The 1,153,433-nt window shown below is 36.1% G+C and overlaps 3 protein-coding genes across 36 annotated transcripts; 2 read left to right on the top strand and 1 right to left on the bottom strand.

Moving 5' to 3' along the window:
- Positions 1–278,487: 278,487 nt before the first annotated feature.
- LOC145674949 (uncharacterized) lies at positions 278,488–1,047,435 on the bottom strand. 31 transcript variants are annotated; one of them, XM_081745245.1, is made up of 6 exons: positions 1,033,824–1,033,846; positions 1,030,905–1,031,090; positions 992,465–993,227; positions 878,138–878,224; positions 283,893–284,188; positions 278,488–278,619 (listed from the first exon to the last, which is right to left on the bottom strand). In XM_081745245.1, the coding sequence occupies exons 2-5, from the start codon at positions 1,031,076–1,031,078 to the stop codon at positions 283,896–283,898; spliced, it is 1,317 nt and encodes a 438-aa protein (XP_081601371.1). In that variant the 5' UTR covers positions 1,031,079–1,031,090; positions 1,033,824–1,033,846; the 3' UTR covers positions 278,488–278,619; positions 283,893–283,895. The 31 variants fall into 31 exon arrangements, with proteins under 31 accessions (XP_081601371.1, XP_081601346.1, XP_081601358.1 ...); XM_081745220.1 differs by lacking the exons at positions 278,488–278,619; positions 283,893–284,188 and adding exons at positions 355,523–356,975; positions 367,143–367,283 and having other exon boundaries at positions 1,033,824–1,033,847; XM_081745228.1 differs by lacking the exons at positions 278,488–278,619; positions 283,893–284,188 and adding exons at positions 422,037–422,148; positions 486,383–486,740.
- On the top strand, positions 1,035,472–1,037,367 carry LOC145675193 (uncharacterized). Its single transcript, XM_081745564.1, has one exon. The coding sequence runs from the start codon at positions 1,035,472–1,035,474 to the stop codon at positions 1,037,365–1,037,367; it is 1,896 nt and encodes a 631-aa protein (XP_081601690.1).
- Positions 1,047,436–1,047,453: 18 nt separating the features above from the next.
- On the top strand, positions 1,047,454–1,147,115 carry LOC145674948 (uncharacterized). 4 transcript variants are annotated; one of them, XM_081745212.1, is made up of 7 exons: positions 1,047,454–1,047,745; positions 1,058,576–1,058,729; positions 1,067,876–1,068,593; positions 1,084,481–1,084,576; positions 1,113,075–1,113,190; positions 1,124,666–1,124,738; positions 1,129,225–1,147,115. In XM_081745212.1, exons 2-7 carry the CDS (start codon positions 1,058,592–1,058,594, stop codon positions 1,129,917–1,129,919), a joined length of 1,836 nt encoding a protein of 611 aa, XP_081601338.1. In that variant the 5' UTR covers positions 1,047,454–1,047,745; positions 1,058,576–1,058,591; the 3' UTR covers positions 1,129,920–1,147,115. The 4 variants fall into 4 exon arrangements, with proteins under 4 accessions (XP_081601338.1, XP_081601342.1, XP_081601339.1 ...); XM_081745213.1 differs by lacking the exon at positions 1,047,454–1,047,745 and adding an exon at positions 1,047,767–1,047,910; XM_081745215.1 differs by lacking the exon at positions 1,047,454–1,047,745 and adding an exon at positions 1,048,595–1,048,617.
- Positions 1,147,116–1,153,433: the final 6,318 nt, after the last annotated feature.

The following is a 1,153,433-nucleotide window of genomic DNA, read 5'->3' as shown; positions in this document are numbered from 1 at the left end:
TGGGTGTTTCACCTCCAAAATACCATTGTCCAGGCGGTAGTTCTCCTTCCAATACTTCCACCTCCTATCATCTTTTGCTACTCGCGGATCCTTGAGGGCTAGGATAATCGGAATTAGGTCTTCACCTTGTTGTTGTTGAAGACTTAATAATACTGGTGTTAATGCTGAATTTCCTCACAGAGAGCCTCTGCGGTATTCACTAGGGTGGGTCGTTTTGCCACTTTTTTTCGGAACGAAATGTAATACCTGGCAAAAGTGGCCCACCCACATGGACATTACAGGTATAGATTTTTTTTGAATCGGATAATATCTTCTGTGAGAACTATTGCCTCAAAGTTTCAAAATTTCACTGAAAATTACAAAAAATACCAAAGTTCTTCATGAATTTTAGTTATGTTAAATTAAACATTTTTTGGTTTAATACATGTCAGTTACTTAGAAAACTGACATTCAAGTATAAAAATACCAGTTGTGTGCCCTTGGGGGGATAGGGATGCCTCCTCTGGGGCCGGCAAAGGGAGCAAATTCAGTACAATTAAGCGTTTCTACAGCTATTTTCGTCCTTGCCTTTTCCTTCTACTGGTGGTTCATAGTGGTAGCAGAGCATTGTTATTTTTCACCATGACACTCCCACCCCTCCACCTCACAATACTACAACGCCCTTCTGTCTCGATCTGCGTAACTCAGCGTCAGTATTAGGAACGAGCCGGATACGCTTCAAATTGGGCGCCATTTCTCAAGCGCTATATTTGGTTACTGTTGCCTTCATCTTATATGAATTGGCCGTTACAGATAATAGTTTGCTAAACACTATTTTCACAGAAAATTCTGTATTTCTTTTTTTTTAAAAAAAAGTCAATATTATTTATTATATCACAAAAATGACTTCAGTGACAATGAAGCAGAGGAAAGTTCTTCTGAGGAAGGGACCAAACCCAGAGACAGAACATCTAAACCGAAGCTAGATTTGACTGAAACTGCTATGATTGCTCAGAGATACAATGTAAGCGAAAGGGCTGCGGTACATATAACGTCAATTGTGCTTCAGGCAGCTTTAAAGGCTAGAATTATAACTTCTCGTCTAGCAACATAACTCTGCTTTAATTGTGGACAGGAGCAAAATAAGGGGTGCGAAACTTAAAGTTGCTCGGAATTTAAAAGAAAGTTCTAGAAATGATGATCCCATTAAAAGCCTATACTTTGATGGTCAAAGGGGAGACACTAAAACACACGCAGGCATCGTTAGAGAAGAGTACTTATCACTTGTGGCTGAAAATAACTCTCAATACATTGGTGACGAGACACCATTCTCTGGCTTTGGCCATGACGAGACCACGGCTATTTTCGAGTACATGAATCAAATCGAAGATGGATTTGATTAAGTTGAGGTTCTTGGATGTGATGGAACAAACACTAACACTGGTTAGAAGGGAGGTATTCGTCGAAAATTAAAGGAACTAACAGGCTATTTGTCTCTTGCATTTTAATAAACTGCCTTTCCGAGCTCTCTTCACGAATATTGGAGCTAATTCAAGCCCCTATTCTTACACAGGTCCCATAGGTTCAAAACTATCTGACTGTGAAAAGCTTCCAGTGGTGTCATTCAAACCAATAAAATGTGACTTACCTCATCATAGTCAGAACTCGGAAAACTCAGTAAAGACCTGAGATACTTATCTCAAGTCACCCATTGCTAATGGTCCTCGTCACGTCTTTGAGAACATTCACAGGTCTAGATACTTACCAAATGAATACCAGACTGTAATCCGTTCATCCATTTAGACAAATGCATTTCTCGCACTCCCAGAGAGTGTTCTTTTCGCCATGATGACTGATGGTCAACTTGCTGTCCGACAAGATGCATTACATAAGATTCTTAGTGCTCGAAAACACGAAACAGAGAATCTTCATAACACTATTAGATATAACATCATTCCCACACTGAATTTTGAGGCTAAGATTACACTGAAATGATGTTTTGGGAAAGCACTGATGTATTAATAACTGTACCACCAGTTCTAAGGACGGTATCAAACAAATAGCTCATGAACAAATTTTCACTTTCTAACAACACTGAGCCAGAATAGTCCTCCACCGTCTATGCATGCCACACGATGGCAGTAGTACTCACAGTGATATTAGTCACTGAAGCAGCCTCTCGATTATGTGGCAGTGATGCTAGAGACGGGATTATCAGGTCAACCTTAAATTCTAGGTAAGCTGTGTCTAAATCGCAGTCAAAGTCCCAATTTGTAACAATTTTTCCTGACAGTGACGAATTGGATTAGTTCATCCGTCCCTATATATGGTTAGTTGGTTTGGTAGGGTTGGCGCAGGAGCCTTAGGTGCAGCCACCTCCACGTAGTATACTCTGGAACGCTTGGACAGGCTATATGACCAGGTGAGCGAGGACCTGCGCAACTGCTTAAATGTACTGAATTTGCTCCCTTTTCTGGCCCCAGAGGAGGCATCCCTATCCCCCCAAGGGCACATAACTGGTATTTTTATACTTGAATGTCAGTTTTCTAAGTAACTGACATGTATTTAAGCAAAAAATGTTTAATTTAACATAACTAAAATTCATGAAGAACTTCGGTATTTTTTGTAATTTTCAGTGAAATTTTGAAACTTTGAGGCAATAGTTCTCACAGAAGATATTATCCGATTCGAAAAAAAATCTATACCTGTAATGTCCATGTAAGTAGGCCAATTTTGCCAGGTATTACATTTCGTTCCGAAAAAAAAGTGGTAAAACGCTGCACCCTAGTATTCACTGGTAAGTTTCCTCATCGATGGCTACCCGTGACAATGCGTCCATGGCTATGTTAGTTTTTCCTGGTACGTACACTACTTCGTACTCATACTGCTGCAACTCGATGGACCACCTAGTTAGTCTGCTGCTCCAGTTCCGTGCATTCTTCAACCACTTCAACGCTTGGTTGTCGCATAATACCTTGAATTTATGTCCTACGAGCCATTTAGACCATTTCCGCACGGCGAACATAACGGCTAAGCATTCCAGTTCGCTGGAGCTATAATTCCTCTCTTGTGGCTTCAACGTCCTGCTAGCATACTGGAGGACTCGTGCTTGACCATTATGCTCTTGTCTTAGACAAGCAGCTAACGAAACATGTGAGGCGTCACTCTGGATAATGAATTCTTTGTTCCAGTCAGGATGTGCCAGAAGTACATCTTTTTGCACTTGCTCTTTGAGTTTTGTAAATGCTTATTCACAATCTTCTGTCCAGGACCACTTGCTGCTTCCTTTCAAAAGGTTAAAAAGAGGTTGCGCAGTCTCCGCAAACTTCTCTAAAAAACGATGTTGATACTGGATCAACCCTAGCCAACGCTGCAACGCCTTCTTCGTCATTGGACGTGGGAAATTGATCATCGGTCTTACTGCATCCATATCCTTTGTCACGCCTTCTGTTGTTATCACATATCCCAAGAACTTTCGATTTCTTCTGCAGAAGACGCTTTTGTCCTGGTTGAGATGGAGATTAGCGAGACGAAAGGCCTGCAGCAAGTTCCTCAAATGGTCCAGATGCTCTTCAAATGTATCGTCTAGGATTTGGATATCATCCATGTACTTGATTAACGAGTCACAAAATTTTTCTGATGGGATCACTCGTTGCAGAGCAGCATTAAGCGCACTACTACCGTTTATGTAGCCGTAAGGCACGACACGGAATTCCCACTGCTGTCCTTCGAAAGAGAACGCTGTGTATTTTCTGGACTCTGGGTGCAGTAAGAGGGAATTGTATCCCTGCACTATGTCCACCGACGATTGGTACTTCTTCTTTTGAAGATTTCCCAGAACATCTTCCAGGGGTTCCGTTCTTACTTGCTTCAACTTTACGAAAGAGTTTAGTCCTCTGAGATTGACACAGTTGCGAATCTTGTTTCCATCCTTCTTAGGAACCACTAAGATTTGGTTATTGTGGATGGACTGACTGGGCTGGATTATCCCGCTCTTTGAGAGTTTCCTTATTTCCTCTCTCACTTGGTTCCGGTACTTCAGTGGTACAGGATAGGGTTTCCTCACTATGGGCTGATCCGTTTCTACCTCTATCTTGTATATAAAGTCACGGCAAAACCCCGGTGTCTCGCTGAACACATCTTGGTATTCCATCAGTAGTTCGTGGAGTTGATTTTGCTCCAACCCATTGAGAACATCCGCGCTCCTGATCGCATCATGGATTCGTGCACTTATGTTTTCGTCACCATACCCTTCCAAGGCACACACCCTACTCAGGTAGTTTATAGATGATCCTTCCTGTTCTTCGCACACCTCCATCTCTGGTGGGAGCGGCAGCATGCGGAGAATTCTCCTTACCTTACCATCGCCCCAACTCAACGTACGTGATTGGAAATCTATCAGGGCTCCCAATTCATTTAACACGTCTATGCCTAATATCAACTCTTCTGACAAGTGCTCTACTATGTACACTTTAACAGAGCACTCAACACCGCACATCGTTAACGGAATCACAGCACTGCCTCTAACTCCGAATTTCTTCCGTCCAGTAAAGTCAACTAGCACCACACCGTCTGCCTTTTCAATTCTAGGCCGGTACACATCGTGCGTGGCTTTCCTCCATGTGTCATAACTCAGGAGGGACGCTTCACTTCCAGTGTCGAGCAGAGCCATTACTATTACGTCGTTGATGTGTATTTTAATTCTAGCGTGCGAATGCGTCAGTTTGCCCTCTTCATTTCCCGTTTGATTGCCATTTGTTGAATGGGAGGAAGTGCTAGAAATCCCACACACTAAATATTCTTGAACAGGCCCCCAGTTTGCTTCACTGGTCCAAGCTGGGGGGTCTTGGCCAGCACATGTTAGTTTTCCGGCCAAGGTGTTGACGTATATACGCCATAACCGTCGCGAGATGAGCATTGGTTTTCTCTTTGGTTCGGGTTCCCTTTCTCCTCTACTGCTTGTGTTGTTCTGGACCCACTATCCGTCTCTCGTCTTTTGCGGCAGTCACACCTTTCGTTCTCTGGCGAGCTGCTAGTCACACTTCCTTTTGCTTGCCTCCGTGTTCGCTTATCGCGGTCCCTCTTCCACTGACGTCTCCTTCTACTTTGATTATTCTGCACTTCGTTTTCACTTGTTCGCTGAGCAGTCTTTTCTGCCTTCACCTTGTTCACTGGTACACTTCGAGCATTAGTTTGTTGCTTTTTCTCACCACTATTCTTGTATTTTCCTTCTGTACGATACAGCGTTTCCAGTCTGTCAACCATAGACAAAAGTTCAATGAGGTTATTGGGTGAATGGAGTATAAGTAGTTCTCGCACCCTTCGTGGCACTCGCGATATTAAATCCGCGATAATTACTTTTTCCGGTACAGTCGGTAAGAGTTCCTTCAGTCTGGAATTGTGTTAACACAAACTCACGCATACTACTGTGCACTCGAGGGTCGAACACTGTATTCTTACAAGTTACCAGTCGGTTCGCGGTTCGTTATCCGACTCGAAAGTAGAAAGTAATGCAGTCTCAAATTCTGCAAAAGTTTTAAAAGGCTGCGCTTGTAACTTTAGCCAACTATAAGCCGAGTGAGTTAACAGTATAGGTAACATTGGTAATAAATAGTCAGTGGTAACACCAAATGCGCTAGCTTCGTCTTTCAGATGTTGTAAAAATGTTGAAGCACTAATGCTACTAGACTCACCTGAATACTTTGTAAATAATTGTATGTCCTTAGGGTTAAGACTTACTGCATCACGACTTGTCTTGCACCTTGAAGAATTTCCTAACCCACGTATCCTACAGCATGGTTTCCTTCCCCGATGTGGGATACAGTCTTCTTCACTCCGTCCGTATCCTGGAGAAGCTAACGTCTTTGGTTCGGTGTGTTCCTGAGGACTTTTGTTATACTCATCACCTACACACCTACTCCCTGAACCAGTACATTTATATTTCCCGCAGGGCTGGCGTCTTCCTCTACTTTTACCTCCGTTCTCCTTAGTGGTTAGTTCACCTCTTGCCCTAAGCAAGCTGTCTTCTGACCAGTCCTCCTCCATGCTGGATGACTGCGACACCAAATCATATGCTAACTCAGTTTCTGATGCGTGCGATTCTTTGCATCTTTGGTTTGAATTACTAGTTCCATACCTGCTTGCCTGCATCGTGCCGTCGCGTGTTTTCACCTCTGTAGCCTGTCCCCTTGTCTGCAAGTCCACAAGGCTCTTAACTTCTTTCCAGTCCTTCTCCATCATAGAGAACTTTTGCTCGATGGTATCTTGCTTTGCCTCTATATGTCCAATTTGGCTTTCACAGCTCTTCCGTAGCTTATCTAGCTCCTGCCACATACCATTCGTTGCTGCTTCTGTTTCCTGCCTTACATCTTTCACTTCCTTGTTGATGTGCAAAATGTCTGCCCGCACTTCTTCTCTAAGTTGTTTCACTTCCTCTGTGACCCGGTTAATATTGTTCTTTACTGTTTGTATTCCCCATACATTTCCGTGAAATGTATGGACATGTTTCCTATACTTTCTGTAAGCTTTTCCATTCGGGCATCTGCTTTGTTTTGCTGCGTCCTCATGGTTTCTTTGAGTTCCTTCACACTTTTCAATAGTTCTAACATCATGTCTTGTTTGTCCATCGGTTCTACTGTGTATGACGCTGACTCACTGTCACTCATCTTGATGGTTCACTTAAAATATATCTGCACGGAACTGTATTGCAATGTTTTTTTTTGTTTGTTTGCTCTTGTCTGCACCTTGTAACTGTACGCACTTACAACTTATTTTCCAAGTCTCATAATCTTGTATGTGACGATAATTATTTCACCTAGTAGAGGTGAATCGTTTAACAGTATACGTGGTGTATGAGGATTAGTAATCGTACACAACAGAAACCTGGTAAACGAGCTCTGGTAGCGATAACGCGCATATAAGCGTAATCATGCACACAGATTATAGGTGCTAATAAAAGAACATAGGATATACACTGGAACGTATTTAAATATATTTAGATTATGCAATATAACGTGGGAACAATTAGAGTACAGGATGACTTGTATCTTGGCCTATAACAATAGAACCTTTCGCCAATCACACATACTGTAAGCCATCCGCTTGTACTATTGCAATTCCAAGTAATATATAAGATCACTTGTATAATATAAACTCTTAGGCCCAATATATTCACATTTGCGTCTTGGATTATCACTTATTACACCCGATGATAGCAGATAAATACAGCGCTACACTGAGAACCAACTCACGGCACTATATGTTTTTGTGAATACATCAAGAATTAAAACTGCTAATGTATAGTAATATGGTAAAAATATATATATTAATAACCTTTGTCACTGAAAGAATACTATATCACGCTTGTATAAGCACTGGCTAAGACGGATTGGTACAGATAACCAATTATTTCATCTTCGCACATAGAGTTTCTGCAAGCAGCACCTTAGTTTCTCTTTCCACTATGCACAGACTATCCACTGTTTACAGTGTTGCTAACTCGGTGATCTCTTTGCGGGATGTTTCACGAATACAAATACAAAACAATACGAAACAATTCACGAATACAAAATGGTCATTCTTAAGGTCTAGTATGAGTCATAAATTTGTCTGAAACGACAGTGTAGAATTGTTTCTAAGTTCTTCCACTCTTACTAAAAGTAATAATAATATTTCCGTTCGTCATTTTCAACATGTTCCATATATTCGTTCAACCAAAATTGGTAAAAACGAACTATTCTTTTTTGTATGTATATATATTGTTAAAATATCAATATAACGCAAATATATTCCAATGTATTTTACCCAAAGAAAGAGCGTTACTATGTATCGTGATGAAGACAAATCCTACTTAGATTCTGTTTAGGCATTTGAAGGTTCGATTTTTAAATTGTCCTGTAGCTGATACCTTCTTTTTTCCCTCTTTTCTTTCCAAAATATCTCTTATAAAGCAATTCATCCTTATAGAGGGTCCAGTTTCTTTTCATTTTTCTTAACTTCAGTATGCTTATTTGCATTGGAATAGGACGTAATATTGAGGTCTCAAATATCCAGTAATAATAATAATAATAATAATAATAATAATAATAATAATAATAATAATAATAATAATAATAATAATAATAATAATAATAATAATAATAATAATAATAATGTAGAAGACAAATTCCGTATGAGGACAGATATATATTAAAATCTATAAAATCCCCATAGCGTTAGGCAAAAGTTACAAAATAGTCGGGACTGGAGACAATTTTAAGGACCATCAGGACATACCCTCTGCATACGTCCCTACAACAAGCTACGTGTTAAACGGAAAGTTTCCAGGCCAATTTCATGTAGAAAGTATTAATACTGAACTCTCAAGAACCATACAAAAATTTGTTTTTAAGTAATGGTTATGTCGGCTAAGCTACAGAAGAAGTCGATGATGAGAATCAAAGAAATATTGAAATAAAGAAACTGGCAGAAAACGGAATCCGGAGAAAACTATAGACACTGTGTTTATTCAGCACAATGCCCACTAGGCGGGAGCTAGATGGAACAGGGTGAAAAATTAAATTAACAACATTTTAGTAATAATAATAATATTAATATTAATAATAATAATAATAATAAGAAGAAGAAGAAGAAGAAGAAGAATGGTATTAAAAGTTTTAAAGTTGCCCTAAAATTTGGAAAAACTTACTTAAACGTAGGCATTTCGGACAAGGGATTCCGTACCTGATGATACACCTCTGCAACTACCCACATTTTAAACAAAAGCTTTCCACTAACATTTCATGCAGAAAGTGTTTTACTGTATGTTTTAAGAAAAATAACTGTAATAGAAATAATTGAATATCACTCAACAGTAAGGCATATAATAAACTAATTTTTAGGATATGTAGAGGTAAGTATAAAAGCTTTGAAAAAAAAATACCTACACAGACCATAATTCAATGAGCTGTAAAATACAAAGTAACAAAAAGCTTATAAGATTCAGTCTACAGAGCAATTGTTAGATAAAGAATGGACATACACTATTTCGAGAATCGTAACAAGACGAGAAATGTTTACGATACTTTTCGTCTCGTCTCGATTCTCATCTCCAAAGCGACATGATAATTCTGAGTTACCCTTGTCCCGTCTCGACTGTAAAATGTTAATTCTCATGTTATTGTGTTTGTTTTAGATAGAAGATGAGAAAGTTCTCTTCTCGTGGCAACATTAGAAATATTCTTGCCAAATGTCACGTTTCTGCTTGTAACGGTATGACCGGAGCGATAATTAGCTACTAGCTTTTAATCTACGAGATAATAAGTATTATTATTACTATTATTATCCCTGAAGATTTGATAGTTCAAGTATTAAAACATCCGAGTATTCAAATATCTGAATATAATAAAACATGTGTCATCGTCGATCAATCACCATCAAAAATCCTAAAGTAAAAAAAATGCCAGACGCGGATTCGAACCACGAACCTCCTGTAACTGGTGCAGAGCCTTGACCACTCAACCACTACCACTACTCCGTAAATGATTCGTCTTTAGTCTTGTTACGTTAGGTTTCTTTGCCTCCGCTTGCAAAGTTGTATGTTATATTTCTTCGTTCCAGAACTTCTTTCGTATTTCTTTTATACAAGTGAATAGTCTTCGGCAAAGTTTATATTAATAACTTGAGTTGTTCTTAAACCTTTGGTTCACAAGTTTGTTTCTTCTCCACACGAAACTACAGGTATGACAAGTTTAATTCTCATACTTTGCACTCGCTTTCAAAGCAGTCACCATTAACTGGTAAAGCAATTTCTTCCGTCACGATTCATGAATTTTGTAACAAAACACGTCAAGAAATGAGTTAAATGAAGGATGGAAGAGTTGATATTAAAGTTGAGTACTGTAAGCTAATGAAAAGCATGTAATATCGTCTCATATTTGAAAATAATGTCAGCTACTTTTAATTCACTAACTGGTATTAGATTTGGTTCAATCTTGAAGATCTGGATTGCACAAACTCAGTGTAGCTGAAAGAAAAACACAAGAACGGACGAGATTCGAAGGTAAGACCACCAGCAGAAAATATGTTCATTAATCCCTTATCTATCAAGGAAACACCTTTTATAAGTTATAAATTTGCATGCAAATGAAACTATTATACGTTTGTGCAATCAATGTTTTGCTCTTTTTCTCTTCAAAAACGTAACATGTATACGACGATTCGTTTCGTTTTCCATTAGAGCTTTGAAAGACATGATTTGTGTTTGAGTAGAGGATCTTCCGTCTCCTTTGAAAAAACAGTTCTAGCAAATACAACTCAATTCACACAGCAGTAAAAAAAACAAAAAAAAACTCGTACTGCCGTAGAAAATATTCCTAAAAGAGCGAAACTGTATCATGCACCCGGCGTAACTAACGGGAGTGTAGTTAGGGAGGCCTACGGCAAAAAAAAAAAAAAAGGCCCACTGAGGATTCGTAATTCCATATTGGAGGTTTTTATATCATTTCACACTTTTTCCAAAATGTCTAAAATGAAACTACTTTAGCCTTAGATGAAACAGAAGTTGTGAAGGAGCTATAGAGTCTGAAGTCTACTGAAAAGATTTATCACGTCCTTGCAGCAAAAACTTTAAGTTTTCGAACAGTAATGAAGAAGAAGATTGATTGAAATTTTAACTTAGAATGAAATAACTAAAGATCTAATCTTATATAACTCTCATTGATAGTAGTGTTCTGTATTTGTTTAGACTCCTATTCTTTTATAACTTTACCTATGGTGCATGGAGTTGTTGGTTATATCCTAGCTCGCGCTGAATGAACTTTATTATGGACAAACACCGTGTGCATGAGTTTTCTCGGGTTTCTCCAGTTTCCTCCCACTTTCTTCATTAAACGATTTCATTCGTTTCTCACCATCACTGTCTCCATTAGCGTAATTGGTATAACGTGGGACGTAAAACTTAAATATTTCATTTCATTTCTCTTTTATAACTGTATTTCACTTTTCCTGTGAGGAGAGCAAAATCTAAGCGAGCATTCAGTGAAATAAACCACTAAAACGTATATTCATAGCACAATTGTGCAGATGAAGTTGAGCCCTTTGGCAATTTTCAGCATGGAAAGCAAAACAAGGCAATACATTGATATCGAAAAAATATTTAACGAATTCCTCTACGAAAAAGATCACCTGTACATTTATTTTTCAAATGGTAATTTATAATTATACTTACGTTGGTTGAAATTTCTCCATAGTTATGGGGGCGAAACAATGAAACCACCCCTACCAAGAGGTGAAGATGACATGTAAAAGAAGTCAAATACAAACGATATTAGTGTCGAATTCATGTGCAAAGATGAATAGTGGCACTGTGATGATGCATAAGTCCAAATTAAGCCTTGGTTAGCATGGAGTTGACAATGGGAGAATGACAGGCAAAAAGAATCGAAAATAACCTATCTTTGTGTCGAATGGATAGTTTTCGGGATCACTGACATAAAAAGTGATATTTCAGATGTGGATATGTCCAAGGTTGGCCCTATTGGCATGAAGTTATAGGAGGAACTAGTGAAGACTTCAGAACAGTTCCTTTTTAGTGCATTTCAATACACTGCGGGTGAAAAGTGATAATGCAGAAATATTGATATCACATTCGGAATTATCGGAGATACTACTTCTGGGGAAGTGTCGTTGCTCCAGTGAGGCATTACTAACTGATCACTCTCCAAAATCGTCACTGCTTTGCAGGGACGTAGACAAGGCTCTTTCAGGGCATGTTTTACTAAAATGTCTATCATAATCTCTAAAATTAGATACAATTTACAGAAAAGTAGCGATTTCGTGGGGCAGGAGCTCTGGATTGTCAAGGCCTGTCCCTGCTGCTTTAATTCTCATAAGCTCCTCTTTAAATGTAACACATAAAATGTAAATAAGAAACGTATAACATAGAATACACTCTAAATAGAAAATATGTTGTTATAAATAAGAAATACAGTAGATAATAATTATAAAACATACCCTTGAAGGACAAGATTTTTTAAAACAATCATACTTGAATGTAAAATATACTTTTAAAACAATTTTCCATTTATGCAAGGCTACAAACAAGTGAGGAGTGGCATCTGGTAGCCACTAGCCATCTCTTCGAACCAGAAAACTATGAATTTGACACCAATATTTTTCGTATTCTATTACTTTTTTTTACTTGTAACTCGTTTCCCTCTCTAGAATGGTTTCAGCGTCTTAGCCCCATAGTAAATTGTTGTGATGGTAATTTATACGTATAGTAAATTCATTTGAAATTCCACCAAGAGTCAATTTTGCACTGTACGTTTTTTCCTGAGTCAAACTTTATATATATATATATATATATATATATATATATATATATATATATATATATATATATATATATATATATATAGATAGATAGATAGATAGATAGATAGATAGATAGATAGATATAGATATATAGATATATAAGAACTGAATTTTGTATTAACAATAGACTGCCGTCGTTGAGCAAACATTCATGATGATATGCCGTAGCGAAATGAGTTAAATTAAGGTTGTAAGATTTAAACAGTTTGAAACATCACAAGTTAAAGAAACGCATGTAATAACAAATATCATATTTGAAAATAATTCCGAATTAAACAAGGAGAAGTTCTGAACAAGGAGAAGTTCTGAACAAGGAGAAGTTAATTATGCACATTGTAACTAAGTTAAAAGAGGTTTATATCCTATCAGAATGGCGCATCCACCAAGTCAGCGTATGTGAATGAGTACAGAGTTCTCCGTAGCAGAATGGATAAGATCATGGTTCGAAAACTACAAGGTCCGTGGTTCGACACCCGTCTCGCAAGCTTCAGATTTTTTAAATTCTTGATTCCTCAGTTCTCAAGATCTTTCTATCCATTCGTAATCATCTGATGCTCTAAAAAGTGTTCTCCACTTTAATTCGACAATACCTAATGTGATCCTCGCAGTTCGAAACCTTCCCTTCTTGTGTTTCACAAAATCACAATTTTCGTCATAATACGAATGCTGTCCAATCATTTTTCCCCAGTTCTAAATCTGTGTATATAAATAATTCCTCTCTGTCTCCATACTTCAATGTCTCTCTCTCACGCTCTCTCTCTCTCTCAATGTCGCCCAGGAATTCATATGGCTTGAGATCAAACCTTCGACTCTTGAAACCAAATGTAAGCTCTCTAGCAATTTGCTATCGTAACTATAGGTTTGTTGCTAAAAGCAGTGTCATTTTAGATTTTATTCGTCAGGGGGGGGGGGGAGATTCTCTGCTGACGGAAGGTTTTCACTTTTTTATTAGTGTATTACTATACATTTGATCAAACAATATGTATCTATGAAGCTCAAGGGAGGAGAAACTACAGCCTCCTGTCCTGCCCAAATGACGCTCTTGAAACATTTGGTTGCAATTACTGAAAAGAAATGAAATGAATCATTGAATGAATCACTTATTACTGTCAGTAGATATTCTCGAGCTCTGTGCATGCATTACAGACTTTAGGAAGCACAAACCTTACTGCCGTTATTGGCAATTTCCGTAGATTTCTTAGGGAGCATCTTACTAGCTTGCAGTCTTTAAAGAAGGGAAAGAATGTAACTGAAAATATTAATGAAGCTATGGAAAGATTGTGTGACTTTTTTAAAATTTAGGCTCTTAAAAGATATTTAAGAACAAACAAATGAAAAAGACTGTTTTAGAGCTATAACATTGTAAATTTGATTCCTGTTTTTTTTCGTCGGAATGGAAAGAGTGTACTAAGTCACACACATTGCTTTAGACAAGGAGAGGTGGAGGAGGGGAGGAGTTGGAGTTGGATCGTACTAATCGATTGAAACATATATTTCTGGATGCATAAGAAAACGGGGCAAGAGTTTGTTAGTAATTTGGACTTAGAATTTTTGTAATAATTTCTATGCCGCGAACTATACTATGATATTTCTTGTTTCTACCGATATCTTTGCCATCAAGTTCTGATAGTTCTTTTCCAATTTTCTATCTACCTAACTTTCCTTTTAATACCATATCATGTAGTCTTTGCTCAATAGTCGCATTTGTACGGCAATTTCTTGATGATATGTTAGTGTTTATACTTTCCATTTTTCAGAAACCGAGCAAATGTAGATCTAATTAGACTATATCTTCAGAATTCATCAACCGTAATGCCGAACTCGTATTTAGCCGTAATTGTGCTTCAAATTGCTGATTAAATAACGTCATGTATGGTGACAACAAAATCTGTAGAGAAATCGGAAATCTCTCAGCTGCTGCACTTAAAGATAGGAGAATTATACTTAAGTCATCAAGGAAAGAAAATAGATTATCTCATATCCAGCCTATATGAAACATGTTACTATGTCTTGTCACCAAATTTACTACTTTTCAGGGAATCAGGTTTCCACTAACAGTTTTGTGGTAGGGATTAGATAATGCAAACATTGTTCAGTTCAAGTGGCATACAGATCCTCATTGCAATAAAGGTATCAACTATCGAAATCAGATTCATCTTAATGTTGGACCCCTTTTGTTCACTTTTCTTACTATTAAACCGACAAACTTTGACCTTTCCGAGAACTCACTCTGCCTTTACATACTTTATCTAGAACTTTATCTGTTTCAATTTAAATCATGGGTGCACAAACCAAGGCATTACATTTCTTTTAGGTATATTGATGGAACACGGTGCAATCCGCAAGTTGATTTGCTGAGACCAAAATGGAAATATCTTGTTTCGAGTAACTATTAGTCTCCACAATTATTATTGTTGGAGGATAATAGCTTGGAAAAGGTCCCTAGTACAGTATGGTTTAAAATTCATAGAGCAAATCAGTATATCATAAGGAGCATTGTCATGTTTATTTGAGATTAATAAGTGAAGTACTTACCAAGATATTCGGTACTTTGTAAAAGTTGAGAATTTTGTGCTGTACAAGATGGTAACGCTGTTTCAAAATTCCCTTTTTTCCCTCAGTATTCGAGAAATCGTGAAGAAATGATTAAAACGAAATAAATCATTAATGAATGGGCATACAATGAACTGAATCCCATTTGAGTTCTTGAAGGCACTAACTAAACGTAATGTTGTGGATATAAATGGTTCTCAAGTTAGTAATACGAATTCACATTTCAACAAGATGATACGAATACGCTTACGATAGTTACCTAATAGCTACTTTTATGCGACGAATATACTTAATTCTCGTGCAACTTTAGGGGAGTAATATCGAAACAATTTAATATTATCTGTAAATAGTACCAACTTGTTACCATTTCTTTTTTAAACACGGATGAATGAAATAAGTAAAGTTTGTCGCAATTGAAGCAATACAAAGGATGGTTTGAAAGCACAATTTCTTTGGCTGCGTCCAAGCTGGTGGATGTAACCAAGAAAATTACTCACTTCCTTCGCTTGCTAACATACGTCTAAGGGAATGATTCGAAAGCATTGTTAAAAAAATTCTACATACAAGAAATGCAAGAAGTCATATTATAACTGCTATGCTGATGATCGCTAACAAAATGGTAAATATTGCTTCGAGTTGACGCAATCCATATTGGAATGGTCCCCCAATTTTCTCGCATTACCCATTAGGTCACGAAAAAAATTTCTTTGTGTGGTTTATTTACTACAGGTGAACAGTCACTTAAGAACTTAAAATTTTAAAGTCATTGACCCTAACTGAGTATTTTTTTATTTAGTATTATTGTGCTACCATATTGAAATCTCTGCAAAGGTTAGGTGTATGAGTTGTAGTCTATATTCGCCAATGAAATAGGCGTTATTCTGGAAATACATTTTGAGTTATTGACATATAACACAACAGGCACAGGCCTAATTACAGTAATACGTAGTATATCGTTATATAGATTATATAGGTTAATAAAGCTATTGGTAATAGTTACATTTGTCTTACAAAATTAATAGACTTCTTAAAACTACTTACATCTATTGCTAGTACATCCAGGTTGAAATTTTCTTTAACTAACCTGTTGTAGGTTGCACTAACTCTCCATATAGGAGATCTGCTTAAAACGTTTGTTTTCGCTGTCATACAAAAAAAAAAAAAAAAAAAATGTATTTTTCGAAGCAGTGCGCAATTTAATGGATGGTACTTGGATACATATTTTTTCGTTAAGATCAGGACAGTCTATTTTGCCATGAAAGAGTTTGTGTAAAAACAATAACTCATTATTTCTTCTCCTGAGTTCTAATGTTTCAAAATTAAAATTTTTAACAAGGTTAATGTAGCTTTCAAATAATGGATAGAATTTTGTTTTCTTAAGGGTAAGAAGCCTTAAAAACTTATTTTGAGTACGCTCAATCAAGAATGAGTATTTCTGTATATTAGGATTCCATATATTACTACAATATTCTAATTTCGACCTGACGTATACATAATACAGCACAATTAAAGTTTGATCATTTTGAAAATCTTTACTGACTCGATAAATATATCCAAGATTTTTGTAGGCTTCTTTGCAAATAGTTTCAATATGTTGAATAAAGGTTAATTTTGAGTCAAAAATAACTCCCAAATCCCTTATAAAATCAAGCTTTTTTAGTTTTCCCCTTTATATTAAATAATTATATTGAATATATTTTTCTTTTCTAGTGAATGTTAAATAATTGCATTTACGAACATTTAACTTAAATTTATTGTTTTTACACCAAATTTCAAGATTTTGTAAGTCACTCTGAAGTTCTAAACAGTCCTGAATTGTTTCAATTCTGTTGAATATTTTAAGGTCATCAGCAAAGAGTAGATTTTTAGAAAATTGAAAGCACTCAGGAAGATCATTTACCGCCAAAATGAAAAGTAGATGTCCCAGATTCGAGCCTTGAGGGACTCCAGATGTTGCATGAAAGATTTGAGATTTATGATTACGATACAATACAGTTTGTTTACGATTTTGAAGGTAGGAAGCAAAATATTGCAGAGTTGATTTCGAGAAGTTAAAGGATGCCAGTTTGTTTAAGAGAATTATATTTACAATAAATTTCGTCTATTTTTTTACATTTCTACTTTGCTATCAAACTTCACATTATCTTCTGTATTTGTCAGCTCTTTTATTGAATGTGTAGTTACAATCCATCGAATAAGTTTGAAACGCGCTACTGCCTTTCATGTGAAGCTCGACATAGTGTTTTAAGCACATATTTAGAAATATTTCTTGTGCAGGTGTACTTTTGCCGCACCACTCGAAATAGTTGTTCAGAAATTACAATTCTTTCACAAATCTCCTTCTTATTATGTTGCTAAATGATTTGCGCTGGGCAACATGGAAGTATCTCATATGGCATAATTAAATTTCAAGAGAACCATCAAAATCAATTGTTGAAAAATTAAAATTATTCTAGAATTTGCGTGTAAATACGGCGTCCGAATGTATGCATAAAAACTGCACTGTAAAAAACACGAAGCAACCTGTGCTAGGAGGTCACTAAAAAGCACGAATGCTATCTAACCGAGTCACAGGAGGCCGAAGCTGGAGAGCCCGAGCTATAGCGAGGGGGTGCGTCCGAAGGGAGCAGGTGCGTCAGCGAAGGTTGGTATATGCAAAAATGATTATAGTGAAAACGAGCGAATTTTGGCAATCATATGAGCTTCAATAGTACTTGTCATGGTTTCATACTTGTAGTGTTCCACTTGAAAACATAAAATACAACTTCTGCATACTGTGCACAAATACAGCACCGGTGCAGAATAGTTTCTAATACAACCATCTTTCATATGCACTCACTTATTTTATCCGTAGTTAAGTACTTGTTAGGATTTTACACTAGTAACCCTTCACTTGTAAACATAAAAACAAATGTATTATTTTGTATTTAAGCCTATCTCTTGTAGAAGTTTGTTCTTTATAAATATGTCTTTTCATGCGAAGTATTGAATTTTAACTGTAAATCTTCCAAAATCTGGTGCGCCAAAATAAACCAGCACCATATTTCTTATGCTGGTTGTAGACGATCCAAGAAAACTTGAACAAGACCATTCAATACTTCAAATTTACACGTTCAAAGGAGTGATGTTCAAGACACTTGAACGAGAGTCTCGAATGGTCTTGAAACAACTTTTACACGATCATAGAAGTATTGAATCATGTTTTATATACTTGTTGATAGGTGGCAGTCCAAAACAAATGACTGAAACTATGAAAATAAATGAAGTTTGATGTCACAGTTAGCAACACTGGGAACAATAAAAGTGCAACGATTTGATGATGTTTGTGGTTCACATTCATTCACGTTTTTTTTTTTTTTTTTCATTATTTTGATCAAGAAGGCTCTCTGAAATAGTAAAATGAGCCTCCTCCTACTCCTCCGTTTTCTTAAACGCACAAATTTCAAGTTCACTTACTCAAAATGGTCTTCGGAAACAAAATTTCACTGATTTTTTATTTTTTTATTTTTTACATGGACCAATCATTTGCTTGGTTGGTGTCTTCTTCGCTAATAGCATGTAACCGTGTAGGTGCTCCAAGTGTTGGCTCACAAACAACTCGTCCAGGAGTGGATCTAGGGGGAAGAAACATTTTTATTTTATATATAAATAAAACCGATCTCGGAGTTTAGAGCTCTTAAAAGTAGCTCTAAGTAGCAGTATTACCTCCCCTTCTCCAGAAGTCCGTCCTGAATTCGCCCCTGCGTAGCACATTGTAGATTGTCACAAATGCTGAAGGTCCATGTGGAAGCATAAACAGCACTTCAACTTCACGTAATTCATGATTTATTCATAATATTTCTGCTACGCACCCTTGGTTATCATACATACATACATGTATGTAACAAAAGTTCCTTTTTGCAGATTTCTTAAATCTACACTTTGAATTGCAGAAGTTCGATTTTGGGGGAAGCATGAAGTTAGTTCATGGTGACCCGTTACTGCCATTTTCCGAAAGCCAAAGATGACTTCGTTGAGTACCAGTTACCGGTCGCATATTTTCCCATTTTTTTCTTCCGGAAGTCCTCGAATTCAGTTCCAGGCAACAAAACGAGAGTAATACCCGGAGTTTGTACTTGCACTGTACTCATGAATTCTTCTGCGGTTTTAGTGGGGGCGCGGTGGCTCAGTGGTAGAGCGTTCACCCCCGGTGCTTGGGGTCCCTGTTTCGATCCCAGACCGCGCCGTGTGGGCTTTGTGGTGGACAAACACAAACGGGTTTATTGTGGGATAACCCCGTGCTCGTGGGTTTTCTCGGGGTTATCCCGTTTCCTCCCACTTTCTGCATTCCACCATTTCATTCATTTCTCATAATCACCGTCTCCTTTAGCCTAACCGGCATGAGCGTGGGACGTAAAACTTAAAGATTTCATTTCATTTTTTTTCTTCTGCGGTTTTAATGCTGTGTATCTGTATTTGCCTAAGGTTATGCCGCGTTGCCACATTCCTTACACCTCCCCCCCTCAATACCTTCGCAGAGACCCTTGCATGGCCGGTTTCACTGCAAAACCACTGCTTTATCAGACCTGCCTGCATGTTCTGAAAGTGATTTCTAAAGTGGGATGCAGCACCATCAGAAATCACTGACACGGTTTGGGAAATTGTAGACACTTATTTTCTCGTGTTCAAACCCTTTTCTATGAAATATATTTTCGCTTTTCTTCGAGTATTTTTAGAATCTTGTCTATGGCTATGAGACATGAGCCGAATCGTGTGCTTTATCGTCGTTTATTACAACAAAACTGTCAGTTGTTTCATATTCCGGTGAAAACTCTGAATTTCACTTTGCAGAATAACAGTCCAGTTTTCAGCGAAGTCCACATGAAGTAAAATAGAATTTGTATCTTGAAATTTACGATGCTTTTCGGTAGCAATTAATTCTCTTTGGATTTTCTTTATGTAGTCATGAATTACAATTCTTACAGTTAAACCAGCAATGTACGATACGAAAACAGAAAGTGGCACAGTTTCTTAACGAGATTATTGTTTTCCCATATGGCATACGTAACACTCATTTTCATCAGGATCAATAATTAAAGACTTATTCCTTCCACTCCAAGACATTCACCACATTCTTGAAGAAAACAGTTGTCATTTTCTACGGATCATACTACTAAAGGAAATAGGTCACTCATGACAGCTTCAATACAGGCTCACTTTTGAATTGTAGCAACGCAGTAGCAGCTAACTTAAAATTTGCACAATACACACACACGCACATACACACTTCCCTCGCAGGTTGCGGACTGACCCACTTTAGTCGAATACTGTAAAATTTCTTTGGAACGCGTAAGAAAACTTTTCGATTTTTTAAACTTTTTGTCCTCTTTCGATCACTGTAATGACATCGCACTTAACTGACACTTTGTCTGGAGCATTCCAAATTATCACTGAGGTAATAGTTCATCAGTTTTGTAGATCATCAGAATTTATTGGATTTCAAGTAAACTTAAAATTTTTGTGTTTCGTAATCGTAATTTCCACCTCAGATTATTTCAGTTTAACAAAACAGAGGAGTAGGAGGAGGCTCATTTTACTATTTCAGAGAGCCTTCTTGATCAAAATAATGAAAAAAAAAAAAACAGTGACATCAAAGTTAACGAAACTTTGCTAACTTTAAAAGGCTGCAGTTAATTCATGAAGCATTGGTCGAGAATGGTATTTGGTGTGTTTATTAGTCATGTAAAGTTGAACCATCTGACAAAATTTCAGAATTTTAAAAGATGGTGTTTTCGAGGAAATGGCGCCCAAAAATGGCGATTTTTGAAAATTTTACAATTTCTCGAATTTTTTGCGACAAAACGGTTGCACACAGAAGATCTCTTAAAATCATGTCTAGTTGCTATAAAAAAAAGTTTCAACAATATCTGAGATGGTGATGGTACATGCTCTGCCTGAATTGGAATGGAAGGCACCTTAGAGAAAATGCTGAAAACGTACAAAAACCAAACGGAACAATGATAACATATTTTTTTCAACCACTGGACTTACTGCCTATATCTGCATCATACTTTTTTCACAAACCTATCCCATATTTGGTAGTGGTTAAGAATAACCTGTCAAACAAATAGTAATTTTACTGCTAAAATGTGTGAGTGCGTATGAAAGAGGACTGTTTAGGATAATAATTTCCACTGTCGGAACATGCCTGTATAATTTAGGAAACAAGTATTTCATGTTTAGAAGTTTAATGTTACCAGTATCAAATCATTACAAGGACTATAATAGTTAAGTTCAAATGAATGAATACGATGTGAAGGATTTACTATTCTTATTCTTATTGCTTCTTGCAGTATAACCTTCGTCGATGACGCGCCTGCTCCCTGAGGTCGTACTCTCGCGTGGGCCCTGGTTCTATTAAATAGCATTCTCGATTTTAGTGTTATTTTTTTCACTTTCGTATATGTGCATTGATCTGGATGCGCATTTGTACCTTACGGGAAAGTCCTCGTAAAATTAACCTGCACGCATGAAAGCAAATCCTATCTTATGAAATAACTTCTGAAACTCTACGTGTGAATTCCGTAATAAAATAATTTTAACCTTATAATAGAATAACATGTAGCCATTTCCACGGTACTTAAGTTTGCATGCATATAATCAATCTGTACGCAATTATTTTGTTAATTATTCCAGGTTAATAACAGTACAAAACGTCTGATTAAGGCAAGAAAAGTCAGATGTATGTTTTTTTATTTGATGAACTCTTCCTTCTTAATCTACACCCAATATTCTTGTATATTTAAATTCTCGAATTAATACTTATATCTTTGCCATAAAATTTAACAATTGCTATGGGTATGCAAGCACTGTGACTACATAAATCGTGTACATTACCAACAAAAATACTAACAATATTTTCCAGCTTAGATATTAGACTTCGTTTATTATTATAATCACACTTCGAACATCAGATAATTATGGAAGAGAGTAACGAAAAGACATTTATTCAACAATTGCCGTTCTGTCACGACGCCATCATAGTTCTTTCGTATTTTCCTGCACTCAACTCTAGCGCTGATTAGCTATTGAACGTTCTTGAATTGGATTGTTTACAAAAGGACAGAAACGAAATTTCTTGAACGAAACTATTGAATTCAAGACAAAAATGACGTCAGTGTTGACATCTTTTTCATCAAATTGTCTTGAATGGTCTTGAACAAGACTCTGGTTCAAGCTTTTTTGGATCGTCTACAAGAACTATTATAAAGTCAAAGTCATAGGTATTAATTGAACAAAATGCAAGTAGTAGCAAATAGTAAGACTGACGTAATGTACTATACACAGGCTCACGCATAACAATGTGAGACATTTTTAACTTATGTAATATAGTGCTGATGGAGTTCAGTAAAATTTTACCTTCCTTTCTTTCTTTTTGTTGTTGAACATAAAATATGAGCTACGATAAGTAGGTTGGTTTTGGTTAGCTTAGCAAAGTATACATTTGTATACTCCTATGATTTAGTGCTCTCAACAGGTCGGGTCGGGTCGGGTTGAAGACCGACCCGAACTGTGATCCGACCTCATTGACCTGACCCGACAACCCGACCCGATTGACCCGACGCGAATAACCCGACTGACCCGACCCGATCTGAGTCGGGTCGGGTCGCGTCGGGTCAACCCGATACGTTTGAGAGCACTATGGTCACGACACTGGGTGAACGCCAAAATGCACTCCCATTGGGAATTAAACCCGGATCACGTGTACCGAAGTCGTACACGTTAACCACTAGCTAGATCAAGCGGTGGATTTGTATATGCATCTTAATGAATATTTGGCACTTTTGAGGTTTGGTTATTTCTTTTTATAACTGATACCAGTGTCCGACGTAGGAGAAATTTATTTTTATCTTGCTTTAGTTCTATGTGACGAAATTTTAATTCAAGGTCAGTGTTCTCACCTGCTTGGACGGCAGGGGGTCTTCTCGCAAGGCAATAGCAAGAGTCTCTTGGCGGAGACAAAAGGAAATCGTTTAACTACAATGATAAGGGTTGAGGAAACAGGAGAACACCTGTGATTTTTTCCATGCCTTCAACTTTCATTCCAAAATAGGTTCTTATGATTCCGGGACCCATGCCACTTTGATTTTTCTTTCTTGGTAATTAAATATATTTTACAGTATATATAGTTGCACGTAAGAAGATACATAATATGAATTTTGTAATTTAAAATTTAAAAATACAGTATGATATTTAATTATAAAGTACTAATTTTATTTCATCACTTTCAGCCCAACAAATGAAATTCAAACAATTCGCTCCCCGGATCTTAGTCATCAATACTGCGTCTTATTCTTTGTCTTGCAGTCAAGTCTTGGTCCTGCATTTCGTAGTTTTGGTGGTCTTTCATGCTATACAAGAGCCAAGAATGCTCGCCTCATCGATACAAATGAAGACGAAGTGTGATTTTGATTATGGTCTTTCATACTATGCGGAAAGCACGAAAATATGCTCATCGCTACTTTGTGATCACCAAAACAAGGCCAAGAGGAAGATTACTATGCAATTCGTCTTGCATATCCAATCTTTATCTTGTTCTTGTATCGATGTCCTTGGGCTTAGTGAAATAAAATGAAATATTCAGTTTAAGGTCCCTCGATTTTGTACCGAAGCTAAGGGATACGGTGACCATGAGAAATAAATGAAATGGTAAAATGAAGAAAGTGGGAGGAAACAGAACCCCGAGAAAACCCACTACACGGTGTTTCTCTACCACAAAGCCTACTTAGCACAAGCTGGGGTCGAACCATGGACACCATGCACCAGAGATGAATTCTCTACCACTGAGCCACCGCAGCCCTGCTTGGGCTTGGTCGTCCATATCCAATCTTTTTTTTAGCGTTGCTTAACACGTTAGCTGCCATGTGGGTCTGATCGGACCTACTGGAGTGATCTAAGAAAATGTTCTTGTAGGTCCGATCGGACCCACAATTTCTAATTCGTCGAATTGACGTTAAAGTACTTGTATTGTTAAATCCTGTCTCTACTGTTATTGAACTGTAGTGTTTTTACTACACATGTAGGTTTTGGTCTTTGATATTGATTATTAACGCCGCTAGGGGCGCTAAATACCAAGTAACAAGCATTTGTTGCTTTTGTAGACCCGATAGGACCTATGTTTTGCTTTTTCAGTGATATGTTAAAAAGTTTAACAATGGATTCATCAATTTATTCTAATTTATTTTCACAAGATGTCAGTGTCCCTGTCATTTGCTGAATTTTCAGAAAAGTCTAGATCACTACACTGCTATTACCAATGAGATCGAGTTCTGCGCATATTTCTTCGTTTTTCATTGCACAAAGATATTACTTAATAGCACTAAAAGCAAGATGAATATATCCACAATTCTCACTTCTGCACATGTAGTAATAAACAAATAACTTTCTAACAGAGTTGCCAGTTCAACTGTAATTTATCCCCTTGCCCATAAACAAAATATACACATGTAGGTCCGATCGGACCCCCAACTTTTATGCACGCGGATTCACTACCATGCCTTAGATTATGTTTCAATATTAATATTATGTTTTAAAAATATGAACAAAACAAGAATAATGTAAGTAAGTACGCTTGGCACTCTACCGGTGAACAACAAAATTCACCCTTGGCAGCAACGTGTTAAACAACTTCTAGTTTTGTTCTAAATCCAGACTCCATATTGGCGTATATATTAATATTACAGTCGATTGGTAAAATCAATCTTCCACATTTACAAATTAAAGTACACACAAGTACAAAAATAAGCATTTACCATAAAAACACTAGCTGCAAGTGTTCAAAATAGATTTATGGCTTTTATAAAATCAATTGAAAATTGCTATTTTTAATTAGGCAGCTAGTGAAAAACAGCAGTTTTCGACTCCAGCCGAGTTTAAGCTCAACCTAAACTCAGTTGACCAAAGTGAGATGACCCGACCCGACAACCCGACCCGAGCTGACCCGACAACCCGACCCGTTTGAGAGCACTACCTATGATACTTCACTAAACGTTAAAATATGTGAATTATACATTAATATCTCAAAAATCATAGGTTCAAGTTTCCTTTTACATACGCAGCAGCCAAGGGCGCCGATTTCTCTGTAAATTTGGGGGGTCCATTCAGATCCAGAAGGCATATATAAGGATTTTAAGGCAAATTGCATTCAAATTTTACCAAATATTGTATAGTTATAAATACAAAACGGGGGCCCACATGATCTTTGGGGAGACGTGCCCCCTCGGCTTCCCCAGGATCGACACCCTTGGCAGCAGCTAGGTCATAATTAATGAATGTCTTAAAGTGGTTTATACCGCTTCATTCTACAGTGGATTGTGTTAACGAAATGTAGAGTTTGGCTTCCTTGTTTGCGATACTTGCTAAGCAATTGTATTTATTTCATTGTTTGCGTTCGTTTTTGATCCGCAAATTTTGCGAACATTATTACGAAATTAGGCTCATATATTGTTATTTAGCGTTGCTGTTATTGTTAATGATACACACGGAAAAGAAAGTATTTGGCAGTTGATAAATTTTCCTTTGCGAATAATTCGGGAACAAATGAATTAATTTGGATCTTATTGTTGTTATGCTTAGAATAGTTACAATTTGATAACTTGCCAAAATCGGTACTCTAATAGGTTAATTTATTGTGAGTTATTAGGAAGATAAATTTTGTCAATTGAAGAATACTTTCTTCCGTGACTGTACGAATAGTTTCTAATGTTTGTATTTAGTGTTTACATGTACCCTTACGTACAATGTTATGTCCTAGCAACTGTTCGGAATATTTTTTGCAATATATTGTACGACAGTCATTTCAAAAGTTGTGCACACTGAAAGATATTATGGAAGTAGATAATTTATTGTACTAAATACCTTTAAAGGCCTTCAATATAATCTCCATACTTGTTTATGACAGTGTCCCAACGTTTTGTTGAGGTGTCTGATCACTCGGGTCACGTCACTGAAAGTTTCGTCATTTGAATCAAAGCGTTTTCCACAGAGTGGTTCCTTCAATTTGGGAAACAAATCAAAGTCTGATAGTCTCAAATCAGAGCTATATTGGGTAGGGAAGTATTTCCCATCCATACTTGTCAACTGTATCTCTTGTAGAGAAGTATGCGGTCCTGCATTATCGTTCAAAATGAGGACACCAGCTGCAAGCATGTTATGCCTTCTTTCACGAATTTTCGGACGCAAAACACTTTGCAGAAACAGCTTGTAGTATACACCTGGTACAGACGTGCTCTGTAGCACTCTATTGTACCATCTCTCCATTCACATCATATGAGAAAATCATTGTGAGTTTAACCTTTGATTCTTGGCTGCGGAATTTCTTCGGGCGTGGAGAGTTTGAAGTGTTTCATTGTGATAACTGAGACTTCAGTTATGGTTCAAAATCTCCTATCCAGGTTTCATCAATTACAAAAGTCCTTTGTAGAAACTGATCTCCTTCTGTTTGGTAATGTTGAAGCAATTTTTCTGCGATTCTTTTGCGACATGCTTTTTCCTCTTCACTCAGATCATGAAGAACCCATCTCATCCTCATCTACAGTATCTCAATAATGATTCTGTAAACTGAAGTGACAGACATTCTGGCCTCATATGCAATTTTCTTCCATGATTTCGTCGATCCTTTCTCAAAATGTCATTCACAATCACCTCAGAGGTGTAGTCTGTTGCACTTGATGGTCTATTACTTCTTGGGTTGTCCACAGTGTTTACACGATCACAGAAACGAGGTGAGCACTGTAATATAGTGCTATGATCCGCTAAACTATTTCCACAAAATTCTCGCAAAGCATAGTAAATTTCCTTTGGATTCTTTCCACATAGAGTTTCGATTTTGACATACGAACGCTTGTCATCATGAGAAACCCAACCTCAGTCAGGATCACCACATTTCTCACAACACAGCTACGCAAACCAGCAAACACAGAAACTATAATCAAGCCCAAACTCTGACCCACAACTAACCTAAAAGTGAACTTGATCAAACCACTCAAAGAGTCGTGCATGGGCTGTACAAGACTTTTGAAATGACCCTCGTACTTATACCTGGACCCTCTCAGTTTGTAACAATTTGCATCAACGCAAAGCAAAAATAAGCATTTCGGTTTTACTTTTACCTACATACCTGTTTCCCTTCTACAGATACAGTCCCACGTTTGCTTATCCTGAACTCCAAGATTATGTTACATCATAATGACCACGTAGCACAGGTTGGTGCTCGTTTCTCGCCCCTGTCTTCCTTTACCCGCATACACACTGTTGCTGACGTGCCTCCTCCATACGGACACAACCCCGTGTGAGTTTTCAATTCGTTCTGTTCAAATGGATGATATGTTTGTAGAGACCATATGTTTGTACGTATATTTCTGAGAATAATCGCTTTTGCGACATATCAGTTTGCAGCTTATCATAAATCTGTATTCAATTACTGTGAAGCATTGTAGAAAAAGCAAATATGTAACAAAAATGGTGGTTTTGATTGTCATAATCGGAAAATTGTGTGGTAATGCTTTCTTAAAGTTAAGCTGCAAGGGCACGGTGGCTGAGTGGTAGAGCGCCTCTATTTCGTGCATGGGGTCCCTGGTATGATTTCCGGTCCAGTAAGTTTGTGGTAGATAACATAGTATCCATGGGTTTTGTTTACACTATTTTGTTTACAAGCATACCCACCTTTGGTAACGTGCCTGGTCCATATTGACATCTCGACTTTCAACTATTTTTCTCTGCTCTGACTTGGTTAAATGTTTCATTGCTTTTGTGGCCATCCAACACAGGTTTGATCGTGTTTTTTTACACTGTACTCGTTTACTCGCCAGCTCACTACGGATGCACCCGTTCATGGACCCACCAGGTTCTTTCTTTCTTGACCGATCAGATACATTTCTTGCTTTAAATGGCCACCTAACACAGGTTGCTTAGTGTTTGTTCCATTATAGCTTTTATGGCATACATCTACGTGCTGTATTTTTACCCATAACGTTTGAGTCCTCATAAGGGAATAGACACCTATGAATCCATAAATGCAACTCGCTTCTTAAAAAACAATTCGTAAATTATTTGGAGTTACTTTCGTGGTGAATGAAATACAAAATAAGTTATCTATGTTCCCCTAAAATAGAACAGTACGTATAAATATTGGATGATGTCAAAAATTTGTTACCATTTAACAGAGCTTAGCCTATGTATTTGCAATTAAAATTTGGCAATTATTAATATTTAAGTGTTATTGTCTTTTCGAACTTATATTCAGGAGCAAGACATTAAATTAAAGAATTATAGTTTATGATGATCAAGAAACAATTATTCATAGGATACATTACAACATTCATGAAACAAAAAAAAATGTTGTGTTTCCTTATTTTAAATGGTTTGCTTTAGTTCGATATGTCACAGAATATAACTACTGTCGCAGATTACTACTTAACATTTTTCCAATTCAGAGGGAAAACAGGGAAATTTGAAACAGTGTTACCATCTTGTGCAGCACAAAATCCTCAGCTTTTACAAAGTACCGAATATCTCAGTAAGTGTTTGACTTATCAATCTCAAATAAACGTGACAATGTTCCTTATGACATTTGCTCTATAAATTTTAAACCATACTGTACTAGGGACCTTTTCCAAGTTACTACACTATTTCCGAACTCAAATTTTCTCTCTTCTGTTGTGGAAACACTATTTAACTGATCTTTCTAAACTTGAAGTCATCTTAACGAGTTCTTACCAGTATTTAATTTAGTGTGCACAAATAATTACTACTTCATTTCTTGTGTACATTAAAGGCGTTTAAATTGGACACATGTTTAACATTATTCTCAAAAAGTATGCAACACTGATCTGTGAGTCATGTCTTTCGTTTTTGTTTCTATTGCTGATTCAAATTATGAAATTGGGGCCGCGGTGACTCAGTGGTAGAGCGTTCACCTCTGGTGCTTGGGGTCCCGGGTTCGATCTCATCCCCCGCCAAGTGAACTTTGTGGTGGACGAACACCGTGTGCGTGGGTTTCCTCGGGGTTCTCCCGTTTCCTCTCACTTTCTTCATTCCACCATTTCATTCATTACTCATCATCACCGTATCCTTTAGCCTAACCGGCATAACCGTCGGACGTAAAACTCAAAGATTTCATTTCATTTTTTCAAATTATAAAATTAAATTTCATTCATTCCATTTAAAAAAAAAACATAACTTTATACTGGGTTGGCAACACTGTTTATCTGGTGATATTACCCAATATATGGATAGATGTCTCCCTTCCTATAGTTGCTTTCTGCAAAGTTTGGCTTCTCTCCCTCTCTTTGTTCCTCTATTATAGAGGTGGGACTTTATAAATGGTGCACTCCGTATATCAGGAAAGACTGTAGTGGTAAGGTAAACGAAATAATTGTTATAATCAGTGATGAGAATAGTTTTTGTTTTCAACACAGTGACGGTCTTGTGCAAGTATGTAAAGTGGCAGGTGAACGGAAAATCCACCGTGTATCCATTTGCATATAAAAAAAAACCACACTAAACTTTCTGATAATTAGTAAGAGAGGGGCGATAAATAAGCTACATAACCGCCTTTCTTAAGGCCGTGTCTAACGTTTTGAGCTGAGAAAATCAATCCCTATATAATAACATGGTGAACTTCTTTACAAAATATTATGAAAACTATTTGTCGTATGTAGTTCAAACCTACCCCAATACTACATGTTCACTTTTTTATTTTTAATCTAGCTCTTATAGTTCGTTAATATTACATTTTAAAATAAATGTGACAACGCTGGAAATAATATAAAAATAAACACAAATTCAGGTGTTGGAGAATCACCAGGGTTTCTTTTCCTGATCGTGGAGTTGCCGATACAATATCTCCTGATTCATTCACACCATTGTTCCTCACTGATCTTCAAAAAGTTGGTAGGGGAGGATAACAAGTTATGAAAGGAGAAAAGATTGTTCATCTAATAATGTGGAGAGTGGATATCTTCGAAATTATGTTAGTTGACAATCTGATCATATGATTCGGAAGAAGAAAGGGTTGCGGAAGGCAAGACTGGCTGCTGTCAGAAATGAGACAACCTTATCTGCCTACACATATTTTTATTTGTATTTTGTAAGAACCCTTGTCAAACAGGATGCACTTTCTCTATTTTCGTTTTTCGACCATTTTTAGCCTAAGTCTTGATTTTTGCGCGGTGAAGAAGATGAGACACAACAGAGGAAACGCAAAACTAAAAGCATTATTATCAATATTTTTTCTTCCAAAATAAGGAATGTAACTTTAAAAAATAAAACTTATAACTTTAAAAGAAATATTTGGGAAGATGAAAGAACAAATCATGGAATTTCAGGCGTGTGCCTAACAGTAATATACAAAATAAATAAATATTACAATATTTCTGAGGATCTAGATCATTTGGACCCAACATTGGCATTCCAAAGATAAGCAAGTGAATTTTTTTTTTACTTGATTTTGACTGAAAACCTGATTTACAGAATTGATTGAAAAGTTCGGGGGGAAACAATGATAACTCTAATTTTAAATCCCCGTGAGTTGGTTACAGGGTTACAAGAAACAACAATAACACTCATGTGAGCTGAATTGCGGAAACAATTCAAGATTTTTTTTTAAAAAAAAAGAAAGAAAAAAGCATCCTAAATATGTTGTTGTTTTAAACTTGAACTCTTTCGATAATTAAGCTCACATGAGTGTTATCATTGTTTTCCCGCAAACTAATTCAATAAGAACGTACCAGGCCTATATCGCAGCTAATACTGCACGTAGAGCCGTCAAACAAAAAATTGCATTACCAAATCGTATGTGTAGAATGCAATAAAAATAGTAGCGAGACCAGTGGCGTATCGTGAATACCTCCAACGGGGGCAACTTGAAAATATGAAATGGAAAGTGGTATAACTGTTGGAATCGTTCGATAGGACATTAACCCACAGAGCACATCACAGCCAGTGGACGTACATATTAGATCCAGAACGTCCAGTTTTAGTACATTGACTTATGCGTAACATCCATTGGTTGTCCATATTACGTTCGGCAATTTTGATTAACCTAAACGTATTCTTAAAAAAAAAAACATGACCATAGTAGTCTCTCATTGTTTCTTTGCACATAGAACTTTATAGTGTAAATATTGACGTGTGTACTTATTGACTGATGGTAAGAATTGATGGAATAAGGTTTATTTAGATGCCACTTTGATATGGTAAAAGTGTAACGTCTGTTAGAAATAGATTGGTTCTAGATAGTATGGCTTCCATAGCGGGCTTCGAGTGAAATAGTTCTTCTGTGGCAGTCCTTTAGAACATTCAGTGGAAGTCCATCATTGGTCCGTGTAGGGACCAAAAATAGTCACAATTTGTACGTTCAGGTTCCAATGATATCCACATATGGACATCCTCCACGTGAATTTGAAGTCCATAATTGGTCCTTTTTAGCTCAGAAAATGGACATATGTACGTCATGGACGTTCAGTGGATGCATAGCAATTGTCCAAAAGTGACGTCCTGTGTATATCCAGTGGACGTTTTATGGAGCAAAACCCCACGTCCTCTGAACGTCAATTGGACGTCCGCACGCCCATAATTAGTCCGTTTTGGTGCCAGAAATGTACCTAATATGTACGTTCTGGACGTCCAGTGGACACATGGCAACTGTGCCACCTGTACTCTCCCGTGTACATCCATTAGATGTTGTATGGACCAAAACCACACGTCCACTGGACATCCCGTAAATCCTTGTCCGAACGTAAAATGGATGTACATTGGACGTCAGAGTGCTGTGTGGGAAATGTCATGCAACTTTTAGAGGACAAACTTTGTCATATCCTTTCCCAGATAGCCCATAAAATATTCACTATACACTTGAAAAACAATAATATTTATAATAAATAAATGACAAGGCAGAACATAACAAGTGATTTTATTAATTTTTGAAAGAGGAAAGGAAAAAATATTTAAGCAGTTAGTTCCCGGCTTATTAATATAACACTTGCGTTGAAGAGAGATCTTCACAGTTCGCTCATCATATAATTTAATTAGATAAAAGTGCAGAACAAGAATGGAGTGCCATTTTTTTTTTTAAAAAAATTACTTGTAAAATCTGTTAATTCAGAAACGAAGAATTTATTTATGTAGGCGAATAACGTGTAACTCATGTAACTGAGAAGGGAACCTTCCGAAAATGATAGTTGCAGGGAAAGATGTGGCCTATGCCAATTGAAAGAGCTGTAACAGAGATTTTCATTCCCAAAAAATTAGCTGCCCATAGCAATAGGTTCAAGAAATATAAGGGGTGGAAGTTCGGGAAACAGCAAGGTTGGACAAAGGAGGAAAAGTGCAAATTCCGCAAAAAAGGGGGGCACGGCAAAATACAATGCTGACAAGTGATATATAGAAAGAGACTTGTCACAATAGGTAACAAAACAAATGAAGGCCACCAGTAGGGTTAACAGTGTTGGCAACTGCAATGAAAAGTACATGTTTTGCAAAGAGCACTATATGAAGTGAGTGCAATATTCAGTGTCAACCTGTAATGTAGAACATAAGATATGACGTGTATAATCAGTGGTACAATCTAACAAAAGAAAATAGAAAAAACAGAAGTACGAAAAATACGGAAAAGATGGAGTTGGCCATAATGCGCCACATTTGATCACGAGCTGTGCGTATTAGAATGAACAAAACAAGAAGCACCAACTATGCAGGAAACCGACGTACCTAGTGTCGAAAAGAAAAACGAGTTCCAAAGTTCGCAACACTGGCCATGAACATCCAGGCAAGTCTAATATAGTTAGGCCAGTCGCTTCACAAAAAGAAAATTCCGGCAACAGGCATCACTCGGAATGCATCAATGCTAGAGTGATTGAGGCAATGTCAAGTCGGGGAACATGAAATGGTTGGGTTGAGCCAACAACCGATAATAGAAGTAGTGAACATTATGTCATGGCTGGGTCGTATGTAGAAATATACAGGGTGTCCCACCAAACTTTGGGATCTAAAAAATTTGCAAAATGAACAAAAATGTGACGGATTCAGTTGTGCAGGAATGTACCAATGTCAGGGGGTGATAAAAGTCTGTGAGAAGCAAGTGCCCCCAGGAGCCAACATCAAACTTTCAAATATCAACAGAGACCGAGTGGTACCTCTTTTGAGAGATCATGGACTGTGCAACAACACCTATAGGAAACATTTGCTATATGAAGCATGATTTTCAAAATGACCTCCACAAATATATGTTGGTCTTAACATGACATTGAACATTGCGATCTCAAATTGCTGCGAAGCGAAAAGAGATCTTGCAAATCCAATTGCACAGGAATGTACTCATGTCGAGGACCAAGAAAACTTTGTAAGAAGCAAGTCCCCCAGGGCCCCCATCATAAGGCTCGAGGGGTCAACCGCAACATTTCAAATGGGAACAGGAAGCGGATGATATTTCTTTGGATAGATGCAATACCGCCTATAAGAAACATTTGCTATATGAAGAACGGGTTTCAAAATGGCCGCCAAAAATGCACGTTGTTCTTATCACCGAGCAGACATTTTTGGCGGCCATTTTGAAATCCCATATAGTAAATATTTCTGATGTGCGTTGTTGCATATTCCAAGATTTATCGAAAGAAATATAACTCGACCGATGGTGCTATTTGAAATTTTGAAGTTGGCCCCCTGGGACCCTATGATGGGGCACTTGGGGGCACTTGCGTCTCACAGAAGTTTGTCGCTCGCTGACATGGGTATATTCCTGCGCAACTGGATGTGGCACATTTTTTCGCTTTGAAACTATTTCAGTCGCAGAGTTAGGTGGAACACTCAGGATAGGCGGTGATAGTACTCCAGACAGCAGCACAGAGCAGATCAAGCCTTTGATTATGTTTGCTTTCTACAGGTGTGGATATGTGATAGAAAGAACACCAAAGGTTCCGACACCTCTAGAGTACTGTTTCGAGACATTCACAGGCGATCATTGTACCATGTGTGACGGATTGGGAGTATTCCGCTGTGGACACTGCAAATGTATATTCTGTTTGGACCATTGTCTCATCGAACAATTGCACGCTACAATGTTGACGAGCATGTACAAATGATGCGAAGGCTAATGCCTGTAGCCGGAATTGGCCTTTGTGAAGCGAGTGGCCTAACTATATTAGAATTGTCTGGATTTTCATGGCCAGTGTTGCCAACTTTGGAACTCGTTTTTCTTTTCGACTCTAGGTACGTCGGTTTATTGCATAGTTGGTGCTTTCTTGTTTTGTTCATTCTAATATGCACAGCTCGTGACCAATGTGGCGCATTATGGCTAACTTCGTCTTTTCCGTATTTTTCGTATTTCTGTTTTTTTTTATTTTCTTTTGTTAGATTGTACCACTGATTATACACGTCATATCTTATGTTCTACATTACAGGTTGACACTGAATATTGCATTCACTTCATATAGTGCTCTTTGCAAAACATGTACTTTTCATTGCAGTTGGCAACACTGTTAACCCTACTGGTGGCCTTCATTTGTTTTGTTACCTATTGTGACAAGTCTCTTTCTATATATCACTTGTCAGCATTGTATTTTGCCGTGCCCCCCTTTTTTTGCGGAATTTGCACTTTTCCCCCTTTGTCCAAACTTGCTGTTTCCCGAACTTCCACCCCTTATATTTCTTGAACCTATTGCTATGGGCAGCTAATTTTTTGGAAATGAACATCTCTGTTACAGCTCTTTCAATTGGCATAGGTCCCATCTTTCCCTGCAACTATCATTTTCGGAAGGTTCCCTTGTGAGATACAGCGCTAAAAAAGTTTGCCCCATCACCATGATATTGTTCTATGTGAACAATGCAATGAACATAAGTATTTAGTAATATTATGAAGGTTAATTTACATTTATGCACTAACAATTATAACAAATATATTCTGATCAGTGGCATATTTAGGGGGGCTATCGAACTCGAAGCCCCCCGAAATAATTTCACTATTATTTTTCGCATTATACGCACAACACAAATGCATCTTACTGATTCTCAGGCCTCCCCCCTCGAAACAAGATCCTAAATTTGCCACCGGTTTTGATAATATTTGAATTGGTATTATAAGTAGTAATACTATAAGGAAGTTCAAACCTGAATTATCACAGGAATAAGAACACGTAAGATCTTAATAACTGTAGTCGTGTTGTGGAACGAAGTTTCAAAGGGTTGACCTCTTGAATGAAAATGTCATAGATACTTATTAATTTGCATTTGAAACTAACATCCCTACAAGTGCATTGGCAGTTTACACTGGAAAATATTTCACTGTGGCGCAAGAAAACAAAAACTGGATATTGTATCTTTTTACCTTTTTAAGTTCGAGACCAGGCAAGAAACACAACAATTATCGTCTCGTTTTCAAGACGAGAAATTCCTCGAGTCCTGTCGGTAACACTAATTCACCCAAGTCTTAGATCTCAAACATTATTTTAGTGTCACATGATTCATATGTAAAAAACTACAAATTGGTAAAATGATGGTACGAAAACAATGAAAAGCATTTATCTACGTTTAAAATATACAAGTCATTACACAATTTACTCCAATAATAAGTATGGTTTAAATGTTGTTATATCACACTATTCGTGGACCAATCGTGACGCAGAACGGTTGTGATAACTTCCAGTTGAAATTAAGAAAAACAATTAGATCATGATTTTTTTTAAACATAAATTAACAAAACGGAAGAATAAAATTTCGAGACAAGAACGAAAGAAGTCTTCGAGGATCGAGACAAGACAAGACCTATAAAATTTAGTAGACGAGACAAGAAAACTTATTTCTCGTCTCGTTTCATAGAGAACACTATTTGAACGAAATATATATCACTCTTTCTTGTAGCGACTACCTGGCAGATGTTGGTACATTTCTTTGCATTAATAATCAATGTTATGGCATATCAATCTGCAAGTATATAATCAATCTTTACCCTATTATTGGGAAATAGAGCACTGTAGAATGCATTAGGTTATTATTTAGAAATGAAATGAAATCTTTGAGTTTTACGTCCCACAGTTATGTCGCCTAGGCTAAAGGACACAGTAATGAAATGGTGAAATGAAGAAAGTTTGAGCAAACAGAAAATTCCCGAGAAAATCCATACACATGGTATTTGTCCACCAAAATTGTGGTGTTTGTCAAAATTGTTGCAGAAGTACCAAAGGATTTTAATACTTGGATATTTCATAGGGCACATACTAGTTCCTAAGTCAGGTCTTGACCAAACTACGGTAAGTCCCATAGATTTGGAGCTATTGGACTTTAAAGTTCATTTTTTCATGTATTCGATAGCCTATAAATCCGAAAGGAAGCATTTGTGCACCCTATTTGGTCTCTACCTTTTGTCTTAGCATGGTGTCAGGAATCACCTCCCAAACGTTGTCGGTGTTGTTTTGAAACACCCTGTATAGAAGACAAATTCCGTGTGAGGATATATTGTATTACAATCTGTAAAATCTCCCCAGACATTAGGTAATTGTTAAAAAATAGTATGGATCGGACAGAAGTGTTCTGACGACTAGGACATATCCCCTGCGCACGTCCTTACAACTAGCTAGATGTCAACATGTTCGCTGCGGTAGTGTAAAACTGAGTTTGGATCTCAGTGTTATACGTGTCACCGTTTCTCTCGTTGAAGCGCACAGAAACGATGTATCGCACGAGCCACCGGTGACTCGTAACGCAGCGAACATATTTTAAAGGAAAATTTTCCAGTCAAATTTCATGTAGAAAGTAGGCCTACTAAAGTCACAAGAGCCCTAAGAAAAATTACGTTTTAAGTTTTACGTTCCATGGTTGTGCCGACTAAGCTACAGGAGACGTCGAAGATGAGAGAGAAAGAAATAGTAGACTGAAGAAAGTGGAAGGAAATAGAACCACGAGAAAACCTACACACACGGCTTTCTATAGCACAATTATCACAGGGCACAGGGCGGAAGCTGGGATAGATGCAGGGACACTCCAGAGATGAGCGGGCTACGACCAAAACAACCATAAAGAAGCACTTAACATTTTTGGAACAGGGCAAACCATGCAATTCACAAAACTTCAGTAATAATAATAATAATAATAATAATAATAATAATAATAATAATAATAATAATAATAATAATAATAATAATGGTATTAAAATTTTTAAAGTTGCCTTAAAACTAGGCAAAACTTACAGAAAAATCAGGATTTTGTTGAGGGGTCTGGACCTCCAGAACACATCTCTGCAACTAGCAAAATCTTAAATGAAAGCTTTCCACTAAAATTTCATGTAGAAAGTATTCTACTGTACGTTTTAAGGAAAATAACTGTAATAAAAATAACTGAATATCACTGAAAAGTAAGCTATATAATAAACTTACTTTTAGGATAAGTAATTATAAAAGCTTTGCTACAAAAACACGTACACAGAGCATAATTTGATAAGCTCAAAAAAACAGAGTATCAAAATAGTGTTTAAGAGTCAGTTTACAGAGCAATCGTTACTTAAACAATGGGCATACACTTCTTCGAGAATCAAGATAAGACGAGAAATGTTTACGATACTTTTCGTCTCGTCTCGATTCTTATCTCTAAAGCAAGACGATAATTTGAGTTAGTCTTATCCCATCTCGAACGTAAAATATTCTTTCTCGTCTCGATTTTGTTTACTTGTGAAGCGAGATGAGAAATTCCTCTTCTCGTGCAAAACACTAGACAAAACCGAAATGTTCGTGCCAAATGTCACGTTTCTGCTTGCAATGATATGACCTGAGCGACAAGCTCCTAACTTTTAATCTTCTACGAGACAATAATAATAATAATAATAATAATAATAATAATAATAATAATAATAATAATAATAACAAAACTGAAGATTTGGTAGTTCAAGTATTGAAACATCCGAGCATTCAAAATCTGAAAATAAAAATTTGTGTAATCTCTGATCAATCGCCAACAAAGATTCTAAAAAAAAAAAAAAAAAAAAAAAAAAAAAAAAAAAAAAAAAAAAAAAGAAAGAAACGCCCTCCGTGGATCCGATCCGACGACCTTTTGATTGCTGGCCGAGCGCCTTGACCACTAAACCAGGATCACTACATAATTATGTTATTTTTTTGTTTCGAAAGGTCTTTCGTATTTATTTTATGATGATGTAAGTCAATAATCTTCGGATAATTTCTATTAATAACTTGAGTTGTTCTCAAACCTTTGGTTCTCAATTTTGTTTCCTACCCACACCTAACTACAAATGTGAAAGATTTAATTCTCATACTCTGCATTTGGTATCAAAGCAGTCCCCATTACCTGGTCAAGGACTTATATCCGCCAGTAAACAAACGTTTGTTCGACGTAGTGTCCTACCCCACTGCCCGTAATGCCGGTCACGCAAGCGCTGGTTCCGATGTCCAGGTCTGCAGCCCCGAAAACATCCTCACCGTTGACAGACGTGACATTACATCAGACTGGAGGTGGCAGTTGTTGCGCAACGGTGATTTTCTGTTCGACGCCCTCTGTCTACAATTGTTAAAACTAGGAACATCAAACACGGCCCATAGATCGCCACCGGATTGTTCTCCGGAAAGAAGTTTATCTCTAGTCCGTCGGATAGTGAACGACCGAGATATTGGTTTTAGAAGTCATGTACGACTCATCAGAATTGACAATACAGCTTGTCAGTAAACAAAATGTAACAAAAGTTTTATCAAAGGCGTGTATTAACGAATAAGAATGGATTACGAAATTATTGCTGAAATAAAACGTATTAGCAGACATTATAAAGAAATATGACACGAAATCATATTTGACACATGTATTACATAGAATAATTTGACACATAAATACAAGACAAGCCATCATAGTAAATTATATCAGAAAGTACAAGATAAATATTATATATATATGTATCTAATGTAATTACAGATAAACATACTGGTACAGTCCCAGATAAGCAAGTTCAGTTGGTAATCTATTAGGCAAAAGTTTAATAGTCAGTGGAACTAAAATTATCATAACCAAAGACGCTGTCTTAGCTTATAATATGGACATTGTCTCATCAAATTATTTAATCGCTATTTATTTATTTATTAATAAATGCGTAGTTACTTTTTATTTATTTATTTATTTATTTATTCATCTTATGTATATATATATATCTCCTTCATATATTTCTTGGATTGAGTATAGCCCGCTCCCCCCAGTGATTTTTAACGAATCATAGTGATTCTAACGATTCATACTAGTTCATAATGAATCGGAATCGCATGTTATAAAGATTTAAGATGTAAATCTTGTGGTAAGGAAGTTTTAGTATAAGTAGTAGTAGTAGTAGTAGTAGTAGTAGTAGTAGTAGTAGTAGCAGTAGCAGTAGTAGTAGTAGTTAGTAGCAATAGTAATAGTAGTAGTGGTAGTTAGTAGCAATAGAAGTAGTAGTAGTAGGAACGGGTTAGAAGCCCCGCAGGGGTTGGTTGGGTTCTGTTCTCGATATAAGTAGTAGTAGTGACTCTTCCAGTTCCGGTGACAAAGAACTGGGGGGAGCGGGCTATACACAAGCCCTTTATTTATTATTCATTTCGTAGTATTTTTATTTTATCTTTTAGATAGTAATTAATTATGCATGTTGTAGATGATGAGACTCCATATGGTTATTTACTGTTGTTTCTCTTATTTTAAAATACGGCAATTATATTTAGTTCCATCACTTTGAAAATACATTAGTAATATCATATTAGTAATGAATTATGTATATCTATCTAAATTGCTGTATCATCCTGGGATACTGAATATGATATTGAATGAAAACATGTTTTGTCGAAAGAACTGTTGATTTAGTTGTTAGGCCTAAAACTGAGAATTCCAGTTAGTCTTATTATTTCATTAAATTTAGTACAGATTCATTTTGGGGAAAGATTATGTATTCAGAAGGGTTCACCTCCTGGACAAGATGAAACTGCTTAGCTAAACATCATTTTGTAATGTTCCCCTTTAAATAGCTTTAAATATAATATGAATAAAAATACAAGTTACCGGTGGTTTTGCTTCGTAGCTATAATTCCATTTTTGGTACTCACAAACACAGATCACATAGCCTAACGGCAAGATTGGTAACTACATGGAAAAACAAGCGTATCATGTTCGTCGCGCTTGTAGCGACATCTACTCTCGCTGGCAGGATAATGTAACTACTCACCAGCAGTGTAACTATCCACCTAAAGAATTCACCAATATAAGCAGTAGATCCATAGGCATAGACTAGTTACCAACATTAGCAGTGTATCCATACAGCACCTTGACGTAGTTTATAAATAATATTTGCCATTAAATTCAAAATGCAAATACGATGCCCTTATAGTAGTCCTAATTTCCTATCTTTATTCATCCGACTATTTTGAGTTGAGTTGACTTTGAGTTTTACGTCCCGTTCAGCAGCGAGGCTATATGAGACGTGGACCTACTGATTAACGTGGAATCCGAACCACATGAGCTCCCGCCGGGAATCGAACCCAGGTCTCCCACGCCAATCCGACTATTTTAATCGAAGGTCATATTAATAAGAGTTGAAGTGTGGTTATTGTGTATCATATTCGTATAATTTAGAAATTGGAGACACTCTTTTTTTCACTCTATGCTTTAAGTACGAATTCAATAAAATTCTAAGAGAAAAAATGCTAGACTTGTCTGGCAATCGAATCTTTCTCTACTCTTATAATGCCGGTGAGCTATCATACAATTCCAGTTCCTCCCCCATTGGCTCTGCGCTGTCCTGAACATTGAATTAGGGTTAGTCTGGACAGTATACCGATACAGTAAGCTATAGACCGGAATACGACCTCTTGTACTCTCACATTTTCATTGTTCTAAATTTATTGATTTCGTACCTACAAAAGATACAGTGAAAGAAAAATCAAACATTTTCCCCCATTTCTTAATAAATAAAGTTATATATATACGCAATAACACAATTAAAATATAATACTAACACGCTTTTGATCGGAATCAAATAGTAAAGCTAAACATTTCCAAATTAAGGCTGCTAGAAGGTAATTATAGCTATTTTTTAATTAATGTTAGGTAACTATTAATACTATAGTTCTAAATATGTACATTTATTAAAATTTCATTTAAAATTCTCTTATGTCTTGTTTGAGTGCATTGAATTGCTCTTCTTGCGCATAATACAGGTGTTTTTACCAGCGGCGCAAATCTGTCTTCAATATTGGATGGGTGGGGCGGGAAAGACCGTTCCCATATTTTTTTCTAAGCGATGTTCAAAATATTTATGAAGTTGAAAAACAATGCTGTGGAGGATCAGGGGAGCAGAGTTGTCTTCAACATTGGGAGGCCGGCAGATTTGAGGCTTGTTCTGGGGGGACATCAATTTCATTGCACTTTCCTTTGTGGCAATCGGACACAAATCAACACATTTCTCACCGAAAAACACATTTCAAATCAGATTATTGGGGGACAGTTCCCCTCAGTTTTAAGGTTGGAGCGGACATGTTCCCCTCATTCTCCCGGGATTTGCGCCAGTGGTCTTTACATTCCCAGCTCGCAGGACTGTTTATTTACTTTAAATTTCTCTGTTTTCTTAAAAAGTAATCGTTGTAGATTGTTTCTTATCCTCTCTCCCTAAGTAAGAAATCAATAAATTTCCTAACAAAGCTTGGTTCAACATGTTAATTGTGTTGAAAACCTTACCGGAAAGCGCGATGGTAAAGCGTTCACGTCTAGTGCATGGCTCTCTGGTTCGATTCCAGTTCTCGGCGAGTTAACTTTGTAGTGGACAAACACCGCGTGCATAAATGTTCTCAGGGTTCTTCCGTTTCCTCACCATTATCACCCATCTCATCATGATTGCATGCCTTGGCGAGAATTAAAAAAAAAAAAAAAAACTTACCTGAATTTCAGTCTCACCTAAAACAGTCACTCCTTCCTTGCTGTTCGAAAACTAAAAGGTTGACATTTCTGCCAGAATAATTTAAGATAACATTCAACTTGGGAAAATCTACATAGATGTAATAATTACTTTTGCGTTGCTTTGGAATCCGCAAATTCTGTGAACATTATTATGCAATGAAGCTCCTGAGCCCATAGTGATGGAGCTCTAGTATTTGTAACGGGAGTAAATCATGATTAGGAGAAATTGATGATTGTAAATAAGAATCATAATTACTGCAGTTCCTTTTATTTAACATTAGTACTATGCACTTATTACACAATAACAATACAACTTAAAAGAGCTGTCTTCATTTTACTATTTCCGCCTTATTCTTTCTTTTATTTTTCATTTTTCAATTTACAGATACAAAAACTTTATAAAATTGTCCACGTTTTCCACGACATCCATTTAAGCACTGATAATTTCAAAGTGGAAATAAGATTGCAATACAAATACAAATCCCATTAAATAGGATACAAATCTGTACATTCCACAAACAAATGTGTATACTCAAATATTTGTAAGATGTATAGCGTACAAAATACTACACACTTTTTAACTCAGTAAAGGATAGAAAATCATGGAAATAAACACGAAAGAAAGCAAACCATCAATTTCCATTAGAGGCTACGGTAACAAAAATGTATAAACCAATAATTACTTTTTGTTCTCAATTTTTTGATAAGGATGAGTCATAAGTCTAGCAATATTCTGGTACACAGTCAGATTAACACTCAAAGTAGACCTATAGCTCCTCGAGTTAATTATCTGGAGCTACCTTCTTGCTAGTTACTGGTTTCCACGTCGATAGCCCGGAATAGCTAAATAAGAATATCATTCATATGGGGTAAAGCTCATTACGCTTAGTTTTGTAAGCAGTGACAAACAGAATACATGCACCTATCTACAAACTTGTATAATGGTAGAAATAGGCATGCAATCTAACGATAAATGATTAATACTAGTTACAGATTTCATACATAAAATAAAAAATATTATTTTTTTTTGTCAATAATGACTGCTTCTGTCGTACAGACTGTACAGATACTCGAGTCTTCTATTCATGATTAAGGGACTGTGAAGTAGGTGGAGACAACCGATTTCCTTCTATTTCACACATAGCGTAGTTGAATCGGAAACACTGGTTCAAATCCTGAAGAGTGTTGTGACTGCGAGCATTAATACTGACATTCACATTGTTGTCACTATGTGATACAAGGACGTGAAGACTTAAAAGCTTCTAGGAGTAACAACAGAACAGTTATGGTTTTTGTTTCCTCCACGTGAGGGAGAACCAAAAACTATGGTATTTGTGACTCATCGCATTCTCTCAAATGCAGAAATAAGAGCTATGACGTTTATTCCACCCAATTAATGTTCAGGTTTCTGTATAAGCTTAATGCTTCTGTTCACTTCTGATACCTGTCAAAATAAAGAGCTAATAAAAATAAATGAGATAACAAAGAGATAAAAAAGAGAATGAGATATATGTATTTAAATTACTTCGTGGGATTCGATTATGGTAACCTGTCTTATTTCTAAAATCATTATAATCTTAAAATATAAGATTAGCCAATATTCGCTATTTTTTATTTTAACACATCACACAAAGTAACTCTATTCGAGATTATGAGGGTGTTTAACCACTTTTGACTCATTCTATTGAACTTGGTATTGACAGAAAGTAATTAAGGACATTCATATCTACTTATGTATGCTATGAGGCGCGTCTCTTAATTATCCATATAGCCCAAACACATCTGTTATAGACTTTAATAACTAGTTCAAAGTGAACATACATCTGGTGTTGGAAGGTTCAAGTATCAGTAATTCTCTCATTATGTCATTCAAATCATCGGACCGATTAACCAGCCGTCGACATATAGTAGCCAAAACGTTGTAAGATATTAGAGTACGTTTGTTTTATCTTTTCACACTTCCCGCCAGTGCACTTGGTTTTCCTTTAAAGTATTTTCTTCTAGCACTCAAGTGAACGTTTTAATCCAATAGACGTCTTATTGCTTTTGTCGTGTACGTGACGTTAGTTGTCAGTCAGCCACCGCCTCCTCGATTCACTTACCTGCCTGTTCATTCTTTTCAAAAACCATTGCCTCCCGCGTGAACGCTTGTTTTCTAATTTCGACGCTAGAGTGCAGCACGTACTGCCCATTTTTGTGAGTAAATCTTTATGGTTTGCATAGGAATGACCACGCTTTTCCAATAGTTTAGAAAAGAAAATGGTCTTATATTGTTGAGTATCATTCTGCAAAGCAAGAAAAGGCAAGTTGGAATACAATGGAGTGCTATTTCATGAAATACCATCCGATAATGAATTACGTAAGAACATTAATAGGGGTATAAATGAGGGATACTAGATTTTCCGTTTTTTCCTCAAGCCTTTGGCAGTTCCATATACGAAACTCTCTAAGTCAATAAACTAACTGTATACTACACATTTGACGAGTTCAACAATGGGGTATATTAACAAGGAGTTACAAAATGAAAAAGATCTTCAGTATTAGACTTCCAAACTATACTATGTATAAGTGTTGGCAGTCTTATAGAACGGCTATATCCTTCCGTTGACAGGTATCAGAGCAAAAACGGCAAGAGCTATCGATATGCAGTTTTCGGGAATCGATTCAGTGCCCCAGGAATATTTCCCATCTTCTTGGACTACCTTCTACTTAAGCCGGAATGGTTGAATTCGACCACTTCCGGTTTCAACAGTAAAGCGTATAACTCAAAACGGTGATAGATAGCCACACACTTTTCGGAAATTGACTCATGGTCTCAGGAAAATAGCCCATCTGCACCCCTATATTTTAGTAAAACTGGAAGTTGAAGAAATTTAGTACTACGTCCAGTTTCAATGAAATACTATGAATAATATTTAAATATTATTCAGTTCAGGAATTTGCAAATGATGACAATGTATGAATATGATGTAATGATATAACAAATTTAACATGTCATGTCTGTTATAATTTTGTACTTCAAATGGTGTAATAAGTTGTAATTACAATTTGCATTTATATACGGTACTTGACAACTGTAGAACTTATAGGAGATACTCTCCATATTGTAAGTCAAAACAGGCTAAATAAATAAATAAATAAATATAGCAAAAACGATAAGAGATTTTGCGAAACGTTTCTCAGTAATGGATTCAGTCCCAAGAATATACTCCGTGTCTTCAATATAGTATTGAATCTGCATAGCTTGGAACTCTACTGTAGTTTCACAGTCTGAAACGATACTCTCTTGTATATATTGGATATTGTTGCTCTCGAGACAAGATTTAAGCTACTTCATCTCAAGAAGCTGTTGCTATATTGTGAGACAGCTTTGTCATCTCGTTTCTCATAGACAGACTGTCTCGTATCGTGGGCAATACTAATTTTAATATTAAAACAATGTACAATTTGGCTTAGAGTAAAAACAGTTTATATAACATGTTGTGTGGTTTGCGATAGCCCAAAGTTTATTAGAAAAGGTACAATTCTTTGTGTTTCACGTTTGTATTAGTAATGACTAGTGTTGGGGTTTAAACTTCCTTATGATATATAAGAGGGTGGCCCAAAAGTAGGTATACAGTAACTTACTGATCAACCCATTGCTTTTTATATCATTTCTTATTGCTATCCATAAGGTAGACTTAGTTTCATTATTTATTCTTAATGTCTTTGTACTTATAGGCCCTATCTTAAGCTCGGAACAGCCGAAACAAATGAACCTATAAGCTAGAATGTTAGAGGGTATATCTGATCAATGCAGGGGTGTAGGCGTATACCTACTTTTGAACCACCCTGTGTAATTACTCTTATAGTTAATGGCGTCGACTTCTCAGTAAATTTGGGAGGGGGGCATTCAGATGCAGAAGACATATATCAGGATTTTAAGACAAATTGCATTCAAATTATACCGAATATAGCATATTCATAAGTACAATGCGGGGGGCCGGGGCCCCTGCCCCCCATGATCGGCACCCTTGCTTATAGCATCAGAGTTCCTTCACACGAAAGCATAAAATTATATATAGACCTATTCTATTTAGGCCAATGTATGATTGAGCGTATTCTTTCATTTTTGTGCCTCAGCCGTCACATCAACAAATGCGTTTCTATTTGAACAAATATTTTTTTGTTCTTCTTCAATGACTACCGCATATTATATCTTTTACGCAAACCATTTAGATTTCTTTACATTCTTTCTATTAGCATGTATTGTGTACGTATAGATGTCAAACTGCAACGCAACAGCATTGACTGTCAAACGCTAGGATGCCATGGTAGGACCTGCCACCTAGTGGCGAATTCGTGATGAAAGGTACACGCATTTTTTTGGCTGATTGAGCAGGCAGTTAGAGGGAGCGGACGGATGTAGAAGGCAGTGCAGTCAGCTCATCAAATGAGGTCGTTGCTGTTTGGCGGGTATTTGAAGTGCTCAGTTGCCACAGGCGAATAGGTGTGTTACTGTGATTTGTAAGTGGTGTCGCGTTTTGCGGTGTTTCCTAGCGTATTGTAACCGTCAACTTAACCGTGGCGTGGCAACAATGCGTTTGCAAACAGATCCATCCTATAGACGGGAAGCGTCCCAAGATGAAACAAACGCACTCTAAAGCAATTTCATAGATGGCCACACCAGTCATACAGACTTAACTTGTCTTCGCCTAACTTCTACATATTTGATCCAATGAAGGAAATCGTATTAAACAGAAGAGCCCTCTACCAACAGGAATAACGGGTAAAAGTCTCGGCTCATCTCGATAATAAGCGTATTTCATTACAATTCTTCGGAAGAGTTTAACTTGAAGATCTAGAATTATAACGAAATTTCAGGGACTGGTAAAGAAAAATCATGTGCTTCCAGAATACAGAAGCTTATAGTCAGGTGTCAAATATCTGCTGCCGTAGCAGAAGACTAAATAGAAAATAGAACATTAAACTTCAGTTCATACTCTACAGTTATCAAAATTCAATCAGTCACATCAGAACTGAAATAGTGATATATGGGTGTATGGTAATTATATTCTGTACTTACAACCAGTAGTGTGTAGTTTGGTATATGTTGGAATTATTTATCCTCTTCAGCACCGAAGCTATATGAGGCGTAGACCTACAGTGGAAGGTGAAAACCGAACCAAAATAATGTGTTCAAGTTTCAAATCTTTTCCATGGGAATAGAACACAGTACTCATCACGTTATCGAATAGGCCAACAGGCAAGCCAATTTCAACTCTAGATTTCAATAGTTGTTGAAAGAAATTACTTGCGAGTAAGTGAACGAAATCTAGCGACGAAGATAACAGCGTTTATCGAAATCGTTTTAATTACTAACATTTAATTCCAGACGCAATAAAAAGGGTAATTGGTAACTTCCCATTGCAAATAATCCAGCTTTCAATATTTAGTTTTGGTGGATAATTATGTGCCAACAAAATAAAACAAAAGAAACATATGGGACCACAATAAGAATTGAAAATAGTATCCATCTTATCGTGCCGGTGTGATAACTAATTCACTACTCAACTAGTCCTGGATCATAAACATATAAACTTTTAAATATCACTTTTACCGTAACAGTAAACCGCAGACCTTAGCCCGAGTCTCAACTCCGTTCTCCTACTTTCGAAATTCCATTGAATTCGCAACAAATGAGGATAATGTAACGAAAATTCTATTCCCCCCTCCTTTCTGATAAATCACAGTACATACCGTTGGATAATGAACCAAAGACTTCAATGTATTTCACTTAAAACTGATTTTAAGAACGAGATTAAAAAGCATAATATGTTTGTAACCTCATCGTCAAAAGTGCCTTTACATCGCCGTGACGGGTATGTGACCGCGCAGTACTCTAAGGAAGGGATGCTTGCATCAGGGGCGGATCCAGGACCGATTTCTGGGGGGCGGTGGGTTGTAATGCTGCTACTTTTAAGTGCTTCAAACTTTGGGATGGGTTTTATTTATATATATAAAATAAGAAAGTTTCCTCTTCTGGGGGGAACGGTCGCTACCCTGGATTTGCCCCTGCACAGAACGCACACAGCTCGCTGTATAGCTGCAAGAGACCCATGGGTAATTGTAGTTGCCCTCTTGTTACAACGCGTTCAGTCAAGGCGCACCTATCAAGGTCAGTTCCGGCAGTAGAACACGCAGTTAACTGTTATAAAACAAGTGCAGCATGCAACTAGTACCTCCTGTTTACTTTTCACAAATATTTTTCATTTTCATGCGCACAGGTCACGTATTACGTAATTTAATTGACATGCTGTGTCAAGTATATATGCCCTAAAAAGATATGAGTACTCAAAAGGCAAAAACATGTAACTATATTTCTTTTCCTTTTTCTATTAGCCAGAGGAAGTTTGTATGGTTGTTTCAACATCCTTCTTGTAGTTTGCTTAGGATTCACTTCCTCTTTTTAGTTGAGCTTTTGGTTATGAATACCACCGCGACAAGTCGTGATTATTATGATAGTGGCGTATTTTCGCCTGGATTAGGAATGCGTTCGAGTCGAGTCGAGACAGAATTTTCCTGACAAAATTCGAGTCGAGACACAGCTCTTCCAATAGAAAAATATATATTTTTTGAGTCGAGACATCACTTTTACAGCACATTTTCGAGACGAGACAATCTCAAATCTTGTCTCGTGCGCATCCCTAGCCTGGATAAATTACGGAAATGATAAATAATGTAGACTCCAATGCTTTTGAAACGGACGATAAATGTAGTTTGTAGGAAGATTATAGCATCAATTTATGTGACACACATACCTCTTTCTATTTAAAAATATTGTTTGTTATACAATATGCGGCATTCAAGATGGCTGCCATGATGTACACTAAATCATTTAACGCAGTTTCTACACCAATGCCAAATTGTAACATTTGATTTTCCTCCATCTGTGCGTCTCTTTGTTACTGCCCTATCATGATACATTTTTCTATTAGATACATATGTTAAACATAGCACACTCTGTCTCAAACAGATGATGTGTCAAAAATGATTCACATTCTCATTTGTGGGAATATTCAAGCCTAAGCTGAAGAGTAAAATCATAACCTTTTACATTTAAAACAATATTGTGTGATATATAATATGGTGGAATTCGAGATGCCTTCCATAATGATCACACTCCAAATTAATGCAGGTTTTGCAATAATACCAATTGTAACATTTATTTTTAATCCGTCCACGCATGTCCTTTATATTGTTCTGTCCCAATACTTTTCACTAACCCTGTATATAGATCCACATGTCTTCTCACAGTAAAATTAATCTAATCTTTTTCACAGAATATTTTTATACTATACTTTGATCCAGGGGTAAAAATGGAATTTTAGAACTAAGAGGAAAGTCAACAATAGATAAAGTGTGATTGGGCTATGTCACGAGAAAACCAACTCCGAAATACGAGAGTGCAAGCAAACTTTCATGGAGAACGACTTAAGCGATAGCGATTGTTGCAGAACAATCAAGAAGCAAACAAAACTAATATCACCATTCAAATTTCCTATTTGTTACTAATAACTACAGATATTTTTCCTTCTTTTCACAAACACTTCAACTTACTAAGGAGACACTATCCCCTTTTGCATGCCTCATCTCCACTCTTGCTTTGATCTCAAGCTTTTTACCCGTGGAACCTATTTACCGGGCCATTTCTGACTTGTGCCTTTTTGATGCGGGGCCCTTTTGACTCTAGTGTTTTTGTCGTGGGGCCCTTTCAACCAGGGCCATTGACGCATGGTCGTTCTTATTCGTGCCCTTCGGCAGCAGGGCCCCTTTTGACCCAGGCCCGTTTCATGCAGTTCCCCTTCGACACGTGACCTTTTGTAGCGGAACACTTTAGACCTGGGCCCTTTTGACGCAGCGCCCTTATGACTCTGGCCCTTTCTTCGCGGACACATTTTACCTGGGCTCTTTCGACGCAGGGCTGGTTTGACTCGTGCCCTTTTGTAGCAGGTCCCTTTTTGACACGGGCCCTTTTGTCGTGGAACTCTTTGGACCCGGGTCCTTTTGATGAGGGGCGTTTTGATTTGGCCACTTTTGACTCGGCCCTTTTGTTGCGGAGACCTTTTGATAAGGTCACTTTTGACGAGGGGCCGTTTGACTCGGGCCTTTTTAAGTTGGGCCCCTCTTGACCGGGGCCCGTTTGACGCAGTTCCCTTTTGACTAGGGCCCATTTGTCGCAGAACAATTTTGACCCGGGCCCTTTTGATGAGTCGAGCGGTGTAAAGTAAAACATTTTTAAAAAAATTGATATCACTGCAATCGACAACTGGTACTTCAGTACAAAGAGAGCGTTACACAAACGTGCAGTCTTAAGATACTTTTTAACATGTATATAATTGTCCAATTCAAAATTTATTATCCTGAATTTATTATCTCTTTCTCAAACCAAAGGCCTAGGGGGGGGGGGGGCTCTCATAATTTGTAAATGAGAGATACTGGCGACCATCATTTTTCGATTGTCGAGTGCGTCTGATTTTGAAATTTTTCACCCTGGGTTAGTACAAGTTTTTATATTTGATGAATAATATTTACTATGTTATTTCGTTGGTTGGATCAGGGCATAACGTCCCTTTCAACATCTATTTAATATGAGACATGCACCTCTGCTTAACATGGAATTAGAACCACATGAGCTCACCGGGAATTGAACCCGGGTCTCCCGTCTTGAAGTTGTGTACGCGCTTGACGACAAAGGAATACTGATATACAGATACATATCAATTCAATGGAACACCTGAAAAAATGTAACTTACTAGATTACTATAGGGCTGCACTACTTTTCGCCCTTAGAACAGCTCTGATGTGACTTAATGGAGTCATAGATGAGGTGATTAGCAAGAGTGGAATACTGCATCATTCTGCGTGTAGTTCTCTCTACGTCGGACGGTATTAGTCCATTATTCGGCGGGCCAGGGGTATTGTTCAATTTCATCTACATGTTCCTCAGATCACGACACAACAGCTTCAGCTGTATGAATGGGCGCAGTATCATCCTGGAATATGGCATAATTGACCGGAAACACCATCCCGCGCATAGGATACAAACGGTCCCCCAAAATCGGATCATAATCACAGCAAGGGCGAGACCGGTAAGCGTCAACATAGAACCCGATGAAAGCCAAGATATTGCCTCCCACATGGTCACAAAGTGTCCACCATGTTTCATGGTTGGGCGGAGACACTGCATATCACACGCTTCTCTGGTGTCTGACCATATAAACACGGTCGTGATTTGAAATATAATGAACGAAGACTCATCCAACCATATCACACGTTTCCAGACATCAGCAGTCAATGCTGCATATTCGCGTCAACATAGGTGTCGTGATAAAGCTTTATGGTCCCTTATCAACAGTTTCAGCTGTACAACAAACATTATGTCCCTATCATACAATTCGGGGTGGAATGATTTCGACATAGGCTGTGAGAACTGGTGTTCACAGCCTTGGGTCACTTTCATCACAGTCGCACGACAGTTCTAAGTGACAATAAGCTTTAATGTTCGGCAGTGTCTGTAACAGGGGGCTTCATTCCAACTTCTGTTCTTTTTCGCTAACGTGTTTTGCCGTGAGTTTTGTTGGCAGTAATAATCTTAGGCACTGATCCTCACAATACACTCAACACATATAGCACTTTCGTTACACCAACAATTTGGCCTCATTGGAAATAAGAGGCTAACTATTTTACACTATCACTGTTTGTTCAGATCGCTGCACACTGCTATTCTATTGCTCTTCATATAAGTTTCCCCTAACACATCACCAGCATCTTGAAGCCTCTACTATCACTAAACAGAAAACAATCTTGCATTTATTTGTTGAAATTTCAGTTCTTTTTCTAGCGCTAAAATTATATCAGACGTGAACTGATAGTTCTTGAATCCGAACAACCAGGAATCTGACCAAGAACTCCTAGCGGTGCAACAAAAGTGCATTCGCTAGCTACTACTCCAGCTCGTGAGCTGAAGATCTTTTTCAGTTTAATGTTGCATAATTATCCATCAAGGCTAAAAGAGACGGTAGATGATAGTGGAATGACAAAACGGGAGATCACCGAGAAAAGCCATAAGCATGATGTTTATCCACTGCAAAGTCCATTTGGGTCTACTGTATCGAGCCAAATACCCAATGCGCCACAGGTGAGAGATCTATTACTGAACCACCCATGCCCCGAAACAAGTTATTGTATATGATATTACAGAATCACATTTTAACATTATCGTCGCAAAGAAACTTTCACAAAATCAATTTAAACCAAAAATACCCACAAGGACTCATGTGGATTTTGTTTTTCAAAGCCTGATGAATACTGTGCTTTTTAAAAACAAAATTCGTTTTAAATTAATTAAGTAGTAGTTATATTTCTTCATTAAGTTGCTTGAACGAGTGGATTGTTTCCGTGAACTAGCTGGAAACATGCAAAGCCCGATCCCTAAAAATAACACGAAGACTTAGGACTCCTAAGTCAGAGAGCATGCGTTATTTACACTAAATTTTGTTTAAAATACTTAAGTTTATCTAACCTAATTTGTAAGCATTAGTTCTATATGTACTTGTTTTTGCACACTTTTTTTTAAATCAACTTTTTGCATTTCATGTAACGTCCATTAGTACCAAGCTAAAGCAACAATTCTCTCACTTCTTGACGGTACTGTCATATAACCATTATTATGTTCCATGTTCTCTTTCAGTACTAGGTCATACTTGAAGATAAATAACGCTCAGAGAGAAACAGAACGTCTTCTGTCGTAGGGAAGACTTTTGATTGCTGAAATTCTTCGGTTCCCCTTACCTTACAGATGTGACATATGCGTAAATTATATATAAGGAGTGTTAAAAAAGAAATGAGCTGAAGGATGTAATGTTCACACCGGTGATAGAATGATAATATTGTTGCGTGTGTAACAAATAGTTGTTCCGACAAGAGAGCGGAAGTTCACAACGGCTAGAATCACGTGTGCAAGCCTCGCAGCGACGGAAATACGCTAGTTGTCGCCTTAGATCCTCCCTGACCAATCAAACCAAACCACTGTCTCAAATATTTGCCCAATTTTGCGACTTCCCAATCCGGCGCCCGGGGCATATAAATAGTATATTACCTCTAATTTCCAAATGCTAATTTGCACCACTCCAGCAGTACGATTGCTTCTAGAAAATGAGTCATTTTGCCCAGAAAATGCAATTGCAGCAATAATAATTGAGCTCCTAATTCAAACTTGCCGTTATAAAATGCAACTTCTCAAGGTACTAACAATACAGTTTAATCAAACGCAGGGTATATATGTAATTACTTTTTATATGCCTTCCTCACTGGTCAAATGGCTCACATGCACACCTTTAGTGCACATGTTCCTCGGTTCGACTTGCGATAGAAGTACATTCAATGAGTTGAGTTGATTTTCTGCTTAACTCCCGTGCAGCAGCGAGGCTACATGAAACATTGACATATTTTGATTAACGTGGAATCCAAACCACGCCTGAAATCGAATCCTAGTTTTCCAGGAAGTAAATTGAAATATAAACGCATTACGATGGTTCAAATTCCACCTTAAATTGAAGGTCTGAATCTCATGTAGTTTCAGTACTGAAAGGGACAGTAAAGTATAATTCAACTAAACGAAGATTTTAGATTGGTTCACCTATTCTTAATCTGTACATGAAGGTGTAATAGGACTCATTTTGTAGTTCCACAGCTTTTTTTGGTTAAATTTACACTTATCTTTCACTCTGCTCTTATACAAACATATTAAGTATTGCTAAATTTATGTATAAATAACGAAAAAAGTTCAGTCAGCAATATATAGGCCTACGTGTATCTTTGCAACTCAATTACTTCGTTAAACACACAGAACCTAAATCCAGCAAAATTTTAATTTTAGATAAAAGTTAGTAAAACTATTATTTGTGAATATTGATATTCGAACACTGAAACTTCTAACTATTTACCCTATAATGTTATAATGTAACAAACCTATTTTCTGGAAAATACTAAATCATGTAGCAGCACTTCTTTCCAATCGGTAATGACACAGCCGCAATAAAGTCATCCATACTGCTTTAAAGAATGCCATACACATAATACACCAAGCAACATATTATAAAATAAGCGGATATTTAATTATAAATATGAAATCAATTGTAAACACATTGAAACAAGACGGCTCAAGATATACAAATATAAATTCTCACCAAAAGTTGTATCTTGGAATCGGTTCTTATCAGAAAAAGATGGACACATTCTTAAACAAGTGAGTATTAGCATGCGAGACGGAGCGACACTATCGACATCTGTCTCTCGCAGTGAAAGTTATGAACTAAAACAGTGTACTTCCGGATTCCCTTTGACTGTCACAGGCCTGCTCACAAAGTCCATCAAATTTCCATCTAACTTGAATTTAATAAATTTTTTGGAATTATATTTCTCCTTCCAATAACAAAACCACAGAATGTACGAAGTTACTTAAAAATTGACGTTTCACTAAGAAGACTCAAACTTTATACATTACAAACAAAAATTTTATACGTATATTATTTAAATTTTAACTTGCTTTTCTCTTTTAAGTATTCAGGTGCAGAATTTATACATATATCACCTAATTTATTCAAACAATTTAATTACATTATTTCTATGATACAACCATAAGTAATTACATAAGAATTGTAAAATAACAATGATTATTAAAAAAACTGTTATAATGAAAATTTCAAATGAAACAGTAAATATCTATTCTTCGGTATTTTGTTCCCATGATGTTCGGCAGGTACTACTAAATCTTCTGCTTTCAAAGGCTCCAACCTGTCATGTTATGTCACTGTCTTGACGTACGGTACAGCATTCATGCTGTTTTTTTTATATATATATAAACTTATGGACTGTGAGCTGTCTCTTCATACTCCTTGCTCGGTTGCTACATAAATTGATGCACCAATGATGTTTGTTTTTTCTCCTAACCTCCCTTCTCCGCAATTACAGAAGAAAGACTTCTTCTAGCTCTTTACTAGTGGGTAACGTTCCCATTATAGCCGACACGTTCCCACGTTGAATGGCTATGCTTATGCGTTGAATGAGGAAACTTTTTGCTCGATTATCTCCTGATTTAATTGATAGACGGTGGCCGATTTCTTTTATAAATTTGAGGCCTCCTTCTTCCCAAGAACCGCTAGACTCAATTGCTATTGCGACAAAGCAATAGTTATCGAGTAGATTGCTATATTTATTCCTTTTTTCTTTCGCTCTTCGAGCAGCTACGAGTCCAGCTTGTACTGAGGCATATTGTAGGTTGGAGGGGGCATAGGTGTCTGAACATGTGAAGTCCCAAATCAATGCCTTTCCTTTCTTCCAAGGTACTAATGTCATACCATCGGGTCTTTTTCCGTCAGATCGGCTGCATCCAATCGGTTCCCTCACTGCTGGGATCCCTGCTGATATTAATGCTCTTAATATTATATCATTTACACTTGAATGACGTGGGTGTCTGCCTGCGCTGCTTTTGCACGACAAACCGTGTAATCCTTTTTTATCTACAAAGGTGTTACAAATGGGGCAGTGGTGTGGTTCACATATATCTGCTCCCAACCGTAGTGCAACTGATACTCGGAAGCTCTCATTGGATAGGTGTAGGCCCAGAGATGGTGATGGTAGAGCTTGAAGCCATGCTCCGTTTTCTGGGGACATGACCGCTAAAAGTCTGGCTTTATCTTCGATGTTATTTGTAGTCTGCAATAAAGAAGCTGCATGGCAATTAACGATGGGCTCGTCCCAAGCCGACTGATTGTTACGTTTTTCGAGAGCCGGAGGGTCTAACCCAACTAAATTTGTCCATTTAGCTATGCAGTCCATCACATCTGGATTGGTGATTTCGTCGTTATCCCATTGAAGAAGTGAACTAACTATTTGACTTGCACCGTAGAAAGACGCTAAAAAAGACGGAATAGCCATATCTGTGGCGCGACGGATTCCAAGGCCTCCATTTTTGACTGGTAAAGAAGCTTGTATCCACGAGTTGTTATTAAGAGAACAATTGACCTAATGTTTGAAAACACTATTATAACTAGAAAACAAATTAGAAGTTCATTCCTATAAACTGGATTAATATTACAACAAAACTTGAAACAACTAAAACATGAAAGTAAATAAATAAAATAAACTGAAATATCAACATAAATATGAAATCGTACTGACATAACAAGTGTGCAGATTTATAATGATGATGACAACTGTACAGGTTCACTTTAGTGGAGCAGTACAGTAGTATTGAAGCACAAGGATCACGTGGTCAGCTCCAAATTCAAATGATCGAATTGTTGCCTTCTATTTGTGGTTCTTTTTTAACAAACATAAAAAAAGAATCATAAGATAGTTGCGGCGGAGGTTCGAACTCAAGATACCTAATGATTTTCTCACTCTTCTTTCTTCCTATGACCATTATTTTATAACAGAATTCAAGTTGGGAGACTTCGGCAGTAGTGAAAGAATAGTCGAGGTGTTATAGGTGTCGTGGGTTAGAAATCCGGCGGTCGTGGGTTCAAACCTACTCAAAGTCAACTTAATATTTTTAAATTTAATTTGTTTTTGCAGGGTGTATGATGACTTCTCTTTGCTCAAAGTTCTCCATCTAGAGATGAGATACAAGAATTATGCACATGTTAACCGAGAGAAAGAGAGATTGGAAATATCTGAAATTGAAATATGATCCGAAACATTCATCGATATGCATATTTGATTACGTTTTAGTTCATTTTTATTTATTCTTTATATAATTACAGTTCTCGATTACTTAGAATATAGCAATAGATAGTGAATTATATATTACGGCGTATTAAAAGAGAGAACTCGTATTCTTTTGATATCGCATATACCTGGTACTTCAAATAAATACGTGCTTGTATCATTAATTGGAGATTAAATTAGGCAAACTCATGTTATGTACATACAAAATATGACTATTTGTCATATTTAAAACATATGACATGTTTTCTACTGATGGAATGGTTTTCGCAAATTGAACTGACACGCTGCACATCTTGTTTTTACTTTCTTAGGTTGTCTTTCTTTTTCCTTTGTATTTATTTTTCTTTTCTGTTTCATTTTCTGAACACATTGGAAACCAGTAATGCAACACAAAAAATATCTTTTAGCTTTAATGTGTAAATGAAAAATAATAATAGTAAATTTTTAAAATATAAGAGCTAGGATGGATTTGCTGTTAAAAAATATTCTCATAAAACAAAGATGGATATTTTTCGTAAAGTTTTAGTAGAGGTAACGTTGAAACGAATAATGTAAAACATTCGAAGATTTTACAAAAAGCTGTAACCTGTGAAATGAAATGAATGTTTGACCAATATTCATTTTCCCTTGGTATATCTAAGGTTAAATAAAATTTCTCTGCAACTCTCTCATGATATAAATCGCACTGTAAATATTAAACTTTGTATTCTAAGCGATTTTTTATTCGTCGCAGAGGTGTGGATATTTTTCTTTTTTTTTCCTTTCTTTTCTTTTTTTTTACTTTTGCAACACTCTCATGTTTCGAACAAACTAGTGCACTTGTAGAACACCTTATGTAGTTCTCAACCAGCAAACCTTAACAGTATTGTTGATTGTCTAGCGTTGCAGCATATGAAAATTGGAGGTGTGAATGCACTTTTGCTCATGTGTATACATTGTATGTAAGTTTTCTTCCGAAAAAAAAAAAATTCTCTCACAGATACCCAACCATGATATCACAGTTCAAAATATTACTTTTAGTGTTGCCATCACATATTACGTTCAAATATACTTTTTTTGCATAAAATGATCACCCTCATTTAATGCAGAAGGATATCTCTCGCCTATTCTATGAGTACATTCTAATATAGAACAAATAAATTTTTACTTCAACACGACTTTATTTATGAAATTATGGTTGAAAATAAAGTAATACAGATACTTTAATGTTTCATGCAAGCAATCCACAATAATCTCTAACTACCTGTCTCCTCTCCCGCTATCCATATATGCAGGTGGAAAATGTGTTCGATGATGATCTCTTAAGTGATGACGATGTTTGAATTTCTTTTGGCACCACATACATTCAAAGCGAGGTCCAACTCCACATTCCAGTCGCAAATGTCTCATGAGGTTACATTTATGGTTATATAGTCTTCCACATCGAGTGCATGGAAATGGAGGTCCTAGGACTCTCATTTTGGTCAAATTTTCGTGGAAACCTGGTAAACTGTGTTCCTTTATAATGGATCTTACCATAGAATCTGAAAATAAAAGATTAACCAAGTAATAAGTATACAATCGCATAAAATATAAAGAGGAACAAACAACTCTAGCCACGGGATACAGTACCGGTACAATACACTCATTGTGGAAATGGTTATTGAATATGTGGCCAGGAATAACAATCTTCTAATATAAACGTGCATTTCACTAATGTTAATATATTCAATATCTTAATAGATTAGATTCGTATTTCCGTATCTCTCCCACGACGACTGAGAGGTAACGAATAAGAAGGCATTGCTCTCAAATCTTAAAAAATAAGAATTATATTCCACAGATGAAAAATGTGTTCATATGCATGATGATCCTTCTCTCGATATCAATGTTTGTTCATATTTTTTTACAATCTTAGAGAGGAATTGAATTGCTTTTTATTGGTAACAATAAATGAAAAAAATTAAAAGTATAGAAGAGACATATATGAAGCGCTTGGCGCGATATAGTCCTATGCTACACTTTGGACGAAAGTGAACTAAGGGTGCCTTGTGGGTCGTCATATGTAGTGCTTTCAACTGGCAGTAAAAATTTTAATTTTAATAAGAAATGTTAATAGATCTCAGAACAAGTGGTACAATTCCTTTTTGCTTCACACGTGTGGCACTTAATTGTTTCAGCAAGAACAGCCTATGCCAAGTATCGAGGCAATATGACTGAACGGGGCGAAAGTAACTCCAGAACACGTACGAGAAAAAGATAGTCATACGTGAATGTTGAAAATCACATTGATGAATTACTACGCAGTAGTGACGAAGAAGGTTCCTTGGATTCCAGTGACAAGGATTTCTTTCAACAAAGCGAACCGGGTGTAAGTATAGAATTTTTAAAATAAAATGTGGCTTTGGACTATTTTGTGAAATTCTACGTGTATTACCGCTTGAAGCGGTCGTATGTTTGAAATAGTAATAATATTAATTGTTTATTGAAATGAGAAAGTAAATTTCTGATTGGGCGATACCTTCCAAGGTTATGAAAGCTATTTGCACCATTGAACAATGGAAAGTTAATTACTATAGGCGCCATATGTTGGCTTAGAACTATGTTGCTGAAATGTTTATTTAAAACTGCATCTGTATTAGTGTTTTTCTGCTTCGAATCCATGAATGGGATACATAATAGTGGCATACACTTTTCTTCGTTTCGTAGGAAAATCGTTTGTTGCACACAAAAGGTGCGGGACGAGGAGTCTTATGTATATTAACGTCTCTATCAATAATATATTTCAAAGGCAAAGTACTAAAGTGTTAATGATTTATTATTATAAAACGTTCTTTAACATGCTTCTCGAAATTATTATTATTATGTGGCATAGGATTATTTTACACATAATCCATTTTTTAAGAAGAAAGTCTAGCAGCAATATAACGCTATGCCACAATTTTCAACACTAACTTTACTTTTTTTAACATTTATCGTGTTACTAATGCTTAAATTGATGCAAATTAAGAGCTCTGTTGGCAGAAGAAATGTTGAGCCTTCTTTTATAATGTAATTTACTAACCAAAAAAAAAAAAAACTATGACTTACGGAATTTTTTGGAAACTTAATTCTCATTTGTCAGAAAATCATCCAACTGTGGCATAGGACTATATCGCACCAAGCGCTTCATATATTTAACATTTCTATCAGAAAATAAAGTAATTACTAGGGTTAGAACTTTTAGGCACTCATCTTTTTCTGTTAGAATAAAACTGGGCATTCAGAAGGACCATATGTATCAAATATTGCTTCAGATGGGAATAAACTTGATTTTTCAGCATCATTTTCTACTTTTTTGAGATATTAATCCCTTTATTCCCTTCTACAGCCTCTAATTCCAATTTTTCTTCTTTTCCTTTCTTTTCATTGTCGCTTTCTAAAATTGTTCAACTTATTTTAAACAAAAGTAATGTTATTTTAATTAATTACCCTCTATTATAGAAAATGTCCAAAAATATGACACACTGAGGCAGGGGCGGATCCAGGACGGACTTCTGGGGGGAGGCGGTGGGTTTTAATACTGCTACTTAGAGCTACTTTTAAGAGCGTAAAAAATAAACTATATATTTTATCTATATATAAAATAAAAAAGTTTCCTCTTCTGGGGGGCGATTGCCCCGATCGTCCCCCTGGATTCGCCTCTGCACTGAGGTGTACCTTATTTTATGGGTGCGTGTAAAGCCACATGCATAGTTTTCCAGAAAATTAAGATTAAGGAAAAAAATAAATAAATAAAATTCATGCTGTATGCTAACAACGCCGCCTATTAAGATGAAACTGATTCTGTGGCAAACACAGATAACGAATCAAGCTTTCCCTCGTTACACTAGCAAGATAGTAGTGTAGAGTATGCTTGATGTGATACATCCGACAATTGTGATAAACTCTCAAACATTCTTTTTCCAAAGTATACTATTGTCCAAAGGGAAGACATGTATGAATCTTTACCCAACAAATATTAAGTTGGAGTAAGTTGTCACATGTTCTCGTTTAGATAAAAACGATTTCTTATGTCTTTAAAGCGGCCCATACACGTACACACTTGCATGACCAACATGCATGAAAGATTTGTTTCATCCTACATGTTGGAAGAATTTTTTGCCCACACAGGTACCAACATGCTGCCCGACTTACTAGTAGTTAGAGAAATGTGGAGGACCACGAAGAGTCGAACGGCAAGTGGTAACCATCGAGGTCTGTTAATTCTACATTTCAGTACACAGGAATAAGTGTGAAAACGTAGTTGGAATAATGATTTTCTCTCTCTCTCTCTCTCTCTCTCGCTCGCTCGCTTATAGGTTGCTTCTGTGTTTCTTCCTGATCCGACAAAAATGAAAGTTCATCGCAGTACCACAGGGGTGTAGCCACGGGGAACCCATCAGGGCTAGTCCCCCCAAAAAATGATTCAGTAAATGACCAGCTTTTAAAACATCGCAAGACTATCTCGCTTCAGACATTTAAAACTAAGTTTACAATAATTAATAATTTACGGTAAATTTTTTACCTATCGAATGTGCTCTCGTACCTCTTCTGTGTAAGGAATAACCAAATGTACTCCCATGCGCAAAAAAAATTGCGCGTATACTGTAACTGAAGATTTTTCGTATTTATTCCATTTTCCTTACGTTTATAGGTAAAATTCAGTTATTAGTATGTGGAGATAATAGAAAGCAATCCATCTAAGGAGATATTTCCAAAAAATATAATAAAATAATAAAAATATAAGCAAAAAACAAAATTATGCTCGGTTTTGTGTATACTGGCAACGATGATTTCTAGGGATTTTTTCAGTAGCAGAGCATGATTGCGGAGGGAATTCAGTAGGGGAGTCGAGGAGTTGGATCAAGGATCAAGGATAGTGGACTAAAATGTTGCATTTATTGGTTAAAACCTAGTGTGTAGATTGCCTGCGAAGTATAAATTAGCTTCTGTAACTAAGATGTCGTACGAAAATATAGAATTAAACACAAAAACTCTTATCTAAAGGTTCGAAGCGATACGGACCATGGTTATGAAGATTATGTCTTTTAAAAAAAAAAGAGACAACACCACGTAACCTCAGTGGTTAGGTGGATAGAGTGGCGGACTTGTAGTTATTTCATTATTTTGACACCACATCGAATCCCATCCCATCCCACTTTTTTTTTTTTTTTTTTTACAAAACATTATAATTTTCATGTTAATAAGAACCGAAGCAATATAATAAGGACAACTTACTGATATTTTGCTGTAATGACGTATTTATCAAGGATTAGAGAACTATTGTTAATAGCTATTGTTTTCTGTTCATGCTATTGTATAGCTTCTCTCATCCTGTTTTCTTGGGGAAAGAACAATTTTGTCTCCAACAAAGTGTGAAGGATATATACGGACAGAAAAAGACATCTTAGTACCAAAAGTGATTTATCGTGATGAAATAAACTAGTTTGCCATTATTATTAAAAAAAAAATATTGAAGTTGGCTTTTCTTTAGGTTTTACCTAAAAAAATATTTTTTCTTTATAAGACTATACTTTATGAGGCAAAGTGTGTGATCATACCCACAAATTTAGCTAGGGAGTGAAAGATAATTGTTTATACAAACGTTTTACAGGTTTAGGTGCGTGAAACACCAATACATCATGGTCTCGCTTATCCGACCATCCTTTGTTCCACATACCGTATGATCCGATATTTCATTGCAAATAGCACCAATCGGCAAGAAGAACTGCAAGTTGTGGTCTTAATCTATTTTTCATGCTCTGGAGTCTATTGCCTAGCGCGCCCTCTACACCTTGACTCATACGTCTATCATTCAGTGCAGACACTTATCCAGGTTTTCTATTTGGAGTGGGCCCAACACGTATGATTCTAATTACGTAGAATTACGTCCTCGTAAGCACGTAATTCTATTGTTTTAAAAATATCAATAATAATAATAATAATAATAATAATAATAATAATAATAATAATAATAATAATAATAATAATAATAATAATAATAATAATAATAATAATAATAATAATGCAACAGTTCTGTACTCCTCTTAAACTTTTTCCTACTTTTCATTTATAAACCGCATTTACTTTACATTTACTTTGTAAACTGCATTATAGCACAAACAAAATGAAACATATTTTCGAGAAAAATGTAACTAAAGAAAACTGTCTGCTACGTATATCGCATAACAAAAATAGCAAGAAGACATTGAGTGTATTGTTCTAATATATTAAAGTTAAAAACAGAACGGAAAAGAAATGTTAATCCTATTTAAAACTATTCTTTAATTCCACCTGGTATAATGGCATTATGGTATGTTCTTAGAATTATAACAAGACAACAGCACATTGCCCAAAGTTTGGACACTGACTACTAGTAAACTGATATAAAAGAACCTAAAAAGGGTAAAAAAAAAGTTTATTAAAAAGTGCTTGAGTTTCGGAGAGTGACAGCCCTCAGGCTCTCACGCTGGATACGTCCCTGATTCAGTGCAGTGCAGTTATTTGTTATAAAACATTATTATTAGATGCGTAATATGTAAAATTATATCATAAGTTTTACTTTTAATAGGTCTTTTCTTAACACATCCATATTATCCAGCGTTCTGACTGCCTGTTTATGTCGGATAAGCGAAACTCTACTGTATTTCCAAAGCTAGCATATACATGAACTAGAATTGTATCATCCTAGAACAGACAATACTGTGAAATGCTTATATTAAAAGGCTGGAATAAAAAAAAAAAAAGCGTAAGTACTGTTTTGGTAGCGTCAGAACAAATTAAAAACAATTGAATATATTTCCTAGGTATCAGATTATCATCTTATTGTGTCGATGTGTATTCTTTTTTAAACATTGTTTTAAGTCATACCATTCGCAATATTCCTAAGGAAATCGAAAGAAAAACTCCTATGTGCCTCTATGGCAAAGCGGCTTAAGTGCATGGTCCGAAACCGATTCCCACGTTAAGGTATAGATAAAGTTCCCGTACTTCAAAAATGCAAATCCGGAACGCTACTAAATTACGAGAATCTTTGAAATACTTAAAATTGAAAGAAGTGTTGAATACTAATTTACTTTCCTCCATTAGATAGAGTTATTCAAGTATTACATTATCACATTTTTATTCATTTCACTAGACCTTCCAAGGACGCCAATTTCTCTGTAAATTTGGGGGGGGGGCATTCAAATGCAGAAGATATATATATATATATATATATAAGGATTTTAAGACAAATTACACTCAAATTATGCCAAATATTGTATATTCATAAATACAAAGGTGGCCTACATGAGCTTTGGGCGGGCCCGGCTCCCCAGGATCGGCGCCCTTGCCTTCTTCCTGGTTAAGAAAACGTATGCAGATGATTTACTCCCTCCCCCTGGTAAGCAAAATTGTTTTTTTTTTTTCCCTCAAGATCTGTTGTGTTTCGTGAAATAACAGCAGGAATTTCCTGATTACTTAACCATCTAAATGAATGTTTTCACTTAGAGCCATCCCGTCGATTCGCGTTGCCTAGGACTAAAATAAATTAAGGGTCAATAATGAAGATGAGACTTCCATATCAAACATGAAGAGACATGTGGATCGAAGATCTTTCTTTGTTCCAACTTTGATTTTTTTCAAATCCATGATGGGAAATTATATTATGAGTACAATTTTCGAAATTAATAGTATGCAATCGTAAAAATATCTTACAAAACGATGGTTTATTGTAAAATACTTTGACTCAAAGAATGAATTACAAGTAATAAACTTGTTACTTTTCCTGAAGAGTCTAAGTCTTGAATGAGACGGAAGCTCTCGAGCGTAGTGCTTGGAACGATTGCCTCACTTGTTCTACCTTCCCGTGGCGCAGCCTTGATTCGACATGATCCTAAACGTATTATTCAGAAGTCGAAGTCGGAAGATGTTTCCCATTTTTCCAAAACACTCTTGGTCGATTACAATCTGCCTCACTCGTGAGGGGAAAATCCCATGCCGTAAGCGTCGGTGGACCACCGATAGGCAACTAGTGACATGTCCCCAAAAATTGGCGGTCCCGCAGCCAAAAATTGGTAACACTTCCGTTTTGAAAATTATAGCACCACCGGCAGAGAAGCGACGGGACGCCAACGAACCACAAAATTATTCCCCTAAAATACGTTAAATCGCCTATATGCGTAATTTCTTTGCATCAAGGTGTCTAAAAACATTTTTTAAAAAATAAAACAAAAGTGCCGTGAGCTGGGCGTGAACCATCAACCTTAGGTTTACTAGTTGCGTAATCTTCCGAACTCGCCACGGAAGCGACTATGAAGACACAGCTTGTAGAGCAAGCGTCTATTTACTTTTTTCATAGTTCTCCCATATTCACTTGCTAGTGATCGGCGACAGTTGCCAACTAAATTCATACAATTATACGCACCCATCTCAAGATTTTTCACTTCATGATGTAAAGGCAGGAGTTACTCTTGACCCCTGGAGTTCAAGTATTCTCCTTATAATAACAATTCGTCAGCGAAAAATAATATATAATAACAACCGCATGCACATGACTGGTGATAGTTCATGTTGGCCCCTTTACGATTCTCCGTGACAAATGAAACGAGCGCGGACCAAAATGAAGTCCTCGTTCTTACATGGTGGTAACTTCAATACCCTCGATTTTTTATTATTTTTTTTATTTTTATTTTATTTTATTTATTTATTTATTTATTTATTTTTGTAATGCTCAGATCTGCCTCTTCAGTTTCGGCATCTGAAGACTTTAACCGAAACGGGCTATCATCATCGCATTTTGTTTTTCTTAGCCTTTTTCAACATCCTTTATTTGCAATAATTGGAAAGAAGACAGGGAACAAGGAAAATGGTGGGAAGGACGAGACCACAACACTCAACATCCAACAACAATGAACAACAAATAAAACAAAACAAAATTTTAAAAACAAAAAGAAAAACGAAAAGAAAAACAAAAGGACTTAAGCTATCTAATCAATATTAACTAACTAAACAAGAATTAAATTACTATCTAATCCCTACCTAATTTTATTATCGTATTACGTAACAAATTTGATTGCTATCTAGCTACTACCTAAATTGTCATATATAGTAAGTTGACAATTGTTTAATATTTCCAAAACATACATTTTCTATTTTCGTCTTATTGATTTTAAGAGTTTATTAAATAACACGAAAAATTCCTGTTATCACACTCTGATAACTTCGGTGTCTGCTTACTGCTGACTGCTGATACTCTTCCTAATCTTGGTTTCTCACCTAAATGATTTTCACCTGTATGTGCGTTCCTCTCCTGTGTCACGGTTTCCCCTGTGTGGTTAATAATCACTAAATACACATCACTTCACTAAACACTACACTACACATCACTTCACTAACACACCACTTTTCTATAATGCATTTAAGTGTCATATCGATAAAGTTGGTTCACTGATTTTTTTAAAATTTTGATTACGGCTGTATTTGTTGATGTAGCTGTATTATTCATTGATCTCGGTTCATCCTACACATCAGAAACGGACCGTGAGTATCGACATGAGGCCCAGGACACACTCGGAGCACTTAGTGCGGGCCCTGGTCAGTTGTATCCCGCCGCCGCGTACCCACGGACCGAAAGTCGCATGCTATCGTAACCAAATCGCGAAGCGGCTTCGAGATGATGCTCTATTTCCGAGTCTTCATGTCAAAATTGGGATATTTTTATATGATTGTTTCTATTACATATTAGTGTATATTTATTCCCACGGCTCTAGATTTAACACTCATTCCGTCACCATCGCATCACACATACGCTCCCAGAGCATCCGGAGTTCCTTACCAGTCAAAGACCGAGAATGCTCTAGGCACTCACACACCATCACTCAACCTCCTTCCTGGGGGCGCGGAGATCCAGCGCTTCCAGAAGTTTCCTTCGGTCCAGGAGGGAGGAATCCTCACTCATTCGGTTTTCCATATTTTATGTTCATTTAGTTTGTGTTTTCTCTGTAAAATGTTTTCTGCATAGTTCTGAGTATTCCTCTGCTACATGTGCCAGGATTCTATAATCCTCTTCATCTTCCAAGATAGCTTTTATATCTTTCTGTCTAATTTGGTCACGAATTCGCAAGTACTCCTCCAGGAACGGGCACCACAGAACACTGTGTTCAGGTGTCCCTTGTTCTCCACATTCACAGCTATCATGTTCTTTTTTGTTGATTCTATAAAGATGGGTTGGAAAGGGACCATGTCCTGTTAGGAAATGAATTAGTCCTTTGTTGGGATTGAAGTAATCGCATTTGAGTCGCGTTCCAACGTCTGGAATAAACGTGAATAATCTTCTTGATGTTTTGTCTACTTGCCAGTCCTGTATCCATTTTTGTTGAATTTGTCTTTCTATTTCATCGAGTTTTTGTGCTTTGGTCCCTAAAAGTTCTTTCGTCTTATTTACATTTCCTTTTTTATACCAATATGTTGCCGCTCTTTGGATTACTGTTAAATACATTGGTTTGAAACCCATCAAAATACACAAAGCGCTGTGCGGTGTCGTGCTGAAGGCACCAATGAGCCGAATTAAAAGGTTTCTTTGTGGGCGATTTATTTTTGCTTTTAAGGAGTTATTCTCTAATAATCAATGTGCCCATACGCTGGAAGCATAGTTCATCGAGGCGCTTAGGATTACCTCCTGATAAGTCTTAATTAATTTTCTCGGTAGCCTATAATTTGTTTGAGCCAATGAAATGAGTTTATTAGTTACTTTATGACCCTTTTGAGTAACATAATTAATATGCTCTCCAAAATTCAGTTTATCGTCTATCATAATCCCTAAATATTTAAATACTGATACCCTCTCGATCTTACTGTTGCCTATTTTAATTATTGGTCCTCTTAATAATTTACTTCCAAAAATCATGTATTTCGTTTTCCTCTCAGAGATTTTTAGCTTAGACTTTCCACACCAATCAAGTAATTCGTTTATAATTCGTGCTGATTTTCTTTCCAATTCTATTCTAGAGTTTGCTGAGATTATTACAGCCAAATCATCAGCAAAAGCAATTACTCTTTCAGTTTTCTCTAATTGGTTTAGTCTTTCTAAACACGGCTGGTATTCCAAATCCCACATCAATGGTCCTAAGATCGATCCTTGCGGACATCCCTTTTGTGCAGTAACTTTGATATTTCCCAGGTTTTCATGGATGATGATCTGTCTATTCAAGAAGTAATCCCTAACTATATTTACTAAATATTGTGATAAATTTAGCTCTTTTAACCTTTCAATGAGAGATGGTGTCCATAAGTTATCAAACGCTCCCTCTATATCAGAAAACAGGGCCAGTGCATATTTTCTTTCCATGCTACTTTCCTTAACTTGATACACAAATGCATTTAAGGCATCTTCCGTAGATTTGCCCTTTCTGAAACCATATTGTAAACTATCATCTTTGATATTTCTATGCTTTAGACGAATTCTATTTGCTATTATCCTTTCTAATAATTTTGAGATGTTTCTCAAAAGGCAGATTGGAATGTAAGAACTCACTTCTGTTAAATCTTTGTCCTGACTTTTTAACAAACTTAGCAATTTCGATTCTTTCCACAACGAGGGAAATGTCTGCTTTTTAAGTAGGGTGTTGAACAATTTTGTTAGATATGGAGTCCAAATATCCTTTTTATTTTTGTAGATCTCATTTACTATACCATCCAATCCTGGAGCTTTTTTAGTTTTTAGTTTCTTAATTATTGTTTGAACTTCCTCGTTGTCCGTTAGTTCGATATCTTCCTCTGCTGTCAATGCGATGGGTTGCAAATATTTTCTTCCCGATACCCCCGATTCTAGATATCTGCTTTGACTCGACGAAACCCTGCCACTAGTGGCACACTAGCGGCAATCCTTCGACGCGTCGCTATATCGACGATCGCCATTTACCGGCAAGTGGGCCACTAGGAGTTGGCGACGTTTACGGCATGGGGAAGCAAATAAACAAACAAAAAAATAAATCGCCTTATAAAAAAAAGTTTTCCGAAAATTTACATCTAGCAAAATCAGTTGTTGGTATTTCAGAACTGTGAATTCACCTTTATTCATAATTTATTTCTATCGTAGTTTTGATATGAGAATGATATGTCTGAAACTGTAACACAGGTCATTAATACTTTTTTTTTTTTTGCTTTACTCAGATTTAACAGTTTTACTTAACAGTCAGTCAACTTGGATATGTGATATCAGAGTTTTAGAGATTTCCTTAAATTTTTCATTTCTAAAACAGTTTGCAACTAACACCATTAACGTATCTCTTTCGATATTTCCATATGTAATGGCTTGATCACTCCCAGTATATTTCAAACAATAAACTATTTACGGTGTCTTACTCCATTAATCCGAACTACATTTTATATCCAACAACTCTGTGCATTTTCCCTTAAATCTGCAAACTTTCTATTAGGTTAAAACTCAGTATTTTCTATTTTCTTCCTTTCTTGCTGAAACGAAAGTGTTCTTTAGGCAACCTGAAATGATGACTCTATACTACATTATGTTGCATAGGGCATTTTATGTAGCATATCATTTGAAAGTTGGACACTTTCTTCGTATATTGAAAGCAACAGGGATTAAGTCCTTCTACACTTACATGAGAAGTAAACACATTCTTTTTAATTCGTGGAATTGTGCCAATGCACTAGGTCCAGAGAGTTTTTATTTAAGCTAATTAAAAATAATAATAATAATAATAATAATAATAATAATAATAATAATAATAATAATAATAATAATAATAATAGTTATTATTATTATTATTATTTTATTGACAGGTTTTTCTGAATATTAAGCAATATTTCTCAAAAAGCTGGTATTTTTAAACAAATGTGTTCGATATCAAGTTTTCATAAAGTAGTCATTCTCTAATATAAATAACTAGCAGCGTTCACCCCGCTTCGCTGCGGTCACCCCGGAACGCAATAAACTTTGTTACTTAGATAATTTTTACTTTTTCGCTTTCAAATTGCAGTAAATGTTAACATTATAGCGCCTGTCATTTATGTTAACCCGCCGAGTGACACGGTCATGCGGGTTGCATATAAATACGTTTATTTTTATACCTATGATGAACTAACAAAGGATTTGTACGTTATGGACACTTGAATGGTCAATTATCTCAAGACACTGGTAATTAAAAATTAAAGTGATATGATAAAAACCATCTATGGTCCAAATCCTAATAACCCCCCAAAAATGAAAGAAATTGGTTCAGCCGTATTAGCGTGATGAGCTAACAAAGGATTTGTGCGTTCTCTTTTATATAATAGATTTCAGAGGGGCCGCGGTAGCTCAGTAATAAAGCGTTCATCTTTGGTGCATGGGATCCTTGGTTCGACCCCATCTCGCACCAAGTGAATTTTGTGGTGGAGAAACACCATGTGCATGGGTTTTCTCGGGGTTCTTCCGTTTTCTCCCACTTTTTTCATTCCACCATTGCATTCATTTCTCATCACCGTGTCCTTTAGCCTAGCCGGTATAACCGTGGGTCGTAAAACTTAAAGATTTGACTTCAAATAATTCCAACCCAAACAGTTGCAGGAAGTATGTCATTTCGAATAAAACAAACTACTCTATAAAATTTTGAGTATTATTATTTTTTATATATACAATTCTAGCGGACCTTATTTCTAAATCGAAGGGTAAGAAGATTAAATTCACTCTCTTATTATTATAAATTCATTTCAATTGAAGCAGTTAAAATAGTTGGGAAAAATTAGAAAGCCATACCCTATATTCCAGTGTGCCACAACCGGATAACGGGGCACACTGGCGTGCCCAGCAAAATGAACAGTGTGACGCAAAGCTTTAACCTATTATTTACAAGAATATTTGTCGAGTTTATTTTATTTATTATTATGAACGATTCTTCCACGGATCAGCTGTCTGTATACAGTTAAACAAACAAGTGTCACATTGAGGGAATGAATGTAATTATTTACTTTAATAGTAATAGAAATGTATATTCTCTTGTATTTTCTACCGGGAATAACTGCATCCGGTCTAGAAAGCTGCGACTAACAACAAAGGAACCCGATGTGCCAAACACACACCACCTACGCACTTCAATACACCAACAAAAGGTGCAGACTATTCATGAGTTAAAGTCTCTCACCCAATGTATTCTCCTAACATGTCTCCCAGCGATTACAACATTTTTTGGTATCTCAATAACTTCCTAGCAGGATAGCTTTACCTAGAGACCACTGATTAACCTGGTATTGGATGTTTCACTTTTTTACCTTTGGAGTTGACAGTCATCGTTTGGATATCTCACACGCAAATATCTAATATTAACAACGTTTCTTCTATAATTTCGTAATATTGTATTATTTCTTTGTATTATTCATTAGCTTGGTTAAGCTTGTTTAAACACTTTTCTCTTTGCACCTACTTATTACCTATACCTTAACGTTGTATAAAAATACACTAACTCTCACCGGGAATCAAATCCAGAACCAATGCACTTGAACCATTTGGCCACAACAAGGCACATTTAAATAGAAGTTTCGATTTTGTTAGGAAAATTGTGATTAGGTGTAACATTTAAAAATATATTTAAGAATGAAAATGAAATGAAATCTTTGAGTTTTACGTCCCACGATTATGCCGATTAGGCTAAAGGAGACGTTGATAATGAGAGATGCGTGAAATGGTGGAATGAAGAAAGTGGGAGAACCCCGAGAAAACCCACGAGCACGGTGTTTGTCCACCACAAAGTTCGCTTGGCGGGGGCTGGGATCGAACCCGGGACCCCAAGCACCAGAGGTGAACACTCTACCACTTTTTTTTAAACTTCGTGACTATTTTTTTCTATTTTAACCACTTCTCAGGACTACTGGACACGACAGGGACACGAACACAGAAACATCGAGGACAGTTAAAATTCCACCCTTGCTCTTCAGAGGGACTCGAACCCCCAATGGGCTTCACCTTACGATCATCAGCCTAACGCCTCAGACCGTTCGGCTACACCCACCGGCTACCACTGAGCCACCGCGCCCCCCATATTTAAGAATGGGTACGGATGAAACGCACTGATTTTTCTCGCTCGAATTTCTTAAACTGACTCGTGTTAGGCTGCAGCTATTACTGAAACATTTATTTGGGAAATGCGAATAAAATAATGTGTTTTGGAAAACTTTGTTCAAAGCAACTTATGTCCAAAAGTAAAGTACCCATTGGTCATATTTCTGTTAGAAATAACATATGCCATATATTAGAATTATTAAGGAAATAATTGTATGTGAACTATGAGCAAAAGCGTCTGAGTACTTTCTGCGAAATCGTCAAAAAAGTCATCCCGAAGAATAAAATATCCCTTGTGTATCTTTTCAGGACAAACGAGTTATGCTATTTATGAAATACGAACAAAATTGCCAGAGTTATTCTCGACAAAATCGTAGGGTAATAGTAGGGTAATTACTTGCTCCGAAAAGTAATATACCACTTCTAGCTTTTTAGGATGATGGAATTATACCATATCGTTAGGTTATTTATGTAACATTTATTTATGAAATATGAACAAAATTGCGTCAGGCGTTAATGGGAAAATCGTCGGAGAAGAGTAAACTACTCCTTCTGAATGTTTACAGGACGAACGAGTTGTGTCATATTGTTAGGTTATTAATGATACAATTATTTATGAAATGTGATTGAGAAAATTGTTCGAAAAAACGCATCCCATACAGTAAATTACACCTTATGTATTTTTTTTCAGAGCAATGATTCATACTATACTTGTAAAAAAATAAGCAAAATCTTTACAGCTGTTTTTGAAACAATTTAATTATTTTAAATTTTCATTCATCAGTAAACTACCCTTATTTTTAGATGTCGGAGGATATAGAATTCGAAACGATAAAGTGTTATAAAAAATTCGTCTAGAATTTGGTCCAGATACGTCGAACAGTATGGCCTCTATTTGAATGCATGTAAAAGCGTGACGAACCGACAAACGAACAGATGGACAGACATCAAAGTAACTTTTTCGATATGTGGGGACGTGAAACTGGAAGTCATTGAAATCTCGAATTCGATTTTTATCACTGTTACTACAATTTCTTCTTTCGTCGCTTGAACGTGAAAAAGAATAGGAATACAACGACACGTAAGGTGATAATTTGTAATTCCCAAAATTTAATGAGTTACGTTTAATGTGTTGCCATGCTAGAAAAAAAGCTTATGCCTGTTTGTTATATCATTTTAATATCAGTTTTTCACGCTACTATATAATGTAGAAATATGTTATGATTATCGTTCATATTCATGCTATCTTTTGGAAATATTCGTGTTCCGCATACATAGATCTGTATAATTTAGTTACGTTCAACGAAAGCATTCTTGCACTTGTGGATATGAAAAAAAAAAGAGATAGAGAAAGTCAATACTCTAAAAAACAAAAAACACAAGCACACATAAACGATAATTTAACATCAGGTCGATGTAACAAGGGGTAAGAGTGGATAGGCTGTCAAGGTCGCGTATGTTCTTTTTCCTGTTCCAGACACACAAACCCGAAGTGAGTTGTCTGCTGTTCAAGAACGGGAAGTAACATACAAGACTATAAACTGAAAACAATAACTGTTTCCAATAGTACACGTATTCTAATACAGAATAAATACGTCGATTAAAGGATACTATCAATAAATTATTTCCTTATTATATTGTTTCGGTTCTTATTAACATCAAAATTATACACTTCCTATAATGTTTTGTAAAAAAAAAAAAAAGGGATGGGATGGGATGGGATTCGATGTGGTGTCAAAATAATGAAATAACTACAAGTCCGCCACTCTATCCACCTAACCACTGAGGTTACGTGGTGTTGGCTCTTTTTTTTAAAAGACATAATCTTCATAACCATGGTCCGTATCGCTTCGAACCTTAAGATAAGAGTTTTTCTGTTTAATTCTATATTTTCGTACGACATCTTAGTTACAGAAGCTAATTTATATTTCGCAGGCAATCTACACACTAGGTTTGAACCAATAAATGCAACATTTTAGTCCACTATCCTTGATCCTTGATCCAACTCCTCGACTCCCCTACTGAATTCCCTCCGCAATCATGCTCTGCTACTGAAAAAATCCCTAGAAATCATCGTTGCCAGTATACACAAAACCGAGCATAATTTTGTTTTTTGCTTATATTTTTATTATTTTATTATATTTTTTGGAAATATCTCCTTAGATGGATTGCTTTCTATTATCTCCACATACTAATAACTGAATTTTACCTATAAACGTAAGGAAAATGGAATAAATACGAAAAATCTTCAGTTACAGTATACGCGCAATTTTTTTTGCGCATGGGAGTACAACCTTGCTACCACGTATGCTACAACTGATTGATCTAGTGCTCCTGTGCGGATCATGTCCAAATTGAATTGAAAAGGTTTCGATAATGGAACCATATTATTAAACACCATTTATAATATTTTGTGTGTGTGATTCTTCTTTAGATTTGTGTCAATATAAACTACATAAACAAATGGACTTCGATTTTTTTTTAACAGCAAATTACACAATCTACTGTGATTTATATTTGTCAGTTTGATGACAAACATTTTAACAAGGTACTATAAATACTGCTACAAAACAATGGCACTAAACTGATTTGTAAGTACATTATATTTTTATATGCTGTCGTGTGTTTTAAAAAACACATTTTTTATCAGGTGGGAAAATATGGTGAAAAAATTTTTTATTCAGTTTTTTAGTTTGGATTTCATTTGCTTTTTTTTCCCACTTGATGTGAAACAGGAAGTGAGATATAGCAGTTAATAAAATAATTATGGTGTTTTTAATCACCAATAATAAATAAATATTTTTTGTCAGGAAATCTTAAAGAAATTGAGTTATTTTTTTTTTGATTTTTTTATTAATCACCAGATACAGTTCAGAGGCCATTTTATGCTGGATATCTAACAACAACAATAACAATGGAAATAATTTGGGAAGGTATCGGTTAGGGCCTGTTTAGTAGGTAACATCCCGGCATTTGCCTGGTGGGACTGAGGAAAACCCTGGAAAACCCGTCAGGGTACTTGGCAGCGGGAATCGAATCCATGACCTCCCAAATGCGAAGACAACACTCTACCACTTGAGCTGGAAAATCAGTCTTATGTAGATAGGTTCTGTGTACAAGGGATTAAATTGAAATAGTTTTGCACAAAGGTATAACGTTTGGTCCGGATCAGTAGTTCTTGGTTAAGCATAATAAAAACTACCTGGTACATAATGTTAATGGAGAAAAAAGCTTTTAAAAAACAGCGTTTTTAGTTTTTCGGACGGAAACGAAAATTTTCCGTTTTTTTCAGGCCTCAAAATTTCTAGCTGTAACACTGTTTTTGAGCTTTGTACATTATAGCTCCCCCCTCAGAAACGACACCCCTCTAGATAAACCTGCTGGCTACACCCCTGTAGTACCACAACTTCGGCATGTAAATTTCATCAGCGGCAGAACCACCTAATTTGCTTTTTCTTACCTTGTTGTGCTCTCTTCTGTACTTGGAGCACAATGTGTTTATCCTGCGTTTAACACCATCAAGTGTGGGGTTAAGTTGAAACTCTCTCAGCTTTTCTAGTTTTTCGTATGAAGAATTCTTTACGTCCTTGCCCACACAATAGTCTTTTTTTGATTTTACTTTCCACAAACATGGTAGTTGTATACCGGTACCTGAATAAATTCACGCACAGAATCCCTTGTTATATAATGTAGATAATCCATCTTCAACGACCTTGTCAACGCAGACCATTCATCTTCAACGACCTAGGCATGCGACGGAGGAGAGAGTCACGTGATTTCTTCCGCTGTCGTGATTGGTGGACCAAAATATAAAACCACCACCTTGCATGAACGAGCCCATACACGGTAAACATGCATGCAGAACGGCAAAAACATCAAGCATGTTTTCAGAAGATTTCGAAAACTTTCAACATGAATGAACGAGGCCATACACGATCAACTTGCCTGTGGTTTTATCATTTTTCATGCAAGTCGGGCTGTTTCTTCAGGCATGTGTTTACATGTATGGGCCGCATAAAAGTGCGGGCGCTAGCCATGTGTATTATATGTGCCCTCATTTTGACTGCAGGGCGTTACTACCTAGTTAAAAGAGAGTTAATTTCTTTTGGTCACGTGATCTAGTTCATGATCATTTAGTCGCGATATTCGATTCAAGATGGCGGATTATGACATTCTTTAAACGTTCATAGCTCGTCCATTTATGGACCGATTTGGATCACCTTTTCTCCTTAGGAAAGAGAAAAATACACTCTACAATTTTGCATCCCTGCACTTTACGCGAACTCTGCCCCGTTTTCCCGATAAATTGGAAAGAGTAGAATTGAAGATAAAATTTTATTCTATTTTCGTATTTTTCTTGAAAATGGCTAATAATTCATCATTTTAATAAGACACAAAAAGGTATACAACATGCTAGATTTAGTTTAAAACTAGGCAATATATTAAAGGAAAACTAATAGTATGTATGAATTTAATTGCCGTTAGAAAAATAGCTTTTCCGCCGGTTTTAGCTTATAGCAATATATCTGTATTGCAGGCGCTAGCCCATTTCATGTGCGAAGTTTTATGTCCCCTAAGTCTTGTTTTGGAGTTTGTTAAACACCTATACGATTATAAAAACGGTCACATGATCCAGATCATAGTCGTTTGGTTACTATGTTAAAAAACTGACGCCAAATTACTAGATTTTTGTCTAACTATATCTCCGTACGCAGTGGTCCGAATTTACAGCTTAGTTGCTCATTTCACTACTTTGTAAACTAAATCTGATAGTTCTAAACTATAGTGTAATTCGAAAAAAATGGAACAATGATGTATTTTATGATACAAGTTTTAAAAACAGTGAACTCAAAAACCAAAAAATATTTTTACAAATAGAAGCATGTACTTGTAAACAAATACGTCGTAATGGATATACTGAAAAAAATAATAACAGTGCCAAAAATGTAAATGAATATTAAAAATCTTTCAGAGTCGAAATAAAGATGTAAACAATAATATTTATGAGGGTTCCTGCATTTTTCCAAAATAGTACTTTTACATTTACAGAATTCACAGTAATATTTAATATTTTCTGTAGGGATATACAGTTTCTCTGAAACACATCTGGCAATTACATTGCTTAGCATATATTCAGCCTCCGATGGGTCATCTGTCACCTTCGGAATCAAAATTTCATCTTCCTTTATGTAGCCATAGTCCAAAGGATTGAGTTTCTAAGACTGTTCCAAAGCACGAATCCATTTGTAGCATTGGAAGTAGCTTCTTTCTATGTGAAGACTGATAAATCTTGCAGTACGGGAAAATCTTGGAACTTTCGTAATTTTAAAATTAATTTCTACATGTTTATTTTTCACGAGAAATGGATTTCTGAAGCTCGGAAAAATCACAGCTGGTTCATGAACTAGAAAAAGCTATAAATACCGCCAATTCCGAAATTCCTTAATCATCTGGTAAAGCAACAATTATAGACCTTATGGCAGTTGCAAGGAAGGTTCCAACTAATTAAACTTGAAGACATGTGAAGAATGTAAGAAGCATTTGGAAAGCTATCCTGACAAGCTTCTCAGACAAGCGAGTGCATCAACATTGCTTTCGACGTTTATAAGAAGAAAATTGTAAAAGCGCTTGAAAGATGCACGCGACCAAGGAAAAAACCTGTAGAATATGGAGCCTCAAATGACAGCACACCGCTTCCTGTAGATACTGACGCTTACTAGGCCTCATCTACGTAGAAACAAAGAATTGTTTCAGTCATACTTTGTTGATTGGATATCCCGGGAAAAAAGATTATCTTACTTCATCTGTTTCGATTTATCTTGGTGGTGTAGTAAAACATGGTGTAGAATATGGAGCCTCAAATGACAGCACACCGCTTTCTGTAGATACTGACGCTTACTAGGCCTCATCTACGTAGAAACAAAGAATTGTTTTAGTCATACTTTGTTGATTGGATATCCCGGGAAAAAAGATTATCTTACTTCATCTGTTTCGATTTATCTTGGTGGTGTAGTAAAACATGGTCAGCGAGATGTGTTTCTATAAAGAATGGGATGGATGAGAATGAACTTAGTTTGGAATTTGATCATGAAGAAGCAGATGATAGGATTCTAGCCCATATATCTCACATGACACTGACTTCAAAAGTAAGCAACGTGGTTTGTTTATTCTACTGATACAGATGTTTCTTCCTGATGCCCTCTATCACAACCTACAGAAGTGGAAAAGTTTAGTACTGCAAGAACTTTGGATTTCCTTTGGAGTAGGAGAATCATCGCGATGCATTACAGTTTACACATTTGAAAGCAGAGTACCGCTTGTTGTTTTAACAGCTTTACCAGCTATTCATACTTTAACCGGCTGCGACACTACAAACGGCAGGTTTGAAAGCAGTAGAGTCATGTGCTGAAGACTTCTTATTACATTTTGGCAAATTGCTACTAAATGAGAACATGAAAAAAAAAAAGCAGAAGTTTACGTTCTTGCACTTTCCTTAAGCTTAGGTACAATGGCTAATTACGTTTCCATCAGTTCCATCAAAAAAAAATTTTTTTCGAAAATTCCAAGATTTGGTCCCTACTTCAAGATCTATCAGTCTTGACATAGAAGGAAGCTACTTCCAATACTACAAATGGATTCATGCTTTGGAACTGTCTGAGAAACTCAATCCGTTGGACTATGGTTCCGTAACGAGAGACGGTATTTTAATTCCACGGATGACAGATGAGCCATCGCAGCTTGAAGACTTTCCTAAGCAATGTAATTGCCAGATGTGCTTCAGAGAAACTGTATGTCCCTATAGAAAATTTTAAATATTGCTATGACTTTTGTAAATGTAAAAGTATTGTAGTTTGGACCAATGTGGAAACCCATATAAATAATACTGTTTAAGTCTTTATCTCGACTCCGAAGGATTTGCAATATTCATTTTAACTTTTGGCAATGTGTTACTAATTTCTATCACTACGACGTATTTGTTTAAAAGTACATATTTATTCTATTTGTTAAAATATTTTTTTGCTCTTTGAATCCACTATTTAAAAAAAAATTAGAAAGTAGTAAATCAACTGTAGACTCAATGCTATAGCAATACTATTTTAGAATTACTGCAAAAGTGTTACAACTTTTAATTCAATGCCAAAAATATTATAATTTTATTACAACATCGTGAGAAACTAAATTTTTCCTAAAAATGTTGGCGACCACATCCCCCTTAGAATACAGATTTTAATCAAAGTAACGAGTTCCCCCGTGGCTAAGCGGTTAGCGAACGCGCGTTTGGCGTGGGAGATCCGGCATTCGATTCCTGGTGGGAGCTCATGTGGTTCGGGTTCCACGTTTCCAGTAGGTCCACTCTCATATACCCCGCTGCTGAAATAAAATGAAATAGTTTAATGGCAAACGATTAAGCCCTGTAGGCTAAGGGAGATGATGATTAAAGCAACTGAATGATTATGGAAGAATTGGTGGAATGAGAAAGTGGGAGGAAACTGAGTACTTGAGAAAACCGACGGACATGATGTCGACCACGAACTTACTTGGCCGGGAAGTGAACCATCACTACTTTGCCCATCACTACTTTATGGATAAGAGAAAAGATCTCAGAAGTATTTTTTTTATAACAAGAGAAAGAATTACAGTAAAATACGTTCAGATAGAAAATATGTAATACAAGTTTTGCACACTACAAACTGCTTAAAGTAACCTTGAAATTAGACAGTATATAGAATTTGTGACATAGGATACTGCTTACAAAGGATTTGATGGTAATTTGACTAGGAAGGGGAAGAATGGGGATGCTAATTATTATAAGCTGCCATACTTCCCGTAAATAACTGGACAGTCCCGTTTTTGGACTCGTATTTCCCGCGTTTCCGTCAATTTAGTCGGGACAGGCAAATGTTCCGTATTTTAATCCCGTCTCATTTCTGTTTTCAATATCAGCTTGTCGGTATAGCCGAATGTCACCCGACCTTACCCCTGCGACTTCTGGCTTTGGGGTCATGTGAAAACGGAAGTTTATGCAAAGAAGCCAAGTGGTTTGGAGAACTTAAAGGACAAAATCAGGGCGTCTGTGGCTGGCATTTCGGATCAAACACGGTGGAACGCTGTGAGTGGATTCCAGCGCCGCCTACGCGAATGTGTGGACGTAAATGGCGCCCAGTTGGAGGTGTGGCGGTGAATGAACTGAGCTGGTGCAGATAACAGGTACAAATTTAATCCTTCCGCTACCATTTGCACTTTATTTGATTTCAATATGAGCTTTTTTATGTAAATTATAAGCGAATTAAATCCGTTCATATTTTATGAAAACCCTGTATATGAGTAAAATTGCGTATGCTAATTTTTTGAGGGTGAAACACTCTTATTATTATTATTATTATTATTATTATTATTATTATTATTATTATTATTATTATTATTATTATTATTATTATTTCTAAGAACAATACTTAACTTTCCTGAATCATTTTAGAATACGCACTAGTGTGTCTATGTAGGAATTTGTAGGTTCATGGATTTCCTTCGTCTGCAAGATTCTTGAATAATAAGATATTCGTTTGGTAGCATTTTCAGACAAAAAAGAAAAGAAAAAGAAAAAATGTCATGTAAATGCAAAACACTCATAAGACTTCTTTGGAAGCAGAAAATTTCCTCAGAACAGATTGTACTATAGATTGTTCGTTACTTCTTTGTATCCACTTCAAATAATGTAATGAAAATGTTTTTTTTTAAAGTATTGTAAAGTTGTTTTCCTTCGCGGGGGGGGGGGGGGGTTATCGATGGTGTCCCGTATTCTCATGACAAAAATATGGCAGACTTAAATTATTATAACAACATGTTCATATCACGGAATCCCTTACAGTTATATATATATATATATATATATGTAACCGGAAAAATGTGTATTTAGACTTTCGTTTAAATTGTGACTGATCGTTTATCACTGTTCCACAACGTTGTGCTGTCTTCTGCTGCATGCGGTACCGATTTTCACAGTTTGTCTATTGCTCCCTCCCCTTATACTCAGATCTTAAATATCTCGGCAACCACACATCAGCAAGTGATGAGACGAACTTTAAAACACTCCTTAGGCTCCACTGAATCGACTGACACTTTAATTGTTCCTCTCAGACAATTTCCGACAAAATCCGCCCTTACAGTTTAATATTAAATATATCGGCAACTACTGATCAGCAAGTGATGAGACCAACTTTAAAACACTTCTTAGACCCTACTGAATAGATTGACACCGTAATTGCCTTCTCAGACAATTTCCGACAAAACCTGACATCTACCTACATTCCAGCATTATATGTATTCTCGGTCAACATTTCTCAGCGGCATGGTCAATTGTAAAAGTCTTCGCGCATCGACTTCCTTTCAGTAGTTTCTAAGAGAGTGACCAGGACTCCGGTTAATAGCACTTCAACAGTGTTTTCTTCAAAGAAAGACCAGCTATTTTACGAGAATGTCAGTGAATATAAAAAAGGGAACTTAAAAGATAATTGATTCGGGTTTCTGTTAAATATTAAAATATATTATAAAGACTAAATCGGAAGAAGCTTAAATGAATGAAAACTCGTTATTAAAAAAAAGAAGAAAAAACTAGAAACTTCTTCCTTAGTGGTACGAATAACGACGTAACAGCCCGTATATCTAGGCGGAGTGTTAAATTCTGTCAGTACCCTTTCCTTTGATTCTGTTAGTCTGGTCACCTTAATCTTTATTTTTAAACACGAACACTGTGTAATTTAAACGTTCACGGCACATACATAAGAAAAGTAACTCTTGCCAACTTAGAACAATTTTTGACTACAAAGAAACAAATACGATTTTTTTTTGTGGTTGTTTTAAAAGACAAATAATAGTTTTCTATTAACCGTGCATTATATTCTGTAATGAGGATCATATCATTCATTGGTTTCAATGATCTTTGCGTCACCATACACCGTTTCAAAATATCTGTTTTAGTATAATTTAAAACATGCTAAGGATTGCTCAAAAAACGTAAAAAGAATTTCAGACAAGAAACACATTATTGGTCCACAGAAGGTTTTATTTACTTGCTTTGCTCAGTTATTAGCTATATTTAAAACAATGCTGTTAGTATTCAACATATACATGTTAAATTACATTAAATATGGAGATTTGATAAGGATATGTTTGACACAATTTATTACGAATAATGATAACCTTTACTTGTTCATGAAGTTCGCAACGGACGAAACAAGTAGACTAGAGATGGTTTTGAGTACTTCAAAAGTATCTTGATTGACAAAGCGAGATATAGTACCTGAATAGGCTCTCACTTACTACAAGTTAAAGATGAAAAGAAAAAGTAGCTTGCTCATCTCAATACAAATGAGGGAACAGTACAAATCAATTTTGTAAACATACGAAAACATTTTTACCATCAAGGAATACCACTCCAGTTAATGGGTGTCAGTGCTTTATTTATTATTTTCTTCGTTTATCAAGGTAACAGAAACGAAATATTTTCATACACAATCCAGCATATTGTCAGTTATTCATTATTTTAAAAACGTCATTGAAGTATTTAGCAAATGTTGTGAATATTGGCATTTTCAACTTGACATAGCCACGATTATTCTTTATTTCCTTTCTTCTTATAACAGAACCTAAAAGGATTTAAACGATACAAACCAAGGCAAACTTAACTCAAGTGTTTTAAAATTATTTCAAATAATTTTGAATATCTTATTACAAGTAGTATTAAGTTGTATGCGCTGCTGTGAGGAGTATGCATGTTATTGAAAGAAGTAGGCCCTATGTTTTACTGTTAGTACTATGTGTGAATCCACGTTAGTAGCATGTGTGTTACTATTACTGAAACTAAAAGGTCTTCTAATCATTGTATACTTTTCATATAAATATGACAGATAATCTATTCTAAATCAATAAAGAGAACTATCTCTGTATCAGCCTGGCAAGGAACGACGTATAGTGTAGGCTAGCGTTTCCCAACCGGTGTGCCGCGAGGAAATCGAAACAAATTATTAATTCTATAGAAACCAAATTGCAAGACATAGGGGAAAATGTATATTTGTACTTCATATTACCATGAACCTCTACTATAAATCTATAATTTTAAGTTTCACACTGTGTTACTTTTCTGTACATTTCTAATGTTGAAAAACGTATTTATCATTGCCATGACAATTATTGCTTCTTTATTGTAGCAGACTATTTCGTAACTTGAAATTTTAACATATCATTCAATAAAATCAACAAAGCAAACATGCATACAAATTATCTACATTTGTGTATTAAAGGTGCAGGAGATTTGTTTATTTGTTCGCTATTTAGTGATCTTCCTTTTTAGTGAAAGGTTAGATACAGTTTTCGAAAGAGAAAGTGGATTTTTAAAAACCCGAGTCCTGTATTTCATTGCAATTGTTTTCTATTTTAAAATTAGAATGAAAAATAAGCATAATGATTTACCAGAGGAGAAAACCAATGATCGAGCTTTCTTAGAGAGAAGATCAGTAGTCACAGAAAAATACCACGGTATTTTATATTTACAAATAAGATATATATATATATATATGGGTGTCCCGCGAGAATTCAAGTTACACATGTAGTGTGCCGCAAGTTAAAAAAGGTTGGGAAACGCTGGTCTACGCGCTAGCCTTCGTCACGTGTGCAGTTATGTGCGCCCTCAATTTGACTGCTGGGTGTTATTACCTACTTAAAAGAGAGTTAATTTCTTTTGGTCACGTGATCCAGTTCATGGTCGTTTAGTCGCCATTTTGGATTCAAAATGGCGGATCATGACCCACTTTAAGCGTTCACAACTCGGCCATTTATAGACCGATTTGGATCATCTTTTCTCCTTTGGAAAGATAAAATTATCCTCTACAATTTTGTATTGCTACACTTTTCGTGAAATCTACGCCATTTTGCCGAAAAATTGGAAAGAGTACAATTGAAGATAAAATTTTATTCTATTTTCTTAATTTTCTTGAAAATGGCTAATAATTCAACATTTTAATAAGACACAAAAAAGAAGGAGAATTTAATCAGCTTTAAAACGGTATACAACACGTTGGATTTAGTTTAAAACTAGGCTATATATTAAATGAAAACTAATAGTGGGTGTGAATTTAATTGTTACAAAAATAGCCTAACCACTGTTTTTAGCTTATAGCAATATATCTATCTGTACTGCAGGCGCTAACCCATCTCACGTGCAAAGTTTTATGTCCCCTAAGTCTTGTTGTGAGGTTTGTTAAACACTTATACGAGTATAAAAGCGGTCACATGATCCAGATCACAGGCGGATCCAAGACGGCCTTCTGGGGGGGGCGGTGGGTTGTAATAGGCATACTGCTACTTTAAAGAGCTCCAAACTCTTGGATGAGTTTCATTTATGTATAAAATAAGATAGTTCCCTCTTCTGGGGGGGAGGCGACTGTCCCCTGGGTCCGCCTCTGATCCAGATCATAGTCGTTTGGTTGCCATGTTTAAAAATTGATGCCAAATTACTAGATTTTTTGTCTAAGTATATCTCCGTGCCCAGTGATCCGAATTTACAGCCTGGTGGCTCATTGATTTACTACTTTCTAAAGCAAATCTTATAGTTCTAAATTATAGTGTAATTTGAAAAAAAGTGGAATAATGACGTATTTTCAGGTACAATTTTTTTTTTAAATAGTGGATTCAAAGAGCAAAAAAATATTTTAACAAATAGAATAAATATGTACTTTTAAACAAATACGTCGTAGTGATAGAAATTAGTAACACATTGCCAAAAGTTAAAATGAATATTGCAAATCCTTCGGAGTCGAGATAAAGACTTAAACAGTATTATTTATATGGGTTTCCACATTGGTTCAAACTACAATACTTTTACATTTACAAAAGTCACAGCAATATTTAAAATTTTCTATAGGGACATACAGTTTCTCTGAAGCACATCTGGCAATTGCATTGCTTAGGAAAGTCTTCAAGCTGCGATGGCTTATCTGTCATCCGTGGAATTAAAATACCGTCTCTCGTTACGAAACCATAGTAAAACGGATTGAGTTTCTCAGACAGTTCCAAAGCATGAATCCATTTGTAGTATTGGAAGTAGCTTCTTTTTATGTCAAGACTGATAGATCTTGAAGTAGGGACCAAATCTTGGAAGTTTCGAAAAAAAAAATTTTTTTTTGATGGAACTGATGGAAACGTAATTTATCCATTGTACCTAAGCTTAAGGAAAGTGCAAGAACGTAAACTTCTGCTTTTTTTTTTCATGTTCTCATTTAGTAGCCTTTTGCCAAAATGTAATAAGAAGTCTTCAGCACATGACTCTACTGCTTTCAAACCTGCCGTTTGTAGTGTCACAGCCGGTTAAAGTATGAATAGCTGGTAAAGCTGTTAAAACAACAAGCGGTACTCTGCTTCCCAATTTGTAAACTGTAGTGCATCGCGATGATTCTCCTACTCCAAAGGAAATCCAAAGTTCTTGCAGTACTAAACTTTTCCACTTCTGTAGGTTGTGATAGAGGGCATCAGGAAGAAACATCTGTATCAGTAGAATAAACAAACCTTGTTGCTTACTTTTGAAGTCAGTGTCATGTGAGATATATGGGCTAGAATCCTATAATCTGCTTCTTCATGATCAAATTCCAAACTAAGTTCATTCTCATCCATCCCATTCTTTATAGAAACACATCTCGCTGACCATGTTTTACTACACCACCAAGATAAATCGAAACAGATGAAGTAAGATAATCTTTTTTCCCGGGATATCCAATCAACAAAGTATGACTAAAACAATTTTTTGTTTCTACGTAGATGAGGCCTAGTAAGCGTCAGTATCTACAGAAAGCGGTGTGCTGTCATTTGAGGCTCCATATTCTACAGGTTTTTTCCTTGGTCGCTTGTATCTTTCAAGCGCTTTTACAATTTTCTTCTTATAAACGTCGAAAGCAATGTTGATGCACTCGCTTGTCTGAGAAGCTTGTCAGGATAGCTTTCCAAATGCTTCTTACATTCTTCACATGTCTTCAAGTTTAATTAGTTGGAACCTTCCTTGCAACTGCTATAAGGTCTATAACTGTTGCTTTACCAGATGATTAAGGAATTTCGGAATTTGGCGGTATTTATAGTTTTTTCTAGTTCATGAACCAGCTGTGATTTTTCCGGTTTTGTCAGAAATCCATTTCTCGTGAAAAATAAACATGTAGAAATTAATTTTAAAATTACGAAAGTTCCAAGATTTTCCCGTACTGCAAGATTTATCAGTCTTCACATAGAAAGAAGATACTTCCAATGCTACAAATGGATTCGTGCTTTGGAACAGTCTTAGAAACTCAATCCTTTGGACTATGGCTACATAAAGGAAGATGAAATTTTGATTCCGAAGGTGACAGATGACCCATCGGAGGCTGAATATATGCTAAGCAATGTAATTGCCAGATGTGTTTCAGAGAAACTGTATATCCCTACAGAAAATTTTAAATATTACTGTGAATTCTGTAAATGTAAAAGTACTATTTTGAAAAAATGCAGGAACCCTCATAAATATTATTGTTTAAATCTTTATTTTGACTCTGAAAGATTTTTAATATTCATTTAAAATTTTGGCACTGTTATTAATTTCTTTCAGTATTATCCATTACGACGTATTTGTTTACAAATACATGCTTCTATTTGTAAAAATATTTTTTTGATTTTTGAGTTCATTGTTTTTAAAACTTGTATCTGAATATTCGTCATTGTTCCATTTTTTTTTCGATTTACTTTACAAAGTAGTGAAATGAGCAACTAAGCTGTAAATTCGGACCACTGCGTACGGAGGTATACTTAGACAAAAATCTAGTAATTTGGCGTCAGTTTTTTAACATGGTAACCAAACGACTATGATCTGGATCATGTGACCGTTTTTATAATCGTATAGGTGTTTAACAAACTCCAAAACAAGACTTAGGGGACATAAAACTTCGCACGTGAAATGGGCTAGCGCCTGCAATACAGATATATTGCTATAAGCTAAAACCGGCGGAAAAGCTATTTTTCTAACGGCAATTAAATTCATACATACTATTAGTATTCCTTTAATATATAGCCTAGTTTTAAACTAAATCTAACATGTTGTATACCGTTGTAAAGCTGATTAAATTCTGCTTCTTTTTTTGTGTCTTTTTAAAATGATGAATTATTAGCCATGTTCAAGAAAATTACGAAAATAGAATAAAATTTTATCTTCAATTCTACTCTTCCCAATTTATCGGGAAAACGGCGCAGACTTCGCGTAAAGTGCAGGGATGCAAAATTGTAGAGTGTATTTTTCTCTTTGGTCTTATGTCGGCAAGTCTTTTGCCACCCACTTAAATCATACTACTATAGAGAACAAGGACTTTTTCTTCCTGAACTCCTCCCGGCCACAACATTTTAAAACCATCGTTTACAAAGCGAGCAATCATGGAATGATTCGTGCGTTCCAGCAATTTGCTCGCAATAAAAAGGATTTAGATGGAGCATCTTCACTTAACTTTCCAATTACTAAATTTGCTACATAACGTCCCAAAACGTCTGTTGTTTCGTCCACAGAAATCCAAATATATGAACTACCTATTTGTGCCCTAATGGTATATATACCTTCCCTATAACAAACTTCGAGATAACACTTTCGAAGAGTGGATTCGTCAGGAATTCTACACCCGCAGTACTTCCCCAGAAAAGCACGGTATTTTGGCACTTGAACTTCGTTCCAAGGAATGTTTTTTGCTACCATTACTTGGCGCAAGTCTTTGAAAAACTCACTCACTGAACCATCTTGATGCATTTGTAAAATAAAAGCAATAAAATAAAGAAGAATTTAGCCTTTATGGCTAAAGAATAGATGTCAAAAGTATTTTTTATAACAATAGAAAGAATTACAGTAAAATACGTTCAGATAGAAAATATATGTAATGACTTTTGCACAGGCTTGTATGGAGGTGGAGTCTAGGGGGCCTCTCCCCCTTGATTTTTACTGACCCCCTAAAATGTTCACGGTAGTCTTGCAAATGGACTATATAATTGGATCGACTCCCATAACTTCTACCCTACATTTTTGGGCTGGCAACGGGCCTGGTTTTGCACACTACAAAGTGCTTAAATTAGATACGCGTAATTAGATAATACTGCTTAAATTAGATAGTACAACCAACCACAAACGTATCTCCTCTCTAAGTACTCTAATTCCATTACTTGGGGTCCAGGTAATTTGCAGTTGTCAGAACGTCTAGATAGATGCAACCCGACTTACACGTAACTTTTCTCGGCACTGACAGCAGTTTGTAGCCCTGATCCAGGTAAAATTGTAAAGTAGGTGAGTAACGAAACAGTTCTCCATTCTAAGATGCATCTCTATGGTTCGGATCGTGTTTTCCAAAGAACACCATATATTTATCTTAATATTGCTGTGTATGTAATTATTATTTCTTTATATATTGTATGTCTAGAGAAATAAAAATACTGACCACGTATGAATCAGAAAATGCTTGAAAGTAGCTTAAAATATCAAATCTAGAACAACTGCTGAAAATAAGTTAGTAAATGATTGCCTTCATTGAGAGAACTTCTCCAATTCTTCTAATTCCAACATCCTTTTCTTTCTGGAAGAGAGATCTTGCTTGTCACACTGAGTATGTATTGAAATTGAAATGGAAACATTTGAAAAAGTTAGAACCTGACCGGGATTTGAACCCGGGTCCGCCGAATAGAAGTTCAATGCGATAAGCACTCACCTACCACGTTACTTCATCTTCCATCTAAATTATTAGCTAGTTAAAAGCATTGCATCTAAGACTATACACAAAATACTCGTACTAATACTCGTATAAGGAGACGTTCCTTATGAGTGTCACAATCACTTACTCAAGGTTTCCTTCTTTAACTCAAAATCAAGTGATATAGACCTTCGTCAATGAGGAAAATATAACGAAACGTTCTGCAAGATTAGGCTACCTCATCGTTTTAACTGGTTCCGATTTACATTACTGCAATTCTTCCTCACCCTAACTTCTAATTTCTAAAGAAAAGCCGGCAGACATTATTTTCGCATTCTTTGAATTGCATCGACACGTGTAGAAGTAGTGTGTGCTACGATTATCTAACATAGCTACTAGTTTATTTTCTTATCTTTGTATGAGGAATTGATGGCAAAGTTTGAAAGCAGAGAACTACCATTTCAGTGACCCGGATTCGAATCCCGGCGTGACATTTTTTTATTGATAAGTATTGGTTAGGTAATTGATATTATTATTATTATTATTATTATTATTATTATTATTATTATTATTATTATTATTATTATTATTATTCGTATAACTGTATGAATTCCGATGGCAACTGTCGCCGAATATTAGAAAGTGAATATAGGAGAATTATGAAATAAAGTAAATAGATGAGCGTAAATTTATTATAAAATTATATGGCGAACGCATTTTATCTTATTCCGAACAGATATCGTCGAATATACACGGTTAAAGGAGCACTCTGTTGGTCAAATTAAAAGGATTCAACGATTTATCCCTCTCTAAAGAGACGTTGCTTACGTGAGTGTCACAATAACTTACTCGAGATTTCTTCCTTTAAACCAAAGAAAAACTTATGTAGACGTTCCTCAATGAGGAACATATCACGAAACGTTCTTCAAGTTAAGGCTACGTCATAGTTTTCAGCGATGGCCCAGATTTACATTACAATTCTTTAGGTATGGGTACGAGTCGAGCTAAAACTCGACTCGACTCGAAACTCGAAGCGAATTGGAGTCGAGTTTCGAGTGGAGTCAAAGCTAATTTTCTCGAGTCGAGTTCCAAGTCGAGTCACTGTTCTGAGGTCAAGTTTCAGTCGAGTCGAGATTGATAAGTGGATTGCTCGTTTAGCTCGTTTTAACTCTTTTGGAAATCATTACCTGATTAGACTGGAAAGCGAAAGCTATAAGAAATGTAAGCACTGATATGGAATAGTTTTACTGTTGCTCAGGACTAATGTCCGGATTTGTATGTAATTACGTACTTTTTCCTTCATATGTAGGTTTCTCAGATCCTTAAATGTTTGTAACTTACACCTGTAGGGTGCTTCAACTCAAGTTTCATATTACATATTTTTACATACTGTGACCAATATTACATATTTCTATGATTTCTACCTATTTTTTTTACATAAAACTGTTTTAAAGTGTTGCGTTTATTGAAATTTTAATTTAAAATTAAAAAAACTCCCGAACTCTGCAAGGCTTGCATCTAGATTCAATTTTGTCATATCTATCTTTTCGTTTCTTTACCGAAAGAGAAATCTCTTTTTTTTTATTTGTAAAACCATGTTTCGCAGAATTTTCGCCGATAACAAAAGAAATATAGGAAGAAACAAGTAAATATCCTCCCTCCGGGGTACATTAGCAGCGCCCTTTATTCTCAACTCTGGAGGAAGACAGATGATGTGCCTGACAGGCGACTGGCCAGGAAATTCCTAAAATAAAGTCTGTTTGATTGTTATCGGAGGTCGGACGGGAAAAACGATGAAAGGAAATCCTGTAATTCAAGTTAAAACTGTATCCTAGTGTGCTTCCAGGAATTTCCTGCAAGAGTTCGTTCCAAGAATCAGGCGACAATGGCAATATCATAGCAGATAACCTAAGCTTTCAAACAACTTCGCTTGTTCAATTGAATGACAGGAGAACAGTACTCTAGTATTGCAGCTGCAAAACGCACATGTTCTGTATTAACCGTTGAAGTTAGAAATGGCTCCGGTTGCCTCAACTTTATCTGCGAAATTGCGGTTGTGGATAACTATCGATAACTACGGATGGTAAAGTGGTGTTGTGCCAAGTGTGTGATAAAAAAATTGGATGTTCAATGAAATCTCAGAACATGTACGAATTGCACTCCATGCAAGAAATAACAATTTGCGAACTGTAAAAAAACAAGTACTCTTGACACAAATGCATCAAGATGGTTCAGTGAGTGAGTTTTTCAAAGACTTGCGCCAAGTAATGGTGGTAGCAAACATTCCTTGGAACAAAGTTCAGGTGCCAAAATACCGTGGTTTTCTGGAGAAGTACAGAGGTGTATAATTCCTGACGAATCCACTCTTCGAAAGTGTTATCTCGAAGTTTGTTATAGGGAAGGTATAGATACCATTAGGGCACAAATAGGTAGTTCATATATTTGGATTTCTGTGGACGAAACAACAGACGTTTTGGGACGTTATGTAGCAAATTTAGTGATTGGAAAGTTAAGTGAAGATGCTCCATCTAAATTCTTTTTATTGTGAGCAAATTGCTGGAACGCATGAATCATTCCATGATTGCTCGCTTTGTAAACGATGGTCTTAAAATGTTGTGGCCGGGAGGAGTTCAGGAAGAAAAAGTCCTTGTTCTCTATAGTAGTATGATTTAAGTGGGTGGCTAAAGACTTGCCGACATAACTGTAAATTATGTATTTCTAATGGATTTTGAGAAGTTTGACAATGTTTCGAAAGTATGTAACGTTAAGTGATACATGTGGAAAGTAGGTCCGAGTGTTTTCCTGGAAAGTGGGTTTATATTTTGTGAGTATTTATTGACCTTTGGTGTGGCCTCGCAGGAACATGGCCCCTGGTTTTTATGTAGGACCCCTCTAGGACTCTTCCAATGGTTCCAGAACCCTTTTGGATCCCCTGGCACCTTGTATAGTCCCTCTCTCCTCAAAAGATGGTTGTTCCCTACTTTTCAGGTTTGATACTAGGTAGAGTATAAAAATTACTTGTTAAAATATGGACCTGTGTAGGGACCATGGCCCCCGGGACCCCACGGATTTCCTATAGTTCCTGTATTGTTTAGAACCCTTGGATTGTATGCCAAAGCATACCTATTGTTAAATTTGTGTGTGTACTAAATGGAATCGAACCCGGGACTCCCACGTCAAAGGCGTGCACCCTAATATTTTAACTAGCTCATAATTATTCAAATAATTTGTATCTTTTTTACATTTCGTTTTGTATGGAAAGTGGGATTAGAAACGAAGTTTCGTAGGAATAAAATAAAAGGGATTGTAATCGAGCCCGGGACCCCTATGTGAAAGCCTTGAATTACTCGCTGTTAATTTATTTTTCTTTCGCGTATTATTTACAATAATACTTCTTGTTAAAATGGAAAGTCGGGTTAGAAGGAGGAGGAGGAGCATTTCTTTATTCATTTGTAATATTTATTTTATTGGATCATTTACTTTGTAAATTCAGAACACTACGTATGAATATGTGAAGAGCTCGTTTGTAAAAATCTGAAAGACGTCGCGAACTTGTGGAGGAGGAGCCAAAGTGGATTGGTAGGGAAGAAATATTGAAGATTCCCCATCTGAAAGACGTCGAGATTTTGTGAGGTGTAAAATCTTTATTTATTCATTTATTTATTTGAACATTCATTGAGTGTGAAAGTACTAAAATGTGTGAACGTATTAAGAACTTGAAGCACAATGTAGACCGTGGTCTTTGCACATCCTTCTCTCACGGCTTTACAACAGTAACTAGAATGTACCAGTAAACTTGGTGTTTTTGGAAGCATTTGTGTGTTGGCTTTGACGTTGCAGCTTTACGTTGACTATTCTCGGAGGTCACAGAGGCATTGAACTCTGATACCCTTTACAAGGAAACCTTCCCTTCTTGATGGTTACGGTGGATGCATGTGAATGACCTACGAGAATGATGCGAGCAGAGAGTGAGGGTGACCTACGAAGATGAAGCAACTCTGTGTTGTATGAGTGGGGACATAGTATTGGTTGCAATAGTTTGCAGTTAATCTTACCCGTTTTCTCGTGTTGGACATTGTATGTTGTAGACAGCTTTACTCAATGTTTCGTTATGGACAAGTTTTCATTGACCTTAGCGCTACATAGTATTGCTTCCCTGTTGGAATCAACTTTGACTTGGTACAGAGCGATAATTGTTATTGATTACTTGAAAATGGTTGATGAAAACCATTAATTTGACAAAACAATTTAATGGCTATACATGAAGTGCAGACGCAATCACAACCTGTGTTCGAAATATTTCAGAAACTATGTAGATTTCATTTAAAAAATTGCTTAGAAAAATTGTAAAATACAATTTCCCAATTCCTGTTAAAAATTGATGTCTTATGCAGACGAAATATTAAGTAATGTCAGGTGAATGCCCTCCCAATGTCCGTAATCAAACTTTATAAAAACCTATTGATCCCTGTCTTTTTCGTTATATTTAAATATTATTCTGTGTTATACGGTGTGTTTGAAGATTTCAGCGAGTCATTGTTTTTTTAACTGTTTTTCATCTTAGAAGATTTATGTAAGTTGTTCTCCCTTGTTATGATTTTTATTTTATGTTCTTTTTGTATGAAAAGGGATTAAGAGCTAGTTTAAACTATTGAGAAAAGAAATGTTGGGATGGGAATGGTGGGAGTAAATGGGAGAATTCCGGGAAAATCCACAGGGACAAACACATTATATGGTATAAACATTCTTTGTTCAGAAGTAACTCAACACATACTGTATGTGCCGAGTAATAATGAACTATCTTTAAAAATAGTAGATTGGGAATGTGGGAAAAATTGAAGAACTCCGGGAAAATCCACAGGACAACACATTGTATATAATAAACATTGTTTTTAAGGAGTAACGTAACTCATACAGTATGTGCGCAGTAATAATGTACTATTTTTGAAAAATAGTAGAATGGAAATGTCGGGAAAATGCGAGAACACCTGGGAAAATACAGAGGGACAAGACATTGTGTGATACAACGGTAAATTGTTGAGTTGAGTTTTATGAAACGCTTTTGAGGTATTGTACAGTCATTGAAAAATGAATGAAATCATAAAGAGAAGCGGGAGAAAATGGGACAACCCCGGGAAAACCCATGGACATAGTTAAGAAAAACTTGTTTCGATGTAATAAATAATGTTTTTTGTGAAAAAGCTGTTGAGGTATTATACAGCGTTTAAGAAATGGGTAACTGAAGAAAGCGGGATGAAACGAAAGAAGTCTGGGAAAACCCACAGGAAGGAACATTGTGTGGTAGAACTTAGCTTCTTGATCTAATATTTTTATGAAAAAGCGTTAAGAGGAAAAAATAATGGGTAGAATTCATAAACTAAGACCTAATTTATTGTTTAACACCACGGCTGTATGAGACGTGGACCTACACTTTTTGTGCAAGTTAATTTTTTAGGTGTTACATTGTTAAGAAACTTATATCCTTAGAACATTTTCTTTGTAGCGATTTCACCAACAATCCGAACCACATAATTTTTGTGAGTAAGATTTGAACTTGGGTCATTTCACAACAAAGATGTGTACTGTACGTTTTAAAAAATAACCGGGCTACTACGCGCTGGCTTGCTTACGATACTATACCAGGCCTAATTCGGGTTTTGAACTTGAACCTTTAAGGTAAAAACGCGTATATTAACCAGTTACGTTGTTATGCTAAAAGGCGGAAACAATACGTGTTATTGCTAGCGTTAGTGGCAACCCACCCCGTAATTGTTTGTACAAGCTCTGAACAAATTTATTTGTGAGCCGATAAAAAAAGTGTGAGCAAACTAAAATTTTTGATGGGAGGGGTCCTGAACCGGTGGTATGGCACACAAACCCTATTGATTATTAAATCTGCATAATTGATTTAAAATGTTCATTAGCCACATTTTAATTAAGCAGTTTAAAATGCATATTTATTTATAATAATAATATATTTACATATCACAAAATGAGTGTACATACCTAAGCAGAGAGAAAGTACACTTGAATATCCGGCGTGAATGACACTTCACAGTAAACTGACTAGTAGTTCCAAAATTTGACACCAGGTATCGGTGACAGGAGTGCTGTCGGCTTACATGATAGAACGTGTCGGCATACATGATACGAAATGATATAATAGCTCTTTATCCGGTTTCAATATTTCCTCTTACGCCGTCACACGTAAAAGATCAAATAGGAGTTTTTTCGTCTAGCTGTTAAGCTCTTTTAAGCAGTTGTTTTTAAATAAAAAAATATTGCTCCAGAATTTTAAAGGAGATAAGGTTATTTATTGAGATGAATCATTATTATATTACAGTAAGCTAATCCTTGATGATCCATTACTGGAACCTGTAGTAGGAGAAAAGAATGTGCTGAGGCTACCATTTTTGCTGTTTATTGGACGGCAAGACTACCAAAGTCATCACATCATTTTGCTGTGTTAGAGATTAACCAGAGATTAAGAGGTGTGTATTATATATTTCTTATAATTATTCAATTGTTAAAAAGGAAATCATACAATTTGCACTTTTTCTTGGCTTGTTTTTAACCGGTATTAAGGAAGGGAGAGAGAGACTTTTTTAAATTGTACTCAATTTCCTGCATACATAAAGTAGTGTGATTGCTGCTTTTTGCATTTACTTATATTATTATTATATAACTGAAGCTTAAAAATAACTAATTAATCGTTCTTTTATACAATATTTAACTGTTGTTTGAAAAAATTACATTGGTTAAAAATAACTAATTAATCTTTCTTTTATACAATATTTAACTGTTGTTTGGAAATATTTCATTGGTTTCGTTCTTACACTCAATATTTAAATGCAGCCTTAAAATAAGTTATATTTTTTAACATAATTAGAAACTGAGCTTGATAACTCAAAGTTGCTGTTTCTCTATTTTTCATTTCAGATGGATTTCTTCTGCCCAAGTGAAAAACTCAATATGATTGATGATATTTTCCTACAAGAAGTGTTACGCGGTTTCAACAAGTACCCAAGGCTTTTAAGCGTTTGGAAGGTTATAATGGAGCTACAACGATTGGGTCATCGGTGCTCGGAGAGATGCGATGCACCACTACGCGCTCTTCGTGTATCTGAAAGTAATGACATATTACTCTTGCAGCACTGTGTATCCAGTGCTGATATATTGGACTTGTCTGTTTACGGATTTTTCCGTACATGTGAAACTTATGATTGCGCTCAGCAGAGGCTTATGTATTTAATATCTTGTGGGGAAGATCGAGTAGACAGAATAAAGGATTCGAAGCTGTCGAACATTTTCAATTTTGGGACGCGGTTTGTTTCGAATCAATGTTTAATTCCATCTGAATTCTCGAGAGTCGTCAAGAAAATTGTAACTTCAGTAATAATATAAATCAATTAAGTAATATGACAGCATTTTTAGATGGGATTAACGATCTAAATTTCGTTGAAGAAGAAATGGGGAGATTGGTTGAACATATGGACGAAACTGGGTTAGATAGACCCACGCAAGAGTTCCAGGCACAAAATCCTGTATACATACCTCCTCCTCCTGAACATTGTGTACAGGATAATCATGGCAATGGGGACCAATCTCCTCAGCCTGGCCTGTCATACGCCACTGATCCAGCAATAGAGAAATAATAGTAATGGTACAAGTGGTACTAGTAGTAGTATTAGTGGTAGTAATACAAGTGGTAATAATAATAATGACGGGGAAAATTAGACAATAGTAACTTTGAACTTGTTAGAGAAAGCAGAAAATGGTTTCGTAAGTTTCATCTTATGGACCATGAAATCGCTGTTAGACCTGTGGATAAGAAAGAAACATTAATAATCCAGCGGCCTATATTGAAAGTTTATTTGATTTTGTGTTAAAATATGTGATCTCCAACGCGCGCCCAACAGATTATATCGGGCTATACATAGACAGCAGTAAGAGTAGAAATAACAAGTCTGTGTACGTGCCATGGAGAACAAAGCGCGATTTCTCTGCTAGAGCTGCCCTTACCTTAATTGAACGAGTATTAAATTCAAATGAGGACTTTCTTTTAAGACACGATATACAGTTTCGGTTTCACATTGCCGACATCATGCATGAAAGGGGAAGAAATGCATCGAGTGCCGTTGAAAAATATTCAAAGCACCAAGATTATTTGGAAAAGCGTTTAATACGCACAGAATATAAGAATATTTATTTCCTTCCCCTAGCAATTGTTTGGTTGCAGGTAAAGCTGCACGGCACAAAATAAGATCTATATAACTTAAAAAGAAAAAACAGTTACATGACTTGTTAAAGCAGAAGTTCTCTGCCAAAAAGTAGGAGTTAACGTTGAAACGAAGGGGGCAGTGACTTTAGAGATGTTGATGCTTTCCAATCATATTTGCAAGGCGAGTGTCAAATTGTAATTTATGAGAAGCATGAAAAGAATGATCGGGAATATATAGTTCCTTACCTAGGAGAGCCAGCAGAAAATAAGATTTTTATCTATTATCAGAGAGGTGACACTGTTGGCCATTTCGAACCTATTCTTAACATTAAACAATTTCTAAGTAAAGAGAAGTATTGTTATTATTGTTTGGAAGGATATAATGTTCATTCATATAAACACCAGTGTGAAACTCAGTGTTCTCTTTGAGAACATACTCACGAACGCGATTATACTTGTAACAAAATTAAGGGTGATGCGTGCAATAGAGAGTTTGCCAAGGGTATGTGCTTTGAGAATCATGTGAAGCGGAATAAATCGGGTACATCTGTTTGTGATAGTCTTCATTAATTATGGTGTCATGTTTGATAACGCGTCGAAAATCCGATCATGTACGTGGTGAACATTTTTGTTCAACATGTCGTACGTATGTTGATACAAAGCACACATGTTTTCTCCGAAGACATAAGCCTGTACATACTAACAGGTTTATGTATGATCTGTCAGGAAAGTAAATGTACACCTATTTTTCGAGTCTGGCATTCCTGTGCTCCATCCGTGGAGAATATGAGAATTAAATCAATCAAATGTTTACTGAGGGACAAAAAGAAAAGCTTAATTTGAATAAGACATTGCAGAGGGGCACAATCTGTGAATACGAATAGTGCATAGTGTAAATAAAGGACGACACCGAAAGAGAAAGCCAGAAACAGCTGTTAAACTTACAAAAAAAGAGTAAAAATTGTCGAAGTGGGAACATAAAACACAAATACAACAAATACGCCGACAACTAAACGATCACCATGCCATGATCTTGGTGTAGTTGTTAAGGTGCTGGCTTACAAATACAAAGGACGTAAGTTCGAATCCTTGCCAAGGACATTTTTAAAATTTTTTGTTAATAATACATACAACTCATGAGAGATGGTAAAAGAGGTCGTATTTAGTTTTTCGTAGCAATTATTATTGGTAATGTTTAGTACTGATAATACTTTTTGTCTTTGCGTATTGCTTTTGTTCTTGTTTTCATTTCGAAAGAGAAGAATATCCGAACAAATGCCACCAAAATTCTTCATATTTTGAATGTAAACGCCATTTGCAATTAGTAAAGAATAAAAATTGAACGTTCCGAAGTAGCTGCAAAAAGTAAAAGGAAAAACATGGAAGTCGACCATACTCATGGTTACTAAAAATACAATTTCTACATGCCTTATACCTCCCGACCACGTTTATACGTTAGCAAGTAAGAGGTTTGTGTTTAGGTTAGGCTCGTCAATACGTTTTGCAAAGGGGCCCGGTTTAGCTCTGACGCACCACAGGTGAGAGAAGGGAGAAAAACACTTTTTCTCTCTCCCTCTGTGTGTCTATTTATCTATCTATTTGTATATATATAACGCTATTTGTGAATGCCATAACCACCCTAATTTTCAGCGGATTGAGACGAAACTTGGCACAAACATTAATTGTTGAAATATCTTGATGAGTTCGTTAACCAGAATAATCAGATGAAAATGTTCAAAATGGTGGCCCTTCAAACTCTTAAAAAGTTCCAAGGGAACCAAATTTCGCCCATAAATAGGTATTCAGAAAGTTTGAATAGATTTTCCTCTTTTACTGAAATATTTGTGTGCAGAAACTTATTGAAATATTGGACCCGATTAATCGCCTAAAGAAGGTTCACGCCCTTTCGCTATGGTCAGTTTTTTTTTTTTTTTTTTTTGCAGGAGGGGGTTATTTTTCTATCGGAACAAGATGATTGTTAGTGATGATATGAAATTACACATTGAAAGTGAAGTAACTTGTGTAACGTGTTATTTGAAAGAATAATATAATAAATGTGCATTCCTCTAACACAGAGAACTGTAAATCATGTATTTGGAGTTCGGGAGCGTAATGGCGAGGAGTGTTATTTGATTTGCTTTTTAGTAACACATTGCATTGCAAATAAAGGTAGGCAACATTAGTGGTAAGTAAAACAACAACAACAACAACAATAATAATAATAATAATAATAATAATAATAATAATAATAATAATAATAATAATAATAATAATAATAATAATAATAATAATAATAATAATAATAGGTGTTGTTTGTGGCAAGGTAATATCTTAATCAATTCTTCTTCAAACGTAATGATTGTAACGCCATATCTCCCTTACAAACAAAATATTAGCAATTTATATCGAGAGAACGGGAAACTGTAGAGCGATGGGAGCAACGTTGGACAGTATGCACTCATAGTACTCGGAAAAGTAAGCGATTTCAATGCAAAAGGAACGAAGAGTCATTGTCATGGGTACTCATGGGGCCACGGCAGAGCCCTCTTTAGGCAAAGTGTAAATAACTTATATCGAGAGGTGATACTGGGATGGGACCAACTTTGGACACCGTGGACCCATAAAGCGCATCGAAAAAAATAGGGGGGTGGCGCCAGCCAGCCTTACTTATTTCCACATAATAATATAAAATTATGTTGTCGAAATACACACACGAGTTAGCTACTAATATTTCATATTATTATTATTATTATTATCGACAGCGTCTTTTCATTACGTGTGCGTGTTTGACATGAAGCCAAAAAGAAGATCCATCATTCGTAGAAAGAATAATAGTCAGTTACTTTAACTGTGAACGACAGCGAAAAATACAAAAAAGTGGACTACCTGTAGCGTAAAGAAGCAATATTTTCTCTCAAATGGATAAAAAATCAAGCCTAGATTGATTCGAACTCGCATGGACGGCGCGAAAAGCCAGTGCTTTGTCCACTATTTTTTTTTTAACTGACTCACCGAACGCGTTTCAGTAACTTACTTATTGCTAATTTTACTTGCTCCACTCGTTTAACTTGCTTTTTCTAATAACTTATAACGACAGGGACACGAACACAGAAACATCGAGAACAGTTAAAAATCATAGATGCTCTCCCGCCGGGAATCGAACCCGGAACTCCATACACCAAAGGCGCACGTGCTTCCCTCTAGACCAGCGGCGATGGCAACGCTCACTCCCTGTGTCGTTAGGGATTACGACCACTGTCTTGCCAGCTATCACTTCTGTGGATTGTATACTATGATCACATGTTTCTTCTCTGCTGGAAGAGTAAAACCTACATTATATGTAATACATGAGGTATTTAGACCTTTATGCTCTTCATATAATGTAATAAAAGGGTCATGCTGGGAATAAGAAAAAGAACATTCCTTGGACAAAACGGAAACTATTGGCATCAGAAATATTTATCTACGAGGCATGCGCAGTAGTATATTTCAGAATAGTTACTGTTTTGTTCAGTAAACGAAGAAAGGGGTATAAAAAAGCAAAGATGTCGCGTCAACGAGATCGACCAGATTTGACAGGGGCGGAAGCAGATGTATAGTAATACAACAACTTCGCTCAGTTGATACGAGCCGAGCCGGTTGATATCACTACCCGAGTTGGTCTTCTGCTTGGGCTCAAGAATTCGACCGTGCAGGTCTCAGCCTTAATTTTAAGAACTACAGTATATACTTATATTGGTGATTACGACATTTGAGGCTGTCTCGTAATAATAATAATAATAATAAACTCTTGTCTTCTCGTTATCTAGACGAGACGAGATACACTAAAATTGCCCCACGAGATGCACCAAAATTACGAGAGGAGACGCACCCTTGCCGTGAGCAACACTAAAAGTATCCCGCATTACTGCCTACATTTCTCATGGCTTTCGGTTTCCAGTCTAATCAGGCCATTATTTCAAAACGAGTTAAAACGAGCTGAACGAGCGAGAGAGCCATTATAAAACTCGACTCAACTCGAAACTCGACCTCGAAAACAGCGCCTTGGCTTGGAACTCAACTCAAGAAAAATACCTTTGACTCGACTCGGATTGAACTCGAGTCGGGTCGAATTTTGGCTCGACTCCTGCTCATCCCTATTCGTATTTGTATTTTGTTTCCACTTCAACAATTTCTACTCTTTTTTTTCTTCGTTTACCTATTGTTTCTGGATTTCTCTGTCGGTGTCGTCCTTTATTAACACCATGCACTATTCTTATTCCCAGCTTGTGACTCGCTTCAATGTCTTATTCAGTTTAGGCTTTTCTCCTTACATTGACTTGACATGTGATTGATTTAATTCTCACTTTCCGCGCACGACCGATGAAAATGTTTTATTATTATTATTATTATTATTATTATTATTATTATTATTATACTATTGAACTTGCACGGCGAAATTACTGTATAATACGATATCATTTCAGTAATTTTATTCCATTGTATGTTTTTTAATTTATTAATGGGCACTAAATTGTCTCCAGATCAACGAATAAATTAACTACGGCATGCACTTTGGTGGAAATATCATTACATGAACATGTTTGGAACGAACCAATAATCTTATTGTAATGATATTTCCACCAAAGTGCATGCCGTAGTTAATTTATTCGTTAATCTGGAGACAATTTAGTGCCCATTAATAAACTAAATAACATACAATGGAGTAAAATTACAGAAATGATATCGTATTATACAGTAATTTCGCCGTGCAAGTTCAATAGTATAATAATAATAATAATAATAATAATAATAATAATAATAATAATAATAATAATAATAATAATAATAATAATAATAATAATAATAATAATAAAACATTTTCATCGGTCGTGCGCGGAAAGTGAGAATTAAATCAATCACATGTGAAGTCAATGTAAGGAGAAAAGCCTAAACTGAATAAGACATTGAAGCGGGTCACAAGCTGGGAATAAGAATAGTGCACGGTGTAAATAAAGGACGACGCCGAAAGAGAAATCCAGAAACAGCAGGTAAAAGGAGAAAAAAGAGTAGACATTGTTGAAGTGGAAACATAAAATACAAACACGAATAGGGATGAGCACAAGTCGAGCCAAAATTCAATTCGACTCGAGTACAATTTGAGTCGAGTCAAAGGTAATTTTCTTGAATTGAGTTCCGAGCCAAGTCGCTGTTTTCGAGGTCGAGTTTCGAGTTGAGTTCAGTTTTATAATGGCTCGCTCGCTCGTTCAGCTCGTTTTAACTCGTTTTGAAATATTGGCCTGATCAGACTGGAAAGCAAAAGCCATGAGAAATGTAAGCAGTAATGTGGAATACTTTTAGTGTTGCTCACGACAGAGGTGCGTCTCATCTCGTAATTTTAGTGCATCTCGTGGGGCAATTTTAGTGTATCTCGTCTCGTCTAGATAACGAGAAGACAAGAGTTTATTATTATTATTATTATTACGAGACAGCCTCAAATGTCGTAAACACCAATATAAGTATATACTGTAGTTCTTAAAATCAAGGCTGAGATCTGCACGGTCGAATTCTTGAGCCCAAGCAGAAGACCAACTCGGGTAGTGATATCAACCGGCTCGGCTCGTATCAACTGAGCGAACAGCTCGAGTCGGCTCGGTTGGGATGAGCCGATGACCCGAGCCGGCTTAGTTGGAACAAGCCATCGACTCAGCTCAATTGAGCCGATGGCTCGAGCTTTCTCGGTTGGGATGGGTCTCCTACTCGGCTCATGTGAACCGGTTCGAGCCAGCTAAGTTGAAACTAGTTCATCAGCACGTTTCGACTCAGCTCAACTAAGCCGATGGCTCAAATTCGGTTCGATATTGAATGAGCTGTAAGCCGAGCCGCTCGAGCCGTTGAGAAGCCCAAACCCGGTCCCAGCTGTTTTGAATATGTTTGGATGAAGCCTATAACTTTTAACAATTTTTTGCTCGAGCCCGAATACTTGCCCCTTCGGAACTCAAACCCAGAATGTGACCGATGTCCTTGCCTCCTGAAGACTTCCAGACAACCGAGATCGACAGTCAATTAGCTTTTACTATTCAGATACAAACCGTATATCTTTTAAAGATTATACATGGAGTTGATATAATAATAATAATAATAATAATAATAATAATAATAATAATAATAATAATAATAATAATAATAATAATAATAATAATAATAATAGTTTTAAACTTGCCCTGAAATTTGGCAAAACTTACTTAAAAGTAGAGATTTCGGGGAAAGGGCTCCGTACCTTCAAGACACACCTCTGCAACTATCAACATTTTAAACTAGAACCTTTCATTGAAGTGTCATGTAGAAAGTATGTTTTGAGGAAAATAACTGTAATAAATATAACTGAATATCACGCGACAGTAAGGCATATAATAAACTAATTTTTAGAATATGCAGAGGTAAATATTTAATATAAAAGCTTTGCTACAAAAATACCTACACAGAGCATAATTCAATGAGCTCTGAAATACAATGTAACGAAATAGCCTATGAGATTCAGTCTACAGAGCAATTGTTACTTAAAGAATGGACATACACTATTTCGAGAATCGAGACAAGAGGGAAATGTTTACGATACTTTTCGTCTCGTCTCGATTCTCATCTCCAAAGAGAGACGAAAATTTTGATTTAGCCCTGAGGATGTAAAATGTTAATTCTCATGTTATTTTATTTGTTTTAGAAACGAGATGAGAAACTCCTCTTCTCGTGAGCAACATTAAACCAAACCGAAATATTCTTTCCAAATGTCACGTTTCTGCTTGTAATGGTATGACCTGAGCGATAATTTAGCTTCTAGCTTTTAATCTTCTACGAGATAATATTAATTATTATTATTACTATTATTATTCCTGAAGATTTGATAGTTCAAGTATTGAAACATCCGAGTATTCAAATATCTGAATATAATAAAACGTATGTTATCGCTGATCAATCGCCATCAAAAATTCTAAAGTAAGAAAAAAAAATTGCAACGTGCATTCGCAGAAGCACCTTGACCACTGAACCGCGATCGCTACGCAGTAAACGATCCGTCTTTAGTCTGGTTACGTTAGGTTTCTTTGTCTCCGCTTGCAAACTTGTATGTTATATTTTTCGATTCAAAATGTCTTTCGTATTTCTTTTATGAAGTCGGCAAAGTTTACATTAATAACTTGAGTTTTTCTTAAACCACTGGTTCACAAGTTCGTTCTTTCTCCACACGAAACTACAAATATGACAGATTGAATTCTCATACTCCCCATTTCTTTCAAAGCAGTCGCCTCTGGTCAAAGACTTATTTCCGCCACGATTCATATTAACCAAAATAAATTCATTTTTCGGAAGCGGAACTTTCACTTTCCGGATTTCGCAAAATTATGGAATTCAGTTATACTCCGGAATTCAGAAGAATTTCGGAACTCGGAAAGAATCCGGAATTTAGAAAATTCCGGAATTGAGAAAAACTCCGACTTTCGAAAAAATCCGGATTTTCCGAATTCCGGAATGTTAACGAAATCAGAAATTTCTAAATTCCGGATTTTTCCGAATTCCGAAATTATTACAAAATTGGAATTTTCCGAATTCCGGAATTTGTCCGGCTTTACTTTCGGGAGTCCGAAAACTAATAATTCCGGAACGGACTATCCCTAGTTTATACACAACCTTTCAGAACACTAAGCTAGTAGCTGTCTACAAACAAACAAGTAATGCAAAGCATGTTGTATCCTGCAATACGTCATGTATTAAAATCCGACACCATGACCCTTTTATTACATTATATGAAGAGCATGTAGATCTAAATACCTCATGTATTACATATAATGTAGGTTTTACTCTTCCAGCAAAGAAGAAACATGTGATCATAGTATACAACCCACAGAAGTGATAGCTGGCAAGACAGTGGTCGTAATCCCTAACGACACAGGAAGTGAGCGTTGCCATCGCCGCTGGTCTAGAGGCTAGCACGTGAGCCTTGGGTGTATGGAGTCTCGGGTTCGATTCTCGGCGGGAGAGCATCTATCATTTTTAACTGTTCTCGATGTTTCTGTGTTCGTGTCCCTGTCGTTATAAGTTATTAGAAAAAGCAAGTTAAACGAGTGAAGCAAGTAAAATTAGCAATAAGTAAGTTACTGAAACGCGTTCGGTGAGTCAGTTAAAAAAATAGTGGACAAAGCACTGGCTTTTCGCGCCGTCCATGCGAGTTCGAATCAATCTCGGCTTGATATTTTATCCATTTGAGAGAAAGTATTGTTTCTTTTCGCTACAGGATGGATTTTCTCTTTGGTTTCATGTCAAACATGCTCAGGTAATGAAAAGACGCTGTAGATAATAATAATAATAATAATAATAATAATAATAATAATAATAATAATAATAATAATAATAATAATAATAATAATAATAATAATATGAAATATTAGTAGCTAACTCCTGTGTGTATTTCGACAATATAATTTTATATTATTATGTGGAAATAAGTAAGGCTGGCTGGCGCCCGCCTCCCTAATTTTTTCGATGCGCCTTATGGGTCCACGGTGTCCAACGTTGGTCCCATCCCACTATCACCTCCTGTTTTCTCGATATAAGCTATCGACATTTTTCCTAAAGAGGGCTCTGCCGTGGCCCCATGAGTACCCATGACAATGACTCTTCGTTCATTTTGCATTGAAATCGCTTACTTTTCTGAGTACTATGAGTGCATACTGTCCAACGTTGCTCCCATCGCTCTACAGTTTCCCGTTCTCTCGATATAAATTGCTAATATTTTGTTTGTAAGGGAGATATGGCGTTACAATCATTACGTTTGAAGAAGAACTGAGGAAGATATTGCCTTGCCACAAACCCACAAACAACACCTATTATTATTATTATTATTATTATTATTATTATTATTATTATTATTATTATTATTATTATTATTATTATTATTATTATTGTTTTACTTACCACTAATGTTGCCTACCTTTATTTGCAATGCAATGTGTTACTAAAAAGCAAATCAAATAACATTCCTCGCCATTCAGGCTCCCGAACTCCAAATACATGATTTACAGTTCTCTGTGTTAGAGGAATGCACATTTATTATATTATTCTTTCAAATAACACGTTACACAAGTTACTTCACTTTCAATGTGTAATTTCAGATCATCACTAACAATCATCTTGTTCCGATAGGAAAATAACCCCCTCCTGCAAAAAAAAAAAAAAAAAAAAAAAACTGACCGTAGCGAAAGGGCGTGAACCTTCTTTAGGCGATTAATCGGGTCCAATATTTCAATAAGTTTCTGCACACAAATATTTCAGTAAAAGAGGAAAATCTATTCAAACTTTCTGAATACCTATTTATGGGCGAAATTTGGTTCCCTTGGAAATTTTTAAGTTTGAAGGGGCACCATTTTGAACATTTTCATCTGATTATTCTGGTTAACGAACTCATCAAGATATTTCAACAATTAATGTTTGTGCCAAGTTTCGTCTCAATCCGCTGAAAATTAGGGTGGTTATGGCATTCACAAATAGCTTTATATACATACAAATAGATAGATAAATAGACACACAGAGGGAGAGAGAAAAAGTGTTTTTCTCCCTTCTCTCACCTGTGGTGCGTCAGAGCTAAACCGGGCCCCTTTGCAAAACGTATTGACGAGCCTAACCTAAACACAAGCCTCTTACTTGCTAACGTAGAAACGTGGTCGGGAGGTGTAAGGCATGTAGAAATTGTATTTTTAGTAGCCATGAGTATGGTCGACTTCCATGTTTTTCCTTTTACTTTTTGCAGCTACTTCGGAACGTTCAATTTTTATTCTTTACTAATTGCAAATGGCGTTTACATTCAAAATATGAGGAATTTTGGTGGCATTTGTTCGGATATTCTTCTCTTTTGAAATGAAGACAAGAACAAAAGCAATACGCAAAGACAAAAAGTACTATCAGTACTAAACATTACCAATAATAATTGCTACGAAAAACTAAATACGACCTCTTTTACCATCTCTCATGAGTTGTATGTATTATTAACAAAAAAATCTAAAAATGTTCTTGTCGAGGATTCGAACTTGCGTCCTTTGCATTTGTAAGCCAGCACCTTAACAACTACACCAAGATCAAGGCATGGTGATCGTTTAGTTGTCGGCGTATTTGTTTTATGTTCCCACTTCGACAATTTTTACTCTTTTTTTGTAAGTTTAACAGCTGTTTCTGGCTTTCTCTTTCGGTGTCGTCCTTTATTTACACTATGCACTATTCACAGCTTGTGCCCCTCTGCAATGTCTTATTCAGATTAAGCTTTTCTTTTTGCCCCTCAGTAAACATTTGATTGATTTAATTCTCATACTCTCCACGGATGGAGCACAGGAATGCCAGACTCGAAAAATAGGTGTACATTTACTTTCCTGACAGATCATACATATTGCCTATGACGTAGAAACGATGTTGAAGACACCGAATGCGCGCGGTGAAAGGGAACACGAAGTAGTGTTGGTGTGTTGTAAGCATATTTGTCACGCCTGTATTAGTAAAGGTATCGATGAGCCCTGTAGTTCTTGTGGTGATAACGTAGGAAATGGTTCGTTTTCTTCTAAAACGATGACTGCTTTTATTAACCATGTGTTAGTAGAGCGTCCTGTCTTTAGCCATATAGTATCCATCGCGCATAATATTAGTCGGTACAATGGTCTCTTCTGTATTAGAAATCAAATAGAAGAGTAGCATATTATTCCTAATGTCCTTATTCAGGGTCGGAATTTTTTAATATTAACATTGGAAATCGCATTTTTTCAGAGATACTTATTTGTTCCTCTGTTGCAAATTATCCAAGCTTCCCAAGACTTTTCGGCCTTAATCAACATTTAAAGAAGGGAGATTTTCCATATTTGTTCAATACAAAAGAAAATCAAAATCACGTTGGTCCCTATCCCGCGCTGGAATTTTATGACCCTGAGGGGCGAACCAAAGACAAAAAACGAGAATTAGAAACCTTGCTCAAAGAACGTGCGCTAAGTGGCGAGGATTTTAACCTTGAAAAGGAAATGCTCTCTTATTATGAGAATTGTTAGAATTCTAGCAGAAGCGATCATCAAATTTATTATTGAGGAGAAAACGAATGGTTTGCAATGTTTTATTACTTCATCCACCATTGCAAATCATGCGGTGCGGACATATCGTACTTTGCACTTACCTGAAAATACTACTCGTGTAATTCCCGCCTTGGGTTTACATCATAAGACCAAGTATAGTACTAAAGCTATGCAATGGCTTATGTATATGGAAGAACAATTGGGGATAGAAATTCAGCATGCTAGGCGAGATGGGGAAAGTGTATTGGTAGGTACAAGGGCGACGGATGGCACGAAGGACTCAGCGCTGCCTTCGACTTCATGTGTTTGTACTGGCATTCGTGTAAGCGCTGTTACCCCTTTAACCGATACACCGTTCTGCATGACGCTCAAAACTCGTACAATACGATGGAAAAGATATACGAACAATGTTCCGCCGTATGTACCTGAAAAGTATAAGTATAAGCCAGTATGAAATCTGGGAATTTTCTTGGAATGAGAAAGTAAAAATGGATAAGGACAGACAAAGCTATGTTAAAGAACGTTGCACTAATCTACCTGATTTCCCTATTCCGAGGAATTGTTACAACAGCGGCCGCACTTTAATGTTTTGATATTATGTCAACTGTACGGGTGATGACGTCATCAGAAATTTAGATATCACATCGTTGTATCCATGGGCCATGTCACGTTAACCTATGCCGGTTGTTTCACCTAAGAAGCCGGATTTTCCAGATATGGAAAGTATTCATGGTGTAGTGAAATGCACTATATTGTCTCCTATTTTCCAATCTTGCCATATGTTGCGGCATGCCGATTTCTTTCCGGTCTCTGTCGTACATGTATGGAGGAGGAAAACACTAATGATTGTACTCATAGTGACAGTGAGTGCGCTCTCACAGGGACATTTTGTAGTCCAGAGTTACACCTTGCTCTTCAAAAAGGTTACAAAATACTCGATATACACGAAATATAGGAATTCGAACTCATGGGTCCTGAAGAGAGGAATTCAGGTTTTTTATTCGGAACTTATGTAAATTCCTTCCTTCAGCAGAAGCAGGAAGCCTCTGGTTTTCTGCTTATTGTAAAACTAAAGAAGACAAACAAAAATACATCGAGGAATATTATGCCCAGGAAGGCAAAGGGCTGAAATATGACAACATTAGGACGAACCCGGGATTGAGGCAATGTGCAAAACTTTACCTCAACTCATTATATGGCAAATAGGAACAACGCACTGGTATGTAACATAGTGTAATCGTTAGTATGAAGTCAAGTTCCTCCGGTATTTAACAACGACACGGTGTGAAATTCAAAGTGTGGTCCCAATTAATGATGATCATTTAATTATCATTTACAGAGACATTGAAACTGAAAACGCGCCTCTATAGTTTTCCAATGTAATATTAGCTGTATTCGTTACTTCATGACCTAGATTTAAACTGTACAAACTACTGAAAACTATAGAACCAGAGAGAGCAAGTGTGACACCGACATACATGTTCATACAGATAAAAGTATGAGCAACCGTTGCTACCGCTTGGAAACTATTTGGGTGATCTAACAGACGAAATTCCAGAAGGCTGGAAGTTCACAACATTTATAGGTTTAGGCACCAAAAATTATGCTTATAGCCTCATTAAATCCCAAGGGAATGTTCGGCATATACTCAAAATTAGAGGGATTGCACTAAATGATAAGACCTCTCACAATATTAACTTTTAGAGTTTTTGTAAATTAGTGTCTGGACAATTAGAGTGCACAGTAATTGAAAATCCAAATAGTATCGTGCGTAGACCAGGGTTCCGTGTCTTTAGCTGTACAGAGACTAAGACACACCGTGAGGTCAACAAAAAACGTAAACGTATTGGCGAACATGGCGTGAGTGACGATGAACCAATACAAAAACATACAAGTGTACCTTACGGATATAGGCCCACGAACGAGTGAATGTGTTATATGAATGTGTCCTTTCCTTTTTAGCAAGTTCGTTTTAGATAGAATCTCCGGACAACCTTTGATTGTGAAAATAATAAAATTTAATTAATTATTTATTTATTTTTCTTACTTATTCCTTATTTATTCCTTTTTTATTGTATCGTATGCATAGAATGCTCATCTTATTTACTGGATCGTTTGCTGTGCAATTTTTGTTTGATCGTTTGCTGTGGAAACAAAACAATCGTAGATTGTGAAAATATTAAAATTCATATTTAAGCTTACCTTATTTATTGGATCCTATGCATAGCATACTCATTTATTGGATCGCTTGCTATGGAAGATAGGACCTTTAATATTTTTATATTCCCAGTGATTTTTAAGTCGAAAGCTTTAATATACTTATATGCTAGTGATTTTTCTTTCTGTGCGGATGTGTGTATATAAAACAAAAGCTCTATTTATGTATTCATTTGAATACAAGATGTAAAAGTTTCAACATCCCTCTACTATTTTAATCGTCCGTCCGTCAAAAGCAAAGAAGACATGTTTTGTCGAAAACATGTTAAATCGATTACTTAATAAACGTGATCAAATGTTAAGTATAAAATTTAATGATATAATATGGTGTTATGGAGCAGTAATACCAAAATTAAATGTGCATGCAAAAATGCGTTTTGTGGAGGGAATATCCGACATGAGTAATTTTGAAGTTAAAGGAAATTCATTATTAACACTTAATGATTTAATGTCTGAAACCAATGGTGATGTTGCTAATTTAATTACAAAGTATCCACGTTTTCAAAAAAAATTGACTAATATTTACTATTCAAAATTTATTTCCAGAAGGAAAACATGGACGTCGTATTAGTTTAAATACGTATTATACTATAATATTTAAAAATCCTCGTGATAAATTAAAAGTGCAATATCTAGTTAGGCAAAAAATTCCTCGATAATTTAAGGAAATCGTGAATGTGTTCGAGGAAGTAACACATGAACCTCACACTTATTTATTATTAGATTTAACACAGAAAAGAAACGATGCATTGCGAATACGTACAAATATTTTTCCTAATGAAATCATGCATCTGTACGCTAACGTAAAAGACATGCATATAGAAATTTTTCTTTAGTCTAAGTCAAGATGTTGAAGGTGAAACAACACTACAATACGCTCCGTCTCTGTACAAATGCAAGAGTACAGATCAAAACAACATCACATCAGTCACGTTTAGATGAAGAAATGAATAATATTTTAAAACGTCATTATCTCAGTGTACAACAAAAGTGCAAATTATATCAACATGCTTTGCATCGTTATTTACGGTATACTTTAACTTCACATAAACCTATTACATTACTTGTTACTCAGGAAGTGGAAGAAGAAAAAGCGAAATCAACATCATCAACTCTCCAACATGATAACAATACTTCTATTTTACCATTTATATCACACGTCTTACTATCAGTACCGAAAACACTATCTAAGGAAAAACAATACCCGGTTCAAATATTATGGTCTTAGAAAATAATGTTGTTCGTACAAGAAAATAGTCAAGAAATCCTATAGGTATTCATGAATTTAAAAATTTATTAGATCTTAATGGAGCTCCTCCGTGGTTAAGCGGTTAGCGTTCGCGCCTTTGGCGTGGGAGACGCGGGTTCGATTCCCGGCGAAAGCTCATGTGGTTCGGATTCCACGTTAATCAGTAGGTCCACGTCTCATATAGCCTCGCTGCTGAAAGGGATACTAAACTAAAATCAACTCCACTCAAGATCTTAATGTTCCTAAAGAGTTGAGTTGATTTTGAGTTTATCGTCCCGTTCAGCAGCGAGGCTATATGAGACGTGGACCTACTGATTAACGTGGAATCCGAACCACATGAGCTCCCGCCGGGAATCGAACCCAGGTCTCCCGCGCGAAAGGCGCGTACGCTAACCGCTTAGCCACGAAGGAGCTCATGTTCCTAAAGAATTTATTGGTACACCATTACCACACCAGCATCAAAACTGAATATTAGTAGTAGTAGAAGACAACGTAGTCGTAAAGTAAGAAAATCATCTAGTCCTACAAGAGTAACTAATGTATTTAAACATTGAAGAGAATATAGTATGTAAATGACAAAATTAAAAATATATTATCATTATTCAAATCCTGATTCTTTATCAAGTATACAAAGAATACATCGTAAAACAAAGTTTTCTTAAAAGAAAATTAAAAAATGGTTAGCTTCTCAACATGCTTATACATTACATGTCGAGCTAGTATATTTTTGAACGTAAAAAGTATTATGTTAGTGCACCAAATGAAACATTACAAATGGATTTAGTAGATATGCAAAATATTGCAAAGTGTAATATAAATTATAAATATATATTATGTTGTATTGATATTTCTTCAAAATATGCGAATTGTGTTCCCTTAAAAACAAAGAAAGGCCTGAAATGGCCAAAGCAATAACAAAAATTAAAAAATTAAATTACACGTGTTAGGCGGTTACATTTAGATTTAGGCCTTGAATTTTATAATCGTCATGTAAAACAATTGTTTAAAGAATATGAAACTAATCATTATACTGGTCATCCCGAAATAAAATGTGCTTTAGCGGAACAATTTATACGAACATTAAAAGAAAAATTGTATCGTTACTTTACTGGAAAGGATGCTTATCGATATATAAATGTCTTGGATCAAATTGTAAATAATTATAATCATTCATATCAATGAAGTATTAAAATGGCGCCTGCAGAAGTAAATGATTACAATGTGGATCAAGTGAAATAAACATTATACGGAATCACAGTAAATAAAAAGAATATGACTTGTAAACTTAGTTCTTGTGATTATGTCCGTGTTAGTAAGTATAAACATATATTAGAAAAAGATATTTACCTAAATGGTCACAAGAAATATTTATTGTAGATAAATGTATTAATCAAATCCTGTAACTTATAAATTAAAAGATTGGAATGACAAAGAAATTAAAGGGATATTTTATGGACAAGAATTACAAAAAGTAATTATAAATTCAAAAAAACATATCTAATTGAAAAAGTATTAAAGGGTAAAAGCGGTTGAATGTTTGTAGAATGGTTGGGATATCCGTCAAGTATGAATTCGTGGATTAGACAGGATTCTATTCAGTCTGCAGGATGAATTCAAACTTTGCATACGATCTTACATTACTCTTTCTTCAAATGCATACATTACTTTTCGATAATAATACTACAGCTTCAGTTCGAGTTAAATTAGCACAACCTATTGATTTATGTGATGGGGAATGGAGTGTTGCATTAACACAAATTAATATACCGTGGAGTTTCTATAATGTTGGTGAAAATGAAATTAAAATTACTACTGTTATTGATGATAAAATTGAACGTCATCGTGTTGCAATAACACCAGGATATTATTCATCTTTTGAATGTATTCTTCAGTAGATTCCTGAGAATGTTCGTATTTTACAATAATTACAAAATAAAAATGAAATTGTTATTAAACTTTCTTTAAAATTAGACGATCAATGTATGATTGGCATTGCACCGGGATTACAGCATATTTTTATTTATTAGTGAAAATACAGTTGATAATAAAAATGTTGTATACACAAAAGTTCGAAATGTTGATTTGATATTAGCACGTGGAAAATTTTCTTGTAATTTAGATAATAATATTTCCAATACAATTAATGTATGCGTTGATATTGTAAAACAACAACAAAATATAGGGCCGGTAGTTCGAATACTTAGTGTATGTAATGTACAATACGGTCATGTAAAATCTTTTGTTTCACACACTGCACTATGTTAAAATTGAAAAGAAATATTTTGATACGATAGAAGTAAACTTAAAAGATGAACACGGATTAAAATTACTATTTCGTTTCGGGACTTCAAACTTCACACTTAACTTTAAATGAAAATGATTTCTCAAACTATTGATGACAGTTTTTAAATTACATTCGTTTCAAACGCTAGTAGAAATCCTACAAATAACCCAACACATTTTATTAATCAGTTAAAAAATAATATACGATTATAAGAATCCGATTGGCACATGAGGTTAAGTGAAGTACATATTCCATTAACGTGCTATAATGTTACCAAAGGTGAAAATGTTATACCGTATATTTAAAAATGCAAAGCCTATGAAAAGTAAAGTCATTGTTTGATATTATCCAACCATTCATAATTTAATAGATGAATTAAACACAGTATCAAGATTTATAAGATTTAGTTTTTCAAATATTGTATTATCTGTCAGGAAAGCAAATGTACACCTATTTTTCGAGTCTGGCATTCCTGCACTCCATCCGTGGAGAGCATGAGAATTAAATCAATCAAATGTTTACTGAGGGGCAAAAAGAAAAGTTTAATCTCAATAAGACATTGCAGAGGGGCACAAGCTGTGAATATGAATAGTGCATAGTGTAAATAAAGGACGACACCGAAAGAGAAAGGAAGAATCAGCTCTTAAACTTAGAAAAAAGAGTAAAAATTGTCGAAGTGGGAACATAAAACACAAATACAACAAATACGCCGACAACTAAACATTCACCATGCCATGATCTTGGGGTAGTGGTTAAGATGCTGGCTTAAAAATGCAGAGGTCGCCAGTTCGAATCCCGTCAAGGACATTTTTAAAAATTTTTGTTAATAATACACACAGCTCATGAGAGGGTAAAAGTGGTCGTATTTAGTTTTTCGTAGGAATTATTATTGGTAATGTTTAGTACTGATAATATTTTTGTCTTTGCATATTGCTTTTATTCTTTTCTTCATTTCGAAAGAGAAGAATATCCGAACAAATGCCACCAAAATTTCTCTTATTTTGAATGTAAACGCCATTTGCAATTAGTGAAGAATAAAAATTGAACGTTCCGAAGTAGCTACAAAAAGTAAAAAGAAAAACATGGAAGTGGGCCATACTTATGGTTACTAAAAATACAATTTCTACATGCCTTACACTTCCCGACCACGTTTTTACGTTAGCAAGTAAGAGGCTTCTGTTGAGGTTAGGCTGGTCATTACGTTTTGCAAAGGGGCCCGGTTTAGCTCTGACGCACCACAAATGCGAGAAGGGAGGAAAATAATTTTTCTCTCTCCCTCTGTGTGGCTATTTATTTATTTATCTATCTATCTATCTATCTATCTATATATATATATATATATATATATATATATATATATATATATATATATATATATATATATATATATAACGCTATTTGTGAATGCCATAACCACCCTAATGTTCAGCGGATTGAGAGACGAAACTTGGCACAAACATTAATTTTTGAAATATCTTGAGGAGTTCGTTAACCAGAATAATCAGATGAAAATGTTCAAAATGGCGGCCCTTCAAACTCTTAAAAAGTTCCAAGGGAACCAAACTTCGCCCATAAACAGGTATTCAGAAAGTCTGAATAAGTTCTTTTACTGAAATATTTGTGTGCAGGGACTTATTGTAATATTGGACCCCATTAATCGCCTAAAGAAGGTTCACTCCCTTTCGCTACGGTCAAGCCTTTTTCAGCAGGAGACGGTTGTTTCGTATCGAAACAAGATGATTATTAGTGATGATATGGAATTACACATTGAAAGTGAAGTAACTTGTGAAACATGTTATTTGAAAGAATAATATAATAAATGTGCTTTCCCCTAACACAGAGAACTGTAAATCATGTATTTCGAGTTCGGGAGCGTGAATGGCGAGGAGTGTTATTTGATTTGCTTTTTAGTAACACATTGCATTGCAAATAAAGGTAGGCAACATTACTGGAAAGTAAAATAATAATAATAATAATAATAATAATAATAATAATAATAATAATAATAATAATAATAATAATAATAGGTGTTGCTTCTAGCAAGGCAATATCTTCCTCAATTCTTCTTCAAACGTAATGATTGTAACGCCATATCACCTTTACAAACAAAATAGTAGCAATTTATATCGAGAGAATGGGAAATTGTAGTGATGGGAGCAACGTTGAACAGTATGCACTCATAGTACTCAGAGAAATAAGCGATTTCAATGCAAAATGAACGAAGAGTCATTGTCATGGGTAGTGATGAGGCCACGGCAGAGCCCTCTTTATGCAAAAAGTCGATAACATATAGCGAGAGAACAGGAGGTGATAGTGGGATGGGACCAACGTTGGACACCGTGGACCGATAAGGCGCATCGAAAAAATTAGGGGGCGGGCGCCTGCCAGCCTTTCTTATTTCATCATAATAATATAAAATTATATTGTCGAAATACACGCACGAGTTAGCAACTAATATTTAATATTATTATTATTATTATTATTATTATTATTATTATTATCGACATAATCTTTTCATTACGTGTGCATGTTTGACATGAAGCCAAACAGAAGATCCGTCATTCGTAGAAAGAATAAGAATAGTCAGTTACTTTAACTATGAGCGACAGCGAAAAATACGAAAAGAGTGACTACCTGTAGCGAAAAGAAACAATACTTTATCTCAAATGGATAAAAATTTTTTCCGAGATAGATTCGAACTCGCACGGACGGCGCAAAAAGCCAGTGCTTTGTGCACTTTTCTTTTAACTGACTCACCGAACGTGTTTCAGTAACTTACTTATTGCTAATTTTACTTGTTCCACTCGTTTAACTTGCTTTTTCTAATAACTTAACACGAGAGGGACACGAACACAGAAACATCAAGGACAGTTAAAAATCATAGATGCTCTCCCGCCGGGAATCGAACCCGGTACACCATACACCAAAGGCGCACGAGCTATCACTAGACCAGCGGGGGGGGCACAGCTCACTCTCTGTGTCGTTCGGGATTACGACCAGTGTATGCCAGCTATCACTTCTGTGGGTTGTATACTATGATCACATATTTCATCTTTGCTGGAAGAATTAAACCTACAGATAGTGATCAGAAAAATGGAAACACCTGAACGAAATTGCAACTTACCAGATTAATATGGGGTCGGACCACCTTTCGCCCTCAGAACAGCCTTGATGCGACGTGGGATGGAGGCATAAAGGTCGTGAATGATAGCAAGTAGAATTTTACACCATTCCTCGTGCAAGGCATCGATCAGTTCTGTGAGAGAGGATGAAGGTGAAAATCGTCGCCGGAGTCGTGTTTCCAAGACGGACGACAGATGTTCAATTATGTTGAGATCTGGGAATTGGGCGGGCCAGGGGAGGTGTTAAACTTCATCCCGATGTTCCTCAAACCACGCTGCAACAACGCCAGCTGTGTGAATGGGTGCATTATCATCCTGGAAAATGGCGTCATTGTCCGGGAACAACATCCGGACCATAGGATGCAAGTGGTCTAATAAAATTGCGACATAATCGTTGGCAGTGATTCGTCCGCTAAGTGTGACCACCGTCTTCCGTCCTGATTGAGTTCCTCCGTCACTTGCTCCGCAGTGGCGCGACGGTTTTGCGTGACAATGCGCTTTAATACCCGGCGTGACCTGTCATTCATGATTTTCTTCCGCCCAATGTTCCGCTTCCCCTATATGGTTTTCCTGTGTGTTGTGTAGGCCGTCATCACCTTCGACACTGTCCCATGCGACAGACCTAACACAGTAGCCACTGCCGTCACATTCACTCCACATAACCGCGCACCAACAATTTGCCCTTTTTGAAAATCTGAGAGGTCTCCCATTTTACACTACCACCGTCTGCTGCCGCCACTGAACACTGCTGTTCCACTGCGCCTGACGTAGTATCGAGACCGGCTTAACACACCACTACTAGCGGTTGGTCGCTGCGGGCGCCACGACACCACTGCCAACCCATACATCTGACGTGTTGCCAACTACAGGTGTTTCCATTTTCCTGATCACCACCTGTATATTCTATGTAATACATGAGATATTTAGACCTACATGCTCTTCATATAATGTAATAAAAGGGTCATGCTGGGAATAAGAAAAAGAACATTCCTTGGACAAAACGGAAACTATTGGCATCAGAAATATTTATCTACGAGACATGTGCAGTAGTAAATTTCAGAATAGTTACTGTTTAGTTCAGTAAACGAAGAAAGGGGTATAAAAAAGCAAATATGTCGCGTCAACGAGATTGACCAGAGTTGACAGGGGCGGAAGGAGATGTGTAGTAATACAACAACTTGCTTAAATTGATAATTGGTTCTTTATTCTGTAGTAGATCGCATCAGAACTTTACGGGAGAGCAGAAGAAGACTTACTAACGCTATCATATAGTAAGCTTTAGTAACACGATCATATAGTAACAAATGGATATAACTGTGAGTACTACAACTTGGATTTAACAAAAGCCGTTTAGATATTCAGTGGTATGCAGGGTTGTATAAGACACGAAAAGATAAGACACAATACAATTCTTCATACCTCGGCTTCCAGTAGCTAGATACATGCAATTTCTGGTTAGATGCTGAAACTGCTGTCCGATTTTAATACATGACGTATTGCAGGATAGAAAATGCTTTGCATTACTTGTTTGTTTGTAGACAGCTACTAGCTTAGTGTTCTGAAAGGTTGTGTATAAACTAGGGATAGCCAATTTCGGAATTATTACTTTTCGGACTCCCGAAAGTAAAACCGGACAAATTCCGGAATTCGGAAAATTCCGATTTTGTAATAATTCCGGAATTCGGAAAAATCTGGAATTTTGAAATTTCTAATATCGTTAACATTCCGGAATTCGAAAAAATCCGGAATTTTTCTCAATTCCGGAAGTTTCTAAATTCCGGATTCTTTCCGAGTTCCGAAATTCTTCTGAATTAGGGAGTTTAACTGAATTACATAATTTTCCGAAATCCGGAAAGTGAAAGTTCCGCTTCCGAAAATTGAATTTATTTTGGTTAATATGAATCGTGGCGGAAATAAGGCTTTGACCAGGTAATGGCGACTACTTTGAAAGACACAGAGAGTATGAGAATTCAATCTGTCATATTTGTAGTTTCGTGTGGAGAAAAAAACAAACTTGTGAACCAGCGGTTTAAGAACAACTCAAGTTATTAATGTAAACTTTGCCGACTTCATAAAAGAAATACGAAAGACATTTTGAATCGAAGAAATATAACACACAAGTTTGCAAGCGGAGACAAAGAAACCTAACGTAACCAGACTAAAAACGAATCGTTTACCGCGTAGCGATCGCAGTTCAGTGGTCAAGGTGCTTTTGCGGATGCACGTTGTATTTTTTATTTAGGATTCTTGATGGCGATTGATCGGCGATAACATACGTTTTATTATATTCAGATATTTGAATACTTGGATGTTTCAATTCTTGAACTATTAATTCTTTAGGAATAATAATAGTAATAATAATAAACTAAAAATAATTACTATTATCTCGGAGAAGATTAAAAGCTAGGAGCTAATTATTGCTCAGATCATACCATTACAAGCAGGAACGTGACCTTTGGAAAGAATATTTCGGTTTGGTTTAATGTTGCTCACGAGAAGAGGAGTTTCTCATCTCGTTTCTAAAACAAATAAAATGACATGAGAATTAACATTTTACCTTCGAGTCGGGTCGGGGTCAAGGCTAACTCTCTCTTCAGAGCAAGCAGGTAAACGGAGAAAAAAGAGTAGAAATTGTTGAAGTGGAAACATAAAATACCAATACGAATAGGGATGAGTACGAGTAGAGCAAAATTCGACTCGACTCGAGTTCGAGTCGAGTCGAGTCAAAGGTAATTTTCTTGAGTTGAGTTCCGAGCCAAGTCTCTGTTTTCGAGGTCGAGTTTCGAGTTGAGTCGAATTTGATAATGACTCGCTCGCTCGTTCAGCTCGTTTAACTCGTTTTGAAATAATGGCCTGATTAGACTGTAAATCAAAAGCCATGAGAAATGTAAGCAGTCATGTGGAATACTTTTAGTGTTGCTCACGACAGGGGTGCGTCTCGTCTCGCAATTTTAGTGCATCTCGTGGGGCAATATTAGTATATCTCGTCTCGTCTAGATAACGAGAAGACAAGAGTTTTTTTATTATTATTACGAGACAGCCTCAAATGTCGTAAGCAGCAATATAAGTATATACTGTAGTTATTAAAATCAAGGCTCAACATTAAACTAAACCGAAATATTCTTCCCAAATGTCACGTTTCTGCTTGTATGACCTGAGCATAATTAGCTCCTAGCTTTAAATCTTCTACGAGATAATAATTACTAATATTACTTTATTATTATTCCTGAAGACTTGATAGTTCAAGTGTTGAAACATCCAAGTATTCAAATATCTGAATATAATAAGACGTATGTTATCGCTGATCAATCGCCATCAAAAATCCTAAAGTAAAAAAATAATAATTGCAACCTGCATTCGCACAAGCACCTTGATCACTGAACCGCGATCGCTACGCGGTAAACGAATCGTCTTTAGTCTGGCCGCGTTAGGTTTCTTTGTCTCCGCTTGCAAACTTGTATGTTATATTTCTTCGATTCAAAATGTCTTTCGTATTTCTTTTATGATGTCGGCAAAGTTTACATTAATAACTTGAGTTGTTCTTAAACCGTTGGTTCACAAGTTTGTTTTTTCTTCACACGAAACTACAAATATGACGGATTAAATTCTCATACTCTCTATGTCTTTCAAAGCAGTCGCCATTACCTGGTCAAAGCCTTATTTCCGCCACGATTGATATTAACCAAAATAAATTCATTTTTCGGAAGCGGAACTTTCACTTTCCGGATTTCGGAAAATTATGTAATTCAGTTAAACTCCCTAATTCAGAAGAATTTCGGAACTCGGGAAGAACCCGGAATTTTGAAAATTCCGGAATTGAGAAAAACTCCGGATTTCGAAAAAATCCGGATTTTTCCGAATTCCGGAATGATAACGAAATTAGAAATTTCTCAATTCCAGATTTTTCCGAATTCCGGAATTATTACAAAATCGAAATTTTCCGAATTCCGGAATTTGTCCGGTTTTACTTTCGGGAGTCCGAAAAGTAATAATTCCGAAATTGTATATCCCTAGTTTATACACAAAGCTTTCAGAACACTAAGCTAGTAGCTGTCTACAAACAAACAAGTAATGCAAAGCATTTTGTATCCTGCGATACGTCATGTATCAAAATCCGACAGCAGTTTCACTAACTAACCAGAAATTGCATGTAACTAGCTACTGGAAGCTGAGGTACGAAGAATTGTATTGTGTCTTATCTTTTCGTGTCTTATACAACCCTGCATACCACTGAATATCTAAACGGCTTTCGTTAAATCCAAGTTGTAGTATTCACAGTTACATCCATTTGTGTCTATATGATCGTATTACTAAAGCTTACTATATGATAGCGTTAGTAAGTCTTCCTCTGCTCTCCCGTAAAGTTGTGAAACGATCTACTAGAGAATAAAGAACCAATTATCAATTTAACCAAGTTATTGTATTACTACACATCTGATTCCGCCTCTGTCAACTCTGGTCGATCTCCTTGACGCGACATACTTGCTTTTTTATACCCCCTTCTTCGTTTACTGAACTAAACAGTAACTATTCTGAAATTTACTACTGCGCATGTCTCGTAGATAAATATTTCTGATGCAAATAGTTTCCGTTTTGTCCAAGGAATGTTCTTTTTCTTATTCCCAGCATGACCTTTTTATTACATTATATGAAGAGCATGTAGGTCTAAATACCTCATGTATTACATAGAATGTAGGTTTAACTCTTCCAGCAAAGATGAAACATGTGATCATAGTATACAACCCACAGAAGTGATAGTTGGCAATACACTGGTCCTAATCCCGAACGACACAGAGAGTGAGCTGTGCCCTCCCCGCTGGTCTAGTGGCTAGCACGTGCGCCTTTGGTGTATGGTGTACCGGGTTCGATTCCCGGCGGGGGAGCATCTATGATTTTTAACTGTCCTCGATGTTTCTGTGTTCGTGTCCCTCTCGTTATAAGTTATTAGAAAAAGCAAGTTAAACGAGTGAAACAATTAAAATTAGCAATAAGTAAGTTACTGAAACACGTTCGGTGAGTCAGTTAAAAGAAAAGTGCACAAAGCACTGGCTTTTTGCGCCGTCCGTGCGAGTTCGAATCTACCTCGGCTTGATTTTTTATCCATTTGAGAGAAAATATTGTTACTTTTCGCTACAGGTAGTCACTCTTCGTATTTTTCGCCGTCGTTCACAGTTAAATTAACTGACTATATTTACTCTTTCTACGAATGATGGATCTTAATAATAATAATAATAATATGAAATATTAGAAGCTAACTCGTTTGTGTATTTTGACAATATAATTTTATATTATTATGTGGAAATAAGTAAGACTGGCCGGCGCCCGCCCCCTAATTTTTTCGATGCGCCTTATGGGTCCACGGTGTCCAACGTTGGTCCCATCCCACTATCACCTCCTGTCCTCTCGATGTAAGTTATCGACATTTTGCCTAAAGAGGGCTCTGCCGTGGCCCCATGTCTACCCATGACAATGACTCTTCGTTCATTTTGCATTAAAATCGCTTATTTTTCTGAGTACTATGAGTGCATACTGTTCAACGTTGCTCCCATCACTCTACAGTTTCCCGTTCTCTCGATATAAATTGGCAATATTTTGTTTGTAAGGGAAATATGGGTTACAATCATTACGTTTGAAGAAGAATTGAGGAAGATATTGCCTTGCCACAAACAACACCTATTATTATTATTATTATTATTATTATTATTATTATTATTATTATTATTATTATTATTATTATTATTATTATTATTATTATTATTTTACTTACCACTAATGTTGCCTACCTTTATTTGCATTGCAATGTGTTACTAAAAAGCAAATCAAATAACACTCCTCGCCATTCACGCTCCCTAATTCGAAATACATGATTTACAATTCTCTGTGTTACAGGAAAGCACATTTATTATATTATTTTTCAAATAACATGTTTTACAAGTTACTTCACTTTCAATGTGTATTTTCATATCATCACTAATAATCATCTTGTTCCGATACGAAAATAGCCCCCTCCTGCAAAAAAAAAAGCCTGACCATAGCGAAAGGGGCGTGAACCTTCTTTAGGCGATTAATCGGGTCCAATATTTCAATAAGTCTCTGCACACAAATATTTCAGTAAAAGAAGAAAAGTTATTCAAACTTTCTGAATATCTATTTATGGGCAAAATTTGGTTCCATTGGAACTTTTTAAGAGTTTGAAGGGCCGCCATTTTGAACATTTTCATCTGATTATTCTGGTTAACGAACTCATCAAGATATTTCAAAAATTAATGTTTGTGTCAAGTTTCGTCTCTATCCGCTGAAAATTAGGGTGGTTATGGCATTCACAAATAGCGTTATATATATACATATAGATAGATAAATAGACACACAGAGGGAGAGAGGAAAAGTGTTTTGCTCCCTTCTCGCAACTGTGGTGCGTCAGAGCTAAACCGGGCCCCTTTGCAAAACGTATTGACCAGCCTAACGTAAACACAAGCCTCTTACTTGCTAACGTAGAAACGTGTACGGGAGGTGTAAGGTATGTAGAAATTGTATTTTTAGTAACCATGAGTATGATCCACTTCCATGGTTTTCTTTTTACTTTTTGCAGCTACTTCGGAACGTTCAATTTTTATTCTTCACTAATTGCAAATGGCGTTTACATTCAAAATAAGAGAAATTTTGGTGGCATATGTTCGGATATTCTTCTCTTTCGAAATGTAGAAAAGAATAAAAGCAATACGCAAAGACAAAAAGTATTATCAGTACTAATCATTACCAATAATAATTGCTACGAAAAACTAAATACGACCTCTTTTGCCCTCTCATGAGCTGTATGTATTATTAACAAAAATTTTTAAAAATGTCCTTCTTGACGGGATTCGAACTGGCGACCTTTGCATTTTTAAGCCAGCATCTTAACTACTACACCAAGATCATGGCATGGTGAATGTTTAGTTGTCGGCGTATTTGTTGTATTTGTGTTTTATATTCCCACTTCGACAATTTTTACTCTTTTTTCTAAATTTAACAGTTGTTTCTGGCTTTCTCTTTCGGTGTCGCCCTTTATTTACACTATGCACTATTCGTAATCACAGCTTGTGCCCCTCTGCAATGTCTTATTGAGATTAAACTTTTCTTTTTGCCCCTCAGTAAACATTTGATTGATTTAATTCTCATGCTCTCCACGGATGGAGCGCAGGAATGCCAGACTCGAAAAATAGGTGTACATTTATTTTCCTGACAGGTAATACATGTTGAATGTGATGAACATGTAGAATCAGTTACATTGTCACCTACATTAGCTTTACAGTTAGGTTATTCTAAAAAGTCTGACCTTATGAAAAAACGTCGGGCATTCAAAGAACCATACGTAGATATTGGATATCAACGTCAAATTTTTATTTATACATATATTATACAATATGAATTATTAGGTGATACAAAAGCACCTTTATTACGTATAGCAAAGGTCTATGATATTAAATACCGGAAAGTTCAAACAAATATCTTTGAAGATATTCATTATATGCCACTTGCAAAATTTTCTTTTAACACAATCGAAATACTATTAAAAGGTCACGTAGGGCGAAATTTGAAATTTCAATAAGAGACACTGACCGTATCGCTACATTTTAAACGCTCTCCTGCATCTGCTAAGTAAGATAAATATGAGATGAGATCAAGAAGTGTTTCTTATCATCGTGGCCGTGGAATACCATATTTTTTAGGACCTGTATATCGAAGGGGACATGTTATAGGTAGTTTCTTTAAAGGATTATTTCGTTTTACTTTACCATTTATTAAATAAGGTGGAAAAACTGTAGGGCGTCAGGTATAACAAACGGGTATACAAGTTGTGAGTGATGAATTGAAAATCGTCCATTTAAAGAATCTGTTCGCGCACGAATCAAATAAGCTGGTGAGAATTTAAAGACAAAAGCCATTAATAAAGTTGCGCAGTTGATAACTGGTAGCGGTAATAGAGGGTCACGAAAAACGAAGGCTACTGCAATTGTAAAGTTTGGACGACCAACAAAACGTAAACATATAACGATATCTTTTCATAATGTCGCTCCTAAATTCAGATAGTTCTGATTATTGTACCAATGAATTTGGTTTCTTTTCTATACCTATGAGACCAACAGCTATTGAACCAACTACAAATGCTGAATATCGTAATATTTCTGCATTAACCTCGGAAGGACCTATTAAATTTATTATTCCTGAATAAATAGGGGAATTTATTCATCCTGCTTATCTATATCTTTATGTACGTTGCAAAATTACAAAAGCTGGTGGTACAAATTTAACAGAAGATGATACAGTTGCACCACTAAATAATTTCTTATAATACATTCATTATTTAGTCAAATTGATATTTCGTTAAATGATAAATTGATTAGTTCTTCATCAGGATCTTATCCTTATCGTGTATACATTGAAACATTATTAAATTATTCTTTTGATGCTTGTCAAACACATTTATCAGTTGGCATGTATCATAATAATACTGCAAAACATTTTAATAAATTACATAATTGCATGACCTGACCCGTCAACCCGACCCGACAACCCGACCCGAGCTGACCCGAGTAGCCTGACCCGACAACCCGACACGAGCGGACCCGACTGACCCGACTCGAAAAACCGACCCGAGTTGACCCGACCCGATCCGTTTGAGAGCAGTATGGTCACGACACTGATTGAACGTCAAAATACACTCCCATTGGGAATTAAACCCGAACCACGTGTACCGAAGTCTTACACGTTAACCACTAGCTAGAACAAGCAGGGGATTTGTATTTGGCACTTTTGAGGTTTGCTTATTTCTTTTTATAACTGATACCAGTGTCCCACGTGGGAGAAATTTATTTTTATCTTGCTTTAGTTCTATGTGACAAAATTTTTATTCAAGGTCAGTGTTCTAATCTGCTCGGACGGCAGGGGGTCTTCTCGGAAGGCAGTAGCAAGAGTCTCTTGGCGGAGTCAAAAGGAAATCGGAAACAATGATAAGGGTTGAGGAAACGGTAAAACACCTGTGATTTTTTCCAACCCTTCAACTTTCATTCCAAAATAGGTTCTTATGATTCCGGGACCCGCACCAATTTGATTTTTCTTTCTCGGTAATTAAAACGTATTTTACAGTATATATAGTTGCAAATAAGAAGATATATAATATGAATTTTGTAATTTAAAATTTAAAAATACAGTATGATAATTAATTATAAAGTACTAATTTTATTTCATCACTTTCAGCCCATCAAATGAAATTCAAACAATTCGCACCCTGGGTCTTTGTCATCAATACTGCGTCTTATTCTTTGTCTTGCACAGTCAAGTCTTGGTCCTGCATTTCGTAGTCTTGGTGGTCTTTCATGTTATACAAGAGCCAAGAATGCTAGCCTCATCGGTACAAATAAAGGCCAAGTGTGATCTTGATTATGGTCTTTCATACTATATGGAAAGCACGAAAATATGCTCATCGCTACTTGGTGATCATCGAAACAAGGCCAAGAGCAAGATTACTATCCACTTCGTCCTGCATATCCAATCTTTATCTTGTACTTGTATCGATGTCGTTGAGCTTGGTGAAATAAAATGAAATATTCAGTTTAAGGTCCCTCGATTCTGCACCGAGGCTAAGGGATATGGTGACCATGAAAAACGAATGCAATGATGGAATGAAGAAAGTGGGAGGAAACAGGTGAACCTCGAGAAAACCCACTACACGGCGTTTCTCCACCACAATGCCCACTTAGCACAAGCTGGGATCGAACGATGGACACCATGCACCAGAGATGAATTCTCTACCACTGAGCTACCGTGGCCCTGCTTGGGCTTGGTCATCCACATCCAATCTTCCTTTTGGCCTTGCTTAAACAACTTCTACTTTTGTTCTAAATCCAGACTCCATATTGGCGTAGATATTAATATTACAGTCGATTGGTAAAATCAATCTTCCACATTTAAAAATTAAAGTACACACAAGTACAAAAATAAGCATTTACCATGAAAACGCTAGCTGTAAGTATTCAAAATAGATTTATGGCTTCTATAAAATCAATTGAAAATTGCTATTTTTAATTAGGCAGCTAGTGAAAAACAGCAGCTTTCGACTCCAGCCGAGTTTAAGCTCAACCTTAACTCAGTTGACCAAAGTGAGCTGACCCGACTGACCCGACCCGATAACCCGACCCGACAACCCGACCCGAGCGGACCCGATTGACCCGACCCGACAACCCGACCCGAGCTGACCCGACTGACCCGACCCGGCAACCCGACCCGAGTAGCCTGACTCGACAACCGGAACCAAGCTGACGCGACTGACCCGACCCGACAACCCGACTCGAGCTGACCCCGGGTTACGCGTCGGGTCGGGTCAACCCGACCTGTTTGAGAGCACTATGAATGGTTTCGGAAACGGCCAAGTTACCTCTCACAACAGTAGAAGCAAGACCTTATATTATTCGTGCACAACTAGTCTTACAACATTGATAATCTCTTCCTGGGTAATGTTTCTAAAGTCCTGGTTATTGGTTTGTCTTCAACACCGCCTTCAATGGGAAATCACATCTTTATCCCTATGAGCTTCGTAACTTAACGTTAACAAATTGCGATTACAAGTCGGCTCAATATCATTTCCTCCCAACCCCCACACACCTGATTTTAATAATGATTTATACCTTCTAAGTTACTATACTCTGATATCAGGTACTGGTATATATTATCAAAATTATTCACGTACAGTTACTCTTGATGAATATCCAAATGAATATGCTCTGTATGATTTTAACCCCTTAAGACCATAAGGTTTCTAGGCTTTAAAAAATGTATTTTTTGAGTAATATAGACTAAATGTAAGATATTAGATTCAAAAATCTACACCTCAGGTTCATCGCAACTTGGTTATTTCGTTATGGCCTGGGACAAATATGTCCCTATGAACGATAAAGGATTGCTTTTAAAATAATGAAGCATAAGTCGCTCTTCTTTTTTTTATAAATATTTTAAGAGTATTATTATTATTATTATTATTATTATTATTATTATTATTATTATTATTATTATTATGCAGAATGTTAGTGATACAAATTTTGCTTATACAAATAACAGTGTTGCTCTTATAAAATAAATAAGTAGCGGATAGATTGTATAAATAAATGGCTGGTTAGCAATGTTATTAGATAGGAACATATGGATTTGCAGTATTCTTTTAACTGGTGACGTACCGCGCTATATCTATAACAAGAACCTAAACTAATCTTGCCGGTATTCTTGCAACTGTTAAGATTAGATTTGGTTTCTGTTAAAGATATAACCCGGAAGGTTACCAGTCAGACGAATACTGAGAATCCACACCTTGCTACCAGTTAGAAGAATACCAGATTTTCTTATTAGAAATGAATAAAATATGATTGTTAAAATAAATAGAAATAACAGGACTTACGCGAAAGGCGCACAAGCTTTCGATCCATTTGAATCACTCTTAACCAACGGAGAGAGAATGTGTATAGATCAATCATATAGATCGAAATATAGAAATATATATATTACTCATATCCATAGGGAATATTTGATGCACTAAATGTGTTCTAAATTTGTACACTTTCGTCTTTAAGAATGATAAGCATCGAAACAATTCCGCAATGATGTGTAGCATAAATGAACAGCACACATGTCACACATATTGTGAGTTTATTTTTAATCTTGTCCTTTACACATTGGGGCACACCTCTTTCTTTTTGAAGCTTTTACCATCCTATGATCTGGACTTAGGCCTGGTAATATATTCCTATTGCTTCGTACTGGACCTGTTGGAAGACTTCGATTTCTGTTTGTGTAATTCTCAATGAGAAATTTTGCTATTATCTGTCTGTATTTTAGCGGAGAAATTTCCTTGTGCGAAGGATCAATGTCCCGTTTTAGTAGCGTGTAAATACAGTGAGCGTTGTTCACTGATATATGAAGCAAATAAAAAAAGATTCTGAAGTAGTACTTCACCTTGGATTGTCTCTCGTAGGTACATTATTCTGATCCATGAGATCAACACGACCCATATAGTTGTTATACTCAAAGACTATTTCAGGGCAAGAGAGTTGTATTTTTGCTGCACTTGTTCTTTGTTTTCTGATTGCTGTTGTTACCTCATTGGAATCCAAAAACGTTGGAAAGCAGAACCACAGATTTGTTATCTATCCATATAATATATGTTATTCCATTTGATGACAAGATTTGACTTTCCCATCATTCCATGTCTTTGTCTTTCTTTAGAGATTTTGGTATGTACTTTCTGTCAGTCCACACCGTTCGCAAAAATATATCTGTTTCATTTGTGCATTCACATGAAGCAAAGGAGAATTGAAACAATGTCTATGTAGATCTCACAGTATAAGTTCTCAATACGTTTCGATAGCACCATGACTACACTCTCTCCTAGTTCACAGTCCGTGTCAGTTTTCTTCCCTAAGTACAAGTCACATTGATATAAGTAACTAGTGTTTGAGTCACATCTGCATCACATCTTGAAACCTCATTTTATGGGTTTGCTCTTTATGTACAGATTCATTATATTGTGCCCTTTGAACTTGATGTGTTCATACATGGATCGTTGCTTGCTTGGGTTTCTTGCGTTCTGAAAGCAGTGATTGAAATGATTGATCACAGGTTGTATCTTAAATGCTTTGTCTTAATCAGGGTCCGTTCTAGAAAACGTCTCCTCATTATTTGCAAAATGAACGCACTTCTGATTAATTCGAAACATCTTCGAGGCATCATATTTGCTATGTATGGCACTTGAAGGTGAGGATCCGTAGAATCTTTAACGACGAAACAACGGTAGCTCATTACCAAATTCATTCTGAAGAACGCACGCATATCTTCCAATTATTTTGGTAAGGAATGCCCTTTTGCTTCATATATAACTCACTCTGTTCTACAGTAAGTGGAAAAACATTAAAATCATATGTTTTTTCGAACACGTCTACAGGATCAGGCTCCACATTACAATCAACATTTATATTTACCTTTCCCTAATCATAATCAATAGAATCCTTCTGAAACACTGCTCTGCCAGGTTTCCAGTTGAATACGCTTTTTTCCTTCTGGGTTCTCGCATTGGTACATTTTGTTTTAGACTTTCTTTACAAATTCTTGATTTGTGGCGATGTTGATGAGAAAGAAACTGGTGACAAGGCCGAGTTCTCTGTAGCTTCTGAAGTTGAGGGAACAAACTACCACACGTGTGACTTGTGAAATGGGTTTTTGAATTACAACGTTCTCGCCTATACGGTCGACATCATCCTCAAGAAAGTCCAAGTCCTCATCACCAAGTCGAAGGTTACCTTTATCACCACTATCGTGATGAGGTGGGGTTTTGGAAACTCTTAGTAGTGGTGATTCTATTGCGTCAGTATCATATTCTTCATCTGAAGATGATTCGTATATTTCTGATTCAGCATCAGATGATGATGATGGTTCAATATTGTAATGATCCTCTTTCTCATAGGACTGCATGAATTACCTTTATATATTTTTTGTCTTGTAACCTGAACTTAAAGTATTTTCATACCCACAAGGTAATCACGTGTTCACTTTACGCGGCGCCAAATATCTATTGTATTAGTTGTTGGCATTCTCTGATGTCTACTTACCGTGGCACCAAATTTGTTTTGCTAATGCATTGCCGGTATTCTGTGATGTTACGTAGCAATGAGGTCAATACCCTGCGTCAGCAACTTCCATTTCCGTCCATACATCCGGGTTTCAAAAGCTCGCGAAAAGCGAAGTGACTCTCCTGACTTCAGCCAATAAGGATGTGTGAAGACCGAGGTTTGTATATGTACCGGCATCAAGCATTTTAGTACATTCACACACAGTGTTGGAGTAAAAAAATACGATATCTCAAAATAAATCCCACATGAAAAGTTTCTTTCCCCTTTTATAACAATGAGCTTTTAGTATGATCACACAGAGTGTTCAAGTAAATTACGAGAGAATAAAAGATACGAAAGAACAAATAATATTGGATCACAATCAAAGATTGTTCAACAAACCTTTAGTATAATCACATCATAGCTGTTCTCATGAGCTTCATATCAAAGCGAAAGAATAAAAGATGCGAACCAATTAAAATAAAATAATTAATATGATCACAGCATCGCTGTTTTACATTATGTGGATCCTTCGTATCACAATAAAACAAATAAATTCACAATGAATATTCAATCACATTCAAAGATTGTTCATCGAGTAAATTACGAGAGAATAAATTAATTAATATAATAATATAATCACAATCAATTTTTTAACAACGGGCTTTTATTATGATCCAATTAAAAACAATTAATATGATCACAGTATCGCTGTTTTACGCGTTTTTAATTTTCGGAATATTTTTACAACGTGTATGTTTCAGCATACGATCCAACACATATGCTGAGTTTTCTTTAATGAAAACGAAATAATAAAAAGTTACGGTCGAATTAAAATAATACGATCCAATTAAAAATAATACGATAAAATAAAAGGCTGTGTTCGAAATTTATTTTGTTTTAAGTATAGCTGTCTAATGTGCTTCCTACGGAATTTTTAACACGATCACAGCATAGATGTTCTATTTAAATAAATTATTACATCATAATCAAATTTAACAATGAGTATTATTATAAACAGTACGAAAGAACAAATAACTAATTTGGTCACAGCATAGCTGTTCTATTTGAATAAAACTTATTACGTAAGCAGAGTATACTATGCATACGATCACGTGATACAGGTCATTAACCTTACAGTAAAACCCTCAACTACTTTCCCATGTACCACTTAACGTTACACACTTTCTCTAGCTTGTAAAACATGATGAAACACATTAAAAGTACCATTAGGGCGGTCCCTTTTACCACCCAGCTAAATCAGACTACTCTCTATAGAGACAGTGTAGCGTACAGTTAAAAGCGGCTAGAGCACTTACAGTTTTTCCCTTCACTTAATTAATTTCTCCTGTATGGCCCATGCTCTTCAGCGTGTTGCTGAAGAGGTGAGAGACAAATTTTACGAAGTAAATCAACTAGTTTCTTCCAAAAAAAGTTTGTTAAGGCGCCACAACGTGTTCTAGTTTGCAGAGATCAACTGCTAGTCGTGCCTCTTACTCCGGAGCCTGTGCTAACGCGATGGGGCACTTCAATACAGGCAGTACATTTCTACAATGGACATTTTCAAAAAATTAATCCTGCTGTTCATTCATTTCCATGGGAGTCTGCTGTGTCAATTGGCATTGCTCACAAACTGTTTAATGACTCAAAAGTAGCGTGTGATATCACATACATAGACAGCAATTTTGGTTGACTAACTACAAACATTAAAAAGCTAGAAACTGTTGGTCAGCCTCTTCCGGAATCCATGGAAATCATAGACATATCAAAGAGACTGCTGCAAGGTGTATGTGGAGATGTAGGAGAAAAAGTTCAAAAGAAACTAAATGCAGTGCTGGAACAAACCCGGGTTACGACAGCCTATTTGCAGCGTGTGAGATTCTTAGTGGTGAAACAAGAACCCCCTGAAGATATTTCCCCCAACTACATCCCACTGTTGAAATACGCTCCTGTTACCTCATGTGATGTGGAGAGATCATTCTCTGCATACAAGAATATTTTATCCGATCGCCGACAAAATTGTACTTCTGATCATTTTGAAATGTACCTTGTAACCCATTGTGCAACAACATACAGTTGAACTGCAGGCACGTCTTTATAAGTACTTTTTTCAAATTAAAAATTAGTAGAAATATTCTTCAATCTTAGTTTAGCTGGAATTGTTTAAAAGATATAAGACTGCTTTTCCCTGCATGAAATAAATATACATAAAACAATACATTTCGTCTTAAGTTGCTTTTAGTATTTAAATTTGTATATTGCGTATAATTCATTTCAAGATTGGGCCGTGGTGACGGGTGCACATTTAGTGTAAAAGATTTTAGATTTGAAACGGGACCACACCACTCCACACGAGATTTCTCACGTACAAATGCCGTATGCATTACTTTTCTCAGGACTTTCCTGTTTTTCTCTAGCCGATTCACACCTTCATTCGTGTCTGATTTTTATTATCCTTTATTTTTATTTTTATAATTCGTTTAAATACTGCATACTCATACGCGTGATAATATTACGTTTTCATAAATATGTAACACATATAATATCACATATTCTTATGTAATATTACATGTTTCTTACATTTTTAAGCGATTTTTGTTACATATTTATGTACATATTTAGGAGGTTGATATTACATAAAAATCTGGACTCTACTGATGAGATGGGACATTGCTTACATCTCCTCTCACCTCGATTAATAAGACGACAATGGATTTTTATAACGAGACAGCTTCAAATGTCGTAAGCACTAACATAAGTGTATACTCTATTTCTTACCACCAAGGCTAAGACCTGCACGGTCGAAGATATGACCCGAAGCAGCCCAACCCGGGTAGTGATGTTAACCGACTCAGCTCGGTTCAACTGATCGAACAGCTCGAGGCGACCCGGTTGAGATGAGGTACCTACTTGGCTCAGGTGAGCCAACGGCTCGAGTCAGTTTGGTTAGTGTAAGCCATCAGCTCGGTTTGGTTCGGCTCGAGCTGGCTTGGGTGGATGAGCTACTGGTTCAGCTCGATAGGGAATGAGCTGTGAGCCGATCAGTTCGAGCCGTTGAGAACTCTAAACCCGGGTCAAGCAGTTTTGAGCAAGTTTGACCGGCCCCCTCTAATTTGTAACGATTTTTGGTTTGAGCCTGGATGCTTGCTTCACCGGAACTCAAATCCAGAACCTCGGGAACGATGTCCTTGGCTCCTAGATTTCACGACTACCGAGGTCAGCAGTCAACTAGTGTTTAGTATTCAGATATACCTATCTTTCATATTTATAAATGGTGTTCTTTTAATAGTAATAATAATAATAATAATAATAATAATAATAATAATAATAATAATAATAATAATAATAATAATAATAATAATAATAAGTTAGAAGTAGTAGTAGCATCATTGATAATAATTATGTTGTTTATGTAGGATATTTAAAGAAAGTACTTGGAACTACACACGGCATTAGGCTCGATTTTCCTCGTTCTGACTCGCCTCGAATCGAAACTCGAGTCAAATTCGAGTCGAGTTGGAGGAATTTTATTTAGTCGACTTCTCGAGTTGAGCTCAAAGATGTCTATTTTGAGTCGAGTCGAGTCAAGTTTGAGTAAAAACTCGCTCGAACTCGCTCGTGCTCATCCCTACAATTCTTCTTTACCTTGTAGTTTCCAAAGAAGAAAACACCATAGAAATTATTTTCATATTCTTTGAATTATATCAACACGTGTAGAAATAGTGTGTGCTATGGTTATCTAACATAACTACTAGTTACTTTCTTATCTTTGTCTGAGGAATTGATGGCAAAGTGTGAGAGCAGGGAACTGCCATTTCAGTGACCCGGGTTTGAATCTCGGCATGGCATTTATTATTTTTTCTTTATTGGAAGGTATTGTTTACGTAGTTGATATTGTTATTATTATTATTATTATTATTATTATTATTATTATTATTATTATTATTATTATTATTATTATTATTATTATTATAGCAAAGTCGAGACTTGGCTACATATTTTATATTTTATGAATTTTCTGATTTAGTTTCATGTCTTTTTGTTGAATAAACAACACACTATATTGAAGGGGACTTGGCGGAGGGAAATATCATCCTGTCGCTTTTTATTTGTTTACTTGCATGCTACACCAGGCCTGGATACTACATTTCACCTTTCTATATCTACGGAAAGTACCCTAAAGGTTTTGATGATCATAAGAGAGTAAGTGAATAAGTGATGAGATCAATGAACTTTGCGTATTAACAACATTTAAACTATAAGGTTGTCGGAAAAGTCATGACGTATTTCGGTAAAATATGACAAATGATGATTTGTGGATATATTGGAGTTATTCGGATCATGCAATAGTTATGTCATGAATAGTTAAGATGTTGAGCGTTTTGTGTATTAATATTGATCTTTGTTTGGTTTGGTTTTACAGATTTGACAACACATAGAAGATGACCAAAAATTGCATGTTCTCCATATTCTATTGTTTTTCTTCAGGCAAGGGAAGAATGCGCGACTAGTGTTTTTGCTTTTTACTGTCCTCAATGTTTCTGTGTTTTTTTCCCTGTTCTTAAAGAGTTACTGGAAAAACTGGAAAAGTGAGTAAAGGGACATTCCATGTCAAATCAACAAGTCATCAGACTTCACCATCTCAGATTTTTGTAAAAAAAAAAAAAAAAAAAAAAAAAAAAAAAAATGGCACAGAGCTTTATACAGTGGGAGATGAAAAAATCCCAAATATTACCTCTCTTTCCTTGAAAGTGTCCCCATAGAGGGTGTTCAAAAATGTCAAAAAAAAAACGCCATTTTTCAGTTAAAGGGATTGTTAAAAATTGTCATAAAATGGTTAATATGTGCCCTAGAGACGTCGAACACCGTTAGAAAGCTTAAAGATTGCTCTACAAGTTGTATTATATTGAAAAACATGTAAAATAAAAAGTAGCAATTGGAAAATTCAAATTAAAATGTGAATTTTGAATTCCACATAGAAACCCCATGCCGTAAACGTCGCCAACACCTAGTGGTCCACTTGCCGGTGAATATCGATCGTCGCTATACCGACGCGTCGAAGGACGCATGGCAGCAGGGTTTCGTCGAGTCGAAAGAGATATCTAGAATCGGGGTATTGAAGTTACCAACGCATAGCAGCGAGTAATTCATTTTGGTCCGCGCTTCTTCGATTTGTCGCGGAGAATCAAGAAGGGACCAACACGAACTATCGCCAGTCATGTGCATGCGGTTATTATTATATATTATTTTTTGCTGACGAATTGTTCCTAAAGTGAGCTACGGGGTGAGCTAAAGAGTAACCCCTGGCCCTACATCATGTAGTGAAAAATCTTGAGATGAGTGCGTTTAATTATATGAATTTAGATTACAACTCTACCCGATCATTTGAAAATGAATATGGGAGAATCACGAAATAAAGTAAATAGACGCGCATCATTTTGTTATAAAATTACATGCCGAATGGATTTTATCTGATCTGAAACGGTTATCGTCGAATATACATGGTTACAGGAGCACTCTTATTAGCCAAATTAAAAATACCTCAAGGATTTATGCCTTTACAAGCGACTTTTTCGTCATCGCCTCCGTGGCCAATTTGGAAGAGCACGCGCCTAGTAATCCAAAGGTTGGCGGTTCGCGCCCACCCCAGGGCACTTTTTTAAACTTTATTTAGTGTTTCTCAGACTCTCCTTAGTGTAAACAAATTACGCATATAGGCGATTTAACATATGTTGGGAGAGTAATATTGTGGTTCATTGGCGTTTTGTCGCGTCTCTGCCAGTGGTGGGCCGCTGGTGATATAATTTTTAAAACTGAAGAGGGGCCACTGCGGATCGTCGCTGCGAGGAGGAAAATTTTTGGCGAGATGTCGCTAGTTGCCCATCGGTGGTACACCGACGCTTATGGCATGAAGTACGGATTAACGTGAATCCGAATCACATGAGCTCACTTCGGAAATCGTCAACTTGTTTCGCAACTAATATTAATCGTTTTCGATAATTTTTACAAACTAGCTTACCATCTATTTACCATATGTAGAAAATGCACCCCTCCCCATAAAGGAGAATGTTGAAAATGCTAGGAGACCTTCTGTTCATTTTCAATAAAGAGTTAATATACTGAATTTCAGCTCCGTAAGTTTAACGGCTTGTGAGAAACTCAATTTTTTTCGCAAATATTCCGATCCCCACTATCTCTTAGGATATTTTTACAATGAATGCTGTATGATAACATCACAGTTTGGATTAAGGCCTAACTATATACCTAAAGCCAATTTATTTGTCTGCAATTTAGCCGTGATGATTTTGAACACATATTTACATTTATTTTTATATAATAATTTATATATTACAGTGATTCAAAAATGTATTGTTTCCAGTAGTTAGCTCCCCTAAAGCTCACAGGCTGTGTCTCGAAAGCCAAGTAGTAGCATACGTCCTATTGCTATTATTACAATTACAAATATCAATATGCAAAAATCCAGTTCTTTTTTCACTTAGAGATAGTCAACTCAGGTAAATAAAGAGAAACAAATGAAAAAGGGAAATGCAGGCCTTAAAAGTAAAATGTAGACAAATTCACCAGTGTTCAGAAGCATATTTTTAAATCACGCTCGACCCTACTCATAGAAGCTAAATATGCGGTTCTGGTAAGTTGGAATTATCTGTTTCCCGTCACTACCAGAAATATAGCAAAACTGAAGTGTCTGTTACTGGCGGTCTTCGTGGCCGAAAGCATTAGTGAATCATCTCCATCTCGATTATTTATATCAATTACTGTCGTCTTATGGTATCGGATCTCATTTTATTTCTATGATAAGAGCGCTTTCTTCCGATCGCTTACTTCAAATACATTGTAATGGTATTTTATCTAAGCATTTGGTTGTGAACAGAGGTCTCCCGCAGGGATCCCCCTTAAGTTCCATTTTATACAGTTTAGCTATTGCACCCTTAGTATACAAAATTAATAATCTTTTGCCTGGTGTCCGTATTGAAACAAGGGCCATTTGCATTCAAGCATATATTGATGATGTCCATGTCATACTTAATTCCCCTGCAGATTTACAGGTGGTTCAGACGGAGCTTAATAAATTTGCTAGTATTTCGGGTGCTGTTGTTAATTACCACAAAAGTAAACTTTTTTGTTTTCACTCTGAGGCTGAGCAATTTTATCACTCTCCTTTTACTCTTGTTGATGGTTTTAAACTTTTAGGAGTTCACTGGCGACGCACAATAAAAGAAACCATAGATTATAATTATTCGCAAGTCACGGCTAAAATAATTTCTACTTTATATGCTAATAAGTTGCGAGACCTTACATTATATGGTCGTGCTTATTTTCTTAATGTATTTGCATTTTCTCAACTCTGGTTTCTTGCTCAAATTTTCCCATTACCGGTCAAATATGAAAGTAAAATCACTAGCCACGCATTATACTTTCTGTGGCATAAACAAATCTTCAGAGTTGCTCGTCCAACTATCTATGAGCCTCTTGCTCATTGGGGTTTACGTATTTTAAATATTCGCCAACAATGCCGCAGCTTATTATTACACCGTACATGTGTTTTACTTTGTGTGTATGATTCTTCAATCACAGCTGTGTTACTAAAACAATGTCTTTTTTATGTATCTTTAGATTCGCCAGTCAGTGTTCTACCTTGGTCTCATATGTACCCACACCTTACAAATGCTATTCTTGATATAAGTTATGCTCTAATCAGTCATGAGAATATTGAAACGTATACTGTTAAACAATTATATTGTTATTATCATAGTAATATTCGATATGTTCCTAAAATACAGCAGGATTTCCGACTGTTCAATGGTCGCAAATTTGGACCAATATTACGGCGAAATTTCTTTCTTTTAGTCTTAAATCGCTTTGGTTTCTTCTTGTACACAATTTAATTGTTACAAATGTACGTAAATATAACATTGGACTAAGTAATACTATGTATTGTGCTCGTTACCCTACTGAGCATACAATTGAACATCGTCTTTCAGGGTGTCATGAAAGCAAAGTGATCTGGTCCAAATATTGTTGTATTGTAAGCCGCATTCTCCGTTTGCACCCAAAATATGTCACTGTTAGGAACATATTGCTGCTTCCTGAATATAAACATTTTCCGTAACCAAAGCACAATCTTATTATCTGGTTAACGATAACTACTGCAACTTTAATACTTGAGGACGATATCAAAGGAAATACTGATCTGTATCTAAAACTTTTAATTTCTCGTCTGTCATTTTTTACATCTCAACAAGAACGAAAATATTTTGCTAATTATGTAAACGCCCTTTATTAACGTTCAAAATTTGTTTTCTGTTTCCTTTTAGCTTAAGTCTGTGCTTCAGTATGTAATCGCAATTTTCTTGAATAAAGAAATAAGATAAAAAAGTGCAATGGGCTAGTAATTATAATTGCTTTTGGTGCGGGTTCAAAGCCGGACCAAGGAAATTTTTATTTTTATATTTTATTTTTAAAAATTTTCAAGACAGTTTTTTTTTATTAAAATAAGATGAAAATAATACTCAAAAAATGATTACGTTACGTGTGCAGTTTTGCTATACAAATCTACGGTATAAGTAGTAGTAGCAGGAGGAGGAAGAGGAGGAGCAGGAGTGGGTTAGAAGCAGGGCTCGTTTTATCCACCTTGACTGCCACGATGTAAATTTAACCTCAACTGCTTCTTCAATTTTCTTCTTCTTCAATTCCAACAAAGTGGCAATGTTTTTTTCTTACTACTATAATACACAATACATACACCAAAAGGTTTGAACAATCGCAAGCTGCAACGAATCAGAAACGTGTTTTTAGTTTCTATTGCTAGGGTCGAGGATGAACAAAATATGTTGTTCAAAAGTTGCTGTCTACAATGCAGTGAGCAGAGTGGGTCACGGTGGGTGATGGGTTGCAGTGCGTCACGCTGGATGTTGGATCGCAGTAGGTCACATGCTGTTGACCCACGACCCACTGACCAACTCAGAAAACTTGATCCATTTGACCCACTGACCCACTCCAACTCCGGATTTGACACCACATAGAAAATAGAAGACCAAAAATTGCATCTTCACCATATTTTATTGTTTTACTTCAGGCAAGGAAAGAACGCGCGAAACAGTGTTTGTGATTTTTACAATCCTCCATGTTTCTGTGTTTTTGTCCCTGTTCTTAACGAGTAAGTGGAAAAACTGTAAAAGTGAGTAAAATGCTTCAAAATAGGAAACAACGTAGTGGGGAAAGTTCGTTAAATTAGTTAATTAATTAAATTAATTAACTAATTTAATTTAATCTAGTTAATTAAATTAATTACAATTTTAAAAAAATAATCCAGTGCCCTGAAACACCAGATTCTAATCAATATCAATATTTGACCAAAGCCGTGCCGTGAAAAATCATCGCCCGAGCCGAGAGCATACGGCTGCGCCTCTGTATACATGAGTTGTCAATTTAAAGTTGACTTCTCTGGTCTATTCTTTCTGCAGAATGCTTTACTATTTTATCATGACTGAAATCAGAAAGTTTCGGCATTATTACACTGGAATCGTAAAAGTGTGTAATTACTGAAATCACTACAGCTCCATTTTTTCCTTCTCCCAGAAAAGTGATGTCTTAGAGTAGTAGCTTAAGCGTTAGATTCATAATGATAAGGACGCGAGTTCTATTCCGGGTGTGGCTATTCAGGAAATTTTTATAATATACAAAACCGATACTTCTGAGTATACTAACATGAAAAATATTCAATTTCTCTGGGTCTGTTGGTTGAGAGTTTCCTTTGTTTTACAGGTGAAATGCTAACAACACAAATTACACCATCCGTATCAACATTCGTTCGTAACTGTCTGGCAAGTAAAGTGTTTGGACAAGAATTGATGAACACATACGGGCAAAACACGTCCTTACTGCTTTAGTATGGGCCAAATATGAGTTCCAAGGAATTGTTCCTACCTGTGATCAAATTGCAAATATTGATCGAACTTACAATAAGGATCGCTAGTCACGAGAACGATCCTATTTAAGATGTCACCTCCCCTTTCTACTTAGAAAGGCGAAACAAAATGCATTACTGTTATCAGCTACCAAATATTAATATTCCATTTCTTGTCGTCATAAAATGATAATTCTATCTGTAAATCCATAAACGTAATAATATTATTGCGTTCATCTGTAAACCTAAGAAACATCTGACATACTGTATATCTTTCTGTTCCTATGAATACCTTTGACTGTTAATTTTTCTTTCCATTGTGGTAATAATAATAATAATAATAATAATAATAATAGTAATAATAATAATAATAATAATAATAATAATAATAATAATAATAATAATAATAATAATAATAATAATAATAATAATAATAATAATAATAATAAAGGAATAACATAATTACAATATCAATTACATAAACATTATCTTCCCCTTCTAACTAACTAACTCTATGGCCTATGGAACCCGGAGGTTCAATGTCGCGTTCACAAAAGCTCTTCACTGACTTCTATCCTTAACTAACTACATCCAGTTTCTACTTTGTATTCCTATCTCTACGAGATCCATCTTAATATTGTCCTCCCATCTGCGCCTAGGTCTTCTTAATGGTCGTTTTCCGATTGGTCTTCCAGTCAAGTCTTTGAAAGCGTTTCTACTTTCTTCCATTCTAGTTACATGACCCGCCCACCTAAGCCTTCTAGAACCCTAACAATAATGGGTAAACCATATAACTTATGTAGTTCCTCTTTATGAAGCTTCCGCCATTCCCCATTCCCGTTCCTCTTGGGTCCGAATCAGGATCTTGTTCTCAAATACTTTCACTCAATGTTCTTCCCTCAGAGTAAGTGACAATGTTTCGCAGCCATACAGAACAACAGGCATGGTTATCGTTTTGTATATTTTAAGCTTCAAATTCCTCGACAGAATTCGCGACAAGAGATTTCGAACCGAATAGTAACACGAATTCCCTGCTTTAAGTCAACATTTAATTTCTTCGTGAATATGATTTTCGTCTGTTAATATTGATCCTAGATATTTGAAACTATCCACTTTATCAAAAGTATTATTTAATATTTTAACGTATCCATAATTTGCTGTATTACGGTCCCGAAGTACTTCCATGTATTTAGTTTTCTCTGCATTTACTTCTAAACCCATGGCCCTGCAAGCGTTTAATAAGATCTCTGCATGTCTTTCTATTGTTCTCCTATCATTCCCTATTAAATTTACATCATCAGCATATGCCATAACCTGGTGAATACCGTTCAACTCTTGGCTCTGGCTGCTATCTTTGATTTTCCTTATAGCGTATTCAAGAACAAAGTTAAATAATAATGGCGACAACGCATCACTTTGTTTCAGGCCATATTCGAAGTTAAAGCTCGTGGACAAAAATTTTTCTACCCGGACTTTACTTTGGGATTCATTTAAACATATCTTAGTTAATCTAACTAGCTTTCTCGGTATTCCAAGTTCTGTGAGAACGTTGTACAGTGAAACCTCTCTAAAGCGGACAGCCGTGGGGAATGAAAAATTGTCCGCTATAGAGAGGTGTCCGTCTTAAAGAGGTTTCAATATTTTCTTACGTAAATTAATAAACAAGGTAATATGCAATTAGAAAAAATATTTTGGCATGAATCACGTATTTATGAAATGTTACTGTACCTGCATTATCTTGCGCCATGCAATTTGAGGAACAACATGGGAATAAGATGTTATAGTTCTCTGTAATTTACTCTTGTCGCTACTTACACGTTTTCGGTGTCGCTTTAGTTTATGAGTTGATTGCAGTCCAGCAATGACTTTTGTTTTTTTAAAAAAAAGACAACATGCGTACCTGTGGTCAAAAATACCAAACTTGTCTTCTTTTTGGCTAGAGATTCCAGCGGGACAGTAGAATGATGTGTTATTCCTAACAGTGGGCAACTATCAATCACTTTTGTTTCTGAAACAGGTTGGGTGGGAGTGGAATGCAAGCGAGGATATAAGGGTGTTGTGAAACAGAGACCCCTACTCTGAGTTGCTGAATAGACAATTGAGGAGGCAAAATGTCCACACCCACATGTTCTTCCTTTGAACATACGTATGAATTACTAAAAGTGTATTTTTACTGCACTTTCCAACTTGTTTCTAGAGAAAGTGTCCGTAATACGGAGGTAAATAATACCTATAAAAGACAAGAAAGACTGTCCGTGTCCGTGCTAGAGAGTGTCCGCTTTAGAGAGGTTTGCCAATATGTTTTTTCCTATTACATTGTTTGGGGATTACAAAATATGTTCGTTATGGGAGGTGTCCGCTTTATAGAGGTGTCCGTTAGTAGAGGTTTCACTGTATAATGTTTGTTCCCTAACCGAGTCGTACGCCTTTCTAAAATCAATAAATAGTTGATGTACCGGGGTATTGTATTCCCACTTTTCTTCGAGTATTTGGCGAATGGTAAATATTTGGTCGATAGTTGATCGATTTCGTCTAAATCCGCACTGACAATCTCCAATAATTTCATGTGCGTATGGGGTCAATCTTGCTAATAGTATATTTGAAAGGATTTTATAGGATGTTGACAGAAGAGAAATGCTTCGATAATTATTACAGTCAGTTTTGTCGGCTTTCTTGTGAATTGGAACAATGTGAATTGGAACAATTGATACTTTCCACTCTTGTGGCAATTCTTCGTTGTTCCAGATAAGAGAATGAGTTTGTGTATCTTGTTCCACAATTTTGCGCCTCCAGCTAAAATTAACTCAGCCGGAATTTCATCTACACCCGGAGATATGTGTTTCTCTAATTTCTTTATAGCGGTTTCTACTTCTATTCGGTTTGGTTCTGGAATATACGGTTCTGCGGTGTGTATCTCCTTTTCTCCACGCACACTAGTTTTTGGTTGCGTGTTAAGCAAATCGTCAAAGAAATCTTTCCATCTATTTAAGATGTTATCCATATCAGTGAGAACTGTACCGTCAGATTTCTTTAATATATAAGCACGAGGTTGATAGCCTTTCTTAAATTCGCTGATCCCCTTATACACGTCCAACATGTTTTTATTTTTACTATTATCTTCAAGTTTCTTAATTTTAGCTTTCAGAACATCGCGTATCTTTGTTCTAAAAGTTTTGGAAGTTTTCCGCCTGATATCTGCGAAATTTTGTGTAGTTATTTCATTCGGATTTTGTAGCCAGCGTAATTTTGCCTGTTTTCTCTTCTCTGCTAGTTTAATGCATTCCTGGTCGAACCATGGTTTGTTCCTACGTATTTCCGCGTGTTCCAATTTTTATTTTGCTGAACTTTTAATGCTATCTCTAATTTCAATCCAGGTATCCTCAGCACTAGTGCACTGCGAATCTTCTAAAGCCGAGAATCTACTCGAAACTTCAATCTAGTATTTCTCTCTTACCTGGCTCTCTTCTAATTTCTTTAAATTGAATCTCTCCGTTTTCGGACAATGAATATTACCTTTATTCAACGATAATCTCTCTCGTATTATCGCTGCTACCAGGTAGTGATCAGTGTCACAATAAGCCCCTCTCAGAAAAATTAATAATGGCCACGACGGGCTTGGAACCCAAGTAGCTGCAATCGTAGTTCCCTGCTTTCACAATTTTTAAAAACAAATCACCCCAACCGGAGTATTGTTCGCCACTGGCACCTCATGTCTTTTCGACGCATTCCAAGCGCTACAGGAACACGAACACAGAAATATTGAGGACAGTTAAAATTCCGAACTTGCTCTTCAGAGGAATTCGAACCCATAGTGGATTGCGCCTCATGATCAGAAGGCGAACGCCCGAGATCACTCGGCTAGTGCCGCCGGCTCAATTTTCCACAAATTCCTCATATGAATATAAGAAAATAAACTAGTCATTATGGAACATAAACATAGAAATGTCTATTTATACACGTGTTGATACAATTAAAAAAGACAAACACCGTGTGCGTGGGTTTTCTCGGGGTTCTCCCGTTTCCTCCCACTTTCCTCATTCCACCATTTCATTCATTATTCATCATCACCGTCTCCTTTAGCCTAACCGGCATAACCGTGGGACGTAAAACTTAAAAATTGCATTTCATTTTTACAATCCAAAAATGCGGAAATAATTTCTGTCCTCTTTTCTTCTTTAGAAATTAGAATATGTTGTGTTGTGTTGTGTTAAAAATTAGAAGACGAAATGTAATGTAAATCGGGACCATCCCTGTAACCGATGACAAGCGCTGTAACTTAGATTTCTTTTTGGAGGGGCAAGCATTAACAATTTTATTTGGGCCTCTAGAAAAAGTTTTTTCTAATTCTTGGGTCCCATCTTTCCAACTTTCTCAATCTTTATGGCCCCCCGCAGCCTGTTGGCCCTCTCGCACGGCAAGGTCTGCGGTTCCATTAGTTACTCTCTGGGCTCATTCCATACATGACAACATTATTAAGGGTATTGATAAATCTCAAACCCATACGAATAAATATTATTTCTAGAGCCCCTAATAGTAGACATTTTTTACTAAAATGAGTCGGCGACTCAGTTTTGTTTTATTTACCTTTCTTGTGCTGTTTTGTTTAAGTAATGTAGCTACTCTATTTGATGCTTCATTTCTAATTTTATGTTCGTATCGTATATGAAGTAAGAAAATTTTGTCTCAAAATGGGCTCACGAAGGGCGGGGAGCTTCTCTGGGGGGCAATTGCCTCCACACAAGTTACGGCTCTGCCGATGACGTAGACTCAATTTGAAGAACTTTTTGTGATATTTTCCCATTGAGGAATGTCTACGTAACTTGTTCTTGAGTTAAAGAAGGAAATCTCGAGTAAGTCATTAAGACATTCACGCAGTTTGCTTATATTTTCTTATTTATATTTTGTTTATATTTGTTTTTGTTATATTTGAGTTTGGGTGGAAGGCTAAGTGGCGTGGTAGGTGAGTGGTTAGCGCATTGAACTTCTATCGGTAGACCCGGGTTCAAATCCCGGCCAGGCTGTAACTTTTTCAAGTGTTCCTGTTTCAATTTCAATTTCAAAGCATACTCAGTGTAACAAGCAAGATCTTCCTTTCCCTAGAAAGAAAAGGATGTTGGAATAAGGAGAATTGGAAAAGGTCTGTCAATGGAGACAGTGATTTACAAACTTATTTCCAGCAGTTGTTCTAGATTTGATATTTTCGTCTACTTTCAAGCATTTTCTGATTCATGTGTGATCAGTGTTTTTATTTCTTTGAATTACAGTATATAATGAAATAATACATTACATACACAGCAATATTGAGATTAACATATGATGTTCATTGGACAACACGCTCTGAACCAGAATGGAGAAATGTTTCGTGCGTCATCTATTCACAAGTTTACTTGCATACAGACTTGACTCATTGCTACCAACTGCTGTAAGTGCCGAGAAAAGTTACGTGTAGGGGACGCGGTGGCTCAGTAGTAGAGCATTCACCTCCGGTGCTTGGGGTCCCTGGTTCGATCCCAGCTCGCGCCGTGTGGACTTTGTGGTGGACAAACACCGTGCTCGTGGATTTTCTCGGGGTTCTCCTGTTTCCTCCCACTTTCTTCATTCCACCATTTCATTCATTTCTCATCATCACCGTCTCCTTTAGCCTAACCGGCATAACCGTGGGACGTAAAACTAAAGATTTCATTTGATTTTTTTTCAGAAGTTACGTGTAAGTTGGGTTGCATCTGTCTAGGCGTTCTCACAACTGCAAATTTCCTGGACCCCAAGTAATGGAATTAGAACACTTATGGGGGGAGATACTTATGTGGTTGGGTGTACATAGAATTTGTGACATAAGATAGCGCTTAGGAAGGATTTTATGGTTATTTTACTTGGAAGTGAAAGAATGGGGATGGTAACTATTATAACAAGATGTTCATATCACGGAGTTCCTTACAGTTACGTAAAAAATGAAAGAAAGAAAAAAAGGAAAAAAAAATATTTAGACTTTTCGTTGAAACTCTGACTGACCGTTTCTCACTGTTTCAGAACGTTGTGCTGTCTTCTGCTGCATGCGGTATGCTTTAGAACCGATTTTCACAATTTGTATATGGCTCCCTCTTCTTATACTTTGATCTTGAATATCTCGATAACCACACGTCAACAAGTGATGAGACCAAATTTAAAACACTCCTTAGGTCCTGCTAAACCGATTGACAACTTAATTGCCCCTCTCAGACATTTCCGAGAAAACCCGTCTGCTACCGGAATGTGTAAATCCTTGACGTCATATCTTTCAGTTAAGCATTTCACCATGAAAAAAGTGCTATTTGCATCAATCTCCTAAACGTCCTAAGTTCTTAAAATATGGACGAAAATCCTAGTCTTACTTAGTTTAGAATTTCGTAAGAATTCTGCAGTTAAATGATTTTAAGACTTGTACCGCTTAGTAATTGTAGTAGTTTCAACCTTAAATCTCGCCAGCCCTGAAGGGCTAATTTCGACCCTAAAATCCAATAGGGTCTTATTTGAGACATGCTGGTCTTATTACCAGGGTTGTTTTGTTTAAAACAAAATGTTTAAAACAAATGATTAAAACTTTGTAGGTCGGCCAGCCCGGAATTTTTTGACGCTGACTGATTGTCGGTGCAGTATTGTTGAGGAATTGCTTTACCTGTTTGAAAGTTGATACTACATGATCTGTGATAGACACAATCTCCTGCATGAAAATCAGATGAGAAGTACTCAATTCGACCTTGGACAGTTTGGGACCCGGTATCGTTTCGTTCATTGCAACACTTTAAAATGCTCTGTGGCAATGCTTGTGTTTTCACTCGCACATTTTCTGATTTCAACACGTGACGGTCATCAAATAAGACAGGCGTTCCGCAAAACAGGCAGTCGCTGTTGCTGTTGAAGGACCCATCCGACGAGCGAGTAACTCGTTTTTGAATCGGCGATGACGTTTTTTCTTTCTAGGGCAATCGCAATATTTTTTATCAATGTAACGTTTGCGACAAGAGACATGAAGCACCATACTTGTAGCGGCGAGAATGTTACTACCGCGAGCCTTACTGCCATTGTTCACTCCTTCAGCTCCCTTTTCTTGAAGTGTGATGAGGTTATCGTCAGGATCTAGGCTTGTGCAGATGATACACAAACATGTAAGGGAATCAGCCATGGTTCTTCAGTGCCTAGGTTCATGCAAGACTATATGTAGAAAAGCTTATGGAACCCCATTTCCAACGACGTATCGTTTGTGCTCCCTATACCCAACGATTACCAGGGTTGCCAGAGCCCAAGAAAGGTAAAAGTACAGATTTTCCCAATTTCTTCAAGGTTTCTTCTTCTTCTTTTTCTACAGGTTGGGCACAGGGGCCACAAGCGATACGTCGTTGGCAAGGGGGCTTTATAAGCTTTCCAACGCGGTATGCTTCATGTCTCTGTGACAGTTAGGGAGGATACTAGATCTAAGAAACAGAAGTTAGACCACAGTAAAAAATATACAGAGTGACCCTCCTTTGTCCATGGTTCCGAATTTTTATCTCCCTTACTGTTGAACCTACGTCCTTCATTTTTTAATATTATTGTTACCAAGGTCTGGTCTACGCGTAGGAATTTTTCTGCCGGAGTATGAGGACTACAGTGTTGCCAGGATCCAAGAAATATTAGTTAAAAAACTAAAATCCACTTTCTTCTTCTTCTTCTTCTACGGGTTGGATATGATGGGTACAAAAGTCACTTCGTTGCAATTTGTGGTCTATGAGCGTTCCAACGAGGTATCATTAATGTCTCTGTGTCAATTAAGAGGGCTACTAGAACCTCCAAAGTAAAGGTCTACGATTGTTTCGAAAAACTATGGTCCGCCATTTTGAAACCGTTTTTGGGGGTGTTCCCGTGGTGCGATTTTGTCGGATTTTGAATATGTTATTCAGTAGTAATTTCTGAATCGAAAACTGTTTAAAAAGCTTGTGATGCAATTTTGCCCAGGTTGAGGGTAAAATTGCTCTAGATTTCCTGGACTACTTGTTTTAAACAGTTGATTTTGTTTAAAATATATTTTGTATAGCCTACATTTTAAACATTTTGTTTTAAACACGTGTATTTTTAAAGACTTCTCTTAAACATACGAGGTGTGGCAATTAAATAACGAGACTGCCCAACTCCTGTCGCGCAGGATCATGGGGGGAGGAGGTAGCTAATGATGTTTTGTTGATCTTGAAACTTCGTGAGCACCCATTGTTTGTTTCATGATTCTGAAAGCTTTTCTTTTCTTTGCAGCCTTGCATGAAAAGGACAGTGTTCCGTAGTAGTGCCGGAACCATGGTGAACAGTAAAGTTGAGCAGCGTATTAATATCAAATTTCTGGAGATATTAAGAAAAAACACCCACAGAATGTTGTGCAACGTTAAAAGAGGTGTATGGTGATAATGCTATGTCATGCGCGCGAGTTTTCGAATGGCACAAACGATTTTCGGAAGGTAGGGAGAAGGTTGAAGATGATGAATCACCCGGCAGCCCTTTGAATTCAAGAACGGACAAAAATGTTCAAAAAGTTAATGGACTTGTGCGGAAAGACAGACGTCTGAGCATTCGGATGATCGCAGACATGGACGAACATTAACAAAGAGACAGTAAGACAAATTTTGTATGACAATTTAAACATGACAAAAGTTTGTGCACAAATTGTCCCGAAAAACCTCTTAGGAATAAAAAGACATTCGAAAGACCATTTGCTGTGACGTCATGGAACGACTCAAAGCAGAACCAGACTTGCTAACACGTGTCATCACATGTGAAGAAACAAGGATTTTCCAACATGACCCCGAGACTAAGCGTCAATCCATGCACTGGAAAACTCCAACATCGCCAAGAATGAATAAAGCACGAATGAGCAAGTCGAAAGTAAAGGCAATGCCCATTTTTTTTTTCGATATCAGGGGTATCATCATGACTGAATGGGTGCCTCAGGGTCAAACGGTTAATCAAACCTACTACAAAGAAGTCTAATCAAGCTGAGGGAAAGAATAAGCAAGAAGAGACCGGATTTGTGGAAGAACAGTGTATGGGTCCTCCACCAAGACAATGCGCCTGCCAATAATGCCCTTCCTGTAAATCAGTGTTTAGCAGTCAAGCGCATTCCTGTGCTCGGCCATCCTCCATATTCCCCAGAGCTGGCTCCCTGTGACTTTTATCTATTCCCAAAAGTGAAAAGTGCATTGAAGGGAGCACATTTTCAGTCTGTGGAAGAGGTGAAACGAAAAACGACAGAGTTATTGAACAAGGTGACATCTGATGACCTACAGCATTGCTTTGAACAATGGAAGGCACGTATGCATCAATGTATAGATAGGGGAGGGGAGTATATTGAAGGGGATAACAGTCAATTGTAACTTTCTTTGCAATACATCACATTTATGACACCAATCTCGTTATTTAAATGCCTCACCTTGTATTTTTATTTTATTTATTCATTTTTGTAAAAAAAAATCTGCCAGAGAAAGAAAATTGTCAAAAAGTGCTCCCCATTCAGAAAACTATTTTCTTTCCATGTGAATGTTTTGATTTCTCGTGACTACAGCAAGTCAATGTGGTGATCTACAATTTATTTTGTCCCTTTTTTCTCCTTATTTTTAACATATATTGTATTGTTTAAATGCTTCTCAGTTAACTTGCGAGAAAGTGTCGTAGTCGAAGGTTGGACTACTTGTAGAACCGATATTAAAAAATAAATAAAATAATTATCATGGAAACAAATTTTTGTGTTGTATTCAGAAAACAAACAAAATATTATTTGCTAAATGTTGGTTCTCAGCCTCCGTACAATTTGCAATCGTTGAACATGAGTTTTACGGGAAGAAAAAAGGACATTATTTGGAGCAAATTTATTCAAGTAACTCAAACTCCATCAGATAAGAAAACGACCATACGAGCTCGTTGCAAAACGTGTAACAAAGAAATAGTTGGTTTAGTTCAAAGGATGAAGAATCGTTATGAAAATGCAATGCTGTGAAAAAAAATGGAAACTTCCCCCCTTCCCAAAAAAAAATGGTAAAAGTGTTGAACCGAAAATTGCTTCTCGTGATTCTAACGTCTGTGACGAGGTTGAGATGCAACTTCAGATAAGGATTAATTTTGTATCAACAATATATTTTCATTATATTATGAACATTTTATTTCGTCCCTCTTCACCACCTCAGTTCTAAATTTTCTTAGAAACTTTACACTTTGGCATAGCTTGTATAAAGTGTGAAGTAACTGTGAAGTGACTATGAGATAATTGTGTGAAGTCTTGATTTAATTTGCTAAATTCAATTTTATTATTTTATTAGTTTACGTTTATCTACAACAGAATCAAGAACTCTTAAATTTCAAGAAACAAAACTTTTATTTATGATGTACATTTGTAGACGGCTTGGATAAGCATAGTAGTAAGGGGGATACCTGAAGACACTTTTGGCCCCTTAGTCCCTGCCTCAGGACCTTTGGTCCCTGGCCCGGGGTCAATGACCTAGGCGTACATAGGACCACCCCCTCTAAACTTTGGCAGGGGTGCCTTTTGGAAATTGCCCAATTTAAACATTTTGTATTATAGTATATGACCCTAAATAGATCACTATAAATTTGGGTAGTCCACCTCGTTCCCTTTTAGGGGTACAAAATTGCCAACCTATTTTATTTTTTTAATACGGCTTTATTATTGAATGAGTACAGGATTTATTACTTTTTCATAAGACAGCTGTATTCATGTACCAATCTTAAATTTTGGGAGGGGTACATTTCTTATTCTTAAATTAATAATTGTTCTTAGAATTGGGTGGTATCTCATTCTTTGGGTAAATCATTGTCAAATATGAGTATGGTCACGTGACCTGTTATTGACCTATGATGAGATTAGAAGTCCAGGATATTGGTACATTTAAACTTTGTAGGATAATTTTGAGAATTGTCAAAATGAAATTACGTCATTCGTTTTGATTATTCCCGCCAATGGGCCAAATATAAACGTAAGCAACACGATGTACCATGTGATTGAATAGTGTACAGGGATTCATTTCCTTTTCAAAATTCGTGGAAGTTATCAAATAATACGTTTCTAGACAACAGTTGGTTCTGCTAAGATAAACAATTGACATCATTGAGACCTAACTACAACATGTAATTATATGATTAATTCTAAGACTTAGATATATCGAGAGGACCATTCTTTAAATTTGGGAATTGTGCTAAACAAAATTTTAGTATGAGGCGCAAAATTTGAAACAATACTTTGAACTTTAGTTAAGCTTATATTCTAAGATTATTGGTGGTGGTTGAATTAACGTTGAGTTTTCAGAAATCTGATATTGAATCTTATGACTTATAGACGAAAGGCAATACATGATACAACACTTTGAAATTTAATCACAAGGTTATGTAATCTGACACTGGCAAAGTTACTGTTGATGCAATTTGAATGTCTGATCAATATCTTTCATGCAATCTGATTGATCACTATCTTTCGTGCAATATGATTGGCCGATGATTTTCAAATTTTTGCTGCATTCAGTTGTAAGTTTTGTTTAACATTTAAAATCTTGGTTTGAACACTTTTGTTCAACATTGTGTACTCACTGATAAATATGATCAAACCGTTTATTTGTTAATCGAATAGTTAAAAACCGGATAATGTTTGACGGTTAATCGGGGAACGTGAAATTATTTTAGTTGAAATTTTTAGTTTGAAAATTTTTTTCGTTTGAAACTTTCTGGTTCAAATTTTTGTTTGATTTTTTTAAAATTTTGTTTGAAATTTTTTTAAATTTTTGTTTGAAATTTTTGTTTCAAAATTGTTTGAAATTTTTTTCGTTTGATATTTTTTGTTTGACATTTTTTGTTTTAAAAAATTATTTGTTTGAAATTTTAGTTTAAAAAAATTGTTCGAATTTTTTGTTTAAAAATTTTAGTTTGAACATTTTTGTTCGAAATTTTCGTTTGGAAAATTTTGGTTTTAAATTTTTAAGTTTGTGTACTCATTAGTAAAGAACCGGAACTGTTTAGAACAAAAACCTCTGGCAACATTGTTTATCATGATGCAATAGTACACGTCAGAACATGGGGTTGTACTTGAAATGAAAAACACAAATCATTCAAATGAATCATTTTATTACACTGCACTGGTTAATCACATACATCCATACCAGATACAGGATCTGGATATTGTCCATACAATGTATTTTGAACTTCTTGGACTAGTTTGTCTTTAGCATATATTTTCAATTCCAATTGAAGTCTTTTAAGGTCTATTGCAATATCAATTGGTGGAAGCTCAATGTCCATTTGATCACAAATAAACTCTTTATCAATACAGGTATGCACCCACGAACGATGTTGACAACCATCACAACACCTAGATACATGTTATACAATATGCATGACACATTTCTCAAAATAGTACTTTTTCAGGAATATACTTGTTTTGTTGCACACTTCCACTGCATGTTTAACACACTGGAATACGTTGATGAATTTGTTCCATTCCGTTTGCTTTAGATACACCATGTTGCGAGGGACATGCAATGTACTCTTTTTACGTAACAGCACTATCTTCTTCTCGAGTACTGTACGTAGCACCGCCTCATGATTTGAGCCTAATGATTTGACTATAGTCACATTTAGCTCATCATGAAAATAATCATACATTTGGTCGATTCGTGAACATAATATTTTCCATTCTTCACAGATCAGTTGTACACCAAATTGTTCTGCTTTGCCCAATCGAATCACAGGTTCAAATGTTGTAGCACTGATACCAATCATCGCATGTTTTGTTTGAAATATATTTATTGGATAATAGCTTGCGAAGAGGAACTCTTCATCGTTAGAAGTACACATCTTTCCTCCTGAAACGCACTTGCTCGAATGATTTCGAGGGCTGACATGGTATTTGCTGACGTTTGCATTGATGATTTCATAAAGCTATTGCCGACGTCATTGGAAAGGAATGTACTGACGTTTGATTTTATGATTTCATCACGATTGCTGACGAAACCAATTTCACAGATGAGGCTGTGTACTAAATTCAAATTGATGATTTCGACCCAAAAATCCATTGTAACATAAAGATACAGATCCAGTATTTAAGAAACGTAACAGTTCTTCTTGTTTTGATGCTTCAATGGGTAAATATCTTGCTGGTAAAATTATATTCTTATCATTTTCAAGCTTCACAATGATTCTTAGTCCAAACACTGTAGGGATCATTTGGCTAGCTAAAATTCCATAAGGTACATTTTGTTGTTAATCAGTAATCTTGGTAAATGATTTCATCACATCAAGTGTGTATAGAAACCGTAGACAAGTAGCCATGATGACGTTATCATGAATACTATCTCATATGATGATGCAAAACTGATGACATTCCATTACCATGTTCTGACGTGTACTATTGCATCATGAAAAAAATTATTGCAAGATGTTTTTGTTCTAAACAGTTCCGGTTCTTTACTAATGAGTGCACAATCTTAAAAAAATTTAAACCAAAATTTTCCAAAGAAAAATTTCAGACAAAAAAATTTCAAACAAAAAAATTTACCAAGAAATTTCAAATGAAAAGAATTTCAAACAAAATTTTGAAACGAAAAAAAATCAAACAAAAATTTCAAACAAAAATTTTTCAAACAAAATTCTGAAACAAAAATCAAAATTTTGAAAAAAAATTTACAAAAGAAATTTTAAAATATATTTTTGAACAAAATTTTTAAACAAAATTTGGAAACGAAAAAATTTCCAAACAAAAAGGTTTCAAACAAAATTTTGAAACGAAAAAATTTAACAAACAATTTCAAACAAAAAATTTTGAAACGAAAAAATTTTCATAAAAAATTTCAAACAAAAAAATTTCAAACTAAAAATTTTCAAGCAAATAATTTTACGTTTCACGGTTAACCGTCAAACTTTATCCGGTTTTTAACTATTCGATTAAAAAATAAACGGTTTTGATCATATTTATCAGAGTGCAAAATGTTGAACGAAACCAAGACTTTTAAACAGTAATCGATAAAATGTTAAACAAAACTTAAAACTGAAAGCAGCAAAGATTTGAAAATCATCAACGAATCAGATTGCGTGAAAGATAGTGATCAACCAATCAGATTGCACGAAAGATAGTGATCAGCCAATCAAATTGTATCAACAATAACTTTGCCAGTGTCAGATTACATCACCTTGTGATTAAATTTCAAAGTGTTGTATTATGTATTGTCTTTAGTCACAATATCCAATAAGGTTTGCTATCAGACTTCTAAAGCTCAAGGGCAAATCAACCACCTTCAATGATCTTAGAGTATGAGCTCTGACTTAAGTTCAAAGTATTGTTTTAAATTTCGCACCTTATGTTAAAATTCTGTTTATCAGAATTCCCGAATCTAAAAATACCTCTCTTGATATACCTGTCTTAAAATTAACCATATCATTATATGTTCAATAAGGTCAATAATGTCCGTCAATTGTTTACTTTAGCAGAACGAACTGTTTTCTAGAAGTGTGTACTCAAACCTAAGAAGTACCATAACAAGGGAAAAGAATCCCTGTACACTACCTCATCAAGGTCAATCACGTGGTACATCATATTGCTTCCGTTTATATTTGGTCCATAGGCGGGAATAATCAAAACTAATGACGTAATTTCATTTTGACAATTCTCAAAATTATCCTACAAAGTTTCAATGTACCAATGTCCTGGACTCCTAATCCCATCACAGGTCAATAACTGACCACGTGATCATACTCATATATTGACAATGATTTACCCAAAGAATGAGATACCACCCAATTCTAAGAACATCTACGAATTATTGCTTTAACAATAAGAAATGTACCCCTCCCAAAATTTAAGATTGGTACATGAATACAGCTCTGTCTTATGAAAAAGTAAGAGATCCTGTACTCATTCAATTATATATCCGTATCAAAAAATAAAATAGGTCAATAACCTTTAAAATTTGAATAGTTGGTCATAAGAGGGACACCAACATTTACAATGGATCCTAGAAAACGTTTACCGAATTTTGTTATTTGATAATTCCCAAATTTAAAAGGGAATATAAGCATATAAAGGTAATAAATCTCTGTACATATCCATATAACGTGCTAAATCCTTATCAAAGGGGTCAACGAAGTCTTTAATGTGTCATAGTTGTATCTTCTAGGCTAATGGTAACGAGTGATAAATGAACGGCTTCCTGTCCAAGTTGCGAGTGTGCGAAACTGGAAAAAATAACTTTGATCCAGATTAGCTTTATAACGACTGTGCATAAGACACCCAGGTATCGAAGTTCACGTATGATGAATGAGGATACAAGGGATTCTTCACATGACAACAGTGATACCCATAAATTCAATTGTGTTAACACAATTTGGGTGAAAGTATACTACATTAAGGGGTTTCCTCTTCGAAATACGTAATTGCGTGAAAGATAATAACTCCGAGCACAGAAGTAATGAAACTTGACGAAACAGAAGCTGTTGCGCGTGTTGGACAATCATACAAAAAAAAATGCAGTTTTAAACTATCCATTTATTCTGTTTCGTACAAAGTAGGAAAACTGTGAAATACCCAAAGGTATATTGTACAGTATTTGTGAAATGCAGTAGGGTACACGAAACAGCTGTGAGGAAATAACAGTTCATAGTCTGATATTGTCGACTGTTGATCGTATTGCAAAGATGATATTTCCGAAGTAAATTTTTCCGAGGCGGTCAAAAACACCTCAAATTTCGGAGATGACTGCCGCAGCTATATTAACCCGAGCAACAAAATCTTCTGCTATCGTGGCTGGTGTTGCATACAAAAGGCGTTTCATATCCTCCAAAAAAGAAATCAAGGAGCGTGAGGTAGGGTGAACGAGGTGGTCATAACACAGGTCCTTATTTTCCCAATCCAACGATCTGGGAATGTTTCGTTAGGTAGGTTTGCATATTCCAGTAAAAATGTGCAGGTGCACTGTCATGTTAGAATCACATCTGGTGTCTTATGTTGAAGAGCACATGTTTTTAACAATTTTGGGAGAACATTACGTAAAAATAAGATAGTACTCCCACACAGGCGGGCCGGTAATAAATAAGGACCTATCTCAAAATATCAATGGAAGGATAGAAGACTCATAAGAAACTTATACATGAACCAACAAGTAAGTGTTAGGATAGGGGAAGAACTGACGGAAGAGAGTGCAATTGGAAGGGGAGTTCACAAGGATGCTGCCTCTCGCCAACATTATTTAATGTCTATCTAGAAGAAATAGTGAAAAAGAGCCTACATGATGATGATGGCATTTCGGTAGGAAGTAGAATGATTAGATGCATAAGATTTGCAGACGATATGGCGCTTGTTGCAGAATCTGAAAAGAAAATCAATAAAATGTTAGAAAAAATGAGAAAGGACTTTGAAGAATATGGGATGAAAATAAATGTTAGAAAGACAAAAGCCATGGTGATTGGAACGAAGGGGTATGTGTCAAATATAAAAGTAGGAGGGGAGAAAATAGAACAAGTAAATAGTTTTCGATACCTGGATAGTATTCTTAGTAATGACATGAAATGCGAACGTGAAATAAAAGCAAGGATAGGAATGGCGAAGGAAGCCTTTAGGAGGAAGAAAAGTCTGTTTTGTGGGACCTTGAATAAAGATTTGAGAAAAAGACTCATAAAATGCTTCGTGTGGAGTGTTGTACTGTATGGGGCGGAAACGTGGACATTACGTAAAAGTGACGAAAATCGACTGGAAGCCTTCGAAATGTGGGTGTGGAGAAGAATGGAAAGAATTAGTTGGGTCGAGCGGAAAACGAATGAGAGAGTGTTAGAAATGGTGGGTGAGAAAAGAACACTTTTAGGTATTATTAGAAAGAGGAAGAGAAACTGGTTAGGACATTGCCTAAGAAGAGATTGTATCATGAGGGACGTCCTAGAGGGTATGGTGGCGGAAAAGAGAGGGAGGGGGCGAAGGAGACTACAATGAATGGATGATATTAAAACAGAAAGATCATACGCGAAGACGAAAAGGTTAGCGGAGGACCGTGGAGCATGGAAGCTTCTCAGCTGCGGCAAGTGACCTGCCAATAAAGGCAGAATACCTATGATGATGATGATATCTCAAAATTATCCACCATACCTCACCGCAGCTTACACTAAACCTTTGCTGCTGATCGTTCACTAGATTGGCATGTGGATTTTTACGCCCTAAACATGGCTACTGCTAGTTTCAGGACGGTCTCTGATCATTCCCAATACGCTGTCTTTAAATTCAACTGTCGACATGAGGACACTCTATTGAAGAAACCGTGTGTCTCGAAGGCAAATATGGAGGCGTGGTAAAAATACAGAGTTACTCTTCTTTGAGGACGACAGTAACGATATGAACGCCTCGCTTCTGGGCAATTTGCCATTGTCTCTCCATAAATGAGGTGCATATCTGCCAGACACAATGCTCTACCGTTGAACGCAACACTTCCCATCCTGTTATTCATTAATTCTACACGTAACATCAGAGCATCGGACTATGTATATCACTCACAAGTTGCATAGATGCCTACTACAAGACAGCCACGCTAATTGATGCCATTTCACAACAAAACAGCGAGACAGCTTCTGTGAGCTACTCGCAATAAACACACAAGGGACGATATTTCTGTAGTGTGCGACTAAAGCATCATGCTTTTAGTGAAAGTACTATGAGCTATATGTACGTGTTGCTATATGTACGCGAAAAGCTCACATTCTCTTTCCTCGTAGGTATTCCAGCCAGCTCTATGGCACATTACCGGTAGAACGTCGAAAAAAAGTTTCTCTCCCATTTGTTGGATTTAATTTCAACGAGCTTTCTTCTAGAAAATTTCTCCAACAGTGACAAATTTAAAATGTAAGTGGACTACACTAGGACGCCAGAAATGGAGTGGGTCAATTTTCTGAGTGGGTCAGTGGGTCGTGGGTCAACCGCATATGACCTACCATCCACCATGACCCACTGAGACCCACCGACTTACTGTGACCTACCGATCCACTCTGCTCACTGCATTATAGACAGTATTTTCTGAAGACTAGTGAATTTGTCTGCGTTTTACTTCCATTTCCCTTCCTTTTCCATTTGTTTCTGTCTACTTACCTGAGGTAGGATATTAGTGCGGTTTTTGGCGGGTGGCGCTGCTGTTGTGTTTACATCAGTTTCAAAGTAAGCGCGTTGGAACAGGGGAGCGGAGAGCGGTACGCAGTGTATCCAACGCTTTTTAAAAGTTGCAGTTTACATGTTGTAAGTAGCCTAATCTCTTTGCGCTTAATAAAGAACGCCATAAATTATATAGTTATTATTGAATACAGGAATTGTTCACCATTCCTGCAGTAATACAGATGTATTGTGGATAATAACATATGCATAGAAATTAACAATTTAGGAACAACACAGCACGTAAGTGAGTTTCTACCGTGTGTTAAGCAGATTGTATAGAATTGATTACTTTTATTCGATTCCATTATAAAACAGAAGCAACCTGTTAAACGCACGAATGAGATGTCAATAGCTAAAGTATTAATTTAGGGTTGATAGCTTAGATACTTCACAATACCTTGTAACTGTAAGTGTAAATCAAGTTAAGGCTCACGATGCTTGTGTTTGTTTTAAGTGTATGTATATCGGTTGACAAATAAATTATTTTCTCGAGTTTTAGCCAAGGAAGAATTTCGATACTTTTCCACTCGAGAACTGTGGAAGTTATCTCTATTGGCCTATTGGCTAGCGCATCTGCCTTTGCTGTACGTGGTTCTGGGTTGAAATCGCAGTGAGAGCCCAAAAATTAATTTTACAATCCTTCATTTTCATTAATCTGTCTCCTCTAGCATAACGAGCATAATCATGGGTCGTTAAGCTAATCAAATTTCACTTCATTTTCTCGATGCGTATGAATCCATTGGGGGAAAGGAAGGTGAAGAAGAATTTTTCCTTCATTTTCTTTAAAGGCCTATGGAATTGCATACCTTGCCTTTCGGGATTGATTTGTAAAATCTGATTACAGTGCATCTTTCTTTTAGGATTATTATCGAAATCCAGACTTTTGGAATAAAAGTATTGATAAAACATCAGCGTATGGGTTATGTAAGCGTAAGTGTCATTGCTTCAACACACAATAAATTCACAGCTTTTATTTATGAGTAGAGAAATTCACCTTGAACTCCCTCTGAATTTCTTTCAGATTCTAGAACTCAGGTGACAAAGAATTAATTCTACTAACTGTTTTCACACACAATATAATTTTGAAACTTGGGAGTCTAGTGTTATCTTTGTGTCTGTAATACATAATCATTTGTCGATTTACTTCAGACGACTGAGTTTAGCCCTTACGCACAAATTACCTATGGTTCAAACATATATGTACGGTCTTGTTTAATAAACCCTGCACCTCACCTCCTCTTTCTGAAAAGCCCTGCATTGTTATCCACATGAATTTCAAAGACAAAGGCAATCGTCTTTAACCCTGGAAAGCTAACATGTTCAAAAAGTTACGTTAAAGCTAACGTATCGTAAAATTTACGACTGGTTACAAAAACTTAACTGCATACATATCTTTTTACAAACTGGGACTTTAATGATTACAGTTGGTAAGAATACACATTAGTGAACATTTTTGCAGCAAGTTTGGTTGTTCAAACTTTTTCCGCGCAGTACACACACCATTTCCCACGATGTTCTCCGCAGATCGGCCTCTTGCAGCGGCAGCAATACATTGACGTCATTCTCCTCTCGGCTGATGGACAAATCCTACAAATTGTGCGAATCTGTTTTTTGGACTGGACAACATTCTTCTCTGGCACCGGTATTTTCAGGATATCAGCAATGGACTGCCGGAGTTTCCGGGGCAAATTTGAGTATTGAATCCGTTCTTGAAGCCATGGCTCAATAAGACTGTCGTGAATTTTCATGGCGAATTTTCTTCTAGAAAGAGGCTTTTGACCCTTTTTCACAAAGTTGTGAACATAAATGAAGTAGGCATTAACCAGGGTTATGTTTATCATGCCAAAGAAGACACACAAGGTCCATCATTTGGTGTTACGGCTGCACGACACATTTACTCCAGTGCATCAAAGCCTCCTTTCATTGCATTATAAGTCTCGATAAGGTCACTGTTACCAATACCCGTTCGATTTATTTTTTAACTTTCCTTGAATTAATACTATAAAATAAAACCAACATTTTCACTAAAATGTATCTGTAAGTTGATTCTAGAAGTAGAAAATAATAGTAAACAATGTTAAAAAATCCAAGCGTTATTCCTAATGTATCGTAAATCTTACGACCGGCTAACGAGTTCATATAGAAATACAGCCGGAAACTAAGGAAAGTAAATACTGCCCAACAATGCAGGGTTAGTAGAAAACGGAATTCAGCGGACTAGTCCATTTTCGCCGGGCGAGGGGGAAGGAACATCAAAATAATACAACTCGCTCGTAAAATTTACGACACGTTAGCTTTCTCGGGTTAAGCAGCTGTATTTTCGTTTCAAGTTTAACTATTAAAATGTGCTACGTATGGTTGCAAGAGTTTTTTATTTATTTTATTTTTTAATACTGAACTTAGGTACCTAAAATTGGCACTACTCATTTTCTTCTTCATGAATTGACGTAAGAAGCGGCTACATGATTTTCTGCCAATTGTTTCATTACGGGTATCATTGAACAATGAGATAACAGTGGTAGACAAACTTCGTTCTTCTCAAACTTCATAGTTTGAAAAACTTATGCAAGTGGTTTTGTTATTCTAATACATATATCAGATTCAGAAGTAGCATTTATTTTATAATAACATAATGCCTGTAACTTAGCCTGAAAATGTGTTTTGTATGCTTTCTTTTTTAATACGTAATTCATTTTTATTCTGAATTTCACTGGAGTTATAAGTAACCTTCAATTGTCAGGCGCCCCACTTTAAACCTTATTCGCTTCCTTACCGCCCTCAATGTAACATTGAGTATATTTCTTTCAAATAAAGTTTTCAAAATATGGCAGAAATACTGGATTTTTTAAATTTCAAAATCATGCTAACTAATGACAGGTTAGACATAAGAGAAAGTTATCTTTATCTACCATCTCAATCAGGGACGGATCCAAGTCTCCTTCGGACGTGGTTAGGATTTTGGCGGTCAAAGGTTATCAGTTTCTCTCTGACCGAACTTTTGCAGCACATCCGAAAATAATCTCAATGCAAAAGAATTTTGTTACTCAAGGCAGTGTTCAGACAATCGATCGAAGATCGCATTGTCCAACTTGGTCGCAATTTCTAATACGTCTTATATCAAAACTACACAATAGAACTTGCTTTAACCGGTAAACTTACCAATTATTTCCAAAGGAGCGTTTTAATTTTTACCTATTTTTTATTGCTAAATTCTAACATTCAATTAGGAACAAAACGAATGGCAACAGTGTGAGTATTTTTACTGAAGGCAACAATGATTTACGTAAGCCTAAAATGTGCTTTCAATAAAACCTCGAATATACTCGAGCTTCTAATCTTTGTACCGTTTAACAGTGATAAAAAAAAAGTAATAATGCCGTATGATGCCCGAATATACTCGAGGTTTTAAAATATTTGTAAAATTAAAATCTGGAATATACTCGAGCTTTTCAGTTAACCGGTTAAACAATGAAAGCGCAGTTGCCAAAGTATTACTTTGATTCACGATTGATACTAGTTGGGAAAAAACGATCGATACTACTTGGGAAAAAATTCAGAAACAAAAAATACAGTGCTTCGCTTCATATATCCATTGCTTGCTACTATAATAAATGCCGAAGCTTATCTTTATTATATGGGGCGTTTACAGCACAGGGCAATCAACCCATAAAATTGTGAGAAAAATAGACATAAAATTTAGACTGTAAGCTTAATTACACGGAAATTTTAAGTTTGGACTGTACGCATAATTATTTGGAAAATCGTACACTTTTTCCCCCTTTATGTTGGTCTACTTATCTTGATTTGGGACTTTCAAATTTCATCTTTTTTTCCACTGAAAAGTATCGAAAATTCAACGAGGAAATAATTATACTATGATAATTTAATTGAAGTTCACCGTAATTTGGCCCATGACAAACAGCAGTGTGGTAATTTAAGGGGAAGAAGAGGGGTAATTAACAGGCACCTCTGAACACTTCCTCGGAACCTTGTTCCCTTTTGCTTTCTAGGGAAGGGGGGGACTTGATAATGACATCAAACCTTCATGTGAAATTATAAAAATTAAATTTATAAACAAACTAGCAGCGTTCACCCCGCTTCGCTGCGGTCACCCCGGAACGCAATAAACTTTGTTACTTAGATATTATACCTATGATGAACTAACAAAGTGATTTGTACGTTATGGACACTTGAATGGTCAATTATCTCAAGACACTGGTAATTAAAAATTAAAGTGATATGATAAAAACCATCTAGGGTCCAAATCCTAATAACCCCCCAAAAATGAAAGAAATTGGTTCAGCCGTATTAGCGTGATGAGCTAACAAAGGATTTGTGCGTTCTCTTTTATATAATAGATAATAAATCATCAAGCTTTAATTGACCATTTATGCCCATGATTCCCTATTGAAGGTGTGGTAGATGAAGTTTCTGTTCTCGATGAGTCGACGTTGCCAACTGACATGGTCGATATGGAAAAGATGTTGTATGGTGATAAAGAGGTGATACTTCTTGCTGAGTATTTCCAAACTGACCGAGAAAAATCATTATCAGACTTAAGTCTAACAATCAGATTGTCGATGAGGGGCTGCAGGAATTTCTACGTCGAGTAGAAGTATTATCAATTTCCACGACAGACTGCGAACGGGGATTTCCCCTTATGAATTTACAGATGACTGATATTAGAAATAGACTAAGTGCTCAAACATTGTCTAACTTGTTGATCATCAATGCTAATGGCCCTTCGCTAGACAACCTCAAAGCAAACGAACTAGTTATTTCTTGGCTGAAGGATGGACATCATTCCGCTGCGGATGATTTACCACGAAAAAGTTCTGGAGACGAACAGGAAAGAAACCCGATTTCAGATTTGTTTTAAGGTGCAAAATTACGAGTTACGGAAAATGTATACTTATATTACTAGTGGCTTATTTGTGTTATTCAACTTACAAGGGACATCACCCAATTGTCCGGCTCCGATTTCAATGAAATTTTTGTTGCTGATAGATTGCTGGATGCTTATCCCAACACTATTCGTAAACTGACAAATCGCAACTCTTAAAAAAATGTAATAAATTTAGAAATCATGAGCCATGGAAACAATTGCAAAGTGCCAGTTAGAATCTTAAAACATGCGATGAAAATTAGGAGTGTTGCCAATTTGAAAGATCGAATAATGGACGTTTCGTGCACATTAAAAGAGTCATAAATTCATATTGCTTAACTATAGAACAAAAATAAGCATACCATTGGCTTTTGGGGAAAATTTACTATTAAAACTTGGTGCCACATGCTATGGTTTTCAGTTTTCAAAACTTCACTTTAATTCAAAATGGGGGATTTCAAGGTGGCTGCCGTTAATGATACCTTTATCGTATCACTTCCCTCTAGGCATAATATGTATTACCGAAACCTTTATCTACTTATTATAATTAATGCGCGGGTTAGAAGCGCAGGTAAGGGACTTACGCACATAATAAGTATAAACAATTAATATGCCTGTAACTTTTCACCAAATGGGCGCATCTTAAAACTAACTTCACTATTGTCTTACTGATTAAATTCTAGCCCGAAATTATGTATCATATTACCCTATTCCTATTTAAAAAAAAATTGACCTTAATTCAAAATGGCGGATTTCAAGATGGCTGCCGTCAAAGTCATACGTACCATACGACTTCCCGCTAGGCCCTATACGTATCTACATGGTTGTTCTTTCATTAATACTCCGTTTACAAAGGGTAGTAAGGAACTTCTGCAATAATCTCTATTAACCACATCACAACCTTTAAAACTTATTAAAAAATAGAAAACATGCACCATGGCAAAAATTTCTGTAATCACAAGTAATGAATACATGTCCTCTATCAGCAACAAAAAGTTCATTGAAATCGGAGCCGGACAATTGGGTGATGTCCCTTGTTAGTACCTAATTTTTAAGAAGTCTCTTCTTTGCTTTTCATAAACTAGAAGGTAAACTACTTTGATTAAATATTGATAATAATTGCAATTATCCATTTTTGTAACTTAAATTTAACGTTTTGTTTTAGTAATTACACAAATTACAATTATGAGCATACTTTGTAGAGATACTTTCACAGAGGGTACCCAAGCACCTTAATACGCTATGAAAAACTGATTTTTCAAGTCTTTTGTGAGAAAAATACTGTGAACTAAGAAATCACAACCTTTTCCATATTGTATAGGGTTATTTTCCTGCGAATAGAAGTTTCTTTTGGAATGTGTTGAGAAATTAACACTTGCAAGAATACTCTACTAGTGCAAGTATATTTTAGGCACACACTAATCACGCCCCCCACCTCGAAGTGCTTCAATTTCCACACTGACAAACACTTTACCATTTTATACCGTAAAGGTCAGAGCCACCGTTATTATAATAGAGTCGTGCTTGATCGATTGACCGTAGAAATTCACACTCCGATTAGTAACAATTTCACAGCCTTGTTTTATTACGAGTGTAAACTCTTTAGTCAGTAGAGAAGAGACTGTGGATCATGTGCCAGAGTTAATGACGATGGATATTGGTGAGTCAGGGTAGGTCACAGTTGATGAGAGTGGTTCAGGGTGGGTGGTGGGTCAGAGTGGGTCACGGTGGGTGGTGGGTCAGTGTGGATCACAGTGGGTGGTGGGTCATGGTGAGTCAGAGTGGGTCACAGTGGGTCATGGTGGGTGGTGGGTCGTGGGTCAGAGTGGGTCACGGTGGGTGGTGAGTCAGTGGATCGTGGGTAAGGTTTTAGTTGACCTACGCCAACTGTGTAGGACGCTATTTGGTATATTCACAATAGCAATGTAGTATTTCGTAGCTCAGGGGTAAGGGGCGGTTTGCCAAATTCAAGGGAGGGGAAAGCACCTCGAAAATATCCCTGGAGGAAGACTCACCTAACGGATAAATCAAGTATACTGTCCCGGCGCATTTCCTTGTATCGTTATGCAACGTATACAACATCTCGTCCATTTTTGTTGCTTCTTTGCATAGAAGTATCATATTTGACAGAACCACATATTACGAGGAGTAAACCCTTTAATGCAGCTTACTTTTCCCTAATATGTCTTCCCGCAATATTTCGGAATCATTGTGTCATGTGCAGAATCACTTGTGCACTCGATAATCCCATATGATCTCTGCATTTTTGGATACATGTTATGTTTCCTTACATGCCGCCTGACTGTCCGATACACAGTCGTTTGAAACCTAATCTGGATCAAAGTTATTTTTTCCATTTTCACACACTAGTAACTTGGACAGGAAGCCGTTCATTCATAATCTGTTACCATTAGCTTAGAAGATATAACTGTGATTCGTTGAAGACTTCGTTTCATTTAAATTCTTCCGAGAATTTATTCTGTACTAAGACAAAATAGATCAATCACTGATATGTATCTCTTTCTTTCGAATTCTAAGTGTTCTTCTAACTTGAACGATGTACTATTATTTTTGAATCTTGTACTTGATTGTTGTTAATTTCCCTCATTCAATGTTTGATAAAATACTCAAATTCTCCAGTTTATTTGGGAATTACCCTTGCTCAGCCACTGCACTACATTCAATTGTACACTAATGGAATCTACGGCTAAAAGCAATGGAGATTCTCTTTTACCCGACTTCGATAAGACGTTCTGTTGCTGAGTTATGGCTGTTTTTACATTTTTTCGACAAATTATCGGGTGATCAAGGCCCCGAAAGGAGCCATTTTTACACCCAGGTTGGTGTATACTTTTCGTTTTATTTCCGTGTCAGGAATCACCTCCCGATGATTGTTATATTAATTAAGTTACACCCTGTTTATTTGGGCGCCATTTTATGTATTAAAACCATCAGATTTGTTTAGTAACGTAAATAGCTAAAATGTGAAAATGTCTCTACTAGAGAAACACTATTTAGTTCTTGTAATATTTTTTGTCAAACAAAATGAAACTAAATACGCTCGCATATAGGACCAATAAATCAATATAACTGTGTTTTAGAAATACAATTGGCACTGATTATTCGAATACTGCTCTAAAACACAGGAGCTTTAAAAACTTGAGTTGTTTTAACTGCGCTATATCAATTGCGCTTAGTTTCTGAAAGTTTTTCTGGCAATAAATGAGTAGCAGTAAGAAAAATTTCCATATTATCTTACCGAATAGACCTACATGTTAATTACTTTACTGGCTTCATGCATATTTTTTGAAAAGTGATTGTACTCTTTACCTATTCTCCGCCAATAGCAACTGTATAATTGTATACTCGACGCCAAAAGTGCCTTTACATCGCCGTAACAGGTATGTGACCGCGCAGTACTCCAAGGAAGGGATGGTTGCATAAGAAATTGTGATTAATTTTTAAGAGTTTTTATTTTGACTAGGGAAATAACGTATGTATAGGGAGTAAAGGCATAGATTTGAAGCATCAGTACACTGTCATCTCTGAAAAGATTCGTATTCTCAGTTTTCCAATTTATTATCCTCTATGTTAAGTTAATAACTGCTAACAATTGCTACTAGCGCATTTCACTCTTCAGGAATTTACTACGACATGTTCGCAGGACACTTTTCTAGGTCCTAAATGTATGTGTCAATAATTTCATTCGAATCACTATCCTTATTTGATAATGGAAACTGATTACGCTAAACGTGAATATGTTTCGCTGTCGTAAAGCAAGGTCCGTAATAAATGTAAATAACGTTCTTCTGATTAAATAAAACACAGATTTATTTATTGTGTGTATAGCACAATATAATACAGTAATTAACCAACATGATAATCACTAACGCCCGCAGGATTTTTTCGAACGGGGGGGGGGGGGCAAAAAACCGATATAGAGTTTTTCAATTTATTGCCCTATATATATTAAAAGTCATAACATTTATCATTGATAGCGTATATACCCATACTTTTTAAAATCGCCACTGTAGCCTATTAGTCAGAACATACATCTCCAGATATAATGTAGAGGGAAGAGAAGGAAGGAGATATGAAAAGTGGCGTAACTAATTTTACTGCGCCCTGGATAATCGATTACTCATACCCGCACCCTGTCTACGCATTTCAGCTGCTGCGTTATATATATATGTTCCATGTCAGAAGGGCCCAACAAAAGGGCGAGGATGGAAAGGCCCGAGTCAAAACGGGGCTCGGTTTTAAAAGGCCCCGCGTCAAAAGAGCAAGATCAAAAGTGGCCCCGCGACAAAAATGCCTGAGTCGAAAGTGCACCGCGTCAAAATGTTCCCCTCGTCAAGAGGACCTGGGACAAAAGATCATTGCGGGAAGAGAGTCCGAGTCAAAAGGGCCCTATGTCAAAAAAACCCCGGTCAAAGGGGACCCCGCCTCAAAAGGGTACGGGTCAAAAGATCCTCGCGAGTAAAGAGGCCGAGTCAAAAGGGCCTTATGTCAAAAAACCGGGTCAAAAAGGACCCTGCTTCAAAAGAGCACAGGTCAAAACGGTCTCGCTTCAAAATGACCCGCGTCAAAGGGCTCGGCAAATACAATTCCAAGCCTAAAAAGCCTGAGATCAAAAGTAGAAATCAGGAGAAAGATATATATGACCAGTGGCGTAACTAATTTTATTGTGCCCTGAGCGTTGATCATCTATTTATTCATACCTTCCCCCTGCCCTGTCCCACGCATTTCAGCTGGTTGTTGTATATATATATATATATATTTCTGTCAGAAGGGCACGGACAAAAGGACGAGAACGGAAATACCCGAATCAAAAAGACCCCTGTCGAAAGGGCCCTGAGACAAAAGGATTCGAATCAAAACAGCCCCGCTGTCAAAAGGGCCAGAATAAAAAGGACGTCGCTAGAAAAAGGTCCTATCAAAAATGTTCGGGTCAAAAGGGATCTCACCTCAAAAAGGACACGGGTCAAAACGGTCCCGCGTCAAAAGGGTTACAGTCGAAAAGGGGACGAGTCAAAGGGGACGAGTCAACAGACCCCTGCGTCAAAAAGGTCCGACTCAAGAAGCTCCGCGTCAAAAGGGCCCAGCAAATATAATTTCACGGCGAAAAATCCTGAGTTCAGGAGTGGAAATCAGGAGAAAGAAATAGATATGACCAGTGGTGTAACTAATTTTTTGCGCCCTGATCATTGATCATCTATTTAATCATACCTGCCCCCTGCCCTGTTCCACGCATTTCAGCTGGTTGTTGTATATATATAGTTCTGTGAGAAGGGCACAGACAAAAAGGCGAAGACAAATGCCCAAGTAAAAAGGACCCGGTGAAAAGGGACGGGCAACAAAAAGGGTCCGAATCAAAAGGGCCCCGCTGTCAAAAGTGCCCAAGTCATGTAACTATACGGTTTAGCTGATCGATTATTAATGAAGAAAATTTTAATTTTTTAAGTTAACCTCGTATAAAAAGCGCTCTCAAGAATTTTTCTCTCAGCCAACAAACGAATATGCATATGTGGGTGTGCGTCGCGCCTGCGACGGAGATCTTGGTGATCCTCTCGTCTCCCCAAATAAGGTGCTAAAATTCAGCTCAGGAAGCAAACGTCGTCTCTAAAAATTCCTGCCTATGGAATGTCATAGCTATTTTTAACTTTGACATCACCAGACTGCATCGCGAGCTGTTCCACTGCGTAGCAACGTGAGGAAACGGGGAGAAAAACTAGTTAGTCTGACTGGTGCAACGAATATGACAACAGCTAATAGTTGCGATGGAGGCTGTTCCAGACAAGTAAATACGGAATACTGCATATAGTATTATACATCTTGTACGTTGTAAGTGCAATACCAAGGTACATTTTAAAGGTGCTCCGATAAAATTAAAAATGTTGTTGTAGGAAGAAAACTCGAAGTCTCAAATCACTTATACATGATTGTTAAATTCAAAATCGTCTTGATAATGAGAAGCAACAAAGCAGTGAAAATTTTTTGGTCTATCAACAAAAGACGGAATGGATGGAGAGAATGCAACCCGCAACCTTCAGGACATCCCCCTGGAATAACCAAAAATGATCTCCCTTCAGCGCCAAAGCGAGTGAACAGTGACAGTGAAATTGTGGATACCAACAATGTATCCAAACTCAACCGGTAATCCGCGACAACCGCGTCTTTCGCATTTACAACAATAATTAATGGGCCGAGTATTAAATCTAATTATCATATTCAGTTATCCAATCAAAGTGCCAAAATGTAAAGTAATATGTTTTTGTGCTGGTTTAGTGTTGTTAGTTAAAGTGAAAGGTGAAATCCTGCGTATCCTTTATCCAAATAATTATCATGGTATAAATTTATATTTGCTAGTTATAAGAAATAACCTAATATACTTTCATTTCAGCAAAAATAACCAGTGCCTATCCAACGTAATAATTTCCACATTATTAAATTGCATCAGCACTGAGAATACAATTAGAATCTGTTTTTATGTCGATTTCCCAGAACGTTCTGGCCCGAACTCTGAACCGTGTTGTGCAGTGGCTATATGGTCGGCTTTGGTGGACGATCCAATCTAGGGATGGCCTTTTTCGAAAAATCTGTTTTTCGATTTTCGGAAATTTCATTTTTCGTTTTTTCGCTTTTCGCTTTTTCGAAAAATTTTTCGTTTTTCCGAAAAAATTTTCGTTTTTCGTTTATCGAAATAATTTTCGTTTTTCGAAAAAATTTTCGTTTTTCGTTTTTCGAGTAAAATTTCGTTTTTCGTTTTCGAAAAAGTATTTTTCGAAAAAATGTGGCCATCCCTAATCCCAAGATTAAAGAGATTCGCAGTCACGTCCGGATGTGTGCAACACTGGCACTAGTACCCGTAGAGTATATTTCTGATGGTTTGTTGATCAACATGGAGGCTGTTCGATTAGACGAAGAGTCGAAGTCTTCAATGATTACGGAGCAATGGCTGGAAAATCCAAATTTTTCTCCGGAAAGTTGGAATTGTAGCAGTCACAGGAATCGAACAAATAAAGCAGTAGAAGACTGACACAAAAGCTTAAACAAAATATTATCCAGAACCCCTGCACATTTCCAGTCTTGTGAAGACTATTGAGGGAAGATTTTATATGTAATCATGTTTTCAGAAGAATGGATATGCTGAGCATTACTCAAAAGAACGGAAAAGCCATGTATATGAAAGTTGACGATAGGATACAGTCAATACTTCATAATTTGAGAGAACATGTTGACCTGAGAAAATGTCTCAGTCGCTTGAGCGTTGTATGTACATAACCTTGAACAATTTCCTATGGGGGCGCGGTGGCTCAGTAGTAGAGCGTTCAACTTCGGTGCTTGGGGTCCCTGGTTCGATCCCAGCTCGCACCGTGTGGACTTTGTGGTGGACAAACACCGTGCTCGTGGGTATTCTCGGTGTTCTCCCGTTTCCTCATTTCGTAGCGTTGCACCATTTCATCCATTATTTTGCTCATTAGCATCTCCCTTAGTTACGCAGCCCCATTCGAGGTCCCTCGTGACTATATGTTTAGCGTATGAGTTTTCGGCTCGGGAGACCGGGTTCGATTCCAGCCTGGAGCTCAAGTGGTTTGTATCTCATGTTACGCTGAGTTCACGTCTCTATAGCTGAGTAGGACGCTAAACTAAAACCAATATCCTCATCATCATCGGAACACATTTGCAAGGTGTTAAGCTTAAAATAAAAACTAGATTGCGAATCTTCTATTTATATGTTTTCTTTTTACTTGAAAAATATTTTGAGTCTCTTTAAAAGAAGGAAACACAACAATCATTTGAGATTTTACATTTAAAGAAAGAAAAAAATGATTAATTAGGCTTATAGTATATGGAACTTCTCCACTTTATAGTATAATAATTTGAGATGCACCATTTATCTTGATACGCCCATGTAATTTTGAAACTAATTGATAAAAATGGCTGGAATTTTGTAAGATGCAAATAACGACAAGGGAACTCTGTCTAATAAACTCTGCAGTACCAACAAATTAATAGTGTTGCCAACATAAAATAAAGTTATATTTTTAACGCCATTATGCCATGTTATTACATATCTCAAATCTAAATATTAAACGAAACCTTACAACACAAATTTGTTATTCAGTGTTGCAAATCAAGGATGCTGCAATATGACAAGCATCTAAACTTCAGAAACCTGATAATAGTATTAATAAAAGCAGAGGCGAATTCAGGACGAACTGAACGGTGAGGAAAGAAGGTAGTGAAAGATTTTGTTTTCTCTCTCACCGACTTTTGCAGCACTGGTGATTGTAAAACTTAGGGAGGTGAATAACCTTTCCCCCCCTGGATCTGTCTATGAATAGAAGTGAGACGGACAGGGAAATGCAAACCCGAAATACCTTAGTGTCGAATACTATGACCATGGCTTATTTCGAATGAATACAAGAAATTGAAAATTAGACTTTTTTTCGAAAAATTTCTTACATAAACAGAACGTCTAATCACGTAGGTGATTCTCAAAAGACGTAAACTTCTCGGAGCCGTTACAGCAATTTGATATCTCAAATCGTTGAGGAGATATGAAAAACGTGAATACTGATAGTGATACTCCTAAAAATGACGTATTTGGAGATTGTTCGTAATGTATCTTGATTCTCTTTGCTTTTATAACATTACAGAAACAGATGTAGGTACTTGTAATTACAATAAATTCTTGCAATTACATCATTTTAACCAGTGTTGCAAACTTTACCCATGTGTATCACATCTCCAGATCAGTTTGAGATATCAAATTGCTGTAAACTGCATTATGATCTTTACGTCCGTTGAAAACCTTCTATGTTGTTGAATATGATACTCATCCAAGCAGTTATCGAAATAAAATCTTTCTGGAAAAAAAGTCAAATTTTCAATCCCTTACGTGAAGACTAAGGAGCATGGAAGCTTCTCAGTTGCGGCAAGTGACTTGCCAATAATAGCAGAATACCTATGATGACAACTTTGTACCTATTTATTTGAAATAAATCATATCATGATCATAGTATGTAACACTAATGTACTGTGGATGTGCATGCCCCGTCCAAGTTATTATTTATTACTATTATAGAAGCCTAAAACATTTGGATCTTTGAAGGCCCGTGCTGGCCCACCGGGACACCGGGACATGACCCGGTGCGCCCTCCGAAACATCTCATTATAAATAAAGGTACAACTTTTATATATATATAGATCTAATAAATTCTTACATTTGTTATTGCTAAAGAGCTGGTGGTGAATACAGCGCTTTCTTTACGTAAGGCGCCCTCGCGAACTACATCAAAAATAAACAGTTTTATTTATTCTTCTGTATGGCACAATTTTGTACAATGAATACATACTGTTACTGTTGGTAAAAAACCCATGAAGGTTACAGTGCGCCCTCTATATAAGGCGCCCTTGCGAAACCTCACCAAAGATAAACGGTTTTATTTATTGTTCTGTATGGCATAGTTCTGTACAATGAATGCATACTATTACTGTTGGTAAAGAACCAGTGAAAGGTACAATGCGTCCTTTATGTAAGGCGCCCTTGTGAAACAAAATCAAAGATAAACGGTTTAATTTATTCTTCGGTATGACACAGTTCTATACGGGGGTGCCCATCCCCCCCAAAGATGATGGCGCACTCCCCCCCAAAGATGATGGCGCACTCCCCCCCAAAACTAATAATCTCTTCCCTCCTCAAAACTCAAGTCCTCTAAAAACAATTGCCCAGATAGCAGTAGTTTTTATAGTACTAGTAATTGTTATTTTTGTTGTTTTTATTTCCTGTAGTAGTATTATAGAATGGTTGTAGTAGTAGTAGGGACAGTAGTAATTATAAAAATGACATTACTTTTATTAGTAGTCTTGGTAGTATACAACACAAAATATGTTCTATAAGGATATTGAAGGGTATAAAAACTTCTACACACTGTGTATGGCACAGGTATTCTTTTTTTACATTTAGTAGTATTATTTTTTTCTTTACAAAATATTATTATAATTTCCTTGTACATGAAAAGTAAGACGCAAGTTACAAGTTATTGAGTTTGATACCAAAAGAAAATGTTATCCTCGAAATTAGCCTATAAAAAGAAGTGATATCCAACAAAAAACATTCCTGTAAAAGAGCCAAGTACGAGTGGCCTTAAAAAGAATTGAAATCACAAAAATAGGCGCCAAGTTCTGGTGGACAACAGTTAGAAACACTCACTGGCTCACTTCAAATTTAGATTTGAAACTTGGCTGTTGTCTGTATGGTTACCACTAGCTCACAATTATGTCAAACTATTTTATGATTTTCAACAGACAACATAGGCAAGTTTCAAATCTAAATTTGAAAGTGATTCCTTGAGTGTTTGTAACTGTTGTTCACCAGAACTTGGCGCCATCCTTTCATATAGCAACTTGCGCGGTACTTCATTCATAGAGTTTCTAAGCAAGGGGTAGGGGGATTCATTCTCGAGATTAAAAAAAAAAAATCCCATCGTGTTCCAATGTTATTCTGACGACAGCAAACTTACTTATTCGACATTAGAGTAAAATTCTTCCCCAATTTTGTTATTCCCCCCAATTTTTTTTCTCGATGGCACAACTTGCGCCATTCATCCCTCCTGTGGGCGGCCCTTCTATCTAAAAACAAACAAACCTTTCCTTTCATACGGCTACTTGCGCGGTACTTCATTCATCGAGTATCGAAGCAGGGGGTATGGGGGGTTCACCCCGGAAAATTTTTGAAAATTTGCTTCTCAAAATCGTGTTTTAATGCTATTCCAACAGTAAAATTGCTAGTTCGAAAGTAGAGTAAAATCCCCCCAAATTTTTTCTCAGTGGCGCAACTTGCGCCATACATCCCCCCTGTGGGCGGCCCTGGTTCTATACAATAAATACTTACTGTTACTGTGGGTAAAGAAACCATGAAGAGTACAGTGCGTCCTTTATGTAAGGCGCCCTTGTGAAACCAAATCAAAGATAAACGGTTTAATTTATTCTTCGGTATGACATAGTTCTATACAATAAATACTTACTGTTACTGTGGGTAAAGAAACCGTGAAGAGTACAATGCGCCTTTTACGTAAGGCACCCTTGCAAAACATCAAAGATAAAAGTTTAATTTATTCTTCTGTATATTGGTGGATCTACGACCACGTGGGGGTTGGAGGGGACGACCGCTCCCCCAAAGGTCTTTTACTTCCAGTTTACTTTCGGAAATAAAAATATTGTCTTTTCAATCTGGCCGATCCAATCTGTGTGACAAGCCTAGCAGAGTCTAATCAAAATGTATGGTACTTAATACAGACATATTGGAATTGTGAATACTTCTGTCTCTAGTTCCTTGAGACTGTCACCATAAGCCGAAAAACGAGCGAGAATGATTTATTCGTTGAGCGAACAGCTGTAGGAAGAAGGAAAGATGGATCACTCTTTGAACTAAAAATGTATATTTTAAAACTATATCCTAGAAAAAAAATGATGTGTGATTCAAAACCCGAAACTTCAATTACGTTTACCTTGAATAAAGAGAAATATAGAATATTCAGCGCTCCTTACCGAAAAGCTCTCTGAATCTAAGAGGAGACTTTTCGGTAGGTTGATTGATTGATATGTATCAAAAGCGATGCTTTACAGAACGAGAACTAGAGTTTAAAGTTGGATCTGAACCACTGCAGTGCGTTCTATGTTCACTTACCTTGTATCAAACCACAGAACCTCATGCATCAGATATCAAAGGTACGTCCGCTAGCTACTACATCAACAAAGAACTGTGACTTTTGGGGTGCAACACAGAAACATTCATTGTGACTTTTAATGGCATTTCATCTTTTCTTAGGAAATAATACAAGCTGTTATCTATATATATAAAAGAGAACGTACAAAATTTTGTCCGCTCATCACGCTAATACGGCTGAACCAATTTCTTTCATTTTTGGGGGGTTATTAGGATTTGGACCCTAGATGGTTTTTATCATATCACTTTAATTTTTAATTACCAGTGTCTTGAGATAATTGACCATTCAAGTGTCCATAACGTACAAATCCTTTGTTATTAGTTCATCATAGGTAAAAATAAACGTATTTATATGCAACCCGCATGACCGTGTCACTCGGCGGGTTAACATAAATGACAGGCGATATACAGCGGAAAATAGCTTGAATCTTCTGTTTAAAATTTTTTAATTGATTTGCTTATTTTTACAGACACTTTTACAATATGCCAGCACCGGGATGACCGCAGCGAAGCGGGGCGGGTTAACATAAATGACAGGCGATATAATGTTAAGATTTACTGCAATCTTCTATGTTTTTTATCATATCACTTGAAAGCGAAAAAGTAAAAATTATCTAAGTAACAAAGTTTATTGCGTTCCGGGGTGACCGCAGCGAAGCGGGGTGAACGCTGCTAGTTGTAATCATATATAAAGAAGTCGTCCTGATCTTCGCACAGGCCAAACCGCTTAAGCTAGAAACTTGAAATTCGGACAGTAGATAAGATTTTCGATCTAAGGAAGGATTTTTGGGAAATTCAAAGAAAGGAAGGGGGAATGGGGTGGGAATTATTTTAATAAGATGATCATCTCTCCGAATCCCTTAAGGTTAGAAAACAGAAATTTGAATTTTGATTTCTCATTTAAAATAAGGCGTTTCAACATTTTTTGATACTTCAGTAAAGTGGGGAAAAGAGGTGTAAAGAAAAGGGGGCGGGGATTGCAATTATCATAATAAGATATCAATATCTAAGAATCTTTGAAGGTTAGAAACATGGAATTAGGTATATGGACTTCTCACTTAAAACAATTCAATATATATTTCAGCGTTTTGTATTATTATTATTATTATTATTATTATTATTATTATTATTATTATTATTATTATTATTATTATTATTATTATTATTATTATTATTATAAGATGCCTATATTTCGGGATTCCTTACGGCTAGAGACATGAAAGTTGCTAATTTGATTATTCATTTAAAATAATGAAACATGTATTTGAGCATTTTTTGCCACTTAACGTACAGTAGAAAGGCAAAAAAATAGGTGAGGGTTGACTAAAATGCCTTGTGAGGTGTTTGTAGGGATGCATTCGAGTCGAGTCGAGTCGAGATTTAAGCCTGTCTCGACTCGTCTCGAGAAAATGTTGACTCGACTCGTGTCTCGACTCGAAAATATGTTTCTGTCTCGACTCGACAGCCTCTGTCTCGACTCGACTCGAATTCGAGTCGAGACGTCTCGAAATTCGAGTCGAGACAAAATATACGAGTTAAAACATACGCACACATCAGCCAGAATATTATGACTACCTACCTTATTGTCAGTGTGTCCAACTTTGGCACGGATAACAATGGACGCAATGATCCTTGAAAGGTCACTGGAGAGAGTTGATTGGTACACATAGGCAAGGGCGCCGATTTTTCTGTAAATGTGGGGGGGCATTCAGATGCAGAAGGCATATGAGGATTTTAAGACAAATTGTATTCAAATTATGCCAAATATTGTATATTCATAAATAGAATGCGGGAGCTCACATGAGCTTTGGGGGTGCCCGGGCCCCCTCGGCCCCCCAGGATCGGCGCCCTTGCACACAGGTCATCTAATTCCCGTAAATTCCGGGAAGAGGGGCGATGCGCTCTGAAGTCATGTTCAATCACATCCCATTTGTGTTCGATTAGGTTCAGATCAGGCGAGTTGGGCGGCCAGCACATCACTTGGAACTTGTCCCTGTGTTCCTCGAACCACTCCATCACAATCCTGGCCTTGTGATATGGTGCATTATCTTTTCGAAAAATGCCACTACCGTTGGGAAACATGGTCGTCGTCTGCAAGCAGTGTGTGATACGCCTTGGCCGTCATGGTGCCTTGCTCGAGCTTCACTAGACACATAGATGCTCACGTGAATGTTTTCCGGAGCATAATTAAGCCACCGCCAGCTTGTCTCCGTCCCGCAGTACAGGTGTCAAATAGTGTTGCCACGAGACGAGACATTTCTCGTGTCCCGTCTCGTCTCGTCTCGTAAACGAGACGAGACACGAGACGAGACAGAACCCTTTTAGACGAGACACGAGACGAGACAGACTACTTGTCCCGTCTCGAAAATGAAAACGCTGGCGGGAATGGCCAAGATTGAAATTGTCAGTGGTCATATAGATTGCAAAAGGAAAATCCCCTTTGTGAGAAAACATGTTGAAAAGCCTTCATAGAAAAGTGTCCTCTGTCTATTGAATGAAACAATCGTGATACATGAGCTTCCAGAAATATCATCCTTAATGTCTTGTCCCTAATTCCCCTTGCTGTAAACTGAGGAATTCTCATTTTTTTTTTATTTCTGGCTGGAATAATGAGAAACAAAATCAAAGACAGGGAAGATTTTTACAAGGTCAAGAAACCGAACTACCACCACCATCTATTCAATTTGAAAACTTTATAAGGCTGTAGTTATTACAGGCTGTAGTTGAAAGTTCTGGTTGAGATGGCGGATTCTCTGGTGGCGGTATTCTTTTTGCTATATGAACCGAGATTAACCGAAAACGGCAATTGAAGTATGTCATCTTGCAAATAATTTTTGTCTTCTCTCTCGTTCTCTCTCTCTCTCTCTCACACACACACATACACATAAAAGTACACTTTTACCATTTTACCAATAGCTCGCTTATTATACAGCAGTCATGTAAAATTCACCTCTTTGTTTGGAAGGCGGGCGCAGGACAAAAAAAGCAGATATTATCGACGAACACTTCAAATTGTTTGCTTTCAGCAAATTTATGATACTAACAATAACACTTTAAATGAAGAGGTTTTACAGGGGGACCTTCGTTTTGTTACGCGGAAATGTTTGATCTGACCAGTGTGCGAAATTGCCCTCTGCTTCCAAGGTTCGTCGACCCTACTGTTCCTTTCCTCTTTTAAGGTCGCGTCATAACTACCCTTCTTTGAAAACCGAAGATGCAGTAAAATTGTGACGTCACGGCGGGAGCAGAAACAGCTTTCGCCCAAGGTCCTTGTCATTCACCCTTGTTTGTTTCTTTGATTTTTGCAGGAAAGTGAGTGATTCTTGCTTTCCTGTATTAAGAAAACATTAATTACTGTAGTGCTCGTGTTAGCCTATAAGCATGTCGAATTCTACACTAAGTATTTGTCACAATTATAGTAGAAATACTACGGGTTCCAAAGTTATTTATCATATATTTCCCTCGGTTCCTTTGCGGAAAGTTTGGCGAAAGAAATGCTGTCGGAAAGATATCTTTAAAGTTGAAAACGCCAGCGTCTATTCCGATCATTTTATTCCCGAAGCTTATGGACATAATTTAAAATGTGAACTTCTAAATATTCTACCCAAGAAAAAGTTTAAACAAGACGTGCCTTCACTAAACTTACATTTACTATACGGAACCGTGTTGATGTAAATAATGAAAGAATTAAATGTACGTAAGTTAGGTGTTTAAAGAAAAAAACAAATCAGACATTGGGGTGCAGCCAGATGAAATAACTATTGTGACTGAAATAAAAAAATAACTCTTTGTTTATGTTATTTTTCATTTGTTTTGTGAAGATTGAGGGGTATAAACCAAAAGAAGAGCTCTCCTTTTTGCATAAAGAGAACGAAAAACTGAAGTCTAACAGTATGTATATACAAAGCCAAAATAATATGTTTACAAACAAAGTTAAAAGAATTGGAAAGCAAATATAATAAAGAATTAATTTCAAAGGCCAGTTCTAAATTATAATATTGTGATCGTTTCAATAAAGTGGTTAATAACCGGTGGTGGATATATTACGAAAAAGTTTTATACAGGACCAAGTAAATATGCTAATGAATGGCAAGAAAAAACTAAGATGGATTGATTAAGATATCATTCGTGCATTAACACAACACGCCTCATTGATAAATTATACAATCATCTGCGGTTACAAGTTCGAATCCCCGTACCCAATGTGTCAACATTTCGACGTTGTATGCAAAAATTACCGTTTTTTCCTGGTATTCCTACCCCAATTTTGAAAATTTTGACTTAGCAAGGGCGCTACTTAAAGAGTGTGGAAAAATTTCAGTGCCTATATTTGATGAATTCAATGTTAATAGGCGTGTATGCTATGACCAAAACGTTTATTTATTTTTAGGACCACACAGAAATGTACAGGTGCCAATGATTCGAGGCTTAATTGATGTGTGGAAACAGCCAGTGTATTATGATTTCGATAAGACTATGAAAAGTAAAAATTACTCTTCGAAATCATATCGAAAGTTGAAGTCTCAGGATTCAAGATAGTTGCAATACTTCCCTTTCCTAGTGAATAATATTCATTAGGACCTAAATTATCTTCAGAAATGGTTTCTTACAGAGTGTAAAGAACATTTGGTATAATATTCATGAAACTCCATTGAAAGCAGAACATATCATGAGAATGATCAAAATTTGAACATTGAAGAACATAATTAACAGAAAAGAAATAGGATACCCAAACCATAATTTTAAACCTGCTATAAAATGTATATCCTATATTTTTACTAATTCCTTACTCCCATGAAAGTATCCTGCGGAGGATATTCTCTCAAATTTTTTCAGACTGAAATCCTTTTATCCCTTACGATTTCGCCCCTGACACAATACGAAAACACAAATGCTGTTAAAATCCATACACATGACCCTTCCGGGACTCAACCCGGGGCCTTCAAGCCGATGGTCTATCGCCGCAGACCGCTCAGCTTGGTATGAAGATGTACGTTGCATGATTGCGAATAGATCACGACAATATAAGAAACTTTAATCCAAAATGGCCACCCAAAAATCAACTTTTTTTAGACCACTAGCTAATCTGGGTGTACTGTCATGAGTTTGTTATACAAACGGGGCAACCACCATATAGTGGCACACACCCCGCGGTTATGGGAACAGATTTGTACCATGGAGGTGAAGACTGGTCCCAAGCATTCTTTGGTCCGATGTGTCGTTCAGCTCCATTACTATGGCACTTTAAGTAGAGCTTACTGTGCAGTAACATATAAAATTTCAATCAAATACTTTCCATTACTCAATAAAATTATTTGGTTCCGAGCTTTTTTTAAAAAAAAATAAAAATAATTGCAACAAATCTAAACATGTTAAAATGGAAAGTAGTTTTTGGATTGGCATGGAAACCTAAAGGCTGGAATATATGAAATCAAAGTGTACACACATATCTATCTCTCTATTTATCTATATATCTTTCCATCTCTCTGTCTGTCTGTCTCTCTCTCTCTCTCTCTCTCTCTGTATATATATATATATATATATATATATATATATATATATATATATATATATATATATATATATATATGCAGACACTAAAACCAAGTGGGCTGATAGTATACGATAGTGTCGTGGATGGAGACACCTTTACATCGAACTTTGCTTGTCGTGTAAACATTATTTGACATTAGTGTCTTCATCTTCGACGTATCTATGAGCAATTTACTGTATATTCGTGTATTGAAACTGGTGAAACAAATTTCAATGTTTAAGAATGTAAAAAAAAAAAAAAAAAAAAGCCAGGGTTGAGAAGCCTCAGACAACTAACAGCAGAGATATATTATCTTGTAAACTATTTGTCTTTGCCTTGTGAGTTTATTTGAATTTATTTTTAAGACCTTTAGGCAATTTTGTTCGAATGGATGATGATGGGAAAATTAGTGGAATGAAGAAAGTGGTAGGATACTAGACAACTTCGAGAAAACACATTTGAAAGATGAAATGAAATGAAATGAAATCTTTGAATTTTACGTCCCACGGTTATGCCAGTTAGGCTAAAGGAGAGAGTGATGATGAGTAATGAATGAAATGGTGGAATGAAGGAAGTGGGAGGAAGCAGAAGAACCTCGAGAAAACCCACGCACACGGTGTTTGTCCACCACAAACTTCACTTGGCGAAGCTGGGATCGAACCCGAAACCCGAAGCACCAGAGGTGAACGCTCTACCACTGAGCTACCGCGGCCCCCACACACATTCGATGTTTGTCCACCACAAAGCTCACATGGCACTAACCGAGATCGAACCGACTACCACATACACCAGAGGTGAAGGCTTCACGGTGTAGCTACCGTGACATTTCTTGTCTTTGTGTTCTGGTTAATACTTGTAACTTAGTTGTATCTTGATTAGCATAATGCAGCCTGCTACATTTAACTTTCGTTCCCATGGTATGCTGCTATATTTTTTACGAGACAAGACGAGACAAAACGAGACAAACGAGACGAGACGAGACGAGACGGGACAGAACCTCTCGAGACGAGACACGAGACGGGACGAGCACATTTTTTCGAGACGAGACATGCTTTGCACGAGACGAGACGAGACAGCCTGAAGTCTCGTCTCGTCTCGTCTCGTGGCAACACTAGTGTCAAAGAACTGTTCTCTTGAAACACGACGAATTCGCACCCTCCCATCGTCATGATGAAGAAGGTATCGGGATTCATCAGACAATGCAACGCTCTGCCACTGTGCCAAGGTTTAATGACGATGGTCATGTGTTCATTTCAGTCGTAGTTGCCGATGTCGTGGTGTTAACATTTGCACATAGATGGGACATGGGCTTCGGAGGCCCATCGTTAGGGGTGTTCGGTGCACTGTGTGTTCAAACGCACTTGTACTTTGCCCGGTAATAAAGTATGATGTTAGTTCTGCCACAGTTCGCTGCCTGTCTTGTTTTACCAGTCTGCCCAGCCTATGACGTCCGACATCTGTAATGAGGTGGGGGCGCCCAACCCCTCGACGTTTGGACGTCGTTTTCTTTTGGTTTCACGACTTGTTGAAGACACTCACCACAGCACTCCTCGAACATCCGACAAGTCCTGCAGTTTCCGAAATTCTCCTGCCGAGTATGCGGGTCATTACAACCTGCCCTTGGTCAAACTCAGATCGCGGGCCTTCCCCATTCTACACACGACCAGCACTCTCACTGATACTACATGCACCGTACGCGTGACTGACTAGCAGGCATTCGTCGGCAGGTGACACAGATATCGCCTGGACGAAAATTATATCGATAGTAGGTTGGTAGTCATAATGTTCTGACTGATCAGTACATACTAAATAAATTTAAAATGTAGGAAATTTTCAACATTCTGATTAACTTGCAGGAAATTTCACAATGAAAAGAAGCAACTGACTTGGACAAGACAACGGTTAGTTGATGGGGCAATCTTTTTTTCTGGTCTTTGAGGTGTGAGCTTTGACCATGCCTTGTGAAATTTTGATGTTTGGTGCTCATCAGTCGCGCTTCCATTTTTTTCTAATTGTTCCAGTTCATGATAATTAACAATACATTGCGCAGTTCGAATACATGTTCACGTTTTCATTCAATCCAACTCAAGCCGCTTCAGATACTATAGAGTTGTATTTGTTTACGAAGTATTAATTGCGTATTAGAAATACACCCCAACAAAACATCCTGCGTGCTCATCTGCTCAGTATTCAAGGTTTTAATTACAACCTGAATTGTTAAAATCCGAACGTAAGTTGCATTAGATATCTAAGCAGTTCCTAGTCTATGGATAATTCAAGCAATGCTAATTAAGGTCTTTCTAGCAAGCACTTCTGCTGTTCATAAACCTTACGCATTGGAGTAGGGAAAAAAAGAAAAGAAAAGAAAGAAAGAAAGAAAGAAGTAAAATTGGTAATTTTGCAACCGTGACTCACTCGGGCTCATGCTCTCTATCCTCAATGGAGCTCGCGTTCGCTAATCTCAATGAGGATCACACTAGTCAAGTTTCTCACTAATTCGAGCTTGAGCTTGATATTTACTGTGAAATTCTCTTCAGCTCGATCGCGTAATGCCACACGTCCTTTCTTGTTTTTACATTTGTCTCACCATTTTCGATTTATACGGGTGGCCGTGGACTTTTCAATTAAGTTTTTGTTTTCATTTTGACCCGCCGCCATTTTGCACAGGGTTGTCGTAGAGAGTCGAGACTTGCTCCATTTTCCTTCATTTTACAACAGATTTCAAACGATGTGCTACTTAACCCCCCTTGCCATTTGAAACTTTTTAGTTGGATCCCGTCTGGGGCCCTGCGGGGAACCCTGAGGCAAACTTTTTACCCCAAAAAAGTGTGGCCTTGAAAATGATGGGATACATGTTCACCGAGTTTTTCATTTACCCAATCGTTTCCGAACAAATGACTCGGTTCAAACTATTCTAGCAGGTAATTTCCTAGCTATGCCTTTTTTAAATATCTAGAAATTGGCCATGTTTTTGGCCAATATCACGGGAACGGTAAGCCATAGAGATATGATATTGGTGGTAATCAATCCCTAATAGAATGCTAAACATTTTTGTCCTGATATTAATTGGTGGCCACTGGCCAACTGGCCAGTTGGACAGTGACTACCGATTACTATTTGGTACCAAAATGTTTACCATCCTTTTAGATATTGATCAACACCAATATGATCTCTCTATGACTTACGGTTCCCGAGATATGGCTGCTTAAATTTCTGTAAATCGGTCATTTTTTGGCCACTATCTTGCGAACGGTTAGATTGACGCGAAAAATTTAATCATTTTGTCTAATAGTTTTTGATGCTCTATCTAATGCAGTGTACAAAATTGAAAAAAATTGCAAATAACAGACAGACGGACAGATAGACACACAGAATAGAGAATTCAGTAACGAACTTTTTTAAGTTCGTTGAATATGTTGTAACTCACGATATCCCGCCCGGTGACACGTATAACTTCGGGATTCGTCTAGTTATAACTACACTTCGGATTTTTGCATATTTGCATGTTTTTTTCCTGATGTGATATTGATATACTCTTTAAACAGAAATCCGTTTCAGGTGTTTTGGGGTAAAATAGCAGAGTTTTATAGTGCATATATTTGCATATTTCGCAGGTTAGTGCATGTTTATGTCGTTACTGCATATAAATGCATATCTAAAGGAACGATTAAATTGATAATTTTTAACTTCCAACAACTTTCATCATAAATGAAATTTCAAGTTTCTAATATAAATTAGACTTAAGATCTTAAAAATGGTTGATTGTTGTAGGTTTAGAATATCTTCCAAGGTCATGTGAAAGGAGAATAACAAAGTTTGAGTGATTCATCCTCCCGGCAATGATGCGTGACTGTCACCTTTTTGGAAGAAGATATAAATAACAGTGTCAAATCACCTACAACAAAATTTCCACGTTATCCATCTCAGAAGTTAAAGTTGCTACTGTTGTGTGTATGTGGATTTGAAATTGTGGTCTTGTGGCAGTATAAGAATGACAAAAGAAAAATCTGGGTCCATTTAGTTGTAGTGTGACATCTTCAAATTCCAATTTTAACTAGCTCAGAATTTTGTCCAATTTTTGTCTACCGAAGAAAGAAATTTGTACCATTCAAATAAACGAGGGAGGGCCATTCGAAAATTTGTCCTCATCGATCACCTGTAGTGTGGCATCTTAAAACTTGAATGTTAACTACCTCAGAATTTTGTCCTTTTTTGTCCACCCAAGAAAAAATGTACCATTCAAATAAAAGAGGGAGGACCATTTCAAAATTTCGGCCAGTTCAATCACCTGGAGTGCGACATCTCAAAATTCGAAATTTAATTAACTCAGAATTGAGTCTAATTTTAAAACATTTTTGTACCACCAAGAATAAATTCTGTACCATTGAAATAAACCAGAGCCGGTCATTTAAAATTTGGCCACTGAAATTACCTGTAGTGAGACATTTTCAAATTCGAATTTCAGCTGTCTTGATGGTACAAAAATCTACAAAAAAAGGGAAAGTTCTAAACTAGGTAGAATTCAAATTTAAAGATGTCACACTACTGGTGATTGAAGTGGCCAAAGTTTTGAAATGATCCTCTTTTGTTAATTTGAATGGTACAATTTTTTATTGTACAAAAATGTAAGGAAACTGAGCAAAATTCTGAGTTTACTAAAATTCAAATTTGAAAATGTCGCACTACGGGTGATCGAAGTGGCTGAAATTTTGAAATGGCCCTCCCTCGTTTGTTTGAATAGTACCATTTTTTTTCTTGGGTGGACAAACATGGAAAAAATTGTGAGCTAGTTAAAATTCAAATTTGAGGATGTCGCACTACAGGTGATCGAAGTGGCCGAAAATTTAAATGAACCTCCCTCGTTTATTTGAATGGTACAATGTTTTTCTTGGGTGGACAAAAATGGACAACATTCTGAGCTAGTTATTTGAAAATGTCGCACTAGGTGTGATCGATGTATACAGGTATAACAATACACACTTCTCCCTCTGTCTAATCAATACAAAACTTGGTATACACATTTATTATCCCCTATACTATTTTTTGAGCTACATTTAGATTGTCTACTTTTACCGGGCCACTCCAGAGGGGTCCAAAGTTGATGGGAGTGATTTCTGGAGGGATTTTTTCTAACATTCTTTCACCTGTTCAAATGCATTATGGGCCCCAATACATAACACCTCTGGAAAGCTTGTTTCATGCTGAAGAGAATGAACTATAAACCATGGTTTTCTAATGAACAGTTTTGATGCAATAGCTATTTCACTGCGATTTTCTTTATACCGACAGGGTTAATGGGCCACAAGAACTTACTCCGTTGTCCGAACATATCTCACTACAGGTGATCGAAGTGGACGAAACTTTTAAATTGCCTTCCTTTATTAATTTAAATGGTACAATTGTTTTCTTGGGTAGACAAAATTTCTGAGCTAGTTAAAATTCAAATTTGATGATATCGCAGTACAAGTGATCGAAGTGGTCGAAATTTGTAAATGGTCCTCCTTTAATAATTTGAATGGTATATTTTTTTCTTGGATGGACAAAAATTGACAAGAATTGGATAAAGGTGTCGCACTACAGATAAATGGGCCCGAAAAATCTTCTGAAGTAATGGATTGAAGTTGAGAGACGTTAACAATTCAAGATGAAAATATATTTTGCAAAGTGTATGCTAAACAAATTCAGAAAAGGACATTTCTATTTTATTCGACAGCAAAAGCTCAAACTTCAGCAACGCTTTTTTCCCCTTCGTATAACAGTTTCAAGTCTGGCAAGAAGTTTATGCAACTATGAAACAGCCTACATGTAGCTTTCTTTTTGCATACTTGACAGAGTTCATCCCAAAGAAACCGTTGAAAATGTATTTCGGAAAGAAATGAACAACCTTTTTAAAAATATGAACAACCTTTTGAGCTCCAAATATGAGAATATTTAAATATAAATTTGTGTTGCTTTCATACACACCTCTGTCTCTCGAAACGTAAATTCCCTACTAAATCTTGTTATGTTTTCGATAACTTTAACTTCTTCCCATTCATTCCTTGCTCAAATCACTTTATTAAATTCAAAGTATCAATATTATACATTGTAAATTATTGCTGTTTGAGACGGACAATGTTACGGTAGAAGAAAATTGGATACAAAAAGTAATTTCAAGTGGATTTATTTTCTTTTAAACAAGAACATAAGGGTTTTTAATATAGGTTTAATACAGTAAAAATTGCCTTCAACAGGCCGCTTATTAAACGGAAATTTATTTTAAACGAAAATATTTCACGATTCCATGAATTTAAAGGTAAAATAAAATGTGTTAAATTCTAGGCGGAACCTGTGTTGCGAACAACGGATGTTAAAATACACTTTTTAACGGAAATTTTCAAGTTCCGTAATGCAGTGTTTAAAACTGTTTTAGACATTCTGTGAGAGGTTAGGTATATGAACTACGTTGTCTATAAAGGTCTTCGTTTTCTTGTTACCCTACACATTTACTCTTTAGTCCACCACCATGTAAGGTCCTAGATACCGTGCGAGTTTTTGAACGAACTGCAATTTACATAATTATCTCCAAATACCAATAATGCATTCTGTAGCTGCTCTAGAGACAGGAACAAGGAGCATAATATACACAATAGATCAAAATGGAGCCAAAAGTAGAGGGAGAAGCGCTGAAAAGTGCATAGCATCTACTTTTTGTCTTGGCCTTTGAAACCGTATGTAGTTTTTTTGTTTGTTTGTTTGTTTAATGTAAGTTTTATGTGTATTAATTCGTAGCATAAATAAATAATATAACTGAATACGTTAGGCCTATATACAACATTTCATTTTATCTCACTATGTTCATTAGCCTATATGTATGTACCTTATTTATTTTGCTAAGCATAGAGCTATCTTGGTTAACTTTGAAACCTTTAACGGAAATATTTGCGAGTCCTGTTTAATTTCGCTAGGGAGGTTTTATTATGTGCTTATGCCAGAAGTGTTTATTTACTTCTCTTAGTATATTTATTCCTTATTCACAGATACTTGGCGCATTATTTGTAAAACAATGGCGGGTCCAGGATATAATCAAGGGAGGGGCTAAAACATAGTTTGCACCTTTATGCAGTGTAAAACAGGATTGAAATACATTTTATCCAATTTATAGCTGCCTGCTTGTGTATATAAGTAGATGCATTTTAATTTTACATATCGACTGTGAGCTGTTTGAACCCGAAGAAACCAAATTTATTTAAGAAGCCTTGGACGCTTGCAGAGCTGAAAACATTAAAAGCGACCTTGCGTTTATCAATATTCATTTCAGTTCATAACGAGATCAGAAGAGCGATGATTAGAACTTTGCAGTACATTTGAGCTGTTTGATTCATTAACGAAGCAGATGCTCCCAAGACCAATCGGACAAGCATTTCTTCGAAAGGCACATTCAATAGACGCGAAAAATTCTGGCATAAGATTCTTGTCTAATGTGAATAAAGTGTTCCTGGGAACAACGACGCACGAACTTCAGATTTAACAGCAAGTAACATTGTTTCTTTAAAATACTGTCCCTTAACGACCTGTGACACGGAAGGAATATTTTTGATGTATAGTAATGTTTTAACTGATAAATGCAAGCTTTCACCAGAAAACACCGAAAACTACATAGTTGTATATTGTATCATGAATGCATCATAGTTATAAACAACTATAAGTAATTCAAATAATACAACTTTTTTCTCTAAGGATAAAATTCCTCATTTAACTTTAGCTTTTGATTGCTGCATATTTACAATTTTTAGTGCATATTTGCATATTTTCAGTGCATATTTTCGTGATTTTTAGCGCATATTTGCATGCATATTTTGCCGTTTTTTAGTGCATATCGATCCGAAGTCTAGTTATAACATATCCAATGCGAACACAATTGTCTCGTTCGGATCTCACAAGGGAACCTTCCGAAGTGGCCTATGCCAATTGAAAGAGCTGTAACAGAGATGAGCATTCCCAAAAAATTAGCTGCCCATAGCAATAGGCTCAGGAAATATAAGGGGTGGAAGTTCGGGAAACAGCAAGGCTGGACAAGGGGGAAAAGTGCAAATTCCACAAAAAGAAGGAGGGGGGCACGGTAAAATACAATGCTGACAAGTGATGTATAGAAAGAGACTTGCCACAATAGGGAACAAATGAAGGCCACCAGTGGGGTTAACAGTGTTGCCAACTGCAATGAAAAGTACATGTTTTGCAAAGAGCACTATATGAAGTGAGTGCAATATTCAGTGTCAACCTGTCATGTAGAACATAAGATATGGCGTGTCTAATCAGTGGTACAATCTAACAAAAGAAAATAGAAAAAACAGAAGTACGAAAAATACGGAAAAAACGGAGTTGGCCATAATGCGCCACATTTGATCAGGGGCTGTACATATTAGAATGAACAAAACAAGAAGCACCGAAAATGCAGGAAACCGACGTACCTAGAGTCGAAAAGAAAAACGAGTTCCAAAGTTGGCAAGACTGGCCATGGACATCCAGACAAGTCTAATATAGTTAGGCCACTCGCTTCAGAAAAAGAAAATTCCGGCAACAGGCATCACTCGGAATGCATCAATGTTAGAGTGATTGAGGCAATGTCAAGTCGGGGAACATGAAATGGTTGGGTTGAGCCAATAACCGATAATAGAAGTAGTGAACATTATGTCATGGTTGGGTCATATGTGGGAATATGCAGGGTGTCCCATCAAACTTTGTGACCTGAAAGATTTGCGAAACGAACAAAAATGTGACGGATCCAGTTGTCCAGGAATGTACCAATGTCAGGGGGTGATAAAAGTCTGTGAGAAGCAAGTGCCCCCAGGATCCCCAACATAGGACCCCAGGAGCCAACTTCAAATTTTCAAATGGAAACAGGGACCGAGTGTTACCTCTCTCGATTGATCATGGAATGTGCAACAACATATATAGGAAACATTTGCTATATGAAGCATGTTTTTCAAAATGGCCGCCACAAATATGTGCTGTCTTAACATGGCATCGAACAATGTGATCTCAAATTGCTGCGAAGCGAAAAGAGATGTTGCAAATCGAATTGCACAGGAATGTACTCATGTCGAGGGCCAAGAGAACATTGTAAGAAGCAAGTCCCCCAGGGCCCCCATCATAAGGCTCAAGGGGGTCAACTGCAACATTTCAAAGCCGAACAGGGGCGGATGATATTTCTCTAAATAGATACAACACCGTCTATTAAAAAAAAAAGAAAAAAATTGCTATATGAATATGAAACAGATGTCAGGCAAGGACAACTAGCGGTGTTTCCCATATGATCAGACGATGACTTATTTATGGCACGAGCCATAGTAGAAGGCGGCTTAGTTGAAGAAACTACACCCTCTCAGTAACCTAAATTGCACGAAAATTTCCAAAGCAGGTTCATTGACCTGACTACCGCATGTTGCCCACTTTGTCCAAGAGCGGGATGGTTTGTTTCTAACTTTTCTACCGAAAAGCATTTGTCTGGAATGGTGTTTCGGAGACAATAAAATAAAGAAAATATACTAGGCAGAGAGAGAGCAGGGAGGAGGGAGTATACCAATTATTCTTTCCTCTAAACCAGCGTTTCCCAACCTTTTTCAACTTGCAGCACACTATGGGTGTAACATGGATTCTCGCGGCACATTATAGATATTATTATTTGTAAATATAAAACACACTGGTATTTTTTTTCTTTGATTACTGATCTCCTTCGCACAGAAAAGAAAGCTCGATCACTGGGTTTTCCTCGTGGTAAATCACTATGCTTATTTTTCATTCTAATTTAAAAGGAGAAAACAACTGCAATGAAATGTTGGACTCAGGTTATTAAAAATACGCTTACTCTTTCGAAAACTGTATCCAACCTTTTACTAAGAATGAAGATCATTAAATAACGAACGAACAAATAAATCTATTTTACTTTTAAAACACAAATGTAAATAATTTATCGAAAGGATTGAATGATATTTTAAATTTTCAAGTTACGAAATAGTCTGTAACGATAAAGAAGCAATAATGGTCATAACAATAACAAATACTTTTTTCAACATTAGAAATGTACAGAAAAGTAACACGGCATGAAACTTAAAATTGTAGATTCATAGTAGAGGTTCATAGTAATGTGCAATACAAATATACATTTTCCCCTACGTTTTGCAATTTGATTGCTATAGAATTAATAATTTTGTTTTGATATCCTCGCGGTACATCAGTGGCCCATTCACGACACACAAATGTCGCGGTATTTTCACTGCTAGCTTCTCATTTTAGACAGGTATATTTACAACAAAGGGGGGTAGCGTGCACCTTTGCACCCCCTTAAATCTGGCCCTGTCCAGAAGTTATGTAGCCCTATATCGTTCATGGAAATAAAAACACAATAATTATAACTATGCTAAATTACTATAGACTGCCAATTGCTCATTCAGAGAATTTATGATGTTCACTTTATTGCAATGTTCTTATACAGACTAGATATAGGCTACGGATAATAGTTTTATACAAACTAGATAATCAATTATTATTATTATTATTATTATTATTATTATTATTATTATTATTATTATTATTATTATTATTATTATTATTATTATTATTATATTTAAAGTACAATCAAATATCACGACATTAATTACTAGTTTTAATTAACTGAATTGAGCTGAAAATTAGATCTTGATCTCGGAAGATTAACTATTAAATTTATACGTTCTGTACCTTTCTAAAGTAATAAATGCTGGAATTGGTTTCAAGGCTGTTCCTGAGTGAATAATTTCTTCATAATAATGTTAAAAGTTTTAGAAAAAATTTCGAGACATTCGAGTCGAGTCGAGATTTTTATGAGCTGTCTCGACTCGACTCGTGTCTCGACTCGAAAATTCGAGTCGAGAAACACGTTTGTCTCGACTCGTCTCGAATTTTACAAAGTGTGTCTCGACTCGTGCGCATCCCTAGGTGTTTGAATTTCGTGACAGCGTTTTAGCTCGATTCAATTATATGTATATGAAAGACACAAAAGGGAGAAAGCGAAATATTGTGCCACAGTACACGTAGAAGCATTTTCTACATTGTACAGGGCCGTATTCCGAACAAATTGGGGGTCTGGGAGCGAAATCCCACCTAGGTAAAGGCTACTATAATATAATTTTATTGTTGTTGTAGAGGTACATGTTTCTAAATGCTGCTTTTAAGAAATTAATTAATAGAGCCAATTTCCAACACCCTCTTCCTCGTCTGGTCTAATGCTTTATTTTATTTATTTTTTTTACATACTCAATTATACCACTGCAAAAGCAGAGTATTCGGACAAAATACCCTATACAGTGTTTATAGTCCCCAATTTGATTCTCGGTGAGGGTACATTTCAACGAAAAATGTGGTTCAGATTCCATTACAATCAATAAGTGCACGTCTCCTTTAGCCGTCATGTCACTACCATGGAACGTTAAGCTCAAGCAACAAATCAAACTACCCTATGTATAGAGGTCTACACTTTTGTAATAGTGTCCTATATTTGTCTTCTTGCTCTCTCCTGCTTAAGTTAAAAATTCCTGAATGTACCAGAAATTGAATTCCTTACACATTCATCTTTAAATGCATCAATTGAGTACAGTTGGGAGCTATTCTTGAGAAATGAACTATTCCATGCACACATAACGTCAAGGCTTATCAATGACTCCCCAACTCCTCGTGAATTCTGGGTTCTATACCAATCATAGAAATGTTTTCTTCACCTTTGATACATCAGAAGATTTTGGTACGACTTATGTAGCCACAATCTTAACGCGCACTTAAGAAAATGTCAATAACGTTGATAAACTGAAATTATGGTGAAATATTGAGTTTAGCAAAACGAAACGTAACGGAAATCCAACATCTTGCCCTCAGGAAATGTTCTTTCCATAGCGCCATAGATCAAAGATCAGATCAGAGAGACAGTGAAAAAAAAAATGTCATAGATAGGGGTCGACGAACGTCAAGGCATTCTATTGGATAATGAAATTGATAGTTACGTCAAACTTCATGTTTCCTTGTGATCACTTTAGTGAAACAAAGGGAAGCTATATTTATATACACAGAGGAGATATGGGAGAGGCTTCGTGGCAGATAACAGATGGCATATAAATGCCATCGTCAATATAGTACTTTGTGTAAGTACTGTGCAAGACAGTGCATCTGATATATTGTGGTGACTAAGTGTAAAGTGAATTATGATACCGCCACGCCTCCGAAACGGAAGTTCGTATTTAATTTAACTCTAGAGAAAGAATATACTTTCAACAACAACAAAGAAAAAAAATCGAGTCACAAAATATAATCTGAGAATCAGGTTTACGCCCCCCCCCCCCTCTCCAGCCCCGGATTCATATGTGTCCCATTTTTGCAAATTAAAATTCTGGTCACTTTTAGGCTACCTCATCTTCCAGAAAGCGAACCGCACCTCCAAACGATACCTAGTGCTTCTGTATGGCACAGTTCTATACAGTATACATACTGTTATCGTAGGAAAAGAACCCGTCAAGGCACCCTTGCAAAACAACATCAAAGATTAACGGTTTTTATTTTTCTGTATGGCTTACAGTTAGTTCTATAAAATGAATACATGGTGTTACTGTGGGTGAAAAACCCGTGAAGGGTACAGTGCGCCCGCGCATAGAGCACCCTGCGAAACACCACGTTAGAGGGAAGTGGTTTTAATTGTCCTTCTGTATATCAGTTCTATATAGTAAACTAGCAGCGTTCACCCCGCTTCGCTGCGGTCACCCCGGAACGCAATAAACTTTGTTACTTAGATAATTTTTACTTTTTCGCTTTCAAGTGATATGATAAAAACCATAGAAGATTGCAGTAAATGTTAACATTATATCGCCTGTCATTTATGTTAACCCGCCCCGCTTCGCTGCGGTCACCCCCGAACGCAATAAACTTTGTTACTTAGATAATTTTTACTTTTTCGCTTTCAAGTGATATGATAAAAACCATTATAACGCCTGTCATTTATGTTAACCCGCCGAGTGACACGGTCATGCGGGTTGCATATACATACGTTTATTTTTATACCTATGATGAACTAACAAAGGATTTGTACGTAATGGACACCTGAATGGTCAATTATCTCAAGACACTGGTAATTGAAAATTAAAGTGATATGATAAAAACCATCTAGGGTCCAAATCCTAAAACCTCCCAAAAATAAAAGAAATTGGTTCAGCCGTATTAGCGTGATGAGCGGACAAAGGATTTGTACGTTCTCTTTTATATATATAGATTCATATAGTCATTGGCGCAAATCCCGAGAGGATGAGGGGGACATGTACCCAACCTTGGAACTGCGGGGGACTGTCCCCTCAATAATTCGATTTGAAATGTGTTTTGGGGGGAGAAATATGATGATTTGTGTCCGACTGCCACAAAGGAAAGTGAGATGAAATTGATGTCTCTTGGCTTGTTTCATTTTAAAAAAAGAATCGTATTCTTTCATATTTGAAACTGACCTTCGTATCCTGGCGTATTTACGTCACATCAATCTGTATTAATTCAGCTTCCGTTACTTGGACACAAATTGCAATAAGTGTCATAAAAGGATATGTGCCTCTCCTCATGCTGGAAAATTGTCTCAGCTGTAGATAGGGCACAAATCCCAAGGAAATGGGGGGCCTGCCCCCCAATTTCAATACATTAAATTCGTTTTTAATTATTGTTAGTCTATTTATTTAATTCCTGTAACGATTCCTATAATGCTATTGAGATCATCATCATTTTTCTCAAATAATAGTATTCTTGCGTCATACATACTTGATTTTCTTTCTTCATAGTTTTGGGAAAGTCATTATTTAAGTTATTATAAAATAAGTGTCCTAAAATTTAATGCGGTCTAAGTAGAAGCATACCAATTACAAATATGCATGTATTCAGATTTCAGAATAAGTTCATGACACTGATTTGTAATACTGATATGTACCACTATTTCATCTACATCGCCTGATATATAATATACAACATGTTCACCTCAGAAAGCAGATTCGTCTGAGTCTCATCTGCCCCTTCGCCACCAAAAAAAAAAAAAAAAAAAAAAAAAAGCCTTAAATCTGCCCGTCTCCCAATATTGAAGACAACTGTGCTCCCCCAGTTTCTTTGGGAGCCACCCTTGCTCCGCCACTGCACTTTATCCGATTGTACACTAATGGAATCTATGACTAAAAATAATGGACATTCACTTTTGCCTAATTTCAATCCGACATTTTGTTCTGGAGTATGCCTGTTTTTGCATTTTTCCGAAAAATTTCCGGTGGTCATCGCTCCGAGGCATTTCTACACCCAGGTTGGTCTATACTTTTCTTTTTTTTTTTGGAGACAGGAATTAAATCTTCCAAAAGACAAACAGACACACACACATATATATATATATATATATATATATATATATATATATATATATATATATCACGTTTGTATGACCGCCCTCATTAGTAAGCCAGCACGGGCCTGGATCTTTGTGGATGTTTGTGATACTGTAGCATCCTTAGTTTGTAACAAAATTTCAGCCTTTTTTATATTATTCTAAAAGTTACAAGAGTGTAAAGATAAATAGTCCACTAAGTGTGTTCGTGTCACGTTATTTTTTTATTTTTACTCTAAGAGTGTCAAACACGAGTGTCCTCTAAATAAATTTTATCTACCCCACTCGGGGAGGGGGCTAGAAGGTTCAAATGACACCAATGTACAATCACTTACCTCTGTTTCTTTTGTGGCTCCATCTCTGGATCACCCTCGGCCTCAATAATCTCTTCCAGTGACTGCTATCTTGATGTTTCGTGTATAACACCAACGTGTCGTGATCTTAAATGGTACCACAAGCCAGTCGTTGAATTTCGATTGTGGATAATACTTCGACAGTAATTGCATTTTGAAGAAACACCATCATTTTCACGAGTGAAATGTTCCCATATATTCGACTTTCCCATTGTAAATACTTCCCGAAAATATCTCTTCTTGCAGTTCTCTTATATAGTTCGAAACAAGCTCTGCTTTGGTAACTGATATAATGAACTCGGTTGGGTATTCCTCATAACGAACTAATGCTTCTCCCACTAGGCCAATAAACACATCAGAAGTGTTGATATCGTAGGACACGTGTCCTTTCTCTAAACAACAATAATTTATTGTTACCAAAATATTCAGTCACAGCGAATACGAAACCACGTACCGTATCAGCAAAGGCGAGTACGAGATAGCTAGCTAAAAGCAGTCTCAAATAGCTATTACGATTAGAACACGCCGCATCAGCGAAATAAGATACTATTCAATTTCAGTCAGGGAGTAAAGCTTATCTGTATGTAATGATGCGTTTCTTTTCTTTTGTTTATAACTTCAATCAAACCAGGCAGGGAAGGAAATGTTGCTCTTTCGCAACTTCAAATTTCTCTTCAGTTTCCTTTCGTCCCTTCGTGTTCCATCTCCAAACTTTGTCCTTCTGTTTCGATTTTTTTCGTTTTTCGAAAAATTTTTCGTTTTCCGAAAAAAATTTTCGTTTTTCGTTTCTCAAAAAATTTTTCCTCTTCCGTTTTCCGAAAAAATTTTCGTTTTTCGTTTTTCGTTTTTCGAAAAATTTTTCCTTCGTTTTTCGAAAAATTTTGCGTTTTCGAAAAAGCCATTTTTCGAAAAAGTATTTTTCGAGAAAATGTGGCCATCCCTAATCCAATCTGTTGTTAAAATCTAAAGGAGACGTATAAATCGTAGAGGATCCAATCCCGGACCATTGTAAATGACCTAACCCTCCTAGGGAACCATAGGACACGAACCACTTACTGTAATATATGTCTTCCCGAACAGGGACGTACCAGGATCGAACACTGATACTGTAATAGACAAAAGGTCGTCGAGACAAAAGGGCCCTATCTAAAAATGTCCGGGTCAAAAAGAACATTGCCTCAAAAGGGCACGAGTCAAGACGGTCCCGTGTCAAAAGTTCCCGAGTCGAAAGGGCCCCCTACAAAATGCCCAGAGTCAAAAGAGGCTCCGCGTTAAAAGAGGCCGTGTCAAAGAAGCCCCGCGTCAAAAAGACCCGTGTCAAAAAGGCCTTGCGATAGAAGGCCCGGTCAATACAATTCCACGGCTAAAAAGCCTGAGATCAGGAGTAGAAATCAGGAGAAAGATATATATATATATATATATATATATATATATATATATATATATATATATATATATATATATGACCAGTTGCGTAAGTAATTTTACTGCGCCCTGGATCGTTGATCATTTATTTAATCATAACTTTCCCCTGCCCAACGCATTTCAGCTGGTGAATATATATTCTATTCAGAAGGGCGAGGATCGAAATGCCCGAGTCAAAAGGGCCCCGGTCGAAAGGGCCCCATGACAAAACTACCCTAGTCAAAAACGGCCCTGCGTCTAAAGGGCTTCGTGCCAAAAGGGCTCGGCGACCAAAGGGCCCGAGTCAAAAGGGTCCAAGACAAAACCCGCCCGAGTATAAAGAGCCCGGGTAAGAAGGAGTCGGCGACAAATGAGTCGCGTCAAAAGGGCGCTGTTTCAAAAGGGCCCTGGTCAAAAGGGCCAGAGCCAAACAGCCCCGCGCCAATAGGGTTCGAGTCGAAAGTGCCACGCGTAAAATACTCCCGAGTGAAAAAGCCCCGCGTCAAAAGGACCGGGTTCCCCGCCTAAAAAGTCTGAGATCAAAGCACGACTTGAAATCAGGCATGCTCAAGTGTATATTGTCCCTTTGGTAAGTTGAAGTGTTTGGGCAAAAGAAGGAAAAGTATCTGTAGTTATTAGTAACAAATAGGAAATTTGAATGGTAATATATATTTTGTTTCGTTGTTGATTGTTCTGCAACAAATGCTATTGCTTAAGTCATTCTCCATTAAAGTTCGGTTGCACTCCCGTCTTTCGGAGTTTGTATTCTCGTTACATAGCCTAATCAAACTTTATATATTATTGACCTTCCCCTTAGTTTTAAAATTCGATTTCTAGCCCTGGATCAAAGTATAGTATGAAAAATATTCTGTGAAAAAGATTAGTTTAATTTTGCAGTGAGAAGACACATGTGGAGCTGTATACACGGTTAGTCAAAAGGATTGAGACAGAACAATAATAACGACGTGCGTGGACGGAGGTACAATATGTTACAATTGGCATTATTCCATTGATTTAGAGTGGGGTCACCTTCGAACCCATCTTGAATTCCGCCATATTGCATATCACACAATATTATTAAATGTAAAAGGTTATGATTTTAGAATTTAACTTAGACCTGAACATTCCTACAAATGAGAATGTGAACTAGTTTATGACACATAATCTGTTTGAGACAGAGTGTGCTCTGTTTTACAGGGTGTTCTATGTTTGAAAATAAATAACAGACATTCAGTAAAGCAACTTCAGCATCATCCCTATTTATCGTAGGATCATGCTTTATACATCATTTTATCACAATAAAGCAGCCTTTCAAATAGTACACTCCGCATCAAAAAATGCGACAGCTAACGCTGTGCAGTTAGGCCACCAAATATACACACATAATCGTATCCCATAATCGTGTCAGGTAAAGAAACCCCTATTTCTGATCTTTCCTTCACTCCCATACTAAAATTTCCTAACAGCATGAGCGCAATTCTTATTTCAAACTACACGTGTATTAGTTAGGATAAAATGAAATAACAAAATCGAGACGAAACAAGATTCATTGGTTGATGTAGGGAGAAACAAACACCCACAATGAAAAATTGAAACCAATGAATGTCTATTACACAGAGATTCATAAATGAGGCAGAGAGAGAGAGAGAGAGATAAGAGGAGAGGAGAGGAGAGGAGAAGAAGAAAAAGTAACGGGAGAACAGATAAAACTGTGGAATTCAAACGTAGTAAGAAAAGAACCTAACATTATAAAGTTCCGTTTCCAGAAATCCAACAGTAATATAGAAATAACGTTTGTTTTTACATAGTTTTTCAGAACCACTCCAATATACGATGCTTTAAACATTTATTGTTACTTTCATAATGGATAGCATACTGAATTTTAAGTAGAATTATAGATCTTCGAGACACATCTAGGATAATGTCAAAAGTTCAACACAAATGGTTTGGTTCCGCCTGGTTTGATTGCAAATTCGGTAGTGTTCGTTGGACGTACAGATCGAAAATAAATTCTAATATACCCAGTAGATAGCGTTGGTCATATCCTCCATTTCAGACTACTAATGCAAACTGAACGAAAAAAACGAAAAGAAAAGAAAAGAGAAAGAAAGAAAAAGAGAAAATTGAAGAGTGCTATTTTATTGCTAAATTTCTATCAGACATACCCTATATTATAAGTCCAAACTGTATCGTATTGAAAGATTACAAATGTTTATGTTTCTCATAAATGTAGCATCTTTCAAATTTCAACGTGAATAAAACACATTCAATTATAGGATAGGAACAAATATTGTGTCGAACTAGTATAAATAAAACTTTGTTTTAAAATAACCAAAGGGGTACCATTTTCTTGTCTTTTCCGAACAGTTATCTGTTCCGAACATCCAGCATTGATTTCATTTCTTCCGAATATAACGTAAATTGCACAGATAGAATGAACTCGCTAAGAGCTCAAACGCATTATCGTGTCAGTCGTATGATGTTGGTTAGATTATAGACCACCACTGGATCGAGGAATTTAAATCCGTAGTGACCCGGCAATTGGACTGAGACTCGGTAACCCAGAGGATAAAAAAGAGATTTTACTTATTCCCTTGCGTTTAAACAGTATTTCTGTCAGGGATGACTAGGACCGTTGATGTTATCCCCAGAGTACGAAAGACATGACGCCGAAGTTAACAGTTAATTAGATTCTACGCACCAGGGATATCAGGCTTCTGCTCCGTTTTAACTTTGAAATATGAAGTGCATCTATGTGTGAGAGAGAGAGAGGAAGAGAAGTGAAAGATGCAAAGACAGGATACAGAAACGTCAAGAAAGAAAGAGAGGGACGGGACGAATATAAATATGAAGCATACTTACTGTTGGACTGTATGATATAGAACCCACACACTATTTACGCGAACTATCACCAGTTCTCCATCAGAAGATCAATCTCTGTTTGCAGTCATTTTTTATGTGAAAATATCATACTACCTGATGGCGAATCGAACCGAGATTTATTATTTGTAAGTCTGACACGTTACCACTACACCACCGATTGCTTTAGCGAAACTTTGTGTAACAAATGGTGTAGTGTTTCTGAGAACGATAACACGAAAAGTGCATACTGTCTTGAGAATGATGAGAATGATCAATGATGTCTTGAGAATGTCCTGGTAATTCCTTTGCTCTTTCCCAACCAATATTCGTAAATCGTCTCTATCATGATACAGGTGTTTGCTTTCACATTCTTTCGTATTGCTTGTGCAGTATGATAATTCGATTCTTCACAATCACTTTGTAAAGAATAACTTTGACGTGAACAGGATTTAAACCAATGTGAGACACTATATTATTTATAAGACCATTTCGTTACCCCTACACTATCATGCCACCTAAAATTACAAGCCGAATATTACTTTCTTTAGCTCTGAAATTTGGAACGAATCAGCTGTAACATAATTTGCAACAAAGTGCACAACGAAATTGATTTGTTCGACAGCGTAGAGAGAAATAAGTGCCAACTGATAAAAAAAACTTACAATCGAGTAAAGAATGTGGAGATAAAACATATTTTGCAGTGATTTCTCCGTACAAGTTCAAAGGTACGCATATAATAATAATAATAATAATAATAATAATAATAATAATAATAATAATAATAATAATAATAATAATAATAATAATAATAATAATAATAACCTATATAATAAAATTGAAAGTAACTATGTTTGTGGCTCCTAATCTCTTGAACCACCCGACCGATCTCGATCAAATTTTCAACATTGATAAGTTTCGGGCCTGGGAAGCTTTTTTATAATTTCATTTTAACGGTAAATCTTAGTGGACACGTAATAATAGCTCTTGAATCCCCAGACCGACATCTATCAAGCTTTAAACATAGATAATGTTCGGATCTGGGACGACTTCAGTCATTTCAGTTTGACGGTGCAACGTAGGGAGATACATGGTGAGGGAGATACATGTAAAAAAAAAAGCTGAAAATGAAAGTGGCTATCTTTGTGACTTCATCAGTCTTGAACCACTCGACCGAGCTCGATTAAATTTTCAACACAGATCAGGTTCGGGCCTAAGATGGTATTTATCTATTTACTTTGACGATATAGCTTAGGTTGGAGGAGAGGGAGAAGTTAAAAAGTATAAATAAAAGTTGATAACTCGCGAAACAAATGATCCATCACGATCAAATTTGTAACATAGGTGAGGTTCGGGCCTGAGATGATTTTTTCATTTCACTTTCTCGGGAGAAGTTGGAGAGGGGAGTGGGAGTGGGAGATATATATATAAATAAATAAATAAAATAAATACATAAATTAAATTAATAAAACTTAATGACTCTTGAAGCACTAAACCAATCTCGATCAAATTTTCAACCTAGATGAAGTTCGAACCTGAGATGGTTTCTGTCATATCACTTGGACGGTGGAACTTAAGAGATGGAGAGAGGGAGCTATATTTAAGAAAGAACAAAAAATTACTGGTATAAGTGGCGAATCTGTAATTTTTGGATTTGCTGAGATTAACAGTGACACATCTGATGCTGTTTAAATCCAAATTCAGTTCCTCTACTTGAAGGAGGGGGAGACATATAAAAATAATCGAAATAACCAACATCAGTGTCGAATTCATAGTTTTCCGGCTCGCTGACATCAACAATGACACTGCAGATGCCGTGCCCCACAACATAGGGTGGGGAGGGGATATATAAAACTCGTCGAAAATGACCGATATCAAAAAGGGCTTTAGTAATACTAAACAGTGACTGAGTAACGGACCATATTACTATTTTTTCTCAATTTAAACCAACGAAGTGGGTAATTGATGCTAATAATAATAATAATAATAATAATAATAATAATAATAATAATAATAATAATAATAATTATATAGACTACTATACTGTGAATGTATACATTTATTATTATTATTATTATTATTATTATTATTATTATTATTATTATTATTATTATTATTATTATTATTCAGGTACTTTTGAACTTGCACGACGAAATTACTGAAAAATGTGTTTAATTTCTGTATTTTTTCCTGGACTGTATGCATTTCCTTTATTAGTGGGCACTAATTTCTCTCTAGGCCATCGAATAAATCAATTTAATTGTGCATTTTGTTTCGTTTCAAAGATCAGAGCTAAAGTAAGTAATATTTGGCTTCTAATTTCAGGTGGCATGATAGTGTTGGGGTAACGCAGTGGACTTATGAATAATACAGCTACCGAACATAGATTCAAATCTTATTCACATCAAAGTTAATATTTTTTACAATGTGATTGTGAAGAATCGACTTATCATACTGGACAAGCATTACGTAAGAATAAGAAAGCAAACACCTGTATCATGATAGAAACGATTTACGAATGTTGGTTTGGAAAGGGCAAGAGAATTACCAGGACATTCCAAAGACATAATTGATCTGCAGTATGCATTTTTCGTGTTATCGTTCTCAGAAAGAAGCACTACACCATTTGTTAAACAAATTTTGATTAAAGCAATCGGTGGTGTAGTGGTAACATATCGGACTTCCAAATGGAAAATCTTGGTTCGATTCCCCATCAGGTAGTATGATTTTTTAGCATAAAATAATGGCTGCAAACAGAGATTCATCTTCTGATTGAGAACTTACAAGGCATCACTGACGATAGTTCGAGTAAACAGTGTGTGCGTTCTACATCACACACTACAATGATAAGTATGCTTCATATTTATATTCGTCCCGTCCCTCTCTCTCTTTCTTGACGTTTCTCTATCCTGTCTTTGCATCTTTCACTTCTCTTCCTCTCTCCCTCTCACACATACATGCACTTCATATTTCAAAGTTAAAACGGAGCAGAAGCCCGATATACCTAGTCCCAGGAATCTAATTAACTGTTAACTTCGGCGTCGCGTTTTTCGTGCTCTGGGGACAACATCAACGGTCCTAGTCATCCCTGACAGAAATACTGTTTAAACGCAAGGGAATAAGTAAAATCTCTTTTTTATCCTCTGGGTTACCGAGACTCAGTCGAATTACCGGGTCACTACGGATTTAAATTCCTCGATCCAGTGGTGGTCTATAATCTAACCAACATCATACGACTGATACGATGATCGGTTTGAGCTCTTAGCGTGTTCTTTCTATCTGTGCAAATTACGTTATATTTGGAAGAGATGAAATCAATGTTGGATGTTCGGAACAGATAACTCTTCAGAAAAGACTAGAAAATGGTACCCCTTTGGTTATTTTAAAACAAAATTTTATTTATACTAGTTCGACACAATATTTGTTAATATCCTATAATTGAATGTGTTTTATTCACGTTGAAATTTGAAATATGCTACATCTATGAGAAACAAACTTTTCCTTTCCAACATTTGCAGCTTTCCATTACGATACAGTTTGGACTTTTAATACAGGTTATATCTGATAGATATTCAGCAATAAAATAGCACTCTTCAATTTTCTCTTTCTTTCTTTCTTTCTCTATTCTTTTCGTTTCGTTTTTTTCGTTCAGTTTGCGTTAGTAGTCTGAAATGGAGGATATGACCAACGCTATCTACTGGGTATATTAGAATGTATTTTGGATCATTACGTCCAACGAACACTGCCAAATTTGCAATCGATCCACGCGGAAACAAAGCATGTGTGTTAAACGTTTGACATTATCCTAGATGTGTCTCGGAGATCTACAGTTCTACTTTAAATTGAGTATGCTATCCATTATGAAAGTAACATAATAAACATTTAAAGAATCGTCTATGTATTCGAATAGTTCTGAAAAATATGTAAAAATAAACGTTATTTCTATATTACTGTTGGATTTCTGGAAACGGAACTTTATAATGTTAGGTTCTTTTCTTACTACGTTTGAATTCCACTGTTTTATCTGTTCTCCCGTTACTTTTTCTTCTTCTCCTCCCGTCTTCTCTTCTTTCTCTCTTTCTCTTTCTCTGCCTCATTTATGAATCTCTGTGTAATAGACATTCATTGGTTTCAATTTTTCATTATGGGTGTTTCAATTTCTCCCTACATCAACCTATGAATCTTGTTTCGTCACAGTTTTGTTATTTCATTTTATCTATACTAAAACATGTATAGTTTGAAATAAGAATTGCGCTCATGTTGTTAGCCAATTTTAGTGTGGGAGAGAAGAAAGGAGGTGAGAGAGGGGTCTCTTAACCTGACACGATTATGGGATAAGAATGTGAATACTTGGTGACCTAACTGCACGGCGTTAGCTGTCGCAATTTTTTTGAATCGGAGTGTACCATTTACATTTCAATATTGTTTTCCTGAACTGAGAAATTATTAGAGAAATCAGAATTTTTCTCTGATTTTTTAAAAAATATTTAGTTCCTTTGGACCCCGTGTAAACGGAGGCATCTTGAAATCAACTTAAAAACACTATATATGTGTACAAAATTTCAAGTTTCTATCTTGAATAGTAAGGGCAGAAAAAGTATTCAATTTATCAATAATCTCCACAGTGCCCCAGACTACCGCAAAAGACCCTGATGGCAGGTAAAAAATTTCCTGAGACATCCGTGTTTATTCTAGGATCATGGTTCGCCATCATTCTCTTGAGAATAGAAATACCTTTTAAACGGTACCATTCACATGTCTCTATCATGTATCTAAGGCGAGAAAATCGCGAAGAAAGAGATTTTTCGTTAAAATATCCTTTTAAAATTTTTGCCCCGCTGGACCCCCCTGTTTTAACGCAGAGATATGAAAGAAATCTGATAAATACTATTCGGTGGAGTGAATATTTGTCTAAATTTCAATCTTCTAGGTGCAAAACTAACCCTGCCAAAAAATAATATACCCATAATACCCCAGATTCCCGTATAAAACAGGATCTTGTATAGAAATTTCCTTGAGGGATCCCTATTTATCCTAGGATCATGGGTGGTACATAATTCTCTTCAGAATAGAACTGCCTTTCAAACGATAACATTCACATGTCTCCATCGTGTACCTAAGGCGTGAAAATCGCGAAAAAATATTTTTTGGTTAAAAATATTTTTTTTTTTACCTTTTTGCCCCTATGGACCCCCAGTGTTAATACAGAAATCTGAAAAAATCTGGAAAACTGTTCGGTGGACTAAATGTGTGTGCAAAATTTCAATCTTTTAGGTGCAAAAGTAAGTCCACCGAAAAAAAATAAATTTCGGCCTAACAACAAAATAATTTTTAAGGTTTTGACGTCATAACCTCTATGTAGACGCAGACCCTATGTCTCGACGCAGAAAGGCGTGAAACCACATATAACGTGTTCTACAATGCCTCTAGGCTTGGAGAAACAGAAAACCCAGGGTAAAAAGCTTTAATTTTTCTTTTTAAATCTAATAATGAAGACACTACTTTAGTAGCTAAAAAATAGCTCCAAAGAGTTAACAATCCACAAGAACTGTCACATGTTGAAACCCTCATATGGAATTATGAATGTATTTCAGGTGCTGTACTCAACAAACAAAAGTCAAGCCTGATGTGTATAACCCAGCTGACCAACTCATAGCAGACACGTAGACCACAACTTTCGTGGCACAACATGTACTTTGGAAGTGGTTGTCCTTATTCATCAAAGTAAAGCCCGGCATGTAAGTCTTGCAGGCCGAGTATACCTTTTAAATGTTTTTATATTCAGTCGTCTTTGGTTCCTTACAAAACTATTTTCCTGCCAAAGAAATATCTCAGTATCATACGGAAACACACAATGCAACTGCTGTGGCATACTCACTCCCTTAGGCCCGTTACACAGTCAAGCGGAGCTTTGCGCTCCGTTTTCCGCCCTCCGCACTACGCGTGTGTGCTTACACAGTCATCCGTAGCTACGCGTCACGTGATTATATACAGGACTCTTCTCAGTCAGTGTTGCGAGTCAACATGAAAAGTTCGAAACGACAATAGTGGCATTATAATATTTCTGTAAGAAGAGAAAACGAAGAACACAGAAAAATAAATGTCTCAAGATTAATCCCTTAGTTTCTCAAAGACGTCTGAAGGGAGCTTTATGTCTGTGTAAATAGATTTGCAAGATGACGAGAAGAAGTATTTCAATAATTTCCGTACGTCAATTCAGTCGTTCGATGACCTAATTGAAAAAATTCCATCGAAACTATAAAAACGTAGTTTAAATAGAATCCATATGTACACTCTTAAAATACAGCACTTTTCTTTAAAGAAAAGAAACTATTTAAAAAAAACAGTGTTAAAAAACTTAACAGATACTGTTTTTTAACAAATGAAAATAACGAATGTTTGTACATTTGCTTAGAACTTAACATCCAATCAGTTTTCATCCAATCAACTATTTAATAATAGAGAGAAATTATTTGCCTCAATTTATATTTTTTCATTGTCCATGCCTTGATTAAAAAAAATCTTCTACATATCTCGCTCCATGCCTGTCCACGAATGTCACGCTTTTTGTCTTCCTCACAGAGGGATCCCATTAACATGGTGTTAATTTAAACCCCGTGATAATTGAAACTGAAACTGAAATTTGAAATTTGTTGAAAAAAAGTCGAAAAATTACAATAGCCACGTACTGTTAACAGTGGTACATTAGAGGCACCACATCTACAGTTCCAATTAAGCAAAGACATTAATTGGAAGTTCCAATTAAACGAAGATATTATAACTAAATTAAAAATAACACTAAAAAATATGAAAATAGTATTATAGAACAGTATATATTAAAATAGTATAAAATATTATTTATCAACTCACTATCAAAAATAGGAAAAGAAATCGGGAACAATTTTCATTTTGCTTTTGCTACCATGCACGTTTCGTTTTAGATTTTAAAGAGAAACGGCTGCTCCGCGCGCGGAGTTCCGCTTGACTATGTAAGCATCCATTTGCCCATTTGCCATGGAGGCCTTCGCGTGACTATGTATGCACCCATAAGAACCAATAGAACAATCTTGCCACGTGGGACTCCGCGCGCGGAGCTCCGCGTGACTGTGTAACGGACCTAAGGGTGAGTCACGCGACAGTGTACTTATCAAAATGTGTCGGTGGCCTTGGCCTTGAAAACATTCAACTTCAGAGCTGCTCACTGTTCTTACATAGCGTGTGCCAAACCAGGGCGCTTTATCTCACTGTTGCCAGATCTACTGATTTTGCAGGAGATCCCCTTCTTTTTCTACGTTCTACTGATTACTGCGAAAGAAAATGAAAAGTAAACAATCTCCTGCTTTTTTCTTACTTCGAGGAGTTGAAGAAATATATTATTATTAATATTGAATTTTCAATGTTTCCTCACACAAAAAGATGAAATTTCTCTGTTATAGTATACAAAGCTCTGTGGATCGTACAGTTATAGAGCTTTACTGTATATAATATGAATCCAAAGAATACAACTGTACGTCATCTTCTATAAGATTCGTCTACGTTCTGCCTTTCTGTAAAATTTACAAGTAAGTGTTGTTTAGATTAGGACTTGGGTTGGAAAAGTGGCTTAGATCGTTTCTCCACGATCGTCAGCAAGAAACCGTCTTATGCCATGATCACGTGTGACTGTACCATATAATTACGTTATCGCTACGTGCATGAAAAGGCATTTTCCCACTTCACTTTGCTCTTCACTACGTTTTACTTCACACACGTGTGTATCAAATAATATTAATATGAATCGGGACTTTCCCTTTCATTTGCCCTTTCATTTAATTAATAGGAAATGAATTCTGGACTGCTTGTTTTGACTACTGCCCCTTAATAATGGCAAATTTTATTCCCCCCCCCCCCCGATTTACACTCAAACTCCACCACTGTAAGTGTCTACTGCTTTTTCCTGTTTTTTTTTTATTTTCGAATCTCCTGCTTTTCGAACTGATTGATCTGGCTACACTGCTTTATCTTATTAATTTAAAGCGCCCTGGCCAAACACTGCTCATAGTTGGAGTCCCTTTCCAGCAGAGTAAAAGAGCGCAAGGGCGAAAAAAATTTAAATGAAAAAAGAAAGAAAGAATACGGAAAACTGTTCCTTATGCAAAGAGCGTTTGAAAACATTTCAAAAGGTACGTTATGACTTTTATCAGTTAATTGGCAACAACCGATATCGCGGACAGATCCAGGAATTTTTGAGGGGGGGGAGCAGGTCTGAAAAATAAATTCGAGAGATTTCTTGATATGTGGTTAGCAAACCAAAAATGTGAACTGGGGTGCTTCATAATACGTATTTATTGCCCTTCTGGAGGCAGCATTGAGGAAAGCAATGTTGTTCAACACAAGAGAATCCAGGATTACCATAAAAAAACTTTTTATTACCATCTTTTTATTATTGCATTATTTTATTTTATTATTATCGTTATTTTTCTTAGATTATGTACAGTAAACTATTTTTAATTTAATTTCCTATTAACGTAATTCATATTAACACTTTACTAATATCGTTATTTTTATACTGCATAAGTACTATCGTGGGGTCAGATTTAACCCCATTATTTGTTTTGAAATTAAAATGTTAATACGTATTACCATTGGCAGTTGATTGTGGACCGTTTACTAGTGCTATACTTTAATGGATTTAACTAGTTTTGGGGACAAAAGATATTTTCAAAATATTTTTTGACTAATGGTCTTTCGGTAATAGAGTATTACAAAGCGAAACAACATACTTAAAAGCATTCAATTATTAGTGCTGAGAAAATGTAACTTGTCATTAAAGAAAAACTGACAATTGATGCTTTTGTGTTTGATTAGTTACTTGGCTACAGGCCCGTATTCACAAGGGAACTATGGAACCGGCCCCCCTAAAGTTTTACTGTTCCCCCTAATAGGGACGTCAGCAGGAATTTATTTCGGGAGGGGCCTAAATACAATTTGGAGGGGTTCAAATACAATTTGAGGCTAAATTATATGAAAATTTCTAAAATTGCCCCTAAAAGTAGACTATGTTTTAAAAAAGTCGGGATTTCGGGGGGGCGGACCCCCATGACCCACCCCTGTTTACGCCCCTGCCACCTAAAATATTCACGGTAGGCATGCAAATGAACTACTATAATATACTGATGAACTATAATATGGTTGGATCGGCCCCCTAACTTCTACCGCCTCCTCATATTTTTGGGCTGGTTACGGCTACCTGCTTGGCTACCTATCAATACACACAATAATTAGTCTTAAGGGGCCGTCCGCATATTACGTAACGCTATTTTTGACCAATTTTTATCCTCTCCCTCACCCTTGTCACACTTCGTAATGCAGGGCTGAACCCCTCCCCCGTTCGTTACGTAACACTTTTGGATTTTTGTTTTTTCACCAATTTTGCATATTTTGGGAGTTACTATAATAAAAACTATTTTTAATAGCAGAACTTTTATTACAAAATGCTTTTATTCTGAATATATTTGTAGTGTTTTTCGCCAATAAATCAAAGTACCGGTACGTATTAGAAAATGGTAGGATGGTAATAATATTTTAACCCCATAAGATTGCTTACCCACAAACGCCCCTTGTGCCACCAGTGACCCACTTTATTTTTCACTACGTTACACGGGCTATATCATTCATTTAGCCAAACCACCGTTGTTCCACTTCAGGCACACTACCCGTTCTCTTGTTGTACGAATTTCGATCAATTTTCTTCTCAGGTTTTCGATGTAACACGTTATTGTTCAAGGCAGTTGCTAACGAACAAAACTGGTCTTGGGCATTTGTGGGTTAACAGTCCTAATTCTTCAAAACTGCATACTGTCGTTTCCCAAGGAGATCACATCTATTCTTTTCGGTCAGATGATGACAATGAGGAAATACTGACAAGGAAGGTGAAGGGGGAACTGGATCTAAAGAACTAACATCGGTCTCTTTTTCAGGGATCCAGGATGCTTCGTGCATTTGAAGTTCGCCAGTTTTGACGATGCAAAGTTTCCTTCCTCATCGACCTCAGATTCAAAGTGGCTGCTCATGTGAAGAAGCAGGGACATCTCGTTTGTGAACAATCTTTGAAGCATCTTTTTTGGACCTCGGACTTCAGTTTACCTCTTTAGGGATGCGCTCGAGTCGAGACATGTCTCGAATCTCGACTCGACTCGACTCGAATTCGAGTCGAGATTCGAGTCGAGACACACTTTGTAAAATTCGAGACGAGTCGAGACAAACGTATTTCTCGACTCGAATTTTCGAGTCGAGACGGCTCTTAAAAATCTCGACTCGACTCGAATGTCTCGAAAATCTTTCTATAATTTTTAATATTATTTTGAAGAAAGTATTCACTCAGAAACAGCCTTGAAACCAATTCCAGCTTTTATTCCTTCAGAAAGGTACAGAACGCATAAAATTAATAGTTAATCTTTAAAGATTAAGATTTAATTTTCAGCTCAATTCAGTTAATTAGAACTAATAGTTAATGTCGTTGTATTTGGTTGTACTGCAAATATAATGATAATAATAATAATAATAATAATAATTGATTATCTAGTTTGTATAAAACTATTATCCGTAGTCTAAATCTAGTTTGTATAAAACTATTGCGATAAAGTGAACTTCATAAATTCTCTGAATGAGCAGTTGGTAGTCTATAGTAATTTAGCATAGTTATAATTATTGTGTTTTCGTTCCCATGAATGCAATAGGGTTACGTAACTTCTGGATTATTCGCTTGCCCAACTATTCTGAGGCTTGAATATGTTGCAGCATATAACGAGCTACGGATAATATATAATGTAACATTTGTTGTAAATCGCATATTATGATACGAGACTATTTTACATAGTATATCTTATCTAATATAAATAAAATAAAGAGTTTGTTTGTGTGTTTGTCTGTCTGTCTGTGTGCGACCTGGGGACCAGACGAGTGGACCGAGAGATCCCAAAATTTGGTCACGGGTACCTTAGTCCAGGTCCCAGATCAAGACGAAGCGTTTTTTTTTAAATTTCGAACCAGGGGGGTCTCGGGGGGACGTTCACTGGGACCGACCTGGGGACCAGACAAATTGATCGAGAGTTACCAAATTTTGGTCACGGATACCTTGGTCCAGGTCCCAGTCTAAGGCGAAGCGTTTTTGTCAAAATTGGAACCAGGGGGTCTCAGGGGGGCGTTTAGCGAGACATGTAAAAATAATCCAAATTGATCGACATTAGTGTCAAATCCATAGTTTTCACGGTCGCTGAGATCAATGGTGACACTTCCATTAGCGATGACTTGCAAATTCAGCTACTACTGTATGCGGGCCGGGTGTCAGCGGGTGAGGAATACCGAGACATGTATAAATAGCCCATATTGATTAATACTAGTGTCAAATCCATAGTTTTCGCGGTCACTGAAATGAATGGTGATACTTCCACAGGTGTTGACTTCCAAATACAGCCCCCATGCGAAGAATGGGTATATTAAGCTAGTATTACAATAAATGGACTGCTTGGATGCCAAGAACTAGTACAGATAAGTATCATTCACTTCTATGAATAGGTATTTTTTAAAAGGATTTTTGTAAACACTAAGTTATAAGACAATGAACTACATACAGTAGTTATGGTTTTGGTTCCCAACATAAAAGAAATATGGATTGTTCATGAGATATTGAACTTCAACTTTCACTCCTGGAAAATTTCAATTTTGGAGTTAGGCCACTTGGCATCAAAGCAGTTCACTGTAAGATAAATACATTCCGCACATTAGTAACATAGTTGTTCAGGGGCCTTCGATTTCCATCCTCTCAAATGAAAGCTGAACGATTGCTTGATACATGCTAACTATATAGGAGAAATAGTGTATTAAGTTTCGAGCTTTGGTGCGTATCCGTATTTACACTCTGATATAACTTTAAGTTCACACTCAAATCGAGCTAATTGTTTAATGCATTTCGAAAGCTTTTGTTTTTGTGCAGCTCATTAAGGAAAATCTATTTCATAATCATAACATTTATGTACTAAGAAACTATGAACGTAAAGTGGACTCGACCTAGCCCCGTGGCCGCTGTGACTCAGTGGCACAGCTCTCACCCTTGGTGTGTGAGGACTCTGATTCTGTGTGTGTGAGTGAACTCCGCGGCTAGTGTACGCGTCTTTGCCGTGGAAGACTCGGGCTCAATTCCCGTCGCGAGCTCATGTAGTTCGGATTCCACGTTAATCAGTAGGTCTACATTTCATATTTCCTCGCTGCTGAAAGAGACGGTAAAGTCAAAATCAACTCAACAATATTTATATGTGTGTGTGCTTATGTGAATTTCCTCGTGGCTGTATGGTTAACACATACGCCTTGATCGCGGGAGACTCTGGTTCGATTTACGGTGGAAGCTCATGAAGTTGTTACCGGTATCCCACTTTAAACTGTAGATCCATGCCTCATATAACCATAGATATAATATGGCACAGAGTAAAACAGGCATAGAAATTTAAGCTTTTTAGGCTAACTTAATCTTACATATAATGCAACTAGCTTGGCCAAGTTATAATGGAGGAAATGCTATCATTGCAACACTCTGAAAATAGAAAATGTTCGTCAGGTATTACTATCCCCCCTTCTCCTGCAGAATGAAAACCTTGACTAAAACTCAATATATATATATATATAAAACTATTTTGTGTAATGTAACAAACAGTGGCGGATAGTATTCATGTTTCCTTGCAGAGGTCCTTACGAGGGTTCGCTTCCATCTTCATCTCCCCAAGAACTAAAATAAATTTAAAAATTGCTATTACTTGTTAATCTTGTACAAAGGACGCAATTAAAGTCCCAGTGTAACACCCCTTCACATTTAGATTTTTCCCCTGGAAGAAAACCAGTTATTATTGTTTCTTGATTTCTCAGTCTCACCTACATAAACATACGAATAGAATTACAGGATAGGACATGTTTAGAGTGCTTGCACGTGACATCTAACTATATTTCTCATCAAATGTGTCACAGATGAAAATTTCCGTTTGTACTGCGTCTATTTTCTGGTACATATGTTTCATTTATGTTATGTTGCTAAAATTCGTTAGGAAACAAGTACAGACTGCGCCTGTGTGCCTGACAAAACGTAAATGTACTGGATAATTATTTCTTCAGTTTCTTCCAGAAAAAAAAGTAACCCATCTCATGTCGGCTAACAAAAGGAGGTAGCGGACCAAAGATAGCCGTTGTTTACCTAAGGTCGTTACACAGCAGGGGTTTCATTCAGTCAGAGGGAAAAGAAAAAATAATTTAAGGTTTCTACATTTGTTTTGAACTGCAATATACTTCTTCCTTTTATTTTAAGAACCATTTCCTTCTCATTTGTCTGCATCAGAAAAAAATGCAAAAAAATTCACTAGAATATGCCTATTTACCCAAAGTACGTACTAGATCACTAGTTCAATAGTAAAATCACTAAATCTAGTATGAAATCATAAATGTGGCATCCCTGGGTTGGAGCGAAAGTAATGGTTGGAGAAAAACTAGTCCGTATTTCTACTGCGTTCTGTTGTTGAATTCACAGAAATGTTCAAAAAGAAATTCAAGAAGTAAAACACGATCCTACAAAAGACTGTTTACTTGCTCACTGGTTTTCGTATTGTGAACTGAAACTCAAGTGCGCAGTCATGTTGAATACTTCTGTCCCTTTCTACTTTACAACTTGAGGTGGGATGAGGGTCAGAATAGATCTAGTGATATACCGCTAAAGGAAGTGCTTCAGTACAGAGTCGGAAGCGGTATGTATTGTTTATACTACTTACAACGTTACCCCCCACATAAAATATAAATTCACCCTTTCTCCCTTCCCTTTTTCGAATACAATGAACCGACTCTTTTGCTGAAGAAAGATGCTAAAAGAAAATTGAAACATCTGTGTCTAAACTTTCTTTGAAGCGCAGTCTTTTGTATTTGTAAGGTTTTGCGAGTGTTTTCGAGATAGCCAAATCTTTTACCATGGACTCCTGCTGCGAACTGACCGTAAGTAAACACCCGATCTCGCTGTGCTCAATTTCTCTCGCACACGTGAAATGGGTTTGTTGTTTCCAAAACAAATAGGAAGTTACCTTGTGCTTTTGCATTTCTGCACGCACACAGGTACCATTGTTGTTTTAATGATCAGAAGAAATATCAAAACCATCCGATATATATGATACGAAACAGCTAACAGAGGGAGGCAAAGATAAAAGTAGGCCTATACCAAGTTTTCCGCCTGGTACCATTATGGAGAATAAATATTTGATAAAGTCACGTAGATGCGCTTAAACCTATTCCATCTGTCCTTATAACTTTTCTGGTCTCATCAATTTCTCAGGAGAATACCTACAACATATGTCCAAATTCCATATATACTCTTTCTAAACTAATGAGTAAACTCATTAAGAACACCAACTGATATCAATAAACAGTAAAGAAAACAATACTTTATACTTCTATCATTTGGTACACATCTCTATGAAGCATAGCTTGTTTCTTTTCGAAATAGCTCCTTCATGTCACAGCTGTGGTTAGTTTTGTTTTGTGTTAGGATGAAAGAGAGAAATGCAATATTTGCTTCGCGGTGAAGTTATATATATTATTAAGATGAGCGGTGATAAGCGAGGTTTAACAAAGAGTGCCTTTCGGATGCACAATTTAACGGGTAGTTGCAGTCCGTGTTGAGAATCGAACCAAAGCTATGTAAGACATGTTATGATAAATCCAAAGGGTGTGTTATCTCGGTGCAGTACCAGTTTTTCACGTTTTTCAAAATGTTCCAAAACCCAAAGAATAATCTTTAATTTCTGATATTTTAGTCGTCACAAATTACAATTTTATAATGTAGTCAATGTTTATAATTACTGGGCAGTTGGGCGTTTAAACTAATGACATCATAATAAAGTCAAAACCATAATTTTGAGTTGAATTGATTCTGAGTTTAACGTCCCGTTCAGCAGCGAGGCTATGTGAGACGTGGACCTACTGATTAACGTGGAATCCGAACCACATGAACTCCCACCGGGAATCAAGCCCAGGTTTCCCACACCAAAGGCAAGTATGCTAACCGTTAGCCACGAAGGAGCTCCACCATAATTTTAGTGGGCGATAAGAAATATCTCGCCAGTGCTTTTACAATAAATAAAATTTTATAAGTATTCAAGAATAGTGGTAAGAGATTTTATAATAGCTCTTTTATTTATGAGATATGAGTATTTTGAAAAAAAACAACTAAAAAATAGGATGGCGGAAATACAAAGGACTCGTAAAATAAACTTTCTTATAAATACATACGCACCTTACTCACCTTTTATAATTGCCATGCTTACGTTCTCCATAAAAACAGAAATTCTCTTTTAGTGATACTTTACACAAGATCATGAAGTGGGTTCAAATTTAATTAAAGGCAAAATACAATACAATAATTCACAAATATTGCCTCAAGTGAGTTTAAAGATTTCTAAACACTAGTGCGAAACCGGGCTCTGCCGTTGCGATCGATTTACAGGTCTTGAGACGTAAGTAAGAAGGGACTTACGCACACAGTAAGTAAAAACAATTAATATGCCTGTAACTTTCCCCCAAATGGGTGTATCTTAAAACTAACCTCACCATTATTTTCCTAATTAAATTCTAGCCCGTATGTATGAAATTATGTATCATATTACCCTATTCCCATTTTGAAAACTTGACCTTAATTCAAAATGGCGGATTTCAAGATGGCTGCCATCAAGGTCATATCTACCATACGACTTCCCCCCAGGACTTATATGTATCCACATGGTTTTTCTTCACTTTTCTTCATTAACGCTCCGTTTACAAAGGGTAGTAAGGAACTTCTGTAGTAATCTCTAATAACCACATCACAATTCTTAAAAGTTATTAAAAAAATAGAAAACATGCACCATGGCAAAAATTTGTCATCACAAGTAATGATGCATACATGCCTTCTATCAGCAAAAAAAGTTTCATTGAAATTGGAGCCGGACATTTGAGTGATGTCCCTTGTGGGATGTGATTGAACATGACGTCAGAACACATCGCCCCCCTTCCCGGAATTTACGGGAATTAGGTGACCTGAGTGAGCACATGTGGTGCCAGGTGCCAGCTCTCTCCAGCGACCTATCAAGGATCATTGCGTGTATGCCAAGACGTGTCGCCGTTTTTATCCATGCCAAAAGTCGACATACTGACAATTAGGTAGGTAGTCATGATGGTCTGGCTTATGTGTGCGTATATTTAAACTCGTATATTTTGTCTCGACTCGAATTTCGAGACGTCTCGTCTCGAATTCGAGTCGAGTCGAGACAGAGACTGTCGAGTCGAGACACGAGTCGAGAGAGAAACATATTTTCGAGTCGAGACACGAGTCGAGACAACATTTTCTCGAGACGAGTCGAGACAGGCTTAAATCTCGACTCGACTCGACTCGAATGCATCCCTATACCTCTTTTTATATTCTTCTTGTCCTAAATCAGTGCGAGAATGCGAATAAACTCAATTTCTTCAGAAATATTCAAATTTAAAAATCAAAAAAATTAGTACGAGATTATATCCGACGAATTAGGTTTTTTAATATCTTATTTTGATCTACAAATCCTGGATCGTTCCATCGCGGAAAATATAATTTCACGAAAAAGAATTTCTTCTGTTTCCCATGCAAAACCCCTTAGAAGAATAGAGTGAGTAATGATTCAAATCAAAGGTTTCAGATAACATTCTCAGAAATAGCAATACGAGTGGGAACATGAGGGCATTTTCAGGCGGTGGTTACGATCACTAACAACTAACTCCGGAAAAGCGTGTTCCCTAAATCCAATGCTGCGATAGCGGCAAAACGAAGTTTTATTGTATTGTAATACATGCAGGATTCGCCACCATTTACGCTGGTGTCTAGTGCGTCTTCGAAGCTCTTCTGTATGATTCAATTTATATAGGCTATAGTTCGTAATTTTCCAAACCAATAGAAATATTTATTTCTCTATATCTATCTATCTATCTATCTATCTATATATATATATATATATATATATATATATATATATATATATATATATATATATATATATATATATATATATATATATATAAATGAAAGTGACTATGTTTGTAACTTAATAACTCTTAACCACCCGACCGATCTCGTTCAAATTTTCAAAATAGAGGAAGTTCTGACCTGGGATGTTTTTTAATATTTCACTTTGAAGGTGCAACTTGGGAGGAGGGGGATATATAAAAATGATTGAAAATGAACGATGTTAGTGTCAAATGCATAGTTTTCGGGGTCGCTGAGAAAAACAGTGACACTTTCGATGCAGCTTAAATCCAAATTCACCCCACAACTTGGGTAAAGGGGAGGATGGAATATACAAAATGTTCGAAAATGACTTATATTAGAGTTGAGACCATTTTGTTTGGGGTCGCTGAGATGAACAATAACACTTTCGATGCCGTTTAAATTAAAATTTGGCCATGCAACTTGGGGAAGGGGAGATATATAAAAATGATCGAATATGACCGATATTTGTGTCGAATCCATAGTTTTTGGAGTCCTAAGTTGATGATGACAGTTTTGGTGCCCTTTATATCCAAAATGAAACGTATTCTCCCCGCATGAAAAACGGGTATTCTAGCTAATTTATAAAAAAGAAAAAACAATAAAATTGTTTGTTTAAAAAATGCATATAAATCTGAGAATAAAAATAAAAAATACAGCAGAAAAAAGTGTTACGTAACGAAGACCTAAAGCTCCACCTCCCCCCTTGTCACGCTTCGTAACGCAAGGCCGAACCCCCTTTCCTCCTTGCCGCCTGACGTAATATTTGGACGACCCCTAAATGTGTCTTAATCACATATCCATTAGACACAGAACAAATATAGACACTTTAGTTGTTTTACTGACAGTCAGTACATATAGTGATTTTTCTTGATTGACCCTATTTCGGTTGCACATAGAACAGATCCAAAAACGTTTTTTGTCATCAATTCGAGGACAAATAGCACATCTCCTCCTTTTAGCTGGAGAATCTGTTTGCGGACGGTCATCATTGATGTTCCCATCAGTTAGTCGTAACAATGACGGCCGAAGCCTACGAGAAAGTGTCCCGCATTCGCCCCTTACTTTTAGGTGATCTTGAATGAGAGTCATCGCAATACTCCTCATGAAGTCTCTTCTCTGAAGTCTTCTTGGTTCTTTGGAAAGATGGTAAAAAAAAAAAAAAAACAAGGCTATTTAAGCATGCAACGTCTAATATTCTGTAGAAAATTGCAAGAAACCACCTTCTGCAAAATCTGCCAGTACCGAGTTCTGCACACATCTGTGTAACACTCCCCAAGAAAACCCACAGAAAAAATGTAATGCAGGAAACGTATAGCGCAAGTACTCTCCTGGGGAAAAGTTCGACCTCAGAGGTCCGAAACCATAGAAACAACAAAGCTCATGGACACGAACAACAAGTCGCTACGAGATCTCAAGATCAACTGAAGAAATGCAACCGTTAAGTTATACGACCCACGATAATGCCGGCTAGGCTAAAGGAGGCGGCGATAATGAGAAATGAATGAAATGGTGGAATGAAGAAGTGGGACGAAACTGGAGAACCCCGAGAAAACCCACGCACACGGTGTTTATCCAGCACAAGGTTCACTTTGAGCGGGCTGGGATCAACCGCAGGACCCCATGCACCAGTAGTAGAGAGGTGAATACTCTACTACTGAGCCATCGCGGCCCCCTAGCAAGGTCAACTGAGAATAAAATATACATATATCTCTCTCTCTCTCTCTCTCTATATATATATATATATATATATATATATATTGTCCACAGCTAGAAATGTGTTTGCTGAGGTCAAATTTGATCCCACGATAGTAGTTACGAGTTGAGTATGTAGTGATAACTTAGGAAAAAGATAAGTAAAAACTTAGATTTCTTAATAAAAATAACTTTGTATACTGTTAGTATATATATATATATATATATATATATATATATATATATATATATATATATATATATATATATAGGTCTATATATATATATATATATATATATATATATATATATATATATATATATATATATATATAACGCAGCAGCTGAAATGCGTGGGGCAGGGGGAAATCGATCACCAATGGAATGAATCGGTCCAGGGCACAGTAGAACTAGTTAGGCCACTGGGCATATCTCCTTCCTTCTCTTCTCTCTACATTATATCTGGAGATTATGTTCTGACTAATAGGCTACAGTAGCGATTTTAAAAAGTAAGAGGATATACGCTATCAATGATAAATTATGACTTTTAATATATATAGGGCAATAAATCGAAACACTCTATATAGGCTTCCCCCTCCCCTCCTCCCGTTCGAAAAAATCCTGCGGGCGTTAGTGATTACCATGTTGGTTAATTACTGTATTATATTGTGTTATACGCGGAATAGATACTTCGGTGTTTTATTTAATAATAAGAACCTTATTTACATTTATTACGACCCTTGCTTGATGACAGCGAAACATATTCACTTTCAGCATATTCAGTTTCCATTCTGAAATAAGGACAGTGAGACGAATGAAATAATTAACGCATACATTTAGGACTTTGAAAAGTGTCCTGCGAACATGTCGTGTTAAATTCCTGAAGAGTGAAAAGCGCTAGTAGCAGTTGTTAGCAGTTATTAACTTAACATATAAGGCAATACAATTTAAAAAACTGAGAATACGAATCTTTTCAGAGATGACAGTGCATTGATGCTTCAAATCTGTGCTTTTACTCTCTATATCTACGTTATTTCCCTAGTCAAAATAAAAACTCTTCAAAATTACTCACAAATTCTTATGCAACTATCAGATATTAATACCTATGTGAGGATATGTATTTGAACACCTTTCATATTAGCATATTTCACACTACGATTTAGCAGGCGTTTCCAGGTCATTTCTTAAATACCTACGCAGTCAACAATAGTGAAGTAAATTGCATCGATTGCTTTACTGAGTCAGTAACTATTTCTTAACCTAGAAAACATTCAGTGAAAAGTATTTTAAATTCGGATACATTGACACAGAAACTAACTGAAGCATTCTTAACAGTGACGATGGCAGTTTTAATTAAATAGGTGGGAGTAAGCGGAAGAACAGAAAAAATCGAGAGACAGAAAAATTTTGTATACGAAAAAGGTAATTTTATATTACTTACAGAATACAATTTGTCTGCAGGGGCAGGCGTCTTCGCATGGGACGGACGCAGGTCCTCCTATTCCCCTCTGGTGTTCTTAACTTTCACATAATTCGAGGTATCACAAACATATTAGGGCATGAAGAGTGGAAGGGCATCGCGAACGAAACGTGTGTATGCAACTTCTACTAGGAGAACTAATAAGAGTAAGACGGAAAAGAAGGACAGGTAACATACTGTATATAATAAAATTAGTAGTTCATATGATAGAAAGTTCAATAGTGAAATACGAAGTGTGAGTTTTGAACATATATCCTAACATAATACATATTTATTTTTCCATAATATCTTACAAGAAGTTAAACACGAAAATTCTCTTGCATACTCCACAGTGTAAAGACAAAAAAGTGTGATTATAATGTGACAACTTTGTATATATAATTCCACGTTATGTAATAATTACGAACATTCATATATGTGGATTCTGTCAAAGTATTCCAATGCGAAGGTTTTTTTCTTTCTTTACAGTTCTACACTCAATTCGATTATGAAGATTTGGCACTGTTCTTGCTAATTGTTATGAATGTTGGTTACATCATGTAATTTTTATTGACTTAAGCCACAATCTTACTAAAGTTCGCAATAATCACTGATCTATCTATCTATCTATTTATCTATCTATCTCTATCTATCTATCTATCTATCTATCTATCTATCTATATATATATATATATATATATATATATATATATATATATATATATATATGCAGATGGTGATCAGAAAAATGGAAACACCTGAACGAAATTGCGACTTACCAGATTAATATGGTGTCGGGCCACCTTTCGCCTTCAGAACAGCCTTGATGCGGCGTGGGATGGAAGCATAGAGGTAGTAAATGGTAGCAAGTGGAATTTTACACCATTCTTCACGCAGGGTATCGGCCAGTTCTGTGAGAGAGGATGGAGGTGGAAATCGTCGCCGGAGTCGTGTTTCCAAGACGGACCACAGATGTTCAATTATGTTGAGATCTGGGGGTTGAGCGGGCCAGGGGAGCTGTTGAACTTCATCCCGATTTTCCTCAAACCACGCTGCAACAACGCCAGCTGTGTGAATGGGTGCATTATCATCCTGGAAGATGGCGTCATTGTCCGGGAACAACATCCGGACCATAGGATGCAAGTGGTCTCCTAAAATTGCGACATAATAGTTGTCAGTGATTCGTCCGCTAAGTGTGACCACAGGACCCAATGAAAACCATGATATGGCGGCCCACAGCATCACCGAGCCGCCGCCATGTTTCACAGTTGGGAGGAGACACTGCAGATCATAAGATTCTTTTAGCGTTCTTCACACATAAACACAGCCCGTGGCTGGGAATAGGGTGAAGGATGACTCATCCTACCATATTACATGTTTCCAGTCCTCAACGGTCCAAGTTGCATGGTCGCGGCACCATTTGCGGCGTGTGAAAGCGTTATGGTCTCTGATGAGCGGTTTGGCCCGTGCAACACGACCCCGTAAGTTCATGTCATGTAATTCGCGGCGGATTGTGATTGTCGAAACAGAGTGGGGGAGGTGCTGATTGAGTTCCTCCGTCACTTGCTCAGCAGTGCCACGACGGCTCTGCGTGACAATGCGCTTTAATACCCGGCGTGACCTCTCACTCATGATTTTCTTCCACCCACTGTTTCGCTTCCCCTATGTGGTTTTCCCGTGTGTTGTGTAGGCCGTCAACATCTTCGACACTGTCCCACGCGACACACCCAACACAGTAGCCACTGCAGTCACACTCACTCCACATAACCGCGCACCAACAGTTTGCCCTCTTTGAAACTCTGGGAGGTCTTCTATTTTACACTACCTCCGTCTGCTGCAGCCACTGTACACTGCTGTTCCACTGCGCCTGACGTAGTATGGAGACCGACCTAACACACCACCACCAGCGGTCCGGCGCTGCGGGCGCCACGATAGCACTGCCAACCCATGCATCTGACGTGTTGCCAACTACAGGTGTTTCCATTTTTCTAATCACCATCTATGTATGTTATTACTTTAGCCCTAACTGTTGGTCTAATGAGAGCTCGCATTCGAATTCCACTTTAAACTGTAGATCTAGCATCCACGTCTCATATAATCTCGGTTCTCATGAAGAAAACTAAAATTCACGTTTTGTTTGATTTAGCTTCTTTTCTCTCCCAATTACCTAGGGCTGATCTCAAAACAGATTTGTAGTACTCTCTTCAATTACCATCAAGCAACATAAAAGTTAGCAGATTATTTCTTCTGAATCGAGACCAGAAACTACTTTACGAGACAAGAGAAGACGGGAAAAACTTTTAAGATAATCGAGACAAAAGAGAAATAATTCTTCGAAAACCGAGACGAGACAAGAATTCTATAAAAATTGACGAGACGAGAAAATCTTATTTCGAAAACACTACTATATTTGGGATTGAATTATGGTCCTCAAATCAAATGTACTACTGAGCCATCAATCTTCTACCTCGTTAGTGACACGGAAGACTTGATTTAATTAGCGGTACGTTTGCGTAGTTACAGAACGTTTGCGTACCGTACGCTTGTACACGAGACGAAACGAGAAATAAAGTTTTCTCCTGTCGTCTCTTAAATTATGTGTTGGATTCTTGTCTCGTTTTGATTCGAGTCACGAGAGGTCCACTAAGAGTGTAATATATCAACATTTAAATCATATTTATTATTGAAGTATATTATATAATAACTTACGTATGTTAAATTTTTATAAATACTCTTCATTGTCCGTGCTCGTGGATTTCTCGGGGTTTTCCCGTTTTCCCCTTTCTTCATTCCATCATTTCATTCATTACTCATCATCACCGTCTCCTCTAGTCTAACCGACATAAATGTGGGACGTAAAACTAAAATATTTCATTTTACTCTTCATTGTGTTCATACAACCACTGCAATAATTTATGAACTTTTACTATGAATTATGTAATAATAAAACACTGGTATCAAAGACTTCAGTGAATTTTTGCCCATAAGACTTGATAAATATCTTGTGTCGAAAATGAGACAAGAATTGTGGTTTCTCGTCTCGTCTCTAACTTGGACATACACCTCTTGTCTTAACTCTTATTAGAACATACACTTCTCTTCTCGTTTACGAGACGAAACGAGACATTTCCGTATTCTGCACATTACTTTTTTGCTTCTCCAAATACTAAATTTCTCAGTCACCTTTCATACAATTTGTTTTCATTTGCTTGATTCATCAAGTATTTAAAAGTTAAACTGAGTTTAAATATTTCTCTTTGAAGTATAATTTCTTCCTAATCAGATGTTTTTTTAAACGAAAAATTCTCTATCCGATCTAGCATGATGCAATAATTTTTGAAGAATTAGTAGCTTTCAATCCTACTAACCTATTATTCTCTTAAAATTTGTGCCAGAAATATAATTTCTAAGATTTTTTTATATGATACGTATGTTTCTTATTACCATTATTCTCCGAACAATAAGTTTTAATATGATAGGATTTGTTTTATCTCTTTCTCTGTCTTCTTAGCACTCAGTGCGTATCATTTAAAATCATTATACAGGGTGTTTCAAAATAGCACCAGCAACGTTTGGGAGCTGGTTCCTAACACCAAGATAAGCCAAAAAGTATAGACCAACCTGTGTGCACAAATGCTTCCTTTGAGTTATAGGTTGCCGAAAAGGCGAAAAAAAAATGAACTTTAAAAGTCCACAGCTCCAAAACTATGGGACTTACCGTAGTCGAGTCAAGACTTAACTTAGGATCTAATATGCGCACTATCCAAATATTCATGTTTCAGAATCCTGCGGTACTTTCGAGACAATTTTTATAGAGGTAGTTGGTAAGTGTTTCAAATTATATGCCCGTAGCCAAATTCCTTGTATGAAATTCGTTGCGGAAGAACCGCAGGATTCTGAAACATGCATTTTTGCATAGAATACACACTACTTCGTAAGTGAAGCCTTGACCCGACTACTGTAGATCCCATAGGTTTGGGGCTATGGACCTTTAAATTTCAACTTTCATGTTTTCGGCAGGCTAAAACTCCAAAGGGAAGCATTTGTGCATCTAGGTTAGTCTGTACTTTTTGTCTTATCTTCGTTTCAGGAATCACTTTCCAAATCTTGTTGATGTTGTTTTGAAACACCCTGTATATATATATATATATATATATATATATATATATATATATATATATATATATATATATATATATATATATATCTTGAGTCACAAAAAATTCTGTAAAACGGCTTGTTTTTTTTAAAAAAAACTATTGTGTTGAGCTGGCTAACTCTGTCCAGTACATTCTACGCCTGCCAGTCACTACTTTGTGTGACGTCACTCGCTACGACGAAGGGCTTCTCTTGAGACTGTCGTGCCTTACCCCGATGAAAAGCAAACAATATTTTTGTAAACACAGCCACAGCTAGGGGCAGAGAAGGAGTGACACAGAAGGCATGCAGCTCGCTTTATAGCTGCAAATACTTAGAACTATGAGACATCAGACCCATGGACAACTATAGTTCCTCTCTTGTTAGAAGGCTTTCAGTCAGGGAGACAACTTTAGTTGTCGCGCAACTATCAAGCTCAGTTCCTGCGACGGACGAAAACAACAGCAACATAAAACTACTCCCTTGTGTTTACTTTTCACGAATATTTATCACTTTCATGCGTACAGGTCAGTTACTGCTTAGATTTAAGTGACATGGTATGTCAAGTATTATATATTCCCTATAAAGATATATGTACTGAAAAGAAAAAACATGTAACTATTTTTGTACTCTTTTTTCTATTAGCTAGTAGAAGTGTGCATGGCTGTTTCAACATCCTTCTTGTAGTTTGCATAGGATTGACCATCCTCTTTTTAGTTGAGCTTTTGGCTATGAATAACACCGGGACAACTCATGGTTCTTATGATAGTGGCGTATTTTTGCCTGGAGGATTACAGAAATAATAAGTAATATAGACTCCGATGCTCTTGAAATGGACTATGAAGGTAGTTTGTATGAAGATTCTAGAATCAATTTATGTGACACGCATCTACCTCTATCTATTTCAAAATATTGTGTAGTACACAATATACAGAATTCAAGATGCCTGCCATGATGTACAGTAAATCATTTAACGCTGTTTCTACACCCATGCCAAATTGTAACATTTTCTTTTTCTCCGTCTATGCGTCTCTTTTTTACTGCCCTGTCACAGTAATTTTTTTTCTATTAGTTACGTATGTCAAACATATCACTCCCTGTCCCAAACAGATGATGTGTCAGAAATGAGTTACACTTCCATTTGTGGGAATATTCAAAACTATGTTGAAGTGTAAAATCATTAACTTTTACATTTAAAACAATATTGTGTGATATGCAATATGGCGGAATTCACGTACTGCGTAGATTTGAATGACACCCTGTGTCAAGTGTATATTCCCTATAAGAATATGAGTCTTCAGAAGAAAAAAATCCACTCCAAAGCAATGCCTCCACGCATTTCGTTATTATTGTTCTGTCCCAACAGTGGTGGCGTAAGGCAAACTGGGGCCCGAGGCTAGTGACGTAGGTTGGGGCCCCTTTGCAAACAATCGTGATTTATACACTTCTATTTTCGACATTCGTTTACATAATCATTCTTTCTGTTTGAACCTCCCCCTTTCCCGTTGGTGTGTGTGTTTAGATCATTATAATCCGGGATATATTAAACAAATATGGCTGACATTCAGCATCCCTGTCTATATTTTAAATGCTTAGAACCGCCTTCAGGTTGGTATCTACAAATAAAACTGGACCACGATTATCATTGCATATTTTTTTCTTTTTTTATTCATTTTTAAACAAAGGACACGATAGAAAAAGGATTAGGGATACAAGTGTAAAAGAAAGTACAACCCACAACAGAAACGTAACAATCAAGAATCCAGAATTTATCCTACACCTATCCTATCGTAGTATCAACGCGTGCTGTAATTAGATGGAATAGTGGAAGTAATGCTCCTAATAATACAGTACAAAACAAACAATACAGTACAGACAAATATAAGTACAAAACGTAACAATGAGCTGATATTGCAAAAATTGCAAATAATAATATAACCGTTGCGATTTTTAAATGTAAGCTCTATGTTTTCTAGAATATTTTTGTTCAGTTCTCGCTTTTGGTGTTTCTCCTGCGCAATTTCTCATATGGTTAAGTTTATTCATAGTTTCTCACCTGTCTCAATTTACGTTAGATGGATTTTATTTGATTAGATTTTTCTTCCTACAATTAGCCCCATTCACTTTAACATTCGGTTTCTATAGTGATAATGTACGATCTATTTAGTCCCGCTGCTTTTGCCGAAATATGAATCAATAGTTAAGTACTAGAATATTTCTCTCCTGCTTGTCTTTTATATCATTGTTTCCAGATTTCGCGCTTGTTTTATGATTATATTATTTTGTATTTAATAATTCAGTCATGTTTATATTCTGTCAGTTATGACTATTTCCATTACCATTTACTAACGTACTTAGTATTAGAATATATTATTGCAAAAAATCCTGAATATATTGAATAATTGGGGATATTATAGATTAAATATGTGAGCACAGAATTCTACTACGGGTTATATCATCCTATTTTTTATTACCACCTATCACCAGTCAATTGACAAATCTAGACAGTTTTTTATTAGTCTTTTCATACTTTTGGGGGCGCGGTGGCTCAGTGCTAGAGAGTTCACCTCCGATGCTTGGGGTTCCTGGTTCGATCCCAGCTCGTGCCGTGTGGACTTTGTGGTGGACAAACACCGTGTTCGTTGGTTTTCTCGGGTTCTCCCATTTCCCACCATTTTCTTCATTCCACCTTTTCATTTATTTCTCATGATCCCTGTCCCCTTTTAGCCTAACCGGCATAACCGTGGGATGTAAAACAAAGATTTCATTTTCTTTTGGTATTTTTGTATTTCTATTGCAAAATTATTTTGTATTGTATTCTGTATTTACTTGAAACATGAAACTACTTTGATGCGGGTTCGTTTTGCCTTGAGCTCTTATGTCGCGGGCCCTTTTGATCGTTGCTGTTTTGACTCTGAGCTTTCTGTCCTCGCTCTTTCGTCTGGCCCTTCTGACATAGAACCATATATATAACGCAGCAGCTGAAATGCGTGGGGCAGGCGGTGGGTATGAGTAAATCGATTATTAATCGATCCCTGGCGCAGTAAAATTAGTTACGCTATTGATCATATCTCTTTCTCTTCTGTCTACATCATGTCTGGAGATGAATGTTCTGACTAATAGGCTACAGCTGCGATTTTAAAAAGTAAGACGATATATGGTATCAATTATAAATGTTATGAATTTTAATATAATATGAATAGCGCAATAAATCGAAAAACTCTATATCGGCCATTTGCTCCCCCCTCCTGTTGGAAAAAATCTTGCTGGTGTTAAGGATTATCATGTTGCTTAGTTACTGTATTATTACGGACCTTGCTTTACGACAGCGAAACATATTCACGTTCAGCGTAATCAGTTTCCATTATCAAATAAGGACAGTGAGACGAATGAAATAATTGGCGCATACATTTAGGACCTAGAAAAGTGTCCTGCGAACATGTCGTAGTATATTCCTGAAGAGTGAAATGCGCTAGTAGCAATTGTTAGCAGTTATTAACTTAACATAGGCGATAATAAACTGAAAACTGAGAATACGAATATTTTCAGACACGACACTGTGCTGATGCTTCAAATCTATGCCTTTACTCCCTATACATACGTTATTTCCCTAGTCAAAATAAAAACTCTTAAAAATTAATCACAATTTCTTATGCAACAATCCCTTCCTTGGAGTACTGCGCGGTCACATACCCGTCACGGCGATGTAAAGGCACTTTTGGCGACGAGGATACAATACAAAACTGGTATACAGAAAATTTTAAAAAATATTTATAATGTGAAACTTCGCAGGTGCCTTCTATAAGGGCGCCCTGTAACTTTCACAGGTTCTTTACCAATACCCCCTATATCAATTTACTATACAGAACTAGTATACAGAAAAAAACTAAAACCACTTATAATGTCATGATTCACAGGGCACACTGTACCTTTCACGGGTTCTTTATCAACCGTAACGATATGTATTTATTGTACATAACCGTGTTATACAGAAGAATAAATGAAACCATTTATCTTTGATGTGGTTTCACAAGGCCGCCTTACGTAAAGGGCGCACTGTATCCTTCACGGTTCTTTACCAACAGTAACAGTATGTATTCGATGTACACTACTGTGCCATACAGAATAATAAATAAAACCGATTATCTTTGATGTGGTTTCACAGGGACGCCTTATGTGAAGAGCGCACTGTACTTATCACAGGTTCTTTATCAGTAACAAGTGTAAGAATTTATTTTTTAAAAAACTTGTACCTTTATTTGGCTGGTTCCAGTGAATAACCGACTAAGTCGACATCTTTTGTAAATTGAGATTTTACTTACAGGTATAAGCTTCTTTTGGTGAGTTCTACATTGTGTAGAAGCGGCTAGGGCGAATTCATAAAATTGAGGAAGTTACAGCATCTTCTTATGTCAAAGTTAGCATGGTAAATGTTGTAAAATTTAACTTTAAACTGCTCTCCTGTAAAATTTATTTTTCTCGACTTAGCCGGTTATTAACTGGAACCACCCATTTATAATGCGATGTTTCGGAGGGCGCACCGGGACGTGTTCCGGTAGGCCATCCCGGGTCTGCAGTTAGTTAATCGTTTTATATAAGACTATACACAAGATATCTAATGCCCATATCCAGAAGTAGGGATTGACGAGATTATATACAACATTGGAACCGCAGGGGGTCTAATTTAACTGATAGTCTGACGAATTTCTTGTCTGTGGGCCAGGTGTGGCCGGACAGGTTATTAGGAGGGGAACGATTTATTGCTAGACCGTCAGGTGATCAGACGGGTTCCTGAAAAGATTGACCGTTAGGGGGGATGGTGTAGTTTCTAGAAAACTTTACAAAATATGCATAACATACTCTTGGAAAAATCAAAATCATATAATTATTATTTAATTCAATAATATTATTTTATTTCATTCGTTCGTATGCATGGCATACTCTTTAAATTTTCCATAGCATACTTATTGCTAAATCTGATTGTGATCAAATTATTTTTCACAAATCGTATGTTATACATACTCAACAGAAATTTTGTTTCGAAGTACTAAGAGATGGGAGGGAACAAACTTTATTCATGCGGGACTTTTTAATTTGATCGCTTGCTTAGCAAATTCAGAACTCTTTGAGTGTGAACATACAAAAATTTGATTTGCATGATACGTTATGCTAGTATATATACAGCGCATGGTTCTTGTATGTCTTTCACTGGTAAAGTCAAGAGACCAACTGAAATTTTTGCGCGCGTTATGGAAACCGGTTAGGTGAGAGTGAAAGATGGCGTTGTTGGGTAATGACCTTACAGTTACATGCTAAAACATTAAGACAAATACAAAAGAAAACCGACGCCGCATCCGGTACACATCACAGAATGCCGACAGAGTAAAAAAAAACAAGTTTGGTGCCGCGGTAGGTGAACACAAGACATTGTCGGCGGAAAATACAAAGAAAATTAAGGTTACGGTAGGCGAACATGTTGAAACATGCCCCTATGGTAATTGGAAATACAAAAGTTTGGCGCCAGGAATGGTGAATACGTGATTACCTTTCGGGTATGAAAATACTTCAAATACGGACTATAGTAGGAAATATATATATAGACATCATGCATCTCTTTAAGAAAGAGGAACCCTGTGAAGTTAACACTGAAGGAATATCTGATGCTGAAACAGAAATATACGAATCATTATCAGATGAAGAATATGATTTTCATGCAATAGAATCACCAGTGCTAGCAGTCTCACCAACCCCACCGCCATCTCCAGTTGTATTATCAAAAACATCGCGACTTTGGGGTTTAGATTGTTGTTCTAATAATCAAAAAGTGGACCGCGAATGTATAAAGAAGGCCATTGAAAACTGGGATTTCAACTATACGTTAATATGCGACACATGTAGAGAAGGATCCTATCATTATTTTGCTCATCATTGTATGAATAAGCACCCAAAGTCATTGGAAACCCGTGCTTGGAGTGTTACATCAAGTTCTAGTGTTCAAGAAGATGTGTTTTACCTGTATGCAAACATGCATATTATTGGAATATTAACAAGAGAAAAATTTATGAAACGTATGCGGATTTATTAAGTGATACAGACTATCTCCCGGAATTACTGGACATTTTCATAAGAAAGGACAGACGGAAATCGGACATTCAATATCGAAAAACTGTATTCGAATAGTGCTAATGTTTCATGTGTGTTATGTAGTGGTGAAAACATTAATGTGAATCGTGTACTAAAAACTATATAAGTATACATACGTAACAATAAGCCAATTGAAAGCATGGAATGCAAGTTAAATCTTCCTCATGATATTCATCTTCATAATACTGGAACATTTGCAGCGAAGTACTTATCTCTTGATAAAACTCTTAGTCAACTCTTTGAAGTGTTTGAACAAGAACATAGTGAAATTTCATTTAAATGGTTTATGCGTAAAACTTGTGATCTTTTAAAAAATACAGAATTTGTTGGACAGATTATTTCGTTTTTTATACATCACACAAATAAATTTGCACCATGCGAAATCACTATAATATAGATTTTCAACATTTTAAAATGTCTGATAGGGAATTAATTATTCGTGAGTTTTGTTTCACTGTATGCAATAATACAGTAAATTCCCGCTGCTTGGTAAAATCACCAATACATTATAATTTATTATCACTACCTTGTAAAAAAATTGATTGGTTAACGTTAAATTTACACGGTTTGAAATGGAATAGCAAAACTGGATATGCTGTGGCATGCATAGAAAACCTTGTACATCAATTATGTGCAAAGAATTCAATGCTTTATTGTAAAGGTTTAGAGAAACCTCTTTCGATCAAGAGAATATTTGCAATAGATGATGTCATTCATTTAGAAACAAAACGTCCTTCATCGAGTCAATTATGTGAAAACACATTTAATGAATATTGTACTTTTCATACAAATATTGTAAAGAAATCAGGATGTGCATATCGTAATGCACAAGAGTTGAAATATTGGTGAAAGTATGAAAGATTTACAGCATTAACTAATGCATTATCAAGATTGTAATGTTTTTTCTTAGTAATTATAAATAAAATGCAGGAATGTAAGTTTTTTAAAAAATATTGTAAAACTAAAAAACGTATATGATAAAAACAATAAAAAAATGCACATATGATAAAAAATAAAAAAAAATATTTGTGTTCCCTTCTTTAAAAAAATTGTTTACATGTTTACAAACGATATCATCATTCCTTTTCAAGTTTTTCTTAAACATTTTTAAACACTTTTGAAATGAATGAGTGCGAATAATATAATGCAAAAAGAATAAAACAAAATATCCGCACAACACAGTATTATCATGTTAATATTGACGATTATTTGTTAAATATATTTTAGTATTGTTGATAAAAAGTTTTTCTCTGGGAATGTCCATAGCAAGACTATCAAAGTAATAGCCATGTTTTTCTCATCGATGTACACTGCAACCCAATGCGATCCAGTCGAATCAGATGTATCGAGATTACTCACAAGTGGAGCAGGAGCTTCAACCGTTACAGGAAGTCTGTCAATAGGGTAAATTCCAGTAACACTTGCACCAGTCACTTTATCAGTTAGTAACACTTTTAACAATTCTTCACTATACATAATGAAGATCATTACTTTTAATCGTGGTAAGTATATAACGCTCACTGTTATTCACATGTAACACATAGTCATACACTTTCACATATTTACTATACAGTAATGCTTCATGAACACCGCACCTATATTGTACGAAACGATGTTTTTATGTGTACAACTATGAATGTGAAAACACGCAGCAGTATAATTTGGACAGTTAATTTCTTCTAAATTTGGAACATTTCTTTGAAGAATTTCTTGAAGAAACCACTTTCTAGTTATTCCGCATGTGTATACGGTTGTAGTATTTGAACAATATGTTTGAAGTATTGACTTAAGATGTGAATAGTCTACATCTTCTTCATGCCTCGTAATGCCATACATATTTTCAACCAGACACGTGTTCGTAATTATGATTAGCTTAGCTAACTTATTTAAGGAAATGGTAGTTTAAAAATCCAGTTTTAAAGAAAGGGAACATTACGATTTACGACGGCTAGCTCCTTTACAATAAACTCATCGTCATTATCGTGATAGGCGGAGAAGTGTACAAGAACCCTCATCCTACGCAACTAAATAAATTACAAGGTGTTATCAGTATAAATATTTCTATCTTTGTCTACTTGTGCTAACGAATCAAATTATGCATACACAATGCATGTAACAGGTTCGGTTAAAGTTTCTGAAAATGATACTTTTAAATTTATAGCGGAATCGGATACTACATCCCATGTGTTGTCATCTAAAGTTCCTGTTAGAGATAGAATAAAAGCATACAAAGCATATTCGTTTGGGTATTCATCAAGAGTAAGAGTATGTGAATAATTTAGATAATATACACCTGTGCCTGAAATCAAAGTACAGTAACTTAGAACGAATAAATCGTTCTTAAAATCAGGGTTGTGAGTGTTGGAAGAAATGATATTCAGCCAACTTGTAATTACAGTTTTTTAACACTAAAGTTTCGAAATTCATAGGGATTAAGATATGATTTCCTACTGAAGGCTGTGTTGGAGATGAAACCAATTACCCGGACTTCAGGAACATTACCCATGTGCAGGTATAGTTTAAGATCTTGTTTCCACTTTTGTCAGAGGTAACTTGGCCGTTACCGAGACCATTCACGTATTCAATTGCATAGCTAAATCTGCAGCTACATCAATACGTCGTACCTGAAAAATAACTTCCTCAAGTGCAACTTTATAGTTTGTATTTTCGGAAGACATTAAGCAAAAATTATCTTTACTACGGTGTAATTTTGTACGTAAACTTACTTTGTTGGGAAGCTTACGATCTAAACTTAAATATCAGTATGAAGACATCCATTTATTTCAAAAGATTTACTATTTTTCACCTTATTAGCACGTTTTTGGAAACCAGCATTTGTATTGTATGATTTATTAAAATGTTTTGCAGTATCTTCATGCCACATGGCACATGTTAAATGCGTTTCAGAAGTAACATAAGAATAATTTAATAATATTTCAATGTGTGCACGATAACAATAAGATCTTTTTGTAATTGTACAACGTACATTAAGATATAGATATGTAGGATGAATAAATTCCCTTGTTTCTATAGGAATAACAAATTTAATAGGTACTTCTGAGGTTAATGTAGAAATAGGACGATATTCAGCATTTGTAGTTGCTTCAATAGCTGTTTGTATCATTGGTATAGAAAAGAAATGAAATTTATTGGTACAACATTCACAGATATTTGAATTTAAGAGCGCCATTATGAAAATAAATCTTTTATATGTTTACGTTTTGTTGGTGGTCCAAACTTTACAATTGTAGTAGCCTTCGTCTTGTGTGACCGTCTCTTACCGCTACCAGTTAGCAACTGCCCGACTTTATTAATGGCTTTTGTCTTTAAACTATCACTAGCTTCTTTTACACGCGCACAAACAGATTCTTTAAATGGACGATTTTCTAATACATCACCTCCAACTTGTATACCCGTTTTTAATATCTGACGACCTACAGTTTTTGCACTTTGTTTAAGAAATGGTAAAGCAAAACGAAACAACCCTTTAAAGAAACTACCTATCCTATGCCCCTTTTGATATACGTGTCCTGAAAAATATGGTATTCCACGTCTACCATGATAAGTAACACGTGCTGCTCTCATCTTTAGTATTATTATTTAAAAGATGCAGGAGAGCGTTTAAAAAGTAGTGTTACGGTCAGTGTCCCAGAACGAAATGGCAAATTTCGCTCTGCATGTTCTTTTCATAGTATTTCCATTGTGTTAAAGATTGCGTTATAGAGATTGTTGCTATAAGTAATAATGGTGCTTTTGTATCACCTAAAAATTGATATTCTATAATAACTGTATAAATAAAAATTTGATGTGAATATTCTATATCTACATACGGTTATTTGAATCTGCAAGATTCTTTAACAGGATCTGATTTTTCAGAAAACCTAATTGTAAAGCTAATGCAGGCGACAATGTAACTGATTCTACATGTTCATCAAATTCAACATGTACAACATTTGAAAAACTAAATCTTATAAAACTTGATATTGCGTACAATTCTTCCAGTAAATTATGAATGGATGGATATTATCCAACAATTATTTTACTTTTCATAGGAACTGCATTTCTAAATTTGTACAATATAACATTTTCAGCTTCGGTAACATTTTAACATGTTAATGGAATATGTACTTCACTTAATCCTACACGCCAATAGGATTCTGATTAACGAATATTTTTAATTGATTAATAGAATATGCTGGGCTATTTGTTTGATATACATCTACACGAGCATTTGAAACTAATGTAATGTAAACACTATCATCAATACTTTTAGAAAACATTTTCGGTTAAAGTGAAGTGTTAGGTTTGAATTTCAGAAACGAAATCGTAATTTTACTCTTGTCCATCTTTCAAGTTTACTTCTATCGTACCAAAATATTTCTTTTCAACTTTTAACATAATGCGGTGTGTGAAATACAAAAGATTTTACATGACCGTGTTGTACATTTTATACACTGTCTTCGAAGTAATGATCCTTTAATTTGTTGTTTTACAATATCAACGCACACATTCATTGTATTCGGAATATTATAATCTAAATCACATGGAAATTTTCCACGTGTCAATATTAAATCAACATTTCTAATTTTTGTGCATACAACATTTTTAATATCAACAGTATTTTCATTATTAAATCCAAAAATATGTTGTAATCACAGTGTAATTCCAATCATATATTGATCTCATTTTAAAGAACGTTTAATAACAATTTGATTTTTATTTTGTAAATAACGTAACATACGAGCATTTTCAGGAATCAGCTGCAGAACAGATTCAATCGTTGAATAATATCCCGGTATTATTTGAACATGATGAAGTTCAACTTTATCATCGATAACAGTAGTAATTATAATTTCTTCATTTCCACCAACATTATAAAAATCCACGGAATATTAATTTGCATTAATGCAACACCCCATTCCCCATCACTTAAATCAATAGGTTGTGCTAATTTTTAGTCAAAATGATGATGTATTATTACCAAAAAGATTGCTACTTGCATTTGAATAAAGAGTAACGTAAAAGTCGTGTCGGAACTCATTTTGCAGACTGAATATAATTGATCAAATCCGCGAATGAAGTCTTGATGGATATCCTAACCATTTTGCACAATCCATCCATTTTTACGGTTCAATACTTTTTCAATTAGGTAAGTTTTCTTTGAATTTACAATTTTTTGTAATTCTTGTGCATAAAATATTCCTCTCATTTCTTCGACATTCCAACCTTTTAATTTATAAGTGGCAGGATCTGATTTAATACATTTATCAATAACAAATATTTGTTGTGACCATTTAGATAAATATCCTTTTCGCGGACGTAATCACCCGGGCTAAATTTACAAGTTATATTCATTTTATTCATTTTATTTCAGTTAATGTTTCCCACCGTTGATTCACATTCGAATCATTTACTTGTGCAGGCAACAATTTAATACTTGAGTGGTATGAATGATTATAATTATTTAGTATTTGATCTAATACATTAATATAACGACAAGTATTCTTTGCAGTAAAATAACTATACAATCTTCATTTAATATGCTTACAAAACATTGTGCTAACTCGCATTTAATTTCGAAATAAACAATATAATGATTAATTTCATATTCTTTAAACAACTCTTTTACATGACGATCATAATATTCACCACCTAAATCTGTTTGTACGTTAAACACGAGCAACTTGGATTTTTTTTAAACATTTGTTATTGTTTTGACAATTTCAGGACCTTTCTTAATTTTTAACGGAACAATATGCATAACGTGAAAAAATATCAATACAGTGTATATTTATAATTATTATTATACTTCGCAATATTTTGCATATCTGCTAAATCCATTTGTAATGTTTCATTTGGCACACTAAAATAATAATTTACATTCAAAAACTTTAAGAGCTGGTGCATGTAATGTATCAACATTTTGAGAAGCGAACCATTTCTTAATTTTCTTTTTAGATAACTTTGTTTTGCGATGTAATATTTGTATACTTGATGACGAATCGGATATGAATAATCATGATAATTTTGTCATTTTGATAATTTTGTCATTTCTACATACTACATTCTTTCCATTGTTGAAATAAATTAGCTACTACTGCAGGCCTAGGTGATTTTCTTACTTTACGAGTACGCTGTCTACTACTACTTCTAGTATTCACTTTTGATGCTGTGTGCTAATAGGTGTACCAATAAAATTTTTAGGAACATTAAGTTCTTCTAATAAATTTTTAAATTCATGAATACCTATAAGATTTCTTGAATATTCTCTTTTACGGACAACATCATTTACTAAATCTATAATATTTGAACCTGGTATTGTTTTTCCATGAATACGTACTTACCAGACTTATACCAAAATTTTATGAGAAATTGTCAACGGGATTAATAATGGATCTGTTTTCCTACGAAGTGTTTTCGGTACTGATTGTAAAATGTCTGATACAAATGGTAAAATAGAAGTATTATTATCATATTTGAAAGTTGTTTTCTTCTTTTTCTGCTTGAATGACAGGTAAAGTAACTGAAAATGAAGTGTACTGTAAATAACAATACAAAGCTTGTTGATATAATTTCCACTTTTGTTGTACATTAAGATCACGATGTTTTAAAAAATTATTCATTTCTTCATCTAAATCTGACTGATGCGAATCTATGGATTTAAGATTCGATTGATTTTCATGTACAGCATTTTCAGTAACTAAAATCAATTTACGTAATTCTGACATACTTATCGACTAAAATACTACTTTTAGTGCTACAAGAAGTGGTCCCAAAATGAACGGAAGAAGCGCACCACCTATTTGTAGTAACAACTTTTTTTCTTCGATGAAGTACGCTGCTGAGATAGAGCACGTAAGGTCTTTTTATGTCTACGTAAACGTTGCTTCTGACGAGAATGTAAAAGGATATTACCTTTGTTTTTTTTTTAGCTACATGAGAAATTGTTCTTATTAAATCCCCTGAAACACTTTGTAAAATTTGTTTTCGTTTTGTATTCTTGCATTTCCACAGAGCACAGAGCGTGTTGTAGTGTTGTTTCACCTTCACCATCTTGATGCAGTCTAAACAAAAATTTATGTATGTATGTCTTTTACGTTAGCGTACACATACGTTATTTCATTGGGAAAAATATTTTACCTATTCTCAATGCATCGTTTGTTTTTCTGTGAAGTTAAATAATAAATAAGTGTGAGGCTCTTAATTTTAGGAGAGGTCGTATCATTTAGTGTTATCTCCCAAATTTTGCATATATATCGAACATGCCCTTGGGCATTTGTTAGCCTCATAGCGTCATTTTGGCGCCTAAATCGATAAAGGTTGTAAACTCCGAACCTTCTGGAATTTCATTTGTCAGATCACTCAAATAGTTTCCGAACGAGTAGCAAAGGTTCGTTATCTTTTTTTCTGTAGGTACCCACATGCACAAAAAAATGCACGTATACTGTAACTCACGATTTTTCGCATTTATTCCATTTTCCTTACGTTTATGATTAAAATTATGTTGTTAGTATGTGGAGATAATAGAAAGCTATCCATCTAAGGAGAGAATTTCAAAAAAATATATAATAAAATAATACAAGTACAGAAGGCTGTTTCAGCCTTATAGTAGTGAAGTACAGACCCAGGCCCTAGGGCGTTAAACTCCGTTTCCACCAGCGATCATGTTCGATGTGGGAGCCCCGTTCGTGAACGATTGCACGACATCGTAGTTTCCACTGAAGGAGACCTCTATTGAGCACTGCCTGATCCAATTTCGCCCACTCCTCCTTGCACACTTTCTAAAGGACATCAAGTGTGGTCGGACGATGCTTATTGATGTTCCGTTTGAGGAGGCCGAAAGCATAGAAGTTGATAGGTAATGCATCTGGTGACTTGACGGAGATGTCTCGAAATGGGATAGCCTTTACACCTGTCTCCTCTTCTATACGTGTCATGTAGGCCACCGTTCGTTTGGCAGTATGGTTGCTGGCCTTGTCCTGCTGTCAGTGTCATTGCCATACCGTTCGTTGGCGATAGATGGGTTTCAGTACATGCTCGATATAATACGCTGCATTCACCTTGACATTTGATGACACCTGCTGTATCGGAAGCTTTCCTTTTGTACAGAAACCGGTCACTACCATAAATCCCTTTGGAAAACTCTCCTTGCAGGAGCGAACCCACTTTGCATGATCGGTTCCATCACTGCGGCGGTAGTAAATTGCACGCATCTGCTGGGATCCTGTCAAATAGACTCATGCTTCAGCTAAGGTAATCACATAACGCCATTTGTCACCTGCCAGTAACCTTCATACAGCCTTTTGCATGCCACCCGGCGTTCTGCGATGTGCGTTGGCTTCAGAACATGGACCCGCCGCTTGTATGCACTTCTGAGTCCCAAATTGTCACGTATGATTTGGTGTACAGTTGAAGTTGACCGTCCAACTCGCCTCGTTATGTCACGTTGGGTGGGTGGATTCTCCTGAGTCACAAACCGGAGGACCTTGGCAATGACGTCTTCACTGCGTTGTGGAGCCGGTTGCTTCTTTTACCCCTTTTGACGACGCATGGCAATGATTTGCATTGTGATGGATGGCTGCATTAATTCCCTTATCAGACACTGCGAAACCTTTCTTCTTGCAGTGTTTTCTTATTCGGCTATAGCTGTAGCCTATATCAGAAAGTGCTACGATGTAGCCCTACCAAAAAGGGTCGATTTTTGGCGGCATTCTACTCACATACGTGTCTCCTCTGCACGGCTTGTACAGAAGTGTCTGGCTAATCCGTAGTGCGTGCGTCACCTTGCTAACGCGAAACTAGCGCCTCTGGTGGCGACTGCAAATTGTTATCATAAGGATGAACAGCCTTCTGTATAAGCAAAAGAAAAACAAAATAATGCTCGGTTTTGTGTATACTGGCAATCATGCTTTCGAGGGACTATTCAGTAGCAGTGCACTATTGCGAAGAGAAATTGACAATAGGCAGTGAACGAGCTGGCGGAAGGAACTGAAAAGTGGAGTAAAATGTTGAATTTATTGGTTTAACCCGGGAACGGTCGAGTGTTGCTTTGTGACGCGAGCGATCGACAGGTGAGCGCGGCGCTCACTTACAATAAAATCGTTTCTATAGCTGTTTAAGATTTTGTACGGGATTTATTTTGAACACATTTCTAAACGTTGACATTTTGTGATTTATTATTATTATTATTATTATTATTAAAATGAAATCGCAAATAAAATTATGATGCTTTTATATGAAATCATTTCTTATTAACATTTATTCTTAAAGTTATATCTATTTTTATTATTAATTATATTTATATTTATAATATAATAAATAATAATTGTATTTATTATATTTATTTTTTATGAAATCAATTTCTGTTATCGCATAAACAATACAATTAGTTGATTATCATTGTCCCATAAACTTATATTTTTAATATCATTATCACATATATCACATAAGTAAAATGTTGAATTTATTGGTTTAACCCGGGAACGGTCGAGTGTTGATTTGTGACGCGAGAGATCGACAGGTGAGCGCGGCGCTCACTTACAATAGAATCGTTTCTATAGCTGTTTAAGATTTTATACGGAATTTATTTTGAACACATTTCTAAATGTTGACATTTTGTGATTTATTATTATTATTATTATTATTATTAAAATGAAATCGCAAATAAAATTATGATGCTTTTATATGAAATCATTTCTTATTAACATTTATTCTTAAAGTTATATCTATTTTTATTATTAATTATATTTATATTTATAATATAATAAATAATAATTGTATTTATTATATTTATTTTTTATGAAATCAATTTCTGTTATAGCATAAACAATACAATTAGTTGATTATCATTGTCCCATAAACTTATATTTTTAATATCATTATCACATATATCACATAAGTAAAATGTTGAATTTATTGGTTTAACCCGGGAACGGTCGAGTGTTGATTTGTGACGCGAGAGATCGACAGGTGAGCGCGGCGCTCACTTTCAATAGAATCGTTTCTATAGCTGTTTAAGATTTTATACGGAATTTATTTTGAACACATTTCTAAATGTTGACATTTTGTGATTTATTATTATTTTTATTATTATTATTATTATTATTATTATTATTATTATTATTATTATTAAAATGAAATCGCAAATAAAATTATGATGCTTTTATATGAAATCATTTCTTATTAACATTTATTCTTAAAGTTATATCTATTTTTATTATTAAAGGTTTTTTATTAAGTCAATTTCTGTTATCACATAAACAATACAATTAGTTGATTACCATTGTCCCATAAACTTATGCTTTTATTATCATTATCACATATATCACATAAGGATTACATTTTCTTAAAAAATATTTACATAATTAGAGCGAGTTTTCAGTACATGCTCTTCATATGTTCATACTATTCGTATTTGGAGTTGGAAATTCTTAAAGAAATTAAAGATATAAATATCTTAGTGTAAACACTGTACTTATGTCTCTTGATACATAGAATAGGTATTTCAATAAGACGTTGTTCTACTGCATGTATCATCACTGTACTGATGTTATCCATTATACTTCCAGAAGATGCGGACGGTGTGTTTTCCACAGATTAGCACTTGACAGGCAGCATATCGTACCGTTTTCTTCTGTTTTTCGCAAGCCGTAGCTGAATCTGCTCCTTGTTTTTGTCCATGATCTCAGAAAAATCACTCTCGCCGTCGGTCGACAGGTGAGCGTGGCGCTCACAAATTACGCATAGTCACATTTATAAATCCAGTACTACTCCAACAGAAGAGAATTAAAAGGTTACACTTGACTCTCAGACAAAAGACACATCAAGTGACAACTAGACGGGGCCTCAAGTCTGTGACCCCACTAGGGCGGCTTTGAAACGAAAACATAAACCAGGGTGAGCGCTGCGCTCACCTGTCGACCATTCCCGGGTTGAACCTTGTGTCTAGATGGTTTGTCAAATATAAATTAGCTTCTGTAACTAAGGTGTCGTACGAAAATATAGAATTAAACAGAAAAACTCTTACCTTAAGGTTCGAAGCGATACGCACCATGGTTATGAGCATTATTTGTTAAGAAAGAGAGAGCAAACAAAACGTAGTCTCCGTGGTTTGGTGGATAGAGTGGCGGACTAGCAATTATTTTATTATTTTGACACGAAATCGAATCCCACCCCATCTCATATTTTGTTACAAAACATTATAGGAAGTGTATAATTTTGATATTAATAAGAACCGTAACAATATAATAAGGAAATAACTCATTGATAATATCCTTTAATCGGCGTATTTATTCAATATTAGAATACGTGTAGGCCTACTATTGAAAACAACGATTGCTTTCAGTTTATGGTCTTGTATGTTACACCTCTTCTGCCCATTCTTGAACAGCAGACAACTTACTTCGAATTTGTGTGTCAGGAACAGGAGAAAGGAAAAACGCGACCTTGACAGTCTTTCCAGTCTTATTCCTTGTTACATTGACATGACGTTACATTGAATGAATAGCTTGTCATGAAAAAAAGGAAGAAAGGAAAAAGCTGACAGGCATAAGCTTTTTTTCTAGCATGGCAACAAATTAAACGTAAATCATTAAATTTTGGGGATTACAAATTATCACCTTACGTGTCGTTGTATTCCTATTCGTTTCCACGTTCGAGCGACGAAAGAAGAAATTGAAGTGATAGTGATAAAAATCAAATTCGAGATTTCAATGAATTCAAGTATCACGCCCCCACATATCCAAAAAGTGATTTTGATGCCTGTCTATCTGTTCGTTTGTCTGTTCGTCACGTTTTTACATGCATCCAAATAGAGGCCATACTGTTGGACGTATCTGGACAGAATTCTAGATATGAAGTGTTTATAACACTTTATCGTTTCGAATTCTATATCCTCCGACACCTAAAAATAGGGGTAGTTTACTGAAGGATAAAAATTTAAAATAAGTAAAGTGTCTCAAAAATAGCTGTAAATATTTTGTTTATTTTTACAAATATATATTTTATTAATAACTCTTCACCGTACTATGAATCATTGCTCTGAAGAAATACATAAGGTGTAATTTACTGTGTGGGATGCGTTTTTTCGAACAATTTTCTCAATCACATTTCATAAATAAATGTATCATTAACAACCTAACAATATGACACAGCTCGTTCGTCCTGTAAACATTCAGAAGGGGTAGTTTACTCTTAGTTTACTCTTCTCCGACGATTTTTTCATTAATGCCTGACGCAATTTTGTTAATATTTCATAAATAAATGTTACATAAATAACCTAACGATATGGTATGATCCCATCATCCTAAAAAGCTAGAAGTGGTATATTACTTTTCGGAGTAAGTTTTACCCTACGATTTTGTTCAGAACGACTCAGGCATTTTGTTCGTATTTCGTAAATACATAACTCGTTTGTCCTGAAAAGATATAGAAGGGATATTTTATTCTTGGGGATGACTTTTTTTGACGATTTTCTCAGAAAGTACTCAGACGCTTTTGCTCATAGTTCACATACAATTATTTCCTTAATAATTCTAATATATGGCATAAGTTATTTCTAACAGAAATATGACGAATGGGTACTTTACTTTTGGACGTAAGTTGCTTCGAACAAAGTTTTTCAAAACACATTATTTTATTCGCATTTCCCAAATAAATGTTTCAGTAATAGCTACAGCCTAACAGGAGTCAGTTTAAGAAATTCGAGCGAGAAAATTCAGTGCGTTTCATCCGTACTCATTCTTAAATATATTTTTAAACGTTACACCTAATCACAATTTTCCTAACAAAATCGAAACTTCTTTTTAAATGTGCCTTGTTGTGGCCAAATGGTTCAAGTACATTGGTTCTAGATTTGATTCCCGGTGAGACCTAGTGTATTTTATCCAACGTTAAGGTATAGGTGCAAAGAGAAAAGTGTTTAAACAAGCCTAACCAAGCTAATGAATAATACAAAGAAATAATCCAATACCAGGTTAAACAGTGGTCTCTAGGTAAAGCTATCCTCCTAGGAAGTGATTGAGATACAAAAAAATGTTGTAATCACTGGGAGACATGTTAGGAGAATACAGTGGGTGAGAGAGCTTAATACTGCAACTCATGAATAGCCTGCACCTTCGCTGAGTATTGAAGTTCGTAAGCCTATATAGGTTTGCACTGAAATGAGCAATAATACACAATATCTGTTGAATATTACGGGGGATTTGTGGACAGGTTTGCAGTGTATTTCACAGGGTTCGATATTGTAACGATCCTACCAAACTCCTGAGCCTTCCCCACTGTACACTATTAGTTAAATTCGTGCTTAATTAAAACTGTTTAAATTTAACACTCTTAACTGTTATCACCTGTGCACTACGAGCAACAATCCGCCAGTAATTCTTTATTTTTGTTCTTTGTTTTATATCTTTGTTTATAAATTTCTTTGTCTATGGTTTTGCATATACTTAGCGTCGACATTAAATTTTGACTTCTACGCCATCTGCATCTAATTACAAACACACCTATAGAACGAACACAACAAACTTAGAATATATCGTTTGTGTATGGAAATCATACACGAGGCGCTGCAGGGGAGAGCCGTGTGCATACATATGGCAGTCAACTTCCTAAGAAATTTATAATAATAATAATAATAATAAACAGAAAACGAAACAGTTATTTACATAATTTATATATTTAAGCATGTAAATGCAATGGACTTAAGTTATTTCTCTCTCTCTCTCTTTCTCTCTCTCTTTGAAGGCAACAACCCTTAGGGTGCCAAGACGTAGAAAAGGACTTGTGGCACTCACGACTATAGGGTGGTGTGTGGTTGGCACATCGGGTTCCTTTGTTTTAATTCCAGCTTTGTAGACCGAATGCAGTTATTCCCGGTAGAAAGTACAAAAAAATGTACCTTTCTATTACTATTAAAGTAAATAATTTCACTCATTCCCTCAATGTGACACTTGTTTGTTTAACTATATACAGTCAGTTGATCCGTGGGAGAATCGTTGATAATAATAAATAAAATAAACTTGACAAAAATTCTTGTAAATAATAGGTAAAATTTTGCGTCACACTGTTCATTTTGCTGGGCACGCCAGTGTGCGGTGTTATCCGGTCGTGGCACAGTGGAATATAGGGTATGGCTTTCTAATTTTTCCAACTATTTTAACTGCTTCAATTGAAATGAATCTTTAATAATAAGAGAGTCTTCTTGCCCTTCGATTTAGAAATAAGGTCCGCTAGAATTGTATATATAAAAAAATAATAACACTCAGAAATTTATAGAGTAGTTTGTTTTATTCAAAATGACATACTTCCTGCAACTGTTTGGGTTGGAGTTATTTGAAATCAAATCTTTAACCTCGTCCGTCCCTGCGTCGCCTCCAGGCGACATGAAATTTAGTAGTCCTTCAGCCCCAGGAATAAAAAAATATTGAAAGCCTTTAGTCCCAGCGTCTCCTCACGGCGACATAAAACACTACATTTTCCAACAATTAGTTTATAAATTTGTAACGAAACTTATTGTTGTTGACTGTTTCTATTTTTATTATGTTTGAAATTATATAGAGAAGAAGAATTGGCAACGTCGCATTTGTTTTTACCTCAGAAAACATAGTGAGAAGTTCACTCTTGGTGAGGAAAGCAGTTTTTCCTCGAGCAGACATGGGTAAGCTATTATTTCCAGATTTAATTAATTCTGCAATTGGATGATTTTCTCACGACATTGTAGTTAAATGCTCATAGTATATTTACAACTTCGAAAATATTACTGAAAGTATCAAGAATCGTGTTGCAAGTTTCCGTGTGTTCTATAGGCGACATTGGGACCCAAGCTTGAAATACCTGAACGAAGAGGACATTATACCTTCAATTTTTGCACTTGCATTTATGGGTGGCCGAAACGGAAATCGAACCAGAGTCCTCCCATTATTCGCTATTTAGGGCCCAATCTGTAAAGACAATTTGTGATCACTCTCTATAATTCTCTGTAATTATTATTGTTTTGTTTTGAAATTTGATAAACCGCCTTTACATCTCTAGATGGTATTTATTATTTTTCGAATTTATTTCCAGAATCTAAGAAATACATTGACTGGGTAATGGATGAGCTTGATGGTGATGTTTCAGACTATGATCTTACTAATCATGAATATCCCTTAAGAGATCCGGGGTTTTTGGGCTATTTTTTAGACTTTCAGTCAAGCAGCTCCTGTATCGTCACTATTTATCCTAGGATCATGGTTCATACCTCATTCTCTTCAGAATGGAGCTGGCTTTCAAATGATACCACTTGCATGCTCATACCATATACCAGGAGCGGGACAAATGATGTCAAAGGAAAAATTTTGGAGGGAAATTTTTTCTCGCACTTTGGGCCCCCCTGGAGCGACCCTGTGTAAACGTAACCATCTAAAAAAAATCTGATAAATAGTACTTGGTATACTGAATGTGTGTGCCAAATTTCAAGTTTCTATCTTGAATACCAAGGGCGGGAGAAATTTTATCAGGAATTCCCGCCATGCCCCAAATTACCGTAAAACACCATGATCTCAGGAAAAAAATTTCCTGAGACATCCCTAATTACCCTAGGGTCACGTTTCGCCCATCATTCTCTTCAGAATAGAACTGCCTTTCAGGCGGTATGACTCACGTGTCTCCATCATGTATCTAAGGCGGGAAAATGAGGAAAAATGGGATTTTTTGGGTCTAAATATCCTTTTTCCAAATTTTAGCCCCCCTGGACCCCCCTGTTTCAACGCAGAAATTTGAAAAAAAGTCTGGTAAATACTACTTAGTAGGCTGAATGTTTATGCACAATTCCAATTTTCCAGGTGCAAAAGTAAGCCCGCCAAAAAAAAAATATACCGACAATGTCCCATATTCCCGTATACAGAGGGAAATTTTTAAACATTCCCTGAGACATCCCTAATTACCCTAGGGTCATGTTTCGCCCATCATTCTCTTTAGAATAGAACTGCCTTTCAGGCGGTACCATTCATTTGTCGCCATTATGTATCTAAGGCGGGAAAATGAAAAACGGGATTTTTGGGTAAAATATAAAAATATCCCTTTTTTCAACTTTTTGACCCTCTGGATCCCCCCTATTTTAAAGCAGAAATCTGAAGAAAAAATCTGGTAAATACTACTCGGTGGACTGCATGTTTGTGCAAAATTTCAATCTTCTACGTGCAAAAATAAGCCCGCCAAAAATACTTTACATAACCCCCCCCAAAAAAAAAGTATTACACGAAAATATAAATTTTAGACTTATGACGTCATCACCTCCTATGTCTCGACACAGGAAGGTGTGAAACCATCCGCAATGTCTTCTGCAATGCCTCTGGACTTGAAAAAGAAAAAAAAAACGGACGAAAAAGCTCAAATAGGAGAGTTCGCAATGTATCATGAAACACCCCGTATGGTACAAATTGTACCATGAGATCCCCAAAGGGATATAATGATCCAACTTATGTCGAACCACATAGTGGAATATAGAATAGAAGTGCTTCTGAAGAAGAAGGCGGTGAAGATGAAGATGAAAGTGAAAGTGATACATATTTCAGTGTTCCTGATTCAAAAAGGATAAATTTTTGGGAGAGAACTGAGGAATTCAATCCACTGCCTCCAGCACCCGAGCATATTGAAGATCAACAAAACCCGGCAAATCTTTCTCCTTATGAGTATTTCAGTAAGTACTGACCTGAGCAAATTGTTATTGATATGTGTACCTACACTAACCAGCGATATTTGAGTGATACAGGTAAGGAACTAAAATGCACGGTTGAAGAAATGGAAACCGTTATTGGCGTAACCATTATAATGTCTTATCTAGAGCATTCCAGAACAAAAATTTATTGGTCTGCAAAAACTAGAGTAGAAGCTGTAGCTAGGAAAATTATAAAAAAACCGATATTTTCAGTTGAGGCGTAATATGAAAATCAGAGAAAACAGGAGGAAAAATACAGGAGGAAAAATATGTTAATAAGTTTTGGAAGGTTCAACCTATAATTCAACCAGTGCAAAGAGGCTGCAGGTTAAATCCAATTTCAAGAGACATATCCATAGATAAACAAATTATACATTTTGACGGCATGTATCTACCCGCCAATTTGTAAAAGTTAAACCAAATCCATGTGGTATAAAAAATTTGTTGCAACAGCACCAGATGACCTTCATTTGGACTTTTTCTTATACCAGGGCAAAGGTGACAAAATTCTTGATGATGACAAATTCATTTACTTAGATATCGTTGGAAAATCGGTAATCAAGCTCTATGAAACTCTACCTAAAGATGTCACCATTTACATGGACCGTTATTTTTCTTCAGTTTCACTGTTGACGTGTTGCGCTTTCATGCGGAATGCCAAAGTCAGGCGCCATTGAGAAAGGAAGAATACCGTCCAATTTTTCTTTGAAACCGGATCAAGTTATGAGGAAAAATAGAGGGTCGATCGATCAAGTTGTGAGAAATGATGGTCATATTGCTGTCGTAAAATGGTACGATAATGGACCAGTGACTCTCGTATCATCAAAAGAGGCTTCAAATCCAATGGACGTGTGTAAACTATGGTCAAAGAAAGAAAAACTATATGAAGAAATTCAGCGACCCGCAGATATTAAATCGTATAACAGAAGAATAGGAGGTGTGGATCTCCTCGATAGAATAACTGGCATGTACAGAATATCCGCAAGTACTAAAAAAGGAGGTTCGAGTATTCATGCATTTTTTGATTTCTCCAACGCAGCTTCCTGGATTGAATATCGGCGAGACCAAATAGCACTACAGACTCCGATGAAAGATATTTTAGATTACCTAGATTTCAGGCAGAAGATAGAAGAATGGCTTATTTAAGATGATGGAGAGAAAGAAACTACTGATCCCGAATACGTTCCTCCTCATTCAGAATCAAGACATCCACGAGCCCTCGTACATCATCCACCTGACGAGTTACGAAGGAAAAGTGTTCTCAATCTTCCTGAATTTCCGCCTTTAGTTAAAAAGAACCTATGTCGCTTACCAGGTTGCTCTACCAACTTAGCTAGAATTAGATGCTCTACGTGTTAAGTATTTCTTTGTTTGCAGGAATCAAGAAACTGTTTCCAACTGTATCTTCACCTCTAAACAAGGGTAAAAAAAATTGGGTTTACTTAGGGTACTAAACACAGACTTCAAAATTTTAGCAAAAATGGTGCATAACATATACTGTAAAATGTTTATACTGCAAGCAAATTGTTTTTAACACCAATCAAATGTTATAGAAAGAAACAGCATTAATTCTATGTGAAAAATCGAAAAATACTTTAGTATTGCTTTTAAGTGTACTTTCGTATTTTAGAGTCTCAATCTCTCCTCCAGTATACATATCGTTCTCCGCTAACCACGTGACCTAAAAAATAAAAAGATCCTTTTTTCCTACGACAAATGTAGTTATGTAAATTTTAATGGAGGAAATAGGTTTTTCAAAACTTTATTTTCCTTGGGACTGAACGACTACAAAATTTCATGTCGCTATGTCGAATGCGTTCATATTTTTTTTAATTCCTGGAACCGAAGAGGTTAAGTTTTACGGCCCACGGTTATACCGGCTAGGCTAAAGAAGACGGTGATGATGAGAAATGAATGAAATGGTAGAATAAATAAAGTGGGAGAAAACGGGAGAGCCCCGAGAAAACCCATGCACATGCTGCTTGTCCACCACAAAATTCACTTGATGCGAGCTGGGATCGAACCAAGGATCTCATGCACCAAAGGTGAACACCTTATCACTGAGCCACCGCGGCCCCTCTGAAATTATTTATAAGAGAGAGTGACTACTTCATGAAAACTTGATATCGAACACATTTGTTTAAAAATACCAGCTTTTTGAAAAATATTGCTTAATATTCAGGAAAACAAGTCAATAAAATAATAATAATAATAATAATAATCTTAAATTTAAAACTCTCTGGACCTATGCATTGGCACAATTCCACGAAATAAAAAGAACTTGTTTACTTCTCATGTACTGTTGTAGAAGAACTGTTGCTTTCAATATGCGCGGGAAGAAAGGGTCCAACTGTCAAATGATATGCTACATAAAATGCCCTATGCAACATAATGTAGTATAGAGTCATCATTTCTAGGTTGTCTAAAGAACACTTTTGTTTTAGCAAGTAAAAAAGAAAATAGAAAATGCTGAGTTTTAACCTAGTAGAAAGTTTGCAGACTTAAGGGAAATGCACAGAGTTGTTGGTTATTAAATGTAGTTCGGATTAATGGACTAAGACACCGTAAATAGTTTATTGTTTGAAATATATTGAGAGTAACCAAGCCATTATCTAAGGAAATATCGAAAGAGATACGTTAATGGTGTTAGTTGCGAACTGTTGTAGAAATGAAAAATTTAAGGAAATCTCTAAAACTGAAATCACAGATCCAAATTGATTGACTCTTAAGTAAAACTGCTAAATCTAACTAACGCAGAAAAAGGTATTAATGACCTGTGTTACAATTTCAGACATATCATTCTCATATCAAAAATAGAATAGAAGTAAATTATGAATAAAGCTAAATTTACAGTCCTGGAATACCAACAAATGATTTTGTTAGATGTAAATTTTGGGAAAACTTTTTTATAAGGCTTTAGACTTATTTATTGGTTTGTTTGCTTTTTAGCTTCCCCATGCCGTAATCGTCGCCAACACCTAGTGGCCCACTTGCCGGTAAATGGCGATCGTCGATATAGAGACGCGTCGAAGGAATGTCGCTAGTGTGCCACTAGTGGCAGGGATTCGTCGAGTCGAAGCAGATATCTAGAATCGGAGGTATTGAAGTTACCACCGCCTAACAGCGAGGACTCCTTTGATTTGTTACGGAGAATCGCAAAGGGACCAACACGAAGTATCGCCAATCATTTTATATTTCCCTGACGAATTTTTATTATAAGGACAATACTTGAGCTCCGGGGGTAAAGACTGACTCATGCCTTTACATCATGAAGTGAAAAATCTTGAGATGGGTACGTATAATTGTATGAAGTTAGACGGCAACTGTCGCCGATCACTAGCAAGTGAATATGGGAAAACTATGAAAAAAGTAAATAGACGCTTGCCATTTTGATATAAAATTACATGGCGAGTGCATTTGATCTGATTGCAAGCAGTTATCGTCAAATATACACGGTTAAAGGAGCACTCTGATTAGAAATATTAAAAAGACATCAACGATTTATCACTTTGCAAGCTGTCTTCATAATCGCCTCCGTGGCGAATTCGGAAGTACACGCAACTAGTAACCCTAAGGTTGGTAGTTCGCGCCCAGCTCAAGGCACTTTTTTACTTTTTAAAAAATGTTTTAGACTCACCTTAATGTAAACAAAATGCGCATATAGGCGATTTAACGTATTTTATGGGAATAATTTTGTGGTTCGTTGGCGTTCCGTCGCTTCTCTGGTGGTATAATTTTCAAAACGGAAGTGGGACCACCGCCGATCATCGCTGCGGGACCGCCAATTTCGTGGACATGTCGCAAGTGGCCTATCGGTAGTCCACCGACGCTTACGGCATGGGGTTGTCCCATCACAAGTGAGGCAGATTGTAATCGGAAAACAATGTTTTGGAACAATGGGGAACATCTTCCGACTTCCACTTATGAATAATTCGTTTAGGATCAAGTCGAATCAAGGCTGCCCCCACGGGAAGGTAGAACAAATGAAGCAATCGCTGCAAGCAAAAAAAGGTGGGATGGGATTCGACCTAGTGTCAAAATAGTGTAAGAACTACTAATCCACCACGCTACCCACCTAACCACGGAAACTACTTTTTGCTTCTTCTCTTTTTCTTAACAAATAAAAGCTAATATCCATAGAGCATGTCACTTCCAACCTCAAGACGGGAGATTTCCTCTTTGTGTCTATATTTCCATACGACAGCTTGGTTACAGAATCTAATTTACATTTGACAGACAATCAACACATCTTGGTTACAGAAGCGAATTTATATTTAGCAGGCAATCTACACACTAGCTCTTAACCAATAAATGCAACATTTTACTCCACTATCCACTATTCAGTTCCTTGATCCAACTCCTCGCGTCCCCTAGTGAATTCCCTCTGCAATCGTGCTCTGCTACTGAAAAAATCCCTAAAAATCATGATTGGCAGTGTACACAGAACCGAGCATAATTTTGTTTTTTGCTTATATTTTTATTATTTTGTTATATTTTTTGGAGATATCTCCTTAGATGGATTGCTTTCTATCATCTCTACATACTAATAACTGAATTTTACCCATAAACGTAAGGAAAATGGAATAAATGCGAAAAATCGTGAGTTACAATATACGCGCAATTTTTATTGCGCATGGGAGTACATGATGCTGTTAGTGTCACAGTAGATTCCTCTCACGTTCTACAGTCGTCAGTAGCTCGTACAGTCTGTCTAGCCCACGAAGTAATAAATGCGGATAGTATTACATTCGAAATCTCTAACGGTACGTTTTCAGTTTCAATGTCTCTGTACGTGACAATGAGATGGTCATCATCGATTGAGACCACACTTTGAATTTAAATACCTAAAAAAACGTTACCTCATCACTAACGATTACACTCTGTGACATGTCTGTGCGTTGCCCCCACTTTCCATACAATGAATTTAGGTATAGCTTCGCACATTGCCTAAATCCCCCGTTCATCCTAATGTTATAATTTAATCATGCTGCCTTCATGGGCACAATTTTCTTTGATATATCTTTCTTTGTCTTATTCAGTTTTACAATAAGCAGGAAAACCAGAGGCTTCCTGCTTCATCTGAAATAAGGAATTCACATAAGTCACCAACAGACCACCGGATTTCACTTGTTCAGGATCTAAAATTTTAAATTCCCATATTTCATGTATATCGATTATTTTTGAAGAGCAACGTGTAACTCTGGACTACAAAATGTTCCTGTGAGAGCACACTCAGCATCACTATGAGTACAATCGTTAGTGTTTCCTTCTTCCGTGTATGTGCGGCAAAGACCAAAGAGTAATCGACCTCCTGCAGCGTATGGTAAGATCGGAAAAATAGAGGTCTTTTCGAGGCAATATGGTGCATTTCACCAAAACGTGAATAGTTCCCACATCTGGAAAGCCCGGCCCAGTACGAATCTTAGGTGATTTAACCGTCATAGGTTTACGTGACATCACCCATGGGTATAGACTTGTTACATCGGCATAAGCGATTCGTTCATCACTCACACAATTGACAGAGAAACGAAAATCTCCGTGCAGCCACCATTGTAACAATTCTTATCAATAAGAAAATAAGGCAAATTGGTGCAACGTATTTCCTTATCCGTCTTTACCTTATTGTCCCAAGAACATTCCCATATTTCGTAAAGGCTTACAACATACTTTTCAAGTACCTACGACGCAGCATGGTTTGCTCCTATCGTTTCTCCATCGTATTGTACGAGTCTTGAGCATCATGCAGAATGGCGTCACGGTTAAAAGGGAAACAAAACTTACTGGCATGGAAACACCCGTAAAAGTCGAAGGCAGCGTTGAGTCCTTCGTGCCATCCATCGACCTTGTACCTACCAATATACTTTTCCACACTTCTGCTAGCATGCTGGATTTCTATCCCTAATTTGTCTTCCATCTGCATAAGCGATTGCATAGCTTTAGTACTATACTTGATCTTATGATGAAAACCGAACGCGGGAATTACAGGACTAGTATTGTCCAGTAAGTGCAAGGTACGATATGTCCGCACAGCAAGACTTGCAATGGTATATGAAGTAATGAAACATTGCAAACCCTGCGTTTTCTCTTCGATTATATCGTTAAACTTGATGACCACTTCTGTTAGAATTCTAAAATCATTTTCAGAATATGCAAGCATTTCCTTCTCAGATTAAACTCCTCGGCACTTACCGCACGTTCTTGGTGCCAGACTCTCAGTGGTTTTCTTTCTTCCGTGCTTCGCACCTCAGGGTCATGCTACTCAAGCGGAGGATAAGGACCGAGATAATTTTGATTCTCTTCTGTATTAAACAAATATGGGAAATCTCCCTTCTTTAAATTTTGACTAAAGTCTAAAGTTTTCGGTAATTTGGATAATTTAACGACAAGGAAAAGGAATCACGGATGAAGATACGATTACCTATGCTGATATTAAAAATCTTCTGATTCTGGATAAGAACACTAGAAACAATATGCTGGTCTTCTATTAGAGTTCCAAGGCAGAAGAGGCCATCGTAGCGACTACTATTATCGGCGATCGCTATTATCTTCTGAAAGACAGGACATTCTACTAACACATGGTTGATAACGGCCGCCACTGTCTTAAAAGAAAACGAACGATTTCCAACATTATCACCGCACGTTTTACAAGGCTCATCGAAACCTTTCCTGATACAGGCGTGACAAACATGGTGACAAGAGACCAGTACAACTTCGTGTTCCCTTTCACCGCGCTCATTCGTTGCCTTCGACATAGTCTCTACATCATAGGTGATGTACATAAACCTTTTCGTATGAACAGGTTGCTGTCTCCGAACAAAACATATATGGTTTATATCAACATGTGCATGACACGTCGAACAGAAATATTCACCACACATGTGTGCGGATTTTCGATACCTCTTATCAATCATCATATCACAATCGATGCAGACCTTTACATTATCACATACCTAGCCGCTTTATTACGCTTCACACGGTTCTCAAAACATACACCACTCTCAAAACTCTCTATTGCATCCTTTGCATTTAATTTTGTTGGCAGTATAATCGCGTTCGTGCTTGTGTTCGCAAAAACAACATCGAGTTTCACACTTGTGTTTACGAACACTCTTATTTGACTTGTATTTTTAACAGATTCGCTTGCCGTAGGAAGCTCTGAACAAAATTTATTTATGATCGTATGAAGAAGTCACTGTTAACTTATTTGTTCTCTCTCGTATTATTTACAAAAATACTCCGTGTTAGAAAATGGAAAGTCGAATAGCAAACATGTTGAAATTGTTCTGAAAATATTTAAAAATGTGTGAACAGGAATAAAATATACCCCAATATGAGATTCCAGGATGCTGTCAGGAAAGGGAAGAAGGATGTGTGGAAGAACATATTTATTTATTTATTATCGTTTTCACTGCGATACAGTCATGCAGTATTGGAGAAACTGTGATGCTGCCCTCTTACTTCTACCAACGGTCTTTTTCCGCTGAGAGAGTACTTTTAGCAACATTCAACCAACAGCACACACTTCTGCACAGTCTAGCGTTGGGAAACCTTCTTATCCATCCCTCCAGCAGACGATAGACAGAACCTTTAATTTAGGAACTTGTCAATCATTTCCTCTTGTAAACAGGTCAATACCCTACTCTCTCCTTTCCCCGCTAATTGACAAACTACATTACTCATTGAAGGCTCTGGATGGCTACAGTTCCCCTCTCTACCTCACTCTTTTTTACCTTTCTGTCTGGGGAGACAACTTTCTTTCCTGTAATAATCCGGGTAGCTGGTTAGGGACACCTTTCGACTCCCTCTCGTCTGCCCCGAACAGAGCTGACTTGGATTCCCACTTCACTTCTTCCTTGTGAGTTGTTTGGCGACAAGTCTGTCTGACTTGCAGTTTTTGTGTTCCAGCCCCTTTCTCTACAACCACTTGCCAGTCATTGAACAAAGAGACCGGTTCATTCTTTGTGGGCGAATTTCACCTGGATCCTGCCTTATAGCTCCAATATCTATTGAGACAAAAATGGTTGTTCCTTTCTTTCGGCAGTAATACATGGTTCATTGCTGTGGGAATTTATTAATTGAGATACAAACCGAATGAGAGTAATAAATTTAAATTAGTACGACACCGACTAGAGCTTCCATTTCTTTCATATTCCTTCATTGAAATGTACGGTTTATTAAAATTTAATAGCAATAAAAGCTCCGACGGGTAGCGGAACATTGGAGTAAAGAAAATTATATTTTCCGCGCCGCCTCACGTTTTTCTTTTAAGAATACAAGTTGTAAATGAATTCTCTAGAAGAGATATTTCGCTACTTTTTTGCAGATTTGTTTTGGATGTTTTCTGGTCTGCCTCAGCTCATTAAGAGCGTCAGAATGTTTTGTTTGGATAGCGTAGCTCACCATGATTTCAGAGTCTTCAATTAACATGTGGTGACAGGAGTTTTACTCACAGTATGAAATTGTCTGATAAGGGGTACTATGTTGAGGAAAATTTACACTTAATGGCCATCTACTTGCATAAGAATTCTGCCAAAGTGTCTATAAAATTATCGGAAAGAATTGATAAATTATTTGATTATTGGGTGTTCATGTTGGTTCTCTTTGGATGTATTTTGTTATACTATTGAAAGAAGAAAATAAATTGCGAATTGAAGACAATAGAAACGAGACTGTGCCCGCATTTTTGTGTGCAAGCGGAATATCCCTTCCTTTCTCTCTTTGTACATTGCTAGAATTGCAACCTAAGCGGCATTACAAACAAAAATTCATGTACCCTATATTCGTCCTATCATATAAATAAATAAATCTATATAAATCGATTGTACTCGGATTTCGTAAAACTTACTTTACTGTCGTTGTGTGGGTAACTGGTCGTTGTTTCTCGTAGTGTAAGAACTTGTGCTTTTTGTGCATATTTTTTCTGTGTTCTTCAAGAAGATATCAAAATCCATCGTAAGTTTCTTACATTATAATAATAATAATAACAATTATTATTATTATTATTATAACAGGTATTTTGATATATTTTTAATAATAAAGTTTGAGAAATTGTTGTAATGAGAGGACATGTTTTGTCATGAAAATTGAGGGGGAGCTAGGATCGAACTATGAACCAGCAAGCACCAGAGATATGTATCCTACAATTGAGCCTCCGTTTTTCTGAAATCATAGATTACCATTGAACCAACGTGCTCTACGAACCAATGATATGTACTTTTTGAAAACATTAGTTGAGGGAAATAGCGACCGCACCACCCTGAATTAAAATAATATGCCAGCGTTTCCCAAACTTTTTCAACTTGCGTCACACTACGGGTGTCACTTGGATTCTCGCGTTACACTTATAATTATTATTATTTATAAATATAAAACACAGTGGTATTTTTCTGTGATTATTGGTCATCTCACAGAGAAGAAATCGCTATCACTAACAGACGAAGATAGTGTCTTTGCCAATGATATCGTGTACCATTGCTAATGCATGAGCACGTATTTGTTAAAATACACTAGGGATACCAACAACCAGGAAAAAGATGTCATGTTGTTTGAGAAGCATTTAGGAAACTTCTTGAGACGATTTCGTTTCCCGCCAAAGGATATGAACTTTCTCAGCTGTGCTCCTTTTTGAATGAAGAATGCAAATCTACCGAATATGTGACAAACAAGATGCTTAAGAAGCTATTGATAAATCATTTTGGTGAAGAAATAATGTTTGCTTATCCTAAAGAAAAAACAAATCGCAGTTAGTTTACTCATCACAAGTACGTATTCCAGATGTTGTTGATAAAGTGAGGAATGTAGAAATTCTTTACTAGTTTTACAGTAGGAAAGTTGAAAAGAGCGTTCAAAGATTATGATTTTCAAGTTGAAAATTCCGACTAGCGACAGGAAAGGTAATTGGGAACTGCATGTTTTCGCTTTCCGCAGAGCGCTGCCATTAGTTTTTTGCTTTGAAAAGATAAATTACATTAGGTGGGGAAGTACTCACTTTGAAGACTGTCTTAAACTAGCTGAAGAGCATCCAAATTTGTATGAAGACTTTTTAGGAAGGCATTTCGTTGTGCAGCAAAGACATTTCAGTAGTGTTGCTATGGATCAGGCATTAGAACAGGTGTACAACAAGCCTGCAAAAGGCCCCAGTGGAATCATTGCAATAACCCGCAGAAAAGAATTTGTAGCGCTAAGAAATCTCGTTCAACATGAAAAGACTGCAATGAAACATCTTTTTCGTACTTTATGTCGGATGCAATTCTATGATGAATGCGTGACGCACCATGAGTTTTCAAAAACACAAACAGGTCATGATGAATAACTAGTGACAAGACCTCTGAATTTCATCGCTGAAAGGGGCAACCCATTTGCCTTATCCAATTATGGAATTCAGAACATCATTCCAGGTCGTCGTTTCACTGAAGAAGAAAAGAAATTTAAGCTAGAATGAGTTGATATAGCAGAGAAGCAATACCAGGAATTTAGGAAATATGTTTTTGTTGAGAAAACAAAGATACTGCTTTCACCCTTACACCGGATGAAGAACAATGTGTTTCATTCAGATCTAAAGAAGTCAGTTGATGTTCAGAAGGAAACCATTGACGCCTTGCAGCTTGTACATATAGCACGTGAAAGAGGCTATTCAATCGATCGTCTGCTATGTTGGGAACTCACATCTAGATCATTTTACTTGATGAGAAATGGATTCCTCCGTAAATCTCAAAAGTCAGAAATGGTTTGTGAGCTTGAGAAAGATTTACCTGATGGAACGGTACTGAAGCAACTTCCCGAGTCTACTCTTTCAAGCGCCACCATGATTGACTTCATGCTTCATGTAGCAGCCACCGGTGGAAAGTCATTGCAGACCTTTGGAGATCTAGTAAAGAGCGTGTTTCAAAGAATACTTCATTTATCAAAAGGATCTGTAAGGGTAGATATTGTTATGGATGTTTGCTTGGAAGGAAGCATTAAGTCGTCAGAGAGAAAAAGAAGAATGGCTTTTGATCCTATTGAAATTACTATATCTAACATGGAAATATCTCTACCAAAGGACATGAATTCGTTTTGGGCGCCTACACACAAGTACAATTTTCAACAGTTCTTTGCTCAATACATTATGGAACATGGTTCCCGGCACAATATATCCATCTACATAGGCGGTCTTGAAATCAACGAGGAAAAGAGTGTACGCATTTCGAATGGCGAGTCTACTGAAATAGAGGATTTAACATCACATCTTGAAGAGGCAGATGAAGGACTTGTTTTACATGTGAATCATGTCATCAGGACATCAGAAATGACACGCGTTGTACTTGCTTCATCCGATGCTGATTCATTTGTACGTGCAATGTACTTTTTTGCATTGGAATTTAAGAAAATTTTCGACAAAACACGCTGCTGTTAAACGTGCGAAGGAGTCACCCCAACTTTTGGAACATTTTTGGAAGAATGAGTTAAACAATGTAATGGTTCAACAAGCTGAGTCATTTCTTGCAAGTACAATAAAAGCAAACTATACAACATTGGATGAACTCAGAGTTACGGAATATCACAGAATGAAATGTATTGATTTCACAAAGTTCCCACCAACATCATCATCAACACACTTACACATAAAAAGAGCGTATCTTCAAAGTCATCGTTGGTACAATATACTTCAGAATTACATACCACTTAATCCAGCGGACTATGGCTTCGTAGAAGACGGTGATTGATTACCATCTGTAGTAGAAAAAAAACTTCCACCGGATTTACATGTACCGTGCACATGCAAGAAATGCGCCAGAAGCACTGTCTCCAAGTGTCGTTTAGCAGTGATTTCGTGCTCGAAATTCTGTGAATGCGATCTAAATGGTTGTAATAATCCATACAACTAGCATGCAAGCTGTAGTACCAAATAACAAAGTTCATATAATAACATTGTGTTGTGTCATTCTATTGTAACATCCAAAATAATTGTTGACTATGTTACTATGATATCATCATTTGTACTATGTACACTACGTATTACTTCTGAGACTATAACAATTGTTACTACACACTTAATTAAAAAAATATAAGTATTGAGAGAAATGATTGTCATTAAAAGATTGAACTTATCAAATTCTTCTAACTCCTAAGATTGTAACTCTTAGTTTTAAATATTTACCAACATCTTGGAAAAATCTGTTCATATCAAATCTTTTGATCAAACTGGAAATAATCCCATGCAGCAGTAACGAGAATGGTGCTCTATAAATGTGTATTCCAATATACGTAATGACGTCATCAACCCCTCCTCTGTGGGCGCAAAAACCTAAGGAGCCTATTTATTCTTTAATACAAACGTGCACTATCCCGACCATGTGGTCAACCCATAATTAGTCCATCAACACCACATAAATTATCCGAAAAGAAAAATGCCGTATACGCAACTTTCTCCAACAGATCCTATGTATGCTCCCAACTAATTCATTGTATCTTCTTTGTTTCTTAACCGATCTTAATGAGTTATGTGTCAAATGAAAGATATTTTAATACCCTTTTAAGTTAAAAAATGTGTTTTTCGATCATTCCAGTTGTTTACTTGTCATGTTTAAAAATGAGTTACACCCATCATAAAAAATGCAAATTTTAATATACAATTATTTTTTAGGTGTTTATTTCAATGATTAGTCAAACACTTTAGATAATTTTTATAGTCTGTTGCCTTCTGCGTCATTTAGTTTTTAAATCATGAAGATTGGATTATTAGATTAAAAGATAGGTGCTTTTTTCACAAACATTGTACTTTGGCTGGACGGCCATATTGGCGGCCATATTGGGAGAAATTGCGCATTATCCTGATCACGTGACCAACCCATAGATAGTCCACTATTATCATACAAACTGTTCCAAAAGAGAAATGCCGTATACGCAAGTTTTCCAACAGACATGGTCTGGCCCCAAGACTATATGCTTATTTTTCATTCTAATTTAAAAATAGAAAACAATTGCAATGAAATTAGGACTCAGGTTTTTAAAAATACGCTTTTTTTAAAAAAACTGTATCCAACGTTTTACTAAGAAGGAAGATCACTAAATAACGAACGAACAAACAAATTTCTCTTACTTTTAAAACCAGGATTGAATGATATTTTAAATTTTCAAGTTACGAAATAGTCTGCAACAATAAAGAAGCAATAATGGTTATAACAATGATAACCATTTTTTTAACATTAGAAATGTACAAAACAGTAATCCGATATCAAACTTACAATTGTAGATTCACAGTAGAGGTTCATAATAATGTGAAATACAAATATGGATTTTCCCCTAGGTTTTGCAATTGGATTGCTATAAAATTAATAATTTTGTTTCGATTCCTCGCGGCACACCAGCGGCCTTTTCACGGCACACCAGTGCGCCGCGGCACACCCGTTGGGAAACGCTGTAATATACCAGCATACAATATAGCTTTAGGTATGGTTTATCAGTAAAGAGAAAAAGGAATTGAGAATTGTTTCATGGGCAACCAAACTCTATATTGTTTGAAGAGTGTCTGTCTCATCTCGTGGGCAACTTGACCAACAAAGAACTATACCATGAGATAGATTATATTATTATTATTATTATTAGGTGAACACATTTGTATGGGTGAAGCAAACTTATTTTACGATAGGATCTGAAACATTGGGGAAGAGTGATCTGTGGCATTGTAAATAAGGATGCAAACCACATACGATACTTTCTTCAATAAGTTACCGTCTTATTTACACGGAAATATCTGACTAGCTACGAAAAAGTCTGTTTTTTTAGAAACGCATAGTGATTTTCCTCAGAGCCCCACTGAAGGAAAAAATGATTTAGTGGAGTTCATAATTCATAGTTTATAGCTTGGTGCTGAAACCAACTACAGAATCTGTTGTGATCTTTATAACCACATGGGAACCTGAAAGATGTTTATTTAAACCTACAAGCAGGATTAAACAATAGGATAGTGACCTACATTTTTGATTGTCTGTAGATGGTACATATTTATTTTTATGTAGATACTATGTTTATTAAATATAATGTAGACATGTGAATACATTGTCTAAACTATTTGCTGAGAACCTGTGACCATATTAGATACTGTTCCCAGAAAATAAACACTTTACACATATGAAGAACAGTTTAGTCCGCATACCCGATATATTTTCTCCGCGATATCTCTAGTAAATCAAGTTTCATTTAGTGTAGTGTAAAATAAAAAAGTTCAATACAGAGCAACTTTTATCTTGCTTTGCATAACAAGAATGAATAGAAAGAACAATTATAGTAGACATTTATTACATAGTATTTGAAAAGTCAATCAGTATTAAATGTTTAAAAGTGCTTTAAATGTATTCCAAAAGGTGTTCCTATTCTGAAAGATGTAGGTATAAAGAGACAAGCACATAGAAATGCAAAGATAAGAGGGAAGAAAGACAAATATAGAAAGACGTTTCCGCTTGCAGTGACAGCTCTGAGTTAGATTTGAACCTCTAAGAAATTGCGTTTGCTTATAATTTTTACGTGAAGTGCAGTGGTTCCTGTAAATTTGCCGGACGTTTCAGACTTAGAACCCAAAGAAACACGCTCCTTATTTTGAACACGGAAGCGCGAGGATCCTTTTGGAAAAATCTCATTGCAATGCCATTGGAACTTTTGCGATACGAATGACGGGATCTGTTAAAAGGCGTAACAAATATTGGTCTATATTTCGGTGAGAAAAATGATGTTATGTGGCATTTATGCCCGTGAGTTTTGCTATTAAACTTTCCCAAATAAACACTTTTTATTTTACTGTGAGAGGGGCGTTCATGCTCCCCTTTGACAGCAAATTCCTCCTAGAGTTTTTTGCCTCAGCGAGCGCTATTCATTTTGTTTTTGCTAACAGGTTTCCCAAACGGAGCACTTCTTACCTCAGAGAGAAAGAGGGGGTTCATGCCCGCCTGTTGGTAGTAAATGTCCCCTTGACTTTCTGCGTCACCGTCAGTGTCTTTTTTGGTAATATATTTAATAATTGAACATTTATTGCATTACTGAGAGAGGGGCATTCATGCTCCTGCTTGTTGCTAGTAGATACTCCAACTGAATTCTTATTGCAATATGTATGCCCGTATTCACCCCAAAAGTTCAACTCAAGGTTAAGTTTACCCATACTTGTGTTGTTCCCAAATAGTTCAACTTAATGTTAAGTTCAGCAGAGCATACATGGACTTTTATGGGGGTATTGAAAATGCCCCAATCTTCAAGGTGAGAGAAAAGTTGTTTTGCTTCTGTTAGTAGTATCTAGTGATGAAGAAGAGAAATGTGTCTCTCATTAAGATTGCAATAGCGAATATGTGCTAACGCCTTATCATACAATGGAAACATGTGTAATGTCGAGATACTATTTATTGAAATAAACCGTAATATATTCACCTGAAAATATAGAAGTATACGGTACATTGTGTTACATACGTCTGGACTGAAGAACATACCTACACAACCAACACGTAGTTCAGAATTCTGCTGCTAGGTGTCACTAGTACTGGCGGTGAAGTGCATACATGATAGGACATTATATATTGAGCATTTGGCATGTGTGGGCGACATTTCCTTTCACGCATGACGATACATACATAGAAGATTAAAGACGAGTTATATTGGCTACTAAACGTATTTTAATTAAACTATATAATTTTAATATTACAAATTAGGAATGGCCAGACGGATCGGGGTCTTGGATATCCGGATCCTATAAGATCCAGATCCGTATTCTATGAGATCCCGATCTTGGATCCGGATTCGGAATTTCGCATCTTGGATCCGAATCCAGTTTCGGATCTTGGATTCAAATATCCGGTTCCTGGATCCAGATCCGAAATTTCGAAGTTCAGACTCGGACTCCTGTTTTTAATATTTTGGGCCTTAAATTCAGACCCAGACTCAAATATCCATATGTATATAATATATATAAAATTTAGTAGGTGAATTTTATCTAACTCAGTGGGAAGACAATTAAATTTAAATGACAAGAAATTACATCAAAATCTCATTTTCTCATCATTCGGGGTTAGACAACTGTTTTGCACAACCCATTATTTAGTCTTTAGTATATCTTTAAACGTACTACAAGTATGCCACTTTTATCTCAAGTCAGTAGTTGTATAGATATGCGTTTTGTTATATATTAATCGAGTTAGGATTAAAATTCGATTGTTTGTGAGACCTATTACATATTTCCAGATTGAGTTATAACGTTGAAAAACTGCATAGTAATGCTGCATATTTTCTTTGTCCTACATTGGAAATTAATGTAGTCTATCTTATACAGTCGACTCTTATGATTAATCCAATGATCTGAACTCCTGCAGCATTACGCTAAAATCATGAATGTCTTTGAATTTTCATCATCATTTCTATTTTTTTATTATGAGCAAAATTAATATCAAGTGGTATTTTACATAATACATATAGACGCAGATCAGTCAGTTGATTTGCTTAAAGTTTATAGCAAAGCTATTACATCTCTAAGACACTGGCGGTCTTAGAACACAATCCGTGGGTTTCCCATAAAATCTTAAATCTCTGTATAAAAAATGGGCAAAGTCCTGAGTGACTGAGTGAGTGACATATCACAGTACAGGCCAAACCGCTTAAGCTAGAAACTTGAAATTTGGACAGTATATAGGTTTAGTGACGTAGGATACCACTAAGGAAGGACTTTGGGAAATTCGACGAGGAAGGGGGGAATGGGGTGGAAAATATTTCAATAAAATGGCCACATCTCCGAGATTCTTGACGTTAGATACTTCAAATTTGGTATTTGGTTTTCTCATTGAAAATAATTTGATACCTGTTTAACTGTTTTTTATATTGAAATTAGAACGAGCAGGGAAGATGTAGAAAGTAAAAAAGGGGTGGAAATTGCAATTATTGCAATTAGTATAATATAACTATATCTCGGAAACTTAAAGGGTTAGAAACATGGAATTTGGTATTTGGACTCCTCACTTAAAATAATTAAATACGTATTTCAATGTTCTTGATATGTGGCCCAGAAGGAAAGAAAAAGGACGGGAAGAACATTAAGTGGAGATTACAATTATTGTATTAATATGTTCAATCCTTTAAGGTTAGAGACTTGAAATTTGGTATTTGCATTTCTAATTGAAGATAATTTGACATGTGTTTCAGTGTTTTTTGTTGTTTTAATACAAAGGAAAAGAAAAGAGATGGAAAGGAAAGAGGGTGGAAATTGTAATTATTATAATAACATGTCGATATCTGGGAACCTCTGAAGGTTAGGAGCATAGAATTTAGTTTTTGAACTTTTCATTTGAAATAATGAGATATGTACTTAAGCGTTGTTTGATGTATGTCTTAAAAGGAAAGAAAAGGGGGCGGGAAGAAAAGATTTTTATATCTCGGAATCCTGGTATGTTAGAGAAATGAAACTTGTTATTTGAACAAAAATTCGTTATGTTTGCAGGCGTAGGATGTGCGACGCAGTAGACCGAGCAAATGTGTGGGCAGCCCCCACGTACTCGCACTGAAATTCGCTATCTCGGGATACCGGAATGTTGCTACACACAACTTGATATTTGAACTGAGATTCGGTATGGCTGTAGGTTTACGAGGTGCGAGGCCGTAGGCCGATCAAATGAGATATCAGAGGGTCTAAGAGCGAATCCCCAGATATTTCTTTTTACATTGATTATGATTAGAGGCTTTTGTGGTGCGAGGCCGTAGTAATGTGGGTCTAGTGGCGAAGCCCCAACTAGCCGCAGTCTAGTAAGTATATAAATGTATCCCTGTAGACAAAATTGCATAAGTAGCCACGAGAAACGACAATCTTTTAAAATAAAAATTTTAAAAAGCCAACAAAATGTACTCTTGAATGAGTTGTACATTATGTTTGCGCAGCGGCGAATTCAGAACGGACTCCTGGAGGGGTGGATGGATTCTTAGAGGGCGGTTGGGGATGCTAGCAGTGAAAAATTACTTAGATGATCTGAAATTGCTACAAATTACTAATAAAGTACACTGTTAATGATGCCGTTGGGTAAGGGCGAACGACTTTTCGCCCTTCCGCAGGATCCGCCTATGTGTTTGCCTGAATGATATAGCTCCTTATACAACTTATGCAGACTTAATAGTAGTGGATTACTAATTATAAAGATACGTGTTACTGCTCGAGGCTGCATATGGTATTTTGTATACACATACAGCTACATTAATACATTAATTTTGATACATTAATTGACATTTAGAAATTTATCTCTACTACAATTCTTAATACTAACTGGGGTGGTACGGTTACTGAGAAACGTATTATTAAACAAAGATAAAATCTCATCAAGAGCAAGTAAAGGAAGTTGCTCCTTAATACGATTTTATCTATATTTTATGGGCTGTTCTATTAGCTATGTCCTAGCCCATCACGACTAGGAAATGGCCTTATTCAGTGGCGACAATAACTCAGAAAGAATTAGAAAAGTAAGCAGAGTGAGCCTAATGTAGAAGCTTGGGCTTGAGACCGTTTCATCCCAGTATTTGACTAGTGTTACAGAAAACAAAGGAGAAATTTCTATCAGGACGTCTGCTTTAAAAAAGATTTACTACATTCTCGATCGAGTATTTCCACTAGAATCGAATCTGACAGTGAGGTTGTTCTCACCAAAGTCGACAGTTTTCGTCAATCAAATTTGGTGTAATTGTGACATATTAAGGCACAAAAACCAAATATCAACAGAATGAAGAGACGCAAAGCTGTCACACGATCACATACTACAAGTGTCTTAAAATCCAATTTTAAACATAGGATTGAAAATCACTTTGTCAATAATTACCAAAATTTTGCTGATTCGGAACACCCGAATTTTCTGACACGGAGTTTCGGATCCGGATCCAAGATCCGGTTTTCGGATCCGGATCCAAGATCCGAAATTTCGGATCCGGATTCAAGATCCGGTTTTACAGATCGGGATCCAAGATCCGAAATTACGGATCCGGATCCAAGATACGAAATTTCGGATCCGGATTCAAGATCCGGTTTTTCGGATCCGGATCCAGTGTCTGGATATCCGGATACCGGATATCCGGATCCAAAATTATCCGGATCTGACCATCTCTAGTACCAATAAAGTATATAGGATTTCAGTAAGATTTTATTAAAGCACATTATATTACAAACAACGAAGCCTTGCTGAACCGTGAGCGTTAGCAACAGCGTTAAGATAAGTAAGCCATCTTGGTTTTGAACTGCGAAAGTATCGACGTAGAGACATCATTTTCTTCTTCTATTGAGGCATTGTTAAAGATCAACTAAGGCTTCAGAGGTCTGTATTTTGTATGTTTATTCTTACTGATTTTTTGTAAGAAATCATGATCAAATAAGGCTTCAGAGGTGTGTATTTTATATTTTCATAATTACAGATTTTTTAAAACAAATCATACATATTTTAATTGTCCTTGACTTGTTTTTAACCATTATTAATGAACAGAGAGATACTAGGATTTAGGATTTAGGATTTGGATTTCTGGGCTTTCGGCATCTAAGGCCATGTAGCCCTTCACGATTTGAGGGATGACGTCCCTCGGCGAGCACACAATCCGGGGAAAGGGAAGGAAGAAAGGATTGGGAAAGGAAGGAAGCGGCCTGGGACCTGTAAGTTAGGTACCACCCCGGCATTTGCCTGGTGTGAATGAGGAAAACCCAGGAAAACCTCATTCAGGGTGGCTGGCCTGAAAAAGCTGTTACACTTTTTCGACCGAGTGACCCCACCGGGAATCGAACCCGGGACCGCTCGCACCGAAGGCGAGAGCGTTAGCGACTACGCTACAGAGAGATACTATTTTCATACCTACTTCTTTCAAAAAAGTTTTCAAATTGATGTAAAGTGATATAACGTGATCTTGCCATACGTTCCGGGATTATACGTGCTGATTACTATTCGGTCTTTGCCGCACATGTATGGAAGAAGAAAACACTAACGATTTTACTCATAGTGATGCTGAGTGTGCCACTACAGGAACATTTTGTAGTCCAGATTTACACCTTGCTCTTGAAAAAGGTTACAAAATATTCGATATACATGAAATATGGAAATTTGAACTCTTGAAGATCTCGATCTTGAAGAGGGGAATTCACGTGGTCTGTTCGGGACATAGGTAAATTCCTTCCCTCAGATGAAGCAGGAAGCCTCTGGTTTCCCGCTTATAAAACGGAAGAGGAAACACAAATATATCTAAGAATATTGTGCCCATGAAGGCATAAGGTTAACTATGATAACATTAGGATGAACCAGGGATTGAGGCAATGTGCGAAACTATACCTAAATTCATTGTATGGTGAATGGGAGCAACGTACAGACATGTCACAGAGGGTAATCGCTAGGGATGAGGTAACGTTTCTTAGGAATTTAACCACGGCCAGACATAAAATTCAAAGTGTGGTCCCAATTTATGATGACCTCTGATTATCACTTACAGAGACATTGAAACTGAAAACATACCGTTAGTGTTTTCCAATATAATACTATCCGCATTTATAACTTCGTGGGCTAGACTTAAACTATACGAACTACTGATGACCAGAGGGCCTGACAGAGGAATCTACTGTTACACTGACACCATTATGTACCTATAGAAAAATGAGGAGTCTTTGTTAGGTGATCTGACAAATGAAATACCCGAGGGTTGCGAGTTTAAAACCTTTATCGGTTTAGGGGCTAAAAATTACGCTATGAGGCTAACAAATGCCCAAGGGGATATTTGGCATATATTCAAAATTTGGGGGATAACATTAAATGATACGACCTCTCCGAAAATTAACGTTGATAGTTTCTATAAATTAGTATCTGGACAATTAAAGTCCACAGTAATAGAAAACTCAAATAGTATCGTGGGTGCACCAGGGTTCTGTATCTTAAGCTGTAGAAAGACAGACACACCGTGAGGTCAACAAAAACCGTAAACCTATTGACGAACATGACGTGACTGACGATGAACCCATATGAAAACGTGCAAGTGTACGTTACGGTTATAGGCCCACGAACGAGTGAACGTGACTTGTATGAATGCCTTTTTTCTTTGGACGGATCGCTTCTTATAGAAACTCAAAAGAGCAAGCGTAGATTGTGAAAATCCAAGAATTTATTTATTTTTGATATGTTCTTAATTTATATTTAATTTATTTCTTTTATTTTGTTCGATCGTTCCCTATGGAAGCTCATCTTATTTACTAGATAGTTTTCTATGGAAGCTCAGTGTTGAAACTAGTCATTTGAAGCTTTAATATTTTTATAACCGAGTAATTGTTTAGCCGTTTAATTTTCCTAGAATTTCTGTTGGATCGCTTCCTATGGAAGCTCGGTGTTGTGTGCGTGCTTCTAAAGCAAATGCTCTATTGTGTGCATTCAATTGAGTACAAGATGTGAAAGTTTCAACATCCCTCTACTACTTTAATCGATGGTTCTTCAAGGGCTGGTAAACTTGTTATTAAAATGTTTACTTAATGAACGTGATCAAATGTTTAAAAATATAAATAATATAAAATATCAATATCAATAATATAAATAATATCAATTAATATAAAATTTAATGACCTTGTTTGGTGTTATGGGGCAGTAATACCAAAATATGATGCAAATGCAAAAATACGCTTTGTAGAGGGAATGCCTGATATGAATAATTTTGAAATTAAAGAAAATTCATTAATACTTCATGATTTAGTGTCAGAAACCAATGGTGATTTGCTAATTTGTTTACAAAATATCCACATCTTTAAAAGTTAACTGTAATATTTATTATTCAAAATTTGTGTCGAAAACGAAAATATGCACGTGATATTAGTTTAATTGCACGTTATATTATAATATTTAAAATTCACGTGATAAATTACAAATACGATATTTAGCTAGGCAAATTATACATCGTAAACAAATCGTGAATGTGTTCGAAGAGGTAACACGTGATCCTCACATTTATTTATTATTTGACCTGACAAAGAAAACAAACGATGCATTGCGAATACGTACAAGCATTTTCCCCAGTGATATCATGTATGTATACGCTAACGTAAAAGACATGCATTCAGAAATTTTTGTTTAGTTTGCATCAAGATATCGAAGGTGAAAGAACACTACAACACGCTCCGTGCTCTGTGCAAATGCAAGAGTACAAAAGAAAAGCAAATTTTACATAATGCTTCAGAGGATTTAATAAGAACAATTTCTCAAGTACCTAGAAAACAATAAAAGGAAACATCCCTTTAAATTCTCTTCAGAAGCAACGTTTAGGTAGACAAAAAATCTTACGTGCTCGCAGTGTACTGCATTGAAGAAAAGTAAGTTGTTAATACAAAAAGGTGGCGAGCTTCTACCGTTGATCTTGGGAACATTTCTTGTAGCAGTAGAAAGTAGTATTTTAGTCGATAAGTATGTAAGAATTACATAAAACGTGTTGATCTTAGTGTACTACAAAACATATCAACAAGGTTTGCATCGTTATTTACAGTACACTTCGTCTTCACATAAACCTATTACTTTACCTGTCATTCAAGAAGAAGAACCAGAAAAATCCTCATCATCAACTTTCAAACATCATAACAATACTTCTATTTTACCATTTGTATCAGACATTTTACAGCCAGTACCGAAAACACTTCGTTGAAACAATCGATTATTAAAACAATTGACAAGTTCTGATAACATTCAATGAGATAAGGCTGGTATACTACGTATCGAAGGGAAAACAATACCAGGTTCAAATATTATACATTTAGTAAACGATACAACAAAGTAATCAAGAAATCCTATAGGTATTCATGAATTTAAAAAATTAGTAGATCTTAATGTTCCTGAAGAATTTATTGGCACACCTATTAGCACACCAGTATCAAAAGTGAATTGTAGTAGTAGACAACGTACTCGTAAAGTAAGAAAATCCCGTAGTCCTGCTAATTTAATTAAACATTGGAAAGAATAGATTGTAAAAATGACAGAATTATCAAAAAATTTCATGATTATTCCAATCCCGAGTCTTTCCCAAGTAAACAAACATTACAACTTACGAAGTTATGTAAAAAGATAATTAAGAAATGTTTATCTTGTCAAGATGCTTATACACTGCATGCAGAAAATCTTGAAGGTTCTCAACGTAAAATGTACTATGTTATTGCACCAAATGATACATTACAAATGCATATAGCAGATATGCAAAATATTGAAAAGTATAATAATAATTATAAATATATAGGCCTATTATGTTGTACTGATATTTTTCACGTTATGCATATTGTGTTCCGTTAAAAACAAAGAAAGGTCTTGAAATGGTAAAAGCAATAACACATTTTTTTAAAAATTCATGTTGCCCGTGTTTGACGTACAAACAGATTTTATAATCGTCATCTAGAATAATTGTTTAAAGAACATGAAACTAATCATTATAGTGTTCATTCCGAAATGAAATGTGATTTAGCAGAACGTTTTATACGAACATTAAAAGAAAGATTGTATCGTTATCTTACTGCACAAGATACTTATCGATACATTAATGTATTAGATCAAATTACAAATAATTATAATCATTTATATCATTCAAGTATTAAAATGGCACCTGAACAAGTAAATGATTCCAATGTGAATCAAGTGTGGGAAACATTATACGGGAATAGAATGAATAAAAAGAATATAACTCGTCAATTTAGTCCGGATGATTATGTTCGTATTAGTAAGTATAAACATATATTACAAAAAGGATGTTAATATAATGTTCACAAGAAATATTTATTGTTGGTAAATGTATTAAATCAGATCCTGTCACTTGTAAATTAAAAGATTGGAATGATGTAGAAATTAAAGGAATATTTTATGCACAAGAATTACAAAAATAATTATAAATTCAAAGAAAACTTATCTAGTTGAAAAAGTATTGAAACGTAAAAGTATGTGGATAGTTGTAAAATCGTTGGGATATCCATCAAGTTTGAATGCTTGGATTCGATCGGATTCTACCCAGTCTGCAAAATGAATTTGTACTTTACACACCACTTTTACGTTACTCTTCCTTCAAATGCATGTAGCAATTTTTTTATAATAATACTACATTATCATCTCGACTTAAATTAGCACTACCTATTGATTTAAGTGATGGAGAATGGAGTGCTGCATTAACACAACTTTATATTCCGTGGATTTTTATAATGTTGGTGAAAATGAAAAAATATAATTAGTACCATTATCGATGAGAAAGTTAAAAGTCATCATGTTCAAATAACACAGGGATATTATTCATCGACTGAATCAATTCTACAGTTGATTCCTGAAAATGTTTGCATGTTACATTATTTAAAAAATAAAAATTAAATTATTAAACGTTCTTTAAAATTAGAAGATCAATGTATGATTGGTATTACACCTGGATAACAATATATTTTTGTATTTATTAATGAAAATATAGTTGACATTAAAAATGTTGTATACACAAAAGTTCGAAATGTTGATTTGATATTAACACGTGGAAAATTTCCATATGATTCAGATTATAATATTCCCAATACAATGAATGTGTGCGTTGATATTGTAAAACAATAACAAAATATATTACTATTGCTTCGAAAACAGTGTATATAATGTACAACACGCTCGTGTAAAATATTTTTTCACACAACACATTAGGTTAAAGTTGAAAAGAAATATTTTGGTACGATAGAAGTAAACTTGAAAGATGAACAAGAGTTAAAATTGAGATTTCGTTTGGGAAATTCAAACCTAACACTTCACTTTAACCGAAAATGTTTTCTGAAAGTATTGATGATAGTGTATACATTACATTAGTTTCAAATGCTAGTGCAGATGTGTATCCTACAAATAGTCCAGCACATTTTATTAATCAATTAAAAAATATTTGTTAATCAGAATCCTATTGGCGTGTAGGATTAAGTGAAGTACATATTCCATTAACATGTTATAACGTTACCGAAGCTGAAAATGTTATATTGTACAAATTTAGAAATGCAGTTCCTAGGAAAAGTAAAATAATTGTTGGATAATATCCATCCATTCATAATTTACTTGAAGAATTAAACGCAATATCAAGTTTTATAAGATTTAGTTTTTCAAATGTTGTACATGTTGAATGTGATGAACATGTAAAATCAGTTACATTGTCGCCTGCATTAGCTTTACAATTAGGTTTTTCTGAAAAATCAGATCCTGTTAAAGAATCTTGCAGATTCAAACAACCATACATAGATATCGGATACCCACATCAAATTTTTATTTATACAGATATTATAGAATATCAATTTTTAGGTGATTCAAAAGCACCATTATTACTTATAGCAACAATCTCTATAACACAATCTTGAACACAACGGAAATACTATGTAAAGATCATGGAGAGCGAAATTCGCCATTTCGTTCTGGGACACTGACCGTAACACTACTTTTTAAACGCTCTCCTGCACAACTAAATAATAATACTAAAGATGAGAGCAACACGTGTTATCATGGTAGACGTGGAATACCATATTTTCCAGGGCACGTATATCAAAGGGAGCATAGAATAGGTAGTTTCTTTAAAGGGTTGTTTCGTTTTGCTTTACCATTTCTTAAACAAAGTGCAAAAACTGTAGGTCGTCAGATATTACAAACGGGTATACAAGTTGGAGGTGATGTGTTAGAAAATCGTCCATTTAAAGAATCTGTTCGTGCGCGTGTAAAAGAAGCTAGTGATAGTTTAAAGACAAAAGCCATTAAGAAAGTCGGGCAGTTGCTAACTGGTAGCGGTAAGAGACGGTCACACAAGACGAAGGCTACTACAATTGTAAAGTTTGGACCACCAACAAAACGTAAACATATGCACGATATATTTTCATGGTGGCGCTCCTAAATTCAAATATCTCTCAATGTTGTACCAATAAATTTGATTTCTTTTCTATACCAATGATACAAACAGCTATTGAAGCAACTACAAATACTGAATATCGTCCTATTTCTACATTAACCTCAGAAGTACCTATTAAATTTGTTATTCCTGGAGAAACGGGAATTTATTCATCCTACATATCTACATCTTAATGTACGTTGTACAATTACAAAAAGATCTTATTGTTATCGTGCATACATTGAAATATTATTAAATTATTCTTATGTTACTTCTGAAACGCATTTAGCATGTACCATGTGGCATGAAGATACTGCAACATTTTAATAAATCATATAATACAAATGCTGGTTTTCAAAAACGTGCTGATAAGGTGAAAAATAGTAAATCTTCTGAAATAAATGGACGTCTCCATACTGATATTTAAGTTTAGATCGTATGCTTCCCAACAAAGTAAGTTTACGTACAAAATTACACCGTAGTAAAGATAATTTTTGCTTAATGTCTTCCGAAAATACAAACTATAAAGTTGCACTTGAGGAAGTTATTTTTCAGGTACGACGTATTGATGTAGATGCAGATTTAGCTATGCAATTGAATACGTGAATGGTCTCGGTAACGACCAAGTTACCTCTGACAAGAGTGGAAACAAGATCTTAAACTATACCTGCACATGTTCCTGAAGTCCTGGTTATTGGTTTCATCTGTAACAGCCTTCAGTGGGAAATCATATCTTAATCCCTATGAGTTTCGAAACTTTAACGTTAACAAACTGTAATTACAAGTCGGCTGAAAATCATTTCCTCCCAACACCCACAACCCTGTTTTTAAGAACGATTTATACCTTCTAAGTTACTATACTTTGATTTCAGGTACTGGTGTATATTATCTAAATTATTCACATACTCTTACTCTTGATGAATACCCAAACGGATATGCTTTGTATGCTTTTATTCTATTTCCAACAGGAACTTTAGATGACATGACGAATTTTTGAAAACTTTCAATATCAATCATTATTCAAGTTTGTCACTTATTTTATTATGGTTGTCATGTAGAGTTGATAGATATTGAAGATAATGATTAAGATGGTTTTATTGTATGTATTGTTTTAATTAATATTATCAATTCAAATTCATAACAATGGGTGTTGATCTTTTGTATACCTTCACATGAAAGCGCCAAGTTAAAACAATAAAGACAAAATCTTCCTACGGATCTATATTCTTCACATCTTTCAAATTTGGGTTATTATGATACTTTCTAGTATACTTACCATTTATTACTAGTTATAAAATTTAATATATCTCTCCAATCTAAATAATGTATGTATACTCCATGGAAAAATCTTGATATTGCGACACGTGATAATAAAAAATCCACCTTTTAATTCTGAATGAAATTATCCTGGGAAGCGTTGAAACATTCAAATTGTGACCTAATCTACTTTATCATCACAATCTATTATAAAGCCCTCTGATAATTTTTGATGTGATGATAAGTGGACTAATAGAGCTTATCAGTAGCAAACGTTCCACTGAAGGTTTGCTATTACAAGATAGTTCTCAATTCTTATTTATAAATTCATTAATAGATTCATTATTAACTAAATTTATAAATTCATTAATAAAAATCCTTAGGAAAGTTTTGGTTTAAAGACACATCATCCGAATCAATCTTATCTGCGAGTTGTTTTATGAAACTTTCTGATAATTTTGTACATTCGCAAATGATTTTCCAACTAACCTTACTATAAATTATCTATTTAAATCTTCTAATTGCTTCAATGACATGATTTTTCAATTGGACTTGTGCTAATATTTACGTATGAAATTTAAACATACTCAAATTCATATTCATCATCATATTATTTATAATGTATTTCATACCATTGCTATTCAGGGAGTAATTCTAATACGTCATGTGGAAAATACGTAGCATGCACACTAGCTTTTTTGAGCAAATGATCTTATAGCTTTGGTACTTCTAAAACATTCACACCCACATATATAAACTTGTAAAATGCTCATTCTTCTTTTTTCATATACATTGCACACGAATCTTCAGCAAATATGTTCTATAATCAAAATTTGATTTCGCCATCAATTTATGTACTTTCTTCGGTTCACATTCTAAGCTAATATATGATCCCTCTCTAATATTGATCATTGCCTCCCCAAATATACTATTGCTCATTAATTTATAGAAATCTTTCTCGAAATCATTCTTAACTTTTGTTCTCGTATCCGAATATCCGAATTTTAATCAATATATTTCTTTAACCAATGTGATTGTTTAAACTAAAATTTTATGTATTTCCATAAACTTATTCAAGTGACTATACACTTTTAAGTTCCTTTAGTGAATAACATACCTTTCTTTTTATGGAAAGTTGTTAATAGCTTCTACTCTTTCGATCGTGGTGATTTTGTACTTTCTGGAGCTAATGGTTAATAAGAGAGTTTGATATGTAAATAGTTTGAATACTCTAATTTAACTTCTAATATGAAATCAGTTTTAGCACCATCCGGAATATTCATTATATCTAGGTAAAGGCCACTTAAAATCTTTAAAACGTATTTTGTTTCATAGCCTAACCATACAAGATATTCGCGTGTAGATGTGTCAAATATGTAGAATACTCACCATTATTGAAATTCTGTACTATTTGTTGTTTGTTTTATATATCTCTTACCACATTAAGAGATTCCACCTCCTATACCCTTTTCGATCATCAATATCTTATCGTAATCAGTTAACCTTTCTAGCTTCATTTTAGTCGTTTTTGACATCAAAATTCATGAAAAGTTAGGTACCGTATAACACCAAGTAGGATCTAATCCCTCTAAAATTCTCAAACACATTCGATAGAATTAGTACGTCAGTTTTGTTAAAAGTTCAGTGTTTCTGAAAGATTTTTAATATTGAACGATTCCTGTATAAAGAACTTCGTAGTCTTTGCTACTTATATGATTTGTGGTAAGTTTATTAAAGAACTTTTCTTTTGAAAATAGTTTGGCTTCTTTTCATTTTTAATTGAATATATAATCATATGAGTACACGTCTTTCTTAATCATTGAATTTAAGTATTTGGAAAGTACATTGATCTTTTTCTATATTGTTCTTTTGTAAAATTAGATGCTGATTCTGCCAAACTTTTCGATGGAAATTTAAATGAGTCTAAAAATCTTAATTGGATTCCATTCCTTTTTACAAATCAACATATTTCGAGTATATTATATATTTTTCTTCGTAATTTGCTAATAGTTTTATCTCGTTTGTATCATAAACAAGTTCTTTAATCATAACCACTCAAATTGTGAACTAATGCCTGAACAAATTTCGGATTTCTATAGTTTAAATTATCATAGCTATGAGGTGCACCTCTAAACATCCCAGTTAAATGATCGTGATCTTCTACGTACGGTTTATTCATATTTACCATACACAAACATTTTATCAATTCATGGTTATATTGTTACCATATCAACCCATATTATCCTTATCAATAATAGGTGATGGATCATTCAAACTTCACGCACATATATGGGAAGTATTTGTCCTGTTATAAATCTTTATTTCTTTGGCAAGCGGAATTATTTCAACTCCATCTTATACTTTTTCTAATTCTATTACTTCATCATGCAACATTTTCAAAAACCTTTCGCAGCATTTAGTCCATCATAACTTTTTTGGACTTTTATAATCTCCATTTGAATAGTTACCACAATATAAGATTTATTGAAAGTTGTTTTTTATATTTTGTAGTTTTAGAACAATTATGATATTTCATTATTTATAACAAGAATCAGAATTAACAAAACCTCTATTGAAATGGTTACTTATTGAAGTAGTCCGTCAAACGGACAAATTTCTCTTGTACTTCTCCATTAATGTAATATGACATAGCATGACAAGATAAGAACCAAGTATTATACGTTAAACTAATTCCACAGAAACTAATAACCAAAACAGGAAGCATAATGCATCTGGTGTATTGGTATTTATTTATTGTTCTAGGCAGAACTAAATATTGAAAATTACATACGATATAATAAAGTAATGTTCTGAACTCAAATAACAAATCGAGTAGCACCCAAAAAGAAAAGAAAAACAATTGAATGAGTTACTGATAATATTTTCTAGTACGTTCCTAGTAATCAGAAAATAAACTTTTATCAATACTTAAAATTAAACAAAAAAGACTAACTAACTCTATGGACTATGGAAATCGAAAAATCAATGAAGAAAAGCTCTCCACTAACTTTCATCCTTAGCCAACTAGATCCATTTTCTATTTTGCAATTCTATTTCTTCGAGATCCATCTAAATACTGTCCTCCAATCTGTACCTAGGTCTTCCTAATGGTCGTTTTTCGATTGGTCTTCCAGTTAAGACTTTGAAAGCGTTTCTACTTTCTTCCATCCTGGCTACATGACCTGCCCACCTGAGCCTCTTAAATTTGATGACCCTAACAATGTTTGGTAAACTGTATATAAGTGATGTAGTTCCTCGTTATGGAACAAAAAGGATTTATTGTTTCAATTACAAGATACTAAACAATTCATTGTGAAAGAGCTAAAGTCATAACTTACTTTTTGGTGACGATAACTGCCAAATATTAATCACGTGAACTTTTAACGTTTAATATTGTTCTTAATTAAACATTGAAGACTCTCATTTTACTCATTTACAGTTATCGCTGAAACATGCAACCATTATTAAAACCTTGAACAGCTAACAAAATTAATATAAAATTAATATTCGTAGTGACAGTATTATTACTTCAAATTGATACCTCAAGAACTATGTTCAGTATCCCACACGGATTCTTCTCAAATCCACGTCCAAAGATTGTTCTTTTCATGATTCACTGAAATTCAGAAGCCTGAAATGTAATCATAAACAACAAAATATAAATACTGTAAACTAACCTCTTCTCATTTTAGAATTCCGGAAATATTTTACTTCTTTCACTCACTGACTCCCTCAGATGACGTTCGAATAGGGAATTGAATGTGGCATAACAGGAGGGAAGTGGTTTAAAAATTAAAGTACAAGGCCTCTTATATATATATTGTAGCTTTCTAAACACCCACCTTTTGTTATATATACAAGATAGAGCGAATTTTCGGAAAATTTTAGTTAATAGTTCGAACAGTTAATAGAACATTCTTTGTACTAATTTAATTTCAACACAGTTTTGGGAAAATTTCTCTTGTTCAGTAGCAAATTTCTAGTATCTGAGATCTCCAGAGAAGTTAGGAATGCCTCCTTTTACATTAGAAATCCATCTCTAATTAAAATAAAACTCAAAATTCAACCTTTCAACAAACTGGTGAGAGGTCTATTGTGCCTGTTTACCTTGTGGTAGTGATTTACTGAACACTCACTGAAATAATGAATAACAACTTCCACTCTGTTAAAAAAAAAAGGTAGGAAACGATAACAACTAAACAATACCTCTAGAATTACGTAAAAATGATAATTAGCTGTAAAATTAATAAATCAAATTTAATTGACACTTATATTAGTGAATGAATATTGTAAAGTCTAGTTACAATTACACAGCTGGTCGGTAATGACTTAACTACAAAATTGAAATTCCGAGAAGTGAAATTTGAAACCTAATATCGGATGAACAATTTATGTTTCTGTTATATAGGCAACCAACACTACAACCATGTAGCTTATGGTTTTTATAATTTACTGTTTACAAAAATCTCTATAAAAAGGTATACAACTATAGAGCTGATGAATCATTAGTCCGTTTTTTCATTGTTTGGAGTTAGGCCACTTTGCATCCAAGCGTTCCAATTCATATATTATTTCCATAGAGTACATGTCGTCTAACATCACTGTTTCTTATGCCAAATTAGATGACTCTTCAAATTAAAATTATGAGTAAATCTTTTGGAGCAAAGACTACACTTGAATCTTGGTTCCACACCACATTCGTATCTCCGGTGACGTAGAAGTGTGCTTTTAGATGAATAGAGTTTGTTGCATTCATTACACGTAAGGTCGGACTGAACGATTGCAATCTGAGTAATGTTTGATGATAATTCCATTGGAGGATAACTTGGTTCCTCTTTGGAAGCATCAGGTAACCGATAATAGACCATCTGAGACATGAGCTTCAAGTGAAGCAGCCCTGCAAAATAATGGCAAGAGAAAACTTTTAAAAGAATAATGATCATTGATACAAATAATTTGAGAAATGAAATTGATTATTGTTCCTTTGTAATGTATGTAACGCGGCAGTTATTAACACGCAAATAAAGGAACTACAGAAAAAATTCCAAAGGAAAAATCTCTTTCCATTTCACAACGACCACTATTGAAGTTAGACGTATTATTTAAATAAAATTGTTAATGAATTAAATCAGAAATCCTATCAGTTTACTTAAATATAATGAAAAAATATTAACTTTTTACTATTTACAAAAGAAGTTACGAAGGATATTCGGCTTCAAGCCTAAGTTTATCACTTGGTTCAACTTAGAAGAATTTACGTTGCGAAATGAAACATTGTCCATTTAATAGAACATGTGAAGAAAGGGGTATTGGCAAAGTTATAGTGACTGAGCACCATTTGGGGAGCAGAAAGAGAAGTTCAAACATAGCATAGGGGAGCAAGATTGTGCTAATGCAATGCTAAAAACAAACAGAGGAATACTTTGTTGATAATCTCTTTGGCTCAGTGTCACAGAGCTCTGAAGGAGAATAAAAGAGAATGAGTTGACGTATCCCCGTACCATCTTTAAATATGCCATTACAAATTTAGTGTGAAATTTAAAATATGACTAGGACTGTAATATATAAACCTGGGTTATAATATACCAGAAAAGACAAGAAGAAGATCTGTTAAACGGCAGCATTATTCATTCGGAAGCTAGAATGTATTCAACGTGGCAACTGCCCAAGAATTACGAGCACACTTATATACAATACAGTTGCGTAGTAATGGGAACATCCTAAACCTTTTTAAGTGATTACGCTTGTTAAGATTCTTATAAACGTAGGTGTGAATAAAATGTCTACGGAAATAGCTATTTCCAAAGGTCAAAAAATAAAAAAACTACAGTATCTATTTAACCAAACTAGTTACCGCCTGCAATTACATGCCTTTGCATCTCTCAGCCAACGACTGGATTCCGTGGAAAAATAACTCTGGAGTTTGCGTTATCAAGAAGTCCTCAATCACATGTTACATCACACAATCATCGTAGAAGATCTTCTCCTCAGGAAGTGACCGAGATGCCGAAATTGGTGGTGGTTAATGAAATACATATCGGTGGGGGCGAGGAAGGATTTCATATTGTAACTCACGGAAAGCCTATTCCTCTGCGCGACACCATTCTTGTGCAACATAAGAATAACGTCAGCCATTGTTGAATGCTTGCAGATATGTATACGACGTATTACAAGGAGAACACCCCATAACAATATGCATTGGTGGTTTTCCCTCGCCTGAAAAACACATGATAGAGCACTCCCACTATGGCATATCATGCCACCAATACTTTTCATGGGTGGAGAGGTAGTTTAGAAAATCGTCCTGGATGTTGTTAAGATCCAATTATTGTCCTGACCTTTTACGATTGTCATAGCAAATCCATTTTTCATACGAAGTTATACTCCAATGCAGGGAACTTTCCCGATTGTTCATTAAAATCAGAGAATTACACTCAGCCAAACAGTGATTTGTTGGTCGTTGTCATCTCATGTAGTACCCATGAGTTTAAAGTTTTCACCTTGCGTATTATATACAGAGCCACCGAACGACAGGTTGTATGGTTTGTGTCTAACTCGTCTGCAAATGCATGACAGTGACTTTTCCGAGGTTGTGCTTCCATGTGTTCGTGAGGCCGCGGGGATAATTTTGTAATGTATTACCGAAATGAAAGTTGAAAAACCAATAGCGAATGGTGTGTTTATTCGCCAATCCTAGGTCAAATGCGTAGCTTGATGTGCATAGCATTTCGATTTAAAATTGTAAAAAGAAAATCACTTACAATTGTGTGTTCTCCATTCTGCACCTACCTATGACTCTGTTCAAGAATACACTGCCTCTAGACTGTCTGGATACCACTGCTTGTTTCTTGGGCCTGTACTGAGTTTGCGACGTTAGACATGTCACATCAGTACATCCCTCTGCTATATTGATGAGGTGAGTTTTTCACCAGAAGCCAAAATGGACATTTCATTCACACCAACCAAATACGTAAAATATCTTTCAGGCCGGGCGCTGGTGATATCACTTGTTTTTCCTAGTGATCTGACTTTACACTACGAAAATATTGATGAACAGTGTGTGCAGCTATTACATGTGATCTGGATATGATGAGTAGGCGTACGAACGGCAACAACGTGTAGTACAAAGGAAAATTATGTCAGTGAAGTGCTTTGTGTCAATTGTAGTGACATGAGCAATACATTCGACTGTCGTGTAAAACAGTTGGTACGCGTGTTCGGGATATGTAATGATGATCTTTTGTTGAAGGAGAGCAGTATGTACTGGAGTATTGTATTTCTATTTTTCCCGAGAATTTGACAAATGGTGAATATCTAGTCCATAGATGTTCGATTTCGCCTAAATCCGCACTGACAATCTCCAATAATTTCATCGGCATATGGAGTCAACCTGTTAACAGTATGTTTGTGATAATTTTATGGGACATTGACAAAAGAGATGGCCTGGTAATTATTAAGATCAGTTTTGTCACCTCTCCTGTAAAATGGGACAATGGTTGATTCTTTCCTCTCTTGTAGCAATTCCTCGATGTTCCAGGTGAGAATAAGTTTGTGTATTTCGTTCCGCAGCTTTTCCCCTTCAGCTAAAATTAACACAGCAGGTATTTTTCTCCACTCGGAGATTTGTGTTTCTTTAATTTCTTTATAGTAATTTCTATTTCTGTTCGGTTGGGCTCTGGGATAAACAGTTGTGGTATTTGACCTTTTTACGTACACATTGTTGGCTCTGTTGAGCAAACTAACAAAGAAATTTTACAATCTATTCAAAATATTATCCTTGAGAATTGTCCCGTCCGATTGCCTTAATATATATGCGTGACACTGTTAACTTTTCTTAAACTCATTCATGCCTTTTTGCATGTCTTGATTACATTGTTTTCACAATTAACTTAAGTTCACAATTTTGGCTTTCAAAGCTTATGGTTCGTTGTTCTAGAAGTTTCCGAAGTCTCCTGCGCGTGATATCAACGAACTTTTGTGCAGTTCTATCATTCGACTTTTGTAGCCACAGTTTTGGCTGTTTTTTCTTCTCTGCTAACTTAGTGCACTCTAGTCGAATCACTTTCTTCGCACACATTTCCACGCGCCCTAATGTTTCCGATGAAATGTTAATGCTATCACTAGTTTTAACCCAAATAACCTCAACACGCATTCTGAATCTTTTAAAATGGACAATTTATTCGACACTTCAGTCTGGTATTCTTTTCTCGCCTGATTTACCTATAATTTCTTTAAATTAAACTTCTCTGCTTTGAGACCATTATTTCCATTTTCAATGATCATCTCTCTCTTGAAATCGCTGCTATCAGGTAGTGGTCAGTATTACAGTCAGCTCCCTTAAACGACCGAATGTAAATTATACTAGACTGTCTTCTTCTATGTACTAAAACATGATCAATTTGATTATGTTTTTCCATCTGGTGAAGTCTAAGCATATTTATGAATGGTACGATGTGGTATTTTTGTACTCTTCACGATAAGATTTCTAGACATTGCAAAGTTCACGAGTCTAACGTCGTTGTCATTCTTTTCCTTATGCAGAGATTCGTTCCTTATAATTGGTTTGAAAATATCCTCTCCTCCTACCTACATTGAAATCCCGTGATAAAATGTTCATATAGTATCAGGGAAGTTTGTTAAATACCCATTCTACTTCCTAGTAAAAGCTTCCCTTTACATTATCATTTTTAACTACTGTTCGGGTATGTACATTTAGAATATCGTACCATAGACCATGAAGAGTAATAAAAGAAAGTCTAGAGTTAATTAATTCTACACGTTTGATTAATGATATTATTCGTTTGTGAACGACTTGCCAAGTCCCTGATTTTCATTTCCTTCCCATAAAAAACAAAAATTTCTGTCTGTATCGCTCCCTTTCCTTCCCACCTAATTTTATGAACTGCCAGGTCCATGCTAGATTTTTATAAGCCGCCTGTTACGGATTTTCATGCGCCTGCCCCATAGAAACTTCTTATATTCCATGTTCTAAATCTCATGTCTATTTTACTCTGCTGAGATTATATCAAATTATCAATCATCTTCCGAGTCTATTGTGAACGTTTCTGAACGGGTGCCTATTTACAGGATGATGTTAACCCACACTAAAACATAGCTGGAAGATCACACCTTATCATCTGTCCGGGACTGCTTATTCAATATATTCGCAACTAATCCCTATATCTAGAGGCCTTCTCCACGATTCGCAGGCTGAGGAAGCGTGATGCAGTGGTATAGGAACTGAAATCTTCTTAGGTAATGCAGCAAACAATATAGAGAGCGAACAAATCTGATGATGCTCTCTATAGTGAGCTCTGAATAAGAAACTGACAGTTGGCTAGCCGTCGAATTTGCTCCATATCCACTATCTTTATTTAAAAATTATTTTACAATAAAATATAGTAACTGGAGTGTTGTCGCTTTGCTGAAACAAAGCGTACTTCCAAGAGAGACCGTAATTTTCTTATCACATTACTGTGGTTGTTGGATTTGAGTTGATTTTGAGACGCTTTCAGCAGCGAGGCTATATAAGACGGGACCTACTGATAAACGTGGAATCCGAACCACATGAACTCCCGCCGGAAATCTAACCCGAGTGGTTGTTGGATGATACCTCCTACGCATGACCTGGAGATGTGACAAACTGTGATTTGTATTGTCTATACTTACTAATACTACTCAAAGTGATTGCGGTGTGTGATGAATATATGAATATTATAAATCCCTAAACACGAAGGCCGAAGAATACAACCGAATTGTGTGTGTTTCATCTACAGATATTATGTTTGAGGAAAGTATAGCACTAATTACACCAGTACTTTGAAGTTTTGTTCCTTCTGAGTTAACACAAAACTTAAAATCCTTTATTTAGTAATTCTATAAACCAATCACTTTGATGGCTATCTGTGTACTATATATGTATATTGACATATATCTGTATTGTGTATGATTATATATCTCACATTCTTAATGCCATGATGACGTTTTATATTGGCAAGATTGAGTCTGTGAAGTTCTGTTCGTATACCACAATATACATAATACATTTACCATGTTCGAAATATTGTATTATAGAATAGTAAAGAATAAGCTCAAAAAATATTAAAATGCGTGAATACTTCTCATGAACAGGAAAATCGACATGCACTCCATGATCAATAAATCACTTACGAGTTAATTTAAATCACTTTGATTTGCCATGTCAGCTGCCCTTAATTCAGCTTCTTGTTTGCTGAGTCCGTGCAATCCAGTTAAATGACCAGTGAGTGTATAGCGACGACGAAATTTCATATTACATAAAATACAGGTAAATTTTGGTTCAATACCACAATCATAGCGCCGATGGCGACTTAGCGTTCTCTTCCGCAGATAATACTTCCCACAAAGATCACATCGAAAACCAGGATCTTCAAATTGTAGTGCAGTCTGAGTCTTAAGCCATACACAATTCTCATAAACATCTGCTCCTGTAACGTAAAAAGTAAAGTTTTCTATGTACTTCGAAATATGTTACATAAAGTTCATTATTGCTAATATACTGTGTAATGAAAATTTGTGTAAAATTAAGTTTTATTTCAGATTTTTCACATAGACCGCATCCTATATTAAAATGGCTTTGTAATTTACGTAAGTTAGTAGAAAGAAAAATAAAAATTAACATAAATGGAATACTTACAATCATAGGATTACAGATGAGTAACTTTACAGGAATATATACACCTTGCCTTATAAAGGTTGGCCGCACTCTTTATTGCCATTTTGAGGCAAAAATTTTCTAAGTCCAACTTCGGGTATCTTCGGAAAAAAGTAAACCAGGTTCGAACCTCCAAGCCAACGTTTGCGATCGGGAAAAAATTTGCAGATGTGTTTTTCTTCTTTTAAATATAATAAGACTTCTTACCAAGTGTAGAAAAAAGTAACATTGATTGAAATACTTAATGATACAATATTTCGAAACCTTTTATTAATGTCAGCACATACTTGTTTGTCATTTAGATATCCATACATAATGGAACATTTAGATACTGTACGTAAAGGAATTTTTCCTATGTAAAAGAATGTTCAAAGTTAAGACATAGAACATAATTCTCGTTTGAGTACTAAAATAAAAGTCAAAGTAGAACAAAAACAGCGTTTGCAGTGGATATGAATGTCATAATTATCTTGAGAGCCGCTATACATCGCTAGAAGCATGTTCCGAAGGGTCCTTGTGTTAGCTCCGTGGTAGGTAGTTGCTCGACAGACGCCGTGCTGTTCACACCGCTGTCTCGGTAGGTGTGCGAGTTGCAGTGTTGAGTGTTTTTTTCAACTCGCCCCGCATCGTCAAGTGGAGTATTTTCTGCTATCCAGTACTTAGTGTTTGCTATTTCCTACTTTCTTCATATAGTCTAGTGTGAAGTACTGTTTTATGTTCTAGGTGAACCATGTCAGTTATTCGAGTGAATACTTTACGTTTGTCAGTTTTTATGGAATCTGCGAAGCGCCGTATCCCTCCAGCTGTATCGGATTCCCTCACCGGTGCTCCAACATCCAGATCACCGCCCATGCCCGGTTCTTTGAACAAAGTGGATATTTTACCGGATGTTCATTCATTTACCAGCTTTCCCGTATTAAATGAGAAACGTCCTCCGACTTTAAGGAAAACCTTCCATCTCCAACTGTGACTTCTGGTCCTGCTCTTCCCTGTGCACACACTATAAATGAACCTAATAGTCAACTCGATGTTACCACTAGTTCTACAGTTGCACCTATCACCAGTTCTCCCACTACTGTCTCCCAGAGGAATCTTGCATCTAATACATCTCCAAGTGACACATCAATCTCCAGTACCATTGTGGCGACTGCTTCGGATCATCCACAACAGAGTCCTCCTGCTCCAGTATTTCCAGAATCGGAGGCGGATCCGTTACCTGAAACCGACGTAAGTACTCGATTGTTAGCGATCACGAAAGACTCCCACCAGGAAATGAGTGTTTTATCCGATATGGATTCTCTAACTATAGAAGCATCCCAGTTCCCTCTCTAGCAGAGAAGAGGCGTCAAAAACGCCGATCTCAGTCCTCCTCTCGTCATAAATACAATCGAGCCAATAAACTTCAGAAAACTAAAAGTGCGCTTCCTGTGAACAATAATTGTGTGTACTAACGCAAACGATGTTGCTGCCCCGCCAGACAAGTGATCATATCACCTTCCAATGTGAATATGTGCGAGAGTTGTTTCCCGTCTTTGTTGTGTCAAGTGTATTATGCAGAGATGGGCACCCTCACTCATTTTTGCCCTCAAGAGGGCCGCCCTCACCCTCACTCACCCTCATTTCGGTAGATGAGGGTGAGGGTGTCTGAGGGTGAGTGTGACAGATTCCATTGAGGGTGAGGGTGTCTGAGGGTGAGGGTGATGGGGTCGACTGAGGGTGAGGGTGTCTGAGGGTGAGGGTGGGAGAGTCGGTTGAGGGTGAGGGTGTCTGAGGGTGAGGGTGAGGGAGTCAACTGAGGGTGAGGGGAGGGAGTCGATTGAGGGTGAGGGTGGTTGAGGGTGAGGGTGAAGGCGTCGATTGAGGGTGAGGGTGGTTGAGGGTGAGGGTGTAGGGGTCGACTGAGGGTGAGGGTGAAGGATTCAACTGAGGGTGAGGGTGGCTGAGGGCGAGTATGAGGAAATCAACTGAGGGTGAGGGTGGCTGAGGGTGAGGGTGGCTGAGGGTGAGGGAGTCAACTGAGGGTGCCTGAGGGTGAGGGTGAGGAAGTCGATTGAGGTTGAAGGTGAATGAGGGTAATGTTGAGGGAATTGATTGAGGGTGAGGGTGAGTGAGGCTAAGCGAAAATGCCCATCACCAGAATGAATTCCTGAAGGATGTTTGCTTGAAAGTTATTTATTTGGGAAATGATTGAAGAAATAGCAGTTTCCTGCGAACTTCAAATAGAGTAGGGCCACGCTGGCTCAGTGGTAGAGCGTTCACTTCTGGTGCTTGGGGTCCCGGGTTCGATCCCAGCCCCCGCCAAGTTAACTTTGTGGTGGACAATCACCGTGTGCGTGGGTTTCCTCGGGGTTCTCTCGTTTCCTCCCACTTTCTTCATTCCACCATTTCATTCATTTCTCATCATCAACGTCTCCTTTAGGCTAACCGGCATAATCGTGGGACGTAAAACTAAAAGATTTCATTTCATTTTTCAAATAGAGTAGCAACCTGTTTGGCACAGAGTCACGTAATTAGGCCACAAAACATCAGTTGGTGCAGTGTACGAATTAATGGGGATGGTGAAAGGGATATTCCGTGTGACAAAAATTTAATTCCCTCCCAGAAGAACATTTTAATTTTTTCCCCTCTCTAGTATTTTTTTCGAGTGGTCATATAGCTAGAATTTTATATAATGGTCATATAGAATATTATAGAATGGTCATATTTTATGTAACCAAACAAAAACATAGCATTTATGTCTGACTTAAAAGAGGTTATTAACATTTTTGCAGTCGTTAGAATCACATACTTTGTTTCTTGGAATAGTTACTTACTCATCCGGAAAACACATTCTTTTTGTCAGAAGCAAACTATAAAGGCTCGAGAGGGGTGTAAAGGTCACGAAAATTCTGTAATTGTTGGAAAAGCATTCCTTGTAAGACGTGTCATAGTCACAGGTTCTCATAACATTCGTTGTAACGGATGATCTATAATTTAATAGAATGACGTATTAGCTTCTACATGCCTGCTTAGCAGTATATATATATATATATATATATATATATATATATATATATATATATATATATATATATATATATATATATATATATATATATCGTTTTCACCACTGAACTTAAAGTATTTTAAAATTAATTGATAAAGTTTGAGATTTGGTTGCCTGCTTAAATGTACAGTACACATCATGTTTTGCCACTCCCATACAGAAACATAATTAGTGGTTAGTTCAACTTTAAATAATACAAATTTATACTTATTTTCTAACTTTCCTCATCACAAGTCTAGTGGTTAGCGTGTGCGCCAGTGATGCACAGGGTCGCGGGTTCAATTCTCGGTGAGCGAACACAAGGACTTAATTTTACCTTTATTCATTTGCATTAGTCACCCGTCTTCTTTAGAATAAAGGGCATAGCCGTGGAACCTTAAACTACTCATTCTAATTTCGTATTTAAGGAGCTTGGCTTACCAACACTTCTTGAGGGTAAAGGATGGTGCATGAGCGTGGCTGAGGGTGAGGGAGTCGATTGAGTCGGGAGTCGGCCGAGAGAGTAGATGTACTATTTGTAATGTGTTATAATTATCCACTTGAAGAGTGTGACACATTTGAGGCTGGTTTTGGAAATGGAAATGTTTTTTCCATAGATTTTCATGAGAGATGTTTGAGGCTGGCATTTGTATTTGTTGTCTAAGTAACAAATTCCATTGCATCTTTTTTCTTTTTTTTTTAAAAAAAACATAAACATCATAGAGTAAGGAAACCTCTTGAATTTACAAGGTAGGAAATTTATATAAAGTCTTTTTTCGAAAGCTACTCTGAAACAGAGGTATGTCGTTTCCCACAACTCGATTTTGGTGTAGTTTGTCACAATATTTTTATTCAGGATATAACAGTTCCTATTCCAGTACAGATTAGCACATATCTGACGAAACAGCTAAATGTTGCCGGGAACTTATATTCGTATTGATCCCTTGCAAAAAAGTGGTGAGTGTTCTTGCCTTCGGGACGAGATAAGTCTCATACAATCTGGCTGCTGAAAAAATATTTAGCTCCAAATAAACACGAAACATCCTAAATTTCACGATAACTTCTCTTTTAACGGAGTCATTTATATTAACTCATTTTATATAGTGTACTTTTATATACTTAAAGTAATGTATAGATGAATCGAAAAGTAGAACCACATTATGCTTATCATTCTCAAATGTATTACACATAACTTCTAGACTCAATGTGGTGTTATGACGTAAATTTCATAGTCACAAACATCTTACTTGAGCTTTCATTAACTTTAATATTTGTTCTTTTAGCAAAATACAGGCTATAAAATTGTAAATCAACTGTTGTAAAAGATCCTATAATTGGGGATGATCGTCCCTGTTGGAGTTAGATTGTTAAATAAATAAAATAAAATAAAATAAAAATATAATCAACTCGTCCTTTCAAATTTTCTATTCTTATATTCGGATTTAATAAAGAATTGTTTATATTTAACGTATTCTAGCAGGACAATGTGTTCTCAAGCACATAATTAAAAATAAAGGCTGCTCTTGAGGGAAGTCACACTGGTAAAAAAAATAGTTTTCTTGCCTCAAAGTACGAGAAAGAAGATAATCTGATCCAGTTAGAAAGTGCAGGGCACAATTCGGAACAATATTGCGGTGTCTCAGGTTCCCAAATATATATAAGGAAGGCTTGGTGCAATATAGTGCGAAAACCTTTATTGTTCTCAGAAGAAAATAAAAATTCCAACTGTACTACCATACTAATTAATGAAGGCAATAACAGCACTTATGGTATTTATTGGCATCTAGTCTCCTTTTTTAAAAACTTGTCAACAGCAACGGGTCATATGATATCCAAGAATATTTTTTTTTTTTTTTTTTTTTTTTACAAATTTGGCTTAGCACATAGATGACCAAACTTTCGAGCAAGCCACTCGCACTCAACTGGGCTCGGGTTCAATAATTAAGAGCGAGCCCGAATCCTAATAAAATAAGTCAGAGCAAGTCGAAATGAGTGCGAGCACAACTGACCGAAGTGAGTCCGAGCGAGCGCAATATAAAATGACTATCTATTTAATATATATATATATATATATATATATATATATATATATATATATATATATATGTATGTAATATAAATAATAATATACCGAAGATATAATGTATTCCTATCTATATTATAATATATAAATTTCAATCACTTGAATGAGAATCATATTTAACCTTACTTATTGTTTATTAAATACATGAAGGTAACTGTATGAGGGAGACGATTGACAGTGAGAGTGGCTGAGGGTGAGGGTGTTCGATTGAAGGTCAGGGTGAGGGTGGGTGACGGAGTCGATTGAGTCGGGAGTCGGGCGAGAGAGTCGATGTACTATTTGTAATGTGTGATATTTATTCACTTGAAGAGTGTGAGACATTTGAGGCTGGTTTTGGAAATAGAAATGTCTTTTTCATAGATTTTCATGAGTAGTGTTTGAGGCTGGCATTTGTATTTGTTGTTTTAGTAACAAATTCCATTGCTTTTTTTTTTTTTTTTTTTTTTTACATAAACATCATACAGTACGGAAACCGGTTGAGTTTCCAAGGTAGGAAATTTATATACTAACAACTAATGAACCCGTGCGTTCATAGAAATATCTAGCGAAATAGGTATTATTTTAATTGTAGGTTTTATAAATCCCAACAAACAAGAGTAGCACTTAAGTGTGTTGAATGTCGACAGCATCATGGTTTCTCAGCCCATTAACTTGTATGATTAAACATTCTATTTATTCTTTGAAATAAACGAAAATTTTAGCAAGTTAATTTTACTGATTTCTTCTTGACATCTTTAAATGTATACTACGCAAAATGTTACTACTGTATGATGTAATTTTAATATTTATGAACAGGAACGTACGCAGGAATTTATTTCGGGATGGTTTAAGAGCTTCTCGGGGAGGGTCCAAACATAATTTCAGGCTAAATTATATTAAAAATTGTAAAATTGCCCCTAAAATAAGACTAAATTTACAAAAAAGTCAGATTTCGGGGGCTCCGGACCCCCAGGACCCACCCCCTGCGTAAGTCCCTGTTTATAAATAAAAATTAAAGCAACATAACATTATATATAAGAATACTTTTAAAGCAAGGGACACCAAAATAGGCCAGAAGGAGAAATTAAAAATCAAAAAATTTAAATCACGAACATTAAAAAAGAATACTTTCCCTAATAAAACAATGGGCTAGAATAAAAAAGAAAGTGGCAAGTTGACATCCTAGAAAACAAACACACACACCTTTCTTTTATTAAAGTCTTTTTTCGAAAGTTACTCTGAATCAACGCTGTGTCGTTTGCCACAACTCGAGTTTGGTGTTGTTTACCACAATACTTTTATTGAGGATATATCAGTTCCTTTTCCAGTAAAGACTATCACATACCTGAAGAAACAGCTAAGTGTTCCCAGGCACATATATTCGTATTGATTCCTTGCGAATAAGTGGTGAGTGTTTACGCCTTCAGGACGAGAGAAGTCCCATACAATCTCGCTGCTGAAAAAAATGTTTAGCTCAAAATGAACACAAAACATCCTAAGTTACACGATAGCTTCGTAAATTGAAAATTGCATTTCTCTTTTAACGGAGTCCTTTATATTAACTCATTTTATATAGTGTACTATTTTTCCGTTATATTATGCTACTTAAGAACCGGTTTTTATATACTTAAAGAAATGTATAGATGAATCGAAAACTAGAACCACACTATGCTTATCATTCTCAAATGTATTACACATAACTTCTAGACTCAATGTGGTGTTATGACGTAAATTTCATAGTCACAAACATCTTACTTGAGCTTTCATTCACTTTAATTGGTGTTGTTTTAGCAAAATACAGGCTATAATCAACTCGCCCTTTTAAATTTTCTATTATTAAATTTGGATTTAATAAAGAAATGTTTGTATTGAATGTGTTCTAGCAGGACAATATGTTCCCAAGCACAAAATTAAAAGTAGAGGCTACTCTTGAGGGAAGTCACACTGTTAAAAATATTAGTTTTCTTGCTTCAAAGTAAGGAAAAGAAGGTAATCTGATCCAGTTAGAAAGTGTGGGGCACGATTGGTAACACTATTGCGGAGTCTTAGATTCCCGGTGCAATATAGTGCGAAGCCACTTATTGTTCCCAGAAAAAAAAAATTCAACTCCACTACCATAACATTTTTTTAAAGGGGAGAAAAGCAGTTATGATAATTATTGGCATAAAAAAGAGAGAGAGAGAGAGAGAAATATTCAAAGGTGCACACACATTTGATGCAAAATTTTAATCTTGCTATCTTGAAAACTAAGGGTTTTTTTTATTTACCTCACCCCTCCGCCCCCACTTGGCACCGGCAAGTTTACCATCCGGTTCCGAAACGCATCTGGGGTGCTCTTTGGTCCATGCTTGACTTGACTAATTAAAAAAACGGGTTCAATACGTGTTATATGAGCTTAATAAGCGTTTAAACACAGCACTATTCCATGGTACCGATTCGTACCATAAATTAACAAAGGGTTAAACACTACTAAGCAACGTACCTGTATTTTCGAAGTGACGGCTGTATCGAAATGAGAGCTCCTCCGTGGCTAAGCGGTTAGCGTACTTGCCTTTGGCGTGGAAGACCCGGGTTCGATTCCCGGCGGGAGCTCATGTGGTTCGGATTCCACGTTAATCAGTAGGTCCACGTCTCATATAGCCTCGCTGCTGAAAGGGACGCTAAAACTAAAATCAACTCAACTCAACTGTATCGAAATGATTAAAGATTGGTGTGACATGCTCATACGCTACAAGTCTTTCCTGGCTTTTGTTTTCTACCTCTTCCTGTTAACAAATTTTCTTCAATTTTCTTTTTTATCTGAAAGAAAATGAAATAACGAAGAAATATGTTTACTTTTACCCCGTCCCTTTTTTTTCTTCAGTAGGTTGAGGAAAAACTACTACTAGTACTAGCTGCTGAGTATTTATCGAAATCAATCGCTCCTTTCTTTCATGTCAACTGCGGCTACAAATGAACAGTACTAATCCGAGGTTCGCTGTTGTATTCGGTGGTATTCGGAACGACGGTGAATGCTTCAAACTAGACCAACGATAGGTCAGATGTTTTGTTATTTTTGTGGAGGCCAACGATTTCTTGGCGCAAATACATTCATTTAATTTTCTCTTAACTCTCAAAGGAAAGGCCACATTTTTTTCGGAACCTCCTTCCGCGGTAAGAAAGGAACTTTTTCTATTCCATATTGCCTTGCTTAAATTGTATCCAATCGACAGACTTTGAATTGAGTTTGGAATTTGGAAGGTAGGAACAACGCATGTAACATCTTGAGGAAAAATCACTGCATGTTCAGAGCGCTGCTTTCCATTATAGAAGAGATTCTGAGAAAATGTGATTCCCACACCCCGAAAACGCAAATATTTTAAAAGAATTTAGACATCATTCGCGGTAACAGCCTGACGACCAGCTGTTTAGTGAGATATTTTTGTTTTGAAAATTTCGTGAAAAGCAGTTGTTGTTTGTTCCAATGAAGTGAGTATACTATTGATCGAATGTAGCGTATACCGGCGTACTTCCTAAATTTTAGGTGGCTATGCGATAGTTTCCAAAAATTAGAGGTGGGTATACGCCGTATACCGCGTATACCCTCCATTACATCCTTGAAACTAACACGCTCATTTATCCTCGAAGTTGAGTTTTTAATAAATCCTACGGTCTACTACAACGAATCTTTCTTGACATACCCCACACCGAGTTTTCCGTACACCGAAGTTTCCTGCTCCCGAAGGTTTGGTGCAATATAATGCGAAGCCACGTATTGTTTCCAGAAAAAAAAAGGAAAAAAATTCAACTGCACTACCATACTAATTAATGAAGGCAAGAACAGCACTTATGGTATTTATTGGCATCTTGTCTCCTGTTTTTAAAACTTGTCAACAGCAACGGGTCATATGATATCCAAAAATCCTAAAAATAGTAAAATCTGTTTTTCTTTTTTTTTTACTTTACTTGAATGAGAATGATATTTACCCTTACTTATTGTTTAGTAAGTACATGTAGATAACTGTGAGTGTAAGGGAGTCGATTGATGGTGAAGGTGGCTGAGGGTGACCAGAGTGACTGACGGTGGTTGAGGGTGAGTGTGAGGGAGTTGATTGAGGGTAAGGGTGAGTGAGGGTTAGCAAAAATGCCCATCTCTGGTATGGACCATGATCCTGCGATAAAGTCTCGACGAAATAACTGCTTGACTGAAAGTCTAAAATTTACCTTAAAAAGCGTAAGTCTCAAAAGGTTTAATAGAAAATATGTATTATGCAGTACTTCGACAAAGCTGCTGCAATTGAGTATTTTAATATATTTAATGGCAATAATGTATTTTGAACTGCGTACAATACAAAATAATGTATACCCATATTGTGGAGTGTGTACTCTCTATCATTTTATTGTAAATTAATAATATTTAAAAAACACTAGTGCCTTTGTTTGGCATGCTGTTTTCTATGACATGCTGAGATTTGCCACCACGATAGATTTTTCAGAGGGTTTAGAGGTTCAGACTCTCTGTAGCAACGGCGCTGATTATTATTAGGTTATTACAAACATAATTTTTATCATTGTTATAACATAGTTTGTTGTAGCATAATTGTGTTATTTACTGTGAGTTTATGTCCGGTTAGCTTTTGTCCGCTTCTGCATCAATATAGGTGAGCTTATGTCTACGATCCGCCACTACACGCAATAACCACGTCAGGATGGAAAACTTTCTAACTTAATTTCAAAACTGTATATGTTAATGTTAAAAGATTCACTTTGGAAAAACTGGAAAAGAACGGATCCCTATCAACTCTCCCTTCCAAATGTTGGTATGCAAGGAACAAGTTTAAATAATTCGCCTGGGGCGAATTCCAAGAAGCAGGAGTCTCTTTAGGAAAAAGCGAACTTTTCTGAATGCGCAGCTGGTGACAAAAACACAGCCTCATAGCTGCCCTCCCGAAGTCTCCTAATCTTCCTCGTGGTGTTGATAGAACAACAGCGAAAGGCTAGAATTGATCCCTCCCCCTGCACTCAACCATGTGTCAGTCTGCAAGAAATCTTTGGTAACAAATTTCCAAGAAAAAGTGATGTACCGTACTTGCCAAAAGGAAACATCCCAGCGGAAACAAATAAATACGGTGGTCTCGGTATTGACGACAATACAAAGATTGGAAGCGGAAAAACTGGTAGGTTGTCTTCAACTGATGCAAGTGATTTATTCAAAACAACTGGGCATTCACAAAAGTGCATTTGCACACGATACCAGGGAGTAATCTACCCCCCCCCCCAATACCCCCTAACACCCCTCCAAATTTCTTTACACACACCCCTGGACGGAAAAGGAATACTCCTCCAAATCACTGGCGGATCCACGGGGAGGGCGGAGGGGGCGGTCGCCCCCTCCAAAGGGTTTTTTGAACTTTGAGCATTTATCATTGGGAAATACTAATATGGTCTTTTCCCCGACCGATCAATCTGTGTGACTAGCATAGCAGAGTCTAATAAAAATGTATGGTACTTAATAGTACTTAATACAGACACATTTGAATTGTGAATACTTCTCTTCCTAGTTCCTTGGGGCAGTCACCATAACCCCCAAAGTAGCGAGAATATGATTCATTCGTTAGACGAACAACTGTAATAGGAAGGGTAAGACGGCTCACTCTTTGTACTAAAAATATGTTATTGTGTCCTAGAAAAAGGATATGAAATGAATTTCGGAATTCCGGATTATAACCTCAATTACCTTTACCTTTAATAAAGAGAAATATAGAATCTTCAGCGCTCCTTACCGAAAAGCTCTCTAAATCTAAGAGGAGACTTTTCGGTTGGTTGATTGATTGATATGTATTTACGTTGTTTGTCAAATGCGATGCTTTACAGAATGAGAACTAGAATTTAAAGTTGGATCTGACCCAGTGTAGTGCGTTCGATGCTCACTTACCGGGAATTAAACCACAGAACCTCATGCATCAAAGAGCATAGGTACGTTCGCTATATACTAGATCAACAAAGAGAGCCATGACTTTTTGGGTTCAACACGGAAACATTAGGAAGGGACCAGGGATTTATTGTGACTTCAAATGGCATTCCATCTTTTCTTGAGAAATAACACAAGCTTCTTATTGTAATTCACACATAAAACACGAAATCCCGAGTGAGTAACTTCGCGCAGGCCAAACCAATTAAGCTAGAAACTTGAAATAAGGACAGTATGTAAGATTTGTTACGTAAGGTACCACTAAGGAAGATTTTTTTTAATTCGAAAAAAGGAAGGGAGAATGGGATGGAAATTACTTTAATAAGATGTTCATCTCTTCGAACCAGTTAACACTAGAGACTTGAAATTTGGAATTTGGATTTCTCATTTAAAATAATTTGACAGGTGTTTCAACTTGTTTATATTATAGTAAAACGGAGAAAAAAAGATGGAAAGAAAAAGTGGCGGCGATTGCAAATATTATAATAAGATATCAATATCTAAGAATGTTTGAAGATTAGAAACATGAAATTTCGTATATAGACTTTCCACTTAAAATAATTCAATACGTATAGCAGCATTTTTGATATTTTACCTAGAAGGGAAGAAAAGGGGTGGGATTACTACTACTACTACTACTATTATTATTATTATTATTATTATTATTATTATTATTATTATTATTATTATTATTATTATTATTATTATTATTATTATTATTATTATAAGATGCCATATCTCGGGATCCCTTGCGGTTAGAAACATGAAAATTGGTAGTTTGATTTTTTATTTAAAATAATTCAACATGTATTTGAACGTTTTTTTCACTTAACGTAGAAGAGAAGGGAAAAAAAAGGTGGGGTGGTTCATTAAAATGCCTTACGAGGTGTTGGAATTTCGTGACACAGTTTTAGCTCAAACCAATTCTATATGAAAGACAGAAGGAAGAACGCGAAATATTGTGCCACAGTACCACGTACGAGCTGTGCAAGGCCGTATGTCGAGCAGATTGGGGATCTGGGGGCGAGCCCCACCTAGACGAAGGCTAGTATAATATACCTAGGTAATTTTATTGTTGTTGTAAGCATAACTATAATTATATTATGTTTCGTGGACCCCACACAAATATAGAGATAGATTAATTTTGTATTAATTTTTGAAACTGCTGTCCCGCAATTGGTACTCAAAATATAAATGATTAGAGCAAATTGTACACTCTTTCGTTAAAATGAATGATATCGTCAATACAGTATTTTCTTTTGTACAAGTATTGTGCCAGACAGTGCATCTCATATGTTGCGGTGACGGTGTGTGAAGTGAATCATGACACCGTCACGCCTCCGAAACGGAAGTATGTATTTAATTTAAATCTACAGAGAAAATACTCCCATTACAAAAAAAAAAAAAAAAAAAAAAAAAAACTTACAAGTTCGGGTCCCAAAGTGGAATCTGGGAATCATTTTTACAACCCCCCTCCAGCCCCGTATTTATATGAGTCCCATTCTTGTAAATTAAAATTCTGGTCACCTTGAAGCTACGCTCATCTTCGAGAAAGCAACCGCCCCTCCCAAACGATCCTTCTGGATCCGCTAGTGCTCCAAATCCAATTGTATTAATCAGTATCATATAGGTTCTTTATTGCATCAAGTTAAAAAACATTCTTATTTATTTATTTCACTTCAAAATACGAAGCGACCACGTTCTCATGTACGGCTTCGAGAACCACATGCCCTCATTATTTCGGGCGGTGTTTCGATCAAAAGAATTGACAAAACAGACCTACTCATACCTACCCTCCTCGACTCCGCAGTCGTTTCCTAGAAAAGAGATTGATGGACAGATACAGATGACTGAAATTGGCAACGTCTTGAGCGGTCATTCACCTACCTCCTCCTCAATAAGGAAAAAATGTGACAATATAGCAGGGGCGAATCCAGGGGGGGCGATCGGGGCGATCGCCCCTCCAGAAGAGGAAACTTTTTAAATTTATATATAAATAAAATATATAGTTTATTTTTTGACGCTCTTAAAAGTAGATCTAAGTAGCAGTATTACAACTATAACAAAATACTTTGGTTTGTGTAATATTTACCTGTACCTTGGGCAGAAAGTACTCATACATGTGCACTATGCTTAGTAGAATGTTCATTTTATATTAACAAAAGAAGAATGTTTTTAATATATGTAAGTGATTATTATGGGATAGTTGTTGATATGGACCTGTTTTATGGTTACCTAGTCAGTGAATTTGTGTACTTAGCAGTTTAAAGAAAAAGATATTTGAGTTATATCAAATAATAAACCAGTTTAACACCATTTATAGACGTTGTCATATTTATTAAAAGGTGAGATTAATGGTATTTAAAGATTCGAAGTTAGTATTTTTAATGTCAAAGAATTACTACCACTTCGGATTTTTATCTCAGCAAACGAACCAGGTTTACGACTATCTTTTTGATAAGTCGTTATAAAAATTTGGTTTACCTCACCCGGGACTTTGTAAATTCAGTTCCCGAAGAAGAAGAGTAAGGTTGAATTTACTTTTATACTACAGTTAATGAATAAGAACTTAACCATATTGCGAAGTGGTAAAGTAATCATAAGAAAAATGGACAACGAAGCAATGCAGCAGGAATCAAATACTAGTGACCAAGGTGAAACTAGTGTAACACCAGGTTTGTCATCAGAGGATCGACTCTTGTTAGATTTACAGCGACAATTCAGGCAGATGTCTACCGAGATAAACAAGCAAAATGAAGAATTAAGTAGACGAATGGAACAGAAGATAGAACTGAAGTTTGACGAAGCTAACAAGCAAAATGAAGAATTAAGCAGACGAATGGAACAGAAGTTTGACGAAATGGAACAGAAGTTTGACCAAGCTAACAAGCAAAATGAAGAATTAAGTAGACGAATGGACCAAAAGTTCGACGAATCTAATAAGCAATATGAAGAATTAAGTAGACGGATAGAACAGAAATCAGATGAAACGAAACAGACAATTGTCCAGGTGGTGAACGACATATCCTCACAGTTCGAGGAAAAGTTAAAAAAGATATCCGATGATTGTCAGGAAAAGCATGATCACCAAAATCAAGAAATCTGTGCTGTAAAAAAAGATTTAGAAGTAATAGAATCTTCCATTAAACAGCAAAAGATCCAGGTCAGCAACAACTCTAATAACATACGTGTAAATACACAGTTGTTAGCTACTATTCAGGAAGAGATTAGAACGTTACAGGCTAAAGACAACATTTACCGTAATAACTTGGGTAGTGATCGCTTTGAGTTGCCCCACTCACCAGAGATGAACTCGCCTTCGCCGGGGTCTGATGAAGATATTATACTAGAAGAAAGTTGTCCGAAAAGCACTGATGAGCGCAACATAGATGGTGTCACGACACAGCACGTCACGGATAGAAACTATCACTCAACAAGAACAAGGAATGAGAAAAGGAAGGTAAAATTAAGTGTTAAGATGAGTGAAATCCGAGCTATGAGCAAATTCAGTGGTAAGTGTAATGAGAATGCTACTTCTTTCTTAGAGAAATTCCAAGACGAATGCAATATAATGTGTATCGAACGATCACAATATATGAAATTAATACCCCATGTATTACTCCCACCTTGTTCCTTATGGTTTAAGGCAATACGTGATCACATTAGTACATATGAGGAATTCAAAGCGGCATTGATCGCAAATTATGAAAATGACTTTTTGCTGGCAAATAGAGATGCCACCCTTAGAAATCAACACTTCAATCCTCGATTGCACAAATCTCTTGTAGAATTTGTTGTAAATGTCTACAACGAATTAAAGGTCGTTAATCCTTTGCAATCGGAATCGAGAATAATAGCATCGATTCGAAATTTGCTTCCATTTAAATTGCAACATATCTTATTTTCCACACAGTGTATGAGTTTCAGCCATTTATTGATGCTTGTCCAATGCTACGAAACTCAATACCATGCCATGAATCCACAATCAGGAATAGGTAAAAATAAGAATAATTCAGATCATTTGGTGCCTGTTCGGAATTTAAATATTCGGAGTGTGAATAATACAGAACCTAACCTAAGCCGAGTATACTCTAGCAATCAAAATGAGCAAAATAGACAAGGTTATGTAGAGAATCCGCCTAACCTAATTAGTCGTAGCAATTCATATGTTAGACCATATAGTCAAAATAGATTTAAAAATCGACGTAATGTATGGCGAAATTCCAGAAATACAGCGAACTACGTGGATAGACGTAATTGGAGATCAAGAGATGGGACTTCATACCAAAATCAAAATCACGATGAAAGACGTGTACGACATGATGTAGAACCTAATCATGATAGCGCAGTACAGTGTACGTTATTAGAACCGTATGCAAGTTCGAATGTAACCTGATTACCGTCAATGAAATTAGCTTAAATTCATGTTACTTATAGATTCTTGTAAATTTCATTTTAAAATTTATGTGTTAATATCAATAATGAAAACGATTCTTAAAAATACTTGAAATGCTTAAATAGAGTTTTAGGTAGACTGGAAAATTAATTTTCAAATGATTTTTATTCTTTCTTGTTAATATGAGGAATTATAATTCGATTTATAATTAATTAAAAGCAAAGATTATTTATATTAGATTGATTTGTGTTGAAAACTTAATTGTCAAAGATTACGTTAAAAAGAAGCTCTATTCTATAAAACTAATTATTCAACGACTAACTTGAACGAGATTCTTCTTTATTATAACATCTTAGTGCTACTATGTATATCTTTAAATGCAACATCTGACTTATTTGTTATTTAATGCGCCCGAAAAGATTAATCTTATTTGTAACCCACGTTTGTCCTTTACATTTTTTGAAATCGCACTCTCCGACGATTAATTAAATAAGCGACGATATTTTAATAAGAAAATATATTAATAATATAATGAATAATAATGAAATAAATATAATTAATGTAATTAAAGATAAATATTGATGAAATGAAAGAATTGTTATGAATGTATTTATATATATATATGTATATGTGAAATATAATGAATAGATATACAAGGTGCGATCAAAATATGATGGACATATGTGATGTAAACAACACTAATGTAAACGGACCAGTGGTTCTTGAAGATAAAAGCCAAGCCTACTCATGACTTTTATATTCAGTCCCTTTGTCGAGCGACATTTTATATAACAAAATACTTTGGTTTGTGTAATATTTACCTGTACCTTGGGCAGAAAGTACTCATACATGTGCACTATGCTTAGTAGAATGTTCATTTTATATTAACAAAAGAAGAATGTTTTTAATATATGTAAGTGATTATTATGGGATAGTTGTTGATATGGACCTGTTTTATGGTTACCTAGTCAGTGAATTTGTGTACTTAGCAGTTTAAAGAAAAAGATATTTGAGTTATATCAAATAATAAACCAGTTTAACACCATTTATAGACGTTGTCATATTTATTAAAAGGTGAGATTAATGGTATTTAAAGATTCGAAGTTAGTATTTTTAATGTCAAAGAATTACTACCACTTCGGATTTTTATCTCAGCAAACGAACCAGGTTTACGACTATCTTTTTGATAAGTCGTTATACAACCCACCGCCCCCCCAGAAGTCCGTCCTGGATCCGCCCCTGCAATATAGTAATAAGTCTATTTCAGAATAAGTTCGTAAGTGCTACTCTGCAACAGGCTCGCAATCAGAGGGGGGCTAGAGAGGGCCTGGCCTTCCCTAAATTTTTCATGTTTTCTCTAGACCTCAATACAAAATGCACAATTTAAATATTTGTAAGAGAATTTTTAATGACTTGGTCCCTTCTAACATATTCATGGCAGCCCAAAGCTCTGTGGCTGGTTTCGAGCCTCTTCTGCAAATGGTGTATCAACGGACGGACGTTAGAAGGGTGTAGTCAAAACGTTTTTAGAAACGAAGAGATCGATCGAAGAAAGAATTATATATATTTAAACTGAGTCTAATGTTATGCAGGAACGCATTTGACGCTAGCTTATTTTTTTGTAAAGTATATTTTTATTCACGTAAATTCATTGAGCAGAACAGGGTTCATATCGAGTCACTTTTTTAAACTAAAATTTACTTTTCTTCAAGTTGATCACTAAAGGTTACTTTTTTTCAAATTTGTCACTAAAAGTTACTTTTTTGAGAGGTAAAGTGACTTTTTCGTGTGATTTGTGTTTTGCATTGTCAGTTTTCTAAGAAAAATATATAAACAGATGGAAAAAGGCAGAAACTTGTTACTCATTACTCTTCTGAAAGTTTCAGTACTTGCTGCCACATGTGAAACAGCCAGCTTTATTCTCACTTCAGCTTTTATTCTTTCTAAAGCACAGTGGACGGTTGGTGGATGCATAAGCTCTTAAGGTGGGGTAGAGAACCCTTCAGTGTCTATTCTTTCTTCTATCGTAATAATCTCTTAGTTTTCTCTCGTAATAGTTAACGCTCCGTTCAACGTTGTGTTGTGTGTTTGTGTGGTTCATCATGTTCGTCTTGTGTTATGCTTCTTGTATGTTCTTCTTAAGAGTAGGTGATGAATTTGATTATTTCACGTTTTTGAGAACTCTTAATGCGAAATTAAATATAATGTCTGGGATGAAGAAATTCGGAAATAGGCCAGAACTGGTTTCACTTACTCAGAAGCTTTTTACATCTGCCAAATCTGCTTACCCTAACTACAAAGCATACTTTGAAAACCTAAGAAAGGAGGAAGCTTAAAAAGAAAAAGAAGAAACAGAACAACAAACAAAGAGAGAGGTGATGGAGAAATTGACAAAGGAAAAAAAAGGGGCATGATGGAATTTTGTTAACTTTTTCGTATGCTTTCGGACATTTTTTGTCACTTTTCAACTATTTACAAGAGACCAGACCACTATGAGCCCTGGGATTATTAAAATTAGGATATATTAAAGAAGACAAAACAGAAAGATACAAAATATTTGTAAATTGAAAAACTGGATTTCTGGAAAACAACTAAATCAATGAATAATTTTCTTATGAAAGATGTTCAGAGCGAATAACGTAGCCAGGAAGGGGCAGGAACGGAGATTAAGAGATCAAATAATATTACAACAATTAACGTTAACAACAGGGTTAGAATATTAAAATAATGAAATTGGAACTACGCACAGTATTAACTACTAAACGAATGTGATTTCAGCACCGGACGAGGATTTTTTTCCCAATTAATATTTTGAAAAAAAAAATCACCCACTAAAACTTGCTGGGGGTGAATAAATTGAAATAATAGCAGAATTTTGCAAAATAATTACAATAATACGTATGTAATTAATTCACATGTAATTACTGGGTATAATAGTGGAGGTTAATTCCCAATACAGTGAAACCTCTCTTAACGGGCATCTCTCAATAGTGGACATCTTCATAAGAGGACAAACTTTCTTATTCTTCCATGCCATAAATATGTGTGGTGTGGTGTTATGAAATAGAACCCTTCGTTTTAGGAACACCTCTCACTTACGGACAAATAATCGGTTCCACCGATGTCCGTTTTGAAGCATTTCACTGTATTACTTACTTTAAAAATAATAATAAATTCTCAAATGTGTGAACTTATTTTATTGAACCTACCTCTGCAAAGAGCTGATATTATTATTATTATTATTATTATTATTATTATTATTATTATTATTATTATTATTATTATTATTATTATTATTATTATTAAATAGTTACGTATTTTAGATATCATATTTGAGATAAGAGATAATATTTTAGTGACGAAATTACCGTGACGAACTTTCCGGTGACGAAGTTTCCAGTAACAAAATTACCGCCGCCCGTCGGACATAAGCTCACCGGTAGTCTTATATTACAGGGGCGGAAAAAACCTCACCGATAGCAAACATTAGCTCCCTTCAGGGACATTTAATAAAATTCACCGAATATTGAAATTTAGGCGTTAGCTACTTCCTAAGCTGAAAATGGAGCTACTATCTTATATCATTTATCAGGTGTAAAAAAAAAAAAAAAAAAAACGTTTGGGAGTTGCGTTGTATTAAACGTGGACAGACCTTGAGGAACTTGTAACAAAATACCCTGGATATTAAAATCTAGACATTGACTACAATTACCAATAGGCCTAATAATTCAGTAGAAAGCAGAGCTACTAATGTTGTATAGCAGTTATCAGATATCCGAACAAAATAGGAATGTTGCAAGTTTAATGTGTGAAGCATCGGCGACAGAAGGCGTAATTTTTGCCCTGGAAATTTTGGGACCAAATTTTTCTTATAGGCAGGCCCGTAGCCAGGGGGGCGGTCCGAGGGATCCGGAACCCCCCCTTCGGGATCAGAAATGGAAAAAAAATAGGGAAGGATGAAAGAAAATGAAATGAGGCAAAGAATGATCAGCGTTAAAAATAAACTACAGGAAGCTGTTGGTTACTCTTTCTTATGAGGAAATTTGTATTACTTGCAATACATGGTTGCGAGGTGAGCGATATATCCTGTATGAGTCAAGGAATTCGAAATTTCTAGAAAAGTTGCGGAATTCTCAGAACTTCTGCTACTAGTCAGGGAGATTTCAAGCTTCCGAAAGCATAGTGCTGTTGTGTAACAGCGTGGACATTTTTTATCATAATTTTTCGTCATCGCACCCTTGCAATATCGAATATGTTATTTCAAAAACAATTTTCTACTGCTCATTTAACCTGTCATTTGAAACAGACAGTAGTTGAATAATAAAAACATAAATATATGTGGAAAAAAAGTTCGGTTAACATTTGATTCAACAGAAAAAGGAACGCAGATATTGCAAAATATTTTACAAGACATTATTGAGTATGTACTTTTTATAATAGTGAATATGTACTTTTTATAATAGTTGAGGTCATAATGAAAGGAAAATTGTTATATTTGAATAAACAGACGAAGGATGTACATATTGTATAATCTTTTTCAATACTTTTTTTACTCGAGATTTCTTCATAGTTTATTAAAATACTTACCAATATATCCTCACAAATCAATATATGTTGATAGTAAAGTAGTTTAGATTGATCGAGCTCCTGGGTCTTCAGAATTTCATGTCCCCTCCCACCCCCCACCCCCCGTTATGAAATCCTGGCTAAACAAATCAATATATGTTCCAGTAAAATTGTTCAGAATGATCGAGCCCCTGGTGTGATGACCACAGCATTTCATGTCACGGACCCCCCCTTCACGAAATCCTGGCTACGTGCCTGTTATAGGTCGGACAATTCATCAATGCATTAAAATATTTTGATGATTAGGCATGCATACTTACATAATAGAATTTGGTTACCTAACGGGATTCGTGATCCTGGTTTGTGACTTCTTTTTTTTTTTTTTTTTTTTTTTTTTTTTTTTTTTTTACGAATTTATCATACTCGAATTTATCATACATGAAGATGTAATTAGGGCCTGCTTCTTAGTGCTGTCGTCGTGTTTGCAGCCTAACACTCAAAGAAATCTCTTTCTAATTTACTAACACAAAGGTTTTTCTTTTGGTTAATAAGTTCTTGTTTTGTTCTTAATAAATAAAATAAGAAAGAGATTCATTTGATGAGCCTTGGTCTGCAAGTATAATAATAGACTTAAGACTTGAACTCTGCAGTATTCTTAATATTTTATTCTGATGTCTAATAACTCCTATATGACGTTAGTAATATAGCCTACTTTCTATTGAGAAGGTAGGCCTACTAGTAGTCAAAGCCCAGATTTAAATATCTGGAGCATTTTATTACAAGTTCCTCAAAGTCAACCCACGTTTAACACATTAAACCCTGCAACATCCTTATTATTTTATTCTGATGTCTGACAATTGATATATATCATTAATAGCTCTATTTTCTACTGAATTAGGTCTACTACTAGTCAAAGTCTAGATTTTAATACATCTTCATACCCATCATACGTTTTTCTAAAAGATCAGTGGTAGAGCTTTCACCTCTGGTGCTTGGATCCCGGGTTACATCTCAGTCCCCGCCAAGTAAACCTTGTGGTGGACAACTACCTTGTGCGTGGGTATCCTCGGGGTTCTCCCACTTTCGTCATTCCACCATTTCATTCGTTATTCATCCGTCTTCTTTAGCCTAACCGGCATAATCGTGGGAAGTAAAACTTAAAAGATTTCATTTCATTTCTTTCTAAAGGAAAATGAAATATTTCTGAGTTGATTTCAGCCATAGTAAAAAAAAAAAAAAAAGAGAGAGAGAGAGAGAGAGCCTTTCACCAAAATTTCGTTTACCAATATTTCTGTGCTACAAAATTTCCTGCACCGAAAGTTTCAGCATAGGGGAGGGGGGTTGGATTACTTTCTTCAGTAAAAGGAAATAGTACTCTTTTGTTTGTCCAAATTAGTTTTCAATTTATATTTTAATATTCAAAATCTACTTCATGTTAACATTCAAAATCTGGTTTTCATGTTTGGCATATTTTCTGTTTGCCATTTTTCAGGTGCTTTGTAAAATTTTATTCAGGTTCATTTTCCTTTGCAATTAAATTAGTTAACCTATAAATGTATTTAATTATCATTATTGTATTCTTTATTGCATTAATTATCTTACTATAATGTAATTATATTATTAGTGGTGAGCTTATGTCCGGAGAGCTTTTGTCCGCTTTTGCTTTAACAAAGGTGAGCTTATGTCTGCGACCCTTTGATATTCTTTCTTGTGTTGGTGAACTCGAGCACGAGCGATCCCAGTGCAAAATGGCCATTTATTATATATATATACAAGTATATGAAATATAAATAATATTATACCGTAGATATAACGTGTATCTACGTAATATAAATTTCAATCACTTGAATGAGAGTCATATTAACCCTTACTTATTGTTTATTTAGTACATGAAAGAAACTGTGAGTGTGAGGGAGTTGATAGAGGGTGGCTGAGGGTGAGGGAGTCGATTGAGGGTGAGGGTGGCTGAGGGTGAGGAACTCGATTGAGGGTGAGGGGGGCTGAGGGCGTGTCTGAGGGAGTCGATTGAGGGTGAGGGGGGCTGAGGGTGAGGGTAAGGGGGTCGATTGAGGGCGAGGGTGTCTGAGGGTGAGGGTAAGGGAGTCGATTGAGGGCGAGGGTGTCTGAGGGTGAGGGTGAAGAAATCGATTGAGGGTGAGGGTGGCTGAGGGTGAGGGGAAGGGAGTCGACTGAGGGTGAGGGTGGCTGAGGGTGACTGTGAGGGAGCCAACTGAGGGTGAGGGTGAGGGAGACAATTGAGGGTGAGGGTGGCTGAGGGTGAGGGTGAAGGAGTCGACTGAGGGTGAGAGTGGCTGAGGGTGAGGGTGACGGTGGCGATTGAGGGTGAGGGTGGCTGAGGGTGACTGTGAGGGAGCCAACTGAGGGTGAGGGTGGCTGAGGGTGAGGGTGAGGGAGTCAATTGAGGGTGAGGGTGAGTGAGGGTTAGCAAAAATGCCCACCTCTGGTATTATGCCATTTCCTGGCGCAGCGTTTATTTTGTCTTTTTATTTTTATGTGGCCATTAACTATGTTTGCATCGCGTATAGTCACCATTAATATCAACGGTCTTTCTAGTCTTACTAAGCATTAGCCGATTACATCAACAAATCAGATCTGGATATAATTTTCCTTCAAGAATGCAATATTAATAATTTCTCCTATTTCTTTAGTCACCTGTGGGAAATCAATCCTTCCGAAACTGGTTCTGGCACAGCTATCTTATATCGTAAAGATATTTTTAACCGACTTTTCTAAATATCCGCCAGGTCACATTATTACAGCCAATTATGACAACATACATTTCTGTAACTTATATTCACCCTGAGGCAATAATAATCGTTCCCAGCGCAAGTCTTTCTATCTCACTGACGTTCCAAAGGAGTTACATTCTGGCACACGAGATTTGTTTTGTGTAGAAGACTAAAACGTAGTGTTAGATCCTATAGACTCAAGTTTCGGTTAGAATACTTCTCCTACATTGCGTAAATTGGTTCAAGACTAAGTTGGTTGACGTATGGCGTCATTATAAAGGTAACACCCCAGGGCACACTTTCTTTCGACGAAATGAATCCTCACGTTTGGATAGGATCTATGTCAGTACCACCTTAATTAAATTTGTGCCTCAATAAACGTTCAAACTGTATGCATTTCTGATCACTGTGCTGTGGTTTGCACCATTGATTTACCCATAAAGTAACTACTTAAAGTTATCCTTTGTTTGATCACTCAATAACAGCATTTTAACTGACGAGGATCTTCAGTTGCTCATTACCGGAGCTATTTAATGCAATTTAAATCTCACAAGGGAAGTTTTTCATGGTGTTTACAACACCTTAAACCGTCTTTTCGGTCTATCTTTAAACAGCACAGCAAAGACAGATCTTCTCTTCTTAAAGAGCAATATAATTATTACTATAACTTATTATGTGACTACTATAAAGAACTTGCTCATGGAGTAGACGTACTCCCTCGTATTAAGGAAATTAAGGCACTCCTACTCACTTTGCATTGTAAAAAAAATCAAGTTCTTTTTTACGAGAGGCAAAACAACGATGCTTCAGCATGAAATTCCCTCTCTACATACAGTTATCCGTGAAAGGCGAAAACGTAAACAAAAGCTTATTTCCAAGGTCACTTTTCCTAACGGTGAAGTTCGCGAGCATGAGCGCGTACTCTCAGCTTTGTACGATGCATACCAGAACCTATATTTCCCCGCTCCAACCCAATTCTCTACCCCTTGCTTTGAGTATTCGACCTGTTCTTTCACTCCGGAGGCTCGCAACATCCTCAACGAGCCCGTTACAGAATGAGAAGTCTACCAAGCTGTTTTTGCGGTGAAGTTAAACAAGTCTCCGGGACGTGATGGCCTTACACCAGAATTTTACAGCCAATTTCACGTAATTCTCACGCCTTTTCTCACAGAAATGTATAACGAACTCCGACTTAAAACCACGTGGAGCTCTTCATTTACCACTGGTATTATGGCCCTTGTACCTAAACATGCAGGCTCGCATGATTTAGATAATTTTAGACCTATTACGTTCCTTAACGTTGACCAGAAAATTTTGTCGCGTTGTCTTGCCTCTCGTTTAGAACACTTTTTAAATCAGATCTTACATAATGATCAGTATGGCTTAAAGCATACCAAACCTATGTTCTTGGCATTAAGTAATACACGAGGTGTTCATTGGAGTCAGATAACTAGTTCTCCGCATGTCACTCTATTAGCTCTTGATTTCCATAAGGCATTCGACAGATTGTCACATGATTATGTTTCCTTTTCGGAGACGGTTTTCTTAATTTCCTTAAATTTCTTTACACTCAACGATATGTTAAATTAAAAGTTAATGGTGCACTTACAAATCCTATCAATGTACGTCGAGGTATTGCACAAGGTTGCCCAATGTCTTCCATTCTGTATAGCTTGATTCTCGTTCCCTCTCTTTTAACACTTGAACAACATATTCAAGGTATTCAGATTGGTGAAACAACCTGAAAATTACAAGCAATTGTTGATGATATACATTGTTTCCTTAGCAGTCCACAAGAACTGTCACGTGTTGAAATCCTCATCGAATCATGAGTGCATTTCCGGTGCTGTGCTGTTCTCAATAAACGAAAGGCATGCCTGATGTGTATAAAGCCGGCTGACCAACACGTGTATTTGTCTGCGATTCCTTTTACTGATCGCAACAAAATCTTGGGCGTGACTTGGCAACGTCGTATAGCAGACACTATAGACTTGAACTTTGACACCATAACATGCACCTTGGTTGGGCTCATTCATCAAAGTAAAGCCCCGCACGTAAGTCTTGCAGGCCGAGTTTACCTTTTAAATGTTTTCATTTTTAGTCGACTTTCGTTCCCCACACAATTATTTTCCTTGCCAAAGAAATATCTTAGTATCATACGAAAACACACAGGGCAACTACTGTGGCATAACCACTGCCTAAGGTTAAGTCACGAGACTGTGTGTTTATCAAAAGGTGCTGGTGGCCTTGGTCTTAAAAATATTCAACTTCAGAGCTATTCGCTGTTGCTGCATCGCGTATGTCAAACACTGTGTTCACATTCCTACTCTCTATCCAGCAAGGCTTTGTGTGTAACATTACGTCATATTGAGTTACAAGCTCCCCTGTATATACAACCTTGAACTAGCATTGTGCCATACCTCAAGGACGTGTATTTATTGAGATTAGCTACTCGCTTATCGCACGGAGTCACCTTGACGACCTTTCCGTGAAGCAATTATATAATAAATTTCACTCCATGAAAGAACATAACCCAATGAAGAACTGGACGAAAATCTGGGCGAACATACATGCACCGGTATTGTTCCCTGCCCTACAATTTCTCTGGAACAGTGTTGTTCATAATATATACCCTACTAAAGGGAGACTATGAATTGGGTATTATCAGCCTCTCTTTATGTGGTGCCTGTCATGTTCTAGATACTCTACAACACCGGCCCGATAATTGTTTACAGAACATAACAATTTAGTCTCACTATCAAAAAATTATTGCCCGGATCTCCAGAACAACTCATTCTACTATCAATTGTACATCACTAATGTTATTTCCTGATTATCAATTTTATCCCTATACTAAATATAATGCAATTCTTTGGATTACGTTCCACATTATAGACATTCTTTTATTTAATGATTTTAATAGTAATGCGACTTTGTACATCCATCAACTTTTGTCACGCATGCACAATATTGCACTTCCAATTCGTAAACAAAGGTTTGCTAATTTTCTTGCAGCAATTTATTAATGTGTCTAATATATTAATGTATGCTTGTTTGCTTATTCTTTCTGATGTAATTCGCTACTAACAGTACAACTTCTGTTTGTTTATTGTTTCTGATGTAATTGAACAATCCGAGTACAATAAAGTATTTTTTTAAAAGTGATAAGCCCTTGGATTTCAAATGGTAAGGTTGTGAGTTCGATTCCCATCTGGGTCAATTCTTTTTTTATGAAATTCTATTTTCCGCAATGCATGAAAAATTATATAAAATAATTACATTAAAATACATCAGTTTTATATATACAACATATAATCATTGCAAAACATAGTAATTATTATGTTTAAAATATAGCATCCAAGATAGGTGTTCACAGTACATCGGTATTATATATGAAAATGTTAAAAACAAATTAAGAAAATCGTTTAATACAACGCGCTCTTGTTTTACAGGCTAGCGCACGATTATAATACATTGTCAACAGGATGTAACATTTTTACCCCTTAGAGAAATTTTAGAACTCAGTTGACAAGAACTTTGTATATTGAGAGTTGAATCTTTTTTGTGTTTTATTCTTTTATGTTTTTGTTGTTTTATTTTTGCCTTTATGTTGTAAAGTTTGAGCTAATTGGTCTAGTGCTGTATGAAACTTTGTGAATAAATAAATAATAGCAATAAGTAAATTATATACTGTATTTATATGCAGCTATTTGTCATATAGAGTTTACTTCTCAACATTCATATTAAAGCAAGGCATTTATGTTCTTGAAAAGTTATCCGAGGCATAAAGAGAGGGTATAAACAGAGAATTCAAAGTCGGAACGCTCGCAAGAAATTCATGAACCCCAAAGGTCACGTGAGCATACTGGAATTGTTCTTATGAAGAATGCCACAGGAGAAAATCTTTACATAGATTTTCAGTTCAATACCTGATATATGCTTTTGCAATGTGGAAGTGGTGAGGCCTTGGGTCGCTCTCTCGCTCACTCTGTATTTATATATATAAAAGTGGATGTATGCTTGTGTTTCAACATAATTGTGATATGTCTGGAGCAATTTTACCCATATTTCTTACAGTCTGGAAAAGAGTACTGTCGAGATACACATAAAAAATGCTAGAAAAGGATCGATATTAGTATCGAATCCATAGTTTCGTGGTCGCTTAGGTAAATAGTTCTACTTTCAATTCAAGTCCAATTAAGCTCCCATTAGCACCCAGGGTGTTACGTAGCGTAAAAATATCGAAATCAACCATATTAGGATCGAATCGTAAGTTTTCAGCGCCGCTAAGAGTGCCGCATTTCCCACTAGTCCAACTAGGCCCTTGCGCTTATTGAGATGGATAGTGATGCTCCCAATTGGAGTTTACAATCCAAATTTATCCCCATATTCACAGGATGATGGCCTGGTAGAGCTAAAAATAAAACCTCAAAAATTACTGAAATATTTGTCGAATTCATAGTTTTGAGGATGAAAAAGCTTTTCTAATAACTTTGGAAAGTAGTTTGTATCCACTTCAAGATGGGCTTTTTAATCATATCAGTTTCTCACCGTAAGAAGAAATGATCATTTCAAGTCTTATAGCAAGCCAACCTTCGCAATCGAGGAAAAAATGTGTGGATGTATGTTTCGTCTTTTAAATGAAATAAGACATGTTAAAATCAAAGATAGAGTGGGTCAATGGGTCGGATGGTAAGTGGGTGGAATGGGTCAAGATTTGTGAGTGGGTAAGTGGATCGTGGGTGAAAAGGACATGACCTACTGCGAAACACCACTCACCGTGACACACTGACACACCGACCCATTCTGTTCAGTACCTTGTATTTACAGCATCTTCTGAACACTAGTGAGCTTGTCTACGTTTTACTTTCAAGATCTTCATTTTTCTTTTCTCATTTGTTTCTAATGAAAAAAGTTCAGTCACTTTTGGATTTTGATATTTGCAATAGCAAGAGTGGCAATACCAATAGGAGTTTGATTTTGACATACTTTTAGAGAAGCTAACTGCTGGAAAAACATTTTTGAATCGCCTGTAGTATATGAATTATTATTTAAAAAAATGAAAGTAACTATGTCTGCGTGATCATCACGGTCAAATTGCAAAGTCAAATGAAATGACGTTTGGTATATAATCAGGCCCCAATCCCAAGTGGGAAGTTATCATACGCTTATCACTTTCATCATAATACATATCCTTAGGGGGAGTAGGAGTCCGAATGTTGCGAAAAATTCCGGAAAAAGAATCTCGCAAGCCGTTCAACTTAGAGAGCTGAAACTCAGATTATAACTCTTTATTAAAAATATACAGAACATGTCCTGGCATTTATTCAAATTTTGTTTTATTAGGGGAAGGCATTTTCTATATATTGGAAATTGGTAGTGGCTTCATTTGTAAAAAATAATCGAAAACAATTCATATTAGTTGAGAAACAAACTGAGAAATGAAATCTACAGTTCTTTGCATTTTATACAAACTGATTTCTATTATAATAATTGATGAAGCTGGTGTTTAATATATGGAGCGTCAGAGCATAAGGCAATCAAGCCATAAAGTTGTGAGAAAAATGGTTACAAAATTTGTATTCCAAGCTTAATTACGTGGGCATTTTAAATTAATACGGCATGCTTAATTATATGGAAAACTAGTTTTCTTTACGTTGGTCTACTTTATCTTGATTTTACACTTTTAAATTTCATCTTATTTTGTACCGAAATGTATCTGTAAGCTAATAAAGAAATAATTATATATGATAAATTTAAATTCATCTTAATTTGGAATACGAGAAACACTTTACCATTGTATATCGTAAAGGTCAGATCCACCGGTATTGTAACAGAGCGGTGCGTGAGTGATTGACGGTAGAAATTCGAACTCCGGTTAGTGATAATTTCAGTCTTGTTTTATTACAAGTTTAACCTCTTTAGTGAATGGAGAGGAGAACGTCGATCATGGATCACAGATGATGACGATGGCTTTTCGTGGTTCGGAGTTGGTCAAAATGGTTTAGAGTGGTACATGTTTGGTGGTGGGTCAGAGTGGATCACAGTGGGTGGTGGATCAGAGTGGGTCAATGGGTCATTTGGGTGGTGGGTGATAGTCGGTCATGGTGGATCGTGGATAAAATTTTCATTGATCCACACCATCTCTGGTTAAAATTGTAATAAAGAGTGGAGGCACAGAAGATGCACGTCGGTGAATATGCTAAAATTTTGCATATAGATAGTACCCCATCAGAAAGTAATGAATCTGAAATGGTTCACGGTACCATCTCCTAGAACTCGAGATATAGGGGTTTGTCTGATTGGCTAAATTAAGAACTCAATGATTTATCCTTCAACAAGCAAGCTTTTGTCATCGTTTCCGTGGGGAAGTCAGAAGAACTCGTGCTTAGTAATCGTAACGTTGATAGTTCGCGCTAACCCCTGGGAATTTGTTTAAGTTTTTTTTTTGACTCACGTAAATATAAACAAATCACGCATATAGGCGATTTAACGTATTTTGGTCATGTATATGTGTGGTTTGCTGGCGGTCTGTCGTGTCTCTGCCGCTGGTGTTAACATTTTCAAAACTGAAGTGAAGCAATCGCAAATCGTCGCTGCGGGGCCGTCAATTTTTGACGAGAGGTCGTTAGTTGCCCATCGGTGGTCCACCGACGCTTACGGCATAGTATCTGTGAAGTCCGTTGGCTCCCCTAAAAGTCTGAAACGGTGAAACAGATGTCCAAACCGGAAAACACGGTTTAATATTTTGAAAGGTACCCCGTTTCGAGGTAAAAAACGTTTGCCCAAGGGCACCCCGGAGGGTCCCAGGGGGGCCCAACTTAAAATTTGAACATGGCAATGGGAATTAAATAGTATATCATTTGAAAGTATTGCTAGAAGAAGGAAGATTTTAAAAGTCTCTAGTCTCTATGCTAAACTTGTGATAAATAGCGAGTGTTCAAGATGATAATAAATCCTTCTTTGAAAACTTCGTGGCCACCTCTAGAAATGTGAAACTGTGAAACCGATATCAGAAGATGTAAACACTTGTCTTATCAGTGCAAAGTATAATGCACCAACGTAGAACAAAAACTACCCCATTGTAGTTTTATTATATCACTAATGTTAAATTCTACGTTCCACGGTTGTGTTCTTTAGGCTAAAGGACAGGTGATTATGAATTATGAAATTAATGCTAGAATATAAAAATTTAAAGAATGCTGGGCAAGATGAGTTTTATTTGCTAGTAGAGTTGACAGTTCGTCAAAAACTCTGACAATATCCACAGTTTGTTTTTGTTTGTTTTGCTTTTACCTTTTTCAAGCACTTGGCTACGTAAGAGCTATCCCAGAATTCCTTCCATTTCATAATTCACAATCACATTTCTTTAGCCTAAAGACACAAACGTGGAGTGTAGAATTTAATATTAGTGACGTAATAAACCTACAATGAGGCACTTCTTGTTTTACCTTAGTGCACTATACTATTGCAATGGTAAGGCAAGTGTTTACCTCTTCTATTATCAGTTTCACAGTTTGACATATCTAGAGGTGGTCACGCAGTTTTCAATGAAGGATTTATTATAATCTTGAACGCTCACTATTTTGCACAAGTTTAGCATAAAGACTCGAGATTTTTACCATCTTTTTTTTAATTTTAGCAATAATTTTAAATGATATACTACTTGATTCACCTTGCGATTTTCAATTTTGAATTGCACCCCTGCTGAGACCTTAAAGGGAACCTTGGGGCAAATCTTTTACCTCGATACAGGGTACCTCCGAAATTATAAAATACGTGTTTTCCGGTTTTGACATCTGTTTTATCGTTTCAGACTTTTAGGAGTGCCAACGGGCTTAATGGATACCATGCTTCTTTATTCTCTTAGTTCTCATATAGAAGCTCCCATGCCGTAAGCGTCAGTGGACCACCGATGGACAACTGACGACCTCTCGCCAAAAGTTGTAGATCCCGCAGCTACGATCCGTGGTGGCCCCACCTCCGTTTTGAAATTATACCACCACCAGCAGAGACTCGACGAAACGCCAAGAAACCACAAAATTACTCCCCCAAAATATGTTAAATCGCCTATATGCCTGATTTGTTTATATTCAGGTGAATGTAAAATAAATACTAGAAAAAAGCAAGTTCCCAAGATGGGCGCGAACCTTCAACCTTAAATTTTCTAGCCACTTATTCTTCCGACTTCGCCACGGAATCGATGAAGAAAATCTCGCTTGTAGAAGGGTAAATTGTGTAGGTCTTAATTTAGCTAATCAAAGAAATCCCTCTATCTCGAGTTCTGTGAGATGGTACCGTTTCGAGATTTATTGCTTTCTGGTAGGGTACTACTTATGTGTAAAATTTGAGAAAATAGCCGACGAGCACCTTCGAAGCCTGTCCTTTTTAGTACAATGTTAACCAGAGATGGCGTGGACCAATGAAACCTTGATCCACAACACACTGACCCACCACACATCGTGACCCATGACTCGCAGTGACCCACAATGACTCATCACCCAATGTGAACCATTTACCCACCATGACCCACTCTGACCCACCACCAACTATAAATAACTCTGAACCATTGTGACCAACTCCGACCTATTAAGGTACATCGTCATTAACTGTGATCCATGATCCTTCCTACTGACTAAAGAGGTTATATTTGTAATAAACATTTTTTTCAAGTAGTTAGCTCCTCTAAAAATTCACAGCCTGTATCTTAAAATCCAAGTAGTAAGTCCTATAAATCCAAAAGAACCTGAAATTCTTTTTTCATTAGATCCAAATGAAACAAAAGAAGAAAAATGGAGGTCTTGAAAGTAAAACGTAGACAAACTCACCAGTGTTTAGAAAATGCTGTTTATAAGGTACTGAACACAATGGGTCGGTGGGTAAGTGTGACTCACGGTGAGTTGTATTTCGCAGTGTGTCTTGTTGACCCACGATCCAGAGACTCACTCACAAATCTTGACCCATTTGGCCCACCGACCCACTCAATCTCTGATTTTAACCTGTAGTCTATCGATTAAAAGACGAAATATACATCTACACATTTTTTCTCGATTGCCGATTCTTGGTACATATACTAATTGAAAGGGATGAAATAGTGTCGTCAGAAAGAAGTAAAATTTTACGTTCCCAGGGAGCATCGCTTTCAGTTTTTACGAAATTTACAAAAATAGATGGCAGTGTTGTCGAACACAATTTGGAAGATTGAGTTAGAAGTTTACCTCCCCTTCTTTATTTTTTTTCCTCGCGAAGGATGGGCAGCGGGTGTGGGATGTCGTTTGTCTGCGACCTTCGTAGGAATTTTCTTTTTCGATACTTCCATCCCTCTAAGTAACCTGACACCACTGACCACTGTCTAGTCATCTGCAGCTTGTACGGAAGAGGAGTTTGAAGCTAATCGTTCCAATAGTTATTATCAAATACAATAGTTATCAAATATTTGGAATTAATGAAAGAAGTGGCTAAATTGTTAGTCCATGTTAGAATGGCATCTTATTTACGAAATATCAATATATAAATTATAGCAAATCACTTCGTAAATAAATATTTCATTAGATTCCCCACAATATTACATGTTATTTTCCATGGAAAGGAGTAGTATACACTTTGGGGTGAGTTTTCTTCTGACGTATTAATAGTTTTCCGAAAACGTTTATTATGATTTTGTTCATATTTTGTACGTAATATTCCAGTATTAAATGCAGCATGTCCTGATTTAATTTTAAAATCGGTTTGGGTTTGAAGTTTTGTGTTTTTCGTTCTTATGCAACAATGCAACTTAGAAATTATAAAGGACGGAACCAACTATTAATTCCGAACCACAAGCGGGGCTTGAGTGCTGCGTAATTGGCTAGTGCAGTAGTTCTCAAAGTGGGGTCCACGGACCCCTGGGGGTCAGTGGGATGTAGCCAGGGGTCCGCGACGCCTAAAAATTGAAATGAATTGTAATAAAATGGAACTCACAACTGTTGGGCAAGAAGTATTTTTTTCAGTTACAAAACAGATGTGAAAGCAATTAGAAATTGTACCTACGTGTGTAAATTTAAATGTTTTCCTACTTTACTAAATTTCTGCCCTGAGGCTGGTCAACGGTTATATAGGACTACTTCAAGTGAGAGAAATTTCTTCTTTGTTAGGACACTTTTTCAAGAGCAGTTGTACATTGACTGTACGATGCCTCGGAATTTCATGGATTTCATCTTCAAGTGACGGAAAGCTCGCAGCACTACCACCAATTCCAGATTTTTTTTTAAGTAAATGTTAGTCATTTCTATGCTTATAAACATCAATCCTCCCCCAATTCAGGTATTTAAAAAAACTATGAGAAACCTCTCCCAAAATATGTTGATACATCCGCCACTGCGAGTAACTTTTGACTCAAATTGGTTTCCGTGTGCGCTGTCAGTATGAAGAGTTGTCTGAAAAGGCATTGCAACATTTGATGCCTTTCCCTAGCACTTACTTATGCAAGCAGACCTTTTAACTTATTTGCAGTATTAAAACTTTAAAGCGAAATCGTCTTAATGTGGAATCGGACCTAAGATTGGTGGTGACAAAAATCATTCCACATAGTAATGTGAGGTGGAAAATTTTCTGCAATATTTTTCCGGAAAATTTTCCGTTCGAAAAAAAAAATATCAGTACCAAGTAACAATTCCTCAGCAATCATAAAATTGGTTGAATTCATGTATAGAAACGTTAAAAAGTGAAAGATCCTTTAAAGAATTTGAAAATTTTCATGGTTCAGACAATTTTCAGTACTATGTAGGAACAAGTGAAACAATTTTTCATGAATCGAAATATTTTCTGTCTTATATTGAAAAATTGAAGAACTTTTTATGTCGGAAAATTTTCATAATTTTGAACCAAAAAGTAAAACAACTTTTTGTCAATCGGAAAGTTTTATTGCTCTGTAGAAACAAGTGAAAGGAATTTTCATAGATTGGAAAATTTTCATCACGATATAGAAACAAGTGGAAAAAACTTTTCTTATGCCAGACAATTTTGGATATTATGTATAGTGATGTTAGGTGGAAAATTTTCCACTATATTTAACTGCACATAGAGCTACAAAATTGAATTTCTGTAGAGGAAAGGTAGTCAGCAACAAATTATAATTTTAAAATTAGCTTTTGGGAACCGGAAAATTTGCTAATATTTCGAGTTGGGAAGTAAAATTTTACACACTGTTTCTCTCTCTCTCTTCCTCTGCGAGCTAATTCGTTTAGCATACACGGCTTTGGCATGGAAGACCTGGCTTCGATTCCCAGCGGGAGCTCATGTAGTTTGGATTCTACGTTAAGCAGTTGGTCTCGTCTTATATAGTCTCCCTGCTGAAAGGGACGTTAAACTCAAAATCAACTCAATTCAACTCCTCTCTCTCTCTCTCTCTTTGTGTGAGTGTGTGTGTGTGCAAAGTGCAGAGAACATACATAGAGTTCGTAGAGTACAAATATCCCATTTTATTATTTAAAATTCCAATATATTAAAAGTCGTGAATATTTTCCAATTCATAAAAACATACTGCACTTATTCCTACTGCGTTGTTTAGCCGTAAAATTTATTAGTAATAAATATTGTCTTAAAAAGTTTCATGAAGTGAAAATCTAACGATTTTTCATTTCAGGAATGTTTCAAAAACTTCAATGCGTTCTTCCCTCAGAATCCACCTTTGATCTTACAATATTAGATTTAGTCAGTTTAATACCCATAAGACGGTTTTCTCATAGCTTTACTACTTTTATAGATCTACATACTGCAACATTTATAAATAAGTAGAAATAATATAAAGTGCCTATTGTAAATTTTTGACTACCCAAAATTCGAGTATAAGTAACTCATGAAAGCAAATACTGACCATTTTCTGGAAATAAACATTTATTTATTCATATATTCATTCAGAAGAGAAAGTGAAATATAACTAATAAGGAAGCTGATTTGTGTAGATGTTCTTCCAATAAAATAAAAAAAGAAACATGAAAAGCTGCACTATTAGTGCTGCGTTCTAAAAGCGATATAGTGGAAAATTGTCCACCAAACATCACTATACATAATATCCAAAATTGTCCCGATTATGAAAAGTTTTTTCACCTGTTTCTACAGAACAATAAAACTTTACGATTATATATATATATATATATATATATATATATATATATATATATATATATATATATATATATGTGTGTGTGTGTGTGTGTGTGTGTGTGTGTGTGTGTGTGTTAGAGACCTGCATGGGCCGAAGTTTTCGGCCCGAGCCCAATCCAGCCCGAATGTACCTAGGCCCGGCCCAGCCCGGGCCCGAAAAGTTTTGAAGATTTTCGGCCCGAGCCCGGCCCGGCCCGATAAGTTTTTCAAAATTCTCGGCCCAAGCCCGGCCCGGGCCCGATGAATTTGAAAATTTTTGGCCCGACCCCGGCCCGATATTTTTTTTAAAAAATTAGCTCGAGCCCGAATCTTTCTCAAAATTTAGTACTAAATTTGACCTAACCCTCAGAAACATTTTCTAAACTCTGGTTCACAACCTGACGCTTGCCTCCCGAATGGTGCCATTGCCTCCTAGAACTTTGCCTGTCATCGAGAGAACAAAAACTCCATTCCCTGTAACAAAAATCTAACTTAATTGATTTTTAGCATAAAGTGAAGATGATAATGTTGTTTAGCGACAGGCAAAACATTCCCACCTTTTTTTTATATATATATTTTGAGTTCAGTGAAGGGCAAGGTCAGAGCTCAATTTACCGCATAATGCCTGCATTCCTCTATAGTGAAAGTGGAGGCGCTAAGCAACACAAACTGTAAATAGCTATTGCATTCTTTGTAACATTTTTCACGGACACACTTCTTCAACGTTTGGCTTTATTCCAATTATCGTTTAACGAAAGTCAATAATTATTAAAGAATTGCAATTGATCGGCCCCAGCCCGGCCCGACCTGAAGAGAAATCAGTCAAGCCCGGCCCGGCCCAAGAAATAACAGTGTCGGCCCGCCCAAGCCCGGACCGGCCCAAAGAAATAACAGAGTCGGCCCGCCCAAGCCCGGACCGCGGGCCGGGCCCGGCCCGTGCAGGTGTCTAGTGTGTGTGCACGCACTTGTTCTATCGAATCGTCATTGTTTCTAATACATTTTTATACATAGAAATGGTAGTTTTGCAATACAAATATCTGCTCTAAGATGTTGATTATACAAAATTCCAATATTGAAATTATGATTTACGAGTGTTAAACACAATAAAATCATTTTTTCTTATTTTCTGTTACAAAAATAACCTTCACAAGGAACTTTTAAGTAGTTATTTCATTACATACGCAGGCCTTTACTTGAAGAAATAGTGGAAATTTCTGTTTCTGAAATTCATAAATTCACAAAGGTTTCTTTTCAATTTCTTGTTACATTTTAAATATTGGAATGCGATATTTGTTCTCTACGAATGTGATGTATGTTTCCTGCACTTTACACACACACACATACATACATACATACATACATACATACATACATACATACACAGAGAGAGAGAGAGAGAGAGAGAAACACTGTATATTTTTACTTCCCAACTTGGAAAATTTTCTGGTTTCCGAAAGCTAATTGGAAAATTATAATTTGTTGCTGTCTAACTTTCCTCTACAGGAATTGAATTTTATAGCTGAATGTGCAGTTAAATATAGTGGAAAATTTTCCACCAAATATCACTATACATAATATCCAAAATTGTCCGGATTATGAAAAGTTTTTTCACTTGTTTCTACATCGTGATGAAAATTTTCCGATTCATGAAAATTCCTTTCACTTGTTTCTACAGAGCAATAAAACTTTCCGATTGACAAAAAGTTGTTTTACTTTTTGCTTCAAAATGATGAAAATTTTTCGACTCATAAAAAGTTCTTCAATTTTTCAATACAAGACAGAAAATATTTCGATTCATGAAAAATTGTTTCACTTGTTCCTACATAATGCTGAAAATTGTCTGAGCCATAAAAATTTTCAGATTTTTTAAACGATCTTTCACTTTTTAACATTTCTATACATGAATTCAATGAATACTGAGGAATCGTAACTTGATCACTGATATTTGTTAAGAACGGAAAATTTTCCGGAAAAATATAGAAGAAAAAATTCCACCTCACATCACGGATAAACAACGATGTAGGAACAAGTGGAGTATCTTTTGATGAATCGGAAAATTTTCATCACTGATTCCACATTTCAATGCAATTATGGAAAAAAAACAAAGAATTTCATTTCTCACATTAGTGATCCCAAAGATTTGAGAACGTTGTTTATCAAGTGAATTCCCTTTTTTAAAAAATGATTTTTATTCTTGAAACTTACTGTATTTTCAATTGAAATTTCCTTCACTAGGAAACAATCATGTATCTTTAGAATAAATTACTTATTGCATTATTTTTCTTGATCTTTTTCTTGTCAGTAATAATTCTAATTAGTATATTTTTAATAGCATGTGAAATTTCAAAATAGCATTACAATAGGGTCCGCAGATCACTTCCCGAATGAACAGGGGGTCCGCGTTATCGGAAAGTTTGAGATTCTGGGCTAGTGCATAGATCAACATGAAAGATCGATCCTCCTCACAGTGTATTCCATTACCCAACATAATCTCACGTCCAGGAAATATAAGGGAAACGAGACCCGTACTTTTTATTTTATTTTTTTTCGGATGAAGAAAACAAGTATAGTGAGATTTCTTGCTAAGTTTATTGTTATATATAAAAACTGTACTCTTACATGTTAGAGAGTATATTTATATATATGAACTCCCTTCCTATGCATTATGAGATGCAGAAAAACATGAAAGGTGTAAATTCGATTTTTTTGTTTGTTTATTAAGAAAGCATGTAACGTAAATACATGCAATGAAGCAATAGCGGTGAGCGTCAGTGTTGTTTTTATGGAGAAAAGAGCTGTTACAGTGTATCCAATTTTTTTTTCAAAGTAGTAATTTAGATATATTCTACTATATGTCTAAGCTATGTAAACACAAAATAGTCTATAAGCTATTGCTTATATGCTTAGCATAAGCGTCTTCGGCGCAGGAGACTCGAATTTGATTCCCGGTGGGAGCTCATATGGTTTGGATTCCACTTAAGCCGTAGATTAACGCCCCCTTAAAAAAAAACTACGAGAAACCTGTCCCAAAATATGTACCTACATCCACCACTGCGAGTAACTTTTGACTCAAGCATCGGTATACATCATATGATTCACCTAGTTGCGTAAAATGGAGTAATTTTTCATTTTACTTGCAATTTTGAATATATGTATGCACAGAATGATAATGCTGTTGCACGACTGTATAAAAATAAATGCATCAAAAACAATATATCGGTATTTTGATATGTGTATGGAGCCTCTCCATTTTTAAATTTCGATTCAAAACCAAAACCAATCCTTTGTTATTGATAGCTTAAAAAAATAGTTAGTTTCGAAACAATTCAATATATATTTACAAAATTAATTTGGCCAACTTCACACTGATCCCTCTTTTAGACTTCCAAACTATCCTGTGCATAAGGGGCGCTGTCGGTCTCTTGACAAGTATCAGAGCAAAAACAGCAAGAGATATCGTGATGTGAATTTTTGCAATCGATTCAAAATACTAAGGATAGTTGCCATCTCCTCCGTTAACTCTCTATTCAAACCGGAAGTGGTTAAAATTAGACACTTTCCGTTTCAACGTTTATCGCCATAGAACGAAAACGGTAACATATCGGTATATAGAAAAGCGGTATTTTGAAAACTATTTATCGTTTCAAGAGTAAGTTCCACTTGCTTCGTTAACTCTCTTTTAGTACTGGAAGTGATTCAAATTAACTATTTCCGGTTTAGGTTTCAACTTTTTCACCACAGAACGAAAATGCTAACAGATAGCAAGAAACAGTTTTTACAAACAATTCAGCGTCTCAAGACAACATAATATGACTGTCCACAACATTACCAAAACAAGAAGTGGTTCAAATTTGCTATTATTTCCGGTTTCATTGTTTATGACCATTAACTTATGTCGGTAATAGATAGCCAAAAGCTTTTTTTTTTTTTTTTTGGTAAACGATTGAGCGTCTCAAGACGACATGTTATGACTATCCACAAACTCTACCGAAACCGAAATTAACTAAAATATACTATTACTTCCGGTTTCAGTACTGATTTCCGTAAAGCGAAAACTGTAAATGCTATCAAGATGTGGTTTTTAGCAATTGATTCAGTGTCCCAAAAAATAAGTTTGATTTTCTTCCTTAGGCCTCTATTCAATCCGAAAGTGGTTGAAATAAACGATTTTTAGTTTCAACCTTTATCGGCATAGAATAAAAACGATAAGTGACAGCGACTAATGGCTTATTGATATGAATTCAGCGTCCGAGTAACAGGTTCTATCTTTGATCTTATTACTCTATTGCAACAAGTACTTACAGATGCACTACTTCATGTTTCAATACTCAATTCACATAGTTTGGAAGTCTTAATTCCACACTATGAAACGATATTCACTTATTTTCAATATTTCGATTCAAGGCGCAAGCATATCTTTATATATATATATATATATATAATGAGTGTGTGTCTGTATAAAGTATCTATATACATATGTATTATGTAAAAATTTATTTTTATATTTTTCAAACAAATGATGGCTTTAGATTTTGAATTCGCCGAGTCGAGACGGCATTTTCTTCATACGAGTAGAGACAGACTTAAATTTCGACTTGTCTTGTGCGCGTTCCTAGTTTTGAATCAAATTTTGAAAATTGAGAATAGGGTGAATATGAGCTTTATTTTTTAAATATTTCGTTTTTGTTGGTGAAATAAATTATTTCTTCAAAAGAATCAATTACAAATAGAATACAAATGATTGATTTTGGCTTTGAATCGAAATTTACTAGGGGACAATTTCACACATGTGCATCTGACGTATTTCTAATTGTTTTGAGTGCTTTAACATATTTTAATGTGTTATAAAATTTGCTAGGGATGCGCACGAGACAAGATTTCTGGCTGTCTCGTCTCGAAAATGCGCTGTAAAAGTGATGTCTCGACTCGAAAAATGTATATTTGTCTATTGGAAGAGCCGTGTCTCGACTCGAATTTTGTCAGGAAAATCCTGTCTCGACTCGTCTCGTGCGCATCCCTAAAATTTGCACTGCCTATTGATTTTTGCCAGTCATCAACCGTTGCCAAACTACTTCTGTTAACTACCGAAAGTTAGTTTCGACAATGCTGTATAACAGCGTTTCCCAACCTTTTTCAACTTGCGGCACACTACGGGTCTAACTTGAATTCTCACGGCACACTCATAGGTATTATTATTATTATTATTATTATTATTATTATTATTATTATTATTATTATTATTATTATTATTATTATTATTATTATTATTATTATTTGTAAATAGAAAATACCGTCGTATTTGTTTTCTTTGATTACTGACCTCCTTCTCACAAAGAATAAAGCTCGATCACTGGTTTTCCTCCATCGTAAATCATTATACTTACTTTTCATTCGAATTAAAAAATAGAAAACAATTCCAATGAAATATAGAACTCAGTCTTTTAAAAAATACACTTTCTTTTTCGAAGAATGTATCCAACCTTTCACAAGGAAGATCACTAAATTACGAACGAACAAACAAATCTCTTGTACTTTTAAAACAGAATTGCGGTAATTTGTATGAGTGTTTGCTTTGTCGAAAGGATATAATGAGATTTTAAAATTTCAAGTTACGAAATAATCTGTAACAATAAAGAAACAAAAATGGTCATAACAGTGATAATTAATACTTTTTCAACATTAGAAATGAACAGAGAAGTAACACAGTGTGAAACTTATAATTTATTAACATGGTTAATATACGTCACAATTTTAAATATTAATAAAATTCTGTTTTCGAAATACAATCTATGTAGTAATAATGTATGTAAAACAATATATTACAATTACAGTATTTTTTCATTGTAGAGGTTCATAGTAATGTGAAATTTAAATACACATATTTCCTGTCTTGCAATTAAGTTCCTATATAATTAATAATTTTGTTTTCATTTCCTCGCGTCACACCAGCGGCCCATTCGCGGCACACCGGTTGGGAAACGCTGCTGTATAATATGGCCAGTTTCTACAATGCTGTTGTATAATCGTTATTCCAAAATGATGAATCAACTTACTTGAAGCAGCATATGATATGAAGAAGTGTCATAATTTTAGTAAGGTCGGGAACATATAACGCACTCTAATTTTTCAGAATTGAAATGGTAACAAAATGTTCGGCTTATATTACGGCCAATACAAGCCGTAATATCATAATGCGAGCTTGAGTTGTATATGATGAAAAAGCAAAGATCAGGTAGAGAACGTCACTTGTTTTCTATTTTTAATAACAAAGGTAATTATTGACAGCACACAAATTTGATTATCGCGAGTTCAGAAACCACAATAATTCTGTAGTAGAAATTCTACTTTGAAGACCAAGCCAAATAACGAGTTTGATACTAGACAATGTATTTAAACCTCGTTTGTTTGGAGAATGCGAGAACGAGTCTATATGAGACGTGTGGCTACATGCTTATCTGCATCCTAACTAGTGCTGTGCGATATTTCGATATATTGATCCATCCATAAGATATTTTCGAACATCTAAACATCAATACCGAAATATTTACGAATAGATGTTTTCGGTATTTGATATTTTCAATATTCAATTTTTTTGTTTGTTTTTTTAATATTTCAATATCTTTCCATATAGATAGTCTACCACTGATGGAATAGGTCACGAATTTCGTGTAACATGACTCGGAAGAGACACTGCAATCAGACCCAGAAAGACCCATGACTGAGAAACCACGACCAATCATCCGGAGTGACCCGATGATTCGATAGAACCCAGAGATGGAACGTCGTCATATACATGAGAAGTGTGTGTGAGGCTACTAATGCAGTTCTAACAAACATGATTCTCTCCTCTCTCATCGCCTTTTCACTAAATAAAATTTTATTTTTCGCTTGCTTGCTTCCTTGTGTCAAGTGTTGCACTGAAAGATAACTACAACGCTTATAAGGGTACCAACATTCAAAATCGCAAAGAAAAGATAAGTCACATGTTTCTCTTATGAGAGATCGTTAATGTTTAATCGACCTGTAAAGCTTCTTGTTTAGAACATAAAAAATACCGCTGAGGTTAATAAGTTTTTGTTAATTCTTTTTTGTATAGGCTATAATCAAAAATCGTATGCTTGAAGACGAATAAACATGAAATTATATTTGAAGTATTCAAAACATGGTATCTTGATTAAGAAATGTCACATCAAGAATCGGGCAAATTAATGCTCTAGCTCAAGCAGTGAACGTCATTAATCAAGTATAAAATAAAATTTTGCAGTAATTCTGAAGAGCTATTTCGGTTGCTTCTCAGTCATCAGGTGTATCTGAGTTTCCGGATATGATTTGGTGTCCGGGTTCGTTCAGTCACCGAATCAGATCGAGTCTGAGAAGCGAACCCGGATCCGGATGACTCAGACAAAAGTCGAGACCTAAGTGGCCCATGTCCCATTCCATCACTGCTATATGCATAATCGAATAGTCTGATTTCCCAGTAATGCTTTAATTCAACAACACTTTTCGTTGCTTTCTGGATAATTTTTACTTTCCAGTAACGATAAGAGAAGAAAACATGGTGACTGTAATGGAAGTGAATAATCATGATAGAATTGGCGGAATGACAATGTTTTTGGAAATGGAAAAGCCCCGAGAAAACTGCGGCTACAGTGTTTTCCCCCATAAATTTGCGTTGGGGGGATCAAACCAGGGATGCCTGACACTAGAGGTGAGCGCTCTACCAGTGACCCATCGTATCGTCCTTCAAGCGACAAAGTTTGATTGAAATTGGAAGTGATTACTTATCTTATTAAAATCTTATGATCTCAGTCTCTAAGCGTCTATACAGTTGGGAAAGTGAACAGATTCTTATACGAACAATACTCGAACAAAAAAAGGGCTTGGAAATTCAAAAGTGGAGAAGAGTAAAATATTTATTTTAGTTTGTCTTTTGATAGTAAATGCAAAAATTTGACATGTGTCCTCAAACGAGCACATACAGCGCACAAAGGGACTACGATAAAAAGAGACGATTAAAAAAAAAGTTGATGAGGCTAAGTACACTTCGAGAAATAAATGCATTTCATTCACTGTCAATTGCGAGTAATCTTGGGAAGATTAATAAATTAACTGATGATGCATTTGAATACAAATAATCGTGTTTGAGGAAATTTCAGAAATATAATTAATAACTTTTTTTAATTAAAGATAACAAGCAAGTGTAAACAATCCTTGGTTTAATTTTATTTATTTATTTAGTTAAATATTTTTACATAATTTCATAAAATCAGTATAGCGGTGTAAAGACAAAATAACTCGAAGGTTTTTTGCTATCAACGGTGAGCGGTTTATCCAATCTAATCCAGTCCATTTACATGAGTTTTATGGATGCAGTAATAAGACATTGAAACAATATTGTTTCCCCTCAACAACACGCGGTGAGTTGCCATAGCATGTAGCTGCATTTGCTTGCTTGAAAACCGTATTGATTGTATTTATCAAATTTGAAACCAAAATTTTCTAATCGCAGTTTCAGTTACATAATTATTCTAAATTGTTCATAAATGTTCCTGAGAAACCTTTGAGTGGTTGGTATTTGTTTCCACATATAATGTGTAACAGAAAGGTGCGTGTGAATGTATAGTTATATTGTGTGTGTGTGTTTGGTGTTTAGAGAGAAACTCACAAGACGGTCGTGTCCAGTGTCTTCAGAAGGATGTTGTCCCTCCCCTCAAGGACAGTGAAACGAATTGGAGGGAGAAACGAAATTGGACACTTGAAAAGAAAACAGATGTGAAAGAAAGTGGGAGGAAACTGTGGGTTCGGTTAAACTAAATATGTCCATTATTATAATACCCAGAATAACCAAAACATTTTGCATAAATTAAGTTGGTTCACAACAATGGTTGGTTTACAAACTTACAACAATGGGAAGAATAAATTGTAGTAAAATTTTTCATATAAAAACTCATAGATCACTTGGTCCTGTACTAAATGACAGAATTTCAGAGACCTAGAACAAGCGATGACGCGAGAGGTATCTAATTCCTCTACAACAATTAAAAGCTTACAACAATGGAAAGAACAAAATATCGAAAAATGATTACCTTATGAATCATACACTACATTACGGTATACCAAATGCCGAAATTTCAGAATCTTAGAATAAATGATAACGGGAAAAGCATTGGATTCCTTCAACAATCAAAAACTTACAACAATGGAAAGAACAAAATTCTGTAAAATTTTCGCCTTGAGGTTCATATATTACTTCATTTTGTACTCACAGTGACAATTTCATCGTCCTTGTGCAAACGATAACTGGAAAGGGATTAGATTTCTCCACAACAATTAAAAGATTACAACAATGGGAACGAAAATACATAATAAAATTTTTGCCTTCATATTCATACATTACTACATTCTTTGCTAAATGCTAGAATTTCAAAGTCTTAGAACAAGCAGTAACGCGAGAAGCATTGGATTACTCTCCAACAATTAAAAGCTTACAACAATGGAAAGAACAAAATTACGAAAATATTTCAACTTGTGATTCATACATTAGATCACGCTATACTAAATGCCAGAATTTCAGTGTCCTAGAACAAATGATAATGGGAGAAGTATAGGATTTCTCTGCAACAATTACAAGCTTGCAACAATGGAAAGAACAAAATTTCGAAAAATTGTCACCTTGGAACCTATAGACTACATCATGCTGTACTAAATACCAAAATTCCAGAGTTCTAGAACAAATGGTAAGGGGAGAGGCATTGAATTCCTCTGCAACAATTAGTTAAACTCAACAATGAACAAATCAACAATTCGAAAATCTGCACGAAACAATTGCTGCGTATAGTCATTATCTTCAAACAGACTGACAGTGAAGAACATAGTTCAGTATTTGTAAAAGTTATTAGTCATTTTTGTGAATATTAATTAACATTGAAAAGATAGGCCGATAGCAACGCCATCTCTTATCACAGAAACAAAATTTTGTGGCTTTAGACCATCCTTAAAGTGAGAAATTGATACGATTAAAAAGCCCATCTTGAAGTGGGTACAAACTACATTCCATAGTTATTTGAAGCACTTTCGCGACCCCAGAAAACTATCATTTCGACAAATATTTAAGTAAGTTTTTACATTTTATTGGTCATATCTCCGAGACCTATGAAGATAGGAATGAATTTGGATATAACATCATTGAGTGCCTTATTATTCCCCAGAAAACAATGGATAACACTAGGATCAGTCGTTTTACAGTATTTTTACATGTCACTCCTTCCAACTTCCATCCCTTGGGGTATGTGACTTCCACAATATTTTTTTCTTAGATTGAAAGTAATATGTCTCCCACGTTTGGTAAAAGTTACTCCAGACATTCCGGAGTTTCGCTGGAATATGCACTTGTACATACATTAAAATACGAAGGAGGGTCAAATGAAAACCTTAAAAGTGCAATAAATGTTAGAATGTAACAATGAAAAGGAAATCTTACCTCTTATTTTTCAACGTATTCCCCTTGACGTTCAATGCAAGTATTCCACCGTTTCGGAAGTGCATGGATACCTCGGTGGAAGAATTCTTTGATCGAGATTGTAGCCACTCGTGCACCGCAATTTTTACCTCTTCATCACTATTGAAATGTTTCACGCCCATCGCTTCTTTGAGTGCTCCAAAGAAATGAAAGTCGCTTGGGTCAAGGTCTGGTGAATAGGGTGGATTAATGAGATACTCAAATTTGATGTCATCGATAGTCTCAACGGTCAAACGGGCAGTATGCGGTCGCGCGTTTTCATGCTGTAGGAGTACTCCTGAGGACAAAAGTCCTCGCCGTTTACGTCTGATTGCATACTGCCGTTTTCAGTTTTTTTTTTTTTTTTGAATACGAGGCACTGTTTACTGTCACTCCTTTTTACACGTACTGTTCCAAAATTATTCCATTAGAATCCCAGAAGAGAGTGAGGATGACCTTTCCTGCTGATTGTTGAGTGCGGAATTTCTTTTGGTTTCGGCGAAGAGCTATGCCGCCATTCCTTGCTCGCATTCTTGGTTTCTGGATGATGATAGTAAACCCAGGTCTCATCGGCTGTAACTATCCTGTCCAGAAATGTATCACCGGTATTGAAACGACGCAAAAGTTCTTCAGAGACTTTGACGCGACGACCTTTCAATTCAGCAGTTAACTGACTTGGGACCCATCTTGCTGATACCTTATTGAAATGCAGAACATTATGCACAATGTGTTGAGCTGAACCAAAGCTAATCTTCATTATTGTTGCTATTTCTTTCAGGGTAATACGCCTGTTGTCCTTTACAAGCTGTTCCACTAGCGCAATGTTGTCGTCGGTCACTACACGGTCCCGGTCCCTGTCCCGGTCGAGGAGCATCTTCCACATATGTTACGCCACTTTTAAACTTCGTACACCACTCGTATACTTGCTGCAGGTACTAACACTAATCGACATACTTTGCTGCCATCCTGCGATGAATTTCAATTGGTTTCACACCTTCACTGCTCAAAAACCGAATCATCGAACGCTGTTCTAATGTGGTGCATATGGACAGTGGGGCGGTGATCTTCGAACTGCTCCTGTGCTGGCGCTTGTTTGACTAGACTTTTCTGCCACCTACTGAAGAAAGAGAATACTGTTAGAAACAATATTCCCAACTTTCAAAGCAATAGCACCACATTTGAAATTTATAATAATCTTTTAAGGTTTTCATCTGATCCTTCCTCGTATTTGAAGCTGTATGAGCAACGCTTTCGACGTTGCTCCTGTAAACATCCAAATCCAGGTGACATAGTCGGTCATGCCAAAACGTGGCATTAAATGCCATTGCGATTGTAATAGCTTGACGAACCCAAACTATGGATTTGACATTAATCTGTCACATGAAATATTTTATTTTTCATCCTTTATTGCCCATGACTTTGCGGTTTGAATCGATTGAGTTGATTTTGAGTTTAATGTCCCGTTCAGCAGTGAAGCTATATGAGATATAGACCTACTAATTAATGTGGAATCTGAACTACATGAGCTCCCGCTGGGGACCGAACCTGGAACTCCCACGCCGAAAGCGTGTACGCTATACGCTTAGCTACAAAGAAGATTTACGGTGCGAGTCGAATTTGGACTTTAACGCTATCGGAGTTGTAATTATTATCTGCAACAATGAGAACTATGAATTCGACACTGATATCGATCGCTTTTACTTAATATATATATCCCCCTCCAACACCCAATAGTTTACCGCGACAGTACTCTTTTTTTATACTGTAAGTACTATATGCAGGAAGTTTCTTTACATGATGTAACGTAAACACACACACACATACGTACAACATATAGATAGATAGATAGATAGATAAGAGGAGAAGAGAAAGAGACCATATCCATATACAAAAGCATTGCAGATTACTGTACCCAAATCCTTTGGAAAGAAATTCTATTCTGCCTTCTTTATAAAGTATAAATAAATCTCTTAGACATGCCTTCGTGTTCGTAGATTTCCTGTTTACATGGTTCTGGGGTTCGTGAGTGTTGTGTCTCTAACCAAGATTCGAGTTTGTGTAATAATTTCTGTTTAACCCGCATAATCTCCTTATCTTTCAAGAGCGTAATTCATTTGCTGTAATGAGAATATTGAGAAGTAACCTCCGTATGACAAATAGCTGCAAATAAATACACTATATAACCTATTTATTGCCTCGATATTATTTTCTTAGTTTCTATTTAACATTCACGTATAGAATACCAACATACTGTCAACACCTATCTCAGATGTTATATTTTAAACAATAATTACTATGTTCTGCAATGATTACATGTTATAAATATACACAACTGATGTATTTTAATGTAATTATTTTATATAAATTTTCATGCATTATGGAAATTAGAATTTTATAAAAAGAAGCATTGACCCAGATGGGAATGGAACTCACAACCTTACCATTTGAAATCTAACGGCTTACCTCTGAGCTAACACAAGCACTCTTCGGAACATGCTTCTAGCGATGTATAGCGGCTCTCAAGATAATTATGACATTCATATCCACTGCAAACTCTGTTTTTGTTCTACTTTGACTTTTATTTTAGTACTCAGGCGAAAATTATGTTCTATGTCTTTGAGCATTCTTTTACATGTGGAAAGATTCCTTTACGTATCTAAATGTTTCATTACGTATGGGGAGCTAAATGACAAACATGCATGTGCTGATATTAATACAAGGTTTCGAAATATTGTATCATTAAGTATTTCAATGTTGCTTTTTTTCTACACTTGCTAACATTCTTATCATATTTAAAAGAAGAAAAACACATCTGCAAAATTTTTACCGATTGCAAACGTTGGCTTGGAGGTTCGAACCTGGTTTACTTTTTTCCGAAAATACCCGAAGTTGGACTTAGAAAATTTTTCCCTCAAAATGGAAATAAATAGTGCGGCCAACCTTTATGAGACAAGGTGTACAACACGAGGATAAAAGAATGTCAGAATAAATTATCAACACATCAAAAAACTCGAACTTTTAACCTAAGAATGAAAGAATTGGTTTAAAGTGATATTTTATGTATTCAAAAGCAGATACAGTAATGTGCTACTATTCGTCAAGTAGATAGGGATAGTAGTAGGCTGGTTTGCACAATCTATACCAGTTTTTACACTTTGTTTACTTTCAAAGTAATTACACTTCATGTAACGTACTGAGAATGTATTTGCACTTGTAGTAATAATTAGTTATTCTATTGCGCATGATCGTGTATATTAATTTATTGATTAGTAAGTATTATTCCGCGTAATTTTCTGTTTACACATCAAGAAATCAGATTTTGGTAGTTAACACATACATGCAGTTTATTGTCTGCCTACGCTGAGGCCGTGTATGATTGTAATTTAAGTTATGTATGACCGTAATGAGTAGTTGCGTTGGGAAAAAGTGTATTTGTACATTTAAGTATGTAATGACTATTAAATTGGTGTATGACTATACAATTGGAAGAATTGAAGTACCTCAGAACGGTATTTACGAATTTTACTTGGACTTTCACTACCGTAATTCCGAATCTTATTTGCACTATGTAAACTTATCGGACAAACATTATAATATCTTTAACGTTTCATATTACTTAATTAATTAATTCTTCAAAATTAATTAAGCTATTTCGGAGAATATACACGTATACTATATAACTGAATTAAATTACTTACGAAGTATTTTTACGAAGTGGAACATGATGACAGCGTGACGTCAGAATAGCAGCGGCACTGCCTTAGTGTTTTGTTCCCCCAATGCTTTCTGCGACGGAGTAAAACTTAGCGACGCTAAATTAAGCTTGTGTCAGTTATATTTTTACCTAGTGCGTATTTATCATCTCTGGGGTTTTATTTTTATTTATTGTTTTGATAATTTTATATCCAAAAGTAATGAAATTGTTTTCTTCTGGATTTTAATGTATATTTACTAAGGATATTAGATATATTAAACTGTAGAATTGTTTACGCAAGATATTTGACGGAAATTGATAAAGGTAGTTGAGTTACCATCTTGTTTTCACAAAAGGAAAGATTTGACCCTCAAATGGTTTCTGTTCAGAAAAATGGAACAGATGTTTCGACCTTCTTGCGTTAAGGATAATTTATCTTTAAAGAAAAGAAGGAAAACGATAACGTAGATTGTAAGAATTTGCTTCACCTGCAATCTACCTAGTACTTTCCGAACTATATTGTTACTCTGGTTTGCCTTGCTTTTTAGCAACGATAGATGAATGCTAATTCTAATGACGCACAAAGAAAATTTACTTAGATTAAGGGAGAAAGTACGATCTGGAAAAATATATTGTATGGATATAACATTTATTGACTAATACAAAAGACGAGCGCATGTGAATAATTATAAAAGCAGCTTATATTTGAATGATGGGAACACACACACATTGTTCAGTGAATTATTGAATAAATTACCTATACATCTGTCCGTTACTTCACATGAAAGGAAATGAATTTCAGTTCTTTACTTGTAACAGATTGATGGAATGATTATTTTGAGATGTATTGTAACTATCTTTAATATCTTTGCAATATAATATGAACTTATGAACGTCTGCCTTTTACTCCACGGGTTAACCTTTGAGTTTTAGATAATTATAGTGATGACATTTCTAGCAGTTGTCCGGGAAATTATATTAGTGACGACTATGTTTAGCTTATGCATCGAATATTTGTGGGGTAATATATGAAATTCCCTAATTTATTATTTAAATTTGCACGATCAAATTAAATAACATGAATGAATATACTTGTTAGAAGTGTAATAGACACATGTCTTAAACAGTTTGATCTTTTATGTTTGACTAAGTATAATTTAGTTTATTAATTTTCTAGTACATTTTTGTCATAATTATTCGTTTTACGGATTATTGCTGAAAGCATTATTTATACCTATTTTGGACGCATATTTTTATTACGTATCTGAGAAATAATACAATCTTTACTGAGATCAGGGAGGTGTGGAAGAAAGGAAGCAGGTTGTAGACTGATTGTTAGGTACCATCCAGGCACTTGCTCGACATGAATGAGGAAAAACGTTGCTTACAGTGGAAAGCGTTTTAGATTTTGTCGTCAGTGTTCCCACAGAAGGTTTAAACCCAGTGGACTGCATGCACAAATGACAAAAACGCTAACGATTATGGTGTGTAGCCTAAACGCAAAATACTTTTAATCATAAATAGAACGGAGTAGAAAACATAAGACTAAAGCTGGTGATATGTTTAACGAATAACATATGTAATAGATAAAAAGAATAGTAATAAACTGAATGAAAGATGTAGCGTTCTCATTTTAAAAGAAAATCAACTTTCAATAACATGATACCTAAGTATTTCCTCTGAAACTAAATGTACAAGAGTTATTTAATAATTGATGAATTATTGAACAGTTATTTATTAAATATGGGCATATATCATGGGTTATAATATAAGGAAAGCGCAGAAAAAATACTTGAGATATGATGTGTAAGGGTTTTGTGTGATGGATTCTCGGTCAACGGCAGTGATCTTGATGGTAGTAGCGCATCTAGCCCACGCCCTGGGGGTGAGCTCTCCAGTTTTTTTGATTGACAAAAATAATTTACCCTATTATTTATATAGTTTTGGAAGTTTATAGCAAACTCGATATATACCTACCATAGTCTGGATTGTGGCTGGCTCCCCCATTTCTCACCTTCTACATCCGCCTCTGCTTGATACCCAAATATACATTACTTTCGCTGTTTTTGAGCTGGCTCTTTTCTCTTATTACCTTATTTGCAAAGTAAATAAATTTCCTTTGAAAAGTTCCATGCTGTATTTTTTGAAAATCGGATAGTTTTTTGAACGGGGTTCTAATATTATTTCTAAAATGAGTTACAGTAATAAAGTACAAGTATATGAAATCAGTTGTATGAATATGGTTGATTATGGCTTTGCAGGCTACCTCTAGGCCTCTCATCTTCAATTTCAGAGTGAAACTCTGATTCCATTAGATTATTATGTGACATGTTTTCATAAAATTCCTTACTAGCTCCACATTCACACATTTCAGTGCACAACAATCTATGTGAAGAGCATCTACGTGGTGGAGCGAATTTGTTTCTTGAGCAAAAATATTTCACCAAATGAAGAATGTAATCTATACCGCATGCCATTTAACATGTAACTGGAATTGTTATTTTCTGCAGTCCATCCATGTCCAATTGCAGATGGAATCGTTGGTTGGGAATTATAGTCATGATTCCGAATCGTAAGTTGATAATTGACTCTCCTCATGGTAGGTATAAATGAATACTTTGTTGGCGCAACTTCTCACAGCTTGTCTATTTCTTCGAGAACACATTACCATCACAAATCCTGAAGATTGTAAATATTTGATTTTGGTTGGTAGAGTTGGCAGATGAATTTTTCTTGAGCTATCATCATTTCATCAGAAATAAAATCGTGATTCCCTAGTGAACAAAGGGCTTATAGCGGATCGTTTGATGCAGAACAGAAAACTTTCCAATATGAAATCTTCCATTTCCCTGACAAAATGCCTGTGCTATCACATCCAGAAAGCTAGTGTAACGCTGGATGTGCAGAAGCTTTTAATGCACATAGAGCATTTAAATGCTCTAATTAAAATTCTCTTTTGATTGGACACAAAACATGACAACACTGGAAGTTAAGAATATCTTCGTATGTTGAAAACCAAAATATCTATATCTTGTGCAAAAGTAAAAAAAATGTCTATCTTCTTTTTCCGCGTCGACAGAATGGAGAATTATTCTAATTATATGCCTCTTCTTGAGTTCTAGATGCTCAAATGAGCAATGTGTAGAAGATACTTCTGAATACCATGAAATCACATTTTTTTTCTTCTCCTTTGCACAGTAAAGCATTATCTGGGCAAGTATTCTGTTAGTTCATCTTTTTGTACCAAAGTGCGAAAGCCGTTTCTGCATCGTGACATTTACTATATTTTTGCTGTCAGTAATTTCGTATTGAGGAGGTATAGTTGTGTTTTTTAGAATTTAATTTCTGGGGTTCGACATCTATGGCCGTATGAGGGATGACGTCCCTCGGGGAGCACACTATCCGGGAAAGGGAAGGAAGGAAGCGGCCTGGGACCAATAAGTTAGGTACCACTTCGGCATTTGACTGGTGTGAATGAGGAAAACCCACGAAAACCTCACTAAGGATGGCTGGCTTGAAAAAGCTTTTTGCACTTTTTTGATCGAGTATCCTTACCGGGATACTGTTGAATTGTTGTTGGATCCTTTGCCATCTTTGAATTGAACTAATCTTCTCCTTATGTAAGTCACGTTCTTGCAGTGCTGTCAATGGTTGACCAATAAGAAAATGACCAGGAGTTGATGCTACTGGATGATTAGGATCATTGGATAATGCTACAAGAGGTCTCGAATTTAAGCAAGCTTCTATTTGTGTGATTAATGTTGTTAATTCTTCAAACGTGAGATATGACATTCCCATGACTCTTCTTAAGTGGTATTTAAAGGACTTACCTGCAGCCTCCCAAAGACCACCGAAGTTGGGTGAATAAAGCGGAATAAAATGCCATTGGATTCCTTCAGTTAGTTGCAAAATTCTTAATCCTTTCTTGATGGTCAGCTGTATGCAACAACCTTGCAATTTCTTGAAGTTCCTTGTTGGCACCAATAAACGTAGCTCCATTGTCGCTATAGATATGCTTGCATCTACCTCGACGAGATACGAATCTTCTCAAAGCAGCTAAAAATGCCTGACTAGTACTATCACTCACAACTTCGAGATGGATAGCTTTTGTTGCTAAACACACAAACACTTCAATGTAGTACTTCACCTTTGTTTTTGACTTTCTGGTACTAGTTTTGATGTAAATAGGACTGGGAAAGTCAATTCCAGAATTTGTGGAAGGTCTTGTTAATTCTACTCTATGTTTTGGTAGCTGTCCCATTAGTTGTTCTGGTTCAGACGCCTTTAATCTTTGACATGTAATACACCTTCTAATAACTTGCTTGATAGCATTTTTACCATTAGGTATCCAATACCTTTGCCTTAGTGATTCTAGCATTAACTAACATCCTGAAAATAGTAATCGCCTGTGTTCATATTCTATAATTAATCTTGTTAGGTGATATCTGGGGGTAGAATAATTTGTTTAGCATCAAATTTAAGTTCAGACATCTTTATTCTTCCACCAACTCTTAGTAATTGTTGATCACATATGAAAGGATTGAGAGACAAGAGTTCGCTCTTATTGTTAACTCTTCCACTTTCTTTAAGATCAGCCATTTCCTTAGGATAAACTGAGTTTTGAACTTCTCGTATTAGTCTGAGTAAAATTTCTTCAATTTCTTCCAAAGTAAGAGCGTCTACATTTCTTCTTGATGCTTCTACTTTGACATTAGTGGAGAATCGCAGGCAATAAGCCAAGACTCTCTGAAGTTTGTTCAAAGTAGAGAATCTTTCGATCATACTATTATCTTGAGTTGTCACTAAGTAACTTGATTTTAATTTCTTCTGTTCAGGAATCTCTCTGAGTGGGGCAGGCTCCATCTTAGGCCAATCAAGTGAAGAACACTGTAACCATTGGGGACCGTTCCACCACAAATTACTATGTATTAACTTGTCAGGACTTGTTCCTCTTGATATAATATCTGCAGAATTTTCACTTGAAGCGTCGTGTCTCCATTCTCCTCCCACTTCTTGTACCTCAGCAACTCGATTGCCAACAAATATTTTCCATCTATTTGGACTTGCTCTTAACCATACTAAGACCACCATAGAATCTGTCCACATGTATACCTGGGATATTCGTTGTTTTAATGCCTTAATTACCTTCTTGACAAGTTTTGATGATAACACTGCTGCACATAACTCTAAGCGAGGCAGGGAAATCTTTGCCACTTTGGACTTAGTACATAATAGCTTCCAAGTAACTTGAGCATCCTTGTTGATGGATCTTAAATACACACATGTCCCATAAGCCTTTTCTGAAGCGTCTGAGAAAGCGTGAACTTGAATGTCTATCAAGGTACCCGACTGAAGGAACATTCTGTCTACACTGATATCTGATAATGAAGGAATGAATTGAAGTACTGTGTTGCATCTTTGCTGTAATTCTTTAGGAAGTGTTTCATCCCACTCCAATCCTGCTAGCCACAGATCTTGAAGAATTATCTTACATACGATCGTTATCGGACTAACAATTCCCAACGGATCAAAAATTGAAGCAACAGTACCTAACATCTTGTGTTTTGTTAAATTATTATTCGACCTTTCATTCAGAGTGAATCCATTCATCACTTGAAATTGATCAGTTGCTGGATGCCAAAGTAATCCTAATGTTTTGATTTGACCCTTATCGTCTAAGCGTAATGGAAGTTGTGTTTCTCTCAATTCTTCAGAGATGGATTCAAATAACTCAGTACTGTTGGAACACAACTTTCTTAACAAAAAAAACCTCCCTTGAATACCATTTGTATTAATTCGTCTGCTATCTTTAAAGCTCCCTCCAAACTTTCAGCCCCTGAAATACAATCGTCAATATAGAAGTCATTCTTGAGAGCTTGTGCTGCCTTCGGATATTGACAAGTTTCTTCTGCACTTAATTGCTGGAGACAGCGAGTAGCAAGGAAAGGCGCTGAGGCTGTTCCGTATGTGACAGTCTTTAATTCATATACCTTAATGGGTTCTTCTTCTTATCTTCTCCACAAGATCTTCCGGAATTTACAGTCACGCTCATCAATCAAAATCTGTCGATACATCTTCTCTATATCTGCAGTAAAAGCTATAGGGTAGCTGCGAAAATCTTAATATAATTGACTGCAAATCGTCTTGAACAGTTGGACCGACTTTGAGAACATCGTTCAGTGAAATGCGTGCGGATGCATCAAATACTACTCTAGTTTTCGTAGTAGTACTAGCTTCCTTAACTGGATGATAAGGCAAGTAATATCCTTGAGTAATATTAGAGTTGCCTTCCACTTCCTTCATGTGTTCCAAAGCTTCATACTCTTCAAGGAATGCCACATAATCTGTGCGTAACTTGGGGCATCTATTTAATCTTTCTTCTAGTTGTTGTAAACGCTGAACAGCTGTCTGATAAGAATCACCTAACTGGATCACTTCTTGTTTGAATGGCAATCTCACTATAAAGCGTCCTGTTGAATGTCTTCTAGTGTTTGCGATAAAATGTTCTTCGCACTCCCTTTCTTCTTTGGAAAGAGGAGTTTCTTGAATATCTTTTATTTTCCAAAACTTCTGCAGCTCATGGCTTAAATCATACTTGTCGTGCAAAAAGAATGCTCGATGTTCTGGCGCGAAGTTGTTCCGCTTGGACATCTGGTATTTTCCTGAAACTATCTATCCTAACTTCGTATTTTGGAGAACTGGAAATGCTCTTGGACGCACCTGTTGTCCTGCGTTGAGTAGACTAAAGAAAATTCCAGCACCTAACAACAAATCAATCTTACCAGACTTGTTGAAATTAGGATTCGCTAACTGTAAATTCGGAGGAAAGTTCCATTCTTTAATGTCAATATCATCATCAGGTAAATTTCCCGCTATTTTGGGCAATACAAAACACTCAACATCTACACTAAGATCACTTACAGCAGATACTACTTGTAACTTACTTCCGTATTTAACGTTGCAACTTACATTATTAATGTCTTGTACAGGAACATTGATAGGAAATTTCTTTAATTTTAACCTTTGAATGAGAGATTCTGTTGCAAAATGAAATTGGGAACAACTATCAAGTAAAGCTCTAACCATTTGTAATTTACCATTGCAATCTTTACCTTGAACAACTGCAGTTGAAAGTAAAACACGCACATTACTTTTAGGCTTCACAGAGCAATAAGTACTAGTATTAACAACTTCCTGTCCTTGAGGCATTGACTTTTCCTTTACACGTTCTGTAACAAAATCATTTTCAACAATTGCAGCATGATTAGGCTGTGATTTCTTAAAATCACTATGCAATAACGTGTGATGATTGAGATTACATATTTTGTTTGCATGCACTTAGCGAACAATTTTTCGCTACATGGTTGACAATTTTCAAACAATTAAAACAAAGTTTGTTCTGTTTCGCAAAACTTAATATTTTGGATACACTTAATTTCTGAAACTCATTACACTTGTGTAACGCATGACTTTGTTGACAAAACGAACACAAAACATTAATACTCACATAAGATTGTCTAGCATTTTTTACTTCCTTGACAATATTAGATTTACTGAGATGCGACTTTGATTGTGTAGACTTTACCAATTCTAAGGCATTTATTTTCTAAAAAGACTTGAAGTTCTTCTAAACTAGCAAACACTTCCCTGTTTGTTTCATTTTCAAACTCTTTACGTGTTTGTTCATCTAGCTTTTCCAAAACTAGCTGCGATAACAATATATCCTCCGAAGGAGTATCTAACTGTAACGCCTTAAGTGCATTTACGTTACTTATAGTTTGATTTAATAAGTAACGCCTTAAGTCCGCCATTGAATCTTTACTGACAGTCGGTAATGAAAACAATGCCTTTACATGAGCAGTTGCTATTAGCTTTGGATTATTATACCTTTTGCATATCATTCCCCAAGCAACTTTGAAATTTTCACCTGTCACTGGTATATTCTCAACTAATTTGCTTGCTTCACCTGATAATAAGGACAACAAATAATGAAATATTTGAATATCATCTAAACTCTGATTGTTTACAACCAAACTACTGAAAGTATCATGAAAATGTCTGAATTCTATAACTTGACCTTTAAATGTTGGTAGCTTTATGAGTGGGAATTTTAGACACCCTGTATTCGCGGTTGAATCACCTGACGAACTTCTATTGCTACTACTAGCCTTCTTAGCTGTTTCAACAATTGACGTCATTTTTGCAAGAGTATCGTAGTAAGTAGCTTCAAACAACTCTCTATCCTGTGTGTATTCATTGTTTTCGTCCTTTAATTCAAACTGTTTTTGTACTTCATCATATTCTTTGAATATATTGGGTAAACATGCACAACCAACTTGGGTAAACATGCATCATATTCTTTGAATATATTGGGTAAACATGCACATGCATTACATCACCGTCTGCTCCAAATTATTCAACAAATGTTTTCATTCTTGTAAGAGAAGCTTTAGCTAGGCCTCTTGCCTTTATAAGAGAATTTGTATTTGAATCCATTGCTTGTGATATTTCTACCTTTACACAAGTAAAAAGAAACAAAAATTGTACTTAGCTACGTGACTGATATATGTCCCCTTTGTTTTTCTTCAGATTGCAATGCACAGCTGAATGTATAGGCGCTTACTTGATAAGTACACTAGGTCAATTTTGCTTCTGTTTCTTAACACTGTCTTTACACACACATAGTCAATATGAATGTTTGAATGGTTCACTTATTCTTTTTCTTGGCACAACACTTCCTCCATTCGGCACTGAAGGACCAAAAAACTGTTTATGCTTATGTTCTTAAGTGTTCGCGATTAACTTAACTGGTTATGGAGTGTCTTCTAACAATGGAAACTTCCAATACTTGTTTTTAGTTTTTATTGTACCTTACCAATTGCTGCTTTTCAACTAACACTTCAAATAAACAACAAAGTACATATAAGAACTGCACTAGTGTTCATTACACTTAAATAACAAACTTAACTTTAAAATTCTGGATGAAATGTTCGTGCTTCGTGCCTTATGCACTGTCTCTCTTCAACACTTTCCATCTTGAATAACAAATGAAATATAAATTTCGTAGAAACAGTGTTTCCAGTTCTTAAAAAATATTACTACATAATATAAGACTTAACACCTACTAAACCACCTGTAACCTTCAAAGCTCAAGTTTCTTGTTCAAATGCTTCATCAGTACCAAGAGCACACAATGGAATGTTAGTTTTCTTTACTACCCAATTTCCGTTTTTAAGCTCTGCCCATATTTCCGGATATGATTGTTTCAATGCATGCATTTCTGTAAAATAATAAGCTAACATAGTGGAGTAGTAATGCAAATCCAAGGCAAAAAAGTAATCTGCTTCTACAGTTCTAAGGTGCTCCCCCCAGTCACCAATTCTTATTGATCTTATTAGTCCTAATAAATGTTCAACCCTGCTCATGTATTCTCATATCAATTTAAGTGTTTTGTTATTGTATGCAATCGAATTTCTTCATTTTTTCCACATAAACCGAGATATTGACCGAGATTTTACCATACAGAAGCATTACACATCGTATCTCAGGTATTTTTTCTGCGATTTCCTTTTATTATAACCCATAACATACTTTACAAAAATAATTGTTCATTAATTCATAAAATTAATCAATAATTACTGTACGTTTAGTTTTAGCGAAAATACCTACATAATACACTATTGAGAATTTCCTTTAAAACGAGCCATGAAAAAAGAAAATCGTTCCATAAAGAACGGAGATAATGTCTATTTCTTGAATCGAATTGTCCGCCATTTTCATGACGTCATCATGTTACACAAAATGCACCACTGAGTGACACCATCGAAATTATTCACCACAAGACTTCTGTAAATAAGAAAAAAAAACACCATCTTATCTTCACGAAAGCTGCCAGGGGATGACATATTTAGAAGTAAAATTTTATTCATGACCGCCAGTTTGATGATATAATTAACGTATTATATGTCATATCTCCGTTATTTATGGATCGATTTTCTTAGTTAATAGCTCATTTTGAAGATAATTAAATTTCTCATTTAAACTGTTATTGAGTATTTTCTCAATAATTAACGGTTCGGAGTTATTTTTGTTTATTTCATAAGTAAATGCTCATGAAGTTATCAAATTATTAAATAACTTCTATACGTTTAATTTTAGAGGAAATACTTACATAACAGTTTTTATGAGAAATTTAATTTCCTTTAAAATGAGGTATGAAGAAATAAAATCGGTCCATAAACAACGAAGATAATGCTTGTTCCTTGAATCGAGTTGTCCGCCATTTTGATGACGTCATCATGTCCACAAGCCACGCACCAGTGAGTGACACCATCGAAATTATTCATCAAAAGGCTTCTCTAAATTAGAAAACCACCCTCTCATCTTATCTTCACAACAGCTACCACGGGACATGTTTTTCGTACATATGCTCCCCTACTATCAAGGATTATGCGCGTTGGCACAAAAGAAATATTAATTCTGAACAAAAATGTCACATTATCTCCATTTACAAAAAGTGGAGTTGAGTTACTCCGTTCTAGCATGTTACCCTCCAATTATGAACACAATCTTTAAAATTCCACCCAGGTTCCGGTTAGTTAAGAAGACAATGTTTCATATAAAATATTACTTTCTATTGTACGAACATTTTTTATTTGTAGCAGGTATGGGAGTCACAATGAATCGATCTTGATGATCCAGGAAATTGGCCAGAACATATTACAGACAAAGTACGTCAAATTCTTCTTATGTGATGTCGAGTTCAAGTTTGCAAACGAGAGTTCCCAGTTAACAGCGAGGGACGACGATTTACTACAAGTAACTATAAAAAGACGTTTGCGCAATGGAGATGAAGTTACTCATAGTTGGCTTATTTATTCATTTAGTAAGGATGAATATTTTGTTTTTGTTGCCGCCTTTTTAGTGCTACTCTTCTTGTGTAGGTTTTTCAGATTGAAAACATATCCAAACTGTTCTCAGAACATGATAAATTTTTGACTCATATGAAGGTTTTCCAATCGTGGTTTTAACTTTCGAACCGACTACAGTCAGCTGAAATAAGACGCTGAAAACCAATTACTCAATTCGCAATGAAACTGAACGTTGGAATGAAGTTCTTAAACGAGTGTTGTGTATAATTCAGCTTCTTGCATCACAAAATTTAGCATTTCCTGGACAAAACGACACTATTTACTCACGAAACAATGGATATTTCCTGAAACTCATCGAGTGTATTGCAGAGTTCGATGTTCCTATGGCTACCATTTGCAACAAATAACATGTAAAGAGACACACGTACATTATTTAAGCAAAGAGATTCAAAAAGAAATAATTGAACTCATTGGGTCAAAAATAAAGGAAAAAATTCTGAATAAACTAATGAGGGCAACATATTATTCCATAATCTTAGATTGTACACCAGGTGTAAGTCATACAGAACAAATGACTCTAATTGTTCGTTTCGTAAAGATAGAACCAGGCCAGAAAACATTCATTCAGGAACATGTTTGGGGATTTTTGTGCATAAAAGATTCTTCTGGAGAAGGACTAAATAATACTCTTGTGGAAGAATTAGAAAAACTGAAAATTTATCTCTCAATTATGAGTGGCCAAGGGTATGATAATGGTGCTAATATGAAAGGAAAGTACTCAGGTGTTCAAAAAAGAATACTAGACACAAATAGTCCAGCATTCTTCGTCCCTTGTAGCGCCCATTCATTAAATTTGCTTGTGAATGATTCTGCAATGTGTTGTAGTGAAGCTGTGAAATTCTTTGCCACATTGCAAGAAGTGTACAATTATTTTTCTAGCTTCTCATATTGCTGGTCTCTTCTGCAGAAACACATATCTAATTTTACGGTAAAACCCCTTAGTAACACCAGGTGGGAGAGTTGTATTGATGTCGTCAAACCATTTCGCTACCAGTTAGGGGAAATATATGATGCTCTTTTAGAAGCCTCAAATTACTCAAAGATATATGTTCTGGGCAGAAACAAGGTTATTCCTTGACAAGTAAGCTCTAGAATTTTAAGTTCGTCTGTTTTATGGTGTTTTGGTATGGAATTCTTTCTTGTGGGTAACCACGTTTTCCAACAAGAGTCAGTGGACATTCAGCAGGCAGTTGAACAACTTGAGAAGGTCAGTTGTTATCTAGAGAAAATGCGAAGTGATGAAGGGTTCCACAATATTTTATTTGATGCCAAAGTAATTGCGAATGATCTGGACATTCAACCGCAATTCGAAAATGAACCAAATCTCCGACCCAGAAAAGTCACGTTACAATTTCTATACGAGTCAATTAGTGATCCACATTTTGTGTTTAAATATAACTTCTTTACGGTACATTAGACACGATTATTTGCTCCCTGGATGAAAGATTTTAACAACTGAAGCAGCACAGCGAAATATTCGTGTTTTTGTACGACATCCATCCCATAACAGAGTATTTATTAAAGTGTTGTGAAGACTTACAACTATCCTTAACAGACAAAGATCAGTGCTACATTGATTGTCCTCAACTATATTAGTGTCATATAATAAGTGAATTATCACTTACTAGTGCATAAAGTTTTTTTTTTATTAATATAGAACAAAATGGACAATTAAAATAATATTTTTCAGTGCAAATAGTTAAAGCATCCAAAAATAAGAATAACCTGAGGCCAAGGTTGTGTGAACTGGAAAATAAACTTTCCCATAACAAGCTATAGCGTAACACCTAGCTGACCTCGATAGGTGCATCGGTGATCTCACAATTGTTTGCAGGAAAAGTTAAAAACACAATATCTGGTGATGTTCTGGTGGACAAATACACGAATTTTTCAAAACTGAACGGAAAAACAAAAATAATCTTTATATTTGTATACATAACAATAATATTTATTAGGAAACTATTTTTTGACTGGTCTAAGATTCAAAAATATAGTGCCAACTAGTTGTGACAAACAAAAACATTTACGAGTATAAAAAAACAAATTTTATAAACCAAATAAACATTCTTTTGAGATCATTTCTACGATCATTCATTCGGCTTCCACTATTTCGGATTCACTTCGTTCCATTCAGAGCTTCAACATGAAGTCTCTGAGTAGCTGTCGTCAGGACATTAAGTATAAACTCAGAAAAAAAGTATAACTAAAGTATGGTATAGTATGACAAGTCAAAAATTATTTATTAGCAATTTACATGTTTTGTAGTTATTGTATGCTTCTTTCTTTTAGTACCGTAATATATTTGTGCATTTGACTTATGTGTAATTGTTTCTTTTATTCTGAATATTAATTAATTACATTATGCATTCTTCTTATATATTTTATTCAATCTCTTTTATTTTACTATCTGTCACATCTAAATAAAATGTCATGGATCATTTGGGTAATAGTCTCCATGTGACAAGCAATACACTATAACTATAATGCCACTATACTACCCGTTCCAATGCGGACGTTATCAGTAGCCGCTCATTAATTCCCAGAGGGGGATTGTCATATAATAAGTGAATTATCACTTACTAGTGCATAAAGTTTTTTTTATTAATATAGAACAAAATGGACAATTAAAATAATATTTTTCAGTGCAAATAGTCAAAGCATCCAAAAATAAGAATAACCTGAGGCCAAGGTTGTGTGAACTGGAAAATAAACTTTCCCATAACAAGCTATAGCGTAACACCTAGCTGACCTCGATAGGTGCATCGGTGATCTCACAATTGTTTGCAGGAAAAGTTAAAAACACAATATCTGGTGATGTTCTGGTGGACAAATACACGAATTTTCCAAAACTGAACGGAAAAACAAAAATAACCTTTATATATGTATACATAACAATAATATTTATTAGGAAACTATTTTTTGACTGGTCTAAGATTCAAAAATATAGTGCCAACTAGTTGTGACAAACAAAAACATTTACGAGTATAAAAAAACAAATTTTATAAACCAAATAAACATTCTTTTGAGATCATTTCTACGATCATTCATTCGGCTTCCACTATTTTGGATTCACTTCGTTCCATTCAGAGCTTCAACATGAAGTCTCTGAGTAGCTGTCGTCAGGACATTAAGTATAAACTCAGAAAAAAAAAGTATAACTAAAGTATGGTATAGTATGACAAGTCAAAAATTATTTATTAGCAATTTACATGTTTTGTAGTTATTGTATGCTTCTTTATTTTAGTACCGTAATATATTTGTGCATTTGACTTATGTGTAATTGTTTCTTTTATTCTGAATATTAATTAATTACATTATGCATTCTTCCTATATATTTTATTCAATCTCTTTTATTTTACTATCTGTCACATCTAAATAAAATGTCATGGATCATTTGGGTAATAGTCTCCATGTGACAAGCAATACACTATAACTATAATCCCACTATACCCGTTCCATTATTGTGGTATACTAATACACTTTACACTTTACAAGAATCAATTTCGTTTATTTTTTTATATATGTTATTAGAAACTTACTTTTACCTTCATTTCTCGGTTCTGAAAATGGTAGCAAACCGTTGCAAGTACTTACATATGTTTGCAAGAACTCGCTTATCGGGCTATTTCCAAATACAACTATTGTTTTAAGAATTTTGCTAACTATACCTATAAGTGTAGCTTGAGCAGAAAGAAATTTCTCACAGCAGAAAGCAGTTCTTCTTTCAGCAGAGAGAAGTTGAAACTTATAAAGAACTACTAAATACCTACGATCAACAAAGACGCAGGAGCGTTTTATAGGTCTTTCTATGATGTCTATTGAAAGTGATGTTCTACGTGAGGTTGATACTGATACTTCGATTAAAGACTTTGCATACAAAAAGGCACGAAAAATTAATTTTACTTGAAATTGTAAAAACACAGGACAATTTGTTTTAAAGCTGTATAAAGTTATAAAATTATGTTACTGGTTGCATTATTTGCGTATACTTTTGTTATTATAGTCATTTGTTCTTTCCTGGAGTTAACAAGGTTGTTTAGCTATATAGATATTTGTGAAAAAATGTTGTGTACAATGATCCATCTTGTAAGTGTACATAATAAAGTAATATAATTTATTATTTGTTAAACCGTTCTGTTCTGTAAGTTTGCAATAAGTAATGCAGAATATTCTGCATGTTCATGTGCATATAATTATGTTTCATATATCGTTAACCAAAAATTTCTCTAAGTATTAACTGCAAAAATCAAGTTCTTACTTAGTTTCGTAAGTGATTATCTGGCTTGAATTTATGGAATTCAAGAAGTTACCTTTCCAAAACAGATTTCTGTAAGGTAGTATAGCAAATGGAAACTCAGTAATACTAACGAGGTTATAGGGGACGCCATATTGTCCAACGGGTGATATTCCTTGCCCGGGTGATATTTCCCCTTGCGCCGGCCCTGCTTAGTGCAATAATAATTTGTGTTATATTAGTGATGTTACGGTTTTATTATTATTCCACAAAGGAATTGGAACTCTCTGGTGATTATAGGGTTAAGTACACGCCTTCGATTGGGGGACCTGGATAGAATTTCGGTGTGGTTCCAAATGAATATTTTAGTTTAACTTCCCACGATTGTGTCCTTTAGGCTAAAGGAAATGGATATATAATGAAAGTGACTTACTGTGAAACTAAACTGTTTGTCCTCTCCCACCGGGATAGAACACAGGACCACGTGTACCAAAGACACACACGTTAGGCACTAGATCAGCATAGTGGGCTCTCACGTTAAGTTGTAAGTGTACGTGTCATACATCAGTAATGAACGGAATTCTGACCTCCAAATCAACCCTTGCTTTCATGACCCACCAAGTGGCAATTCACTATCAAATCACCGTGCTTATTTTTTACAAAATGTGAATAAAAATTTCGCTTCAGAAGATCGGCTTGGGCACCAATCTTAAAAACGTTGATAATTTTAATTCAGAGTGAAAACAATTACTCATTTGCGTAAAGATACTAAATAAAATTATGCAACTGCCTTCATATAATTATATGTGCTATATGTGATACAAATTTTAAAGTAGTTGGTATGTACGTAGGCACTGATTATGGTGTACTGCCAAGGAAAGTAGTATTAGTTAGATATAGGCCGCCGTATGCAGAGTCGTTTCGACGTATGATTAGCATCATACTAAAACACTGACTACTGCAGGAGACTTATGTTAGTCGAACTCTTTAGTATGGCACTAATCGCGCTTCAAAACGACTCTGCATAAGGCCCAGGTGGTTTAGTAAATTTAATACATTGACTTCATTACTGAGTAATATTTCAGTAATATAGCCTATATTAGACAGGTTTGCTTTGCTGTATAATCCTGCAATATTTGTTAGTGCTATGAACTTGTACATATATATATAAACCATTGGTAACAAGTAAATAGAAAAACAGTTTACTTTTTAGGAAGTTTTAGGTCATGTTTCTTTTTATTATTCGCTTTATCAGCAAAGTCGCACACACTTGAAATTCATGAATAATAACTTTCTTTAAGCTGTTTTCCTATCAAGTAACAAAGACAGTTCTTCCTGTACCAAGATAAGCCTTGCTGTCCAAACCGATCGCTTACAAACGAGGTGGACAATGCTTCAAACGCATGAGAAACTTACTAGACTTTAATTACAAATTGCGACTACTTAGAATCAACGTATAAGCGAAATGAAGCGTTTCGTGTAATCAACTTGCTCTTTAGTATGTCATAACAAAGTACAGTGGAAATGATTTTTTAAAATATAACATCCCACGAATATCTCCTTTAGGCGAAAGGAGACGGATAATTAATGGAAGTGAATAATTGTGAGATTAAATTTTTGTGCTCTCACACCGGGAATAGTACCCAAGATCACATATAACAAATGAACACGCGGCTAGCCACTTGATTAGCTAACAGAGTTCATTAGCTAGAAATCAGTAAAAATTTCCATTGTTGGGGCATAGTTATATGAAAATCGCGATCCATTACATAATCTTCCCTGACTTCTCTCCTCCAGACTTCAATATTGTTGAATAGCTGTGGTCAGTACATATCCTTCTCTATCCTCAGTAACGGAACTGAGCGCTGCAGTGCATGAAGAACTGTATTATATTTCTCTGGAAACTATTCGTGACTAGTATGTCTCCATTTCATGACGAATCAGAGATGATTTTGCTGCCTAACGATGGTCCACGCCGTATTAATAGTTTAGTTTCAATATTCTTCAGATGTTTCCATTATTTAGATGATCAACTGTATTAGGGAAATGTGTTTCCATATAATGCTCGTTTTATGTTAGCCTATGTTTCCGATATTCGTATAGTTAATCTATGTAGTAATAAACAAGACTGATAAACAAAGGATAACAGTTTCTTTTATTACTTTGATTGATGGAATACTATGTACGGGTACGAGCAAAATAATTGACGCGTCTCTTTAATCTGACGTTGTTTGCAAATAACTTCGTTTTCTTTATATGTTCGAAATTTTGGAAGGTTTCTACAGTAGAAAAGGTTAATGACTAACATATTTTTAATGTTTATGTCCAATATTATTTTAAAATAAAGAAATTAGCAAAAAACCTTAATTTCGCCCAAAATTACGAAAATTACCAACTGTTGGGAAGGGTATTTTTCTAGGTCGGGGAGGGGGGAATTATGTAGTTCAACACAATAATATAGAATATTTCTAACATATTTATATCTGCAGACCCCATATAAATAAAGCAAAAAGTGGAAATTATCTATCAAAAGGGACGAAATGGAACATGGTCATTAAGAAAAAATCATGTTTTGTAGTAGAATAGATGTATAGCATGTAAGAAATCGTTAGCGTGATTAGTTAGCGCAAGCACGTAAAATCATTCAGTAAATGTGATTGAAGGTGGTTCGAGTCCCATACACGGAATATTTTTACTATTACATTTTTATTTATTTTTTGTATGTGAGAAAAAATTAAACTACTACATGTATAAAACTCATCATGATATCAAAGTATGAAAAAATGCCATGCTTCCACCTCTTTTCTTTTGTTTGTATGTTTGTTTGTTTGTTTGCAAAGGTTTCGTAATTACTTTCTGTATGTTCTTTTATGTATAAAGAAAGCTTTAAAGTAAATTACATTTCTTAAAGATAGCAATGTAGGGAATTTTATATTCAATTTTAACATTACGTATCGTCTCGAAAATTATATGATTGTCTCGTCTCGTGGCATCACTATTTAATTAATGCATTATAATACTTTCCCCTCTATCTACTTGTTTTATAACAAACTCCCCTATTAAATGTTTCATTTTCTTTGTAAACATTTATTGAGATGAAAATTCTATGATCCATTTAATTAAGTAACGATACTTCGAGACGAGACAATCTTATAATTTTCGTGACGAGACATTTTCACAAGAGGAGAAGAGCCAAGATTTTAAACTGCCTCGTCTTGTCTCGCCAGTCTTGAACCAAACGAGACCTTCAAAACAACACTTTCCATTGCTTAATGTGAACATCACTAATACATTCGACTCAAGCAGAGTGTGGAAGATTACTGTTATTGTTTTAAAAATAATTTCTTTTCTTTATACTCTTAGAAACTTCAGTTTGTAGATTGGAAACATATTTGTTAATTTCTTCATATAAACTATATACTAAATGTAATATATTTCGCTACTGGCGCTCATGGAATTTTTTCTCACTTTGATATTGTGATGATTTTTAAACATATGTAGTATTTTTTTCTCAGATATAAAAAAACAAAAATAAACAAATACAATAGCAAAAGAATTCCGTGTACGAGACACGAACCACCTTCATCCACATTTACTGATGATTTTAGGTTGTAGCGCTAACCAACTATGCTACCGATTTCTTACATGCTACACATCTACTCTACTACAAAACATGATTTCTTTTATGATCGTGTTCCAATTCGTCCCTTTTGATAAATAATTTCCACTTTTATTTACATGGAATCTACAGATATAAGAAATGTTAAAAATATTCGATTAAATATTTTGTTTGTGAATATGAATCCATATTGTTCTAACTGTCACTGCATGGAGGTCTCAATATTATGGTGAACTACATAATTCCCTCCCGGCCTAAAAAGATACCTTTTTCAACAGTGTTAGAAATTTTCATAATTTCGGCCAAAATAAGGTTTCCTGCTTCTAATTTCTTCCCTTTAAAACAATACTGAATACAAACATTAACAGTGTGTTTGTCACTTGCCTTTTCTGTGGAAATCTTCCAAAATTTCGAACATAAAGGAAAGAAAGGTATTTTCGAAAACGTCGGATTAAAGAGATGCGTCAATTATTTTGCTCGTACCAGTACTTTCAAATCGCTTTTGCTATAATTTTTTAATTCCAATCCATTACTTTCTCTAATTTTAATTTTTAAACTGTCAAACTTTATAGTTCCAATTACAGCAATACACTATTTTGCGCAAGCGTGTAGAAAAATGTGCTCATCTTTTACAAGTTAATAATAACTATTATACACACAATGTTAACTTATGAAAATTTGCTCATTTAGGGAACTTTTAGCCCACTTAAGGAACATGAAGCCCATTTCTACATTATCCTTTAGCATTGTACAGTAGTGAAGAATTCTTGAGAAGCTGGTATACAGTTCACTGAACTAGTGACGAGCACCCTACGCTTGCGCGACTGTACAGACGCACTCTTGTCAGCAGTAGTACGAACTCAAAGATTACCACACCACATTATATGTGGACGAAGGTTAAAGTAGTAGTGAGAAAATACTGTAGTCTAACACATGTTGAGCATGGTTGGAAGACTTACAACAAGGAAACGTTTGTAGCTTTTGGGAGGATAGAATTCCTCCCCGTGCGAAACCTTGAAATCATCACTAGTTCTCACAACTCCGTATAAAATATGAATCTAAGTATATGAACTATAGTATAAAATATGAATCTAAGATTGCAACAAAACATGCAGTATTGCTAACTTTTTTCAAAGTTTGTGTGCTTCACAGGTGATTGAACTACGGATTACGTGTATTGGAAGTGCGTGTTAAGTGTTCTCCTATTAAAAAAGAAAATGTTTAAGTAAAGCTATAGCAGGTTTTAAACCATGTTGTATGAAGCGAGAGAACCTCTTGCATTTCAACTTATAGGGTTATACATTCTGTCTTGAAAAGTGCTATATCATCGTCCATTATTATTAACATTAAATTCCTTCTGCTTTCGCATAATACTGTGCTCAATCGGATATCTTACTCTTACTAAACATGAAATGTGCTCACATCTATTTTCATTTGCAAAACGAAACAACTGAATAGAGGAAACAATGTGGCATACTAGGATACCCAATTGGCAAGCTGATAGAAGACTTTAATGTATTAAAACTAACCTGACATTTGGAGTCGGCCTATTTTAGAAACAAAAAGAAAAAAAATATGAACAATGATTGAGAGAAAGATTTTCTCGTTTAAAACGAGCCGGTCTTTTCAACACCCGCAACTGAATTATAAGGTACAAAACATAAGCCGTTTTCAAATTTTTAAAAAATCACTTTTTTACTGTAAAGTCAGGCTTACTAAAATAATATCTAGCATTCGATAGTTTTGATATGATAATCCCATACTAACGGGAACTTGTGCTTGTCGATTACACCTTGCAATGACAAGCACTTCGTTCAGAACACTGGTGCAAATCTCGGGGCGATGAGGGGGACAGGTCCCCTTTAATCTTGGAACTGGGGGACTGCCCCCCAATAATCCGATTTGAAATGCGCTTTTGGGGGAGAAGTTTGATTATTTATGTCCGATTGCCACAAATGCCACAAAAGGAAAGCGAGATGAAATTGATGTTCCCCAGAATAAGCCTCAAATCTGCCCGCCTCCCAATGTTGAAGACAACTCTGCTCTCCTGACCCTCCACAGCATTGTTTTTCAATGTCATAAATATTTTGAACATCGCTTAAAAAAGAAAAAGATTATGTGAACGGTCTTACCCGTCCCCCTCAATATGGAAAACAGATTTGCGCCGCTGGTTCAGAATACTGTTCCGAAAGTTGCAAGTCTTCATGTGACCTTTGTCATTGGTTAAGGAACAAATTGGTCACATTAATTTTTCGTTAATTGTTCGTCAAATGCTGAGACTGTTGGACTTGAAGCACACACATACAAAATGAAAGAAAAAATAAACAGTTTTAATTGAATTCCTGAAACTCCCTCTATCACAACTGATAACAATGAGTGATGTTGAAGAGAATTTTTCTCTTTCAGGAAAAGGCACGTAGGAAACATTATTTCACATGCATCAGTGATCCGTGCGCCCCGTTTAATTAACCTTTATTCATGTATATGCAGTGGCGGATCTAGCCCGGGGTCGGGGCGGTGTATCCCCCCAGTTTTCTGAGAGACAAAAAAAAATCAAGCAATTATTAATATACTTTTAAAGTTTATAATAAACTCACGATATACCTATCATAGTCCGGGTTCTGGCTGTCCCCCCAGTTTTTACCTTCTAGATCCGCCACTGTGTTTATGTCTCCAAAGTTTACTAGTGTGTAAAATTCTAGAGCGTAATACCAATGATTTCACGTTGAACGAGAGATGTGCTTCGGATGTATAATAATTTATATGAGTGATAGTTATTGCTAAAATTGAGACAATAGATGTAGGTATTGGAAGAGGTCTATCACGCAAGTACAGTTGTATTTTTAACGTATGTGTTAGTAACACTACTTGCAACCAGGTAGGAAGAAGATGATGCTTGCTGACCAGGTTCACAAAAGATCTCAATTGTACTTACCTATATTTTACATTCTTGATAGAATACAGATTTCTGTAGCTCTCTATTGAAGTTAGATGCTGGCCACTAGTTAATAAGTTAGTTATGTTGTTCTGAGAGAATAATTATTTTAAAACAACTTCCAAAAATTTAATCTGCATTTCTTCGAGGAGAGACAGCCAGTACTTTCATTTTGAAGGCAATTGTAATTAAAGGATTCATCTTAAGGAGAGTTTTACTTACATAGTAGAATTTATTGAATGCATTTGTTGTCTCAAATTTTATTGCACAGAAATTTCTGCAAAATTATAAAGAGTAGTTCAAACTTATTAAATATGTTTTAACATAAAATTTTGCGTTATTTTAAAGCGTTTCGTCAAGTGGCCTACTAATGAGAATAAACGCTATATAATAATGAGTATTACCATAATAATCAAAATATGGCACTATAGCGAAACTGAAATTTAGCACTGGCTTCTTACCAAGGAGATACAACTGCACATATAAACGTGAAGCAATGTAAAGAAGCTCCAATCTGAAAACGAGGGTTCCTGGAAGCCCAAAACTATACATTTAAACCACTAGCGCAGTTTAATTTAGGAAAGAACAATTAAATGGTTACAGAAACCGCATAAAAAACTTGTCGTCGGTCGTAAGTTAATTACAGTAGCACATTCATTCTGGTTTAGATATCAAAGGATAGGAACATACATAGAGGTATGGACTTGTTAATGACCATTCTTATCTTCAATAAACAAAAGTACTGACTTGACTATCGCACATGGCACATATATATTTAGATGCATCATTACATTTTCACCAATTATGCTCCTCCTTTATAATACATATTCAATTGTATCATGCCCATAGTAACCGTTTTTCTTTACAATGACCATCTTCATCTAAGTATCTGCGGAAATAAAGCACTTGGTGAAGTCAATTATACATTTTCTAAAACAGAATTTCTAACACTTTTACAAATTACAACATTCAAAAGCAATTTATTGCTATATTAACATTTGCTGAATATTTCTACAAATCAATATTATTTTTCTTATACCTTTATAACTGTTTTATTTTAGCAGTCTCATAAAAAGAACAAATATGATTATATATAAATTCAAAAAATAATTTACTATAGCACTATCTAAGAGAAACTTCCACGAGTCATGCCACTCCTTATTGCGAGCATGCTTTCATGAAAACATATCTAAAATGCAGTCTTCTAGCTTGATAAAATTATGAATGAGTGTAATATTACTAATGACTATTGATATGCTTTACATATATGAAAGAAGTTGTTATAACAATTTTTACTTTGGAAAATTTGGTTATGTTTGTCCCAATAAGCAAAGTTGCTTACTTTGTTAACCCAGTGTTTTCCTTACGGTAACAAGTAACCTGAATGACTGCACAAACGATAGGCTCTTAGCAAATCAGAATCAGTCCTAATAATATTACTTTTGATGTGTACGCATATGAAGTAAAAGATTGTGTTTATGCTTAGATTTCTTGCGACAGATTGGACATTCAAACTGAGGTTCCACACCACATTCAAAGCGTAGATGACGATTCAAACTATGAGGACGAGCGTAAGTGTTGCCACAACGGGAGCAACTAAATGCTCCCTTCTCACCACCACCCCAGCTGCTTCTCGAAGCCCTTGCCCTCGACAAGACATTTTCAGCAGCAGGACTCTGGGTACCAGCTAGAAGCTTCGTATACATGCTAGTAGTCAGAAAAGAACTTGCGCTAAGCCTAGCTCGCGCTTCCGACACCCCTTGATTCAGGTCAGAGTCTGAAAAATAGAATGAAGAAGGGTGTGTTATCGCGTTGTTCAAGCAATTTTCCTTTTGTTTTATACAATTTAAAAAGCAAGCGCAACACAGATAAATATCACAAATTAATTATATAACAACGAAGCAAAATTGTCCAATTGATATTTATTATTTTATACAGCATATCTTTAGCAATGGAAGCCTCTTAATTTATGACAGGCAATAATACCACCCCTAATATAACTAATAAACTACTAGATAATTTGTACGTAAGTTCAGAACAGTATTTCTCATAAATCTCAAGTTATGGTAATGTCCATAAGCCTATTCTTTAGATACGCTGAATGTCAACCGTAAATTTGAATAATGCACTGAATAAGTATAAAGAATATGAAATATAGCCTACGAGAAATAAGATTCTAAAAAAGAAAATGAATAATAAATTTTCTTACCTTATCCTTTAATATGCTATAGAGTTAGAGATTTTCATGTAAATTAATGATGTAACAATGTAATTAATAATTATTAACTGTTAAATAAGTACGAAAATTAGATCTATTCAAAAATTTCATATGCAGCTCTCTTGGGAAATGGGTATTGTCAATGTGTCTTTTAAAACAACACAGATTCTGCATCTGTGGTTTAACAGAATGTGTTCAGTCTTAACAAATTTATCAGATATCTTCATAATCATATTTTTCATATCATCAATTTTGAATAATCATGCTCTATTTTTCTTTGATCACCATGGGCAAGGGCGCCCATCAGGGGAGTAAGGTGGGGCGCTCGCCCCCTTAGAGGAAATTGTACTTCGGAAGATCGAAAACCCAATACATTTTTAGAATAGTTACCGCAAAATTTGAGACTACATTTGAAATGTCGCTTATACTTGCCCCCCCTTGGAAACCACAACATGGGCGCCCTTGACCATGGGATACATTGGAGGTTGAAACTGTAGCTCACATCAACGCTCATACCTGATATGTCTACCGAACGAATGATTTTTTGTATACATTTTTCCACGTTCTGTATGGATACGCATTTCTGATTTCACTATTGCCTCTTCTTTAGTTCAGGAATTATAGGCACACGTTGTCAACTTCGCAACAGCTAAATCAATTAAGCAACTGCTTCTAAAATGAACCCCAACACGAACATTTCGTGCGATAGTCTTAATATCAGTGATGATTTCAGACGAAGGGAATTTCAATACACAGGGGACGAACGTAATACTGTGAAAATGAAGGTTACCGTTGCTGATCACCATCGAATATTTGCCCCAGGGGGAAGCTTTCCCCGGGCCACCCCCTGAATTCATCACTTCTCATAATTACTTCTTGGATTGTTGTTTTAAGAACTTTTTATTATTAGTGAGCTGTAGGGCTACGTTTAGTTCACTCAATGTGCTATCCTGTTGGTATCCATATGCCAATGAGTAAAGAAGCATCATTTTACTGAAAGACGAATATATTCGCTAGCTAGACGACCATTACTAAATTTTTCATCCGTTCGGCGTATTTTTTTTCTTTATATGAAATAAGTTCTTTCGTAAAATCATTCAGTTTAAATTACAATGTAAATATGTTCGCAATAGGCACAGGCTATACGTGAATATTCTATAAGACAATTAAAAAATGATGCTTCAGTAGTTTCCTACTTATAGTTTCAATAAAGGTACCTTACGGATTTTTCTCTGTATGTGTTACGATCATATCGATTGCAATGAATTACAAGTAAAAATTCTAATGAAACATAAAATCATAATCGTTTACCTTGTTCGGCACATACAGCATAATGAAATACACATAATGATAATTTATTGGTTCAGAATGTACATGATAAATTATTAATACATGACACATATTATATTGATAAATTCTTCCTACTCGAGCACTAGGATAGGCAATGACAAACGTATTGTCTCATAATGATGTCACCGTCGGTTTGAATACATATATTTGGAACCGCAACCAGGCAATGAATTACGTCTTTGAACGCGATATACTGTGTGAAACAAGCCGTACTCTTTAAAACTAATTGTTTATTCTTCCGCTGCACTTGTAGGCTACGTATAATCAACGTGCTTAATTGATAAAAGGGGTTTCATTAAATGTTGCACTAATACCGTATCAAAATTTTGTAGGACATTATTTTACTACTATTTTAGGAAAAGAATTGAAAGTACATGAAGAAATTCGCACAATTTGAAAATTTATATGCTAAAAACTGCATATAAAATCAGACACTATATATTGATGATACTTAATAATAGGAACATAACGAGATATTCGAAGTTCTATATGTGGAGAAGTAGTGATAATAAGGTGTAAATGATGCACCCATAACTCTCGATGTACTTGATACCTTGTTAATATTTGTAAAATTGAATTTAGTTGCCAAAAATATTCATAGAAGAATATGTTTAAAAAAAACTTCAAATCATCATCCTTACGCCCTATAGTCAATTCTACAGGACATTACCATATTGCTAATTCAAAACCAACAACAAAAACCTCTTAACCTTGTGGCCTATGTTATACATGTAGACTCATGTCCAAAATTATTGTCGCATGTCTATAAATATGTTGTTGTAGGAATATAATTTGATAACGAATTCGCCCGGTATTTCTTATAATGTTAGTTTGTGTATAATCGGCAAAGACGTGTATGTAGCAAATTTCATGTGAAAACATCAGTAAATAAGAACAAAAAAAAAAAACGAAAATAAAACTCTCTTGTCCATTTAGCAACATTTTCTTTTACTCATTCTAATTTTCGTATTTATAATTCTTTTCCTATGAAATTTATCACAAATATACATTTCTCGACTATACACATAGTATCAGTATTAAAAGTACCCTGCAAAATCATTATCAAATTGTATTCTTACAAGAAGACAGTTATAGATATGCAACTATCATTTTGGACCTGAGTGTAACTGTGCAGGTTATTATCACAGATTACGAGCTCCGTTAAGACTAAATCCTTAGCATTCAGACGTTAGTTGCAAGAAACTTGGGTTTAACTCTTGGAAACCCATGTGTCTACACATAATAAAGCATCGATCTGAAAAGGGACGAACATTTCACATGTAATACTGCAGTGACACATAGGGCCAATACCAGAAATCATGGTGCGGCCATTCACTTCTAGTGTTCATAATGGAACATTAAACAGTGTAGCGCCCATGCAGGTCATTCAAGCCGTTTGTTGCTACTCCTTCACAATCAGAAGAATATTTTTTTATCAAGAAAGTAAGCCCGCCCACATACCACTCATGTTATCAACGCACTCTCTAACCGTGATCCATCTTTCCCGAGTTTTGCAATCCCAGATCTGCTCCACATTAATCACGCGTGGAACTCGATCGAATGGGGCTTGGTCTAGTCTGCAGACTCGGTGACAAACATCGACCAACTGCATTACCAGATATGAGAGGCATAGAACGCCATTTCAATAAGATGCATAGAACCCCATTTCAATGTAAGAAGCATGGAATGTCATTTCAAAGGATGATACTTGCCACTCAACGACCTGCTACTGTGTAAGAATTCAGGCCTGCATTGAAACTAGAGGAAGGTATACAACACTTGTATTCTACTTAGATACACGTTGCACATTCTATTCATAGCTGTAAGATCCTCCATGCATAGGCCACTTGAAGCCCACTTAACAGTGTAATTTACTTCCAATACGGAAACGTACAGTACTCAGACCCTAGGTGTAATATAGTATGAAATAAAATTTCTAGTTTCAGTTTACACTATATTGCTCTTCGGGTCTGTCGCTCTACTCGTACCAAGCTTCTTTGGGCACATAGCTATATATTTTTTTAAAAAATGGTAAAAGGACCAGACGGGATAGAATTATTTTTTAAAAAATCTGAACCTCTCTAAAAAAAATGAAAATAAAAATTACATATATTGAGAATATGACTTCTTTTCACTCTTCCCCCTTCTCTCGTTTACATCTATTGCAGACGGTTGGCAAAACTGCCGATTTACATATACAAATTACCTCATCTGTTTGTTCGGTTTGTTTCTCGCCAAAGATTTAAGACTTTAGAATATAGGTATATTCTCCGCACAAATTCTTACAATCTCAGCATAAATATTTACGTAACAATAGTAAACCTACCAGAATGAAAGGCATGCTTAGCAGTCGAACCCAGAATTACCAGATCAGTTTTGATTTACCCTATGCAAGATGACAAGTTATATCTTGATTAGGTATTATATATTAGGTTGCATAAGACGAGTCGACACTGATCTTAAAATTCTGGCATAAGAAAGTTATGTAATTTCGACTGCTGGCCAAGCTACGTAGTTATTTTCACATAAAGCATATAATGGGATTGTACACCCATATATTCCAAAATCTTAAATCTTTGGCAAGAAACAAAAATCGAACAAACAAACGCATGTAGAAATCAACAGTTTTGTTAATCCGTCTTCAACCTACGTAAATGACAGAAGGGGAAAAGAGGAAAAGTAGAAAAGATTGTCCTCTTTCTAAATACGTATTTGTGAAGTTTTCAATATTTACAAAAAACAATCTACATATTCAATCACAATATACATTGAAACCTAAATCTAAGTAGTTGATTGTAGGAAGATGCGTCCCTACATTCAAAGAAATCGCTTAGATTGGTTTTCACACTCCCTGATGAGATATGTTCCTTCTACAGAGATAAGCTATAGCCGGGATAAATGTTATCCACTCATTATCGTTAAATGGGGCTTTTCTTGTACCACGAAACTTAAAATGTTTGGTTAATTATTTTTAAGTTTGCATGAGTGTGATAGTAAACTTATGGCAAGGAAACGCTCATTGAACATATCTTCATGAGCAACGAAGCCAATTTTAGGGAAAAGATTCAATTTGTATCATGTCGGAATCAGGGGCATCATTTAGGAGGGGCAATTGCTTCCCCTGAATTTGAGATTTATATAATTTCATCAATAAATAGTAGTAAATCAGTGTAAAATGCGAAATTTTACTTATATAAAGGGGTCTTCCCCCCAAGCAAAAGCTGAAATGACGCTCCTGGTTGGAATTATGAAAGGTGGAAAAACACTTTGAAGTTTTTATATTGTGTCATCTGTTTTTTTTTTTTTTTTTTTTGCGTTGATCAACTTTGATTTTAAAAAAGAAAACACGATACACAGGCATAGTTAAAATACACCAAAGGCAAACAGAACAATATTCAACTTCTAGACTTCGTATGGTAGATCTGACATGAAAAAATTAATGGAAAATTTAACGAATTAAAATGAAAAAGAGGGCTATGACAAAATAATTCATTAAACTAAAAATCAATATCAGAAAAAGTAATGATTATATTATTATTAGCTTCAAAATTAAAATTAAAAATGGCAATTCTCACTACGTGAATTGCTGTGATTGGTGACGAGTTAATGTATAATTTAATTATTGAAAATTAAAGGCGTTGGGAAAATTAATCGATTATAATGAAAAGTTACTATTTTCAGAGAAAACAGATAATTAATAAAAATAAAATTAAACTTACATGACCCTAAAAAACAAGTTTATCAATTAAAAGTATGCATTTTTACCTTTCGTGTATCTGTTAGATGATGATATAAAGGACAGTTTTTTTTTCCTTTTTGTAAAAAAGTAGAACATGTACTCGACCAATTCCTGCGATACCATATGACAATTTTATTAGATTTCAATCTGAAGGTAGGACTAGAGGATATACTCAAACCGATTATACGGAACGAAAGTCTGCATAACGAAAGTAATAACAATAGCATCAGACTCGTGAGCTTTGTAATGTATTTGTCCATGCGCTGTTTTTGTTCACGTTGTATTTTCCTACGCTGTTTTCGCTCATCGCTGTTATTGTTTGCGCAGTTTTGTCCTAGAACCATAAAAACCTTATCGTGAAGAGTGCCAAATTCCCACATCACGACATTTATAAATATACTTGGACTTTGTAAAATGGAAAAAAAACATAATCAAATTCATGACGGTTAAGTAAATAGAAAAAGACAGTCTAGCATAATTGATGTTCGGGTCATTTAGAAGAGCTCACTGGTAGCAGAAATCATAAGACAGAGACGATTATTGAAAATAGAAAATCTCCAGCATCTGAAAACGGAAAACTTTAATTTAAAGAAATTAGAGGAGGGTTAGTCGAGGAGTAAATATCAGATTAGAATGTTGAATAGATTCTCGGTTTTACGTAGAAAGTTGGGAATGCACTAGCGCCGAGGATACTTGGTTAAAAATTGAGCATTAAAATTTCAGTAAAAGAAAATTAGGGCGCGTGTTGTTCCCCCACTTTTAAAATTTACTCAGAAAGAAATGTCAAAGTTTTGTATTAGTTTTGTACTGTTTTGTACCACCCATAAAAAGTTTTGTACCATGTCTGTGGTATTTGTTGCGGATTTATATTTCGATGTATCTTAATGGCTCATGATTTATTCAAAATACAAGACAACATCTTCTTTGTGTCCATGATCATTAGTATCTGCAATGCTACTACCCTACAGATCTTATTGATTTACACGTGCGTATAGTATGAAAATGTTAGTTTATTGGTACAGCAAAAAAGTAATATACTAAATTGGCGGCCATTGACTGGAAAATTACAAATTGAAAGAACCTGCTAACAAATAATATCTCTGGAATTTCTTACAGTTTTCAGTTTAATGTATTTAATTGCTCAAAATTTAGCCAAAAAATAGGATAACAATTACCTGTTCTCAGGACTATCATTATGTTCATTGATACTACTCAATAGGTTTACTGATTTGGAAGTGCGTATAATGTGAAAATGTCAATATATGTAGGAAAATAAAGATAATATAGTGAACGGGCAGTAGTTGACTCTAAAAATACAATTTAAAGTATCCTTCTAGTAAATACTGCTATGAAATGTATATACATCTGACATTTGTTACTGCCTCACGTTTAATGCATTTTAATGGCTAAATAATTATTTAAAGGTTAAGACAACAATTTGATGTGATCATGACGCTTCTGTTATAATGATCTGGATGTGTATTGTGTGTCTAGTTGCTAATAGATGGGTGAAAACAAAGGAAATACAGATAAATACAGGCGATTGATTCTAAAAATATAAGTTTAGAGAGTCTGATAATAAATATGTATATTTGTAACTACTTGTTCAAATTTTATTTATCATTATACCCAAAAATCTACATACAAGTATAAGAATAAATCGCAGTGTCCATAAATATAGGTGATTGTACAGAATTGTAAAAAGTACAAAATTTTGGCATTCGATTCCGATTAAATTTCCTTCACTTAAATTCAAAAAGCTATCGAGATTCAAACTTAAACTTCCACAACTGTGTAACGGACGTGGTACGACATAATTATTGGTGTTACAAAATGATACACACTACTAAAAACTTTGATATTATTTCCAAAAAAATCATTATGGTATATTTAAAGAAATGCTCCGCTTTGTATTATCCATTACAAACCGACAATTCTTTAGATGGTAGAAACCGAAGCAAATAGTGATTCCAGACATTCAATCGTCCATTAATGGCTAATGATGCAGTAGAACATTTTTGTTAATAGTACCATATAGAACAAAACTTTGACAAAATTCGTTAAGGTGGGGGAACAAGTTAACGCTGGGTCCAGACATTAAATCGTCCATTACTGGCTAATGGACGTGGTATAAAACTTTTTATTGGTGGTACAAAACGGTACAAAACTAGTACAAAACTTTGACACTATTTTTGGGAAAATTCGTTATGGTGGGGAAACAAGTTAACGCTAGGTCCAGACTTTAAATCGTCCATTACTGGCTAATGGATGTGGTACAAACCTTTTTATTGGTGGTACAAAACGGTACAAAACTAGTTCAAAACTTTGACACTATTTTCAGGAAAATTCGTTATGGTGGGGGAACAAGTTAACGCTGGGCCCAGACATTAAATCGTAAATTACTGGATAACTTTTTATTGGTGGTACAAAACTTGTACAAACCTTTGACACTATTTTCGGGAAAATTCGTTATGGTGGGGGAACAGGTGTTAACTTGTTCCCCCACTTTGAATCGTCCATTACTGGTTAATGGACGTGGTACAAAACCTTTTATTAGTGGTACAAAACGGTACAAAACTAATACAAAACTTTGACATTCTTTTCTGAGTAAATTTTAAAAGTGGGTGAACAAGTTAACGTTGCTGGAACAAACCATGGTTCTACCAGGAATACATTAAATTAGCAGAAAAACAGGCAAAATTGCGTTTGCTATAAAATCCGAACGATAGAAATGCATATAATTTCATTGATATCATTCGGGAAACTTAGAAAATTTTGGAACAAAGGAACGTGATTTTTTTAAAAGTTAAAATTGTGGAAACAGGCAAGGATAGATATTGTAAAACAATGATATGATGCACAGAGATAAGTGCAACGTTACCAAGGCAATACTCTAAATTTACAAGTTCCTTGAAAAATATGCTATAGCTTATTTATGCAACATATGTAAAGCACCAAATGGCTACAAATTCAATTTACAAATCTTCGCTCTGTAAAGATATCTAGCAAGCGATTTTGACTGTTTAAAAAGTTGTAATTGTTCTACTGGTTTCTCCTTCTTCTTCTTGTTATTATTATTATTATTATTATTATTATTATTATTATTATTATTATTATTATTATTATTATTTCATGTAAAGAATCAATTAACACTTTCATATATTATTTCTAGAATAATTCTGTAACCTCACACTAGAACACAAGAATTGAATAAAATTAATGAAGTCTGTTTGGTGTGCCAAGATTTCAAAATAGTTTAAATTTCATACATGTATTACTCTGAATTCGACTTCATCAGTTCTATTCAGAAACAACATACACATCGGTTATATGTCAGTTCAAAGAAGTAAAGATATGACTGATGAGTTACTTTATATTTCAAACCAGTTTTATACAATTCAAGTTCAGATATCGAATCTCGAAAATCTCCGATTCATCAGATATGGTTACAGTCAAAGGTACAACTAAAGAGTAAATTGACAACTACTTAATTTCAATATAAAAGGGCTTAGTTCATCAATTGACGTTCTGCTGAACTACCTTCTTAACCTCGGATGAGTGGAACGTAGTTTGTCGACCTATAGCTGAGCTCAATCTTGGACACGATTTAAGGAATTTAATGTCTTCAAACCTACAATATATTTATCTATGGTAATCATGTCAAACGATCACACATTCACTCACTTACATGAAAATCAAAACTAGTAATCATCACTAAAACTCATATTTACACTCTTATAAATTGAAGCTTCGTATTGTCTTACTGAGATCCAATTTCCGATCTAACCATATTTATGGTTATCATTACTAAATTTGTTTGGTAATGGACTGTCGTGTCTGCAATACGACCTCTTGTATTAATTTGTACGATACATACAAAACAATGCTGCGGACCTGATTTTAAGTGCAAATGCTTATTTTCTTTAATTATCTCATGATCTATGATAACAGTCAAGTATATGCATATAAGATCTGTATCATGACCTATCGATGAAATAATAGACAGTTAGTTTCGTCAGTAGTATTAAAGGCAAATGATTTCAGGACAATTTAAACCGTTTCTTGCTTTATATAGTTTATTTGGACGCTTAATTATTGTTTAATATTATAAAAAATTTACAGACTATAGAATTCCATACATTGCAAGTATCACTTCATTATTTGTCATTAAACACGAAAAGAAATATAGTACATATTATCGTTTCTTTAGATTTCTACCTAAGTAATATAAGCACAGGCAGTACACAACTGCATCAGAAATAAAGCAAAACCTACATAAAACAAAATAAACTTTCTGACTTATCAGGATGAAAGTAGCCTATGATTTGTGAAAATAACAAGATCCAAGACTGCTTTATTTTATTTTATTTTTATCTTCCCTTAGCTTTGCTTCTCTTTCTTCCTTTTTTACACATTAAGGTTTACATGTGTTTTCATGTGTAACTGCAGTGAATATTTCAACGCCACTCTCTTCTGACATATAGGGCACACGAATTGAGGTTCCTTGCCACAGCCATAACGGATATGTCTATTAAGATTATCTTTTCTCGTATATGCTTTGCCACACTTTGCGCATGCATAACTATATCTAATGAATCGCCTCTGCTCTCCTCCACTTGTCACTGTTAAGATATTACCAATATCATTCTTAGTCCTTGTCTGACTTTCCCTTGTAGATACCGGATCTTCGGTAAAGGTGGACGAATCGTCAATATTTTGTTCCACTATTGCCAAATCTGCTGGCTGAATAAGGCCTTCCAAGCCAAAGATTTCAACATCTGTAATAAACAAAAACAAGATGTTCTGTTACATACATGTATTGTTTCTTGAAAAAGTAACAAACTCTTGTCTGAAGTTAATCTGCAAATATCACTCTAAACCGGTCATTGATATTTTGTAATTATTATGATTCAGAAAATTTGTCATTAGGTTGATTGCTTCAAAATCTGGTTTGTTCTTCTACAACTTTGTTTAGTATAACCCTCGGTAGAAATACCCACTGCTATGTATCATTATGTCATTATATGAGGTACAATACAATGAAATAATGTTTAATATATGAGTTCAAAATACAGATTTTGTTTATATATATCACTGGATACCGAATTAAACATTTGGTACTTAGACGATGGAACAATTGGTGGTGAACCCGAGATAGTTCTTTCATCGTTAATAGAAATAAATAAGACGGCATCATTTCTTGGCTTGCGTCTTAACTTTTCTAAATGGGAGATTGGTTGTCTTGGAACAGATGAAACTGCATTCGACGAAATCTTTAGAAGATTTAATGAGGCCGCACCAGGCATACGCCCTCTAACAATTCAGAATGCTTGTCTTCTGGGTGCTGCTCTCACGTCGGAAGCACTCACTAACGTGCTATTGAATAAAATATCTACTTTAGAATTGTTCTTGTCTCGACTTCCTTCAATGTCAGCCCATTCAGCACTTTTCCTTTTACGAGCATCTTTGTCAATCCCTCGCTTAACCTATTTTTTACGATGCTTTCCATCTTGGCATGAAAGTTCTTTGCTGAAAAAATATGATACTGTCCTGAAAACTGGCCTTGAATCAATTCTGAACTGCTCCTTAAATGACGACTCTTGGACACAAGCATGTTTACCTGTTGGTTTGGGCGGTCTTGGTATTCGACGAGCTGTGGATATGGCGATTCCTACATTCTTAGCGTCATACCACGGATCTCTGCGTTTAATCGAAGCTCTCCTTCCACAGGGTTATTGTTTGAACCCAGATGGTTCAGTTCAAGGAGGCTCTAATAAGTGGGCAAACTTAGCAAATACAAGCCTTCCAGAAATTAGCAAAAAGTGTTATCAGTCATCTTGGTATACACCAATTGCATGTCAATTACATAATCATTTGTTACAATATGTTGTTGTTCCGGAAGATAAAGCCAGGCTTCTTGCTGCCTCGTCTCCCGAAGCGGGTGCATGGTTGATGGCGATATCTTCTCCGCCTTTAGGCCTTCATTTGTCAAATGAAAGCTTTCGAATTGCTGCAGCCTTACGTTTAGGCTTAGCAGTTTGTGAGCCTCATCGCTGTCCAGCTTGTGGGGATGAGGTTAACCAACGTGGCCTGCATGGCCTTTCATGCATGAAGAGCGCTGGTAGATTCGCCCGACATTCCTCTGTAAATGATATAATACTACGAGCCCTCAACACACCTGGATTTCCTTCAATACGGGAACCTTCTGGTTGCTGTTGTTCGGATGGAAAGCGACCAGATGGGATGACACTAGTTCCATGGATGAGAGGAAAATGTTTATTGTGGGACTTCACATGCGCTGATACATACGCTCATTCAAGTCTCCCTCTGCCAGTAATGAACGCTGGAGCTGTTGCTAATCGCAGAGAAGCTGAAAAGCAAAGAAAATACAACAACCTTCTCGAAAAGTTTGTTTTCACTCCAATCGCTATTGAAACCAGTGGTGCTTGGGGTGCAAGAAGTCTTGAATTTATTAGGGAGGTAGGAAGACGCATTTCTTGTGTTTCCGGCGAAGTTCGCTCCACAACTTATCTTATACAAGGCATATCCATTTCTATCCAACGTGGTAACGTCTCGTCGGTCCTTGGCACTTTACCACCTGGCAAGGAACTGGACGAGGTGTTTCTACTCTGAGAAGAATTGTTTTATATATAATAGGTCTTGAAGAATAGTTTTTCTTTTGATTAAAATTGTATATCAATAATATTTTAATATTATGAACATATATATATATATATATATATATATATATATATATATATATATATATATATATATATATATATATATATATATATATATATATATATATATACGTGTGAATGTGTATGTTGTCTTCAGAACAATGGCATACACAGACAGAATTATAAGTTCGTCTTCACTACATTGAATCTTTTCCATTTCGGCAGCATGACGAATTCCAAAATAATTTATCAAGTTGAGTTTATTATTGCATTTCTTCTGACATATAAACATGAATATTGTTCATTCCCACAATGTGTTTTTCTGTGCCTTCTAAAGAGTTCTCCCAACGATACCACTTTCCATGTTGTTCTTTGGCATCTTCAGCTGTTGAGTTGGACCTGGAGTGGGTTTCACTAATGATGGTTCAATACCAACTTGCGCTTCTCTTGAAGACTTCCATTGTTACAGATCACCAAGCTAACGTGATGCGTTTCTAATAGCAGAACTTTCAATTACTCTTCAACCATGTGTTTGACAAATTAACGACTTCCTATTAATTCCAATCTCTTTAATAAACGGACTTAACAGAATGTTTACACTGTAAACAGGAGAAACATATAAATTTAAGGATTTTGTTACAGCGTTTGACATGATTATATATTGTACAAATTACATGTTGGTAAATTCGTTTTTTAGTGCTATCTACAATTTATATTAAATTTTAATGTATTGAACAAGGTATTTAATATTTTTTATTAGTGAAACAGAACATTGAAAATTGTTGACCATTTTTATTCTCCTCCTCTTATTATTTTTTTCATATATATCTCTTATTCATAAATATATTTAAGCAAAACACAATTTAACTGACGTATAGCTTATGATATTTGTAACAGTGCACACAATTAGTGCTTACTGATTGAAATGATAAATTCACGTTTGTACTCAAGACTACATGGTGTTAACCTGAAAAAGTTTTTGAAATGTCTGAATACAATCCAACATCTTTTTTTTTTTTTTTAGATTTTGTATGAATACTCATATTGACAAATTAAATAACTTAGAAATATACCTGATAATTTTAACTTTGCAAGTACCCAAATTGTTTCTGGTGTTCAGTACAATATTTTTCACAAAGAAATACAATTCAATTATGAAAAACAAAAAAAAAATGAAATAAACACGTCTTTAGTTTGTATCAAGTGAAAGAAAAATTTATAAAAATTTATACCAGGAGGAAAGCTGAAGTCTTTTATTTCAATGCATACTAGTTATAGCTTAATTAAACGAACGAATGAACCCGGATTTTATATTTTACAACAAAAATATCTGGATGATGTAGTGAAACTTTTGCTGTACAAATCTGTAAATTACTTGATCCGTACTCATTACTCTGATCACAGAATTTTTGCGGTGCTCATTGGAAAATATATTTTTCTACTCTCGCAATTACGCACGGAAGTTGCAAGCAGTAGCGAACTGGGACATAAAGGGTCCAGGCGGTGATTAATCATGGGGGATGTGTCTCTCCACACACACACACGATCATATATATATATATAGGGCCGGATTTAGGGAAGTGCACGTGCACCCCTTCGTTGTAGATATACACTACCTAAAATGAGAAGCTGAGAGCAACACTTTCCAAAAATTTCTGCCGTCATGTGATTCTGAAAAATAAACACACTGCTGAACAAGACTGCACTTATTTAATATAAAAACACATTTACACGTGACGTTTCGATCTTCTAGCCAAGATCCTCATCACGAGTGTACGTCTGATGAGGATCTTGTCTAGAAGATCGAAACGTCACGTGTAAATGTGTTTTTATATTAAATAAGTGCAGTCTTGTTCAGCAGTGTGTTTATTTTTCTGATTTTATTCGCAAGACGTTGACTATGATTGTGTGTCAATGTGATTCTGATGATTCTTTTGTATGACACAAGTGTCCATGATTAGAGATATTCCTAATCTAAAGAGTCAAATTAATTATATAATGCAAATTATACCGATACAGAGCGGCAGTAGCTCAGACTGCAATATCAGCGGTAGTTGGTAAAGCGTTGACTCCGATTTGGGAGAGTCGTGGGTTTAGTTCCGGAGACCGGACACAAGAGTTTTTCCAGGGCGTTTCCTCTTTCACGCCTAAAAGCAGTAAAAACAGTCAAATTTAATTCAAATGTACTGGTGCATCCCCGTCAGAAAATCCTGGATCCGAACCTGTATATAGTTATTCAGGGGAAGACCGACAGTTGGACACTTCTAAGCTTACAACACTGTGATCCTGGAAGTGAAGATGTTGGCGTAATCAATACTAAGTGAAACTGTGGGGTGTATGAAATGTATATCTGTAAAAGTTTAAAAATAAGTGGAATAATTTGACGAGAAAGGTCTAAATTTATGAGGTAAGGTGTGAAAGATGTGTGAGGAGTTAAGGATCATTGTAAAATGTGTTTCGTTAAGCTCGTCCTTGGAAGTAAAAGTTATATGGTGGACAGCACACAGCTGAATGTTGTGCAATCACAGGTAGTGGGCTCATCAGTGTGCAGTGTTTCTAACTTCCATAAAATATAGTTAAGTACAACATATGCATTTGGGGTACTTCCGACACTCACATTTGGGGCACTTTCGACAGATGCTTTTTTCTCTTTCGTTGCGATTTTTAATAATTATATATCAAAAACACCACATTAGTGTTAACATATAGGTAATAGAATGTCTGCATTCCTTTTCCATTGCATGAGATGCTCCTAGAATTTGATTAAACTGTCAGTAGCCGGAGGCCGTAAAGAATGCAATGTTACTTACTACTGCTTCAAGAGCTTTTGAAGTCCCTCGGATACGTTACGTGACAGGTTATTCAAAATTAACCGCAAGAAACGTTTTGATAGACATACACTTGCTGAAGAAGACGAATACGCACTAAAAGAAAAGTTAATTATATTAAACGGGTATGGGTTCACCCAAGAACATAAGATGTGGTAATGTAAAGCGAAGGACAATAGTGCCAAACTTCTAACATCTGCACAGAAAAATAGTAAAATAGAAAAATGAAAAGGTAGTGACACACAAAAGAATGAACAGATACATAAAAATGTTGCAAAACACAGTAACAAAAATGAGAGAACTCAAAGAAAATTATTGTGCTATCTGCCGAGATTGGTTTTACGGCGAAAACAATTCCGCTGATTGGGTTCAATGTACAAAATATTTTCAGTAGTTTAACGAAGACTGTTCTTCATCCAGACGATCACTTCTTTGTGTGTCAACAAAGTAAAATCTCAGACAATTATGAGTATAATGTTTGCTCTTCCCTGTATATGAAGCTAACAGTAATATTTTAATCTATAGCCATACTTTTGATAACATATGATTAACATAAATTAATAAATACTTTTTCATGAAGTACAGAAATTTTGTGGTCTCTGGACTAGCTCACATTTAGCATACTATTTTTTAAAATAAAATCTTGTTTCATATATTTCTTGTAACTGAACAAATTTTGTTATTATTTTTCTTTCCCTTATTTGTAACTCAGTGACATATTAAAAAATTTTTGTAGCTATAAATAGATTCCCGTGTTTGTTTAAAGCACATGAACTACTTTATGAACAGTAATGTGCCTTGTGGAATTATTAGTGACATTATCATAGTACGTAAGGTTTTAATGTTGATGTCGATATTAACCCCAACAACCTGTCGGTAGGGATGTGCACGAGTCGAGTCGAGTCGAAATTCAAGCCTGTCTCGACTCGTCTCGAGAAAATGTTGTCTCGACTCGAAAATGTGTTTCTGTCTCGACTCGTGTCTCGACTCGACTCGAATTCGAGTCGAGACAAAATATACGAATCAAAATATACGCACACACCAGCCAGACCATTATGACTACCTACCTGTCAGTATGTCGATCTTTGGCACGGATAACAACGGCGACAAGTCTTGGCATGGACGCAATGATCCTTGGTAGGTCGCTGGAGAGAGTTGACACCATATATGTATTGCACACACAAGTCACCTAATTCCCGTAAATTCCGGGGAGGGGGGCAATGCGTCCTGACATCACGTTCAATCACATCCCAGATGTGTTCTATTGGGTTCAGATCCGGCGAGTTAGGGGGCCAGCACATCCCTTGGAACTCGCTCCTGCGCTCCTCGAACCACTCCATCACACTCCTGCTTTGTGACATGGTGCATTATCTTGTCGATTGCTATTACCGTTGGGAAACATGGTCGTCATGACGGGGTGTGCGTAGTCTGCAAGCAGTGTGCGATACACCTCGGCCGTCATGATGCCTTGTTCGAGCTCCACTAGACACAGGATGCTCACGTAAATGTTCAACAGATAATAATTAAGCCGCAGCCAGCTTGTCTCCGCCTCGCAGTACAGGTGTCAAGGAGCTGTTCCCTTGGAATACGACGGATTCGCACCTTCCCATCGTCATGATGAAGAAGTTATCGGGATTCATCAGACATTGCAACGCTCTGCCACTATGCCAAGGTTCAGTAGCGATGGTCTCGTGTTCATTTCCGTCGTAGTTGACGATATCGTGGTGTCAACATTCGCACATGAATGGGTCGTCGGATGCGGATGCCCATTGTTAGGATTGTTTGGCGTACTGAGTGTTCAGACTAGTGTTGTGAAAGCCTGGGAAAAAACGGAAATTTTGGGTTAAAAAAAACAGTTTTTTACGTTTTTCCCGAACTTGAAAAAAAACTGAAAATTTAGGTAAAATTTAAATTTTCGAAAATTTTATTACATTATGCTTTCAAAATTAAATCTATTATGTATTTACTAGTTTAGAGTTAAGATAATTTAGTACTTATGTTTTTTGTATTATAGTAGGGAAATTTTGTGCACAACTCATCCAAGCACTTCAAAGTTAGCACCGTGATAGAATGGAGTTATGGCTAAAAAAGAAACTAAAATATAATCCTAGTTAGCTTAATTAGTATAGACACATTAAAATTATCTTTGAGCAATCTTATGAAGTTCCCCTTTGGTGGCAGGGAAGTGTTAAAATAACAGGGCCAGAATCATTTTAGTTAATATGTTAAATCAAACATGTATTTTATAGAGATGTCTTCCTTGTTCTATGTAAAATTTCCGGAAATTTTGAATCCATTAGAAAAAATCATTTGTCCGGAAATATTGGCAAAAACAGGAAAATATAATTTAAAAACTATTTCTTGGCCTGATGCTAGTCATCTTACTTGCTGTAACATGTCTGCAGCATATACAGTAGGCAGGGCCGGCCTTAGGTGTTACGGGGCCCGATTGGGAACATTTTGCGGGGCCCCAGATTTACAACTTGCACAAAGGTCTGTAGAACCTATATATATAGGGCTTGAAAAATCTTGCTTGCAAGTACTAGCCAGCCTAAAAATCTACTACCCAGACCATTTTGCAGTCACAGTGTTTATGTCGGATTTTACACGCCAAATGTAAAAAAAGTACTCGCCACTGGCGAGTAGATTTTTCAAGCCCTGCATGGCGCTCTCTCTGCTGGTCTAGTGGTTAGTGCGTGCTCCTGTGATGTACATAGTCTCGACCCCGATTCCCGGTGGGAAAGCACACAAAATTTAATTGTATAATCCACTCCCTTTCATTAATCATCCACTTCCTAAGAACAAATCTTGGGACGTCATATAAAAATATTTTTCATTTCATTTCAAAAGTTTAACAGAGATTTTACAGTCAGAATGGATGGCAATCAAAATGTGCGCTTAAATGGTGCGTGAAAATTAATAGACTAAACATATATAAGCAGTAGCGTATTTACGATTTTGTTTCGGAGGGCTTCGCTAACTTTAGTCATGGAAATTGAAAATTCTGCAAGATATTTCATTTACTTTATTATAGTAAATAAAATTTCTGGGGGGTTAAGCCTGAAAGCCCTCCTTCTTAAATACGCCAGTGTATATAAGATACACTACAATATAAAATTATATACAGACGTTCAAATTATTAGACTCACGCTCAAAAAATGCAAAATTGATGTAGGAGTCCTAATTTCAGAGTTTTAAAACATTTAATTTAATGGTTAAACCACAAAATACGATCCTTCAATTGTTTACTGCACAGTTGAAGTGGTGATATCACCGTTGAACAGCAGATTGTATTAGTGAGGGGGGGGGGGATCTCTGAAAGTGTTGTTTCAGTTGTAGATAGCTATTGTGATTCCTATCAACAAGTTAGTCTGAAGTGTTGTGGTTGCTGTCGTAAGAAATTAACGACATTCAAAGCGTTCCACAGTTCGAATGGGCCAGTTTAAAATGATCGTGACGTGTTTCGTGTATCAATCTTTTATTCTGTATAGTTCTGTAATCGCAGCATAATGAGAAAAGCAAAATACCTTTCTTCGCGTAAAATGAAAGTTAACAAAATACTTCTGGTGGAAATAAGATATACACGGCAATACATTGCTAGTATAGTTGGGATAGAAAACAAAACTCTGTGAGTAGAGTCTCTGTTGAAATGAACAAGAGCCAAAATAGGGTTGGGAAGTGTGGACGAAAACCAAAGCTAACGCTAAGAGGTATCAGAAAACTAAAAAGATTGGCTCTGGGAAACAGAAGTGCAACTTCTAATAGACTTAAGCAAAAAAATGGCTGAGTATGGCGCAGACATTTGACCTGAAAGTGTTTGAAGGATTCTTTGTGCCGAGGGAATAAAAGCACACGATCAAGAATGAAAACAAAAATTAGAGTATACTCCAATCATGGCAAAGAAGCGCCTCGAATGGGCACGCGGCCTAGAATATTGGACTACTGACGATTGGATAATAGTGTGTTTCAGTGATGAATCATGTATCTTTGTGTCTGATGAATGTTGACAATATGTGCGACGTTGACCTGGGAGAAATTCAAGTTGGAATGTCTTTAATAAATCGTGAAGCATCCTACTTCTGTCATGGTCTGGGGTCTGATCTGTCTTCGGGCCGGGAAGACTGTATATCGTAGAGAGGACAATGAAGCACGGCTAATACCTACAAGTTCTTCAAGATGAACTGCTTTCCCAGACTGTACTCTGGTTTGGTGACGTACAATTCCTTTTTATGTATGATGGAGCCTCATGCTACCGGGCCAAAGCTGTGACAAAATTTTTCGGGGACAACGAAATTAGTGTTCTTCCGTGGCCAGGCACTTGTCCTGATATGAACCCGATTGAAAACTTCTGGAGCTTCATGAAAGAAAAGCTAGAGAAGAAGTACATTAGAACCAAACTTCAATTGATCAAGATCAACAATTTGTGGTATCACGGTGCTGAATTGAAGGCAAAATATGCTAAAACTCGTACATAGGATGCCACAAAGGATAAAAGACTTAATAAAGAACAAGGGATTTCATAAGAAATATTAATATTTGTGTGATAATTTTCTTGTAAGAGTATTCCATTTCTTTTTTTTTTTTTTTTTTTTTTTTTTTTTTGTTTCCAATTTGGATATACACACTTTATAGTAATTATATTTGAATGTTACGTGCGCATTTGTTTTATTGATATTGAAAAGCATAAGCCACATCCACTAGAAAGTAGGACAGTTACAAAGTAGTAATTTATACTAAGGTCGAACGTATTTTCTCACGTAATATTGTAAGAACAGTAAAATATTCAGAAATTGAACGTTGAGTCTAATAATTTGAATACGTCTTTATATATATGTAGATCTACAACCAGCAATATTGATATATCATATCTGAAAAGAACATAGTTATAATACTACTTGTTTTATTGAACCCTCGAAAATTTTAAAGTTGTTAAATGAAACCCTAAAATTGCGTTTTAGTTTCTCCATTGCTGAAAACTTTCTGGGGAAGTACCCCCTCACCCACCCCGAAATCAAATCCTGACTACGCCATTGTGTAGTAGCATTAAATATAGTAAATATCTATAGTACTATAGAATTTTGTACTAATCCATTAAATACACCAGTGTGTCATCGAGCCAATCTAACAAGTTTTGACATGTATTTCGAAGAAATTGAACACTTTTCGAAAATATAGTTTATATAACTGGCCCCTTGCCTCATCCTGCGGGCGGCCATGTATACAACAATAATTAGACTTTAAGACATGTTTTAAAAATTTAGCAAAAGTGACCAACATTCCTTATATTGTGGAAAATAAAACAGAATGACGCCTTAAATGTGTCATAATAACTATAAACCATAATTTCTTCCTCAATTTGGCCTTTTGCAATTTAAGGTTAAAATAATAGGCCCTACTTGCACTGTGTGTTAATATGACTGAACGAAACATAACATCTGCATATAATTTCTTCTGAAAAGTCGCCCATTACTAAAGGCATACTTGAAAATGAATGAATGAATGAGAAAATGAATTCATCATAGGGGAAAATGTTAGGGGTGTTGGGGGTGTGCAGAATACTTTCTGGATATAATATCTTATTTTACAGTAGAAGTTGTAACAAGAATTTTAGGAATGATCAAAAAAATTAATCAAAAGCTTGCGATCTTGGCCAATAATTTTAGGAATGATCCAAAACAATGCATCAAGAAATTGCGATCTGAGCCAATTATTAGTTTTTGGATCAGGAGGAACAGCGCCTAAATCGAGTTTTCCCATTTTTTACGGAATAAGCACATCATACTCAGTTAAATGATAGTTCGGGTTTGGCTACACTATATGAAGTTATCCACATATAAGGCGTATAAGAAAATTTATGATTGAATGAAACCTATTGGGGTTTTTTGGATCAAGGGGCCACCAAAGTTTTTGAACTTCCCCAAAATCAAGTTTTCATTTTTTTTTTTTTTTTTTTTTTTACAGAATAAGTACATCATACTGAGTTAAGTGATAGTTTGGGTTTGGCTACATTATATGTAGTTATCCAGATATGGGGGCATATAAGAAAATGTTTGATTGAATGAAATATATTGGATTTTTTAGATTAGGGGCCACAAAATTTTTGAACGTCCCCTAAATCAAGCTTTCGTATTTTTTACGGAATAAGAATGTCACACTAAGTAAAGTTATAGTTTTGATTTGACTACATTATATGTAGTTCTCCATATATGGGGCGGACAAAAAATTTTGATTGAGTGAAATATATTGGATTTTTTTTTGGATCAGGGGCCACAAAATTTTTGAACGGCACCTAAATCAAGTTTTCGTTTTTTAAAATTTTTTTACGGCATAAGCACATCATCGGCACTAAGTTGAGTGAAAGTTTGGGTTTGACTACACTGTATTTTTAGTTCTCCATAAAAGGGAAGTACAAGAAAATGTTTCATTGAATGTTTTTTTGGATCAGGGGCCACAACATTTTTGAACGGCCCCTAAATCGAGTTTTCATATTCTTTTAACGGAATAAGCACATCATGCTGAGTTAAGTGAAAGTTCGGGTTTGGGTACACTATATGTGGTTCTCCATATATGGAGCGTACAAGAAAATGTTTGATTGAATGAAATATATTTCATTTTTTGGATCAGGAGCCACAAAACTTCTGGATGGCTCGTAAATCGAGTTTTCGTGTTTTTTTGCGGAATATGTACATCATACTGAGTTAAGTGATAGTAAAAAGGCCTACAAGAATTTTTTTTTTTTTACCTGAGTTTATGTAGGGCCTATTGGATTTTTTGATTCCCCCTTCCCCCCCCAAAAAAAAAAAGACAGAAAGAAAGAAACTACAGCATTAAATTAAGAAAATACTTGATTATCCCCGGAAACTTAATACAAACTATTCATTTACTGGTTAGGGAGAGGCCATACCCTCCCTTGTAAAATCCATTGATGTACCTGTTTGCAGTGTGTTGTTGTGTGTACTTGACAACCGAGAGTAGCAGAGCCGAGAGTACGGTACTATAACACTTGACCTGGGACCCCCGCGAGCGGAATGGCATGTATTAATTACATGTATTAGGTGCAAAATTTAGTCATAGGGACAACAAAACGCTTGTTTGCTCTAGGACCTAATAGGCTGTTAAAACAGCACTGGAGGGTAGAGTAGACGGCACAATAGCGCGGGGCCCCCTGAGGCGCGGGGCCCGATTGGAAGCAATCGGTCCAATCGGCTTAAGGCCGGCCCTGACAGTAGGAAGTCGAAAATCCGAACTAATTGGGACCACAGGTAGTTCGGATTTTCGAAAATGACCAAGAAAATGCCATTTAGGCTTACATATACTGTACCGTATGTTCTATCGATACAGTGGTTATTCAGTACATACAGTAATTACAATACCATACGAAAGTCTACTAACATTTAATCTTTCTTGAGAACTCGCTCGTACATTAAATTACATTGATCTTGTAAGTCACACTTAAAACTTATAGGCCTAAGAGAAAATTAAAAAAAAAAAATAAAAAATATGTATGACAAACAATTACGTATGAATGAACTCTTGTAAAAACACTGACTTCACACAACGTCGACGGACACACTGTTGTTTGTTTATCGCTAGCGTTATATTAAGACAAAATGTAAAAAGCTTCCAGGGACCGCGTTCGGATTTTTGATGTTCGGATTATCGACGTCCTACTGTATATACAATGTATTTCGCTAACGAAAAAATACTTAAAGCAACAAGATTTAATTCTACTTTTTAGTTTTCTGATTTCTGGTAAAATTCCTCTTTATTCTTTGTATATTTTTCGAATAACTCAAAAAGAGAGAGGATCTTATTTACACATACACACATATACCGCACAAGTGAGTAAATTTGAGCAGCGAGAAATATATTAAAGGGTTGAATATTTGAAACTTCCTTTCGTTATAATTACAGACTAGCCGAAGAGCTTGCACGGGGAGAATAAGTTTAATTTGGACATAAAGGCCACCAAAACTGTCACCAATGAACTTATCGAGCCCCAAAACTATGCATTCAACACTAATGTCGGTAATTTTCAATTACCTTTACCTGTTCCCGTCTCCTCTTAGAAGTACTAATGGAAGTGAATATGTGGATTTAAACGGCATCTTCTGTTCATCTCAGGGACCCTGAAAAGTATCCATACGACCGCCATTTTCGATCATGTATATATCTATATCTATCTTTCTTTCTTTCTCTCTCTCTCTCTCTCTCTCTCTGTATATATATATATATATATATATATATATATATATATATATATATATATATATATATATATATATATATATATATATATATATATAGTGTTTTTTTAATAATAAAAATGCCGGTACGCTGGACCTCACGTTCACAATGCTAATACGATTGGAAAGTTGGTTGCATACCTTTCAGGGTAATAATAATAATAATAATAATAATAATAATAATAATAATAATAATAATAATAATAATAATAATAATAATAATAATAATAATAATAATAATAAGGACAATATATAGCACAATTACCTCCCAATGTTCAGACTTCAAACCCTACACTTTTGAGTAGAACACCATTTTCATAAAAGATAACTGAAATATAAGCACGTAAGCAGCAATTTTTTCGGAAGAAAAATGAAATGAAATCTTTCAGTTTTACGTCCCACGATAATGCTGGTTAGGCTAAAGGAGATGGTAATAATGAGAAATGAATGAAATGGTGGAATGAAGAAAGTGGAAGGAAAAGGGAGAATCCCGAGAAAACCCATGAGCGCGGTATTTGTCCACCACAAAGTCCACACGGTGCTAGCTGGGATCGAACCAGGGACCCCAAGCACCGGAGGTGAAGACTCTACCACTAAGACACCGCGCCCCCTATTTAATTCGAAAGGGTCGAAGGTATTCGAGGGGGTTCATGTTCAATTTGAGGATAAATTATAATTTGTAAACTTACCTCTAGAATTAGACTAAATTTGCACAAAAATTAGGATTTCGGGGGGTCCGAACCCCCCAAATTCCATCCCCTGCGTTCGTCCCTGTTGAAATATATACGTTTTATAGCCTATTCCAGACAGCAACGTAAATTACGAAAAGACAGCATAATATTTTAAAATATGGATCATAGGATAAGAAATGCACTCACATGGTCCTTGGCAATTTTAAAAAAAGCGACTATATTTTTTGTCATATCTGGAGATAACTATTCGACGTTGCTGTACACACTACGCACTTGTGTGTACGTTTAAGATTCAATTAAAATTGTCATAATTCGAATATATTTACAGCTTTTTTGTCTGCCACACCACGCAACAAATCACACGACGAACTAAATGAAAGATACTTCCTTGCTGAAAATTCATTACACGACGTTTTATTGTCCCCGAATCCGAAGCCGCTTGCAAAATGTTCAGATTCACAGGATCTCTTGAGCCGCTGTGGTCGGAACTTCAATCTTTTCCACCTGTAATTGAGCACAAACTCGCGACGAGTTGAAGTTGCTTCTCAATGCGAAAAAAAAAACTAAGATTTTAGACAGAAAGCTTGGTTTACTAAATTGCTTTTCTCAACGTGTCCGCAAGTAACAAAACTGAGCGGGCTTCGATATCCAAAGAAGTTTGTGCCAAATCATACAAAGAAACAATAGCACAATAGTTTCGATAACATCTGTGTGGTCTTTCGGTAGGCTACACATCCCGTAAGAAGCATCGTAAATTGTAAAATTGGTAGGAGAGAAAGGGTAGTTTGGACTGCACCCGTGGAAAAAACAAGACTCGTAGCCGGCTTGTATAGATAATTGAATGCTGCATCTTGAATGCACACATTTCCATTTACTGAATGCCCATTTGTGAAAGACAGGGAGAGTCTGACTTTTGCTCACCGTCCACTTTTCCCTTATTGCTCTATTTATCTCAGGAATTCAACCCTCAACTTTCCATCTCTAATGGCCATTGAATTAGCGAGAAACAAATTTGTTAGGAGACATCAGTCTTTTCAGAAAAAAATCTGGTCGGTTCAGAGCCTTCATGATTTATATTACCGTGCGAAAAAGGAATGAACAAAGGGTAGCGCGAGGGCGTACCAGCGAGGGAAAGATCCCTGAATATTATTAACTGGTTTCAAGAAGAAACAAAGATTCGCAGCTCTTTCTCCTGAAAGAAAAAAGGAAAACGAAAAAAACAAACAAAAAAAACTCTGATTTTTCAATAAACCTATACATTTACTATTTGGTATATTTTTAAGTTTCTTGTAAACCCATTTTTAAAACAGAAAAGAAAATATTCCGCTACCATTAAAAGGTGCCAGTATGCCGTACCGTTTCGTACCGATAGAAAAATCGATATATATATATATATATATATATATATATATATATATATATATATATATATATATATATATATATATTCTCGCTTCCGCCAAGTTGCGGGGCTGAATTTGGATTTAAACGACCGGAAGTGTCACTGTTCATCTTAGCGATCTCGAAAACTATCGATTCGACACTAGTATCGGTCATTTTCAATAATTTTATATATTTCCTCCCTCTTCCAAGTTGTGGGGCTGAATTTTGATTTTAATGGCATCGGAAGTGTCATTGTTCATTTCAGCGACCCCGAAAATTGGGGATTCGACACTAATATGTCATTTTCCCATCTCCCCTTCCCTCAAGTTGCACCTTCAAAGTAAAACGGTAAAATCCATCCCGAACCTCATCTATGTTGAAAACTTTATTGAGGTCGATCTGATGATTCAAGAATTATTAAGTTAGGAACATAGTCACTTTCATTTTGATTGTAATAGATAATCTGTCGCACTAGAAAACATGTATTTGTTTACATACAGGATTTTGTACAGGATTACATACAGGATAAGTATCTATATTAAAATATTAAATAATAGTAATTATATGTTTTAGTGCATGAGTATTAGTGAAATTTGTCTACTGCTCTTTCTCTTAAGAAGTAATTTGGTTAAAATTTACGAAACTTCACCAGACCATAGAGCATATTGAGAACTGTTTTATTCAAGAGACCTATTTGTTGCAACAGAACACTTCATGTTGGTAGGCGTTTATGTAACTGTAATTAATGCATGTAACTGTAACTGTAATTTCTGTAATTAATGCACATCCACGAATAAACGACATAACAGAAATAAGTGCAGACTACTAATTTTCAACTAGCTGAACCTGCGCTCTCTGCTCAGCAGACCATTCACATATCAGCATGAATCTCCTTGTCATTCCTCATATCTGTACATGTCCCTTTACAGATACAAGTGGCGAACGCCTTCATAAAAATCGGCAAGGGATATCATAAAGGGGAAACTTTTTCGACTATTCTTTTTCAATATCTCGCACCGATTGCAAGATTTGAGCCGACATGTGGTTGGAATTTCTAATTCATATATGACCAGTGTTTTCTTGCATGCATTATATAATAAGTAAATAAATTACACACAAAATTAATTATGTCAGTTATATACGACCAAAAAAACTCTCCAAACAATGAAGATTCATCTTAGACTGGAGAAATGGTTATCCATCGTTTTCTTATCATTTGGCCATGAAACAAACACCTGAGAGATATACAACTATGTGATATTGGAATATATAACTCGTAGGGTATAAAGCTTTACTTTTAAAATAATTCAGTACTTGCAGTGTACCCCTAAAAATTTAATAAAGAATTAATGGCCATGTTTTTTTTTTTTTTTTAAAAATATTCATTAGAACTGGACAATTTACACAGAATTTGGAATCGACCTATGAAAACGGCACGTTTCTAGCACTTGTGGGTTGGTTCAATATCTCATTGTCGAAAGGACTGGAGACAAACATATAAACTTTTCTGTGGGGAAAAACATATAAGCGTAAATCTAATATTTTAATACAGATAATAATTGGAATAGTTTTATTTTCGAGTGCTATATTTTAATATTCGCAATATTGAAATTTTTGAACTTATATTTTTCACGCGTTTGTAAAAGGAGATATCATTACTAGTAAAATTAACCTAATACAAGCCAAATGTCCTTAGGGTTTTGGTATTGCCCCAAATGACCGTATTAGGGCTTGGGGTGTTTGCGTCTGAGATTCAAAGGGATTAAAATACGCAATAAGCAACACTATTTTGTAGCAATTAAATATAGTATATACTAAATGTCGTATACACCCTAAATATCGTAAATGCCCTATAGTATACACTACACTACATATTAACTTTCACAATTATTGCAATTACTACATACAATATAAGATGATAAGTATTTAACTCACATGAAATCGTTGCTAGTACACACGGATGGAAATCAAAATTCTTTGATTTCTCTTGACTTGTAAGTTTAATATCTGGTTTAACGTATCGGGGTTGATATGAATAACGATACAAAAAAGAATTTAAAATAATCAACTACCTTATAACATTGTTTGATTACTGCATTAAATTCAAATATTTTGACTGATATTGAAATAATTTACAAAACCTAGAAATTCTACATATATAATAGTAGAAAGCTAATATACTTCTTACTTAAAGTAACACATAGCTACCAAACATTTTCATCTACTTACGAAAGAAATATTTTTTTCATATTTGTTAAAGTTGCCTCTCGTCGAATAACAGAATCATAGTACAATCGGTGGCTTCTTAGTTCTATATTCAGAATAAACAAAGTGTGGCGGGCCGGCGGTATGCGTTTGCGTAGACCGGCACCCACACAAGAGAGTTTAGTAATTAATTAAAATATTTTTTATTGGTTAATAAAGTTTTTGTAAATTATTAATTATAACTTGAGTGGCAAAGTTATATTGGAATAGGAATTTAGTTAATAATTAATTTGAAGATTTTAGCTTTTATAAGGTAGTGATAGCTTTGGCTAAGATTTAATTTTTAATTAGAGAATGGTGGAGTTGTCATTTTGATGAAAATTTGATAGTTATTAATTTTTTGGGATATTATTTAAAGCAAAATTTAGAAATAAAGTTTTTTGTAGTAAGTTTGTAGTTTATTGTTTTTAATGTTATTATAAGTTTATGAGTTTCGGGCGTTAAGTGTAATTATATGTGTGGTAAATAGTTTAATTTATGTGATGGGTTTTAATTGATAATTAATTGTATAGAGAAGTATAAAATAAAATTTTATTAGATTGGGAGGGTATGAGTTAGTTTTAGTAGAAGGTTAGGTGTAAAGGTGTAACTATTTCATTTAAAACATCAAATAACAAATCAAGGTCTAAAACCAAACCCCCGTTTAATTAAAAAAGTGTTGCATTTTCCTCAACCCAAAAATGTCAAACAATTACGTAAATTTTTAAAATTAAGTTCTTACTATCGTAAATTTATCAAAAGTTATAGCAACATAACCAAACCTCTCACCTTTTTACTCAAAAAAACGTTCCATTTAATTTAAAAATCAAGCAAAAACTAGCTTTTCAAACTTTAAAAAAATTAACATCACCGTCTCTCCTTCAATATCCTAACATGAGTCGTCCCTTCATTATTACCTGTGACGCCTCAAAAGTCGCAATTAAAGCTATCTTATCTCAAGGCCAAATTGGCCAAAACAAACCAATCGCCTATGCTAGCCATACCCTCAATACTGCTAAACAAAATTACTCCACAACCAAGCATAAATTACTTGCGATAGTTTGGACAGTCAAACTGTTCCCTCCTTACATATTTAAAAAACAACCATTGTAACTAATCATAAACCTTTGCTTTAGGTATTTAATATAAAAAACCCTAGTAACCAACTTTTAAAATAAAAAATTAAATTTAAAAAATACAATTACAAAATTATTTACGAAGCCGGTGTCCGCAACACCAATGCCAATGCATTGAGTCGTATTGCTTATTTAAATCCAAAAACAACCTTCTCCCCTTAATAAAAAACACAATAAAATTCTTAGAAAAATTCACAACCTTCCTACCGGTAAACACCAAGGTACACATCAAACTATAGCCAAAATTAAATCATACTTAAAATTAAATAATATCAATCCAAAATCATAAAAAAATAAACAACGTTAAAAATATATCAAAAAATGTAAATCATATCAAAAAAACAAACTCACCCAACCTAATATCAAACTTCCAATAATTATCACAAACACTCCAAACAGTTTTTTTAAAAATGCGCTTTAAATATAATAAAACCGTTCCCTAAAAATTCTCACAAAAATAAATACATATTAACCTGGCAAAACAAACTATCCAAATATTTAATAACCATTGCCCTACAGCAACAAAATACCAAAATCATAGCTATAACCTTTACCATATTACCATATTCGTTTATATTTTCAATATACCCCAAACCATCCTAATACCAATTTTATAATCAAAATACCAATTTTATAAACAATACCTTCAAAAAAAATGTGTCGCATGCTCCAAATAAAAAAATTACATTCTAATGCATTCCACCCTCAAACCATCTTTATTAAAAAACTTCATAAATCTCTTACTAAATATCTAAAGCATTATATGTCTAAAAACCAACTAAACTAAAACATCTAATTACCATACACTACTTTTACTTACAATACAACTCCGCATTCAATAACTAATTATACACCACACAAGTTAATATTTGGCCGGATGGCTAACATCCCTAATATATTACAAAAACAAACAACCAACATAAATTACACATAATAATTATCTCAAAACTCTAAAACAAAAGCTTCAAAACAATTACAAATTAACTAAATCAAAACTCAAACAAGCTAAAGTTAAAAACAGAAAACAATATAATAAAACCGCTTCTCATAAAACACAAATAAAAAATCAAATTTTGCTTAAAAATAAATCTGATAAAAAAACAATCCAAAAAATAAAAATTCAATAAATCAATCCATACAAAATAATTAAAATTAAAAGTTAATTATACCATAAAAAATTTCTTGTAATTCATACTAATAAATTAAAATTATATTATTAATAAATAATATTTCCATTTTTATTCACAACCATCATAAAACATCCTCTCTCCTTATCTGCTTGTTTAATTATCTTTAAAAAACTTTTAGTTATATATTACGTGCCATCACACAAAAACTCCACAAGCTTAAACAAATTCAAAAAACAGTAAAAAATCAAAAAAATATTTAATAATGTTAATTAAATTCATAAATTTAATTCGGTGGTTAAAATCTCAAAATTCTCATTTTGGTATTTCAAGTGTTAATTATCAAAAATTATTATGTAAAATTAATATTCAAAATTATCATTTACAATAATTAAATCAAATATCATTTCAAATGTTAATTATTATCAAATACTCTTTTAAAAACTATTAATAACACTATATTATCTATTAAACGTAATCAATACTCATAATCAAATATTTTTAAATTTCCATATTATACATTAATAAAAATATCTAAATCAATTATTTTTATTAATCATAAAATTCTTCGTTATGTAATTAATTTACCATTAACTAATAAATTAAAGTTTAACATATAAATTAATACCATTTCCTACTATACTTAAAAATAACAAATATTTTTTCATACAACCTCAAAATCCTTATTTAATTAAAATATCTAAACAATATTACAATTAAATTAATAAAAATATGTTTAATACTTATAAAAAATTAACAACTTTTTCAAAAGTGTATAAACAAACATTTCCGTTAAAACCTACACATAGTAATAAAATTGTAAAATAAAACTAATTAATTTTGTTAAATCAATTCCTGCAAATTGCAATCAACATATTGTAAAATTACAAAATATTTTATAAATTTCTTTAAATAATAATGAATGGCTATTTGCTTTGCCATTCCCTAAAAAACTTAACAATAGTATGTGGTAATATTGTCAGAAACTGTTTTAATTCATAAAACTACTAAATTAATATTAAACAAAAACTATAAAGATTATAATCCAAATTGTTTAATTACTTCTCAAAAAATTTATGTCACTAACAATACAAATAAAAATCTGCTTCCACTACTAAATAATAACATTAATTGTTATATATTTTCAAACTCAAAACTTAATATTAAAAATATATAATTTACTTTGCCTTTAAATCATATTATACACAAGGTTACAAATTTACAATATACCAACCATCACGTTCAAATATTAAAAGGTTAATCAATAAGCAAAAATAGCAAATAAAACAAAATAATCATGTATTTTCATATTCTATTTTAACTCATAAAATCATATTTAACATTGTAATATTTCTTTATGTATATTATAGTTTTAAGTTTAATTATTATAAACATAAAAACAAATGGTGTAATTCTAATTACATTAAAACTATATGTTTCAAACCAACAATCATTGCAAATGAACAATCAAATACTCCAACCCTTAATACTACTTATGATACTGCTTCTGGTAAAATAACATTTAATAAAATATCAAAAAAATAATTCACCTAATCTTAATCAAAAAATTACTGTCTACAAAAACCCGTTAAAATTTATTTTTAATTTAAAAATTTCTTTTTAACTAATTAGTACGAAAAATTTTTGCCTTACAGTTAAAATTTCTCTTTCCCTAGGAGAAAGGACTGTAGTGTACGCAGATTCGCAAATTATTTTTTGCTTTACTTTTTTCTTTTTTTGCATTTTTTAAATTGCAACAGAATTCGTATTCCATTTACTTCTTTTCAAATACAAATTCGTGTTGAGTGTTGTTCTTTTCTCTTAGAACGAAAGACTTTTTCGTTCTTCCCGTCTGAGCATCCGAGTTCCCCCTTCTTAACCTCCGTGGTCAACCATCTGGTAAATTACAACATCCCCTCTCAACAGTAAAATTGTCTGGCTCTGTGTCTAACATATATATAGTCTTATATTAATTATATTATTATTATTATTATTAGTGGTAAAAAACTTTTAACAAAGTCCATATAAGCTATATGTTTAAAAATCTTTTCATTTTTGCTTCTAAAAAGATACTTTTGAGGGGGAGGGAGGGTAGATGGATAGGTAGATAAATAGATATAACTCTCTTAGGAAACAAGCCGTACAAGGTAGACAAAAGCAATTTTTTTACTGGATACCACAAGCGACAAGAAGTGACCTACATAGCATTCTAATACAAGGTGATATGACGAAATTAGGTACTACTGCAAATAACCCAACATAGATGGTTGTCAGAATGTATTGGAAAGACCTTAATATAGCAATGAATCAGCAAGTGTTGATAATATGTATGCGTTTCAAATATACGTAAATCACCCTCATCACTACACTCATGTTATGCCAGTTTCCATTCTTGATATCTGAGCATTTGAGATTAAAAAATAAACCGCCTTTACTTTCTTCTACGGAATCATTTTTTTTAAATCCTTCAGCTGTGAGAATTTTTAAAAACAAAGATAGTTAAACTAAAATTTACTGTTCCTGTGGGTATAGTTGGGTAAAATTTACTATTATGTCTGGTTATAACAAACGTTCTGCGAACTCGAAATATTTAATTGACCGCCTGAATAGCACCACTGTTTGCAACCGATTTTTTTCATTTATTTTATCCTTGTTAAGACTACACTTGTGTTGGGTACAGAATATTTTATTACAGGGTTGTTTTGTTTAAAACAAAATGTTTAGAACAAATGATTAAAACTTCTTTTAAACAATTGATTTTGTTTTAAACAAATTTTATATACATTTTAAACATTTTGTTTTAAACATGTGTATTTTTTTAAGACTTGTTTTAAACATGTTTATTTTTATTTTATTTCATTTTTGTAAAAAAAGATGCCAGAAAAAGAAAATGATCAAATAATGCTTCTCATTCAAAAGACTTCTTCCCATGTGAATGTTTTGATTTCCCGTGACTACAGCAGGTCAGTGTGCTGATCTACAGTTTCTTTTGTCATTTTTTCCTCCTTGTTTTTAACGTTTATTGCACTGTTTAAATGCTTCTCAGTTAACTTGCCAGAAAGTGTCGTACTCGAAAGTTGCACTTTTTATACATAGAACTGATAAAAAAATAAAGGAAACAAATTTTTGTGTTGTATTCAGAAAACAAATAGTTCTTTAGTAAATTGTGCTTCTGAAATATCGCAGGCATTCATTGATACAGTACATATTGGTTCTCAGTCTTCGTACATACATACTTTAGAGCAGCGTTCCCAACCGGTGCGCCGCGACACACTGGTGGGCCATAAATGAGCCGCTGGTGTGCCGCGAGGAAATCGAAACAAAATTATTAATTCTATACCAATCAAATTGCAAGACATAGCGAAAATGTATATTTGCATTTCACATTACTATGAACCTCTACTATGAATCTACAATTTTAAGTTTCATACCGTGTTACTTTTCTGTACATTTGTAATGATGAAAAAGTATTTGTTTTCACTGTTATGACCATTATTGTTTTTTTATTGTTACAGACTATTTCCTAACTTGAAATTTTAAATTTACACTGAATCTTTTCAACAAAGCAAACATGCATACAAATTACCTACATTTGTGTTTTAAAAGTAAAAGAGATTTGTTTGTTCGTTCGTTATTAGTGATCTTTCTTAGTGCAAGATTGGATGCAGTTTTCGAAAAAGAAAACGTATTTTTAAAAACCTGAGTCCAACATTTCATTGCAATTGTTTTCTATTTTTAAATTAGAATAAAAAAATAAACATAATGATTTACCACGGAGGAAAACCAGAGATCGAGCTTCCTTCTCCGTGAAAAGATCAGTAATCACAATATATATATATCACGGTATTTTATATTTACAAATAATAATGATATTTATGAGTGTGCCGCGGTAATTCAAGTTACACTTGTAGTGTGCCGTAAGTTGAAAAAGGTTGGGAAACGCTGCTTTAGAGAAAGAAAAAATCCGAAATGAAAGAAAGAAAAACTCATGACAAGGTGTAATCTAGAGTTTTATATGATTGCTGCTAGATAGGGGCGTCCGTTTAGAGGTCATCCGCCCCCTAGCCTCAATTTCAGATGTTGGGAGCAGTAATGCAGATCTAGAAACCCTTTGCTCAGGAAAGTCCACAGAAAAAAATTGAAGTCCTTATACCGAACAAATACGGACCTCGATCACCATTTATATTGATCGTAAGGAACTATTGGCCTAAATTGCTCTCTTGTTTATTTTTTTGGTCTAGGATTTCAAAGGTGGATCTACTTTCGAGTTTCGGGTCTGCTTAAAATTCTGGAAATTGGGCCTAAGCAACGTTGCAATTTTGATTATCTATATTTCCTCCGTATTTATTCGGTGTAAGGACCTCAAACTTGTTCTGTTGGACTATGCTTATCAAAACATTTCTAAAACTGCCTTATTGTCCCCAAAATCTGAGATTCAGGGTGGAGTTGGGGCGGCTGCCCTCCTAGCCGCACTCTTGACTGCGAAGATATTACGTTTTAAAATACGAGGGCTATCCAGAAAGTAGATTACGTTTTGGAATAAAAAATCAACAAAGTATAGGAAACAAATTTTATTATATACAGATGAAAGCCACACACAAATACTACTTTTCGACATAGTCACCATTCAAATTAAGGCATTTATCGTAGCGATGTACGAGCTTGGAAATTCCTTCGTCGAAAAATTCGGCCGCCTGCGACTTCAACCACTTCGTTACCTCTTCTTGCAGCTGTTCGTCGTCATCAAAACGCTGCATAGCCAGCCACTTCTTCATTGCTGGGAATAGGTGGAAGTCGCTCGGTGCCAGGTCGGGACTGTACGGCGGATGAGGAAACAACTCCCACTGAAAAGATTCAAGAACTTCACGCGTGACATTTGCCGTGTGGGGCCGGGCGTTGTCGTGAATCAACAAGATCTTAGAGCTCAACATTCCTCTGCGCTTGTTTTGAATTGCTCTTCTGAGGTTTTGCAGAGTTTGGCAATACCTTTGAGCGTTTATTGTAGTGCCTCTTTCCAGGAAGTCCACCAAAATCACACCTTTTCTGTCCCAAAAAACAGTCGCCATCATCTTCCTTGCCGACATTGTTTGCATGCATTTCTTGGGTTTTTGGGGAGAACCTGTGTGCCCCCACTGCATTGATTGCAATTTCCTTTCACAGTTCACGTGTTTCACCCATGTTTCGTCACCAGTAACGATGCGATCGAGTAAAGAGTCACCATCCTTATTGTAGGCGTCCAAAAAGTGCAACGCTGCAGCCATTCGCTGATTTTTGTGGTCCTCTGTCAAGATTTTTTGAATCCATCTTGCACAAAACTTGTGGTAACCAAGCTTTTCGCTGATGATTTCGTGCAACAAACTTCGCGAAATTTGTGGAAAACTCAAAGAAAGTTCCGTTATTGTGAACTTTCGATTTTCACGGACTTTAACATCGACTTTTTCGACAAGTTCGGCAGTCACTTTGCTGGGTCTCCCACTTCAATCTTCGTCGTGAACATTGGTTCGGCCATTTTTAAATCTTATGACCCACTGTCGCACTCCACCTTCAGTGATAATGTTGTCCCCATACACTTCACACAGCTGCCGATAGATTTCTATCGGTTTACAGTTTTTTGCTGTCAGAAACCTTATTACTGCACGCACCTCGCAGCTCGCGGGATTTTCAATTAACGCAGACATTTCAAACCGTCACAGTATCTTAACGGAGCACAGCACGAACCTCTCACTAGCACGGCTAGATGCCGACTGAGCTGCGCAACGCTCTGACCCCAAGATGGCCGCGCTAGCCCCGCCCCTAGCGGACACAGACGAAAACGTAATCTACTTTCTGGATAGCCCTCGTAGAATCCATTTCCTGAGTAAAACTGAACCTTATTGAAAACGGACTTGGATCCATTGTGCTCGGAACACCCCAAACATTACTTTTCTTCAAGAAATTATTGGCTTGAAAAAAGCAACCAATTGCATAGGGTTGCAGAAAAAATTTTAAAGTTAACACAACGCGAAGTGTGCTTCAAATATTACTTTTCAAAAATTTATTATTTTAAAATAATTTTATTAGCATCAGTGTTCTGAAATAGTAATCAAAGTTTGCAACTAAAATCTCACCCGCCTCCACGAAACGTGAGTTTAGCCACTAAGGACATAATTAGAAAACTTTCAGAAACAGTAATTCTGAAATGATTTGTCTTAGGGCTAAAATAACCGCACAAGAGTATTTCTGGTAAAAATTATAACCTTAAAACATGTAAAATGACTCCCTTTGCAATTGAAATTTCGAATTGCAATCAATGATGGCAGCCATGATGCTTGATAGCACCATTTGATGTGTCAGACCACTTTCAAGTTTCATCATTTTCCCTCAACCCGTTCTCAACACACAAGGGTGGTGAGTACTTTTATTTCACCATGTATATTGATAGATTGTGTGAAATCCCCATAGTAGGTAGATTTTAAAATCTACCTGAAAAGCTTATTACAACCAAGAAAGTACTTATGGGAGTTACTTGCAAGAGGATTAGTAAAAGGGGGTCGTGATATGAAAAAAGCTGTGAATCTATACTGAAATATTCTGTACGCAGTACATTGTAGTCTTAACAGGGATAAAATAAATGAAAAGGTCGGTTACAAGCAGTGGTGCTATTCAGCCAGTTCTGACCGGTTCGCTAGAACCGGTTGTTAAATATTTCGAGCTCGCAGAACCGTTTGTTATAACCAGACATAACAGTGAAATTTACCCAGTTATATCCAGGAACAGTAAATTTCAGTTTAGCTATCTTTGTTTTTAGAAATTCTCAGAGCTAAAGCGTTAAACATATGATTCCGAGAAACAATGTATAAGCGATTTATTTCTTAATCACAAATGCTCAGATATCAAGAATGAAAACTGGGATCATATGAGTGTACTGTGTGTTTCTGATGTAAAACATCACGGGCAGTGGCCAATGGTGCACGATATTCAGCGCGGTGTTGCCGGATTTCGGACTTCCCTTTTCCTTCTCGCTCGTAATCCAGTTGAGATTATGACACATACATTGGCAACATTATTCACAATGTAAATGTACTATTCCAGCAAACTCAAGAATTTTGACTGTGCATGCTAAAAGTATATATAGTAACTAAATTACTTACCTATTAACTTTTCCAGTGATATGCTAAACACTCGTCTTCAACATTACTTTCACTATCGTCTATGTCAGTTAATATTTCGTCATTGTCTGAATCTGAGTCTTGTAAATTTATCGTTATGGGTTCCAAAAACTGTAAACACAAAAAATAATTCTTCGAGCTTAACTTCGTAGCACTTGAAAGAAAAAGAAAAAAACGAAGAAAGAAAATAAAACTTCGGCTGTACTCGGTTTGCTTAAAGACATTGTCAACTATAATTTTGGAGAACAAACGAATTACCACGAAAGAAAGCAAACGAGACACTGATGAATTCTCATTATGCTAAAAGAGAAGTTACGTTCCTACACAACTAACTCCTTTCTTTCCTTATCCGTTTTCATAACAAGTAATACGCGTGGGCTTGGTGTAAGTGCCACGAAACCAATCCATCTGATTCCTAAGCAACTCGATATGCTCGAGTTTATTTTGGGTTACGATAATTTATGACACCATTCAGACGCCTGATGCTTTTGGTTCCCTTATAGAGGAGAAAAGAGGGTGTTAAAAGTCGCACATAATAAGACAATGGAACGTGGAAGAAAAAAAGGAACAGAATACATACTGCGTTTCTTCTGTCGAATAAGAAAGAGCCTATCTTGAAGTAAATTTCAAAACAAATTACAAACTTCCTATGAATCAGATTGCAAAGGTATGTATGTAGCCACGGGGGAAAAGGGGGCCCTGTCTTTCCAAACTATTTCCAACTCCAAAACGAGGTTCGTCTGGTATATTTAATAAACTTATTTAACAGTTAATGCAAATGAGGGACGTTTATAATGAAATATGAAAATTTAAAAAAAGCAAACATCATCAATACGGTTTCTATACCTAATTGAAACAACTAAAATTAAGCATATGCTTTATATTCTCATTTCCCTAACTGAGGCCCTGTGAACTCGCTACTATATTATTGCATAATAATATCTAAGTTGATATTTTTTCGAGTTTTTTTCCCTTTAGTATTTTAACCTACATGAACACAAAGTCAGATAAACAGACTGCTATAAACATTTGTTTTCTTATGAATAGCTTATTCATTTGTCATACAATCCGGTTTTCAACTTCAGTACTGTCAAGATCCGTCTTCTGGTAAGGTAGGATCGTGAAAACATAATATGTGTATAGTATACATGGTGAGTTAAAATGCATTCATATTCTGAAAGCGGTCATTTGTTCTCTTTTTAATGTGTGAAAAGCTTTCCTCCCCCTGAAATTAATGTTCCCCTAGAACAACCTGCTGATTACACCCTGATTCTCCTGTAATAAAAGTTGAGTTCCAGTTCCAAATCGAAGAAAAATCCACTGGAAATTAGACGTGGGACGCAACGCTCGTTTTACTAATTGTTTTATATAGAAACCTTTAAAAGTGTATATCATGACAACCAGTTGTCATAAAAAGATGTAGTTTTCACGTATGTGTTCCTAATTCTTTTCTCTACTTGGTAAAGTGAGCAGTTAATGTGCTAGTACAATATTTCTAATAATCGCCTCTGGTATTGTCAAGATTCGCAGTACCGCGAGAAGTCAGCGTGCAGAACTACTTGTAGCGAATTGTCAACACTACTCAAAGCCAATTGGACGCCGCGTGAAGCCAACTCAAGGTCATGCCGCTTATCATTTGAAGCACACAATAGTGATGAGGGTTATTTAGGTCTACGTATATTTGAAACGCATACATATTATCAACGCTTGCTGATCCATAGCTGGATTAAGATCTTTCCAATACTTTTTGACAACAATATATGTTGGGTAATTTGTCTCCTAGATATTTGCAGTAGTACCTAATTTCGTCACAACACCTTGTATTAGAATGCTGTGTAGGTCACTTCTTGTCACTTGTGTGTGTCCAGAAAAAAAAATTTGCTTTTGTCTACCTTGTACGGTTAACGGTTTGTTTCCTAAGAGAGTTATATCTATTTATCTATCTATCCATCTTCTCTCTCTCTCTCTCTCTCTCTCTCTCTCTCTCTCTCTCTCTATATATATATATATATATATATATATATATATATATATATATATATATATATATATATATAGCGATATGTATGTATATATACAGAACCAGTTGTTGAAGAATTAGAATAATATCACTGGTTGCTAGTAAAGAGCAAGAAATCTTAATAAATAAGTTATTACCCGATTTTGAAATATACGTTTAAAATCATGTTTTAAACTGTTCAAAATGTTTAAAACATCTTTTTTTTTCGGGTAATAATAACATCATTAACAGTTTATTCACTCTCTTAAACAGTTTAAAGAGTTTATTCACTCTATTTTGCACACAAAGGAAATTATTATTATTATTATTATTATTATTATTATTATTATTAACAGACTATTCTAAAACATCATTAATAATAATAATAATAATAATAATAATAATAATAATAATAATAATAATAATAATAATAATTTCCTTTGTGTGCAAAATAGAGTGAATGTCGCTCCTGTTATTATTATGCTTCTGTGGTAACCGCTATTTTCACTTTAAAATAAATTAACTAAATAAAATTAGAGATTGCAAAATCAACCAACTTTCTAAGAAAATTTTCTCCATGAGTAAAAGACCCGTTTTTGTTATTTCAAACATATTAGTCAATAATTACATGTATTCGTAAAATCATTATTTGAGGAAAAAAGAGGAAATATAAATTGAATAAAAAGTTGCGGTTCGTGTATTAATTAAATCTTCATATTTTAAAGAGAAAACAAAGAAAATTATACATATCTTCCACTCCAAGCTCTTTACTTACATCTGCCCATAATTTGTTCACGACGTGTCGTTTGTGGTAATCTGGATGAGCTTGGATCCACAATGGAACTTTATCAAAAACACAATTTATTAAAACATCAACATCTATTTCCATTTTTATTTTCATTTTTATCTCCGCACCACGCAACGTCGTCTACTTTCACGCAAAACGAACTTTCTTCTCTCACATAGCGCTCAATTTCTCTGCAGACGACTCTCCATTCGCACGAATTCGGACGAACAATCCCAGCATGTTGGGATCGTTTGCATTCGCAATCGCATTCGGATGCGATGGAGGCGCGGCCTTACGCTCCCAACATCTTAAATTCAGGGTAGGGGGCGGATGACCTCTAAACGGACGCCCCTCTCCAGCAGCAATCATATAAAACTCTGGATTGCACCTTGTCACGTAGTTTTTCTTTCTTTCATTTCGGATTCTTTCTTTCTCTAAAGTATGTATGTATGGAAACTGGGAACCAAGTCAACGAATGCCTGCGATATTTCAGAAGCACAATTTAGCAAAGAACTCTTTGTTTTCTGAATACAACACAAAAACTTGTTTCCATGATAATTCTTTTATTTATTTTTTAATATCAGTTCTATAAGTAATCTAACCTTCAACTACGACACTTTCTCGCAAGTTAACTCATAAACATTTAAACAATACAAGAAACGTTAAAAACAAGGGTAATTGTAGATCACCATATTGACCTGCTGTAGCCACAAGAAATCGAAACATTCACATGGGAAGAAAATAGTCTTTTGAATGAGAAGTACTCAGGCCCGCAAATTATTAATTTCTCGTAAGCCTTTACTGCAGCTTTTTGTTTGTATTAACTCCTAAGAATGATGAGATAAAAATACTGAGACCAAAGCACTTGCATTTATTAATAGAAAAAATCAAAAAAGAATATTATTATATATGTATAATCGAACGTAATTTTTTTGTTTCATTTTTGTGTGCTTAATGCGAGCTCTTTGCGAGGTACTTTGTTTCATATTAATGAAAATTGAAGTATTTATTTTTTAAACATTAGAACAAAATTATATTACAGCAACTTTAGATTATATCAATACAAAATAGAAGTATATGTTTTATTGAACGTTTGTACTCAATTTTCTACCTTCCAAAATAAGAGAGACATTACAGTTTATTTTATTCACAACTAACGTTGTGGACTATGATACTATTGTTTGGAAGTGCACCTGGTATTATTGGATGTTTGTCATGGTTGCAATAACACGGCGTGGTTACAAATTCTTGAAATGGGTAAAGGCAGTTGAAGATGTTTGGTGCATCTAGCAAAGAAACATATAATTTTACACATTAATAGATAGAATTCGCAAAGTTGAATTTAATTTGGTAATTATAATAGCAAGAATTTCACTGGTTTTGTGTCAGTTTGAAAATTCTCTTCAGCGTGCTTTTAAGAAGGGTTAATTTAGAGGGTGCTGTGCCCCCTCTAGCCCCACCCTGGCTATGGGCCTGGAAGGACTTTTTGACTATTTTCTTTCTCTGACAGATTTTTTTTACAAAAATAAAATAAAATAAAAATAATTATATGTTTAAAACAAGTCTTAAAAAATACACGTGTTTAAAACAAAATGTTTAAAATGTATATAAAATTTGTTTTAAACAAAATCAACTGTTTAAAACAAGTTTTAATCATTTGTTTTAAACATTTTGTTTTAAACAAAACAACCCTGCCAAGTGCACAAATCTCCTGGAATCCTTTAGGATCTAAGACAGCACAATCCTTGATTAGAGGTTCGTTTGCTTCAAAATGCTCTCGTAGACATTCTATCATCCTATCTAGCCACAATATAATAAATTTCCATTCTGCAAACTAGGTAGACATTGAAATTCAGTTTCATTTTCCTCATCAGGAAACAACCTTATCTTTCGTCCCCTTTTTGCCCAAGGTATTTCGTTCTGAATGTGAATAGAATCTGAAAGGTAACGTTTAGGTTTCTTCGTCACACTGCTCAACAAATTTCTTACATTTTTCCAAAATGTCTTCAAACATTGTATCAGTCCTCTCTCACCTAAGTTTCTGTTGCAGAACTTTTACTTGCTCCCATGCAGCCAGGTGATCTAGAGACAAAGCCATGTTTGATGACAATGAAAATATATCCATGAAAAGAAAACTCGTCAAAATAATTTCGAATTTGGCCCAATTACCTAAGAGTGTTCGAGCAGAAAATCTAGTCTTTAAGTCAAAATCGGATCCAGATCCTATATCATGCAACATTTTAATAAAATAACGAATTGCTCAGGATTAGGTTTAGACGAATTGCAAGATACCCCGCAGAGAACTGGCCATTAAACTTCGCCTGCCACGTTGAAGTCCTATTGTTATTGGTGCACTTCTTTTTAGAAGAGTGTAGCCAGGCACTCGATAAATTATAAAGGCCCATGTATCAATGGGCATCAACAATGAAGGGAGCCCTCTTGGGCTCGATCAAGGGAGCCCTAACATATTTATCAGTTAGCATAGAATATGTTCTACTTCAGTGCAGTATGTGAAAATTATTATTATTATTATTGTTATTATTATTATTGGCTCAAGGGGGCCAGGCGGGAATCCCCGCCTTCCCAGCCGGGCCAATCCGCCCCTACTGTTTGGTATAATGCAGTCACGGGTTTGATTCCCGATACAAGAGCATTAAACGCATTATTGTAGTTCGGATTTAACCTTAAACAGGATATCCACGTCTCATATAGCCTCGATGCTGAAAAGGAACGCTAAATTTTATTGAACAAACAAGCAAAGAGGTATGCTTTGGTAGAGGCCAAGGAAAGAGTGAAGTTGGCAATTCTATTTTTCTTAAATTCATTTACCTGAATGTTTTGAGATATACCACATCCAGCAATATTGGAAAGCCCATATATTCAGTGTTATGTATGTTAAATTTGACAACAGAAATCTCATAATGTATTTTATATATAGCTACCTCTTTTTATGTAACTGTGCTCTGGTACCCCTTCTTGGGGTTTAAGTTATTAGTGAGCAGCAGTGGTGGCACTTAAATATGGTAAATGGGTTAATCAAATTTTCAAGTGGAACTCTGAAGACAGTGCAATGTTAGATAGAATACGTGGTAAAAATCTCAAACTCCAACACTAGAAGCACACACATAAAATGCTCCAACGCCAAACAGCTCTTAAGAAAGGAACCTTATTAAAATCAAGACGATCAGAGTTGAGCTCGTGCCATATAGTAGGAGGTAAAAAAAGACATGCAAGAAGTTCCTATATTTTCAACGTGGCATTTGACATTCTGCAGTTTCATGATACAATATTTCCGAAGTGTCAATCGCACGCTACAAATCTAAAGAGAGCTGGAATAATTATGACAAAGGCTTATCAAGTTTGAGAAGTTTAATACAGACGACTTTAAACTGTTCACTCACATGTTATTGTTGGAATAACCAACAAGTGTATACTCACATGTTATTGTTGGAACAACCAACAAGTGTATTTTTTAAAAATTGTTAATTTGAGTTGAAACCGGCACCTTGTATGATTTTGCGCGATATATTTAATACGTACTTATATTGTGACTGTGACAAATTTCTTCATAGAAATGAGCTTTTCTAACATAATTTGTATTAAATTTTAACTGTTTCCTTTTTTATTTTCATTCACATAACACTCATACAAGTATCAAATTACTGATTTCTTGTGTGCTCTCTGTATATTGCGTAACTGACTAAAGAGTGAGAATTAAAGTAACACAATCATCAGATTATGAAGTTAGTTTATTTGTCATTAAATCTAATAGCAACAATCATACATCAATCATTACTTAAATATAAAAGAAACAGTAAAGCCATTTATTTATTTTAAATCTTTCTTTCTAAATCAGTATTTGTTCGTTGATATGGATACATACATTTCCATATTTATATTTGCCATAATGCATTATGCATAAGAAATAAAAAATCGACAATATCATTTTCAGAATTATTGAAACGACAATATCATTTTCAGAATTATTGAAATCAGGTACTTTGCTGTACTCTTATTGATATATTCTAGTTGTCCTTTTAAAAAGAGCCATTAAAGTTGTGGATTGTTTTGATGTTGCTGAACTGGTATTGGGAAGTCTACTGTCAAATTTGCTATCATATCTTTGTGTGTGCTTTGGATGTGTCGTTGAAGATTCGCTTTATGTTTGCTACGCGATGGACAGAAAGGACACTGAAATCGACCTATCTGGCCACATTCATATTCCATATGACGTTTTAAGTTGTGTTTCCACCTGTAAGCTCTTCTACATTGCGGACATTTGAATCCCATGTCATGAGAAGGTATTCCGCCTCTGTTGCTATTATCATAATTACTATCTTCTTCAACACTACATACACCACTTGGATCAACATCCATCCGATGCTGTAGCATCTCAAGTTGCATCAATGAGATATTACTCTCTGGTTCTTGGAAATCTGCAAAAATTTTCACCTCTGTAATGACAAAAAAAAAAAAAAAAAAGAATTATGTTATTCTTTTACAGGATAATGTACGCGATTTTTTTCTGTATGATTAGAACAGTGACGACTAATATCGCAGGATTTTTTGTTTTGCCTCATAAACGCAAGTTACATGAAAAATAATGAGCAAGGAAATATAATTCCAAACCCTTAGGGATCTCGATAATAGCTGCCCTCATAAACAAAATAGCTGTCAGATTTCTTGTCTGTTAATAAATATTATGAAAATTCAGTCGAACAAGTCAGGCAACATTGGTCACAAGAGACAAATGCTGAAACGTACGCTTTGTAAAGACAATGATACAAAGAACATTTAATAAATTCTGAAGAGATAAGACAGTGTAGTCACTCATTTTATTAAGACAGTTTTTTTTTCAATCTGCGATGAGAAACTAAGGACATACAAGGCACATGTAGAAAAATAGCCGTTTGGTTACTGCAAAGAAGAATATAGAAAAAGATGATATTGTTGATTTTATACAAGTACATATCTTGGCTACTTTTGTATATAGTAACAATGAATTTTCAAGCATTATTGTAGAGTGCCACAAGCTTTCGTAGACTCTCTGTAGGAATCTGCTGCCAGAGATTTGTCAGTTGAGAACTGATATATTGAGAACTTCATTGTCATTGAAAGTTCGAAGAAGGAAAAAACTAATTATTAGGGACCAAGTCAGGACTGTATGAGAAAGATTAAAAGTTCCATTGGAAGTTTTGAATTGTCTCAACAGTACTTGTCAAGAATCATAAGAATTCCAGACTATAACATTCCTTTCGGTGGTTTTGAATGGCACGTCCCACACAAGACAGTGTTTGGTATAGTGTTCTCTTGCGCTGAGAAACCGGATCACAAACCACACCATTCATTTGGCGAGATTTTCCATGATGCAGTCACTTGAACTCGCAGGTTCGCAGCTCATCACTGATAATTATACCTCGGTCCCAAGCACAGAATTCTATAGCGTTTTTTTCAAATGATAAGTTACATAGGCCCGTAGTCTAGGCGCTAGCCTATGTCCCCTCATTTTGACTGCTGGGTTCACTACTCACTTAAAAGAGAGTAAATTTCTTTTGGTCACGTGATATGGTTCAAAGTCGTTTAGTCGCCACATTGGATTTAAGATGGGGGATCATGACCTTTAAACGCTTATAACTCGGCCATTTAGGGACACATTTTTTTTCTTTTTTTTTTTCCTTGCAAAGAAAATCATACTCTACGATTTTGTACACTTGTACTTTTCGCGAAATCTGCGCCGTTTTCCCGGAAAATCGGAAAGAATAGAATTGAAGATAAAATTTTATTCTATTTTCGTAATTTTCTCGAAAATGGCTAATAATTCAGAATTTTAATAAGACATAAAAGAAGCAGAATTTAATAAACTTTAAAATGGTATATAACAAGCTGGATTCAGTTTTAAATCAGGTTATATATTAAAAGAAAACTAAATGTGTGTATGATTTTAATTATTGTGACGAAAATAGCTTTATTTAGACAATACTCATTGTCTTTTCATTGCAGTTGGAATACGAACTAATGCAGTATTTTTTCTTCTTTGTAGTAGGTAGCAAGGTTGTTTTGTTTAAAACAAAATGTTTAAAACAAATGAGGGTTGTTTTGTTTAAAACAAAATGTTCAAAACAAAATGTTTAAAACAAATTATTAAAACTTGTTTTAAACAGTGATTTTGTTTAAAACAAATTTTGTATACGTTTTAAACATTTTGTTTTAAACCAGGGTGGGAAAAAAATCATGATTAAAAAAAATCATTTTTGTTGATTTTTTTTTATTTAATCGATTTTTTTATTATTTAAATCAAATCTTTCTTCTCGCGTAATACAAATCACGAACTGAAGATACAACATTAGGAATTAATATTAAATGTTAATTATGCAATTTAAGTAAAAGCATTGGGCTTGAATTTTTGAATTGATTGCCAGTCGTTAACTTATTTCAATCCCAAATAGAAATGCAAGGGTTCGAAAAAAAACGTCTTTTTTGGGGGGAGAGGGGGGGAAACTCGTTTTCTTTTCTGCTTCTTTTTTTGCTTAGGAATTTTTTTTCAAATTCTGCTTTAAATTGATAAAGCAGGTTTTGTTTCGCTTTCTACAATACAAAAACTCATTTAAGTAGTAGTGGATGCAGATAATAATACAAAACCTCGAAAATAAACACGAATTTCGAAAACATACTTCAAACAATTTTAATTTTTATTATGAATCCCAAAAATTAATCCATGTATATAATAAGTTGCAGTTAAGTTTTAACTTTCATATACATTATAAGCAATATTTTTTATTGTGAATTAAAAATACAAAAAGAAGGAAAAACTGTTACATGACATACAGATTTTATTGTACTATGTATGTGAGTTCAAACAAATAACACATCGGGAAGATAATATATTTACTGAACAAACGCACGAAACAATTCGACGCCGTAGTTTTCTCAAAAATAACATGTTTTCTCTTTGTTCATTACGTATATCGAGTGGCTCAAGTGGCACAACGTTGGCTTCGCATTCGGGAGGTCATGGGTTCGATTCCCGCTGCCGACCATCCTGACGGGTTTTCCAGTGTTTCCCCCAGTCCTACCAGGCACATGCCGGGATGGTACCTATTAAAACAGACCCTGGCCGATACCTTCCCAAATCCTTTCCATGTTGTTGTTAGATATCCAGTATAAAATAGCCTCTGAGCTGCATCTGGTGATTGTTAAATAAATAAATATCATGCCCTCGTCAATCTGTTATAGCCTATAAGTTTAATATGTCTGACTTCCGAGACTTTCATAAACATTCGTACTAGAGTAACAATGTAAAATAATCATTGTCTTATTACAATTCAACGTATTACCGTACTTTAAAAGATTGAAAAAAAATGCAATCTTTGTATGGGAAGCTCAAAAATCACCTAATTTGTTAATGCACCTCTTGCTTCCGCCTTTGCTACCCCTACAGAAACTTCTTTGAAATGGAACAGAAATGTTGAAAATTGATTTTCTATTTATTTAGTACATACGTAATTATCTGTTATCACCTATCAGGTGCTTCGGACCTGCAAAATCGGTAAAGTCTCAAATTCTGTAATGCACTGACTATTCCTTAAGCTTGTTTAGAGTCAGTAAAGTACTGAATTTTCTGTTCATGGATCTCATACGTAATACTGTTCATCTGAGCGTTCGGTTTCCAAGGCTTTGGAATATATAACCACCATTACGGTTTACCCAGTCCTGAAGGTTTCTGAATTTTTATCAAGAATTCAACATGTCATTACGGAAATTTCCCTTAAAAAAAAAAAAAGAAAAAAGAGAAGAAAAACTACGAAATACATTTAAGTCAAGCACAACAAACATGAGTGAGTGGTTAGCTTTTCCGCTTCCATTGGGAAATCTGGGATCCAGTCCCGCATTCTATCATTCCGACAAAAGTTTTTAATTCCATCTATGAATGTAGAGATAGTGCGTGTACTGTGATTCCTGGCTGATTTCATTTCTTATGTTTTAAATTGTTGTTATTACTAATTACCAGCAATGACGGATTTGCGAAAGGGGTCAGAGTGCGGTTGTCTTTCGGACTGAAGCCTGTTCACCGAAATTACGGAATTTCTAAAACAAACGAAATTTTAGTTATGTCTTTACTCATAAACTTCAAGCTCCCCTCAAATAAAAATCAGGCATTTTTAGAAAAAAAAACTAACCATTAATTTTTAAAAAAACCTCCGAAAACATGATACTTTTTCACAAAAGTTACTCATATTTGGCAGAGGCATACCTAAAAAAAAAAAAAAAAAAAAAAAAAAAAAAAAAAAAAAAAAAAAAAATTGGAACTAGCTTGCGGCACGAAATACATATAAAATATGCAAATTTCACTTAAAGTTATAAAATCTAAAATAGATTTATGTTTTGGAGAGGGAATCGGACCCCTTTATAAATACGCCTCTATTATCTGGGAACAAACAAACAGACGTACACACAAAAGAATTTTCGTCTTAAATGTCCATGGTGATTTTCTCGTTGGAATAGTTAACGATTTAAAAACCTTATCCTACGAAGATAAGAAAGCAGAATTCCTCCGTTACCCGTTCAAAACGGGATTTTCCCTAATCATCCTCTACATGAAACACTCGTTACTTATTTTCACTTTAAATTAATTTATTTCGGAATTTGATTTAAATCAACGATTAAAAAGCAAGTGATTTAAATCTCGATTTAAATCAGACTGATTTAAATCAATCTACCCTGTTTTAAACACATGTATTTTTTAAGACTTGTATTAAACATGGGCCTATTTTTATTTTGTTTCATTTTTGTAAAAAAAAAAAAAAAATCTGCCAGTGAAAGAAAATTGTCAAAAAGTGCTCCCTATTCAGAAGACTATTTTCTTCCCATGTGAATATTTTGATTTCTCGTGACGACAGCAGGTCAATGTGGTGATCTGTAATTTATTTTGGCTCTTTTTTTCACCTTATTTTTAACATATATTGTATTGTTTAAATGCTTCTCAGTAAACTTGCGAGAAAGTGTCGTATTCGAAGGTTGGACTACTTGTAGAACTGGTACTAAATATAAATAAAATAATTATCATGAAAACAAATTTTTGTGTTGTATTCAGAAAACAAACAGGTTATTTGCTAAATTGCGGTTCTGAAATTAAAATATCGAAGGCACTTGTTGATACAGTGCATTTTGGTTCTCAATTTCTGTAAACTTGGAATCGTTTAACATGAGTTTTACGGGAAGAAAAAAGGACATTATTTGGAGCAAATTTATTCAAGTAACTCAAACTCCATCAGATAAGAAAACGACCATAAGAGCTCGTTGCGAAATGCATAAGAAAGAAATGTTGGTTTAGTTTAAAGAATGAAGAATCATTATTAAAAAATGCAAGCTGTGAAAAATTAGAAACCCAAACAAATGGTAAAAAAAAAAAAAAAAAAAAAGTGTGAATCAGAAAACTGCTTCTAATGATTCTAACGCCAGTGATGTGGTTGACATGCAACTGGGATCTTCAGATACAGATTAATTTTGTATCAACAATATCTTTTTCATTATATTGTGAAAATTTTATTTCGGCTCTCTTCCCCACCTCAGTTCTATTTTTTTTTTCAAAACTTTACACCTTGGCATAGCTTGTATGAAGGGAAAGCGCAAGGTATGGCAGTCCGCCGCGTAATTAACTATTAAAGCGTGATACTTATTATAACATCAGTGCCGAACGTCAGTGTCTGGGACAATTTGATCTTTATTTGTTCGTCTGTCTGTATGTATGCGACAAGCTAGAGGGCGCAATTTTCGGTCTTTTAACGTTAAATTTTGAGTCTAGAGGGACAACATGTCGGAATTTGCTGTATAGATTTTGACTGCGATCCGACGTAAAATTTCAAAATTATTGGTTCGGATCGTTGCCATTAGATGCAGTTTTCACTTTCTTGGAATACATCAAAACTCAACAATCTTAGAATTATTCCACACTCCAATTATACAAAATAATCCTAGAATCTAGAATTCTGTTGAATTCACTAAATTTAGTTGTATATACACTCGTACACCCCTAAACACATCACTTCACTAGTATATTACACTGCAAAACATTATAAAAGATAGAAGTTGTTTCTTGTGATTCTCTTTTTAATCAATATTCCTTACTATTAGAAAGAAGAAAAGACATTTCAGGAACTGTCAATTTTTGTGCAATTAAAGAATAACTTGTGAAAAACTTTTCCTTTTTTTCTTTTTTTTTTTTCGAAATGACATCTCAATTAGTTTCAAAGCGACTAACTAACATATCGAGCCCTTGTAAGAAGAAATGAAAGTATTCTGGAATTGTGGAGCTAAAATAGGTTAATTTTGGGCCATTTTCCGTGGCAATTAAAACGTAATTTGTGCAGCTTTCATAACTCCACGGGAAGACAACCAATACGTACTCAGGTAACGGCAAATATCATATGACATCATTTTTTCTATGAACCAATAATACATACAATAACTTTATATTTCCAAATGATATACATTAATGGGTCACTTCAAAAAAGTGAGGGGGCAACTGCCCTCCTTTGCCCCCCCTAATCGCCGCCCATGTTCACTGTCCAGAATCGAAGATAGCGAGATTCCAACTTAGAGCAACTCTTCTGTCAGAGAATGATATTTATGTGTACGATTAGCAAATGTACAAAACCTACATCGTGACGGAGAAGATACCACACCCAGAGCCGTAGCTACGGGAGGGGGAGGAAGCTGGTAGCAAGAGGGCGCCGAACAAGCAATAACAAAAAAGAAGTGTTGAAAATGAGTAAACGATGTGGTGTCCCGTAAAAGTATTGGCGCCCTATTAAATCAATATTGTTGTCGGTTTGCAAAGAAATAGATTTGTTAAAAAATTTCTTGTTCGCTACGCTCGCAATCCAAACATTTCAGTAAAACTCACAAGAAGATTTTACTTATTATTTACAGAAAATAATTATATAATGATTTGTTAACGATGTGATATACAAGGTGCCGAGTATTGACTTACATTGTACGTAGGGATGCGCTCGAGTCGAGACATGTCTCGAATCTCGACTCGACTCGACTCGAATTCGAGTCGAGAATCGAGTCGAGACACACATTGTAAAATTCGAGAGAAGTCGAGACAAACGTATTTCTCGACTCGATTTTTCGAGTCGAGACACGAGTCGAGTCGAGACTGCTCGCGAAAATCTCGACTCGACTCGAATGTCTCGAAAATCTTTCTATAATTTTTAATATTATTTTCAAGAAAGTATTCACTCAGAAACAGCCTTGAAACCAATTGCAGCATTTATTACTTTAGAAAATTATAGAACGCATAAACTTAATAGTTAATCTTTCGAGATCAAGATTTAATTTTCAGCTCAATTAAGTTAATTAAAACTAATGTCGTGATATTGATTGTACTTCAAATATAATAATAATAATCCATTATCTACTTTGTATAAAATTATTATCCGTAGCCTATATGTAGTTTGTATAAAACTATTGCGATAAAGTGAACTTCATAAATTCTCTGAATGAACAATTGGCAGTCTATAGTAATTTAGCATAGTTATAATTATTGTTTTCGTTCCCATGAACGCAATAGGACTACATAACTTCTGGATTATTCGCTTTCCTAACCTAGTTATGAATAATATTATATTATTATTATTATTATTATTATTATTATTATTATTATTATTATTATTATTATTATTATTATTATTATTATTATTATTATTATTATTAGGTATTCTGGTTTTCGGCAGGTCCTGGGACTAATGAGGATATTTTTTTTACTCAATTTTAGATTTTGGCCTGGAAATGTTTCTTCCACTTTTCTCGATTTTCAGCTTATTCTTTTAACTCCCAATATTTTCTCCTACCTTTCAAATCTTGGATCAGCTGTGTTCTTCTTCCTATTCCTCGCTTCCTTTCCATCTTTCCTTCTATGACGGTGTTAAGAAGACAATTTCTTCGCAAGATGTGTCCAATCCAATTGGCCTTTCTACGAAGAATGGTGGCTAGAAATGTCCTCTTCTCTCCTATCCGTTTTAAAACATCTCCGTTTGTTGCTCTCTCTGTCCATTTTATCTTCTCCATCTTCCCCCAACACCACACTTCGAAGCTCTCCAAATATTTCTTCTCTAACTTCCGTAATGTCCATAATATATAATGTAACATTTGTTGTACATCACATACGAGACTATTTTACACGGTATATTACAATAAATGGACTGCTTGGATGCCAAGAACTAGTAGAGATAGGTACCTTTCACTTCTATAGATAGGTATTTTTTCAAAGGATTTTGTACACACTAAATCATAAAACAATAAACTACGTACAGTAGTTACGGTTTTGGTTCTCAACATAAAAGAAACGGATTGTCCATGAGATATTGAACTTGAACTTTCACTCCTGGAAAATTTCAATTTTGGAGTTAGGCCACTTGGCATCAAAGCAGTTCACTGTAAGATAAATACACTCCTTACTTTACTCTAGTAACATAATTGTTCAGGAACCTGGGATTTCCATCCTCTCAAATGACAGCTGAACGATTGCTTGATACATAGGAGTAATAGTGTATTAAGTTTTCGAGCTTTGGTGCGTCTCCGTATTTACACACTGATATAACTTTTAATATGAATTTATTTAGCTTTCTTTTGTTATTGACTTAACACCGACTTCTCTCTGTTATCATGGAGGTGTTCATTCGCTAGACATTGATTCTGCGCACTGCTGAAGGAGAAATGGGTTTAGTAATTTTTATTTTCCGAAATTCACGTCCGAAATGTATTTCACTTACTTACTAATCTTTTTACAACGCTATTGGCTTTTTCTTTCTTTCTTTTCATGACAATTCAAATAGTTTTGATTGGTGCTGGGAGTATATTTCATATTCACCTAATAAAGTTACGGGTTCATTTTGTAATCAGTTTTAAATTTACAGAAACTATTTTGTTCACAATCAAATCGCGCAAATTGTTTAATGCATTTCGAAGGCTTTTGTTTTTATGCAGCTCATTAAGGAAAATCTATTTCATAATCGTAACATTCATTACTTTAAATACTAAGAAACTATAAAGGTAAAGGCTACTCGACCAAGCCCCGGGGCCGCTGGACTCAGTGGCACAGCTTTCACCCTTGGTGTGTGAAGACTCTGATTCGATCCCAGCTGGTACCAAGTGGGCTTTGTGGCATAGAAACACCGTGTGTGTGGACTTCCTTGTGGTTCTTTAGTTCCCTTCCACTTACTTCATTCCACCATTTCATTCATTCTCAACATCACCGTTTCCTTTAGCTTACAAAAGACTGTTTACTTGCCCAATAGTTTTATTATTGTGAACTGAAACTCAAGTGCGCAGTTATCTTGGATATTTCTGTCCCTTTTTACTTTACAACTTGAGGTGGGATGAGGGCCAGGATAGATCTAGTGATATACCGCTGAAAGAAATGCTTCAGTACAGTGTCGGAAGCGGTATGTATTGATTATGTTACTTACAATGTTACTTCCCTATAAATTCACCCTTTCAACCCTTCCCTTTTTCGAATACAGAAACCGACTCTTTTGCTGAAGAAAGATGCTAAGAGAAAACTGAACTATCTGTGTCTTAAAATTTTCTTTGAAGTGTAGTCTTTTAGTGAGCCACCTTTTCGGCATATGTAAGTATATTTGGCTATGGATTGTTCTATGACGAAATTCGACCACTTATCTTTGTAGTCGTAGTGTTCTAGCTTATTCCTCTGGCGCCGCTTTTTTCTCTCTCTCCCCCTTCAGCTATCTCTCTATTCTCTTCTTCAGGATTTTTTAAATTTTAACCCCCCCCCAAGTATTGAACATTACAAATATTGATCATTCAGTATATAGCTTTTGAACCTAATTTAATAACTGAGACGTCGTGGGACAAGATTCGTGGAGATATTCATCGACGTGAATATCAAGGAACGAAAGAGGGAACAAATAATGTTAGTAAAATTTTGAATCTCCCACGAATGAGAAATTGACAGTTTAAGCTTAGTAGTGTGTGCGTCTAATGAAGGATATAGTGGTTTAGAGTTGTTTTACAAAATAACTATTGACTGACTAACCGATATAAAATAGCCTCCATGATTGCAAGGGTAAAACTTTGTTTCTTACATCCTAAATAGGGAAAAGTGTCCCAAATGCTCTTACGAAGGAAATCGGTATTGTTTGTAATGATCTACATCAATATATATATATATATATATATATATATATATATATATATATATATATATATATATATATATATATATATATATATATATATATATATATATATATGATTATAAAAATATGATAGCAAAATGAATGAAACAGTAAAAGTGCCAAACGGTCTGTGTGATATTGACACTCATCGCTTGTTACGAGATAGGACTCGTAAACTAACAAAAAAGAAAAAAGAATGAACGAATGAAACGTAAATTTTATATATGCGAAGGGACTCAGCTAATTCTTTACATAGTTTTTTATAATATTACAAAATATAAGAATATATTCGTTTACGTAAATAAGTTTTGTGTACCATAAATATTTTCCTATTAATCTCCTTGTTAATATATGTGGATATAAATAAATATACATGTATATTTTCATATGTCATTCATACGTTGCTGTTCAATCTAGCACGTATATTGCCAAGATTTTTTCAATATATTTCAAATATGTCATTAATGGCTAATATTTTTTTAAATGTAATAAATTGTATAGAACAATGTAGTTAGATGTTTTCTTTTAGAACATTTTATCCTTGTTTACACGCTGTCCCGTGTGAATGTGGGTGTGACTGAGTGATAATTTTTAGCTGTAAGTCGTAACATTAACGTTGGTTTACTGTAATGGTTTTATAATGCATGACTAAGGTTATAAAGGATAAAGTATCAAACAAGTTATAATCGGCTCTGTGAGAAAAGCCAAAATAACAGGATACGCCTGAATAAACGACGATCTTTCAGAAATATCAAATTTCTCATTTGTGACAAAAGTATGCATTACTCGATTTTTTTTCCTGGCTGATTCAAATATGTGATTGATCTCTGAATTCTGGAGTTCCGAGACCGGCTTCTAGGTAACCTTCGCTCTAGAATAACGGACAAACAATAGAACTAAATTTTCTCGTCACCTAGGCTGGGTCGGGGCAAATCCCACTGGCGTAGTTGCCTGGATCAAGGTCGAGGTTGTATGAGTAAACATGTGTCTCTCCCGGATCCCTACAATATCAATCCTTGAGCAATAACATTCTGAATACAGACTACCTTTTAGAAATTATTCAAGATTCTTCACCATATTCCCATAATTATCCAGTAATTCGTTCTCCTCAGATTTCCTATTTTCTTCTTCCTTTCATTCTTCTCCTTCCCTCTTTCTTCCTACCTTCTTTTTCTCTTTCTTTCTCTATTTCTACTAAAACCTGAAAAGAGGGGTCGTAACTGGGAGTTGTCGCTACTCACACGGTCATTAAAATAGTTTTGATATTTCTTCGGAAGTCCGATATGAAATAATCAACCCAACAACAAGCATTTGAAGTTAGAATCATAAAATCCATTTATTTTATTCATATTTAATTAGATTATATTCCATTCAAAAATTTTACGACAGTTTTGAATTCAGAAAGAAAGACAGCGACACCACTGTCCTTTCAATTTCCCACTCACGATTCCTTTGTGTGGTGCGCCTCTTTTCACTGTAACACCACCCTTTTTGTTGCAGGTAAACAACAAATCCTATGTTAACCCAGGAAACGAAGAGACATGCAGTCATCGTCTCCTTAGCTGCAGGACACGCCGATTCCAAGATCGCTGCCTTCTTGAACTTCGCGCAGTCATTCGTCTCCCAAGTTCGGAGAGAACTGGAGACCGCCATTGGTAATGTGGAAACCGTTTCCCACAGGAAACGACATTGTCAGCGTTCGGACAGGATCAGGATGCCCGAATTCATCGCTCTAGTCCAAGCTGTTATCGAAGCGGACCCAGGGAAGTCCATGAGGCACTCGCAAGAGAGAAGCAGATTGACGAGGCCACCATTCGACGTGTGGTGTATGAAGACCTCCGTTACAAGTCGTACGTGATGCAGAGAGGCCAATTCATGCCCGCGAGAACCAGGTAGAATACAGTGACCCGCACCAGGCGTTTTTTGAACAAGCTGAAACATCCCGAGCAGCCAGAAATGCTCTGGTTCTTCTCGAATAAGAAAATCTTCGTCCAGAAGGCGAACCGCAGAAATGATCGGTGGCTGTGCAAAATACCCGACGAGGTTTCGACCGTCATGCGCACTAAGTTCCCCGCCTCTGTGATAGTTCTGGGGGTCATGAGCAGTGAGGGCGACGTGATGCCCGCACATTTCTTTGGTCAGGGTGCCAGAGTCAACGCCGTTGTGTTGAAGATGGTTGTGCAGCCCTGGATTACTGCTATAGCACGTGGCAGGCCATATGTTTTTCAGCAGGACTCCGCTCTCGTCCATACGGTCCATTCAACCCAAGAATGTTTGGCAACGAATTTTCTCGACTTCGTCACTCCAAACATATGGCCTCCCAGCTCCCCTGATATCAACCCTTTGGACTTTTACGTCTGGGGCATGATTGAGAGGGCCTTTAATATGCATCCACACAACACCGCTGCGACTCTCAGGCAGCCATTATGGGAGCCATGACAAACATTCCCAGGACCCACGGGCAGATGGCGGTTTCATAGAATGATATCCTGTATTGGGTCTGTCTTCACGTCTACATACTGTTCAATGGCCATTAAATGCTCTATCTCCTTTTTCCGCGGATGTTAATCTGTTCTCAAATAGCTGCCGCACCCTGTATATCAATAAAACCAAAAATGGTAACAGAATTCCAAGTACGAAAGATATATTCTAACCTTTTCCCAGCTTAATATAACTAATTGAAGGAATAGTAAAATAACTTATTATGCGGACGAGCAGCACACTAAGCCCCTTGTGGATATTAACGTCCCATAAGACAGACAACAGATACAGCTTAGCATTTCCTTATTTTTTTATTGCAAGCTTTGTAGTCTTCACAAATGTCTTTAAAATAAAAGCTACTTAAAGGATCCTTGCCTGTTGGACCGACATTCATTCGCAAAATATTACGAGTTTCAAAGACGTTACAGAAAATGCTTTGATGATTTTTTTTTACAGACAAACCGAGTTACCAGACAACTCTCCCACAACAAGAAACAACAACTTGAAAACACTATATATTTTATTTACAGAATTTATGATGACTAAGAACCACCAGAGTACTACAAATATTCACTCTCTGATTTGGCAATATTTTGAAACACGAGACAGTAAAAGATTAAATTACAAAGGCGTATGTGTACAAACACTTTACGACTAGCAAGTCACAACTTAATACAACATTAAACAAAAATACAGGATATTCGGAACACACAATACTAATAAATAAAGATCACTAGTATGTAACATATTAATCACGACGGAACTACCAAAAATTACTGTAGTGTTCAAGTTTTAAATTATAGGCTTTTCGTACTGCCTATAGTAAGATTCGAAAGTGAATTTGATATAATAATAGGTATAATTCAAATGCATTTGTCACATATTATCATTATAACATTTAGCTGGATATTATTATTACAATTAATGATTCTAGTATACTAACAACGCATGGATGGACTGTCACATTACATTGCAGGTGATAGTTTTTCTCAACTCCCATTCTGTTAACTAGTGATTTCGTTTCACAGTGTGAAACTACGGTAGACTTCCAAACTATGGGAATTCAATACTCGAACTTCCAGGAGTACACCTGTAACTACTGTTTGCAACAGATTAAGATAAAACCTGTTCCTCTGACGCTGAATCCATATCAGAATGCCATTACTTCTTATGCCTTACTGTTTTACTTCCATTGCGATAGATTGAAACCAGAAATCGTTAATATGAACCACTCCTGGTTTGAATAGATGGTTAAAGAAAGAGATTGAATGTGCTCTTAAGAAGCTGAATCGATTGCAAAAAAAAAAAAAAAAAAAAAAACTGCATCTCCATATCTCTTGCCGTTTTTGCTCTACGGAAATTAGTGTTGAAACCAGAAGTATTAATAAATTACAACCACTCCGTTTTTAGTAGTATTGCAGTTTGTGATGGACTGTTCTCTTGACACTGTCAATCATTTGCAGAAAAGCGCTTGTCGCTAACCATTGTGTTCTATGGCGATAAATGTTGAAATCGGAAATGGTTAAAATAAAAATTTTCCGGTTAGAATAGAGGGTTAATGGAGGAGATAAAACCTATTCCTGAGACGCTGAATCAATTGAAAAACACATATCTCGACATTTCTTACCGCTCTATGAAAATCAGTATTGAAACCGCGAGTAGTAATAAATTTAAAGACAGTTTTGGTGGAGTGTTCGGCACTGTCATGCTACCTTGCTTTGAGCCACTGAATCGTTTGAAAAAAAAAAAACTGCATCTCGCTATATATTACCGTTTTCGTTTTGTGGCGATAAACGTTGAAATCGGAAATGGTTGATTTCAACCATTTCTGGTTTGAATAGAAGGTTAATGGAAAAGACACAACCTATTCTTGGAACCCTGAATAGACTGCAAAAAACCGCATCTCAATATATCTGACCGGTTTTGCTCTGTGAAAATTTGTGTCTACACTGAGAAAAATCCGTTCTCCGGAAAGCGGTATACTGTACAAACATACGGAATTCCCTTACTTACTACTGAAATCAGTATGGAGCATACGTTATCCATATGCTCCATATGCTTAGATGTTACATCATGATGTTGCAGGATGTCTGATATCTAACAGTCTTCCTTATATTACATACATATATGTATACATATATGTTACAACTATATGTTATATACGTCCATTTGTATGTGAGATCCTGACCGCCTATATTGTTTCATACGGAAAGTAAGTACAGATGGAACACTTATACAGAAAGTATTATAAAACATGCGTTTTCAGTTATACGATCGTTGTACGTTAAGTCCAATAACTACATGATTTACAAATGTAACATACGATTTTACGTACACCACATACATTTTTTTTCTCAGTGTACTTGTACTCGTCAAATTCATTCACTGACACAGCCGTGAAATTTGGAATGACTTTCCATAAGATATTCGAGTCATCCTCGATAGCCATGTTTAAAAGTCAACTTAAAAATTCCTTCTTCTTACAGACTTACCCAAACAACTAAATAAATCAATATTTAATTCGATGTGTATTCTATCTAACACACATTCGTTACTCATACTAGTATTCCTTGTTTTGTATTAATAAATGTTTTGTTTTAAATGTGTTCTTTTTTCAATGTTATTACCATACTCTGTATTTATTTTTCTATTTGACTTTTATTTGTTACTGTTGACTGGAAGATACGGCACAAGCCTTAACTCACAAGGGAACATCTTATAGTAACATTGCCAAATCAAACAATGCACAATCGATAGAGGAATGAAGAAAAGTGAGAAATCCAACGTTTTACAGACCGACACCCAAAAACACAGGAGATACAGAGGAAAGAAGAATCTAGAATCATGTGATGATAGCAATGCAAAAGACACACCAACGCAGAAAGAACTTCCAAATGATTAGAGTAATCAAAATGACATTTACACAACAGTATAGTAAGCAAACATTGTAACCACAGACATACTCAATAACATCATACGTATGCAGTGTTGCCAACTGAGCACAAAATGAAGTTTTGTTAGATGCTAGAACCATACCTGTGAAGTCATGATACACAGTTTTGCCAACGTTTGAAAATAGGCCTATATGAATTCCTATATGAATCTCGGATGTAGAAGAGAACATACAGTACACGATTCAGACTAGTTAAAACCAAAATATGAGACTACAAACAAAAATATAATCACTGAAGTACGAAAATAAGGGACGAAGAACAATGTCGAAGCAGGTTTGCCCAAGTGGAAAATCAGAATAGTATCAAACACAACACACAAAACTGAAATGATGCATGCTCTTGGATTGACAATTGATTAGCAGGCTTACTTTTCTGATGCATCTAATTTTGTATCACCTCACACATTATTGGTAGTCAATTTTTCAGAGTTGCTGTTGATAAAGCGCTCCGCAGTGTGTTGATACTATATGTACTCTTCTACATTCGAGATTCATGTAGGAATTCATATATGCCTATCTTCAAATGTTAGCAACACTATGCATCATGACTTAACAGGTATGATTCTACTCATAATTAGATTTCCTACATGTTATAATTTGTGTTCCATGCCATTTAACAAAACTCATTTTGTGCTCAGTTGGTAACACTGCATTACATATGATGTTATTGAGCATGTCTGTGGGTACAATGTTTGCTTACTATACTGTTGTGTAAATGTCATTTTGATTGCTTTAATCATTTGGAAGTTCTTTCTGTGTCAGTGTATCTTTTGCATTGCTATCTTCACGTGATTCTATATCCTTCTTTCCTCTGTATCTCCTGTGTTTTCGGGTGTCGGCCCGTAAAGCTTTGCATTTCTCACTTTTCTTCACTCCTCTATCGATTGCACATTGTTTGATTGGACAATGCTACTATTAATATAAGATGTTCCCTTGTCAGTATTTAATAAATTGAATTGAAATTGAAATTCAAAATACATACTGAAAGTGGAATATTAAAGTTCAACCACTTTCGGCTCTGATGGAGAGTTCGAAATAGCGATGGCACGTTATTTAAGGCGATAAATTGTTTGCAAATACAGCTTCTCGCTATTTGTTACCGTTTTCGTTTTATGGTGATAAACGTTGAAACTGGAAATTACTAATTTGAACAATATCTGGTTTGAAAACAGAGTTAGAGAAGGAGATAGGACATATTGGTACGCTGAAGTGATTGTAAAAAAACTTCATCTCTTACTGATTTTGCTGTACACAGATGGACGGACGGACAAAGCCGTTCTATAGGACTTCCGATACTTATGCATAGCACAGTTTGGAAGTCTAAACAACTATCAGAACTAACTAACCTCACACAAAAGTTAACAGGAAATCCCATTACACGAAATTTACTTTTGACAACTACCGTTTCAGATACTTACCTTGCGGTACAAGATTCAGAAGACACACAATGCAGTTGTGCAAATATATTGCAAAGTAAGTCTTATATAGTGTTTATATACCTTGCATTCCTAGTTTGGAAATTAGGAATGAAATAAATTAGAAAAGTTTTTACCCAACTGCAAATATTAAAACAAATAACTCTAAGTTATTAAATAAACAATTTTAGCAGTGTAAAATTACACATAAAAATATGTTTTGTTGTTAAGAATTAACATATTTTTTTATGTTTCTTTCTTAATTCTCAAATATTCAAGTAGGTGGTATCTGCTTTACTTCTACATTACCTTTTTCATTGAAGGTTCTTGACTGACATTAATCAGACAAAATCTCTAGTAGAGGAAAAAACATTACAGCGTCCTATAATGGGCTAGGGGTAAAATATGTATGAAATATATAGTCAGTGAAATTTCCTTTTATGTATTGCTGTTTCCTCTTATCCCACATTCCTCTGCCCCAATAACATTTCTCTTTACCACATTTGTTTTAAAATTCAATACTAAATTTAAAATTTTTACCTTGTAAATGATAATCATTTAGCAGATGCTGTTTTCACATGTGATGCCCCTAACTTTATACTAACGAAAAATAATGTTTCATTCTGATTTTTTTATTTTCTTGTACAGTAGTCTTCAAACTGCAAAACTTCCTCACAACTTTTGCGCTTTTGTAAGAATCAACATCTTTCAATTTTGACAGGTTGCATTCTAATTTTACTATATATTCAAAGAAAAGGGGTCAATTATACATGTCTTTCCCATATTTTACAGATTAGCGTATTAGGAAAGGAGTTGTTTTGCATGTTCTCATCTTCCCCCTCGTTTCTAATTACTCCTACTTTCCCTATTTATCACTATTTATTACTTGTACTATACTATAACTCAAGTATGTGTACCAATGTGTATTAAATATGAACAGTATTGCTGTGAATTCACAAATGTTTTTCTTTGATTTGCGTATGTTAGGAACTCAAAGTAAGATAGTTACAAACCATTAGACATACCAAAAAGCAAATTTAATAGTTCTCTCACTGGTATGAGTTTCTGGTTTGCGGAGAAAAGATCGTCCGTTATTGATTTTAGCAATTTTTTATTATGAGTACACATTTAATTTATTTATCGTTTAATAAGAAGTTTGTTCCATGTACAGAAGGTTGTCACTTTATATCTGACCACTTTTCAAAGTAACCGGTTTATCCTATGAAAAGCGTGCCACCGCCATCCGTTGTTTCTATCGCATCATAAGTATTGTAGACTATAATCTGGCATCGTAGTTCCACTCAAATAACTACGTTTGAGCACAAGCATAAACGTGCAAATGCGCTTAAATAAATTGAACTGTCGTAACACGGACTCACCTTTCCTCGTTCATGCCATGATAAAATACGAAGGGATAGGTGGATGTGAAACTGTGGTGGAGGTGGTTCTCGTTAGTTCCGTACAAACGACAGATGTCTTTGCAATAGATTGAAGTCATTATGAATTGGCGAGAGTAGGCAATTCACCTTCACGTTATGCATTTTCAACTTCCCTTGTAAATGTATCCGGTGACAATCACGATTTCCTGCTAGAAACTATTTCTACATCGGCGGTAACACTCTATACGTCCCTTACAAGAGGCGTCATGGTAAGTAATTGTTTGAAATATTACTATTATGCGTAAGATAAACATAAGCATCATCTAATGTGACAACCGTCTTATATTTTGTACCAATTCCTCCAAATGTCTTTCCTACAGTTGCGGCTGCAGTTTGTTTTATGTTCAGCATTTATGTGATTGCTCCAGATTCAATCTCTGTTATGTCACGTTCAAATAGAAGATTCTTCTAACTAACCAGTGAACAGATTCTATGAAGTACCTTTCAGGTGGCATTTTAGCTGATAACCTCAAATAGGAACGTTTTGTTGCCAAATCTTTCTGTCTGGGGTCCATTTCTGTTTGTCTGGCCACAACATCTTTAGCTATGGTCAGTCAGATTGTTAAATGTTTCCCCGACATTGTATTACTATTCGGTTATACGTGCGCGGAAAACAGTCATGATATTCTCTTTCCAATTCATAAGGCAGTGAAGCACCTGCAAGCTGACACAATGTATCGATAAAGATTGGTTTCATGTTCCTAGCCCAACTACACAATGAGAGCAGTGTTACCAAATAGGTTAGATATAAACCCAACAATCTTCTATGTATCCGAAAACCATACTACTATTGGGTTGGTGCAATTGAAATGACCACAGTTACGTCTAGTAGGATACACTTTCTCTAAAACAATAAATGGATGGAAAGAGGCCTCACGTACGTCACAAACTTGTACATGTTCAGAAAAGAGGCTTTGTGCGCAGTTAGTCACGAAACAATGTGTTACTGAACAGGGTCGTCTGAAAGTAGATGACAGAGAACACACAAGTGCTAATGATTTTCCATTACGAGTTTAACATAGAACATTCTGCATATTTAGCAGCTAAAACAGCAGGGGTGGTGAGTGAACGTACTATATGCCAATGGTTTGTGAAATTTCGAGCGGCGACACAACATACAAAAATGAGATCCACGGCCACCAACCAAAAGCATGTTTTGATGAGCTCGTCAGCAATAGTGTGGCACTGGAAGCGGTGCATTTGCAGACTACTTAGCCATACACTATACCTCAGTCTACTGTGTATGTCATTCGGTGGCTGCGTACAATTAGTAAGGTGAAAAAGAATGTCACGAGTTGACACCGGAAAACAAGGATTCTGTCTGAAGGTACAACTTATGAGGGTGATTTACAAATCGTTAGGATGTTGGCCATGATCCAATCACTGTTCTGACACTTTACGATTGTCGTAGCTGATACATTTTCATCAAAAGTGACAACTGGAGCAAGGAACGTAGCCATTCCGTATACTCAAGATCTCAAAGATGTTACTGGTATGATGGAGGTGATTACCCATACTTTTCTATGTCGATGTGAAAAAAAAAGTCTCGTTACATTGCTGAACTCTCCGTAAATATCTAGGAATTTTCAATGTGATATTCTAATGCTGTACTACAATGCACACCCAGAATCACTCAAAAGGCGGTGCAGACTCTCCATGAGTTTCATTATGAAACCATTCATCGCCCATTGTATTCTTCTGATGTCTCTCTCTTCGACTACCACCTTCTCAAGCGCCTCGATCACTTGTTGGCAGGGAAATTTTCTCTGATGACCGGACGGTGCAACGTGTGGGTGAAGATTTCTTCGCATCGCGCACTACAGAATTCGATCTTCATGGAATCCAATAGTTTTGCAGGGCAATGGCACAAGTATGTAACTGCAGCCGGGGACTGCTCTAATTAGATGATGTTTTTTATTATTATTATTATTATTCTGGTCTTCATCGGATATCTTCATCAAATATCTCGCATATTTGAATCGCACCAACCCAATAAACAAGAGCTAGTGATTCTTTTTATTTTCCAAACATTAACTAAGTTCAAATCCAAATTTTGATGACTAATAACTCAGTAACATAGAGTATGCACACAAAATTGTAACACGTACACACTAAGCAAGTCAAGGCCTACCCCCATCCTAAGTTTGGTCAAGATCGGATGCATTCTGAAGATTGCGTACAATATACGTATATTATTTTTGTGACTTGCTTTTTGTTTTTAGAAAAAATAAACGAAGGACGAAAGTACCAGATATAATTGGTGTAGTAAATAGTTTTACATTGAAAGACTTATTGTTTTAATTCTTAAATTCAGACAAGTGTGGCCAGGTACGTATCAGTACATTACATTCATCTTCAATATGAAAACAATCTGATTAATACACGTTTAAGCTTAAAGGTAAAGAAAAAACGGCAAAGGCTCATATTGAATTTAGTTTGATTTTTCAAATGCGAGTTTTCAATCTATACGTGATTCCCAGCAAATTCTAAATACTTCATAAATCACTTGTATATTTATATTTAGTGAACTTATTTTATGGTAGTTTCTCTCTATGAATATTTACAATATGACGAATCATGCTAGACTTATGTTTGCACTTCAAGGAGCAGAAGGGACACTGCATCTGGGCTTCTTTACCACATTCATACTTCAAATGTCTTTTGAGAGTTGTTGCCCATTGGTAAGGTCGTCCACATTTAGGACAATTTAAAAATTTCTTTTTCTTTCCTCTGGAACCTAGCGTTGACTGAATGCGACTTCGTTCAGAGTTCGTTTTTATTGCTGCATCAAATCTAAGTTGCAATGATTCAGGATCCACTTCCGTTGCATCCAATATGGTCCAATCGTTCCACAAATTGATGTCAGCATTGTGTTCAGTAGCTGCAATAACAGAGAAAGAATTACTTGCTCCATACCATAGCTATTGTATATGTACAAAGTAACTTGCTTTTCCATTTACAGAAACAATTGTGTATCAAAAATGACTGATTCCGTTGTTGATTGTCCTTGTTCTTAAAAATAAGAATATGCCACTTTTCCATCTCATGTAGCCAGCAAAAATTTTAAATATTGTAACGAATAATTTAAATTGAACATAATTGCCATAATTTCTCGAGTGCACTACAAATGTATTACTAGGAATTTATTAACGCAGACCCCTCTCGAAAGCTAAAGATCAAATATGATACTAACTAACTGAAAAATATAAGTTTAAAGCAGGAAAAGACTATAAAATAACTGTATATTACAAAATGGTGTAAAAAAAAGTTTAAAATTTTGTCACATACTTGCATACTAGAGCCTTTGATCTAACAAGGAAAGGACATGAACGTGTCAACAGGACTTCCTAAACCTAGTCCATTCGATAAACATAACAAAGATATGTTCATGCACAAAAAAAAAAAAAAAAAAACAAAAAGGTGCCATGGACAACGGAGTAAATCCCTGAGGCCCATTGACCCTGTTAATATAAAGCAAATCGTAGACTTGCAGTGAAATAATTATTGCATCAACATTGTTCATTGGAAAGTCATAGTTTATAAGTTCATTCTCTTCAGCATGAAACAAGCTTTCCAGAGGCGCAACGTATTGGGGCTGATAACGTAAATAAATAGAGAAAATTGGGAGAATGTCGAAGAAATTCCCTCCAGAAATCCCTGCCATCAACTGGACCCCTCTGGAGTAACCCCGGGTAAAACTACACAATCCAAATGTATCTCGAAAAATACTATAGGGAATAAGAAATGTGTGTACCAAGTTTTTGTATTGCTAGACAGAATAAGTATGAGGGGAAATCGTGTATTGGTATACAAGCTTTTCTCTCATATCTATTCCGTATCTATCCATCTATCATAGGGATTTCTGGAGGGAATTTTCCCGACATTCTTCCAGTTTTGCATGTTCAAGTACGTTAGGGGCCCCAATACATAGCACCTCTGGAAAGCTTGTTTCATGCTGAAGAGAATGAACTATAAACATGACTTTCCAATGAGCAGTGTTGATGCAATAGCTGCGAGTCTACGATTTTCTTATACTAACAGGGTCAATGGGCCCCAGGGACTTACTCCGTTGTCCATTTCACCAATTTTTTGTGCATGAACATATCTTTGTTATGTTTATCGAATGGACTAGGTTTGATTAGGAAGTCCCACTGACAGGTTTATGTCCTTTCCTTGTAACTATTCTGTGCAGTGGCGGCGGTTGGACGTTAAAAGTGGGGGGCAAGACATGATCTGCAGAATATTTGCATATAAATTAGTTTTCCTGCTTGTTTCTAATATTTTGTTTGACAAAAGGTTGTATAGCTAATAGGATACTATCTTTTTCAGTTAAAATACCGTATATAGTATTTCATATTTTATTAAGTAAATTGACAAGAGTAAGAGCAACGCCAGTAGGTAGTAGCTCTTTGTACTATTAAACAACAAAAGTGCAAGAAGAGATTTGATTCCTTGCTCATGAACATCTTAAAATTCTGTCTGGAAAACTGTGTGATCACATTATTGAATAACAAATTTGCAAAACAAATAAATAGAAAGGATAATATTAATCATAGTAATAAATAATGATGCTTGTTTTGCAAAAGTCATATTGAAACAGGGATTAATGAACAACTTAATTTTTAATTCCACACATGCTATTAAATGTATGTTATTACTCTTAGAAAATGAAAGACAGTAAATACTACAAGCATATGCTACGACATTGAAGAAATATTTGCTTTTGCAACTTTCCGAAATATGTTCGTTGCCATTAGGTGCAGTTTTCACTTTCAGGGAGCACATCAAAACACAACAATACTTAAAATCACTCCATACTCCAGTTATACAAAATAACACTAAAACCTAAAATTATGTTGAATTCACTAAATTTAATTGTATATACACTCGTACATCCCTAACACACAACTTCACTCATATATTGCACTACAAAACAATGGAAAAGATAGAAGTTGTTTCTTATTACGCTTTTTGCCCTTACTTTAGAAAGAAGAAAAGACATTTTAGGAATTGCCAATTTTTGTGCAATTAAAAAATAACTTGTGAAAGACTTTTTTTTTTCTTTCGCGAAATGCTCCCTGAATTAGTTTCAAAGCGGCTGACTAATATATCGAGCCCTTGTAAGAAGTGAGAGTATACTGAAATTGTTGTGCTCCAATAGGTTAATTTTGGAGTTATAATCTGTGGCGATTAAAACACAATTCCTGTAGTTTTCTTTACTCCACAGGAAGACAACCAATACATACTCACTGAACGGCAAATATATGGCACCATTTTTTTCTATGAACCAGTAAAAACATACAAAAACTTTACTTTTCTAAATGAAACTATATACATTCATGGGTTACTTCCAAAAAGTGCGGGGGCAACTGCCCCTCTTTGCCCCCCTAATCGCCGCCCATGATTCTGTGTATTGTAAATTGTATATATATATATATATATATATATATATATATATATATATATATATATATATATATATATATATATATATATATATATATATATATGGACCATTCGTTTTGATACGCTTTTGTAACTTTTAAACTAATATACAAGAAACGCTAAAATTTCGTACCATGCAAACATCAGCAGGGGGATTCTGTTTGGCCTACTCTATGATACCACAAAGCTAACAGCGCTGCCAACCTAACATAAAGTAACATTAAAAAAAATAACACTAAGTCTGGTTATTACACAAATCGAATTTACATATAAAACAAAAACTTACAATATCATACTTATCTGTAGTGTTGCAAACGAAGGACCCTACAGTATCACAAACATCCAAATGTTGGAGGGTTCTACAGCAGTTATAACGCAAGTGAGATAAATGGGGCAATGCATAATACACCAAAATTACTTTAGTTTCTAACAGAGTTGGCGTGGGTCAATGAAAACTTTACCCACGACCCACTGACCCACCACTCACCGTGACCCACGACCCACCGTGACCCACCACCCACCGTGACCCACTCTGACCCATCACCCACCATGACCCACCATGAACCACTCTCATCCACTTTGACCTACTCTGACTCACCAAAATCCATCGTCATCAACTTTGAACACGATCCACGGCCTCTTCTGAACTGACTAAAGAGTTTACACTTGTAATAAAACAAGACTGTGAAATTGTCACTAATCGGAGTTTGAATTTCTAGTCAATCGCTCAAGCACCACTCTGATACAATAACGGTGGATCTGACCTTTACGATATAAAATGGAAGTGTTTGTCAGTAAGGAAATTGAAACAGTTCGAGGTGGGGGGAAATTAGTGTGTGCCTAAAATATACTTGTACTGCAGTGGCGGCGGTTGGACGTTAAAAGTGGGGGGGCAAGACATGATCTTAACAATTGTATATCAATGTTAGATTTCCTGGTTGTTTCTAACAATTGTTGATGAGAGGTTGCATAACTAACAGGATACTATTTTTTTCACTTAAAATGCCGTATATCGTATTTCTGTTTTATTAAGTAAATTCGTAAGAGCAATACAGGTAGGTACCTAGCCCTTTATACTCTTAAACAACGAAAGCACAAGAAGAGATTTAATTCCTTGCTCATGAATATCTTACAATTCTGTCTTGAAAATTGTGTGATCAGATTATTTAATAACAAATTTGCAAAACAAATAAATAGAAAGGATAATATTAATCATAGTAATGAATAATGATGCTTGTTTTGCAGAAGTTATATTAAAACTGGGAATTAATGAACAACAATTCCACACATACTCACGCAACGGCAAATATTATATGGCACTTTTTTTTTTTTTTTTTTGCATGAACCAGTAACACATACAAAACCTTTACTAGGGTGTCCACATTCTTGTAAATAAGTGAAAGTCAATGAAAGGTCAGGGAAGTAAAATGTGTCAGGTGAAGTCAGGGAAATGGCAAATTGGTCAGGGAAAGTCAGGGAAAAATCGATTTAGGTCCGATGTTCAATTACTGAATTTATGAAATAAGGTTGACTTTTTTACTGTTACTGGATGCAAAATGTAGTGTTCTCTGATATAGTTGTTGAAACTAATTTTCTGCGAAAAACACATATCTAACTGCATCCTGGCATATTTGCTCAAAAGAGTAGACTCTGTTCTAGTAGAATTGCATGGTGCCAAGAGGATATCTGAACAAGTAGCTGAGAACGCGAAGAAATGTTATGTCCAGCTCACAGTAAAAGCTCAGACTGAAGAATTTAAAGAACACTCGAATGAACTCATAGCCAATGATAGAGATTGTATTGGAATGAGTTTTTAACTTACTGTTAGGAAATGGAAAGAACTTCGTTGACTTATGGTCAGTTATGAAATTGTGTTTTATCTTCTTTCACGGAGACGCATTTTTTGAAAGTGGTTTCACAATAAATAAAATTCTCATTGTTGACAACTTACAAGAAGAATCTCTGGTGGCTCAACGAATCATATATGATTCTGTGATGAGAATAGGTGGATCATCAGGATTAATAATTACAAGAGGTATGATAAATTCAGTGAGAAGTTCAATGAGACAATACCATGTGTATTTGGAAAAGAAAAGATAAATAAATGCTGGAGACGAGAAGAGGGGAGAGAAACGGAAGATTCAGCAACAACTAAAGGAGCTGGGGGAAGAAGAAAAGAAAATTAAACTGCGGAGACAACAAGAAGGATATTCATATCAATGAGAAGAAAGCTATGAGAGAAAGGATGAAAACAAATTTCTAAATGTGTTGCATTTAACAACTTCCCCAAGCAAAAGTATGTGGGTCTGTGTGTATTTTTTTAATAATCAGTAAAATCATGTGTGAACTGTTTATTACTATAGGCAATAATATAATGCTGTGTAATTGGTATTATAATGTGTAAGGATATAATGTGTATTTTTTTCATATCTTAAGTACTCTGTATACTGCACACTTCCGTTTGTAACTTTACATTTGGTGTAACATGTAGGCCTAATCAATATCTGCCTAATGCATATGTTTGTAAATTTACATTCCTTTGGAAAGAAATTGAAAAAAAGAAAGAAACAGAAGCGGAAGAGAACAAGGCCAACTATGGGGAGTGTGGAGGCTGGAGTTTCTGTCTTTTTTTCTATATTTTTAGGTTATTCAGGGGTCAGGGAAATCTGGAACTTTCGTCATGGAAAGTCAGGGAAAAGTCAGAGATCTTTTCTCCAAATTGTGTGGACACCCTGTTTACATTTCCAAATGAAATTATATAAATTAGGGCGTCTCTTCAAAAAAGTGGGGAGGCAACTGCCCCCTCTTGCCCCCCTAATCGCCGCCCATGACTAAGAGAGTATTCTTGCAAGTGTTAATTTCTGAACGCATTCCACAAGAAACTTCTATTCGCAGGAAAATATCCCTGTACAATATGGAAAAGGTTATGGTTTCTCAGTTCACAGTATTTTTCTCACCAAAAACTTGAAAAATCAGTTTTTCATAGTGTATAAAGGTGCTCTGGTACCCTATGTGAGAGCATTTCCATAAAGCATGCTCATAATTGTAATTTGTGTAATCACTAAAACACCATATTAAAGTTAAGTTACAAATATGCATAATTTCAATTATTATGAATATTTATTCAAAGTAGTTTACCTAAAGCAAAGAAGAGACTTACTAAAAATTAGGTACAAAGTTGAATAACATAAATAAGCCATTAGTAATACAAGTATACATTTTCCGTAACTCGTAATTTTCCACCTTAAAACAAATCTGAAATCGGATTTATTTTCTGTTGGTAACTTTTTCGTGGTAAATCGTCCGCAGCGGAATGATGTCCATCTTTCAACCAAGAAATAACTAGCTCGTCTATTTCGAGCATGTCTAGCGGTGGGCCATTAACATTGATGAACAACAAGTTAGACAATGTTTGAGCACTTAGTGTATTTCTAATATCAGTCATCTGTATATTCATAAGGGGAAATCCCTGTTCGCACTCTGTCGTGGAAATTGATAATACTTCTACCCGATTTCTGCAACTTCTCATTGACAATCTACTTGTTAGACTTAAGTCTGATAACGATTTTTCTTGGTCAGGTTTGAAATACTCAGCAAGAAGTATCATCTCTCCATCACCATACAACATCTTTTCCATATCGACCATGTCAGTTGGCAATGTCGACCCATGTAGAACAGAAACTTCATCTACCACGCCTTTGATAGGGAATCTTGTGAATAAATTATCAATTAAAGCCTGATAAACTGATGATTTCTTATTTGTTTATAAATTTAATTTTTGTAGTTACACATGAAGGTTTGATACCATTACCAAGTTTCCTCCCCCGTCTAGAAAGCGAAAGGGAACGAGGTTCCTGGAAAGTGTTCAGAGGTGAATGGGAATTTCCTTCCTTCCCCTTCAATTACCACACTGCTGTTTGCCATGTGTCAAATTACGATGAATTTCAATTAAATTATCATAATATAATTATTTCCTTGTTGAATTATCAATACTTTTCAATGGAAAAAAGGATGAAATTTCAAAGTTCCAAATCAAAGTAAGTAGACCAACGTAAAGAAAAAAAAGTGTAAAATTTTCCATACAATTATGCGTACAATCCAAACTTAAAAGTTCCGTGTAATTAAGCTTACAGTACAAATTTTATACCTATTTTTCTCACAACTTTATGGGTTGATTGCCCTGTGCTGTAAGCGCTCCATATAATACCGTAAACATAAGCTTAAGCAATTATTATAACAGAAAGCAATGGATATATGAAGCCAAGCACTGTATTTTTTTGTTTCTGATTTTTTTTCTTAAATAACATCGATTGTTTTCGATCATTTTTACTAGAGATGGGCACGAGTCGAGCTGAAACTCGACTCGACTCGAAACTCGATTCGAATTCGAGTCGAGTTTCGAGCCGTGTCAAAGGTTGTTTTCTCGAGTCAAGTTTCGAGCCGAGTTACTGTTTTTGAGATCGAGTTTCCAGTCGAGTCGAGTCGAGTTTGGTACATGGCTCGCTCGTTTAGCTCGTTTTAGCTCGATTTGAAATCATGGCCTGATTAAACTGTAAAGCGAAAGCCATGAGAAATGTAAGCCGTACTGTGGAATACTTTTAGTGTTGCTCACGAGAGGGAACAGTGCTTGCATCTCATCTCGTCTCGATAACGAGACCAAAATAGATTTTTTTTTAAATAAAAGGACAGCCTCAAATGTCGTGAGCACCAATATATGTATATACTGTAGTTTTTACCATCAAGGATGAGACCTGCACGGTCGTATTTCTGAACCTAAGCAGAAGCCCAACCCGGGTACTGATGTCAACGGGCTCGGCTCGGTTCAACTGAGCAAACAGCTCGAGCCGGCTCGGTTGGGATGAGCCATCGGCTCGGCTCAATTGAGCCGATAGCCTGAGCCGACTCGTTCGGGATGAGCCACCGAATCGGTTCGGTTCGGCTCAGGTGAGCCATCGGTTTTTGCCGTCTCGGTTAGGTGAGGTGTTGACTCGGTTCATTTCTTGGTTCGGCTCGATAGTAGATGAGCTGTGAGCCGAGCCACTCGATCCGTTGACAACCCTAAACCCGGGCGGAGCACCGCGGTGATTCAGATAACTTCTAACTCCAGAACAGAAAAATAACAGGGTTGCCGGGGTATTCTAAGATGGATATAGGCCTATACATGATGTGTCTCATGTAACCCCTCTTTAATCAAATTGATGTGGGCATCAATTTATCTTTTGGTATACACCTTAATGCTATAGCCATGTTGAAGCAGTTCTCACGTTATGAATACTCGTAATTAATTAATTAATACGTAAAATTTACCATATTTTCCAATATTTTACATCTCCTTGTCTTTATATATGCGACTGTGTATAGCTGTGTTGAAATGGATCCCATTATGAATGATTAATAAAAGGGATAATTCAAAATTGATCACTTTTCTGAATATCTTATCATAGGCTATATGGAGAAATTACTAATTTTTCAGTATTAACATATTGCTTTATTAGTCTGTTTTTCTGTTAGTTTCAATCATTATAAAGAATTCTAGTGACAAAAGAAATCATACGTAACTTTAAATTATCTTCATAATACTCTTTAGTAATATTCCTATATTGTCTTTAGCTTTATAATTTTCCTATGGTATTTTTAAATTCCTCATATTTAGAATTTCTTGCGAGAAGAATAATCGTCATCTAGTTTCTACATATTATTATTATTATTATTATTATTATTATTATTATTATTATTATTATTATTATTATTATTATTACCAATATTATAAAAAGCCTATTAAGGATAACAATGTTGTTATTTGTATAATATGGGCAGCTCGTGGAAACATAATTGTATGCCACATTTTCTGACTTTCGAGTAAGTATGAAAAAAAAATTAATCATTCCTATGCAATTCGATACAATGACACATACCAAACAAGTTTCCCTTGTGGTTTAATACCAATCCAGTCCACCTAATAACTTAATTTTACCAGAAGTGACAATTATCATGATGTTCGCTAAATCCTCTCCTATCATGGTAAAAACGAATTGAAATCTTTAAGTTTTATGTCCCGCGGTTTTGCAGGATAGGCTAAAGGAGACGGTGATGATGAGAGATGAATGAAATGGTGGAATTAAGAAAGTGTGAGGAAACGGGAGAATCCCGAGAAAACCCACGAGCACGGTGTTTGTCCACCACAAAATCCACACGGCGCGAGCTGGATCGAACCAGGGACCCCAAGCACCGGAGGTGAACCCTTTACTACTGAGCTACCGCCCCCCCCCCACATATCATGGTAAATAAAGTGATGACTTCGCTTCTTCATATTTTGTATGGCCGGAAATTCTCTTTTATCTTATTCATTGGAGGCAAACGTTCTTAGCCAATCTACACCATAAAAGATCTTGTACAAGATCTTGTAGCTGTCATAAAAAAATCTTGAAACCCAATCTTTCTATTTACTGTCTAAACATATCAACTTCTTGAAAGCAAGAAAGACATTTCCACCCATGCAGCACTGCGCTCTAGTGGACAAATAGTGAACCTTCTCATTACAGGGTTCTGCCTGGATGACAAATGGGTTTACCTGAATCACCTGAATGAAGTCTATATATTGTATTTTTCTTCACATTTATGTGGCTTTCAGATATTCACTATTTTTAATTAAGAGTTCAAATACAGAATTACACACCTACTATTTAAAAAATCCTTACATTTGACCTTTTTCTAAACAAAGAATCGCAAAATTTGAAATATTAAAGAAATTGGCCTTTATTCCCTCTTCAACATCGAAATTTTTGACAACGCTGCAGCATGTGTTCAGTTATTTATAACAAGGAGTTGATATGCCGAATTTCACGTCCCTTACTTAAGGGATTTCTAAAATACTCTCGGTAAAACATTTGAACACCCATTACCGCTTCCCCATTTGAGTTCGTATTTTAATTTAAAATCCTTTCTGATTCCTTGCTATCATATTAAAATGATTTTTCTTCCAAATATCACATTTTTTAGAATATTAGTATGACCTGGGTCAGTGGTGTAACTACAATGGAGCGAGTGGAACAGTTGCTCCAGGGCGCACAGTAAAAGGGTGCATGTGCGAACGGACTTTATGCAAAGAACGTTTGAAATCATTTCAAAAGGTACGCTATGACTATTAGCAATTAATTGGCAACAGCCGATACCGGAGGCGGATCCAGGAATTTTTGAGGGGGCGGGCAGGTTTGAAAAATAAACTTGAAACATTTTTCGATATTTGGTTCGCTAACTAAAAGCGTGGACTGCAGTGCTTCATAATTCGTATTTATCTCCACCCTTCTAGAGGCGGCACTGAGGAGTGGCGAACGCACCCAGAATCTTCCTTTTGAAAGACGTTTTATATATATTTTTTTCCTAAAACCTTTAAACAAGCGCTCCGTTAGGGACTAATTTATATATTTTACTCCTCATGGAATATGGATTTCTCTCAGGATTAGAAACCTGCTTGTGTTTGATTATTTTTGAAAGTATATTTTAACATCAAAAGATGATATTATATTACGAACGTTTCTATTCTATCCATTAATTAAATCATATCTAAAAGTGAGACAAGTGTAATATCAGAGAAGGGGGATGGGATAACGAGTCAGTTGTTACGCCATGCCAGCTCTGTTGGCCCGTGTTTCACGATGCGAGCAGGTGTTTTCACGATTCATCTTACAAATATCTCCCAAACCGTTACTCCCTGTTAAAAATCTTAGTGAACCTTCTTTGTAGAAGTAGTCTTAGAAATAAAATGAAAAACGAACAAACAAGCCAGACTGTACGATAACGAAGATATGAGTGATACCGTAAACGCTTCCAGAGGGAGAGGGTCTCGATTTTTACAAATATCCCCTAACCAGTTACTTCGAGCTATAAATTGTACTGAATCGTATTTGTACTACGTAATCTTAGGGGGAAAAAAAGAGTGAACGCGCTAGGGTATATAGTAACGAAGATATGAGTGATGCCATAAACGCTTCACAGGGGGGTTTAGGGGAATAGCGGGATAAGCATCGGGGAGAATTTAGGAGAATTTTGAGAAATTATACCTTTACATGTGTGCTAACGATTGGTAGATAATTCATCTTGCTACAAATTTGTTCTGACATTTTCCCTTCATTGACCGGGCTAGTGGGCAATATATATATATATATAACCGGGTCACGGATAATTCGCAACAGAAAATGAAAAGGGGTCAATTCCCACCAGGAAAGCAAAAGGAGATAGATTATTCATTAGCTTTCAATTCGGTTCCAATTAGCTTTTACTGTTTGCACTTGAAAGTAAAATACAAACCCATTAGAGGGGAATTTTAACTTGCTTTGAATATATAATGAAACTGCCAATAGTATCTTTACCGGTGTCTGTACTGTCAGAATGGACGGACAGATTTGAGTTCAATATTCAGCAACTTAAAGCAGATATAGTTTTCGGCAAATTTCAGAAAACTACTCAAATCAATCCATCAATTCCAAAGTTACAAGCAAAATAAATTTTACAGAAGAGAAAGAAATTTTGTCGCTGATTGTACATTCGTCACTGGTTTGATTCGTCGTGTTGGAACAATTCTAGTTCATAACATGTAAATTTAAATAAAAATTTCCGTTTGCTTCGTTTCTTGGTGCCAAAATCACCGGTGCCAAAACTACCGTGTCAAAACTACTGGTGCCAAAATTTCCGCCTTTCGTTAATCAGTAGGTCCCGTCTCATATAGCCTCGCTGCTGAAAGGTACATTAAACTCAAAATCAACTCAACTCAATAATAATAATAATAACATAAACCAGAAATGCTTTAGGGGTGGCTGCAAATCGGATGATTAATATATATCCTTCATATACATAAAACAAAACCTAATAGACGACTAATTAGCTTCCATGGGCACGTTTTACGTTACAGAAAGATCAGTATTATAAACGTAATTTGGAAGATTGTATAAATATAAAGAAGCAGGCAACAATGTAATCCTGGTATCTTATGCGTTCATCACAGGGATGATACCGTATTGTAGTAATATACATAGAATATAGAAATAGTCTATAGTTGTTTTAAGACATTGGATAACTCCAGTATGTGACGTAAAATAAAGTACATTTTCAGCGAAAAACAATTCCGCATTTTTCGCCCGTGATCAGTACACCAAGATTTAAAAAAAAAAAAAAAAAAAAAAAAAAAAACTTGGACGAATATTATTTTTTCCCCTCTGTGAATTTACAAACCCGAAATTCGGAAACAGTGTGTCCCAAATCCTCCCGATACGTTTCAAAAGTGCAACTATTTAATTTCACCAGTGCAGTGATTAAATCTCCATGGATTGGAAATTAAGATGTGTTTTGTGCTCCTGAAATTGACCTAAATTGCGTAATATTTCTCAATTAGTATAGGGGACCAAGGAGTGGTCCAAGGACCTATTATATCAGAATAACTTATAATGAAAGATATTTCTCCCTATGGTTGGGGATGAGAAGTCGAACCTAGAAATTTAAATGGAATTAATGTTTATGTAATTGAAATAAAAATATGGACTGAAAGTTTATTTGATGTGCATCGAGTGATGTACCCTAGAACGAATATGACATGTCTTCGACGTGAATATATATATATATATATATGTTTAGGTAGAGACCACGGAAAATAAAAATATATATATATGGACACTTTGACTAGTGCAAGTGATTCTCGCTAAATAAATTGATGTTAGTAATATGAGACAGGACTCAAAAGTTGAATAATTTGGCTTAAAATGAAACAAAACTCATCGAAGATCTATCTATTATATAAAAGAGAACGCACAAATCCTTTGTTAGCTCATCACGCTAATACGGCTGAACCAATTTCTTTCATTTTTGGGGGGTTATTAGGATTTGGACCCTAGATGGTTTTTATCATATCACTTTAATTTTTAATTACCAGTGTCTTGAGATAATTGACCATTCAAGTGTCCATAACGTACAAATCCTTTGTTATTAGTTCATCATAGGTAAAAATAAACGTATTTATATGCAACCCGCATGACCGTGTCACTCGGCGGGTTAACATAAATGACAGGCGCTATAATGTTAACATTTACTGCAATTTGAAAGCGAAAAAGTAAAAATTATCTAAGTAACAAAGTTTATTGCGTTCCGGGGTGACCGCAGCGAAGCGGGGTGAACGCTGCTAGTCTATATATATAAAAGAGAACGTACAAATCCTTTGTTAGCTCATCACGCTAATACGGCTGAACCAATTTCTTTCATTTTTGGGGGGTTATTAAGATTTGGACCCTAGATGGTTTTTATCATATCACTTGAATTTTCAATTACCAGTGTCTTGAGATAATTGACCATTCAAGTGTCCATAACGTAGAAATCCTTTGTTAGCTCATCATAGCTAAATCTAACCGTATTTATATGCAACCCACATGACCGTGTCACTCGGCGGGTTAACATAAATGACAGGCGATATAATGTTAACATTTACTGCAATCTTCTATGGTTTTTATCATATCACTTGAAAGCGAAAAAGTAAAAATTATCTAAATAACAAAGTTTATTGCGTTCCGGGGTGACCCCAGCGAAGCGGGGTGAACGCTGCTAGTTTTCTCTAAAACATTTTTTTTAAAATTACACGTTGTAGAATGGTCAACGAAAGATTTTTTTTTATTTTTTCATTTATTTCACGAAAATTTAAGTATGTTGACATCCTATTGTCAATACTTGAAGTATCATTATGTTTTTTTTATTCATTCTTCTTTTACTTTCAATGTATTTAAATTCGTTAATATCTATACATATAATGTAGTAATTCCATACTGTTGTATCTATGTATCTATTGATGACAAACATTTTTTTTTAACTTATGCAATTGTAACTTATCTGTATTCTGCTAAACTAATATTTTTTTTTAAATAGATGTAATAAACTGTTTTGTAAATTGTAGTTAGGTTAGTTTAATTTAAATATACAAATCCTATACGCTGTCCTGTATGAGTGTGTGTGTGGCTGGACATTAGATTTAGTTTGAATTGAAATATTTGTGTTTACCTATATGTAGACTTGCTCATTAATGGTAATCAGTGGCTGCAGTTTACTACTAATAAATACTAATGAAAACCGCTGATTCTATCTGAAATGGCTCTATGAGAGGAGCTAAGAGAACAAAAGAAGCCGGAACTAACTATTGTTTATTAATATTTTGGAATATTGAATCTCCAGAGACCAATTAAATATTTTTTTTTCCTGCGACCAGTTTAACAGTACAATCGATCTCAGAATTTAAACCTCAAGTGTTGAATTAACATCGAACAGTTTTGAAATGATAATATAAACTTTCTCATTGATTTTCGGCGCTAGCCTGGGGTGATCCCCGAAAATGTGGTCATCCTGGTGCTAGGTCCGGTGTGTGTGAGTCGACATGTGGCTATCTCGACCATCGAATACCAAATCATTACCGAATAATCATTGAAATCAATTTCAATTCGACAACTTTTCAACTCCTTTTACCATATCCCCTAAATTAACCAATAACAGATTTTCTCTTTCCTCCATCTTCTTACTCTCCCTCTTTTACCTTCTTCCATTTTCCTTTTCTTCTTCTTCTTCTTTTCCTTTCTCTCCTTCTTCCTCCTTTTAAAAATAAAAACTGAAAAAGGGGGTCGTGACTGGGAACTCAAGTTGAAATAAACACGGTCATACATTTATTACATTTTTATTTTCTCTTCGGAAGTCCGATAATAAGAATTCTTTTATTTTGATGAAATCTAGAATACTCTAAGTTAATAAGATAATTATATATCATCCCCACGAAGGATGAAAGGTTCCCACTCACGACTTGACTTGACTTGGGTTTACACTCTATTTCCAAATACACTATGCAGTACCAGTACCATACAAAGTTTTTTTTCTTTTTCAACCAAACTATAAAAAATCTCACTTTTATTCTGTGGGTTCGAGAAGCCTCCCTTGTTGGACCTACTTGAGACCAAAAAAAAAAAAAAAAAAAGCTTGGACTTCCAGGGTTAATCAAACTTGGAAAACAATTCAGTTGGTATTCGACTCTGGAAAATCGAAGTCCCGGATACTCGACGCAAGAACAAACAGCAAAGAAAACCATAATGTCAGGTTCAGCAAATGTTAAAAGCACAGGAAAAATGGGCCGCTAATGGATTTACATATCACTATTTACAAATAGTAGGTTTTGCCAATATCAAAAGTTCAGAACAGAAAATAGCAAACAAAATATAACTATTTATAATGCAATAAGTGTTTTACATGTCCACTTTCTATTATTCATATCATTATAAGAAACAACAAGCAAAAATTTTTCAAACATATAGTTCCAGTGTTATACGTTATGCACAAAGACTGGAGTCGTTTCTGCAAAATCTGAAACACTCTTCCAATTTTCTCTTTTGGTGGTTGACCTACAGCATCTTGATGAAGCGCAGTTGAAACCGTTTCTTCAACTTGTTGAATTCCATGAATAAACTTCCAAATAGTTGGGTGGGACATTCCTACCAAATGATGAAACTTCTAGTTCCACGATTCACAAATATTATTTGTCCTAGTTGCTGTTCAAAGTGGCTTGGTGAACATTCCAAGTGTCTGGGGAATATAGAAGGGGCACATTACGTAAGCGAATATTCCCAGACCAAGCTTTAACACGGCAATACGCGCCGGACACGTAGTACTATCAAAATAGTCCAGAAGTTCCAGCTCTTCCTCTGAATTCTCTTGTATCAATTGATGCACATCTGCTATGAGAAGAAATGCCAATCCATTCGTTTTCTCGCAAAATAGACGAATATTTTCATTGCTCTTGTACCGTTCTGTGAGTCCAAGCTCTTGGACCTTCCTTCATGTTGACTGAGTCAGATGAAAAACCCAACGGTGTATACGACTTGAATTTCCAAAAGTTGCTTTTACAGCCGCATTTCCTCTATCTTGAAATCAATAACCACAGTTACAGGGTCTGGATATTCACTAAATTTATTGCACTGATGCACCACCACACGAAACAGTTTTTCATATGAAGTTTGTGTGTTGCAGTGCATTAAGGCGTAGGCCTACACCTAGTAAAGGAAGTCTTACCTCAAATAACATATACGTGATTTTTTTTTAAGGAACCATTGAAAAAATGTCGTCCACCATCCATGTTTCACTTCTCAATAGCTCCATAAGGCTATATTTAAAGACGCTTATGCTTTGCCTCTATTTAGTTCAACAAAGGTGAAAAATAACCGTGAAAAAATTTCCTACATGATAATATTTCTGTGAAAGAATTACTGGAAATTTAATCTCTTGCCTCAAATACGATATCTAAAATAGGGCTATGTAACTCATTATTTAATAATAGAGAAAGCAACTACAGTTTTAGAGGAAGCAACTACAGTTGCCCTGTACAAAAGCTCCAATTTAAGCAATACTTTACATGCAGTACCATAACTAGGTGGTTGCGTGTTAAAAGGACATTAGAAGAACTTAAAACACCAAAACGGCGTAATCGAATTTTCCGAAGAAATAAAATTAATTTCGATGATTTTTTCCAAACCAAACTTTGACTTTCCGCTAAATAAAGTCGAAGTCACTACTCCAAAAATGAAATGAAATGAAATCTCTAAGTTTTACATCCCACGGTTATGCTGGCTAGGCTAAAAGAGGCAGTGATGAAGAGAAATGAATGAAATGGTGAAATGAAGAAAGTGTGAGGAAACGAGAGAATCCCGAGAAAAAACATGCACAGGATATTTGTCCTCCAGAAAGCTCACGTGGCGCGAGTTGGGATCGAACGAAGAACCCCATGCACCAGAGGTAAATGTTCTACCACTGAGCCATCGCGGCCTCTATTAATAAAATTGCAAACCTTTATTCATGTTATAAGTCTACAGCATACAGTATATATATATACATTGTATTATTTATACCTTTTATAAACTATGAGATGTAAATAATGCCACGGACCTTCTAACGTCGTAAATATATTTCATGTGAATTACTTTTCTATATTGAAAGTATTTATGGCCAAAACCTATCAACACGATATTTTCAGATTTCGAACATCCAAAACTGGAACGTTACGCGCTTAAAAGTAGGTCAGATAAGCTAGTGAATCTGCATGCATAGTAAAATTAAGTGAAGTTGACTGATAGTAACTCCCCCTCCATCACATTTGGTGCCTCAACTCTCTGTGCTATTCGCCTATCTTCACAAAATTGATTCCCTCCCTTCACAGTGTTTCACGAAAAGCACTTGGACCCAATAGAGCGCTCAACTCTTATGTGTTTGGTCCATAGGTCAATTTCAGCCACTGTCAAGTGAGCTTTTGGTGGACAAACACTGTGTGCTTGGGATTCTCCTGTTGCATCCAACTTTATTCAACCATTATCACCTATATCATCATCAACCATAAGTCACGTTAACATGTTACTAATATATTAAACTTGAAGCGAGTTATACTAAAGTAATCGGTAATTAAAGGAATATTTAATTGATGTTATAATAACTGTTGTACTTACTCAGGCCTTTGTTTCCTTCCTTTGTTCTTTTTAGTTGTAAACAAACCTCGTTCAGTAAATGACTCATCATCATCATCATCATATTATTATTATTATTATTATTATTATTATTATTATTATTATTATTCACCAATTTAATGCCCGAGGCTACAAATATCGTTCGGTAGTTAGTAAATATATGAAGCTTATAATAAACTAATAAGAGCGTGTTGCGTAGTAAAGTATTAACAGCACGAAGTAGAAGATATAGAATGAGGGGTGTTACGACCTCCCATGGCATGATACGGTATGCATAAATCGACTCGCAAGAAAACGACAGTTGTTCTTTGTTCAATGACGTCACTCATGATGAAAGAAACAACTGTCCATAGGCGGTCAGAATCTCACATACAGATAGATGTATGAAATATATAGCTGACGTATATAATATACGTATACATGTGTAGTATACGGAAGTTTGTTAGATGGCAGACACCCTGCAGCGACATGATATAATGTCTAAATGAGAAAAAGGCAGTAACTATGTAGTATATGGATAACGTACGCTCCGTACAGATTTCCGTATTAATCGTAAGGATTCCATATATTTGTACAACATACCGCTGTCCGAATAACGAATTTTTCTCAGTGTACACATAATTCTATACTATATGCAATAATATCATATATACTTTGATTTTCATATTTATATTGTCAATGTAAATAGCAGCAATACAAAATATCAATATCAAAATCAAAATACTTGTATGTTTTTTTGTAGTTTCAATCAAATCATAGGGTCAGATAATGGGGAATCAGGGCCGTCTTACGCATCCTTTTGCATTGTTTGCTTAATATATGGCTAAACATGTCTTGAGGCTGTGAACTGTGGAACCTTTTATGTACTGCGAGCAGTGGCGGTTTTAGCGGGTAGACACGGGGCTACCTAAAAATATATAAAACTGAAAATATATAAACACTAAAAGATATAATAAAAAGTAAATATATTTTCACTTTTTCTATTAATGGTAAATAATTATTTAATAAACAGCATCAACAACTACTGTACAGGTAATTTCCTATTGTCATTAATCAATCGAATGTGCATATGTATCCATACGCGAGGAGCGGACCTACTCAAAATTAAAATCCTAAAGCCGCCCCTGACTGCGAGCTTTAGCATGTTGGAGGTGAACTTCTGGAAAACAATACAATTGAAATGACTTGATACTAGACCGAAGTAAGTTTGTTTTATCTTTGTTTCAGCTATAATGTTAAACGGTTTACTTGCAACTGAGTCAGTCAATTTTCAATTTCTATGCAGTTAGCTTTCTTTCTTTTTTTTCTTTTTCTTTAATCACATTCATTTTTACTGATATAGATGTGAATAACGCTGCTAATAAGAGAATAGTATCTAGGTATTTTTCCAAGAAGAACAAGTAGAATAACATCTAAAATTTATGATAAAACTAAAAGAAAGCGTTATTCTTCTTACAGAATTATTGCGAAAAAATGAAATGAAATCTTTAAGTTTTACGTCCCACGGTTATGCCGGTTAGGCTAAAGGAGACGGTGATGAGATATGAATGAAATGGTGGAATGAAAAAAGTGGGAGGAAACGGGAGAACCCCGAGAAAACCCAGGAGCATGGTGTTTGTCCACCACAAAGTCCACACGGCGCGAGCTGGGATCGAACCAGCTTCTATCTACAATCAAAATATAGGCATAATTAGAATAATTGCAAAACCTAAAGATTTCTGCTCAAGTACAACCCTGAAAACTATGTACATCGGTTCAAATTTCCATTTAATCCATCATATATATATATATATATATATATATATATATATATATATATATATATATATATATATATATATATATATATATATATATATATATATATTAATATATATAATATTTGGTGACAATCAGTTTATCGGAAAAAACATTATTATTATTATTATTATTATTATTATTATTATTATTATTATTATTATTATTATTATTATTATTATTATGAAAATTAGTAATTGTGAAAGATAATAACTTCGATTAAAGCTGCTATGATTACAGAATTTAGCTTGCAGTACCATCCTGAATTCAGTATGCTATTTTCATATCTGTGAGGAAGCTAAATTATTTCGATGCCTTCATTCATGGAACCGAGCTGTTAACAAAAGAAGAGACACTTGTTTTCCCTGGCAGTCGTAAAAATGTGTATTTTGGCTCTTCCCCCTCCAGCCCAAAAGAAACCGTTGTTTCGGAAGCGGCGCAACTGGATTTTCTTTTATGTCAGCGGGAGGGCGATAGCAGGTAGCAAGCAAGACGGCCCAAAAAGTTGGACACTGTTGAACTTCTTGCAAGATGGAAAAAATGTTTTATGACCCTATCAAGACTATGTGTACACGGGGAAATATGGTAGGGTTTCAAGATTTTTTTTATGACAGCTACAAGATCTTGTACAAGATCTTTTATGGTGTAGATTGGCCTTACTCCTCAAATAACAGGAAGAATCCCACAGCTATTTACAAAGGCAATCGGAAAAACAAGTTCATTTCTCTGCTTTCACGAAATATTTACATGTGTGACACTTTGCGTGCTGAAATTATTATTATTATTAATAATAATAATAGTGAATATCTACAATATATTATCATTATTCATACTTTATCTTATTTCTGACAGCAGTGTTACATATATAATTTTGTCTTCTTCAATCACAAGCCACTGTTGTGCTTATCCGATCCCAATCTCTCCATATCGTTCTGCTTATTTACTTAGAAAAGTACTACTAGACTAATATTCACTCAAAACAATTCTTTGATCCAATACTTGATCCAATTTTTTGTTGTATATACCCACTTCATGTCCAGTTCCATCTAAAGAAACTAGTGTAAAAAATATTTGTTCCCGAGCGTTATAGTAGTGTATGATTGAATTCCGGATATATGAAGGCCCATAAATATGCAAATGACATATGGGCCGTTAAAATTAGTGCAATATGCATTGGGCAGCGGAGAACTTTACATTTGAATCAATTTTACACGAATACCGAGAGAACACTTCGCGAATGTAGCATAGATTGTGTCTTAAAGTTACTCATATACAGACCACGACAATAGTCTAGGAGACAAAGTTTGTGTCTGTCTCGCATCGAAAAAGTATCGTAAAAGTGGTGGTCTCTTAGGAATTGTATATGTACCTGGAAACGTATGACTTCATGCCCACCATCAGTCATCTTTTGCAGAATTAAGTGAACGATATATATATATATATATATATATATATATATATATATATATATATATATATATATATATATATATATATATTACTAAGCTACCAGATACAATCTCAGAGGCCATTTTACACTGGAGCACTCAAATCAACAATAATAACAACATTGGGAAATGAAGTGGAAGAATGGCGGCCAGGGTCTGTATTTTAAGGTACCATCTCAACATTGACCTGGTGTAACTGAGGAAAACCCTGGAAAACCTCAGTCAGGATACTGAACTCTGGATTCGAGCATGGGACCTTCCGATTGCGAAGCAAAAACGCTGTAATAATAATAAATCTTTGAGTTTTACGTTCCAGCCTTATGTCGGCTAGGCTAAAGGAGATGGTGATGATGAGAAATGAGTGAAATGGTGGAATGAAGAAAGTGGGAGGAAATGGGCGGGCCCCGAGAAAACCCATGCAGACGGTGTTCGTCCACCACAAGGTTCACTTGGCGGGAGCAGAGATGGAACCCGGGACCCCATTCACCAGAGGTGAACGCTCTACCAATGAGCCACGGTGGTCCTTATAATAATAATAATAATAATAATAATAATAATAATAATAATAATAATAATAATAATAATAATAAGAAGAAGAAGAAGAAGAAGAAGAAGAAGAAGTGTCATTGATAATAATTGTATTGTGTATGTATAATACTTGAAGAGAGTACTTGAACTACACACACGATTAGGCTCGATTTGGCTCGACTTGAAACTCGAACCAAATTCGAGTCGAGTTGGAGGAAATTTTTCGAGCCGAGTTCTCGAGTCCAGTTCAAACATGTCTGTTTCGAGTCGAGTCGAGTTTCAAAGAAAAATCGCTCGAACTCGCTCGTGCCCATCCCTAATTTTTACAAACCAACTCACTACTAATTTTCCATATATAGAAAAGTGCCCCTCCCCCACATATAGGAGAATTTTAAAATTGCTAGGACACATTCTGTTTATTTTCAATAAAGAGTTAATACACTGAATTTCAGCTCCGTAAGTTTAATGGCTTGCGAGATACTCATTTTTTTTCGCAAAAATTTGGATCCTCACTATCTCCTTAGGATATTATGCATTATAATAAAAGCAATATAACATCCCAATTTGGATTAAGGCCGAACTATATACCAAAAGTAATTTCATTTGACTTTGCAATTTGACCGTGATGATCAGGCACACATAGTTATATGCAATTTTTTTTATATATTACAGTGATTCAAAAATGTATTTTTTCCAGTAGTTAGCTCTAAAAATTCACAGGTCTCGAAAGCCAAGTTGTAGTGTATTATTACAATTAAAAATATCAATATCCAAAAGTGCCTGAAGTTCGTTTTTCACTTGGTTAGATATACTCACCTCAGGTAAGTGGACAGAAACAAGTGGAAAAGGAAGGGAAGTGAAGGTCTTGAAAGTAAAACGGAGACAAATTCACCAGTCTTCAGAAGATAATGTCTACAATGCAGTGAGCAGAGAGGGTCGGTATATCATACTGAGTCGGTGGGTCGCAGTGGGTCACGGTGGGTGGTGGATCGCAGTGGGTCATGGTGGGTGGTGGGTCACAGTGGGTAACGGTGGGTGGTGGGTCTCAGTGGGTCTTGGTGGGTGGTGGGTCGCAGTGGGTTATGGTGGGTGGTGGGTCACAGTGGGTCACATGCTGTTGACCCACGACCCACTTGACCCACTGACCCACCGACACACTGACTCACTCCATCTCTGGTTTCTAATACTAAAGGATCAGGACATAACGGATTTCGAATGAATACAAAGTTAAAAGAGATTAAAATTTGACTTTTTCAAAAGTCTGTATTTCTAAAACTTATTATGTAAGTACATAATCTAATTGCATAAATAATTTTCAATGGATGTCAATGGAAAATTATGTAATTCTGGAAACTTGTAACTACACCTGATAAAAGGTATCGTTGTAGTGTTTTAGAAGCAAAGTACACTGATCACCAGTTGAATTAGAAACACCTACCTAATACCGTGTAGCACGAACTTTCGCTCTGATAACGGCGGCTACCGTCGCGGCATGGATTTCACGAGGCGCCTGGAGTGCTGTTCAGGCATCTCATTCCATATTTGCTGCAAAGTCTCCCACAGAGCCCGCAGTGACGGTTCACAGCCCGAAGGCATTTTTATTTGGGGGGGGGGGGGGGCACTGCCTCCCCGGAGCTCTGAGAGTGCTCCCCGGAGGGGACCAAAAAATACGTCTATAAGATAATAATAAATAGAATAGTACCAGCAGTGTCCCCCCGAATACTAAGTGTGCCCCCCGGAACATTTTTTCTGAAAGATTGACTGCTGGTGACCGTGATGGCCAGAGCAATGTTGACAGTTCAGAGAAGTGGTCATCACACCAGTCTACTGCCATCATAGAGCGGTGGGTCGGCGCATTGTCCTGCTGAAAGATGAGTTCACCATCCGGATGTTGCAGCCGAGCAAATGACAGAACATAGCCATCCAGAAGATCGCGGTAGCGTTCACCTGTGAGGGATCGTGTCACACATATTAGGGGACCCATTTGAATCCACGTAAACTTGCCCCAGATAAGAATACTACCACCACAAGCCTGCACAGTTCCCTGCTGGAACGATGAATCCATTGCCTCGTGCGGTTCGCAACGCACATGTACCCGTCCATCGGCATGTACACTCATGTCCAAAATGATTGTCGCATATCTATAACTGTCTTCTTGTAAGAATATAATTTGATAATGATTTTGTAGGGTACTTTTAATACTGAAACTATGTGTATAATTGGGAAATGTATATTTGTGGTAAATTTCATAAGAAAAGAATTATAAATACGAAAATTAGAATGAGTAAAACAAAATGTTGCTAAATGGACAAGAAAGTTTTATTTTCGTTTTATTGTTCTTATTTACTGCTCTTGTGACATGAAATTTGCCACATGTCTTTGCCGATTATACACAAACTAACATTATAAGAAATACCGTGCGAATTCGTTATCAAATTATATTCCTAAACAACATATTTATAGACATGCGACAATAATTTTGGACATGAGTATACCAATGTGAAACGTGACTCACCTGTCCAGGAAACCTTTTTTCACATTTCCACGGTCCAGTGGCGGTGTTCCTTTGCCCATGCTAGACGTTGTTTGCTGTGTTGTGCGGTAAGAAGAGGTACGTACTCGCGTGGGCCGGTGACTTCTGAACCCATGGCGAGTAAGTGGTTGTGGATTGTGTGGCTGCTAACACGGTTGTTGTCCTGCATTGAACCTCTCTCCGATTTGACGCACTGTGGCCTATCTATCCAAGAATGTTATAAATAGAGGATCTGCCCATATGTATCTTCATCCTATTAAATCGATGAAGCCAAAAAACAACCGAGTATCGGCACGTTTGATTAGCTATTTTCGTTTCTGCCATCGTCTGATTGGCTACTTTCGTTTCCGCCATGATTGTTGGCTCAAAAAATTGCGATCCTATTGGGCGGAGTGGGCAGAGTAGGGCTGGCGAAACTGTGACGTATGGCTTTAAGATTTTGTTGTAAGGGCAGATCCTCTATTTTATAAGATCCTTGTATCTATCGGTTGTTACGATTCAGGCCAATCGCCACCTACCCCTGTCGTCGACATGCCCCTGATCGCGGCAGTTTGTCCGTGAGGGTGTGGTTTTACCGGAAGCTAGATACTCACGATACACTCTTGACACAGTCGCCTTTGAAAATTCGAGTGCCGCAGCTACTTCCGAAATCGGGCCATCCAGTCATCTGGCCCCTACTATTTGATCACAGTTAAATGCATTCAGGTCCATCGTCTTGCCCAATACACACTGTACTTACACGGATACCGAGAGAGAAAGTGCACGGCAGCAGTACACGTGCGATGCGTTTTCTTCTCATGAACTGATGGAGCCTCTGCAGGGCGGTTTCTGCAACTATCTCTAATTCAACTAGCGATCAGTGTAAATTAAAAATTGTTCTAAAACGTTACCACAAATATGACATTTTAGGCCATATATATATCAAATTTTACCGTTTTATATCTTCCGAATGGTTATACATACCAAATTGCTATAAATGGCATTACGACAAAGGTCTATTGGAAACCATGCACGTAACTGTATGTGATACTTTTTAGAAATAAAGTCCTTTCACAAAGTAAACTTTTGAATTTCTCGTAACTTTGTTTCTATTTGTTCGAAATACGTCATATGATAACAATAGTATTCGACATTAAAATACTTCCGGTGTGGATTACCCTGTCTCTGTCACTTGCTGTTTTTCAATGTTTTCATACTTCACCGTCCTTAGTTTCAACACTGCATGACAGGTGTAGGATTGCATGTTTTAAATGTAGATTTGAAACATTAACAATCTGACGTACTGTCATTCGAAAACATACATATTTATGTTTAGTTAGAAACAGTATTAACCTTCTGGTATTACAGAGTATGTCAAACAATGTCCCCCTGCCGATATTTACATGGTGGGCCAATCCATGCAAAGTGATCGAGGAAACACAAAAATTGCCGCTCGATCTTTTCAAAAAACTTTTTTTTTATGAATGTTTATCCTATATTAGGGTACTTCAAAACCACAATTAATTATTTTTTTTACAACATCCCATGGCGACGCAGCGGCTGCCGTCACTTTGCGTTTTTTTTTTGTTTTTTTTTTTTCGATTTTAGGCGTTTACGTTGTTTTGATTATCTCAGCACGTATTTGTCCTACCAAATTGAAAACTGCTGGACGTCTTCAACTGTTCCAGAGCTAAAACTTTGATCTTTTAACATTTTTGCCTAAAACCACTTGAAGGGGTGGAAATTAGGGCCTACAGTAGCAACATTTTTGGACATTGAAGACATGTTTGGGAAGAGGAAACAACTGACGTAGAGGTCTGAATTTGTGTGTGCATGTAGTCCGGGGTCATAAGTTAATACACAAAAATTTATAGACCTGTAGCTGCTCTCAAAGGCTTGAAAAAATCGTAAAGTTGGGGAATTTTGCCAATTTGGCATGTTTCACTGTCCTATATCTCCAATGGGTTTGAATAAAAATCTGAAATTTTGGGAATAGTTAGTCCTTAAGTACACCATATTACACAACAAAGCGCATTTTGTGTTTTTGAGCAGAAGGGGGTCAAAGTATTAAGGAATGACGTCACACTTTAGGAGGTGTTTTTTTTTTCACAAATTCAACTGGAAATTCGATGTTGTGAAGTAAAATAAGGTAGGATGAATGGTTAGTCCACTCACGCCTTTCAAGCTCGTTTCTTTCCTCTAGTTATCTGTCTTATCACACCCACAGCAGCACTGGAGAAGAATGCCGCTATCAGCAAAAGGAGAGGAAAATCAAAATGCACACTTGACAAAATGTTCGTAAGTACTCCTTGCTGTTGCTGCTTGCTATATCAATGATATTCAATTATATTTATTCTTGTTTTAACTGTCAACTCATGCAGGAGACTGTTGTCCTTTCGTTTGACCTACGTTCCCAAGTTAGTGAACACTTATTCGCTGTAAACACTGACTGCAGAATATAGATCAAACGAAAGGACAAGTCTCCTGCATGAGTTGACAGTTAAAACAAAAATAAATATTTAGTTTGCTTTTATGGTTGAACCACGTCTTCCTGATCATAATTGCGTAATTTTCAAAGTATTTTTGTACTTTGGTTACATAATACAGGATGTTTCTTTTAAACCAACATTGCCATAAAATAGGTCTTATGTGTAGCTACTGAAGAGCATTGCCCTATTATGGTCAAAAATCAGAAGAATACTCTCAGTAATTTGCAACAGTTTCGTTGAAATATTTTCCTACAAAACAATAAACCACAAATTAAAAAAAATAAGAAAAGAACTTTCGCGGAACGTAGGAGATAAAGCTTCTACAATACTAAATTTGACTGTCCCCTGCTGACGAAGGTTAGAAGTACCTAAAGAAGCGACCCGTCAAACATGTAAATGAATATTGTATGAAAACAGAAATGCCAATTAAATTATCACTGAGTCATAATTCGTGCAGATAACGCAATAGAATGCGATGTTGCTTAAGAGCAACAGTGCCAAATAAAGGGTTAAAAGTTACAAGAAGGTGTCAAGAGATGTTGTGTATATATATAAGCAAAATGTTGATATTACTCGGAATAATACTTCATGTTTAATGCCTATTAATAATCAAGTAAATATATAGTTTTAAAAAATTCTGCGTAGTATAGATCGTGTATGTGCAGATAACTGGAATCTAGCAAATATTTATAAAATTGTTTAAATGAAATGTTATAATACAGTCCAATATACAACGGAACCTGGAATTTGGGATAGTAGAACTTTTGAACCGAAAGCGATACACAAATAATGGTTATTCCAAAATGAAACTTTGTTAATACATATATTTTTAAACTAAGAAGTAACGATTGAAGTGCATTAGGAACCACACAGTGTTGCCAGATGTAACCGAAGGTTTAACCTTTTTTTTTTTTTTGCAAAACATGTAAATTGACTCATAACTCATACGTATGGATGTTCTGTCGTTAATTTTCAGTTTGTTTAGTTGGATAGCATAGAAGCTATGTAGCAGAAAAAAGGATTTTTGATTTTCACCGATAATTAATCAGTTGAGGCCTCTGTAAGGGAGAACTAAGGAAATCGTAATATTCTTAAATTTCCACTCTGAATTGGCAACATTGCTGATGTTTCAGTGCATCAAAAGGTGTGTTAAGGATCTGTTTACATTATGCAATTCCTGGAAAGAATGAAAAAGAAACTTTGAAATTATCATGATAAAACTTTTACTTACATGCACCCGGCAACACTGGTATTACCACGAAATGCGTTATCAGCTGTACAGCTGATGCTGGAAGTGCCCCCTGTTTTGATTCAAATACTGGTTCACACGTTTCATCATATTAGCAGCTACTTTACGAAGAATACAAGTGGTAATGTTCTCAATGGCACTGCAAATGTTCGTTCCCAGGTCTTGCATAGTTCGAGGATTGCTCTTGTATACCTCTTGCTTTAAGTATCTCCACAGAAATGAATAGCAGTGTTACCAGGTGCATGTAAGTAAAAGTTTTATCATGATAATTTCAAAGTTTCTTTTTCGTTGTTTTCAGCAATTGCATAATGTTCACAAATACTTAACACACCTTTTGGTACACTGAAACATCAGCAATGTTGCCAATTCAGTGTTAACTTATGAAAACTACGATTTCCCTAGTTCCCCTTACAGAGGCCTCATCAGATTAATTATCGGTGGAAATCAAAAATTCTTTTTTCTGCTCCATAGCTTCCAAGCTACTCCAACTAAGAAAACTGAAAATTAACGATAAAACATCCATACGTATGAGTTATGAGTCAATTTATATGTTTTGCAAACAAATTGATTTACACCTTCGGTTACAACTGGCAACACTGTGTGGTTCCTAGTACATTTCAATCATTACTTCTTAGTTTAAAAAAATATGCATAAACAAAGCTTCATTTTAGTATAACCGTTATTTGTGTATCGCTTCAGGTTCAAAAGTTCTACTATCCCAAATTCCGGGTCGCATTGTATATTGGACACCCTGTACATTGCTTATTACTCTACACTAGGATAACTATACATCATTATTTGATGGGCACATCCCCGAATTTATAAATCTGCCCCCAAACAAAATTCGTCCCGAAATTCATATTTATAATGTACATTTATTAGCCAACTATAAATTACTCTTAAATTGCGTTCCTTTCTTATTCAATTCTCGAGTTTCATTCCTTTATGTCTTCGAATAGCAGGGAGTGAAAGTTATGTAATTGATTCAACAATGTGATTGGCTAGCTGCGACTACATGATTATTCTCTCGAAATGTGATTGACTCCCTTCCAATGTGCACTTGCCACGTCCCACTTGTGTTTTCCTTTCTCCTTTGCATTTTCCAGTCCTGAATAGTTGTTCTGTGCAGTATCGATATTGGTTTAACACATTCACATGTAGTTTTGTGACTAACAGTTGTGATCAGAGTCGGATATAGGTTTGGTGGGGTCCTAAGCTACTGGTAATGCGGTCCTTTAAGTATCAAAATGAACGTAGGCACCCTATATCCAGAAATGAAGAAACTAATGATATTTTAGAAAACAGGCTAGCACACGGGGCCCCATTACCAGCGCCGTACCTTAGATTTTTTAGGGGGGCGCAAGCACTTAAACGCGTATTTAGGGCCCCTAGAAAGGTTGTTTTTCTAATTCTTGGGCCCCCTTTTTCCATCTTTCTCTTACTCTTTATGAGCTCCCCGGAGCATGTGGGCCCTCCCGCACGGCAAAGTCTACGGGGCCGTTAGTTACGTCCCTTGGTACGTTCCATACATGACAAATTAAATAAGGGGACAATATTGATAAATTTCAAAGCCATACAAATAAATATTATTTCTAGGGCCGCTAATAGTAGACTGTTTTTTACTAAAATGGGCCTACGATCATTTTTGTTTTATTGACTACTAGCAGCGTTCACCCCGCTTCGCTGGGTTCACCCCGGAACGCAATAAACCTTGTTAATTAGATAATTTTTACTTTTTCGCTTTCAAGTGATATGATAAAAACCATAGTAGATTGCAGTAAATGTTAACATTATATCGCCTGTCATTTATGTTAACCCGCCGAGTGACACGGTCATGCGGGTTGCATATAAATACGTTTATTTTTACCTATGATGAACTAACAAAGGATTTGTACGTTATGGACACTTGAATGGTCAATTATCTCAAGACACTGGTAATTGAAAATTAAAGTGATATGATAAAAACCATCTAGGGTCCAAATCCTAATAACCCCCCAAAAATGAAAGAAATTGGTTCAGCCGTATTAGCGTGATGAGGGAACAAAGGATTTGTGCGTTCTCTTTTATATATAAGATTTGTGTGCTGTTTAGTTTATGTAACGTAGTGAATCTGTTTGATACTTCATTTATAATTTCATGTTCGTATCGTATATGGAGTAAGAAAATTTTCGCTTAAAATGGGCTCCCCTCAAACGGCAGGGACCTTCCCTGGGAGGAAGCTGTCCCCTGCCCCCCACAAGTTACGGCCGTGCCCATTACTTACGTCACAGGAGTCTACGCAACACGAAGCACTGTTGCTATATGTACATTTTACTTTATTTATTATTTTTCTTAAATTTTGAAAATGAACATCCAGTTGTTTTTCCTTTAATTTTTGGGACCCCCAAAAGAGTGGGGCCCTAAGCTATAGCTTGTTTAGCTTATATGTAAATCCGGCACTGGTTGTGATTATTAGCTTTTGCAGTTGATTTGTAGTTTGTAGTTCGCTAACCAGTGCGAAATCCGAGGAGGAATGAGGCAGGCTATCAAAGCCATGTTAACTGTATAACTTCAGATGATACACTATAATCATAATAAAACAAATAAACGTGGGACTAATAATTAGAACATAAACGTAGGACGTTAAACTACAAACTTCACTTCGAAATTTCTCAGTAAACTATCATAATATATACAGTGCCGTGCTATGGAAAATCAGCGCCCAGGGCGAGAATATACGACGACGCCCCATCCATATATTCCAAGTAAGTTTTCCTCTTTTTCCTTTTTTTCTCCCGAATTTTTCACCCCCTTATTTCGGCGCCCGGGGCCGTTGCTCCGCTCGCTCCCCTCATAGCACGGTACTGAATATATAGAAAATTATATGCGTACGATAAAAAGATAATGTGCAGTTGGTAAATGAAGTGCAAAGAGAAAGATTGACTGAAGCACAAGGATAAATGCAATGTATAGATACAGACTAATTACGCTATATACAGCCTAATTAAACCTCAATTAAAAATTGTCAGAAATCTGGTAGCGTTTCATATGCAATGCTACATAAAATTGAAAAATGCTCCAAAAATAAGTAAATTTAAATCATTTAGGAGAAACATCTTCGTATATATACACACACACTACTGAATAATAACACTGTGAAATAGTCATATTTCTCTCAAAGACTACTACGCTAGCCTCGCAATATCAAGCAAAAGCAAAAGTGTATTTTTGAGGGAGCTGAATACCTACGCGCGTACATCACTGTTGCGGAAGGGGTTAATCAATGTACACCCGACGAAATAGATATTTTCCATCTCAAAATACGTTTGGCAACATTGCATGCACCAAAGGGTAAGACCTACAGAAAGTCGGTATTTGCCTTCCAAGAGAGGTGACGTATTGCTTGTAGCTATCTGTATTTGCTTTCCACTCACCAAGAATCGAGCTTGTTTTCTAGGTTGGCGATGTAAACTGCAAATAAATGCATTTACTAGCAAAATGTTTGAACAACATTTCTATACTCAAACCTAAGACAACTTGACAAATACATGCTTATCTAAACATCGGAAATAAAGGAACACTTGAATAAGTCTACTATTCTGTATCAAATGAAAAATGTAGGGGAGAGAACTGGATAATACATTTTTCCATTTTTATCTATAATAATTTACTGGGATTCCTGAAGCCTATAAACCAGTACATGTCAAAAGGGAGCAACCTGATTGCTTCTTAGATAATAGAAGAAAAAAATCCATATAACAGAATTAACATGATATATGCTGGCGTTCTCTCCTGTAAAATTTGCAAAATTAGCGAGTATCAAATTCTTCTTCTGAACTTTCAAATACAATTCTGTATTTTTGAAGCAGACCCTAATTAACAAACTTTTACACTTTTAATATTAGATTGTGACATTGTTTATTCGGCTGCACAAGCAGAATTTTACAATAAGTCCTACGTTTGCTCCTGTAGTGTGGAATTTTGTAAAAGTAATACATCTTAAAGTAATTAAAAATAATTAAAAGTAATTGTAAAAGTAATTAGTGGTTCCTAGTCTTGGGGCCTCAAGAGCTCATAAGAGGCACAGGCTAGTGACAGAAATATTTATAATTGCTACAGCAAAGAGGTGCTGATTTAAGTATCATACAAGTAAAATAGAGTAACAACAAAGCTGCTAAATAATAATAATAATAATACTGCACTAAAATGGTATGCAGAATTTTCGCTGGAAATAAACATAAATTGGTGAGATTATTATTATTATTATTATTATTATTATTATTATTATTATTATTTTGATTTGAAAATTCACTGAATTCAACGCTGCATCTGAAATCGGAAAAGGGATAAGATCGACGAACAGCAGAGAGAACGTGCAAGGGGGAGGGCTTGAAGTATGCACGGTTTACGAAGAGAACGTCAGATAAACAAGGCTGTGAACCATTGACCTAGATTAACTATATTCTATACTAATATGCTATTCATTAAAATTCTAAGATTAAATAGATAACGTTTGGTGAAAATGGAGATAAACTGTGCATGCGTAGCAGCTGAGATTACACATTGCCCGAAATAGCACACACACAATCATATCTACCACTTGCAGTTAAGACGCTAGGCAATGTACACTGACAGATCGTGTTCATTACAGTAGCATGTAACGTGAATGGGGTGTCTATTTTTCTCAGGTTGAGGTCCGGATACATTACCATCTACTACTCAGCACATATGATGTTTACACGCCCATTGATCCATGACATGTTTGCGGTTCCGGATCAATGGAAGGACTGCATCAGATTCATGCGTTCAGGAAACACTATTGACACAGAGAAGTCCATGCCCATTACAATTTTCCAGAGTCGTGCCAACATTGTAGACGACGCTCCATAGTGCGCTACGACTGTGCGCACAAGATGTTTATCATCTCGTGGTGTGATCACATCGTATGGGTTGCTGAAGATGGTCGTTGCGTATGGGTCCTTTTGTTTTCTGTTTCTACACATGTATCTTCTTGGCATATCCTCTATATGCGACAATATAGCAGTACGAGAATATGTTTATCTGTAAGAAATTTAGACCTCTATGCACTTCATTCGAACGCTGTCATCTGTTTATATAGCGGTTTCTGACGTCAAAAGTGCATAGTGATGTTAGTCTACACCATCCCTATTCTATTGCTTTCGTAGTACTATCCGTAAACTGTCATCTCGCGCTACTATTTTCTACATCAAACGACAGTATTGCTGAACCTAGGTATGCTAATCGTGCAATCCATGAGAAATTGGTGTTGAAAGTGTCTGCAAGACTATCGAGCATCCGTTAGCACCACGGCATATTGTGAAAAGAAAGAACAAGTGTAGAACACTGTGCGAGCGCCGCCTATCTGTGACCGTTGGAAATTTGTTGTCAAATGGGCGAATCAACTACCTAAGTGGTTTTGGAAAAGATAATACCATCATATATATGGTTATTCATGAAAAATACCTATGGATTTTTCAGCGTCAATGCAATAATTAATTATAATAATAATAATAATTTCGAGATTTTTAGTTGCTACTACTTTACTACAGAGAGAAACTTAAGATTAATGAGGTCGACAAAATTGTCAAAATCAATGCTGCTTATACCAAGAACATGCCATATGCCTAGTTTACAAAGATGAAATATAAAGAAAAAACGTTCAAGTTATATTTTGGTTAACAGTGAAGTACCAAGTGGCGAAATTCTCGTGTTATATATCTTTTCTCTTCTTTGTAATGATGTGGTAAGTTCTAAAGTCAAATTTACGTCACATACTCTTTCAGAGTAACCAACCAGTCGCTATTTTGTTACGTCATCACTAATATGCATTACTGAATCAATGTATCCACAACTCACTGATATCGCACGTTAACCCTTCCTTTGTTCGCAGGGATTGCGACGATCGTTTTCTTGATCTTATTTTTTGTAGTAACATGCTTTAATAAGATACAATATCTTCTATACCACCATGTAATATATTCATAGTTGAAAAGAATATAATAATTTAGAATATCTTTTAGTCACTAAAAACCCACAAAGAGAAAAAGTATATAGAACAAAGTTTGAAATGACACATATCGTACAATAAAAATTAAATTTATCATTGAAAGCTTAATTTTAATGTAAAATTATGGAAAGAAAACCTATCGGTATAACATATCCACATTATTATTTCATACTATGGCTTGTTATGTACGGTATGTATATGGCGCATTAAGCTAGATTTATGTTTGCACCGCATAGGACAAAACGGGCACATCATTCGAGCTTCTTTGCCACATTCAAATTTCATGTGTCGAAGTAAGTTTCCTTTCCAACGATATCCTCTTCCACAATGAGGGCAAACACTGATCTTATCTCTTGCCTGAAGTACGAACAAATTATTTTCATCAACAATTGCTTTTCTACTGTCGACAGGACGTGACTCATCACCAATAGTTGCCTCTACTATGGACCTAATTTTGAAGTCCACAGAACTGATGACGTCTGCAACAACAGAAAAATCCTATTATACATTCTCCACTGGTATTTCAGATGCATTGTATCATTTCTTCATTATTTAATCGCTTACAAAAGCATTATACAAGTCTTTTATCCAAAGAAAATCCCTCCCTTCAGGCTGTAGAATTCCCCCTAATTTTAAACATGTGTAGGTAGGTGTAGCATGTAGGTATATATTTTTCTGTATCAGATTAACTTTTCATGTACAATTTATGTTTTTCCGTCCTTCTAGTCTTTTGTTAGTGTAGTGACCTTTTTCATTTTCATTTCTTCATTGACATGTTTTCATCCATTATGTCGATTATATATTTTCCATTTTCCCTCGTGCTGCTATCAGAATGACTGCAAAAATTTGCTAAAAACATTCGATATTATCTTAGGCTGAAGCGTACGAGTTCGTAGCAGCACGATGGAGAGATAGAAAGTAATAGTGTATTGATGTGGTGTGTTTGTGATTTGCAAGGTGTAATTGCTTGGGGTGATTGTACTTTTACAATAGTTTCTTGAAGTAAGCGAAGTTTAATCGAGAAAGCTATTGACATTATGCTGACGTTTAAAGCAGTGATGTGCCATAGACTATAATTTTGTCTAAGCGTGATTCAACTGTAATCTACATGTACAGACGTGTTCAAATTATTAGACTCAACATTCAGTTTCTGAATATTTTACTGTTCTTACAATATTACGTGAGAAAATACGTTCGAACTTAGTCGAAATTACTACTATGTAACTCTGTCTTAATTCTAGTGGATGTGGTATATGCTTTTCAATATCAATAAAACAAATGCGTATGTAACATTCAAATATAATTACTATAAAGTGTGTATATCCAAATTGGAAACAAAAAATGAAATGGAATACTTACAAGAAAATTATCTCTCACACAAAGATTAATATTTCTTATGAAATCCCTTATTTTTTATTAAGTCTTTTATCCTTTGTGGCATCCTATGTACGAGTTTAGCACATTTTGCCTTCAATTCAGCATCGTGATACCACAAATCTCTTTATACCAAATCGTGATACCACATTGTGATACCAATGTTGATCTCCTTGATCAAATGAAGTTTGGTTCTAACGTGCTTCTTCTCTAGCTTTTCTTTCATGAAGCTCCAAAAGTTTTCAATCGGGTTCATATCAGGACTAGTGCCTGGCCACGGAAGAATACTAATTTCTATGTCCTCGAAGAATTTTATCACAGCTTTGGCCCGGTGGCATGGGACTTCATCATGCATAAAGATGAATTGTACGTAATCAAAACAGAGTGCAGTCTGGGAAACCGTTCTTCTTGAAGAACTTGTAGGTATTAGTCGTGCTTCATTGTCCTCTCTACTATACACAGTCTTCCAGGCCCGAAGACAGAGATTACACCCAGACCATGACTGGAGTAGGATGCTTCACGATTTATTAAAGACATTCCAACTTGAATTCCTCCCAGGACAACGTCGCACATATTGTGAACATCCATCACACACACAGATACATGATTCATCACCGAAACACACTATTCTCCAATCGTCAGCAGTCCAATATTCTAGGCCTCGTGCCCATTCGAGGCGATTCTTTGCCATGATTGGAGTAGACTCTAATTTTTGTTTTTTTTTCTCGACTGTGGGCTTTTATTCCCTCGGTACAAAAAACCTTTCGAACACTTTCGGCCAATGTCTGCGCCATACACAGCCATTTTTATGTTTAAGTCTATTAGAAGTTGCACTTCTCTTTCCCAGAGCCAATCCTTTTAGTTTTCTGATACCTCTTAGCTATAGCTTTGGTTTTCACCCACACTTCCCAACCCTATTTTGGCTCTTGTTCATTTCAACAGAGATTCTACTCACAGTTTTTTGTTCTATCCCAACTCTACTAGCAATGTATTGCCGTGTATATCTTATTTCCACCAGAAGTATTTTGTTAACTAACATTTTACGCGGAGAAAGGTCTTTTGTTTTTCCCATTATGCTGCAATTACATGACTACACAGAATAAAAGATTGATACATGAAACATGTCACGATCATTTTAAACTGGCCCATTCGAATTGTTGAACGCTTTGAATGTCGTTAACTTTTTACAACAACCACACCACTTCAGACTGTGATTGAAACACCACTTTCAGAATCCCCCCCCCCCCTCACTAATACCATCTGCTGTTCAACGGTAATATCACCAGTTCAACTGTACAGTAAACAAATGAAGTATCCTATATTGGTGGTTTAACCTTTAAATTAAATGTTCTAGAACTCTGAAATTAGGACTCCTACATCAATTTTGCATTTTTCGAGCGTGAGTCTAATAATTTGATCACGTCTGTAGTCTACGCCACACTTTTTCCCGTATAGACTATGTAGACAACGTAGACTGTAATTAATGTTATTTTCTTATACACCAAATAACTACAAAATTATACAAATAGATAATATGTGTGGACAAGGTTTGAAACTTTTAGGCTGAAGTATAATATTTGACAAAGGAAATGGAATTGAAGGAACTAATTTCATTATTGTATTACGAGGAACTAAAGTAATGTCAAGCATCTGGTTGTATAACTGCACCTGCTATGCAATCCATTATAAGGCAACAAGTGCACAGATCATATCTACAAAATATACTCGATGATCTTACCAAATGTTCTGTAACAAGGAATTCTAACCCATTAAAGTGTTCATCTGCCTTCTCTACCTCAGGATTAAACTCAACCGGGGTTATTACGAAAGCTACTGTGTTCTCCAAACTTGCCTGGCAAAATGTAAAGCTGCCAGTTTATTAAGACACCTAAACATTAAGATTCCTAGTTTAAGTTTCTCCCAAAGAAATGACATTATATGCTGGTCATTACATAATGAATCAATGTTCTTAACTTGCACGGATGTCGAAAGATAACTCGAATTCGAATTAACAATGAAACAAATAACGTTAATCAAAAGTACTCTATTATATAACCGAAACACTTGTAGTTCTTGCGGAAGATGTAATGTAAAGAAAATGTGGTTACTGTATTCAGGGGCGGTTCGAGAACGGACTCCTAAAGGTTGATCGGTGAAAGTTTTCTCTACCACCGGGCCTTTGCAACACTTTGACTGTGCCGCTAATGGAGGTTAACAATCTCCGTCTCTAAATTCAATTATGTTTATATTGGCTTTTTAAAAGTAACGAAGCGTAGTCGCTAACGCTCCTGCCTTCGGTGTGAGCGGTCCCGGGTTCGATTCCCGATGCGGTCACTCGGCGGAAAAGCGTAGAAAGCTTTTTCAAGTTAGCCATCCTGAATGAGGTTTTCCTGAGTTTTCCTCATTCATACCAGACAAATGCCTGGATGGTACCTACATTATAGGTCCCAGGCCGCTTCCTTCCTTCCCTTTCCCCGAATAGGTGCTCGCCGAGGGATGTCATCTCTTAAAGGTGACGGGTTAAATGGCCATAGACGCTGAAAGCCCAGAAATCTAAATTCTACATCCTACAAGTAATGAAAGATATTCGGTTACAACTAAGAACAAGCATTAACAATAACACTACCTACAAGTATCAATAATCACATGACAGTTTGCTACAGACTGATATTTGTTTCCAATACTTATGTTGGAAAATAAAAAGTAATGCTCTTTTGTACAGTACCATATTGCTGGGCACAGACACCTTTGCGCTATAAACAATATTACATTATTGTCACCTTACGCCTATTTAATTGGAGTTAAGTACATATTAACACGATACATCGAACCTTTTTCACCTCAGTTTTAGAAAGAACTTCCAAACTCTATTCTACCAGTAAATCTTATATTTTCTAACTATAATTTATACATTATTGAAAACATTGAATTATCAGATTAATTACGAATTATCTACATAGATTGCATAGTCTGCGATGTTCGTACTGTCTACGTGTTACGTTAAACGTAGACTATCCACTTTTACGCGTAGATGTACATTACTGGTTTAAAGACGGTGATAAACATACGTAGCTTCTGCCAGTAGACCAGTGGATATGTAAAGGGAGGTTTCCGCATTTTAAACCCTTTAACAAGATATGAAACAATACACACTTCCTTACTATATGTACACAAAAATCCTGGAACGATATGAACTAGGGAGCTTGAACCCACTCTCGATTAAATTCTGTGTACACCACTGCACTAAACAATGGTAATGATCTTTATTCACTATGTAGTACATATTATAAAGATACACTTCTTCCAAAAGTTCAGTTGATACATTCATATCGAAAGATTTCACAAGAAAAATACATATAAAATTCCAAACTATAATATACTTTTAAAATAAAAAAAAAAGACCCTCCCAGAAGAAGTGTTAACAGAAGCAAGAATAATGAAGGTGTAAAATACTTCTGTATATTCGATATTCAGCACACAATCCGAAAAGGAGAAAGAAGAAATTTTCAAATTTGCAGTGATTTCGTAAGACTAGCGTGTTTCATATTCAAAAATGAAATTCCCTATAAACGAAATGTGCATGCACAGTCATCAAGTTTTGGAAAGCAGTGAGACAGTGGTTGTCAAATAAATAGAATATATAAGAGCAAGTTCCGTTCTAAATGTAATAGCCGACGAACCTACTGTACATATCTGCCTATTTGATCGGAACTTTCACTTTGTGGTATAGGAAGATTTGTCTAAAAGTATCTAGAATTTCTCTTTTTTGATTTGAGGAACATCTGGAGCTAACGTTACCAAAAACTTTGCGCTTGACTGTTTGAATTACCCACGTAGTAAACTGTATCTTTACATATTGAAGATATATTTTTTGACTACAAATGTCCAAATATTGTACAGCGCTGGATAGAAGCGCATAAGATGTGGAATGCATAAAGTACATTGCTACTGTTTACGATTTCTTTTTCTTTCAATTTTTCTGTTTACTGACTGCTTTATCTCATAACTGCAGAAATTAAAAAGAAAAGATGAACATAGTTTTCCCCCAGAGGTTTTGGACCGCCCCAGAAAATCAAGGAGACTGGATAAAACAATGATTGCATTAACTTAGAAAGAACGTTTGAGGTCCAAATATATGTAGAACAAAAATTTCATAAAAATCTAATCATTAATATGCATGTTGTGTGCCAGTAAAAGTGAGTATCCGCCCAGATAATTTCCTTTGTTAATAGCGAAATGGAGACAACTATTTTAGTAAATACGAGAAGCTTATGGAAGACGCGCATCTGAACTCAAATCGGCCATTTAATATGAAATGTTTTACAAAAGAAGTAATATAGGTGGATAACCAATTTTACTGGAGATTTTACTTAACCACCATAATCATTCATAGCAATTTAATTATTAATTCAAATAATATTGAATATAAATGCCTTCATATATTTTTAAAGAGATTCGTTCACTTTTCCACGCCATTGGAATAAATTTAAATTATTTTATCAAATCTGTTACCACTTTCGAATTTAGTGGAGTAGATAGCAGAAGTTTTCTATCTTTTGATATTTATTAACCAATGACTTTGTAAGAAAATGAAAAAAAAAAGTGATTAGAGTTCTGAGTAATGTAAAAGATGATGCCTGCCTCAAGAAAACTATATGAAAATCGATTCATTTTCAAACCTACGTGCAGGCACGTAGCCAGGATTTCGTTATGGGGGGGTCCGAGTCCGTGACATGAAATACTGTGGTCATCACACCAGGAACTCAATCATTGTAAACTATTTTACTGGCAACATATGTTGGTTCGTTTAGCCAGGATTTCGTAATGGGGGGGGGGACATGACATGAAATACTGTAGTTATCACCAGGAGCTCGATCAATCTAAACTATTCTACTGGCAACATATATTGGTTTGTTAGGACAACAAACTGGAGGTATATTAGTAAGCAGCGGCACCGACTTTCCAAAACTTATGTGGGTACATACCAATGGTGAGACGTGTTGTATGTTTTCAGGAGAGTGTTGATATTTTTTGATTGATTTCTTTTCAGTTAAAATCTTTTATGAACACTGTCATAAAGGGCTGTGTTCGATTATATTCACAATATAGTTTTATTTTATTATTATTATTATTATTGTGTGGGCTGCCTCTGACTAGGCCAGAGACAGGCAGTTGCAAGATGTTGCTTGGCTGCCTTTTCATAGACATATTTAAAACAAAAAATTGTGTTTTAGAGGTTAGAAATTTTAACTTCCATCCCAATGTTTTAATTGCTTATTATTTTTTTGATAATGGTAAGTGAGAAATATTTATTTTATATTGTTTCTATCAAACTAAAAATGTTTTGGGTGCACCACACCCACAAGATTATTTGTGTGGGTGCTGGAGCCCCGGTGCACTCAAAGAGTCGGCGTCCATGTTAGTAAGTATTTTAATAACAAACTATAAAGAAATCTCGAGCAAAAAAATATAAAAAGTACTGAAAAAGATTTTAAAACATCTACGGGTCTTCCTCTGTTCATACAAATATAACAATTTTCATTTCATTATGATCTCAACTATTATAAAAAGGAAATATCCACTATTATAAAAAGTGTATATCAATAATGTCTTGTAAAATATTTTACAATATCTGCGTTCCTCTTTGTGTTGAATCAAATGATAACATAATTTCTTTCCATAAAACGTTTTTGTTTTCATTATTCCGTCAAACTGTACTGTCTGTTCTAAATGACAGGTTAAAGGAGCAGTAGAAAACTGTTTTTGAAGTAACATGTTTGATTCTGCAGAGAAGCGAGGACGAAAATTGTGATATAAGATGCCCACACTGTTACAAAACGACATTATGCTTTCGAAAGCTTGAAATTTCCTGACTAATAACAGAAATTCTGAGAGCTTTTCTAGAAATTTCAAATTTCCTCATAAGAAAGAGTAACCAAAAGCTTGCTGTAACTTTTTATTTTTAACACTGATTCTTCTTTTTCTCGTTTCTTTTTGTTTCATCGTTTCTTATATTTTTTCATTTCTGGTTTCGAAGGGGTGGGTCCGGACCCCCTGGACCCCTTCCCTTTGGCTACGTGCCTGCTAGGTGTACATAACACAAAGGAGGAACTTAGGAACTTTGCTGGTGACTATGTAAATTACAAGGAAGAAATGTATGCTTAATAAAAGATTTAAATAACATCAAAATAGCACCAGATGCTGATCAACGTTTGTAGGCAACATGATTTGGTGATGAGAAATACATGGTTTAAGAAGAGAAAAATAAAAACTGCACCTGTGGAAAAGTCCAGGAGATAAAAGACGATACCAAAGCGATTATATTCTCATCAAGCAACGTTTCAGGAATAGTGTATGGGACATTAAAATACCACCAGGAGCAGACATTGATTCGGATCATAATCTCCTAGTGGCGGATGTGCAAACATGGCTAAAGTCACTCAAGAAAATGGAAGGAGAAACCGGAAATGGAATTTAGAAGGACTAAGAAGTATGGAAAGTAATGTGAGAAAAGAGATAGAAGAGATATTCTGTGCAATAAACGATAGGGTAGACAGCTTGGAGGAAAATTAGGGAGAAGATAAGCAGATTCTGTTAGATAAAGTCAAGAACGGCATTAGAAAGACGGAAAGAGCACCGAGAAAACCAATAGCAACTGAAGAGACGTTTAAGACGATGGAGAAAACGCAGAAGAGTGAAAATCATGGACATCAAAGAATACAGAAGGCTTAATAATGAATTGATAAGAGAAACTGGCAGAGCCAGAGAGAAGTACATGGAAGTAATACATGAAGAAATAATAGAACTTCAACGCCATGACAGATATTATCTGATGTATCAGAAAGCACAGGAATCGGTGGAAAAACTAGCAAAAGTATACGCGCTTTTGGAATCGAAGTCAATAAGGTCACGTAGCCGCGGACCATCAAAGAATCCTTAGGACCTTGGAGGGTTACATAAATGATCTATATGACAAGCAGAACCGCCTAAGAGATATCGTAATTGAAGCAGCAGAAGAAGGGGACCAAGTATACTGAAAAGTATAGTAAGCCATCAAAGACATGCGAAGGAGGAAGGCCCATGGAGATGTTGATATACCGATGGATTTGCTGAAGAGATTGGGAGGCAATACAACGAAAGTACTAACTACACTTATTAACAAGATCTACCTGAGTGGAGAATTGGTGAAGGATTTTCTCCATGTTCTAATGGTTGTGCTATCTAAAAAAAGAAAAAGAAAAAAGAAAAACCTGCGATAATCACAGAATCATTAATTATATTTCCCACACTAGAAAAATTATTGCGTGCATATTGAATAGGCGGTTGGAAAGTAAGACAGAAAACTTACCGGAAGTAGGTGATCAATTTGGGTTCCAGAGATGCTATTGGGTTATTGAGAATTATATCAGAACGAGTTCTCGACGCAAAGGAAGAGTTGTGTTTGTGCTTCATCGACTGGCAAAAAACTTTCGACTGGGTCATATGGACCAAACTTCTGGAAATACTGGAGAGAACGTCGACTCATTCGCAATCTGTACACAGAACAAAGAGTGAAGTTGCGCCTGGATCAAGGAAAAACCAACGATGTGGAGGTTGGGAGAGGAGTTAGACAAGGATATAGTATGTTACACCAGTCATTCAAAGTTTACAGTGAGTGGTTAATGAAGGAAGTATTAATTGAAGTGGGAGATTTGAAAGTAGGAAGACAGATCATCAACAAAGTGAGGCATGTGGACGGCACGGTTATTATAGCCAGAATCAAGGAAGAATTGTAGGATATAATGAAAAGAATAGTCGACACTGAAAAACAATATGGAATGGAAATCAACATCTAAAAGTCAAAAGTCATTTGAACATCCCGTGGAAACACGCATTTAAGAATCAGAGTAGAACAAAGACAGCTTGAAGAGGTCAACTGTTCCAAATATCTAGGGACTCTTTTCACAAGAGATACTTACTACACCAAAGATTTCTATTGCAGTGCACCAAAGATTCCTATTTTGTATTTACTGCAATGTATAAACGTATTTTTATAAAAGTCATATTTTCTTTTACGTCACAATAACTCATGTAAAACAGGTTGAATATGTGAAATGATGAGAATTGCAATGGTCGTTAACAATAAAATAAAGCAATAATTGAAATGCAATAACAATTTTAAACAATAAAATTTGATAAAGAGAATTAAGTAAATTAATGATCATAGGGCCTTAATGGTTCATTTAGACCTACATGACAGGATTTTAACTAGTTAATATTTTTTGTGAAACTCAAGGGACTGACTACCGTAAGAGACTGGTTAATGCATTGGATTTGCAGGCAGATAATCCAATATCAAATCCTGGCAGATGTGAATATTTTAACATGCTTCAATTTTAATTCCAATCCATACTCAGTATGATAAGCAAGATTGTCTCCTGTGGAGAAAGAAAGAGATGCTGGAATAACGGGAAATTGGAGCAAGACTACGAATGGAGTTAAGATTTACAAACTTATTTTCATCAATTATTCAAGATTTGATATTTTTTAGATTACTTAAACCATTTTCTAACACATGGTATGATCAGTGTTTTTTCTTTCATCTCATACGAAGCGTGTAGTAAAATAATGCATTACACACAAAACGAGTTATACCTAGGTAATGTCTCTGGTATATGGCACTCACTGGATCCCAATCAATAGAGATAAATATTAAAGTTTTTTTTTCGTGCATCAATTCCACAGCAAAAAACTGTTTCAGTGCTCCACAGGCTTGGTAACTGCTCGAAAAGGGAACCGGTCAAAACCCGCACAGCCAAAAACCCCCACACTCAAGAAATGTCAAAACGCCCACACAAACGGTCATAACCCCCACGCAAATGGACAAATCTCCCAAACGCACGAACGGTCAAAACCCCCACAGCCAAAACCCCCACACTCAAGAAATGTCAAAACGCCCACACGATCGGTCATAACCCCCACACAAATGGACAAATCTCCCAAATACACGAACGGTCATAACCCCCACAGCCAAAACCCCCACACTGGTAGTCGGTCATAACCTCCAACGGTCATAACGCCCACACAAATGGACAAAACAGCCACACATAGCAACGGTCACAATCCCCACATAAATGGACAAAACCCCCACACAAATGGACAAAACTCCCACATGCAGAAATAGTGACAACTGCCACACAAATGGACAAAACCCCCACACAATCGGACAAATCTCCCACACTCTGAAATGATCCTGTTTGCATGTATTGCCCTTGTACTTTTTAATAACATTTTTTTATTCCAATTAAACTGATGTTGCAACTATTCTTCTTGGGCGTCATAAAGAGCCGCAACAAAGACGTGGAATGACGATCATTTCAGAGTGTGGGGGATTTGTCCGATTTTGTGGGGGTTTTGTCCATTTGTGTGGCAGTTGTGACAATTTCTGCATGTGGGAGTTTTGACCATTTGTGTGGGAGTTTTGCCCATTTATGTGGGGATAATGACCGTTGCTATGTGTGGCTGTTTTGTCCATTTGTGTGGGGGTTATGACCGATTGTGTGGGCGTTTTGACATTTCTTGAGTGTGGGGGTTTTGGCTGTGGGGGTTTTGACCGTTCGTGCGTTTGGAAGATTTGTCCATTTGTGTGGGGGTTATGACCGATCGTGTGGGCGTTTTGACATTTCTTGAGTGTGGGGGTTTTGGCTGTGGGGGTTTTGACCGTTCGTGCGTTTGGGAGATTTGTCCATTTGTGTGGGGATTATGACCGTTTGTGTGGGTGTTTGACATTTCTTGAGTGTGGGAGTTTTGGCTGTGGGGGTTTTGACCTAGACCCCTCGAAAAGCTACATGTAAGTGGTGTTGCATCTGTCCAGGCGTTTGTGAAACCAGCAAAATTACTGGACCCGACCAAGCACTCACATGTTTAAGTACTTTTATCGCTTTTATTTGTAAGGGCTATTCGTTCAATTTCGATTTTTTTTAAAAATCCAAAAGTATTCCTTGTAGCTCAGAAACTCTACGGCAGGTACATGTGGCACTATCTCATTATGACGTCACAGCGTTATCGTTCATTCAGTTCAGTGAGGCATGATGGTGTGTGAGTGATATGTTGTGTAATCTGAGCCGGATTCTGAAATGGGTTATCGAGAGTAACAGTGAATCTGTGTTTAATTTTATTTTAAGCTTGAAAAACGGTTACAGAAATGTACGAAGTGTTGCAAGTAGCATTTAGTGAGGCATCAATGAATCACGCAATGACTTTTGAGCGATATTCACTTTTCCAAGCTGGAAGGATGGTTGCGGATGATCCCTCTCTTTAGGAGAGAAAATTGCCCACATCAGTGCACTTCTGAGATCCGACACTTGATTGACTATCAGTGAAATTGGGAGAAATATTTCGATCGGTTTATGTCACCAAATCTTACACGAAGGTTTAGGGATGAGACATGTATAGGTGAAATTCATACCGAGGGTTCTCACACAGGATCAAGACACTCGTGTCATCATCAGCAGGAAACTGGAGGAAATACCAACTAATGGTTCGACATTCCTAGGCAGTATCATTATTACGAAGGATGAATCATGGGTTTACGGCTATGATCCCAAATCCAAAGTAACATCATTTCAATGGAAGTTACCTGAAGGGCAGGTCTCAGGAATTTGCCATCCCTTTCCTAAAATTTAAAAAAGAAAAACACACATTCTAGATACCACGATTTTAAGTACGTATCCCTATCACAATTATAATAGTAAGTGAAAATATAAGATTCGCCAAATAATAATAATAATAATAATAATAACAATAATAATATATTAAAAGAGGAGTTATAGGTCGATGAGAACGTACAAAGTTACAGTGTGTCTGTCAGCGAAGAAACTTTAAACAATACATTTTTCATATATTTACTTTATGCCAGTTTTTGCCGCCATGTGTACTTTTATCGCTGCTTACGCATACGATAATGCTGACGCTGGTTATGAGAATCAATGAAACTCAAATAGGAACGACAAGTCCAATTAGAGGTAAAAATGCTTCTAATTTTGAGTGTGTGTTTGTGTTTCTACATGTTTGTGATTCTACATCACAAATTTGTTCCACGTGGCAAAACTATTAAAAGGAAATGTAACAACGATTACGCGACTCCCCGTTCGTCATTAATGACCGAAATTGGTATCTGGACAGCTCCCCACTATGACACAATTACAAAGCTCTAAGTTACGCTTCGATTTCTTGTCCGAAAAAGAACATCCCTGTCGTTCACCAATCCTTCAAGTTTCATGTAACTTTTTCCTATTTCCTTCACTGAAATTAACTTTAAAAGGAAAACGATTTTGGACTACTGAATCTCTTGGTTCCCCTATAGCAGCGTATACGTTAAACCTCTTCTTTCCAGCTCCCGCCAAATGGGCTTTATGGTAGAAAAACACTGTGAACTTGGATTTTCTTGGGTTCTCCCGTTTCCTTCTACCTTCGTGATTTCATCATTATCATCCATCTAATTATCACCGTCTTCCTTAGTCTTGCTGCATAACCGTGAGATGTTAAATAAAACGGAGATTCAGTAGTAGAGCGCTCACCTTTGCTACAGTGGGCCATGGTTCCATTATAAGTCGAGTGAGTTCGTGGAGCACAAAGCTATGTTTATAATTTTTCTCGAGGTTCAATGACAACGCAAAGGTTTAGTTTAAAGGGCATAATCATGGTACGTAAAGCTAAATATTTAGCTTATTTCACTTAATTACTCACTCGAAGTTACTTAAAGAGGGTTCAAACTCCGGTATTTTTTAAATATCAGAATGTATATTTATCTATCTAGGTCACTGCCAAAATACTATGACCACCTACTTAATATCTGGTATGTCCACCTTTGACTCGCAGGATAGGTATAGAGCAACACATCTGCATACACAAATCACTTAATTTTCTGTAAATTCCGTAGAGGGGGTTGATGATCTCGGATCTGTCATTCAATGGCATTCCAAAGATGTTCGATTGTGTAAAAATCGAGTGAGATGGGGCCATTGAAGCAATTGCATTTCATGACTGTAGTCCTCAAACCACTGCAGCACAACATTGGCTTTGTGACAGGGGGCACTGTCCTGCTGAAAGATGCAAGTGCCAGCTGGAAACATGACTGGCGTGAATGAATGTACATGATCTGCAATGACATATCAAGAGCTAGAAGACGTCACGGGACCCTCCACAACAATCCTGGATCTATGGATTACCATTTGAGTGTTTTCCTCATTATAATGGAGCCACCACCGGCTCGTTGTCATTCTACCGCGCACGTCTCAAGAAGCTGTTTCCCTGCAAGACGACCATTCTGGCCAGGTCACCAGTATGCTGAAGGCAGTATCGTAATTCATCGGACCATGCAACGCTATACCATTGCTTTGCGGCCCAATTATGATGGGCACGTGTCCATTCTAGTCGTAATCGACCATGCCATACGGTCAACATTGGTACACATGTGAGATATGGGCTACGGAAGCCCATACCTAAAAGTATGCGGTGAACTATTAATTCGTGCTACGTTCACTGTTAAAGTATGATGTTTATTGTTTCACACTTTCGGCTTTAGTCTGTTTTACAAACCTCGACAGTCTACGATGTCCGACATATTTAATGAGATGTGACTGCCTCACGCCTTATCATTCTGTGCTGTTTTCACCATCCTTTTCCTACCTTTGGAAGACATTAAAGCAGCACCTCGCGAACACCCGACAAGTCGTGCCGTTTCCGAGATGCTCGTTCCCTGCCGTCTGACCATCACAATCTGGCCCTTATCAAACTCTGATATACCATCGATCTTTCCCATTCTATGCACAAACATCACACTGATTGATAGAGTGAGAGCCCCGCCACAGTCTGGAGAACGGTTCTGCTGTGCCCTGTAACTATTGTCAGTAAAATGACTTCGTTCAGAAAGTAGTAGATTGTCATAATGTTTGGGCTGGTCACTGTATAATGACCCGTGAAACATAGCTCTGTTACGATAGCCAGGAGTGTATATGTTCATAACAATAGGCACATAACTCTTTTATGTTTGCATTGGTGGCTGATGCAAACATTTGTTAGATAACGTAATCCCGATTTCGGTAAAACATAGATTTTCTAAGCATCAAATAATATTCATTAACTCGTTTCAATACATTGATTTTGCATACTTCTTAAAAAGACGCATTTGTGGGATGCTTATAGAACGATTACTTTCCTTTGTTTCTATAACATTACAATAGCTTCTGGTAATTGTAATTACAGGTTCTCCCAGTTACATAAATTTATGCAATGTTGCAACTTGACCGATGTTTGTCATATCAGGAACGGCTCGATATCAAATTACTGTAAACGGCACTCGAATCTTTACGTCTATTTAAAACTATCTGCATGGTTGAAGGCGATACTTATTTGAGTTGTTTTTCGAAAGAAAGCCAACTCATTGTAATCTTGTTTCTTTTTATTCGAAACATCCCATATCGCGGTCATATTATCGATATTAAGTTACTTTTGACTGTGCACTGCCTTGTCCGTTTCACCTGCGTTATTACTGTTGTAGAGACATTCAAAATTAAAACGGTCGTAATACTGTAACATCATCAGTCTGCAGCACTGAATAACAAATGTGATATTGTAAGTTTTCATTTCATACGTAGATCTGAAACTTGTAACACCCTGGCGCAGCGCAATTTGGAAAATTAAAACTTTATGTTGGGATGCCAACAATGTTAATTTTGTAGTATTGCGGAGTATGTCAAACAATGTCCCATTTACGATACTTGAATGTTACGAAATTTCATTCAGTTTTATCTGTCAGCTTGTAAGTTACAAGAATGTTTCAAGACACATGTCCTCTCTCGCTCTCTCTCTCTTTCTATATGTTCTAATAGTGGGACAAATTATAAGCCAACTAGGTAACTGAAACATATATTTAGAAACAAACTTTTATTTTTCTAAATCAAACTGCATATATATATTATTCGGCGTAAGCTCTAAACTGCGATAAACAAAACCACGTGAAACTAAATCTCGCTGATTTGCTGTTGTCCTACCGACGCTTGTACTCCTCCGCAAAATAGTTCATGTGATTGCATTATTACTTTTACTATGAAGCTTCATATAAAACTGCTATATTATTATAAATGACAAAAATATAATACGGATTATCTAATAATACTGCAATTGAGTGTGGCTAATGAAACAACAGAAATAAACACTAAGCATGCGCAGTAATTCTGGCTCCAACTCAACTGTGGACGCGTGTTCTGAAAGATGACTGGCATGAATCTCGGTTCCGCGAGTGTTGTGGTGAAACACCAACAAGGCAAACCTTTACTCACAAAGCAACAATTATTTACGAGCGAAATTCAAATACTTCTTTTTTTTTTTTTTTAATCTTTCGAGTTTCTTTTCTTTCTTTTCTGCTGCTGCTGTAAGTATCTGGATAACACGAGATAGTATTGTCAAAATGCACGTGTATAATTTGCTCCTCCCCGTGGGGAGTGGGAGTGATACATCACTAGCCAATCGTATTTGTGACAAGCGGAAGGATACAAATATTTTGTTTATCGGAGTTTAGAGCTTACTACAGCTGAGTTTAGAGTTTATTGATAATATACAGAGTGGCCCAAAAGTAGGTATACAGACCTGCATCTTTCAAGTATGATATTTTAAATGAATAAGATAATGAATTAATTTGCTTCGGTTTGTTCCGAGCTTAAGGTGTAAGTGAAAATAAATTAAGAACAGATATGGAAGAAACTAAGTCAATACCTGTATGGATGACAATAAGTAAATGATGTAAAACGTCATGACCGATCGGTACGGGACTGTATACCTACTTTTGGGCCACTCTGTATTGTACGTTAGTACGCCTAACAGACCCTTTGTCTACAATTACGACTGCAAATCTTTTCGATATACTTTGAATCAATGATTCGCACAATTTGAGAATAGTGGACTCTCTCTAAATCATAAGGATGTATTCTATCAATTAGGGAATGTTGTAGGCCATTAGCTTTGATTCTGATGTCACGACGTATCACAACGAGCCTAGGGTTCAGTCTTGACTATCTCCTGGCCACTGATGTTTACATCTGGGATATTGTTCTGTTGTTGAATACAGAAATTGCCCTCTAAACAAGTACTTCACTGAGAGTTGTTCATCTCTGACAAGATGCGCCGTCTTGCATAATTATTTCATCAAATTGAAAACACTCATTCATTATTGACGCCACACATTTCCTGGTGATCTTTTCATATTTTTCATTGATCTTTTTCTTCTAAAACATAATTTTTGCCTGGTCCATACGCCAAAAGAAGCACCGAAGATCTTCGCTTTAGTAGGATATTTATGTGCTCTAGGATGTATTCATTTTCAAAGCTTCTGGTGTAATTTAGCTTGCATATTACGATCTTTTTTCTCTGCATAAATGAAAAGTCTATTACTGAATCAATTAAGGAAAGAAACGTGATATATGTTTTACGTACTTGTGTTTTACATATTATTCGCACGCGGCCATATGGTAAACTGTGATTCAAAGCCACTTTCTACGCATGCGTATTCTCTTTTATTGCATTAATTCAATTTAGTTTTTAGATACAGTGTTGTTTCTGTCATTTAATTGTAAAGAAATTACATTTCTGGTAATGAGCCTTATAAGCAACAAAAACATTGAAAAACAGCTTACTTGACAATGGACTATTTTCTTCTGCCGCATGGATGTTCCAAGGCTGTTTAACCAATAAAATGAACACCACATGTATTTGTTTACATGAGGTACTGAACGTTCCTTGAATAAAGTACAGATATACATGCGAATATATTGAATAAGCAGTCGGGAACAGACGACAAGGAGTGGTCCTCCAGTTTGAGGGTTTAATGTGAGGCTAGCAATCTCATACTGTGAGAAAGACACTCGTTCGAAACATTTACAGAACCCTTGGGCCAAGACCAGTGGCGTATTTAGGGGGGTGGCTTCCGGGCTTAAGCCCCCCCCGAAATCTTGCTTAGTATAGTAAAGTAAATGAAGTATCTTGCAGAATTTTCACATTTCGAGGCAAAGCCCCCCCCGAAAGTTAGCAAAGCCCCTCCCGAAACAAAATCGTAAATACGCCACTGGCCAAGACTGATAACTTGGTAAGACACCGGTAAAGTAAAATGGACACGAGATTTTGGATTATGAAATATAAGAAGTCTCTATAGAGCAGGCACATTAAAATCTGTAACAAGTGAGTGGACCTGGTAGGAGTTTAGGACATTAGCTGAGAAGAAAAGGGAACGGTGCAGACAGGAAATTTTACATTTTTTTTATGGGGAAGGAAATAAAAATAGCCAACTACAGAGGTTGTTCAGTCTACGTTTGGCCGATTTCGTTCCTTCCTCCTCCCGGGCAGAATGGACTCACTCGACCTGGCTCGTGGCATCCTTTAGTGTTGTGCAGTGGCTTCCTGGGAACGGAGTTGTTTTTCCGCGCGGACGACAATAACGCACAACACAGGACCATTGTTGTGAGTGTTGTGTTAAATTTGTTTCCAAGTGTGTGGGTTTCCGCTCTGTGACCAAAATGCCGCCCAAACTAAGCCGGTTTTGGGAAGGCTATGTTGCGGCTTTTTATGACGCCCACTTTAGTGTTTCTGTCATTAGAAAACAGTGCAAGAAGAATGGTTACAACATCAGTTTAAGTGGAATAAAAAATGTTATTAAAAAGTACAAGGGCAACGAAGCTCCACCATTTGGATCACCAACGAAGTTGCCTAGGAAGAGGGAATGCACCAAGGCCACCTCCACCATACAGAGGAAACTTCACAAAATGGCAATGCATGAAAATCCGCCAACACAAAGGTGTATAGCTAATCGTCTTGACGTGTCTTTGGGGACTGTGAGCCGGACCTTACACCATCAACTCAAGCTGGAAAAAGTCATGAAACTTCGCGGCAATCTTCTCACGGATGCCCACCAAAAAGAACGAAGGTGTAACGCCCGGAAGCTGTCCGAACGGTATCTGACAAAACAACGGTGGATGTACGTCCTAACGCTCGATGAAGCATGGATTTACCTTTCCGACTGCGGCAAACCGAGAGCCATCATGTACCGAGAGAAAGGCGCCAAGAACTTCAGAAGGTGGGTCTGTGTCTGTAAAGAATCTTTCCCAAAAGGGTTCATGGTCATTACTGGCTACTGTTACCGAGGTAAACTGAAGATTCGTAGGGTGGCGAAGAACTGCAAAATAAATTCGCAGTATTTTCAGGAGCAGATCATGCGGCCGATCTACGACCATGAGATTCCAACAATGTACGGAAATGACGCCAATCCGGTGCGCATTCACATGGACAAGGCCTCATCACATACCTCACGATCGTCCCTCGCATTCTACAGGGAGATAGAGGAGGCAAGTGGTATACAGGTGATACATTTGAATGAAGTACCTGTTAAATCTCCAGATGCAAGTCCTATGGACTATTGTGGATTTGGATTGCTGAAGCGGGCTTTGGGAAAACGGCGTGTGACAACTGTGAAAGGACTTTGGAAAGCTGTGCAGAGTGTATGGGACAAGATTCCCCTCCCTGTTCTTCAGAGAAGTTTATTATAGTGGAAATTACGCTGTCGGGCTATTGTTAGGAACCAAGGGAAACACATCGAGCACTTACGGACCTGGTGCCATGGATTCTTCTAAATTTTAGGTAAGTCGAAATTGGACAAACGTAGACTGAACAACCTATGTAGGAACAGGGTTTTCGTTCACAAACGAATAACATCAGAAGTTAAACGTGTTTAATTTGTTAATGATAGACATTATTTTTATAATTCTTCAGGGTCAGTGGTTTGATATTATTGTTCTGAATTACATGCTCCAACAGAAGATAACGATGACGATATAAACGACAGTCTTTACGAAGAAGTAAAACGTGTATTTGTCCGACTCCCACTATACCATATGAAAATTCTGCTAGGGGATTTCAATGTGTAGGTAGAGCAAGAGGATATTTTCTAACCGATGACAGGAAACGAAAGTCTGCATAAGGAAAGTAATGAAAACGGCGTTAGATTCGTAAACTCTGCAACAACAAAACACCTTATCGTGTAGAGTGCAAAATTCCCATATTGCAACATTCATAAATATATCTAACCCTCACCAGATGCAAAAACACATAATGAAATTGATTACGTTTTAGTAGATAGAAGACAGGCTAGTATAACTGATGTTCGGTCATTTGGAGGAACTGACTGTGACCCTGGTGACTTCCCGGTAGCAGCGATTATAATAGACATTATCGTTGGAAAAAGGAAACCTTCGGCTCTGAAAACGGAAAAGGTTAATTTAAAGAAATTAGAGGAAAATTAAGTGACAATGGAATACCGGATTAACGTGTCGAATGGATTCTCGGTTTTAAGAAGTTCGGAAGTAAGTAGTATTGAGGATACTACTTGGATTAAAATTAGGCATACTTGCATTACAATTTCAGCAAAGAAAAATTAAGGCGCGCGAAAAAACTGGAAATGCACTAAACTACGAGTAGTAGAGAAGACAACACAAACGAAACTATGTTCAATACAAAACACGAACGACAGAACTGCACATAATTTCATTGTTATCGTGCGGGAAATTTCAGAATGTACAATACTTCTCTTGAAACCTATAATTATTAAACTTGATAATAGTAAAATAAAAAACACAGTATATACGTTGTATTAAAGAAAGCGGACGGCACCTCTCATGGATATGGATAGTATTTTAAACAGAATGGAAAGGTTTCTTTGACAATTTACTCGATACTCAGTCAAACATTAAAGTAAGTGAAGAAAGGTAAATGATACAACAGAACAGTATATTTCAGAGGATAATCAAACTAAAATATAAATTACTATAAAGAAGTTGAAAACGAAACACACACACACACACACACATCTCTGGGTGTAGATGAAATTCATAAAATTAATTTTAGTTGGATGAGAAACGTTGTGGAGCTCGAAACAAAACATTCCTCTCATCTGGAACAAGGAGGAATTGCCACGAGAATGGAAAGAATCAATCATTGTTCCGATTGACATAAAAGACGACAAACCTGATTGTAATATCTATAGATGCATCTCTCTTCTGTCGACATCCTACAAAATCCTCTCAAGCATTCTGTTAGCAAGATTGACCCTATACGCAGATGAAATTATTTGAAATTAACGGTGCAGATTTACACGAAATCGATTAACTATCGTTCAGATATCTACCATTCGTCAAATACTCGAAACGAAATGAGAATACAAAACTCTGTACATCAATTACTTATTTGTTTTAGAAAGGCCTACGACTCTGGAAGGCTTAGGAAGGAGACATTGTACAATATTTTTACAGAATTTGGAATTCTGGAAAAGCTAGTTAGATTAATTAAGACATGTTTAAATTAATCCCAAAAGAAAGTTCGATTAGGACAATACTTGTCCAAGAGCTTTGGCGTCGTGAATTCCCTGAAAGAAGCAAATGCGTTGTCTCTGTTATTATTCAATTTTGTTCTGTAATACTACATCAGAAAAATCAAAGACAACAATCAGCATATAGAGGTGAAGGCACTCAGCAGATATGGCTTATGCTGATGATATGTCTGATAAGGGGTGATATAAGGACAATAGGAAGAAGTGCAGAGGTTTTATTAAACGCCTGTATGGACGTGTATTTAGAGATAAATGTAGTGAAAACTACATACCTGGAAGTCCGCCACGACCATCAGGAAATTACGGACACATCAAAATATCAAATAATACTTTCGACAAAGTGGACGTTTTCAAATATCTACGATCAACATTAACAGACAAAAACCGTATCTAGGAAGAAATTAAATGTCGACTCAAGGAGGGAATTTGTGTTATTATTCAGTTCAAAATCTTTTGTCTTCGCAGTCTGTCGAAGAATTTGAAACGTGAAAAAAGTATATAAAACGATAATTATGCCTATTGTACTGTTCGGTTGAAAAAGATTGTTGCTTGAGGAAACGTAGTGAAAGTATTTGAAAATAAAATCCTAAGACAAACATTGGGATCCAAAAGCACGGGAATGAGGAATAGTGGGAACTTCATCACGACGAAATGAATGATTTATAGTATTTACCTAACATTATTAGGGTGATTAAGTGTAGGAGGCTCAGGTGGTAGGTCATGGAGCCAGAATGCAAGAAATATGAACGCCAATTGAAAAAAGGCTTTACAAAGACCTAGGTGCAGATGGGAGAAAATATCACAGAAATGGGAATGGAAAGTAAAAATTGAATCCAGTTGGCTAAGGACAAAGGTCCATGGAAAGTTTTTGTGAATGCGGCACTGAACCCTCGGATTCCATACGGCATAGAATTAGTTAGTATGTTAAATTTGAAATTAATGTACCGGTACTGTTTTGTTTATCTTTCGCCTTTGTAGAATGGTCTAATCTTTGTATAACTTAGACCAGTAAAGACGTTTCTTCATCATGGTTGCGATTTTATCCCTCACAAAATTTTCGCGTCATGCTCATTCACAATACATTTTTGCTGTGTTGAGATTAATTCCTGGTTCTGAGTTGCTTTGCTTAACAAAAGTCGTTCCGAAACTCTGTTGTATCTGGCTCTAGATCACATTTTCTCTTCCGCAGAGGTTTTCTCTTTGGTTCTTTCAGTTCCATCCCAACACAATTAACGTTTGACACTGTACCTCTAACATTTTGCTTATTTGAGGTAATTGTGTGAAGGATGTTCTATGGCTAAGAAATGACAGCACGTATCCGCTTTCTTTCCTATGTATTTTGTAGGGTGGCAACGGAAATGGACTAGTAAAGAGAATCAAGGATAAGGATGCTGGACTACTATCTTATCAGCGCATCCAGGCAGCCGTTTGTGGAAAACTTCGTGCCACTCTGAAAGAAGTAATGGACAGCTTGATCAAACTGATTAATTTTATCATGTTTCGTTCTGCTCTTCAGCACAGGCAGTTCAAAGAGTTTTTTATCTCAGTGTGATTCGGCGCATTCTGACTTATTGCAATACAAGTAGGCTAAATAGGTCAAGTGATTATTTTTTTTGAATAACCAATGTCCCTCAAGATTAACGGCCGCCCACCTTGAAGTCACTCTTCGCATAATCTTCTCCCCGCGCGAACCTAACTTTAAAAAACTGGCTCAAAACTGTAAATGTAATTTCTCCCATTGATTTTTGAATACAATTATGCCTAGTGGCGGATCCAGGATATGATCAAGGAAGGGGCTAGACCATAATTTGCCGTTTTATCCAGTGTAAAGCTGAATTGAAGCCCATTTTATCCAGTGTAAACCTGAGCGTCAAGGGGGGGGCTATAGCCCCTTAGCCTCCCCTTAGATCCCCCCTTGATTATGCCTATTATATTTCATATTATTTTGTGAGCGAAAATTGAACCAAAAATTAGAAAGGAATAAGTTTTTATTTATTTATTGCTTTTTTTTTTTGGACTGCGATAAAATCTTATTTCTCTTCTTTCTCGTGGGGAACACTACTGCTACTTGGGATTGAACTCGGAGACCTCGCATCGAAAGTGAAGGTTATACTACTAAGTAGAGATGCAAGGGCTCGGAAAAAAACCGGCTTTTTTGAAAAAAAACTCGGTTTTTTCTGCTTCGCTTTTTTGCTTGGGAAATTTTTGGCGTTTTATTTCCAAATTAAAGGTTGTGTTGTGATATGCCACCCAGTTCTTCACTAGTGCCCATATTTTTTCTATTCAATTCAGGGTAATATGGTGGAAGTCTTAATACACAATGTCCGTATTCATTTAGCAAGGAGTCAACTTTGTAGGTTACTTGTTTAGGTTTATATAATTTGATTAATTCGTACATTCAGGTCGTGTCATGTCAGGCGTGAAAGGTAACCCCTTTTCTTGAAACCATCTCTGCATATCTTTTTTAAAGAATCTTGAGTGGGGGCAGGATTTAATTGTGCGTTGTGATACGAGGCATTGTCTAAAACAATAACAGATCTGGGTGAAAGATTAGGAATTAGTTTTTCTCGAAGCCATTTCATGAAATTATCGCTGTTCATGTCATCGTGGTAGTCCCCTGTTCGAATTAGATTTAAACGTTAGTAAAGTATTAGGAACAAACCCATCCTTACCTCCGGCGTGAACTATCACAAGACGTCGTTCCTTGGACATAGACACCCGAAAACATTTGCCAGAATCGTATGATCAACCATATTCTGGAGTATGGAAAGTATGTAAAATATGTTTCATCTACATACAGATGGTGATCAGAAAAATGGAAACACCTGAACGAAATTGCAACTTACCAGATTAATATGGTGTCGGGCCACCTTTCGCTTTCAGAACAGCCTTGATGCGACGTGGGATGAAGGCATAAAGGTCGGGAATGGTAGCAAGTGGAATTTTACACCATTCCTCGTGCAGGGCATCGGCCAGTTCTGTGAGAGAAGATGGAGGTGGAAATCGTCGCCGGAGTCGTGTTTCCAAGACGGACGACAGATGTTCAATTATGTTGTTATCTGGGGATTGGGCGGGCTAGGGGAGGTATTGAACTTCGTCCCGATTTTCCTCAAACCACGCTGCAACAACGCCAGCTGTGTGAATGGGTCCATTATCATCCTGGAAGATGGTATCATTGTCCGGGAACAACATCCGGACCATAGGATGCAAGTGGTCTCCTAAAATTGCGACATAATCGTTGGCAGTGATTCGTCCGCTAAGTGTGACCACAGGACCCAATGAAAACCATGATATGGCGGCCCACAGCATCACCGAGCCGCCGCCATGTTTCACAGTTGGGAGGAGACATTGCAGAGCATAAGCTTCTTTGGTCGTTCTTCACACATAAATACGGCCCGTGGTTGGGAATAGGGTGAAGGATGACTCATCCGCCCATATCACACGTTTCCAGTCCTCAACGGTCCAAGTTGCATGGTCGCGGCACCATTTGCGGCGTGCGAAAGCGTTATGGTCCCTGATAAGTGGTTTGGCCCGTGCAACACGACCCCGTAAGTTCATCTCATGTAATTCGCAGCGGACTGTGATTGTCGAAACAAGGTGGGGGAGGTGCTGATTGAGTTCCTCCGTCACTTGCTCCGCAGTGGCACGACGGTTCTGCGTGACAATGCGCTTTAATACCTGTCACTCATGATTTTCTTCCGCCCACTGTTCCGCTTCCCCGATGTGGTTTTCCCGTGTGTTGTGTAGGCCGTCATCACCTTCGACACTGTCCCACGCGACACACCTAACACAGTAGCCACTGCCTCACACTCACTCCACATAACCGCGCGCCAAGAATTTGCCCTCTTTGAAAATCTGAGAGGTCTCCCTTTTTACACTACCTCCGTCTGCTGCAGCCACTGGACACTGCTGTTCCACTGCGCCTGACGCAGTATGGAGACCGACCTAACACACCACCATCAGCGGTCCGGCGCTGCGGGCGCCACGACACCACTGCCAACCCATACATTTGACGTGTTGCTAACTACAGGTGTTTCCATTTTTCTGATCACCATCTGTATATGATTGGTCGTCCTTCCCGCCTAAAATGCCTTATTTGTCTCAAGAACCGCGTTCTTTGAGCACGAATCTCTTGCTTTTCGGTTAAAATGGTTCCATTATTTGGTGTCTTCCTCCACTTAAAACCCAGCTTATGCAGTAAGCGTCTCAAACTCTCTTTACTAGCCGCAAAATTTAATTCTTCTTGTAATGTCATGTGCAATTTGCTAAGTGTTGGCACTTGCTTTTCCTGCACAGCATAGTCATACACACAGCTACGGATGACACATTCATCGAAATTGTCCACTGAAGATTTAGGTGCTGGTTTTGGTCTTCTCTTCCCAGGAGTAGAGAATGATGTGGAGGGCCCTTCTGACGACTCAAGAACTTCTCTTTCCTTCACAATTGCTCGAATTGTTCGTTCCGGGACCCCGGTTGCAGCTGGCGCTCTTTTACCAAAATGTTTAATTGGAATATTAAGACCTTCACTAGCTTCCATCTTCAGAACTGAATGAACATTACTCACAATTTCTCTCGCTTGGTTATGCAAAGTCTTTGTTTTCAATTTAGACAACACTGGAGGCATTGTGCAAATAAACGCTTTTACAAGCGTAAAACTTAAAAACTAGGAATAGGCTATCTACAAAACTTTCAACACTAATAAAAAACACTCCAAGCTTTTTTTTTCTTTTTAAAAAAATAAAGCCTGTCTTCACCACAGTTCGAAAAACGCGCGCACTTAGAAAAAGGCACTTCAACACCACTGATCTCTATTGTCGTATGTTAATGTCTTTTTTTTTTTTAACAATGATTTTTCTAGAAAGAAATCTTGCAGAATACTCCTACTTCTGAAAGGTATATTTTTGCTGCTTTTGTCTGCCATTGGCAACACTACACTTTATTCAGCGAATTATAGGTCAGCATGGAAAGAACAATATGCGTCATAATGAAAGGTGTCATGCGCAGTTGCCAAACTTACTTCAGCGAAAATGAGAACGATATGGAACATACGTAAATTCGCATAGGACTTTTAAATTATCTATCCTCCTCGGTGTCAAGAATTTAACTGCCTATTGTGCCAACATATCAGGTGCTAGAAAGAAGGGGGCGAAGAAATGCATGTAAGAAGGGCGGGGTATCGCGGCAGAGTGGCCAATACATTGCGCCTGCCTGTCATTACTTTGTGTGACGTCACTTGCTGCGACAGCCGTGGCCGTACTCGACTTCTACCCACTGGCGCAAATCCCGGGGGGACATGTCCCCCAATCTTGGACCTGGGGGGACTGTCCCCCCCAATCATCTGACTTAAAAAGTGCGTTTTGGGATAAGTGTGATGATTTGTCCGACTGCCACAAAGGAATGTAAGATGAAATTGATTTCTCTTGGCTTTTCCATTTTTTAAAAAGAATCGTATTCTGTAGTATTTCACACTGAACTTCGTGCTGTAGTGCATTTAGTAGTCTCATCAATATGTATTATTTCCACTTTCGCTACTTGGGCACAAATTGCAATACATGCTAGATGAGGATATGCCCCTCTCCTCATGCTGGAAAGTTCTCACCTGTAGGTACGGACACAAATTTCGGGGAAATGGGAAGACATGTCTCCCCTCCCCCCAACATTGGAACTGGAGGCTCTCCCAATAATCCGATTTGAAAAGTGCTTTGTGCATATAAGTGTGATGATTTGTGTCCGACTGCCACAAAGGAAAGTGAGATGAAATTTGTTTCTCTTGGCTTTTCCAATTTTAATGAAAATGAAGGCGTGCGACTGTGCGTGACGTAACCTGATATGAAATCTTATATCCTCCTCTTCCCTAGGCCCTAGCGCACGAAGTGTATATAGACTATCCGATGTCAGTAGAACCCATCTTTTCAGTAAATGCGCATTTAATCTATTCGTAGTATCAGCCTAGGCATCTACTCATGCTTCGTAAGCTAACTAACTCTATAGCCTATGGAACCCGGAGGTTCAATGCCGCGTTTAGGAAAGCTCTCCACTGACTTCTCCAACTGGATCCAATTTCTACTTTGTATTCCTATTTTTGCGACATCCATCTTAATATTGTCTTCCTATCTGCGGCTATGTCCTCCTAATGGTCGTTTTCCGATTGGTCCTACTTTCTTCCATCCTGGCTATATGTCCTGCCCACCTAAGCCTCCTAGACTTGATGACCCTAACGATATTTGTTAAGCTGAATAATTTATGTAGTTCCTCGTTATGAAGTTTCCGCTATTCTCAATTCCCGTTCCTCTTGGGTCCGAATATTCTTCTCAGGATCTTGTTCTCAAATACTTTCAGTCTATGTTCCTCCCTCAGAGTAAGCGACCATGTTTCGAAACCATACAGAACAACAGGTATGATTATCATTTTATATATTTTAAGCTTCAAATTCCTCGACAGAATTCGCGACGACAAGAGATTTTGAATTGAATAATAACACGAATTCCGTGTTTTTAGTCGACATTTAATTTCTTCGTGAATATGATTTTCGTCTGTTAATATTGATCCTAGATATTTGAAAGTATCCACTTTATCAAAAGTATTATTTAATATTTTAACGCATCCATAATTTGCGGTATTACGGTCCCGATGCACTTCCATGTATTTAGTTTTCTCTGCATTTACTTCTAAACCCTTGTCCCTGCAAGCGTTTAATAAGACCTCTGCATTTCTTTCTATTGTGCTCCTATCATCCCCTATTAAATTTACATCATCGGTGTACGCATAACCTCGTGAACACCGTTTATCTCTAGACCCTAGTTGCTATCTTTGATCTTCCTTATAGCGTATTCCAGGACAAAGTTGAACAGTAATGGCGACAACGCAGCTCCTTGTTTCAGGCCATTCTCAACGTGAAAGCTCGTGGACAAAAATTTTCCTACCCGGACTTCACTTTGGGATTCATTTAAACATGCCTTAATTGATGTAATTAGCATTTTCGATATTCCAAATTCTGTAAGAATTTCTCACCTAACCGAGTCGTACGCCTTTCTAAAATCACCGGGCTACTGTATTCCCACTTCTTTTCGAGTATTTGGCGAATGGTAAATATTTGGTCGATAGTTGATCGATTTCGTCTAAATCCACACTGATAATCTCCAATAATTTCATCTGCGTATGAGGTTAATCTTGCTAATAGAATGTTTGAAAGGATTTTATAGGATGTTGACAAAAGAGAAATGCCTCGATAATTATTACAGTCAGTGTTGTTGCCTTTGTTGTGAATTGGAACAATGATTGATTCTTTCCACTCTTGTGGCAATTCTTCCTTGTTGTAGATAAGGAGAATGAGTTTGTGTATCTTGTTCCACAATTTTTCGCCTTCTAGCTAAAATTAACTCAGCCGGAATTTCGTTTACACCTGGATATTTGTGTTTCTTTAATTTCTTTATAGCGATTTCCACTTCTATTCGGTTGGGTTCTGGAATATACGGTTCTGCAGTGTGTATCTCCCTTTCTCCAGGCACTTTAGTTTTTGGCTGCGTGTTAAGCAAATCGTCAAAGAAATCTTTCCATCTATTTAAAATGCTATCCTTATCAGTGAGAACTGTTCCATCAGCTTTCTTTGATATAAGCACGAGGTTGATAGCCTTTCTTAAATTCGTTGATCCCTTTATACATGTAACGAATATTTTTATTTTTACTATTATCTTCAAGTTCCTAAATTTTAGCTTTCAAAAAATCGCGTTTCTTTGTTTTAAAAGTTTTGGAAGTTTCCCGCCTGATGCCTACGTAATTTTGTGTAGTTATTTCATTCGGATTTTTTAGCCAACGTAATTTTGCTTGTTTTCTTTTCTCTGCTAGTTCGAACCATGGTTTGTTCCTACGTACTTCCGCGTGTCCCAATTTTTCTTTTGAGAGAGGATACTTCGTAAGCAAAGAAAAGAATTCAACTGCTGGAATATTTTTCTCCATAATCTTAAGGTTACATCTGTTAACTAAAGAGTATATGACATGCGTCAGATTTCTGTAACGATTCCTGTAATGCTGTTGAGATTATCATCATTTTGCGCAAAGAGTATTGTTGCATCATACATAATTGATATTCTTTCTTCATGGTTTTGAGGAAGTCACATATTATTATAAAATAATTTTAACGTGGATCTTTGAGGATGCCCAATTAGAAACATACGAATTATAAATATGCATGTATTCAGATTTCAGAATGTATTCACAGCAGTGATTTGTAATACTGATATGTACTACTACTTCATCACCTAATATATAATTTACTCTATAACAGTTGATCAGATTTATCTACCATAATATGAATTTCATCTCCCTTCCCTAGAATAAGCATCAAATCTGCCCAGCTCCAATGTTGAAGACGACCAATGGCGTATTTAGGATGTGAGAGTTTAAGAATTAAAAATATTTTAATTTATGCATAAATTGAAGTTATAATGGCAAGAATTGCAGACCGATAAATCCTATATAATATGATACAAAAATTTAGGAGTGAATCTAACCCTTTATTCTATTCATACAAGAAAAAGGACGCATCCTCTTGGCCTTCCTAATTTCTCGGGCTAATTATTCCCACGTTTTGATTTTCCTTAATTCAAACATTTCCTTCTTTTAAAAATAACTAAACGATATAAATTTTCCTTTGTTATAATAACTACTAAAGTCCTGTCATGTTGATATCCGCGCAAGTTGGTGAGGAACACAGTTTCGCTTATCAACTCCTCTTAGTTTTGGTGTTACTGATGACGGCCGACTTGAATCACAACTGACAATGGTGAATAAAGTATGATAGGCGAAATGAAAGAAAGTAACGCCAAGAAAAAGAAACAGAAAAGTAGAAAGGACGAAAGAAAGAACAAAAGGACGCAGTTCTTACATGGAATGAAATTTGACAAATACAGTATTATTTCTGAACAAAGAGCATACGAAACTGGAAAGTCAATGACATTCTTAGAAATGGTGAGAAGGATTATTGTTGTACATGGAATGCGAAAAAGTAACAAATTTATTTCGGGGAGAGCTTGAGCCGATAGCCTCCTAAAAACGCCACTGAAGACAATTCTGCTTCCCTGATCCTTCACAGCATTGCTTTTCAACTTCATAGATATTTTGAACATCGCTATATATATATATATATATATATATATATATATATATATATATATATATATATATATATATATATATATATATATATATATAATATGGGAACGGTCTTATCCGTCCTCCCCCAATGTTGAAGACAATTTGCGCCGATGCTTCTACCAGAATATAATCCACTTTATCTGTGATTGTCCTTCCACTGATAGAAAATCTTCGACATCGAAATTTCCAGAGCGAAAGCGACTGAACCAACTTTGGGCTGTTGCTTTTGATAACGTATCTTGCTCATAAATGGCACAACTTTCTTCAAGGGCCCGTGCAGCATTTGCGCCTTTATCGAAATAAAATTTTAAAATGTAGCCACATGGTCTGATTGTAAAAATCCCAACACTTCTTGCATATCTACTACCTTAAACTGTCAGCTTTCAAATGGCATTAGGTCTGACCCGCTGTGGATCATATACCTTGAGGTTGGGGACTCCAACGTCATCTCGTGTGCAAGAGGTTCAATAATTTTTAGATTACTTGATATATTGGGAGTGCAGAGTGATTTGCTAAAAGCAGATAAAGGACCAGTTCTTCTCCGCAATAGAGAAACTCCACTTACGAGTTTATAAATATATTATATATATCGTGTAATGAAACATTCGCTATTTAAATATTTTTGTTTTGTGAAAGCTGTAAGATTTTCTCTAAATTAGATGCGTGAAATAAATGATTGTGTTGCTGAGAAAGTAACACAGGTTATTTAATAATTTCCTATCAATAACAATTTCCAACTAATAATCAAGTAAATAATGAGCATTAAGAACTATTATTAATAGGGTTAACATATTAAATGTTACTTAATTCTCGATGTTAATTTCTTGCTTTAAATTGCCCTATTTTCTTCATTACCTGTTGAATAGACTAAAATTTGATACAATTTCATATATTCATTCCTATTGCACGTTTTTTTCGCAAGCTCTTGAAAACTCTTTTCTATTCTAATAAAACGAACAATCTTATAATCCAACATTAGTAAACACATTAATTGATATTAAAAATATGGAGGAGTTTCAACGCAATTAGATTAACATTCATACTATTCTACCAGTGAAGCAAAAAGAAACAAGTTAAATTTCGATATGCTCAGTCCTCAAATTATATATGAATTTGAAAGCAAACTAACCATCTTTGAAGTTATGTACAAATTAAAACTCCAACACTTCCATGCTTATTTTACCTTAAAACTGTTTACATAACGTTCCTATGCATGGTCCGCATGTGATTCAATAAACAAAAATTATATTTTGCCTTGACAGGACAGTAAGGACACTGAAATTGGGCTTCTTTACCACATTCGTATCTCTCATGCCTCACTAAGTTTTTCTTCATCGTGTACGCTTTTCCACAAGCAAGGCAGATAAAGCGATCTTTCTTTTTCTGATTACCCATTGTCATTACAACCATGCTGAGATAATCTGGGTCCTGATAATTTATAGGGAACACGTCTCCACTTTCCAAAACCTCTTCAGTCTTCTGGAGATCATTATGTGAATCGGATGGAGAACTTGAGAGAACATCGCCACTTGTCCATGGGGCTGTAATACAGAGAGCCCTTGTTATTCATCCTCGAAATATCACCAAAACCGCGGTTTAATGTTTATGCATTACCTCAATTACGATTAATTTTGATAATGCAGACAGATAGCACACTTTTACTAGTCCCGTAATAAATATCATGATTCGTAATAACAACACTAAAAAAACGCACCTAAGAAACTTAAAATCTCCTAAATGCTCAAGATTTTTGAGCTGCGCACGATAAAAACTCGAAGAGTTTAAGCTCTCTTCAGCATATGGCATTATTATTAAAGTAAATACTCGCTGGTAAATTAACACCACTGAGAACACTAAAAACAAAGAAACCAAAAATTAACCATTTGTGAATATAATGCAAAACTGATGAAACCAAAAGTTTTATTATGTTACTGTTTCTAGAAATGTTGCTTAATAATAACAAGCATAAATACATAGTACAGACTTTCTGGTATTGTTTAACAATTTCCCCATCTCTTTCATCCGTTTATGATATACATAAAGATTCTAATATATAAGCTACATAATATAGGAACTATTCTTAAGCAAAATGTTCTTAATCAAAAGCAAAATATCACTGAGAAAACTACTAAGGTTACTGAATTGACGTGCTTCTATTTAATGAGTACATATTTACAGTCAAGGCAGTGCTCAGTTAATATATCGCTTAATATTTTAAAGTGCGCTATACATGACTACAATATTTATATTTAATACCACCACTTATAAAGCACAATTGTTGGCATAATTTGAAGCAGAGTTCAGATAATCATAACAGTTTGAAAAATACTGTTTCTATAAATATTTGCTGTATGTAGGTAAAGTGAATATTTATTTTATTAACATTTTTGATGTTTTATTTTTTTTATGTCTTAAATCACTAACTCTAAAACAATAAAAATTTATAAACAACCAATATATATGATTTACAACTACACAAAATTCACCAGTCTCGAATTTTATTTATTTTTTTTTCTTAAACTAATTCTGGCTGTACACGAATAAAGAAACAATAGAAGTTTAAACTATTGACAAGTACATGCATTTAGCAGACACAGTACATGTAGATATTTGATCTAAATAATGGAATTGCCTGCTGTCGAAACCGATTTCTAGAAAATCTGAAAATTGATTTCTGCGGAACTTAAAATTTCAAAAATCTATTTTCGGTTTCGGTTTTCAAAAACCGATTTTCAGTTTGTGTTTAAAATCAAATCTCGGATTTCAAGAGCGATTACCAGTTTTCAATTTTCAAAATTATTTTCGATTTTCGATTTTGAAAACCAAAATTCGGTTTTCTCTTTTTCAGGTTTAAATTCGTTTCCGATCTGAACTGACACTAATATACGAATAGGTTCCGTAGGAAAGGAGGAAACGAAAGTTCTGGTTCATACTGAAAGAAAAACAACGTTATGAAATGGAACACTCTTTAATGCTAAACGATAACCAGCTAAAATAGTAGAAACATAAACGAAACCACACATTCTACACTTTCTATTTTGACTAAAATGTGTGGTTCTGCATAGCGCAGTCCTTTGGTGCGAGTGGTCCCGGGTTCGATTCCCAGTGGGTACACTCAGTCGAAAAGCTGCAAAAGAATTTTCTGGCCAGCTATCCTGATTCAGGCTTTTCCTCATTCACACTAAGTTGATGCCTAGATGGTACCTAACATACAGGTCCCGGGCCGTAGCTATATGGCGGCTTTGCGTTACCTGGATTTTGAACCCTTAAAAACCTTTAAAATTCAACGCTTAAGATCTTAAATCCCGTACTATATACAGTACTTCTCACCATTTAGATTCCCTAAACTGCAGTTTTGACAGTTTTTGATGGTATGATTAAATAGTAGTGATTAAGTATGACTAAGGATTCGCTCTGTACGTGGTGGCATTTTTTCCCCGACCCATAGCTGGGTTTCTCTCCAACTTAGAAGTGAAGGCTGGGGCCACAGCCCAATCTTATCTAAAAAAGTGTAATGAGGATCCACATATATGTTTATTTAACATGAAGCCCATTTTAGCTAAACGACCGACCACATTTGTGGCCAGACAGCCAGTAAAAACTTAGTATCGAGACTAAAAATCAAATAAAGAATTTCCCGAGTTAGTTTCCCACACGATCAATACGATAAATAGTATGACTGTAACAGCAGTCATATTTTATGTGTGTATAGTATGAGCATAAGGATTCTATATAGCTTTTTTTTTTCGTACTTCGTACTACTTCCGTTTTTCCCGTTATTCGCACTTTCCATCTTCTTTAATGTTAAATTTAGTAAAATCATGTATTTTAGGCCTATTTCTTATATTTAAAATTACTTGCACTTCTACCCGCCGACTTTCTGGTACTTCGTAATATTTTTCTACTTCTGTTTCTCACACTTCAAACTTGATTCGATGACCTCAAAATAGGACTAAAATGCATGATTAAGTCTTTTTTGGGTTCATATGTTTACGGAATAGTGGCACTACTCTTCCTTCAAGGAGGTTAAAATTTTTCCGTTATACACTTTTTTATGTTACATATATAAGAAGTAGAAGCAATAAGTACTACATTGCATATGGTATCATCAGAAACTGTTCAAGTGAAATCTAAAACGACTTGTGCAGGTCTCCAATCATTAACAGCCACTTGCTTTCACTTGCTTTCAGCCGAAACTCAATAGGCATGTTTGGCTTTTTGAGGATATTCGCCTTGATTTCTATGACATGCTTTTTTCATACACTATAATCGGCAACCTTAGCTTCATGCTCTTAACATTAAGCTTCCCTGCATGTGCTAGCATGCTATCGAACGTTCAATCAACAAAGTCGTAGCTACGGGGGAGCGAGCGGGGCGCACTGTACTGGCAGGCAATTAAATCAATACTGTTATCAGTTTGAAAAGAAGTAGATTTGGTAAAAATTTTCCTGCTCGCTCCGCTCGCAACCCACACGTTTCAATAAGACTCACAGCAAGGTTTACTTATTACTTTAAAAAAAAAATCTATTTTATTAATGACGATGTGATATACAAGGTGCTGAGTAATGATTTATAATGTACACAGGGGAGCTTTCAGACTCAAAACCAGTGTGGTAATTGAAACACTTCGAGGTGGGGGGAGTTAGTTTGTGCTTATAATATACTTGTAGAGAGTACTCTTGCAGCAGTGGCGTATACTGATTTGATTGCTTGGGCTATTACTAACCTTTGTAACACCTGCACATTATTATTATTATTATTATTATTATTAGTATTATTATTATTATAGTTTCCACGTTATTACACGGTCTTCAAAACAAGGAAGAAATTTACACCATCCTTTTACCAAGGAGATAAATATTTTCTCTTCACTAGCAAGGCTTATATTACCTTATTAGTACTACAGAGTAACGATCGTACATTTCTACCTTTATTTGTTGCATGAAGTATCGCTACATTTCGCATTGCATAGGTGGTAACCTTACTCACCAGAGTAAATGGAAGCTGACGAGTAATAATGAACGCTGAAATAGGCAGTTAGCAAAAAAGGAGCCTCAGTCTATACGAGCTTCGCAAACTGCTGTAAAACAAAAATTGTCGTTGCGTTAACGCAAACCGCTATGAAACGAGGATCATGATGTTAAAAACAATTTCCAGAGACCCCCAAAATGCACTGTCATTACTCGTATAATTTCTCTTGGCTTTTCGCTCACGCCGAAGAAACCGATTTCTCTAGGGGTAACTGCTGTTACCTGGCAGCCCGTTCGTACGTTGTGGGCGGAGGTGCAGCAAAGGAGGATGCTCTGATACGATTCTTGTTGTAGTAGCTAGAGAGTGGTTTCTAATGTGGTGTCATATTGAAGACCTCTTAAGTTCGTGAGACAGGCTGCATGTAAAGAAGTGGATCTTTCTAAATACATACAGTTCTTAGAAACTTGTATCATTGAAAGAAGATACTAAAGTATACAATTATTAATATAATTTAGCTTATATTATAACTTTACTTTGTAATATTCTAGGGCTACCGCCGGTAGTCCACAAAATACGCCACTGTCTTGCAGATTAAGTGTTAATTTCTCAGCGCATTCCAAAAGGAACTTTTACTCGCAGAAAAATACTCCTGTACAATATGGAAAAGGTTATGATTTCATCAGTTCACAGCATTTTCCTCACAAAAGACTTGAAAAATCATTTTACTAATATACATAGCATAGGCCTATAAAGGTGTTTGGATACCCTCTGTGAGAGCGTCTCCATAAAGTGTGATCATAATTGTAATTTGTGTAATCACTACAATACCACGTTAAATTTAAGTTACAAATATACATAACTGCAATTATGATGATTATTTATTCAAAGTAGTTAACCGACTAGTTTAACTACTAGAAGGTTAAATCTTATATCCATTGTTCACAGTAAAATAGTTTTTAACGAAACGAAGAACTAATCCTGAAAGACTGAAAAACACCTAATCCTGTTCACTGCTCAGATGTTACTTCTCAGCGTTTCCGATAACTCACTGTACTAAAACTTTGTACTCTGTCTTCTTGGAGAAAAATCAATTTCGATACAGATTCCTTAGTAGTAAGTTGAAAACTGATGGTTTGATTTCTTATTTGCTTATAAATTTAATTTTCGAAATAGATAAAGGTTTAATGTCATTACCAAGTTCCCCCCTTAGAAAGCACAAAGGGAACGAGGTTCCGAGGAAGTGTTCAGAGGTGCCTGGTAATTTCCCCTCTCCCCCCTTCAATTACCACACTGCTCGAAACTGTGAAAGTCTGAAATGCATGTTTGGCGTTTGATGGTGATGAGTTTGATAAGTTAATCCCGCTTTTCTATCCAATCGGATTAATTACGACGGGACAATAAAGATATGAAAATGAGAGAGCTGAGAAGACACACGCAAGCTGCTGTTTGCGCGGGAATGTTAAAAATGAAGGTAAACAAGGGGAATAATAACACTTTCGAACTTGAGGCAGTTGTAGAATAGGGGTTTAAGGGGTCAGAATTTAACCTAATGGATCTCATCTTTATGAAAGACGAACCATGACCAGAGATTTTTTTTAATCCATTGACATATAAAATGCTTCGAATCTGAAGGAATTTACTGGGATCATTTCTCGATCAACTACTTGTATCGAGAAATGATCACAGTAAATTCCTTCAGATTCGAATCATTTTATATGTATGTTAGGTACCATCCAGACATCTACTTGGTGTGAATGAAGAAAATCCAGGAAAATCTTGAATCAGGATAGCTGGCCTGAAAATTCTGTTGCACCTATTCGACCGAGTATCCGCACTGAGAATTGAAACCGGGACCATTCGTACCAAAGGACTATGTGAAGCCATATACATAAATATATATATATATATATATATATATATATATATATATATATATATATATATATATATATATATATATATATATATATATATATATATATATATATGTGTGTGTGTGTGTGTGTGTGTGTGTGTATGCATGTTAGTGTATTTTTAGAATGTTAATTAATAATACGTAATCTTAAATTCAGAACATTCATTCATTAAGAAATAAAGTAATTACTGTAATTTCAAGGATAGGTAGTAACGAAACTGTATTTTGGATTTTAAATACAAACATGAAACACGTTTTTTAACCTCCATCGGCCAATATTAAGAAATTTGTAAGTAAGGCTCCTTCTGAATTTCCATTAAAAAATATTTTTACCGTAAAAGAATGAAATTAAAATGCTATTTGTATGATCAAACTGAAAATTAATGCTGTCACCCATTTCGAACATTTCAAATGCACATAGTTTCTAATGGAGAACAGTTATGGAATTTTACAACTATTTACAACGTTTCATACTATTGATAAGAAATGAAATTTCAATACAAGTGGATTTGTATACCAACCAAAGGTACTGTTGTCAAGTTTGACAAAAAGCAAAAATAAGTCTCTTGAAAACAGCTCTTATTTGTAAAAGAATATATAATGATCGCATTTAGTTGTTGCAATGGTCTATCCAAGAAGCTTCATAAAAATTCAGTGTACCATAAGAAAAACTGCTTCTCTTATATGTAAAAAGAAGAAAAGAAGGAGGAGGAGGAGGAGGAGGAAAATAAACCTTGGTGAGTTGAGTGTAGGGGCGCCGTTGAGTGTAGGTTTGGATAACTTCAACGTATCCACGATTCTGGGCATAGTTCCTGGATAGTTAATGCGATGAAACTGTGCCATATTTCCTAACCTCCTAACGATAACCATCTATGATAGATTAGTTAGGGGATATGTCTATGGTTAGAAACCCTTACGACTTACTCCAACATGACGAGCATAATTATTTAAACTTCTACAACAACATGTTACCAATTGCATACGTATCCATTATCGGGTAGAGGTTAGGAAAGATTATACACTTGTTGATCATACTGATTTCTCAGAAATGATTACCACAATCATTGCTACATTAAAATTTTCCAAACATATGGCAGCAAGGGTAAAAGTGGGTTTGAAAAAGTAAGGAAACGCATAACGTCACGCCGTCTCCCATGCCTATCTTTGCCCATTTTATTTTTTAAAAAAGTAGGGGACGCATGGATATTTTCTGGAAACGCGGGGCGACGTCCCCCTGCCTTCCTCCACATTTTACCCCTGTATGGCAGAATATTACAAGGCTGGAGTTCTAATCACTGCATCTAATCTCCCTTGGAAAGAAATATGATAAATTTCTGTGATATAAAGTTGGTCTAAAGTACATAATTTACTCAATTTGACTCATTAAGCAAGGTAAAATTGCAAAAAGGAGGAAAAACAGAAATAATATGAAGTACTAAAAAGTGGTCTGGTAGAAATATAAGTAACTTCAGACGTATGGAAAGGGTCTATAATACATGATTTAACTCATTAAAGGAGGTGGAAAGTGGGAAAGATGAGGAACACAGAAGTAATATGATGTGAAGTGACATCTGTGATAGGATTTCTGAACGTCAAAGGAGAGGATGAAGCTGACATCTATCGGGAACTGTGTCGACAGTAACGAGTGAAGGGAAAGTCAGGAAATGGTGCAAAGAGTCTCAGAAAGGGCGTTCAAATGTCTATGACGATGAGCGGAGCGGAAGGCCTAGTGTTCAGATGGACGATCTGGTGGAACACGTTAACGAGAAGCGACCCAATCGTCGGTTCACAACTGAACTCGCTAAAGTTCCTGTGGAAACAGTGCATCAAATTGTGACTAACAAGCTGGGTTGTCACAATATATATGAGAGGTAGGTGCCAAAAATTCTGACACACACTTTAAAGAGCAAAGAATGACAGCTGGACGTGATTTTTTGGTCCAGTGGGGGCAGAACGGGGGATGGACTCTTCTCACATAGTGACGAGGGATGAAACCTGGATATCATACGTCACTGGGAAGTCAGTGCAATGACGGCATTCTGGCTCCCTTCAAGCGAAGAAATTCCAAGGAACACAACAGGTTACAAAATCATGACAACCGTGTTTTGAGACCAAAAGGGAGTGATTCTTGTGGAGTTCTTGGAACCAGAACGAACAATTACAGGATATATGTATTGCCAAACACCGAATAATCTGTGACGCGTTACCAAAAATCAGCAGAGGCAAACGCTACACTGAAATTCTTGTGATTCATGACAATATATATACACCGCTGGTGGTACTTTTGAGACAATTCAAAGATTTCTATGGGAACTATTAAATCATTCCCCTCCCCGACTTTCCCCCAGGAATGTCATTCTTTCTCTTCAGCTGAAAAAATGGGGTCTTCATCTAAGCGTTTCAACGACAGTGAGGTGCTCAAGACATCAGTTTTGAACTATATGTTAGAACAAGGTATGAATCCTCATACTCCGCTGGTCCTTCCTTAGCAGACGATGCGCTGCTTTTTTCCTTGACGCAGACGATGCACTGCTTTTCCTCACCAGTTGACTTGATTACGTACAATATAACTATTAATACCGCTTATTCCTATGGGCTTTTGTCTGCATAAAATAAAATTTATGCATTATCTTCATTTTATTCAAATAAAAGGTGTTACTGGAATCAAGGCGTTTTAAATATCCAGATGTTTCAAAGAGTCATGTATGTTAATGCTTCAGAAGTTTGGATAATGAACTTGGTGTTACATATGCGTACTACTTTCATTAGCTGCGCGTAACTGAAATTTTTAAATTCAGAACCTTCCTAATTTTAATTTACTCTTTCATTCTGAGTTCGAAAACAGAATAATAGGGATGTAAAGCAAAAAGTATTGTTACTGTAAGAGAGCCATCATGAGCAGCAGTACTATCAGGTTAAGAGCTCGAGACCTTCTGACCCTAACAAATATTTAAAAATTCGTATTTATTAATCAATATTTTGGTAGGTTACAAAGGAAATTTTCTTGTCAACTGTTTATCCTCCGAACATAGCTCTTAATTCTAGACAGTTTATTTCTGTTTTTTTTTTTTTTTTTAAATAATTTTTATCACTGGATGAGACCCGATTTTTCAATATTATTTCCTTAAGTAGAAGATCAGACTGTATGAATGTGGACAAATCAGACTGTATGAATGTGGACAAATCAGACTGTATGAATGTGGCATTCATCTGTTGATTTCATTTTGAGAGCTTTGAAAAAGTAAACAATGCTAAGCAATAGCAAAACAAGTAAGGATTTATTTTCACGAATTAGTGAATATTAATTTAAACATTTGTCTTTATTTAACATATGCCTGTTTCACTTTTTAGAAAATACTTGTAAAATATCAGATGAATTTCGAAATTATAAATAAAACCAACTTTGTCCTTGGAAAAAATATTTGCAAGACAATAATGTCTTAAATGAAATAAAATTGTTCTGAAGACGTATGCCTCAATTTGACAGAATTTTATATTATCTTCCTTTACTTAAATGACGCCAATATTAAGACGAACCTAATAGTAGCTATCTGTCTTTCAGTTTATAATGAATCTGTACCTTATGTTCGTTAATGAACACCGGAAATGCTTGAAAGATATTTTCAGACCCGATTAAGAGTCTTATTCTGTATTGATGAAAGAGTAGGCTCATTCATTTCATACTTTATACGTTAAGTGACTTTTGTGCTTTAAAGTTGTTGAGGCTCAAGCCCTGCTGAAGCATTTACTCCCGATCTAATCTGATTTGGATCGGCAAGGTCAGTCTTTTAAAACTTTTTTTTTTAAATCGAAAACTGAATCTGATTGACAGCTAATAATATATAAATGGGGTATTCGCCAGAGTGTGTGCGGAAAATATAAAATTTAAGTACAGAAGAGTAATCAAAATTCCATAATGTATTTAAACATGTTATTTCAATATTTATTTGGCAGAGTTGACAAAAAAAATATGGGAACATTCATTCATATATTGGACATAAGATTCGAACTTGGAACCTCTCTGCTAAGAAGTATGTCTCTTACTGGTTACGTCGTTACATTCGGTGCTAACATTTATTACAGTGTTTTATTACGAGACTAATGAAGAAATAATCCCAAATTCCAGTAAGCAACTGAAAAATACTGGTAACTGTATATGTGTGTGAAACTGACGTTAGAGGACATAATTAATTATTCTGATCTTATCAACCAAATTTTAGTCCTTACAACTCCTTACTCATAAACTCAGCAAGAACTTGCTTAGATCTTTAACACCGACATTAATAATAATAATAATAATAATAATAATAATAATAATAATAATAATAATAATAATAATAATAATAATAATAATAATTTCTTTTATATAATAATTGATACTATGTGTCAGGTTTAAGCGTCTTTTAGAGTATGTTTCCATACTAGATCTAGAATAAAAACTTTTCTAAACACAACTTAAATCTTGCCATAAGGCAGTGGGAAAATTAATTATTAGCTTTGCCCTGCTTGAAGCTAAACCGGAAAAAGTTTCAATCTTATTATAATATTTATTTATTTAACAATCACCAGATACAGCACGACCCGTTCGGGACAGTAATACTTCCACAAGTGCGTTTTTCTGCGCGCCATTCTAGCCAGCTGTTTTACGCGCTATCCTAGCCAGTTGTTTTAAGTTGGTAACAAAATTTATATCATAAAGTACAAAGGGAACAAAACGAGCCCTATATCATGGAGTACAAGGGTATAAGTACTACAACTACTTATCTGCACAAAAGTAAATAAATCACCTTTTTAAGTATTATTTTCGTATTATTTTAATTTAATAAGTGTTATAAAAACGTTAAAAAATGTAAAAAAAAACTTTCCTCGGGCCGGGTTTGAACTCACGCCAAAAGAGAATTTTATTAGTAGCATAAAGCACTAGCCCAATCGGGCATGAAGGCCGACAGCAGCAAGCGTTTGATTTCTGCTATTTTAATGCAACGTGGCAAGAAGTGGATAACGCCAACCAATCAGAACTGTTTTTCTCGTTTCTACTTCCGGGAGCATTACTCTCCCGAGTTAGTCTTGATACAGCTCAGAGGCCATTTTACACTGGATATCCAACAATAACAATGAAAAGGATTTGGGAAGGTATCGGTCAGGGCCTGTTTATTAGGTACCATCCCGGCATTTGCCTGCTGGGATTGAGGGAAACTCTGAAAAACCTCAGTCAGGATGGTTGGCAGCAGCATTCGAACCCACGACCTCTCGAATGCGAAGCCAACGCTCTGTCGGAAACACTTCTGTGGAGCTCACCTTTTTATCAGCAGGGGATCCCCATGTTGCCAACTTTCCACTATAATGAAAGACAATACAGCTGGACAGCATTCGTAAATACAGCATTCGATTGATTGGAGATTGTCTTTGCGGTCACTGTTGATCGTTGTGTTTGTGAATTTATTGTTTTTCTTTCGAATTGAGTGTGTGAATCCTTTATATGTGATCGTGTGTATATATTCACTTACAAGTGATGATGTGAATTATATCTTCAGTGTATAGGCCCTATATGTATATAATTTCAGATAATTTCAGAGTGATTTCAGTGTTTTTGTAAATAATTATCAGTAGCTGTAAATATTTTGTATATTGCTTCGTATATCTGCATACTGTATCGTGTTAACGCCACGGCGAGTGCTTCATCAAGCGCGTTTTCACCCGAGTGCTATAGAGCTACGAATAAAAAGCGCATATTACGTAGTGGGGAACGACAAATTGTTTTAAATGTATATTCATATTTTCTATCTTGCAATGGACTAAAATTAACTTCGGTTTGTGAAGCACTAATGCAACATTTATTGACGTTTCAACTATACGACAAATAAAAAAGCAGCATATCAAATCCGGCGGAAAAATTAGAAGCCCCCCAAAAAACAAGACCTGATCACAAACGTGTGACAAGGATGGACGTTTATGACGAATTTTTCCGCGCCACAATTCGAAGACATGCCCATGCGTTCTTCAAGAGGAATGAACTTCCAACTATCGACAAAATCTTACGCGTTCTGACGGATGACGACGAAGTGCCTCAGTGTTGAAAGTGGACTTTGTGCTGTATTATAAAAGAAATGCGGTTTGCCTATATGAGACGCCAAAGAAGTTCTCTACTTATTGACAGAGAGGAAATCATTGCAAGTTGGCATAAATATTGGCATAAATACTTGCGTCTTATCAGGAAAGCTAGAGAACAAGGCAGATCAATCGTGTATACTGATGAAACCTGGGTCAACAAAGGACACAAAATCTAAGGTATAAGCTGACACTCGCATAAAATCAGCTGATCAGGCTAAACGAGAAGGACTTTCTACAGGGGTGAAAGCTCCAATAGGGAAAGGAGAACGACTGATTTTAGTACATGCCGGTTCTGAAAACGGTTTCGTTCCCAATGCTCAACTGATTTTTCACGGAAAAAAGGATAAAAGAAATACAGATTATCACGGTGAAATGGATAGTAGAGTTTACGAAAAGTATTTCACTGAGAAAATGCTTCTCAACATCTCGCTACATTCATTGATTGTTTTCGATAATGCGAGCTACCACAGTGAAAGAAGTGAAAAACTGCCCACGAAGAGCAGCAGCAAGAAAGAAATCGGTTGACATCGAAGGGAATTTCGTGGGATAAGGACATGTTAAAGTTCGAATTTCATGAAATTGTGTAACAGCATCGAACAAACTATGAAAATATTTATAAATTAGATGAACTAGCTAAATCTGCCGGTCATGAAGTGTTGTGATTGCCTCCATAGCATTGTGAATTAAACCCAATCGAATTGATTTGGAGTAAAGTAAAAAAATCACATTGCGAGTGAAAATAAAACTTTTAATCTGAAAGATGTGCGTGTGCTAATGGAGGAAGGTATCAGGAAGACTGGAAGAATTGTGTAAGTCCGTGCAGAAACTAGAGAATACTATGTGGGGCGTTGATGGTTTAATGGTTTAAATGCATAGTCATTAATTATTAATCTTAATAGTGACTCTGGCAGTGAGGAAAATGAAGAATACGATGAATTAGGAGTGGAACGATTGGAATTATTTTAAGGTAAGTGCAGGTTTAGAATATATAATTAAATCTCCCTTTTCACTTGTTATATAATCACCATTTTTCCAATATAGATTGAAAGAATTGGTGGATGGAAGGAAGTGGATGGAAATGAGAGAATCTCGAGGAAAGCCACGATTTCTATCAGTAGCAGTGCTCCTTTTAAGTATACTTTCAGGGGAGCTCTGCCCCCTCACTTCCACCCCTGGAGCTGACCAACCTCCCACACAGGGCTAAGAAAAATTAAATTGCAATTGCCAATATATCAAAGTGTTCAAGTACACTACATTCAGGAAGAAAGTCCGATCAATATCTTAGTGGTAAGCATGTTTGAGAAGGGAGCTTGAAAAGAAAACCACCCTTAAATCTACTAAAATTTAGTTTAGTAACCACAAAATCTTTCCTTTTATTTCTATTCTTTTTTTAAACTATTCTATCAGGCCTTGTTTCCATTTTGTACTAATACTCAATAACACACTGAGCAAGGCTATGTGATAATATGTAAAAAAAAAAACCTATCACGTAACAGTTTTAACACAATAACTGTGTCTTCATCAGACTTCCACTCATTCTGGCTGCTTGGGAGTTGGTCATCACTTATATAGTCTCCGGAGATCAACTTTTAATTAGGCTCCGCCCCTTCATTAAAAAGTAACACTTATGTGGCTTTTTTTCTGTGTGCGAAATTATAGAAGAACCATTCCTTTCAAACACAAAAAGAAACTTCGGGACTAATGTAGCTGAATGTCATTTCATATCTTTTCTTCCTTAATACGTAATGGTACGAATTAAATTTTTGGCTGCACTCTCAGGTGGCATATTTTTATACACTTCCTTCCTTAATCCCTTCCCACGATAATGTGGTCGCCGGAGACGTAATGCCAGTAATGCCCAAAAATAAGTATAAATAAATAGATTGGCTAAAATTTACTCGTCTAAGCCCAAAAGATCAGCAGCTTCACGAAGTATTTTATTTAGTTCTTGAAATATTGTTACAAGAAAATGAAGCTGCTTAGGTTCTGATACGGTATGACAATACTTCTATACAAGAATCTGAACAAAAGATATGAGGAAGACAAATTCAGGTTTATCGATCTCTTAAAATTCAGTTGAACTTCTCATGTTTAAAAATTAATCAATATTATAAAAATGTTAGCTATTTATGCAATTTTTAGGTACTACAATTAGACACAATGCACTGTAATTCTGCTTTCAAAGTAGCTTCAAGATTTATTACTAGAGAAAGGCAAAATATGAAATTTCATATATTAAAGCATGCCTTGCAGGGCAATGAGAAGAAGGATCTTAATGTTTCATGTTATCAAGTAATGTCAAAATAATGTTTTTTTTTTAATTTTCACATTTCATAATATTTTGATTTTTTTAAAAATATATTTAATATATGTTTAATATTGAACTAAACATCTGGTATTTGGATGATGGTACTATTGCTGACAAACCTGAAGCAGTCCTTTTAACGTTAACACATATAAATGAGAAAGCATCAGCTCTTGGCTTACATTTGAATTTCTCAAAATGTGAAGTTGGTTTTCTTGGATCAGATGAAGTCACATCCGAACAATTATTTAGAAGATTTGGAGAAGTTGCCCCAGGAATACGTCTCCTAAGCAAACAGGGTGATTGTTTTCTAGGTTCTGCTCTCACAAAGGAAGCATTTACAACTGTGCTATCAAACAGAATATACAAATTATAATATTGTCTGTCTCGTCTTGACTCGATTTCAGCACACGGAGCTTTTTTCCTTCTACGTGCTTCATTGTCAATCCCTCGCCTAAACTACTTTCTACAGTGCCTTTTATCTTGGAATGAGTCTCCACTGCTGAAGAAATATGATCATATCCTCAAAATGGGTCTGGAGTCAATTTTGAACTGCTCCTTGAGTGACGAATCTTGGATGCAAGCATCCTTACCTGTTGGATTACGAGGCCTTGGTATTCGACGAACCGTTGATATGGCGATTCCTACCTTTTTAGCGTCCTACCACGGATCCCTTTGTTTAATCGAAGCTCTCCTTCCTCAAGGCTACCACCTGGACCAAGATGGGATAGTTGAAGAAGACTCTACCAAATGGATAAATATAACAGATACGGACCTTCCAGAAATCAGCAAAAGAAGTTCTCAGGCATCTTGGTACACACTAATAGCAGTACATTTCCATAAACTTCTTTTACAATCCGTTGCTGTTCCAGAGGATAAAGCTAGACTTCTTGCTGCGTCATCTCCCCATACTGGTGCATGGTTAAATGCGTTACCTTCTCTCCAATTAGGTCTTCACATGTCTAATGATACCTTTCGAATCGCAGTAGCCCTAAGACTAGGTTCAGCTGTTTGTGAGCCACATTGCTGTCCAGCTTGCGGGGACCAAGTTACCCAACGCGGCCTGCATGGCCTCTCATGCATGAAGAGCATAGGCAGAAATACTAGACATTCATCTGTTAATGACATCATTTTGCGAGCCCTCACGACGGCAGGAATTCCTTCGATTTGTGAACCGTCAAGCTGTTGTTCCGATGGTAAACGACCTGATGGCATGACATTAATACCTTGGATGACAGGCAAATCTCTAGTATGGGATTTTACATTCGCCCATTCAAGCCTCCCATTGACCGTTGTGAATGCTGGAGAAGTTGCTAGACGTAGAGAGGTAGAAAAGGAAAGGAAATGGAATAATCTCCTCGATAAATTTATATTTGCTCCAATAGCTATCGAGACCAGTGGAGCATGGGGTTCTAGAAGCCTTGATTTTATCAGAGAGGTAGGCAGACGAATATCTATAGTTTCTGGAGATGTTCGTTCAGCATCCTTCTTATTTCAACTTATATCCATTGCGGTCCAACGTGGCAACTTTTCGTCAGTTCTTGGTACGTTGCCGCCTGGAAGGGAACTGGAGGAGGTGTTTCTTCTCTAGTACAACAGAAACAAGCGAACAATAGAATACTAAATATAATATATCAACGTTCAGAGAAATTTAACAGTATTTTAGGTTTAAATGTTGATCCATCCACCTGTAACATAATATTTATTCAAATTGCGTTTGCTCCTTAAAAATCATGTTTAAATTTCATTGCTGTCATTGTTATAAAATATTAATATAAAATGAAGCATTAAAATGCAATTGTAAAGATCATCATATGTATTTTGACATTATTGTTTCCTGTATTTCCTGTTATTGTTTCGTTTTTCGGCTTTCACATGCTTTTCTGTTATTGTTTCGTGTATTTTCTGTGTATATAGGAGAATACCCTGTATATTTTCAAATTCACTATCCTAAGCAGTATACTAAATATCTAATATTTAATATAAATCTTCATATTTTGAACGTTCTTTTAGGCCTACACTGAATTTATAACTTGTTTGAACATAATTACCTTTCAACAGCTTCAAACAACCAAACAAACCAACTAATTATCTGAAAAATAAACTTCAACAATAGCGTCCTGAGCCACCATTTGTTTATCATTACTATTGGTATTTTCTTTATCATTATTTTTATTATTACTGTTGTAACTCGGTTTGAACCAGTTTCAGTTTAATAATCTGACGGCCATCTCTGTCAAATGCAGATTATTTAAACAGTTCTTTTTTTCCAAAGAACTTCCTGAATATGACAAGTGCCTAGTATTACTTATTTCTGTAGGTTCTTACAATATGCTTTGCGTTTATCTGTTCCAGTTGCGTCACAGTACCTTTAGGGTCAATAGCTGTTTCTGAGATAATGGTTGGTATCGCTGTAACTTTCTGACATTTCCATATTTTTTTATTTCGTCTGTTAGGTCTTTATATTATTATTGTTGACTTATTATCAAGGTCAGTGGTACCTCAAACCATTAAAATAATAAACGGCACAACGAGGACGCATCTGTCCACGTGATCGTATTGCATAATAGTTTGTTCGAGCATCTTCGGTTTGTTCGTTTCGGTTCGGTTCACAGTCTTTGTTTAAAGTGTGATAATACGTCAAAAATTACATCAATTCTTCCGACATTAAGGTATAAAAATGAATGAGTAAAGCAATCGAAATTTTGTCATACGCTGCTGGAAGATTTTGTGGTAGTGAGTGAAGAGAGACTATGCTTTCGATAATTGCGACATTTGTTGTGCTGCGAGTTGCAAGTTCAGCTTTATTATCGATCTGCCTATATGTGCCATTGATGATGGGGTTGGACTGAGAAAATTTAAGGATTTGAACACCATTCAATTATTCTATTGGTACGCTTCACTTCTTCAATAATCTCATGCGTTTTGGTACATTTCACCTTTATTCCATCAGATGAAAAGTTGACACTTAATTCGCTTTATCGACTTTCTGACTAGTACTGTCTACCCGGTACTCCTTTATAAATTGTTGCCTGAATTGCTCACCATGACTCCTAATATTCAGTAAGCAATTTTCTAGATATTGCGCTACTGAAGTGGAAAATAAATCGTAATCACAACCTCACAAAGGAATCACCTAAATTATGATAATTTTGGAACTTCCTATTTCTTTGACTAATTCATAGTTTTTCATCATTGCAGAAATACACAATACGACAGCGTTGATTTGGTAAATATATCTTGTGACGTAATTTTTTCTCAGATATCAAATATATTTCCAATTATTTTATGTTACTCGTTACGATAATGATCAGCATCAACTTCTGTATTCAATACCATACACCAAGCAGTAGCCAAGGGGTGGGTCCGGGGGATCCGGACCCCACCCCTTCGAAACCAGAAATAAAAACAAATTAAGGAAGGATGAAACAAAAAGAAACGAGAAAAAGAATAATCATCGTTAAAAATAAAAAAAACACAGCAATCGTTTTGTTACTCTTTCTTATAAGGAGCTTTCTGTGGAGGAAACAGGGGGGGGGGGTCAAGTTAAAAATGGATATCATTGTAACGGAGCACTCCGAATTCCATCTAGCGCCATGCTAATCCTATGGACTACAGATGACGATCGATAAATGGGTTCGATCAGAGAGACTCTCAGGTAGAACTTAAGAAATTCCCCCAATCACCAATAATATGAGCCTGGCAACATAGATTCCAGCTACACTTGTTAAAGAAGTTTTCAATTTTGTGGCAACACTAATCCATTTTATAGGATGTCTTTACTGCCAAAACAGATCTCGTTACTATCCTTGACGGCGTTAAACGAAGATAAGAAAAAGAAGAAAGAAGACAAAGAGAATCGAATTCGAGTGACTTCGGAAGACTTTTTCAATACTTTTTAAAATATTATTTTACTCGAGAATTCTTCATTTTTTGTTATTAAAATACTGACTAACATATCTTTATTTTATTGTTCTAACAAATCAATATCGGTATGATACCAGTAAAATGGTTTGCATTGATCGAGCCCATGGTGTGTAACCACAGTATTTAATTTCACCCCCCCCCCATTACGAAATCCTGGCTAAACGAACAAATATAAGTTGTCAGTAAAATAGTTTAGAATGATCGAGCCCCTGGTGTGATAACCACAGTATTTCGTCCCGGACCCCCCTATTATGAAATCCTGGCTACGTGCCTGCATCATATCCAAATGTCCACTTAGGCAGCTTTGATCCTTGTCTTATTTCAGAATACTTTTTTTTTCTTACTGATAGTATTTCATCACTATAGATACAATGCAACATTTCAGTATTTGTTTGATTCATATATATTGTGACGTAAATTTGGGTCAAATTGGGGGAGAGGGACGTCTCTTATTCAGACATGCTTCTGATTATTTCGTCTTACTCGTTACGGTAGTGATCAGTAAGAATTTCCGCATTCAATGCCACAATCTTCCTCATATATCTTTTGACGTAAATTTTTGGCGAATTGGGGATCAAAGGTCACATAACCCCTCGGGGACAAAGCTTCCTGTCTAAGCAGTAATACAAAGTCATTTTTTTATTAGTTTCATTTATATGTTTACTGCTGAATAGGTGAAAAATTTTATAATTACGGTGTGAGAAGTTTCATGCTAGCTCCCAGTTTATAAACCTTTACTTTACGGCTGTCACTACACTGCCAGAATAGTAAATCCGTTCTTTACCGCGTGCCACTGTACTGACACAGGCGAAAGGTTTACTTTGACCCGCGAGCACATATATTTATTTTAAAAATGATGTGCCTTATTGTATGAAGAGATAGTCCATAGTGAAAGGAACCAGAAACGTTGGTTCTCAACCGGTGTGCTCACGGGTCAAAGTAGACCTTTCGCCTCTGTCAGTACAGTGACACGCGGGAAAGAACGGATTTACTATTCTGGCAGTGTACTGACAAGCCGTAAAATAAAGGTAAATTATCAAGGAATAACCTATTGTAAAGCTGAATTGCCTATGTTGTATGCAACCCAAACTCTACAAGAATGGTGTGGGTTGCATAACTGGCAGGTATACCTGGCAGGAACTCGAAGAAATTTAACAGGTTGACTGCCATGAGCATCATATGTGGTGCTCACCTTATTTTTCTCTGGGACCATGAGCACCATATATGATGTTCATGCTCGATATCACAAATTACTAACTTACCCAGGTTCTTGAGCATCATATATGATGCTCATTGCCACAAATTGCTGTGAGACAATGAGAATCACATAAGGAGCTCGGCTCCCATTGGTACATTTTTGGGTGAAACAAAATATCGCGACAAAAATGTGATATAACAATCCATAATCGAGCCAAAGGTAAGATGAAATTTATGGCCTCCTGGGACCAGTACCCTCAAATCACCTTGGCAGTCAACGTAACAACACTGTCCTCAAACCATGTCTATTCTCCCTAACTTCTTTTTCTTTCATAACAGTCTAGTACAACACAAAGAGAAAAAAGAAATTAATGGTTCAGAAGAGATACTGTCAACACATACTACACGAAATTAGAGGTTATTTCACTAAGCAAACAGAAACCCAAATACGTTAAACGAAGTTGATAAAACAGAAAGCTTATCGTTATTCAGCCTACCTGATGTGATAACGGTATAGCTTACAGCTAGACACTTAGGGCAGTATTCAGAGTCATTTTCGCATGTGAATAGCATCATACTAAAGGCCTGACTACTGCATGAAACATATGTTAGTCGAACTCTTTTTGTGGCGCCAGTCCGCGTCAGAACCATTCTGAATACGACCGTTAGTATTTAACTTCGTTAACGAAACGTAGTTTTAGCTGCATGAAAAGGAATGCACATCGAATATCTATATCTATATCTATATATCTATATATATATATATATATATATATATATACAGCACAACCCCTCAAATCCGAACCCCGGAAATCCGAAAACTCGGCAAATCCGAACACGTTCTCAGGGGAAAAAATAACTACAGCTGGAAAATGAAAATATAATAGGTTTAATCACACAAATTTAGTTTTTTTTTTTAAGGTTTTAACATATTTAGACTTAACGCTTATTCAAAACGTTATAAAATACAGTTAAGTTTACATAAAATAGGAAATAGTTTACGTTTACTTACGTATTTCAAAAAAATCCAAAACAACGAAATCATTTTAGGTTAACTGGATTACGATTCACACGAAAAATAACAACACAAGATTAAACAAACACTCATTTTTCACTTAAAGTCAGTTATCTTTAGCTGTCGAAGATTAGAAAATCTTCTCGCGGAGGCAATTCCGAGCCAGCGTCGCATGAACATCACATCGTTTGGAGTGGCTGGGGGGTGTTGTTCTAATCATTCTGGACATGAGTGTAAACCCGCCAGTCAAGGTCACTGCCCTTTCGACCACTGGGCCACCCTGTCTAACCTCAGTCGTTGTTTTACCGCCAATTCAGCGACGAAATAAGTACGTAATATCATTTCCCTGGTAATCCGAACTCCCCGAAATCCGAACAGGCTTCAGCCCCAATTAGTTCGGATTTGAGGGGTTGAACTGTATATATATATATATATATATATATATATATATATATATATATATATATATATATATATATATATATATATATATATATATAGATAGATAGATAGATAGATATGGCCCAAAAGTAGGTATATATTTCTGCATTGATCAAGTGTAACATTCTAGCTTATCGGTTTATTTGCTTCGGCTGTTCCGAGCTTAAGATATACAAATGGTGATCAGAAAAATGGAAACACCTGTAGTTGGCAACACGTCAGACATATAGGTTGGCAGTGGTGTCGTGGCACCCGCAGCGCCGGACCGCTGGTGGTGGTGTGTTAGGTCGGTCTCCATACTACGTCAGGCCCAGTGGAACAGCAGTGTCCAGTGGCTGCAGCAGACGAAGGTAGTGTAAAATGGGAGACACTTCAGATTTTCAAAGAGGGCAAATTGTTGGGGCGCGGTTATGTGGAGTGAGTGTGACGGCAGTGGCTACTGTGTTAGGTGTGTCGCGTGGGACAGTGTCGAAGGTGATGACGGCCTACACAACACACGGGAAAACCACATCGGGGAGGCGGAACAGTGGGCGGAAGAAAATCATGAGTGACAGGTCACGCCAGGTATTAAAGCGCATTGTCACGCAGAACCATCGTGCCACTGCGGAGCAAATGACGGAGGAACTCAATCAGCACCTCCCCCACCCTGTTTGGACAATCACAGTCCGCCGCGAATTACAGGACATGAACTTACGGGGTCGTGTTGCACGGGCCAAACCGCTCATCAGGGACCATAACGCTTTCGCACGCCGCAAATGGTGCCACGACCATGCAACTTGGACAGTTGAGGACTGGAAACGTGTGATATGGGCGGATGAGTCATCCTTCACCCTATTTCCAACCACGGGCCGTGTTTATGTGTGGAGAACGACCAAAGAAGCTTATGATCTGCAATGTCTCCGCCCAACTGTGAAACATGGCGGCGGCTCGGTGATGCTGTGGGCCGCCATATCATGGTTTTCATTGGGTCCTGTGGTCACACTTAGCAAACGAATCACTGCCAACGATTATGTCGCAATTTTAGGAGACCACTTGCATCCTATGGTCCGGATGTTGTTCCCGGACAATGATGCCATCTTCCAGGATGATAATGGACCCATTCACACAGCTGGCGTTGTTGCAGCGTGGTTTGAGGAACATCGGGATGAAGTTCAACACCTCCCCTGGCCCGCCCAATCCCCAGATCTCAACATAATTGAACATCTGTCGTCCGTCTTGGAAACACGACTCCGGCGACGATTTCCACCTCCATCCTCTCAAACAGTACTGGCCGATGCCCTGCACGAAGAATGGTGTAAAATTCCACTTGCTACCATTTACGACCTCTATGCCTCCATCCCACGTCGCATCAAGGCTGCTCTGAAGGCGAAAGTGGCCCGATACCATATTAATCTGGTAAGTTGCAATTTCGTTCAGGTGTTTCCACTTTTCTGATCACCATTTGTATAGTGGGTTTTCTAACTACCAAAATTCTTAGTTTGTGTGCAATTTGATGATTAAGTATTGTGAGTGGTCTCCTTATGCTTTGTAGAATAAGAAAAGCGATGGTGGATATCTGGGACCCGCGACTGGCAAATATGGAGGCCATAGATTTCAAGATGGCGGACGAATGACATTTTTATTTGTCTCTATCTCGGTTATTTTTCATCCGATTTCGATAATCTCTTTTTTTAACGAAAAGTCTTTAGTAGCTCTATACTTTTATTTATTACGAAATTTCTGCTATCTACTTTAGTTTTTACCCAAAATGCAAAATTCATGTTTTTGGCCATTTTTTGTATGTTGCAAGAGAAGTTTGGGATGATATTGAACTTACTGCGAAGATGGAGAAATCAGTTTTATTGGATACTTAAGATGTACGAGATGTCACGGTGAAGGTCTTGGACTCTCCACTGGCAAACATGGTGGCCATGTCAAGATGACGAAATTTAAACCCATATCTGTCTCGTTTATTTTTCATCCATTTTGTATTATGTTATTTTAAAACCAAAGCTCTTTTCTAGGACTTTAATACTTGACCACAAAAATGTACACGGAATGTAGGTGCCAAACCCACTAGGGGTCTAACAGTTAAAGTTTGGAATTGTTTTTAAAAAACTTCAAATGACTTTATTGAACCAGAATTGGATGAAAATTGCAGGAGACCTACATGCAGGGTGTCCGAGAAGTCCTTCCCTGATTACAGAAATTGATAACTCAGGCTAGAAATAAGATAGAAATATGAAACTGGTGTTGAATTGTTTACAAACTATAAAAGTTTTTGTCTGTGTTAGGTTTGTTCTGTTTTACCAAGTCTCAATTTTTTTTGTTTTAGGTTTGTAGTACGTAAGTAAGAAGCCCAAGAAGCCATGCCAACCAACCAGGAGAAGGCACAGTGTGTCCTGTGGTACCAAATTTCACATAAGTAAATCCCCACGCTAAGCGGGTTTGCATATCCAGGCTCCTAACTATGAAAATATTTACGATCACTCCAACCCCAATCATTTCACAGATTCAACCTGTTGTATATAAGTTATTAGGACGTAAAATTGAATGTAATTTATACGAAAAACCCTTTTATGCATTGCAAGACCTGTAACGTCCAAATATTCACCAGAAACTTAAAGTTGTATCGACATAAACAAACAAAAAAAAAAGTGTGGAGCACGAAACCACTTTACACAAAAGTCAAAAGAGGTCTTTGAAGACATAGCACCTGGTCGAGCGGTTTGTGTCACTAGTCTATCAATCAGAAGTTTCTGTGTTCAAACCCTGTAGAAAATATTCGTTTTTTTTTTTTTCTGAAAAGTGTGTTTCATCAGAGAACTGAGAACATTTCTTTGAATAAATCTTTGGAAACTACTTTTCTCTCAAATTCTGTTAGAAGCGAACATTATATGAATTGCTAATCTAAAATCCACAGCTGAGAACAAAATATTAAGTATGTTCAATATGTCATTATTATCATTTGATTTGTAATTAAAAACTAATTATAAGCATTGACAATTTCAGAAGATTCTCCCCGGTAATGGTCAAGATATGAATGAGAAAAAAACTGATAAAACATTATTAGTCTACTTTGAGCATGATCGAAAATAACTTATGGCCACGAAGGGGAAATTTATGTCGACAGGGTCTCAAATTCTCCGACGGGTCATGACCTGAAATTATCATTGTTTGAAAGGTTTCCTTAACAAATAGAATATTATATTTATTTCTCGTTCTACGTTTTGAAATGGAAAAATCATAATTTTAAATAGAATTATAATACGATAAGCATAAAGATTTATACAACTAATGAAGTAAATATCCTTGTGTAAGTTATCGATTTCTATTCGGATTAAAACTCGAATACTCGTTTGCATCACACTTTAAAGTAATTCCTCTCTCTATATATATTTCCTACTGGAAAGCATGTTTAACTCCAATTACTTAATCAATATTTATAATTGATTTATAATTGATTTATTATATATTTTTATTGTAATACTCTTACTATTCAATGTTGTATGCACTTAATTTCTCAAAGCAAAACCTCACAAATGTATAATTGACTAGTAAATATTATCAAATAAATTATCATTTAGTTTACGTAAATATTGCATCGCCTGATTTGAAACTTCGTATTTTAAATAATAATAATAATAATAATAATAATAATAATAATAATAATAATAATAATAATAATAATAATAATAATAATAATAATAGTAGTAGTAGTAGTAATAAAATCATAGCCATATCTTTATCAGAATTTCAGGCTTAGTCAATAAATGAATTCAACATAGTGTCTATTCGAAGCTCTATTTAATCGAATCAGATAGAAATACGAAGAGGAACTTCGAGAACAGGTAAAAAAAAATGTAACTTTGGTGGGTTTGGAAGTAACTTTTAAGTTTTTTTTTTTTTTTTTTTTTACAGACAAATGCCTTGGACACTTTTTTCTTTTCTTTAAGTTAACTGATTCACTGAACGTATCTGACATATGAGTAACTTTTCTCTATTTTCTACTCGGTTATACACGTTTTTCCATTAACCTTGAACGACAAGAATACGAACACAAAAACATCCACATAGGTATGACAGTTAAAATTCCTAACTTCCCCCACGGGGAATCGAACCCGGGACCACATTCACCTCAGGCACACGTGCTAGCCACTAGACCAGCGGGAAGAGGAAATGAAATGTATTTTGTAGTGTCTGAAGTTTATAGCTATTTCACCCTGTTGTAGTATGTCTATTGATTTTTTAATGTTTACCGTATTCGTTACTTTGAGGAATGATATATATTATTGATATAGGCTTTATTACATATTCGGCTATAAATATTATATAAATTATCAGAATTATTCATGATCTTCCATGGAAATTCACTGGTGCATGCACAGTAGACAGACAGTGTAATTGGAAGATGAGTTCAACAGAGATTATATATTCCGCCGATTATATTTTATTTAATAACTATTTAGAAGAGATAACGAAAACGAGTCTACATAATGAAGATGGAATTTCCGTAGAAGATAGAATGGTGAGGTGTATACGGTTTGGGGTTGATATGGTTGTTGTTGCAGAATCTAAAAAGAAAATTAATAAGATGTAGAAAACTTGAGAAAGGCTTGTGAAGAATATGGGATGAAAATAAATGTTAGAAAGACAAAATCCATGGTGATTGAAACGAAGCGATCGGTGTGAAATATAGAAGTAGGAGCGGGAAGAAACAACAAGTGATTAGTTTTCGATATCTGAGTACTATTACTAGTGATGATATGACATGCGAACGTGAAATAAAAGCAAGGATAGAAATGGCGAAAAGAGCCTTTAGGATGGAGGAAATAGTATTTTGAGGGGACCACGAATAGAGTTGTAAAGAAAAAGACTCATAAAAGGCTTCGTTTACTGTATTTTACTGTATTTATAGGACATAAACATGGACGAAACTGTAGAAACTGTTAAGAAGGAACTGTATCATGACGGATGTGCTAGAGGGTATGGTGGCAGGGAAGAGAGGGAGAGGACGAATTAGACTATATAGAAACAGAATTAGGCTATTGGCGATATCAAAACAGAAAAATCGTATGTGAAGATGGAGAGGTTAACAGAGGATCGTGGAGCATGGCAGCTTCTCAGCTGCCGTAAGTGACCCGCTGGTAATGGCGGAATACTTCTGATATAATGATACTGATTATGCACAGTAGGAACAGAAATATCCACTTTACTGTCATTGCTAATACGAATCACAATGCAAATTTCTACAGGTTGTCAAAATACCTCGCTCTAAAAGCTGTAGAAAACTATATGTTACTATGCGAGGGAAAATCATAGGTCGAGCAACAATTAGACAAATTGCCATTCAGATAGCTAGGGGTATGAGCTGTGACGAGAAAACAGTGAAGAAATTGATTTAGCGGTATGAAGAAGGTAGTGAATATTTCACATCTTGGCCAAGAAGTAGGGACCAATAATAATAATAATAATAATAATAATAATAATAATAATAATAATAATAATAATAATAATAATAATAATAATAATAATAATCCCAGGAATTTATATTTATTTCCAGCAAGACTTTTGCATACCCTCCTAGTGCAATATGTTTTTGTAAAACGGCAATTATAAAATTGTCAAGCTGAATTTGAAAGTCATAATAAGTAGTGCTTTATTTATTTATTGCACAATTCTTTTATGCCAGTAGCAATCGCCACCTTACTCGCTCTTCATGCTTACTCAGGAGGAAGCTGCGGGTCCCTAGGTTGGGAACTACTGCTTTCCACCAAGGAATTCAGACATCCTGTTAGAAATTTGTGTTCTGACCAACATCAGAAAGTTGTGTTCTTCTGTTTCTACTGCGCATACACCAGTGAATTTCCATGGAAGATCATGAATAATTCTGATAATTTATATATTTATGGCCAAATATGTAATAAAACCTATATCAATAATATATATCATTCCTCAAAGTAACGAATACGGTAAACATTAAAAAATCAATAGACATACTACAACAGGGTGAAATAGCTATAAACTTCAGACACTACAAAATACATTTCATTTGCTCTTCCCGCTGGTCCAGTGGCTAGCACGTGTGCCTGAGGTGTATGTGGTCCCGGGTTCGATTCCCCGTGGGGGAAGTTAGGAATTTTAACTGTCATACCTATGTGGATGTTTTTGTGTTCGTGTTCTTGTCGTTCAAGGTTAATGGAAAAGAGTGTATAACCGAGTAGAAAATAGAGACAAGTTACTCATATGTCAGATACGTTCGGTGAATCAGTTAACTTAAAGAAAAGAAAAAAGTGTTCAAGGCATTTGTCTGTAATTTGTAAAAAAAAAAAACTCTTAAAAGTTACTTCCAAACCCACCAAAGTGACATTTTTTTTTTTACCTGTTCTCGAAGTTCCTCTTCGTATTTCTATCTGATTCGATTAAATAGAGCTTCGAATAGAGACTATGTTGAATTCATTTATTGACTAAGCCTGAAATTCTGATAAAGATATGGCTATGATTTTATTACTACTATTATTATTATTATTATTATTATTATTATTATTATTATTATTATTATTATTATTATTATTATTATTATTATTATTATTATTTAAAATACGAAGTTTCAAATCAGGCGATGCAATATTTACGTAAACTAAATGATAATTTATTTGATAATATTTACTAGTCAATTATACATTTGTGAGGTTTTGCTTTGAGAAATTAAGTGCATACAACATTGAATAGTAAGAGTATTACAATAAAAATATATTATTAAAAATATTGATTAAGTAATTGGAGTTAAACATGCTTTCCAGTAGGAAATATATATAGAGAGAGGAATTACTTTAAAATGTGATGCAAACGAGTATTCGAGTTTTAATCCGAATAGAAATCGATAACTTACACAAGGATATTTACTTCATTAGTTGTATAAATCTTTATGCTTATCGTATTATAATTCTATTTAAAATTATGATTTTTCCATTTCAAAACGTAGAACGAGAAATAAATATAATATTCTATTTGTTAAGGAAATCTTTCAAACAATGATAATTTCAGGTCATGACCCGTCGGAGAATTTGAGACCCTGTCGACATAAATTTCCCCTTCATGGCCATAAGTTATCTTCGATCATGCTCAAATGGACTAATAATGTTTTATCAGTTTTTTCTCATTCATATATTGACCATTACCGGGGGAGAATCTTCTGAAATTGTCAATGCTTATAATTAGTTTTTCACTACAAATCAAAGGATAATAATGACATATTGAACATACTTAATATTTTGTTCTCAGCTGTGGATGTTAGATTTTCAATTCATATAATGTTCGCTTCTAACCGAATTTGAGAGAAAAGTAGTTTCCAAAGATTTATTCAAAGAAATGTTCTCAGTTCTCTGATGAAAATAGGAACACACTTTTCAGAAAAAAAACGAATATTTTCTACAGGGTTTGAACACAGAAACTTCTGATTGATAGACTAATGACACAAACCGCTCGACCAGTTGTTATGTCTTCAATGACCTCTTTTGACTTTTGTGTAAAGTGGTTTCGTGCTCCACACTTTTTTTTTGTTTGTTTGTTTATGTCGATACAACTATAAGTTTGTGGTGAATATTTGGACGTTACAGGTCTTGCAATGCATAAAAGGGTTTTTCGTATAAATTACATTCAATTTTACGTCCTAATAACTTATATACAACAGGTTGAATCTGTGAAATGATTGGGGTTGGAGTGATCGTAAATGTTTTCATAGTTAGGAGCCTGGATATGCAAACCCGCTTAGCGTGGGGATTTACTTATGTGAAATTTGGTACCATGAGACACGGTCACCAACCACGGTGCAGAGACAGTTCCAGACAACATTTGGGAGGACTCCACCTGATGTCAAGAGCATTAAAGCCTGGTATGAGAAGTTCAAGAACACAGGGTCGGTTGCTGACCTTCCGAGGTCTGTTCGACCAAGAACCTCAGCAGACACGGTGGAGGCTGTGCGGCTACGTGCTACCAAGGGTGCTCATGTGGAAGTGTACTGATGTGACCAAAACTTTTATAGTTTGTAAACAATTCAACACCAGTTTCATATTTCTATCTTATTTCTAGCCTGAGTTATCAATTTCTGTAATCAGGGAAGGACTTCTCGGACACCCTGTATAATAATGGCCGCATTGAGAGCTCTAGGAAATTACATCGAGTTGACTGTCATTCCCGAGCTGTGGATCCAAAGCGATATCTTTAGTGATACAACTGTCAGTCATTTATTAGACGAAAAGCCAGTTCGTGGGCCATGTAAAATTTACATAACTACATTGCATGTGCTGTTTACGTTACTCTCTGAAGAGTTTCTTAAAGAACACAAATACTTAGAAGATAAATGCAAGAATATACAAAAATGATTTGGGATGCATGGCAGAAAAAAGATTCAGTGTTCGTACAACTAGCCAACCAAGTTGCAACCGAGGAAATGGAAAACATGCAACTATATAAAGAACTTGGAGACTTTTGCACAAAAAAGTGAGATTACCATGTTTAAAATGGTTCTAAATTATATGAATATTGCTTTCACTATGATGTCATTTCTGCGAGCAGTGCGGAGTGCAAACTGGAAGTTAAGATTTATCTTCATTAGAAGATTTTACAAAGTATTTCCTTGCATTGAACTTGCCCAATTACAGTGCATTCTGTGCCTTGTATATTGCAGAAATGAATGCACTAGCCGAAAATGATATAGAAGTATGGTCACAACTTGAAGAAGGAAAGTGGGCTCGTAACAAATCTGGTTCACCATTTTGTCATCTTGGAGCGGAAGAAGCACTGGAGCAAGAAAATCGGCGATTGAAAATTAGAGGTGGGATTGTCGGAATAACTCAAAATAAGGAAACGTTAATGAACTTTTTCTAACAAGTCCAGAGCTAACAAAGATATGTGCTCTAGGCATGAAACCAAGTGAACCGAGAAAGCCTGAAGACCATCATGAAACAGACTGTGCTTCATCATCTCGTTATAAGAAAAACGTCATTGCTATGATAGAATGTTTGAAAACCCATGTAAATCCTTTCAGCTATGATGGGGAAGAACTGCTGAATACGTATTGTCACAATGACTATTGCACCACCTGATGTGAAATATGATGTGTCCAGCATGCCAGACATTGGTTTACAAGAATACAATAAATAAATAAATAAATAAATGTTAGTGAACGAATTATTAGAACAAAGAATTTCTGGGATCCATCTTCACACAGAAAACTAAAATTGTGGAAAACAATGGTAAAAAAAGTGAAGGTCCCAGTAAAGAAGGTAATCTATAAATAAAGGATGACAAAAAGCTGTTTAATCGTCTTGTCGTTCTTTGTCGTTCGCGTCCTGATGTAAATTTCAAAGAAATTATCGGAAAGTATGAGATAACAGCAGTCCCAAGATTCATGTTTGCAAGTGATGGAACAATGTACACAACTCAAGCCAAATGTAAGCTGATGCACCATTTGGAAGAACTTTGCACAAAAGAAGTAACAACAGATAGGCTATTCCCAATCCTTCTTCAGTAACCAGCACAGGTGCAAACCAAATGCAATTATAGATGGTATAGCAGAATTGCATACATTGATACCTTCAAGTAGTGGCGTAGGGAAGGGGGGCAGGGGGCCGGGCTCCCCCAAAGAGGTCCGACAATGTACTTTGGTACTGTGATGTTTGTAATTTTTTAAATATATTTTTATGTTTATATATTTTTTGTTTGTAATTTTTCTATATGTACCTATAACAGCACTTGCCCCCCCCCCCAAACACACATCCTGGCTACGCTACTGCCTTCAAGGATATGCAAACTGTTGCTGATTTGGCAGATCAGTTCAGCAATAAAATTTTAGGCAGGTACAATGAATACACAGAAATTCATATCATATTCGATACTTACTATGAGAATTCCCTAAAAAATGCTACCAGAGAAAAAGGCAGCATGGTAACCCACCTGTTATATACAAGGTTGAAGAAAAATGAATATGAAACATGTCACCATGAAAAAACTTTTATCTCATTATAAAAATAAAGACTTACCTACTATAATATTGTCAGAATTTGCTCAAAAAGTCTAGTGATTTAGAAAAAAAACCTGTTATTCTCTCTTTCTGTGGCAAAGTCAAGTCAAACAAATCACAAGAAGAAGTTGATACAAAGTTAATTCTCCACGCAATTCTTGCAACCCAAAGAGGAGCTAAAAAAATTAACATTTTTTTCACCAGGTACTAGTGTTCTTGTACTGGCGATCACTAAATATCCAGAATTGACAAGTGATACCACATTTATTTTAACTGGTTCTCAGAAGCGCACGATTTGTATAGATTAAATATATCAAGCCTAAAGTGAGAAAAGAGTTGAAGTTTTACTGGGAATGCATTCTCTTTCTGGATATGACACTACTGGTTCCTTCAGTTATAAATCAAAAACCACTTTTTGGAAGAGCTTCATAAATGCTAGCCACAATTCTCAAAGCTCCTGCCTCATTAGGTCAACAGATATTATCGAGGATGAAACATACACTGCACTTGAAAAATACATATGTTCAGTGTACATTAGGGCGGGGCGAACTTCAAGAAATGTAAACAGAAGCTTTTGTCTCTAGTTCTAAAAGTTGATACAGGTAAAGATAATTTCGTATGTAAAATTTCAAATTTTTATCTTTTGATTTAAGGGTCCCAACTCTGAGTTAACAATGAAGCTATTATTGGCATATGATAAAAAGTAGTTTTTTTTTCCTGTTCAGTAGGTTTATTGTTCTAAAACATGCATTAATGTTTTAAAAGAAGTATTATTTAATTATCTGCTTTCAGAAACGCATGCGTAGTATCCAAATTTCCTTCTTGATTCCTCGGATGAAGCAATCATTCCATGTCTGGCTTTATGACCAAAAACTTTTGTGGAAACCCTGGAAACTTCTTTTACGACTCGTTCAACTGCTTGTGAATGACATTGAATTCCTGTAAATTCCAGTGGTCCTATTTCAATCTTTGCCAGCAATTCTTCATCTGACATTGAGTTTACAAGTGGAGGTGGCGTTGTGACGGAAGTATCCCAATCAATCATCTTGTAGTAGTTTTCTGCTTCGAGATGAATCATAATATTTGATTTACAAAATTTTCTCACTCCAGCTTGATTGGTCGTTCTTGCAACAACAATTTTGTTTACTGCATCTTTTCTTACTTCAATGTTTGGATCTGCAAGAGCTGCAAGAAGAATATTTTCACTGTGGGCAAAATAACAATTTAACTTTAGAGATCTTATTGCAGCTTCCTTCATCTCACTATCGGGTAAATTTCTAACTTTCTCCAAAATAAAATAGAAGTTACGTGATCCATCAGTGCAGTTGGAACGGGTTTTTATCTCGAACCAACTTGGAGCATACACTCTAACGACGTAGGTTACAGCTGCAATAGGTTTTTGGATGGATTTCTTGTGCGCATGAACAAACGAAGGGTTCGATTGGCGAGCGTCAACCACCTGGCGTGATTAAGGGCACCTGGAGAAGCAGTTTGTAAAAATTTTATAACAGCAGCATCAGCGTTGCCCTTTCCCTTTTGTACTGCGATGCAAGCCTTCAGCAAATACTTTTGATCAGCGCTAAAATCTTTTGTGATATTCACACAAAATTCCTTGACATTTCCAGTGACGGGCTGGAAAGCAACTATTGGAACATCCCGTGGATCAAAACTTAGCATCTTTCCGATATGCCCTGAAACTCCCTTTGGACCAGTTGTTTTGCCATCAATATTTTTAAAAAATTCTCTTAGTCGAAGCTCATTCAGATGCAATATAGAAATGGGCCACTGTAAAGATCGATTTAAAGCTGTTTCCAGTCGACGTATAATTCCAGAATGTTCGCCGGTGTTTGTATTTGTTCCATCACACACCACAGCACTCAAAGTAGCTGTCGAATCCGTGTCACGTATAACAGAGAGTATTTCATTTGAAATATCTTCTGCTTTGCCACTTTGTGGAGCAATATGATCCACGTATTGCTCACTAGGATATGCAATAATAACGTAGTGATCCTCCTTCTTTGTTAGTTGTCCTCCATCTGGTCCAAATAGTCTGGTTTCATCTATGCGCCCATCAAAACCAACACAAATCAGCCTGCGCAAGTCAAACGAACGAGATTCTGCTCCCTTGTCTCTCCAATAAATTCGCTGTCTCCGCAACTTTGTTGGTTCTAGTATGTTTTCCGGTTTATTCAGTTTCAGGTCTTTCAGGCATGCATTAATTAATTTGCAAGCATCTCGGTTCTTTCCATCATTTGGCTTAAAGTTTGCGTACTGATGCCTATTTTGTGCTGGCCGTTTTTCGGAATCTGTGTCTTCCGAGTCGGATGTGTTTGCTTCATAAGGTGATTCATCTTCCAAGGCCACACCACTAGCTTCATTTTCTTCCATAAAGTTCAACTGACAGGCAGTAGTTTTAGGAAGGACCAGGAAGAGCGGTTTAGGAAAAAGCATTTGCAAAGCCTAACTACGACTCTCTGTTTTTTCTGAAGTGAACTCGAAACAATCATGTCAATCGAACCGATTACCATTTTCCGACCCGAAGTCTGATTTACCCAGAAATTCCACTCAATTTGTGGTACTTTTATGGCGCACTTACACAACTGTTTGTCCATTATTTTGTTTCTAACACACTAGCAAGTACAGATATCAAATACTTGTTTGAAATTACTGAAGTCCGCTTTGAATGTAAGTGATGTGCGCTTTGCTGGTGGATATTTTTGGAGCTGTTGGGTAAGTCGTATAAGCTTTGAAAGTTTGCCCAAAACGCTGGAATATCCAATGACTGGAATGCTAGCTTTGTTCCAGATAATGACAAGATCATTCGCCACATATTTTAAAATATCTCTCGTAGAAGGTGTTTCTTTTCCCTCTTCAGGTAGCATTTTTCTGTAGAACAGGTAGCATTTAACTACTTTTTCCTTCGTCGGGAGTTGTCTTCCAGAAAATACTTCAGGCTGACAAAATAAAGAATGGTGAGACTGATCGAGTCAGTGGTCCTCTCGAAGATGAAGCCATACTCACTGTTAGTTTGCTATACTGAAATACATACAATTTCACAAAATCGTTGTACTCGGTATGGAAAATTTAAAACTAAATATGAATGTAATAGATTAAGAGATATACTTCACACCCACTAGGGATAAGAAGTCCTTTTTTTTCTGAGGTGGTTCACCCTCTTAGATATTTGATGATAGCGTGCTGTATTCCCACTCACAGTGAGAACCCGTTTTTTAATGAGGCGGGTGTCCTCAAATCGAAAGTATAGATGATTATTAAATTGTTGTGCTCCCACTAAAAGTGAGAACCCGTTTATTAATGAGGCGGGTGTCCTCAAATCGAAACTGTAGACGATTATTAAATTGGTCTGCTCCCACAAAAAGTGAGAACCCGTTTATTAATGAGGCGGGTGTCCTCAAATCGAAAGTATAGATGATTATTAAATTGTTTTGCTCCCACTAAAAGTTAGAACCCGTTTATTAATGAGGCTCGAATGTATAAAGCTAGCTGTAACTCCCCTGTGCTCTCAATAAGATGTCGATCTTACGATCCTTCACAGTGTAAGCTCCTTCAAAAATATAGATTTTTTTGTGGCTCCCCTGTGGTCTCAGACGAGAAACACGGTGATGTCCACCAGAGACTGATCCTCCACAAAGTGAAATTTTCATCTCATAAAAAATAACGGCGTAAAGATATAAATGCAAGATTTGGTAAAAACTTGTTGCAAGTTTTAGGATAACAAGAGAAAAATGAAAATATGTATAAACTATAAATAAAATATGTGGTAAGGAAATTCTGCAACTACACGCAAAACCTTTTGTTTTACAAAAATACACTGACATTTGTGGTGCTATCTAGCGAGAAATTGGAAAATTACAAAATAATAAAATTACTTAATCAAATTCCAGTTGCGACCAGTAGAAGTGTGATTTTTTTAGAAATCATACTGAAAGTGTGCTTAGCACATGCAAGAGCAGCGATCTTCATTAAATTTGCATCAATTAATTTTTTTGCCCCGCCCTATTATACATGGTCTTGTTACAATAATAACAATAATAATAAGTAGTAGTAGTAGTAGCAATAGTAGTACTACTAGTAGTAGTATCATTGATAATTATATTGTCTATGTAAGATACTTGAAGAGTGTATTTGAAATTACACACAGGATTTAGCTTGATTTGGCTCGACTCGACTCGAAACTCGACCCGAATTCGAGTCGAGTTGTATGATATTTTTGGAGCCGAGCTCTCGAGTCGAGTTCAAAGATGTCTGTTTCGAGTTGAGTTCGAGTTTGAAAGAAAACTCGCTCGTGTCCACCCCTAAACCTGAATAGTACTTATGTTTCCAATTGTGATTTTCATACAGCAAAAATGGTCGGAGACATTTGGAAGCGTCCTAAGGATGGATTTCGTCTCCTCTATTAATGTCAGGGGCACGGTGGCTCAGTGGTAGAACGCTTACCTCTGGTGCGTGGGGTCCCTGGTTCATACTTACTTCCCGTTAAGGAAGTTTGTGGTGGACATCGTGTCCGTAGGTTTTCTCGTGACACACCTGTTTCCTTCCACATTCTTGTTAAAATAATTCTTCCATCATCGTCTCCCTTAGCCTAAAGGGTATAATTGTGGAACGTTAAAATGAAAATTTTCATTTTTTCTTTCATTCATCTAATATCAGCCTGAGGTGGTAGAATTCATCTATTTCTGGTATCAAAGTTTATCGTCATACAACAAAAGCGGAAATACATAACATTAAGTGTTTTTTAACTGATTCAGAATCTAAGAAAAAGATACGCTGATCTAGAAACGTAGGTCTACATTCATTGCTCTACTGAAATCGAAATTGGTACAAATCTGCATGTAGTTTTGTGTAATATTGATTTACACTGGGCAAAAACGGTAAAAGAAAAAGTATCGAAAAGCAGTTTTCTCATTAGATTAGAGTCCAAAGAATAGGATACACCCCGACCCTCGGCACTCTATCCAAACTGAAATTTGAGAAGCATTCATTTCCGGTTTCAAGCTTTATTATATTAGAACAAGAACGGCAACACATTACGACAAACGGTATTTTGCATTTAGGAATGCGCATGAGTCGAGTTTCGAGTCGAGACACATTTTGTAAAACTTCAAAGCGAGTCCAGACATTTTGTAACATTCGAGACAAAGTGAGACACATTTTCAAAATTTTGAGACGAGTCAGGACATGTCCTTCTCGACACAAAATTTCGAATCAAGACGAGTGTGCTCGTAAAAGTCTCGATTCGTCTCGAATGTCTCGAAAATCTTTGCATATTTATTTAATATTACTAATTAATATTAAAAAACTAATCACTCAGATCTGTCTTGAAACCAATATCAGCACTTATTACTTTTAAAAAGTACAGAATGTGCAAACTTAATAATCTGGGTTTCAGAGCACTGTTTATTTATAAGTACGACGTACAAAGATGAAAGACAATGACAATATAGATATATTCACCAAGTTTCTGGTACATTTTACAAATGTACGTGTGTGCCCTTACTCTCTAGGTCGTCTAATAAATGAATGTCGTTATACACTTTGGTTCAAATAACCTTACAGGAAGAAGCCGGTTCCTTCCAGAGATCAAGGCTAAAATAAGTAATATTTGGCTCGTAGTTTAAGGTGTCATGTTAGTGTAGGGGTAACGTAATGGCCTTATAAATAATACAGTTATCTAACATAGGTTCAAATCGTGTTCGCGCGTATTTTTTTACAAAGTGATTGTTATGAATCCACTTATAATACTGGAATAGCAATACTTAAGAATGTGGAAGCACACACCTGTATCATGATAGAGGCGATTTAAGAAAGTCGGTTGCGAAAGGGCGAGGGAATTACCAGACATTCGAAACACATCATTGATCTGCAGTATATACTTTACGTGTTATCGTTCAAATAAAGAAACACTACACCATTTGTTAAACAGTTTGGGTAAAACAAACGGTGGTGTAGTGGTAAAGTGCTAGGCTTCCAAACGGAAAACCTTGGTTCGATTTCCCATCAGGTAGTATGACTTTTTTGCATAAAATAATGGCTGCGAACAGAGATTCATCTTCTATTGGAGAACTTACAAAGCATCACTGGCGATAATTCAAGTAAACAGTGTGTGTGTTCTATATCATACACTGTAATGATAAGTATGTTTCATATTTATATTCGTCCCTTCTCTCTCTCTTTCTTGACGTTTCCCTATCCTGTCTTTGCATCTTTCACTTTTCCCCTCCTCTCTCTCCCACAAACACGCACTTCATGTGCGTGTGCGTGTTCCAAAGTTAAAACGAAGTAAGAGCCCGATATACCTGGTCTGGAAAATCTAATTAACTGGGAATTTCGGCGTCGTGTTTTTCGTGCTCTGGCTATAACATCTCTAGTCCTGGTCATCTCTGATAGAAATACTGTTTAAACGCAAGGGAATAAGTGAAATCTCTTTTTTATCCACTAGGTTGCTGAGTCTCACGAGGAAACCTATCCAAATGTAACTCTGACTTCGAGTCAAGACTATGGCCGTTGGATACCTTGTCCCAAAAGAACATAACACGAAAAGGGATACATCCTCGATCGCAACCGTTGCGAAGATACACGCGTGAAAAGTTAGAAATTGTGCTTCATAGTATACATTACAAAGTCGGATTCCGGGTCAAATTTTACGGAAACGGTCCGGTAAGGAAACTCAGCGAGTACATATCAAATTTTTGTGGGGAGCCCAGCACCTTTTGAATGAGAAATTTGTATCCCCAGGGCACTCGCAGGGTTCCAGACGGTTCCAAAATTTGCAAATGGAACCGGGGGTCAAGTAGCATACTGTATGAAAGCTATTGTTAAACAAAAGAAGATAGAACAAATCTCAACTCTCTACGATAATCCTGTGCAACTGGGCAACTGGTCAAAATGTCAATACATAAAATGAAATGAAATCTTTGAGTTTTACGTCCCACGGTTATGCCGGTTAGGATAAAGAAGACGGTGATGATGATTAATGATTGAAATGATGGAATGAAGAAAGTGGGAGGAAACGGGAGAACCCGAGGAAACCCACACACACGATGTTTGCTCAACACATAGTTCACTTGGCGGCGACTGCACTGTAAAAAATTTCGCCTTAAATATACTGACCGATTGCCGTCAACTCTCGCTATCCTAAATTTTACGGACCACCGTTTTTTCATAAAAACGGCAGACCGTATATTTTACGGAAATTTACCGTAATATTTAGGGGTCGATTTGTTTTTTAAAAAAGCACAGGTGTGTTATTACCGTAGAAGATTTACAGTAATTATCACACCGATTCCCTATCTAGAGGTCCAGCATGCCCTCTCGCTAGATCCAGTAAAAATTCTTGCTGGGCAATATATATTGACCCAATTTTCATCGAATTGCTGGAAACTGGATCATTACACACACTGGCTAGCAATGTTTTTTCCTGGATGGATGCTACTGGAGTGCACACTGGTCCACTGGTGTTAAAGACTACTTAACTAAAGAAAACACAAAAGTGAACGAAAGAAGCGTTGCACCTACGACGTGCATAATATCCATAAGAATAAAAGTTGAAATTAATTCTTAGTTTGTAATATCGAACCCTTGTTCTGATATCATCTTGTACATACATTGCTTTTTCTTTTCAAAATTACCAATTTTGACATGTATTGAACAAAACACCAGAAGAGGATTCGATATTACATACAAAAAAAAAGAAAAAAAACTACTTGAATTTTATAGCTGAGTTTTCGCACGCTTTGAAAATGTAGTTGGAACAAACATCCATGTCCTTTTAAGATATTCATAAATCGATATACTGTTGCAGTATTAAGACTAGCTTTATTGCATGTATTTTCGCTGAGTACCAGCAGACTAATAGACCTCAAATATTCTAATCAGCTATTCATTCGATTAGTCGTATTATTACGGTTTCAGATAACCAAGCAGGCACCCGACAATATAGCTTGGAATGACCAGAACTACGACTAAACAAGTGTAAAACCATATGACTTATCACAACACTGCCTATAGTATCCAGTATCCGCTACCCCAAATATGTGTTTGCATAATTATGTAACAGTAGCATCAATGCTAAAAAAAAAAGTCACCAAACTTCTAAAGTATCGAACTTTTGCATATTTATTAAACGCTCAAATGTATTAACAAGACACCAGAACAGATTATAGGTACTCAGAGCAAAATTAAAGATAAAAACATTTACAGAAATATTTTTCAAACCTAACAATTCATTTATCCAGGAAAAATAATGACAGCATGGGCGCCCGATGAAAATTTTTAAGGGGACTCATCTTCCTGGTTACTATATACCCTATTACATTTGATATTTTTTATTTGTATTAAGAAATTTAATACGTTTTCATTAGGTAGGGGAGCGATCCCCTGCCCCTCCTTTGGGCACACATGAGTGACAGTATACTTTTATTTCTGTAACATGAAAAATTCCAGTTGATGCAACACAATTTATGTAATGCTGTACTAAGTACGGTAAACTACGAAGCACTTTTCCTAAAAGTTTTTTTTCCTTTTTTTTAAAAAAAAGTATTTCAACATTGTGATTCTAATTCTAGCTTCACAAACCACTCGTAGTTGGCTATATTATCATAAGACTTTAGTTTATACATCTAGCAGCTTCTTGGTTTCGAATCGTTGCACTTTGGAGGGACATGGTTGCCACGATAGCCAACTAAGGTTTTGTTTGTCACCGAACAAAGTTCAAATATTAACATGGTGCTTTCCCATACATTACCTTGCTTAATGTTGAATTTCCAGGATATCTTCAACAGTAGTAGGCCTACTGTATATATCACACCAGAAAACCACACACTAAACAAACAAACAAACAAAAGAAAGGAACAAAACAAAATACAACACATCCGAACCTACGCGCCATCAATCCTCGCTTCGAACATGTGCTTTTCCTCTCCAATGCGCATGCCCGACACAAGCATCTCACAGGAAAACGGTCTCCTACCATTATTTTAGAAAAACGGTAAATCGTATATTTTTCATGGTAGGAGGTACTTATTTTCGCGGTTATTGGTTACAGGGTGGGATCGAACCAAGGACCCCAAGCACAGGAGGTGAACATTCTACCACTGAGCCACCGCGGCCCCCAAAATGTCAATCAGAAAATCTATAGCCACGCTTCTAAATCCGTTAAGTTGCGACAATAACAAAACAGGAAAACACGTTTAAAAGTGAAAGGCATTGAAGTAAAGAAAATCGCTGCAGAGTTTCTCTCTCAAAAGCACCCTCCGATATATTTTATTTCTGCGCCATTATTCCAGTTTTCTCCAACCGCACTCCTCTCCAAGTTGCCTCAGAGTTTCAAGGTCACTCCTCTTTGTCTTTACCATCATGTTTCTCGTTCAGCAAGTCCCCTGATAGAAATTTCACTGTATAATTTGTGAATTTGGGGTCCCGATGCGCGAACCATATATCGTTCCCTTTTGACCTTCTCATCCTCCACGACGGTTGCGATTGACAATGTATCCTTTCTCTTCTAGGATACGAAATCCAATTATCATGGTTATTCTATGGTCCTAGGGTCATTCGAAGTCACACTTATACTTCGATAAAGTCTGTTGTGCGACTCTGTGAGAGATTCTGCAGCAATTTGCTTTACTTGAATACCTTGCACTTTTAAACTTTTTCTGTTTTGTTGCGGGCTATAGATTTTCTGATGTAGGTTGTACTGACATTTTGACCAGTTGCCCGTTTGCACAGGGTTATCGTAGAGAGTTGAGATTTATTCTATCTTCTTTTATTTAACAATAGCTTTCATACAGTATACTACTTGACCCCTGGTTCCATGTGCAAATTTTGAGTTGGACCCCGTCTAGGACCCTGCGAGTGCCCGGGGACACAAAATTTTCATTCAAAAGATGCTGGGCTCCCCACACAAATTTGATATGTATTCGCTGAGTTTCCTTACCGGACCGTTTCCGAAAACTCTGTCCCGGAATCTGACTTTGTAATATAGTATGGAGCTCAATTTGGAAATTTTCATGCTTATATCTCCGCAATGGTTACGATCGAGGATGTATCCCTTTTCGTGTTATGTTTTTTTTGGGACACGGTATCCAACGGCCATAGTCTCGACTCGAATAATAATAATAATAATAATAGCGGTAGTAATGGTAGGACGGAAAATTGAAGTAATTTTTTCACATATTTAAAGTTTCGGACCTAAAAGTAACGCGTTACTTTCGAAGTAAAGTAACAGTTACTTTTTTGGGGCAAGTAACGGGTTACATTTTAAGAGAAAGTAAAGTAACTTGTAACGCGTTACATTTTGCAAGTAACTTACCCAACACTGACCTAACCAACATCATCCGACTGACACGATGAACCGTTTGAGCTCTAGCCTGTCCATTTTTTCTGTGTTATATCCGCAAGAGAGGAAATCGATGCTGGATATTCAGAAGAGATAAATCTTCGGAAAAGACTAGAAAATGGTGACCTCATTGGTTATTTGAAAACAAAATTTTATTTATACTAGTTCGACAAAAAATTTGTTTCCATCCTATAATTTAATGTGTTTTATTCCCGTTGAAATTTGAAACATGCTACATGTATGAGAAACACAAACATTTCCTTTCAAATATTTGTAACTTATCACTACGATACAGTTCGGACATTTAATATAGGGTATTTCTTATAGAAACTTAGTAGTAAAATAGCACTCATTCAATTTTCTCTTTCTTCCTTTCTTTTTCTTTTCTTTTCGTTTTTATTTGTCTGTTCCGTTTGCATTAGTAGTTTGAAATGGAGGATATGACCAGCGCTACTTACTGGGTTTATTAGAATGTATTTTGGATCAGTACGTCCAATGAACACTACCGAATTCGCAATCGAACCACTCGGAAACGAACCATATGTGTTAAACTTTTGACATTATCCTAGATGTGTCTGGGAGATCTACAGTTCTACTGGAAATTGAGTATGCTATCCTTTATGAACGTGACTTAATGAATGTTTAAAGCATCTCCTATATATTCGAATAGTTCTAAAAAAATATGTAAAAACAAACGTTATTTCTATATTACTGTTGGATTTCTGGAAACGGAACTTTATAATGTTAGGTTCTTTTCTTACTACGTTTGAATTCCACATTTTTATCTGTTCTCCCTTTTCGTTTCCTCCTCTCCTCTTCTCTCAATTTCTCTCTCTCTCTCTCTCTCTCTCTCTCTCTCTCTCTCTCTCTCTCTCTCTCTCTCTCTCTCTCTCTCTTACCGCTTGGATGCAGGCAACAATGCTTACTTCACTGTATGGTAAGTTGTCCAACTTCACTAATTGTACGGTGCAAATGGACCACCAGGTATATATACAAACTTAAAACATGGGGTCGGTTATACTCCCTTTTACTACTTTCTTCTTGATTGATTGCAACTTCAAACAACACGACTTTTGGGAGGTTAGAGGAAAGTATGTACACAGTTTCATTATAATAGGTAAGTCTTACAGGTGTGTTATCACAGATCAGACAGGAACACAAATGTCCATATAGTCGAATAGTAGAAGCTCGTTACGGTAGTTTCAAAATCTATTAGATGACCATATATGAAATTCTATTATCTAATCTAAACACACACATGGGTATCAAACTAATGGAAATTACTTCTTGTAACAATAAGAAAATGCATCGTAGATTAACTATATGAGTTTCGGAAACATAGTTCAATATAAAACTAACACTGTACGCAAACATACTTCATTTATACTGTTGGTTACTAGAGCAATGGAAATATATGAAGTAAATGCAACTTACCTTATCAATACCGGTACAATGTTAGACCATCATTAGCCAGAAAAAAACACTTCTATATCTTCGTGTATCATTCCAAATGCAGTGCAGCACTCATTTTCATCAGCCAGAAAGGAGGAGAAACCTTCTGCTTCGGAATCTGAGCTCCAGAACTGGAGGATTGGGCAAGCCAAGGGAGGTGGCCAAGGTTCAACCCTATGTTCATGACACCAAGTATCAGCAGCTCGAACAGTATGAATAGCGCACGGTCGTTTTGGAAGTTCTATCACTGGTCGGAAAACATCTAGATCATATACGATGTACGTGGTTACCAAAATGTACACATAACCAATGTACTGTGTTCTCGGGGAGAATTCACAGGACTAACCTAATATCAGGAGATTCCGTCCCATAGCATCACAAGGTTCTGCCATGTTTCATGACAGGGACGAGACAATTCGGAACATAAGCTCCTTTCGGTGTCCGCCACAAATAGATCACGACCTGTTGTTGGAAATAAGGTGAAAGAGGACTCATGGAACGATACGACTAGTTTCCAACTGTTGGCGGCCCACTTTGCATGTTCTCACCACCATTTACTTCGCGCTTAAGTGGTTTACAAATTGCATCCTGATCCGCATGCTCGTGTAATGAACTCGCGCCGGGCTGTAATTGTTGGAATACACAATCCAGGTGCTGTGTGAGTTCCGGAGTCTTCATCATTGCATTTTTTTTAAGCTCTTTTGTCAAAATATTCTTCAATGCTAAGCAATTTCTAACAGCGAGGCTTCTCTTCTCTCCACTATTACTCTTCCATGATGTTGTTTTGACATGAGTTCCATAGGTCGTTATCACCTCGGACACTGCTTCTCATGACACACCTAACATACTGGATACTTTAGACATATTTTCGGCAGCCAACAGTAAATCCACAATTTGGTCTTGAAACTTAGGGATTCCTCCCGTTTTGTATCACAGGCGTCTGTCGCTTCAACACTAGCTGCATTCTGTCTCCTTGACGTACTAGACTATCACCTAACATACTACTAACCACGACCATGTACTATGTAAGCATACTTACTAGGGATGATTCCATACCGGGACCAAGTACCTGGATAAAAGCTATATATCGTCTGAAAGCTCTTGCCATGAGAAGTACAAAACCGTTTTCAAATCACGGGCAAACCCATAACCTGACGCTACGAGGAGCCAGTTTTTTGGTGTTCGTGATCCTATGTATGGTATATTCGACAGAATTAAAAATGAATATTCCGACGCATCACGCGTAAGCGGCTGAGCCTATTAGGTCCCTTTTTGGATCATAGGTAGAATGTGACTCGAGCAAGGCTTCGATGATATCACTTTGCATCCAGACGTACCCATTTGGTCAGTGTTGCCAACGAATTGTGAATATAATGTTGCAGATGGTTTCTCTACCACTGGGTGTATATTCATGTAATGTGGCATAAACATCATTCATCACTAGAGAAAATATACTGTGGACGTATTCTTCTCTTAAGGACCCGAGTTTGTCAGTTTTGCCAACTAACTGTAAAAATGAAAAAAGTGTAAAACATCTTCCATACGATATGACGTTTATTCATCAAGCTTGGCAGAAATATCACACGACACTATAGCAAAAAGACGTTGAGTGTGACCGTCTCCCACCATTCTAGGTTGTCAGTGTTGCCAACCAAATATAAACATCAGAATGTTGCAAATGGCATGCTTGCCACTGAACGAATATATAACAATTATGACATAAGGAGCATTAGACAATGGAAAACATAGTATGGGCACAGTGTAATTATGTCCGCCAATGCTGTAGACTTCATGCAAAAATCTTGGATGTTCACATTGGTTGGCAACACTGCTAAACTTGGGTGCTTGTGAGACGGGGACACTCATACTATGTTTTCCATTATATAATGCTGCTTATCTCACATTTATTATATATATTTGTCAGTGGCACGCATGCCGTTTGCAACATTCTGATGTTTACACTTGGCTGGCAACACTGACAACTTAGAATGGTTGGGAGACGGTCACACTCAAAATCTTTTTGCTAGAGTGTCGTGTGATGTTTCTGCCAAGCTTGGTGTATAAACGTCTTATCGTATGGAAGCTGATTTACACCTTTTCATTTTTACAATTGGTTGGGAACACTGACAAACTCGGGTCCTTGAGAGAGGAATACGTCCACAGTATATTTTCTCTAGTGATGAATGATGTTTATGTCACGTTATATGGATATACATCCAGTGGTAGAGAAACCATCTGCCACATTGCATTTACAATTCATTGGCAACACTGAACAAATGGGTATGCCTGGGTGCAAAGTGATATTACCAAAGCCTTGCCCGAGTCACGTTGTAGCAATGATCGAAAAATGGACCTCATAGGCTCAGCCGCTTACACGTAATACATCGAAACATTCATTTTTACTTCTGTCGTATATGCCATACATAGGGCCAAAAACACCAACAAACTGGCCCCTTATAGTAAGGTTGTGGGTGTGCCCGTGATTTGAAAACGGTTTTGTACTTTTCATGGCAAGAGCTTTCAGACGATATATAGGTTTTACCCAGGTCCTTGGTCCCGGTATGGAAACATCCCTAGTTAGTGTTATTTCTTCACACATCTTACTGTTGCGAACAATAGGCGTTTCAATTATTTTGATAACTGTGTGTATATTCAATATGCGTATATAAGATAAATCAGAATGTTGTAAATGGAAAGCTGACCTACAGCGAATTCGCACAATACTGTAATTAGGCTTCTGCACGTTCTTCCAAAACCCGTAACGGTTCAGCTGAAAGAGGTGTGCAATTAGTTAAGTGCTTCTTACGAAAAAAAAAAAAAAAAATGATAGTGGCTGCATGATTGAATGGCATATATACACCTTACACCATACCCAAACGAAGACGACATGGAGCTGTCGGACCGAAAGATTGTTAAAATATAACCCTAGAATCTTGTTGATTTGAATCCATTTGATTTTCAGTTTAGCATTCCTTTAAGTAGCAAGGCTGTATGAGATGTGGATTTACAGCTTAAAGTGAAATCCGAGCCACATGAGTTGCCGCCGGGAATAAAACCCGAGTCTCTCACGCCAAAGGCGCCCTCCTATAAACTTGTATAACATACTCTCCCGTGAGATGTTAGTACTGATATAAGGAAAATGACCTTTTCTAACAAAATCGGAAATGTGGCTCATCATATCACAAGGATTGAAAACTATGGAGAAGGTACTCCTAAATTTGTAAGAGATGTAGTAAATGGAAAATGAGACAAGAATATATTTGAAGTTACGATTAATAAGACCAATATATTGTACCAATAACATCATATTCATTCTGCACGTGGTGACTTGAAAATTAAAAAAAAAAAAAAAAAAAAAACACTAATATTACATTGGAGATATTTGCAGGACAGGATAATCAAGTAATGGAGTAAGCTGTAGTTACCGACCTCTTACCCAGACAATAATCAATTTTTAAAAAATGGGGGGAGGAGAGAAACACATTTCACAACTGAAACTGTATATGAAGGAGAAATAACGTCTATAAGTGATAAAAATGGTATACGAAACGCAGTGAGAAAGTCTAACAGGATTAACAAACCACCGGATACGCTGTTTTATTTCTTTTTTTGTCGACGAAAGCTTTATACTATATTTATGTTTTAATGCCTAGCGTCTAGGATAAGCTTTACAAATACTGGACTGGACTAGATTGTAATATATAATGGGTTCCAAATTTAAGAATTTTAGTTTGGAAAACTTGTCAGCATCTGAAGACCTTGTCAATGATTGAAAAATTAAAATACGGAAAATTATTCATTATGGTTACATAAAAATACATATAGATGGTGATCAGAAAAATGGAAACACCTGAACGAAATTGCAACTTACCAGATTAATATGGTGTCGGGCCATCTTTCGCCTTCAGAACAGCCTTGATGCGACGTGGGATGGAGGCATAGAGGTCGTGAATGGTAGCAAGTGGAATTTTACACCATTCCTTGTGCAGGGCATCGGCCAGTTCTGTGAGAGAGGATGGAGGTGGAAATCGTCGCCGGAGTCGAGTTTCCAAGAAGGATCACAGATGTTCAATTATGTTGAGATCTGGGGATTGGGCGGGCCAGGGGAGGTGTTGAATTTCATCCCGATGTTCCTCAAACCACGCTGCAACAACGCCAGCTGTGTGAATGGGTGCGTTATCATCCTGGAAGATGGCGTCATTGTCTGGGAACAACATCCGGACCATAGGATGCAAGTGGTCTCCTAAAATTGCGACATAATCGTTGGCAGTGATTCGTTCGCTAAGTGTGACCACAGGACCCAATGAAAACCATGATATGGCGGCCCACAGCATCACCGAGCCGCCGCCATGTTTCACAGTTGGGCGGAGATACTGCAGATCATGAGCTTCTTGGGGCGTTCTCCACACATAAACACGGCCCGTGGTTGGAAATAGGGTGAAGGATGACTCATCCGACCATATCACACGTTTCCAGTCCTCAACGGTCCAAGTTGCATGGTCGTGGCACCATTTGCGGCGTGCGAAAGCGTTATGGTCCCTGATGAGCGGTTTGGCCCGTGCAACACGACCCCGTAAGTTCATGTCCTGTAATTCGCGGCTGACTGTGATTGTCCAAACAGGGTGGGGGAGGTGCTGATTGAGTTCCTCCGTCACTTGCTCCGCAGTGGCACGACGGTTCTGGGTGACAATGCGCTTTAATACCTGGCGTGACCTGTCACTCATGATTTTCTTCCGCCCACTATTCCGCTTCCCCGATGTGGTTTTCCCGTGTGTTGTGTAGGCCGTCATCACCTTCGACACTGTCCCACGCGACACACCTAACACAGTAGCCACTGCCGTCACACTCGCTTCACATAACCGCGCACCAACAATTTGCTCTCTTTGAAAATCTGAGAGGTCTCCCATTTTACACTACCTCCGTCTGCTGCAGCCACTGGACACTGCTGTTCCACTGCGCCTGACGTAGTATGGAGACCGACCTAACACACCACCACCAGCGGTTTGGCGTTGCGGACGCCACGACACCACTGCCAACCCATATATCTGACGTGTTGCCAACTACAGGTGTTTCCATTTTTCTGATCACCATCTGTATCATAGAAGTGTTAGAAAGAGTTTGTAATTGATTGTATTGGAATTTATATAAACAGTACAGAGATATTACCATGTGTGACAAACGAACGTCACAACAAATGTAAGCGAATTTTAATAATTCCTATAGCCCTCTATCCCATTGGCTCCAAGGGAAATGGGTACGGACTTAAGTCTTACACCACATAATACTTGGTTATGTAACTACAAAATAGTCCACGATATCCACAATGCTGTTATTAACTTTATTTAAAATATTACAATATACGAAATAAATCTAAGAAAATATGCACGATTCTTTTATTGCCTTCAGCAAAATGCTCATGCAGAAATTAAAATGGATATGCTTCATCATACTACGTTCCTTTGCTTTCGTTGCACTTACTGTTAGACAATCAAAAGGAAAAAGGTTAATGAGGTTAAATTTAAATTTTTGTGAGAAATAATCAATTTTTACAACTTAAAAATGTTTTAATAAATATAACCTTTACGTATTTTCAACTGTATATTTATCTCTTGTATCACAGTCTATTAAAAATTTATTTCAACTTACAAGCTTAAAAACTGTTAAAAATTAAACATGAAAATTCTAGTACTAATATTTGATTACTATACCTAAAAATGGTACTTTTATCTAGAAGAGTAATATCCATGAATCTCGCTAGTATCTCTGTCACTGTTGCCAATCCCAGAAGTATCTATTTATCTCTGAGTAGTTTCGATTGTTTCTGCAATCCAACCTGTACACAGGAAAATCGAACATCGTTCCCTTCAGCTTCAATATAAAACTGTTTAATGTCATTATATTAAATTGAGCAATTCGGAAATAAAGGGAGAACAAATAGACTGTCGATCCGATTACATTAGTTACTTGTGTTTTTGAATCTACTGCTATCGCATCGATTTGTGTAAAAATCTAAAGAGCCTGAATACTTTTACCGCATAAAAATTGTAGGAAGCATTTTTTTTTTTTTAACTGAATTTCAGCAGAAAAATACAAAACTGAACCACGTGGAACATTCATCTGCGACAAAGGAACTAATTTTAAGTTCTTGGTTCATGTGCATTTCGGATGTGCTTCAGCAAGTTAGACTTCAATTTAGACCACTTAGGACAAAATGGGCATTTGAACTGAGCTGCTTTGCCACACTCGTACTTCAAGTGTCGTTTTAGAGAATCTCTCCATTTGTACATACGGGAGCACTGCAAGCACTTGAAGCCGCTTTCGTGTTGTTGTGTGACTATCTTTGAATCCAGAATACCAACAGCGTCATCAACATCGCTGATAGTACCCATTTGCTGAGAATATTTAACGTGTATCACTGATGAGTCTTCATCCGCCCATTTTCTCCAAAATTCACCAACATGGATTGCAGGGTCTGCAACAACAGAGAGAGAGAGAGAGACCCTCCATTATTTGTCTGTTCTTAATTTATCTGCATGTCAATACTTTAAGATGTAAGTCTTTCTGAAACCAGTACAAAAATCGAATTACATAAAAAAAATGATGCAAATGTCTTTTACAAACAAACTTTTATAGTAAACTTATTTCATTTACACGATTAGCCACTTTACAATTTCATAAACACATACATACAGAAATGAAATATTTTTATAAAGCGTTAAACTCAATTTACATTATTCTGGAATTAGTCATTCTAATCTCTTCTGTATTTGTTAATACCAAGGGAAGAAACGAAACGGGTTTATACGGATATGATTTATCTACTATATATTTCTTCCAATGCAACGTCGGTGTTGGAAATGTTTTAGAAATAGAAACGCGATCCAACAACTAACATAATGTAGTTGTTGCCAAACAAGATTAAGTTTTACTTGGATATGCGAGTGTGTAAAATAGATCACTTTTATATTGCAGGAGCAACAGGAGAATAGAGAGGAATTCAAAATGCATTGGCGCTCGTTTAATTAATGCATCTCTTCACCCTTTCTAGCTTCTCCAAATGGTCGAATGATCAACGCAGAGTTCCTCTGTAATCTCACGTGTCATTTTCCGTGAATCTGCTTCGGTAATCACCTTCAATTCGTACAATTCGTAATCACCAAGAACAGAACGAGACCCATGACCTCCCTAATCTTCCAAACATGGAATTCCACTAAAGAATTTTCGGAACGACATTGCACTGTATATTCGCTCATGTTGTTTTAATTTACACCAAGCATTCATTAATATTTCGGATTGTTTGGGTTCCTCTGCGACCGAGTTTAAATATTTTGGAATAGTTTTGCGAAAATCGTGTTTTGACACCCTATTGTCTCAGGCCTGAAAATGGAAGATTGCACAGAAATATTTCCTATAATGTACTACAATATGCAGTACATAAATATTCAAATGATACTAACAAGGTGCATAGACAATATGTTTTGTGGCCACAGTTATGTATCAAAGTGAAAAAGCCAGAATTCCTTCATCAGATTTGTTTAAACCAATTTAGTAGGATACAACAATATCCTATAGTTACGCAGTCTATGAAAAAATTAAATCTTTGGAACACTAGAGAAAAATTATTACTTTATTGTGCGCTGTGCGAGTCAGTTCGATTTAGTCACGAGTCGCCACTGCTTTTAATACAGTTAGTACGTAAATTAAGAACTCTTACACAGATATAACTTGTCTTGCGAAGAAAATGATCACACACGAATTTTGCAACACTCCCATATAAAAACATTCCCTCAAGGATTATTATTATTTTTTTTTACAGAAGGGGATTTCCCCTCATTCCCTCAGTATATCGAGCATTTCACTATATTTTGATATTAAACTATATATTTTCATTTAGGTCTTTAACTAATATACCGTATACCACAAACAATTACAACATGAGCTCTGAGTAATGTAAATTTGTATAACCTCTCTGTTACGGACACCTCTCATTTACGAACAAATAGGGAATAACCATGTCCCATCGATATCCGTTATTCAGAGGTTTCACTGTATTATTTCCAAATGCATCGAATATACTCTAAAATACTTTTGTCTATATTTAGAAATGTGAAGGCACACTTATTAATAATCTAACATTTCATTCTAATGTCTATCTAACTGTTTTACAATGACTAACTCTTTGAGAACACTTTACTTACTGATTATGTGCTAACTTAAAATACACTTTCGCCGAGACTCATAGTTGCTCCCAACAAAATTAGTTTCATTTCACATTGTAAAACAATGGTAGGCTTCTAAAGTATGCTATTTCCTTTTAGTTTAACGTCTAACTTCTAACATCTAACGTTTAACTTCTGATTACAATAAAGGGAGAAAGTCAGACGGATTTTTTTTCTTTAGACGCCGGATCCATACCAAAAAAAGAGTTCCTTGTAATTCCTTATAAATATGAAACGAAATAAATTTCTAATTTAATGCCCCACGATTATGTCTGAGGGTAAGGGAAACGGTGATAATAATAATAAATTAAATAGCGTAATGAAGATCGTGGAAGGAAACGGGAGAACCCGAGGAAATCTACACAGACGATGTTCGTGCACCACAAAGTTCACTTGACAAGAGACGGGATCGAACCAGGGATCCCATGCACCAAAGTTAAGAACTCTACCACTGAACCACTGCGGTTCCTATGTCTTAGAAACTTAATATATGGAACCACTATTAAAACCACATATTGCACTAATTCTTACTACTTCTTGTTGCAGTACAAGAATAATAGCTGAAATGAAATCAATTCTTGGGATCCTAAATTCATATATTATATATATATATATAAGAAGATTGTCGCTTCCTATTACTGTTTTCGCTTTGTAGATATAATGAAACCAGAAGTGACAATTCATTAGTATCATTTCCGAAAACTGCTTCTCACTAGCCAATAGTTTTTTTTTTTTTTTTTCTATTGCGATCAGTGTTGAGACCGAAAATCGTAGACTTCCTTGCACCACTTTAGTTTTGAATAGAAAGGCAAAGATTAAAGCGAAACCTATGCTTGCGACATTGAATCTATATAAAATGTATATTTCTCGCTCACTTAGTTTTTGCTCTACGATCAATACAGAGTGACCCAAAAGTAGGTATACAGTCCCGTACCAATCGGTCATGACATTTTACTACCATTCACTTATTGTTATCCATACAGGTATTGACTTAGTTTCTTCCTTATCTGTTCTTAATTTACTTTCACTTATACCTTAAGCTCGGAACAAACAAAAACAAATAAATTCATTATCTTAATAAATTAAAATGTCATACTTGATCAATGCTGGTCTGTACACCTACTTTTGGGTATTAAAATCTGAAAGGATAGTAATTTCTATCACTTCAGGGATTGATAGAAGTATAATGTCGGAGATGAAAACTATGCACGTAGTACACCGAATCTATAGAAAAGAACTTCCTGCTATCTTTTCATAACCCTTTCCGCTGATCTAGTTGCTAATCTGAAATTTTTGATGCACAAGGTCCCGAGTTCGATCCCCGCAGGGAAACACGAACACATTACAAAGGTTCGGATTTAACTTTAAACGTAGGTTCACGTCTCGTAAAGCATTGATGCTGAAAAGGGACGCTAAAGTCCAACTAACCAAGCAAAAGCTAACTACGTATTCCTGTTTCTTTTTATATCTTATAGCGATTGGTGTTGAAACCGGAAGTCATTGGTTTTCACCATTCGTGGTTTGAATAGAGAAATAAAGATCAAGGTGTAACATTCTTGGGACACTGAATCCATATTCTATAACTCATAACTTATTTTTGTAGTATGGAGATTACTAATGAAACCGGAAATGCTGGTAGATTTCTACCACTTACGGAAGGTACTGAGGCCGAGATCAAATTCATCATCATAGGTATTCTGCCTTTATTGGCAGGTCACTTGCTGCAGCTGAGAAGCTTCCATGCTCCACGGTCCTCCGCTAACCTTTTCGTCTTCGCGTATGATCTTTCTGTTTTAATATCATCCATTAATTGTAGTCTCTTTCGGCCCCTCCCTCTCTTTCCCGCCACCATACCCTCTAGGACGTCCCTCATAATACAATCTCTTCTTAGGCAATGTCCCAACCAGTTTCTCTTCCTCTTCCTAATAATATCTAAAAGTGTTCTTTTCTCACCCACCATTTCTAACACTCTCTCATTCGTTTTCCGCTCGACCCAACTAATTCTTTCCATTCTTCTCCACACCCACATTTCGAAGGCTTCCAGTCGATTTTCGTCACCTTTACGTAATGTCCACGTTTCCGCCCCATACAGTACAACACTCCACACGAAGCATTTTATGAGTCTTTTTCTCAACTCTTTGTCCAAGGTCCCACAAAACAAACTTTTCTTTCTTTTAAAGGCTTCTTTCGCCATTCCTATCCTTGCTTTTATTTCACGTTCGCATTTCATGTCATTATTAAGAACACTACCCAGGTATCGAAAACTATTCACTTGTTCTATTTTCTCCCCTCCTACTTTTATATTTGACACAGACCCCTTCGTTCCAATCACCATGGCTTTTGTCTTTCTAACATTTATTTTCATCCCATATTAATCAAAGCCCTTTCTCATTTTTTCTAACATTTTATTGATTTTCTTTTCAGATTCTGCAACAAGCGCCATATCGTCTGCAAATCTTATACATCTAATCATTCTACCTCCTACCGAAATGCCATCATCATCATGTAGGCTCTTTTTCACTATTTCTTCTAGATAGACATTAAATAGTGTTGGCGAGAGGCAGCATCCTTGTCGAACTCCCCTTCCAATTGCACTCTCTTCCGTCAGTTCTTCCCCTATCCTAACACTTACTTGTTGGTTCATGTATAAGTTTCTTATGAGTCTTCTATCTTTCCATTCCAACCCTATCTTTGTTAGAACTCCCAACAACAATTCCCAATTCACGCGGTCAAAAGCCTTTTCTAGATCAATAAATACAACGTACACCTCTTTCCCTTTTTCTATAAACCTTTCACCGATCACCCCTAATAATCCAATAGCATCTCTTGTGCCCTTGCCTCTTCTGAACCCGAACTACTCTTCCTCAACATTTTTATTTGTTCTTCCATATAACCTTCTGTTCAGTATTCGGAGCAGAATTTTAGCTGCATGAGATATGAGACTAATAGTTCTATAATCCTCACATCTCTTTGGGTTCGATTTCTTAGCCATCGGTATCATGATCGTTTTCAGAAAATCTTTTGGCCATTCTCCTGTTTCATATATTTCACTGCATAGTCGCCACAATTCTTTCTTTCCCTTGTCTCCTATATTTTTAATGAATTCAATTGGAATGTTATCTATTCCTGTTGCCTTTCCATTCCTAATCTCGGATATAGCCTTTTCAAACTCATCCCGAAGAATACTAAATCCTTTATCATCCTCGCCTACTTCATTTTCCACTTCAACATTTAGGCTACACGGTCTATCCCTACTCTCATATAAGTCTTCAACGTATTCTTTCCACCTTCCTATGACCTCATTTCTCTCGCTGACTACCTTCCCATTCTTATTTTCTACTGCCATCATAATACTCCCTTGTTTCCTCCGAAATTCCATAGATTGAGATCAAATTAGACACCTGTAATACGAGCTCAGACCAAAACGAGAAAAAGGCCCAATCTTGAAAGGTATGTTTCCGAATCGAATATTGACAAAAATACTGAATTTATCTTTACTCAAAATTCGTTGTGTTGTTAAGTTATATGTAAGTAATGGAATCACTACCGTCGGATGACTGGTCATCAGTGTGTGCACAAGAGAAAGGGGGGCAAATACCTCCTAGAATCATTTTGGTACATCAAAAATGTTTCAAAACAGCACATAATTTTGAGTTGGGTTTATGTTATGATACATAAACTGTATATTATATTATTTCGTTTATTTATTTCTCAATGACCTCGCCGGATTTTCTGCGGGTTGGCATTCACTACTCCTTGTCACAATGGAAGGTATGAAAGAATTAGTGCATACAATATAAGTTCACTTCGTCACTTAATTGACCTTATTAAAACTTTCAAAACAATAAGTCTTGGTAAATAACAATATATCTGGCTTGATACAGACTACGCAATATATAAGTAAAGGCAAGGAAAACAGCAAAACTGTTACATATTAATAATTCCATACAACAGAAATATAAAAAGTACTACAACGTTAAAACTTTAGGCTGGATTGGATTAGGTGGATATGTGGGCTAGTGATTATCATTCTTACTTCCTAATCCGTCGTTGTGTGTTCTAGTCTTCACTAAGGTTAGATATTAAAGGTTATATAATTTGTTTTTCGTTGAATGAATAACAGGAAAAAATAGTATAACGGTTTTAGCTCTTTTTTCTAAGATAATATGATGAGGAAACAATTATAATTTAACCAAAAGGAAAGTAATTTTAGATTTTTCTTCCATTAATAAAATGTAGAAGCGATCTTGCAACTGAAACTACAATTAATTTAGCAAGTATTTTCATGTGACTCGAAATGGCATGTGCGTGCGTCTGCATACCCATCTGCCTGTCTATCCCCCAACTCTCGTGACATTTTAATTTTAAGGAAACTATTATATGCCTTCTTCCAACATTCGGAAATAACCCTATTGTTTAAGATTGTGCATGCAATCTATTAAGAATATGAGAGTAATGAGGAAATAAAACCTATATTACCCACCTATTAAAAATATAGGAATAATGGGGAAAATATACACACAAAACAAGTTTCTGACATAAATACGTAATTTATTCGATTACGATGTACAGTATAAAGTTCCTCAGCTATGCCCTTTAGGCTAAAAGGAGGCGGAAGATCAATGGAAGTAAATGATTGTGAAAATATTTTGGGCTCTCATCAGAGATCGAATTCGGAACTACGTGCACCAAAGGCGCACATGGACTAGCCACTAGACTTGCGTGAAGATCTGATTTCGATAAATAATAACGTAGCTATACTTTCTTTGGCATATCCCAATCCTCCGCATTTATTGGGGTTGAAATTGGTCAAAGATAAGTTGGTAAAAGGAGGAGTAAAAGTTCTCCTGAATTTCGAAGTTTCCTTAAATAAATATATATATATATATATATATATATATATATATATATATATATATATATATATATATATATATATATATATATATATATATTTGTTTAACTTTCACAAAAATGACTCGATATTGATGTAATTTGGCGTATACTTTTCCTCCCAATGACATCTCTGCGTAAGATAAATGTCTCTCAATAATAAAAGGGCTAGTCACTCAAAATTAAAATATAGACTGTATGATTTTGTAGCAATGAGGCGTGCATTTTAGTTTAAGCTTCTCAATGGTTCTCGCTGGATGCAGGTACTCCCATGCGCAATAAAAATTGCGCGTATACTGTAACTTACGATTTTTCGCACTTATTCCATTTCTTTACGTTTATGGGTAAAATTCAGTTACTAGTATGTAGAGATAATAGAAAGCAATCCATCTAAGCAAATATTTCCAAAAAATATAATAAAATAATAAAAATATAAGCAAAAAACAAAATTATGCTCGGTTTTGTGTATACTGGCAATCATGATTTCTAGGGATTTTTTTCAGTAGCAGAGCACAATTGCGGAGGGAATTCAGTAGGGAAGTCGAGGAGTTGGATCAAGGAACTGGATAGTGGAGTAAAATGTTGCATTTATTGGTTAAAACCTAGTGTGTAGATTGTCTGCCAAATATAAATCAGCTTCTGTAACCAAGATGTCGTACGGAAATATAGAAACAAAGAGGAAATCTCCTGTCTGGAGGTTGGAAGTGACATGCGCTATGGATATTAGCATTTATTTGTTAAGAAAAAGAGACCAAACAAAAAGTAGTTTCCGTGGTTAGGTGGGTAGCGTAATGGATTAGTAATTCTTCCACTATTTTGACACTAGATCGAATCCTATCCCATCCCATCCCATCTTTTTTATTATTATTTTTTTTACAAATTATAATTTTCATGTTAATAAGAACCGAAGCAATATAGTAAGGACATAACTTGTTGATATTTTGCTGTAATGACGTATTTATCCAGTATTTGAGTACTATGGTAATAGATATTGTTTTCAGTTTATGCTGTTGTATAGCTTCTCTCATCCTGTTTCCTTGGGAAAGGAACAATTTTGTCTCCAACAAAGTGTGAAGGATATATACGGACAGAAAAAGACATCTTAGTACCAAACGTGATTTATCGTGATGAAATGGACTAGTTTGCCATTATTATTAAAAAAAAAAAAACACCTAAGTAAATAATTGAAGTTGGCTTCTCTTTAGCTTTTAGCTAAAAAAAAATATTTTTTTAGCTAAAAGGCTATACTATATAAGGCAAGGTGTGTGATCATACCCACAAATTTAGCTAGGGATTGAAAGATAATTGTTTATACAAACATTTTAGAGATTTAAGTGCGTGAAACACCAATACACCATGGTCTCGCTTATCTGACCTTCCTTTGTTCCACATTACCGTATGATCCGACATATCATTGCAGATAGCACCAATCGGCAAGAAGAACTGCAAGTTGTGGTCTTAATCTATTTTTCATGCTCTGGAGTCTATGGCCTAGCCCTTGATTCTACACCTTGACTCATATGTCTATTATTCAGTACAGACACGTATCCAGGTTTACTATTCAGAGGGGGCCCAACACGAACCCTCGTAAGAACATAATTCTAATGTTTTAAAAAATATCAATAATAATAATAATAATAATAATAATAATAATAATAATAATAATAATAATAATAATAATAATAATAATAATAATAATGCAACAGTTCTGTATTTCTCTTAAACTTTTTCCTACTTCTCATTTATAAACCGGTTTACTTTGGAAACTGCATTATAGCACAAACAAAATGAAACATATCTTCGAGAGAAATGTAACTAAAGAAAACTGTCTGCTACGCATAACACATATATCACATAACAAAAATAGCAAGAAGACATTGAGTGTATCGTTCTAATATATTAAAGTTAAAAACAGAACGAAAACTTACACTGTTACGATAGTATTTGAAAGTTACAGAACATATTAATGTCGATTCATGGTCGGAAACAAGAAATATTAAATCAGAAATAATTATGTAATTGTAACGTCAAAAGAAAAACTATTGTCCAGTAACTATTATATATAAAACAATTCTTCTCAGAGTATAAACACCTCATCCAGTTCCTTGCCAGGTGGTAAAGTGCCAAGGACCGACGAGACGTTACCACGTTGAATAGAAACGGATATACGCTGTATTAGATAAGATGTGGAGCGAACTTCGCCGGAAACACAAGAAATGCGTCTTCCTACCTCCCTAATGAATTCAAGACTTCTTGCACCCCAAGCACCACTTGTTTCAATAGCGATTGGAGTGAAAACAAACTTTTCGAGAAGGTTGTTGTATTTTCTTTGCTTTTCAGCTTCTCTGCGATTAGCAACAGCTCTAGCGTTCATTACTGACAGAGGGAGACGTGAATGAGCGTATGTATCAGCGTATCTGAAGTCCCACAATAAACATTTACCTCTCATCCATGGAACCAGTGTCATCCCATCCGGTCGCTTTCCATCCGAACGACAGCAACCAGAAGGTTCCCGTATTGAAGGAAATCCAGCTGTGTTGAGGGCTCGTAGTATTATATCATTTACAGAGAAATGTCGAGCGAATCTACCAGCGCTCTTCATGCATGAAAGGCCATGCAGGTCACGTTGGTTAACCTCATCCCCACAAGCTGGACAGCGATGAGGCTCACAAACTGCGAAGCCTAAACGTAAGGCTGCAGCAATTCGAAAGCTTTCATTTGACAAATGAAGGCCTAAAGGCGGAGAAGATATCGCCATCAACCATGCACCCGCTTCGGGAGACGAGGCAGCAAGAAGCCTGGCTTTATCTTCCGGAACAACAACAGATTGTAACAAATGATTATGTAATTGACATGCAATTGGTGTATACCAAGATGACTGATAACACTTTTTGTTAATCTCCGGAAGGCTTGTATCTGCTAAGTTTGCCCACTTATTAGAGCCTTCTTGAACTGAACCATCTGGATCCAAACAATAACCCTGTGGAAGGAGAGCTTCGATTAAACGCAGAGATCCGTGGTATGACGCTAAGAATGTAGGAATCGCCATATCCACAGCTCGTCGAATACCAAGACCGCCCAAACCAACAGGTAAACATGCTTGTGTCCAAGAGTTGTCATTTAAGGAGCAGTTCAGAATTGATTCAAGGCCAGTTTTCAGGACAGTATCATACTTTTCCAGCAATGCCAAGATGGAAAGCATCGTAAAAAATAGGTTAAGCGAGGGATTGATAAAGATGCTCGTAATCGTAAGAAAGATCGAAAACTTGTTAATACTATTTAAAACTGTTTTTTAATTCCACCTGGTATAATGGCATTATGGTATGTTCTTAGAATTATAAGAAGACAACAGCACATTGCCCAAAGTTTGGACACTGACTCCAAGTAAACCGATATAAAAGAACCTCAAAAGGGTAAAAGCAAATTTATTAAAAAGTGCTTGTGTTTCGGAGGGGGACAGCCCTCAGGCCCTTACGCTGGATACGTCCCTGATTCAGTGCAGTGCATTTATTTGTTATAAAACATGATTACTAGATGCGTAATATGTAAAATTATATCATAAGTTTCTCTTTTAATAGCTGTTTTCTTAACACATTCATATTATCCGGCGTTCTGCCTGCCTGTTTATGTCGGATAAGCGAAATTCTACTGTTTTTCTAAAGCTAGCATATACATGATCTAGAATTGTATCGTCCTAGAACAGACAGTAGTGTGAAATGCTTATATTAAAAGGATGGACTAAAAAAAACATAAGTACTGTTTTGGTAGCGTGAGAACAAATTAAAAACAATTCAATATACTTCCTAGGTATCATATTATCATCTTATTGTGTCGATGTGTATTCTTTTTTAAACATAGTTTTAAAAGTCATGCCATTCGCATTATTTCTAAGAAAATCGAAAGAGATACTCTCCTATGTGCCTCTTGTGGCAAAGTGGCGTAAGTGCATGGTCCGAAACCGATTCCCACGTTATGGTATAGATGAAGTTCTCATATTTTAAAAATGCAAATCCGGGATGCTACTGAATTACGAGAATCTTTGAAATGCTTAAAATTGAAAGAAGTGTTGAATACTAATTTACTTTCCTCCATTAGATAGAATTGTTCAAGTATTACGATATCACACTTTTATTCATTTCACTAGACCTTCTTCCAAGGGCACCGATTTCTCTGTAAATTTGGGGGGGGAGCATTCAAATGCAGAATATATATATATATGAGTATTTTAAGACAAATTGCACTCAAATTATGCCAAATATTGTATATTCATAAACACAAAGGAGGCCCACATGAGCTTTGGGGGCCCTGCCCCCAAGGATCGGCGCCCTTGCCTTCTTCCTAGTTAAGCAAACGTAAGCAGATGATTTACTTTCTCCCCCTGGTAAGCAAAATTCTTTTTTTTTTCCTCAAGATCTGTTGTGTTTCGTGAAATAACAGCAGCAATTTCCTGATTACTTAACCATCTAAATGATGTTTTCACTTAGAGCCATCCCGTCAATTCGCTTTGCCTAGGACTGAAATAAATTAAGGGTCAATAATGAAGATGAGGCTTCCATATTAAACATGAAGAGACATGTGGATCGGAGATCTTTCTTTGTTCGTACTTTGATTTTTTTCAAATCCATGATGGGAAATTACATTATGAGTACAATTTTCGAAAGTAATAGTATACGATCGTAAAAATATCTTATAAACGATGGTTCATTGCAAAATACTTTGACTCAAAGAATAAATTACAAGTAATAAACTTGTTACTTTTCCTGAAGAGTAAACTATAAACTATGGTGTCTTACTCCATTAATCCGAACTACATTTAATATCCAACAACTCTGTGCATTTTCCCTTAACTTTCTACTAGGTTAAAGCTGAGCAGTTTCTATTTTCTTCCTTTCTTGCTAAAACAAAAGAGTTCTTTAGACAACCTAGAAATGATGAGTCTACACTACACTATGTTGCATAGGGCATTTTATGTAGCATATCATTTGACAGTTGGACACTTTCTTCGTATATTGAAAGCAACAGGGATTAAGTCCTTCTACATTTACATGAGAAGTAAACAAATTCTTTTTAATTCGTGGAATTGTGGCAATGCACTAGGTCCAGAGAGTTTTAAATTATTATTATTATTATTATTATTATTATTATTATTATTATTGTTATTATTATTATATTGACTTAAGTTTTCCTGAATATTAAGCAATATTTCACAAAAAGCTGGTATTTTTAAACAAATGTTTTCGATATCAAGTTTTCATAAAGTAGTCACTCTATCCTATAAATAATTTCAGAGGGGCCGCGGTGGCTCAGTGATAAAGTGTTCAGCTTTGGTGCATGGGATCCTTGGTTCGATCCCAGCTCGCACCGAGTGAATTTTGTGATGGACAAACACCATGTGCATGGGTTTTTTCGTGGTTCTCCCGTGTTCTCCCACTTTCTTCATTCAATGATTTCATTCATTTCTCATCATCACCGTCTCCTTTAGCCTGGCCGGTATAACCGTGGGTCGTAAAACTTAAAGATTTGATTTCAAATAATTCCAACCCAAACAGTTGCAGGAAGTATGTCATTTCGGATAAAACAAACAACTCTATAAAATTCTGAGTATTATTATTTTTATATATACAATTCTAGCGGACCTTATTGCTAAATCGAAGGGTAAGAAGACTAAATTCACTCTCTTATTATTATAGATTCATTTCAATTGAAGCAGTTAAAATAATTGGGAAAAATTAGAAAGCCATACCCTATATTCCAGTGTGCCACAACCGGATAACACGGCACACTGGCGTGCCCAGCAAAATTAACAGTGTGACGCAAACTTTTACCTATTATTTACAAGAATATTTGTCGACTTTATTTTATTTATTATTATCAACGATTCTTCCACGGATCAGCTGTCTGTATACACTTAAACAAACAAGTGTCACATTCAGGGAATGAGTGTAATTATTTACTTTAATAGTAATAGAAAGGTATATTTTCTTGTATTTTCTACCGGGAATAACTGCATCCGGTCTAGAAAGCTGGAACTAACAACAAAGGAACCCGATGTGCCAACCACACACCACCCTATAGTCGTGAGTGCCACAAGTCCTTTTCTACATCTTGGCACCCTAAGGGTTGTTGCCTTCAGAGAGAGAGAGAGAAATAACTTAAGTCCATTGCACTTCCATGCTTAAATAATTAAATTATGTAAATAACTGTTTCGTTTTCTGTTTATTATTATTATTATTATTATTAATTTTTTAGGAAGTTGACTGTCATATGTATGCACACGGCTCTCCCGTGCAGCGCCTCGTGTATGATTTTCCATACACAAATTATATTTTCCAAGTTTGTTGTGTTCGTGTTATAGGTGTGTTTGTAATTAGATGCATATGGCGTAAAAGTCAAAATTTAATGTCCACGCTACGTATATGCAAAACCATAGACAAAGAAATTTGTGAACAAAGACATTTGTGGCGCTAAAACAGAGGGCAAAAATAAAGAATTACTGGCGGATTGTTGCTCATAGTGCACAGGTGATAACGGTCAACAGTTTTAAATTTAAACTAATAGAGTTTTAATTAAGCACGAATTTAACTTATAGTGTCCAGTGTGGAAGGCTCAGGAGTTCTCTAGGATCGTTACAATATCGAACCCCGTGAAATTCACTGCAAACCTGTCTGCAAGCCCTCAGTAATGTTCCACAGATATTGTGTATTAATGCTCACTTCAGTGCAAACCTTCATAGGCCTACTACATAATGTAGAAATATGGCATGATTATCGTTTATATTCAAGCTATCTTTTGGAAATATTCGTGTTCCGCATACATAGATCTGTATAATTTAGTTACGTTCAACGAAAGCATTCTTGCACTTGAGGATATGAATAAAAAAGAGAAAGTCAATACTCTAAAAAGCAAAAAGCACAAGCACACACACACATAAACGATAATTTGACATCAGGTCGATGTAACAAGGGGTAAGACTGGAAAGGCTGTCAAGGTCACGTATGTTCTTTTTCCTGTTCCTGACACACAAATCCGAAGTGCTGCTGTTCAAGAACGGGCAGGGGAAGTAAGACCATAAACTGAAAGCAATCACTGTTTCCAATAGTAGGCCTACACGTATTCTAATACTGAATAAATACGTCGATTAAAGGATACTATCAATAAGTTATTTCCTTATTATATTGTTTCGTTTCTTATTAACATCAAAATTATACACTTCCTATAATATTTTGTAATATATATATATGGGACGGGATGGGATTCGATCTCGTGTCAAAATAATAAAATAACTGCTAGTCCGCCACTCTATCCACCTAACCACGGAGATTACGTTTTGTTTGCTTTCTTTCCTTAACAAATAGTGCTCATAACCATGGTGCGTATCGCTTCGAACATTAAGATAAGAGTTTTTCTGTTTAATTCTATATTTTCGTACGACATCTTAGTTACAGAAACTAATTTATGTATGGCAAACCATCTACACACTAGATTTAAACCAATAAATTCAATATTTTACTCCACTTTCCAGTTCCTTCCTTCGCCTATCGCCCCTCGTTCACAGCCTATTGTCAATTTCCCTTCTCAATCATGCTCTGCTACTAAAAATTACTCGAAAGCATGATTGCCAGTATACACAAAACCGAGCGTAATTTTGTTTTTTGCTTATATTTTTATTATTTTATTATATTTTTTGGAAATATCTCCTTAGATGGATAGCTTTCTATCATCTCCACATACTGATAACTGAATTTTACTCATAAACGTAAGGAAAATGGAATAAATGTGAAAAACCTTGAGTTACAGTATACGCGCTTTTTTTTTTTTTTTTTGCGCATGTGGGTACGTTAGTAAAGAATAAGGACATAAATTAATCTTTACAGTTAAAAACGTGTACCGCGATTACTTTCGCACGAAAATATTGTTTTTGTGGAATTTGTGGTATATGTTTCTTAGGCATTCTAGTCTTCCCCTATGCTTAGGTTTAGAATCAGTCAAGAATAAGAGAACGAATTTAGCATCCTCCTGGCGATTTAGAAAATATTTCCCACGATAGCTTTCATAAACAAATCGATTTTGATATAATATAGTGTATATGTTCCGAGAGGCTTTCTCACAATTCTACTACTGGGGTTGAAGTCAGTCAATAATAAGAGAAGAAAGTAATTTCCCATCTGATGAAAGAAATTGTTCCGAGAAAATTCATAAAAGATTCTCCAACTTTTTAGTTCAGTGCAAGTAGACCAAAAAAGGGCAAAACCCGGACATTCAAAAAAAAAGAAAAAAAGCCGAAACCTTTTCTAAAATAATCATGATACTCTATACAGTAACTCAGAGAAAGTCCCGAAAAATCCCGCGTTGGGTTTGGTCACTATGGCCGCCATATTGGATAGCCTATTTCCAATGCCAAAAGTTTTCGAAGAGACCTAGAATTCATTTTAACTGACTATAATACAGGTTGTAAACACAGCAGAGGTATGAACCATACCTCGTTGAAAAGATATCTAATTATTTGTTGTTATTGTGTAAAAATTTTGGAAATTTACATTTTCCCAAAACGGAAAAAAGGAAAATTCTACAAAATTTCCCAGAACAGAAGTGAAAAATTGAGTTTTGAGATTTTCATTACAACATAGTAGGAAGAAGAAACAAAAACAATCCAAAACCTTTTCTAAATGATCATAATACTCTATACAGTAACTCAGAGAAAGTCCAAAAACACTCTCGTCAGGTTTGGTCACTATGGCCGGCATATTGAGTAGCCTATTTTCAATGTCAAAATTTTCTTGAAAACCTTAACATACACTTTAACTGACTATAATGCAGGTTGTAAACTCAGTAGAGACATAAAAAATACCTCGTTAAAAAGGGAATTAATTAGTTGTTCTTATTGTGTGAAAATTAAAGAAATTAACATTTTACCGAAAGGGAAAAAAGGAAAATTCTACAAAATTTCTCAGAACAAAAATGAAAAATTGAGTTTTTTGATTTTTATTACAACATTGTAGGGAGAAGAAACATAAAATATGTACAAAATTATTGCCTACACCTTTCTTAGTAAAACATTAAAAATACATAATATAATATCTCCTAAAAGCTGGGATTTCGAATACTCATATAATGCACTAAATTTTCTCTTGATCCATATTGTAAGATTTTCACCCCTGCATCCACAAGTTTGAGTGAAATTATCAGTGGGTAGTACTTTGCAGAGACTTCAATAATCTCTACAAACTTAAATATTAGCTTGTTTGGAGAAATGAAGAACAGGAAATTTCCGATAATTTCATGGAAATTTTAATATATATGTATATAGTCCTTGTATGTAGGAATAATTGGAAGAAATTAACATGTAACCGCAAGCATTGGTTAATTTTTCTTTAGTCAAAAAGTCAATCTAATTCTCAGGTTGAGACTTCTTCTAGTGGTTGTAATATTGATCAAATTTTTAAATAGCGCATACTTATTCATCCACTTAGTCATCATCATCCTACGGAAGGCAATGGCAAACCACATGGGTTTCCCTTGCCCTAGGAAACTTCGGATCAAAGACCTGCATTCAAGCAGAACACTACATCATCATTATCATCAATTCAGCTAATGATCCTGTAAAACTAGAGTATATTTTACTAAAACAAGAACTCCCGAAGTTTGTAAAACAAAGCTACTTCATAGTTAGACAAAGTGAAAAGTTTTTTGCGGAATTTGGAGTGACCTGACAATTGAACAGAGACTTTGATGAGAGCTATGAAAAGTAGTGGTAGCCTCACGTGGGGACAAGGAATTTTGCTTCAACTACATGGGTTCATTCCATGTTTGCATATTCAAAAATAGGGGATGCTGTGGAGAAATCCACTGATGTTCCGCTGCCTCCTCCGAACAACATATTGACTTGTGAGAGTCTCGTCGAACTTGTAACGCTGAAGATGTCTGTTTCATCAGCCAGCTCCGTGAACATAAACCATTCGAGAGATCATCCCAACTTACATCAATATCTACTGATTTGCTAGCAGACAAAAATGTAAATTGTGATAAAGCATTAGAAGTTAGACTCATTGTGGTGAAGAAGGTTGAGCGATTCAGTGAAATTCATCTGAAACGCAAGTCAAGTGTGAAGTCTTTGGGGAGGCTTAACAAGATCAGTAACTGTGCGTAATGAAGCAATGTGTGTAAACCCAAACAAGCTTCTGCACTGCATGGTATTCACAGTTAGCTCTGAAGAACAGTTGTCTGAGATCTTCAAATACGAACTATCTGCGTATCCTCTCTCCTTATTTTATGAAGGAGGTCTAATGAGAAAAGTTACAAAATCATCGAAAATATCCGTTTTGTCCTGAACTTCGACCCAGCAAACAACGAGTGGTGCTGCAAAACAGGATGTATCCTACATAGTTGATGGTGGGCATCTCTTGCATCGTATTGTATTGCAGTGTCCAGCCACGCTCAAAGAAATATGTCAGCAAAATACTGCATGCGTTGTTACACATTAAGGAAAAAGTCTCGTCGTTTTTGATGAAAATAACGAAGGTATAAGGACAAAAGATAAGGAGCATCTGCGACGCGCAGGAAACACTTGCCTCGTAGACATAGAATTAGAAGATAATATTACTGTTATTGAAGGGCAGACTGAATTTCTCCTATATCACAGCAACAAAATGAGATTCAGCCATCTTTGGAGTAAGCATCTCCACAAATCAGGATACAAGGTACTCCAGGCCAAGGTAGATGTTGATATGCTGATTGCAACCATGGCTATTACATAGGCCAAGAAAGGCCTTAGAGTTATTTTGATTGATGAAGACAAAGATTTATTAGTTCTTGCTCTTGCTCCACCAGACACATCTTTAAAAATGATTATGTCAGTCCACTGAAGATTTGCCCAGACAAGATTCACCATATTGGAACTATTCAAGATGATATATGTGATGTGAAGGACTTTCTTCTAATTGTACACGGCTTCACAGGATGCGATTCAGTTTCGTCAATTTATCGAAACGGCAAAATCTCTGCTTACAAAAAGTTAGAGCAATAAGGAACCTATAGAGAAACTAAGTATTTTCAATAATTCTCGAGTGTCAGCTGAAGCTGTGACTTAAGCTGGTGAATCTTTCTGCCACTGTATGAGTCAAAAGATATCGGGAACTTCGACATTTTATGACACCAACTATATGAGAAGACAATTGCCAAACAGCCTATACATTTGCAGTTTAACTTAGCTGTACTTCCTCCTACAACAGGAGCCGCTCTTGATCATTCACTCCGAGTCTTTTATCAAGTGCAACAATGGCATGGTGTTAACATGGACACTTTACGCTAGGGTTTAAGATAGTCAATAGTTATCTATGTCCCATACCATCTTCGAAGTCCGCTGCTCCTGAAGACTTACTACATCTTATCTCTTCTTCCTGCACCGACGACTGTGAAAGAAATTCTGAGTGCAGGAGAGATATGTTAAAATGCTTAATCATGTGTATGTACTGCATATGGCATGGACGTACCAACAAGAACATAGAAGATGAAGTGGAAATGGATGGAGATTTACTAGTTCCCGAAAAGGATATCGAAGAAGAGACATTCCAAGATGCAAAATATCCTCGTCTGGAATAGGTTCAAGTAAACGTAAGTTACTTTCAAATCAAAATTATCCAAATTTGAAACCTTTACATAATAAAAAAATTACTTTTTATGCCCTTTCCCAGCTCAAACATTACGAATTTGTATACATTTCTAAACATGATTTTTTCAACAATTTTGTACACGCGTCAAATTCTTCCGACTAATCTAGCTTGCTAAGAATAAAGATTTTTTTCAAAAATCCCTCAAATTTTGGGATTTTTCCGTTTTGCCCTTCCCCAAAAGAGTCAACATCGGGTTTTGTAAAAGATATTGCAGCTTTTTCAAATGCCTATCCTTGATAACTTCAGTCAAAACTTGTGGATGCACAGGTGAAAATTTTACAATATTTGGATAAGAGGGATAACGTGAATCTAAGTTTAAAGTCCCAGCTTTAGAAGGCAGTTATGTTGTGTATTTTTAACGTTTTACTGAGAAAGGTTTAGCCATAGCCACCAATTTGCACATATTTTATGTTTCTTCTCCCTACAACATTGTATTATAATAAGGATCAAAAAACAAAATTTTTCACTCTTGTTTTGAGAAAGTTTGTGGAATTCCTCTTTTTCCCCCTCTAGGGAAAGTGAAAATAAGAATTCTCTCTTTCTGGAAAATGTAAATTTCCAAAATTATTACACAATAAGAAGAACTAATTAAACATGTTTTCAATGAGATACGGTTCATATCTCTACTGTGTTTACAACCTGTACTATAGTCAGTTAAAGTGAATGCTATGATTTCCACGAAAACTTTTAGTTTTGGAAATAGACTATCCAATATGGCGGCCAAGTTGACCAAACCCGACGCGGGAGTTTTTGGAACTTTCTCTGAGTTACTGTATAGAGTATCATGATCATTTTTAAAAAGGTTTCTTCTTGCTTTTTTGAATGTCAGAAGTTCAGACCTAATTGCACTCTACTATTTATGAAACATAGTGAAATTGGAGAAGTATATGGTGACAACAAATCTGCACTTCATCAAAAAGAAAAAGGAAAAGGCCTTTTATCTTCTTTCTACAATACGCAGCATAATTAGTTGTAGTTCAAGTGAGCGTAGCTTCTTTTCTACTATTCGACTCAACTGGCATTTGTATACCTGTGTCTTAGTCAGTCTTCTCCGTGGAAACTCTCGTAAAATTTATCTAATTTCAATGAAGGTTGCTTTCTGACTTTCCACAGCTTTTCGGTTCCAGTAATACCCGCTCTGATATTCTAAAATGAAGTCATGTGATAATTTCTATAAACGCATTTTATTTTTAAACAATGTAGTGTATATACTGTATGATATTTGCGGGTTATTCTCAATCTTGGATTAAAACTTCTTTGGATTAAAATCAATCAAGAACGACGAATGAAAACCCGTACCAATTAAAAAAAAAATCTTCCCCAACTTTAGTGAGAATATTCGGTTTTCGTGCAATATATATATTACTGGGGCTTTGAAATCATCCACGCTGCTTAAATTTAAAATTAACCAGAAATGGAAGTTAATTTTGCTCTCCCTTCCTCCAATTCAAATACTATGATTCGAGATATCGTAATGTATGATTTTTTTTTTTAAAAAAAAGGTTCGTTTTGGTGTAATATACCATATGTCTGGATTGCATTTTTCACAATATTAATTTTTCTTCCCTCTTCTGCTAAATTGTAGGGTTCCATATAACACCATACTCTTGGCTACATCATTGAATATTTCCAAATCTATCCATATGTCTACAGACTACCAACGTCGCGTTACCGACTCGCCTAGACGCAATGAATCTTCTCAAGGCTCAGTTAGTGTCCTCGCACTGCGTTGAAAATATTCATATATTTCATCCACTTGTACAGCCTTTGCTCCAATCAGCCGGTGCAGCGTTGTTACGTTTTTATTATCCATATAGTCTAGGCCCTAAGTGAATGAATCTGCGTGATTACACAGTGGCATCTGTATTACAAAAGAAATCCTTGTGTAAGTCACTTAACCAGTAAACACTACAGGGCAAGGAAGGGAAGTGGTATTATCTCAAGCGTTTTTGAAATGAATAACTTATCTGTTTTATTTGTAAAGTACACATTTCTAAACGAAATTCTGACGTGAATCAAGACAATGAAGTGCTGATCTGTCTGCACACAAAAAAGGAGAAAAATATAATAGTTATTTGAAATCTCCTGGAAATTATTATTAATTATTTTTAGCACTCTGGGAAATGAAACTATGTCTACTATTTAATTAATATATTATTTAAAAACTAGCGTTATTACATACTTGAAAGACTGTTTATATTCTAGAAATTTATATTCTATTTGGAATAAAGCGTGTGAAATTGGAAAGAAATGTAACTTAATATAATAGTTAACAATTGTTTCCACTCCTAATACAGGCTCGACAATCCTTATATTTTATATATATATATATATATATATATATATATATATATATATATATATATATATATATATATATATATATATATATATATATATATATATATTCTAAAAATTATGGAATGGATCACAATTCCTTTTAAAATACTGATTGTAAATCGTTGAAAGTCAAATTTTGAAAAATATATAAAAATAATTAGACACATAATAGGACTAATCTGGGTTTTAAAATCCCGATACATGGAGAGATTGCGCCCATCGATGTCCGCTTGAGGTATGGCGCCTCTAGCTCCTTAACAGTAAATGGAGGAAACCTGTGTTGAGCCAGCCGGTAATCTTCCATGGACCAGACATGCTCAATCGACAAGAGATCTGGCGAACGTGCAGGCTACGGAAACAGAAGCACGTGATTAGCTTCTATGAATGCGAGGACATTCCTTCCAACGTGGGGAACAGCGTTATCCTGTTCAAAAGAGACGCTGTACTGTCCATGGATTAATCGGACAGTAATAAGGGTGAGCACCTCTGTGATATTCAGTTGGCAGTTCAATGTCCCTGGAATGCGTACGAGACGCGAACAAACACCTAAGGCGACGGCATCCCATACCATGATGCCCAGTGAAGGGCCTGTGTGACGATGCACGATTCAAGTCTCCTGAAGCCTAGTGTCACGGTGCCGTCAGACACGGATACATCCATCATGATGCTGTAGACAAAAGCGGGATTCATATTAGAATAGTACGGTACTCCATTCCTCACGCCATGCACGATGGTGTGGGCAATATTCTGGGGCACACGACTATGTTGTATCTGCAGATGAGTTCGCAGCAATGGCTAGCGAGTAAAACTTCCCCGCTCCTTCAAACGGTACAGCACGGTTCATGGGGACACCAGATATCGCAAAATCGCCCCTAGTCATGCGTTCCAGGCGTCTGTCCTCGCGGTCCGTCGTCAGACGCGGACGTTGGGAACCTCTACGTCGCTCTACTGGGCCTTCCTATAACTTCTAGTTTCACACACGTGTCACGGTAGATGCATTCCGTCCTACTCTGGTACGAATCTCTCGGTACGATAAACCACTATCACAGTATGCAACAATTCGGAATCGATCGAACTGCGAAACCTGTTGGAAGCGCTGCCGTATTCGAAAACGAGGCGTTGCTAACCGCTTTTGACACACTACACTCACGACCACACACACTCGCCGCTCTTCTGCGCCTCTCTGGTCCGCTCGATACCTCTTCCCAGATGGCGTGGCAGGCGCACGTGACGCACGACGGCCTTGGCCACCTAATCATTTTCTTCTACAATCATCCCCTACATCGTGTGTAAATTTCGTGTTCTTCCGATAACTCCGTCTGGGTGCTACAATTTTAATGGCGAGCAGCAGGCTCGTATTAACGCATCTGGAGGTCTGAGGCTAGAAGAAATATGTCGCCACTTCGCCTAACACTTTTCTGTGAAAGTACAGTAGGAAAATGAAGGGAATATGTTTCATATTTTTGTCATATTTTATTTTATGATGATGATTGTATCTTTTTGATTCCCTTTAGAAAGCCAGTTGAGATTTTGATTAGATATCTTTGAGTTTTACGTCCCACGTTATGCCGGCTAGGCTAAAGGAGACGGTGATGATGAGAAATGAATGAAATGGTGGAATGAAGAAAGTGGGAGGAAACGGGAGAACCCCGAGGAAACCCATGCACACGGTATTTGCCCACCACAATGTTCACTTGGCGCGAGCTGGGATCGAACCCAGGACCTCATGCTCCAGAGGTGAATGCTCAATGCTCCACTGAGCGATCGTGGACCCCTAGATTTTGATCAGAGTAGAGGCCTCTGTCCACTTGGAAGAACGGGTCTACAGCCCCCCTAAGCCCCCTTTAATCCAGTTCTGGCGAGCAGTTTAGTTGAATCCTTTCATTAACGTCTTTTCAGTATTGAAAATTGTTCACGTAATAATTTACCATTGGCTTCCAACTTTTTCTAAATGCTTCTTACAGAAAGGAAACTTAAACGGAATGCATATAATATTTCTAGATTGCTCACTTTGCAATAATTTAATAGTACTGATCAGGGCGGTAACTTCTGGGGCAGGGGGCAACTGCCCCCTAGGGAAGCTCCCCGCCGTACGAGGGAGGGTCACTTTAAGACAAAATTTTCTTACTCCATATACGATACAAACATGAAATTATAAATGAAGCATCAAACAGGTTCACTACATTACATACACAAAACAACACACAAAAGGTAAATAAAACAAAGAGTCGTGGGTCCATTTTAGTAAAAATGTCCACTATTAAGGGCTCTAGATATAACATTTATTCGTATGGGTGTGAGATTTGTCAATATTGATCCTTTAATTAATTTGTCATATATGGAAAGGGTCCAGGGGCGTGCAGAAGAGCCCACAGGCTATACGGGAAGCCTAAAAAGAGTAAGAGAAAGATGGAAAGAAGGGACTTATTTGGAATTTTGCGGGGAAGGGGGGGGATCGAAATTAACTTTTTCTAGGGGGCCTAAATATTAATGCTTGCCCCCAGAAAAAATATGTGATGGGCTCATAGCCTTTGAACGACAGAGGACGCAGACATCCTCTGGCTTAAAGAGGTTCCCATTTTGTGTTGGACTGTGGTCTCTTGAGACGAGGAATTAGATTGTGTTGGATGTATGGTAGTGAAGTTCAACACAAGAAGTTCCATCAGTGACCAGAACTGGGAGGCAGACATTGGTCTCTCGAAAGCCTGGCGTATCCTGACATTCATTACATTAGTTCGTTAATAAGTGGCGGTTGGGGCAAAAGTTTAAGGTACCCACCGAAATCAATGCCTGAGGAGTAATAAACACAGAGAGGGAGCAATGTCTGGTGCATCACTTCATCAACCGCAACGACTTAATTATGGGTTATTTTAATATGAACCATAGCTATATTTATCAGAAATGTCCAAACGTTTGCCACATTACCTTTGACACTTGCAGTACAAATACAGTATATTAATTTTATAGTTATTATTCATCTACTTGTGTGTTAAAACAACGATATAATAGCATTTTGAACTATGTACTCTGTTTTCTTTAGAACTAGAGACTAGTATTTTATTTCTGAAGAAAAAATTATTTTTACTTAAAATTATTTTAAGAAATAAAGATGATTGATGTTAATGTGCTAACAACACATCAAATAACTAAAATTCATCTGGCTGGTCAACGGACTGTAATGGACGAAAATTTAGTTGTCAGCTGTAAATTTATTCCTACATTTTATTAATAGAAAAATCTAGAACTATTTTTTTTAATACTACCTCATAATTTTCACTTTCTGTTTTACTAACGAGTAAATTTTGTTTTCAAAATCATTCATTTATTTGCAATTTCGTATGTGGTATATTTGCAGTGACGACATTCTAACGAGCAAGGGGAGCAACAACCTGACAATGTTGTTTAGAAAAAGAGATTAAAATCCATTCCATTAACAGAAATAAATAAATAAATAAATAAATAAAAAGAGAGAAGGAAGAAAAGAAAAAATAAGAAACGAAAACTGGAAACTATAAAGAAATGTAAAGAAAATACATAAAAATCACAAAATAATTAAACCAATAAACGCGAAATTGTGAGGAAAAGATTTACTTTGCTATCACTAAAACAAAGAAAATATTTAGGTATAAGTACTTTTTCTCTGATATATTTGTCACTCATCTGAAAGATAAGAGAATTCTTCCCAGTGCAACAAGAAAGTTAATATAAATTATGAAACACTTAAAGACTATGGAATGTACTTTTTAGTTTACATATTTCCTACACAAAATTGTAACGCTCTAATGTACAGGGTGGCCCAAAGATAGGTATAGAGTCTCGTACTGATCGGCTCATGGCATTTTATATCATTTACTTATTATCCATACTGGTATTGACTTAGTTAATTCATTATTTGTTCTTAATTTCTCTTCACTTATATCTGAACAGGTCGAAGCAAATAAATTAAAATATTATCTTAATAAATTAAAATGTCATACTTGATCGATACTGGTCTGTATACCTACTTTTGGGCCACCCTGTATATCCGTGATATAAAGCATACGATGATGACCTATATGAAAGACCAGCTGAAATACCTATCCTTTTCATGAGAAGAAGAACATTAATAAAATGCTTGAAAAGTATAACTGAATCACTTGTATCGTCGTTAGAATGTGCATTATAGAACTTGACTTCTTTTCCTCTCTTCCTTAGAAGTGAAGTTTTTGGAAATGCTGGGCACATGTAATTACTTTTAGTGAATTCATAAATTTCAGTTCGGTTGTATGTACAGATAGCACAAGCTTTTCAGAGTAATCTTCATCACCGCATTACACATAGCCCCTAGAACTATCCGACGCATCTTATATTGACGACTTGATTTTTCACGCTTTAAATTAAAATAGAGCAACAACTCCCTCTTGTAATTTGAATCAACTGAGTGAATTTTGCAGAATATTGTTGCCAATGATTTTTTTAAAATGCCGCAATTCGTTTGTAATATGGATGTAGTCGGTGCACACCATATCCTTCGAATAACTCCATATGAAAAATCAGGCAAGCGTGAAGGCCATTCAACATTTCCGTAACAAGGGATTGTACGTGTGCTGTAGAAACATACCTCGGCTGACTACCATTTGAATTTCGTGTTGTGTGGGCGGAAATTTAGACAGAACATTGCTTATCTTACAAAATCAGGAGACATTGTAAGAAGGGTTTTATCGAAGTATTGAAATATTTATACTACCTGATTGTGGCAGTTTAGTTACACCGTGAACTTGAGTAAACACAAGAGGGAACATGAGACCTCCACAGAGCGTAATAAGAACGTGTATGCTGTACGAGTTCAAACTAGTGTCAAACGCCGCTGCAGCAAGGCGGAAGATATGCGAGGCCTTTGGTGAGGGTGTCGTGACTACGTGGACAGTACAGCGGTGGTTTAACAAGTTTAAGGACGGTGACGAAACACTCAAAGATGCACTACGTGCCGGAAGACCAACAAATGTACAAAATGAAGATCTTCAGACAGCAATTGAGTGGCCAGACATGTGAGGAACTGGAACTGCAATACAGTGTGAGTGGAGATATCATTCGGTAGCACCTCCATAAACTTGTGAAGAACTACAAGTTGGGTCGATGGGTCCCACCTAATTTGACTCCGGGCCAGAGGGCAACGCGAGCAGACACCTGTGTTTCTTTGCTGTCTTGTCTGAGGAAGGAGCCGTTTCTGGACTGGGTGTTGACATGTGATGAGAAATGAATCCTGCATGAAGCTCCACGGCGCCGTCATAATTGGTTAACATCCCATGAACCGGTTCCAAAACAGCCCAAATCAGCACTGCACCAGAGGAAGGTCCTCCTGTATGTTTGGTGGACTCCTCAAGGCATCGTGCATCGGGAACTGCTACCACCTGATCAGATAATTAATGCAACTGTGTACTGTCAGCAGTTAAGCCGTGTTCAAGAAAAACTCAAAACTCTGAAGCCAGCACTTCTGAATCGCAAATGGGTCCTCCTGTTACAGGACAACGCTAAGCCACACGTGACTAGGATGACCCGGGACACCATTCTATGCCTTGGATAGGAAACATTATTGCATCCGCCATACTCTCCGGACATTGCACCGTTCGATTATCACCTGTTCCACTTCTTGGACAATCATCTTAGAGGATGCCAGTTGAAATCTCTTTGATACCTTCTTCGCTTCACGGCCCACTAAATTCTACTGCAATGGAATCCATGGCCTTCCAGAACGTTGACAGAAGTTCGTTCATGGTGATGGGAACTATTTTTGACCTTTCAGGTACGTCTTACATGACATATCGATGCTCGATGGTGGGGGTGAAAAAGCGACAGAACTTCCTTGGTTCTGTATATATATGGGGGGTATTTGTGTATGTATGTATATATTGCAATGTGTTATATTACAAAAGTATTATATATTTATAAATTTCCTGCATTCAAACATGAATGCTTTTTGTCAATAAAATGCAGATTCTTTATTTTAAAGAAACAGCTCTTGTAGTCAGGATTCGAACAGGAAAATAACCGTTGGTATGCGAATCCATTACGTTATCCACTAGACAAAGAGCGTTTAGCCCAGGGATAAAAGTGGATCTGAGAAGGTAGGGGGACGAATGACGTCACACCGTCCCCAGTGCCTATCTTTGCTCATTATATGTTTTTAGAAAGTGAGGGCACGGCAGAGATATTTTCTAGAAGTGGGCGCACGGCATTCCCCCGCGTTCTCTCTCACTTTTACCCCCTGGTTTAGCCTCTTCCGTTTGTTTCTGTATTCTCCTTTATCGCCATATTTTATGACTGCCTCAAAGGAAATATTCAAGTGGCATGTTGAAAACAATGTCTAGATAGTCTAATTCTATTACAGACTATGCATGTTACTCTGTAACAGAAAGGAAGGGAGTGAGAATTTCCGTTGTAAGGAGATTTGAGGAAAGTAAGAATCTAGCTTCAACTTTTTAGACTTAAGACTCTGGAAGACAGTCTAGCCATATGTAACCAGGGGTGTACTAAGATTGTTTCAGTACAGATCTCCCTTAAATTTCTCACTATTTCCAGGCTCTCTTCTTGCCATGGTATATTTCAATCTAGGTTTAATTTTATATGCTGCCCTTGATCCTTACTCTTGTATCTGTGCGTAAACACGGGGCTACCTGACACTAAAACAACCTACATCCCTATCTGTTCTTATATAATCTTCCAATGAAGTAATGGTTTTCCTTCAGAATTACTTTTGCTGGTCTTTCGCGTTCTACATGACACTAGATTGTGAAGTACGGCGTTTTATATTTTTAAGTTTGTTGGTGAACCACGGGACATTTCATCTGCGGCATTTTGTAAGTCTTTTTTATTATATGAAGGGTAGGTTTCTATTTTATAATTTGGTATGATTTGTCATTGCACTCTAACTACAAGCAAATGAATCTGTAAAAGTATGTAATAGGACTAAGCTTCATGCACCGTTAATTACAACAAAATAAAATATTGAAAACACAAAAATTAATTTCTGACTATGTTGTAATTTCTAGAGTAAAGAAAATGACCAACTGCTTGTACTTGACATACATTTTGCACTTGCACTTATTCCACGTGAAAAAAAGCTTGGCTAAATGTAACCGTGACTGTTGGTATGAATATAATTTCTGTACTATTTATTCTCTTTCCAGCCTTAGAAAAAAGTAGATGTAAACAAACCCACCTGACTACCAATGAGTCGATGACTAGTGATTGGTTGTTGGTCTCACTGCACTAGTGTCCTACCGCAATTCAATCCCTACTAAAATATTAATTTGAATAAAAATATCTGAATTTATCCTTGTGATAAGAAACGCAGTAAATGTAATATTTAACAACAGATGTAGCTTTATTTCAACCTCACCCAACTTGGACATATAGTATTTACTGCGCATGCGTATGCGTTAGCGCGCCGACTCCGCTCATTTGAAATTGTAGAATACAGAGTTTCATGGCGACGATGAGTGACAATAATCTACCTTCGTCTCATGCTATAAAACACAAAAGAGGACAACAGGAACACAGACAATCTCGTTTATATAACGATTTAAGAAAATGCATATTTCCAACATAGCAGTAGTCTGTGTCAGTGCGTTAATTATTTAACAACCAACGGAGCCTTACACTTTGGAAATCATGCGACGACATTAAGCTAGCAAACGATGTTGCTGTTTACGTCTCTCACTGCCGAAGTACGTGTGAGCCGCGGAGTAATACATTTCGCTTTGTTTACGTCTACTTTGTTCTAAGGCTGGAAAGACTTTAGATTACTTTGTCCTTTATTTTCCAGTGTTGAAATATTGCATATAGAGAGACCGTATACTCCAAACAATGGGCGTAATGCTTTAGAGATTAACTTCATGCTATCATTAATTATCTTGACTTTGACGATATATGACTTTGACTTAATATGACGCATGCTTCCACTGACTTCTAAAGGATCCCCCCTACATCACATTTCAAGTCAGTGGATAATAAAGGAGTGGATTTACCCACCCTCCAGTAAAAATACATTCCATGTAGTAAAGAAAATATTCCACTCCTTTTTTATATTGTTTTGCAGCTTCCTAACCATACCCACTACTTAGATTTAAAATCAATCGAGAGTTTAACCCTCGTTTAATCCTCCTCTGCGCAATTTACAAAGTACGTTCCTGAATGACTTTCGTCGAAATATTCGATCTTGATACAATATGATGTATGTGTTTTATGACACTTTTCCACAATTCCTTCTATATGAGTTAAAATCCATCAATATAAAGCAATGCTTCCCCCAGGCCCGTAGCCAGCCCAAAAATTTAGGGGGGGCCGGTAGAAGTTAGGGGGGGCCCGACCCAATCATATTATACTTTATCACCATATTGTAGTTCATTTGCAAGCCGACCGTGAAATTTTATGGGGGCCAGCCAAAATTTAGGGGGCGTCCCCCTTGCCCCCCCCCGTGGATACGGGCCTGCTTCCCCCCTTTTCATATTAAGAAAATAAGTTTCAAGAAATCTTCGTAAATATTCTCCGATTTTTATGAATTGGTAAAGAGTAAGAAGTTGAAAGTTTTCGATCACAACAATAACAATAAATCAACTATCACTCGCTTCTACAATGCACAACATTCACTAGTGGTAAAACAAAGAACCCCTCTCTGTCCCAAGAGATGGCTACAGAGTTGATGAGTCCTAAAAAGTAGGAAAAAATGTGTTAAATGGTTTGTTCATCGTCTCCATTATAATTTATAAGATTTGTTAGACTCCACTGCAAATTTCTCACTTCTAAACGAGAATAGGAGATAACGATAGTGATGAAAATCGAACTGATATTTTAATCGATTCACGTGTTTCATGATCCATATATGTTGAAGAAGTTACTTTTGATATATGTCTGTTGTTCATCAACCATCATCCATTTTTTCATCCATCCACTGGTATGTAAACATGCCTACATGCCAAATTTTAAGGTCTTCATGAGATTCTATAGAGGTTTTTGACTTTACGCTCCTTCTACAACAATAAGAGTAGTATATTTTAAAGTAAAAATTAAAATTCGATTTACTCGAAACCGATTCTCACAATTTTAATTATATTTTAGAAATCAATCTTTCATAAATATCATGTAGCTCACTGATTCCCAACTGATGTGTCGCAATACAATTATATTATTGATTTTCATACGTACGATCTCTAACATAGAGCAATAAATACTGTATCTTTTCCAAGTATGTTTACGATTTCACAGTCCCCTAGTACTGATGGTTATTAATGTAGTAAAAAAAATCTCAAGAGAACAGCAAATTCCTCGTCACCATTTTAGGCGAGATGAGATTAGGCAAGATCGGAATTCCTAAAATGACGGAAGTTCTAACCTTGGTGAAATCAGTGGCAGATAAGCCTTAGGCGAGGAAGATTAAAATCTATTGCAGCAATAAGAAAAAGTATAAAAGAGACTAAATATAATTAAACTATATAGTTTAAATCTGATTTTGTAAATCCCTGTTTTATGAGTTGCGACCACACTTTCCTCGTGGCAGCACTTACCCCACTTCACTCTACACTCAACCAAATATGTAAAGCATACATTTCACATGAAGATTTATATCACAGGTAACTGTTGTAAACATTAACATTTACATTACTTATTGTTTTTATGTTCGTTTTCCCATTACGGTATGAATTTTCATGTGTTTTAGTAAATTAGATTTTAATTTTGATCTTTTGGGACAGTAGGGGCATTGGAACTGTGCATCTTTTCCACATTCATATAGCAAATGCCTCGAAAGAGATGTTTTTAAAGCATATGCCCTTCCGCACTTAAAACATGGATAAGTATCTTGTTGTTGTAGGCTGTTGTTCCTCCCTTGAATCTTGGTGATACTTCCAGAATTCAGCTGAACATCACCATACGAAACAGCAATTGCACCTTGCGAAGCTGAACTCTCTTCTAGTGATGTATGTCTTGAGGACCAATCCATGTGAGCAGGTCGGCAGCCTGCAACAACACAGAAGGAGTCCTGTGTTATTTTATTCTTTTTCGAACAAATGTTTTACCATGTCTACGTACAAAAATTAAACTGCGAAAAGAATTTGTAGTTGTGTTGACAAAGTCTTAATCTTTATTTTGAGTAAATACTATTACTTACTAGACGAAAGTTACAAAAAACAGTTTATTCTGGTGATAACATGTATACTGAACTAAAATACACATATATGTACGATTAGTTAGAAAGTCACAATTTCCACTGATCAACTAACTTTGATAAAGATATACAGTGAAACCTCTCTAAAGCGGACAGCCGTGGGGAATCAGAAATTGTCCGCTATAAAGAGGTGTTCGCCTTAAAGAGGTTTCAATATATATATATATATATATATATATATATATATATATATATATATATATATATATATATATTACTTAAATGAGTAAACAAGGTAATATGGAATTGAAAAAAAATATTTTTTGCATGAATCATATATTTACGAATGTTGCCAAAATGTTACTGTACCTGCATTATCCTCCGCCATCCAATATTCTATGTTCGAGGGACAACATGGTAATAAGATGTTATAGTTCTCTGCACTTTACTCTTATAACTTTACTACGTTTTCAGTATGTCGCTTTAATTTGTAATTACTTGCAGTCCAGCAGTGTCCTTCTTGGGACAATATGCGTGCCCGCGGGCAATAAAAAAACAAATTTGTCTTCTGCTTGGTTAGGGATTCCAGCGGGACAGTAGAATAACATGTCATCAGAAACGGCGGACAATTATCAATCACTTTTGCGTCTAAAACAGCTTGGGTGGGAGTGGGATGCAAGCAAAAGACATGAGAGTGTTGTTAAATAGAGGCGCTTCGTCTGAGAAGGCAAAATGCTGTCACAATGCTTCCTTGGTGACACATGTATGAATTACTAAAAATGTATTTTTACTCTAATTTTCAACTTGTTTCTAGAGAAAGTTTTCATAATTCGGAGGTAAATAATACCTATAAAAGACTAGAGGTTTCCGTTAGTAGAGATTTCACTGTATATTATATATATATATATGGGACGATTCAAGTTTATAGTACCATAGGTGATTTTGATAAGGAAAACTAAAAGATTAAAAAAAATAATGATTACATTAAAGAACAAGAATTTGGCACACTGATTCCAATAGAACTTTTCACGTAGAATTCATATATGTAGTAAGTTTTTCTCCATTAGACATCACTTTCCCGTTACACACACGTGACCTTGAAAAATGGGCTATTTTCAGAAATGTGTTATTTATGTGCAGATAATCACATGAAATTCCACGGTAATTACAATATAAGCACGGTTTATACCTCATTGGATTCGCAATGAACATAGTTTACAATGATGTATACACCGTGGCGCCATTTTTTATGAGAGAAATTCTAGAGGGATTTTGTGGGGAAATTCCCTCCAATAAGTAGTTTATAAGAACTTTTTGTCTCATGTCACTATTTATATAGGTAGCCAAGGGGTGGGTCCGGGGGGTCCGGACCCCCCCTTCGAGACCAGAAATAAAAAAAATTATGGAAGAACGAAACAAAAAGAAACAAGAAATAGGAAGAATCAGCGTTAAAAATAAAGATAAAATATAAAGATAAAAATAAAGCTAAAAATAATTTTTAGTCATCGCATCCTTCCAGTATCAAACATGTTATTTCAGAAAAGGTTTTCTACTGCTCCTTTAACTTGTCATTTGGAACAGACAGTAATTGACGGAATAATAAAACAAAAAAGCTATGTGGAAAGCAAGCCCTGTTATCATTTGATTCAACAGAGAAAGGAACGCAGATATTATAAAATATTTTACAAGACATTATTGGATACGTACTTTTTTAAATAGTTGAGAGCATAATGAAAGGAAAATTGTTATATTTGGATGAACAGAAGAAGGAACGTAGATATTGTAATTTTTTAAAAACATATTTTTATAAATATTCTTTTATTCGAGATTTCTTCATAGTTTGTTACTAAAATACTTACTAACATGCATGGGCGCCGATCCTGAGGGGCCGAGGGGGCCCGTCCCCCACAGGTCATGTGGGCCCCCTTGTTGTATTTATGAATATACAATGTATTGACATAATTTGAATGCAATTTGTCTTAAAATATTCATATATGCCTTCTACATCTGAATGGACCCCCCCCCCAATTTACAGAGAAATCGGCGCCCTTACTAACATGTCATAATTTTAAAGTCTTAACATACCAATATATGTTGCTAGTAAAATGTTTAAATTGATCAGGCCCCTGGTGTGATAACCACAATATTTCATATCATACTCCCCCCCCCCATTCACGAAATCCTGACTAAACGAACCAATATATGTTACTAGTAAATTAGTTTAGAATAATCGAACTCTGGTGTGATAACCACAGTATTTCATGTCTCGGACCCCCCCTATTACGAAATCCTGGCTACGTGCCTGTGATACACAGACGGGAATTGCACCGAAACATATATTTATGTCTACTCAATAAACCATGTTAATTTCATGTGAATCGCGTTATTCTATCTAGAGATATCCTATAGTTGTATCTATTTACAGGTTTAAATGCTAGGCGTTCAGCAGAAACAGACACCTAACGTTGACCTAATGTTGTTGGCATATACACGGACACGCCAGGTACAAGCACAAATACACAGAAGTACACAATACATGCAGCTTTCTGTGGAAAACTAGTTGATTTTTACGATTTTGATCTGCCAACAACAAATTTAAAAATCTGCAAAGAACAGCGAAGAAATTAATTCCTTGAATTCCATTATCATTTCCAAGAGAAGACAGTTAGTATTGCGTGGCGATGCACTGATTTAGATTGCGCTCTGAGCTGCTTTGTGATTTATGAAGTGTAGGTTCGTGTGTGTATGTGTGTGATTACGTACAGGATACAAGATGCCGAGGAAGTGTGTAAATCATCCGGACAATTTCTGTTATGTATGTGGTGAACTGACATTTAAATCGAAACGTCGATGTTTCACTCCACTTGTAAGGAAGTGTTATCAATTATATTTTGTTTGCAACGTAGGAGACCAAGGTAAGAACCGGGCTCCTCACTAAATTTGTGTAATTACTTGCGTGAAACGTTTGACTGGGTGGGCAAATGGTGAGTGGAACATGAACTTCGGCGTACCAAGATCTGGAGAAAACCAAAAGATCATTCTTCACATTGCTACTTTTATATGACACAGATAAAAGGAATAACCAGTAAATCTAAGCACACAGTGCAGTACCCTAATTTGCCATCAGCAATTAGGCCAGTTCCACATAATGCAGAATTACCATTACCACAACCTCCACCTCATCTTACTGTAATGAAGATATGTACTTGAGGCAACTACTGAAATACAACATGAAGAGCAAGTTGATCCTACATATGTAGGAGGCACATTTACATTCGAGCCCCATGTGATAACTCAGGGTGAACTAAATGACCTCGTTCAGGATTTAAAACTCTCCTAAATACAGGCAGAGTTTCTTGCTTGTACATCTACATGTTGGACTCTGCTCCATCTTGACACTAAAGTGTGTTTTTTTCGAAACCGTAATGCAGAGTTTCAGAACTACTATTCTAAAGAAAATCATTTAGTTTATTGTAACAGCGTTTGTGCTGTCATGGATACACTTGGGCATTAATATGTAAGCTAGAGTGGAGATTATTTATTGACTGTTCAAAAACTAGTTTGAAGGCAGTTCTTTTGCACAATGGTAACAACTTCCTTCAGTGCCTTTGCCTTATGCAGCTAACATGAAGGAAAGCGATGAAAACATCAAAATATTGTTAGAAAGAATTCAGTATGAGAAATACAAGTGGACCGCTTGCTGTGATTTAAAAGTAATTTCTCTGTAAATGGGTTTGCACGTTGATTATACGAAATATTGTTATTTCCTGTACGAATGGGACAGCAGGAACAAAGCGGAACATTACATCAAGAAGGAATGGTCAAAGATAGATAGAAGAATGTTGTTTATTCTTCACTGGTGAGCCATAGTAAGATAATTGAGATAATTCTACCTCCTCTTCATATAAAGTTGGGGCTATTCTAGAATTTTGTTTTGTAGGACCCCAAATAAGATGTCTGACTCGTAACCAAAAAAAAAAAAAAAAAAAAAAAAGGAAAGAAAGAAAAAGAAAAGAAACGTCTTAACTCCTGTTGAAAAAGCAGATTACTGTTCATTCAATTTTTGAGGAAACCATAAAGTCCCAAACAACCTCCTAGCCCGCCTATAATACTTAATAATTTTGGAAGAATTGGGCAATAAGGATTTGCGAGAAAATGGGAATATCACCAGCCAAAAAAAAAAAAAAAAAAGGAACAATTGACACAATGTTCTTCATCACAAACTCACTTCGTCGTATATCTAAAGTGGAACGCTTGGTATATAGTTGTATATTACCAATGAGTTATCATTTACTTCTTTTCCCCTCCCATGTAGCGAATAACAGACTGTTAACATCGTATGGGAGGTGATGACACATAAAAGCAACAATACTGGTTATGTAACAAAAAACGGAAAAGTCGTTTTAAGAAGGTAGATATCTCGAGAAGAGTTGGTAACTTATTCTCCCAGATTTCTTTTAAACAAATTAACATTCCACAGTGTTGCCTCTTAGGCTAAAGAAGGCGGATGATTAAAGAAATGTGAAAGGAAAGAAGGGAATATGTTAGACAGTGGGAAAAAGACGAGGAAATCCATCGACACTTCTGGAAAGAGATCTGCTCATTTCGGTGACCAACATAAAAGTTCCTTGGCCATGTGTGTCACGTTGTAGGTCATGGAAATAGGAAATAGGACAGATGGTTTTCCCAGGTAGTCACAATGGCGAGAGTGTTATTGTATGAATCAGAGACGATCAAAATCAGCACTGTATCATGGAAGAACACACAGGCATGTCTGGGAATAATAGTACAATCTACATCAGCCGGCCCGCGGGCCACATGCGGTCCGTCTAACCCTGTCTTCCGGCCCGCTGGTCAGTTATGGAAAACAATAATTATTATAATTTTTCTTCTTTACCAAACCTGTTAAGAGTGAACTGGAAATTCTCCATCGATCACACAGTGCGAAACGGGGTAACGCCCTGAAGACAAGCACTTGGCAAGCGCAGGTACTTGGGAGAAATTTCCCTAGGTATAAGGATTGCTAGATGTACCGACAAAGTTCTAAATACATTATTCTGCTCCTCTTTAATAAGTAAATACATTGTTTTGGTTACCAGTATAACAATCGTTTTGTGTTATTGTGATGTAAATTACGATGAACATGTTCCATCATTTAATACTATACTATTCAATTGTCATAAAAATGATATACTTACAGTGAGGTCCGCGACGCCATTTAGTGCTCTGTGATTGGCCCGCCCACTGTTCCAAGTTGCACACCCCTGATCTACACTGAAAGTAATCCCCTTCCTTTCACCTCCTCCCAGGGTTGAAAAAAACACGTTTAAAAAAACAAAAAAAAAAAAAAAAACACGTTTAAAATGTTTATTTTGTTTAAAACAATAATCCAAATAGGCATATATATTCCATTTTTACACACACACAGGCATTGCTTGCCATCTATATTCAACCGTTAGATCAAATTTCTGGAACTTCCCTAATCTCGATCCATCCAAATGTTCAATTCCGGAGAAAGAAATCGGGATTTTCCCATTTCTGTTCACTGAATATGTAGTTTCTTTGTGTTACGTTCTACTGGTCGTCTGCATTCTTAATCTTTAAACGCCCATTGACGCAACTACTGTATCAGGGCTATAACCTCAATGACTTAGTCCCTAATTAAGGCTGGAAGATGGTTTTGGAACCAATTTATTCCTGAAGGATGCAGCTTTCCGCTGGTGTGCATTTTATCTATGTGGCGGTGGGAGGAGGGTAAATATCGTGTTCTTTTGTTTCTTTTTAAACGGTTTTTTGGGAGCCATTCCCCCTCTTCGGGAACAGATTCATAAAAATTGGCACGTGAAGCAATGAAGTAGGCCACTACATGGTAATATCGTGTATTTGTACTTCTTGCTTATGTAAGGAGGGAGCAAAGTTAGCCAGTTTTTGGAGTTTCAGTTTTTTGACGTAAATTACATTTATTTTTACAACAAACATCAATAGCTCAGCCGCTAATTAAGTTAGAAAGATGATATGGTACCAAAGTATTCCTGAGGAATGAAGCCTTCCGCTAGTATGCATTTTATTAGGGATGGGCATGAGTCGAGCTAAAACTCGAAGCACATTCGAGTCGAGTCAAAGGTAATTTTCTCGATTCGAGTTTCGAGCCAAGTCACTGTTTTGAGGTCAAGTTTCGAGTCGAGTCGTGTTTGATAAATAATTAGCTCGTTTAGCTCGTTTTAACTCGTTTTGAAATCACGGCCTTATTAGATTGGAAAGCGAAAGTCATAAGAAATGTAAGCAGTAATATGGAACATTTTTAGTGTTGCACAGAAGATGGGACACTGCTCCCATCTCGTCTCGTCTCGATTAACAGGACGACTATGAATTTTTATAACGACACAGCTTCAAATGTGAGCACCAATGTAAACACCGGTATATACTGTAGTCCTTACCACCAAGGCTGGGACCTGCACGATCTAACTTTTGACTCGAAGCAGAAGCCCAACCCAGGTAGTGATGTTAACTGGCTCAGTTCGGTTCAACTGAGGAGCAGCTCGAGCCGTTGAGAACCCGAGCCGAGCAGGTTTGAACATGTTTGGCCGACGCAGTCTAACTTTTAACTATTTTTGGCTCGAGCCTGGATACTTGCTCCTCCGGAACTGAAACCCAGAACCTCGTGTACGGACCTTGCCTCCTTGACTTCACCTTTTCCGAGGTCAGCTGTCAACTCGTTTTTAGTATTCAGATACAAACCGCCTATCATTCATGTTTATACACGCTGGTGTTGTTATAATAATAATAATAATTAGGGCCCGGATAATTATGTACTAAAAACAATGAAAATATGTACATATATATGCACATAAAATCTCAAAAATATGTAATAAAACCCTTCGAAAAGAGCAAAATATGTAAAATGAAAATACCAGCATTTTCTATTACGTTTTCTACATTTAATGTGGTAAATACAATATTTATTCAATTGCAATGTTTACCACCTGTTACTTTTCCAGCATGATCTCCGCAACACTAAGAAACAGAATGAGTTTCAAATTTTCAGTCAGAAAACTTACCTTGTTATCGCGTATAAAAGAGTTTCTATGCACTAAATGGTCGTTTCACTCCACACAAAGTCTTGCTGCATATTTATACTTTTCAGGAATCATCCAAAGATCGTTCAACTGTACATTACGGAAGAATTCTAGAACGCTGGCTCACCTACCTGTACAAGGATACTAACCTAACCTAACATAGCCTAAGCTCTCTAATTAATCTTAATTAACCTTATTTAGGAAGGAAATTTTACGAAAACTATGTTTATGCCATTGTACATCTAATGAGCGTCCAGCGCTATAGAACCTTCCCGTACATTACACACTCAAAACATTTTAGTAAAAATATCGTGAAGAGCAAAACATTCTCAATCTTTTCACTATTTCAACAGTCGATCTCCGTAACAGTAAGGAACGAAAATGTGTTTCAAATTTTCAAACACAAAACCTCTCCTGGTATCACGCAACAGAGCTTTTTATTGACTGAACGATCGTTCAACATTACACGAATTAATTGGTGCATACTTAAACTTGCACAAATCAGAAGGTGTGTGTTCAACAGCCACGACATGGATTTAGCTTTACTTAACACTCCACTAATAGTATAAATTGTCTTATAGCCTGGATTTTTCTCCAAAACGAAAGTTATCTTCTTATTCAATGCATCCCCAACCGGTCCTTTCACACCTACCAGAGAAGCAACTGTTGAGCGAATAATTTCAAGATTGTCTGAAAGGGTAGATGATGATTTCTCCAAGGATTAAATAGTACTACTGAGACATGAAAAATTGCTCTGAATGTAGTAAATATCATGCTTCAACTTCCCGTCATCAAACATTGTTTCGCTATTTCTATGGAAGATGCATCTTCAGAATCGTAACACTTGTTTCACTGCATCAAAGTTCGTAACATAGTAACACACAGCATCAATCTAGCTTCCCCACCTCGTTAGTACCGGCTGAGGAGGAAGACGTAGTTCAGGGAACAGTTCTTTAAATTTCTCAACTCTACTGGGAGCCTCCAAAAATACCTTCTTTGTATTTGAAATTAATGCATCCACTTGTGAAAATCTAGAACGAACAAATTTTGCAACACGATGAAATGCGTGGGCAAGACAAGTTAGATGTAACAGCTTCAGATACAATACTTGCAAAGCTTCTGCAGCTTTGCATATGTACGGTGCTGCATCAGTCACTAGAAGGGAGACATTGTTATGCTTGATACCATCAGGCCACAAAAGTCCTATAGCATCATTAAAGAGTTTTGCAATGGCTTGATGGTTGCATCGCGGCAACAAATCACTAGTTAACAGGATAGGCTTGCTGACTTCATTATCTTTCAACAAACCTATTACAACATTACCAACATGTCGCCCCTCTACAGCAGCTGTTTCGTCAATTGACACCCAAATAGGACCATCATCGCTTTCCCCACGAATCGAGTTCATTGTTTCCACATATAAATCAGGCACGTAATGCTTTCTGATTGTAGATTCATCTGGAACTGTTTGGTGTGTGTATTGTTGCAGAAATTCACGAAGTACTGTATTGTTTAGTTTCCAAATAGGGGTATCAGCACATACCTTCGCACGGCACAGATCACTTGAAAACTGAGACTTCCATGGCCCTGGACTATTTTGAGGTTGAGATTAAGTTACTAGCAACTGCTTTTGTGGTTTAGGTTTTGAAGCTCGGGTCTGATGGCGTGATGTGAATATGTGTTACACAACTTGGGAATGTTGAGCGCATGAGACACCCTTCTCACAAACCTGGCAATAAAGCACTTTTCCATCTGTGGAAAAATGCTCAAACTCTTCCGTGAAATGCTTAAGTCTTATTGACAACCCGTTTTGTCCTATGGCATCTTGGAAACAGGATTTGCTGACAGCACAGGAGATTAAATATTCAATAAAATAGCTCACACTTTCCCTACGGCATGCGTTGTGGCGGCAGGCGCTTCACTTTTGTAAATCAAGAGTCCAGTCTTACCAATTGCGTGAATGCAAACTTCCCCATCTGATTTAATATTTTTCGCAGAAGGAAAATATTAGTGGGGCGAGTTTGCGACAAAAACACGATAGGCAATCGTAAAGCCGCGTCGCGATAGTAATTCGATTGAATTGTCTCACGTAAGGATGTGAGCGCTACTACCGCGACCGAGAGTGTACGATTGCTAATCAAATCAGGTTGTTTCCAACTCTCTCTACCAATCCGCCAAACTACGCTTCAATACTATTTTAAAAGGGTGAAACTTAGTGAAACAATAAATAAATAAGTAAATAAATAAAAATTAAAAATAAAGCAAGCACTTTAAATTCAAAGAGAGGTGAGTGTTTTCTTCTTTTCAAAGTCTATTGTTGAACAGTTTTTGTACGAAAAATCCCTATAAAACATGAAAATACCAAGAAATATGTAAAATTATGTGCTCATGAGTAAAATATGTAATTATATGTACATAAATGTAAAATATGTAAATATATGTACTTTCAAATGGGTGTTTTTAGACACTATGGGTCACAAATGACATTATTACCCTGATTTGGTACAAAAATATAACCCCTACAAAAATATGTAATTAAATAATTATCCGGGGCCTAATAATAATAATAATAATAATAATAATAATAATAATAATAATAATAATAATAATAATAATAATAATAATAATAAAGTTGTAGTAATAGTAAGTATCATTGATAATACAGTGGTGCCCATCCCCCTTCATGTCCATGACGCACCCCCCTCAATTGTCTATCCGTAAGTGTTCTTCCATGAAAAAAAAAATCTTCTCGATTAATTTTTACACCCCCTCAAACATATTTATATAGATTTTTACCCCTCCCCCAATATTTCAATGACGCAGTTTACGTCATAGCCCCCCTTTGTGGACACTCCTGGATAATAATTATATTGTCTATGTAGGATACTTGAAGAAAGTACTTGAAACTACACATAGCATTTGGCTTGATTTCGCTCGACTCGACTCGAAACTCGAGTCGAGTTGGAGGAAATTTTTCGAGCCGAATTCTCGAGTTGAGTCGAGTTTCAATGAAAACTCGCTCGTGCACATCCTTACATTTTATGTATGTAGTGGGTATGGGTGATGAAGTTCGTTTTATGAATTTTTCATCAGGTTTTGGAGGCCATTCCTCCCCTTTGTGGTGCATTCACAAAAATTAGTATGTGAAACAATGAAGTAGTCCCCTACATGATAGTAACCTGTATGTCTACTTCTGTTTATAGAGGAAGAGGGAGTCAAATTTGGATAATTTACATTTAGTTTCAGAACGGTTCCATATAAGGCAAGATATATTTTACTGAAGTGGTCTAGAAGCATAATTTTTGTTCGTATACATGATGTGTGCAGCAAAAATGATTTGCATATGGACGTGGTACTGTCGTGGGGGAGGGGAGAGAATGTCTAATTCAATGAATGTTTTTCAGCGCATTTTTTAATACTTCCTACATAAAACGAATTCGTCACGCAATGGCAGCACTGGCCACCATTTCTTATATTATTATCACAAGTATGTGGCCTATACATTAACATTATTTTGTCAGCGCAAAAGCACACATTTTGCACATTTTAGCAGCATTTTGCGGAGACTGCAAGAGTTGCCAGGGCCCCGCAAAGTCAATATTTTCATATTTTTAAATGATTTTTGTGTCTGTTCGTTTCTACAAATACGGCGGGAATTTCACGAATGTTACCCCGTTGGAATCTGTGGTCTATAAGCTTTCAAACTGTGCATAAATCATGACTCTGTGATAATTAGGAGGGTCACCAGAGCCCCGAACGTGAGAGTCTACCATTTTGTTAAAATCCCTGGCGGGCGCCTAAAGGTTAATTGTGTTGTTATGCCGTAGACACTAATCATTGTTAGTATCCATGTTGCAGGTAGAGGTGTATCTTGAAAACTTTAGTTAAAAGGTTTCATTTGCTCCTTGTAGGCTACTCACTGCTCTTCCCTATGAATTGTATTGTATTTGTCAGAGTATTTCTTCTAGCTTATGATGTGAGAACTGTTCATTATTATGGAAATGACAGTGGCCAAAAAATACTCAAGTTTTGAATTTGTGAATTTGGATCTTAGAATAGTGTATAGTGGGTTTAACCTCAATTATTCTTAGAAATTAAGAAATGTTCAAATACTTCACTTGAATTTCTGTTGGTTTAGTTATACGCACATTGATGTACAGAATTTCGTTCAGTAATTGCTGTTGTAATAAGAATATAACTCTGCTTGTAATTTACTTCATGCACAAATCCTGCGGAGGGTGGGTTGTTTATTAGAAAATTAAATTAGCTTCTTCAATCTGTTATTTTAGTTGTTTTAAACATGAACACCACCGAAAAAATAACACGTTTAAAACAATTTGTTTAAAACGTTTAAAACAAACTGAATAAAACAACAGCCCTCGTCTAAACCATGTTTTAAACACTTGTTTTAAACATATCAACCCTGCCTCCTCCTTCCCACTTTGATGCATGAACCTACGAATTTGTCACGGGGACAGCGAAAACAAATTGAACATAAATGAGAAACTCGTTTACGCATGCACTCACATTGGCTACAAGGGATGAATTATGTTACACGCCATCTTATAATCAAGGGATCCCGGGTTCGTTTCCTATGAGCTACAAGAGGTTCAAAGCCAACGGAAAGTTGTAGTGGTATCGGTAGTGAGAAAGGTCACAAGACTATAACAAAACGAGTGCAGTAAGAAACCTACCTTACCTAGGGCAGGCCCTAAGACGGTATAAAAAAAGGATGCGCACAGGATTCCGTAGAAGGCATAATTCCCAGACATGCTCGCACGTAACGGTTTGTAAAAAAGTATGCAAAACGCAAACCTTGACGAAATGCGTTAATGGAAAGTCGATCTAGAGGCCAGATGATGGTCATTGTGTCAACTATGCTTGATTGTATAACCATAAAACAATAAATAACAATATCAATGAAATGAGGACGTCACTACGTATGGAAGAAATAGCTTTATACGCACCTGTGGAGAAGCTGCTCAAAACGCCCTCTGACGTCAACACAAGCATTGCAACGGCGACGCAGTAAGTTTCCAACACGTGTTAACATATGTAGTGCCTCTCTGATGCTATGGCTATCGGCGACATTCTTGCAACTGGTAAATTGTGGTAATAGTAGACCAATAGATCCTAATATTCCCGTGATAATATATGTTCATGCATCAAAGGGAGAAATGGGCGGTAAAGGGAAGGGGATTACTTTCAGTGTAGATTGTACTGTTGTTCCAAGACATGTTCGTGTGCTCTTCATGATACTGTGTACGTGCTAATTTTGATCGTCTCTGATTCGTACAATGACACTCTCGCCATTGTGACTACCTGGGAAAACCATCTGTCCTATTCCCTATTTCCATGACCTACAACGTGATACACATGGCCAAGGAACTTTTATGTTGGTCAGCGAAATGAGATCTCTTTCCAGAATTTTCGATGGATTTCCTCGTCTCTTTCCCATTGTCTAACATATTCCCTCTTTTCTTTTTATATTTCTTTAATCATTCGCCTTCTTTAGCCTAAGAGGGAACATTGGAATGTTAATTTATTTAAAAGAAATCTGGGAGAATAAGTTACCAACTCTTCTCGAGATATTTACGTTTTTAAAACTTTTCCGTCTTTTTGTTACATAACCAGTATTGTTGCTTTTATGTGGCATACCTCCCATACGATGTCAACAATCTGTTGTTCGCTACGTGGGAGGAGAAAAGGAGTAAATGATAACTCAGTGGTAGTATGCAACTATAGGTTAAGGGTTCCACTTTAGATCCACGACCAAGTGTGTTTGTAATGAAGAACTTCATATCAATTGTTCGTTTTTTCGTTTTGTTTTTCTTTTTTTGCTGAGGATATTCCATTTTCTTACAAATCCTCATTGCACCAATTCTTCCAAATTTATTAGGTATTATTTACGTTTGTCTCCTTTAGAACATAGTTTATGATTGTGGGCCATTAACTTGCAGATTTAATGGTTTTATTTAATTTAATTTCATTCATTCAATGAAATATATGAAACAGGTGAATAGCCAAAAGACTTTCTGAAAACTATCATGATATTGATGGCTAAGAAATCGAACCCAAAGAGATGTGAGGATTATAGAACTATTAGTCTTATATCTCATGCAGCTAAAATTCTGCTCCGAATACTGAACAGAAGGTTATATGAAAGAACAAATAAAGAAGTTGAGCAGGAGCAGTTCGGGCTCCGAAGAGGCAAGGGCACAAGCGATGCAATTGGATTATTAAGGGCGATCGGTGAAAGATTTATAGAAAAAGGGAAAGAGGTGTATGTTATATTTATTGATCTAGAAAAGGCTTTTGACCGCGTGAATTGGGAATTGTGGTTGGGAGTTCTAACGAAGATAGGGTTGGAATGGAAAGATAGAAGACTAATAAGAAACTTGTACATGAACCAACAAGTAAGTGTTAGGACAGGGGAAGAACTGACGGAAGAGAGTGCAACTGGAAGAGAAGTTCGACAAGGATGCTGCCTCTCACCAACACTATTTAATGTCTACCTAGAAGAGATAGTGAAAAAGAGTTTACATGATGATGGCATTTCGGTAGGAGGTAGAATGATTAGATGCATAAGATTTGCAGACGATATGGCGTTTGTTGCAGAATCTGAAAAGAAAATCAATAAAATGTTAGAAAAAATGAGAAAGGGCTTTGAAGAATATGGGATGAAAATAAATGTTAGAAAGACAAAAGCCATAGTGATTGGAACGAAGGGGTCTGTGTCAAATATAAAAGTAGGAGGGGAGAAAATAGAACAAGTGAATAGTTTTCGATATCTGGGTAGTATTCTTAGTAATAACATGAAGTGCGAACGTGAAATAAAAGCAAGGATAGGAATGGCGAAAGAAGCCTTTAGGAGGAAGAAAAGTGTTTTGTGGGACCTTGAATAAAGAGTTGAGAAAAAGACTCATAAAATGCTTCGTGTGGAGTGTTGTACTGTATGGGGCGGAAACGTGGACATTACGTAAAGGTGATGAAAATCGACTGGTAGCCTTCGAAATGTGGGTGTGGAGAAGAATGGAAAGAACTAGTTGGGTCGAGCGCAAAACGAATGAGAGAGTGTTAGAAATGGTGGGTGAAAAAAGAACACTTTTAGATATTATTAGGAAGAGGAAGAGAAACTGGTTGGGACATTGCCTAAGAAAAGATTGTATCATGAGGGACGTCCTAGAGGGTATGGTGGCGGGAAAGAGAGGGAGGGGGCGAAGGAGACTACAATTAATGGATGATATAAAAACAGAAAGATCATACGCGAAGACGAAGAAGTTAGCGGAGGACCGTGGAGCATGGAAGCTTCTCAGCTGCGGCAAGTGACCTGCCAATAAAGGCAGAATACCTATGATGATGATGATGATGATCATTCACTACATTCAATCCCTGCTGTAGTTATGCAATCATGTACAACCCACCAATATATTTCCCTATCTTGATTATGTTCAAATTATCGATACTGTCAACAACTTTTTGTTACTTGCTGGGACGTCGTTTCTCTATCACGAATCGGACTCATCTGTCCTAATGGAATATCCTGGGTCCCCATTTCCTGAGGAGGAGGACTGTCTTGCGCCGTCACTGAACGATTCAGAATCGCGCAGTTTTGCATAGAGCAGATTACAAGTCTAATTAGTTAATAACATGCCGTTTTAGCTCAATGGCTAATAGTTTTGGAGATATTTGCCCTCAAAGTCCACTTCCCTAGGTTTTGGACAGTCCTACGCACTTCTGACCACAGCCCATATGAACTTTTCCCCTTATTTTGATGTGAAGAATTACGTGTTTCAGTTTGTCGGTCTAGTTCGTTAACACAGAGTTTTTGTGAAATATTTCTATTACCTGTATTTGTAATTTGTAACTTATTATATTTTAGGTCTTTTAGCGTTTTATAGTTAGAGTTATTTTCTAAAAGAGGTAGGTTGAAAGATTTTTTTTTCTCTCAGGATACAAAATTTTACTCCTCAAAATTCGGGCGGCTTTCAAGGAAATTGGTAGGTTGGTGTACCAACTGCCCGATGAGTTGAAAATTAAAACTGATATTTATAACAAACAGTATTCAAAGAATATAACCAAATGATTCGCAGTCACCAGCAAAAAATGGGCTTATATATATATATTCTATATATATCTGCCTATCTATCTATCTATATATATATATATATACTTTAGACGTTTTTCTCTGCAATCTTTATTTGTTCCCAAGTTGTTTAAACAAGAAAATAAGGAACATGACAAAGAGCATAAAGATAAAAAGAAAAGTACATAATCACTTTTCTTTTTAATTGTGTATAGTTACAAACGAAAGTGAATGTATTTTCCTTTTAGATTCCTAGAGAAAATATTACAGCAAACGAGTTTGCGTTGCGGCTGGTTAATATACTTGGACACACAGCGGTGCTACTGGTGCTATTTCTTCCCCATCGCACTTTAGAGCAAAATGTTAACATAATATTTGTTCAATCAACCAAGGAGTCATTTTACTAACACACATTAGTATTGTATTACATACAGTTGCCAAGCAACTACTGTTACATTTTCTTTCTTATTGAACAGACATGAGTCTTATGACGGATAACGTATTTTGCGGACTATAAAACGTACTTTTTTCTTCGAAAAATTGCCTCCAAAATTCAGGTGCGTCCCATACTCGAAATTAATATACAAATGTCCAGTGTTTGATTTAAAATTCCCGCCAGTCTTGAAAATAGCTATACATTCGAAACATAGCTGTCTGGTAACATTGGATTCAACTGGTAGCAGCAGTATGCAGCGATGCGAAATATGAGTTGCGGGGATTCACAAGCTTGCTAACACTGTTTCCTCCCGTCCCGCCAACACAAGATTGTTTAAAAATGGTTTAAATCGCCAAAAAAAATGCTTAAAAATTAAGGTGCGTCTTACAGCCCGTAAAATACGGTAATAAAATGTGGCAAAGATTATTTATAAGTGGTTGCGAATAACGAAATACAGTTGGCAACAAAGAACATAGAGAACATATTACCAATAGATGGCTGCACTTCTACTCATGTAAATACTGTCAGAAAATTCATATGCTCAAGAGAATTTTCGTGAAAGTTTACAGGAAATACAATATGATGTTTGTGCTTGATATGAATGTCAAAATAAAGCGTACAGTTTTGCTAGTAGCAAAAAATAAAAACTAATATATATTCTCAATGTAATTTAATAGATTACATATAATATCCTTGGAAACACATGCGCATGTTTAAAGCTACATAAGTGTAGCCATGCTTAAAATTATAGCATAGGTGTATCTGTCTATACATAGGATTCTGAGGTAACTGTTACTTTTCCTAAGTAACAATCCTCAGCAATTGAAAGGTACTACTGACGAATAATACAGCTATTTAGATTAGAATCTTAATGGCTTGCGTTCATCACGCTAGCTGGGGTGTTACTAAGTACACATGGTATATATGAACAGGGTGGGACAAAGTCATTGGGCACATTTATATTTTGAGTAGTGCGAGCAACAACAGTCATGTATGTCTTTCATATAGCTTAACAGGAAGTGTAAGGATGGGAGTTACTGACACATTTTTCTTTTATTGTTGCAGAGAATCATCGTGATGTAAACCACCATTGAAATTTCGCACGTTGTGGAGGCTTTCTTCAGTAGTGATAGCTCCATCATCACAGCACAAAGGCGTTTCAAACAGCACTTTAAGAAACAGGTAGCACCATCCCGAAAGATTATATTGTGTGAAACCACAAACACAAACAAGCAACGGTTCTCTGGGAAACCTCGATGGTCACTTAGTGCAATAAAAATTGAACGCGTGTCCAATGTCATGGATTAATGTCCGAAGAAGTCAACTCGGCCATTGTGTCAAGTACGTATCTTAAGTACCAGTGTGCGGTGAGTTCTCAGAAAGGACCTATAACTATCCTACAACCATATATTGCCCGATCAAGATAAGGTCCAACGAACCATATTCCGTTATTGGCTAATCAACATAAGTGATTAACTCAATGGTTATGTCAATAAACAAAACTGTTCATTCTACGCTAGACAAAATTCGCAACTGTTGCATTAACCGCCATTTCACAGTGCCAAGGTTACTATGTGGTGTGCAGTGAGTCATGTCTATGGGATATATATATATATTTTAGAACGAACATAATGACACCATTACAGTCACTGCTGAGCAGTACAACATAATGTTACAAACATTTTTTATTTCCGAAATGAGACAGCTTGGCCTAAGAAACACGTGGATGCAGCAGGATGGTGCTACCAACCGTAGCGCAGTAGTGTCAATGACAACCCTTCGATGACACTTCCTGGGACCCATCATCTCTAGATTCGGTGGTATTCATTGTCCATTCAGATCTGCCGATCTAACTCCACCGCCTATTTCGTGTGGGGTTATCTAAAGTGCACTACCATCAGTGAACTGAAGAACAGCATCCGAAGGGAGGTAGCATCCATCCCTGGCGAAATCCTGCGCCAAACTATTCTGAATATGATTTTAGGGCCAAAGAATGTTCTCGTCAAGGTGGTGCTCATCTAAGGAATGTAATCTTGAAACAATGAACATACAAAACTTCCATCCTCTGGCAAGTGTTCCACATAGTAATAAATGTTGTGTTCAATATGCTCCACAAATGCATTTTAAATGTATTTCGCCCACCGTGTAGAAAAGTCACCTTAGCGCTATTCCTATTTCCGCGTCCTTTATTTGCCCTTGCGGTGTTATTTTCACACCGCTCAACACAACATTTGTGTCAAATCAGTAACACCAGGCCTGTGTTAACCGCAACACAGGGACCTTCGTGTTAGAATAACATGCTAAAATGGTAGTCATGATAAGATCACTGGCCTGTGATAAAATTGAGTTATTTTTGTTTCAACGTCATTTTTGCTATGTATGACTGGCTTAGATAAGATATATGACAACAGAGAAGACATTTTTAAAAATGAACAATGTAAAACGCATGTATTACAATTTCCATTAAAATATAAAGGCTCAGTACTGTTCTGTAGTCTGCAAACATTTTATGCTATTTCTTTGATAATACTTCTTAGATAAGTCACTCCATTAATAAAATAAATGAGTGTACCAACCCCGGCGAGAAGGAACAGAGAAAATTTTGTCCGATATACCAGAAGGAATTAAGAAAATTGCAGTAAGGAGTAGTGTGGAAATACGAATATCACAGTTAAACAAAGCTTTCGAACTGATTTCACTGTTGAAAACGAAACGAAATTGGACAGACAGAACTGACATACTTCTTTCCATTTTTATTGTTCTCTTACTCACTCTCTTTTGTGATCCCAGGGCAGCGAGGAAAAAAGAAAACGAATGATCGATATGCTTGAACATCGGCTAAGAATAGGACAGATGAATAGGAGAGTTGAGTTGATTTTGAGTTTAACGTCCCGTTCAGCAGCCAGGCTATATGAGACGTGGACCTACTGATTAACGTGGAATCCGAACCCCATGAGCTCCTGCCGGGAATCGAACCCGGGTCTTCCACATCAAAAGACGAATAAGGGAAATACGACAGTAGTGATATAGTTATTTTAGCATTTACTGTGATCCCATTAAATAAATGTAATAAATGTAATAAAGCATAAATAAAAGTATTACTAAATGCTTTGAAGCACAACGTATACTCTAATAACTAAAATTAAGGAGAGGGGTACAGTATATACTCTCAATTACAGCCCTGTATACTATTTATGTATTTATTTGTATCCGTGAAGTATAAAAAAATATCGGATCGGAAACATTGCACAACGTATACCACAAATACATCTACATTTCTGACTAGAATATACTAACTTCAAACAGAACTCTTCCAGAACCGATTAAGGTTTTACATCACATGCAATATAACAATCCATTTATTCAAGTCCTTTATACATGTTCATGAAGACAGTGTACAAGAAGATATCGATCGACCTTTCGTAGTTATGTAGGAACTTACTGCATATGTGTGCGAGATACATGTAAAACAAGATTATATTTTTGCTTCATTTTTTTGGGACAGTAGGGACACTGAAACTGAGCCTCCTTTCCACATTCAAACTGCATATGTCGCTTGAGGCAAAATTTTCTACCATACGTTTTACCACAAACAACACACTTGAACTCCTTTTCCTGGCCGAAACTACCGGATAAATAACTGCTTCCAAATACTTCAGTGCTGCTGCTAATACTAACTGCTGGATGGACAGTTGCAGTCTTGTCAATATTCAAGTCTTTCCACCAATCATCCAAGTTAGAAGACAAAACTGAGTCTGCAATAACAGAGAGAAGCCTCCATTACCGGCTTACGCTGACAAAATTGTCACGAAATTTTAGACATACCATCCTTTGTTTTCATACTTTCAGAAGATACATATATTGAAAAGATAACAAAGTAGCAATTCAACTGAAAATTATGTAATGCACTCATAGAACTTTCACTAGGCACAAAAGTTTTGATTCTTTCAATTATCATTCTTGCTCTTTACCGGTTGAAACTAAGTTCGCAGCGCTGACAGGAACAGGCGCTCAACTGATATCTATGTCTTTACAAATTTGATATAGTTTGAACTTCAAAAAAACTCCTTTTAAGTCTTAGCGAGGAAGGAAAACGAAACAGCTGAGATATTTTTCAAGTTTCAAAACATACATATTAAAAGTATAACAAAGTAAAACTCAACTGAAAATTACATAATATAGGGTGCCCCGGGGTAATTATGAGGCAAAAAATCAAATTTTTGATGTATCTCGAAAACTATTGGACGGAACCTCACGAAAATTGGACAGCTTAATTCTCCCAGTAATTAATAAAGATATCGGCAGGGTGGTCCGGAAGTGGGCATACCCCCGTTAGTTTCAACAGTATAGTGTTAGTTATGGTAAAATTTCTGTACACAGTTACCTTGAAGTCTTAAGAGTCATAAGCATCGGTATGATCACCATCCATGCCGTAACAGCTGAATTCTGCGTCAAGTTCTCGCAGATGTTTTGCGGAGATACTCCGGAGTTACGAGGGTGAAGGCGTGTTCCACAGCTGCTCGTAATTCCTGCGTCGTGTGATATCGAGTGTTTCTTACTTGTTGCTTTACGAAAACCCAAAGAGCATTGTCTGGTGTCCTCAGATCGGGACTTCTTGGTGGCGAGACAAAGGGAGCTGGTGAAGATGCACAACCTCTTCCAATACAGGGGCCAGGAAACGTCTGATTCAGGTAATTGGGCACGTGAATCGCGAAGTGCGCTGGTGCTCCATCCTGCTGTATCACAACATTGTCTTTGATACATGGCAAGCAATGATAGCAAACAAATGTGGGTAAAACCTAAAACCGTCAGAAAACACCAATTAGGGGTACGGTCATTTTCGGACCACGCTTGTATGTCACGCCCACTCTGTGTATGTCACAAGTTTCTGGAGAAAATTAGAAAAATCAATGTCTCAAAGTTACCCTGTCTCGGGTCAACTTTGAGACACCCAGGGGTAATTATGAGACACACGATTTTCTCAGTTTGTATGGCACGTATAAGGATTAAACAAGGTGTAATTATGAGACAAGAGCTTCTACTAAATATAGTGGAATATTAAGATACTTCATACAAAGTCTGTGAATATTGTTTTATTACAAGCACTTGTATTAGGAGTTGTTTTTTTTTTTTTACGGGTGATAGGGTGAATATTTTTATTGACTGTTTAATATGAGCAAAGAAATTGTACTAATTATCAAATAGCAGTTAGATTGGCATTTTCTGATAATACCTTGAAAAGGACCGGTTAGATAACATTAGTTTTACCCACACAAATTAAAATAAAACAAAACAAATTTTACTTTTGTTTCCTCATGCCATAGGCCGCATATTACAACCACTTACATGATTAATCTTATAGATACAAAAAAAAAAAAAAAAAAAAGAAAGTAACTTTAAAGGGTGAAAACAAATATTCATGAACAACGCTCATATAACCCAAGTTCAGAATAAAAAATGAAATTGTAGCCTTAACTACATTTTGGCTACAAAAGCAGTCACTTTCAAAAAGAGTGAAAACGAATATTCATGAACAAATGCTAGGCCTATATCCTAAAACCACACTCGTTCATCATATATATATATATGTTAAATTTTCTTATAGTGGCAAAACTGAGAATACCGAAAACTAAAAACATTAACACACACACACAGACACAAAAAGTACAGTAAATTTACATACTTAGTTTTAGGCTGCGACTATTAGGCTATAATATAGGTAAGAAAAACTAAGTAGGACCAAACTTATGTAAGAAATTGTAATCTAAATAGCCTACTCCTAACATAAGAAACCAATTAACATGGTTGTCTGTTCAAACCCTGATTTGAATAATTTGTTTTCTTGAATTCAGAAACCTAGAATACTTCAGCCCTGCATTTTTTTTAATGTTGCAAAGATTGATTTTACCACTTCGTCACAACGGATTATGAATGTGTCCACAGACTCAGTGGTTACAGGTCCATAAAATATAAACGATGAAAGAACTTCCTCTATCTGCTCCTTGCCTTGCCACCAAAACTTGTTTTCACCTATCCAACGTAGAAATTGCAGCTGAAAACTTTTTATTGTTCCAGGTTGATCACCATCTGTCTCAACATTCAGGACTTGGCCATAATAATAACGATCTTCGTAATAAAGAACAAAAAAATTGTAAATATTAAACAGCAGTCATAACTGCCCTGGAAATTCAAAAACTGACCTCAAATTTCTTAGGTCACTGACACATTTTGTATTGGCAATAATAATAATAATAATAATAATAATAATAATAATAATAATAATAATAATAATAATAATAATAATAATAATAATAATAATAATAATAATACAGTAAGACTAATATCTGTTGTTTTTGGCTACATTTTAATACTTCTACGAGAGCTATCCAGAAAGTAGATTACGTTTTCGTCTGTGTCCGCTAGGGGCGGGGCTAGCGCGGCCATCTTGGGGTCAGAGCGTTGCGCAGCTCAGTCGGCATCTAGCCGTGCTAGTGAGAGGTTCGTGCTGTGCTCCGTTAAGATACTGTGACGGTTTGAAATGTCTGCGTTAATTGAAAATCCCGCGAGGTGCGTGCAGTAATAAGGTTTCTGACAGCAAAAAACTGTAAACCGATAGAAATCTATCGGCAGCTGTGTGAAGTGTATGGGGACAATATTATCACTGAAGGTGGAGTGCGACAGTGGGTCATAAGATTTAAAAATGGCCGAACCAATGTTCACGACGAAGATCGAAGTGGGAGACCCAGCAAAGTGACTGCCGAACTTGTCGAAAAAGTCGATGTTAAAGTCCGTGAAAATCGAAAGTTCACAATAACGGAACTTTCTTTGAGTTTTCCACAAATTTCGCGAAGTTTGTTGCACGAAATCATCAGCGAAAAGCTTGGTTACCACAAGTTTTGTGCAAGATGGATTCCAAAAATCTTGACAGAGGACCACAAAAATCAGCGAATGGCTGCAGCGTTGCACTTTTTGGACGCCTACAATAAGGATGGTGACTCTTTACTCGATCGCATCGTTACTGGTGACGAAACATGGGTGAAACACGTGAACTGTGAAACGAAATTGCAATCAATGCAGTGTGGGCACACAGGTTCTCCCCAAAAACCCAAGAAATGCATGCAAACAATGTCGGCAAGGAAGATGATGGCGACTGTTTTTTGGGACAGAAAAGGTGTGATTTTGGTGGACTTCCTGGAAAGAGGCACTACAATAAACGCTCAAAGGTATTGCCAAACTCTGCAAAACCTCAGAAGAGCAATTCAAAACAAGCGCAGAGGAATGTTGAGCTCTAAGATCTTGTTGATTCACGACAACGCCCGGCCCCACACGGCAAATGTCACGCGTGAAGTTCTTGAATCTTTTCAGTGGGAGTTGTTTCCTCATCCGCCGTACAGTCCCGACCTGGCACCGAGCGACTTCCACCTATTCCCAGCAATGAAGAAGTGGCTGGCTATGCAGCGTTTTGATGATGACGAACAGCTGCAAGAAGAGGTAACGAAGTGGTTGAAGTCGCAGGCGGCCGAATTTTTCGACGAAGGAATTTCCAAGCTCGTACATCGCTACGATAAATGCCTTAATTTGAATGGTGACTATGTCGAAAAGTAGTATTTGTGTGTGGCTTTCATCTGTATATAATAAAATTTGTTTCCTATACTTTGTTGATTTTTTATTCCAAAACGTAATCTACTTTCTGGATAGCCCTCGTACCTTGCCAATATTCCCATCTTCAAAGATCTACACAGAAGTTTGCAGTGAGTGAAGTCAAAAGTTGAAACGACTTTTTTTTTTTTTTGCAACACTATAAAATCGACGATATCATATGTTTCTAAGATGTAAAGGAATAAATCGTGTTACATGGATAGAAAAAGGATAAAAGCCAAAAATACCACTTCTGGAAAACATTGGCCGAACTGGGAAGGTGTCTTAAAATTACCCCGAAAATCACTGTCTCATAATTACCCCTAGGCACTCTATAGAAAGTTTATGCCCTGGTAACAATAATTCGCAAACGTTTCACTGCATAGTAGAAAAATATTTCTCGAAGCGACAGGCGTCATATGTAAGCATCGATACTGAGAAGTGCTATTCAACAATTGGGAAGTTAAATACAGTGTTCGTTAAAGAAGAGTATATTACAAGAGTATATTACAAGAAGAGTATATTATTGTGCTGCCAAAATGTCTTGAGCCGTGGCAAAAATGTGAACTAACGCTCACACCCTCACAGACCCAAGCGTTGAGCCAATAAGGGTTCAGCTGTTACTAAGCGAAAGAAAGCGAGTGGAATTCCTTCAGCCGATAGCAGCGCTTGCAACGGAAGACTAGGGATCAAGTCAATGTAGCAAGCATATAGAAGAGTACATTTTACAACGCGATCATGCTAAATTGAACTGCACAACTTACTTTCTCATAATTCGAAATAATCTTGTAATCGTGAAGAAGAAAGAAATAATAGAATTGGAAACTTCGATGGACTTACATGTTTTATGGTCACTACATACCGAAAACAAATTTTAATATCTTTGTCTTTCCGTTAGTGCAGCTCGCTCTTTGAGGCCTCGCCGTTCACGTATCGGGAGCAAATTTTAAACAAAATCATCATCATCATAGGTATTCTGCCTTTATTGGCAGGTCACTTGCCGCAGCTGAGAAGCTTCCATGCTCCACGGTCCTCCGCTAACTTCTTCGTCTTCGCGTATGATCTTTCTGTTTTTATATCATCCATTAATTGTAGTCTCCTTCGCCCCCTCCCTCTCTTTCCCGCCACCATACCCTCTAGGACGTCCCTCATGATACAATCTTTTCTTAGGCAATGTCCCAACCAGTTTCTCTTCCTCTTCCTAATAATATCTAAAAGTGTTCTTTTTTCACCCACCATTTCTAACACTCTCTCATTCTTTCTGCGCTCGACCCAACTAGTTCTTTCCATTCTTCTCCACACCCACATTTCGAAGGCTTCCAGTCGATTTTCATCACCTTTACGTAATGTCCACGTTTCCGCCCCATACAGTACAACACTCCACAGGAAGCATTTTATGAGTCTTTTTCTCAACTCTTTGTTCAAGGTCCCACAAAACACTTTTCTTCCTCCTAAAGGCTTCTTTCGCCATTCCTATCCTTGCTTTTATTTCACGTTCGCACTTCATGTTATTACTAAGAATACTACCCAGATATCGAAAACTATTCACTTGTTCTATTTTCTCCCCTCCTACTTTTATATTTGACACAGACCCCTTCGTTCCAATCGCCATGGCTTTTGTCTTTCTAACATTTATTTTCATCCCATATTCTTCAAAGCCCTTTCTCATTTTTCCTAACATTTTATTTATTTTCTTTTCAGATTCTGCAACAAGCGCCATATCATCTGCAAATCTTATGCATCTAATCATTCTACCTCCTACCGAAATGCCATCATCATCATGTAAACTCTTTTTCACTACCTCTTCTAGATAGACATTAAATAGTGTTGGTGAGAGGCAGCATCCTTGTCGAACTCCCCTTCCAATTGCACTCTCTTCCGTCAGTTCTTCCCCTATCCTAACACTTACTTGTTGGTTCATGTAGAAGTTTCTTATAAGTCTTCTATCTTTCCACTCCAACCCTATCTTCGTTAGAACTCCCAACAAAAATTCCCAATCAACGCGGTCAAAAGCCTTTTCTAGATCAATGAATATAACATACACCTCTTTCTCTTTTTCTATAAATCTTTCACCGATCGCCCATAATAATCCAATTGCATCTCTTGTGCCCTTACCTCTTCTGAACCCGAAGTGCTCCTCCTCAACTTCTTTATTTGTTCTTTTTAAACAAAATGGTATACGATTATTTAGGTTTTTCTTCATTTTTTTCCTACCCAAAAATAAAGTTTCAAGGGTGATTTAAAAAAAGGTTTGATTTTCTCGATTGACTGAATGAGGTTTAATGGGAATGTGAGCACCGAGGTATTTTGTTCCCCTCACGATCAACGTGACTGCCCAAACACGGATTGCCGTAAATATAATTTAAAATCAACATATCAAAATATAACCAAAAAACTACTGTAAAAGAGAAATAAAAATCTAAGAGATAAAAAAAATGATAATAAAAAATAAAATAAAAATCTGAGATATGAAATAAAAAAATATATGATAATAAAAATATATAAAATTATATCAATAAAAATAAATAGTAATAATAGTAACAATAGAGAAAATATGTAACAATAACAATAGCAGAAAAAAGCAATAACAGGGCAGAACTCAACGCTTGAGCAAACCTTTCCACGTGGGCTAACTGAAGGGAGGTTGGCTTCGAACAGGTGGAGATTTTGTTCTTTTCGGGAAAAGAACCGTTGAGTTGGCGTATAGCTATACTGGCTAAATTTTAGGCTAACAATATAAAGTGAGCGATGAAGAGCTGGAATTTGTCAAAGACCAACCCTAACAGAAACACGTGGGGTTTCAAGTGGTTCGCTAATCGATGCAACTGGGGTCTGAATTCCTGGACTTTTGTCGGGAACAAGATCAGTTTGGGTGGAAGCGTCGGACATCTGATTTGTAGGGATGCGCACAAGTCAAGTCGAGTCGAGTCGAGATTTAAGCCTGCCTCGACTCGTCTCGAGAAAATGTTGTCTCGACTCGACGTCTCGAAATTCGAGTCGAGACAAAATATACGAGTTAAAATATATGCACACATCAGCCAGACCATTATGACTACCTACCTAATTGTCAGTATGTCGACCTTTGGCACGGATAACAACAGCGACACGTCTTGTTATGCACGCAATGATCCTTGGTAGGTCGCTGGAGAGAGTTGACACCACATATGCACACACAGGTCACCTAATTCCCGTAAATTCCGGGGAGGGGGGGTGATGCGCCCCTGACGTTACATTCAATCACATCCCAGATGTGTTCGATTGGGTTTAGATCCGGCGAGTTGGGGGGCCAGGGCATCACTTGGAGCTCGCTTCTGCGCTGCTCGAACCACCCCATTACACTCCTGCCCTTGTGACATGGTGCATTATCTTGTCGAAAAATGCTATTACCGTTGGGAAACATGGTCGTCATGAAGGGGTGTGCGTAGTCTGCAAGCAATGTGTGATACGCCTTGGCCGTCATGGTGCCTTGCTCGAGCTCCACTAGACACATGGAGGCTCACGTGAATCTTACCCATATAATAATCAAGCCGCAGCCAGCTCTTTTCCGTCCCGCAGTCCAGGAGCGGTTCCCTTGGAATACGACGGATTCGCACCCTCTCATCGTCATGATGAAGAAGTTATCGGGATTCATCCGACAATGCAACGCTCTGCCACTGCGTCAAGGTCCAGTGGCGATAGTCACGTATTCATTTCAGTCGTACTTGCCGATATCGTGGTGTTAACATTCGTACATGAATGAGTCGTCGGTTGCGGAGGCATATTGTTAGAAGTGTTCGGTGCACTATGTATTCAGACTAGTGTTGTGAAGGCCTGAGAAGGCCGGACATTTTGGGTAAAAAACTAGTTTTTTACGGTTTTCCCTAACTTGAAAAAAACCGGAAAATTTGGGTAAAATTGAAATTTTCGAATATGTTATTATATTATGCTTTCAAAATGAAAATTACTTTATATTTACTAGTTTAGAGTTAAGAATTGAGTACTTATGTTAGTTTAGAGTTAAGAATTGAGTACTTATGTTTTTTGTATTAGAATAGGGAAATTTTGTGCACAACTCATCCAATCACTTCAATGTTAGCACCATGATAGAACGGAGTTATGGCTACAAAAGAAACTAAAATAAAGTTCTAGTTAGCTTAATTAGTATAGACGCATTATCTCGAACAATCTTATGAAGTTCACCCTTGATGGTAGGGAAGTGTTAAAATAACAGGGCCAGAATCATTTTAGTTAATACGTTAAATCAAACATGTATTTTATAGAGATGTTTTCCTTGTTCTATGTAAAATTTCAGGAAATGTTGAATCCATTTAAAAAATAATTTGTCTGGAAATATTGGCAAAAACAGGAAAACATAATTTAAAAACTATTTCTTGGCCTGATGCTAGTCATCTTACTTCCTGTAACATGTCTGCAGCATGTACAGTAGGAAGTCGAAAATCCAAACTAATTGGGACCACAGGTAGTTCGGATTTTCAAAAATGACCAAGAAAATGCCATTTAGGCTTACATATACTGTACGGTATGTTCTTCTATCGATACAGTGGTTATTCAGTACATACAGTAATTACAATACCGTACGAAAGGCTACTTATATTTAATGTTTCTGAAGAACTTGCTCGTACACTAAATTACACTGATCTTGTAAGTCACACTTAAAACTTATAGGCCTAATGACAAACAATTATATATGAATGAACTTTTGTAGAAACACTGACTTCACACAACGTCGACGGACACACTATTGTTTGTTTATCGTTAACGTCATATTAAGACAAAATGTAAAAAGCTTCTAGGGACCGTGTTCGGATTGTTGACGTTCGAATTATCGACGTCCTACTCTATATACAATGTACTTCGCTAACAGAAAAATACTTAAAGCAACAAGATTTAATTCTACTGTTTAGTTTTCTGATTTCTGGTAAAATTCCCCTTTATTCTTTGTATATTTTTCGAATAACTCAAAAAGAGAGAGGATCTTATTTACATATACACACATATACTGCACAAGTGAGTAAATTTGAGCAGCGAGAAATATATTAAAGGTTCAGTGTGTGAAACTTCCGTTCGTTATTATTACAGACTAGCAGAATACCCGTTTTTCGCACGGGGAGAATACTTTCATTATGGACACAAAGGGCACTAAAACTGTCACCAATGAACTTATGGAGCCCCAAAACTATGAATTCTACATTAATATCCGTAATTTTCAATTATCTTTACATGTCACCATTTCCCCTTAGAGTACTAATGGGACTGAATTTGGATTTAAACGGCCGGAAGTGTCACTGTTTATCTCAGCGACCCCGAAAACCATTGATTCGACACTAATATCTGTCATTTCCCCCTTTTCCCTTCTCTCAAGTTGCACCTTCAAAATGAAATAATAAAAACCATCCCGAACCTCATCTATGTTGAAAATTTTATCGAGATTGGTAAAATTTCCAAAAATTTTGAAGCCATTAATAAAAAATAATTTGTTCGGAAATATTAGCAAAAACCGGAAAATATAATTTAAAAACTACTTCTTCGTCTGATGCTAGTAATCTTACTTGCTGTAATATGTTTGCAACATTATACAATGTATTTTGCTAACAGGAAAGATACTTAAAGCAACAGGTTTTAATTTTACTTTTTCAGTTTTCGGATTTCTGGTAAAATCCTCCCTCTTAATCATTTGTATGTTTTTCGAATAACTCAAAAAGAGATATGATCTTATTTACACATACACACATATACCGCACAAGTGAGTAAATTTGAGCAGAGAGAAATGTATATTAAAGGGTTGAATATGTGAAACTTCAGTTCGTTATTATTACAGACTAGCCGAATAGCTTGCACGGGGATAGTACGTTTTATTTTGGAGATAAAGGGCACCAAAACTGTCACCAATGAACTTATCAATCCCCAAAACTATTAATTCGACACTAATGTCGGTAATTTTCAATTACCTTTACCTGTTCCCGTCCCCTCGTAGGAGTATTAATGGGACTGAAATTGTGGATTTAAACGGCATCTTCTGTTCATCTCAGGGACCCCGAAAAGTATGGATTCGACTGCCATTTTCGATCATGTATATATGTATATCTATAGAGAAAGAGAGAGAGAGAGAGAGAGAGAGAGAGAGAGAGAGAGTTATATTCTCTCTTCCGCCAAGTTGCGGAGCTGAATTTTGATTTAAATGGCACCGGAAGTGTCATTGTTCATTTCAGTGACCCCGAAAATTGTGGATTCGACACTAATATGTCATTTTCTCCTCTCCCCTTACCTCAAGTTGCATCTTCAAAGTAAAACGATAAAAACAATCCCGAACCTCATCTATGTTGAAAATTTTATCGAGATCAATCTGATGATTCACGAGTTATTAAGTTAGAAACATAGTCACTTTCATTTTGATTGTAATAGATAATCTGTCACATTAGAAAACATGTATATGTTTACATACAGGATTTTGTACAGGATTACATACAGGATAAGTATATATATTAAAATATTAACTAATAGTAATTATATGTTTTAGTGCATGAGTATTGGTAAATTTTCCCTACTGCTCTTTCTCTTAAGAAGTAATTTGGTTAAAATTAACAAAACTTCACCAGTCCAAAGAGCATATTGAGAACTCAGTTTTATTAAAGAGACCTATTTATTGCACTTCACTTCATGTTGGTATGTAACTGTAATTAATGCATGTAACTGTAACTCTAACTTCTGTAATTAATGCACATCCACGAATAAAGCACATAACAGAAATGAGTGCAAACTATTAATTTTCAACTAGCTGAACCTTCGCTCTCTACACAGCGCATCATTCACATATGAGCATGAATCTCCTTGTCATTCCTCATATCTGTACATGTTCCTTTACAGATACAAGTGAAGAACGCCTTCACAAAAATCAGCAAGTAGTATCATAAAGGGGATTTTTTTTTTCAATATCTCGCACCGTTTGCAAGATTTGAGCCGACTTGTGGTTGGAATTTCTAATTCATATATGACCAATGTTTTCTTTCTTTTTGCATGCATTATGTAATAAGTAAATAATTTACACACACAATTAATTATGTCAGTTATATACGAAGTTCATTTAAAAAAAAACTCTCCAAACAATGAAGATTCATCTTAGACTGGAGAAATGGTTATCCTTCGTTTTCTTATCATTTGGTCATGAAATAAACACCTGAGAGATATACAACTATGTGATGTTGGAATATATAACTCGTAGGGTATGAAGCTTTACTCTTAAAAATTTTCAGTACTTCCAATGTACCCCTACAAATTTAATAAAGAACTAATGGCCCTGTTTTTTTAAATATTCATTAGAACTGGACAATTTACACAGAATTTGGAGTCGACCAATAAAAACGGCACGTTTCTAGCACTTGTGGGTTGGTTCAATATCTCATTGGTGAAAGGACTGAAGACAAACATATAAACTTTTCTGTGGGGACAAACATATACGCGTACATCTAGTATTTTAATACAGATAATAACTGGAATAGTTTTATTTTCGAGTGCTATATTTTAATATTCACATTATTGAAATTTTTGAACTTATATTTTTCACGGGTTTGAAAAAAAGGATAACATTACTAGTTAAATTAACCTAATACAAACATTTTTTAAATTTTCTTCAACGTTTTCAATTTTTCCGGAAAGGAATAAAAAAACGTTTTTTTACCAACAGGTTCAAAATTTCCGGAAATTTTATTAGTTTTACTTTTTCCGGAACACTAGTTCAGATACACTTGTACTTGGCCCAGCATTAAACTCTGATGTTAGTTCCGACGCAGTTCCCTGCCTATCCTGTTTTATCAGTCTGCTCAGCCTACAACGTCCGACATATGTAATGAGGTGGGGGAGCCCCAACACCTCGCCGTTTGGAGTCGTTTCCCCTTGGTTTCGCCACTTGTTGAAAACAATCATCACAGCACTTCTCGAACACCTGACAAGTCCAGTAGTTTCCGAAATTCTCGTGCCGAGTGTTTCTGAATGAGTACTTTCTTCAAAATAATATTAAAAATTATAGAAAGATTTTTGAGACATTCGAGTCGAGTCCAGATTTTTACGAGCTGTCTCGACTCGAATTTTCGAGTCGAGAAATACATTTGTCTCCACTCGTCTCGAATTTTACAAAGTGTGTCTCGACTCGTGTGCATCCCTACTGATTTATCCCAGATTTACAAGAGGTAACTGCAACAGTAGCAAAGAGTACAAATAGCGAGGAAGGGACGCTTTCTTTTAAGCGATGCTTAGCATCGGTAGCAGAGATCTCTACGACCATTAGCTCTCGGATATGTTTGTTACGTTGAAAGGCTGGACAGTCCCTCCCGAGACCAAGCAGAATGCTCGCCCTTGCAGTTGACACAAAAGGGCTTGGTCGCTGTATAGGGTTCCACACCATGATGACTACCCCAGCCACAATTCGCACGAAGAGCAACAGTCGCATTACAGACGTGCTGGTGTGCCCGAAATGATGGCATTTAAAACAGCGAAGAGGACTAGGAATATAAAGATTAATCTTTATTCATCACAAAAAATATTTACAAAGTCAATAAATTCATGTTTTTAAAATCTAATTTTATTTAATATGTAGAAAAGTTGTGATTAGTTTGTCACTGTTGTGATTAGTTTGTTTTTCAATCCAACCGAATGTATCGCATTGTTTCTGGAATGCAGACCATGGTGTAATCATGAGTTAGTATTATGTGGAATGCATCCCAGTAATCATGTAGACAGCGTAACAGCACCTGTTTTCACATCAAAGTTAAACTGGCACTGTCGAACACCAAAAGGCTATTCGTGTACTGTACAGACATTATTGGAACAAAGGATGCAAGCCACGGAAGCTGCAAAGAAATGTGTGCAGCGGAACGGGAGACTGGATATTTGGACATCTCAAAAGTGGTTTACGCGATTGAGACTAGCTGAAAGTGTCCAAGACAAACCTCAAGTCAGGAGACCAGATGTAATGAACAAGGACTTCATGGGGTAGACTGTAAACACCGACTAATGAATATATACACTCCTGTCCAAAATTATTGTCGCATCTCTGTAAATATGTTGCTCAAGAAATATAATTTGATAAGGAATTCGCCTGTTTTTTCTTGTAATGTTAGTATGTGTATAATCGGCAAAGACATGCATGTGGCAAATTTCATGTCAAAAGAGCAGTAAATGAGAACAATGAAACGAAAATAAAACTTTCTTGTCCATTTAGCAACATTTTGTTTTAGTCATTCCAATTTTTGTATTTATAATCCTTTTCCTGTGATATTTACCACAAATATATATTTCCCAATTATGCACATAGTATTAGTATTAAAAGTACTTTGCAAATTCATTATCAAATTATGTTCTTACAAGAAGACAGTTAAGATATGCGACAATCATTTTGGACATGAGTGTACACGTCGTTTGGCAATTCAGATGGGGTTATCCCAAAGCACCATGTGTTATCGCCTTCGTTTTTATTTTACTTTTTAGACGGCCTCGACTAGATACTTATTTGCTAACAGTGCAACAAGCCGTGTGAAGAACTGCTAAGGAATTCTCGTCTCAAGTTATGAAAAGGACATCTTTCTACGATATTCGGTGATCATCAGTGATTGCAATTAGGAAAAGAGGAACTACCATCATCCAAATGGATAGGTTTCAAACAAAGATAATGACATTAGATGGTCCAGTGTTTTGAGGACATACTCCACACAAGGGCGCCGATCCTGGGGGCCTGGGGGCGTGGGCCCCCAAAGCTCATGTGCCCCCCCTAGTGTATTTATGAATATATAATATTTGGCATAATTTAAATGCAATTTGTCTTATCCTCACATATATATACCTTCTGCGTCTGAGTGGGCCCCCCAAATTTACAGAGAAATCGGCGCGCTTGACTCCACACCACGTTCTTAACGCGGAATCACTACTGCAGGTTTATTATTATGGTACACAAATATATGTCTTTGTTTAGTAGGAAGAGAGTTCTACAGATCTCGAATTTTCAGATTATGATTTCTTTCACTCCTGATGCATTCTCTTCGATAGTTCGAGGTTATTAACGATGTGGATTTTTTTTTTTTTTTTGGATCTGATAATACACCGAATACTATCAATGTGGGATTGTCTCTGTTGTGAAATGTTGGTAGAGAACCAACCAACACAAAGTGTTTTAGTTTGCTGTATAAGTTATCAGGCTTTTTGAGCTTTTATGGAGATTAAGGTGTTTTAATTATGGTACCAACGTTTCACAATAAACAACGAACTTACGGCTCACTATGATGCAGACAGTAAATCAGGGAATGATAATTTAAGTACATAAACGCCAAACTGGAGTAAGTTCAAAAAATGAAAAAGAAAAGAAACGAAGGTTGACGTAATTTTTAATTTGTAATAATTCTTATGAATTATGCTATAAGAGATGCTTAAGAAAGAATATAATAAGGCGAGAAAATAAGGAAGTAACACGAAAACCTACATGAAACAGAAAGACAGGTAATGTGATGTTAACATACATAAAAATTGGCTTCTTTTGAGTAAAACGAACAAAATTTCTTTCTGCTAATTTCGAATCACTTCGTTCTCTCCCATTAATGGATTTAACACGTTATGTTACTGAAGATTTAAGCAAGTGAAAATGAAACTATTGTGCCCTCCTATGAGTTTAAATAAAATTAAACTGACCAAGATTTTTAAAATTTACTCTACAGAGACTCTTGTACGGCAGTCATTTTCAACTGGCAATATATGACGTAGAAGCACACTTACAACTAGTCATGGATCCATAAGAAGTTTATATCAAAATTATTGATGTTTTTGCTTGCTTTCTACCACTGCTTTTATCAACGACAGGTTTCCTGTCTACTCTTTGTTCTCTCCGTGCGGCTTAATAAGAATTGGAGCAGTGAACTATAACGTCACAGATCATTCAGTTAAAAATGACTGCTCTAAGATTTTTTTTTTTTTTAAAAAGAAAAAACAAGGAAGTTCAGATATCACAATTTATTTCTGATAAGGGTGCATTTTTCTCTCGGAATGAATTCTCTGCATATGGGTTGTGACATTAGACTTCTGTTTGGCTTTGTACGGACAAAATAAGCACTGAAATTGTGCAACTTTACTGCATTCATATCGTAAATGTCTCATAAGTGTCTTTTTCCATGTATAAGATTTAGAACAATTGATGCACTTGAATCTGCCGACGTTAGGCTCATCTTCAAGAAATAATGTATCTCCCACACTAACTTGTACGTCACCTATGTTAAGCCATGAAGTTGAATCCCGGGGACTTAAAGCACTGCTACTCCGCACATCATCTTGCAGCGAACAGTCTGATTCTGTAACAGAGAGAGTTCTCTGTTATATTTCCTCCATATGATGCAATAAAACCAATCATATTGAATTTTGATATTTCTCAAAAATATTTTGAAAGTTTATGATGTTTAAATTATTACCGTATAGGATCATTTCTGTGCACGCTTCATAATAAGATAACAATATAATCTTATGAAAGCCATTTTCATAAAAAAAAAGTCCATTTTAAAAAAGGAAATTGAATTTATTGTCTTTTAAAAATACTATTTCATTCCTAATCTGAATGATATTTTAAAATCATACACTACTGTTATCGAAAAGTGTCACACCAAGAGACGTGTAAATGGTATAAAATTAATAAAATAGATTCGTTATCTGATCGATATTATGAATTTGTATATTGCTGTTTATTAAAACTGAAACACACACACAAAAAAAAAAAGAAAAAGAAAAAAAGAAAGAAAGAAAACGTAGTGAGTAATGAAACTCACAAACCAGGTTCAATACTTGACTTGGACTTTGCAACAATAATTACAATTTCAGAATTGTACAACAACTCTAATATATCAGTATGGCATGAAGATTCCACGTGCTATAAACAGTGTTATACGTTGTGGTATCAAATAAAGCTGACGCTGGATGTGTTGGCGAGGAATTACCTGTCAGTCTGCTTGTACAATACGTCGACATTATCTGTTGGAGAACGTGACAATGTGTCACCCACATTTCAAATTGACATGACTGTCGAAAGCGCATGCTAAGAAGAGCAGCGATATTAATCGTTCCTCAATGAAAGATTGCACATTTAGTGACACATAATGACCAGGCACTTCCTGGTGAAATATAGCATCCGGAGTTGTCTCAAAGAGTATGAGACTGAAATCGATAATTTCTATAGTAAAGCACCCATAGTAAGGTTACCCTCAATGCACTGCACTTGACCCAATGGCATCCCACAACATTATGTCTACCGTTTAGCCGTTATGATGTTCGACAATACACTGGCAAATTGAACTAATCATAACTACATGTTACACATATCCTGTAACCACTATAGTACAGACTGAAGCGAAGTTTGTTCGAAAACCAGTGTTGTCAGACAGGGTATGCGAAATTACACATACATTCCGTCCAAATTGCACAATTTTACACACAAACTGGAAGAGGCTGCACACAAAATTGTACAATATATAACTACCTATGTATATGCATATTATGTCTGATGATGTACATACCTATACGTACATCAACCAGCCATTGTTGAAAGATTCAGCGTTGGATTTACTATTATACAGGGCGGTCCAAAAGTAGGTATACAGCCCCGTATTGATCTACTCATTTCTTTTTATATCATTCCTATTGTTATCCATCAGGTAGACTTAGTTTCTTTATTACTTGTTCTTACTGTATCCTATCTAGTTTTGGGTCACCATGTATGATGATGATTATTATTATTATTATTATTATTATTATTATTATTATTATTATTATTATTATAGCAAAACCGTCACATTCTTCCCGCTCATTGACAGAGAAAGAGTGTTGAATCTTTGATTTAACTTCTCTCTCTTTTTTTCTATTTTTGTCCCTCTCGTTCACTCTGTCGTTCAGCTGTTTGCAAAATGGCATTTTCCTGATTAGTGGTGAGAATACAAAAAAAAAAAAAAAAAAAATCTTACCCCCTGCACTCAATGTTTTGGTCAACATCAAGGGTCAACATTCATTCATATTGCTTGGCTTGAACAAAGCGGCTTTGCTTAGGGATGTGGGCTAACGGTCGTGACACCCGCTTCTGAAAAACGAGAAGCGAAATACCAAGAAAACAAGATAGGTTTTATTGCGCCGCCCTGGAGTCATGCGTTGGCACTCGTAGTTTTTGAAAAACAATTTTCAGAAAAAAAATAAATATAATGAATATTTGAATGAAAGGAACTTCGCAAAAATCATCAATGGTAAAAATTCTGAATTGACCGAAGTGCACACAAAATGCACACAGACTGGCATTACAAACAAAATGCACACACAGGGCAAAATTGCACATATTTTGTGTAATTACGCACACATTGGCAACGCTGTCGAAAACACTACTCTGACATTCAGAATGCCAGCAACAGTGTTCACACGCTCGTTGTAGACTGGTGCACTTGTGGTTCTGGGCCACTGGCAGTCGACATTCACATCAGGCATGAATGCTGCCAGTCCAGGGTTCAGCAGTTTTCCTTAACCTTTTCGGACCCAGGTGGCCAAAGTGGCACACACAGGTTTCACTTTTTTAATCCGCTCCTATGTGGACACTATTAAGATATCGAATTTTTTTTTTGGCTAAATATGGTTGAACCATAGTTTTATATTTAATTTCTTTTTTTCTGGGTATCGAATTTTCTTCTCAAATTTCAGCCCAAAGTAAAAAATTCGAGAATTTTCGAATTTCCATTTTTCTTTTTTTCTTTCATGTAGCTTCTTTCGTTGTAAAGAGATCTCCTTAAGATTTGTCACGGAGATACCTCGGATGGATACCTAATTGTCGACATCAATTGGACTGGCCCACACGCAATGTTGCCAACTAGGGAAATTAAAATTTCCCTAAATTTGGGCAAAAAATTCGAAATTTTCGTTTATAAATCCGTACCTATACGTCCGAACGCAAGTCAACTTACGACAGTAGAACATTGGTCCTTACTGAACAAAAACGAGTACAGACCGTTACAACGGGGTAATTTGGGGGCGCACGAAAAATTTGTGTTTAGGTACTAACCCTTGATTTTTGTAATTTTTCCATACTTCTCTGTTTACCGTAATCTATTTTTTTTTTTTTTTGCAATTAGATGCTTTGTTTAAAAATATCGCCATGATATTTGTAGGATATATTTATGGTGTACCAATGTTTATTTTAAGATAGTTTGCATCTGCCTGGTAGCAGTATTGCCAGCTACAGAAAATGTTAATTCCCGATTTTAGGGGAAAATTTTGGAAAAATTCTTTTTTGTCTTTTTATTTCTGTTGTTGGCTACATTCCAACAAACGTACCACTATCTGAAAGCCTCGTCCTTAACCTACACAACGCACCATAAAATGTTTCAGTAGGATAGTTAGAGGAAGTACAGTTGAGGTTTATAATAAACCATGTTCTGTAAATGGTAAGAAAATGGTGAATTTCTGAGGTACAATGAGATATCGCCATGATAGTTGAAGGATATATTAGTGGGGTACCAAGGTTTCTTTTCAGATAGTTTGCGTCTGTCCGGTGGTAGTGTTTCGAGCCAAAAAAATATTTCCCGATTTTAGGTGAAAAATTAGTAAAATTTCCATGTTTTCCCCTCTATTATTTCCCTCTTGCTGGCTACACTGGAACAAACGTACCACTATCTGAAAGCTTCCTCTTTGGTCTACAGAACGCATCATAAAAAGTTTTAATAGGATAATTAGGGAAGCTGTAGCCTCGGCACATCTGTTGATTTTTGCTTCTGAGGCGTAAAAAGTGCCAAAATTTCACGTGTATGACAGATTTTTTTTCTTTCTCTCTTTGTATTGTAGCCAGCAACTTCAGAGTTTCACTGTACCTTGTTAATACACCAAAGATTATTTAAGTGACTTGAACGCATGTGGCAATAGTGGTGCCAGCTACAAAAACATCTTGAAATTCGGTTAGGGATTTTTTGGTGAATTTTCACTCCTACATTTCCCTTCCGCTGGCAACACTGCAATGTAACATACACCAAAAAATAACCATATCTCTCTTCTGAAATACAAGGCCTTAACTATATCAATCGGGTAAATAGTTTTTGAGCAATAAATCACTAGCTGAAAATATAGGAAAGCTCCAAAAATGACCTGGGTCCGAAAGGGTTAAACTATCGATGCACACAACCCTATAACTGTTAGGATGAGAGTAAAGATATCACTTTGAACGATATAGTGAGATCTGTCAAGTCATGCAAACTAGATGTCTGTCATCCCATGGTTAGTTACATTGCACAGTCCACTGCCAGATTATTGCTGCGTACAAATCTGAGAGTTTGGACACATCCTTCTCACTCCATTCCTTCTTGGTGTTACAATTTTCACTAACAGGACTGAATAAGATAAATGTGTAGGTTAAAAAAATCAAGCACTTCAATTTTCATACTTTGTTTGAAAATAGATCTACCTGTACGAAAATATACCCTACATTTTTATAGTATTTTGCCTGTTAAAACATACATTTCTAGAGTGTTTTGCCTCGTACTATTGAAATTTTGCTAACACAATTATCTTTGCTGCATTTTGTAGTTCATTTAATCCCTAATTTACTGTCACAATGTGCTGAAGTTACGAAATATCTACAGAAAATGGTTCGCTTTATATCCGAATTTCTGACGGGTACTCACCTTAATAGATACCGCGCTGCCACTATTGATAATGTTCTATTGAACCCCCAGCATTGTGGGCTATCACACGGCATCATTGTTTCCACTACAACAAGCTTCGGTGCAGGACAGGCAGGGAATTTTGTCCCACTCCTCCCTCCAAGCTTTCCATAAACCATCCAGGGTGCGCGGGCGGCGATGCTGAAGACGTCGTTTCAACTAGGGATGCGCACGAGTCGAGTCGAGTCGAGATTTAAGCCTGTCTCGAGAAAATGTTGTCCCGACTTGAAAATATGTTTCTGTCTCGGCTCGACTCGAATTCGGAACGAGACAAAATTTATGAGTTAAAATATACGCACACATCAACCAGAACATTATGATTACCTACCTAATTGTCAGTATGTCCACATTTAGCACGGATAACAACGGCGACGCGTCTTAGCATGGACGCAACAATCCTTGGTAGGTCGCTGGAGAGATTTGGTACCACTGGTCACCTAATTCACGTAAATTCCGGGAGGGGGTGATGCGCTCTGATGTCACGTTCAATCACATCTCAGATGTGTTCGGTTGGGTTCAGATCCGGCGAGTTGGGGAGTTAGCACATCACTTGAAATTCGCCCCTGTGTTCCTCGAGCCACTCCATCACACTCCTGGCCTTGTGACATGGTGCATTATCTTGTCGAAAAATGCTATTACCGTTGGGAAACATGGTCGTCATGAAGGAGTGTACGTAGTTTGCAAGCAGTGTGCGATACGCCTCGGCCGTCATGGTGCCTTGCTCGAGCTCCACTAGACACATGGAGGGTCACGTGAATGTTACCCAGAGCATAATTAAGCCACCACAAGCTTGTCTTCGTCCTGCAGCACAGGTGTCAAGGAGCTGTTCCCTTGGAACACGACGGATTCGTACCCTCCCACCGTCATGATGAAAAAGTTATCGGGATTCATCAGATAATGCAACGCTCTGCCACTGCGTCAAGGTCCAGTGGCGATGGTCACGTTTTCATTTTAGTCGTAGTTGCCGATGTCGTGGTGTTAACATTCGCACATGGGTGATCGTCTGTTGCAGAGAAAAATCGTTAGGAGTGTTCGGTGCACTGTGTGTTCAGACACACTTCTACTTTGCCCAGCATTAAAGTCGGATGTTAGTTTCGCGACAGTTCGCTGCCTGTCCTGTTTTACCAGTCTGCCCAGCCTACGACGTCCGACATCTGTAATGATGTGGGGCGCCCAACCCCTCGACGTTTGGACGTTGTTTCACCTTGGTTTCGCCACTTATTGAAGACACTCACCACAGTACTCCTCGAACATCCGACAAGTCCTGTAGTTTCTGAAATTCTCGTGCCGAGTCTCCGGGCCATTACAACCTGCCCTCGGTCAAACTCAGATAGATCACGCGCCTTCTCCATTCTACACACGGTCACTGATACTACATGCACCGTACGTGTGTCTGACTAGCAGGTATTCTTCGGCAGGTGACGCTGCTATCGCCTGGACGGGATTATATCAATAGTAGATAGGTGGTCATAATGTTCTGGCTGATCGGTGTATAATAAATAAATTTAAAACAGCCTATAGGAAATTTTCAACATTCTGATTAACTAGCTGGAAATTTTACAAGTTATGACAAGAATCAACTGACTTGGAGAAGACCGGATATTTGATGAGGCAATCTTTTTTCTGGTTTCTGAAGTGTGCGGCTTTGACGCCAATAAATATTTCATGCCTTGTGAAATTTTGATGTTTGGTGCCCATCAATCCCGCTTTCATTTTCTTTTCTAATTTTTCCAGTTCATGATGATTAACAATACATTGCGCAGTTCAAATACATGTTTACTTTTTCATCCAATCCAACTCAAGCCGCTTCAAGTTGTATTTGTTTATGAAGAATTAAGTGCGTATCAGAAATATACCCCAAGAAAAATTCTGCGTAAACATCTGCTCAGTTTTCAAGGTTTTAATGACAACCTGAATTGTTAAAATGTGAACGTAAGTTGCATTAGATACCTAAGCAATTCCTATGGGTAATTCAAGCACATGCTAATTAAGGTCTTTCTAACAAGCACTTCTGCTGTTCATAAACCTTACGCATTCGAGTAGGAGAAGAAAGAAAAAAAAAAAAGAAAGAAAGAAGCAAAAACGGTCATTTTGCAACCGGGCCTCACTCGGGCTCATGTCGCGTTCGCTAATCTCAATGAGGATGACACTAGTCAAGATTTGCACTAGTTCGAGCTTGAGCTTGATATTCACTGTGAAATTCTCTTTAGCTCATCTCGTGCTCATTAACGTTACTAAAGTAAAGCTTACTAACGGCTTGGGCTCGATCCTCAATAAGGCTTGCACTCGCTAGTTATCTAGAAATAGTGAGCACCAGATCCTGCGGCATAGAAGGAAAGAGTCAGATTCCTGGAAAAGTAATAATTTTATTACTTCTTATTCATTCTTGAAATTCAAAATATTTAGACATGATGATTCTGCAAGTCAATTTACGATTATATACTATTAATGTCATGGACTGCAATCACAAGATGATATTATCATTGATATAATATATATATATATAAAAGTCAAAGTTGGCACAAACTAATTTATTCATCTTGGATATGGAATTCTCATTTAAGTCATTGGATCCGCAACTTACTCTCGTCTCAAGTTCTGCAAATCGACCACGATGCCAAAGCCCGGTTTCGCACTAATGTTTAAAAATTGTTCAACTCACTTGAGGCAATATTTGTGGATTATTGTATTGTATTTTGCGTTTAATTAAATTTGAACCCACTTCATGATCTTATGTAAAGTATCACTAAATTAGAATTTCTGTTTTTATGGAGAACGTAAGCATAGCAATTATAAAAGGTAAGTAAGGTACGTATGTATTTATAAGAAAGTTTATTTTACGAGTCTTTTGTGGTTCCGCAAACCTATTCTTTAGTTGTTTTTTTTTTTCTTAAATACTCGTATCTCATAAATCAAAGAGCTATTATAAAATCTCTTATCACTATTCTTTAATACTTATAAAATTTTATTTACTGTAATAGCACTGGCAAGATATTTCTTATCGCTCACTAAAATTATGGTTTCGACTTCATTATGATGCCATTAGTTTAGACAACCAACTGCCCAGTAATTATAAACATTGAATACATTATGAAGTAGTAATTTGTAACGACTAAAATATCGGTAATTAAAGATTATTCTTTGGTTTTTGGAAAATGTTGAATAACGTGAAAAACTAGTACTGCACCGATACAATACATTTAATCTTTTGGATTTGTAATTGCGTAAAGTGATACAAACTAAGGAAGACTTACAACTTTACGAAATTGTATTAGGACTTATTATTTAAAAATAAACACCAAATAACTGTAATTGAATTGTTTAAAAAAAATAATCATGACGAGAAAATTCTTGAATACTATACAAACAAATATTCTCTTTTGTTTAACACTGTAATGTAAAGATTCAATAGTCAGAGAAATAAATATAATAATACTTCTGTTTGAACATAATTCGCGGTCGTTTTCTACAATCCTAAAACACGATTGTGTAGTTTGTTCAGTATAGTTTATTAAAAGAATACTTAAGAGCCTGACCCAAAATGTTGTCTGTCCGACCAAATCTTGAAGCCTGATTACGGCCATGGATGTCAATATGTTTCCCATCCTAAAAGAATAAGCCTTCATTTTAATTATGATTTAAGTGGTTAGTTATGATTTAATTAGTAAGTAAGTAAAATACATTTCCGACGTGAATTTCGGAAAATAAAAATTACTAAACCCATCCTTCCTTCAGCAGTGCAGAGAATCGATGCCTAGTGAATGGTAACAGAGAGAAATCCGTGTAAAGTCATAAGAAAAAGTTGAATTGATTTTAGTTTAGCGTCTCTTTCACCAGCGCGGCTATATGAGACGTGGACCTACTGATTAACGTGGAATCCGAACTACATGAGCTTCCGACGGGAATTGAAAACGGGTCTCCCATGCCAAAGGGGCGTACGCTAACCGCTTAGCCACGAAGGAGCTCTGAAAGCTAAATAAATTCATGTTAAAAGTTATATTAGTATGTAAATACGGATACGCACCAAAGCTCGAAAACTTAATACACTATTACTCCTATATAGTCAGCATGTATCAAGCAATCGTTCAGCTCTTATTTGAGAGAATGGAAATCCCAGGCTCCTGAACAACTATGTTACTAGGGTAAAGTGAGGAGTGTATTTATCTTACAGTGAACTGCTTTGATGCCAAGGAGTAAAAGTTGAAGTTCAATATCTCATGAACAATCTACATTTCTTTTATGTCGGGAACCAAAACCATAACTACTGTATGTAGTTTATTGTTTTATAATTTAGTGTTTACAAAAATTCATCTAAAAAATATCTATCTATAGAAGTGAAAGGTACCTATCTGTAATAGTTCTTGGCATCCAAGCAGTCCATTTGTTGTAATAGTCTCGTATCATAATATGTGATGTACGACAAATGTTACATTATATCATCCGTAACTCGTGATATGCTGCAACACGTTAAAGCCTCAAAATAGCTGGAGAAGCGAATAATCCAGAAGTTATGTAGCCCTATTGCGTTCATGGAAACAAAATCATAATAATTATAACTATGCTAAATTACCATAGACTGCCATTGCTCATTCATAGAATTTATGAAGTTCACTTTATTGCAAGAACAACAACGTTTTCCACAAAAATTTAGCAAACACAAAATAAGAGGAAATGTCTTTCGTTTAGATCTCAGACCTTTACTGAAAAAAGTGGTATCAGTATATATATATATATATATATATATATATATATATATATATATATATATATATATATATATATATACAGGGTGGGCCATTTTAATTAATCCACGGAAATATCTGAAAAATGATAAAACATAGAAGACATTTTTTAAGTACACGTTATATATTGCTACGGGGGAAACCCAATTCCGCCAAAAGTACCCCTCCCCGCCCCCCCTAAATGGGGGCAACGGGGGGTAACTTTGAAATGTCAAATGGGAACATGGGTCGAGTAATACCTCGTTCGAAAGGTCTTGGAAAACTAAGTAACGCTGTACCAAAAGATGTTTCATATTGTGCACCAGTTTCAAAATGGCCGCCATGATATGGTTCGGAAACTCCAGTACCCGTAGTATGAAAACCATGGAAGGTAAATGAATGGAACAAAATTGAAATACGTAAATATCATAGGGCGTATCGAATGATGTAATCCCTGTGATCCCAGTGGCCTCCCTGAAGGGGTCTTGTGGGCTAACTTCAAAATTTCAATGTCCGACCGGACAACTGTTCGGGCGTACGCTTGACCTACCCAATGCTGTTTAGAAGGCAGACTTCATGCATAGAGAATTGGTGCACTAAGTTAACGCGGATGGCCACAGTTACATTTTGATTAACTATTAGCATGCATGTCATATTGTGAGCTTGAGGGACGAAACGGTGTGTACGTATATCCCCGAAATGCTTTCTGAATAACCAGCACTCATTGCATAAAAGTTTCTCTTTTTTTAGACACTACAGCGTCATCCTTACAAACAAATGTTTCAACCACACCATACCTATTTGTAAGGTTAGCCTTAATTTACGAATTAAAGTAGAGTTCTCGTTTGAACTTTCACTTTACTTTCCACCCCACTCACATACAGAGCGCAGGGAGAGATTATTTTGCAGGACTTGGATTTCTCTCTATACATTATGGCAATTTTACTCTAATATTTTTATCTCTGTTGTATTATTCTCGAGCCTTGGAACGCCTCCGTGGTTTTCCTATTTCATTTTCGTTATTTTCATTTATGTCTAACTAATTCATACTATGGGCACTAGACGTTTTCTTAGACACAGTCACCATGTCTTTGCGATCATTTTGAAAACGGTGTCTCATGTCGAAAATTTTCTTACAGAAGCTGTTTGATATTAATTTGTCTATGTAACGTGATGTTACTCGCTTCAAGCTGCTATTTGAAATTTTCAAGTTGGCCCCGGATACCTTTCAGTTGGCCCTTGGAGTCACCCCGACAACACCTCTTGATGTGCTTTACGTCAGTTAGCTACTCCAGTTTTTCTTTTGTTGATTTATCTCCAATCGCTTTCATACTACGGGTACTAAACCTTTTCTCTGACACGGATACTATGTTTCGGCGGCCTTTTGAGAACACTGCCATTTCACATCAATCGTTTTCTCCTGTAATATGTTAGATTTTGCAAGATTTATCGAACGAGGTACCACTCGACTCATGTTACTATTTGAAATTTTGAAGTTAGCCCACAAGACCCCTTTAGGGAGGCCACTGGGATCACAGGGACCACACCGTTCGATATGCCCTATGATATTTACGTATTTCAATTTTGTTCCATTCATTTACCTTCCATGGTTTTCACACTACGGGTACTGGAGTTTCCGAACCATATTATGGCGGCCATTTTGAAACCGGTGCACAATATGGAACATCTTTTGGTACAGCGTTACTTAGTTTTCCAAGACCTTTCGAACGAGGTATTACTCGACCCATGTTCCCATTTGACATTTCAAAGTTACCCCCCGTTACCCCCATTTAGGGGGGGGCGGGGAGGGGTACTTTTGGCGGAATTGGGTTTCCCCCTTAGCAATATATAACGTGTACTTAAAAAATGTCTTCTATGTTTTATCATTTTTCAGATATTTCCGTGGATTAATTAAAATGGCCCACCCTGTATATATATATATATATATATATATATATATATATATATATATATATATATATATATATATATATATATATATATAACAGTACTTGATGGTAGATGTGGCTAGCGTGGAACGGATTAACTATTTAAGATAAAATACTTCTTCCATAGTAGGTTTTAAGACCATTGTTATTGAAATCTGAATGGTTAGTTCTAACAGTGACTAAAAGCTTATTGGTCTGTAAGCAATTTGTATAGTGACTTGTATGAGTAAATTGATAGCTTCAATTTATATCAATATTTGTAAAAAGTATATTGCTGACAGTTTTGTTAAATGTTTTGCAATTTACATTGTCAAGTTTTGAAGTACTTGTATCTTTATTGCAATAGTTTTATACAAACTAGATATAGGCTACGTATAATAGTTTTATAGAAGCTAGATAATCAAATATTATTATTATATTTGAAGTACAATCAAATATCACGACATTAATTATTAGTTTTAATTAACTGAATTGAGCTGAAAATTTAATATTGATCTCGAAAGATTAACTATTAAGTTTATCTTTCTAAAGTAATAAATGCTTGAATTGGTTTCAAGGCTGTTTCTGAGTGAATACTTTCTTCAAAATAATATTAAAAATTATAGAGATATTTTCGAGACATTCGAGTCGAGTCGAGACTTTTACGAGCAGTCTCGACTCGACTCGTGTCTCGATTTGAAAATTCGAGTCGAGAGATACGTTTGTCTCGACTCGTCTCGAATTTTACAAAGTGTGTCTCGACTCGAATTCGAGTCGAGTCGTGTCGAGATTCGAGACATGGTTCGACTCGTGCGCATCCCTAGTTTCAACTATCCAAATGCGCAAAAATCCATTGGACTGGCATCTGGGCTTTTGGCAGGAATGTCTTCAGACGGAATGACACGAATTCCTAATTTCTCTGCCATTTCCTGATAAAAATGTAGTGATGTTCTGGCGGTATGATTCAAAGCCTTGTCCGTACGGATCATCAACTGGTTTGCGTCCATTCCATACAATTTTGGGATGTTTCTCCGATAGGCAGGTGTCAGAATGGATTTTTGGAAGTATCTTGTATTCACCTTCACGTTTATGTTCACCTTGTGTATCATCAACTTACCCTCATATCCGAATTCCCCAACAAGCATAAAGCCACGAGGAAAATTTTCTCTGCACTAACGAACAAAGTTGTTGCGCCCCTTACGTCAATGTCACAATATGTGATCACCCGAATGTGATCACCAGCAGTGAGATGGACACATGATTCAACCATTTTGACAACTTTTGTTCCATTTAGGACCCGCCAGGTACTATTCATACAGTTTTCTGTAGTTCGTCTTACGTTCGGCAATATGACGCGGTAGCAGATGGTGTGCACGGGCCTTCCGCATACACTTCAATCTAAGGCGCAAGTGAATTGTTTTGTTCACAGTGGACAGTGCGAGGTGGAATCTAGCCCATATCACGTTGCGTTGGGGGATTTTCTTGGCACGCCAATCGACGGACCTCCTTTAGCACTAGGGTGTCAGTTTGCTTGTATGTTTCACAAGGAGAGGTTATTGTGTGTAACAGGCTACAATAGCTTTCGTAGTAGTCACCACGAGTGTTAACCCACTCTCCCGACACTGTTTCATAATGCGTACGTACGAAAACTTAGCACGGAAAGGAGCCATTACATAACCTTCCCAATACTAGTCGATTCTCGGTGCCATTTGATAACACGCACTACCAACACTCAAGGTCAGACACAACACTGCTCCCGCCAGCAAACCATGATATGCCAGGTGGCGACATCGAATCGAAAATGATCAGATATACGGCGAACAACCTTCTGTACTTAGGAATGAACTTCAAGATTTTAACTCTTTTTTGCAGCCTTGGTTCCAAACACAGTTTCCTCAAAATGGTAACTTAATCGAATCTATGCTACTTTCGACCTGAATTTAAGACTGGTGGACAATTGTGGGCCGGTAACGGCCCCATACATTGGACCATCAGTTGCTAATTGGGTTTTTGTGTGAGGAAATATACCAAGAGAGAACGCCCTAAACTTAATATATAATTTTAACTAAATAATTCATTTTTTTAAACGGAAATTTGTAGTCTCTCAACCTAAAATCCATTTAAACTGTAATCGTTTTCTATGTATAAAGAAGTTGATGGATCACAGTATAACTGGCGATCTAGTACTCTGGTTTTAAGACCATAGCTACATTCTTATCAAGAGAGAAAGCGGCGTAGAGATAGCGAGACTACTAGGTTTAAGTCAGGTTTGCTGAAACATAAAATCACCTGACTACTCAATACTTAACTGTTTGTTTTATTGAATTTCACATTCCATAATTACGCTCTGAGGACTAAAGAAATTAAAAAAACAAATAAGCGACAAAAATGAAATAGTGAAAAAATAAGCACACAGGGAGAGGAACTCCATTGACTGGAGTTTAATGTTCTTTTTTAGCAACTATATGACACGGGGTCTACTGTGTAAAGTGAAAAATCATACTAAAATTTGCACCGTAGGTATACCCACTGAAATTGAACTCAGAAGTCGCACATTATTTACTTGGCCACAAAGCGACTCGAGGTGGTACTCGAATCCACAACCTACTTGTTCGCACTAGCCTAAGGACTTAAGTAACGTATGATGTAGGGAGAGACGAGTCTGGGAGCGAGGGTCGAGTTTCGGTTCAGTTGGATATGCAACATGCAACTTTGTATGGATATTGATTGTGTCTAGGAATGACAAAATCAATGTTCCCTGCCCCAGAAGATTAGCTTTTAGAAGATAGTGACATAAATCCAGTATGGCTCCCTTCAATTACGATACTTCCATACTTTCCTGAATAACTTTAAAATGGTGCCAGATATGAAAAAGAATCATCCTTTAAAAAAAGTTAAGCTGGACCCAACCAAGATTTCTAAGAACATCTTGTTTGTGACTGTACGCCAATTTGATCCGAAGTTACAATTCAAAACGCTCGGAAAAGCGAATGTCCAGAAGTGGAACACTGTTCATACTTACTTTACATTAATATATTATTTTACTCCGCTTGCAATTGTGCCATTCTTTTGTACTCTTAAGTGTCACTCTTTTTTAGAATTATCTTCTTACAAGCAAGGGGCGCGATATCGAGACTCGAATTGCGCAATAAGAGTTACATATACTGAAAGAGCATCAGGTAGTTAGTAAGTTACCAAATTATTAGCTGCAGTCCGCCAGTAGGGAAAAAGTTATGGGACTGTAAAGTTCAGAGCCTGGCGTACGAAAACCACACAAAACGTAGCATTTGGCTTGTTCCTCTTTGTATTGACAAGAGATAATGAACTATAACGTATTCCCATTACGGAACATGATGTTTGACATAAGAAAATCTGTATGAGAAGAATTGTCAGTGTTGCCATCCATAGAAATAATATGTTGCCCGAATAAGAATACCGCGAAAAGCTTCGTTTGCTGCTATTCATCCCGGCTAGATGTACAGGCTTGGTGCAGCCCTTGGACGTGTACTTTTTCCGTCCTTACAAGAACTTTGTCAAGTTCGTCACTGACACAATTGTCTTGTCGCAGGAAACGAACATCTGGCACCGTGACAATTTCCTGCGTATCTAGTAGTTCATGCTGTACCAATTCTGCACTCCCCTGCGCCGCAACATGATTCGCTTTGCTTCCTATAAAGCGGGATACCTGGACATCGCACCGGAAGCATTCCAGACACCAATTCAGTACTGTTTTGACTCTCTTACCACAGAAATGTGTCATCACTGCGCGTCAATGGCTATCGTCCGATGCGCATATTGTACTAACTGTTTTTGTTTGGATCACTTGATACTTTCTGCTCTTCATATCAATTGTGTGGCTTAACAATGTCATTTACATAGCTATCTCCCTTTCCCAAAATAATACCATTTGCTATTGCACACACAAACAGGTTATTCCTTCTGTTTGCCATAGTCTCTCATGTTCCCTCTGCAGCCCCATAATTTTGCCCTACTGGCGGACTGCAGCTAATAACATGGTCACTTCATGCTTGATGCTCTTTCAGAATATACTTTATAACCCGTATTGTGTAACGCAAGTCCCAATCACGTACTATTTGCTTGCAAGCTTTTCGAGGTATTCTTATTCTGGCAACACTGTAATTTCTATGGATGGCAACACTGACAATTCTTCTCATACAGATTTTCTTATGTCAAACATCATGTTCTGTGATGGGAATACGTTAGAGTTCATTATATCTTGTCAATACAAAGAGGAACAAGCCAAATGCTAAGTTTTGTGTGGTTTTCGTACGCCAGGCTCTGAACTTTACAGTCCCATAACTTTTTCCCTACTGGCGGACTGCAGCTAATAATTTGGTAACTTACTAACTACCTGATGCTCTTTCAGTATATGTAACTCTTATTGCGCAATTCGAGTCTCGATATCGCGCCCCTTGCTTGTTAGATGCAGTTAGTACGCTATTGCGGCACATTATCCCTATGCCCTAGCTGATAATCTCAGTAAGGTAGGCGTATTTGTCTGTTTTTGCACTACTTTTCCCCATTATTGATTTTATTTATTTGCAGCAGTACGTAATACATTTCTGAGTTATTGCTATATGTAGAAGCGACAAATCATTTTTTGGCAGTAAAGCTGACAAAACAATCGAGAACTATAAACAAAGAATGTAAAACTGCAGGTACTTACAATGGCCTCAATATAAACTACTCGGTATCTCTGTGTTGAGTCCTGAACTCTTCATGTAGAGCTAAATTCAAACAGTTTGTTCACGACACATGCAATCCTCTAAAGACAACAATCATGTACAGAAAGATTTGGAGTAATTTGAAGAAGCCATAGCAAATCCATGGTTAGGAGGTGAACTTAGAAGTCTATCCACAGAAATGCTGGTAACTGAGAAAGTCTAACGGAATATTTGAATGCTAACAAGCAAGGTACAGAACAAGGCAGGATCACATCCGACTCAAACTTCGCCCAGAGGACACTTAATAGAAAAGAAGAAAAGTGCCAAATTTTAGCTGCCCATACCCAGAAACACCGGAGATATGCTCCGTAACATAACGCACCACGCGACAATATGATATAAGGTAAACGTCGCAAGATACAAGTTGGAAGTACACTTTGCATCAGTAACAACAGATTTAGAGGGTTCGCCATTGCAACTCTAGATTGGTGTTTGTAGATGAACGATACTGCGGACACATTCAGTACATAGAATATTGCGCATTTTGGCTTGCGTATGCCACAAACACACTATCACTTTTCACTGGCAGGCCCCTGCTGTCACGTTCATTTCATTCCATATGTGTAAGTGAAACCTGTAGACACAATTCGAGTCGTCTCATTGTGTGGTAAACTAGATTTCTAGTGGGAGACTGCAACAACTCATGGAATTCATCGAGTCAATGCAGAACGCTGCCATTCCCTGATATTGTGACTGTTTGGGACTGTCGCGAAACAGTGTAGCAAACCGCGCAAAGAAAGAAAAAAGAAATATTCGTAAAGAAATGTAAGCTGGAACATGGCTGGGCTTTCTCATTCGTACACACTTTGCTTCAGGTAGTGTTGTTTAAACATGTGTGTGCCGAAATGCCCTTTGTTTACACGAAATGGCAAGAAAATTGAACAAGAAACGTATAAAACGTTGTCTAGGAGTGGGCTTCAATCCCAGGTAGGTCGTGCTTTTGATCACCAATCCAAGATGATATCTTCTGGAGCGAGCTACCGAATTATTGTTCCATAAGAGAGAGTCCTTTGTATTTTATGTTGTCTCCAAACGAGCGCTCGTATCGCGGGTTGTAACTGTGGTTTCCACCGTTCCAAACTGAATCCCGATATCCTCGAAAGGCATAATCTGTCAAGGCGGATGCACTTTCATGCACAGACGCTTGCAGTTACTTGTCGCGTATCATTGTCGTGTTTGTTTTGCTCCAGTCTTCCACACTTCGTCCCGTCCACACATTTACACATATATTTTTCGCGGTTATATCATTGGTTTTCCTTTTGCATTTTACCTTACATTCATATATCACACATCACGCTTCTCATTTCAATACCTTACGCTATTTCCAAGATCACGGTATTCAAGATGGCTGCCAAGACATTGTTATAGCATATCAAATATCTTGATTTCATTTCTGCCCATCCTTTCCGTTTTCGACAAAAATGGGTCTCTTGCGACGTTTACCTTATATCATATTGTCGCGTGGTGCGTTGTTACGGAGCATATCTCCGGTGCTTCTGGATATGGGCAGCTAAAATTTGGCATTTTTCTTCTTTTTTATTATGTGTCCTCTGGGCGAAGTTTGACTCGGATATGATCCAGCCTCGTTCTGTACGTTGCTTGTAAGCAAAAAGATGAACTAGATTACAAGCAGCTTAGGTTGTTATTCGACAACGTCGAAGACAGGTTACTTTGATTCATTGCCGAAGAAATGACTTGCAACATTTAAAGATCTAACTGCTGAACTGCCAATCGAGAAGGATAAGCTTGTTTTCTTGAAAACGGATAGGTCTTTAATTGGTAGAATGTCAGTGTTACCTCTGTTCCACTCTATCGATATGCAAATTTCGTTTTAGTATCCACTGGGACCACTTCCATGGAGTTTGTGCGATCCTTCTGCTGCTGCAAAAGAAAATCAACAGCATTTATCTCACTCACCATCGTATCAAAGACGTCGCTCTGGAAAACAGTTATCCCAGGGATGCTATTTCAATTTTTGATGGAATGTACGTGTCACTCAGCGATATACTCCTGGATCTAGTAAAATGTTTGGAATCCTTGCTCACAAGATATTTCGTAGTATTTTTAAGACCACACCCAATAAAACAGATATTGCTTTCGATAACAACATCTGCTCTTCGATAAAACAGTGTGAAAGGCAACGAAGAGCGCCTCAAATGCTGTAAAATACAGCATTGTTCTGCCGTCATATACAGTGCGATCGTGGAGACAGTTTTTTCAAATCTCTGAAAACACAACAGCATTGGTATTGTCTCTCACAGGTGAATAGAAAAATGAGACTTATAGAAAAGAACTGAATGGGAGGAACTTCTTGTTACCCATGGTGAATAGTGCATTCAAATCACTTTAAGGGGCACGAACCAAGTTTCTGAATCGTTCTGTATTCACGAGCAAACAGACACAAGAATGTGTTTTCATACAGCCCATGCAACGAAACTCATTTGTGTTCCGTGTTGATGACAGGGATTTAGCTGTTATTGCTCTCTTTCATAAGATGACCTCAAATTATGGAGTGCGATGCTTTCGTGGAAAAACCGATCTTTAAATACAGAAACTACTCTCCATGAGTTCTTGGTAGTTCTACTTGGAACGCATGCCATCACGAGGCGACAATGCTGTGGCTTTCTGTGAAAAGGGTAAAGTTTCCACTCTGAAGTTGGTGGTGAAAGTCCAAGAATACACAACTTCATTAAAGCAGCTGGGAATCGACTAAAGACTTAACGTCCATCGAACCACTAGTACGTACAGAGGTTGTTCAGCCCACGTTTGGCCGATTTCGTTCCTTCCCCCTCCCGGGCAGAATGGACTCACTCGACCTGGCTCGTGGCGTCCTGCATGTTGTGCAGTGGCTTCCTGGGAACGGAGTTGTTTTTCCGCGCGGACGACAATAACGCACAACACAGGACCATTGTTGTGAGTGTTGTGTTAAATTTGTTTCCAAGTGTGTGGGTTTCCGCTCTGTGACCAAAATGCCGCCCAAACTAAGCTGGTTTTGGGAAGGCTATGTTGCGGCTCTTTATGACACCCACTTTAGTGTTTCTGTCATTAGAAAACAGTGCAAGAAGAATAGTTACAACATCAGTTTAAGTGAAATAGAAAATGTTATTAAAAAGTACAAGGGCAACGAAGCTCCACCATTTGGATCACCAACAAAGTTGTCTAGGAAGTGGGAATGCACCAAAGCCAGCTCCACCATGCAGAAGAAACTTCGCAAAATGGCAATGCATGAAAATCCGCCAAAACAAAGGTGTATGGCTAATCGTCTTGACGTGTCTTTGGGGACTGTGAGCCGGATCTAACACCATCAACTCAAGATGGAAAAAGTCATAAAAGCTTGCGGCCATCTTCTCACGGATGTCCACCAAAAGGAACGAAGGTGTAACGCCCGGAAGCTGTACGAACGGTATCTGGCAAAGAAAGGTGGATGTACGTCTTAACGCTCGATGAAGCATGGATTTGCCTTTCCGACTGCGGCAAACCGAAAGCCATCATGTACCGTGAGAAACGCGCCAAGAACTTCAGACGGTGGGTCCGTGTCTGTAAAGAATCCTTCCCATAAGGGTTCATGGTCATTACTGGCTACTGTTACCGAGGTAAACTGAAGATTCGTAGGGTGGCGAAGAACTGCAAAATAAATTCGCAGTATTTTCAGGAGCAGATCATGCGGCCGATCTACGACCATGAGATTCCAACAATGTATGGAAATGACGCCAATCCGGTGCGCATTTACATGGACAAGGCCTTATCACATACCTCACGATCGTCCCTCGCATTCTACAGGGAGATAGAGGAGGCAAGTGGTATACAGGTGATACATTTGAATGAAGTACCTGTTAAATCTCCAGATGCAAGTCCTATGGGCTATTGTGGATTTGGATTGCTGAAGCGGGCTTTGAGAAAACGGCGTGTGACAACTGTGGAAGGACTTTGGAAAGCTGTGCAAAGGGAATGGAACAAGATTCCCCTTCCAGTTCTTCAGAGAAGCCTATTATACTGGAAATTACGCTGTCGGGCTATTGTTAGGAACCAAGGAAAATACATCGAGCACTTACGGACCTGGTGCCATGGATTCTTCTGAATTTTTAGGTAAGTCGAAATTTGCCAAATGTAGACTGAACAACCTCTGTAAGTTTCACGGAAAAAGATTGTTCAACGTAAATACACTACGGTATGAACTTTTATTATGTACAAAATGGAAAAATAAATCCTCAAAGTTACCGCCATACCAGATTTCCCTTAACCTCCATATTGCTCGAGCAAACTATTGAACAGGTATTTGGAAAAACGTGCTTACTACTCTTCCTAAAATCCTTACTCCTTCTGGACATGAATGGACAGCCAACCACAAGGATGAACTGAACAACCACTGGCTGAGATCTAAACCAGCACCAGGTGAAGTCTTAGAACTCGTGTGTTGCACTTGTAAAACAAGTGAAGAAGATATTTGCTATTGCTTCCGATTAGATTTAAAATACACTGCTTGATGTTATCATGCCAATGTTATCTGCAATAGCATGATTTATCTTTCCTTAGATATGCTCTTAGTGACAAATATTAATTTCAAGGGTACTGATATTAATTTGGCTATTTATTATGTATGACATACAAAATCTTTAGTACAATAAAAAGGTGGAACAGTCTCAGGTAACCCAATTTCCTTACACTGGAAATACTATAAAATGAAAGTCAATGATGCTAATGCATCACTAAATAATACTTCTTCTCACAGGGGTTAGGTGAAGTCATAACTTACTGTCTCATATTACATTGGAAGGAACTCGTTGAAATGACTACTGTCAGAACCCACTTAGGAAGAAGGGTGGTCAGAGGCCTGTACTAAAGTAATCTGAACAGAAGTGGACTTTGAACAACATGTGTTTGTATTGTCACATGGAAAGTGTTGAAATTTTAATATTTGGGCATCGTTATCCCAAACGTTTTTACTTATAACTTCGGATCCAATTAACATACACTCACAAACAATGTATTTTCAGAAAACTTGGTTCTAGCTGAACATTTTTAAAAGATGATTTTTTTTATAATTTTGTAATTCTTTAAAGAAATTCTAATTATGATTTCCAAAAATCGTACTTGAGCTCCCTTGTGTTTAAATGTTTGGCATAAGCATCTTTGACATTGAGACTCCGGATATGGATGCTTCAGCATCCGCTGGGAGCCTATATGGATGCTGAAAATGAACGTTAAACTCCAAACTAAGCAACCAATCAAAAGTGTTTTACCATCGATTGTACGGCAGATTTACGTTAAGCTTCTTGTTATTCTATCAAACATACATACAGATAGATAGTTACTAGAATAACGGAAAGACCATATACCACAAGATGTAACATTTGTAAGTTAGTAGCACTGAACACTTCAGTACGGTACTACAAAGGTCTTACATTAACGGTGAGTTCTGTGACAATAAGTAGCACGCGAGACGGTGTACGGTATGTTGCAAAATGATACGACCATTGTATATAGGTACTAAAACCATGAAAAAGAAGGATTATGAACACGACGAAATATGTAGTCTAACTAGCAATAAATCGCAGCAAATATACAATTATTACGTATATGTATGGCAGAATGACTAGATATACGAGAAAGAATGGTTGTGCAAACAAACTGTTGCAAAATGATACGAACACTTGTAATATGATTAATGGATCTTTGGGAATATTCCAACAGGATAATGCCACTATTCGTATGGCTAACAACAACAACAACAACAACAACAATCAACTACAAACAATGCATACAATGGGTTATCCTGCAATCTTGCCCGACCTCAATCCAATGGAAAATATCTGGAGTTGTGTTGGCTAGTGTATGCTGGAGGTAGACAATATGGAGGTATGCTAAGTCTTTGAAAGATCCCTTTATTGCTACATTAGATGCAATTGACATTTCCACTTTACATAAACTAATGAATACCATATTTAATACCTATGTTGAACTATTTTTCACTTTTCAATCGAAGAACTGGATTAAACATGGTATTCATTAGTTTATGTAAAGTGGAAATGTCAATTGCATCTAATGTAACAATAAAGGGATCTTTCAAAGACTTAGCATACCTCCATATTGTCTACCTCCAGCATACACTAGCCAACACAACTCCAGATATTTTCCATTGGATTGAGGTCGGGCAAGATTGCAGGATAACCCATTGTATGCATTGTTTGTAGTTGATTTTTTTTTTGTTAGCCATACGAATAGTGACATTATCCTGTTGGAATATTCCCAAAGATCCATTAATCATATTAGCGAAAGGAAGCAGGTTATTTTGAAGCACAATCTGATAGCCAGTAGCCTTCATACGACAAGAAAGGAAAGACAAATTTGTTTTACCATGAGCACCAAAATCATCTCAGACCATCGTACACTTATCATCTTGCTGAAACTTGGAAAAGGTCTGTCCTTTTTTAAATCATGCCAATAATATGCTCATCCATCCGAACCATCTAAATTGAATTTCTTTTGATCCTTGAAGATTATTTTCTACGATTCTTTTTTACAGCCCACATGCTCCTTCGCCCAGCTTACTTTCTTGCTTTTGTGATCGGTTGTAGGTCGAGATTAAACCTTCCTTTTCTTGTACTGTAACACGTTGCACTGCGGTAAAGCGTGGCACAGAGTTGATCTGTGAACGTTAATGGTGGATCACTGACAGTTGTCCTAGACTTGTACTGCCACCAATAAAGTTATGAACTACACTTCTTACTTGCCTCAGTGTTAGTTTTCATGGTCCAGTCTATTTCTTTGCACCATAATTTGCTCCCAGATTGAAATAATTATTCATCACATATGCCGTGCACCCAAGTTTTCCAAAAATATGATCCAAGATATTTCTTGAAAAATTATAAAATTTTCATGGAATATAGCGTATACTTGTCGAGGCTTCACAATTATTACGATTATTTGGTTTTAAAATCAATCGAGAACGAGAGAGTTAACCTCTCAAGTTAGGTCCTGAGCCCCCGTCAGGTTTTCTTAAAAAAATATGTTCTATGATAACTTTCTTAGGTCTTCAAATAATCCCCGCTCTTGCAGTTAAAGTCAATCAATTATAAGGATTCAATTACCCTCCCTTCCCCCGAAGATTTAAATAAACTTACCATAAAAAATATAGTTTTGTCCAATATGGTCTAATTTCTTTTGAAAATATTCAATCGTCGGAGTTGCTTGCAATGGAAAAAGACCACTAAGATTTTTACAGAACATCATGCATATTTTGTCGGAAATTAGAGACTTTAATCTAGTTTGGGAGAGGATTGCTCACTTGAACAATGCACAGCTTCACTAGCTTGTAACGCTTTAATTTGGAAACAAAACCACAGAAATAACGCAAAAAATCCATGTTTTATACACAATTCATGCTCATTAATACATTAATTCGTTTTCGTTATAGGTATTTCAATAAAAATCCTGTATTGTAAGCAAATCAAGAGTTATATGGTACATTTGCATTACATAGTTCACAAACTAGCAGATCTTTTTAAATATATACGCTTAAAATTTCAAAACGCTTGAAGACAATTTACTAAACACTTATAAAAGCAAGGATATACTGTCTTTGAAACTGAATTTCTTGTACAGCTACCTCGACTTATTTCCAGAAAGTATGGTGAACAGTTTCATCAGATAATATCAGCATTGGAGAAACATTACTAAGGTCGATGGAAGCCATGCATGCTTACAGAACATTACTAGTGGGGATAGTTATGAAATCCCGACACCCACAGCAGAAATCAAACGTAAAACAATGAATTAGGTATTCTAGGTTTATATTACACTATATAAACTTTACATGTATTTTCATCAGGTAATTGTAATTAAATGTACTAATATACAAGTTTTCTTTGTGTTTGAAACAGTGGCGGCTTATGTTAGTGCTGCAGCGTTGCGCAACGACCAAAGTATTTCAAGAAAAAATATAAGCAGTAGTAATAAAAAACAGAAAAATATTTTCTAATATTCCCATATATACTTTAAATAACATACTTTTTACTTCTGTAACTGTCCGTTCCATTAATCCATTTTAAAAAGCGAAAAACAATCCGTCACAGAGTCTCTAATTTATATTGCGTTGCAGCGAGCATACAACGACCAGATTCCTTCAGCACGGGAATTGGAGCAAATGTTAAGCCTCCTTTTCCCTATCTCAGAAGTTAAAGGGGCTGGTCGTTGCAGTGCTTCTGCAACGCAACACAGTTTCCACTTAACGAGGTTTTTGCGCTAAATAAGATTTTAGAATTTTATTTCAGTACCAATTAACAAATGGAATTTGCTTTTATGCATTCATATTTATTTTTAAATTACGGTACTATACTGAAGGAAACGAATATAATGAATATTTAAAAAAAGTGATTGCAGAATTACAAAATAAGAATGAAAATATGTAGTAAACCAGAAAACAAATGAAAGTAAATACGCATTTACAAGTTAATTCTTAGCTTATATAGATAATGAAGGCTTCTTGTACAGTAATTTGTGAAACAAATATTAATAAGTTAATATGTAGAATCCTCTCTCTGTGGATAATATTTTAGTATATACTTATTTCTTTTATAAAATAAGTGTATTTTATATTCTTGATAACTTTCCACATAAAACTGTTTCATGGGAAACCCCACATGGAATTTGGCACTAGTTAGTAATGCTCAGGGGCGCAGCCACGAGGGGGGTCCACAGGGTCCAGACTTCCCAAAAATTTCAAAACTCGACTAACATTTGTAGACTTTCCTAATGATCTATACTTGTTTAACAAATAAATTATTGATGTAGGCTAAATAATTTATTTTACGCCTCATCATCTATTCTTTCTTTTCTTATAAAAACAATCGTTTTATCATTTTTTCTTAAAATATAAGTGACAGTAATTAAGAATTACTTACTTATCGTCTTTTCGAATGCAGAATAAGACAGGTACGATATTACATAGACGTATTGGACCTCTTCAAATACTTTGGACCTCTCCCAGCAAACATTTCTGGGTGTAAAACTGGCAATGCGTTTGTTTTGAACGCATGACATTGATAAGTGTTGATTTACCTCATGTGGAAGCATATTGTGTTCATCGTACATTGCTTAACAACCAATACGGATGATTTGAAATGTAGTTTTTTTTTTTTTTTAACGTACGTGTGTGTGTTGATGTATGGATATGTGACATTCGCAATTCATATACCGGTACCTCTTTTGTATCAGCTATTCTTTCCTTAATCAGCTGTTTTGGTTTTTAATTATTAGATTTAATTGTATTGTGTGTGCTCTAATTCTGTAAATAACCTACAAATTCTGAATGAATTCTATACCATGCCTTCTGTAAATAACTTAAAAATAAATAATAATAATAATAATAATTTGCTCACCTTTCAACTGAGGAAAAATGTGCAATTAAGGCTTAGGCAAAACAAGCAAAGGGCAATTCAGGAGAATGTTCGAAAAAAAAAATCCGGTTTAAATTCACAGGACATCTTATGGCAGTAATATTGTTTGAACTAGATATATATTTCCACACTTTATTTTTAATTTTTCTAGATAAACTCTGAATAAATTGTGTCCAATTTACATTTTTTATAACACTAATCTGCCACGAACTGTCTTCAGTCTACGCTGCACAGGAATCCGGTTCACTATCAAGGACTATGTTTGCTAGAATCTCCTATCGTTCGTACTGCAACACCCAAAACCACAATCCATCGGCCGCCACTGGTTTGAAACATCATTCGCGAAAAAGGTACACTGTAATACTAGTTTCTAAATAGTAGTCGTGCATTAAGCATACATAATCGTTTAACAGACTTTACGAATATGGAAGCTTAACTCTTGAAATCAGTCGACCAACATGTGGTCAGAATAAGGTGTTTCTATTCAACTAGTATTTACATTCCCTTAACTACATTGTAACCAGTGATTTATTCAGAATTTTGAACTTAGCGGGGTGTTCAAAAAATCTGGGTGGGGGTGCTATCTTGCATTAAGGTCGCACACTATTATCGTCTTTTTAATTAGCGTGTTTGTTTTTTTTTAAAATAGGTTGATGCAACGAACGATTTCCTTCCTAGCCAGAGCCAATTAGCGTCGACTTTGTCACGCTTGCTGTGACGTAGAGATGAAATCGTTGGCAATCGATTGATCAAACGTTGTTATAACGATCACAGCCGTATAAAGGTTGATTTCCATTCTATTTTGCGTTGCGTGCTTTGCTTGAAAATTTATCTTGTCGAAAGTAAGTTGTTTTATTCTATTGGCACTTAAAAATAAGAATTCAAAATCTTTTAAAAACCACAATAGCAAGATTTTTAATGGTGTCTTCCCATTTTCCCTAAAGGCCCTCCAGCACTTTGTAGAAAATATTTTAAATAATCTTATCTTTAGGCAAAACGGGAATTGCTGTTCTGCCTAATCTTTCGAGATGAGAAATTCTGTTCAGGGAGGGATTTCTTCAAGAGAATTTTTCTTTATTAATTGTAACAGCTTCTGTAAGAAGAACTATTTCTTTAAGTTTTATCATAAGTTTTAGATGTTATTCTACTTGTTCTTCTTGGAAAAATGACTAGATACAGTTGTTATCAACAGTGTTATTCACATCTATTTCAGTAAAAATGAATGTGATTTAAATAAAAGCTACGGGCAGAGAAATGGAAAATTGATTGACTCAGTTGCAAGAAAGCCGTTGACATTGTAGCTGAAACGAAGATAGAACAAACTTACTTCGGTCTAGTATCATGTCATTTCACAACAAAATTTTATTAAGTTTTTCAGCAGTTTACCTCCAACATGCTAAGGCTTGCAGTCAGGGGCGGCTTTAGGATTTTAATTTTGGGTGGGCCCGCTCCCTCGCGTATGGATGCATAAGCACTCTTGATTGATAAATGACAATAAGAAATTACTTTTACAGTAGTGGTTGATGCTGTTTATTAAATAATTATTTACCATTAATATAAAAAGTGGAAAATATATTTACTCTTTATTGTATCTTTTACTGTTTATATAGCCTATTTTTCAGTAGTTCATCTCTAACATGCTTAGAGTCGCAGTGCGTAAAAGGTGCCATAGTTCACATCCTCAAGACATGTCTTTTCATATATAAAGTAAACAATGCAAGAGGATGCATAAGGCGACTCTTACGAAAGAATGTTAGTGTTCTGCATCACAACTCCTTTTTCGACATCATTTTATCAGCTGATTTGTCTCATATATATATAATTCTATATTATATGCAATAGTATCATATATACTTCTATTTTCATACTTATAAGTTAGCAAAGCCTCCCTCGAAACAAAATCGTAAATACGCCACTTCCTGTGGCAGTATAAGTGCAGAAAGAAAAATCTTGTAGAAGTTATATTCTGAAACAATGGATTGAAGTCGAGAGACATTAACAATTCAAGAAGAAAATATATTTTACAAAGGGTATGCTAAACAAGTAATATTTTCAAAGTAAGTAAGGTTGTTTTCAGAAGAGGACTTTCCATTTTGTTCGACAGCAAAACAAACTTCAGCAGCGTTCCATTTTCATAGCAGTTTCAAGTCTGGCAAGGAGTTTATACAACTACGATGCAACCCAGATTTTTTTTTTTTAATACTCGACAGAGTTCATCCCAAAGAAACCATTGAAAAATGTATTTCGGGAAGAAATGAACAACCCTTTTGAAAATGAGCTTTACAAAATCTAAAACTTGTCGCGGAAGTTACTTTCTGAGGTAAGGAAATAAGTTTCCGAGTTTTCCTTTACGAAGTTTATGAGAGTATTTAAATATAACCTTATGTTGCTTTGATACGCACGTCGGTCTCTCGAAACGTAAATTTCCTACTAAGTCTCTTGTTATGTTTTCGATAACTCTTCTATTCGTTCATGCCTTCTTCCCATTCATGCTCCATATCTCGCTCAAATCAGTTTATTACATTTAAAACATGAATGTTATACATTGTAAATTATTGCTGCTTGAAATGGACAATGTTACGCTAGAAGAAAATATTCTGGGATTTACACACAATTGGATACAAAAGTAATTTCAAGTGAATTTATTTTCTTTTAAAAGAGAACATAAGGTTTTGAATACATGCTTTCAATACAGTAAAAACTGTATTCAACATGCCCATAGGCGGAGCTAGGAATTGTCTGCTGGTAGGGCAGTGGGGAGAAGACCTTTTGGTCGGTCTTGAAAATCTTGGTAGGTGGTCATATTATATGTGGCATTTTTATTTTTTGGCAGAAAGTTGGGGGCAATTCCCCCTCATAACTCCACACATGAACAGGCCCCTTATTAAACGGAAATTCATCTTAAACCAAAATATTTAACGGCCTCATGAATTTAAAGGTATAAACAATGTGTAAAATTCTCCTGATTAGGCGGAACCTGCCTTGCGAACAACGGATGTTAAAATATACTTTTTAACGAAAATTTTCAAGTTCCTGAATGCAACGTTTAGAAAAGTTTTAGACATTCTGTGAGAGGTTAGGTACATGAACTACGTTGTCTGTAAAGGTCTTCGTTTTCTTGTTACCCTACACATTTAACCCTACCATGTTAGGTCCTAGATACCGTGCGACTTTTTGAACAAAGTGTAATTTTCATAGTTATTTTCAAATACCAATAACTCGTTCTCTAGTTGGTCTAGAGACATAGAACAAGGAGCACAATATACACAGTAGATCAGAAGGGAGCCAAAAGTAGAGGAAGAAACGCTGAAAAGAGCAAAGCACATACTTTTTGTCTTACAAAAAGGCAGACTTTGGTAAATGAACCTTGGAGCCATTTTTTGCAAGGTGGTAGTGCACATTTAAAGAATTAATGTTACAAACTGGGAGAGCGCAATGGCGAAAAATAACGGAGAAAAACAGTCTTAAAGTTTTTTACTCGACGCATATATCATACTACGCGCAAATTTAGCAAGTGACGGCTTGGCGGAGTGAGGAGAATATGCGACTCATGTGCAAAGGATCACGGGTTCGATTCCCGTTTGAGTCAAACTTTTTTTGTTTTTTGCTTCAACCAATAAATTAGCCATTAGTAACTATAAGTGAAATATTAATTCACCATATGTTTATAATGAATAAAACAATAGACATTTCCAAATCACTTGTAAAATCTTTCAATGTTCGATGTTAACTAGGAACAAAATTTAATCTATTCCGTAAAAATTATTGTTACCACAGTCGTTGTGTAAAAAATGTTCTTGACGCTTCGTGTCTACATCTGTAGACGGTGTGCAAATTACAAAGGAATTAAGGGGGAAATCTCCTTTGGTTATAGAAACATCCAGTATTAGCAAAGGGGATTTCCCTCTGAATTCCTTTGTAATTCGCACACTGTCAACAGATATAGACACGAAATGTCAAAAACATTTATTACACAACAACTGTCGTGACCATAATATAACTCGTGATATCAGTATATTTACGGAATAGATTACATTTTGTTTGGTAGTTAACTTGAAATATTTTACAAGTGATTTAAAAATTTCTATTGTTTTATTCATTATAAACATATGGTGAATTTTTACTTATAGTTACAAATGGCTAATTTATTGGTTGAAGCAAAAACAAAAGAAGGTCGACTCAAGCGGGAATCGAACCCGGGACCCTTTACACATGAGTCGCAGATTTTCCTCATTCTGCCACGCTGTCACTTAATAAATTTTAAGATACGTCGTATGATATATGCGTCGAGTAGAAAACTTTAAGATTGTTTTTCTCCGTTATTTTCGGCCATTGCGCTCTCCCAGTTTATACTATTAATTCTTTAAATATGCACTACCACCTAGCAAAAAATGGCCCCGAAGTTCACTTACCAAAGTCTATCTTCTCCTTGTTACCCTTGAAAACCGTATGTAGGCTTTATTTTTTTGTTCACTGTTTTATGTGTATTAATTCGTAGCATAACTAAATACTGTACTTGAATACGATATGTACATTTTATCTCACTATGTCCCTTATATGTATGTCTATTATTTATTTTTTCTAAGCATAGATCTATCATTGTTAACTTTAAAACCTTTAACGGAAATTTTTGCGAGTTCTGTTCAATTTCGCTAGGTAGGTTTTACTATATGCTTATTCCAGAAATGTGTACTTACTTCTCTTGCTAACTATATATAAAAACTACATAAACTGACAAAAAATAAAGGTGTACTTTTGATTGACGTGGAAACTTGAACTTTGACATGATTGTAGATTTCCGGGACTAATCCACAGGAAAATTGCCAAAAGTATATATTTTTAATTTTTAAGGGTCTAAAGGGGGAATGAATAAATTCCCCATGTTATTTATATATATGAGAGAGAGAGAGAGAGAAAGGGAGGTATATGTATTTTAATTTGAAATACTGAGCTGTTTGAATCCGAAGAAATCAAATGAACGAGTATTCAAGAAACCGTGGACGTTTGAGGAGCTGGAAACATTAAAAGCAAACTTGTTTATCAATACTCATTTCCGTTCATTTTCAACGATCATAACAAGGTTAGAAGAGCGATGATTAGGACTTTGTGGTGCATTTAAGCTGTTTGATCCAATAACGAAACACATGCCACCAATACCAATCGGACAAGCATTTCTTATTTATTTATTTATTTATTTATTTATTTATTTATTGTCAACACAACAGGCTATAGCTCAATTACAGTGTTGTAAAATACGCAATTATATGTTCGTAACTCTTGATAACATAACTTGAATTCACAACTCTTGATAACTCATGATAATGGCATTCCGACGCACAGTCAATAGCCGTGAAAAATCCTGGCATAAAATTGTCTAACGTAAATAAAGTGTTTCTGGGAACAACGACGCACGAATTTCAGATTTATCGGCAAGTAACATTGCTTCTTTGAAATACTGTCCCTTAATAATCTGTGACACGGAAGGAACATTTACGGTAATGTTTTGATGACAAATGCAGATTTTCGCCAGAAAATACCGAAAACGATAGTTGTGTATTGTAGCATGAATGCATAATAGTCAGGTTTCGATTTGTTAATTTACAAGGGGGGGGGGGGATAGGTGAATCAGATGGGGAATTGTGCATTTGCATATACATTAGGGTCAATGGGGCTTCAAAGTTGTGAGATAGCTAAAAATATTTCCTGGAGCCTCCTCTAATCAGAGTAATATTTTATGTTCAAATTCAAAATCTAGCTAAACAAAACATTCAATTATCAAAAGTAACAAAACAATAACAGAAAATGTAGAAAAGATAGTGTAATACAAAACGTACGTACAGTACATACAACAAACTAAAGTTGTCTTTTTTTAAAGAAAAATATTACTTACGTTTTAGTTGAAAAGGCGAGATGCATGTAAACATTCTTCGACATTTCTTGCTTTCCGGGTAGGATTGTCTGTAACACTTTGACACTTCAATTTTATCCACATTGTTGCATATTTTTCGGCATTAAAGAAACGCAAAGTTGGACCATCTGCATACGATCCCTCAGATTATTCAATGTTTGATTCATAGCACTAAACCCACGTTCCCATTCTGCCGTTGATATCGGTATTATTTCCACAGCTTTCTTAATGTTCAAAAATAATACACACGCATAGGTTTATGATTTCATAAAAAAATATTTTACATAAGAAACTACCAGAATACTGATTGATATAAGTAAGTATTCGGTTTACATCGGTGTAAAATGCAATCCGCGCAAGAACGAACGCACAGCTACCATCAACTCAACACGAGAGAACACTAGGGGGCTTAGCCACATCTAATTTGCTGCGAGCAACTCTAAAGTCCTGGCCCTGCCTATTTCTTTTCTTTTTCTTTAAAGCCAAATGTAACCTATATAAGTCTTCGATTGTTTGAAAATCCAAATTAACCGAAGTGGTGTATTGTTGTCAATCTAACGCCGGCCCCTATGTGGCTACGATCGATAGAGGAAAGCATCTATGTTTTCCTACGCCCAACGAGCAAACTTGATGTCCCAAACGGATCTGTCACGGCGAAAGCCACAGACAAAAGACAAATATGGCATTGACCCGCAAGCGCGAATGTATAGTAACTTGAATTTTCTCTATAGTTGTAATTTTCCCCATTGCCTTTATTCCTTCTCAACAACCTTTCTATTCTAGGGATAGTGTAGGTTTCCAGTGTTCTCCTGAGATCAAATTTTCCATTTATATTCCTTTACTAGCTATTTAAAAAAAGACTACTGTAGATGACAACACACACTTGTATTCACTCTTACCTTTGGTTGAAGAGGCTATAGGATTCAAAATTTCAAACATATATTGACCGCAAGAGCAATAAACATTTCTTCCTTCTGTAATGTGATGCACGGGGAAAGAGGGAAAACTCTGATCCACTTGTGCTTTTCCTAGTGCCTCAATTGTTTCTCTCCTTGTCGGCCGAAGAAGAAACGCATTATTGGTATATTGATGTCGGGGGCTCCGAGTTTCAATGGTAAGCTTAAATATCAAATCTTCCTCTTCATCTTTGCTGACAAGAGGAAGGGGACCTTGCAAATATAGTACAGACCTTGAAACAACACGCATCTTTGGTTTTGTTTTCTTGCAATATTCGTTTAAAACTCCCCACAACGGTATTTTTATGCGAGTAGCTAGCACAAACAAATACAGCCTCATGTACGGGAAAGAAGAAAAGTGAAGTGAGACAGAAGAAGCGTCATCCAAACTTAGAAAACAGAATACTCTAAGAGTGTGATTTTAAATATTTTCCATGATAAAGGAACTATGTACAGAAAGGGGAAAACCACTATCATTGTTTGGGACGACATTAGCTAAACCAGAAGTACGGATGGGCACGAGTCAAGTAACTTTTTGAGGTCGAGTTTGATAAATGGCTCGCTCGTTTAGCTAGTTTTAACTCGTTTTGAAATCATGGCCTGATTCGACTGGAAATCGAAAGCCATGAGAAATGTAAGCAGTAACGTGGAATATTTTTAGTGTTACTCATGAGAAGGGACACTGCTCGTATCTCGTCTCGTCTCGCCTCGATAACGAGACAACAAAAGATTTTTATGAGGAGACAGCTTCAAATGTCCTGAGCACAATGACAATACAGGGTGGTCCAAAAGTAGGTATACAGTTCAGTACTGATAGGCTCATGACATTTTATATCATTTTCTTATTTTCCACTAACTAATTAACTATGGCCTATGGAACCCGGAGGTTCAATGCCGCGTTCACAAAAGCTCTCCACTGACTTCTATCCTTAGGTAACCGCATCCAGTTTCTACTTTGTATTCCAATCTCTGCGAGATCCATCTTAATATTGTCCTCCCATCTGCCCCTAGGTCTTCCTAATGGCCGTTTTCCGATTGGTCTTCCAGTCAAGACTTTGAAAGCGTTTCTACTTTCATCCATTCTAGCTACATGACCCGCCTACCTAAGCCTCCTAGACTTTACGACCCTAAACCGTAATGTTTGGTAAACCGTATAAATTATGTACTTCCTCGTTATGAAATTTTCGCCATTCCCCATTCCCGTTCCTCTTGGGTCCAAATATTCGTCTCAGGATCTTGTTCTCAGATACTTTCAGTATATGTTCTTCCCTCAGAGTAAGCGACCATGTTTCGCAACCATACAGAACAACAGGCATAATTATCGTTTTGTATATTCTAAGCTTCGGATTCCTCGATAGAATTCGCGACAAGAAAAAAATGAAATGAAATCTTTAAGTTTTACGTCCCACGGTTATGCCGGTGAGGCTAAAGGAGACGGTGATAATGAGAGATGAGTGAAAATGGTGGAATGAAGAAAGTGGGAGGAAACGGGAGAACCCTGAGAAAACCCACGAGCACGGTGTTTGTCCACCACAAAGTTCACTTGGCGGGGGCTGGGATTGAACCCGGGACCCCAAGCACCAGAGGTGAACGCTCTACCACTGAGCCACCGCGCCCCCCAATTCGCGACAAGAGATTTTGAACCGAGTAGTAACACGAATTCCCTGCTTTTAGTCGACATTTAATTTCTTCGTGAATATGATTTTCGTATGTTAATACTGATCCTAGATATTTGAAACTATCCACTTTATCAAAAGTATTATTTAATATTTTAATGCATCCATAATTTGCCGTATTACGGTCCCGACGCACTTCCATGTATTTCGTTTTCTCTGCATTTACTTCTAAATCCATGTCTCTGCAAGCGTTTAATAAGATCTCTGCATTTCTTTCTATTGTTCTATCATTCCCTATTAAATTTACATCATCCCCATATGCCATAACCTGGTGAATACCGTTCAACTCTAGGCCCTGGTTGCTATCTTTGATTTTCTTTATAGCGTACTCCAGAACAAAGTTAAATAATAGTGGCGACAACGCATCTCCTTGTTTCAGGCCATTCTCGACGTGAAAGGTCGGGGACAAAATTTTCCTACCCGGACTTTACTTTGGGATTCATTTAAACATATCTTAATTAATCTAATTAGCTTTCTCGGTATTCCAAGTTCTGTAAGAACGTTGTATAATGTTTCTCTCCTAACCGAGTCGTACCCCTCTCTAAAATCAATAAATTGTTGATGTACCGGGGTATTGTATTCCCACTTTTTCTCGAGTATTTGGCGAATGGTTAATATTTGGTCGATAGTTGATCGATTTCGTCTAAATCCGCACTGATAATCTCCAATAATTTCATCTGCGTATGAGGTCAATCTTGCTAACAGAATATTTGAAAAGATTTTATAAGATGTTGACAAAAGAGAAATGCCTCGATAATTATTACAGTCAGTTTTGTCGCCTCTCTTGTGAATTGGAACAATGATTGATTCTTTCCACTCTTGTGGCAATTTTTCCTTGTTCTAGATAAGGAGAATGAGTTTGTGTATCTTCTTCCACAATTTTTCGCCTCCTACTAAAGTTAACTCAGCCGGAATTTCATCTACACCCGGAGATTTGTGTTTCTTTAATTTCTTTATAACGGTTTCTACTTCTATTCGGTCGTGTTCTGGAATATACGGTGTATCTCCTTTTCTACACGCACATTAGTTTTTGGCTACGTGTTAAGTAAATCGTGAAAGAAATCTTTCCATCTATTTAAGATGCTAACCATATCACTGAGAACTGTACCGTCAGATTTCTTTAATATATAAGTACGAGGTTGACAGCCATTCTTAAATTCGCTGATCCCCTTATACATGTCCCGGATGATTTTATTTTTACTATTATCTTCAAGTTCCTTAATTTTAGCTTTCAAAAAATCGCGTTTCTTTGTTCTAAAAGTTTTGGAAGTTTCCCGCCTGATATCTGCGAAATTTTGTGTAGTTATTTCATTCGGATTTTGTAGCCAGCGTAATTATGCCCGTTTTCTCTTCTCTCTTAGTTTAATGCATTCCTGGCCGTACCATAGTTTAATCCTACGTATTGCTGCGTGCCCCAATTTTTCTTTTGCTGAAATTCTAATGCTTTCTCTAATTTCAATCCAGGTATCCTCAACATTAGTGCACTCCGAATCTTCTAAAGCCGAGAATTCGAAACTTCAACCTGATATTCCCCTCTTACCTGGCTCTCTTCTAATTTCTTTAAATTAAATCTCTCCGTTTTTGGACATTGAATATTACCTTTATTCAACGATAATCTCTCTCGTATTATCGCTGCAACCAGGTAGTGATCAATGTCACAATCAGCCCCTCTAAACGACTGGCCATTCTGATCTCAGCTCTGTGGTGAACAATCCGTGAGCCGATCCATTTAAACCAATTGCGTCATTAGAGTCGGCACAGATCATACAACACGATCAAATGGATCGAATTTTGTTCGCTAGAGGTCAGATATTGCTTTTAGTAAAGTACTGTATATCCGGCTCAGTGGGTTTCTCGTATGTGTGCCGTTTAAAGAAATCCAACTCAGTGGGTTTCTCGTTTAAAGAAATCCTTGGTTTGACTGTAAAGAAGACTATTACGCACTAAGTTCATGTACAGTCACGTGTAAATTTCCTAGTCGATACATTTCTTGTATAACTATCTTGAAAAATAAACGGATTGAACCAGTGTTTAGTAATTTTCATTGGCTCAGCTGGGTGGGGCGATGGGTCTCTTGCCGCTCCTTTGGGTATGACCCTGGTACCCCAAATCGTCTCCTTAACTTTAAAAGCTTTCTATACATACAAAAAAATCGACTAAAATAATAATAAATTTGGTCCTACTGCTTGTTAAAATTGAGGCAAGCAAACTCACCCAGAATAGACCCGGGACCGCACATATAGAAGGCAAGTATATTCGAAATTTGGCAGCGAAGAGGCAGCATTACTTGAGTGTGAATGATATTAGTAATAACTATCAACTTGTGTAATTTGCGTCATATACTGTATATAAGGAAACGTTGATGACAAAGTAACGCGTTAAATTTTAAAAGTTACTTAACCAACTGATTGAACTCTAGACAAGATATTTCATGTTTCTGTCAATTTTTTTGTCTTGTGCATTAACAATGTATTTATATGATATTGTTACATATTACAAATTTAATTTTTTTTCAGTTCATACTTTCATATAATGAAAATGCCTTGTATTACTTGTTTTTTTTTTTAAAAAAAAAGAAACATAAACAGCAAATTCTGAACAGTTAGTTATAAAAGAAAAACTTTTCATAATTTTCCAGGAGGTAATGTACCTAAAATGGAAGCCAGATTTCCTCGATGAACTGCTATGCTGATACGTTATATCAGAAAAGTAATAGCCCGCTTGTCACCAGTAAGGTGTGCAAAACGTTGGCCTACTTCTTTGATGAAATTGAGCCTTTCGAGGCCCCAAATGCCGCTCGATTCAATGGCTACGGGCACGAACATGTATCTATCGAACAGATCTTTACATATTCTTCTTTTCTCGCATTCTCTGCGGGCTGCAATTGCTCCTTCTCGAGATGAAGAAAGAGAGATTAGATGACGCGAAAGTGTCAGAGCACGTGAAATCCCAGAGAAGAATCCTTCCCCTCTTCCATGGTATCAGCGTCATGCCATCTGGTCTTTTGCCATCAGATCTGTTACACCCCACAGGTTAACGAACAGATGGAACTTCCGCCGATGTGAGTGCTCTCCAGATAAGGTCATTCACGTTCGAATGCCTCACATGTCTTCCGGAGCTACTTATACAAGACAGACCGTGTAGACCATTCTGCTTGACTGATGCACCACATTTAGAGCAGTTGTGTGATTCACAGATGTCTACTCCTAGGCTAAGTGCAACTGCAATACGAAAACTTTCGTTTGGAAGGTGCAGTCCTAGGGTGTGTGAAGGTAATGCCTGTAGCCAAGCACCTGAAATTGGTGATGAGGAGGCAAGAAGTCTAGCCTTATCCTCTTGACTGTCTGCTTCTTGTAATAACACTGATTGATATAATTTGATGATTGGCTTCTCCCAAATTGATTGCGAACTTCTGCCCGTTATTTCAGGAGGGTTTAAACCAAATAGGTTAGACCAGTCAGATATGCAGTCTTGGACATCGGATTCGATGTGAGGCTCATTCAGTTGGTTGAGGAGTATCTCAATGGTATGTCGTGAACCATAGAACGACGCTAAAAATGTAGGATACGCCAAACCGACAACCCGACAAATACCAAGATCTCCAGAATGAACTGGAAGGGAGGCCTGTAGCCATGCGTTGCTATTTAGGTTACAGTTGAGTAACGATTCCAGTCCACATTTCAGAACGGTGTCAAACTTCTCTAGTAAATCGACTTCACGCCAAGAAGTAGAACAGCGTAAAAAAATAGATTATTCTTGGTGTGGAGAACGACGCACGAAGGAGATAAAAAGCTGAAAGTGCTGAGACTAGGGCCAGACGTGACAAGAAAGAATCTAACTTTTTAGTTTTCTCGACTAACAAATTACGTGTTGCCTCAGGAGAAAGGGCTGCACCAAGTAGAAAGGCTGACGAGGTTGTGATAAGTTGTCTTCCCGGTGCTGAATTTTTAAATTATAAATATAACACTTCCATTTGATCTTGCGAAATGCATAAAAATCCTACTTCACACTTCATAAAATTTAAGTGTAGTCCGATGTCTGCTGCCATAGTTCGAATAGTGTGTAGTTCATTTATAACTGTGTCAGGATCTCCTGCTGTAGTTCCATCATCAGATATTTAATTCAGTGTTAATTTTAGACACTATGGACTGAATTGTCATGGCGAAGAAAGCAGGACCTAAAGGATCGCCTTGTTGTACTCCTTGTTGCGAGAGTATGATCTTATCCCCTAGAAATAGGTTACTTGGTTGGGCATAACATTGATATACATAGTGATAAATAGACGAAAAATTAGTTTTAATTGCGTCTCAATTCAGTTCATTAAAAGTGTTACGGAAGTCTAATTTCAGAAAAGCCTTTGTTGTGAATGGGGAGTAGAAAAGTAAATGTGAGCTGCATGAGCTGCGGCTTCGGCTCCATTGGGAACGCATACTCCCAATTGGTTCGGGTAAAGGAAACTTACGACGGATTCTTTAATTCTGGAATATATAACTTTTGCTGATATTCTTCTCCAAATGTTCCCCACTGAAATTGGTCGAATTCCACCGCTCTTCTTATTAAGCGAAATGGCTCCAAAAAAGATTGGTCTTATTTCCTGAGGTATATTACCTGAAAGGATTAAATAAAGTAATTCTAGAATCATCTAGTTAATCTTTCTTTTGAATCTGACTCATGATGTAAAAGTAGATCCTTAAGAATCGAGGGACGGAGACTATCAATACCCCCAGCTGATCCAGATGGGAAGGATTTCACAGCGTATCGTAATTCAGAAACTGAAACTCTTGGTATATTAGGGTAATCTTTAGGAGGGTCTGGTAATGAAAAGGTGTCTGAATTTGAAGGGTGCTTCTCCTTAAGTGCTTCTAAAACAGATGCATTAGGTGTGGCGATATCTTCAGAAATTAGTAATCTGACTGCACCTCTTATGTCTCCATCGTTGAGTTTGTTTTCGACTCTTTTGGTGTTAAAGAATGTTGAGTCAGTAAAATGTTGAGATTTGCGTTTGTATTTTTTTGAATAATCATGGAGTAACGCATCTCGGTGAGAATCATCCCATTCGCAAACTCGTTGCTTGACCCAAGTCGTTAAGCTTTTAACTTGATCTGACTGACGGAACATCCATCCATGCGTCTGTCAAATTATGTTTTGATATCAATGAAATATTTTATCATTTTGTTTTTAATGTGCCCGTATTATTCAAAATTACCCAATTTCTAGTAAATTACATTTATGATTATTTATGAATATTCACGCGTACGGTGTGAATCTTAAGAGAACCTCAGTGTGTCGTTGTTTCCCAAATTGATACTGATTAAACGCTTTTACTGATAAATTCAACAGAGCAGCAGAGTTCACAAAGAAAATGTGGATTAATTGTAATTGATATACATTTTCTCCAATGAAAATGTTAACAAATCAAGGCACTATCTAAGGATTTAAAAACTAAAATCATAAAACAATTATTTTGCCTGTAGTGCTGTGTACGTTAATATAAGAAAGAACATCAAAAGCTTTTGAAAGCAAACGTTTGAGATGAGCTTCTGAGGGCTCGAGCCGACTCGGTTGGGTGAGCTGTTGGTTCGGCTCACTTTTCGTACCGGCTAAATAGTGAGCCGAGCCGCTCGAGTCATTGTCAACTCTAAACCCGGGACGATCAGTTTCGAACATGTTTGGTTGGCACCTTATAACATAACAATTTTTGGCTCGAGCCCGAATAGTTGCTCCCCCGGAACTCAAACCCAGCACCTCGTGAACGATATCCTTCATTGCCTCCTAGACTTCTCGACGACCGAAACCGGCAGTTAACCAGTAAACAAATATATTTTTTAGTATTCAGATATGTTTATACATGTTCTAATATTATTATTTGTATTATCGATAGTATTGACATTATGTAGAGAAAAACAAACAAAAAATCGTTTCATAGCGTGTAGGTAAATAACGGAGAAACAAATATTCCGTTTCTTAACCAAGAGAAGAAACGAGTGTTTACCCACAGAGTTGATATATCAAATTCATTTGGGGGACTTTTCTGCAGTCACAAATATCCTAAAAGTACTCCGACATGTTTATAACAAGTCAGGTAGCCACTTTTTTCATTTTTCTTTCTCTTTGAATAGTCGGTATTGTGGGCATCTTCAACTGTACGAGTTTGTTTAGGAACGGGCGGTGGATATGTGTAATAAGCCAACATCCCCAAAGACCATTGACCTTGCATTTGACTCGATCGTTCCCACCTTTCATTGAGAGAAAATTACCTTCCACCACTTCCGTAGAATGATTCAAGCAGAAATATAAATAAATGACTGTATATGAGGTCAAGGAAAACGGAAAAAGAAATACTTAATATTCTGCTGTTTGGCAGGACAAGTAGCCTGAAAATTCCTCTCAGAAAGATTAATTTTCTTGTTACTCTTGAAAATATTGTAATTTGCTTGCATGCTTTATTATCAATAGCGTACTCACGATTAGTTTTGCGTAAGTGGTGTAAACATTTCCTCTGTACTTATCATGTTATATACATATCATATAATGATTCATATTGATATCCGAGGGACGGGATAAGGTGGCTCTATGGTAAAGTATTCACCTCTGATGCGAAAGGAGACTGGTTCGAGCCCACACCATGTGACTTTTGGGGGACAACACGGTGTACATGGGTTTACTCAGGGCGCTCCTACACTCTCATTCCAGCACTCTTCATAATAATTCACTTTCTTCATTCAGTCGTTCCTTTTAGTCCAAATTTCATAATTATGGTATGTAAAGCTAGAAAATTTTTATTTATTTATTTTCTACCTTAAGAACTCTGAATTCATGGCTTTGTCAGACAATAGAAAATGTTGATAGTAACAACACATTTCATATGTTCGTATCCTTGATCTATTCCACTATGCTATAGGAATAAGTTTTCATTGGCCATTTTATGTAGAAACTTTGGGTCAGTAACATTTCTGCGAGCATCTGGAGTCAGGATATTCAGATAATGCTGGAGATCTTATTTAGCCGTAGAATGAACAGTGGGAACACAGAAACGTACTATGGCCAGGTAGATGCTCCTCCGCTCCATACGAGGTGCGCTTCGCTCCTCGTATAGCTGAGGAGTAATCGACCTTGGGTGATCCAACTTTTCATTAATTTCCTCCTCCTAAATGTGTAAAGCGCTGGCGCACGTACGTTTTGGCTAATGGCTAATGTTGATAAACCTCACGTAACAGAAACCCCTCCTAAATGTTTCAGCCTTAGGCAGCCGCCTAGGTTGTCTATATGGACGAGCCGGCCCTGGACAGGTCTGGACAACACATAGATATCGCATGTTTACCCTAGTTTTCTCACAGTTTCAAGATAAGCAGAGATTCGTCCTTGCTATCTTACTGTAATTGCAAAACTTTCAGCTTGATTTCCCAACACCCCGATTTCAGGATTCTCCCTTTCTCTTCCAAGGTCCCGATTTGTTTTATTTTCCATATGAACTGTCTTGCTGGTAATCTTCTATTTTTTATGGCAAGCACCACGTAATAACGCTCAATCAGGCTTCCAGTTCCTATGGCTTCTTACGCTCAGACTTTATTTAAACATACGAAACAACCGAGTGAATTCGTTTCAGAATGGAAAAATATCTTGATGACTTATATTCATAAAACTCACTTGAAAATTGTACGAAACAAAATGGAGTAAAGTAAATTATCTCAATAAGACGATTTACTTTACTACATTAAAACACACACACGCAAGATGTATGCATCATCCAGTAGGTCACACAAAGGTTTTGTAATTCATAATTACATGTTAAATCAAGAAGGCACGCAAATAAACTGTGCTGAAACGTAATACGTAAGTATAGCCCCCTACGACAGCAACATAAACTAAAAAAGTAGGAAGCCTAGAGTTCATTTAATGTCGGAAAGAAAGTAAAGTTCTGTTTAGTACTTCTTTGCACACCATTTGAAGTAGAATGACGCGAAGGCGAATCTAAGCATTCGATCGTGTTCACACAGTCACCTTCTCTTAGGTAGGAAATAGATACGAAAAAAGCTACCAAATGTTCGATGTCAATCAAAGCAATCACGTATACACATGAACTGTTACAAGAATTTGGATGGTACTGATAACACGCTAGTAGATTCTGGGCATTTTCTCCTGTCATAAATATTCATAAGTGTCGATAATTTTGACATTGTACCAGTTTCTAATGCACGGGTGGTCGACAGTTTGAATAAATGATACACCTTCCTCCGCATATTAATGATCTAGTAAATGACACAGACGAAATACGATAATATATGCTGCTGCGGACGGATGGTGTATATGGAAAAGAGAACATGACGTATAATAAATGTTTTCCGCTTGCAAAAATGCTAATTGGACAAGCAGAATATAATAATGGACCTTTAGAAAATAAAATGTGCAGAGCACACAAGCATTAGAAGGTAATATATTGTTTGTTTCATTTATATGCATAACATATAACACGGCAGTGGATGTTGGTTATTGGAATGGGTGAAAGAAAATGCTGGAAGTTTCCAGAGTTTCTCAAGGGTATTAGACTTATATAAATACTTATTCATTTGCACGATTCGTACAACGTATCAGAGGTAAGAAGCGCAAGTATAGTGTTGGAAGAAGAAAATTGCCACGTAGAAGGCACTGAAAGAGAAAATTATTGGTAAGTACTAAGTTTGTAGTATTCCCATTCTTCTTTTATACTTGTTTATTTTTATATGGGAAGGGACATTGGAAATGAAATACATGTAAACATATTGTAATCGTCGGAAGTATAAGGGGACGGAAATGTTTGTCTTTTACCGGGAATTGATTGAGGATTTTTCGGCATTGAATACCATATGACTCGGTATACTTTTATGGAATTATAACTTGACTAAGATATAGTGTAATGTAATATGCTAATGTAGTGTAATGTAATGTAATATAAAGGGAATCAACATTCGTCATTGCACCGGGACTCAAACTAGGATTTTCCCAGGTGGAGAACCGTACGCTAAACCTTTTGCTTGCAGTGCGGAGTTTTTACTCATAAACGTTACTGCGTATGAACAAACTTATACTAAACAGGAAGTCAGTAGAATCCGCGCAGGAAATCGAACCAGGGCTCTCCCACGTGAAAAATCGTACGATAACCCTTTTGCTTAGCAGCTGTTGTTATTTATATGTAGCTATGAATTGTATAAGACATATAACTGGTATTTATAAAGTATATCTTAAGAAGGAAGTTATATTGGATAGGAAGCCATGATACTGCCGGGACTCGAACCAAAATTTTCCTACGTGGAAAACCGTACGGTAATCCTTTTTTATGCTTGCACTGTAGACTTTTCGCTTATAAATGGTATAAATTTTACTATGTAAGGACGAACTTATATTGGATAGGCAGTTAGCAGAAACCGCACAGGGAGTCGAACCATGGCTCTTTCACATGCAAAGCCAATATGGTTGGGAACGTTAGTGTTACTTTAAGTATTATATTTTTATGTTTTTGGAATTTGAAGAGTGATAATACGGTAACTAATTGCAGTTTTTTCTGTTCTAGGCGCTGAAGCGAATAGAAACTGATAGAAGTGAGAAAAAGCAGAGAGCGACAGAAGACGTGGATTTGAATTGGATCATTAATTAAGCAATAGATAAACTAACGTTCTCTAAGTATTGTTATTATTATTGTAAACTTTTGTGTTCCGTTTTATAAACGCTAGTGTAACAATGAGGTTATATGGGGGACAGAACGTTTAACGTTACCGCAGATCGAACTTAAGGGTTTTTCATGCCGAAAGCTAATGCAATAAAAATAGATCCTAGATTGTTTGAACATATTACGCAAGATGAAATGTTAAAAGAAAAAGTTGAAAGAGAAATTTTATACTTATATTTTGTAATTGGAAATCGTAATACACCAAATATCTAATTCTCAGTTTGGTTTATTGTTCTTTCTAGGTGGTGAAGGAAATAAAAGAAACTTAATAGAAACACTGGAGAATAAAGATTATTTTCGTGAATCGTTTGCTGTTGAAATATAGGGGTGCTTTTTAGGGTAAAGGAGTTATAGATTGGTTTCAAAACATGGATTTACTGAAACCTTTGGATCTTAGTACAAGAAGTGAAAGTGATGTTACAGTTACCCGGGCCAACTTGGATATATTGATGTCTTTATCGGGGACATCCCAACCGGTGGTGAGCCCGCAGTCTCCGCCACTGGAAATAGAAGTTTTCCCGCTACTTGATGTCGACCATGAAATAGAAGAATATCCCCCTACACCTTTATCAACAGTGAGTAATTCCCCGGTACAGAATTGGGAGTTGGAAGAATTTTTGAATTTACTATGTGAGTGTACCGTAGAGGGAACATCATTGGATTGTATAAAAGACTGTATAATATACTGGAAACCAGACGATATATGTATTTGTTTTGCTTGCGGGTTTGGAGACGGCAGTCAATGGACACATGATTGCTTGGTGTTGGATACGGAATCTCTTGAACGGAAAGCTATAGATGCCATAACAAAATATGAGGTTTGTGAAGAATTATTATCAATTTACAGAAAAAAGCATGGGCAGACCTTTGCGATGATATGGAACTTCATTGAACGTTTCCAAGATCTTGTGTGGGACTTTGAATATAGGCCGAGCCTTGTTAAATTTTACTAGAGAAAGATTATAGGAAATATGTGGACATATGGTGTAAAAATGTACAAGAATGTACGAATAAAAGTAACCATAGTGCGAGTAAAAGATTTTTTATCTTGAATTAGAGTTTGTATATGCATTATGTGTAGAATAACAATAATAAGACAAATATATATTTTTATCTTTTACTATTATAATTTATGTATTTTATTTTAATGGAATATAAGTCCATTGGGTATATTTGGAAAATTGTACAACATACATGGTCATATATGAAATTCTTTCTTGGAAAAGATTTATTTTGTATCGCCTTGAAACATATTATTAAACAGGAAATTCGAAAAAAATATTTGATTTGTAATGTAAGGGAGAATGCATAGAACACTTTATTAAATGTAAGGAAAAAATGTGTTTTACACATGCACACAAGCTTCTATCGTAGGTATATAAATAGATATATCACACTTGAAAGTTAATGTATTTGATTTGTTTCTTGTTGAAGAGCAGAAAAATGACTAGCAGAGAGATTGCTCATGTTTCACCAAGAGAAAAAGAAATTCAACGTGAAAAAGAAAAACCTATAGTGTTAATTCACACGTCTCACCCCGATTTCCCAGATGAATTACGTGATAAAATGAGAATCATATATTCATTACAAGAAATAGAAGTGTATTGTTGCAGACGCTATAATAGATATAATGATGAAATTCTCCCGGATGGTGATGATGACAGTCTTTTAAATATTAACTGTTTTGAAGTTGAAGCTAATGAGTGGGAGTGTACCAGTGAAAGTATTAGTCATACATGTGTTATACAATCATTTAATCAGTACACACCAAATTCAGTATTATGTGAAGCATGCTCTGAACATAATGAAAAAGAACACAACTGTTTGCTGTAGTATGATTACGAATTCTTACAAAAGGTGTGGACGATCCTAATTAAACGTGAAATGAGAGAGAAAAATCTATAAACTTTATTTAAAGAAGCATTTTAAAGGTTGTAATATTAAGAAACTTATACTCTAGTGAAAAAATAGGCGGGAAATTTCCAAAACTTTTAGAACAAACAAACGCGATTTTCGAAAGCTGAAATTAAGGAACTTGAAGATGATAGTAAAAATAAAAACATCCGAGACATGTATAAGGGGATCAGTGAATTTAAGAAAGGCTATCAACCTCGTGCTTATATATTAAAGAAATCTTACGGTACAGTTTTCACTGATACGGATAGCATCTTAAATGGATCGAAAGATTTCTTTGACGATTTGCTTAACACGCAACCACAAACTAATGTGCGTGTAGAAAAGGATGTACACACTGCAGAACCGTATATTCCAGAACCCAACCGAATAGAAGTAGAACCCGCTATAAAGAATTTAAAGAAACACAAATCTCCGGGTGTAGATGAAATTCCGGCTGAGGTAATTTTAGCAGGAGGCGAAAAATTGTGGAAGAAGGTACACAAACTCATTCTCCTTATCTGGCACAAGGAAGAATTGCCACAAGAGTGGAAAGAATCAATAATGGTTCCAATTTACAAGAAAGGCGACAAAACTGACTGTAATAATTATCGAGGCATTTCTCTTTTGTCAACATCTTATAAAATCCTTTCAAATATTCTATTAACAAGATTGATCCCATACGCAGATGAAATTATTGGAGATTATCAGTGCGGATTTAGACGAAATCGATCAACTATCGACCGAATATTTACCGTTCGCCAAATACTCGAAAAAAACTGGGAATCCCCGGTATATCAACTATTTATTGACTTTAGAAAGGCGTACGACTCAGTTAGGAAACATTATACTACGTTCTTTCAGGGCTTGGAATAAAGAGAAAGCTAATTAGATTAATTAAGAAATGTTTAAATGAATCCCAAAGTAAAGTCCGGGTAGGAAAATTTTGTCCACGAGCTTTCACGTCGAAAATGGCCTTAAATAAGAAGATGCGTTGTCGCCATTATTATTTAGTTAGTTTATCTATTGTTTAATTAATGATTCAATTCAAATCCACGTATTCTGTCGCTCTCTGCTTTTTCTCGCTTCTATCAGTTTCTATTTCCTTCAGCGCCTAGAACAGAAAAAAAACGGCAATTAGTTACCGTATTACAACTTTTCATATTACAAAAACAAAAAAAATACTTAAAGGAGCACTAACGTTCCCAACCATATTGGCTTTGCATTTGAGAGAGCCATGGTTCGACTCCCGGTGTGGATTCTGCTAACTGCCTATTCAATATAAGCTTGTTCTTACATAGTAAAATTTATTCTTTATAAGCGAAAAGTCTAAAGTGCAAGCATAAAAAAGGATTACCGTACGGTTTTCCACTTAGGAAAATTTTGGTTCGAGTCCCGGCAGTGTCATGGCTCCCTATCCAATATAACTTCCTTCTTAAGATATACTTTATAAATACCAGTTATGCCTTACACAATTCATAGCTACATATAAGTAACAACAGCTGCTAAGCAAAAGGTTTATCGTACGGTTTTCCATGTGGGAGAGCCCTGGTTCGATTCCCGGCGCGGGCACTCCAAGCAAAAGGTTTAGGGTACGGTTCACCACCTGGGAAGTCCTAGTCCGAGTCTCACTGCAGTCACGAATGTTGATTCCCTCTATATTACATTACATTAAACTATATTAGCATATTACATTACACTATATCTTAGTCAAGTTATAATTTCATAAAAGTATACCGAGTCATATGGTATTCAATGCCGAAAAATCCTCAATCAATTCCCGGTAAAAGACAAACATTTCCGTCCCCTTATACTTCCGACGATTACAATATGTTTACATGTATTTCATTTCCAATGTCCCTTCCCATATAAAAATAAACAAGTATAAAAGAAGAATGGGAATACTACAAACTTAGTACCTACCAATAATTTTCTCTTCCAGTGCCTTCTACGTGGCAATTTTCTTCTTCCAACACCATACTTGCGCTTCTTACCTCTGATACGTTGTAAGAATCGTGCAAATGAATCAGTATTTATATGTCTAATACCCTTGAGAAACTCTGGGAACTTCCAGCATTTTCTTTCACCCATTCCAACAACCAACATCCGCTACCGTGTTATATATTATGCATATAAATGAAACAAATAATATGTTACCTTCTAATACTTGTGTGCTCTGCATATTTTATTCCCTAAAGGTCCATTTTTATATTCTGCTTGTCCAATTAGCATTTTTGCAAGCGGAAAACATTTATTATACGTCATGTTCTCTTTTCCATATACACCATCCGTTCGCAGCAGCATATATTATCGTATTTCGTCTGTGTCATTCACAAGATCATTAATATGCGGAGAAAGGTGTATCAATTACTCAAAGTGTTGACCAAATGTGCATTAGAAAGTGCTACAATGTTAAAATTATCGACACTTAATATTTATGTCTGAGGAGAAAACGCCCAGAATCTACTCACTGCTGTGACGGTTCGTCCATGGGGCTACAACTGCAATTGACAATCAACTATCAATACATGCAACTTTCTGCTCGCCAGAACTCTGTGGCCAATGATTCACAGCCCAACATTGATTCCATGGCGACCACAGAACGTCATGTATCTAACGAAATATGTACGAAACGTATTGCACAACCCCAATTTTCACGTATGACGTCAGTTCCATGAACTCTCTCTCTCTCTTACCCTTACACCTCGACATAATAGGAACGTTACAAATTGGCATAAACTCATGAAGACTGTGGAGAACTAATACAAGGAAACTTCTACCGACAAATACCATATATACATGTTCCTGATGATGGTCTGGTACATGTGTAGAAAAAATCCGAAAATGCTTCACGTCTATATGATGAACAACGTACGAAGCAACATGGAGACTGTGATATTTTGAGGTGTCATTACATGGGTCACTGTGCTCCTCTCTTGGTTATTCTTCATAAATTCACGACTCGACAATAGAGGAGCATTATTCAATCCATACGGGTCCTACTGCTAACATTCTGGAGCAGACTTCGTCTCTGTGGACGACAAATAATATGCCAATTGTGCAGACATTGCCAATGGCATCCTTAGCAAAGCAGATATCACCAGTGACCTACTTGTCTTGCATATAAATGAAATTAAATATGATTTAGATAGATCCAAGTGCGCTGTTTATGTTTATATCCTGACTTTCGGAAGATAATTATTAAAGTGTACAAGAGGTTGGACCAACAGTAGCCTAAGAGAAGATATAACAACAAGGATCATTTTATCAGGTATTAGCGGTCCTGCAACTGGCTTGCTCATTATACCAAAGAGCATCATTCTCCTGTTCATGTGCCGACATTTTCATCTATTCCCTTTCACGAGCAAGTATGTTGCAAATTCAATGGATTTTCATGTCTCAGATTTATTTGTGCAATAAGTACATGTGCAGTAATGTACAAGTTTGGAATTGTTGCAATTTCTCTTTTTAAAGTGAAGCATCACATTTTTCAGTGTTATATAACTATTTTTATGTAACTCAACAACACATATATCGTAAATGTCTAATGAGGCTTTTCCGCCAACCATAAAGCTTTCCACACTTAGGACAGATATATTTAATACTTTCATCTTGAACCTGATGTGACTTTCTGGAATAGGGCTGTAGTTCTAGAGATTTTGAGCGATAGTTCTTCTTCTTGTTTTCTGAAGAACTTTCACCATCAGCATTCACCATTATCACATCTGTGTTCATCCATTCTTTTAGATAAAGTTCTGGGTCTGTAACACAGAAAACTCCGTTACTTCTTGTTTGCAATCTGGGCATGCTCTTATTCTAGTATGAACATAGAATTATCACATCACATATATTAAATTTAAAATGATCCTTCACATCATTTTTGTACTTATATAGAAAGCCTAGATGATTAAAAAAAGGAACAGAATTTCAAGAGTTACTAAGCATTGCTTCCTACTGCTAGAAGGGTGGCTACAAAAGTAAGCCACAAAGACTTTCTCATGACGGAAAAACAAAACCAAGAAAACACGACAACGATGATACGTAACTAACAAATTTATTATTTCATCAACTAGAGTAATGAATACTATAAAAACAAATAGGATGTATTTTATTATGAAACTACAGAAAACTTATGTGATAATTTCTGCACAAAGGAAGTAATTAAACGTCTACCCTGAAACTTTAGTCACATGCAGAAAGTACTGTCATATATGAAAAGAAAAAGTCGCAGTGAAATACTCATCGAAAAAGGGATTTGTGCATAATAAACTGGCTGCTTTATTATGAGCGACACATCGTTACACAGAAATCAACAGTATTATGTAATTTATTTCACCTCTAAATGTTTTATTTTCTCAACAATATTGCGTGCATGTCATTATTTTCGTAGTCTTAGTTTCAAGCACATTTAGAATAATCTTAATTTTTTTGTCTGCAATTTCTTTTCCTCTCATCGTTGATTTGTTGCTTCTGCCAAACCAGAATCTCACGAATTTAATAATGGATTTGGTTATAGATAATTTCTCTACACCGCCAGAAGAATATAATAAATTAAAAAGTTTGTTCTTTTAGATTATCTGCTACACACCTCGCATTGCTTAAAAATATCTTTCTAGATTTCAATTTCCGTGAGAGAAAATAAAGACTATTTTAACATTTCTTATTGCATTGTACTCTGAAGAATCCAAATTCTTTACCATAAAGTCATCAAACGATCACCAGTTCCAGAATTGTTTTACAATCTGGATTCGAAAAAAAACTTTTTGAACTACCTCAAAACTCTATTTACCCAATTGGCATCTAACCAATTACTAGTTCAGCTAAAAGCAATTTCATGTGTTTCACTCCAACATCAGATCTCCAAAAGCATTACGATTCAAACACGAAAGGGCTCTAGTCAATTTATAATTTAAAGGATATTTCTCCAGAAGATTAAGAACAAATTTTTATATATATTTCCTGCAATTTAAGCGAAAACCCAAAATGTCCAAATCTGTTATTGCCAGACATTTCTGAAAGGTAGTATATGTAGTAAAACCAATGTCAACGATTTTAACAGAAAGATTTTGATCATTTCCCACATCAATTCGTATACATGAACTGGAAGCTTCTGGTTTTACAAACTTACTATCACTTTTATTTTTTTCATCACGTCGTAAACAAATGGAATGAGATGAGCGCCAGTTCAAAAGTCAGTAAGGAAGTTTCTATTTCTGAAGCAAGTGGTTTTAAAAATGTAAGATTAGGAATAAGCATTTGGTATTCTTCCAACACATTTAACATGATCTGAAAGCTCGAAAAGCTGGGAACTTTCTTATTCCTGCTGATACCTTGAATATAAACAGAAGATATAGATAACTGTCAATGGCTCGCTCAGCAACACTATTATTATCAAGTCAACAGAACAAGGTTAACTGGAAACTTTTTTGAGCCTCTATAGTGAGTGAACTCGGCACGGCGTATTGGAACAGGCTTAGATGGAATGCCTATTGTTTACTTCTTAACGATAATAAAACTGAGCTTAACGTGAGATTCGAACCACCTGAGCTCCCACCGGGAGCATCTCAAAAAGGAAGAGCATGGGTCCGAAAAGAACTCGTATATTGTGATGACGCCAGAAGCGGGGGGTCTAAGTCTCCCTACAAGATATGTTGTATTTTAATATAGGGCAAGTAATATACAGGGTGGCCCATTTTAATCTTTCCACGGAGGTATCTCGTAAATGGCTTTACATAAAAAACTGAACAAAAACTAAAATAGGAAATGCCATGGGCACATCGAATAGCGTTGTCGCTCTGGCTCCCAGGGTCGCCCTTCAAGGGGGTTCAGGGCCCAACTTTAAAACTTTAAATGGAAACTTGGGGTGAGTGATTCCTCGTTCCATAGGACTTTACAAACAAAGAGCGCTTATATTTCTCGGAAGAGGCAGAATTATTTCTTGAATCACTAAACAAGCCTATATATTTTTTTCGAATAAAGTCTTACTTTGAAGAAATTGCATAGAATAGGCAACATTAGCCACTAAAGCAATCATTTAGGCAGGAAGGGGCGAAACAAGCTAATTAAAATTGCCTTAAATTGAAACTATAACCAATAATATAAACTTTAAAACGTTATTTTTAATCATATCATTAATATTAAAGAATAGGCATTTTGCCTAACATCCGGTCTCTACAGTAGTGAATAAATCACTTGGGAAGCGTGGGAAAATTTTGACCCTAAAACCGTTATCAGGGGGGCCTAAACCGGTCTAAACCACTACGTTGCTACGCTAGAATAAGGAAGTATACTCTTGGACGCCTACTGGCTGTGGAATCAAGATGAAACATGCCTTTTTCGAGTTATTTGAACCCACGCCCCGCCTCTCCCGCAGAGTACATGGGAAAGTATTGGTCCTGGGAACCCGTTGTTGCTATGCTCACGCTCTCCCCACTCCCTGCCTCTCCCACAAAGAGTGCATGGGAAAATCTTGGTCCTGGGAACCCGTTGTTGCTATGCTCATACTCTTGGACGACTACCGGATCTTCATCAGACTCCTTTCAGTTATCACGATCGAAGCTTCCCAATTGATTGGTTTCGTCTTTTCGTTTTGTATTGAATAGCTATTTTGCATAGCATTGGGTAGCTATTTTAGACCCTTACCCCCAATCCTTTGATATTCAGTGATCGAAGCATCCCAATTGATTGGTCTTCGTCTTTCCCCGCCCTGTTCCTCCTGGGAAGCGAAAGAGCATAAGCGATTTAGGCCCTTTGTCCTATTCCCACGAAAGCCTGTAGGTTATGAACTGAAGGCGTGATATTCAAATGACCGAAGCTTCTCAGCAGATTGTGTGAAATTGGTCTTAGTTGCTAAGGTAGACCTTCACCCCAATCCTTTGATATTTAGTGGTCGAAGCATCCCAATTGATTGGTCTTCGGCTTCTCGTCTTGTATTGGACCCCTTAGCCCTCTGGCAAAGAGTATACTTATATATATATATTGATTGACGTTGGGCCCCCTGTAGCGTAGCATATGATATATATCGTTCGAAGCTCTTCATTTCGAAGCATTATAATGCTTTCAAGTGTTCAATGCTCTCTTTCTCTATCTCTCTCTTTCATCGAGAATCGAATTTGGATCAAAGTGGTATTAAAACATAAATAACAAACAAAAATAAATTTTAAAAATACAGCATCACTATTATTATTATTTTGGAAGTGAAAGTGAAACAGATAACTAACCTTGATTGTAGCTTCGCTAACTTACGATATAAAGGTTCTATACACAAAAATCCACTTTGATGGGGAGCTGGGATCGAATTTGGTACTGCACGATTTTAGAGTTGAACTAGTCCTTGCATAATAAAACAAGAATTTCACGTATATAGCACTTCGTATTAATTTTCGTTTTCACGATAGAAAGGAACGAATTAACTTAATGTCTTAAAATATGTAATGCTTTCTCATCGAGGATCGAACCAGGACCCTAAATATGCTTTCATGTTGAAAGCTCTCTCACCGGAATCGAACGCAAGACGTGTACTTCACGACCGATGGAAGTGTTATATGAAGAATCACATGTTTGCTCATGACAATGACCACTTGGGTGCATGCTTCCCATAGCAATTCATAATGTTTTGAAGTCATAGGCTGGGAATCTTCAAGACTCCATCTTTTTTTCTTATTAGTTGCTGAGGAGAAAATAGTTTCATTGAAGCTATTTGCTTTATCTAATTTGGTCTTGGGATTCTCACAAATTCACTTGTAAGTGTTCATGGGAATAGGATTTGTTTGCAGACTGTTCTTTGATCGAATAGACCTTAGTTGCTAAGATGAATATAGCATTGCATGATTTTTTCAAACGTATACAACATTTGAGATTACATGTATGTTTGTTGTCGTCTTCACATACGAACATACGTGCGACTGAAGATAGTGTAATCTGAACGCGAAAACGCTGAGTTATGTGTAATGTAAAATAAGTGTGTTAATAGATAAGATTTACTAGATACTATTTTGATACACCTACCGAATAATGTGTGTGAATAAGGAAATGAAACTTTTGTTTCAGATGTAGAACTGAATAAGAATATGAAATTTAGCAGGGGAGAGGTGGGGAGGTTGTATTCACTTGGAAAAGATCATATGTTTCTTGAGAACCTTTATCATAATAAGCTTGCTTTATTTTTGACTTCAGATATAAGTGATCGTGTTGCTTCGCGATTGCGTTTGCCTTTAATGTATATATGGGATTTATGAATTTTTTTGTTCGTGTGTTTGCGAGTTATCGTATTTTGCTGAGCATTTTTTTGTATACTCCAGTCGATATCCTTATGTGGTTCATAAAGAATACTAACTAATAATGATCATCTAGTTCAGTTTGGTGTGCATTTCTCGTGCAATTAGTGTTGTAAAAAACGTTTTTTTTTCTGTGAAGTTTTTTTCAATAAAAAACATCGTTCTTTTTCATGTTTCTTTTCAAATGTCTGTTTTTTTTCTGGCAACTATTATTTATTGATTTATGTTGCAGATTATTGAAATAATCAACAGAACTTGAGTCGAAGCCCTCGTAACTTACAAATCGTTTGTTTCTTTGTCCTATATACGAGCAAAATTGTGTGATTATTCCTTTTTGGACCCAGGTCATTTTTGGCGTATTCCAACATTTTCAGTTAGTGACTTATTGCTCAAAAACCGTTCATTCGATTGATATGGCTAAGGTCTTGCTTTTTAGAAAATGGATGTGGCTATTTTTTGGTTTAAGTTGCATTGCAGTCTTTCCAACGGGTGGGAAATTATTGAGGGAAATAAAGGGGTGAAAATTTACAAAAAATTCTATAACTTAATTTCAAAATTTTTTGTATCTAGCACCACTGCTGCCATATGGGTTCAAGTCACCTAAAAAAATTCTTTGGTGTGTTGACAAGGTATAGTGAAATCCTGAAGCCGCTGGCTTCCATTCAAAGAGGGAAACAAAAAATTCTTTCATCATACACATGAAATTTTGACACTTTCTACGCCACAGAAGCAAAAATCAACAGATATACCGGGGCTACAGCTTCTCTAATTATCCTATTGAAACTTTCTATGCTGCGTTCTGTAGACCAAAGAGGAAGCTTTCAGGTAGTGGTACGTTTGTTTCAATGTAGCCAGCAAGAGGGGAAAGGGAAATTTTGCGAAATTTACACCTATAATGGGGAATTAATTGTTTTGGCTGGAAACACTGCCATCAAACAGACGTAAACTATCTGAAAGTAAACCTTGGTAACCCAAGAGTATATCCTACAAGTATCATGGCGATATCTAACCAAGTAAGCATGAAATTTAAAAAAAATCCTTTTCTACCTCAGAAATTTACCATTATCTTGCCATTTACAGAACATGGTTTATTGTAAACCTCAACTGTACTTTCTCTAATTACTCGAGTGAAACCTTCTATGGTGGGCTGTGTAGGTCAAGAACGAGGCTTTTAGACACTGGTACGTTTGTTCCAGTGCAGGCAACAAGAGGGAAATAATAGAGACCTAAAAAGAATTTTTCAAAATTTCCACCTAAAATCTGGAACTAAAGTTTTCTGTAGCTGGCAACACTGCAATCAGATAAATACATACACACACACACACACAAACTATCTTAAAATAAGCTTTGGTACACCTTTAATATATCCTACAAGTATCGTGACGATATCTAATTAAGTAAGCATGTCAATAAGAAATGTCACATTCTACCTTAAAAAAATCACTTTTATCTTTCCACTTAGAGAACAAGGTCTACTGTAAACCTCAACTGTACTTCCCCTAATTATCCTATTAAAACTTTTGTATAGTGCGTTGTGTAGGGCAAAGACGAGACTTTCAGGTACTGATACGTTTGTTCCGATGTAGCGAACAAGAGAGAAATAATAGACAAAACAAATAATTTTCCCAAAATTCCCCTCTAAAATCTGAAATTAAATTTTTTTGTAGCTGACAACTCTGCTACCAGACAGACGCAAACGACCTTAAATTAAACATTGGTACACTACTAATATATCCTACAAGTACCATGCCGATATTTAAGGAACAAAGCTTCTAATTATTAAAAATATATTACGGTCAACAGAAATGTAGGGAAAAACTAGAAAAATCAAGGGTTAGAACCTAAATACGAATTTTCCGTGCGCCCCTAATTACCTCATTGTAACGATCTGTACCCGCATTTGTTCAGTAAGAACAAATGTTCGACTGGCGTAAGTTGACTTGCACTCGGACGTATAGATACGGATTTATAAACAAAAATTTCGAATTTTTTGTCCAAATTTAGGGAAATTTTAATTTACCCAATTGACAACACTGCGCGCAGGCCCGTCCAATTGATGTGAACAATTAGGTATCTCTCCGAGGTATCTACCTGGTAAGTATTAAGAAGGTCTCTCGAGCTCCTCCGTGGCTAAGCGGTTAGCGTACGCGCCTTTGGCGTGGGAGACCCGGGTTCGATTCCCGGCGGGAGCTCATGTGGTTCGGATTCCACGTTAATCAGTAGGTCCATGTCTCATATAGCCTCGGTGCTGAACGGGACGTTAAACTCAAAATCAACTCAAGAAGGTCTCTCTACAATGAAGGAAGCTACAGGGAATAAAGAATTAACGGAAATACGAAAACTCTCGAATTTTCGACTGGGCTAAAATTTGAGAAAGAAATTCAACCCCGAGAAGAATAGAAATTAATTTGATAAACTATGGTCCAACCATATTTGGCAAAAATAATATCTCAATTTCTTAATTAGTGTCCACACAGGAGCGGATTAAAAAAGTGACACACCCGTGTGTGCCACTGGCCACCTGGGTCCGAAAGAGTTTGGAGTGTACATTTGATTACATTTTTTGACTACTAACTCGTGTTGTTGTAGTAGTTATAGTGTCGACTAATAATAATATCGTTGTTGTAAACAATAACTTTATAAGGAAAATTTTCTCTCCTTTTTACATTTTAGTTCCAATATTGTTGTTGAGAAATGCAGTGTTTCAAAATGAATAGCGGGATTTTAAGTCTTCGTAGTACTTATTACATGTTACGTACAATTATAAACAATACATCAAGTAAAAGAGCACCTCAAACACTATTTTCTATGTTCGATGTGAGCTTCATGTCACGCGGCACACATCTAGTCGATAGGCGAGAAAGGCCCATAAACTTTCCGCCATATGGCACAAAACACATTCAATTTAGGGGAGTGTCGTTTCAACTGTACCATCTCCTGAGGATTTGCTCACCGACAGATGCGAACATTATGAGTATTCACATTAGCTCTTAGGTGAAATGTCGATTTATCACTGAAGAGGACACGATCCAGAAAATCTTCATTGTTATGCAGCAATATTTCATTTGCGAAATTGGCACCTAAACCGTAGTCTATAGGCTTTAGACCTTTAACAACTGCAAACGGTAAGGACGTAATTGCAGGCTACTCCTTAATATTCTTCACACAGCCAGTTGCACTGTAATTACAGATTCAGTCTATTAAAACACAAAAAGGTTTCTGCTCTCTAGTCTCCATCTTTGATACTAGCTCTTTCTAACGGCAGACAGAGGAAACAATGTATGTGCATGCGTGCGTACACAAAACTGCTTGAGTTGCTCTTTTATTTGGTAATATTTATAATTGTAATAGATACTACAAAGTTTCGAAACCCTAATATTCATTTTGAAACACCCCGCATTACTTCAAATTGAGTCATCCTATATTCATGTCTTGTATATACATATAATCAGGTCCAGCCCTAGGCAGTTTGTCACCCCGTGCAATGGCATAATTTACCGCCTCCCCTTTCTCCAGAAAGATCAAATCTTAAAAGTCACGATTTTAAGTATGCTACTCCAGCATGAACAACGAAGGGAAGGGTAAGTGCAGTTGCACTCAGAAAGACTTAAATACTTACTAAAAGTACAAACTGCATGTGTCTGTTTTTTCTTTAAATATTATTCTGTAATGTTAGTGAGAGAAAGGAAACACGCCTGCAGAGGAAAGATGGTAAACCTTTTTACAGAATTCAATATCGAGCTTCAATCTCAATGTACCAGTTTGCAATTCTAGTGCAACTAGCTCTTTTATCTTTATTTCTTGATTTTCTTCTACATCTGTTAACTTTTTTTTAAAAAAAAACTTGTTTCTACCTTCAATGATAAGGAACTTGTTTGTGACAAAAACAAGACTAGTTGTCATATCAAAACTGTGATAACTAAATGGAACAGATATTCGCTACTATTCGAGAATTGAGTTCTTGCATTTGACAACAATCAAGCAATTTGTGCTGGGATTTATTTGACCATTTGATTTAGCATTGTCCATGTGACCTTAAACTAATGCGACTTAAACATAATTTATGAATGTAGTATTCAAATATTAGGTCAGCTTAGTAAATGTAACTACCATCATCATGAAGTCTGTTTCCAACAAGAAATATTTAATTTAATAATATACTTATGACAGATTTTGCCGGACCCTCCAAACTTGCCGCTCCATGCAAATGTACGTGTTTCACATATGGTACAGCCGGCTCTGCATATCATATATATATCTAGTCGACAAGTTACTTATATATTATATTTAGAAAAATACTAGTAGGCAAATTAGTATTAGCTTTTACCTTTAGACAAGTTATTTGAATTTTATGCTGTTCGTGACATTATTTTTATACTTATTAAAGACCTGCTTTCACGAAGAACAAAATTTCATTTCTACTTTTATTTCTAAGTCGATATTGATGAAAACTGCTGATACCCGAATTGTTAGTAGGTATGCTATTCATATAAATTGTAAAATATTTGTAGCGTATGAATATCGAGCGTTTAATTTATGTTGCATTTTACGGTAATTACACCTACATAAATATATTTCATACTTAAATAGAAGTAAAATGCATTACAAATGACTATTTGAAAAAAAAAACGAAATTTAGAAAAAATACGAGAGGCAACGCTTTTTTCTAAAAAAAAACGTACATTTCTGAAAAAAAATACTAACGGTTTTTTTTTCTATTTACAACACTACGTGCAATTGAACTGAACATGGCTTACAGGGTTTGTATGATAAGTAATGAGACCAGGTCTGGAAACATTGTTTTATTGATCTGATCTGTACAGGGACTTAAAAGCTTTCGAAGTACTCTCCTCTTGCGTCGATGCACTTCTGCAATCGATGTTTCCACGCTGCAAACGCCCCCTGGAAGTCAGCAGCCGCCATGTCCTTTAGAAATGTGGTCACGGCTGCTTGGATGGCTGTGACGTCTGCAAAACGGGTTCCTTTCAAGCGTGGCTTCAGCTTCGGGAAGAGGAAGAAGTCGGCCGGGCTCACATCTGGGCTGTAGGGTGGTTGTGGAAGGACTTCCACCCCAATCCGGGTCAAAAAGGAGGTCACTAAGAAGGCGGTGTGGGCAGGGGCATTGTCGTGATGCAACTTCCACCGGCTAGCGATCGCCGGTCTTTTCCGCTTGACGCTCCTGTGCAGTCTCTCAAGGACTTGTTTGTAGAAGGCGGCGTTGACGGCTTGTCCTTGGGGTACAAACTCCTTGTGGACCACCCCCACATTGTCAAAAAAAACAATCAACATTGTTTTCACCTTTGACTTCGACATTCTGGCCTTCTTGGGGCGCGGGGACGCAGGAGTGTGCCACTCCGCGCTTTGACGTTTCGTTTCAGGGTCGTACTGGAACACCCACGACTCGTCACCTGTTATGACGTCATCTTCAAAGTTAGGGTCACTGTTCATGAGGTTCAACAGTTCCTGACAACAATCAACACGTCGTTGCTTTTGTTCGTCAGTCAACACTCGCGGCACCAGTTTCGCACAGATTTTTCTCATTCCCAATTGTTCCGTCACAATCTTGTGCACTGTTGTGTGGTTCATATCGAGTTCATCAGCAATCAATCTCAACGATAATCGACGGTCTGAGTTCAGGAGATCCCTCACTTTTGCCACAGTTTCGTCCGTAGTCACTGTTGTCGGGCGTCCAGCCCTCTCCAGATCCTCAACGCTTTCCCGGCCGTTCCGGAACGCACTGTGCCAACGAAACACCTGGGCTTTGGATAGGGCTTCCTCTTTGTAGGCCTCCGTGATGAGAGAAAGCGTCTGAGTAGCCGTTTTCCCCAGGCGAACGCAAAATTTGATCGCATAACGCTGTTCGATGGAACCCTCCATGTTTGTTGATTTTCCGCCGTGACAAGAATGTTCACAAGGGCTTTGTCCAAGGCTTGTCCGCGCTCCACTAAGGCTCGGAGCCAACTGACGCGCGGTGCGTTGCTTTGCTCGGACCCCCCCCTACATCCTCCATGACCGACAAACCCGCTCCAGCGACACGCGCGCCGCGGCGCGGCGAGTCTCATTACTTATCATACAGACCTTGTATTACTAACGACATTACAACGCTATTTAAGGTGAAATCTTTCAGTTTAACGCCCCAGAAAAATGTCCTTTTCCACTAAGAGGTCACATGATTTACACTTCAATGTTCTCCCTCTAGAAATCGAACTCAGGACCACTTCACCACATGTCCGTGTTAGCTATTAGATCAGCTGGGGATGCTGAAAGAACTTAGTAACGGAAAGATGACCAGATAGTACAGCGGCAAAGCGCTTACATTTGGTGTATGGGGGTCCCTAGTTCGACTACCGTATATATTAGCTCATGGTGCCCTTAGCATAATGGGCATAATCGGAGGACATTAAATAAGTTTGTGGTGGACAACATTGTGTTCGTTGATTCTCATGGGGTACTTCCGCTTCATCTCATTATATCATTTCATTTACCTTAATCAACCTTTCATCTTAGCCAAAAGAGATATTCGTGGGCCGTTAAACTGCAAGATTTCATCTTTATCGTTGCACACAATTGTTTTCCCGTTCAACATTAGTAACATTCTACAATTTAGTCATGTTTCTGTTCTTATGGTTAGCTTTGGAAATTTACATTTTAATAAAAAAATAAAAGAAACGAAAAATCGTCTTAGACGTTCCTTAAGTAAAATTACTTCGAACAAGAAATCTTAATTCTCTAGCGAGGGTACGTCGCTCATGATATAGTTCATTCTCGAGACGAGATAGAATACTTCGAGAAGCAAGATCAGACGATACTTTTACAAAAAATTATGAGGAGATCCAATGTCGGATAGAACTCCTTATAAAAGTCATAGAAAAAAGGATTCATTCTGTTTGCACTGTTGTAAATTAAGGCTTTAATCGGAAGATACCCGTTAAATCATGTAATATGGCAATCCTACTTGGAAGTACAAGACATAACATACAAATTTTGCCTTCCATTGTACATTTCTATAGTTCTCTCCGTATGGTTACATATACTTTCTAGATAATAAAACATGAAGTTCGTAGCCTCGATGAATCGCTACTAAGTTGTAGATTAATGTATTACTAGTCTAGAGGCTCCGTATAATAATAAGGTCGTCAACGCATTTTTCTTTGTTTCAGACCAATCTCATAGTTCGTGAAGAAAAATTTATAACTTTTAGATTCATTTAAATATATGTTAATTAGTTTAAATAACTTTTCTCGGTATTTCATATTTTGTAAGAATGTTATACGTTGTTTCCCACATAATCGAATCGTAGGCCTTTCTCAAGTTAATAAATAATTGATATGCATGGATATACTTTAGCACTTTTTTTTAGCTGTAAAATTAGTGTAATAAATCTTTGTACCCATAATAAGCAAAATCTCTCTTTACACTCTTCGTTAACTTACTTAGTTGCAAATTTCATTATTTATGCAATTCAGCTTATTTCGTTTACGATTTACTTCCTATGTGACCAAAGAAATGATGTTTGTTCGTGTGATTTGTTAAGACATCATGTTTTCACAATATGTTCAGGAAAATCGATGAGCTTGAAATTTTCAATCCTGTGTGAATGTGTTAAGTTTCGTGTCTCACGCAGGAGAGTCCTTTATTATTATTTCCTCAGAGAGATAAGAAAGGTACCCTGCGAATTCTTAAGACAATGAGGACACGCTGATTTAGTGGTCATACATATAGAATACGTCTTCGAGAGTGAACATATTATCTATTAGTTAAAGATGGCATCGTCAATGAATTTATTAATCAAACTTAATGTATTGTCGTTAGTATCTTTTACAAAATTACAAGAAATTAATAAAACCTATCGTATTGTAGATTGCAAATTAATTACAACCGTATATGGAAAGAAGGTTTGTGTGACTTTTGAAGTAGGACAAAAAGTGATTCTACCAGGATGATTTACTGAAAAAGTAGAAGCAGATAATGGTGCATTATTAACATATTTGCAAAGTGGAAACGTATGTTTAATATACAAAGGAAAAAAGATTAATTTAACGGGACATAGCATGCACGATATTGAATTCACTGAGTTGTCCGCATTGTAAATGTATGGACACGTACATGATTATCGACTTCTTCATTCTCTCCCTTTCCCTTTTACGTGTGCTCAGACAAACATGTGTGTGTATAGTGACATTATTCTGTACTGTTCAGCTATTGGAGTAACATGTCCATTAGTATTTGTTCATCGACTATGGTAACTAAGAAAGAGTGTTTGCTGTTAAGTGTTCAATATGGACTTAGTTCAATGAAAACAAAATTAATTTGTATTGTTCTGGATAGTGATACATTTGAGCCAGTGATTTGTATTGGTAAAGGAATTATTTTTGGAGCGGAGTTAAATTTGTCGGAGTGGGAAAAACTTGTACATTTGATCTTATTTGTTTCGGACTATTTAAATTCGCAAGTTGAAATTACATCTATAAATTCTCTTGGACGAAATAATGAACTGCTGATGCGAAACTTGATGGGTGAGAAAATAGTGGCGATAGAGAAAAAAGGTACACTTCATGCTCCTCGAAACAGTGTGTACTTAAATTCAAGCGAATGGTTTCATTTCTTGGAAATACTATCGTGTATTGAGCATGCTGTAAAAAAATTAAACTTTGCATTGAGGCGGTACGTGAATATTTTCATTTGTTACAGTGACTATTCGTAATCATGTGGAATCGCAATGTCTTGCATGTACTGGACTTGAGGGAATTCATACATGTGTGGATGAACAAAATATTATTAGTGAAATGAACAATAGTTTTCCGAATGTATCTCTTGCTTTGAAGGACGGTGATGTAAACATCAATGTTGAAAGATTAAAATTGAAAATGAAAGTATTATATAAACAAAAATTATAGAAGCAATCAGGGATGAATTATTTAACAGGATTCAAACAGTCATGGTGTGGGGGGAAACTGATACTCAACCTTTGGAGGATATCGACGAGATGGATATGTATTGATAAAAAAAAATAAAGAAAAATATTTTTCAGTGTAGTGATTTGAGTGAAAGTGATATATTTTATGACGTAAATTCAGTGACAAGAGCATGTAAAGGATGTCTCACTGCCTGAAAATAATATGCATTATCAACTTTACTATACCAATAGTGAAATGGAACACGCAAAGAAAGAAAACATATGTTTCAGTCTAGTGATTTTATTAAAAGTGTTATAATTTATACATTTCTGAAAAATGTATCATTCAATAGTTCAGTAATATTTTACGCTGTATGAAAAAAAAATCGTATTTGAATTCATTATTATGAAAAGAAAAAAATATTTTTTTCAGTGTAGTGATTTTAGTGAAAGTGATATATTTTATACATTTCTGAATATGTATCATTCATTAGTTCAGTAATATTACGTTATATGAAAAATCGTATTTGAATTCATTAGTAGTAGTATCTAATTTAAGTATACGCTTTTCTTGAATTCTTAAACTAAAAGATTTAAATTAATTAATTAATGAAATGCTTATTACGTTTACATCATCATCATACTTTACTATTCATCACTGAAAAAATACATCCCATAACTTGTGATTCGATTGTGTTGATTTGTGTTTTAATGCTCTATACAACAGCGATGCTATATGAGACGTAGGTCTACTATTGCTAATTAACGTTGAATTCAAATCACAGGAGTTCTCAGACGAAATCGAACCCTGGATCTCCCACGCTAAAGGAACTTGCGCTAACCGCTTATTCGCGAGGGATATCTCCTTTAACTTTTATATAAGGAGACTCAGTGGTAAATCACTTTGTACACTTCTATTGGTACGTCATGATATCAAATAAAAATGTCACCAATAAAAATCTAATTTAAGAGAGAGAGAGAGAGAGAGAGAGCTATTAGGTTTGGATTTAATCTTGAACATTTGTTTGGAAGTTTTACATTTTAATAAAAGTAAAAGAAACGAAAAGTCGTCTTAGACGTTCCTTAAGTAGAATCACTTTGAGCAGGAAATCTTGATTTTGTGAAAAGTTAGGTACCATCCCAGGCATTTGCATGGTGTGTATGAGGAAGACCCAGAAAAAGCTCATTCAAGGTGCGTTTACAATCATCATACTTTACTATCCATGTTCATCATTGAAAAAATACATCCCATAACTTATGATTCGATTCTGTTGATTTGTGTTTTAATGTCCTATACAACAGCGATGCTATATGAGACGTAGGTCTACTATTGCTAATTAACGTTGAATTCAAATCACAGGAGTTCTCAGACGAAATCGAACTCTGGATCTCCTACGTTAAAGGAACTTGCGCTAACCGCATATTCACGAGGGAGATCTCCTTTAACTTTTATATAAGGAGACTCAGTGGTAAATCACTTTGTACACTTCTATTGGTACGTCATGATATTAAATAAAAATGATGTCACCAATAAAAATCTAATTGAAGAGAGAGAGAGAGAGAGAGAGAGAGAGAGAGAGAGAGAGAGAGAGATATTAGGTTTGGATTTAATCTTGTACATTTGTTTGGATTTTTACATTTTAGTAAAAGTAAAAGAAACAAAAAATCGTCTTAGACGTTCCTTAAGTAGAATCACTTCGAGCAGGAAATCTTAATTTTGTGAAAGGTTAGGTACCACCCCAGGCATTTGCATGGTGTGTATGAGGAAGACCGAGAAAAACCTCATTCAAGGTGACTGGCCTAAAAAGAGTCTTACATTTTTCGACCGAGTGCCACCACAGGGAATCGAACCCGGTACCGTTCGCACTGAAGGCACATCGTGCTTAAAGTTGTTACAGGATATTGTTATTTATTATGGATGTTATCACTGCGATACTCTGCAGTGCCTAGTTTCGAATTTATTGCTATACTGTTGTTGAAGACAAACAATGAAAGGGGGAGCGAAACGTGTCATTCTCAAGCTCACGTAACGATAAGCAAAAGAAACACTGACCTTTCCTATGTACAAAACAATAATATCCAAGAGTTTTGTTCTCGAAAAGATGTTAAAGTTATCACTATAATTCACAGGAGTCTCCACCCACCGATGTTTTCTTTTCTATACTGAAAGTTACTTTGTTCAAGTGTCTAGTTATTTACAAATAATATGTATACTAATATTAGCAGCGTATAGAATTAAAAGATTCTTATTTGATCACGGTGGGATGAAAGCATGAATTTCACAATAAGCTGTAGGTCTTTTCATCACAGCAAACGAATAACAAGAATGAACATGAATTGCACCTCAACTGTTCTGTAAGGACTCGGGGTTCAATCCCAGCTCCCGTCAAGTGAACTTTGCGATGTACAATCATCGTGTGTGTGTGTGTAACGTTTATGTTTCTATTCCATTGAGTAGGCTATTTCTTATTTAAATGCTTCTTTCGACTTTCATACTCTATCATTGTTTTTAAATCACGTTGACATTTTATGAGAACTATAAAACCAACAACAAAAGATGGTTATAAAATGAATTAAAAGTGCGGATTTCCCACACTAATTTCCTCGTCCAACTGTGGTTATTTACTGAATTCTGCAGCAGACATGCCCAATGTTTCTTCCTGACATATTTCCGGAGGTTGCGACCTCTTTCTGGAGCTGGTTAGCAATCTTTTCAGGGACGCACTCAGAAAGTTTTGTTTGGAAAGGGTGCGGTTCAGTAATACAAGCCAATACATCTATGTGGTATTGAACGGGCATTATTCTGCACCCGAAAAGACATAAGTATTTGTAAAATACTTCCACCTTTATTTTCAGAAAAAAGGAAGAAATAGATTGCTTTATAAGAGGAAGAGTACAGATGAAGTGTAGGATCAAAATTTCGTGTTGCATCAATCATTTCCCTGTTAAACAAGTATAATTTTGTTGATAAAGTGTACAAGTATATTCAGTTAGAAAGTTCTGGTTGGGCCCGAACCCAGTTAATCGCCGTGGGTGCGCCCCTGGCATCCTCTTCCGTGCTAAGAAACGATTACATGTTACTCTTGTGCAGATCACATCTTTGCAAATAGTATCCAATGTAACCCACTAACATTTTGAATCAGGTCCAGTTGGGACAAAATTTTCTAGAAGAGAGCCTGGACATGCCAATTTTGGTTGATAATCATGGGCCAAGTATTAGTAATTTTAAGCATTACCTCATTAGCCATTGAAATAATGATAATTTTGGGCAATATCTCATTAGCCAAACTGTTTACTATCGCCTTGGTATTATCACAATGGAAAGCTTGCTGACAGTATTCGTAACTTTTTGTAAAAGAGTGATGAGTAATCACAATTTAATTTTTTAACGGTGATGATGGGTCAATGGTTGAGTCCCAATGGTAGATTGGCAGCAGTCAGCCCCAAAATGTAGAGAGAGGGGCAGTAGAATTTAGGAGAGACCCAATTCAATTATATTACAGTTCATCATCATATTTTAGTTCATTTGCAAGCCTACCGTGAAAATTTTAGGGGCGCTCGGCATCCTTGTGGATAAGGGCCTGAGTAGAGTAGTAGAGTGATCACTTCTGGTGCTTGGGGTTCCTGCCTCAATCCGAGTTCATGTTAATAGGGAATTGTGGTAAAAAAAAAAAAAAAAAAAAAAAACATCATGGGTTCTCCTGTTTACTTCTACTTTGTTCATTTCACCATTTCATTTATTATTATCAGCGATCCCACAAGACGTTAAACTAATAAAACAATCTTTGTTCCAGAAGGGAAAGGATACTACAGAGAGCAAAGTTCCATTCTGAAAGAAACACTGACTCCATCCTCTTTTCTATTCTCGTTACCTCTCATAATGTTTTGCCTTCTTTATTATTTATGAAAAAAGTATGATAGTTAATATTTGCAAATAAGTCAATATTATTATTTTCCAAAATTCTTCATTTTTTTATTTCTCCGGGGTCTTTAAATGATGTACAAACGTATTACATTTTAGGTTTGAGGAGTGTGGTGGCTCAGTGGTAGAGGCTTTACAACCAGTACTTTGGGGTCCCTGATTCGATCACAGCTCGAGTCGTGTGGACTTTCTGATGGACAAACACCCTGCTTATGGGGTTTTCTCGGAGTTCTTACGTTTGTCGTTTATTTCATCATTTCATTCATTTCTTATCATTACCGTCTCCTTTAGCCTAACCGGAATAATCGTGGAACGTAAAACTAAAAAATGGGACATGTATAAACATTTTCGAGAATAAAACTAGCACATAACAAACTTCTACAATCAACAACAGCCAAATATTCTGTCACAAGAGTGTAAATGAAGTCATCCGCCATTCCAAAGTATGTTAGTAATCATCCGTACACAAAGAAAACATCGTTGAATCCTCGTGACGCTCTTTATGGAGGACGTGTGAATGCCGTACGTTTGTATCATAAAGCACAAGAGTCTGAAGGAGGGCATTGTCATTTGGAAGCCGTGTCTCTTCTGGTAGGCTTGTCCATTGTCTAATATAGGTAAATATCGTAGAGGTGATCGAAATTACATATGTTAGTATAAAATCTTATGCGTAGTTTTCGAGAAAGTTAGGAAATAATAAAGGATGTCCCGTAAAGAATGCAACTTTTGAAATGCCAACAAATTTTTGTTCTACTAAGTTAGCAGCACGTGCTTTCAAGTCGGGTTGTCATATTACATATCGATACCTTGGGTTTACACACCATCAAATAAATCAACCATAACTAAATCTATGAGTATTTCTTTGCAAAAAACGTTCATTTCCAATTTTAATCTTTCATCAGCAATGTTCACACAGCCGTTCTTATCAAAAAAACACACTTGGAAAACTGATGTTCATTTCGTTAATAATAATAATAATCATGATTCATCTTATTTATACATGTCTTATACACTTACGATGAAGATATCAATTTAATAAATTCAAGATCGTACATGTTACGTCCAGATAAATTAATCTAAATTCCTTTATATGTTAAACATACATTTCCACTTTGCAAATACGATACTAATGCACCAATATCAATAAAAACCAGCGGCCAGGGAAAATATGCGTCTGACACCAATATCGTCCGTTTTATAGCATAAGGAGCATATTTGTGGGACGTTAAACTGAAAGATTTCATCTCTCTCTCTCTCTCTTTTACAATGGGATATGATGTCTGAATGATTGTGAAAACTATCATTTAACTCAGTATGATGCTATTCCGTGGCAAATACGAAAACTCAAGGGTCCTTGATTCGACTCCCTTTCGAACCGTATGGACTTTGCACTGGACAAACACTGTGTCGTGGGTTTTCTCGGGGCTCTGCGTTTTCTCCCATTTTCTTCTTCATTCTACCATGGGACTATTGTTCAATGTTAAAATAATCATGTTTGGTGATCCCAGAGCACATACATTAGATAGACATACAAACAGTTTTATTTTATTTATATTAAATAAGGGATGACTGTTCGTACGTGAGGATACAAAACAATCACTACATTTGCACTGTGGCTTGAACGTCTGAATGATAAAGTGTACTTATCTCTGGTGCTTAGGGTCCCTGGTTCGACCTCCGAGGAAGTAAATTTATTGTGGGCAATATCACACTCTCTTCTTTTCGGGGCTCTCTCTTTTCACATTATATTCCAGCACTTTTCTTAAACATGTGTTTCTTTAGCGTAAGGAGCATATTTGTGAGACGTTAAACTGAAATAATTCATTTCTCTCTTTCTCTCTCTCTTACGAAGGGTATGATGTCTCAATCATTGCAAAAAACTATCACTTAACACAGTATGATGTTCTTATTCCATAGCAGATACGAAAATTCAATTTAGAGGTACGTTCAAAAAAGTTTGTGATACCTTGATCCAAGATCCAATATATTTTGAATCAAAAATTTTCTTGTGCGTCATATATGGACAACTACATAAAGTGTAGCCAGATCCAGATTATCACTTGACTTACTATGATGATCTTATTCCCTTAAAAAATACGAAAAGTCGATTTTGGGGGGCCGTTCGAAAAAATTTGTGATCCCTGATTCAAGATTCAATAATTATATTTCATTCAAAAATTATCTTGTACGTCTTATGTCTGGAGAACTACATGTAGTGTACGATGTTGTTCATTATAAGCTTACTTGTTCGGAGATCGAACTAGGGCCTGCATGCACTGGGTTGCGGAACGTTGATCTACTACATTAAGTATCCATGAGAAAGAATAAGTCGCTGCTTTACCATTGACCCCCCCCCCCACACGCACGCTCATATGTTTCTTACGCTCGAAGCGTAAGAAAATATTTCATTTTAACGTACTACAATTATGCCCATTATGCTAAGGGAGACGGATGATTAAGACAAATGAATTATTGAATACTTAGTAGAATGAGAATGTGTAAGTAGACCATGAAAACTCACGGACACGATGTTGTTCATTATAAGTTTTCTTGTCCGGAGGTCGAACTAGGGACTGCATGCACTTTGCCACAGTGCACGACAATTAGTAATAAAAAAAACTTCTTTTAGTCTTTCCCGCTGGTCTGCATAACATCGTCGTCCTCTGTGAACGAATACAGATTATTATAATCACACTTCTCAGAAACGAGATATCGCTGCGGCAAATGTTATGTCATTGCATTCTTCTTTCACACATACACTTTCTCTCTCTCTCTCTCTCTTTCTTCATTCAATGTGATAAAACAAGGAATTAACATACAAACCTCTTCGTAATCTTCCATTGTATGCTTGTTTTTTTTACACAACAACGCAATGTGAAGTTTGACTTCCAGACTATGTAATGCATCGGGAAGCCACATGAAAGGGCTATGTCTATCCGTCTAATTGACTGACTGAAATTTTGATGCTTTAGTGATTAGTGCGGTTGTCATACTAATAAAGCGAAAGGATGCTGATAACTTCTAGATAAAATCAGGACATACATTTTGTACTTACATTTTCAAAACGAGACAAGACGAAAAAAGATTTTTGAGAATACTTCGAGAATCAACACTCAAAATGTTAAGATCGGAAACTGGATTCTTTGAAAACAATTCACCGTTCCAAAATAAATTCTGTCATCTCTTTAATTCTTTTCAAATTGATATGATAGAAATTATTTCTGGTTTTAACAGTGATTATTGTAAATCTGATCCGATCTTTATTTTTCCGTGGGGTCTTTACATGATGTACAAGCCTATTACATTTTAGGTTTGACGAGTATGGTGGCTCAGTGGTAGAGGGTTTACATCCAGTACTTTTGGGTCCCTGATTCGATCACGGCTCACACCATGTGGACTTTCCTATAAATTCAAAAAATCTACAAACACAATGTTGTTCACCGTAAACGTACGTTGTACTCTGATCGAACTAAAGACTGTCGCAATAGTTGAGTTGAGTTGAGTTGATTTTAGTTTAGCGTCCCTTTCAGCAGCGAGGCTATATGAGACGTGGACCTACTGATTAACGTGGAATCCGAACCACATGAGCTCCCGCCGGGAATCGAACCCGGGTCTTCCACGCCAAAGGCGCGTATACTGTCGCAATAGTGATAAGTGTACAGCGTTTCCTTAGTAAAAAAGAAAGACGTCCGTACGGTTTCTTTTCATATCAACCATTCTAAATGAAGTTTCTTAATTCCTAAAAGAGAAGTATCGGAATAATATCAGCATTAGTATACTAATTTAAAGATCCTACCATATATAAACGTATTAATGGACCACAAAATACAAATTTTACGTGAAAATAATGAAAGATTTCAATTTCACTATATTATTATTAGATGCACTAGATTTAGTACTACACTGTTCAGTATGAATGAAAAATATTTTCTTCTTTATGAACAGAAGTCCACTTCATTGACACCCATCAACGGAAGAGTTCGCTTTCCGTCAAATTTGACTGTGTTTGTGCACTATCAAATAAATCAGTCATAATTGAATCTATGAGTTTTTTGTTTGTAGTCTGAAAACAAGTGGAATCAAATATACAAGTTTTTCCCATTCTGTTAAATTTCACTGCACTCCAAATACAAGGCCTTTACCAGAACGAATCACTTGTTCAAATGTGTCACTATTCAGTACAATACAAGTTAATTTGATTTTCATTGAATTAAGACCATATTCAACATTTAATATGACAAGGAGCAGGAACAATTATGTTTCGTCCTGTTTATATATGTCCAATACACTTACGATTATGATATCAATTCAGTAAATTCAAGATCGTGCATGTTACGTCCAGATAAATTAATCTTCATTCCTTTATATGTTAAACATATATTTTCATTTTTTCAAATACGATGCTAATGCATCATTATCAATAAAATCCCTGGAGGTTATACATAACAGCACATACATAAATTATTTGTATAAATACATATTGTTTAGATAACTTTAGAATATGTACATGTACTTTTTTACAGTTATATACAAAGAAAAAGTATGTAATGGAACTTTATCCAAATTTCACTTCAAGTTGTATCATATTGAAAGGTAATTTCCTTATTGCAACTTTTACTAACATTTTTATGTATATCATCATTCGGAGCACTACGAAATACTTGCATATCAGAGTACTTTTCCTGTATTCGATTAATAACGCATATCCCTTCTTAAGGTGAAGAAAGGGACAATTAGGAAACCATTTCGCATGTTCTATCCATGGAACATCGTTATCAGTCCAATCTTGTAATCCCCAGCACAATAGAAGCATATAATTTGGTCTCTTTTGTTCGTGTAAAGAAATCTAGCGTCACTTAATTGATCCGGACATTGTTTTGATGAAAGAGGCCAATGTTCGAATGTTCTTAAACGTAATTCCTTCGTACAATATTGATTATATTGAGAGGCAAAACATTTATATGCACTAATATATGGTAATTCTGGCATTTGTTGGAATGATATCCTTTCAGATACAGAATTCGGTCGCAGTTCCATTCTTAATCTTCCACAATTCGTATTTTTCTAATCGTATGCTTAAATAAAATCTTGCTTACGTTTCTATGTTCAATTATGTTCGAAATCTATGAAAACAAATATTTCCAGTTAATATGAGTTAGTCAATATTATAAAGTAACTTATCATTTACATAGCCATGTTATTTCAGTAGCTGATCAACAGAGACCAATGACACTATGCATACAGATATCTGTGCACGCATGCACGATGGAAGAAGGGGATGACGAATCCGAACCACGCAGGAGAGTCCTTTATTATTATTATTTCCATCGAGAGATAAGAAAGGTATCCTGCGAATTCTTAAGACAATGAGGACAAGGTGATTTAATGATCATACATATAGAATACGTCTTCGAGAGTGAACATATTATTCATTAGTTAAAGATGGCATCAACGACAATGGTGACTAAGAAAGAGTGTTTGCTGTTAAGTGTCCAATATGGACTTAGTTCAATGAAAACAAAATTAATTTGTATTGGTTTGGATAGTGATACATTTGAGCCAGTGATCCGTATTGGTAAATGAATTATTTTTGGAGTCGAGTTAAATTTGTCGGAGTGGGAAAAACTTGTACATTTGATCCCATTTGTTTCGGATTATTTAAATTCGCAAGTTGAAAGTACATCTATAAATTCTCTTGGACGAAATAATGAACTGCTGATGCGAAACTTGATGGGTGAGAAAATAGTGGCGATAGAGAAAAAAGGTACACTTCATGCTCCTCGAAACAGTGTATACTGAAATTCAAGCGAATGATTTCATTTTTTGGAAATATTACCTTGTATTGAGCATGCTGTAAAAAAAAGTAAACTTTGCATTGAGGTGGTACGTGAATATTTTCAATTGTGTACAGTGACTATTCGCAATCATGTAGAATCGCAATGTCTTGCATGTACTGGACTTGAGGCAATTCATACGTGTGTAAATGAACAAAATATTATTAGTGAAATGAACAATAGTTTTCCGAATGTATCTTCGCCTTTGAAGAAGGACGGCGATATAAACATTGATGATGAAAGATTAAAATTGGAAATGAAAGTATTATGTAAACAAAAAGTTATAGAATCAATCAGGGATGAATTATTTGACAGAATTCAAACACAATCATGGTGGGGGGAAACTGATACTCAACCTGTGGATGATATCGATGAGATGGATATGTATTGATAAAAAAAGAAGAAGAAAAATATTTTTCAGTGTAGTGATTTTAGTGAAAGTGACATATATATTTTTATGACGTAAATTGAGTGACAAGAGGATATCTAACTGTCTGAAAATAATATGTATTATCAAGTTGACTATACCAATAGTGAAATGAAACACGCAAAGAAAGAAAACATATGTTTCAGTCTAGTGATTTTATTAAAGTGGTATATTTTATACATTTCTGAAAAATGTATCATTCATTAGTGAGTAATATTTTACGTTGTATGCAAAAATTGTATTTGAATTCATTATTATGAAAAGAAAAAAATATTTTTTTCAGTGTAGTGATTTTAGTGAAAGTGATATATTTTATACATTTCCGATTATGTATCATTCATTAGTTCACTAATATTTTACGTTGTATTAAAAATCGTATTTGAATTCATTCACCAATAAAAAAAACTAATTGAAGAGAGAAAGAGAGAGAGAGCTATTAGGTTTAGATTTAATCTTGTACATTTGTTTGGAAGATTTTACATTTTAATAAAAGTAGAAGAAACGAAAAATCATCTCAGACGTTCCTTAGGTAGAATCACTTCGAGCAGAAAATCTTAATTTTGTGAAAAGTTATGTACCAAATTCATAATTTGAATATTATTATTATTATTATTATTATTATTATTATTATTATTAATTTGGGGGAGTAGATTCGTTTGATATAAAGATTGTGTACACAAAAATCTACTTTGTTTAGGGAGCTGAGACCAAATTTGGTACTTCACGATTTAGGGTTGAACTAATCCTTGCATGAAAAAAAAGAATTTTACGTATATAGTACTAGGATGACAACTAAGTCCCTGCCGTTTTGATAATAATATGTCTACATGTCTAAAGCACAAGTATTTTTAAACTATCACTTACATAAGCGACATGCTTCATAATTGATAAAAATAATTGTACGAACACGATGAATAACATTTATCAAGGTGCTGAAACCTCAAAATACTATTACTTGGGTAAACTACTATTATCAACGAATCGATAAACTTTTCGGCACGAAAAGAGATAAGTTGCAAATCGATAGGTACATTTTTCAAAACCGAAATGAAACAGAAACATCCGAGACTCATAGACAATAGTAGTTCACTCAAGTTTTAGTCCTCAGACATTGTTTTAATGTTACATGTGACATATATAAATACTTTAAATTGATATAGCAATTGCACGAACACGATCTTTTTTCAAATTCAAGACAATACAGAAACATCCGAGATTTATGAGCAATACTAATTCACACACATCATAGACTTATGAACAATACTAGTTCGCCCAAGTTTTCGATGAGGAAAATAACCACATTAGACAAAATTTACAGAAAAGTCGGAATATTAAGGAATGGTGGTGATCTGACCTAGAACACACCTTCTCATTATAGTAAACAAAGAACAGGAATGAACATGAATTGTACCTCAAATGATGTGTACGGGTTCGGATTTAATCACAGTTCTCATGAAGTAAACTTTGTGATGTACAAACATCGTGTGTGCGTGAGTAGCATTTATGTTTCTAACTTCTTATTCAAAGATCCACAAGATAGGTTATTTCTTATTTAAATGCCTCTTTCAATATTCCTACTCCATCTTTGTTTTTAAATCACGTTCACATTTTATGTTTTATCTAATAAGTACAGAGATATAAAAGTAGAAACAAAATGTACAAATGAAGGGGGGAATGAAAGATTTATTATGAAGATCTAAAGCTGAAACCTCAAAATACTATTACTAGGGTAACGAGTAATGCCAACGAAACGAGAGAAACTTCTCGATACAAAAAGAGGCAAGTCTCAATTCGATAAGTACATTTTCAAATTCGAGATGATACAAAAACATAGGTACGTTCAAAAAAGTTCGTGATAACTTGATCCAAGATCCAATATATTTTGAATCAAAAAGTTTCTTGTACGTCTTATATCTGGACAACTACATAAAAGTATAGTCAGATCAAGATTGAAAAAAAAAAAAAAACATAATTACTGCAGACGTCACGTAAATAAAAACGTTAGAACACAAGTTGCAGCTCTGGGAGAAACTATTACAAAACGAAGGTTTAATACATTTACCAATTTGTGTTAAGTATGGAACAAGTACAAGGCACTACTTTTCAAATAATATTCCAATCAATTTCTTCTCTTCTTTCTGTCTCCAGGGAACAGGAGTTTGAACCTGGGACCCTCACGTACACGGTGTTTGTACACCACAAAGTTCACTTGGTGGGAACAGGATTTTGAACGCTGTAGGAATTTATAGCACATTGAATTCCGTCTTAAAAAGAGTTTAGTTTCAAGAGCAACATTATATTCAGAAAAACGATATCAAAAATAGAAATTTGTACACACAAGCCCGTTATCAGCGATGATTTTTGATTTATATTTCCCCTGTTAGCAGTGACTTTGGGGATTTGCTAGAGTTAGGAAGATATAGATATTTTTTTTATCCGTAGTGTAATCACTTATCAAAACTTGTTGACCATTACGTGATGCAGCTTTTTTTCGCATTAAAGGTTCATCTGAAAATTTCAGATTTGTGCAATTTTTCGAAGTGTGAGTGGTCAGTTACAGTTATAGATTCGATTAACCGAATATAAGTCTAGGTACATCTTTAATAGTGTAATTCAAATTGCGGACCTGATGTCAACATGTGCAGAGTTATGTAAAATGCATCATGTATTATATCACAGAATACTACATTGCTAGATTTAACCACTTTCTCAGATTTGTTCAAAAAACGTAACACAAGACTATTGTAATTCGTCATCTGAATTACCTTTTCTTATTTGTCTTAAAAAGCAATACATCTTCGCGGATAATCATTTAGTGCCCATACAGCCAGTTGAGAAAATTCTTTAGTTGAGAAAATTTCTTTTCCTATTTCAGTACCGACTTGACAAGTTATCAAATTATAACTATTCCAAAGATAACGTGAAAACAGATTAATTCATTTGTTCACGAATTAATGCGAAAAAGAAAATTTGTCAACTGAAGAATACTTTCTTTTTCGTGTGTACAGGAAGATTATATGGCTATACGTAATAATGATGCTACTGTATCTCCAACAAATATAGATCAAAACTTATTGGTCATTACGTGATGCAACCTTTTTTCGCTAGTAATTCAAACTGCGGACCTGATGTCGACATGTGCAGAGTTATATAAAAATGCATCATGTATTATATCGCAGAATATTACATTGCTACTCCTTCTGTATATAGGATAGGTCAGTGTTTCTTTAGATATGTGCTATCTTTTGTTGTTCAGCATTACGTCAGAACACGTTAACACTTCTCATTTTTGTTGATGAATGTCTTGGTTTAATATTTATCTTCACACGTATGTAGTTCATTCTTTTTTTTAAAAAAAGTAAACTTGCGATGTTTAAAGATGATGATGGTGAACGTGTACAATAGATTTCAATCTTTTAATGAAGTCATTCGATTCATTTTTAATGTTAGACTTTCGTTTTGAAAAGTAATTAATTTTCTAAGAAACGATTACATGTTACTCTTGTGCACATCACATCTTTGCAAATACTATCTAATGTAACCACTAACGTTTTGAATCAGGTCCAGTTGGAACAAAATTTTCTAAAAGGGAGCATGGACATGCCAATTTTTGGTTGCTAATCATGGGCCCCATGTTCGTCAAATATTAGTAATTTTAAGCATTACCTCATTAGCCTCCTGTCTCCTTGGTATTATCACAATGGAAAGTTCGCTGACGGTATTCGTAGCTTTTTGTAAAAGAGTGATGAGTAATCACAATTTAATTTTTTAACGGTCATGATGGATCAATGGTTGAGTTCCAATGGTAGATTGGCAACAGTCAGCCCCAAATGTAGGGAGATGGGCAGTAGAAGTTAGGAAAGACCGAATTCAATCATATTTTAGTTCATTTGCAAGCCTACCGTGATAATTTTAGGGGCGCTCGTCATCCCTGTGGATAAGGGCATGGGTAGAGTGATTACTTCTGGTGCTTGTGGTTCCTGTCTCAATCCGAGTTCATGTTAATAGGTAATTGTGGTAAACAAAAAACTGTGAGCATTAGTTCTCCTGTTTACTTCTACTTTGTTCATTCCTGTATTTTTTATTTTTATGTTTGTTATTTTTCTAAAGCAATTATGTCAGGTTAGAAGAACATGTATCTTTTCTTTCTAGTACGTGTATTGTTCTTCTACTCATAAATTCAATGGATTTCAGGATGCATGATGACTCAGTGATATAACGTTTATTCGCATTGTCATTCTATCAACTATTATTTTTTCGTCATTCATTTGTCTTAATCATATGTCCTTTTACCGAGAAAGGGCATATTTGTGGGGACGTATCTTTATTTCTCCGGGGGCCTTTACATGATGTACAAACCTATTACATTTTAGGTTTGAGGAGTATGGTGGCTCAGTGGTAAAGGATTTACAATCAGTACTTCGTTTTTCAAATGCTGAAGCTTCTTGGTATGCATCCTGTACAAAGCAAGTGCTGGAACTTAATGGCGATCAGTGCCTCAGATTTGTCAATCATCACACCTTCAGTTAATTACTCTAAAAAAAAACGAGTTCGGAATTTGCTAGATTTATGTTTCTCCAAGGCTGATGATGATGATGATGGTGGTAATGTTAGGTGTTCAGTATAATAATAATAAGGGCATAAACACATCTCTCTTTGTTTCAGACAATTCTCATAGTTCGTGAAGAAAAAATATTACTTTTAGATTTATTTGCCAACGAATGGAGAAACTTTTCGGTACGAAAAGACATAAGTCGCAAATCGACAAGTATATTTTTTCAAATTCGAAATGAAACAAACATCCAAGACGCGTAGTATTGTCACTAATGTACCTTCAAAAAAACATGTTATGTTAAAAGAAAATGGCAACGTTGATTTTCACTGAAGAGTGGAAATACGAAGAAATTCTGTTAGGCGGAACGTTAAACTAAAAATATTTCATCTCTCTCTTTCTCTCTCTCTCTTACGAAGGGCATGATGTCTCAATAATTGCGAAAACTATTACTTAACACAATATGATGTTCTTACTTCGTAGCAAATACGAAAACTCAATTTAGAGGTACGTTCAAATCAGTTTAACGTACCACGACTATGCCCATTATGCTGAGGGAGATGGGTGATTAAGACAAATGAATGAATGAATATTTAGTAGAATGAGAATGTATGAGTAGATCATGAAAACTCACGGACACGATGTTCGGAGATGAAACTAGGGGCTGCATGCACTTTGTCACAGTGCACGACAATTAGTAATAAAAAATTATAAGCTTATTTGATCGGAGATCGAACCAGGGACCGCATGCACTGGGTTGCGGAACAATGCTCTACTATACTAAGAATTCATCTGCAAGAATGTCATTGCTTTACCACTGAACCACACACAAACTTTCACATATTTCTTACGTTCGAAACGTAAGAAAATATTTCAGTTTAACGTACCATGATTATGCTCATTATGTTGAGGAAGACGAATGATTAAGACAAATGAATGAATGAATGAATACTTAGTAGAATGAGAATGTATGAGTAGACCATGAAAACTCACGGACACTATGTTCGGAAGTCGACCACAGTGGGCGGCAATTAGTAATAAAAAATTATAAGCTTACTTGATCGGAGATCGAACTAGGGACCGCATGCACTGGGGTTGCGGAACAATGCTCTACTATACTAAGTATTCATCTGAAAGAATAAGTCGTTGCTTTATCACTGAGCCACACACACAAACTTTCACATATTTCTTACGTTCGAAACGTAAGAAAATATTTCAGTTTAACGTACCACGATTATGCTCATCATACAGATAGACAGACAGAAAGATATACACTTAGATATATTTACATTTATATTTCACAAGTATAGGGACAAATGTTTATGGGATGTCAAACAATCATTGCATGAGTAATATAGTTTAATCTTTCATTCCAGTGGGTAAAACTTAAAGATTTCCCATTAACCTTGTTGACTTTATTGTGGGACGTAAAACTCAAAGATTCCATTTCATTGTTCAAAGATTTCATTTACAGACAGAAAGACAGACAGACCTTGTTGGCTTTATTGTGAGAAGTAAAACTCTTTATTGTTCAAAGATTTCATTTACAGACAGAAAGACAGACAGGTATGCATCATATTATCAAACGGGTCCCAGGTTCAATATTCTGTTCCCGCCAGATGAACTTTATAATGAACAAACACCGTGTACGTGAATTTCCTCTGGGTTCTCCTGGAGCGTTCATCTGTAATGCATGAAGCACCGTGTTCAAATTCTGCTCCAGACAAAGTGAACTTTGTAGTGGACAAACACCGTATGAATGGATTTCCTTGGGAGTTCTCCCGTTTCCTCCCACTTTTTTCACTTCATCATTTCTCATCATCACTTTCCCCCCCACTAGTTTAGTAGTCATAACTATAGGACTAAAACTCATAGATTTCATTTCCTTTTTTTTCTCGTTCCACATTTTTTATTCTACCATCATTACTTAAAGGTGAAGTGATTCGATGTTCCAAGGAGGCTTCCCCAAGCACATACTACAGGCACATATAACATTTTAAGACATAATATGATTTAACATACAATTAATTGTACTGTACCTTTTATCATTCGTTTAGCAGGGCTGTAGGTCAGTCTGTTACGAATCATCAAAACATCTGACAATGTTATCTGTTGCTCTTGAAACAAAACCATTTTAAGATGGAGTTCAATGTGCTAGCAAACAGAGAAAAGAAAGAGACTAGCATAACAGACATTCACATATGTGTCTGTGTTTTTTTTTTTTTTTTGTTTTTTTGGTTTGACGAGTATGATGGCTCAGTGATAGAGGATTTACATCCAGTATTTTGGGGTCCCTGATTCGATCGCGGTTCACACCGTATGGACTTTCTGATAAATTCAAAAATCTACAAACACAACGTTCTTCATCGTAAACGTACGTTGTGCTGTGATCGAAAAAAAAGACGTCCGTACGGTTTCTTTTCAGATCAATCATTCTAAATGAAGTTTCTTAACTCCTAAAAGAGAAGTATCGGAATAACAACAACATTAGTATACTAATTTAAAAATCCTACCGTATTGATCGTTCACAAAATACAAATTTTATGTGAAAATAATAAAAGATTTCAATTTTACTTAATTATTATTATTAAATGCACTAGAATTAGAACTACACTGTTCAGTATAAATGAAAAGTATTTTCTGCTTCTTTATGAACAGAAGTCCACTTCATTGACACTCATCAACTTTAAAGTTTGTTTTCCGTCAAACTTGACTGTGTTTGTACACTATCAAATAAATCAGTCATAATTGAATCTATGAGTTTTTTGTTTATAGTCTGAAAACAAGCGGAATCAAATGTACAAGTTTTCTTTCCCATTCTGTTAAAATTTCACTTAAATCCAAATACAAGGTCTTTAGCAACATGATTCACTTATTCAAATGTTCCACTTTTCAGTACAATACACAATAATTTGGCTTTCATTAAATTAAGACCTTATGCACCATTTAATATGACAAGGAGGAGAAACAACCATGTTTCGTCTTGTTTATATATGTCCTATACACTTACGATTATGATATCAATTCAGTAAATTCAAGATCGTGCATGTTACGTCCAGATAAATTAATCTTCATTCCTTTATATGTTAAACATATATTTTCATTTTTCCAAATACGATGCTAATGCATCTGGAGGTTATACATAATAGCACATACGTAAATTATTTGTATAAATACATATTGTTTTGATAACTTTAGAATCTGTACATGTACTTTTTAGTTATATACAAAGAAAAAGTATGTAATGGAACTTTATTCAAGTTTCACTTCAAATTGTACCATATTGAAAATTAAGTTCCTTATTGCAACTTTTACTAGCATTTTTATGTATATCATCATTCGGAGCACTATGAAATACTTGTATATCAGGGCACTTTTCCTGTAATTGTTTAATAAAAGCATATCCCTTCTTAAGGTAAAGAAATGGACAATTAGGAAACCATTTCGCATGTTCTATCCATGGAACATCGTTATCAGTCCAATCTTTTAATCCACCAGCACAATAGAAGCATATAGTTTGGTCTCTTGTCTTCGTGTAAAAAAATCCAGCATCACTTAATTGATCCGGGCATTGTTTTGATGAAATAGGCCAGTGTTCGAATGTTCTTAAACGTAATTCCTTTGTACAATACTCATTATATTGAGGGGCAAAACATTTATATGCACCACTATATGGTAATTCTGGCATTTGTTGAAATGATATCTTTCAGATACAGAATTTGGTCGCAGTTCCATTCTTAATCTTCCACTATTCGTATTTTTCTAATCGTCTACTTCAATGAAATCTTGCTTACGTTTCTATGTTCAATTATGTTCGAAATCTATGGAAGTCAATATTATAAAGTAACTTATGATTTACACAGCCATGTTATTTCAGCAGATGATCAACAGAGACTAATGGCACTATGCATACAAATATCTGTGCATACATGCATGATGCAGGAAGGGATGACGAAGAGGAAATCATGTTTCATCTTGTTTATACATGTACCATACACTTACGAAAGACCATGATCGTTTGGGATCCGCGTTCGATTCTCGATGAGAAAGCATTCTTTTTTTTCATACAAGGATTAATTCAACTTTAAATCTTACGTTTTTAAAACATTATATGTTATGATAAGCTTCCGCTACCAATACGTTTTAAAAACATCCATGAACTGCAACAATCGTCTTATCAACTCAATTTCCTGAGAAGGTTCCAGACGAAAATTTTCCGGACGTTTCGTGAGAATAAGATCAGGTCAAACTCCTCAAACTCTTGGAACTTCTATTCTTAGTATTACAAGATGGGTCTGGGGGGGCTGAGGGGGGAATCTAGCTACCCAATACAAGACGACTAGAAAAAAATAAGACGAAAAGTTTTTTAAAAAATAAAATCTAATCTATATGCGAGGTACTGACGTTCAGTGATAGAGTGCTCACCTCAAGTTGGATTACTCCGTGAATTTTTTTTCATGCGAGGATTAATTCAACTCTAAATCGTGAAGGACTGGTCTCACGTTCGATTCCGATGAGAACTTTCAAAATAAAAGCATATTTAGGGTTCTGGTTCGATTCTTAGTGAAAGAGCATTAAATATTTCAAGACAATAAATTAATTATTTCGTTCCTTTCCGTAAAGTACTGGTCTCGCGTTCGATTCCGATGAGAGAACTTTCAAAATAAAAGCATATTTAGGGGTCTGATTCGATTCTTAGTGAAAGAGCATTAATTATTTTAAGACAATAAATTAATTATTTCGTTCCTTTCCGTGAAGTACTGGTCTCGCGTTCGATTCCGATGAGAGAACTTTCAAAATAAAAGCATATTTAGGGTTCTGGTTCGATTCTTAGTGAAAGAGCATTAAATATTTCTATTTCGTTCCTTTCTGTCGTGAAACGAAGTGAAATTCTTTTTTTTTTATGCAAAGATTAATTCAACTCAATGGTCATGAAGTACAGGTCTTGCGTTTGATTCCCGTGTCCTGCTGGTTCGATGATCCTCGATGAGAAATATTACACATTTTAAGGCATGAAGTTAATTCGATCCTTTCTGTCGTGAAAACGAAGTGAAATTCTTTTTTTTTTCATGCAAGGACTAGTTCAACTTTAAAATCATGAAGTACCAAATTCGATCCCAGCTCCCTACCAAAGTAGATTTTTGTGTACAATCTTTATTTCATAAGTTAACGAAGCTACAATCAAGGTTAGTTGTCTGCTTCACTTTCACTCCCAAAATAATAATAATAATAATAATAATAATAATAATAATAATAATAATAATAATAATAATAATAATAATAATAATAATAATAATAATGTGATGCTGTATTTTTTAAATTTATTTTTATGGTTGTTATTTATGTTTTAATACCACTTTGGTCCGGGTTCGATTCTCGATGATAGAGAGAGAGAAAGGGAGCATTGAACACTTGAAAGCATTATAGTGCTTCGAAATGAAGAGCTTCGAACACTGTACATATCATATGCTACGCTAAAATCAATACATGAAATTCTTTTTTTTTTCATGCAAGAATTAATTCAACTCTAAATCGTGAAGTACTGGTCTTGCGTTCAATTTCAATGAGAGAGCTTTCAAAATGAAAACATATTTAGTGTACATGTTCGATTCTCGATGAGAAAGCATTGAATATTTTAAGACATTAAGTATGCTCTTCGCTATGCAAAATAGCTATTCAATACATAACGAAAAGACGAAAATCAATCAATCAGTTGGGAAGCTTCGAACTTGATATTCAATCAATTGGGAAACTTCGAACGTGATAACTGAAAGGACTCTCATCAAGATCCAAGAGTATGAGCATAGTAACAACGTTCGCTTACGTTCTTCGCAGGAGGGAGTGGAGTGGAGGGGTTTGGGGCGTTCAAATCCATAACGAAAAGACAAAAATCAATCAATCAATTGGGAAGCTTCGATCATGATAACTAATAGAACTCTCATCCGTCCAAGAGCATTTAGCTATTCAATACATAACGAAAAGCAAAAATCAATCAATCAATTGGGAAGCTTCGATCATGATAACTGATAGGACTCTGATCCGTCCAACAGTATGAGCATCCAAGACTATGAAGGCCAAGAGCATCTAGCTATTCAATACATAACGAAAAGCAAAAATCAATCAATCAATTGGGAAGCTTGGATCATGATAACTGATAGGACTATGATCCGACCAAGAGTATGACCATCCAAGACGATGAAGCCATCCAAGACTATCACCATAGCAACAGGCTCTTCTCATAAACAAACATTTTCCCACGAACTTCTGTACTAGCCGTAAAAGGCTGTGAACATAGCAACTAAAGGCTTGTCGAAACTTGCCCCCCAATTCCAGGAAATGACATCGAATTCTAGGAAAACAAGATCAAATTTCGCTGACTCGGCCGTCTATACGCACTCAATTCTACTGATGTCTGCTACAATAGGAAACAATTCTTTCTTCGTTAGTTTTAAGGTCATAACAGGCTAATAGTCCTCCGATCTGGTGAGAGGATACATCTGTGTACAGCCTTATCTCTAGCTTTTCGTCGAAATGATAGAGAGAAGGGGCATTCAAAATGTCTTCCTTCAACTTCTCAAATAATTCGTCATGTTTTTCTGTCCATTTAAATTTGGCATTTTTAGTAAGAAGCTGCTGGAAAGGTTCTATCTTTGTTGTGAAGTCCTTAATATGACTTCGTAGATAAGAGCATAAGCCAATAAAGCTCTTAACTATGCGTTTGGTAGTCGGCTTTTTAAAATTCTTGATCTTCTTTGCAATTTTTGGTGAGATGCTTATCTTCTCTCCGGATACAAGGAATCCTAGTACTGGGAGTTCTTTATATAACAGGTGCGTCTTCTTGGGGTTGGCTCGGAAGTAGTGTTTCCTTAATTTTTGGAATAAAAGCTCCAAATCTGAGAGTAGTTATTCCCACGTATAAGAGCCGATCACGATGTCATCTGCAAAATTGGTTATGCGTTTTGGTAAGCCGTCTAATAGCATTTTTATTACTATGGTTAGAGATTGGGAAGAGGAACAATGACCCATTACGCATCTAAGGAATTTATAACTTTTGCGTGTATGATTTACTTCGAAAGTCATGTATTTAGTGCTTTTTGGATGCAATTATATCTGAAAATAGGATTGCACAATGTCCAGGGTTGAAATTAGGTTTTTGCCTTTTAAAACCTGCAAAACGTCCTCTGTATTTTGAAACGGTATGCTTAAATATTTGGTATAGCTATTACATGCCTGTAGATTCAACACAAGCCTGAAATTTGAACTGTTTGGCTTTTTGATAGCAATTAAAGGCGAGGAGAAATTACTAGTCTGTGTCTCCGTTATGATTTTGGCATCTAACAGCTGTTGTATCTGCTTATCAATTTTATCTCTTATCCCTAATGGAATTGGTGGGGAACGGTGATGGAATGACGCACTTTTATCTATACGAATTTTGTGTTCATAACCTCTAAAATAGTCTATATCCTCTGGGCTGCATGAGAAAATGTCCTTGTATTTGTACAATAAGTTGGTTACAGCTATTCGCTGGTATTCCGGTAAATCCGGATTTATATAAAAAAGGTTAATGTTAAAAGTTTTAGCGGTTTGTCTTAATCTTTCTTTTATCTCTTCTTGAGTACGAAATTGGTGCGCTTTCTTTTCATCTCCTTCTATTCTAAATAAAAATTCTTCCACGCCCTCCTCTGTATACGCCACTGGTGTACCTTTATTTAATGTTATTATTCGTGCCGTAGGATTGGAAATTAGTAACGTAAGGTCGTTACTCGGTACTCTCATGGTCATTGCTTGTAAGTCGTATCGGTCTAATAATGATTGTAGTGGAGTAATATAAAATGCAGCGTCATGAATTGTTTCTCTTTGAATCGATACAGGGAAGTAGAAATGTGATTTCGAAGGAATCGTAACTTTACTCGCTGTGATGTCGTTTGCATTCCTTTGCAAGTGCAAAGAGAGAGTTGTGTCTCGTGACATTTCTTCCGATTCTTGTTTTTCCATTGGAAACGTAGTTTCCTAGGTTTTCTATATAATGATATGGATTTATTCTCCAAGTCTACTTGAGAGAAAAGTCTTGTGAGAATGTCATTCCCAAAAATCGGATTAAAGTCAGCATCTATGATGCGGAAGTAATGTGAGAAGGTGGTAGTGCCAATTTTAAATTTAATTAAAGCTACTTCTTTTAAAGTTAGGACTTTGTTAGCAATGCCCTTGATACGAGTTTGAAATGGTATTAGCGTACATTTTTGGGGTACGTCCCGTCTTGACCATAGACTAAGACTAGAACCCGTATCTATTATGGCTGGTAGATTGCTTGCATTTACATTAATATTTAGCAATAGTTTATTATTTTCTATTCCCAGCTTAACATGTTCTCGGTGTTCATTATAGGTCATCTGGGTGAAAAAATTGGCGTCCGTTTCCTTAAAAGTTTACGCTATTGGCTGCTCTTCTTGAATGTTATTGCGTTTTAATTGTGGTGGTGTCTGTGTGGCCCGCGCCGACTTTTCTGAAATGGCCCGCGAGGCTTGACTTTGGCCTGCGAACCCATCTATGCGTTTCCCTGGTTGGAATTTTTAGGATTATTCCAACACGTGGATGCTCCGTGGTTCTTCTTATAACAAATTGATCAGACAGAAATTTTATTGCCTTTTACAAAACTGTTATTTTTTCTACCACCGTTATTTCCTTTATTGGCATTCTTCGCATCCGCTTTTCGTCCGTTGTTACGCCAATAATTGGTCTTCAGGGCATGCTGTGCCACCATTAATGATAGCTCGGCCATTTGATTAGCTAATTCGGTAAGGTCCGTGTGAGGAGGTTGTGAGGGCGGGTTTTGACTTTGGTGGGGATGCGGATTCGAAACTTCAGGTGCAGAGGAAGTTGTCTGTGGAGGGGAAATATTCTGTAATGGAGGTGCGGAAGGCAACGATTGGGAAGTTGGCTGTTGCATATAGGTTGGTAAGTATGAATCAGGATTCGTTTGGCTATAATGGTCGTACAAAGGGAGTGATGAGGGGTGGTTAGGTTGGCCGATTAAAGAATGAATTCCACGTAATTCCTCCTCTGCATGAGGTCCTGAACTTTTTCCAATTCATGAAGTCGATTCTGAAGCCGCTGGATTGTTGGAAAGGATTCTAACGCTATCTCTTGCAGCAAATTTCTTTGTAGTCCTAATGAAAGAAAATTAATTTTCTGTTCCTCTGAAGCTTCTGGCATTAGCTGTCTGATGGCCCTTAATTTCTTTTAGAAATATGAATCGAGAGATTCATTTTCGTTTTGTTGAATTTGGAAAATTTCTAATTCCGCCTTATACGCTGGTAAATTTGGGCGGGACAGAGAAATTAATTTGGTTTTCAGTTACTCGTAACTTAGTGTGTCGAATTGATTCTAATTTTGCAATTGTAGAACAAAGTCGAGAGCTACGTCCTGCAGAAACATTGGAAGAATTTCTTCCTTCTTTTCGGGGGTCCAAGCCTGAAGTAAAGCCAAATGATCGAACAGCATGAAAAATCGATCCGGGTCGTCTGTACTATGACCAGAATATCTAGTTAAGTGAGAAATATTAACAGGTATACGGGAGCCTGATTCTGTCATATTGTTATCACCTTCTTTATATGTATTTTTCCCAGATCTAGTTGTCGCCATATATACCTGCCAGTCTGTAACGAATCAATCTACCGTTAAGGGTAATGAGAGTATTTATGACAATACGGATACTATCTTTTATATGATCCTGCTTTTAGTAACACACTGTATTGTTAAAAGTTTCTAAGTCCGTTTTCTCGTTAATAAAAAGAGCGTCCCGTAGGAAAGTCCTTTTAATGTCTGTAAATAGACGCCGACGCATCTACCATGTAAAATTTCTTGGGTAGAGCAATAAAATGTACACGGGATTTGGACTTTCCCTTCACCTTTTATTATAAAGTCTTTTATGTACACAAATTATAATAAGCAATTCCTCTAATATTTAGGTAAGATTAGATAGGAGCCCGGTGACCAAGCGTCGTGGGCTTTGAGGTGAGGTACTCTCGGTGACCGTGCGTCGTGAAAGGGGTGTATATTAGGTATATCTCTCTCGGTGACCGTGTGTCGTGGGTATAAGGATGGGTACCTCTCGGTGACCAAGCGTCGTGAGAGGGGTTTTAGGTGTTTCGATCAATCCGGGGAGATTGATGTTGGTCGAGGCGCGCAGTTCCATTTTATCCTGTATCGTCGGCTTCCTTCGTTGATTCTCATCGTTCCGACTGTTGGCGATGGTGAGTGACTCCTCTTCGAGATCGTCGTCTGATTGTTTCTGTTTGTTATTAACACATGTAGTTTACGCGTGGTTATTGCATGACGTGTAGACATGCGGAACCTTACAATATTTAGAAACAGCAACAACTCTGCTGCTGGGTGTTGATAAGCAAGCAGACGAACAAAACGAAGATTTGCCCTATCTTTTTATCGTCATTTCTGTACGTTCTCCAGAAAGAAAACTATTTGAGTACGTGAGAATGCGAAGAATATCGATAGCTCAGAAATTAATCTAAACTTGACTACCAGATGTCCTGTAATGTAGAGTGTGCATACCCTCACCGTCAAACAGTAATAAACAGTACTGGCTCTTCTTGTATGTATGGGGACAAGATTTCCTCTTTTCGACTTGAGTTGAATGATCTTCGAAACAAGGGACGTTCTGAGGTTTCCAAGAAATGAAGATTACATAGTTGTCTAACATACACAGGTGATTTTGTCTATTGCGATGAGATTCCAAAATAGACGAGTGGCCAACTTACAGAATATAGTAGTGCATGTTTCATGAGGAAATAAAGGTTCTTTAAAAAAGAAGCCAAGCGTGGGCTCACCTTAAATACCGGACACCTTAACTGATTTTAGTGTACAATGTTCATTGTCAGTAAAATTACTATTTTTTTAAGATTTAGAAGAAGGGGGATAAAACGATGGTCCGTTTGTACGACTCGTATTACTTCTAATGCACTGAGCTCTTGATATTCTTTAACACATTACGTCACTTCCGACAAAATGAGCTGAAGCATGTCCTTGGTATGATTGACAAAACATCAGTGAACTTGGAAGAAAATGACTGAAAAACAAAGATATCACCCAACCTACTGCTAAACACAATAATCTACATTACGAGGGGGAGTCAAATGAAAACCATAATTATTTTTTTAAATGTTATTTATTGGTCACACAGGGTACAGAAGTAAATCACTTTTCAACATAGTCCCCTCCTCGTTCAATGCAAGTCCGCCAGCGCTTCGGAAGAGCCTGAATACCTGCAGAAAAAAGTATTTTGGGCGACGGCGCAACCACTCGTGCACCGCGTTGCGTACCTCTTCATCGGAGTAGAACTTCCTGCCACCCATTGCTTCTTTGAGCGGACCAAACAGATGGAAATCGCTCGGTGCGAGGTCTGGCGAGTAAGGGGGGATGTGGGAGGCATTCAAATTTCAAATTTCAGACTTGAGGTGGTTTTTATCATTTCACTTTAACTGTAGAACTTAGGGAAGGGGAGGGAACAGATATATAAAAATAAATAAAACTTAATAATAATAAGACTTAATAACTCTTGAACCACCCGACCGATCTCGATCAAACTTTCAACATAGATAAAGTTCGGGCGTGGGATGTTTTCTTCACTTCACTTTTACAGTGCAACGAAGGGGGGGGGAAGATATATGTTTAAAAAAAGTAAAAATAAAAGTGACTGTCTTTGTGACTTCATCACGCTTAAACCACCCGATCGATCTTTAAAAAAAAATCAACATAGATGAGGTTCGGACCTGACGTGGTTTTTATCATATCACTTTAACGGTAGAACTTAGGGAAGAGAGAGAGGAGGGGAGAAATCTATAAAAATCAATTAAACTTAATAATTTTTGAGCCACCAGACCGATCTTAATCAAACTTTCAACATAGATAGGGTTCGGGCCTGGGATGTTTTCGTCATTTAACTTTTACGGTGCAACCTAGGGGAGGAGGAGATATATAAAAATCAAGTTATATAAGACCGAAAGTGACTATTTTTGTAACTTAATAACTCTTGAACTATCCGACCGATCTCAATCAAATTTTCAAGATACATGAGGTTCGGATCTCAAACCATATCTGCAATTTCATTTTAACGGTAGATCCTAGAGGAGGGGAGGGGGGGACAAATAAATAAAAACTAATAAAACCTAATAACTTTTGAGCCACAAAACCAATTTCGATCAAATTTTCAACATATATGAGGTTCAGGCCTTGCGAGTTATTTATCGTTTCACTTTGACGAGCCAACGTAGCGAAGGGGGAGAGAGAGATATATGTAAAAAAAAAAAATGACTGCCTTTGTGACTTCATCACTCTTGAACCACTCGACCGATCTCAATCAAATTTTCAACACACCTGTGTTTAGGGGCAGGGATTGCTCTAGGCTATTCAGTTTGACGATGCAACGTAGGGGAGGGGAGGGAAATAGAAATTTCAAAATGATCAAAAATGACCGATATTAGTGTTTAATCCATATTTTTCGGGGTCGATGAGAGAAACAGTGACACTTCTGATGCTGTTTTGAATCCAAGTTCAGCCCTGATAGTTGGGGAGGGGGAGGGTGCAACGTAGGGGAGGGATTAAACATTTAAAAATGATCGAAAATGACTAATATTATTGTCGAATCCATAGTTTTAGGAGTAGCTGAGATTAACAGTGACAACTGTGATGCCGTGTGTCGCAGCAAAGAGGATGGGGAGGGGAGCTATATATAATAATGATCGAAAATGATCGATGACCAATATTAGTGTCCAATATTAGTTTCCGGGATCATTCAGATGAACACTGACATTTCCGATCCGGTTTAAATCTAAAATCAGCCCTGCCACTTGGGGGAGGAGAAGAAAGAGAGAAATAAAAATGATCGAAAATGGCCACTATCAGTGTCGAATTTATAGTTTTCTGGATCCCTTAGATGAACAGTAGTATTTTCGATCCCGTTTAAATCCAAATTCAAACCCACAACTTGGGGAGGGGGAGGAAGAGATATTTAAAAATCATCGAAAATAACTGATATTAGTGCTGAATCCACATTTTTTGAGGTCGCCGAAATGAACAGTGACACTTCTGATGCTGTTTAAGTAAATGTTCAGCCCTGACACTTGGGGGATGAGGAGGGATGACATCCATTAAAATGATAGCAATATCAGTGTGCATTTAAATTATTTATTTCAACCCAGCGAAGCGGGTAATATATGCTAGTATATGATAAAGTAATGAAACATGTTTTGTATGCTATTTTCACATCACTGATATTCTAGAACAAAAATCTAACTGTAACATACAGTTTTGTTACGTAACTTCTATGTATACTTAAATGTAACGTTAGAAAGTTTGTCTTCAGGAACTAGTGCTATTACTATATAAATACTACTCATACGAGCGCCATGCCGACAATTTTTAGCTCTGACCACAAGAAGCGTCGAACTGAAACAAAACATTTAGTTTTTCAAAGTACTCTTCACGGATACGAATACACTTTTACATCCTTTCAAACCACTTAGAAAACTGTTCATTCCACACACTTTCGTCTATACTGTCCACAGACTCCAGACCAATCGCATCATCATCCAATGAAAAGCGACATCCACGCAAGTGTTCCTTCACTTCGGGAAACACACACACAAATCGCACAAGGCCAACTCCGGCGAATAGAATGGATGTGGCAGCAATCCACGCAAGTGTTCCTTCACTTTGGAAAACAAAAAGTCGCACAAGGCCAAGTCCGGCGAATAGGGTGGATGTGGCAGCACTCTGACTCCTTCCTGGTTCAAAAAGTCTACAGTTCTTGCAGTACTGTGGAGACTTGCATCGTCATGATGCAACAGAAGATGGCCGAGTTTTGATCTTGCGTGTTGGGCCTTCCATTTCTTGAACACAGTGGGAAGACAAACTGTTGAGCACCACTCAGCATTCACCGCACGACGATTGTCAAGTACATCAGTCGCAACATATCCCTTCCGTGAGAAAAGACGCAACCATTTTCTTTCCAACACTCCGAGGTCTTTTCACTTTGGTTGGGGGATTTTCATTCTCGAAGCACTACACTTGCGACTGCTGCTTGACAAGCGGATAATAATGATAAATCCAGGTTTCGTCACCAGTGATGATGTTGTAAACATCACGACTTGCCCCTTGGTTGAATTTATTCACCATAAATTTACACCATTCCACCCTACCCTCTTTTTCCCTTTCCGTGACTAAATGGGGGACCCAACGAGAACACTTTTTCCTGAGACCCAAGTGTTCATGCATAATTGTCTGCGCTGCTGTTGACCCAATGTTGAGAGTCGCTACGATCTCTAGGAAAGATACATGGGAATCATCTTTCACCATTTGCCTCACAGCTTCGATGTTTTCGGGAGTCACTGCACTGTTTGGCCGTCCGGGATGAGGTTCATCTTCAACTGACGTACGTCCCCTTTTAAATGCCCGAAATCAATTTCCAACACTGGCTCGCGAAGAGCAGATTCCCCAAAGTTTCAAGGCACTGCTCCGCGGTTAAGCCCTTCTTGTAATCGTAGAAAATCATAGCGCGAAAGTCACGTCTTGACAGCTCCATGGCTAACTAGACAATGGGTCACACGCGCTTCCTTATCTCTCTTATCTCTGACCATGCTATCACACACTCATTGTTGCCATTGATGGCTGAAAGTCACAAAATATTGGAGTGTCGAATGCAATAAACAAAATGTCGCTGTGATGTTAGATTATTACGCTGCTAAAAACTTTCGGCATGGCCCTCGTACCACTGTCACAGAATTTTATGAAAGTATGTTCATACAAAAAATTCGATACGTGAAGAGTATTAATATCATTTTATTTTATCCATCATGAAGACTGTGAAAGCATCGGACATGTCGGAGTAAATTACTTTTTTGCTTTGATTTGTAATCACACATTGGACACTGAAACTGTGCCTCTTTTCCACATTCATACTGCATATGCCGTTTGAGCGTATAGCTCCACACATACGATTTACCACAATTCACGCACATGAATTTCTTTTCTTGCTGTGAGGCTTCGTATTGTATGAAAATTTCGTCTACGTATGTTTGTTCATTGGCGTAATTAGGATCAGTGCTTATTCTTGAAGATACTTCAATCGGCATACAGTCACTCGCTCTTGTGGTGTCGGACGTCAACTCTGCAAAAGAATATGCCTTTGATATAAAAATCGCCAATGCATATTCCATTATACTTGTTAACATATTTAAATGATTCAAAATGCAAGCAGATCTTTGAAAATTAAAATATAATTGCTTGAGAAGTCGTTCATCACAAAAATATCACAAGAAAAAATCAAATGTTTAACAATTCACTTCATGTAGCTATTACTCGACGTATCAAAATTTCTTGGGGCTACAGTTCACGAAAGGCTTCGATCGACAAGCAAGAGTAATTTTAGTTGGATGATGTGTGGTCAGCATATCGACTCTCATTGCCGTTATTACGGCTTTCTAGATTGAAATTCATATCTTGTAGTTGAAGTACCTTCCAATCGCCTCATGAAGCTCGGTCAATCCAAACATTTCGTGATGCTACCGGGAATCAAAATCGTGACCACATGCACCAAAATTATGCTCATTATTCAATTCGGCTAAAGGAGCACTGACACTCTCAGCAAATTTTACTACTAGTTACTGTCTGCTGAATTTTGTAACTTTCCAATCTGGAAATAACAAAAAGACAAATATCTAAGTTAAAATTGAAATTTTAAGTTGGAGTAAAACCTCATGGAGCTTATGAAGTTTGTGACTTTTAAACACATTTAAGAAACAACAATACTGCTTATTTTTAGCCACTTTCTCCCTTAGTGATGCTTCCTTTTTCTCACAATACAATAAATAGACAAAGGAATAGTGAGAGGAATGTTACAAGGTTGAAAAAGCACTATACAGAAATATAAGGAATGTCAGTATTGTAAATACAGGGTGTTAATGAACTATATCGACAAACTTTAAGAAATGATTCTTCACATCGAAATAAGAGGAAAAGTTCATATGGACCTATGGCCAAAAGTGCATAGTTTCAGAGCTAGGGCTGTACAAAATCGCGAAAATGCCAAATTTCAAGAGGCCTTATTTCGAATTCGAGAGACTGTGTATGGTGGTTCTTATCAGCGCAAAGGAAGCCAGGCATACACAATCCAAAAGTGAATATTTCATCAATTGACAATAGGTGTAAAGGTTATTCCCTACAGGGTGTAATTCTCAGATATGTTTTCAATAGAATTTTCACATATACCCTGATTTTAAGAAGGTTCCAAAGTGGGCAGGAGGTAAACTTTGACACCAATGGACAACCAATGCTTCGGAGGAAAGACGGAAGTGTTAGACACCGACAGCTACATGTTTCTTTGTGTTCGCAGTAGATGATATGTATTTCGTCACGGTATATTTCACGTTTCCTTCACTTATAAGCGTGAAAGAAAACATCACATCATGCGTTTTTCCGAGTACGAGAGATCGTGCTGCTGACAATTTTTAACACTTCCGACATCGCGCTAAAGGATTCCGTGTTCATTGCTATCAAGGCTTCTCGTTTGCCTACTTTGGACCAATCATAAAGTCAGAGCATATCTCAAAATTCGATTGATGGCATGTCTGGGAATTTCACCCTGCAGGATATAATCCGTACACCCATTGAACATTAATGAAATATGGACATTGAACATATGAAATATATTTTTGGATTGCGTATGCGTGACTTCCTTTACGCTGATAAGGACCACCATCCACAGTCTCTCGAATTCGAAATAGGGCCTCCTGAAATTGGGCTTTTTCACGATTTTGGACAGCCCTAGCTCCGAAATTATGCACTTTTCGCCATAGGTTTATATGAACTTTTTCTCTTATTTTGATGTGAGGAATCACCTCGTAAAGTTTGTCGGTATAGTTCATTAACACCCTGAATATAGCCGCACTGCCCGATCACTGCAGATCATCTCACTTCCAGGAAGTGGAAGAGGTGGTAGTCGCAAGCGAGAGACATCAGCAGAACATGGTGGGTGAGGAAGGGTTTTACACAAACTCATGGAGAGTCTGCACTGTCCTTTAACCGACATGTGAGCACGAAATCTAGTACAACAAGAGGGCACAATGTCCGATGATAATGGATGGATCCCTGTGAATATGTTTGGCCTGCATTTCATAGCGTTCAGGACTATAATGATCAGCATTGATGGTTCCACCTTGACTGGGAAAGAAATGATGAATCATTCCCATTATACATCATACCAGCAGCAGCATCTTCCTCGGGTTTAGGGGGTTTCAGACACTGTTTTGGACGATGATCACTATCCAACTACTGTTCTGGTCATATACAATTGTCATACGGAACTCGTATTTAATCAGAAGTGACAATCCAACGAAGAAAAACTATAAGTTATCCCATACACTCAGAGAAACTACACGCCTCCAGACGGCAATTTTTATTGGCCCATGTCAACTCTTGTGGCATCCATATGTGTAACGTTTTCATCTTAATGAATACACAGAGTCGCCGAACGACACTGGTATATATATATATATATATATATGCCCAACAACTCGTCTGCAACGGCACGAACACTTTTCCAGAACTGCTTCCACTGTGTTCCTGGGAAATTCATCCGGGCATGACGTTGGTCGGTATGAACGTAGCTCATTATGCTATACTGTCACCGGAACGAAACCTGAGAAACCAACGGCGGGTGGTGCGTTCATTCTCCATTCTTGGTCAAATGCACTGTTAATGTTTTTCACAGCTTACTGCGGAAAATGTCTCAGTTTAAAATCGTATTCGCAGTTGTATGTTCTCAATGGTTCATTTTCATACGACTCTGTTCAACAATACACTGCCTCCTGACACGCTGGGTACCCCAGTCTGCTTGCTGGACATGCACTGAGTTTGTGACGTAAGACGTTCGACCGTAGGTCACCCTGTCTATCACTGTGCTGTGTTGCTGAGGTGAGTTTCCCCACCATATGTGAAAGCGGGCATTTCATTCACACAATTTAATAGATTTCAAAAACATGAAAAAGAAAATCAATCCAAAGCCATGAATAGTCTTACTATGAAAAAGACACTAAAACTTAGACCATCAATACGGATGAAGTAGCAGATATTACAGCCAATATGTCAAACGTGTGATTGAGCATTTAATTTTCAATACGCTGGAAACATTTTCTTCCTAACAGTATGCAAATCGACTTCAAAAACAAGCTAATGGCACCTACAAAATGACAAAAGGAGAGGCAAGGTGTGTTCTTTTGCTTTAGTTCTAATTACATGGATTGTAAGCCTCCGAAGACCATATGCATACTCTAAACTAGCTAACCACCACTATTGTAGGCTGCAAGAAACATTTCGGTATACAGATACTTATCGATTTAATGGAACACCTGGACTTGGAAACAGGCCAGACGTCTGGTCAGGTGGCGACTGCTGTGCCGGGCTGTTAGTGATGGTGAAGCTAGAACGATCTCTGTACTACATAAGGAGTATAACGGCAGTGTGCAGTGAACTGAGCAGACGGTGACCAGGACATCCAATGCTTCGGACATACAATGCTTTATATTCTGTGTGTCATATTGCTATTTTCTGAAGTTTGGCTAGTTCTCTAAGTGGCATAATTCTAAACCCCACTGGTAGAATTAATCCCCTAAAAGGTAGCATTGATGGATATCGATGGATATATTGATTCCTCCCCTTGTCTTGCTACACAGTAGAGAATGAGTTCAAAACTTGTAAGTTACCAGGAGACGTTGAGAAGAATCTTTGAGGAAGAAATTAAATTTGAGTAAAAACATTCGTTAAAGAAATTCAGAATAGACTTCCTTATAATATAGACATTGATTATATAGACATCCTTGGAAAACGACGCTTTTTAGTGTCAAAGAGGATTTCAAACCAGTGAAACAGTCTCTAACTAACTTAGTTTTAGATTTCAGTTTGAGATTTGAAGATAATATCGATAAAATTGAAAATCAGAGGCAAACATAAATTTCATGAAATAGGTAAATAAGTCTTCAACTGAAGAATTTTTGCAAGAAGTAAATCAGTATACAGATGCTGGAGAAGAGAGAACCCATTTTCAGAATGTTTCGTTCGTTTCTTTCATACTAACGCTTCCACATTCGAATGCGGAAGTGAAGTGTGTATTGGACCAAGTGAATATAGTCAAAATTAGACACAGTAACAGGTTGAAAACAAAACGCTTTCTTTAATTTTAAGAGTGAACTTGAGTTGCACCGTGTGCAAGTGTTATTTTCTATATGAAATTTCGGCCATAGTTTTGCAACAAGTTGAAACAAATGCAGCCCGCACAAGCAACAAAGACAAAAGAACCTACGCTTCAATCTAAAGAAGTAGAACATGATGATGTGATTTATTTCTGTTGGGGGAGTTTTGCCTTAATTTTATGGTATTATAGAAACTGTTTATTTAGCTTTGTCTCCCGCAGAAGGTTATATATTTTCTAGCCATTTCTGGCCATTTTTAGCTATTAATTTTAGCCACTTTTTGTCGTTGAGTGTTGGCAACACTAACGGTGACAGTGTAAAATGGAGACTTCCAAAAAAGGTACTTAAATTGTTTACGTTCGGTTATGAAGTGTGCGCGTGATGAAAATGGGAAGTGTGTTTCGACCAGTGATATTAATATACATTCTAATAATCATTAAAATATACGTTATTCGAATAATTTATTTGCTATCATTCGAATATTCATATCCAATATTCGAATAATCATCCAAACAATTGATCGAATAATATTGTAATATTTGTTGGGCAAGAAATGTTACGCGAAAAAATAGTACTCAAGGAAAAAAGGTACAGTAATTTTCACATGTGCGAAAAGTGTATGTAGACTCATGCCCAAAATTACTGTCGCATGTATATAAATATGTTGTTGTAGGAATATAATTTGATAACAGATTCGCCTGGTATTTCTTATAATGTTAGTATGTGTATAATCGGCAAAGACATGTATGTGGCAAATTTGATGTCAAAAGAACAGTAAATAAGAACAATAAAACGAAAATAAAACTTTCCAGTCCATTTAGCTACATTTTGTTTTACTCATTGTAATTTTCGTATTTATAATTCTTTTCCTATGTAATTTACCACAAATATACATTTCCCGATTATACACATAGTATCAGTATTAAAAGTACCCTGCAAAATCATTAACAAATTATATTCTTGCTAGAAGACTGTTATAGATATGCGACAATCATTTTGGACATGAGTGTACATATAAGTTGCACAATTTTAGTTAGAGGTAACCTAATCAGGGTTGCCATTCTCTGTTTTGTTAAGTGGTCAAACGTCTCTTCCAGAGAGCAAGGGAGTGAGTATCAGAGTTGGGCTGTAAACATTATATCCTTAAAGTTCTGTTTAATTGGAGGGATACATTTGCGGTGCTTCACTTTAATGAATACAGGAAGAAGCTTTACTTACTAATAAAAGATACTTTATTTTTCAAACAAGAAGAGGAGTTGGAATTTACATAAGGAGAAAGCTAAGAGTAAGACCACTCAAATAGAAGACGTGAAGTACTCTTTGCTTCAACGCTGGTATTTGTGTATATGTGTCAGAGAAATAGTAAATGTGAACCATATGCAGTTAACTAACAGAATCACCTGCTTACTTTTTTTTTTTTTAAGTACAATTGCTTTAACAGTACGATCTACTATTTCAGAAAATTATTGATAGCTAATTAGATCAGCGGTCGTGTTGAACTAATTTCAATAATGAAAATGTTATTGGTTAGTTGAATTGAGGTCTAGTGCTCACTTCAGCAGCGACACTATGTGATACGTTTACCTACAATTTAACATGGAATTGCGGCGGAAGCTTATGGTGTTCGGTTTCCAAGTTAATCAGTAGGTCCACGTCTCATATCGCTTCGCTGCTGAACGGAATGTTCAACTCAAAAACTCAAACTAAATTAAAAAATTCCTTACTATTAGAAAGAAGAATAGACATTTTAGAAACTGTCAATTTTTGTGCGATTAAAAAATAACTTTTGAAACACACTTTTTTTTCGCGAAATGTTATCTCAATTAGTTTCAAAGCAGCTGATTAACATAGGAAGAAATGAAAGTACGCTGGAATTGTTAATTTTTGGGCCATTTTTCGTGGCAATTAAAATACAATTCCTGCAGCTTTCTTAACTCCACGCGAAGACAACCAATACGTACTCACGCAACGGCAAATATTACATGGCACCATTGTTTCTATGAATCACTAATGAATACAAAAACTTCACAGTTCCAAATGAAACTATAAACATTAACGGCTCATTTTAAAAAGTGGGGCAACTGTCCCCCTTATCGCCGAGTGTATATATATACAGCCATAGGGGCTAAACCATATTTTGCTGCTTTATCCAGTGTATACCATAGGTGGCCATTTTCCACTGGGCTCGCTCTCACCTGTCACAACTGGGTTCGCGCTCATGATCACTTCTCTCAACTGAGCTCGCGCTCACTAAGGTTCGCACTCATCTCTTTCGACTGGGCTCGCACTCACCAGGACTCACGCGCACCTGACTCAACTGGACTCGCGCTCAATTCTCTCAACTGAGCTCGCACTCACTCGCATCTCTCTTGACTGGGCTCGTGCTCACTAGCGCTCGCGATCATTTCTCTCAACTAAGCTCGCGCAAGCGCTTACTTTTCTTGACTGGGCCCACAATTACTCAAGCTCGCGCTCGCGCTTACTTCTCTCAACTGAGCTCGCGCTCACTCGCGCTTACGATCACTTCTTTCAACTGGACAAGCTCTCACTCGGGCTCATGCTCCATTCTCTCGACTGGGCTCGCGCTCACGTATTTCATTGGGACTCGTGCTCATTTGCACTCGGACTCACTTCTCTCAGTTGGGCTCACGCTAACTTATTTCACTGCGGCTCGGGTTTACTCGGGCTCGTTCTCAATTATTGAGCCCGAGCCCGGTTGAGCGCCAGTTCCGAGATCGCGAGCGTCAGGTTTGGGAGTTTCGACATCTATGAAATGGGCTGATTAATGGCATACCTCCCGCTCCAATTTCCATCCCTGATACAGGGGTCTAGGATGTTTCGGTGTTGGGGCGTTTCGGTATTAGGACGCTTCGCTGTAAAGGACATTTAGGCGCATAAAACATTTGAGAGCATTAATCATATGCTTGTAATGAATAGTCATGAAGTGTCATAGTGTAGGTACTCTGCAATAGTGCAAACTGATTAAAATTGTTATTGAGTCAATTACAGGATGATAATACAACGCCAGTGCATTCATAACAATAAGCTCGATTCAGAGGTGGCCATAGGCGAGTTTTATAGAATAATAATAAAATCTAATTCAAAAATCAAATTTAGTACGCGCCTTTGGCGTGGGAGGCCCGGGTTCGATTCCCGGCGGGAGCTCATGTGGTTCGGATTCCACGTTAATCAGTAGGTCCACGTCTCATATAGCCTCGCTGCTGAAAAGGGACGTTAAACTCAAAATCAACTCAACTCAAAAATCAAATTTAATTCATATTTACTGCAAAGTATTCAGAATCATTTCTGAATAGAAATAAATATATTAGACAAAGTTCTGAGTTACAGTAATAATATATACAAACTGAATAATGCCTCAAACGAATTTTTGTTGAAATTAAATAGTCACTCAACTGAGAATCTAAAATTGTACGCAATTCCTTTTAAGAATGTAATTACATAATCAGATTTGTAATTTTCACAAACGTCAGTCTCTTCCTAACATCGGTGTATTTTTCTTTGTTCGAAAAATAATCGACACGTAATAAAAATAATCGCTTTTTTTTTTTTAATCCAGAACAAAACTCGCAACAGACTGATAAGGTTTTTGCTTTAACGTACGAAATTGATACCTTTCAGAAATAATGTTTACTTTTGCTGCATAATATTTTTTTCATTTCCTCTTTAACCTCAGCATATGACTTTTCTGCGGACGAGACCGGCCAACAGATGTTACATAATTGTTCATACGCTTCTGCACCAATAACTGTAAATAATGTAGAAACTTTCCTTTCTTCTGGAATTTGTGACGCTATGCACAAATGTTCGAATCGATCCAAATAGGATTGTAGCAGATCTGTTTCTGCATTAAACGGTGAAAAATTAGAAACTGTAGACATTCTTCCTATAGGTACTTATAAAAAACAGACTGCGCCAAAAATGTTAACCTTATTCTGTAAGATCCTAAATCAAAGGTAGTCAGGTACTTCTTAACACCAAAACCTTGTATCTTATTTTGCCATTTTATTCTTAATCATTCAGATAACTCTACTCCTTAAAATAGAACATCCGTTCATTATTATTTATCAAATCACAACAAAATCTCGATCTCAGCATCTACAACTCATATTACAATCTGGAAATTCAAATCGAATCCGTCAGTCAAAATCAAATCTTATCTTCCATCATCTTTGCACATATCACCTACTCTCCTTAGCAACAGCCAGTGTCCATTTAACAAGCACTTTATGCCCTTTTATATTCCAACAGGTGTAAACACTGGAACTTTTACACCTAACCACTCACACCTAAACGTCTTCACACAGAGACACCCGTACACCGAAACGCCCTACACCAAAACATCCTACACTGAAACAGCCGAAATACCGAAACCCTCCTGATACAGTTGTTAAAATTAATCGGAATTTTCCAACGTATCCTATTTTTGCGACAGCCCACACTACACTTATCAGGATCGATTTTTGTTAAAATAATGTTAGGCACTTTTGTATCGATTTTCATTGTTTTTGCTTGCAGAATCTACCTCGATAGAGCTATCATTTAGTTACAATATATATATATATATATATATATATATATATATATATATATATATATATATATATATATATATATATTCATCTCATAGAAATACCTGATATGTTAACACTTAACTTTCGTTAAAACAGCTGCTTTAACAAAATGAATTAACCAGTCCCACAAGTCATAGGTTGTTTATGCAGCTGAAATTTGCAATACTATTGATTGATTAATTGATTATCGTTTAGCGTTCACTTTCATCTACGAGACTATATGAGACGTGGACTTATAGTTTTAATGTGGAATCGGAACCACTGTCGTTCAATACTCTCCCACCGGGAATCGATCACCAAAGACGCGCGTGCTAGACACTAGACCAGTGGGGAGGGCTTGTAATACTGTTGTCCAATGACTATTGTTTTTATTAGGAATAAATTATAGGTGATTTTATTATCGTTCAGTCAGCGTAATGAAGATGTCCAAGTTACAGTATGATAGTGAATGTGATAGTGCAAGTATTGAACCAGTAGCGTACGCAGGAATTTATTTCGGGGGAATCCAAACTCAATATGAGGGTATTTTATATAAAAATTCCTAAAATTAGGCTAAATATACACAAACGTCGAAATTTCGGAGGAAGTCCAGACCCCCAGGACCCACCCAACCCCGAGTCAGTGAAGCGGTCGACAACCGATGAGAATTTTGTGCTCAGGAACTGCATCAATTAGTAAGTACAACAAAATAAGTAAATCCCAGGTGTGTTAAAAGCAGACCTTACAAGTTTTATTGTATTGCCAGGTACAGAGGCTCATTCATTCTTGTGTTTTGTAGATAACAGCCATATAATAACCATGCTTCAAAACCATACTTGTAAATTGTTTCAAGTCTTTTATCAAAATACTTTTGGCTTACGGTCGAAAGTCTTAACAAATAACTATGATGTAATCTCAATCACCGAAAGTTTTGTTTTTAAACAGACAGTTATACTGATGGGTAATTCTTTGATAAAAGATACAGTGGCGGACTTACCATTAGGCACACTAGGCACGTGCCTAGGGGCGGCAGCTGTTCTTTTTACCGGTAAATTATAGCAACATTGGTAGAGATGTAAAAAAGCCGGTTTTTTGAATCGATGGTTTTTTGCACATAAAAAGCCGACTTCTTTGAAAAAAAAACCGAGAATTTTGGAAGTTTGGCTTTTTTCATTTTCATGATTTTTCTGTTTAAATAGCTTTCTTATAGTATACTCTAGAGTTAAATATGATTTCATGACCTAAATGCCATATTTCGCTCTGGAATTCACCATCATGATGGATGGAGCACATGGTTTATGAGTTAAAGTAAACATAAAGTACGTATATTTGAGGGCAACTTTAGAAGCTATTTAACTTTATTTTAACTTCTGAATTATTGACATTTTTTCTTCTCTAGATAACTTCTTTTTAGTCATCCGTGTTTCACTTCTTAGAGCTTAGTACTCTAGCTTCTAGCACATAATTAAACTTATGTTTTTCAATATATTCATCAGAGCGTACGTTTTTTAATATATCTGTCAGACCGAACTTCCACATTTCCGTTCCGTAGCTGTGCAATGATTTAACAATAATCTTCCGGACACAACCTTGAATACCATTTGATAGAAATAATCAGTATCGGATTCAGAAAAATATTTGGAGGGTTTTTTCTGAATAATGTTTGTTTTTTCTAAAAATTCCTAACTTTTATTTAAGAGAAGCTTCAGTTTATGAATACAGGCATAACAAATATTTCGTTTCGTTTGTATATTCAGCTATAATCTTCCAGATACAACCTTGAAGAATTTTATACTGATAATCAGTGGCGGATTTAGAAAAGTATTTTCGGAGGGGCGTTCCTTATTAATGCTTAGTTTTTCTAAAAATTCTTAATTTTTTGAAAGCAGGTTGAAGTTTATGAGTAAATGCAAAACTAATATTTAGTTTGTTTTAGAAATTCCGTAATTTCGGGGTAGAGTCTTCAATCCGAAAAACATCCCCACCCTAACCTTCTTCGCAAATCCATCATTGCTGGTAATTAGTAATAACAAAGATTTAAAAACGATTAGAAAGGAAGTCGGCCAAGACTCACAGTACACGCACTTTCTCTACACCCACAGATGGAATTAAGAAGAGCTTTTGTCAAAATGGTCGAATGCGGGATTGAATCCCGGACTTCACGATAGAAGCGCGAAAGCTAACCACTCATTCATGTTTGTTGTGCAGTTGTGCTTAACTTAAATGTATTCTCTCTCTCTCTCTCTTTCTCTATGGCCACAAAAGCTCTCCATTGACTTCTGTCCTCCAATTCAATCCAGTTTCTACTCTGTATTCCTATTTCTGCTAGATCCATCTTAATATTGTCCTCCCATCTGGGCCTAGGTTTTCCTAATGGACGTTTTCCGATTGGATTTCCAGTTAAAACTTTGAAAGCGTTCCTACTTTCTTCTATTCTGGCTACATGACCTGCCCACCTGAGCCTCCTAGACTTGATGACTATAACGATGTTTGGTAAACCGTACAAATGATGTAGTTCCTCGTTATGAAGTTTCCGCCATTCCCCATTCCCGTTCCTCTTGGGTCCAAATATTAGTCTCAGAATTTTATTCTAAAATAATTTCAGTCTGTGTTCTTCCCTCAGCGTAAGCGACCATGTTTTAAAACCATAAAGCATAACAGGCATGATTATCATTTTATATATTTTAAGCTTTAAATTCCTTGACAGAATTCGCGACGACAAAATATTCTGAACTGAATAATAACAAGAATTTCCTGATTTCAGTCGACATTTAATTTCTTTGTGGGTATGATTTTAGTCTGGTAATACTGATCCAAAATGTTTGAAAGTATCCGCTGTGTCGAAAGTATTAATTGATATTTTAACGCATTCATAATTTGATGTATTACGATCCTTCTGAACTTCGTTGTATTTAGATTTCTCTGCATTTACACATGTCCCTGCAAGCGTTTAATAAGGCCTCTGCATTTCTTTCGATTGTCCTTTTATCAGATTTACATCAGCATACACCATAACCTGGTGGATACCATTCAACTCTAGGCCCTGGTTCCTATCTTTGATTTTTCTTATAGCGTACTCCGGAACAAAGCTGAATAATAACGGCGATAACGCATATCTTTGTTTCAGGGCAATTTCGACGTGGAAGCTCGCATTTTTCTACTCGGACTTTACTCTGGGATTCATGTAAACACTTAACATATCTGGCTTTTTCGGTATTCCAAATTCTGTAAGAATGTTGTAAATGTTTCCCTCCTAACCGAGTTGTAAGCCTTTCTAAAATCAATAAACAGTTGATGTACTGGATAATATATTCCCATTTCTTTTCGGGTATTTGTCGAATGGTATATATCTGGTCGATTTCGACTAAATCCACACGGATAATCTCCGATAATTTCATCTGCGTATGGGGTCAATCTTATTAATAGAATGTTAAGAGAAATGTCTCGATAATTATTACAATCAATTTTGTCGTCTTTCTTGTGAATTGGAACAGTGATTGATTCTTCCACTTTTTCAAAATGTATTCCATAGTTTTTCTTTTTTGTAATAATAATAAAAAAAAGGTTTCGTAACGATATGTTGAATTTTCTTGTTAAAAATTCAGAAACTTTCAGGACTGGGTAAACCGTGATGGTGGTTATACGAGCCTAGGAAACCATACGCTCAGATGAACTGTGTATTACGTATATGATTCATGAACAGGAAATTCGATATTTTCCAGATTCTGAACAAGCTTAAGGAACAGTCAGTGCATTACAGAATTTGGAGCTTTACCGATTTTGCAAATCCAAAGCACCAATCTGTAGGTGGTAACAGATTATTACGTATGTGACCAATCAGTGAAAAATTTGTTCGAAATATTCATACAATGTATATGGAAGTTAAAACTTAAGTGAAAAATTTCAAGAATATACAGAACCACCCGAAACGAAGCTCTTGATGTGCAGATTTCTCTAAAGTTTTTCTTTATTTTGCTTCAAAAAGAGGGTGTGTGATATTTTGAAGTAAAAATACTACATACAATTTTTTAAAGTACTTATTGTATATAAGAGGTTAAAATATTATTCCATATATTGGTTAATCCTTTGGAATTCAATATAAATATGTTAAGAATTTTAAAAAATCTTTTTGAAATTCATGGTTTATTTTCGAGGTTTCATATTATTATCTGCATCAACCACTAATTAAATGAGTTTTTTGTTGTGGAGAAGCGAAACAAAGTGTGCTTTATCAGTTTAAAGCAAAATTTTCAAAAAAGCCCAAAATTTCCCAAGCAAAAAAGGGAAGCAGAAAAAAAATGAGTTTTTTTTTTCAAAAAGCCGTTTTTTTTTCGAGCCCTTGCATCTCTAAACATTGGTACTTACAGTTGGTCAGTGTGAACCCTCAATTTAATTTAATTGGATGGATTTATTTATTTATTTATTTTTTAATTACTGATAAAATTTCTCGTGCCAGCCTTTAATATAACATGCTATAGAATAGCCTTCTATGTAGTTCCTAGCCACAAAGTGAATAAATCAACATCGCATTTTGACGTAGGTAGTCCTATGGTCTTACTACCTAGTAGTTGTAATCTACTATGAGTTTTACCGAAAGCACAATAAAGTTGTAATATTTGTTTTGTGATTATTTTACGATTTTATTTCCTTGAAACATATATATCCGGAAAATAATAGGAGCGTGAAGTGTAGGAAAATTAAAATAAATTAAACATTATTTAAATTATAGGAATACGGTCAAAGTATGGCCTTGGTATAGTAGAGTAGGACCAGAATTTTAAAGCACAAAAACGTTAAGAAAATGTTAATTTCACTTTAGTAATACGAAATCAAACATTTTATGATGTCGGCGATGGTATTTCGTATCGTTTTGTATCCATTTTAGCATTTACACAAGTATAACTGCCATATTATTGCAATACACACTCCATCACTGACAGCACCTTAACTAACCTAATCTTTTAACATTTATCTAACAAGTAAGTAAAAGGACCTTATTATTCAGAAGATGTCATAAAATCGAATTTCGTGTTAGGAAAGAGAAATAAGCGACATTTCAACATTTTCTCGGCAGAAAACTAAAGTATAATCCATAATACAGACTAAGCAAATTTAATCGAATTTTACCAAGAACGGGACTGCGTCCAGCGATTATTCATGTTCATTCTCGCCTAAATGTCAAAATATTTTTTTCATCTAAAAACGTATTAATAAACATTCAAAACAATTTATTTCACTATGCCTTTCTTGGACAAAGGTTTGAATAAAAGCGTGCCAATGACGGAAAATTAAAAATCACCTATTACACTGAGACATTTCTTATATTCGCACCAGGGGCGGCTGGCCGAATCGTGCGTGGGGTGCGCTACAGGTACCGGTAAGTCCGCCACTGAAAAGATACCAAGTTTTTCGTCAAGACAGAAATCTTAAATTATCAAAAAAAAAAAAAAAAAATGTAAGGGAAGGGTTGTAATAATCAGTACATCAAAATTACAATGAATCCTATATAAATTCTTGTGATCTAAATTTTGAATGTGCAATTGTCAGGCTTTCCAGTCACTCACTAAAGATGTTTATTTGTGCAGTATACATTCCTCCAAATACAACTGTAACGACATATGAATTGTTTTATGAATTATTGGGAGCAATGTTCCAATAGTAAGCACCGTTCTTTGCACAGGGGACTTTAATATATAAATGAAATAACATGTTCTAATTTTGACTTACTTTCAGCAAATAAATGTAAAGACTTAAATAACTTTCTGTCCTTGTATGACTTAATGTCTCATAATGACATTCAAAATTGTAATGGTCGAACATTAGACTTAGTACTCTCAAATCTTAATAACGTTTCTGTAATAAAAGAGTGTTCTCTTGTTACTAATGAAGACAGGCATTATCCAGCTTTACATATCTCCTTCCCATTTAAACCCTGCAGAAACAAAACAAAGAAGTTAAGGAATCCGGTTTTAATTTTAGAAAAGCAGATTTCCAAAAGATGTACATAGAACTCCCTAAAGTAAACTGGGATTCCCCTTCGCAATTGAATGATCTGACTATTGCATTAACAAACTTCTATCAAATGATTAACAATATATTTTCTGTATGTGTTCCAACCAAAAGACATATCAGCGGAAGTTATTCATATGTTGGATTACTTATAATATAATTAAGAAAATAAAATTCGAGACGTACCACAATAAGAAGTCAGTAAAATTAACTGGCAAAAATTCATGTTTATTTCAAAAAATAAATAAAATGTTTCCTCATATAAATTAATGGCCTGAAAAACCATGATAGTGCAGCTATTCAACATTCTTTAAGAACTACTCTTGTTTATTGGGATTTAAAGAAGCTACGATTAAATAATACATATTTCGCTCGACTTTTCTATGAACGCACAGCTTCATTAGTTGCTAGTATATAAATTTCCTACTTTGCAAGGTCAAGCAGTTTCCTTACTCTATAATCCTTTAAAAAAAATACTTTGTTACTAAAGTATGGAAGCTGTTACTAAATCAACAAAAACAAATATCTGCCTCAAACAAGTACCATCCCCTCATAATAACCATGAAAAAGTCTGTTTTCTATCGAAAGGTGTTTGAAATCCTTTGGACAATAAAATGTCAGTTCAGACCTCAAGAATGTGCCTTTTCTTTTTGTGAAGTTGTTTTAATCTTCCCTTTCAATTCTGCACATGGAATGCGTTTCCTATCTTTTAGACCCTGAAGCAAATGAGTTCATGTGAGTGCGAAGTGAGCGCGGGTTCGCACTCAATTGAGCTCGCGCTCGCGATCATTTCTCTCAACTGGGCTCGTGCTCATTTGCACTCACGATCACTTTTCTCAATTGGGGTCGCGATCGCTTCCCTCAACTGGACTCGCGCTCTCTTGAGCTCGTAATCACTTCTTCCAACTGGGCTCGCGATCATTTCCCGTAACTGGGCTCGCGCTTACTCGGGCTCGCTCTCACTTCTCTCGATTGGGTTCGCGCTCAGTTATTTCATTGAGAGTTGGGCTAACTCGGAGTCGCGCTCGATTATTGAGCCCGAGCCCGGTTGAGCGTCGGGCTCGAGTTTGGACACCTTAGCGTCACGGGGGGGGGGGCTATAGCCCTCCCCTTGGATCCGCACCTATATATATATGCCTATATAAACTAGACGTGGGTGACTCATCATTGACCAGGCCATATTACTATATTAATTAACGTGAAATTTGGAGAGAATACTCTTTTTGTCACGAAGGTAAGGGATAAAGAAGAATCTTTTGGAAATATCAATTTAAAGGGAAGTAAAGGAGAGTTCAAAATTTCCCCCAACAATAGTGTATCTTACGAATCCCTGGAGTTAGGGAGATGAAACTTGGCATACGAACTCTTCATTAAAAAAATAAGGACATACGTGTTTCAAATTTTTGACAATTCCGCTCCAAAAGAAGGCAAGAGGGACATTTATAAAATACTTAAATTTCCTTTTGTTTAATCAGAAAGTGCCGAATATGAAGTTGGAGCGGTATATAAACTTTTAAATTAACTAATATATATAAACTAATATATGAAATTCGGTATATAAACTTTTAATTAAAAATAAGAAAACACGTATTCCGCTCCTAGGGGAAAAAAAGAGAGCAATTTCAATCATGTTGAAATTTCCCTTTATTTATTCACGAAGTCCGAAACGTGAGGATTCATGTAAGTTGAAGATGTGAAATTCGGTATATGACCTCTTAGCTACAAATAAGAGAATATGTGTTTTAGCATTTTCGGAAATTTCGCATATAAGGTTGAAAGGGGAAAATTTCTTAAATATTGACGTTATCCTTTATTCATTCACAAGAGATTGAATGTGGAGATTCGTTTAACTTGGAGATGTGAGACACGAGTTACATACTCTTTATTAAAAATAAAGAACACGTGTTTCAGTGGTTTCGAAAATTACGCTCAAAATAAGAGAAAGGGAGACATGTATAAAGTACTCAAATTTCACTTTTTAAAAAAGTGTGAATTCGCTTAAGTTGAAGACTTGAAATTCAGTATATGTAATTTTAATTTAGAATAAGGAAACATGTATTACAACGTTTCTGAAAATTCCGCCTCTAAGCAGGAAAAGGGGAGCACAATTTCATTAATATTGAAATTTCTCTTTACTCACATGGTGCTGAATATTGAGATTCGCGTAGTTGGAGATGAGAAATTCAGTATATAAATTCTTATATAAATATAAGGGAACACACATTTTAGTATTTTTTTTAAATTCTGCTCCTAAGAAAAGAAAAAAACTGGAGTTGACTCTATAACATTCAAATGACCATTTCTTTAATTACAAAGTGTCCGATGTGAGGAATCGCTTAAGCTGGAGCTGTGAAAATCGGTATGCAAACTAACATAAAAATAAGGGAAAATTCTCTATTATTAAGAGGGAAAACTGGAGTCAATTCTATAACATGCAAATTTCCCTTTGTTTCTTGAGAAATTGCCCATGGGAGTATTCGTTTAAGTTGGTGTCAAATTGCATGTTATTTCAACGAGATGAGATAGCTACAGTATTTTTGAGTCAATATATTAAACCAATAATTTGCTGTTCTCAGTCTATTGTTAAAAAACAAAACAAGCTAACCGATATCCCCAAATGTTACGGCGAGTAATATTTTGCGCCCTCTCCGAATCTTCCATCCTTTTGAGTATGAATGAAGAGATATAAATCTTCCGCAGCCCAGTGGCGGCTCTAGTGAAGGGCGTGCGCCCGCCTCAAGGGAAAATATAACCCTTCCTGTATTATTTTCACAGCCGACAAAAGTATATTTTGTCAATAGATTTGACCAATAATATATTGTTAGTACAAATTAGTTAATATCCAAGCAGCGGATAATATTTCGAGCTTCTCAGAACTTAATATGCTTTTGAACATGAATGAAGAAATGTTGACTCCGTGGTTCATCGATGCATAAAGAAAAGGTTTTGCTCCCCATCAGAGGAAAATATCAAACTTTTCTGTTAACGAGATATGATAAAATTATTTTTGTGTCAATATATTAGACCAATAATTTGCTCTCAAGTAAGAATGCGCACGAATCGAGACACTTTGTAAAATTCGAGACGAGTCGAGACTGCTCGTAAAAAATCTCGACCCTACTCGAAAATCTTTCTATAATTTTCAATATTATTTTGAAGAAAGTATTCACTCAGGAACAGCCCTGAAACCAATTCTAGCATTCAAACCTTCTGCTACCAAACCTTCCATCCTGTAACTTTAGATAGGTACAGAACGCATAAAATTAATAATTAATATTTGGAGATCAAGATTTACTTTTCAGCTCAATTCAGTTAATTAAAAGTAATAATTAATGTCGTGATATTTGATTGTACTTCAAATATAATAATAATAATATTTGATTATTTAGTTTGCATAAAACTATTATGAGCAATCGGCAAGTCTATAGTAATTTAGCATAGTTATAATTATAGAGGTATTAATGAATTTTATAAGTATTAGTAAGTATAAGTAATTTTATGTGTATTAAAGAATAGTGATATTTTATAATAGTTCTTTTATTTATGAGAATTAAAAAAACTAAATAATAGATTGGCGGAACCACAAAAGATTCGTAAAATCAACTTTCTTGTAAATACATACGTACTTTACTCACCTTTTATAATTGTTATGCTTACGTTCTCCATAGAAACAAAAAAAATCTAGTTTAGTGATAATTTAAACAAGATCATGAAGTGGATTCCAATTTAATTAAACACAAAATACAATATAATAAATTATTGTATGCCAAGACGCGTCGCCGTTGTTATCCGTGCTAAAGGTGTACATACTGACAACTACATAGGTAATCATAATGTTTTGGCTGATGTGTGCGTATATTTTGTCTCGTCTCGAAATCGAGTCGAATCGAGACAGGCTTAAATCTCGACTCGACTCGACTCGTGCGTATCCCTACTCTGAAGTCTCTTGTTACAGAAAAACTAATATACTATCCCCAAACATTTTAGCGGATAATATTTTCCTTTCCCCTTTCTGAACCTTCTATTCTTTTGAGCATGAATGGAGAGATATAAACCTTCCGTAGCCGAATGGATGGTCTAAAAAAAAGGTTTACGTCTCTCTCAAAAGAAAACATAACACAATCTATGACATAAATCTTTCTGTGTATTTCAATAAGATGAGGTGACAAAGGTATTTTTATGTCAATATATTTCGGGTGCTTGTGCAGAGTGTTGTCACAAAAATCTTTTTCCAGTCAATTCAGTCACTGGAAAGAAAAAAAAATCTCTACACGTGTCTATAGGGGGCTAAATCAAATTGAAACTTGTGCCAAAGTTATGAATTTGTGTATTCTGAAGTATTTTAAGGATTCACTACTACAGCATTCAATTTTTTCTGCTTCTTAAAAATAACATCCTTTGCACAGGCATACGAGATATTAGATCAATACTCTGCTTTCAGTCTATTCTTAGTACAAACAAGCCAATATCCCGAAGTTACAGGAGGTAATATTTTGCGCACCCTCCAAACCTTCCATCCTTTTGCGTATGACTAAGGACATGGTGGAAAGGACATATTAGCTCTGTGGTTCAGCAACAGATCCCGAAGGTGTTGCGCTCCCCCTTCAGGGAAAATATATATTATTTTTGTTTTTTCAGCGACATAAGACAAGATTTTTTCTGAAAATATATTAGACCAATAATCTGCTCTCAGCTTATTGTTAGCACAAAGTAGCTAATATCCCCCTCCCTTCCGAACCTTCCTTTCTTTTGTGCAAAAATGAAGAGCTATAAACTTTTTGAGACTGAGGATCTAACATACTGGAATAAACATACGAATTATTCAAGACGGTTTTTCTGATGATACTTTCCGTCATCCCTGGCCCAATGAGCCTTTCCACGCTCCAAAGTACAGGCTGTACGCATAAGCCTTTCCAGATGGGCCAGGGATATATTTAAATGTTAAAAGCCAGCGATTTCAAATCGAATTATAAACAGGTTTGTACCAAGCTGTAGAATCTACTATAACTGACATTATTTCAAAATCTGAGGGTGCAGGACCAAAATTAAGTACAGATTCGTTTTCAGCAGCTCGAAAAATATGAAAAATACCTGCATTCATAAAAAAAAAAAAAAAAAAAAAAAATGAATTTTGTCGAACAGTGTTATTTTTAGTAGGACGGGATAACAACATGTCAGTTTCCCTTACGCCGGATTTGAAATTCTAAACAGCAATCGTTTAATGAGATTTGATCAAGAATTTCCAACATTTGATCGGCTTTAAGACACGAGACATAAAGCGGGGAAAAGGAGCAGCTTTGCTATATTTTGAATTCAATATTGCTTTTTTTTTTTTTTTTGTCACGAATATACCTATTATTTTTAGCAGAGAAACTAATTACTTGTCACCACTCCTTTACATCAAATTCGAAATTCGTTAATGCCAGTTGTTGATCATCCTTTGGTCAGAATTGATCAACGATTTCCAAGTTTTAATGGACTTTTCACGAAATATAAATATTATTCGTCCTGTGTTAGCCATACTTGATGTAGCTCTGTTTACCTCAGGATAGCGTGTTTCTCTACTAATACACGATTAATTTTAGATGTTGGAATTCGTGCTGTGACAATGTTATTCAGCGCTTGTAATTTGGGAAATGCTTAGGGCATTGAAGCTGAAATCTCATGATTCATTAAGGTATAAACACGATTAATTACGGATTACTTTACAAAATTCAGAAAAACACCATAATAAAATTTATATTAATCCATATCGTCCTTAAAACTTACTGTTAAAAAGAGTTAAAAATAACCACCACTTAGAAAAAGTTTATTTACATATTTTTGATACACGGATATTCTTGAACACTGTATCTGTCTTCACACACATTCGTTTGGGAAATGCGCAGAACAGTACGCAATCTTCATTAGTACGTAAAAATCCTCATTACTTTTTCTAGAAGAAACGGATGATCTCATTGAATATACCAAAACTCTGGAACGTTGTAACAATCAAAGAAGTTTTAACTTAATTTAGCTCATATATTCAATTGCTAATTTTGAAGATGGGTCACAATATTTTGGTGCCGTCTCCTCACGTGAGCCAACAAGTGTGCTCTATGTTTAAAACGCCAAGGACATGAGAAGCAGTGAAATCGTGCTTCTTTGCCACATTCGTATCTCATGTGTCTTAATAACGTTTTTTTATATCGGTAAGGATTTCTACATTGGGGACAAACGAATATCTTTGCTGGTTCATTATTTTCCTCTCTGGTTATTTCAAAGTACATTGTATCTTCACTCCAATTTCCATCTCCAAATTTGAACACGGTGTCATCTCTCGGTACAGAAGAATGGAATCTCGATCCCATTACAGCAAGATGTAGGTTGTCTGTAATAACAAAGAAATCCTTGTTTCTTCGAGTTAACACGATGTCAACAAAATGATTTAATGACTGAAATTTACATCACAAATAAAATTTAGACCCATGAATTATATGTGCTAAATTACTCACACATTACAAGTGATCATACCTACTAGAAATCTGTAAATATAAAAAATAACAACAATTTCTTTAGATACATACATATATGCTATTACATTGCTATGTAAAGGAATGAAAAATAGTCCTACTCCCATAGTGTCACAGTATTTTGAAGCTCACCGTCTCCTCATGCGAACAAATATTTTCTCCACGTTTAAATATCGACAGGTATGATCTTTTGTTTTTCTTCTTCTTTTGTATTTCATGTATTTAAGTAACGTTTTCAGAATAAAGCAAATAATAATGTACTGCCTGATTAGACTGTACGCTCGAACGCCAAATTATATGAATCCCCATTGCATGGCAAAATGTAATTAATCGACACGGCCAACAATTCTATAATTAAAATGATTACTTTTAGCACTGTTATCTGCACCTCTATGCGGGATACTTATTTAAAATCTGTGAATCTGATGTTGGGCGAACATAATAACCGCGGAACCGGTTGTAAGTATTAAGCGTCAGATGTGTTTGAGCAGATGGTAGGTTTGCGAACTAATTTCGTTCTTTACAAGTGCTATAAAACGCATGACAGTGTTGTTCGAGATAATGATTTTATGTGAAATTTTCTGCACGTATTATGTAAGTTTAAAAGAAATGTTAAAAACCATCAAATTTATAACAGAGTCATGTACAACCTCTGACATGAATAAAGTTCGGTGAATGAAGTCGCTGTGCTCGACCTGACAACATTGGCGTAAGGGAACACTGCACACGAGTAGCGACAGGTGCCGCCATTGTGGACTCACCGTTGTTCAGTTGTGAGTCAACTGTGGTCTGTGTGAGACGCGTTATACCAAGTGAGTGTTAGTATGTCCGGTTCCAAACTGATAGCAACTCGTCGGAAAAAGGTCAAAGCAGAAAAATCACGCATCAAAACGATGCTAATCACCTTTTTTTTTGACAGTAATGGCATAATCCACAAGGCTTTTCTACCCGAGGGAACAACATTGAGTGCTGCTACGTACGTTGAAATTTTGAGACGTTTCATGAAACGTGTACAAAAGGTACGACACCAGTACTCAGAACAAGGTTCATGGTTTCTGGATCACGACCATTCTCGCCCTCACACAGCCAATATCATCAGACAATTCCTGGCTCAAAAGGGGATGGTGCAAACTGACCATTCACCATATTCGCCAGATCTGAATCCCCCCGACTTCTTCCTGATCCCATCCTCAAACTCGCGTTGAAAGTAAAGATATCTGACGATATTCCAGACATCGAACGAAACGTGACGAGGCTCCTGAGCAGCATCCCGAAAGATTTCTCAAAAAAATTTCCAGGACAAGTACAGCAGTGCTCAACGTCGCATAGCTGCAGGAGGGGACTACTTCGATTGACAGCAAGGTAAGTTTCATTCATATTGTATATACTTTCATTGTTAGAGAGGTTGTATATAGTATAATTCATTCTGCATTCTGAATATGTAGAACTTCTTTAGATGAAACAAAATATTAAATCGTCTAGGTGGCTGTTAACTTAGTTTCCTATATGAAAAAGGGGCTTCAAACATTAAAGAATATTTAAAAATTACATTGTAAGCTTTCGTCTCTCCACAGGGTTTAAAAAGTTTTCGAATGTTAGTATCGAACCGAATGACTTCAGGAAGCAATATTTTCCGGTGTTTTCAGTTTTCTCTTGAAATCGCAACAATCACATGAACAATCATAAGACAAGTAAACAACAACGAGACAAGTGAGTTTCGTTTCATAGTGTAAAACTACGGTAGACTTATACGCTATGCATTTTATATAATGCATAAATTTAATGCACGTCACTAAATTTATAACTTCTGCCTGCATTTTAAGAAACACTGAATTCATCCATTACTTTGTTTGCTCCATGGAGATTACTATTGCAACTGAAAGTGCTAATTAATGTCTATCATTTCCCGTTGCAATATAGATCAACATTCTTCCGATACTAGATCCATTTCTAAAAACTGCTTGTTGCTATATATATATTTCCGTTTTATCCATTGTCCGATCACTGTTGCAACCGGAAATTGAATTTTTACCACTTCCTTTTGAACAGATAAATTTAAAAGTCGAGATAATCTCATTCTTGGAACGTTAAATCTGTATCTTTACCTATTGTTGATTTTGCTCTATGGAGATAAATATTGAAACTGGACGTACATTTTAACCATTTCCAATTTTCGTAATCTGTCGAGAATAATAATAGTATGTTGTCTTGAGACAATTGAAAAAAGTTTATCGCTAGTTATTAACGTTGTTGTTCCATCAGGATCAACGTTGAAACCGAAAACAGCTTATTAATACCACTTCCGGTTTCAATAGAGGGTTAACGGAGCTGGAATCTATTCCTAAGACACTGAATTGATAGAAAAATTGTGTCTCGATACCTTACAAAACTTAAACTACTTTCTGGTTTTCTGTGAAGTGTTGTGAGTGGTGATATTCTCTTGATACGTTTTTCTAGAAAAAATCCAGACGAGGTAGTTTATACTTGGGGTGAGTTTTCCAGACTATTTGCTCGAAAACGATACAGGCAATTTGGTTCATATTTCGGAAATGAATATTTCACTAATAACCTGACAATACAGCATAATTGATTTGTCTAAATAAAAAAAATCATGAGTAATTGTACTTAGGGGTGATTTTTTTCGGACATTTTTTCAAAAACAATAGGCGATTTTGTTCATATTTCATTAATAGATCTTTTATTAATGCAAATAGCATAGCTCATTTGCCCTGAAAAAATCACAAGGATAGTTTATTCCTGGAGGTTTTTTCTTTTTTCATTTTTTTTTGAAAAAGAAAAAAACTCGGACGATTTTGTTCATATTTTAATAACTCTACAATGTTATGTAAATCACTTGTCACAAGGGTAGTTTCTTTTTTTTATTAATATTATTTATTATATCGTCAAATACGACGTATACGATTTTGTTGATATGACATAAACAAGTAGTCATAAATACCCCATTTCATGAGATTTATTTTGTCACTAAAAAGTTCACAATCGGTAGTTCACTTTTGAGGCTGAGTTCTGTTCGAACGGAATTTTCCGTAATCAATCATAATTATGTCTACTTCAGAAATAAGTGTTTCTGTAATAACTGCAGCATAACGAGATTTAGTTTACATAAAGGTGAATTTAAACAAATGGACTTCCTAAAATATTCTTTTCTTTTTCTATGAATAGTTTATTAGCACATTCCCTGCATTCTGTGATTCCAATTTTATTCAGTGTCAGAACCTGTGTTTCAATTGCAAATAATAATCTTAAAGCACACACCAGAAGGGAGAGGCAACCCATCAGGCTACTACTGAGAGCTTAGTTACACAACACTCTTGCCAACTCGAATTGGCAAAAGTTAAATTTCGAAAGTCGCCAAAACAGGTATTTGCCGAATTTAAGCCAAAAAACGTTTTTTTTTTCTTTTTGCGAAACAACACAAACTTAGCATGTGTACATAAACAAAATTAAGTAAACCAGAAACCACGTAAAATAATTTAGGTCTACATATTTGCAAATAAACATTAAGGCTCATTCCGTCTCATTTTTTGCAAAATTTTGCGTATAACAACGCAACGAACAAGGTAAAAAAAAAAAGTCATCATAACTGCTATAACAATTATCACAAACTAACACTAATTTTGCATTGCCTTGACGCAAACCGTTACTAAAGGTGTCCGACTGTTTTCTCTTCAATACTTTCCCTCTCCCTATCCACTATCTATCTAGTAAAATGCTAAAATAGCAATAAAAACGCAGGAGCTCCAACCTCTAACTTTTGATTTCTAACCTTTGATTTACGGTTACTTGTGATTTCACGTTTAACAAAGACAAAAAATTTAAAGTATGTGTAGTTTAAATAGATCTTTTTTCATAAAGTTTTATTTTTTTAAATTATTGTTCAAAGCCTTTGTATTTTAATAAACCTTCTCCAAAATAAATGTAAATGAATTGTGCTGTCATCTTTGGAGTTTGTGGCCAATCATTTCGACAATGTGATCTCGGAAACTACAGGCTCTAGAAAATGACGTTTTCACTGATCAGTTGCAAATTTTGCATAGATTGTTCAGTTCTAATAGAATATTTTAAAAACCATGGCCATTATTTCTCTATTACAATTTTATGGGTACACTAGAAGTGTTGAAATAAAAAAAAATAAAAAAACTAAACCATCATATCCTGCGCATTATACATTCCAACATCACATAGTTACATAGGGGTTATATACATCTTAGGGGGTTTCTTTCATGGCCAAATAATAATGAAAAAGCAAGGATGGCCATTTCTTCAGTCTAAGATGAATCTTTAGTTTTGGAGTGTTTTGCCCAATGAACACCATATATAACTGACATTATAATTAACTGTGTATGTAATGTATTTGATTATTAAATATTGCATGCAAGAAGAAAGAAGACTGATCATACACGAATTAGAAACTTCAACCGGAAGAAGGCTCAAACTTGCAAACGGTGGGATATTGAAAAAATAATCGAGAAAGTCTCCCTTTTATCGTACCCCTTGCAGATTTTTTTAAGACGTTTCCTTCTCTTGTGTCTGTAAAAGGACATGTACAGATGTTGTGAGGAATGACAAGGAAATTAATGCTCATATGTGAAGAATGATGCGCTGTGTAGAGAGCGCAGGTTGAGCTAGTTCTATATATTAAAATGCTATTTGTCGAAAGGATTGGGGACAATGAGATCACGAAAACCATACGTGCTAGAAACGTGCCGTTTTCTCTGATCGATTCCAAATTTTGTGTAGATTGTCCAGTTCTCATTGAAATTTTCAAAAACCTTATTGTTCTATTCAACATTTTAGGTGCCATTTTGAGCTCATAACATAACATTGTTGCAGGCCGAAACTAGAGTGTTAGCCAACTATTAGAGAAGTTACGTATGGCGGGTTGATGGACATTGCAGGCATCTGGCTTAAATCTGAATGGCAAAAGCTATTGAATGCTGGCAACTGCAAAGGAATCAAGAGACTCAATGAGGCGTACTCGGACGGATTTGGATTTATTAGAAAAATATTTTCACTTGATATCGTGTTACTTCTACAAATTTGCTACAAACTCACTCCAACATCTATATATAGCTATCCACTTCCTTTTGTGAGTCTCCTATCCTTTACTTGTAAGGAGACCTGCACAGTGGGAAGGAAATTCATGGTCATAACAGAACGATGCGCTGAGTAGACAGCGCAGGTTCAGCTAGTCTATATATTAAAATACTAGGTTTATATGTTTGTCTCCAATCCTTTCGTCAATGAGATCACGAAGACCACAAGTGCTAGAAACGTGCCGTTTTCACTGGCCAATTCAAATTTTGTGTAGATTGTCCAGTTCTAATTGAATATTTAAAAAAAAACATGGCCTTTACTTCTTTATTACGTTTATTAGGGGCACACTGGAAATGTTGAAAGTTTAAAAAAGTAAAGCATCATACCCTATGAGTATACATTCCAACACAACATAGTTGTGTATAGGGGTTGTATACTTCTCAGACGTTTGTTTTATGGACAAATGATAATGAAAAACTAAGAATAACCATTTCTCCAAGTTAATATGAATCTTTATTGTTTGGTGTTTTCCCAATGAACACCATATATCACTGGCATTATAATTAATTGTGTATGTAATGTATTTGCTTATTACATACTGCATGCAAGAAAAAAGAAAATACTGATCATACATGAATTAGAAACTCTAACCGGAAGTAGGCTCAATCTTGCAAACGGTGCGAGATATTGAAAAAATGATCGAAAAAAATCTCCCTTTTATCGTACGCCTTGCCGATTTTTTTTAAAATCAAGGCGTCTTTCACTTGTGTCTGTAAAGGGACATATGCAGATGATGTGGGGAATGACAGCGCTCATATGTGAATGATGCGCTGTGTAGAGAGCGCAAGTTCAGCTAGTGTTAATTTAAAAAGACAGCAATTAACAATTACAAAGCAATATGCAAGTAAACACTGCTATTAGACATAGCTAAAAATTGATTCGAAGTGCACTAATTCAGTAATGGGCAAACCACGGCTTGCGAGCGAGATGCGACCCTAAAAGGTTCTATCGGATATGATGCATAATCTTACAAATAAAAATAAGAATGGGATTTCTTCGAAAGAGACTGACACATGGAAATTTAGCTTCATTTCTGAGAATCACCGCATGCCTGTACGAACAGGGTTACAAAAAACCTCACTCGTTAACAGAGTTTAGTATTACAAGAATTTTCAAATTTGCCACTTATGTATATATATTAAATATTTGTCGATTTAAGATTTTTTTTTTCTCCTTCTCCTATGAAAGTTTTGCAATCACTGCCATAATTCGTTTTTCTGCTTGTAAACGAATGTGCAATAATCACTCGCAATCATTTTTCTCCTCGCGCTGTCCCGAATTGTCAAGTGTCATTGACGACACATCATTACCAATACCAAGAGGTTGTGTTGTCAGTTATAACCAGCCAACGAACTTTTCTCACATGATGTGTTTCCGTCAGGAAACACAGGTTATTCCAAATTATGTCCAGTGGAACTCACGTCAGATTTGCGTTCATTTTATTAATAAAATTCTTGACAGTAGCTAAGCAAGCCGTATCGAATTTCTTAAAAACCAAATCTGAAATAATTCGCTAGTTTTGTCGCCAAGATATATCAAAGTCGCTAAAAAAAAGTCGTTAGTCCGTTATGTAAAAAGTTCGTCGCTAACTGCCTCTCGAAATCCGTTAGATTTAGCGACTTGTCGCTGGGATTCGCAACAGCAGAACAGAGTTACAGCATTGTCCGCGCTTCGAACTCGAGACTTCTCTCCTTGGTTAGAAGCTATGCTGACGTTCAGCTGTCATAGCAACGACCCATTCAGCTTTGGTAGAGAGTAATCCAGTTTATGTTCATTTCTATCAACCTTGATATCGGAGGCCACACTTTTCACAATTCAGTACTGTCTGGCGCCTTCTGGATCTTCTGTCTATATAGAGAGAATGGTTTCTGCGGATGGTGCAGTCGAGAGATGTATATTCTCTCCAAACATGTGATGCAACGCAGATTTAAAACTGTATCAGAATTTTATTATTAAATAAACGAAGTTTAAGCATAGATTTATAATAGTGATTCTTATAAGAATATATAAATGAAAAGCAGTGTTTAGTTTGCTTCGGTGGATTGCACGTCACTGTTCGGATCCCTCTTTAAACTGTAAGTAGGTCCTGGTTCAAACACCCTCAATGATTAAAAAAAAAAAAAGCACATAAAGTTCAAACAAATTATTAACCCTTTTAAACAACATGGACGAGACTCAAAGCATGTCAAGTGAATAGCAGTATGAAGATGTTGCACTGACTAACCTGCTCTCATTATATATTTTCTGTCACCTTGATCACCTCTCAATCACGAGACGGACACGCAAAACTGCTATTCAGGTCTTTCGCGTACATTTACTTTTACTTTTATGCATACATTTACTTTTTAATGTATATACTAAAGAGCAGTTTTACCACGATATTGAGCTCAAATGATAATGTACCTTCTTGTTCAAAAAATACTGGCCTTTCAATTCGGTTAAAAAGCTATGTACTCTCATTCATAAACGGAAGAGAAATTGATGTTGATCTTCTTAGGCTGTTTAAGATTTTATTTTAAGACAAAATAGTCCTAGGTACAATTGTGAAGAAATAAAACTTCTTAGGAGCGATTGCTAATCATATATATATATATATATATATATATATATATATATATATATATATATATATATATATATATATATATATATATATATATATATATATATATATAATAAACTGTCCGAATATGATGATAAAAACAAACGCAGAGCAAACTGCATTGTCTGAAAATTTTTGCATTGGAATAAGGTTATCCATTAAACACACTTTATAGTTCTTGTTTTGTTAAGTATTACCTAAACAGATGGAAAAGAGAATCGATGAATTCAGGCACCCTCCAAGGCAAAGATTGGAGCTTTGCCTCTTCTGTTTCGGCGAGATCCAGAAATTGTATTCCCTGCTTCCCGTAGGAAGAAAAGTAACTAATAGCTTGTTCAGAGAATGAAGTTAGAAGCTTGTTATCTCACAGAAAGTTACATTTTGTGTTCATGTCTATATAATATTCTTATATAATAATATTACATTATAATATAATATTACATAATATACGTTATTGTGAGAACTGTATTGTTAAAACTCAGTAATACTGAATTAAAATTAAATTCCTTATTCACATTCACTACTTGGTGAACAGAGCACGCACATGTACAGATTTTGTATATTTCTGCAATTGAATGTACAACTGTTAAAAACTCCAAAATAAAAATCAATGTTCTATGGCTGAGTTTAATTCACTTCGTAACAATGACTGTAAAAGAAGATTTTTAAAAAATTCCCATTCTTCCTATTCTACGGTAACAACTGATTCTATTTCTACTAAATCAATGGTCGGCAGCTTTTCAAGTGTTGATAGTAAGTACGCACATAAGCTTAACAATAAAAACAGGTTAGTTTCTACTTCCCTCCCTAAATTCCAACGCTTACTGCAGGGTAATCATATAAAACATCCACACCACGAGTCACTAAACACGAATTTCTGAATTACAAGGAATTTAATATACTAGAATCTAGAATAGATTAGAAATTATTCATAAGTTACACCAAAGGCGGCCGTGAGTACTGCTAAAACTTTACAATTTTCGTAGAATAATAACACGTTCCAAACGAACGAAATCTTTGTACTTCCTTTTTCTCAATTCTGTTTCACTCGAACAAAAAAGTGCTGTTTTCACTTGTCAAACAAGAGTTTTCTCTTCATGTATTCTTTATCAAATGACACTTTAATGAACTATTCCAGAGTGAAAGTCAAATTTAAAGAAATTTTCCAATCTTTTTATTGCATACTGCGACATATTAATTATTAATATTTTAAGATACCATTACATTATCTTACTGTATCTTTTATATATATATATATATATATATATATATATATATATATATATATATATATATATATATATATATATATTATATATTACATGAATTTTCCTAATATATATAGTGTAAGACTGTACATATGCTATTACAAAAGAGAACCCTTGTCAATGTATACTTTCACGGTATCTTCACAGTAAATTGTCACTTTCAACTTTCGGAACAAAGTTGTGTGGCACAGAATAGGTTTCCAAGTTCAAATTTTGTGGCTGGTCAGTCAATGAGGCTCCCTGAGAATTATGGGAACTATGCATGCTCCTTATATGTGATATTAAGTTGTGTTTATACTTGCACTTCCTTTCACAGAATATGCACTCATATCTCGGTTCCTTTCCGCACTCAACACGAACATGTCTACGGAGTGAATCTCTCCTACGATATGCTTTGCCACAGTGAATACAACTAAACTTTTTTTCGAGATCTGAATCATATTCAGGTTGAAGAATCACTGTTCGGAAAACGTCACCTTCATCATAAATATTATCATCATTATTTCTAGATTTACTCCTGGGCTGCGCATCAGCTCCATCATCAACTGCCAACCAATGGCTCCATGACTTGATGTCACTACAGGTGTCAGATTCTGCAACAGACAGAGTCTTCTATTACATGTTCATGAATTTATTTTATTTCTTCATGCTTACAATCGTCAAACAGTAATACAATTATTATATGTCTTTTAACTTTGTAATATATATAAAGAAACTTCCTATGATGGAACATGTAGGACAGATATGTATAACCGCTGTCATGACATGCAAAACAGAGTGAAAGAGAAGAAATAAATAGTCAAACGTAAAAACGTAATACAGAAAAGCCTTTGTAGTTTGACTATGCCATAACCTAATGGTTTATGTTCAAACAACAACCACACATTTACAATTTTATGGGTTCCAAAATTTACTTTCACGGTACATAAAAATGATAAGACATAAAATTATAATATTATATATATATATATATATATATATATATATATATATATATATATATATATATATATATATATATATATATATATATATATATATATTGGATTGTGTATAAAAAGTAAGAAAATTGTTTACCTTAAGTAGCAAAATAATTATTAATGCTAACAAAAAATTGAAGCTCGCATGCACTCCCATGAGCTCCTAAATTACAATGCAAACAAATTGTAAAAAGCTGTAAACAAAACCTGTAAACAGAAATTAGTGCACGAAGATGCAAACAGTATTTACGACAATTTTAGTAGTTCATAGGAACTTTTTATTTCACACCTACTGATTTTAGGATTTAATAATTTACGGCAAATCTAGTATATAAATCATATAAAAAGGAAAACTTATCACATTTTAAAATATATTATCAAAAAATTTATGTCTTCTTCGCATATGAAGAACCAAGTTATATTTTTGCTTTGTCTTCTTTGAACAAATTGGGCACTGAAATTGAGCCTCTCTGCCACATTCATATTTCATATGCCTTACTAATGTGTTCTTCTCCTTATAAAATCTCCCACATAAAGAACAGGAGTATTGTTCTCGGTATCTGTTATTACCTTCGGTGATATATTTTTCAAAATTTTCTTCGTGTTTTCTTCCCCGAATTCCATTATCACTAAAACATACACTCTGCTCTTCATCACGCATCACAAACTCTGTAATAACACAGAAATAATTCAATTACTTCCCAGAAAATATTCTAACACTGCGAAATTTTCAATTTAGTAATACAGTCAGAGTTACAAAAGGGTCATCCACTGAATTATTATTCTGCATTTTCTCTCACTGTGAACAGACTACAACTTCTCCACACGACAGGCTTCGATTATCTTCACGTAAGAACTATAAATTACGGAAATACTTGCAACTTAAAGGATAACCTTTATCAATGATGAAGCTACAAAATTCTATATATATATATATATATATATATATATATATATATATATATATATATATATATATTTAATGGGTATACACAAATCAACATTAAAATCAAGAGATATAATGCCTTATCACATATTAAATTTGCTATTGTAGACAGGAATGTCTTGTATGTTTACCGATATCAAGTTGGTATTCAAATTTCGAGGGCCAGTATTGTATGAACTAATCTAGCCTCCTTGATACAATAATACAATGGTATGTTTAGCGAGATCAAATTCGCATTTAAATTTTAAAGGACAGTATTGACATCTAACAAGGGACATCATCCAATTGTCCGGCTCCGATTTCAATGAAACTTTTTTTTCTGATAGAGGACATGTATGCATTATTTGGGATGACAGAAATTTTTACCATGGTGTATGTTTTCTATTTTTTATAATTTTAAAGAGCTGTGATGTGGTTATTAGAGATTACTGCAGAAATCCCTTACAACCTTTGTAAACGTAGTGTTAATGAAAGAACAACCATGTAGATACATATACGGCATAGGGGAAGTCGTATGGTAGGTATGACCTCGACGGCAGCCATCTTGAAATCCGCCATTCTGAATTAACATCAAGTTTTTAAAATAGGAAGAGGGTAATATAATACATAATTTCGGGCTAGAATTTAATCAAGAAGACAATGGTGCAGTTAGTTTTAAAATACGCCCATTTGGGAAAAAGTTACAGGATATTAATTGCTTATACTTACTTACTATGTGCGTAAGTCTCTTACCTCCGCTTCTAACCCACGTATTAATGATAATAAGTGGATAAAAGCTTCAGTAATACATATTATGCCTAGAGGCAAGTAGTACGGTAAGGGTAACTTTGACGGTCGCCATCCTGAAATCCACCATTTTGAATTGAAGTGAAGTTTTGGAAAATGAAAACTATAGCATGTGACACCTCATTTTAATAGCAAATTTTCCCAAAAAGCCAATGGTATGCTTATTTTTGTTCTATAGTTAACCAGTATGAATTTAGGACTGCTTCTAATGTGCAACAAACGTAGATTATTTGATCTTTCAAATTGGCAACTCTCCTAATTTCCACAACATGTTTTAAGATTCTAAAATAGAAAACATACACCATGGCAAAAATTTCTGTCATCACAAATTATGCATACATGTCCTCTACCAGAAGAAAAAGTTTCATTGAAATCGGAGCCGGACAATTTGGTGATGTCCCTTGTAAGTTAGCCTTCTTGAGACACTAATATAGGTATGTTTTCAAATTATTTTTCCACGTATATGACTTCACAATTAACAACAAACACTCTTTCAGCGGTAGAGCGCGTACTTCTGGCGTGTGTGGTACAGGCTCAATCCCAGCTCCCGCCAAATGAGCTTTGTGGTGGACAAAGATCATATGAATGGGTTTCCTCGTAGTTTCCCCGTTTCATCACACTTTCATTCCAACATTATCACCCATTTCATCATCTGTCTCCCTTAGCCTCAGTGCGTAAGTGTGTAACGTTAAATTTTAAAAAAATCCTCTTCCTTTTAGTTTCTGCAACGAAATTTATTTGCCATGAATGTAAGTATTTCATCATTGAATGGTTAGCACGCAGGAAAGAAGTATTTTCATATATGCGTTTTGAACTTTTATTGTCCTAGGGGCGTGTCTTTAATAGGGGACTGCATTTCCAAACGCCCCTGACACACAAGGAAGGAAGGATGATATCATTCATGAATTTTTAGCAGCGGTTTCGAAGCTATATCCTCCATCGTAGTGAAAAGGTAAGGATTCATTGTTCTAGTAATTTCTGAGTAGGAAGTAGTTCGCAACACTTAACAGCTCGTAGGTATGAATTTTACGCTGCAATATTATATAGATGCATATGGATGTAGAAAAGAGTAAAGAAAGCATGAAAATAAGAAATGTTTGTAATTAACAGTGAATAGTGAAGGCCTGAGATGAAACACGGGTGATTGTAGGTAAAGTATATTAAAATAATAACAGATAAGTAGTAATACAACGTTAAAAACAGGTTCATCTGGGTCTTATCCGGGGCCGCCATCTGCGGCACTTTAGCCCTTTTTTAGGCTGAGGTTGATTTCTGTTAACGTCCTTGAGTGTAATTAAACGGATCAGAGTTTCTCTCTGTTTTCCCTTATAAACTGAATACTATAACATCTTGTAGTTAGTGGTTAGGTTAAATCAGTGTAAGTTATGTAAGGTTATACATGCTTTTAAGAAGCAAATAGCTGTCAAGTCTTGCTATGATTTTGAGTGTGCGTTGTGACATCAACTGATTATTTTGTTAATTTTTGTTGAAATAGTGTTGAGTTTTGGCCAGATACGAAAGCGGGTTAGCCTGCTGAACGTTATGTACAGTGATCCACAGCAATTATTATTGTTTGAAACATCCATGATATCCTACTGTCTGCGTGGAAACAGTAGATGGTGATAAGATTGGATGCATAACGCCATTGTAGTTATGGGGCTTGGGAACACTGCGTTGTGTTTTCCTTTTTGCGTTTGCTGTTTGTTTCTACACTCTGCGTTTTACTAGAGGAGCGGGGCGTTACAAAACAATGAGTTTCGCGAAACTGCCTGTTGTGAAATATTTTATATGATTGTGAGGATGGCATTTCATAGGAACAAGATTATTTATTTATTTAGTTTTTTAAAGAGATTTTTAATGAAACAAAAGTACTTTGGCTCGGTTATAAATAATGGATGAAACTTCCAACAGCAGTATAATAGTTTAAAAAAGAAAATGTTCGGAAATGCAAAATAGGACGAGAAAGAAAAAAGAGAAAACTTAGCCACGTCTGCCGTTAGCACCGGCAAAATTGGCCATTTCTTTCAGGTGCAGAAGCGCCAGATATTTCAGAGGAGAAGAATGTTTCTTACGACGAAGCACACGGTCCTGTGCCTGATGAAGTAGCTTTGGCAGATACAGTGAGTTTGAACCAGTTATAGTTCATCAGTCGGAGACTCTGGTTTCTATTCTTGATTCAGCTACCAGTCCTACCACTTTGCCAAAGAAAACCAAGCTCTTTTCATATGACAAAGATAGCTCAGTACCTGAAAATATGGGCGACCAGCGGATTCCTTCTGCTTCCGCAACAGAAGGTTCTGAAATAGGAGCAGAGGATCAACTTGGTTGCCCTCTGTGAGTTCAACATATGATGACCCTGAGGATGCTGTGAACCACCTAGGACTTTTATTGTACTTAACACGAAACGAAAGTATTGCCTGTAAACTTCCGTTTCTTGGAAATCATACTATACAGTGTATCAGTGACAAGGGTACAAAACTTTCAATTGATAATACAAAAGTGTATTACTGTGTTCATTCAAATGAAGATTTACTTCAACGTAGTTGGTATATACTGAAACTAAAAGTGCGCATTGTAGTGTTTGTTTGATATTCTCCAATGATATTTACATTCCTTATATTACTGGATTTAAGTTTGGTCAAAAACATTTTTTTCTTTTTAATTTTTCAACCGCCATACAGAAACATCGTACATGAAGACGAAGAGATTAGCAGAAGACTGTGGAGCATGGAAGCTTCTTAGCTGTTTCAACTGACATGACAATATTCGCGGAATACCTATGATGAAACAAAAACACTAAGTATGCGCAAGTCACGAGAATTCCGTTTTTGCTGTCACATCCGCCAAACGTAGTGGCGATATCGGTTCGCTTCTGAATTCCATTTTAGCAACTGTCCACAAGAAGAAAGGTGCCGAGTTGTTCAGCGAATAATTGATATTATTTTGTTCATCGGCCGTCAGGGCACTGCCTATCGTGATAAAATGGAAAGTGCATACTGTTCTAATGACAGAAGTGTAAACCATGGAAACTTCTTAGAGTCAGTACTGTTAATTGCTGAATATGATCTATTGTTAAAGAGACGCATATTGAATTGTCCATAAAACATAGTAAAAAACAAAAAGAAAAAATGAAGAAGAAAAGCAAATAGCACTCTTTAGGACATAGTTCCTTAATTATATTTCTTTTAAATATTTTGTTAATAAAGTGATAGTAACACTACGAAAACATTTTCGGAAAGTTTTGTTAGTAAAGTTCTTTCTGTTGGAATTTACAGTTTGCAAGTAGATACCACTCAAAAGATGTTCAATTCTAGATCAACTGTGCACAGTTTTACGATACACATATAAAACAGATAAGCTTTGTTAAGCAAATTAATCTTCACAAGACCACAGGAAAAAAAAAAACACGCTGGAGGTTATAAAAAAAAAAGCTCAGAACTATTGGACTATCTATTGACAAGCTTATTGGATTTTCATTTAATGGGGCAGCTAATTATAATTATTATTATTATTATTATTATTAAATATTCTTCCTATTGGCAGGTTCTGGGACTAATGAGTTTTTTTTTCCTTAATTTTCAGTTTGGGCCTGGAATGTTTCTTCCATGTTTCTCGATTTTCAGCTTCCTCTTTTAACTCCCAATATTTTCTTCTATTTTCCTAGTCATCGATCAGTTTGGGGAAGCTAATATGAAGGGCAAATATAATGGTTTGCAAGCCTTACTAAAACACGTATCCTAGAGTGGTGTAAACTCCTTGTATAGCACAAGTCATTGTCACTGATGCAACACTGTGCTACGAAGAGGCAGAAAATTTATTTAGATTAGTTCCGCCTATAGGATTCACGATTCAATCACGATTCACATTTGAAAAGGTCGGTTTTGATAGAAACAAATCAAAAGGAATATATGGGTCACGAAAAAGTTAAAAGATTTCAGAAGCTTGGAGTAATACGATGGTGAGCGAAACATGTCAGTCAGCCGTATTTAGTCTAGTCATTTTACGACAAAAATGGCTTAACCCGGAACAAATTGCAATAAAATTTCTGTTTACATTTTCTGAAAGTGAATTGCGTCCTAAACAATATATCAAAAGTTTACCAAAATCTACCATGCAGGGTGCTTTCCGCCATTTTGAGTCGCCATATTGGATTTCTTTGTCAGCACTTTCCAGAGAAGTACCGGTAATAACTTCTCAATAAATTTACCTAGAGACTTCGTTCTTGTGCCAAATTGAAGGTAATTAATGTTAAATGTAACAGAGTTTGGTGTGCTTGCTATGTGGTGTTGCCATCTTTAAATAAGGCGGCTCTTATAAATAAAAAATATTTTGTTCGTTTTTCTATAATACTTTCATGTCAAATAACTATGAAACCGTAGGAGAAACGGAAAAATATGTTGATACAAACGTTATAGAGTGGAATCTGTTCTTTCTAAAGATGCTAATATCATTGATGTATCTTGTAAACTAAGGAAGCTACTTAGTTCTAAGTATAGCAGGGTGTTATGTTTTGGGACATGCAATTCGGAAAACTAAGCAGAATGCCTGTAACTTTCAATAAGAATAATTGCTAATTAAAGTAGGTTAAATTACATCATTTGGCGGAAAATACATCAGTACATCATAGAAACGCTCGAGGTCCGTGTTGCCGCTAGGCCATGAGCTTTGAAGGAGGGGAGGGGGGGTGGCGCTTAAAGGATGAAAATAAATACTTAAATAATCTTTTTAAATATATAGAATATATAGCTTTCCCCTCTAAGGTCAGAAAGGCTTCTTATAAGACTGATGGTGTTTCACTGCTTTCAACAAAATTTCTAACAACCACTTCCACAGACAATACAAGCATAAACGAATAGGCTACATGTTATGGAGGAGGGGAGACGAAACAGGAGTTGGAATGGAGAGTAGTTCTTTGACTGCATTCTTCAAGTATTAATAAGAACATATGAATAAAACTGCTACAAATTTCGAAGAGGTGGTTGCCTCTTCCCTCGTAGTTGCTTCTCAGATTACAAGAATTCTATCCCTTGTTTAGTCATTGTTGCCACGTTGTCATTAAATGCTTACACTTGACTGATAAAATTACTGAACCATGAACAAAATGCAATTAAATTTTATTATTTTTTCCTTTCTGCGAAATATTGTTTACCGTGTTGTTTACAGCCACTTTGAAGAGTCAATTGGATTTTACTTTTATATTTCTTACTTTCAAGAAAAAAGTAACTTCTCTCGTGTATGACTCTAAAACTATTTAAATTATGACCTGGCAACACTTCTGGCCTGGTAAACAAGGCGTTATACTGTGAACAAGACAAAGGAAACGCTGTTTTGTGTGATTATGTGCTTGTTTACCATTATATATTTGTGCTTGAAAAGGAATTTAATCATAATTATTTCATTTGGAAATTAAATTACATGGTTTAGTGCATCGAGTGAACATTTATTTCTATAGGTATGCCTTGAACAATGCATGACTGGTAAGATTTCGTACATTACTTTGATGATAGTGGTTCGTGTGAATGTTGCGGTACCAAATATATATATATATATATATATATATATATATATATATATATATATATATATATATATATATATATATATATATTAGTAGTTTCTTGCATAGTGCGATGTGGACTGGAATATGGAATTTTGATTAATTTGGGGTATATTATACTTGTGTGTTATTTGTGAAAACATTCCTATAATAAATACCTTATTTCATATGTTATCAGTAGAGACCGGATGTTAGGCAAAATGCCTATTCTTTAATATTAAAAATATGATCAAAAATAACGTTTTAAAGTTTATATAGGGGGTTATAGTTTCGATTTAAGCCAATTATATTTTGCCTATTTTGCCTATTTCGACCTTTACTGCCTAAATATTTGCTTTATTGCCTAATGTTGCCTATTCTATGCATTTTCTTCAAAATAAGCCTTCATTGGGAAAATATATAATTTATATAATATAAATAATACATACATATATACATATATTAGGTGTTTGTAAACATAAGCACGTGGTACGTTACAATATATACACAGGGTGAACTTCAAAGATGTGCACATACTTCCGAGGTGATTGATGATATCAAAAGTTCTCTTGTAGTTTGTCGAATTCAGTGTCGTGTGCGAGTGAAGTGATGCCAATTTGGAATCGAAAATCGAATCTTGACATTTGAAATGGCACAAATCGATGTGCACATACATTGGGAGGTGATTTGTGACACGAAAAGAAGACAAAAAGTCCTTTTGCATGTGGAATTCCGCGTCGTGTACGAGTGACAGGGGTGCCAACTTGGAATCGAAAATCGAATCCTGACAATTAAAACGGAACAGATAAATGTGCACATACGTTGGGACGTGATTCGTGATATGAAAAGAAGACAAAAAGTCCTCTTGAATGTCACGAATCACCTTCCAAAGTATGTGCATACTTTTATGTCTCGCTCCAATTGTTAGGATTCGATTTTCGATTCCAAGTTGGCCCCCCTGTCACTCGTATACGACGCGGAATTCCACAACATGCAAGAGGAATTTTTGTACTCTTTTGATGTCACGAATCTCCTCCCGAAGTATGTGCACATCTTCTAGGTTCATCCAGTATACAAGGAAGCATAACAAGCTTCGTTTTTATATATACAAGATATTGAAAAAGAAGATATAGATATAGAAAAGAAGCATGTTTCTATATTCTTTGAGCATTGTTTATGACTTGAATTTATTTTTTAATGCTATCGAATATTTATCTTCATTATTTCGAGCTACATTTTAGTGCCTATTTTACTGCCTATTTTTAAAATTTTTAGTGCCTATTTGCCTGCCTATTTTCTAGGTTTTTCGTGCCTAAACATCCGGTCTCTAGTTATCAGATATTTAAAAAAGACATGGACGAGACAGAAACTGACGTGTGCATTCTTTGTAATAAATCATTGACTGTGGAAGCCACTGTAACCCTTCGAAAGAAAGGAAGTGATGGAATAAATAGTGCAAGCGAACAGCGTGGGAGTGCGATACGAGCAAACGAAAGTCAAATCGTGCATGTAAAGTGTCGACAGAAATGGTGCAATACCAAGTACATTAAATTAAGAAGTATGATATTTCCTCAAACAGCATCTCCTGTAAAACGTCGCTCTCAATCTGGAAGTTTCAAGTTCAACACACACTGCCTTTTCTGTGGACAAGAAGCCAAACTGAGTAAGGGTGGTAAAAGAATATATGTCTATCCAGTCCGAACAGATACTTTTCGAGAAAGTATCATGCAGGTCTGCAACACCAGAATTATAGATGGAATCAAGAAGTGAAGTGTAGGTTGGCATGTGCTCCAGATTTACATGCAGCCAACAGTATTTATTATAATCAATGCAGCGTAAATTTCCGAACAGAAAGATGTACCCCTGAACCTTCCATGGATTTTAGTGTCCCATCTATGAAAGTTTTAGTTTCAGTATATACCCTCTAAGTTTCCATCTTCGCCTAGCACTGGCTGCTCCTGTCCGACACTGCATTATACCCTCCAGTAAGTCCCTCATGATACAGTCCGTTCTTAGTCAATATCCCTACTAGTTTCTCTTCCTCTTTTCAATTACCGGTACGTCTAAAATTGTTCTTTTCTTTACCCAATTTCTAACATATTCTCATTCGTTTTCCACTCCACACAGATAATCCGCTTCATTTTTTCCCAGACTTACATTTTAAAAGCTTGCATTCTTTTCTTATCACTTTTTACCCCATACAGTATAATAATTCACACGAAGCATTTTATGGTTCATTTTCTCAACTCTTTATTAACGGACAGTAACCATAAAAATCTGTGTAACCTTAATGAATGTATATTTGAAAAAAAAAAAAAAACTGAAATTTTAAAACGATTTTTTAAAACGCTACAATGGATAAGTCTAGTGTGTGCCCCCTCTATGTTTGACATACCGAAACAAGTATGAAAACCAATGAAAGTATTTTAGCCTTGGATATAACCAAGGTTCAATGACTTTAATCAAGACCGGCTCTACCATATATGCAATACGTGCATTTGCATGGGGCGGCAAAATCTGTCGTAACTATATTATTTAAAATAAATATTTCTTGTTGGAAACAGACTTCATGATGATGGCAGTAAAATTTACAAAGCTGACTTTCTATTTGAATACTACATTCATAAATCATGCTTACGTTGCAATAGTTTAAGGTCACATGGACAGTGCTAAAGCAAATGGTCGAATATCTCCCAGGATGAATTGCTTGATTGTTGCCAAATACAATAACCCAATTCTCGAACAGTAGCGAACACCTGTTCAATGTAGTCACCACAGTAGTGATATGAAAACTAGTCTTGTCTTTGTCACAAACAAGTTCCTTATCATTGAAGATGGAAACATTTTAATTTTTTTAAACAGAGGTAGAGGGAAAATCAAGAAATATAGATGAAGGAGCTTGTTGCACTGGAATTACAAACTGACATATTGAGATTGAAGCTCGATATTGAATTCTATAAAAATGATCACCATCTTTCCTCTGCAGGTGTATTTGCTTCATCTTCCACTAACACAATAATTTATAATTTAAAGAGAAAAAGACACAACGGGATTGTAGCTGTAGTGTTCAGTTTCTGAGTGCGAGTGACTTTTCTCTCCCCTTCGTTGTTCATGAGGAGCAGCATACTTAAAATGTGGCTTTTAAGATTGGTTTTTACTGAAAAACGGCAAATGATGCCATTGCACGGGGCGGCAAATTGCTTAGGGCCGGCCCTGAGTGAGGAAGACGTTTATTCACAGTTAAAGTATTGTATTTGTTAATCAGTATACTTCATCAATATATTTGAACTCCTACATTGCAAAGGGAAAAAATAGACAATAGTCGCAATATTTTAATAATATATATCTTACCATCTATTGTATACTTATTTCTGATTCTTCTGACCAATGGTAATACATAATGGAATTATTAATCGGCCAATAATGATTGGCACCACTACACACATCTATTGCTTAGAATACTTCTAGTACCCTAGCAATATGCCAGGTAGTCTTCATTTCAAAATCCAGTTCTACATCACAAATATGTATTAACATCAGTTGCACACAACTTACAGGACATTTATTTGGCAGTACTTTACACTCCGAAATCAAAATTTCATGTACAATTAACGAAGTTATGGTCGATATGTAAGTAAGAATTTCCCTAATGTGTATAATAATTTTACAAATATAATTAAGAATGAAGTACCTGATCATTAACGGCAAGTCACTTTTACGCACTTGTTGTTTGATGGCGTGTTCTCACATGCATCCCCAAGCTGTAACGGTGTTTTGTTTTATACGAACAAAACGGACAAGAAAACTGGGCGTCCTTTCCACATTCATACCTCACATGCCTCTGTAATGATATCTTCCACCTGTAAGATTTCCTGCAAGTGGGACACGAATATGATTTTTCTCCACTTATTTTATCGCTAACATTATTTTGCTCATCAGTAAGAAGTTGAAAATATTTTGCACTGTCCCTGCTTTCATTTGAAACTTCTTCGAGCTGCAAAGTTTCGTTCCAATATTTGATCCCAGCATCAAGATATGGGCCTGCAACAACAGGCATCCGTGTTATTCAACTTTTAAACTGAGTATAATAGTCTACCTTATCAATATACATATAAACACAGAAAAGTTTTAACAATTAGATGTATACTGTAGTCTATTTATATTAGTATTTTAATGTGAAGAGAAGTAATAAAAACTATAGTATATACGAAATAAAGACTAAATTCAAATATTCACCCAGTTAAAACAATATTCGATCTGTATGACAAAATGACGATATTTACGTTATACGCCTGAATCCTTGAATGTTTTAAAATCACTACCCTAACTTACATTTTATTTCAATCCGAAGTCGTTGCTTGATATTAAATGCAGTACATAAAGACGATTTAAATTAAATCATAAAATCCTGTGGTTGAGAGTCTCCTCCACGATAGGAAAATCGATCTACCATCTTTCCTATTTTTATCTTTAGACATCTGCAAAGAAACTTACCGTTCCAGCCGAAATCAGTTTCACTACGTTTTTAAGTTTTTAACTGGAGTTGAACCTTCGTTTCTTCAAATATGCCTCGCCAGTTCTATCTAAACGTGGTAGTCTCAGAGTAACAAATAAGGACTGTTACGAAATTGTCCCGGTGTCTCGCCTGGGAGCAAAATAAGAATGTATCCGCGTGTTACGTCAAGATTAATGTATTTTATCTATGACAGCATGCATTGGTAGAGACAGCGAGAGAGAGATTGAAAAAATGATTATATACTTTAAAAAACATATATACGAGTGCGTGCTGGGAAGTTTCTAGCTTTGTGGACTTCCTGTCCACATAAAACCTTGAATGTAGTGTTACATGTCCATCTGTGGGACCCAGAGAAGAAGAGCTTTGTTCACCGGTTGAGAAACATTCTCAGTTTCTTGCTTGCAGTCTCGGACAACCAAGATGTTGGCCATCGACCCTTCCAGGGCAATAACTTCATTTACGCCACGAGCGCTAAGCTTTGAAGCGACATTGTAATTCATTTTGACGAACAGCAAATTCCTTCTTTGTAAATTATTGGAAATAAACCTTAGGCTAGCAGCTATCTTCCTGTTCCTGAGAAATACCTGTACTTTAACTGCAACTTTACATTTTCTTCTTACTGCGCTTATCATGAGAAATTCTGCTTTACTCTTATTTACAACATTATTGCTTCATCATGAATTGAACTGTTTTCTGCTTGAGTTGTGACAATTTCACGTGTGGTAAGTGTATTCACCAGAATGACCTGGCTGAACTTTAAGATCAAGAAGCCGACACATCGATATTGGAGGATGTGTCTTTCCGCTGTGCAGGTAATTAGTATTGGCTCCCAAATTCCATCTTCAAGTATGGTATGTGGCCATATCCTGCCACATGCTAAGAACTACTACTTTATCTCCACCTTGGGTTTGACAAAGTAACCGAAGGCACCTTTGGTAAAGCTGACGCCGAATTTTGGGATTTTCCATAGCGTGCCAGCATGGACCCGACGTCACTCTTCACTGTTTGATCTTCTCACGTCACAACTCAAGCCGAACAAAACAGTTCAATTTGTTTTCGTCTGGATGGTTAAGTTCGGACTTCGTTGGAAGGAAACTGTCGAGTATAGCTCCAGATACGCCGTGTTTATATCATCGAACTTGTATCTTGGTGCCGCCAGAACTTGAACTAGAATCATCATGGATAGTATGTGAGATCTGAACATTAATTAAATTGGAATTTTCCCTTTACTTTTACCTAATAGCTGTTACCCGACATTTTCATTGAAATTGTCTTGAAATTTTTATTTCCTCAATCTTTAATCACGGTAATTAATTTACATCTAAATATTAGTAACTTGGATAGAGCTCTTGTCTAGCTATTTAGCTAGTGCTGAATACTCCCAAACTTCCTGGTTATTTTCAGATATTTTGGCTCTACCACCTGTAGATATTCCCAATATTATATAGTCTAGCATTATGTTCTACGCCGTCTCTAGTGTTGTTACAGTAGGTTCATACTAATATTTTAGTAATGATGCAAATACAGGTTTCTTGTGATTAATGTAACTTTTATTTTCTTTACTTGTTACTTTCTTCTGGCTTAAGACAGTGATGGTGGAAGCTTAATCAAGTTTCACAGCTTGAGTGTAGAACTGTCATGATGCTTCTGCTTCTCTAGGGAAAGTCTGCAAAGGATATTCACACTGAGATGTCACAAACATTGGCCAAGCAGTATTCTACACACCATTACAACCTGGAAGGCTCGTTTCAACATGGGCTATTTCACCGCTGAAGATCAAGCCTAGAGTGTTCACCCTCAAACTTCAATCATCCGGCAACATGTGATGCTGCGTGTACTTGGTATGCACAAATTTTCAGCAAAATGGTCGAGGAAACAGCGGTCAAAAGAAAGAACCTGAATCACTGAAGATAATTTTGGTCCATTTTGGGGCTTTGATTTTTATAATGCCCGATTAGTGACAGGATGAATCCTCCTGACTCCGTATCAATGATCCTGAGATCAAGGATCAGTCAATGGAGTGGCACCAATTAGGATCTCCGTGGCCATAAAAGTTCGCACTGAGAAAATCAGCAAAGAAGATCATGGCTTCAAGTTTCTGGGGAAAAGACGGTAAGACGACAAACGAAAAATTGTCCAAAAGATTCTCATTTTGCACAATAATTGCCCGGTTCACATGTCACACGTTCTGGCTGCCAAACTGAACACCCTAGGATTCCATCTGGTATCCCATCATCCCTATTCGCTTAACCTAGCTCCCTCTGATTACCATTTGTTATTAAACTCGAAGAAATAATCAAGGAAATTTATTTTGAGAAAAATTTTTATGGTAGAGACCTAGTTTCTACGAACAACCAAAGCAATTTTATTTGCAAGGGTTAGAAAAGCTGCAACATCGCTATATACCAAGTGCGTTCAATTTAGGAGGGAATATGTTGATAACTGTGTAATTTCATTCCTCTAGGTCTAGTCTTTCTGGTCAAAGCAAGGGAACTTATCAGCATCTCCTCAAATGTGTCCCATTATTTTTGCACAACAAACAATTTCACACAGGACTGATTAACAGACGTATAGGCTAAAAGACGACGAAATTGAAGTGCATAGATGGTGAAATTATCTTACTTCCTGAGAGAACAGTCGGGATTCGAATTCCGAAATGTGCCATCCCAATCTCATGTGTATTTCTGAATAGTATATATATATATATATATATATATATAAACAAGATCCATGTCTACTTTTTGTCAGTTTTCTATTTTCTGGTCCCGCAGAGCGGCTAACGTGGTCGCATGCTGATATCTTCTCTTCACGGCCCGTTCCAACATGTCTCAAATTTTCTCGATAACGTTGAGACCAGGCAAAGGTGCGGGCCAAGTGAGATGTGGGATGTCCATCACATGCTCAGCAACTCATTCTCTCACAATCCTGGCTCGGTGAACGGTACAGTTGTCGTCTTGATACTGAGAATCTGGTGTGAGACCTCTTGCATGAACTGCACAAATGGCGACACCTCATTATACGGAAGCAACACGTAATACGCAGCCTTCATACTGTTGGGTACCTCTATCAAGTAATCCACACCACCATTTGAAATACACCTTCGCAACATGACACTACCACCTCCTTCTTACAGCCCTTTGCACAATACAATACCCCGGTACATCAACTATTTACTGATTTTAGAAAGGCTTAGGACTCGGTTAGGAGAGAAACATTGTACAACGTACATCAACTATTTATTGATTTTAGAAAGGCTTACGACTCGGTTAGGAGAGAAACATTATACAACAGTCTTACAGAATTTGGAATACCGCAAAAGCTAATTAGATTAATTATGTTTAAATGAATCCAAAAGTAAAGTCCCGGTAGCAAAAATTTCTGTCCACGAGCTTTCACGTAGAGAATGGACTGAAACAAGGAGATGCGTTGTCGCCATTATTATTCAACTTTGTCCTAGAATACGCTATAAGGAAAATCAAAGATAGAGACCAGGGCCTAGAGATGAATGGTATATACCCTGTTATTACGTATGCTGAGGATGTAAATTTCATACGGATGATAGGAGAACAATAGAAAGAAATGAAGGGAAAACTAAATATATGGAAGTTCGTCGAGATCGCAATACGGCAAATTAAGGATGCGTTAAAATATCACATAATACTTTTGATAAAGTGGATACTTTCAAAATCTAGGATAGATATTAATAGGCGATAAACATATTCACGAAGAAATTAAATGTCGAGTAAAAGCAAGGAATTCGTGTTATTATTCAGTTCAAGGTCTTTTGCGTCGCGAATTCTGTCGAGGAAATACATAAAACGATAATCATGCCTGTTCTTCTGTATGGTTGCGAAACATGGTCGCTTACTCTGAGGGAAGAACGTAGAGTGAAAGTATTTGAGAATAATATCCTGAGACGAATATTCAGACCCAAGAGAAACGGGAATGGGGAACGGCGGAAACTTCATAACGAGGAACTACATAATTTATGCGGTTTACCAAACATTGTTAGGGTAATCAAATCTAGGAGGTTCAGGTGTAGCCAGGATAGAAGAGAGTAGGAACGCTTTCATAGTCTTAACTGGAAGACCAGTCGGAAAACGATCATTAGGAAGACGTAGGCGCTGATGGGAGGACAACATTAAGACGGGTCTCGCAGAAATAAGAATAGAAAGTAAAAACTGGATCCAGTTGGCTAAAGACAGAAGTCAGTGGAAAACTTTTGTAATGCGGCATTGAACCTCCGGATTCCATAGGCCATAGAGTTAGTTACTGTGTCTGTATTTATTATGTGCAAATCAACAGATTAGATATAGATTTACTGCACGTTCTTATTAAATGACATGTCTAAGCTCTCGTATAAAAAATAGTATTAACTTTAAAAAAATAGCCAATCTTGGAGTTTACTTTCAGAATCAGAGATCATGCAAATATTCCCGATAGGAAATAGCATAGCCTATTCGCACTTACTTTAGGGGCCGCAGTGCCTCAGTGGTAGAGCGTTCACCTCTGGAGCATGGGGTCCTTGGTTCGATTCCAGCTCGCGCCAAATGAGTTTTGTATTGGACGTACATCGTGTGCGTGGGTTTTCTCTAGGTTCTCCCGTTTCCCCCACTTTTTCGTTCCACCATTTCATTCATTTCTTATCATCACCGTCTCCTTTAGCCTAGCCGGCATAACCGTAGGACATAAAACTTAAAATATTTCATTTTTTCGCACTTACTCTACAGAGGAGAAGAAAGTAGGAATATTAAACATAGGAAGTAAATTACTAATTCAACTTCATCTATTTAGTGTATATTTATCAAGATTCTTCAGAATAAATTTATATCGATATACTAGTTTACTGTAATCGTTAAGAACTTTAACCAGATTAGGTCCCATATGTTATATATAGTAATGTAACTTCGCGGAAATAAGTTTCTAACAAAATTTTGTTAGTTAGAAGTTCCACATTCCTTTCCAATATCTGGGATATATGAGTCATGAACCTACAACTTAATGTTGGTTCAGAACCAGAGGCATTCACATTGGTATTAAACTCATTGCTCCTGAATTGGATTAGAGTTTAGCGTCCCGTTCAGAAGCGGGGCTATATGAGACGTGAACCTACAGCTTAACGTGGGATCCGAATCATAAGCTCCTGATCATAACCAAACCTGGGTCTCCCGCGACGAAGGCGCTTATGCTATTCACATGCCCACAAAGGAGCTCCCCAGGACGAAAACACAAGCATCCCTATTGACTATGTGTATATCACGAAGGAACTCATGCGGACGAAATTATTGCCTTTAATTCAAGCCTGGTTTTGCTGGATCTATGACCTATGTTAATTAAAGAAGGTAATCTTTTATCGCATCGAGTAAAAAACTCTTAACATTCTCAAGTATGTAAAATTGTTTTATAAAGTAGTGTTATGATTTTTGATCTCAAGGCTATTTTGGAAAATCTATGTTCAAAGTTGTAAATAATGTACGATTTAAAAAAATGAATAATTGCCGAGAAGAAAGATCGTAGCATTGACTGATATATACAGGGTGCTGCAAAAATGTGTCACAATATTTTGGGAACAGATTCTTCACATCAAATAAGAAAAAAAAAGTTCATACGGATCTTTGCCGAAAAGTGGATTGTTTCGGAGTTATAGGGTACCGAAAACGTGAAACAAGTGAACTTTAAACTTCATAGCTCCACCACTTGGGACTTATCGTAGTTGGGTCAAGATAACACGGAGGAACTGGTATGTGAACTATCCAAATATCCATGTTTAAGAATGCTCCAGTACTCCTAAACAGACTCTCTACAAATGATTGTGCAAGTACCGGAGGTTCTAAAAGACGGATATTTGGATAGTTCATATACTAGTTTGTCAGTGATGTCTTGATCTGACTACGATCGGACCTTTAAAATTCATTTTTTTACGTTTTCGTCACCCTTATAACTACAAAATTATGCACTTCCGACCACAGGAATATATATTTGTGGATTCAATTCTAACTTTGATAATTGAAGTTTACAAGAAAAAACAATATTGTCTACCCATTGCGAATCTTAACGCTACGGTACTGATCCTTTCATCCAATTATCTACAATTAAACTCTTCCCTTATTACACGAAAATAGATCAGACTTAAAGTTACTGAAAAATTGTCCTTGCAAAAGGTACGTTCATTACTATCAGTTGATAGCAACAGTGGTTATAACAGTTCTTAGGTACAATAATTGTTATCAGTAAATATTCTGTTTATCCAAAATGAAAATAATCTGCAATATAAGTTAATAAGCGTATCTCAATTGGTTGATTAAGTAAGTAGTAAATCTATACGAGAATGGTAAAACATGATACGACATTTCTACAGGAGAAAAAATTATCCGTGGAAATAAATCTAAATACTCTCAGTGCATTGGTGAAAATGAAATATATGGGTAATTTTATCTATATAGCAATAAACTAAATAGGTAATTTTAAACTAAGCTACTCCTGTTTAAAGCATACAGATCTCAGTGTGGCGAATTACATGAGTGAAAAATCAGAAAATGACCGAAGTGACAAATGATTTGCTACTTTGGTATAGACTAAATTCATATAATTCGCTTTCTGTAACGAATTGGGCCGTCCATATACACTATAGGGACTACTAGATTGGAACGTCCATATACACTATACAGAATTTTAAACACATTGATGTTCTTAGATTCATTTTTCAATCTCATTACAAACCCAAGATTTGTGTAAGCCTCATTTACAATTCGATTTAGATTATTCAATGAGATATTTGCTCTTAATGACACCAAGATCAGTTATATGGTCCACTCTTTGCATTTGTGTGTCGTTTATATGATGTTCAAATTCAAAATAAGTTTTGCTTTTTATATAAGACATTACACTACACTTCTTAATATTTACATATTGTATTTATTTTACTTCAGTTAGAAAGTGCAGTAATGCCATTTTGAAAACCGATGTAGCTCCTCTCTGAAGGCATAAACGGTAAAATATTTAATCATATGCATACAAACAAACTAACTCTATGGCTTATGGAACCCGGAGGTTCAACGCCGCGTTCACAAAAGCTCTCCACTGACTTCTATCCTTAGCTAATTTAATTGGATCCAGTTTCTACTTTGTATTACTATCTCTGCGAGATCCATCTTAATATTGTCCTTCCATCTGCGCTTAGGTCTTCCTAATGGTCGTTTTCCGATGGTTCTCCTACTCAAGCCTTTGAAAGCATTTCTACTTTCTTCCATTCTAGCTACATGACTGCCTCCTAAGCCTTCTAGACTTGACGACCCTAACAATGTTGGGTAATCCGTATAAATTATGTAGTTCCTCGTTATTAAGTTTCCGCCATTCCCCATTCCCGTTCCTCTTGGTCCGAATATTCTTCTCAGGATCTTGTTCTCAGATACTTTCAGGCTGTTCTTCCCTCAGAGTAAGCGACCATGTTTCGCAAGCATACAGAACAACAGGCATGATTATCGTTTTATATATTTTAAGCTTCAAATTTTTCGACAGAATTCTCGACAACAAGAGATTTTGAACCGAATAGTAACACAAATTCCCTGCTTTTAGTCGACATTTAATTCCTTCGTGAATATGATTTTCGTCTGTTAATATTAATCCTAAATATTTGAAAGTATCCACTTTGTCAAAAGTATTATTTAATATTTTAACGCATTCACAGTTTGCCGTATTACGTTCCCGACGCACTTCCATGTATTTAGTTTTCTCTGCATTTACTTCTAAACCCATGTTCCTGCAATTGTTTAATAAGATCTCTGCATTTCTTTCTATTGTTCTCCTATCATCCCCTATTACATGTACATCATCAGCGTATGCCATAATCTGGTGAATACCGTTCAACACTAGGCCCGGGTTGCTATCTCTTGATTTTCCTTATGGCGTATTCCAACATAAAGTTAAATAATAATGACGACAACGCATTTCCTTGTTTCAGGCCATTTTCGACGTGAAAGCTCCTAGACAAAAATTTTCATACTCTGACTTTACTTTGGGATTCATTTAAACATATCTTAATTAATCTAATTAGCTTTCTCGGTATTCCAAGTTCTGTAAGAACGTTGTATAATGTTTCTCTCCTAACCGAGTCGTACCCCTTTCTAAAATCAATAAATAATTGATGTACGGGGGTACTGTATTCCCACTTTTTTTCGAGTATTTGGCGAATGGTAAATAGTTGATTGATAGTTGATCGATTTCGTCTAAATCCGCACTGATAATCTCCAATAATTTCATCTGCGTATGGGGTCAATCTTGCTAATAGAATACTTGAAAGGAATTTATAGAATGCTGACAGAAGAGAAATGCCTCGATAATTGTTACAGTCAGTTTTGTCGCCTTTCTTGTGAATTGGAACAATGGATTCTTTCCTCTCTTGTAGCAATTCTTCCTTGTTCCATATTAGGAAAATGAGTTTGTGTATTTTGTTCCATAATTTTTCGGCTCCAGCTAAAATTAACTTAGCCGGAATTTCATCTACACCCGGAGATTTGTATTTAAAAACAAACAAACTATTTGCTGAGCAAAACAATATATTCACATAAAAAAAACTACATACGTGTTACAGTTTCGCCAACTAACATTTTGGCTTCATCAGAGACTAGATAGTGTCAGATGAAGCCAAAATGTTAGTTGGCGAAACTGTAACACGTATGTAGTTTTTTTATGTGAATATATTGTTTTGCTCAGCAAATAGTTTGTTTGTGTTTAAGTATATACAAAGCAAAGCTTCTACTTATGAAAAATATTACCGGAGATGTGTGTTTCTTCAATTTCTTTATAGCGGTTTCTACTTCTATTCGGTTGGGTTCTGGAATATACGGTTCTGCGGTGTGTATCTCCTTTTCTCCACGCACATTAGTTTTTGACTGCGTGTTCAGCAAATCGTCAAAGAAATATTTCCATCTATTTAAGAGGCTATCCGTATCAGTGAGAACTGTTCCGTAAGCTTTCTTTAATATATAAGCACGAGGTTGATAGTCTTTCTTAAATTCGCTGATCCCCTTATATATGTCCCGAATATTTTTATTTTTACTATTATCTTCGAGTTCCTTAATTTTTGCTTTCAAAAAATCGCGTTTCCGTGTTCTAAAAGTTTTGGAAGTTTCCCCGCTTGATATCTGCAAAATTTTGTGTAGTTATTTCATTCGGATTTTGTAGTCAGTGTAATTTTGCCTGTTTTCTCTTCTCTGCTAATGTAATGCATTCCTAGTCGAACCATGGTTTGTTCCTACGTATTTCCGCGTGTCCTATTTTTTCTTTTGCTGAACTTTTAATGCTATCTCTAATTTCAATCCAAGTATCCTCAACACTAGTGCACTCGGAGTCTTCTAAAACCGGGAATTTATTCGAAACTTCAATCAGGTATTCCTCTCTCACATGGCTCTCTTCTAATTTCTTTAAATTAAATCTCTCCGTTTTCGGACATTGAATATTACCTTTATTGAACGATAACCTCTCTCGTATTATCGCTACTACCAGGTAATGATCAGTGTCACAATCAGCCCCTCTAAACGACCCGACATCAATTATGCTAGATTGCCTTACTCTATCTACTAAAACGTGATCAATTTGATTATGTGTTTTCCCGTTTCGTGATGTCCAAGTGTATTTATGAACGTCGCGATCTGTGAATTTTGTACTCTTCGCGATTAGGTTTTTGGATGTTGCAAAGTTCACGAGTCTAACACCGTTGTCATTACTTTCCTTATGCAGACTTTCATTCTCTATAATCGGTTTGAAAATATTCTCTCGTCCTACCTTCTCATTGAAATCCCCGAATAGAATTTTCATATGGTATCGGGGGAGTTGGTCAAATATCCGTTCCACTTCTTCGTAAAAACTGTCTTTTATATTGTCACCATTATCTTCAGTTGGAGCATGTACATTTAAAACAATATCACACCAACGTCCCTTAAGAGTAATAAAAGAAAGTCTGTCAGTAACAAATTCAACCCGTTTAATTGCTGGTAATATTCGTTTGTGAACGAAAAGCCCTGTTCCTAACTGGTGATTTTTATTTCCTTCCCCGTAAAATTTCCGGAATTCACAGATCCATTTCCTTCCCACCTAACTTCCCGAACTGCATACAAGAGATTTTGTAACTTTATTACATCAGTTAAGTTATTAATATATAAGAAGAACAACAAAGGTCCTAAGGTTTAACCCTGCGGAACACTTGAATGAAATACAAATTCAGAAGGTAGTACACTTCAATATTGCGTACGCTACCTGCATTCACGGAAATATGACGATAGAAGGTGACATAGTGGATGTGAAAAATTAAAAGTTACAAACTTGCTAGGAAGAATATCATAATTTATGGCATCAAACGCTTTTTGAAATCTGAATAAATTACGTCTACTTGATTTTTATTATCAATTTCTGTTGGCAAGAAGTAAGTGAACCCAGCAAAATTATTGTTGATCTTCTGGGTAAAAAAAAAAAAAAAAAAAAAAAAAAGTCAAATTCCAAGATGGACAGATCGCGAAGTTACAGTATAAGTAATGTAATTATGTCTTAACGGAAAATACAGGTTCTGTAGGAAAGATGCAAACATAAGCAGGTGTGCAACTTAGAGAGGTGACCAAGTTAACAGGTTTTACTGCAGAGTTGGCATGGGTCAATGAAAACTTAACCCACCACCCACCATGAACCACTCTCATTCACTGTGACCTACTCTGATTCACCAAAATCCATCGTCATCAACTCTGAACACGACCCACGCCCTCTTCTGTACTGACTAAAGAGTTTACACTTGTAACAAAACAAGACTGAGAAATTATCAGTAATCGGAGTTTGAATTTCTAGTCAATCGCTCAAGCACCACTCTATTACAATAACGCTGGATCTGACCTTTACGATATAAAACAGTAAAGTGTTTGTCAGTGAGAAAATTGAAACAGGTCGAGGTAGGGGGAAATTAGTGTGTGCGTTCTTTACGTTCTTTTACATGCTTACATGAAGATAAGGGTGACAATATAAAAGGGGGACATAGTTTTTACGAAGAAATGGAACGGATATTTGAAACTCCCGCAATTCCATATGAAAATTCTATTAGGGGTTTTCAGTGCAAAGGTAGGACGAGAGAATATTTTCAAACCGATTATAGGGAACGAAAGTCTGCATAAGGAAAGTAATGACAACGGTGTTAGACTCGTGAACTTTGCAAACGGAAACATCACCAAACGGGAAAACACATAATCAAATTGATCACGTTTTAGTAGATAGAAGAAGGCAATCTAGCATAATTGATGTCCGGTCGTTTAGAGGAGCTGATTGTGACACTGATCATTACCTGGTAGTAGCGATAATACGAGAGAGATTATCGTTCAATAAAGGTAATATTTAATGTCCGAAAACGGAGAGATTTAATTTAAAGAAATTAGAAGAGAGCCATGTGAGAGAGGAATACCAGATTGAAGTTTCGAATAAATTCCCGGTTTTAGAAGACTCCGAGTGCACTAGTGTTGAGGATGCTTGGATTGAAATTAGAGATAGCATTAAAAGTTCAGCAAAAGAAAAAATAGGACACGCGGAAATACGTAGGAACAAACCATGGTTCGACTAGGAATGCATTACATTAGCAGAGAAGAGAAAACAGGCAAAATTACACTGACTACAAAATCTGAATGAAATAACTACACAAAATTTTGCAGATATCAGGCGGGAAACTTCCAAAACTTTTAGAACACAGAAACGCGATTTTTTGAAAGCAAAAATTAAAGAACTCGAAGATAATAGTAAAAATAAAAATATTCGGGACATATATAAGGGGATCAGCGAATTTAAGAAAGGCTATCTACCTCGTGCCTATATATATTAAAGAAAGCTGACGGAGCACTTCTCACGGATACGAATAGCCTCTTAAGTAGATAGAAATATTTCTTTGACGATTTGCTGAACACGCAGCTAAAAACTAACGTGTGTGGGGAAAAGGAGATACACACCGCAGAACCGTATATTCCAGAACCCAACCGAATAGAAGTAGAAAGCGCTATAAAGAAATTAAAGAAACACAAATCTCCTGTGTAGATGAAATTCCGGCTGAGTTAATTTTAGGTGCAGGCGAAAAATTGTGGAACAAGATATACAATCTCATTCTCCTTATCTGGAACAAGGAAGAATTGCCACAAGAGTGGAAAGAATCTATCATTGTTCCAATTCACAAGAAAGGCGACAAAACTGACTGTAATAATTATCGAGGCATTTCTCTTCTGTCAGCATTCTATAAAATACTTTCAAATATTCTATTAGCAAGACTGACCCCATACGCAGATGAAATTATTGGAGATTATCAGTGCGGATTTAGACGAAATCGATCAACTATCGACCAAATATTTACCATTCGCCAGATACTCGAAAAAAAAAAAAAGTGGGAATACAATACCCCCGTACATCAATTATTAATTGATTTTAGAGAGGGGTACGACTCGGTTAGGAGAGAAACATTATACAACGTTCTTACAGAACTTGGAATACCGAGAAAGCTAATTAGATTAATTAAGTTATGTTTAAATGAATCCCAAAGTAAAGTCCAGGTGTGAAAATTTTTGTCCACGAGCTTTCACGCCGAAAATGGCCTGAAACAAGCAAATGCGTTATCGCCATTGTTATTTAACTTTATGTTGGAATACGCCATAAGGAAAATCAAGAGATAGCAACCCGGGCCTAGAGTTGAACGGTATTCACCAGATTATGGCATGCGCTGATGATGTACATTTAATAGGGGATGATAGGAGAACAATAGAAAGAAATGCAGAGATCTTATTAAACAATTGCAGAAACATGGGTTTAGAAGTAAATGCAGAGAAAACTAAATACATGGAAGTGCGTGTGGGCCGTAATACGGCAAATTGCGAATGCGTTAAAATATTAAATAATACTTTTGATAAAGTGGATACATTCAAATATTTAGGATCAATATTAACAGACGAAAATCATAATCACGAAGAAATTAAATGTCGACTAAAAGCAGGGAATTCTTGTTACTATTCGGTTCAAAATCTCTTGTCGTCGCGAATTCTGTCGAAGAATTTGAAGCTTAAAATATATAAAACGATAATCATGCCTGTTGTTCTGTATGCTTGCGAAACATGGTCGCTTACTCTGAGGAAAGAACATAGACTGAAAGTATTTGAGAACAAGATCCTGAGACGAATACTCGGACCCAAGAGGAACAGGAATGGGGAATGGCGGAAACTTCATAACGAGGAACTTCATAATTTATACGGATTACCCAACATTGTTAGGGTCGTCAAGTCTAGAAGGCTTAGGAGGCAGGTCATGTAGCTAGAATGGAACAAAGTAGAAATGCTTTCAAAGGCTTGACTGGAAGACCATTGGAAAACGACCATTAGGAAGACCTAAGCGCAGATGGAAGGACAATATTAAGATGGATCTTGGAGAGATAGGAATACAACGTAGAAACTGGATCCAATTAGTTAAGGATAGAAGTCAGTGGAGAGCTTTGTGAACGCGGCATTGAACCTCCGGGTTCCATAAGCCATAGAGTTAGTTTGTTTGTATGCAGATGATTAAATATTTTACCGTTTATGTCTTCACAGAGGAGCTACATCGGTTTGCAAAATGGCATTACTGCACTTTCTACCTGAAGTGAAATAAACACATTATGTAAATACTAAGAAGCGTAGTGTAATGTCTTATATAGAAAGCAAAACATATTTTGAATTTGAACATCATATAAATGACACGAAAGTGCAAAGAGTGGACCATATAACTTATCTTGGTGTCATTAAGAGCAAATATCTCATTGAATAATCTAAATCGAATTGTAAATGAGGCTTACACAAATCTTGGGTTTGTAATGAGATTGAAAGATGAATTTAAGAACATCAATAATTTTAAAATTCTGTATAGTGTATATGGACGTCCCAATCTAGAATAGACATCAATAATTTATTACCGTACTGCACAAAAATATGTACATCATCTAGAGTCCATTCAATCCAAATTCGTGCGTTATTTCCTATAGAAGAATACAGGAATATGCCAAGGTATCATCGAATGAACAATATGTTGCACTTTTACCAAACGCGCTCGCGGTTACAAACATTTCACACAGTATCACAGCGAATGAAGGTATTGGGTATGTCGTCTATTGGAAGGATGGGGACTTTAAGCCTAGTCATATCATAAATACTGACAAGTTTTGAGGCAGGGTGTACATCCAGTTTTTAAGGTGGCAGTCAACCCGCCTGTGGACGAGAGTGGAGTGGGTCATTGTGAGTTGATCTGGCATAGAGAAAGTGTGTTCGTTAAAGTATAACTATTGAGTGAAGCGATTACAAAAATCGTGTGGCAGGAATAGTTCTTCATAAATTGGCCAATCAGCCCCCGTGATATAGACAGCACTTAAAAAGTTGAATATTAGCAAATCTTTAGTGTATCGGCCCATCAAGCGATTCACGAAGACTGGGATAGTTGACTATCGCCCAAGGCAAGGCCACCCACGCAGCGTAAGAACCAAAAAATTAGTGCAACCAATGGCGGTATTCAGAGAAATCCTGTACGAAAGCAGTCAGTGCTTTTTCAAAAATGTCAATGTTTCCTGTGTTAAGAAGTGACTTGGGGTTGAAGGCTTACCGGCTAAGTACAGTCCACTTCCCCAATGCACGTCAAAAGGAGCAGAGGGTGATAAAACCAAAACGTTTATTGAAGCATTACGCAAACAATGGACACAGAAGTCTTCACAGATGAAAAGATATTCAATATTGAGGAAGCTTTCAATCGACAAAATGACCAAGTGTATGCTTGAATTTACCAGAAAGTTCGGGAGAAAAACCCAGCAGATCTATAGGGGTCATGTTTCGGCCTCAGTTAAGGTTTGGTGGGGAGTGGCGTATGACGGTGCCACCAAGCTCTATTTTTGTGAAAAGGGGATGAAAATGGCAGCCAGTGTGTACGAAAATACTGTTTTGAACTGTTGTGAAGCCTTTGAGTGATACTTTGTTCAGGAACCAAAAACACGACCTTCCAACAGGATTCCGCACCAGCCCTCAATGTACACTCCATCCAGGAGTAGCTGAGGAGAAATGTCCCGGACCTCATTGCTCCAGATGATTGGCCTGCTATCAGCCCTGACGTCAACCCGTTGTATTACAAGTTGTGGTTAGTGCTTGAGGGCATGGTTTGTAAGAAGAGGCATGCCAATATTGACAGTGTGAAACTTTCCCTGGTGAAGACAGTGGCGGGTTTCCCTAGAGAGACAGTGCGTAATTCTATAGATGAGTGGACGCAGAGAGTTAAGGACTGTGTGAAGGCCAAAGGCGACCAATTTGAAAATTAATTGGTGCTACGTGTTCATTAGACTTGTAAGTAACCCATACATTAAGGATATTAAAGTATCTTTAACACTTTCATAAATAATTCATTTCCAATGTTGTGTCAGTATTTATGGTACGACTAAGTATAATATTGTTCAAATAGGAAGTGCTACAATAGATATATTTGATGTACATATAAAACAACATATATTAACACATTAACAATACTTTCCAGAAGTACCAGTGAGTCAAGTATCACACATTAACAATAATACTTTTTATAAGTATTAACAATCACATAACAGGTTTCTACAGACTGATAACTGTTTCTAATATTTATGTTGGAAAATAACAAGTAACACTATCTACACTACCATATTACAGGGTACATACTTTTGATTCATCTAATACTATAAACAACTACATTATTTTTATATTACCCTATTTATTTTGTGTCATATACATATTAACTCATTACAACTAATCTCTTTCACTTCACTTTTAAAGCGAAAGAACTTCCGATCTCAATTTCTATCATTATAACTGTTTTCACAGGGTGCAAAATCATAAAAGTCCAAGCCGTATGAGGGCATGAGGAAAGAAAAAAAAGTTTCCACAGGAATGTTTCGACATGGAGAGTTCATATATTTAACCATCCATAACTATTAAAACTATATAAGATTTAGACTATCGTTAACCACTAGTTTACCCATAAATTAAAACTATATGTGAAATATATGGTAATTAGCCCTATATATAAATTACTGTAATTTGCAAACTTCTGACAATGGCACAATTTTATTCTCTGCTCTAGTAAGTTTTTAGTGACGGGGAAATTATCTTCCAAAAGTATTAAGTAAGGAGAATTCCCCGTCATCAGCCCGATTTCGTACCCCGCTGTTTCCGAAATAATAGGACTTGTATATTATTGACCGAAAAAAAAAATGAAGTGGCATGGCATATCACATTTATTACGTAGATTACATAGGCCATTCCGTAATAGTTTGCATCAGCACAACGCAAATTTTGAGTTAGTTATTAACAATTGGAATAGCAATTGTAATAACTTTTCGCGTTGGTTTGCTGTACGGAGAGTTTTGCGAAGATTGGTAAGAAATAACTCCGTAAGGCCTGCTATACACTATAGGATAGATCCTAGGAAATCGCTTACGATTTGTCCTAGAGTCAAAATCTCAACGTGTATGGCATCAGATTGCATGTCATTTCCTGTGTTCTGAACGATCCTACGAGATTTCTCTTGTTTAGAGCACGATCTATTTCGGGAAGAAAATTTGTAAGATTTCGCTTTAAACGACATCAGGTGAGAGAAAGTGAAAACAAAACAAATGAAAATACAACTAATGAGGTATCTTCTGATCGTGCAGGTTTACTTTAGGTGCACCACTCGAAATAATTTTTGAAAAATTATAATTTGTTACTGTTTCCTAAATGATTTGCGTTGACCGACATGAAAATATCTCACATGGCATAGATAAAATTCAAGGGGACCATCAAAAGCAATTGTTGACAAATTACAATTATTTTACGATTTGCGTACAAATACGGGGTCGATTTGCGTACAAATACGGGATCCGGATGTATAGTATAAAAGCTACAGGAAAAAAAACGCAAACCAAGTTGTGCTATGTGGCCTCTAGAAAGCACGAATGCTGTCTCACCGAGTCAGTGCAGGGTGCGGGAGACGGAAGCAGGTGCGTCAGCGAAAGTAGTGAAAACGAGTGTTTTTTGGCAATGATACGAGTTTGAGTAGCACTTGTCATGGCATCGTGGTAGTAGCGCTCCACTAGTATACATAAATTATAGCTTCTGTAAGCTGTACAGAAATACACTGGTAGTGGAAAATAGTATCACCGGTCATCTTTCATATGCACTCACTTAGGTAAATGCTTCGCAGAAGGGGTCCAGAAGTAGGCAAAACATATAAAATTTACAGGAGAAATGGAAGATGCAAGTACTTATACCTAACACAACCTAACCAAATGAAATTAACTAACTTAAACTAACCTAATATTAATAGAAGTAAGGGCATTACTGCTGTATCGCCGGACCAATTTGAAATTCGAAAAAATAGACCAAAATATGCATTCGGTTATATGTGGTTGGATTCCATTAAGTTACGTTAGATTATGATATTAGGTGTGTAGTTTTACTATACGGAATCATAGTATAAGTAGGAGTAGGAGCAGGAGTAGCAGTAGGAGTAGGGGTAGAAGTACTAGTACTAGGAACGGATTAGAAACCCCGCAGGGGTTGGTTGGTTTCTGTTTTGAAATGAAATTGGTAAATTAAAGACTTGCCCAAATTTATGTGTATATTTTACCATCTATGGATTCGTATACTAAAACAGGTGTACCTCTCTGCGAAATAGTCCATCTACCTCCACATACAGTGCCGCTTACAACATAAAAAACAACCAGCAAATACAATCACTTTCTGAACTTTTTCCTTACCTGACCTTCACTCACTCTTCCTCATGAACTTAAATAAATTCTCCAATTGACCAAGTAAATTTCCTAAAATTGGTCCGGCGATACAGTTCCCCGAAGGAAGCGAAACTCGTATCACTTTTTGAAAATTATGCTGGACCCATATACTAATATAACCTAACATACCCTAACCTAACCGTAACTAACCTGAACCAATCTAAACTAAACTAATGTGGATAGAAACTACCGAAATTATAGCACTTAGAAAAATTAGCTGGATCCTTTCTGCTAAACATTGTCCCTCACCTATTTTATCCCTCGTTAAAACATTTATAATGATTTCACACTAGTAACCCTACAGTTGTAAACATAAAATTCTGGTGTATCACTTTCTATTTAATTCTGTTGCTTGCAGAAATTTGTTTCTTATAAATATGTCTTTTCATGGAAAGTATTGAATTGTACCTGTAAATCTTCTAAAATGTGGTGCGCCAAAAGTATACCAGCACCCTTCTGACTTTCATGCTTTATTTATTTATTTATTTTAGAGGTATTCAATTTAACAATATAGCGCCTGGTATTAATATGTCAGATGTGCAGTGTAATTAGCATAGTAATTCTTAGAACTATTTCACAGATAAACGTCATTCGGTCAGAAAGGAAAACTCTTCACGTGTATGGCACTAAACGGTAGATTTGTCGATATGTCGTAAGATTTTTCCTAAGATATTTCGTAGGATTGATCTCATAGTGTATAGCACGCCTAATATACGTTGTTTACATTGTTCATGTGTTGTTTACGTGTAAACGTAGACTATCAATTTGTACCCGTAGACGCACATTACTGTTCGCAACGCACTATTAATACACTGGCTACCATAAATAAACTTTACACTACTCCCTATTTTTTCACTGTTGGTAATTTTATCCTATAATAAAATTCCATCGGATTACCTACAGACGAACATGTTTATATTAAGAAATACTAGCATAGAATTCCTTAATATCAACAATTGACACACAATATGCTTCACTCGCTAATTTTGCAAATTAAGAAAATTAAATATCACTGTACGAGTAGAAAATAAACGTGTTCCAAGCATATTTTACTAATATCGTATGCATACAATGTAGACAATATACATATTCAGGCAGAAGCTCATGTGGTTCTGATAACACTTTAAGCTGTACGTTCACGTCGGCGCATATAACCTCGCTCATGAAAGGGTCGCTAAACTCCAATCCAATGAACCAATGTATGTATACAGTTTCACATTTTCGACATTGTTCTAAATATGTCTGCCCGACTTTTATGGACCTAGGATGGTATTAGCAGCTAGAAACAGTGTATTCGGTCATTCGTTATTGATGTACATCTATATTCTTTTTTCGTATACGATGCAATGACCTTTGAATGGAACGAAGAGAAGGAATATCCGTTACCGCATTATATCCTTTATTAAATAATGGTCCAAATTCTTCCCTATATATCTGACTTATTGGCTGATCTTCCTCTCTCGCACGCTTCTTAATTATGCATATCTTCTCTCTTACTTCCTCTGCAGCTTCATTAGGAGGCAGACAAGTATGTTCTGTCTTGCGGAGAATCTGATTTGTGGAGTTGGTTAGAAGCCTTCCTCGACACTTGAAAATTTTCTGCTTCAAGCAAACCCAAAGTATATTTCCGTTCTTGCAGTATCGACTGACTCGATATTGATATCCACGGTGACAAGCACAAGGTTTCTTCTTCGAAGTTTCATATACTCTAATAGTTTCCATATTAACAGATAGTGCTAGAAAACAAAAATAATAAAATCAAAACATATGAAAGGCAATAAAGGGCACATTATTGCACATTGCTTTATACTAATTGTAACAAAGAAAAAAGTATTTTTGTTGAGAAACTTTTCATTTATTAACTTTCAAACATATGTGATTTAAATAAACCGCATTAAGTATTAATCACATTATAATTACATACACTGGCTACATATATACATAGAATGCAGCGTAACTCAAAACTATGTACTCCATTATTTTTATTTCTTATTCTATACATACTGAACTTTTTCTGCGGAATATTTTTATTATCCAGAAGAATTCTTGAGAACCGGCCCAGCAGACAGCTTCCGTTCCCTCCTCGAGTGCTAGTAATGTTGCCAATTCATACGTTAAGAAAGTTACAACTGATGTTGCGTGACAGGCCTATTTCAACATCTACATTTAGTGCCACGATTACATCAACTACTATCATACAGCATTGTTCACATTCTGTTTTTGTTTCTATTACAAAATAGGTGTTTTGTATTACGTAGGATTTTTGGTCCCAGATGCTTTTTCCTGAAGGAGGCACACACCTCACATATGCTTCTCTGATGTGAGGGAGGAAATAATACTTTTAAGTAAATTCCACTGACCCTGTTTGTTTCTCCTTTATTTGTGCTTCAGTTTCAGCATTCGACGAACAATTAACGAAAAATTAGCAAAATCAATTTGTTCCTTACCAATGACAACGGTCAAACAAAGGCCTGCAATTGGAAGTACCGTTTCAGAACATTGTTCCAAACGAAATGCTTGTCACTACAAAGTGTATATTGAATAGTAATCAGCAAGCATGAGTTCCCGTTAGCCTAGAATTACCAAATAAACATTATCGAATGCAGGACATTCTTTCAGAAAGAGTCTTAAGTTTTCATAGAACACCAGGACCTTTTTTCTAAAATATGAAACTGCTTTTTTTCTACCTTATAATTGTTTTAAACAGGAAAAACCTTTTTTGAATCGCTGTTCAGGCTTTCTTCAGTTCTAAAACAGGATGATGACAATAATAAGGTTAGTTTTAACTAGCGTTGCTCACGAGGCGAGAAATTTCTCTATTATCTTGTCTTCAAGATGAGAAGTACATTTTAAAAATAGAGACGATGAGAAACACGATATAATTCTGGTCTCGTTTTTAAGAAGACAAGAAGCTTCTCGGGATTTGTGGGAGAAACTAGTGCAGCAAATGTATTATAACACACTCTTCGTGGACGCGGAAGTCTTGTTATAACTTCTAGATAAAATTAAGAAAAAAATGAAAGCATTGATTTTTATACATAAATTTACGAAACGAGACTAGCAAATTTCCAAAGCGAGACGAGAAAAGCTTTCCGAAAATCGAGACGAGACAACCTATTATCTCGTCTCGTGGAAAATATTAGTGATCGCGACTTGAGTATGCTATTCACGTCACATTGGAAAAAAATGAAATGAAATCTTTGAGTTTTACGTCCCACGGTTATGCCGGTTAGGCTAAAGGAGACGGTGATTATGAGAAATGAATGAAATGGTGGAATGAAGAAAGTGGGAGGAAACGGGAGAACCCCGAGAAAACCCACGCACGCGGTGTTTGTCCACCACAAAGTTCACTTGGCAGGGGCTGGAATCGAACCCGGGACCCCAAGCACCAGAGGTGAACGCTCTACCACTGAGCCACCGCGGCTCCCTCACGTCACATTGGTTTGTGTGTTCAGTTATGTCTCGTTTTGCATATAAAAATGAAAGCGAACACACACATCATTTTTCGAATAGTAAGATATCCGTACCAACTGAGCGCAGTATTATATGAAAACGAAAATAATCAATTGATAACAAATATGGACTATAATTACGTGCTTTTCAAAAAGGGTGTATCATAAAGACACACACACACACACACATATTTAGAAAATGGACGTTGAAATATGCAATAGATTTCTCCCTTATACAAAGCTAACACAATTTAAAACCTACTACAGCTTTATTTAAACAATCAAGTTCTCTTTTTATAGCAGAATGCTGAACATAGCTGCAGTACACGTGATATCAGGTTCAATCCAATGTGGAACACACGCCTTTGGAAAGAAGTGAGCAATGGTTCAGGTACAATTGTGATATTAGGTTCTCTAGTTTATATTTTCGTAGTTGATTGAACTAGTGATTGTTTCAACGCCTGACATGATTACTATCTCTCATGAAGCTACGAAATTTTCCTCGGTGAATATCTCCGACCGTGCTTAGCAACTGTTATCAGTATTTTGTCAGTACTATTTTCATTCCTCCCCCGAAGGAACGTGGTGTTATAATCCCTGAGCTAGTACTACTGCTGAAAGAAGGTGCCTGTGTACTCCCGCAAGCGTAGTGCGCTTGTCACGTGTTGGGCGAGCTGGATAGAGGATCTCAAGAAAGCTAGCGTACAATACATTTGTATCTCTTCCAATTGGCCACTACACTCACCTGAAAGAAACGTATGAGAGTCTTGCAATTAGTACTGGAGAAAATAAAGTATGAAGAACACGGTGGTTGGTATGTGGTCACTTGAAAGTGCTCTCTATGTTATTGGGACAACAAGCGGGTTATACTAAATATTCATGTTGCCTTTGCTTATGGGACAGTCGTTACATAGGAAGTCATTGTACCGACAAACAGTCGCCACAAAGAGACGCTCTTTAACCTGGAGTGGCAAATGTTGTGAGGAGGGCCTAATTCCTGCTAACAAAGTTCTGCTACCACCGCTTCACATCAAATTAGGTCTTGTAAAGTAATTCATCAAAGTTCTCCATAGAGATGGTGAATGTTTCAAGTATCTGTACTCCAAGTTTCCAGGTTTATGAGATGGAAAACTGAAGGAAAGCATTTTGGTTGGACCTGATACAAGGAAACTCATCGCCGACCCTCATTTCCTTGAAAGTATGAATGACACGGATAAAAAAAAAAAAAAAAAAAAAAAAAAAGAAAAAAAGAAAAAAGAAAAAATTGAATTGCTTTCGTAGAAGTGGAAAAGTTCTTGGGCAATCTGAACGTGCCAAGTTACAGGGAAATTGTCTAAAATACAACGTACGTTGGCAGCACTCAGAGCTCTTAATTGTTCCATAAGCTCAAAGATCCATTTCTTATTTCCCCGGAAACTTGGTAAGCACAGAACAAGGGGAGCGGTTCCATCAGAATTTAAGAGTAATCGAAAGATATCAAGGCAAATGGAGTGTTAACATGGTGGGTGGGCTTTTGTTGGATGATTGTCAAGGACATTCCAGTAACATCCTAAAAACAGAAATGTACCAGAAGAAGTATACAAGGCAAAACCAAGCGCTCCCATAAGCATCAATGACAGGTAAGCTTTATTCCAATTTCATAAATGTCTTGTAGTTATTAATATAATTTTTTCGCTATGATCGGTATTGGAATGATTTTGGGTATAATATTTTATTATGCATATAATGGTTTGGGTAATATTTTGTTCGGTTTGGGTACAAAACCTCGCGGACCAAAACCTCGCCTCCCAAAACCTCGCGGCCCAAAATCTCGCCGGGCCGAAACCTCGCCTGGCCAAAACCTCGCGGGCCAAAACCTCGTCTTCCAAAACCTCGCGCCCCAAAATATCGCCATACCCTAAATCTCGCCTGACCAAAATGTAAATGTTCCAACAGATGATAAGGATGACGGTATAAAAGACGCTGTTTCAGAAGAAGTATCACGGGTATTTGACCAAGTCCCGCGATACCATATGAAAATTATATTTCTGTATTAGAGGTTTTCAATGTGAAGGTAGGGCGACAGGATGTTTTTAAACTGATTATAGGGAAAGAAAGTCTGCATAAGGAAAGTAATGACAATTAACGGGGTTAGTTTAGTGAACTTGGGACATCCAAAAACTTAAATTTTTAACAAAAATTTAATAATATTTATGAAAGTATGAATAATATATCAGTTTTTACGACGTCCCTTGATTATGTCCTGTAATTTAAAGGAGACGTAGATGACCAGGATGAAGGAAATGATCGTATAAAGAAAATGGGAGGAAACTGGAATAATCCGAGAAAGCCCGCGCACACGATGTTTTGTATCTTCTCCTTCTTCTTATTATTATATTATTATTATTATTATTATTTGTAATGTGGAATTGCATATTAAGAAACTCGTTGGGTAAATTTTAAAGAAAAGTTTCATTCGCGGCGAGGTTTTGGCCACGCGATGTTTTGGGTGGCGAGGTTTTGGCCCGGCGAGATTTTGGGCGGCGAGGTTTTGGCCCGGCGAGATTTTGTCCCGCGAGGTTTTGGCCACGCGAGGATTTGGACGGCGAAGTTTTGGCCCGGCGAGATTATGTCTCGCGAGGTTTTGGGCTGCGAGGTTTTGGCCCGGCGAGATTTTGTCCCGCGAGGTTTTGGCCGGCGAGATTTTGGGCGGCGATGTTTCGGCCGCGAGATTTTGTCCGTATCCCATTTTGTTCACATGCAAGTACAGCGCAGAGTTGCCAACAAAAAATAAATAAATATTCTTTTCGAACAAAGTTTTTTTTTTTTTTTTTTGTATTTTCTCGGTACCTGATTTCCCTCCTGGTATTGGGTACCAGAATGATTGCAATATTGTATGAAATCATGATGTTAGAGGAATAAGTTAATATAGAATTTCATTCTCTGCTGCAATTACGGAGGGTATAAAAAAATTCTAAATTAATAGGATGAACTGGGGAAAATTTTAGGAGGAAATAGGTACAAAATATAATACTTTCTCTTACTTTAGTTTTATCCGATCCTAACCAAATTTGCAGATTGTTACCAGTATTTAAAAGTTATTTTTCGAATATAAATTATATTTTTACAACGCAGGATTGCTAACCCACAAAAATATTTTTAAAAAATAACAAAAGGACACTTTTCCTCAGTTTTCAGTCCATAATTTTCCATCGGTACATCTGACACAGTATTCGTACATTTTCTAAAAGGTGTGGTCTTGGACGATTAAAAACAGGTATGACTCATTCCTCTACGATAATCAGGGGCGGGGCAATATGTCCCTAAATAAAAACTTACACAAAACCCGAAAAAAATTGACGAATTTTTAAGGGAATTATTCATTTGCCTGAAAACCTGACGTGATGCAGGGCAATGGAGGTCAGTTTCGGCTTCAGCATGTCGCAAGTGTCCCAGAAAAAAATTGTCATGAAGCGTATCGTCTACAGCTGATGCAAGCCCTGAAACCATAAAAGGGGATAACTTAGGTCAAAACCAAACACGTGGTCGTACTAATTTTCGACAATTTTTTTACCCTGAAAGGGAACGAGGTGGACCATCCAAATTTATCATGATACATATTGAGGTCCTGTACTATAATACCCAATGCTTAAATTGGAGAATTTCCAAAATTGAAGGGGTGGGCCAAGGTACCCCTCCCAAAAATTTAAAGGGGTGCATCAATATACCCTTGTCTTATGATACGGAATGGACCCGTGTATACTCCCATATAACCATATAAGGTCCTCAACAAAGGGAATAAATTAGGTCAAAAAACCCCGAAATTTGACTTTTCGGCAATTTTTTACCCATGAAAGGGAACTAGATAGACTCTCAATACTAATAGTGATACATACCATGATCCTAGGCTACCATACCAAATTTATAGATTTGGTAATTTCCAAAATTTAAGGGGGTGGTCCTAGGTACCCCTGCCAAGCGGTGGTCCTAAGTACCCCTAGGTCATTGACCTGGGTGCCCGGGCGCCAAAAATGAGACCAAGTCAGGCCATTACCACTTTAGGCATCTGGCTCGCACCATATAATAAGTCAATATTGATGACAAAAGTGACAAAGAAAGGGAGGGAAAAATAGGGGCTCTGGTTTAAGGTCCAAAAGGTGCAGAAATGACGGTATTGCTCTGCTCTACTTAAGGTTCCGTGAATTCTTTATTGAAAAAGGAAAAGAAACTACTTGAAATGCTCATCAATTTACAAGAACTTTTAAGAGTACAATAAATCATTTTGGGAAAGTGTTAAAAAAAAAAAAAAAAAAGGCTAGGATGAAAGAATAAAAAGAAAAACTACGAATCTTACATGTACACCAGAAAGTAAGAGCTTTAGAACTAAAGAAATGACAAAGGGAAGTGTAACTGAATTCATAAGATGAACATTTTGGTAATTCTAATGTATGACTGCCATTGATTTCCTCAAACCACATCGTGAAGGAACGTATATTTAAACCATATAAACCAACCTGCACATATTGACCAGACTAATGGAAAAACACCCAAAGTAAAACTTACCAGATTGATATAGTGCTGGACCACCATCTACCTGCCTTCAAAACAACTCTGATGAGACGTGGAATAGAAATGAAATGAAATCTGCAAGTTTTTACGTCCCACGGTTATGCCGGTTAGGCTAAAGGAGACGGTGATGATGAGAGATGAGTGAAATGGTGGAATCTTGAAAGTGGGAGGAAACGGGAGAACCCCGAGAAAACCCACGAGCACGGTGTTTGTCCACCACAAAGTCCACACGGCGCGAGCTGGGATCGAACCCAAGATCCCAAGCACCGGAGGTGAACGCTCTACCACTGAGCCACCGATGTTCCTTAAACCATGCTGCAATAGCTCCAGCTGTGTGAATGGGTGCATTATCATCTTGGAATATGCCTCCATTGCCAAGAAACATCTGGACCATAGGATGCACATGGTTCTCTCAAATGGCTACAATCTCGGGGAGTGACGCGATCGGTACGCGTCAGCACACGATCTACTGAAAACCAGAATACTGCGGCCTGTAGTATCATAGAAACGAGATCATGCTTTACGATTAGGCAGACAGTGTAGATCATACACTTTTTTTTGGGGGGGGGGGGAGGGACGACGGCTTGTAGTTTAAAACAAACGATCGTATTATACATTTCCAGTTATTAGTGGTCCATGCTGTATGCCAGCGCCATTGGCGTCGTGCTAAAGCGTTAAAGTCATTCGTCAGAAATTTCACCTGCGTAACCCGACCACGTGTGTACATGTCATGTAACTCGCGCCGGGCTGTGATTGTTGACATAGGCTGTAGAAATTACTGTTTGAACCGCAGTCGCACGAAGGTTTAAGTGACAATTCACTTTAATGTTCGGCAGGACCTGCCACTGAGAATTTACATCCGACCATTGTTCACCGATGTGGTTGTGCCGTGAGTACGTCGTCATCACCTTCGACAGTCCCTCGCCCTGTTGGACATCGACATGTTCAACACTCCTGCCACTTTCGTCATGCTCCCACCACATAATCGAGCGTCAAAAATATGTACTCTCTGGACATCAGAGAAGTCGCGCATTTTACAATATCACTGTCTGATCAGTTCACTGCACCCTCTCATTTTTCTGGTCCTTGCGTAGTACGAAATATGCTCTAACACATCAAGAGCTCGGTGCTGGTGTCGTAGTCTGACCGCTGTCAATCCAGACATCCATTTGTTTTCATTCCAGGCTATGTTCCCATTTCAATTAGAATCACAGGTGTTTCCATTAAATTGATAATAGTCTGTATATAGTGATTTTATCAATGCTTGAGACAAGAAAGTGTCATTAGCGTAGTCATAAAAGATATACTATATGCTACAGGGAGAAAAGAATATTGCATTGATGTACAACCATAAACTGGATAATTCTTGCTTCAAAATTAAACAGGTCTGCTCTGCAATGTATAATAAATTATACGAACTTACTAAATTTGACCAACAAAAAGTTTTGTAACGTAACAAAAGGTTAATATTTAAGTTTATTACATAAATTACATAAAGAGGCTTGATTATATTATTACCATTATTATTAGTGATAAAACAATATTATTAGTGACTATTTCCACCTTAGGCTTGTTACAATTTTATTTAGACAAAAAAAAAAAAAATTACAAAATTTCGAATTTTCCATATGAAGAATTTACACTTGGTTTCAAGTCAAAATGAACTACACAATAAATAAATGAGTTGCATGCACACTAGATAATACCGTATTTACAACGTATTCTCACTTTCAATTACTGCAATTATACATTACTACTTTCAATGTACGAATGAAAGAGTAGAGAATACTAAAATATGGTAGTATCCATATATAAGGTTATCAATAAACTGTCCATTCAAATCAAATAGTTAAACAATTATAAAGGTAATTTGTGTGTTCGTGCGATGTGAAGGCTTAAATTGTACTTTTGTTTGCTTTTCAGAGGACAATAAGGACACTGAAATCGCCCTTCCTGACCACATTCATATCGCTCATGCCTTCGTAATGAATCTTTCCACCTGTACACTTTGCCACATCGACCACAAGTAAAAGAATTTTGAAATTCAGCTTCGTTTCTTATGTATCTTACTTTATCTCTGAGTATTGTATCGCAAGACACATTAAGCTGCCAGCTATCATTACTAACTTCTTGTAGTTCTGGTTCAGAGGCTGCTCCCCATGGCATTCTCTCTCTCAGGCTGAGACCGTCTGGAATGACACAGAAGCCTCAGTTAATTGTCTCTACGTTTCTGGCGATAATATCTTCCAACTGCATTTCCCTTATAACTTTATTTACATAGAGAGACAACTATTTGATAAGTACTTCTTTTTAGGTTAAGTTGTTAATATTAGCAAGTTTTAGACTACATAGCCATACCTTCATTTTTAACTTTTGCTGTTACATGTTAAGACGACAATGACAGTAACAAAAGATAGATCCACCACATTTCATCGTTTATGAGAAACACAATAATACACAAATTTGTCTTAAATCTACACAAAACTCTTAGTGTAATCTCCAGGAAACCTTAAACTTTTTAAAAACAAGCCGACTTGTTAGTAAATGCATATTGAGAATGAAACCGTGTATTACTGAAAATCAAAACGTTCAGTTTTGCACGTGCATAGTCTTTGGTCGATTTCTTATGATAATAAATCTAACTGAATTTACTCGAAAATTATTGAATTGATGAAATTGATTACGGTAATATGTGTAAAATCAACAAAATTTAAAAATACAACTATAAAACTTCATTCGTTTTTAGTAGTGTTATTTTCCTTTACGCTCTTATGTAACAGCGAGGTAACGAACGACAGGGTATACTATTAACGTAAAATCAATATTCTGATTTTTCTCCTAAGTTTTGTACTCCCGCAAGGTTTAAATCTGCGAGCGAACGAACCGACCATGCCATTCCAGATATGAGGCTGCTGAGATTACTTTATATCTACTTAAATTGAAATTACTACGTTTTTGTATTAGCACATATAATTTATGAAAACAAGTCGAAAGATTCTCTCTTGATTTATTACTCGTTTACCTGCACATACAGCTTCCATACAAATTATTTGTAAGCAATTAACACATGTACTTAATATGAACTTTAAAACAGGTCGTGAGAATTCGGAAATCACAGAATTACGCAAGATACTCATAATTGGTTCGCACGAAAAAGTTAAAATATCGGACTGAATATCAATTACATACGCCTGCAGGCAAACAGATCACCTAAAAATCTCGTAATTAGACCAGTAATTTTATGTGCAGTGGCATATTAATATTAGTATAATTACGCGACGTTTATGATTTTTCCATTAGTTTCTATTTAGAGGCCCCAATTCTAACACTACTTTATTTGTTTACTATTTAAAAATTTCAAGGTAGGTTTATATGAGGTAAATTTACACTGGGATCATAAAAACAATAATAACGAAGAGGGACGGGAAAATCGGTATTGGTTTATATACTATTCCGGTTCCCTTGTGAAACAGTGAATCAGATAAAAGCCACTTGTCAGGACAGCCGGCCACCACATTCAAACGTGGAACTCAGACTTAATAAGTACGAACACTTTCAATAAGCCTACCGCCTAGCAGTAGCGTAGCCAGGATGTGTGTCTGGGAAGGGGGAGGGGGGAAGTGCTGTTATAGAAAAATTACATACTTACATATAGAAAAATTACAAACAAAAAAATATATAAAAATACAAACATCAAAGTACCAAAATACATTGTCGAACCTCTTTAAGGGGGCGCCTCTGCCCCCCTTCCCTACGCCACTGCAGCCTAGTATACTGAGAAATTTTCGCATTTAGACGTTGACTAACACTTCAAATTCAAAAACTTTGAACATATATAATACATTTTCCTATTAATAAAGCGAGAAGTCATCCTTTTTGAACCATACAATTGAGCAATGCCCACAATCCTTTCCGCCAAACCAAATTCCTTTCGAAAATTCATCCCTCACATTATCAAGGAAATATTATTTGTTGTACTTCAACAAGAACATATATAAGATGGCGCCTCTCACATTTGTGTTCATCAACCTCTAGGATGGTTTGAATATAGCCGAAATGTGTATTGATCTAAAAATTGCATTCTTTCAATACTTCTCCTTCCTTTTCAAGCCTAGCATTTATTTAAGTATCCGTCGACTGTATGTCCATATCGACCTCTTACGATTATCAATTGATATGGGAGAATATTCATTATGACATGACTGGTTAGTGAAGCAACAGTATTTATTGCACAACATTAGCACACAGAGTTCTGAGTTAAATAGGAAGAAATTATAAAACTTACTCAAGAAAATTAGTTAATCTGTTCAGTTTGAAACAAACTTACAGCTTCTTCAGTAATAGAGCTTGTAAAAGTCTTTTAATATATCTTTCATCTGCATATCTTTAAATTGATATATCGTATTAATTCGTAACATACTTCACGCAGATTCTATTGCATATTATGTTTGCAAACAAATAAATGTTATTCAAAATATTCCAAATTTAGTAGCGTTATTTTAAACTTTCATAATCGGCACGAAGTTAACTATCCTGGCTGGAGATAGAACCTTTTAAATGGAAACTGTCCACACTTTAGCTTCAAACAGTTTACCCCAAACGTGACAAACCAAATGTAATGAGGAAATAAACTTGACACACAAGATACCACTCATTCATCTCTCTTAAGGCTGAGAAGCATTAATTCAGTCAAATTATTCACTATTATAACAAGTAAATCCTCAATGCTCTAATAAACTTGAAATTTTAACTTATACAACAGACCGAAAGTATTTTAATTTTGTGACGCGTGATAATTTTTTTTATCCGAATTCGGAATATATACTATGGACTTTTGTAGTTTTTAATTTTTTCATGTCATTTTAAGGGGAAAAATGTGGAAAACAAAAATACTAAAAGCGCAATAACTGTTTTCTTGAATATACATATTCGGAATCTGCTGCAAAAAGAATCACATTCCATTTTGGACATTTCCAGATGTTTCGGACTGACAGTTCAGAACACATAATGCACTTCCAATTAATATCTTCGCTGAGATAAAAGCTCCACGATGCTGTAACTTTGCATTTCAAGACTTTCATTTTGACTAGATACAATTTCTACAATGACAGTGCTCAAATAGAAATTAATTATTGAAGTTACTGTTCCGGACTGACAGTTTTGAAACCTTGGTTTCAATATGAAAAAACTCATCATTTTAATTCTCTGAAAGTACTGATAATCAGCTAGTGTCCCATATCACAAATTATAGTAGACAAGTGTAGTATTACATTGTATTGTATTCTTTTATTGTATGAACGTAATTTATAATAACTGGAGATATTAAATTTATAAGCCATGTTCCGGACTGAGTCTTATGAAATAAAAACTAGAAACTAGAATACTAACAATACGAGAGTAATAAGCAATTGTATCGTGCACAAAGTGACACATATATGCACTTAAAATATGTGCGCGTAAGCAAGTATTACGCTTACAAAACTGGCTACAAAAGCTTTACATTTAACACTTTACACTGTAGGACGATATTGACTAATTCTTACAATCCTCTTTTCAACAGGTTATACTTTTTCTGTACAGTTTCTAGTTCCTCCACTTTAAATGGGCCAGTACCAGTTAATTGTAATAGACCATAAAACACAAACTGCCGAGCTACTTTTTTTTAAAAAACCAACGAAAACTCTGTCCTATTTGTACCAAGAATTTAATTATAACAACACTGTCATCTTTGCTGCAATGGAGAGCTCTGGCGATGTACAACTTTTGAGCGTAAAACACGGCGTACTAAAGATGTTCTTGAAGCGATACTTCCTCAAATGTTGCTGAAGTGTCTTGTGGCGTTGGCAATATCCTATTGCCCTGAACGAGTGGTTCCCATGCAGTCTTGGAATGGCCACCGCATCTTTTCAAAACTCAAGATCTTTCTCAGCTTCAATTTCACCTACTGGCACTTCAAAAACATTGATATGCTTCACCCTGTTTTCAACTTGTTTCAAGAAATCATTTGCAATTCTAATAATTTCCACTTAACATCGCCCTTTTTGCAATCCCCTTTACATTCTTTCCTATACCGTCTACAATTCCTTTCCCATCGGAGGTAGCAAAGAAGTTCCATTTCACGACATCAAATGTTTCAGCCATTCTTGTTACGTGTATCCGCCAACATGAACTTCTGTTTAAACTGGCTAGATGTGACGTCAGAGATTTTCAAAGTTGATTTTTGAAGTATTTTTCACTGCATATTTTTCGTGTTCCAAAGAATCCGAAACAAAAGCAAAATTCATTTGCTATCGCTCACTATCATCCAGAAACCACGACATAGCCCTAAAGACTGACACTTGTTTGTTAACCCAGTGAGTTGACTGGGTTTCATTCTGCCCTTTACAGGTGAAATTTTCAGCAAAATCCATCTGTAAAACAACGGTTCCACGAGGAGGAATGTCTGCTTTGCTGTTAGCAAAATATATTACTGGTTGAAGTTTTATGAAAATATGGCTTAAAAAATCAGCAACATCACCAGTCAGTACATCCAGCAGATTTTGGATTCTGTCATTGCGCCTTTCCTTCATTGTTGCTGGTGTTTTTTCCCACAGATCCCACCCACAAAGCTGCCCTGCTTCGACAAATTCAAAGAGGTTTTGAGGACAATCTGGACAGTTTCCAAGCACACATATTTCAATGTTTCGGGAGCATACAATCCTGTCAATGAATTCACCAAAGTGAGAAGATGGAATCACTTTTTCCATGCAAGAACCTGTAGACGTAGACGAATGTTCTCATGGATACGACAAACACAAACATTATGAGGAATGTCCCTTTGAAGAAACACATGTTTTGGTTTAAGTTCAATGAATATTGAAGCAGATATGACATCTTACATACTTTTCCTTGAACAATGTATATGCTGCTAAAAAGGTCATAAGTACTAATAATATAAAACTCAAACAAACAAATCAAACAAAACTCAAAATATAAATAAAAAGCTCTGAAGTACAAGCTAGATGTTTGCCCGGTAGAATTTCTGAGACTAGAGAGCAAAAATAAGTTCAGACAGGGAAAAAAAATCTGAGAGTCCGAAACACACGCTTGGTCAGTCCTAGACACAGTTTAATGTCAGTGCGGAACAAAGTTTACTCGGTTATTGGAGAAGCTACAGTAAAGTTCTATGGCTAATTTGAACGACTGTTTAAAGGAGACAGAAAATATGAAATACTTATAAATTCACAAACATAGAGGCAAGCTACGTAACATTAAAAATGCAAAACGTTCCAGATTGACACAAATATCATCATCATCATAGGTATTCTGCTCTTACTGGCAGGTCACTTGCAGCAGCTGAGAAGTTTCCATGCTCCACGGTCCTCCACTAACCTCTTCATCTTTACGTATGATCTTTCTGTTTTTATATCATCCATTAATTGTAGTCTCTTTCGCCCCCTTCCTCTCTTTCCTACCTAGGACGTCCCTCATGATACAATTTCTTCTTAGGCAAGGTCCCAACCGGTTTCTCTTCCTCTTCATAACAATATCTAAAAGTGTTATTTTCTCCCCCACCATTTCTCACACACTCACATTCGTTTACCGCTCGACCCAACTAATTCGTTCCATTCTTCTTCACACCCACATTTTGAGGGCTTCCAGTCGTTTTTCAAAACTTTTATGTAATGTCCACGTTTCCGCCCCATACAGTACAACATTCCACAGGAAGCATTTTATGAGCTTTTTTCTCAACTCTCTATTCAAGGTATCACAAAACAGACTTTTCTTCCTCCTAAAGGCTTCTTTCGCCATTCCTATCCTCGCTTTTATTTCACGTTCGCACTTCATGTCATTACTAAGAATACTAACCAGATATCGAAAACTGTTCACTGGTTCTATTTTCTCCCTTCTCACTTTTATATTTGATACAGACCTCTTCGTTCCAATCTCCATGGCTTTTGTCTTTCTACCATGCATTTTCATCAAATATTCTTCAAAGCCCATCCTCAGGTTTTCTATCATTTCATTGATTTCCTTTTCAGATTCTGCAACAAGCGCCATATCGTCTGCAAATCTTATGCATCTTATCATTCTACCTCCTACCGAAATGCCGTCATCATCATGTGAACTCTTTTTCACTATCTCTTCCAGATATATATTAAATAGTGTTTGCGAGAGGCAGCATCCTTGTCAAACTCCCCTTTCAACTGCACTCTCTTCCGTCAGTTCTTCCCCTATCCTAACACTTACTTGTTGGTTCATATATAAGTTTCTTATGAGTCTTCGATCTTTCCACTCCAACCCTATCTTCGTTAGAACTCCCAACAACAATTCCCAATTCACGCAGTAAAAAGCCTTTTCTAGATCAATAAATACAATATACACCTCTTTTCCTTTTTCTATAAATCTTTCACCGATCGCCCTTAATAATCCAATAGCATCTCTTGTGCCCTTACCTCTTCTGAACCCGAACTGCTCCTCCTCTTCTTCATTTGTTCTTCCATATAACCTTCTGTTCAATATTCGGAATAGAATGTTAGCTGCATGAGATATGAGACTAATAGTTCTATAACACTCACATCTGTTTGGGTTCGATTTCTTAGCCATCGGTATCATGATAGTCTTCAGGAAGTCTTTTGTCTATTCTCCTGTTTCATGTACTGTATTTCATTGCATAGTCGGAACAATTATTTCTTTTCCTTGTCTCCCATATTTTTAATGAATTCGATTGGTATATTATCTATTCCGGTTGCCAATACACAAATGTAAATAGTACTTATTTAATTTGGAAGATAATTATATTAAATACACTATATTCATTTTACTACTTGATTTATGAAGTACTAAACACAGTGCATCAGTGAAATACATTTTGGTCAAAACCTTGCTGTTGATCCCTCTATATATCGGTTTATAACTCAGTATACAGTTTGCTTGTTTTAGTCATTTGGATAATCTATTATTTAATTAGCATTATTTGACAGTGAAATATAAATTGTATTTAATTAATCTGTTTTGATCTGGATTCTATATGAAATTATCTTTTAAATGATGTATTGCACTTGTGCATGCTTGCAGTTTCATTTTTTTCATAAAAGTCGACCTTTGTCTGGAAATGTCCTTTTAAAAATTCAACGTCTGGTATGAGTAGGCAACTTCCGATCTGTTGCACAAGTTACAATTTCGAAATTTAACATACCTTTTTTTTTTTATTACGATACTTACTGTTTTGAAAGAGAAACAAAAAATAACGTTCCTCAACTTTAAAACGGACGAACTAGTGCTATCCCTACATACTAAACTTATTTTCCTATTATATTTGGCTGTTATTTTTAGGGCAAATTTAGAACATAATAATGGAATAAAGTGTTTAATTTTGTTATAGAATGCCTTTTACATATTTTTTTGTTCTGTACACAGTTTAATTGAATAAAAACTAAAAATATTTACTTTTAAAAATGTTACAAATGCTAAAACAACATATTCTCAAAATCCTAACACCCTTCTCAGAAACTTTACTTGTAGTTATAATATTAATAAATAGGAATACAGTAGATTTTGTTGCTGTAGCAAAAATGTAGAGGTTACCAAAATAATAGATATACCTGAGAAAAGTGCAACTTACCAGATTAATACGATGTTGGACCACTTCTTGCCTTCAAAAGAGCTCTGATGCGACGTGGAAAAAAATCATAATGTAGTACAGTAAAATTAGCTCCAAATTGGGTTAAAGGTGGAAATTTGGAATACAAGCTGAAAATTTCACCATCAATCCTACTATATCTATATATGAACATATTAAAAGTCCCAAGGAATTCCATCTGAGGAAACAGATCTGACGTCATCAATATGGCCGACAATCGAACTCGTCTCTCAAATTTCAAACTATTATAACTATAGGTCATTTTACAATAAGAACTTCATTTTTGCGCCATTTATGAGAGAACACATTGGAAAATGTTTTCTAGGCTAAAGTGTTTTTATTTGTTACCGCTATTTTAAAATATGGCGCCATGAAGTACAAAAAATGGAATATTCTTAATGCTGTTTTTGATATTTAAGTTCAAATATCTTCGTAACCGCTACAAATACCAAAAAACAACCTGAAAGAATCATTACTGTGTACTTCAAGAGCTTTCCAATGAGCTATGTATCATTTATGTATCTTTAAAAAATAACGTAAACAACAGATTTTATGTAATGGAAGATATAGTGCATAATTTTCAGTGACATCAATAATAGTGATAGCATCAGATTTAATAATTTAAAAATTTCGAGGAAATTGCAGTAATATTCTGAACAGATTCCATAATATCTTTAGTTATGACAAGATTTTCTGGTTACACTTTGGGATACATTACTTTTAACAGAGTAGTAAAGGCCTCTACCTTCCGCTCAGTGGCGGCGGTTGGACGTTAAAAGTGAGGGGGAAAGACACGATCTGAATATTTGTATATAAGTGTTAGTTTTCATGGTTGTTTCTAACATTTTGTTTGACGAAAGGTTGTATAACTAATAGGATACTATATTTTCAGTTAAAATACCGTATATCGTATATAATAGTTTATTAAGTAAATTGAGAAGAACAACGCAAGTAGATACTAGCCCTTTGTACTCTTAAACAACGAAAGTGTAAGAAGAGATTTGATTCCTTGCTCATGAACATCTTAAAATTTTGTCTGGAAAATTGTGTGATCAGATTATTTAATAAATTTGCAAAACAAATAAATAGAAAGGATAATATTAATCATAGTAATGAATAATGATGCTTGTTTTGCAAAAGTTATGTTGAAACTGAGGATTAATGAAAAACTTAATATTTAATTCCACACATGCTATTAAAAGTATGTTATTACTCTTAGAAAATGAAAGGCAGTAAATACTACAAGCATAAGCTACGACATTTAAAGAAATATTTTTTGGTTTTGCAACTTCTTGAAATATGTTCGTTGCCATTAGTTGCAGTTTTCACTTTCTTGGAGCACATCAAAACACAACAATACTTAGAATCAATCCACACTTCAGTTATACAAAATAAACTTGAAACCTAGAATTATGTTCAATTTACTAAATTTTATTGTATATACACTCGTACATCCTTAAACACAACACTTCACTCGTATATTACACTACAAAACAATGGAAAAGGTAGAAGTTGTTTCTTATCACGCTCTTTTTAATCGATATTCCTTACTTTAGAAAAAAGAAAAGACATTTTAGGAACTGTCAATTTTTGTGCAATTAAAGAATAACTTGTCAAATAGGCCCTACTCTTTTGCATAATGTTCTTTCGATTAGCTTCAAAGCGGCTCACTAACATATCGAGCCCTTGTAAGAAGAAATGAAAGTATGCTGAAATTGTGCTCCAATAGGTTATTTTTTGGGGTTATTTTCTGTGGCGATTAAAACGCAATTACTGTAGCTTTCTTTACTCCACGGGAAGACAACCAATACGTATTCACGCAACAGCAAATATTATATGGCAGCATTTTTTCCTATTAATCAGTAACACATACAAAATCGTTACATTTCCAAATGAAACTATATAGATTAATTGGTTACTTCAAAAAACTGCGGGGGCAATTGCCCCCTTTGCTCCCCCTAATCGCCGCCCATGCTTCCGCTAACTACGTATAATTTAACATGCACGCATAAATAAAGATATTATATTACACTATCTTGGAATAAATAATGTGATATTAATCTAGGAGCTATAGAAACTATAATGAATGAAAATGGACTCGAGGAACTTCGGTGTTCAGTATATGCAAATAATACAGTTTCTCATATTAAAATAGCTCTTGCCTTTTCCCGTACTCTTCGTACTTTTATTAATAACATATAATTTAATTATTTCAGTTTTATGTTGTGCTATGAAAGATAAATCATCAAAGTGAGCAATGAATCAGATACTCGAACTGGTGGCTAAGTGGTAAAGCGCCTACTTCTGGTGCGATCTCAAGATTACTGGTGGATTCATCCACGGGAGAAGAATTGCAAAATGGTCCTAGCAAAATGAGTGTAGTCAACCCCATTGACTGCCAACGTTATACACGCAATGGGGAAATTTGCAGGTTTTCCTTTGTTTTCGTCATAAGTCCAAATTAAAGATATGAAAGATATTGAAGCATTTGTTGGTTGGCTTTGGTTACACAACCTTTTCCAAAGGGATACCGTGCTCCCGGCATCTCTAACTACTGGTATCATAGTAAGTGAGAAAGCAAATTGTGACAATGTCTTGAAGAAGGGAAAAGATCTGTTGCTTTAATGAAAAGAAAACCTTACAGTGACGTACGTTTATCATGGAAAAATGAAAGTGTCACACGTTGTTGCAAAGAATGGTTATTGGATAAAGGCTAAAAACAGTTAACTCAAACCTGCTATTCCATCGCATGATTTGCATTGACAGAAGCAATGAAGAACTTGTAAACTATTTAAGATACGAGTTGTAAACTCTTTCACCTGCTTTATTTGATAAACATATATTGAGGAAAGGAAATAAATCAGAGCTGATAAAAGAGCTAGAAATTTTACAGTCTGACATTGAGTTTCCGTCAAATCCACTACATAATCGATGGAGGACACCTGTTTCACAATTATATTAGGCAGGAACAGATACCTTTGATGACATTTTTAAAGATTTTGTTCTCTTCATTATGGTAAAATATCACAGTAATTCAACGGTAGTGTTTGATAGGTATGTAGAGTTCTCACTAAACTACATGGAACACATTCGTCGTTCAAGCAAAGGCACAAGTACGGATACAGCAATTCAAAGTGACCTAGAAAGTTTCTTATAAATGCTAATAACAAGACAGGTCTTGTAAATCTGCTCACCCCACATTTACACGAAGCTAGTGTAGCTGTTCATCAGGTTACTGGTAACACAGACGTATTAATTATAAAAACACCAGAACAAATCACAAATAGCGGAGACTGGTCGGTAGTTGTTGGCCAGGATACAGATCTGGTACTTCTCATTGTCCTCATACCTAAAGACTTTTTTTCTATTTAACGTCTGGATCAAATTTAATCCCAAAAGAGATCGTTAACTCCAAATTTCTGCAGGAAACATTAAGGACAAGTTCACCAGTATATTCTTTTCCTTCATTGATCACTGGTTCTGATATAAGTTGGGGGAAAGTTGGAGGAAAGAAAACCTTTCAAGAAATTTCAGAAACGGTTTAATTACAAAGAACAGTGGATGTTTCTAACAGTTTGGTTACCTGTCATAATTCACTTGCTTCCAGGAGAGGAATTTTTATTTTCAATGTACCCAGGGAATTCTAATGACGCATAAAATAAAAAGCGATTTTTGATGCATATGAGAATTATATGAGAATCAACCTATTATTGTCGATTTCAATCTTACTCACCTCCCTCCAACATCTGCTGCCACAAGGGAACATTCATTCAGGCCCTATTACCGGATACAACACTGGAGAGGTGTGAAACTAGATCTAACAGAATGGAGTCGGAAGAAAGAGGGAAATTATCTTCAACCTGTTCTTCTCAGCAAAAGCCAGCGTCTGATGATCTCTTAAATATATCATGTGACTGGAAACAAGATTGCAACTTCAGATGAACATCAGCTTATATGCAGCAACTTTTATAGTCATTGTACTATGGATGAAGTAATCGTGATGTGGTAGAAGAGGAAGACTTAGCTAATCTACATTCTTCCGTTGACAAAGAAGCAACTGAAAATGAGACTCCTGAACCATCTTATCGCCGTCGCAGAATTAAATGAGAACATAACGCTTTCCCTAAAACACAGATCTTTAATGAAGATTTTTTTCTACAACTGAGAATTTAGTATTTTTATTTTTAAAATGTATTATAATTATTGATGAAGTGATTTATCAATCGATATTTGTAATTAAAAGTGAGCTGAATGGTTAATGTAGTATAATTTCTTATTGATAGGTAGATGTTTAAATTATAATGCCTACCTGAAGATGGAAGCTTCCATTACTGTATTACAACTGTAATTAAAATGTCATTTTTACTGTAACAAAATTATAACCATAAATTCTTGCCATAACTATAAAGATATTAATAGAATCTACTCAGAATATTGCTGCAAATTCCTCGAAATTTTTAAGTTATTAAATCTGATGCCATCACTATTATTGGTGTAACGGAAAATTATGTATTACACTTTCCATTATATAAAAGCTACTAGCTACATTAGTTTTAAAGATACATCAATGATACATACCTCATTGGAAAGCTCTTGAAGTACACAATAATGGTTGTTTCAGGTTGGTTTTTGGAATTCATAGCAGTTACGAAGATATTTAATCTTAAACATCAAAAATAAAATTGAGAATATTAAACATTTTTGCACTTCATGACACTATATTTTAAAATGGCGGTAACAAATAAAAACACTTTAGCCTAGAAAACCCTTTCCAATGTGTTCTCTCATAAAAGGCGCAAAAACGAATTTCTTATTGTAAAATGACTTATAGTTATAATTTGAGAGAGGAGTTCGGCTGACAGGCATATTGATGACGTCATATCTATTTCCTCAAATGGAATTCCTTGAGACTTTTACTGTGTTCTCACCTCTGGTGCATGGGGTCCCTCGTTCGATCCCAGCTTGCGCCAAGTGAACTTGTGGTGGACAAACACGGTTTGCGTGGGTTTTCTCGGGGTTCTTCCATTTCTTCCCACTTTGTTCATTCCAACATTTCATTAATTTCTCATATAATCACCGTCTCCTTTCGCCTAGGCGGCATAACCGTGGGACGTAAAACTCAAAGATTTCATTTCATTTTAGTATGTTCATATATATAGTACAATTGATGCTGAAAATTGCAGCTTGTTATTCCAAATTTCCACCTTCAGGTCTATTTTTACTGGGCTAATTGATCGCGAATGACAGCAAGTAGATTATTACACCATTCTGAGTGCAGTATTGTTCACTTCCTTGAGAGGAGGATATCTGAGCTGGGTTCTGGTTTCCAAACGGACCCCCTTCTGTTCAATTATGTTCAGATCGAGGATTCGGCAGGAAAGGGGAGTGTTCAATTTCATCCCGATGTTCCCAAAATGACGCCGCAATAGCTCCAGTTGTATGAATGAGCGCATTATCATTCTGGAACGTCATAATCACGGGCACCAACCAGTAAGCGTTAGTACACAACCCATTGAAAACGATATTGCGGCCCGCAGCAACGCAGAATCATTACCTTGATACATGTTTGGGAGGAGACGCTGCGGATCATACGTTTCTTAGGCGTCTGTAATATGTATAAGACGGCCCGTGGTTTAAGACAAACTAAACGATGACTCATCCAACTACATTACACGTTTCCAGTTACCAGCGCTTTATGCTGCATTTTCTTGGCACTTGCGTCGTGCTAAAGCGTTATGCAACCCGACCCCGTATGTACATGTCACGATAATCAACGATGGACTGTGATTATCGACATAGGTTGTAGGAAGTGCTGCTTGAATTCTTCCGTCACTTGCACAGCAGTCGCACGAAGTTTGTAAGTGAAAATCCGCTTAAATGCTTGGCGGGACCTAACACTGAGAGGTTTCTTCTAATCACTGTTTTTCTTCCCCAATATCGTTTTGCCGTGGGTTTTGTAGGCTATCATCAGCTTAGACTAGCGTTTCCCAACCGGTGTGCCGCGAGGAAAAGGAAACAAAATTACTAATTCTATAGCAACCAAATTACAAGACATAGGAAAAATGTATGTTTTTGTATTTCACATTACTATAAATTTCTACCATGGAAAAAATTACTGTAATTGTAATATATTATTCTACATCTATTACTGTGTAGCAGACAGTATTTCGGCTCGTACACATTTCCACGGTTAGCTGCTATGTTACGCTTAAATTGAGAGTCATACTAACACGGAGAAATGGAAGCGCTTGTACGATACGCGTCAAATGAACGTTCGTAGAACACTCATTCGCACGTGAATGACAGAACAACACTTTGTTCAACAGCTGTGTTTTGACTTCGATGCATCGCAAGCTGTGTGACTGCAATAATATGCACTGGTTTTGGTTAAAACAGCAAAGTTAAAAGTTCAAGACATTTGTTTGTTCGTTCGTTATTTAGTGATCTTCGTTCTTAGTGAAAGGTTGGGTACAGTTTTCGAAAAAGAAAGCGTATTTTTTAAAAATCTGAGTCCTATATTTCATTGCAATTGTTTTCTATTTTAAAATTAGAATAAAAAAATAAGCATAATGAATTAGCATACTGGAAAACTAGTGATCGAGCTTTCATCTCTGTGAGAAGGAGATCAGTAATCACAGAAAAAAAAACCCATAGTATCTTATATTTGCAAATAATAATAATATCTGTAAGTGTGCCGCGAGAATTTAACTTACACCCGTAGTGTGCCGCAAGTTGAAAAAGGTTGGGAAACGCTGGCTTAGATAATGTCCCTTGCTACACACCCATTACACTTGCCACTTTCGTCACGCTTGCAACTCATGAGCGTCGAAAGTGTCCCCCTTAGGAAATCAGAGAAGTCACCCATTTTTACATTATCACCATCTGCTTAGTTGATTCAAACTGCCATTACACTCCTCATGTAGTACAAGATTTGTCCTAACACATCAAGATCAAAAACTCGCCGCTGGGGTCATCGTCTCATCGCTGCCAAACCGGGGATCAGATGTTTTCCCAATTTCAGGTGCTCTATTACTTTGATAACCGTCTATGTGTATTTGCACGAGAGTCTTCTGAACTTTGCTTGCACTGCAGGTAATTCATAATTGCTGGTTGTGTATCATCCCTATAATTATCAATAACAAGTTTATAAATTTTTGAGTAAGTTGAAATTCTACGGTTCACCTGTTACTTTGAGCCTGCAGAATATTGGGTTTTACTCTTCTAAATAATAACCAAAACTAACTCGAAAAATTTATCAGCACTACTTTTCTTGTGCAAATGGAACAAATTTGATTGAAATAAACATCACATATAATCTGCATTTAAATAATATTACAGTGTTACTATGTTTTAACAGACCACATTATTAAAGGGAACCACAGCACTTACAACACAATTTCGATACTATTTATTTAAAACTTAGAACGCTACATATCTACAGATTGGAACATGATCAAGGAATAAACTTGATAAATTATTTCATAATAATATCTAACAAATTTCATTTAAAAGTAAATATGATTCAAGAATATTTTATATTGTTCTAATTATTCTTTTACGTTAACGCTTGTATATATTCCAAGAACAGCGGATGTGCAGGGTTCAGAGAACATAATAGATTTCGTAAGCAAGTACTTTTGCCAAATTCAATTACATTGTTAATTTCTGTTCATACATTTTGTAAGTAATGAAGAAGGTAGTGAAATGAAAGAAACAGAACATAGTCCTATAAATGCTAATAGTTCAAATGCTTTAACCTTCCCACTAGTTCGTTTTCAATAATATTGAACAACTCATGCATTCACTCAATATTTTGCATCAAAAATACAATAAATTATAGAATGAAAAATCATCATATACACAATGAACTGCATTAAAGTAAGAACTTTCTTGACGTACAAGTTTCTGAACGCACAGTAAATTCTAGTGACCAATGCTTTTACTACCACGTATTTTGTGACGTCCTGTACACTGTTTAATACCAGATCCCTTATGTGCTACTCGAAATTATTCTGTGAATCTTGTGAGCTGCTGTTCAATGGGTCACGACTTAGCAAAGAAGTTAAAATGAACGATTGGGAGGTTTCTTGTGAATTTGTTACAGGACTTCCTAAAATCATTGCCGGAACAGAAGAATTGGATTCATGCCTTTCTTCTTCAGCACTAGATCCGAAGGATACCATATGATACGGCTGCAAAACTAATGTTGGTTCCGTTTTAGTCTCTTCAATGCGGAGTGGTAGTGCTCTATGTGTGAGTTCATGAGTCCGAAGATTGTCCAATCGTGATATCCTCTTGTCACAGTGTGAACACTGAAAACTCTTACTAGCTTTTCCACATTCGTAAGTCAGGTGTCGCTTCAGCGTGGAACGGAACTTGTAAGTGCGGCCACAATTAGGGCACGTGTGAACTGGACTCCCTACAGCAACTCTTAGAGTTGCTTGTGAATGTGGTAGAGTGCTGGCAGCCCATTGCAGATAGTCAACTCCCAGCACTTCTTCGCCTGCAAAGAGGCAAGAATACTTGTTTTTATGTTTTGTTTTTTTTTTCTTCTTATAATTCTCCATTAGTATAACAATGACATGATTTTTAATCGCCTATTTTACTGACTTTCTACACCTTTACCATTGTGAATCATTACCAATTTACACCTACCAACACGATATTTACAGCGCAAAAATAAAGGATACATTAAATATAAATGATTTTGAGAAGGATATACCTTACTGACACTAAGATGTTTACAACCATTATTGTGTATTACTTTGTTTTCACAACAGGACGTAAAGCATAATATACTTATTATTATTATTGTGAAACACGAATTTTATTATCCTCTGATGTACCTTGTAAGGGGATAACGTAGACATATTATATCAAGGAAATATATTTTGTAGAAGAACTTAATAGTTTACTGTGAAAGTAAATATTGATTAATTAAATTTACAAAATTCGTCTCCTACACATGTTACGCTGAGTTTCTCGTTTCAACTATACTACCATTACGAATTTAGAAGGTAATCAGAAAGCAGCTTCTAGGGCTGATTTCTTTCATAAACACATTTGTACAGCTCTTTAGTATGTATTGGATACACATTACGAATCTGCCACCCAGACATCTGTTCAGTAACATTTCTCCAAGCGGTCGATGTGCAACGGGGATCTCACAGAGAGAGAATACATGTGTGCATTATCCACCTGTCTTTACGAAACTCTATTATGCGTCGAGCACTCTGCTACCCTCTATAAGTTATTTCATCTGTCGGGTGAGACTTTTTGTGTGATCTTTTCACCCAAAAGCAATATCCTTCCGCGTTTCTAAGATATTCGAAATTATAACAGTACCTTCATCACTTTTTCAATGCCTCTCACGTGAAAACTGTACCGCTTTCGACCCATGTCTATTGGAAATTTCTTGCATTTCCTATCCAGTACCATCCTGCATAGCGCGTGTAAAAACATGTTACAACGCTTGCGATATGGTTCTACGGATAAAAACAAGGATAAAATGTTGAAAGCGGCACGGTTTGCGAATGAAAGTTGTCTGAAAATCGCGGCACACCATGTTTAAAGCACAATAACGCAAGAAACAATAAAGATAGCAATTGGATTACAAGAAGACAAAGTCTTATCTGACGAATACAATGTTCCAGCAATTGAGGCCCAGTTTCAAGCGCGCAAGGGACTCGTAACATTCGGTAATTCCTCATGGAAAATACAGCAGATTAAGGGCTAAGTTTAGATCGAAATGAACGACGGCTATCTGCATGCCCCCACCACCAGTTTCAGGATTCGTGAACAAGGGGGTACGATAGGCAAAACAGTGCCCCACTAATGAAAATCAATTACACAGTTTCACAGGTCTTTTATATTTTACAATACCTTTACTATATGAAGTGATTAAAATACAATTGCCTTCAACAGCATTTTTGAGTAAATGCGTAGCCTATTTTTGTTCACACTGAATTTCAATTATTTTAAACTTCTCTGACTCTCCGTTGATAGTTTGTATAATAAAATATTCTTGTGTCCTTATGTGTGTCTCCACTAGTGCATTATCTTATTTTTTCTAATAATTTGTATTCTTACATGACTTTTTCGAAGTTAAATAAAACAATATTAACAAGAACTTCTTGAAGTTCCCCTCGTTGTTTGTCAGTTTTCGAAGAGGATAGCGGCGAAGTACCCACCAGCTTGCTGATATGCATCTCGTTTACGGAGCACACCAAACACAGGTATAGCACGGCGTTTGTATCAAGAACGTGTTCCCAACAGGCGACTACCAACAAATATCTTTTTCGAAGATTTCGATGCTCAATTGCGTGAAAATGGTTCTCTACTATTCCATGAGATTGTGGAAGACCTCACATTGTAAGCACGAAGCAGTTTGAAGACGCATTGGACGCGATACGAGGCCGTCCTGTCATCATCACTTATATCATTGTTCTTCTGAATCAAATTCACTATAAGTGTGTTTCACCAACGTGTTTCACGTCCTTCAGAAGGGTTTGCACCTTACAAATTGCCGAACTTTGCACCGCACTGTCCATGGACTTTACCCTGCGTATGGAATTTTGCAAATGGTATATATGTACAACTAAGTCTTGCCGTTCAAGATTTCTCAACAACGGTTTTGTAGACCGATGAGGCAATGTTCACCAGGACGGGATATTCAATAGCCACAACACCCATGTAGGCATACGGACAATCTGTATGCAATTATTTTACACCCGCATCAACATAGGTTCACAGTGAGTATGTGGTGTGGCATAATAGGTGATCAATGACAGAGCCATACATTTTGCCCGTTACTTTGTAGTGGAACTTACAGATTATTTCTGCAGAATATGTTTATTTTTTTGGAAACGTGCCACTGGCAAGCAATGTACCTAGTTTCATGACAGTGACCCCGTAATTTCGACTGGAGAACCAAGGCCGTACATCGCCGTGACTACCTTGCTCCAACGACTTAACACTACTGAATTTCTGTCCAAGTGTAGATAAAAGATATCATATATTTTTCTCGTCGTTATACGAAAAAAACCCTCATATTTTCCCAAAATGGGAAAATCCCTGGTTTAAACCCAGGGAAAATACAAAAATATTTTCCCTGTTTTTTGCACATCACTAGCTATACCTTGTAGAGCACTCTGAATTAAGCTAGTGGTATGGGAATGCTCGATACGCTGCTGGAAGATAGGATCACAGAAAGGGCCCCGATAAGGCCGAAGGACAGTAGTGATGGCATAATGAATTCACGCGATACTACTGACATGCCCCAATACTCCCATGAATGAAAATCAGAGACGAGCGAGATACGTAAATTATTTCCCCCTCTCTCTTACAAAATACTAGACAACGAAGTGTGGGTCCTATATGGCAAATAAGAAGACTTTTTTCCTTACACCTGAAAGTTTAGATACATGGTCAGAATCATCTGTGTGTCTAACACAGAAACTAAATCGCTGAATATAACCACCTTCCATTCGCCTTCCTACTACAGTCTCTCCCAGTACCATGAAAATGTTTTTTTTGATCAGGTAGTAATCGTGCCAAACTAAGGCAGAATAGTAGATCAATCTTCAACAATAGAATGCATAATGATCGCGGAATCAACGAAGCACTGATTGTACTGTTGATCGCCGTTCCGCCGTTAGGATGGCCCGAACGATCCGTATTTCCAGGAGTATCGGAGGCATTAAAGAGGGCACGTCGATTATGGGAACTCTCTCCCTCCCATTGTGCACATCACCGATGAACCACTCACACATGACACGCAAGCAGCAATTCAACAGAGCTACCATCCGGCCTCTCACTACTTCGGTACATGTCTACGCTCGAAGATTAAGACGTTCACTGGTATCAATTTGGAAAGATAAACTCAACTGTACTCGCCTCGTTGTTCGATAACGTTCATATTAGTAGTGTGCCCTCTACAGATACTACTATCAGCCTCCCATTTATAATGGCCGGCATGCTGGGACCTCCAAATTAAGATCAGCATGCTAAGAACAGATACACATCCCTTAACATTTTTTAAAACGCTTGACTTAGTTCCACATCACACGCAGCAAAAATTCTGCTTCGAATATGAGAGTTTATATAGATGAAGAAGAAAAAAGTTGCAGAGTAATGATTTAAAAGGAGATATGGCACCAAGATGCAATTAGTTTCCATCGAATAAAGTCGATGACAGACAAAGAAAAGGAAACGTATTTAGTATTCATTGATTGAGAAAAGACTTCTAACTGTTTGATGAGGGTAATCTGACAGATGCTTGGAATGAAATGAAAGGTCAAACTAGAGAGAGAGAGAGAGAGAGAGAGAGAGAGAGAGAGAGAGAGAGAAAACACATTTGAATCCAGCATTAAAACTTGGGATACAAGAAATGTATTAGGATAATGAAGTTGAAAGATGTGTTCGACAAAAAGTTTGCCTTTCGGCGACATTATTTATTATCTAAAATAGTTAAGAATTTTATTTCGGAACAGATTAATTTTATAGAAACTAGAAGGACTAATATATTTGATCTACTGCTGCTAATTCAGTCGAAAATTAACAAAATGCATAAAAGATAAACTGAAAACAGTATGGAAAAAATTTAAACAATGGTAGCTGATGATTGAGCCTGTGATAGTTGTAGAAGTCTGACCAAACAAAGGCTAGTTTCCAATACTTAGGTTTCAATATTAACGAAGATATATAATCAAATCTTAATAAAAAAATAACCTGAGAAATGTGGTGAAATATTTTTAAGATAAGTGTGGTGATAATAATGAGAAGCACACTATGTAAGTTACTGAATGAAGAGTTAGAGAAAGGAGTTAAATACTGAATATTGAATTATACGCAGCAGAAACGTAGAAATATTGAAAAGCAGAGACGACAAAAAAAATATTGTACTTGAGTTCTACTAAATTTGTATTTTAAGAATAGAAAAATTTAGCTAATTGGAACGCTAAACTAATGAGGGGCATTAGGGCTAATAGGGATGAAAAGACAATGTGAAATAATTGAAAAATATTAATTCCTAAATCAAGAGCAAGTATGCTAATGATGATAGTGTGTAAAAGCTTCTAAATACGTAGCAAATGAACAACCAATAATGAAATAATATTATGGTTAATTATACTGGTACAGATAGAAATCCGATCGCACTAGTTAAAATAGTTTCACGTTTACCTCACAGTTTTTATGTAAATTTAATTGGGATCTAGAAGTTTTTTTTTTTTCAGTCGTCCCCCTAAACTTATGTATGACAGAGACGCCATCATCTCAGGCTATATGAGTCGCAATGGGTCAGGCTTATCGTCATTTGACAGTTGAAAGTAATGTAGAAAAACTGTTGGAATTCTTGGAATAATTTAGACATACGGTATTGCGCCATGAATATAACTGAACTTGCCACAAAACTCCGTTATATTGTACAATTTTATTTCGATAAAGGTGTAAACGATGCGCTGGCTCGTGAAGAAATTTTTGCTGTTTATGGGTAAGATACGTTATCAAAGCAAGTCGAAAGATGGTTCAATCGCTTTCATTCTGGAAATTGGTGTCCAAGACCCTCCTTGCGATGGGCACCCTATCACAGTAAAAGTGGAGCAAGATCGGCATTTAAGCAGTCATGACATCGTCAATAACTTGGACATATATTACCGAACAGTGATAAACCATATGCAGAAATCTGTCTACAAAAACAAAATCGACGTTCGGGTGTCACATGATCAGACTCAAAAACATTAACTCGACTGAATTTCTATTTGCGAATCTCTACTGAAACGTAACTTTTTTATTTTTTTATTTTATTTATTTATTTATTTTTTGAAGTGGTTGATCATGAATGATGAAAGGTGGATAATATACAACAATGAGATAAAAGATCGTGGTCGAAGCTAAAAGTCCACATTGAGCTGTGTGGTTGTTGGGATTGGAACTGCACTGTACATACGAGCTATGCCGCCGATATATTTCAGATAGCAATTCAAAACGGAACGCAGGGAACTGGTCAAAAGAAAGGGTGTCGTATAGCTCGAGAATGCCAGACCTCATACATCCATTTACAGCCCGGATCTGACACCGTCAGGCTATTGTAATTTCAGTGTCTGCATAATTCTCTGAATAGTATTGTTAGTTTCAAGAGAGGTCTGTGAAAGCCATTTTTTTTTTTTTTTTAGCTCAGAAATTATAGATGGGATTGTGATGTTGCCAGAAAAATGGCAGAATATCATAGAACAAAATCATGTATATGCCGTTTCATAAAGTTCTTTTCAAATCACAATTAATGTATTCACAAATCTTGACCTCCAAAGGCTCACTAACTTTTAGACAACCTGCTATATTGCTTATGAAACTCGGAGGTTCAACACCGTGTTCACAAACACTCTCCACTGAATTCACTGCTTAGCAATCTGGATCCCATTTCTATTTTGTAGTTATATTTCTGCGAATTCCATTATAATATTATCCTCCCATCTGTACCTAGGTATTCCTAGTGCGTTTGTTCGATTAGGTTTCCAATTAAAATTCTGAAAGAGTTCCTACTTTCTTCCATTCTAGATACGTGACCTGCCTACTGATTTTCCTAAATTTAATGACCTCAAAAACGTATATTCGTTACTGGAGAACTTCTTGACTATATAGTTACTGTAAGTACCTTTGGCGTGGGAGACCCGGTATAGACGACCGAAACTCCAGATCAACCAACCAATATTAAAGTCTGTTCCAGGCAACCTGAGAGGAAACTCCCCTACCTCTTACCACTGCAGAAGGGGAAAACAAGTCGCTGACCTTCACAGAGAGGGAAGCATTTTTAATAAACTGAATCGTGTAAACTCTTAAATTCGTACGTCAATTCGCTTGCATCTAATGTTGAGAAAGCACTGCTGTTCCTTTTAGCTATCAATCCTAAGTAATAAACAATTACTATTTTTAATTTTTGTCATGTAGTTATTATTTATGTACTAAAAAGTTTACCCCACTGTAAAACATTTTATTGTCTTGATAAATATTGAAAACATTAAAGTCAATTTTATATGAATGTTGAAGTTGATCCATAACACTAATACAAGAACGGGAACTGCATGGTTTCGAAAATAAAATGTTGATAAAAATATTTGGAACGAAACAGGCAAACGTTCAGGTGAATTAAAACGCTACACAAGCTTTTATTTCACAACAACTACAGGTCACCGAGTACTAGAAATAGCAAAGTTAATACGTATAAGATAAGCATGACGCGCTGCTTGTATGGGAAATACGCACTAAGTCACCAAGACCTATTCAAAAAGCTTAGGAGAAAGATACGATTAACTGGGCGAAAGAGAAGGCTTCCGGACAATGTAAAGCAGGATCTTTGAAGAATGTTTGGCAACAAACATGGTATATTGACTTTTCGCAGATTAAAATCTAATGGAAATGTTTGTTTCTGCTACGATGAGCCTTTGAGCTCTTTAAGCCAAAGCGTGCGTTATTTTTATATAATTGAACGAACTCGTATTTATCGTTACTCTTTCTTTCTTATATTATAATTAACTCTTGTTACAACATTAGACTATCCTGCACGCCTGAGGCCGCGGTGGCTCAATGGTAGAGCTTCCACCTGTGAACTTTCACATGGGGTCCCTGGTACGATCCCAACTCGCACCAAGTGAACTTTTTGGTGGACAAACACTGCGTGCGTGGGTTTCCTCGGGGATCTCCCTTTTCCTCCCACTTCCTTCATTTCACCTTTTAATTCATTTCTCATCACCGCCTCCTTTAGCCAGCATATCCGTGGAACGTAAAACTTATAAAGATTTCATTTTCGGTTTTCGATTGTGAAATCATTGTATCAATAAGTATATACCCATTGAATTACCAACCTTGCCATCCTTTGCCATTCCAACATCATGTCACAAGCCCGACTGCCAAACGAAGGAAAATAAACAATATAACTGTTCAATAAAATTTCCATTATAATAACATATGTTATTATAATACAGGTAAAACTAATACAGGTAAAACTAATTAAGTGTTATAAAACACGTAATGTTGTTTTGAAAGTTGTAATTTATTATTTAGACATATTTAGATACACTCTATACTTCCTTGTGCTGGGGCTGATGGTGGAAGACGGAACACCAACTTTCACCTGTACTTGAGCGTGGTGGGGGAAAAAACTTCTTTTTCCTATCAGGTTACGTGAAACAGATTATAGTTGGTGGAGTAATTCAGAAAACAAAACTTCAGGACAATATTCATTAACTAATTTACATTTTGGCCTTCTCAACTGAAGATGATGGATATTACCTTCTACCTCATCCCTCCTCTTCACTAAGTTGGATATAAAAGTTCATCTGGACATTTTCTCTAGTCTCATTTTGCAGCAACCCAGAGAAAATCTGAGTCTGATCCGGTTACCCTTTTGTATATTTCTGATCAAAAAATAAACTGCCTTCCAGTTAAGAATGAATCCAGATCCTTACGTCCCTCGGATGATGGGCTTGCAGATACTTTATTTTCCTTTCACTCTCCCAGAGGTTCGATGAGATTGTCAATGAGTTCTTGCGGGATATTGTGAAACGTATCCAGTAGAGCGACCTCCAGCTGTGGAATGGTTGTTGGAGGTACTGGCCGAGCTGCAACCCGTCTGCCACGCATATTCCAGACATTCTCAATGGATTTCGATCTGGCGAGCATGCTGACTACACCGTCCGAGCTATACTCTCAGCTTCCAGCATCTCATCCACTAGCCGAACTCTATGAGGACTAGCATTGTCATCCATAAAAACGAACGAATCACCAACAGCACCAGCATATGGCAGAACAAAAGTTTGCAGGATCTCATCCCTATACCTGCGAGCAATTTTGGATGATATGGAGCTCACTATGCGCACCAATACTGATTTCTACCCACAGCATCAGTCCAATACTTTTTTTTTTTTTTTTTTTTTGCACAAACATGAGATTATTTCATGTTCCCCACTACCTCCAAATTAAAACATGCCGATTATCAGGTTCCACTTTGAATCGCGACTCGTGAAAGAACAAAACTTGGCTCCACTCATTGCGACCCCATTCTTGATGTTTCTCCGCCCCCAATCTTCGGTCAACACAAATGTCATGCTGTTAATTGGACACACACCATGTGCCTACGTCCATAGGAACAGTTTGACTGGATATTGTGCATCCTGTTGCTCTTTGGAAAACTCGCTGCAGCAAAGTAGCATTTGCCTCTGATTCCGATGGGCTGTTAACAAAGAGATAATGATCGTCTCTGGTTGTAGTTTCTCGTGAATGACCTTGTCTTTGTCCTCTTCGAACACTTCCAGTCGCTTGAAACCGAGTCCACAGTTGGGAAATAACACTTTGTGCCACTCCAGCGGCATTTGACTGACCAGCTTCCAACCTTCCGATAGCTCGCCATGCCAGCGATTCTGGCAAATCACGCTGTTGAGCCATTTCACTACATGGATTCTGTCTCACACTGAACACAGATGACTCATGGAGCTTGGACGTATTGGCAGTGCCACACTACAAAACGCCATCGGTCATCTGCACAGGTGTGTGGATCAGTCGTGTTACTCGATTGTACTTCGAACTGGACGAGATACAGTGTTGTCGCACTATTTCGTAGAACGTTTTACGTGATCTGTCATCTGATCACCTAACTGTTTTGAGCAGTGTAGTTCTTCAGTATTCAACAAGGGAAATCAGTATGCAACGAAATAAATGGTTATTAAATTGTATTAATAAAGAAGCAATGACAACTGTAAAATATTTTATGACTTGTTCTACGAGTTTTATGTAGCCACAATTTGTAATATAGAACGTAGATTGGTTTACAGCCAACCAATTTAACAGCGTTGTTGCCACCTATGACGCTGCGCCAGAAACATCAAACCGGCGGGCATCGTTACCAATGTAATGTTTTAGTGGTGTCATGCTGGTGCTAGTGTAATGCGACCTAAAAATGAAGGGTTAGGCCTATAGTGAATGGTACACTCTGTATCAAAAAAATTGCGACAGCTAACGCCGTGCAGATAGGCAACTCAATATACACCTTCTTATCCCATAGTCGTGTCAGGTAAAGAGACCCCTCTCTCTCCTTTCTTCTCCTATACTAAAATTAGCTAACAACATGAGCGCAATTCTTATTTCAAACTACACATGTATTAGTTTCGATAAAATGAAATAACAAAACCAACACGAAACAAGATTCATAAGTTGATGTAGAGAGAAACTGAAATAGACACAATGAAAAATTGAAACCAATGGATGTCTATTACACAGAGATTCATAAATGAGGCATAGAGAGAGAAGAGGAGAAAAGAAGAAAAATAAAAGGTAGAACAGATAAAACTGTGGAATTCAAACGTAGTAAGAAAAGAACCTAACATTATAAAGTTCCGTTTCCAAAAATCCCACAGTAATATAGAAATAACGTTTGTTTTTACATATATTTTCAGAACTATTCGAATGTATAGAGGATGGTTTAAACATTCATTATGTCACTTTCATAATGGATAGCATACTCAATTTCAAGTAGAACAGTAGATCTCCGAGACACATCTGAGATAATGTCAAAAGTTTAACACACATGCTTTGTTTCCGCGTGGTTCGATTACAAATTCGCTAGTGTTCATTGGGCGTACTGTTCCAAAATACATTCTAATATACCCAGTAGATAGCGTTGGTCATATCCTCCATTTCAGACTACTAATCCAAACTGAACAAAAAAAAAAAAAAAACCGAAACGAAACGAAAAGAAAAAAAGAAAAGAGAAAGAAAGAGAAAATTGAAGAGTTCTATTTTACTGCTAAATTTCTATCAGAATTACCCTATATTAAAAGTTCAAACTGTATCGTAACGAAAAGTTACAAATGTTGGAAAGGAAAAGTTTGTGTTCCTCATAGATGTAGCATTTTCAAATTTCAACGTGAAAAAAAACTCATTGAATTATAGGATGGGAACAAATTTTGTGTCGAACTACTATGAATAAAATTTTGTTTTCAAATAACCAAAGAGTTACCATTTTCTAGTCTTTTCCGAAGATTTATCTGTTCCGAACATCAAGCATTGATTTAATCTCTTCCGGATATAACGCAATTTACACAGATAGATTGAACACGCTAAGAGCTCAAACGGATCATCGTGCCAGTCGTATGATGTTGGTTAGGTTATACACCACCAGTGGGTCGAGGATTCAAATCCGTAGTGACCCGGTAACCCAGAGGATAAAAAAGAGATTTTACTTATTCCTTTGCGTTTAAACATTATTTCTGTCAGAGGTGACCAGGACTGGAGATGTTATGCCCCGAGCACTTGTCGAAGTTAACAGTTAATTAGATTCTCCAGACCAGGTATATCGGGCTCTTGCTCCGTTTTAACTTTCGAACATGAAGTGCATGTGTGAGAGAGACGGAGAGAAGGGTAGAAGTGAAAGATGCAAAGACAGGATAAGGAAACGTCAAGACAGAGAGAGAGCGGGACAAATATAAACATGAAACATGCTTATCATTACAGTGTATAATATAGAACACGCACACTGTTTATTTGACTTATCGCCAGTGATGCCTTGTAAGTTCTCCATCAGAAGATAAATCTGTGCAGCCATCATTTTTTGCGAAAAAATCACACTACCTGATGGGGAATCGAACCTAGATTATCCATTTGGAAGTCTGGCACGTTAACACTACACCACCGATTGCTTTAGCCAAACTTTCATTAACAAATGGTGTAGTGTTTCTTTCTGAGAACGATAACACGAAAAGTGTGTACTGCAGATCAATGATGTCTTTGGAATGTCCTGGTAATTCCCTTGCCCTTTCCCACCCGGCATTCGTAAATCGTCTCTATCATGATACAGGTGTTTGCTTCCACATTCTTATGTATTGCTTGTCCAGTATGATAAGTCGATTCTTCACAATCACTTTGTATAAAATTTAACTTTGGCGTGTTCAGGATTTGAACCTACGTTCGAGAGCTGTATTATTTATAAGGCCACTACGTTACCCCTACACTATCATGCCATCTGAAATTACAAGCCAAATGTTACTTACTTTAGCCCTGATCTTTGGAACGAACCAGCTTCTCCTCTAACGTTATTTGCACGAAAGTGCACAACGAAATTGAAGGGTACGGGGAAAAAACAAGGAATGTCCATGTATGTACTTTTTCGGGTGCTTTGTCCTATCTGCTGGTGACTCTTGATACTATTTGACTGTATATGTCATGCACGCGTAAATGTAGAAATGTCAATGTAAAAAGGGGCAATGATTTAACTAAGCCAATTCTTTTTACGCGGTTTTCAATATTAAAACGCCGTTTTCTCGAAAATGTAGTTTTGTGACATTCCTTCTTTTTTCCCCTTACCCTTCAATTGATTTATTCGACGGCCTAGAGTGAAATTAGTGTCCACTGATAAAGGAAAAACATACAATCGTGGAAAAATAGAGAAATAAAACATATTTTGCAGTAATTTCGTCATGCAAGTTAAAAGTACGCCAATAATAATAATAATAATAATAATAATAATAATAATAATAATAATCTATATTATAATATTAAAAGTAACTATGTTTGCGACTACTAATCTTTTGAACCACCCGACCGATCTCGATCAAATTTTCAATATTGATAAGGTTCGGGCCTGGGAAGCGTTTTTATCATTTCATTTTAACGGTAAAACTTAGGGTTAGGAGGAGAGCTGATATATAAAAATGAAGAAAACGTAATAACTCTTGAACCACCAGATCGATCTCTATCAAACTTTCAACATAGATAAGGTTCGGATCTGGGACGACTTTTATCATTTCAGTTTGACGGTGAGCTCCTCCGTGGCTAAGCGGTTAGCGTACGCGCCTTTGGCGTGGGAGACCCGGGTTCGATTCCCGGCGGGAGCTCATGTGGTTCGGATTCCACGTTAATCAGTAGGTCCACGTCTCATATAGCCTCGCTGCTGAAAGGGACGCTAAACTAAAATCAACTCAACTCAGTTTGACGGTGCAACGTAGGGGCCGGAGAGAGGGATATGTATGTAAAAAATAAAATGAAAGTGACTGACTTTGTGACTTCATCATTCTTGAACCACCCGACCAATCTCCATTTCAACATAGATGAAGTTCAGGTGTAAAATGGTATTTTTCTATTTACTTTAACGATACAACTTAGGGTTTGAGGAAAGGGAGGAGTTAAAAGAATAAATAAAACTTGATAAAGGATCAATCACGATCAATTTTTTAACAGGTGAGGTTCGAGCCTGAGATGATTTTTATCATTGCACTTTCACGGGAGAACTTGGGGAGGGGAATGCGATATATATAGATCATGATAGAGACGATTTACGAATGCTGGTTGGGAAAGGGCAAGGGAATTACCAGGACATTCCAAAGACATCATTGATCTGCAGTATACACTTTTCGTGTTATCGTTCTCAGAAACAATACACCATTTGTTAAAGAAACATGCTACATCTATGAGGAACATAAACTTTTCCTTTCCAACTTTTGTAACTTTTCATTACGATAAAGTTTGGGCTTTTAATATAGGGTATTTCTGATAGAAATTTAGCAGTAAAATAGAACCCTTCAATTTTCTTTTCTTTTCGTTTCGTTTTTTTTTCCTTTTTTTGTTCAGTTTGGATTAGTACTCTGAAATGGAGGATATGACCAACGCTATCTACTGGGTATATTAGAATGTATTTTGGAACATTACGTCCAATGAACACTATCAAATTTGCAATCGAACCACGCGGAAACAAAGCATGTGTGTTAACAACTTTTGACATTATCCCAGATGTGTCTCGGAGATCTACAGTTCTACTTAAAATTGAGTATGCTATCCATTATGAAAGTGACATAATGAATGTTTAAAGCATCCTCTCTATATATTCGAATAGTTCTGAAAAAATATCAAAAAACACACGTTATTTCTATATTACTGTTGGATTTTTGGAAACGGAACTTTATAGTGTTAGATTCTTTTCTTACCTTTGAATTCCAGTTTTATATGTTCTCCCTTTTCTTTTCTTCTTCTCTCCTCTTCTCTCTCATTGCCTCATTTATGAATCTGTGCAATAGACATCCATTGGCTTGAATTTTTCTTTGGGTGTGTTGCAGTTTTTCCCTACATGAAGCTATATATCTTGTTTCGTCTCAATTTGTTATTTCATTTTATCGAAACTAATACACGTGTAGTTTGAAATAAGAATTGCGCTCATGTTGTTAGCTAATTTTAGTATAGGAGAAGAAAGGAGGAGAGAGAGGGGGTCTCTTTACCTGACACGACTATGGGATAAGGCGTGTATTGGGTGGCCTATCTGCGCAGTGTTAGGTGTCGCAATTTTTTTGATGCGGAGTGTACATCATGACTCCTTTTCACGCATCCCGGCGGGATCTCAGGTGACTCGGATCCCACGTTAAGCTATAGGTCTACATCTTCCATAGCCTCGCTGCTGAAAATGGACGCTAAAATCAAAATAAAATATTTTACGCACAATTTTCGTACAAGCGAATAGTGGGATAGTGTTGTGAAAATGGTTTCGCATTCGTGGGACTACAGGTAAACCCAATAACGACCCATGAAGATACATTCAACTCTAAAAGTAGACCATTCAAGTTTATCAGCTGAAGTATCGCTTGGGATGCTTCATAGACTTGCCGACTAGTAGGCCAAGAGTCTTCTTTCGTCACAATGCTCAACATAAGACAAATTGTTCGAAGACACTTAGCGGGGACAAAATGCACAGTTGCGTACAAAATCAGATGTAATGAAGTGTTATTTTTAATTGGTAGAACTTGAAAAGTGTGATCCATCTGTAAAGGTGGCGAGAGACGTTGTTCAGTGTGTGAAATCTGTTTAGGACAATGTTTTCATCCTTACTGTGTTGTTAGAACGTATGGTTCAGCTTCTACTTGCCTTGCACGGAAAATATACAAGAAGTTTGTTAAATCTGAGAAGAAAACGAAAGCTTCTGCTAGTTGCCAGAAAAAATGGATACATTTAAACAAGATTACAAGAAGTTCTGTGATATATGTTCCTGTAAATGTCATGAAATTTCCATGTGCTCATGTGAATCGAGAAACAAAGTACCTAGGAAGGAGTGGCAAGAACAGAGAGCAACACCAGTAGGCAGAATAGAGGGAATTGTCTATGAGAAGACTTTACCTGCCTACAATCTTCTCACATATCACAAACGAGTACTTCTAATGAATTCCAAACATCACCTTCTAATGGCGATGAGTCAAATGTTGATGATTACTTTGCGAAACAACAGGAAATTAGAGAAAAAGAAGCAAGCTGCGCCATGTCCTTGGACCTCTCGTTATGCTGGCAGACCGATTTGGAACATCTCATCGTGCAACTGTTTTGATAGCAACAGCTACATTGCAATCGTTTGGGATAATTTGTTAAAAAAAATGCTGGCCGGATGATAGACCGCTCAAAAATTCGGCGAGAAAGGGAAAAGATACGACAAAAGGAAGTGCAAATGGCCAAAGGAAAGGTTCTTACAGGCTTGTACTTTGATGGTCTTAAAGATCAAACTCCACGCAGGAAAGAAACTGGAGGTCGCTGCTTTTCAGGAAAAATATACTCTACTTGTAAAGATGGAGCTAAACACGTGTGGCTAATGATAACTTCAAGATACATACTACAAAAGGAGTGGCAATTGGTTCAAGATATAATTCAAAATAATTGTTATTTCGCACACCCGGGGAATATAATGCTCTCTATAGTTGACAATGAAAGAGACATGGAGAAACATAATCAACTCAAGGGGAAAGGCTAGGAACGAGAAGAGTCGAGATAATGACGGTAGTAACAGTACGAAGATTAAACAGGGAAGGCCAGCTAAAGTAGACAATGAGTCACATGTAAAAAAAAAAAAAAAAGTACCAAAGCTCAATTTCAAATGCAAACGATTACACATACCTTATTAATGGGGAATCAGTTGAAGTGACGCATCCCCCACCGCTGTCTTATTTTCCAACGAAGAACTTGAAATATACAGTAATAACCATGAACATCCAGGCATAAAACGAGCTTTGAAATATTCCTGTCACATCCAAAGTTCAGAACTTGTAACAGAAGCTAACGCAGAAGTTTGTGGCAGAGATGGTTTTATCAGACGTAAACTTAAATCCCAATCTGTACACCAAAAAGTAGAAACAAAGGCAAACAATGTCCTGCAAAGAACCAAAGATCTAATTTTGAACATACGTGTATGGATGGTAGGGTGGGCATGGGAGGGACCCAACCTGCATCCATATTATATATATATATATATATATATATATATATATATATATATATATTGTATTAAGTAGATTGTTATTTTGATCAAATTGGCTATTGTGTGAATCCAAATGCGCCTAAATCATGCAGAAAATATTTCTTAAATTTTATATATTACTTAAGTTAACAAATGTAGGTAATACTTTTGTTTATTTACCGTAGAAATACAAAAGAATGGTCTGTACGGCGGGTTTGCATACCCTATAAACACACGAAATCTTTTTTGCCGATTCGCCACCCGAAGATATTCCATTTCAGCAACGAAATTTTTACAATATTTTATCAACATCAATTGTCAATTTTCCCGCACTATTGCGTTTTCGATATATAAAAAACTGATTTTTCGCTCCGCCCTAACTGACATGAACGCAGATATGGTTGCTAAAATCATAACTGACGAACTTCATGTCTTTTCCAGCAAAGGAACTGGATTGAGAAACTAGGGACCGGGCCAGAGTATTGCATTTCTTGATAAACTTACTATTAACCCTTTGGGGATCTTATGGTACATTTTGTACCATACGCGTTTTTCATGGTACATTGCGTTATTTCTCTTCTATTTGAGCTTTTTCGTCCGTTTTTTTTTTTTTGTTTTTGTTTTTGTTTTTCAAGTCCAGAGACACTGTAGAAGATATTACGTATGGTTTCAGACCGTTCTGTGTCCAGACATGGGAGGTGATGACGTCATAATCTTAAAATGTATTTTTTCCCTTTTTAAGCCTATGTTCATTATTTTTTGGCGGGCTTATTTTTGAACGTAGAAGATTTAAGTTTTGCACAAATATTCAGTCCACCGAGTAGTATTTACCAGATTTTTTGTTCCGATGTCAGTGCTAAAACAGGGGGGGGGGGACCAGAGGGGCAAAGGGGTAAAAAAAAAAGGATATTTTTACCCCAAAAATCCCGTTTGTCGTCATTTTCCCGCCTCACATACATGATAGGACCACGTGAGTCATACCGTCTGAAAGGCCGTTTCATTCTGAAGAGAATGACTGTTGAATTGTTATTCTAGGGTAATTAGGGATGTCTCAGGAATTTTTTGAAAAATATACTTCTATATAGGGAAAAATGGGGCATTGTCGGTATATATATATTTTGGCGGGCTTATTTTTGAACGTAGAAGATTGAAATTTTGCACAAACATTCAGTTCACTGAGTAGTATTTACCAGATTTTTTGTTCCGATGTCAGTGTTAAAACAGGGAGGGAACCAGAGGGGCAAAGGGTTAAAAAAAGGGATATTTTTACCCCAAAAATCCCGTTTTTCGTCATTTTCCCGCCTCACATACACGATAGGACCAAGTGAGTCATACCGTCTGAAAGGCCGTTCCATTCTGAAGAGAACGACGGTCGAATTATTATTCTAGGGTAATTAGGGCCGTCTCAGTGAATTTTTATCAAAATATACTTCTGTATAGGGTAAAAGTGGGGCATGGTAGGGAAATCTTTTCTGGTGGGCCTATTTTTTCACGTAGAAGATTGAAATTTTGCACAAACATTCAGTCCACCGAGTAGTATTTACCAGAATTTTTTTCCGATTTCTGCGTAAAAACAGAGGGGTCCAGAGGGGCAAAAGTTGAAAAAAGAGAAATTTTGCCCCAAAAATCCCTTTTTTCAGGAATTTCCCGCCTTAGATACATGATGGAGACATGTGAATGGTACCGCCTGAAAGACAGTTCTATTCTGAAGAGAATGATTGGCGGATTATAGTCCTAGGGTAATTAGGGATGTCTCAGGAATTTTTTCACCTGAGATCATAGCGTTTTATGGTGATTTGGGGCATTGTGGGAATTTTTGATAAAAATTCTCCCGCCCTTACTATTCACGATAGAAACTTGAAATTTGGCACACACATTCAGTATACCAAGTACTATTTATCAGATTTTTTTTAGATGGCTACGATCACACAGGGGGGTCCAGGGGGGCCAAAGTTCGAGAAAAAAATTTCCCCCCAAAATTTTCACTTTGACATTTTTTCCTCGCTTCTGGTATATGGTATGAGCATGCAAGTGATACCATTTGAAAGCCAGCTCTATTCTGAAGAGAATGAGGTATGAACCATGATCCTAGGATAAATAGTGACGATGCAGTAGCTGCTTGAGTGAAAGTCTCAAAAATAGCCCAAAAAGCCAAGAGCTCCTAAGGGTTAATGTATATTATGCTGTCAAACAAACACTGACACGTGAAATCAAAATTTCGTACGCAAATGTTGAAATAGAAAAAAAAAATCTTCAGGTTCGAAGTAACGTGCTTGGGCTGGAAAAACTACAGGTTGGGTCGAAAGTACACTTTTATAATTGAAATGACTTAAGGAAAGATGACGATAACTTTGAATGTGAGTAATTGGGTTGTATGTGCTATTTGGCATCATGGCGGCCATCTTGAAATCCACCATTTCAAATTCAGGTCCAATATTTGAAATGGGATGGGGGGAATGCAACACATGATTTTAAGCTAGAATTTCACCAGAAACACGAATCTAAAGTTACTCATCTAACTTTAATCAGTAATGGAATTCTGTGAAGTAATAATTGCGTATTCATCATGGAATAGGTTTTGATTGGTCTTTTCAGGTGATGTAACATGGTTCTCACCCGTCAAGAAAGGATTGAAATTCTTCCCATCAGTGGGGAACACATTGCCAGAGTTCCGAATGGCTGATGATTTCAATGCACGTCATCCAGAGATGGACAAAATTGCATATACCACGGTGTGACGTATTTCGCAGAAATCTAAAGTTTTTGGATCTGTTCAGAGCCCACGCAGTGGGCAAACAACACAGCGGACGCCCGAGGACTGCAACGGATGAGGCAACAGCAACGACAGTTGTTGCATCCTTGGTGAAAATCCCGAAACGCAGTATCAGATGTTTAGGTGTAGCTTCAAGTGTAAGTCAGAGATTGATACTCCGTGTGTTGCACACAAACAATTGGCATACATACAAACTCCAACAGCAGCAATACTTACCCGAGGATGGCCCAGATAAGAAAATGTAATTTGCAGAATGGGATGGGACGGGAGAATAACGAGGATTCCCCCATCTTCTAAACAAGAGATGAAGCTCTGCTCTATGTGAATGGTGAGGTCAGTAAACAGAACCACCGTTATTGATCAGATACAAACCCAGCATGGACAGATACCTCGAAGGTAACTGCTGCGGAAAAGGTAATGATATGGTGTGGGATATGAATAAACTCTGCAGACACACCGACAAAACTGTCGGCCACAAAATATCAAATTTCACCAGATTTCTATAAAGTAAGGCGTGATTCTCATGGGTTTAATCAGAGTTGCCAGGTGATCTTTTTCTAAATTGTTCACACGTATTTTCTTCCTTGCAAGAATGAGCGCCCACCGTTTATCACTTCAACGTCACTTTAAGAGGGTCGTCATCTGGGAAGGGCAGAGGGGTAAATGTCTCATGAGTTTGAGAAACATTAAAAAAAAAAAAAACATCTTCCCCCTCTTCACTCCATTTGTTCTAACACCTTATCTAAACTCTCTACCACCTAGGACGAAGTTTTGGATCTCTTGTAATCGCTATCACCACATAGATCACTTGGACCCGACAACATTGGTTCTTTTTCTCAACAAAACTGCTTCAGTTATTGCGGTTCCTCTATCCATCTTATTCAATAGATGCTTCAAGAAAGGTTATTATCCCACAAGGTGGAAACTAGCTCACGTGAGCAAAATATATAAATCTCTGAATTAAAGATGTATCCTCTTACAGGCCGGTCTCTTCTTTCTGTAATATCAATTATCTGAAGAAAAAAATCGAAGACAGGCTACTTATATTCACCTCACCTTACATTCACACTTCTCAGCACGGCTATCTACCTAATGGCTCAAGACTTACAAACTTAAGTACTTTTCTTTCCTGTGCAGCTAAATGTATGAGTAACAATACTCAATTAGATGTTTTCTACTTTGATCTCTCCAAGGCCTTTGATTCTGTGAGTCAGATTCATCTTCTTCATAAGCTTTTCAAAAGGTTTAATGTACATGGCAAATTTCTCTCTTTAATCAACAGCTATTTAAAGAGCCGTAAACAGTTATTCTTTCAGAAGGCGACTTCTAACCCCCAAACCCGTGATCTCCGCGGGGTATATTTAGACCCCTGCTATTTGTCCTGTATATGGATGACCTCTACTCGCACTTACCAGTTAATCCTTGTGGCCTTCTGCTTTTTGTTGACAATTGTAAGTTATATAGAGAAATACCGTTTCTCCGTGACGCGAATGCTCTACAGGAAGACATAAATCACCTTACATACTGGTGTAAAGTGTGGCACTTGAAACTTAACAATAAGGAATATGACAGTATTACAATTACTCTGGAAAAGTCTCCTCTTCCCTCCAAGTATCATATTAACGATTCCCCTACAACACATTCTGCTAATCATGATGGTCTTGGTGTCATCTTTGATTCGAAACTCATGTTTTCTGACCACATCTCCTCAACAGTTGCGAAATCAATGCGTATGTTGGAGCTTCTTTACCGATTCGCTGCACTATGCACTGTGGCATCATTAGCAACGTTCTATAAAACAGTATTATAAAGTCCTGTTTGAGCAATTTGTTTGTAGCCTAGTTAAGAAGATATTTCAACAATATTAAGAATGGAGCCGTAGCAACATAGTATTATCTAAAAGTATATTGGGGCCCCATGAATGCCGAATTACGACTGACTTATAAAAAAAAAAAAACTGCTGGGGCCTTCTGCTAGTCGTTTGACAAGTTATTGCAATACCATAAAGAAACAGAACAGGTTCCATCCTGGGGCGCCATCACCACGCGTATACTTTGTGAGGTTCCTACATCTTACATGGGAAGAGAAGATGGGCCCTCCAAGTGAGGCTCCTGCCTAGTGATGGGCAGTGGGAATATTCCCGGTGGGAAGGAATTTAAAAATGGGAATATTCCCGAGTTTTTTCCCTGGCCTATAAATTCCCGGGAAGGAATTTATTTCCATTTCTTTACTTTATCTTCCAAATTATAAGAACAATATGACTAATTACTTTATTTTAATATATTATGATTTACTTCTAGGTTTTAAAGAATTTGGAGGTTAAAAAATTTAAAATTATTTGGCGGTACATTATATAATTAATAATATGATTTTTTAAGTTCCATTTCCATTTGCACTAAAAAGTAAGGTAATTGTTTAGTATTGGGGGCCAAAACTAGCAAAAAGTAGGATGATTTACAAAAAAATAGTGAGTTGATAGTGATGTTCAAGTAGTCAAGAAAGTATCGAACACATTTGTTTAGGGCAGTAGAGGATTTATACAAAACGGAAAGGTGAGTGGAAGCGATTTATGTGAGAAAAGAAAGTGAATTGTTGGTAACGAAGATAAAAAACAACGTTCCATGGGGGGCTCTAACCCGCCTTCATTCGCTAATGCTCGCTGTGCAATGCTGTCTGAATTTAATGTTGATAATGTAATTCAACGTATGAAACCATAAAACAACCGCATGGAAATAGAATATCGCAAAAAAGTAGGGGCATAAGCTGGCTCCCAATGCTAAAGAACAGCCAAAATTAGCAAAGTACTAATTTACAAATGAAGAAAATTAACCATTTTGTAAAATAATTTGGAATTATGTGTAATTAGAGATGAAGTGCTCTTAATAAACCCTGAACCACCATTAGTAATAGAGGTCGGTCTGTCTCCTCTCTCTGACTCGAGTTTCTGAAGAAGTACTCGGACTTCTTTTACATGTGAATTAACGTATGGAATTTCGAGAAATAGGTAGAATGAGAGGTCGTGTATGGCAATGTTACGTGCTAAAATATAAAAATAAGTAAGTATCTTACAAATTTTGTGAACATAAATATGTATGCACAAATGTTGCTAAATTGGTGAGACATGTATCTTCTAGCATTTACCCAATGTAATTGGTTTATAACATTTATAAATTTAATGTGTTTATAATATCAGTAATGGAGTCAAGTTGAGTAAATCCACTTACCTATAACTTTAAACTGTTACTATATAATTTAGTATATACTTTTTCACACATATTTAATTAATAGAACATATTGTAAATATATATATTAATACATTTATGCGTATTCTATAAAAATAATCAAGTGTTAATAAAGTAATATAGTACCGTTCAGAATGTACATTTTAAAGAATCCTCTGAGGACAACAGTAATAATATACTGTGATATAATAATTAATTCATCTTTGAAATCATAATATACTAATAGAATGCAATTTTCTTTCTGATTGTACATAAATTCCCGGATAAATTCAAATTTTGGGAATCTTCCCGAAAAATATCTTCCTGGGAATTTACCCATCACTACTCCTGCCGGGACCCTATATCTTCTAGTCCGACACTGGGAACAGTTGTTATTTCATGAAAAGTTAATTCAGCTTCATTAACCCTAGGAACACCAGGGGGAGGGGCTCTGAGGCTCATACCCATTAGTTTTTAATGTAAGCCAAACTACCTTGGTGTTCATAGGGTAAAGAATTATTTTTCAGTAGAAGTATACTATTATTCGTACCAGAGTCGAATATTTATAAAAGTCAAAGTTCATCTTATTATGTATGGTAATTGTCAGATCCGGCAACACTGATTTCCTTCCTTCTCTGCACGTACTCACTCATTCCCGAACATAACATTTTCTTCTACACAAAGATCAACGTGACTGTTAGTCACTGTTGGCGACCGACAGAATTGCAGGCGGCTATGGATGCATATAATATTCAAAATTAGCGAATTCTGCTGGTGTTAAAGTGTTGGCGGTGACGGGCTATGTGAATAGCCCCGGGGCAACGTCTATAACAGATAAGCTTCAATAATGGTGGCAATCACATAAACAAATATGTTAACCCTCTACTAGTGCGGATGTCTTTAGAAATATACAATATTCAAATTCTTGTAAACATTCAATTTACATATTACTTTTATTTTAGTTTGTATTGTTTCCGTGTACTAAGTTCATAAAAGAACCGTTTCCGCACAATGTGTCATAAATATTTTGACTGGGATACGATAATGAAAATGGCAATGGACCTTATTTTGGAATGGTAAGAATTTAACTCCCTAGAACTAGAAAAAATAAATTAAAAGTGTCATTTGAAGTGCGGAGTTCTGTAAGTTCCCAACAACGTGCGCGCATTATTTTAATTTAAATAACTTGATCTGTTGACTATGTATTCAGCATAATGGCGAATTTCAACGCTCACTCCGTCAAATATACCATTTCTATGTTTAATTTCTACATGAAAGTGAGAATACTACCTATTTTATGTGAAACCATATATATATTAGCGCTACATACCTTCAGTCTTATGCATAATTCAGTGGAAAAGCGGTGCACACACACTGCCACAAGTAGTATTCACTTGTGCAAAATGTTAATTGAAAGACGAAGATGAAAAATCGACTGTACATTTCAAAATTAAGTATATGGTACAGTTTTAGATCACCACTTCTCAACATAGGGTCGCTTCTTAACACCATGGAGTAAAAACTTTCCCCTTGCAGACCTTCACCGTATGAAATATGAAGATAACTCAAAAAGGCTAGGCGATATTGTGAAGAAAGAAAAAAAGGAATTTTCAACTCATCTGTCAAACATTCATCTTTAGTTTTCGGAAATCCACGGTATTTTATTACCTCTTCTCTTCCCATTTTTGCACATATTTGCATACAGAAGGTATAACATACAGCAACTGATTTAATAAATCATACGAACTTTATTCAACTTTAATACAAATTCGCATTACATAAATACTGGCCTACATTGCAAAACGAAAAGAACGTGTACGCATAAATTACGCAGTTTAATAGGAACACTGCAATTAGTGACATATCTATTTGGAAACGAAGTGGTGAAAATAACATCGTACCAGGAGAAATATTATTTCCTGAGAAATGTTTGCATATCAAGCGAAGTCTTCACTATAAACTTACAATATAATTTCTTCATTCTGGCCTTTCATTTTATGAATCTGCTCATGTTCCCTCAGGGTATCATGTCTTGAGAACCTTTTATAGCAAATCTGACACTCAAAGCTTTTTGCTAAACCACACTCATACCTAAGATGTCGATTCAATGTATATCTAAACTTGTAGCTACGACCACACCTTGGACAGTAATGTATTCCACTCACATCAGCAGATGGAAGAACACTAGTATAAGACGGACGGTATGATGAGCAAGTCCACTGCTGATTTTCAGTTTCCAAATCCTCACTGCCTGCAAAAGGGCAAGGACGTCTTTATTATCCCTGGAAACAATTACTGAAATTCTATAAAAACAGGAACCGTTACAAACCTGATTATTATTACGTTCAATAACTATTACTTTCCTTCATAAATTAGAAATCATGTCAGTTTTACCGACAGCAGATACAGTAATTCAAGCAGAAAAGGAATTTTTAATACTTCTATTCTTCATACTGTATACAACACATTTCAGACTACCAACTTGTCTCTATAATTATACAAGATAATTTTTCTCAATATAACAGTTGCTATAAAGTACTGGTAAAATAAATTTTATCGCAGTAATACAGAAGTTTGCTTTCTTCTTGGCAAACTTTTAAATGTTCTATTGAATTATTTAATTTGGCAAAATATCAGTGCGTGTATACAAATATTGCTTTAAAAAAGCATATGGAATGTAACACACCAGCTTTACAATATATAGGATTTGGATTTTTGGGCTTCCGGCATATGGCCATTTAGCCCGTCACGATTGAGGGATGACGTCCCTCGGCGAGCACATTATCGGGGAAAGGGAAGGAAGAAAGGATTGGGGACGGAGGAAAGCGGCCTGGGACCTATAAGTTAGGTACCACCCCGGTATTTACCTGGTGTAAATGAGGAAAACCCAGGAACACCTCATTCAGGATGGCTGGCCTGAAAAAGCTTTTTACACTTTTTCGACCGAGTGCCCCCACCGGGAACCTGTCCAATTGTTTTACAAAGAAGGGGTTGCTGACCCAGCTCAATCATCCTCCATGTACAACGATATTGACAATGGAATCTGGTTAAATCCAGTGTGTTCCATGTGTGATCCCGATGTTGCGATGTTTGTCTTATCCCCTCCCCCCCACACATAGAACTTACCTCACAGAAGTGTCCCCTCTACATGACAGTTCAATAAATTAGCTAAATGCGATATTCTTGCTCTTCTTGAGCTGTTTCTTTGTAGTATATGTATAAAAATTCACCATTTGCAGGTAGGTATAGAAAGTATTATACTGAAGTTCTCCTTAGTAGATTGTTAACGCGCACAACTGCGGTATGCATGATCCTTATCTCCTGTGGGAGCACTAGAATCTTCGTGTTGATGAAGATCAACATGAAGTAACCTGGAAATACCTGAATTAAGAGGCATCGAACTTTAGTCGAGAAAGCCAGATATAGTAGCGTATTGGAGATGATGTGCTGACCGTGCATCACTCAGCTGAACGAGTTGCCATCTGGCTGGCCATATGCAGCGAAACGGTAAGCGATCTCTACCGGCTGCAGCGAAACGGCGTTTACTTTAGTATTTCCACCTAATTGTTACAGCTGATGACGCGTGGTCAGTATATTGTCTTCCAACGCCTATCTAGGCCCCAGGATACGTAATGAGTGCTACATGTCCTTCATATAAATATCACTGTGTGTGTCTGAGTTTCCACGCTATTGCCTGAGCTTCCTCCTCTCCTAGTTCTAATGGGTTCCTGGATACGTCATTACATGTATTACACTTTTTTTCTAATTATTATTTTCCAATGACGAATATACTGTAGCGTCAAACCCGATTTAACCAAATGAAAAAAAAAAAAGCTAAATGCAATAAGTGACTTTAAGCCTGCAGTAAATACTATGTTATATATATATACACACTACAATATGTATATACTACACTACACGCCAACCCAAAGGAACTGTCTTGTTTCCTACGAGACGTCACTTTGACAACTATTTTGATTCAGTAGTGTGCGTAGGCGTCGGAACCAGGATGTCTAGGTAGCATCAACTCTTGTCACGTAGGCAAACACAGGGAGCTCATTTGCTGTAAATGGAAATAAGGGAGTTAAGACTAGGGCTGAAAACTAAATCTTAATCAGCGATGGACCTTAACCTCAGGCACCCTCCACTCTCGGGCAGAATAACGAGTTATTCTCCCAGTCGCTAAACTATTCTTTATATATATATATATATATATATATATATATATATATATATATATATATATATATATATATATATATATATATATATATATATATATATATATATATATATATATGTGTGTGTGTGTGTGTGTGTGTGTGTGTGTGTCCGTTCTTGTGTACTGCCAATAAACTACTGACAGCTCGTCACAATACAGTTGCGACAGCGACAAAATTCATTCAGCATTTTTTTTCTCACTATAAAATGATCTATCTTACAGATCTACGTATTCAACACAGTTCACCCAGAAATAACTAAAAATAAGGCAATTAACTAAAAAATATCATTAATCTCTCAGAAAACTGACGCGGCAACAAATTGTTGCAATAAACATTCCCCTACGAATACTACTCACAAATAAAACACTGGATTGTCACGAAATTTTCAACACAATCTTTCGGAGCACGAAACAAGGGAGTTATATGAACTTAGGTATTAACAAATCGACAGAAACCCTCAAACTGGAAGGAGAAGGGGAGGGAAAGGGGGGAAGTCAGGAAGAAATGAAAAGAAATCTTTGAGTTTTACGTCCCACGGTTATGCCGGTTAGGCTAAAGGAGACGGTGATTATGAGAAATGAATGAAATAGTGGAATGAAGAAAGTGGGAGGAAACGGGAGAACCCCGAGAAAACCCACGCACACGGTGTTTGTCCACCACAAAGTTCACTTGGCGGGGGCTGGGATCGAACCCGGGACCCCAAGCACCAGAGGTGAACGCTCTACCACTGAGCCACCGCGGCCCCTGGAAGTCAGGAAGAATGAAATTGTTTAGCGACAGTACACACACAACGAACTATAGATCATTTACAAACATAAATACTTTGTTCCAAAAATGAAAATGTACACAAGTAATAATATTTTAATAACAGTAAAATAGCTTTCTACAATACCATCAAAAATTAATACTGAAACAGTTGAGGCGTCAGTCCTTTGACTAAAATATTGAGAGACTTGAAAAGGATCCGAGCATCCTGGTTCCCACGCCTATGCACACTAGTGAATCAAAATAATTTGATCCAGCCCATACCAAGTGAACTTTGTGGTGGACAAACACCATGTTTGAGGGGTTTCTCGATGTCCTCACGTTCCTCCAGTCACTTCTTCATTCCGAAATTGCTACCCATCTCGTCATTACCGTCTCCCTTAGCCTCGGTGTACAATCATGGACGTTAAAAAATACTCCTGAATATCAGGAATCCTCAGGCCGTAATATCTTAATATGAATATGGTAATAAAACTTTGCTCATGAATGTGTCAATTTCCTTTAGGTTACAATCAGTTTCCATGGTATTTATTCAGTACACGATATTTTACACGCAAACGGCAGGAAGTGAAGTAATTTTGAAAAATATGTAAGGAGGATTGGATTATTTATTAGCACTACTGCAATTAGGAAAAACCGCAATTATAGTTCTCTTTTGCATAAATGTAACAGCCCTACCAAAAAAAGTTAAAGACTTCTTTCTATATATCGAGTTGACCACTTATTTTGAAACAATCTGTAACTTTTGAACTGAAATTTTATATCATGCAGATATCGGCAGGGAGACGTTGTCTGGGATACTTACTGGTAGCTACCTGGTCCTATGTTGGACTTAAATGTCTTCTCAAGACAAGGGCAAAATAAAACACAGCAGAATGGAACGCTAAGGTCAAAGAAGACGATTCCAATCCAGGATGAACATTGAGAATAAAACAACTCACTGAAATGGGTAACTGGTATCACTACCACTACATCGGAACAACCAGATTTGTTCATCATCCCTAAGCAATATACGAAGCTACGAACACCTCAACAACTGGCACCTACGTTCAGTTTCTTAAAGAAAATCAACATCCAGCTGCACAAATCAGTACCATGTACGCTCTGCGTTCCCGAACGTCGGCTAACCACCACATTCAGCGTCTACAATACTTAGAGGAGCATCCACTGCCTCCGACGAATATCTGCATAGGGATACCGTCATACACGAAGATCGAAGACTTCTTCAATTATCTGCCATAGAATGAAGATATTCCATGGGTAAATTAAATTAGCATTTGGCTAGATGTCATTTCACTCTATCGGGAATCTTAAATTTGTTTTTATGATGATGATGAGTACACTAGCACGTCGCGAAACAAGATGCCCACAAAAAAAAAAAAAAAAAAAAATCTAAGGCATGGACCCTTGGACAGCTCACAAATTTTTCTCAGTAAACTGTAAAGCCGAACATTCAGCCTCGTTAAGGGACTCTCCAGCCTTTAATCACGAAAGGCGTATCCGGGAACTCATCAAGGTTATGGATTAGGATGAGGATTTGTGAGCTCTCGGCATCGAGGCCATATTAGCTCGTTACGTACAGGAATGATGTCCCTCGGTGATCACACTGCCCGGAGAATTGGAGAGGAAGAAAGGTAGGATTTATTATTATGTTAAGTACCATCCCGCCAATTGCCTGATGCGAATGAGAAAAACCCAGGAAACCCTCACTCAGAATGGCTGACGAAAAAGCTTACAAACTTTTTCGAGCGACTGTTCCCACCGAACTCATGGTCATGAAAAAGATAATCCGCTGCTGACGCGAAACATCGTAATGAAGAGATAATTAACTTCTCTTGGTAACACAAACTTTCGACGTTGTAACAGAAGCTGAGGTTGGAAGACTGAAAAATGCCGAAAACAACATTAAAGTTTTTAGTTCAGCTAGTAAGCCTTCCAAAGCTATTTATGTTCGTAGTAGTGGTTTTGAGAAAACGTCACGGGTCACCCCATCGTCACTCGACATACTGTACATTGCTGGTATTAGGTCAGCATCCAGTTTGGAAGCTACCCTCAATTTCTTTGAAATCAGACATGCTCGAAGATGAAGTGATACATAATGAGTAGACGGTAGTTGGCTCACGAGGTAAGCTTCGAGTTAAACGTTATCTTTCTAATATGACGCTTCTTCAGTGAAACCTTAACGGCATCAGTAGTCAAGTTAAGGAATTGAGATAAGTGTTCCTATGGGCACTCACCAGCTAGTATCAGCCTGGAGGAAACACATTATTGGCCAGAGCAGTCTTTTTCCCTATCCTGATATACTTCATAATTTACAGATTTGATAAGCACAGTGATGTTCTACGCCGCCATTGGTACACTGAATCCTTTCAACACATTAACACAGGGGCGGATCCAGGACCGACTTCTGGGGGGGGGAAGGGTGGTGGGTTGTCATACTGCTACTTTTAAGGGCTTCGAACTTTGAGATGGGTTATATATATATATATATATATATATCAAATAAAAAAGTTTCCTCTTCTGGGGGGGCGATCGCCCCCCCTCGATCCACCCCTGCATTGACATAGATTTCCGGTTAAGTGTTTGTTCCCCTGCAATTGTCAACTAGTGAAATTTAGGTACACGTAAGCTCAAGAGAATGTTGTGTTTTGACTATTAATGCTGTCTTCTATTGATATTTCAATATATATATGAAAATATTTTGAGGATCACTGACTTTGAATCAATATTAATAATTACGAAGGGTTAACAAAAAAAACGGACCCATTAATGTTATGGACTTCTGAGTTAGTGAAAATGACAGTCTTTAGCATACACAGACTCAGGGTTCGATTTGAGTTATTATCCCACACCTTCATTGACCTGGAGAACTGAATCTTGTGATGTGTAACTAAGCTTTCACTTTACACTGAACAAATTACACGAAATTGTTCTAAACTTTCCATATTGAACGAAGTTGTCTAAATTTCAAGTATTACCCTACTAGCTATATTACTTTGAGTAAACGGCTTTGCTACGCTCCACACCATTTTGAATTTCAGTGAATAACGAATGACTGTTTCGAGATCTCTCCTTCTATGCCGGAAATCTGAATGTGCTGTTTACACAATAATCGTTGGACACTTAAAATTTCTGTAGTGCACAAAAAGTCTTAAAAATAACTATTTATTCAGTCAATAACATTTTAAAGATACTATCTACTTCACTTTTTAAGTGTTTGATATTCTTTATTGTATTCACTAATATTAAAAGTGATGAAAGGGTGGATACAAGGGGAACGTAGCGAAGACCTGAACTAGGAAGCTCTGAAAAAGAACATGGAGGCACAACGATTATAACGCAATCCCACCTGTGGAGCTGCGTGAAACGACAGCGTTACATCTAGATTTCGAAAAAGCTTAGTATGAAATTTTAAAATTCAAGTAACGAATGAACTCACACATGAAAAAATTATATCCTGTACAAATATATAACAAAGTCATACTATGTTGATTCTCGCTACAATAATAAAGTGAAAACGACGCTCTTCCTTATTCAACACTTACCGTTAAGGTACGGTACGGAGCCAATGACGCATCAATGTTAGGGAGTCAATGTTTTTTGAACCTTGCAAGCTAATTTGAACCTTTTAAGATTTTTCCCGATAGGACATCTAGTTTCGATCAATTTACTTAGTTCTACTACGTAAATACCATGTTTCTTCTCAGGTCATAATGCTGAAATAATCAATATATTTCATTGTATATCTCAGGCTCTGTACCCGTATCCATAGCATTATAATGCTAAACTCCTTACGATTTCCTTTTCTATCGCAACGGATAAATACTTTTTTCTCTATTCCTCATTTTTTCTCTTTATTTGGTACATTTTCCTCTCTTACCTTTGTCCTCCATCCACATTCACAAAATTATGCTACAGATTGTATGAAGTTCATCCACATTAAGGAAACATAAAATCTTAGACAATGTAGCACATCAAAATTGTTATGTCACGTTAGAATAATAATGCGCTCTTATCAATCTTACTTATGATAATACCTCCTATTCTTTACGAGGATGGAGAACTGACTAATGTTTCAAGATTCACGTCTTTCAGACATCTTTTAAGATTTGAGTGTCTCAATACTTCTTCGCACACAGCTTCTCAAATATTGAATAGCTTTCGTAATTCGAGATCATGAATTCGACAAAAAACTGGTACAGCACTCACATGTGTGGTATCACGCTTTGATAGTACAAGGAAAACAAAAATACTTTAGAAATACATTATATTATTATATTTCAAAAATCAATCATAACAAGATCATAGAAGATACTCAAACAGCAGAAATCTGCAGTTTATTGTTAAATACGAACAAAATAAACATTCATGAATAAGAAACTATTCATGTCACAATATTACAATAATTTATAATATATTCCATAACAATGTTTCACACTTACTTGTATATATATATTCTATTCTACGCCATTTCCCCACAATTAATGAAATAAATATAAATGCATTATCTCTATATTATATTAAACAAATTAATGAAACTAAGGAGCTTGAGTTCCGTAAACTTTAGGTATTGAAATAAAAAGAACAACAGAATCTACAGTTCGTTTATAGGAACTATTTAAAATGTCATCAATAAAAGGCACTTATAATTGAATCCCCATACCATATTATTTATAAAAGGCAATAAAATCAGAAATTCGCTTTAGTAACTAATGGTACATTGTTTTCGAAATTACGCCAATTTTAAATCTGATCTTTAAAATTTAACAGCAATTTGGTTTATGTTTAGTGTTTAAATTGTTTCCTTTTGACTTCGTACCCTTTTACATTTATTCTACTACAAAGAGTGTTTATTTCAAAGGTTCGATGTATTTTCATTCTTTAACACACTCAAAAATATGAAGAGATTGTGATAAGGATCATTGGTACGGTGGTGATCGAGTAATATGTATTAATTCATGTTGTTTAAGTTTGTCCCTCCTGGTAATAGCTTTCTTGCAGTAACGACATCGGAACATTTTTTCAGTGCCGCACTCATACCTCATATGTCTATTCAGCGTGTAGCGGAACTTGTACCCACGTCCGCACTTTGGACATATGTGGACGTCATAAGGCTGGGTTGACGACTGCTGTGAAACGAATGGAGGAGGGAATAGGGGAGGAGGTGGTGGTAAACTGGCAGCCGTCCACTCCACAAAGTCGAAAGTCACCTCGCCTGCAAAGAGGCAAGAACGAGCCTTTTTCAGGTGAAATGAGCTTTTTTTAAAAAAAGGAATATGAATAATAGGTACTCCTCACTAAACTAATGTAACCTCCTTAATATATGTTATTACTATTTTATTTGTGCTCTTTCGTGAACAAACTCATATAATCACATACTTCACATTTTGCCCTCCTGGTCTTTTGTTCTCATTACGTGATTCATTAATGTTACACTTTCCTTTGTGAAACAATTGAGATAATGAACCTTATCATACTGTAATAAGCTGCTCAACTCTTACTGAATATATTCTAGTTTCGTGAAATCGAAACATCATGCACTCATCTCTCCTCTCAGGCCAACAAGATTTTTAATATATGCATCGTTTTACAAGAATCAGTAACTTTGTGAAAATTATTGCACAAGTATGAAAATTATTAATTATTGCGAGATTTAACTTAGAACAGGTGGGAGATATAACCATTCTATACTATTCCAGATCTTGATATTCTCGAATTATTTGAGTTTTTGTTTTTTCCTCTTAGAAAGCTGCGTCTACAGGACTGATTATGAAAGCAGAAAGGTTTTATTGTGAATTTTCTTAACACAAGTATTAGTCGAGTTGAAACGTACCCTCTCTTACAAGGAACCCTGAGTATCTATCAGAGTCCGATCTTAATGAAACTTTGTATATAGAGAGAGTGCCTCGGGAAACTCGAACAGCCAAAATTGTAGCTGCAGTGTCGAAGACATTGAGACACTAGGGCTCGACAAAGTTCAAAAATGGAACGACAGTACATTAAGTACACGGTGAGAAAATGCGCATTTTTCTTTAAAGCTGGTCATTGTAACGACACCAAATGAGCATACATGGATACGAGATGGTAGATATGATCTGTTAAAAGTGATAAAAAGAATATCCGCCATCTTGAAAGAGGTCATGCTGAAGCTGCTGCGATTGGTGTAAATGAGAAGAAGGTCATGCGATGCATCAATTTGAACTAAATAGGCGCAGAGACCTGTTGGTGAAGTCTGTCGTGGGATTACATAATTCCTGTGCTTCTGGGAGAGTGGTTTAGATACAAGATGAGCAAAGCGTATCTCATGACACTCGAGCAGATGAAGGGTATGGAGCGCTATGAGTGGGATGAGTGTATGTAGAAAACCAGAGCGAAATATAATTGTAACACTATGTAATTTGTGACAGATACTACATGTAATTGGTGTGGTGCGGTGTGGTAACTTCACCACCACGTTTTTGCGTCTATTTACGTTCAAATTGATGCATTGCATGACCCTCTTCTCATTTACACCAATCGCACCAGCTTCCACATGACTTCTTTTAAAATGGCGGATATTCATTTTATCACTTTTAACAGTTTTCATTTACCATCTCGTATCCATGTATGCTCATTTGATACGTTACAATGACCAGCTTTAAAGGAAAACGTGCATTTTCTCATCATGTCCTCAATGTACTGACGTTCCATATTTGAACTTTTTCCGAGTCCTAGTGTCCCAACGTCTTGGACACTGCAGCTACAATTTTGGCTGTGTTAGTTTCCCGAGGCACTCTCTAGAAATTTTCATTAAGATCGCGCTCTGATCGGTATCTAGGGTTCCTTGTTAGACATTTAACAAAAATCAGTCGTAAGTTCACTAACTAAATTATATCGTATACTCCCTATTACACAGACGACGTATGATAGAACTTCTTATAACGTATTAAATATATTATAACATTGCAAGTTTCTTTATTGATAATTGTGAAATTTCAAAAGAACATAAAATATAGACTTAATTCAAGCAAAATTTACGATCTCACTACAGTTTATTCATAAATTAACGAATACTTTGATAAGGATTTCGAAATACTGGCAGGCCTATATCACATTCAGGATATTCTACGAGAAAACACTGAATAGTCACATGGGCAACACAACCTTCAAAATACGGACGGCCTACTCAACGGAAAAAAAAAGTATGTCACATGAGATTCACCGATACCCAATAGGCTCGATCTTAACCTCTACGAGCCAGATGTACTGTATTCCAGACAGGTTTAACAGTATGGCGCTTTATAGCGATGCTATACTCTGTATGAGGACTGTTCAGCAATTATTGACCGTGATATAGAAGTTGAACAAAAATACTGCAGTATGTTGTACTCAAAAGCTTTAGAAGTATGCGTGCTAAAGTACAGGGCAACGATATTGAAACTGGTTGTATTTTCTGTGCTTTGAAGGTAACACTGCATCCGAATTATGAAAATGGAGAAAACTGAAGTGCATGCCGTAATCAAATACTAGCATATGAAAGGTCTAACATCAACGGACATGCAAGCTGATATGGTTAGTGTGCTGGGTGATAGCGCCCAGCTACTCCCAGTTGTTCCGCAAGTTAAAACAGTATAGAATATTTGAAGGAAGAAGTTTGAAAATGATGCGGTTATCAAATGCTGTGGAATAATGGCTTACTGATAAACCCCATCTTTTCTTTTCCTTTGATTTTTAACAAGGTGTAAGTTTTAGAACATGCATGGACGAAGTACAACTTTGTAATGTGTGACTGTGGAAAAATACATTTCCTTCTATATCAAGTACAATGAATGAGAACCTGAGTTGAAAAATATCCCAACTCTACGTTCTTCGTACTATCATTTTTTTATTCGTCTGCATCTACGTTCCAAGGACTATTCACTTGTATAATATTACAGCCAAAGTCCATCTAAAAATTTTATTTTTAATACAAAATAATTTCAGCTGAACAGAATAACATCCCTAGTCAATATGTCCAATTCACTTTAAGGATTTAGGACGCTTTTACATTCAGATGAATCACATCACTGCAAGATAAAACTTCAATGATTGAGAAAGATTTTATTCGGGTCGTAAACAAAGAGAAACTAAATTTAATTGCCTTTCAGACATTTAATAACTTTATTTGACTCTTTCGCCCGCCTTTTGAAGTCGGTGCGGCAATACTATTTAGTTGTCAGATATCAATATATTTTTATACGTACTATTACAACAATCATAATACGTAAAATACAAAAACCAGAAGAATCAATGAACAATATTATAACAACACAGTGACAACACAGTAAGGATTGAGGAGCAAGACTCTTCGATATAATTTCACGTTTTGCATTAGTGTATTAAAATGTAACCATTTATTCACACTTTGAACAGGTAACGATACTAAACAGAAATATATTTCAAACTGAGAACCTGAATTGAGAATATCATAAGTCGACATATAGGGTGAGTGTGCCTAAAGTCAGCCATTTTTCAGTAACAAGCAATTAAATAAGCATGCGGTAACCTGTTATCAAACAAATAGTCAACTAAAACCTAAATCAGAGCTCCAGTAGTCAACCTCATTTGTTCTGGCCTGGTTTGACTTCTCGTAGCAGAAAACAAAAATGATTATTTGAGGTCCGCTGATGCAAGTGAGCATAGTGAGCATTTTGTTAATAAAAAAATAAGGAAGAAGCTTTACTTTAAAGTTAAATTAAAACTATGTTATTGTAAAACAAAAAAAAAAGTACGAGTTATTGCTTTCTTCGATGCATTAATGTATGTAGTTTGTTAAAAAAAATTCGTGGTTTTTGATACAAAACAAGATGTTGCGTAGAAATAAAGGGGGGCTGACTACAGGTTGCATTTTTCATAACGTTTTCCGGTAGTCAGCCATTAGGGGCTGACTACTGGAAATGACCCTTGACTTCATTTTCCAGTGGTCATCCCCCATTACTTTCAACGGACGACTACTGGATACATACAGATGGTGATCAGAAAAATGGAAACACCTGAACGAAATTGCAACTTACCAGATGAATATGGTGTCGGGCCACCTTTCGCCTTCAGAACAGCCTTGATGCGACGTGGGATGGAGGCATACAGGTCGTGAATGGTAGCAAGTGGAATTTTACACCATTCCTCGTGCAGGGCATCGGCCAGTTCTGTCAGAGAGGATGGAGGTGGAAATCGTCGCCGGAGTCGTATTTCCAAGATGGACCACAGATGTTCAATTATGTTGAGATCTGGGGATTGGGCGGGCCAGGGGAGGTGTTGAACTTCATGTCCACAGGATCCAATGAAAACCATGATATGGCGGCCCATAGCATCACCGAGCCGCCGCCATGTTTCAGAGTTGGGCGGAGACACTGCAGATCGTAAGCTTCTTTGGGCGTTCTCCACACATAAACACGACCCGTGGTTGGGAATAGGGTGAAGGATGACTCATCCGACCATATCACACGTTTCCAGTCCTCAACGGTCCAAGTTGCATGGTCGCGGCACCATTTGCGGCGTGCGAAAGCGTTATGGTCCCTGATGAGCGGTTTGGCCCGTGCAACATGACGCAGTAAGTTCATGTCATGTAATTCGCAGCGCACTGTGATTGTCGAAACAGAGTGGGGGAGGTGTTGATTGAGTTCCTCCGTCACTTTCTCCGCAGTAGCACGACGGTTCTGCGTGACAATGCGCTTTAATACCCGGCGTGACCTGTCACTCATAATTTTCTTCCGCCCACTGTTCCGCCTCCCCGATGTGGTTTTCCCGTGTGTTGTGTAGGCCGTCATCACCTTCGACACTGTCCCACGCGACACACCTAACACAGTAGCCACTGCCGTCACACACTCACTCCACATAACCGCGCACCAACAATTTACCCTCTTTGAAAATCTGAGGTGTCTCACATTTTACACTACCTCCGTCTGCTGCAGCCACTGGACACTGCTGTTCCACTGCGCCTGACGTAGTATGGAGACCGACCTAACACACCACCACCAGCGGTCCGGCGCTGCGGGCGCCACGACACCACTGCCAACCCATACATCTGACGTGTTGCCAACTACATGTGTTTCCATTTTTCTGATCACCATCTGTATACTCCAGTAGTCAGCTACCCATCATTCGTTCAATTTAAATGCACATTTCTACAACTGAGACACTTAACTAATACGTAGAAGACTTTCCTAACGATTTAATGAAAAAAGTAGCTATTATAAAGTCACTAACTGCATCATGCACGCATACTACAGTTATAATACCAGCCATTTCAATTCTTATATTTTCCTGGAACTGAGTGAAAAAAAGATTAAGAATTTATGGCTGGTCTGAATTCTCACTCTAAAATTTAAAAGACAGGTAATGAGTATTTTTACCTTGATCATAGGCCTAGGTTATCTAAGGTAACTATGAGGAAATAAGGGATATCAATATCTAATTGATTTGATAATTTTAATTACTCCGCACAATGTCGCATTTCTGCACGTTTTTAATTCCAAGGTTGCAACTGTTCTTTAACTATTATCAGGGTTTGAAAAAACCCGGGTATTTTTGAAAAAACCCAACCCACCTGGGTCCATGTGGGTATTTTCGGGTTTTATTGGGTTTTTTCGGGTTTAATTGGGTTTTTTCGAAATATTTCAACCTCTTTGGGGTAAAAATGTTAAAATTGATTTACATTTCATGAGTGTCATTGTCACAACTTGCAACAACTTTCTATTCACTGCTGTTTTGAAAACAATGCCGCCATTTTGAAATTTTATATTGGATCGCCGAAAAAATCTATACATCAAATTTAGAATGTTTTGTGCTTCTACCCTCAAAATATCAACTTAAAAAGTTCGAAAATTGCACCTTGTAGCATGGACACCCGCTATTTTGAAAAATGGAGGCCATTTTGAAATTTTATGCCGCCAAAATATATACAGCTAATTTAGTCTCTCGTGCTTCTACTTTGAAAATTTCAACTTGGAAGACCTAAAATTGCGCTTTGTAGCGTGGATATCAGCAGCGGCGCAAATATGTCTTCAACATTAGGGGGACGGGTAAGACGGTATATATATATATATATATATATATATATATATATATGCGATGTACAAAATATTTATGAAGGCGAAAAACAATGCTGAGGAGGATTACCCATGTCGGTTCCGGCCTCTCCACAGGGGACATAAAATATGGCGACATTATTATTGCTTTATAACTTTAAAATCCGACCGGTAACATTGAAAACTGTTTACAAGGGATGATCCAAATATGATCATTCCCTGTAAACAGTTTTCAATGTTGCCAGTCTGATTTTAAAGTTGTAAAGCAATAATAATATCGTCATATTTTATGTCCCCTGTGTGGGACTCCGGGACAACATGGGTAGGGGAGCAGAGTTGTCTTCAACATTGGGAGGCGGTCAGATTTGAGGCTTATTCTGGGAGGTATCGATTTCATCTCACTTCTCTTTGTGAGAGTTGGACACAAATCAACACATTTCTTCCTAAAAGACACATTTCCAATCGGATTATTGAGGAGGACAGTTCCAAGATTGTAGGAGATATGTCCCCATCATCCCCCCGGGATTTTCGCCAGTGGATATCAGCTATTTTTTTTTTTTTAAAAAAAAAAAGCGCGTCATTTTGTAATTTTACGTTGGTATGCTGCCAAAATCTAAACAGAAAATTTAGTGTCTCTGGTTTGTATCCTGAAAATTTAAAAGACCGAAAGTTGAACACTGTGTGGTAAAGGCAGACAAATTAACAAATGTAGATCGAGTCATCCTAGGAGCCTCAGTGACGTTCGCCAAATATGAATACCAAATAGCTATATTAATTTAAAACAAAGACATAATTCATCAAAATGTCTTAAATATTTTTCAACGTAAAATAAATGGACTTATTGTTGAAGTTCACTTTCGATGCTTTGTGCATTCAATTACGGGAATTACCCGGGCACTTGTTGCAAGACCGTTCTTTTCCGAAAATTAATTTAAAACAATTAACAAAGATAGGCCTATAATTCATATTTTATAAAGTATATGTTTAAAATGTCTAAAATGAAATGAAATATCCTCCAGCGTAAAATAGATAGATTTATTGTTGAAGTATTCACTTTCGATGCTTTGTGGGTTTAATTGCGGGAATTTCCCGTACACTTCTTTCACGACGGGTTTTCCCTGAAAATGCAGCTTGCTTTACTGTACATCGAAACTTCCATTAATACTGAAGTTTGAATGCAGCACTTGAAATAGTAAGCGTTACGTTGTCTTCGGAGCTCCGAGCATTAAGCTTCTTAATTTTGACAAGAATTTCTACGTTATTTCTATTGTTGATTCTACAGAATGCTTATTTGAAGGCTAGCAACAAATGACTGAACTTAATTGTTGATGGAAAACCAAATTTTACTGAATACTTTTGTTACCATCAAAGGTTAGAAATAATCCCAATAGTTTTACTAATGTATTTACATATTTACTGTTAGTACCGGCACCTATGACCTTAAACCCGTCAACGTATGAGGGATAACGTCCCTCGGCGGCGCCGAGTCAGGTAACACACTATTCACGGAAAGTATTTTCTAAAATACACAATCGCTTACTTGACTTCAAATAGGCTATAAGCATAATCCGCACATTAATTTGTTCTACAATAATCTCAAGCTAAGGTGAGGTTTTTAATTTATTTATTCATTCATTCAGTGCATTTAGAGCTCTATAAAGGTCTTATGTTGAATATTGTTGTCTATCTTAACATCTTAACATGAAAGCATATAATTCGCCCAAAGAAAGTTTAAAATCTGATAAAAATAACTTTCAATGTGATCACCTTAGTTGTACCAATAATACACTAGCAAAAAAGTAAAAAACCCAGGTGGGTTTTAAGATAGGTTTTTTCAGGTGGGTCCAACCCGAAAAAAGCCGGTGGGTTTTTTCGGGCTGGGCCCACTTGGGCAAACCCTGACTATTATTATTATTATTATTATTATCTGTTCCGTTGCTTGAGTTGCCTGATTGCCAAAACAATACAGAATAATTATAAATATTTACATTCTAACTCATGCTTCTCATTCAGTACCTCATAGCCTGGCTACACTTTTTCATAGTAACCCACTTGCTTTCTGTCAAAACCTAATTAAAAACGTGGTTTATCTTTTTATAAGTAAACTTACGCACAGATGCGTGTTAGCCTATCTTAAAGAGAGACAACGGAAACCAAAGAGTCATAGAGTCATTTTCATGAATGACTCGAATCGAATTTTCATGAAAAAGCAAATAATGTTGAAAGTCTTCTTCAAGAAATTAAAAGGACTGCTCACCGCCAGAAAAATACGTGTAACAGTTTAAGAACGCGTGAGTCAGCGTTTCTTTCAACCAGTCCAAAGACGACATCTACTGGAATAGACTCAGTGTCAGATGATTTTGCAACCAGGTGCGTTGAGGATACTGTATCCAAAGATACTGTATAATACACTAATGAACACAGATAGGACTATTCTTCTGTACAAAGAGGATCGATCTGCTACATCAGTGTTTGATAATCTTAGTCCTAGAACGTACCAGATTTCCGCAATTGGACTTCTAGAGCCTACAAATACATCTGCGATATCAGAAATAGATGTTACGTTTGACTCAAACCAGGAAACCAACACATCCGTTGTGGCATCTTATGCTGAAACGACGCAAGGTGAAAGGTCTGCTTCGGTTTCTACAATCGGTAGTGTCATAAATAACTTCATATGATCTCAGAAGACATTCGAAAAGAACCTTCGTCAAACATTTCCATATGATCTGCCTTTGATCAACATCTTTTCTGGCCAGCTCCAATCAAAAGCAAAACTATCAAAAATGTGCCCAGAGAAAAAGTTTCAAGTGCGATATCCTACCAAGAATAGAGAAATTATCAGATGTTAAAGAATGAAAAGAAAAGAAAACTAAGAGGAACACCTAAAACGAAAAAGGGAGAGAATAAAAAAGAAAGGAAAATCTGCAAAAAATCAAACGGAAAGAAAAGATTGTCAAGCCAAGTAGCACTAGTAGTTCGGAAAAGGAGATGCAACAAGTTGTTGAAAGCCGTGTTAACTGTAAGGCCTAAGAAGAATTTATAAGTGACATTGAGGGCAACACACGTAAATATATGGGGTGTGATTTTTGTGATCACTGGTGCCATTTGAAATGCACGTGCCACAGTGAATTATCGTACGGAGAAGCTACTAAACAACTGTGTGTGTCCTGAATGTGCTTAATGAACTTCATATTAAAGGATTAATGTCATAGCTAAGTATAAATGTCAATGTAAATATAAATAGGACTATATATTAATTATAAATAGGCCAGTCTAGGCCGAGGTACATTTTCTTAGTTTGTGGTAAGTACAAGAAGTCTTTTTTTTTCCTATATCGCAGTACATTTTCCACATAGTTTTTCTATGTAGGAAGTCTGAGTGCAATACAATTGTCCCTTCATTTGATAACTGGGGAATTAGTCTTAAATTCCATTTAAAAAGTCGATTCTATAATATGGCTGATTACTGGTTAAAGTAATGGCTGACCTTTGGTTTTCATAGGCTGACTACTGGTTATTTTAGAGTTTCTGGTATTTTCTTTTACCTGTGTAATTATTTATGAAAGATTTCCTATGTGAGCTACACAAAAGTAAAATTTAAACTCTGCTCTTTGTAATGGCATATGAAGTAAAAGTTATTAGTAAAAAATGATTTTTTTATACTTTAACAAAGTTGAAAATCTCCTTAAATGGCCGACAACTGGCACATTTACCCTATACGTATTTCCACATTATGTTTCACGCAGTTGGAGCTTTAAGGAGGTCAACATGGAACGTAACTAGTAAGACAAACCACAGAAAAGCACTTTCAAACAAAACCATTCGAGGTTATAATGCTTTTGTTTCTCTTGAAAAAAAATATATATATATATTCCAGTGGACTTGGATTTTTTTTTTTTAAATTAAAGTTTTCACTCTTACAGAACTGCAGTTTTTTGTTTTTTTAAATCGCCTTACCCTTTAAAAATTTAAATCTCAATCTCCAGAAGTAATTAAAATTCTATTCTATTGAGATCTAAGGCAACACATGCATTGTTTTAATATATTTTATATATATACAGCTACTCTGAAATTTGCTCTTAAAGCTGGGATGAATATGCCCCATTTTCCTCACTGATAACAATAAATAAACGAAAAAGAAATGTCTGAAAATTGTGAATGAAAGCATATACAACGTTTCATTAAATATGTAATTTTTAGGAGTGCTATTGTCACCATTATGTAAATAAAATGGGGTGAATTCACTCTCTTCTCTGACTTCTCAACAATATGAATTTAAGTTTGTCATCTCAAAGAAAATCAATTAAATGTTAAATAAGTATAGCAGATTTGTACAATATTTGACAAAATTTCTTAAAAATTGGGGTGGAAGTAAATCCCCCCCTCAGTATTGACCGATTTCAAAACCAAGCAGTTTGGATGATATATATAAAATACTGCGTCAAAATAGAATAATTCTTAGGGGAATTATCGTGGGAACATACTTAAATGAGGAAATTTCAACGTCGGGAGGAACTTATCCCTGTCTTGCAGCTTTTTCTTGATTGATTTGTGGTAAAGATTAGCAGGCAGTAATATACGCCGTACTGCGTCAAAATCGATCGCTCCTTATTAAAACTATAATGGCAAATTACATTACCTATATGTGCGAACTTGCAACATAGGGTCGATTTTACCCTATTCCACCGACTTTTATTGATGAAGTTCAATCCCATAAATAACAGACGAACTTCCTATAGTTGAGAGGTGAGCGCACGCGAAAATCGAATAAGTTTTACGACAGTTATCGTGGAACACACACACTAACGAACAATCAGGATCTACGGGGAAGGACGTGTGGACTACCTTTTAAAGGTCTATATTTAACACATTGCACTACTTTATTTTGATTTAATGTACAACTCAGTATTTGAAGCCTACATTAATCGTTCAAGAGGCGATTCGCTCTTTTCAAATGACCCCTCTGAAGCCGCTAGTGCTAACGAATGCCAGTTGAGTTCGACATTGTAACTTCGCTTATGCTCACTTCAATTATTGTCTGTATGATTCGAAGATAGCTGCCTGCTCATGACAGCGTATCTAATTACGCAGCAATATAGATTGGAGCTACGTAACTGTTGATCCAATGCTACACCACGGAGGAGTATTTTCGCATATTCCGTCAGCAGTTTTGCCAATTTAGTCATGGACAAATCTACCCATTTTCATATGTCGATTAGCTACTAAAAATGTGCTACATGAAACGAATTATAACTAGCTGTTTTACTCATTCTTCTACTTGTAGCAGTGTTTATACTGGCACGACACACTATATGTCATATCAGTCTCGCCTGTGTCAGTCTCATGGCAAATCGGGATCTAGAGATGTTTCAACACGTTGTTAATTAATGTAGTTATGGTTTGTTTTCAGTATGTTTTCAGCTTGGCCGTGTACTTTTAGCATTGCGATAGATCAATAACCTTTCAAATAGCAGCATTACCGCAAAAATTGGAAAGGAAAAGAACTTCTCAAGAGACTTTAGTACTTCTCGTCAAAGACGGAATAAAACGTACTATAAATAATTCAAGTACGAACGATAGAGGGGGAAGGGGAATCTTCATTTGTGTATACCAGGAAGAACAACGACACAATATATCTCGGGTTCGATTCCCGATGGGGACACTCGGTCGAAAAAGTGTAAAATGCTTTTTCAGGTCAGCCACCCTGAATGAGGTTTTCCTGGGTTTTCCTCATTCACACCAGGCAAATGCCGGGGTGGTACCTAACTTATAGGTCCCAGGCCGCTTCCTTCCTTCCCCTTCCCCGGATAGTGTGCTCGCCGAGGGACGTCATCCCTTAAAACGTGACGGGATAATTGGCCTTAGATGCCGAAAGCCCAGAAATCTAAATCCTAAACGATACAATATATTTTATGTTAATAGACTAGCGTTAAGGAATGTTTTCCTTACTTTTTTGGTGAATTGTGTGAAGTATAAATTTAGCTACAGTTTTAAGTAAATAAGCTATTTTAGCTAGATCCTGTATGTCATTTAGCTACTTTTTGTTAGCAGTATTGCCAGTGAGTTTTGTCCTATAAATGGGTAACTTAGCGTATGTCACTATATGACGAGTTTCAATTTGCACTTTTCAGTCTTGCTGATATGAAGAGCACTGGTGGGACGTTTCTTTGAAGAAGGTTGAACAAGTTGGTCACCCGCTATGACAAGTGTTTGAACATTGGTCGAAACTATGTCAGAAAATAGTTTAGGGTCTGCTCTTTCATGTAAAAAGAAATTTGGCTTGAATAGACCTATTTCAGTACTTTTATTTATTTATTTTTTTCAAAACGGTACTTACTTTCCGGACACGCTTCGTATTATGTCACGGAGGTACCTGTAAAGAAACTTTTGGTGTTTCATGGGTGTTTCACTTATTTTAACTAATGTTTTAAACACATGACTTCCTTTATGATCGGAGTTGTACTAATCTGGGCAATTGTATAGTTATTTCGGTGTAATTGTTACAGTGTTAGTGGGCCAAAAGGATGTATACACAGGGTGTCCACTCTCAAAGCGTTTTGAAATTCCCGGTTTTCCCGGCTCTACTACATAAATTCCCGGTTATAACGGGCACTAAAAGACGAATATTTTACGAAAGAGGCGGAAGGATTATTATTTAGTTCCCACCCGAACAATATAAAATTATGCTATCGAAATAAATTATATTTTCTTACCTGTTTTCGTTACTTCCCGATAAGTGCATTGATGTTTTTCTTCTAGAAGAGCAGCTTCTTTTTTTGCCTCGGCAATTACCTTTGCTTTTTTTGCTTCCAATTCTAGTCTTTCTCGCGTTACAAGTTTTCTTTCTCTTTCCTTTTTTTCCTTTTCACTCAAATCCTTCGCCTTTTTCTTCAAATGTTCAGTATATCGAGCATGTGTATTTCTGGCCGCATGTATCATATCTTTGCTAATTTTAACTGACTCCAATCCACCTAATGCACTCACACCATCATACACTTGTCTCATGGCAATAAGGCTGTATTGTTTGATTCTCAAAAATGCATTCAGAATTCACAGAAAATACTCTCTCTACTTATGCATTTCCGTGTGACAGTATCAAAATACATTGTATAAAAATCATTGAGTTCTCGTACACTGTCCTCACTGAATACGCTAAGAAGTTCAACATAAAATGCATCCAGACGCTTCTCCTTTCTTTTAGACTTTTGCAGTGATTAATAGATTCAGGTGACGAAAATACCTTCCGATATTGTCCCATAATTTTACTTGCTTTGCTTCCCATAAACCATCGTTTAGCTACCATCTCCTCCAAAGATAATGTCAAACGCTTCTGCGCTAGTGTCAGGTTGTGACCAAAAGCACAGGATCGAAACACGAAATAGCTCGAGTGAGTTTGTATTTCAATGGTGACCTATCCATTATTTTACTAATTATCGTTGCGATAGCTTCTCTGCACGTTCGTCGCAGTGTTAGCTTGTCTAGATCCGTTATTTCCTTGATTCCATGCATGGCATCCCTACTTGCAAAGCCTATGTCCACATCTTTAGCAGGAAGAAGATTGCTTGGATCTGATATATCTATTTTTTGAACAGATGCACCTGCTTTATTAAGAACATCACCCTTCACTATTTTTTCCATTAATCTTTTTACGAGAGAAGTGAGCTCTTCATGCAAAAAGGGTTCCATGGGTTGGTCTGTTTGAAATTCGGTCAGAAATGGTTCCACCATTGAAGCAATAGTTGAGAAAAATGCTAATTTTGGTGCTAGCATATTTGTCGTGCATTTTTTTCTCTACAACTAAGAACGTTGTCGAGCTAGGTATTTTCTTGTCCTTCTTGACACACGCAATATATTTTTTTTTTAAATGAGGTAACATCATTAATAAGGCTCGAGATGCAACGTCACTGTAAAATAATTACTGCTAACTTATCTGGTGGTTAAATATACCAGGAGATTGCAGAACCAGACCTATTACTAAACAAGCAATCATAACTGCCAACTAGACAATCTCATTCCCGCTATTTACTGCTCGCATTCATCTTTACATTGCTATTCATTTTAAACAGAAATAATAATAAAGAATATATCAAAGAAACAATTCGTGCTACTTAAAGTTGAATTATAGTTAAATGATTATCCATATATTTTTTTTTCTTCTTAAAAGACCAAGGCCAAAACAAAGACCGCACACATGATTGTTGACTACAACATAGCGCTCTTTCAGGTTTCAAACAAACCCCTTTCACGCGTCACTACTCTATTCTTTTTTCTAAATACAAAACTAACATGGTCGATAAGCGAATCTCAACATAGGATTCAAGCGATCGCCTGTTTAACCGTCGCCACGTTCACTTGCGATTTATCATTGATGCTGATTTCGGACGCCCCAAACGGTGGATACCGACAGGATGACGCCAGATCCCAGGGGACTCTCGGGATAGCTTTTCTGCTCTCATTTTTCCCAGGATACTTTGCGGTCGGTGACGTCAGGTGGAGGTATCGCGGTATTTTTCAAAATAAGTGAAATTCTGCATAAACAATAACACTACTGTTTCAAGATGGGGAAAAGTTATTTTACTTGTGCAGTAGCTCATTCTAATAACATAGGAAGCAACACAAATGAAATAATGTTCCATCGATTCCCTAAAAATGATGAACTTCGAAGAAGATTGATTTCCCGCTGTAAGCGAAAGAACACTTTTAATGTGGATAACGCACGAATATGTTCTGCTCGCTTTTCACCAGAGGATTATCAAAGAGTTTGAAAAAACGAGCTTTTAAGTTTCCTGCAAAAGTAGTGTTTAAGATCTGTCGCTGTTCCTTCATTATTGATACCAAACTGGCATGGGGAAAAATAAACTAGACTCTAGTTAAGTTGAAAAACAGGTGTGTAACAACAATAATTAATTTTACTTTTATGACATTTGTATCTGACGGTCTGAAGCTTAAGGAGTTTATGTGCGTAAAGCGAAGTGGAAGGGGGTACCAACGAGAATATAAATGTATACTCTCATATATTTTTTAGTTTAAATGATATTCGTAAGTTTTGTTAAGTATCTGAAACATTATTCTAGCAAAGTGCACTTTGAGCAGAACATTCATAGGAACCTATTACGAACCGAACCTAACCTAACTTTACCTAATCTAACCTAATCTAATCTTGTTTAACCAAACCGTACCTGTTACGTACAAATCACGTTGATTTTATTCCTTTTCGAATGCTACATCGTGTGACAAAATCATTTGTTCTGATCAAAGTGCACTCTTGCCATATTCTTATAATTGAAGGGCTGGCCGAAAGAGGGGGCTAAGCCATAAAAACTAAATTCCGATAAATCAAAGGGCAAAGTGTAGGACAAATAACTGTAAATTTCCCCTTGTGAAAGTGGTTCATTTATGTATGTATACTACTCTATAGATATCTGTGCAACTTATAACCTGTAATACATAATGTAAAATATGTTATATTCAGTAATAAACAAATATTAGTAATGTAAAGGAAATATTTTGCAGTCACGATTTCTGACAATTTGGTTAATACACATTAAGTACAACGGGTTAGGTTAGATTTCTAACCTGACCTAATTTAACCTAACCTAATCAAATTAGGTTAGGTTAGATTCGATTATATTAGGTTAGGGTAGATTAGATGTCTAACTAACCTAACCTATCCTAACACAACCTAACCTAATTTGTTATTACATACCCGGAACCTCTGAAATTTTTAATAATGTTTGCTTTATGTATTTTACTACCTGAAATGTTCTTATTGAGAGTATTGTTTTATGGAAAATATTTGAACTCCTTCCACCCTTAGAATTCACGTTTCAATGAAAGTGCAACGACAAAAATCCATAACCATTCATCCTCTTTGGGCGTGGGCCACCCCTTCCCCACACCAAAAGAGGATGAATTTGGTTTTAAACGGTATCGGAATGGTCACTATTCATTTCAGTGACCCTGAAAATTATGGATTGGACACCAATTTCGGCTGTTTTTGATTATTTGTCACATCTTTCCTATCTCCTCTCATCCCGAGCGAAAAAATGATAAGATCCTAAGTTAGGCCTGGCTGCATTAAAGTATACCAAAAATCGTTAAAGTTGGTCGAGGAGAAGTTAGCAATCAAACATTGTTACAATGAATACAAAATTTCCCCTTAAAACGGAAATTTTCAAAAACAATGGGACATGTTTTTCTTTAAGCTTAATGAGGAGTTTATATACCGAGTTTCATCTTTCTAACTTGATAGGTTCGTGAGATACTGTATTTTAGGTACAAATTTTGAACCCCTTTTCCCCTTTAGGATTCGCCCTTTAATCAACGTAATAAGGGCCAGGTCAACTCATGTACGGTACTAAAAAATATAAAAATCGATCCAAAGCTCTAGAATGAATTAGCGAGTAAACATTGTATTCATTTTTATTTGTATAGATAATTAATCATTATTGACGGCATTTATATATTTATTACATTATATTGTCTCATCTGTGAGTAGAAATAACTCATTACTTGTATTTGGAAAGACAAGGAATATCATAATTAAGTTTTGAATCCAGTTTTACGAATAAAGCGCGAAGTGTAACAAGCAGGCAAGCGAAAAAAATCTTCACCGATACCTCCACATGACGTCACGTACAGGGAGCCAATCAGAACGCAAATCGCGAACTGGGGCTACCTGTTATTTTATATACCTTGGCTAGATCCGACCCAACGGATCATGAATTCAGAAGCGCCGACTGACTTATCGGTAAAAAACAATTGAGCTACGCCTTTCGTTTTTAACTTTCGGCCTTCTTCGGCTATTATCGTTGTGTTTCCCGGTTCTTTAGAGAAATTTACGGCTTATTCCCGGTTTTTTCCAGGTTCATGAAATTCCCGGTGGGTGGACACCCTGATACAGTCCCGTACTGATCGGTCATAAAATTTTACATCATTTACTTATTGTTATTTATACAGGTATTGACTTTGTTTCTTCCTTATCTGTTCTTAATTTATTTTCACTTATACCTTAACTCTTTGAGGCACGGGAGCCAGTGTTATTTTGTACCTCTTGCTACACGAAAAAAAAATCTTCTTTTGAATTTTTTAAATTTTCATTAAAATTATACATGTAGACACCAAATAAATTTAATTTAATTTTTCAGTTAATAGTTGGACGAAAAAATTAATATCAAAGGTGGTAAGCACAACTTCCCACCGTGCGTCAAAGAGTTAAGCTCGGAACAAACCAAAGCAAATAAATTCATTATCTTAATAAATAGTTATACTTTATCGATGCTCCCTGTATACCTACTTTTGGGCTACCCTGTATAAAAATGAAATATATATATTTCAATCTGTAACAAACAAATATTGTCATAATTTATGTTTATATTATTCATTGTTTCCGTTCTCTCAAATTTTTATTGCTATAAAATATATTAAATTTCAGTGATTTCCTAATCTTTCTATTCAATGTGTTTTTGTGTAATTTTATGAGGTACATTCAAGTTCAAAGGTCTCTAATTCTTTTTTCGGGTACTGTGAGCAGATGGAAGAATGCAGTTTTTCTTAAAATATGCGGACACTATATCTGTGTTTGCTGCGTAAAAGGTGTTAAGTCTAAAAATCATAAATCGTAGTCATTTGGCAAAGATTACGATAGAAAATTTTCTGATTGTGTAGTCTGAAAAATTAAAAGTTTATTAAGCGTTTTACACTGCTGGCGAAGTGTTGAGTGTTTTAAATCTCTCCATAAATTTCCCCCCACTGTTATTATAAAAAGGATTTTAGTTCAAACGTTTAGGAATATTTTGGACTTAACACCTTTTTTACGCAACAAACACAGATATTCTGGATTAGTTGGATTGGTGTTTAGCGTTCCTTTCAGCAACAAGGCTATGTGAGTCTGCTAGGTATTACTTTTCAATGTCAGCTGTAATGTTGCTGTTCCAATATCTTGAACAAACGTGTAGAGGATTGAGTCTTATACATATCTTCTTCTGTTATAATTAATTTATACGGTCATTACATTACATTATACCGCACAAACCACTGAACGTGCTTGCTGGTGTTATAGCGTAATGCGCGCCAGACAGAAGCTTAACATGGGATCCGAACCACATGACTTCCCGACGCTAAAGTGAGTAGCGTCTTCGATACTATACAGTTTTTTTTCTTCTTTTTAAAATATTGGATTTTAAAAATTTCAACATTAATGTAGAAATAATACTACTTTTATCTTTCTCTTCTTAGTATAACACGAAAAACAGTTAATTACTGCATTCTTAAGAAAAAAGTATCATATTTTCAACAATCAAGGACATAATGAATTGATGGGAAAGAAAAGGCACATCAATGGACGTGGGTTTCTTAGTTCGAACAAATTGTTTGTAAAGCTAGACGAGTAATGTTCACAGACAAAAATGCTTTAGTGCAAATTATAGCATTAGCAATAACTATTCTGAAATGCTGTAGCAGGACTTAGTGGAATAAACTTTTTTTTTAAAAAAAGAATTTATTAATAAACTAAAGCTTCAGTTGGAGTTAAAAAAAAGACACATTTTATGTAAGAGGTTACGCGGAACAACTGTCTACAGTAGCGTTTCCCAACCTTTTTCAACTTGCGGCACACTACGGGTGTTACTTTGATTCTCGCAGCACACTTATAGATATTATTATTTGTAAATATTAAACACTGTGGTATTTTTCTGCGATTATTAATCTTCTCACAGAGAAGAAAGCTCTATCAATGTTTTTACCCGTGGTAAATCATTATGCTTATTTTTCATTGTGATATAAAAATAGAAAAGAATTGCAATGAAAAATTGGACTCAGGTTTTTAAAAATAGGCTCTTTTTAAAAACTGTATCCAAACTTTTACTAAGGAGGAGGATCACTAAATAACGAACGAAGAAACAAATCACTCTTAATTTTAAAGCACAAACGTAGGTAATTTGTCGAAAGGATTGAATGATATTTTAAATTTTCAAGTTACGAAATAGCCTGCAACAATAAAGAAGCAATAATGGTCATAACAATGATAACTATTTCTTTTCAACATTAGAAACGTACAGAACAGTAACCTGGTATGAAACTTAAAATTGTAGATTCACAGTAGATAGCAATATAAAAATACAAATATACATTTTTCCCTAGGTTCTGCAATTTGATTACTGTAAAATTAATAATTTTGTGTTGATTCCTCGCGGCACACCAGCGGCCCATTCACGGCACACCGGTTGGGAAACGCTGGTCTACAGGGTAAGTCAAATTGAGTGTTACAAGCTAATTTCTCGTAAAGTATACATCGGGAGAGCCACACGATAAGAACCAAAAACGAAGAGCGCAGAAAGGGCGATAGAAGTCTGAAAAGTAAGTGCCCCTGGGGTCAACTTGAACTTTTCAAAGGCAACATAGGACGAGTGATATATCATTCAATATATTGTCGAAAACGACTCAACTGTGATAGGAAACAAGTACGGATATGGGAAACAAAGTTTCCAAACTCACCGCCAAAATGGGTCCTGTTTGCGATAAATTTGCATGGTACCTAATAGGAACACGTGGGCAATAGAACAAAAACTGCCGTAGGCGAGTTGCATCTACTGCCAAGAGCTTATCCCAAGCTTGGTATAAATCAAAAGTTACGAGTATCTGAGATCGAGTACAATAAATAAAGATCTCACGGGCTCAGATATACATTATCTGTGGTTTTTCAACATTATTATTATCATCTACTTACTAACAAAATTTCAGACAACTGAACGCTGCTATTTAATAGACACACAATACCTTAGAAAGAAAGTTTAATGGTTATTTATTTATTTAACGGTTAGTTTCATTGCCTATTACATGCAAGTCGAGGATCTGATTCATTGTGAGGATAAATGAGGTTTGGATTCCATATCAAACTGTAGGTCAATGCGAACACTTTAAAGGCTGAATGGCTTACGTTCGTGCATTCGGTGCGTGTCGTAAGATTATTTCTCTCGGATACAAACCAGAGAAATAGTTCGAGTTCCACATTAAACAATAATTTATTTAATATTCTAACCTTTATTTGCTTCATTAAAATGATCAATTAGAAGGTTCACATTTCATGAAGTTTATGATTTTTGAAAGCATAAGTAGAGATCTGCGCATATAGGCCTATATTATATAGACCCCTATATAGGCCTATATTATATATATATCCGCATCCGCAGATAAGATATAACAAATACACGTAACTTGTTTACCACAACTACGATTTCAAAAATAGTTTCTAACGTAGTAATTTTTTTTTTTTAAAGTTTTGTTTTGTGAATCCTATGGAAAATCAACAAAATACGATTCTTCCCTTTTGTTAGTCAACTATTCGAAACAAAATGGAGTGAAATTCATGCAGGAACAAATTACGGAATAGAAAACATGCATACTTAATGTCCCACGTAAATAGATTTATGACCAGAAGTTGGTAATAACGTATCTGTCGGTTAATTTCAGAGTATTTTGTTAAAATACCTTAATCGGATTACTGTAAGACATGAGCGTGTTTGCTTAGAACACAAAAGTGAAATGGAGATAACATGTCCTTCAGAAACAAAAATAAGTTGCTCCAAAGAAACTCACATGCAATCACGTAATCAATTAGTATTTTTAATGGTGTAATATGTGGTAGTGTAAGAGTACACGGGTTTTCCCTCACCATTTTTTTATTATTATTATAAAAGACGTAATACATTTTATAAACAAATTACAAATAAGTAATTTCTCTAATAGTTCTTACCTCTATAAATTGGACCTCTTGCCAATAACAGCTCGGAGATTTTAAGGTTTGTTAGTTAAGAATGGCCCTGCCGTTGCAGCTGGGTCTAAAGGAACCTTTTGCCCGATGTAGGTCAGAGGTACGGTAGCATCTCCTGCCCGTTGCAGCACGGAGATGGATAAGGTAGTACCTCTTGCCCGATGCAACTTGGAGAGGTAGGAAGAAGTGACCAGTTGCTAACTGATGTCTACTGCAACGAGGTGTCCGCTTTTATAGCCAGTCTTTGGAGGTGGAGCCTGTGGAGGGTTTGAAGGTCTTCGTATCCCGTCGTGTTCCGTCAGTGGCGGGATCCTTCGGCTGCTTGTACGTGCATGTACCGAAGAACGGTTTTGTTTACTAACATGAGGAGATATTGCAATAGGTTTCTGAGATCAAAGAAAATCCAGCAAAATACAATTTTCCTTTGGCAATTATTTGCTACTTGAAGATAAATACACTAATTTGGGACGTCAATACTCGACTTTTCAAGAATATCTACAATTTTATCCGCCTTTCCAAAGAAACAAGCTACACTCGCTAAAAGGTATATTATTGTGGATATCCGCATCCGTGTAGACCCCTAAGTTTAAGTGTCCAAGAAGTTAAGAACATAAACTGAAAAAAATATTCCGGAACGATTTTCGGTCTAGGTCTAGATAATATTATAAGTATCACCTCATTACTTTCCGTATGAAACTGAAGCAGAAGCTGGGAAAATAGATATCAGAATGGCTGGCCGTGCAATTCGAACCCAATACCTTTCGAAAAGGGGCCAGTTCTAACAGTCCATTAAATGAATTTTCCGTGCGTGCAGTTTAAAATAATGACCTATCTACTGTTACGACCCGATGTACGTTTTTGACTTAGATTATTTTTAATGGTTGGTTGATGATTACCTTTATTTTTTCCAACACCAAAGCTTATACGAGATTTGGACGTACTGTTTAAGGTAGAATCCGAACCATTATAATGAATTCAAATTTCAAAGCTCTCCCACTGGAATCGAACCCGTCTCCCATCCATCAAAGGCACGTGTGCTAGTCACTATTCCAGCGGATAGATTGACTTAGATTAATAATAATAATAATAATAATAATAATAATAATTAGGGCTCGGAAGTTGAAGACCTAAAAATTGCCTTAAAAAGACGTAAAAATAAGACCCAATTTAATTAGAATTACATATTTAACGAATATAATGCTCAACAAATACAAGCTTCTGGTAGGTTAATGATCTGTCCTTCCACAAACTGAAGTACAAACTAAAATAAGAAAACTTTCCCACAGTCTTGGGAAGTAACGTAACGCAAGTAACGCGTTACTTTTTAAGTAACGTTTCCTAGTAACGCGTTACATTTTTTACAAAGTAACTGTAACGGTAACGCGTTACAAATTTTTTAACTACAATATATGTATATTTTTTTCGGAAACAAATGTTTCTTTCCTGTAAGTGAATTTCTCAGAATGGAACAATGGAGCATGAACGATGTCAGTGACCGACGATTCCTGCACTGTTCGCCTTTTCCCGTTTCGCCTTATGACCTCTAGTAATGAAATTTGCATGTAAAACCTGTTATCACTTTTCATCTTAATGCAAGGCGGAACGGGAAATCTCGATGTGCATCTTCCCGTTTCGCCTTACGAACTTTATGTTGGTAGGCTTGCAAATATATTCATAGATACAATTTGATTTATTTATTTATATAAGAAAATATACTGCCACTTGCTGTTTTTTGGAAGATCAGGACAGCCTCAGGGAAATAACGTGTACTGATTGCAAGCACCTGGAAGAGATTTTGTCTTAGTTTCTCAAAGCTACAAATCAATACATTCAGTGAGTGAACTACAAGTGCAATGGTACTGGTACAGGTAGTCTATTTTACTTTGATTGGTGTTGTTTTTATAAAGATGGAGAACGAAAATATTTTATCGTTTGAACATTTGAGAGAATACTTTTCTTAAAAGCTGATGGTGAACAGAATTTAAAAGTAAAGTGGTGCCCCGGCGGGAAATATTTATCAACAACTAGGGTGCCATAATTAACGACACACAATAAGGAGTTAATATGAATAAATTGTGTTCTGATAAGCAGGCCTACTTTATTGATGTAATGTTGATGGTATGTAATATTAGAGTTCTTTGAGATCAGTTTGCGTATTCTAAAGTCCCGTTGATTATAGAGTTTGGAACAACTAGCTTTAAAAAGCATGTATCGATTTTAGAGTTACTGGCAAGTTTTGATTCACCCCCCAGTTCATGTGTTCTCATTTAAAGTTGTAGTGTAATGTTTCTCTATATTCTGTATTTTTAATTTTACATAGCAACATTGTTAAACAGAATAATAATAAGCAACCATTTTTTCTAACAAGGGATGGGCACAAGTCAAGCTAAAACTCGACTCGAATCCAAGTCGAGTTTCAAGTCGAGTCAAAAGTAATATTCTCGAGTCGAGTTCCGAGCCGATTCACTGCTTTTGGCGTCGAGTTTCGAGTCGAGTCGAGTTTGATAATTTGCTCGCTCGTTCTAACTCGTTTTGAAATCATGGTCTGATTACACTGGAAAGCGAAAGCCATGAGAAATGTAAGCTAAGTAGTAATATGGAACACTTTCAGTGTTGCTCACGAAAGGGGACACTGTTCGCATCTAGTCTCATGTCGATAGCGAGACTACAAGAGATTTTTTTAATAACAAGCTTACCTCGGCTCAGCTTAACTGAGCTGATGGCTCGAGCCGGCTCGCTTGGGATGAACCATCGGCTCGAGCTGGTTGGTTGGGATGAGCCATCTGCTCGGTTCGATTTAACCGAGCGAAGGGCTCTAGCTGACTCGGTTGGGTGAGCTGTTGGCTCGGCTCACTTCTCGGTTTGGGTCGATACTGAATGAGCTGTGAGCCGATCTGCTCGACTCGTTGACAATTCTAAACCCAAGCCGACCAGTTTTGAAGATATTTGGCCAGTGCCCTATAACTTTTAACAATGTTTGGCTCGAGCCCGAATACTCAACCTAGACCCTCAACCCAAATTCAGAAGCTCGTGAACAATGTCCTTGACTCCTAGACTTCACGACTACCGAGGTTGGCAATCAACAACTTTCTTAGTATTCAGATATAAACCGCCTATCTTTCAATACACACTGTTGTTATAATAATAATAATAATAATAATAATAATAATAATAATAATAATAATAGTAAGTTGTAGTAGTACCATTGAATATAATTATATTGTCTATGTAAGATACTTGAAGAGAGTACTCGAAACCATACACCAGATTTGGTTCGACTCGACTCAAAACTCGACCGAATTCGAGTCGAGTTGAAGGAAATTTTTCAAGCCGAGTTCTCGGGTCGAGCTCAAAGATGTCTGTTTCTAGTCGAATCGAGTTTCAAAGAAAACTTGCTCTAACTCACTCGTGCCTATCCCTACGAGTAACGCAGTGTGGCATTTTAGTCAATGTTACATTACATTAAAATGTTCATATAGCTGTCAAGTAAAAATTTGTCCTTGTATTTACATAATAAATCGATTCAGAACGTGCAAGAATAATAATAATAATAATAATAATAATAATAATAATAATAATAATAATAATAATAATACTATGTGTATAATCGGGAAATGTATATTTGTTGTAAATTTCATAGGAAAAGAATTATAAATACGAACATTAGAAAGAGCAAAACAAAATGTTGCTAAATGGTCAAGAAAATTTTATTTTCGTTTTATTGTTCTTATTTACTGCTCTTTTGACATGAAATTTGTCACATACATGTCTTTGTCGATTAAAAACATAGTAACATTATAAGAAATACCGGGCGAATTCGTTATCAAATTATATTTCTACAACATATTTATAGACATGCGACAATAATTTTGGACATGACTGTACATTCCTCTTTAAACGATTTCATATTCAATGAGCCAACACGAATCATCAGCTAAATATGTCAATGAAATAATATTATCCTTGATACAAAATATCAAATACACATGCTGAATTCCCTTTTCGCACACAACCTAGCTTCACAGTATTCTGGGACGCCAATGAGATCCAAGAAATTCTTCACTCAAAACATAATGTGTAGGAAAGAAAATCCTGATGAAAACACAAAAACAAATGAAGCAAAATACGAGAACCGTTCTGTGACAAAATATAATAAGATGTAAAAAGAATTTTCATTTGAACGGCAAACGAGATTATGTCTTCGTGGGAACTAAGCAGTATTTGAAAATGATTCGCCATCTCGCCATCAATAGTAGTGGAGCTTAAGAGCCATCATCCGAGCAAAATTAAAATACCGCTAATTTTACAGTAATTATGTGATATCTTCAAATAGATTAAAAAAATCGAAATGTGGAACAAGAGCGCCCTAGACAATATTATTTTACATGAGAAACCGTTATCACGACTCACTTATCTGCTTTCGATTTCGAGCCATTTTGAAAATAGGCATTTATTTTCGTGTTTCTAAACAGCTGAAAACGGAAAGCCACTAGGTGACTTGTGATAACGGCACCTCACGCAAAATAGTATTGTCTAGGGCGCTCTTGTTCCATATTTCAATTACCTTTTATCTATTTGAAGATATCATATAATTACTGTAAAATTAGCGGTATTTTAATTTCGCCGGGATGAAGACTCTTAAGAAAAAAAAAAGCCAAACCCTGCACTTTGAGTTAAAAAGATGCCACTCAGGTATGTTGTTCCCCTGATCCAACTTAGCAGGAATCGAAGTGGCCCCACTCCGACAGATGACCAGAATCCAATATGGCGGCCATCTAATAGCCGTCATTTCGGATTCTGGCCATCTGTCGGAGTGGGGTCATTCGATTCCTGCTTAGTTGGATCAGGGAAACAACATATCCAAGTGGTACCTTTTTAGCACAAAGTGCAGGATACTTCCCGTAAGCTCCCCTACTGTCTAGTGCTCGATAATCCCCAGTAGTCATTTTCAAGTTTAACTGTCTGATGAACATTGTAAGTTGTTCAAGTTCTGAGAGCATGACCGCTATCTTGTTTCCCAGGATCCTTAAAAATGGAAAAAGCACTGTCAGGGAAAGTAAGGAGATTGAAGTATCTTTGTTTTGCTGAACGAAAATACTTAAAAACTGACTAAAATGTGTCTTTTAAAAAACAGGAATAAGAAACAATAAGTGTTTGAGGGATTGTAACGACAAACTTACTGTTCTGTACCTCAGAGACGTACGTGTTGTTACACTATTACCCTCAGAGCTCAACATCTTACGAGTTCGTGGATGGCGATCTTGCGGATACCTGAACTACGCATGACTTTCCTTCCACATACTTATTCAGTTTCTTTTTGTCGAATCTTTTAACTCTTGTCATTCGTTTGTTTTCTCTACACATGTTTTGACATTCCATAGACGGACAACCTTATCCTAAATAACTTGCGGATATTGCTTTTAAAATAATTCGAATGTGTATTATCGAATTAGAAGGCATTTGTGCCTCTAACCACACTTGCTAATTAGGAAATCATAAACTATATTACACCTAGTGATTATAAGGTTGTTTGGAAACTTTTGCATTTTGATGTGGCGTCAAGAGCATACCTGAAAATCTTTCAGAGCTTCAATTCTTTTCTATATATATTCATTCCTATTTTCACTTTATTTCCTGATGCCTTCACTGTATAATTCGTATGTCTGGACCTGAACCATATTTTCAGTTTAACGACACACCACACTAACGACTTGAATGTTTTGGAAATGAAAACATCATTTTTCCAACGGACAGGTATAGACATAGAACATCTAATCATGAATTTACATGGTGGATTTGGTCTTGCTCCTATTATGAAATGAACTCGCATTCTGTGTATTGCTGTCACTGCATACACAACTGGACTAGTTTCTCGTCAATTCTTTGTCCCATGGTATACTGCGAACGCCATCTGTGCCCGGGGAAGATTTAAGCAATATATGTACGTATTAACAATGATATACACCACTCTTGCCTGCCATAACGATTTCTTAGAAACTGCAAAACTTCACGAATCATGGCAAGTCACTTGTCGCAACTGAGAATATAATATTGTTCCTCCTAAATAATCTTTCACTGTTTCTATCCTTACTTTTACTTCACGCTCACCCTTTATCCCAGCATTAATAATAGGTATACTGACCAGCTATCAAAAACCAGTTACCTGTTCTATTTTATCCCCTACTACTACTACTATTTTTGACACTAATCGCTTTGTTTTGATCGCCATGGCTTTTGTTTACTGACATTTATTTTCATCCCATATTTCTCACATTATCATTTTATTGATTTTCCTTTCCGACTCCCCAACAAGCGCCATATCATCTGCAAACCGTACACCTGAATTATTCTTCCTTCTACCGAAATACATTTTTCATTATGTAGGTTCTTTTTTGTTATTCCTCATTGATAGATATTAGACAACGTAAGCGAGAGATATCAACTCGAACTCACCTTCCAACTTTACTCTCTTCTGTCGTTTCTTTTACCTCCTCTAACATTTACTTGTTGACTCATTTATAAGTTTCTTGTGAGTCCTTTGTTTTTATCATTCTAATCAAACCTTCCTTAAAACTGTTATCAACAATTCCCAGTTTACTAGGTCTACGTTCTCTTTCTGCTGTCAGCAAAGGCTTTACGACAAACCTTCAAATATTATTAGTTTCTTTTTAAGTGAAAATGGTATCACTTTCACCTGGTACATGCTAGGTATTTATTGTTTTCGCAATTGAGAATCAACACTTCGAATGATAAAATATAACGACTGACAATCTTACTTGATTTTATATTATTTCGAAGGTAAAGAAACCACAGATGCAACCGTGGGAGAAGTAATTGGTTTCGGAGTTCAACTAAAATTTTTAACTAATTGACAGTCTACCACATTTTGACAGTAACTTATTCGTGTGAAAATTAATAAACTTACAAGGTATTGTTAAATGTACAGAAAAATCGTGTGTGTTCAGCAATATAGGAAAGCCAAAAGACTAACTTTACAGAAAAAAATTGAAAACAACCACCAAGTCAAAACTTTTTAAAAACGAAGCCACGTGCCTCACAGTCTATAAGCTCCATTTGCTCAATAGAAACTGTGGCTTATACCCTACTAACTGAAGTGAAGCTACGAATATAACTCAACGAAGTTAGAATGAAAGTGAAATTATTTCGGATCTTCAATTTCCAAGATAAATAACTCAATTCATATTACAACTTCCAAATTGTTATATGAACTTCATTCATTTAACAGCAGTGTTCCAAATTATATTTCCTAACGGTCATATCGTCAGAAGCTTTCCAATGTTGGACCAGAATCTTGTTTGCAAATTGCTGGACAGTTTGAAAAACCTAAGACTTTACTCATTTCTTCGATATGGCTTTGAGTGAAATTACTCAGAAGGAGAAAATGATTATAATCGTCGGACAGTCAGACAATGATAACCATAAAGTGCTGCTAGTTACAGATGGTCAAATTGTTGACTAAATGCTCTATAGATATATTGTTACAACGGTATCTGAAACATTTTTCTTCACTACTTTCAAAATGGATAACACGTTTCTACGGATAAGCTTAATGTGAATATAAAATTTCACATCTTGCGAACATCTCATCCCTTAACAAATATGAAAGAATGGTCGTAGCAAATATTGATACACACAATTTGCATGTCATTCAAGGTGTAATGGAAACTATTGTTCAATCACTAGAATGGAATACTTATAATGATATACTACGGTACCTTCTCTACTTGTTTGCTGACTCTCCAGCCCGTTGAGAAAAGTTCACTCGAGAAAAAGACGAAAGGAGTAAAATATTTTCCTTGAAGTACTGAGACGTCTAGTGGTTAGAAAATACTGGAAGTTTTCTTGCACACTGAGGATCTGGGACTGTGACAATATCACTGGAATAAGTTCAGCGTACAAAGATGAAACAAATGACAACAATGATCCTTTTATGAACTGTAAACCTCTCTACAATGACAGCTATTGAATTCTTACTTTTCTGTACAGATTTTGATCTTAAGACCAACAGCCACTGACGCATTATATATTTGTGCTGTTGTAAAATCATTATTTATAAAGCAGAAAACCTCGTTGCTAGCGAGAATGTCGACAGCAGGTTTACAACCAGACTTTAGATAATAACTTTGTATAGTCTACGCCTACAAACTTCACGGAGTCATTCGAAGCTGTAACCAACAGCTAAACTGAAAGCTAATAAATATTGGACTATCACCCCCACAGAGAAAAGTTAAGTCTCGAGTATCTTTTGTCGAAGGAAGAAGAGGAAAAAGAAGTCATTACATGAAGGCACATTCATGATGATGTACGAGAACTGAAGAACATATTCAGGCCTCTACAAGAAAGAAGCTACCAAGATTATCTACAACAGGAGATCAAAACAAAGCACTATAAACAAGCATAGCTGAAATGCAAAACTAAGAACTATGTAAATATTTTACAGAATACTTCTGGATGGGTGCATGAAGAATACATGGAATTTCAGTAGTGTGCATAAGCCTAAGACTTTACTCATTTCTTCATACACATACACATACATACACACACACACACACATACACACAGAGAGAGAGAGAGAGAGAGAGAGAGATCAAATTACCGTATATAAAATACTTCATTCTGAAATTTAAACGAAAGTTGGCTCTACCACTTGTTCAAAAAATACGATATTATCAAGTTGTCAGAGGAAGTTCTTTGCAGTGTTATATTATATAAGGGGATTAACGTTAGTGTGTTTTACGTAACTTTTAAATTCTTGTCAACACAGGTTCGCGTGCTACGTAAATGTATACGCAAGTAGAAGGAAGTTGGCGACACACATTCCATCTCATTCATGGCGTCTCTGGCGTGTAAAAGTTGAGAGGTACGACTAGACCAAAGAATGATTGTAGATTCTAACTACATTTATATCCAAAAGTGAGGTCTGCCAATATAATTAATAATAATATCCTTCCTTTACTGGTAAGTCACTTGCTACATGTTAGAAGCTCCTATATATTACGATGTACGGAATTTCGCCTTGATGTACAAATTATGCCCTTAATACTATCCATTTATTTTCTTTCCCTACCTTCCTGGTTTTCTTTCCATCATAATTTCTACCACATTATACAAAGTACAATTTCTATTATAGCGATGTCCTAACATCTTTTTAATTATTTCACCTCTATTAATCCTAAAGCACACTACTGGTCTATCATTCCAATCAGTTACTCAACATACAAATTTCGGAAAATTTGAGTGCAATATTTTTTGTTGTCATTTCGTAATGTTCATATTTCTGCTATATACAATGAAATACCTCTTATTGTAACTCTTCATTAAGTGGTCCACATAGCGTGCTCCTTATCATTCACTACAATCATTTTCAAGATATTGAACCATTTCACAAGTTGTTATTTATTTATAGTTTAGATTTCATACCTTCGATAATAATACTAAGTATAGAAAACTAGCCACCTATTTTATTTTACTTGCTCAAACTTCTACAATTATCACAGCCTCAATCACCTCAACCATTATTGCTTTAATCTTTTTCATATTTATTTTAATCACAAATTTATTTTCGAAGTTCTTTATTTCCTATGTTAATCTTCGATTTAAATTCCTCAACGGCAGCAATATCATACGAAAAGCAAACATATTATATTAGTTCTTCTAGTTCCTGTTAAATTGCCTTTTTTTGATCAAACTTTTTTTTTGTTGTCCTTCTACATAATAAATAATGTCGATGAAAGGCAAAACTTTTGTCGAACACTTCTTCTAAAATTATTATCATATACCATTTCTTGTATTCCAACATTTATTGGTGGGTTCATATATGAGTTTATATCCAGTCTGATCTTTAATTTCATTGCAAGCATCCTTCAGATTACCCAATTCAAGCACTTAGAAACATTTTCAAAGTCAACGAACACTGCATACATTTTTTTCCTTTGTCTGAAAAGCTTTCACCTTTATTCGATGGGAACTAATCCATTTTAATGCTGTCTATTCCAAATCATAACTGTTGAGCTTCCTTACTTCTTCATCCATATAACTAACCCACTCTTTGGCCTATGGAACCCTAAGGTTCAATGCTGCGTTCACAAATGTTCTCCACAGACTTCTATCCTTAGCCAACTGGATCCAGTTTCTACTTTGCATTCTTATTTCTGAGAGCTCCGTCTTAATATTGTCCTCTTATGTGCACCTAGGTCTTCCTAATGGTCGTTTTCCGATTGGTGTTCAAGTTAAAACTTTGAAAGCGTTCTTACTTTCTTCCATGCTGGCTACATGACCTGCCCACCTGAGTCTCCTAGATTTGATAACACTAAACAATGTCTGCTAAACCGTATAAATTACACACGTCAACAAGGTTTTTGTCACAGTCGAGGGTGCTAAATTCAAAACTTAAATCAGTTTTTGTCTATCGGGCTCAGTTTTCTTGTGACACGCTACCCCCTCCTTATTGAAAATCGGTAAAAAATACTGCAAATGGTTTATTCTGCCATGGCTTAATTTAAGTAACTTGCAGATTTATTGACTGAAATAAAGTTGAGAGAAAGCGAGATAAAATCGAGAAAAGTGCAAGGAATTTCAATGCATGCCCCTGAGGTCAAGGAACATACTCCAGGAAATAAGTGACGTTTGGTAACATTGCCGATGAGTCATACTCAATCACATAGAACTGCGTTGTGATTCTTGCCACCTGTGTCGCAGCATTGTGAGTTCTGATAGCGTGGGAAATGGTTGCATGTTGTTCTAGGTTAGTGAAAATTTGAGGTTAAGGTTATTCAGAAGAAAATACCTCGTACCTGTGTCAACAGTGCAAATGCTTTTTGTTATATCTGTGAAGAGATGACTCTCAAGTGGCAAAAACAATTAACCCCGCTCGTAAAGAACTGCTAGGAACTTAATTTCGGGTATAAGGTTGGCGACCAATATAAGAAGTGGACTCCCAACATATGCTGCTTCACGTGTGTTAGACTCCTGACAAGCTGTGCACAAGGTTCACGTACATATGCCGTTCGCTCTTCCCATGATTTGGTGGAAACCAACAGATCACACAACAGACTGTTATTTTTGTCTAACAAAAACACTTGGAATCTCGTTGAAAACCAAGAAAAATGTACAATACCCGAATTTACCATCTGTTATGAGACCTGTATGCCACAATGACGAATTACCGGTACCAGTGCCTCGAGAAAATGTGATAGTCAGTGACAATGAGTCTGGTAACGAGCATGAAGAAGGTTCAGAAGATTGGAGATCCACTCATGTCGACCCAACATTTGAATTGCCCTGTAAATCAAATACCCCACACATTTTGATACAAGGTGATTTCAACGATCTTATTCGCGATTTAAATTAGTCTAAACAGCAATCTGAGCTTTTAGCTTCGCGATTAAAAGGATGGAATTTTCTTTCTCCCGATGCAAAAGTGAGCGTTTTTCGTGATCACCATGCTGTTTTTTCTGAATATTTCTCGAAGGAAGGTGTCGTGGTTTTTGGTAACAATATCAAATCCGTTATGGAGACTCTTGGTCATGCATACAGTGTAAATGAGTGGCGTCTGTTCACAGATTCTTGTAAACTGAGTCTCAAAGCATTTCTTCTCCACAACGGGAACAAATTTCCTTCTGTTCCGATTACTCACGCAGTTAATCTTAAGGGGACTTTTAAACTGCTTCTCACTCTTATCCAATATGACAAATACAAATGGAATTATCTGTGGAGGTCTAAACGTAACTGCTATTCTGCTTGGCAAGCAACCAGGTTATACAAAGTACTGCTACTTTCTATGCGAGTGGGACAGCAGGGACAGACAAATCACTATTGTTGAAAAAATGGCCTGCTCGTAATGAACTGCTCTGGACATAAAAATGTGGCGAATACTCCTCTTGTTGACCCTATAAATGTGTATTTACCTCCACTGCACATTAAATTGGGACTTATCAAAAATTTTGTGAAAGGTACGGAAACATCACATGCATTTATGTACTTGTGACGGTAGTTTCCAAAGATCAGTGATGCTAAAATAAAGGAAGAAAAATTTGTAGGGCCGTAAATTAGGGAATTAATCAATGATGAGAATTTTGTTGACTTGTTGAGTGATGTTGAGAAAATGGTATGGCTGTCCTTTGTAAGTGTGTCAAGAACATTTCAGGTAACCATAAGGCAGATAATTATGACGTTATTGTACATGAACTAGTGAGATCTTATCACCGAATGGGATGTAACATGTCACTTAAACTGTATTTCCTGAATGACCATTTGGACTTTTCCCGGATAACCTTGGTGCCATTAGTGACGAACATGGTGAACGATTTCACAAGAATATTTCTCACGTGAAAAAACGTTATCAAGTGAAGTGAAGTGCAGGAATGTTCTCTGACTATTGCTGGACCTTACAACGAGACTTTCCTGAGGCAAAGTTTCGCAGGAAATCAGGTAGAGAACATTTTTAGGTAATTTTCTTAATTTTTACTTATTTCTATGCTGCTCATTCCTTTGATTTCTTTGTGTACTAATACGGATTTTTAAAAACTTTATGTAAGAAACTATTGCTGCGAGATCATGACTTTAAGGCAAATACATATAATACGTAAGCTGCCATAGGCATGAACAAAAACCCCTTTCACATGAAAACTGAGGCCGATGGAAAAATTTTGTAATTTGATCTGGATTCATGGCCAAATTATCTTCCAGAAACAGTTTGTTTTGTTCTTGTGATAGTTTTTTTTTCTTAACAGTTATGTAGTCTTCATTCATATAATCTCTTTCATTTTCGAAGTTCAATTCTTACTCTGTGTGATGTTAAACTAAGACATAAGCGTTAACATATCTTAGATCTGTCAACATACAATACATCGCTTGATTCGAACGAATTCGCACTACAGCATGTAATTAAGTGTGAAGCATTCCGAAGACGACGCCAGCAAGAGGTTGAATGGTCGGCGTTTGTTGAATTGGCACTTGCGTGTCATGTTGTGTTTGTGATTCACCGGTAGCTATACGAAGGTAAGCAGAGGGTTTTGCATCGTCGACATGCCCTCTTCAGTAGCTCCGCGACGTACCGAAAAGCACCTGGAAACAAGGATTATTTGACCCGTCCTAACTGACAGGACAGCGACTACTAGTACAATTATAGCCACCATAGTTGTCCGAACACTAAACAAACAATTGTTGAATACTGATGTACCACCCTGAGTTACTTCTGCATAACTACTCCTGACACAGGGTCATTGCCAGGGCCCGATTTACCACTAGACCCAATAGACCTGGGCCTAGGGACACACATTGGATGAAAACTTAAAGAGGAAAAAGAAAATTGTTGAATAATAATAATATGATTCAAATCAGAGTAAACTCTCTTTCTTTTAACAAATCTACTGGCTTCAATCTTTGGTAGTTGAAATTGAGTGGAATTTTAACATTATGGCTGGAGTAAACAATTACGTAAAAGCAGGGACGTAAATCAGGGGCGGCAAACAGCTATCGGGCTAGGGGTGGAAAAAACATTATATTCGGCCCTGGTCATCGCCAAGAACGTTTTACGTGTTATTAGTAAAGGTTGCGGTGACAAGGCGAATGAGAGATGGTGGTATTCGATTATGAGAGTAGTTTCTATCTTAGAGATGGTTCTACGCGGGTATGTAAACTTGCAAATGAGAGGGAAAATCCAGTGTGTTCTCATTCGTCATATAAGACCCACACTTCACTTTCTGACGTTTGATCCCACTTATCGCTTGTCTTCATTCCGTAGATTATGATTAGTACGTTGTACTTTCGTGATGTCGTCAAAACCTGTCCTCCGACCTGATTTGGACATTTTTGGGGATCTCACCTTTAAGCAGTATATTGTGCATCCCCATACTGCCAGACGGATTCAGCGTGCTCTACCCGTATACATCTTTACTCTGGCCTTCTAGGCTCAGAACCTAAGCCTTACGAAGCACGTTTGGGGCATAATGGGACGCAGCCTTACCATCTGCCGACTCTGGAAATGACGGCCTCCTAAGACTGACACAGCCTACAGCGTCTGATCGGTTACGCATCCGAACAGTTGTGTATTCGTTATGGTAGTTACATGTTATATTAAGGCCAGTACTGTAACATGTTCAGGATGAATCATGGCTGCCATGTGGGGGAACAGTACCACCAACCATCGCCATTTTCTTGGGTAATAACTTTGGATCAGACCCCTGAATTCCTACTGGGTGTTTTTGAATGCGATTATGCCAGTGTAGTTCTACAGTTCTTACATATTTAATCTGATCTTTTCTAGTTACCGAAGTATTAATTCTCTGTAAGGAGTCTAATGATGACTCTCTCATTTCATTGCAAATTTCGAATACTGATTTTACTCTTCTTCCGATATATTTTTAAAATATGTAGTAAGTATAATAACTACATTATCTATCTTTATTTCGCAATATATTCTTAGTATAGCACATGCGTTTACGATTTCATTTACTTCGTTTTCTTTTTGAATGTCCAAAGCCCACAGTTTATTTTTTATTTTTATTTATTTATTTTATTTTTATTTTTATTTATTTATTTTGGTCATATAACTCAATGTATTCTTTCCATCGTCTCAAGCTACATTTAGCTCGTTGAAGACCCATTTCCATCCTTAATTTTCATATTGTCGTAGTCACTTTTTCTCTTTTGTATTTCCATTTAATTTACCTCGATATACATCCCTCAATACTATTTATCATCATTATGTCTATCGTACATTTCCCTCTCTTTGGTGATTTCCCTTCTTAATTTGTATTCAAGTTTCTCTCCATTCTTTTACATTCTCCAGTGGAATTTTGTTTCCATACTTTTCATTTCCTAATTTTCAGACGCTTCTTCTAATATCTTTCTATTATTAAGATAATAGAAAGATATTATCTTAATAATAATAGAAAGAACTAAAATAAGACGTTTCTTAGTTATACTACCTTCATGATATCGTACCTTTACCCACTAAGTTCAAAACTAGTTAGTGCCTGTATCTATCTTCTCTCAACTCATACATACGTTTCCAAATTTCAAACAAACCTGTTTTAACTTTTCCATCTTTAAACTTCTCAGTATCAAACTTATCTCTTATCGTCTTCCTAAATATAGCTTTTAGTGTGATTCCATCTCAGTCAGTAAAGGTTGTGATCTGATAACTTTTGCTGTTTTTCTTACTATTCGCGTTCAACAATTTTCTCTTAACATTATATATCTATTGAATGTAATCTTTCTCTACCTCTTTTGTTTAATTTAATTATGTCACGGCACTAAGAAGACAATTCCTTCACAGACGACGAAGTTTCATATAAGCATACGAGTATATATACAGAACGTGGTACTACTTCTTAACAAATGCTATATTCACGTGCTCCTCCTATTTTTTCCTTCTTTCATAGAGGTATTTTCAGCCTTCATCTATTCCTCTTCTACGCAATTTCTTTTGGGAGAACGCTACCACTGTCCCCTCCCCCGCCAGAGACGCCCGTCATCTCATGAGACAGCGTAAATCTGAATATCATTACTGGAGTTATCAAAAGCTCAATCGAAATAATTTTCAGGCATGGCTGAATTCTTGTAAAAACTTCTATAATACAGCTAGAACCAAAAAGTTTTGCGCATGTACATACAATGTCATGCTACAACACTTTCCATACTTAATATTACAGTAGCTGGAAGTTAGTGTTAATTTCCAGTACCAACACTGCGAGTGGCTTAACGCTAAAAATTGAACCCAAGTCACTAATTGGATTATATTTGAAGTACACAAGTGAGGATTGAATCTGGCTACACGCACATTAATCACTGACCTAAAGAAGTCCACTTGGTGTCTAACTGCTGTTATATATTTTGTTTCCCTACAGACTGACTGTGAATAGAAACATAAAATACGCAATCATATGCTCCTAGTTGGAAATATAAGTTAATATGAAAATAAATTTGATAGTAACCGAGATAATTTACACGAAGTTCATGTAGAAAGTTACACTGGTTAAAGCCCACAATATTAGCTAGAAAAACAAGAAGTGGAAGACAAAGTTTACCGAAGGATAAAAGTCTAGCAGAAAAGCACTGAAGCACATTTAAAAACAGCCGATATTAAAAAATTTAACAAAAATAATTGAAAACTTAGTGCATCACTGACCATCGCAAAGACAAATAAAAGATCTAGAATAACAGAATCCCTTTCCCAGGTATCCAATAAAATGTTACATAGCAAGATACGATGATGAATATGTGCTGTATCTTGATATAAAGAAAGAATCACTATTTTTAATGGCGCGACAAATCACGTTTTAATGTTTTCCACAATTAGTTGCATGTCTTATTTAGAGCTGCAAATAAGAATGACAGCACATATTCTGCAAAATTCATCTTCACTGAAACATTCAATCATGGTTCATGTATAGTAAGAAGACAATGTGACGAACAGAAGCACTTCTTCCTGTTTGGAAGGCACAATAAATTCCAAGCCATGTTACTTTAAACTGATACAGACAGGCTTTTAACGAAGTAGAATTTGGAGCGAAGAATTCTATTCCTTTCTCCTAAATACTGAATAGTTCTATTGTGTACTTCTCGGTGCATGTTACAGACATGAAAAAATGGTCTGAAAATTTGATAACGGTTTAGAAATTGATATTTTCCAAGAAAACAAAAAGGCTGAATTAAAAGCAATGCAAAAATTAGTGCATATATAAAACACTTTACAAAGTGTTTAAACATTTTTTACTCTTGTAAACTAAATCCGCGGTACAATTATTCACTCATGAAATCTCATTTTCTTTTAAAACCTGGGTATTATTATTATTATTATTATTATTATTATTATTATTTCTCAAGTCTTACATTCTTGTAATCTGTTTTTGATGCAAATATTTGCACGAAACTGAAGGTCCGACATTTGGTATTTATCATCACACCAGCAATTCTATTGCATACAGTTAACAAATCCTCTTTCTAAATAGGCTTGTAAATTTCTTTATATTTGTAGCTAAATAATCAACACTCGTAACCGCAAATAAGTTTGAACTGTAAGTAACTAGCAACTAAGAAGTTCATACACATCCTTAATTAAAGACCAAAAAACTAGAACAATTCAAACAGGCTCCATGGATTGGACCCAAAGAGCAGTATTTATAATTATAGTATATAGTGAGAAATTCAATTCTAAGATTCTCAAAACCTAAACTTCATTGTTATCTGTTTACCCTAACCGGATGCTGCGAGTAAACCTTCGCATTTGCGTCTTCATGCACGACACAATCCAATGGTGTGAAAAAATATATCTATCTATCTATACACAAATTCTGAACTTTCAACATAAAAGTAAAATACAATTCATATACTACATAAACACTGAACACACATTTTCGTAATAGCTACACGCTACAATAGTCACTGATGTATTTTCCAAGAATGTGCAAGTTACTTACCATTTTAACGGGCATTTTATTGAGAGTAAAAACTAATATACCAACATTCTTGGAAACGTAACAACAATTAACATAACGTACACACAAAACACTTTCAATTTCTAAACAGCATTCCAGGGAAATGATTTGTATTTTGACTGTTAAGCACAATCAAGTGGGACAAATTCCAAATGAAACGAAATGCCTATGCCTATTATGTGATTTCCCAGGGCATTTTAAACGCATACCACTACAGTCTTACAGTCTCAATTTACTGGCTTAGCCTTAACACAATCAACAATACGAAGAGCGTATGATGCACAAAGCAAACTAATTCCGCATGAAAAGAAAATAAATAATATAGACATCAACTAAGTAATACAAACATTAAGGTTTCAAGGAAAAATGAAATGGCGTAAATAGGCTAAGATTAAAAAAAAAAGCGAGAGAGAGAGAGAGAGAGAGAGAGAGATAGAAAACAAAGTATAAGACAAGGTTCTAGTACTGTGAAAATATAACAAGGAAAATAGCAGATTCACGAATTAAAGGGGGACTGAGATTCAGTAAGATACGCAGCCAGACCCTCAGACCATAATGCATCATTATGTGCTTATATTAATTATATATATATATAAAAAAAAACCTTAAGATATTTGTAACAGTGTTCCATTTTAAATTCATTTTGATCCCTTTACGAAAATACGGGGGAAGAGATCCAAAAAAACAGCTAGAAATGAGACTACGGAGAAGGTGACGTTCGTGAAGTTGACAGGCAACCTACAGTAGACCCCAATTTCGATTTGAATCATCATTAGTGCTCCATAGTGCCGCCATATCACATTGACTGAGATCTACAAATAATGTGTACCTTTTAAATAATCATCATGGGCCTGCTAACGACAAGGTTACCTCAAAAATGAATTAATAACTACAGAAGGTTGGTTCACATTTATGGAAACGATTTTGTGTCCCCTACGCTAGGGCGCAAAGCCGTATTTCCACCAGCGGTTGTACTCGACATAACGGCCCTGAATATAAACTATAGCCCAACACTGAAGTTTCCATTAGAGCAGGCTTCTGTTCAGAGAAATCTTATCAACTTTGGACCACTCCCCTTTGCAAACTTTCCACAAGCCAGTCAATGCGGTGAGCGACGTAAGGAAATCACTAGTTTCAAACACCCGAAAGCACCAAAGTCCATTGGTGCAGCATCGGGAGACTTGACAGAGATGTCTGAATATGGGATAGCATTGATTCAGTTTCACGCACTCTGCGAGCCATGTATGCCACAGTTGTTCAAGCTGTGTGGTTGGCTGCTCTGTCTTGATGAATGAAGACTTTCGACACAGCACCATACAACGACGGAATATGCTGCCAGTATGATGGCTCCAGAACGTGTTGTTTGATAGTATGTTGCGTTAATTTTTACATTTCGTGCAGGAGAAGTTATCATTTATGGCCAAAGCGTGCAACCACCATGAAGCTACGCAGAAAACTTTCGCCGCAGTGCGGACCCAGTTGGCATGGTCCTTGGCATCCTTGGGATGATAGTGAATAGCTCGAACCCGCTTGAAGTTTGACAAATAGATCCAGGCCTCGTCTAACGTGACTACATATTTCAATTTGTCACCCGCTTAACACAGTTCATAGAGCCGTTTGCAATGGACCCTGAGTTCCCGGATGTGTTTGGCTGTGAGTGTGCGAACATGTGACTTATGCTTCACTTGCAGGTGTAAATCCTTGTGTTTGGTTGATTATCCTCTGCATCCTCTGCATTTGGATCTTCTAACACTCCTGTCAATCCCTATTTGTGGCGGCGGATTCTCCTGGGTCACCAACTTCTGCACTTGTCGAACCACATCCTTGTACATTTAGAACGGGGTGGTTGTTTTCGTGCCACTGTGCGCACACCCACTTCCTCTGGCTGTGCATTTTCGTTGCGTTTGGGTACATTGGCAATACCCTTCTCGGAAATGGACAAACACTGTTTCACAATTGCATTGTAGCTGTATCCGATGTCGGAAAGAGCGGTGATGTACCCGTCCCAGAATGGGGTCACTTTTGAAGGCATTTTACCCGCGGAGCACTTCGCTTCCTGCTACCGAATTCCCCATACAACTGGTTTCTGATTGCTCTGCTGTGCTTACTGCTTGTGCGATTCTAGCGCCCCTGGCGGACGTTCCACTTCGTTTCCATCAAAGTGGACCGCCTTCTGTAGAGCAGTGTTCGTGCTTGTTAGTGCCATCAATATTAACTTTAGCGCTTCTATACGTGCAGTTCTTAGCGTGAGAACATTAGTCTGCCACGTCATTCAACAGAATCACCTTATTCAAATCAGCCAAATAAACATGCTAACCACAAGATCTTTATTAATGCTCGTTTTTGTCGTACACACTGATGTTACTGCTTAAGCGTACTCAAGTTAAATACGGTCTAAAAGCAGTGAAATATAAACACTCATTTATTGGAGTCTGCTAACTTAATGGAGTCGCAGTTCCACACCTCAGAATAGCTCCGAAAATGAATTTAACGGCTAGAGTAGTGTTAGTAGGGAAATGATCAGTTGAAAGGACAGAAAGCACTATTTAAATTTATAGGAAGAAGAAACATCGGTTCGCGTATATCCTATAAAAGCTGAATTACAATTAATTTATTTATATTCTTAATGCAGAAGAATCTTCTATTAATTATTTATGAAGAAAGGAAATATCTCATAAATCACATGAATTATGAGTGATACACAGGCTAATGAGCATGGTTTGGAACGCAGATAATTATTTGTTCTAATAACAGTGAATTCATCCAACTTAGATTAACAATTGTGTAAAGCGAAAAGTAGTCTTTACATTCAGTATGGAAAGTCTTGATTCTTTACATTCATATTGCCTGGGTTAAGGTGTCTGTAATGGAACCGAACCTCATCGATTAAACCTTTCATTCCTCATTGTGTTCTTATAACCTAAATATTGACCATTTTGTGGTGTTACGTTTCCGAACGGAAATATCTATTATTTGTAACGTTTTATTAAACTTGTGACTTACTTAATTCGATTATTGCCGAATCCAAACATATACAATTTTTTGAACTTTTACATCCAGAAGAAACTAATGTTGATTCTTATATTGAGAGATTCGAGCAGTATTGGCTCGCAAATGACGTTCCAGAAACTAAAATAAAACAAGAAAAAAAGTTTGCATCGTAATATCAGTTATGGGTAATGAAGTTTACCACACATTAAAAGAATTGGCAGCTCCAAAACGGGTACCAGAATTAGATTTTAAACAAATTAACGAGCTAGTAATAAAACAGTACTAGAGAGCACCGAATTACATAGTAGAGAGGTACAGATTTCATAATATGAAACAAAGCGTTGGTCAATCAGCTCAGGACTACATCTTACAACTAAAAATACAAGCTGACCGATGCAACTTTGGTACATTCCGTGAAGACGCACTAACTACCAAATTAATGTGTCGGGCTATCAATGACGCTACTAGGAAGAAATTATTGGCTACAATGGAATTGACACTGTCCAGAGCAATTGCTATTACTAATCAGTTCGAATGCTCTTACTAATCAGTTTGAACTTCTAGGGAAAAAAAGTTTCTATATTCTACCGAAAAATAAATCATTTATATTATCTACCGGAAAGCAAACCAACAGATCACGAAGTAACTACCGTCATCAGAAAGCTACTACATTACTGTTTCCTATATGTAAATCTTGCGGAAAACCACTCAGATTTAATCAGTGTCAAGCTAAAGGTGTTAACTGCAAAAGATGTGGTACTTTTAATGATTTGCAGCGTGCTACCCGCGGAGACTAAAATAGCAAACTGCTACTAACACGTTATATGAAAGACGAAGTGATGAATCAGGTATGGAGATCAAATAACAAAATACAACTTCCCAAGACTTTCAACAAGCTTTGGATATTGGGCTTCGTGTTCCTTGCAGGAAGTACATGTGCTAATTCTATCAGAAGAATTTCAATTTATCGGTATCACGAAAGCAACAAAACATGTGAAGAGTCCGAGCTGTTTAATCCTGGAATGATTATGATAGCTTTACGAAGACAGGGACCTACCTATGTACTGAAATTTACAATACATATCAGTTTTGCCTTCGAAATTTGATTATGAAATATCCAACCATGGATTCCCAGACGATTAATGAAATTCACCCAGACCGAATTAATATTTAATTAATTGCAATGGAACTAAAACGGACATTTATTGATTGTAACGGAAACGGACATTTAATATTCCGTTATATCTAGGTTCAACTATGTAAACTATCTAAACACAATCAAGCTAGAACCCATTTCTGTGAACAGAATACATTGGCGTAATCGTTCTCTGAATATAATCGCTACGAAAGACTTACTTTTTACCGCATACGGAACAAAATATTACGGTCAATTTTACCTGTGCCAAGAAAATTTTATATACAACACTAGCTGAACCTGCGCTCTCTACACATCGCATCATTCGCATATGAGCATGAATCTCTTTGCCATTCCTCACAACATTTATACATGTCCCTTTACAGACAAAAGTTGAAGACGTCGTGACAAAAATCGTAAAGGATACCATAAAAGGGAGATTTTTTTCGATTATTTTTTCAATATCTCGTACCGTTTGCAAGATCTGAGCCTACTTCCGGTTGAAGTTTCTAATTCATGTATGATAACTGTATTTTTTCTTGCATGCAGTAAGTAATAAGCAGGGCCCGGATCTTGTTGACCTAAAATTTTCTAAAAAGTGACCTATAAAATTACACTAAAATTCTTCTAAAATGACCCTAAAATTCACAAAAGTTGACCCTAAAATTTGTTTTTTAAACGTTTATTTCGTTAAACATTGTCATTTTTGAATATCTATTAGATTTTAATTAACGTTTCTTACTCATATTCACAAAGTTTTCTTTCAGTTAGTTGCAGTCTATTGATCAGTCCATTGTACGGCATTATACGTACTGAAAGCGTCAATTCACTCCCGATTTGAAACTAGGAAACACACTTAAACAATAGAAGTTCGGAAGTGTAGACTGTATACATGAGAATAATAGATAAAAACACCGTTTAAAATCTTTGTACGTCTTCTAATCCATTGTTAGTTATTCACGTGATCACATCCTTTGTGGTCAATGGTCTAAAACCATCTGTTTGGTCACCGACCAGCCCCTACCCCTAGTCAACCAGCTACAACTTAGTGTTCATTACCTTCTTAGGAATGCAGTTTCCACCCCAATAATCAGGAACCAGGAAAAGAGATAACTTCTTATTTTTCAAATCCGTGAACAGTGCAAATTTTAAGATTTCCTTATGTAGAAGAAAAAGACTAAAAAGACCATAAGTGACCTGAAAGTTACCTTAAAATATTAAAAAATGACCTGAAACTTCAAAACGGCAAAAAGTGACCAAAAGTTGACCCTAAAACAATATACTTTTAGAACCTTGAGTTGACGGATAACGTTTTTATTTGAAGTTGCCTTGTCCTATGCGTAACAGAAAAAAGTTGACTTGTCAACAAGATCCGGGCCCTGGTAATAAGCAAATACATTACATACACAATTAATTATAATGTCAGTTATATATGATGTTCGTTGGGCAATACACTGTAAAAATAAAGATTCATCTTAGACTGGAGAAATGGTTATCCTTTCTTTTTCATTATTATTTGGCCATGAAACAAATACCTGATATATATATATATATATATATATATATATATATATATATATATATATATACAACCATAATATACAACTATATGTGTTAGAATGTATAATGCGTAGGATATGGTGCTTTAGTTCTTTTTTTAATTTCAACACTTCCAGTGTACCCGTAAAAGTGTAATAATGAAATAATGGTTGTTTTTTAAATATTCAATTAAAACTGGACAATCTACGCAAAATTTGCAATCGATCAGTGAAAACGTCATCTTTCTAGAGCCTGTAGTTTCTGAGATCTCATTGTCAAAAGGATTGGCCACAAACATACAGTCTAAAAGAACTGCAAAGATGGCAGCATAGTTCATTTGCATTGATTTTGGAGAAGGCTTATTAAAATACAAAGGCTTTGACCAATAATTTTAAAACAAACTTTATGAAAAAGATTTATTTAAAATACCCACACTTAAAATGTTTGTTTCTGCTATACGTGAAATCACATATAACCGTAAATGGAAGATTTGATAGCCAAAGTTATAGGTTGGAGCTCAAGCGTTTTTAGCTGCTATTGCAGCATTTTAGTAGATAGATTCTTGGATATGACTGGTTGCACACATTCAGCACGATAAACTTTTATTACATTTTATTAGTTTATTTGACTTACAGGAGGAACCGATAATACTGCGTCTTTAGCTTCAATTTTATTGATATATCACAGAATTTACGACACTATAAAGGAGGTATTTAGAATTATTATTGTAAGAACAAGAACAATTTCTCAAATCGTAGTTATAGAAATAACAATTTTTTTTATATTTGTTATTCTCATTATTTGAGGATGCAGGTGCGGATTGAGATGTTCCAGATTCAGATACATACTGTGGATGCAATAAGAATGCGGATACCACTTTTTTTTATATCCGCTCAGACTTCTATTAATGGAAAATCAAAAACTTATTTTGTATTTTAAGAAGCTAGTGCGCCGCAGTTTAAAACTCCACGCATATGCCATAAATCTAACCTGTCGCGCTTCATAGTAAACCTGATGTTAGAAAGGAAGGGAAATGTCTGCTCTATTGTAATTATATAGAACATTTAATCTAGTTGATTATCTAGTTTGCTTGTAGTGAGTGAAAAGTGTAAAATATGTGTGAATAAGAATTGGTAAAAGGACGCATGGAATATTATTGTCACAGAACTTAAAGCACTCGAGGCGGATAAGTAGAAGGACTCACATAGTGAAGAGAACTCACTGAAAGGGAACTGGAAAAGGCAAGTGAAGGAATCGACGAAATCTAGAAGATGAGACTAAACCAGAAGAGCGAAGACAAGCTTGCGGCCATGCACGCCACAAGAAATTGATACTTTTCTACAATAAGTTCAAAGACGTTGAATACATTATTTAGAACAGACCTAGAATTATTAAATGCTATTAAAACTAGGGATGGCCAAAATTTTTCGGATCCCGGATCCAGTGAGATCCAGATCCGAATCTTGCCGCATCCGGACCTAGATCCGGATCTCAGATCTTTATTCGCATCCGAACCTACATCTGAAATTGTGGTGATAAAATTGAATATTCGTCAAAACTTTTTTCGGATTCACTAATATAGTAGGTTGCTGTGCTTTTAAATGTTTTCTAACACGTATGTGCTACCTTTGTTCTTTATTTTATTTTAACCTTGCAATATTTACATGTTGCACTTTCTGTCGAAGTCTCTTTAGTAAAATATTTCCAAGTTTGACTTCTTCCCATTTCAGAGTATACTGAATTTCCTGAAAACTGATGTAAATAGTAACAAATTCTTCTGTTTAGCTCCTCTTCGAAACGTAATGTTAGCTTCACATTGAAAATATTTATTTTATTCTTAGAAAGAAAGAGAGAGAAAGAGAGAGAGAAACACTGTGTTTTTACTTCCCAGCTTCAAATATCAGAAAATTTCTGGTTTCCGAAAGCTAATTGGAAAATGATAATTTGTTGCTGTGTAACTTTCCTCTACAGGAATTGAATTTTATAGCTGAATGTGCAGTTAAATATAGTGGAAAATTTTCCACCTAATATCGCTATACATAAAATCCAAAATTGTCCTGCTTATGAAAAGTTTTTTCACTTGTTACTACATCGTTGTAAGAATTTTCCGATTCACAAAAAGTTATTTTACTTTTTGCTTCAAAATGATGAAAATTTTCCGACTCATAAAAAGTTCTTTAATTTTTCCATACAAGACAGAAAATATTTCGATTCATGAAAAATTGTTTCACTTGTTCCTACATAGTACTGAAAATTGTCTGAGCCATGAAAATTTTCAGATTCTTTAAGAATATTTCACTTTTTAACATTTCTATACAAGATTTCAATCAATTTTATGAATACTGAGGAACTGTTACTTGATCACTGATATTTGTTAACGGAAAATTTTCCAGAAGAATATAGAAGAAAATTTTCCACCTCACATCGCGGCTAAAGAACGATGTAGGAATAAGTGGAATATGTTTTTATGAATCGGAAAATTTTTCGTTTCAAAATTTTTCGGAAAGTTTTCATCACTGTACAGGACAGACAATTTTTCGATTCATGAAAAGTTTTTCCACTTGTTCCTACATAGTACTGAAAATTGTCTGAGCCATGAAAATTTTCAGATTCTTTAAGAATATTTCACTCTTTAACATTTCTATACATAAATTCAATCAATTTTATGATTGCTGAGGAATTGTTACTTGATCACTGATATTTGTTAAGAACGGAAAATTTTCCGGAAAAATATAGAAGAAAATTTTCCACCTCAGATCACGGCTATACAACGATTCAGGAATAAGTGGAGTATGTTTTTATGAATCGGAAAATTTTCCGTTTCAAAATTTTCCGGAAAATTTTCATCACTGATTTGGAACGTCGAACTGGAGGGTACGAAACAACAGTCTAATAATTATGTGTTAGGTAGGGGGTTTCCTTTTATATAAATCGTTGCAATAAAATTTTAATGGGAGCAATACGAAATCGAGCGAATATATGAAACGAATAGAAAACATATAATTGAAATAAATGGCAGGCTAAACTGTTTCTCACAGAAATTTCCTGTACCGATTGTGCGGCAAGCTAAGAAATAGCAATGGCTAAAATACTGCTACTGAACCTGGATAAAAGTGTTGGGAGTAGGGGTGATGGTAATATGTGACGAGAAAATATGACGTACGAAAACGCTCATTTGTCTGTGTACGCAAAATATCCGCAAAACTAATTTCGTTTGTCAAACAAAAGTTACATTTTAAGTACATTAAAGTATATTCTGTAGGCGGCTGCTACCCACTTCCGATGGTTTATATCTGATTTTCCCCGCGGAACAACAGTATGATATTTAACAGGAGGTCTAAATGGAACATAGCACTATAATAAAAATTATAAATCCATTTGTGAATATTAACGAAGGATCTGTAAATTTAAAATTTAAAAAAGAAGAATAGAACGCATGCTAGATAGCTTTTAATCACTTCCGCTTAAAGGTGAAATCCCTTCTATGCATTCAGTCTGTAGTTGAAAACCCGAAGAGCATGTGTGGAATAAACCCGAAATGTAAACTTGAAATAAAAGCAAGGATTGGAATAGCGAAAGAAGTCTTTAGGAGGAAAGAAAGTCTGTTTTGTGCGACCTTGAATAAAGAGTTGAGAAGACGACTCATAAAATGTTTCGTGTGGAGTGTTGTACTATAAGGGACAGAAACATGGACATTATTCAAAAAATGATTTAAAACGACTGGAAGCTTTCGCAATGTGAGTGTGGAGGAGAATGGAGAGAATTAGCTGGGTCGAACGAAAAACAAATAAGAGAATATTAGAAATGGTGGGGGTCAAAAGAACAATTTTAGATATAATTAAGAAAAGGAAGAGAAACTGATTGGGACATTGGCTAAGAAGGAACTCTATCATGAGGATTGTGATAGAGGGTATGGTGACAGGTAAAAGAGGGAGGGGACAAAGGAAACTACAACTACTGGACGATATCAAAATAGAAAAATCACACGTGAAGACCATGAAGTTAACGTAAGACCGTGAATCATGGATGCTTCTCAGTAGCAGCAAGTGACCTGCTAAAAATGGCAGAACACCGATGATGATGATGACAAAACGTAATAGTGAATAGACACTGAACCTCCCTGGTTTCTATACTCACTTCTGACACCTCAGAGATACAATATCAGTCTGGAAACAAAAGAAGAATGAAAATAAACCCTATTATATCTGTTCTTAACAAACGCACAAGTTGTGACTTTAAATCACGTAGAGTGACAGCCAACAAGGTACAGATCGTTGGACGAGGAAACAAACGCAAACAGAATTATCAAACTCTCCGAAAATTCATTTTGTTTCTTTCATGCTTCCTAAAGAAACATCGGGGAAAATAACAAAGAGCCTTTTCATTCTGCTTTGTGAGCTCATGAAATTATTTGTTGTTAATGTTTTTCTCATCTTCATCTGCGTATTCAAAGTAAATAAAGAAGTGGAACTACAAATGAAACCAACTTTTATTGTCAAAATTGTCAGCATTCGAAACAACATTAGGGACTACGTGAGAACTGTAAATGAATCAATTACAAAAACAAATAACTTTTTATCACGAGGAATGAGAAGTTTTATTATTAACAGATATTGGTCTGCTTTTTCCCCTTCCATAGATATTGATCTTCTAAAGAAACAGTTTGTTTTGTTTGAGTTCCCAACTGCATTTTTGTGATTAATGTTATTGCTAACTGAATTGCTAACCTGATTCAAGTGTTTATTGTATTTACTATTCATCGGCGGTTGAAATTTGTCTTTCTTAGAAGAGAGAAAATACGAACTATACGCTCCCGACGTCTTTTATATATATATATATATATATATATATATATATATATATATATATATATATATATATATATATATATGTGTGTGTGTGTGTGTGTGTGTGTGTGTGTGTGTGTAACTCAAGGAAAAGGAGCGAAGTAAATGGAATGTAAGATTGAGTGGAGTTGATGCAATGTTTCTCGTATGTGTGGTCCAGGATTCAATTTTGCGATCATCTTCCGTTAAGCAGTAGATTCGTTCTCGCATAGCATCAAGTGTGAATACTCATCGGTATAGCACAACACTTTACATCAGTAACTTTAAAACAAACATTACAAGGAAAATATCATTGGCAAGATTTGTCACTGCCTTTCTTCTGGTCAGATGCGCGCGCTTTGGAAAGTTGACTCTTAACACTAGGATATCGACCTGCAATTTGTTTTTAAAAAATAACTTCAATCCTTTCTCAATATTTTTCTCGCTTTGCATCCCCATCTAAGCTGAAAAATAAAAAAGTTCTCACTAGACAATTTTTTAGATATTGCATTGCAATAGTATATGCACTTTCTCTTACATTTTATTTGTTATTTTAAAATTCAAGAAGCTTTTTTGAATGTGAACTTTTCCAACATTGCCATCAAATATGGATTGGTAGAAATTTTAAATCCGTTACCTATACTTGAGAAATACGTAAGATTTTATCATCATGCCACAAATAATCATGAATTATCAGGTTGTCTATAAAGCACTGAAACTTTGGAGGCCAAATTGAGAACATACTTATTGTGATTTGAAAACAATATCATGGAAGCACAAATGCAATATTTTCTTCGATAACCTGCCATTTTTCCGGAAACATCCCGTTGCTATACACCTTCTGCGGTTTGTGGTTAAAAAACAAAAGTCACACACTGTTTTCAGAAGCCTCTTCTGAAACTAACTTAACACAGGAGATTCTGTGGAGACCAAAACAAATGATGCTCGGACGGTGTCAGGTCAGAATAATACGGTGGATATATTAAAGCATCCTAGCAAAGTTCTCTCAATTTCTGACGGGCTGTTAAAGATGTGTCTACTGTACAGGCAGCATTATAGAAACGGCCGGTCTGTTGTTCTTAGTGTGGTATATGACACTCTTCCTTCCAGTTCCGCACATTTCTATTAAACTGTTAGATAGGTATACTCGCGCTAACTGTTGGCAGTACAGGCCTAAGTCTACCGTCGTACCGGAGCCAGCAGCTCGGGATGCATGACTCCTTTCTAATTTCACCAAACGGACAGCATAAGCTTTCTGGGTGTGTGTGGGCTTTGCCAAAGATTGAGGTGCATCTTCTCGCTTCATCTACAATCTTTTTCCGCAAATTGTTGTAGTAGGTAATCCATTTTTGCATCGAGTAAAATGTTTTGAAATCAGATCACGTGGCACTCAAGCTTATCTGTTTCTACCCAGCTTTCTCCACATGATCTAACACTATTTGGTCATTAGCAACGTCGTGACTTCTTACATGGCGGTCTTGTTCAACTTTTGTCAGAACATCATCCACTTTTGGTGTGATTGATCACTCACTCCGAGGAGCATCTTGGATGTCGAAATTTCCAAAACGAAAGTGACTGAACCATCTTCTCGCTGTTGCTTTTGATTCCATATCTTGCTATTAAAGAGCACAAATTTCTTTACGGAGTAGCACAGAATTTGAGCTTCTATCGAAACAAAATTGTAAAATGCAGCGAAGGTTTGCGGAAAATTCACACGTTTTCACGATGCAATGCCTTACTTCTGATTATAATAGTTCTAGCATTTTTTGCAAAGTTTCCAACTTTAAACTGTCAAATGACGTTAGGTTTGACTGACTGGGACTCATTTACCCTGAGATTTGGGACAATAACGCCATTTCGTGCGCAAAAAGTTCAGTGCCTTTTAGACTATCCGATTTTTCTCAGCTGCTCTTGATAATAATATAAAAATAACAATAGGTTTCAAATACGAGGCACAGACCTGAAATGTTTTACTTTTTTTCTTTTCCTTCGAAGAACTCTATGTACAATTCGCGGCAAAAAACCTGCAACATGAGGATGTAAGTTTACTGTGAAACTACGCCTAACAGCACAGGGAATGAACATAACGTCTAAGTGGAACGAATTATGCCAGGATAAACCTCGGCCTCCTCCCGTGCACACTTATTTTGGAGCAAAAGACTTCGTCATTTCACAATAAACTTATAGGCTCATGTTGCAGGTTTTTTGCCGCGGATTGTACAAGGTTTGCAATGATCTGCGCCAATGCAGATATACTACAATTTGTAGTGCACGAACTATCCCGTGATGATGCCAACAATTTAGTGCTTATAAAAGAAATTGCTAAACAATGTGTATAAAAGAATTTGCCACAGGAATTGAGATAATACGTGTTGGCCAAATAAGGAATAACTGGTATTTGTGTTAAAGGAAGTATTGCAAGCGTGAGACACCACACAATGGCAGTGTCAACCATCTCGCAAACATCGGTAGGATTGAGAATGCTTGGACCACTGCATTACAGTCGCGACCTGAGCCCAGTGACTACTATTTCTATTGTTTGAAGAAACTAGTACAATGTGTCAACACTAGAGGTGGGAACTATCATGCGCACATTGGTCAACGCACATTTTTTTAAAAATTTTATTATTTCTTTTAACACGGAGATATCTGAACTTGAGAAGCAATAGAACAAATCCCGCATTATGACATTTATGAAACGTTATAATGCCTTGAGTAATAAGCTTATATTTAAAAAATAAAGTCAGTACGGTGCCTCTCCTTAGTTCTCAGCCATAGATTTGAATTTTAGTCAATGGAATGGCAACATGATACGAGAAAGTCGTTCTCCATACATCAAAGCTTTCCGATCATAGCATCATTGCTTCAAAATTATAGATACTTATGCATTCAGAATGACAACAGGTGATGGGAATAGAAGTATACTCGATTTAGAATGCATGACAGAGGATGAGACAAGGTCGGATCTTGCTTCTCTCACGGCCCCCACTTATTTGCTGAACATAATTCCGACTTCTATCTACCTCTCCAGGTGATAATTCACGAACTTCTAGATCTATATACAATGTAAAAAACGAACCACATTTTTCCCAACCAGGGGTTTTAAGTAATTTATTTTATAAAATACCCTTACTAAATAGCCGGACAAGGTAAAAAGAGAAATGGATTTTGAAATGTAAAAACCCGTACTTGAACTTCTCTGACTTTACTAGGCTTCCAGATTTTCCAGATCGGTTTTCTGCTGAAGTAGGTGTTCTCTTTTTTCGCTGTTTTCATTGAACGAATCTTTAAGACATATGTGGACATTCTTCAAGTCTATTAGTTTCAACCTATTCCCACAGTCACATTATTATGCTCACACACTAGATAATATCCTCAAACATCCATCCACGTTAATGAAAGAAGGAATGGAACATTTCATGGGATTCCTAGAAATTGTCCGTTTTCAATAAGTTTCAAATATGCAACGCTGGCCTACGGATACTTTTGAGTATTCTTGTCTCTAAATGGTGTTATCCTATTGCCCACATGTCTTCTTGACATATCGACTCTGACATGATTCCCATATCTCAAAAAGGACGATACAACTACTTCCTGGATGTTGAAGATATTTTCCTCATCTGAGTTCCTTTGGATAGTACCATAGCCATTAAGGATTTTTCTTAACCTCTTTAATATATTGAAATCTTAAAAGCCCTTATCTTGTGTGCGAAGTTGCATGTTCTAAATAAGGCTTTGATTAGCTTCTTAAAAACGCTCACAACATGAACAGAGATTTTATCCATACTCGAGTATTTATAAATAGTAGCGTAATTTTACAGTTAATGTGAATGACATAGGAAAATTTACCAAGTTTTCCCTAATCATGAAATCATTTGCCAAATTACTTCCCTGCAAATGCACAAAACAGTGAATACTTGCATTCTGTACTTGTATTTATACATAGCTGTGATGTGCTTCTTTAAAAGCTCAGTACATAAAGTAACGTATTTTTTATTCATAATAAAATGTTTACAATAATAACGTAATACTATAATGTAAATGACCTGGGAATATTTATTTAGGCTTTTCTAAATATCAATCATTTGCCAAATCACTTCCCCGAAAATGCAAAAAAACAGTGAACTCTTGTATTTTGTATGCATATTTTTTACCAAAAAATAATGATAGTTTTTAATACTTTCAAACACTCTTGTCTCTGAGTCCAGAGGAACATAACGTTCTCAAAATAAGCATATTATTACACTGAATTCAGTCACTTATTGTATGAGCAGTAGATGCAGATGAAGAGATGTACATTTAAAATGTATCCAGCAGGCATAATCGGCGATGATCTGATTTTTAACGCCGATATCAGGCCTGTTAGTAGTTGAATCAGTAATCACCTGTCAATAAAAGGTACTATTGTTAATATTTCTGGAACAATTTTGTATCCCTTATGATCATGTGATCTGCCGTAGGTTGGTCGTTAGGGTGAAAATCCAAGTCTGAGATAAGGATTCTCTGACCTAGACATCATCCTCATCATCTTTCGCATGAATAAAACTGACCACTACCTGGGAGCGCAATCCCAAACTGGGACGTAAGGGCATGAGACCTTGGCACAGTGGACTAAGTACAACAGTGACGAAAATGCTCTCTCTTACCGATTACTTGTTGTTCCGAAAAGCTCAGAGAGAATCAAACATCAAAATTAAGAGGTACTGAATATTTCAGAATAGGGTTTTATTATAATAAAAAGTTGCGCCTGTAGTGTATGTTTATATTTTATTTTTTAATTTAATGTTCCACAATTATGATCAGAGGCTATAGAAAGAGATAATAATAGGAATTGCGAAGAATAGGAACTGCGAAATAAAGAAAGTGAGAGAAAAGGAAAAACCCACAGAAAACCTCTTCACACGGTGTTAAACCACTATAAAGCCCATTTGGTGAGTGATGACATCGAACCATGCACCAGAGATGAGCGCTCTACCACTGAGCCAATGTGGTCCATTTCATATTGTTTAAAAGTATTTGCTTCGTTGGAATATATATGTCATTTCGTGTGCTTGATTTACTCATAAAGGTGCATTCCAAATCCTGCAATAAGATAAAGAATAATCGTGTTGGGAGGCATGTTGGACGTAGGTCTATCTGGATTAGGCTTTTGCTACACAAAGGATACACACATATATTATAGTTGGAATGGATTTTCCACCTTTGGAACATAGTAGAAATATTTTCCAACATACAAAAGATTGAGAGAGAGAGAGAGAGAGAGAGAAAGAGAAAGAAAGAGAGAGAGAGAGAGAAAGAGAAAAATTATCATATTAAAACATAACTAGGGACTTGCGTATTTCATTTAATGATAAAAGAAGCAAAATAAAAACCAAGCAAGGAAAACAAAATAAATCTTACAAATACCTCTAGAGAGACAGAAGGAGTAAACTTCTGTTGTATTTGAATCACAAAATACTGTGAATATGGGCAATGTCAGAGTAACAGCTAATTTAACTTAATACACGAATAAGATCGCTAAGAATTATTCTGTTAAAAATCCATTGTTCCAAGAACTTCAATCATATAGAAACTGGAAACTACAGAAACTGGATCAGTGTTCCCAGTTATTTGACGAGCGAAAATTTCCAGACCTTTCCAGGTTTTCCAGGTCACGATTTACAAATTTCCAGGCCTATATATAATGTATTTAAAAAAAAAACTGTATTTTCCCGACCACAGAGCTCCTCCTTTACTATACATCTATATGTATATACTGTGTGTGTGTGTGTGTGTGTGTAAGTGAAGAAACATTGCACAACAAACAGTTACTTTATAATATATCCCCTATCAAAAAGCCAGATAAAGCAAAAAGAAAAACGGGTCCTGTGTAGTAAAATTCCATACTTAAAATTTCTTGACTTTTTCAGAACGTTTTACGAGTACGCTGAATTCCCTGACTTTTCCAGGTTTTACAGGTCGGTGGGAACCATGGATATTCTTATGAAAACAGGCCACTGAAGAAATCTTTCAATTGTTTGCATGATCAATCTCAGTCAATTCTGCAAAATGACAACACCAGAAATACGAGATCAACTCAAAAATCTAAGAGGATGGAGAGAACCCCACCTCAGGAGCTAATGAAACTGTTTTTCTTTAAAAGACATTATGAAGCGATTGCTTGAGAGAAACACGTGAACCTTGTAGAAATTTTGTGTGCACTTGATACCTGTTCACAAACATTTCTCTGTTTACGCTATTCGAGCAAATTATTACATGCCTCAAACGTAGACTCTGATTTGAGTATAATAGTGTGGTGATAGTGAGTATGCAAAATCTCGCAGAACAAACTGTGGAAGCATTAACAATTTTGTTCTTCGAGAAGAGAGGACAGATATGTTTAGTACGAAGTAAAATACACACAAATGTGTTCATCTAAAGCAAATAATTTAGTGTTATTGTTGTAAAAGTGTCATTTGTGACTCAGAATCTTTCTCTGTTGAGTTGCGCATGGGAGAGGGAATATATTTATGTATTTGTAAGCGAATTCACCAAATATTGTTAGGGTCATCAAGTCTAGGCGATTCACGTGGGTAGATCATGCAGCCGGAATGAAATAAAGTAGGAATGCTTTCGAAGTTTTGACTGGAAATCCACTCGGAAAACGTCAGTTAGGAAGACCTAGGCGCAGATGGGAGGAAAATATTAAGGTGGATCTCTCAAAAATAGCAATACAAAGTGGAAAATTGATCCAGTTGGCTAAGGACAGAAATCAATGGAAAGCTTCTGTGTCCGCGTTCTATAGGCCATAGAGTGAGTTAGTTATTTGTAAGCGAATTGCACAAAATGCTAAATTGTATTATATGTAAATGAAAGCTTAAAGAGATTTCAAACGAAGAATTATCCACATTTTCTCAGAATTCCTGTCAAAATCGTGATGCAATGCTAATCCATTGGTCAGATACCTGTGTTCATGCTTCTTTACGTCTAAGTAATTTTTCGTTGTAAGTCTGAAAGTAACCTGGAAGTAAAAAATATCGAAAATAACTCCGAATTCGAGTAAAAAAATAAAATCAAATTTAAGAGGAACATAAAATGAAAACTTTAGATCACTAAATTGTCTAAATTCATTTTGTCTAAATTGTTTCCATAAATGTTTTTCGTTTAAGAAAGAAAGCAAATAAAGACGGAATATAATTATTACATATGCCATAGGAACAATATAGTCGGCAACAGCAGTAGTGATTTCTTCAAGTTATTCCAATGGATGTTACAGTTCAGACTGTTAAATGTGAAGACGCAGAAAATGCAAAGCCAGTATGCAGTTTCTTCTGAACTTCATATAATAGTTTTGATTCTCTTCAATGCAACGATTCACGGTCAAATATGGCTAAATAAATGGATCCGTATTCAGCTGGGCGGTGTGTGTTAAGTGTGTAACTTATTTTTCCTGAACCAGAGTTAGTTGTATCTTAATTTAAGTAACTTCCTGTTGTCTCACGGTGCGGAGTCGACAGAGAAAATTTTATTTCCATTTGTAATTGAAAGGGGAAACCACAGGCAATACGAAACCATCGTTTATCATCAAATTACACAGTGTAATTGAATGTAAGTACCATATCCCGTCCACATATTACTAATATATTTGTGTACGTAAGGGAACCGCCAGTTGTCAAAAAAAGAAATTTAAGACTAATAATAAACTGCTTAAGCTGCTGAACATTTCTGCGCAGTATATTTATACCATAATTTCAATCCATAATACATTATATGAATATAATTCCTATAGACAAATTGCACAATGGTTAAATGACAGTGGTAATGAAAGACTTAGGTACGTCAAAGAGTTGTTTTAATTTATATTTACAAGCTAGACATGTCAAAATGACACAGTTTTAGAAAAAAGTATTCATTGAAAACAATTAAATATAAAAATGGTTAAATCCCAAATAATAGAGCTCTATTTGAATATATATAAATGAATGGCCAAAAGACTTCCTGAAGACGATCATGATGCCAATGGCTAAGAAATCGAACCCAAAGAGATGTGAGGATTATAGAACTATTAGTCTCATATCTGATGCAGCTAAAATTTTGCTCCGAATACTGAACAGGTTATATGGAATAACAAATGAAGAAGTTGAGGAGGAGTAGTTCGGGTTCAGAAGAGGTAAGGGCACAAGAGACTCATAAGAAACTTATACATGAACCAACAAGTAAGTGTTAGGATAGGGAAAGAACTGACGGAAGAGAGGGCAATTGGAAGGGGGTTCGACAAGGATGCTGTCTCTTGCAAACACTATTTAATGTCTATCTGGAAGAGCGAGTGAAAAAGAGTTTACATGATGATGACGGCATTTCGGTAGGAGGTAGAATGATTAGATGCATAAGATTTGCAGACGATATGGCGGTTGTTGCAGAATCTGAAAAGGAAATCAATAAAATGTTAGAAAACCTGAGGATGGGCTTCGAAGAATATGGAATGAAAATAAATGTTAGAAAGACAAAAACCATGGTGATTGGAACGAAGAGGCCTGTGTCAAATATAACACAGATGTTAAAAGTGGGAGGGAGAACAAATAGAACAAGTGAACAGTTTTCGATATCTGGGTAGTATTCTTAGTAATGACGAAGTGCGAACGTGAAATAAAAGCAAGGATAGGAATGGCGAAAGAAGCCTTTAGGAGGAAGAAAAATCTGTTTTGTGGTACCTTGAATAGAGAGTTGAGAAAAACTCATAAAATGCTTCCTGTGGAGTGTATGGGGCGGAAACGTGGACATTAATACGTAACAGTGATGAAAAGCGACTGGAAGCATTCGAAATGTGGGTGTGGAGAAGGATGGAAATAATTAGTTGAGTCGAGCGGAAAACGAATAAGTGGGGGTTAGAAATGGTGGGGGAGAAAAGAACACTTTTAGATATTGTTAAGAAAAGGAAGAGAAACTAGTTCGGACATTGCCTAAGAAGAAATTGTACCATGAGGGACGTCATAGAGGGTATGGTGGCGGGAAAGAGAGGTAGAGGGCGAAGGAGACTACAATTAATGGATGATATAAAAACAGAAAGATCATACGTGAAGACGAAGAGGTTAGCGGAGCATCGTGGAGCATGGAAGTTTCTCAGCTGCTGCAAGTGGCCTGCCAGTAAGGGCAGAATAACTATATATATATATATATATATATTGAAATATATGACTTTTATTTTTTTCCTTTATATACATAATTATTTAATAACAAAAGAATCTACAAACATTAATCTGCAAAGTTTCCAGTATATTTGTCAATATTCTAATTTAGAACGTTATATAAATATTAGTTTTATTAATTATCACTTATTATTTGATGAGGATTGTAGCTATTTCTGTAACATAAAATATACTGTCCAAAATTGGAAACTTTCGAAGTGAATGCCACAAGGAACGGTCCTAGGGCCAATTACATTTTAATTATAAATATACGAAATTTTTTGAAAATGGTTGATTCTTCTTCTAGTAGCAATTGCGAGAGTTTGGTGAGAGGAGAGTGATTACAAAAGGAAAATTTCGTCCAAAGCTTTTCCCGGAGGGAGAGTTCCTAGCATCGCTGCTACGTTCCCTCTTTGCACAGCCATACTTATTCTTTGTATACGATAGGATAAGGCTCGGGTGTCTCCTGTGTTAATAGTTATGCGGTGCCCAACTTCATTAATGAAGTTTAGACCTTCCTGACCCCAGGACACACAAGTTTCAATGGCTACGGTGACGAAGTGGTATTTGTCCAAGAGGTTCTTATATTTTCGTCTCTTTTCATATTCTCTGCGAGTTGCAACCGTCCCAGCTTTTGTGGAAGATGAAGGAAGATTAGTGGGGGCTAGGGTATCGGTACAAGTGAAATCCCATATTAAAGCCTTCCCTCGATTCCAAGACACCAAAGACATTCCGTCAGGTCTCTTGTCATCAGAGCGACTACACCCCATTGGCTCTCTCACGGAAGGCGTTCCAGAGGAGATGAGGGCTCTCATAATGAGATCGTTAACAGCGGAGTGTCGAGAGTATTTGCCAGCACTGTGAACACATGATAGGCCATGTATACCTTTCTTATCCACTAAACTTCCGCAAGAAGGGCACTGGTGTTGTTCACAGACATCTGCTCCCAAACGTAACGCACAAGCGATTCGAAAACTTGCCAGCCCATTACAGCAAGTCGTCGGGAAGATGCAGCCCTAGGGATGAAGATGGGATAGCTTGTAACCAGGCACCTGCTCCAGGGGAAGAAGTAGCAAGAAGACGTGCCTTATCTTCAGGATTGGTGGAGGACTGAAGAATAGAAGGCAATCTGGAGTCTATAAGAGGAGCGTCCCATGAAGTCTGAAAACTTCTCTTATCAAAATCAGGTAGATCGAGTCCGCCGCACGATATCCACTGGGATGTACAATCATTTATCTCAGCTTCTGAATTCTGATGAATATCCTGGCGAAGAAGAGAAGTGATCAAAGGCATAGATGTATACATGGATGAAAGGAAAGATGGAGTAGCCAAGTCAAGGGCTCGACGAATTCCTAGACCTCCGTGATCCACAGGGAGAGATACTTGTAGCCATGAGTTATCTGTGAGAGAGCACTTGAGAAGAGAGAGAGAGCAAGTTTTTTCCAACTTTTTTCTTCTTTGGTGGTGGTGGTTGCGCGAAGAGAAAAACTTACAAATTCGTTAAAACACCAAAGTGTGTATATACACTATGTGATCAAAAGTATTCGGACACCTGGTTGAAAATGACTTACAAGTTCATGGCACCCTCCATCGGTACTGCTGGAATTCAATATGGTTTTGGCCCACCCTTAACCTTGATGACAGCTTCTACTCTCGCAGGCATACTTTCAATCAGGTGCTGGAAGGTTTCTTGGGGAATGGTAGCCCATTCTTCAGAGTGCTGAACTGAGGAGAGGTATCGATGTAGGTCGGTGAGGCCTGGCACGAAGTGGGAGTTCCAAAACATCCCAAAGGTGTTCTATAGGATTCAAGTCAGGACTCTGTGCAGGCCAGCCCATTACAGGGATGTTATGGTCGTGTAACCACTCCGCCACAGGCCGTGCAGTATGAACAGGTGCTCGATTGTGTTGAAAGATGCAATCGCCATCCCCGAATTGTTCTTCAACAGTGGGAAGCAAGAAGGTACTTAAAACATCAATGTAGCCGTGCGCTGTGAGAGTGCCACGCAAAACAACAAGGTGTGCAAGCCTCCTCCAAGAAAAACACGACCACACCATAACACCACCACCTCTGAATTTTACTGTTGGCACTACACACGCTGACAGATGACGTTCACCGGGCATTCGCCATAACCACACCCTGCCATCGGATCGCCACATTGTGTACTGTGATTCGTCACACCACACAAAGTTTTTCCACTGTTCAATCGTCCAGTGTTTACGCTCCTTGCACCAAGCGAGGCGTCATTTGGCATTTACCTGCGTGATGTGTGGCTTATAAGCAGCCGCTCGAGCATGAAATCCAAGTTTTCTCACCTCATGCCTAACTGTCATAGTACTTGGAGTGGATCCTAATGCTTGGAATTCCTGTGTGATGATCTGGATAGATGTCTGCCTATTACATTTTACTACCCTCTTCAACTCTCAGCTGCCTCTGTCAGTCAGCAGACGAGGTCGGCCTGTACGCTTTTGTGCTGTACGTGTCCCTTTACATATCCACTTCACTATCACACCAGACACAGTGGACCTAGTATGTTTAGGAGTGTGGAAATCTCGCGTACAGACTTCTGATACAAGTGACACCCAATCACCTGACCACGTTCGAAGTCAGTGAGTTTCGCGGTGCACCCCATTCTGCTTTCTCACGATGTCTAATGACTACTGAGGTCGCTGATAATGAGTACCTGACAGTAGGTGGCAGCACAATGCACCTAATATGAAAAACGTATGTTTTGGGCGTGTCCGGATACTTTTAATCACATAGTGTATATACACACTTTGGTGTTTTAACGAATTTGTAAGTTTCTCTCTTCGCGCAACCACCACCACCAAAGAAGAAAAAAAGTTGGAAAAAACTTGCAAATTATTCGTTCGTTGAATATTATTTTTACCTGTGGTATTAGAGGTAATGGAAAAGCAAAATATTGTTAGAAGAAAGAAACAACATAAGAGAGTTCGCTGCAGCTTAACTACCATACGAACAAACGCTAGTAATCCATATCCCAACCCTTCCTATTTTCTTAATTACTGTATAACACGCACGTAAAGTATCAATGCAATTTTGTTACAATTTGTCCTAGCAGATTTAAAGACAAGTAAAACAACTGTTAGAAGCCTTGGTGACGTCGATTGGGCAAAATTAAAATTAAATATAGTTCATGTAGAATACAGTTCAATATCCCCTTTTTCCTACATAAAATGGTAACAAACGAAAAACACTTCCCACTCAGTGATGTTTTAACGCAAAATTTTATGTATTTATTGGTAAGTTAACAAAATAAATAATTATTACTTTCGAATACGTTGAAGATAGAGTTTCATTTTCCAGTAGCGCCATGCCGCCATCTTAAACTCACTTAGTGCACCAACGAATGAGCCGAGCATTTAATACTCTCATCAATACTCTAGGGGCCCTGCGTTTCCAGTGAGTTTTAAAGAAACACGCTAGATATGGAACGTAAAATAATGTGCTTGTCCTTTTGGAAACAAATATTACAATACTCTCACTACAAACATTATAGTGAGAAAGAAGTGTAACATTCGTTTGCTCTCCTCAAAAGAAACTTTTGGATCCAACGTAAGGCAGATACAAGAATGTGTCGGCATTAAAATAAATACGACAGACAAGAACATATGCTTTCCTTTCCTAACAGCCAAACAGTCTGAAATCCATAATCTAACTTTTGTAACTTTGTATATTCATTGATAATGAAAGTAACGCAATGACTTCTCGTCTATTATTGATTATTCCTGTCCTTTTGGAATAGATAATTTTATTCCAATTCATTTTTTTAAAGCTGGAAATGGTAAACCTTTCATTCAATACTGTGCAAAACTAGAATTGAAAAAAAAAATATTTGCAGAGACGTAAGTAAATAGACACCTTGCAATATTTTTTTATAATGAAATTTAATCAATGATTTGGAGGTTATTAATGATCAATAATTTGTTATTTCAGGTGTAAACAGTATGAAGCTTCCATAAGATTCCAACAGAGAAACCACGATACCGTGACCTAAAGGAGTTAAAAGAGTGGGATGATTTTGAACGTGATCAGATAGTACGACTATGCGACCTTGGTAAGCAAAAGATTAATTTTCAGAAGCCTGCAGATCTCATTTACCACCGTCAATCGGGTTATTACCTGGTTTAAGACATCAAATCGAAAATGTAAGTTCACGTTCTGGCTGACCAGGTCCAACGCAACGCCAGTTGAGGGCTACCAAAAGATGTGTGGAACAAAAATTCCAAGTGCAATGCTGCAGATGCGATACAACACCTGAAAGTGTGCTGGTTTACACTTACCAGATATCTGCATCTACCAATGATGGCACAGTTCAAACAGGAAACGTTTGGTATCACAGCCATTATTGTAAGCGGAAACTGGGCAATAAACATGATGCTGCAAGTAATTTTCTCTGATAGGGATGTTTTCCCAATTTTTATTCAGCAGACCCACATGGGTCTGGAGAAAACCCTTTCAAGAATTCAACTGGACTGTTTACAACCAACGGTCAAACATGGAGAGCTTTCATTGATAGTGTGGAGACTCATTTGGAGCTCTGGACGTTCCGAGTTGTGGAATGTGCGGGCACATTCAGAAGCGTAGGATATATTGGCATTTTGCAGAGAGGTTTTCTACTGAAATTTTCCATTTTTTTATTTCCAAAAACAAGTCTGTTTATGACAGATGGCGTCCCTTGCCATACTACAAAAACAACCAAACCTAAAATGGAATCCAAAGATTGTCATGAGTCAGTTTAGGGATAGAACCCAACTGAATACGACACGACTATTTTAAATACCACTATATGCTGTGTTCAGAAACTTCTTCATTGACTGCGTGAAGAATGGGCAAAAATCCACCAAGACAATCACGAAACTCACTAGCTTCGTACTCTAACGGGCCAATACTTTGATTCAGGTTAAAGACTGATCAACAAGATATTAATTCGTATCCCTGCGTTATCATCTGGATTCTGTACCATGTAAGTAAAGTTCAATAAAGGAAAATGTTTCTAAATAGAGGTGTCTATATAGTTAATGTAAAAGTATATAAATAAAAATGAACGAACGACTTTATCGACTCACTCCTCCCATGCTACGGCACCGATTTTGATAATTTTGGCATGTAAGTGGACCAAGCCTAACTTATAAGGGGGGTGGGGGGAGAAATGTCTTTAGCAATGGTATTCCAATGCTAACATGTGAGGTAAAATTTAACGACAATGCGTTCATTTTATATGTTTGAACTGCATAGCAACCAGTTTCCTTTGTTTCAAACACATTTAAACTTCATTCCTGAGATTTTAGTGTTACTAATTCTATTACAACGTCATAATTACTATTCTCCTTTAAATACGAAATTACAAGATTATTAATTACGGAAAGTTATAATTGTTAGGAGTATGTGCAGGCAAGTTCCAGCAAAGAGTGCACGCGTATCTTAAACGAGGTAGATGAGTTTAACACTTGTACCAAAAATATGTTCCTTATGAATTTTTGTCATTACATCTTCACTGAGATGCGCATTTTACGGGTGGTTGAGTTAAAACAGTTTTACTAAACTTATTCTTGCAAGGCGAAATACGGACATTTCAGCTAGTTATAATAATGTTTGTATGGTACTTTGGTTCTTGAGCTACTTAACTGCAACACAAAGAAAAATTTAGCCCTCCTTCCCTGGTCTGCTAGCTAGCACGTACGCCTCTGGTGCATGAGGTCCCGGGTTCAATTCCCAGTGAGAAAGCCTTGAAAATTTTCAAAGCAATGCAAATTCCATCTTAAAATTTCGGTCCATGGGACTCTAATCCGACAAAGACACAAATAAGAAAGACAAGCATGACTGAAATGAAATTTATCAGAAGATCACAGATTCGTTATAGGACTACAGAAATGACTGCAATTTCGGAATTATACACAATTTGTAACTTTGATATATCAATTTGATGTGAAACCTCCAAGTGCTGCAATCTACGCTTCTGTACATGTGTCATCGAATCAAATATGCTTTGGTTGTGTTCCTGAGGAATCGCCTACCACACGGCTTCTATGAGAGCTCACAGTGCATTAATAACCAACTTCAAAACCTCTGCTAGAAATGGTATAGACCAAACATATTCCACGCACTTCGATGGGTGGCATATCAGGCAACTGTGCATGCAATGGAGTCTTCAGCCAGGAGTTATGTATAAAGAAAAAGCATGATCTCGATCTGTAGAATTTCCTGATGTAACGATCACTAGTGCAGCCATCAACGCGTAGCAGCCGAGATTGAGTGTTTTACCCAATCAGAACATACATCATCTGACCTTCAGCTGTTATGATGCTCAATGCACGTTGGAAGATTCCGCGCATCGTAATATCACCTAATTAGTACGAGCCATCAGTAGAGAGGGATCCGTCCCAAAACACGATCGTGTGCCACTCTAGAACGACGCCATTCATCCACTGTAGCCTGAAGCATTTGTGATTTTCGAGCTATATAAAGGCATGTGAACCGGTAGTCAAATCTTTACCAGAAGGAGCCAGACCATAAACGCAGGCAAATTCACACTCGTTACAATGTTCAGCGTACATGTCATTCCGTAATTTAGTCACATCGCATCGAGACACGTGCCACTGTTGTAGTAGCATGTTCTTACATGGTACGAGAATCCGTCACCTAGTAGATCGACCATGCGGCACCGTTTAAATCACGTCGTCTGTTCATATTGCCATACACGTTCCCTGTTCGCTTCTTCATGGTTCAATTACCTAAGTAATGCATCTCGTCGAGTACTGATTCGAGGATAGTGTTGAGCTCAAGGACGCGCCATCACGGTGAAATTGTAACTGTGCACATCACACTTTCTCTACACTATCAGTGTAAATGTATGACTGTCATTCCTTCTGGGCGAAGCACTTTCACGAAGTGCACTATATAATTCATTTTCACTGAAGGGAAGTAAATCTGATAGAAAACAAATTCTGTGTAAAGTAAGTTTTACACATTTTTCTCAACTTAATGGAAGTATCTGGAGCTCGAAACAAGTCAGATATCTGGGATGACAACTATCAAGCGGTGACCGCAGCACTAGGCCGTTAGTGATTATGTGTTGGATAAACTGTGTACTACGTAAAGAGCAGTAGAACGGCAGTGTACAGTAAACTGAGCTGACGGTGATAGTGTACAATAGACGACCTTCATCATTTCCAACGAGGGCACACTGTTGTGGTGCGACCATGACGAAAGTTATGTAAATGTGTAGCGAGGGACAGTGTCAAAGATTATGACTGCTTACAAGACTTACAGCAAAACCACATAGGCGAAGAGCAACAGTGGTCAGAAGAAAACCGAAGTTGACAGTCAGAAACGTCGTGTGACTGTGGTGCAAAAGACGAGGAACTCATGCAGCACCTCCCAGAGCTTGTATGTAATCAGTCCATCGCGACTTAGTTGACAGGACATACGAGGCAGCATTGCACGGGCAAAATGGCTGATAAAGGACCATACTGCTTTAGCACTACATCAATGGTACCAGAAACTTGCAACATAGGCCACTGATGACTAGAAATGTATGGTATGGTCGAGAAGTGTTCGTTCACCTTATTTCAAACCACAAGCTCTGTCTCCGTGTGGCGGACGCCCAAAGCAGAATATCATCCGCAGTGTCTCCGTCTAAGCGTCAAACACAGCGAGGCCTCTGTGATGCTGTGGGCCGCAATATTCTGTATTTCTATGGAGCCTACTTTGGCACTTACGGATCACGTCAATGCTCCTGATTATGACCATTTTAGGAGACCATGTGTATCCTATGGTCCAAATGTTTCCAGACAAAATAACGCTATATTATCGGACGATAATGCGCCTATTCACACAGTTGGTGCTGTTGCGACGTTGTTTCAGAACATTTCGTAGTCTCTTTTGGAGACGAATCCTGCGCAGACTTTCGCCTTCATCTTCTCTCATGGAATTGCGTGATCCACTACGCGCACTGGTAATAGTTCATTTGTTACCATTCCACGTTACATCAGAGCTGTACTGAGGGTAAAGGTGGTCCAACGTCATATTAATATAGTAAAAATAGTAGCTACATATATAATAATAAAAAAGGCCGGAACTACATTTCCGAATTTTCTTGTTTCTGAAATACTTGCCACTCCTGGATGTGTAGCCTAGTAATCGCCATCACTTTGACTGAAACAAACTTGACCGTTTCAGTGTGTCACATCTCTACCCTCCCAATTGGCCAAAATTCTCCGAACCTGGTAACTTTAATTCTACTCTGTCCTGGGAACTAAACTACAGAAATCTAAGCAGATTTGAAAATAAAAATACTATTATTACCAGCATTCCATGGAGCTATTACCGGTAAGTTTACATTTTATATACTATACAATGGGATATTTATAAATTATGCATACAAGAGTGTTTGAAATTAGAACTATTACATTATTATCTCTTGTGGCTTTTAATCTGCAAGAGTTCACTGTTTTCAACTCAATATGAGAAAATTAATCTCTTACCTTGACCTTCTCTCGTACTAGATTCCTGGGATGCTAAGAAAACTTCGTCCCCGGATCGTTCAGGGCCTACGTGCCATGTAGGGAATCCTATAATAAATATAATATACATTAGAAAGAATGGGTTAATGTGCTGCGAATTACACCACTACCACAGAAAATAAGCACTAAGAAGTGAAAATAAAACCAACTTGCGATGGATCAGAATTCATCTGATCACAACAGAACAAATACTTCAAATTTCCATTTTACCATGCTTACAAAAACAGTATTACGCTTTGTCTTTAATTCGTAATTATATCAAAGATTTTACTTTCAAAAGAGGTGTAACGTCCAAAGATGTCATCCTCTATTCCTTGAAAACTGAAGTATCAGTATTAAATGAAATTTCTTCCACGGCATAGTGCAATCACTTTAATTTCCAATTTTAAAAAGACCTAATTTCAATTATTCTAAAGATTCAACATAAAATCCATTACAGACGAGTAGCATTATCTAAACAGTTGTCGAAAGCAGTCGTCGGTGAACTCAAGTTTTAATTGCCAGCTAGTTTCTATACACACAAAAACCTTTAGACGAAACGTAGGTAAGGTATTGCTATATTTGAATGGCACTAAATTACATTAGATGTTTCCTCCTATTAGAAAGAATGACTTCAGAATCTTCAACGATGTTTATTACGATCTTGTAGCCCCGTAGGGAGACCAAGAGAAAACTCAATAACATTAGTCAAGAAATTGTTGAAACTGCTGGCACAGAAATAAAATATACTGTCATACACAGAGCTGAAGGTAATGATGAGGAATATAACCATGATGAAGGATAACTATTTCATGTCTCCAGAAAATAAGTTATGGAACATACTGTATGTTGCATATGCACATATACACGCTCCCTATACATGTCAGAAACCTTAAAAGGTATTACTATTAAACTATGACATTGTTATAACCTTATTTGAAAAGAAGGTGGAAGTGAGTTCTCTCAAATTTTAGACGAAATTCAACTCGACATAACAGAAACAAGTCTTCAGTTTCACAGAAAACCACGCTATGCTTTACGCATATTAGACATTTTTTGTTTGTTTCTAATTAGCCACGAAACATGATAAAATCCACTCCTTACTTTTGATCGATTCTGGTCTTAAGCAATGGGGATGTCAGGGAAGCATCTCAGAATATAGTCGTATTGCATTTAAATCGGCCAATTCCTGAGCAATCAAGGTGGCGAAAAAAAATTACGGGAAAGAATTACCTGACTTTTCACGGTTTACCAGAAAATTTGAGATTTTTCCTGATATGCAATTAGTCATACTGATTTTCCAATGTGTATACACGCTACTTTGTTTTGTATCCTATTAGAAGCACCAAAACCAAATTGATATTACATGTTTGTAATCACTTTATTTCGTATATTTACGCATTCCGTCTGGAATTTTACTAGGTAATGGTTCTGCTTCTAAAAATTTTAGACAAAAATGGAAAAATATAGTGTTAAAATTTTCTATATAATTTCTTATCACCCTTCTTCAAGCGCGGTCAAGAGGCTGCACCGTGAGCCTAATAAGATTTAAATTGTTTTGTAACGATGACCACACCTCCTGGGAGAAGTTCATATCTCAAATTGTTATTCTACTGAATTACTCAATCTCGAATAGTCTCGGTGTGAGTCAAGCTAGCCTTCACTTAAATGTAAAATCTGAAAATCCAATTTTTCGACATTTTGGTATTTTTGTAAATGAAACTCTAAATGACGAAAGCGAAAATTGGGATAATATATTAGTATAAGACATTTTAAAAGAAAAAAATTATGAGAAAGAGAAATGAAAAACATAGAAATGAGAAACTCAGTAAGAAAATACGTATAAGATAAAGGTCAATGATTTGTTTTCTTTAAAGCATACAAATCTTAGTTTGTTCTTTAATATTTTAAGAGTCCGTATCTCCTGTTAACCGACTATGTAATTTTGAGGTTTTTGATTTACCTGACCAGCTAACAGGTAAATCAATTGGCTCACATTCAGTAGATCGTCTCAAAGAGTAAAAACTGACTAAACAAACAAGGAAAATTCGCTTAGACCTTGTAATTAAACACAGTTCAGAGCAATCCCATGATTAGAATCTAATGAATATAAGAATTCTGAATTAGAAAAGTGTAAAAACGGTAATGTGTAATGCATTCACTGCTATTCCCGAACGTGACAAAACGTAAATTTTCGTGAAAATAGAAAAAATGAAAAACTCGTATACAAGATTTTAATACATACATTAGAAATCGACAAATATTTGAATTTTCTACATAGTTACAATTTGTGTTCTGCAGATGCCTTAAAATTTGTGCTATTGAATTTTCAAAATTATTGTTATTTTAAACGAACAGTATAGTAGGATCATCTCTTATAGGTGATACCTAGGTAGTATGCTTAGTCGTTATGCAACAGACTATTGTAGCTGGTATTAACACGCCATTTCTTTGAAAGAATGTTGCACGGCCTGAAAAAATAATAGATGACAATAAATATGAAAATATAAGACTGACATTATTACGGTATACTATTATGTTGATTACACAATTCAGTAAAGTGTAATCAAGTGCAAAACCATATCGTGTTAAAAGAAGGCATCTGTGATTGGCTATCCGATTTTCCAGACGGCCGTAATCTTTTCCACTTCATGGAAAAATATACCAAGACATACTTTAAGTTATGGAATGAGGATTCCATCCTCTTGTAGATTATGTAAAGACCAGCGTTGGTTATTTATTATGACATTTATATTCTTTCAAATTTTATAAATCATTTATTGCTTTTCTCCTCACTCCGGGGTTGGGTTGCCAGATAAAATATTTTGTAGGTATAGTCTTCTTTGTTTAGCGAAGCAGGTCGTTGTCGAGTGACCAAAGAATTACAGTTAAATTATTATGATGTAAAAGTTCAATTGTGATTCTTGAATGTGGTAAAACTATAATTTTAAATCTCAACCCTTAAACATATTCTACGTTATAATTGCATATTAATATTTTAATGTATCAACATGTATGTTTAGTTTGTGAAGCGTAATATGCATAGTGCTGACGTTGTTAATAATGTTTTTATCATGAACTAATAAAAAGGGCAAGTCACTGAGATATTCCAGAAATTTTATTATACCTTTTCTGAAGCTATCTGCTATTTACAAATATTTACATACAAGTAATACTATGTCTTAGTATACTACATAGTAAAGATTATAATCTATCACAAATTAACATCTCAAAGTTTCATTAACCACGTAAATATGTTCAGTTATAAGTTTTGTCATCTGTTTCATTTAAATATGTTGTCTATTTTTAAAGGTTTTGATGAAATCATTTTGCCCCAATCATTTACATATAAGTATTGATCTACAAAAATTTATGATTTTAAACATGTTTATTTGTTTTTTTTCATTAAACGTTTATTTTTAAGTGTAACACGGCATTATATCCATGCACATTGATAAATAATATTAAGTACTATGTTATCCCGTTGATTATAAATATATTTTAGTAAAATTGATGTCATATTGGAATATAACAGTACTGGATGACTACAGACAAAGAAACTTAAGATTAATTTTACAATTGTATCTGTTAGTATTCTTCGGATGTTTAAACATTTGTTTAAATACATCAGTGTGGTGAATAATAATAATAATACAGACTAAAAGTTAAAACAGTACGAAACTACTAATCTATACCAAGAGTTAAAGCCGTGTAGCCCATTCGTTAATAAAAGCCTATACATGTTCTGTTACGTGTCGTATTATTTTAAACGGACTTTCGTACCTTCTTCAGTACTTTAAAAGTGTAGTTAAGTGCATAACAAACTAAATGTTTCTCAAAACTCCGATTTAGTGTACCAAGAAGAGAAAAACAGTGACCAGAGAAGTTCATATCTTCAATTCTGGAGTTCTGAAACCAAACTTCACGACGGACCAAGATTCTAACTACTTTTTAGTGGAAAGTAATTAGTCCGCTGTACGCCATTTGTACTCATTATCAACCTTAGAGAAGACTCCTAGATAATTTTTCTTTTCGTTCAAAAGGTAGTCGTGGATTTGTAGCTCAGTCACTTTCACTAAAGAAGCCCCTTCAATTATATGTTCGTTCTCATTCTCTGAACAACAGACCAAACCACAGACAGTCAAAGAATTTATATTTTCTGTTTTGGACATGTCCTCGATGACGTTGTACTGTGTGTGAAGTTAGTTCTCAAAAGATAAGTCAGTAAACATCAGAGTGAAGAAAGAAAAATATTGGAAACTAATTAAACATTGTTAATTATTATTCAATTCTGGCACGTATAACCAGTGAATATTTTATTCTGTGGAAGTTTTCTTTCACCTCCCGCTACTATGTCTGCTGAATTTTGTTACACGCGGAAGGAAATCAGTGATGTGTTTTCCGCTAAATTGGGCAGCTTAACACAAAGAACTGATACAACTGTGTGCCAAACCCTAAAGAAAATCAGCAGCTTTAAAACTGTTCTGTAAGGAAATACAGAAATTCGTCAAATCGACAAAATGTGTGAAGTTAGAACTTGTGATATGTTTGACTAGCGTTTAAAACCGTGGGATGTGACTTCGTAAAATATTCGTTGTTGAAACGTTTATCACGTTTTGTTCGTTCGCGTTTATAAATCGCTGGTACGCGTCGTGACATTTTTACAATATAGGGATTTTTTTTTGTTAATTCTTATCAGCGCAGTGAAATACCAAAGAAAAGCGAAAGCATAAATCAATCACACTAAATTTTAATCAATTTACGATTTATTAATATCAGGTGCCTTCCATTTCAATTTAGGCAGAGAATAAGTGCGATGTCATTACAGTGATTGAAAATGGACAAAAAGTTACAAAATTGAAACGTTTTCTTACGTGTTTCACCAAAGAAATTTACGGACTTTTTAAACAGAACAATCGCAGCATAAGAATGGGTCACTCGGAATTTTATAGTATTCGACCAAAATGGGCCCGCAACCTGCGAGGGACGAGTGTGAGTGTATTGTCCAAATTTTAAGTTAGCTGCTACCGCGTTGCAACAAATCAAAAGTGCAGCCCGTATTGAAGCTGTCATGCCTGACACTTTCTTTAGTAGTATGATCCGTAGAAAATGACAGTTGTCTTCTTTAAGAATGTGGTGAATGTCCTGGAGTGGAAGGAATAACTGTGGAGTCTTTAATTACTGATCCTGATGAAAATGAAAGTGTTACGTATGCCATATGGGAAAACAATGATCTCGTTAAAAAAAACTGTACCACTTTGTGTTTCTGTATCGTACGTTGGTGGTTTAACTGTAAGAATTGTAATTCATGACTACATCAAGATAGTCCAAAGAGAACTACTACCGAAGAGCATCGTATAAAATTTCAAGATACAAATTCTATTTCACTTCATGTGGACTTCGCTGAAAACTGGACTGTTATTTTTCTGCAAAGTGAAATTCAGAGTTATCACCGAAAAAACGAGCAGATTTCCATCTTTACGGCAGTGGTATATTCTTATGAAACAACTGACAGTTTTGTTGTAAAACACATCATGTACTCAAAGCCATAGACAAGATTCTAAAAATACTCCAAGAAAAGCAAAAATATAGGTCATAGAGAAAGGTTCGAATACGTGAAAATAAGTATGTACAATTTCCCAAACCGTGTCCGTGATTTCTGATGGTGCTGCATCCCATTTTAAAAATTGTTTTTAGATGTCCAAGATGCAGACAGGTCCGATAAAGCAGTGGATTTTTAGTGAAACCGGCCATTCAAAGGTCTCTGCGACGGTATTGGGGGGAAGGGGGGGAAGAGGGTTGAAAAATGTGACAAACGCGGCATAACCTCAGGCAAAACAGATACACAGTATTAAAACTGCAGAAGAATTCGTAAGTATAGTGCAAGCACAAACTCCGGGTATTACTCTTGTTTTGTTGCCAGGAACTGAATTTGACAATTCTCGAGAGAGAGAGAGAGAGAGAGAGAGAGAGAAAGAAAATGCAAGGGTGGGAAAGTGTGCAGTCGGTAACTGGTATTCAACGAAGTCACGTTTGGCTTTCGATGGGAAAGTGTGCGATCGGTAACTGGTATTCAACGAAGTCACGTTTGGCTTTCAGAAAATGGCGAAGTTTTTATGGCAGTAACGGGTCACCATGAATGCTTCCCCCAAAAACGAGCTTCTGCAATTCAAAGTGTAGATTTAAGAAGTCTGCAAAAAGGAACTTTTGTTACATGCATATATGATACCCAGAGGTGGGTAGCAGAAATATTAAGAATAAATCATGAATTACGTGAAGTTGAAGTGCTGTTTATGCTTTCACATGGGCCTTCAACAAGGTACAGGTTTGCAGAAGAGCATAAGAGAAGTGAAAATAAGTGTTTTGTGACTATCGAGAATGTGCTACGTATGAGTTGTGAGTGCACCAATACCTATTGGAGCATCTGCACGGTTACATGCTGTTAGCGAAGAAGACACAAAGCAAGGAAATGATTGCTTCATGTGAAAAATAAATCAGTGAAATTTTGTTTCCAAGACCATTTTAAGTTAACTTAAAATTTGTGTGTTTCGTAATTTCTACCTCACAAGTAAAGGTTCTCTCCGAAGAATCGGGGATCCGGAAACTGCGCATATAATTAGATACAGGAGGGCCACGAAAAAATACTCGTGAAATATGCCTGGCCGACAGCAAAGGATAAATCCAATATTGCCGCCCGAAGGTTATGCCAATCGACTTTTGCAAGCGACCTCTCATCCACTTCCCATGGGCAGATTGACTTAATGTTTTGCAAATTGATATATGTATGAACACTACACATCTATTGGTTTGAAATTTCGCGGACGTTGACGTATTGAACCCAATATGGCCGATCAAAATGTCAATGTGTCAACGACTCGTGTCTGAAAAACGAATTGTACTATGGAAGTACAGTATAACTAGACGTGAACGAAAAACATTAAACGGTTCAAAATATCGCCATCTGAAAAGCAATATGGCCGAACAAAATTCTGAACCAAACAGCTTGTAGTGCAAAGACGAAATTTGGTGTAAAGGTGTATTATCACGTGCAAGTTATGAACACATGACAAAATATTCACAATGCAACATTTTTAACTTACTGGCATTTCACCTGCAAAATCTGTTCCAGTGAATTGTAGATGATTTTCATGGGAAACCACCTGAACTGTTTACAGTGTATATTTTAGATGCGTATTTCGCGGCTATATTGGATACACGATGTAAAATTGTGATCCATTTGTATTATTTTCCTCACCTACTAGTGGTACTGGACCTTTACACCAAATTTCGTTTTTCTAGTACGAGCTGTTTGATTCAGGATTTTGTTTGGCCATATTGCTTTTCAGATGACGATATTTTGAACCGTTTAATGTTTTTCGTACACGTCTAGTGATACTGTACTTCCATAGTACGATTCGTTTTCCACACACGAGTCACTGACATTCTGATCGTCTATATGGGTTCAATACGTCAACGTCCGCGAAATTTCAAACCCATAGATGTGTAGTGTTCGTACATATATCAATCTGCAAAACATTACGTCAATCTGCCCATGGGAAGTGGATGAGAGGTTGCTTGCAAAAGTCGATTGGCATGATCTTCGGGCGACCATATTGGATTTATCATTTGCTGTCGACCCGGCATATTTCACCAGTATTCCTTCGTGGTCCTCCTCTATCTAAATATATGCGCAGTTTCCGGATCCCCGGTTCTTGGGAGAGAACCTTTACTTGTCAGATTACTTCGGTTTAAGAAAACGGAGTAGAGGGAGGCTCATTTTACTATTTCAGAGAGCCTTTCTGTTCAAACTTATTTAAAAAAAAAAAAACAGCCTAGGAAAAGCTTTTGTTCGTTATTTAATGAATGTTAATCATAAACACCATCAAATTGTTGCAGTTATTGTTTCCAGTGTTGCCAACTGTGACATCAAAGTTAACAAAACTTCGCTAACTTCAAAAGGCTGTAGTTAATTTATGACGCATTTGTCGAAAATCGTATTTGGTGTTTCTTATACATGTAAAGTTGAACTATCTGACAAAATTTCAGAACTTAAAAAAATGGTGTTTTCGAGGAAATGGCGGCCAAAAGTGGCGATTTTTGAAAATTTAACAATTTCTAGAATTTTTTGCGACGAAACGGTTGCACACAGAAGCGATACAAATTTTTGTTCGGAAAGCGGGTAACTAGTCTTCCAACCGTGAAAACAGAATTTTAAAATTCGAACCGGAAGTGCTCGAAAAAAATCGCAAGCTTCGACTTTTCAGATAAATTGAGGTTCATTTGTTAATTTATGTACAAAAAGATACGCATGCGCAAACCTAACTATAATAAAATACAGTTTATTTATATCCCTATGTACTCCCATGCGCAAAAAATATTGCGCGTATACTGTAACTCACAATTTTTCGCAATTATTCCATTTTCCATAGGTTTATTGGTAAAATTCAGTTATTAGTAAGTGGAGATAATAGAAAGCAATCCATCTAAGGAGATATTTCCAAAAAATATAATAAAATAATAAAAATATAAGCAAAAAACAAAATTATGTTCGGTTTTATGTATACTGGCAATAATGTTTTCGAGGGAATTTTTGGAGTAGCACAGCACGATTGCAGAGGGAATAACAAGATTAGCTGAATCAAGGAACTGGAAACTGGAGTAAAATATTGCATTTATTGGCTTAAATCTATGGTGTAAATTGTCTGCCAAATATAAATTAGCTTCTGTAAGCAAGATGTTGTACGGAAATATATAAACAAAGAGAAAAACTGTTGTCTTAAGTTTGGAAGTGACATGCTCTATAGCCATGAGCATTTATTTCTTAAGAAAAAGATAGGCAACAAAAGAAAATCTGTGTGGGCAAGTGGGTAGAGTGACGGACTAGTAATTCTTATACTGTTTTGACACCAGATCGAATCCCATCCGGTCCTGTTCAATTTTTTTTTCTTTACAAAACATTGTAGAAAGTGTATAATTTTTGTGTTAATAAGAAACGAAATAATATAATAATTAAATAACTTTTTGTTTTTCTCATGACGTATTTATTCAGAATTAGCTTACTATTTATTACTAATAGCGATTGTTTTTAGTTTATGGTATGGTATGCTTAACCGTTCCCTATCCGTTTTTACACAGCTTCAACTCACTGCGAGTGTCTGTGAGTCAGGAACAGGAAAAAACAAAACAAGAGCAAGCTACAGCTTTACACACAGCGTGAGGAACACAGTCACAGCGATAGCTCGTTGTCATGAAGAAAAAAAACTGTTCTAGTGTTTCTGTGTGTGTGTTTCTTTTTAAAATATTGACTCTCTCTCTCTCTCCTTTTGTTTCATATCCACAAGTGCAACAAATGCAAGTCTGTGTGAAAAAAAAATCAAGAGTGCTTTCTTTAAACAAAACTAAATTTTACAGCTCTCTTTGTGAGGAACGCGAATGCTTCCAAAAGATGCCATGAATATTAACTACAATCGTACCGAATTATACAGTAGCGTGAAAAACTGATAATAAAATGATGTAACATGCATAAGCATTTTTTTTTTTAGAGTAACCACACATTAAACATAACAAATTAAATTTTTGGGATTACAAATTATCACATTACGTGTCGGTGTAGGCCTATTCGTTTTCACATTCGAGCGGCGAAAGAAGAAAGTGTGGTGATAGTTATAAAAACCGAATACCAGATTTCAATAAATTCAAGTTACATGGCTCCTACATATCGAAAAAAATTATTTTTCGATGTCTGTCCATCTATTTGTCTCTTGGTTCGTCACGCTTTTACACGCACTCAAATAGAGGCGATACTGTTCAACGTATCTGCACCGAATTCTAGACATAACGTTTTAATAACATAATATCTTTCGAATTTTATGTCCTTCGACACCTAAAAGCAAGGGTAATTTACTGAAGGATTAAAATTTAAAATAATTCAATTTTCTCAAATAAAAAAAAGCTGTGACGATTTTATTTACTTTTGATAAATATATATTTTATTAACAAATCTCCACCACATATGAATAATTTTTCTGAAAAAATATATATGGTGTAATTTACTGTATGGTATGCGTTCTTTTTGCACAATTTTCCCAACCACATTTCATAAATAAACGTATCATTAATTACCTAACGATATGACAACTCGTTCGAAGGAGTAGCTTAATCTTAGGGTGAGCTTTCCCCCGATGATTTTCCCATTAACGCCTCAGGCAATTTTGTTCATATTTCGTAAAGAAATATTTCATTAATAAACTAACATAGAGCATAAATAGTTTATTCCGATAACATACAGAAGATGTGGTTTTCTCAAGGGTTGATTTTTTTTTTGGACAATTGTCTCAGTAATAACTGAGACAAATTTGTTCTAATTTCAGTAAAAATATTTTCTGTAATAATCTTACAATATGGTATAACTCGCTTGTTCCGAAAAGAAAAATCCAAAAGAGATAGTTTACTTTGACAGTGAAATTTTCCCCGACGATATGCTTAAAAATTACTCGATATACTGTCAAAATTACAGATAGAATAGTTTACCTTTGGGGGTAAGCTTTTCCCGATGACCTTCCTAAAAGCAACTCAGATGTTTGTTGTTCATATTTTATAAATACGTGTTACATAAATAACCTAGCTATATGGTATAATTCCCTCATCCGGAAAATCTAGAAATGGTATATTACTTTTGACAGTAAGTTTTACCCTGCGATTTTTTCAAGAACGACTCAGGCGATTGTGTTCGTATTTCATAAATAAATGTTTTATGAAAACACTAACAATATAGCATAGCTTGTTTGTACTGAAAAGATCCACAAGGGATAATTTATTCTTGGGGGTGACTTTTTGCATAATTATCTCAGAAATTACTCAGATGCTTTTGCTTATAGTTCACATACAATTATATCCTTTATAATTCTAATATATGGATCAAGTTATTTCTAACGGAAATATGACCAATGGGTACTTTACTTTTGGGCCTGAAGTTTCTTCTAGCAAAGTTTTCCAAAACATTATTTTATTCGCAATTTTCCAAATAAATGTTTCAATAACAGTTGCAGCCTAACATAAGTCAGTGTAAAAAATTCGAGCGAGAAAGTAAAGTGCGTTTACTCCGTACCCTTTCTTAAATATATTTTTAAATGTTACACCAAATCACAATTTTCCGAACAAAATCGAAACTTCTTTTTAAATGTGCCTTGTTGTGGTCAAATGGTTCAAGTGCATTGGTTCTGGATTAGATTTCCAGTGAGAGCTAGTGTATCTTCATCCAAGAGATGTGACACGTCGGTGCAAAGAAGAAAGTGTTTAAATAAGCCTAACCAAGCTAATCAACAAAAGAAATAATACAATGTTACGAAATTATCGTAGAAACGTTGTTAATATTAGGTAGGTTCGACTGGAATGTCCAAACAATTGTCAATTCCAAAGGTCTTTGTTTTCGTCCGGCGGGAGCTCATGTGGTTCGGATTTCACGTTAATCAGTAGGTCCACGTCTCATATAGCCTCGCTGCTGAAAGGGACGATAAACTCAAAATCACATCACACATCTTTGTTTTCGCCTTTGTTTTAGCTCATAAATGTCTCTGTTCATAAGCTCCTTAGTGGTTAGCGTACGCGCCTTTGGCGTGGAAGACCCGGCTTCGATTCCCGGCGAGAGCTCACGTGGTTCGGAGTCCACGTTAATCAGTAGGCCGACGTCTCATATAGCTTCGTTGCTGAACGAGACGTTAAACTCAAACTCAATGTCTTTGCTCATAAATGTCTTTGTGTATGGTTTTGCATATACGTGACATGGACATTAAATTTTGATTTCTACGCCATATGTATCTAATTACATACACACCTAAGAACGAACACAACAAACTTGGAATATCTACATTGTTTGCGTATGGAAAATAATCACGCTCTACTGTACAGGACAGCCGTGTGTATGGAATTCCATACACATGGCAATCAACGTATTAAGAAATGTATAATAATAAGAATTATTATTATTAATAATAATAATAATAATAATAATAATAATAAACAGAAAACGATACGATCACTTACATAATTTATAAATATAAGTTAACATTTAATAAGCATATAACTGCAAAGGAATTAAGTTGTTTCTCTCTCTCTCTGAACGCTACAGCCCTTATTGTTCTAAGGCGTAGAAGAGAACTTGTGGCACCCACGATTTGGGGCGGTGTGTGGTCACAACTTGGTATCCCTTTGTTGTTAGTCCTAGCTTTCTAGACGGATGCAGTTATTACCGGTAGAATATACAAGCAAATAGACTTTTGTATTAGTATTAAAGTAAATAATTACACTCATTCCTTCAATGTGATACTTGTGGTTGCTTAACCGTACACAGACAGCTGATCCATGGAAAAATTGTTAATAATAATAATAATAATAATAATAATAATAATAATAATAATAATAATAATAATAAATAACAGGAACTCAACAAATATTCTTGTAAATAATAGGAAAAAGTTTGCGTCACACTGTTCACTTTGCTGGACACACCAGTGTGGCGCGCTATACCGATTGTGGCACACTGGAATATAGGGTATTTTTTTTTTGGTATTTTTTTTTTCCCAACTATTCCAACTGCTTCAATTGAAATGGATCTATAATAATAAGAGAATGAATTTAGTCTTCTTACCCTTCAATTTAGAAATAAGGTTCGCGAGAATTTCATAAAAGAATAATATACTCAGAATTGTATATAGTAGTTTGTTTTATTCGAAATTGCATACCGGTACTTCCTGCAACTGTTTTTTGATTGAAATGATTTGAAATGAAATTTTTAAATTTTACGTCCCAGGATTGTGCCTGATAGGCTAAAGGAGACAGTGATCATAAGAAATGAATGAAATGGTGGAATGAAAAAAGTGGGATAAAACGTGAGAACCTCGAGAAAACCCACGCACACAGTGTTTGTCCAGCACAAGGTTCACTTGGCGCGAGCATAGATCGAACCAAGGACTCCATGCACCAAAGGTGAACGCTCTACCACTGAAACACCGTGGTCTCTGAAATTACTTATGGAACTACCGAGAACTATGCTGTAATATTTGAATGTGCTCCAAGTTTACAATAATTAGTTTAGTTAAATTCATTATTAACAATTAAATAATTGTATTCATTATTAACAGGTAAATGCTGCTGATGCAGACTTAAATCTAGCGATACCGCGAGCGTAAGTATTAAACAGAGAGATTTTAAAGAGCCCCCTGAGCTGGGGGCCCTGGGCTCCATTGGCTCCGCCCTTAATCCGCTAATGCCTATAGATTATAAATTAAAGGGAACGGGCCGGGTCCGTTCTAAAAATTCCGGCCCGTGCAGACCTCTAGCTCCTGTGTATATGCTATCTGAAAATACAGTAGAGTTTCGCTTATCCGACATAAAACAGGCAGGCAGAACGCCGGATAATATGGATGTGTTAAGGAAAGACCTATAAAAAGTCAAACTATGATATAATTTTACACATTACGCATCTAATTATTATCTTTGTAAGAAACAAATATAATGCATTGACTCAGTGACGTATCCAGCGTGAGGTCCTGGAAGCTGTCCCTTACCAAACCTCAAGCACTTTTTAATAAACCTACTTTTTCCCTTTTGAGGTTTTTTTTTTTTTTAATGTCAGATTACTTTGAGTCAGTGTCCAAACTGTGGACAATGCGTTGTTGTTATAATTCTAACAAGTAACACTTCCCAAGTGTAACACTCCGATTTTGATAAAATTTGGCAGGTAGATACTATACATAAAATAAACAAATAAGTGCTTTATTATTATTATTATTATTATTATTATTATTTGCTGAAAAACGGTTTTAGGGGGCAAAAGCCCTCACCCAAAATTTGAAAGTTGACGCTCGAAAGGCAAAAACAACTGGACCAAAGTGAACGAAATTGTGAACAGATATTGCGGACATAAAATTAGGGAATACGTGTTTTGTATTTTCCTGGAAAAAACGGTTAGGTGGGGCACAGATCCCTCCAAACCTTTGATCATGAAATATCAAAAGTGCTAATAACAGTATGTCAGAAGTGCCTAAATTTACATGAAGAATTGGAACAAAACTTTGTGTTAGGACAATAAGCAAAAAATAAACAAATTCGGCTTTTTTATTTCCTGCGAAAAAACGGTTTTAGAGGACAGAAGTCCCCCCATGAATTTTGAAATTTGAAGCAAGAAAGGCAAGAAAAAATGTACCGAACTGAATGAAATTGTTCACAAATGTTGTAGAGGTAAGATGAGGAAATACGTGCTTCGTATTTTCCTGAAAAGAGAAAAAAAACTTTTGAGTGGACCGAGGCGTTGAGTGTCGGAAGGATTGGACCGAAGCGAATGAAGTTGTCTGTACATATTGGATATGAAAAATAAAGCCTCTCGTGTTTCACAAGTGTCTCCATCAGATTTCTTCAAATTTGGCAGATCAACAACAAGCACAAACAGTATAGCGTATTTTGTAGTATTTCACGAGGCAACTTTAACCCTTACCATGTTTTTCCGCATGAACAAAAACACGTGCCGATTGATTTCCTGTTTGCTGTTGATGTGCCAAAATTGATAGGGGCATCTTTAAAACACAAAAGTCCTTATTTTACATACAGTCTATACAATATCTACACACAATTTCATTTGCTTCGGTCCACTCCTTCCTGCACTTTTACGGTAATATTAACTTTTTTTTTGGAGGGGCTCTAGACCCCAACACTGTTTTTTCATACAAATTAAAATGCATTTCATTTATTATTTTGCAAATTGTCCCTATACGAAGTTTTGTTGCAATTCTCTATACTCTTTAGGAACTTCTGACGTATACATACTTATTTGCACTTTTGATATTTCCTAATCAACAGCTTAGAAGGTCCGAGCCCCTCTCAATCGCTTTTTTCCAGAAAAATACGAGACACAATTACCTCAATTTACGTCTAGAATATCTGTGCACGATTTCAAAATTTTGGGTGGGGAATTCTGCCCCCTAAAACCAATTTTTCGCAGAAAATAAACCAGTTTTTTTTTTGTTTTTTTGTTTTGTTTTGTTTTGTGTATTGTCCCTACACAATGTGTCGTTCCAATTCTTCATGTCCTTTAAGCACTTCTGACATACTGTTATTAGCACTTTTGATATTTCACGATCAAAGTTTTGGAGGGGTCTGTGTCCCACCGAAACGTTTTTCTTTTTTTTCAGGAAAATACGGAACCCATATTCCCTCATTTTTCGTCTACAATATCTGTGCACAATTTCATTCATTTCGGTTCACTTCTTCTTGCCTTTCGGGCGTCAACTTTCATCATTTTGGATGGGGGATTTTGTCCCCTAAAACAGGTATTCGTTTAGTTTTTGCGTATTGTCCATACACAAAGTGTCATCGGAATTCTTCGTCCTTTACACACATCAGACATATTGTTACTAGCACTTTTGATATTTCATGATCAAAGGTTTGGAGGGGTCTGCGTCTCACCTAACCGTTTTTTCCAGGAAAATACAAAACACGTATTCCTTCATTTTACGTCTGCCATATCTGTGCACAATTTCGTACACTTTGGTCCACTTGTTTTTGTCTTTCCGGCGTCAACTTTCAAAATTTTGGGTGAGTGCTTTTGCCCCCGTAAAACAGTTTTTCCGCAGAAAATAAAAAACATGTATTCGTTTATTTTATGTGTAGTATCTGCCTGTCAAATTTTATCAAAATCGGAGTGTTATACTTGGGAAGTGTTACTTGTAAGAATATACCGTAATGCCATTGATACCAGGTGGAATTAAAGAACACTTTTAAATGGGATTACAATTTCGTTTTCGGTCTGTTTATAACATTACTGTATTAGAACGATACACTCATTGCCATTTGCTATTTTTGTTATGTGATATACGTAGCAAACAGTTTTCCTTACATGTCTCTAGAAAATATTTTTTGATTTCGTGAGAGTTAGAATTAAGTTTGACCGGTTCATAAATGACAAGTAAGAAACGTTTAAGAGAAATACAGAACTGTTGCATTACTATTATTATTATTATTATTATTATTGATATTTTTGAAACATTAGAATTACGTGCTTACGAGGATTTGTGTCGGGTCCCCTCCGAAAAGAAAAGCTGGATATGTGCCTACACTGAATGATAGACGTATGAGTCAAGGTATAGACGAGCGTGCTAGGCGATCGAGTCCGGAGCATCAAAAACAGACTAAGACCACAACTTGCAGTTCTTCTTGCCGATTGATGCTGCTTTTTACCTGCTATGATATGTCGGATAATAATGTGAAATAAACGAAGGTCAAGACCATGGCGTATTGGTGTTTCATGCACCTAAACCTGTAAAATATTTGTGCCGAAAACATCTTTCACTCACTAGCTAAATTTGAGGGTATGATCGCTCATCTTGCCTTATAAAGTATATAGTCTTATAAAGAATATATATAGCATAATAAAAACCTTAAGACCAAATTCAATGATTTTCTATAGTTTTCTTTTTTAATAACGGGAAACTTATTTATTTCATCACGATAAATCACGTTTGATACTAAGATGTCTGTTTCTGACTATATATATTTTTCATACTTTATTGGAGACAATTTTTTTTAAAGAAAAGAGGATGATAAAGGAAGCTATACAACACCATAAACTGAAAGCAATCGGTATTACTAATAGTACACTAATTCTAAATAAATACGTCATCAGAGGAAACAAAAAGTTATTTCCTAATTGTATTGTTTCAGTTTTATTAACATAAAAATTATACACTTTCTACAATGTTTTGTAAAGAAAAAAAATTGAACAGGACCGGATGGGATTCGATCTGGTGTCAAAACAGTATAAGAATTACTAGTCCGTTACTCTACCCACTTGACCACACAGATTTTCTTTTGTTGCCTATCTTTTTTTTAAGAAATAAATGCTCATGGCTATAGAGCATGTCACTTCCAAACTTAAGACAACAGTTTTTCTCTTTGTTTATATATTTCCGTATAACATCTTGCTTACAGAAACTAATTTATATTTGGCAGACAATTTACACCATAGATTTAAGCCAATAAATGCAATATTTTACTCCAATTTCCAGTTCCTTGATTCAGCTAATCTTGTTATTCCCTCTGCAATCGTGCTGTGCTACTCCAAAAATTCCCTCGAAAACATTATTGCCAGTATACACAAAACCGAACATAATTTTGTTTTTTGCTTATATTTTTATTATTTTATTATATTTTTTGGAAATATCTTCTTAGATGGATTGCTTTCTATTATCTCCACTTACTAATAACTAAATTTTACCCATAAACATATGGAAAATGAAATAATTGCGAAAAATCGTGAGTTACAGTATACGCGCAATTTTTTTGCGCATGGGAGTACATGCCACAACAAGAATTATAACTCTACTTGTCTTCATAGCTGAATGGTGGGGCTCTGAAGTTGACAATTTTCCATGTTTTCTACAATTTATAAATTGTACTCCCCGTCTTTGATGGCCCATACGAATGGCCGTCTTTGATGGCCCATTCTACAATCTTCAAGTTCATAACAGCAATGTATTTACCAAATTACAATTTGCTGGAATGATCACGAAAGCATGGAATACTAATGCTATTGTTGGAATTGCTTCAAGTGCGTCTAAAGCAACTGGATTGTGGCCTGTAAATGTATATGCTATTCCTGGTTACACTTATGTTGCAGAGAATTATTTTCTCGATGTTTCTCAAGAAACTTTAAGGTCATCTGCTGGTAATAATAATCCAACAAGCTCTTCTACACTACCTAATGTTGCTATAGTGCACTCATCACCAACCAATACATCTACAGGTCAAGAACTTGCCTGTTTCGCAAACACTGAACTTCAACCTGGACCATCAAGCGCCTCAGGAAACTCTATCAACCAAGTTTCTCAAACACCGCGGAAAATTGTCAATCACTTTTTCCTCTGTCTACTATTCAGAGCAAAAGCAACAGAAAAGGAAGACATAGAGAGAAAGTACGAGAACTTACATCAAGGCAATTGATAATACAGCTTCAGTCCAAAGAAATTTCAAAAGGAAGACTTCCTGTAAAGGTAAAGAAGCAGACAGCCGTAAATAAATCTAGAGCACAAGAGGATACAAATAGTGTTATTGAAGAAAACGCCAGAAATGCTACGTTAGGAATGAGGACAGGCTCATTCATACAGTGTGAGGAGAATGATAGTATTTGCCATATTTGTGAAGGAAAGTTTAATGAAGACTCCAAAAGGGAAGAATGCATCAAGTATTATATGTGCCAAGACTGGTATTATGTTTTTTGTGTGAATGTTCAGTGCCTTGACTTCTTTCTTTGGGATTATTGTAGAAGATTTAGTGCCCAGTTATTTACGTCAAACCAATAGACAGGACTCTTGAAATGAACTGTGTTTACGTGCATGTAGAACTATCTTTTGCTCGTTACTGTAATCAGTTACGTTTTATTTCTTCCTTTGTACATTTTTTGTATGTACTTTGTATTTTATGTGAAAATATTAAAAGAGAAACGCTGTTCATATTTGCCATATGAAGTGCTGATATTACCCTTGTACTCCGAAAAAATATGAGCACTGCTCACCTACTTTACTAACCTGTTTATTACTCACAAACACAAGCGTGTATAACCTTGTACATTTTAGCGTTTGTAGACGAAAGATCAGGCTTTCTTTTGGTGATAACTTTCACTTTCTGTAATACATTTTTTTTAAGATATGTTAGCATTTTCATTAACTATGCTCATATTCAACTGACTTCCCCTACTATTTGCCATGGACAGTTCGTGCAATTTCTGTGTAATCCAAACACGACAGGGTCACGAACACAAAAAGGACCAGGACAATTAAAAATCCAATTGAAATTAAATACAATTAAACCAATTGGAATAAAAGGAATGAAACTCGTTAAAATCTGCAGATTTAAATACAAGAAAAATACAAATAGAACTTACAACTCTAAGCGATGAACAATAATAATAATAATAATAATAATAATAATAATAATAATAATAATAATAATAATAATAAACTTATAAACAGAAAATTAATTGTAAGGGTCGCAGGCAAGAAGGTGTGATAAAAGGGGGTCGTGATATAAAATAAATAGATTGAGGAAGCCTCGTCTATTGCATCATTAAGTTTTCCGTAGTCTTTTATCTTCCGTGGTCTTTGTTTTAACGAAGTGCATGAAAAATTAAATCAATTATAATAATGAAACAGCAAAATGCATACCTAAACGTGCCGGTATATAAAAGGAGTAAAGAACTCATACAAATGCCTACACGGAAGATAGATACTAAGAGGCATGCGCTAGTCTGAAAATAGTTTTACAAAATAAACAAATTTTGTATCCACTACCAACACAATTTTAAATAATCCTGGGTAAAAAGACTCTTTCGTCCTACTTTTTGACGTTTAGGTAAAACGAAGAGGGAAGGGACGGGGATGAGGGGTAGGGTGTAAACGTGGCAACAGGGACTTGCCAAACAGAAAGCGGAAAGTGTTCTGACCGCCTAATTGATCCTAGCGCCACCACTGAAATTGGAGTTCACAAAATCACGTCATCTGTGTCTTACTATACTATATTTGATCTTCCAGGTACGTCTTAGGTGACATATCGACTCTCTAAGATGATAGGTCAAAAAGCGACAGGATTTTCTTCGTTACTTTTACACATATTATATAAAACTACTGTATAAGTTCTAGTATCTCGAGTTTGGGAAGTCGGAATGTCAAAATTCCTTCAGATTATTGCTCATTTTGGTCTAGTTTACAAAATATATAAAAATCAGTTGGGGTCCAGTTTGCTTCTGTGGTCACTTCATGTTCGAATTCCGACTCGAGTTCCGACATTCGAAATATTATAATTCCTTTAGATTTGTGTTCCTCGTGGTCTAACTTACAAAATATATGAAAATCAGGTGGGGTCGGATTTCGCGTTCGAAAAGAGCTTTTGCGGTTTCCGTTTGGAAATCGGATTTTGCTGTTTCGGTTTCGAAAACCGCCTTTGCGGTTTCGGTTCTGAAAACCGCTTTCGCGGTTTCAGTTTTGAAAACCGCTTTTGCAGTTTCAGGTTTTCTCATAAACCGAAAACCGCAAATGTCACAAAAATTCGACAGCACTAGTGGGGACTCAGTAAAATAAGCACCCTGACTAGTGAAACGAGGGTACTCTATAAATAAGCACCCCGAGTAGTTAGATGGAGACTCACTTTGATCAAGCCTCCCGTTAAAATAAAGAAAGAAAGAAGTTTCAAATCGGTCTGCAACCTTCTCGCAGTAACCCCTGCCAACTATAAATGTTCTTGGCTAAATGCAGAACATTTTAAACGAGAAGACTTTTAGTAATTTTAATCACCATATTGGATCCGCCATTTTAAATTTAGTATGTTTGGCAGTATGTTTTCTTTTACATTAAATTATTGTTTTCTGTCTATGCTTGAAGACCACCCCTAAAGTTCAAAGGATGGTTTCTACCCTTAAACCCGCACCATTGCCGAAATAAAGAAATACGGGTCGATTATTTTTCGATGTTCTACAAGTATCCAAAGTTTGACTCAAATCGGTGAGTAACACTTCCGTAAGTCTCCTTGTCAATTGAATCAAGTAATCTAATTCTTCCCAGGCGTGAATCGAACTCGAACTTACGATCAGAAACTACTTTTACCCTTATAAACTCTACCACAATTTCTAATAAGACTAATCTTTCAATTTTAAATGTCTGCCACTGTACCTTACTTTTCTCTTTCAAATACTCGGTTGTTTGTTCTATTTAATGCTACTTTCAGGCTCTTTTCATCCAACAGCTTTTTTTTCCTTCCAACTCAGCATCCTTTTCTTTTTCCTTTGTTTCGTTCAAGATCCACTGTTTCTCAAGGGCCTCTGTAGCGGGCGCTGAGCTCTGTTAACGTCTGAATCATTCACTTTGTTACATCCGTTCTCCACTTCAATATACCCTAATGGTATCAAAGAGCAATTCTTGTTCATCGAGAATCTACGGAGCTCCCTCGCAGTTAAGCGGTTAGCGTACGCGCCTTTTGCGTGGCAGACCCGGGTTCGATTTCCGGCGGGAGCTTCCGTGGTTCGGATTTTACGTTGAGCTGTGGCTCTACGTCTTATATAGCCTAGCTGCTGAAAAAGGCACTAAACTGAAAATCAAATCAAAAAGAGAACCTACACTCAAAACTGACATTGCCATGAGACAGTATCACCATAATTTTAACAAAATTTACAAAAATTAAAAATCACTTGGTTCTTTAATTGCAGGGGTTGAACAAAGTGCTTTATATTCTCGTGCAACTTTATTAGCCAAAGAATAAAACATTTTATTACTTAACAAGGACATCAACCAAGAACTTAAAAAGTCTTTCCACCACTCTTAGCAAACGATCTTATATACTCTGGATTTAGACACCTTAGAACTTTCGTGAACTCGTATTTCAACAGGTGCTCACTCTATAATCGTTGCAAAAAGTGTTTAGCACATTTTCCACGCAAAATTTAAAGGATTTTTATGTCAGACACCTAGCTACAACTTCGTAATGCATACGTCATACCAAACCCCGTATCAACTTCTTTGCTACGCAGCAGTTTTTCGTCTCTATCAAAATCAATTCTTAGCTGTCTTTAGTATGGGCTGAACCAGGAGCGGATCCACGACCGACTTCTGGGGGGGGGGGGGGCTTGTCATACTGCTACTTTTAAGGGCTCCAAACTTTGGAATGGGTTTTATTTATATATGTAAAATAAGAAAGTGTCCTCTTCTGGGGGGCCGATCGCCGCCCCCCTGGATCCGCCCCTAGGCTGAAATATGTTCTTTAACAGTGTAAACACTGAATCGTAAAGAAAAGGTGCTAATGGATCATTCTTCTGAAGCTATCTCAGAAAAGAAGCGATTTCTTCAGCCACTAAATAATAATAAAAAAAAGGTCAGCTCAGCTTCAACGATTTAGTTTTTAACCCCTTCTCCAAAACAGATAAGCTCTGATATTTTGGTTCTTATATTTTTCTTTCGCTTCATTCAGAGCTCTTTCGTGGCTAAGCGGTTAGCATGCGCGCCTTTGGCGCAGGTGACCCGGGTTCGATTCCAGGCGGGAGCTCATGTGGTTCGGATTCCACGTTAATCAGTAGGTCCACGTCTCATATAGCCTCTCTGCTGAAAGGGACGTAAAACTCTAAAATCAATCAATCAATCTTTCGCTTCATTCACGCTTCTCTAGGTGAGCTGAAAGATCAATTGCTTTCTTGCAACTTTTACGTTCTGGAGACACATAACTGAACAAAATTTTAATAGAAACAGGTCTGTTCCAGTTATTGTAATGAGGTTTCTTCTTCTAGAAGGGACGTCTGAAAAGATTATAAACTGATCAAGAAAACTAACCACGTTTTATGCAGTTGACTTCATTGCATTTTTGGAGACACAATGTACACTCATATCCAAAATTGTTGTCGCATGTTTATAAATGTTTTTGTATGAATATAATTTGATAACGAATTCGCCCGGTATTTCTTATAATGTTAGTAAGTATATAATCGGCAAAGGCATGTATGTGGCAAATTTCATACCAAAAGAGCAGTAAATAAGAACAATAAAACTAAATAAAACTTTCTTGTCCATTTAGCAATATTTTGCTTTACTCATTCTAATTTTCGTATTTATATTTCTTTTCCTATATTTACCACAAATATACATTTCCCGATTATACACACAGTACCAGTATTAAAAGTACCCTGCAAAATCATTATCAAATTATATTCTTACAAGAAGACAGTTATAGATATGCGACAATCATTTTTGACATGAGTGTACGTAGTGACCAACATCATCAAGGCATAATGTGTATATCATGTACATAGTAGTATAAGACAATTAATAATAATCAATATCAAGAAGTTGTTGTTGGTCGGTTGATTCAGAAAAAAGGTTTTCTTGCAAAAGTCTGAAAACAAAAATTGACGTTGGTACAGTCCTGGTTTTAGAAACGTAGACAGCTCGTAAAAAAAATAAATAAATAAATAAATTTAAAAAATAAAATAAACCTAGATCCTTAGGAATTTCCTTATGTCTGGCTCATTTCTCCTGAATTTCTGTCGCAGACAGGGGCAGAAACTGAATGCCAATATTACCGAACGCATAATGTAATCTTGTTTCCTATACGTGTAGCTCAAAAATATGTGCCACACAGGAAAATACAGTAAAATGTTAATTCACAAATTTTATATATGATTTATATTTTTCATCTAGAACTATTAAAACAACCGACATAGAAGAAGAGGCAACATCACAACTACAAATAGATTACAATGATTATTCATCTGTTTCTGTTTCCTGTCAATTCAAATTTCCCGAAAGCATGACCTTGCCGAGTTAGCTTCATTCAAGCCAAACTAAGGAGTAATTTATGAAAAAATCTATCGAAATCAGCAGGATAAAATCAAGAATATTCGAAAAGATTCTGCTCTTTCCTGGTAACATGTGATTCATCCAATCCAGGGACGTACTAAGAAATTTATTTCGGAAGGATCGAAAGCCTCTCCGGGGGAACAAATTCAACACGAGGAAAAACTGAATTAAACTTTGTAAAACCGCCCTCATAAATAGACAACATTTACAGCAAATTCGGGATTCGGAGGGTTAAGACTCGAGGACACCCCTCCCCCCCGTGCTTACGTCCCTAGTTTTTAACAAGATCATCGCGGATCCAATAGCAAAATTGTTGTAAAGGTCGCATATATATCATCGGACTTGTATGTCTATCATATGTTGCTAAGTTTGTAAAAGGTCGTCAGCCAATCTTGGTGAGTTTATCCCAATAGAATACATCGACGAGATCCCGAGGAAAGGTTTACTAAAAAAATATAGTAAAACCTGAATCTGATGGAAAATATAGGGGAAGAACTTACGAAAACACTGCAATACAACTGGTCTGATAATCCACCAAAGAGAACTGACCATTTATGAGAGCTAGTTATTGATATGTGGGAAAAAGTCGCACAGGGACATCGATATGTCGCCAGCTTAGTTAACTCTCTACCAAGAAGATTAAGAGCTGCCATAGAAGCTAATGGGTACTACATAAAATACTGATAATTGAATAAAGCTTGAATTGATAATTGAATTTCCTAGCCAAACATATAAAGCTCTTTTCAGAGGCTTCATTACATCAAACTTGACTTCAATTGACACTATTGAGACTTGCGACTCTCTACAATATTATATTCTAAACAGTATTATATTCACCGGCAGATGTTCACTGTTTCTTCTGGATAAATAATTAGTGCTTTTGCTTTGAAAATCGTAAATCTAGGTTCGATTCTTCGCGGGAGTTGTTTTTTCTGTGTGTTAAACGAGTAACATTTCTTAGAAAACAATTCACGTATTTGCAATTTTAAATTTGAAATGTTTGCAGTGAGAACATTCACAACAAATAAGAAAAGTAGCCATCTAGCAATGCTGCCATTAAAATTCACAACAGCAAGAAAAAAGAAAAGCAATTCGGTGAACTATACAAGGAAACTAAGTACACTTCTCCACCACAAGAAAGAATGTTTTGTCAGGAAATAAGTTCCTAATGCAATCAAAACATTTTAACTGGTGTTTAATTACGACGTTGTGTATCAAGATTTATATTTCAATTCCCTTCATGTTATATCCGCACAACTTTTATTTTCAAAGATGTTTCACCGAACACTAGTATTAAATACATAAGCATTTAACTGACAAGCAATATGCATGTACGCTTGTAAGAAAATGAGAATACATATCACAGATATGCAACATACTAATTGAAATTGCCTTTGAACAATTGCAATTCTTTTTATCAGTAATATGCACTCTTATACGTAGATAGCAACACAGGCAAGAGTAGCCGAAATGCCTGTCCATGGCATGAGAATAGGTTTATGAAAGATATTTGAATTCCTTTCTTTCCCTTACGTAGCTTACTTGAATAGAAAATGGAACTATAAACTCCCAGCTCATACAAAGCGCTGATTATGTTGTAAACTTCATTTTAAACAGTTCAACTCTTTCCCGTAATAGAGACAGAAACGCTGATCTAATTTTCATATATTGAGAAACATGTTAGAGAAACTACTCTCTCTTCCGCATTTGTCAGTCAGAAGAGCAAATTTTGAAGACGCTAGGCATATCCACGTACGTTCAATAGCGAGTTCATATACCGAGGTTCAACTTCGTAATATGATGAGCTACTGAGGAACTTTACTTTTAATATAAATATAGAATCCTCCCTTCCCCTTAATGAAAGTGACATAACAAAAACCAGCTCGAGTCAAATGCTATGTTCAGACACTCATTTCAAACGGTTAACATTTTTTTTTTCATAATAAAGTAACAACCAACATTGATTTCATTTGCATATAGATAGTTAATAACCACCTAATATTCCAGTATTTCACTCAATGGGTCATTGTGTAGGAAAATAACTGGCCACTACATGATCACTATTAACATAATAAAACTTTCGAGTAACCTCTAGGATCCCTTTTTAAAGGGTCCTGAAAGATAATCAAAATGCTCCATTCGATTAACTCTCTGGCATTTTCCTATCGCAGTTTTTGTTTCATTCTCTTATTTAGTGTCGTTTCTGATTTACATGCACTGGACGAATTTACAGACTCATCCTGTATGTTGAACACTAACTGCTAATCGTAAAGAGGGGACAATAACTGAGTGAGGGAACAGTCCCCTTTGGTGCGAGAGGTTTCTGATTCGATCTCCGGCCACGCTAGTTGGTGGCGCGCAATTTTCATCTGCCGCGTGGCAACTCGGTACGCTAACCACTTGATTATGTCGCAAAATAGTAAAGGTAATTCATATTAGTGATTTTCCCGTTGCTCCCTCTTCCTTTCCTGATTCTTTGATGATTATTATTTTATTTATTTTTTTTTCTAGTTTACTATGATATTCTTTGGTGACTATAATTAAAATATTTCGATACGATAAATCTCTTAAATTACTTTGAAACTATTCCATTTGGAATTTTCTTTACAAGATAAATTTGTTCCTGCATTTGAATCAGAGTACGTACACTGTAAAAAAAATCGTTGTTATTTCAACGACATGCCTATGTGTTCACGCGATTGTGTTAAAATATAACACAAACAGGTAGTTAGAATAACTCACCCTCCATTTGGAGTTGTGTGTCAAATTCAGGTACTTGAAATGACACATAGCCTGTGTGTTGAATTAACTCAAGTGCAGAATTTTCGGTGCTGTTTTCTGCGTGATTGCCAAGTATGTTGGGCATCTAATTATCAAGACTTATGTACTGAAGGTACAAACAAACATAGTAGAAAGAAATACTAAAACAAATCCAGATATTCACAAAATTTCAACATACAAACTGCGCGATGTGTTCTCAATTGTCTAATATATTATTTATGAAGAAATATGTCAACCACGAGAAACAACACTGCATTCCTGTGTCATTTCTATACTGCACCTAAACAAGATATTGGTTCACTTGAACAGAAAGTTGTGATTCGCACAATGAAGAAACACATGAAAATGAATTATGGGGACAACAACAAAAAGATTTGTGAAGATTTTCGAAATGAAGGTAAGTATTTTTATATAATTAAAATTTATCATTAATCTGTTGCAGTTGTTTTCGTAAGTTCGTTCGTTTCGTTATTTCCGAACGCGATAAATTTGTCGTCATGTAACTAGCTAGTATTCAGAGAATAAATATTCACAGCTGTTGAGTGTATTTCTAATGCTGTTATATTTGTAAATACGCCGACGTACAGCCAGCTACAAAGGTTTGTGGGGAACATAAAGAAATACGTAAGTTATATATTTTTTCTCTATAGTAACTATATAGATACGTTGTAGCGTGCAGTTTGATTATACGGATCCATAAAGAAATTCATGAAATATATACTTCTTTGTATGTATCATTTTCTGTACCTTCAGCAATCATTTTTGAGGTCTGCACTTACATTGCCCAATGGAGATTCACTTTAAGACGTCTTGTGCATAAACATCGACCAACCTCTGCTAGGTTGCCACTAAAAAGCACGAATGCTATCTAACCGAGTCAGATTAAGAACGCAGCAGAAGGCCCGCGCGGGGTGAGTCTGTAGGGAGCAGGCGCGTCAGTGGTGACGAGTTTACGCGTAAACATGGATTGTGACAACACGTGGATTGTGCACAGTTGCATTCAACAGTGCACGTCTTGTAAAAACCACGAATGCTATCTAACCGAGTCAGCGCAGCAGGGGTACCTGCGCGGTAGCGCGTGGGTGCATCCGTAGGGAGTCGGCGTTGGTGAGTATGCGCGTAAACGAAGATTGTGGAAAATAACTGCTTTCACGTTAGAAAGATGTATTTTTGTTAAAGTCATTTGGTCGTTACATTCATCGCACTTCACATTGTCCTTTCTTAATTAACAGTGCTTAGCATATGGGCGAATACGTGCATACCAGGTTCGACTTTCATTAATATATTTTTACGTAAATATGTATTTCACAGGTAAGGGCACACCACATTTTGGTTACTTACACACTACTCTGTTAAAATATTATTACAATTTTCTTCTGTAAATTTTAAAAATCTATAGATCCACATAATCAATCTGCACAATTTGTTTTCATTGTTTCTCTGGCTAAAATATGCAAAATGAATAAGAACGAACGAATTAAAATCTCCTAAAGAAGAAAAATGTCTCGAAACGAACATTAGGTATACTGAGCGGAGTTATCAACTAAGCTACAAACACAGAGAAGACTGAGAAAAGTTTACAACTTGGTTTCTACACACGTCTATTCAACTCCATATACATTGCTATCAAACATAAGTCAAATAATGTGTCCAAAGATTTTTCTGGAGCGACTGCATGTAGACATGAGTCTTCCAAAAAGGAACTCCAGTGCGGACCCGTACCCCGAAGAATTGTTTTCCTCGAACCTACACGATTTAATACGAATTCGAGTTTTATTTGATTTAAGTCCTGTTGGCATCATTGACACACCGATACTGATATGTCAATAATAAAAATGTGTGTTAATGTGTTACTTTGCTGGCGGTGAATTCAAATGAAATCATCCAATTCTGTTTTTAAGGGTTGCTGACAACATTTGTTCGTAATTTTGTAAAGGAAAGGACGTGTTATATTTAGAAAGTTAGAAACAAGCATTCATTAATATTTTTGATGTGCATTGGTTTTATTAGCGTGGGTCCTTTATGTGTAGGTGCCCTATTTTGCAGTTTACGTTGGCTTGCATTAAACTCTGTAGCTTCTTTTATTTTTTAAGACATTGAGTTATATCAAAAACCATATTAAAAAGCAAGAAGTATACAACATTTTATCTTCAGTGCACATTTCGGCCTACTCGAATAGAAATAGAGGGGGAAAATAGATAAATGTTAATGTTAAAAATAAAAAATCTTCATTTTTGACTTTAAAAATTTTAAAGATTTTTTTTTTTTTTGATAGACACTTCATAGTGACGTAAAGACATTTTGCGATAAACACTTCATAGTGACGTGAAGACATTTTGCTACAGACACTTCATAGTAAATTTTTTTCTGGATAGAGACTTCAAAAGTTTGAGACGTGATTTTTTTTTTTTTTTTTTTTTTAATGGGTCTTCAAACATGGTGATTTTTCAGAACTCATTTATTGTTCACAATGTAAACTGTTCTTAAGATACCCTTAATGCAAAAAGCTTAACAATTTATGTTCAGTTTTTGGTTAATATTGAAACTAGTACCAGTAGCTGTTGTGATCTCTATCAGTGATAATTTTCGTACAACTTGACTGATTGGAATCCAAACTTTATCATACTTCGAGAGTTGGAAAGAGGTTCTTGGGCCTTGTAAATGGAAAAAGTTAAAAAGATGGTTGTTGTTTTCCTTACTTATATCCTCAACTGTCACGATCCACCATTTATAGTCGTAAATGCAGGCTAATATCTTTTTCTTTTTTGGTAATTTTTTCTATAAAGATACACTATAGAAGTACTTAAGTTCTCCAGTCAGTAACAAGATTCTATTGATACACATAGCGTCTCATTCTGTATCTGTTTTATATGAGGCTTGATATAAAGCAATTTTCTTCAAAATGTGATTTAATTTTTTTTTTAATTAGTAAGTTTTTCATCTCAGTGTTAGTTAACTTACATGAGTTGTAAAATGATAGACATAGATAATTATTGCACTTTTTTTAAATTAAAATGTAACTTAACAAGTAATAAAGTCTCCATGATGAAATTGTAACCACGTGTTAGTACACAATTCAGAAATGTTTTGGGCAAATTTAGAATTTTACAAGCCTGCCTATCCTCAGATATTCTGGTTCAAAATACCAAATTTTCGAGAATCGCCATGTGTGATAACTAGAGACCGGATGTTAGGCAAAATGCCTATTCTTTAATATTAAAAATATGATCAAAAATAACGTTTTAAAGTTTATATAGGGGGTTATAGTTTCGATTTAAGCCAATTATATTTTGCCTATTTCGACCTTTACTGCCTAAATATTTGCTTTATTGCCTAATGTTGCCTATTCTATGCATTTTCTTCAAAATAAGCCTTCATTGGGAAAATATATAATTTATATAATATAAATAATACATACATATATACATATATTAGGTGTTTGTAAACATAAGCACGTGGTACGTTACAATATATACACAGGGTGAACTTCAAAGATGTGCACATACTTCCGAGGTGATTGATGATATCAAAAGTTCTCTTGTAGTTTGTCGAATTCAGTGTCGTGTGCGAGTGAAGTGATGCCAATTTGGAATCGAAAATCGAATCTTGACATTTGAAATGGCACAAATCGATGTGCACATACATTGGGAGGTGATTTGTGACACGAAAAGAAGACAAAAAGTCCTTTTGCATGTGGAATTCCGCGTCGTGTACGAGTGACAGGGGTGCCAACTTGGAATCGAAAATCGAATCCTGACAATTAAAACGGAACAGATAAATGTGCACATACGTTGGGACGTGATTCGTGATATGAAAAGAAGACAAAAAGTCCTCTTGAATGTCACGAATCACCTTCCAAAGTATGTGCATACTTTTATGTCTCGCTCCAATTGTTAGGATTCGATTTTCGATTCCAAGTTGGCCCCCCTGTCACTCGTATACGACGCGGAATTCCACAACATGCAAGAGGAATTTTTGTACTCTTTTGATGTCACGAATCTCCTCCCGAAGTATGTGCACATCTTCTAGGTTCATCCAGTATACAAGGAAGCATAACAAGCTTCGTTTTTATATATACAAGATATTGAAAAAGAAGATATAGATATAGAAAAGAAGCATGTTTCTATATTCTTTGAGCATTGTTGATGACTTGAATTTATTTTTTAATGCTATCGAATATTTATCTTCATTATTTCGAGCTACATTTTAGTGCCTATTTTACTGCCTATTTTTAAAATTTTTAGTGCCTATTTGCCTGCCTATTTTCTAGGTTTTTCGTGCCTAAACATCCGGTCTCTAGTGATAACCAGAGCCCGTCAAATGCCATTTTGCCATGTTTTGTCCTAACGTTCTGATCATCTTGATACTTCGTATGTAGGCAATTTGTGGGGTCCAGCATATTTACTACATACATTTAAAAAGCCATAAAAGCTATATTTTGTCTGTTCCCGCGATAAAAAAAAAAGATATTTCCGAATTAAAGCAATATTTTAAAGCAATTTTCAATAGATATTCTGCAAAATAAGCAAGTCGAATTGTATAAATTTTTCCTAATTAATGTTGCTTTTCCAATTCAGATAAATATCATTTCTTTAAGTGCAAGCATTTCGGACAAATATCATTTCAGCACAAGTAAAACACGGTAATGAGGATTACGCACAACACGAAAACCCGAAACAGCCAGCGGAAAATAGCAGCGAGTGGAAATTCTCGCTGGCGTGATTACGTTTGAACTATTTCACCTTTTCTGTTTACCCATGAGGTCAAGTTCAAACTAAACAAAGAACAACACTATCGCAAGTCAGTGCGGAAGTCGCTAAGTAACCACGAATAGCTACTGCTTCTGTGGAACAGTTTGCAATCCGTATTTAAGTTGTGTGTGTTCAGTGGAAGCTTATTGAAATGCCGAAGGTTTCGTTACCGAAGTCAGCTTTAGTAAAGAAGTGGGCAGCAGAAGATGATAATTTCAAGTCCGACGGTGAAAAAATAAATTGCAAACTTTGCGTGAAAACTGTAAGTATTGACGGAGTTTATTTAGCTTTCTTTTATGTTAAACTTTTTTTTACAAAAAAATATTATTTCTATTCTTTTTATATTTATACTGGGATAATATTTAGTTTAGAGAAACCACTGATTTAAGATTTTTACAATTACTAATTTGAAGAATTCATTAGGAGTTTACATTTTTATTTTTTGGCAGCAAAGTTTCCGTTTGAATTTAGTGTACGCCTATTTATAAGCTGCCATATAAAGTAACGAAAATATACATTTATTGTCCTGTACAACAAAGAAATACCAGGGGCGAATCCAGGACCGACTTCTGGGGGGGGAAAGTGGGTTGTCATACTGCTACTTTTAAAGGGTCCAAATTTTGGGATGGCTTTCATTTATATATATAAAATAAGAAAGCTTCCTCTTCTTGGGGGCAATCGCCCCCTCCCTGGATCCGCCCCTGAGAAATACCAACGAAAAGCTCCTTAAAAGAATAATTGGTTGAATCTGTACAGTCGATGTCATACTTTCAAAAATAACGGAACAGTTTTACTGTTGTAAAAGTTCTGCACTCAACTTATTCTCGATTTATCAACAAGTGTTCAAGGAAAATTTTGCAGTACAAAATTTGTTTATGTCTCCTTTTTGTCGATACTGAAACATGTTTTCTTGTAAAGATACGTGCTATTGGGCTACAAGTAATAGCATTACTTCTTTATTTCAGTTTGAATTCAAGAAGAAATGTGAATTAGTTCAACATAAACAATCCATTGTACACCAAAGTAAGTTACTTCGAGGCGGGCAAAAACAGAAGTTACTGACAGAAATGGAAACTCCTAAGGAACAAAAACAATTTGAGAAGGACTTAGTTCAAGCATTCTTAGAGGATGGGATTCCACTCCAAAAGTTGGAAAATGGGCCTCTTCGTGTTTTTTTGGATAAGTACTGCACTGAGAAAATCCCGAGTGTTTCTACGTTACGGCTAACAGTACCAACAATTCATGAAGAGGTAAGACCAACAAGTACCAACAGGTAACAGTGGAAATTTATGTAAACAAAAATTTACTGCCAAAAATTACTTCTAACTGACAAACCAGTGTATACTAACCTTTTGTTTACCAAGTATTTATATATATTTAGTTCAGGTAAGGTCGTTTGTATCAATGTAGTCAACTTGAAACTATCGTATTATTTTCCATTTGTTGCAAGTTCATAATTCTGGTATATACGTCTTCTACATAGTATATGTTCCAGTAATATATATTGTTGTATAGGCGCCTTCCATTGTTGAAGGGAACAAAGGCGACTTCCTTTGTTTAAAAAATAATTTTTCGTTTCTTCTAATAGTACAAATAAAGAAACATTTTCGTGAAGCATTTTGTGTGCGTCGGGTACATAATTACCTGAAGACAAGGGAGTGAAAATCGCTAGTGGCGTATTGTTTTCACATGTTGCCGCACCAGGTCTGAAGATACGTATCCTGCTTCTTGTTTCAACTACCTACGGATATTAGGACCTAATGTACAGACATGAGAAAATCGGTCCACATCTTACTGAAAATTTGGTCGGTACGATCGGCCTTGTATTGTACAAGAAGCTCGATGAGGACAGAGATGAATCTAATATATATTTTTTGTTAAAGGGGAGGGGGATACTTTTTCCGAATGTTGCTTTCTTTTAGCATTGTTTTCTTCCTTCGTTTTTTTAATGCAATGCTTGAATTTTTTTTTTAATTTGGGTGATATTCCCCGCCTTTTGTTCGTCCCTAATTCAGGATATTCCTTCTTGATTTTTGTTTCATGGTAACTGTAGAATGTGAATTCAAATTCCTTTTTCAAATAATCATTAACAGTCAATAAAGATGTGATAATTAATCGTATTTTAATGATTTTGACAATTTCAGAATCTGGCTGCAATAAGGAAGGACATCGGTGAATCAAGAATTTGGATCAGCGTAGACGAAGCTACTGACCCTCTTGGACGTAATGTTGCAAAATTTTGTGGTTGGCAAAATCGATAGTGCTGAAGCTGGAAAACGCTATCTCGTTCATATAGCTCCATTGGAAAAAACAAATGCAGCTACAGGGTGTCTACTAAATGTTCATTTTCAAATTCCAGGTTTTTTCAAGGTTTTCAAGGTTTATTTTTCCTTTTTTTCCAGGTCTATTCAGTAGAGTGACATTTATTGTAACACGTATAAGTTAATGCAATTTTATATAGTTCTTAACAAAAACTGGTTATAATTAGAGAATGCATATGGCAAGTGATAGTTTCTTTAAGTGACAAGATGAAAAAAACTGATTGAAATGTAGGTTCTCAAAACATTTTACACAAGAAAATGTTTAATTAAAATATCCACTACCAGAAGGCCGGTTGAGAAAAATGTGCAGTAGCTTTAAATATCCTTATGTAGGAATACTATACAGGGGTGAACCTTAATTAAACCGACAAACTTCGGGAAATGATTCTCGGCACCCAAACAAGAAAAAAAAAAGTCCTTTTAACTCTTCTCCAGGGCGCATACTTTCCGAGCTAAAAGGTGCCGAAAATGTGGAAAAATGAACTTCCGACGCCTGCATTTCCAAAATTATCCAAAGTAGAGAGTGCTGCTTAAAATCTCACAAAGGAAGTCATATGTTCAGCAGAACAGATAAGACTTCCTTAAAGAGATATTAAGCTGCACTCCCTGCGTTGGATAGGTTTGGAAATATAGGCATCGGAAGTTAATTTTTCCACACTTTCGGCACCTTGTAGCTCCAAAACTATGTACCGTGGAGAAAAATTAGAGGAATTTTTTTTCTTGTTTCAGATTCGGGAATCACCTCCCGAAGTTTATCGGTTTAGTTAAGGTTCACCCTGTATAATAGTAAATTTCCGTCAAAAACATTACTTCAAATAAACTAATATTATAGTAGTAGCACGAGAGTGTTGATGAACAATGACAAAAATGGCGGGAAAATAGCTTACTCACCGCTAAGTTATGGGATAAAATACCACAAGAGTATTTTACTACAAGCACACCCTTTAAAGTACTCTTGTGGTATTTTATGCTAAGTACTGGTAGGACTTAGCGGTGAGTAAGCTATTTTCCCGCCATTTTTGTCAAACTAGTATTAGTTTAGAAGTAAAAAGAAAATGATCATATATAATACAAATTCTTGACGCAAAGTAGTTTATATTGTTAAACGTTACTGCACATTCTTCTTGGATGGGGACTGGTCATCAGTTACATTTAAAAATTTATTGTAACATGAAAGTTTAAAAAACTGAAAAAAATATGGAACCACACACATTATATGAACAAATATAGAAAACAGCTTTCACAGTGAGCAGTTTTTTACATTTAACTTCTAGAGTTCAACATCCCTTTTAACTTTTTCGTCTGTTCTTCCAACGCATCTACTTTTGCTTCGGCGTCAGTTAGTATTCTTTTCTTCTTTAATTCCAACTCTTATTTTCTTCTTAATGTTTCTTTTCTCGAGCTACTCTGTCTTCTTTCTCACCGCGGTCTTTCAGATATTCATTTCTTCTGCTTGATGCATTCCTCACATAATGGATCATACCCTTTGTGATATTCATATTACGTATGCCACCAGCAACACGTACAGCATCCAACACACTTCTCTGGGCAATCAAGCACTCCTCTTGGAGATTTCCAACAATGCACTCTTTGTTAATGGAGAAACTCCTTTCCATTGCTGCGTTGGTATGAAAAAGTACACATCTTATACATGAATGTTTTAAACGCATTGGAGACACCTTTACTTAACAGATCATGGAGAAAAACGTCTAATCTGTCATTTTTGTAACTGAAATTTGACAGTTCTCGTGCTGTGTCTTGGTCTGAACAAAATTTTAAATATTCCCGTTTCACCATATCAGCATTTACAGGTGTTATTTGCTCCTTCTCGACAAATGTCTCCAGGGCGAGTGTGATACGTGATTCACGACGGGTTTCGTTGGTCATAGTTTCTGGAGACAAGCAATTTGCGGCTCGTGTTACACTGTATTTTAAAGGACATTTTAGCATAAGTTTTTTACAGGTTCTTGCAAGAATCTTCTGCATTCTTTCTTAAAGTTCAATATATCAACATTCTTCACTCTTTTAAGCGATGTAATCGCAGAAAATCCAACATCAACTAGATTAAGTGGTTTTAAGACGTCCTTATTAAAAAAAACTGACCTCAATAGATGTTTTTGATAAGTTTTAGCTACTTTTAAGACATCATCTTTCACGAAGCGGCTTAAACTACGAATCAACGTGTTTAGGTCATTCCATAGAAACGGTAGTAATGGACTGTCTGTCTGGTACTTAGTGAGGAATTCTTCTAGTTCTACAGATAAGGACTGAAGGAACCCTAATCTAGCAGGCAACAGTACATCAGAGATGTGAGCTTTTACTTTCAGACAAGTTTGATGTTTCAGGAGGTTTTGTTTTCACTGCATCAACATAAAATTTAAAGCACGAATCATAGTTATGGCACGGTTGATAACTAGAATTCTCCACCCACCTAATAGAACAAAACTTAAGAGGGAAAACTGTTGTTCCAGATGCTGCCATGAAATCTGCTCTTCTTGAAGGGAAGTCCTTGAATAAATAGTACAACGCTCTGAAAAACTCTGCCACATTCCAACCAGCTTTGGTATGCGCAGTCTTAAAAGCCCCATTAACAATATGTAAAGAGCACGTTCCTGTCTCCAAAAGCTGTGGACCTTCACCATTTTCTTCACTCAGATAGGCCTTCAAATCACTCCGAAATTTCAAGTTAACGTTGGGGTCATCAAGAGAAACCTAAAGTAACTTACAAATATCGAGACCCTTGTCCCTGAAAGTATTTATAAATGTACTTAACAAATCCTGGGCAGTATCATGTCCGAGGAATACTAATGTTAAATAACGTGTTAAAACTTTATTTCCGTCACTGTGCTAGAAACGAACTACTAAGTCCATTTGACTTTTCTGTGAGATAGTGTTTACGCTTTCGTCGAACGATACTGCAAAAAAATTCACAATTCACATTCACCGCCTGCACTCTGCTCACGTCTGTCTGTCTTTCTAAATTACATCTCCACTGAATAAGTTATTATTGGCTTTTAACTTACGCTGTAGTATATAACTTTCTTCTATTTTACAAAAATATACTTATTCCATACCAATCCCGAAAACAGTATTTGAAAAACAATTTTAAAACTTCCAGGTTCCTCGTCCATTTCCAGGTTTTCCAGGTCCAAAAGTAAATTCCAGGCTAATTCCAGGTTTTCAAGGTTTTCCAGGTCAGTAGACACCCTGAGCTAGTATCGTCCAGACAGTACAAGAAGCTTTACGTAAGTATATAGCGCTCAAATAAAATGTTCGGAAATTTCTTGTAGGAGACCTACAAAGGCGAAGCAATAAACAAGAAGATGGAAGCTGTTCTGCAGCGAAATTGTGGATGGAAGCCCCTGCGAGCAGTAGCTCAAACACTAGCAGGATCCAACACTCTGGAACCACTTCCAGATAATTGGACAAATTTGGACGTGTTCTCGTGCAAATTTGCACCAGTGACATCAGCAGACGTTGAGCGTTCCTTTTCAAAGTTGAAGTACTTACTCAACGACAGAAGATTGTGTGTGTCAACAGCCAACATTGAACACTATTTGATTACAATGTTCAATAAAGAATGATATTTGTTCACAGAATCGCCATTTGTAGTTTTTAATCTGTAAGTATTGGAATGTAATGCAAAAAAAAAAAAAAAAAAAAAAAAAAAAAAGCTGTACATAAAAGCCATATTTTTAATAAAAGATGTATATAAAAGCCATGTTTCTAATTTTTAAAAGCCATTTTGCTATGCCATATTTCAAGAAAATAAGAGCTATATTTTGACAGGCTCTGGTGATAACCCATGGAGATAAAAAGGATATGGCTCTCACGTCTGAAACTTTTGTGGGAAGTAACTTACTGTGAAACCTCTATCGAGAAAAAAAATTGAAGGTTATATATATATATATCAAAAATGAAGATTTTTTAACACACCCATTTTCTTGCATTTCTATTCTAGTAGTACTAAATGTCACTGAACATGAAATATTTTCAGTTTCATGCTCTTTAATATGGTTTGTGTTTAACTCAATATCTGAAACACAGAAGCTACAGAGTTGAAGACAACCTCTATAAACTGCAAAGTAGGTTAACGCACTTATACAAAATGGTCACTAATTAATGAATACTTTTAAGTCAGCAACCATAACAGGTTGATTTTTATACGGATTGACCCCTAGTTAAACTAAAGAAAAAAAGTAAAGATTTAATGAACAGTTATGCTAATTTATGCTCAGTGTCTTTGTATTTGTAATTATTCTACACAATTATGCCAAGCAACAATTTGTCTTACTGTCATGTTAAAAAAAATTTACCTATGTCTCAGGAACACAAAACGAATAGGAAATGAGTCGGTCAGGGGTTAAGTTCAATATACCATCCCTGAATTTGCACAGTTTGATTGATAAAATCTTCAGTCAGGATGGAATTTCGTAAATCTGGATACCTCAGGGATTACTCTGGAAAATCTGTACTTTATGAAGAAAACTTAATGAAGTTTATGAAGTGGGCCTTTAAACAAATGAGCACTGTTCCGGCAAAGCAGAGGTGGTGGGTTGGATTCCCATTGCTGACCGGATTTTGTCAGTGTGTTCAAATTCTCAATTTTAAAGAAATCTTTTTTATATATATATAATTTCTTTCCATATATCAATCAAATTTAATTGTAAATAACATTAAAGTGCGTTTTTTTAAAAATATATATACATTCTATTATTTCTGCAAATGCCGGCAATCGAGAACATTGTTGAGATTCCATTATACATTGTTGAATCATTGTTTGGACTAAAGAAATCTTATTTTTTCTGCTTGGAAATATCAATAATGTACAAGATACTTGTACCTTTTTTTTATTTATTTTTTTTTAACTGTAATTGCGTGTCATTTACGTGTTTAGGGAATTTCAAGTAACAAGATTAGTAGACATCATGCATTTGTATAAAAACCCAAGACCTAATGAATGCAAAGCTCACACTCGACCAAGTAAGCTCCGGCCACTCGATCTTACTCTCCTATCTTGCTTAATCTCTGGACCTCCAAGGCCTTTTTCTTGCGAAATTACAATTAATTGTGAACCCATTCGAAAATAATTGAACATCCCTTTTTAGCATAATATACATTCACGCAAAATAATCCCTTCTGGTATACTCAAGGGAAGCAATGATAGATTGAGTTCGATTAACTGTAGCACACTTCATCTGCCACAAATCAAATACTCCTCTGTAAGCATCATCAAACTGATACTGATACACAAAAAGTGTAATACATCTTCAAGAGAGATTACCATTGATGTGTGATTGTGGAATCTTTATTTTAATTGTTATGTGAAAACTTCTTTTAACATTAGTGTACATTTATGTTAGGACATAGTAAGCATCTTTGTTTCTGAACATTTTGATGAGGACTGCCTCAATGTGCCGACAATCTTTGAGTCGTGATTTTGCCGCATCGATAAGCATGAAAGCTTCTTGTAAGAGCTAAATTATCACATCCGTGTAATGCTTTAAAATAGCAGTGTGGAATTGAGTGGAGAGAGAGACTGAGAGAATAATCCATTTTGGAACTTCAGCACAAAGTGATGTGCGGCATGGAGGTCTAATGTTGACAAATTGTGTATTATGTTTTACAACATGACTTAGTGCAAATGTAACCTTACTATTCATGTGTTTGACCTGAGATTTAAATTCTAAATGAATAGGTATCTTGTAAGAACAGAATCAAATATTTTGTGGAACTAAGAACCCGTTCAATGACGAACCCAAGCGAGTATCGAACTCAGTACCACGGACAACGACGGAAACATCTTACCCACTTGTCCGCACCGGCGCTTTACTATTTATTAGACGGTGTGCTATTTTCAAGAAAATTTTCTGTGATTCTAACCCCATACTCCTTGGTAGAGTCTTGCTTGAAGTGAAATCACTCACATACACAACAGGCCCGCTGCAACCTCCCGGTTTAACAATAGTGAGACACCTGTTGAGTTACTGAGGTCTGTACCCAGCTTTACATTCATACACATTCGAGTTTTATTCCTAATTTGAATCCCCCCCCCCCAGAAAAAAAACTACCTGGGCCTAGGTGGGCTTTTTGTTCTTTAAAAAATACCTCTATAATATTTCAAATCCTGTGCCTAAAACATCGACTTTTTATTGCTTTAACCAAAACTTTTTTTTTTTTGTTTATATTTCCTTTCGGTTACAGGCACTGCTATAAACGTCTAGAGGCAGCCAAGAATCCTAAAGGGGTGTAGAAAATGCATATATATCATTATTCCGTTAAATACGCAGTCTAGTTTATGAAGATTGCTCCATGTGGAGATGTACTAATTGTGACACTTCGCGTTATAAATGATACGTATTTTGCAACAAAAATACGGGAAGTATCTCGAGGGAGGCAAGAGGGTTTAGGTAAAGTCAGGCTCGGTATTTTTTCTTTTTGTAATTATAACTGATGCAAATTATTTGGTCTAGGAATTAATTCGTGCGGTTGGTACGCACACATTGAAGCTGTAGTACAACACAAAATACATAAATACCTTAAGAAAAATATTGTCCATCGCTAGCCACCACTTTCGCCCATCTGTCAGGCAATGTACGGATTCCGTGGCGAAAGAAGTCCTCATCCTTGGAAGCGATCCAGTCAGAGACCCATGTTTCGATATCTTCTGAAGAAGTAAACCGCTGTCCAATCAAATCGTTGTTTATGCAATCGAGCAAGTAGTAGTCCGAAGGAGCAACGTCTGGTGAATACGGCGGGTGGGGTAAAACTTCCCATCCGACATTTTCTAAATAGGTTTTGACCGGTTTTGCGACATGTGGGCGAGCGTTATCATGTTGAACAATAAGTTTATCATGTCTGTTCTCCCATTCTGGTCGTGTTCTGGCCAGAGCTTGCTTCAAACGCATTAATTGTCGTCGATAACGTTCTCCATTCATAGTTTCACCCGGTTGCAGCAGCTCATAGTACACCACACCGTTCATATCCCACCATATGCACAGCATAACCTTTGCACAGTGAATATCTCGTTTTGGTTGTGATGGACCTGGTTCACCTGGTTTCAACCAGGCCTTTTTTCGTTTAGGGTTCTCGTAATGGATCCACTTCTCATCACCCGTAATAATTCGATGCAGAAACCCCTTTCTGCTCTGTCGTTGAAGCAGCAATTCGCAAATGGTTTTTCGTCTTTCAACGTATCTGTCTTTCAATTCATGTGGAACCCAATGTGACATCTTTTGAATCATTCCCATGGCTTTCAAGCGTTTGGAGACTGTTGTTTGATCAACGCCTAATGCTGCTGCAAGTTGTTCCTGCGTTTGACACGAATCCTGCTCGAGCAATGCTGTCAATTCTTCGTCTTGAAATTTTTTTGGCTGTCCAGCTCGCTCTTGGTCTGCCAAGCCGAAATCACCACTTCTAAACCGTGCAAACCACTTCTGACACGTTCGCTCAGCTAGAGCATGGTCACCATACACTTCCACCAAAATACGATGACTTTCAGTCGCACTTTTCTGCATGTTAAAGTAATGCAGCAGGACACCCCGCAAAAACACTTTATCAGGCACAAATTGCGCCATGTTCACTTCACTACAAACTGGTGTTGTTGACTTTAATCCACTGCCCTATACTACGAACGATACGCGATGACAGGGGTTTGCAACACATGTGTGGATACACGGAACTGTGGGACGCTCCGTTCGTTGCGCCATCTCTTGTCCACCCGCACTTATTAATTCCTAGACCAAATACTTTTGCGCTAAATCACAAGGAGACACACACACAGCATTATTTATCGCTAACAAGCACGTACATGTTGCTTTCTTGAACATTAATCTTGTGTACCGAGTCGCTTTTGTGGACCATGAAATCATTCTACGTTCGTAGGATCTGTCTATGAACAAGAAAGTAAGGAAATTTGTGGGGGTCATGGGGTAGCAAAATTTTGATCTTCATTTTCTAAGTATATGTATTATTATAATGTACCTTTTTCACTGCAGTAAATAGTGGGTACACATCAAATGTTGCTCGTAGTGACCAGTTTAGTATGTACCGACTGATTAGCTTTCGTTAAATTTTCCAGTGGCAAGTCTTAATGAAGTATGTTTTATTTCGTATCACTTAATGTCATCCTTGTACCTTACACATATCTGTAAATAGTTTTGCGTAATGATATTATTGAATTAAGATATTTCGTTCATTGCAGCCAGAAAGAAAATACAAGACAATGAAGATGAAGTAATACTCAAAGATGATTGGTGGCTTTGAGATTGATGCAGAAGTACTTCGAACTTATGTTCGTAAAGGTAATTCGTTCGTAGAAGTCGTTAACAAATCTGAGTTGGTAAAACAACGTACAACAAATGGTGTTAGAATTGCGTAATGTTAGTGAGGTTTATTCAGCCTGTAACAACAGCGAATTGTCAACAATGTCATCAGTATGTGATGATGATGTGTATGCGTCTGGATTACAGACTAGAGCGTTGTCTCCTAATTCAGATGAAAAACAACTCCGTCAGAGTTACTCCATTTGTTGTGAAGAATTGACTAACGCTATAAGGAAAAAAAAAAAAAAAAAGAGGGGAGAAAATAATAAACTACTACAACGAACATAAGGTTCTCACCGAAAAACTCAGAAAACAACTTGTAAATATTGTTATGGAAATCACGACAAACGGATATGGGTTTCATCCTATAACACCGCAGAAAGTTCAATATGCCAAAGCAACGAGGAATATTTTTCATTGTTTACAGGATCCAACAACAACGTACGGTCACGTACGTACATTTTTTTTTTTTTGCTTTTGTGTGTTATTGCACAGAAAATAATTTTTTGTGGGTGAAACGCTGCCGTTAAAATCAATTACGGCATAGTCCATATCAATTCAGGTAGAATAGGGGTACCTTCATAACCTCTGATGTCATTGAATTAAACATGTTAAAATTCAGGACACATTAAGATTTGTTTTTAACGTTTTGTCGAAAAAAAAAAAACGTTTTACGTTTTTACGGGTAAGGAAATAAAAACCCATCAATTAGGAATAGGGTTTTTCGTTCAAAAACGAATATTACCAGCAATTAAGCGGGTTGAATTTGTTATTGACAGACTTTCATTTATTACTCTTTATTGTGGTGTGATATTATTGTTTTAAATGTACATGCCCCAACAGAAGATAAGGATAATGATATAAAAGAGGTTTTACGAAGAAGTGGAACGGGTATTTGACCAACTCCCTCGATACCATATGAAAATTCTATTCGGGGATTTCAATGCGAAGGTAGGACGAGAGGATATTTTCAAACCGATCATAGGGAACGAAAGTCTGCATAAGGAAAGTAATGACAACGGTGTTAAGACTAGTGAACTTTGCAACATCCAAAACCTAATCGTGAAGAGTACTAAATTCCCACATCGCGACGTTCATAAATACACATGGATCTCACCAGACAGAAAAACACATAATCAAATTGATCACATTTTAATAATGAGAAGAAGGCAATCTAGCATAACTGATGTCCAGTCGCTTTGAAAGGCTGATTGCGACATTGATCACTACCTGGTAGCAGCGATAATAAGAGAGAGATTATCGTTGAATAAAAGAAATATTCAAGGCTCGAAAACGGAGAGATTTAATTTAAATAAATTAGATTAGAGCCAGGTATTGAAGTTTCGAGTAGATTCTCGCCTTTAGAAGATTCGGAGTGCGCTACTGTTGATGATACTTGGATTGAAATTAGAGATAGTATTAAAATTTCAGCAAAAGAAAAATTGGGACACGCGGAAATACATAGGAACAAACCATGGTTCGACCAGGAATGCATTAAATTAGCAGCGAAGAGAAAACAGGCAAAATTACGTTGGCTACAAAATCCGAATGAAATAACTACACAAAATTTCGTAGACATCTGGCGGGAAACTTCTGAAACTTTTAGAACAAAGAAACGCGATTTTTTGAAAGCTAAAATTAAGAAGCTTGAAGACAATAGTAAAAATAAAAAACATTCGGGACATGTATAAGGGGATCAATGAATTTAAGAAAGGCTATCAACCTCGTGCTTATATATTAAAAAAAAAAAAAAAAATGACGGTACAGTTTTCACTGATGCGGATAACATCTTAAATAGATGGAAATATTTCTTTGACGATTTGCTGAACACGCAGCCAAAAACTAATGTGCGTGGAGAAAAGGAGATACACACCGCAGAACCGTATATTCCAGAACCTAACAGAACAGAAATAGAAACCGCTATAAAGAAATTAAAGAAACGCAAATCTCCGGGTGTAGAAGAAATTCCGGTTGACTTAATTTTAGTTGGAGGGGAAAAATTGTGGAACAAGATACACAAAGTCATTTTCCTTATATGGAACAAGGAAGAATTACCAGAAGAGTGGAAAGAATCAATCACTGTTCCAATCCACAAGAAAGGCGACAAAACTGACTGTAATAATTATCGAGGCATTTCCCTTGTCAACACCTTATAAAATCCTTTCAAATATTCTATTAGCAATATTGACCCCATATGCAGATGAATTTATTGGAGATTATCGGTGCGGATTTAGACGAAATCGATCAACTATCGACCAAATATTTACCATTCGCCAAATACTCGAAAAGAAGTGGGAATACAATACCCCGGTACATCAACTATTTATTGATTTTAGAAAGGCTTACGACTCGGTTAGGAGAGAAACATTATACAACGTTCTTACAGAACTTGGAATACCGAGAAAGCTAATTAGATTAATTAAGATATGTTTAAATGAATCCCAAAGTAAAGTCTGGGTAGGAAAATTTTTGTCCACGAGCTTTCGCGTCGAAAACGGCCTGAAACAAGGAGATGCGTATTCATCATTATTATTCAACTTTGTCCTGGAATACGCTATAAGGAAAATCAAAGATAGCAACCAGGGCTCAGAGTTGAACGGTATTCACCAGATTATGGCATATGCTGATGATGTAAATTTAATGGGGGATTACAAGAGAACAACAGAAAGAAATGCAGAGATCTTATTAAACGCTTTCAGGGACATGGGTTTAGAAATAAATGCAAAGAAAACTAAATACATGGAAGTGTCGCCCCATAATACAGCAAATTATAGATGCGTTACAATATTAAATAATTCTTTTGTTCAAGTGGATACTTTCAAATATCTAGGGTCAATATTAACAAACGAAAATCATATTCACGAAGAAATTAAATGTCGACTAAAAGCAGGGAATTTATGTTATTATTCAGTTCAAAAAGTATTGTCGCGAATTCTGTCGAGGAATTTGAAGCTTAAAATATATAAAACGATAATCATGCCTTTTTTCTATATGGTTGCGAAACATGGTCGCTTACTCTGAAAGAAGAACATAGACTGAAAGTGTTTGAGAACAAGATCCTGAGACGAATATTCGGACCCAAGAGGAACGGGAATGGGGAATGGCGGAAACTTCATAACGAGGAACTACATAATTTATACGGTTTACCAAATATTGTTAGGGTCATCAAGTCTAGGAGGCTTAGGTAGGCAGGTCATAGAGCTAGGATAGAGGAAAACAGAAACGCTTTCAAAGTCTTTGACTTGAAGACCAATCGGAAAACTACCATTAGGAAGACCTAGGCGTAGATGGGGGGACAATATTAAGATGAATCTCGCAGAGATAGGAATACTTGGCTAAGGATAGAAGTCAGTGGGGAGCTTTTGTGAATGCAGCATTGAACCTCCGGGTTCCATAAGCCATAGAATTAGTTAGTCGCGAAAAAAATCTAGCTCGAGCTACATACCGCAAAATATGGCAACCTCGGGTCTCGTGTCTCTCACATGCGATTTTCGCCAAATTTTTAAAATGCTGGAACTGTTGAAGATATTTTTTCCTCTTGGTTTCATTTGAAAGATAATAATTTACTAATTGCAAATGATAACCTGCGTTTGGAAAAGTGTCCATCTTCTCGTGTTACAGCCTTTTGAAAATTCTTTTTAAAAATATCAAAAGAGGCAATCCCAAAAATTTTAAATTTTTAACTGTTGTTCAGTGACATAGAAATCTACATGATCAGATAAAAAGAAATTCCACTTCGGAATTTAACAGATTTTATAAACAATGGAAAATTTTGCCACACATCATACCAATTTCCACTACCATATTCGCACATTATTAGTGTAATGGAGTAAAAATCATATTTGGAATCATAATGGAGTCATATTTGACATAGCATTTTAATTCTGCGTATTCTGGACTTTCCTCGATTCTTCCAAATCATGAAAGGTCTTCCAAAACATTCTGGACACTTCCACATAATTCCAGAATGTAATATAATTCCATAATTCTACATTCTGGAATCATCCAGGTAACTCTACCTAGCATATAAAACGAAGAACACATGATTTCACTGTTCAGTTGTGATCAGATAGACAGTTCATTAAATTTGTGGTCAAACAGTACCTAGACCTATAGGCATTTATGAGGATCTGCTGATTGTTGAGTTGTTAGTATTCTGTGAAAAGAACTGAGTTTGACTTGTCTTCTGACAGGGGCCACAGGAGAGTGAAGTGTGGTGACTATTTGCATATCCATTAAAGAATAGTATACTGTAAATATGACTAGCCTAATAGAGAAATCTTCAGGTTAGGAATAACAGGGCTCATTTCAAGACTATATCAAAATAAGATGTTTCCTGAGATGTCTTTCTGTGTTCTAAATGCTTTGACAGAATATCAACAATGACACCAACTGAACATAAAGCTTCCCACGTTGTGGATGATGAAAATTTCGTATCTGCAGCAAAAGATTTACATTCTCTGGATCAGTCACCTACAGGGGTTGGTGTTAGTCCTGTTAAAAAATCATGGTGGGTCAAGTCAAGTCGTAAGCTATTTGCATCAAGAAAGCACTGTGAAGCTAGTGTGTACATTAAATCAAAACTGACAAAACTCTTCAAACTAGAACTTCTAATGGAGTGAGTATACAGTGCTACTGGTCATGGGAAGGGACTTTGTGATGGCGTATCCTACACAGAGTGCACAGGAGTGATATGGTTCGGAACCTGCAATATGTTGCGGAATTTGCACATATATTTTGGAAGTTTTAATACATTCGAAAGTCTGTTACTGTCCTTTATGCAAAATTAAAATGTCATGTTAAATATGGCTAAATTTTGATTTCATTAGACTACTATTTCGGAATATGGTAATGGAAGTTGGTTTAATGTATGGCAAAATTTTCATTTGTTTATAAAGCCTATTATACTGAAAAGTGAAAGTTCTCCTTTTCATGGTATGTTGTATTATATAGTACAGATCAACAGAAAACAAAAAGGCATTCCCTTTTTATGAACAAAACTGTTTTCAAAAAATAAAAAGACTGTAATGTGAGAACTTGGACAAATTTTTCGAAACGCGGGGTATGATTTCAGTAAGTAAAATATTATTAATTTTCCAATGAATATTTTTAACTCGGCGTGTCGGCCTGTCTCGGGCCAGATTTTTTTTTTTGCGGAAGGGGGGGGTGTTGGTACAAAACAAAAACTACGTGTTTCTTAATTTGTCCTAAATTTTAATATATGTTAAATTTAGAAACATCTGAGACTATGAAGTTAATATGTTTTCTTTGCCTGCCTGAATTGATATAGGTTATTCCTTTTAGAATTACAACACTATATGTGGGTAAGCTGGATCAAAATTTGTTTTTCAATAATAAACGAACAAAAACAGCAGTTTATAAGAAAAAAATCTATATTCATCTCATTACAATGCAGTGCCTTTTTAAGATTTTTTTATTAGCAGCACATCACCCACTACACATTGCAACATATTTCTTATTGCTGTATGATAGACCATACATACCGGGAAAAAAAAATAATTGAAAATTGCATCGTGCACAATCAAACAGCTGACTCACTCATTTCATATTATCTTAATGCCTGACGACGGGCTATGACCGACCTTGTAATAATATCGCAGTATTTGTTTTACTAAGCGTCTTCACATTAATGTTACTATACACTGGCTTGAGGTATCACGGAGGTTCATTAGCATTGCGTCGCAGTGCAGCGACGAAATTTTTTTTTTGCTAGATATCATGGTAGTCATGAATTACCTTTGTTCATTTATCAAAAATATTAATGTCTATATTGTATATTTTATAAAATGGATCAGATAAGATTTATTGGTATGGTTTTTCCGAAGGTTAGACACAATCTTAGTTATCTTCAGAAAAGAAAAAAAAAATCTTTGTTTTGCGTTGTGAGGGAATCTTCATAAAATTGATAATTTTATTGCTTACCTATATACGTGAATTACCTTTTTATGTTTTTTAAATTACAAAATAGAAAAAGTCAAAAGTAGAAAACTTAATTAGCAGGGAAAAATAGTTTATTTTGCTTATATTCCAAAACACTCCGAAAACCGTATGAAGGAAATGGAATACATTTTGTAATAATGTTCATTTTGTTTGTTTATTTGTAATGTTTATTTTTCAATAGTTCGAAATCTACAAATATTTTGCGTTTTAGTAGTTTTGATGTAAATGTTGTATTCCATGTAATAATAAATTGATGCCTATGTGAAAATGTGATTTGTGTACTCCTTAATATCCCATGAATTCATTTATAATGAAACGTAATAACAATGTTTAGGGGCTGAATAGAAATTTTATCATTGCAGTGCATCATTTAATTTGAATAGCCTATTTCGTAGTTGGGTCATATTGACAAGTTTCGATTTCTAATATACATGTTAGATTTATATTTTCTAGGCCGTAAATTCGATCTTCAGATGGTAAGAAATTACAGTGGTGTAGGCAGTGTTAAAGACTATAACCCTGTTCCATTATTTCTTTGTTGAAATTTGAGCTTTTGTATGTTTCTCGTTACGTGGACTGCTGTATGTTTTATATTGATCCAAAAATCCACTTTGTTAGAGGTTATCAAACAGGTATTCGCAACGAAGTGGTGGATCAAGTATCAGTGATATTTTTTCTTTTGATTTCGAGAGTTTGTGCTGTGAAGTAATATTGTAGATTATTTATTTTCAGCAGAGGAATCTGATAGACGGTAAATTGTGACGTCATAGGCTATGCTCTCAAATATCTCAGATGAACAAGAATTGTCTCGAAAACTTAGCACGTTACGTTCGATCCAGTGGCAGACCATCTTGACACGTTTTTCCAGTCACACCAGGCTAATACCAGGATTGCACCTTCAATATAGTCCTGGTCGACACCTTCCTGAATCCTTTTCCGTACTCTTTCTAAAGGCCATAAATAGGAAAAAGTTTAGCACGTTAAATTGTAATGTTGCATGACCACTATGGGCGCCTGCTTTCCGAACTGTTAATACTGTCTTTCACTTTTCCATAATCTTCAAAAAACGAAAAATACGAAGGCGAGGCTTGATAAAGGGGCGTTCATATGATAATTCTGTATAGAATTTTCATCTGTTTACAATATCAATCCACCACATCTTTGCAAACATTCCAGTCTCACCAAGTTTGATAATAATGGTAAAATTACGATAACATTACTACAATGTTGTAATTTTTTTAGGTGTATACTAATAAATGTTTGTATTTTTTGTCCTGATGTACTGAATGCACTATCATGGTGAGAAATAAATCACTTGTACATTTTCTTTTACAAATGGGTTCGGAATGGATGCACTGATTTCAATATGATTTTTATAACCTAGTAAAAAAATACACTCTGTAGAAGACTGTACTCAAACCAATGCATCCATTTCATATGATAATCTTAAATGAAATTGAAAAAATGATTATTTATTCCAGACCACGATAGTACATTACATACAAGTCATGTACAACCATTTACTATAGACGTAAAAAAAATACAACACCGTAGTGATATTCCTGAGAAAGCATGCACACCACAAGCTTTTCCAACACAGAAAAAGGGTTACACCAACACCGCACAAGGGGTTCTTTCAATAGGTGTCATAGTAACACAGAAGTGGACTCGAACTAATACCAAAAACGGTATTAATCTGGTGCTCTGACCTGGAATTATGACACAGATGGTGTGTTGAATTAACACCAACACGGTGTTACTTATCTGGCTTTGACCTTGAATTATGACACAGATGGTGTGTTGAAATAATACAACAATGATGTTGAAATAACACAGGGACTGTGTTATATTGATACTTGACATGGTGTAATATTAACACACAATAATTAACACATTGTGTTACTTTCTTCGTGTAAGTGCAACACCGCCACCAGTAACACTCGACACTTTTCCTAACACTACCGACCCTGACATGGTGTCGAATCAACACCAAAAATACTAACACGCATCTGAATTTAACACCGGTTGTGTGTAAAAAACGTAACACACCCCCTGTATTAAACGCCAACACCGCGGGGTCTGTGTTGAATTAACACGGCATAGTAGTAGTCACGCTGGAACCACTGCCCTGTGTTAAAATTGAGTTGAATTAACACAACCATTTTTTACAGTGTACTTTCTACAGGCCAACCAGATTATTCCCATTGGAGCCTAATCACAGAACCCACGGAACACCAGAAAACTGTGATCCCAGTATCACCGAGATGGTGCAATTTTCCACGACAGGGAAAAGACGATCGGAGCATCAGCTTCTTTGGGTGTCCACTAGATAAAAACAGGACTAAGGTGAAAGACAAGGCATCGTGTCGTATTATGTTTATCTAAACAACGAGTGTTTGATGCACTTTGTATGCTCTTCACACCAGTTTATTACTCTAGAACATCATTGGACATAATCAACTATTCGAAAATTTCATGTCGACTACGAATGTTCACATCATGCAATTTGTGCCGAACTTTCTTTATTGCAATACGTTATTGCAGATGGTTTGCTTGCTTCCATACTCAATTTCTGACGCATTCGCTCTACGGTCACTGATGACAATTCTGTTCTATGATCTGCGATTTGTTACATCTTCTTTCCCGTCCTTCTTACAGTTTTCCAATGTTGTTTTGTAACGAGTTTCGTAGTCTATATCATCTTCGACACTGTTTCTCGTGACACATTAACACACTGTCCATCTTAGATAAACAAGCACATCCATAATATAGTCTTTTTGGATCTTAGAGATCTCTCACTTTGCATTACAACCATCTACCCACTTCAACACACACTCTCGTGCCACCTCGCCTAACGTACTACAGACGATCACCTAACAAACCACTAACAACGGCCAGGCGCTTCATACGCACACCTCTTCGTATATACTGAACTGAGGTGTTACCAATATTTTGATAAACTGTATAGGTTATTTTGTTTATACAAAACATTATGCAGTCAACCTTGGGTTCTTATGGCAATCTTCAACTGCCATAAGGTTTTGAAAACATATTTAGGATGGGGAGGCGGTGGCTCAGTGGTAGAGCGTTCACCTCCGATGTTTGGGGTCCCTGGTTCGATCCCTGCTTGCGCCGTGTGGACTTTGTGGTGGACAAACACCGTGCTCGTGGGTTTTCTCGAGGTTCTCCCGTTTCCTCCCACTTTCTTCATTCCACCATTTCACTCATCTCTCATCATCACCGTCTCCATTAGCCTAACCGGCATAACCGTGGGACGTAAAACTTAAAAAGAAGAGAAGAGAGAAGAGACATATTTAGGAAAGAACTACTCTACTGTTTGAAGGGTGTAATTTAGTGTCTGTATCACTGCTCTAGGTGGAAAACAGTGTACATTTGCAACATTTTGATGATGGTTTTATTTTCTTAAGATTTAAAACTGTTAGGTTATACTGGTTATAAATCTTGTACCAATTGTTTATGTCAAGATAAAACGGGTTACGAGATCCCCGAATTTCTCTGTTGTAATTAAGCAACTGGAATCTTCTTTATAAACTGAAGAAATTTTATAGCATTTATGAGCAACGCTTTGAAATTACCAGATCAGATTTTCATATGTGTCTTGCATAACAGCGTGTGATGACAGTTTAAATTAGAATTTTGTAGTGAAATCACCAATATTTGGATCTGTACGTAGGAAAAGCCAGTACTTTCGGTGCAAATGCTCGCAAGGTTTCAACGTGTCTGGAAGTACAAGCATTCGTAAAGATTCGAATTGTGTGAATTCCACTTCAATTAGTGTTGTAAAAAAAACTGTTTTTTTTTCTGTGAAGTTTTTTTCAATAAAAAACATCGTTCTTTTTCATGTTTTTTTTCAAATCTCTGTTTTTTTCTGGCAACTATTACTTATTGATTTACGTTGCAGATTATTGAAATAATCAACAGAACTTGAGTCGAAGCCCTCGTAACTTACAAATTTTTTGTTTCTTTGTACATATATACTAGCAAAATTGTGTGATTATTCCTTTCGGCCCCAGGTCATTTTTGGCGTTTTCCTACATTTCCAGTTAGTGACTTATTGCTCAAAAACCATTCATTCGATTGATATGGTTAAGTCCTTGTTTTTTAGAAAATGGATGTGGTTATTTTTTGGTATAAGTTGCATTGCAGTGTTGCCAATGGGTGGGAAATTATTGAGGGAAATGTAGGGGTGAAAATTTACAAGAAATTCCCTAACCGAATTTCAAAATTTTTTTGTATCTAGTACCACTGCTGCTATATGGGTTCAAGTCACCTAAAAAAATCTTTGGTGTGTTGACAAGGTACAGTGAAATCCTGAAGTCGCTTGCTTGCATCCAAAGAGGGAAAGAAAAAATTCTGTCATTACATGAAATTTTGACACTTTTTACGCCTCACAAGCAAAAATCAAATATTCCGGGGTTACAGCTTCTCTAATTATCCTATTGAAACTTTTTATGGTGCGTTCTGTAGGGCAAAGAGAAAGCTTTCAGGTAGTGGTACGTTTGTTTCAATGTAGCCAGTAAGAAGGTAATAATAGAAGGGAAAAGGGAAATTTTCCAAATTTTTCACCTAAAAGCGGGAATTAATTGTTTTGCCTGGAAACACTGCCATCAGACAGACGAAAACTATCTAAAAATAAACTTCAGTACTCCAAGCATATATCCTACAAGTATCATGGCGATATCTAACAAAGTAAGCAAGAAAATTTTAAAAAATATCATTCTACCTCAGAAATTCACCAGTTTCTTACCATTTACAGAACATGGTTTATTATAAACCTCAACTGTACTTCCTCTAATTATCCTATTGAAACTTTCCATAGTGCGTTGTGTAGAGCAAAGACGAGATTTCCAGATACTGGTACGTTTGGTCCGATATAGCCAACAAGAGGGAAATAATAGACAAAACAGATAATTTTTCCAACATTTCCCCCTAAAATCTGGAATTAAAATTTTCTGTAGCTGGTAACACTGCGACCAGACAGATGCAAACTATCTTAAATTAAACATTGGTGCACCACTAATATATCCTACAAGTATTATGACGATATTTAAGGAACGAAACTTCTAATTACCAAAAATATATTACGGTAAACAGAAAAGTAAGGAAAAACTAGAAAAAATAAGTGTTAAAACCTAAATACGAATTTTTCGTGCGTTCCCTAATTAACCCATTGTAACAATCTGTACTTGCATTTGTTAAGTAAGGACAAATGTTCGATTGGCGTAAGTTGACTTGCACTCGGACGTATAGGTACGGATTTATAAACAAAAATTTCTAATTTTTTGCCCAAACTTAGGAAATTTTAATTTCCCTAATTGGCAACACTGCGCGCAGGCCCGTCCAATTAATGTCAACAGTTAGGTATCCATCCGAGGTATCTACCTGACAAGTCTTAAGGAGGTCTTTCTACAAGGAAGGAAGCCTGGCCCGTATCCACGGGGGGGGGGGGGGGCAAGAGTGGGCCGGGCCCCCCCTAAATTTTGGCTGGCCCCCATAAAATTTCACGGTAGGCTTGCTTGTTGTTGTTGATTTTAGTTTAGCGTCCCTTTCAGCAGCGAGGCTATATGAGACGTGGACCTACTGATTAACGTGGAATCCGAACCACATGAGCTCCCGCCGGGAATCAAACCCGGGTCTCCCACGCCAAAGACGCGTATGCTAACCGCTTAGGTAGGCTTGCAAATGAACTATAATATGGTGATGAAGTATAATATTATTGTGTCGGCCCCCCGTAACTTCTACCAGGCCCCCTCTAAATTATTGGGCTGGCTACGGGCCTGAAGGAAGCTACAGGGAAAAAGAAGTAAAGGAAATTCGAAATTAGAAAATTCTTGAATTTTTGACTGGGGTGAAATTTGAGAAGGAAATTCGACACCAGAAGAAAAAAATTAATATGATAAACTATAGTGCAACCATATTTTGCAAGAATAATGGGTGATATCAATAAAAATAAGTAACTACTCCTGAGAAGTCCTGCACGAGAATCGGAGTAACTACACCTGGAGTAATCTCCTCCCTCAAGTTCGTATCAATAAAACAAGCCACTACTCAGGTCTAGTCTGCTCCAGATTTATGAACGTTTACTCGCGCTTCCTCTGCACGTAGCACTGAGTCGTATCAATAAAAGAAGTGATTACTCATTTCTCCCACTCATCGCGCAGTCATTTCGTTGTTTTTAACCTATGGCGTAGTATCTTAAAAGCCATGAAACGGGCAAGTAGCAACGATAGCTTCAATCAAAATGCATTTGTGGATATTGTAAAAGAGTTTCCAGTGGTACTTTCAAAGTCACAGCTACCAGAAAGTAAACGAAGGAAAGCCGAAACTTTGAAGGTAATCACAGTGAAATGCAACGAAATATCAAATACATCTACGACTGAGACACAAATTCAAAAGAGAATCTTTAATATTCGAGCGAGAATAAAACAAAAATAAAAAAGAAGAAAAAATAAAATAAAAAAAAGGGAAAGAAGAAAGTAATACTGAAACCATGGGAATGAACCTATTTGAGCTGATGGATGTTGATTGGAATCCAGCAATATCAAGATTAACACGACAAGCGCATATCACGTGTTGTCCAAGGTCTTTGTAGATTGTTTGGCTTTAAGAACGAAATCAGACACTTGGCTCCTTTGTTTTCTTTTTAAAAAAGTCCAGCCACCCACGTCATAAATCACGTCCATCTGATTGCGTTTTCCACACCATACGTGTCCCCTTTCGCCTTGACATAAACAAAATACATTCTCATGTATACACCCTTTCTATCAACGTTGAGTTGAGTTGATTATTAGTTTAACGTCTTTTTCAGTAGCGTGCCTATATGAGACAGAACCCACTGATTAACGTGGAATCCAAAACACATGAGCTCCTGCCGGGAATCGAACGCGGGTCTCCTATGCCAAAGGCATGTACGCTAACCGCTTAGCCACGAAATAGCTCTTCCTATTAACGTATTACTCTCCAAAATACTAGGTTTCTTTAATGCCACTTGTGTATAGTCAAGTGCTCCGATAGCACCCGGAAATGTATATTGTTCTTGCCACTCTGTCTTTGCTGTTTGTATATTACGCACACTTCCGGAAACAATCAATTTTCAGGTAGTCATAGACAGTACTTTGAGCCAGGGCAGCGATTCCTCTGTAAATTTGAGGGGGGGGAGAGGCCATTCCGATGCAGAAGGTATATATTTCAGGATTTTAAGACAAATTGCACTTTAATTATGCCAAATATTGTATATTTATAAATACAATAGGGGGCCCACATGAGCTTTGGGGAGCCCGGGCCCCCACAGGATCGGCGCCCTTGAAGAAAACCCGCATCTTTTCATCATTACGTAGTCCATCACCCCGAATTTCGGTTGATTCTCCTTAAAAAATGTTGTGCTAATCACTACATTTTCTTTCATAAACTTATAATGCTTTTTGTAATCTCCATTTCCAACATTTCTATGCAGTTTATAAGTTTTTCTACGTAGGAAAACAATCATATACTCTGCCATATTTCGCACGGAGTCACCTATTTAGCTTGCTCCACAAATTTGGAGAAGTTACTAGTATCACAGAGGAGTCTTTGATTTTTATTGAAATCAAACGCGGAGTAGTTACTCGACTCGAGGATAGAGGTGTGATTACTTCAAAAGAGCGGGGCTTCTCCGAGGTCAGCCGAGACGACTAGTGCTCAGTTCTCTTTTTATTGATACCAATGCGAGTAACTACTTCAAAATTGGGCGTAATGAGTAACTTCTCCGTTTTATTGATATCACCCAATATCCCGATATCTTAATTAATGTCCACACAGGAGCGGATTAAACAAATGACACACCCGTGTGTGCCACTTTGGCCACCTGGGCCATAGAGTATACATTACATTACATTTTTTTGACTACTAACTCGTGTTGTTGTTGTTGTTGTAGTCTCGACTAATAATAATATCGTTGTTAGTCTCGACTAATAATAATATCGTTGTTGTAAACAATAACTTTATAAGGAAAATTTTCACTCCTTTTTACATCTGAGTTCCAACACTGTTGGTGAGAAATGCAGGGTGTTTCAAAATGAATTTTGGGGTTTTAAGTCTTCGTAGTACTTATTACATTTTACGTACAATTATAAGCAATGCATCAAGTAAAAGAGCACCTCAAAGCAATGCATCAAGTAAAAGAGCACCTCTTTGCTACAAGTGTTCAATGTGATATTCATTCGTCACACGGCACACATCTAGTCGATAGGCGAGAAAGGCCCATACACTTTCCGCCATATAGTACAAAACACATTCAATTTAAGGGAGTCTCGTTTCAAGTGTACCATCTCCTGAGGATTTGCTGACGGCCAGATACAAACATTACGAGTGCACATTAGCTCTTAGGTGAAATGTCGATTTATCACTTAAGACGACACGATCCAGAAAATCTTCATTGTTATGCAGCAATATTTCACTTGCGAAATTGGCACGTAAACCGTAGTCTGTAGGCTTTAGACCTGTAGCAACTGCAAACGATAAGGACGTAGTTGCAAGTGTCTCCTTAATATTCTTCACACAGACCGTTGCACTGTACAGATTCAGTTTTTATTAAAACACAAAAAACATTCTGCTCTCTAGTCTACATCTTTGCTGCTTGCTCTTTCTAACGGCAGACAGAAGAAACAATGCATGTACATGCGTGCGTACAAAACTGTTTGAGTTGCTCTTTCATTTGATATAATATTTATAATTGTAAGTTAATTGTAATAGATACTACAAAGTTTCAAAACCCTAATATTAATTTTGAAACACCCTGCATTACTTCAAATTGTGTAATCCAATATTCATGTCTTTTATATACATATCATCAGGGCCGGTCCTAGTCGATTTGTCGCCTCGTGCAATAGCATAATTTGCCGCCTTCCTCTTTCTCCAGAAAGAACAAATCTTAAAAGTCATGATTTTAATTATGCTACTCCAGCATGAACAACAAAGGTGAGGGTAAGTGAAGTTGCACTCAGAAAGGCTTAAATACTTACTAAAAATGCAATCCCGTTGTGTCTGTTTTTTTAAATATTAATCTATCGGTATTATGTTAGTGAAAGATAAAGCAAACACACCTGCAGAGGAAAGATGGTAATCCTTTTTATAGAATTCACTATCGAGCTTCAATCTCAATGTATCAGTTTGCAATTCCAGTGCAACTAGCTCTTTTATCTTTATTTCTTGATTTCTCTTCTATATTTGTTAACATTTTTTTTTAAAGTTGTTTCTATCTTCAATGATAAGGAACTTGTTTCTGACAAAAACAAGACTAGTTGTCATTATCAAAACTATGATAACTTACTAAATGGAACAGATATTCACTACTGTTCGAGAATTGAATTCTTGCATTTGGCAACAATCAAGCAATTTGTGCTCGGATTTATTCGACCATTTGCTTTAGCATTGTCCATGTGGCCTTAAACTAATGCAACCTAAACATAATTTATGAATGTAGTATTCAAATAGAAGGTCAGCTTAGTAAATGTAACTACCATCATCATGAAGTCTGTTTCCAACAAGAAATATTTAATTTAAATAATATATTTATGACATTTTTGCCGGACCATCCAAACTTGCCGCTCCACGCAAATGCACGTGTTGCAAGTATGGTAGAGCCGGCTGTGCATATCATATATATCTAGTCGACAAATTATTTATATATGACATTTAGAAAAATACTATTAGGCAAATTAGTATTAGTTTTTACCATTAGACAAGTTATTTGAATTTTATACTGTTCGTGACATTATTTTCGTAGTTATTAAAGGCCTGCTTTCACGAAAAAACAAAATTTCATTTCTACTTTTATTTCTTAGTTGATATTGATGAAAACTGCTGAAACCCGAATTGTTAATAGGTATGGTATTCATGTAAATTGTAAAATATTTGTAGGGTATCAGTATCCAGCGTTTAATTTGTTGCATTTTATGGTGATTATACCTACATAAAAATATTTAGTACTGAAATAGACGTAAGATGCATTACAAATGACTATTTGAAAAAAAAAAACGAAATTTAGAAAAAAAAACGAGAGGCAATGTTTTTTTTTTCTAAAAAAAAACGTACATTTCTGAAAAATACGAACGGTTTTTTTTTTCTATTTACAACACTAACTTCAATAATCGGTTTTATGATTTATAATCAGTTTTGGTTAAGTGTAATGAGAAATTCGCCCTCATATGACAAACATTAATATTAATTTAGAATACAAACAGTATTCTAAATTAATTGTTCAATTTTTACTTTAAAGACACACGTAAATATATTTAAAATATCTTTCAGTACTTAATATTTGCTAGGGGGTGCGGTGGCTTAGTGGTAGAGCGTTCACCTCTGGTGCTTGGGGTCCCGGGTTCGATCCCAGCCCCCACCAAGTGAACTTTGTGGTAGACAAACACCGTGCTCGTGGGTTCTCCCGTTTCCTCCCACTTTCTTCATTCCACCATTTCACTCATCTCTCATCATCACCGTCTCCTTTAGCCTAACCGGCATAACTGTGGGACGTAAAACTTGAAGATTTCATTTCATTTTTTTAATATTTGCTATAAACTGGCGATAAAAAAGAAATACCCTAATATGATGCCATTAAGAACACGTTATATGCATAAAGCAATTGATATTCTATAGTATAAATTAAAAGCAAGTTACATATATTTACAATTTGGTAATTTCGGCTCTTTAAAACAAATATTTATGTATATTTCACAAATGATTTGAACTGCTGTTCAGAAACCAGTATAAAGAAAAATAATTTTGGTGATAATTAATCATGAAATGTCTTAGGATTCAGTGAATGAATTTCCATTAACACTGCGTTGGTCGCGCCTTCCACCTTTACGTGAGTGGTCGCGCGTTCTACTATTGTAGAACATTAGTACTTTTCTATAGCGATATGATTTTTAGCGATATTCGGTCTTGAGTATGTGAGTTATAGTATTATACACGTTTTAAAATATTTTAAAATTATTCTGTTTGATTAATACAAGAACATTGACAGAAACAAACATTTGGTATATCGTATCTAATATATGACAATGTTAAACTGAAAATCGAGCAAGTGTTTCGGTATAAGTGTTCATATAACAGCATAAATCTTTTTTTATTATACATCGTACAGGTAGAATGATTTGATGTACTCTTTTTGAATGACTGCCTACACCAAGCAATCGTCACACACGCTTTTCTGCTGGTCTGGGCACACAAGTCTCTGACATTTTCCAAAAGGTTTTACTTGTTGACTTGTTGCGAGAATGGCAACAAATGAAACATTTTCCAAACCCAGAATCTACGTCTTGTGGTAATGGAACACCTTCATTGAAGCCAACCAGAAGTCTTCCTCTACGTCGAAGCTTATTTGGAAGGATTCCACGGCTAAACGTTGGCTTATTGCTGGTTTTATAAACCTAGATCAAAACCTAGATCATGGGGAAAATTTTTTCGTCTGACATTCTCATTATTCTTATTTGCTCTAAATATATTAAGAGCATTAACACCAGCTACATTTTTTCCTCAATTCATCATCAATTAGGCATAAAAAAGATGCCTTATAGGCCAAGCCTATGAAAAGCTGGTATTATATTGAAATTGCGAGTTCGTGGGTTTCTTGGCATTATGTGATCTACATACTAGCGAGAAGGTTCTACGTTCTTCTCTCTACCGATATAAAACGCACGAGTAGCGAGAGGAGGTGGTGCAGCAAGATCCATGACTTCAATACTGGCTTGTACTGGTATGTTTTCTTCTTCTTCTTCTTCCGGGATATTGCTCGTACATCTTTGGTATCATTGCACTCATCTTTTTCTTCATCAAAATCTTCCTCGAGCTCCTACATATCCTCAATTCCAAATGCACTTTCACAGTCACTTTCTGCCTCTATTAACTAAAGACGCACTTGTTCTCTGTCATACACTGGCATTTCATATATTACAAACACGTATTACACAAAAATAACGTGAAAATGTAAAACGAAATAAATCACTAATACGAAACAAACTTGTACGCCAATAGTCGCGCGATCTACAATAGTAGAACACTTATGAAATCATGAAACAAATCTGAGCAGGTGCAAGAACAAGCGCTGAAAATTGACTCGAATGTACAGAAGGTTTTCGGAGAAAGGTACATAACCGCTTGAGGTCGAGCGTGTTGCCGATTATTCAGGATTGTAAAAATAAAACACCTGTTCTACAATAGTAGAACGCGCGACCACTGCAGTGTTAATGAAAAGTCAAACATTCTAAATCTAGATCACTGCAACTATAGAATAAAGTGCAAGGTATTATTTTAACAAAACAGTAACATGCCAAAGATCGGCATATGTTCCCTTTGGAACAACCGCATTTTAACAATTTCAAAATTGATTCAGGGGCATACGAAACTCCAGGAGGAATTGTGATGGGCACCAGTGATTTGTTCAATTCGTCCTTAACCTACCCATAATCCACAGGATCGAGACTTTTTGGATTGCTTATTCCTGCTGATTTCCATAGATACACCTGGTAATGTGCTCTTTTAACATTTCCAGTAAATGATTCGTTGGTTGGTGGAAGAGAACACAGACTTGGAGGAATGGCAAACCATAGATGTTCATTTTACTTCGACCTCACTCACCCTCGCCCTCGCAGTAGCAGTTGGCCCTCGCCCTCGTTCACCCTCGCCCTCGCGAATGGAATTGTTCATCGCCCTCGCGCGCCCTCACCATCGCTGTCGAAACTTGTCCTCGCCCTCGCGCACCCTCGCCCTCGCCGTCGAAGCTTGTCCTCGCCCTCGCGCACCCTCGCCCTCGCGGCCAAAACTTGTCCTCGCCCTCGCGTACCCTCACCCTCGCCATCGAAGCTTGTCCTCGCCCTCGCGCAACCTCGCCCACGCCATCGAAGCTTGTCCTCGCCCTCGCGCACCCTCACCCTCGCTGTCGAAGCTTCTCCTCGCCCTCGCACACCCTCGCCCTTTTCGTCGAAGCTTTTCCTCGCCCTCGCGCACCCTCACCCTCGCGCACCCTCGCCCTCGCGATAGATGTTGTCCATTATCCTCGCTCGCCCTCGCCTTCGTGCTCAAAGCTTTTCCTCGCCCTCGCGCACCCTCGCCCTCATATCATTGAGGGCGAGGGTAATTGAGGGTGAGGAGGCCTCGAGAGGGCCTCCTTCGTGAGGATCAGAGCATCAATTATTCAACCTATTTGTTGAATTATTTCCTTATCGTCAGTGGCGGATCCAGGGGGGGGGCGATCGGGGCGATCGCTCCCCCCCCCAGAAGAGAAAACTTCTTTATTTTATATATACACAAATAAAACGCATCCCAGAGTTTGGAACTCTTAAAAGTAGCTCTAAGTAGCAGTATTACAACCCACCACCCCTACCAGAAGTCCGTCCTGGATCCGCCCTTGCTTAACATACGTCCTAAAGAAAGAAAACTAAACATATCATCGTATAACTTACTGTGGAACACTTAAAATGGAACAACTGCTACAATGGAGATCTCGGTCGATAGTGACGTTTACATCATTTATTAACAGTCTGAAGAGTGTTTCTTCCATACATGTTTTTTTTGGGGGGTACTGCCCCCCGAAGCTCTGAGAGCCTCCCCCCGAAGGAGACCAAAATAATACGTCTATAATATAATAATGAAAAGAATAGTACCTGCAGTGCCGCCCCGGGATACTAAGTGTGCCCTTCCCCCCAGAACATTGTTTCTGAAAGACACACTTCTTATGAAGGACTTCTTTTTCTGCGAAATGTTATCTTAATTAGTTCCAAAGCGGCTGACTAACATATCGAGCCCTTGTAAAAAGAAATGAATATGAAAGTACACTCGGATAGGTTAATTTTTGAGCCATTTTTCGTGGCAATTAAAACGCAACTCCTGTAGCTTTCTTAACTGCACGGGAAGACAACTAATACGTACTCACGGAACGGCAAATATTTTATGGCACCATTTTCATTCTATGAACCTTAATACATACAAAAACTTTATATTTCCAAATGAAACTATATAGCGACATTAATGGGTCATTTCAAAAGAGGGGGGCGTAACTGTCCCCCTTTGCCCCCCTAATCGCCGCCCATGCTATGATGTGTGGCACATTTGTGCGAAATTAATAATAATATGATTAAACTGTTTACCCACAACAAAATCCTGCTCGTTTTGCTGAAGTGGCTTTTCCTAAGTTTTATATGTTTCATATATCCTACAGTTTTTTTCAGGCCTTTTTTTTAATTTGTCCAAATTTATATTTCTCCTTTTACCACACAATCGTTCAATACTTGCTCTATAATATTTACAATCAGTATATCATCCTGTAACGTATTTTATTCCTAATAAAAATCATTGAACAACACAACATACAAATCCTATCTCACTGGCTTGCACGCGAACCTTTGGTGCATGGGGTCCTGGGGACAATTCCGAGTGGGAGAACATTGAACGACAGTGGATCGAATTCCGCGTTAAACCTATAGGTCCACTTCTTATATAGCCTCGCGACGAAAGAGGACGCTAAACGGCAATCAGTCAACAGTTGCAAATTTCGGCTGCATAAACAACTTATGTCTTGTGGAACTTATTAAATTTTTTTTGTTAAAGCAGCTCTTTTAACAAAATTTCAGTATTAACGTGTCAGATATTTCTATTTAAGGACAAGAAAAAACATATTATTTATTTTGTAACTAAATGATAGCTCTACCCACGTAGATTATAAAAACAGAAAAAATCGATACAATAGTGACTGACATTATTTTAACAAATATCGATTCAGATAATAGTTTGGGCTGTCACAAAACTATGAAAATTCCGATTAATTGTAACAACGTCATCAGTGGTGGACATTGGAGAAGGATGTATGCTATTAATCAGCCCATTTCATGGGCATCCAAACTCACGAGCCCAACGCTCGCTAGCTCGGCATTCGCGCTCAACCGTTCTCGGGTTCAATAATTAAGCGCTACCCCGAGCGCCAATGAAATAAGTCAGCGCGAGTTCAACTGAGGGAAGTGAGCCCGAGCACGATTCCCAAAGGAATAAATGAGCGAGAGCCCAGTTGAAAAAAATGAGCCCGAGTCCGAGAGAGTCCAGAGCAAAATGGTCATCTATGAACCAAAGTCATTCCATCAAGTCTTTTTCCATCTGATCTACTGCATTCTGATGGTTCTCTCATTGATTGTGTTTGTTCAGATATCAGCGTTCTTGTCATTTACAGCTGAATGACGTGAGTGACTGTCTGTCTGTCTACCAACACTCTTTAAACATGACAGTGTAGTAGACACTTCTTATCTAAAACGTCTCCAACACAGGGAAGGCAACAATGAGGCACACTTACTTCTTACTGTAGCGCTATTTCTACCCGGAAACTTTCATGGGAAAAATCAAATATTATTCTTATTTGCATTATTATTTTTAATAATTATGTACGTAGACAAGAGAAATTTAATTGAAAGGAAAAATACGATTAATGTATAACCTTGCTATGACACTAACTTTTCATCTAGGGGACATGGCAGATGATATTTTCAATTTTGCCTCTCTCCAAAAGAGGTCAAAGAGCAAACTCCAAAACAGTTGCTTTTAAGGAAGCTTGTCCTCCTCCCTCGCGTGCCCTTGTTCTCCTGAAGGAAGTTGTCTCTAGCCATCGTGCACCCTCGCTTCCGCAGTAACACTTGGCCCTCATCTTCGTTCACCCTCGCCCTCTTCGTCGAAGCTTTTCCTCGCCCTCGCGCACCCTCACCCCCGCCATCGAAGCTTGTCCTCGCCCTCGCGCATCCTCACCCTCGCTGCCAAAACTTGTCCTCGCCCTCGCGCACCCTCACCCTCGCCATCGAAGCTTGTCCTCGCCCTCGCGCACCCTCGCCCTCGCTGCCGAAACTTGTCCTCGCCCTCGCGCACCCTCGCCCTCTTCGTCGAAGCTTTTCCTCGCCCTCGCGCACCCTCACCCTCGCCATCGAAGCTTTTCCTCGCCCTCGCGCACCCTCGCTCTCGCTGCCGAAACTTGTCCTCGCCCTCGCGCACCCTCACCCTCGCCATCGAAGCTTGTCCTCGGCCTCGCGCACCCTCGCCCTCGTGGCCAAACCTTGTCCTCGCCCTCGCGCTCCCTCGCCCTCGCGTCACTGTGGGCGAGGGAACTTGAGGGTGAGGATGCCCTCGAGAGGGCCACCCTCGCGAGGGTGAACATCTCTGTGGCAAACCCTTTGCTAGTTTTGCTCGCCCAAACTTTTACACGAACATCAGAAATTGTATTGCTGTTCTGTTGGCCGTGGCATGCAGAAACAAATTTTGTCGCCTGTTGTAGAACTTGGTCGAATGGCACATTCACATCCCCAAGGAATAAAAGTGCCAATCCTGAGAGAACTGCCCTTAACATTTTACCTTTATCTATACCATAAAGACAGGCTACAGTGTCGCACCCAGATAGGGCATGTGCTGGTAGAAGTTTTGAGACGATTTCAGTGTGTTTCTGTGCTGTCTTACTAATATAAACTATTAATCTGTCTGCAACTGGAGACTCCATTTGTACACAGTTCGTTTTATTTTCCTTATAGTAGTAGTACAAAAGTAGTATGAAAACGTCAGTGTTATCGGATACTACAGTGATTGTATCCCGTGTTCTTTTGCAACTACAAGCATTTGCTCTACAAGGGTTATATCAGCTTCTTCCTGGTTTGTTTCCATGTCCTCTCGAAGTCTCATTGCACTGCCTGAAGATATTTCAAGAGGCATACTACCTGGACCTGTAATAACGATTTTCTTGTCACCTAATACATCCTCAAAGAAGGACTCATCATTTGACAAATCTTCACAGATAAGTTCAATAAGCTGTTTGTTTTTTTTATCACTGTCATTACAATTTGTTGTGCTGAAATTGGTGTATTTTGCTGTAGTTGATACACTCTGGTTGCCGAAGTAGATCTACCTCTTCTTGCTGCAGATTTTGGACTGTAATCATAGTTTCTGTCAAAAATTAGGTACACATCACCTATTTGCAGCTTGGCTTTTATGCGTTGTTTTAGATTTAATGTTAAATCCTTCGCTGTTCCATGATTAAGCCAATGGAGAGTCCACAGAAGAGCATCACCATCAATGATGGTCACATTGGACTGAGGGGTTAATCTTGCAGGTGTAGTGACTTGCAGAAGTCTTTTAAGGATTGGTTTTGTTTTTGATATTCGCATTTTTCCATTCTCATCAAACATAGATGCAGGAAGGGGAGTCAGCTCATGAGTCAAGGCATCAATAATGTCTATGTCTCGTGAACTTCCCTGGATTCCAATGATTCTTGAGTAGATTATGCTTCGATCTAAAGTTCTTTTTCCATCGATGTTTACGTTTTTTCTTCCGCGGCCATGGTCTTTACTTTCTTTGAAATTGTCTTATGAAAACACTCTGGCCAATTGCTTTCAAAATCCTTCTTTTGTTTCTTTCCTATTGCTAAAGCATTATGAACATTGACATCTGGGCTGACAACTCTTCCAGTTACTACGTTTACTAATCCCTCTGGGTGTTGTTGCGGATATAGAGGATCAATACACATATCCAACTTCTCACGAATCCCCCTGCGGTCCTTGCCATTAGAAACAATTCTGCTCTTTCCTTCTTCTTTGTGTATCGTTTCAATTATTTCTTGTTTACTGTCTCTCATTTCAAATGTCTAAATCATTCTGTATCTGGGAAGAAATGTGAAGACTAAGTGCCAATGTTTTTAATGCCTCAGGCTTTAAAATAATACCAATTATTCCTTTCTTTCCATGTCCATATCTCATAAAAGCTGTCTCGATATACCTAGGTACATATCGCTCCATATACCAGCATTATGTTTCATTTCGTGTTGCCTCTCTATGAAGTATTTGAGAACGTGTTGAGGGAGAGCTTCCATTGCTCGGAGATAATATGTTGCATATCGAGCATAATTCACATGCCCAGCAGCAAAAAAGTATGGTATCATTTCTCTCACAGCATCAAGGTGCAGAGCCCATTCTCCTTCTCTTTCAACTCCTACAAACTTCATTACAGTAAACACAGGTTTGATCAGCATATTCACCCACAGTCTGGTTGTTTTGCTGTTTGATGCCAATTCTTCTAACAAATACATTATAGAACAGAAACTATTGCATGCGTGTTCTTAATGGATTTGGCACGACAGAATTTTTTGCTTGTAAGTTAGATACACTGTTTTGATGTATAAGTTATAAATTGATATGATAGTATACATTTTCTTGTATGGTTTCTTATGACTGTCTACGATGTAAGGGGAGGAATAAAACTAAGGCTTTTATATTTACAAAGTATTCTTTACAATTTTTAACATTGTATATTTGATTCACATTGATTTTTTTTTTTTTTTTTTTTTTGCAAGTTTGATATCGTGCTCTTTTAACAAATGCCCAACAGTGACATGATGTCACCCAGCATTTTCTGTTATCTTATCACTTCATCAACACAAAAGTGTAAAAAGAAATTCTATAAACGACAAATCTCGGTCCTTGCCTAGTTCTGCCGGACTGAAGGTACTCGAAGGATCTTCAGAGCTACAGAGTCTGAAGCACCACAAATGATGGATAAATAAATTAAACAAACATCCGGAATTGGTAAATCTCTTATCAAGGATGATTGTCGGCATTTCATTGAACAACCACAAATGTTGGATAAATTAATCAAACAAACGACCGGAATTTGTACAGCTCTTATCAAGGCTAATGGTCGGCATTTCATTGAACACAAACAAACATACTTAACAAATTTGTCTCAGTGGAAACACAATATATTTTAATTTCTTTATATATGCAAGATGTTTATTTTACAGAATAAGCCCAAACAACTAGGTTTCGTATGGATGGATCTATTTACCTCTCTCTCTCTCTTTATATATATATATATATATATATATATACAACGAGTAGTTAATTTCGCTATATTTATTTTGTAAAAACTTATATAAGTTATTACAAAATAAATGCAAATATTATTTAAAAAGTAGTTAATAAGGAACACAGGTAACATGATAAGTTATCAATTACCATTGGAGTTCATTTTTCTAGTCGCTGCCTTAACCTAGATTTTTGGGTAATTCAAATTTTGGTCACACTGTAATTTCTAGGGATGGCAACACTGATTATTCTTCCGATTCGTATTTTCGGGTGTAGAATAATATTATCTATTATTGTGGTAAGTAACCTTTCATTATCTCTTTTCACTTAAGAAAAAAAGTCAAAAGAAAAATTGTTAGCTTTTGAAAAATATTTAATAGTCTGCCCCTTCACAAAAATATAATTCCTATTTTATAAAGTAAATATTTCACAATGTTTTAAATGAAATTAAATATCTTCCTGCATAAAATAAATAATTTTATTTTTGATGTATTCACTATCGATGCTTTGTGCGTTCAATTACGGGAATTTTCCGTGCACTTCTTCCACGACAGGTTTTTCCCCATAATGAAGCTCTTTTTATTGTACATCGAAACTTCCATTAGTACGGAAGTTTCAACTCAGCATCTGAAATAGTAAGCGTTACGTAGTCTTCGAAACTCCGAACATTAAGCTTCTTAAAATTGACAAGAATTTTTTACGCTTTTGCTGGTGCTGATTCCACAGAATGTTTTTTGAAGATTAGCAAAATGACTGAACTAAACTGTTGTTATTAGAAAACCAAATTTTACTGAAGAATATTTGTGTTACCAGTTACCATCGAAGGCAACAAATGATACTAATAGTTTTACCAATGTATTTACACATTTACTGGTAAAACCGGCATCTATGGTTGTAAATCCGTCAAATGTATGAGGGATAACGTTCCTCGGCGTTGCCTAATCGACGAGTACACTATTCATGGAAAGTATTTTCTAAAATATAAAATTGCATATTTTACTGCAAATAGGCTATAGGCATAATTCATACATTAATTTGTTCTATAATTAGCTCAAGCCTTTTTCTTTTTTCTTTCTTTTTTTTTCCCCATTTAGTGCATTCAGCACTTTATAAAGATCTTATGTTGAATATTGTTGTATACTTTAACGTGGAAGCATCTAATTCGTCTAATGGAAGTCCAAAACCTGATAAAAATCACTTTCAATGCGATCACTTTAGCTGTACCAATAATATACTAACAAAAAACTCAAAAACCTAGGTGGGTTTTAAGGTGAGTTTTTTCAGGTGGGTCCAACCCGAAAAACTCACTTTCTTTTCGGGCTGGGTACACTTGGACAAACCCTGATTACTGGTGACTGCAAATATAGATACTGAGATCCCCAACTGTGTGATAACTATAGAAGAAAAGAGGGAGTGTACGAACTAAACCCCACAAAGCATCAAATCTTGTCAGGGTCCAACAACCACAACAGGTGAAGACGGTAGGTTTCCTTCTCGTCACTACTAACTACAGTGGCTTTTGCATCGTGAGCACACATGGGTAAACATTTACTATGAAATAGTAACAGATGCAGAATTTTGGCAATGTAGATACAGGTTGGAGACGGATTAGACAGTAAAACAAAAATACTATCATGTACGTAGTATGTATGTTTATGCACATATTTACGGGAACTGTATACATCGATACACATACTGTTAAATATGTATGTATTCAAGGAAATATCTGAGAAAATTTAAGTGCGTAAGAGTACAGTTTCACAAAGAGTACTTAAATACAGCACGAAATTTTATAACAACATTCTTCTGGTTATGTAATTGTATGACCTTAAATTCTACGGTAACTTCTTCAAAATTTATGTTTAAAGAAATCGACTTGTCAATAGAAAGCAACATGAGCCAAATACAGAAAAGAATAGATATTTCAAACTGAATGAATTGTTGTAGGATAAATAAAGACAAGGGTTAATGCGGGAGCAGCTGCACCCACTAAAGTCGCTGTGCAGTCGCCTATGCTATATAGTACTAGCTCAGAAGTATCAGAAGTCCTATTTTGTTTGCGTGATACGGTTCTGCAGCAGACTTGATCACGAATATCACAAACCTGACAAATACATCATTAAATCATTTTAACGAAGAAGCCCACTCGTGATATATGGTTCAGTTTTTGGCAAAGTATAATATGCTCGTTCACCAGGTTCTTTTCTCTCACCATATAGCTCCTTCTAGCTTCTGGATATTGCTCAAAATAAAAATGACAATCAACTCGTTTTCAAACTGAGATATACATCAACGTCATGGAGGTTAATGCTTTTCTGACTGATGCCTCCCATGGCTTCTTTATCAATGGAAATTTTGCAGGACTTGGGTGGAAGTATAAGAAAGCAATTCGAAGAGGACTACAAGCGAATTATTCAACTACTTCTGCCCGCCTAAGGTAAAAGTCTAATTTCAATGTTACACATGAAGCCGTAAACATATGTTATGAAGGACTACTCTGATTACTTTTTTTTATCTTATAACTAAGATAGAATAAACTCCTCAATCACTTTTACTTACTTTATTTTATTCATTTATATATTTTTAAAACTATCATAATTAAAACCTGTAAGTATATGTTCAATAATCCCTCTTCAGAGATCTTTATCATTCAGAGTAAGAATTATAAACAGGTCACATTCGAAAAGATCCAATTCATTGTGTTTACGTAACTTGAATTTATTCTTCACATAAATTTATTAAAACCTCGAGAATGAAAAAGATGTTGTAAGTCAAGCGTGATTACATAGATTAACGTTGGGTTTCACTTTCTTAACACAATATTTAACTTTTTAAGATAAAATTGTAACGTGGAACGTTTGATTCCAAACATTATTGAAGCTTGGGTCACACTTATGCCTTTCTTTAGCACTGCTTCTAAAGCTTCTTTAACAACGTGCACAGAATATTTACGGAACACCACATCACCAGCAAATGAAAGCAGCAATGTGTCAACTGCTTCGTCAGTCAATGAAACAACATCCCTCCCAACAGGATGTCCTGGACTAGAAATTTCATTGTTTAAATTGGAAGACGGCACAACTAATTGTGGAACTTCAAATGGGTCTGAAGGAGCATGTCGCTGCATGAACGAATACAGCTCCCCCAAGTATCCTGGAAAGAAAAACCTACTTTCAGAGGGAACGATATAATGTACAAGTTCAGACGATTCTACAAACCTTAAAGTTCAACTCTTGGGTAATCACTACAAAAATAAGAAGAGGTTTTACAGACCTTATTGAAACAGAACTTGTGATAGATAGGTTTTAAATGTTCTATATGCGTAAACATGAAAGTGAACTATGGCACCTCACGAAACACTCGGCTACGGAAATTTTATTAGGAATATTCCAAGAAGGACAATGAAGGCACTAATTTTAATCACTGCACAAAACTACAAATGATACTGATTTTCTTAACATGTCGGTATTGGCAATGCACAAATCATGTCAGAATTTCGTTAGATATTATCGTGTGTCCGAAACAGAACAGTATAAGTGTCACTAAAGTAGATTTCAAGGACAATACTCGTGATAACCTCGGATATTGAAAACTACTGAATGAGTAATGAGACTGAGAATAGAAGTAACTTTTAAATACTGGTGAATCTCCTGGGCACATAAGGAATCATGTGAAAGCAAAGCTTATATCTACTCCAGTGAAGGAAAAATGATTACTGTTATATCAGTGAAGTACGTGAATATGATATGTGTGACCAATGAAATAAGTTATCCTCAGAGAATAACTTGGTTTAAAAAGATTGAAGTCCTATTTATAGAACGTCCTGCATTTTCAGACCTAGGGCTGCCGCCGCAGAATTGAGCATGCAAGAAAAACACCGTCCCATTACTTTATTTAAAAAAAAAATCCTTAGACTCTGTAATTTGACAAAGAAAAATCGGAGTTTCCTTCAGCTTGTCTGTCAGCCAGTTAGACAAAAGCACTCTTGCATCACAATCTCTTTCCTGCAAGTTATGCACTATCTTCATTTAGTACACCTTAATCTGCAGAACACGCAATATTCTATTTAATAAACTTCTTCCATTTTAAGAGAAAAACAGACGATGAATAAATTTTCTGGGCGAATGTAGTACATAATGAACGATTTCACGTTTCGTACCTCCACTGGTCATCCCGCCTGCCGCCGTCGTTGAGACAAATGTTCTGCATGAATACAATTTTTTTACAACCTTGGTTATAAAGACGAACAAGTTACGTATTATCTATTTTCACACCCAAGTGCGCAAATCTTTCTTCGCGTTCGTGTCACTGACAATGAATCAATCAATTAAATTGGTACATTTCTCCTTTTACAGACTATCCACTCTGGCATGTAACAAAATTAAAACTTGATATGAATATAAACAATAAATTAAATAAATAATACTTGACTACTGGTGATGTTTGTACTCAATAACAGTTGAACACAAGAATCACTGATGAACACAAAGCAGCATCAACTGCAGCACTGTCACTATCCGACAGCAATAATTCCTATATCATTAAACCACAGGAGAATAAACACGATGATCTTTTACGTAAGCCCAGCAGAGATGAATTAAAATGCTGATCAGCCTACAAAGACCAGATTAGACCAGAGCATACTACGAACTATGTGTAGGTCTTGTGTTTCAGTGTAGCCTGATTTATTGTTCGTGGTGTTCTGTTCGACTTGCTTCTTTCGGTGCTATTTGACCATATATCGATATCCTATGGAAGAGTGCGTGTTTCTTGTGAAACAACACTGACTAAGTGGTTCCTTTAAGACATGTCAGCGACTGTTTTTCGAACGTTTCGGTGGTCGACGTAAACCATCTGAACATTGCATTCAAAGCCTGGTGACGAAGCTAGAGAAAGGGAATACTGTTAGGTCTGTACGGCGGGAAGCGCCCGCAGTTACAGAAAGTGTGGGTGAGGTAAAGACACGATTGCTGGCGTCGCTCACAAAGTCTCTTCGCCGTTTATCGCAGGAATCTGGACTATCACGTAGTACGTACCACAGAGCTGCCAAGAAAGCAGGCCTGTATCCCTACAAGTTTACAACTGTCCATGAACTGATACAGACTGACCATGATAAACGTTTAATATACTGTCATTGGTTTCAGCGACTGTACTGCTGGAAGACCAGGACTATTGCAGTGCATATGGTACAGCGATAAAGCATGGTTCTACTTGTCAGAATATGTGAACTCAGAAACATACGTTTGTGAAGTAATGACAACCAGCATGCAGTCGTAGAGGAACCCCTTCATTCACAAAAGGTGGGTGTGTTCTCTGCATTATCACAGCAGCACATCATCGTTTTGACACTACTGTCACCAATGAAGTATACCAGGTATTGTTTCAGGAATTTGTGAAACAACTGGATAACGAGGAACTGACAATTGGCTGGTACTAGCAAGATGGCGCTACATCCCACACGTCTAAAGTGAGTATGGCTGCAGTGGAATCATTTTTCCCCGACAGAGTGATTTCCAAAGGATTATGGCCTCCAAAGTCATCTACCTGACCTTTGACTTTTATCTGTGGAGTTACCATAAGGGTAATGTGTACAAGAACTAACCATGTACCATCGACAAGTTACGTGAGAACATCCGCCGTGAAATCCAAGCAGTCACGCAAAATATTCTGGCAGCAACATTCACGAACATGCAGAACCGTGTTGAACTGTGTATACAGATAGGGTGAGGTCACTTCCAGTATCTTCATTTCTCAACCATAAAGGTATGTCATGTACAAATTTGATTTCACATTCTCTTATATTAAGATTTTTATAACACTTTTATCGGGGCACCTTACGAGTGGGAAATCCCATATATAAAAATAACTATAGAATAAATACAGGGTGCGGCAGCGTTCATAGCGTAATTTGACTTGCCAATGACGTACTGCATGAATGCGGGCCAGCTTGTGCCGCATTCGTGTACTAATGAGCTGCCATTTCGAGTGTGACAGTGATATGGAGCGGTGGAGTACACAGCATCGTGCCTTTGTTGTTGAAAGCTATTTCACGAATAACGACTCTGTTATTGCTACCCAGCGTCTATTTCGGCAACATTTCAACTTTGGACGTCATGAGAAAAGTTCCAGATGGACGGACCATTGTGAGGTGGGTATGTGCATTTCGCACAACAGGTTCTGTTTGCAATGGCAAACCGGGAAGAAGTGAAAGAACTGTGCGGACACCAGAAGCCATGGAAAATGTTCGTGCTGCAATATTGCGTAGCCCAAAAAGATCTGCTCGTCGTCATTCGCAAACTGTGCATATGTCCGATCGCTCACTCAGGAGAATATTGCACGAAGCTCTCCATTTTCACCCATACAAGCTGCAGATTGTTCAGGAAATTAGGCCTCGCGATTGGGTTTCACGAGAAACATTCTGCTTAACCATGCGTGATCTCCTTCGCCAAAAACCACAAATGTTGCACACCATCCTGATGTCAAATGAAGCTTATTTCGAGTTATGCGGTTCAGTGAATAAACAGAATATGCGTTATTGGAGTGATGTAAACCCGCATGAACTGCACATCAAGCCCTTGCACAATTCTCGTGTCACAGTGTGGTGTGGAGTTGCTTCCTTTGGGATTATTGGCCCTTACTTCTTTGAGGATGACAGCGGTGCGGCTGTAACTGTCACCAATGAACGCTACCTAAAGATGCTGCAAGACTTCGTTCTTCCCCAATTAGGTATGGTCGATGTGGATGTGGAACAACTGTGGTTTCAACAAGACGGAGCGACCTCGCATACAGCCAGAATTTGCATGGATTTCTTGCGACAGACATTTCCAGGTAGAATAATTTCCCGTTTTGGTGACATTTCCTGGCCGCCTCGCTCACCTGATCTTTCATGTGCAGACATTTTCTTTTGGGGCTACCTGAAGCAAGAAGTTTTACGAACACGTTGTGCCACCATTCCTGAGTTGAAGGATCCCATCAGAACTGCCGTCGTCAATGTCTCAGGGAATACGTTACGCCGAGTTATGGAAAGCTTCCAACGCCGCCTAGACGAATGTGTTGTGCATCATTTGACAGGAGTCATATTCAAAAAGTAATCCACGCAATGGACAATGACTTACACATTAGTAAATGGTATACCTTTACTATTAATTGACATTACAGTTACTGCCTAATGGTGTGTTTTTAATATCCTACTCTGAACGCTGCCGCACCCTGTAGTTATTCCATTTACTCTATAGTTATATAAGGTTTGTCCGGAAAATACGTATAAATGTTGAATAATAGCTTTGTTTTACAGGTTGCAGTCACCGCCAGGTGGCACTACTGCTGTAGCCAATCCCATCAACGCTCAGTTCGAGTCAGAGCGCTCTGCGTGTCAGTAGGAGTCTGTGGCTGCTTGTTGAAAGTTACTCTGTTTCACCTGCCGTCAGCATGGAGCTCTCTCTGATTGAGGAACAGCGCATCAACATCAAGTTTCTTGCAAAGCTAGGTAAGAATGGCCGTGAGATTTCTGAGTGTTTGAAACAAGTGTACGGAGACAATTCTCTGAAGGAACCAACCGTGAACAAGTGGTTAAAAAGGTTTCGGGAAGGCCGAGAAGACGTGAAAGGAAACCCTCGCCCAGGACGCCCGTCGACATGAGTTCTGATGAAAATGTTGAACGAATTCGGACTTGTGTTCTTAAAGACCGTAGATTGACAGTCAGAATGATTGCTGACGAGCTGTCAATTCCCAAAACAATCGTTCACGAAATTCTGACACAAAAACTTGAAATGAAGAAATCGCGTGCGAAAATTGTACCGAAGCTCTTGACTCCAGAACAGAAAGCAGAGAGGGTTGAGTGCTGTGAGAATTGGTTGGAAGCAGAGGAAAGAGGGGACTTTCTCAACCGAGTCGTCACTGAAGACGAGTCCTGGTTTTACGAATTCGATGTGGAGCTCAAACCTCAAAGCAAGGAATGGAAGCTACCAGGAGAACCCAGAACAAAAAAGTCGCGAAAAGCAAGATCCAATGTGAAGACAATGTTGATTGTTTTCTTTGATTCTAGGGCCATTGTTCACAAGGAATTTGTCCCTTCCGGCCAGAGTGTGAACGGACAGTTTTACGTTGAAGTTCTGAGACGTCTCAGAGCTCGTGTGGCCCGAATTCGATCGGATTTGGCACAAGGGGCAGGTGGATTCTTCATCACGACAATGCGCCCGCTCACATATCATATCACTCGTTGTGCGTGAGTTTTTGGTCCGAATCTCAATCACCGTGACAGACCACCCGGTTTATTCACCCGATTTAGCCCCTTGTGACTTCTTCCTGTTCCCGAAATGCAAAATGGTGCTTCGGGGGCGGCACTTGGGAGATGTGGAAGCCATCAAGGCAGAAACGACACGGCAACTGAAGAGCATCCCAACTGAAGACTTTCAGCAATGTTATCAACAGTGGAAACGGTGTTGGCAGAAGTGTATCTTGTCTAAGGGAGAGTACTTTGAAGGAGACCATATTGTAATACCTAAATAATTGTAAAATAAAGTTCTTACTCTACTTTTATACGTATTTTCCGGACAAACCTCGTATATTATATAGTGGGGATTCCTCGGAAATTATCTGAGGAAAACTGGGTCGAAATTAGCATGTATAAAAAGACATGTTGATATGAAACAAGTATTCGGTTGCTGAACAACGATATGTCAAAAAGCTGCACGAAAATTTAAATGCGTGTGATGTTATGCGTGGTTGCATAACTAACTGACAGAGCATAAAGATAAATAAATTCCATCTCAGTGGCGCTCAACTGTGAAGGCGTAATGGTTCACTCATGCGGTGATGAATTGTGTGTAAATTGGAACAATTACAAGAAGAAAGCACTACACTGACCGGAAATACACAAGAAACGCTCCATGAAGGTCTGATAGTAACGAGGCGGTCTAATGTGATTGAAGATGCACGTGTGGATGTAGGATATGCTGTGTATGTATCGACAATTCGTTCTTGTGATCCTAACAGTGATAGTTGTTATGCATACAATGTACAATTATATCTAAGCTGTATCTGCTGTTTGTTAAATGAAACTAAATAATGATCGCCGAACACTTCCGTGAAGCACTTGTCCAGAACAAAGGACAAATTAGAGTGCTGTATACAACTTACGTTGAGTACTTTCCTCTAGAGAGGGGTGTTTGACGTCTGGACTCGAACCCATGTCTTTGCATAGTATGAACCCAAAGTTCACGTCATACATCTCGTAAACCGGAGAAAACATATCACAATTTAATAGCTCCGCCGGACAACATGAAGTAAAAACACACCAAGTTTGTAGAAAGCGAAACAATAAACTATATGGTGATGCTGTATAGACTTACGCTTTCAAACTCATGCCACTAGCTGTTCAGGGATACCAACCCCAAGAGTATGAGAAACGAACTGATCCACGTGGTGGGATATGTTGTTTGCAAGGTGGAAAAAAATCATGATTTTTTTTTTTTTAAAAATCATTTTTGTTGATTTTTTTTATTTAAATCGATTTTTTTTATATAAATCAAATCTTTCTCATCGTATAATACAAGTCGCGAATTGAAATTAAAGCATTAGGAATTAGTATTAAATGTTAATTATGCCATTTAAGTGAAAGTGTTGGGGTTGAATTTTGAATTATCCCCAATCGTTAACCTATATCAATCCCAAACAATGTTTCTTACCCTTTTTAAATTATGGCTCTTTTTAAAGGTAAATTATAGACTTTCCATCAAGCAGCTACAGCATAATCCCTATTTATCCTAGGATCATGGTACATACATCACTCTCTTTAGAATAGAACAGCTTTTGAAACGGTAACATTCACATTTCCCTATCATATCCCTGAAGCAATAAATTTTGAGAGTAATTGGCATATTTTTTTTTAATTTAAAAAAAATTGATCCCCTCTGGATCCCTCAAAATCAACTGGGAAATACTAAGGGGTGTACTAAATATGTGTACAAAATTTCAAGCTTCTATCTTGAGTAGTAAGGGTGAGGAAACCATTTAACAATGAGCTAAGAACATTCCCACAATGCCCCAGATGACCCCGATGTATTTGGTCTAGGAATTAATTCGTGCGGGTGGACAAGAGATGGCGCAACGAACGGAGCGTCCCAGAGTTCCGTGTATCCACACATGTGTTGCAAACCCCTGTCATCGCGTATCGTTCGTAGTATAGGGCAGTGGATTAAAGCGTCAACAACACCAGTTTGTAGTTAAGTGAACATGGCGCAATTTGTGCCTGATAAAGTGTTTTTGCGGGGTGTCCTGCTGCATTACTTTAACATGCAGAAAAGTGCGACTGAAAGTCATCGTATTTTGGTGGAAATGTATGGTGACCATGCTCTAGCTGAGCGAACGTGTCAGAAGTGGTTTGCACGGTTTAGAAGTGGTGATTTCGGCTTGGCAGACCAAGAGCGAGCTGGACCGCCAAAAAAATTTCAAGACGAAGAATTGACAGCATTGCTCGAGCAGGATTTGTGTCAAACGCAGGAACAACTTGCAGCAGCATTAGGCGTTGATCAAACAACAGTCTCCAAACGCTTGAAAGCCATGGGAATGATTCAAAAGATATCATATTGGGTTCCACATGAATTGAAAGACAAAGACGTTGAATGACGAAAAACCATTTGCGAATTGCTGCTTCAACGACAGAGCAGAAAGGGGTTTCTGCATCGAATTATTACGGGTGATGAGAAGTGGATCCATTACGAGAACCCTAAACGAAAAAAGTCCTGGGTGAAACCAGGTGAACCAGGTCCATCACAACCAAAACGAGATATTCACTGTGCAAAGGTTATGCTGTGCATATGGTGGGATATGAAAGGTGTGGTGTACTATGAGCTGCTGCAACCGGGTGAAACTATGAATGGAGAACGTTATCGACGACAATTAATGGGTTTGAAGCAAGCTCTGGCCAGAACAGACCAGAATGGGAGAACAGACATGATAAACTTATTGTTCAACATGATAACGCTCGCCCACATGTCGCAAAACCGGTCAAAACCTATTTAGAAAATGTCGGATGGGAAGTTTTACCCCACCCGCCGTATTCACCAGACGTTGCTCCTTCGGACTACTACTTGTTCGATTGCATGAACAACGATTTGTTTGGACAGCGGTTTACTTCTTCAGAAGATATCGAAACATGGGTCACTGACTGGATCGCTTCCAAGGATGAGGACTTCTTTCGCCACGGAATCCGTACATTGCCTGACAGATGGGCGAAAGTGGTGGCTAGCGATGGACAATATTTTTCTTAAGGTATTTATGTATTTTGTGTTTGTACTACAGCTTCAATGTGTGCGTACCAACCGCACGAATTAATTCCTAGACCAAATAATATAAAATTTCCTCAGACATCCTTATTTATCCTAGGATCATGATTTGTACATTATTCTCTTCAGAATAAAACAAATTTTCAAATGGTACCCTTTAAATGTCTCCATCATGTATCTGGGGCGGGAAATCACGAAAAAAGGAAATTTCTGTTAAAAATATCTTTTTTAAAAAAAAAATACCTCTGTGGACCCCTCCCCCTGTTTTAAGGCAGGGATCTGAAAAATGCTGAGGGGTCCACTGAGTAAATGTGCAAAATTTCAATCTTGTAGGTGCAAAAGTAAACCCGCGAAAAATAATATTCCCCAAATACCCCAGATTCCCGTATAAAACAGGATCTCAGGTAACAGTTTCCTGAGACATCCCTATTTATGCTAGGAGCATAGTACGTACATCATTTTCTTCAGAATAGAACAGCCTTTCAAACTGTCTACTATTCATACGTCTCCATCTGAGGCGGAAAATCCTTTTTTAAACATTTTTGCCCCTCTGGACCCCGCTGTTTCCACGCAGAGATCTGAAAATTATTAAGAAATGCACGGAACGAGCGTGCGAAATTTCAGTCTTCTGAATGCAAAATGTAACCCGCCAAATAATAATAATAATACGCATAACAAAAAATATCTTTTTAAATTTATGACGTCATTACACACAATGCCTCAACGCAGAAAGGCGTGAAAGCATATGTAACGTTTTCTAAAATGACTCCAGTCTTGAAGAAAACGAAGTAAAAACCCTTATTGGTACTTTTTTAATGGAATAATGAAGAGTCTACCCTATCACCTAAAAATAGGTGATATAATTTAAAAGGTTAAGCACTAAGGAAAAAGTACAGCAACGTTTATCAAAATGGCACTTTTTTTCACAAGTTACTGATATTTGGCAGGGGCCTATTTTTAAAACTCAGAACTAGCTTGCGGCATGAAATACATAAATTTCGCCTAAAGTTATACAATTAACAAAAAATAAATAAATAAATAAATAAATTGGAGGGGGGATAGGACCCCTTTAAATACGCCCTATTATCTGGGAACAAATAAACACCGACACGCACAAAAAAGAATTTTCATCTTAAATGTCGATGGTGATTTCCACGTTGGAATAGTTAACGATTTTAAAACCCAAACGCAATGTTACGAAAAGAAAGCAGGATTGCTCCGTTACCTGTTCAAAACGGGATTTTCCCTAATCATCCTCTGCATGACACTTGTTTTCATACTATACTGTACATTTGAGTCTCATTGTATTGTGATTATTAACTTCCATTATCGAAATAACAGAACAGAAACGGGATTTTACTTATTTGCACTTTAAATTAATTTATTTCGGAATTCGAATTAAATCAACGATTTTTATTTAAAAAATTAAGTGATTTAAATCTTGATTTAAATCGTGATTTAAATCAGACTGATTTAAATCAATTCACCCTGGTTGTTTGCTACGTTATTCTGTTCAAATCTTAATATGAAAGAAATTGTGCTTTGCAACGTTGTTCGACGGAGCCATTCAACTGAATCGGTCATTGGAGAAAGGGCTTAAGTCCAGAATTATTAAGGAGGATTGGAGTTTGACAAATTCAACAATTTCTTTATTCAAATCCATCGAACAGACATCCCATACTTGTGATTTCAGCATTATAGCCTTAAAAGCTGTAATCACAAATTTGGGATGTGTTTGAGGGGTTTAAATATAGGAATTGTTGCATATGTCGAACTGTAATCCGCCTTAATGATAATGGACTTAAGCACTTTTTGCAATGAGAGATTCAATTATGAGAGTGAATTTGTCTGTTCTATACACCGTCCGATGTGTGACGGTCCGGATATGTGGCGACAGAATGGAGATGTTACAAAACAGAAAATGGTTATTGTACTTAATAATATGATTGGTAGTATAAACAACATCTCGTCCGCCTTCTATGCTATGGAAATACAAAGTCGTGTGTTTACTATTTGTAGAAGTGCGACTTATGCACACTGTATTTACAGAAAGTATACGACGTACAATACTGCATGTACACAAATGTCAGGTCATTATACAATATAATCAATGTGTTCAGCACACGTGAAAATCAGGAAACGAAATAGCTGATATTATCAAAAAAAAAAAAAAAAAAAAAAGTAAAGATAATTGCATGATACGTACATCATTACCTATGATGGCTACAGAAACTGTTATGTCTGGGGGAAAAAGGTCAAAGTGAATCACGTGATGTTAAACTAGCGCCAATTTTCAAAATGTCCACCTTCCATCCTTATACACGACGTTGCACACGAAAGAATGCCATTTTGTGTATTAAATAACATGTTATTATCAATTGTGGTAACAGCAGCATGCAATCTGGCAACTAGGTCTTCTGCAGTATGTGGTGGGTCACGATACAATACGGATTTAATATGAGGCCACAGAAAAAAATCTAAGGGCCAAATCCGGAGATCGCAGTGGCCATGCCACGGGAGCACCGCCACTAATCCACCTATTATGGAATCGACCATTCAACCATGCTTGAACGGCAGCATTGGAATGGATAGGCGCGCCATCGTGTTGGAACCACATGCCTTGGCGATAAAACAGTGGAATATCTTCCAGGAGGCCTAGCAGAACGTCTTGAAGAAATATTAAGTATCCCTCTGTCGTAAGCCGTGCAGGGAGAAGGTAGGGTCCAATTACATGGTTCCCAAGCATACCAGCCCACACATTGACACTCCATCGAACCTGATGGCTAGAGCTTCGGGTGGCGTGTGGATTTTGTTGTGGCCAAATGTGGCTGTTAGTGTGTTAAAGAAGCCGTCTCGTGTAAAAGTTCCCTCATCTGTCCACAATATTCGTTGGACAAAGTTAGGATCGCGACGGGCTTTGTGCTCTGAACCATTGACAAAATTCCATTCGAGGCTCATAATCATATTCCGACAAAGCTTGCACTGCAGTGTAATGAAACGCACGCCAATCATTATCCCGCAGAGTATCCCAGACTAGGGAATAAGCCATACCTAATTCATGGCCTATGTCACGCGTACTGGCAGTTGGAGTTTGTCGCAATCACCAATACGGTCCTCGATGTTTGCTGTACGACGAGTACGGGGACGACCTATGTCAAACTGCCACGTTCTCGTAATTTTTGGTCCAACCGTTGAAAGACGTTCTTATCTTGGTGCCGACGATTTGGATACCTCTCTGCATACACACCAGAAGCTGCTGTGGCATTTCCGTGACATTCTCCAAAAATCATGTACATATCACAATATTCATGGACCTGGTACGCCATTTGACACTATTTACAACACTTTCACGAACAAGCACAGCACACAATCTTTATTTACGTTTCTTCAATCGCTATGTAGCGATGTTGAAGTATGCCTCAGGCTGGCACTATTACTTTACAATATTCACTTTCACTGGCAGTAGTATTGGCTTCACTAATGAAAACACCACCAGCACTTTACTCCATATTCATAGATTTCACCACACAGCAAGCATAATTCACAGAGTGGAACACACACGATCAAGCCGCATACTAGAGTGGCACCAAGAGTTGGCAAGTTAAGGATGAGAGCAGCAAGGAGGTGTACACGTCATGAAACATTCACGATGGTCACGTGATTGATTAGTTTCATCACAACGAAATGTAAAATAATACTTGGAGACAATGGGTGATATCAATAAAAATAAGTAGCTACTCCAGAGAAGTCCTGCTTGAGAAGCGGAGTAACTACAGCTGGAATAATCTCCTCCCTCAATTCTGTATCAATAAAACAAGCCACTACGCAACTAGCAACAATAACGCACGAGATAAAACATTTTAATGAAATACATGTAAGTTTTCAAAACCTGTGGTGATGTGGGGAAAATTGTGCTTCATGTGATGTTTACAATCATTAATGAATACCAAATATCAAATAAAATCCACGTAGTGTCATTTGAAAACAAGTAAAAGTTCTACCAAGTTGGCAACACTGCCAACCGAATTGCAACGCACGTAAAAAATCATCATATTGATACAAATCAACTTTCTTAACTTTATCAAAGCTTTAACACACAGTTTCTGATTTAACGAGAAATATATATATTTTATTTTCTATTGTCCCGAGCCGATTTTGGGTCCCGAGTTGGAAACCCTGTAACTCGATAACGAAGCGGAATTCGACTCATGGAACTTTTCTATTGGATTTTATGTCAGGATTCATCTCTCAAAATTGTAGTACTCCCTTTCAATTCGCCTTGTGTTTTTGAGAAAATGGCGTCCAACCATGGCGTCTTAATGAAATTTTCAGCTTTTCATCATGCTATACCATGGGACGTAATAATCAGAAACGTAACTTCTTTACATTTTCAAGAGACCTTATGGAGTAGATTTCGATGCTAGAACTAGATGGTTGATATTGCCCGTGAGGACAGAAAAAAAATATAATTGAAGTTAGCAAAAATTTCACCAAAACTGGCAACATTGCGAGTGAATTGCGATTCCTATTGAACCAATAGGCGAATTTTGGCCCTCCTCCGAAACATACAACTTTATGCTCTTCCTGCTATTGCAATTATGTTACTAAGTACACTCATTTCTCTACAATAAAATTTTTAATTTGACATGTTTTTCAGTTTTTCGAGCAATCCGAGAGGAGGGCAGCCATTTTGGAAAGCTGTATATCGAGAGAAAAAATTTTTTCAGCAAAAAGAAAAAATATGGGTGTAATAACTTTGTACGTAGTTTCTTATTTTAAAAAATAAATTAAATCTGAAGCAGTCGTGTGGACCACCCTGGACGATTTGAAATGGCATCACTCACACGCTTTTCGACCACAAAAATCGTTAAAAGAAAATGGAAGGATGTTAAGATATTCGTTCTCTATCCATACAACAAGAGGATAGCTTTGTAGTTGTTTCGATAGTCATGAATGTTGTTTCTCCTTGTGATATTTTAATACTTTTAAACCTGGATCGAATCTCACTTGATGTCGTTATTTATTTATTTATTATTTTTTATTATTATTATTATTTTTCTTAGCGGATTATTACTTTGAAGTCTGTTATTTAAGATGAAACCAAGATCCTGCTAATATTAAGCCGCTTAGAACATCGGGAAACTAGTAAATAGGAAGGAGAAAAAAATCCGACAATTTTGACAAAACTGAGGATTCTCATGCTTTCCGCTCTAGAGCATTGGAAGACTCAATCATTCAAATGGAACACAACTGTCCACTTAAAAATCTCGCCGATCAATAACGTAAGGACGAATCTTATGCAGACATCATTTGTCTTGAACGGAAAAGATGAGGCAAAAATATAAATACTACAATCCGATTAACATTTTCGCCTAAAAGACAATTTAGTGTATACCACATAAAGACATTTAGAATTTAGATTTCTATATCTATTGTATATACCTCAACCTTTGATTAATCAATGGTTTGAAATAATACGTAACAGGTAACAGCTCCACATTTTAGATTTACTAAAACTTACAAAACTGTTTTAAACTATTACACGTCAAATATCAAGTGCTTTTTAGCAAAAAATTAAGACTCAGAATATCAGGAACTAAAACCTCTCCCTCTAAGAACTCAGGCCGAACTATTGTACCTTGCAGATTCAATTGGTAACGTGACAATTCGGGGCTTTAGGTCCATTTCTAGTGAAAGATGAAAAACGAAACACATTTAAGTTGCCAGAGAATTAGCTAAAACATAGTTATCAGTCATCAACACAATAACGCAGAAAACGTCAAAAAATTCTTGGCGGAAGTCATTTTACGTTTCGTCGTCTTCAAGAAATATATAGATAGATCAATACCCAGTCTACAAGGCAAACGACTCCAAAAATAGGCTAAAACTTACGACTTCGAAATTTAAATATTGTCCAGCTTTAAACAGGGTGTCTACTATTTCAGACAAATAAAATTCCCTGGCCTTTCCAGGTTTTCCAAAACAAAACAGAATATTTTCCAGACTATAATTTAGAGAAGTTAAGTAACCGCTTTTCTCTAAACACTTGTAAGTGTTATAATTTCTGTTCTTTTAGTTGCGACAGCTGTTATAAAAATATGAACAATGCTAAAATAAGTACCTATTTATTCCTGGCAAGAACAATATTGTTAAATATAGTGTATTTTTTAATGGACTTCCATCTCACTGTTTAGCTTCTCTCTCCGCTCCTTCTTTCAATACAAAATAAATAAATTGTATACATTCAAATACAAAAAGTGTGAATGACAAAACATTTTTTAAAGATTTTACTTTCATACTAAGATTTTACATTTCATAAAGATTTTACATTTCATACTACATACTTGTGAGGTACACTCAGTTACATAAACTGGACTATTCAAGTGATTTACTTCTATTAATTTTTTTATTATTCCAGGATATGAAGTATGGCTAATACATATACGACAATACACACAAATATATGGATACTAACAAGAATATCTTTGCGAGATACAAATACTGACAAACATTGTGGATTCTAGTATTCTAGATTATAAAAGTATTCTATATTTAGTATTTTTTTGTAGACTACTAAATACAGAATATTTTTACGATCTAGAACACTAAAATCTACATGAGATTTAAAATTATGATCACGTTACTGGATCTTTCTTTCTCTTTAAGATTTTTCATGTGCTCAATCAACTTCGTTGATTTCTTTTGCTGACTTCTCAAGGAATTTTTCCCTCTTTCTTTTCAGTTCTTCCAACTCTGCAGCTGCTCTTTCTTTCTTTGGAACGATTTTTCTCTGCTTGTTGTTGTCTGGTTCCTTCTGAGAGCCTCTTTCCATCTGGCTTTTGCATTTCATGCTGCATGAATTTATTGTTTTGAGATTGGCATTGCCTGAACACCTCCGTGGAACTTGACAGTGTCCGGTACTATTCTCTGCGAAACTAAAGACTCTTCGTGTATATTATCCACGAGAAACTCCTTATTCAATGAGAAACTGCGTTCACCGGAAGCGTTTCCGTGTGATAACACTAGAATTTTCTTAACGAACGCTGAAACGTTGTTGCTAGCATTATTGTTGTCAAGAATGAAGAACCACAAGTGATCTAAACGATCCTTAGTCACGTCAAGATTCTTCATTCTTGTGATAACTGAATCTTGAGTACAAATTTCACTATAGAGTCGTTTTACTTCATCAGCAGCAGAGTCAGACAAATGGTGATTATCTACAAGCACTTCCAATGCTACAGTTGTTTATTCCTCCCCAAGTCTTTTGTTTAAAAATGAATCGGGAGAGAAGCATGCAGCACCATAAGTAAGTCTGTGTTTCAATGGCAATTTACACTTTTTTTTTCTTTTTTTTAAACAAAAACCTATTAAAATAAGCAAACAATCCCTCCGAAAACGAAGGATGTCTACTTTAGATAACTTCTCTAATTTTAATGCTGTACGTGTTACAAATCCGACGTCAATCTGCTTTGCCGAACACAGATCCTTACTACCATCTTCTAGGAAAACTTTCATCAGGTCTTTAGAACTTGCTGGTTCAATCACAATGGATTTTTTTTAACAAATCTATTCATAAAGGACTTCAGAAGTTTAGGTATTTCACCATAAAGAAAAGGAAGCACTGGTGAGTCTGACTGAAATTTGTAAGAAAAGGTTGAATGTCTGCAGTAACGGTTTGGAAGAAAGCTAATTTAGATCTAAGCAAAGAATCTTTTAGACATGATTTAACAATTTTAAAGCTGTCACAAGATGGTTCTTGATTACTATCTGAAACTGAATCGACATACTTCTTCAAGTGTGATAATCGTTGAGCTCTGTCTACTACATTCACATTTTCTATAAAAATATGAGCACTTGCTAGAAAAAATGATCTTATTAAAAAGTTACATTCACAGAATATTCACAGAAATCACCTGCAAAATAACAATAAACATCACAAAAGACACGCGGAACGCCAAACTGCACTGAAAATGGAATATGAATTTTAAATCTAACTAATGAAGGTACGCATTATATTATAAATTAAAGTTAACCATACATATTTAGGCTCTCAGTTATCGCTACACTACAATCAGCAATATCAAAACAAGTGTCATTTACGACTTAATTGGGAAGCGGGTCACCAGTTGCAATAGCTTATCTACACTCCTGAACATGAGGATAATTTTTTAACGTGGAGTTCAGAAATCACGAGCTCCAGTTGCAAAGCCTGCCAACTCCTTTCAGAAGTCCTTTATTGTATGATGACTTCTGCTGTAGCGAAAAGTTGTTTTCCAAACATTGTGCAGATAGAATGTAAAAGCAATGAAATAAACCTAACTTTACCAAAAATTTCCAGAATATACAGAAAACTCCCTGACTTTTCCAGAAATTATAAAATTCCCCGACTTTTCCAGGTTTTCCAGACTAGTAGACACTCTGTTTCAACCATTCTGATATAGGCCTAGTGGAAGTTACTAACAAAATAATACAATATTCGCTAAAATTTTACGTTCAAGAAAACCAAACAATTGACCCGAATTGGTACGTCACATCATATTTACTGTGAATACATACATCTAAACGAGAACAAAAAATTATTTCTGATGTTTGGTTTTGAAACAAGGACTTACGCTGACTGCCAGTTAAAAACAACATCAAAGATACAAATCAAAAGAGAATCATTACCCAAGAAAAGTGTGAAAATATACTTACTGAAAACTCACGAACAGTACAATATTTTGATAGACGTCACAAACAGATTTTCACTCAGATCAGGTCATACTTGTCTACTTTCCCTTCAGGAAGAAAGGATATGTGGAAGTACGGTCTAAATCATATTATGGACCTGCACACATAATTTGTAGTCTTAATCCTAATCTATATCAAGTTCAAGGCGGGAGCTCATGTGGTTCGGATTCCACGTTAATCAGTAGGTCCACGTCTCATATAGCCTCGCTGCTGAACGGGACGTTAAACTCAAAATCAACTCAACTATATCGAGTTCAAGTACTAGATTCTTTTAGAACAACCCTGATACAGGACATATCTGCTGACCCACTCAAGCCATTTTATCAAGATACACAACAATGAAACAAGGGGGATGAAAAACAGAATGATGTGAAAAGGGACTTGAAACCATTCAACTAAATCCATGTCTCGCACGCGCCACGCCAGCAAAGAAAAGAAAGAAAAATAAGAGAAAGAAGAATTCTTTACTAATCATTTTCGTTTTTAATAGCAAAATATAAATGAGCACTAATGAAGTACTTACCTTTATTAATACACTTAACCTAACATATCGCTGGTCATTACGAACAATCATTTTTCATATCTTACGTGCTGTGGGCTAGGGATATATACACCATCTTGGCTTCTGTAGGCTGAGAGTGCTTGTCCCGGTTGCTGTGGGACAGGACACCCTCCCCTACTCAACCTCTCTCCGGTTGCTGTGGGCTAAACAGCCTCCCAAACACTCATTTTATTAACCCCACAAACATCTACGAAGGCAGTGCTTCTCAACCAGTGTGTCACGCAGTACCCTAAGGTGTTTCCCGAAATTTTATAATTTAAAAATCATTGAGAATTTAATAATAATTAGATAAAATCGAGACATTGTATCAGTCAATACCACCAGCGGCAGTAATAACGCTCAGTGCTACATAGAATCATTATAAAAACCTACAGGTTTCACTGTTACAATAGATATTATTACTTTTATTTATTTATTTATTGAACAAATTCCCAGATACAGCGTAACTTTGCAATTTTACACAGGGAAATGTTAACAGAAAAAAAAAACAGTGTCAACAAATAGTGCAAAAGTAGTAATATTTCGACAAAACCCGTTTAAATGCTCTTTCAAACATCGGGCAACTCGAAAAAATGTATACATCGGTTGTTAAATGATTATAACAGTTCGGTATTCTGTATTAGGTGGGTATTCCGGGTTATGCGGGGAGGGACACGTAAGGATAGTTCCTGAAGTAATGTTTCCGATCTTAAGTATAAATTAACTATTTTATAAAGAAATTTCAAGTCAGAGTTATTTCTGCGTATTCTCGGTGTGTGGATATTAAGATATCGCAAGAGTTCCTCCTCAGGTAATATTCGAAGTGCGGGAACACGAAAATGAACTATAGATATAAAGAAATTGAGAATAGAATCAAATCTAGAGAGATATGTAGGTGCTGCTATGACTCGAGTATTCCATCTTGGGTGCTATTAGAGTTTTATAAAAATACTAATACTAATACTACTACTAATAATAATAATAATAATAATAATAAAAACAAAATTGCTAATGATGAAACAGTACGTAATTCAGTAAATCAATCACGAAACCTCACCATAAGCATTGAAATCTTAAGTATTGAGGAGATATAGTCAGAGAACATGAGTTTCGAATTAAAGACGGCACCAAGATCATTATGACTAGCAGAATGTGGAATAGGGGAATCACTGATACGGTATGTGGAGGGAACAGGAGACTTTTTCAGAGTAATGGAAATACTGTCACATTTAAGTTTCAGGTGCCACATTTTACACCAGCCTATAAGATAATTCATGTCTTCCTTTAGGGCAATCGTGTCTTGGAGACACTATATTTCTATGTATAACTTACACTCATCAGCAAAAAGTAGACGGCCACTAGGATAAGCTGATAAGTGTGAGTAGAGGTCATCCATATACAGGACAAATAGCAGGGGCCCAAGTACACACCGGGTGAGATCACGGGTTGGGGGATAGAAATCGCCCCTGAAAGAACAATCTAATTTACGATCCTTCAAGTAGCTGGTGATTAAAGAGAGAAATTTGCCATGTATATTAAACCTATTGGAAAGCATGTGAGGAAGATGAATGTGACTGATAGAATCAAAGGCCTTGGAAAGATCAAAGCAGATAACATCTAACTGAATATTATTATTATTTATAATAAAAATATCAAACAAGTGTGTCGCGATGTTCTGGACGTTCAGTAAAGTGTGTTGCCAGTCAAAACTGGTTGAAAACCACTGTATTAATGAACATTCAAAAGGATCTTATTGACCTCATTTTGTAAAGACACTGTAACAGGTGTATAACTTCTGGTGTATTTTGTAACAAACAAAGTGAGGGAAGCTAAACCTGTGTACGTTGACTCTACCAACACTTGCACAGAAGATATTCCAATATTGTCTGGTCCCTTCCTTTTCATCATTTTTTAATTTATATTCTTTGGTAAAATGTGTAGTGTAATATTTCATCGAGTTCCTGCAGGCACCTAATATAGAACAAGAAAATACTTGTTTGATAACACAAATTACAGAAAAAAGGCACGGGGTTACGTACTGAAGTTTCTCGCTTAGTTTCGTATACACTAAAACTTTGTTGCGGTTTTCTCTGGAACATTTATTAGTGAAATAGGAACAAAATTATAAGGCGTTTCGAGGCAACTTAGTCCAAAGAAAACTCATCCTCAAAATTACTCCTTGTGAATATTTTAGTAAGAAGAAATTTAAGCAACATTATAGGTTACTTATGAACAGGGTGGAAAAAAATCATGATTTTTTAAAAAAAAATCATTTTTGTTGATTTTTTTGATTTAAATCGATTTTTTTGATTTAAATCAAATCTTTCTCCTCGTATAATACAAGTCGCGAACTGAAGAAAAAGCATTAGGAATTAGTATTAAATGCTAATTATGCCATTTAAGTGAAAATATTGGGGTTGAATTTTGAATTATCCCCAATCGTTAACCTATATCAATCCCAAACAATGTTTCTTAACCCTTTTAAATTATGGCTCCTTTTAAACGTAAATTATAGACTTTCAGTCAAGCAGCTACAGCATCATCCCTATTTATCCTAGGATCATGGTACATACATCACTCTCTTTAGAATGGAACAGCTTTTGAAACGGTAACATTACATTTCCCTATCATGTCTCTGAAGCGGGAAATTTTGAGAGTAATCAGCTTTTTTTTTTTTTATACTTTTTTAAAAAAAATTTTGATCCCCTCTGGATTCCCCTGTGTTAACGCACAGATCTCAAAATCAACTGGGAAATACTAAGGGGTGTACTAAGCGTGTGTACAAAGTTTCAACTTCTATCTTGAGTAGTAAGGGTGAGGAAATTATTTAACAATGAGCTAAGAACATTCCCACGATGACCCGGATGTAATATAAAAATTTTCTCAGACATCCCTATTTATCCTAGGATCATGATTTGTTCATTATTCTCTTAAGAATAAAACAAATTTTCAAACGGGTCCCTTCAAATGTCCCCATCATGTATCTGGGGCGGGTAAATCATGAAAAAAAGAAATTTTCTGTTAAAAATATCTTTTTTTTTTTTAATTACCTTTGTGGACCCCTCCCCTGTTTTAAAGCAGAGATCTGAAACAAATCTGAAAAATACTGAGGGGTGCACTGAGTAAATGTGCAAAATTTCAATCTTGTAGGTGCAAAAGTAAGCCCGCAAAAAATAATATTCCCCAAATACCCCAGATTCCCGTATAAAACAGGATCTCAGATAACAGTTTCCTGAGACATCCTTATTTATCCTAGGAGCATAGTACCCATCATTTTCTTCAGAATAGAAAAGCCTTTGAAACCGTACCATTCATATGTCTCCATCTGAGGCGGGAAAATCACGAAAAAATCTGTTTTTGTTAAAAATATTCTTTTTTAAATCATTTTTGCCCCTCTGGACCCCGCTGTTTCCACACAGAGATCTGAAAACATCTGAAAATTATTAAGGGGTGCACTGAACGAGTGTGCAAAATTTCAGTCTTCTGAATGCAAAATATAACCCGCCAAATAATAATAATAATAATAATACGCATAACAAAAAATATATTCTTTTTAAATTCATGACGTCATCACACACTATACCTCAACGGAGAAAGGCGTGAAAGCATATGTAACGTGTTCTAGGATGCCTCCAGTCTTAAAGAAAACGAAGTAAAAATCCTTATTGGTACTTTTTAATAGAATAATGAAGATTCTACCCTATCACCTAAAAATATAATATAATTTAAATATAATAATTTAATTATATAATGTAAAAGGTTAAGCATTAAGGAAAAAGTACAGCAACGTTTATCAAAATGACACTTTTTTTCACAAAAGTTACTTATATTTGGCAGGGGCCTATTTAAAAAAAAAAAAAAAAAAAAAAGAACTAGCTTGCAGCATGAAATACATAAATTTCTCCTAAAGTTATAAAACAAAAAACAAAAATGGAGAGGGGATAGGACCCCTCTAAATACACCCTATTATCTAGGAACAAACAGACACACACAAAAAAGAATTTTCGTCTTAAATGTCGATAGTGATTTCCCCGTTTGAATAGTTAACGATCTTAAAACCCAAACCCAATGTTACGAAAAGAAGGAAGCAGGATTGCTCCGTTACCTGTTCAAAACGGGATTTTCCCTAATCATCCTCTGCATGACATTTATTTTCATACTATACTGTACATTTGAGTCTCATTGTAGTATGATTATTAATTTCCATAATCGAAATAACAAAACAGAAACGGGATTTTACTTATTTTCACTTTAAATTAATTTATTTCGGAATTCGATTTAAATCAATGATTTTTATTTAAAAAATCAAGTGATTTAAATCTTGATTTAAATCGTGATTTAAATCAGACTGATTTAAATCAATCCACCCTGCTTATGAAATATGAAGAAAGTCACTAGAGTAATTTTTGCGAAAAAGCCCGGAAAGTAACTCACCTGAAAAAGTAAACTACCTAATGTGGATTTTTTCAGGACAAATAGGTTATGCCATATTGTAAAGTTATTAATGAAAAATTTACTTATCAAATGTGAACAAAATTGCCGTAAGTCTGAGAAAATCGCCCGAGAGTAAAGTACTCCTGTGAGTTTTTTCAATACAAATGAGATATACCATTTTGTCGCGTTAGTAATAAATTATTTATGAAAAATGAACGAAATCATCTGAGTAGTTCTGGATTTTTCCGCAGAGAAATGACACAGCAATATAGAGTTGTTAATGAAATACTGATGTATGAAATTTACACAAAATCCTAAGAATCGATTTCGAGACAATAGCATATTTTCATTATCAATCTTTAGTAAACTACCCTTGTACTTGGGAATAGGGAGAAATTTCGAAGAAAGAAAAAGTAGAGAATCTTACATAAATTATAAGTTTAAAATTTCGTCCGGTGAAGTTCAACGTTATGGCCTCTAGGTGAGTGAACATGATTACATGGAATGCAGGAACGCACATACACATATTCAAAAAACACTCTATCGGCCTGAAGTAAAATATCAAAATGAAGATATACATGATTAAGTAAAACAATTGAGAAATACAATGTAACGGAATTACGAAATTAGAAGAAAAATTGACTTTAGAAGTAAAATAAATTTATTTATTTTGGAAGTAAAATATATTAAACACGAAAACGCATTACACAATTTTAGCAGAGAAACCACAGCGTCGACAAAAAACGAAAATGCTATTCCTCAGATTGATGAAAAAAACCTTTCAACTTGGTGATAAACAAGTCGTAGAGAAAGACCTCGGATAAAACAAGCAATTACGTCAAAAACTTATTTTACAGGAAATTAAAAAAAAAAAAAAAATACCTACACCTACAGGTAACTGGCATTCCAATCAAAAATATAAAAGCCGCAGTAAAATAACACTGAAGAAGCATTTATCTGTTTGACACTCACTCATTGATGTCTCTATTCCCTTTGTCAGCAAGCAGTCTATACAGAACTATATGCATGTATATACTTAATTAAGATGTGAACCACTAATGATCAGGAATCGAACTCGTGCCATAAGAATAAGCACTCTACTCACTACACTACGGAGGAGGGCTTTTTAACACTCTCCTTTGGAAGAGCACACTCCCGCCATAGCCAATGGTCAGACGACGAAAAAGACAGTTTGAGTTTAAATTCACTCCAGGAAAATTCCATTTTCTAAAATTAGAAGATCTTCTGATTTATATTCTGTGTATGTACTATCGACTTCTACGACTGATTCATAGTAATAAAACTGTCAATTATGGAAAATCACAAACATGCAGTATGATATAATTATCAATAAGAAATTAATATTGTTTCCAACATATTCTTACTAACATAACTGTCTACCACGCATTAATATAAATTATTTATAAGTCTATTGTTAGTGACACGTTTACGATATTTATTGAATTCCTGATATATATATATATATATATATATATATATATATATATATATATATATATATATATATATATATATAAAGGGTGCAGCAGCGTTCATAGAATGATTTGACTCGCGTAGTAGAATGATGTAATGTATGAATGCACGGGATCTCGTGCAGTGTTCGTGTACTACTGAGCTACCATTTCGATTGTTATTTCAACTTGAATCAGTGGAATCTAACGCACCTTTATCGTTAGAAGTTATAACAAGAATAATGATTTTGTAATTGCTCCCCAGCGTCTATTCAGGCAACATTTCAACGTGGGGCGTCATGTGAAAGTTTCAAGTAGAAGAACCATTCGACGATATGATGGGTACGTTCATTTCGATCAACAGCTTCTGCTTGCAATCGCAAACAAGGAAGAAGTGAAAGAATTGTGCGGACACCAGATGTTATTGACACCAGTATTGCATACTCTAAAAAAGATATCTGCCTGCGACATTCCCAATGTTTAAAATGTCTTCCAGAGAATATTACACGAACAACTCCATTTCCACCCTTATAAGCTACGAATTATTCATAAAATTAAGCTTCACAACTGCATTTCACGAGAGCAGTTCAGCATAACCATGTGTGATCTCCTTCGTGAAAATCCAGAAATGTTGCACCCATAATGATTTCAGATGAAGCGTATTTTGAGTTATGGGGCTCTGTGAATAAACAGAATTTACGTTACTGGAGTGATGTAAACCCGCATGAACTCCACATCAAGTCTTTGCTAAGCTCTCGTGTCACTGTGTGTTCTGGTTTTGCTTCCTTTGGAATTAGTGGGCCTTATTTTTACGAGGACGATGCGGCTGTAGCTGTAACTGAACGCTATCTAAGGATGCTGCAAGACTTCGTTGTTTTGTTGTTCCACAATTACGGATGTTGAATGTGGATATGGACCAATTATGGTTCAACAAGACGGAATGACCTCGCGTACAGCGGAATTTGCATGGCCTTCTTGCGACAGACCTTTCCAGGGAGAGTAATTTTTCGTTATGGTAACATCTCCTGGTCGCCACGGTCACTCCACCCAAATGTGCTAATTTATTCCTTTTGGGGGTATCTCGAGCAATATTCCGAACACGCTACGCCACCATCCCTGAGCTGAAGGACTGCATCAGAACTGCCATCGGTAATATTCTGGGTAATATGTTACGTCGAGTTATGAACAGCTTTCAACGCCTCTTAGATGGATGTATTGTGCAGCGGGGACATAATTTGAACACACTATATTCAAACTTTAATTATCCCAATCAAACATTGATTCACAAATTAACAAATGACGTGGTTATAACTACTATTTGACATAAGGAGTAATAAATAAAAAGCAGTTACTTGCATATGGTTGTTACACTATGAACGCTGCCACACCATATATATATATATATATATATATATATATATATATATATATATATATATATATATATATATTTCGCAAACTACACTCATATTACTACTATCATTTTTAACATAATTCTGATGTAAAATATTCCAAATGTTAACATATTTCTGTGATCATACAGATAATACCTTTATATCTAATCTACATATGGTATTAACCGTTCTCCAATCTGCGAGTTGAAAACATTCTTGATTATTTTATTTCCTTCCTTAAGGCAGTATTACGAATTCCTTCCATGACGTAACAATTTAATCTTTATGCACATTTGTGGATGTCTCTGGTTAACAAAAAAAAAAAAAAAAAAAAAAAAAAAAAAAAAAAAAACTAGTTTCCCACGATAATGAAATGAAATTTTTCAGGTTAACGTCCCACCTTATTCCTTTTAGATTAAGAAAGACAGATGATTAAGGTAAGTGAATGACGGAAGAATTAATGTAATGAGAATGGGGGGGAACGAGAGTACCCCAAGAAAATCTACACGCACGATATTCTCCACCACAAATTTACTTGGCCAGGGATCGAATCAAGGATCCCATGCACCAGACGTAAGCGCTCTACTATTGAGCCACCGTGCTCGCCAACTAGTTTCCCAAAATTAGGTATAGTAATTAGTTGCGACATTGTGTGTTTTGCAAGTAAGTCAAGCAGCTCTTATTAAAACATTCAAAAGAGGAACCAGGCTACCATAGCCCTCAAATTAAACACCAGATTCTTCCCATAAATGACAATGCAACTATTGATGACCAAGAAATTACCTATCTCTGTAGTAATTTACTATCTTTGGAACGATGATTCGGTTGCCTACTGATATTGAACCTCCTGCTGGTTCGACTCGTAAGTTAGTTGGAATTCACAACTTTTATTCCATTTTTCGAGATCTATATATTTTTAATTCTTCGATTTAATTTTGAATTCTGAATTTACATTGTGGTTTTATTTATACCACTAACTATACTACTAAAATTAAAAAAGAATTGTTCAAAATGACTACATACAAATATATGCAAGTGGAAACCCTACGTTCTCATTCATTACTAGAATATGGACATGTTTAAAAATCTGTTCCAAAAACAACAACATTATTAAACCGGGATTTTCAGCAAGAGTAAGACGTTGGAGTGGGTACATTATACTGCAAAAATCTTTTTGAACCCGTCGATTTCTAAAATTCAGTAGCAAGTCTGTCATGAAAGAAAATATGACAAATATGATGCAAAGACATGAAAACAAGTATTAGGGTAAAATCAGTAATACAGTGGGATATTAATCTTCTTTTGATTTGATTTGCAGTTTAGGGTCTCTTTCGGCAGCGAGGCTATATGAGACTCGGGTTTTCAATTGATTCAGTTTCCCCGAATACGTTCCGCCTTCTCCGTTAACCCCCTACTGAAACTTAGCAATTTTCGGTTTCAACATTTATCGCCATAGAACATAGAACATATATAGCGACAAGTGTTTCTCTGCAATCGATTCAGGGTGTCAGCAGAACATACCATTAAAACCCACAACACTTCACTAAAACCGGAAATGGGTGAAATTTACTACTTCCGGTTTCAATACCAATTTCCATAGACCAAAAACGGTAAGTTATATCGAGATTGTTTTGCAATCGATTCAGCTAGTTAAAGACTATGTTCTGTTCTTTTCCTTCACCATCTATTCAATTCCGAATTAGTTTAAATCAACCATTTCCAGTTTCAACATATATCGCCATAGAACAAATAAAATCGCATAACGAATAATGGCTTTCTGATGTGGATTCAGCGTCCGAGGAACACATTTATTTTTGATCTTATTAATCTATTGCAACCAGTGGTTATAGATGTACTACTTCATGAGTATTGAATCCCCACAGTTTGGAAGTCTACCAGAGTTTCACACTGAGAAACGAAACTCCCTTGTTTGATACATTAATAGATCATTGTCAAATTTAGGTCCATGTCATGTTACTATGAATGAAATGCGCATCTCAAGAGGGACAAAATGGGGATTAAAATTTATGTGTAAAAGTGAATATTTCACAATTATGTCACCTTAGAAACTTATTTAAATTCTCCATTTAACTAAGCGGAGCCGTGTCTCAGCGTTTTAGAAGATTTCCGTTTTAAGCAGGAGCAAGAGGTTTGTAACTAATATAAATATAAAAATGAATGTATGTATATCCGCGAACGCCTACTAGATTGCTGCACCGATTTTAACGATTTTTTGGACCACGAATGAACCATGACCTAGTTTACATATTACACGTTTTGTTGAAATGTCCTCTGGGGTGGGGGGAACAGGGGGAAAACATCTGCAAACAAAACATCTCACGACCTTTTCAACTTAGAAAGATGAAACTTGGCATATAAATTCTTCACTTAAAATAAGCAGACCTGTGTCACAGTATTCTCAAAATTCCTATTTTCAGAAGGGCACGGTGGACTCTTAATATATATATAAAAAATTAATGTAACAATGTTTATCCGCGAATTCTTCCTAGACTGTTGCACCAATTTTGATTATTCTTGGTACATAAGTGGACCATGGTGAAATTTAGGTTTCCGCATTACTTTGATTAAAATGCGCATTCTAAGAAAGGAATGAAGTCAAAATTATGCGTAATATTGAATATCTCAACTTAATCTCAACTTAGGAAAATGAAACTTGGTACCGTATGTAAACTCTTTGTTTAAAATAAGTGAACCCGTATCCCAGAGCTTGAAAAGTCTCGTTTTAAGGGGGGCACCAATCAGTGTGCATAAAAATGTATCTATGTTCCACTACTACTTAGGAATGCCTGAATCAAATTTCAATCAAACTTGGTACGACTTATACTGTGAAAAAAATACTAAGGGGCTCAGACACCCCTGGCTCCTGCAGAGATGGGAAGGAGGACATATAAAAACAATAGGAAACAACCAATATTAGTGTCGAATCCACAGCTTTTCTGAGATGAACAGTTACTCTCCTGATACCAATTAACTCACAGTTTAGCTCTAATTATCCCACAAGAGAATGGGAAGGGATAACATTAAAAAATAATCAAAAACTATCGATATAAGTGTCAAATTCGTATTTTTCGGGGTCGCTAAGCTAATTGATAACAGCTGCGATACCACATAAGCTCAAGTTTACGTAAGAAGAGGCATGGCAGTTGGCCTGAAAATGTTATTTATTTTAATCGTGTTAACAAGGGAGTGTTTTACTCTCTGTTACTTTTATTTCACTCATACGGACAGGGGAAAGACTGAAGGCGCTGCTCTTTCTTATTTATTTCCCTCAGTTCTTGACATTCAAATATTTTGCACAAACCTTAATCTCCTCGAAGGAAGAACGGGAATTTTAGGTAGTATATACAAAGGATGTCACAAGACTTGCAATATTTTGGAACACAACATATCCATATTTCTTACAGTACAATGAAAGCAGGTTAACATTCAAATTATAGTCCCTCATGTACGACTGTCTGCAACCACCTTCTTGCTACTTCCCTAATTTCACGATGATACCAGAGATGGCCATTTTCCACTGGGCTCGCTCGGCCTTGCGCTCACCTGTCTCAACTGGGCTCGCGCTCACTACTCTCAACTGAGCTCGTACTCACTCGAGATCGCGCTCATCTCTCTGGACTGGGCTCGGACTCACTCGGGCTCGCGGTCGTCAGTCTCAACTGGACTCGCGATCACTTCTCACAACTGGGCATGAGCTCGCACTCATTAATTTTATCTGGGCTCGCGCTCATCTCTCTCGACTGGGCTCGCGCTCACCTATCTCAACTGAACTCGCGATCGCTAGCGCTCGCGATCACTTCTCCCAACTGGGCTCGCGCTCGCACTCACTAATTTTATCTGGGCTTGCACTCACTCGGGCTCGCGCTCACTTCTCTCCACTAGGCTTGCATTCACCCGGGCTCGCGCTCACTCGCGCTTGCGCTTAGTTCTCTCAACGGAGCTCGCACTCATTCTGGTCACGCTCACTTGTCTCAACTGGGCTCTCGTTCACTTGGGCTCACGCTCTGTTCTCTCGACTGCGCTCGCGCTCGGGCTCATTTATCTCAATTGGGCTCGCGCTCATTCGTGCTAGGGGTCACTTCCCTCAATTGGACTCACGTATTTCATTGGGGCTCGAGCTCACTTGCACTCGGGCTCACTTTACTGAGTTGGGCTCGCACTGACTTGTTGTTTCATTAAGGCTCGGGATCAAGGCCCGAGCCCAGTTGAGAGCAAGAGCCATGCTCGCGAGGATGTACACCTTAATGGGCTGATTAATGGCGTATGTCCCCTCCAATTTCAACCTCTGATGGAGTTGTTACAATTAATCGGAGTTTTCTAACTTTTCCTATTTTTTAGGCAGTCCAAACTATTATCTAAATCGATTTTTGTTAAAATAATTTAAGTCACTTTTATATCGATTTTCATTGTTTCTGTTTGCAGAATCTACGTGGATGGAGCTATCATTTAGTTACAAAATAATGTTTTCCTTATCTCATAGAAATACCTGACACGTTAATACTAAACTTCGTTAAAACAGCTGTTTTAACAAAATGAATAGTCCTACAAGTTATAGGTTGTTTATGCCGCAGAAATTTGAAATACTGTTGATTGATTAATTATCTTTCACCGTCCCCTTTCATCAGCGAGGCTATATGAGACATTGATTTATAGTTTTAACGTGGAATCTGAACCACTGTCGTTCAATACTTTCCCACAAGGAATCGATCATCAAAGACGAGTATGCCAGCCACTAGACCAGTGGGAGGGCTTGTAATACTGTTGTCCAATGATTTTTATTAGGAATAAATTATAGGTGATTTTTTTATCGTTTAGTCTAACGAAGATCTCCAAATTACAGTATGATATACTGATTGTAAATGTGATAGTGCAAGAATGAACCATTGTGTGGTCCACAATCCAGTATACATCTTCTGAACCCCTGGTATCAAGCCATTCAAAGTGAAAGTGTTAGTGCTCTGAAAAATGTTAACCCTCCCCCCGTCCCATCCCTATTGTTAAGAAACCAACTATCCAACCCCGAGTCAGTGAAGCGGAAATAGACCTTGGCCGATGATAATTTTGTACTCAGGAACTGCATGAATTAGTAAGTACAACAAAATTAGTAAATCCCAGGTATGTTAAAAGCAGACCTTCACCTTCAAGTTTTGTATTGCCAAGCCTCGAGGCTCATTCGTTGTCGTGCTCTGTAGATAATAGCTATGTATCCGAGACCATGCTTCAAAACCATACACTGAGAAAAAAGTGTACGTGGCGTACTAAAATCGTATGTTACATTTGTAAATCCTGTAGTTTTTGGACTGCAAACGTGTAACTGAAAACGCATGTTTTATAATACTTTCTGTAAGTGTTCCATGCGTACGTACTTTCCGTATGAAACAATATGGGTGGCCAGGTTTTCATATACAAATGGACGTATATAACATACATATATGTACAGGGCCGGATTTAGGGGGTGAACCGGTGCACGTGCACCGCCTTCGTTGTAAATATACACTATCTAAAATGAGAAACTACCAGTAAAAATAGCAACACTTTCCGAAACTTACTGCCGTCATGTTTCCGTTTGGGGATTAAAAGAAAGAGGAGTTTTGCAAAAGCAATCATTTAAGTTGATTTTCTGAATGTTCAAGGAAACGGATTCACTAAGCAAAGCAATATAACATTTGTCACGTAGGGAAGAAACAAGCCAGGAAGAGAGAAGAATTTTTCCTGCACCTCGTTTGCGACCTTCTTTAAATGTCGCGGACATAAGCTCACCTATGTTAATGCAAAAGCGGACATGAGCTCTCCACTAATAATATAATTGTGTTATACGATAATTAATGCAATAAAGAATACAGTAATGATAACTAACTACATTTATAGCTTAATTAATTTAATTGCAAAGGAAAATAAACCTGAATAAAATAAATACAAGCAAGCAATGGAAAAATGGCAAACGGAAAATATAACAAAAATGAAAACTAGACTTTGAATGTTAATATGAAATAGATTTTGAATATTAAAATATAAACTGAAAACGAATTTGGACAAACAAAGAATACTACTTGCTTTTACTGAAGAAAGCAATCCAACCCCCTCCCCTATGCTGAAATTCGGTGCAAGAAATTTGCAGCACAGAAATATCGGAAAACGATTTTGGGGAAATGGTATCTCATTTTTTTTTTTTTTTTCGCTATGGCTGAAAGTATCTGAGATATATTTCATTTCGCTTTAGAAAAACGTATGATGGGTATGAAGAGGTATCAAAATCTAGACTTTGACTAGCAGTAGGCCTAACTCAGTAGAAAATAGAGTTATTAATACTATATATCAGTTGTCAGATATAAAAATAAAATAATAAAGGTGTTGCAGGGTTTAATGTATTAAACGTGGGCGGACTTTAAGGAACTTAAAATAAAATGCTCCTGATATTTAAATCTGGGCTTCGTCTACTAGTAGGACTAGTTCCTCAATAGAAAATAGTCTATATGACTAACGTCATATAGGAGTTATCAGACATCAGAATAAAATATTAAGAGTGTTGCAGAGTTCAAGTCTTAAGGCTGTCATCACACTTGCAGACCAATACTCATCTAATGAATCTCTTTCTTATTTACTAAGATCAAAACAACTTATGAATTAAAAAAAAAAAAAAGCTTAGTGTTAGTAAATAAGAAAGAGATTTGTTTGAGTGTTGGTCTGCAAGCACGGCGGCAGCTCTAAGAAGCAAGGCCTAAATATATCTGAGTATGATGATTTCGTTAAAAAAAATCACCAATCCTGTTAGCAAGGTAAGTATAGGCTTGTAAGAAAAATTTGGTTCGAAAATTTCCAGAGCTAAAATTAGGCTTACTGTCGCCTATGCTTCATACATTAGACTTGCAACATCCCTATTTTATTCTGATATCTGATAACTGCTATACGACATTAGTAGCTCTACTTTCTACCGAGTTATTTGTCCTATTTGTAATTGTAGTCAAAAGCTAGATTTTAATATCCAGGGCATTTTATTACAAGCTCCTCAAGGTCTGCCTACGTTTAATACAACGCAACTCCGCAACGTCCTTATTATTTTTTTTATACCTGATAGATAAGTCATATAAGATAGTAGCTCCATTTTCTGCTTAGGAAGTAACTAACAACTGAATTTCAATATTCGGTGAATTTTATTACAAGTCCCTCAAGGGAGCTTATGTTTGCTATCGGTGAGCTTTCGTTCGTCCCTGTAATATAAGACTGTCGGTGAGCTTATGTCCGACACCCACATTACGCATTGATTTCTCTTGTTTTTAAAAAACACACAGATTCTTTGGTTTTAATTTTTATTTATTTATATTTTTGTGAGAAGACAGCTTCTAATTTTTGTAAAATTAGAAGTAGAAACTTAAGGAAACATTACAGGTATTCAACATTCGTGAAATTACAGAACTTATATAGTAACAAGAGTTAAACGTTTCCCGAAAGTCTGGTAAACGTTTGGTAAAGGAAGTAACAGGATCTCATATCAGTGACTATAAGTGTTGGTTAAAACCATTTTATAATAAAACAGCCACCTCTGCGGAAGCTAAAAGCAAACCAAAAGGAAAAGGGACCCATTCCCTTTCTTTGACCCATTTATATCGGTTTGAATGTAACGCAATTATATAATAGTACTTCAGAAGGTATTGCAATATCAATGGTCTCACAGGCTCCAGTAATACTTGCAGGAGTTCCGGCCTATCCTACACGGACGTGCTAATCAAAGCATTAATAATTAGCGATTTTTGAGAAATTTTGTTAGTGTTTACCTCCAGAGCAATAACTTTTATATATATAGAGAGAAGGAAATGTAGAAAAATATTTTCTATTTTTTTTTTTTTAATGTAATTTTAATCGGCGGGGGCTTGTAAGAGAAGTAACACGGATAAAAATTAAAAGACTTTTTGTTGTTTCAAACTAAAAGAAGAAAACTTTCCTACTATATTAATTGTCGTATACAACAATCAGGGCCGGACTTCGGCGGATTGGACCGATTGCTCCCAGTCGGGTCTCGCGCTAGAGTGTAATCTACTATCCAGTGCCGTCTTAGCAGCATAATGTTCCCCTGTGGAAACCAGTGTGGCTCCTATGACTAAATTCTGCAAGTATTACATGTACGAGGGTAAGTCAACTGAAAACCATAAAACTAGAAATAAAAATCCGCATATGGCGCCAGTGAGCTGTAAGTTGGCATGCCTGTTTACGATAGTATGCCGGATGTCTCCTAGGTGGCAGCAGCCGGCAGATGCACAAACACCGGCGCAAAAACAGTTCCAAAATGGCAGCCCCACTAGCCACATGCACCAGCGAGGAGCAGCGAGGAAACTTTTTGGGTTTCGGTGATGAGGACTGGCGCCACTCCTTGCTCGCTCGCTTTGTTTCAGGCTGATGGTAATGCACCCATGTTTCGTCACCAGTGACGATTCGTGACAGGAAGGCATTACCGTCACGTTCAGCACGCCACAAAAGGTCTTCGCACGAATCAACACGTCCTGTTTCAGTTCAGGCGTCAGTTGTCGGGGCACCCATCTTGCAGACACCTTATGAAACAAGAGAACATCATTCACAATATGATGTGCCGATCCATGACTCATGTGTACACATGCTGCAATTTCGTCTATTGTCACACGGCGGTTTTCCAAAACGATGGCTTCAACGGCTGCAATGGTCTCTGGAGTCACTACGCGCCGAGCCTGGCCGGGCCGTGGAGCATCAGCCACAGACGTAACACCATTTGCAAGTTTCCGGCACCATTCATAGATTTGTGGCTGTGACAAACACGCATCTCCATACTGAACCTTCATTCGCCTAAAAATGTCAATCGGTTTCACACCTTCACTTCGCAAAAACCGAATCACAGAACGCTGCTCCTCGCTGGTGCATGTGGTTAGTGGGGCTGCCATTTTTGAACTGTTGTTGCGCCGGTGTTTGTGCATCTGCCGGCTGCTGCCACCTAGGAGACATCCGGCATACTATCGTAAACAGGCATGCCAACTTACAGCTCACTGGCGCCATATGCGGATTTTTATTTCTACTTTTATGGTTTTCAGTTGACTTACCCTCGTAATTAATACATTCTGCTCGCGGGACACTTGGCTAAGTGATCATCAGACTGTTAGATGGCTCTGTTACTCTTGGCTTGTGAAGTGCTCACAATAACATATTGTAATACATGTACATCCATGAACATAACAAGGGAGCGTATACCCTGTTGGCCTCTATCTAGAATTTGAGGGAGTGAATAGTTTGTATTAACAAACAAGCAATATTTTCTAAAGTTAATTCTGCAGTAGTTTCTTTATTTCTTTACGTTTCCAACTTTTGATTAAAAAAAAAGGCCTATCAAGAGATATGACACCTCCATGAATACCGGGATGATATAGTCTTAATGCGATTTCTTTACATGTTTTTCTGGAACCTGGAGCCCCACAATAGAGTTTCCATTCGGGCCTGCATCTTCTAAGTCCATTAGATTACTTTTTCCCCTTACTGTAAAGCAAGAAAACTATATATATATATATATATATATATATATATTTAACTTTTTGACTTCCCTCAGGAGCAACCTCTAGTTTTAATTATGTATTTGAAAACATATTGTCCTGCTAAAATACATTAAATATGAATATTACTTAATTTAGGCCAAGTTTAAGAGTATTACACTTGTGGAGAAAAACAGAAAGATCATACGCGAAGACGAAAAGGTTAGCGGAGGACTGTGGAGCATGGAAGCTTCTCAGCTGCGGCAAGTGACCTGCCAATAAAGACAGAATACCTATGATGATGATGATGGTGATGATAAGAGTATTAAAACTGAAAATTTGAAAGTACGCGTTGATTATAGACTGTATTTTGTTAAAACAACACCAAAGAAAAATTAGAAGTTAATGAAAGCTCAATAAAGATGTTTATGAATGAAATTTACGTCATAACATCAGTTTGAGTCGAGAAGTTATGTGTAATACTTTCGAAAATGGTAAGCATATTGTCGTTCTAGTTTTCAATTCATCTTTACATTTCTTTATGTATATTAAAAGCCGGTTCTTTAATGGCGTAACATAACGGAAAAATAGTACTTATATAAAATGAGGTAATATTAAGGACTACGTCAAAAGATGAAATGTAATTATGTCAATTTACGAAGCTATCATGAAATTTAGAATGTTTTGTGTTTGTTTGTTTGGAGCTTAATATTCTTTTTCATCAGTGCGGTTATATGAGATCTCGCTCGTCTGGAAGATGAGAATACTTACCACTTATTCACAGTTAATCAATATGAATAAGTGCTGGCAACCCTTAGCTATTTCGTCAGGTATGTGCTAATCTTCACGGTAATAAGATTTGATAAGTCCGCAATGAAAATATTGTGTCAAACATCAAAATCCGAGTTGTAGCCAGGAGTAAAAATGAATCTGAAAAGGTTGGGGAACGCATGACGTCATGCTGTCCCCTGCGCCTATCTTTGCCCACTATATTTTTTAGGAAGTGGAGGGAGGCCATAGATATTTTTGGAAGTGGGGGATGACGTCCCCCGTGTTCTCTCTCACTTTTAACTCTGGTTGTAACAAACGACACACCATCGTTTCAGGGTAGCTTTCGAAAAAATACTTTAATGAAAGGAGGTGTGTGTGTGTGTGTGTCCTATTTTTTTGGATGTTGAATTACTATCTTTCTTTTTTTTAATAGCCCATTGACGTATATGAGGAAGTATTTTTCTTTTAAATAGACGAGATTTTAATTATTCAATTTTACTAATTTCTTCTTCTGGCCTATTTAGGAGTTCTTGCTTTAAACACATTCAATGTAATATTGTTTTAGTCTTTATTTATACCGGTATATATTAAAATTACATAATGCAGTAGTTAAATTTCGCATAGAATACATTTAAAGATCTCAAGAAGAAGAGTCAGTAAAATTAACAGGCTAAAACTCTTTTATTTCAAAAAATTAAAACAATGTTTCCTCATATAAATTAATGGGCTGAATAACCATTATGGTGAAAGTTATCAACATTCTTAAGAGATATTCTTGTTTATTGGGATTTAAAGAAGCTACAATTAAATAATACGTAATTATTTCGCTTGAATTTTATATGAACGCACAGCTTCATTAGTTGCTAGCAGGGTGGAAAAAAATCATGATTTTTTTTTTTTAAATCATTTTTGTTGATTTTTTTGATTTAAATCGATTTTTTTGATTTAAATCAAATTTTTCTCCTCGTATAATACAAGTCACGAACTGAAGAAAAAGCATTAGGAATTAGTATTAAATGCTAATTATGCCATTTAAGTGAAAGTATTGGGGTTGAATTTTGAATTATCCCCAATCGTTAACATATATCAATCCAAACAATGTTTCTTAACCCTTTTAAATTATGGCTCTTTTTAAAGGTAAATTATAGACTTTCAGTCAAGCAGATACAGCACCATCCCTATTTATCTTAGGATCATGGTACATACTCTCTTTAGAATAGAACAGCTTTTGAAACGGTAACATTCACATTTCCTTATCATATCCCTGAAGCGGGTAATTTTGAGAGTAATTGGCATTTTTTTACTCTTTTTTTTTTATTTTGATCCCCTCTGGATTTCCTTGTGTTACCGCACAGATCTCAAAATTAACTGGGAAATACTCAGGGGTGTACAAAATGTGTGTACAAAATTTCAAGCTTCTATCTTGAGTAGTAAGGGTGAGGAAACTATTTAACAATGAGCTAAGAACATTCCCACAATGATCCAGATGACTCGGATGTAATATAAAAATTTCCTCAGACATCCCTATTTATTCTAGGATCATGACGTGTACATTATTCTCTTCAGAATAAAACAAATTTTCAAACGGTACCCTTCAAATGTCTCCATCATGTTAAAAATATATTCTTTTTTGTTTTTAATTTTTACCTCTGTGGGCCCCTCCTGTTTTAAGGCAGAGATCTGAAACAAATCTGAAAAATACTGAGGGGTGCACTGAATAAATGTGCAAAATTTCAATCCTGTATGTGCAAAAGTAAGCCCTCGAAAAATATTATACCCCAGATTCCCGTATAAACAGGATCTCAGGTAACAGTTTCCTGAGACATCCCTACTTATCCTAGGAGCATAGTACGTGCATCATTTTCTTCAGAATAGAACATCCTTTCAAACGGTACCATTCATATGTCTCCATCTGAGGCGGGAAAATCACGAAAAAGCTATTTTTTGTTAAAAATGTCCTTTTTTTTACACATTTTTCCCCCCTCTAGACCCAGCTGTCTCCACGCAGATATCTGAAAACATCCGAAAATTATTAAGGGGTGCACTGAACGAGTGTGCAAAATTTCAGTCTTCTGAATGCAAAATGTAACCCGCCAAAAAATAATAATAATACGCATGACAAAATATATCTTTTTAAATTTATGACGTCATCACACACTATGCCTCAACGTAAAAAGGCGTGAAAGCATATGTAACGTGTTCTAAAATGCCTCCTGTCTTGAAGAAAACGAAGTAAAAAGCCTTATTCGTACTTTTTTAATTGAATAATGAAGATTCTACCCTATCACCTAAAAATAGGTGATATAATTTAAAAGGTTAAGCATTAAGGAAAAAGTACAGCAACGTTTATCAAAATAACACTTTTTTTCACAAAAGTTACTGATATTTGGCAGGGGCCTATTTTTAAAAACTCAGAATTTAGCTTGCGGCATGAAATACATAAATTTCGCCTAAAGTTATAAAATTAACAAAAAAAAAAAAAAAAAAAAAAAAAATAGAGATGAGATAGGACCTCTCTAAATACGCCCTATTATCTGGGAGCAAACAAACAGACACGCACAAAAAAGAATTTTCGTCTTAAATGTGGATGGTGATTTCCCCGTTAGAATAGTTAACGATTTTAAAACCCAAACCCAATGATACGAAAAGAAGAAAGCAGAATTGCTCCGTTACCTGTTCAAAACGGGATTTTCCCTAATCATCCTCTGCATGACACTGGTTTTCATACTATTGCACATTTGAGTTTCATTGAATTATGATTATTAACTTCCATAATCGAAATAGCAGAACAGAAACGGGATTTTACTTATTTTCACTTTAAATTAATTTATTTTGGAATTCGATTTAAATCAACGATTTTTATTTAAAAAATCAAGTGATTTAAATCTTGATTTAAATCGTGATTTAAATCAGACTGATTTAAATCAATCCACCCTGGTTGCTAGTAAATAAATTCTCTACTTCGCAAGGTCAAGTAGTTTCCTTACTCTATGATCTAAAACAGTCATCGAAGTTGTTTAAAGCGACAAAATACAAATACCTGCCTCAAACAAATACCATCCTCTCATAATAACCATGAAAAAAGTCGGTTCTCTATCGAAAGGTGTTTGAAGTCCTCTGGACAATAAAATGACAGCTCAGACCTCAAAAATGTGCTTTTTCTTTTTGTAAAGTTGTTTCACTCTTCCTTTACAATTCTGCGCATGGAATGAGTTTCCTATTTTTATGCGAATGAGTCCACATGAGTGTGAAGTGAGCGCTGGTTCGCACTCAATATAACTTGTGCTCACTCGGGCTCGCGCTCTCTTCCCTCAACTGGGTTCGCGCTTACTTGAGCTCGCGATCACTTCTTCCAACTGGGCTCGCGCTCACTCGGGCTCGCGATCACTTCTTCGAACTGGGCTCGCGCTCATTTCTCTTAATTGGGCTCGCGATCACTCGAGCTCGTGATCACTTCTGTTAACTAGGCTCGCGATCACTTCTCCCAACTGGGCTCGCGATCACTTCTCTGAACTGGGCTCGAGCTCATTTCTCTTAACTGGGCTCGCGATCACTTCTGTTAACTAGGCTCGCGCTCACTCGGGCTCGCACTCACTTCTCTCGATTGGGTTCGCGCTCACTGGGCCCAGCAAAATCACACAAAGCAAGATTATGCTTAAAATGGCTCTGTTTGACGACGGGTTTTGGAAGTTGTCTCTTGCTCTTCACTGTTTCTGCAAGTTCGGATTTCGAAAAACTACCCACTTTTCGTTGCATGTGACAATACGTTTCAGAAAACGAACATCATGCAGATTTTGCAGCAATTGATGGCGCATACCTACTTTCATCTGACACTATACTGGGATCAATTCATATAACACAATTGGGAGCTCCTGGTGGTTTTCCCCGAGTTCGTGGAGGTGATGCACTACAGGACGGGATATACCGAGTTGGTTTGACAATTGTCGTGTGCCCAGGCATAGATTCTTCTTTGGTATGTTGTATGACCAAGAATCTGTTACCCTGGGATGACCGCACGTTGGCTGATGACCGATTCCATTTAAAATCGCCCAGGCAAAACACAGTTGGTCCCCATCATAGTCTCAGATTTTATTATATATATATGGGATCTACATGCAATATTATTAGAGCCATGTTTTTTTCTTTTTCCTGAAAAAAATTTCTCCGATATACAACCTTACAAAATGGCGGCCCTTCTCTCGCACTGGAAAACACGTCAAAATTAAAAAGTTTTATTGTAGAGAAACGAGTGTACTCACTAACATAACCACAATGGTAGGAATAATATAAAGTAGTATATTTCGGCGGTGGGGGGGAGGGCAAATTCATTTGTTGGTCCAATAGGAATCGCGCAATTCACTCGCAAAGTTGCTAACTTTGGTGAAAATTTTGCTAACTTCAAATACTTTTATTTCTGTTCTCACGAGCCATATCAACCAACTCCATAAGGTCTCTTGAAAATGTAAAGGACTTTACGTTTCTGATTATTACATCCCAGGTTATAGTAATGAAAACCTGAAAATTTCATTAAGACACTACGTTTGGTCACCATTTTCTCAAAAAACACAATTTCAAAATCGGAATTTTTTACAATTACTGGAGAAGTACCTAAGTATTTAATATCCGTTAACTGTCCATGTGGCTGCAGCCCCTAATGTTCGCAATTAATAATTGAAATTTCGATTTTTGTACTTGAAATGTAAATATTTCCTATGGACATTTTAGGTCCTGTATACAAGGCAATTTGAAAAGCAGTAGGAAAATTTTGAGAGATGAATTCTGACATCAAATCAAGTAGAAAAGTTCCTATAAACATAAGTCGTATTCCGCTTCGTTTTCGAGTTACAGCGTTTAAAACTCGAGACCCAAAATCGGCTCGCGACAATGGATAATAAAGTATATATTTCGTGTTAAATCAGAAACTATGCGTTAAAGTTATGATGAAATTCAGAAAGTTGATTTATATCAATATGATGATTTCTTCGTGCGTAAGGGCGATGCAATTCGGTTGGCAGTGTTGCCAACTTGGTAGAACTTTTATTTGTTTCCAAATGACATTACGTGGTTTTTTTTTGATTTGGTATTCATTAATGATTGTAAACATAACATGAAGCACAGTTTTCCCCACATAACCACAGTTTTTCGAAAACCTACATGTATTTCATTAAAAGGTTTTATCTCCTGCGTTATTGATAGTTTGCAACATTGAATGTGAATTTGACTTGATGTTTACCATCATTAGTAAAACCAAAATGTCGAATTAAAACTACGTTCGTGTAAGTTGTAATAATAATAATAGTAATAATAATAATAAATTATTTTTTATTATTACAGAACCTCTCGTAGCTCTACACATCAAGTTCGAAGTTGTTCAAGAAGTTCTGCTCCAACCAATTAACAGTTTGTTACGTGATTCGGTGTCGTGAACATCGTCCTAGTGTTCTCTGGAAGCATGAGCATTGTTATCACTGGTAACATGACATTGAAGTGCACTAATTACAGTGCTTGCTTGAATAACAATGGAGAAGTCCTATTACAGTAAGGACCGTGTTAAATGTGTTGATTATGCTAAAAGACATAAGAGGATTGTGTACAGAAAGAATTCTAAAAAAAAAAAAATCTTCGGTAAAAGATATGGACTGCATACAGCGTGTCTGTTCAAACGTACTATTAGGGGAGGAGGATTATTTGTGTCCTGTACACAAGGCGATTTGAAAGGCAGTATGAAAATTTTTAAAAGATGAATCCTTTGCCGTAGTCTGGGTTCCATTGATGACGGCAATTTTAATGGCGACACATTCATGTTTAATACGTTAACTGTCTGGTTACGTGTTTCCAAATCTACATTCAGAGGAACAAATTCTTCATCTTGCTGGTGCATAGTTTCGTCTTTACATTTTCTTCCGTGGTCATCAACATCACACACACATTCACATTCTTCACGGTAAATATTCAAAACACCTTTTACACAAATAATCTTCCTTCCCATATAGTACGTTTGGGCAGACACGATGTACGCAATCCATATATTTTACCGCAAGACAAAATTTTTGTCGAGAATTCTTTCTGTAAACAATCCTCTTATGCCTTTTAGCATAATTAACACATTTAATACGGTCCTTTCTGTAATAGGACTTCTACATTGTTATTTAAAGAAGCACTATAATTAGTGCACTACAATGTCATGTTACCAGTGATAACAATGCCCATGCTTCCAGAGAACACTAGGACGATATTCACAACACCGAATTACGTAACTGTTTATTGGTTGCAGCAGAACATTACGAGAGGTTCTGCAATCACAAAATAGAATTTATAATAATAATAATAATAATAATAATAATAATAATAATAATAATAATAATAATAATAATAATAATAATAATAATAATAATAATAATAATAATAATTATTATTATTATTATTATTATTATTATTATTATTATTATTATTATTATTATTATTATTATTATTATTATTATTATTATTATTATTATTACAACAACTTACACGGAAGTAGTTTTAATTCGACATTTTGGTTTTACTAATGATGGTAAACATCAAGTCAAATTCACATTCAATGTTGCAAACTATCAATAACGCAGGAGATAAAACCTTTTAATGAAATACATGTTAAGTTTTCGAAAAACTGTGGTTATGTGGGGAAAACTGTGCTTCATGTTATGTTTACAATCATTAATGAATACCAAATCAAACAAAAACCACGTAGTGTCATTTGGAAACAAAAGTTCTACCAAATCGACAACACTTCCAACTGAATTGCATCGCTCTTACGGACGTAGAAATCATCATATTGATATAAATCAACTTTCTGAATTTCATCATAACTTTAACGCATAGTTTCTGATTTAACGCGAAATATATATTTTATTTTCCACGGTCGCGAACCGATTTTGGATCTTGAGTTTTAAACGCTGTAACTCGAAAACGAAGCGGAATACGACTCATGTTTCTAAATGTCCATAGGAAATATTTACAATCCAAGTACAAATTCGAAATTTCAATAATTAATTGCGAATGTTAGGGGCTGCAGCCGCATGAACGGTTAACGGATATTAAATACTTAGGTACTTCTCCAATAGTTGTAAAAAAATTCCGATTTTTAAATGGTGTGATTTTTGAGAAAATGGCGACCAAACATGGTGTCTTCATAAAATTTTCAGGTTTTCATTACCATAACGTAGGATGTAATAATCAGAAACGTTAAGTCCTTTACATTTTCAAGAGACTTTATCGAGTAGATGTCGATGCTAGAAGCAGATGGTTGATATGGCTCGTGAGGACAGAAATAAGTGTTTAAAGTTAGCAAAATTTTCACCAAAGTTAGCAACATTGCAAGTGAATTGTGCTATTCCTATTGGACCAAAAGACGAATTTTGGCTCTCCACCGAAACACACTACTTTATATTCTTCCTACTATTGTGATTATGTTATTAAGTACACTGCTTTCTCTACAATAAAACTTTCAATTTGACATATTTTCCAGTTTTTCGAGCAATCCCAGAGGAGGGCCGCCATTTTGGAAGGCTGTATATCAGATTTTTTTTCAGCAAAAAGAAAAAATGTGCCTAATAATTTTGTACGTATTTTCTCATTTTTAAAAAATAAACTAAATCTGAGACAGTCTTGTGGACCACTCTGGACGATTTGAAATGGAATCACTCTTATCTTAGTCATTTTTTACAACTCGCACGAAATTAGTGGAACTAAAGAGTTGGTTTGTTATGGTTTTTGCATCTTCCCTTTTCGCATGACAGATGTTTTGGGTTGCTGCCGCGTTATGTCCGAGTCCCAATTTGTACAGTAACAGTTTACGTGCACTTATCTTTACGTATCCTACGGGGACGTTTCAAATATCTTTTACAAACCTATTCTCACCGTGTGAAGAACAGATATTTTACATAGTATTCAAATAAAAAAGAACAAAGTGTTACGTGTAAGCAGCAAACAGAGAAAGCATTTAGTAGGTAAGCAAGGACGTCAGAAATTATTTTTTCAAAAATATGTGTCACGCATTTATTACAGTGAAAGTCAACAATCCAGAACCTTCAGCATTTCTTACAAAATAGTTGCAAAAGAACTTCTCATGAATTAACATTAGAAAAGATTACATTGGCGAACTTGATTCTGAAATAAGCTTTCGTTGTATGTAGAAACCAACAAAAGTAGGCACTAATTATTGCATATTCTCCAGTTTATGTTGTTTTAAATTAATGGATCGAGTTGAGTTGATTTTGAATTTAACGTTCCTTTTAGCAGCGAGGCTATATGAGACGGAACTTACTGATTAACGTCACATCCGAACCACAAAACTCCATCCGGGAATCGAACCTGGGTCTCCCACACCAAAGGCGCGTATGCTAACCACTTAGCCACAAGGAAGCTCGATTAATAGATCGAATTGTAAAGTTTACATTCTGCGGCTTGTTTTATATCCACCATTTTCTTCAATAAAAAGAATTTGTGTTTCCGGTGATTAAGTAATCCATAAAATATAAACATAAAATGAATAACTGGAACAATGACAACCACTTTTAGTGTTTGGTGTACACTCTTGATGGAACTTCATATTATATGCGCTTTGACTGCAAACGCAGTACAAAATTCCAACGGTTGTTTGATTATTCAAATGGAAGGTCCGAAGATCAGACTCCAAGCTCAAGGCCGGGCATCCTGACTACAACAGCGCAGCTAGCGACAACTATCAGCCTGACCGTCAGCTACTAGGAATTAGCGTGATTGACAGACTGAAGCGTCTTGTGTTTATAATGTGGATTAAGAACATCTAAATATTTTCGCCTACATACCGTCTACAACTCGCCTACAACTCGCCTACTACTCTACCGCCTACAACTCGCTCACGCAATCCGTATCATCTTAGATGTTTCGAAGTTTGCATATTAGCGTTATTCACGGATATATGTTTTTGGTATTATCAATGAGATAACCCAATAGAATTTATGACGTGTTGTAGTCGCGCGAAGTATTTAAATCATATGACGAACAGAACTAGCGAAATTTAGCTGGTTTATCTAAACAAAAGTAGTATATTTTTCCTTACCCTCAATTTCTTGAATTTTCGAGTGCTTGGTCTTTTAAATATGATTTTATGCTCATACCAGGACATACTTAATTATTGGAATTATACTTTATTCCAATAGGTTAACACAATGATATTTGATTACTTATTATTTAATTTTGAAAGTTCAGGTAATACCTTGACTCTCCTACCTGTAATTAACACTTAAAATAATTGAAATGCCCATCCTATTCTAGTTTCCGGCTCACAAGAAGGCTGCAGCACATAACAATCGAATAACTAAGCCTAACATTTCAAGTCATAGAACAACTGTATGCAGTTAACTTTATATTTAATAATAATAATAATAATAATAATAATAATAATAATAATAATAATAATAATAATAATAATAATAATAATAATAATAATAATAATAATAATGATAATGATGATGATGATGATGATGATGATGATGATGATGATGATTATAATACCTGAGATGTATTACAAAATTTTTACCAAATTGATAAGCACTTTCGAGAAAATCGTGGCTCTCGATTTTTGTTTGTATAATAATAGTCATCATTCGAAAATATAGAAGGAAATATTTTAAGGACTTTCGATCTTCCTCTTACAGATCACGAGACATGCAATCCTACTGAAATCTGGAATTTGATTTTTTATTCACAACTTCCTTATTCCGTTTACTATTCGTAACCAATATTAAAATTAAACTTACCTGTTCCTTGGCCTGAAGCTGATCCTTCCCCAACGTGTGACGGACCTGGCCTTACATTCAAATCTACATCTCTGCTTTTTTCCATCTCTATCACATCATCGTCCAAAGTAATATTTTCTACACTATCATCGTCAGGATATTCAGTCTTTGGTTCTATCAGTGGAGGATGATGTTCTGATTGTTCTTTCACTGCTTCTTCTACACAATGTTTTTTAATGTCCACAGGCTCTTCTGAGCAAGGTTCGACACTTTTAGATGGCACAGTATTCATAGGCATAATACTAGCAGGAATATTTGGAAGACTAACAGAAGGTTCTGAAAGAGTACTAGCACTTTCACTCTCTATGCTCTCACCGGAGCGACGTCTTTGTTTTTTGCGTTTCCGAGACACTGGAGATACACTTCCCTCTCTTACATTCGAAGGACTAGCAACAGGTAAAGGGGCTGTTTCTGGAGCTCGTGTTTCCATCGCATGAGGTACAACCGCGGCATTCGATGAGGTATGTGGTTGAGGGGGTAAACTGGGTGAAACCGGGGAAGAAGAAGGTTGAGAAAGAGGTTTCTTATCATGTTTCTTGTCACCACCATCTGCCAATCCTTTAATTTTTAGTGATTCTGCAGTCTTGATTAAAGCCGAAAGTTGCTCCTGAGATACATTCACCTCACCCCGGTACATATAGTCTATTAATGCTTTTAGTTCTTGGAAAGACACATCCTTTAAGATGATGATTGGATGTGTCTCTAAATGGTGAGCCAGTAATTCCTGAAAAGAAAACGACAGTAAGCATACATTTAAAATAAATTCAAAAATAAAAATTCACTATATATATATATATATATATATATATATATATATGTGTGTGTGTGTGTGTGTGTGTGTGTATGTATGTATGTATGTGTAAGTAAATGTAAGAATATGGTTTATTTTGTTCCTTGTAATATTGCTTACATGAGAAGCACCCCTCCTTTGTAAGTGAACTCGCCCAATCTTGCGAATATCATTCCATAAAACGTGGTGATCGGTGTTGTCAAGCAATCGAAGTTGGTATCATTAGCACCGCAGCCATGGAGTTGGAAAGAAGAGATTTGCGTGCCATAATTCTATATGATTTTAAATGAATCGGAGTCGCTGGAAAGGTTGAGACGAACCTTTCGGAAGAATGAACCATCGCATGCAACACTGTTTCTTTGGTTTTGAAATTTTAAACGAGGCTGATCTTATTAGAAGATGAGCGTGGTGGAAGGCTATCAACAGCAGTGGTAGAGGAAAACATTGATGAAGTGAAGCAGATGATTAAGAACGATCCGAGAGTGACATACTGTGACACTGAATGTGCTCCTGGGATTAGCGTGTCGATGTTTCAACCATTCTGCATAAACACTTGTGTGTGAGAAAAGTTTAATCTCGGTGGGTGCTACACAACTTGACTGAAAATCAAAACCAGACAAGAGTGAAATGGTATCAAGATATATCAGGGTGTCTACTAAAATTCCAAAATGAAATTTCGTGACATTTTCGTGACCTTTTCTTCACCAAATCATACAATTTCCTAACATTTTCAAGAGCAAATTTGGGTGCGAGTTAGGCCGAATTTTCATCCATGCGATAGAAACGTACTTTGCTTGCGATTTGGTAGCGTCTAAAGCCGACCATGGACATTTTTTGGTGGTGAATTTTGACGTTTTATAGAACGAGATTTTCCAATCTGTACTTACATTTGTACAATTAAAAAAAATCGTGACCCAAAAGCTAAATTTCGTGACTTTTTCGTGACTTTCATGACCGTTTTCTGATTTCGTGACATTCGTGACTTTCGTGACCGATAGACACCCTGTATATTTCAGAAATTCCATGTGAGACTCTAGGAAGGTTTCAGACATTGTGACGGAGGTAAAACCAGGATTTATCAGTCTGATCCAGAGATAAAGCGCCATGTCATTTGTTTGGGTGTCTAGGTATCGGTTTTCTATCCTTGAGATGCTGTAAATGCCTACAAAGAACAGTTAAGTGCAGTGCTTGAAACACAGTGGCACCAGTGCTTCCAAGATTGGTTTACGAAGATGAGACGTTGTGGAATGTTGGAAAGAATACTTTGAAAAGTTATAATAGTTGATGTTCGGCTGCACTTCATTATTCTTTTGTTTTTATGTCTGGCAACGCTGAATGATTAATAACTTTTAGTGTCAACGTGGAATGTGTGACTGCATGACACGCAATTTGTAGCTTCTTGTACAAAACAATTTGTGTATTTAGTTCAGTGATTCTAAATAGAATAAATATTCATATTGTGCATTTTGAACTTGGTATTTAAAACAATACAGTACACTAACGTTAGATACTGATCCTAACCGACCGGATTGCATTCCAGTTATGTTAGCTGGTGTGTGTAATGTAAGAACTGGTGGCGCAGTACTTTCATTTTGTATTACATGGTCAAAGTGGTGTAATAATTCTTAGTGGTGCAGGATTATAACACAACGAAAGAACTCAAAGGTAAGAAAACTGCCCTCGAACACGATCTACCAGGCTTAGAACTTCCTAAGTTTTGTGGTAGAGTGCAGAATTGGCTATCGTTTCGTGATTTATTTGTTGCTGATGTTCATAGTAACAATCGGTCAGGCAATGCTCAAAAGTTGCAGTATTTGAAAACATCTGTATCAGGGGAGACTGCTGCACTGTTGCAGTCCATTTCAATATCTGACAATAACTATAATGTAGCGTGGAAGTTACTTAAATCCAGATGCGAAGGTCTGAGGGAGCTCGCAAATCATATTTTGAGCAAGTTGATTATTCAACCAGCTGTGAAGAATGAATCACCAGGTGACGAAGACTGGTTGACAATAGTGTTCAGTGTGTGTGATTGGAGCACTGGGATGTGATTTTAATCTACCATGTGGGTGAGAAGCTAGATAAGAAGACTAGAAGGCAATGAAAGCTGTCATTAAAGAAAGGCTAACAACCAACATTTGACCAGCTGAAAGAATTCATATTACAACGTGCCAAAACATTAGCTGCAGTGGGCACAAGGTCACCGGCGGACAAGTCTGCAATAAAAACAAACAAAAAAGGCAACACGTTAGTGCATCATTCAAGACTTATTGTGTCGTGTATTATATGTAAAAGTAACCACAAGCTATATAAGTGTTAAGAGTTCATAAGAATGTTAGTGAATGATCGGCACAGCTTTGTGAAAAAGAACTCGCTTTGTTTCAACTGTTTGACCTTAAATTCTTCCGTAAGTAAGTGTAATGTGAAACAGAGTTGCCACAGTTGTATATAAAAAAAAAAAAAAAGAGAGAGAGAGAGAAAGGATAAAGTAGATATTGTAAATTGCTCGCATTCTATAGATCAAGAACTAATTCCTTAGGTGGTGTTGTCCACAGCTATTATAAGTATTAAAGATAATTCAAATAAGTTTTGTTCTCTTATCGATTGTGGCAGTGAATTATCGTTTGGGTCATTCCATATCAACTCAACACACCGTTTTATTCTGACCCTTTCAGATATTGATGATTTTTACCTCATATGAGGATATCATAGCAAGATTAAAAAATACCAAATTTCAACCTTCTAGGTCGATTAGTTTTCGGAATTTTACGGTTCGAAATTTCCGATTTTGGTCAAATAATTGTATATATTGGATTTTTTAAAATTTCATATATCGCAGCTCGTAATTAACGTACCGAACTACGACTTAAGTCATTGCAAGGCCACTGCTTTAAGCTTTATATATATATATATATATATATATATATATATATATATATAAAGAGAGAGAGAGAGAGGTTAGGACTTTATAAAGATATGGTAAAAATATAATTTTGGGATCGAGAGATACAGATTTCGAAGGAAATTGTGTGAATAAAGAAAAAATGTCCTACATGATTTGCATAGTGTTCACTGAACTTTCCTTGCGTCGTAACATTTGGTAATTTTTCAAACTACTCAACTATAGAGCATTTATAAGCAGAGACTAACCTCTAGGTAAAGTCTTTCGGAGAGATATGATACTGAAAAGCTCTGATAGTTCTTTTGACGCTATCTTCAAGAATACGATAAGTAAGTGTTACTGGGCTCACTGGGCCAGAATATCTCGTGACTGAACCCATAATACGTCCACCTTATTTAGATATTTAAAAAAAAAATGAAGATCGTCCAGCAGGGTGCAAAAATATTACCTTTACCTGGCCATCTTCTTGATTAGTAGTGACAACATGTACGAGCTATCAATTTCCTTCGTGAACTGTAGTCACGAATTTCACGTAATGGAATCGTCCTGGATGTCAGGAGCTGGTGTATGCTGTATGTTGAAGAAAAGGAGAAAGGCTTAGTCACTACAGTCGTTCTATCACGAGGAACAAAAACATGGGTTCTTCGTGTCCCTGGAATCCCGTAAATATCTTCGAAACGTTTTTTTTAAGAAATTCGTCAGTCGCAGCATATTCTGAGTAACAAATACGAACTCAATCCCTGAGATACTCTTCTTTGCCCAATCATAAAGTTCTATTAGTTCCAAGATTTGATCTAAGAATGGGCGCTGGAGGCTTGCTTTTCTTGCCAGTCTCTACATACAGTGCCTCCTACACCATCGCATGGGCCTTTACCATGGGCTGTGGCAAAAATGTGCCACTCAGCCTGTATTCCGTAGTCTTGTTGGTGTAACCATAAGTTCAGAGTTCTTACGAGTTTTATACTGTGCAGCTGAACCATCCGAAAAGTAGAACATTTTCTCAGGGGCAGTACAATGTTTTCTTCGAAGGAATTCCACAAGTTCCTTCTAAAAAGAGTAGAGTGCCACAGCACTCTGCTCAAGGCAGATATTACAAACAAGTAATAGTGTCATTTTTGTTACCTTTTCGATGTTACCCCATGTCCATATCAGGAAACTGTTCTTTAAACAACTGATATACTTCCCGCAAATTACACAAAAGACGACGTTTAAACTTTCTTCCCACTTCTGTCTCTTACTGAAGGGGAGTCTTTTCTGCATGGCATAATCCTAGAAATGTCATCACTTTGGTAGAATTCCTTGACGCCCTGGGCGTTTTCTGGTGGAAGAACTTTATGCTTTTCGTTTCTATAATTTGTATCTCCGATCTTATCACATCCCAATATTATATTTTGACCGTATCTTCATAAAGGCCTAACTTACATGTGAGATTTTTTCACAAATTTAAAATTCGAATTTTCAAAAAAAAAAAAAAAAAAAAAAAAAAGAATTCAGTACATCTACATTGATATATATAACACTTAAAACAATGTCTTTGCAATGACGTAACTCTTAGTTCTGTAAATTAATTAGAAGTCGAGATATAGCAAATTTAAGAAGCTAGTATATATATATATATATTTAAACCAAAATTGGAAATTTCGAACCGTAAAATTTTGAAAAGTAATCAACCCAGACGGTTGAAATTTGGTATTTTTCAATTTTGCTATGATATTTTCATGTGACGTAAAAGTTATCAAAATCGGAAAATGTGCTTTCTTTTTGTGTTGATTTCATATGGAATGACCCGTTTGTAACTGAACATTCCGTTCAAAAATTAGGTATAAACAAAGAGAAAATAAACATGAGCATATCAGGTGTTACTGGTTCTAATGTTGGAAATTCCCATGTAGAAGTTGATTTGTGTTTTCAATCATTGTACACTAATGGCAATATTCATACTAAAGCAATAGTGTTCCCAAGAATTACAAGTAACTTACCAAGAGTATCTATTCAAAATATAGGTAATTGGGAAATTATGAAACAAGTAAAGTTAGCAGATCCACAGTTTCACAAAAGCGGACCTGTTTATGTGTTGTTAGGTGCTGATGTTTTTCTGTTCTTGTTGCGCAGTAGCAGACACGTAGATACGAGTGGAACTCCCTCATATTTTGTGCCTGTTGATCTCAACAAAACATTGCAAAGATTCTGGAAAGTAGAAGAGTTGCCAACTATATAGCATTTATCCCTTGAAGAGCAAAAATGTAAGCAGTATTTCACTGAAACTTACAAAACGTTTGCCTTAAAAAAAAAAAAAAAAAAAAATGTTGAACCTCTAGGTGTATCACGGGGCACAGCGGTAAAGCGATTATGCCAGATGGAACGTATGGTACAAAAAGATCCTGATTTGAGTACTTAGATCATATGGAAAAAACTCCTGATGCAGAACTTGATATGTTGTATCTGAATCTTATTATCTGCCGCATCATTGTGTTTTGAATGAAAGTAGCTCTACTCCTAAATTGCGTGTTGTATTTGATGGTAGTGTTAAAACTAGCAGTAGAGTATCTCTCAATGGCAACCTAATGATAGGTCCAAAATTGCAAGATAACATTATCCCATCAATGTTAAGGTTCAGAACTCATTCAATTGCATTGTGTGATTATACAGCAAAAATGTACAGCCAAGTTAAGGTAGATGAAAGTGATTCTGATTACCAGAGAATAGTGTAGAGAAAAACAGCTGACCAACCTATTATTGATTTTAGATTGTTAATTGTCACTTATGGAATCAGTTCGGCTTCATATCTTGCTGTAAAATGTTTGCAACAGTTAACTATAGATGAAGGTCATCGTTATCCCAAAGCTGCAGAATTAGTCATGCATGATTTCTTTGTTGACAATTTAACTTTAACTGTCAGTGCAATTTAGTTACAGGTGCAGTTGATAGTAATGAGGCGATGTTACTGTACTAAAAAATTAACAGCACTATTACACAACGGTGGTTTCGAATTAGGAAAATGCTCTACCAACGACATGAGTGTGTTAAATAGCATACATTCTCTCTTTTAAGAGAAACTCCGTCGTAAATTTGTTTTAATGAAGATGAGAGTGTAAAAGTATTAGGTATACAGTGGAATCCGTCACGTGATTCACTTTTTATTGTTGTTCCCACTCGCAAGTCAGTAATGACACAACGAATGTTATTATCTCATAATACAAAATGGTATGATTCGCTTGGCTGGTTATCTCAAGTATCCATTGTGGCAAAATTATTGCTACAATCATTATGGAAATTAAAAACTGAATGGGATGACGTACTTCCAAATGATATTGCTCGCTCGTGGAAAGTATACTGTCGAGAATTGCCATTGTTAAAGCAAATTAAGATCAAAAGGTGTAACTCTTCTGAAAATATTGTGAAATATGATCTCATTGGGTTCTCAGATGCTAGTAAGAAGGTGTATGTTGCAGTAGTACATGTACGTTGTATATAATGAAATATGTAAATATACTTAATAGCTGCAAAGAGCAAAGTTGCTCCTATAAAGCAGATATGAATACCTAGGTTAGAATTGTGTGCTGCAGTATTGTTATATAGATTAGTTAATACGGTCATTAAGGCAATGTTAATCAAGTTTGAACAGGATGTATGTTACATAGATTCTACTACTGTTTTAGCATGGCTTTCTTCATGTCCTAATGGAGAACAAACAGTTGTGGCTAACCGAGTATCTGAAGTTCAACAATCAATTTCATTAAATGGGCTCACGCATCGAGCAACGACAACTCAGATTTTAGTACGTCTGGTTTGAATCCGTCACAATTAGTCTTGTTCACTATGGTAGAATGGGCTAAAGTGATTGAAGGAATGAGAGTTGACTATTGTAAATATTAGTTGCAAAAATTTAGAATCTGTTCAATGTGAGCAAAAGTCTACTGTTAAAATGAACATTAAGGCTGACTGTGCAATAGTTTATAAATTCTCATCATTATTTAGATTAGTTCGTGTTACTGCTTGGTGAAAAAGATTTATTATGAGGTACACAGGTGAACAGGAGTAAAGATGTAGTGGATCATTAACTACAAAGGAGTTGTTAAATACATTCATGGATTGGATAAAACAAGATCAAGAGTCTCCATATACACTTGAGATAAAGTACTTACGTATGAAAAAATCTTTGCCTTCCAATAGCAAACTATCGTGTTTAAATCCATTTCTTTCATCCAAAATGATGTCATGAGGGTTGAAGACGCTTGCAAAGCGCTACTGTAACATGATTTCAAATACCCTATCTTACTTCCGAAACATGCTAGCATTACAGAACTTCTAGTAAAATCTGAACATATAAAGCATTTCCATGAAGGTTCACAGTTACTTTTATGTTTTGCAACGAAAGTTTTGGATCATTGGTGGTCGTAATTTGTAAGAAAAACTGTAAAACGTTGTGTAATATGTCCCGAACAGTTAAGTGTAACAGCCTCTCAATTAATGGGTCAACTTCCTGTTGGTAGAGTAACAACAACTCGTCTATTTTTTCATTGCGGTTTACATCATGCTGATCCACTGATGTTAAAAAATATGAAATATTGAAATTCAAAAGTGTTGAAAGGTTATATAGCACTCTTTATTTGTTTCAGTGTCAAAGCCATCCATTGAGAAGTTGTAAGTGAGTGATACGTTTGACACTCTCGAACTGTTTGAAAGCAGCAAATACTGAAAGATCTGGAAGAAACAATGCAATCGATATTGTTATAGGTGTAGGCCTACATGTGTACTACATATACGCAGGGTGTTCATTTTGAAAGTTTCCTCCCTTGAAATGAAGTAAAAAGAAGAGTTTCTACCCAACATGTCATTAAGACCAATGTTTATGCATGCAGAAGGATTAAGTAGTCTGTCAGAGAGCGAGAGCGAGAGAGAGAGAGAGAGAAAAAAAACATGCATCACCCGAACAGGTTTGGAATCCAAGACACCATGGCCCTTATGCAGTCGTTCTGACCGGTGATTAGTATCATATTAAAGAGTTCGACTAATATACAGTATGTTTCCTGCAGTAGTCAAGCATTTAGTATGAAGCTAATCATACGTCAAAACGACTCTGCATAAGGCTCCATTAGTCTACAAACTGCCACTTTACTGATTGTTAACAACAGGGTAGGCAGAGAAAGGAAAATGTTGTATCTGGTTTCGAGGATTTAAATTAAAGTTCTGGATGGAGACAATTTCTGATATAGGTAGAGGTATAGAACTTCGGTTTTGAGAATTTATTATCCGGTACTTGAAACCCTTTGAGTATTTGAGACTGTCCAAATTTCGTGTAATATCTGGACTTCCAGTATCATTGAAACAATCTTTGGGATTTCCGGTGCGAACCTCATTCTAGATCGTGCTGTCTGTTTGTATGTGATGTCCGATGATAACTTTCGAACAGATTGTACGATTTTGATGGAACTTACTTTAAAATGTTCCTCTTTGCTTTTATCATGCACCTGTTGTTTTTGGTTGCCTTACGACAAGGGGAACTCCCTTGAATTCGAGTATTTGTTCTTACTTTGAGCGTATACATGATGTTATTACTAACATTACGGTTTTCTCAATATCAATATTACTACTACGTCTATTACTATTAACACTATAATATTTTATTGCCATTTTTGGATCTGACGTTCAATACGTTTCAATAGTATATTTCAGCCTTTTTCCTTTCTTCATAGTAGACTCATGCTATTATGTAGGTTATGTGAAGTAGGTAGATTTTACACCAAATTACTGATATGATTTAGGATAGTTTAAAGTTATACAACCCAATTAAATTTTAACTACAATCAAAAAAGGCGAATATTGCAGTGATAACAGAAAACTAAATTTTATTACATTACTAAAGATCTCTTTCCATGAAATACTTGCTGCATGAAAAACAAGCTAGACCCGCCCTTCCGCCAGTGTTCTCTCTTTTTTTCTTTTACCACCATCTTGTTGCCCTCCATTTCCTTCTCTGCTGCCATTTTGAAATGCCTATGATCACGTAATCTGTAGTAATATGTAACGATTAGAAATCGGGACTTGAGACCGCCCTTCTATTTTTAGCGCACCTTTCTATGACCAAAATTTCCCTTTTGTCGCCATCTTGAAATGCTTATGATCACGTACCGTAGTAATCGGACCACGTACCGTAGTATTCCCCCTCCGATAAGAAGGTTTGCAGAAGAACCCTCATTTTTCCCGCTTTCGAACATTCCTTTTGGCACCCGCCGGAGCCCGCCCCTCATGTAATTATAAGCCTGTAACTGTGGTTGACTAAGGTCAGTAATCCTGCAAAGACACTCGTTTCGGTTCATCAGTTTAGAAAATTAGCATGATTATACTTCATCACTTTCCCGCTGCCTCCATTTTCGTTTGGCTACCATGTTGAAAAGAAATGGTGCCACTAACAACTTTTACGGTGCCGGTTCTGTTGCCTGTGGCACTAACTTACAATATTAGTGCCTGCAAAGTGCATCTATCTGGTGCCCTTTGCATGGCACAGACATACACATACACGGCGCGACACGTTACTTCAGCCCGTCCCTTCTTATAGGGTGGGCGTAAAAGGAGAGAAAAATAGGTCAGAGTGGATAGCTCGACGGCTATAAGGTTTGAATCTAAATTTTTCTTTGTGAAGCCATGATAGCCATCTAGTACTATCCATTTCCTCTCCTATGGAGCGACAATGATAAATTCTAAACCTTTCAAATTACAGGTAAAATATCAAGCATTAATAAGCACCTTTTTCCTTAATACCTGACATAATTATTATTAATTTCGGGCACTTAAGATTATTAATTTCAGGCAGTGTATCAGAGTGTATGTCTGATGAGGACCTTGGTTATTAGAAGATCGAACGTAACAAGTAAAGTATTTATTTTTATGAATAGTACAGTCTTGTTCGGCAGTTCTATGTTTTATTTCTGAGTTAACTAATGTCAGAAATTTTAGGGGAAAAAAAGGTCGGGAAATTTCACTGTGTTTGGGCAAATTGTTAGCTTGCAAATCTGTCTTGTGCTGATATTTATGAAAAAATCAATAGCGATAAGGTGATCTTCAGAAGAATACTTTACTCAGAAAAATAATTTAGAAAATAATTAAGACAATTATATAAAAATATATTTTAAGTAAAGGAAATGAGCATAAGCATGTCTGAATCTTAAGGTTAGACTTTTTTCTAACCTTCTTAAAAAAAAAAAAAAAAAAAAAAAATCATGGACTGGTGTCCAGAAATATGGTAACCCGGGAGATTTGAATACACGGAGGATAAAGTAGCAAAAATACTGGTAACCCAAGTTGAACACGATCAGAGATATGTTTGTCTGGGAATATCCGTCCTGAGCAACCCCCTGAAATCACCACTGATTTGATCAACATTTATTTTACTGAAAGGCGAAAGGGGGAGTTCTCGCCCAAAGCATCATCATATCTGATTGCGGCAATGTGTGAACTTGAGGCCACTGAGAGAAAGAGAGAAAACATGAAAGAAGATAACACATTTGGCTTTAAAAATAAAATTTTGCTACAGAATTTTAGCAACACACACACCGCACATGATTAATACGATTGAGGTGTTGGACCGTATACTCGTATACTATATCGTACTAAGAGCACATTACCGTATTTGTACGTTTAAGACCGTATGTCTGGCAACACTGATACAATAGATGGCCAGCAAATAACATACAAGAGGTAAAATTCAGGAAGAAATTGAACTTCCTGTGTATGTATGTATGCGTCTATCGGAAAAGCAGTTCCTTTCTACACGCTATCATTTTCTCCTCACAAATACAACTTTGCAATAACTTATCAGATGATAAAAGTTGTCTGACTAGTTTGGCTGCAAGAAACTTTTATAATATTCATACTTTCGATAATACCCGAAACTTCGATAATAAACGAAACTTTGATAATTTCAAATACTCGAACGGTTTCGAGTAACCGATGACAACTCGATAAATTTTCACTCCCGAAGTTCGATAGGTCCTCAGCCTTATCGAACACCCCTAGTACACAGTTTTGTCAAATTGAAGCATGTTTAAATTCTAGACCATTAGCTGCTATATCTTCTGTTCCTAATGACTATCAGGTATTAACTCCAGGTATTTCTTAAAATTCACGATGCATAGTAGCAGTTCCTGAACCAAATTTGTGTAAATTAAAACTCAATCACTTGTCACGCTGGCAATTAACTCAAAAGATTGGTCAACATTTTTGGAAACAAGGGCAATTAGAATATTTGTCTTGGCTGCAACAAAGGCCAAAATGGTGGCGTAAACACGCTAATATCTAGGTCAATGATTTAGTATTAGTGAAGAATTAGGATAGTATTAGGATTATTAGGATAAGACATCTCCTCAATACCGGAATTTGGCAAGAGTAGTTGCTGTTCATCCTGGTGTAGATAATATTGTTAGAAATGTTACTATTAAAACTAGCAAAGGTGTTTTCAAACGAATAATTATAGAAACCTCTCTTCCATTTAATGAAGACTAATATGTAGAATGTGTAGTAAGGTGGGCCGAAAGCGGCCGATTTTTTTTTTTTTTTTTTTAGAAAATTGAGTACCGTGCAAAAGTTGTATAATGTTATATTATGTTTCCTCACCAAAACATAGCCGGATTAAAAGATATTTAACCGGGCCCCGGGGGCCCCAAAGAACGTTAATTTTGAAAAAAAAAAGTAGCCAGCAATGGAAATATTATTAAAATATATTTTTAGAAAGTTAAGTTTCAGTACCGTGCAAAAGTTGTATAATGTTATATTATGTTTCCTCACCAAAACAGAGCCGGATTAAAAGATATTTAACCGAGCCCCGGGGGCCCCAAAGAACGTTAATTTTGAAAAAGTAGTTGCGAGTAGTGAAAATATTGAAGTATTTTTTTTTAGAAAGTTAAGTTTGAGTATCATGCAAAAGTTGTATAATATTATGTTTCTTCACTAAAATAAAGCCGAATAAAAAGATATTTAACCGGGCCCCGGGGGCCCGAAAGAACGGTGATTTTGAAAAAAAAAATAGTAGCCAGCAATGAAAATATTATTAAAATATATTTTTAGAAAGTTAAGTTTCAGTACCGTGCAAAAGTTGTATAATGTTATGTTTCCTCACCAAAACAGCCGGAATAAAAGATATTTAACCGAACCCCGGGGGCCCAAAAGAACGTTAATTTAAAAAAAAAATAGTTGTGAATAGTGAAAATATTATTGAAATATATATTTTTTAGAAAGTTGTTTGAGTACCGTGCAAAATTTATGTCATGTTTCCTCACCAAAACAGAGCCGGATAAAAAGATATTTAACCGCACCCCGGAAGCCCAAAAGAACGTTAATGCTGAAAAAATATGGTTGTGAGTAGTGAAAATATTATGGAAATATTTGTTTTCAGAAAATTAAGTTTGAGTACCGTGCAAAAGTTGTATAATGCTATGTTTCTTCCCCAAAACAGAGGCAGATAAAAATATTTCACCAGGCCCTGCGGGTCCGAAAAGTGTTATTATTATTTTTTTAAATATATATACCATTATTTTAAGTATGTATAGAAAATTGGTTAAGATTCCTAATACTTTAACTTGACCCCAGGATTTTAAATGTTCTGATCTGATGTGCAGCTCTTCGCCTGATTGATGTTTAGTAGATATAATAGTACGGACACAAATACACAAGGTAAGGTTGAAAAACTGACCAACAAACACTAAACCAGCGCAGAACTCACCACGTGGAGATGGCTACACAACGAGTTCCTCCCACCCACCCTCCTCTTACTTAAAGCTCCTTAGCGGAATCTTGGAACAAAATATTGAGATTTATGTCGGAAGCTTGGTAGATACCTTCGTGCTTCCAGTTTTGCGCGAATATAACCGTCTCGTGCAACACTACCGCATACTTCTGAAGAAGATTCTGTTACTGCCTTTAGACACTTCTCCAAAGCCTGCGTGTGGAAGGGGAACGTGACAAACTGAAACCTCCTCTTTTCCACAATCATTTCGGTTGGTTCTTCTATTGATACGTTAGCCGAAAATGGAGGTTTCGTTACTATTACTTCTGACCAATCGGTCAAATCGATATAATCCGCATATTCTACAGTGCTTTGCCTATTGCAATTGTCAATTAGAACTAGTTTGGTATTTTCGGCCATCAAAATGGAGACCCTTAAAATTAGTAGCTTTACACTGTAGACGGTTTCTTTTTTCTTTTTCTTTTTTGCTAGTTTCGTACGGATTTTGTTTTTATCTACTACCTCGTCTTAGTTAGTTTTGTTCAGTAAATTCATATCTTCTAAAACAGCGAATACAATTTTAGCAGCCGACCTATTCGATATACCTGTTAAATCTTTTGCGGTACTCATTTGTTTAGGGCTCACTATTGTTTATTTAGGTTTACTTTAGATTTTATTCTCTAAACGATAGCTCCATGCGAACTCTTCATCGTCTGAATTCGGGGTGGATGCGCTTAATGTATGTTCCAAGTACGGGATTGAGGCTAACGATTGTAACCCTCTTGTAATTGGTACCGTAGCATCATAATCGATCTGTGTGTCATGCTTTCTTTTGAGCCTATGGGTTTCTGCTTCATCTACATTGCAACTCGTCATTTGTCTCTGATTTCTCTGATCTAATATGAGCTCCCACTCCAAAAGCGGTATATAATTTGATTTACCACACTTACAGGTTAATCTATCGCAGCATTTGCAAGAGAAAATATCACATAACTTCTGAGCACCGTTCTTAAATTTCTTTAATTTGGCTCTTAATGGGGTATATCTCATTTCCTAATGGGGTTAATGATCGTTTCACATTTTGAAAATGAAAAAAATGAAATGAAATATTTGTTTTACGTCCCACGGTTATGCCGGTTAGGCTAAAGGAGACGGTGATGATGACTAATGAATGAAATGGTGGAATGAAGAAAGTGGGAGGAAACGGGAGAACCCCGAGAAAACCCACGCACACGGTGTTTGTCCACCACAAAGTTCACTTGGCGGGGGTTGGGATTGAACCCAGGACCCCAAGCACCAGAGGTGAACGCTCTACCACTGAGCCACCGCGGCCCCTGTTTTGCATTTTGAGTTGTAATTCAAAATCATATGCTTAATTCGAAGTCAAGACAACACAGGAAGAGAGGCTCGCAGCCATATTGTTTCTAGTTTATTTGAATTCAGCAATGTAACCGCCGCCTTCGGAAAGCCAGTGTTATGTATTTTGCATCCAGATGCGAAAAAGTGATATTCTCTTAAAGTTTGAGAGTTCTGAGGTGGGCTCAACACAAAGGTTTTTCGTGTGTTAATATGGTAGTTATGAAAGTTAGTTAAGCTCTTAATAGTTATTTGCGTATATTGAAACCATGTATTTCACGTTTTATGCATTAATAGTATTGTCTGGTAAAATGTTATTATTACCTAAAACCATTTTATTTGAACAACAAATTGGGAACTTTAGGGCCACGGGGGCCCGGTTAAATATTGTTTTAAAATCAACATATTTGACATGGCTTCATTTCGTACCAATGCACAACTTTTGATAACTACTCAATCCTGAATATCTGAAAAAAAATTTTTCGGCCCACCCTAATGTGTAGTGTAGAATAATATGTAGTGCTGACATGCTATTTCAAGGTGGGTGCGGCATGTTCGGCCGCACTTTATTATTCTTTTGTTTTTATATCTGGCAACGCTGGATGATTAATAATTTTTAGTGTCAACGTGGCATGTGCGACGCATGACATGCAATGTTGAAGCTGCTTGTGTAAAGCAACTTGTGTATTTAGTCGAGTGATTCTAAATAGTATAAATATTCATATTGTGTATTTTGAACTTGGTGTTTAAAATAATAGTCCACTAACAGTTGAAATGTGTACCCAGAGCTGTATGTCTCCAAACTTTTCTAGTGACACTCGTATATCTGTCGTTTGCCTAGTCCAACGGATACCCAGTCAAGTTGTATACCTTGAAAAAAAAAAAAAAAAAAAAAGAATACACCGTAGTGTACATAACTACTTCGAGCCGAAAATATTTCAATGTTCAATTATGATACGGTTCATATTAAGACGTAATTGCAGAAGACCTTCGTGCAATAAGCACCCTCACGATCGTCTACAATCCAACTTTTCAGATCGGAGATTATCTGCTCATTATTTCTTAACTGATTAACTTACGTAGAGCTAACTTTCAAAGTCTTGGGTAAAGTAAATGAAGGTACAAGTTATCTTTTACGCATAAACAATAACTAGTATAGCATTGTACAGGCGAATGTGAGGGAAATGACTATCCATCAGATTTGCTTCTTCGAGGCTAGGGTTGTAAAATTTCCGGAAATTCTGAACCTGCTGTTAAAAAAAAAAAAAACAGTCTTTTTCCGGTTTCTTTCCGGAAAATTGGGAAAATAACAAAAATGAAGCTTAAATTCAAATTCTACACTGCAGCTTGTGGGAAGGAGAGGTGAGATATACAGTGTGTTTGAAAAAGAACTCCCTAATTTCAATGTGTCCTAGAATCTGTACAAAGTGACATACATTATCCTAGTTTGTGGTGTTTGATTCATCAACTCTCCAAGTTTGGCTCCCCTGCAGTTGGCAGGTCTGCTTGACCTTGAGTGCTTTTTTTTTTCTGTTCCTTCAGTTTAGTCCAGGCAGGCGTGCAGTGCAGAGAAACTCAGCAACAATGTGTACTCCGCAACAGAAAGCGCAGTGTGTTATTTGGCTTGTGAAAACTGAGTCAGTTATAACAGTGCAACGTAATTTTAGACGTCAGTATGGTGGTGAACCACCTACAGCAAAAACTATCTGTCATTGGCTAAAGTCTTTCAAGGAAATCTGTAGTGTTTTAAAAGCAAAATCACCAGGTAGACTGAGAACTTCTGAAGATGATGTTGAACAGATCCGTGTTTCTTGTGTTCGAAGCCCGAAGAAGTCATTGGTCAGACGTAGTCTTCAATTCGGAGTGCCTAAAGGTACTATGTATGATGTGCGTAAAAGACTTAAGGTTGGTTTAAAGGGACAAGTTTCGCCGATAGATGTCACTACAGTCTTCGTATCTGCCTCATGTAATTTTTACCTTTCACGAAAATTCACGATTTCTCTTACAAATTTGAAACTACAGACTTCAAATTTTTACAGAAGGAACTTCATATCCTATCGAAGGTAACAGTCCGTGCCGATCTTTAATTTCGAATTTTCTTCATTGCTGAAACATTATATTGTTAAAGATTTGGATATTCAGTTTCAACAATTAAGCCATTTCAACAATGAAGCAAATACTAAATAAAAATCGGCACGGATTGTTGTCTTCGATACGTTATGAAGTTTCTTCGAAGTCGGTAGCTTGAAATTTGTAAGAGAAATCGTGAATTTTCGAGAAAGATAAAAAATACATGAGGCAGATACGAAGACTGTAGTGACACCTATCGGCAAAACTTGTCTCTTTAAACCAACCTTAAATTGCGCGCCTACAAATTGCAACTGTTAAATGAAATTAAACCTACTTATAAAATCGAAAGGTATGAGTTTGCTGCTGACTTTCTACACACAATTGATGATGATGTCAATTTTTAAAAAAAGAGATTCTCTTTTCTGATGAGGCTACATTTCATGTCAGTAGAACAGTTAATCGTCATTTATCGGAAAGAATCGTAGCGGCGGTTGGGCGTCGCGTCACCCTGAAATGTTGGTGAATACGTGACGAGAAGTGGAATATCGTCTCGACGTGTGCAGGGCCACAAATGGATCCCACGTTGAAGTCTACCAACATTAAACAAAACTTGAAGGAATTCTCTTTCATGATATGTACTCATTGATGTAAGCTTTCATTAATTTCCCAATTAAATTTATACTTAAAACCAGGGAGTTCTTTTTCAAACACCCTGCATATAAAATTATAGAAAAAGACCGATATTAATGTCAAATCCATAGTTTACGGGGTTGCTGAAATGAACAGTAACACTTCCGATGCTGTTTCAATAAAAATTCAGGCCCGCAACATAGGAGAGGAGCAAGGGGAAATATACGTATATAAAAATGACTGAAAATAGCCGATATCAGTGTCAAATCTATAGTTTTCGGGGTTCGCTGAGGTGAACAGTGACACTTCTGATGCAGTTTAAATCCAAATTTATCAACGCAAAATCGGGGAGGGGAGATATATAAAAATTATGTAAAATAATCGATATTAGTGTGAATGCATAGTTTTCAGGGCCGCTGAGATGAACAGTGACATTTCCGATGCAGTTTAAATCCAAATTCAACGTCGAAACTTTAGGGAGGGGGAAATAAGTTATATACGTAAATTATCAAAATGCCGTTTAAATCCAAATTAAGCGCCATGACCTGGAGGTGTGGGAGAGGGGATAGGATATATATATATATATATATATATATATATATATATATATATATATATATATATATATATATATATATATATATATATATATATATATATATATATATAGTGGCGGATCCTGGATATGATCAAGGGAGGGGTTAAACCATAGTTTGCAATTTTATCCCGTATAAAGCAGGATTGAAGTCCATTTTATCCAGTGTATACCTGAGCGTCAAGGGGAAGGGGGGGGGGGGCCTTGAATCCGTCTCTGTAATATATATATATATATATATATATATATATATATATATATATATATATATATATATATATATATATATATATATATATATATATATATACAAATGATCGAAAATGACCGATATTAGTGTCGAATCCATAGTTTTTGGGGTGCTGTGATGAATAGTAACACTTTCGATGCCGTTTAAATCTAAATGCAGGCGCGCTATTTGAGTAGTAGGAAGAGACATATAACAATGACTAAAAATGGCCGATATTAGTGTCAAATCCACAGTTTCGGGGTCGCTGAGATGAGCAGTGATATTTTCCGATGCCATTTAAATCCAAATTCATCCCCGCAAGTTGGAGGCGGGGAGATATATAAATATGACCGAAAATGACCTATATTAGTGTCGAATCCATACTTTTTGGGGTCCGAGATAAACATTAACACTTCCGATGCTGTTTAAATCCGAATTCAGCGCCACAACTTGGGGGAGGGAGAAGGGGTGGGTATATAAAAATGATCGAAAATGGCCGATATTAGTGCCGAATCCATAGTTTTCGGGGTGGCTGGGAAGAACAGTGACAGTTTCAATGCCGTTTAAATAAAAACTCAGCCCCCATTAGTACTCTTAAACGGGGAGAGTAACTGAAAATGACGTGATACTAGTGTCGAATTTATAGTTTCTGGGGTCGCTAAGTTCATTGGTGACAGTTTTGGTGCCCCTTATACAAAAAAAGAAACGTATCCTACCCGTGCGATGAACTGGTATTCTGCAAGTCTTTAATAATAACGAACGGAACTTTCAAATGTTAAATTCTGTAATATTTGTCGCTGCTCAAATTTACGCACTTGTGCTGGTTTGATATGTAAATAAGATCCTCTCTCTTTTTCAGTTGTTCGAAAAATATACAAATAATAAAGAGTGATTTTTATCAGAAATCAGAAAACTAAAAAGTAAAATTAAAAGCCGTTTGTTTAAGTATCTTTCCTGCTATCAAAATACGTTGTATATATGCTGCAAACATGTCACAGCAAATAAGATTAGCAGGCGAAGAAATAGTTTTTAAATTATATTTTCAGGGTTTTGCCAATACTCCCGAACAAAAGATTTTCTCTATATGGGTTCAGAATTTCCGGAAATTTTGCACAGCACACGGAAGATACGTACCTCCATAAAATATATATTTGATTTTAAAATACTGGTATTAACTAAAATGATACTGACCCTGTTATTTTAACACTTCCCTGCCATAAAACGGTTAACTTTATAAGATTACTAAAGATAATTTCAATGCGTCTATATTAATTAATCTAACTAGGATTATATTTCACTATCTTTTGTAGCCATAACCCCATTCTATCACAGTGCTAACTTTAAAGGAGTGGTACATACATTTGTTACCACAAAATTTCTCTATTCTAACACAAGAAACAACTATTCAATGATCTTAATTGTAAACTAGTAAATATAAAATAGTTTTAATTTTAAAACCATAATGTAGTAAAATATTCGAAAATTTCAATTTTTCTCAATTTTTCCAAGCTCGAGAAAAAAACAGTAAAAAGCTGGGTTTTTTTTACCCAAAATTTCCTGTTTTTTTTTTTTTTTTCAGATCTTTAGAACATTATTCGAGAGATAAAAAGAATTAGCGCGAATTTTGAAACGATTATGAACAACCTCGATTAGCTCAAATTAAATCTGAATAGAACAATAGGAGGACAGAACATAAGATAACTGCATACATCCTCCATCCACGACACTGGAAATGATACTAACGTGTAAAGTTGTCCTAGGCAGCTGCATCAGAAACAGTCAGTAAGTTCATTGGGCTGACAAACCAACTGTTCTTTACTTGCGTATACACGGTTCCATTGTTCACTTGTAAATTAGTTCATTCGGGAATCCTGTTCTGGTTATAAGTGTTTGGCACACACAAATTTAAGGAGAATAAGATCACTGGCAAAATCAAGTCATTAAGCACTAACGGTCATGTTCTTTCTGACTCAGAACTACTATAGTGCGTCCAGTAAGAGAACGTCTCTGACAGCTCGCAGTGACATTGCCACTACTCGCGAATCAATGTCTTTTCGGTGCAACTGTAGTGGCAATTTAATTAATGGTATAAGACGAAGTGATCGTAGTTGGTAACACTGGTATCAAAGTAGGGGCTGCAATGTCCTACCGCATGTGGTAAGAAACGTCAGAGACCATCTCTTGTTGGCCGTGCTATAGCAGCGACTCATCGACGAGCTACTGATGACTGACTAACCACTGATTCTTAACTAATCGTAGACTGAGCTCGAACTGTGTCCTGCAATTCATTTTATAGGTCCAAATGGCGCGGGACACTTCCTTGGTTCCCATGCGTTAATGACCTGTAATTCTCTTTCCTTCCGATAGTGATAATTAGGTAGTTTACACAGTGATCATTTCCTTTGAAGCAGAAACTACAGATAGATAAAAGACTTTACTTATGGATATAGGAGAATAAGTTTCAAATTTAATTGGAGAGAGAGATATATTATTCCTTCTCTTACGTGAAACGTGAGTTAAGCTAAAATCGAAATTTGAACCTTTCTTGCATAGAAAATTTCAATCTTTACAGATTCTAAAGCTTTAAGTTGGATTTTAAAATATCATGGTAGACCGAGAAAGTATGGTACTCTTATAGAGAAAATAAGTAAATTTCAATTCGATATAGTTCACCTGAAAAGTTCCGTCAACAGCCAGGCAGATTTCATCAGCAGGTTGTATGATACAGCTTATTTTCATCCCCCACATCCAGAAATAAAAGAAATTTCAGAATATGAAGGAAAAACAGTAACCTTGTCTTTTATTAACTTTTGGAAGCTTCCTTCTTTAAACGTATCTTTACAGGAATTGCAGCGTCAAGATCCAGAGTTAAAGGGCATTATTACACAAATAGAGGAAGGTAAAACAGTACCAGGTTATGTAATTAGAGATAAAATTTTGTTAAAAGAAACTAAAGGAAAAATAAATAAAGGTTTTAGAGCAGTAGTACCTAAAGACATGAGAAATACTATCATACAGTATCACCACTATTTTCTAGGTTCAGGATCACATCAAGGAATAAAACGTACTATAGGGCGCATTGCAGGAAAGTTCACGTGGTCAGCGACGTTCAAAGAAATTAGAGATTACGTACAGAGCTGTAAAATTTGTCAGAAAAATAAACCAAAAAATATGGAAATTTTAGGAACATATTATTCAAAAACGGGAACTATTCCGAATCATACTTTTTATATTGACGTACAAGGACCTCTTCCAAATAGTTCAGGTTATAAACATATTCTTATACTCACAGATAGTGTTAGTAGATATTCATTCTTAGAACCATTAAAACAAATAAATTTTAGAGTTATAATTAATAAGCTGGAGAAAATCTTGTATCATTATGGATGGATAAATAATTTAGTTTCAGACACAGCTTCATATTTCGTTAGTGATGCCGCCTTTGAGACATATTTGTACAGTCAGGGTACAAAACATATTACCACCAGTCCTTATAATCCTAGTCCGAATTTAGTAGAAAAAGTGAATGTCATTGTAAAACAAATATTACGTTGTTATGTTAACAATAATCAGAGTAATTGGTCTAAACTTTTAGACAAGATTCAATTTACTTTAAATTCAAGCATAAATAGTAAACTTGGTGTTTCACCAGCAGAGGTTTATCTAGGAAGAAAACTTTTTAGTCCTTTAGATTGTAAATGGTCTATAAACGTAAACATTTTTGAAAATGAGAGAAACAAGGAACAAATGTTAGAAATTATATCAGAAAATATAAGTAAATCTTGGAAAAGAAAAGAACAAAATTATAAAAGGAAAAGAATCCCTGCTGAGTTTACTATAGGTCAAAAGGTACTCATAAAGAATATAAACCAACGCTTCACTACAGAAGAAATATAATCTTAAGCTCAACAAAATTTACAAAGGCCCGTTTGAAATCGTAGATTTCCCGATACCCAACTATTTGGGCTAAATTAATAGAGAATCCAGATGTAAAAGTAAAGCACCATGTAAATTTTCTAAAGAAATATTATGAGCGTAGGAATCCTCTAAATGCCAATGCAGCAGCTTTAATAGTAACTTAAGTTTATTTTGTAAAGATTTTGTATAGTATGTTTGTAAGAAAAAAAAAGTGTATCTATAGTAGTCATTTATAAAGAAAAAAATAACAACAGCATGCTATTCCAAAGGTTATTGCTATAGTTAATCTTAGAGTTATAAGAAGAAATTTTTGTATAAGGAAGATACTGTTTTTTTTTTTTTTTTTTTTTTTTTTTTTTTTTTTTTTTTTAACTATTTCACAGTATATTTGTAACCTGGGAAGTTGCCACACAAAAACAGAAGATCCTTTAGAACTAGTTAGGAGGAAGAGGTATCGCCTTCTGACTAGTAGCATCAGGATTGCTTAGATTGAGAACTTTCGTCAAGAGATATCATTGTAGTAAGGACTCTTCGAATGCAATAAGGAATAATCCAGGAATAGAACTTAGTGATGTGTAAGAAGATCTAGTGAAAGTGAAAATGTAAAAAAAATAATTTTTTAAGTGGAATGATCGAAAGAATTGTTTGTGCGCCTCACAGAGATTTTTTTTTTTTTTGTGTAAAAAATTATTTGTTCAGAGACAAAAAAAAATTTAAAAAATCTAAAAACAGATGCCCTTGAGTAATTGGCAACCTTTATCATATGATTGATGCCTGACAGGTGGTGCCACCTACGAATCTTTGTAGCTGTGCACCTGCCTACCATGCGTCATTCATAGGACAAAGGTAAGGAGGCACAATACTGCTTCTATATTTAATGGAGTTATTAACAAATGGGACATGTTTAAGTTTCATTAATGAGTGTTGAAAGTGATGAAAATTAAGAATATGAAGTGTTCTATATATATAGTGCAAGTGAAAAGTATACTTAATTATGATTTATGATCAAAATGAATAGAAATTTGGACCAGAAAATTTTACTTTGAGAATGTCAGATGAAGATATTGGTATGTTTATTTTTCTTTCTTATATTTGCAAGGACTTTGAAGCAATTGTAATATGGCAAGTGATTCTGAACATTATGCATGCTCCTATTTGCAAATTAGCCCATTTTCTATACTATTGCGGATAGTGATTTCAATATTTTTGAAACTGAGAAAGATATTTCATTTATGTTGAAATCATATTTCTTTCGGATTAATATTTACGGTAATAAAATTTGTTATATTCATTTAGTTGAATTCAAAACTTTCAATTCTAAATTTAACCTATATTTGAGAAAACACCACAAAAATAATCTATCCGAGTTGGCTCCCTTATTTCTTGAGGAATGCAATAACAAGAAACACAACTATTCAATGATCTTAACTGTAAACTAGTAAATATAAAATAGTTTTAATTTTAAAACCATAATGTAGTAAAATATTCGAAAATTTCAATTTTTCCCAATTTTTCCAAGCTCGAGAAAAAACTGTAAAAAGCTGTTTTTTACCCAACCGTAAAAAAATTCCGTTTTTTTTTTTTTCAGGCCATTACAACACTATTCGAGAGAGAGAAGAATTAGCGCGAATTTTGAAACGATTCTGAACAACCTCGATTAGCTCAAATTAAATCTGAATAGAACAATAGGAGGACAGAACATAAGATAACTGCATACATCCCCCATCCACGACACTGGAAATGGTACTGACGTGTAAGGTTGTCTTAGGCAGCTGCATCAGAAACAGTCAGTAAGTTCATTGGGCGGACACACCAACTGCTCTTTACTTGCGTATACAGGGTACCATTGTTCATTTGTATAATACTTCATTTGAGAATCCTGTTCTGGTTATAAGTGTTTGGCACACACACACCCAAAGAGAATAAGATCACTGGCGAACTCAAGTCATTAAGCACTAACGGTCATGTTCTTTCTGACTCAGAATACTAGCAGCGACTCATCGACGAGCTACTGATGACTGACTAACCACTGATTCTTAACTAATCGTAGACTGAGCTCGAACTGCGTCCTGCAATTCATTTTATAGGTCCAAATGGCGCGGGACACTTCCTTGGTTCCCATGCGTTAACGACCTGTAATTCTCTTTCCTTCCGATAGTGATACTTAGATAGTTTACACAGTGATCATTTCCTTTGAAGCAGAAACTACAGATAGATAAAAGACTTTACTTATGGATATAGGAATAAGTTTCAAATTTAATTGGAGAGAGACGATATATTATTCCTTCTCTTACGTGAAGCGTGAGTTAAGCGAAAACACATGATGTAAATTTTCCTATACGTCGCTTGTACAATCCGCGGCAAAAAACCTGCAACATGAGGATGTAAGTTTATTGTGAAACTACGCCTAACAGCACAGGGAATGAACATAACGTCTAAGTGGAACGAATCACGCCAGGATAAACCTCGACCTCCTCCCGTGCACACTTATTTTGGAGCAAAAGACTTCGTCATTTCACAATAAACTTATATGCTCATGTTGCAGGTTTTTTGCCGCGGATTGTACAATCCTATACTGATACTGTCATCTTTTATTTCATACAAAGACGTGCGAATTGCCGTATAAAAAAATTAACATACCACAGATATGTAGTATAAAAAATAAAATTTCCAAAAAGATACGAGCGAGAGGATGTGAGACTCACTGTCTACTATTGCACTACTATTAAACCTTTAATTTTTCTCTCTCACATCTCCTTTTCTCCTTAAAAAATTAAACTGACAACATACTACATAAATAAAAAATACACAGGTGAACATAGAATACGATATTACGTATATTTAATGCTTCTTTACGGGCCTTACTCGAAAACATAAATGCTACAGTTATGAATCTAAGTATTTCTCTACTTCCGAGTTCAGGCAAATTTTATTTTAAAGAACGAAACGTTAGTTTGATTTTTCATATTATTTTATTTAAAAAAATAATTAAAAAAATAGATATTTGGCAAGAAGAAATTTGAACTACGTAGAATAAATCTCTACGTCTCTTTCCTGAGACTATAAACTGGCCTATAAAGTAGACCTTGCTCTAACCAAAATCACTCTCTGCGAGACACAAAACCGGCCACCAAAATTAGGCCTTGCCCTAATAACGCTCTCGCTTTTAAAAAAGACCAGAAACTTATCTCTTTTCCAAGAGATAATCACTAATATAGGACTGGATTCAGGGAAACAAAAAACAATTAACTCATAACCCGAGAAATAAAGTTCTCGAACAAGAGGGGCCCCGAACCCAAAACCCTTTGAGTTTGAAATAGAAATCCCTAATAAACCTATCAAAAAGATTAAAACATATCTCAAAATTTAAAACCTGCTTAATGTATATCCTATGTCCTCGGCGGGAAAAAAATCAAAACCTAACAAACAAAAAAGAATTCTACCCAGAAAATGATTACTTTAGTTATCTACCGAAGTTCCTATTCCCTATCAATGGTCATTTGAATGACAATCCTATTCTGCCAGCCTTAAACAGCATAGCTTAAAAAGAAAATAGTTGATTCAACAGACATTAGGATCCTTCGGTTGAACGTAACCATGTGGTCCAGTGTTAGAAAAACCCCGACCAAACGCGTTCTCGCTTAAATATGATCCTGCCCACACGTGGCACAATCGAAGAACGAAAAGATCACCAGCTAAGATAAAGTAAGTTCGTTAAGAATTAAAAAAAAAAAAAAAAAAAAACGCTAACCAGCTTTTTCCCTTGAAATTCCCTTAGTTTATCAATGCGTATCCGGTTCTTAAACTACAGAAACAAATGGAAGAGTATCTAGCTAAGAAGTAAAACTTAAGAAATAATTTCTCTAAGAGTACAACCAAGATAGATAAGAAAAACGAAAATTATTATACAAATAATATACACATAAAATATACAAATTAAATAAATATTAGAACTCCCTATAAACTATAAATATATTTGTATTTAAATAATTTTTCAGGCCTGGAATTAATGAACCTTAAATTATTAAATTATATATATATAACCCAGATATTTTTATACAATTAGCATATAAGAAGTAAGTGGAATGAAAATGTCCAGTTACACATACCCTTGTGTTAAAAAAAGAAAAAGAAAAAATGAAAAATTTAAAATACTTGCATGTGCTTTTTTCTTTAAATGTCTGTCTCTCAGTTTTTGCAATTTAGCACAAAACAAAAAAAAAAAAAATCACCATTTTGACATTTGTCGTGTAACACACGGTGCTCATTTTGAATGCACACCATAACTACTAACAATAAATTGTAATCAAGTAACGTTCGAATCATGTTTCTATCTTTTGTAGTTTGGAGGAAATAAATGTTTGAAATCTGTTCTTTCTTTATGAATAACTTTTTGAGTACTTTGCAATACGAAGCAAAAAGGTTAGACTTTCCACAACTCTCTTGCAAAACTCGAGACCCAAAATCGGCTCGCGACAATGGAAAATAAAATATAAATTTCGCTTTAAATCAGAAGTGTGTGTTAAAGTTATAATGAAGTTCAGAAAGTTGATTTGTATCAATATGATAATTTATACGTGCGTTCCAATTCGGTTGGCAGTGTTGCCAACTTGGTAGAACTTTTTTTTTTCGAAATGAACAATACATGGTTTTTATTTGATATTTGGTATTCATTAATGATTGTAAACATCACATGAAGCACAATTTTCTCCACATCACCACAGTTTTCGAAAACTTACATGTATTTCATTAAAAGGATTATCTCATGCGTTATTGATAGTTTGCAACATTAAGTGTGAATTTCACTTGATGTTTGCAATCATTAGTAAAACCACAATGTCGAATAAAAACTACGTCTGTGTAAGTACAAGTAGTAGTAGTAGTAGTAGTAGTAGTAGTAGTAGTAGTAGTAGTAGTAGTAGTAGTAGTAGTAGTAGTAGTAGTAGTAGTACTACTACTACTACTACTACTACTACTACTACTACTAATAATAATAATAATAATAATAATAATAATAATAATAATAATAATAATAATAATAATAATAATAATAATAATAATAATAATAATAATTATTTATCTTTTATTATTACAAAACCTCTCGGAACTCCAGTTCCAAGTTCGAACTCGTTCAAAAAAATGAAATGAAATTTTTGAGTTTTACGTCCCACGATTATGCCGGTTAGGCTAAAGGAGACGGTGATGATGAGAGATGAATGAAATGGCGGAATGAAGAAAGTGGGAGGAAACGGGAGAACCCCGAGAAAACCCACGCACACGGTGTTTGTCCACCACAAAGTTCATTTGGCGGGGAACTCGTTCAAGTTCTGCTGCAACCACGAAACAGTTCATTACGTGATTCAGTGTCGTGAACATCGTCCTAGTGTTCTCTGGAACCATGAAAGATGTTTTCACTGGTAACATAATATTGTAGTGCAATAGTTACAGTGTTTGTGTCAATAACAATGGAGAAGTCTATTACAGTAAGGACCGTATTAAACGTGCTGATTATTTTAAAAGGCATAAGATAATTGTGTACAGAAAGAATTCTTGACAAAAATTTTATCTTGCGGTAAAATACATGAATTACGTACAGCGCGTCTGCCAAAACGTAGTATTAGGAGAGGATGATTATTTGTGTAAAGGGTGCTTTGAATATTTACCGTGAACAACGTGAATGTGTGTGAGATATTGGTGACTACGAAAGAAGGTGTAAATATGAAATTACGCACCAGCAAGATAAAGAATTTGTTCCTCTGAATGTAGATTTAGAAACCATTAACCAGACAGTTAACATGATAAACATGAATGTGTCGCCATTAAAAACAGCCGTTATCGGTGAAACCTAGACTACGGTGAAGGATTCACCTCTCAAAATTTTTCCTACTGCCTTTCAAATCGCCTTGTGTACAGGATACAAATAATTATCCTCCCCTAATAGTACGTTTGGGGAGACACGCTGTACGCAATCCATATATTTTACCCAAGATAAAATTATTGTCTAGAATTCTTTCTGTTCACAATCCTCTTATGACCTTTAGAATAATCAACACATTTAATACAGTCCTTACTGTAATAGAACTTCCCCATTGTTATTTACACAAACACTTAACTAACCCATTGTTATTCACACGTACAATGTCATGATACCAGTGAAAATTTTCATGGTTCCAGAGAACACTAGGACGATGTTCACGACACCGAATCACACAAACTATCAATAACGCACGAGTTAAAAACCTCTTAAAGAAATACATGTAAGTTTTCGAAAACTGTGGTGATATAGGGAAAATTGTGCTTCGTGTGATGTTTACAATCATTAATGAATACGAAATATCAAATATAATTTACGTAGTGACATTTGGAAACAAGTAAAGTTCTACCAAGTTGGCAACACTACCAACCGAATTGCAGCGCACGTATAAATTATCATATTGATACAAATCAACTTTCTGAACTTTATCAAAGCTTTAACAAATAATTTCTGATTTAACGCGAAATATATACTTTATTTTTCATTGTCGCGAGCCGATTTTGGGTCCCGAGTTCGAAACCCTGTAACTCGAAATCGAAGCGGAATTCGACTCATGTTTATAGGAACTTTTCTACTGGATTTGATGTCAGGATTCATCTCTCAAAGTTTTCATACTCCCTTTCAATTCGCCCTGTGTATAGGATCTAAATGCCCGTAGGAAATATTTACATTTCAAGTACAAAAATCAAAATTTCAATAACTAATTGCGAATGTTAGGGGCTGCAGCCGCATGAACGTTTAACGGATATTAAATACTTAGGTACTTCTCCAATACATGTAAAAAATGCAGATTTTTAAAAGGTGCGGTTTTTGAGAAAATGTCGTCTTAATGAAATTTTCAGCTTTTCATCACGCTAAAACGTGGGATGTAATAATCAGATACGTAAGTCCTTTACATTTTCAAGAGACCTTATGGAGTAGATTTCGATACTAGAAGCAGATGGTTGATATTGCTAATGAGGACAGAAAAAAACTGTTTGAAGTTAGCAAAAATTTCACCAAAGTTGGCAACATTGCGAGTGAATTGCGCGATTCCTATTGGACCAATAGACGAATTTTGTCCCTCCACCGAAACATACAACTTTATACTCTTCCTACTATTGCGTTTATGTTACTAAGTATACTCGTTTCTCTACAATAAAATTTTTAATTTGACATGTTTTTTCAGTTTTTTGAGCAATCCGAGAGGAGGGCAGCCGTTTTGGAAGGCTGTATATCGAAGTAAAAAAAAAAAAATATTTTAGCAAAAAGAAAAAAATATGGGTCTAATAATTTTGTATGTAGTTTCTTATTTTAAAAAATAAACTAAATCTGAGACAGTCGTGTGGACCACCCTGGACGATTTGAAATGGAATCACTCATATACTAATGTACACTCATGTCCAAAATGATTGTCGCATATCTATAACTGTCTTCTTGTAAGGATATAATTTGATAATGGTTTTGCAGGGTACTTTTAATACTGATACTATGTGTATTATCGGGAAATATATATGTGTGGTAAATTTCATAGGAAAACAATTACAAATACGAAATTAGAATGAGTAAAACAAAATGTTGCAAAATCAGGGTATCTACTAAAATTCCAAAATGAAATTTCGTGACCTTTTCATTACCAAACCATCGTAACATTCAATAACAGTACTTATATTCTTTAGCACTTTACCTTATCTCTAGTTTCAAAGGCTATTCCCTGGAGCGATAAAAATTTGGTGTCTTCTCACATCGCTTTCACTATATCCACTGTACACAGGGTGTCCCAAAGTAATGATGAAAACTGAAACCACAGATTCCTGGCACCAAAACGAGAACAAACGTTTATATGACATACAGTCCGGAAATGGACAAGGGCGGAGCTAAACAGCTTCGAATGTGGGGAGAAAGGAACTTCACACTTAGGGAAAGGAACATGCCGATTTACAAAACCGCATTGAAGATGCGTGTGAACAGTTACTCAAAAAACCGGGAGTGATGGAATGCATTCGAAATTCACGATTAGCACGTTACATAGATGTGGGAGGACAGCATTTTGAACATCTTATGTAGGTACGTTTATTGTTAGCACCTATGACCTAGTAGTTTGTAGTGCTACTCTGTGTAAGATTGTACGTTACAAAAACAGCACATCGTTGTAGATTCTGCCTGTTATTTCATTACAGGACATCACTAGTTATACTTGTTCTTATTTCTACCCTCTCTCTGCAATTTTCTCTCTGGTATACCCACTGAGATTATGCAGCCATCCTAAGTGATCTTTGCTTTGACCCCCATTGTACATGTGCGTACAATCGTGCCATGGATAACAACTTTTTTCAGTATGGTTTCCGTTTTTACTGCACCGTTTCATTACCCCCCTACCGTACAGACATTCAGCGAATCCCTAAATGACATATGGAAAATCTCTAGTGCGGTTATGTAACATACATGTAACATTTCAAGCCGATATAACTTTTATATCTTTCTGAACCCCATTTCTAGCTCCAATCATTATCCTGCTGGCAGGTGGTGTAGTTCCCTTCACAACACACTAAACTGCATGTCATATAAACATTTTTTTTTTTTTTTTTTTTTTTTTTTTTTTTTTTTTTTTTTTTTTGTTGCCAGGAATCTGTGGTTTCATTTCTCGCCATTACTTTTGGGGATCTAATATATACATAAAGTTCACAGAATTATGTAGGATATGCTGTAGTCTCTTAAAGAAGTAAAAAACTTATGTGTGTATTGGCATTTGGCAAAATTTCCCTTGCATAGTTTTAAAAACTACTACGTTTATAAAAGCATATTGCATTTTTTTTTTTTTTTACTGGTTTTGTATGCCTTCAGGAAAACAAGCTTACCACTGTAGTTAGTTTAGATTGGTTCAACAATTTATTATGTTTAACTAAAAGTTGTGAAAAAAAGTCTAAGAACCTAGGAACACACTACTATGAAAGAAACATACCAGGAAAGAGTGATCTTGTAAGTGCTTCTTTTCAAATAGCTGCATTTTTCACATAGCTCTTACTGTACTACTACGAAACGACATATTTTACAAGTAGTCTCGAAAACGGGGCTATTTGGAAACAGCACATTCTGGCTGCTAGGAAACTTCAGTTTTAGTAAAATTTTGTTATGAATGCAAGAAAACTTTACATGGACTAACAAAGGAAGAGAGGGAGATTATAAATATAAGTGGAAGATGGTTTATATACCAGTCGAAAGCGCTATTGACGCCTATTACGAACCTGTAATAAAATATTTCCGAATGCATATACTCTGCGAGTTATATGAATATACAGGATGTCCAAAAAGTCCGTTGCCACCTCTAGAAATCGCAAACGGTAAGCCAGATGCCAAAACAGGAAAACATGTGTTTGATTATTTTAAAAATCCAACTTATCAAAGCAAAAAGTGTTGTCCCAGGGCCACCCGCATGGTCCCAAGCGGGGTCCAACTCAAAATTTTTAAATAGCAAGAGGGATCAAGTAGCATATCGTTGTAAAGTTGTTAAAAATGAAAGAAGACGGAACAAGTCTCGACTCTCTAAAATTACCCTGTGGAACATGGTGACCGGTCAAAATGACAGCAAAAACGTCATTGTAAAGTCTATGGCCACCTAAAAAAATCTGAAACGGTGAGAGGTGTTAAAACAGGAAACTACGTGTGTCATCATTCCAAAAGTACAATTAAAGAAAAAAAAAATGTTCCAGGGTTCCCCACAGAGGTCCTACTCAAAATTTTCAAATAGCAAAGGAGGCCAAGTTGCATATCGTTAGGAAATGAAAGAAGACGGAAGAAGTATTAACTCTCTGAAATTACCCTGTGCAAAATGGCGGCCGGTCAAAATGTACATCCTCATTTCGATTTTCCAACCGCATTAGCTTTCAATTTTCCGATCTGCACTTACTGTCATTGTGAGACACTTGCAAGTATTCGCTGTTCCTGGTGCAAGAATTTTTTTTTAATCATTTTATACTTGATAATCCAAACAACGAGCATATGTACCATTATTATACATTATATTTTAACTAGCCAGTTCTACCTAGGTATACTAAAAACTGTCAAATGTTGATACTTTTCTTTTCTTTATTTCTTAATTTAATTTTGTTTTATTATATTTCTTTATTTATTTAGACATTACTAGGCCCAAAGAGCAGAATCTCACAGTAGGAGCATTTCCTTTCTTTCCGTTGAGTTCAAGAATTAAAACAAACTGAAACCCGACTACAGAAAGAAGAACTAAAACATAACGTTTGCACAGTGTTATCGTAAAGCGTTCAAACTTGTTCCAACTGTTTTTATTTAACAGCAGCTTTCAAACGATATGCAACTTGACCTCCCTTGATGTGAAAATTTTGAGTAGGACCCCACCTGGGGCAATGCGGAGGACCCTGGGACAAATACTTTTATTTTCAATCATTGGACTTTTGGTATGATGACACACCTTCTTTTCCTGTTTAGACATTTGTCTCACCGTTTAAGGTTCTTTGAGGTTGCCATAGACTTTACAATGAGGTTTTTACTGACATTTTGACCGACCATCATGTTGTCCAGCCTAATTTTAGAGTGTCGAGACTTGTTCCGTCTTCTTTCATGCCCAACAGCTTTCCAACTGTATGCAACTTTATACTTCTTGCTATTTGAAAATTTTGACTTGGACCCCGCCTGGGAGCCTGCGGGTGGATCTGGGGCAACACTTTTTGCTTTGATACATTGTACTTTTAAAATGATCAAACACATGTTTTCCTGTTTTGGCATCTGTCCGTCTCTCCGTTTGCGACTTCTAAGGGTTGCACCGGACTTTTTGCACACCCTGTATATCCATATAGCTCGCAGAGTATACAATTTCGGAAAATTTTTATTACAGTTTCGTAATAGGCGTTATTAGTTCCTTCGATTGGTGTATAAACCATCTTCCATTTCGATATATATAATCTCCCTGTCATCCCTTGTAAGCTCTAGAAACATCACAAGAAAAATTAATTGCAATAAATAAGAGGTAGTATGAAAAAGAAAGAAACTTACGAAGTAACCCCAGTTTACAGTACATCATACTACTCGTTTGAGTACTTCTCCACAAAAATTAAAATAGGCATTTTTTCCGTTTAGAACCACCACCTTCTCTACATAATTTCATTTTAAAAAACATGCCAGCAGTACTAGTGGTTAGTACTAGTGAGAATAAACGAGGTTTCGTACGTACTATCCTACTAAGATAGCACAATTATTATGCAACCTCTAACCAATTTACACGAGGCTTAATTTGTCGCGTTTCAGAAGGCACTGCATTACTGCAAAATACAATATCTTCTCTTAGACAAATATGTTCTCTCATCGTGTTGTTCGATTCAGTAACCCACGGCTTTCACCCAATTTCAGAAATTCTTCCTCTTAGCATATAAATTAGTGGTCAAAGCGAGACGGTATGCGATGGTATGCCATACCGCTTTTGGATATTCAGTGATGAAGACATACCGCCTCTGGTTTTTCGGTGATCAAGATATACTGTCACTGGAAAGTGAATGCTAATATACAATATCTTGAATAAATTAATTTTTATACACAGTAATTGACTAATAGCTTTGTACGTCAAAGATTTTAAGTTGGCAACACCAACAGTTTTATTTTCTTTTTCCTAATACTTTTATTTTGTTTTTAAAATGAGGTATATACGAAGAAGTTCATCCCTTGCTCCTACGCAAGTACTCGTGTTGATTGTGTTTGGGGTAGCCAACCGTCCAGTATTTTACCGGACAGTTCGGTTTTTAACTTCCTTCTCCGGTGTCCGGTACAAGCTCGAAACCTGATGTTAAATGTCCGGTAATTTTTCATGTTAATAGTCCTATTCTCGGTTCTATTCAGATTATTTTGGAGTAACGAAAGGAATTGTTTGTCGATGAATATGGTTAATGCAGAGCTTGTAATTCGCTTTGATATCGGTCTTGCGCGGAATTTGCTGAAGAATTGAAGGCAGGAATATTTACTGAACTTATCAAAACTGCTGAAGGTCAAGAAAAGTACATTTTCAAGAGCGCAGCTAACACTGCTTCATTTTGTGCATGTCATAATTATATTGCTAATTTTATTTTATTTTTTGCTTTAAATACAGTGTATTATTGATGGCAGACTTCAAAAATTACATGTGCCAACTCAACCAAAATTGGTTTAAGAAAATTTAATAAATGCTTCAAAAATAACTAAAGTTATTAAATTCGATCCCCGAATCGCTCAATTTTATGTGAAGTAACCACTTTCAGGTTGTTCGCATTTCTGATGAGCAATGATCTCAAAATCTTAAGAGTATACATACGTGAAGATTTCCATTTTCAAAAGCTGGCAACCCTAGTTGTGTTGGTTGCACATCAGGCTCATATAACAGAAAGGGATGAGTCCGTTAGGCTATGTAATCTGTGTCACGGGCCATGGGCCCAATCCAATCAAAAAGCAGTGTATTGAAAATGTGACTTGTTTAAACTGAGATCGGAAAGTATTGTTATGAGTTCAAGGGAACTTCTTTTGTGTCTGCAATTATAAAGAAATACATAAATGAGTCCGGTATTTACGAGAAAAATATAGTGTAAGCTATTAAAAAAATATGTTGTTTTGTTTAAGTGCTTTATTGTTAAATTTGTTCTACTGCATATTGTTTTATATTAAGCGTTTTATATTTTATTGTGCCATATTTAATTGTTTCTTTCTTATGTACATGTCTTGCTTAAATACATATAATTGCCGTGTTTTGAGCACAGGTGGCTTTAGGGTCTGTCTGTTGTGGGGGCGGACCTTCCGGAAGTCTGGAATAATTCTCAATCGAGTGGGGGGTCCGTGAGTTCTCCCGCAGGAAATTGTTTAAAATTGTTAATAAAAAGCTCTGCTTTCAATCCTTTCATATATAATTCTTTATAACACAACATAAGGGAATATGTTTTATTCTTCTCAGAAAGTTGGGGACGGAGCAAAGTTTCTCCATGCCCCATCCCCGTAACTACGGAGAAACTCTTTCATGGTTCTGAGTCATTATGTAAATAGAAACGCAATCTTTTAGGCAACATACCCTCATTGTATTTCAACATTTAGATAGACGGTATGTTGAGTCAAAATAGTAATAAAACATACAACCTCTGCTTTATTTCCACTTCGAACACTGATATAAATTACAAAAAACTATACATTGAAATGACACAGCCAACTGCTTCATGATGCCAGTTGAAAGACAAGCTCAGGAGCGAATTTGGTGCGAATTAGGCCGAATTTTCATGCATGTGATAGAAGTGTGCTTGGTTGCGATTTGGTAGCGTCTAAAGCCGACCATTCACATTTTTGGTGAAGAATTTTGACATTTTATAGAACAAAATTTTCCAGTCTTGACTTATATTTGTACAGATAAAAAATTCGTGACCTAAAAGCTAAATTTCGTGACTTTTTCTTGACTTTCGTGACCGATAGACACCCTGAAAATGGACAAGAAAGTTTTATTGTTCTTATTTACTGCTCTTTTGACATGAAATTTGTCACATCCATGTCTTTGCCGATTATACACATAATAACATTATAAGTGTGAATTCGTTATCAAATTATATTCCTACAACATTATATTTATAGACATGCGACAATAATTTTAGACATGAGTGTACTATATCCGATCTGTCCACAAAAATCGTTTCTATGTTAGCCTTTATATTTTAAAACATATTTCATATATTAGTACCTTCTGGTAATCCTGAAAAGGTCAAATTAAGTATGTTAAGGCCCGCGGGCTAGGCAGCTAGAACCATTAAAAATCTGATTGAAGTAAATTTTTCACACTTATTATTATATTCTAGAATTCGTATCTAACTATGCAGAATTAAACAAAAGTTTACTTTGCGACTTTCTGTTGTCAAATTTGTCTTTGTCCATCCCTACTATTTATTTCCTTATTCTTGGAGACTATTGCTATAATATCTACAATACATTGAAAATATCTTATTTACAGTAGTTTCTAGATATTATAAGGTGGCAAGCTCAGACAATATAGAGGTCACTTAATCTCTATATCTCTCTACGTAAGTTTCTAAAATCTTATACTGGACTTTAAGGAAATATATCAAATATAAAGCAATATTCTATCATGTAACTAAAGTTTAATAAAATTGAGTAAAAATTTGAAAAATAATGTTATGATAAAAAAAAGTCACTGCACTAATGGAATACACACTAACAATAAAAATATATTTAAATTACATATATAAATTTTATAAATAATTAAGATAAAAAATGTCTGTTAAGCTTGCCCTTAACAGTATTTATACTTCTTATTTGAAGTAAATAAACACGTATTCCATCGTTTTACGATATTTATCCAAGAGAAGAAAGCGGGATGGGGCTTGGAATTATTACAAGGTATCAACATATAGGAATCTCCTATGGTTCGAGACACATAAAGTTAAGTGTTTGGATCCATTATTGAAAATAATTAAATAAGTGTTACATCGTTTTTTGATGAGAAGAGATGAGAAGAAAAAAGGCCGGGATTGCAATTATTATAATTAGATTTCCATACCCCGGAATCTTTTAAAGGTAAGACACAAAATTTGGTGTTTTAGGTTTTCATCTAAAACAAGTAAACACGTATTTTAGCGTTTTTAGATGTTTGACCTAGAATGGAAGAAGAAAACGGGTGCGGGTGCTTCCCTGAGATGCCCATACGCGACGTTCGAATTTTGTGCGTAACTTCAAGTTTAGATGAAATCTCTGTGAAAGGTGCAGAAGGTGCTAGTGCTACTTCGCGTATCAAATCAGATAACGGTAACTTATTTACACTCAATAAGAAATAGGAATTATCAATAAAAGTTGCTGTCTATAGTAAATAGTGCCGATCTTGTAGTAAACTCAAACCCTATGTACTTGTAAGATATCATTAGTAAATATCCTCATGGCAATTTTGGTTAATAAATGCGGCGAAATACTTGCACATAAACGGACTTTCGCTATCGGTTATGTAGTAGTAGGAGGAGGAGGAGGATTTACACACTAAACTAAGTTTGGTTATCACCAGTAAAACTGTCAAACGAGCAACAGGACCACATATGGGGTATTATCAAATGTTTCAGTTAAAAAGCGACAAACACAGTCCGTATGTCTCCAGAAGGTTCAAGAAGATTGATCGTGTTCTTTCATTAAATAATGCTACAAGCAGATTTTAATCTTCAAGGAAAAGATTCGCATTTCTTTGCATGCATATTATAACTCTCTTCATTAACCCTCTTGAAATGTTGCATTTTTAAAGAAAATTTTAGACTTTCAGTGAAGTAACCACTGCATTGTCACTATTTATCCCAGGGTCATGATTTGCATGCCGAACCTTTTAAGAATGAAATACACTTACAAGTGGTACCTTGTGCATGTGTGCATGACGTACGCGGAAAGGGAAATTCGGAGGGTTTTGCAAAATTTTCCTCAAAAAATTCTTTTTAAACGTGGAGTATTCCTGTAAGAGTACATGATCCTAATACGACTTGAAAAACTCTATGGGGTATATCAAATACGTGTATCGAAGTTCATTTCGATATCTTCAATAATTACGAGTAAAAATGTTTACCAATGCTTTGTGAATATATCAAACCAAACATAATATGAAATACAAAACCCTTTAAACAAAAAGTTCAAAATAAAGGGCAGTGGAGCGGGGAAAGGGGAATAAAATGCTATAACACTCATTTTCCAATATTTTTGCACATATTATAGAACTAATAATTAGAGTGATAAACAATCCTTCTTGAGAAGAAAAGATGAGAATTCTGCCACCCCATTTAGAAAGCCAGTTGCAACGTACCAGTGCAACTCAAGCGACAGTGCATTTTTTAATTATTATTATTATTTTCGTTTACATTTTTAAGAACTAAAAGAGAGAAAGTAATCATATTCAACCCATAATATAGATTCTAGAGCTAGTTCATAGATGATGTCTGTATATGCATCACCGCATCATGCAAGGATTTTAAGAGTTTAGACATTTAGCCACCAAAGATGCAGAAAGCTCTTTCTGACTTCCTATGACCTTCCAGGTCTGCAGTAATCTGAACTTGACTAACAGAAACTAGTATAACTACTTTTTACAGAGTGTAATACTACTAGCTACTAAATGTACATCTAATAATCCAGTAGTATGCATAAGATCAATACATCAAAAACTTACCTGAAAATACTGACTACATGCAGACAAAACCACCTTATGAGCTTTCAAATACCTTCCCTCTGCTGCTAAAGTCACATCAACTAGCGTTCCACTTTCAAGTAGTGAATCAAATACAGATATCAATGTGCTCTGGTGGTTGTTCCATCTTAAGCAGAACTGTTGTTCCGATGCCATATTGAAATAAACCTGGGTGTAGAAAAGAAAGATACATCACAGTTTACAACTACGACACTGGAAACGAAGTTAAAATACGGAATTCATTGATCGGTAACTCTTCAAACCATAAAAGCACCAATTTCACGTACCTCTTGTTCCTAATGAGTGAAGGTTCCCTTCTATCTTCGTATAATTCACATTTATGTAAAAATATTTATTATTAATTCTACATCTTGTTCCATTAGTATAGGAACCCCTTCAGAAGGAATCATAGGACCTTCGCACCTAATAACTGGTCAAATGCCTGAGTCTGCGTATTGATAATGCCGAAGTATAGGGAGTCCCAACTCAAATAACACTACTTTCAAATTTTGTATTTCCTGTATTTATAAAACTTATAACTTTCACTTCGCATATATTTAGTTCGATTTTGATTTTCGGATTTTAATTTAAATAATAATAATAATAATAATAATAATAATAATAATAATAATAATAATAATAATAATAATAATAATAATAATAATAATAATAATAATAATAATAAATAATAATAATAATAATAATAAATAATAATAATAATAATAATAATAATAATAAGGCTTTTCACTTAATTGTTTTCTGTCTAGTAAACGATACGGTGTTTAACTTCAAAATTGTATATATTTTAAACCCACGAAGATTAGAAGTAGGCTTGAGTCGAAAAAAAAAAAATATCTAAAAATCGAAAAATGAGAGCGCGAGAAAGTTGTATCACGTCATACGTAATAAATTTGTAAACTGTTGGTTGCAAGGAGACAAAATCTTCGAAATCGAAGAAAGAAAAAAAAAACTTTTTTCAATGTCTTTACAAAATTCCCTAAGCCCACCATAACAATCTCTATTATAAAGAACGTCTCAGTCTGGGTAACGTAATTCCTAATAGTCACCGTTCCGCTACGTGCGCTGCCTGCCTGATGTCAATAGAGGCGCCAATGTGAGTTAATTTGCAGATTTAAAACTACTGTGACGATTTAATTGCAACTTAAAATCATTTACATTCTTCAAAATTGTAATCGATTTTGTTCAATTTCAATTCCTGGATTGTTTCAATTACATTATTTCAAAATAAGACAAGCCCGTATCCCTATTTAGATTTGACAATTTGTATAAGTGCTGCTCTACAGTAATATATCATGACGATTTAATTTGAACTGTGTTGTTTTAATTTAATTATTCGAAATAGATAGTGATGATGATGAGAATGAACATACATTCCTTTCTATTATTACGACAAGTAGAGTAACTTATTTAAATTTGAAAAACGTCGCAAGAGCCAAACTAAAGAAAAATCCAGGAAAACACCCAAAATAGAACGATTTTAATCATTTCACAGATTCGTTATTACATCAGTTTATAACATAAAATGTCAGTTATTGAACGTCTATTAATGAGCTATATACTCTCGTTTTCTTAGGTTAATGTTGTTGCGATTATACACGTCCTGATTTTCAGGACCACATAATTTAGCAGCATACTCAATATATTGTTTCACATGAAGTATTATGTATACCTAAGTGTGATTCGCAACTTCTCTTGTACATCGACCTCACGCCAAATGGGTTTTGTGGTGGACTAATACTGCGTACTCTGTTTTCTCAGAATTCTTCCGTTTCCTGTCACTTTCTTCATTCTCATTATCAACGTCTCCTTTAGCCTACATGGCAAAATCGTGGATCACAAAACTGAAATATTTTATTTTCATATTTTTTGTGTCGGTCATTTGTCCCCACCCTGTAGGCCTTGCTCTTGAAAAGCTAATATACTGTATATGGTGATAGGCTATATTTTGTCCCGCAATACTAGAGTGGAAGTGCCTAAGCCGCCATTTTTCGTATATGCAAGCAGCAATCTGAGAAAATACTGGATCAACTTTTAAGAATCTTTAATAGTTGGAATACTAATTTAATGAAGATAGTGATTGGTTGTATTTTTCTTGGAATATGGACAGGAAGCGACAGGGGCGTCTATCATTTTATTTATTTATTTAAATGATTAATTTGCTGTAGGGGCTTCATGGTACCTTTATTAATCATATCACAATAGAAGGAAGAATTTCTTGTATGTTCCACGAAACAATGTCATCATAAATGACAAAATCTATTAATTCAGCTTTAAATAGTAAAATGTTGAGTTCTTGAAGCGAAGCCATACAATGTAATTACTTAACATTACTGCATAATTGTAGTAACAAAGGCGATTTAGACATCTATGACCAGTGGGGTACGAAAGGGGTGGTTCACGGGTATTCCCTTTTAGCAAAATACGCAAAAATAAACATTTACCATATGCCATATGTATTCTTGTAACAGTCCTTTAACACACTGTCTATCATATAACACAGCACAGAACTGTCTTGTTATGAGCTGGTTTCAGCGGTAGGCATCTCCAAATTTGTCTGATAGTACCGTTTCATGCAAGTGCGTGCAATACGATGTCATGTGTAAACTTGCAATTACGTGCACGTTGTTATATTAATTACATGTGCTTGTTACGACTTGTCTGTTGTTCATGCTTTGTTGGCAACATGGGATTTTACTGTTCTAGTCACATTTAGTTTCATTTTCACGTATTATACATTATAGCTGAAAGAAATATATGCCATTGTCCTATATCCTGACATTGTATACGTAACTTTTCAACGTTACACTTGTATACTGGCGAATTCTAGAACTCCATGAACTAAAGGTCATTTAGCGGAAGTTTCTGAATTTTTGCACTTACCCCACAACAGTTATTCAAGCGCACACATTTGCAAAATTCCGTGTGTAGCCATATTTGATGCCTTATGAAATCATCATTACTCATTTCTACGATCTTCTAATTTCATGCAGTTGCACATTCTGTGGAGACAAATACAAAATCCATATAAGACACATTTGGCACAATTCCTTCCCAGAATTTTCGGAGTTTAAAAATGGTAATTTGGCTGATGCTCACTTTGACTTTGAGGCATATTTGACGTGTTTGATGTTGAGATGCTAGAAATTTTTAGCATTACATTGAAGGTCATTTCATAATATTTCCACTGGTGTTTGTCTCATATTTCCCTTTTCATTTCTGAGATATTGTATTTATCAGCATCCTGATGTTATCATGATTTGCTACACGCTACATTAAAAATATGGCCGCCGTGTTCATACAGAACGTTAATCTGATATTTCTGATCATACCATCGTGTTTGCGAAACAAGTACGAATATACGTGCAAAACATCAGAATTTTCAAAAATGACCATGCAATTTGTGTTATATCGAGAAATTTTTGATGGAATGACCATTCCCCAAACGAAGCATTCTTTTGTCTCCTAATTGAACCTAAGAGCTGATTGCAACACGGTAAATTAGAAATCACAGCTGAATAGCGTGAAAAAGTAATTACCCAAGATTGTGGAGAGAAGTTAGGAAAGCCTTAATCCAGAAGTAGATTGGCAAAAGTTAGTGACTATGATAAAAATAAGCACTACGAAGTTTATAAGACACATGAAAATACGTTTAAATATTCAAGATGCTTAGAAATGCGTCAAATGCCGATTATTGTTGACTTACGCCATTTATTTTTGTAACATCCTGCAACAGCTTTATTTTATCGTTGTCTGCACTATATATTTTCCCTGGTAGTCAAAACCTAAATCCTGGGCCCATCGGGCAAGGGGTTGCTGGACCCCTACCAGGCGCCTCCCCAGGTGGCGGATAGGGGAATGTCTACTAGATATAGTAGGCACCGGAGTCAACCGGGGTGGACCAAAACCAGCACTGCTGCCTTGCAGTTCGTGGAGGGATCCATAAAGGCTAAGGGAAGACAACCCTGACCAAAAATCACCCGGTCCTCCAGGTTGGGGGTTGGTCGTGAGGCTAACAACTTCACACCGGAAAAAATCAACCGTTCAGAAACCCGAAAATGTGCCTCGGAAGGACGGGACAATAGGAAATGGATCGGCGAAACGGAATAAGGACATGATTCTGGCAACCTGGAATGTGAAAAGTATGTTAGGACCAGACAAGATGCATGAAGTAGCGCAGGAAGTAGTGAAGTATGGAATACAAGTGGCGGCCTTACAAGAAATAAGATGGCAAGGCACAGGAAAAAGGGAGGAGAAAGACTTCACAATGTTCTACTGTGGAACGGAGCAAAGAACTGGCCAATACGGAACAGGATTCATCGTTTCAAAAGAAGTGTGAGGAAGCGTCCTACAATATAAACCAATCAACGAAAGAATCAGTTCACTCAGATTAAAAGGTAAATGGAGAAACATAACTATTTTAACAGTCCACGCCCCGACAGAAGAGAAGGAAGACTACGAAAAGGAAAAATTCTACGACAAGTTAGAAGAAGCTCTGGACAGAACACCTAAGTATGACATACAGATAATCATGGGAGATTTCAATGCCCAGATAGGTGAGAAAGATAGCATAAAAGGGGTAAGTAGAAAACATACAATACACGAAGAAAGCAACAGTAATGGTGATCTGTTATGCCAGCTGGCAATCAGACGGAAATTTATAATAAAAAGTACATGCTCTCCACATAAACGTATACATCTAGGAACCTGGAAGAATCCAAGTGGGAACTCAGTCAGCCAAATTGACCATGCACTGATCGGTCAAAGGCACGCATCAGCAATAATAGACACCAAAAGCTCCAGAGGACCAAACTGTGATTCCGATCACTTTCTATTGAAAGTAAAGCTACGAGAAAAGATTAGAAAAACACATTCAGGAAATATACTTAGTAGAACAAAGTGGAACACAAAAGAACTGGAAAAAACAGAAAATAGACAACGATATCAAGAAAGTATAAAGCAAGAAATAGAAGGATGGACGGAAACGGAAAGAGAAACAATACATACACATTGGGGAAAAATTAAAGAAACTCTGAAGAAATCGGCTGAAGAAATAATAGGAGAACAGATACAGACCATAAAGAGAAACAGGTGGTTCGATGAAGAGTGCGAGAGAGCGATAAAAGAGAAAAATGAGGCAAGGATGAAAATGCTACAAAAGGAAACAAGAGGAAACGTTGATAACTATAAAGAGAAGAGAAGAATAGCCAACCACACATGCAGGAAAAAGAAGAAGGAGATGATTATGGAGCAGATAACGGAGATAAATAATCTGAGCGAACAAAAGAACGAGACAAGTAAAATGTACGCAGCCATCAAAAAGATAAATAAAGGCTATGAACCCAAAGAAATTGGCTACAAAGACAAAAATGGAGAAATGTTAGGAGATACACACAGTATACTAGAAAGGTGGGCTGAATATTACCAGGAACAATTAGGAAAGGAAGAGACGCAAGAGCTTGAACGCACAACCACTGCAAACATAGGGAAGAATACAAGGGACGTCACAGAAAAGCAGCCAACATATGAAGAAGTGGAAACAATCTTAAACCAAATGAAGAACAATAAGGCCCCAGGCGAAGATGAGGTAACAATAGAATTAATAAAAATGGCAGGCGTTACAATGAAGAGAGAAATTCATGAACTCCTTAAGCGCATCTGGGAAGAAGAACGAATGCCTCAGGATTGGCAAGGAGGAATTATCTGCCCAATACACAAGAAAGGAGACCGCACAGAATGCAGCAATTACAGGCCGATAATGTTACTGAGCACGGCGTACAAAATATTAACGAACATTATTAACAAAAGAATGAAAAAGTACACAGAAACTATAATCGGAGAATACCAGTGTGGATTTAGACCTGGAAGAGACACGACTGATCAGCTATTCGTTCTACAGCAAATTATAGAAAAACATTACGAATACGGACTTGACCTTATAATTCTATTTGTTGACTATCGCAGAGCCTTTGACAGTGTAAATAGAAACCAAATCATTAAGGTGATGCAGCAAATGGGCATTCCCAATAAGCTGATTAATTTAACACAGATGATAATGCACCAAACAAGCGCCAAAGTAAGAATAGGAAATGCTGTAAGTCGAGAATTTCAGTATTACAAAGGAGTCAAGCAAGGAGACGGGCTATCCACCACGCTCTTTATTATAGCACTGCACGCAGCTGTACAAGAAGTACACAAAAGAGGCTCAATTTTCACCAAAAGCACCCAGATATGCGCATACGCAGATGATATTGCAATAGTGGCTAAAACAGAAAAAGATCTGATGGAAACATACCAACAAAGCAGAAGAAGAAGCTCTACGAAGATTCGAAAGAAGAAGAATACGCAAGATATACGGCCCAGTGAAAGAAGACGATATATGGAGAATAAGGAGCAATGCATTAGTAAACAGTATATTAAAAAGTGAAGACATTGTAAAGTTTATTAAATCTCAGAGAATAAGATGGCTAGGCCACGTAAAGAGAATGCCAGAATCGAGAATACAAAGGAAATAATGAAGGACTAAATATACTCTGTAAGAAGGAAAGGAAGACCAATGACAAGGTGGATAGACGACGTAACGGAAGACCTAAAACGATTAAAAGTGAAGAGATGGTGGGAGATCGCCAAGGATAGAAAAGCATGGAGGCACATTGTTAGGGAGGCCAAGGCTCACAAAGAGCTGTAGCGCCAGTTGGTAAGGTAAGGTAAGTCAAAACCTAAATGACAAATTATTCCACTTTGCACAGCTCTGTGAATCGTATGGTGTATAGCACTCTTTCCCAATTGACGGTCGGCGGATTCCTAGGTGTCTGTGGCATTATGTACATCACATAATTTATAAAATATATAAATTCCTATAAAATTTGTAATTATTTCACATTAGTAATATTCCACCTGCAAACATAAAATACAGCTTTTGTACACTGTACAAAAATACTCCACCGGCAGAAAATAATATCTCATATAGGGTCAGTGAGAGTAATTATGAGACAGATTTCACAACTTTTCCACGTTACTCAGCTTACAATAATTTAGAAACCAGTTAACATAGGCAGCAATTTATTTATGGTGCCAACAGGGTAACAATTTGCTGCCACGAAATTTCCTGTCATCCCATAAGTTGATGAGTAAATGTCAAATTTGTGCTGTCTCATAATTTCCTTCCAAGAGGCTAATTATAAGACACCGGGTGGATAATTATGAGACAGCTATTGTCCCCAAGAGATACGAAGAGTCCAACTGTGCGACAAAGAAGTCTTTGTTATTTTGTGTTTACTACATTAAGATATACAAATATTTGACTGAGTTACACGAAAATAACTAAGAAAGAAAGTGGAAATAGCTACTGATGTTATTCTAACATTTTTGTGAGTTGAAGGTATTTCCGCATTGTGTTTTATGGAATTATATAAGAATAACGTAGAGAATCTATTAAATTTTTATGAGACCCACGGATTACTAAATGTAAGCGATAATTGAAGCTTGTATGAGAACCGGGTCTAGTCACTGTTCTAGTCTGACTAAAGTCTTACCAGCTAACTCAACTTAACCTCCTGAGACCCAGCATTCCCTATAGGGAACATCTATATGTTTGGTGTTTTTCTTTATAGCAGTAATAGGAAGGCGGATACGTGTACTAGAAGCTGGCAACTATGTGACAGCGTAGCAAATATCGATGTTCATTAGTTTCCTTAGCACATCGGACAGTGGAAAGTCAACGAAGATGGCAGAAAACTTCGCGTCTGCATCTCGTAAAGATAAATATTCGTTTAGAAATATGATTGTTTTTCATTTTATTTTATTTATTGTTGCTTTATGTACGCATAAGTAGTGTATTGTTGAATTATCGTAAAAAAAAACAAACAATTATCGTAACAGTCATTTCTTACGACTTACAAAAATTTCAAAAACGAGTCCCTATTTTCGATGTTCTCTATAGGGAACATTGGGTCACCAAATTGACGAAAGTACTAATAGATGATAGAGTACATTTTCTGAAAGTAATGTGTATGTCCTTGATAAATGTTTAGCCTACCTCTATGCAATACGTTAATTTACGTAAGTAATGGTCTAAATTCATGCAGTGTTTTAAACTTTTTGAAATTTATCTAATTAAAGAACTATTTTACCCAAAATTCCTTTCTGGTAAATGGTAAACTTCCACTGTTTCCACACGGTCTAATTCTGTAACCAGAGACGATGATTGCAACCAAGAGAAATGTCCCCCTATCTTAGATAAGCAAGCTTAGTTCATGAATTGACAGAAATGATGATAGAATATCGTATATAAGATTAACCTAAAATGGTAATTTCCACTATTTTTAAAAATTTATTTTAATTTGAAAGTCTCTGGAATAAATAAATATATCGATATTTTTAAGTTCACACAAATAAAAGTGATATGAGAATTTGAAAATGACATAAGCTAAAGCTACTAGAAACGAATCCGCGCCAATTTGGTTCGACTGGCTTCAAAATTGCCTTACTTAACTTCTGTCTATATGCAATAGCTGAATCGGAATTCAACTATTTTATCAACTTTGACATCTGACTAGAAAATCGTGAATGGATCACTCAATTCTCATACAACTTGCATATATGCAGAAGGTAATTTTGACACCACACCAATCAATTTTGTAAGGAGACGTTTTCAGTGTTTTTTGCATACGTTGTTTCAAAAGTCCAATATCTCACTTATTTCTTCGAATGCGAAATAAATATTTTGTGAGACATTTTGTATTATTGTTTTAGGATAATTTTAAAAATTGATTCCAAAATCCATATCTCAGCGGAAATCCCCATTCTAGTCAATTCGGCGTTACTTACTCTGATTATAATTCGTTTATTTTTCCGTTTTTTGTCTTTACGCAGCTAAGAAAATACACAATGAATTCAAATTAAGGTGCATAGTATCTTCACCCAATCTAGATGGAAACTGAGCTCCTAGAGATTTGAATAATTTATTTTGCAAATTATTCTAACGTGTTTCGAGTATATCAGACCTAATATATTGTAATTTATTTTTATTTCGTAGGCCTGACAGACAAAAAAATTCAAGAGGAACTATTGTTCGATGGAAATGACTCAAATTTGGATCTCTCTGATGAAGATGAAGAGGAGTACTTAGACCTGGTTCCACGGGATTATGTAGAGGACAGCAGTCAATTTGTAAATCAAGATGAATCAGATTTTGAAGAACAAGTCTCTCCAGTTCACCTAGAACGTATAGGACGTCCTACACGGTGGAAGCATACAGATGTTTTCCAACCTTTGCCCCCTGCTCCTGATTTTCAACCAGACGTCTCCGATGTAAGAAAATGTAGCCCGATCCAACATTTTGAAAAGTACTTTCCTGGTGTTTTTTACGAAGACGTAAGTAAAGCAACAAACAAAATATATCATGTTAAGACTGGCAAGATCTTAAACGCTACGCCTGACGAGATCAAAATATTATTTGGAGTTATAGTTATGATGTCGATTTGAAGTATCCTAGGCTGCGAATGTACTGGGCTAGAGGTACACGGGTTTCAGCAATTGTAGACTGCATGTCACGCAACCGATTCACGCTTTTGAGAAATAATTTGAAAGTTGTAGATGATTTAGCTGTTCCGGAAATAGAAAAGGAAAATGACACTTACTGGAAGGTTAGGCCTATGATAAATTTAGTACAAGAAGGGTGTCTGTCAAATTCTAAAACGAGAACAGTTTCAATAGATGAGCAAATAGTTCCATTTTGGAGTCACGTCAAGATGAGTCAGTACATTAGGGGAAAACCAAACCCTCAAGGTTTGAAGGTGTTTGCTGCATGTTCGCCTGATGGACTCCCGTTGGATTTGTTTTTCTATGAAGGCAAAGGGGACACAATTTTAAAATCAGATAATCCTGAAATGAAGAATCTGACCATCGGTGAAAAGGCTGTTATGAAACTAACTTCATCTCTTCCGGAAGGTTGTACAATATATATGGATCGATTTTTTACGTCCATCTCACTCCTTGATTTACTTCATTCGGAAGCAAAGATGCAGGGAACTGGTACCATAAGAAAAGGAAATATTCCCCAAGCTGTACGCTTGAAATCTGACAGGGAGTTGCAATCCCTAGGTAGGGGACCAATTGATCAAGTGGTTAGAAAAGATGGACAACTATGTATAACAAAATGGTTTGATAATAAGCCTGTGCTCTTGGCATCTCCCGTAGATGGTTGCTTACCATTAGATGAGTGTAAGAGATGGTGTAAGAAAGAGAAAAAGTATGTGACTGACCCGAGGCCAAAAATCGTAAAAAGTTACAATTCCGAAATGGGAGGTATTGATCTTTTGGACAGAGTTATCTCAATTCAAACGCGAACGAGGAATGGACCGTCAGTTATTATGCACCTCTATGACTTTGCCATTGCAGCCAGCTGGTTAGAAATGAGGCGAGATGAAATAGTAAGAGGCATACCTAGAAAGAACAGATCTCAGTTTCTTGACTTCAAAATGTCTCTTGCAGAATCCCTTCTCCATGACACAATGAAAATGAAGGACAATGGAGAGTCAGAGACAGAGAACGAAACCGATGAAGAAAGTGAAATGACAAGAAATCCACGTAAACGACAAGCAACAAGTCCCCATTCCTCAGCCGAGTTCAGGAAGAAAGGTTCCCTTCATATGCCCGAAACTATGGATAGCGAAGAACATAGACGTCGACTTCCTGGATGTAACAGCAATAAAGCCAGAGTTCTGTGCAAGGCATGTAGTGTTCACTTGTGCCTGGTAGCTAATAGGAATTGCTTCAAAGAGTACCACAACATGCTGTAATTATTGAGAACAATAAATATAAAAGTAGACGAAAAGATCAAATTTCAACGATATCATAAAAAGGTAGTTAATTGTACATATTTTAAGTGTGTATCTATAACTATGTATGTATGTATAAAATTTACACTCTATTCTTAATCTTTGTAATGATATATTGAACTTATAATTGACAAAGAATAGTAAAATAGTTGAAATAAACACTGACTTATTCTTTAAAAAACAGGGTTGGTTGGTTTAAACCAAGGTGGTTTAAACCAACTGGTTTAAAACAAAAAAAAAAAAAATGTTCGTAAAAGTGTAAGTGTTTGTAAAATCTTGATGAACACATTTGTGGGTTATTACGTTTCACTCCCGTATATTATTCGTATTATATTCAGACCTAAGTTCCCTATTCACTACTCAAAAAGATTATACTACAAAAGCAACTTTTTTTTTTATAAGTTTATAAATGTTTATTTTGTGATTTTTTGTACTTGTTATTATTGTCATGTAATTGCAATCGAAGAAAAATTCTAAATATTATTTCGTTTCAATGTTTACTATTGATAAAATACATTGAAAATGCCGTACTTTTTGTGTGTGTGTGTGGAAGGGGGGGGGGGTCATACAGACCCCACGAGAGGCATTTAGCCAGGGTTGGCAAAAACCATGGTTTTTATTAAGAAAACAAATAAAACCGTTTTTTTTTTTTTTTTTTTTTTTTGTTTAAACCAGGTTTTTTTTGGTTTAAACCATGTTTTTTTTGGTTTAAATGATTTGCTCTATATATTCATATCATATATGGACAGAAATAAGTTTGTTTCGCCGTGATGTTATTATGCAACAACCGGGTTATGCTGGAAGGGGTCACATAAGCTTAAAGCGGAATAAAAACCGCTTCTCGAGTTACATCCGAGAGAAATTGTCCTCCATTTGAACTCGGAACCAGGACTAATTGGCCACAAATGCGATACGTCTGCCGACTCACTCACGAAGGAATCCTGATAAAAAAAAAAAAAAATACGTTGTACTGATCTTTACATGCTTCTTAATATAACTGTCAAGAGTCATTTCAGAAGGACAAAAAGATAAACAGTTGCACAAGTGAAACCATTACACAGATTTACATATGAACAATTTCAAAGTACGACGGAGTACAGAAGAACTAATTTAGTTCAAGTTAGTTAACAACGACTTTTATTGGTCCAAATTAAAGAAATACACCGACTTAATCTGCATATCAATAAGAAAAGTGAATAAAGATACGAATTATTTGAGTCCACTTTGGCTCAGACTCCTTTATACATAAATAGATACCAAAGATACTTATTTCACTAAATGCCTCTCGTGGGGTCTGTATGACCCCCCCCCCCACACACACACAAAATACGGCATTTTCGATGTATTTTATCAATAGTAAACATTGAAACGAAACAATATTTAGAATTTTTCTTCGATTGCAATTACATAATAATAACAACTACATAAAAATCACAAAATAAACATTTATAAACTTGTAAAAAAAAGTTGCTTTTGTAGTATAACCTTTTTGAGTAATGAATGGGGAATTTAGGTCTGAATATAATACGAATAATATACGGGAGTGAAACGTGATAACCCACAAATGTTTGTTCATCAAGATTTTACAAACACTTACACTTTTACGAACATTTTTTTGTTTTTTGGTTTAAACCACTTTGGTTTAAACCAGCCAACCCTGCATTTAGTGAAATAAGTATCATTGGTATCTATTTATGTACTGAGCCAAAGTGGACTCAAATAATTCGTATCTTTATTCACTTTTCGTATTGATATGCAGATTAAGTCGGTGTATTTCTTTAATTTGGTCCAATAAAAGCCGTTGTTAACTAACTTGAACTAAATTAGTTCTTCTGTACTCCGTAGTACTTTGAAATTGTTCATATGTAATTCTGTGTAATGGTTTCACTTGTGCAACTGTTTATCTTTTTGTCCTTCTGAAATGACTCTTGACAGTTATATTAAGAAGCATGTAAAGATCAGTACAACGTTTTTTTTTAATAATCAGGATTCCTTCGTGAGTGAGTCGGCAGACGTATCGCATTTGTGGCCAATTAGTCCCGGTTCCGAGTTCAATGGAGGACAATTTCTCTCGGATGTAACTCGAGAAACGGTTTTTATTCCGCTTTAAGCTTATGTGACCCCTTCCAGCATAACCCGGTTGTTGCATAATAACATCAAGGCAAAACAAACTTATTTCTGTCCATATATGATATGAATATATAGAGCAAATTATTTAAACCATAAAAACCTGGTTTAAACCAAAAACACCTGGCTTACACCAAAAAACTAGGTTTTTTGGTTTTTTTTTAAATAAAAACCATGGGTTTTGCCAACCCTGTTAAAAAATAATCTCACAAAACATGAGCTGGAGGCCCAATGTTCCCTATAGGGAACATTCAATTATAACACCATAAAAAATCTGAGTTGATAAATTTTTTCTTGAATTGACTTTTACATCTGATTTTCATCTAAGAAATGCATTTTTGGTGACAAAATTCATTTTAGTCTTGTCTTGGGTCTCAGGAGGTTACCTTAAACCAGCGTTTCCCAAACTTTTTCAACTTGCGGCACACTACGGGTGTTATTTGGATTCTCGCGGAACACTTATAGATATTATTACTTGTAAATATAAAATACAGTGGTATTTTTTTCTGATTATTGATCTCCTTCTCACAGAGAAGAAAGCTCTATCACTGGGGTTTCCCCCGTGGTAAATCATTATGCTTATTTTTCATTCTAATTTTAAAATAGAAAACAATTGCAATGAAATATTGGACTCAGGTTTTTTTAATAAAAAATACGCTTTCTTTTTAAAAACTGTGTCCAACCTTTTACAAAGGAGGAAGATCACTAAATAACGAACGAACAAATAAATCTCTTTTACTTTTAAAACACAAATGTAGGTAATTCGTCGGAAGGATTGAATGATATTTTAAATTTTCAAGTTACGAAATAGTCTACAACAATAAAGAAGCAATAATGGTCATAACAATGGTAACAAATACTTTTTTCAACATTAGAAATGTACAGAACAGTAACCGGTATGAAACTTAAATTTGTAGATTCATAGTAGTGTGAAATACAAATATACATTTTCCACTACGTTTTGCAATTTGATTGCTATAAAATTAATATATATTTTTTTTTTTTTCGATTTCTCGCGGCACACCAGCGGCCCATTTACGGCACACCAGTGTGCCGCGTCACACCGGTTGGCAAACGCTGCCTTAAACTAACCAAACTAAACCTAAACTAATCTAACATATTCTAAATTAACATAACCTACCAATGTTTAATGTTTTAATTGCTTTATTGTAGGTTTGAAACTGGAGGGGTAACTCTAAACTTAAGCCCTTAAAAATGTAGTCAGAGCATTATGCAGGCTGTTACTGAATGCCTGTGCTCTTAATTTGTATTTATCCTGTAGTGGTTGAAGATCAGTGAGGTGTGTCTCATAATTATCCCCACTGACTCTAGTTATCTTTCATATGCACTTACTTAACCTATATTAACCATCGTATAGCACTTGTAATAACCTTAAACTTCTAAACATAAAATATAACTGTATTACTGAAGGCAGAAATATTTCGCCCCGGAAATTAAGATCTAACCTAGTTTCTTTCGTATATACTTGTTCATTTTGGCATTTATTGCGAAAATGGTCGTCCGCGTGGTTTTTGATCAAAAACCCTTTTTTCCAAAAAGTCAAACTTTCGAAAATTTCTGTTCATATTACCTTAGTTATGTACAGATTCAGTGTACGTACACAATCATAAGTATTGTGCACAACACATTAATCAATTCGTGCTAGGTGGCCACTTGAAAAGCACGAATGCTATCTAACAGTCTGTGGAGTACCGAAGCAGGGGAGTGCGCCCGTTGGGATCAAAAAGCGCGTCAGGGAAGGTGAGTACACACTCAAAAGAAGCAAGTAGAAAAATTGTAGACCTACATTACTTCCCTCACGTGTTGAATTATATAATTGACTAATACATTACTAAAGACGTTATAGACATTACCCCGATCCGTTTCGATTGCTTGCATATATGTTTTCACCAGTAATACAACACATTACCGTAAATTTCGCAATTACGTGGATTCCTCAACTGTCCTTGGCACGTCAAGAGTTAGAACATTGACTTCAGATACTACACTTCACTTTGTATCCTGTGGTTACTAGCTACCTTATGGACGAATCCGTGCATAATAGGTTCGACTCTTATTAATGTATTTATCGTGCAGTAACCTTGTGCTAAGCAGTTCCCTCCGCTTGCCAAAAAGCTCCCTGTTTACAACGGCCTATATATATATAAAATAATAAACACACCTTTCGATCTCCTTACATATTATCAAGCATTCAAACGGGCGGAATATTCATTTCTACCCGGTAAATTTTCAAAATTTTGCTAGAAACGGACGACTAACTTTGGAACTTAATCCTCCATTTTAACCATAAAATTACAGTTGAAAACCTGGGCCGCGATTTTTGCAATGACATTTATTCCGTTAAGACCCGCCACCTATTCACCATGCCAATAATGACTTATGAATACGGTATGCAAGGTTAGTTTATGTTATGTTACTTTAGTTAAGGTAAGTTTCGTTTATTTGCTTCAATACATCCGTTTGGTGCAGCGGAGCTCATCCGAACTTCATCCTCTGCAATAACTCCAAACGACACATACTACTAATCCTCTTTCCAGCAGCGCGTAACTGGCTCTGAAATCCTTCACAAAACTATTTTAATCTAATTCTATAACCTGAGTGGAATCTCCACACACATACACGCACCTCGGAGTCGCTATTGTCAGGGCTGCCTCTTGTATTAACGAAAACGTAGAGTGAAACGCCAGTCAAAATACAAGCTCTCAAAATAATAATTTAGCCAAACAAGAAAATAAAGTTTGTACTCATAGTAGGCTATATACGCAAAACTATTCTCAATCTAGAAGAATTTCTTCCAACAGGAATGCTTTTCTTGAAGTCAACGAATCAGTTCTTTATGGTCAATACGCTATGTGATATCGATCGGTTCTTCTCCATTATCCGAGAACACATCCTACGGAATTAATTATGTCTTCCCTAAAAGGCACGTGAAATAATTTTCACATTACTATCATAAAAAGACCATCTGACAGTGCCAAGTCGATTTCATATAAAACTCACGTACTATTCCGTATCAGGCCAAGACAACAGATAGGTTAAATAACCAACGGTCAACTTGACACAATTAGCCAATGATGCCGGTACTATAATACGTTACACGGAATGAAGTAAGAATGCGTAATACAGTACTAAACGCTTAAACAGATTTGAGATGTACTTGAGAAGTTCAATGAAGTTCTATTCGTTCGTCGATTCGGTTCTATCTCAGATATTAAAAATCGAAAGGCATTCTTAGTGATGAATGTTTTACACGTAAGGCGTAAGTTACATTAATGCACCAAAACGAAAAAAGTGTGACGGTACTTTTTTCAGATTCTACAACAACATTGAACTTAGTTTACCACTAACTTACCTATTTATTTATGAAGCTTCTTAATCTTAAAAATTGTCGGATAAATTGTTTCTAAAGTACCACCTCTCACTTGCATCTTCGAAACAATATGGCGAACGCTCCGTCGGTGTTTAGATCGTCTTGTTGTTGGATGGAGATGGATGGTTGCGCTGTGGTTGTCGGAAAAGGCGATTTTGTTTTGGTTCTCAAAACGAAGCAAGGAGAAGGCAGACGACGTAGAGCTCCGTGATGGAAAGACAGGATATAAGAGTTTCGTTCCTTTACTTTCTCCTTTTCAAGTAACCAGAATAAGGAAAAGGCAAAAGGAAAAGTTAAAAAAGAAAGGAAAAGAGAGAGAGAGATGATAGAAGTAGGTCTACGAAAAGAGCTGTAACAGTGAACTGAGGTTTCCAAGTGTAAAAAAATATATATATATACATATTATTTGGTGTTTTGAAGCCTCGGTTTTTGGAAGATCATATCGGGTAAGATATCAGAACACTAGTATCTTTGTGCACCTGTTTCTGGTGTATAGTAGAATGAGTTATTTCTTAACATCAATTCTTATCTCCCACTGCTAACGTAAACGAAAAACCAGAAAGAGAAAATGGAGAATGAACTCGGAAGAGAAAAGGAAGCAAAATAATACTGTGAAATTCTAAAAGCAAATAGTGTTAGAAATTAATATTGTAGCTTTCACATAACATAGACATTTCTGAATAGCAAAATTTTCATTAGAGATATTACTCTTATTAAAATTCTTCAACTTTCATTTGTAGACCTACTTACATATAGTTTAAATGTCTTATACTATGCGGGAATTGGAATGGACCTCCTTTTTAAATGTTCTACTTTCCTGAAAGTAGAAGCACTATAAATTAGTCTAAATGGGATATCAAATAAGTATGTGACAAATTTTATTAGTTCAAGAGTAAGCATTTTGTTTACATTGTAGACTAGTTAGTGTTCATATCAAATTCTGTTACATATGCACTATTGGGGAACCCAGTACAAATGCCAGCCTTTTATGAGTTTACGCATGTTGCATATAATGCTGTTAATAATGGGTAATCAGAAGAAAGGCCTATGCTGCTGAAAAGATGTAAGAATATGCTTTTGTTCTGAAAGTTTGTGATCAACTGATGATTGTTTGCTTCCACTGTGAATCGAACTTAGGTCATGCATACAGTTGTCAAGCGCTATGGAGTTCCCCGTTGTGTAATAAAGGATCATTCCCACATTACACTTCTCCACTCCTATGCTTACAGTTGACTATCACAAAAATTGTAATTTAAGATTAGAATGAGGCCATTTATTCCGTAAAGTCCTTCCGGCATCGTTACCAGTTTGACATAGGGTAGGTTACGTTTTGCTGACAGTAGCGTACTATACTATTTTTGAGGAGCACGTTTATATTCATGAAATATTATCTTCTCGTAGTATGAAACGCACTATCATTGCCTTAGTAGATGTTTCTTATGGTAGGTGTTGTATCACTGGGTGTAGATTATCTTAAGCAGGGCTGAATATAAAACACGAACCGTTCCGTTAAGGGGGTGCAGTAATTTCTTCCACACGAAATTTGCAATTTCTCCACTTCTTTCCATTGATTTTCGTTTGATTACATAATATAACGTTATACTAGGTTAGGTTAGTTTTGGACCCCAACTTCTACTAGGTACCTACTGAGAAGTGCGAATCGTTATGCAGATTGATTGTATGGATCCATACAAAAATTCATGAAATAGGCTAATTACTATTGTACAAAACCAACAAGCAACTTGTGCTACGTGGCCAGTAAAAACGAATGCTAACTAACCGAGTCAGCGGAGGGGTGCAGCAGAGCCAACCGAGCGTTGCAGAGGCGGTGCGTCCGTATGGAGCAAGAGGGTCAGCTATGGTTGGTATTCGCATGAACGATGATTGTGAAATGCCACTGCTTTCACGATACAAAGGTATGTGATTGGTCCTATGATATACACTTACCTTCTATCCCGCACATCTGCGTATCTAGCAGTCTTTCCTACTGACGATTTGTAACTGTTTAAGAAATTTGTAAGAACTTCACGAATACTTCTAGGTTCCGCTTCTTAATTCTTCACCTTCGTATACCCTCAATCACCTACTTTCACGTTATACACTGTGCTCGGTGGTAGATAAAGGAGAACTTCTGTGCAACATGTTACATTTCGGTTTCTGTTTTTCTGCTTACAAATCCGTGCTGGACGTAAGAACACAATATTCTACGATTATTCGCATACTGGTGTATTACGAGATTATTACTAATTTATTCTGTAAATTTTAGAAATTGTGCATCCATCACTTACATTATGGGCGGATACGTTTGGGTTCAACTTGGGACCGTACCAGGATACCCCGTTTGGGACCGTACCAGGTTCAACTTTCATTACGATAGTATACTTCACTTACATATGCATCTCAACATACTTGATTATTTACACACTAATCTATTAAAATATTACTGCCAATTTCTTCTGTACATCTTACAAATCTGTGGATCGGTGTACAATCAATCTGCATCCGAATGATATCTAACCGAATAAAGCAAGGAGTCCTGAGCGAGAGAAAGGCGGTGATGGTATGGGTACACATAAACGATGATAATGGACAAACATTTCATACAGCATGCCTTGAGTGACCACTTTGTGACACATCTATGATCACGTTGCACACCCCTTGGCATAGCACTTCACTTCATGATGTCCTCCCTTTGAACTAAGATACAGCACCTTTCCCACTGACAATCGAGCTCGCTCGAAGATTGTTCCTTTTGTGGCCGCTTTTTCCCAATATCATTTCACAGTATTGACACTTCCATTGCATTTGGAAAAGTACTTGTTTTATTTTTCCCTCTTCAAACATCTTCCCTTCGCTTTCGATATCGCGTTCTTACATTTAATTCGCATTCGCATCCATACATTCTTTCGTATAGGTTTAGCACTTTTTCCTCATTCTTGATATTTAAGTACACAAAACTAAACAGTAATTAATCACTATGTCCGCATATACTGCCTCTATATTGAGGTAACTTTCGGCCCTAACGTTCGCCATAGCAAAATAGTTCCGTCTTCACTTTCCCCAATATTCATAAATAAACAGTAATCTCTTCCCTTTTCTTATTGTGTCACACAGTACAAGAACCATACGCACCCGTTCTTCCCCGTAAATTTTGCAAATTTTCGGTTAACCCGATGCAGCGTAACGGAACTTAACCTAAAGTGAGTGAATGCTTATGGAAGAGAATTATGAAAATTATTAAATTCTACTTGTCGGACGAATTTTTCACTACGTAGAAAACTTGTATTTCATGTTTACAAGTGTGAAAGAACTACAACCGGCTTAACGGCTATACTAGAGTTAAAACAATTGAGTACATATCAAAGACGACGGTATAAACGTATAATTTCTGCTTGTGGACTTTTTATGCAGAATGTTTACAAGTATGAAACACCTACATCGGCTTATGGGCTATACTAAACTTAAAACGAATGGGTGTGTATCAAAGACGACTGTATAAACATTCTAATAATTTCAGAGGTATAAACGTATAATTTCTACTTGCGGAATTTTTATGTAGGATGTAGGAAACCTGTATTTTATGTATACAAGTATAAAGTTTAAGTTTGAAATCGTTACAAGTGTTGTGATTTTAAGCGATATTAAGTGTTTTTTGTTGCACTATCTTCATTTATGCGCGTGCCCTGATTCGGTTAGATAGCATACTGGTTTTAGTGGCCACCCAGCAGAAGTTAGTATGTGTTTTCACAGTCAGCTTTATAACACACATCCGTATTCATATATGTAATCAAAAGGTAAGGTCTTCTTAAAGTGAATCTGTGCCAATGAATAGAATTCGTACCTAAGAAACAATTTATACACCACTATGAGTGAATTTCGTGATAAAATAGTTGCATATAGTAGTATAACACGTAATTTACACTGCACATCAGTTTAGACATGTATTGTCAATCTGTACGCGATAATTTGCTGGGTAACAACAGTTCGGAACTCTTTAAAACAAGGAAAGTGGTGGAAGAAGCCTTTTTTGTTAATTTGATGTACTGCTTTTAATCTGCACCGTGTAACAATAATTTCCACTGGCAGAGTTTTTATGAATGTAGCAAACATATGATTTTATTTTACCATGACAAGTGCTTTAACCTATGTAATCGCCGTTTTTGTATTATATAATTCTTTTCCCACTATCTTCATTTATTCGCATATTCCCCTCCCTTGTCGTTAATGCGCTTGTTCCCTACGGATGCGTCCCGCACGCGCACGTCCCCCTTTTGCGCTCCTGCTCTGACTCGATTAGGTAGCATTCTCGATTTTAGTGGACACCTAGCACAAGTATGTTTGTGTTTTTACAATATATTTTCTTGACATATGTTCGGACGTGTAATTGGGGTCTATACCGTCTAGGTCGTCCTAAAGTGAATCTGCCCTAAGAAACCATTTATAAGTCCCTACGAGTGAATTTCTTGATAAAATAATTGCATATAGATAATGCTAGGTAACAAGATAGTATTTAATCATTTCCATTCCATTCCAAAAATATATTTCCTCTAAATTTAATCCAGCTCACATAAAATGAACTAAAAAGCAGCATGTAGTGTAAAGTTAATTCTAGGAGTCAGTGATTGATATATAGAGTGATAATGTACTTTGATAGTTCCATTGTATTTACTAGTCTCTATTACATTCATATAATGCAAACAGCTATTACAAATATTTGTTGCTTACAAAATAGTGTGTGCTAAACTGGGTGCTGCTGTGTATACCATTAAAAAAATACTTATTTAAGCGAAGTCGAAAACGATAAAACTATTTAACTTTAGAACTAATTGCTTTTAACAAGTAAGTAGGAGAAAATAATGACCAAGTGGTTTCTTGTGGGTTTCTTCCGTAGCATTTTCTTCTGAATCGGAACCTCTGTCTCGTTTGGGATTCAAATTGTGGGTCTGAGCATGGGCGCCCGAAGGGGGAGAGCAGGGTAGGTATTCCCCCCTGGCTCACGAAAATGTATACATAATATAGCAAACCATGGAACGCCTCCCCCCCCCCTAGAAAATTTTCTTCAGGCTCCCATGTACGTGACTGAGGGCTGTTGGCTTTTCTTCGCCACTATTTTGGCATCGAGGGACTAAAATTATCAATTGAGTACGAATAGTGCAATTCAAAGGTGTACACAGAAATCGATTGTACAATTGATAATAATTTAGATCAACTTTAAGTCTAAAAGAGATCGATGAAATATAAATGTCTCTGTTAATATTAGACAGGTTGAAAATAGTTCGGAAAATGTATCGGTGTCCATTTGCCGATGCCGATACTCCCAAAAGTGGCCGATATCACCGATACCGATACATCGGTACCTCCCTGAAGGGAAAGGGGAGACATATAACAATGATCGAGAACGACGGATATTAGTATCAAACCCATATATATCGAGTTCCATGAGCTGATTAGAAACAACTTCAATGCTCTTTAAGTCCAAGTGAGAGTAAGGCTCTCCCTTGCACACCTAGTCGGAGAGGGATACATATAAGATTGATTGAAAACGGCTAATGTTAATGTCAAACACATAGGTCCGAGGATCGTCAATTAAATAGTGACACTCCCGGTGGCGTTCAAGTCCTATTTAAGCCCTCATTGGCACCTGGGGAGAGTGAAATCATGACATGTATAAATATCGAAAACGGCCGATCTTAGTGTCCAATCATCAATTTTCATCTTCATGTAGTTAATTGGTGGCAGTCCTTATGCTGTTTAAGTCCAAGTTTAGCCTCGGGTAGGAGCAAGACACCCTAAACACTTGTAGAAGGATTGGAAGAGGCAAACATAAAAATGATAAGAAACGACCGATGTTAGTGTCGAATCCGTAATTTTTAGGGTCGCTTAGATAAAGAATGACACTCCACATGCAATGTAAGTTTGGGTTCTGTCCCCATTAGCACCTGGGGGAGGATATTGTAACGTAAAATTACTTGAAAATGACCGATATTTGTGTAGTTTTCGGGGCCGCTGAAATAAATAGTGATCCATTTACAGAGAGTGGGAGGGGAAGACGAAAGATAAGTTCCCAAAAGTGATTGAAATTTGTATCGAATTTATAGTTTTCGGCGGACAACTCGCAAAAAGCAACAGAACTTTCTTGGTTATCTTTATAGGATTAAAGGTATCACTATATAACTAACTCTATCGGCTATGGGACCCCGAGGTTCAATGCCGCATATACAAAAGCTCTCCACTGACTTCTGTCCTTATCCATCTGGATCCAGTTTCTACTTTGTTTTCCTATTTCTGCGAGATCCATTTTAATACTGCCCTCTCATCTACACCTAGGTCTTCCTAATGTTCGTTTTCCGATTGATCTTCCAGTTAAGACTTTGAAAGCGTTCCTAACCTCTTCCATCTTGGCTATATTACGTGCCCACCTAAGCCTTCTAGATTTCATGACCCTAACAATGTTTGGTAAACCGTATAAATTGTGTAGTTCCTAATGAAGTTTCCGCCATTCCCCATTTCCGTTCCTCTTGGTTCCGATTATTCGTCTCAGGATCTTCTCAAATACTTTCAGACTGTGTTCTTCCCTTAGAGTGAGCGACCATGTTTCACAGCCATATAGAACAACAGTATGATCATCGTTTTATATATATTAAGCTTCAAATTCCTCAACAGAATTCGCGATGACGACAAAAGATTTTGAACTGAATAATAACATGAATTCCCTGCTTTTAATCGACATTTAATTTCTCCGTGAATATGGCTTTATGAATAAAGAATCCTTTGACAACAGCGAATTTTCTAATATCGTACCTCAATAGTTTTTCTTTATGTTAGTTCAGTATAATTGACATCTTTACCTATGAATCAACATGACTAAGCAGTGCTACCATACCACTAGCACAAACTTTGAAATACAGAGAATTATTTCATATTCATTTTATTATACCACATCTAGTTTGTAAGTCCACAGTTAGCTTATATATACTTATCATAGCATTTTTCTCTTTCAAAATAATAATAATAATAATAGATAAGTAAAGTAAAGTAACAGAAACGGTTAGTTGTTTGGATTAAAGTTGAACGTAATTTTAGCACCGAGGCTGTGTAAGACGTAGACGCGCAGCCTAACGTGAGAACCGCATGAATTCCCACTAGAAGTCGAGCCCAAGTTTCCAGCGCCATATACATGTATGTTATTCATTTATCAACGAGGGACTCTCTAAATAGAGTAAATGGGAAAATCAGAAGTGATCCAGAACAGTAGTAGGGGGCCACTGTGGTTCGGTGGTGGAGCGTACACCTCTGGTGCATGGGGTCCTGGGATCGATCCGGACCCGCGCCAAGTGAACTTTGTGGTGGACAAACACCGTGTGTGTGGGTTTTCTCGGGGTTCTCCCACTTTCTTTATTCCACCATTTCATTCATTTCTCATAATCACTGTATCCTTTAGCCTAGCCGGCATAACCGTGAGACGTAAAACTTAGTTTTCATTTTTCTCACACCAATAGTAGGCAATATGATATGTCATACGAACGCTCTTTCGAGCTTCTTTATGACTGAGCGGTTAGTGTATTCGCCTTTGTCATGGGAGGCCTGGATTCGATTCTCGGCGGGAGCTCATATGGTTCAAATCCCATGTCAAGCTGTAGAGCCACTTCTCATATAGCCTCGTTGCTGAAAGGGACACTAAACCCAAAATCATATTAAATCAAATGAACGCCTCTTCCCTAGCAAACGGAACTGGATCACGCTACTTCGTCTTGCTTTCATCAACTAGCGCTTCATGTAACTCGACTAAATACGTTGCAATTTTTCAGAATTGAGAAAGTAGTACACCCTTGATTTTATCCTTAAAATTACCCGTGAGAAGGAACACGTGAAAATGTACAAAATAAAGTTGCAGTGTTTATGACATAATGTTCCAAATTAGTTGGCAAAGCTTGCTTTTTTAAGTCTTGTCAGAAGATTCTCCTGGCAGTTGAATGCTCCGGTCTTTCCAATAAGCTTGTTCGGAGCTAGGAGCGAGAGATGATGACGTCACAGAGCACTTTCTGATTCATACTGCTCCATGTGAGCTTCTGTAAATGTGGGCTTAATCTGATATGGCACTTTTGATAATGCATTTTTAATGTCCAACAGTTGATTGTAGCGAGCTTCTACCATTCGACTATATGTATGTTTGTATGCTGTTGTCCATTTATACGACTGCCTGTTCCACAATAACTCTCGTAAAACTAATTCTATTTTAATGACACTCGGTATGTAGGTTCCCTGAGCCTTTCCATGAAACCCTATTGTTTGGGATTGCAATTCACAAAGAATAAAGAGGAAGTCAAAGGGTGTAAAATTAACCTCATATTGCAAGTTTGAACATTTGCGTACAAAACAATTTACAGAATAATGTACGCAAATATATATATATATATATAATGGCAAATGTATTGCACAGTTTTTTTTTAAGGGGATTCCTTAGGGTTAAAATCTATTAAAAATGGAAGGGTGACCTCATTTCCCCTAGTTTAAGAAATATGTTCCACGGTTATTTTAAAAATATATTTGATTTTAATGCAATATATTGAATATTTTGAGGTTTCCGAATTATCTCCTCTGGGTGGGCCTAACATCACGGAAGAGAAACTGGTGGATCACCACTTTCCCCGATTTTTCTTAAAAAGTTGCACGGTAATTTCCGTAGAAATTATTATCTTGATAGAATATAAATATTTTCTTGGAGGCTTTACCACAGTTCTCAGTACCCGCTATTAAAAACAATCCGTTAGTGCCTGGGATTGAAAACAGTCGGAATTGAGTGGTAAACTTACTCCCTTCGGTTTAAACAAGTATAACGATTGTTTAAAAAAAAATTAATATGGCACATATATTGTGAGGCTTCTCTACTACTTGTATTTAAAGTAATCGATAGCGAAAGAGTGAACATTTCTCTCCTTCCCATCTTTTCCCCTCGCGCTTGATGTAAGTAATACGTTCCACGACTACCAACATAATAGTAATTCCATTTTGACACAGTATAATGTTGATGTTTATTGAACTTCTCACACAGTCTCCAATGCTTAAAGTTGGAGTCAATTAAAAATGAACAGTCATCTTACTCCCTCCTCCCCCGCTCCGCTACACACACTATGATTTAAACATGTTATACAAATAGCTTTCGTAAAAAAAAAATTAATTAATTAATTAAAGGAGATTTTGGTGGTATGTGGCGGATTTTTTTTTTTTTTTTTTTCTGTGGATCCCAGGTAGTCTGTACTGATAGAGCTGAAATGGAACAATAATGAAAGAGTGAGCATGTACCTCATCCCCATGACCGTTTGTAAATAAAACATTTCCGTGAAGATGTTGTCCGATTTTTTGTTATACATAATGTTTGTTCTGCTTGAGATTAGAGACTTACTCGTACAACTCGGGGTTGAAATTAGTTATTCGCTTCAACAATGCACAGCATCAACAGTAATTACTTTTTCAGATGTCTTCGTGGCTTTGTCTTGGCAGATTTTTGGTAATTTATGATTCCCTTTAACAGGCTGTGTATTAAGGAAATGATAGAAACGATTAGATAAAATTTATGTTATCTATGTACTAGGAAGTCTATAAATTCAAGTTTTTCTTACTCTTTAACAACAAATTCAGCCAAAATTGTCTTGTTTCTTTATATTCTGCTGTCCATTATGTCTAGTTTGGTGGTAATGTTAGCTAGCCCTAGGACGTATTTGCAGCTGGGGAAGAGAATTCACATAAATACGTCTGAAGTGTATGTATGTAAGAAATATAAGGGTAGTATTTTATAATTGGAATAAAGTTGTTAATCATTTTTTTTAATGTTAAAATGTGCAGTTTTTGCAACCTAGGAAGTTACAAAGATAAGATCATACTTACATTTCGCTTTAAAAATATTAGTATATTCTCACTAGTTGTACTTATTTATTCATTTAATATTCTTAGTACTTTTTGTAACAGTTCCTTCGAACTTCAAAATTTTCATGCCATATTCGTAAGTATTATTAAGACCTTGAAGAAAATGTTTAACCCCTATTTTTAGAATTGTGTCTTAGTTATGTGATTGCATGAGATCAATTATTTTCATTTTTCTTTGTTGTCATTATTTTTTGTGTACTTATAATGTTATGAAGACTTTCTTTTTTTAAGTAGAACTAATGACTTACCAATTCTTAAATCAAATGTTATTATGAACCTATCAACTCCAAACATGACAATATATTCTAATTTTATTTTAACGTCTGTGATACCGGGTGCAAGGCAGGAAGGATCAAACTTTGCCATTAAATAAGTCAAGTAATTTCGTCGTTTTCGCTGTCGACCTAAGTACGGGGTTCCATAATTCACATATTCGGTTCCAAACAATACTTCTGCATAGGGAGATGTTTGTTCCATTGTATTTTTATCTAAATACGTTTCCTTATCTAGCTTATTTTAGACTTGTTTGCTCTTTTTTTTTTTCATAAATTTTAACGAAAAGTGCTATTTTCTTTTTTGTTATAATATTTATAAGCTAATGCAAAATATTACCATTGTAAGTTCTGTATATAGCTCATGTGTTTCGAACCCACCAGAAACAAATAATACCGGAAGTACTGGTGGAAATATGTCATGCTTTACCCTCCATTGTACTTTTCTTTCTCTGTATTCCATTGTACCGTATCTTTCTATGTGGAAAAAAAAAATAATAATAATAATAATGTGATCAGAAGGAGTGTAAAAACTCTGTTCTATATATGTTTCTAAACGACTTGTAGTTTACTTTATAAAAGCCTACAAATTGCAGTGGGTTCATCAAGCCCCAATATTCCACTTTTATCTGACCGAATTTGGCATTACAGATGTTCTCAACTGAGCTTCAAACGAGATGTAGTTATTTCAACAAACATATCTGGACAAAACGCAGTACCTAAAAGGTAACATGCCACAACTATGTTCTTTCCACTTTGTGAGGCATATACTTTTATTATTTTCCAAGTATTAAATTTCTTGTTTTATTTAACTTTCCTAATGTTTTATGAACAGAAATATTACTTATTTCGTTCAACTAGTAATACCTCTTAAAGTTGCTACAGAAAAATAAATTTTATTTTATGAATTAAACAACTTCCTTGGAGAAAATACCTTGTCACCATGAGGGTTGAAATTTGTTTTAGATTCTGAGCTACTTTGTATAATTTAGCAAATATTTCATTAGTTCTTACTTTACTTTTATTTTTTTAGCTTGTGAATATGCCATTGTGAATAAAAATGGTATGTTTCTTTTATAGTACTCTCATTACAAAAATGGCGGGACAACATTACTGTCTTCGTTGGAATAATTACCAGTCAAATATGACTTCAGTGTTCCATCAACTTCTCCAGGATGAAGCATTTGTAGACGTCACACTGGCGTGTAATGAAGCTTCGTTAAAAGCTCATAAGGTATGTCATAAAAGCACTATAATGCAAATACAAATAAAACCAATTATAAGCACTTTCGCACTCCTTCAGACAGTAAGGGTAGGACTAGAAAGAAAAAAAAAAAAGAGTAATAAGTAAGGTAAGTTCAGCGTCATCTTGCCTTCACAAGATACAAATTACGAGATGGGTTGGTTGGTAAGAGTATATGAAGGAAAAGGAATAATAATAATAAGAGAAAAATCACTGTTAATTGTTCCATCATTATAGCTTGTAACCTAAGGAAGCAGATGATTAGTGAAAATGAATAATTACAGAACAATTAGTGAAACAAAAATCTATAAGAAAACGAGAGGAATCCGATAAGACATCTGTACATGATTTTGTTCGCTACAAACTTACGTGGGTTTGGATAGAACTAGGGGCTTCTTGCACTAGAGGTGAACCATCTCTTATTTAATGGAAGGAAAATATATGAATGTACGTACGTTAAGTAATAGGAATGAATGAAAAAGATTAATATATATGAATAAAATTTACATTAAATGTCAAATTATATATATAATATGAAGAACTTTTAAACTGTTGGCGCAACAGCACTCATTGATAGTGCCTTCCAGCCAATCTTGTGGCACTCATGCTTTGGGATGATGTGTGGTCAGCCTCCCCTTACCGTTAATTTTGTCTTTCTAGACCGGGAATCACTACTCTTTCAAGTAGCTTCCTATTTGTGCTTACGACGCTAGGAGAACACAACAATGCCCGCACCATCTGGTTAGTTCGAACGATCACCCATCTTTCCTCTGACCCAAGTCCAGCCTGAGTGACTTTGCTGATCTCACGAGAAGCAATGCTTTAGCGCAGCTAGGGCGTTGGCAAGCATATAATATGCAATACCATTGTAATGTAAACCGCTTGAAGAGCAATAAAAAAAAGTTCTCACAAAACCCTCCCCGCTAGTTTAATATGGCTTGGGCATGTGTCTTTAATGCACGTGGTTCCGGATGGTAGAGCATAAAAAATTTATTTCACAATCATTAAAGATTCGTCACCGTAAGAAGCATAACCACGGAACATTAAACTAAAAAACTTCATTACATTTTGCTCCTTTAAATTCTTATAGATCGTTCAAAAAATGATATTAAATGTCAAATTTTCGCTATCAACTATCAATATTTTCAAGACTTAGTTAAGAAACAATATTTTGGTACGCATAGGAAGTATGTAAATTAATATTTACAGTAATAGGTAAAAACATCTCGTTACTCCACAGATTACACATTTTAAATCATACTCTTTCTGCTTCAGTGGTTGGTAGCGACGATGGTGTTAATAATGTTACTTCAATCTCGGTCCAGGCTGCCAATGTCCACGTTTAATTTTGATTCCTTCGTTCGAGTGAAGAACGATTCGGAAGTCCGACTGACCCGATTTGTTTCTCTATTCCGCAGGCTAAAGTGCGATGAAACTCATAGTGCCTGTAGAGCTCAATGTGTAGTCTGACTTCCATCAAACCTCAAAGGAGCGCGCCTCGTCTTTTGGGCGATATACCAAAAAAAAAGAAATAAATAAATAAATATATATATAAAAAGCATGCACGTCATATAGCCATTTCCATTGTATTGTTGGCCCATTTTTGGTCATGTTTCCGCTGAGCTAGGCCATCATTGTTTATATGTGAAGGTCTTAGGCCACGACCTCTTCGCACACTAAATTATATGTGCGCAACGCAAACGGGAAAAAACAGCTCCTTTCATGGTTGTCGAGAATTCCAAAGATAGTGTCTAGATTAAGTTGGGCTTATTTCTACACATTATCAAATATATTTAACATTTAACGGCTGGCGTGAATGGAACGTAACCCAGTCCAAACTTTCTTGTACCATGAAGTATGATGCTAGAAATCTGGCGAAGGTTGTAACAACAGAAGTGTCAGTGTATAGTGCGTTCAACAGGAGTGTATTCGATAAATTTCTTTCAAGTTCCCATGCTGAATTTTACAACAGCATCCCTTCCTTCCTCCGTCTCTCTTTTGACCGCATTTGCGGAGTTACGGGTCGTAACACTCACTATGTCTGTACGTTTTTCCCGATCCTATGGCTAATATGAAACAGATGTCAGGCAATGTAAGAGCAAGGAAGCTAGTCTTGGAAACCGGAAATCGACTGTAACATATATATTTAAGAAAACTATATATACATTAAACAACGGTCTCCTAATTATCTCAAAGGACAGCGTTTGGAACTGCTACAACTAAGACTTCATGTGGAGATGAAAGCGACTGTCAGTTGTTTGAAATTAAGGTTTTGGTTGGCCATTTAGTTATCGGGATGTTTTCCGGAAGTTCCCTTTCTATACGATCGGGTGATCACTTATTTATGGTAAGAGCCACCAAATATAGAAGGCGGCATTCTGTATGTACGAACTGCGCTTCGGTGGAAGAAACGAACTATAATGTCCATGTGCTCGCAGTACAATTGCAAATTACAGTTATTTACCAATAAGTGATAGAAGGGCTTGTAAGATACCTTAGAGCAGCCATTAGTGCTAGCATGTCTCAACATGATGTGGCTCTACAATTGAACAAGCACAAGTTCTATGCCCTCACATTGGTCCGTTGCATTTCATTTTCTGCAAGCCTGCATCTAAAGAAGAGCCCGCTTGATGTGGTGTAAGGAATTCCATGGATATACTGCGGCCAACCAGGCTGTGCTCTAGCTATAGCAATGTGTTATCGTAACTGTATAAGTTTGTTCCCAAAAGCAGTGTTATTTTAGATTTTGTTTGGGGAGATTTTCCGCCGACATAAGAGTTTCACTTTTTTATTTTTGTATTACCATACATTTGATCAAACAGTATGTGATATCACACTCAAGGAAGGGGAGAATTACACCCTCCTGTCCCAAATGACGCTTCTAGAAAATTTGATTTCAATTACTGGGAAACAAAATGAAATTAATCATTGATTAACACTCATTTCTGTCAGTAGTTTTTAGAGCTCTGCGCCCATATTACAGATTTCGGGAAGCACAAAACCTACGGCCATGATTGACAATTTTCATGTATTTCACAAGAAGCATCTTCCTAGCTTGATGTGATATGTAGGCTTTGAAGAAAGGAAAGAATACAAATAAAGTCATTTATGAAGCTATGACAACATTTTGTAACTTTTTTTTAAATTTAATTTAAGCTCTGCAAAGGCATTTTAGAATAAACGAATGAAAGAGACGGATTTTAAAGCTATAAAGCTTGTAAACATGATTCCTGTTTTTTTCGTCTGAAGGAAAAGATATATCACGTCGCACAGACTGCTTTAGACAAGGAGTGGAGTAGGAAAAGGAATTGGATTGAATACCAGGAGCAGTTGGGCGATCGAAATGTATGTTTCTGGATCCATATGCACATGGCGCAGAGTTTGTTAGCAGTTTAGACTTAAACTTTTTATAACATTTTCTATGCCACGAACTGTACATAATGTATATTGAGTTTTCGTAGTTGTAATATGCTTTTATTTCCCACACTGAATTTATTCAATATCACTTTTATGTAGCTAATCTTCGACAAATCAACATTTACATGAGAGCAAATAAAATAAAACAAGACATCTCGTGTTAGTAATTTTATTTTTGTGTGTGTGTGTTACAAATACCCAAAGGAACATGCAGACATGAAAAATTTCTCATATTACGACGAAAAGTTCGTAACTTAATACTACATTGCCTTCTATTCAAAATCTGAGATGTGGCAAGAGCGGCTCAAGAAACTATACACAAAGTATTATGAATTCTACCTAAACAAGAAGTTTCTGAATCATGCGGTATCTATAAAACAAAGTTGATACAAAAAGTGTGAATTTCTAACACTATTTCCAAACTAAAATTGTAAATTCGATTTCTATTGTTCTGATAGTGCTTAAAATATTATTTAATTTGCAGATAATGATACTCGATTTCTAGTGTACTTTTTCTTTATACTTCATGGCGATAGTGCTTTTTAGGTTACGTAACCAAGTCGGTATTTGCAGAATTCCCTTCTAAAATTCTTGCGTTAATAATGCACGGCTTTGGGTAGGGAGAATTTGATAGCTGGCTTATTTTTATACTAGTTCATAAATACACAGTAATATCTCTATCCCACCTTCACCTTTGCTAAATCCATTAAATTAAGACCAAATGTTTCTTGTTTCTTCTTGGACGAGTTATTATTGCGAAAAACTGCCATAATTTGATAGATTAAATACATTCTGTAAATATGTATATATATATATATTTTTTTTTTTTAACAGAAAGATAAACAGTAAATTCTGAACAGTTAGTTATAAAAGGAAAACTTCTTCTAATAACTTTTCAGGAGGTAATGTACCTAAAATGGAAGCCACATTTCCTCGCTGAACTGCTATGCTGATACGTTGTATCAGAAAAGTAGTAGCCCGCTTCTCACCAGTAAGGTGTGCAATACGTTTGCCTACTTCTTTGATGAAATTGAGCCCTTCGAGGCCCCAAATGCCGCTTGATTCAATGGCTACCGGCACGAACATGTATCTATCGAGCAGATCTTTATATTTTCTTCTTTTCTCGCATTCTTTGCAGCCTGCAATAGCTCCTTCTCGAGATGAAGAAAGAGTGAGATTAAATAACGCGAAAGTGTCAGTGCAGGTGAAATCCCAGAGAAGAATCCTTCCCCTCTGCCATGGTACCAGCGTTATGCCATCTGGTCTTTTGCCGTCAGATCTGTTACACCCCACAGGTTCACGAACAGATGGAACTTCCGCCGATGTGAGTGCTCTCCAGATAATGTCGTTCACGTTCGAATGCCTCACATGTCTTCCGGAGCTTCTTATACAAGACAGACCGTGTAGACCATTCTGCTTTACTGATGCACCGCATTTAGAGCAGTTGTGTGATTCACAGATGTCTACTCCTAGGCGAAGTGCAACTGCAATACGAAAACTTTCGTTTGGAAGGTGCAGTACTAGGGTGTGTGAAGGTAATGCCTGTAGCCAAGCATCTGAAATTGGTGATGAGGAGGCGAGAAGTCTAGCCTTATCCTCTTGACTGTCTGCTTCTCGTAATAACACTGATTGATATAATTTGATGATTGGCTTGTCCCAAATTGATTGCGAACTTCAGCCCGTTATTTCAAGAGGGCTTAAATCAACTAGGTTAAACCAGTCAGATATGCAGTCTAGGACATCGGATTCTATGTGAGGCTCAATCAATTTGTTGAGGAGTATCTCAATAATATGCCGGGAGCCATAGAACGACGCTAAAAATGAAGGATACGCCAAATCGACAGCCCGACGAATACCAAGACCTCCAGAATCAACTGGAGGGGAGGCCTGTATCCATGGGTTGCTATTTAGATTACACTTGAGTAACGATTCCAGTCCACATTTCAGAACGGTGTCAAACATCTCTAGTAAATCGAGTTCACGCCAAGAAGTAGAACAGCGTAAAAAATAGATTATTCTTGGTATGAAGAATGATGCACGAAGGAGATAGAAAGCTGAATGTGCGGAGACTAGGGTCAGACGTGACAAGAAAAAATCTAACTTTTTAGTTTTCTCGACTAACAACTTACGTGTTGTCTCAGGAGAAAGGGCTGCACCAAGCAGAAATGTTGACGAGGTTGTGATAAATTGTATTCCCGGTGCTGAATTTTTAAATTGTGAATATAACACTTCCATTTGATCTTGCGAAATTCCTAAAAATCGTACTTCACACTTCATAAAATTTAAGTGTACTCCGATGTCTGCTGCCATAGTTCGAATATTGTGTAGTTCACTTATAAGTGTGTCAGGATCTCCTGCTATAGTGCCATCATCTAAGTACCAGATATTTATTTCAGTGTTAATCCTAGACACTATGGACTGAATTGTCGTGGCGAACAAAGCGGGACCTAGAAGATCGCCTTGTTGTACTCCACGGTGCGAGAGTATAATCTTGTCCCCTAGAAATAGGTTACTTGGTTGCGCATACCAATGATATACATAATGATAAATCGATGGAAAATTAGTTTTAATTGTGAGTAGCATTGCGTCTCGGTTCAGTTCATTAAAAGCGTTACGAAAGTCTAATTTCAGAAAAGCCTTTTACTGTGAATGGGGAGTAGAAAAGTAAATGCGAGCTGCATGTGCTGCGGCTTCGCCTCCATTGGGAACGCATAGTACCAATTGGTTCGGGTAAAGGAAACTTACGACGGATTCTTTAATTCTGGAATATATAACTTTTGCTGATACTCTTCTCCAAATGTTCCCCACTGCAAATTAGTCGAATTCCACCGCTCTTCTTATTAAGCGAAATAAGTGACGCTCCAAAAAAGTTTGGTCTTATTTCCTGAGGTAATATTACCTGAAAGGATTAAATGAAATAATTCTAGAATCATCGTAGTTAATCTTTTTCTTTTTGAATCTGACTCATGATGTAAAAGTAGATCCTTAAGAACCAAGGGACGGAGACCATCAATACCTCCAGCTGATCCAGATGGGAAGGATTTTGCAGCGTATCGTATTTCAGAAACTGAACCTCTTGGTATATTAGGGTGATATTTAGGAGAGTCTGGTAATGAAAAGGTGTCTGAATGTGAAGGGTGCTTCTCCTTAAGTGCTTCTAAAACAGATGCATTAGGTGTGGCGATGATATCTTCAGGAATTAGTAATCTGACTGCGCCTCCTATGTCTCCATCGTGGAGTTTGTTTTCGACTCTTTTGGTGTTAAAGAATGTTGAGATTTGCGTTTGTATTTTTTTTTTTTTTTAATAATCATGAAGTAACGCATCTCGGTGAGAATCATCTCATTCGCAAAGTCGTTGCTTGACGCAAGTCGTTAAGTTTTTAACTTGATCTAATTGTGACGGAACATTGAGTACTGCATACGGGAATAATAACAGATCCATCCATGCGTCTAGATCGTTTCTGTTTACAATACGACGGATGACACCATAGAGAGAGGTAACTACAGATGACCGAGCACCTCTTGGGACTCTTCTTAGTAAAGAAACGGAATGGTTTTAGTTCGGCCATTAGGTTGCAAAAGTCGGATATCAGATGTTTTGTGTTGTGATTATCGCATTCAATTCCATTTGATGAAGAAGGATTATAATTTAGAGATGACTTCCATTTTGATATGGAAGGTTTTTTTTTACAGAGCGTTTGGTGATTTTTGCTAATGTGGATAGCAAGTCCTCTTTGATTGGCCAGATGCTTTTCACAATGAGGCAGGATACATATTTTTCATCGTATGAAAAATTATCTAATTCATCGTTGTTTGTAACTGACACGCTTCCAATGTCAGAAACTTCCTCTATATTGTGACTCTCCTGGCAGCAATTATTGGAGATTAGATTATTTACGTCATCATAACTTTGATCAAGCCTCTGCTGGTCAGCCGCTACGCTGCGTAAACACAATTCTGGATTGTTATATTCGTGAAATATCATAAACCTAGTTATATCATAAATACTGTCACAAGTTTGAATGTGAATAACACAGAAAGTATTAACACCAAAGCAATTTATTTTGGTCATGTTTTACATTGATATGTTGTACACCTGACGCACGAATCATTTTTCGAAATGTCCCCTCTTGGCCTTGATGCAGGCACGAAGTCTGTCCGGCCACTCGTCAATGGCATTACACACCACGTTCATTGGAGAATCGTTCACTGCTCGGGTCAAGGATTGTTTCAGACTGTCGACAGATGGATGCCGTTTATGGCAGACCTTTGCCTGAAGGACTGCCCAAAGTTTGTAGTCCAACGGGTTAAGGTCCGGGCTGCTAGAAGGCCAATCAGCGGTAGAAATGAAGTCGGGGACATTCCGTGCCAGGCAGTCCTGGGTTGTTTTCGCTTTGTGGCCTGGAGCGAAATCCTACTGGAAGGTCCGCCTTTCTCCAGGGAACATGGTAGCAGACATTGGTTTCACTATAGGTGTTAGCACTGTGTCCTGGTACACTTTTGCAGATGTTTTAACTCCTTGTTCGCAAAAATGCAGCTGGGTTGTACCTGAGTGGCTCACTCCCCACCAAACCATCACTGAGGCAGGATTATGTGCCCTCAGCAGCTGCTGTAGATGACGTGACATACACACGGTCATTTTGGGCGTTGTAGACCTGCAGACCTGCTCAATTGTGAACACCTTTTCGTCAGTGAACAGAATCTTTCTGTGCAGATTGTTGGCGTAACACCGCAACAGTCTCTTTGATTTAAGGACCCTCTGCGACATTAATGTTTGGGTCAGAAAGTGACCAGTCCGCCTCTTATACGTCCGTAGATGTAGGTCACTCCTGAGCACACGAGACATGGAATTTCTGCTGAGGTTCATCTCAGCAGCCATCACACTTTGTGTTCGAACAGGATTTCTTCGAATTCTTGCTGCGACTGCTTTCTAGACCTGCGTTTTTCGTACCATTCGTAGTCTGCCACTCCTTGCGCGATCAGCTGCCGTTCCAGTCTCGGTGTATCGCTGTGTGGTGCGATGCACGAGTCTCTTGTGATTTGTAGGGGTTTCAGGACGTTGAAAATCTCACCTACTGTCTTCCCGACCTTGTGTAGTGCAATTACTGCCACACGATTTTCGTAATCGCCCCACTCCATCAGAACTCAGTACAATATCAACGTATGTCATGAACAGTCAAACACACACTACATGCATCTTCCGCTTTATACACAGATGGCAGGACTATGCCAGTCCGGGTGCCTACAGCACCACTCCAAACTTTGTGACAGTATTTATGTAATTTCGGTTTTGTTTAATAATTCATTATTAAAATTGTGTATGAAATTAGTGAATTGTTGTAACATTTTTATAAAAATCAAGTCAACTTGGAGTTAGCAATTCAGAAATAATGAAATAAGAATGAAACTTTAAAAAATGTATAAAAAATATATGTGAGATATTTTATCTGTATTTTTCGACATTTAGATTGTCAATATATATATATATATATATATATATATATATATATATATATATATATATATATATATATATATATATATATATATATATATAATATTCTGACGATTACGATTAGTCATTTCTAAACAATCTAGAATCTGAATTTAATTTAAAATGTTTATGTAGAAGTTATTGAGTAATTAAAACTTACTCCAATAACCTACATGTTTCTGTTTCTGGCAATTCAAAGTTTCGTTCCATTTGCTTTCATTTCAGGTTGTCTTATCAGCGTGCTCTCCATATTTCCAAAAGTTGTTGTTGGAGAACCCATGCAAACATCCCGTTATTATTATGCCACAGGATGTATGTTACAGTGATCTGAAATTCATAATTGATTTTGTTTACAAAGGTGAAGTTGATGTGTCTCAAGCAGAACTGCAGTCCTTGCTCAAAACAGCAGACCAATTGAAAATTAAAGGGCTTTGTGAAGTCTCAGATAAAGACACTGCAATATCACGGCGAGCATTTACAAAATTACGTCTCTCGCCAGGTCACAAGAGACGCTGTATAGAACAAGTTCGGAGGGCTATATTCTTGGACCAAGTTGAAGGTGGGCATGATACCATTGATCTAGCTATTCCACTGCCAGTCCCCGTGCATAGTGAGGAGGATCGACCAAAATCTGTTGAGAAAGGAACACAAGCAGAAGTTGATTCCGAATTTCCAACGGAAATGACCAGTCCGAATGTATCTCCTCCAGTATCTTCCACTTCCCCAGTAGTACCTGCGCAACCATCTTCAATGCCTCCTGAAAATAACGAGAGTAATGTTGCTAATAATAACGTAAATAACGAGGATACCGACATGGAAGTAGATAATAGTCAAGAGAAAGGGTCCATTCCAACAGAAAGCCAAAAGAGTCAAGCTGATGTGGAAGAAGTAGTAGATAATCATTCAACTACTCCAATAGAGGAAAGGAATGGAGATATGTCAGGTAAGCTTATCTTCATGATAACATATTGATGTCTTAGTTTTACTCAAGCAGTACTTTGCTGCTTGACTTTCATGTATATTTGCACGAAAATCTTAAGGAATTTTCAAAAGAAGACATTCACTAGCCATCTGTTGCATTCAATATTACAGCTTTGTAAAGCATGCTTACAAGGACTTCAAATCTATAGCAAAATTGCCGTGAATCTTTTAGGTATTTCATACTGACTAGGCATTTTAGGACAGTAAATTAATAACAGCAGCAACTTCCTAAATTGTCTTCTCTCTGAAGCTGTTGTAGTTTTTATCAAAGTGATGTACGAGCGGTTTTAATTAAAGATTTCCCCTGATCTACGTACCGTTGAATGGGATTTGTACTGACATTAGTCCTCCGCTACATAGGAACCTCTAATGGCCACAAACTTCCCATTGTTTATGCACTTGTGAATAACTGGTTTGGAGAAGTTCGCAAATTGTTCTAAAACCAATGGCTTGACCTCAGAAGTCAGCATTTCATCATCTTATAATTGTTTTCCTTTCAGAAATGACTTCATGATCAGAAAGAGGTGAAAATCGGGTGGTGCAAGGTCGGGAAAGTACGGGTAAAGATGGAAAAAGATTTCATACCCGCAGAATTGTACTTTTATCTAGCAAGGGAGGGTCACAGGTTTTGCCCAAGCGGGCCCAGCCCGAAAAAACCCACCTGGGTTTTTGAGCTTTTTGTTAATATATTATTGATACAACCAAGGTGATCACATTGAAAGTGATTTTTATCAGATTTTGGACTTTCCTTGGACGAATTGAACGAATATCTTTCCCGGTAAGATATATAACATTCAACATAAGACCTTTATAAAGCTCTGAATGCACTGAATGAATAAAAAAGCCTTACCTTAGCTTGAGGTATGGATTATGCTTATAGCCTATTTGAAAGAAAAAAAATGCAATTTTATATTTTAGAAAATACTCTCCGTGAATAGTGTGCTCGCCAACTCGGCGACGCCGAGGGACGTTGTCCCTCATACGTTTGACGCGTTTAAAGCCATAAATGCCGGTACTACCAGTAAACATGTAGTGCATTAGTAAAACTATTAGTATTATTTATGCCTTATTTTTGAGGTAACACAAGTATTCTTCAGTAAAATTTAGTTTTCCAACAACAGTTTAGTGCAGTTATTTGTAGGTACTCTTCAAATAAGCATTCTATAGGATCAACACCAACAAAAGCGTAAAAATTCGTCAAATTTAAAAAACTCGATGCTCAGAGTTCCGAACTACGTACCGCTTACTATTTCAAGTGCTGAATTCGAACTTTGTACTAGTGGAAGTTTCGATGTACAGTAAAGGGAGCTGTGTTTTCAACGGAGGAGAAAAAAAAAACATGTCCCGAAAGAAGTTCTCGGGAAATTCCCCCAATTGAACGCACAAAGCATCGGAACTGAATACTTCAACAATAAAACTATTTATTTTATGTTGGAAGATATTTAATTTCATTTAAGACATTCTGAAACATCCTAAATATATATAAAATTACATGAGCTGACATAAATTATTGAGCACTTCCTGGAGGGCTACAATGATTAAATTTGGCATGATGGTAACTTTCCGGGACTAACCGACAGAAAAATCGTCAAAAGTGAATATTTTTAATTTTTAGGGGGTCTAAAGAGGGGATGAAAAATGTCCTCATGTTATTTAAATGGGCCTTTTTTGGACCTATAATCTCATGTTTTAGGTACTTAGAATTGGAATAATATCTTGAAATTCGGTATGCTTGTACATTTTTGTAAGCGTTACCTAAGTGAAACCAGAAATAAAAATTTCCAACCGTAGAGTGGTTTTATGGGGAACTGAAAAATCTGTCCCATGTTATTTATATGGGACGTCTTCTACACCCCAAAATGTTTAGGCCCTTCCGGCATGATTAGAATGATGAAATTTGGCATGATTATAGCATTCCAGGACTAATCGACAGGAAAATAGCCAAAAGTGAATATTTTAAATATTTTTAGGGATCTAAAGGACGATGAAGAAATTCCCTTGTTATTTAAATGGGCGTTTTCTTGGGATACAAAATCTTATCTTTTAAATAGTTGAAATAGGAAAAGAAATGATAGAATTGTGGGTTCAAGAGATGCGAGGCCGTAGGCCGAGCAAAGACAGTGTGTTGGGGGCGATGTCCTCGGGTTGGCAGATTCAGTAAATATGAAGAGCAAGTTCACGAAATTCACTGTTGATGCAAAGGGCGATAGATAAGAAATGCGAGGCCGTGGGCCGAGCAAACTCGGGGGTCTGAGGGGCAGAGCCCTCAGCTAGCCAAAAGCTAGTTTATTTTATAAAATATGAATTATATCTTTCTTAATGGTTTTAAATTAATTTTCTGGAAATATCCCTCTTGCAACAAGTGCTCGGGAAATTCCCGTAATTCAACGCACAAGGAATCGAAAGTGAACTTCAACAATAAAAACCATTTATTTTACGCTGTTAAATTAATATATTTGGTGTTCAAATTTGGCAAACGTCACTGAGGCTTCTGGAATGATTCAATCTGCATTTGTTCGTTCGTCTGCTTGTACCACACACACTACAGAGAATCACTTCCGGTCTTTTAATGTAAATATTCAGAGTACAAGCACGAGACACACTAAATTTCCTGTATAGATTTTGGCGGCATACCAACGTAAAATTTCAAAATGGTGACAATTTATTTTTTTTCAAAATAGCGAGTATGCACGATACAAAGCGCAATTTTCGGTCTTTTAAGTCGAAATTTTTAGAGTAGAAGCACGAGATACTCTAAATTAGCTGTATATATTTTGGCGATGATCCAACGTAAAATTTCAAAATAGCGGCCATTTTTTCAAAACAGCAGTGAACAGAAAATTGTTGCAAGTTGTGGCAATGATAATCTTGAAATATAAATCACATTTTAACACTTTTACCCCAAATACATTGAAATATTTTGATAAAACCTAATTAAACCCAAAAATACCCGAAAAAACCCATACGGGCCCAGGTGGGTTGGTCTTTTTCAGAAAAACCCGGGTTTTTTCAAACCCTGGAGGGTCACGAAGTGGCTCCGCTGAGATCCGAACGAGACAATTGTGTTTGCATTTCATATATTATAACTAGACGAATACCAAAGTTATGCGTGCCACCGGGCGGAATATCATCAGTTACAACATATTTTGTAATGCAAAAGCTACAGAAATGGCACAATAGTTTGAACCGAATCATCTGTTCGGAAACGGTTGCGTAAATGGGAAACTCGGCGAACACGTATCCCATTATTTTCAAGAACACACTTTTTCTTATAAAACAGTTTGCCCCAGGGTCCCAGACGGGGTCCAACTCAAAATTTTCAAATGGCAAGGGGGTTAAGTAGCACATCGTTTGAAAGCTGTTGTAAAATAAACGAAAATGGAGCAAGTCTCGACTCTTTACGACAACTCTGTGCAAAATGCGGCGGGTCAAAATGTAAACAAAAACTTAATTAAAAAGTCGATGGTCACCCCTATAAATCGGAAACGGGCATTATTTTAAAAGTACAACGATTTAAGTTAAATCGTCTTGTCCCAGGTGGGGTTCAACTAAAAAGTTTCAAATGGCAAGAGGGGTTAAGTAACTCATCGTTTGAAAGCTGTTCTTAAATGAAAGAAGATGGAGCAAGTCTCGACATTTTACGACAACCCTGTGCAAAATGGCGGCGGGTCAAAATGTAAACAAAAGCTTAATTGAAACTCTATGGCCACCTTGAATCCAAGATGGCCGCTTTAAAACCTATGTCATTCATACCAGTACAAATCTAAATCTCTGTTTTTCTCTATTATGTATTTAGAAACAATAGTAAGACTAAAGAAAAATTGAATTTCGATTCACTTCAACTATTATTTCATTCCGTAACAGTACATATATGTTTTGTTTGTAATGCACGTTCGTCACGGTTCTCTCGATATCATTTACGTGAATCACACAATTCTAACTTCCTATTCATACTGCTAAACAAAAGTTGAATAGGTTCGAGTATTTTTCTAATTTTGTCATACGTAGTTTATACATAAAGGACTTGCTCCACCAGTCAGGTTAGGGGCTCTATTGTAACGTATTCGTGATGGTTACATTTGTATGCCATTCGTTGGTTTGATCGCAATATTTCAAGCAATACCACATATACAAAAAGAAAAAAATTCATTGACAAAAATGGCGAGCAGTGCCAAACCACTTGTAAATCATTTCAGTGCATCAAACTGCGCAAACTTTGTTGGTTTGTCACAATATTCCAAAAAATAGCTATACAAACTCATTTTTCACGCTGGCAACCATATTAGATTACAGATTATACTCTTTGATATTTGTGGATGATGCTATTAACCATAAACGTAAATACCACATTTGGCTTCTGCAACACCAGTGGTTTGAGCTGGACATGCGTTCGATACATAGTGCGGCATTTTGAACTCAAAATGTCGCGTTTTTGAACATTTCGCATCTTTTCGTCACCAACTGATCAACAGTTATGCCAAATTTGGTTTTCCTGGCTTCAGCAGTTTGGTATGCCTATCCTTTTGATATAGGTTTTAAGCGGTCAACTTGAACTCACGGTGGCCATAGCTTTCAATTAAGATTCTGTTTACATTTTGACCCGCCGCCATTTTTCATAAGGTTGTCGTAGAGAGTTGAGACTTGCTCCATTTTATTTCATTTTACAAAAGGTTTCAAACGATGTGCTACTTAACCCCCTTGCCATTTGAAAATTTTAAGTTGGACCCCGTCTGGGATTCTGTGGGGGATCCTGAAACAAAGTTTTTTTTTAAGTCTGTCCTTGAAAATGATGGAATATACGTTCGCGGAGTTTTCCATTTACTCAACTGTTTCCGAACAAATGATTCGATTCAAACTATTCTGCCAGGTAACTTTTTGTTGGTTTTACATTACAAAATATATTGTAACTCACGATATCACGCTTGCAGGGACATGGGTTTAGAAGTAAATGCAGAGAAAACTAAATACATGGAAGTGCATCGGGACCGGAATACAGCAAATTATGGATGCGTTAAAATACTAAATAATACTTTTGATAAAGTGGATAGTTTCAAATATCTAGGATCAATATTAACAGAGGAAAATCATATTCACGGAGAAATTAAATGTCGACTAAAAGCAGGGAATTCGTGTTACTATTCGGTTCAAAATCTCTTGTCGTCGCGAATTCTGTCGAGAAATTTGAAGCTTAAAATATATAAAACGATAATCATGCCTGTTGTTCTGTATGGCTGCGAAACATGGTCACTTACTCTGAGGGAAGAACATAGACTGAAAGTATTTGAGAACAAGATCCTGAGACGAATATTCGGATCCAAGAGGAACGGGAATGGGGAATGGCGGAAACTTCATAACGAGGAACTACATAGTTTATATGGTTTACCCAACATTGTTAGGGTCGTCAAGTCTAGGAGGCTTAGGTGGACGGGTCATGTAGCTAGAATGGAAGAAAGTAGAAACGCTTTCAAAGTCTTGACTGGAAGACCAATCGGAAAACGACCATTAGGAAGACCTAGGCGCAGATGGGAGGACAATATTAAGATGGATCTCGCAGAGATTGGAATACAAAGTAGAAACTGGATGCAGTTAGCTAAGGATAGAAGTCAGTGGAGAGCTTTTGTGAACGCGGCATTGAACCTCCGGGTTCCATAGGCCATAGAGTTAGTTAGTTAGTTACTCACGGTATCCCGCCCGGTGGTACGTATAACTTTGGGATTCGTCTAGTTATAACATATGAAATGCAAACACAATTGTCTCTTTCGGATCTCATGGGAGCAATTTCATAACCCTCCCTTGTGGGCAACATGCGAGTTATGAGCTGGAGCGCTGTAAAGGATGCGGACAGAATTCCACGCCTCTTGGCTTCCATAGAACCCATTTGTTTCTGCTTCAGTAGTAGTAGTAGTTTCCCGGCAGTTGCGGTAATCTTCCATCGTTACTATATCATGCTGATTCCCCTTTAACAAAAAAACAGTGGTGCACGTAGTCATGGGTTCGATTCCCAGTAAGAGAGCACAAAACTTTAATTTCTCAATTATTTACTTCTATTAATCATTCACCTCCTTTAGCGTAAAGGGCATAAACGTAGGATTTTAACCTAAAAATTCATTTTCACTTCCAAAAAGACTGTCGACATGACCTTGCCTGCTGAAAGTCGGACAAAAGCTGCCTTTAAGAGATGGTGAGTGAGTACGCTTCCATTGCTTTGACTGGGCGTTAGTGGTGGAGTCTCTGTGTCACATTGATGAAGCTATTTTTCATCCTGAGTTATTAATCTGTCCGAACAGTCATCGTGGTTTTCGGCGTACAGGATCAAAAGTTCGTGGGAGCAAGTGACTCGTTCCTGCATTTGGAAATTGTCAGCAGCTGGGGAACCCATCGGGCAGACCCCTTATGCATGTCTAAACACTCATGAATTATTTTTCCCACAGACCTCACATTTATCTTGACAGCTTCAAATAGTTAGCAAATCGTTATATGATGATCCTCCAAGATGGCAGTCCCCACTTGTCCAATGGTCTTTTATTGTCTTGCCCATCATTGACTGACTGGAATGACCTAGAATGGGATTCGTTTATACGGAAGCTCAAGCACACTTGAATTACCAGTGCTTCACATCGTATAGTGGGGCTTCCTCTTCATAAGTATCTTTCATGTTTCCTTTCGCGTGTGGCCTTTCAAGTACAAAAACTTGGTCACCACTAGGTATTCAGTTGGATCCATCTTTACAATTCCTTTCGCTTTACTGCCTCTTAACACAGAAAATGTTAGGAAATAAAAGACGAAATTTTCCTCATAACCTATCGAGATATGTATCAGTACACATGTAAAATTTCAGTATCCGCATTCACTGTAACTAGGTTAGGAGAGATCTTTGGTGAACGTTCTTCATACATTTAGTATCTTCATAGAAATCAATATCCACTTGCGTAAATCTCATATCACATGGCCTAAATTATTTCTCTTCTGAAAGTTCAAATACCACTTGGTAAACATAATTGTATGTATTGATTAAAAGGAACAAATTTCTGAATTATGAACAGTTTTATTTATTTATTATTACTATTTTTCGAAAGTAATTATTCATTTTACTGCTTGCCGAAATACTAGCTACTCCGTATGGGAGAAAGAGGTTTATGGAAAATATTTGAACTCCCTCCTCCCCTTAGGATACACATTTTAATTAAAGTAAAAAGCCCACAAGTTTCTCAATTTTTGACGTAAAATTTGAACCCCCTTGAGATATGAACTTTAGTGACATAATAAGAAGCTAACCATGAGGTAGGTACTATGTCCCAAAATTCATTTCAAACTCTTCATATTTTCCCGTGATGCTCTCACAAACAACAAACAACGTCGCTTTCAATTTTTCAAAAAAAAAAAATGGTAAGTACCCCTCCCCCCACTCACACACACTTCAAACCAGAATTTTCAGAAATGCTGGGACACATCCGTTTATTTTTAATAAGGAGTTTATATACCTAGTTCCATCTTCCTTAAATTGATGGGTTCGTGGGGTACTCGGTTTATCGCATAAAACGTGATCTTCCTTGTACCTCCTTACAATATACATTTTAGTGAAAGTCATATAATAAAAATCCAGTTCGAAGAAGGTGGTAAGCGATTCTTGCCGAACTGCCCGTTCTACGCAGATGAAGATTAGGTTCAAAGAAAATATTTGAAAGAGATATATATATAAGCTCCCCTATCGCCCTTAGGAACGCACTTTAGTAAAAGTAACATGATAAAAATTCGGCTCGAGTCAGGTGCTGTGTTTCGAAATTTCACCTCTGGTGCTTGGGGACTTGGGTTCGATCCCCGCCCCCGCCAAGTGAACTTTGTGGTGGACAAACACCGTGCGCGTGGGTTTTCTCGGGTTTCTCCCGTTTCCTCCCACTCTTCATTCCACCATTTCATTCATTTCTCATAATCACCGTCTCCTTTAGCCTAACCGGTATAACCGTGGGACGTAAAACTCAAAGATTTCATTTCATTTCATTTGGTTCGAAATTTATTTCAAACATTTCAGTCCATTTTCGTTATGATCTAACAAAAACACAATTTCATTACTATAATAGATACAGAGTGGGTAGAAAGTTTATATGCCAAGTACTATGGCCCTAACTTCATGAATTCGTGAATAATAATAATAATAATAATAATAATAATAATAATAATAATAATAATAATAATAATAATAATAATTTATTATTATTATTATTATTATTATTATTATTATTATTATTATTATTATTATTATTATTATTATTATTATTATTATTATTATTATTATTATTATTGGGAATCCCTTTTATGTTCCCAGGATATGACTGAAGCGATTTGGTAAAGGGCAAATAATATTTTATTAATTTTGACATTAATATTTTGTAAACTTTCATATTTTAAATGCAAATAAAACTCGATTCTCGATCTGGTTCTGTTAGGCCGTTCACACGTGTAAAGAAATTAAGGTAGGTTCGTAACAATTCAAAACTATGTCTAGATAAAACATTCTTTTAATAGAAAATATAACTTATGTTATGTAGCAATGTGTCAAGGCAATAACAAACACTTCCTACTTCAAGTTATGAGGTAACTCTGAAAATGTAATTGTAAGTGGAAGAAATGACGCTACCAAAAACTAGGAAGAAAAGGTAGGTGGGCAAAAAGAGTAGTGAACTCGAGAGAGTTTTCAAGTGACTATCAAACAAGAATGATCAACCTCTCAAATCTTCACTGATCAAAATATGGGTGAGTACATGCTGGTTACTAATTGATAACACACTTCTATTATTCATCTTCGTTACCAAATTCATCCAACTCGTAACCTAACTTCTAAATTCAATATGACAGTTGTTATTGATTTTGACGTAAGGCACAGCACCAGTTTGGGTAATTATCTGATCTGATATCTCTAGTTTTATTTATGCAATCAAAACTATCCATCTTAACAAATTAATCGCTCTACCTAAAATTAAATGGTTAAGTTTGTTATGAGATTGCATTCTAAATTGCCCCATGCTAATATGGTTATTATTACATGAGCTATGTGTGGATATAAATTGTGTATGTCGACGCCCGGATTTCGGTCCGATAAGTTGGCGTATGTTAGTATTATTTAAAAATCTTCCTTTCTCCTCGTTCTTGTAATAAAATAAGCTTTCATTTCATCTCACATTTCTAGATATAATATGAATAGGTCATTGATCAATGACTGACTTATCCTCTTTCATATATATTAATATAGATATCCTCCTCATCACAGAGTATGCCAAATAATGTCCCACTGTCGATATTTGCGTGGTACGCAATTTAAGCGTTTTGTGTATAGTAGTTTAAAAGTTACAAGGGCGTATCAAGATAAATGATTTAGCCTGTTTACATATATTTCCGAATCCAAGGCGATCTTTTCTTGTAACAAAGCATTATAAAAAATACTTCTTCAGCACCTTCTGGGTATACTTTCAAAACTTACTATAAAAGTACACTACAAATCAAATCAGATACAGACGTCCTTTAGTTATTCTTCCTTACTGAAAGAGACACTGAATCTGCAAACGTTCAAGGTTAAGCGGAAGGCGAGGAAGAGAATAGAGTTTAGTGGAAGCTCATAATTCTGTTCAGTAAAGAAAAACTTCACATCATATGTCGCGAAAGCAAGACGACTCCATATTTTTGGACAAGAGATTTCGAATTGCATAAAAAAAAAAAAAAAAAAGTCTTGGATTAGAAATATACAGTGTTGTGTACTCAAGTATCCTTATCACATATATATATAGTATTAGCCAGAGTGGATGACTCACCACAAATAAGTGTCATGCTTATGAATACACAAGAATATTCTCATTTAAACACGGATGTATACAATGATGTAAGTGATACGTTTTAGTTTAGAACTACATAAAAAGGACACATTTCAGAGATAGAAACGCAATGAAGTATGCTTCAGAGCGATTTCAATATTTGGTGTGCAAACCTTGGTTATTTAACACCGCTTGGATACGAGAAGACATGCACAGACACGATTTTTCGCAGTATTCTGGTGTACTTTCTGTAATCCAGACGTGTGTTATAGCTTCTCTTAATTGAGAAATTGAACTGGGGTTACACTCAGCCACTTTTCACTTTAAAATTACGCAACAGTTCTCGAAGGGATTCAGGTCAGGAGAATTTCCAAGCCAAACTCCAGGAATTTGAAATCACCTGGTTTCAAGCCATTCCTGAACAGCTTTTATCTGGTGGCATGGAGCTCATCATATTGAAAGTGGGTATTCTGGTTGATCTCCATAAACACTGATAACTTCTCTTTAAGCACATCGAGATAGACAGTTCCATTCATTGATTTCTCTTCAGACATGACCACAATCCAAATCTTCCTTTACTAGAAATGGTACCCTAGACCATAATTTTTGCAGCATTCTTTATGGTGGGAATGATGCAGCAGTGAAGAATTACTTGTATTGGGAGGCCGTCGTATGTATCTATATAAGGCATAAAATTGCGATATTTGGGTCTCGTCCGAAAACATAACTCTTTTCCATTGTTCAATAGTCCATTTCTGATACCTTTTACAAAGTGTCAGTCGGTCTTCAATGTTCTTGGCCGACAATTTCTTCCTTTTGGCAGACTTATAGGATTTTAAATTAGCACATAATAACCTCCTGTGGATTGTCCTTTGGCTAAGTATATTCCCATCTTTCGGTGAACCAGCCTGGATTGCTTTGACTGATGTTCTAGGTGACTTCTTTGCTGCCAAAAGTTTTATGTTATTCATACGCTTAGTTGTGCTATTTTGACGTCGTTTTGGCTTTTTATAGCCGTAATTTTCAGTGGTTTTGAAATTATTTATTGGTCTGGCAACTGCCTTTTGGGTCAATCGCAATCTGATAGCAGTTTGGCGAGTGCTATAGTTTTCTTCACTCAGAAACTTTATTCGTTCGTGCATTTGCAGTGAAATTCTTTTCCCAGGCTTAACCACAAAACCAGCAAAAAGGGCGCGTTTCTTGTTGATTAACTTGGAATTTAAGAAAAAAGGAATTGGGGGTAGTTCACTAAGATGACCATACGAGTGGTTTGAATTTCCAAGACGAATTCTATATCAAAAAGTGGTTTGAATTTCCAAGACGAATTCTATATCAAAACTGCAAAAGGAAGAATATTGCCCGTAGCAACTCGTGAAGCATTTGCTAGTAGTAGTAATTTTTGTCCTATTTGGTTCGATAATCTCCTTCAATAAATAAATAAATAAAAAAAAAATGTTAACGCAAGTTACCAATATTGCTTCTCTTGTCTGAGTATGTTGTCATATGGTCGGTTCTGGCCCTCTTACAGTATGCCTCTGAAACGCAGAGATAGGTTGAACAGTTTATTTCCACTGTGACGCGAAACGATGTCGAGAAAATTAGAGAACTGAATTAGTGAAATAGAATGAAAAGTAGGATTGAGAGTGTACAGTAACTACAAACATTTTATCTTTATATTATTGTTATATACGTACACAAAGATGTGTATGTATGTATGCGTGTATGTGTATGTTTCAGTATAACTCAGGAGTCCCTGGAGTAATTTTAACCACATTTTTACACATATTACCTACAGTCTGGAAAACAGTACTCTGGGAGATGAGATCCCCTAGCACACCTAGGGGAGGGAGTGAGAGAAGATGACGTATAAAAATTATTGAAAACGATCGACATTATTGTCGAATTCATAGTTTTCTCGGTCTCTGAGATGAATTGTGACACTCTTGACGCCGTTAAGTCCAATTTCAACCCGCATTAGCACCCGGGCGGTGGGATAAAATGGCGACATGTAAAAATAGTCTAATACGACCGATATTAGTATCGAATCAATAGTTGTTAGCGTCGCTAAATTAATTGGTATCATTCTCGATGCCGTTTAAGTCCAAGTTCAGCCCTTAGTGGGGTAAGACTCCCTAACGCTAGTAAAGGAGAGTGACAGGAGGAGACATATAAAAGTGATCGAAAACTACGGATATTAATGTCGAATCCATAATTTTCGTTGTCGCTTAGGTAGTGATACTCCAAATGCCAATTAGGTCCAGGTTTAGCCCTCACTTTCACACTGGCGGGAGAGTGAGATGGTGACATGTAAAGATAATCGAAAACAGCCTATATTAGTGTCTAATCCATAGTGTTCGGGGTCTGTAAGTTAATTGGTAACAGTTGCGGTGCTCTTTAAATCCAAGTTCAACTCCCAGTGGAATTAAGACCCCGAACCGTATGTATTACCTGATATGTATAATTCTGAACTAAAAATTGTGATATTGAGTGTTCAGCGGTTTTTCCTCAAGTTTCGTGTAGGTTATTAAACGATTGCATGAAATACACTGTCAAAGTTCTCGACTTCATATCTTTAATCTAAAAAGTGAGATATTTTGTTTAAACTTGAATTATTAAGATCCTATCAGCAGATTGCAAGGCGCGCCTTGCTGGTTTTCGATATTTTATATATAAATGTATATATTTTTTAGAAATAATATACGAATGGAACTAGTAAAAATACCAAGCCTGGTCTTAGTTATATTTATATTTAATTAACCTATATATATATAATAAGTAGTAGTATATTTAGGTAACTTGTGTATTGAATTGTAAATTACTTGTATATTATGTATGTCTAATAATTTTCTTTAGGTGGAAACACTTCTCGCTGGGGGTTGCAGAAGCGAAAAACATTTTTTTAAAAAAAGAGGAACCTTTGGTTCCCCGCACTCCGCGGAATGTCCCTTAGTTAGTAGTCGTGGACTGCTATAAATACGGACGAGAATTGGGTAACGGGGCTTCATTTTTTGGAGACAGCGTTTGAATGATGTGGTTTGTAGGTTGAAGGTTCTGAGTGAGGACCTGTTTTGGCTGAAATTCTTTGATTCTAGCCCAGAACGGTGTGGCTATATAGGATGGTTTCTAGTGAGAACCAAAGTATAGATTCATTGGATAGGAATACCACTGAGTAATGTGGTCTTTGGTCTTTGGTTCTAAGTGGGAACCAGGGTTACAGAATTTAACTTAGATGGGTTATTCCTAAATAATTAGTTAGTTTTTAGTTAATCTGTCTTTGTTGAGTTACTTAATGTTTGAATGGTTAGGATTTAGGTTGGAAAATTTCGAGAAGTGTTTAGACGGAATTTAGCTACGGAATAATTAAGTTTTTTGTTTTTATTTCTCAATTCCAAGAGGGAGGGGATTAGGGAAGGATTAGAGAATTGGACATAAGTGATGTTCAGTAGAGCACACAGCGAGTGCTCGTTTTTGTAATATTGTGTGTAAGAATTCTATAGTCGGGGTTCTACAATATTGAAGCCTAGTCTTGAAACATAGACGAAGCTGATAGAGAATTTCCTTAGTTAAGAATTTACCTGGGATTCAATGTACGGATCCAATTTATACGTTTCTCTAACCTACACCTAACCTAAAAGAATTAGCTAGTCTCCTTATGTGGAACGGAATTCAGGTCAGATGAGTTCCACGACAGGGATTTAGGTGAAGCACTCTATAAGTGACTAGTAGTGCTGATAGAAACTAATTAAGGAATGTACTGATAGCTTGTAAGTGAACGCGAGTTAGTAACTCCACAGGCCCACTCCAGTTAGAGTGTCTAAACAAATACAAGATAAATTAAGAATTCTACACAGGAATAATTAGATACATCTTAGGACTTTCATAAACAAAACACTTTTATTTAGTAAATAAACAGATTAAATTTTAAAGTGTTCTATGATTTCTATATCTAAAAATCGTACTCGAGAGGTTAAGATAATCAAGAGATAATTTCCCCTAGACATTTTAGTATAATAATTTTCCCTAGACATTTTAGTATATAAGCGAGTCGAAATGCATACCCCCTTCTCGATTAGTTAAAAGAAGGAGAAGGGAAGCCCACAAGAGAGAAGGTAAGACGGTAGATCAATTTATAACCTCATAGTGAGAACTATTGGGATAGTACTGTGAAAGGAAAAGGAGGGAGAAGATGAATTAGGTAATTTATAAGAATACCAAATTCTGGATGCTAGATATATTTTCAGTAAATCTCCTTCTTCATTTTTGGTTATACATTTAATTGCGATTCTCTACGTAGTGGATTTATTCATTAGATAAGTACGAGAGGCGTCTTGTACGAATAGGAAGAATCGGTCGCAAGGTGTGCACTTCATTTAACTGTAAGATAAGCCGCCAGTAGAGATATAGATTTGTGTGTGAGAGGGGAGGTTAGCAAGATATTGCGGATTAAAAGGCGAGTTTCAGAATTTACATTCGATTCAGATCTCAGCGTGGTCAGAAATACCGTTTTCATAGTCAGTTTATTATTTTTGTGCATCTTTTGGGAGATTTGTGCCATGTTATACTGTACCTGTTATAGAATGTACGTTTTGGGTCAATGTACTGTGTACTTGAAAACAATAATTGCTTGAAGTAATGAAATTAGAACTGTGATGTATATACCATCTTTTTCAATTTGAATTCACTTCCTGGAAAATATTTCTTCACTGTTTAAGAAAGTACGAGGACCAGTAAAGAGTATAATGCTGGATTGGTGTGATTGAGGAAAGTCGGATGAAGTATTTTGTGGTCAGATATTATTATTTCAGTATTAACACGATTGAATTGTTTAGGGATAAGGTTGGGGTATCGCCAGTTGGATAGTTCAGATAAGAAGATATGGAAATAGGTTATTGAAAGACGATGAGGTGGAAAATATATGGATTCCCCGAATGGTCAAGGTATAGGACTAAATTTTCTAGCGTGGCATCTGCATTCAAGAAGTTAACACTATCACGTGACTATTTCAGTATGGCACTCACCTGATTACTTCTTAAATTTGTGACAAATAAAACAGTTTACTGCGTCCAAGTGAGCTTTAACAGACTAAACTGTTACATCAACTTCTGTCGCTAATAACTCGTAAACTCATGTGAAAGTCATTTTACTTCTTATGTCATTCTGCACCTATTCGTATCCCAGTGGAAAAATTATTAGATTCATATTCTTGTTAATGGAATTCTCTTATACTCGAACAAAAATTCCTTTTGTAACAACGTATGTCATGTAGAAATAGTTATGTTAACCATTGGAAGGCACTTTTAACTATTGTTAACTGATTAAAGTGATTACTTCTTAGTTATTGTTCATTTTCTTTCCATTCCTTTTCTTTTTTAATAATCAAAAAAAAATATATTATTATTTAAAGTATTATTATTTTTAAAAGAATAATAATTACTTAAAGTAGAACATTTAACGAAAAGTCTTACTGACTGTTTTTTAGTGTTGTGTGATTATGTTTTGCATTATTTGTGGTAATTTCTCTTCCTTACCAGCTTCTGGATTTCTTCGTTCCTACCAAGTATGTAAATAGTAAAAGACACGAAATTTCAGGTCTAAATTCTGTATCCAAATCAGAGTTTGTTTACCATTTTTTTCAAAATCAAAGTAAATGCTAATTTCCCATTGCCATGATAAAACATTTGGTCGCCAATGACGACCAGGTAACGGGGAATTTCACGCCCTCTATTGTATAAGAGTTTTGTATGTTAAGTTATAATTACTGTTTCGATTTTCATAAAGAGTAGTTAAAGTATTGTGATGCATCACTAATGATAGTTAACATGTTTAGAAAAATCCCAAATCACACAAGTTTCTGGTATGTTGCCACTCTTGGTATTATTTGTTTTTGTAATTCATTAACTTCTTACAGTTTGTTAATGGTCTTTTATCCAATTTGAATAACTTGCTTTCAGTCATTTACGTACTATGGACAGCTTACCTTGCGTTCAATATATTTGTAAAACAAAATCATTCACTATTTCTCTGGTTTAATTTTCGCTACTTCTAGCTGGTTCTTATAATGAGAAGGCGGGATCAGACCTCAAAGTGTCTTCGGAAAGGGACAGTGAAGCTCAAGTTCCAATGGTACCGTTTATAAGAACAGGTGAGCTATCCAAGCCACCTAATATACTATCTTAGATTTAATACAGGACAAATCTTGGGTGTAATTAATAGTAATCTTATATAATTGTGAATAGTTGGTCATATTACAATTCCTACTTATGCAAATATATATATAGGGCATTCAATAATTTTCACACAGGTGGTTATATTATTATTATTAGTTGCAATATTCTGATAATATTTTAGGTGCACATACTTCGATCCTTGGCTAGAACACCATGTCACGCAATGTAACCTCCATCTATTCTGACTCATCTCATCCAACGTTCTTTCCGTTCATTGAATGTACTTTGGTAAAATTCAGGTGGCTGATTTTACACCATTGTTTCACACAAGAAATTAAGGCCTTGTCACTGTCGAATATTTTCCCTCTCAAGTGGACCTCAGACGAGGAAATAGGAAAAAATCTGAAGGAGCCAAGTCTAGACTATAAGGAGGCTGAGGGACGACTTTCCATCGAATTTTCTACGATATCATCATGGCAGTGTGAGGCTTGGCATTGCCATTATGGAGTTCGATAACTGTATCTTGCAACTGTGGTCTCTTGGTATGTAGAGCACGTTGTACCGTATCCAGTGACAAATAATAACGCTCTTTGTTAATTGTAGAGCCGTGTTCCAAGAAGTCTGTGAAGTGGCACCGCACTGATCCCAGAAAGGGACGACATAATTTTCTGGCCTGGTCTGGAAAGCCTAGATTTTTAAACTGCTGCAACCAACGTTGAATACTGGCGCTGTCCAATGTATGATCCCCACAAAGCGGAAGCAACTTCGTATGAATTGATGTGGCTAATTCATCACCGGTTTTGAATATTCCAAACCGACTGTTGTCGGGTCCTGATGTTTTCTTACTGTTCATTGTTGTTTACTTGTAAAGAGTAAGAAACAACAATTATTACCATTTTGAAGCCAAAGAATCAAAAAATGTTCACCTAAAATTTCATTATCAAATTGCAACTAATAATGATATTGAACCCATCTGTGCAAAACTTACTGAACGCTCTCTATACATGTATACGCTGGCCACTTCCCTTGGTACGGCCTTGTAAATTATTTTTTAAAAAACGCTGAAATTTTGTGCGATGTAAATATCGACAGGGGGAATTTGTTTTAACATATTGTGCGATACCACATGATCACCAACCCTGTATAAACTTGTATTTTTTTAAGTCGTACTGCGTCAGATTATTACTTATTTCAAGTCTACATATTAAGCGAAAACTTAAAATATCACATTTCTTGTTCAGTATTAAAAACTAAGGGCGATGCGACATCACAAACATCCAAATATTGGAGGCTACTATGTAATAGTAATAATGTAAAAAACGGATAAGGCGTAGCACATCGAAAGTACCTGGTCGAATACTATGATCGTGATATGACGTAGCTTGAAAAAATAGGAACAAAGACTTTATTTCGATAGTCATAAAAATTATAATCCCTTTACAACAATTTGATATATCAAACTGTTCCGGAGATTTAAGAAAAGAAAAGAAAGAAAGAAAACAAAAGTTGGATAGAGATTGCTATAATACTTACAATGACGTATCTACATAAAATTTGTAAAATAATCGTGTTTTTCTTTTGGTTCTATAACATTACAGCAATAACTTTGCTAGTTGTAATTACAAAAGTTTCTTATAACTACGTAATTGCAAATTGTAATGTTTGTCATATCTCCGGAACGGCATGAGATATCAAATTGCTGTAAACAGCATTATAATCTTTTCGTCTTCTGAACACCATCTACGTGACTGAATGTTATATTTTTGTTAGCAGTTTTCTTTTAAACAATCATCTCTTTGTTCTTATTTATTCGAAATACATCATATCCCAATGATAATATTTAGTACTAAGATACTTTGGATTTACATTTCCCATCGTCTCAGTTGCGTTATTAATGTCATAAGGGTCTCCGAAATGGATGTTTGTAATATTGTATCGTCTTTAGTTCGTAACACTACATGTGATATTGTAAGTTTACATTTAATATAATGATTTAAATAATCCGATATAGTGCCACTTCAAAAATATAGCTTTATGTTGAATGGGCAACCCTGCTAATCTGACGGTATTGCACAGTATGTCAAATGTTTTTTCCTGTTAATATTTGCATCGTACAAAAGTTCTCCGTTCTTTATTTATCAGTTTAAGCATTACAGCGACGTTTCAAAGTAAAAGGTTTACCCTATATAATAAAAGCACGTGTATACAGAGTAAGTCGTGATATTTTTCTAAAACATTGTTTCAAATATGTTTAAATATTGACTTTATTGTTGATATTAACATTGTTAGTATAAAAAGATACTTTTTCCCCATACAAAAAATTAATGCGTGTTCTTCATTGTGTATGAATGTATATGTGGGGCAGAAAGAGAGGTACTTCCGGAGGAGTGCTTTTTCACAAACTATCTCTTTCACTATTGAGGTGTTTTTATGATTTAACCTTTGATTCTATGTTATATTTTCTTTCCAATTCGTTATAAAATCCGTTAAATTGTTATTTTAAACAGATTTAAAATGTTCTATTGTTTGATTAAAATTATATTTTTTTTATCAACAATGGTGGATGGAGTCGGTTCACAAATATAACAATCCAGAATTGTGTTTGCGCAGCGTACCGGGTGACGAGCAGAGGCTCGATCAAAGTTATGATGACGTAAATCATCTAATTTCCAATGATGCTTGCTGCCAGGAGAGTCACAATATAGAGGAAGTTTCTGACATTAGAAGCGTGTCGGTTACAAACAACAATGAAATAGATAATTTTTCATACGATGAAAACTATGTATCCTGCCCTCATTGCGAAAATCATTTGGCCAAAGAGGGTTTGCTATCCACATTAGCAAAAGTCACCAAACTCTCCGGAAAAAAAAAATCCATATCAAAGCAGAAATCATCTCTAAATTATAATCCTTTTTCATCAAATGGATTTGAATGTGATAATCACAACGAAAAACATCTATTTTTTTTTTTTTAACTAAAATCCTCCGTTCCTTTACTAAGAAGACTCCCAAGAGGTGCTCGGTCATCTGTATCTACCTCTCTCTATGATGTCATCCATCGTATTGTGAACAGAAACGACCTAGACGCATGGATGGATCTGTTATTATTCCCGTATGCAGTACTTAATGTTCCGTCACAATCAGATCAAGTTAAAAACTGAACGACTTGCGTCAAGCAACGACTTTGCGAATGGGATTATTCTCACCGAGATGCGTTACTCCATGATTATTTAAAAAAATACAAACGCAAATCTCAACATTCTTCTGACTCAACATCTTTTAACACCAAAAGTGTCGAAAACAAACTCAACGATGGAGACATAAGAGTGCAATCAGATTACTAATTTCTGAAGATATCATCGCCACACCTAATGAATCTGTTTTAGAAGTACTTAAGGAGAAGTACCCTTCACATTCAGACACCTTTTCATTACCAGACTCTCCTAAATATCACCCTAATATACCAAGAGGTTCAGTTTCTGAATTACGATACGCTGCAAAATCCTTCCCATCTGGACCGTAGTATTGATGGTCTCCGTCCCTCGATTCTTAAGGATCTACTTTTACATCATGAGCCAGATTCAAAAGAAAGATTAACTACGATGATTCTAGAATTACTTCATTTAATCCTTTCAGGTAATATACCTCAGGAAATAAGATCAATCTTTTTTTGGAGCGTCACTTATTTCGCTTAATAAGAAGAGCGGTGGAATTCGGCCAATTGCAGTGGGGAACATTTGGAGAAGAATATCAGCAAACGTTATATATTCCAGAATTAAAGAATCCGTCGTAAGTTTCCTTTACCCGAACCAATTGGGACTATGCGTTCCCAATGGAGCCGAAGCCGCAGCACATGCAGCTCGCATTTACTTTTCTACTCCCCATTCACAGCAAAAGGCTTTTCTGAAATTAGACTTTCGTAACGCTTTTAATGAACTGAATTGAGACGCTATGCTACTCACAATTAAAAATAATTTTCCATCGATTTATCACTATGTAAATCAATGTTATGCGCAACCAAGTAACCTATTTCTAGGGGATAAGATTATACTCTCGCAACGTGGAGTACAACAAGGCGATCCTCTAGGTCCCGCTTTGTTCGCCACGACAATTCAGTCCATAGTGTCTAGGATTAACACTGAATTAAATATCTGGCACTTAGATGATGGCACTGTAGCAGGAGATCCTGACACACTTATAAGTGAACTACACAATATTCGAACTATGGCAGCAGACATCGGAGTACACTTAAATTTTATGAAGTGTGAAGTACGATTTTTTAGGAATTTCGCAAAATCAAATGGAAGTGTTATATTCATAATTTAAAAATTCAGCACCGGTAATACTACTTGTCACAACTTCGTCAGCTTTTCTGCTTGGTGCAGCCCTTTCTCCTGAGGCAACACGTAATTTGTTAGTCGAGAAAACTACAAAGTTAGATTTTTTCTTGTCACGTCTGACCCTAGTCTCCGCACATTCAGCTTTTTATCTCCTTCGTGCGTCGTTCTCCATACCAAGGATAATCTATTTTTTACGCTGTTCTACTTCTTGGTGTGAACTCGATTTACTAGATAAGTTTGACACCGTTCTGAAATGTGGACTAGAATCATTACTTAACTGTAACCTAAATAGCAACGCATAGATACAGGCCTCCCCTCCAGTTGATTCTGGAGGTCTTGATATTCGTCGGGCTGTCGATTTGGCGTATCCTTCATTTTTAACGTCGTTCTGTGGCTCCCGGCATACCATTGAGATACTCCTCAACCAACTGAATGAGCCTCACATAGAATTTGGTGTCCAAGCCTGCATATCTGACTGGTCTAACCTAGTTGGTTTAAGTCCTCCTGAAATAACGGGCTGAAGTTCGCAATCAATTTGGGACAAGCCAATCATCAAATTATATCAATCAGTGTTATTACAAGAAGCAGACAGTCAAGAGGATAAGGCTAGACTTCTCGTCTCCTCATCACCAATTTCAGGTGCTTGGTTACAGGCATTACCTTCACACACCCTAGGACTGCACCTTCCAAACGTAAGTTTTCGTATTGCAGTTGCACTTCGCCTAGGAGTAGACATCTGTGAATCACACAACTGCTCTAAATGTGGTGCATCAGTCAAGCAGAATGGTGTACACGGTCTGTCTTGTATAAGAAGCTCCGGAAGACATGTGAGGCATTCGAACGTGAATGACATTATCTGGAGAGCACTCACATCGGCGGAATTTCCATCTGTTCGTGAACCTGTGGGATGTAACAGATCTGACGGCAAAAGACCAGATGACATGACGCTGGTACCATGGCAGAGGGGAAGGATTCTTCTCTGGGATTTCACCTGCTCTGACACTTTCGCGTCATTTAATCTCATTCTTTCTTCATCTTGAGAAGGAGCTTTTGCAGCCCGCAGAGAATGCGAGAAAAGAAGAAAATATAAAGGTCTGCTCGATAGGTACATGTTCGTGCCGGTAGCCATTGAATCGAGCGGCATTTGGAGCCTCGAAGGGCTCAGTTTCATCAAAGAAGTAAGCAAACGTATTGCACACCTTACTGGTGACAAGCGGGCTACTACTTTTATGATACAATGTATCAGCATAGCAGTTCAGCAAGGAAATGTGGCTTCCATTTTAGGTACATTATTATTAGAAATTATTAGAAGAAGTTTTCTTTTATAACTAACTGTTCAAAATTTGCTGTTTATCTTTCTGTTTTAAAAAAATGTCAAATATGTTCCAATTTATAGATAGTTACTGTCCTTAACTAAACAGTGATTCATAAAAAATTATGATTAAAAAAAATAAATAAATAAAATAAATAAATTTACAAAATATATAAACATTTCATATACTGCTCGCAAGTTCTGTTGGCCCGAACATTGATTATAATAATAGGTATATAAGTACGAACAGTCTTGTTTTGTTATCTACAATTTTCCACCAATATACAGGGTAAACCTGAAAGATATGCATAAACTCCGGGAGGTGGTTCGTGATATCAAAAGAAGAAAAGGTGCCAACTTGGAATTGAAAATCGAATCCTAGCAATTAGAACGGAACAAAAAGATGTGCACGTACTTCGAGAGGTGATTCGGTGATTCGTGACATTCAGCAATGTGCAAGAGGACTTTGGCACTCCTGTCACTTGTACATGACGCGGAATTTGACAACATGCAAGAGGACTTTCTGTCTTCTTTTAATATCACGAATCACCTCTCGGAGTTTGTGCAACTCTTTCAGGTTCAACGTGGATAAACACTTAAACGGATTGTAGGGACTTTATTGTTCATATATTAATATGTAAGCCTGGACGTATTAGTTAAAAAAAAATAAAAAGTTCTAGCGGTATCCAACAGAGGAATGTATATCATAGATATTTATACATCCAGAGGTGCAAATTGCAATTCGGACCACAACCTTGTAATCATAAAGATGCGACAAAGACTTTCCGGTAGCTAGAAGTAGTATGAAAGTTGTAAACGATGGATGTTTGATGTTGGAGGTTCAAAGACTCTAATGATAAGCTCGATTTTTTTAGGTTAAGATTCATAATAGACACAAAATTCTCCAGACTTCAGTGGGACGGATAACTAAAAGAAAAATTTTAAAAAGTGTGTACCTTCCTTAAGGTTATAAATACAAAAACCAACAGAGAAAGCGGGCTAGATGACAATGACTTCTTTAAACACTGCACCCTCCGAAGGATATAAACTCGAAACTAACTTTACCTTTACAGTATAGAGAGGAACAGTACATGGAGAAGAGAATTGTGCTATTAAATGAAAATAACTAATCAATAATATAAGTGAGTTATATAAAAGAGTAATTACAGGAATGGCTATGAACTGAGATTACATCTAGTGCCGGATGAATGTGAATACATCCCATCACACTCCGTGAACGTCCTTGACATTTGGAAAAAGTATTTTATTAATTCCTAAATACACATGGTGAAGGTGAGGAAAATGATAATAGAATCTCCTCAGAACTTTTACGTGCGAACATTCACTCTTCAAAATTGAAAATACTGTTAAGAAGCTGCAGAACGACAAATCAACAGATACCAATTTTATTCCCTGGAGGCGAAATATTTGAGACAGAAAACCTCACCTATCTAACAAATACATGACCTGATCTGCCTAATATGGTAGAGAAAAGGAGTTCGTAAGGAACGGAAAGAGTCTATCACAGTGCTGATGTGTAGAGAAGACAAAACGAATTACAGAGCCACAATGAAATTTCGTTACTCCTACAAGACCGTAGCAAACATTCTTGTAATGTGGTTAGTTCTTTATGCTGAAAGAAGAACATAGTATTACCCGTGGTGTTCTGTGGATGCCAAAGTTGGTCATTAACACGTCAAGATGAACACAAGGTAAAAATATTCGAAAATAAAGTCTTTTTGAAAATTTTTGGAGACAAAAGATCCGAACAAATGAATAAATCGAGAAGATTACATAATATAAAAACTACAATTCATAATTGTCACTGGGTATTGTACGAGTTAGAAGATAGAGGCCTACGGTGATCGGAACGCGTCGCTTGTATGGGAAACTCACGCGAGATGTATAGATTTACACTGGAAAGCCTTTAAATACGAACCGTCATCTATGGTCTAGTGGTAAGGCGTGTGCCTTTGGTGTACGAGGACCTGAATTGGATCACCAGTGGAAGAACATAGAACTGCAGTGTTTCAGATTTCCCTTCAAGCTGTAGGTTTTGTCTTGTATATCCTCGATGCTGACAAAGAACATAAAATATAAATCAGTCTTTCAACACTAGATCCCTAGGTAGAACTAGGTGATGAGAGTGTAATAAAAACAAGATTTCTGGTAAATATGATGTAACTATTTATATTAAATTGGTCGGCGTAGAATAGGATCCAGTAGGGTTCTTTGGTTTATGTGATGATGTACACTCATGTCCAAAATAATTGTCGCATATCTATAACCGTCTTCTTGTAAGAATATAATTTGATAATGATTTTTCAGGGTACTTTTAATACTGATACTATGTGTATAATCGAGAAATATATGTGTTAAATTTCATAGGAAAAGAATTATAAATACGAAAATTAGAATGAGTGAAACAAAATGTTGCTAAATGGACAAGAAAAGTTCCTTTTCGTTAGTGTTCTTATTTACTGCTCTTTTGACATGAAATTTACCACTTGCATGTCTTTGCCGGTTATACACATACTAACATTATAAGAAATACAGGGCGAATTCGTTATCAAATTATATTCCTACAGCAACATATTTATAGACATGCAACAATAATTTTGAACATGAGTGTACCTCCGGATTCCTTAATCTTTACATTTGGTACTGACGTTGAGGAATTTGAAACACTAACCTTGGCGAAGAGAAATTATTCATAAATAAGTAGCGTGCGTAACCTCACTAAATGACTCGTGTTATGTGGAGCTCATATGTCTGAAAATTGTGATCTGTGTGATTTTTCTTTATTTTAATTCTTTATGATGAATATTTTTGTTTCAGTATGAATCATTTTAATATTAGCTAGTACTAAAGACAGATTTTCCCATTAACTACTTCCAATTTATATATGTAAACATATTTTTCGAAGCCTAAACATTTAGTTTGCAAAAGAGTGTATAATGATTCAGTAATTTCGTGTATTGTTAGGTTTCGATCCAAGGCATGCATAATGTGCAGAAAATAGGCAGTGGAATATGTATCGAATTATACGTGTAAATTGCATCTATCAGGTTCTTTAAAAAGTATTGAAACTTTGCAGGTCTACTGAGAATACGTTCACTGTGATTTGAAAATAACATGAAACCACATATAATTTTGTTCCATGATCTTTTTTCACTTTTCTGGCAATATCACAATCCCATCCCTATAGAACCTGTGTTACTTCTGGTTTTAAAATATTAATAATTGTGTCACGTGGTTTTTGCCAACTTCGTTGTAAACCATTTTAACACTATTCAGAGAATTTCGCAGAGACCGAAATAAAGGATAGTCTGACGGTGCCACGTCCGTAGTATACACTGGATACAATAAAATCTCCTAGCCAAGTTCTCTCAATTTCTGATAAATCGTTAAAGATATGTATGCAGCCTGATATTGTCAGCGTGGTATACGACGTCCATTTTGTTGCCTGGTTCCGGCCATTTCTTTTGAATTACTAGGTTCATTGGCAACAGTACAGATTCTAGTCTATCGTTGTGCCCGGCAGCAGCAGCTCTTGATACACGATACCCTTCTAATTCCCCAAACGCACAGCATAACCTTCTGGGACGTCATTGTGGGCTTTGCCACAGACTGTGGAGCTTCTCACTTCGACGCTCTTTTTCGCACATTGTTGTTGTAGTTTATCCACTTGTCATCATTCATGATCAACTCAGAAATGGCTCTAGTTCATTACGTTTTAATAGAGATTCACAGATAAAAATTTGATTGAGTAAATGTGAGTCAGATGGTATTTCGAAATTTCCGGAACGAAAATGTCTGAACCATCTTTTGGCTATAGTTTTTGATAACATATCTTACCCATAAGTACCACAGATTTCTTCACGGCCTTGTGCAACATCTCTGTCTTTATCGAAATAAAATCGTAAAATGTATTGTAGTTTTTGGGATTGCTGAGTGGTCAAATACATTTTGACTTTCACTTCACATTCACTGTCATTAACACTGATGTTTTTTGGGATAGGTTGCTTGTTTTGCTTTCATAACTAAATAGTAATTTGGGTATAAATCATAATTGTGTTTATTTTAATTTTTTAAATTGTAACTAGAGATGCAAGGGCTCGGAAAAAAAACTCGGTTTTTACTGCTTCGCTTTTTTGGTTGGGAAATTTTGGGCTTTTTTTAAAAAAAAAAAAAAATTTGCTTTAAATTGATAAAGCAGACTTTGTTTCGCTTCTCTACAGCACAAAAACTCATTAAATTAGTGGTTGATGTAGGTAATAATATAAAACCTAAAATAAACCATTAATTTCGAGAAGATTTTTTTAAAATTCTTAACAAATTTACATTATGAATTCCTAAGGATTAACCAATAGATGTAATAATTTTTAACCTCTTATACACAAAAGTAAATACTTTTATTTAAACAAAATGATACACAAATAATTAGCAACATTATATGTAGTATTTTTACTTCAAAATATCACACACCCTCTTTTTGAAACAAAATAAAATTAAACATGAGAGAAATACATTTATATGATAATCTTACAGGCTGCACATCAAGACTTGGTTTAGGATGGTTCTGCACATTCTTGAAACTTTTAAGTTTTAACTTGCATATACATTGTATGGATATTTCGAACAAATTTTTCATTCATTGATTACATACGTAATAATCTGTTACCACCTATTAGGTGCTTCGGATCTGCAAAATCGGTAAAATTCCGAATTCTGTAATGCACTGACTGTTCCTTAAGCTTGTTTAGAATCGGGCAAGTACCGAATTTTCTGTTCATGGATCATATACGTAATAGACCGTTCATCTTATCTTGTGGTTTCCTAGGCTTATACCCACCATCACAGTTTACCCAGTCCTGGAGGTTTCTGAATTTTTAACGACAGGAATACAACTTTTTTGTATATATATGTGTATATATATTGTTTATGCTTATGTTCTTAAATGTTCGCGATTTACTTAACTGGTAATGGACTGTCTTCTAACAATGGAAACTTCCAATACTTGTTTTTAGTTTTTATTGTAGCTTACTAATCGCTGGTTTTTAACTAACACTTCAAATAAACCACAGAGTACATATAATAACTGCACTGTGTTCGTTGCACTTAAATAACAAACTTAACTTTAAAATTATGGAAGAAATGTTCGTGCCTCGTGCCTTATGCACCGTCTCTCTTCAATACTTTCCATCTTGAATAGCAAATGAAATCTAAATTTCGTAGAAACAGTGTTTCCAGTTCTTAAAAAATATTACTACATAATATAAGACTTAACATGCCGCCCGCCAAAAATGGGCTAGTGACTTTTTTCTTTAAAAAAAAAAAGAAAAAAAGAAAAGAAAAGAAAACAAACTTCACATAACAACAAATAAAATAGACTAAAACAGGAAATAAATATACTTTAACATGAATTACATTACGATTCATCATTATTTGATAAAACACAAAGTCCTCTAATTGAGCGTGTATATAAACCATTTGAAGTTTTAACAGTAGCCACTCGAACCAAACCGTTAGGTCCAGAAAGCACTTCAGTGATGACTCCCAATTTCCACGATAGAGGAGGTAGCTTATCTTCTTTGAGAATCACCAATTGACCTGACTGTATGTTGACACAGCTTCTCTTCCACTTATTTCTTCCTTGTAGTTGTGACAAATATTCCATATACCATCTTCTCCAAAACTGTTGAAATTGTTGTTGGATCCTTTGCCATCTTTGAATTGAACTAATCTTCTTTCTCCTGATGTAAGTCACGTTGTGGTAGTGCTGTCAATGGCTGACCAATAAGAAAATGACCAGGAGTTAATGTTACTGGATCATTAGGATCATTGGATAATGCTACAAGAGGTCTCGAATTTAAGCAAGCTTCTATTTGTGTGATTAATGTTGTTAATTCTTCAAACGTGAGATATGACATTCCCATGACTCTTCTTAAGTGGTATTTAAAGGACTTAACTGCAGCCTCCCAAAGACCACCGAAGTTGGGTGAATATGGCGGAATAAAATGCCATTGGATTCCTTCAATAGTTGCAAAATTCTTAATCCTTTCTTGATGGTCAGCTGTATGCAACAACTTTGCGACTTCTTGAAGTTCCTTGTTGGCACCAATGAACGTAGTTCCATTATCGCTATAGATATACTTGCATTTACCTCGACGAGATATGAATCTTCTCAAAGCAGCTAAAGATGCCTGACTAGTAAGACCACTCACAACTTCGAGATGGATAGCCTTTGTTGGTAAACACACAAATACTGCAATGTAGCATTTCATCTTTGTTTTTGACTTTCTGGTACCAGTTTTGATGTAAATAGGACCGGCAAAGTCAATTCCAGAATTTGTGAAAGGTCTTGTTAGTTCTACTCTATGTTTTGGTAGTTGTCCCATTAATTGTTCTGGTCCAGACGCCTTTAATCTTTGACATATAATACACCTTCTGATAACTTTCTTGATGGCATTTTTACCATTAGGTATCCAATACCTTTGCCTTAGTGATGCTAGCATTAACTGACATCCAGAATGTAGCAATCGCCTGTGTTCATGTTCTATAATTAGTCTTGTTAGGTGATGATCTGATGGTAGAATAATTTGATGTTTAGCATCAAATTCAAGTTTAGACATCTTTAATCTTCCACCAACTCTTAGTAATTGTTAATCACATATGAAAGGATTGAGAGACAAGAGTTTGCTCTTATTGCTAACTCTTCCACTTTCTTTAAGATCAGCCATTTCCTTAGCATAAACTGAATTTTGAACTTCTCGTATTAGTCTGATTAAAACTTCTTCAATTTCTTCCAAGGTAAGAGCGTCTACATTTCTTCTTGATGCTTCTACTTTAGCATTCTTGGAAAACCGCATGCAATAAGCCAAGACTCTCTGAAATTTGTTCAAAGTAGAGAATCTTTCGATCATACTATTATCTTGAGTTGTCACTAAGTAACTTGATTTTAATTTCTTCCGTTCAGGAATCTCTCTGAGTGGGGCAGGCTCCGTCTTAGGCCAATCAAGTGAAGAACACTGTAACCGTTGAGGACCGTTCCACCACAAATTATTATGTATTAACTTGTCAGGACTTGTTCCCCTTGATATAATATCTGCAGAATTTTCACTTGAAGCGACGTGTCTCTATTCTCCTCCCACTTCTTGTACCTCAGCAACTCGATTGCCAACAAATATTTTCCATCTATTTGGACTTGCTCTTAACCATGCTAAGACCACCGTAGAATCTGTCCACGTATATACCTGGGATATTCGTTGTTTTAATGCCTTAGTTACCTTTTTGACAAGTTTTAATGATAACACTGCTGCACATAACTCTAAGCGAGGCAGGGAAATCTTTTTATGGGCGCCACTTTGGACTTAGCACATAATAGCTTTGAAGTAACTTGACCATCCTTGTTGACGGATCTTAAATACACACATGTCCCACAAGCCTTTTCTGAAGCGTCTGAGAAAGCGTGAACTTGAATGTCTATCAAGGTACCTGACTGAAGAACCATTCTGTCTACACTGATATCTGATAATGAAGGAATGAATTCAAGTACTGTCTTGCATCTTTGCTGTAGTTCTTTAGGAAGTGTTCCATCCCACTCCAATCCTGCTTGCCACAGATCTTGTTCGACCTTTGATTTAGAGTGAATCCATTCATCACTTGAAGTTGATCAGTTGCTGGATGCCAAAGTAATCCTAATGTTTTGACTTGGCCCTTATCGTCTAAGCGTAATGGAAGTTGTGTTTCTCTCAATTCTTCAGAGATGAATTCCAATAACTCAGTACTGTTGGAACATCACTTTCTTAGCAAAAACCACCCTTTTGTAGCATTTGTATTAATTCGTCCTTTATCTTTAAAGCTTCCTCCAAACTTTCAACCCCTGAAATACAATCGTCAATATAGAAGTCATTCTTGAGAATTTGTGCTGCATTCGGATATTCACAAGCTTCTTCTGCACTTAATTGCTGGAGACAGCGGGTAGCAAGGAAAGGCGCTGAGGCTGTTCCGTATGTGACAGTCTTTAATTCATATATCTTAATGGGTTCTTCTTCTGATCTTCTCCACAAGATCTTCTGGAATTTACTGTCACGCTCATCAATGAAAATCTGTCGATACATCTTCTCTATATCTGCAGTAAAAGCTATAGGGTAGGTGCGAAATCTTAATATAATTGACTGCAAATCGTCTTGCACAGTTGGACCAACTTTGAGAACATCGTTCAGTGAAATGCCACTAGTTGAGCATGCGGATGCATCAAATACTACTCTAGTCTTCGTAGTAGTACTAGCTTCCTTAATAACTGGATGATGAGGCAAGTAATATTCTTGAGTAATATTAGAGCTGCCTTCCACTTCCTTCATATGTTCCAAAGCTTCATACTCTGCAAGGAATGCCACATAATCTGTGCGTAACTTGGGGCATCTATTTAACCTTTTTTCTAGTTGTTGTAAACGCTGAACAGCTGTCTTATAAGAATCACCTAACTGGATCACTTCTTGTTTGAATGGCAGTCTCACTATAAAGCGTCCTGTTGAATGTCTTCTAGTGTTTGCGATAAAATGTTCTTCGCACTCCCTTTCTTCTTTGGATAGAGGAGTTTCTTGAATATCTTCTATTTTCCAAAACTTCTGCAGCTGATGGCTTAAATCATCGTTGTTGTGCAAAAAGAATGTTCGATGTTCTGGCGTGAAGTTGTTGTGCTTTGGCATATGATATTGTCCTGAAACTATCCATCCTAACTCTGTATTTTGGAGAACTGGAAATGCTCCTGGACGCACCTGTTGTCCTGCTTTGAGTAGACTAAAGAAAATTCCAGCACCTAACAACAAATCAATCCTATCAGACTTGTTGAAATTAGGATCCGCTAACTGTAAATTCGGTGGAAAGTTCCATTCTTTAATGTCAATATCAGCATCAGGTAAATTTCCCGTATTTTGGGCAATACAAAACACTCAACATCTACACTAAAATCACTTACAGCAGGTACTACTTGTAACTTACTTCCGTATTTAACATTGCAACTTACATTATTAATACCTTGTACAGGAACATTGATAGGAAATTTCTTTAATTTTAACCTTTGAATGAGAGATTCTGTTTCAATATTAGATTGGGAACAACTATCAAGCAAAGCCCTAACCATATGTAATTTACCATTGCAATCTTTAACTTGAACAACTGCAGTTGAAAGTAAAACACGCACATTACTTTTAGGCTTCACAGCAATAAGTACTAGTATTAACAACTTCCTGTCCTTGAGACATTGACTTCTCCCCTACAGGTTCCGTAACAGAATCATTTTCAACACTTGCAGCATGATTAGGCTGTGATTTCTTAAAATCACTGTGCAATAACGTGTGATGCTTGAGATTACATATTTTGCATGCACTTAGCGAACAATCTTTCGCTACATGGTTGACAACTTTCAAACAATTAAAACAAAGTTTGTTCTGTTTCGCAAAACTTAATCTTTTGGATACACTTAATTTCTGAAACTCATTACACTTGTGTAACGCATGACTTTGTTGACAAAACGAACACAAAACATTAGTACTCACATAAGATTGTCTAGCATTTTTTACTTCCTTTAGAACATTAGATTTACTGAGATGCGACTTTGATTGTGTAGACTTTACCAATTCTAAGGCTTGGCATTTATTTTCTAAAAAGACATGAAGTTCTTCTAAACTAGCAAACTGTTCCTATTTGTTTGATTTTCAAAGTCTTTACGTGTTTGTTCATCTAGCTTTTCCAAAACTAGCTGCGATAACAATATATCCTCCAAAGGAGTATCTAACTGTAACGCCTTAAGTGCATTTACGTTACTTATAGTTTGATTTAATAATGTTCTTAAGTCCGCCACTGAATCTTTACTGACAGTCGGTAATGAAAACAATGCCTTTACATGAGCAGTTGCTGTTAGCTTTGGATTATTATACCTTTTGCATATTATTTCCCAAGCAAGTTTGAAATTTTCACCTGTCACTGGTATATTCTCAACAAATTTGCTTGCTTCACCTGATAATGAGGACAACAAATAATGAAATCTTTGAATATCATCTAAACTTTGATTGTTTACAACCAAACTACTGAAAGTATCATGAAAATGTCTGAAATCTATAACTTGATCTTTAAATGTTGGTAGCTTTATGACTGGTAATTTTAGACACCCTGTATTCGCGGTTGAATCACCTGACGAACTTCTATTGCTACTACTAGCCTTCTCAGCTGTTTCAACAATTGACGTCATTTTTGCAAGAGTATCGTAGTAAGTAACTTCAAACAACCTGTATATATTCTTTGTTTTCGTCCCTTAATTCAAGCTGTTTTTGCACTTCATCATATTCTTTGAATATATTGGGTAAACGTGCACACCTAACTTTAATTTGCATTACATCACCGTCTGCTCCAAATTGTTCAACAAATGTTTTCATTCTTGTAAGGGAAGCTTTAGCTAGGCCTCTTGCCTTTATAAAAGAATTTGTATTTGAATCCATTGCTTGTGATATTTCTACCTGAAGTCCTTGTAACAACAGACCTTTACACTAGTAAAAAGAAACAAAAAAAAAATATACTTAGCTACGTGACTGCTATATGTCCCCTTTGCTTTTCTTCAGATTGCAATGCACAGCTGAATGCGTAGGCGCTGACGTTATAAGTCCACTAGGTCAATTTTGCGTCTGTTTCTTAACACTCACTGTCTTTACACACACATAGTCAATATGAATGTTTGAATGATTCACTTCTTATTTTTTTTCTTGGCACAACACTTCCTCCATTCGGCACTGGAGGACCAAAAAAAAAAAAATGTTTATGCTTATGTTCTTAAATGTTCGCGATTTACTTAACTGGTAATGGACTGTCTTCTAACAATGGAAACTTCCAATACTTGTTTTTAGTTTTTATTGTAGCTTACTAATCGCTGGTTTTTAACTAACACTTCAAAGAAGCCACAAAGTACATATAATAACTGCACTGCGTTCATTGCACTTAAATAACAAACTTAACTTTAAAATTATGGAAAAAATGTTCGTGCCTCGTGCCTTATGCATCGTCTCTCTTCAACACTTTCCATCTTGAATAACAAATGAAATCTAAATTTCGTAGAAACAGTGTTTCCAGTTCTTAAAAAATATTACTACATAATATAAGACTTAACATATATATATATATATATAAAACTATGGAATACATTTAAGAACAGTGGAAAGAATCAATCACTGTTTCAATTCACAAGAAAGGCGACAAAACTTACTGTAATAATTAGCGAGGCATTTCTCTTAACATTATATTAACAAGATTGATTCCATACGCAGATTAAATTATTGGAGATTATCAGTGTGGTTTTAGGGAAATCGATCAATTATCGACCAGATATTTACTATTCGATAAATACTCGAAAAGAAATGGGAATATATTACCCAGTACATCAGCTGTTTATTGATTTTAAAAAAGGTTTACGACTCGGATAGGAGGGAAGTATTGTACAATTCGTACAGAATTCGGAATGCCGAAGAAGCTAGTTAGATTAATTAAAATGTGTTTAACTGAATCCCAGAGTAAAGTCCGAGTAGAAAAATTCTTGTCCATGAGCTTCAACGTCGAGAATGGTCTGAAACAAGGAGATGCGTTACAGTCATTATTATTCAGCATTGTTTCGGAGTACGCTATAAGGAAAATTGAAGATAGGAACCAGGCCCTAGAGCTGAATGGTGTTCACCAGGCTATGGCGTATGCTGATGATGTAAATTTGATAGGGGATGATGGGAGAACAATAGAAAGAAATGCATAGGCCTTACTAAACGCTTGCAGCGACATTGGTTTAGAAGTAAATGCAGAGAAAACTAAATACATGGAAGTTCACCGGGATCGTAATACGGCAAATTGTGGATGCGTTAAAATATCAAGTAATAATTTCGGCAAAGTGGATACTTGCAAATATCTAGGATTAATATTACAAGACCAAAATCATATCCACAAAGAAATTAAAGGTCGACTGAAATCAGGAAATTCGTGTTATTATTCAGTTCAAAATATTTTGTCATCGCGAATTCTGTCGAGGAATTTAAAGCTTAAAATATATAAAACGTTAATCATGCCTGTTCTGTATGGTTGTGAAACATGGTCATTTGCAATGAGGGAAGAACGCAGACTGAAAATATTTGAAAATAAAATCCTGAGACGAATATTCGAACACCACAAGAAGAACGGGAATGGGGGAACTTCATAACGAAGAACTGCATAATTTATACGGTTTACTAAACATCGTTACGGTCATCAAGTCTAGGAGGCTCAGGTGGGTAGGTCATGGAGCCAGATTGGAAGAAGGTAGGAACCCTTTCAAAGTTTGAACTGGAAATCCAATCGGAAAACGTCCATTAGGAAAACCTAGGGGCAGATGGGAGGACAATATTAAGGTGGATCTCGCAGAAATAGGAATACAAATAAAAACTGGATCCAGTTGGCTAAGGATAGAAGTCAGTGGAGAGCTTTTGTGAACGCGGCATTGAACCTTCGGATTCCATAAGCCATATAGAATATATTTAAGTTAGGCACAACTGCACAACAACCATGAGTGAGTGGTTAGTTTTTGCCCTTCTATCGGGAAGTCCGGGATTCAACCCCGAATTCGAGCATTTTGACAAAAGTTTTTCTTAATTCAATCTGTGAATCCATCTTTCTATAAAACTGTGAATCCTGGCTGACTTCCTTTATCGTTTTTAAATCGTTGTTATTACTAACTACAAGCAGTGACGGATTTGCGAAAGGGGTTAGGGTGGGGATGTCGGGTGTAGGGTTAGGGTAGATTATTGCTGAATACAAACAAAACGAAATATTAGTTATGCCTATACTCATAAACTTCAAGCTCCTCCCAAATAAAAATTACGAAATTTTAGAAAAAACAAACATTAAGCAGAGAAACATCTCCCAAAATACTTTTCTAAATCCGCTACTGATTATTTCTATAAAACTGTATTCAAGGTTGTATCCGTAAGATTATTGCTAAATCATTGCACAGCTACAGTATAACAAAAATGTGGAAGTACGCTCTGACAGATATACTGACAAACGTACGCTCTGACGGATATATTGAAAAACATAAGTTTAGGCCTGCTAATCTCTAAGAAATGAAACACGGAGGACTGAAAAAGAAATGGCGTAGAGAAGAAAAAATGTCGATAACTCAGAAGTTAAAATAAAGTTAAATATCCTCTGCAATTGCCCTCAAATACTACGTACTGTATGTTTAATTCATAAAACATGTGTTCCATCCATCATGATGGTGAATTCCAGAGCGAAATATGGTATTTAGGCCATGAAATTTTATTTAACTTTAGAGTATACTATAAGAAAGCTATTCAAATAGAAAAATCATGAAAATGAAAAAAGCCAAAAATTTCCAGAATTCTCGTTTTTTTTTTTTTTTTTTTTTTTCAAAAAAGCCGGCTTTTTATGTGTAAAAAGCCATCGATTCAAAAAAGCCGGCTTTTTTGCATCTCTAATTGTAACGTACTGATGGTTTGTTAAGTCATTGATAAAGCTGCTGCTTCTGAAAGTTTCGTGACTTTCTTCCTTTTCGCGAACCATGTATTGCGAATTTTTTTAGCTCGTGGTGTTGTTGTTGTTATTTCTTTCAATAATTTTGCCGCATCTTCATCAGCGTCAGCCCTCAAATTTATCGTTGTGGCATAAGAAAGTTCAACTCTACTTTCATTTTTTCTAAGATTTTTAGTTTTCGGTCTTTTACTTTTGTCACTCCATTCTTGAAATGGTTTTGGTGGATGTCCGGGTGCCTCCGCAAAAGAGGTTGAGGGAATGTCTATAATAGTAAGTCTTATTTCTTTCTGCAACCAGTCTCCATATTTATGAACAAATCCCCTTTCAGTAGAGTGACGGTTGTTCCAGCGCTAATAGTATAGAACAAAAAAATGTATTCTCAGTTCATTGTATAGAGATATTCTACTATGGCTAGCTATATTTAATTGAAATTTGTTGTTCACATATTTCACAACACGTTCTTCTTGTTGCACACGACTCTCTCTCTTCTTTTCTCTAATTCTGTTATGAAACTCTCGGCGAGACATACGCAATTCATATTATATTTCCCGAACTAAGTAGTGGATAGAAACAAACGGCACAAAAGACAGTTCCTTACAAACTAAGGTACTCAAGCATATGTTACTAACCCGTCACAGACATCCAGTTTCTCGGTTTCAAGCTCAATAAATGTTATTGTCCAAAAATGCTTATCTCGCACACGTGTTGACGCGTGGGTACAGGTGGATGCTTTTCAGATTTTATTTCATGATTCGGTAAATGCAACCTTTCGTGCTTTCTAGCTAAAGGTCTGCTGTTTGCAGTGTGTAAGTTTAGATTACTTTTTATACATATATATAGCTCTATAAGTATTGTATAGTTTTCGTATAATTTTTGTGCTACATATTCTGTTTATTATCAGATACTTAGATGCAATAAAGTCTCCTAGTTATAGTTCTGTTATGTATAGTATATTATAACCTAAACTCAAAAGATAAGATGTACACCTTTCTGCAAATTCTTTACGTGAGAAAAAATATTTCAAATAAAGTTACTGAACCACGAATTTATTGAAAGAAGGAGTTCGGTACTGTGGCGCACGCATAATTACAATAACCATTACGTAATTTGAAAAAAAGATTATTTAATTCTAATAGAATGACAATAGAGGGTGTTTTTTCAATTAATAATGCGCTTCTGATACAGTGAGTGTTCAGTGAATTGCGACAGCCCTCCACACAAGAAAGTGTGACTAGCAGCCGAACTGATTACATGACCACCCTGACTGGTAGTATCGCAGAGAAAGAACACATTCGAGACTACATTTGGGCAAACTGTATAATTGGAGGTGGGCAGAATTTATCCACATTCCAATAGCGCATGATTGTGGGTACCCAAGCAGTAAGTGCGTCAATAACTCAGACAGCTATACTTGTCGCATGCGCCCATTTCTGTGTAGTGAAGGTATACGAGGAGTGGGAAGTGGAGTGGTAACGGTCTCCAAGAGACTGAACTGCAGGGGCCTACGAAAGTTCAGAACGGGGGACGGGCGTTGCGTCAAACAGCTCGTGACAGCCAAACTAACCATCATTGTCCAGGAATTACGTGATCAATACAATGGTGAATGCACAACACCCATATCCCACGTAACTATACGGCGTACTGGCACGCATGAAGTTCCACAGCAGACGATCCACTCTTTACGACTCGTCACAGCGGATTTCGTCGTGCTTGGGCACAGGAACACGCTGATTGGAAAAGAGTGTGTTGGTCGCATAAATCACAGTTTGTGCTACTCCTCTCTGACGGGCACGTGCATGTGTGGCGCCAACAGCACGAAGCTATGGACCCCTCGTTTATGGAGCGTACTGTACAGGCAGGTGGAGGCGATTGTATGGTTTGAAGATCTTCTGTTGGTATTTGTCATTACGTACATCCTACAATACAACACTTCTACCCACACGAAGACGGCATTTTCTAATACAACAATGCACGGTGCGACCAAGCCAGGACTATACTTGCTTAGCTTAAGGAACATTCCACGGAGTTGCAGCACATGAATTGTCCCCCTAACTCACCGGATCTTAATCCTATGAAACATTTATGGGATGTTGTGGAACGATCTCTTCGCACCATGACTCCTGCACCGACATCTGTGCAGAATATATGATGTCAGATCCCCGTGAAAACATAGCAGCAGCTACCAGAATCCATTCCACGCCGTGTCCGGGCCGTCCTCTAAGCAAAAGGTGGATTAACAAAGTATTAAGTAAGTGGTTACAATTCAGTGAGCACTCAGTGTATATAGTTAGAAAAATGATTTTTACCCACGTGTTTAGCGATTCGTATCACTGGCGCGCCCATTCCACCAGCCCAACCCAACGTGCTTTACTCTATACCTCTTCTACCCTCATCTGTTTGTAGGTCTCCGAACCTAAACCCTATTGCACGTGTTAAACATGGTAGGACGCCGTGTAATTGCCAGCCAGGCTCATGCAACGACAATCTGCCAGGTATATCAAGATCTGCTTCGAGTTCAGCATACTATAATATAGACATACACTCAGCATCTGTACTACGGGCTCCTATTCGAACAACTGTTTGTATGGCTGCTCGGGGTAGTTTCACGTACTATTAATGTGAGTACCATATGTTTCGTGAACACCCTATATAATATGTTCGAGATATATCACGTCCGCCATGTTGGGGGGTAGTACCACCCTAGCATCAACCTTCATACATACTAACTTTTGCAGGCTTCACACTGACCTTGAAAGTTAAGGAAATTAAAATGAAAAATTGAAATACCTCAAACTATACCAAGAGTCAGGAAAATTGCTATATTCCATAGAAGAGTTGGGGGAAATTCAATCCGATTCACAAAAATATTCAGAGAGTTTCTGTTGCTTTGCGATGTTAACAAACTTAAGGTGCTCACAGAAGATACGAAAAATGCTTCAAAGCCGATAGATGACGTTAGTATACAATTATTGTTTGATACTAGTGTTTTATTTTATTCCAAATACTGGAAGTTGTAACTCCTAATAAGTATTTACATTAAGAAAGTAAGCTTATACTGTATTTAAAAATTAACAAGTGAATTTCATTTCAGATTGTTAGACTACGTGGACTTCCAAACTACACGAATTCAGTAATCAAAATTGCAATAATACATCCAGAACTACTAGTTGCAATAGGGTAATAAGATCAAAGATAGAACTGTTTCTCGGACGCTGAATTCATATCGAAACCCCACTACGCGCTATCCCATACTGTTTTTATTCTATGGCGATAAACGTTGAAACCAAAAATCGTTAATTTGAGCCACTCCTGTTTTGAATTGAGAGTTAACACAGGAAATAAATTATATTTTGGGAATGCTGAATCGATTGCAAGACAGCTTCCCGATATCTCTTACAATTTTTCCTCAATGAAAATCAGTATTGAAATCACAAGTGCTAGTAAATTTAAGCATTTCTAGTTTCGATATAGTGTTGTAGGTTCTGATGATATATATACTATATATCTATTAAAATGCTACAATAGCAATTAAAAGCGCCTGACCTCCAACCTATAACTTTAGCTTTCAAATCTTTCATTTACGGTTATGTGTGATTTCACGTTTAACAGAGACAAACATTTTAAGTATTTGTACTTTAAATAGTCTAAATTAGTTAATTATATCTTTTTCATAAAGTTTATAATATAAAATTATTGTTCAGAGCCTTTGTATTTTAATAAGCCTTCTCTAAAATCAATGCACGTGAGTGTGCTTCCATCTTCCGAGTTCTTTTAAACTATGTTTATATGTTTGTGGCCTTCCTTTCGACAATGAGATCTCGGAAACTACAGGTTCTAGAAAGATGACGTTTTCACTGATCAATTGGAAATTTTGCGTAGATTGTCCAGTTCTAATTGAATATTTAAAAAAAACATGGCAATTATTTCTTTATTACATTTTTACGGGTACGCTGGAAGCGTTGAAATTTTTTTTTAAAAAGGCATCATATCCTATGTGTTATACATTCCAACACAATGTTGTATATGTCTCAGGCGTTTGTTCCATGGCCAAATAATAGTGAAAAAGGAAGGATAACCATTTCTCGAGTCTTAAGATAAATCTTTATTTTTTGAGTGTTTTGCCTAATGAACACCATATATAACTGACATTATAATTAATTGTAGATGTAATGTATTTGCTTATTACATACTGCATGCAAGAAGAAAGAAAACGCTGGTCATACATGAATTAGAAACTCCAACCGGAAGTAGGCTCAAATCTTGCAAACGGTGCGAGATATTGAGAAAAAATAATCGAAAAAAAATCTCCCCTTTCTGATACCCCTTGCCGATTTTTTTAAAATCAAGACGTCTTTCACTTGTGTCTGTAAAGAGACATGCACATATGTTGTGAGGAAAGACAAGGAGATTTATGCTCATATGCGAATAATGCGCTGTGTAGAGAGCGCAGGTTCAGCTAGTTGAGTTTAAAAAACAAAAGCGTTTGTCGTTGTTACAGGCGATAAATGTTGACACTGGAAATAGTTCATTTGAATCACTTCTGGTTTGAATAGGGGATTAACGGAAAACTTGGAACCTATTCTTAGAAAGCTAAATCGATTCCAAAAACCAACATTCCGATATATTTTACCCTTTCTATTCTGTGCAAATCAGTATTGAAACCGGATGTAGTAGTAAATTTCAACCACTACCAGTTTTTATAGAATGTTAAGGGTTGTGATTATATGTTCTCTTGAGACCCTGAATCAATTGCAGAAAACTATTTGTCGCTTTCTGTTACCATTTTTGTTCTATGGCGATAAGAGTTGAAACAGGAAGTGGTTAATTTCAGCCACTTCCGGCTTGAATAGAGGATTAACAGAAAGATGGAACCTATTCTTGGTAAACTGAATCGATTGCAATAAACACCTCGGATATCGCTTACCACTTTGATCTATGAAATCATATTGAAACCGGAAGTAATAGTAAATTTGAACCACTTCCGTTTTGGGGAGAGTGTTGTGGATAATCAGGTTATGTGTCTTGAGACACTGAATCGTTTAGAGAAAACTGCTTCTCGCTATATATTACTATTTTTCTTCTATGGTAATAAAAGTTGAAACCGGAAATGGCTAATTTAAACCAATTCCGGTTTGAATATAGCGTCAATAAGGAAATGGTATCTATTGATGGGACGCTGAATCGATTGCAGAAAGCCTCTTCTTGATATCTTTTACTGCTTTTGCTCTGTTTTTACTGCAGAATTAGAATTTGAAGCTGAAAGTAATAGTAAATTTGAACCGCTTCTAATTTTGGTAGAATATAGTGGATAGCCATGTTTTATTGTCATGAAACGCTGAATCGTAGTTATCTTGTTACTGTTTTTCTCCTATAGCGATAAACGTTGAACCCGGAAGTGGCTAATTTCAACCGCTTCCAGTTTGAATAAAGTGTTAATGGAGGAGATGAAACCTATTCTTGGAACGCCGAATCAATTGAAAAATGCCGTTTCTCGATGTCTCTTATCGTTTTTGCTTTGATAACAGTCGACATATAAAGCCATTCTTACTTCCGACACTTATGCATAGCATAGTTTGGAAATCTGAAGGAGAGCGTTGAACGGTTATGGAAATAGAAGAAGCCAATTAAAAATGATTTTTTAAAGAAATTCTAACCATAAATGAGTGTGTGTACGGTGTTCCGGATCAGGAAAAATTTTCGTACTTGATCAGGGAAACCAATATCACAGTTTCAGTGTGAACCATTTTTGGGTTAGATCTGTTAATTCCAATTAAGTGATCTCAATTAAGTTTTTACGCGCACATTTATATATTTATTACCAACAAATCATTCCAAAGTATTGACAGTTATATGGCGGTAACGAGGAATAATCGTTATCACTTAGAGGTGGAAAGGTAGTGTGGAGGAAGAAATAATTAAGAAAAATTATTATATGGCTTATTCTGGGCTCACTGTTGGTGTGTATTCGCATCTGTTTTAGAGGTTGGAAAATAAGCTTGAATGAAGAGCTTTTAGGATACCGACATGAAAATTCTGGTGAAAAATGGAATTTATGTAAGTCTGTTTTCTTGTATGACTTGTAAATGAGAATATATTTGCCCTTGCAGAATTATCTGTGAATTATCTTTATAGATCATACCTCGATAAGTGGTTCATTTAATTAGGTTAGATTTTAAGATGTGGAATGCAAGATAATTGGTGCACTTTTAGATTAAGATCATATTGAATCAACAAAATCTCCCCTACTTTCTAAGGAAACATCTCAAATCTTAAAAACCCTGACAGTTACGAGTTCTTTCAATGTGGTCTTCCTCTTGAAGATCAAGTGTCTACAAAATAATGTAAATATTTGTACTTTGTGAAGATAAACATTAATCTAAAGATAAATATATCCCTTAAGATGGGTCCGCTGAGGCTTCTTTTAGGAAACGGTCTGATTTTTTTTTCAAACATTTGTAAGAACTTCTGTCTCTGAAACGTTTGTAGTATCGAAGTCAGTTCAGCAGTAACAATAGAAAGTAATAACCATAGAATTCATTCCACAAAAACCGTATGTTTGTGGATTTTTTGTAAGAGGATTGAATAAGACAGTTTTAATGGATGGGATTTCCCGCCTTGTCTCAAAATATTATCTTAACGAAATATCCAGCAATTGTATTGGGGTTACTGTTTCCTATGTTTGTCGTTGAATCTATAGTTTTAGAGATATATTCCATTATTTAAAATGAAAATACCTATAGTACTGATGCGTTAATGCATAGAATAAAATTTGGAAAGAAAAAATTAAAACACAAGTTACTTTGGTGCTTAATGTATTAATTTAGAATGTGGATATGAATTGTCGTATTCAAAACATAATTTGATAGTTTTGCAGAGTTGGATTTTGTGATATCCGAAGTTTAGTTAGTGTTCTTCGAAATATGAAATTGTTATTTTTTCCAAGTGATAGTATATCTTACTGATTATGTTGATTACACTGTTATCCATTCGTTATTAATATTACATACCCAAGAAAGTTCTGTCGTATTTTATATCTACGTAAGAAAAGGTAATAACATGAAGGAAAACATACTTGAAAAGTGCCATGAGCAGCACTTACCTTCAGCGTGTGGATTATCTCGTCGAGGGTTCAGAATTTTTGTGTCTACAGATGCTTGACCAACGAAAGAAGCAAGTGGTAATCTGTCAGTACCATGTTCGGAGAATTTGGGGGGATACATTAGCATTTCCCAACTAAGTCGGATAATAATCTCACGGATGGCCTTAGCAATATGTGGCTTCGCGTTCTTCTAAACCAGAATAACACCACTTTGATTCACAAGCACTAGTTCCAAGGATTTTAGTTAATGCGTACGTTCCAGTTGCTTTGATCATCTAGCCAGGTAGCAGTCGCGATGCACGATAGCTCTTCCCCGAACAGTCCAAAAAGAAAGAGCATAACCATCTATTAATAAAACGGTAATTTTGGTTGCTTTGGAGTCGATTCAGAGGGTGCTAACCATTTGAAAACTACAATGCTGAGTATAATAAAGAAGCCACTTCTCAGCGAATCAGCACTGTGTTCAGGAACGGATGACGGGATAAACAAAAAATCAGTATTATCACTATTTATTCTAAAATCATGATACGTACCTCGTTTTCATTGGCATGAACCAGTCTTTCAAACGGAACCACTCGCATGTCTCTAGCATGTACCATAGTGGAGAAAATTCGCAAAAAAGGGAAATTTTGTCAAAAATCCCTTTTTCCCCGATACGAGAATTTTCTCCACTATGGTACATGCTAGAGACATGCGAGTGGTACCGTTTAAAAGACTGGTTTTGGCCAAACAAAACGGTGTATCAATCATGTCTCTACGATAATTAGGGATGAGTCAGGAAATTTTTATATAAAAATGAGTTATCCATTGCTCACGTAGGGGAAAGCTGATACTGTTTGCACATGGTGCAATATTTTTTTCCTGTCTTATTTTTCAAGATATAACATTGAAACTTCGTACAGTTATTACACATAGTATGTAGTATGTTTAAGATTTTTTGGAGTTCTGTGGGTTGACACAGAGGCCGGCCAGAGGGGCCCAAAATCGGGGGAAAAGGGATTTTTTTTTTGACAAAAATTTTCCGTTTCCGCGAATTTTCTCCACTATGGTACATGCTAGAGACATGTGAGTGGTACCGTTTGAAAGACTGGTTCATGGCAAAGAAAACGAGGTACAATTCATGTTCCCACAATGAAGTCTTGATGATGATGATGATGATGATGATGATGATGATGATGATGATGATGATGATGATGATGATGATGATGATGGTGGTGGTGGTGATGGTGATGATGATGATGATGGTAGTAGTAGTAGTAGTATAGAAATTCACTAAAAAGGTATTATCAAGGGAAAATATGTAAATCGGCTGTAGCATCAAAACTATTCATCCCAGGACCACTCTTTGTATCTCATTCTCTTCACCATAAAGCAAAGTTTGTTTTAGTAGCATTCGCATGATCGTATCCTATACCAAAGGGGAGATATTCGCAATAAAAAAAGGGATTTTTAAAAAGAAAATCCCTTTTTCCCACTTTGAGTGGAAATTTTCCGCATTTGGTACACTTTAGGGAAATTTTACGGACGCAGTTGGAATCACTGCTTTACTAGAAACAAAACGGGGTATGAAGCATGATCCTACGATAAATAGTCTTTACGCAATAGATGATTGAATGAAAGTCTACAAAATACCTCAAAAAAGCCATAATTTAAAAGGATTAATAGCTGTGATACCATTTTGGCAGTAATTTTCGGAATTGCCGAAACTGCAACACAAATTATTAATATGAATGCTTTGATCAAATTTTATTTTTTTGAAGTTAAATTTGTTAAATCCCCGTTGTACATACCGCTGATTTATCACATACCTCGTTTCACTTAAGTTTATTCCAATTGAAAGCCGTAAGGACAAGGCTCGTACACAAGTTGTTTGGGATTCCTGTTGACCTTCTTTCGCTGATGTCACTGATAGCGACCAGAGCTAGTGGGCTACAAAATAATATGCACACCTACCACGTTAACTTCTATTTATTATTTCCACTCCGAAACGAAGTGTGTAGGGAGAGCATGTAATTCCACCACTTGAGCATCCGATAGAACTTTGTTGGGAGTTTATTATTTATTTATTTTTTCAAGTTTTTTTTTTTTTTCAACTCTAATTGTTGTTATTAGGCTAAGTCAGACAAAACTAATATTTTAAATCTTAATAATTTATTTCAGATTCAGCAAGCTTAGATAATAGAGAAGTCAGCGATGATGTTAAAGTTAAACTAGAATTGAGGGCAGTAGAACATGATGGAGAAATTGACATCGAAACTCACATGTCTGCAGACCGAGTAAGCGTTTCCATTTTTTATTTTCGTTTATTCGTTTCTAATAGTGTTCCGTGCCAATCAGTAACCAATTTAAGTGTTGATGAAGATTTGTTAATAATACATTCCTAGTCGGAAAACCTAAACTAAACAGGCTTCCAAAGTTTAAATCCTAAAAATGCAGCCTTGTTGCTTCCCCATTTCCACAGGTGAGCACACACAGAAAACCACTTTCCGTTCCTTCTGTTATAGAAAGTAACATATAGAATATATATGAGAAAAGTACTTGGACGTAGACGAGAAGAAGGTACATAAGAACCATGCTGAGAACAGTCATAAAAAGAACTTAAAAAAGTAAAAGAAGGTAAAAGCCAAAAATGGTAGGTGATTATCAAAGTCTGTAGTCAATATCACAAGCCAGGAAGAAACATGGAAAAATTTCACAGTAGTTAATTCCCCGTGCAGTCACTAATGTCACGTACCTTCTTGTTAGCATGGGTTCAAATCCACTTGATGAAAAAATGTTTCGATTTTGTAATAAATCTGCATTTTATTCGCAAAAAAACATGGTATACGAATGTAAGAAAATTACAAAATATATCACGACTATGTAATATAATACATTAAGATGTATATGTTACTCAAATAAAATTCTAGCTACCTCTCGTTCTATCTAATGTATGTTGTGAAAATAAACTTAAATAGAAAGCTATTCTCTTGCCATATAGTACTCCATAGTACTCCAGTATTTCATGCAGCGAAAGATTTCACCACTAAATTAAGATAAAAGTTCACCACTAAATTATTTTATGAATAATAATAAAATGACAGTCATTAAGTACTGCACATTTTGCGTCGTGTACGAGTCATAGTTGACTTTCGTGTCGGTGTGTATAAGGATAGTTTGTATCATTTTTCGCCGAGTGTTGTAGGAAACATTTGCTTTTCTTAATAACTAACTTACTTGGTTAAAAAAAAAAAAAAAAAAAAAAGTTTGTCGGAATATAGACAAATGTTTTCCATGGGTCGCCATTTCCTGGCTAGCCAAACTAGTGTGGGTTTCTGTCCACATAATTCCTGTTTTATAACATTGTTATCTTTCCAACTTCTCGATCTTCAAAGACCTTTTCTCGTTCTTCTTGATTATAATTTTATGCACTGCACCTGTATTTCTTATGCTTGCAACATGTCCCGCCCATCTTAAAGTACTATTGTATTGTCTGTATGATGAACAATGCCTCATTGTAAATTTCCTCATTCTTCATTGCGTAAATAAAAAATATGGCACTCTACTAAAAAATATGAAAAAAATTCCATTAAAATCCTCCTTGAGACATTGTTGTAGACATGGAGTTGGTGGATGCGTTTGGTGGCGTTGAGGAGATCCGGATCCCTTGAGCACGGCGATGATGTCAGAAATTGCGCCCGGGTCCCAAGGCCCCGGAAATGGGTCCTGAAGTTTTAGGCTCGGTGCAATGGCAGCTAACATTAGTTGTGGACTCGGGCACGGAACCTGGCCAGCGTTGTGTTTGACAACTTACTGAACAATGTGCAAGCAATTTTGAGCTCCTGAAAGTCGTGTGTCAGTAATACGTTGTGAATAGGGTTAGTAAGGTAGTAAAACGTTGCTTTCAGCCGTCCAAATAAACTGCTCGATGACGAATCGCACCTAAATGACTCGTTACCGTGCTCAGTCGACTGCTGGACAGCTCCAGAAATCCTGCTCTGCCACTTGCCTCCACACTTGGCTTGGCATCCCGAAAGCGACAGTCCGCCACCAGTGTATTGCCCGCTTGCATGAAACACAACAGGTTATCCTAGAGATTATTGTTGAGAATGGAGGCATCATTCTGGGTTGCAGAGTAAGGATCAAACAAAGCTTCCTCGTTAGAGAGGACAAGCACCATAAACTTATATAAGCTGTTCTTCGGCACGGACCAGGTTTTGTCTGCTTCCAGATTCGAGCTCCCACATTCTCGATATCCGCAATAGCCAGTAGCTGACGCTCACTGATCTGAAACTGAAGTAGGGAGTGATGCTGGTTTGCCCAAGCAGTGTAGCTTGATCACGCGTATTGTATAGCTGCACCATTACTACGCACATCGCACCGTTTGCCGCACGAAATTGTCGACCCACAGCATGCCGCTTCAAATCCAAGAAAGAGCCGATGTTTCTGTTGGCGAGGACAGTCCTGGTGTTGCATAGGAACACGGCTAGCTGGCGCCAGGTGGAGAAAGGGACGACATCTTGCAAGATACGGAACTGGGCCTTGTTGTAACCAAATCAAAACTTCCAGGTTTCATCATCCGTGAGATCAAGGCGATCAACATCGAGAAAGCACCTGCTGCCACCGGGTTGCAAATAAAAGACGTTCGATAGAGTTCGTTCATGTATTCACAATTATTTAATTTATTTATTTATTTATTTATTTAACAATTACTAGATACAGTTCTGAGGCCATATGAAAAATCATCTACAAGAAATCATTTGGAACGATATATACTCGATTGCTTACATTAACAGAGTGAAAAAGTGAATTCCCGAAGGAAAATGAGAGAACTACTGATTCTGTCGGTATATATATATAAAAAAAAAAAAAAAAGAAAAGAAAAGAAAAGAAAAGAAAAAGGTTTCTTATCAGTCATGCGCAAAGTTTCCAGTAAGCAGCAAATCACACATTATTTCAATTTGCACAGTAAAATGAGGGCGCCTATTCTTTGCACATTAACCGAACTAGTTACAAACCTTTGATGGAGATTTATATGTTTCAAGTTACTGATCTCATATATATAAAAGAAAGAAAAAGCTAAATTGATGGTTTTGTCTCGCGCAGTCAAGTATTAAGTCACAGCAAACATTTGCGACACATCCCAAAATTTTGGGGCCCGATTTTTGGCATCACCACTGTGCTCAACGCCACATCCACGTCCAACAACGTCAGGTTTAATAGGCGAATAGAAGGGACCCGAGCCCAAATCTTCGGGACCCCATTTTTGGGGCCTGGGGGCCCGGACTCAATTTCTGACATCACCTCTATGCTCACGGGATCTGCAACTTTCCAACCTCACCACCCGTTCACCAACACCATATCTAAAACAGTTTCCCTATCGTAGAAGAATTGATTTCATGCTCTTTATACAAAATGATAATTAGTACCTTTGTGCATCGAAGTTAGTTATAGGCATTATAGGCGAAAGTTCCCGATATCGCACCGGGTTCTAAATCGCACCACCCCTAGCTTAAAAGGAACCGTAGTACTAACAAGCCATCTGGTAGTTAAATTAAGTACTTAAGCATATTTCCATAATTACAGAGTAAAGTGACGACGTTCAGTAAGTTACGCGTGTGTGTGCAATTGCAGTACAATATAATTGGAATATTCCTTACTAATTTTCGGGGTATTTCACAGTAGAATAGGGATTAAGGTAAAATAATTAGCTTATTAGATATATATATGGCGTAGTTTCCCAAATTGCACTACTACCGTGTGTTTGAAATCGCACCAGTGCGATTTTGGCTCCCGTGATGAATTGTTTTTCCTGGTTTGTATCTCGTTACAATTCACACAAGGTGGGCACATGGTAATATGGAAAATGGTCTCCGGAGTCTGTGGATCGTGCTTTGAAAAAATATATAGAAAATAAAGTGACGCTGCCCAGCCCAATAGCAGGAGGAAATAGAACTACTAACATGCAACCACAAGAACAGAAGTACTCTCATCAAGTCCTTACAAAAAAACATCTTGAAGAATAACGGCAAAGGCAATCAAGAGTATCCAAACGTGTGGAGATACCTAATCTTTCTGAACCGTCAGCTAGGTCTGCTTGTGCTTCAGGAAACCTTAACACCAAACAGTGTACTCGAAAAGTAAATACATCCAAATCACGATGCTACGAGCTACATATTCGCAATGTTTCAAATGTGGTTTTTGAAATCAATGAACAAGATTGGTTTTGCGTCCTTTGTCAGCAAAATTTAGTCAAAGATGTGGTACAGAGTGTTTTGTGTAAAGTCTGGATACATGAGTCTTGTGCAGGTGTTTCAGGAGATGAACGTTCATTCCAATGTGATTTTTGTGCACATAAGGTGCAGCCGCTGTTTTCCATAAATATAGATACTTTACGTTTCATAGGATTATGAACAATATTGCTCATTGGATCAACAATATGGATGTTTTTTCTTTAATGATATGTTCTTCCTTGTATTAATAACACTGAGATAAAAGAATGTGATATATCATAGAAATATTAATTTGTTTTACTTGTAGGTTGCATTTCTACTTAGCTTATATTTCTAAGGTGTTATTTCTGTGCTCGGTTATTTACATTGCAGTATTTTTTTCTCTTTAAAGATGTATTATGTATACCTCATCTTAATATAACATAAATAAAATAATGCGATATTCCATGGACATGATAATTTGTTTTACCCATATGCATTAATGTAAAATTTGCATATATTCAAATGGCGGTGCGATTTTGGCTTCACATAGTGCGATTTGGGAAATCTGTTGCATAAATCGCACCAATCGCAGGCTTCTAAAATATCATAATTTTTATCATGATAATGATAAGATATCGTTATGAAATCACTGTAAAAGAATTGGAACACTATAAAGTTCAATAAATCAAAAAATCATTTTAAATTTCTTCAAAAGTTTCAAATTAAAACCATTTATGTAAAAAGTGGTGCGATTTTGGCTACTCTCCCCTAATAATGTGTAGTCTAAATAAGTCTTATGAATAATATAAACTAAGTCACTAAGTCATTGGGAATTATGATCACATCTACCCAATGGAAACTGTAGTAACGTAATTAGTAGAAGGTAAATGTTTCCTCTTAAACTTCCTTTGTACAAATAATCATAGGTTTCTTCTACTAATATCTCAAAAATTATTCGTCTAGAAGACCTTCTTGATAATGAGTTCTGACGCGTTCATTTGAGACGTGTCCATTCAAGTCTACTGTTTCTTGAGTTGTTGCTAATGGGGAGCCACTAGTTGATATACCGTGTGAGGCATTTAAAACTGTTTTTTGAAATATCTGGAAAACTACAAATCGGATTTTTTTCTTTTAAAGTTGTAACAAAAGTTATTCGTCTCGAAGGGGGACATCCAACGATACCACACTCGACCCCCTGGCCCACACCCCGAGGGCGGGAGGGGGTCAGCTATGAAATCTTAAATAGGAACCTCCATTTTTTATTATACAGAGTGGCCCAAAAGTAGAGATACAGTCCTGCATTGATAAAGTTTGACATTTTAGTTTATTAAGGTAATTAGTTCTGTTCCAATGAGTGAAAAGAGAATAAGAACAAATAATAAACAAACTAAGTCACTACCTGTTTGGATAGCAATAAGTAAATTATAAAATGCCATGAGCCGATCAGTACGGGACTGTATACCTACTCTTGGGCCACCCTGTAGATTCGGATTCTCGGGGAAAAAGTACGTAACTCTTGGTATTGAACATTTTGTTCGTTGCGTGATTGAGCTGTAATCGACAAAAATCAAAATGAGTTACGAATAATTGAAAAATAATATCTCAAGAAATATATATCAGATTAGGAAAATTAAAGTAGATAGTTTTGATATATTTGCAAATGGCATCAAATGACACCATAGTTGATCCTCCCAGCGCCATCTCAGGAGGTTAGAAAGGCAGTTATTCGAAAATATGTAATGAGAAACTGGTGTTTTACAGCAAAAACACTTTATTCTCCAGAACATAATACATTACTTTCTCCACATTGTTGATGTAATTTCTGTCACTGATGTAGGTGAAATGGACAGCAGTTAGAAACATTCATAGTTTGTTTTATGAATGATTTAGAATGTAGTTTTAGCAATCAGATCGGCGCATGACCGTCTGATGAGGATATGCTGCACATCAACCACGAATTGACCCAGCAGATCCTGAAAAAGATATGAGAAAAATGAAAATGTGTGTGTCATCCTTTGACTGAAGAGCAAAAAGCTCCGATAGTCGAGTGTTGTACAGAATTACAAGTCCGTAGAGTCAGGCCCTTCATAGCTGGATCATATAGTCACAAGCAGCGAAACCTGGTGCTTTCAATATAAGAATCTGTGTGACATTGGGAACCGGGTTTCTTCAATGACCGATGTTTAGGAGGGTCTAGATGCTCACTTTACCTAATCTTCACATGTCCTGCAAAACAAAAATATAATTTTAATCTCATATTATTAAAACAATTTCTTGTCATTAACAGTTACAGAATACTAGCATCAGTCCTAGAACTTCATTGTCAAACCTTGTATATATTCTGAAGTTCGATTCGCGTATATGTCCAACATTTAACCGCCATCCATACGCAGTATCGATCACATCAGCTTGTTTCAAGGGCAATACACTTCTCCGAGCGTACAGCATTGTTTCGCTGCCTTGTGTGGGTTGTGTATCATGGCTACGGTAGTGATTTTGAGAAGGATTTGTCGTGATACTTTTTGTCGCCTAGTTTTCTGTGTCTAAAGTTCAAAAATAATGTTTAAAAAATGCACAGTAAGATTAAGTACTATCAAGAGCATAATTAATCGGTATAAAAAGGTCCTAGTTATTAGTTTACCCACCAAAGGATATCGAATGCGACCTTGCCGTGCTGTAACTCCATGTTTGCTTCAGAAGTTACGTCAAACGGCCCCTGCACAACGTGTAATGGTTACACGTGTCCGTACACAATAAATTCGATCTCGGGAAGGTACTTAAGTGTCGGGAGATACTGAATTCTTTTTCACGAAGCTTTGGAACCTTCAAAAGCAAACCGCATTACTCGATCTTGTATCACTTCGCGCACAAGTGTTAACGATTGGCTATTTTGTATGCTTCCCGCAATATTTCTGCTGTAGTGTGTGTTTATATACCTGTCATTGCGACGTGGGCTCCTCGTCTCACTCGCACACCACTGCCCGTACATGGGATAAAATAGCCAATACTAAACAATTTCGACCTCTTCTAAACGGGACCAAAGATTTTTATTTTTTCCAAATTACAGCTAAAATCACAATAAGCTATGATAATATTATCAACTGATTTAACACCTAGTACATTTATCCGTATGAGAAGTTTTGTTTTTCATCCACGAGTATTACCTAAGTCATCCAGTAAATCCATTGATACAGCTTTGTACTTTCCCACCTTGTGTAGCGTGCGAATATACAAACAATTACTTCAGTCGTACGACATAAGGAAATAAACAGGCAGTATGAGCATTCTATTCTATGAGAACATGAAAAGTAGCTACTTAAGGTCTTCATTTTCTTCAATAGAATTTACAACATTAATATCGCTTGATAAGCTGTTTATTTTCTCCTGCACGTACAGTTTTGACTTGTTTATATGTTCATTAGAGTAACTCGGAGCAGCCAGTAACCTGCCTATTTACTTGGGAGACATCCTTAAGTAGTGGCATGCGCTCCGCGTGTTTTGTCATTGGTTGTAACTGTTTACTCTTAAAATTCTGATTTTAGCCCATGGTTTTGATAACATGTAGAGATGTATATTTACTTGTATCCGAAATATTCTTAGGATACCTTAACAATACATTAATTACCAGAATATATTGCATCTGCTGTGGACTATTTTCTTATGGAAGAATCAGCTGCTATTCGTCCCACTCTCATTGTTGCCAACTTACAAGTATTTTTCATTTTTCCTTGTAGAATCGTGAACAGTTCTCATTTCAGAAAAATGGACTGGGATGTATAAATATCACAGTGTATAAATCTCATAATATATTATTTTTATTATTAATAATAAATTATTATTATTAATGTATTATATCACAGAAAAGAAAAGAAATAAAATAAAAACAGTTCTGCTTGCTGTTCATATTTAAAATATTAAGTTCCTTATACTTCGTTGCATGGCCTTTCATTAGAGATGAGAAAATTGTCAAAATTTAAATACACAAAAAAAGAGAGAGAGAGAGAGAGAAATTAAAAAGGATATTAACTATTCCACTGATTCATTACGAAGTAGTGTAATGTATGATGTTACGTCTATTGCAACAGAATGTGCAGAATGCCCAGCGAATAGTATATTTAATGGTGTTTATCTCCTAAGGTATAGTTTCAAAATTAAACAGATTATTTTCTAACAAACCAATAATCTTAACAAATTTATTTCTCAAAGAACAAAGGTAGTCGTAGCCAAAATAATGAGAACATTTCAGCTTTTTACGTTCAATCAGAATCTCAATGACTATTCTCAAAATAAAGAATAAATGGGCTATCTTGAAAATAGGAGCACACAAATATGAAAATATACTTGCCCAATAAGAATAACTGATTAACGTCCATTCTTTAAATATAAGAAAAATATATATACAAACCAAGATGCATTCGTTCACACGAAAAATACTTATCAATATAATATGCGTAATTGCTTTTCAAATTCTTTCAAACTGTTCCGAGAACTTATAAAACGATCAATTATTTCAGCTTTAACAGAATTTAGACTTAGTGTGCCCCTTTTGCTATACAATATAGAGTCTACTTTCGACTATACAAATTAGATGTAGATCAGCTTACCTTCTAACACTGAATGAAGAGCAGAAGCAAAACACACCTCCAGGAAATTTCCTAGAGGGCAGCGCCCACCGCAGTTCAATCACATGTCAAATGTTCTTCATAGTCTCACGACTGGTACTTGGTAGGTAGGATCACATTTTCTATTGGGTATAAAATTAAAAATAAGTCGCGAGGATTCAAATGATAATGTATTGGTATTTTATTACGTGTGACAAAAATAAAATACACAAATAAATCCTCTATTCAATAAATAAGTAAAGTAAATAGTTTCACTTCTTGAAATATCAACAATTGCTTGTTCCGAACATTATCTCACCTCTCATGGAAAAGTACGAGGCAGTGAAGACGCTAGAGGGCCAGGGGGACTTGTCCCGTCCCCCCCGACTGCTCCCCAGACATGTTGTATTGTAATGTAGGTAGGTCAAATAATAATAATAAAAATATCATTTTCTACTTACAAAAAAAAAAAAAAAAAATACCTGCTCCCCAAAAAAGTTTTCTTATTTTTCTTTCTGCTTGTTCCCCCAAGAAATTAAAGCTGGGTCATTACTTCTACAAGGTGCTCAATATTCTGAATGGGAACGGTGAGTACAAATGCACGTGTATTTAGATCTGCTAGTGAGCTCCCTTGTAGGTACTGTATATGGTTAATTTAAGCGTCTTCGGTCCAGGAGATTCGGTTTCGATTTCCAGTGAAAGCTCATGTGGTTCGGATCCCACATTACACTGTAAGTCCATTTATCATAGAGCCTTGCTACTGAAAGAGACGCTTAACTCTAATCCACCTATACAACCACAGATTTGCTAATAGGCCACTAAGCCAGCAGGGCACAGGAAGGGTGCCTCCGATTCCAACTAGCAGAAATGTTGGAAATAGATATTATAAACTGTAGTTGCATTAAATAAATTCTCTGATACACAGAGGAGATTATGACCGATCACGAGTAGCTGTAACTTACAACGACAGGATAAATTTAACGTATTCTTCCTGCTGGTGCGTGTGTACATTTATATACTTTTTCAAAGATTCAGGGGAGAGAAAATGGCTCTTGGTCGTGCTATCACAAGCCCTACCACTTCATTTTTAATCCTCTTATTTCCCCCTCTGATTTCTTTGTTCATTTATCACAATATATAAACATTTTTTATTTACTCAATTGGCAACACTCCTACGCTGCAAACTGTATTATTTAGAAAGGATGCAAAGCTTCGTGAAAAAGAATGTACATAAATAAACTCCATCTTTGGGAGAGAAAGACCAACGGCAGACGCCTCTACGAGCGCCATCTATCCAGTGACAATTAGAAGTTTGTCGCTATACTGGATGAAGCTTGGATTTTTCTATCCGATTGTGGTAAAATTTGCGTCATAATTACACATCCGCCAACCAGAAATTTCATCCAATATTCGTGTGCCATTCCAAGGAAACTTTCTCAAAAGGATTTATTGTTGCAGGATACTGCTATAATGAAAGATTCACTATTCTTTAGGTGCTTCAAAACTATAAATCAACTCTGCATACAATCAGAAACACATACTGACACTTGTCTATACAGAAAAGACCTGCCTCGTCTTTGTGGAAATGCCACAAATCAACTAAGAAACGCCATAATACGACTTTCAGAGATTATAGAAAATAACAGAAAAAGCACTTCGAGATTAGGGATCATTAACCGAAAATGCATCAATAAAGTGTTGTAAATAGTAAGGCGGGGAAATGGAACTTGATGAAATAACATCTTTTTTCTGGTATCGCGGACGCAATGCTCGTCAAACACACATAATATTACACTTTGTTTTGAAACAAAGAACTGTAATATTAAAATGCATACTTTGCCAATTTTCGGCTTTTCGTTTCCTTCTTTTTTTTTTTTTTTTTTTTTTTTTTAGTTTTTTGTCATTTTTTCTAAATTCCGGTGATTTCTTTCGGTAATTTTTTTGCTTTTTAATTTTCAATTTTATTTTATTTTTTTTTTTTTCATTCTTTTAATTTTGGTAATATATTCGAGACTTTGCACCCAGGTAAATCATTTCCCTCTGTATATGAAAAATCGGAAAGTGAAAATCAGGGACATATTCAATTTGTTTAATTCTAAACAATAATTACACGATTTACGTCGAGGCATTATTTCTTTATCTTTGCAATGACTCGCAAGAGACGGAAATACACTATACTACATAGTACACCGAGATATAGGAAATTTGTGCATTTTATACTGAATAATTTACTGTATATGTTTTATTCATTAAATTGTTTAAATGTATATTTTATAGTTACTTTAATTTAAAATCAAACTTACATATTTCAACCGATGAAGCTATGGCATTTTTTTCTGGTATGGTGGACATCATGGCCATTATTTGGTATGTTTGTTGCATTCTTTTAAAGTTACAGTTACAAATTTAACCGTCATTTTTTTTTTTTTTTTTTTTACAATTTTTTGGTGTTTTTTGCATGATTTTCTATTTTTGGGTCACTAGGGCATTTTATAGATCATATATCTGTATTTTAGGACATGAACTTCATGTGTCGAGAAAAATCTAAAACTGATCATTTACTAGCCAAGGCTGATATTAGGATAAATTGTCCTAATAGTGGAATAATATTAATTTGGGAGAACTTGCGTGCCCCCAGATGCACTCTTACATATAATCCATCACAGCCCATCTCATATGATTTAAAGTAGAACTTACCGATGTAATTAAAAGTAGAACTCGCATCCATGCGCCATTCCACTGTGTAACTGTGGCTTTACATTTATGAAGTACACGTATGTACAGAGTATAGTGATGTGGAAAGTAAATAAAAAAAAGTTATAAGAAAATCTAAATGTTAACATATATTCTTGTGTCTGGTATAATATAAAAATGAAATAAAATGTGTATGTGTAATTATTGATTTTTTTCGTGGTGTATTTCTTGCGATATAATTTATATTTATCTTTTGTTTTAGGGTGAAGATGAGCATACAATGATGATAACTCCGGAACTTCTTGGCCTAATTCCATCATCATCAGCTCACTCAGGTACATTATTTATTCAAGTACAAGATTAGTTACACATAAATAAAGAAATTAAAGTAGGGCTGATAAGAAAGCAAGCTGAGTAGCATAAAATTCAATGCATGATAAGACGGACCTCTGAATTCGATTTTTATTCCAGTCTTGTATTTTTCAACGTTATAGAGGAATTGGTGTGAGAAAAATCGATTGAATACTCTATTGTATAATATCCCTGTTTGTTATATTGTATGTAACATACTTTTTCTAATTGAAATACACAATGAGTAACCATGGTGGGTTAACGACTATTGTGCTTTCGAAACTGATTCCCTCTAGTAATGAAAAACAAAAGTTTCAGTAATAAATTATTAATAACTAATGGTAAGAATTGTTTTATTCGCTTGTTTGCTCCCAGCCCCGTCAGGTGAACTTTGTGGTGGACAAACACCGTGTGCGTGTGTTTCCTCGGGGTTCTCCCGTTTCCTTCCACTTTCTTCATTCCACCATTTCATTCATTACTCGTCATCACCGTCTCCTTTAGCCTAACCGGCATACCGTGGGACGTAAAACTCAAAGATTTCATTTTTTTGCTCCTACTTCCTCATTCCACCAGCTTGTTTGCTCCTTTCTCATTCCACCACCTCTCCTATCATCTGCATGTATACACTGACTCATTTGTGAGACGTTAAACTAAGCAACTATTTTTCAAAGCCTGCAAAACTTCTTTCGTTTTTAATTCAAGAAAAGGGAATTTGAACGTGCGTAATTGAGTCATTCTGCTCATAGATGATATAGATTATGTGTAAGGTTGAAAATAAAGTAGCCGTAATGGTATATTTTCTTTTTGCATTGCAATTAGAGCTCTCCATGACTATATGATCAGCGTACGCGTCTTTCACGCAGTGTCTTTTATAGCCTCGGTGCTAAAAAGAGTGCTAAACTCCAATCTAACCAACAAACGCATTGCAAACCAAGGTCGTGGGTAATGCAACGATTATCTTCTGGAATGAGGCATAAAGTTTCAATAATGGATTATCAATAGATAGTGGTAAGGATCTTCATTCGCTTGTTTGCTTCTGCTTCCTAATTCAACCAGTGTTCCTATCCTATGTATAAATATATATATAGATGCAATTGTGGGACGTTAAACAACTTTTTTTTTCAGAACTTTTTTTTTTAATTAAAGAAAAGTGAATTTGAACGTGTCTAATTGAATCATTCTACTCGTAGATGATAGTAGATTATCTACAACATTGAAAATGAAGTAGCCGTAATGTACTTATTTCTTAAAAATAAAACAGTTCAATGTGGCACTTGAACAAATACTCTATTATTAACACATGCAAAGTGGTCTGTTAAATCACGTGTATATATATATATATAGTGTTCAAAGTGGAAGGAAAGCAGAAGTGGTATGTTTTATTAAGATTTTGACTCGACATACCAGCTATCTAAATGTTCAAATACAGTGAGAATATGTTGCCTAAAAGATTGCATTTCTATTTACATAATGACTGAAAACCAATGGAGAGCTTTTCTTTAGCTACGGGGGCCAGGGGCATGGAGAGACTTCCATTCCTCGCCAACAACTTTCTGAAAAAAAAAGAAAAAAATCCCCTTATTTTGTATTATAGAGAATTATACACGAAAATGCTGAAAAACCGAGTTTTTATATTAACAGTTTCCTGCGGGAAAGCTCCTAGACCCCCACTCTACTGAGGGGTATTCTAAACCTCCGGAAGAATCGCCCCCACAGCAGACAACCCCTAAATCCGCTCATGCTCAAAACACATTTATATGAGTTAAGACAAGAAGACACACACACACATACATAAGAAAGAAACAGTTCAATATGGCAAATCGAACTTTTCTGTGCCCCAAATACGACAATGTGTGTGTTGATTCGGCCGGTAAGGTGAAAAGTTGATTCGTCACTGAATACCACATCGTTCAAGAATGACTTATCACCACTAATACGATCCAACATGAGATATCGCTTACCGACCGATCCTAGTCTAACGATTACACTGCACGATAACCTTGTCCAATTGCAAGCTAAGAAAGATTACAATTGCTCTTGGAAAAATCTTCTTTTCAAAAATCTTGAATTGTCTATTTGCAGAGATTAATTTATAACATAGGTTGCGTATTCATTTTCATCTTTTGTGGTCGAAATGCTGCAGAATTCTTAGTGAGAAAATCGAATTTATGAAACGTATTATCATGTGGATTTTCTAAATGAAGAATTTTGCTGAGATATTCATAGAAGGAAATCTGAGGGACAGGTGCCCACAAAAGAAGTGTAAGAGAGAATATTTCCTGTAAATTTTAAAATATTGTATAAGCCATCTTACGAATGATATGGCTATAATTTCCATTGAGTTACTTTTGATTATTCGTATGAAATTTATACGGTTTTATAACAACTTTTAATTACATTGTGCATCAAAGACGCACAGAATTACAATTTACATAATCGAAACAAAGCATCTTTTACGAGGAGATACGAATAAATGGGTGAATTTGTAAGTTGACATAATGCGAAGCTTCATAATATCTACACATTACCGAATATCATACGGACAATATAATGAGATATCTAAATATGATGAGAAACGTTGCTGGCAAAGGTAACAAACGTATAGTGCACAGTTGTATTCGAAAAGCGTGGAGGAACATCTTTATTGAGGCCTATACTCTACAAAACAAGATATTAGATACGGAGATAATAATCCGAACTGGTTTGATTCGGCAGAGGATAGAATTGAGTGCAGAGATTTAATTTCCGTTATAATGAACTTTCAAATTCTTTACGCCGTAATGTTATCTCGCTAGCCATTAAGAGAAAGCGAGTGCTGCAATACTCGCCGAAGAGTACTGTCCATTGTGACCATTATACTAACTCGAAATATGTATGACACATACAAAATAAATGCAAGACTTAAAATATGCAGTATTTATAGTTGTTACGTTAGTATTGATCGAGTAATGCAGTGGCTAATTACAGAATTCTGTAATTTTTTTTTTACATGATGATTGCAACTGTCTAAACAATGGAGCACTAGGTTGCAAGATACACTTCAATCTAGATTCGTGTCAGTTCAAAAGCATACATTAAAGAAGGGTAGTTGTAATTTTGTTTTGAACACTATATATATGTTTTAATATACTGTATTGCATACTTGTTATATATTTTACACTGTTCTTACATTTGTACATTCATATTTTTTGTCAATAAAACGCAGATTCCTTGCAAAAATTAAGTAATTGTTACAGACAAAACTCGAAACCATGCTAAAATGCATATCTGACTATACAACAGAGACATGATTGAGAATACTCTCTTTTTCTCTATTGTGGTGATCTAGCGGCTTTTATAGTCTTCAATCAACTATCACATACTTTGGGAGGTTTTTGCTTGGGACGTTAAACTAAAATATTTCATTTCTAATGACTGTTCTCAATATGTCACTTTGTTGAGAGTGTCCGTGTGATCTACTCGCCTTATATAATTTACATGTTACTCTAGTGGAATGTATTTCCCTGTGAGTAGGCCGTAGAAATTGGAAAGGATCTCGGCTCAGTTTTTTCCTTCTGTTGAAGACCGTAAGTTCTCATAACCAGAAGTGTACAGCCTTTAGTTTGTCAAGTACAATTTACCAAACCACTGGCAACCCCAAGCAATGAGTAACATAATCCATAGTTCATAGGAAAAGTCCCAACCGGATCCATGCATAAGAAATTAATCGCAGAAACTTCAGCTGTTTTATTTGGGAGCACCACAGAACTGATTATATTTTGGTAGAGTGTACTTTTTTTTATCAGATCTTGCAGTAAAGTTCTTTATTGAAGAGATTCAATTCTATAATTAGAAGAGTACATTTCAAGGCTACTTTAATTAGAACAATTAGCAGAATGTGCCGAGAAAAGTGGGCTGATGTTATAGAACCAAAATTATTATTTTCTTTCTTCTCAAAGCCTATTTCTAACCCCGCCAAATTAAATCTACAGTCAGCAAAAGAAACATTAATCAAATTATAATGTTGTATTAAACAGTTGTCGATTTTATTATCTACTTGTGTTGTTGTATTGTCAAATTATAAACAATTATAATGTAATATAATTGTTTCGCTGCTATAAGCAGTGAACATATCGCCTGTTTAGTTCAAGAATGGCATAACTCAAAATTCCTAACTTTCAGGAGAAGCGTTTAAAAGTTTCAAATCCTAACTTTCAGGAGAAGCGTTTAAAAGTTTCAAAACGCAATGAAAACAAATGGGAGCAAGAACCACACAAAGTGCTCTTTAGCGCCCAGTTTTGGAAGCACATCTGTGAAATTTTTACCAGTGATAGAATCAAGATTAGCTTTTATTTTCTGCCCATAAGTCAATAAGGGCGATTTCTGAGTTCGGTCATTCTTGAAATAAACAGGCAATATCATGAATTCTACATTGATTTATTAATCATTAACACTAAAGTTGTCTATATTTTCTTCTTTATTTACTTTCAGACGGTAGTGAGATATCGCAAAAGGGTATGAAATCATGGACACCAGAAGATATGGAAATGGCTTTAGATGCTCTTCGAAACCACAGCATGAGTCTTACAAAAGCTTCAGTGACGTTCGGAATACCTTCAACAACACTGTGGCAGCGAGCACATCGATTAGGAATAGACACACCAAAGAAAGAGGGTCCAGCCAAAACTTGGACAGAAGATGACCTGAATAGTGCATTAGATGCTCTGCGCGCGGGGCGAATATCAGCCAACAGAGCATCCAAAGCTTATGGCATTCCAAGTAGCACATTGTACAAAATCGCACGAAAAGAGGGAATTAAGCTTTCAGCTCCGTTCAATGCTGCACCCACAACCTGGAGTCAAGAAGATCTCAATAAAGCTTTAGATGCAATCCGTACAGGGATGTCAGTGCAGAAAGCTGCAACAGAATTCGGAATACCAAGTGGGACTTTGTATGGTCGGTGTAAACGGGAAGGAATTGAATTACAGAAAAATAACCCTGTACCGTGGTCTGAAGACGATATGAACGAAGCTCTTGAAGCAGTGCGTGTGGGAGAAATGAGCATAAATCAAGCTGCTATTCACTACAATTTGCCTTACTCATCTTTGTACGGAAGATTTAAACGTGTCAGATATGAAGCTGCAGATAGTCACGAAACCCTAGAGTTCCAAGTGTTCAGTAGCTGAGGGTAAGGAATAGTAAAAAGTTAACGCACTGGTGTTTCCAATACCAAAGTACGAGAGTGATATTTATAACATAGTCATAAATTTTATAATATATATATGTATATACACAAAGAGTTATATATAATAATTGTTTTTAAATTATATTTACTGCACGTTGAAATCAATTTTTCCAGCAAGTCAGTCAGTATATATATATATTTTTTTTCTTTTGAATTATTTGAAATTGTCATGGAAAGATTGTACTATATATGGTAATCGTTTATGTATTTCTTATCACTAAAACGAAATATTCAACAAGTATCTGCGTCTTGGGTTTGTGTACTTCCATATAACATGTGTGTTAATTGAGATAAGAGGAACTGAAAATAACGTTTTTCTTTCTCTCTTTTATCGTGCTGAAGAAATATTTGCGGTAGGATAATAAAATTCGGTCTCTTATGCGTAAGTGCATTCTTGTTATGATATAAAAAGAAAATTATTGCTCTGCGTTAATAAAATAGGTCATATGTTACCAAACTCCTTAATTTCACTTGTAGGTACCGGCAAGGAGCAAAAGCAGAGATTACTTGAAAAACATCTTCATTCGTAGTTACTCGATTACTTGTTTTCAGATTTCAATCATCCAAAGAAAATGTAGATAATGTATGAAAGAAAGTGACACATGAAAATTTCGTATAAATTTTGAAGTGTTATGGCATTTAATTTAGAAAATAATCCTTGGTTCTTCATCCTCATTCTCACTGCTAGTATTTATTACAGACTTTTCAAAGCATAAGTTTTATCAGAGCTCAATAATTATTTTCTTGAGTTGTGCAATTAGCTTGTAGTTCATTCTCAAATTTCTGCACAGTATTCACAAAAACTGTGGTTCAGTCTATCCACATTCCCCTTAGAAAAGAAAAAAATGTATAATGTTTGATTGTGTAGTATCCCTTTAGCTCGTCTGTATGTGCGATCTACTGACAGCTTACTAAATCTTGTTATGACTTCTGTTTTCCTTGTATGTAGTATTTTTATTTCATTAATACATTATTATGCTCATTCAGTCATCTACTCATAAAATGCTTGCTTCCTTGCACTTCTGTCTTCATGAGTCTTCAACAATATACAAAACATTCATGGCTGCTGTACCCGCCGTAGGCATTCCGAATCAGACTCAAAGATTGGATTTTTTTCTAGAAACATGGGGTATTCAGACGGGGTGATTAGGCTGAAAAACGCTTTTACTTGACATGTTATGATTTCTGCTGTTTTGTATGACTTTTTCATAGATATAGATGTCTTGAAAGTAATTCTTCGGGTTTTTATTATTAATTTTTATTTTCATTTTTCGTAAGATTTAGTTGCAAAGTTTAAAAGTAACTCCGGTAATCGTAAAATGGAATTTCTTGTGTTGATTTTCTTTAATAGAGTTTCTTTTTTTTCTGGCTTATGTTAAATGTTGAATCCATTGCATTGTCATGGGGGGGGGGGGGGGAACAGTTTTATATATACATAATGAAAGTTATTCTTTCTAAAGCGAATATTGAAATAAGGTATTGTTAAAGAAAAATGTATTTTATTTCTCTTTCCAAACTTTCGCTAGAAATGCACGACTCAAAATGTCATATCTGTGAGTGCATTCAGAAAATATATAAGCCAAGAATGTGTAGGTATTTAAAAGAAATTTGTATACGTTACAGATATTTATAACACTATTAGTCCGTGACCCAGTACAGGGATTATTTGCCCAGTACAGGGATTTTCCGTTCTGTAATCACAGGCTTCCTTTTATAAGTCGGTGAGAGTGGAGTGCATATTGACAGCGGCGTGGCTGCCATCCTATGCTGTAGCTTTACATTTAATTATGGATAACTTCTCATCATTTGGGTTAGTTCTTTCAGAAATGTTTCAACTCACATGAGCATTTCTTTTATTTTTTGACAACTTTTGTAGTATTCTTTTTCGAAAGAAGAAATTATTTGAATGTTTAAAAAAAAAAAAAAAACGAATATTCTTATTTAATAATCGTAAAATATGCTCTTTATTTATTTAAACAATACGAGATGTATGTAAAAATGATCAAGTTTTAAAAAGTTTCCTCTGTTTATAAAGATTAAGAGTATATAAAATAATATCGGGTTTTCATAGTGACTGATAATTGTGAAAGAATATAGTTTCAGTAAGAGCACTTGCGTAGGAGAATAGTGTGTTCCCTTAATAAGAAGCACATAAATTTTCGTTGCACTTTATGTAAAATATGAGTTTAGGATTTCGTTATTATACCTAGGTATAGTTATATATATATATATATATATCTTAGCTTCTATTACTATTATTGATAATGTTCGCCATTAAAAAATCTGCCATCTTAAGATTAAATTAAACGTCAGACGTGCGTTGCAGTCTTTATTCTCTTTTCAATGTAATATATATTGACTTCTCAGCTGCGGTAAGTGACCTGCCAATAAGGACAGAATACCTATGATGATGATATAATCGCTATCAGCGTTGTCTTGCATTTTCTCTAAAACTGCCACTTTACTCGTTTTCTCGTAAATAGTGTGTTCTCGCCTGGTAATCTCAAGGCTAAGTTAATTTTGGATCATCATACTACAGCATTGTGATACGTATAATTACTACTATCCGTATGCAAGACGATCGAATCCCTCATCAGTAAGCCATGAAATTGTATTGATTCTTTTTTAATTTCATTTTATTTATTTATCTTTCAAAAAGACGGTTTAGACGGAATCAAGAATGTTGGCTCATTACCTTGACTTGAAGAAATATATATATATAACATACTAAAATTTACATCTGATGCAAATAAGTATCTAGGGTGTCATAAATGATATAAGAATTTCTCAAATCTTCCATTTGCTCATCATTTGAAATTAACTACTCGGTTGCTGAGACTTACTTCTTAATCGGGACTTTCGCTTCTTTAGCAATAAATTTTGTTTAAGGTCATTCGTAATATATTTAACATTGACTGTCCTTTTGCTATTATGTGAAGACAGACGACAAGCTAACAAAATCAGATACTCTTGCGTATTTTTGTAATTGTAAAGTAGCACTACCATCTGCCCTAACTCCTTGCTAGGATCAGTGTCAGTTAGTATGTATGTTACATTATTCTCTTATCAGCCGTTTGATTATTGTAAGACAGTTTAGATACTTTGCGACTTCTATAATGCCACTCTTTATCTTGCAAACGTGACTATAACACGCACACTTTATCCACATAGAAAAAAAATTATCTGCAAGATATGATATGTATCTTATTTTCATTGAGCGTCAACTGTTCTCTGATTTGTTAATAAATTGAGCCATATAAAATGGCATAGGAGTGAAATTAAAAATATGAATACTAAAAGACATACAGCAACTCCTAACTTCTTGTCTTCCTTTTTTTAGGTTATTTAATACAATAGAAAGATCACAGTTAGACCTTAAACTTCGTGGTATTGACTTCTTAACAATTTTGAATCTTATATACGCAGTGTTTGCATATGACTCAAGGATCTATGATCAGTACTAAGTAACCTCCCTGCTATTTTATATGAAAGTTCTAAGTGTTCCTCAAAATTATCCCATACTACTACAGTTAAAAGTCCGTAGTTTTTGACTGCATGGTATTGCTTGTAAAAGCAAATTGTCCCAATCACTTCAAAGTGGTAATCAAGTACTTGAGAATTTCCAACTCTTTTTCCGTCTTCTGTTCTACATTCTGTTCCTGAGCCCCAAAAATTCTTGGCTTGGTATCAGTTTCGTAAAGATTGCAAACAATATCGCATCTTGACTAGAAAATACTCAAAGCTGTACTTTTTTCACCTTGGTTTACAAGTTAATAGTTCTTACGTACCTGGAAAATACAGAAAAGTGCTAAAATTTTTCGTTTTTAAGATCTGTAGGAATTGTAGAAATCAGTAAATAGTGCTTGAAAGTTCTTGAAAGTGTTGGGCAGAACATGTTAAAACAAAGAACAAATTCGATATTTTCAATAGCTTACTATTGATTTGAGAAACCAGGCATGGGCGGCTTTAGGATTTTAATTTTGGATAGGCCCGCTTCCTCACTTATGAATACATATGCACATTTGATTGAATAATGTCAATAGGGAATTACTTTTACAGTAGTGGTTGATGCTATTTATTAAATAATTATCCACTATTAATATAAATAGTGGAAAATATATTTACTCTTGATTGTATCTTTTCGCTTTTATATATATTTAAAACTTTTGGGTAGACCTGTGCCTACCCGGCCTACCCGCTAAAACCGCCACTGAAACTAGGCAACAGCTGGATTTTTTGATCAACTAATTTTTACTTTCTATGATTTTACATTGAATTAAACTAAAAATATCCGACTTAGCGTGAGATTAAATCGTTCCAGTTCGTAACTACTACGCTGCGTGGTTCTCCGTCAAACCACCCACACACATTATTAACGCTCCGACACGGTAAGCGCAAAACCCGGATTTGATCCTTGATTAAATTGCACGTTTTCACCTTTCAAATTTCAATAGTAAATTTTGCTCTTGTTGGTTAGTAACTTTATCCATCTTGACTCTGGAACTATTACTTAAATACTACTTTTCTAACCAGAGTATATACTTATTTATTAAAATTAAAATAAGTCGTAACAGTCTCAATAGCTTAACGCCATCTTCATCAGATCTTAACTGGCAGAAATATCTTCATAACATTAAATTATTATTGTTGTATAATTTTAATTGTTTCATTTATAATTTTTAATATGTAACAATCCAGTATTGTTATAATTTACTGTTGTTAATAATAATAATAATAACAACAACAACAACTACTACTAATAATAATAATAATAATAATAATAATAATATAATATTACGAAGGTCAGTAGTAGCCCAAGCTGTCAAACCAATATACACTACTCTTTTATATGTTCTTAGTCGCCATAAACAAAACAAACAAAAAAAAAAAAACCTGTTCCGAGTCTTTTTTTTTTTTTCAACTTACGATGTTTTGACTAAATTAATTTAAATTTTAGTTACTAAATGTGAACACTTCTTTTCATCTGTCTATGTACCTATCTTTATATGTATATATTAGGCCGTATGAGACATTGAGACACTGTCTACCCTTTCAAATTAAGAGAACGTAGGTTTGTATTTTCTGCTGTGGATCACTGATTCGAGCTCTCAAATTATGTGAGTTCATGGTGGACATAAAAACATCCTGTCTATATTTTTTTTCGAAATTCTATTGTTTTCTCCTTCGTTCTCATTCCAAACAATATTATGATCACTCACTTTGTTAAATCGTCCGTTTTCTTTAGCCAGCAAGGAACAATCGTGGTTGTAAAACTACAGATTTTATATCATTTCAAGTGTTGTATCTTAAATCTGATTAATTTCAATCATCCTCATATGTTTATTGTACCTATATTTAATTTTATCCGTATCGCTTCCAGTATCAGTGAACTTCAGACCTTCGTACATTCTTTCTGTTTCTGAGGTATTATTGAGAAGAATTCTATGACCCTTAGTTAATGTATGTTGCTTCAGTCAGACTTTTTGGTTTGGTTCAGAATCTTTGAAGTCTCTCGTATCTGTTTTGTATCGTACACTCCGCTTACCGCCTATATATTAGTCCTTATCCACAAGGAATTAAATATTCTCTGATGTATCTAGTTTTTCTGTATCCTTCATTGAACGTAGCTTTTGTCTTATATTCGTAGGTTGCTTATGTGCAGTTCTGACAGTGTACTTGTATAATTGTCGACTCATTTTATAATCATTTTATAGCTGACCATAATCTTAACGTTATTACTATATGGAATCCATTCTTTGTTTCTCTATATCAGCTTCATTAACGTAGTTTTTATTGTTTTCCCGTGTTTCATTTTGAGTAATGTTTTTTATTAGCAGATATTTCGTTTGAATATTTATAAAATGTTTCTTCGAGGTGATGATCCGAGTCAGTATTATGGCACAATATATGTTTAGAGTAGCATTGTGCGCAGGATATGAATCTGCTTTAAATGTAAGTCTGTCTTCTATAGACATTGTCCAAATTGATCATAATCCTTACTTATTAGAAGTAGCTCTAAAAACAGCAACCTTACTTTTATTATTATTATTATATACTTAAACGATTAACGAGGTCAGTGCTTTAGACCTTCATCAAAGCGCATATGAGATGTACCTAAAACCTTTCAGTAGCTTCAGGTGGGATGTTCCCATCGCCCCCTTCTCTCGGAATACAACACATCAATAAAAGTTTGCAATAACAACTGATAGAGAGAGATGATGATCTTATAGCCATACAATCTGTTTGTTGCTTTGTATTTAAAGTAAGTCAATGTAAGTACCAATTAAAATAAAGTCACGACATCAGGTTAAGATTACTTTGTCATAAGCTGGATTGTATCTTTTGAAGGCGCCCTTACAAATAAAGAGAATATCGAAGCTGACAATTAATATTCAGTTTTAAGAATCTAGTGTTTCGCAAGTTATTCTTAGTTCTTTACATGGCACTTAGTGTTGGCCAGAAATTTTAGCAACACAGTAAAAAGCTTTCCTAAAATGTATGTTGGGAATTTATTAATATTCACAATCAATCAAGTAGAACATTATCTTCGTGTATTTTTCGCAAAACTTTAGAATTGTGACAGCTTGCTAAACTTAGGAATTACTTTCGTTATAACCGTACCTGGAAGCTCGCTACAATCAATGGCTTTGTTTGCTTCCCGATGTCAAGGAAGTAGGCCTTTGGATAAGTATTGGAAGTATTCTATATTCTTTGCTACTCAGTAAGTGTTTTCCCTGTTGCTTGTATGCAGATTCGTACATCACTACAATAGAATGACCCTTTTCTGCAGGAATTTTTAAATCACCAAGTAATCTCAGGGCTCGCTTTTTGTGTTTCGTTACATTAGATTCCACAGCCTTGTTTACATGTAATTTGAACTGTCTCTATCATAATCTGTCGTTGTCCATTGGAAGTAGATATTATATTTGCTTCGCTACACGGGTAAGCTCTATTCTGGACATTTCCCTGGGGAAACTTTCAAATGTACCGCGGTGAAAAATATTACTGCAAAAGTACTGTAATCCACATTGAGTATGACCGGAGATATAGCTCCAGGAGATATTTGGAGCTTAGGGGGCTATGTTTCTCCCAACTCATCACTGTTTAAGACGATTTAAAATCACTGATATGTTGAAATCACTCTATGTTAAAGTACTAAGATTCAGTGTCGTTTGTTGTTGAATCGATTTTTATCCTATCGGCTTTTATTCCTCATTTTCAGTATTTAGTACTGTTTAACTTGTTCATTTTCAGTTTTTAGTACTGTTTAATTGGTTCCAACAGAGCATATTCTTCGTCTCTGTAAGATATACTTTGTCATCTTGTTCATAATGCTACTCCAAAGCTACAAAAACTTCGGAAGAAGATAATAATCATGACATCTATTAAGAAGGAAATGTCACATAATAGCTCTGCTTTCTTCAGATATAAATTCATGAAAGTTCTAAGTTCTCTTAAAGTACAGGAAACTAAAACTCTGGAGTTTGAAAACTGTTAAGTTTATTAACAAGAAAGTGTATATGTTCCTACAGTAAAGTTCAAAGATTTTCCTTTGTATTAAGGTTCATCGCCAAACTTTCAGTTGTTCAGTCGTACACCATTCACGTTCAAACAGTATTGCAATCGTTGTCTGAAGTCAAGAATTGCGTGCTAAGGTGCTCGTCCAAAATGATCAGAATCACATTACTTATAATGTCCTTCAGGTCATCCAGATTAATGATCTCTGTATATACACCTCGATCTTTACATATCCCCACAGCCGCTAATCGTAATGTCTGGTGATTTTGCAGGCCAACTGTGAGTCCTCATCTTCTGAATCCTCTCCCCAGAAATTGTTTGTTAAGAAACTGTCGAACCTCAAGAACAGAATTTAACAATGTCTTATCTTGTTGCAGATCATGAATATCATTGAATGCAACTTATAAGCTTGCACATCATCAACAACTTTTCAGATGCTAGCATAAGGAATGTCAGTAACATATTCAGGTAGCTACTGCAATTCACCATGTTTTCTTAGAAGAAAAATAGACCAAGATGTGATGCATTGAAACCGCGTACCACACATTGACTTTAGGTTAGGACTACCTTGCGTATGCATCTGAAACTTACGTGGATTTTAATCCCCAACTCGGGCAGTTCAGCCTGTTCACTTTTCCCGGAACATAAAACGTGGGCTAATCAAAGAATAGAATATGTGATAGAAATTCACCATCGCCTTATAAACGAGTGAACGTTGATTCGCAAAATCTCATTCTCCTATTATAGTTTTTGTTTTATTATATCATGTACAAATTTTCACTTGTAGAGCTGAGTACAACTTTGCGTACTGTCTTGTGTAACGTTTCCAGTTCCAAAAATCTTCCTTTAGAAATTTTACTGGATTTTGTTCTACGTTCAACTGCACTGCCTAAATCACATCGTTACTTATGCTTGGTCATGCACTGAGTGATAAATCTAACACATTTTCCTTAGCCTTCAACTTTTTATACCATCACTTAATATTTTATCTCTGTTACAAGTGGTTTCTCACACTTCGTTTGGAAGTTTTTCCGCGTCGAAAAGCAAGATTTTAACCCCCAAAACTACAGCACTCACTATTCTTTTGCCTAGATGGATTCCATGTTGAGTCTTGTGATCATGGGAGTACCAGTACGAGCGTCATTTTGTAGTATTGATAAAAAATAAATAAATAAAATAAAAAAAAATAAAGAACTTTCGCTCTCCTCGCCCCAAACTTTTGTATTCATAAACGTAACATTTACAACGTTACTGGGTTTTAGTTCCATGCAGGATTTTACATACTTCCTGTATATAATTCATACTATTGGGCAAAATGGAAGTAGCTAAGCATCACTAAATGATTAGGAACTTCTAACAAATACGTAAAACATTATGTCTTGAGACTTTTAACAGAGTTGTTTCCGGTCTTAGAGAAGCTATGTTTTGATATGATTGTGGTATTCAGGTGTGGTTTTGATATGAAAGATATTCAGTTTTTTAATGCGGAACGAGACTTAAGATCTGCAGATTCAAATTGTGCTTGGAGTACAACGGCTTGAATAAAATCCCTAGTAGAAATTTTGAGGTTCCGAGTAGAAGACACCGTCATTCATTATCTCGGTATTTAGGACATACAGAAATAATTAAACTAGGGATTTGAGATGAATGTAACATAATTTATGTTACATTAGTTCTCTAGTTCAGGCATCCTGTGTGTGGCACTGCTCATATCAGCGAAGAACAAATGGCAAATAGGAAGATAGTCAAACTACATTGGGCTTCTTCAAGCTTAATCCAGGTAATTATAGATTTTGAACCTAATCCTTTATATTTTGTAATCTATCTAATAACAATCTTTCCAACTCCTAGATAGATCCCGTCAAGGATCTACCTCGTGACGGGATCAGAAGATGATCCCATTACCGAAAATGAAGCTGCGAAAATAAATAGCATCTTGAAACCAGGATGATTGAAATAGCGAAAAATGTGTGGTTTCAAATGCGCGTCCTGTGCGAAGTATTATAGAATGATGTTTATATTGTCTGGTTATCATCATAATGAAGTAAATGAAAGTAGCAGTGTAGAGAAATGTATGGTGTCCAGTATTTATTTTGATCTGAATGAATATTGAAATATTCCTGGCACACTTCAGCAATCGTTTCAGGATAGTAACAGTATCGTATTTTGTGAAGAAAGCAACTACTATTTCCAAGATACTGCGTAATGCTTCATACATTTACGCTCCAATTGACTATGACATCACGTAAAGGGAATGTAATTATGTATTGCCTGAGGAAGCCCAAGTCATCAATTCACAGGCTTTCTGCTTAATGAAGTTTCAGAAATCACCAGAAATAATATCGTTAGTAAAGTTCTCTTGGAAAAGATCAATGCAAATCTGTTACGGACACTAACCAAACATTTTTGAGATTGATTTTGACAGTCACGAGTGATTCTCTTCCACGTTACAAGCAATGACAGCTTTAGAACTGAAACCCAGAAAGCGGAAACTTTGTAGGTAAATGATTGCAGAACACAATTACAGTGGTAGATTCGCAACTTTGACTATAAAACCATGATTTCAACGAAGTGACACAAACTAAATGTACTCCTCAAGAGAGATTTTCTCAATATGTTCCTAATTCTACGTATTTTCACACAAATGAAACTGAAGTCCGGGATTTGAGATACTCATTGAAGTACCGAATGACTCTTAGCTGAAACTCTATTTTTCTTAGCTATTTTAACATCTTAAAAGTCAACAATACTTTGGAGGGAATAGCAGCAAAAAAGAATGAATTTTTAACGTAGAAATTGTTTATGTAACAAACAAAGAATATTTTTCTCCAATGAAAAAATACGTAATATTCAATGTGTTTTGCAGATGTTGACAAACTATAGAGGCATATTGTTTATTTCAAATTTTGTTTTCAGGACTAATGCTTTAAAATCATGCAAATATTTGTTATTCGAATAATGAATTATTTGTATTTTAACAGCACTACTGAGCATGTTCTTACGAAACTTTCCGCAAAAGTTGGAAACAATGTAAAATAATGACTTAATTAAGTAATCTTCTGACTGGTAAGTTGAATATGAATTAACCTATTATACCATTTTCTGTTGCCATTAAAAAAAAAAAAAAAAAAAAAAAAAAAAAAAAAAAAAAAAAGTCCTGCTGCTCTTTTTCCCTGAACTATAACTGCGTTTTAAATGAGCATTTCATAACAAAATCTTAGGAACTGCTGTCTTTCTGTGCGAGAAAGGAAGAAAGAGGAGCATCATTGTTCTAATCCGTGAACGTCGTCTTTAATAGGATTTGAAATTCAGAGATATAATTCTGTTATGGAGCGAGAACTTAGAATGTGATCCGCGAAAAGTAGATCATTAAATTCAATTTCTGTTTCGAAAATTCAGGAACTTGTATTTACGTTAACAGATTCTTTATTATTTTGTAATTTTATTTATTTATTTTGTACAATAATTATTTTATTTTTTATTATATCCGAATTCAATATTTTACAGGACGGACACAAAATTCGAGTCATGGTTCGGTTCTCATTTTAGTACTTCGTTTTATCATACATAGCCTCGGTACTGAAAAAGGATGTTAAGTTCTAGTCCAGTCAACTGAACTCAGCACTTTCAACACTGATTGTTGGAATAAGTTTCTTTCGCAAATTCGTATATACTTTTGAATTATAAGAAATAGCATGTTTTTTCTATGCAATGATTCTGTATAGGACGGTCTTCCGTGTTTTCCTGTCTTCCTCTTGCAAGTTTCAGGTCAGTCATTTTATAAATTGGTGCTGTTTAAACTCCGGTTCACTCTGTATTTGGAGTGGCTCATCCCAACTGGTCAAACACACTTAGCTCAAAACTATTTTTATCCATCTTCATTTTAGTAGGAATTGCAAACTTTGATCTTCCTCCGATAGCAGATTCATAGGGTATCATGAATGTGTGCAATGTGATCAGTTTTCTTCTCTTAGAAGAGTGTATGTATATCTTAATTTAAATAACGTCGGCTGCGCAAAGTGCAATTTTACTAATCTATATACATGCAATTCGTACATTTTTGTAATAGTAACAGAATAGCTTAATAATCGCATGCTTGTCTAAAAGTGTTGATTTTCATGTTAAAATATTAAGGAGTCTACAAGAGCATGAGTTTAAGTTATTTAAATTTATACCGTAATGGCTTTGCGTTCCCTTTACTTCTGTTTTATCGATAATGCATTATTGCTTCGAGTTTGTGAAAGATATTGACGCGGAAAGGACGTGATTCATCTTCCGATACAAGAATGTCCTTTTATATAATCTAATTTTAACATTTTAAGTTGTTATATTACTAAAATTTTAAATTATTCAGGCAGGCTTCAGTTTGTTCTAAAAACTTGATTGCTTAAATTATTCGCAGATTTGTTAGAAGTGGATATGAGGAAAACTTTTAATCAGTTGTTTCTATTTCTTGTTCGAAAATTTATTCTACCTTTAAAAATTCCTGACGGATGTATCTTAATATAATTATATAGGTGCCAAAAACATTGTAATTTACTATCATAGAATTTCATGAAATTTACTATACATTTCATATACAAGATAATATGTCATTGGTTACTGACATCCGTCTTTCTTTTGATTTGCATATTGTACAGAATACTAGAACAATTCTGACAAATCATCTGAGTTAACTGCTTGGTCCAATATTATATTTATACTTAGGTATTTTTGTATTCGAAGCGCTTCAACTTGTTTATGAGACTTACGAAACAAATAATTTGTCTTCTCAAATCAAATAAAACAAAGAAACACAAAACAACGCAGGTACTTTTTGAACGTTGTGTATTAGTGTTAAAAGATTATGTAAATTTAGTGTCTTGTAGATGGCTGTAAGGCTCTGTGATCTGATGCTAAATTGGTATAAAAATATTGTTATTGATTGAAATCAAATATACAATATTGTGATTGTTTTGGAAATTCTATATACAGAGTTAGGCGTTCAGTGTTATTAGTCGAATTTGTGCAGTATTCGAACTGCAATGTAAATAAAAATATTTGATACAATATTGTTAGTTAGATGCGTAATTGTATATCCGTATGTTGATCATTTTTGTTGATACAATTAAATAATGCAGTTCCATTTTTACAATATCTGTTCCTGAGGGCAAAATTTTAAATGTTTCCTACATAAAAGAGTAGTATAATGATGTTTTACCAGTTTTAAGAATTGATTGTAGAGCACGGATATATTAATTCCTAATAATATGGAGACTAACTGAGATTGCATTGGAATCGAAAAATATTTCGAAGATCAGAAATAAAATGGCATATTAGTGTTCAAAGAAGACTAGAAAAGCGAAGTTTCCTTCGTGCGTGCATGGTCTAACTTGCATTCAACAGTGCAATCTTACCTTAGTATCCTCTCAGACAGCTACTTAATTGTTTCTTTAATTTCTTTACTCATTTACGGACTTCATCAAAGAAACCAAGGTAAGGCGACAAATAAAGTCCAATAAGTAAAAGACAAGAAAATCTGATCTCGTCTATCTTGGATCTACAATCAGTCGTAATGGTGACTCAGAAAATGAAAAAAAAAAAAAATTGCTCTAGGGTGTGTCACGTTAACGAAGTTGAATAAATTACGGGAGACTCAAACAATAACCCACATGCATAAATTAATCTGATGGAAGCCTTTTGTCTTTTACGCGTGTGAGATGTAGACCATCACGGCCAGTGGTAGAAAAAGAATCGATACATTCGAGCTGTGCTGCTGGCGTAGAATGCTGCAGATACTGTGGACGACCAATCCGAATAGCTAAAAATACTTAAAACGCCTCTCTTCGTACATAAAGAAGAGAATATTACAGTTCTGGGGGCACATTGTGAGCGACCTGAAGAAAATCTAGAAAAGATTATCATCAAGGGAAGATTGAAGGCAAAGGACAACGAAAAAGGACCCCAGCCTGTTAGATTGAGCAGCTAAGACAGTCACCGGTGTACCATTGAAGAGTGCCCTGAGGAAAGCTGAAAACTGTACAAGATGGAAACAGTTCAGCAAAACTAAACCTTGAGACGCAACCAGTGAGGTCATGAGCGACGAGTAGTGGTGATGATGCTTATTTCAGTCTCCTTATTGGAAATGAAATATAATAACAAAACCCGGTTGTTTTCATTAAAATCCCGATATTTTTGCAATCACATATCTGTTTCGCTAATAACATCCAAATGGCAATAGGACGACCTAAATTGACAGGTTTCTGTAGTTTCTATCTCAATAGGCATTTAGTATTTTGATGTGACAAACATTAATATGATCCATCGGAAAATCTTCGCTCCTGTCCTATAAAGTACCTTTAACATCTGACTTTAATTCTAGTTTTCTGTGATTGAGTCTATCTATGACAGGAAATACAAACGGTAACGAAGTCATTGAGGGTTTCGTATGGTACAATTATTCTGTTTATGACTTTTCGGCAAAAGTGTGCTAAGAAATTAGAATCATTAATTTGCTTTTGTTGTTAAAAAAATTAAGACTGACTATTTTAATCCTTTAGCTTAACATCTTGACTGCCAAGGTAAAAAAGAGAAAATATCCCTTCACATATATGCTTGTGTTAAATATACCTTTCTTAGCAGTTAATATGATAAATAAGTAATCCAGAATTTAGTTGGAATATATTTCTATATTTGTATGTTGTAATATACACAACTAACTAACCCTAGCAATAAACAAAACGTATCTACGGATTTCTTGTTGTTGGTTTAGATATGTATTTGTTCTTTTTCGTTCTATTTCAAAATCCATGACTGCATATTGCGGGAAAATCCAATGTACATAATTCCAGTAATTATTAAGAGAATGAAAAAGTTAAATTTCAATCATATTCCATTGCTGTGTGATTAGTTTTCGTAGCATTTTGTTTTTTAAAAAGTATGATGTCAGAGGAATTGCATCTTTGATTAGAGTGTGTGTATGTGTGTGTTTGTTATTTGTGTGGTGGTTTGCTTGTATGTACATGTTTTGTTAAGTATTGCTTTAGACTATAGCTTCATAGTTGTCAATATTTTCGAAGAATACTACAGTTCAAAGTTCGTTTCTAATTTTGATGCTTCGAAACAGTCGTCATTAATGTAGTTTTTTTTAATTGTGCTGATACAGGAAAGGGAGTTTTAAAAAAGGACAGTTTTGTCATATTTTTATATACAAGTTCTTAAATATATATATAAAATTTTGTGAAATCACGTGTTGTAGATGCACTTAAACTGTAGAGTTGTTCGGTGCTAAATTACTTCTTAATATTTCACTCACAATTTTTATATGAGAATGGTTAGTACATTCCAAATTTATGTAAACCTTGATTTTGTGAACATTTCAAAATTAAGTACAAATTCAGATGTGATTCCTTATCTGATTATTGTATCGGTAAATTTTCTATGATGTTCGTGATATAACGTTTAAGCCATTAATACTCGTTTTTGTATTTGTTCGTGAACCACTTAAAAAACTATTATTTTGCTTGTGGAAAAGCTTGCAGTCATGGTATATTGGTAATCGTACTAATATTTGGGTTTGAAAAGCAAAGCAGAAGAGATAATAGAACACAGCTGCAATAGAATGAAAAATAGAAGGGATGCAATGTTTTATATGCAGCTTGTAAGGAAACTTGAAACATACGTTCGTTTTGTGAACTATGATAATAATACTTAAAACATTTAACGCTCATGTCTCCGCACAGTTTGATGGAAAAAAATGTATGTACAATATTAACTGTAGCGAAGCTGAAGTCAGTAGATTTAATATTAAAGTAAAAGATGAGTAAAGCCAAAGATTGTTTTCAGTTTTCACATTGGTATCATGAACAACACATTATGATTCCTTTCAGTCTGTTATATCAATTGAAATTAACCTAGTTAAGCGATCGTCTGATTTTGTTACTTTTGAAGAAAATGGGTGAAATGCGATATAATACTGTAACTGGTAATGGACTGAATAAGTGAGTTTCATGCCAAATACAAATTTGTTAATTGTTCATTATTTTATTTATGAGGTGCTTTTGTGTTCGTTTAACATATGTACAAGTTATTCAGTGAATTGTAACACAAAAACACACACAAACAACGATTATAGTTATATGTTTATTCAATATCCATGTATTCTCTTAATAATTTGTTTTATCTCGCAGGATTTATTTTTTGTTGTGTTTTTTATAATTAATACAGTTTTTTGATTGTTCCGTTTTATTATCAAAACTAGTCGTCAAATGTTACCGAAATGGAACTGCATATAACTTCAGTGTTTATGGGCCAAAAACAACCTGATAGATGCATTGCTTGTAAGCATTTTTTCTTTGTTTTATCCGTATTGTTTGTTTATAAATGAGTACATTACAAATATACTAACATAATTTTGTTATTGGTATTAGTAGTGATTGTTGGGAGGGAAGATCTGTTTGTCTTTCCCAAAATAGAGGAAAAAGAGTATCAAAGACTGCGTTGTTTTTAAGTTGTTTTAAATTATTTTTTAAAAATAAAGATTTTAAGGATGCTTATTAAGATTGGTTAGAATATTTTTTTCATGCATCTCTGAGGCAACCGTAAGATGTGTCATATAAAGCTTATTTATATATCACATATCATTTTATACATAATTTTATATAGTTGTCTCTGAAAAACCTAAAAAGCAAAATATAGCCAGAGAACCAAAAAAAAAAAAAAAGTTCCATTTGTATAATTTTGAATGCATTGCAATTGTAGATACATATATATCTGGTGGATGTTATTATTATGCAGAAGAACATAATTTTATTTTGTTGATATATGTATAATTTTCTTAAAAAATCAAACTTATACTTAGTTTCTAAGAAACACTTTCCTTGTATGTGTCTAGTTATAAACTACTACTTTTTATCGTGTTAATTATTTTTGTCATGAGAGTGTTACCAAGAAAGAAAATGTGGTGGGATAATTAAAAGATGATAATTAGGAAATAGTAGATGGAAAGGTTAAAATTGGAATTATTAGATGGTCTTTTATTGTAAAAGATTCATTGAAAACAATTATTGTCAGTTGTGTTTTGTACGATAACTGCTTTTAAATTTGTGTGTGTAAAAGCGTAATTAGAATCATGTATTAGAAAGAGTTACAAAGAAAATAATTAATTTTGAACTATAAGTATATAAGAATAGATGTATAAATTTGTGTATAGCACAGTTAAGAAAAACAGAACCAGATTATTGAATATGAGAAAGACGAAGTGAAACTTCATATATTTTGTAACTGAAAATAAGAATGCTTGTACCTGGTTGTAAGAAAGAGTAATGTTTTTAAGACAATCCATCCGAAAATTATTTGATCAATTAAAAATTTTAATTGCAAATAAATATAGATCTATTATATAATAAATATATGTACAGTTCCTACAGAAACCAGGCTAGTTTTCAGTTTTGTAAAACTATATTTTATAGAGGCTGGAAATTTACAATATTATGTGAAGAAATCGAAAAAGTGAAGAGAAAAAGCTGTTGATTTATTGGACTCTGCATTTATTTTAAGATAGAGAAGATGAAATGGAATGTGTGTTAATATTTGGGTACAATCTATATTCTATTTTCCAGAAATAAATAGTACAATGCAATCTTTTTCTTATTTATTAATGCCCTTTTTCTAAGGACGTTTCAGATAATTGAAATTAAATGCATCGATCACCATTTCCTTGATTTACTTCAACCAAAAACTTCTTTTAACATTTTGTGTAATAGTATAAAGAGTAAGTTTCGTGAAATGTGTGATCTGATAATAGATAATCGACAGCACAGATAACAATGAACAATGAAGTGTAGTACCATAGCCATAGGTAATGGTTCATTGAAAAAAGTATCTGGGGGAAGTTATTATTTCCGAAAACATAATTCTAATGCTTTTAGTACCAACGTTAAGTGTACCCATTGTTTCTGGTAACATTTCAAATCAACTGATTCATTAGTGTTCAATGTGAACATCAGCAGCAAAATTATTTGCTGCCGTCACGACAAAGCCAATTATCGATACATGCAGTTCATAAAAGATATTCTAGAGAAGTGTAGTTCAAACATGATTTTGATAAAATAATAGAATAAACAATAAAGTATAAAATATATAACTAGAAAATAATTCAAACATAGCAACAATGGTAACTATTATAAGTACATTCCAAAAAGAAAAACCTCAGAGAACGTTAATCATTCCGACTTCACGAATAAAAGCGAGAATACGGTTACTGAAGACCGCGTTATCCCCCGAAACCTGGCTTAAGATTTCAAGGGACCTATACATTCTCTGAGGTCTGAATATTCGAGACATATAGAACCTGCCGAACTCAGTGGGACGGTACAGTGTTCACAATGCGGCACGGATAGCGCCACGCATTAAACGATAATGTGTAAGACAAGAGTATTCGTTACTCAGTCTCTCCAGGATCACTTTATCTCAACGATTAATACTCCCAATACACAGTAATTCCCAACCTTTTTTTGACTGACATTTGCTGAACACCCACGATATCACGACACATTTAATTTTTTATTAATAGTAATATCAATAATAACAGTGCAACCCTATAAGTTTCTATAAAATAGTGACTCTTTGTATGTAGTATTGGGCATTGTTTTTACACCGGAGGCGCTGAATAGTACAGTCTGTTTCAACATTGATTTTAACTTAATTATTAAATGTTTCATGGCTTTTAAATTCTAAATTTCGCAACTCTTCGGTTGGGAAGACTCCTGCCAGTGTCCAAAGTAAGTTTAACCAAATTGAGTTTTTTTTCTTGGCGTAGCTCCAATCCGCTTGCAAGTGAGAATGCATCCGCTGGATGAAATAGCTACTGAGATCGAAGCACCGGAGAGTGTGCTCGAGTGCTACCGCTGCCAAGTGGCGTTCTTGGCTACTGATCTGCACACTAATTTTTCCAAATACCGACATGTCGCGGCACTCAACAGGTAACAGTGACAGCCTTGTTGTTTTAGCTTATGGCATCTCAAAATAATACTGTTAACTAAGGTGTCTTCACTAAAAACATTCTGCAAGCTTTTAATAATAGATTACAACTTGGTGCGAATAAGCACACTACTTAGCAAGAGCTGAATCGTATGTTCTTGAGCAAGCTTAACTATGTTAGTTCACTAGGTAATAGTAAATATAGGCAATGGAGACTAAAGTTTGAACTATCCTTATTCATGACGAAGGCGCAAGCAACAGAATTCCCACTTTTCGAACCTTGTGTATACAACATACTAAAATCGGGATACTGTTCTAGCAACGCTCCGAACTCGTACTGCAATTCAGGAATATCTCTGGCGGGGTGGACAGGGGGGACGCGTCTCCCTAATACATTGTGAAGGAGGTTAAATGGATAAATGCTTATCTATATGGAACAAGTAAAGACAAGCAGAACAAATGAAGTTATATCTGTTAAGTTTTAGATTGTTGTGATTGAAATGTCCAAGTAACGTGTGCCACTTTCAAGGAAAGTTTTTTAAATATACTTCTTGGTTATTTAAAGTACTCTCGGCTGAGGGCAGCACCACACTTTTCTTATTGCTTAACCAACAATAATTGGATTCCATTACGAAGAAAGACTGGAAAAAGGTAAACAATGCATAGAAAGTCGATCTGTGAAGTAAAAAGGGAAATGTACAAAAATGGGGAAATATACAATAGAAGTAAAGATGTCAAGAAAAATTTAGAAGGATAGACAAATTGAATAATGTATATGAAGGTAAATTTCATAGAAATAGACGTGTAGCAAGGGAGAATCTATGACAATGTAGAAACTAAGGATGGAATTGAGCCTTTAATGAGTGAATTTTAGCTTGAGGAAGATGGAAAAGATACATTGAGGAGTCGGATGATAGCAAAATAAACTGTATATTTTAGGTATTAAAACGGAAAACGAAATATTAATATCATAAACGAGAATGGCAAAGGAATTGGAATGCTGAGGGACAAGTTCAGAAACATATAGCGAAATGAAGAACGAAAAGGTAGCTAATATACTTTTTGAGTTTATCAAGAATACAGAAGAAGGAAAAAGAAATATTCGAAATTTGTAATCAAATCAAGAGCGTCATCATAAAACTCCTTTCAGTGTGTCAAAATTTTGTTAGCTAAAATATCGAAATATATTTGAGGACTGTAGAACTACACTGCTGGAAATGCACTTATGAACACCGAATATGAGTTCATGGGTTTGACTCAAAATTGTGTATACATAAGAAAATGATTGTAGATGATACTGTTCTCAACATAACACCTATGGAATATCCTGAATGTGTTACACAGACTGTTCTATAACTTACACACTTGCCATAATACCACATACACCGTATAACTACTCCGAGCATCCACGCAAGCAATAGTTCAAATGCATATCTAGTCCTACAGATGCTGTGTGTATCTGGGAGATGGTCATTGCAGGGTCTGGCTGGAGGTCAAGTGTCTTCCCACCATGTCCCATACTGCTCGATAAGGCTTTGGTCCAGAGACCCAGCTGACCACGAAAGAAGGAGTGTTCTGGACAGAGGGTGATAGATTCACTTGGCGGTATGGGGACGCGCGTTGTGCTGATGAAGATAATTGTGCAGATAAGCTCTGAGGATAGTACTGACAAGACCATGAAAGTACGACGTACTGGTGATATTCCCCTGACGGAAGACGAATATATAGCTTATTTTATGGTCCCCTATCTCACTAATTACCCGAAAGTCTAGTGTAGACCCTATATGACAAATAGAAACACGCCGGATTTTCTCATTTACCTACAAGTTTACATACGAGCAAAGGTTCGTCACTGTGTTGAAAACAAAAACTACACTCATCACTAAACTCCATAATCTTCCATTTGCCTTTCCACTACCGTTTCTCCTGATACCACTAAAGACGTTCTTGGCGATGAGCAGCCGTTAGGAGTAACCGTGTGAAAGGAACGCAGGATGGTAGATTAATCTTCAGCTATTGAATGTTTAATGTTCATATGATCACAAGGAAGGTAGGAAAAGATTAAATTAATGGATAGTATTAAAAATGTAATTCCTATATCAAGGTGGAAGAGTTTCCTAAGAACCATATTGTATGTAAACTTAAGTTTGTGGCAATTACGTAGCAAACCAGTAATGGAAGAAAATTACGGTGAATGGATGAGTTAAGTGATTTTATCACTTCTGCACCAAACCTAAGTGCAAGGATCAAAAGTCAAGTCCTGCTTAACCTGTCCACTGTATTGGCGAAGATAGTACGAGGATCCCTTAGCTCATAATTCAAATATATTCCCATTTACTCATAATTTTGACTTAAATTTAGTTAGGGTATACCAGCATTCTAGACGTCTCCGTTCCCCCCAATTTTAACATGCCAGAGACGCTCATGCTGTAATCCCTGCTACTTGTATGCTATTTGGAATGTGACGACAAGTGAGTGTAAAGCCTTAATAGACTTAACCAAGGTGTAAGAGCACACACACTAGAAAGGAAAGAAACGGCCACATACAGTCGTCTGCGGTGAGACTGGCAACCGCGAACGTAACTCAAGGACGTGCTGCATACCAGTAGTAAATCTGACCAACACGTAGAGTTGAGTTGAGTTGATTTTGAGTTTAACGTCCTTTTTCAGCAGTGAGGCCATATGAGACGTGGACCTACTGATTAACACGGAATCCGAACCACATGAGCTCCCGCCGGGAATCGAACCCGGGTCTCCCGCGCCACAGAAATACCATCACATTGGTTTATAATTTCTGAGAAATCTCTCATGATGGATTGTTTATTTCAACAAACTATTGTATAATTTCAACAGGGAATAGATCAGCGCCCAAAATGCGATGGGAAAATATTCGAAGTAAATTAATAGTTCAGAGGCAACAGTACTTAATATTAGCGGGGTTCCACTTAAAAGTTCGGTAAACTGATGGGAAGACGATAGTCAGATTGCAAATACATATATATTGCTTTCAAAATATTCGCCCTTAACGGCAGTTCGTTTGTCTATTCGAGCAAACCAATTCTTGAAGCAGTTATGCCACTTAGCAGTAGGTACAGATTAAAGCAATGAAACGGTTACAAAAGGTTTAAGTCCAAATTACTAACGAACTCTTGTGCCATGTGCTTATGCTTTCAGAAACACATGTCGCGATTGACTAATGCTCCTAGTTTTCAATCCCACTCCTCCTCCTCTCTTTGTCTAAAGCAGTTTATGTCAATATATTTTTTCCATTCAGATGGAAAAACAGAAACCATGTTTACGAGCTTCGTAACTCTAAAACTATCTCTTTCATTCGTTTGTTCTGAAATGCCTTTTTAAAGCCTGAATAAAATAAATTGTTTAAAAATGCTCCCATAGCTTCATAAACGCCTTTATTTGCATTCTTTCCCTTCTTCAAAGACTGCATATCACATGAACAGTGGCGTATTTAAGGAGGCCTTCCGGGCTTAAGCCCCCCGAAATTTTATTTACTATTTTAAAGTAAATGAAATATCTTGCACATTTTTCACATTTCCAGGAATTAAGTTAACGAAGTCCCCCAAAACGAAATCGTAAATACGCCACTGCACATGAAGCTAGGAAGATACTCTTGTGAAATCTATGGAAATTATCAATCACGGTAGTAGGTTTTATGCTTCCCAAAGTCTGTAATGCGCGCAGAGCTCTAAAAACTACTGACAGAAATGAATGCTTAATTTCATTTTGTTTCCCAGTAATTGCAAGCAAATGTTCCTGGGGTGTCATTTGGGCAGGACAAGAGGGTGTTATCCCCCCTCCCTTGAGTTTGATAAACACACATTATTTGATCAAATGTATAATAAAACACTGGTATAAAAAGTTAAACTCTTATGTTGGCGAAGTATCCTCCCAAACAAAATCTAAAATGACGCTGCTTTTAGCAACAAATCTATAGAGTTATGATAGCAGATTGCTAGAGCGCTTACAATTGGTTTCAAGAGTCGAAGATTTGATCCCAAGCCAGGTGCATTCATAGTGGACAACATTGAGAGATTCAAATATGGAGACAGAGAGGGATGATTTAATATCCAAGTTTAGAACTGGAGAAAAAATTATCGGAAGCATCCATACTGTAATGACGAAAGGACCCCGTTCAGAGCTTATGGAAAGCCGGTTTCCGTGAAATTGGATGATATTGCAGTATGTTGTGTACTTTGGTCTCCTGATGAAATGTCTCAATGGGCACGAAGCCAGAAAACCCCACGTTTTTGAGATATCAGCTGATACCAGCTGTTCCATCGTAAACTGCAAATAATAATTAAGTCGACATTTTATCTATGAAGTGTGAACGAGTCTCACTAGGGTATACTAGGGTTTATGGGGTCGCTGATTCCAAATCCGAGGTCAGTTAATCTCTATCACGTCGGGTTCAAGGTCATTTGAAGGTCAAGTCGAGAGGGAACGTTACAAAAATCTGAACAAAAAGTACGTAAATATTTTTGAGACGCTGGATTCGATTATGTCATTTTCTTGACCCGACGTGGTCATTTCAAGGCCAAACTTGAGAAACCGACAGAAAAATCTAAAAAAAAAAAAAATCATAGATTGGATTTTAGGCTGAGCCAGGATCGAATTAACGGGAGGATGGCAAGGGAATCACCCTCTCGTAAAATATGATCCCCGGTTCGTATCACAGAAATAACATAACATCCTTGCCTGGGATAAATATTTCCCTCTTGTATATATACCGACATTGTACAAGCATCCACCTCTCGTCCGGAAGCTTAATTCTCACATTGGCCAGGATTATTGCGTTTTAGAATATTTTCAAGATTTTGAAAGGCTACTCGATGTCAGCTTTGGATACACTTTGCAGTGAATGATGATGAATTGCCGGCCATGGAAGTAGATGGTCCGATATTAGGGTATTATTTCACTTGTAAGTCCGGTGCTAGGACATTAGGTTGTGCATATGTAGCCG

The sequence above is a fragment of the Thermobia domestica genome, chromosome 18 (genome assembly GCF_964235325.1).
Source record: "Thermobia domestica chromosome 18, izTheDome1.hap1.1, whole genome shotgun sequence".
In the NCBI taxonomy this organism is placed as follows: domain Eukaryota; kingdom Metazoa; phylum Arthropoda; class Insecta; order Zygentoma; family Lepismatidae; genus Thermobia; species Thermobia domestica.
Note: the sequence above shows the minus strand (reverse complement) of the source record. Positions and strands in the feature narration are given on the sequence as shown.

Excerpts from the sequence above, each read along its gene's own strand:
- LOC145674949 (XM_081745221.1), bottom strand. The coding sequence starts at position 1,031,078 with ATGGCATCGGAACAACAGTTCTGCTTAAGATGGAACAACCACCAGAGC. Across the intron at positions 993,228-1,030,904 it reads CATGTAGTCAGTATTTTCAG|GAATTACTGGCTCACCATTT; the intron begins GTAAGTTTTTGA and ends TTTTCTTTTCAG. Across the intron at positions 724,916-878,137 it reads TAGTACGAGAGAAGGTCAAG|AGTTTGTGATGCGTGATGAA; the intron begins GTAAGAGATTAA and ends GTGTTATTACAG.
- LOC145675193 (XM_081745564.1), top strand. The coding sequence starts at position 1,035,472 with ATGGGAGATTTCAATGCCCAGATAGGTGAGAAAGATAGCATAAAAGGG.
- LOC145674948 (XM_081745212.1), top strand. The coding sequence starts at position 1,058,592 with ATGGCGGGACAACATTACTGTCTTCGTTGGAATAATTACCAGTCAAAT. Across the intron at positions 1,058,730-1,067,875 it reads CTTCGTTAAAAGCTCATAAG|GTTGTCTTATCAGCGTGCTC; the intron begins GTATGTCATAAA and ends CTTTCATTTCAG. Across the intron at positions 1,068,594-1,084,480 it reads AAGGAATGGAGATATGTCAG|CTGGTTCTTATAATGAGAAG; the intron begins GTAAGCTTATCT and ends CGCTACTTCTAG.